The 1153433-nt window shown below is 41.0% G+C and overlaps 4 protein-coding genes, 6 long non-coding RNA genes and 1 pseudogene across 25 annotated transcripts; 6 read left to right on the plus strand and 5 right to left on the minus strand.

Annotated features, from left to right (window-relative positions):
- Positions 1-1131: 1131 nt before the first annotated feature.
- LOC144303315 (uncharacterized) lies at positions 1132-51966 on the minus strand. 2 transcript variants are annotated; one of them, XR_013370386.1, is made up of 3 exons: positions 51721-51966; positions 31359-31398; positions 1132-1686 (listed from the first exon to the last, which is right to left on the minus strand). It is a non-coding gene; the product is annotated as an uncharacterized LOC144303315 (long non-coding RNA). The 2 variants fall into 2 exon arrangements; XR_013370385.1 differs by lacking the exon at positions 31359-31398.
- A 10006-nt stretch (positions 51967-61972) lies between these two features.
- On the minus strand, positions 61973-107584 carry ANXA2 (annexin A2). The gene is made up of 13 exons (XM_077881316.1): positions 107490-107584; positions 95646-95704; positions 92562-92661; positions 79196-79290; positions 75543-75656; positions 72005-72095; positions 70769-70848; positions 69305-69364; positions 66802-66895; positions 66082-66177; positions 65568-65626; positions 63692-63814; positions 61973-62338 (listed from the first exon to the last, which is right to left on the minus strand). Exons 2-13 carry the CDS (start codon positions 95691-95693, stop codon positions 62279-62281), a joined length of 1020 nt encoding a protein of 339 aa, XP_077737442.1. The 5' UTR covers positions 95694-95704; positions 107490-107584; the 3' UTR covers positions 61973-62278.
- On the plus strand, positions 106714-111399 carry LOC144303318 (uncharacterized). 2 transcript variants are annotated; one of them, XR_013370390.1, is made up of 3 exons: positions 106714-106925; positions 107875-107953; positions 108424-111399. It is a non-coding gene; the product is annotated as an uncharacterized LOC144303318 (long non-coding RNA). The 2 variants fall into 2 exon arrangements; XR_013370389.1 differs by lacking the exon at positions 106714-106925 and having other exon boundaries at positions 107668-107953.
- A 17368-nt stretch (positions 111400-128767) lies between these two features.
- Positions 128768-195448, minus strand: ICE2 (interactor of little elongation complex ELL subunit 2). 9 transcript variants are annotated; one of them, XM_077881317.1, is made up of 17 exons: positions 195308-195448; positions 194158-194283; positions 192290-192394; positions 185853-186114; positions 184581-184700; positions 172721-172858; positions 172030-172146; positions 171706-171865; positions 170678-170859; positions 164950-164991; positions 162297-163287; positions 161416-161591; positions 156955-157084; positions 139963-140047; positions 138644-138694; positions 135371-135629; positions 128768-130956 (listed from the first exon to the last, which is right to left on the minus strand). In XM_077881317.1, the coding sequence occupies exons 2-17, from the start codon at positions 194196-194198 to the stop codon at positions 130834-130836; spliced, it is 2982 nt and encodes a 993-aa protein (XP_077737443.1). In that variant the 5' UTR covers positions 194199-194283; positions 195308-195448; the 3' UTR covers positions 128768-130833. The 9 variants fall into 9 exon arrangements, with proteins under 9 accessions (XP_077737443.1, XP_077737444.1, XP_077737445.1 ...); XM_077881318.1 differs by lacking the exon at positions 195308-195448 and adding an exon at positions 194395-194677; XM_077881319.1 differs by lacking the exon at positions 164950-164991.
- A 6301-nt stretch (positions 195449-201749) lies between these two features.
- Positions 201750-913251, minus strand: RORA (RAR related orphan receptor A). 2 transcript variants are annotated; one of them, XM_077881327.1, is made up of 12 exons: positions 913152-913251; positions 912485-912725; positions 385329-385358; positions 245431-245516; positions 227143-227284; positions 223569-223964; positions 217987-218108; positions 216496-216628; positions 215715-215822; positions 213895-214005; positions 212854-212966; positions 201750-211204 (listed from the first exon to the last, which is right to left on the minus strand). In XM_077881327.1, the coding sequence occupies exons 2-12, from the start codon at positions 912648-912650 to the stop codon at positions 211040-211042; spliced, it is 1572 nt and encodes a 523-aa protein (XP_077737453.1). In that variant the 5' UTR covers positions 912651-912725; positions 913152-913251; the 3' UTR covers positions 201750-211039. The 2 variants fall into 2 exon arrangements, with proteins under 2 accessions (XP_077737453.1, XP_077737454.1); XM_077881328.1 differs by lacking the exons at positions 385329-385358; positions 912485-912725; positions 913152-913251 and adding an exon at positions 300583-300746.
- LOC144303326 (uncharacterized) lies at positions 328975-344902 on the plus strand. Of its 3 annotated transcripts, none has more exons than XR_013370396.1 (4): positions 328975-329188; positions 331883-331980; positions 341544-341620; positions 343053-344902. It is a non-coding gene; the product is annotated as an uncharacterized LOC144303326 (long non-coding RNA). The 3 variants fall into 3 exon arrangements; XR_013370398.1 differs by having other exon boundaries at positions 343056-344902; XR_013370397.1 differs by lacking the exons at positions 328975-329188; positions 331883-331980 and adding exons at positions 334701-338749; positions 339567-340335.
- Positions 448415-457604, plus strand: LOC144303321 (uncharacterized). Its single transcript, XM_077881326.1, has 6 exons — positions 448415-448588; positions 449445-449599; positions 451977-452000; positions 454286-454363; positions 456934-456986; positions 457287-457604. The coding sequence occupies exons 1-6, from the start codon at positions 448566-448568 to the stop codon at positions 457380-457382; spliced, it is 429 nt and encodes a 142-aa protein (XP_077737452.1). The 5' UTR covers positions 448415-448565; the 3' UTR covers positions 457383-457604.
- On the plus strand, positions 545315-549066 carry LOC144302873 (uncharacterized). 2 transcript variants are annotated; one of them, XR_013369877.1, is made up of 4 exons: positions 545315-545622; positions 546279-546502; positions 547373-547496; positions 547919-549066. It is a non-coding gene; the product is annotated as an uncharacterized LOC144302873 (long non-coding RNA). The 2 variants fall into 2 exon arrangements; XR_013369876.1 differs by having other exon boundaries at positions 545315-546502.
- LOC144303322 (uncharacterized) lies at positions 553922-609006 on the plus strand. 2 transcript variants are annotated; one of them, XR_013370394.1, is made up of 3 exons: positions 553922-554168; positions 565149-565291; positions 606435-609006. It is a non-coding gene; the product is annotated as an uncharacterized LOC144303322 (long non-coding RNA). The 2 variants fall into 2 exon arrangements; XR_013370393.1 differs by lacking the exon at positions 606435-609006 and adding an exon at positions 567180-567296.
- On the minus strand, positions 902047-910082 carry LOC144303324 (uncharacterized). The gene is made up of 2 exons (XR_013370395.1): positions 904317-910082; positions 902047-904081 (listed from the first exon to the last, which is right to left on the minus strand). It is a non-coding gene; the product is annotated as an uncharacterized LOC144303324 (long non-coding RNA).
- Positions 913252-1020800: 107549 nt separating the features above from the next.
- LOC144302875 (casein kinase II subunit alpha-like) lies at positions 1020801-1021695 on the plus strand (annotated as a pseudogene).
- The last annotated feature ends 131738 nt before the right edge of the window (positions 1021696-1153433 follow it).

Below are 1153433 nucleotides of genomic sequence, written 5' to 3' on the forward strand. Positions count from 1 at the left end.
TTTTTATTATAGCAGCTCAAGTTAAGACATCATCTTGCAGAAATCCAGGGTTTCCCCAAATAAACTCACCAATAGCAAAGAAAACTATTTCTATGGATCCAATAGCAACGTGCAATGTGGATGGAGCCAAAACAGATCTTTGGAAGTTATAATAATGAGCTGTAGGTATAATAAGATAGTATTTAGCTATGGTAAACAGAAGAGTCTTTTAGTTGAAAAAGTTGTAAAAGAAATTGTAGATGTATAGGTTTATCCTGTCAAAAAAGAAAAACTTAAGAGATGTAGTTAACAATAAATCCAATCATCAACTTAATATAACTGCCAGAAAAGATAATGTGACTTAAACCTCATTAATAGCTATTATCCTCTGCAGAACCCACCCCACACCACCCCTTACATGAATATTGCTTTCACTTCTAGAAGCTATGCCTAGAACAAGAAACTATAGCTTGTTCAAGACAAGTGGCAAGAAACTCAAGTCCAGTTATATGAGGAAAGATTCAAGTTAATGGGAATATTTAGCTTAAAATATGGGAAAGGGAGCTGGTGAGGGGCGGGTGTCAGGAAGTGACAACAGTTGTTTTCAATTACGCAAAGGTATTCCATTAGGAGGAATTGGTTTGTGTTATAAACTCCAAGGAGCAGAACAAGAACCAACAGTAAGTAGCAAGAATACATACAGTTATTTTTTACTGTGTTCTTTCTCTGTGCAGATGCTATGCTAAGTACATTATATTCATTACCTCATTTATTTGTCACAACAATCCTGATATTAATGAGTTGTAGTTACTAAGAAACTATTTAAAGTCAACACAAAAAAAGAATATTCTAAAAATGAGAATAACTCAGAGGTGAAATACATTGGATTGGAAGATTTCAAGTATCCTGTCACTGTATATGACCAATCATGTGCTAGAAAACCCTAGATGAGAGGATGTTGTTGAGAGAATTCAAGTATTAGATGGGTAATTGAGTTAGATTCTACTTTGGGTCCCTTCTAGAACTTGGTGGAATAAAAAAGAAGATATAAACAAGTAAAGGCTAAGAAGTGCTCTTGATTGAGTGAAACAAAGGAACATGAACAAATGAGGAAGAAAAATAATAATTTCAGGAAAAACAACATAGCATTAATAAAAATCAAGACATCTTTAATAACAACAAATTCTCATCTCTATAGGGTGATTTCATTCTGGTCCCTTATAATGAATGGCAAAGGTAATAGGGCCAATGAGCCCTCGGGGCATGTGCATTTGTGGAAAAGTTCCAGAATGAGGCGCTGCTTTCTGTGAATTCCCTCAGGTCTTCCCAGATTCTAGAATCCAGCAGAAGAGAAGCCTCCAAACTCCCAGGGTTTCTAAACACTTCAAGCTGCTATTCCTCTCATTGCTGTAATTACTAAAAATATGTGCATGTCAAAATGGCCTTAGTTAATCTGCCAGGAAACAGCTTTGTGTACTCTGAACAGACTTGGGGGAATTCAAAAAACCTATCCACAGCACAGAAAACTTTGGGAAAATGAATAAATCAGAACTCAAAAATAGTAGTGGCAGTATCTTGAATATTTAGGACAAAACATATGATGTCATTAAGCATTAGAAAACCATCTCCAATGCTCATCTTTGTGCTTCTTCTTGCTTTTTGGTGTGCTCTTCAGAACAACTGGATATATCCTCTAAGATGTGTTTCCTACAAGAAAGGGGGAAAGAAGGGAAGGAAAGGAATATGAGAAATGGAGTCAAATATGAAGGGGAAGGAGGAAAGAGAAAGAAGAGGAAAGAAAGCTATATTCACAGATAGGTGCAAAGGGAGTGGGGTTGCACCCCCTTAAAGATAAGGAGCTAATGGAATGATACCTGAATAGGAATGTGGGATCCAGTTGTACATAAAGTGCCTCAAAAGACAAGTGGAAAACATATATCAACCATCACCAAAAACTGCTTCCTGACTCTAGCCTCACAAACAACAGAAAGAGGGAATTAGTATCAAAAGTCAACTACAAAAACCCTCTGAAAGCAAATTTTTTCCAAACTACTACTGTAGCACATCACATATCACCTCTTCACCAGGATATGCACTGTCCTAGCCTGTAGTTTGTCCTAAGAGGGCTGAATTCCTATTTGCTAAGTGGTGTTTCTAAAGTAAACCCTTGCTCTTGAGCAGCAGCAAGAGGTATATGGAAATTCAACATAATCAAGAATCCTTTCAAAACAGTTTTTCTGAGTTCCTTGCATAAAGCAGGTTTTTCCCTCCACTTAAACAACAACAATTTGTTTTACTTTGATAGGTCTTCCTAAATAATGGTTTCATCATTAAACATCTGGCTTCTTCCTAGCAGATTAGGCCTCCAATGAGGAAAGTATGTTTATAATTCTAATTTGAAACACAGCACATTAATATGCTGATTCTCATAATGTTTGTCTTAACCTGTTTGGAGAAATTATGACTACAAATATCTTGTACACAACACCTCTAACTACCAGCTTGTACAAACAACATAAGAGCCGGAGTGCCTCATCCAGACGATTGGAACCACTTCAGAGGCGATCATGATTAGTGTTTTGGCTGGAAGCCATATTTTACACATAAACTCAGCATCTGTCTCAGAGATGCTGTCCCAGGCTAATAGACCCACCTCCACTGTTACTAATAAGCACATTCAAGAGAGCCAGATGGTCTGACGGGCAGAGCTCTGCCTTTTCCTGAGCTAGGCACACTGGAGGGAGGGAGCCCAAGCAAGCTCCAAGTCATATTTCCTCAGGCTCCAGGTTCCTGCAATGCTGTGTGCAAACAGGCACCACTAAAAAAGAATGTTAATGAGGGTGCTATTCATTATTTACAGCTGGCACCTTGCCATCCCCTCCTCCTCTGGGCAATGCCTGCCTGTAGGAACAGGGGAAGCATCTGATGAGAACAGGGCAACCCTGGAGGCATGGAGCCATTGCAAAGCAGTTTCTTTCCTTCTGCTAAGGAACATGCCGGCTCAGCATTTCTGGCCCACAGAACAGCTGAGCTTTTCACTTCCTTCCTAACAAAGCAAACGAGTTCTTCTTTGGCTTCCACGTTTATATACACCAAGGGTGTTTATTTACAGCCTAACCAGAAAAGCAGAATTGCTGCTCTATTCTTATTCACAGCCAATATCCTTTGCCCCATGCCTGGGTTCAAAGAAAGAGGGGAAAAAATGATCAGTCTATATACTGGAGACATTTACAGCTTAAGTTCTAGACTAAACTGGCTAGAAGTTGCACCAAGAGAATGGTTCCTTTCTTTTGGGTGAATGCCTATAATTCTTATGATGTAATACTTAAATATTTCACAAATCTACATCATCTTTCACTGATTTGAAGCAACATAAGAGCATGAGTCATAAATTACACTTATTCTGAATCTCTCCAAAGTGCCAACCTAACATAGTGTCCAGAAGATTATGAAACTCTTAAATATGGTTTTTAACTAAGTAAACTTTCTGATTCAATATAAAATGTATAATGTAGTATTTTGAAGTGAATCAAATTTATCTCAGCACAAATTGCAAAAACTAAAGATTTCTTACTATTGGGGTTGAAACAACGAAGTTCTATGTGTTGAATGTCAAATCATCAGATACCACTCAATCTCATCTAAGAGTTTTTCTCTTTCAATGATATAATCCCAATCGTTAAAAAAAAAAAGCAGAGGATAAAAGGCATGTTGTATGCTCTCTTTCTTGAACATGGAAAACCTTTTCATGCATAATGATATAAAACACGCTGGCTATACATATCGGTCTGGACCCTTTGGTTGCCAAATGACAAATCTCAATTCTAAAAAATTTCATCAAACAGAGGGAGAGATATTTGTTGGCTTTTGAACTCCAACAATGAAAAGGACAGGGATGGAGCTAGACTTAGGGTCAGCCAGGTGCAAAGACTCGGGAGTCTTCCCCATCTCCTCCTCTTCCCACTTTTCTTCCTCTCCCCACACTCCCAACAGTCCTTCTCATCTATCTGCCCACATACCTGCTACAATTTATTTGAACAACCAACTCCATATATTGGGAATATAGCTACAGGCAGCTCAAGCTTATATTCCTATAACCACACAGACAAGACTGAAAAAAAAAAAACCCAAAACAACAAACAAACCACCAAACAAATAACAACAAAAAATAACTGCTCTTCTCCATCATTTCCAGTTAGAAAAGGAAAGGATCCTGATTGACCTAACATGAGCTATGTTCCTATTCCTGGGCCAGCAGTGTGACCAAAGGGAGAATGAACAATAAGTAGCTCAGGCTTGGTCATCTGCTCAAGAAAGAGAACCAGTAGGCACCCACCAGTACTGGCTGAGGTGGAAATAAAGCCATTTCTCAAATATAAGGTGTGATGTTACCAGGAGGTGGGAAAAAGGCCTTGGGCAACTCATCCTCTAAGTTGCTTTAGGTGGGGAAAAAAAGCTATGCAAAAGGATATCAACTCTTATCATTTCAGATATTTGCAGCATCAAATAAGTTGACTTCTACAACCTTGAAAAAGGAAAGACAAGAATATGACTCCTGAAAGGAATTTTAATCTTCCTTCAAACAACTTGTCAGATGTTGAGAAAGTTTCCCATCTCAGCTAAGGACACCTCAATCTCTAATGTTTTCTTTATGGTTGTTTGTTTTTGTCTTAATCAAAAGTATATATATGTGCAAAAAGTGTAAAAAGGCAAATAGTTCTTGGGGCATCTGGTTGGCTCACTCAATTGGGCATCCAACTCTTGGTTTCAACTCAATCATGATCTCATGGGTCATGAGATTGAACCCTGCTTAAGATTCTCTCTTCCTCTCTCCCTCTGCTCCTCTTGCCCCTCTTTCTCTAAAAATAAATAAACAAATAAATAAAAAATAGAACTACCATATGATTCAGTAATTCCACTTCTGGGTCTTTACCCAAGGAAAATGAAAACACTAATTTAAAAAAATTATATGCAGCCCTATGTTTATTGCAGTATTACAATAGTCCTGATATGGAAGCAACCTAACCATCCATTCACAGATGAATGAATAAAGATGTGGTATATATACACAATGGACTATGACTGTCATAAAAATGAAATTTTACCATTTGCAACAACATGGATGGAACTAGAGGGTATCATGCTAAGTGAAATAAGTCAGAGAAAGGTAAATATCATGTGATTTCACTTACATATGGAATAAAAAAACTAACAAAATAACAAAAAAGGATCACACTCATAAATATAGAGAACTAGTGGCTGCCAGGAGGAAGAGTGGTAGGTGAATGGGTGAAATAGGTGAAGGAGATTAAGTGCTATAAACTTCCAGTTATAAGTAAGTCACAGAGATGAAAAGTATAGCAAAGGGAACACAGTCAATAATATTGCAATAACTTTGTGACAGATAGCAACTACACCTATTATGGTGAGCATTTTGTAATGTTTATGACTGTCAAATCACAATGCTGTATAACTAAAACTAATATGTTAATTATACTTCAATTAAAAAAGAAAAGAGGTATTTTGCTTTCTCTCTATACCAACTCATACATACCACATGAGAGCATGCTTTCCAATCCTCTATGCACTCAACATATTTTTATATTTTTGGTCTGATCCTTATTCTATTTTACATTATGATGATTAAGTGAATGCTATTCACTGCTAACCCACGAAGTATACCACTTTTCTTTCTCATACAACTCTTTTCCCTAGAGTTAATACTTAGCTGTTTTTTTTTTTTTTGCTTAGTTTTCTTAGTTTTTTCATGAGCTCCTACTACTTTATCTTCAGACTCTCCCCTAGTTACCTAGTTTTTCTTCCAATACATTCAAACACTATGGATTTTATCTTTTAGAATTCTCTTTCTGAACTTTCTGACTTGCTCCAATCTTCTGGTTGTTCTTTTGGTCTGTTGCATAGATTCATCTAGGAATCTCCCTTCACCATCATCCCCAAAATTATCTTCATCTCTCTCTTAAACTTAATTCTCCTTTTCTTAAAATTTGTATCTTCATCATCATGTGTTTTTTGTTCTGATAGAACACTTCTTATTGACTTACGAGAAAAGTGCAGGAGTGGGAGTAAAATGTTTGAGGCCTTACCTGTCTGAAAAACATTATTTGTTCAACCCTTATATTTTACAGCTATTTTGGCTAAGTACAGAATTCTAGGTTGGAAGCACATGCAAAGTCCCAAGTGATCTGGATCCTTGATTGTTTGTACATAACCTTTCCCCTGTTCTCTGGAGAGCTTTAGGCCCTTCTTTTTGTCCCCAGTGCTCAGAAATATTATCATGATGTACCTTGGTATAGTTCTATTTTCATCCATTTTGGTAGGCACTTATTCTTTTCATTCTGAAACCACATGCCCTTCAAGTCTAGGAATGTTCTTGAATTATTTATCTGATGATTTCCTCATTTTTATTAAGTCAATTCTCAATTTCAGGAATTTAAGATTTATTTATTTGAAAGAGAGACAGAGTTCACGAGTTCACAAGAGCAAGCATGAGCATAAAGGGGCAGAGAGGCAGGAGAGGGAGAAGCAGACTCCCCACTGAGCAGGGAGCCTGACGTGGGCTGATTCCAGGCCCCCAGGATCATGACCTGAGTCAAAGGCAGATGCTTAACCAACTGAGCCACGCAGGCATCCCCAACAATTTCAGGAATTTATATTATTCACAGACTTCCTAGTCTGATCTAATTTACCTAACTCTTAGTCCCCTATTTCACATATCTTTGCCTTCTTATTCTAGTTCCCAGAAGATTCCTAAAACTTATTCTCCAAACCTTGTAATATTGAGCTTGTGGTATTATTTTTTTCCAAGACCTCTCTAGTTTTTATTTCTCTGGTTGTTATTACAGCATTTCGTGTCTTGTGAATAAAAAAAAATTATCTCATCTAATCTTTTTATTCCTCTCCCTGTGTTATCTCTATTTTTTTTCAAAAAAAAAAAAAGTTTTTGGTTTAAGTATCTGTCTTCCATTTTAGAGACAAGTCATCCTCAGATGTCTGACGATCCTTAACTGTCTGCTCCCGGTTAGAGAACTTAAAAAGCTGATGGAAACTGTGAGTATATGGATTGAGTGGTCAATTCTGAGTTTTACCCTTAATGACCTGATGGGTTGTTTTACTAGGAAGCTCCCAATGTGAACATATTTAAATCTCTTCTCTTAGACTAGTCAGATTGAACACTGTGTTCCTAATCTCACGCCTGGAAGTAGAAGACGGATGCCAGCTTTCGTAAAGTCTAGCTGGAAAAGAAAATCAAGGTCTCAAATTCAGGTAATCCACCTCTTTTCAGTGCAATATCCCCACCATCTACATCCATAATGTGTCCCTTAGTTCAGAGAGTAAACTTCAACTTTCTGTTGCATTGGAGAACAACTTGCTGTTCTAAGTTGGAGAGGAAACAAAGGATTTAACCCTGTACTGTCCAATACAGTAGCCACTAGCTACTGAAGTTATGTAAACTTAAAATAGTCTAAATTTAAGTAAAATTTGAAATTCAGTTCCTCAGTAGCACTTGCCACATTTCAAGGACTCAGTAACCGTATGTGGCTAATGGCTATTGTATGGGACAATGGAGATACAAAGTATCTTTACCACGCAGAAAAGTTCTTGAACAATGCCAGTCTAATTGCTTCTTAAAAAGACTTCTGACCAATCCTCATGTTTCACCTCACATCCACTGCCATTCAAAAAATATCTGGTATCCCAGTTCCTGCCCTCAGGCATTTCTGGAAGTTTTGAGGTATAAATCAAAGTTCTGAGGCCCAAATCTGGATGATTTACTGGCTTCTTCTGCCAGAATGGGAACTTAACGAGAAAAGTGACGTTGGTTTTGTTCATTAATTAACCCGAAGAACCTAGAAGAGTGCCTGGCAGATAGTATGTACTCTATAAATGTTTGCAGAATGTTAAATGTTTTCCCCACTGTTAACTTAGGATTGAGATTTCTCAGATCTGCTAAGGAAAAGGAAGGAAAAATAAATTTAGAATGCCGAATTCTTAAGGGAAAAGATCAAGTTTTTCTGGAAAAAAAAATCTGAAAAAAATCTAAAACAAGCTTTACTGTGTTCAATAAACTTCTATCTCCTTTGTTCTGCCTTAGGTGAATTCTGCCAGCTTGCACCCAATCGAGTCACCTATTTGGTGACTCCGATCCAATCAGGAGACACATTTGGTGGCCTGTCACTCCCCAGATTCTCCAGAAATTCAGGATTTTCCCTCAGTGAACAGACTCTAGTACTTCCTGGGGAACTGACAACCTCCACTGAGGTTACTCCTTGGTGAGGATCTAAAGCCCCAGGGAGAGCAGCCAGACCACTTTAGCCAGAAAAGGTGAGGGATTTGCCCTTCAGAGGGATCCTTCCCTCCCTCTCCTTTCTTTCTCTGGGCCTTTCAGTAACCTGATCCTAGTACTTCCCAGACAACTGAAGATCTCTGACCAGGGAAGCTCCTGGAGTGGTCTGAAGGTCTGGGAGTGAACAAGTCAGACTATCCACACCCATGAGGGTAAAGTACCCCTTTCTTCTGCTTTCTCACTTCATCCTCCAAGGTTTGTTCCCAGTGTGTGGTGCAATAGGCAGGAGCAGCTTGTCCAGAGTGAATATGCACATGTTAAACTCAGTTGGGACCCTTTCCTAATGCTGGCTGGCTCTCTGAGCTGCCTTACTTCTTTCAGCTACCTTTCCTATTTCCTTTGTCCCCATAGATCCAGCCACCACCTTGATCTACAGGCAAACATGTTCCTAGGGTTCTGAGTGGAAACCACTGTGTCAGCTAAATGTGCTTTCCTATTCCTATGAATCTGTGAAAGACCTCAAACTTTTCTTCAAACAACAATGATGGTTAGATCTTTGTTTTTCACCCTCTTTCCCCCAATTTATACTGATAATTCCTTCTTACAATGGGCATAGGATTAGGCTGAACTTCAAAACAGCATGCTGTATATGTGGAACTCTGTATCTAGCACACCTGGTCTGCCTTGGTGGGTCTCCCCATTTCAGGGCACAGACTGGCATTCCTTATATGTCTTAGATATGGTCTATGACCCAAATACTGCTATATTTTGTAACAGGTCTATAAAAACAAAACATTACTCTCTGGCCTGTGGTCAGTGCTACCTGGAATCTCCCAGACCACAATCGGACCATTTCATAGTCTCAAACCATTAAGGTTCTGACTGAATTTTCTTTTGTATGCATGAGTTGAGTCTCATTATTAGCCTCAATAATGTAGGAAAACAATTTTCAACAAGACTGGAGTCCACACTTGTCAAGTATGTTGCTGCACATGAGCAGGTAAAGTCTGGAGAAATGGGTTCTCTCTATTGCCCTGGTGACAAGGAAAGAAGGCTCCTGGTTTCATGAAAAGAGCAGCTCCTGTTCCCAGGTGATGCCTGTAGCTCACAGCTGAGGTTAGCAGTGGAATCGAGTGGAGAACTTGGGAGAAACAGGTACAGTCAGAGGCTGGTCACTTGACTTTACTTCCACACCCTGGTACTTGCGTATTGGATTTGCCTTGTGCGCTAGTTCTTTCCATAGCCTGGCCAGCTCCTCCCTCTTCTGCTCTTCCTCCTGGTGCCTGGCCTCCTCCAACTGCTGGACTTTCTGAGCTTCTACCTCAGCCATTCTCTTTTCCAGTTCTTGTCGCTCCTTGGCTCTCTTCTCGGTGGCCAGCTGAAAAGGTTCCTGAACTAGAGAACCAGAAAGGCCCTCAGCAACGGATTTCTTCTCTTTCTTGGGAACAAAGGGCTCCTGGGAGATGACGGTGTTTGGACGAGCCTTGAAGCAAACCGCTTCTTTCTGCTGTTTCAGTTCTTCCTCCAGCTGATGCTTCCATGTCTGTGCCTTCAGAGCACCTCTTCTGTCAGTCTCCAAGCAGAAAGACTCAATCTGAGTTAAGTTCTTCACCTTATTCTGATCCTGGAGACCTGGGATCGAGTCCCGCATCAGACTCCCTGCATGGGGTCTGCTTCTCCCTCTGCCTGTGTCTCTGCCTCTCTCTCTCTCTCTCTCTCTGTGCCTCTTGTGAATAAATAAAATAAAATCTTAAAAAAAAAGGAAGAAAATATAGCCCACATAGTTGGCAGAGCTTATCTTAAAAGTGGGGGGGGGGGGGGGGCAGCCCAGGTGGCTCAGCGGTTTAGCGCCACCTTCAGCCCAGGGTGTGATCCTAGAGACCTGAGATCAGGTCCCACATCAGGCTCCCTGCATGGAACCTGCTTCTCCCTCTGCCTGTGTCTCTGCCTCTCTCTATATATATAGGTCTCTCATGAAAGAATGAATAAATAAAATCTTTAAAAAAAAAAACCCACAAATAAATGGAAAGCAGAAGATGCCTAACTTATAAATTAAACCCAACTTATCAGTATACACCAGATAGAATATGTCAAATCTGGGGTGAATATTTATATTTAACCCCACAATTGGACAAATAAGTCAAAAGGCAATTCTATGCTGGGAACAAAGAAACAATATGTTAAAAACATGAGCAAACAACACATGGCATTTAGGATGGCTGTGATCAGAAAAATTTTCATAAATATTGTTTTTTAGCCCACTGATTTGTTACTGACTAGACAGAGGCTCAGAATTAGACAGCTGGCCCCTAACAGGACTCAATGGCTATGCAGGATCCAATGGCTATACGGCTATGTGGCCATGGCTTCCCTCAGGCTGGATAGGCCACTGTACTCTGGGTTTTGCCCAGATGTACCGACATATTATTAACACCTTTACCAACCCAGCCAATCTTCCAAAGTTAAAACAATGGTAGACACAATCCATGTTTCATTGATGTGACCACCCAGCATTCATCTTTATTCTCTCTTTAGGACTAGAGGATATCGCTTGCCACATGGATGCTCTTAGTAAGTACGTAGTCAAAGCTCTAAATGACACTCAACATAGCAGTTCCCTATTAAATACTGAAGTAACACAAATGTGTAAATCAGTTTTACAAAATAGAAAATAGAATGTTGGGTATACATTCCAGATTACCACAAAAATATTTCTGGGTTTCTAACTGACATGAAACACTCAAGTGCATGCTCTAAAAGGTCCCTCCCTTTTATTTACTGACTGGTTAAACTCCTGGGCAGGAGAATTTTTGTCAACTATCAAAGGACTCTCATTTTGAGGGCTTCTTTTTCTTTGTGTTATTCTAATCATGTTTTGTTTTCTCCTATGCCTCTCTGCCTGGAGCAGAGACACCTTCACTGCCATAACTTCAAGCCAACAGATGATCCTCTCTGTTCAAGGAGACTCCCATATGTTATCAACTCCAGACAGAGCTGTCTCAGCATTCCATACCTCCTATTAAATTCCCAACTGACCAATGTTCAACCATAGGTAGGGACATTTCTACACTCCTCATTCAGCATGAAGATAAGACCTTCCACCAACAGCAACCTTAAAGATTTAAGGGTCAAAATTGTTCAAGGGGAAATGCAGAAGCCAATTTTAGGCAACCTACTAAAAAATGGAAATCAGAGTAAAGTAGAAGGGCCCACAGGGACCTCCCCCTCCCCAATCCCCTGGCTGAATATAAACATGCCTATTAAGTGACCAACCTCAAAATATCCATAAGCCACAGCCGACCAATGTGTTACTTACACCCAGACACAGGTACCAAAAAAGGAACATTCTATGCTCCCATACCTCACCTTCTCACTTTAACTATAACCCCCCATCACTGCCCTCTCTGCTTTGCTCCCCTGTGGTATATTCAATAAACTTCTATCTCCTTTAAAAAATAATTGAAACAAATACCAGAAAAGCCAAAAAGATATTCAGACTATAAAGAAGGAAAAAAATTGAGATAGCATTAACAGTAGTGATATAAATAATCAGCATGTAGTTTAGGAAAATAATTTTTTTATGGTTTTCTTACATTAGGATGCAACAGACATTTATTGTAGAGCATTTAAAGTAGTGGTTCTTTTAAAAAATGACAGACTTCCGGGGATCCCTGGGTGGCACAGCGGTTTGGCGCCTGCCTTTGGCCCAGGGCGCGATCCTGGAGACCCGGGATCGAATCCCACGTCGGGCTCCCGGTGCATGGAGCCTGCTTCTCCCTCTGCCTGTGTCTCTACCTGTGTCTCTGCCTCTCTCTCTCTCTCTCTCTGTGTGACTATCATAAATAAATTTTCAAAAAATGACAGACTTCTTAGAAGCATCAGAAGAAATTCATTACTTAAGGGACCCCATCCATGAAGGTCTATAATAAACATTTGTCATTCATTTTGGCTGCCAGTATCTGAGTCTTCTTACTATGCTTGAGGAACTCCATACCTAGTGAGTCAGAACACACTCCACCACAGAAGAGATAATCACCTTCCCAGATTCCTTTATGCTATGGTACAGAAACAAGTCAAACTTTGCTAATAAGATACATTTGACCTAGACCCAGAATTGGAAGCTTAGTGACCCAAAGAACTAGGGATGGCCCAGGATCCATATGGTCAGAGCATCAGCAGCAGTGTTCTCACTGATTGGCTCTGTAGCCTCACTGGAGGTACAGTTTCTGGCTGCACAGCCAGCTCCAAACCTCTTCTTGGTCCTTATCCAATATCCTTTTAATAGATTCCTTTCTGGGGACTCCTGGGTGGCTCAGTGGGTAAGCGTCTGTCTTCAGCTCAGGGCAAGATCCCAGGATGCCAGGATTGAGTCCCACATTGTGCTCCCCCAGGGAGCCTGCTTCTCCCTCTGCCTTTGTCTCTGCCTCTCTCTGTGTCTCTCATGAACAAATAAATAAAATCTTTTTAAAAAATAGATTCCTTTCTGGTTTAAAAGAAGCAGTTAGTTTCTGAAACTAGCAAAAAAGAATCCAAACTGATAAAGACACCCCATGCTAGAAACCTCTGGCTTATACACAATTATATAACCCAGTATTTTTTTAAAAGTAATTTGTGGAAGGAGGCAAGATGTCCTTCAACAGATGAATGGATAAAGGAAATGTGGTGTATATATATATATACACAATGGAATAGTACTCAGCTATCAGAAAGGATGAATACCTATCATTCACATCGATGTGGATGGAACTGGCGGGTACTAATATGAGTGAAATTGGATTATCATATGGTTTCACTCAAATGTGGAATATAAGAAATAGTGAAAGGGACCATAAGGGAAGGAGGGGAAACTGGAGATAGGGAAAAATTAGACAGGAAGACAAACCATTAGAGACTCTTGACTTTGGGACACAAATGGAGTATTGCTGAAGGGGAGGTAGGTGAGAGGATGGGCTAACTGAGTGATGGGCATTAAGGGGGGGAGGGGCACATGATGTGATGACCACTGGGTGGTACATTATATGTTGACAAACTGAATTTAAATTTTAAAAAGCAGCAAAAAATAAAATAAAAATATCACTGGTTAAAAAGTACTTTTCTAAAATTTATATAATGATTTTCTGGCAAATTTAGGTGAAAATTTAAGAGACGGTTTTAGTAGAACTTTTCCTCAGAATTAATGGAGGGTTGGTCTAGACTCACAAGCTAGTAATATGCTTTATGCCAGGAAACCCTTGGGAAAGATGTAACCGTATGTTGGGAGTATCCTTGGCCATTTTCCTCACTTAGAAAAAATAAAGAGACATGATTAATTGTCACCAATGTTCCTAAGGCCTGGCAACCACAGAACCTGCAGAATCTTATCCTAACTAATAATTTATCCAAGTTGCAACAAGAGACAAATTCAGGAAAATGAAGTGCTTACCTTTTGCTTTATCTAAAGAAATTATGCATGCTTTCTACTTAATATTTCTCTTGAAAACTAAATTCCAACTTTCAATATCTCAAAACAGACAATTGGGAATGGATGCCATCAATGCCAATTAAATAAAAGGAGGAATAAGTCACTAGAGGTAATCCACATAATCTGTATATAAATAAGTCTTTCTTTGGTCCACTCCTCCTATGACATGGGTTTCAACCGATTAACTTTTAAGGCAAAAGAAACCTTTTCAGCACAGGCTTGGAAAAACAGTGAGTTAGTTATTACCTATTACCCACTGACTAAAAAAAATGATAAAATAAGGCAACTTTTAGGGTGCCTGAGTGGCTCAATAAGCTAAGCATCCAACTCTTGATGTTGGCTCAGGTCATGATCTTAGTCTTGCAATCAAACTTCATGCTTCCAGTCAAACTTCATGCTTCAGTCTTCCAGTCAAACTTCATGCTCAGGGGGAGTCTGCTAAAGATTCTCTCTCTGCCCTCTATCCCCTCCCCACCACACCCTTGCACGTAGTTTCTCTCAAAAAATAAACAAGGGAACTTTTATAGTCAAAATTTTCTTTTGATTGATTACTGTTCTTAAGGTTTCAAATGCTCTATTTTCTGTCTTAGATAAATGAACCAATTTGGAAAAAAGGGGTATCTGCATAGCCTCAAAGATCTCCCAAATATTTTTTTTCTCCAAATATTTATTAATCATTGTGGTGATTAATAAGATTAACATATCCACAAAATCTTTGATACTCCTCACTCCAAGAAGTAGAGTTTTGGGCTGGATTTAGTGACTCACATCTATTGATGAGAATATGGAAAAGGAAAAGTTACAGCTTTATAGTAGAGAAATCTGGCAGACATCACCTTAAATAAATGATCAAGATAGCATCACTAATAGCAAGCCATACTAATAACACCCAACCCTCCCTTGATGTGATAAGGATACTTTCACTTCTGTGTTCTTCCCAAAAGTCCATAATCCTGTCTAATCATGAGAAAATACCAGACAAACACAAATTGAAGGACATTCTACAAGACACCTAACCAATACTCTTCAAAAAGGCCAACATCATGAAAAACAAAGAAAGACTGAGAAACTGTCATAGATTGGAAGCAACAGGACAATTATATACAAATGGTATCCTAGATTGTGTGCTGGATAGGAAAAGGGCATTAGTAGAAAACCTGGTGATATCAGAATAAACTCTGTAATTTAGTTACTGGGATTGCACCAATGTTAATTTTTTAGTTTTAGGAAGTATACCATGGTTACGTAAGATGTTGTTAATATCAACAGAAGCTGAGTGAAGGGTTTACAGGAACTCATTTTTGCAACTTTTTTAAACCTGAAATCATTTTTAAACAACAAGATTTTTTTAAGAATCAATTTTAAGAGAAAGGGGGGGGCAGAGGAGAGGGATAGAGAGAATGTTAAGCAGGTTCAACACCCAGCGCACAACCTGAACAGGCCTCAATCTCATAACCCTGAGATCATGACCCAAGCCAAAATCAAGAGTCAGATCCTTAACTAAGCCCCAAGGTGCCCCAAAAAGAACGAACTTATTTCATAAGGTTTGGATAAGAGAAGGGAATCCCTAAAATACTGCTTTATGGAGAGGTATTTCAAGGAACACAAATTCATGCTTTATCCCAATTTATGACCTGAATGTTAACAGGGCTTAGCTGTGTTTGGTCCCACAGAAAGTCCATCTGTGTCTTTCTCTGTGTAGCATTAAAAAAATGTGTTTTTTCCTTAGATTCATTTATTTATTCATGATAGACATGGGGGGGCGGGCAGAAACACAGGCAGAGAGAGAAACAGGCTCCATGCCGGGAGCCCGACACGGGACTTGATCCCGGGACTCCAGGATCACGCCCCGGGCCAAAGGCAGGTGCTAAACCGCTGAGCCACCCAGGGATCCCCAAAAATATGTGGTTTTTATACCCACTCTAGAAGCCCTGATAATCTCTATCAAAGATCTACATACTCTAAGCTCCAGAGGATGCACTGGAGAAAGACCCACATTCCAAGGCAGGTTAGTCTCCAAGATCCAGCTCCTCAGTAATTTGCGGAAAGATTATTAATTGTAGTTGGGACCCCTTCTGCTCTGAAGTTTCAGCCTGCTATAGTCATAATTTCACCTGTATCTTCCAAGAATCCTTTTAATAGTGATATGAGACATCATAATTACATCACTCCTATCTATATCATTATTAAAATGTATCATTCTATACTACTCTATCAGGTAGGTGCTTTCCTATCAGGAAAGGTTGCTTTCTTTGACTTTATTTCCCAGAACTATTCATACATAAGGGCTATGACATAACACCTACTTTATCATTCTTTTTTCACTCAGTAGGTATGTACCGAGCAACTATGTTTGGCCATTCACAGTACTCGGGAAAACAAAATAAAAAAGATACAATTGCTGATACAACTACTTTCACAAGTGTTTGGAAATACCTGGTAAAGGTGAATCTCCATATATATTCTACCAGATGTCCTGCTTCCAAATATGTATGTATGTATTTGTGTATATATGTCTGAAATACATATATCTCCTAATGCTAGTCTTACATCTGTGCCAGAGGACAGAGGCAAAAACCTTCAGAGAAGCCTTGTGCATAATCACAAAACCTAGAAACAAGTCATCAACAATAGATTCAGTAAATAAAACAGGATGTATTTGTGAAATGAAATTTATACAACCATTAAAAAATGAATAATGACAACGCATCACTGAATAAATCTCATAAACGTAATAGTGAAAGAAGCAAGTCAAAAACGGATAAAAATACAACAATTCCATTTATATAAAATTCAAAAACAGACCCAATTAAATAATATATTGCCTAGGAATACACACACACAATTAGGTAGTATTTTTTTTTCTGATTGAAATTCAATTTCCCAACATATAACACCCAGTGCTCATCCCATCACGTGTCTTCCTCAGTGCCCGTCATCACCCAGTTAGTTATCCCATCCCCCCACCCACCGCCCCTTCTGCAATCCTTTGTTCGTTTCCCAAACTTAGGAGGAAACTTTGTCTCCCTCTCTAATTTTTCCCACTCAGTTCCCCTCCTTTCCCTTATACTCTCTTTCACTATTTCTTATATTACACGTATGAGTGAAACCATATTATTGTCCCTCTCCGAGGAACTTATTTCACTCAGCATAATACCCAGTTCCATTCACATCGAAGCATAGGGTGGGTACTCATCTCTTCTGATGGCTAAGTAACATTCCATTGTGTGTGTGTGTGTGTGTGTATCTATATCTATATATCTATATATATATTCTTTATCCATTCATCTTTTGATGGACACCGAGACTCCTTCCACAGTTGGCTACTGTGGACACTGCTACTATACACACTGGGATGCAGGTGTCCCGGCGTTTCACTGCATCTGTATCTTTGGGGTAAATCCCCAGCAGTGCAATTGCTGGGTCGTAGGGCAGGTCTATTTTTAACTCTTTGAGGAACCTCCACACAGTTTTCCAGAGTGGCTGCACCAGTTCACATTCTCACCAACAGTGCAAGACGGTTCCCCTTTCTCCATATCTACTCCAACATTTGTTGTTTCCTGTCTTGTTAATTTTCCCCATTCTCACTGTTGTGAGGTGGTATCTCATTGTGGTTTTGATTTGTATTTGGCAAGGTATGGCAAGGGATGCAGAGCATTTTCTCATGTGCTTGTTGGCCATGTCTATATGTCTTCTTCTGTAAAATTTCTGTTCATGTTTTTGCCCATTTCATGATTGGATTGTTTGTTTCTTTGCTGTTGAGTTTAATAAATTCTTTATAGATCTTGGATACTAGCCCTTTATCTGATAAGTCATTTTCAAATATCTTCTCCCATTCTGTAGGTTGTCTTTTAGTTTTTTTGACTGTTTCTTTTGCTGTGCAGAAGCTTCTTATCTTGATGAAGTCCCAATAATTCATTTTTGCTTTTGTTTCCCTTGCCTTCATAGATGTATCTTGCAAGAAGTTGTTGTGGCCAAGTTCTAAAAGGGTGTTGCCTGTGTTCTCCTCTAGGATTTTGATGGATTCTTGTCTCACATTTAGAACTTTCAACCATTTTGAGTTTATCTTTGTGTATGGTGTAAGAGAATGGTCTAATTCCATTCTTCAGCAAGTGGCTGTCCAATTTTCCCAGCACCGTTTATTGAAGAGACTGTCGTTCTTCCAGTGGACAGTCTTTCCTGCTTTGTCAAGTATTAGTTGACCATACAGTTGCGGGTCCACTTCTGGATTCTCTATTCTGTTCCATTGATCTATGTGTCTGTTTTTGTGCCAGTACCACACTGTCTTGATGACCACAGCTTTGTACTACAACCTGAAATCTGGCATTGTGATGCCCCCAGCTATGTTTTTACTTTTTTAATATTCCCCTGGCTATTCAGGGTCTTTTCTGATTCCACACAAATCTTAAGATGATTTGTTCCAACTCTGTGAAGAAAGTCCATGGTATTTTGATAGGAATTGCATTAAGTGTGTAAATTGCCCTGGGTAGCATTGACATTTTCACAATATTAATTCTTCCAATCCAAGAGCATGGAATGTTTTCCATTTCTTTACATCTTCCTCAATTTCTTTCAGAAGTGTTTTGTAGTTTTAGGGTATAGATCGTTTACCTCTTTGATTCGGTTTATTCCTAAGTATCTTATGCTTTTGTGTGCAATTGTAAAAGGGATTGATTCCTTAATTTCTCTTTCTTCAGTCTCATTGTTAGTGTATAGAAATGCCATTCATTTCTGGGCATTGATTTTGTATCCTGCCACACTGCCGAATTGCTGTCTGAGTTCTACCAATCTTGGGGTGGAGTCTTTTGGGTTTTCTATGTACAGTATCATGTCATCTGCAAAGAGGAAGAGTTTGACATCTTCTTTGCCAGTTTGAATGCCTTTTATATCTTTTTGTCGTCTGATTGTTGAAGCTAGGACTTCTAGTACTATGTTGAATAGCAGGGGTAAGAGTGGATATCCCTGTCATGTTCCTGATCTTAGGGAAAAGGCTCTCAGTTTTTCACTGTGGGCTTTTCATAAATGGCTTTTCGAGATATTGAGGAATGTTCCTTCTATCCCTACACTTTGAAGAGTTTGATCAGGAATGGATGCTGTATTTTGTCAAATGCTTTCTCTGCATCTACTGAGAGGATCATATGGTTCTTGTTTTTTCTTTTATTGATGTGATCTATCATGTTGATTGTTTTATGAGTATTGAACCAGCCTTGCATCCCGGGGATAAATCCCACTTAGTCACGGTGAATAATCTTCTTAATGTACTGTTGGATCCCATATCTTGTTGAGAATTTTTGCATCTGTGTTCATCAGGGATATTGGTCTATAATTCTTTTTTGTGGGGTCTTTGCCTGGTTTTGGAATCAAGGTGATGCTGGCCTCATAAAATGAGTTTGGAAGTATTTCTTCTCTATCCTTTGAAACAGCTTTAGTAAAATAAGTATTATTTCTTCTTTAAAAGTTTGGTAGAATTCCCCTGGAGAGCCATTTGGCCCTGGACTTTTGTGTCTTGGGAAGTTTTTGATGACCGCTTCAATTTCCTCCCTGGTTATTGGCCTGGTCAGGTTTTCTATTTCTTCTTGTTCCAGTTCTGGTAATTTGTGGGCTTCCAGAAATGCATCAATTTCTTCTAGATTGCCTAATTTGTTGGCAGATAGCTGCTCATGTTTTTTTAAATCGTTTGTATTTTCTTGGTATTGGTTGTGATCTCTCCTCTTTCGTTCATGACTTTATTAAGTGGTTTCTCTTTTCTTTTTAATAAGGTTGGCTGGAAGTTTATCTATCTTATTAATTCTTTCAAAGAACCAGCCCCTTGTTTTGTTGATCTGTTCTACAGTTCTTCTGGTCTCTATTACTTTTGAGTTCTTCTCGAATCTTTATTATCTCTCTTCTGCTTGGAGTAGGTTTTACTTGCTGTTCTTTCTCCAATTCCTTTAGGTGTGAGGTTAACTTGTATATTTGAGTTTTTTTCCAATATTTTGAGTGAGGCTTGTAGTGTGATGTATTTCCCTCTTAGGACCACTTTTGCTGTATCTCAAAGGTTCTGAACAGTTGTATCTTTGTTTTCTTTTTTTTTCCATCATTTATTTTATTTTTATTTTTGGGGGGAAATCAACATTTTATTTTTTTAATAATAAATTTATTTTTTATTGGTGTTCAATTTGCAAACATACAGAATAACACCCAGTGCTCATCCCGCCAAGTGCCCCCATCAGTGCAAGTCACCCATTCACCCCCAACCCCCACCCACCTCCCCTTCCACCACCCCTAGTTCGTTTCCCAGAGTTAGGAGTCTTTTATGTTCTGTCTCCCTTTCTGATATTTCCTACCCATTTCTTCTCCCTTCTCTTCTATTCCCTTTCACTATTATTTATATTCCCCAAATAAATGAGAACATATAATGTTTGTCCTTCTCCGATTGACTTATTTCACTCAGCATAATACACTCCAGTGCCATCCACGTTGAAGCAAATGGTGGGTATTTGTCATTTCTAATGGCTGAGTAATATTCCATTGTATACATAGACCACATCTTCTTTATCCATTCATCTTTCAATGGACACCGAGGCTCCTTCCACAGTTTGGCTATTGTGAACATTGCTGCTATAAACATCGGGGTGCAGGTGTCCCGGTGTTTCATTGCATCTGTATCTTTGGGGTAAATCCCCAACAGTGCAATTGCTGGGTCGTAGGGCAGGTCTATTTTTAACTCTGAGGAACCTCCACACAGTTTTCCAGAGCGGCTGTACCAGTTCACATTCCCACCAACAGTGCAAGACGGTTCCCCTTTCTCCATATCTACTCCAACATTTGTTGTTTCCTGTCTTGTTAATTTTCCCCACTCTCACTGTTGTGAGGTGGTATCTCATTGTGGTTTTGATTTGTATTTCCCTGATGGCAAGTGATGCAGAGCATTTTCTCATGTGCGTGTTGGCCATGTCTATGTCTTCCTCTGTGAGATTTCTGTTCATGTCTTTTGCCCATTTCATGATGGGATTGTTTGTTTCTTTGCTGTTGAGTTTAATAAGTTCTTTATAGATCTTGGATACTAGCCCTTTATCTGATAGGTCATTTACAAATATCTTCTCCCATCCTGTAGGTTGTCTTTTAGTTTTGTTGACTGTATCCTTTGCTGTGCAAAGCTTCTTATCTTGATGAAGTCCCAATAGTTCATTTTTGCTTTTGTTTCTTTTGCCTTCGTGGATGTATCTTGCAAGAAGTTGCTGTGGCCGAGTTCAAAAAGGGTGTTGCCTGTGTTCTTCTCTAGGATTTTGATGGAATCGTCTCACATTTAGATCTTTCATCCATTTTGAGTTTATCTTTGTGTATGGTGAAAGAGAGTGGTCTAGTTTCATTCTTCTGCATGTGGATGTCCAATTTTCCCAGCACCATTTATTGAAGAGACTGTCTTTGTTCCAATGGATAGTCTTTCCTGCTTTATCGAATATTAGTTGACTATAAAGTTCAGGGTCCACTTCTGGGTTCTCTATTCTGTTCCATTGATCTATGTGTCTGTTTTTGTGCCAGTAACACACTGTCTTGATGACCACAGCTTTGCAGTACAACCTGAAATCTGGCATTATGATGCCCCCAGCTATGGTTTTCTTTTTTAAAATTCCCCTGGCTATTCGGGGTCTTTTCTGATTCCACACAAATCTTAAAACAATTTGTTCTAACTCTCTGAAGAAAGTCCATGGTATTTTGATAGGGATTGCATTAAACGTGTAAATTGCCCTGGGTAACATTGACATTTTCACAATGTTAATTCTTCCAATCCATGAGCATGGAATATTTTTCTATCTCTTTGTGTCTTCCTCAATTTCCTTCAGAAGTGTTCTATAGATTTTAGGGTATAGATCCTTTACCTCTTTGGTTAGGTTTATTCCTAGGTATCTTATTCTTTTGGGTGCAATTTGACGGGATGAGCACTGGGTGTTATTCTGTAAGTTGGCAAATTGAACACCAATAAAAAATAAATTTATTATTTAAAAAAAAGAAATTTTAAGGGGGACTCTCAAAATTCCCCTTTAAGAAGAAGTCCAATGGAACAATCCACAAAAACAGGGACTGAATAGATATCATGATAACACTAAACTCATATCTTTCAATAGTAACTCTGAATGTGAACGGGCTTATTGACTCCATCAAAAGGTGCAGGGTGTCAGACCGGATAAAAAAGTAGGACCCATCTATTTGCTGTCTACAAGAGACTCATTTTAGACAGAAGGACACCTACAGCCTGAAAATAAAAGGTTGGAGAACCATTTACCTTTCAAATGGTCCTCAAAAGAAAGCAGGGGTAGCCATCCTTATATCAGATAAAATTTACCCTGAAGACTGTAGTGAGAGATGAAGAGGGACACTATATTATACTTAAAGGATCTATCCAAGAAGAGGACTTAACAATCCTCAATATATATGCCCTGAATGTGGGAGCTGCCAAATATATCAATCAATTAATAAGCAAAGTTAAGACATACTTAGATAATAATACACTTATACTTGGTGACTTCAATCTAGCACTTTCTACACTCGATAGGTCTTCTAAACACAACATCTCCAAAGAAGTGAGAACTTTAAATGATACACTGGACCAGATGGATTTCACAGATATCTACAGAACTTTACATCCAAACTCAACTGAATAGTCAATCCCATTTACAATTGTATCTTCGTTTTCATTAGTTTCCATGAATCTTTTTAATTCTTCTCTAATTTCCTGGTTGACCTTTTCATCTTTTAGCAGGATGCTCTTTAACCTCCATGTATTTGATTTTCTTCCAAATTTATTCTTGCGATTGAGTTCAAGTTTCAAAGCATTATGGTCTGAAAATATGTAGTGGATAATCCCAATCTTTTGGTATCAGTTGAGACCTGATTTGTGACCCAGTATGTGTTCTATTCTGGAGAAAGTTCCATGTGCACTTGAAAATAATGTGTGTTCAACTGCATTCAGATGGAATGTTCTGTATATATCTGTGAAATCTATTTGGTCCAATGTATCATTCAAGGCCCTTGTTCTTTGATGATGTTCTGCTTAGAATGTCTGTCATTTGCTGAAAGTGCCATGTTGAAATCTCCTACTATTAGTGTATTATTATCTACATATTTCTTTATTTTGGTTATTAATTGATTGACATACCTGGTGGCTCCCACATTAGGGACATAAATATTCATGACGGTTAGATGCTCTTGTTGGATAGACCCTTTAAATATTATATAATGTCCCTCTTCATCTCTTACTACAATCTTTGGGATAAACTCTATCTGATATAAAGACTGCTACCCCTGCTTTTTGAGAATAATTTGAATGCTAAATGGTTCTTCACCCCTTCATTTTCAGGCTGGAGGTGTCCTTAGGTCTAAAATGAGTCTCTTGTAGACAGCAAATAGATGGGTCTTGCTTTTTTATCCAGTCCGATACCTTGTGTATTTTGATGGGATCATTTAGCCTATTCACATTCAGAGTAACTATTGAAAAATATGAATTTATAAAAAAAAAGAGAGAGAAAGATATGGATTTAATGTCATCATATTAACTATTCAGTCCCTGCTTTTGTGGATTGTTTCTTTGGACTCCCTCTTTCTTTTACAGGGTCCCCCTTAATATTTCTTGCAGAGCCTGTTTGGTGGTCACATATTCTTTCAGTTTCTGCCTATCCTGAAAGCTCTTTATCCCTCCTTCTATCTGATTGACAGCTCTGCTAAATAAAGTATTCTTGGCTGCATGTTCTTCTCATTTAGTACCCTGAATATATCATGCCAGCCCTTTCTGGCCTGCCAGGTCTCTGTGGAGAGGTCCACTGTTAATCTGGTATTTCTCCAATATAAGTTAAGAATCTCTTGTTCCTCGGTGCTTTAAGAATTTTCTCTTTATCTTTGAAATCTGCAAGTTTCACTATTAAATGTCAAGGTGTTGAATGGTTTTTATTGACTTCTGGGGGGGGACTCCTCTCTATCTCTTGGAGATAAGGAGTCCAAGTTAGTGTCTAATGGCTCACTTGGCATTGAAGTTCTGTGAAAGCAGTCATTTGATGATCATTAGCCTACACTCAAGTGGAGAGAAGGAAAATTCACAGAAAAACCACTGGCTGGTCTATTCCATGATGTACAATGAGAGAAGAGATAGATCTCCTATCAATAAGTTCCTAGATTATCCCTGGTTTTAGGTGTCTGTATCATCTTTGATCATTTAAGTCAACCAGACAATGGGGCAGCAAATCATAGAGGGGATGGCACACATCTCATCAACACCAAAAGAGAAGTGGGCCTCTTGCCAGGAATTAACAGTATGTTTTTTTTTCCATAAAGTTGTAAAGTTATATAGACCAAATTATGGTCCTGATTTCATGTGCCTTTAATAAATGTAAAAATGTAAAGAATTCTCTAGGCACTTGGAATGAGTAAATTCTTCAGTTAAGCTTTGATGGGCAGTATCAACTTAATGCTTGCAATGCAGCTGTTATCTGTTCACTCAACCCCATCCTCCAAAAAACTGCTCTGTGAAAATCTAAAGCATCTTTCCCTATTACAAGGAGTCTGAATGGCTTCCCAGGCCCCTGGGTTCCTTTTTTTTTTTTTTTTTTTTTTTGGTGGGAGAATGGATAGGATAAAGAACGGCTGCACCACTGGCTGCTGCATAGGTACAAGAGGGTCAAAAGAGATGAAGCAAGCAGGTGCTGAAATGGTACCTACAACTCAAAGACATAGAGCCTCCACTCCCCCCACTGTCATCAGAACAATGCAGCTGGAATTAGACCTCCTGTCTATCTTCATTCCAATCCTTGATGTTCACTTTAACATTTTAGCTGTAAAAATAGTTTTGGGTGTAGAAAAACATATCAATATCTTGGTAGATAAACATTTGCATACATTCTAAACACTGGCAACTGATAAAAAGAATTGTGAGGATGAGCAGCTATAGGAAGTACATTGAAGAAAGATTATTTTCCTTGAGCCCCACTCAATTTATCTAAAATACATTCCAAAAGTGGAGTGTAGGAAGACTGAGGAACTTGGAAGGAGGAAGGGAAATTTTAATAATCAAGTTCTTGAGTGCTTTACACTCTGCTTACACATACTCATATTCACACTGTTGGAATACGTGGGCACCTACAAGGTATAATTATTTTTAACATGGCATTCCTCACCTCCAAAAAATCTACTTCAAAGTATGCACTGAAAATTGTGGCAGCATTATCCTCTCCACTATTTTGGTTTGATTGGTTGGTTTTGGTTTGACATCTTCAATATTTTACAGTGAAGATGTACCACAAGGCAACATTCCAACAGTCCCCTCCTAGAGGGTAAGGAAAGTATGAATCACACAACAGAAAATAAACCAAATAAATATGATCCACTCCCTAGGTATGTGTGAGGTTATCCCTCAACACAGTACTGCTATTACCAAAGCATTAAATTATGCATTTTAATCATCACATCAAACCTCAGTTATTGCACTATCCCTGTTTTATAGACCAGGAAATAAGCTCAAAGGTGATTAAATCAAAAACATGGCCAACATCACACAGCAAGTAAGAAGCATGACTTAAACTCAGACAATCAGTCCATGGACATGGCAGCCCTAACCATCAGGTTTCATGTCCTGGGGGGTAGTTTCACACCCTCAGAGAACAGGGAAGTGAGCATCAGGTGCACAGAAGTAAATCAGGAGAGTGGGGGCAGAGGAGAATTACAGTGTACTAAGTAATATTTTTATTTAATCTAAATAATAGGTAGTACTACAGAAGAACACTGAGAGTTAGGAGGATTAACTCAGATGGAGTCTCCCAAGCCAGCAGCAGTAACTTAAAGGGCCAGACTCTCCTGATAATAGGGTGTATCCAGGGAGCCATTTGTTCTCAGAAATAAACAGCACATGGGAACAGACCAGGAATCAACTAGTTTCCTGGCTCAATACTAAACTTTCAGAGCTTAAAAATACCAAACAGTAGAATCAATGAGCTTTCCAAAACTTGGCTTTCTTCAAGGGTAGGTACTGGAATACTCTGCCAGGATTTAGAAGACTGGGTTTAAATTCCTGTTCAACTGTCACTGGTTGTGTGTTTTCATGTCAAACAGCTAAATGTCTCTTAGAGGCAAATGTGCAAAAGAAAAATATTTTTTTTAAAAAAAAAAAGCACCAGACTTCAAAAAACTTGTCAAAATTATTCAGTCACAGCTGAGCCTTTTTTAATAGGGCTCATAATGCCTACCTCACAGAGCTGCTATCAATGGGGTATCAGGTGCAAAGGCACCAGGGTAACTACAAAGGCTACATAAAATGATAGCACATGCTGCCAAAAAAAGGGAGGAGAGAAGTCAAACCAGAAGTTCTTCGTTTTAATTTTAATCCCTTCTAGGTCAATCTTCAGTCAAGATCCTTTGGTGAGGGGGTGCCGGGTGGCTTAGTCAGTCAAGGGTCTGCCTCCAGCTCCAGTCATGGGGGGCTCCCTGCTCAGCAGAGAGTCTGCTTCTCCCTCTGCGTCTCCCTCAGCTCATGCTCTCTCTCAAATACGTAAATAAAATATTTATTTGGGATCCCTGGGTGGCGCAGCGGTTTAGCGCCTGCCTTTGGACCAGGGCGTGATCCTGGAGACCCAGGATCGAATCCCACATCGGGCTCCCGGCATGGAGCCTGCTTCTCCCTCTGCCTATGTCTCTGCCTCTCTCTCTCTCTCTCTGTGTGTGTGTGACTATCATAAATAAATAAAAATTTTTTTAAAAAAATATTTATTTAAAAAAAAAGTCCTTTGGTGCATTCTTTGCTTGCTCCTATGGAGTATCTACTAGGTGACAAGCAGGACCTAGTGGGTTCAATCTGTGTAGCCACACAAGGCCCTGCACTTAGAAAGGATTGATGGGATTCACAATTAAAGGGAATTGGGATTAATGACCTACTGTCACTGTCTTCAAATTCTTAACTTTTGAACAAAGAGCCCTACATTTTCATTTTGCGTGGAGTCCTACAAATTCTATAGCAGTTCTGGTGCGTGGCACTGTGCTTGGCATCCAGGACACAGGAATAAAATAGACCAGCACCCTCAAGAAGTTCCAAGCAAATATATTACTTTAGAAGCAAATCCTCCAAAACAAAACAAAAACACTGAAGAAAAGATATTAACTTGTATATTTTACTCCTAACTCCAACCTTAGATGGATTATTTAGCTAATTAATTAACCTAAAAATTAAAGCACTCAGGACAGGCCCTGGCTTGCGGGCAGGTGAAACACACAGCTACCTCTATAGATTCACCTGGCCATCTCCTTCTAAGGTGAGAAGATACCTTCCTTGAATTGCACATCTACCTAGCCATGCCATTGACAACTGAGCACCTAAAGCAGTGTATCCTTAGCCTAGCAGTATCAGTACCATCTGGGAGCTTGTTAGAGATGCAAATTCTCAAACCCCACTCCATACCTACTGAAACAGAAACTCTGGGTATGGCACTCAGAAATCTGGGTTTTAACAAGTTCTTCAGGTGATTCTGATGTGCAGGCTACAGTTTGGGAACCAGGGGCCTAGATAACCAAATAGAATCACTTTGAAATTTCTTTGATATCTTTTGTTTGTTTTATTTTGTTTTGTTTTGGGGAAACAGGAAAATTTGTAGGGGAATTGGTGGGGTTGGGCCCTTCCAGCATCCAATTCTATACCACAATCAAGAGCAATTCCTGAAGACCCAGTATCTGTGTGTTTCCTGCAAAATTCAATTTAACTCACACACTTTGCTTTTGCCTGTTCATTCAAGACATAATACAGTCTAGAGTCCCTTGTGAACAAACATCCCATTTGCACAGGTCAAGTATCTGATTCATTTAGACTTACCCCAATTGCTTAATGACTGCAACAGAAGCCTCTGTAATATTCTTCACCTCAACAGCTGAGTTAATGCCCTTGGACAAAGGGGGGCTGGTGTTTGGGTGAGCTCCCAAGAGCCTGACAGACCAAAGAGATGCGTGTTGAATGCACACATAAAAAGAAAAGAGATAAGAGGCAGAGACTCTGATCTTTATGACCCTCTGATTATTCTATTAGTTACTTAAGGCATAAATCCATCCACCAACCTAACAAAATACTATTTTACTTCCTTTTACTCCATATTTTATCTTTTATAGCCAATAAAACATAAAAACCTTACAAAGGTTATGTTCTCATCAATTTTTGCAGTAAATGACGATAAATTAAGTGGAGGTTACTGCAGAAGCAACATAAGCATCAGCTTGAAACTTTCTGGAAAGATAATCCTCCCCTCCCACCACTGGCATTCACAGCTGCTAGTCAAAGACTTCATTAAAATTAAAGCCTAATTTTAATGGTATTGCCATTCTATTTCTTTAAATAGTCTGTATCTAGCCTTCTCTCTTGTTTCTTGAAAATCTGCTATGGGAACAGTAAAACAGCAAATAAAAAGGAATATAAAGACATGAAAACTTAAATATCTGTCAGGTATAAGAAAGAAAAGCTACATTCTGCTGAATCACTTCAAGTCCAATGTTCTGCAGTTCTCATTGTGAAAAAGTCTCCCAAACCTCCACAACACTAAATAGTTCCCAGATACACAAACTCAAATTTCTTCTTCATTTATATAAAAGTCATTCAACCAATATTTGTCAAAATATTTGTCAAAAGTTCCATTAGTATTAAGCACACACATCTGGACCACAGTAAGGGCTCAACAAGTATTTGCTATCATTCTTGTTTATTTATATGCCATAACATGCTATTATGTGCTAGGCATATACAATGACAAGCAAAACAGGTGTGGCTTTCCTACTACCATGAAGCTCACACGCTAGTGGCAGAGACAGATATCAATCAGATAATCATGCAAAAATTAAGTTACAAACTGTTACAATTAAGATATAACCCATTTAGGGTACGGTACTAAGAAAAGTCCAGAGTACTTTTATATCATTTTATGATTTTGAAAAGTCCTCCATATATAATTTGGACCAAATCATGACCCCTCCCCAAATGTTTTTCAAGATCCTTCTATATTACTATGCAAATTCCAAATGTAAAGTAGCCAAAAATATCTCTAAGCAAATAATCATATTTCATTACTATACTACTCAATACCAGAAATGTTTCCCCAATTGCACATATAAGAACATATTTTTTTATTCTGTTAACATTTCCAAATACAGAAACTGGAATATCTCAGTAAACAAGTCATATACATTCAACGAATCTTCCATGATTTTTCTCAGGACTTTATTAATTAAAATTAATTCATAATTTAATTATAAGCCAAATTAAAGCTAGGATTTACCTTTAAGTATGCAAACTACCTTCTTGAACTTTGAGTATCTCTAACATGAATTACTTTATTAAATATTTTTTATTCTCCCTTTTTTAAGCTATAAAATAGGTTCTCTGGTGACTGCACTGAAAGCCAAGAGTAAAAAAGAAAATACATGACTACAGAATGTGGAGACCCATTCTCAAACAGAATCTGTTTAATGAGAACTGGGGAAATTCAAAAAGGCCCAGGGATCTCTCCAAGGGCAGTCACACTTAAGTGTGGTAGCAGAGGAAAAAAACCTCATTCCTCCAGCTTCTATATAACAGGAGGGCCTGGGCTCTGGGTTCAGGACACCTTCCCCCCCCCCCCCATGTGGATTCCAACTCTACCTCTTCAAGTCTGAACTCGGGGCAAGGAGCTCAACCTTTTTTCAGTTTCAGTCTCTTGTTCCATAGAATGGGTACCTTCCTCATAAGGAAGCAGAGGATTAGATCAAAGAATGTTTGCAAATGCTTCTTAGCATAATGCTGAAACAGTAAGCACTAGTTAGCAATAGTTCAAACCTCTCAAAACTCCACTGCCTAATGAGATAAGCCCTAAAGTTATAATTAGTATAATACAACAAACAAAGTAGGACCTGAAAACCCAGTTTCTACTGCCTGTGAACTTCCACTTGGGCACAACAGCCATCTCCTAAGATTCCCCATGGGAGCAAAGGGTGGTTACTCCTAGGAAGCACATTTCTTCTGAGCCCTTAGAGGCCTCTACAGCTTGATGTCCTCACACGTTCAGCCCTAGCCCACACCACACAGAACAATTTATTACCGAGTAGAAAATTCCGCTAAACCAACAGTTCAGGCAGAACTTGCCCTCCAAACTATCTCATCAGGCACGTTACCTATATGCAATAGTAATCAATTCCAGTGTGCTATAAACTTTAAGTCACTCATGAAGAAAAAAAATCTTCAGTCATCCACTTATTCATCCATTTAAAACATTTATTAACTGCATGCTGAGTGCCAAGCACCAAGCTCCATGCTAGGCTCCAGATAAAGAGATGCTGATGACTCAGAATCTGTCATCAAAGTGTTCACAGTCTTGGAAGAGAAAGATGTTTAATAGAAATGTTCAATATAATGTAGTCAGTATAGCGAAAAAGTTGCACACAAGATCTTAAAATGCTTTTCCTTCTAGGAATGTAGCTTGGAAAGTGAAATATGCAACACTTTTCAAAGAGACTTTATTTCTTTGAGAGAGAGACAGCCCACATGTGAGAGCAGGGATAAGGACAGAGGGAAAAGGAAAGACTCTCTAGCAGACTCTGCACTGAGTACGGAGTCCAACATTAGGCTCACTCTCACGACCCCGAGATCATGACCCTAGCCAAAACCAAGAATTAATAAATGCCTGACTGAGTCACCCAGGCACCCCAAAATATTCAATATTTAAAGAAAAAAAATGTTCTTCCAAAATAATAATTTAGGAGGCAGGGCAAGATGGCACAAGAGTAGGGTCCCCAAGTCACCTGTCCCCACCAACTTACCTAGATAACTTTCAAATCATCCTGAAAACCTATGAATTCGGTCTGAGATTTGAAAAGAGAATAGCTGAAATGCTACAGTGAGAAGAGTTTGCTTCTATAAAGGTAGGAAGATGGCGGGGGGGGGGGGGGGGGGATAAAAAAGCATCCAAAGGGGAGGGACCCCTGCGAGGAGCTGGGCTAAAGGGGGTGGTGAGTGCCCCCAGGACAGGAAAGCCCAGGCCCAGAGAAGCAGGAGTTTTACCAAACTTCCCAGACTCAGGCAGGATCCCAGGAAGGGCAGGGATCCCCTCAGGCTCCCAGGGGTCACTAACAAAGGAGGTGCCCTGGGGGAGAGCATGCCACACGCCATGGGCCGAGCTCCATAAAGGCCTGGAGTGTGTGCCCGGTGAGACCCTGGGACTAGCTCAGACAGCAGCTCAGGCAGCAGCTCTGCATGGAGGGGGCTGTGCGGCCCTGGGAGCGTGATTTCAGCGGTGCAGGCCCCGGAGCCCAGGACACTGGGGGACACAGCCCAAGATCCACCGCTCCCTCCAGGACAGGCAGAGGCCAGGAGGACACAGGACAGCAAGGATACTCCTGCCACCGGGTGGCCCCGAGCTGTGCAGATCAGTGCCCTGCGCTGCCAGAGCATCCAGACCCCTGCGGACTGAGCTGTAGTAGTTACTGCGGGAGCTGACTCCAGAGATGGACAGCTGGCTGCTGCCACTGTTGTTCCTCTTGGGGTCACCTTGTACCTGGGACTGAGCAGGGGCCTAACAGGATAAACAGCTCCCACTGAGCCATATACCTGGCAGGGGGCTGGGAAGCTCCCCCAGGGGCACACACCTGAAAAGCAGCACAGCAGGCCACTCCCCCAGAAGACCACCTAGAAGGACAGAGGAAAAGCAAGTTATTGACCAAGCAGCACTGGAAAGTTCCAGGGGAAGTCGAAGGATTTACAGTATATAGAATCAGAGGATACTACCCCTTGTTTTTTGTTTGGTTCCACCACACACACACCCTTTTTTTTTTTCCTCTCTTTTTCTCCTTCGATGGACACTGAGGCTCCTTCCACAGTTTGGCTATTGTGGACATTGCTGCTATAAACATTAGGGTGCAGGTGTCCCGGCGTTTCACTGCATCTGTATCTTTGGGATTTGTAAATCCCCAGCAGTGCAATTGCTGGGTCATAGGGCAGATCTATTTTTAACTCTTTGAGGAACCTCCACACAGTTTACAGAGTTGCTGCACCAGTTCACATTCCACCAACAGTGCAAGTGAAGTTCCCCTTTCTCCACATCTTCTCCAACATTTGTTTTTCCTGTCTTATTAATTTTCACCATTCTCACTGGTGTGAAGTGGTATCTCATTGTGGTTTTGATTTGTATTTCCCTGAAAGCCAGTGATGCAGAGCATTTTCTCATGTGCCTGTTGGCCATGTCTGTCTTTCTCTGTGAAATTTCTCTTCATGTCTTTTGCCCATTTCATGATTGGATTGTTTGTTTCTTTGCTGTTGAGTTTAATAGGTTCTTTATAGATCTTGGATACTAGCCCTTTATCTGATAGGTCATTTGCAAATATTTTCTCTCCCATTCTGTACATTGTCTTTTTGTTTTGTTGACTGTTTATTTTGCTGTGCAGAAGCTTCTTATCTTGATGAAGTCCTAATAATTCATTTTTGCTTTTGTTTCTCTTGCCTTCATGGATGTATCTTGCAAGAAGTTGCTGTGGCCAAGTTCAAAAAGGGTGTTGCCTTTGTTCTCCTCTAGGATTTTGATGGATTCTTGTCTCACATTTAGATCTTTCAACCATTTTGAGTTTATCTTTGTGTATGGTGTAAGAGAATGGTCTAATTTCATTCTTCAGCAAGTGGCTGTCCAATTTTCCCAGCACCGTTTATTGAAGAGACTGTCGTTCTTCCAGTGGACAGTCTCTTCTGCTTTGTCAAGTATTAGTTGACCATACAGTTGCGGGTCCACTTCTGGATTCTCTATTCTGTTCCATTGATCTATGTGTCTGTTTTTGTGCCAGTACCACACTGTCTTGATGACAACAGCTTTGCAGTACAACCTGAAATCTGGCATTGTGATGCCCAGCTATGGTTTTCGTTTTCAATATTCCCCTGGCTATTCAGGGTCTTTTCTGATTCCACACAAATCTTAAGATGATTTGTTCCAACTCTGTGAAGAAAGTCCATGGTATTTTGATAGGAATTGCATTAAATGTGTAAATTGCCCTGGGTAGCATTGACATTTTCACAATATTAATTCTTCCAATCCATGAGCATGGAATGTTTTCCATTTATTTACATCTTCCTCAATTTCTTTCAGAAGTGTTTTTTAGTTTTAGGATATAGATCGTTTACCTCTTTGATTAGGTTTATTCCTAAGTATCTTATGGTTTTGTGTGCAATTGTAAATGGGATTGATTCCTTGATTTCTCTTTTTTCAGTCTCACTGTTAGTGTATAGAAATGTCACATATTTCTGGGCTTTGATTTTGTATCCTGCCACCCTGCCGAATTGCTGTATGAGTTCTAGCAATCTTGGGGGGGGGGGCGGGGAGTCTTTCAGGTTTTCTATGTACAGTATCATGTCATCTGCGAAGAGGGGGAGTTGGACTTCTTCTTTCCCAATTTGAATGCCTTTTATTTCGTCATCTGATTGCTGAGGCTAGGACTTCTAGTACTATGCTGAATAGCAGGGGTGAGAGTGGACATCCCTGTCATGTTCCTATTCTTAGGGGAAAGGCTTCCAGTGTTTCTCCATTGAGAATAATATTTGCTGTGGGCTTTTCATAGATGGCTTTTAAGATGCTGAGGAATGTTCCCTCTATCCCTACACTTTGAAGAGTTTTGATCAGGAACGGATGTTGTATTTTGTCAAATGCTTTCTCTGCATCTATTGAGAGGATCATATGGTTCTTGTTTTTTCTCTTGTTGATATGATCTATCATGTTGATTGCTTTATAAGTGTTGAACCAGCCTTGCATCCCAGGGATAAATCCCACTTGGTCATGGTGAATAATCTTCTTAATGTACTGTTGGATCCTAATGGCTAGTATCTTGTTGAGAATTTTTGCATCTGTGTTCATCAGGGATATTAGTCTATAATTCTCCTTTTTTGGTGGGGTCTTTGTCTGGTTTTGGAATTAAGGTGATGCTGGCCTCATAGAACGAGTTTCTATCTTTCTTAAATTTTTTTTTTTATGATAGTCACAGAGAGAGGGAGAGAAAGAGAGACAGGCAGAGGGAGAAGCAGGCTCCATGCACCGGGAGCCCGATGTGGGATTCGATCCCGGGTCTCCAGGATCGCACCCTGGTCCAAAGGCAGGCGCCAAACCGCTGCGCCACCCAGGGATCCCGAGTTTCTATCTTTCCAAACAGCTTTGGTAGATTAGTTTTGTTTCTTTAAACGTTTGATAGAATTCCCTGGGAAGCCATCTGGCCCTGGACTTTTGTGTCTTGGGAGGTTTTTGATGACTGCTTCAATTTCCTCCCTGCTTATTGGCCTGTTCAGGTTTTCTACTTCTTCCTGTTACAGTTTTGGTAGTTTGTGGTTTTCCAGAAATGCATCCATTTCTTCCAGATTGTCTAATTTATTGCTGTATAGCTGCTCATAATAAGTTTTTAAGATCGTTTGTATTTCCTTGGTATTGGTTGTGATCTGTCCTTTCTCATTCATGATTTTATTAATTAGAGTCTTTTCTCTTTTGTTTTTAATAAGGCTGGCTAATGGTTTATCTATCTCATTAATTCTTTCAAAGAACCAACTCCCAGTTTTGTTAATCTGTTCCACAGTTCTTCTGGTCTCTATTTCACTGAGTTCTGCTTGAGTCTTTATTAACTCTCTTCTTCTGCTTGGTGTAGGTTTTATTTGCTGTTTTTTCTCCAGTTCCTTTGGGTGCAAGGTTAGCTTGTATATTTGAGTTCTTTCCAGTTTTTGGATGGATGCTTTTATTGCGATGTATTCCCCTCTCAGGACTGCTGTTGCCGTATCCCAAAGATTCTGAATGGTTGTATCTTCATTCTCATTAGTTTCCATGAATCTTTTTAATTCTTCTCTAATTTCCTGGTTGACCCTTTCATCTTTTAGCAGGATGCTCTTTAACATCCACGTGTTTGAATTTCTTCCAAACTTCTTCTTGTGATTTAGTTCTAGTTTCAAAGCATTATGGTCTGAAAATATGCAGAGGACATTCCCAATCTTTTGGTATCGGTTAAGACCTGATTTCTGACCCAGTGTGTGGTCTATTTTGGCGAAAGTCCCATGTGCACTTGAGAAGAATGTGTATTCAGTTGCATTTGGATGTAAAGTTCTGTAAATATCTGTGAAATCCATCTGGTCCAGTTTATCATTTAAAGGTCTTGTTTCTTGGGATCCCTGGGTGGCGCAGCGGTTTGGCGCCTGCCTTTGGCCCAGGGCAAATCCCATATCGAATATATCGAATCCCATATCAGGCTCCCGGTGCATGGAGCCTGCTTCTCCCTCTGCCTGTGTCTCTGCCTCTCTCTCTCTCTGTGACTATCATAAGTAAATAAATAAAAATTAAAAAAAAAAAAAAAAAGGTCTTGTTTCTTTGGAGATGTTGTGCTTATAACATCTGTCATTTGCAGAAAGCACCATGGAAGTCTCCCAGTATTAGTGTATTATTATCTGAGTATCTCTTTACTTTGGTTATTAATTGATTGATATACTTGGCATCTCCCACATTCGGGGCATAAATATTCATGATTGTTAGGTCCTCTTGTTGGATAGATCCTTTAAGTATGATATAGTGTCCCTCTTCATCTCTTACTACAGTCTTTTGGATAAACTTTAATTTATCTGACATAAGGATGGCTACCCCTGCTTTCTTTTGAGGACCATTTGAATGGTAAATGGTTCTGCAACCTTTCATTTTCAGGCTGGAGGTGTCCTTAGGTCTAAAATGAGTCTCTTGTAGATAGCAAATAGATGGGTCTTGCTTTTTTATCCAGTCTGAAACCCTGCGTCTTTTGATTGGATCATTAAGCCCATTCACGTTCAGAGTTACTATTGAAAGATATGAATTTATGTCATCGTGATACCTATTCAGTCCCTGTTTTTGTGGATTGTTTCCTTGGACTTCCTCTTTCTTTTACAGAGTCCCCCTTAATATTTCTTGCAGATCTGGTTTGGTGGTCACATATTCTTTCAGTTTCTGCCTATCTTGGAAGCTCTTTATCTCTCCTTCTATTCTGAATGAGAGCCTTGCTGGATAAAGTATTCTTGGCTGCATGTTCTTCTCATTTAGAACCCTGAATATATCCTGCCAGCCCTTTCTGGCCTGCCAGGTCTCTGTGGAGAGGTCTGCTGTTAATCTGATATTTCTCCCCATATCATTTAAGGATCTCTTGTCTCTTACTGCTTTAAGGATTTTCTCTTTATCTTTGGAATTTTCAAGTTTCACTATTAAATGTCGAGGTGTTGAGTAGTTTTTATTGATTTTAGGGGGGGATCTCTCTATCTCCTGGATCTGAATGCCTGTTTCCCTTCCCAAGTTAGGGAAGTTCTCAGCTATGATTTGTTCAAATATGCTTTCTGGTCCTCTGTCCCTTTCGGTGCCCTCTGGAACCCCAATTAAACGTAGATTTTTCCTTCTGAGGCAGTCATTTATTTCCCTTAACCTTTCCTCATGATCGTTTGTTTTTCTTTTTCCTCAGCTTCCTTCCTTGCCATCAACCTGTCTTCTATGTCACTCACTCGTTCTTCTACCTAATTAACCTTCGTCATTAGGACCTTCAGTTTGGATTGCATCTCATTTAATTGATTTTTAATTTTGGCCTGATTAGATCTAAATTCTGCAGTCATGATGTCTCTTGAATCCTTTATGCTTTTTTCCAGAGCCACCAGGAGCTTTATAATTGTGCTTCTGAATTGGCTTTCTGACATTGAATTGTAATCCAAATTCTGTAACTCTGTGGCAGAGAGTACTGTTTCTGATTCTTTTTCTTTTTGTGGTGAGTCTTTCCTTCTAGTCATTTTGCTCAGTGCAGAGTGGCTAAAAATGAGTTGTACTTGTTACAAGTGCAAACTCTTCTCTCTGTATGTTCCAGCTGTTCTCTCTTTAAATCTCAGGTCAAATTTGTAGGGTTTTTTTCCAGGATGATTTGAAAGTTATCTAGGCAAGTTGGTGGGGACAGGTGACTTGGGGACCCTACTCCTCCACCATCTTGCCCTGCCCCCGTAACTATTCTCTACTATTAGATATTAGACTGCTTATAATTTAAGTTGTCATAAACATTATGACATTCTTAGTCACACATCTTTTCAAACTAGTCCAATTATTTCTCCAAAATAACGTCCCAGAAAGTGGAATTGTTGGATCAAATGGGTATGCACATTTTTTTAAGGACTTAATTATTTACTTGAGAGAGAGTATGTATGTAAGCAGGAGGGAGGGCCTGAGGGAAAGGGAGAGAAATCCTCAAGCGGACTCCTGGTTGAGTGTGGAGCTTAACTCAGGGCTCAATTCTAGGACCCTGAGATAACGACCTGAGCCAAAATCAAGAGTTGGACACTTAATCAACAGAGCCACCCAGGTATGCACACTTTTAAAAGACTGTGATACCTATTACCAAATTACCCTCCAGAAAAAAGTTGTACCATTTAATACAACCATTTCCCTGCATCTTCACCTTCACTGTATAGGAGTGAATAGCATCACTTTTTTATTCTTTGCGTTTTTAAAATTTAATGTACTCACCTCAGCTAAAAATGTTGCTTACCACAGTCTTTTAGCAGTCATTATGACACTTCCTGAAATTAGGCAGCTCTGAGCTGCCCAATCATTTTCATTGGTGTTTGGGGCATCAGTGCTTCTCAAATTCTGCCATGCAAAGAAATTACCTGAAGATCTTGTTGAAATGCAGATTCTAATTCAGTAGGTCTAAAAGAGACTGAGATGCTGCATTTCCAACAAGTTCCAGGTGATACCAATGCTGATGGTCCATGAACTACACTTTGAGGAACAAGGAGCATAATTCTTTTATCTCGAGGCCCCTCCCAGTCCCAAAAAGACGCCCGTTTCCCCAGAAGCTTCCTTCTCAAAAGTACCTTGCAAGAGTCAAATTATTCTACCACTACTCCTTGCATTGTCTTGAAGAATTCATTAAGCTTCAAAGGGCCTCAGTTTACCCATCTGAGCAATGAAAAGGTTGGAGTAGCTGCCCTTCAAGTTCCTTCCCATCTTCAATATCAAAGGAAGTTCTCCTCTCCCCAAATATAACTAGGTGCATCCTATATTTCTTCTCACTAGAACAATTTTGAGTATCTTTTTCCTTTCATGCCAAAGGACTGCACTTAAAAGTGAGGCCAACCAAAGAGCTGATATTCAAGCAGCTAGTGACATTCACTGCCACACCCCAAGGAAAAAAACATTCCTGAAAAGGCGACTTTCTTCTCCAACTGACATTTCTCCTGGTAGTGCCTGGTCATAACAACATACATGATCTTCTCTTCCCAAAAAGAACAGATTTAACAAGAACCTAAAGCTAATTTGCTGATAAAGAACAAAAACTGGAATAAGGGAAGAGATTGACAGAAACACTAAATTTGCAAATACCTTTCCAAAGAGTCTCCAGAAGTCATCTCTTGAGGAGTTCCATTGCCCTCGAAAATATTTCACTTACAATGGTTACTCCCTTCTGTTGTGTTTTTCCCCCTTGCTTTTCTGCTACATTGAAAGGTGGGAAGAAGCAGATCATGATCCTTGATGCCTAAGCGGACTGGTTATCTAAAATAGCGAAGAATCTATAGACATAGTTTCTTCTTTACCAATAATATGAAAATGCTGTGCTTCTAGTCCTGTAGGAACATCAACTATGCATTATCTACCCTAACAGGAGACAGATTTTAATGCCCTCCAGTTCAATTAAGCTACCGAATAAGACCACAAAAATGGTACTTAATTCAATTCTCTATTTCTGAAAGACTAAGCCAAAATGACTTATTTTTAGTAACAGTGCTCTTCTCCCCACCCCAAACAACCTTTTTCTCCTGCTTCTATTTACTAGCAGGGAATTTAATTTATTTACTAGGTTTTTGGGTTTGTTTTTGTTTTTGTTTTGCTCATTTTAATTTCCTTTGGTTTCCTTTAAGTAACTCTTTAGTTTTTAGTTTTTTTACTCTTATGTGAATTTTTTTTACGTGAACTTTTAAAAAAAAATACCAAACTCCTTTGTTTTCCTTTTACATAAATGATATCCTATCCTATTTTCCATTTCTCTTACAAAGTCAGGAGGCTTTTATTTCTTAAATTAGGCCTGAATTAGGCATGTTGGTCAACTCTAATCAATGACATCAGCCAACTTTCCAGAACATAAAATACAATAAACAAAAATAAATCAGCTAGCATCTTCCACTTTTAATATTTATGCTGCTGGCCATTACCCTGAACCCACTTCCATCCTGCAATCTCTGAGCCCTTGTTTTGAGCTGTTTTAAGTCTCTTGCTCTCCTATTTTGAGGTAGAGCCCTGACCAGAACACATTTCTCTGAAGAGCTGCCACTCTAATACCTCCCCATCACTTTGCAGCTTGTCAGCAGGACCCAAGCAACAAGAAGATCAATAAGAAAACAAATCCCACCTTATTAGGTCCCGTTTGATCTTAGATCCACACCATTCAAGATTTCAACTACATAATGCTGGCTCCGGACAAGAGGAACAGAGTTTTCTTATGAAAATAAATCAGACAAGCACACAGCAGAAAGAAAAAAAATGGATGTGCACCTACTAAAATGTATGAGAGCCTTCAATGTGGTCAGCAAGCTAATAAGCAAAGTACAATGGTTTCTTTTCCTTTCCTCTTTCGTCTTCTGCTTTCTACTCTCCATGCTCCATGCAACAAGACAAGTATCCTTCTTTCACTGAATATTTTTAAGGTACTACTTTTCAATTAGAGATGTCTTTATTTATTTTGTATGCTGACATTTTGTTTTTCACAATGAAATTATAATGTACACTAAAGATGGCAAATGCAAGTCCTAAAAGTCGCCTTGCTACAGCCAAAATAATAGCAAGATGAATATATTGTCAGGAACCTGTATGCAGCATTTCACTGATCCCCCTCCCTCCCCTAAGAGAGCCTCTACCAAGGATTACATTATTATTCAAGCCTCCTGGACTCACTCCAAATGCAGATCGCAACTACAATAGAAAGAGAAACTAACAAAAAGTGATAGGAAATGGACCTCTTACAGAACTTTAAAAAAAAAAATTAACCTTTTCAGACTTTCATTCCATCCTATATACCACCCATAAATAGACTGGCTTTCAGGAAACAAAGACTAATCCTATAGTAATAACACAAAGCTCAATTTCTCATTCCATAAAATCATCAATATTGCTTTAAAAATTGCAAGAAATCTCTTGGATTTAAGCTTTGTAATGCATTTCTGTACACCAATTCAAGAAACCTCATTAATTTAGGCGGCCTTTTGGCAGTACACCTGAAGCACACAAATATTTGGATTTTTTACCTTCAGTGGGAGTTTAAGAAAAAATTAACTTAAATTTTCAGGAAGGATTTATGAATGTGGAAAAATCATTTGACAGTAGCATGGTTTAGTTATCTAATTTGCAAATAAAATAGGCTACACAGAATATAAAAAGTAAAAATTCAAAGAATAGAGAAAGGTTTTATATAAATGATGGGGGATTTTTTTTTTTAAGAAAGAAAAAAATCTTATGACATCCTTAACATTTATTTCTGTAATCTAATGTCAATATTCCAACCAAATGTAAGATGGAAGAGCTTTGATTTGGGAGGGAAAAAAATCCTTTGAACATTGATCAACATGCGATTTTGCGATTATTTTACCTAGACTTCACTCCCTATGCTCTACTCTCCAATCACTGGACTGAGATGCTGTTTCCATTGAGTTGGGTTTACAATTATCCTTAAACAAGTAGAACTTCAAAGGCTGCTCAATAGGTATTTTCTGTTCTTCATTAGAACTCATAAATGTATAACCTACACATAAACAAGTCACTCTACCTAATTAAATCTCTTCATCTCTATTAAAAATTTAGAAGTGCTGCTTAAGTATAAACATGTCATCTGAAAAAAGGGGGGAGGGAGAAGCTTGTAATATCCGTGAATAACCATCTGAATCTCCTTTAGGCAAAGCCATGTTAATAATAGCACACATGCCCATAAATTTTTCTAATTATTTTAATATCAGTAAAGATTGCTTAAATGTAAAGGATATTCATTGTTGGCAATAATGCCCTCAAGTATTATCTGTGTCCACTAGGGAAACATGGTCCGGGTGCTTTAATTTACTTCAAAGACTTTCACATAGCCTTTCTCTTACTTTCTTTCTCTACTATCTATACCCTGGGAGAGGTAACACAGCACTTTCTCTGACAGTTGTATCTAGATGGAGAATGGATTTGTTTGTTTACTTGCTTTTGTTGTTTTTTTTTTTTTCAATCATATATCTAGACTCTAAATTCTTCAGAAGATAATCCATAAAAGATCTAGTTTGGAAATGGAAATGTTTCTCAAGTATTTTGAATTCGTGTTGTTTCATCTGTTGTTTAAAACAGTAAAGTTTTTAAACTCTTTTGCCCCTTTTTTGAAAACTTATGGAAGAATTAGAAAGCATCTCCAGCTAAACAAAGTAGTTTAACTTATGCTCAGGGTTCTCTTCCCAGGCTCCTAAAACTCTAAAAAAAAAAAATTCTTTTCATGAAGTTTGAAACAGTATTTGTAACACTGAGCTTTATGTCACAAGACTTGCCAGCATGTAAATGTTTGAGGAGGCCAATGTAGATTTTTTGAGCTATGAGGTGTTTTGTTAGAGCGCTCTCTTGTGGTAAAATGCCATCAGCATGATTTCTGTTCCACATTTTTGTAAAGGATACATTTAGTAATGCACTTCAGGAGAATTTTGACAAAGATAAAATGCAATGTGGGGTTGAATCTTTCTGGATTTTGGACCATCCTCTTCCCCCAAAAGACTTTAAAGTGCATCCACTCAAGCAAACGGGAATGTATGAGAGTTCTTAAACTATGAGAACTCTTAAAATATACACATACAGTTAATTACAAATGCAGAGCAATGTTCCTTCATGAAATGACACCCATTCCAAATTTCCTTCAGCTGGCTATGGATGAATTCCTTCCCTAAAAGCAACAACACTGTCAGATACTGACAGCATGAGGTTGATATAGTAGCTGCAGGCTAGGTGGATAATGTCACCCATCATTACCGGAGATGTCTTAAAATGCTGTGATGTAAAGTGCATGCATCTGCAAGGTGAATATATCTCCTATGCAGCAGGGTCCAGCAGCCTGAGTACTTGAAGTGAGTGTGACTTTTCTCTGATACCTCATCATATAAGGGCTGTAGGTATTCACAATGAAGAGAATGATATTGAAGGAGTAATTATAGTCAAGTATTTATGTAATTTGTTACTATGTAAAATATGAACAATGACTTCAGGCTGCTTTACCCAGAAGCCTCGCTGAAAGTAAATTTCTTTGTGATGAATCCTGCCCTTAACCAGGAAACCCAGGTTTGAATGAAATGAGGCCCTCTCTTTGACATATCAAATTTCAGGCCTTCAAGAAACCCTGGGAAATATACATTTCAAAGCTGTCATTTCACAGATTAAAAAAAAAAAAAAAACCAACAAAGAGGTGTAGGGATTTGCCCAAGGTCTCATGGTAAAAAAACAGTAAATCTGAATTAGAAAGGGGTGTCTTATAAATAAATAGTATGACTTACTTGGCTCCATCTTCCCAAGGGTTTCCCAGGATCCAATTCCCTATATTGGCCTGAAGTCTACCATCTGACTCAGTGGTCCCTGAATTGCTACTAAAACTTCTGTCCTGTTACTGAGTGGTCTGCCCTGGTTCTCGATAAATGACAACTATACTTTTTAATTTTTTTTTTTTTTTTAATTTATGATAGTCACAGAGAGAGAGAGAGAGAGAGAGAGAGAGGCAGAGACACAGGCAGAGGGAGAAGCAGGCTCCATGCACCGGGAGCCCGACGTGGGATTCGATCCTGGGTCTCCAGGATCGCGCCCTAGGCCAAAGGCAGGCGCCAAACCGCTGCGCCACCCAGGGATCCCACAACTATACTTTTTAAAACAAGACTAGCACCAACTGAAAACCACAACCAAACTCAATATAATGTTGAATACAAAATATCCTCCCTGGAAGTCTTTAAATTCCCATTCCATGTGAGTTCACGTATTAGAAGACTTGTCAGCCAAACTTCTTATACAAAATGTAATTAGAGTTTGTAAAGGAACTACTAACTTACCATTTTTTTTATTATATATACCACTGTCAGTATCCCTCCATGACTGACTTTATGGTATAGGAAGGTATAGGAAATACCTTTTAGTCACTTATGAAAATAAAAGTCCATAGAATGATTCAATAGAGGTAAAAGAACTAAGTGAGGTCTTAAACCAATTGCCCTCAACTGATACATTACATACAGCTGCGTTCCTATAGACTGGTTCTCTACGGTTGATGGACTTCCATCAAGATCCGATGCGATTGTAGTAGTAACAGGGACGACCACAAGATGGCACTCTTTTTCATTTTTAATTCATCGTAAGCAAAAAATAAATGTATGTCTGATTTTCACACAATCTCAAAATAAATGGGATTGTAGAGTATGCAGCTAATTTCATACACTATCATATTTAATGTTGTACCATATATCACAGTTGTGAAAATCTGCTCCCCACTTGCCTGAAGACGAGCCATGTGATGATGGAGAGCTTCTGTCTGGCTCTCCCCAAGCCCTGGAAAAGGGTATTGATAGTGCTCCTAAAGAATGCCAAGCTTTGGGAGAAAGGCTGTGTGTGTGTGTGCGTGCGTGCATGCGCGTGCCACATGCGCGCGCCACATGCACGCACACTCACTCACATGCAGGTGTATGTACATACTGCATAATTCTATATTTTTCCTAAGAAATGTTTGTCTAAAAAGTATGTTAGTTAAATTCTATCCAACTTAGAGTTTTCTATCTTCAAGGATAAAGTAGAGGCTCTCCCATGACTGTCCCTTCCTTTACAAACTCCCCTCCCAAAGGGACTTCAGGGTCTCTGACACACAGACAGTAATTCCTCTCTTGTGCATTGAAATAACAAAGTCTTTGTAGTTATCTTTAGTAGGCAGCAGACAGCATTTGATTTGACAGGAAGATGAGTGAAAAGGAAACAGCATATGGAGAAGACTTCAGTGACTGGGCCAGATTTTTCAAAGCCTGTTTCCACAGCATGCTAGTTCCCCAAACTGGACAGAAATATTTTTCTAATAAAAAATATAAATGTTGGATTTCCAACAAATGGTGCTGAAACAATTCAATGTCCATATACAAAAAAGATGAACCTGGACAGAAACATTACACCTTGCACAAAAATTAACTCAGAATGGATCACAGGCCTAAATGTGAAATGGAAAAATATAAAAACTTCTCGAAGAAAACATAAATGAAAAATTACATGACCTTGTGTCTGATAATGAGTTTTTAAATACAACATCAATAGAACAGCTTATGTATGAAAGACAGTAAGTTGGACTTCATTAAAATTAAAACCTCTGCTCTGTCAAAGACACTGTTAAGAAAATGAAAAGACAAGCTTGGAAGATTAGAAAGAAAATGAGAAGACGGACTGAAAGAAAATATTTGCAAAACACAGCACTGATAAAGACCTTATATCAAAAATATGAAAGAACCCTAAAAGTCAACAATTTTTTTATAAAGGCAGAATAAAAAGCAGGCAAAGGTCTGAACAGACACCTCACCAAAGAAGATATAGATAGATGTCAAATAAGCCTAGAAAATGTGCTCAAAATCATCTGCCATTAGGGAACTGCAAGTGAAAACAAGATACTACTAAACAACTATTACAATGACTACATCCAAAACAAAAAACAAAACAAAACAAAACAAAACAAAAAAAACTGGGGGCAAATGCTGGCAAAGATACGGAGTAACAAAAACACTCACTCAATCCTGATGGGAATACAAAATGGTGCAGCAATTTTGAAAGACAGTTTGGCTGTATCCCACAAAACTGAACATAGTCTCCTCATATAACTCAGCAATTGTACTCCTAGGTATTTATCCAATGAACTAAAACTTATATCCTCACAAAAATCTGCACAGATTGGAAGCAACCAACATGTCCTTTAACAGGTAAATGGATAAACAAACTGTGGTTCATCCAGACAATGGAATACTACCCAGGGATCAAAAGAAACAGTCATTAAGACACAAAAGGACATGGATATATCTTCAGTGTATATTGCTAAATGAAAGAAGCCAGTCTAGAAAAGGTACCTACAATATGATTCCAATTAAATGACATTCTAGAAAAGCAAAACTATAAGCTAGTAAACAGATCAGTGGTTGCCAGGAGTTAGGAGTGTGAACTTGAGTAGATGAAGTGCAGTGAATTCTGGGGGTGTTGAAACTATTCTCTGTATTACTGTATATGAGATGCAAATAAGAAAAAAAATACTTGCAGACAAGTAAAGGAGGACAGAGGATCCCAGAATGGAATATAAAATGTGACAAACAACCCAATTATAGTACAAATGTGTAACCTCATTGAAGGGGGTGAGGGTAAATGATAATGATTGAAGCAATTTTGGAAATAAGTAGAATCTGTTAACACCAAAGTAAAAAGGAATTGCACACAGCACTATACTCCAGTTGATAATGCTGTTTTCCTTGGGGATTTGGGTTAAAAATTCTGATACTGCTAAAACTACATTAGAATTGAACAACTGAGTAAATCGATAAAAAATGGCAGGAACTACATTTCTCACTGTTGGAGTGAGAATTTACAGATAAACGGGGAGGAAGTTAGAATGATCCATGTAGCAATAAATTAAAGTTGGAGACACTAGCATGAACTCACATTTAGTTTAATGTAGATATGGACAATTACACACAGAAAAATGTATAGATGGGTATATATACAAGTTAGTATACACAACATACATTTTCTTGCTCTTTCAGCTGAGAGGGCCCAGAAATATGACATTCCAACAGCAATGAGCCCACGTAACACCCATATCTTGGTTTCTTTTCTTTTTTCTCATATCTCAGTTTCTAATACTAATTCTCTGGTGAAGAGAACTAGGGCTACTCAGAGAAATGGCAGATTCAAGGACTGGGGTAGGAAATATACAAGACAATCCTGGAGTATCTATCTTGCAGTGCCAGAGAGTTAAGAAAGTTCTCTAAAAAAAAGTCTAACTTAATGTATCACAAGGACACAGGAGCCAGCTGAAAGATCTCCCAGTAGTCAAAGCTAAAACAATTTGGGCAATAAAATAAAGTTGTATTGGATTATAACCCAAAGTGTGAAATAAATATTGAGTCCCAACTGATATAAATTAATGACTAAGTAATAATAGGAATAAATAAATAAGGAAAAGAGACAAATTCACTATGACAAATTTTAAATTACTTGTGTATATACTCTATCCTCAAAGAAGTGGCACATAACTCTCAACTCCTTAAGAGAACATGGAACATGGAAATGAGTAACTTTACAGGGAAGAAACCTAACAAACACTACCTTAGCTAGTGATCAACATTAACATCAACAGTGATAAGTCATGTTAACAGGATGACCCTTGATAGATGATGATGAAAATGGCTTGTTACTCTGTAGTCTTCCTCCAAAAATAAATGACTCCAACCTAATCATGAGGAAAACAGCAGACAAATTCCAACTAAGGGACATCCTATAAAATATCTGACAAGTGATCCTCAAAACTGTCAAGGTAACCAAAAACAAAGAAAGTCTGAGGAACTGTCACAGGACTACTAAATATAGTGTGATATTCTGGATGAGAATCTAGAACAGAAAAGGGACATAAGGGGAAAACTGAACAAACCTGAATAAACATAGACTTCAGTTAATAATACTGTATCAGTGTTGGTTTATTCATTATGACAAACATATCATTCTAATATAAGATGTCAATAAAAAGAACCTGGAGGGGTGGAATCCCTGGGTGGCTCTGTGGTTTAGCGCTTGCTTTTCAGCCCCAGGGTGCGATCCTGGAGTCCTGGGATCGAGTTCCACATCAGGCTCCCTGCATGGAGCCTACTTCTCCCTCTGCCTGTGTCTCTGCCTCTGTGTGTGTGCGTGTGTCTCTCATGAATAAATAAATAAATAAAATCTTTAAAAAAAAAAAGAACCTGGGTATAGAGAATACAGGTACTATTGCACAATAATTTTGTAAATCTAAAACTCTTCTAATTTCAAAAGTTTAAGTTTAAAAATGGAGTCAGGCAGCCCCGGTGGCACAACGGTTTAGCGCCACCTGCAGCCCAGGGCGTGATCCTGGAGACCCTGGATCAAGTCCCATGTCAGGCGCTCTGCATGGAGCCTGCTTCTCCCTCTGCCTGTGTCTCTGCCTCTCATTCTCTCTCTGTGTTTCTATGAATAAATAAATAAAATATTTAAAAAAAAAGTTTAAAAAAAATAAAAAATAAAAAAGATTGAGTCTTCTCCCAATTCATACACACACACACACACACACAATTAATGGATAGACTTTTCTTCCATTTTTATTTAAAATTCTGATGCAGAGGCAGTAGAGTGACCTGATTACCAACAAAGGTGTTGGTATAAGAGATTTGTTCTCTGCCTCTCACTAGCTGTAGGACTTTGAGAAAGTTAGTTAAACTCCCTGAACCTCAACTCTTCTCAGTCAAATGGACTCAGGATAACCTACTTCATAGGCATGCCAAAAAAATTAAATGTCATGGGGCACCTAGGTGACTCAGTCAGTTAAGCATCTGCCTTTCACTCAGGTCTTGGTCCCAGGCTCCCTGCTCAGCAGGCAATCTGCTTATCTCCCTCTGCCCCTCCCTCTGCCCGTGCTCTCTGTCTCTGCCTCTCCCAAATAAATAAAATCTTTTTTAAAATTAAATGTCATAATCTATATCAAACAGTGTCTAGCACAGAATAAGTTCAAAAAAGTACTGCTCTTATTAGCTAGTTACCGTGGACTGACTGACAAAGATCCTCGTAGTAAAACAGATTTACATGGAAAAACTCAAAATGTACAAAATCTCTACATCAAGTCCTCTATTGTGTATGAGAGAATGATAAATTCTTAACCTATAAAACACCAACATCAATTCGAGACAAATATTCAAACAGCTATTTACTCCAGGTTCAAACAATATATTCTAACTAACAGAAAGCCTTTCTGGTGAGAGAGATTTGTGGGTTTCTTCTCTAATTTCCTCAGTCTGACTCCTGGACTCAGCCCATAGAAATGGGTTTTTAGTCCCTAACTCTGTGCAGACACCCTGAAAAAGCTGCCCCCTCTCTTCTCTTCATCTTGCCTTGTGCCTTCTTTTGTTCTGCCTTTTCATTTATTCCTTCACTCCCCTTTCTCTCCCCAAAACCTCTCCATGGCTCTCCTTTGATATACATGGAGCAAGTACCCTCTGCTCCATGTTCAAGTCCAGAGAATGGAGGAGAAAATGGAGAGGACTAAAAGGCAATCAAACCCTATATTTGGAAAGGTTAATTCCCACTAGCAAACCTTATAGGTTAGTGAGCTAAGAGGGAAGTCCTCCACAGGCCTCCTTCTACAACCTAGCCTCAGTAAAAGCCAGCCTCCAGGAAAGGAGGTGAGGACAGGTACGAGAAGGACCATCACTTTAGATGTCATTTCCTAGAAATAATTTATGTATACATTTTTGAGGCATGGAACCTGTACACATATGATTATAGAATTTTCAATAAAAAAAACTGCTCCTGGGTTATGTAACACATGTAAGGTGGTTCATTATTCTTTTTTTTTTATTGGAGTTCAATTTGCCAACATATAGCATAACACCCAGTGCTCATCCCATCAAGATGGTTCATTATTCTGTGATATTCCCAGAAGTAATTCACAGGGACTTGGCCACAAGAACAAGCCTGAGAGGTACCTCCTAAAATTAAAATTTGCCATGGTTTAACATGTCCATACAGAATAGAAAACACACTCTGATGGCTTCCTGGCCTTTTCCATGCTTTTGATCTTGCAGGACCAAAACTCCCCAGAATCTAGGCAACTTGATTATTTCCTACAGCTTTTACTACCATTATTTAATTACAGTCATTGTCACATGGTTCCAGAAAATAGGCCCTTAAATCCTCTCCCTACAGGATCTGGCCTAATCTTTGACAAAAGAGGTAAGAATATGCAATAGCAAAAAGACAGTCTCTTCAACATACAGTCCTGGGAAAATTGCAAAAGAATGAAACTGGACCACTTTCTTATACCATACACAAAAATAAATTTAAAATAGATTAAAGACCTGAATGTAAGACCTGAGACCATAAGAATCCTAGAAGAGAGCAGAGGCAGTACTTTCTCTGACATCAGCTTTAGCAATATTTTTCTAAATATGTCTCCTGAGGCAAGGGAAACAAAAGCATAAATACACTACTAGTAGTGTATTTGACAACATCAAAATAAAAAGCTTCTGCACAGCAAAAGAACAATCAACAAAACTAAAAGACAATCTACCAAATGAGAGAAGACATTTGCTAATGACATATCTGATAAAGGGTTGTATATAGATATAAAGAACCGCTACAACTCAACACACACACACAGACGCACACATATATTTCAATCAAAAATGGAAGACATGAACAGACATTTTTCCAAAGACATATAAATGGCTAACAGACACATGAAAAAATGCTCAACATCACTCATCATCAGGGAAACACAAATTCAAACCAAAATGAGGTATCACCTCATACCTATCAGAATAGCTAAAATGAAAAACACAAAAAACAAGTGCTGGCAAGGATGTGGAGAAAGGGGAATCTTCTTGCACTGTTCATGGGAATGCAAACTGGTGCAGCCACTGTGGAAGACAGCATGGAAGTTCCTCAAAAAATTAAAAATGGAATTACCATATGATCCAGTAATTCCACTGCTGGGTGTTTATGCAAAGAATATAAAGTGCTAATTCAAAAAGATAAATGTACCCCTATGATTACCGCAGCATTATTTATAATGGTCAAGATAGGGAAGCAACCTGTCCTTCCTTCCACAGATTAATGGATAAAGATGTAGTATGTATATACCATAAAAAAGAATGCAATCTTGCCATTTGGAACAACAGAGATGGATCTAGAGGATATACTGGTAAGTGAAAAAAGTCACATCCAAAGAAAGATAAATATCATATGATTTCACTCATATGCAGAATTTAAGAAACAAACGAAAAAAGAGACAAATGAAAAAACACTCTTAACTCTAGAGAACAACCTGGTGGTTGCCAGAGGAGAGGTGGATGTGGAATGGGTGACATAGGTGAAGGAGATTAAGAGTATACTTATCTTTCTTTTTTAAGATTTTATTTATTTATTCATAGACACAGAGAGAGAGAGAGAGGCAGAGACACAAGCAGAGGGAGAAGCAGGCTCCGCGCAGGGAGCCCAATGTGGGACTCGATCCCCGGTCTCCAGGATCACACCCCAGGCTGCAGGCGGCGCCAAACCGCTGCGCCACCGGGGCTGCCCAAGAGTACACTTATCTTAATGGGCAATGAGTAATGCATAGGATTGTGGAATAACTGTATTATACATACTAACATATGTAACACTCTATGTTAACTATACTGTAATTAAAATTAAAAAAAAAAAAAAAAAAAAAGAGGGGATCCCTGGGTGGCGCAGCGGTTTGGCGCCTGCCTTTGGCCCAGGGCGCGATCCTGGAGACCCGGGATCGAATCCCACATCGGGCTCCCGGTGCATGGAGCCTGCTTCTCCCTCTGCCTGTGTCTCTGCCTCTCTCTCTCACTGTGTGCCTATCATAAATAAATAAATAAATAAATAAATAAATAAATAAATAAATAAATAAATAAAATTAAAAAAATAAAAAGAAAAAAATAAAAAAGAAAAAAAGAAAAAGGATCTGTTAGGTCATCAAATTAAACATTTTAACGAACACCAGAGATTGGCCAAAACATTATTTCCCAGCCATCATCAGCTCACATATATTCAGCAACTTGATATGGTCCAAAGTTGATGGAAACATAAAGGGGAAAAAGCAGTTGGGGGGAGGGGACTCCCCCCAATGTATTTATCTTACATTTGTCTCACTGCCAAGAAGATGAATGATGCTAGCTATCAAATAAATTCAAGGACACCCCATACTAAGATTCAAACACTGCGCATTTCCCTGATGGGCTTGTACAGTCAAGTCTCCTGATGTGTTAACAGACAGGAAGGCACAGGTAGGAGGCACATCCCAAGCTAACTATAGGACAGGAGGAAAAGCCAAGAGACCCATGGAGGCTAAATTCCCATATGGAAATAGGCCACAGAAGGAGGACAAGCCACACAGGACCCTTGAAACTAGAGTCCACTGCCCTGTGCAAATACCATACAGTGGAAAAGTCTCTCCTGGGTCTCTGAAGAGACAACTCTCTAATAATACCGTACAGTATTCCTTATGTATATATTACCTACCTGATTATATATGAAATAGATTTATTGGATTAAATACTTCCACTAAACCAAGGACTACGCCAGGGACATTACCTGAAATACCTCATTGAATCATCACAACCCTGTGAGGTAAACAGTACTGTTCCCAGGGGAGCAGACTTAATGGGCACTGTGCGGAGACACCCCCGCCCCCTCCCCGGGGAAAGAATTCAGCTTATGTGAACTCCCCGGGCTCCAGGGAAACGACCAGTGCTGGGGACAAGCCAATCATCCTAAGTGCCTCCCGGCCGCCTCAGGGGCTTGCTGCCTCCAGACGCTGCGCAACCACTGGGGCCCCTCACACCTGGATTCTTTGGGTTGGCGGGGGGGGGGGGGGGGGGGGAGGCGTGTACTTAACTCATTCCTGAGGAGGAGCCCTCAAAACCATTATAAAATACACCAGAGGGCAGCCCGGGTGGCCCAGTGGTTAAGCGCCGCCTTCAGCCCAGGGCCTGATCCTGGAGACCCAGGATCGAGTCCCTCGTCAGGCTCTCCGCATGGAGCCTGCTTCTCCCTCTGCCTGTGTCTCTCATGAATAAATAAAACATTTTAAAATAAAATAAAATGAAAATAAAATACACCAGAGGTGTATTAGTGACCCACCTTAACTGGCCCTTCCCGTTAAATGCCTTACTCGGATTCAGTTTGCGGTAACGCTGCACGTTTTGTCAGGCTCCTACCTCATTCACGACTCGGGGCCTGGCTTTCCAGAGCGGCGACGGGCGGCAACTCGCGGTAGGGGGAGGCCCGGCGGGCAGCTGGCGGCCCCTCGGCTCGCCCTCGCAGGCCTCCCGGCCCGCCCCCCGGGGCGATGGGCACCCACGGGCACCCACGGGCACCCAGGCGCCTCCGGCCCTCGACCGCGACCCAGCTGGCCTCGGGAGCCTAGAACGCGCGCCTGTCGCCCGCGGCCAACCTCCCCTCCGCGTGACGGCGGCGGGAGGCCCGGAGCCTGCGCACTACGCGCCGCCCAACGGGATGACGGGAGGACTGCGGCTGCGCGGAGGCTGCGCGGCGGCGGCGGGACGCTGAGCGAGCACCAGCTCCGCATGCGCCCTGCTCAGCTCGCCGTCGCCCGCCGGCTCGTGGGCGCGCTGCCGCGGAGGGGCCTGTGAGACTTGCTCTTCGGCATATAGCGTGAGTGTCGCGTGGGGGTAAAACCCACTTCACGAGAGGACACTCAGCGGCCGGTGTGCAGAACCGGTGCTGGACCTCGGCTGTGTGGCCGGCTGATGAGCAGGGCGGCCCGCTGACAGGCCTGCTGTCGCCTACCTTGAAGCGCCCGTGGTGTATCCAGGCGCGAGTTGCTCGCCCACCTGCGCGTCGCTGCCCTGCTGGACGTCCCACAGCCCATGCCCAAGGCCTGCCTGCACAATCAGTGGACCCCCATAGGAGAAGGCCACGTGGCCGACGTTAGCGCCCACTTGCAGGAAGCCCTGGACTTCACCGGCCGTGTCGGGGAAACGGGAGGCAAGATCCTTGTCACTGTGAGGCCGGGATTCCGCGTCCAACTACCGTCTGCGTGACTCACCTCGTGAAGATCTAGCCCAACTTTGGCTTCGTGGGCCAGCAGCTCCTGCAGTAGGAGTCTGGGGTCCTGCCTCCCCTGCCCACCACACGGGCTCCCTCTGGCCCAGAGGAGGCAGCCAGCTCTACGTGTACAGCCCGATTGCAAACGTTGAGCCCTGACGTGCAGGGTTCCTACTGCACATTCCCTCCCTAAGCGCAGCTGACAGTGCCTACCAACTGGATGGTCTCAGAGAGTGCTGTAGGAGCCCCATGGCCACAGCCTCATCCTGCTAAAATTGAAATGGGGGAAGTAGCCCCATACAACTGTGATTTTATTTTTCAAATTCATGGGCATTTCATATCTGTGCAGTACTGAAGAGCTCACTCTCTCACCCTGTTCCAGTGGGATAGTGATTGGTCACCAGGCTTGCAAAGGACTTCAGACTGACCTCAGAGATAGGTACCTGGGATATAAGGAAGGCCAAGTCGTTAGGAGAGCACAGCCTGTGCTGACTTCCAGACACACACACACACACACACACACACACACAGACACTGTCCTCTTAGGACTGCCCATTCCTCATACCTCAAAGTTCACTTTTTCATTTCAAACGTAAGGCAGTAAAACCTGCAGCAATGTGGGAGACAGTACTTGCTAGACCAGGAGAAAAGGCAGTTTCAAAGCCAGTTCATTTAGAAGGAAGCACAATTTTCACTTTTTTTTTTTTTTTTTTTTAAGCTTTGGCAGTCCTGGTACCTGTCTCTTGCTTCAGGGTGTAAGTTGATCACCATCTAGTCAGCAAAGTAACCCCCAAGGGTTTGTAGGGACATAAGATATACGCTGATTTGAACACTTAGATGTTTTTCAGACTTCCTCTTGGGTCCAACAGAAGCAGTTGTTTCAAGTAACAAGAGGTTGACATTTCTGGGTTTCCTTTTCACTGTGCGTTCTTCCCTGAGTTTGGATTTTGATTATTATTCATACTTTCTCATTACACCTCTCCTCAAAGCAACTCTTGTGTCAGTTGAAAAGAGTTCTTCAGCCTATATGCCAAAAATGACCCCTATAAGGTGGTAGCAGTGGGTGCCAGGAGAAAAAAGGTACCTATTTGTCTGGATGAGTGGCATTGCAAGAGTCACTTCCCTAGCTTGCTTTACCTATATATGCTTGTTTCATCTCTTGTGACACTTGTTTTCTTCCCTTTCTCTGGGGATTGTCTTCAAGCTGTTGACTTCTGGGATTTGCAGATTTTACAATGTGGTACTACTCCTGTTTTGTCTATAGATTAGTTCTCCATGGGAAAAAGCAATAATCTAAAATCCATACTGTGAAGAGAAGCAGTATATTACTGATTGTTGTTGTTTAACAGTAAAAGGGAAAAGTAGCAAAAATAGTAAAAGAAAAAAAAACCTCCCACATCCCCATTCTTTAGAAACACATTCTCTTTTGAAGAAATGATAAATAGCTATAAAGTATGTTAAAGGATTAATTAGAACCACCCCTCCCAATTAATATGTTTGCATAAAGACAAGGTCTTCATGCAAAGACTAGTGCTAAGGGAGGAGTTTCTGGCAGAGCAGCAGGTGGAAGATGAGAGAAGAGAGGAAAAAGTTATTACCTGATCTCTGAACTTGCGGAGCATGTTTTTTGTGCCAAATAAATTCTGTTGCCATCTCTGAATTTATCACTGCTTGGCTGGTTATTTATAGTAAGGCAAAGCAAGCAAGGGACCATGGAAAATGTTCGTAAGTCGAGTCAAATAGTTAACAGTGACAATGGAAACAGACAGTAGCACTCAAATAAAAGGGATATTCCAATTGCTGGGCAGAGCTCATCCTTCAAGAATGGCTGCCCCGGTTATATGGACATTCATTGAAGAAAGGACTGAGCAAAGTAGGACTGGGATCAAAAGGAATGGTTCCATGATATAGGGAGAAGGATCATGGAAGCCAGGGACTTAGGGTAGCTGGGAGATGAGGTCCGTTACCAGGGCAGAAGACAAGTTATAACAATCTCACCTCCTACAGGGCCAGGGTTATTAGATCCAGGCACAGTGTTGGGGAAAGAGCATGAGGCCCAAGAATAGCTTACTCCCTCCTAGAGCAGTACGGAGGCCACCAGATGCCCAGGAGAAGAAGGAGACGTAGCTGGTTAAATATTCCAGGCTCAAGCCAGCATAGGTCTGAAACTAGAGATAAACTAGGCCTGAATATCCATGTGGGGATTTGGAAGCCTTGGCTGAGGGGAGAAACAAGGGTTCTGAGGCTGGGAACAAGACTGACATACTTGATCTTACTCTGTGTTTGTTAATGTTAGAGGCCAGATAGTAACTACATGGAAACCTCATATTAAAAGAACTGGCACTTATCCCATTGATTAGCTGAAAAGTTTTGATTCTACACCTTCCTTTTTTTAAATCTAGACTCTGAAATCACTTTCTGTTGTTTCTTTGTATTTCAGAAACCTGGAATATTATATCCAGAGCACATCCTTCATTTTCCTTCTCTTGTTTTATGACTAATAGGATCCTGTTTTCCTTACTGACTTACAAAATTTAGCTAACTTAGGCTCTTCAAAGCACAAAGTTAGATCTAAATTATAGACCTCTGAGGTATCAAGAATACTACTATGAGTTAGCTAGGATAGATTTTGTAGATCATAAAAGGGCAAGAAGGAAAGAAAGTTGGAAAGGAAGGGAGGGAAGGAGGAAGGGGGGGAGAGAGAGAGAGGAGGAGGAGAAAAAGTCAGAAAGTAAACATAAAAAAGATTCCCTTCCAGCAATTCTCCACGGGACCAGAGCTGTTCTGATAATTGAGGAAAGATGTGGATAAAATCAGGTCAGGATTGGAAAAAAGCTTTTAACATTGGGCAAGGCCTCATTCCCCATTCACCACACGCAGTCACCAAGACACTCTCAGAGATAGCCTATACTATTGTGGGCAGTGTTTGATCCTCCATCAGAGCTTCAGACACTCAGGCACTGTGTGAGGGCCAGACACCATCCCTACCACCTGAATACTCTCTGTCTCAGTCTCTGGAGAGCCAGCTGGCCCAGGGATAGGCTATTTGCTTCTTCCTTTAACCCAGAACTGTTACCCAGAACAATCCAGGCCTACATCTTCTTGAACTAAATTTTGAAAAATCAAAAGCCACATAACACTTTCAGCAAAGAAAACCTGACTTTCACTGTCTAAAGCCTAGCTCTTCCCCTTGAGGAGGAGGAAAAATTGTCTCTCTTTTATTCCTGCCAAGGAAAGAAGAGCTAGTTTTCAAACAGGTCATCCTGCCAAAATGTTAACAATGATTGGTTTCTTTTTTATGCTTTTCTTCATTTTCTAGCTTTCTACAATTATTTTATATTCCTCTTGTACATCATAGAAAAGCACTACCACCACCACCACCACCACTAGTCCTTAAATAAATCCTGCTTTAAGGATTACCTCTCCCAGAAACCTTCCAGATGTTTCATCTTGGACAAGGATTAGCTACTATGGATCCCCAAGCACCTCGCCTGTGCCTTCCTCAATCCCAACCCTTTCATTCTACATGGTCAGTGTTGCCTTGTTCTTCACATCTCCAGTGTTTGGTTCAGTCACCAGCACATGGTAGGTATATCTGTCCACTAAATTAGTAAGTTAACAGATGCGTTGGTGTCTAAAGTCCCTTATTACCTGATCATTTCTAAACTTTAAAAATAAAAAAAATAATTAAAAAATAAACTTTAAAAATCTTTCTAGTCATGGGGCACCTGGGTGGCTCATTTGGTTGAGTGTTGAACTCTTGGTTTCTGCTGAGCTCATAATATTGAGGTGGTGAGATTGAGCCCTGGGTCAGGATCTGTACTAAGTGTGCAGTTGAAATGAGATTCTCTCCTCTCAAAAAAAAAAAAAAAAAAAAAAAAAAAAAAAAAAACGGGATCCCTGGGGGGCTCAGCGGTTTAGTGCCTGCCTTTGGCCCAGGGCGCGATCCTGGAGTCCCAGGATCGAGTCCCACGTCAGGCTCCCGGCATGGAACCTGCTTCTCCCTCCTCCTGTGTCTCTGCCTCTCCCTCTCTCTCTCTCTATGTCTATCATAAATAAACAAATAAATAAATCTTTAAAAAGAAAAAAGAAAAAAAAAGATTCTCTCCTCTTTCTCTCTCTCTCCCTCCCTCCCTCGCTCCCCCTCATTCACTCATGCTTTCTTTCTAAAAAAAAATAAACCTTTAAAAAAATCTTTCTAGTCATATATGAGCTCATATCTACTAGAACTGAGGTGACCCATTAAGACCAAATTGGTTCTTCCAAACTCAAGAATCCATGGTAAAATTTGAAATCTGGCAAATTCACTGACATAAAAACCTTTTAGAAACAATCTAAACTTGGGCAGCCCGGGTGGCTCAGAGGTTTAGCGCTGCCTTCGGCCCAGGGCATGAACCTGGAGACCCGAGATCGAGTCCCATGTCGGGGGACATAAAGTTAAAAATAGACCTGCCCTATGACCCAGCGATTGCACTGCTGGGGATTTACCCCAAAGATACAGATGCAGTGAAACGCAAGGACACCTGCACCCCGATGTTTATAGCAGCAATATCCACAACAGCCAAACTGTGGAAGGAGCCTCGGTGTCCATCAAAAGATGAATGGATAAAGATGTGGTCTATGTATACAATGGAATATCACTCAGCCATTAGAAATGACAAATACCCACCATTTGCTTCGACATGGATGGAACTGGAGGGTATTATGCTGAGTGAAATAAGTCAATCGGAAAAAGACAAACATTATATGGTCTCATTCATTTGGGGAATATAAAAATTAGTGAAAGAAAATAAGGGGAAAGGAGATTTCTCTCCTTTCTCACTGAGTGAAAAATCAGTGAGGGTGACAAAACATGAGAGACATCTAACTCTGGGAAACGAACAAGGGGTAGTAGAAAGGGAGGTGGGTGGGATCCCTGGGTGGCGCAGCGGTTTGGCGCCTGCCTTTGGCCCGGGGCGCGATCCTGGAGACCGGGGATCGAATCCCACGTCAGGCTCCCTGCATGGAGCCTGCTTCTCCCTCTGCCTGTGTCTCTGCCTCTGTGTCTCTCTCTCTGTGTGACTATCATGAATAAATAAATAAAATCTTTAAAAAAAAAAAAAAAAAAGAAAGGGAGGTGGGCAGGGGGTTGGGGTGACTGGGTGATGGGCACTGAGGAGGGCACTTGGTGGGATGAGCACTGGGTGTTATGCTAAACGCTGGCAAATTGAATATAAAAAAAAAATTTTAAAGAAATTTCTCAATTCCTGATCCAAACTCCTTCCTAATTCTTAATTAATGTTTAGAAATGTGCTTGCAAATATAGCCTTTGGCTATAATGGATTATAGCTAGGAGAGTTCCAATTTGTCATCACCTGTTGAAAATAACAGCCACCCTCACAGTCAGGTTCCACTGACATACTATGTCTTTTCTGGTTTATTTCTTCTTAGTGGAAAGCAGATTACTTAACTACAGATCAGCAAGGAGAAAAATCGGGGAGGGCTGGTGATCGTCTTAAATACTTAGCTTATTTCTTCACTGTGATTTTAGGAGTCCAAGAAAGCCCTTTTGTACCCAACCATCATCCATTCCCTAACTGCTCTCATTCCTATAATAGGCAAACCAAGCTTTCATTCCAAGATAAGGTTGACCCTATAAACTCATGTCCAGGAAAGGGACATGGCTTAACAGCCATATCAGATGTAAAACAGTACCCCACAGATCCTAACAGAGGAAGAGGCCCTGCAGAGACCAGGAAGGAAAGTTTAGAGAACTTAAGTCCAGCTTGACCAGTCCCAGTTTTGCCCAGAGCTTGCCAAGCTTTTAGACTGGGCACAAACTATTTAAGGTTGGAATTGTTGGGTGTGGATTCCACCTAATAAAGTGGCTTCTGGCTTACTCTCCCCTTGTGCTTTACTGTGGAGAACAAGACAGAGCAGCCTGATTAGGGACGCATAGCTGGGAACAGCACAAATGCAAAAGAAGACTTGCAAAGGGGGAAAGTGTGCTTTTCTGTTTTAGGAAACCTGCTGACGTAGGGAATGCTTCTGTTTTTCTGCAGAAATGCTGCCTTCAGTGGACAAAATTCAGCCACAATCAAGCTAATTGAATGCACAAATGTAATATTTTTCCAGGGCACCTCCAATTTAATGCTTGATGAAATCGTGTCTTTCGCATATATTTACAAAAGCTTTTCTTCATCCAGAAATGTCTGTTAAAATTGCTTATAGATGCTGAGATAGCAAATCACTCTTCTAATGTAATGAGATAAGTCATCTCTATAAACTTTGCTTGCTCAAATGTACTCGCATAAAAGAAATCAGGCTACAGGCTTTTTTCAATAAATAGAATGAACAACTAGAACTTGATGGCTATAGCATGTTCTGCCTCATTGCTAAGGGATGTTTAAAATTGCTCCCTCTCTCTCGAAGCAGAGTTTTCATTTTGGTAGTTGATGGAAAAAGGAGGTCAAATAAACTGATGTGGATAAGAAGCCAAAGCCGTTTGTCAAAACATGGGGAGAGGCCGGAGATTGGAGTCATTTAAAGACTAAAAATTGATTTAAAAGAGTTCTGTCCTCAAATCATTTTTCTTGCTAAATGTAGCCACTTTGTGAGCCAGGTTTTCCCTGCTTTAGCTATCTTTACTAATAATTTACACTAGAGGAACTTCACATGCTGGGAAGATTCATATGCATAGCCGTTTGTGTATAACCAAGTAAAACAGATCCAAAGATCAAGAGTCTATGGAAAAATCAAGACCGTCAGAGTTTTAGCCAACTGTTTCCAAATAAAATTTGTCTTTACTCTGGGAGCCAACTCTGTGACAAAAGACCTAATAGGCCATCTCACACACACCTAGGGTCACCATATATGTCATCTATGGCCACTCAAGTCGTGCACTGCACAATTAAAAGGGAGATACCATTCACATAGACTCCAATGTGAAGGGTGCCATCTGGAGTCATACAACATGTCAGCCCTGCCCAGTCCCACCACACGGGGCAGTTGGGGAGTAGGGATCATCCTCTTGTTCATAGTCATAGTTCAGTAAGTTTCCATGGCTACACTACATACACTCACTGCCTTTAACTCCTCAAAGAATAAAATCAAAGTTCTTATTATCAGCTGACAAAATGTTAAAGCCTGCCTGGTGCCCTTTTCCTTCTTTTTACAAAGTAAAATTGTTTGGGAGACAACTCAAATCTCCAGATGGTTATTTCAAGAAATGGTTTGGACAGCTTCACTGAGGAGACAGACTGGAATCCAGAAGAATGTGAGACCAAAGTTTAAATGCCTTTCCTGTCAGTTTTGGATAACATGAGACAATTATTGTGCCATACGGAGACAGACAGCGGGCAGCATTCAGAACAGTTCTCTCAGAGCCTTTTCGGTACCAGTCTGGATTTTCCCTTACACCTGCTGGAGGGTCCAACCAGCCAGACCAGTGGCCAGAGTGCCCTAGGCATGGTGGGAGCAGAAACCTCCCCACATTCTGGTTATACAGCCTTGCCTTCTCCTATCACCTTCCCCTTTGCAGCCCGAAACAAACTTTATGATTGGAAGAAATACAGCCCCAAATCTTCCTGATATGAAACATTGCTCCTGAGAGCCTCTGCCCTTCACTATCAGTTTTGAGTTCAATACCATAATTTAGGGTTAAAAATAAAGATCCTGTTTCTTAAAAAAAAAAAAAAAAAAAAAAAAAAAAGTCTTACTTATTTTACTTATTTGACAGCAAAAGAGCACAAGCAGGGGAGCAGCAGGGGGAGAAGAAGCAGACGCCCCGCTGAGTAGGGAGCCCAATGCAGGGACCCCGGGGTTAATGACCTGAGCCAAAGCAGATGCTTAACTAACTGAACCACCCATCTGCCCCATGAAGATCCTGCTTCTTATGCAATTCTTTGAACTCTGCCCCAAGCGCATACTGAAGTCTATTTTGGGATTTGAGCATCAGTTTGAATATGCATAGGAGGATACATTGGAGAAAACACTGTTTTCGCCTAAAATAATTTTTAAACAATAGCTTAGTGGACTTACAAGCACATCTTAGGTCACCAAGAGCCATGCTCCACCCAAGTTTCTACCCAAAGTGTGCCAAAGGTCGAAACAGCAAATCATTCAGCCCACAGATATACTTTGTTTGGTTAACACAGTGTCATTTTAGTTGAATTTGAACGCTTCAAGTAGGACAGGCATTTTTCATTTCATCAGCCCCATACCTGCCTCCACTCCCATTCTGTCCAACTAGCCATTTCACACATTTATATCCATCACCTCCATTCTCCCTGCACACTACTAAGTGTGCCCTACCTCAGCCAGGCTCAGGAATTAGCAGCTGACACAACATCCTCTGACCAGGAGGAAATATGATAGAAGGGTTTGGGGATAGTCACTAACTCCCTCTGCCTCCGGCCCTATCCCCTGCTTTTGGGAAGCACCTATGTCAGTCAGTTGTCCAGTGTCCTGGGCTAGCAGCCTAAGGACAGCATCTTTACATTACAGAGAGATACATTAATACACATCATGTTTATTACAGTCTATCCGTGAAAGGGCAGACCAGAAACCAAGCAGTCCTAGGAACAGCCCCTGACTGGCTAGGAGGTGTGAGAGACATAATTCTTGCTGTATATAGTCTTTGTGCAATTCTTTATGTATGTAGTCTTTGTGCCTCCAGAATCACCTATTCCATTATGGGAACCATAAGAATCTGATGGAGAGCTTCCTCCCTGCTATAAACTTCACCCTAGATTTTTGGACACAGCTCAAATGCTTCCTTCTCCTCTGGTCATTTTTCTCAGTCCTCTCAAAAGCAATCCTTTTTCCACTTTTGTTATATCTTCTTACAAGAGTACTGTAGCCTGACTCACCAACAGGTGTGTCCTTGAGGTTGGGGCAGAATGTTACTTATTTCTCTAACAGCTTATAGATATGTTTGCTATATTTGCTAGATCCCACCATGCCACCTCCCTTCCCAGTTTGAGGCAACCAATGCTGCTTGTTTTTACCTAATTTACTTGTAGAAAGATGAGCAGATGGGAGTTTCCCCCCATAGGTACTATCATCACCTGGGCATGAAGAACTGTGCAAAAGAACTTTCTATTATAATGGAAGTGTTCTGTTCCTGTACTGTCCAATACACTAGCTGCTAGCCACATGTGGATATGGAACATCTGAAATGTAGAGCGTGACTGAGGAACTGAATTTTTAATTTTATTGCATTTACATTAATTTAAATGTAAATAGCCACATCTGGATAGTGGCTACCATCTCGGACAGCTGAGTTCTAGAGCTTTATTCCTCTAGGGGACAGCTTTACCAGCTGAACAATACAGGCTTTACCCATGTTTTATTTTTATTTTTATTTTTTTATGTATGTTTGATTTTTAAACAATTATGCTGAAGGCAAGGTCAATAAAGGACTTGTTTATAATGTAAAAATTCAGTTTATTCATCTGTTTATGACACAGTACACAAGAGGCAAAGTGTTTCACATCATAGATTTCACTTCCAACTCCTTGGAATGTTCATTTCTTTGGCTAAAAGGAGAGACTAGACATGAGAGGCAGGCAATGCTTAGGTAACTAAAATAAGGATGGGGAGGGGGCTATGCTAACACCATCCTCGCAGGGATGGGCATAAGGGGACTGTTAGTCACAAGCTATTTTCTAGAACTGTTAGCTGCAAACAAAGGGGCACCTTTCCTAGACGCTCATGCCGTGGTGGGCTTCAGTCATCCCCACCACACAGGTACAGCAGCGCTTTCTGGTAGTCGCCCTTGGTGTCTTGCTATAAATGGGCAAGGAGAAAAAGAGAAATTCAGTATCAGAAAAAAAGACCCAAACTCTGCAATAATGTAGAAGCAGGCTCAAAGCACACAGAGCCTCCCCTAGTTAACAGTAGCAAAAAAAAGACTCTGAGGTACCTGCCCGGACACAAAGACTCAAGTCATCATCAGCAGACCCTCAGGGAGTCTGGCCTAGAGGACTAGGGGAGACCTTCAAGTAACGTGATCACAGGGCAGAGAGAATGTGAGGTACTGGGGATTAACGGAATGAGGAATCAGACCCACACCACCTGGCCTGCTCTTAATGCTGTGAGGCCCTGCAAGCACCACCACTTTGCTCACTGGCCCTCATGCTTCCAGAGAAGATAAGGTACTTTCCTGCCTCACTGGGATGTTTCCAGGACTGTTCAGGTCACGGAGGAATAAACCAGTGAAGTGAGGAAACGTGCCCTAATAAACCTGGGTACACCAAACGCACCTCAAAATCCATCCTTGGTGACCACTGACACGCCTTTGAAAATTTCAGGGTCTTTTAGAAAGGGGGGCTGCAATGTCTGTCTGAAGTACACAGCCAGGGCCCACTGGGAGCCAGGGCCTCTCTCTCCGGAGCGTAGGCTCCATCTCTCCAAAACAGAGAGACTAAATTTATGGGAGAGATGGAAGTTCTGAGTAACTAAACACTGCCAGGCCTATAGCAGGATTTTCAAAAAATGGAAACAGTTGACTCTTTAACAAAACAGGGGTGAGGGGTGCCAATCCGATCCCTATTTCACCCCAACATATATCTGCATATTAACTTCTGACTCCCCCAAAACTTAACTATTAATAGCCTACTGTTGACTGGAAGCCACACCCATAACATAAAGAGTCGATTAATATTTTTTGTCGTATGTATTATATACTGTATTCTTACAATAAAGCCGGATAAAAGAATTATTATTAAGAAAATCATAAGGAAAGTACATGTATAGCACTACACTGTATTTATTGAAAAAAATCAATAAATCAATCAGTGCAGTTCAAACCTGTGTTGTTCAAGGGTCAACTGCATAATAAAATTTAATTGATCTCAGGCTCTTCAGGATAAATCTTACAGGATCATTGTCATGAACACCAATTATCACTGTGAATAGCAGATGTGGAAAATATAAAATATTTGCCTGTCTCTTTTTAGATTCTAGGACAAATCATAAATGGCACTTTCAAAATAAACCCTTGTTATCTGATGACCAGCATCTCTTTCCCAGTGAATTAGAAAACCACCACTTTGGACACCGTTCTGACAGGCCACCAGCCTGGGGATCCAGGGCCTTCTGTATGGCCAGGCAGGGCTGACAGGTCACCATAGGGCTTACCTGGATGTAGTAGTACAGGGACTTGCCATACTTTCTCTTGAATTCAGACCTAATTTTCAACATGTCCACTTCACTGCGAGAGACCATGATTCTAATCAGGACTTTATCACGAGTCCCCTTGCCCTGAAAGTCAAGTTGATGTTCCAAGTTACAATTCACTGACAATCTGGTAAGTTTTCTTTTCTTTTTTTTTTTTAAGATTTTATTCATTTATTCATGATAGACACAGAGAGCGAGAGAGGCAGAAACACAGTCAGAGGGAGAAGCAGGCTCCATGCCAGTAGCCCGACACAGGACTCGATCCCGGGCCTCAAGGACTGCACCCTGGGCCAAAGGCAGGCGCCAAACGGCTGAGCCACCCAGGGATCCCCAATATGGTAAGTTTTCTTACATGTGAAACTCATCTGGGTTCTTGATGCTGCCCTCCACGAAACTACTAAGGTAACAATGAAACTACCCCTTTAAGAAAAATGATTATATTAGGGCCTGAGTGGCTCAGTTGGTTGGGCAGTTGACTCTTGATTTCGACTGAGGTCATGATCTCAGGGTTGTGAGATCTCAGGATCTCTGCTCCTCCTATGCTCCCTCTCTTTCTTAAAAAATAAGAAATTAAAAAAAAAAATAAGAAATTAAAAATAAATTTAATAAAAAAAAGAAAAACGAGCATCCTGGAATTCCAAACATGTCAGGATAAAATCAGCACAAAGCCCCACTTTGTGCACTCAGTAAACTTGTACAAGCACTAACTACTGCATGGTTCAGTTTAAAAAGTGCATGAGTTTACATATGTAACAAAAAAGTTCCTGCTCTTGGGACTTAAAGAACACATGCCACCACATTTTCATTGTGGTTCTGTGGAATTTTGAATTCAGAGTTTACTAAGTTTACTTTCAGAGTCTCAGACCAGAGGCACTGAGGAACAGGTCATATCTAACACAGAACCTGAGGGAGATGGAAGAGGTAGTGTGGACAGGGATGACCCAGGATACCACAAAGCACAAGGAACAGTTGAGGCATAGAAAATGGGATGAAAAAAGAAAAAGAAAAAGAAAATGGGATGAGATGGTGGGAAGAGACAGTCCATCCAAGAGATAGTCGCAGTGCTGCCTTTGGAGTCAGACACACCCAAGTTCCAATCTGGCTATGTAACATCAGGCTAGTTGAAGTTTTCTGAGCTCTAGTCTCCTGATCTATAAAGAAAAAAACATGGGGCACCTGGGTGGCTCAGAGGTTATGCATCTGCCTTTGGTTCAGATCATGATCTCAGGGTCCTAGGGTTGAGGCCCTGGGTACACCAAACCCATCCCATATATTGGGCTCCTGCAGGGAGCCTGCTTCTCCCTCTGCCTATGTCTCTGCCTCTCTTTGTGGGAAATAATAAATAAATAAATAAATAAATAAATAAATAAATAAATAAATAAAATGAATGAATGAATGAATGAATGAATGAATGAATGAATAAGCCAGCCAGCCAGCCACATGGGCTTTTTGGTAATGATTTCAGATGAAGTAAGTAGCACAATGTCTGTTGCACAGTGGTTGTTTGGTAATCTCTCCCTTCCTTGTCTGTCTTTATTTTGGGGTCATGAAAGGCAATCCCTGAGAAATCTAAGCAGGAATAAGACACGATTACCATCTGGTACTTTATGTTCCACCTGCTCACAAACCCACCTTCAACTAGTTGGGAGAGAGAGAGAGAGAAGAGTGACTTGTGGTCTTCTCATCTGTCAAATACAACTACAGCTGACTGGTGCACTCCTGTCCCTATACAGCAGGGGCCCTTCCACCATCTACTGGTCAAGGAGATTTAGTTTGAATCACGAGAGAAGAAAAGCCTAGGGTGGAAACATGGACCTCTCAGCTGGACAGCCCTTACCTTCATGGAGTCGTACAGTCGGTCAGCAAAATACAGGGGCTTGTTCTGAATGCACTGGACTGTGGAGAGAAGAAAAGGGGTCAGCTGTTCCTCTCCTCACCAGTGAGGGTGAGGCCCTGGCCTCAGAGCACAAACAAGATAACCTAATGTAAGAGGAATGGGCTGTAAAGTGGGAAAAACTAAGGGAAAACTGGGGATCCTCTGAACTCAGCTCCACTGTCATTTTAAATCAAGGGACCCTGAGAGCTGCAGACACCCAAGGTGATATGTTAGCTTCCCCAGCAGAGCCCATTTACTTGTCATCTTATTCTTCCTGGGCAATTCCTCACATCTTAAATTTATACTGTGAAGATTATAAAATCACCCAAATCATGTAAAGGAGCCACACCTCCCCAACACACTTGAATTAATAGGATGGCCACTTATTATTTCTGCTCTGGCACAGTTTACTGAAAGTTGATGTCCTGGGTTGGTAAGGGTTGGGGGGAACATGGGGGAGGCCATGTTTGCTCACCCAGGTTCAGGAAAGCATTTTCCAGGTCTCCTTTGACCTCCTTCTTGATGCTCTCCAGCATGTCATAAGGGCTGTAGCTCTTGTACCTTTCAAATACTGAGGAAAAGCAAAAAAGCAATTACTATAACAGAGCTGCTAATCAAAGCAGTAATCACTCATATGGTTATGCACCATGATAAAAATAAACAAATGAAAATGATCATAGCACCTTAGACAGTTACAGATTGCCATGGTGGACCAGAGCTGACACTGCACTGGTTGACTTGGGACAGCTGTACCAGGTACCTGTCCTGAATGGCACTGCCTAGGTCACATATTTTGACCATCTTTAACTCTGAGTGGAACCTATTCTACTTGGAAGCAATGATATAGCATCCAGAAATGTCCATTACTTCAACGAATATGGCAAGATAAAATGATCCTGGACAAGAAGGAGCAACAAGCTAAAGCATCAAATGTGGAAAATATTTAGGAAAAAGAAGGATCCAAATGGAAGAAGAGAAGGGCAATGGATTTGGTGATGGAAAATGGATGCAATTATGAGGTACAAAGTAGAGAGTGAACTATGTTCTGGTTCACTCCATGGTATGACTCCATGAAGAGGTCCATGTTTGCATCCTAGGTTTTTTTTTTCCTCTCATGGCCTCAACACAGATAACCAGTAAGCCTGGCTGAGACGACCATCTCTAGGCTCTAAGACCTCCTCAGTACAACACCCACCTTTCTGGAGGTGACACACACTCCTCTCGGTCATGATGCTGATCCACTTGGGCACATCAGTTCCTTTCCTCTTCACTCCAGCATCATAGAGATCCTACAAGCACAACCAACCAAGGAAGTTGACTACACAATCCAAGATAAGGTCATAAACAATGTTATGCAAAAACCCACAACTCATACGCTGAAAATGCCAAATGAGAAAGGATGATTGCGCTGAAGACACGAGCAAAAATGTTGTATTTAGGGCAGCCCGGTGGCTCAGCGGTTTAGTGCCGCCTTCAGCCCAGGGCCTGATCCTGGAGACGTGGGATCAAGTCCCATGTCAGGCTCCCTGCATGGTGCCTGCTTCTTCCTCTGCCTACGCCTCTGCCTCCCTCTCTCTCTCTCTGTGTGTGTGTGTGTGTGTGTGTGTGTCTCTCGTAAACAAATAAATAAAATCTTAAAAAAAAATGTTGTAGGGATCCCAGGGTGGCGCAGCGGTTTGGCGCCTGCCTTTGGCCCAGGGCGCCATCCTGGAGACCCGGGATCGAATCCTACATCGGGCTCCCGGTGCATGGAGGCTGCTTCTCCCTCTGCCTATGTCTCTGCCTCTCTCTCTGTGTGTGTGTGTGTGACTATCATAAATAATAAATAAAAAAATTTAAAAAATGTTGTATTTAAGTCAAAAGTCTTAATCAAGAGCACTCTTCCTTAGGCACAAACACAGCATGAGACTAGATTGTGAGGTGTGTGCTGTACACAACTACTTGCTTAAATCTCAAAGAAAGAACCAAGAACTTCTATTCCTATAGAGAAGGACAAGCAAATGTTCATTAGCATATCCAGCCCTCCTTCCTTTGCTACTTTTGATAGCAAATAAGCTAATGGTTGCCTGCTGAAGACAGCTACAAATCAGGTACCCCCACCCAAGTTTCATAGAGCCTCAGGAAGTCTCATTTTCAGTTTCTGGAAATTTTAGGGGCTAAAAGTAATGCTAAAAATGGCAGGGAGGGACAGAGAAAGACTTACACAGGGATAAGATACTCATTCAGTGACCACTCACTATCTAGGAGCTGTAAAACCTACCTTCTATTACTTTATTTAAAACCCTTCTCTAGGGACGTCTGGGTGGCTCAGCTGTTGAACCTCTGCCTTTGGCTCAGGTTATGATCCTGGGATCCTGGGATCGAGCCCTGCATTGGGCTCCGTGCAGGGAGCCTGCTTCTCCCTCTGCCTATGTCTCTGCCTCTCTCTCTGTGCCTCTTCTGAATAAATAAATAAAATCTTTACAAAATAAAATAAAAGGCTTCTCTACCTCCTGCTAAAAGAGCTGTGTGAAACATATTGAATTTTACTTGATTTTATTTTGTAAAGATTTTATTTATTTATTGAGAGACAGAGAGTGAAAAAGTGGGGAGGAGCAGAAGAAGGAGAGGGAAAGATAATCTCAAGCAGATTCCATACCGAGTACAGAGCCCAACGTAGGGCATGATCTCATGACCTGAGCTGAAACCAAGAGTTGGATATTTAACCAACTGAGTCACACCAGTATCCTGAAACATACTGAATTTTAAAACTAAAATGAATTTAAATTAATTTTGTTCTACAGCTCTTATAAAATGCTTTGAGATAGCTGTTGACTGTCTGGGAAAGGTATGCAGTTCATAGTGATCTGAATCAGCTTAATAAACAGTTCTTAGTGATTATGGGACTAGAACCAGCACAAGTACTATTGCAATACACCTTCCTATCCCTGGCTGTGCCTCTACCGTCTCCTTCCACTCTGCCATATTGTTTATTGGTATTTATTTACGGCAAATACACACCAGTGCACACAGCCTTATCATATCCTGCAGAATCTGGTACTTCCATACAAGCAAAGCCTAAATAAGCATATGTGAGTCAGGTATTGATCTTATAATTAACACAAGTATCAAGAGGGAATATCTCATAAAAACAACTGTTCCCAGAAAGTGAAAATGAAGCTCACAAATTCTTTGACATTCCTCCCTTCCAAAAGTGCACCTATTTCCCTTTGAACTGACTATAGGTTACACACAGTGATTCACTTCTAATAAAGAGTATATTAGAAGTGACACTGAGATTCCTGAGATAAGGTGATAATAAGCAATTGGGTCCTCCTTGCTTTCTCTCTTAGGTCACTCACTCGGGAAAACCAGCTGCCATGTTATGAGGACGCTCAAGCAAGCCCTTAGAAAGGCCCATGTGGAGAAATACCAGGACTCCTGGTCATGTGGAAAGGTGATCATGAAAGTAGATCCTCCTGATGTGGTCAGGCTCTCAGATGATGCAGCCCTGGTCAATACTTTGGCCCCAGCCTCATGAGAGGTCCTCAGCTAGAACCACCCGGCTAGGCCACTCCCCACAGAAACTGAGAAATATAAGTGTTGTTTTAAGTTACTAATTTTGGAGGTAAATTGTCAGGAAGTATCAATAACTACTATACAGAGTATCTAGAGATTTGCTAGAAAACAGAAACTCAAGCAAGAAGCTTGGCACTTACCCGGGCATCTTGGTCAATCAGTTCATAATCGATGACAGACCCATCCTCTGCTCTTCTACCCTACAGAAGAAAACAAAATTCAGAATATTAAATAGGTTTCTTTGTGTGGTTTAAAGTTAAAAATTTTGTTTTCTCTCTAACTCACGTAAAGAATTATTTAATTTACAGAACACCCACACACTTACAATTCTTCACTTTGAAATCTAGACAAGATCAAGAATTGGCAAAATACTTGAGGCAGTGAAGTTGGGTTTGTGTGTGTGTGCCTCACCATCATCACCCACCTCCCGGGATAAGCATTTTCTAGAATTATCTCTACCTCAAAAAAAAAAAAAAAAAAAAAAAGCTAATGATACTTAGTTCCTTCCCTCAGAGAGCTTACAATCCAGATGGAAAAATAAGCATGGAACAGAAGGTAAAACAACATAGTGATCCATGGCTTAAGACATAAAATGTAAGAGAAGGGAGAGATCTGTTAGTACAGTCAGCACTGTCTGTGGACAACGGTGTAAGGCTGAGGTGAACGCTGAGGCATGAATGAATGAGGCTAGTAATGGGGAGAAGAAAGCCATTCTCCATGGGACCAACAGCACAGGGAGGGGCGGAGCATGCCACAGGTCAGTGAGGGGCTGTGCAGCTAGAGGGGAAAGTAAGCAGGAGGGAATCCTCAAAGGAAGATGAAGTTAGGGAGGGGCAGCGCCTAGGGGACTTTTTTAAAGGCAGTTAGCGTTTGGATCTGATGGAGCAGAAATGAGCTTTGATCAAGGGAATGGAATAGTGAAGTGGACTTCAGAAAGATGGGTGGTTGGTGGCACACAGGGCGAGGAGTTGGCAGGGAGGGCTGTGTGAAGGTGTTACAGTAATGGAGATGTGGGTGGGCAGGAGGCAGCATACAATCAATTATTTGTCATTAAGGTTCCTGGAGAAAATAATTTCTCCTCCTTCCCCTGCCACATAGGCCTTAAATGGCACACTGGTCAGGACTCAGACTCAGAAGGAAAAGCCTTTCATCCACATTTATGTGTTAATGTTAGCAAACAAAGACTCCCTTTCCAGGTAAAGGACTACTTGGGCAAATCCTCTCATAAGAAGTGAGAGCAGAGAGAATGAAAGAAAAACAAGAGGGTCACTTCCCATCGGGTCCTATGTGCCATAGATAGAGACAAAGTGACCTTCGCCAAGTCACGCAGTGAGGGCTGGCACATAATCCAGGCCAGGACTTGAGAGCTCCCTATTCCTCCTCTGGCCCCAAAGTCCACTTGTCCATGCGGTTTCCCAGGATAAGAAATCCTATTATACAAAAATGACAACTCTGCAGTGACAGTGCAAACCCACTGTCAGAAATGCAGCTGGAATTTCTGATGCAGGCACAGAGGATTGAGTTCATTCGCTCCCAGGTATAAAATGAGGTATGTGACTTGCCTTGGGAGGAAACAAGGACAGAGAAATAAACCAGAAACCAACCTTTGCAAGGGCAACCATCAGCTTGCGGAAGTCACCAGATGTGTCAGAAATGATGTCCTTCTCCAGATCGGTCTTGTACACTTTGAAAACAACACATCTGGTTTTAGGCTTCCTGCCTGTGCAGCCAGCCACCCACCCACCCCAACTGCCCTCACCCCACCAGGCATCTGAAAAGCAAAAACAGCTGTGGCAGCATGGATGTATCCACCCAAATGAGGGCAGATGGTCCATGATTTATTTTATGATTTTTAACCTCATAAAACCAGAGTCAGATGTTATTATCAGTGACAGGAGATAGACGGGGCTGGATCAAATCAGGCATCCTCAAGCTCACCTTTGATCAGTGACCTCTTTTGTAGCTAAAATATTGTTTCACAAACTTCTTGACTATGAATGCTCACTCTGAACATGAAAAAATGTGAAAAGCTACACACACACACACACACACACACACACACACCCCAACTGTGCTTTGCTATCCACTGAAAGAGGAAATGTACAATGGCAAAAACTTGTAAGAATTAAAGAATACTTTTGAATGAATCTATATTTTATTATTCAAAATAGCTTCTACGTTGAAACTTAGTAACACATACACATATAAGCTATATCATTTATTCTACCCACAGCCTCCCGTAGTGCTTGGTGCACGCAGATCCACACATCTCTTGCAATAATCCACAATCCAGAATCGTGAACTTCTTTTTTTTTTAAAGATTTATTTATTTATGATAGACACACACACAGAGAGAGAGAGGTGCAGAGACACAGGAGGAGGGAGAAGCAGGCACCATGCCGGGAGCCCAACATGGGACTCGATCCCGGGACTCCAGGATCACGCCTAGGCCAAAGGCAGGCGCTAAACCGCTGAGCCACCCTGGGATCCCCGAATTGTGACCTTCTTAAACAGAGACTGGAAAACACCCAATCCATGAAATCCATGTACAATGCTTCCTACTTCTCCCATCAGACTCTCTTTTTTTTTTTAATTGGTTTTCTCTCCTTTCCCTCCTGCGTATCCTTTTATAGAAGTTCTAGTATAATATAATTAGCAAAACACAAGCCACAAAAGAAGGTGAAGAAGAGGGACCCAGACCATGGCAAACCCCTGGACAGTCCAGAAGGCATTCTGCATATGTAATCCAGGCATCCTATTCCCAATGCTAGCCCAGGCAGCCATGATGGGGTCACAGAAATTGGGCTAAGAAGCTGCATCAAAGAACTAGGGCTACTCACTTTCCTTGTAGACTCTGTTAATTTCCTGAAGTTCTTGGTTGGTCCTTGAGCAGATGATCTCAATGAGGGAGTCCTCATCAGTCCCCAGCCCCTGTGAACCAGGCAAGACAACATCAGCAGGGAAAGTCCTCTTGGCCCTTAACCTACTTCTCTGTCTCAATCAGGTAAATTGCAAACATGGATCGGTCAGTTAGCACACTCCTTTCTATAATCCTATGGAGGGGATCTGTACCGTATTGTCAGCACAATGTAATGCTATTTTCTATTTCTTTAAAAAATGCTTCCAAAAAAAAAAGTTTTACCAGATTAAAAGATGGTATAAGTGACATGTCTGAGCTCAACTATATTGTTGCCTTTTGGTGATGAGTTTATAAAATGAGTAACTTTTTCTTCTTCCTATTTTTCTTTATTTTTCAAATTATTTTGATCGATGGGAAATTTTTCTTTATTAAACAATCTGCTCAGTAATTTAACATAAAGGAATATAGAGAGTTTGTTGTCATTTGCAGCCAGCATTACTGGAATGGAATAAGTCTTTTACCAGGGAAAGGTACAGATAAGATAAAATTTTTAGCTTCACCTCTTTGAAATGTAAAATTGGGTTAATGTTAAAAATTTCATTCTTGTACTTCCATTTTTGCTTGATTACTATGCACTCTTCAGGCACTTTCGGGAAGCAAAAGGAAGTAATGAAGTGCCAAATAAACCTAGACACCAACACTTTATTAAGGAATAAGAATTTGATGGGTGATGTATTCAAATTTAATATATACACTTTTGAACGTGCCAGATAGCTTGAAAGGACTCAATGAAACATGTATTTCAAAGCTGGCTTCATGATCAAAGTCAAGATTTAATAATCAGGATTCTCTAATACTTGTCTTTCCGAATATGGAAATACCACTTTGAACTAAGTAGAATTACAACTGTTTAAAATGTAAATCAATTATAAGGTGTTAATACAATAAGAAACTTACTTATCCACGCGAAAAATGTGTCAGCTATTAATTAAACTTATTAGAGTTTATACACCCCTGAAAAGTGTAATATAATCTAAACCTCAGGTTAACGGTTAATTTTGAATTTTATTCTTAATCTATGAGCCAATGCTTCTTCTTCCAGAGTTTTTAATCATGATATGTAGAGGTTCTAGCAAAGCCAAACTTTCTTCCCATCTGAGTGAAAGATCTACATGACATTCTTTTTTTTTTAATATATTTTTTAAAGATTTTATTTATTTAGTCATGAGAAACAGAGAGGAGAGAGAGACAGAGACACAGGCAGAGGGAGAAGCAGGCTCCATGCAGGAAGCCCGACATGGGACTTGATCCCGGGTCTCCAGGATCACGCCCTGGGCTGAAGGCGGCGCTAAACCGCTGAGCCACCCGGGCTGCCCTACATGACATTCTGTACACATGTTATAGAATGACTACTGAGTGTCTTCAAATATTTTAGGGGGCAGGTTTTCAATCTCAAGATGATAGAAATATAATCTAAAAATAACTCATGCATTGGAAGAAATGTTATATACTGACACTGTTAAAATTAAAAACACGGGGCAGCCAGGGTGGCTCAGTGGTTTAGTGCCACCTTCAGCCAAGGGCGTGATCCTGGAGACCCGGGATCGAGTCCCATGTCGGGCTTCCTGCATGGAGCCTGCTTCTTCTCCCTCTGCCTGCTTCTCCCTCTGCCTATGTCTCTGCCTCTCTCTCTCTCTCTCTCTCTCTCTCTTTCTTTCTCTCTCTGTGGGTCGCATGAATAAATAAAATCTTTAAAAAAATTAAAAATACATATGGCAATATAAGTTTTTTTCCATTGCTGATATACCAGTGTTAACCATCTGAGGATTGTAACAGTATTTTTATTTCTGTATTCAGAGGTGACCTTGGCAATTTCCAAAACTTGGCCCAAGCTTCCCACAGATTGTCCACAATTCCTACCACAAGGGCAACTTCTACCGTAACATATGGCTAATATTGCCACTGGTATTGCCAGAAGTCAAAACAGATTTTTTTTTTAAAGCGTAGTTCAGTTAATGTCACTTCGAGCTTTATGGATTTCAGAAGGGTACTCAACTGTGATAGCTAATGGAAGAGCTGGCACAAGGTCAAAGATTCAGTAGTCAAAGCACCTTTCATTAGGCCCATCTACATAGATTACAATGGTGACTGACAGCTCCAGCAGGCCCATTTCAAATCATTAATACCTAGTAATAGATACTAGTAAAATTGAACACATCACAACTAAATAGATTTTTGACGAAAGTAAGATAAACTGATCTGAAGTGATGATGGTCAGAGAAACCTAGGACAGGCTGACTCATCCATGGCTCAAAAAAACCCAAAGTTTGGTTTTCAGGAGTGTTCTTTTATCAAGCAGGATCATTAAATGTTGCTGACATTTCATCATTCGTAATTTTAACTTCTCCGCAATATAGCCTACTTAAGAAACTCAGAGCCAGTCTGCTCATATAAACTGAGCACAGGTTGGGTTAGGCTGGAGAACTGAAGGAAGAAAGAGATTCCCCAAACAAATCTTGTGGCAGCCCTGAGCTATCAAGTCCTGGGTGATGGAAATGCCTGGTGTGTGAAGCTGCCTCACTCTTGAGGTACTCTCTGGGGGAAAGAGATGACACGAACTGTGACATCAGCTCTGGTGACAGGCTTACAGCTTGGTCTCTTCATAATTCAGAAACAGGAGCATCACAGAAAATTCACTCGGACTTCAAATGAAAAATGAAAACCATAGCTTTCCTCCCTATCCTGGAGGCTTTACTCAGTTTTATCAGAAGAGGGCAGTGTGAGATTATTCAAAGTGTTACAAGCATACACTATAAAAGGGGTTATATGTTTTGCTGTAAAATGCATTTATGTTATGCATCTATTGCATTTATATAACACTTGAAGTTTTAAGCCCACACAAAATTCAAGGAGTTTCTAACCTGGAATTTCTATTATCTAATGTAACCTAAAATTCTAAATAACTTTGCAAAAACAAACAAAAGAGGTAATTTGTGCTGTAATACTTTGAACAAAACACAGGTACCACTTACAATCTGAAGCCACCCTTTGCATGTACTGTGATGTTCTGATTTTGCCCAAATTTGAATTAAATAATGGGACTGATGGGAGAGGGTCAGAAGAAACACCCAAGAGAACATGGGCAGAATTTGCAAGCTTCACTTGACAAAAGCTCTGAGTTTTACTTTTGCCTTAATATCACAACAAATCTTTTTTTAAGGAGGAAGTGTAATCAAGGAAGTAGTTTTTCCAAATGGTATTCCAATTGCCCAGGTGCCAAGCAGTAGCAGCTGGATAACTGACTTCCCAGCATCATGAAATTTCTTTACAGTCTTAAAAAGAGTAATTGAAATATTTTTGGTACAAATCCTAAGACTTATAGCTTCAGTTCATTTTTTAAAAAATGGTTCCAAATGAGAATTCAACAAAACTGAAAATCACCTAATTATACTCAAAAAGCTGTAATTCACAAATATTAATGGCAGATTTGACAGAGATTGCATCTCACATATGTTTACCTTCATGGAGGCTTTCAGTTCAGAAGCGTCATACTGAGCAGGTGTTTTCAATAGGCCCAAAATCACGGTCTCCAGGTGGCCGGACAAGGCTGACTTCAATGCTGATGCAAGTTCCTTAAGAAAAACAGGCAAGAACATGGAAAATGGGGTTGGGCACCAATATTCCCTTTAAAACTGGCGAAGACCAAAGCAAGCGGGATATGTTTGTAAAGTGGGTTGTGACTCCTCGACCACTTTGGAATCTCAGAACAAACTGTCCCTCAACTGCATTCCTTTCCACAGACTCCAATGTCAGAAACTAAAAGATCAGACTTTGCTCTGACAAAAACCTGTAACATCCATGCTGACTGAGCCACCTTCTCGCAGTCCTTAAAAAGAAGCCAGGGCAGTATGCAATGCCTCAGAAAGCTAGGCATGTGGGGGCACTTAATAACACACTTGGCAAGTGATAACCACTCATGGAAGATAGGGCACCTTCCAAGGTCAAGGCCTTTGCTAAGAAGAAGGTGGTGCAAGTAGGGACAGTAAAAGCTGTTTGTGCTGCTGAGCCAGAGGTGGGTCCTAAAAGTCTCCGGAGGAACCAGAAGCCCCACCATGGGTGATAGTTGGATGATGGAATTTTCCTATTCCAAACGCTTCATCTAAGACTGAGACAACATCTATCTGTCCACACCAAATCTGGGCAGAGTTGACAGAGGCAAAGGAGGACTGAAGTCCCCATTCACTCCCTTGGCTTCCCTGCTCTGTATTATTTTTAAAGGTTTCCACTGTCACAATGTAGATTTTTAAGTTAGAGATCGGAGTCAGCACCCATGTATGCAAATACCCAATTCAATGGTGTTGTTTAGAGCCACTTATACTGGCGACTAAACTTCCTACATATCAGGAGCACTGAGTGATGCCTGACCTCTCCCACTGCAATTATTTTCCTTTCTTTTCACTTTTTCCTTCCTATTCTCTCCCTTCTTTCTTTCTCCCCTGCTTGTCAGCAGTGCCCCATGGCATCTATAATAGCTAGCCCCGAGAAGTATTTGCAGGTGCCAGGTGGTGATGTATGGTCTGCTTCAGGAAGAATCTTCTCAAATCCTTCATAGGTGGTGAGATCTGAGATGGAATTTGGAAATCACCTGGCCCACCCCTTCCACCACCTACTCTCATCTGATTCCCGGTGCCCTAGTAACACACAGCACTTAGAAAGGGACTTGAAAAGCAACACCTTCCAATTATAGTACCAATTTTCCAATCTGGAAATTTGAGGTTAGGTAATTTCAAACTTAGCCTACCCTTGACACCCTTCTACCCATTCTCTGTTCAAACCTCAAATAGCATTTGAGTACCTACTGACATCTTCCACTTCTATTATAAACTCCTGTCGGTGTTCAACTTTCTGCTTCTCATAAGGTCTAGCACAGGGCTTTGCATTATTACCATTCCTTTTTTGGAGAAATCTGGCATCTGCTTGAAGGTGAACAAAACAGGGGATCAATCCTCTTCCCCAGCTCCTCTCCACTTCTATTAGTTCTGCCCATGCTGTTTAAAGGCTCGTGACATAGGCAGCCTCAGTCCATACCCCAACATACTCTAAAATACAGGGCTTTCTCCTTGATTATGCAAACAACTCATTCAAAACACTAAGGTTTTGCTTGCAAAATCTCCTTCGGAAATTTATCTCAAAAAATGTATCTTTTTTTTTTTAAGATATTATTTATTTATTCATGAGAGACAGAGAGAGAGAGAGGCAGAGACATAGGCAAAGGGAGAAGCAGGCTCCATGCAGGGAGCCTGACATGGGACTTGATCCCAGGTCTCCAGAATCAGGCCCTGGGCAAAAGGTGGCACTAAACCTCTGAGTCACCTGGGCTGCCCTGTATCTTTCTATACAGGATGACAATCTCCCTTAGCCCAAGACTGAACGACATCCAGATCAGTAGGACAGGGGTGCCTGAGTGGCTTAGTTGGTTAGGCGTCTGACTCTTGATTTCAGCTCAGGTCACAATCTCAGGATTGTGAAATTGAGCCCCATGTCAGGCTCTGCACTGGGCATAGAGCTTACTTGAGATTCTCTCTCCCTCTCCCTCTGCCCCTTCCTCCACTCTCCCCTCTCCTTAAAACAAAACAAAACAAAACCAGTAGGACAGTAAGCTGTTCCCAGTTCACACAAAACCTGTGTGGTCAATGAACTCTATACGATTCTGGTAATATCTTCCATCCCGACAGGTTATGTGAGGGCTTTGTTCCCCAATTATCGAATTTGAAATCAAGATCCAGGCTTCTATATTTCTGTGTACACTTATGTGTGCACACTCAAGTGTGTTCCAACACCCCCCTTTCTAAGTGACAAATGAAGGAGCAACTATATGCACACTCCCCAAAGAGATGAGCCTTCTGCTCCAACTGGAACTCAGCCCTACCAGGTCCCAGCTCCTTTTAGAAAACTGGAGAAATAAAATACTCCCCTCTCTGCCTCACTACAAAAGATTATAGAAGTCTAGTTGGAAAAAGAATGTTAATGCACATAAGATGATAGGAGCCAGATTCTATGTCCTTTCCAACTGTTTGAGTAGGTGGGGGTGGGAGCTATGGCAGGGCTTGACCTGCAACTTTCAGAACCCTGGTGGTCATGTCAACTCCAAGAAAAGAAATGTCTTTTCCAGAATCCTTCCAGCTCACCTCCACTGTGGCTATGAGTGAAAGCCGTTAAGTCAAACAGAAACTGCAGGAAGCCACGCTTACTGCACTGTCCAAGAATAAATCAAAAGCTTTTAATAGCAAGAAGTTAAAAATAAAGCATCCCGTCCTTAAAAATAAAATTTCCTAACACTGCAACAAAATAAAGGATGAACAAATGCTTGGTTGCTCCTTAACCACTAGTGCACAAGGGAAAAAGCACACAAAGACTCTTTAAATAGTGGGAACATGGCATGTTGAAGATAGTAGACCAAATGAACTACTAACTAAGCCCATTTGCAGCAAAGCTCTTAAGAATTCAAGTGTATTTTCTTTTTAAGAGTAAGAAGAGCCTATAAGGATCAATACTAACTAAAGGCTAGTGTCCTAAGATTAAATTAGAAACATCTTATCGAGGGCAGCCCGGGTGGCTCAGCGGTTTAGCGCCGCCTTCAGCCCACGGCGTGATCCTAGAGACCCCGGGATGGAGTCCCACGTCAGGCTCCCTGCATGCAACCTGCTTCTCCCTCTGCCTGTGTCTCTGCCTCTCTCTCTCTCTCGTGAATAAATAAATAAAATATTAAAAAAAGAAAAAAGGAAACATCGAGAGCTAGCAGAAGTCATAAAGATGAAATGAGTTGCTACAGGTAGAGAACTACATGCCTGGCACAAAGCAAGCATTTCTAGAAATGATAGCTGTTATTGTTCATGTTCCCTGGTCCCTTCTAACCCTGTTCCCAGCAGTATTCCCTCTACACCCCCTGGTTGGAGGAGGGCATAGTCTTTAGGGATAAGCTCCAAGCACCCCAGGGACACCTGGGGCCATGAGTGTGTAAGTGATGACTCTTTATAAGAGGAAAACCTCGGATACCCAAGAGTTTCTGAGGCTCTTGCCGGGACAAGTCAGAATCCATAAAAAGAAAAAGCAATGGCTGAGGAAATGAAATTCAACAAGGAATGCCCTCTGCCCCTGAAGTTGCTTGTACCTTTTTAGTCCTTCTCTGGTAGGCAAAGGCAATGTCCTGTCTCTGTTCATTGCTGCGGTTGGTCAAAATGTTGACAATGGTGACCTCATCCACACCTATGGAAATACAAGCAGTAAACAGTTATCACCTATGCGCTCTAGTTCTTCAGGCTAATGCTGAAGGTTTTAAACAGTTTTTCAAAATGAAATGTATATACTGCTTTCCAAACTGAAATGCCAGGACATCAGGGGTTGCTCTTGTCAGTACCCTCCACCAAATGTGTTTACCCAATTTTTATCCTGACAGCCGCAAACTGCAAGCCTAAATGGACCTTTTGAGTATCTGCATTGAAAAAAACTATTTTATTCATAAATTGGTTTCTGGAAATCAACCGTAGGAGGGGTGTTTGTGGGGCTTTGGCAGTCAGACGGAACAACAAAGATTTAGGAGGATTTTAAATGAAGGTCCCCAAATTGCCATTTAACTGGGGATTTAATAGACAGTAACTGTGAACTGAATTAATAGAGACAATTATTTATATTTATTGCAGGATTACGGCTATATAAGCAGCTAGGTATAATTTCTATAAATATAGAAACTGTCATGACAAATGAGTCAGATTTAATATGGCAGTTGTATTTTTAATAGCATAATTGATTAATACAATCATACTTATTGAAGACTAAATTGTTTTTTAAGGAAACTAAATGTTCCACTGCTTTTAATCTTCAATAGGCAATTTTAATAATCAATTTTATAACTTTATTAAAAAGAGTAAGTGTTTTAATCTAAATTAAATCTAAATTGGGAGTTCTGAAGTGCCTCCAAAATATTTTAGTACCTATTTTAATTGGAACATGTGTATTTACCAAGATAAGCAATGCCTTCTTGTATCTGAAAGTTTCCAATTTTATATCAGAAATATTCCTAAAATACCATTTAACTTAAGAAAGCCTGATTTTAAGAATTCAGAAAGTAAAGGGTCTCAACTCCTGACCGATTATGAACTTTGTTTAATAAAGGGAAGAGTCTTTGCCATACTGGATAGTTAATTCTTGGGTGAGAGAGACAGTAGCTAAGCCCACAAGGTCACATGCAAATGGCCAACAGCCTGGCCTAAAGGAAACCAGAGGAGACTCAGAGCAGCAGAAATGTCAGAATTGTAGTAATGCTTTGAGGCAGAGGCAATGAGCAACGTGACAGAGAAGGAACCCTCAGCTCTCAAGCATGTTAGATCAAAATGCATAAAGTTAGATTTTCTGGGTATAAAAATAAGTAACATTTATTTATGTGTTTATATACTCATTTCAGAGGGAGTTCATACCAGTACGTAAATCAGGTAAGTGCAGCATCTATAACTTTAGCTCCAACTTTTAGAGTACCAATGTCAACAAAGATATGTAATTGTTATATACATGAGATTCAGTTGCAAAGATGATTTCAGCATTATATAGTCTCAAAAAATAAAGGGAAAAAAGCCCCTATGTCCAATAAGAGGCTAATTAAATAAATGTTCTTCTATCCGTATAATAGGATACTACAGTCATTTAAAATGATGGCATAGTGGTGCCTGGGTGGCTCAGTTGGTTTAACATCTGCCTTTGGCTCAGGTCGTGAACCCAGGGTCCTGCGATGGAACCCTGCATCGAGCTCCCTGCTCAGCAGGGAATCTGCTGCTTCCTCTCCCTCTGCCTCTCCCCCTACTTGTGCTCACATACACATGCTCTTTCTCTCTCTCAAATAAATAAATTAAATTAAATTAAATGATGGCATAAAATATTGACATGGAAAAATGCTCATGATATACTGTTAAGTAAAAAATAACAACAAAAAGCAGGTGGCAAAGCAGTAGATGCAGTATAACCCAATTATTGTAAAATACATGTGTGTGTACAAGAAGAATATCTAGAAGCCTTTATACCAAAATTTTAATTGTGATCATGTGAGTGGTAGGATTATGGACACTGTAAAGTTTTCTTTCTTCTGGTTATATTTACTTCCAAAGTTCACCATAACGGCATAAAAAGGGTTCTTTACATACACTGTGACACACAGTCATTGATCTAGAATCAACTAGTGACTTCAACTTGAGAGAATCTTGACATGGTTCTAAATACTTTAATTAGAATAAACATAATATGCATCATAATAATTACAAACTATATCTATATAATTCTCTTTGGTTTCTGAAAATCCTAACACAGACTACCTTCTTAGTCTTCACAACTACACAGTTAAGGATAGGTATTCCTCTTCCTAGTTCATAGACAGAGAAGCTGAAGCTCAGAGAGATCACAACTGTTACATGTATAAACATCTGGCCTGTTTGGGTCTCAGTTTCTACATCTGCACAAGTAAAGCACTTGAATAATGACTTCTAGTTCTGCTTCTACAAAACACTAACAGATCCAACCCTGCAAGGCTACCCACACACATTATGTTCTCTCTCTCTCTCTTTAGATATTCTATGGCTCTAACTTCATGTTAGGACAGCCATTGCTTAAAAATGTGTTTTTGCTTTACACTTAACTTTCTTCCTCAAGGGGCACTTTGGTGGCTCAGTCTGTTAAGCCTCTGCCTTCTGCTCAGGTCATGATGCTGGGGGTCTTGGGAGAGAGGCCCCCATCGAGTCTCCCATTCCCCCCATAAGACTCCTTGCTCTGCAAGGAGCCTGCTTCTCCTTCTCGCTCTGCACCTCCCTCTGTTCATGCTCGGCTCTTGCCCTCTCTCAAATAAATAAAATCTTAAAAAAGAAAAACAAACTTTCCTCCTCAAATCTGATAATGCTAGAAAACAACAAAATAAATCATATCCTCAAACCTCAATTCTAGTATTTCCTGAATGCTATTTTGGGGCTGCTGACTGACCTGAACACATAACAAATAACACCGACCCACAAAAATTATTCTCCTTTGGAAACAAATGCAAAATTTATGTTTGTGTCAAAAGGTGGTCCTAAGCCCACCTGAATTAAAATTACATGAAGCATGTATTAAGCACACAGTCCCTTGGACCATACCTGAGATCTACTGATTAAAGGCTCCTTAGAACTCTGGAGCAAGGAAGCAGCATTTCAACCAGCTCCCTGGTCATATTTTAATTGAGAATCACCAAGAGAGATGGATAAGCATGAGGAATGGAAGGATCTTTAGAAATCTGCTTATGTAGAAGATGTTTAAGTCACTTCTACCAAGTGATTCTGTGAGGTGGAGGGTCAACTACAATTTCAGGAAAAGAAGTGCTTACCTTTGTCCAAATAAACCAGGTAAGAAAAAACACCTGAAGAGTTCACTGCACAAACTGCAGTGTAGTCCACACTTTTAGTCAATGAAACAGCCTTTTGCCTTTCTGTTCACAGCAGCTAAGCGTCCAGTCAACAGAGTCAGAATTCAATCCAATTATTGGAAATCCCCATAAAGAGCCTGAGTGGTTAACCTGAATCTCATGTAGGTGGCAGCAACTATGATAGTCTGAAGGAATCTAAATGTATTTTACCTAAATTATTTACCAAGCAAACAGCCTGCTGAGATGCAGCATCCAACATGCTGGGACCCCTTACAAGTGAACAATCTGATCCATTACACAAATGCTAATGCCAGCAACTACAAAGAAATGGAAGCTATTTCTGCAAGTGGAAGCCCCCTCCCCCTTCGAAGAACATCACCTACATAAGCTATTTCTCCCATACCATTGTCTGCAAGTTTTAAATTGAACTGGAAAGAGGAAAAAAAAAATCATGGAGCCCCGGATCAATTGCCTAGTCAAAGCCACTTAAGGCATGTCCTGTGTCGTAACACCAGAATACACATTTCTGCCAGTGGGATTTAACCACCTTATCTTCAGAACACTGCTGCTTCCTCTCAACCTGCTATCATAATTGGTGAGGCAGTTTATTCCTGTGGAAAATAGTTCAGCACAGGTTGAAGCTGCAAGGGTCATCTGGTTACTCACCATTTCTGCCCAGGATGAGGCTAGAAGGATGAGGACTGATCACTCAGCCATCTATGTCAGCACAATCATCGTCAACAATGCACAGCAAGTGCCAGGACACTAGGAAAGCTTTAAGTTTAACGAATTTAACATAGGTGCAGATGCCCGGGAGATGAGGCTGTGCCCTCCTGGATTTACACTCTCAGATCTCTTATGTTCCAGTGTATAAGTAAGTGTTTGCTGGGCAGAAGGGGCCCAGGGGCTAAAAGAAACTATGCGGGCAGGGCAACAGCATAAAGGAAAAAAAAACCAACAAAGCTGAATAATGTTTCTTTTCCCATTCCATTCCTTTTGTGCTTCATGTGGAAGGTCAAAGTAATCTAAGCAAAGGCTCACAATGGGAAACAGTAATCAGGGTAGGGGAGCCTACAGAATGTGGGTGAGAACACAGTAAAATCTGTGTTCCAGGCAGATTTTTAAAAATTTCTTTTCAAAACTGATAGTTCAAATTTTCAACACTGGTAAGGAACTAAGACACAAATTTATTTGGTTCCTAATGGGAAACAACACAGTAAATTTCATAAGCATTCATTCCTTTCATGAAAATGGCCAACGAATCTTAGCAGCTAACTACAAAAAACGTCTCCAACACCCTTTAGTCGGGGCATCCGAAAGGTCAGTCACTGCTCTAAATGCCAGTCAACACGAAGCACTCAGCACGGTGCTTATGTAGAAGACTTTTAAGTCACATCTACCAATCGCTTCTGTGAGGGTGGACTGCAATTCTAGGGACAGAAATGCTTACCTTCGTCCAAATAACCCAGATAAGAAGTAACGCCTGAAGAGTTCACTGCACAAACTGTAACACCTGTGCCAAGTGATACCACAGGAAAGCGCCATTGACAGCAGGACTCAAGCAGAATACTCTGGGGTCTTGGGTCTCTTAAACCATCCACCATATTTTTGAAACATAACAAACACTTGCAGTCTAAAATAACGGCCAACTCCAAAATCATAAAATCAGCCTCCTGAGTTTCCTCCTCCTCTCTGCGGGTGGAAACCCCAAATCAGCTTCACATCTGGCATTCCATGGAAAATGTGTCTTTTATTGTCCATGGCAAGGAACCAAGAGGCCATTCTGAACAGGATGCTGACTCACATCTGCCAAGACACACTGGCTGCACAAAGAAAATGGATTTCATTTTGTTTGATGAGAGCTCAGGAGGCCCTCAGGGTGTGGCTGACTGGTCAGAAAAAAAAGATTCCTTATCTAGAAGATAAAAACCATGCCTCAGCTTACATTACGGGGGATATAGGTATCAAACTTCAGAATAAATCATCTCTGCAAAGGGAAGGTCAGCAGCAGGCCACAGAGAGAGGCAATCCATGCTTGTGGCCATATTTTATCATAGTAGCATCAGCCACTCACTGAATACCTACTATGTGCCAGGCACTTACGAAGTGCTTCACACAACTTTGCCATATAATTGTCACCACATCTGTAAGAGGTAGGGGCTCCTGTCATTCTCATTTTACCACGAGGAAACAAATGCTCCTGGAAGGCAGGGACATGCCCCAGGTCACACAAGCAAATCACTTGCAGAGCTGGGATTCAAACCAAGATTAAAGACCCAGGCTCACTGCATTGGGCTATCTTGCTTCCTGTTATAGAAAAGTAACCAAAAATTAAAAATAAGGCCAAGAGAAAGACAGCATGTCCTCCCAGTGTGGCTAACAAGGCCATCCAAGACTGCCTCTCCAGGGTATGCTCTCACTCAACTTGCTACTTACTACCGTCAGGCACAAGCTCTGTGAGGTAACATGTTAACTTGGAGATTATAGTCCAAAGGTTATGGCTTCAGGGCCCTGTAGGACATTAATGGCCTTGTATCCAGCCCAGCAATCTTATCCCAACACTGTTCCCTCAGTGCCTATTAACACCCAGTTTTTCAAATGTCCCTTTGAACTAATCTTATCTCCTCTGAGTTAAATAAATGTTTGACACGTGTTCATCCCCCATCTATATGAGTCATGTTGGTACCGTTTTGAAATTATACTTTGAAACTTCTTCATACCACACTCCTCTAGTTCCTAAAAATGATTTGGGACACAGCAATGTGTCTATATATCTATAGGACTGGATTTACTATTTACTACATACAAACATACACACTTTTAATAATCTGTAGATAATTATTTGCCAACCACTAACAGTGCATGGTCACTGAACGTAAGAGCTATCCCAACTGAGGTTTTTTCCAACAGAAAGACCTAGAAACACTCCACGAGGGATAACATGGAGAGGGGAGCCCCTCCCAACAAGACTAAAATGCCAACATGCCATCTGTCTACTAGAAGTGACTTCAGGGACAGAGAAGCATACACATGTACACACACACACACACACACACACACATACACACACAGTTGTCCAAAGTATCCTTCCCACCATCAGCCACAGTGCTGCCTGGCCTGGAATTCCTGCTCTCCTAGTCACTCCTTGGTATCACTCAGCAGTCATGAGCACTCTGTGTCCAAAGGGTCCTACCAGGAGTTGGATAATCACATGGGGGACATATGAAAAGGGGAGGCATCTAGATCAGTGTCAGCAATAGATGCTTCAGAAACCATGTAGGGCTCAGAACTGTACTATCTAAGCAACTGAGTTAGCTCCCTGTGCCTTGCCTTCTCATTCTGTAAAATAGATCATGAGAACATTTACTGGGATGCAGAAAGGATGGATTGAGTTAATGACTTGGAGCAAGTCTGCTACCTTCTCCACACTCAGCTTCTCCAGTGTAAGCCTGGGTCTTATTTGCATTTGGTTTGGGGTCAATGAAAATAAGGCTATGGGCGCTTTTGCCATTAGCAGACATTAGATTACTAGTCCAGTTTCATGATAACCTGTGGCAGCTGCCTGAAATGAGACAGAAAACAAGCACTGCCTGGGGTCACAGGGGGCTGGGGCGCTCGGCACCTCCCCCAAGACTGGCACTGTGGAGGTGTGGTACTGACTCATGCAAAGTGTGGTTTACCTAAGTGCCTAAGAAGGTTTGGCCCAAAAATCAAATTTCTTCTTTTTCCATTCTGCTCTGATTTCACCTCTGCTGAGTCCCTTAGAAAGGATTTAAGTGCCATCTATTTGTTAATCCCCTTGTATACTTCAATAATCTAGAACCCTGCCTGCCTCCCATGCATAATTGTAGTTCCAAAATGCTCCACAGGACCAGCAGGAAAACACAAAGTAGGCCAGCATCCAAAATTCAAACCAAATCCAATTGTAAATGAAGGATGATATGCAAAATGCAAGTGCCATCTTGTGCCCTGCCACTCTATTAGCCTCATGGGACAGAAAATTTTAAAATCTGAACAGATGCAAGAGAAATCAGCATCCTGATCCTTAACTCAATTGATAGCAAGGAAGTTAATATTTACTGTCTTACCATTGCTGACACCAGAAAAGAAACTGGTTACTATGCCCAGTGTCCCTTCGTGGCACTGATACTCAGATTTCCTCAGGAGGAAAGAGGTTAACAGTTTTTACAAAAAAAATAAATAAATAAAAAAGAAGAAGAAGGCTGAGAGGCAGGCAATAAAAGCTAAGGCCTATCGTTAGAAAGGCACCAGGGACTCCATCACCCATGTTTTATAGACTTCCTGGCTCAGGTCTGGCATCCATACACCCATGTAGACAAAGATGGTTTTGAAGAAAATCAGAAAATCTGTGCTCAGAGTAAAGGTGGCCATTGACTCAGCACTGGTCCCCCTTTGTTTCCAGCAGTGCTGTAAGATGAGAACTCAAGTCCAAAGTAAACTTGATCACAAAGGGAAAGGCCTCAGTGAAGAGAAGGCTCCCCTTCCTCCTGTTCCCATAAGGGAGGGTGGGAAGGCTGGGCTGCATGAGCTACAAATACCTCTCTTGCAAGCATGCAGTCCTTCAGACCTAAGGGTTCTTGTAGGTTTGGGCCTGCCCCTCCCCCGCCCCCAAGTCCCCTTTTAGAATAGAAGCCACCTTTCAGAGCCAATCTGCCTCCTGGCATCTCCAAGAAAATACATTCCTAATTGCTGTCTCAGCTGAATGAATACTCCTCCAGGTGTGCAGGTGAAACCAAAAATACACGTCCTGGCCTGCTTTTCACTGGCATGGGATGTTCGTATTTTTGGCCATGCTGGAAAACATTGGTTCCATTTTAAAAGTATAAGAAAAAAAAAATAAGTGCAAAAACTTGCTGCAGTTACACATCTCTCTACTTGTGCTTATGAGAGGGGGGAAAATATCACCCGCTTTTGCATCCCTTCCGGAGAACACAAATACTGCTAAAATCAAAACTGGCAATAATAATAGGGCAACTCATTTCCCTCCCCTTTGAGAGAGAGAGATAGATAGACCAAAGCTGTACCCGTCTATTGGCACTTACACTAACTCTGGGGTTGTGCTGCTTCTAATTACAATCTATTTTATGTAGTCTGGATTCATCCTTTTCTAATTTAGCTGACTTTCCTTTCTAGTTATTTGGACCCATATGGTAAACCATTCACAGCTGTGTTGTACACTCCACAGTATATATTTAACCCAAGGCCAATCTAGACCAAGAGACTCCTACAGATTTAAGTCTTAGAAACCTCTTGTTAATTAAGCAATATTACTACTTTTGCATGGCTTTATTCAGTTTCTAACTAGACATAAATTAAGGTTAGTAATTGCATAGTCTACCTCAAACCAGAGTATACACAAAACAACCATGCATTTGGTTTAGGTAATATACTCAAGAAATACTGAGATCTCTTCAAACTAAAAACAAAGCAGACTTATGAGCATGAGCTAAATTCATTTTGTGAAAACAGATCAAAGCTCACTAAGGGACTATTATCCTTTCTGGCTACTGTCCAAGATTCTGAAAGTGTCCTCTGATGCCTCATCTCACCAGCCATGTGTCCCTCTTCAGTGCACTCACCTGTGTGTGGTCTAGGATCTGTGTACATTTGACTACTATTTAAATATAGGTTAAACTATTTACCTTTTCACACAGTCTCAGGGGCCATTGTAAATAAGATTAAATAAGTTTAATGAAGTAAAACCCTTGCCCTCAAGGAACTCACATTCTGGTGGGAGAAACAAAATCCATACATAAATAATTACAACACAATATGACAAGAGCTGTAAATTCCTTACGTGAAGTATCATACTTCATGTAAGTATTAGACCAAGGAATAATTGGTTCTGCCTCTTTCTCAGAGAAAGCATGGAGAAGAGGCTGTGTATGGGCTCACTCCGGGAGACAAGTAGGAACTGTTTGGGTGTTAGTCAGAACTCCCACCACATGGGGGCTGTACACTCCTGTCACAGTAAAGGCTCCGAAGATCCTGGAGATGAAGCTAGAGAGAGAATCTGCCCTGGAGGAGGCAGGGAGACCCACAAAGAGAACAGAAGCCATGACCACCCAGGTGAGAAAGGATATGGCTGAAGGGAAGGAGGGATATTAACTGTTCCCGGTCCTCCTCACCAGTCCAGACAGTACGAGCCCATTGGTCTCACCCAGTTCTGCCCCTCATTCGAATCCCTCCCTACACCAGGCCTGCTCTAGTTTACCATCCTCTGTTTCACAGCAGCTGAAGGACCCTCCGCCACAGGTGATTGCTCCCTGCTCTCCTTCCTGAGGGGACTCAGACCAAAGGGGAAGTCCGTGGTCAGTCAGAGCAGGTAATTAATGCTCAGAGAGCTCTGTACTTGGCACGCGCTCGCATGTGCACTTGGGCTGCCCTCTAGGAAGGGGAGGCCCAGAGCCATCTTTTCATGGTCCTTCGGCCTTCGCTTATATTGGCATTTGAGGTTTACCATTTGTTTTCTTTGAGGTCAAGGAGACAGCAGTTACAGAGCATTGTGTTCTGCAGGTAAAGGGCTTGAGGAGGGAGGAGGTTAAGGTGTGGCACAAGCTTCTTAGTTACACTGAAGGTAGAAGGTGTTTTAAACGGGAAGCTAAAAAATCAATTAGCTCATTTTAGAAGGTGGTACCAGTTATCTACAAATATCAAGAGGAAGAAGAAAGGGACAGAGGGATATTACTTTCCCAACTACTGACTTCATTTTTGTTTATAATTAAATTTATTGTCTTCCATGTGTGAAATTGATACATGTCATCATAGAAAATTTGGAAAACAAAAAATATGCTGAAAGCACAAGAAAAGAAAAGAATCAATTCCACAACTGACAACTTTTAAGGTAAATGCATGTTAAGACGAGCATTTTCCAATTGTGATGGTTGCACAACTCGGTGAATACACTAAAAGACTGAATCGCACATTTTATATAGGTGAGTTGTATGTACGTGAACTCTACCTCACTAAAAATTGTTCATAGGGCAGCCCCAGTGGCGCAGTGGTTTAGCGCCGCCTGCAGCCCAGGGCGTGATCCTGGAGACCCTGGACCTAGTCCCACATCAGGCTCTCTGTATGATGCCTGCTTCTCCCTCTGCCTGTGTCTCTGACTCTCTCTCTGTCTCTATGAATAAGTAAATAAAATCTTTAAAAAAAAAATTGTTCATAAATTTTATTTTTCACATTTTACACTCTATAGATACTCTATGTAACCCAGAAGCTACCATAACTTATTAAGTAATTCCCTAACTGGAAGATAACTTGGGTTTTTTGCTACCATAATCAATGCTGATACTTGGGTTTTTCGCTACCATAATCAATGATGATATTAATATCTTTGGTACACTGACCTCTATGTGAATATCATTTTCTTTCTTCTCCACAGTTTCCTAGAAGGATGCAAGGTTCCCAAACATACTGACAATCCAGACATGATTTCACAGGACTAACAGAATTAACAAGAAAAGTCAGTTACTCTTGAAAATTACTAGGCACCAAAAATAAATAAGTGGTCCTAAGTGGAAGGCACTAGGCATTAGAGGTGTGAAGAGAAGACTGGAGACCGAAAGCTGGGACACAAATATGACATGTATCTGACATCAATAGAATCGCAACTACAAAACGTTTTTCATGTCTGAAAATAACTTATGACAAAGGAAAAAAGTCTGATCCTCAAGAGGTGGGTGGCACAACACTGGGGTGTTTAAGAACACAGGCTCAGAGCTGGACAAGTTGTTCAAGCCCCAATTTGAACCAAGGCCAAGAGTCCTGGAGCATGTTAATCCTATACTGTGTCACCTGTAAACGGGAGAGGATACAATATAACATTGGGATGGATTTGAATTTCACCTAAGAAGAACATTCCTAAAGTGCTTGGTGCCATGCCTTCCCATAACAAGCACTCAATAAATAAATAGTGGCAACCAGGATAAGGGTGATGTCAGCTGCTTTTGACCAAAGTGGAATGAATGCATGAATCCAAACCTTAACCCTCCAGACGTTTCTATTTAGAAACTACAGTATTTTCCTACTAACTCAGAAAGGGCCTGAAGGTATTTTTATTACCATGGGAGTTTCAGCTGTTAGCAGAGTTCATTTGCGCAATCTTTACATTCCAGCGCGCGCTGAGAAGCTTTCTCATGCAAGGATAAAAGCAGCCTTTGTCTCAAGCTTGTGAAAGCCACCATCTTTGTCATATGAGTTAACTGTTGGGTGAGTTAAGGGTGTTTCTACAGTGGTGTGTTGGGAAACCCCAGGAATGGAGGCACACCCAAATAGTGAGACAGGGTGAGTTTTAGGAAAGTGGATCATGTGTGTGCATAGGCAAGCACGCATGTGTTAAGATAACAGGTTTCAGGCACTGTCTATATGGCAGGCACCACTTCATACTTCACAACTGTGTAAAGTGGAACCTTGATTAGCCCTACTTTGTATGTGGAAACTGAAGCTTAGGGAAGTTAAGCATTTTTCCAGAGTCAGATAGCTAGTAAATTAGTAGCAGAGCCAAGAGGTGAAGAGCCATGTTTACACAATCTCGCATCCACTACACTCCAGCTCCACCGAAAAAGAATGATGTGTGGTAAGAGAAGCCCTCCAAGTTCTAGTTTCCTTTTCTGATTAGTGACTTCCTGACTTCCCAGCCTGGCCTTTAACAAGTATGGTCATTTGAAAAGCATCAAAAAAAGAAGACTTTTTAAAGGTCTGGTTTGGATGCTTCTTTATTCTCCCTCCAATTGTCCAGGCAGTCCTTCTGGGAGGTACCCAGTGTCCCCAGGGAACTTGAGGCTGCTTTAGGCAGATGATGCAAATCCTTGTGTCCTGTCAGAGCCAAAGGACGTAAAGGATCTTTCTCCTTTCCATCATATCTCTGGAAACAAAAGTCACCAGTTTCTCTAAGGGTTTTAGATAAGATGGTGTTATAATTTATCCCACAAAACGAAACAATTCTGAGAGTGAAAAGGGGGCACAATCAATAAATAATGAAGACATAAATAAATAAGCCAGCACATATGATCACCCTCATTTTAGGTTCCTAGGCCATCCTGGTTGAGGTTCCCAGTCTGTCAGTGACTGTTAATGTGAATTGTACAAGTGTGTCGGTAAGTTAAAACACTATACTCCAAAGAGAAAACTGTCCATGGCTTTTCAGCAAGGGTATGAGACAGCAGCTGCTCTGGTTTGCTGGGTCATGTCTGCATCTCAGTCTAGCCTCACCGTGAAAGGAAGTGCTTTGTCCAAAAGGGGAAAGAGTGTGGTCAATCACAAGCATCACCACAATAATCACAATGTCCCAGGGATTTGGAGGATGGGACAAGCCCAAAGACAAATGCTTCATTAACATAAGACAAAGAGTCTGAACATTTACTTTTATAGACACAGAAAACAGCATGACGATGACCTGAACAAGTTCTTGCTCAACCTCACCCTATTAAATGCTTTATCCACTTGATTTCTAAGGGAAGCTCTTATACCTTCTGGCCCTCTCTTACTCATCCTGGAACTCGAGGAAATACACTCATCCTGATAGCTTTTCTAATTCAAGCTACAGGCCTAAGGAGTGGCCTAACTAGTAGGGTTAAACAAAAAAAAAGTCTGAATGTTCTGTTCATTAGATCTAAAAGCAAAGCAATGAAATTTTTCCCACATATGTAATGAAATTCAGGGGCATTCAGGACCAGAAAGGCCAGTTTGGGATCACCATGACTAACCTCTTCCTTGAACAGGAGGCACTGCGGTCTCAAAGTGAAGAGCTGAGCTCCTAACACACATCTGGGGGATCAGCCCTCTGCTCTCAGCTGACGCCTATTTCTCTGTTACTAGGCTACTTGGTTAAAATACTTTCTCATGTTTTAAGTCTTCCCTCCAAAGAGAGGAAGGAAGAGGAGGGGAGAAAGGAAAGGATGAAGGGAGAGTGGGAAAAAAGGATGGAGTGAGGTGGGGAAGGTTTAGAATCACTCCATGAAAGCTCAAGGACAATTTCAAATGGCCAGTACACAAAGATTAGAGGGAAAATAAAGAGACAACTAACTAAAAATGCCTCAGTCATTATCAGTGTGACACGAGAAGGACAAAGGTCACCTACCTTTGGTCTTGATGGCCGTTTCAATGTTCAGAGCATCACGCTCAGCATCAAAATTAGTGTATGCTTTGACCGACCCGTATGCACTCGGGGGTGTGGAATGCTGAGGTTAAAAGACAAACATACTCAAATCATACACATTTAAAACTCTCCTATTGAAATACCCCTAAAATACATTTTTCTCCTATTGTTTCTTTAAACAATTCAAATCATTCGTAGACTAGGCGTAACTAGGTAAGTAATAACATGCCACCACAAAGAGAGAATAGGAAACTTCACTGTTTCTAATGAGAATTCATCTTCAAAAGCTCAGCTAGTTTAGAATAGGCTGTCTGTACTTTCACTTACCCTACTTCTAGTGTAAGCTCAAAAGCAGACAACCCAAGGCTGGGCACTTGCAACCACCATTTATCTGGGATGGCTCTGAAAAAACCTTAAATTGGGCCAGCAACAATTTGCTACAAGCTGAAAATATGTGGAAATGCCTGAATGACAAGTGTGTTTAGCCAAGTTTTTGCTACAGGCATCTGAATTTCCACTGGACCCTTATCGCTGAGCTCACAATTCTTTAAAATGCAAATGTAAAAAAAATGCAAATGTAAAGTGCTGGACTGCTTGTTTCAGACTATCAGATAAGTGAGAGGGAAGCCACCACACCAAGGTGGTCAGGCTTCCTGGCCCACATCCTCTTTGTGTTCACGAAGTTCCTACTCCTCTCTCTCTCCTCTGTTCCTGTCCCTCTGCTGTTATGCTTTTAACCCTATGCCTACCACTCTTCCTATTTCTTCTTTTTTAAAAATTACCTTTTAAACCATACTCTCTTCCTTTTCTAATGCTTTTCAAAGCCCAGTGACCCTGTCTGATCTGATGGACCCACTTCCATCCCACCCCACCACCCCAGACTAAGGTAAGGACAGTCATGTGTCTACATCCCAAGTTCTTCTTTCCCAAGTGTTAACTTCTCTCCTTCCTTTAGAGCTCTTGCAGCTTTCCTCCTCCCTGCTACCCAGTCCCACAGCAAAGGCAGGCCAAAGATGGACAACATGGTTTAGGTTGTCAGTGGAACTATCCACCTTCAACACCAAGACTCCTCCATCCCCACAACCTCCCCCAAGTACATAATGCCCATTGTAATGTGATGACTTTGCCTCAGTTCAGTTTCTGGGAAGACTCATAGCCTGAGGTGCCCTGACTTACCTCTCCACCCACGGGCAACACATTATGAGGCATCCCAGCATTCATTTCATTTGGTTTTATGAGCAGGTTATACAGGTAAGTAACTAAGGTGACATCCTCTCAAATGTTTCCCGGGATAAACCAGAAATCTAAGTTCAGGACTACACAAAGAATTTCAAAATGTACTTGTGACCATCTTGGCCTTGGCCAAATAATGAATCCAGTTAATATTTATAACTCTGAAACTGGATTATTAAAGTATTTTCTAATTTTACTGAACTTTCCAGTAAGATTAAATCAATGGAAATGGAACATACATTCAGGAAAAGGTATGGACAAAGGGCTATTCTGAAATACTATATGTTTTATGGTGCCTACAAAATGTGGATGGAAATCTAAGAAAAACATTTCCCTATTTATTAACAGTACCAGCAATTATTTGCAAAGGCAGGCAATCTGGCCATTGGGCCATATCACATATGGCTTCATTTCCTAGGTGCTATGTCATCTTATTCCAAAAACAGCAAGTACTGAAAGTTTTGCATATTTTTTTTAATTTCTAGAAACAACAATAAATAGTTAATTGAACCTATTAGCTGTAAAATCCACTTGTCTGAAAATCAAATTACTGAGGAAAAGTGACTTTTTTCTTCCTCTAAAATATGGGGGAATATATGAAATTTTCTATTGCAGTCCTATTTCTCCACACAGAGAAATAAATCATACTAAAGTAACTTCAAAGACTACACAAAAAGTCCTTTTCTGAAATCTGATACTAAAAACAATCTAACAATCAGATTCATTACAAAAAAAATCATTTAGCTCTTGGACTTGTTGGACAACAGTGCGTACAAGTTCCTCAAAGAAATAAGAAAAATATATAGGCTCTCTACTCCATACAATCTGTATTTGCATAGACATCATCTATCTGAACATTTGATGGCAAGCACCAGAGATAATACAGAGGGTTCTGTACTACCCAATACAAACTGCTGTCAACAGATGTTTGAGTGTTTCAATGTATTTTGATTTCAGTGAGAGCATATTTCGAGGTATTGGCATGATATACCTACAAACCAGTATTACTTGTAAAAGCCATTTCTGCCAAGATGATCTGAAAGATGTATGGTATTATTAGATATTTACACCTATTCATATCATAAATTCTACTTGATTCTAAAAGTACTTGCAATTATGTATAATTTCACATATAATTTAAAAAAATTTTTAACTGTAAAAAAAAGCAGATGCATCAGAATTTCCAGGTCCACATATTTCCTGTGAAAGACAATTAGATATAATTCTGAGCTCCCTAATAGCCAAAGCAATAAAAGGAAACATGATAAATTAGAATACTTTCTTATTTAGCTAAAAAGAAAACAAAACACAACCAAAAACCAAACACACACAAAAAAATCCTAGTTCTCTAGTTCTTCTGAAGAAAAGATTTCCCAGGTGCTAAATTAAAAACAACAAAGGTCTAAGTCCTAATCTAGAATAACTTCCTGATCACTGTAAGAAGCCCAAAACATAAGGATCATTTTTGACATGGCTGTAGCTTATGCCAATCATCACTAAAATGCCAGGGCATGACATTAAAACTCATGTATCATCATGACACTTACTACCACTGACACGCTAAGTATATAGCAGGATAAAACTCCAGTGTCACTAATGCCTGTCCAATTTTAATGTGATGCCAGAAAAGCTTCTAGAGCCATCACATATCTGTCAAATTGAACTACTAGCAACAGCAAAAATAATGGGGAAGAAAAGGGGAATGCAGGGGGGGAATGATTGTCTAAATGTTGTCCTCGTTGTCCTTAGATGTACAAGGAAAGAGAGTAGCACAGTTATCCAGAGAGATGTCTAATTTGCAAAAATTACACAAAGTGAAAATGATATACTTACATCACCCTCCAAGCTGAGCTTGCAGAGAATTTCGTGAACAGTAGACATTTTGAAGGAAGCTGGGGAAAAAAGTACAACAAATAGTATTGATGAAGAGGCTTCCTTTCCCCCGAAGCGCAGTGATTCATTATACTAATCTCTATTTCTTGGACCATTGCATCTGAGGATATTAGAGTAATTTTTGCAAATAGATGCAATTCCTATCTTATGATTGGGCAAATTAAAGCTGGGAAATGGTTTGTCTTAGTTTCGGATGGACTACAGAAGTAGCCATCCTGCTCTGTGTAAACAGAACCTGGGGAGACTGATTTGTGAATACAAAAACAAAATGCTCCTCAAGGCTCATGCAACTTGTTCTAACAGGATAAAACTAAGTCTTCCACTTCTCATAAAAAGTGATAAGCTTGTCCAACCAGCACCTACTTCTGTATTTCTCACTAGCGATTAACCTTATTGAAAAGGACCCTGAAATCAATAGCCTTTGCAGGTTGGCCCATTCCTAAATAGAACCTTTATTACTACCTGTGATTATTTTCTTAGTTTACCAATGCTTAGAAGATATTGACAGTTTATGAAAAAGACCATGGAGATATTTTCTGACATTAACTCATTCCAGACTCTTCTTTTTAAGATTCAATAGGGCTAAAATGAAGTCATCTTCCAGTTAATACACTTAATCAGTCAGTGACACTATAGCCTGATGAATTGGCTTTCCAGCTTTGCAATCACACAGTTCTCGGAATTGATCTACCAACCTCTGCCAATGAAGAGTGCCCAAGTAGCAGGAAATCTATCTCAACTGAGACAAGATAGGTCATTCAGCATTATCACTCCCAAAATAAGAAAATAGAGCGGAACTGTATCCTGAAACAGTGGGATTGACGTCTGAATTACAGCATCTCCTGCTGTGGTCTCTTCTTGCTTAATATTTTTTCATCAAGGTAATTATGCCCATGCAAATTCAGCTTTCCATTCTCTTCCAACAGTTTGCATGGTCTAAATATTTTCATAAAACTGGCTTGGAGGGAATATTTGATGCAGACACTTGCTAACTTACAGGAACGCTTTTGACTAAGTAGATTCCAGGCTCCGTGTTGGATGGAGGTGGGGAAATGTAAGAAAAGAAGATTCGCCTTTATCTGTGCTTATGGATATATTTCTGCAAGATTTTCACCCTGAGCTAGCTCCTAGACCACCCCTCTCTCTTCTTAATGATCACAGAAGATTTTTAAGCACAGCAAAAAGAAAACCAAACCTATTCCAATTGCCCCCTTTCCTACAGCTCTCAGACATCCCCACCTCGACTATGTCTCACCACTGGGATATAATCCTGATTGTAAAAGGTCTTGGTCTGTAAATAAACTGTGGTATACCTGAACAATGGAATATTCTTCAAAATGAAAAGAAATGAGCTATCAAGCCATGAACAGACATGGAGGAATTTTTTTTTTTTTTTGAGAGTGGCCAGATGTAATCTTTATTAGACAAAGATTTCAAAGTAGTCATTATTATAAAGATGGTTAGAGAACTAAAGTAAATGATTAAACAAGTAGAGGAAGGTCTGCTGATGATGTTGACTATGGAAAATTTTATGGCATAAAATATGAAACATATGAAATACATAAATTCTTAGCAATTGGTAAACTCTTGCAGCTGACCAAAGAAGAAATAAAAAATCTGAATATATCTATAACAAAATAAGAGATTTGAATTAATAATAAAAAACCTTCCATGAAGAAAAAGCCCAGTTCCAGGGGCATCTGGGTGCCTCAGTATGTTAAGCATCTGCCTTTGGCTCCAGTCACGATCTCAGGTTCTTTTTCTTTTCTTTTTTCTTATTTTTATTTTTATTTTATTTTTTATATTGTAATTTTATTTGTTTATTTATTTTAATAATAAATTTATTTTTTATTGGTGTTCAATTTGCCAACATACAGAATAACACCCAGTGCTCATCCTGACAAGTGCCCGTCACCCATTCACCCCCACCCCCCGCCCTCCTCCCCCTCCACCACCCCTAGTTCGTTTCCCAGAGTTAGGAGTCTTCATGTTCTGTCTCCCTTTCTGGATATTTCCTACCCATATCTTCTCCCTTCCCTTCTATTCCCTTTCACTATTATTTATATTCCCCAAAAGAATGAGACCATATAATGTTTGTCCTTCTCCGATTGACTTATTTCACTCAGCATAATACCCTCCAGTTCCATCCACATTGAAGCAAATGGTGGGTATTTGTCATGACATGGAGGAATCTTAAAAGCATATTATTAAGTGAAAGAAGCTAATCTGAGGGGCTATATACTCCATACATAGTATGGTTCCAACTACATGACATTCTGGAAAAGGCAAGACCGTGGAGACAGTAAAAAGATCAGTGGTTGCCAGGAATTAGAGGGAAAGAAAGGAGTCAATCAGTGGAGAACAAAGGATTTTTAGGGCCATGAAACTACTAGGCATGATACTATAATGGTGGACACATGCCATTATACGTTTATCAAAGTTCATTGAATGTACTGCACCAAGAGTGAACCCTAATGTGAACTATGTGCTTGGAGTGATAGTGATGTGTCAATGCAGGTTCATCGGTGGTAGCAAATATACCACTCCAGTATGGGAGGTCATACGTCTCTCCAATAACAGTAGCTACCTGCCACACATGGCTATCAAGCACTTGGAAAATGTCCTGTCCAGACTGAGATATGCTGTAAGTGTAAACTATACAATGGATTCTGAAGACTTAGCATGAGAAAAAGAATATAAAATCTGTTTTTTATACTGATCATATGTTGTATTTATGATATGTTGGGTATGTTGGGTTAAACAAAATACACAATTTAAATTTAATTTCACTTGTTTCCTTTTTTTTTTTTTTTTTTTTTTTATTTATGCTGGTCACACAGAGAGAGAGAGAGAGGCAGAGACATAGGCAGAAGGAGAAGCAGGCTCCATGCACCGGGAGCCCGACGTGGGATTCGATCCCGGGTCTCCAGGATCGCACCCTGGGCCAAAGGCAGGCGCCAAACCTCTGCGCCACCCAGGGATCCCCCCCTTTTTTTTTTAATATAGCTATTAGAAGTTTACAATTCCATATGAAGCTCACATTCTAGTTCTGTTGGGCAGTGCTAGTCTAGACTATCCCATGACCACGGTCCAATCCTAGTCTGGTCCAAAAAAAACATTTGCAGTGGCAAGGTCATGTGAAAATTAAGTTTGAGATTTCTTGTCAGGACAAATAAGCTTGAGTCTTCCTTGATAGAGTGAGAAATCTCCTACTTCTACTTGAGCCAAGGAACATTCCAAAGGGTCTTGTCAGTATCCATCAGCCTAAGAATCACCAAAGTGGAGATGAATTCCCTAGGACACTAACCACCCCATCCTGACCTTGACCATCACCCCTGAGCCTCCGTCAGAACTGCAGTAGGTCTGCAGTGAGGGGTAAACTACTGTCGTCTGTCTTACAGAATTCTAGTCCCCACTGTAAACAGCTAAGAAATAAAAATGCCAAAATAAAAGCAAAACCCCAAGGAGAGGATCAGTAAGTTTCTGCTCCCAAAGTGTGGATTAGGTGCCTCCCATTGGTTCTGATGTGTAGGGAATCTCCTACACATCAGAGTGCACAGTAAGCTTCCATTGCATAGTTCCTTCAAGCTCCCTTTCCAGCCCTGAGCATTGGCTTTGCAGGCAGCTGCCTAAGTTTGTCCCACATGGCACCCTCGTTACTGTACATGTCAAAGACAATCTGATACACACTCTCCATTCCTGCTGATTCTTCTCCCACAGCCACAACACACTGAGGAGAGGAAAAAATAGGGCTTTTTAAAGGCCCCACAAATCTTCCTTTCTGTTTCATCGTGAACTGTTGGGCCGTTCTTTCATCAACTCAATCCTACACACTACTATCAAGTAAATTCCTGTATTTCATCTCGTTGAAATAGTTCGAAACCTATCCCTCAATGGCATTCTCTTATTCCGGCTCAGGCCAGCCCTCAAAGATTGGCACAGACACCCAGCCTCAGTGCCCTCCATCTACTCCTCCAATAAAAGTGGACTTGAGCCCAACAGTTACTTGCTTCTCCCCAAACACTGCTCCTTTCATCCACAGTGCCCTGACTCCTGCTTCCTCCCCTTTCCACCCCCTGCCTTTACCTCTTCTTTTAGTTCTGGTGACCATGTCCATTCCTGAGGTCACCACTACTCTGGCATCTGCTAACAGGGTGGCAGGTCTGCCAACCCACGTGCTCTCTCCCACCTTCTACTGCAAAAGCACTTTCTGATGCCACCAGACTTCTTTTGCTGAGCACAATGTACGGAGTTCCTGCATGTACCAAGTATTCAAACGGCAAATGCCTAAGTACAATACAAAGCACAGGGAGTATATTTTATTTCATTTCCCTCACAGAGTCCTGGTCCCCCACAAACTTCACAGGGCCTTTGCACACTCCAGGTGCTAGGTAAACTTAGTTTACAAGTTGGTATTCGGCATTATTAACATTTATATTTGTATTACTTAGAATCATCCTGCAGAAAAAGCAAGAAAGTCACAATAGCCACAAAATGGTCTCCATGAAGCTTGCTATCATATCAGTGTAAGTCCTTTTGTATCCGATAAATACTTCCTATTTCATGCAAGCTTAATGGCAAATACATTTTCATCTTATAGATAAAAAATGGCCCTTTGTTTCTTCACTACATCTGATCCCCTGGCAATGCAGTCATTTTGTGGAGGACTGATTAGTCTCTAGAAGAAACAGTCCGCTTTGCCACTCATAATGTTTGGTAAAACATTAGCTTAACAGTCCGTTTGATTAATGAGAACATGTCAGTGCAGTGCTACCCTTGAAAGCAGAAAAAGAATGTCTTCGTAGTGCTGTTAGGTTGCAAATACTGGTACCCTTCAAATAATCAATCGACAAATCGCTAACAGGCACACACTCTTGGCTTGCACTGCATTGAGGGCTGTGATGACGCACACAAGACTCTACCCCCACAGGGCTTTCCAGTCCTCTTTCCTTCTTGCCCCAGTGAGATACCCGCGGCGTTAGCCCAGACCACTCAGCTAATGAGAATCGAGGCAAGGCCAGAATCTGGGTCTTCTGACTCTTGAGCCTTCACCCTTGCAACTTTACCACAATGGTTCTCCATTCCGAAAGATTAAGATTCAAGACAGAAAGATAAAAGTAATACGAGGGAGATCAGCTAAGAGATTAATGGTGAGGTACTGGCAGGTTTGAGAAGGGAACTCACCCTGGAAGTCTCCAGCCAGACAAACATGGGAGAAAGGCTGAGAAGGAACAGAGAAAGAATGTCTGTCCCTGGGTGGTGGGAGAACCAGATGGACAAGTAAAGGAAGCCGTGTCTAACTCAGTGCCCTGTGGGAGGCCTAAAATATTAGTTTCTGACCGGTGCAAATTTAAGCTTGGCTGTGGAAATATGAGAGAGCCAGAAAGCCAAAGTGATTTGTTCCCCAACGCTCATTGTTAACTGTTCACCACACTGGCTCCGGAGGCTGAATTTTCTTACCAAAAGCAGTAGCTCTGCCTCAGTTTACCTACTACTCTGAGAATAAAAGTCTATGAGCCTGAGACAATTCCACCCCCCATTGACTCATCACAGTGTAAAATCCTTTTTTTAAAAGATTATTTATTTATTTATTTATTTATTTATTTATTTATTTATTTATTTAAGAGAGAGAGCAAGAGAGCGAGAGAACGCAGAGCAAGAGAGAGAGAACACAAGTGGAGGACGGTGGGCAGAGGGAGAAGTAGGCTCTGCACTGAGCAGGGAGCCCCACGTGGGGCTTGATCCCAGGACTCCGAGGTCATGACCTGAGCCGAAGACAGACGCTTAACTGGCTGAGCCAGCCAGGTGTCCCCCACAGTGTAAAACTCTTAAGTGTGTTACAAGCAGAACAGCAGCTCCTTTCCTGGCAGACAACATGAAAATGGCAGTCTGCATCACTCTTTCCAGCACTTCGGCCTCACCCAGATCTCCAACTGGTTTCAACTTGTAAAAAAGATGCAGTGTTGGGGGGGGGGGGGGGCAGGTGGCCAGCAGATTCAACCTGTTGATGAGTAGTAGTATCTGCACATACCAGTACCTTCCATTCCCAGGGAAGGGCTGACTGACTAAACAAGATTATTAAAATGGTTCTTTATCAGGCAAAGTTTTTTCTTTAAGAAAATAGAGAGGTACAGAGAGACTTAGTGAAAGAGCCACACCCACTTCGAACTGGTTGAAATAAGTCACCACTGGAGTGAGAACAGACTCACACTCATGCCTTACAGCAACCCCCCCCACCCCCACCCCGGGCCCACCACCCAGCCATGAAGGGAACAGTTTCTCCTCTGGCCTTGAAAATATTAATGAATAAAGACTCTTAACTGCCTGACTGGAAAAGCCCATGGAGGGCAAAGCTAGACATTAATGAAATCTGTGCAGCTGTTGAAAAACAATCATTTACATTTAACATAAGAACTGTTTTAAAGATATTTAAGGATTTGTCCTTTTTTAAAAAACTGTATATATTTTTTGTTTTATTGTTTCACTTCAAACACAGGTTAATAAAAACAGTACACGTGAAACAGATTTAACTTCTCCCCGAAAAAGGAAAGTAAAACAAAATTTGCAAAAAGGGTTGAAACAAAGCAAATCCAAAAGTTAACACTTTGCCAACAGCAAGAACAAGTTCTACTGAAATGAATTGAGAACCAGCTCCAGAAAACCCAAATATTAATTCGCACAAACAAACAAATACATGTTGCTACAGGGCTGGTCTGCACAGCCAAATCTGCAATCTGAATATACTCCACCAGTTTTGTGGACACACCCACTTTAGTTTTGTGGACACACCTACTTTAGTTTAAAAGTGGTGTTGATGTGTTACCACAAAACACAGCCCTAGCAACCATGATGAATCAATCAGGAACTGGATGATACAAATGAGGATTTTTAAAAGGAAAATGTGTGGGGGTGGCAGTGGGGAGGGTTGGGTTTCCCCACCAAAACCTTCCCTGTGCAGAGTTCCAGGCCTACAGGGTCAAACTGGAATTTTAAACCAAAAGAGGGGAAAAAAATATGGGAGTGGAATTCATATCCCTCACCCCTCAAAGCATTTTTATTGAACAGAACATTCCTGAAAACACAGACTTTTGTCCTTGGTTTTATGGTCTTGATCAATGCCTGAGTCACAGGGCCAAGTAATCCTGCAGAAATCCTGGACTTGTGCCCAGTGGCCTTGATCAAACTGAGCAGGACGGACACAACAGCACTTGCTCTGGCTCGTCCCTTCTGCAGCCTGATCTGAATCAGTATGTGTTCATTTGCTACCTACAGACCTACGTGGCAGCCTCTTGTTCTCCGAGGTACTCGGTTCCCTGTCATGGGTTTGGAGTGGGTGGAAAGAGACTGGCAGGAAGAATGAAGTCAGTTGGCATGGAACGCTTTCAGGGTTGGGAAATCCAGGCCTTCACATCTACAGCTCAATGTCAATGTTTTATGGCCCACATACTATGTTTCTTTTTTCTTTTTTTTTTTAAGATTTTATTTATTAAAAAAATTTTTTTATTTATTTATTCATAAAAGAGAAAGAGGCAGAGACACAGGCAGAGGGAGAAGCAGGCTCCCTGATGTGGGACTCGATCCCAGGACCCCAGCATCATGACCTGAGACAAAGGCAGATGCTCAACCACTGAGCCACCCAGGTGCCCCTCACATACAGTATTTCTAAGAGGAACCTGGTACCTACAGAAAAAGCCTAAACTCAGCATTCAAGATCTCCCACACTTTGGAATTTACCTACCTTTCCACAAGTATCTCCTCCACAGCCCCCTACATAAGTGCATATGCACACCTGGCATTGCAGGAATGCTGGACTGGTGGTAATTCCTCTCTAAATACACTCAGCATACTTCTACTACTTCTAGGCCCAAATTCTTCCGAGTTCCCCCCTCTGGAAACACTCAATCTTGATCAACTGACATCCTCGGTAGACTTCAGGATACAAAAAATAATGTACTTTTTTCTCCTGCACCTCTTCCTGCTCTATGGTCCTGTCTCTGTGTGTCTGTGAAATGTCAAAAATGAGTATATTAAAGTGGCCTTCCATGTTATCTGCCCACAGGTTTCTGTCACAATCACTTCTGTTTCCTTATAGGTCTGAGTGCAGTAGGCGCCCATTCGCATTTATGGATGGTTTACACACCCTGGGTCTTTCCATTTCATTATGTCTTCTTTTTCAATGCACTCTTGCCCATCATTCTTTCTCTCCCTCAGACTGAACATCCTATTTCCATACATTCTGAGCTGGATGCTTAAGCTGCCAGCAGCTTCCTTACAAATCTTCACAGATCACTTCAGCGGCAGCCTCTTTCTTCTCTTGATATATTCCCACCCCAGTACCCTACTTCTACTGCCAGGACCGCTTGGGTCCTAGCTCTACCCACTGGACAACGTGGAAATGCGACCTACATCTCCTAGGGCACAGAATGCAAGGAAGGAACAGAAAGGAGGAAGAACTTACAAGTGGCCTTGGGACTCCCATTTCCTCTGAGCTATGAGTGTGTTCCCTGGGTGTGGTAGGGAGACAAAGAGCAAGGACTCCAGGTCACAGCCACTCCTCTGATTCAGAACTTTCCACACAGAACCTAGGATTAGAACTCAGACTACTTGGATATACTGACTTCTCCCTGACATGACTGAGCACAGATGTCTTTAAGCTTCAGGGTGTACCCTAGAAGGGAGATTCAGAGGTAATCTCAGTGGAACCACCCAAAACAAGCCGGAGCATCTCCTGACCCCTACTGCTGACCTGCCTCCCAACAAAGTAGACGGAGACTGCCTCTGGCAACAGAAGGAAGAGCATACCAGTAAAGGAGTGGAAAGAATTTTTTAAAAGAATCAGAATTTCCTGATGTAGCCTCCAACTAGAATGGGGTGAGGCACTAGGGAAAATGAGGGAGGTAGATTCCCATGTGCAAAAAAAAAAAAAAAAATTAGAGAGAGAGAGAGAGAAAGAGAAGCATTCCATTTCTATTTAATTCTTATGATCAAATCCGGAAGGCAGGTTAAGTAACAATAATTTAAAAAAATACTACCACAAGGCAGGCTAAATATGACACTCAGGTTTGTGGAACAGCTAGACTAAGGGGGGGAAATGAGCCCCTGCTAAGTTTGGAAACTAAATATTAATTTGGGAAAATGTAAAGTTCAGAATCCAATTACTGTCTACACAATTCACTTACTTTGTCTATTATTTTCTCTCCCCACCAGACTTGAAAGTCTCAAGAGCAGGGTTTTTTTGTTCTGGTTTGTTTGTTTTTTCAGTCTCTTTTGTTCACTCTTGCATACCCAGTACCTTTATCTGTGAGTAGAACATGAAAAGATGCTTAATAAGTATCATGGAATGAATGGATGTTCAAAGCAGCCCAGTAGAGACTGGGACACAGCCACTCTTCATTAACAAAAAAATGCCTCAGCCGGCCCACAGCCCTGCACAAGGCTCATGGGTGTGTTAGTGCAAGATTCTAGGCCCAATGGTGCAGGAAGAGCCTACAGCCCTCAAGATCAATACCAATTATAGAAGGATACCTACCTTGCCAGGAAAACTACTTAAATCAGAAATTAGTCAGGAAACTAATGGCCATGCCAGCCAGCCTAATGTCAGTCAATACGGTACTTTAATAGCTCAAAGACACAAGATGTTAAAAACTGAGACGCAATCCAAGAATAAGCACCTAATCAAAGCCCGTGAGTAAGCAGTATTTCCTGGGCATTTGCCACAGGCAGGCCATTTGGCACTGCAGGAAATTACAAAATCCATGAGGTCTCCAAATCATAAACCCTCAACTAAAAAGAAAAGCACATTGATGGTCACATCCTCGCACTACAGATGTTGGTTGATGGATACTTTCGGAGAAACCCTTGAAGCTTTTGGGTAACAGAGGGACTCAGAAGAAGGGAGGGAAGTGCTAAACGGGACTGTCTTAACGCCACTGGCCAGAGGACTCCTCTCCCAAGTTTGCTTCTCTGAAGCTGGCCTCATCGGAGATCTTCCTTCACAATGCCTGAATGTCATAATTATGTGGCTCCTTAATTCCGAGGCCTCTAATTTCATACAGCACAGATCTGTTTAGGTTAACAAGGTTTTCTTGGGTTTTTAAATAACACAACTCTTTTGTGTTGCTGAGGACCACCAACCTTCTTAACTTAATGAATATTGATTCTATTTGCTGGTCTCTAGCTGAGTGTAAGTGCACCAAAGTGAAAAGGAGGAAGGATGGCCGCAGAACTGGATAAGCCTAATGGCTTTCCTAATAGGTCAGAGAAGAGGGATGCTAAGGTCACAGGAGGAAGGTGGAAAAACAAGGGGGGCGGGGGCAAAGATACAAGTTTCCAATTAATTAATCTGGCCAACCTTAAAACTAGGAAAGTTCCAGAATAATATTTCAGTGATGTATTCTTCCTACCCACATATCCTCCTCCTTTATCCTCCCGCCTTTCCTCCCTACCTTTACCCCCCAACCCCCAAATTAAGCATGTATTATCAAGGCAATACTTAGATACAGAGCCTTTTGAGTGGAGGGTCCTGGGCTAACCTGGGAACCTAACCACCTTTGTAACATTATTGCTTCGGTGAGAAAGTACGTCCTGCATTCCAAACCACCAAGCTCCAGACAGGGCAGCCCGCAGTTTTGGACAGAAGCCATCAGTAAAGTAGGTCTGAGCTGGGGCGGGGGACTCCCAGACTCTAGGATCTCAAAGCTCTAGGGTAAAGGCCCCAGTGGGCGCCCAGGGGGCCGCCGCTCTCTGACACATTCAGAATCCCCATAGTTTTGCAAAGGTAAATCAACACAAAAGCGACAACGTGCGTGGGCATGTGCATGGCACCTCGTGCGTCCAGTGTGCTTTACAGATTTATTCTTGAATGAACATGGTTTCTGAGATCTTCCATAATACCTGTGTAGGTGGAGGCAAGCTCAGGTACCCCTGAGCCACTGTCACAGGGGAGACGGACCTCCTCCTACCTTCTCAACAGCCAGGTAGTTGGTTGATGGGGCCCAAGGGCTGAGCCGCGCTGCGCGGAGCAGCCCGGGGGCCACGCCCTGCCCTGACCCGGGTCCCGGACTCGCTGCGGCACCATCGGGGACTCACAGTCACTGACATCCCCTCCCTCCTCCCTCCCCTCCCCGCACCTGGGGGACACTTCCTTCCTGACGCGAAACATGGTCTACGAGTGGGAAACTCTCCAGATTACAAGGAAATCAGAAGTCGCTCTCCGACAAGGTAACCTAGACGGAGGAGCACGAGCGGAGGGTTTCTCGGCTTTGCTGTGTCCCTGGGGAGCGGCCTTGCCCCCGCACACCCCCCTCATCCACGCCCCACTGCTTCCCTCCAGCCGGTCGGTTGGAATTCCACAAACCCCCGGGGCTTGGGTTCGAGGTGAATGTTTTTGTTTTCTGTTTTGTTTTGTTTTTTGTTTTTCAAATAAAGTGACCTCAGGCTGATGGAGGTCACTTTCTAGAAGGCTGTTGAGCTCCTGGTAAGCGTGGAGGGAGCTGCCGGGCAGCCACACCCTGCGCCCTGCGGCGCCCCAGCGCCCGGGCCCCCCGCTCCCCCCCGCTCCCCTCCGCTGCGCCCCGCTCCCCGGGAGCACTCCGGGGGATGCCCGACCCCCGACCCGGGGCGCCGCTGCTCCCCTGCGCACCTGGCCACGGCGCCGCTCCCCGCGGAGCCCCGCGGCCCCTCCGTGCCCCGCGGCCCCAGGCCCCTGCGCCCCGGCCCGCTGCGCCCCGGCCCGCTGCTCCCCGCCCCGCGGCCAGGCCGGAGGGCGGGGCGCTCCCCGCTTACCTGGGCCGGGCGCCGAGAGCCGCGAGCGTCCCCGGGTGCAGAGCGGCGCCGGCTGCCCTGGGTGGGGCTCTTATAGCCGCCACAGCCTCCCGCAGCGCGCGAGGCCCGCCCCGCCCCGCCCCCCGCCCCCCGCCGGCTCCCACCCGAGCCCGGTGACTCACCCCGCCCGGCCCGGGGCGGCCTCGCCCTGGAGGCCCCGCGCCCAGCCCCCCGCGCCCTCCCGCGCCCGCCCGAGGCGTCCCGGGCCGCGGCCGGCCCCTCCCCCCGCCCTTCCTCCAGCGCGCTCCTGGCGCCACGTCGAGTTCTCAGCCCTGACTGGGGCGAGGGGACGAGCAAGGCCTCAGGGACGCGGGGCTGCGATAAGTCGCTTTTCTTTTGTTTTGAGGCGTCAATGCAGTGGAAGAAGGAATTGTTCCAAGACACGTAAATCGAGACTCCCCGGTGCCGTCTGCAAACGTAGCAGCGTAAGCCCGGACCTGCAGGCCCCGGGCGGGGAGGGGGGCGGGGGGCGGGGGGAGGGGCGGGGGGCGGCCCCCGGGGCCTGCCCTGCAAAGCCTGGCTCGCCGGGGCCTCGCCGCGCACAGCCAGGCCCGGGGCCGGAGTTGGGACGAGAGGAACCGGAGCCAGGCCCAGGCCCAGGCCCCTACCCCCACCCCCGCCCCGGGGTTGGGAGCCCGTTTTCCCCAGCGCGGTCCTCTCCCTTTCTGGCCACGCCTCCGGGCCTGGGCTCCCCCGCGGGCCGGCCGGGGTGCGGCTGGGTGGGGCCGGCGGCTCCGAGCCGCGAGTCCAACGAAGAAGTTTCCTCTTCTCCCCTAACTGCCATCTCTCTCTCTCTCCCTCTCTCTCTCCCTCTCTCTCTCTCTCTCTCCCTCTCTCCCTCTCTCTCTCTCTCTCTCTCCCTCTCTCTCCCTCTCTCTCTCTCTCCCTCTCGCAGCTCCCTCCGCTGTTCTGCACCTTTCAGGCGCTTCACCGAGCTCTTCTCCTACTCCTGATGCTTCTGTCTTTCACTCTTTCCACCGATCTTACGGTCTGTTTTCTAGCTGAGAACCGTTTCACTCCAGAGAACCATAAAATTAAAGCTGAGTCAAAGGACATTGGTTGCCACGCTCAGGATCACCAAACCAGCTGGCCACAAAGGGAGTCCCTGGACACTCATCCCTGAGCTGTTACCAAGCTCATTCACTGGTATGGACACGTGATAGGCCCTATCAAGGGCACATAGAAAATAAACCCGCTCTTATGATACAATTTCTGATTTACATTAAAAAAAGAAAAGATTTTAAGTAATCTCTACACCCCACCTGGGCTGGAACACACCACCCCAAAATCAAGCAGTACTGGTTCCACCAACTGAGCCAGCCAGGAAATCCCTGTTTTAAAATTTATAGCTCCTCAGTTTAGGGTGAAAGCCTTACAGGCAGAAATCGTGTTTATATGCCTACTCCTCTGAACATTCTGGAACAGAAGGAGAACACAGGCAGACTATAATGGCGGACAGGAGCCAGCCTTCCTTCTATTCCTTTCAGGGCAGGGTGCACAGCCTCTTATTGCTATTTGGGTGTGGTGGGCCCTCGACAGAAGGTTAAGATTTAATTCAAATCATACGGAATGCATAAAAGTCACCAAGTCTCCAAAAGACTGTTTTTTTTTTTTAATTTATCTTGAGACTCCAGCAAACTTAAACATACGGATCTGTGCAATAGCCAGTTTGCTTCAAGCTCCAGAAATTTACACCGATGTTATAAAAATGAAGTTATTAGAAGTCATGGTTTGCTATCTGAGGAATGTGGAGCCAATTCTGGCAGTATAAAGGAACTTTTTAATCTCTTGGTGCAAAGATTCTCTTTTTTCCTTTCTCTCCCCCCCCCCCCCCCATAGCTGGGGAGAATGTTTACTACAATGGATGTGAGATTACTACTACTACTGTTGTGCACACTGTCCTCTGAAGCCTCTATTTTATTCACACTTTGCCATATCTGAACACTGCTAATAGTAACTAGCTAGCAATGATAAGCCATCACAAAAATTATAGAATAGAATCATTCAGAGTAATAGAATGTTAGAGCAGAGAGAGGTTTTAAGACTAACTCGTCTAATCCTTAATTTTTATAGATGAAGCTAGAACCCAAATAAAGTTCTCTGCCCAGTCCAGAGATTAAATAATGCACTCAAGTTACTTAATGTAACAAGTTCCCATTAAAACTTAGTGGTTAAAACATACATAACCATTTATTTGCTCATGATTTTGCAATCTGGACAGGATTCAGTTGGGACAGCTTGACTGTTCCACATGATGTTGGGTGGGGCAGCTCAAATGGGGTTGGAGGATCAGAAGTGGTTTAACCCATTTGTGTAGTGTCTTAGCTGGGTTGCTAGAATGTCTGAGAGCAGGCTAGGTCTCCTGTCCCACTGGTCTCTCATCCTCCAGCTCTTCATCACTACACCAGGGTAGTAATGGTGTGGCTTTTCAAGAAGCAAAGCCTGAAGCTACCAGAGCTCGTAGCTTGTAGGTTACACAAAAACAGTGACAGGCTAGATTGAATTTATGGGTTATAGTGTGCTGACCCTTGCTTCAATCTATTGTCTGATCAGTTTTGGGCTTTGCCCTCTGGCCTCTTCACTACACTGTCTGAAAGGTCTTTCCTTTTCCTTAAGAATGGCCCATATTTGTAGCTGAGTAGCTTTCTCAACCTGCTTCCTGCCAGTAGAAACTCAAAGGTCCAGAAACTCCACTTTGTTGTGTTTCTGTGTCCAAGAAAGCTGGCAATTCTTTCATTAATACAATTATCTTTTTTTTAATAATAAATTTATTTTTTATTGGTGTTCAATTTGCCAACATACAGAATAACACCCAGTGCTCATCCCGACAAGTGCCCCCCTCAGTGCCCGTCACCCATTCACCCCCACCCCCCGCCCTCCTCCCCTTCCACCACCCCTAGTTCGTTTCCCAGAGTTAGGAGTCTTCGTGTTCTGTCTCCCTTTCTGATATTTCCTACCCATTTCTTCTCCCTTCCCTTCTATTCCCTTTCACTATTATTTATATTCCCCAAATGAATGAGAACATATAATGTTTGTCCTTCTCCGATTGACTTACTTCACTCAGCATAATACCCTCCAGTTCCATCCACGTTGAAGCAAATGGTGGGTATTTGTCGTTTCTAGACCACATCTTTATCCATTCATCTTTCGATGGACACCGAGGTTCCTTCCACAGTTTGGCTATTGTGGACATTGCTGCTATAAACATCAGGGTGCAGGTGCAGGTGTCCCAGCATCTGTATCTTTGGGGTAAATCCCCAACAGTGCAATTGCTGGGTCATAGGGCAGGTCTATTTTTAACTCTTTGAGGAACCTCCACACAGTTTTCCAGAGTGGCTGCACCAGTTCACATTCCCACCAACAGTGTAAGAGGGTTTCCCTTTCTCCACATCCTCTCCAACATTTGTGGTTTCCTGCCTTGTTAATTTTCCCCATTCTCACTGGTGTGAGGTGGTATCTCATTTGTATTTCCCTGATGGCAAATTGGGACTTCATCAAGATAAGAAGCTTTTGCACAGCAAAGGATACAGTCAACAAAACTCAAAGACAACCTACAGAATGGGAGAAGATATTTGCAAATGACGTATCAGATAAAGGGCTAGTTTCCAAGATCTATAAAGAACTTCTTAAACTCAACACCAAAGAAACAAACAATCCAATCATGAAATGGGCAAAAGACATGAACAGAAATCTCACAGAAGAAGACATAGACATGGCCAACACGCACATGAGAAAATGCTCTGCATTACTTGCCAACGATTATCTTTTTTAAAAATACAATTATCTTTAAAACTGTGGATTTTCTATAAATCTTATTGAGGTTCATTCTGTGCTCCAATAATTTATAACCAATACAATTTTCTCAAAAACATCACGGGTTTTCTGTAAATCTTAATGATGTTTAACTCCATGCTCCAAAATTCACAGGTATTATTCTTTCTAAAAACAGACTTCTCTACTTTGTGCTTATCAGGCTAGAACAATGCACCTAAGATTCCGCGCGAAGACCTGAGATGGGTTCAGAGTACCACACTAAATCTCTCTGGAATCTTTTTTTTTTTTTTTTTTTAAGATTTATTTATTTGAGAGAGAGAGAGAGAGAGAGCTCACAAGTGTGGGGGAGGGGCAGAGGAAGAGGGAAAGAAAATCTCTAGCAGACCCTGTGCTGAGCCTGGAGACCAACAACACTGGGCTGGACCTCACAACCCATGAGATCACTTACCCCGCCAAAATCAAGAGTCAGATGCTTAACCTACTAAGCCATCCAGGCGCCCCTCTCTTGAATCTTAAAAATAAAAAAAGGTTTTATAGTCACACATAAATTGATCTTTATTCTGAGGCCATTTCTTACTTTGTAAATCTTACTGCCTAACAATTCTGCTCAAAAACCAAACAGCTTTCTTTAGTGCATTTTTCTCCTCTTATACTTTATCATAAGCAGTTAAATAAAGATCATTGGCATTTTCAGGATTCTGCCTAGAAATCTCCTTGGCTAGATTCAGAGTTCACTGGGCATATTTTCTGTCATTCATGTTACCACAGGCAACGGTAATGTCAAACATTTTGCCAATACATAACCTAGGTTGCCGCTTCTCCAACCTCCTACAGCAATTTCCTCCACCCTTTCAACAAAACTAAAAGACAACCTACAGAATGGGAGAAGAGAGTGGATAACCAGAGAGTGGATACTGCCTACAGTTGAGTCAATGTCACATATTTTAGGGTTTTCATTAGAGCAACAATCCACATCTGGGTACTAATTTGTTTCAGTTACTATTATTAGGAAATAAACTACCTCCAAATCTTAGAGGCTTAAAACAACAACTACCAAGTTGTTCATGATTCTACAAAGGGGAGAGTTCACTGGGTCAGCTCATCGCTGGTCTATTTAGCATTGGCTAGGGATACCCAAATAGAGTCTGGAAGAGCCAAAAGTTCCTCTCTGTAGCAAGGTGGTTGATAGTTTTCAGGAATGAAAATGGAAGCTGCCAGGTCCAGAACTGGAACATTATTAGTTTTCTGTATTCTACTGGTCAAAGCAAGTCATTTAACCTAGATTCAAGAGAACGGGAAATAGATTCCACTTGTTCATAAAGGAAGTGACATATATTGACATGAGTGGAAGGAATTGTTGGCAACCACTTGTACAGACAATCTACTGCCACACAATCCTTAAACTAGTAAGAGACACATCTGAGGCTGGAATATATTTTTCTGCCTCAAATCACTGCTTTTTTCATCACACCATATTTTTCACATACCATCTTTGGTTTGGTGAGATACAGGATGGCCCCAACTCCTCTACATTATATGGTTTACACTCTTTCTAGCCATAAAGCTGTTATATCTTTGAGCCTTGATATGTCTTGTATTTGAAGATTTGGCCAAAAAAAAAACAAAAAAACAAAACAAAAAAAAAAAAGATTTGGCCAGAAGAGGACAAAAGACTATAAAATCCAACATCCAAATAATAGGACCTCTAGAAAGAAAAAAACAGGCAAAACTAGGGGAATAAAATCATCAAGAAATAACTGAAGACAATTTTCTAGAACTGACGGCCGTGAGTTTTTAGATTGAAAAATCCACAATAGATAGAACCGACAAACCAACCCAAGGCACATAACCATGAAATTTAAAAACACTGGATGCAAACAGGGAGTTCCTAAAAGATTCCAGAGATTTTAAAAGGTCATACATGAAGGGTAAGAAATAAGAATGGCATTATACTCAACACTCAGATCTTAGTTTCTAAATACCATTCTCCAGTAAATGAAACAGTTCTCCTAGGAGAAAAGATTGGTTCCAGAAATGGAGGGAGAGGAAATACATGGTGAGCTCTGTGCTAAACAACTTATCAAAAGACACAAAGCCAATTTGAAGGGGCCTCTCCTGGTTAAATTTTGGGATAATCTGAGCATCACATTGAATAATGATAGGAATTGATTATATTACACTGAATTATCTAAACTGCTAGTTTAAAAAATACACAAAAGATGGGATAAGGAGAGCTCTTATTTACAGAGGAATGCCAACTTATAAATGTATCAAGAAAGAAATATAAAGTCATTATTTTGCAAGTTGAATTCCATCCCCATCCAAACTATAAATCAAGGATGTGTATGAATAAACATTTTTCAAAAATGTAGTGTATCCCTACACACTCTGTGAGTTTCCTAAGGCTGCCATAACAAATTACCATAATCCTCATGACTTAATACAAGAAAAATGTATTCTCTTATAATTCTAGAGGCCAGAAGTATGAAATCAAAGCATCAGCAAGGCCATACTCCCTCCAGAAGCTCTTAGAGAAAAGCCCTTTCTTGTCCCTTCCAGTTTCTAGTAACTATCAATGTTCCTTGTGGCCGCATCACTCCAGTCTTTCCCAATCTTCACATGGCCTTCTTCTCTGTTTCTATGCCTTCTTTTCTTCCATCTCTTATAAGGACACTTATCATTGGATTTTGGACCAACCTGGTTCCAAATTGAGGATGCTTTCATTTTGAGATCTGCAACTTAATTACATCTGCAAAGACTCTTTTTTCAAGATGAGGAAATAATCAGAGATTCTGAGGCTTAGGACATGGACACATAATTTGAGGATCACCACTCATCCCATTACACATCCCACACCCTTTTTAAGGAGGCTCTTGAATGATAGGCTCCACCAAAACTAGAGAATAAAGCAAAAATAGGAAGCACTGGATCTAGAAAACTGAGGATTTGATACACAATAAGTAAACAGAATTCTCAGAAAGATGGGGGAGAGAGAACAGAAAACAGCTGTGCAGCAGGTACAGAGAGCACCTGGTCTAGGTTGGAGAGGAGAGCTGATGGCTCTAGCAAGAATGCCTCAAAGGAGTTAGAGGAAGCAAGTAATTCATGTGTTTGAAGACATTGAGAAAAAATGAACAGCTTTACTGAATGGTTTGGGAATGAATTAGTGAGAGCGTCAAGAAAAAAAACTATCAAATGAAAAGCTCTGGGAAAACAAAAAACAATTGTATTTTATTGAATGTTTTCCTCACCTCAAAACTCATATATTTATACCTAATCTTCCATGTGAAGGTATTTGGAGGTGGGGTATTTGAGAAATGATTAGGAAGTGAAAGCAGAGCCCTCTCATAGGATCAGTGTCCTTATAAAATAGGCTGCACAGGGCTCCCTCACCCTTCCTCCATGTGAAAAGTTACAGTGAAAAGACAGCTATGTATGAACTAGGAAGTGGGTTCTCAGTCAGACCTTGATCCTGGACTTTCTAGTCTCCAGAACTGTGAGAAGAAAAAAAATTCTGTTGTTTAAGGGGATCCCTGGGTGGCTCAGCGGTTTAGCGCCTGCCTTTGACCCAGGACATGATCCTGGGATCAAGTGTCACATCAGGGTCCCTGCATGAAGCCTGCTTCTCCCTCTGCCTGTGTCTCTGCCTCTGTGTGTGTGTGTGTGTGTGTGTGTCTCATGAATAGATAAATAAATAAAATCTTTTTAAAAAAAATTAAAAATAAATAAATTTCTGTTGTTTTATAAGCCATGCAATCTATGGTAGTCTGTTGTAGCAGCCTGAACTAAAACGTATTATATTCTCTATAAATAATCACAATAATATTTCCGATCCCATATGCTCTGTTAGAACCTTGCTACTTCTCCATCAAGAGGAAGAGTGTATCCCCACATCCCATGACTCCTTGTGAAATATTTGGCCAATATACTACTGTGGGAATCACTCTGTGTGACTTCTGAGGCTACATCATGAATGCATTTCTACCTTTTTTAGGTAGAATCAAGCCTTGGAGTCAAGCCATCATGCCATGAGGAAGCCCAAGAAGTAACCTATAGAGTTTCATGTGAAGATGAACAGCTGACAGTACCAACTTGCCAGCTATGCAAGCTCTCTTGAGAGTGGACCATCCAGTCTCCAGTTGAGCCATCTCAGCTGAAGCTGCGTGGCACAGAGACAAGCCATCCCCAAAATGCAAGAAAATGAGGGACTTTGACTAGAAAACCTTCAAGTTCTCTTTTAGGTCTAAAAATCCTTAATAAGCAAATGTAGATTTAATTAACCAATTAATTAACATTAATTGTGTATAAACACATGGATATTACTAGACATATACAGGTTTTATCTACGCATTAAAACAGGTTTAGTAGGGGAAACTGATGGCTCAGTTGGTTAAGTGCCTGCCTTCTGCTCAGGTCGTGATCCCAGGGTCCTGAGATCGAGCTCCAGGTTGGGCTCAGTAGGGAGTCTGCTTCTTTCTCCTCCTCTCTCTCTCACTCTTTCTCAAATAAATAAATTCTTAAAAAAATAAAACAGGCATAAAAGATTTTCTAAATGGAAGTACTTTGACAAAATGTTATCTCTCTACAAGTAGATAAGTAGATTATTTTTTTAAAAGATTTTATTTATTTATTCATGAGAGACAGAGAGAGAGAGAGAGAGAGAGAGAGAGGCACAGACAGAGCAGAGGGAGAAGCAGGCTCCATGCAGGGAGCCTGACATGAGATTTGATTCTGGGTCTCCAGGATCACACCCTGGGCTGAAGGCGGCACTAAACCACTGAGCCACTCGGGCTCCCCCTCAGTAGATCATTTTTATCAAATATGATTGACCTTCTTCTTTCTCTACTTTCTATTTTTGTCCAAATTGGGAATACTACTCCTTGTGTAACTGCATATATCCATATAATGTTGTTGCTTTAGTTCATACTCTTTGGATCATGGGATCCCAGCATGCTTTTAGTCCCTAGTAATCTAGGGACTAAAATGTATAGCTATGATTGAGAAATATCTCTGTATTTATTTTTTTAAATAGATTTTATTTATTCATGAGAGACAGAGAGAGAGAGAGAGAGAGAGGCAGAGACACAGGCAGGGGGAGAAGCAGGCTCCATGCAGGGAGCCCAATGTGGGACTCGATCTCAGGACTCCAAGGACTCCAGGATCACGGCCTGGGCCAAAGGCAGGCGCTAAACTGCTGAGCCACCCAGGCGTCCCAAGAAATATCACTTTAAAGTAAAATGTCTATACTACCCAAAGCAATCTACACATTTTTTTAAGCAATCTACACATTTAATTCAATCCATATCAAAATACCACCAGCATTTTTCAGAGCTAGAACAAAAAATGCTAAAATTTGTATGGAACCACAAAGACCCCAAATAGCCAAAGCAATTCTGAAAAAGAAAAACGAAACTGGAAGCCTCATGATTCTGGATTTTAAGGTATATTACAAAGCTGTAGGCATCAAGATAGTATGGTACATGCACACAAAACAGACACATGAATCAATGGAACAGAATAGAGAACCCAGGAATGGACCCACAACTATATGGTCAACTCATCTTCAACAAAGCAGGAAAGAATATCCAATGGAAAAAAGATAGTCTCTTCAACAAATGGTATTGTGAAAATTAGCCACATGAAGAAGAATGAAACTTGATCCCTTTCTTATATAATACACAAAAATAAATTCAAAATGGATGAAACACCTAAATGTGAGACAAGAAACCATCAAAATCCTAGAGGAGAACACAGGCAGCAACCTCTTTGACCTCAGCCATAGCAATTTCTTATTAAACATGTCAATGGAGACAAGGGAAACAAAGGCAAAAATGAACTTGGGACTTCATCAAGTTAAAAAGCTTCTGTGCAGAAAAGGAAATAGTCAACAAAACTAAAAGGCAGCCTACAGAATGGGAGAAGATATTTGCAAATGATATATATGATAAAGGGTTAATATCCAAAATCCACAAAGATTTTACCAATATCAACACCGAAAAACCAAATAGTCCAGGTAAGAAATGGGCAGAAGACATGAATATACACTTTTCCAAAGAAAACATCCAGATAGCTAACAGACACAGGAAAAGATGCTCAACGTCACTCATGATCAGGGAAACACAAATCAAAACCACAATGAGCTATCCCCTCACACCTGTCAGCATGGTTAAAATTAACAACACAAGAAACAACAGGTGTTGGCAAGAATAGAGAGAAAGGGGGAACCCTCTTGCACTGTTGGTGGGAATATAAATTGGTGCAGCCACCCTGGAGAACAGTTTGAAGGTTTCTCAAAAAGTTAAAATAGAACTACCCTGTGATCTAGCAATTGCACTACTAGGTATTAACCCAAAGGATACAAAAATACAAATTCAAAGGGGTATATGCACCCTGTTGTTTTTAGCAACATTATCAACAATAGCCAAAACTATGGAAAGAGCCCAAACGTCCACTGACTGAATGGATAAAGAAGATGTAGTAGGGTGCCTGGGTGGCTCAGTCAATTAAGTGTCTGCCTTTGGCTCAGGTCATAATCCCAGCATCCTGGGATTAAGCCCTGCTGAACAGGGAGCTTACTTCTTCCTCTCCCTCTCCCTGCTGTTCTCACTGCTTATGTTCTTTCTCTGTCAAATAAATAAATAAAATCTTTTAAAAAAGAAAATGTGATATATATATGATACATTATATATATATACATATATACATATATATATAATGGAATAGTTGGTCATCTAAAAGAATGAAATCTTGCCATTTGCAACAACGAGAATGGAGCTAGAGTGTATTATGCTAAGTGAAATAAGTAAGTCAGAGAAAGACAAATGCCATATGGTCTCACTCATATGTGGAATTTAAGAAAGAAAACAAATGAACATATGGGTAAGGGGAAAGTAAAAAAGGAGAGAGGGAAAGAAGCCATAAGTGGCTCTTAATGTCAGAGAACAAACTTAGAGTTGATGAAGGATAGTGGGTGGAGGATGGGCTAGATGGGCGAATGGGTATTAAAAGGGCACTTCTCGAGATGAGCATTGTGTGTTGTATGTAAGTGATGGACCATTGAATTCTACTCCAGAAACCAATATTGCACTATATGTTAACTAACAAAATTTAAATAACAATAAAATGAGGAAAAAATAAATGAGTCTGTGTAGAATATTATCAACATAAAAATAATAGAAAACTGTTGATTTTTCAAATGCTGCAAAGGAATTTATGTTTCTGATAAGTGAACCTGTGATATACTCAGGTAACTAGGTAAGAGGATTTACACTGGGGACACATGTATGCAGATGCTGTCACTATTGATAGGGTACAAATATTCTCCATTCTGTAAGAGGACATTAGCAAAGAGCAAGCAGTATGGGGCCAGTTTTGTACCCCAAGAGGCAGCAGTGGTGCAGGATGCTATGGGAGGACATCAGAAGTGGGGGAGATCTAAGCTAGATACCAAGGGAAGGGCAAAGGACACCAGAACTCCAAAGGACAAGAGCAGACTCTGGACAGGAGATGAAGCCAAGGTGTGGCAGCTGGAACCACACAGAAGCAAGCAGAAGAGAATCAAGGAGTGTGGTAGACAGGCTGCAGGTGGAGCTGAAGTGGCATCTGCCTACCTCTGTGGTCCAAGGACATGTGGTACCTGAACGTCAGGCTTGGCTGACATGAAGAGCAGGCACTTCTGTGCCTAAATCATCTGTGCCATTTCTTCAAACAACACAAGAGAGGAGGAGGAAGAGAGGAAGACAATAGAAGACAGCACTGTGAGGGAGGACACTGGGTGATCATGACACAGAAAGAAAAGGATCCAGAGGCCTCTACTCCTGACCTGGGCATATCTGTAATCTCTTACCAACTCCATCCCAGTTTCTGCATCTCGGAACTGCACGTGTTAGCCCAGATCATCTGTAAGTTCTTTGCTAGCTCTTAAATTTGTAACGTCTTGCTAAAACAGAGTTTTTTTTCAGACTCCATTGAAACCATCTTTGGGACATTCATAATCCAACTATATTACTCGGGCAGTACAATCCTAGTTCAACTCCTTCATCTTTGGCATCTGGTGTTCCTGGGGACCTTGAAAAGAATTCCTGATTGCGTCCTAATAGGGTAGAGTTCAGGATGCTGTTAGAAGCAAAAGACAAACAGATGGGTCAGCTGCACTAATCAGCTCTAGTTGCTATTTTTCCTTTTCTCTTTTTAAATGAGAGGTTAGTCTTCCCCAAATCCCAAGGCTCCACTCCCTAATTTGGAGATGAACCAGATGACTTCACTGGTCTTTCCCTTCTCTGGTTTCTATGATTCACCAGCTATAGCAACTAGGGTGGGGTAAAGAAAACAATTCTAATATTCAGGTTATGTTGTAGCTCAAAAGGAAGGAATCTGAGAAAAACTGTTAAGATTATAAGAGAATGAAAAAAATATGCCTCACTCCTAACTCAGAAATTGTTCCCAGGAGGTGTCTCTACATCCAGTGTCCTTGTCTTTCCTCTTTAAATATCAATTACATGAACATTTTTGTTCATCAAATGTTTTACACATCTTTTTCTATGAAATTGGTAAAATTGCCTAATGTAGTACAGATAAATGCCTAGTTGGTTTTTATCACCTATGTCTCTGAAAAAGCTGGCAGTATAATTATAAAAATCAAGGAACTCTCAAGACAAATACACTCAATTTAACAAACACTGAATATTCACCATATGCCAGGTACCCGGGTAGGACTGTATAGCAGATGCCTAAAAGGCAAAAACATGGAAACACTGACCTCAAGGTCTAAGAGAGTTAAATAAGTAATTATAATTCCACAATGTATCAGAAATCAAAGTGCAAGAGAGCCCAGTAAAAGAATGACTAATTCTGTCAAGGGCAGTTAACCACCAGAGAAAGGAAGTAAGAAATTCTGCTTGGCTAATGCATTCAGTTACTCATAGTTATTTGAAGTCATTGTGGGGAGGAAATGTAACATATACCAATGTATCCTGTATCTGTGGACAGTGTCAATGTAGAGGCGTGACTGTGTCTGTGTTTTTTTAAACGATTCTGGTATAAAAACAGGTAAAGAGGGCAGCCCCGGTGGTTCAGCGGTTTAGCGCCGCCTTCAGCCCACGGCCTGATCCTGGAGACCCGGGATCAAGTCCCATGTTGGCTCCCTGCATGGAGCCTGCTTCTCCCTCTGCCTGTGTCTCTGCCTTTCTATCTGTGTGTCTCTCATGAATAAATAAATTAAAAAAAAAAAACAGGTAAAGAGGAATAGTCACTGGAGAAGAAAAAAAAAATATATATATATATATTTATTTGGTTAATCCCACTCGTGTGAAATTTTGAAAATATTTTTGGAACTCCTCTACTTATTTCCCTCAGAGCGTAAGGTAAATCTTGGTCAACTGAGAGGAGTTCTAAACAACAGCTAAGGGTCATTCTGAGCCAAGGCTCACGACTAAGTGGGCAGAGGATAGTAGGAATTTCAGCCGAGGTTTAAATACATGAAGCCATGATTAGGCCCTCATTTGATTATATTGTTTGATGGAATCAGCAATATTGATTTTCTGGTTTTAAGGAAGTCTGATCATTCTGATATGATGTCTAAAGTGGATATCTATCAGTTAAATAAAGTTTTCAGAGCTCCTGAGATACTAAATATTCACAATCATGTAATACAATTTAAAAGGTACTTTTTTGGCAAAAATATCCAAAAATACAGTGGACTGAAATATAATCTTCAATAATGACAAACTTATGGATGAGATACTTATATATCAAAAACTTTCAAAAACTAATACTCCATGTGCAAGAAAACAGGAAAATAAGTTGGTTACAGTTTCCAATGAATGACGTCAGCATCATGTAAGTCTCTATCAAAATGGATTCAGTTAACACCATCAGTCCCTCTTCTTCCAGAGCCAGTGGCATTGTTGAGTATTCTGGATAGGTGGGGCAAACTTAGACATGTCCCCGGATAGCTGAAGAGGAAAAAAGAAAAGGCACAGAGTGAGTGGATGCAGTCTCTCTAGAGACCCTTGACAGCCACTCCTCAGAAAGGTTGACCACTCTCCTAGAGGGGGCGTTATTCTTCTTTCATAAACAGAAATCCATTCTCCGGATCATTACCTTTTTTTTTTTTTTTTTTTAAGATTTTATTTTTTCACTCATGAGAGACAGAGAGAGAGGCAGGCTCCCTGTGGGGAGCCCAATGCAGGGCTTGATCCCGGCACTCGAGGATTATGACTTGAGCTCAAGGTAGATGCTCAACCACTGAGCCACCCAGGCATCCCTAACATTACTTCTGTTACTTCTGTTAGTCTTTTAATAAATTAGTCTGCTAGTAAGTTATGTACATAATAAAATTACCTGCCCTGTCTTGTGGGAAAAAAAAAATACACGAAGCCATCATGCCCTTTTCAGATGTCAAATTGAGAGGGAAGGAGGGGCAGGCGGTATGGCCTGAGACCCACATGGGCTGGCAATGCTGGTCTAAATATTTTGTTTTAACTGGGTAAGCCAGTTTTATCATTCAAGGCTGTAGTATTCAAACTTTTAAACATTAACGTAATCATCACACAAACATTAAAACATTCTGGGGAGGAGCTCTTGGCATAAATTAGTCTGACCCTTCAAGTTTCTGAAGGGAGGGCAACTTAGGTTTCAGTTTGAGTTTCTGGGCTCAGCTACTTGGCTCATTTTATTTTTCCTTCTTATACCCCAGAGTCCAAGTTTTAAAAGGTTAGGAAAGAGACCAACTAGGTAAAAGTGACATTTAAAGAGTTAACCATCCTTTTTTAAGTAACTTGCTTGGGAGGATACCAACCTTTTTTTTCCAGATTTAGAGTGTACTTCCAAATGATATAATTAGAGTTTAATTCCCCAAAGAGTAATTTTTGCAAAGGCACCCTTACTCCATTTAACTTTGAGCTGTGGGGGAAGGAGAGGCACATGACCCAGCTTCTTTGAGGGTCTGCAATACTTATCACTCCATTTCTGACTTGTCCAACTCCAGCAGATTTAAGATCAATACCTTCTATCTCATGGGCTTGACCACATTCTCACAAATGTGGCAGGCATTATTTGGTACTGCAAAAACAGAGGTGACAGATGGCCAAGTAAGATGGATCACTAGAACCTTTGGCTTATTTATTTTTAAAGATTTTATTTATTTATTCATAAGAGAGAGAGGCAGAGACATAGGCAGAGGGAGAAGCAGGCCCCGGGGGTGGGGGGTGGTGGGGGAGTCTGATGCGGGACTTGATCCCAGGACCCCAGCATCACGGCCTGAGCCAGAGGCAGATACTCAACCACTGAGCCGCCCAGGTGCCCTAAACCTCTGATTTAGATTGAAAAATAGCCTCTCCTGATTCCTTCCCTAGTTTCCATTCTACACCTTCCCCCAATCTATCCTACATATTATATTTTGCCATAGTTTCCATTATGCAAGTTTAACTGTGTTGCCCTCTACTGCCACTCCCCATTAAGAAGCTTCTCCTCATTCCCCACCTCAAGACAATGCCACAGTCTCTAAGTTAATCACAGCTTTTTAGTGACAAGTTCTCTCCAGACACTGTCTTTAGATCGTTTGTGTACCTTACAGGCAACCTGGTCATGTCTTACTTAGCCACACCAACGACCTGCCCTTCCAACATGTTATGCATATTCGCACCACTGAACATTGACTATACTTTGTCCCTAAGCTTGAAATTTCCCTTCCAGTCCGGCAAATTCCTTCCGAGTTTTATTTTATTTTTTAAAGATTTTATTTATTCATGATAGAGGCAGAGACACAGGCAGAGGGAGGAGCAGGCTCCATGCAGGGAGTCTGATGTGAGACTTGATCCTGGGTCTCCAGGATCACGCCCTGGGCGGAAGGCAGGTGCTAAACCGCTGAGCCACCGGGGCTGCCCCCCTTCCAAGTTTTAGCTCAGATGACATTGCTCACTGATTTGATCTGACAATAATACTTCACACTTACACAGTGACTTACAGTTTAAAAAACTTTTATATCCATTATTTACTGGAAGGCCACTAGAGCCTGTGGACTGTGCTGGCAAGGTATAAATATCCGAATTTCACAGATGAAAAGACCAAAGTTCAAAGAGGGGAGAGATACGGACTTAGCAAGGGGAGGAGTTGACACTCTAACTCCGTGTTCCCCTTCCCAGTCCCCATGCTTCTTCCAACAAACTCCAACTCGGGGCTGCCTACTTCTGAGACTCAACTTCTCATACTTCTCTTCAAGCTGTAGCTGACATTCTTAACATGCTAAAGACTTCCCCAACTGCTGGATGTGAATTAACTGGAGCACAGGCTCCTGGGAAGCAGAAGGCTTGCTGACAGCAAACTCAGCACTCCCTTATATGCAAAATGACATTTTGGCCTTAGGCACTTAGTAAGTTACACAGCCCTTGCTCCTTAAGAGTAAAAGTTTTCAGGCACTAGAGTGTAGCATTAAAAAAAGCCAAACTGAATTAAGGACTGACCCACCACTTTATTAGCCTCCCAACATGCACACATACCCGGAGACCTTCAAGCCTCATTCACTGTGATTTCGGTTTCCCTCACCCTCTTCCTGAATTCAAAAGAACTCATTGTGCAAATCTGTGAGGTCGCATTTTGGAATTGGACAGACTACTTCCAGCTGCCTGTTGTGGCACTTGGGAAACTATAATCTGCATCACTTTTCGTGGGACAGAGGGCAGACATTATACTTACAAAATGTATCCCATTATTTATTTTTCACATTAGTGAAACTGCTGTTTTTGTATTGTTAGGACCCATGACTAAATACAAACTGCGTAAAATACATTCTATGTCTTAGTCATCTAGAAATGTCAGCTTTATTTTTGTTTTGTTGTTTTTTGTGTTTTTATTTTTATTTTTTTTTTGTGTGTGTTTTTTGTTTTTGTTTTTTGAAGTGTGAGCTTTAAACAGACTGCAATCACTTGTTCCTTTATTCTGGACTCATTCCTCACTTTGAGTTGAAAACTTCAGGAGCAAATTTAAAGAATATCCCATAGAGAATAATGAAGTCAGTAAGACTATCTCTGGGCACAGTATCCTCTTTATTTGGAGTCTCTCTAACAGGTTAAACCAAAAAAACCTTACAGTTTATTTCCGGAGCCTAAGTTGGGCAGAGGTTTGTTGAAAGATCAACTTGAAAAACTGTGGATGACTTACGTTTACTTGGCATCAGAGAACATTCCCTGCAGATGATGAGGCCTCAAAAGTTGTGTAAAACAGTTTTTTTCCTTTTCTTTCTCTCTCCTCTCCTTTCCCTCTCCCCCCTTCCCCTCTCCTCTTCTGTCCGTTCCTCCCTCCCTTCCTCCTCCCTCTTTCTTTTTGCCTACGGCAGGAAGAAGAACAGGTTTGTCCAGACAACTTTTGGCTGCAGGTAGAATGTTTCAAGAGGTTTTGAAATATGATATCTTTCAAATTGTTTAATCTGAATTTGTATGTCCTTTGTTCTAAAATGAAGTAGAGTAACACTGGGTGAGTCAGACAGTAGTAATATGCCACCTAAGTCACATGCTCTTCTTGCTGCATAGCAAGAAACACACATTGATTTGTCTCATTACTGGTGATACTAATTTTAACCACTTAGTTAAGATAGTTTCTGCCAGATTTCTTCTGGATTAAGTAAACAAATAAGTACGTTATACCTAATAATAACTATCTATCTATCTAGGGAGATTCTTTAAGATGATGTGAATATCCTATTTGCCATCAAATTTTCACCCATCATATTTAGCATCCTTTGAGGATTCTTAGATAGCTATAATAACTGCAAGTTGATTCTTCTAATTCCATCACTCCCTCTGGATTTATTCGTTGGCAATCTACTGTAGAACAGAGTATTTCCTTCTTCCCCATTCATTTATCCACTTATGCCAGCATGCGCTTGTGGATTACTATTTTACTTAAAGCATTATAATATGTTACTATCATTATTTCATGTTCAAATTTCCCAGACCTAAGAACTCCTTTAAGCTAGTTCCTATGTTCTTTTAACGTACATCCATCACTCTTTGACACTTTCTTACTTTCTGGCGCAAGACGATGTTCCAGGTTCATCTTGTATTTTCTAAGCCCCAGACTTGGAACATTTTCTCCAGGGAACACTGATTTCTTTTAGTGAAGAATGAAATTTAGAAGCCAGGATCTGAGTGCTAGGTGTGTTCCTTGTTATGAGAGCGCTACTGCTTCTAGACCCTATCAACAGAATTAGGAATTATGTATGTATACGTACACATACACACGGTTGTATGCTTCTCCCTCCCCACTTATATATAGTACAACAAATTCACTCTGATACTTCCAATTCCTATCCAATACCACAGGGTTTATTCTTGCTTTCCTCTTTCCCATTATTCTCAATTTATCTATTTGCTCAGTTAATATGGTATATAACCAAACTCTCAGTCCCTTGGTACGACTAAAAGGAGGTTGAGGAAAGAAAAGGCCAGTGTGGGGACACTTGGGTGGCTCAGTCGTTGAGCATCTGCCTGTGGTTTAGAGCGTGATCTTTGGTCCTGAGATCGAGTCCCAGATCGGGCTCCCTACAGGGAGCCTGTTTCTCCCTCTGCCTGTGTCTCTGCCTCTGTGTGTGTCTTCATGAATAATAAAACTTTTAAAAACAAAGAAAGAAAAAAAAGGACAGTGTGGTCCCAGACATGACAGCTCCAATTTCCTGGTTTATCAGCCCAAAGGTAGAACCCACTTTCTCTCATTTTGTTAACAGATTCCATAGGACATCACCTGAATTGTACTGCTGACATTTGGTTGCAAATACAACTAGTTGTCTTTTTATGCCATCTATATTCTGCCTCTGATATTTTCATTTAAGTCAGTGGCAGCACTCAGGCTAAAAATTTCAGTTGTCTTTGGAACCTCTACTTCATAACTCCACACACAGAAGCTACTTCATGTGCCATGACCTTTAGTTCATCTTTGTATTCTCGACACCTAGGTCTGTTAACTACTTGTGACTCTATGTTACATGAGGTAAACATTCACTTGGGGGACAGGATCAAATCTGATAGCTGCTAACTAACTGGCTTTCCAATCTACACCTTTTCCATCCCTCTGCTATTTGTAGTTACCACCTCCTGTTCCTCTCTCTAAATAATCATTTATATTGTAAGTTTCCTAAAAATTGATGTCACTTTGCTAGAAAAGCCTTCAATGTCTCCTCACTGCTTTCAGAATAAAATCAATCTGGGAATAATAATCAATACTTTCCACTATCAAGTTTCTTTTTTTTTTTTTTTTAAAAGATTTTATTTTATTTAATCATGAGAGATACAGAGCAGGAGAGAGAGAGGCAGAGACACAGGCAGAGGGAGAAGCAGGCTCCATGCCGGGAGCCCGACGTGGGACTCGATCCCAGATCTCCAGGATCACGCCCTGGGCTGCAGGCGGCGCTAAACCGCTGCGCCACCCAGGCTGCCCCTCCACTATCAAGTTTCAACTTACCTCTTCAACTTCATCTCTCATTTATTTTCTTTTACCCCCATGCTTGCAACATGGGCATATTTGTTATTTTTGAAAATCAGCAATTTTCATAGGATTTTTCCCTCATGCTGTAATTAATGCTCTGCCTTTTCGCTCATATTATTTTACTTGTCTTTCAAACCAAGCTTAAAGGTCATTTTTACCATGTGTTTCTTTTTTCCAAGCACCCCCTTTTCTTGCTCCTATGCACTATTGTGCCCCTTAAATTCTGCTCTGTATTATATATACCTGTATTATGTATACATAGTGTGTATGTATATATAATACCTAATTGTACATATTTCTCCAACTAGATCACAGAATACCCTTAAGACAGAAACCAGTCTTATTTATCTTTAAATCCCAAGAAATTGACATATTATACCCAGTAAATGCTCAGAAAACATTAATTCATTTCCAAGTTTTGCAGATCAATTGGCAATGAAGTATTTCATTGTTTCTACCTCACCTTCTCCTTAGTCCTTAATTTTTATGAATGTGATTTCCATACTAGCCACTTTAATGAAACTTTTGATAGGGGATAGATAATAAATCCAAGCAGATATAGCTTTATGAGAAAAAACATGCAGGTAGGGCCTAGGATGGCTAATCTATGTGTTGGTAGAGCCTGGGTGGAGCAGATGTTGCATTAACATAGTTCTTGGAAGAGAGGTGGAACCCACGGAATCAGTGAGCATTGCCTTGCTATACCGTGACTCTTAAGATTGCCATGCACATACTCTCCTGTGTTGTTCATTTTTGGGCAAGCCAAACCTAGGACAGGGACTATAGAAAAGATTTCCCCCTTATCCCTTCCAAGAAATACATATTCTTAAGAAAAAGGAAGGAGGAATTCAACCCACTAACCAACGAAATACATCTTCTTTATTCCTACATCTCAATGAGAAACTCAATAAATCTTGGTACCAAATACTCTTACGGTTTGATTAAAAGGTACCACATACCTATAACACATAATGAACATCTTAATATGCATGTCAGAAACTTACTTAGCATGTTCATAATGCCACACTAAAGTGTTTTCTCCCCTCTTTACCCTAAACCCATGCCTCCTTGTAATAGGTCTAAAATGTTTATTGTGTCCAAAGCCAGAACCCAAGTAGTAATGCAAAGGAACATGTTAATTCTTTTGCAGTAACAAAGGAAGATCCAAATAGTAAAACTGTAAGTTTTGCTGATCAATTGGCAGAAGAATTAGTTTCTACCTTATTTCTACTTAGTCCTAAATGTGTATAAACCTGATTTCCATACTGGCCACTTAATGTTCATGGCATTTGTAGTAGTTAAAAAAATGTTAAAATTCTTTTCATATTCCTCCTTTCAAGAGGTAGAGCTTGAGTGTACACTTACTGACTTGTATCTAATGAGAAAAATATGGGAGAAGTAACAGCATTTGACTTTCAAGACAAAAAAGACATTGTGGTTTCTTTCCTCTTTGCTTTTTCTCCTGGATAGCTCACTTTGGGGTAAGCCAGCTGCTGTCGTCATGAGGACTCAAGCAGACCCATGAAGAGGTATAAGCAGTGAGGATAAGGCTTCCTGGCAGCAGCCAATGAAAGACTGGCTCCACCTTTTTGGAAGTAGATTCTCTAGCCCCAGGCAAACCTTGAGATGAATGCAGCCCCAGCCAAAGTCACTACTGTTTCCCACATTGCACAGGACAACATTCAAATGTAATAGTATGGCATGTCTGTCCCTGTCCTATCACTTTTTCTCTCAAATCCCAAGTTCAGAGCCTACAATCTGGCCATCTTTCACCTATGCATTTGCTTCTTTCTATGTAGAAGATCTTTCATTCTTTAAAACTCTTACTTTGAAAAGACTCACCTCAAGCTTCATCTCAGACAACTTTCCCTAATTATCAGGTTCAGGTTATATGACTTTCTTGTATTACTTTGCCAGAGCACTTACCCATAGATTAGTATCGTGTCCTCCACTAGAATGTAAGCTCCTGGAAAAAATAAAATCTATCCTTGATAACCAGATATTCATTTATTCATACATCCAACTTATATTTACTAAGCAACTACAAGACAGCAGTACCAAGTTAGGTGTTTGTTACATAATTGTGAACAAAACAAATATGTTCCTGACCTTGCATAGTTTATAGTCTATTCAAGAAGAAAGATAGTAAGTCAGATAAACTACTGCAATATAGGCAAAAAAGAATATTATGAGAGTAACAACCGGGACCTACTTTAGATTGTGTGGCATCCAAAGCAAACATTTACTGGACTAATTTTTCCCAAGAGGTATGTATAAATTGTATCTTCACCATAGGTATAAGTGGACCAGGTTCATCACATCCTTGCCAACACTGACTCGCTTTGTTGCCACAAATCTTCAATTAGTAAAAACTGTAGTATGTGCAAAGTGCAACAAAGTGCAATAAAATGAGGTATGCCTACTAAAAATTAAGGAAAAAAACACAAACATAATCAACTACATGTTATAAAAGAGGCTTGGTTAAGTACAAGTGAAAAACTAACACTAGATTTATATATATTATCAGGGTTATTCAAATGTATGGCTAAGATAATTTCAAAATAGTTACTTGCAAGGCCACACATTTTATTAAGTAAAAAGTAATGTTAAAAGTCAAAAGTCAAATCTTTCTGGTATTCAGGAGTCTGAAGAAATCCCTCTGTAGCTTTTTTAAAAGAGCAAATTCCAAGGGGATTCCCTGCCTCTCCCTTGGTTCACTGCCAAATGAGTCACAACTAAAATATTTCTGGGATATGAGAATATGAGACAAAGTTCAAAAAGAAAAAATCGTGTCCATTTAAAAAAAACTCATGGTTTTAAAAAGGGAGTAGCAGGAGGAAATTATATGTTAAAATATATTAAAAAATCTTAATATTTACTAATTAATGTAAAATATTTTATAACAGACTATAAAAATCAAAAATAAAACTTGGTAGTTGAAGATAAAAATATTCAACTGTTACTTATAATAATAGTTGAGAAGATTTCTCAGACCAGTTTCTTATATTAATATAAAACACATAAAAAAATTCCAAAAACAAAGTAGATATATTACTTTGGATTACAAAACTTGTATTTTACAAATGATGCACATATTTCTGAAACTTTAATGCACATTAATGGACAAAGATACAAAAATTGAATAAGTCCATTCCTTCTTAAGTCCAAACTGGCTATAGTAACACCAGGTGCTCACGAGCTTTGTCAAATTCATCTTTGTGGTCCTAGGACATTTAATCAGTATAGATGAGAAAAAATAGCTTACGTTTTACCATACATTAACCTTGTCAGTTGTAATAATGAAATTTTTCTGGGAAACACAATCATCTCTGCTTTCAGCAGCATATTTCAACACTAGGCTGAAACTTGTGCCGAGAGAGGGATCCATCGCCAAACCTATAACACACATGGAAGGTTGGTTTTTTTCTCAACTGATAATTGACCAACAAGAAATCATTAACTTGTGACTTTTCAGAGACATGGACTTGTTTATTTTTAATTTTAATATTTGGCTTGTGCAACGGAATTTCATCAAGTATTTAAAGATGTTAACTTTATTAACTTGCAACAATCATCATTTTGAAATAGTATATAAAACTGTCACAATGGGTCAGAAGCAAGGTTTATATTGGCTCAGAATTCTGACAGTGGCAAGATTCAACTTTCTGAGCCAATGTGATAATTCATATTATTAACATAACACACAATGATAAATATTGCTCTTGAAAAAAGTAGATTATTTTCCTATTTACAGTTTTTGGAAAAGGTCTACTATAAAAATACTTCTCTTCTCTGTTTCCCTGCCATGATAATGTTAAAACATATCTAGATTCTCCTCAAACATCAAGTGTTAAGGGTGTAACATTCCATTTTAGCTGAAACACTCCTTCACGTAGCCAATATATTTTTTTCAAGGCACTCCAAGAACTCTCAAGGACACTAAAAGAAAAATGTTCATCTTATCCACTGATCTTCTAGGCATATTTCCCCCTCAAACTTTTCCAAATTGAACATTGTTACAACTAGTTTTTCTTCATTTTCCATGGTAGAGTCCTTAAGTTATTTTTCTTTTATTTGGAGCTTCTCCTTCATTTTCAACTTGCTGAGGAGGCAGACTGTTGGTTTCCATAGAAACTGGATTCCTGCGGCTGCGTGTAGGCATTCTTGTTCCACCAACCTAAGAGATGAAGTAAAGAATAGTTTTAACATGTTTACAAAGTATTTATATACAGTCAACTCTGTATTATTTATACATGTACTAATTACTTTGCAAATGGTCCTTTATACGTTTTTAATCTCCAGCCCCCTGGATGCTTCTAAACAAGCTTTAATCTGACACAGTTTAAGGTGCTAAACTTTCAAACAGCAATCAGAGAAGGAATAGGTCAGAGGAGAATGGAGAGAAGTGAAGGGGAAAACCATTCTCTGTGTTAAATCTGGAAGAGGCTGAAATGTTAAATTAGAAAATGGTGGAGCAACAGGACTTTTTTGAGCAATGTGTTTGCAATAACGACGTAGGTCAGGAAAAAGGAAGGAATGAATAATACAAAGGGAGAGGAAGAAAATACAAGAAAAAGGTCTGAGGTGGTAAAGAGGGAGAAAAAAATACAAAATGGAGAAAGGGACAATGAGTAAGAAAAACAGTAGTCTATATAGAAAAAGGGGGAAAAATAAATGTGAAAAACAGGGAGGCAAAAGAGAAAAGAACCCCAGTAAAAAGGAAAAGATGAAGGACTAAAAGAGAAGATTCCTGCAAGAAAGAAAAAGAAGTGGGAAGAAACACCTGGGAGGAGACTCCAGAGGAAAAAAAAAGGGAAGAAAGAGAATGAGAGGAATAGTTTGTTGGGGGTGCTGCTGGTTCTACCTTAATATCGACTCCTCCTCAGCACACAAGGAGCTGCCCATTCTCACCTTCTAGCCCACCATACAGACTACAGATATGAGAAGGCGTATTCTTAGGACACAATCCCTTGCTAACTGTAGTCCTGCTGAAGGTGAGATCTGGAAATCCTGTCATCTACGTGGCCACTGAGAGAGCACAGTTTTTAAAAGGGGCGATGGAGAAAGTCAGCCCTTGGAGAAAAGGGCCAAAGCTGGAAACCTAAAATCATTTGCCCAGAGCCTGTCCATCTCTGCCTCTATTTTCCCTGGCCATCTTGCACCCTTTGTTTCTTCACATCTTATTCAGTGAATTACAGATCTGATGGTGACGGGTGATATGGTTACTGCAGCACAGTCATATTCCTTTTTTTTTTTTTTTTTTAATTTTTATTTATTTATGATAGTCACACAGAGAGAGAGAGAGAGAGGCAGAGACACAGGCAGAGGGAGAAGCAGGCTCCATGCTCCGGGAGCCCGACGTGGGATTCGATCCCGGGTCTCCAGGATCACACCCTGGGCCAAAGGCAGGCGCCAAACCGCTGCGCCACCCAGGGATCCCCTCATATTCCTAATATATCTGATATATTAGCATTACTCCAAGGGGTTACTGGCTCACTAAGAATGAATCAGACTCCAGCTTCCCTAACCTAATATGTTATCTCTTCACGGGCATTTTTTGGTTTATTGTCAGATAACCAGAAAGGAAAAGCTCCATTTGGGATTGGAGTCTGCTAGTGTATTTGTCTGAATCCTATGAACTTTTCTAACACACTGATTAGAATAGAGCTCTGATTTTTAGATTATCTACACTACTGCCCACTCAGCTAGTATTTACTGTAAGACTATACTGACCACCCTGACTGCATCTACACATTGTGGAGCAAAGTATTTTGAAACTTCCATTGTAAGATTGTGTGTGTGTGTTGTGTGTGTGTGTGTGTGTGTGTGTGTGTGTAAAATGAATGTTTATTACAGAAGTTGTAGAAGGAGAAAAGGGATGGTCACAGAGCCTTTGCAAAAGGACTGGAAGTAGAAGTCGTCAGGAGTAGCATAGGAAGCAAATGGGATTCTCCTATTAATCTCTTCTCCATGAAGTAGGAGGCAGACACAAACTCTACTGGGGGGTATCTCTCAGGGTTAGTACCTAAGGCACTACACAAACATGAGAAGTGAGTTCAAGTGGACAGGAACTAAAGGACTGTATCAAAGACAGAAATATTTGGTATCAGGGAGCCTGGGTGGCTCAGTAGGTCAAGCATTTGCCTTCGGCTCAGGCCATGATCCTGGAGTCCCAGGATGGAGCCTGTGTTGGGCTCCCTACTCAGTTGAGAGACTGCTTCTCTCTCTCCCTCTGCTTCCCATGTGCCCCACTCATGCCCTCTCTCGTTCACCCTCTCAAATAAATAAAATCTTTAAAAAAAAAAAGAAAAAAATTTGTTATGTAAGTTTTTACACCATGAAATGTGTATATGATTTTTATTTCATATAGGGTCTTACTTCCTCAGGTTTCCTGAAGCTTTAGTCTTTTCCCATTGCTGCTAAAGCTAAAAACCCTAACTGCACTTACCTTGACTGGTTTATTTTTTTTTTTTAATTTATTTTTATTTATTTATGATAGTCATACAGAGAGAGAGAGAGAGGCAGAGACATAGGCAGAGGGAGAAGCAGGCTCCATGCACCGGGAGCCCGACATGGGATTCGATCCCGGGTCTCCAGGATCGCGCCCTGGGCCAAAAGCAGGCGCCAAACCGCTGCGCCACCCAGGGATCCTACCTTGACTGGTTTAGAAAGTCCCATTCCCATGGCCTGGCTAGGAGAAAGTAAGGGAGGAAGGCTGAATAATGCTCAACAACATAGGGCTAGACTGTAGGGAGATGTGTAGGAAATCACCAAAAATTTTCAAGGGATTGAAAACATACCAAACCAAGCATTAATTATCTACCTACCTATTGTACCTAACAGCTGGATCTTAGATCATTTCACTAAGGATTTGTCCCTGGCACTGAATACATGAAGTACCTTAAAAAATATAAATCAGCAACTGCTTTGTGGTATACATATAACTGAATTGTTTAATTTTGGATTGATGTGCCCAAATCTTGAACATATGGTATTGTATCATACGCCAAAGTATTACGCCAAAAAGGAGTAAGTCATCCCCATATATAATTATATGTCACAGGTGATAGACTATAACCATAATTTCTAAATTAAAAGGAGACCATTATACTTGAAAAAATATAAATCTTTCAAGAAAAGTTTTCAATTATTATATTTAAGTTAGTGAAGAAAATTTTACCTTAATAAGTTATAAAAATCATTACTCAAATGAAATTTAAACTGAAAATAGCCAACCAGAACTGTAGATAAGATGGTTTAAAATATCAACAACTTCATCCATTCTTTCATTTGTCGCAGCTAATTAACCATATTTATACATATCCATGGCCGAAGTTAGCTAAGAATGTACAAGGAGTTCTCCTTCCTAAAAAGATCCTCCCAAACAGTAATATTAGGGTAAAACACTGAAAAACATAAACCTCATTCACTGTAAATTATTTAAAAGTCCTCAGTTTTGGGGGATCCCTGGGTGGTGCAGTGGTTTAGCGCCTGCCTTTGGCTCAGGGCGCGATCCTGGAGACCCGGGATCTAATCCCACGTCGGGCTCCCGGTGCATGGAGCCTGCTTCTCCCTCTGCCCCTCTCCCTCTCTCTCTCTCTCTCTCTCTCTGTGTGACTATAGTAAATAAACAAAAATTAAAAAAAATAAAATAAATAAAATAAAAGTCCTCAGTTTTTGCATTCCAGCTATTTCTAAAAGGCCTTGAAAACATTTACAGATTAATATAACATAGAAACAAAAGAGAACAGAAGATATCCACAGGATACACAATTGATAGATGTTCTGAGAACACATATTGAGAAGATTATAGAAGTCAAACAATAATTTTGACTCCAAGGTTTTTGGCAGCATGGAAGGAAAATACACTTGGTTTTTATTTCCTGAACATTCAGATTCATTTTTATAGAACAAAACTTTTCCTACAGCTAAACCCAGATTGGAATATTTTACATGATATAAAGAATGAGTGACATGGTGAAGAGTATCTCTAGCCATGGCTTTATAAAAGTCTCAGAAAAATCATTCAACTGGTATTTCTGGGAAGGATTCTATAAACAGAGTAAAGTTAATTATAACTCAATAAGTACTGAGTTACACGATACTTAGCAAATAATTTAGTCCTTAACAGTTTATTGTACATTTAATAAGATATTACATTCACTAATTACTAACACTTTTTAATTTTTCTATATCCTACTTATCAATTTTTAATTGTATCATAATTTTATTGTAAGTATTCTTCTGCAAATTGCCTCAAATATTTAATAAAGTGAATCAGCATATATAAATAAGAATCACAAAAAAATATAACTTTGTTTTTCACAAGAACACAGGGAGTTAGCTTATTCCCACTGGGTAAGCCATAGAATTTTCTTTAGTTGACTTACAAACATTACAGAAACAGAAACTTCCACTGACAATGACTGGATTCAGTAAAGCATACAACTTTATCTACCCTTCTTATGGATACAGTTTCTAGATGATCTTGTGATTAATGTGGACATGAAATTGAAATATTGTATTGTCAATGAAATACATGAATAAATAACCTCATGGAACATTTAACTGCAAAAAAAAAAAAATCATACCTTTTGCTGTGGTGTGGGACCTAGTGATTTAGGTGGAAAAGTACAAGGTATTCTTCCGTGATGGATATGATATGGTAGTAACAGACTGGGATCTAAAGGAACCCAGGGAACTGACAGACTGGAAGGCACACCGGGAAGGCCGCAATGTGTTTTGTGCAAATTGTAGGCTGTCCTAGTAACTTTTCCATCAGAGGTCTTGTAGATCAGGAGAGAAGAATCTTCTGCTGCATGAGACAACAAGTAGGAACCCTCCTGCAAGCTAAATCATACAAGGAAATTCAACTCACTGGTTCATGGTGTCAATTTCAACAGCATTTTCTTAATCATGATTTAAGAATTGACAACAATTATGGGAATGGAATACTGCCTCTAAAAATATTTTATGACCAAGTAAGATTTAAGAAATCTTATTTTTAGTAATATTTTCATGATTTTTAGGAAACTAATTTTAATTGTTACTCCAAAGTTCAGGATACGTAGTTTCTTTTTTCAAAATATTCAATAATTTAATGTGAAACAGTCTGCCTAATTCTCTAATCCACGCACAACATATACTGCAGAGTATTTCATGAGTGTACATACACAATATTCCTATACAGAGACCATTTAAAAAATATTTTATTTATTTATTCATGAGATACTGAGAGAGAGAGAGGCAGAGACACAGGCAGAGGGAGAAGCAGGCTCCATGCAGGGAGCCTGATGTGGGACTCGATCCTGGGACTCCAGGACCACGCCTTGTGGGCTGAAGGCAGGTGTTTAACCGCTGAGCCACCCAGGTGTCCCGACTGAGACCATTTTAATTCATTCAACAAACACAGCTCTTGCTTTGTACCCAGTAACACAAAGCTTAAGAGATATAAAAATAAAGTAGAAGTAAAAAAAGAACTTAGTTTAAAAATAAAGTGGAAGTAAAAAAGGAATAATCATAATACAGTATGAGGTGCTGAGAATAGCAACAATAGCAGCTGATAGGTACTAAATTTTTTTTTCTGAATGTTTATCATGAGCTAAATAACTACTGTTATACTGTTTATATCCATTTTATTATTAAATCCTCCACAACAAATCTTCAAGGCATAATATTAATAATTCACTCAATATCACAGAAAAATAGAAATTAAAAATACTAAGCAATCTGCCCAAATTCTGATATAAACCCAAGTAGTTCAATCCATAGGCCATACCCTTAATCATGATCCTCTACTGTTAAAATAATCACTTCTGTCAAATATATCAAATCTACATTTTCCTTTTCTCCTTAGAAAGCTTAAGGAATTCAGTGTATCAACATAAAGAGCTTTCTTAGGATTTTACATTCCTATTTTACATAGCTCAAAGGTGCTAAAGAGAACATCAGTTCTTTCCCATATCATTTAAAATAAGAATTAATCATACTTTAGTTTATATGCATCTGCCTACAAACCTGATAAGTTATGTTTCCATTAATTTTTTTAAGCAGAAAAGTAATGGCTTTTCTGCTTAAAAAGGAAGTTCAGAAGTATTCTTACCCCCTGGAGAATTTTTCTTCAGAAACAATCACTTTCTTATTTTTATATAAGGCAATGAATAATAACTGATTTGGTAGTATGAATAAATAACATTTCAAAGATTGAGGTTTTATTGATCAAAATCATATATCTTAACTACCTTCACTAAAAATGAAGAAAGTTTTGGTTTACAGAGAATTCATGGAGAATGAGAAACTTCAGGGAAGAGTATTTTAGAAATGCTACACGGTGTAATGTGTATGGATGGATACTGATTACGGTAGGCAGAATAATGACCTTCCAAAGATGCCTACATCTTAAACCCTAGAAGCTATAAATATGTTAAATTACATGGCAAAGAGGGAATAAGATGGAATTGGAATTCCTAACCTGTTGATTTTAAAATGCTTAAGATTTTCCTGAATTATCTTAGTGGGTCCACTGTAATCAAGAGTCCTTCAATGTAGACTAGCGAAGCAGGAGGGACTCATAGGGGAGATTACAACCATGAAAGGAGTCAGAACAATGTGATGTGAGGACTCAACCTGTCTTTGAAACTCTGAAAAAGGAAAGGGCCACAAACCAAGGAATGCAGATGGCCTCTAGAATTCACAAAAGTAAAGAAAAGAGACCATCACCCAGAGCCTACAGAAAAATTCAGTCCTGCTGACACATGGATTTTGACCCAGAAGACCTGGTACACTTACAGAATTGAAAGATAATAAATTTGTGTTGTTTTAAAACACCAATTTTGTGGTAATCTGCCTTAGTTACAGTAGAAAACAAATATACAAACTAAGATATTGATAAGATCTCAAAGAGCATTTGACAAATTTCATGTATAAGTATTGTGCTTCATATGAAGAACACAATAGACAAAATTTCTGCCACAGAACTGAAAAATATCTAGGGCATCACTGAACTCAACACCATCATTTTATAAATCAGGAAACTAATAAGCATAATAAGTAGAGATTGAGAACTTTGAGATTTTTCACTTTTATTTCAGATTCTTGAATTGTTTTTCAGTTTATCTTTTGGTAAGGGCATAACAGAAGGAGAACAAAAGTTCACATAATAAAACAGTCTGATAAATAACCAGGTGGAAAATTCATATTCGGAGATTTCTCACAGGCTTAATGATTTTTTGAACACTAGTTCTATGTTGCTTCCTTATCCTGAAAATGTAAACAACATAGCTATGTAGGCTCCATAATATCCATATCCTAAGCTCCAGAACTTTTGTATATTACCTTTAATGGCTTCCCAAATGTGATTAAGGTGCAATGAGACAAAGGAAGCGGAAATTTAAGTGATGTGTTTAGAAGATGGAGAAAGAGGCCACAGTCAAGGAATACAGGCAGCCACTAAAAGGTGAAAGTCAAGACAAGGAAATGATTGCTCCCTTAGGGCCTCCAAAAAGAATCAGCCCTGCTGATACAAATTTAGTCCAGTAAAAGTGATTTTGGGTTTCTGACCCCCAAAACTATAAAATAAGTTTGTGCTGTTTTAAGCCAGTAAATTTGTGGTAATGTGTTACAGTAGCAAATGGGAACCAATACAACAGAGTCTTACAGAGAAATGTTTAACTGCAAGCAAGTCAGATACTATCATATTCTATTTTTAATTTTTATTTTCACAATTGCAACCTTGACAAAATAGAATAAATTTTGCATTTCTGGGTTACATTCTATGATCCCTAATAGCATATATTCAAACTTTCTCTGAATTTTCACCCAAGAAAATCACACATATCAATGCAAAATGTCCAAAAACTACTTACCTACTCAATTTCTTTAGAATGTGCTGGAGGATGTTAAATAAACTTGAAATCCTATTAAACAGAAGAAATTAATGTAAAATTAAAAAACAAAAAAGTATTCTTAACAATTACTGCTCCTCAGAAAGAGAACTACCTTCACTAACAAAGAAAAAAATAGAAAACATAGAATAACATTATTTGATTAAATTATAATCTTTAATTTTTGCCATTTTCTGATTTCTCTTCAAAATCATAAAGTAGTTGGCCTGTGTGAATCAGAGCAGTTGCGAAGAGCTCACTATTTTATATTCAGAACTAATCTGCAAAAGAGTTTGCCTTTTAGAGATGGTGGTGAATTAGCTTCCAAAGAAACTGAGAAGTCTTTTAAATGTGTGATGCCAGAGAAGCCACCGAGTGGCAGCAGGATAGGTATTTCTTTAGTATCTATTCTAGACTTAAATTTATTTCCCCTAGTATTTATTTAAAAATGGGTTTCATTGGGAATGGTGGGGCGGGCAGTGAGTAATGTATGGAAAAGCCTTCTTATTAGTGTAAAGAAAAAGTTATTCCTCAAAGGAGGCAGTCCTTATAATAGAAGTGGACATTTTTAAGAATAAGCAGAGAATTCAAGATTGAATCTGAGACCCTTCAAAAAAATGTGTCAAGCTCCAAAGGAGAAACTCTGCGACCAGTCTAAGTCAGGACAATTTCCCATCCTAATGGTCAATCAAACATTAACTTCCAAGGCTGTCACTCTAGTTCACCTGTGTGCTCTGGAATAAGTCACTCTAAGTTCCAGTTTCCCCACAGACAAAATGGGGATAATACTACCACCAGTCCTTCCTAGAAAGCTGTGAGATATAAATTAGATTATGTTCCTAAGTTATTTTCCTTTGCATTTACATATTTGGAGTCCTGAGCACAATAAACTCATTTATATGATGTACAGTAATATGTGGCACAGGGGAAACTTTAAGAAGTTAGGATGTCTAAATAAATGTATATAACCTTTAGAGCTAAGAGTCTATGACTCTCCTGTTCTTTTCCATCTTTGAAAGTGGTGCTCCCATGCACCTCTCAGATGGTGGGCTATTACTCTTTTTCTAGCCTTCTTTGTCTGAAGTAGAAAGGCTGGTGCCACTGGCATTTGATTTAATTTGAAAAGGGATATGATTAATATAGATGGATCACAAACTGGGCCAGGGGAAGCCTAAATGCAGAAAAAGATTAAAAGTCTTGAAAATAAATGATTTAAACTTACCCAATATTTAGAAATAAACAAAAATTAGTCATTATATTAATAAGTTTTAAAAATCCCACCACAAAGTAAACTTTCTTACTTGAGTGCTGAAAGTTTTTCTTTTAATTCTTCTGAGGTAATTTCTTCTAACAGAAAAAGTTTTGAAGTAAATGCATCGATGTGCCCTAAAATAAAATATCAAACTTCAAAAAGAACAGTTGCAGTATTTAAAAAGCAAAAGTTATCCAGGGTCCTTAGAGAAGTTTTTACAAAATTGTAACAACTGTAAAGGAACTTTACATTCTAAAAAGAGGAGAATTACACATTTTATTAAGTTTATTAAATAAAGTGTTTATTTTTCTAAAAGATTTTATTTATTTGAGAAAGAGAGAGAATGAGGGAAGGGGCAGAGGGAGAGGGGGAGAGAATTTCAAGCAGACTCTGTGCCCAGCAGAGCCTGATGTGGGGCTGAATCTCAGAACTCTGAGATCATGACCTGAGCTGAAATCAAGAGTTAGCCACTTAACCAACTGAGCCATCCAGGCGCCTCCACACTTGGTTCTTTTTTTTTTTTTTTTTAAGATTTTATTTATTTATTCATGACAGACATAGAGAGAAAGAGGCAGAGACACAGGCAGAGGGAGAAGCAGACTCCATGCCGGGAGCCCAACGTGGGACTCGATCCCAGGACTCCAGGATCGCGCCCTGGGCCAAAGGCAGGTGCTAAACCGCTGAGCCACCCAGGGATCCCCAACACACTTGGTTCTTAAGATAAAGATTAGATTATAAAAATCCAGTTTAATTATTTACAATAGCCAAGACAAGGCAACAACTTAAGTGTCCATCAACGGATGAATGGATAAAGAAGATATGAGAGACACACACACACACACAAATATTATTCAGTCAAGAGAAAGAAGGAAATTATGCTATTAATAACAACAGATAGACTTAAGGGCATTATGCTAAGTGAAATAAGACAGAGAAAGAAAATACCACATGATATCAATTATATATGGACTCTAAAAATAAAAGTCAAACTCACAGAAACAGAGGAGAAAAGTGGTTCCCAGAGGCTGAGGGAGGAAGGAATAGGGAGAGGTGGTAAAAGGGTACAAACTTTCAGCCACATAGGGTCTGAGAATCTAAAAAGTATAATATGGTGACTATAGATGATAACACTATATTGCACAATTGAAATTTGCTAAAAGAGTAGAACTTAAATGTTCTCAAAAAAGAAAAATCAAAACTATAAATATGTGGGGATAGAGGTATTAATTAACTGGATGAGAGGAATCACTTTACAATGTGTATATATAGCAAACATCATGATGTAGACTTTAAATATTTTACAATTTAATTTGTCAATTATACCACAATAAAGCTCAAAAACAAATCTGGCTTTTAATTAGAGCACACCATAATATTCTACATGGTTACAAAAAGAAGTCTGCTTAAAGTCTACTTTCTTACAAACATAATTCCAGAATTCCAAGAAACAAAGTAGCAAAAGAGGACACTTCAATTTTAAAAAGTAATGTGTATGTTCTACAACAAAATAAGTTAAGATAGTACACTTAGGCCTTGAAATCTATCAAGGAAGAATGATATGAAAGACAGCACTGAGTTAAATGTCATATAATCAAGTCAATACAAAAATCATGCTATTGTACTAGAGTTAAAAATATCAATTAGTATGAAAAGAATGTAAAACTCATCATGCTGAAAATAATAGCATTTTTTGTTTTTATTTTGAACTTGTAATATTTAGTTATCAAAACACATTACTGGGGAAGCTGATGTTAATCACTGGGACCAAAAAAAAGCACTTATCTCATTTTCATATAAAGCCTCCTTTCGATTACTTTGTATTTATAGAAAGAATTGGGAACATTTTCACCAGATGTTTTTCCTTAAAACAATGAATCTATTTTTGCAATGCCTACTTGTTATTTCCTATGCCAAGTTTCAGTTTCACCTCAACATTTCTAATACTCACTATACAGTGACATTTCTAGTAAGACACATTTTAATGCTTTAATAACTGTAGAAAGAGAATATTAAATACAATAAAACATATTTAGACATTTACTAAATATGCCTTTGAGCAGATTAACAAGTCTTAGCTTTTTAAAGAAATTTCAAATAAAAAAATATGTATTATAGTATGTCAAACATGGTCAGCCAAAAATAACTATATAGAGAACACCATACTAAGTGCTATGACGCCTACTTCCTCAAGGAGTTAACAATTCTCTCAATATTGGAGTATTTTCACCTGTGGGCCTTAAATGACTCATACATGTGGTGGTTGAAATATTTATCTCCCTGGCTCTTGGGGCAGCTAAGCAAGGCTTGGGATGGAAAGTTTCCTGGCCACTGCCCTTCAGCCAGGAGCTCTTTTGTATATCACAGTGAGCTATCCAAGTATTTTTTTTGTGTGTGTATCAAGGTTGGGAAACACTCTTTACAGAGTACAAATAAAACCTTTATATAATACAATTAAAGACTATATATATATGTCCAATCATACATATATACATACATATACATATACATACATACAGTCCTTGCTTTGTATGTAGTATGGGATGATAAAAATAATCATACAAGCTGAAACCATGCAGGCAATTTTAATGAACAATGGGAAAAGTTACAATTGTTCCAAAACTTAAAAAAATTTGTCAAAGGGTGCCTGAGTGGCTTAGTTAAGCATCTGATTCTTGATTTCAGCTCAGGTCATGATCTCACGGTCATGAGATCAAGCCCTCATCACACTCTATATTCAGTGGAGAGTCTGCTTCTTTCTCCCTCTCCTTCTGCCCCTTCCCCTACTTATGCAGGTGCATGCACACTCTCTCCTTCTCTCTCACATAAATAAATAAATCTTTAAAAACTTTTTTTTGTTGTTGGGGCACCTAGGCGCAGTCAGTTAAGCCTCCAGCTTGGTTTCGGCTCAGGTCCTGATCTAAGGGTTGTAAGATGGAGCCCTCTATTGGGCTCTGCACTCAGGGTGGAGTCTGCTTAACACTTTCTATCCTCTGCTGCTCCTCCCCTTATTCTCTCTAAAATAAATAAATAAATCTTCAAAAAAAATTTTAGATTCATGATCCAAATATGAATTTCTGATCAATTATAAAGGTATAGGGAAATAAAAAAAAGCAAAACTAATATTTATTTAGTACACTGTAATTTAATACATTAAAAACACTGAAAATTATTTATAAAAAACTCAAGAGCAGTTTGAACACTGCTTGTCACTTCTTCTGGAACAATGTATGATAGGAAGCAAAAAATCTTTCCTATGCCGTGGATAGTCATACTCCTTTCTGAGTTAGGATCAGATGCCAACATTGTATCCTTGTGCTTCACATGTCAAGAAATATCTCCCAGAGTTCCTTTCATGTAAAATCTTATGCTGGTATCACTCTTTATGTCACAACCACTGTCCTCATTTATGTCCATAAGTTTGCCTTCACTAAATTCCTGTGGTGGCATATCTAGAGTCTCTTGAACATCAGTGGGGTCAACATTCCCACTGTCCGCTGTTTCCTAACTCCATTTATGTTCAATTTGAATTTTGCTTCCAGTAGTATCACTTTTTCCTTGCTGTGCTTTAATTATTGTTGGCTAATTCTTTGATTATCCACTTTTATAAAATTACATGAGTTTATCACTGGGGCATAAGGAGGGAACACAAATACACAGACTGTTTTCTGTGTATGAACTCAGTAAGAGGTGCAAAGTGACCACTGACAGAGTTTGGAAAATGTGACATGACTGGTCACTGGTCATGATGTGCATCTGTTATTTTTTAGTGACATGTAGACTGAAAAGTCAGCAGTGAAGTCTGTACTTTATGAAATTTGTTATAGTTAATAGACTGTAGTAACTGAAATTGGTGTATCTCAGAACTGTGCAAAAGCAAGGCCCAGCTTATGTCAACTATGTAGAATTGATATAATTAAAGGATTAGAAGGTTCTCTTACTGTGAAAGATTACTTCGGGAATTTTCTTTAAGGAGTATCTCAATGTTTTTATGGGACATGAAGAAAAAAAATGCCACAATCAAGGGGAAGAGAACATGTTCACAGTAAAGCAAAGCAACATTAAAAAAAAAAAGTACATATATTCTACATGAAAAAGAGACTATGAGCTACAATAATTAGCTGTCCTCAAACTAGCAGCATCAGCAGTACCTGAGAACATGCTAGAAAGGCTAAGTCTTGGGTCTCGATCCAGACCAATGAATCAGACACTACAGGGTCAGGGCCTACTTTAACAAGCCCTACAAGTGATTCTGATGAACCACCAAATTTGAGAATTACTGAACCATGTCCTACAAACCAATGTGCTGCTCTTCAGTTAAAGTAATTGAGATCTTACATCACTTTGTCAGGTAAGACATGATTGAATCACTCAATCATGCAGATAAACTCTACTCTCACTGTTTACTCCAAAGGATCTAATGTACTACCCCTAAATATGATTTTTTGAGGAGAAATTAACCAAATTTCCTTGAAATCTTGAGCTCATAGGGCTGAATGGGGAAAAAATGACAAATGCTTAAGTTAAATGGAGGTGTGGCTAGCAATGGTTGGGAGGAAAACTCAGGCCACAGTTGAGGAAGGATTATGGTGTATGAGTGCATGGGAAAGAAAATATAAGCACTTGGGAAATTTCTGGTCAAGACTTTAAGAATTTAGTTTCTAAACAGCAAAGTCATTTGTTTTAATTTACACTGAGTAGTACTGTCACACAGAATGCTTCATTTTTGTTACAGCTGATACCTCCTCACCCCTCCCTCAATTCTTCCCTAGCCTTTTCAGTTTTATGGCAAAGTTAATAACACTTAAAAAATGTGATTCAATTCTGGTCCTGCCAACTGATAAACTCTGTATCTATGTGTAAGTCATTTAATTATTCTGAACTTTTCTTTTTTGCATATAGCTGTGGTCTACACACATTAAAAACTGTTCATCAGTAGCACTTAGACCAAAATTCTTTTGAAAAATGAAAATAATATACAAAGTATAGTTGGCTAGGCTTTCTTGTTTGAGAAATCTTAGTTTAAAACTGTGTGATAGGACACCTGGGTGATTCAGAGGTTGAGCGTCTGCCTTGGGCTCAGGTCGTGATCCCAGGGTCCTGGGATCCAGTCCCGCATTGGGCTCCCTGCAGGGAGCCTGCTTCTTCCTATGCCTATGCCTCTCTCTTTCATGAATAAATAAATAAAATCTTAAAAAAAGAATAAAACTGTGTGATACAACTAGGATGGATTTAAAGTCCAATTCATTTTTCTATAGGTTTTAATGGCTCCCATAGCTAAAAAAGATACAATGATACAAAGATCCACATAAAACAAATGCCTTATTGCTGGGCTTACTAGAGTGACACCGATTGTTTTTAACATCATACACCAATAACACAAAGCTTTTTCTCTAATTTCTATTAGTAAAAAGTCCATCTTCCCTGATGTTAACCAGTTTTTCTTATAAATGTTAAGATAGGGGCTACATTCCTATTCTTAGGGTTCTCTGGAGGATTTTAAAAGGGTTTTTCCCCCCTTAATCTGATTCCAAGTTTTTGAAGTATACAGATGTACAAGGTTTTTGTTTATAATAAGTGACATCTTTTATTTTTGGCAACAAAATCATACTTAATATAACCAAGGATGCTGTATGGCATAGCTCTGGGGGTGGCCATTCATATGGAACTGTCTCCCTAGGGGTGTGCTATATGAAGATGGTGAAGATTTTTTCAGTATTTTATGTGACAGGATTGTATGACAATATAAAGAGACAGTACCACTTACCAATCCACATACTTAATACGAATAATGTTTAATTGTTATTTGGAGAAAAAAAATAAGTTAGTTATAACATTCTCTTCCTATATCCCAGTGGCTTCTTATGCACAGCTAAAGACAGTAAAAAGAATAAAGTAATTGAATTCAGTGGTTTGTCTTCTACCACTTCCACTCTCCTTGACTTTTACTGTTCCTTTAACCAATTATCAAAGGCAACTTCACTCATTCTAAACATAATTGAGTATCTCCATGTGTCAGATACTGTTCTAGGAGCTTGAGATACTAACAGTAAACAAGAAACATACAGACAGGCAATAGATATCATAAGCAATTAATGTATATAATTTGTTAGTGGCAACCAGGAAAGGTATTGGATATACATTTGTGTGGGTGAAGGGTAAAGAAATCAACAAATAGAAGAAGAAAGAGACCCAGAGATGTCAACCTGGCCCCTGGGGTTGCTTTTCTCTGGAAAAAGCAACAAAAGGCTAAGAAATGGACCAGGGCTTTCAACAGTCTCTAAGGATCAGAGGAACAAAAACTGGATTTCAGGATCTATCAACGAACTGAACATCTAAGATCTGAGTTGGGACCTTGTGTAAAAAGCAGTCCCCTGGGTTTGGTGAATCTCTAAAAGATCATAGGATTCAACATACAGTTGTACTCATGGTTAAGACTTATAGCAAAAGGATATAAAAGAAGGAGAAGGAGGAGGAAGAGGAGAAGAAGAGGAGGAAAAGGAAGAGAAGGAGGAAGAGGAGGAAGAGGAGAAAGAGGAGGAGGAGGAGGAGAGGAAGAAGAAAGAAGAAGAAGCAAAAGGAAAAGGTGTGCGGAGTGAAATCCAGAGGAAACCAGGTGAAATCTCTGAGTCTCTTTTGAGTTTCTGTCTGGGATGATGAAAAAGTTCTGGAAGTGGATAGTGGTGACAGCTGCACAACTCTGTGAATCTACTTAATATCACTGAATTGTACTAAAAATCTTTGCTGAACTGTACACTAAAATGGCTGAAATGGTGAATTCAATGTTATTCTAAAATATGTATAGTTTATCACAATGAAAAAAAAAAAAGTCCCTTCCCACTGAAGTCACATAGGGTGCACTTAATTCTTCCAGAAACAGCTTTTTTTGAAAGTTCATTAGCAATTCAGCACTCAAAGTTTTTAGTTGGGGGGCTCATCATGTAGGTGCCCTCTGCCTAGCACATACCAAAATTAGACTCTCAAAGGAAAGCAGATGTTCAGAATAAGCTGAATAAACACACATTGTTTGTACAGTACAGGTACTATGAGCCATCCTTATCAGCTAAAGAAAGTCTTATTATCAGTACAGGAACAGTTTACTAGGCATGTTCCTAGATACCAGCTAAGGGTCAGCCTTGCAAACAGGTCTTTTCAATGATTGGCAGTGTCAGTCCGGTTACATATGCACAGATCCTGAATAGCAATACCCTAGCAATAAGTGGGAAACAGACTGGTCTTTCTAGGGTCCAAAGTCAAGCTTCAAATTATCTAAATTCCTGCAATGGAATTAAGATGAATCAAAAGTAATCCTGTTTAGGGAAAGATAACATTTTAACTTTCTCATTATCTCCACAATTTTTCATATATAAGACCTGGCCTTTGATAAAGAAGAACCTGGCATACGATGAAACATGTAATAACAATTAAAAAAAAATGAAACATGTTATGAGATGAATTGTGTGCTTTGCAAAGGACCCACAGTACCTCAGAACATGACCTCCCTTGGAAATATGATCATAGCAGATATAACAAAGATTAACATGAAGTCATACTGCAGCAGGGTGGACCCTTAATCCATTATGACTGGTGTCCTAAGAAGAGGAGAGAGACACACAAGAAAAAGATGCCATATGATGAGGGAACCAGAGAAGAGGGTGATGCATCTACAAGCCAAAGATGCCAAAAATTACTGGCAGATACCAGAAGATAGAAAAGGCAATGAAGGATTCTCTCCTACAGGTTTCAGAGGGAACATGGCCCAATAACACCCTGGTTTTGTATTTTTTGGCTCTAGAACTACGAAACAAGAAATTTCTGTTTTAAGCCATTTAGTTTGTGGTACTTTGTTACACCAGCCCTAAGAAAGAAATAAACAAAAGATAACAGAAAAGACACATAGGAAATCTAGATAACAGAAGTACTGAACACAGACTTTAAAAGAGTTTTGCCTAATAGGCTTAAGGAAAGATAGAGAATCTCTGTAGAAAATTATAATCTATAAAAAAGAACCAAAAGGAAAATCTAGAACTGAAGAATACAGTAATTGAAATTAAGGACTCAAGTCATGGGTTAAATAGTGTTAGAGACAGGTGAAGAGGGAATTAATGAATTAGAAAAAATATCAAAAATGATGCATGAAGAGCCAAAAGGAAAGGTAAATAAGGAAAAGAATGCAAAGGACATTAGGGTTATAGTCAGATGTAACATAATGTGAATAAAATCCCAGAGGAGAAAGAGAGAAGAATGGGGAAGAAGTGGTGTTTAGTGACATAATGACTGAGAATTCTCCAAAATTGCTAAAAGCTATCAAGTCACATATTCAAGGAACAATATAAACCCCAAAAGGAATATTTACAAGGAAAACCTAAGTATATTATAGGAAAATTGTTGAAAAGCAGGAAGAAAGAAAAATTTAAATCTACTGGGGGTGGGGGTGGGGGGGAGGATGGACAGCTAGAAATGAAAGCCAGAAAATGAAATATCTATCCTTCCAGAATAAAGGTGAAATAATAAAAAAAACACCTTTTGGATAAATAAAAAGGAGTCTTTGTCACTAAGATATCTATAATAAAGATAATACTAAAAGATATGAATTATTTCTCTTCAGGTACAGAAAAATGATACTAGATAGAATCTTAGAGATATAAGAAAAGCATTAAAAGGGTAAATATAAAAAAAAATAAAAGGGTAAATATATAATAAATGTAAACAAATATCAAATGTACACAAATAATGTACAGAAAAATAAAACACTATTTAATGAGGATAAGTCAGGGATATATGTTATAATTATTAGAGTAGCACTGTCCAACTGAACTTTTTTTGTGATGATGGAAATAACTGCACTGTTCAATATGGTAACCAGGTATAGCTTTCTAGTATCTGGAATATGGTCAGTATGACTGAGAAACTGAATTTTAAGTTTTATTTAATTTTAATAAATTTAAAATAGTCACCTATGGCTAGGAGCTACTACGTTAGGACACCTCTAGAGTAACCCTTAAAAGAGTAGTAAAAGAATACATTAATTACATTAATATAGAACTATGCTGATAAAAAGGGGAAAAATGGAATAAAAAATATGCAATTCACATTATCGCACTAGGACAAAAAAAAGCCCTTAAAACTATGAGTTAAATAGAAAACATATTAAAATGGGTATATATAAACTCAAATTTATTAGTGATGTGTAGTAATTTTCTACAGGTACTATAGATATTAAAAGATCGTAAGAGGATATTATAAAGACTTTTACACCAATAATTTTGAAAATTTAAAGAAACTGAACAAATTTCTTAAAAACATACACAAGTTACAAAACTGATGCAAGAAATTAAACATGTGAATGGCTCTAAAATTAATTTAAAAACAGAATTGATAATTAGAAGCTTCTCAAAAAGGAAAACTTTAGGCCCATTGCTTCCTAGGTAACTTGTACCAAACATTTACTTGTAGGAGAAATAATACCAATTTTATAGAAATTCTACCAGATAAGAGAAGAAGAAGGAATACATACCAACTCATTTTACAGTATAAACATAATCTTAATACGAATACCTCGGCAAGATGTTATAGGCCAATCTCACTCATAAACACAGATGGCAGAATTAATATTAAAAGACTCCTAACTCTGGGAAACGAACTAGGGGTGGTGGAAGGGGAGGAGGGTGGGGGGCGGGGGTGAATAGGTGACGGGTACTGAGGGGAGCACTTGATGGGATGAGCACTGGGTGTTATTCTGTATGTTGGCAAATTGAACATCAATAAAAAATAAAATTATTAAAAAAAAAGAAATCACCAAAAATACTAAACACTGCAAAGTAAAAAGATTCTATAGGTACTTACTTCATACTTCTTTGCTACTATACACTGAGCTCAATGAAGTCTTTGAGCTCAAGTATTATGGGTAAATAAATATATACAGCATTTTTAAAAAATTTTAAAAAAATTAATATTAAACTAAATCTACCAATATATAAAAAGAGTAATATATTATGATTAAGCTGGGTTTATTGCAGGAACACAAGGTTGGATTAATATTTTTAAATGAATCAACAAGAGTCATCACATTAGAATAAAAGTCATACCATCATATCAATAAAAGCAAAGAAAATATCTGATTTTTTTTTTTTTTAACCAATTCATGATTAAAATTCTTAAACTACGGGGATCCCTGGGTGGCTCAGCGGTTTGGCGCCTGCCTTTGGCCCAGGGCGCGATCCTGGAGTCCGGGATCGAGTCCCGCGTTGGGCTCCCGGCATGGAGCCTGCTTCTCTTCCTTCTCCTGTGTCTCTGCCTCTCTCTCTCTCTATATATATATCTATCATGAATAAATAAATAAATAAATCTTTAAAAAAAATTCTTAAACTAGGTACAGAAAGGAACTTTTTAAAAAAAAGATTTATTTATTCATTTATTTATTTATGATAGACAGAGAGAGCCTGCTTCTCCCTCTGCATCTCTTATGAATAAATAAATAAAATCTTTAAAAAACAACAAAACATTCCCTTTTAAGATGAGAAATAAGGAAAAAGCCCCTGTATTTACCTTGTATTCAAGTGTGAGGCAATGAAGGCAAGAAAAATAAAAAGTATAAAGATTGGAAAGAAGAAATAAAATGGCCATTATTTGCAGAAGACACGGCTGATTAATTAAAAACCTGAATTATTAAAATGAGTTTAGCAAAGTTGCAAAGTAGAAGATCAATATAGAAAATGAATATGTGGGCAGCCTGGGTGGCTCAGTGGTTTAGCACCTGCCTTCGGCCCAGGGCATGATCCTGGAGACCCAGGATCGAGTCCCACGTCGGGCTCCCTGCATGGAGCCTGCTTCTCCGCCTCTCTCTGTGTGTCTCTCATGAATAAATAATTAAAAATATTAAAAAAAGAAAATGAATATGTAAATAAATTTTATATTTTAGTAATAAACCACAAGAAAATAAAATGTCAGAAATATCATTTATAATAACTTAAAAATATCAAATAGCAAAACACACTTAACAAAAGATATACAAGATCTCTACATAGAAAATCCTAAAATACTAATAGAAATTAAAGATATAAATAAAGGATTTTATAAAGTCCACAAATTGGAAGATATGTTATTGTGAAGCTATCGATTTACTCTACATTGAGTCAATGTACTTGCTAACAAAAATCCCAATTTTGTTGTTGTTGATAGAAACTGACAAGCTGATTCCAAAATTTGTAAATACAAATAGTCAAGAATAGCCAAGAATCCGGAAGAAAAATAAGTTGACAAGATTCACTTTACAGAGTAGAACATTTTATAAAGTAATTTACAATGTTAACTGTCCAGCTAGAGTACCTAGAAAAATTAAGTAATTACTCTAGTTAGAGTAATTAAAACAGGTACTGCCTGAAGGATACATAGTCTAGAATTAGATTCACAGATATGATTTATAATACAAGTAGCATTGAAGAGTAGCAGAGAAAGGGTGGTCTTTTCAATAAATAGTGTTAAAAATGGAAAATAAAATCTTGATATTCCATGTAAAGTTAAATACTACATAAACCGTGTATCAAAGTTAAGGGGTAGAGGGGTACCAGATGTAGAGGGGTACCCAGATGTCTTAGTCAGTTAAGTGTCTGTCCTGGGATCAAGCCCCATGTCAGGCTCCCTGCTGAGCAGGGAGACTGCATTTCCCTCTCCCTCTGCCCCTCCCCCCTGCTCGTGTGTGTGTGTGTGTGTGTGTGTGTGTGTGTGTGTGTTCTCTCAAATAATACTTTTTTAAAAAATAGAAGTTAAATGGATAAATTATAGTATATTCTTACAAAGGAATATCAAAACAATAGAAGCAAACAACTGCTACACAAAGCATGGATAAATTTCAAAAACTATGTTAATTGAAAGGAAGCATAAACAAAAGATTACTATTTTATGATTCCATTTGTATCAAGTGGCAAAACAAAACTATCAGAATAATGATTGCCATTGGAAAAGAGGAAAAAGGCAATGACTGGCAAGGTCACTTGTGGGTCTTCTGGGGCACTGGTAAATTTTCAGCTTCTTGATCTGGATAGTAGTTACAGAGGTGTTAGCTTTGTTAACTAACAAATAATTCCCTGAGCTGTACATTTATATTCTTTTCATTTCTAAAAATGTACTTAAAGTTAAAAATTGAAAGGGTGAGTGACTGGCACAGTCAGATGGGCATCTGACTCTTGGTTTCGGCTCAGGTTGTGATCTCAGGGTGGTGAGATCTAGCCATGTTGGGCTCAGTGCAGAATCTGCTTAAGACTCTCTCTCTCCTTCTCCCTCTACTCTTCTCTAACCCCTCCCATTCTCTCTCTTTAAAATAAATATACCTTTTAAAAAAAAAGTTAAAAATGGAAGAGAAAAACATATCAAATCAATGGTGTACTTTACAACTATTCTATTATCTTAGAACAGAAAGAGTACCATGCAGACACTTAAAAATTATGTATAAATATAGAAAAGAAAAAATATATAGAAAAGTTATTGCTCCTTTTGTTTTAGTCCACTTTTAATTTTTAGCTAAGAAAAAATTCTTTCTTGGGGTGCCTGGAGTGGCTCAGCTGGTTAAGCATCAGCCTTCAATTTAGATCCTGATCTCAGGGTCCTGGGATGGAGTCCCATGTTGGTTGGGCTCTGTGCTCAGCAGGGAGTCTGCTTCTCTCTCTCTTTCTCTCTCTCTCTGCTCCTCCCCCCACTCATGCTCTTTCTCTCTTTTTCAAATAGATTTAAAAAAAAAAAGAAATACTTCCTTAACTCTCATATCATAAAGATGATCTTCCATATTTTCACCTAATTCTAGGTTAGAAGTTTTTCCTCAGTACAAAAGTATACAAAATATTACTTCATTGTCTTGTATCTATTTTCATCAAGAAGAAATCTACTTTTGGGGCAATATAGTAGGTTATAATTATAATAAAAAATCTGTATATACAATCCTTGTAGTAGGATAAAAGAATACTATTATATTCATCATGTATAGGTGAAAAAGTTCAGGCCTGGGGGTTAAATGATTCTAACCAAGGTAAAAGAATTAGAAAATATATAGTAATCATACATATACCTTCTGATTCCCACATTCAGCATGATTTCCACTACTCCATTATAATGGAAAAAAGCACAAGCTGTGGAGTCAGAAAACATATGGATACAAATTCTGGATTTCCCACAAATTGTGTAATCTTGAGCAATAAACTTAGAGAACCTTAGTTTTTTTCTCCATATAACAAAGATAAACATCACCTATTTTACAGAATAGTGAGGATTAGCAAAAACGGGTATATAAGTAGTTGACCCACATTGCATACTTCATAACTGAGTTAGAAATATTGTTCTAGGGGTGCCTTAGTGCTTTAGTTGGTTAAATGTATGACTCTAAATTTTGGCTCAGGTCCTGATCTCAGGGTTGTGAGCGAGCCCTATGTCTGGCTCTACACTGGGCATGGAATCTGCTTAAGATTCTCTCTCCTTCTTTCCCTCTTGTCCCTCCCCTTGCTTGTGAGCTCTCTCCCTACAAAAGAAAAGAAAAATATTGTTCTATTATTTTTATACACACCTACATATATACATACATACACAGATATATTTAATAGTTCCTAAGGATAATTTTGGAGCACTTCAAGTGCATCATATAGCTTGGTTTGTGAGTGGCAGATACATAATGAACCAAAAGGAGAAAAGAAAAACCAACCCAACAATATTCTGTAAGTTGTACATTGGGAGGTTGGAAGGAGAGGAAATTGGGAAGAGGAGTGTAGTATAGAGAGGAAAACTGACATATTACAGAGAGGATCAAAGAATATTTGAAAAGAAACACATTACCTCTTTTAAAGGTACATACCGTAACTCCTATCTAGGAACTCATAATTTTGAATTTAGTTTGTTATTTGGAGGTCAAAGGGCAATAATAAATACTTCTGAAATGAGCTATCCTAAGTATTTTATACATATCTTCTTTAACTCTTGTCTATCTGTAGATTGGCACTCTTCTTAAAACCAAAACATTATGTTAAAAATATAATTATAAGAGGCTAAGTAATGAGTCATGCAAACTACTTTATAGTCACATCTGATGTATAACATATTTTAATTATATTCAGTTATTCCAGACACTACAATGACAAAATGACTGTTGCCTTCTGTATTTATTTTCTGTATTTTTCCACAAAGTAACTATAAGAAAAACTTAACTAAGGAGCCCTTTCTCCTATACTCCCTTCTTGTTGCAACATTTTTCTGAAATTAAAATAGTAACAGAGCAACATTAAAAAACAAAAACAAAAAATGAACACCTCTAACCCACAGATACTTTCAATTATTTATTTTTTTAGATTTTAAAAAAAATTTTAAGTAATTTCTACACTCAATGTGGGGCTCAAACTCACAACTCTGAAATCAAAAGTTTGCATGCTTTACTGACTGAGCCAGCCAGGTACCCCCCTATCTAGAACCTTTTAAAACAGCATTTCAAAACATATTCACCCCCACATAAAAAACCAAACCCATTCCCAAACCCAAAGAAAACACAACCATATAACATAAATTTCTCATCAAACTATAAAAGAAGCCAAATATACCATCCTTTATAAAAAAAAAAAAAAAAGATTTATTTGGCAGAGAGAGAGAGCACAAGATAGAGTACAAGCAGGGAGAAAAGGAGAGGGAGAAGCAGGCTCCCTGAGCCTGATGCCCATGCAGGGCTCAATCCCAGGACTCTGGGATCATGACCTGAGCTAATGGCAGATGCTTAACTGACTGAGCCACCCAGGCGCTCCACCACACTATTCTATTACATTAAAGTGAATGGCTTCTTCACTCAGTATAATACCCTCCAGTTCCATCCATGTCGAAGCAAATGATGGGTATTTGTCCTTTCTAATGGCTAAGTGAAGCAAGTCAATCAGAGAAGGACAATCATCATATGGTTTCACTCATACACGGAATATAAGAAATAGTGAAAGGGATTATAAGGGAAAGGAGGAGAATTGAGTGGGAAAAACTAGAGACCTTCTCTAGACAAAACATGAGAGACTCCTAACTCTGGGAAATAAAGATGGGGATGCTGAAGGGGAGGTGGGCGGGGGGATTGGGGCAACTGGGTGACAGGCACTGAGGAGGACACTTGATGGGATAAGCACTGGGTGTTATACTATTTGTTGGCAAATCTAACTTCAATTAAAAAAAAAAAGAACATATTAAAAATAAATAAATAGGGGATCCCTGGGTGGCACAGTAGTTTAGTGCCTGCCTTTGGCCCAGGGCGCGATCCTGGAGACCCGGGATCGAATCCCACGTCGGGCTCCCGGTGCATGGACCTGCTTCTCCCTCTGCCTATGTCTCTGCCTCTCTCTCTCTCTCTCTCTCTCTGGGACTATCATAAATAAATAAAAGTTAAAAATAAATAAATAAATAAATAAATAAATAAATAAAATGAATGGCTTCCAAGTGGGTAGGATTTACTAAGGATAAAGAGCACATAGAGCAATAATTATTTAGGACTTCAAAGAATACTTTAGATGGGGTAAGCTATATAGATGATGGCAGTTTTATCTGTTAAAGTATACCTTATGTTTAAAAAAAATATTTTATATTGTTTTAGTCATGTGTCTCTATTCTCTTTCAGTACCTTTAAAAAGGATTTAAGTGATGTTTTTGTTTCATCCTTTCCCAAAATGGATGTGGTTAGCCATTGCTTTTGAGTACCTTACATGAAGACTGTTGGTATGTTTCAAGGCATGAGGTCTTTTGGAGGAACACTGTGATTGTGGTTAGTGGCTGAAAACTACAACAAAAAACTTCCAGCATTCAGTATGAAGCAGGAGAAGGGGGCTAGTGCACCACGAAGTAGTACTTTTGAGTTATGGAGAGAGAGCAAATCAATTATCTTATTAATACTCTTATACAATAAAGGGAAAATACTGGTTAACCAAAATATGGAAAATATTTTCAAGTAAGTAACTCTTTTTGATTAAGAAAAATATGCTCTTAACAGGTGTTTCATATCAGGAATCATGCTAAGTGCTATGAAAATATGAAGTTTCATTAGACACTGACCTTAAACTACTTACTGTCTCATGGGAAGATAGGGTAAGTGTAAAAAAGAACAATACAATAGAAAGTAACACATTATAAGAGTGGTGAAAAGAAAAAAAGAAACAAAAACTCCCCAGGGTTGCCTAGGTGGCTCAGTTGGTTAGGCATTCAACTCTTGATTTTGGCTGAGGTCACAATCTCAGGTTCCTAGAATTGAGCCTCAGGATGCCTTGGGCTCAGGGTGGAAGTCTGCTTCTCTCTCTCTCTCCCTTTGCCCCTCCTCTGCTCATGCATATGCACTAGTGTGTGCTCTCTCTAAAATAAATCTTAAAAAAAAAAAAAAAAAGAAAAAAAAAAAGACCTTGCATTGAAAGAAGGAAATGACTTCATGGAAGGGCAGCTTGAGATAGTTAGGTTGAACTGAAACATACAGGATGAATTAAAAAGTATGGGGATAGAGCATTCCATTGGGAGGGAGCAATATCAGTAACAACTGGCAAGTAATCCTTCATATGAAGTATGTTAACTGTGCGTGAATCCAAATAACACAAATCAAATTCCCGACCAACCCCCCAAAACAGCAAACTAGAAACAAAGTTAAAAAAATTTGAAAAATTTTAAATGTCATTAGAATTTTAAGAAAATTTCAAAACATGTTCACATCAAAAAAAAAAAAAAAAAAACATGTTCACATCAATAGTTTAAAAGAAGCTTGTTAGAAAACACTTCTATAGTTTTAGCTTATTACACTGTAAAATAAAATATTTCAAAAATAAAACAATTATGTTGACATTCAAACACAACTAAACATTGAATAAGAGGGAAATGGAACATCTGATCTTACTAGTCTCACCCCACTATTTAACTCTGCAGTAGGAATGGTGTTGTAATAGAAAGGAATGTTAACACAATAAGAGAGCTGCAGAAAGTACAGAATGGAAGTCTTTATAATTGATTAAAAGTATATATTTACAATGGCATTAAAAAGGAGAACAAAGCTTGGTGTATAACTTACCAACATAAAATGAGCAGTTGGAATGCAATAAACTTTCAGTCCACAGGCGGCAAAGTTCACTTTCAGTTAGAGCTTCAACACCATAACAAGCTTGATATTCCACTTTTGGTAGTACATAAACTGGAAATTGCTGAAATGCAGGGTTATACTTTTTCAAAGCTCCATTAATTTATGCTTAATAGCAAATACATTTGCCTATATAGTTTTGCCACTTTCAAAATGCTTTCAGGTAATCTTATTTCATCCTTTCAAATACAGCAGAATTCAGACAGAAAGATGAAAAGAACCCTTGTTAGATGTGGGCAACACACAGAGGTGGATAGATAAATAAGAGATCCTGAACCAACAGCTCTCCCTCACCTCCACCCAAGATCCCTGTACCTCCCTATCTACACATTTTATCAGGGAATGTAACTGACAGTAGCAACCTTGGAACAGAGCCTATGATACATAGTTGCCCAAAGGTTCAAATCTGGATATCAGAAAGACTGTTATACTAGTAATTCTCAGAGGATAAAAAAGGTAAGAATTTTTGGCCCCTTTAATGCATGAGACAAATGATCTCAGGGTCAAATACTCTGGGCAGCTTGTTTCCATTCTAAGAATGAAGTGTATAAGCATTAAAACCTACATTAACACCTGTGAGTGTCTTTATCTTGATTAATACAAAAGCTTGTTTCAAACACTAAGTACCTGGTAAATTATCCACTTAGAGTTTAATGGTCAGGACACTAAATAGATTAAGTAAAGTAACTGTGGCCATTACTAGTATAAAGTAGAATATGCAAGGAAATACATGCTTGTGAAATAATGTCATGTTATGTTCACTGTGCTCATGTTAGTTCATTTCTGTCAAAGAATATTCTACTCTTAATAGTCTCTTCATTTCCAGCTGCAGAAGGAGAAATACAAGATTTAACAAATATATTCCAAGTGATATAACCAGTTAGTACTTTTGAAATTATACTAAACTGCCACTATTCATATACTTGAAAATATTTCACAAATGTTTCAGAATTCCTGATTTTCACAAAGTGGCAAATTTAGTGGGCTTGGAACAATGATGGTGGTTAAGAATAATTCAAATCCAGTAAAATTTTTGTTAACAGTAGGGTTGGTTCAAATGATTACCTGTGAATGTTGTAAAACCTTATAGTAGTGTTTCTTTTATTTCAATGTGTATATGAATAACCTGGTGAATAACTTTGTTAAAATGTAGAGTCTGACGTGAAGAACAATGTTTTGCTTTCTTAAAAATTGAAGTATAATTAACACACAGTTTAATATTAGTTTTGAGTGTACATTATAATAATTTGACAATTCTTTTTTTTAAAGATTTTATTTATTGAGACACACACAGAAAGAGAGAGAGAGAGAGAGAGAGAGAGAGAGAGAGGCAGAGACATAGGCAGAGGGAGAAGAAGGCTCCACGCTGGGAGTCGGGTGTGGGACTCGATCCCGGGTCTCCAGGATCATGACCCTGGCTGCAGGCGGCGCTAAACCGCTGCGCCACTGGGGCTGCCTTAATTTAACAATTCTATATAGTAGGTTTTGTGTATTTGATAAGTAAGCTGTTGTTCCAGGGGCCAAACCTCAAGTATAAGGACTCTATGGTGTTGTCTCAATTAAAAAAATTAAATTGTGATTAAGATAATTTTACTGGTAAAGCTTTTTATTATATAATAATTCTTCAGCAATTGGTAATCTGCATTTAACTACCATAAGCTAGAGATAAAGAAATGGAGGTCAAGAGGGTTAAGAAATTTGCTCAGAGACAGAGCCAGTTTATAGCAGAGTTGAATAACTGATATAGAAGATATACCCTTTTTGGATCATGAGTTGATTTTTCCATGATAATACTGCCTTATATCTATAAAACTAAGTCCTGAATCTGGTTTTAATTTCTGTATGTATTCTACTGCCACCTCCAGGAAGCCAAGGGAAAGAAAAGTCTGAATATTTCATGGTAGTATTCTAAAATTAGAGTGAAATTTTAATTCCAATCAAAGTTTCAAACTATAAAAATTAAATTTACTATTCCTTTCTTCTTTGAATAGTAACTCTTATTCTCCCCAGCTGAAAGCTTTTCTTGGTTCTGTCTTCCAATTTTTCACATAGACCTTTTAAACTTTTCCATACATTCCTAAATAGATATTTCATAGCTAGTATCAGAGGTTGAAGAGACTTCTAAGTGTTTTAAAGCTTTATCTAAACAAGTCGGTTTTTAAGTAATGAGAATGCTTTCTTACCTAGAGTTTAAATAGTGCTACTTCAAAACTTCTCAAACTAGTGCTTAAATTATCCTAAAGTTCCCTTCCTTAATAACATCCTCCTCTTTCTTCACCCCTCAATTCTTCTCATTTACTTAATACCTGTTTATTGTGTTTCTAGGATATAAAACATTTGGGAGAAACAGGTAAATAGGACCTGATTCCAAGGGAAATTCATTCTACAAGGGATTTAAATCATGTGTACTAAATGATTACATGTAATAAAAAGGTACAGTATGATAAACATTCACTGAAAAATTTAAAATTTTACTCTGGGTTTGACATCATCAAAAACATAAGGCCTCTATTTAGATATTCTCTGGGGTTCAACTGGTTTGATATATCTTGATGAAGAGTGAATTCACATCTATAAGGTTTTGTCCCAACACTTACAAGTTGCCTTTAGTCAACAGAATGACAATGTCCTTAACAGGCTGTCTGTTTCAAGAATTAACTCAGTATCCAATATATCCCTAAGCTGTTCTTTTTTTTTTTTTTTTTTTTTTCCCTAAGCTGTTCTTAAGAAATACTGGCCCATCAATAGTTCCTAACTGCTGTGAGCTGGCACATCAATACAAAGTGGTATGGGTTCAAAGGGTAAAAAGTAAAAGAAATCAGGTTAGCTTCCAAATAAATAAAAGAGATATCAAATAAAAATTAAAGAAATAAAACACTGAAAATATAATACATAGCACTGATACTACATATATTCAAGATGTTCATGCTATAGCCATTAAACTGATCATAATATAAATAAGATAGGAAAATCAGTAAATAAAGTAAAATCTCTTAATTCAGAAAATATTAGCATGTATTTAGGAGCAGACTAATACAAAATCTTTAGTATTTTGTCATTCCTTGACTTTCTCTTATAAAAAAAATACTACCTCATACATTTAATTCAAAACTATTTGGTTTTTAAAATTTAAAGTCTGAACCACTGATAAAAACCAAATTATGAGAATTAAGAATTTAAAAATGTATTCACAATCTCCCTTCTATTTGACAAAGGTAACAGTATCATCAAGCAAAAGATCCTCCAAGTCTATTGGATTCTAGGGGACAAAGATCCTAGATCCTGATGGTTTAGCTTTAGAGTTTTTTCGTGACAGATCCTGCTATTAGCAGTTTAGAAAGGTTGGACCATCTGCTCTCCCTCCTTTCTTTCCTTTATTTTCCAAATTATTCCTTAATGTGACAAAGCAGTAATCAGTGACTTGATCCACAAGGGTCAAGGTTAGAACATCACTATTTTTGATCACTTGACTCCTAGCCCCAAACATAATGACTTCTAAAGTGGTCACTGAGGATACTTATCAGTGGTAGGTTAGAGAGCAGAAGATAGAGACAGCAAAATTAAAACAAGTAACTTTTTAAATAAAAAACATAAATATACACACACACAATGACAAATACACACAACAGAAAAAATTCTCTTAAGTAAAAATGAAAGACATCATTATAATCAGCTATAATATAGAGGGTCTTCTTTATTTACCAAATTCAGTGGTGCCACACACACAAAAAATCAAACTAATCTCAATGTGAACTTCAAACATCAAGTATGGAAAACCGTTTAAAGAACCAATTATTCAAACTGTAGCAAGAACTTTTTAACTGAAAAAAAAAAAAAAAAAAAAAAAAAAACCTTTTTTACATCAATCCCCCCCCCTCCCCCCAAGACCAACAGGGGAAAAAGAATACGCCTGGTCTTCTAACAATTCTGCAAAGACTTCAAAGATATCTGTAAATCCCCCTTTCAAAATGTGGGACTTCTAAAATGAGTAAAGAAGATCCCCAAAGTAAGAGAAAAAAGGGCTAAAATATCACAAGGAATTCCAAATTAACAGAAAGCAGGAATATATGTACCTGTCTAGGTCAAATCTGTGATGGTGCAATTTTTCATTAAGTTTATAAATTCTATGTTAGAATGTTACTGGCATTCAAGAATTTTATATTTAACACTTTCCACTTTCCCTTATTAAAAGTGTTTTCAGTATTTTACTAAAACAACAACAACAACAACAAAAAACCCACCCACACACACAAAACCAACAAAACACCCCAGCTCATTCTGGAATAATTCCAATAGTGATCAACAGTTTAAAATTAAACTTCATAACAATGGCATGTGAAACATTTGATTATCCACTTATATTACCACATCCTAACTCCCCAAGTAACAACTTACTCTTCTGATTTTCTTCCGTTTTTTAGAACGTGGTCTGGTCTCTATCCTCTGGACACTGCATCGCACAAGTAACAACAGGTCTTGCAGGCTAAATAACTTGTAAACAAAATTTCCTTCCTGGGGAGCTACATATTCTGATGTATCTTCAACATAGTCCTGAAGTTCATATGGCAATCCTTTAAAAATAATTATATTTCTCATTTTTATTTTAAAATACATTAGCTCTTTACACATAATTCAAGATAAAACAATTCAATTATCTATTTTTGAGTTTTTATTAACTATTTTTAACTTTCCATTTCCTCAGTTGAACACTTAAACTATTACCATTTCTGTTTACTTTTACTGGAAATGTAGTCAAGAGCTTAGGTCAAAGCTTTAACTACCACTTTCATTAACCCTAGCCAAGTTTAAATTAGTGAGACAACATATGAAGAAGAAAACAAATTTTTAAAAAGTGATGTTTTGTCTAAACCAGGCAGAGCTGAGCTACAGCATTATATTATCTCAGAAAGTGAAAGGTATAAAACTATAGTCCAACATCATGAATTAGTAAATGTTGGACTCATAAATGTTTATGGTTATTTTTGATCATCTCCCCTTCATCAGTTCAGTGAGCAACATTACCTGCAGTTACAGTAGCCACTGTACATGTTGGATAAACACAAGTTTAAAAATTACAAAAATCCATACAACTTTGTGTACATATTTGAAGAGAAGATTTTGGAAGCTGACACACTAGATTGAAAAATGAAGTATCAATGACCATGTAATATTATAAGGCAGGTCTAACAAAGAAAGTGAGGGACTGAGGGAGAAAAAACTAAGGATAAAGAAGAGGCAAACAGTTAATATAAAGGTCTTTATAAATATTTACTTACGTCCTTTTGGCTTCTGAAATGCAGAAGGCCATACAGATTTTGGCCAACTAGAAGCATCTGAAAGAGCAGATTGCTCAGAAGCAGGAGGTTGTTTAGAATTTTCCAAATTCATTAAGGGCACTTCAGGTATTTTTCTGGAAATTGGTTTCAGGAGTTCATCCTGCATTTTTAAAATTTCTCCAACTGGATCAAATTTTTTATATACTCGTTTAATAGGTTTTTTTAAAACACATGACTCTTCAAGACTACAAGTAGCATTAGTCTGGTTTCCTACAGAGGCCTGTGCTGAGGAAGAATTGGGGCTAGCTGGTTTAGAACTTAAATTAGAATTCTTATCAGTTGTCTTTCCATTACTATTATTTTGACATTCTGTATCAATGATTAAACAGTCTTCATCTGTATCACTATTGCAAAGAATTACATCTTCACTTCTTACTGGTTCTGAGGTAATAGTCTTTTCCTTTGAATTGTCTGTGTTCTCTAGAACATTCAGTTTTTCAGGGGCATATACCTTATCAGTAGTCAAATCATTTTTATGACAAGTTTCAATTTCTGTAGAACTTTCTAACTGTAAAGAATCAGACATTTTCAAGTTATTATCCTGCACCAAAAAGTTGTCAGAATTTGATGGCTTTTCACCACATGGTACAAATCCCTGATCATCTTTATTTCTGCACTCTTCAGGGCCACCGTCCATACCAGTCACCAGCTGTTTCTCCTTTTGCAACTGTTCCATCAGAATCTGAGATAAACTTCTAGAATGAGCAGAGATGTCTGGTGCAGTTGGTACCACAGATGTGGTTGCTGTGCTGGGAGCTGTGGGAGTATCTGTCGTGTTGGGTACTGTGGAAATACTTGCTGGACTTGGTGACTTTGATGGTTTGGTGGTGTTTACTCCAAAAGTTTCAAGTTCTGTGACATCACCATCAAAATCCAGGTCCAAATTTTCAAGGGACTCAATCTTTCGGCACTCATTAACTTCATAAGACATCTTAAGAAAATATATTGGTAAACTATTAGCAGGTATTCCAGGACACCCCTCACCTATCTCTTAATGAATGTCACTACCCTTTCACATAGATAGTTCATGCTCTTTGAAAGCAGAAAAAAATGTCTAATGGCTTTGAAAGTTTCTTGCTTAAGATAAACTACTAGCAACTAATTTATTCAATCTTATCTTCCCACTGAATTTTTTTTTTTTTAGAATTCAAGAGTTTAATGGATCACTGATTTTTTTTTCAAAATTTTAAAAATTTAAATTCAATTAATTAACAGAGTATATTATTGGTTTCAGAGGTAGAGCTCAGTGATTCATCAGTTGTATAAACACCCAGTGTTTATTACATCACATGCCCTCCTTAATGCCTGTCATCTGGTAGTGCCAGCCCCACACCCCCTCCCCTCCAGCCTTCCCATTGAAATGTTGATGAAACACAGACAAATTTGCCAAATTGTAACAGCACAGGAAATAGGGAATACTTGTGAACCTCCATATCCCACAAGGAATTTCCACAAAGAAATCTCCATCAAAAACCAGAACCATAAAGAACAAATGTGGGCCAAATAGGAAGGCAGTATATTTTCACTGATACCGACTCCATAATCTCTTGTAGAGACACCTGTACTTAGTTGACCAGGAGGAAGGCCTCTTTGCCACTGTGAGGAAGCTGCTTTCTAATGCAGCTGGGGAAGGGTCACCAGCCTCTGATGTATCCCTGACATCAATAGTGATTTTTGACACCTACTCAGAGAAAACAACTCCTAGTAATATGGACTGGAAATGATTTTATTGTATTCTGGGACATGAAGCCATTGAGGTTGTAGTTTTCCATGTAGTGTTTTAGTAATGGAAGAACTATAGACAGTTTTAATTTATTCAAGAATAAATTGTCCTCTTCCCAAGCAGCAATAGATCTCTCCTCAATCTAGCAAAGGACTTTCGATAAATACCATAAAAGTCTGGTTACATCTGCTATAGACATCCACTAGCCATACAATTTAGGATTTGAGGGAGGAATATTCTACCAGCAATCACATAGAGAGAAAGTAAGTTATTCAACCTCTCTGAACCTCAATTTCTTCATCTTTAAATAATGACAATAGAGTCATCTTCTTGGATTTGTTCTAAAGATTAAATGAGAACTTGTATATAGAAAGTTTCTTAGCATACTCTCTGGCACATAGTAAGAAATTTCTCAATAAACAGTATCTCTTATAAAATAGATCACCGGATTTAGTAAAAATAAGAGTAAACCATATGCTGTTTACATGAGGCATTCTTATACAGAAAGGTTAAAAACAAAACAATGGGACTAACATCAAGAAATGGAGAGATGAGAGAGCAATATTAAGTGTTAGACAAAGCAGAATTCAATATAGAAAACATCTGATACAAAAAGGGATCCTATACTGAAAAAAGATGAAATCCATGATTAAAGAATGAATTGTGACATGCCAAATAACTTCAAAATATTTAGTCAAAATATGTAGTCAAAATTGAAAAACAAAAGGAAAATTTGACAGAAACACAATTGTACTTGGTCAACAATATACTACCTCTGAGTAAAAACAGGGATATAGAAGCACTATACTATTAAACGAAACCAATATATACGAATGACTGAAAACATATATACAGACTGCAAAGATATACCTTTTCCCTCCCAAGAATCCAAGGGGCATTTCCAAAGATGGACTATAAATTAACATATAAAGAAAACATCAATATAGTACAAAGCAAAATCTGCTAAGATCTTATTCCCTATTTAGAAGGAAATAAAATTAGAAATCATTAAGAAAAAAATGTAAACAAACAACCATAATCCCAAACATTTGGACATTAAAATATACTCCAAATTGTTGGATAAAAGAAGAAATTAAAGTAACTGCAGAATAGTTAAAAAGCAACAAAAAAAAATATTAGACATTAAAAATCAGAACTATCATTCACAGCCTTTTCAAGAAATAAGAAAATACTAACATAATCATAATAATAAAATGAAGAAATTTAATAATTATAAAACCAAAAATTAATTGAAAAACAATGGTCTAATTTCTAACATAACTTAGATAAAATTTTAAATATCATTTATCTGTAAATATTTCAGTATGCAGGGGTAAAAGGATTCTTCTCTACATGTCATTAACTATATCAATAAAAATTAATAATTCCTTAATGTCATAAAATATGTAATAAGTGTTAAAATTTCTCAGTCTGATAAATGTTTTTTTACAATTGTTTATTGGAATCAGGTTCCAATCAAGATCCCCACACTGTATTTGGCTGACATCTCTTTCAATTTTCTTTAATTTCTCAAATGTTTCTCCTCCAAATTCTGGCAACTCCCACATACCAGATATTTGCAGGAAAAAAACAAGTTGTCTTGCAAAAATTTCCAATTCTGGATTTTAACTTCCGCATCCCTCTGATGTCATTTAACACATTCTTTTATTCCCTAAGTTTCCTATTAAAACAATGTAGTAGCTTGATTAGATTCAGGTAGTTTGTTGTTGTTTTTTAACCTGACTATGGTGGTACTGTGTACTTCCTACTTCAACCAGGAGGATAACAATTTTCTGGTTGTCTTTCTTCTTGTGATATTATAATTACTCTGTTGGTTCATTGAGTGTTCTCAAGTTAATCTATCCATTATGAAATTCCTCATTGATCTAATTATTTTAGTAGCCAGAACTGAAGATTACTGCTTAGGTTTACTATTTCATTAGGAGCTGCAAAATGGTGACAGTCATATTCTATCACAACCCTGTAATATAGTTTGCACTGGACAGGCAAGATAATTGTCTGGTATTTTTTCTTTTTATTGGTTTTTAGAATGACTTTATGTCCTAGCATCCTCCAAAAGTGACCAGTACTTTTTTTTTTTTTGAAGTATCATTATGGGTTCAGGGGTTTTAACATACTTCATATGTTTTAATCCATTGTGGTCATTCTTTGTCATGTCAAACTGACACATCTCTGGTCAACAGGAAATCCTTCAACTGGCTCTGGCATCTTTTTGATACTATTCCAGGGCTTTTACTTAACTTCTTGATTGGCATTTATATCTCTTCTATCTCCGAAATTCTTCGTTCCTCATATACACATAATTACTTGTTTTATCATACTATCTAATGTGCTCAAAATACAAAAGTAGTATTATTAATGACAATATAGTTGCTAAATGCAGTTTAAGTTTTTTTTGGCAGTTCTTTTTGTACTTAGGATATACATCTTTAGGGATGTATAGTCAAATTAGTTTCTAATCATTTAAAAAAATTCACTGAGTGGTTAAACCACTAGCTTAATATACAGTCGATTGATTTGTTTCCTTTCAGCTTAGGTTGGCTTTTATACCATTTCAAAAAAATTTTTTATAGACGTGGAAAAAATTTTTATGACTTAAAAGTCAAAACTGTAAAATAAAGTAAATCTAGTTGACATCCCTGCTTTCTTGACTTTGTTTTATCCTTCCCCCACATTAAATTAACAATTTTATGTTAATTTAATTAACAATTTTTAATTAATTTTAGGTTTATTTTTATTATGTAGGGTTTTTATTCTTTTTAATATAAGCATAGATAAGCAAATAAGTATATAGATTTGTACTTCACCTTTCACAAATAAAAAGTAGCATATTACGCAAGATATTTTCTTCCTTACCTTTTTCATTTAACAGTAGATCTTAGGTATCACTCTACAACGACCTATGGCTTCCTCATTCCTTTTAATAGCTGCATTCTATGGTACTAAGGATGTACAGTTTATTTAATCAATGCCCTATTAAGGGACATGTGGTTTGTTTCCAGTCTTTGGCTACTATAAATAGTGCTGCAATGAATACCCTGCACATACGTTTTGCTCTTTTCCTAGTATACTTTTTTATTTTGTTTTTTGTTTGTTTTTTTATAAGATTTTAAGTAATCTCTACACCCAAAGCGGGGTTCAAATTTACAATCCTACAATCAAGAGTCACATGCTCTACTGTTAGAGCCAGTCAGGCGCCCCTCCCTAGTGTACCTCTGAGCTATATTTCTAGAATTGAGATTTCTAGGGCAAAGGATGAACCCATTTCATGTTTTGTGGGTACATCTTTCTTCATTTGACTATGGAAATGTTACAGCAATTATCTTTTTTCCTCTAATATTTTTGCATGAGCTTCTATCAACATTACCCTTCAATTTCTCATCTTTAAATTAGATGGGTTCTGCTCCTATGGGAAGACAATCCCGTGTAAGGGTATGGCATGATAGCTTTCTGAACTTCATGGCTCTAAGCTTATGCTCCACTGTTACCAAAAAGTATGTAATTACGTATGTATGTATGTAGGTGTGTTTGTATGCATATAAGTTTGTCTGAGTGCATAAAATCTTAAGTACATTCTGAAATCTGCTTTCTCTATTCTCCTCTTCCTCAGTTATACGAAAACTTCTCTTTTCTTTACCTTTAATGTTCTTGTTTTGCTCAATATGAATTCTACTACTAGTCTGAGTGAAGGCTTTGTTTTGGAAGGGACTTTGGTTAGTTTCTAGAGTTTTAAAGGCCCAGGTTATCTTAGAACTCTCTTAATTTCCTGAGTGCCCCTGGACTCATCTACAAATTATAGCCTATCCACATTATTTTCACTTGTTTTTCTTCATTCCTTCTTGTATCTGTGTACCATGCTCCTTCTGTCTGGAATTATTTTCCTTGTGCCTAAAGAACAACCAACAGAGGCAGTTTTCTGGTAGTAAACCCAGTTTTTATCTAAAAATATATTTAATTTTTTTTTTAAGAATATTTTCACTGGTTAGAGAATTTTAGTGTAGGGGTTATTTTAGTACAGTATATTGTTCCAGTGTCTTCTGGCTTCCATTGCTATTGTTGACAAATTCCTTGCCAGTCTAACTCTCATTCTTACCGTCCTATAATGGTAATGTACATTTTGTTTTTCTGGTGGCTTTTTTCTTTTTTAAGATTTATTTATTTATTTGAGAGACAGAGGGAGAGAGAGCATGTAGGGAGTGGGGGAGAGAGAGTCTCAAGCTGATTCCATGCTGAGCGAGGAGCCAGATGCTGGGCTTAATCTTATGACTAAGATCACTATCTGAGCTGAAATTATGAGTTGGATACTTAACTGACTGTGCCACCTAGGTGCCGGTTTCTGGTGGCTTTTAAGAGTTTGTTTTTTGTTTCCACCTATTGGTCTGATTATCTCTTTTACACTATCCTTCTGGATAACATGTTAGATATTATCACTATATCCTCTATATCTCTTACCCTGTTCTTTTTGTTGTCTGTATTTCATTATGGATAGTCTCATCTTCAGACTCATCTTCCAGTTTATCAATTCTCTTTTCAGCTTTATCTAAGGTGCTATTAACCCCATTTAAAAATCCTTAACTTATTATATTTTTCAGTTAAAAATTTTTTCTTTAGTTCTTTTTCAAATCTACTATCGCTTTTAAAATTTCTAGTTCCTCATTGAAATTTTCAGTATGGCTTTAATTTCCTTGAATGCTGTATAATCAAACAGAGATGGTTAATAGTTTCTGATAGATAATTGCAGGATCTATTTTCGTGAGTCTATTTCTTTGGTCATTGTTTCTGATGGTTCTTGCTCACAGTATCTAGTTTCCTCGTGGGTTTGGTTATCCTTATGCTTTCTAGATGTTTTATTTAAAAAGTTAATTGTAGAAATATTTAAGACTCAAAATGACATTATATTCCTCTAAGAATTACTTTTATTCACTCTTACTGGGTGTCTAGAGACACTAGCAAGCCAAAAGCATCTCAATCCAAGTTCAAGTCCTGAAAACTCACACTACAAATTCTGAGAAAGTGGACTTATCTCTAGTTCACCCTTACTCCTGGGGTGCAGCCCTCTAGGGTTTAAGCACTTAGTAGAATAAACTCTGACTTTTGTCCCTCTAGTCCTGTGATGCTGCCAAAAAACATAGTTCATTTTTTGCTGCCCCTTCAGAAATGGCAAATATCATTCAGGGCAAACATGACTCTGAGTTAAAGACTTACCTTTCTGGATTCTGGTCTCCTCTAGAATCTCAGCCCTGTAATTTCCTATCTTGTTAGCTCTTTGATGACTCTAAGAAAGAAATTTTTATATTTTGTCCCACTTTTTAGTTGTAAGCAAGTAATGGTAAAGATCCAAATTACTTGGTTTGCCATTACAGAAAGAAATTACTCTGTCACTTTTTATCCCTTTCAACCTACTTCATGTTTCTTCATAGAGCTTGTTATTTCCTGACATTCACCTCATACCAAGTATAAGATAGATTTAAAAATGTAAAAAAAGAAAACTTAAGAAACAATTGAAAGTACTTTATGACATTATACCATATATATATTAAAGGCAAATGGTAGAGAAAAACATAAACGAATATGAAAGACAAAAGGCCAATATTCTTAAAATAGTATGAGCTCTTCGGTATAAATAAAATAAAAAAAATGTGTTTCTATTTTATTTTCTAATTTTGTTTGCTCCTTCACTTTATTCAAGTCTCTGTTCGTATCTCCTGTTGGAAAAGCCTTCTTGATCATCAATCTAAAACAATCCAATTCCCACCAATTTACCAATAACCTACTCTATTTTTCTGCATAGCACCTGCTTGTTTGCTATGGTTTAATTATCTGCATCCTCTATCACTAATGTAAGCTGTGAGAGAAAAAAGAGACTTTATTCACTGCTGTATCCTCAATGCGAAGGATTTGTAAAACGAACAGATAAAGTTTTGTCCAAAACAGAATGTCTTAACTTTAAGAATCATGGAAAAATATTTTTTAAATACACAAAATAATAGAAATAGTATTTATGGAATGCCAAGCATTGTTCTAAATGCTTTACTTGTATTAACTCATTTAATCCCAAATAATCCTGAATTAGGTACTGTCTTAAAACCCATTTTACAGATGAGCAAACCAGAGACAGAAATTACAAAGCTTACCTAAGGTCATGCAGCTACTGAGTATACTGAAAAGAATTAACAATCTGGCCAAATACTTTTCTGCACCAAACTCATCTATTCCTTTTCATACTTAAAAACTCTTGAATATGAATGAGGCCAATTAAATAAAACCACTATCATGATTACCACCACCACTAAGTTTTTTCATATATACTAAAGACTTTACTCAGCATTTTACATATAATAACTAACTTATCCTTGTGAAGTAGGTATTATCATTTTTCTTTTACAAAAGGAGAAAACTGAGGCTGAAGGAAGTTAATTTAGTTGCTTAAAGTCTAGCTTGACTGGGGGTTCAATTTTAACTTTAAATCTAAAGTCTTTATTTTTAACTACTAGATTTAAAGCCTTGCAATAAAACTTTATGCTTCAAAAAGATAAAGTGCATTCCCTTAAAAAAAAAAAAAGCAAGCATTACATACATCCATTTCAGACATATAATCTTCCGGTTTGTCCATAAATACTGCAGAGACTGGAACAGATGTGTTTTTGGACATCATGAATTTTAATGGAACTTCATGGAAGATTTGATTTCTCTCTCTCATTGTCATTTTCTTTTGGGGAAGTGGTGAATTAATATAAATTACTTTAACCGGTTTTGAACCTTAAAACAGAAAAATAAAGAGAGTGATTAGTTTCCAGAAGTTATATTTTAAAACAAACAGGATATAGGACAGAAAGAAAGATTACCAAACAAAGAAATACAGCACAGGAAAGCGCAGCACATGTCTCATGTATTTTCCACCCTTGAACTTGTGATCTTTAATGTGCGTTACAGATAAAAGGGGAGAGATTTTGGCAAGAAAAACATGTTCTCTAAGAAATTTTTAAAAGAGAGCTTCTGCTTTTTATTTCTTATACTTTTATTGTCATTATTACTCAGTTCTTATAGGACTTTCAAAAAGTGATGAAATTTTACCACAGAGAATAGATTACATATAACTCTATAGTTTTGTTTCATTAGACACAGTTCTAGATTTACTAAAATCATTACATATAATATTATTCTAGAAGATATTAACTTCTCAGTCCAAAGAAAACCTATCCAGTGCTTACAAGTATAGACCTATTTTAATTCTGAGTTCCAATACCAGACAAGTCTTGGAAACTCACCCATTTGAGACTAATAAGGTATTGCATTCCTTTCATTTCAATGAAAGACGGAGAATTTTTTTCATGTATTTTTGGCTACCCTATAACATAACTATTTCTCTCTCACCCCCCAACATGAGTACAGGTTCCATAGATCTAATAACTCATGCATGAGTATCAATTCTATAGTAGCACTATACATTTAAAGTTCTACAAAATGTAAATGTAAAATTCACATCCACCTTAAATCAAAACTTAAGATTTTATTTGACAAATGACCACCTATGTTTAGACAGCTGAAATAGAACTGTTCCAACTCCTCTTTTGAGAGCATTACTTTATATGGCAAATCACAAACCTGCAACAGGTATTACTTGAATACACACAGGAATTTCCCACTGTTCCTTGTAGTTTGGTCCATGATTATTTAATAATGTAAATAATGATTGACTAGTTAGAGCTATCTGAGGGTGATATCTTGAAACAAGCTTCTCTGCATTTGGATCTTTACTAATATCCTGAAAAACAACATATAACTTGTTACTTCATTATATTTATTGGAAATTTCTTTGATGAAATGCCAAAAAGAAGGGAGAAATTCAAGAAGGGGACCTTGTAACAGTAAGATTATATGTACTTTATGAGGTAGGAGATTACTTGGGAAAAGCACTTTCCTACTTACATAATGCATAGCTGCAGCTGTTTTTTCTGGTGTCTCAGTGGTGGCTATGTCATCTTTTGAGAGCTGTAACTTCACAGGCATTGAGGGAAATACTGTTTTCACATATTTTACACTGCCCTAAGTAAGAAAAAAGGGAATGTCTTATTGCAAGTATCATATGTATTTTTTCCCCCTAAGAAAAGTATCTTTTCATCATATGAAACTCTTAACTTAAAATTCTCCACTCTACTTTAGTCTTCTTAAAGCCAAGACTTCTATGATTTTGCTACACGACCTACATGTTTTTTTCAAAAACATCCAAAACAAGGGTGCCATGGAATTTTCCTTATCACTTTACATTCTAACCTCTCATTTTATGAGGTACAAATATAACAGAAACTTTAAAATATCCTCTCTATACATACTTATTTTCCATGATTGTGAGTAAAATCATTTAAAAGAAAAAAGGTCCCCTGCTTGTATTCTGAAACATTAAGAAAGATGAGAATGAAGAAAAGAAAATCAAGAAACAAAGTTGATAGTGACATTAAAAAAAAAAATCAAGTATTGATATCCACAAAATAAAAGATACATTTGCATATTTTAGAAGTTGTATCTCATTGTTCAAAACTTAAAACATAAATATCATCTATGTGAAATATAGGTGATGTTTTAGACAAAAGAAAGTTATATCTTCGTTGGTAAACCTTACCAATGCAAGAAGAGTTTTTTCTAACTTTAATCCCATCTCTATTCTGAAGGGGAAGAATCCCATTAAGCTAGTGACTTCATGGAGAGTATAGAACTCTGGATACTTTTTCACTTGTTCAGTGCAAGCTCTTAAAATTTGCTGGGAAATAAAAATTAAGAGAAATTCATTTTTATCACACTTCTCTAAATACAACAAAAATAATTTAGTTACATATGACTACATAATTATTCATTGAAAGTATTAGCCTCATTCATTAATCAAACTTCTAATAATCCACGCATAATGTATATTCCTTATGTGAGTTACTCTCTCATTTTCATAATTCTTTTTAACCTAATTTCTTAAAAGATTGATATGTAAGAATACTAAAATTAGCAATTGTATTAAAATTTAAAATTAAATAGAAAAGATGCATCATATTTTCTGTGCTATTTAAGAAACTGTCAAGGAAATAAAGCCACATGAAAATTTCAACACACTTTCCTGCAACAAAAGCAGTTACATGACTAATTAGAAATAAGTAAGTTTAATACATTAAAAAGATTCCCAAGCACAATGGATTAACAAAGTAGTTGTATTACAAATCATTCTAATCTATAATCTAAAAAAAAATATCAATTTTAAAACTAATTAAATGATGGAGTATTTAGTATTTTCTTCTCTCTAAACTTTTCAAAAATACTATAACTCATCAGGAAATATAATCAAGAAGGAAATAAAATTCACAGCTTTACTCAAGTAGGATATATGACACTTGTGATAACATGTAAATAACTAAAAAATGCACAGTGGTTTTGGGTGGAGTCAGGTTATAAAAAACACATGTACTTCATCTTCTAAGAAATGCATTTTTTCCTCTTCTGTCAATGAATCTAATACGAACCTTTTAGAATATACTTTATATCACAAACGTAATTAGCAATAAGCATATCTTTGTAATCGTTATATCCTGTTTCCTTCAGAAATTTATAAAATTTGTCATTACAAATTAATAATTTTACTCCAGTCTCTTTTCATCTAATTTCATATCTCCTTCTCCCTTTCCTTAATCCTCACTTCCTGCTAACTTTTACATTTTTCCCCCTCCATCCATGCTTTTCACTGCTGACACTGGTATTTTATTCAGGATATTTCTTGCAACTGAGGCAGATAGGCGTTAACATGGGAAGGTTTTGTTTGTTTTTAAAAATCCTAGTCAATTGCAAAGTCAGATCTGCATCGTATCTTTGCTCCTCATTTACACTAGTTAACTTCCACCTCTAACATTCCCATCCTGTGGCAGTCATTAAAAGAATTTGAACATATGTGCAAAAGAAAGCAATATATAAGAACTATATGATACAGAGACTATTCTAGTTAGATATTTGCTCACACATCTTGGTAACAACTGTCGGATATTACAGTGCTTGTAACGGAGTTTCATTTAATTTAGTAATTAGGGAAAGAGAAAGTCACAGGAAAATCTAACACAGGTTTACTCCTATATTCAGGTACGTCACTATATATTATTAAAGGTATTTCACAACTGGTAGGTATTAAGCAACTAAAGGATCATTATTTGATATACTTAAGGGTTTCTAACTAACAATTTGTCTTTATTTTTTAAATTTAAATTTAAATTTTTAAAAGATTTTATTTATTCATTCATGACAGATACACTGAAAGGGAGAGAGAGAGGCAGAGACACAGGCAGAGGGAGAAGCAGGATCCACGCAGTGAGCCCGACGCGGGACTCGATCCCAGGTCTCCAGGATCTGGCCCTGGGGTGAAGGCGGCGCTAAACCACTGAGCCACGCAGGCCGCCCACAATTTGTCTTTGAAAAAGAGCTACAAAGATTAAGAGATTTAGGTTGTTTCCCATCACCCAACCACCAAATGTTATTTAACATTCAAGATATCCTGAGAACTACACCACAAGCACATGCATGTGCATAATATTGATCTATCATAACAAAGAAAGGTGAAAATGACTCTGCTCCCTAAATTTTATTTTGGGCTAGAAAGGAAAAATATGGTATCATAGATGTGCAAAATTTAAAAATAATGGACCCTACTTCTGGCAGTATGGTAGAGTAGGTATGCTTTGAAGAGAGAGCACTTTTATCCAAATCCCACTAGATACTGGACAAATTACAGCTAACAATTTCATGCATTCTTGGACTTGGTAAAAAACAAAAAGAATCTCAACGACCTTAAGTAAATAAGCAAACCCTGGACCCCTAGAGTGGGAAGAAACAGGAGCAGTGAGCAGTAAGAAAACCTATGAAAGATGAGATGTCTTGAGGGCAAATGCTTTCACCAGTGGGAAGATCAGGTGAAGAGCTGAACATGAGACTCTAACATTAAAGCCTGACAAAACAGAGATTTGAACTGATATTTGTAAATGCATGTTCACAGCAGCATTATTCATAATTGCCAAAAGGCAGAAGTAACTAAAGTGTCCATCAATGGATGAATGGATAAGCAAAATGCCCAGATACATACAATGGAATATGTATTCAGCCTTAAAAAGGAAGGAAATTTAGAAACATGCTAGAACATGGGTGAATCTTGAAGACATTACACTAAGTAAAGTAAGTCACAAAAAAGACAAATACCATAAATTCCACTTATATGTGGTTACCTAGATAAGATCAAATTCAGACAGAAAGAATGAAGGTTGCTACAAACTGAGAAGGGTGGGAACTGAGAGTTATTGTATAATACACGTGATAAAATAAATATGTATTTGGTCTTTGTTTTTGGTTCCTGACACAGGGCACTAAAACTTTAGGAATTTCCTGAGTGACAAGAATGAATGTCTTTTGTATGCTACTGAGATGAATCATGGCTCCTATACAACTTCAGGATGGGGGATGGTTGCCAGTAAATCCAGGGGATGATCAGAGGGCTGGAGATTGACCTAATCTCCAAGAGCCAATAATTTAATCAATTATGCCTAGGAAACAAAGCTTCCATAAAAACCTCTAAACTATGGGGTTCAGAGAGCTCCAAAACTTAATGAACAAACGGGTACTAGGAAGGTGATATGCCTGGAGAGGGCATAGAAGTTCTCTGTCCCTTCCCACATTTCTTGCCATATGCATCTCTCTTTCATTTGGCTGTTCCTGAGTTGTATCTTTTAAGCAAGCAAAGTGTTTCCAGAGTTCTGAAGCAAATTACTCAACCAGAGGAAGAGGTCAGGGGAACCCTAGGCCTACTGTCCAGAGAGTTGGAGAACTTGTATTGGTGGACAATGGTGAAAATAGCTGCCTTTCAGAGAGTTGGAGGACTGGTTGGTGTGGGGAAAAAACAAGCACGTATTTGGTATGAGAAGTGTTGTTAGCAGAAACAGATCAGAAATGGGTAGAGTCCGTATTGCAAGGTGAAAAGAATTCAGGAGACTGGCTTTATAACAATCTGAATGTATTTAATATTACTGAACTCCACACTAAAGATAATGAAGATAGTAAATTTTAGGTTTATGTGTATTTTACTACAAATAAAAATTTTAAAACGGGAAGAAATTGACACATTCTACAACATGGTTGAATCTTGAAGAACACATTATGCTAAATGAAATAAAAATCACAAAGGGATAAATATTCCACTATGTGAGGTACCTAGAAAAGTCAAATTCATAGAGCTAGAAAGTAGAATGGTGGTTGCCAGGGATTGGGGAGAAGAGGGAATGATGAGTCATTTAACTGGTATAGAGTTTCGGTTTGGGAAGATACAGAAGTTCTAGAGGTGGATAGGATTATACTCACAACAGTATAAAAGTATTTTATGCTAGTCAATTGTCCTTAAAAATGGTTAAAATAGTAGCTTTTATGTTATGTATATTTTACCATGTAAATAGGGAAAGAGAGAGAGAGGAAAAGGGGGAGGGCAGGGGGAGAGAAATGGAAGACTGACTGAGGTCTAACCTAGGGAATACAGGAATCCTAGAAAGACAGAGTTGAGAAAATTAAGGAGAAGCAGTAACTGAAAATCGCTGAGAATTTTCCAGAACTGATAAAGGACAGGAATATACAGATACAAGAAACATAATAAACCAAGGATGACACTCCTGTGTCTGGGTTTGGAGGAAATACCCAGTGACCAAGAAGGAGGGAAATCCAGCGGTGTGTGGTGCCAGCAGATGGCCTCATAGCACCCACCACCCCACTCCCACTTGAGAGCTGGAGAATTGCTTTGTCAATGTAAAAAGTAATAAAGACCAGGAGGGATTTGTTTAAAAAAAAAAAAAAAAAAAGGATGATTTAAACATACACATAGTAATGCAACTGTGAAACACCAAAAATAAGGAGCAGAGAGAAAGGGTAGACTCTCTAAAAGGCAGGAGAAACAGATAACACACTTTTCAAAAACAGTAACTGGAGCAAAAAAAAAGTAAAATTATATCTTCAGAGTGAAAAACAAAACAGTCAACTTAAGAGTTATGTAAGGAGTAAAACTATCATATAAGAAAGAGAACAAAATAAAAATATTTTCCGATAAAAAAACCAAAAGATTGTTCATCACCAAGAGACCATCATCAAAGAAACACCTAGAACACAAAGCATTTCAGGAACAATGAAGAGGATCTCAGAATGTATACTTGAGAAGAAGAAATGGAAAGCCAAAAATAGTCAAAATTTGTAGGTAAAATAAACATTGTTCATATAAAATAATTAATGTAGGTTTTAAAAAGAGACAGCAGTAAATGTCAGGAGGGATATGATGAAAGTCAAAATGATCTATGGTCTCTGTAAATATATAGACTAACAGAATAGAAGCAGGAAATTGACCCACACATCAATGATGACAAGGCAATTCAATGAGGGGGAAAAATCACTGTAAAATTCAAAGGTAGGGCAGCCCCCGTGGCTCAGCGGTTTAGTGGCTCAGTGGTTTAGTGGCTCAGCGGTTTAGTGCTGCCTTCAGACCAGGGCGTGATCCTGGAGATCAGGGATAGAGTTCCATATCAGGCTCCCTGCATGGAACCTGCTTCTCCCTCTTGCTATGTCTCTGCCTCTCTCTCTCTCTCTCTCTCTCTCTCTGTCTCTCATGAATAAATAAAATCTTAAAAAAATTTTTTTCAAGGGTAACCATTAAGAGAACTGAAAAACAAAGAATAAATTTCAAATCAATAAGGAGAGGAAAAGGAGGAGAAAAAAAGTCAATCCCCTCAAAAGAAGTAAAATTAGAAAGAACTTTATAAAAAGACAAAGAAATCATAAACAAGCCCATTTACATCAATTATCATAATGAATGTAAATAACTAACCTTTCTAGCTAAAAGACAAGAAATATCAGATTTTATTTAAAAAGAAAAGGAAAAAAGCAATCTAGTTAAATACAATTTTAAAAGATATTTGTAAAATACAAGCCTACAGATTCAAAGAAATCCTATTGAAATTCCACCTAGCTCTCTTGTAGAAACTGACAAGAGGATATCAAAATTTCCATTTCCATGTAAAGGACTAAAAAGAGCCAAAACAATTTTTAAAAAGAACAAAGTTGCAGGACTTCCCTCACATGGTTTTGAAACTTACAAGACCAGGTGGTAGTGGAATAGAGAGAGATTTATAGAACAATGAAATAAACCAGAGTCAGGAAATCAACCCATACACATATCAATGGTGACAAGGCAATTCAGTGAGGGAACAAACAGCTTTCTCAAACCACAGTGCTAGGCAGAGTTTCTCAACTTTAGCACTTTTCACATTGTGGACCAGATAGTTCTTGGCGAGGGGGGTGGGGCACAGGCATCCTATACACTGAAGGATATTTAGCAACATCCTTGGTTCTACCCACTAGATGCCAGAAGTATGCCTTCCTCAGTTTTGACAATGAAAAATGTCTCCAGACATTACTGAATGTTCTCTGGGGAGGCAAAATCGCTCTCAGGTGAGAATCATTATTCTAGAACTAGCTATCCATATGAAAGAAGAATGAATTTTGATCCAAACCTCACATCTTGCACCATAAAAACTTGAAATGGACATTCACATTATTGTTAAACCATAAAACACCTCAATCAGGGTTTCTCAACACAGGATTACTGACATTTTGGGCTGGATAATTCTTTGTTGTGGGAGATGTCATGTGCATTATAGGATGCTTAGTAGCATTCCTGGCCTCTAGCCAATAGGTACCAGTAGCTTTCTGCCACTTGAGACAACCAAAAAGGTCTCCAGACATTTTAAAATCTATGGGGCAGGGACCCCTGGGTGGCGCAGCGGTTTAGTGCCTGCCTTTGGCCCAGGGCACGATCCTGGAGACCCGGGATCGAGTCCCACATCGGGCTCCCGGTGCATGGAGCCTGCTTCTCCCTCTGCCTGTGTCTCTGCCTCTCTCTCTCTCTCTCTCTCTCTGTGACTATGATAAATAAATAAAAATTAAAAAAAATTTAAAAAAAAATCTATGGGGCAGGGGTAAAGAAGTAAAAGTGATCCCAGATGAGAAACAGTTGGGGTCAGCAAAAATTTCTATGCTACAACACATGAAAGCACCAACCATAAAACATTTTGAAAAATGAGCATTAAAATTAAAATTCTGTTAGGAAACACTCTTAAAAACATGTCATAAACTAGGAGAAAACTACATATATAATAGACTTGTATTCAGAACATATAAAGAACTTTCAAGATTCAATAAAAATAAAAACCAATAAAATCAGTAAGAGATTTTAAAACGTCACTGCTCATTAGGGAAATGCAAACTAGAACCATAATGAGACACCACTACACACCTATGAGGTTGTTAAAATGTAAAAAGATTACCAATAGTTGGGAATGCAAACTGGTACAGCCACTCTGGAAAACAGTATAGAGGTTCCTCAAAAAGTTAAAATAGAACTACCCTAGGCCCCAGCAACTGCACTACCAAATATTTACCCAAAAGATACAAAAATACATATTCAAAAAGGTACATGCAACTTGATGTTTACAGCAGCATCATCAACAATAAGCAAACTGTGGAAAGAGCCCAAGGGTCTATTGACAGATGAATGGATAAAGATGTGGTCTGTGTGTATATGTGTGTGTACATATATATATGTATAGGAATATATATATATATGGAATACTACTTAGTCATCAGAATGAGATTGTGCCATTTGCAATGATGTGGATGGAGCTAGAGTGTACTATGCTAAGCGAAATAAGTCAGAGAAAAACAAATATCATATGATTTCACTTTTATGTGGAATTTAAGAAACAAAAACAGGTGAGCCTATAGGAAAGGGAAAAGAAAAAGGATGGGAAACAAACCACAAGAAACTCTTAATGATAGAGAACAAACTGAGGGTTGATGGAGGGATGTAGGTAGGGGATGAGTTAAATGAGTGATGAGTATTAAGAAGGGAACTTGTTATGATGAGCACTGGATGTTATATGTAAGTGATGAATTCCTAAAGTCTACTCCTGAAACCAGTATCACACTATTAGTTAACTAACTAGAATTCAAATAAAATTTTGAAAAAGAAAGAAAAAAAAGAATTACATGGGTTTGACCAAGGTCATCAATGGGGAAAAAGATGAAACTGGAGGTCAAAACTTTACTTTTTACTTTTCAAAAAAAAATTACCAATACTAAGTGCTAGCAAAAGCACAGAGCAACTGGAACTCTTATATATTGCTGATGAGTGTAAAATGGTACATCCATTATGAAAACGTCTGGCAGTTTCTAATAACATTGCCATATGATCTGGAAATTCTAACTCTGGTTCTTTACCCAAGAAGAATAAAAACACATGTTCCAAAAAAAAAAAAAAAAAAAAAAAAAACACCTTGTGTAAGAATGCTCATAGTAGCTTTATTCATAATTGCCCCAAACTGAAAATAACACAAATGCCCATCAAGCGCTGAACTGATAAACCGATTTGGTATAATTGTACAATAAAACAAAAAGGAATAAAAAGGAGCACATTATGCATATTTGTGTCATGAATCTCAAAAAAATGCTGAATCAAAGAAGCCAGACACAAGAATACACTGTGTATGACTCAGTTTTGAAACTTTAGAAAAGGAAAATCTAATCCATGGAGACAGAAAAGCATACTGGTGGTTTCCTAGACCATGGATAGAAAGAGACATAGAGATCTTTCTAGTGTGACCAAAATATACTATGTCATGACTGTGGTCATGGTTACACAGGTATATGCACTTGTGAAAACTCAGTGACATGCACTTAAAATGGATCCTTATTAAATATGGCTTAAACAGGAAGAGCTTATTTAGTGTGTAATAACTGTATGCTCTAACAACATAAAGAACCACCTTTTTTTAAAAAAGGGAGAATAGGGAGAACATCTAAAAATTTTTTTCAAATACTTTTCAGTATTTTTTTTTTTTTTAAGATTTTACTTATTCATAAGAGACAGAGAGAGAAAGAGGCAAAGACACAGGTAGAGGGAGAAGCAGGCTCCATGCAGGGAGCCCAATGTGGGACTTGATCCCAGAACTCTGGGATCACACTCTGAGTCAAAGGCAGACATTCAACCGCTGAGACACCCAGGCGTCCCAGCTTTCAGTATCCTATTGACTGATTGCCCTGTTATTCTAAGGTTGTTGCATGTGGTATAAAGTGAGACACATGTGATATTTTTTCTCTAAATAAATATTTCCTAGCTTCATCTACTGAAATATTCCCAAAACAATGACCAATCCAGGAACAATGAGCATCCCCAATACCCAGACTGTAGTCTTGAAATACCACTTCCCACTGGAAGAAACAAAGGCTCCGGGAAATGGCTGATTCCAGAGTTGAAACAGGAAATGTACAAAACAAGCCTCAAAGACTACCACAAAGACTCAAAAAGACTCAAAAGCCTTATGAAGAGCTGTCATCGGCTAAAGCTGGTATTATCTGAGCTTCAAAAAGGGTAATTACAGTGGACTAAAACCCATAATATTTTTAAAAAAGAAAACACTGATCAATATTGGAATAAATTTTTTTTTCAAAACTGGCATATAAAGGGAAAGAATCTAGCATTTTTTTCTACTACATGAATTAGGAAACCACATAGATGAGTGAAAAAATATCTTAATAAAATTTTTCCAATAAATACAAATAAATGATGCAACTAGAACCCTACAATTTTGTAAGCCCAAGTGAATGAATACACCTAGGCATCGAACGTGAACACCTGCAACTACCACAAAAAAGAAACAATCAGACGTTATGTGCCACCTGATAAAGAAAACAACATCTATGTGTTAAATCCATTTGGCGAAGACTAATTCTGATCAAGCTTCCAGATCCCATCAATAATTTGTAAAAAACATAGAGAAATGAGGAACATGTTGAATATCACCATTTGAATAAGCAATCATCAAAATCTAGACTGTGGGAAACTTTACAAGTCAAATGACCCAAGTTCTTGAAAAGATAAAGTTTAAGGGAAAGAAAGGAATTGAGGAATTATAGTTTATTCATATAATAATGCACAGAAATGAGAATGAATGAACTATAACTACACACATACATGCATATGAATCTTACAAACATGAGTGAAGGAATAATTCTGTTCACATAAAACTCAAAAACAGGCAAAAGTGAGCTCAGAGAACTACCAAAATAAAGGAAATGGAAATTACCAACACCAAACTGTGACAGTGATTAGTTCTTCAAGGAGAGAGAATGTTCTATTAGGAGGGATACACAGGGAGCTTCTAGGATAGTGGTAATGTTTTATTTCTTGACTTGGAAGAGAGTTACGGGCAGCCCTGGTGGCTCAGCGGTTTAGTGCTGTCTTTAGCCCAGGGACTGATCCTGGAAACCTGGGATCGAGTCCCACGTCGGGCTTGCTGCGTGGAGCCTGCTTCTCCCTCTGCCTGTGTCTCTGCCTCTCTCTCTCTCTCTCTCTCTCTCTCTCTCTCAGGAATAAATAAATAAAATATATATTTTTTAAATGTTAAAAAAAAAAAGGAGGAGAGTTACATGGGTATTCACTATATAATTATTTGTTAAGCCATATATATATTTGTTTTACATACTTTTCCATAAACATATTGCATTTCACAATATAAAACTGAAATTTTAAAACACTAAAAAAATCAGAAAAATATCAGTGAACCTTTAGGGTAGAGATGTAAAATGTAAATTAGACAAAATAGGCTGCCGAGTCAATCTGACTAAAAAACAAGACTTAATGCTGATTGTTGGCTATCAAATTGTGTACTTTGCTAATAAACACTTTAATATTCACTAAATAATTGCAATGAGCACTTGAGAACTTAATTGCATGTCAAGCATTATTCAGTTATTAGGAACAAAGCAGTGCACCTATTTATGTATAGGTGTTGCAAAGGACAATAAAAAAGAGTAAAATAAAACATGGTAAAAGGAACCCTGAAAGTGATGCTATTTGTTTTAGGATAATTAGGGATATCTTGATAGTTCGTATCTGAAGATAGACTTTTAGAAATCAAGGAACTAATCCATGCGTTTATCTGGGGAACAGCTTGCCAGAAAGATGGGGAGAGCCAAGAACCTTAAGGCAGGATCATGCTTGGAGTTTTCAAGTAGCACAAAAAGGTCAGTAGGCTGGAAAAGAACAACTGAGGAAGATATGTAGAAGATGAAAGAGGCTGGGGGCAGGGAGGAGTTGAGGGAGTGAGATCATGTAGGGCATTGTACAATTTTGTAAAGACCCTCTCTTTCTGAGTAAACTGAGAAAACATTTTAAATCAATGATACGAGGGGATGTGATTTATGTTTTATTTATTTTTAAAGATTTTATTTATTTATTCATGAGAGACACAGAGAGAAAGAGGCAGAGATATAGGCAGAGGGAGAAGCAGGCTCCATGCAGAGAGCCCAATGTGGGACTCCATACCAGGAGCCAAAGGCAAGACGCTCAACCGCTGAGCCATCCAGGCATCCCTGGTTTACATTTTAAAACCATCATTCTGGTCCCTTCAAAGCCACTATTAAAATAAGAATAGCTACAATTACTTCTCCACAGGGAAAAATATGACCCTTGGTTTAAGTATCATATGCAGGTTCAGAGAAAATAAAAATGCAATTCTTCCTTTTATTTAGAAGAATCACTCTTCTGGTTCATATTAATAGCAAAATTTTACCTTAAAAAGTATTTAAAAAAATGGTAAAACTAATATCCTGTCTTGCGCCCAATTATAGTGACCAGTTTTGTTTTGTTTTGTCTTAATTGTGGTAAAATACACATACACTTACTACCTTAATTTTTACATGGAGAGTGCAACACTGTTAAGTATCACACTGTTGTATATAATAACTAATTTTAAAAACTAAAAAAAATTCAGACTGGTGTTGGTGTTTGTAGATAAACTAATACAATAATATATATTAGTATTTATTATTTAAGTAGTGTATTCTGAATCTCTCATAGACCCACTGAATGATGGTAGGGCACAAAGTATAGTGATTTACATGCTTTGCTTATACATTTGCATGAATAATCTAAGTACCAGAAAATGAACTCACAGTTTAGAAATTCTTATTTATGGCTAGTTACCATGAAGATAATGAAAACAAATTTATGTGACTAAATACGAAATGACCATTCAGATTTTTAATGACCAAGGTAACTCCTTAAACATTCATTCTCTCACAAGGGAAATCAGTGCATCAGATCAAACCATCCATTTGAGTAAAATCTAATTCAAATTTGGTAGTTGGATCAGTTAAAAAAAAAAAAAGACCCCAAATGTTAATATATTACAGTATATGATTTTGAGGTGCTAGAATTTCCATTATTAAAATACACGATGAATAAATGACCCACACACAATTTGGTTTCTGAATTAATAATACTGATATTTTTATATAATTTTCACAGGATCATCACATGTTTGAAAATGCTGTTATTGCCTACTACTTGGCAGTTTAAATAAATGATTTTTTTTTACCTCTGTGAAGAGACGAGCATCATCAGAAAGCAGATTATAATCCTGTGCACATTTCTTTGCAGAATTCTGCAAAAACTTTAGGAATTCAGTAACTTCTTCATTCACATGTTTTTTCATATCCTGATTTTTAAAAAAGTAGACATATCTTGGAATAAGAAGTATGACTGAAAACAATCACTTCTCAGTCACTGTTCTAATAATTTGTATTTAAAGACTAAAATATCATATCCAAAGCAGAAATCAGAGAAATAGTAAACATTATTATATAATAATGACAAACTCGTCATTAAAAACTCCACAATGTATATAAATCTCAAATCACTATGTGTAACACTTGAAACTAATACAACATTGCATATCAACTACACTTCGATTTAAAAAAAAAAATCCTAAACTCTGTAAAAATAGAAGAGCAAATGACTAATATTATACTACCTATTTAGGAATTAATACACTTTTTCATAAAATGCTCTCAACATAAAAAAGACAAACATTCAAATGGAAAAAATGTGCAAAGAACATGAATAGGCAAGTTACAAAAGAAATAAAAGTGGCTTAAAAACACATGGAAAAGGCTTATTTTCATTAGTAAATTAATGTGAATTAATATAAAACAAGGCATCACCATTTTTTTCCATATCAAAATAGAGGCTAAAAGGTAATATGCAGTGGTAGTGAAGATATTATTTTTTTAAAGAAAACCTTCATGCAATAGTGGTATATACAAATTGGCTTACACTTATTGCAAAACAATTAACTGTGTAAGTGCATATCAAAGGCTTAAAAACATGTATAGTTTTTGATCTGGCAATTATATTTTTAAAAGTTTATCTTAAGGAAACAATTATAGATGTGAACAAAGAGTTTGCAACCAAGATGTTCAACACAGCATTATTTATATAACTGAGTACTTGAAACTACTAATTAATTAAAAAAAACTTAAAATTGGCTCAATGATCAAGGTAAAATTGTTCTGCTAGTACATAAGATGAACTGGAGTGAAATATGCTCAGAACCAGAGAAAAATGCCTGAAGTATAATAGAACCAACAAAAGAATGAAGCACCAATGCTTTGTCAATTAAACTTAAATTTTTCATTTTTGTTAATACATTGCACCTAAAAACATAAAAGCAAAGTTAAAATATTTGAGCACTGGGTGTTATAATATATATTGGCAAACAGAACTCCAATAAAAAAATATACATATAAAAGAAAAAAATTTCTAAAAAAAATAAATACTGTTTACTGAAACTGAAGAATAGAATACATACCAAGTACTGCAAGTAGTCATTTTTATTTATTCCAACAGCTTTGGAATTTGCAGGAATTTTTGCGTATTTAACCAACAAGTCCACATAACTCCTCTGCTCTCTCTGTGAGAAACGAGAGAAACGAGGATAAGGAACTCTTGGTTTTGGAAGAAGAATCATTCCAACTGTGGTTTTAACTTTTTCCTTTGCTTGAGTTGCTGAACTAACTGCCGGCTCATTTTCTACAGAACTTGCTGAGGCATTCAAATTTTCTCCTATACGTCTGGAAAAAAAAATACAATTTACAAATATGTGCTTTTCACATGAAGATTACTATCATGGAACTTCATGATTCTCAATCACCAGGGAGAATATAGCGTGATTAACATAGTAAATTCTAGATTATTATCTAACTCTGCCACCTGCATTTTGATGTTTAGCCATTTGGTGTAAATTAAGTATTCTGCAGGATAGGATCACATTACAAGTTTACCTTCAATTATCTGACAGAGAGGGAGAGGCAAAATCCTTAGACAAGTTATTCAATTTGGAACTTTTCCCCCTTTATTCAACAAGGGAAAACTGTTCTTGCCAATTATAGATGCAGGTATTTCCTGTTCACCTTTTTTATAATGCAAGTTGTTTTCAAAAGCTTAAATTCAGTAAGCTATGTCAGTTAATATGTTGAACAAAAGCCACTAAAAGCAGGATATGCTTAGGTCACAGGTTCACAAACTGAGATTCTAAATTTTCTAGTTTCCTTTAATTATCTCAAAATTTAAAAAGAAAATTCCAACACTGCATGCCATGTTTTACGGAAGCAATAGTGGTTTTAGAAAAGTTGTACAATCCTCTATCACTCATACATGGCTGAGACCATGGAAATGCCTTTATGCTTTGAATGAATGCAAAAGAGGAAATCTGGCATATCATAATGAAATGCACTATAGGGGAAAGTAATAACTAGAGAACCTGTTATCATAGTTGTTTATGAAACGATACCCCCAATTTCTTTAAAAAAAAAAATACCTTTCTGCACCAGTGAGATACATGAATACAAAGTTCTTATGTTGTTCATAATCTGTTGCTATTCCTAGTATTCAGTTATAGTAATCTACATTTTTAAGAAGGGAATTTTAAAGTATACAAATACATAACCAAACACAACTATACTTTCTTAGCCTTCACAATTCTAATTACCACCACAGTAATTGTTCCCTCTCATTTAGTTCCAAATTAAACAACAGTAGCACAAGTAGAAGGTAAACTAACGAGAAGGATGGAGGTGTTCATTCATTCATCTCCCCATTTGTTAATATTTACTAAGTGACTACCTTGTGCCAGCCTTATGCCAGAAACTGGGGAACAATATAGTCTTTATTCTCTAAAACTTTACAATTAAGTGGATCAAACAAATGAATGGGGAAGAAAGTAAGTATGTATATTAATACAGTGTAATGGCAGCCTATGGCAACCTCAGGTTTCCAAACTGAACTTACTGAATAGGTGACCATGAATCCTACGGATAACCTGATCAGGGATTAAGAGGGAGACTGGGGAGGGGCAAGAAATATTCAGAGCTGTGGTTCTCAATCATGACAGCATTAATTTTTTCGGGGAATTTGAGAAAAATATGGCAGCATCTGGGTTGTCACGAAAGAAGGGGATAATTAAAGGCACGTAGAGGTGAGGAATACTAGCTGCTTGGATTGTAATGTATGAAAATATACTGCCCAACTTTCAAAGGTCCCTTTAGGCTTTCTCTTACCATATACAAATATATCTGGTCTCTTATCACTTATCCTAACAATACATTTTATTCTCTTTTAGTTTTACGATTCTTCTATGGCACAGTTTACATTAACCTCTCTTAAATCCAATCTTGTTCATTTTAGCTGGTGCATCCGACTACTTCATTATATCTTCTAGTGTAGCAGTATCCATGCACTTACATATCCAATTATATAAATTATTTCCTTTGATTTCACATTTATATATCTACGACACTCTAAAAATATATTGTCTGTGGCTATTTTTAGCTATGAATTTTAATTCAGGTAGTAAAGGAAGTATCTTATTTTTCATAAATATTTGTTATGAAAAAGCCTGATCAGGCTGAGAATTATCAATTTAGATCAGTGTCTGGACAAAGAGTGAGTCTCACTCAAAACTACTGAAAATTTGTTTTAGATCAGCTTTATAATGCTAGAATAATTATGTTAAAAATGCCAAAATTCTTAGAAAAAAACTTAGGGCCCCAAAATAAGGCAAAATATCCAACCCCACTCTTTTAGAGCTAAACTAAAAATGGAAAACTAATCAAGAGACCTCGTTAGTGAATGGGAAAATAACTTTGGAAATTAAAATAAGGATGTTTAGGTGGCTCTGAAAATAATACAGGTGAAAGAAGACATACTTAGCTACTAAAGTTTCTCCAATAACTGTATAAAAATAAGCATATTTTAGGTTAACAAAATGAATATTAACTGCTGATCTTGAGAGAAATGTATTACAGCAAATTGATTTCTCACTAGAAAATGTCTTGAGAGCTATTCAAACCTAACAGTATTGTGTCCGCAACTCTTAACAATACTGCTTCACAGCTGTCTCTCTGAATATGAGAACATGTCTGTCCTTGTGGCACAAACTGGCAAATTTAATTAAGCTGCTGCAGCAACAAGATGCTGACTCAGATATGCCAGAGTAGGAATGTCAAGAAATTCTAGCAGTTTAAATTGGCTACATTCAGCAAAGAATGAAATGGCAGCACATCAAGATCATTTCCGTGTGCAGTGCTGTCAAAATCTTCATCAGGGTGCAAGCCAAAAGCATCTGACAGGGTTTCTCTATCCACATTTACAGCATTATATTTTATTTTAGTTGATGGTTTGAAGTTTTCCCCCTTCATTTTGTCAACCACCCATTCTCCTTTTTTAAAGTTTCTAAAAAAAAAAAAAAAAAAAAAAAAAGCGTATTTCAAACTTTTAGTTTCCAATGCTTTAAGTCTACTGGTTTGGGTGGCTTCAAGTAGTATTTGGAAATGGTGCTTCTAGCCTCCGTCTAAAGTCTACCTGTACCTCCTGAATTCGACTTATACTTTTCTTTATTAAACATGTTAAAATTTCATAATTTTTATTTGAAGCTATTTTCCCCCTTGTGGGCTTAAAACCCAGTTAGAAGTATATACAACAGAAAGTTAATTTTTTTATTTTATTTTTTTAAAGATTTTTATTTATTTATTCATGAGAGACACAAAGAGAGAGAGGCAGAGGCAGAAGCAGACTCCATGGAGAGAGCCCAATGTGGGACTCGATCCTGACACTCCAGGATCATGCCCTGGGCCAAAGGCAGGGGCTAAACCACTGACCCACCCAGGGATCCCCCACAACTGAAACTTTAATTTAAAAAAAGGTAAATGTTTACCTTCCAGTAGAGGGAGAAGGGTTGAATAAAAACTTCCTATTGTAGAAAGCAGAGTAATCAGAAGTATCAATATTTTCCCAAATATGTTAGAGGACACAAAACCCACAAAATTAGGGTTAATCAAAATTTTTCACTTTTCCTAATTTTTCCATCAAGAAAATATCTGTAAATTAATAGTCTGAAAATCCATTCCTTACTGTAATAAAACTTTATAAAATTTAACATGAGCAAAAAAGAAATACATGAAATCAATGCCTCAAGTCTTTATTTTTTTACACCAAAAGGTAAATTATACTAATAAATTATTTTGTGTTATGCAGAAATCTAAAGAAAAACAAGCATATTCTAAGAAGAAAATACTTTAGAAGTTGTACTCAACTGCCAGCAAGATGCCCTCTCCCTTACATAATTCAGACTATAACCCACATAGGACATGCTGACTAGAACTAAACTTGAAAAGAACCATTAAAATAATTAAGGAGCAGTGGCAGGATGAAGAGTAATACTAAAAATTTTTAGTCCAAAAAGATGAAGGCTGAGATAAAAGTACATAAAATGGTGAGAAGCTTTTAAGATACATGGTCATTTTACCTTTAGAAAAACGTAAAGATATACATCTTTGTCCTCCTTTTCCAGGAGACTAGATTTGGTAGGCATTCTTTAATTCAAATAAACAATGGCAATTCTTTATTTGATAATAAGTTTTAAGAAATCAAAAAAAGAAATTAAGTTATCCTCACGAAATGGTACAGTCGAATAACAAAATTACCTTAAAAAATCCATAGATGCATTTATATGGGATCTACTCAACTTTCTATAGGTGATATAAGCAAAAACATTATAATTATGCTCCCAGGCAAGAATGTTCCTTTTAAAATTGCCTCTTTACTTCGACCTCTGCTTGCTTTTTTTTTTTTTTTCTCTGCTTGCTTTTATATGAACTTATTTATTCATCTGGTGAATCAAAAAAGCACTTCAAAAAATGTTTTTAATGGTAATCTGGCAGTATCTATCAAAATAAAAAACATATACATACCTTCTCTTATAGGAATTTATCATACTTATATCAGCATATGTATAAAAAGGATGCTCAATGTTTATAATAGGAAAGGAATGGAAACAACCGAAATGAATATCAATGGAGTCATTTAATTGATTCCACAGACATCCTTAAAGGTTCAGATTCAAAAGTATGGGTTGAAAGTACAAAATCAGTATTTCTTAAAAGCTCCAAAGAGTATAATGAGCCAGAATGGTAAGCCTGAAAATGAAGATGGCACAAGAGACTGAGAAATGTCACCATAACCAGAAAACTAGGAGAGTAAGAGATCTTCATAGTTGAGAAGTCACTGATGATCTTAAGAGGAGCAGTTTGTTTTTTTGTTTTGTTTTGTTTTTAAAGATTTTATTTATTTATTCATGAGAGGCAGAGAGAGACAGAGAGAGAGAGAGAGAGAGAGAGGCAGAGACAAAGGCAGAGGGAGAAGCAGGCTCCATGCAGGGAGCCTGATGTAGGACTTGATCCCAAGTCTCCAGGATCACACCCTGGGCTGAAGGCAAGTGCTAAACTGCTGAGCCACCCAGGGATCCCAAGAGGAGTTGTTTTAATAGACCAGTGAGGATGGAGACCAGATTGGAGTGGGGTTCAGTGAAAGCAAATGCAGTGGGAAGTGTTTTATCCTGTTTTATTAATCCATTCTCCCAAGTTATCTTTTGAGTAGAGAGTTTAATTCATTTAAAGTAATTACTGACAAGGAAGGACTTATTATTGTCATTTTGTTAAACGTTTTTTATATGTCATAATTTTTTGTCCCTCACTTCCTCCCAGATATATAAGTTTTTAAAGAAATCTAAGTACAAACAATACAAAAGGTAAGAAAGTAACATGGATGGAGTCCAGGGATTGTAACGGGAAAAACTTGAGTACCTTTAAACACTGATTAAGAGAAAATGAAAATATAGGAGTAGGAAGAGATGCTAATTGACAGGATACTGAGGAAGGCAGGAACAGATACGGACCCATTCCATACACAGGCTGGAAATATTCTTCCTCAATTGCAAAATGAGTGGAGAAAGGATGAAAGTAAATATTGGGCTCCTCTAGAGAAGCTCCCCAATTCCTCACTTGGCGTATTTACAGTCCATTCTAGTAAACTCAATTACTTGGTTTGAAGACTCATCCACAACAGAATAGAAACAGCCAATCACAAAAGAAAGAAGAGCTGTTATGGGCAGGCAAACAGTAGGAAGGGACAATTATCACTGAATAGGCATGTTCATACCAGAAAGGAAAAAAATCTCCAGCAATTTGTCAGTATCTATTAAGATATAAAAGGCATATGCCATCTAACCAAACAATTCAATAATCTTATAAACATTACAAGAATTTCATCAATGTATTGTTTATAATTACAAAAAAAGAGGACCACATTTGGCAATATTGGACTAGCTAAATTAATGAAAACTATATATATGAAGTACTATGCAACAGTTAAGATTAAAACACGTAGAGGCATGGAAAGATACATGAAATATTATTTTAAATGAAAAAAAGGAACTGCAAAACAGTTTTATAGTATTTTCTGTTATTTATAATATGATCCCTTTTTTTTCTTTTTAAATTTTTATTTATTTATTTGAGAGAAAGAGAGAGACATATAGCAACAGAAGGTACAAGCAGGGAGGAGAGGGAGAAGCAGGCTCTCTGCTGAGCAAGGAGCCCAATGCAGGGCTGGATCCTAGAACCTTGAAATCTTGACCTGAGCTGAAGGCAGATGGTTAACTGACTGAGCCACTCAGGCACTACCTCCCATTTTTGTCTTTATATTGGTGTGGAGAAAGGTCCAAAAAGATTTATACACACACATGCACATACATCAAAGACTAGTCATCCTTGGGTACTGGGTTCTTCCATTTTCTAATTCTTACATTTTTATAATTTGAATTTTAATAGTGGATACAGATATAAAACTTCAACTGCCAGAAAAATAACAATCAAATGTGAAAATAAATAACCAAATAAATAAATATATTACCTGTTAGATAAAACATATAGTTCTTTTAAACTTGGAGCCATGGAATGGTCTTTATAATTTTCTTGAGAGAAAAATGTCTTAAGGCCATTTTTGGGGGAAACATCCCTGTGAAACAAAGTTATTTATTTACATTTGACAATTCAAAATCTCATGCTAGACTAAGTAGCCGTAATGGTACAATTGTAGTTTACAACTACATGCCCCTTACAGCCCCTTTCCCAGACAATCACCTCTTAATAATTTTAATTTCACATATCAGATGTCTGAGTTTAGATGTTTTACTTGACTGGCTTTTAGCCGAGGCTCTTTCTGAAATTCCCCAGCTCAAATAATCAGCCTTGCTTTTTCCTTTAATATTTGATTAAATGTCAGAGATACTTAAGAGTTAAAGATAGAACAGACTGAAGTACAATTAAGAGTCTGTCAGGATCAGGGCTCACCTCAGGCTCTGTGGCATAACATGAAGATGTTTGGCTGCTGAAAGAAAATGCTTCTCAACTTAGTTTTGTTTCATGCATTATTGCACCAGGCCACAAGACACTACAAAGACTGAATATCCTACCTATTGTCATTAACTTGGCAAATGTGACAAATGGTGTGCCTCTGCTAAAACCACTTCAAAGGTCTTATATGATTTTCCACAACATCATAATTAGAGACTAAGATATTACAGTCACACTTTCCATATAAGAAGGATCCAATAAATGCTGGTTGAAGGAATTAAGAACAGTGAGAACCATAATCTAGAAAGGACAAACATTATTAGGATTCTATGGGAAAAGGTAGTTCCAAGGGCAACAATACTGTGCAAAAACTGTAAACTACATTTGGTTTCACAATGTCAATGGTGTTTAAGAGCATCTGTGCTGTATCTGAACACCTTCTTTATGACAATGAGCATAAATGTATACACCTTCTAAAACTTAAAATAGAACAATCTATTAAATGATAACTTCTGGATGCCCCATTCCCAAAATAGGAAATCTTAGCTTTTGCCCCATACTCATTTCTTACTGTTTTTAAAAGTATTTATAGAAAACATAAATAAACAAAACAAAAACAACTACAATTAAAGTATAAATGGTAAAAATTAGGATGTCTTACTTGCTATGCACCAGTAATAATTTCTTATTACCGTACTGTATCTGTCAAAGCTCATTAAATTATAAGGTTTTTGCTTGTAATACAAAAACTAACTCATGGACTCCAGGACAGTGAGCAACTTGGGAAGCACTGCTTGCAATAAAAAAATACTTATGGAGCTCATACTGATTGAATCTTATGAGTCAGGTACTATTTAAATCACCTCTGTAATCTCTCCTAACTTTAGTATTCTCTTTGGCTAGCAAAGGGTGGATGCTCAGTACATTTGTATTAAATTGACCTAAAGCAGCACGTGTATTAGATTCCTACAAAACCACACTTAACGAGTCATACATTTCTAAAACACAGTCTATGCATTTATAATATCACTCGATATAGATTCTAACATAACAAAATGAAGCTTGTCTATTCTTAAAGAGGGCTTTTCTATTACTTGTACAGAAATGGGCAAGGTTATCGGGCACAAGAAAATTCCAGCTTCTCTTCTTCACTAAGACACCAAAAATAAATAATAAATACATGATGGAGTTATACCTACTAGCCAGCTGGGTGATGGATTATTGTCATTTTAGGAGGGTAACTGCAATCAGCTAGACCTCAAAAGTGTTCAGTATGTGAAGGTAAGACTGGGGTTATGTTCTGAGCCATCAAATTTGTTACCTTTCTATTTCTTCCAAATCTCTCCACGCCGGAAACCCTCCTTTCATAATCCAGCCACCAGTCCCACTTCACTCCTCTTTAGATTACCAACAGATGTGACTCACCAGTTCAGCCTTGGTTCCCCCATGGCCATCATGGAGCTCATATTCCTAGATTTCTGCTTCACTCTAGCTCACAGTTCTGCTGCCTGGCAGTGCGGGCTCCAGAGGGACGCAGGATTTCTCCAGAATCTACACTCAAGTGAGGAAAAACAGAAGGTCAAGATCAAAAGCAGAGGGCTGGCTGGGCCAAGGGGCCAGGTGTGAACCTGGAACACCTGCCCTCCACTGACAGGGACACACCTAAAACAGAGCGCAGCACGCGGAGGGCTATTCCCAAGGTTCTTTGTACCAGAACAGCAATGCTGATGCAGGAGCCCTTCTTCTCCTTCGAACTTAACTCCAGTAAATAACCTAACTCTCAGGACACTCATTGTGGAAAAGGGAGTCCAAACACAATGCTGTTCTCGTTGCTGACAGAACTAGATCACCCAAGGGGACGGGGCTCTAAGTCTTGACCCTGCTCCCCTCCATTCCCTTACTGGCCCAAATAAACCTGGCTTCCGTTTTCCCAGCCATACGCGGTTATGGGGCAGATTCCGCCAGAGACGCCCTGGATATCAAGAATCTTAAAATAAATAAATAAATAAATAAATAAATAAATAAATAAATAAATAAATAAATAAATAAATAAAATAAATAAATAAATAAATAGCCACTTTTGAGGACACTGAGGTCCAGGGGACTTGAATGACATTTCACAGACTCCAACAGAGGCGGTCGCCAGGGCTGCACATCGGACCTGACCCCTCTCCAGGGTTCTGTGCTGCCCGGGTCACCGCGAGCGGACTGATGAAGCGCCACGTGAGACACTAACAGTCCAATTTGCAAGTCGGTCTCTCGGTCCCCGCCGCCCCCCCCCACCCCCCCCGCCCAAGCCACCTCTGTCGCATTAGGACCCTCTGGGGCTGGGTGGGGAGGGAGAGCCGATGAAGACAAAAGGGATGTGGCTGAGGGAAAGGGGGCGGAAGGAGAAATAAGGTTCCAGTAAGGTGAGTAAAGGGGGGAGGGGTACGCGCCAACACCAGGCGCGGAGGGTGCTGGCCCGGCCGCGGGGGCCGCCATGTTCCCTCCTCCCGCCCGTCACGAGCGTGCCCGCCTGCGAGGAAGCGCCCTCCCTTCCGCGTCTGGGCTGCAGAGCAGCCTTTCCGCCCACCTCGTGGTCCGCGGCGGCTCTGGCCTGGGCCGCGGCCCCCGCTCCACACATGCTCCACCCCACTCCTCACTCTGTCGCGCGCGTCCGCGGATGGCCGTATTTAAAGGACGTGGCCGCGCCGCCTCGGCCCTGCGTAATGACGTCACGGGCGACGCCGCGGGCGGGGCCGGTGCTCCCGTCCCTCGGATGCTCCCGGGTGCTCTGCCTGGAAAGCGCGAGGGCCGCCTTGCCGGGACTTGCCCCGCGGAAGGGACTCGAGGCTTGTGTCGTCCTAGAAAGTCCCCGACCTCGAGGGAATAGTGATGGGTCAAAAGAGGGACGCGCGACAAGTACAGTCTAAGACCCCAGCAGAGCTGGTTATGACCTGGGGCAAAATATCTTTAGTTTTCCTAATCTTGTTATCTCATCTGTGAAATGGAGTTATCACCGGCACTTACTTAGGGGTTGTTTTGTTTTGTTTTGTTTTTACTTAGGGTTTTTGAAAGGATTAAATGAGGTAATGGATAAAGCTGAGCTCAGCACGCCACCTGGCACGTACTAGCACCTCCACTCCATCCCCACTCCATTTCCGGATGTCACTTTCTACCTGCAGCGACCCTGGTGGGCCCCGCTAATCTTATTTTCATTCATTAAAGGAAGATTTATTGAGCGCCTACGATGTGTGTTTGGTGCTGGGGACACAGAGGACTAAGACCGGAATACCCGTTTTCCCAAGAGCTTTTGATCACTGGGACTCTCATTCACATTAAATAATGATAAAACAACAAAGTAGGAAGCTACTGGAGAGAGATTGTGCAAATTCAGAGAGGACAGAAATCACTAGTGAGAGGGACGGAAAACAGCTATTGAATCCTTGCATGTCAGTTACTACATTGGGCGTTTGACATGTCAGCTCATTTGAAGAATCTGAAATACGTGGCTGATGGGAAAGGGCATTCTAGAAAGGGATCAGCACAAGGAAGTGCACAAACCTATTGCATGAACAGAGTCCAGTTTGTATGCTAGCAGGAAGGCATGTTCTAAATTTTGACGTCATTTATGATATTGTTTAAAACTATGTTTACACAGAAATTATACTTCTATTAAAAGTCCCCCTTGAATACAGGGACCCTTAGGTAATTTATTTTGCTGAGGATGCAAGGACTATAAAGAGTAGTAGAGGAAGAGTCTGAAAAACACATTGGGACTAAGCCACAGAAGAACATATAAGCTAGACTAAGGATTCTTTGACTTTATTGTGTAAGAAATGAAATGTTGGTCTAGGGACTGGGGGTTGCTTATCAGCAGAGGAATGCTAGAGGAGACAGTGCTTGTGAATACTTGCAGATCAGCTGGAGCAAGGAGTGGCACTGTGCAGGTAGCATTTATTTGGAAAGTGATATTCACAGCCTGTGCTAGGACAGAGACGGATATCAAGGCAGTGTAGAATATTAGGGGGTACTATCTCATAAAGCATGCAGAGAGAATTGGGACTCCTATCTTACTCTTTAGCAGCTGCTTAAAAAAGGGCACAAGAATTGTTCAAGCACATATGCTGCTGGGATTGGCCCATAGTGGTGCGGGGTGGTAACATCACCAGTCATGGCCTGTGTTGAGATTACAGATTATTATCAAAAGCATGCTCTGGTTTGGTGTTTTTGATTTCCGGTGGTTACAAGATAGCACATAGAATCAGAATTTTTAGAGCCGGAAGGAACTTTGGAGATTATCTCATCCAACCTCTTATTTTCCTCATAAAGAAACTGGGGCCTAGGTTGTCAAGTGACTTTTCTAACATTAAATGATCAGTGACAAAGTGGCTACTAAAAATCAGGTCTTAACAACTTTCGCCATTACAATACATTAAATATATGTATTCTTTCTTCTTTATGCTCTACTTGTAAACCAGAAGCACTTTAGTGAAAAGAACATGGGTTTTTGGAGTCTAGCTGATATGGGTTTCATCTCAGTTTTCCTGCTTACTGGCAGTGTAATCCTACAGATGCTGCATCTCCTCTTTGAGCCTTGGTTTCCTTATTTGGGTAATAAAGACAGTAATATCTCACAGGGTTGTTGTAAGGATTAGAAGTAACATATAAAAAGTACATCGCAAAGAGTTCAACATAAAATAACCATTAGTACATACTTTTTCTGCCCTTCCCAAACCACAAAAACCCATAGTGGAGGTAGCATTGTAAACAAATGAATATAATACAAATAAGAAATGGTACATACACACACACACACACCACATATTGATTCTATGGGAACATGATGAGGAAGGAACTTATTCTGACTGAGACAGCTTAGAGACCACTTCAGAGAAGTTTAATTTATATTGCATCTTGAAAGATGAGTAGGAGTTCCCTGGGTAGAAAAGGGGCTATGGGTTTTCAGGTGTGGAGAAAGTGCAGAAATTTGAAACAGCACTGCATGTTCTGGGGAAGGAGAAAAGCTACTGCATTGTTGTGGGCTGGGGTTGGGGGGGTGGGGGTGGGGAATGAAGGCCATTGGACTGGAAAGGGAGAAGGAACCAGAGATGGTCTTCATGTTATATTAGAGAATTTGGACATTGGACTTAATTCTCTGGGTGATGGGGAAACCAGTGTGTATGTGTGTCTCTGTGTCTGTACATCTAAAATAGCTTTATTGAGGTATAATCTATGTGTCATAAAATTCACCCATTTTATTTGTATCATTCACTGATTTTTAGTAAATGTATGGAGTTTTGCAGCCCACAGTCAACCCTGGCAAGTTTTAAAACATGCCATTACTCTGAAAAATCCTTTGTGCTTCTTTGCAATTAATCTTTCTTCCTACCCTCTAGCCCCAGGCAAACACAAATCTGCTTTCCATCTCTATAGATTTGCCTTTTTTTGGATGTTTCATATAAATAAAATCATGCAATATGGATTTTTCTCTTGGAAGAATATTTTTTAAGACAATCCATGTTGCAGTAGGTATTAATAGTTTTGTTGCTGAATTGTAGTGAATTTATTGGTATGCCCCATTTTGTTTGTGCATGCAACAGTTAACAGACATTAGATGGTTACCACCTTTCTGGCTATTATGAGTCATGTTGTTATGAGCGTTTGTATACCAATCACTGTGTGAACTTTGTATTTTCATTTCTTTTGGGCAGATACCAAGGAGTGGAATTGCTGGACTGTACGTAAATTTAACTTTTTAAGAGCCTACCAAGCTGTTTTCCAAAGTGATTGTATCATTTTATTCTGTGGATTTTTATGCAGAGGAAATATTTGGTTTTCCATTCTTGCTAAACTGAAAACCAAACTCAGACATTGAATGAGAAGTCAATATCATTTTAAAAGAATTTGTAACAGTAGACTTTTTTTGAGTTTATAAAATGTTTCATTGGACTAAATTTCAAAAAGAATTTCTTAAAATGGCAACCACTTGGCTAAGTGAAGTTATTGCAGTTGCTTCTAGATGTGTATTTCTTCTTGTGGACCAAGTCAAGACAGAGGCATATGCATGATCATCTATTTTTTTTATTAGTAACAAGTCATTTTCCTATCATTCAGCTAATGAGCTTCTTCTGCTTGATTTGGGATGAACTTAGCCTTGGAGAGTTTATTGTGTGGTAACAACTTCACTCAGGGAATTACTTCATGAACTTAACAATCATCCATAATATTCTTTCAAAATGAGAATTCATAAATAGTTCTCTAGGAAAGAGTTTTTTTTTTTTAATTTTTTTTTTAATTTTTATTTATTTATGATAGTCACAGAGAGAGAGAGAGAGAGAGAGGCAGAGACACAGGCAGAGGAAGAAGCAGGCTCCATGCACCGGGAGCCCGATGTGGGATTCGATCCCGGGTCTCCAGGATCGCGCCCTGGGCCAAAGGCAGGCGCCAAACCGCTGCGCCACCCAGGGATCCCCCTAGGAAAGAGTTTTTGATCTAGGAATTGATTCAGAGCTATTGGGGGAAATACTGTTGCCAGTAGTAATTTGTTCAAACCTGACTTTTCAGCAATAAATGTATTTCAAGGGGGGAGGGAATTATCATTAGTCCTGAAAACCAGCATAATGCTCAGGCCTAGGATATCCTGTTTCAGAGGAGAATGGCTAACATGGTCAAAATTTTCCACTCAGAAGATAATATGTTTTGAAGTATAGTTTGTACTGTTCTATATTAACATGGTCCCTGCACTAAAAACAACAAAACAAACCAGAACTAACTGTTCATCTGAATGCTGGTCTTTTATAGGGAGCCTCTAACTCTCCCATGGAGAGAGGCTGATGACAGAAGAGATAATTTCAAGTAAGATAATTAAGCAGTTATTTATATTTATCTTTAGAATACAGTATGTATTTATTGGCGGGATAAAGAAAGAATGGTAGAAAAGGTGGATGTGCGATTTGCTAGGAGGTTACTATCATAATTTGGGGTGAGGCTAATCTTAAGATTAATTTTTGTTCTCTAAGCACAGAACAATCAAGAAGTTGAAGCAACTTCTCCCCTGCAGAGAGGAAGTGATCCTGGAATTAAATATATTGTTTGAGAAGCCTATCAAGTGGATAAGCAATAAACGGATTGTTGAGACATGACTGTATTTTACTGGAGTCAATAGTCCCCCTCCTGAGGAGAAAAAAAATCCAGAGGCAGAGTCAATCTGTTAAGACTAGTTTATCTCTTTCCAACATCAGAGATAAATGACATTAGAAAATTAAAAAAGGATTTTTCTCCACCTCACAAGTAGTGGTACAGTGAAATTACAGTGTGCCTGTTAATTTTGCAGTAGGCTTCTGCCAATAGGAGAGTCTAGGCTTGCCATAAGAAACATTGAGTACCCAACAATGAGATTCTTCTGGGATCCAGGAGTGTTCTCTTGACAAAAATTCCCTGCTTCCTCCCATGTTCCTGAAATTTCTTAGGCAAGACTGTATTTATTCTTCTTGTTTCTGGTGACTTATAGAATATTAACAATCTCTTTTAGACCATGGCTTTGAATATTACTGGGCCCCATCTCCAGTTTCTTGTTCAAAAGGGGAAAAGAAGGTGCTGAGCTACATCTCAGCCCATCGGCAGTTAACCCCTTAGTAGTAACAGTACCAACCAAGATACACTGTGGTCAGATCTTACTATCATTGTTTTTGCTTTTTCTCCAAGAGTTTATTAATCTGACATTTGTTTTTGTTATTAATCTGACATTTCTTTCTAAATCTCCCATGAGATCATTATATACAGAATGGTAAGAAATCCCTCTTACACTCTCGTTCTGGTATCTCTTTGAAGCTGGGCAAGCTAATCCATGGCGAGGTGAGTGTAAACCATTGTTTTTATCAGAAAGAGTTTAGGCATGGGTTTGGCCAAAGGCCTGGAGGTGACAGATTTCATTACATGAATTCCATTTTTTCCATTAATTCTTAATTTCCTGAGATACTGGAAGGTGGTGAATATAATTATATAGAATTTGACAGTCTACAAATATTTCACATGCATAATCTCATTCTTCCTCTTCTCAGAAGCAGTTGGAAATAAAAGCAGGATTAAGGACTGTCACATGAAAAACTTTGGGGATCAGTTCAAACATTTATTGTACTGAGTGCAAGAGACACTTAGGTATCGTAGTATGTGCGTGTGAAGGAAAATGCCAACTCAGTTGCATTTATTCTGACCTCAGCATATTTTATAATTTGGATGTCCTTGACGTTACTTTCAAAATACTTTTTAAAATCTTTTTATTACTTTCAAAATAATTTATGATGAGATGTTTTGCATAATCAAAATAATGTGATACTTAGCTGATATTAAATTTATTAGTTTACTCCTATATAATCTACTCAAGAGGTGGTTGGGCTGAGGTAGGGCAAAGACATCTCAGAAAGTCAGATTTTTTTAAACATCTTTGGCATCATTTCTGACACTCCATTTTAATGATTTCTAAAGCAAAGATGACAAAGTATGGTGTGCATTCAGGATTTCTCCCCTCCTGCACATCAGGGCAGATACCACTAATCAGTCATGGCATTCTTCTTTGAGACAGCCAGCAGCCTGAGAATCCTCAACTGTATTTCTAGCGGCTATGACCAATCAATAGATATTATCTCACAAGTTAAAACTTCTTTCTTTAGCTTCTCAGATCCAAAGGGTATCTTGAGCCTTCTATATACTTTTCCCTCAGCAAATGGAAATGAATTATTTTTTTAAAAGTACTGTACTACAGACCAGTACTTCCCAAACTTTAGTATGCAAACCAATCACTTGAAGATCTTGTAAAAATTCAGATTCTAATATAGTAGGTCTGGGAAGGTGCCCAGAATTCTGCATTTCTAATAAGGTCAAGGTTGCAGGTGATGTCAGGGCTACTGACCCGTGGACCACACTTTGAGTAGCAAGGTTCTACTAGCCCATTTTTTGGAGACAAAATGTGAGCTAGAAAACTATGTACAAGGAAACTCAAAACCCAAGAAAAAAGAATAAAAACAAGGCAAGTGTTCCATTAGAAGCTGAAGTTTTATTATAGGATAACAGTACATAAAGCACATCTAAAATTGATGTGTTCAATGCACTTTTAATAAAGGTAATGTAATATTAAAGGTACAGTTTCTAAGTACAATATAACAACATTCATATTAGAATGAAAATTGGAGTATTTAAAAGACAACATTAAATCTCTCTTTTTTTTACAGCTTGTATTTACAAAATGAATCAAAATATTTTTTTTTAAATTGAGGACTCAATAAAATAACAAACAGCTGGAAATAAGCAGACTACTGTAAGAGTGAATTGAAAAGAAAACCCAATGTAAGTGAAAAGTTGGATGATCCTCTAATAAAGATCATTAGCAAAGTTTTAGTACAATACTATTTTTAGGATTTCCATAAATGGCTTGCATTTTTAGTGTGGCAGAAAAGGAGTTTTTACATACTGTACACAAAACAGACAGCATATATTTATAGGTACAGTATTACTGTTTCCAAACTTGCATGTATATTTACAGAAGGCTGAGTTTGTTACTCACAGAGTTTTGTGAAATTTGTGTGCTTAATCTTCAAGACCTACACACAATTAGAATCAGCATTTCATGTGGTCGTTTTAAATGTGGCTTTAATACTTGGTTGTAGAAGAAAGTGTTAACCATAAGGCTTGACGTACTTTATAAATTTACCCCCAAAAAAATCCCAAGAAAAAATTTTAATTTGGGCACACTTGTCATTTAACAATTATCAAATGCTGACATGTGCTGGCCATTGTGTAGACACAAAGAGATACAATCTCTACTTTCAGGAAGTTTAGGATACTAAGTGGTGCTTAAAAAACAAAAACAAAAACAAAACAGGTTTCAATCTCTAAGTGAAGCAATAAGGAATGACATGATTTGTATTAAAGAGATTTCTCCCTAAACTGTAGCCAATTCTCTTTAAAAGGTTAACTATTAGCATTCGCTCTCATTAACCACATGATTGCATTTATAATTAAGGTAACAGCAACTCTTCCATAAAAATGGAAAATGTCTAGAATTGTGGGTAAATATGCAGTGCATGGAAGCCAATAACCATGGCTTGAGAATTTATCACCTTCAATTACAAAAAGTGCAGTAAACAGAAACATTTGCTCTATATTTATAAATTGCTCAAAAATCTTTGCTAAAGATCTTACAAATTCAGTAATATTACAGAACAATTCTAATCAATATTTAATAAGGTTAACTACATCCTTAGTTAGATATTTGATATACTTTTGATTTTTAACAATGCCAATAGGTCTTGGGAGAATAGGTGAAAGAGTTTAACTAAGCTCATTGTTAGATGACTTGTAAAATGAAGGTCTTTCACTCACAGTTCATGGAACTGGTTGAGGTCAGATTAAAACAGAACATCCCTTGTCAAATTTGCTCTATGGCCCGTGCTCTGCCATGATACTGGATATCTCCAAGCTTCTCATGGCTCAGGTAGGAGGGGAAACACTTATTCTGCCATCAAGCCACCAAGGATATTTTATATAATGCCTAAATAGGAGCTAAGTACACAACTCAGTCAGGTGCCAATAACATGATTCCTTAGTAAGAAAAAAAAAAGTATTACTCCATTAAACTAGAGTGTTTTTTTAGGATCTTGAAGGCCTGGAAAATTATTTTTTCAGCTCAGGAGATATGGTATAAAGCCAAGTAGCAAACATAAAGTAAATGCTAAGAAGTTTTCATATATCCATATTTATAAACAAATTCACCCTATAGATGTCAAATATCCATACTAAGGAAGTAATTTTATCCTAATTAAATACACTCTAGAATAATTTATATAATGATATTATGTATTTAAAGAGAAAAGCGTGTCCCAAATCCAGCACTCTGATACAGCTGCCAGTTGGGAACAGGTAGATATATATATATATGTATATATATACAAATATATAGTTATACTCAGTGAAATTAACAAGACCCAAAGGTGGTATTGTCTAGGAATAAAAGGGATTTTTTTGTTGTTGTTCACAAAAGTAACTTATCTAGCACCACACATCAGAAAAACACAAAAATAGCACACTCTAGTTCTAAACAGCTATGTCTAAAATAGATTATATAGTAAAACCAGTATTATACAGCATATTGTGGATTTGATAAACAGATAAATATTTGCACTGAGTAGGCTGTTTATAATATAACATTTTCTTATCTATACAGAATGAAAGCCAAAAAGTTAACTGTATAGAGATGTGCAGAACAACATTAAATATTATGACTTAAAAGCAGGGACCAAGGTAAATTTGAAAGAAGAGTAAGAGAGAAAATGTTTACAGGCCATTACAAGTTCTTAAGTTAATAGTAAATAAGGAATCAATTGCTCAAGTTGAAGAAAGCAGTAAACAAGAGATTGCATTTACATGCAGATGTCTAAAATTTGTATTTTTTTAAGTCTATGCACAAAAGTCATTTGTTTTATTGCTTGACATTCAGTTATGGCTAGATTATTTAACCTATTTTTTTTTTTTGTACTTTGGAAACAAGAATATTGTTAAAGGTGCCATAAAAATGGACAACATTGAAAACGGTTTGCAAATAAACCACCTAACACTGCAGTTCTTTATACATATTAAAAGCCTTGTCTGGGGTTTGTCATATGTTAAATATATTTAAACTGGGAAAATATGTTGTAGCTTGAAGCCTCCCATTGGCCCAAACATCCAATACAAAAACACATCTCCACAAAAGGAGCAAGCAGACAGAACAGGTACATTTAAAGAAGCAGCCAGCTAATGTCCTAATGTTTAAAAATTTACCACTGTTTTATATGAGATTTCAAACCACTGTGGATATAAGAAGAGAATTTTGGATTCAGGAAGATGTGTACAGTACATACGAATTTTTTTTGTGTGAAATCATATTCACTATATTGCTCAAGAATTATCTGCATTTACATATGCAATCTGTTCAATAATAACCAAGTTCCGAGAAATAGTTTTCATCCACAATAAAGTCATAATGAGTGAGAAGGGAAACACACAGACACTGGAGAGAATTCAGTTGCTCTTAGAGAACAACAGCATGGAACATGAGGGCGTATGCAGTGTGTCAAAGCTCACAGCAAGCTGTCTTTCATTAGTTCTTAGAAGGAAAAAAGCCAAAGAAAATGTGGCGAACACACTACATGTAAACGGCGAACACGGATTCTGTAGGCATCTATTTAAAATATTCATAGTCGCTTTTTAACACAAGACTCCATGTTATATTGCATTGCTGAAAAAGCATTGTTTTTATTTGGATTGAATATTTTGTCATTGGTTTGTAAATAAGTAAATGACTGAATGAATGTATTTATTGCTCTAAGATCGGAGGGTCTGGTTAAACACAGAGATCCCTCCATCTATGACATCTCCTTAGTATAAAGCCAGGCTTCTGGATTATTTTAAAAATTATTCTGAGAGCCTGACAAAACTGGTCGGTCATACTTAAAGAAACAAGCAACCGCTCCGGAAGTGAAACCGATTGCTTTGGAAAGACATTTTCTTCAGCCTCCTTATGTCTTAAGAATAAACAATAATAGGAAGGCCTCTTGAATTGAATCTGGTGGAACCACTTTCCTAATACTAGTGTTTAGGGATAGAATGAAAACTCATATCGTAGACTGTTGGCAATAGGTCAAGACTTACTATTGCAATTACATTTCTGTTAATCTGATCCACAGTATAAAGTTGTTTCTATAGGGTTCTGTTGTATCATATCTTTATAAGTAAGACATGGCAATCACGTTATAGTATGTGAAAATGTTAATAACCTGTGTCTGTGTATGTATGTACATGTTGTATGTATATGTATATGTGTATGTATGTATATGTATGGTGTATATATGTATAGGTGTGTGTATGTATATATATATATGTTGAGAGAGAAGGAGAGAGGGGTTTCTGCCATTTTCCATAGTCTTCATTATCAAAAAACAAGAAGGTCAAAGTTTCTTTTTCATTTAAACGACATGGAAAGTTTCCCCAAATTATACTCCGCTATGGTTGTAAGAAATTATGGAAAGCTCCTTCTGAATGTGTATTCCAGGTAAGGAAGAATCAAAGCCAACAATATACTGAGGTTCACTGACATTATGAAAATACATGGAAACATGAAAATGAAACTATATTGCAAAAATGTCAAATATAACCCTAAAAGCTGATTCATGGTGCTGTTATATAGGTGGGTTTTGTCTGTCTTTAAACATTAGCTCTTGTATTAATTCAACAGATGAAAACTATAAAAGTAGAAGTAAAAGAGCTGTGAAACATAAAGGGATTTGGGGGTTTGCTTTTAGAGGAGAACACAATGAAAATAACAGTTATTTGTTGGCATTTGAAAAAAATGTGTTGAAATTTTCACCTCTTTCACTGCACTGATAGGCAGAGCTCTCATCTCATTATAGTCTTAGACAATTTTTTGCATACTATGTAGAATTTGAAAGTTTCTAATATATAATGCTATGAATTTATCATGAATATTTTAATTATCAGAGGAAGTCAATGGAGTATGTAGGATTGCACATGAAGTGATGCTCTCTGTCAGTACACTGCCTATTAATTTACCTTGTGAACATACTGGCATAACTTTATACTGCTTTGGAAGCTATTCAACACTTTTAACCACACAAGACTGAAGAACACATATATTTTGAACTCAACAAAATGAGACAATAGTGAAGAGTTTACACACACACACAGAGTTCTACACAGTTCACTTGTGCCTTGAGGGATAGTATTATTATCACTATTATTAATAATAAAAAACACAATTTGTCCCAGTAATACTGGCCACCCTGTTTGAAGAGTTTTAGAAGATCCCTGAGCACATTGTTTCTGACTCTTAACCCCGACTCCAAAGTGATAGGGCTTCTATTGTTGATATCAAGATGGATTGTCATTCACAGTAAGTCAATCATAAGGTGCTTATTTACCCTTTTTTTTTTTTCACCAATCAGCACAAAGAACTGTCAGAAAATAACTTTTTATTATTATTATTATCTTAAAATAATAGCACTGGAAGGACACATGATTTAAACAATCAATGTTTGAAAACAGTGGCTTTAGGATTATTATCTGGCTGCCCCTCAACAATAACAAGTGATTCAATCGACATTCCTTAGCCAAAAACAAAAGGCAAAAAAACCAAAAACAAAAACAAAAACCAAAAAACCAAAACTGTACAAATATGTATTTTTTCCCTGAGGGATCAAGGTACACCCGCAAGTGCTCTATGTACATATTGCACTAGAGAGGAATGAAGAACATGTGCAAAAAAGCAACAATGAGAGAAGCTTACATCCTACTTAAACCTTTTCATTAAAGATTCTACTACGTTGTTTTGCATTTTGGAATGTCGGAACACAAACAGCTATTCCTTAGTCTAAAACTAAAAACACATATTTCTACTATGGCACATTCAATGAAATAAAAAGTTTTCCAAAGACAGATAGACAAATTCCATCAAGAAAATAATACAAAGTTTGTTTGTTTGTATTTTTTTTTTTAGAAAATTACATTACTTTCTTTCTTTGTTTCACATTACAAAATCTTTTTTTTTCTTTACACAAATCACATTTTATTGCAGGAATATTTCAAGTGCCATCAAATATTTATAGAAGGGTTAAAAAAATAGAAGTCTCTCTAAAGTGGTCCAGACAAGGCTTTGTATAGAATAAATCTTTTTTTTTTCCCATCTTCTAGTTTTGATTTAAGTATTTTGAATACATTTTCTTTTCCATTGACACTTAGTAGCCTAGAAGCGGTCTGACACACGCACATCATACACACAAAAACCACACACACACACACACACACATACACACACACTCCCTCCTCACCTGGCCCTCAGCCCACCCCCATACGCTCACAGAGATCTGGGTATCCACACTATAAAGAACAACCAAACTTAGAAGCAGTGTCTTAAGTTATATTTTCCTTAAGTTAGGAAGGGTGAATTAGGATGCTGAAGACTTTTCAAAAAATCCATAGCTTTAACGCAAATTAGGATGCTGAACACTTAAAAAAAATCCATAGCTTTAACACAATTTGCAAACTGTCCAAAAAAGCACTTTCATCTGCACTTTTGTTTTCATTGTGAACAAGGCCAGGTTCTTCAGAATATAATACAACCATCTGACACCATTGTAACCAAAGGTATTTGGGCTTTGTACAAAAGCCTTATGTACCCTATGTGAAAAAAACTGTATAAAAGGCATTATAGCAGCCGGGATAACAATGATGTGATTCCAATCTTTGAAAGACTATTGGATATTTAAGTATAGGAAACTTTAATTATAAGAAATCTTAAGCATAATTGTTCTGTATCACCAAGTAGTTTGTGTCATTACACAAGAATTACTATAATAACAGAATAAAAATGCAAAGTTTTTCACATCCTTTTCTATACTTCATTTTTTAAACTGAATTTATTGTTTAACTTCAGATCCCAACTTTGATCCAAATAATAGTTGTTCCCTCTGTGCACCGAGCACACCTGTCCTGCTCTGTTCCTACACTGTTGATGTATTTTGCTCTTAAAGTCCTCACCTTGCTTTTCTTTCAGAAAGACCTGATAGCAGCATCATGTCAATGTATATTGGTTTATTCTAAAAGCAATGTCACCATGGTGTGACTACTACTGGGATTAAGCATCTTTTTTTTTTTTTTTTTTTCATTTGGTACATGCAAAATCCTTTCTGGGAAAAGGAATTTCTTTTAAGCTCAACATTATGCTCTCTCTCACCCTTAGAGAAGTTCAATTAGTTCTTAATCGTTTCGCAAATGGACACTGGAATTAGGTTTAGTTGCTCTTTAATGCGCTAGCACCTGAGGCTGGTCATATTCAGAAAGCTTTGGTTAAAAAGAAGTTAATATACTTTAATAAAACCATCCCCAAATTTAGTGAATCAGAATGACAAAAAACAAAAATCAGACCAAAATAAAAACACACCACCACCCTCCCACCAGGAGAAACAACAGGGAAAAAAAATGGACAAATAAATAACTAAGCTTGGTACTCTTTTCAGAGTATAAATACTATTGATCATTAAAGGAACTATGCTTATTTAAATTAAAAATTTGATTTAACCCTTCCTGCCCAAATATAAATACTATATGCTGATAGTTAACCTCTCTATATAAACACTCACATAAAGTTTAATATACTTGTAAGAAATTTAAGTAAATATTACTCTCGTCTTCTATTTATGGTTAAACCCTTTTACAATGTTTTTGAAAAAAAAATTAAGATGTTATTTAGGCTTCATACACACTTATGTGTGAATAATTCCTTCCTCTTTTCCAAGTCCCTCAGGAAACAAATCAGAAAATCAGTGGAGTTAAAGCCAGAATAGAGGGCTCTGGGAAGCCCGTGCTGTGATCCACATGACATTAGGAGCCACAGTTCCTAGGGAAGATTCAAGAGGACCCTGGTGGTAGAGACACTTTCTTTGCTATAAAGGGCTGCCTGGAAACTCCCACCTTTGCGCTATGGGAAGATGTTCCCTTTCCTGTATAAACATGGTCTTTCAGACCCAAAGTCTGAGTCCCACCCCAACTGATGAAAATCATCTTCGAAATGCCTACATTTCCAAAGGGCACTTATTTTTAAAACATGCACACTTGTGTATCAGATTGTTCATTTTCCCTTCTAATAATTCCATTGGGAATTATTAAAATAAAAAAGCCCCCCAAACATGAAATAAAACAAAAACATTCAATATTTCTCACCTGAACACAAAAGCCAAACAATCTTCTAAATATTTAATAAAATAAATTATAGTCCACAGTTTTCTAGTGAAGATAAATACAAGAGTAAATGTTTGCGGCTAGCATCAACTTCACTTTAAATGCTTAAAATATTTAATATTTAAATAAGAGAAACCAGTTCAGTGTTGCATATCTCCCCTTGTCCTTCTATCTACTGTCTGTGAAATATGGAGAGCAATATTCTAGAAATATAGCATCTAGAAGCAGCTCGTCTAGAACTAGTTCACTCTGAGATACACTCTTAGAATTCCTAGATTATACCAAGAACATAACCATTCACAATTAAATGCTTCATGTCCTCACATGGGGAGTGTGTGTTTGCTCCAGATATGATCTTTGGGTCCTTCTTATAATAAAAGCTGAATTCCCAATGAATATTTGGGTTACTGATTTGTTCTCCAAGCATAAGAATTACAAGTTGAGACGGAGTCCATATAACTACTGAATTTGTGAAATGAGCCTCCCCTCCTTCCTCCCCTTGCCTCCTTGAGGTGACATTTAAAAAACTTAGAAAAAAAAAATGTGCATGATGGTATGAGTCCATAGCACCAATCGATCATTCCACTTTGTATGAAGCATAAACACATCTATCCTTAAACTTACCCAAAGCAAAGTATAATTTAGGGAGAGTTCCGTTTCTAATTCCGAATAAAGTGTAGAAGAAAAAAAAAAAGAATCCGTATCGTGATTTCTAGATATGACCAGCCAGTCTTTTAAGAGTAATTTGTAAACAGCAGCATAAATACCTCCCGACGTACTTTCCAAGCCTTCTCAGTTAAACTTGTGTTTCTGGTGCACATGCGACGCGACAGTGAACACGCTAGCATTTAATTTAAAGAAAAAGGTGCAAAATGAAAGTGCCTTATCAATTCAACAGGAAAAGCTACACCAGTAACTACATTTTATATTAATTAAAACAATATATAAACAATATCTCTTTTAGCTATATATAGTCTTCATGCCCATTTACCCTGTAATATATTATAATGCTATTGTTGCTAGTGCTATGGACCCTTTTCATGCCATCCTGCTGACTGGCAATGATCGGTGAGAAAAAATAAAAACTTCCTTCATGAGACAAAGAGCAAGTTGTGCAAAGTCACGCCGCCACCTCCATTATGCACACCAGTCACCGATTATTGCTGGACTCTCTGTGGTTATGACCGCTTGGTGACTCTGCGGAAAGTCTGTGGGCAGTGAGCTACGAGAAAAGGAAATGCTCCGACTTTAGTACCCTCCTCCAGTTGTAAACAGAGGTCAATGATCAAGAAGTAGAGACAGAAAAAGGGTCCATTTCTGTAGGCATAATGGAAATCATATGCATGAGAAAAACAAGTTCAACTTTTATTTGTTTTCATTGTTTCCCCTCCTTTGCCTGACCCCGATCACCAAAAGATGTGCAGTGTGTTGGCGCTCCAGGTCTGTGCAGGGCCATATAAAGTGTCTCGGTTAATTTTGTTGTGGTGGTTTTTCATGTTTGTACTTCAGACATTCTAGAAGTGCTTAGGTGACACATTTACCCATCAATTTGCATTGCTGGCTCAAATTCTGAAGTGAACAACTCCTTGTATAATGGAGGAAAATGAAGTCGCACAATGTCTGGGTATATTGCTTTAAATGCCATTAGCTTTTCTGTATGTCGTCCACATAAGGCTCTTAATGTAGACACCTTGCATATTAACTGTAAGTGGAAGAAAAGACACGTTGTGAGGAGAGAACAGACACAAGCATCAAAATTCAGGGAATCTGGAAGATGTTTAGCCCGTTGTTTACAAAGGCGAAACACTGGAAGCAACTTACATGTTCTTCCAATAGGAAGATTGGTTAAAAACAAGTGTTAGGCATATCATAGAATACCAGGTATAGATTAAATACAATTTTTTGGGACAATTTTGAAGACAAATAATAGAATGACCTGAGAGGATGTTCATGAGCAGAAGTGGCAAAGTTGAGATAAGAAGCCAAGCCTCTCACCTCCTTCTCTTATTCCAACATGCTCTCTGCTCTCCCATCCCCACCCCTGCTCTCTACAGCTCTGGAGAAAAAAGACATCTGGTGCCAGAGAAGAAGACATGGAGGCAGTCATGGGCAGGCGAGGTCACTGCAACTAGAGATGATGGCATCCCCTACGTATTTTTTGCAGAACCAGTACTAGCCAACTCCAATGAAAACAAGTTTCTTTTGGAAAGACCTTTGCCTGTACAAAGCAATTTTGGGTCTGAGTATAAGGCTCAGAAGAAAGAATCATCAGAAGACCTGGGTGGAAGTCTCTGCATTGACCATTTCCCAGTTGAAGACAATACAACAGCTTGAAACGATGCTTTTTATACTCCAAAAGTACTGTGCAAATGATATATTATCTCTACCAGAATAATCCTAAGAAACATATTTGATAGATCTTGTCCATGGGTTAGGTGCTCTCTATAATGAAAGAACCTCATTGTATCCTTGCATTGGGGCAAAAAGATGGAGAAGAAGGTAAGGGTCTGGAGAGTTCTTCTATTTTCCATTCCTGCCTCAATCTCTCATTGAATGGGTACAAAATAAAAACAAAACAGGAATTAACCCCCAACTTCCCCTCTCTGACTTAACCCTAGCTATCAGGATAAAAGAAAAGAAAGCAGGAAGAAAAACCCAAACCTCTCAAATCCATCTTAATAAGATGTGAACAATAAAATACATGAAATAGTCTAAAAAAATAATAGGGCTTATTTTTCAAAGACCAAATACATATTTCCATCACTAGCACTGAGGGATATTAGCATACTTTAAATTGACATCCTAATTATATTTTTATTGCAAAAGGTAATAATTAGCAAAAATGAGGCCTTATGCTTTGAATACAGGGTAGTAATGGGAAATTGATGAAGAAAATACAAAAGTCACTTTCTGTTGATTACTAATGAATGTAATGGAAATAGAACTAATATTAGAAGATGTGATTATCCTGCTTGTTTAGTCCTTTAAAACTTCTTCCTTCTAAATTCAAAGATTCCTCTCTAATTTATATCAACGCAGAACATTAACTCTGCTCTATATACAACTTAGGAGGACTTCCAGAATGTGTCAATGCTTAAAAAAAAAAAAAAAAAAATTCCATCATTGCCCTGTTATTGCAAGACACTTCACAACAAATGATAGTAAGTAGAACATAACCTGAATTTTGGCTCAACCAAATTTTTTGAAATGGGTATTTCTTTCTCTTTCAGTAGCCTAATTGCTTATGGATACGTTCAGGGGCTGGTAAGATGACTTATAATGGTGGCTGACAGCAAGATCTGTGGTGAGGGATAGATTAGGCTATGCCAGCTGGACACCTTTCCCTCTTACCTTTGTAAGTATTCCATCTTCTCGGTGATTCTTCTGCAGGACGTGTTGAAGAGCTAGCTGAATTTTCTGTTGCAGTTTTTCAATTTTTACCTTTTCCTGCAGCCACGAGCGATCTACACACGAAGAATGATTATTTCTTAGTACTCCTCCTACGTGGTTTCAGGACACCCCAGTTCCTTAGGAATCTTATACACAGATTATTATACCACAACTCAGAGTTAGAGAACAATAGGCCAGTTTTAATCCTTGTTCAAAATCTGCTCCTAAAGCAGTGGAACACTGATCTACAACAGTACAGTGATAAAGCTTTACATTTTTACTGATGCTTAAGGGAAGGGAAGAGTCTTCCCCTTCCAAAAGTATAGCTATTTAAACCTAAGGCATATACAAGGGCAAATGAAACCACCTTGGACATTCAAATCTTTCTAATAATTACATTTCTGGGTAAAATACTCAGAGCAATCCTGCTAGCCTTTCTGGCAAATATGAAAATTGCTTTTAATCCAAGGCAACTAAAATTGTCAAGAGAATTCCAAATGACTTAAGTGTTGTTAATTTAGTCTTTATGTGTAAAAGTTCCAAACAGAAGACAGTAAATTTGCAAAACAGATTATCCCAAGAGGCAGTACTAGTTGAAAACATAGATTAAATTCAGATAAACTTGTGGATGACATCCAAATGAATCTTAAGAAAAAGTAGGATATCTTAAAAACCATGTTATCTTGGGAGATTTGTGTTAAGAAGGGTAACCCTACTCTACCAGAGCATTTCTCATGATATCAGGAGGTTAATTATGGACTGGGTTTTACTCAGTTCTCATTTATTAAGATTTTATCAGAATGGCATGAGGTCTTCTTAAACATGTACATGTATGTGTGTGTGTGGGGGAAGGTTGCTATTTGATAAAACTTAGATTTAATAAGGTGGCAACCTCTCTTGGTAACACCTGAAAAGTCTACAGTCATTAAAAGTTATGTATCTTGTAAGAATTCTTTACCTGGACAATTTTTAAACCATTTCATTGTTATTTGATAATCTTACCTGCCGACATTAGTACAAATGCGGAAAATAATGCAATTTCATCTTCAGTCAGGTGCATAGAACATAAACTCTTTCCAAATTCAAACACAAAGCTAATAAAGTCTTCACAACCTGCCAAAGTTAAAGACAGTTTGGGATTTTGGTTATTACCCTAGGAGAAAAATATGGAATAAGGCGAGGAGGGATCTAATAATTTAAGAACCAAGGGGATAGGGATCCCTGGGTGGCGCAGCGGTTTAGCCACTGCCTTTGGCCCAGGGCGCGATCCTGGAGTCCCAGGATCGAGTCCCGCGTCGGGCTCCTGGCATGGAGCCTGCTTCTCCCTCTGCCTGTGTCTTTGCCTCTCTCTCTCTCTCTCTCTCTCTCTCTGTCTATCATGAATAAATGGATAAATAAATCTTAGAAACAAAACAAAACAAGGGGATAGTAACATTTCTACAACTTAACAGTTTGAAATCTTAAGAAAAGAAGAATCCGTTTAGCTATCATCACCTTCACTATAATCCTGACCATTTAAAATAACGAGAGTGGACTTTTGTGGCAAGGTTAGTATATTATCAGGTACCACTCTAAGAGGTTTTCTTTGGGTAACTTATTTCTTCACAACAGCTCTATGAGGGAGGTATTATTATTGCCCCCGTTTTAGATGTGAGGAAACAGAAAAATTATGTACTTAAGGTTATACAGGTAGGAAGTAACAGCCTGAAATTCAAAACCAGGCTGCCTGAATTCAGAACCCACAATCTTAACCAACAGAATTAAAAGAATTAAACGGCTACAATCCAACTGAGATGTTACATTCACTGATTTTTTTGTTTTCTACTCTATTTGATCTAAACCACTCTTAAAAATGATAACAAATGACACATTCTGTTGGTAAAATCATTATAGCTTTTACAAAACTGAAAACACTTTTCTGAACGTGAAAGTCTCATAACATAATCCATAATCCATCCTCAAAAGATTGGTTAAGTTTGGGGGTGCCTGGGTGGCTCAGTCGGTTAAGTGTCTGCCTTCAGCTCAGGTCAGGATCTTAGGATCCTGGGATCCAGCCCCAAGTTGGGGCTCCCTGCTCAGTGGGGAGTCTGCTTCTCCCTCTCCTTCTGTTCCTCCCTCTTGCTTATGCTCACTTTATTTGTCTCAAATAAATAAATAAAATCTTTTTTAAAAAATGGTTAAGTTTGGTATCCACTCTTTCAGATTTGCATATTATGTATTTGTATTTAAACTAATGGGCTTTCCTAAAGTATATGGCCTTTGGTCATTTAACTGTTTTTAAAATCACCTGACAACTTTATCTTGGATACTGTTTTGTTCTTCTTGATTATATTCCACTTTATTTAAATTCCAGAAATCCAAAATAATTTTTATAGTATATGTCACTTTCACTTAGCTATGCTTTATTTCTCTGATATCCACATTTCATTCTTACTAATGGTTGTTATTGAGAAGTACAGAAGGGCAGACATTTAGCTCTTTGCTTGATTTTATGTATCAAATCACATCTTCTAGTTTATCTGAATAACTTATCCTAGGAAAATCTGGTACTTAAAACCTGGAAGGGAACTGGAAGGTTAGACCATATAAATTTCTTCGATCACCAACTAGATCCAACGAAAACGCTAAACTTTTAAATGTAATCTAGACAAAGAGCGTTTGAGCTGTGTGAATTTCCTGCAGTGACTATAAAGTAACAGAAGTATAAAATCCTTTAATTTTTGTTTCCAAATAACAGCTTCCCTTCTGTTCAGTGAGCTCTTTGGCGGGGCTCCCACATTTTCCTACAGCCCTGATGTAAAAGAGCACCCAGATTTCCTTACCCAAGGATTTGAAGACGTCGGGGCTAGCATATTTCCCATCAAAGTACACGGTGTTGTTCTGAGAGTCGAAGGCACGGCACATTCTGATAAACACCACCTCTAGAGAACCTAAGTGAAGGCAGAAATGGTGTGGATTATCTTCTCGTGGTGAATATTAATCTATTGTGAAGGCACTAATGTAGAGACCCCTTTCTGATTCAGCACAGCGGGGCTGTATGCAGTGGAGCCAGGGGCTTTCTGTCACACCAGCTCTCTATTTAAAGGGACCCAGTTCACCAGTGTAATTAAAGATTCATGCTGAAGCTAATGGAGGCTGTAGTCCTGAAGAGAGATGGAGTTACAAATTACTTCTCTGGCAATCTTCTGTCTTGCAAACAGAATCTATCTAAGTTGCCAGGAAAACGTATGGATTCACATTTATTAAAACAAACCAAAACACCAGGGGTGTCCCTTTGAGTTCCACAAATAACATTCCTAACAACTCGCTGTTCCCTCCCGAGAGTCTGGTGCAGTAGAAACAAACACAGGTGACGGTAAGATGGGAGAATGTGAGTGCCCTTCAAATTAATCGTTTCACTTAGAGGAGAAGCAAAATGGAGGGAATGTTTCCCCACAGATAGCTCAAAAACCTTTAAAAGGACTCTGTTTCTGCTAAAAGAAACCCAAGCTATTATCACTGGAGAAAAACTGTTCCCGACACCTTCCTTACCAAGCATTTCTTTAATAAGCGGGTGAAAGCAGGTTAGGAAGAGATCTCAAAATTCACTTGCAAAGCACATACCTGCTTTGAGAAGCACAATTTGATCATTTTGACACAGTTCCATAAATCCATCAATGCGTTTGGCAAACTCCACCACATACTGTATAGCTTCCGTAATTTTGATGGCACACAATTGCCACATCACCTCCCGCTGCTGTAAGAGGAGTGAAGCACATTAGCAGTCACGGTTACCCATGCCCCAGACACAGTTTAACTGTTCCTATTTTATAAAAAAATCCTTTTTTGGAAATGGATTAAAAAAAGCTAGAGGATTAAAAATGAACACTCGGGTGATAATGATTGCTTCCAAGTCCCTTCCTGTCTCCTCCAATTTTTCTTTTTACCATTTTGGTGGCAAAGGGACAGGGAAAAGATATTATGAGCAGGTGAAAACATGAGTCAGGAAAGCAACACATGCCACTCTCTACCCTTGGGCCTCGGAGAGTAGCAAAGTAGGAACTTCTTTTGAGCAATCATTTTACCTTGGGGGAATTTAACACTACTTTACTGGAGGAAGGGAAGAAAAGGGGAGTCAATCATTTATCGTGCACCTGCTTTGAGCTAGATGCTTTATGACATCATTGTCTTGTTTCATCTCCCCATTTTCCATAAATGGACATAAATTCTCATAGAGGTTTCACAGCTAGGAGGTGTTGGAGCTGGGATTCAAATCCCAGCATCTCTGACTCTCAATCCTATTTCGCATGCCTTGCGATTTCTTACTGCTTTCTGCTTTCCCTTTGCAACACTGGCTGGCTGCTGGTGTTACCTGCTTTCTCAAAGGTAAATAATGTGATGTTTTGCTATTCTCTAACCTATTCTGTTTAATTGCTTCTACATACCCACTTCCTAATTTAGTTTTAGGGTAACCTAGATCTGTTACATTGCTCACTTGTTCCCTCAATCTTAGTTTGACTGTTTTCACCGATATGAGGGGGTGAAGGAAACACTGAATTAGGAGGTAGGAGTCCTGGTCTAGTCCCGATATTTTCACTCATTCTGCCAAGGGATATGAATTTCCTCATATGTAAAATGAAAGGGAGGATTAGCCTGGATAATCTCTGTCGTCCTTCCTAGGCCTACATCTCAATAATTATTGGGGAAAACCACAGCATTTCCCTTTACTAAAGCAGAATGGGTAACTGAAGCTTCCCCTTTTCCGGCTTTGCCCTCCCATTCTGGTGGGAAATCTTCCACTGTGATATCAGGACAAATCTCAATTCATTCAGGCTTTTGGACACTGCTTCATCCAGCCCCCACTGACAAATGATAGGAGATATGTGTATAGTCAGGTATAATACAATTTGTTATTGCTAGAATTTCACACACTTGCACCTCAGTAAGACAACAAAGCCCCAAGTATATGATCATCTCTAGAAGAAAGATTTTAAAGAGAAATCGGATATCTGATGAAAGACATTCATTCTCTAATCTGTATTCTTAGTCAGATCTCCTGCATAAACACCCTTCCCACTATTGCCTCAATCCTGGGTAAAATTCTTCAGCGTGTACCTTGTTTTGGTAGCTCTCTATCTCCTCCTGCAGAAAGGTCTGCCACGTTATCTGCTGGAGCTCTTCTCTCAAGTATTGGCAAGTTTCCAGATGTGATTTAGATATATTCTGTGCAAGGTGTTCTAAAGAGAAAACAGGAGATCACAAACATGAAAAGCCAAGCTCTTCTCCAGATGATCAGGGTTTTCTCTGCCTAATATTTGGTTTAAAAAGTAACAAGTACAAAGCAACACACTGAGCCAGTTTTATTTATCTTTAGATTTTTAAATAAGCAATTTGGAACTATTCTGTATTTTGGAACATGAAGATGAAGAACAGGCAAAGCCAATACTTAGCAATAAATCTTGGTGACCTCAGAGACCCTCCTGACCTTGACTTTACACCAATATCTGGGAATGAACAATTATAAGCCTGGGTAGGTGTGGGAAATGACCGACACAGCTTCTTCTTGGCATTTTTATGAAGACACACCTGCTGTGTACGTTGACCTGGAGAGGATTACTCTCCCAAGATTAGGCAATGGTATGCTTTTGTGAAAATGGTTACTTATTTCTTTTATTTTTCCAGCAAATAGCACAAAAAGCATTACTGAGAGCCTATTATGTCACTAAATATAGGGTGGTGGTTAAGAGGTGGACTCTGGCACCAGACTGCCTGTGTTTGAAACTCAGCTCTTATGCCTACTAGCTGTATGATCTCGGGTAAGTTAATCAACCTCTCTGTGCTTTGGTTTCTACATTTGCTAAGTGAGGAAAACAGTACCTACTTCACAGGGCTTGTGAGAATTAAGTGAGTTCAACACTCAGAGCAGGGAGGATTACATAGTATGCACTACATAAACATTTGTTCTTTTTAAAATTTTTTATAAACATTTGTTCTTCTTGTACTGGAGAGTAAGTAGTTTGAGGATATTAAAAGAAACAGATGCCAAAGAAGTTTCTCTAGGAACTCATAATCTGGTGAACATGTATGGACATGCCGACAAAGGACAACTCAAGATCTTAGACAATAAAGCATCAGGTTGGATTATATCAGAAGAGAAAAAAAGAGAGAAAAAGAAACAGAGAGGAAAGAGAGGTCTTCTCATGGAAGGGAGAGATGAAAAGAGTTAGAGGATGCTTCTTGGCAGGAGAGGACCACCTGGAGTGGACCCTGAAGGCAGGGGAGGCCTTGGCAGGCAGAGGCCAGCAGTGTGAAGAGGTGAGCTGGTTCCACATTCAAGGGATGATAGATGAAGGAGAAAATGATGGCCTTTACAGAGGATAGGCAGATGCAATAAAGTGATAGTATCAAAACAGAAACGTGAGTAGGTTAAGGTCCACATTCTGGAGAATTTCAAATATTAGGATTAAGGGTTTGGACCCGCTTAACAAAAGGAGTCAGTGGAATTCTCAAGGGGAAGCTGACACGTTGAGGGAGTGTCATGATTGGTGTCATGACCGGTGAACTGGAGCAGAGACTGGAGCCCAAGGCAGCAGTGAAAGGCTGCTGCTGGCCACACCTGAGGGACTACGAGCCTGAAGTAGGTTGGTCATAAACGTTACGGAAGGGAAGGGCAATGGAAGCATTTAAAGGGACTGACAAGATTCTATGAATATGAAACCATGTCCAAAAGTGATCTCTTGCCAGGGTCTTGGTTATATAACAGGAAAGCCATTTAAAAGGAAGGTGCTGAATGAAAACTTGGCAACATGAATAAGAGGGTCTGTGGAAATGTGTTAGTGCTCTTAGCAAACAGCATCAGACTTGTTTGTGTAAAAATAGAGTGAGTTCACCACCAAAATGAAGCTTGAAACTAGAATCTCCCTAGAGACACTGGAATACAATAAATCTTAACAGCTCTATTTGGCAACACAGACATGAACACAACATAAATAAATACCATGAAAATAAAACATAAACAGAAGAAAAAAATTCAAGGGGAGAAAGAAACAGTGAGCCACCAAAAGAGGGAGAAGCCAGTAAGTTATGTGACTTAGGATCATTGATGCTTGTGAAGAGAAGAGGGGAGTAAAGACAAAAACAACGAGGAGTTAGAAACAAAAAAATAAATGTGCAAACAGTGAGCCAAATCTCTCAGATATGAGAAAAAAATGAAGATGAAGTGCTTGCCAGGGAAGCTGGGGATCCTATGAGGTGATGAATGGGAAGAGGCTCATAGTATTCCCTTCCAGATCATGCTTCTTTTCCAATTAATAGGTCAGCATCTTGCTTCACTTCATCCTAAAAATTGTTTCCACCCATCCCTACCTATCCAGGCCCAGCATTCCGAAGCCGGACAAGGAATGGCGTAATGTACACATTGAACCAGTAGAGGGCAGTGGCTGCATTCTCACCAACTGCATTTGATTACGATTCACAGTTGATTTGGCAAGTTTAAGATTTCAGACACTTTACTATTTTTAAATCTCCATTTCAGCAAAGGACAATATGGTCAGACTGAGTAAAAGTTAAGTTAGTGTGGTCTCTCAGAGAAACACTCTGGAATAGTGAAATACTGTGGAACTAGGAGTTAGGAGACCTGGTTTCTGGTCTGGGCTCAGCAGATAACTCACTTTGTGACGGGCAAGTCAGTTCACCTTCTCACCCTCAGCTGTGTTTCTTCAACACAGCTAAGGTCTAAGAACTTCATATGGAAAATGCTGACTTCTGAGTTAGCCATAGATTTTCATTTAGACATCATCTGGTCCAACTTTTCCTCAGTTTATAGATAATAACACCATTAATAATGATGATAATGGTGAATAGCATTTACTATGTGCTAGCTCCATCTAACTTATCTATACACATATATTCTGAATATATATATTTTTTAATCTTCATAACAATCATAGGAGGAAGGTGCCGGTATTATCTCCCTTTTACAGATGATGAAACCAAGTGAGGTTAAGTGACTTTTCCAAGGTATCATAGCTGGCAAGTGATTCAAATACACACAGTTTGGTGCCAGTCTGTGCTCTTAATCTTTATATTCTATGAGTAGGGAAACTGCAGCTAGCAGACTTATACTGGGTTGTACAACCTATAGCAAAACTAGTAACACAAAACATATAAGCTGACTTCTTGACTAGTGCTTTGTCTCTTTTGCTTTAGTCATCAATTATAGTGACATGTGCAGTTTGCCTTTTTTTTTTTTTTTTTTTTAGTGAAACAAGGTTGTTTATCTGGAATGTATAATTCAGGTACTAATTGTATATCAAGGACAAAATATCCTAGCCAGGAATGCAGATATATTTCCACTAAAAATAATGGATTGTACATACCATTATTGAAAGATACAGCTGAGGTTAGGATATGTCACTTTCCAATTCATTTTTGAACTATATAATTGGTTTCATTTGTCTAAAATCTGACTACAATGAAGTCAAGGTTGTTAGTTGAAAAGGTAGTAAGACTGGAATCACTATATTGTACATCTGAATCTAATAAAACACTGTATGTTAACTATACTGGAATTAAAGAAAAAAAGATAGCAGGACTTAAGGTCCCAAAGGAAATATCAAGGAACCCCAGATAGTTTTGAAGAAAGAAAACCGAAGTCTTTGTCCACTTCTATGTTACTCAATTCTTCCAACTATTTTGTACATGTAAATGGGAAAGGAGATCAGAACCCAATTATATTCTTTTCCAGCAAATTCTTAATTTAGTTTTTGGTTTGGGACTAATCCTAGTGATGAATTAATTTTACTTATCCTGGAAAAAAAATGCCAGAATGCATGTGAAAAGCCCCTAATTTAAGAGAGCATGGAACACATACGAGTGCACGGGGCTCCCAGGCTGCAGTGGAAGGTGACAGCTGTGGAAGAGGACACTGATGAGGGGACACAGGGGTCACTTGCTTTGTCATTTCTGGTGCCCCTCAGGTATTAGTGTGTGTTTAGCCAAAGTGTCATATTTAAGGGCGATGCTTTGGCGAAATCCTATGGATTTATTTTAGGGCTGACTGTTTGACAAGCAAACAGGACAGATTGACTAGTATTTATGATAAGGTAGAAGCAAACTGAAAGTGAGCCAGGTCATTTTTCATGATATCATGTCAGCTTTCAATCAAATCCTTATTCATTTCTGAAAATTTTACTTTCATTACAGTTCTGCTTAAGTCTCAGCCAACCAAGATTTCACGACAAAAAACGGAAGGTTTTTGTTCTAGTTCAAGAAAAAAATATCAAACCTACCTCTGCTCAGCTTGGCTTCTAGTTCAGAGGTTCCTCTGTTAATCAAAAGAGCTGCAATACACCTTTAATGCTGTTCAGTGGTTAAAGACCTAGCTTAAAATGTCCCTGCTCTTGAGGATTTAAATTTAGACCCATAAAGAGGTGCTTGTGTAAAAACCGTAAAGAACATTCAATTTGTTCTATTTGGAGAAAGATTTTACTGGAAATATAAATTTCACTTAAAAATGTTTTATGGGGTACAGAGGTGGAGAAACCATCTAAAGAACACAACCGTTATTTCTGTGAACTAAGGATGTCTGTGCTCAAGTCAGAACCTGCTGGTTCTTTTCCATCTGAAGTCTTCATTCTCTCCTCGTGTTAAGTTAGTCACCTCCACAGCAACTAATTGAAATATCCCAAAGGACTTTGTGTGAGGAATCACAGGGAGGAGCACATCAGATTCTAAAACCACAAAGTTTCTTATCAAAGTTTCTCTAAGAATAGCGTTGCACCTGAAAATCGATGAAATACTATAACAGGGGTTGTTAACACAACTTCCTCGAAATGGCAAGTCCTCCGGTGTCTGTGTTATCAACATTTCTAGGTCACATCTCCCAAAAAGCAACAATGTCACACGGGAATGAGGAGATGACAAATTTGCTTGTTGGTCTATTTGTTTTTACATGGTGAGTTTTCTATGAAATATATCAGTTTTATCACCAATATCCATCACCAAACCATTTTGGCAAATGAAGTCAATTTCCCTTTAACATTCATAGAATACATCAGGGTTGCAAAACCTCGATGCCTACAGGAGCTGGGGAGTGATATCAAATAGGAAAACATATAAAGGTGTTAGGGCCGAACTGGTACCAATTAGTTGTGGCCAATCACAAATGCTGGTTCAGCAAAACTAGATCATTTTCTCCCCTCTCACAAGAAGCTGAAAATCTGAACTCTGAGGCAGGATTGTCTAGGCTTAAAATTTTAGCAACCAATTTGAAACTTTTTAAAAAGTCTGCGCTGGTCAAAAAAATGCATATGGACGAGGACAGTGTGTGGGCTGCCAGTTTTACAACTTTAGATGTAAAGCAACATCTGGAATATAACGAAAGGAAATAATGAACGAAGCCAATGGGGCCATTCCCTGAGTTTACAGTTTCTGTGGAATTTAAAGACGGCTTCAAGTTCACTCTGCCCATCTGTGCTATTAACAGGTCAATGTATATTTTGGATATGTGATGGGAAGCAGTGGACAACCACAAGCCAGGGGGCAGGGTGGAACTTTGAAGTGGCCCAAATAGTCAAGGTGAACTGTTCTTCTAGCACCATTTTAATAACATAACTCATTAGAAGGTAGTCAAACATATTCCATTTACTTGAAAGGGCACGAGTAAAGCATTGCAATGGACACAAGGAGGCCTTTACCTAATTCTGCCATGGACACAGTTGGGGAAGTCTCTCCGTTGGTGAAAGAACAGTAGGGAAAGAAGCCTGATGCTGGTGTGTAGTCACATATTGGTTCTGGTTTGATTCCATTGATATCAAGACCTGACTGGTCTGGGGAAGGCTGTATGTCCAGGTAGAAGCTGCTGACGGCAGAGTCCGCCTTGCTGCCCTCGGGGGTGTGCCCGTCGATGTAGTTGCTGAGGTCCTCGTGAAGCTCGGTGAGCCCGTTGGCCGAGATGTTGTAGGTGGGAGTCAGCGGCTCGGCCTCTCCCGGCTGCTGTTGGTGATCTCGCTGCTGCTGCTGCATCCGGTGCTTTTGTACTTCTGCGTACAAGCTGTCTCTTTGCTTTTTTGACATTCGGCCAAATTTTACAGCTGGAAGAGAAAAGCCAGACCATACCATATACAATATGCTTTTCTTTATTATTCTCTCCAGCATGCTTTAGGGGCTCCTTTTAAGTCTCAGATAATCTCAATCAAAAACTACATCACTGCAAAATAAGGACGTGGTCCAGAGGTGAAAATGGTCCCACACCCCACACAGGCTTGCTCCACAGCCCAGAGGAGCTAAGTTTCAGAAACAGACCGAGGACTGGAGGAAGGGCAATGACCACTTATGTTTTCCTGCTGTCACATAACCCTAAGCTCAGTGGGAACCACTGATGTATGACTTAATGGGCTTGTTCATTCTCTGCCCATGCCACTTGCCTAGACCACCTCTTTCTCTTCCCAGGGTTCAGACCGACGTGCAGGGATGCAGACTCACAGGGGTACATCGAGGCACAAGCAGCCAAACCTCACCTTTCATTCATTTCACTCATTCATTCGTTTCTTCCCAGTCAAGCAGCCGAATCTGGGGCTTTGCCGAGACCTCAACTGCTAAGACTGGATGAGGCCCCTTTGCAATTTCCTCAATTATATCTGAGTCTACCTGACCTCAGAAGCTCCCTCCCTTCCTCTGAGTCACAGTCATCCCCGTGGAACCCTTGGGCCCACCTTTAAGTGACTTTCTGCTTTACCCTCAAGTAAAAAGAGTTATCAGAATTTTTGGAAGGGCAAACATTGTGTAAGATCCCTGTTGGGCAAATTTGTGTTTGCAGTGTTTCTCCTTGTGATGTATCCCCATATTTAGAGTAGAACAGGGAGTGTACTAACTTTCCAGTTCACTCAGAATCCCAAATGATCTTTCCTAAAACACCAGATAATTGACAAAAGAAACCTTTTGATTTCCTGGTCTCAACTCTCCCACTAGCCCATTTTTCTCAACCCAATTCTGTGTAAGCAGATGAAGCCTCTACTGGAGGGACTAAATTCTCCTAATTGATTATGGTTACATTTATAGCTGACTAGGTAGATGAATTCATCCATTTGACCATCATTATAATTCTATGAATCTAGGGGCAGGAGGCAAGATAGATGGAAGTGAAGTTGGGAACCAGGACCAACCAACCACCTGGGTCAGCTGATAGATTTGTTTCCTGCCAAGGATGACGTGCTGTCCCTTTACACAGAGGGAACAAATGGCTGGGAGTCTGGTCAATTTCCAGTTTCCATGGCTGGAAACAAACCTGGGGCTGGTTAGGCAGCAATTAGGCTGCTCTGATCTCTGGGTTCCAGGCCTGTCATTGTACGAGCCCCAGTATTCGCATCAAGCCCATAACATATGTGTGGCCACTTCTGTGCAAAATCTCCAAGAGGCATACTGAAGGGATACTTTTTTTTTTTTTTATTAAGAATACTCCAGAATACCCAGAGGGATTAATAACCATAAGTGAAACTCATTTTGCTGTGACTCTGAATTGTGTTTTAACTTTTGCCTTAACATTAACAAGAGTAATTATACTATCCTGTAAGTGAAATGAAAGGATCAGTTGTTGAGAAAATGCACATGCAATTTGTGATCCTGGCTTACAAGTTTACAAGAGATATACCTGGCTTTGTGAGTGTAGTGCCACAGAAAGATGAAATCTGCAGAGCTGCATATCACCGGAATTTCTGAGTATTTAAGTTCCGTGACTTGCATCTTCCCAATGCCCCAAACTTTATTTTTGTTCATACCTATTTTAAGTGGCCATCCTGTGCACCACTACTGACGTACATCACAACTCGTGCCTGGGCTGGTCTGCAGGCCCCAAGAACATCTGATTATGGGGAAGACAGGCTTTTGGAATGCCTGCCCAGCCTTCTGAAATATTTCCACAGGCTGAAATTCCATTGGAAGAGATATTTCTTTCAAGGGGATCTCTTAGGAGAGCCAGCCAGCCTGTATATTCGTAAAAGTCCCTAAAATGTACCCGCTATACTTTCTGCCCAGTTTCCTTGTATAAGAATAACTGTCTTGAAATCTGGTGTTGATTATTCAGTGCACTTAAGATAGTTTTCCAGGAAGATCTTGAAATGTTTTGCAAATGAATGATAGATGGCCTCTATTTCTTAAAATAGCTTCTTTTAAGGAAAAGAACATTTGTCATTGAGCCATGCTTTGCACTATTTTCACACATTCTGTAGGTACAAATACATGACTTGTCCTTTTGTTTTGAGACATATTTGGATTTGCTGTTTGATTTCTTATTTGGTCCACTGCTTGTGGAGTAGTGTGTTGTATAGTTTTTATGTATTAAATATTTACATTGTAGATTTTCCAGCTTTGTTTTATTGTTGATCTTTCGTTTTGTACCATTGTGGTTGGAAAATATACATGCTGTGATTTCGGTCTTCTTAAATTTATAATATTTGTTATGTCTCTTTTTTATGTGACTTAGCCAGGGGATTGTTCCTTATGTACTTAAAGAAAACGTGTATTCTATTTTTCTTGGATGGAATATCTTACATATATCCTATAGAAGCATGTATTCTGAAATATGCCCTAAGTAAAAAATGTTCTTGTTGGAAAAAGAAATAACTTTAACTGAGGATACTCTTTTAAAATAAAGCATACCAGGGGGGAGGGAGTCTGGAGGCCGGGTGAAATAGCTGATGAGGGATTAAGGAGTATATGGAAATGTTAAATCATCATATTGTACACCTGAAATTAATATTACACTGTATGTTAACTACACTGGAATTAAAATTTAAAAAACTTAATTTAAAAATTTAAACCCCCCCAAATATAGGACTTTGAGTGATTCAAAATATTCAGTTAACATAAAAGCTAATTCATTCCAACTGCCAATAAGCTTTACTAATTACTGTAAAGCACTAACAATTAGCCTTAACAATTAGCTCTGGCTTGTATTTCTTACTGGGGAAAATGCCTGTAAGAGGTATATTTATTAAGGCCCTCAGATGACATGTACCATCAATCAACTTATTAACCTGTAATGTCTTGAATGTCAAAAATCCAAAGGTGTTCTGACCACACAGATGCTCCTTCTCCATGCCACCCTCACCCCCAGCTGACTCCAATGCCTTATGGAGGAGGAAGTAGCTGTTGTGGAATCTGCAAAGCCTCCAGAGGAGGTAGGGTGGGGTGGGGAGGGGCAGATCTGGGTCCAAGTCTCAAAAGGCTCCTTCCCAAGCCCACGCTACTGTACAACTCAAACTGAGTGCTCACCATCTCGAGACATCCCTACGGCAAGGCATTTCTGTAATCGACAGTGTTGGCAGCGGTTTCTACTGGTTCGATCAATCAAACAGTTCTTCTGACGAGGACAGGAGTAGGTGGCATTGCTTTGCTGACTTCTCCTGAAAAAGCCCTGTGATTCAGTTATAAAATATAAAACAGGTTAGTGTCAGTTTGAGCCATATGATACTAAAGGCAGTATACTAAGCACTGAGCTGCATAAATGTTTAATGGAGAATTAAAGTTATAGCAGATCATCCAGGAGACCGTTAATGACATTAAAGTCACTACTTTTTCTTGGGTAAAATTGGTCTCTAGAGCCTAATCCTCTGTCCCTTACACATGCAAAACTTTCTTGAACTCCAACAGATGGCTGCCTATGTGAAAGGCACAGCATCAGGCCCTGTTCTTGACTTCTGATGACCAAAAACCATCTGCTTGATGGATTGGTACAAATGCACTTATCTTTAACCTTTATCTCCAAAATATTTTTAGTGGAATAAACATAAAACTCTTCTCTGGGATGTCCAGAGATAAGGACAATGCTGCCTTAGTGTAACTCATGGTGGCTGTAATCCTGCTACCTTGGGTTATCTCTTCTAGTGCGTTTAACTCCACCACATTCCAGGCATCTTGCATTCCCTAAGACAGAATCTCCTGCTCCAAGAACTTAAATGACACTTGGATGGATTATCTTGGCATATAAATCAGAATGGAAATACTCCTCAACCCTTGAGACTTTGGAAATACCATGTGTTCAGAGTCATGGCCTTTATTTAACAAATCCAATCTGATGCTCATCGATTCTACTTACTTGCTTTTTTTTTTTTTTAAGATTTATTATTTGAGAGAGAGAATGAGAGAGAGAGTCAGAGCGAGTGAGAGAGAGAGAGAGAGAGAGAGAGAGAGAGAGAATGCGCGCATGGGTGGAAGGGGCAGAGGGAAAGGGAGAGATAATCTTAAGCAGACTCCTTGATGAGTGCGGAGACCTAGTAGGGCTTGATCTCAGGACCCATGAGATCATGACCTGAGCTGAAACCAGGAGTCTGATGCTTAACTGGCTGCCACCCAGGTGGAGCCCGCCCCTCCACTTACTTGTTAAGCACTATTTTGTAAATAAGAAGGTTTGCAAAGATGCCTAAGGAGCTACTGTCCTCAAGGATTTCATTTATTCATTCACTTATTCGTTCCTTCATTCTTGCTAACTTCTTGAGCTGGATCCTTAATACATCATTAATTTTCAGTGTTCTTTTCCTAAAGCTACACATTTTCCTTTTGGTTATCTTTTAGAAGTAACCCACAAATTTTGCTATGTAGTACTTTAGCATTACCATTCATTTAATATGTTCTAATTTTCAATACATTTCTTCCTTAATATGTTATTTAGAAGCTCATTTATTAATTTCTAAGCATATGGGGGGCTGGTTGTCTTTTTTATTAATGACTCCTCTCTTAGTGGTTTTGCAAACTAGGGAGGTATTGAAGAAAAGGAAGGTAACCAGAGTCCTTTCCATGACACAGAGCCATGATGGGCACAAAAGAGCATTATTATCTTCAAATCCTTAATGATAAAGAGACATGATCCCAATAAAGGGGACACTAGTGGAGAAGGGAGAGGTAATATCCTGAAGAATTGAAAGAATGGAAGGCACACTTGACAAAGGTACTTTTTCACACACAAATTTTTTTTTTTTTTAAGATTTTATTTATTTGTTTGAGAGAGAGCAAGAGCACATGCATGTGAGAGCAGGGGCAGGGGCAGAAGGAGAAGCAGACTCCCTGTTGAGTAGGGGATCCGATTCAGGGCTCCACCCAGGACCCTGGGATCATGACCTGAGCCAAAGGCAGCACTTAACCAACTGAGTCACCCAGGCGCCCCTTCACCAAAAGATTTTCCTGGAGATCAACGTGGCAGTTGTATCAAAATCCTTAAAAATATGTCTGTTTACTGAATCAGATATTGTTAATTATCCTTTAGGGAATATATTTTAAAAGAATATTAAGAATGGTATAAAGACTTGTCTACAAGGATGTTCATCTTAAGCACTGTCTGTAATATAAAGACAATTTAGAAAGATGCTAAATGTCCTACATTAGTGAATTACAAGAGTCATATTGGGTCTATACATTCGGAAACCAGTAAAAATGGTATTTCAGAAATGTAATTATTGACATAAAAACGTGATAAAAATAAACACATTCCTGTTTATCTGTGCTTTCTGATTTTTCTACAATATGTTGGTGAAAAGGTATGTGAACTACTTGGGAGGAGCAATGTAGTACATCTGCTTTCTTTTGTGTTGGGTCAGTGACTGTGGATTAAGTCAATGGCTATGATGGATATAACCTCAGTACCCATATCTTTGTTTTGAAAACCAACCTAGAACAGGAGGGGCAAGGCACTGACCTATCACCTACTTTTGGCTGTCTGCCAAACTACTCACTAGCCTAAACATAAGTAGGGCTGGGGACCTGGGGTCTCAGACCGGCTGTCTGATGTGCTTTGAATCTCCTTTATATCAAGTCTGGCCTCTTCTGTGAAGCAATCTCACTTTTCTCAAAATACCTAAAGCTGTGGGCTTTTTTGTTTGTTTTGTGTTTTTTCCCTCTGTGAAAAGGAAGTGAGAAGAAATAAAGCTTTCCTTGGAGTTTAATGGAGAGAATTCAAGAAAATATAGATGGTAACAGAGGCAGATAATCCTTAGAAAGAGATACTAAGAGGTCACCTGTCAATTTGTCTGAGATACATCTTCTCTGTCAAAGCTGAAAGGTTATCTATTTCTTTCTTGAGGCTCTACCACCATTGAGACCCTCTGTGTTTGCTATTCCTACAGGTGCCTATGGTCAGGAATTATTTGCTTCGCCTTTAGTTAAGGCTGAATTTTGCTTGCTTCACAATGAACCTGCTCCATTTTGTTCTATGATCAGCAAATATGGAGAACGTCTAAATGATCTCTTTTTATTTGAAGGGAAGCGGTACTTGTAGACTGCCATGCTATCTCCCAATACCTTACCTGTAGACCAAATCACAGCATCTATCACCTTTCCTTTCAGGTTCTTTCACCCCATAAAGTATTTCTTCTCAGAATCCTCTCTGGTTTTTCCACTTTGAAATCCAGAACTAGATACAGCTCTTGAGTAATGGTTGGGTCATTAACAAAAGGCATGCTACTTTTTAGTTCTTACTTATTAAACTCCAATTAACATCAACCATCACTAGTAAGTTCCAGAATGCTGGCAAAGAAGCCATATAAAACCATCAGTTTGTTCTGCTACCAGGGAATGCTGAGAAGGCATGATGATGATGATGATGATGATGATGATAATGACATATATTTTTATTCCATATTTTTGATGCTTTGATGTCTTGGGGCTTTGTGACCTAGGAGATATTACATTTCCCAGGGCTAGCTAATTCCTAGAGATCACAGATAACGTGCCTGGGAGCACACTTTTCACAGGCAAACCAACCAATCCAGAGCCTGTATACCCAACCACCTCCTCTGTAAGGTTCTCATACTCTGGGCCACTACTGTCCTGCCCATTTTATCCCAGGACCAGGTAAGAGACAACTAGGGCATCCCTTAGACTCCAGAGCTGGCTAGAACTAGCCAATCTTAAACCTGCTTACCCTTCTTGTCCATACCTTCCTACAGGAAATCACAACAAAAGCTGTTGTCCATATTTTCCCCTTGTTCCTTCTACGTCCTCCTGACCTGGGTGTTTCCCACTGTGGCTCCTCCTGCACACCATGCTGTACCCCCTGTTTCTAGGGACCCATGAGTATAAAATATTCTTCCTTCATGACATTTTTGTGTCTATATCTTACCTACCTGATTAAAACAAATCTCAGTTATCATTAAAACAGTGCTTATTATGTGCTAGGTACCCTGTGCTTTATGTGGATGACATCACTTAATTTTGACAAGGGCAGTATGAGGAAGGCACTATCATTTCCTTGGTTTTAGGTACAACGACTTTCTCAGAGCCCCACCTCTGGCATGAGGTAAAGGCAGGATATGAATTCCTGTGGCTTAATTCCAGGACCCACACTTTTATCCTTTTTATTTTTCTGCTGCCCTTGCGTGTCAAAAGGATTCCCACTTGGTTGTTCTCATAGAGGGCAACCATTAAATTAGGCAAAGAAACAGGAATGAATAAAGTAGCAAGACTGATCTACTCTGAAATTGCTGTTTTCCTTCAGGTGAGCCCTTTTAACAGGCTAAAGGCCACTGCCCAGGCATTTTACAGTTTCCTCTTCTACAGCCACCTCCTAATGTGGGGGAGCGTCACATGAGAAAACCAGTCTCGTGATGTCACAATTTTCCCTCATCTCTGACCAGAGGATTATGTCTCTTTTTATTTACCTTACTTATTTCTAAATTATTTTGGCTCATTTGGAAAGCAAATAAAACAATAACAACAACAAACTTACTTCAAGGACACTGAGTCATTAAAGACCTCTATCATTAAAGATGTCTAATTATGCCATAAATTGCAAGGCTTCATGGGAAGCATTCCACATATGCTTTGAGCACTGAGGCTGGAACTAATGTCTAGGTTCCAAGCTAACAACTTGGAAAAGAACTATACTTCTTTAGATGTCTCAGCTTTGAAGGGTTTGGGGGAAAGTGGGTGAGCAAATAGACACACCTTGCTCTTCACAAAGCCATTTATTCTACACTGAGTCAGTTGAGCAAATGCCTCCTTAAAGTTCTGGGAGTGGCAGGGAGCCAGAGAAGAGATCTTGCTTTTGGGCTGAGGCAACAGAATCATGCCCAAAAGAGAGCTATCACATACCATATTGGATGGGTCATGTAGGGTTATAAGGTGAGAGCTACGAAGGGAGGAAGAGAGTAAGCCTGTGTGACTCAGATAAACCCTGAACTTGGCATTTCAGACATAATGAGGACTTGGTCTTTTCTTTTCTTTTCTCTTCTTTTCTTTTCTTCTTTTTCTTTCCTTTTCTTTCTTTTTCTTTTCTTTCTTTTTCTTTTCTTTCTTTCTCTTTCTTTCTTCTTTCTCTTTCTTTCTTTCTTTCTTTCTTTCTTTCTTTCTTTCTTTCTTTCTTTCTTTCTCTTTCTTTCTTTATCTCTCTCTCCCCCCTCCTCCTTCCTTCCTTCCTTTTGTTCTTTTCATTTCAGCATTCTTGGGGATTTCTCAGGGGCTTAAGGATTTGGGAAGTTAAACTGAAAAATATTTAAAGCTTATGAACACGTAAGAGGGAGGAGGATTAGAGAAGCAAGAAGGATGAGGAAGAAAGGTAGAAGATATGGTAGGTATCTTCCCACCTAAAGGTAGAAACATGCTCATAAATAGAAGCAGGATCTTTACTGACTGGGGAGCAATCCTGGAAAGGGTCTCAGTGAGAGATGAGTGAGCTCAGGCACAAGTGCTAGGGGGTGGGGTGATTGAGGCCATACAGAGAGCCGGGACTGCACAGGCCAGTCCATGGAGTTTTGGGGTGGAACTGAAGAGGTATGTATAAAGAAGAGAGAAACTACTGATAAGTTCACAATTTTGGAGTTTTATTGCCAAAAGATGAGCTAATGAATTATTTCTTCGGCTTTCGTAAAAGTTCACTTTTTATGGATGTCAAAATACATGCAGATGTGCCACTGTGAGCCTGGTGGGCTCCAGCAGAGGGCCGCCATGATGAATTTCCTGGTGGCAGAACTTGGTGTGACCGTGGCACACTACCACCACCTAGTGGCAGCATACCAACATGCAGTTACTGCAAAGAGTTCATCAGAATAATACAAACAGGCCCTTAGAACTGGAAGAAGTTGAGAGATTATCAGGTTCAGTGATTCTCCAACAGATGGTGTATCAGCATCACCCATGAAACTTTTAAAAAACAAAATACACTTGAAATCTATTGAACCAGAGCTTTTGGGGATATAGTCCTGAACAATATGAAGGTGCCATTTTTAAACAAAGATTTTATTTATTTATTCATAAATAGAGGCAGAGACATAGGCAGAGGGAGAAGCAGGCTCCCAGTGGGGAGCCCGATGTGGGACTCCATCCCAGGACCCTGGGATCACGCCCTGAACCGCAGGCAGATGCTCAACCACTGAACCATCCAGGCATTCCATGAAGATGCCATTTTTGCAGACAAAAAGAAAAAAAAAAGATATCAACTTATATGATAAATATTTTAACAAAGCTTTCTGAAGACTCCACTGCCTTCCCCTTGTGGGAATCACAGTTCTACTCTAGCATTCTTATTTTGTAGATAATAAAAATGAAACTCAGGATTGCTTAGTGACTTGTCTAAGGTTGTCCCACACCTGTTAAGTATTAGTGCTGACACTCAGAGTCCAGTGTCCTAATTTTAAGTACAGCACTCTCTCACTTAAGTATCTCTCCTTAAGTGTTGGGCTAAGAAAAGTGACATCACACAATCCCGACTTGCTCATACACACCATCTGTATTGATTTCCACAGACTCAAAGAGAACTCCCCAATGTTCCTCCCTTATTTTACCTTGTCTTTCATTTCAAAGTGCCTTTTGTTGAGTTTTATTTCCAGTTTCTGCCCTCTGTGCTCTGGAAAATTCTGATGCCTAACTTTTGGCTTAATGCTGAAATTGTTCCTCAATCCTAGTAGTTTGGAATTCCCTAGGACTGGGACTGAGGCCACAGTGTATGGGAAAATTTCAGGAGTTTTGTGAACCAATTGTTAAACATAACCATTATTAAAAATTAACTTATTATTTTTTTATTTTGCTATTATCCATGTTCCTGAGGATATTTACTGGATGGTGGAGATACTACATAATGGTGTGCTATGTCTTCCCTGCTCTGCATTCAGTAAGATGTCATTTTGGGAGGCCTGAAACTGACCATGTGCTGAGAGTATTTATACCACGGAAACTGGCAAAAGCTCTACATTAGGGCTTGATTTATTGTGCTGCTTGTTGTCCAGATTTAAAAGGTGATAAAGGAAACAATAATGTGGGTTAAAGGTAAAAGTATATAATGTCTAAAGCCATCACACTGTGAACAGCACAACAAATTCAAATATTCTTCCAGTATTTATTTATGGATTGATTTTTAATTTATTTATGTATTTATTTTTTATTTTTAAATTTTAACTCCAGCATAGTTAATGTTAAAAACAAGCTCCATTATTATTTTTTTCAAATTCTTTATTTTATTTAAATTTAATTTGCCAGCATACAATATAACACCCAGGGCTAATCTTGTCATGTGCCCTCCTTAGTGCCGGTCACCTATTATAGCATCCCCCCACCCACTTTCCCTTCTACAACCCTTTGTTTTCCAGAGTTGGGAGTCTCTCTTCTTCCAGTATGTATGTATGTATTTATTTATTTAAAAGATTTTATTTATTTATTCATGAGAATACACAGAGAGGAGAGAGAGAGAGACAGAGACCCGACGTGGGGCTCGATCCCGGGTCTCCAGGATCACACCCTGGGCCGAAGGCAGGGCTAAACCGCTGAGCCACCCGGGCTGCCCTTCTTCCAGTATTTAAAAGCTATTATCCGATTCAGGAAAGAGGTTGCTCATGTCATCACTGATGCATGAGTGAAATTCCAAAACACGTCTTCCTTATTTCACTTTCCTCTTATTCATTAATGTAAATGAAAATATCAACATTCATGTTGGCACTACAGTCTCTCATCAACGGCAACCACAGATATGGATGCAGGAGTTCAGCAAAAATTACTGAGAACATTTATCGATATGAAGTTTATATATATATCGATATGAAGTTCAGAGTGCACGATATCATAGATTTTAATTGTGTGGCATACATCAGTGAAATATACATTGAAGTTATGTCCATACAATTAGACACTGTTTTCCAAAGTCAATTGTTAAAAACTGACTAGCACGTGACTGGACAGAGCACAGCCCTTCCCCAGCTTCCCATCGTCTGAATGAACCCTCCCTACTCCAGGCGGACCTCTACCCAAAGCTGTGGCTTGGCTTTCTATAGCCCTGTCATCCTTATGTCTGTACACACATTCTTCAGTCACTTGGACAGAATGGTTTTGTCTTCATTCTAGAATAGGACATATTCCAGCCCACTGCCCCATTCCTGGCCTCATCTCCTCCAGTGTTTGCTTGCTCAGTCAAGGGACCACCTTCATCCAAGTTACTCAAGGCAGAACGACAGGCTTCATTTCATCCCTGCCTCCTCCCCTCCCACACCCATGCAGTTACCACATTAGGCTGTTCTTGCCATCTTCCTATTTCTCAAATCCTTCCACTGTTCTCCATCTTTACTGCAATTTTCTCATGTTTATGTACCTACCACTGCCCAAACCGGTTATTTTTTAAAAGATTTTACTTATTTGTTCATGACACACACACACACACACACACACACACAGAGAGAGAGAGAGAGAGAGAGAGAGGCAGAGACACAGGCAGAGGGAGAAGCAGGCTCCCCAAGGGGAGCCTAATACAGGACTCGATCCCAGCACCGCAGGACCACAGCTTCAGCTGAAGGCAGACACCCAACCATTGAGCACCCAAGTGTCCCAGCCCAAATTGGTTATTATATAGCCTCCCAATTGGTTTTCCTGCTTACATTCAAACTCTCTCCAATTCCTTTTCAAATAGTTACCAGAGACCTTTTCTCAAACATCAACCTGATGGGGTCACTTCCCTGCTTCTAAGTCCTCAATGGATCCCTGCTGATGACCAAGCCATGACCACCTGTCCAGACAACTCTCTCCGACATTCTTCTCAAAGTCATACTCTGGCCAAGCCTGAATTCCTGGTTCACAGTTTCTTCAGGGGCAACTCCCGCAGCTGCCTCCACTTCTAGAAGCTCTCCCCTTCTCTTCAGGATTCATGGAGATAATCACCTTCTCTGACTTTGCTCCTCCCAAGGCTAGTTGAGGGGCTCCCTCCATGTGCACTCTTATAACCAGGTCTCCCCTCACTGATTGCTTTGTTTCTTTGTTCCCAGGAGCTAATCCAGTACTTAGAGAAGTCAACAAATACTTGCTGAATGAACGACCAGAGGGAAAAATGATGGTGCTGATTAAAAACTGTGGTGACAATCATATGCTGCACACCTGCTCAATACCAGGCACCATGTAGGACACTTGGTAAACATTATTGATCTGTAATTCACATCAACCTTGCAAAGCAGTTATTTCTATATGATTTACAATGAGAAGATTCAAGTGCAGAGAGGTTAAGTCATGTGTTTGAAGTCACACAGCAGGTAAGGGTAAGAGCCAGGATTTGAATTGCTGAACACTGAGTGCATCTTATTCCAAATGCTACAGACTTCTTAATATAGTACCAAAAAAAGCATCAAGACAAACATGTAGGGCAGATCAAACAAAACAAAACAAGACAAACAACAAAACCAAACAAGCCCCAAACACCCATTTTTCAGTTCTGTAGTCCAAGTTCCATATAATGGTTCAGACACAGGAGAGGGAGGTGACATTTCATAGGATATTGAATACCATGTTTATATATGGGTAGGAAAACATTTTCATTTGCTGGATCTACTTAATAAAAAGCTCTGAAATATACATGGCATTTCCTACTGGAGTTATTAATAGTTTTGCCCAAAATTGTGGGTTGGCTGGATGAAGTACTATGGGTGTGGCTGGGAAGGTGTTCAGAGGGTCTTGCTCTGAGGGGGGCTCCCCTCCAGTTTGGGGCTCCTTCTCAGTAAGGCATAGGCTGAAATGCTGATCTGATGTTTGGTCTTTTGACAATTTTCACTTAATGAATTGATTCCTACAGTTCATTAACATACCCACTTCCACTTCTGTATACACATATGTCTTAATTAGCTGTTCATTGGCTGTTTAATTACAAGAAAACAGCTGACAGCTGCCTTGCTGAATTCTAATGGCAGACGCTTTGGAACGGCTACACATTTGCTTTTGACAACCAAGATTTATTCATAACTCTATGATTTATTATGAATGTTCCTATGCTTGCCTGAATTATTGTATTTTCCAATACAACTAAAAAATTGGAATTTGGGGGGACTGTTGAAGTAGATATATGTCTCCCTCTCACAGCAGAGAATCCCTTCTGTAAAAGATGAACTGTTACAATTTTATTTCTCTGGGGAATTTTCTGTTGAGAATATTCAGAAGTATGATGGGGGAAAGGAAGAAGTATCTTTGGATAAACACGGGCAGAGTGAAGTATTTAAAGTTAAGAAAGAAAATAACTGTCGATTTAATTTTACTGAGGGGTAAGGAGAGGACATGAATAGACTAAAATCAGAGACAGAAAGAGGTAGAGGAAATGATAGAATTAAAATGTGTATGTGTGTGTGGGGGGCAGGAATAATAGTCCTCTAGGAAGCAAATGAAGAAGGGAATTTGTTCTTTAGGAAAGAATAGGCAACCTCCTTTGCAAAAGTTTGCTGGTACAGCTCTACACCCCTACATCTGGCAGCAATAAATCATGGAATCATAGATCTCCTGAACTACTTTCCCCTTCAATAATGACTGGCCTCCCTGTAGAATTGTATGTGCAAATGATCTCTGATTAAAGCTGACCTCATGTGTCATATTTGGTAAGTGTAGATGTCTGCTTTGCCGTACTGTGATCTGCTACACTCAGACTCAATCCAAATGAACACATTCAACAGCAGTGATCGCCAGGCGAGCATGAGGAACCCTGCCCTGAGCCAGACACTATATATTGACGACAAGGCCATAAGCCATAAGCCCAGCATTGTCTATGAACTGAGGAAGGACAGCAGTTACTGAGACATAATTAAGACCAAAACAAAAAAACAAAATATACAGAAAAAGAAAAAAACACAAATCATCTTGATGCACATTGGGGTTTCACACATCCTACTACATATACATTTCATCACAGGATTGGAGGAGTGAGCTAAATGAAATTTTTTTCTTATCACCTGGTATATAACAGAACTGAAACTCTGATGCTACAGGATGCAGTAACAGCCAAGTCTAATTTTCATTTTAAATGGTTAGCTCTAATACTGGGGCCAAGTGTTATAAGACATTAAAATAAAAAGGTTGGAAAAAAATAAAATAAAAATGTTGGACATGAATATATCAATGCTGAAAAGTGGACAAAATTGGTCCAAAGCTAGTTACATTTCATGACTGAAATAAAAATATTAGAATTCTCTAAAAAACAACTTGAGCCTAAATGAAATATTTATAGACATTTCTTTTTAGCCTAATACATATAGAGCTCCAGAAATTGCTTTAACTCTTTTAAGAAAAAAGGGTGGAAAAACAAATTTTGCATTTTGGATATCTTTTTTTTTTTTTTTAAGATTTTATTTATTTATTCATGAGAGACACAGAGAGAGAGGCAGAGACACAGGCAGAGGGAGAAGCAGGCTCCCTGCAGGGAGCCCGATGTGGGACTTGATCCGGGTCTCCAGGATCATGCCCTGGGCTGAAGGTGGCGCTAAACCGCCGAGCCACCCGGGCTGCCCAACATTCTGGATTATCTTTGAGAAGGGTTTTCATTGTTAATCTCAGCATATTGTTTTTTTTTGTTTTTTATTCATAGTATATTATTAGTTTCAGGGGTAGAATTTAAAGATTCAGCATTTGCCTATAACAGTGCTCATTGCATCAAGTGCCCTCCTTAATGCCCATCACCCATTTAGCCCATCCCCCCACCCACCTCCCCTCTAGCAACCCTCAATTTGTTCCCTAGAGTTAAGAGTCTTGTATAATGTTAACACAAAGAAACTACTCCAAATTCTCCCTTCACTGGGTGGAAAAGGAAACTTTGCATAAGACATCATCTTAAATGTATTAATTGATGAATAATTATTTGACAAACAAATGCTACTCTGTTCTTACCCAATCAAGAGCAAAAGGTCTTAGTCAGAAATCAATCCTATCAATCTTAATACTTGATTGTACATTATCATTTAAAAAGTTATAATTGAAATTGTAGATCCCAAAAGTGTAAAGGATACAGATAATAAAGTGTTTTTATTGTGAGATAAATTTTTCATCATCATCCTTTGAGCAGCCACTGTATCTAAGGGTGAAGTTAGGAATGGAACTAGAACGGTAAATAAGACCATTTCTCAAAGGATATCTCAATCGATGTCATTTTTCTACAAACACTTCAGTATTTATACTCACTTTGAAGACTGAACCTCAAGCCTAACATCCACAGCCTCTTGTTTATTTCTGGCCTTCGCTCTGCTTCCCCATTCTATGGCCTGGCCCCTCCTCCTAGGCAGGCCTGCCTCAGCTTACCCCTCACCTCCTCCTACCGCTCACCCAGGGCTGGAACTAAATTCTGTTCCAAGAGCTCAGAAACATCTTTAATGACAGACCTAAGCCCCTGCAGACCTAGACTTTATGTTTTTATGAAATACGATATTCAAGGCATGACCAGAACTGATATACTTACTGTTCCCTCATTATTTAAAAAAAAACCAAGTAGGTGTGCCTGGATGGCATAGTTGGTCAAGCCTCTGACTCTTGGCTCAGGTTGTGGGATCAAAACCCCTCCCCATTCTCCAGGGCTCTGTGTTCAGCATGGAGTCTGCTTAAGACTCTTTCCTTCTCCCTCTGCCCCTCCCCGCATGCTCACATGTGCACCTGCAGGCGGGCGCACGTTCTCTCTCACAAATAAATAAATAAATCTTTAAAAAGAGAGAGAGAGAACAAGTAAAGTACCTTCATAATAAAAACCTTGGTAAAATAGAGCCTTTAAAAATTTGGGAATGGCATAACCTTCCTTATTTTCCACTATCCACAGAAAATGACCCTTTGCTCCAGTCAGACTGGGTTATATGTGGTCCCCAAAAGACAACCGAGACTTCTCCTTCTCTAGGTTCCTGCTGCCTCGTGGGTATATGCTGCTTGTGTCATATCACAGATTATAGCCTTACTCTGGGATTTAGTTCTTTTTAAATGTATATTTTAAATAAACTTCATTGAGGCATAAATTAAATACAAAAACACACCATTGTGGGCAGCCCGGGTGGCTCAGTGGTTTAGTGCTGCCTTCAGCCCAGGGCGTGATCCTGGAGACCCGGGATCGAGTCTCACGTCAGGCTCCCTGCATGGAGCCTGTTTCTCCCTCTGCCTGTGTCTCTGCCCCCCCCCCCCCCCCGTGTCTCTCATAAATAAATAAATAAAATCTTAAAACAACAACAACAACAAAAACAAAAAACCCTTACACCATTGTGAAGAGTCCACCTTGATGAATTTTGACAATGTCTAACCTGTGGAACTACCACCACGATTAAGATAGGACATTGCCACAAGCCACAAAAGTGTCCTTCCTTCAGCCGTCATTCCTTACTTGGGTTCCAGGTTACCACATTTGCTTCCTGCCATTATAGATTTAAAGTTTTTATTTCTTCTAGAATGACATATAAATGCAGTTATATAGTAATTATTCTTTTGTTTCTGGCTTCTTTCATTTACCATAATGTTTTGTGCACATATAGTACATTCTCTCTTATTGCTAGGCAGGCATTCCAACTTATGGATCTTATTCATTCATCCACCCCACACTTTTAACCATTTTTCAGGTGATGGGCATCTGGGTTGTTTCCAGCTTGTGGCCATTATGAATAAAAGTGCTACAAATACTCATATAAAAATCTTTACATGACAAGTCCTTTTGTTTCGTTTGGGTAAATACCTAGGATAGGTCATTAGGTCATATTTAGGTTGATGCTTATATTGCCACCTTTTTTCAGAAGGGCCGTACCACGTCACAGTGCCCCCTCCCCGCCAATGATGTATAAGATTGGAAAATTCCCCAGTTTCTCTGCATCTTCATCATGTTTGTTACTGGAAGTGTTCTTCTTGTTTTGTTCTATTTTAATTTTAGCCTTTCAGATGAGTATGTCATGGTATATTTTTTAAAAGATTTTCTTTATTTATGAGAGACACTGAGAGAGAGAGGCAGAGACACAGGCAGAGGGAGGAGCAGGCTCCCTGCGGGGAACCCCATGCAGGACTCCATCCCAGGACCTGAGGATCACGACCTGAGCTGAAGGCAGGCACTCAACCACTGAGCCACCCAGGTGCCTTGTCATGGTATTTCGCTATGATTTTATTTACATTTCCCTAATGATTAAAGATACTGCGAATATATCCATGTGTTTCCTGGTTCCTTGTCCAGCTTTTATGAAGAGATTGTTCAAGTTATTGTTCATTTTAATTTTTATCTTGGTCTTTTTATTTTAAAATGTATTTGCTTTTTTTTTTTCTTTTATTTCTTCCAGGATATGGCTTGCCTCTTCATTTTACTAATGATATCTTTGGAAGGGTACACATTTTAAATTTTGATTAAGTCCAGTTTGTTATTTTTTATTTTTTAAAAGATTTTATTTATTTATTCATGAGAGACAGAGAGAGGCAGAGACATAGGGAGAGGGAGAAGTAGGCTTCCTGTGGGGAGCCGGATGTAGGACTCTGGGATCACACCCTGAGCCAAAGGTGGACACTCAACTGTTGAGCCACCCAGGTGTCCTGTAGTTTGTTATTTTTTAAAATAAGGTAAGAACTTCGGTGTGTGGTCTGAGAAATATTGGTATGTCTATTGTTACACAAATATATGATTTCTTCCAGAAATATTATAGAGTTATGTTTTACGCATAGGATACTCTTTAAACTAATATTTCTTTCAGTGAGAGGTATAAATGTGAAGTTAATTTTTTTTCATATGAATGCCTAGTTGTTCCAGCAATATTATTTGAAATGACCATCTTTTCTTCATTGAATTCAGTTGGCATCTTCGTCAAAATTCAATTGACCTTATATGCATGGATCTCTTTTTGAACCCGCCCAACCCTCCCTTTCAAAATTTTTTCCAGTTTATTAAATCTAGGATTTGGTTCTTGCATTGCTCTTTTGCAGACCTCATCTCTACAACTAGACCATAAGCCACTTGAGGTCAGGATCAGGTCTTCTTTGTCTTTGGATCTCTTAGTACTTATATAGTGCCTGTCCCCAAAGGGGTGCTCATATTTTTGTTTTTAGTAGCAGAGTCTACATAACAAATAGCAAATGATCACAAAAAATCAAGACTGGACCCATACATGTTCTGGAAATGATATCTGACTAAAGCATCATGACTCAGGCATACGGAATTTGGCTAGGAATGATTGTAACAACAGCCAACACTTACTGAGTGATTGTTAAATGCCTGGCACTTTTCTCAGGGCGTTACCTAAATGCATGTGATAACCCCAGGAAGTAACTACAATTTCTATCCTCATTTTACAGATGGTGAAACAGAGGTACAGAGAGGTTGGGCAGGTGGTTGAGCTGGTAAAGCAGAAATAGGATTCAAATCCAGGCAGTCTGGTTCCAAAGTCAGAGCACAAGCATGCTGCAGTACTGTCTCTCTACAGGTAGCAAAGGAGACTTGGTGAAGGTGGGCTGGGAATATCCAGGAACTAGAGAAAAGAGCTACCAAACTTGCATCATTTTTGCTATTTATGTGCAATGCTTACCTGAACAAATATGTGGTAAAATAATCATTTCAGCAATGAAATACGTCCTTTTGTTTCTTATGGTTTCAGGTGGCTGACTTTAAAATGCAATTTAAAATACCTTCACAAAATGATTAGCTCAGAAGATGACTGAGTCACTTTCTTTCCATCAGATATCTATTTATATATGTAATTGGAAATTTTCCGTATGTCTAGTGATCCTATCATAGAGATAAATTATTTATAATTTATGATGCTATAACCACCCTCACCTGGTTAAAGCATGATAAATCATTAACATCAACGGCAAAAACAGAAATCTCTTGACTTCACCACAGCCAGAAGTGAAACTATTAATTATAGCAGAGGGAAACTGTAATTGCAGAGCAAATACTATATGCATCAAATATAAACACATACCATTGTATAGGTCCCAGGCTGGGCCTAGGCCCAATATGTTAATAAAATTAAGTTTTAATTGTTTGTTTTGTGATTTCCATTGAGTAAAGTCAATAGGACAGAAGAACAGAACCACAGATAGCCAAAATACACTTTGGCATCGAGGCTATACAAGATCTGGGAGGGAATCTAGAAAAATGACAACGATAAAATAATAGCTGTCCTTTATTTTCTTATCGCTTTAATTTTCATCATAAATAAACAGTGGGGGTAAAAGAAAACACACATTGTTTCTGCCTATGTAAACCCAGTGGTTCTAGACAATTCAGATTTTATTGAATAGCATGTTGTTCATGAATCTTCTGAACTGTTGTGTATTTCACGGGAAATAGCCCTCACCTCCACCCTGGTCCTGCCTCAGATGCTGTTCTGAGGTGCTCACTTTAGTTGGCACGTAAAACCACACATGGTATTACTAAAAGACTCAGAGAGAGTGGCCAGTTTCTCAGGCAGAATGAAAGCACACGTGGTGAATGCCCAGGACACTGTCCACTTAAGAAAATAACTAGGTGAGGGGTGACTATGTGGCTCAGTCAGTTAAGCATCTGCCTTCAGCTCAGGTCATGATCCCAGGGTCCAAGGATCGAGTCCCGAGTTGGGTTCCCTGCTCAGCACTGAGTCTGCTTCTCCTTCTGCCCCTGATCTCTGCTCATGCTTTCTCTCTCTCTCTCAAATAAATAAGATCTTTTAAAAAAGGAAGAAAATAAGTAGGTGATATACATGTACAGAGTCAAGTTTGCTTGGAACTTCTGGTAGGAGGGCACTGCTGCCTGTATATCCTTCACCAAGAAAGGCTGTGTCATCTTGAACTGGGACGAGAACGTTTGAACACAGAGCCGGTGAGGGTCAAGTGTGACAGGTGCCCAGCCACTTCAGCTGAATTAACTCTGAAAGTCAATGGGATGACAGGTGTCACAGGCAGATCACGCTCCCTTAAATCCTGGGATGGCATTAGCCAGGCAGTTGATTTCATTTTGTTTACTTTTATTTACTTAATTGATTAATTTTGAGGGAGGGCAATCTGAGGGAAGTAAGAGGACATAATTTTTTTTCTTGGTAATCTAGAACCTGAGGACTCGAGGGTTGTTCTAAAGATGAAGAATTCAAAATCCCCTTTGAGCAGAAAGCCCCTATTCCTAAAAGGCAGGTGATTACAAAGAAAAAATTGTGTTTGGCGGTATGCAGAAAGCTCAAGCGTCACCAAGATGGGATCAATATGAAGCATCTGTACATGTACAAAGCAGCACATGTTACAATGATTAACAGTCAAACAAAGACTTAAGGAAATTACAAGGCAAATTTCCCTGAAGTCTCTCAGTAGTTATTTGTGTCTGAAGGTGATTTTGTATTTTATGTCATTATATTTTCTAATTTCACTGAAGGAAAGCTAACCACATTCGTGGATTTTATTTTTTTGCCTTGGCCTCAAAAATGCCTCAGGGCTGATTCAGGCCTGGTTCAGTGGCAATCAACGGTCTCAGAGGCTGTCTGCATGTTTAAATAGCTTCTCGCCTGTTTATTTTGCACTGTTTTATCCTGTAAGCTGTCTCAAGGCCCTTCCAATATAAGCAGGAGGATTTAAATCTTAATAAATTGAAATCTGAATAACAGAGGCAATCTGGGTTTGGAGGCCTAGAATGATTAGGATAAACATCTCTATTCCCATTCCCACGTTATCCATGTGCATGTACGTACTGCCCTCGATCAGGATCAGTAATAATCAAAATAGTAACAACAGCCAGAGGAATGATGATATTTAGATTTAAATAGGACTTTACAGTTTATAAGCACTTTTACTTACAGGTTTTAATTCTATCCTGAGAATAGTTCTAAGGGGTAGGAAGAAAAGGTGTCACACCACTTTACAGATCAAGACACTGAGTCACTAAAAGATTAAGACAAGCCTACAACAAGAGGGACACGTGGTGGCACTGGAACCAGAACCCAGTTCTTTCCAACGGCTTTGCCAGAATTTAGCCAGATGTATCAACATACGTGTGCCAACAATAAGGACTTTCAATCACATCCCGATTAAACTATTGGAAATACCTTCTTACAAAGCTTCGAACAGGGACACCACAGAAATCCAGAGTCACTTCTCTTTTAAAAAAGATAACCAAAGGGATTTTTCATCAGTTCAATCAATTCTAGGATTGGAAGTGACAACTCAGGAATGCTCAAATACTTTTCTCTAGCCTCCTGTTATTTGGATGGAAGACATGAAAATACATATGACTTTCTTAATTGAAATTTAACACCAAAATGTTTATTCTGTTCTATCATTTGTCATCACTCAAAATGCTGAGAAGTTGACTCTTTAGACATAGAAGTAACATCACAAAGATACATTCTAACATTAACAGAAACAACAACAACAATTAAAAAGGCTTACCTTGCAGCCTTCACATGTAATGACACCATAATGGATTCCTGATGATTTGTCTCCACAGATCTTGCAAGGAATAATTTCAATTTGAGCTGCAACAGAAGCACGCAACCAGTTAATTACATTTTCTTTTAAACACCTTATAAAAGCGTTCCCTGATCAGCATTTGTATAGTGAAAACTAATAACCTGCTAAACATTATACTGCATTAACTATTCATTGCTGAACTGTGAGGGTCCCCCTAGAGCCCTGGACTAAATTATGGCTGCTCGTTATATAATAGCTTTCGGGTTATTAAAATGGGTCATTTGAGAAGGTGTTTAAGAACCCACAAGAAGACTGGAATCAGCATTTCAAAGCCTTCAAGAACTGGAGAGCTCGCAGTTTAGGCCTCAGAGCAAAGCAGATACTAAAATGTTTCCTCCGATCTCATTTTCCATCATTATTTTTAAAAGGTCATAAATCTGTCTTGGCTGAGCATTGTAGCTCCACTGGTAGGGAAAAAAAATATACTCCAGAAAGTCAAGACTACTTAGGAAAATGATTCAATTCAAAATATTAATAAGTTACATATGATGGCAAGTTAAGAATGCCTTAATCTTCTTTTTTAATTAATGTAGTTTCCATGTGTTAAAAAATTAGTCCATTTGTGTACGATCAAAACCTTTCAACCATAAAGTTAATATCCTATCTGAATTTAATAATGGTGAATTCTAATGAATAGTATATGTAGCTTCTGAGTTCTTGATGTTGGAAACTGATTGCCTCGTACACCATGCATATGCTTCTATTCCACTGATTTCCGTGAAGATGCCTCATATAGAAGACCACCCAATGACTAATAAATATTATACCCATGTTCTCAAATATGACAAAGCACATTTCTCAGCAAACACAATATATCTTGAGTATGGTTGGTTGGAAAGAACATAATTAAGGATTAAAAAAATAACCTAAGGAGTAATTCGGCGAAACAGAGTTCTTGGCCCACTTATTAAATAGAATTTATATATGAAATAAAGACCAATACTGAGCTGTATATACAGGATAGCAATGTTCACCAGTTTATACGGAATGTTCCATTATGCTAAGTTTTATTTTCCATGGTTTTCACAATGGATATCATGTCAGATTGCTAAATCACACACACAAACACAATTGTAAGAGCATAAATATACTTCATTTTCATATGGCCCCTCCCTAGGCCACATGCTTTATACAAAGCAATGACTTATTCAAGGAATATGTTGCACAATATAAGTAAGACACACATACACACAGCCTACTCTTTCTTCCAGCGTAATCCCGTATCCTGGAATAATTTCCACCACGACTTACTTTGGATTTGATGTGACACTTGCATTCAATACTCAGAAATAGCATATAATAAATTACTGGATTTGACCCCATTATAAACCATGTGTACCTGCTAACTTCCTTTCAAGAGGACTAGTACAAGTACTGTAGTGACTTTTACGGAGTGCAAGCTATTCTAGAGGAAGAGTCCTTTACACGTCAATCACTTTTTCTTTTAAGATTTATTTATTTATTTTAGAGAGTGGCGGGGGGAGAGGGAGAGAGAGTGTGTGTGTATGTGTGTGTGTGAGTAAGTGCAGTGGGGAAGGGGAGAGAAAGAAAGAGACTTAAGCAGACTACCCTGAGCGCCAAGCCTGATGCGGGGCTCGACCTCATGACCCTGGGAACATGACCTGAGTGGAAACCAAGAGTCGGATGCTTAACCAACTATGCCACCCAGGCACCCCTCATGTCAATCACTTTTAGTGTTGACATACTGAGCTTCATTGTCCAGAGTTAGAGACTGTTCAAAATCTTACATCCAATATATTTTCTGTAACGGATAAATTTTCCAATGCCTCGGTAATGGTGTCTTTGTATACTGTCTATTCTGAGTTATGCAGCTTAATGTGTTATAAGGTCACATTTAACAAAGACGATAATTTCTAAGTCTGCCTCACCTTTGTGGCTTGATTCGTTCAAGGAAATTCTTTATGAAATCCAAACTCTAATCACGCTTCGTATTTATGGCCCCTCCAATATTTTTAATATAGTCAAGGCCAAGTTTTGTGTCACATGTTGTCTGCTGCTTGAGAGAGAGTTACAGGCAACATTTTTGAGACACAAAACCCAAGTGGTGGTACAGACATTCTGAAAGGTGATATCAACTGAGAGTGATGGCCTGTATTTTCCCACAGGAATTAACTAGTCTGTAATGAGAACCAGCCTCTCCCACCCCAACCCCTAAGGAATAGAATAATTAGGCAACACAAAGTACCTGGGCCATCTATTAAACAAAATTTATATGTGAAATAAAAAGACCGACACTGAGCAGCTTCTGCTTATGTCTTACCTCAAGCCGTAACCACAGAAATCAGACACAGACAAACTTCACTAAATCCTTGTAGTTCAACTCGGCATCAAAACGACCTGAGGTAATTAAAGCAACCTCAGTGCTGAACCTGGGACTTTCAAGAGTTACCTTCCTTCCAGCTTAACAATGGAGAGATCAAGTACATCTGTTTAGTTTTTTATACGGTATAAAGGCCCTAGGCAGACCATATCGGGAACAAAATAAAACTATCCAGATCAAATGGAGAGTAATGTATTGCTGTTCATTCTGCCTGGGTTCAGAGTGGATTATGCATGAGAAGTGAAATGATGATATTTAAGGCAGGACCAAAATGTTTGCCAATGGCTCCTTGTAATCCTGCAAGTGATATGGAGGTCTGGCATGGAGGAGTCTCATCATGATAGGGGTGGCCCTGGGATCCTGGCCTGGCATTTTGACCCTTGGAATGACTCATGGCCTGGCTGCAGGGGCAGGGGGTGGGGGTGGAGGGGAAGGCAGGAGAGTCACTGTAGCACAGACCTAGAGTTTAGTGCCAGCTACCACATAGGACTGCTGGCCTGAGTCAGGCTCCCAAACTCAGCCTTGCGTCAGCTTCCAGGGGCTTCAGATCTGGAGGGCACTCAAGCTGAGACATATTTCACACGATTTATGGAGGCCAAGTTGCTTAGTATGAATGGACTCACTGTAGATTGATCTGTATTTTCAAACAGGGGCCATTTGCCTAGATCTTTGACCCTCACTGTGTTTGTGCTTAGTTCCAGTGGACAGTGTTGGCTAAAGACTGGCAATTAGAAAAGCTTCACCAGGAATCTCATGGTACGGTGATAGGAGGGTTCTCCAAAGCAAAGTTCAAGTATTCTGATTGGTCAGATCAAACTATTCTACTAGCCTACCCCCTGGGTTAGGTCTCTTATCTCCAAAGACAATTTCAGTTGCAAGTGCTCTTTAGGAAATGATTAAAACCCACCTGCTCCGAAAAGCAAACTCTCTGAATGTGATCTGATCACATGTGTTGATATTTCCAGAAAGCAAACATTTGCAGACTGGACCAGGGCACTTACTCAACCTTCCATTTAATCCAACAATGCATTAAAGCCACTTCCCTCCACCTTTTAGTCAATTTACAGAATTCAAATGTATCAATGAGGAAAAAAAGGCCTTGCAATATTTTTTTTTCAAAAGGAAAGCAGTTTAGTTCCTTAAATTTGAGTTTTCAGACCAAGAAGAGAGAAGAGGACAAAAATCCCTTTGCCCTTTGCTTTCTACCCCTCGGGCTTTTTCATTTTCTAACAGGCAGTGTTGTGTCTTTTCAAAATAATCTTCTTTTAACACAAATTATGAGTCTTGGCCCATATATATACTGCACACATTAACTCAGCCAGAATTTCAAAGGATGAGTTCTGTCAGACATCACTACTGTCACAAGTATATTGATTAAATTAGTCCACATACATATTCATCGCAGCAAAGAGGTTTATTGTGTAGCAGAATATCTGAAGCAAGACGCACACATATAATCATGAATTGGCTTAACAATGCACAATCTTGCTATGAAAAATTCTAATTTGCCCACATTTTCAGCTCTATTGCCTAAATAATTTGCTCTCTCATGCACCCTAAGTAATTCAAGCAGGCTCTCCACACCTGCAGAGGCAAATTTCTGCAGTTTCAAGGAGCCGACAACAAGTGGCAGCGGGGAGTCAGGAAATCCTGGAATGCAAGTGTGCTAATTAGCCAAGTGGTCCTTGGGCTGGGCTGTCATTTAGCATTGTACTTCTATAAAAGGTTGGCTTTTTACTTCTAATTATAAAAGGGACAAGAACATGGACAATGGCATTCTTAACACCTCATTTATTCCTTAGGACTTTTGGGGAGATATCTTGGTCCAGAGAAAAATACCCATTCTCCCAGAGAATTAAAAAATACAATTGTACAAGACTTGTACCCATTTTATGCATGAAAGGTGATATCATGATAATCTAATGGATTTATCATAACCAATAATATGCAACACGTATTTGGGTCTATAATGTGTTAGGCATTATATCCATTCCTCTGACACCCAATGAGGTACGTGGTACCATCATTATCATCATCTGCATTTTTCAGAAGATGAAATGGAAGCTCAGAGAGGCTATACAACTTGCCCAAAGTCAGAGAGCTAGGATGAGGTAAGGCTGGGATTTGGACACATTGTCTTTTTGTTTAGCTCAATAGCTCTTTTTCCCTTTTCTCACCTTACTTCACACAGCCGAGCTAAATTGCTCCGATAACAACATCAAGAACACCAGGAACAGACTGCTATTGGTATGCCACCATTAACCAAGGATGCACAGGACACAACACAAATAATTTGTTTAAACTTGCAGAACTACAGAACTGATGTCAAGATATCTTTCTGGGAGTTACCTTATTAGTACTTTATAACTGCAAGCAATCATCGACCTTCTAGACCATTCTTCTCCATTTTATAAAATTCCAAGTACAGTTTCTGATCTTAGGATGACTGACACCAACATGTAACAATTCTTAAGGCTTGGGCAAGTTACTTAACCTCTCTGAGGCTCCATTTCATATTTGAAGATTCAGTGATACGTGTATAAATGTAGCACATAAATGATTGTTTTATATATGTATTCTCTGTATATATATATATATGCACATCACAAAGTTCTTAGAAATATTTGGCACTCAATAAATAGTAGTTATTATTATTGTTATTGTTGATAAGAAATCCTGCCTTATAGCGGAATGAAATTCTTTTCTCCAGACTTTAAGCTCTTTCCAAAGTGGGGATAGAGAAAAGCTGCTTATCCTCCAAATAATATGACAGGCAGTTCATACCAGCTACCACTGCAATCCTTTACAACATTGGCACTTAACTGCTACACCCCAGCAGTATGTTGCGATCAGCTGTGGTATGTGTCCCAAGGAATTTGTTACTAATAATAGTAAAAAAAAATAAAATTTTTATTGGTTCGTATAAAAAATAAACTAATAGGGACCTACGGTTACCCCAATAATATCTTTCATCCTAGCTCACTTGCATAACCATATACTTTCTTGAATTGGACCAAACAGGGCAGGGTTACTGTTAGCTTGCCAGGAAATGGCCAAACCTTGGGTACACCCATGAGGGTATGTGACACAGATGAATGTTATGCAATTTTGTGTGTCTTGCAAAAACTGTCGAGAACTACTGCTTAAAACAAACAAACAAACAAAAAAAACCCAAAACCCTGAAACAACTATCTTTTACACCAATCTGTTGACAGTCTTTCTTCTGGAGGGCTGAGAATATGGAAGACTTTTCACTTGCTATGTTACATATTCCTCCAATGTTTGAGTTTTTTTACAACCAGCATGTATTACTTTTGCAAGCAGAAAAACCAATAAAGATTAAAAAGAAAAACCCTAAGGCATTTGATTTTATTTTCAGCAAAATGGCTTGAGACTTTTATGGATTAGTCACTTTATTTTATCCCCAGTTTAAAACTGCTGGGGTATTAAAGCCTTCTCCAGCTGCCTGGACGGTCGCCGAGCCTGCATGTCAAGGCCGGCTAGGGGAGAGTGGCGCAGGCTTCACCTGCTTACCTGGAGGGGCTTTCAAAGCTCCTGGCTTCTGGATTTCTCTGCCCCCTCGGGGTCTGGCCACCTCCTAGTTTCAAGGGCACTGTGCCCTGTCACTGGGGCTCCAGCTGAGGGGACAGAAGCAGGGGCTGAAATTCATCTGGCTGTTGAGTGGGCTGCAGAGTGGCTCTAACAGCCCAGGGTAAGGGAGCCTTGCTTCAATTTGCCCAGATAAGCACTTCTTTTACAAACCATCTGCAGGGGTGGTGCCTTCTTTGTAATGTGCAAAGGTACTGTGTGTACAAGCGTTGAACAATTCAGGGGGCAACATACTTTTCCTCCACTCTCAGGGCTGCTGCTGGAGGTCACAGGCCACCATAGGTTTTGCAGAGAGCTCTCGTTACATCTCCACGGTAGGAGGGGCATAGACCGTGGGCTTTGAACAGTCTGGCACATACAGCTGTCCCAGACGCATGGCTCGGTGTACAGCACAGGTAAGTTCCACGGCCCAGGCATGTTCAATGACCCTCCCAGGCGGGGAGGGTGGAGTTCCAGCTGCATACTATCCAAATTAACAATCAACTTGTTCCACCATTTTGTCTGCTGAGTATACACTAAACATAACACTAGTATGTTTCTCTGATAGACTCTTTCCTTCTACTGATTCTGGATTCTTTCTTAACAGTACATAATCCTCAGTAATCCTCGCTGAACATCACCAAAGCAAGTAGCCACCTAATTAGAAAAGCCCTACCCCTTTGATACAACAGCCCGGTGGTCATTTCTGGCAACAAAGAATGTCTGGTATTTGCAGAGTTCTGTAAGAGTCTTTAAAGTGCTTGTTCTCGTTAGCTTGTTTTGATTTTGGTGCTCACAACAACTCTGAAGTGAGCCATTGGGTATTATCAACCCCATTCTACAGATGCAGACAGTGAATCTCAGGAGAGTGAAATGGCTTCTCTATGTCTGGATTTCCCAGAGTTTCAATTGTAGAGGCAGCCACAAATAAGACAGACTTGGTGTCTCTTTCCTATTCAGGATTATTTGATGCCTTTAGATTTATGCTATCATCGATCTGAGGCTCCCAAGGGGAAATGACACAAGAGAGAAAGAGCTGCAGGCTGATTTAGCTAAGAAGTGGAGTCAGCGATCCTTCCAAGTCTCCCTCTGACCCTCAACTCGCTGGGTGGCCTAAAGCAAGTCACTTACACCTCCACTTCCTCCGTCTATAAAATGGGAATAATTCTTACCTCCCAGGCAGGTGGTGGTAAATGAATGCTCGCAAAGCTCTTTGAAGATGAAAAGACTTATATAAATGCGAAGCTTTAGGAAGCTTGGCATATCATTCTTGGCAAGGACCAGGACGCTGTGCCCTCACTACCCACAACAGGCTCCTCCACAAAGAGAATAAAGAAAATACACAGAACTGTAATTTTCATCTGCTAGCTAGACTTACTTAGTTGTTTTTTTTTTTTAATTGTTGGTTCCCAAAATGCCTTCCTGAGGGACTAATAGGTCCAGATGTTACTATCTTAGACTCAACTGAAGAAAAAGAGAACACATGGATGGAGAAGTCACCTCTCTGTAGCAGCTGTCAACAGCAAAGTCATGGAAACTAAACTTTTCACCAGGGCTTGGGCAGTCTTGCAGAGGCATCATGGAAACTGCATGATTCCCACATGCTAAATCATAAACATACATCTCACACTGTGACACTCTGAGTTTTGGTATTAAGGTGATGTCTGACTCAAAGGAACTTGTCAAATCACAGCCATTAAAAGAAAAAAAAGTCCTGCCCCTTATTCTGATCCCTACAAAAAACTCCTGTATCTTACCTACCATTTAAAGCTATGTCTTTAACTTGATTGTGGTTTCTGCTGAAAATTTAACAGCTTTTTAAAAACTGATTTTTTAATAAAAAGTATTGCATATACCTGTCAAAATACATACACATAAACACACCTCAAACAGTTTAAGAGAGTAAGCATTTGCAAACTAAATCTAAAATAAGACAAAAGTGGAATTTTGGAACTTTGGCTATTTCCTTCAGACTTTATGCATGTATAACTTAGGTAAAGAAGAGTTAAAACACTGGGCCAGAATCCCCTATATGAATTCAGAGAGAGCTTAGCTGTGTACCTAGGAAATCTCTGAAGAATAAGGAAGACAGGCATATCTTCTCATGTGGCTTTCTGTGAATATACAGGTAGTTCTGACAATGGGAACTGAATTTTAATCCTTTGTAATATGTTTCTATCCTTACTAGATTAAGCTTTCCAGAGAAACTGACTCACATTCCCTGATGCATACATATCTTTGCTAAAAGCCCAATCCAAAAGAGCACTTCTGTCCCTAGACCGGGAAGTTCTATCAAATCAGAAAGGAAACAGATTTTTCATAGAAAGGAATAGTGGATGGCTTTGATTTTTAGAGCCAGTTCTACCTAGAACCCTCTACTACACAGTAATGTACAAAACACCTAAATCAAGGTAATTGACTTTTTACCTCTTTTTGGTTAACTACCTGATAGCCAACTTAACCTTGAATAAAATACTTGAATGGCAAGAGAAGTAGCTTCCTAATCCTTCACTTTATTCATCCAGCAGGCAAACACTGAATAAATTCTCATGCAATAAAGGATGATACCATTAATATTATCAATACAGACACCCTTCTCTGTTTTGTCTTCCCTAATCTAACTTCTCTATTGCCTTTGTAAATAGCGAGACATATTTCTTGTTGAGAATGTGTGGGGTTATATGCAATCAGGGAGCAAGACAAAGGCAAATGCCATTTGGCCAATTAATCTCAATTGGGGTAAGGTTCCTCTAAGATTCTAGAATTAACTACATTTTTTTTTCAATACTTAATTCTTTAAGATTTTCTAGGGCCTTGAGATCAGAAATAGCTAATAAAAATTCTTCTCTTGAATCTCAGTGTAGGTTAACTGTCATTTCGCATCAGCAGGAAAAAGGATCTAAGTGGTTAGACTATGATCAAGGCAAACCTCTAACAACTTATTTTCCAACAATAGATGTATGTCCCCTACATTCTCCTGGATAATACTAGGCCAAAAAATGTCAACTGACGCACAGAACTGCATCTAATCTTTTCTAGCGATCAACCTCACTCTAGATACCAATTCCTTTTTTCCCCTAAACAAGAACAACTGCACCCCACTTAGGTTAAATCTTCCTCCGCTTGCACTTGAGAGCAATGGGGTCAGCTCTTTGCTTTCATCATTCAAAGTCTGTTGTTCACAACAGAAAAAAACATCTTTAAAACCAAACCAAATCTGAAGATCTTATCTAGTTTCTGCTTAACCAAAAACATTAGAATTAGTGCATTTTATGAAATAATCTTATTTAACACAACTATCCCCCAATTCTCACACCTAACACTCCACTTGGCAGTTCTCTTAACTTCATACCTGCTTATGCATACTACAGGCTATCCTCATTGTACAATCTTGGTATTTCAATTTAGAAGTTTTTATTTTTCTTAATAGGTACATATAATGTTACAAAAATAAACAGACCGGGTGATTGAATCTCAAGTCCATGGATAGAACAATCTATTGACATAGAAATGGATCTTATAACGAACAGGACATTTGTTTAAATCTATTTGTTCTATGGCTTCATGTGAATCTCCTCCATTGTATGCTTAGTGTATGGCATCACAGTTTACTGAATAAATCAATCAAAACATTCTATTTGCCTCAGAACACTCCTTAAAGAGCTAAAATCTCCTGCCTAAGAAGTCAGCCACTGATTGCTAGTTCCAACTGTACAATTGCTATGACCCCCCCTCCCCCACCACCCAAGGGTGCTATCACAAAAATCAGTTGGATGAAGATGTGTAGAAGTGGGTCAAAATAACAAGAATCCAGGTTACATCATCAAAGTTCACCAGGCCAAGGAATCCACTGCCTTCTTTCCATTAGCTTGGATTGTTGTTTTGTTTTGTTTTGTTTTTTGATCAGTTACAATTCATTGAATAGTAGATTATGTCATTTAAGAAATATTCTCTAACCAAATCAAGTCTGGATTCATGGCAGAAGATTGAAAATAACTTTTAACTTTAAGCCTTGGAAATACATTTACATCCCTCCATAGTAAGCCATAGAGGACTAAAATGACAATACATCCATAGTCATGAGAACATAGGTCAGTGACACCAGAACTTTCTTGGTCCAAAGATCTAGGGTGACTATGGTCAAAAGGATTACTCCACAGCCCAGATCACCCCCTTCACCTCTGTGCTATTTCCCACTTTACAAAATCTCCGTAGAATTAATAGGGAGAATGGAGCTTTGGACAATAAGCCAGGGAAAGGTCTGGTTTTTATTAAAAGTCATAAGCAAATTATTCAGACTTGCCAGAAGCAGAAGTATAGATATTGTCATATTAATCATATTAAGATTGTAAGATCTTGAAGGATTAGTGATCAACTCCTACAAGAAAGATTCTGCTGGGTTCTCTACCTCTAATTTCCAGGATATAGCCAATGACATCTAAATAGCCGATATGTCAAGTTCTAAGCCTTCAAATACATCACAGATATTTCTGAATGGCAGTTCAATAGTATTTTTAAAAATTATCTTTTATGATGCTTTTCTTAGATACCCAGTTCAGCCAGGCATAGGAATGACCAGACAAGTGACCTGAGGACTTTTTTTTTCTCTCTCTCTAAATGTATGCTCTTTAAACTTGCTTTTTAAAGAAACATTTCCATTCTTAATTACATAAAATCAACTGGAGAACAGTTAACAATATCTGCTGATAGCTGAAGCACACTTTTTTCCATGTCTGTTCCCATGGGGAGAAAGCAGGAGCTGGTAGCTATTGCTTTGTAGCAAAGGGAGATACAGTAAAAGGCAGCAGAGCCCTGGGGATATTTCGTAGTTGTGAGGCAGGAGGAGAAGGAATGTTCTGACCAAGTTAAGAGATTGTCAGAATGATTTTAAGAAGGTTTGAACATCAGACTAAGCATCAATTTACAGACTATAATACCTAATAAATGTCATTTTTCCTAACAAAAGGAAAAGTGTATCATGGGTGTTTATTTTGAAGCTGCCTATTTGTATGTGAGCCATGTACTAGAGATGAGGTAAGAAAGCCATGAGACGCTATCATGTGGCGCTATCATAGGAAGATTCACGGCACTGTCCTTATTCCACTTTCAGTTTCTGCTCCTATAGTCCAAGGAGCTGCTTCTGCCTGCAGACAAATGTTTCAGATGATATTCTATGACTGTCTTGCACAGACTCCTATCAGCTACCCAGCATTTGGCCACGTGCGCTTTTGCCACTTAAGATAGCTTGAGTGAGTGAGGGTGACATTATCATGGGAATAAGTGAATTCTTCTCATTTGCAGTAAAAATGCACCATTCACACACTGTGGTACTTCAGTGTGGCAAGGTTTTGAAATCCACTTCACAAGTGATGGCAGCACATTTCACATCAGATGGAAACACACTCTGATTGCTAACAGCTGCTGCAGGCATATCTTACTGTCACAGCCTGGGCTCAGAATAGCAGGTCCTTTTTAATGCCCATGACTGCTACCATCTTAAATCATCACACACACACCATATGCCACATGCTCACACACAGGTCCATCCAGCTGCAAGTCCTACCATTCCTTGCTGGGAACCTTCATGGTTAGCCACCAGGGATGCAAAGGGGTACACAGAACCCACTAGCACACTTCATCTTGTTACATTAGCTTCAGGGTATACAAATTAAGGATGAAAGTGAAAACTGTTTTAAAAGGAGAAGAAAGTAAAGAGTTGAGTATAACCTTTAAGGTAAACTCCTCCTCTTCATCACCATGCATGTTTTAAGGACAGTAGTATCTGGCAAGGGCTGTAACTGGAGTTGAGGGAGCTAGCAGAAGAATGAAGAATAGGTCATTATACTCCTTTTAAATAAAGACATGGTAAACTTCAGCAGCTTTCTGTGTTTTCTTTTTTTAAGATTTACTTATTTAGTTTAGAGGGGAGGGGCAGAAAGGGGGGGGGGGAGACAGAGAGACAGAGAGAGAGACAGAGAGACAGAGAAGAGAGAGATAGAGAATCTCCAGCAGACCCCCTGCTGAGCACAGAGCCCAACACAGGGGCTCAGCCCCATGACCTTGAGATCATGACCCAAGCAGAAACCAAGAGTCGGATGCTTAACTGACTGAGACACCCAGGCACCCCTAGCAGCTTTATTCTTAATGCAGAGGCCTAAGATGAGAAGTAACACTAAATAGATATAAAGCAGATTTGAAAGAGACCAGTGCATATTATGCCAGCGACCCACTTTCTAGGTAAAGCCCATGGCAAGCCTGGCATCTTGGAGAGGTGGTAAGCAGGGGAAGTGGGAGAGGTTTCTAAGAGCTGTGTGGTGAGACAGCAAAAAGACTGAGCTACAGGGTTAGGAAGCTTCTAAAACTACATGTCAGTGAGTGCAATCTACCAAACCCCCGAGAACCTCTGCGAGCATCTTTCTCCAGGGCTCAGCTTCTCTTGTCTGTGCTTAGGTACACTGTTGCACCAGACAGTCTCCCCGATTCAGTCCTGCTAGAATGATACTGTGATTTGATGGTTAAGGGCGAGTTGACCTGTCATTTCTCCAACGGGGGGGACGTCTTTTTAATGGCAAAACTCGGCAGGTGTCATCTAGTCAGGGAAAAAGTAGTAATAGAAAGTGGAAGAGAAGCCTGCCTGGCAACCAAGTTGTCTATTTCATCTCATTTTGGTTTAGGAAAGGGAACATAATGAAATGTTCTCGTCAAAGTCCAGAATTAAAGTCCTGCCAGAGCTCCTACCAAAGCTTGAACACTTTATTTCTACCCACCCGCCCCCTCCTTTTTTTGCCTTATTTAAAAACAAATGTTTACTACTCTCAATCAAAGAGCATTCCTTGCAATACCATGCCATTATAGAAGAGACAAAACAACACAATGCTAACGTGGTATTGATGGAAAGTAAAGTATTATTTTCCCTTCATGGTAAACAATTTCCATAGAAAGCCCTGGAACAGAGGGAGGTTGTTTATATCCCCCCCGCAACACCAGTAATTGTGTGCTTTTGCTTTAAATCCATAGCACCAAAGCCCTTGGCTAGGAGCATCAGTAATGCAAATATATTTCCCACTGTCATTTCTTTTTTTTTTTTTTTTTTTTAAGGATTTTATTTATTTATTCATGAGAGACACAGAGAGAGAGGCAGAGACACAGGCAGAGGGAGAAGCAGGCTCCATGCAGGGAGCCCGACGAGGAACTTGATCCCGGGTCTCCAGGACCACACCCCAGGCTGCAGGCAGCACTAAACCACTGTGCCACCAGGGCTGCCCATCAGTTATTTTTCAAAACAAAACCTCCAACAGCAAAGCATTTTAGAACCTCAAGCAATGTGGTTCCCAGCAACAAGTGTCTAAAGGCATCAGAAGGCATTGGCAAGGGCCAAGTCCAAGGTCATGTCAAGGACCATTAAGACACACAGAAGTAAACTTCTGAGGCAGGTACTGGTGGCAGCACAAAAGTGTTTTCATCTCATCATACAGGAGCCTTCCCTGTGAGATGTTGAGGAACCCATGCCCAGAGGGGTGGCTGAGTCTGCCCAGGTGCTCCAGGAAAATCAACCTAACTACTCACCTTGACCTCGCTTTATTTTGAATTCACTGTTATTCAAAGAAACCCAATGCAGTCACTGAAAGCAAATTCAAGAAACAGGGTGCACAAAAAAGAGAATTAAGGCTTAGAAAGAAATCATGTAAATAAGTGTGCAGGCTTCCAAACTGAAAATTCTGAATGGGACAAGATTTTTTTCAGACGCATAACCTTAGTATGTTGTTTAAAAAGCCAGCCATGCCTCAAACACACTTGCCAATAATCAGAAAGACGGCTAACACCTCTGAGGAATTATTCATTCAAAACATCCTTTAAAACATAATCATAAGTTTGACCGGTCCTTACCCATCCCCACCCTCTAAAATAAACAAATATTTCTATTGAAACCAGTTTCCTGTTCTTGGAATCAGCTTCTTGAGTTGTCAGTTAGCCAAGATGAGCTGATTACCACAAAATTTATCATTGTCAATAGCAAGGCAGGTAACTCTACCAGACAAGTATCAATCCATTTTAAAATGTTTCCTGAGAGTGAATTACTCCCATCTATGACAGGGCAATCCTTTCCCCAATTCTGGTCTGAGGAACTAAATGGTGTTCACAGGGGACACATTTCATTGCCCAGTTAGACAGTACAGTTCATTTAGAGTGCATCTATTATTTGTCTTTCTTGACTTGGACATTAGCAATTAATTTCAAAGAATGTTTTCTTTGGGCATCATTTTACAAATATTCCTTGAGAACCTATATGAAAGTTCAAGGCACTTTGTAAAACATAATGTCCTCAGTAAGGCAGGGGGTTCTCAGGAACAGTGATAAAAATGATTTCAAACGGTCTCTGATTTTTACATGTGTCATTCCAGGAGCTTTCCTCAATGTTTTTTTTTTTTTTTTTCTCAATGGGGTTTTAAGGAAAAGAAACTAGAGAAAAATCAAAACTTGAAAGCAGCAATCTGGCTACCTGGGTCTAATCTCCATCAGGGAGTCAGGAGGCTGGGGAGCCCTCAGTTCCATGGGATCCCAATCTCTCACTCTCCTCCTAACCTGAGAGATAGCCCCCGTGGCATCTCCACCCCTGCCGATTTTGCCAGGATCCACATTTTATTCAGCGACAACTTAAAAAATGGAGAATAAGAAAGGAGAACATGGAATGCCCCAGGGGCTAACAAACAAATTTCCTAAACCAATGGTGCATGTTAACACTCTAGGAACTTAAATTCATATTAACTGTTACTTGAATTAATAGTTGGTCTGTCTAGTGAGAGAGAGAAATCGCTTAAACTGGAGGAAATTGATCGCAAAGACTTCAGCAATGGGTAAAAGTGGCCAGCAGGCCAAGGGGTCTGCTGAGGTCATGAATGGCAGATCCAGGAATGGCTTCCCCAGGAACGCTGCCACTTGCTTCCCTCCATGTGGCTGTTTATCCTGCCAACTGCAGCAGTCAAAACAATCCCTAGGAGAAAGGCACAGGGATAAGGAAATAGGTAGCAGCATTCATTCTTCAGCAGCATCTCATGATCCTTCAAAAGTAAAACCTAGAGAAGACCCATTTTTATAGCTGCAAAAACACAAAACCACACAATGGGATAAAACACAGCTAGTTCTCCAAAGCACTTCTCACCAGGAAAGCCTCAGTACCCCCACTAAGGCTTCCATCGAATTCCCAGGCGTGCCCCAGTCCTGAACCCCCCAAGGCTGAGTCAGTGAGGCCTGCCCAGCCCAGAAAGAGCCACCCCTGTGCTGCCAGCAGCCAAAGCACTGAGCTGCCCTACAACCAGACTGGGTGGCATCTTAGTGATTTCTGAACTGGGGACTGAAGTCAGAATTCTCCGGTGATCACTATCAGGTTATGACAATGAAAGTCACCATTCTAAGAGTTTCCCTTCTTTCTCCCTCCTTCCAGCTTCCCACACTCACTGCTTGCTCTATGGTTTTGTTAGTAGTAATTCGACAGAGCCGCAACCAAGCACTCTCAGGAGGCAGGTGGCATCTGGATAGGGGACACCCATTGTGTACGCCAGTGATGGCCTCTGAATGTCCTCTGTTTTCTTTGTGGCTATCATCCACCCGGAAGGAGAGAATTAATGGCAGTATTTTCTTCCTACAAAATTACTGGCACCAGCCTCTTTCACCCCAAATGAGGACTGGTCTTCAAAGTAGCGATGCTGTCGTTGTCACAAACTTCTTTGAATGGCTTCTTAGGCAACCACGCTCAGGGCCAGCATGCCGATAAAGACAAGTTGGTGACTCTGTAGTCATCTTTGTTGAATGTTCTTAAAGAAAAACAGCTTGCCCTGGTTTCTTCTCTTACCTTACTCAGCATATTAACCATTGGTTATCTTCAAAATCAAAGTCACTTTTCCAGAAGAACAATGGCCACAGTGGAGATCACTAAAACATTGCTAAAGGAGTAGAAAGCCATTCCAGAAGAGAGATTACATAGTAGTTTTTGGCAGTGACAGCATTTTTGGCACAGATGTTTAGCCTCCCCAGTGCTTTGAAGGGGCAACGTCCACATGGGAGCATACCTTCTAGTACATTTGTTAAAATAAAATCAGCCTCATTACCTAATAACGTAAATGACTTCAGGAGGAAACTCTGAGTCTCCTATTTTATTTCTCCTCACAATACTGTTCAATTAGAGTGGACTTTGTGGAAATTCTGATTTCATTACCCATCACCGCTGCATTAAAATATGCTCTCTGATGTCATGCTCCGAATAAACTAAGTTGTTTGCTACAACTACCTACACACAAATTAGAAAATTATACGACAAGGAGTTTAATACAGCCTGTAGCTGGGACACAGGTTATTACTGAAAGTAGTTGTTCGCATGGTTTCTGGTTTCGCAGTAAAAGAAGACGACTTGAAAGGACTCCGTGGTTTTGATGCTCTTCTGAAATGAAAACATTTAGTGAGTGTGTAGCATTGGGTTGTCATTAATGTCAGCCATGCGAAAACACTGTCTCCAGGAACACTCCAGTCATTCCCCCTGCCGAGACCATGACTTTCCACCCTCTGGCATTTTGGACATTGTGCTGGTACTTCTCCAAGAGTATCTCTGGGCAAGCCATTCTAGGTAATCAAACACATAGAACACTCTTTAACGAATAGGTGGTCTCCATTTGCTAGAGATGGTCAAGAATTTCCACGGGAGACCATGTTCCTTTCCGAGAAACACAAAGCTAATGACAGCTAACAATGACATCCTTGGACCTTGTAAAGCAAGAAGTATGAATACTACATTTAAAGGTATATAGTGTCGGTTCAAAATAATGCAGTGGATAAAAATACAAAAATATCAGGGTAGCTTTACATCGCTCCTATTGAACTTCTTGGTATGCAGCTAAACAAAGTCTTATCGATGAAAGTAGAAAAATCTCTGGCATTCTTGATGTGTTTGGTGATAGGTAGCACCTTTTATGTACGGTGTCTGCTGCCTGACTATATTGTAAACAAGCAGCAAAACACTACACTTACTCCCAAAGTTATAAAGAATGAGGAATGGAACCTGTTGTGTTGGGTGAAATTAATAGTACAACATTAAAAAAGACTTGCTATCCACTTTCTTGCTCAATGCAATCAAGTTTGGCACAAGAGAGAAGAAAATAAAACTATTTTCTTAGGTAGGGAGTAAGCATTAGGAAGTGGTATTCACTATCATATCGCCTGGGTGTTTTGTGGTTGCTCTTATTTTCCTCTCCTCATTCATTGCCCATGAATTAATTTAAGAAACGAGCAAGGCATAAGGGAATAGGCTAAATATATAACAGTATTTGCTATATTCCTTGGTTTCAAACACTCTAAGAGAAAGGGACCAAACTTGGGAAAAGAAAATATTTTGCAATCTCTCAGGATGTCACATGGTTGTTGTTGTTGTTGTGTTGTGCTTGCTTGCTGTGCTTGCTGTTGTGCTTGTTGTTACATGCCTTTTTAATATCACTTTTTTATTGCAAATTTACCCAAGGTAAATTCTCACAAAGAGATTGCCTAGGTGTTGGGGGGTGGGGTGGGGCATCTGGTGATACTCTCATGATAATAATCTCTTTATTTCAATCATCTTCCGTGCTTTTTAATTATAAATTCAAACTATAATGTCTCTCTCCATCTTCTCACCTCCTTTCTAATTTACAAAACAAACAAAAATGTATTTTTAACTTGTATTGTGAAATAGCCACAACCTGGCCTCCAGGGGTTCATAAATCCTGCTGTATATAAAATGTCTGATTTTCTTCCAGCCATCAAGTAAATCACAAGGACAACGTAGCTTATTTTATAAAATAAGATATAAGTGACATTTGACAATTACATGGCCAAAGATTATAATTGTTTATATCTGAGCTGCTTTTGACCTAGTAAAATGTATAGAAGAATGTCTGAGACTTAAAGTCTGGATGGAAGTATTAATGTTTTAAACTGTTCATATTCTACGCTTGGGTGGTTCAGTGGTTGAGAGTCTGCCTTCGGCTCAGGTAGTAATCCTGGGGTCCTGAGATCAAGACTGCTTCTCCCTCTGCCTATGTGTCTGCCTCTCTCTCTGTGTCTCTCATGAATACACAAATAAAATCTTTAAAAAAAAAAAAAGAAAAAGAAATGACAATGGGAAATATATTTGCATTACATAGACCAAATTCTTTGTATTCTATGTATCTATGGTTTCCCCCTTTAGTGTTTACTAAAAGACATTAAAGTTTTGTTTTTTTTGGCTACAGAATCATATCGGGAAAATATCAATAGAAGTGTTATCAGTTATCAATCTTCCTCATTTGGACATTAAAGGGATTAAAGTTATTGTCAGCACACAATAAGCTTTCACTGGAAAATAATTAATCCTTTTTGATGTTGTTTGTTTTCCTCAAGGACAGTCAGAAAAAGATGTAAATGGATGTACAGATTATCATGTAAATGTTGACTCTCAAAGGAGATGAGGATGGAATCTAAATAAGGCTACCTTAATTCTGAAATAATAAAAGTTCAAACAATTAATGGTTGAAAATACACCTCAAAATGACACCAAATACCAGCTTACAAAAATAAGTTTTCAATTGTGTGGAATCACTACCACATTGATAGAAAACAAAAGAAGCATTTTGCAGAACCATGCTGCTCTGCTACTTTAGTTTGTACAGAAGATTCACTGTGTGGACCACTTGCTCCTCATCACACCATACAAACACCTTTAGAAGAAGACGAGCGAGGGCCACCTGGGTGGCTCAGGTCACGATCCCAGAATTCAGCCCTGCATTGGGTTCCCCGGTCAGTGGAGGGGGTCTGCTTATCTCTCTCCCTGTCTCTCCCTCCCCCTCATTCTCTCTCTCAAATAAATAAATAAATAAAATATTAAAAAAATAAAGACAAGCTAGTAATGAAGTAAGTATTATTTCTTCATCTTTCAGATTTCTACAAGGAGATTTCATAGGATTCCCTAAGTGAAATCAATTAAGTAAAAGCTATGGCTAGACAGGGAATATACAACACAATGCATCCATGTAGAATATATCATGCACATTTATTTTCAGCATTTAGAAATTACTAGTGAGAGTGATTCAGCACCCTTGCCCGTTGTCTTCTTGATAATCTAATGTAAATGTATACTGCATAATAGCTTTACCATTCTGACCTCAATATGGAGTAAAATGACAAATAACAAGGAAATAGAAGCTAGTCACTTACACAAATAGGTGATTTTGATGCTTTGGCTCATTCTGGGCCCTGCTCAGTTCCCACACATAGGTCAGGGGATGTGGCTGACTTCATTAAAACCTGCTATTTCTAAGGTTTAAGATATGAAACATAGTTTGGGCATATGAAGAGTCATCTCTGTTCTCATCTCATTAATAATCACAGTAAAAGTCCTTTCCCCACAAGAACTGTCCTCAGGAAGGGAAGTTAAAAGGCCTTGAATAATTTCTCCTACTGTCCTGCAGTGAGAACTTGCTGGCCTCCTTTCTTGTCAGAAGACCCTCCCTGGCTTAGACAATCAAGGTAGAGGTGCTCCCTCTCAGGAATCATAGTTTCTGTTTTGTTTAGTTTGCTCTAAAGAGCTCAACTAAACCGAATTACAGAATTTCAGGCCTGTAAAGACCTCTGAGATGACCCAATCGGACCCAATACTTTTCAGCCAAGGCAACCGAAGCTCAGAGAGGCGAAGTGACTGTCCCCAGATTACCAAGCTGGGGTGAGACCCAGGAGAAACCACCACCCACATCTGCTCACTCTCTTGCCATCTTTCAACTGGTTTATCCCACCTCCCCATATCACAGATGAAAAAAAACAGAATTAGGATTAACACAGATCATTCAATGTGGGAGGAGTTTATCAGGATGGCTAGTTGAGGCCTGGGCAGCCCCAGAGGGCTTGACCTTGAGGACACGAAATAGAGGACTATTCATGGGTCACAGGGAGGTGGGGTTGTGGTGGTGGTGGTAGGGAGAGACAGCAAGCTTTGGCACCGGAGGTAGAATGCTGGGCAGCTGGGGGTGGAGAGAGGTATCAGGAGAGAAAACTCTAACAGATTGGGAAAATGGCTGGGGGTGCCAAAGAGGAAGATTACATTGAAATAAAGTTGTGTCCACTTGAATTTTCCCCCCAACCCCAATCCTAGTCACAAGCAGGCTATAGATGTATCTAGAAGTACGGAAGCTAAACTTGACTTTAAAGTCCCCCTTAATGTCTGTCCTAGGGACCACAGGAAATAAACCAAAGGCATCCCTACCCTCTCCCCACAAGTCATCCGCTACTGTAATACCTGGATTCATTCTTCCTAGCAATTATCATGCCCTAGAATGGTTCCTATTTATTGGCTGTCTCCACATATTTAGAAAGGACAGTATAAGGAGCAGGAACTTGTCTTCCTCATCCTGTATTCCAAGTGTCTAGCTCAGTGTCTGACACAGGGCAGGTGCTCCAAAGGAACGATTAAATTAGGGAACCCCATCACCTGCTTTTGGCATGTAATCTCTATTACTCTAGAGAGGAACAAGAAGGTTGCTAAAGATATATGAGACAGCCCTAGGCATTTCCTTCCAGCATGGAAACTATGGCAAGAACGAAAGTAAGTTAAAGGATACCCCATTTATCAAAAGATGAAACAAAAAAATCAATTGGGCAAGCATCCTTTTCTGAACTATATTTACTAGAACCTATAACTCAAAGATGCCAAAGGAGTTCACAGGATTAAAAAAAGAAGAAAAGTTCAGGGGCTGGAGGTGAGGGAGAAGGGGAACTATCATAGAGAGAAAAGTAGTAACTGCTCTTCTGACATCAAGGGCTGGTCCACAGTGGTCAGCACCTGGACACCCCATGTGTACTGTTCGGTGTCAAAGAGCAGCTTTAGAGATAAATTCGAGCTCAACTGCTAAGTCAGCTACTTACTAGCTCAGTAATCATGGGGAAGTTATTTACCCTTTCCAATCCTCAATTCCTTGTCTCTGTACCAGAGATGGCAGTAACTATTTCACAGGGTTGTTAAGGGGCTCAGATGTGAGAATACATCTAAGCGATTAGCTCAGTGCCTGGCCCCCAGGGGTAGCCACTATACTATTATTATATGAGTTATCGGTATTTTTATCTAGTCTCAGATAATACTCAATAATCAAAGTTAATCTCCATCTGCTTTTCTGAACCAAGAATTACTGCTTTATCCTGGGATTACTATAAGGTCAAGGTGGCAAGTGGGTTTCAGCTCATTTCCTAAGTCAGAAGGATTTCTCATGAATGCTTTGGATGCTGGCTGAGGTGCATTGTGCTGTGATTGATTGTGACGTCTGCCAAGGGTGTGGGGCCAGGCTTGCTGGTTCTAATATTAGAATTGGTAAGCCTCTTCCAGTGTCACAGAGACTAATAGCTATGTTAATATTATGCAGTAAAGCACAAAGAAATGGAAAGAATGGGCAAAGAGTCAAGTGCTCTGGGTTCTAATTCTAAGCTCTGCAACCAACTGGCTAAGTGATTTTGAGTCACTTCTTCATAGGGTCACTTCCTATTCAAATCCCATGATTTGCCAATACTGATTTTTTAAAATGTAAGTAAAAGTGAAAGGGGCAGGGCCTGGCCTACAGGAAGTCCTTAATGGTTACTTGTTGAGATCATTTGAAAGAAAAATAAAAGTCCAAGGCTATCAAACAGAAATGTAACAGTTAAATATTTTCTGGCCTCATTCAAAAACTTTGACTCTTCCTCCCAGTGAAGAATATATTTCAAAGGAAAAAAATTACAATATTTTTGGCACTAAAAAAAAAAAAATCAGCTAATGCTTAGGGATGCTCCAAGAAAGACAAGGCTGTTGAGAATATGGCAGCTCTTTAATAACCAAGGCACCATTTAAAAATAGCTGGAATTAATTACAGAGCTAATGACCCATTGAAAGGCTTATTTAAATACCAAAGCCAGCACTGAACAATCATGGAAAATATGGCTTAAAAGGGTTTTAGAGAACAGAAACCAGGAACAGCAGTTGAAACAAAAAACACATTATCCTAGAACACTAGCTACTTTTGGTGAGAAACATTCAGGATGTGAAAATCTCAGGGGAGTTCTCACACTGGGTAAGAGAAGCCACTAGGATCAAAGAAAGACAAGAAGATGACACATTCAGTCACCTGCTTGGAAAAGAAGGGCCTCTATTTAGCATTCACCCCTCTCGGGAAGCCCTGTCACAAATAGCCCCAACCCCTCTAGGCTTTCTCCCACCCCCCCTGGTTTTCTGATATACCTACCCATTTTTAACATGCTGTAGGATAAAATGAAAATTTCCTGAGAGAGGAAAAACATATATTTTAATAAGTCTCTGTGGCTATTTTAGAGCTGCATTATCTCCATGAGTTTCCTGTGTCTCGGTCCTCTGTGCCTCCCATCCACACCATCATAAGCCAAAGAGGAGGTGATAATGTTCTTCGGCATGCCCTACTTGCCAGGCAAAAGTGATACCACTGCAGTTCTTAGCTTCTCTCTGTACCAAAATGGCCTTTCTGGACGTCAGTATCCTGGGAGCACACTGGGTGGCCAGAGCTGGAATAGTTTCATTACTTCATTCATGCCCATTTATTAAATGCATCACTCTTAACCTTATTTACTACAGCCCAGACGTGCCTTGTAGTTGCCTTGCTAAGTTAAACGTGTAATGGAATCAAAAGGTTCCAAAGCCCTTGAGAGCTCTGTGTGGGGATGTGGGGGTGGAAGTGAGGCACTCTTGACGTATATTGGTTTCAAGGAGCAAATATAAATTTTAGTATAAATTGCTGCTCACAATAACGCTTTTAAACCAGCAATTATTTATACTGTACTACTCGAGGAACCCTATAATTATTCTGAAAGCGCTTGCCAACGTCTACCCTGTTTCATAATTGCCAACACAGCCTTGTTCAAAAGAATTAGTGGCTATGTTAAAATGCTGTTTGGTATTAGGTTACTGTTTGAAAGAAGAAGTGAGTGCACGATGTCTCGATATTTAAGCAGAACGGGGCCAAGGAAAGGAAAGGAAAAGGAAATTGTCTTGATTCACAGGTGGGAAGAGAAAGAAGGTGGTGGTTAGGAGGGCACTGATGTTGTTTGAAGTTCTTCTTTTTTTTAACTTCTTTTCTAAGAAATACTGTCATCTGTGGAGCAAAATGACTTTAAGGAAACTTTTTTAAAAAAAAGTTTCATGTGGTAGTTTTTGAAAGAAGAATGATAACCTACTTCTCTCTCTTCTTCACTCCCACCTGCCCAGAAAATATTTTTCCACTTCCGGCCTTGACTCCCAATATTCATAAGTGAATCTGGGTAGTGATTCTAGAACCGCAGCTTACACATCTTGAAACACCCATCTGTGTAGGTCACTTGACTTTGTTGACCTATTTTCTGCGTTTTCCTTCTGTTGCACAAATTTCTCCTGCTTGAAAGAGTGGTCTTCTATTTGCCAATGAAGCACAGACAGCAGAGGCATTTCAAGTTACCTGAAATTGAAAGCTTTTGGAGTAACCGGCATTTCAGGTGAGTTTCATGTGAAAAAAACTGGGATCCATCCTAGATGTCCCTCTCATTTTTATTTTATACTCTCCTTCCTCTAGACCCATTCAATTGCAGAGCAAGGGCTTCATGTTCTCTATTCGCTCCCAAATGAAATTTACCCTCAAAGCTGAAAATGCTGTGAATTATTTTATAAATTGGAACAGGGAGGAGGAAAATCTGACCAGAGCAGTAACTTCGTCTTGTTAGTTACTTAGTTAGTTAGTTAGTTAGTTTATTTATTTATTTATTTATTTATTTATTTATTTATTTATTTATTTATTTAAATGAGAGAGAGAGAGAGAGCAAGAGGGAGAGAGAATCTGAAGCAGACTCCACGCTGTGTGTGGAGCTCGATCCCACGTGGGGCTCGATCCAATGACTGGGAGATCATGACTTGAGCCGAAACCAAGAGTTGGATGCTCAACCCACGAAGCCACCCAAGCGCTCCAACAACTTCTGCATTTAAACCATTTATTTTTACTTCCTCCAAAGCCCCTTCTCTTTTATGAACCCATCACATAAAAGTAGAGACCTAAAGCACTTATTTGAAAATAAGTTTTGTATTACCTCTATAAATATCTTAGGGAAATATGTTTCCTGCTCTGAGAGTCTAGGTTATTTTCTTAGTTCTATTTACTCCGCAGGTAAAGATGTTGCCATTGATGGCTTCCTGCAGTTCTGAGAAGGTGCTTTGGGCGAATGTGCCTAAAGCCAAAATCAGCATCTGGAGTCCATTGGCCATAACGGAAGTCCTCTATGCCTGGAAGTTCATCGCCTCCCCTCTCTTCATCATTTCAGGTTCCACTGGAGACCTCATCTTTGCTTCAAACCTCACTTCCCCCTTAAAGCCTTCTAAAACGAAGAAACCTCACACATTGTAATAGATGTTTCTTTTTACCATTCATGTGTCCAGTTTGAACTTCCTTATCTTCCTTTTGTGAATATGTTGCCTTGCCATTATCCCTCCAGGAACATTTGTCTGTCCACCCCAACTCAGAGATAAATGACTAGGAACAGATTTATTGGAGTATATATTGCTGCATTGTCCTCAAATGTTGGAACATCCCCAAATGTTTAGCCAGCAATAAGGACCCAGTAAACACTCTTTAAATAGCCAACTCTGACTAGTTTAATCTGTCACTGAATATGTCTTTTACTCCTATTGTTCTAAAGAAATTTTTCCTCCTCCTATTTGCTGGCAGGAAGAATTTTCTGCTACCTGCATTTTCTTTCTGCTTAGTACTCTGATTCTGTGAAGGCTGAGCTTCAAGTTGCCATGGAGGAATCTGCATTATCCCTCTATAGTCATACCTAAAATTAGCCCACTTTTTTACGATCTAAAATGCACACAGTTATTACAGTTACCTGGAAACTAGAGTGGGGCTTTCTGGCCTAGGAGAGGATGTGCAAGATGACACAGAGGGTTTAGCCCTCATTGGGAAGGGGCAAAAATCACAGAGGTCGTGGCTACATGACAGAAAGGGCCAGTGTAGTGAACAGTGTGTTTTGGCTAAATTACTTTGTACTATTATGTAATGAGATACAAGCTCAGCCTTGCTGGAGTTTAAATAACCAGAGTCAACTGTTACAAACTCTGGGATGGGAGGATAAACACAGGAAATTCTGTCCTTGGTCCTCCAGTTAGTCAAGCTCGCCATTCATCAAGAGCACATTCCTTTAGGCTACCAGAGAAACATCTTGCAAACTGGAAACAAACAATTCATTTTCTAGATGATTCTCTCAAAGCACTCAATGAAGTAAATTCTCCTGACTCCGAAAACTTCATGAATATTATGTATTTTAGAGAATCACCAAAGCACACAGCAGTGACTCCCAGCTGATGAGAGCCCTCATAAATAATCTGGGATAGCTGAATTTTCAAATAGCTGGAATTTTATCCAAGAAAGCACAACAAAACAAAGAGGGTAGTTATCCTAAATCCTTTTAATGGAGTATTTCTAAAAGCATGACGTATTTCTCTTCTTTTTAGGGTAACTTTGAACACAATTTGCTTTTTCTTGATGAAGTGTCATTGTTAAGCTTGTTTTTAAACATATTAGTAATTTACCAGAAAAATACAAAATTATTCCATATACTATAATGATTTTAAGGCCTTCTAAGATTTATAGGACATTTTGCCCCAAAACTAAACACCCCAGTCTGTTATACTTCTTACAGTTATTTTCTCCTTCTTCAGTTATTTTCTCCTTTACCAGTTATTGTCTCTCCATCTGTAGTCATATACTAGATCTTATGAGGTCCTCCTTCTAGTTGTAATTAATATTCCAGCTTGGAATTTGTTATGTACTTGGAATGTAACCAGAGAGCCAAACTTGTCAGAGGACCTGTGTAAAAACCAATTATAAGTAGGATGTATTGGGTCCAAAGGGATTTCCTCTGAGTCAAGTGCATGAGCTATAGTGCTTGAACTTTGGGACTCTGTTTTGGCAGCCCACAGGCCTATTTGCTTACTTCCTAAATTCTCACGTGGTTCCTGATAGAAGAAGTTGCAAGAGGACAGATCCATCATAAGTGAAATACTGCTGTAGCAGAAGGCAAATAAAGGTAACTGAAAGAACACATTCTTTAACTTACCCTGACAAAATGTGGTGCACACAATACAGCAATCACCTCTCCATTATTTCCATTACAGTTTGATAATTACTGAAAGCACATTTAGTCTGAGAAAGTTTCTTGTTCTCTTCCCAATGACTTCAAGTAGTTATGTTTTAACAAACAGCAAATCGGGGGACACCTGGGTGGCCAGTGTTTGAGCGGCTGCCTTCAGCTCAGGCCTTGATCTCAGGTCCCGGGATCGAGTCCCGCACTGGGCTCCCTGTGAGGAGCCTGCTCCTCCCTCTTGTCTGTGTCTCTCTACCTCTCTCTCTGTGTCACTCATGAATAAATAAATAAAATCTTAAAAAAAAAAAAAAAAAGAAATGGCAAATTGAGTGACTGGGTGACGGGCACTAATGAAGGTACTTGATGGGATGAGCACTGGGTGTTTTACTATATGTTGGCAAATTGAATTTAAATAAAAATTTTTAAAAAAAGAAACGGCAAATTAACTTAATGTTACTTTATCAAGACAGATTTTATGCTCCTCCCTAAATAATTTTTTTTATCTCCCCAAATAATCTAAGCCAAATATCTATACTTTATAAATTCTGGCTGGTGTTTTTCCTTTTATGACAGATAGTCCAAAGTTACTATGGTTGTTTTTTCTTAAGGAACCAATTTAAGTTATAACAAGAAGTTTGTGAATGATTTGAATTTGTGGTTTTATTTCATTTTTGGATCACGTCAACCAATCATGTGTAATCCATATCTGGCAAAGCAAAAAGTTTATCAGAGTGACTTCTGCTTGTGTTCCCTATGAGACTGTATTAAATTTAGATTTCTCTAGAGATTCTGACTCACTTCTTAAGGAGATTCAGTTGAAAATGATCGTACAGCCACAAAATGCAGTCTGGCTATACATTAAAATCATGTCACTTTAAAAAACACCAAGTGACAGCACTGCTTTTGTAAAAATTTTTTCTTTTTGTTTTCTTTATTTTTGTTTTCAAGAGTGTTTTCTGAAATGGTCAAATTCATGTGACATAATCAGGGTCAGCTTGCCCCGTCACACCCTTAATATTTCATTAACACAGGAACTGAGCTGCCATTCCATTTTTGTTATGTTTATGCTTAATATGTGTATTCAAGGGCTTATCCTCCCTCTAATGTGGCTGCTTGGGCAATGTGTCCATCTGCCCTTAGCAGCAGCTGCTAATATTTAACTATAATTTTAGGCTACATTTTTTCCCCTATTAAAAGTTACACGGGCTTATTGAACAGAATTTAGAAAATACAGAAAAGTATAAAGAAAATAATGTATTCATAGTCTTCATTCTTAGAGATAGGCAAGGCTTTAACAACGTACCCACTTGTCTATACACATCTTTACAAACATGAGCACACACACACACACACATATCGGTGATGATGTTCTATAACATAAGTATTTCTATACCTGGGAACTTTTAATTTGTATTTTTTAAGTATAGAAAATGCATATTAATTACAAACAATTCAATAAATGTCAGCTTGTGTTGTTAAGATTGCAGACTTTATCCTAATCTGGTGCTCTTCACATCTGGCTCACCAACTAAGACCTTCTTTTGGAGCTGTTCTTTTTGCTTTTGTTTTTTGTGTTTCTTGTAGTGATGATAATTTGTAAAGAATCATCCACACTCTCATTCAATTACTTTTACCTTCACTTCTGGGAGAGCTAGCTAGGGTCAGGGGTAATAAGCAAGGACTACAGAATACTGCTTTCCTTGTGTTGAAGCCTCCCGTGCTAGAATATATCTGACCCTTTGGGTCTCTTTGTGACAATCCTCTCACCCAAAATGATGCGGCTGGTAAAATCAAATCATTTTTGACTTGTTGAACTTTTGACAAATCTGTTGTTCCAATATATTTGGGATGGGGGGAATCAGAGAGAATTCTAGTTTAAACTATTTTCTCAGTATAAACTAATGATTAATTCTAAGAAAATCCTAGGAGAGCAGAAAACAGATATTTAAATAACTCAAGACCCTAATAATACCCTAGTTCAAACCCTGTCACCACTGCAATAATACTATCATTATACTTTTTCTTCCCCCCACTCTTTGGGGCTTTTAAATTCAATGTCACAACCAACAGTTTACAAACTCCTATGGGCAAGCATAATTGCCCTGTGAGCTCGGTGAATATTATCTATTGTGTTCAACCAGCATCTCAGCAAAAAGACAGTGTTCCTGAAACCTCAGTCTCTGCATTCGCCCATCAGAGCTCTGAGGAAGAACACTGCCTTCTTTTCATGTGGGTTGATTTCAAGGGACAATCAAGGATTAACAGAAGACAACACAAGCAGATTTAGATAAAATTGGTGCATTTCTAATTTACCATAAAGGTAAATTCCACACATAGGACACTGACTTTCCTTTCCTTCCTTCCTTTTTTTTTTTTTTTTTAGTCTAAATTTTAAAGGAGCTGTTTCTTGTAAGCAGAAGCTCAAGTACTGCTGCTACTCAAATAGGATTGGTTTCAGGCATAGTAGAGGCCACAAGAATAATTCTGCAAAGGCAACTCACAGTGTGCATGTTATATGTAATCTATTTTACGTATTCATTAGTAGAACCATTTGGAACACCTCACTGCTGAATAATGAGATAAATAGCATTTGTTCAATATTTTCCCATTTATATCACATTTATATTCGGCCTTCAGCCTAAACCTCTGTTATTCAACAACCTACTCTATCTCATTCATATGGATTTTCTCTAAATGGATCTGTTTCATGTTAAAATTAGTGATAAAGGTAGTTTTTTAATGGGATAGGCAGTAGGCCATAGCAACTTCTGAAAGCATAATCTAATGGGGATAACTTAATTATTAGCTATATCACCTACATAGAACCAGGATTATAATAAAACTCAATTTGGCTCAAACATATATATATGTTTTTTTTTTTTTTTTAAGTTAGCTAATTATGAGGTGACCTGAATTGAGAAAGTCAACACATTCCCTTGAATAACCACTCAAACACTTAAGGAAAATGAATTGTCCTTGAACTCAGGCCAGGTATTTGATGGATTAATAAATATCACTTGCCTCCTGGCTTGAAAACTGAAGTTAATTCTGATACAAGTTTCTTGTCCACCTACCCCTTGATGTTGGTAAATTGTTAAATAAGCATTTGGGTAATAGGATGCAAAGTTAATAACAGAGGTCTATAATTAACACACACTCATATATGTACTCTAAAAATAGGGTACTGAGGAAAGTCTTCTTATTAGGCAATGTGATCAAGAATTAATTGGTTAATGTCTATATAGTCCAACTATATATAAGTAAAATGTATGATTATTATAATTATGGAGAGCACAGTTCAAAATCCACTTCAAGTTCAAAGAAATACTGATTTATACATCTAAGTATAGACGCAAATACTTAACTGTTTAAAGATACTTATTTTAATGCTATTCCAAATACTTAATAAGTATTACTCATCTCTCAAGTTTTACTTTTTCCCTCTTTTTTAAAAAAAATTTTTGTTTATTTATTCATGAGAGACACAGAGGGAGGCAGAGACACAGGCAGAGGGAGAAGCAGGCTCCATGCAGGAGCCCGATGTGGGACTAGATCCCAGAACTCTGGGATCACGTTCTGAGTCGAAGGCAGATGCTCAACCGCTGAGCCACCCAGGTGTCCCACTTTTTCCCTCTTAATAAGAGTGTGATGATAGAAAAAAAATGTAATTCCATTATTGCCATTAATAACACTATTTTAATGTTATTTTAATTTGGGGAGACAATTTGATTGTAGGGAGGGAAGAGAGAAAATTTGGTGAGAGGAACTGCCATGTTAATGACAGTGCATGCTGGTGGATGATTAAGGAGAATGTAATTTAAATGTACTAAAAGCTAAATTTACATGGATGAGAGAATAATAAATAAAGTGGGTTCCTAGCCTCCAAATCTTACATATTACTTGAGGTGGGGAGATGATTAGATGAATGTGTGGTGGTAAGTTGTAAGGATAACATAATTAGAAAACCAGACTTTTTGAGGGAGTTCAGGAAGATCATTTGTTATGTGATCTGAGCCATGAAGAATGACTAACATTTCAATAGGCAGTGGAAGTTGGGATGGGAAGGAAAGAAAGCCAAGCAGAAGTCCCAGTATGAGCACGCATGGTTTGTTCAAAGAAAGCCACACCGTGTCTCAAAGGAAAGGGTAGACAAGAGACAATAGATGGAAAGTAGGTAGCTAGGTTGGTGAGTCCTAATCTTAAAGGGTCTTGAATACTCTGCTAAGGAGTTTAGACTTATTTTCCAAATCACTTAAACATTTTTGAAACAGGGGAACCCATTTAAACCCATTTATTACACCAAAGATTTTGTTTTATCTGCCCAATATTCACCCACACAAAGCTTCAGTTTTAAAATTTGTTTCTAACAATTAATAACCAGGAACTTTTACATTAAAGTTCAGACTTCCAGATTCTCTTGAAAAATCAAAAGACCTGGCAATGGTGGATCAGCTACTCTAAATGGTGACAGCTGATTAGAGCCAAAGGAGGTGGCTCCTTCCAAATGGCAGACATGCTGTCCAGAGGTCCAGGTGCCCCTTCTACTTGCCACACTCATATCACCTGCTTCACAACATTAAGCATTAAGGTGTGTGCCTTCTCTTCTAAAGAGATGTCTTCTTTCAACAGTCTTTCTACCATTGCAAGCAGCATAAATTAACTTAATGAGTTAATTTATAATGATTACCTCTGGCTTTCTTTCTTTCTTTTTCTTTTTTTCTTTTTTTTTTTTTTGCTAACGCATTACTCCCCCACCTTTATTCATCTCTCTCAAGTCAATGAGTTTTCCTTTATTTAAAGGTGAAAGTAAGCGCTTTTAAATATAATGTTTTTAGGTTGAAAATGCAGGAGTTATGTGTGAGGGGCCCATGAAGAACATGAGGGAAAGAACATATTTTATGACAGGATTCCTCAGCTTCAGCACTACTGATATTTTGGTCTAGATAATTCATTATTTTGGACAGTTGTCCTGGATACTATATAGAATGTTTAGCAGTATCCCTTACCTCTACCCACCAGATACTAGTTGCACTCTATCTCCAATAGTGATAATCAAAAATGTCTCCAAATATTGACAAATGTCTCCGATTAAGAACCATGGCTATACAGGAAGGAAGGTGTCCAGGAATATAAGCTCTGGGTAGAGAACAGTGCTTTGCTGAAAAATGGACAGGATAACGCTTTATACTTCCTGCTGTTACTTCTACACTGGGCAACTTTCTATTATGACAAAACAAGGGCTGATCCAAACAAGTAGAGATGAAATAGTTGGTCAGTTTCAGCTAATGATGTCAAATAGTCCCCAAAGGCCTTTCTATCTGTGAGAACCTTTAAGTGTACCCAGGAGGCAGCACAGCAGTGAAGCCTCCTCATTTTAATGCTCTCTCTTACTGATATAGTTACAGAAGATGGAAACTTGTATGATTTACTCTCAAGACCCAAACTTGCCCATTTGTACGCTCTGGCCAAGTGTGGTACCAGAATGCCTTTGGAGACAGGAGAAGCCATTTCTCTCCAACCAGGCAGTGGTAAGGTCTGGTCTAGGTGTCATTGGGAGAGCAGGACTTGCTGCTACGAGCACCTGCTGGATGGAGGCAGGCCAGGCTAAGATCTCAGAACACCTCAGACAATGTTCCCAGGCTTCCCCGTCCACCAGCAACACAGCCCCTGAGCTCACATATCTGAAAGTTCCTTTCATGTTTCCTGTCATGAAATTTATCCTGAATCTAAGCATTATTATTGTTAGGTTAGCAAGCCATCATTATGATTTTATATGTTTTCTTAGTAAGAAAAGGCGAGCTTCTTTTGTGGGGGATGAGTGGGCCGTTGTTGAATGACAAAGCCAAGTAGTAGGTAAGAGTTGGCTGGAAGGTTCTGATATTTTTCTTTTTTTTTAAAAAAAAGATTTTATTTATTTATTCATGAGAGACAGAGAGAGAGAGAGAGAGAGAGAGAGAGAGAAAGAGAGGCAGAGACACAGGCAGAGGCAGAGGGAGACACATGGCAGGCTCCATGCAGGGAGCCCAACGCAGGACTTGATCCCAGGACTCCAGGATCACACCCTGGGCCGAAGACAGACGCTCAACCCCTGAGCCACCCAGGCATCCCCAGGCATCTGACATTTTTCATATGGATTTCAGGTTGGATTGGTTTTGAGCTAAGAAAAAGTAAATATAAATATGATGGCATTTCCTGGAGTGTAAAATAGGCTGGTGATATGACTTACAAAATCTTATTTTTGTGGTTAGTGCCTTTTCACACTTCTTTTTTTCTGGCACATAGTATCTAATCATTTTTCTGCGGTGAGACTATTGTATATAGAAAACTGGTTGAATTAAAGTAATCAACAAAACTGGCTTGTTCATTTTCCATCCCTCCTCAAAAGAAGCCAAAGACTCCATTTTTACAAAATTCAAGTCTTCTGAATGCTGCTTAGCAAGTATGTAGTAGATGCTCAATGCGGTTTAGCTAATGACAACAGCAATTCTGGTCATCAGGATAATTTGGGGGAGAGGTGGTGGTTAAAAGTGAAAACAGGACAACAGCAAAGATAAAATGACAATCAGTTGCCTCATTCACTAAATAATGAGTAAATGAAATAGCAGTGACAACCCCACCCCCACCCTGCTCCAAAACAGAGACTGTGTTTATAGTAAGGACAGCTCAAAAGGATGAGCCGGCTTGAACAGGGGGAGCATGAACAATACAGGGGTAAAAGAGGGACAAGGACAAGGAGGGTTTGAGTAAGTTGAACCTACTGGTGACAAAGAACGGACAAAGAGCAGGGCTGGGCAGCTGAAGCATCTTTTATTCACAAATCAATGGAAGCTATTCAAGCCAATATGGTTTGATTTAGCAGATATTAAGCGCAAATACAGAGATGCAAATACGTCAGTGAAAGGAGAGCAAGACAGACAGGAGAAACCCACACGGGCTAAAAAAAGGAGCCGAGAACAGAGACTGACATTTAAAGACCAGATGGAAAGGATAGGAAAAACCAGAGAAGAGTAAGAGGATGTGCTCATGACATCCTCAGACTGAGGAGTGAAGGGGACAGACCCCAGGATCCCTCCGCTTATTCGTCTCAGAGAAAAGACAGGAGAATTGATCATGGGCCACACAAATACATGCACAGGCATTTAGCAAATATTTATTGAATAACTAAATACACATGAAAAGTTCCTTCCTTCCTAGGTTTGGTAATAACGTAAAATGTTACAGGACACCAGATTAAGTTTTTGCGCTTTGGAGAAGCTCAAAATCATCAACAGCTTTAATGATGATTTTATTTCTTTTATTTTTTATTTTTTAAAGATTTTATTTATTTATTCATGAGAGACACACATACACACACATACACAGAGAGAGACAGAGAGAGAGAGAGAGAGAGAGAGAGAGAGAGAGAGAGAGGCAGAGACACAGGCAGAGGGAGAAGCAGGCTCCATGCAGGGAGCCCGATGTGGGACTCGATCCCGGGACTCTAGGATCACACCCTGGGCTGAAGGCGCTAAACCGCTGAGCCACCTGGGCTGCCCTAATGATGATTTTAAAACAGCGATCCATTTAGAGAAATTTCTTTGAACCTCCTCTGGTACCCCTGACGCTGGTTGTGTCACAGATTCAATTAGGGGGTCAGACTATAGTAGAGAGAGCACTGGACTGAGAGTCAAGAGACCAGGATCTCAAAATTGGCTTTGCTTTGAAGTGTGTGATGCTAGGCCAGCCACTTAACCTTTCTGAGTTTCTCATTTCCTCTGGAGTACCAGGAGTAGCCAGGACTAGATAATTCTCAGGACCCTCTTAGGATCCCACGCATGCAACGAAGGCCATTATCATGTTAATCACGGATTGTGCTCTGTGTCTCTATCCTGCCTTGGATGCCTAGAGTTGAATGGTAGATAAAAGTTCTTTCTCCCCCCGCCCCCCTCCTTATTTTGCCTGCTAGTGGCTTGTCAACAGTACTTTATATAATCAATTCTAGAAATGTTTACCCATCTGTATTATCTGAGGCTTGTTATTTACTGTTCCTGCTATTTTTTTTCTTGGGGTGGGCAGGGGGGTGGCGGGGAATTTCGATGTGTCTCTCACAGGGAGACCACAGCAAACAACAAGGATAGATTTTCACAATACTCAGCAAGAAGGGACACCGTTCTGCTGGCTTCTCTGACACAGTTTGAATTCCTTGTGATGGTATATTTGAAGTGGTTTCCTGTGTTTTTCTGTGCTTTTAAAGCCGACATTAAAGCCTGGGTGCATATGGTCCTTTGTGCTGTCACTCTTGGCTGGAATTAATTTTTCACCCTTTTCTATGAAAATACAAATAATTATGCAATCGAACCTTTTGATAAAAATGTATGGCCTTGTCACTAAAGAGTGGGACAGGCCTCACGCATCACTTACAGCCCTTTTTGATATAATGATATCACATGTAAGCGCTTTGTGGCACTCAGATGAAGCATGAACAGTGAAACAATTGTGGCAGAGGAGTAGGAGACTCTGATTTTAGCTCTTAACCTGTCACAAGTTTCTCCTGGGCATGGCATTTAATCTCCCAACTCCCTAATTTGTGAGGTAAACATACTGAAGTAGATGGCCTCTGAAGTCGCTTAAAGGTCTGACATTCAATAAAATGCCCACTAGCTAAGGGGCTGATGTTTTTAGCTACATCACCTTCCACAATCAAAATTCTGCTCTCCGCTAGTAAGTTATCAAAATTCACTCATCAGAACACAGTGCCAAGACATAAACTGACCTCACCACTATTTTGTTACTTCATTAAAAAGTAATCATCCATGCAGAAGTGTGGGGTGTAAGGGTGATTTATATATATATATTTTTTTTGGGGGGGTGATTTATATATTAAAAAAAAAAACAATATCCTGACGTAAACATAAGGAGACATTCTGCAAAGACCATCAATCCTAGCACTCTGAGATGGGGGGGCGGGCGGAGAGAGGCCTGATCTCTAAGTTCCATGTATGAGACTCCACAGATCTGCAGAAAAGACACTGGGTAGGCATGCTTGGGTGTCTCAATTGGTTAAGTGTCCGACTCTTGATTTTGGCTCAGGTCATAATCTCAGGGTTATGAGATGGAGCCCCATGTCAGCCTTCACCCTGGGTGTGGAGCCCACTTAAGATTCTCTTTCTCTGCCCTTCCACCCATATTAAAAAAAAAAAAAAGAAAAAAATAAGATATGGGGTATAACCCCCTAACTGATTTGAATTTCAGGCCCTTCAAACAACATAGCAAACTGAGCAGCTTTAAATGTAGAAAGCCGCTCAATAAATGCGTCTAAAGTGGATTCATGTGTTGGAGAAGATGTCCCATATTTCACACCGCCAATATAGGGCAAAGAGAGAGAATGACTTAGAAATCTGTATGTCAAGGGGAAGAAACCCATGAGAAACCAATCAAAGAACGATGCCTCATATTTGCATAGTCTTGTACAACTTTCCCAAACACTTGAATACTTTGGGCATATCCAACCACAAGAAATGCAGGGAGCCTTAATGCTTGGGTTAATGAGCCCTCAGCTATTACAGATTAGCTAGACTATCCTGCTTTTATCATTGGTAGCCAGGCAAAAAGAGTGGCACTGAAGTCATACTCCATCCCATGCTCTAAAAAAAAAAAAAAAAAATCGATAAATAATACCAATAATAAGATGACATTATGAAGCACTTACTGATGGGCCAAACCCCTTAAATGTATCATCTCATTTAATCCTCAAAAGAATCCACTGAGGGCGATGCCATCGTCATCCTGGTTGGCAGATGAGAGGTGAGTCAGTTACGCAATCGGGCTACGGTGGGGAAGTTAAATCACCTCCACTCTGGATCAATCTGCCAAGTGCCAGTGTTTACCTCGAATACATGAAGGAGAAACAACCCGAGAGGCAGCTGGCAACGATATTTACTTCATCACGGTGTGGGCATAAGTCCTGACTAATGTATTAAATTACTGAGCATATCTTTAAATAAACGGGTGCTACAGCAACTCAAATGCAAACAACAATCTTCAATGTAATAATTACACTAGCTGTGACACGAGCCTTGCCGAGAGTGTATTTTTATTTTAACAAGCTTGAGTAAGTGCACGAGTGTGGGCTGAGCTTTTTGCTCGGCAGTCAACACTTGAAAGCTGGCTGCAAGCTTTAATTTAAGCATTCGCTTGTAGCACCAACAGGGCTACGGGGTTTCTAGTATCAAAGACACATTCCTCCATCCTTTCATGGCCCTACTTCTGCGAGCAGCATGATTGAACTGAGGCACCACAGAAACTTGTTTTCCCTCCTCCTGACAGCGCAAGCCAAAACACCACTGCCCCATTCATCTGAGCGACATCATAATGAAGTCCCTGAATCAATTTATAACAAGCAAAGTGCAGACATTCATTGAAGGAGTCTTGGGGCGGATGCCTTTCATATACCTCTCAGGAGCACACGAGAGGCGACGTGTCCACATAGAAACCCAAATCATGTCTTAGGAGGGTCTTTGGCTACATCTAAAAAGCTTCCCCTTCCCCTTCCCCGAAATGATTAAGGGGGAAAAGAAGATACTGAGAACATGTAATTGCTCCTCTAATGATTCCATGTGCCTTAAAATGTTTGGCAACCCTCCTTCAGTGGCTTTCCACCTGCCTCTGTATAAAGAACCACCACCCCCTTGAAATGACAGTCAGAGCCTTTGTGGTCTGAAGTGCACTGGTCTGGTCTTCTGTGGTCCCTACAGGCCATACTCAATTCTCTGTCATCCCCCAACTCACCCTACTCCCCCAGTCCAGCCTTTGAGAATTTTTGCAACCTCTACTCTTTGTTGGGAATACCTTCCTTCACTTCAAAGCTCAGCCAGGCCTTTCCCTCCTCTACCTCCTCCTCCTCCAGAGGGCTGTTCCTGCTTCAGGTGTGATGAGGGCATCTCCCCTTGCTCTAATCAGGCACTTTCACTGTGCTATGAAATGGCCGTGAGCTCCTTGCAGCCGGGACTATCTCTTTTCATCTGTCTGGTCTAGCACTTGGTAGAGTGCCTGGCACATAACAGATGCTCAATAAATATGTTTCTCTGTTGTCTACCCTCACTCCACCAAAGTGTTGTGAAAGGGCCCCAAACCCCAATTTGTATGATGACCTAATCTCAGAGTCTGGAACAAGGTATTTCTGTGAGAGTCCTGTGGTGCTGTGATCTTGGGTCAGAAGAGCAAGGAGCTTAGAAACACAGCCTTGAGAGCCAAACAGGCTTGGCCTCCCTAAGTGCTACTAACTCTGTGATCCTGGGTAGGTGTTCTGTCTCTGAGTCTCAGCTCTGTAAAAATGGGGATGAAAGGCTCACATGAATACTCAACGTGGTAATAGTGCATTTCACAGTGCTTGATACAGAGGCAGCCTACATGGTAGGGTTAGGGTATGTATTACTCTTTATGGTGGGAAGGCTTGGATAATGCAGCATTAGAAGCCTCCCATGTTATATGATGAGAAATATCACCCAAGTGCCCCTTTTATTAACCTCCATCTGATCAGATCACATAACTCCCATCTTTGGGCACCAGCGAAGACCCTTATTAAAGTGCCAACGTGTACCAGCTGAGCTGAGATTGGGTGAAGTCATTGCCCTTACTGCAGACTTCTGTACATGATACGTACCACTCCCCACAGGAGCATAATGATAATATCATTATTTAACCACAACACTTATTCAGGGTCTACTGTGTCCCAAAGTACCTGTTATGACCGAGAGATTGTATTAAGTACCTTTTATATGTTACTTCCTACTTTCTAAAATCCCTATGAAGTAAATTTTGATTGATTTCAATCAAACAATTTGATTATTGTTTTACAATTGATGACCCTGAGGTTTAGACAGGTATGTGACTTCCCCAAGATCCTTCAGCTAGTATGGAGCATTTCCGGGACTTTAACCTTATATTTGGGGAAAATTCCAAAGCTATACATGTTCTTTCACCTATGCCAAATGCCCCACATTCCTTCCTATTCATTTCTGTCATGTCGCCTGGAAGAGCCAGGAGAGAAGGGGACACAGGGCCAAAATGGTGAGTTAGGAGAGAGGGAAATGGGGGGCAGACTTGGAGAGAGAGGTGCCCTACTCTGTCTTTATGTGGAAGGAGGGCGACTCTGCCCTAGGTTGCTAAGCCAGGAGAGCACTAAAAAGGGGCATGCTGGACTGTGAAAACAGTCTGTTTGTCTGAGGCCATCCTTACCGAGGGCCAGAACCTTTAGCACAAAGAATGCACAGGCAGCATTAAGTCTTAGATGAACTTCATATTCCTATAATATCACAGGGCCTTTTGATTCACTTTCCCCCTTTACCTTCCTTACAGGTCATTCTAGAGCCAATGCTGGAAGGAAGGAGGGAGAGAGGGAGAGAGGGAGAGAGGAGCGGGGAGGAGGGGGAAGAGGGAGGGAGGGAAGGGAAAACATAAAGGTTGCTATCAGGCCTCTGTGATACACAGTTACGACTTCTATACATACCTGACATATATAAATGCCTTTAGTTTCCCTTCCATAAAGTCATAGATTCAATTTTATGTTTGTGAATTGGCGGTACAAAGGAATTGAGAATAAACAAAACGTGTGTTAAACAACAGTGAAAAATTCCAAAGCCTTGAGTCTAGAGAATATTTTCGGTACTGTGAGTGTATTATTTATATTCCAAATGTTCTAGAATGCCCTAGCCTTTTAGTAAGCTTTTGAAAGTGTAGCATACCTCCAGAAACAGGCATCACAAATGGAAGCCTGATGAGTTTTCACAGAACAAGCATCCTCAGATCAAGAAAAAAAAAATGCCTTTTGGCTTTTAAATTGTTCCCCATGCCTGGGTCAAAACCACTGAATAATGCCAAACTCAATGTGTAAAATTTATTATTTTAAGTTCAGTTAGCAGGAAAATGCCTGAAATTTAATAAAATGCACTACCTTCAAAAGAGCCATTTTACTTCAAAGAGGATAATTATCTTGGGCATTGGGAGGAAGTTTTGTTTTCTTTTTCACTGTGAGTGGGCATGTGGCTCTTTCTCTCACCCATTTTGCAAAGGTTAGAGCTTCAACAGCCTAAGGAGAGAGGATGCAGTCTTCATTTCCTTCCTCTCCACTCCTGTCCTTCCCCCACATTGCCATCTCGAGCTGTTCTGAAACTAGGCCATCTCACTCCCCTTAGCCCTCCTCATTCTGGGCAGATCCAAGAGGAAATGAGGTGCTTTTTCTCATAGCCAGGCTAGTAGTGGGCCACTGCACAACCTCCATTTACAGAGTGTGTTTCAGCTTCTACCTTTAATTGGCTACTAAAACCAAGCCAGGAGAGAGATATCCCCATATCCTGACACTCATCTGGCTCTAGGGGCACCAACTCCTCTCTGAGTTACAGGAGTCAGGATCAAGACCCTGGAAAAAACAGAATGTGCCAAAAACACATTTGCTCTCATTCAACTGACAGCCTGTTGATAGAAAACCAAATGGAACCAAGACCTACGTGCCCTTTATTTGATAATAACAAAGAGGCTGATGGGCCAGCTACAGAGGACAATGTAAATGCCTATATGCTAGATGCCAACGAAGTGATTATAAAATTAACAAGTATTTCAGCATGGCTTTCCAACTGCCCATTATTTTTCACAGGAAATTTCAGGGAAGGTTGGACTTTCATACATTTAATTAGTGTAATGGAACCGATTCTGCCCAAGCACATCTGAAGTTAGTCGAGGGCTCAGCCTTCCTGCCATGGTCTCAGTGCCAACAGATACCTGGGCAGAACTTTTTCCTCCTAGAGAAGGGAGGGCAATGGAAGGCAGGTGATGGTATCCTTCATTTGTGTGGTGGCAGGACCTGGGATGGTTTTCTTTCCATCACTATACACAATAAAATTCCCCAAAGGGCCCACAGTAGTGGAAAAGTCTCACATCAACCAGGATTTGGAACAGCTCTGGAAGTCACACTAATGGTACAAAATATTTTTTCCTCGGTAGAAGTCCAAACTGAAAAGACAAATAGCAGTTATTTACTATAGTTTTTGCTAATGTAGTTTGCAGATGATTAAAGATAAATTGTAAAGCCTCTGTAAACCACAATTTTATGCCAAATCTCTATTGTATGAGAAAAGAAAACAACAAAAACTCTGAAAATGTAACATCAGCAATGATTTTAGTCTTCCATGGCCATTAAAGGGAAAGACATTATAAAGAAAATAGAGATTAGGAAATTTGTTTTTGAATTCATGTTTGAAAGGGTTTGTTTAATACAGAATTCACAGCTTATCTGTTAAATTTGCCTAAATTTAAAGCCCTTTCTATTGTTACCTTGTGCTTTGTCACGAAATCTTCCATCTCCTAGGCTAAACTGTATGGCAGTGATTCTCAAATTTTTTTTTTTTTTTTAAGAGACAGAGTGTGCACATGTGAGAGGGATGAGGGAGGCAAAGGCAGAGGGAGAGAGAATCTTAAGCAGGCTTCATCTCACAACGCTGAGATCATGATCTGAACCTAAATCAAGAGTTGGACGCTTAACCAACTGAGCCAGCTCCCCCTCCCCCTTTTCTTTGGTTCTTAAACTTTCTGGTGTCTAGTGTCTGGATCCCTTTATATATTTAAAGGTCCCAAAGAGCTTTTGTTTATATGGGTTACACATCAATAATGACTGTATAAGAAATTAAAATGGAGAAAATTTAAAAATATTTACTTATAATTTAAAAATAATAGTAATAAGCTCATTACAGGCTAATTAACACAAAGTATTTTTATGAAAAATATTATTTTCCCAAAAATGGTTACTCAGAAAAAATGCCTTTTTAAAAAAATTTACATTTTTGCCCATGTCTTTAATCTCTAGCTTAATGGAAGACAGGTGGATTCTCATATTTGCTTCTGCATTCTATCTGTTGTGTATTTCTGGTTGAAGTACGTGTAGAAAATCTTCTTTGCACAGACATGTAGCTGGAAAAAGGAGGGGTATTTTATAGCCTTCTCAGATAATTCTGGAGAGCCTTCTTTGATACTATACCAAAACTCCCCAAGCGGTGGTTTCTTAAAGGTTGGTTGGAATATGAAACTTCACACCCTATCATTATCTCTTGTACTCTGTTAAATTCAAATAGATTGGTATACCTCGTATGTTGACTGAATCTTCTAACCATGTGTTGGTCACTTGGAAACTATTAGTTCACTGAGTTATGCAGCTCTTCCAGATGTCGACATATTTCATTACTCAATGAGATTATATCAGGCAATCACATTTATTAATATCACCACCTACATCATCAAAAGAGTTATTAAATATTGAGAAGCAATCAAACGCATGGTGTTGGATACAAGTATTGCAAAATTCTATTTGCCTAAAAGCTTGAATGTATTGGCAATAAACACTGCCAACTATTTTTCTTGAAATGACGGGCTCACTTGGTTCATTTTTTGAGAAAATATATGACCTACACCTAAGTTTGAATAGCTAGAGTCAGTGGTTCTGGTAAGTAAAATGGCATTCCATCCAAAAGCAGTTAGTTCAGCTATTAACTCAAACATCGGCACAGTTCTTATCCCTGGAGACAAACATCTTCCTTCAGCATGTAGCAGAAGCGCTTTATGTGTACTTCCCATTTTGTCATAAGGAATATTAAAAAGACTTGTACTCAAGGGTCGAAATTTAATACACTTAATAATTTTTACTGCTTCATCAAGCACATTCTCCAATGAACCTGGCAATGTTTTGTTAACAGCAAGTCTAGAGTAGTAACAAATATGATTACTTGTACATGTTGGTGGCCCTGCCTTGATTCCTACAAATGTGCCCGTTTTACCCACCAAGGCTTTGGTGCTATTAATGACAAATGGTCAGTAAAGTGAAAAGGGCAAATAATATCTCAGTGTTATTATACAAATAGTTTTTATCTCTAGGAATCCCTCAAAGGGCCTTGGGGCCCCCAGGGGTGCCTGGTTCCCATGCTGAGGACCACTGCCACAGAGGATACGAACAGTATAAATCCACTCTCTAATCTGCTCAGTGCTTATGTCCTTGTGGGCTTCACATAAAGAAGATTTAAAAGGTTTATTTCTGTCTCCACCCTCCTGCCCTCCCTGCTTAAAAAAAAAATTCCATTGTGGCAATTCAACATAAATCGTGTGTATAGAACAAAGAAATTGCAGTACTCTTGATTTCATCAGCATTTTCCTCCCTAACAAAGAAAGCTGCTCCAACAAGCTACTGGGAAAACGATCATGAGTTGCAGGAAATACGACCTGCTCGGTCCCCCCTCTATCCTATGTAACACCCAACCCTCCCAAACCTTTTACTTCAGGGGTATTTCAGATGAGCTCTTGGTAGTGTCCTTAGAAATAATTGGGTGTCCTAATTCAGCCACATGCAAATTAACGCTCCCCTAAAGAGGCCTTATTAGAATTTCCAACCCTTGATGTCTACATAATCCCCTATAGTTCTTTAACTTTTTGCTTTCTAACTTCTGTTTACCGATGCACTACTTTTGTCAGCTCTGTATAGCATCAATTAGTAACACAGTTGTGTTTATTAGGTCTCCCCAGAGCCTTGAGAGAGCTGCTTTGTATTTATTAATGACTACACAGAGCACTACTATTTTTCAATAGCATTTAAAAATGAGTAAATTACTGAAGATGAACTATAAAAGAACTTCAAATTTCAAAGGCAAGCAAAAAAAAAAAGGCACATTATTTTAAATCACCCATAATACTTGCATGGTTAGTTTTATTTTCAATTTAATATTAAATGTGTGTGGTGGTGGGGTGGGGAGTCACATCTAGACTCTTCTTCTTGTTCTACTTCTGGCATTTTGGATTTTGTAGTAGAAGCCATTTGATTTATAAAACTGAGGTACAGATCTGGTGATTAATTAAGAGCCGGTTTAACAGGTCCAAATTTCATTATCACACACACCTGTTAAGTAATGCACACCTGATTCAGCAAAAATCCACCCACAAGGTTAATTTAAAAAAAAAAAAAAAGTAAAAAGCAAACAAGAGAGGGTAACTCCACAAACTTAGGTCTGTTTTATGTTCTCAAGCATAATTCAAAACAACCGCCTGGAAATGTATCCAATTTGTACTCTCTTATTTTGTGAATAATTGCCTGTATTCTATTAGGTGAAGTCAGAGCTGCCCACACCGCTACAGAATTCGTTGCTTAAGGAAATCAGAGAGACCAATTTCTTGGGCAATGAGTCTTTCCTAACCAAACTTAAACTGATGGGGAGCAATTATGACATTCGTTTGCCCTGCCTTTTTTATATATATATATTCCCGGTCATTTATGAAATGAAGACGCTGATCTGCAAAAAATCACTTTGCATTCATGAAAGGAGCTACGGGAGCTCCCCCTGAGCATCTGGCTATGAGGCAGAAACATACCTCAGTGCACTTCCTTTGTCTTGCACTCCCCTCTTTGATGTGCAAGTCACTGGTGGAGTAAGCTGTGATCGCTTTGATGTTGAACTTCTAGACTTTATTGTTACTAGCATGCCTACAAGGAGAGCTGTCAGTCATTTCTTACATCTGAACAACCATGTTTCTTTACAGCACCCCTTTTACAAGCATCAATCCTTAAATACATGTTTTCCCATTCCTGCTGATTACCACACTATCTTTGTGGGGGGGGGGGGAGGGCTGTGCTCAAATATAACTACAGCACCCACAATTTCTGTAAACACCCCGAGGCATCATCAGATGGCTGGTAACCAACCTCCTTCAACAAGAGAAGCCTGAGCACAAAACATATTTCTAGCAAATGAAAACATTCTGAAAACGCTCAAGCCATCTTAACAAGTCAAAATGAGTAGTTTAGCCAATATTTCCCCTAAGCGGCCATTGAAATCACAGAGAAACTTCCAAGCCACTTTAAAAGGGATTCTGAATGCGACAGCAGCAGGAGGCTCAGAAAGTCGGCCAAAACTTCGAGACATCTTAACTCATCCTAAACAACTTTGTGTCTCTGCAATGGTGGAAACAAAACACTTCTGTTCCGCATGATTTTGCTTGTGATAGAAATACTGCTTTTGAAATAGATTTCTCCCAAACCAATTATTTTATTAAACAGTATCGTTTTCAGAAGCTGCTTGCTTCTGATTAGGGATGCAATGTAAGTTAGAAGATGATTTTTCGTAATTTAATGTCTGAGGCAAACATATGGCTTTGTATACGATGTGTGTACAATTTCTTAGATATATACACACAAAATAGGCAGTATGCTCATCTTTAAAATGCTCTATTGAAAAAGACACGGTTCTAATTTCATTTACCAGCTCCCATCAGATTTACTTCTCAAGCTCCTTTATCACTTCTGGAACTGCTGAATATTATCAAAACCTACTGGGACATTCCACACAAAAAGGAAATAAAGTTAAGGTGCTTACATCACGCCAGCCTGGTTTATAATGAACTGCTACCTTTCTGAATAAACGTTTCAATGAAACCCAAGTTCTTAGAGATACTGGATCTCTAATGAGGAAGTACAATGAGTTTGTTTTTCATGATAGAGCAGAGTTCTGTTATTTTCCCTTTGTACGCTGGCAATATAGGAGATACACTGTTTCTGATGGCTAATAAACTGCAAACATTACATTAGGAAAGACTCAATTTTGTTGGGTTTCTGGCCTGGAATATTTGGTAAGGAATAAAATTACTGTGGTATGCAATAGTCAAGACTCTTCCAGGGTTTCCATTTTTACGCAACCTCCCTGCCCCTAACCTCCTTGGTTTTAACTCAACCATCAAAAATGGAAAAGGCTCTTGGAGAGAATTTGATAAATAAGGTATTTTTGTAATTTACCGGAACTAAATCTGGGCATATTTATTTTTAATATTAATGGAAGCTAGTTCTTAAATTTATTTAAAGAGTTGGCTAAAAGTAATCATCTTTTTCTACCTTAAATTGTCACTTCTGAAATGAACTGACTAGCTGATTGAGGCATCTATAGCAATTAAGGGTTGAGACGGGGGATAAGGAAACTAGAAGGCGTTCATCTGTTTCCTCCAAGTCTTGAACAAGAAACCAGACCATCTTTCAGTTTTAACAGAAAGATTTCATCAAATGGGAGATATGGAAAAGACCTCAATGGCTATCAAGTCTAATCCAACAAATGGGGGAAGCAAGCAACTGAGGTAATCTGACAGTTATTTGAGTACTAGATCTGGGAGGAGAACCTACATCTGCCCCCCTCCACACGAAGCAGGGTGGTTTCCACCATCCAATGTTGGTTCCTTGCACTGGGGGCAAGTGACTCATGTGTAAAGTAAGGGGGTTGGACTTCAGAGGTTTCTAAATCAGAATCATGGGCAGCTTAAAAAATTAACAATACTTGAGCCCCACCTCAAAGCAATAAAATCAGAGCCTCTAAGAGTGCAGCCTGGGCTTGAGTATCTTTAAAAAACTCTCTAGACAGCCTACTGTGCAGACAAGGTTGAGAATTAAGGGACCAGAAGACCCCTAAGCTCCCTTGAGTCATTCACCATTCATAGGAAAAAATTCTTGGATTGTGTTCCCAGACATTCATCCATGAGGCCATACACATTTCTAAGCCATCACACTGTTTGCCTGTTAGCGTACCTGTTGTCACTGTCTGTTCTTATCTAGTTCATTTATGTGTTTACTTAGGTTTTATCTCTACCTCTTCCCACCAGGATGTATACTTGCAAAGGCCGGAGACAAAGCCCACTGTGTTCACTGTGGCTCCTAGAGTCCACAGCATCATACCTGCCACAAGAGTGAGATTTCACACTACCATTTTCCAAAGAAAGAGGAGTATCTGCAGTTGTGGTGAGGAAGGGGGTAGGCTTCCCTCTGCATCAACCAGAGCAGTTCTGCTTTTATTTGTTTCACCAGACTAGAAATCTAAGCTGTCTGAAGGCAGTGTTGTATCTGCCTCATTCATATTTAGCTACCTCCAGTGCCTGGAAGTGGGGAGAACTGCCAGGTGGCCAGGTACACAGGATCTGAGAAACACTTGTAAATAGGAAGCACTGATGAGGCTGCAAGAGTGCTAAAAACTTTATTGCTGGAAAAAGCAACATAGAAAACACATTACTGTTTCCACTGGAGTTGGCCTTGACCCCTGTCACACAATCCCCAGTCTACCCCTACTGAATGGTCAAGATGGTGGCAAGACCCAGCCCCGGGGTTCACTAAATGCCAGAAGGCCAGAGCTCCCCAGGAAGATTTATGCACAAAAGGCATACAGTGTTTGGAAAGTATCATTGGCACCTCCCATACCAGTCTCAGGGTGTTTTGCCTGTTTGGGCCACTTGGGGTAGCAGATTTGGAGTATGCTCACTTTGTCCCACATGCTGGTATAGAAGGGCCAAGATAATCAGAAGAGTATCTCCAGTGTGTTAACAACATCCAAAGAATGGCAGAAATGGCTCATGTTGGGCATCTCTTGCATCCTGGAAGGAGATTTGGTGGACTAAAGGAAAGCTTGTGCTTATCCTAATACCATTTACCTTTCTGAGCTTTACTCTCTGCACTGCATAAGACCAGAGCAATGCTTCCCAAACTTGCCAGATTCTCGATCTTTTACAAGAAAAGTCTTTACAAGTTAAGTTCTTTGGTCTCACCCCAGACAATCGGAAGCAGTATCCACACAGGTGGTGATGGAACATGGGAGTTTATTTTTTAAATGTTTCCCAGTTGACTGTGAAAATCAATAATATTCAGGAACCACTGAAGGGCTAGAGGACCCGGTGTCCATCCCAGCTCTGGAAGGTGAGGACAAGGCTTCACAAAGCGAAAGGACCATTTGAATCGAAAACACCTGAGACACTTTTAAACACATGCCTTCCTGGGCCAGGAGAATTAAACTGACAGAGTCAGGCTCTCTCTGGCTGGGACCTAAGAATCTGCCTTTTGGACAGACTCTCTGGGGTAGGAGTTGTACTCTAAGGTTTCAGAACTACTACTTTAGGCAGGATTTTAGAACTAACCTATGGCTTATTTGGAGGGAAATCCTGTCCACATATAAGTATAATGATTGGCTTTATCTAGTTACAGTAACATTTCATCGTGTGTGTCGCAAATTCTCCTTTATTTTAAATGGCATGTGGTTCACAGAAGCTGCAAACCTGTAAGAGCAACTGTCTTAAAGCAGCCTTCTCTAGCTAAGTGTGGCTGCCAATCTCTCAGTGGATTTTTGAGACGCTGATTCACGGCTTAAGAGACACAACTGGGAGGAAGGTGTCTCAGCTTTTTAAAAGCATGCAGGTGGCACCTGTATAATCTAACACACAGTAGGCAATTAATAAGTATTTGCTGAAACAAATTATTTATGCCCCATGTTCTGCACAAGATTTGCCATGAAATAAACAAATAAAGAATGGGGGGGGGAACCCCAACAACTGAAAAATGAAAATAACATTCTATGAAAAAGAGTATTTGTCATGTGGTGAAAGAATCACACTTCTGGGTGGTGTAGTTTAAAAAACGGTTTGCTTCAATAACTGATCTGAAACTTAACCACAAGTCTTCACTTCTGAACCACTATCTTATTTCTATGATAGAAAAGTTTAAACAGCAGGTTTTCCTTGCTTTCTCCCCCTCTCCTTGTTTTTCACGTAAAGATGCAATTTCACCTTTCCAGTAGGAACAAGTGAACACTGTCATCCTTTAAAATCTTGGTGATTACCTATCATTATTATTATCCTGGTTACTCCAGCCCAGCTCTGAAGCCTTGACTTCTTGAGCAATGAAAAAAATCATATAAACCTGTATTCTCATTCTTCTGCAAGGCATCATTTCCTTAAATGACATTTAAGGATCAATAGCTATTTTTCTGATTCCAGTACAGAAATCAGATTGTTTTATGATTGTTTCACACTTGATACACCACCAAAATTTGAGCCTACAATTCATTTGTATTACCTATTTATCCTAAAAATTACAGAAACATATTCTTATTTCTATTTTTGTGCAGTGTTTTAAGTGTAAACTCTATACAGTGTTCTAAAAACCTATGTAACATATTCTCTACATTTTGGGCCAAACTGCCTACACTTAGATGAATCAAATGATCTGACCATAAGTCTTCTTAAATGAAGTGCTTAATAGTTTGCATCTATGTTTAAAATTATTTTATTGCCAAAAAAAAAAAAAAGCTAAAATAGTTTCTTTCTAAATGTTTATCTTTTTTTTGGAAAAAAAAATAGCTCTAGATTTAAAAAGGGAAAATGCTGACCAAAGTGACAATCTCTTTTTAAATTTTATTTGAGGGCTGGGGGAAAGAATTACGATTGAAACTAAAAGAAAAAATTACAATGATCACCATAGAAGTCACAATAATTGTCTACTCCACAAACCAAGTCTCATTTATATTTTAAAATTTAATATGCAGCCAAACAGAATTTTATGATTCAGCTTCAAAACTTCCCTTACTATCTTCCAAGCAAACTTTTGAGACTCATTATCTCCACCACAGTTACACTGCTAAGAGCCATTTAAAGCAATGCATTACACTTTGGAATCTGATGAAGAATGCCCCACAGCAAGTGAGAAAATAATTTCAACCTTTGACCCGCTCCACTAGCCTGATGGGAAATTCACTGGCACCATTAAGGGTTTTAGCTTTCCCCAAATAATAAGGAACCACTAGAGGGCAGCCTTATCTCAGATCTGAGAGTACACTGGAGGAAAACACCTCATAAATGCTTCTTATGTTCCATTAATTATTTTTGGAATATCTCTGATTTTCCTAGATATGTAACAGCCAACGTCAGTTCACCTAAAAGCATTTCTAAATAGGCCAAAAGTCCACTTTCACAAATGACAATGATATCACACAGACGGGTCAAGCGATGGCCGAAAGACACAGCCTAGCCTCTGTATCTGTAAACATTGAAAACAAAATTGGAAAATCTTTACTCTTTACCTCGTGGCAGGTTAAGTGCTGAGTCAATCATATCATACCCTAGTACTTGGGTTCCACTCTTGGCCACAAAATTTCCAGAGGTTCTAGACAAACGTAGTAAGTATGCCTGAGGAAGAGCTGACCAAGATTGCAGGAAGGCTGGCCAGGAACCAGTGCAGTCAGTAGAGAGGGACAGCAAAGATTAAGGTTAGAGCTGTATGTGTTTCATACTGGTAGTCTTCAAACAGCTGCAATCTTTCACTTGAAAGATGGATTAAATATGTTCTACACAGCCCCAAAAGAAAGGATAAGAATCAAGGGATTAAAAATATAAAGAAGAGATTTATGCTTGATATATGAATTCTCTAATTCAAGACGGAATAAGCTACAATAGTGAGTTTCCCATCATAAGAGGTGTTCAAGTATATAACCAGACAGCCATTTGGCAGGAATGCCGTGGAGACCCAAATGCCAATAAGACTTTTGAGTGCTATCTCAAGGGTCTGAGATCTATCCAAGTGACTTTTAAGGTTTCTTCTCTCCCCAAGACTCTGTGAAATAATGTTGATTTGCTTTCAGGCAAACACATCTCAAGCCAGTCCCCAGAAAAGTAAACACCCATCAAGAAATGAGCTTTTGCAGATCTATCTACTTGGAAACTTTCACTCTCGTGTGATTTTCTAAAAGACAACAGATTTCTCAAGAGTACATTCACCATCATGCCCCTTAGGTGTCATGGAAACAACCAGATCAGCACTCAAAAGCCCAAGGATTCATCAGCTTTCTACATAAAGGCATATTAAAATTAGAAGATGCAATTGTGAATGCTCCCTTTGCCTAAAGATAAGTGGAACACATACAGATAAATCACCAGCTCAATTCTATCATAATGGAGATAGGTTATACAGGTTAGCTGCACTTCATAGTAATCTGTGTTCTTTAGGAAAGTAATGCTTACATTTCACCCTCTTTTAACAAGCAGACTTAATGAAAATCATGGATGAAGAAAGCTAATGATGAGCAAATAAGAATAACCCCATTTGTACCAAATTGATTTTATTAAATAGTAATTTAAAGATATTAGGCTCAGCAAAGCATTACATAATTGAATCTATTTTTTTCTCTTATAAATGCCAGAGTTATAATTTTCAGTAACTAGAGACAAAGTTATATCCGGGACATTTTCACAGCTTCCTCCAGGGGAGGCAGCATGAAAATAGTAGAAATTAGGGCTCTAGTCCTTGCTTCACTATTTATCAGCTGGAAGAGCTTGGCTACACAGCACATACCCACTATGAGCTTCACTTTTGTCCAACAAAAACCCATGAGAGTACCAGTGACTCTCCACAGAGGATCAAATGAGATAAGAATGTTTGTAAAACATAAAGCACAAAACAAATATAGATTAACTCATCCATCTATGTATTTACGAAATGCCTAGTAAACTTCAGAGGCAATAAAATAAAAATCAAAAAATGAAATCACTGGCAAACCTAGGAAATAAGATGGACATGGCTTTTCATACTCACGGGAACAAAGGTTTTAAAATTATCACATTACCTCCTTATAGTATGATGAGGGCTAACAAACATCACTTTAAAAAGAAAACCCAGGAATAAAAGTTTTCAACTGCTTTCTTGCATTTTTGTCCATGGGCTAATATGATGCTATTATTGGCCTATTTAGATCTCTTATCTCTAGACATACTACTCTGACAATTTACGGAAAAAGCAAGCATACTAACAAATACAAAAAACTCTGACTATGAATCTCTAAGTCCATGACTCAGAGGCTGGGGTGGAAGGGAGGTATCCTCAGCGGAGGATCTAGAAGGGGAGAGAGGAAACTTCTCCGTTCCCCATAACATGGTCTTTGAGATAACGTCAAATGTCAATTCATACTTGTTTTGTTGTCATTGGTGGATCTTTCCAAATTATCTTTTTTTCTTTTTCTTAAAGCAGAGAAACACACACATGGTGTAGCTGCTGATTCTGAGAGTCTAATTATGGTTTTAATACTTACTAAATATGAAATATGTAGATTAAAGCAGCCTTGATTTCTTACTAATAAGCACTATGAATATTTAGAACGCATCAGAGAACACTTCCATGACGAAGTATTTAGATTTGTTCCATGTAATGTGTTTTATTGATGACTAAAATAATTTAAGGGAATTTTAAGAAAACTGAACTCCAACTCTACCTCTGCAGATCGATCTATCCCTCCCTCTAGTAACTTTTCCTCCTTGTAAATGGTCATTTGTAAATATTATTTTCTTAGAGGCCCCTGAGCAAATTACAAAGTGGCTGGGTGCTATTGCAGGTACTTTGCAATTATCTACTTGCTGATCTCATCCATTTCATTGTGATTCATTTGGCTGGAAGGGAAAGGTGAGAGAAAAAGGAGTGTAGTGAGAACTATTAACATATATTTACTAATTTATCTACTAGTTATAAAATAACCCCTAAGATATAAATCATATTCATTCTATCTATCCATCCATCCGTCAGTCTGTCCATCCGTCCATCTATCAAACTACTTCCATTTAGAAACTGTATTATTTTATAACTGGGCAGCATCAAAGAAACTATATGGTACTCAATGCAAATTGAGGGCAAAGTGGTCTATTCGAGTAGGGTGCTGCTTTGCATTTCACGTGATGTGATTCAAATTTATAAATTTAAGGAGCTACTCAAGAAAATGGTGCTTTAAAAATATTCTCTACTTCACAGAGGGTCTGAGCTCCCCCTCTCCTCCCATGGACAGATGGATTCAGAGATCCTCTTTGTCTTTAAAAGAACTGACCCCTCCTTGCCCGATGAACTCTGTCTGGTGGCACAGCCCTTTGGGTTTTCTCCTTTCAAGATCCAGCCATCACCCTTCTCCCAATCCTATCTACCAAAGGTCACAAAAATGGGACAAATATCCCTGCTCACGGACACCATGGACGGGGTGCTTGAAATAAGACCAGGGATAAAATTCACATTTCACTGGGTAAAAAAGAAAGGCCAAATTTTTCAAAAGTATAAAATCAAATTTATGCGAGTTGGAAATACTACCAATCACCAACACATAAAGTATTTTTCAAAGCAGGAAGGTGAGGTTTTGCATCTGCACATGAATTGTGCTGGGGGAAAGAATCTATTATGGGACAGAAATTCTCTGTAAGCCTCTCTTCACTCTAACTCCATTTACATGAGCATAGGCTGAGCACTCATGAAAAAAGGGGCATATAATCTACGGGAACTGATGAAGCCCTTGCATTTCCTTTCAGCGCTCGGCTGCCGCCTGACATTTGGGCAATGCACTTTTATGATGAGCAGAACAAGTGCTCCCCTGATCATAAATGTTATCGCTTGGCTCTCTCTGTTTGCCCAAGAAGCAATCCAAATGGTATCGGAATTTTGTTGTTAATTAAACAAAAACAAAACTGAAGGATGAGACTAGAGTTGCTTAAATGAAGATTTATTACTTCTAAGCATGAAACCACTTTAAGCCTAAACTTATTTGACAACTAACGCAGAGGAAGGATTTTCTTCTTTGGTGAGTTCAAAAGGCCTGATTTAATGATGTTTAAAAAACATAAGTAATCAGCCAACAAAGAGAATGTTTCTCTTTTATGGTCGCTTGTTCCCTCCTCCCCCATCCACATGCATACGTGTACGAAAAAGCTATATTATAAAGAGTATTTCTGTTTTGCATGAAAAATCTAATTATACAAACTCTCTTACATATGGAACCAATTTAACTATTAAAAATAAGAGGCAGTAGGGAAGTATTTAATATGATTCTGGGCCAGTTTTTTTCCCCTTAAATCTGATATGGAAACATTTACAGCATTCCTCATTTTCCCACAAACTATTTTTCTTCAGTTTAAATTTGCACCAAAGCGAGATAATCCCATTAAAACACAGGATGTTATGATATTGGAAATGAAATATTCTAATTGTCCAGATGCATTCTCTTTCTCTCTCTCTCTCTCATGCTTATAGAAAAGCTGCATTGCCAGTACTTCTGAGCTACTTTTCTCAAAGCACATTACTATGAATCTATTATCTAATGGCAGCCAGAGGTCACTCCAAGACAAATGTGTGGGCTACAGCTTTTGGGGGATGTTGGTGTTTGTGTGATTCTCATGACTCTATTAGTAAGGGATAGTACCTAACTTTGTGCTAGAGCTACAAAAGCAAAATCCTACGTACTGGGAAGCATCAACATTAGATTAAAGCATTAAAATATATTTTCCTTATTGTTTGGTGGTTACTGTTTATTGGGGGAAACAGTTTTAGATTTTCACCTTTCCCCCCAATCAACACAAATCATATTACGTAAAATGGGTAAAAGAGTGGCATTGACATCTTCCAAGTAGCAAAACCTATTTTATAACTTAAAGGGGGGTAAAAAGGTAAAAAAAGCCTTTGACTACAAAGGCTATTTGAGTCGTTTTACTCTTGCAGGATTAATAAAACGCAGGAAATAGCATAAAAGTTTTTTGAGCATAGATTTCTTTTACCAAAAAAAAAAAAAAAAAAGTCTGTAGGAAAAACAACATTTTTTTTCCTTACAGAAGGATGTTAAGTGCTTTAAGAACGTGCATCACAAGGAGGTTTTCCCCTCCATCAGTCGCTTATTCTAAAAATGATTGAATCCCGTTTTCCGAAAGCCAGGAGGGGAAGACAGAAAACGTTTGCCCGTGGGTACGTCGTAGAGAAAGATTCGGTCTCAAGCAGCTCATCCGAGCGTCCAGCACGTTTCGGCCTGTTAATGATTGATACAAGAGATGCCACCCAAGCTCTCGTGGGGAAAGGCAAAGCTCGGTGAACCGAAAGTAAACGCAGCTCGCACCCCGCAGTGGGGTCCCTCATCGCGGGCTGCAGCCAAGCCTCGGGCTCCCCAGCGGCCCTCGGAGCCCCCGGCGCCCGCGCGGACCGGCAGCGCCGCAGGTCGCTCTGGGGCTGCAAACCCGCTGCGCACGAGGGGCGCCCGGCGCGCCGCAGGCTCCGGGGGCTCGAAGCCCGCTCCGGCTCCCGCTCCGGCTCCGGCTCCCGCGGCCGCTCGCGCCCACCACCTCCGGGGGGCACCTGCGGGCGCGCGGGCCAGACGAGCTTCTCCGGGGCTGCCCGCGGGAGTCCGAGGAGCGTGGCCCGCCAGCTCCGGGCCGCACCGGCGACTTCCTGCACACCTCCCAACTTTGGCTCGCCCACGACAAACTTCCCTGACTTGCCTCGGCCTCTCTCCGCTCCCCTGGGAAGACCTCGAGTCGGCCCCCCGCCCGCCCTCCCCAGCAGCCCGAGGCGGGCGGAGGGCCGGGCGGGGGGACCCCGCGGCGCGACCCACCCGCGCGCGTGGGCCCTCGCCGCCGCCGCACTCCCACCGCCGCCGCGGCTCCTGCGGGCAGGAGGCCTCCCCGCGTCCCTCCGCGGCCCCAAGTATCCCGGCGGGGGGGCGGGGCGGGGCGGGGGGCGCTGCGGCTGCGGCTGCGGGCGGCGGCCCCGGGAGTCCCGGCGCGCTCCGAGAGCCCGAGAGCCCGAGAGCCCCAGAGCCCGGGCCCGGGCGCTTTCAGAAGTAGCCGCGGCGGGACGCGGAGCCGGACGGGGCCGGGCGCTCGGGGCCTGCGGCCGCCGCCGGGGGGCGGGGGGAGGGGGGCAGGGCGCACGGCCCGGGGCGCTGACCGGCCCCCGGGGATGACCTCGCGTCGGCGCGCGCGCACCGCCCGGCCCGGCCCGGCCGCTGCGCCTCCCCGCGTAGGCCGGAGCTGTCCGGGGCGCGCCCCCCGGCCTCCCCCAGCTCCCCGGCCGCCCCCGCCTCCCGGGAGCGCCGCGACTCCCTGCAAACTTTGCTCCGAGAGCCCCGCGGGGTGCCGGGCGGACCCGGGCGGCTGACAGCAGCCGGAGGGGGCGGGCGAGGGGTCCAGCCCGCGCGCCCTCGCCCCCTCCAGGAGGCAGGCGGGGCCCGCGGCCCGGCTCAGGTGGCGCCGCCGCCGAGGCCCCGGAGGCCCTGGCGGGGCTCCCGCGCCCAGCCCCGGGCGGTACGTGCGCTCGGGCAGGCGCGCCCACCCCTCCCCCTGCGCGCCCTCCTCCCGCCCCCGAGCAGCCAGCCCACCCGGCCCCGGCGGGGCTCCCGGCTCACCTTTCATCGCTGCGATCACAAAATACATCATTTAAGCCGCGGTGCGGAGAGCGCAGGGAGAGCCGACGGTCCGACCCCGGAGCCCCCTCTGCCGCCGCCGCGCCGCCGCCGCCCGAGCCACAGCAGCAGCTGCCGCAGCTGCCCGCCCGCCGAGAGCCATCCCGAGCCATAAGAGGCTCCATGTGACCGGCTGACATCACGGCCGCCGCTCTGTTTACACCGCGCCCCTCCGCTTCCTCCCCGGGCGGGAGGCGGGAGGCGGGAGGCGGGAGGCGGGAGGCGGGAGGCGGGAGGCGGGAGGCGGGCGCGCCCCGGCGCCGCGCCCCGCCCCGCCCCCGCGGGCAGGTGAGCAGCGGCGGCGGCCGGGCGGGCGGGCGCGCCCCAGCCCTGCGCTGCCCTGCCGCGCCCCCCGCCCGCGCCCAGGCCCGCAGCCTTCTCCTCGCCCCGCGGGGCACCTGTGGGCGCCGGGGTGCTCTACGCGCGCAGGGCCCCTGAGCGCACGCCGCGGGGCAGGGGCGCGCCAGCCCACCCCGCTCTCCCGCTGTCCCGCTCTCCCGCTTCCTTCCCCGAGCTGCCGGGGCGTCGAATACTCCAGCTCGTCGGTGGAAAAGAGGGGCCTGGCCCGGGGGTGGGGTGGGGGGACCGCGGTCACCCTCCTTTCCCAGAGCGCCCCGGCGCCCAGTTGGGGAGGTAGGGTCCCCTGCGGGGCCGTGGAGGTCGCCGTCGCCCGGACCTTCCCGGGGGGCGCGGTGTCCCCTAAGTCTATCCCCGGGGGACTCGGCCTGGGCAGGGGGACTCCGCGCACACGGATGCTGGTCCTCTCCATCACACCGGCTTCCCCTCTCCCCTTCCTTCCCGCAGGAACACTGTCACCTGGAAGGAGAGCAGAAAACTAACGCTCCGTGAATCACCTCAACGACAATCCAATCGCCAGCTGATTTGAGCCACCAAATTCCCAGGCTCTTCCGCATCCATCACTCTCTCCAGAGAACCCATCTACAGGTGGGAAAGATTCTGGTTTTCACACTCAAGAACGTCGTGGCACCTTGGGCAGGAAAACATAAATACCTCTCAAAGGCAGACTTTGTGAATTTTAAGATTGAAACTTAATTCCCTCTGGACTTCGAAGCTAAATCCCTTTTTTCCCTGGCCTATGGGAACTTAAATGTTGACAGTATTATCAGACGAATCTCTTCAGGACGAATTTCAGATGCTTCATACCCAGAGTTTGCATTATTTAAGATTTTTGCCAGGATGTCCACAACATTGACTATAATGGCACAAAAATCTCAAAAGCCCAGTTTGCATACCTGCTACTGTTCCTTCACACAGCTTCAGTTCCGCTTTCTTTTCTGATGGTCTGTATTTCCATTTACAACTTAAAATATTAGTTGTTAGCTGATGCCTTCATGCTGATTAAATAAGGAGAGTCTTAGCATTTTTTCCCCCATATAACTGAGTTGTCCTGGCCCCTGAGTTGGGCTATGATTTAAAAACGCAGGCAGACAATCAGCTCTGTAGAAAATTAGGATTCATATACTCCCCCACCTTCCCCAGCCGCCTTTTCAAGGCAAAATTTACACAGTCCTGACTTAGAAGGTAAAAAAAATTCATCCTAATTTAAATCAATCCCTAGCTTAATAAGAGTTTGATTTCAGCTAAAGCCATCCTAACAGAGTTTTTCCTTTAGATTTTTTTCAAATAAAACCACAAAAACAAGAAATTATGAAAGTGGGAAGCCAAGACCTACCCATGTTAATTCAGCTGTCCAGCCATAGCAAAATGGACAAGAGTTTCAAATGAATCAACCATACCCACTGTGATGTTTACAATTATGAAATTAAATCACACCACCTTCCCATGATGCAACTGTATCTCCCAATGAGGCAACGCCCCTCAGTTACATTGACACCATCCTTCATGTTTGATTCTTGATTTCCCTTGTCCTAAGCACTTCATGACAAGGAAGAGCAAAGCCAAGCTATCCAGTAGGTAGGTCCGAGGTCCAACTTTATTTCCTTTGTACCACTGAGGGATGGAAAGATGTCAGGGACTGCATGTTAATAGGTTATGTTCTTCATACTCATTGCAAATGAATCCAGATAACACAATCCTTGAAAAATCACAATGTTACTTTAAAACAGTATCCCGTTTGAGAAAACAATGCTTTGAAAATGACCAAATCCATTAGCTCTAGCCTGCCTGTCAGACATCTGACTCCAAGGTAAATAGTCTTACATTACTAGTAATCGGTATTTATTTCCAGACCATTTCAAATGAAATCGGTAATCGGGAATGACATGTAACGTGACATGTGTGCTCCTGCAATTACAAGTAGTAGAATCAGTCATCCTATAGATAATGTCCCCAATAGAAATGTAATCTCATAATACTTATTTGAAATATTTACACATTTATTCAACAAAGACATTTCCAGGATAATGTAATACTGACCTTAGCCCTTGGAAATGTATTTCATTCTGGTTCTACAAATAATGAGCGACCGAATTTCAGATATTAAGTCTTAACCTTCCTGTGTGGCTAGATGCTATTTGTAATACATGCCTCTATTAAATGTCTTCAGCTTTTAACCCAGGGTATAATATTGTTCTTTATATTAACACAAAGCTCTTATGAAACTTTGAAAGTAAAAATGAGGGGCTGCTTTAAAAAAAAAAAAACAAACCAAACCAAACAACCTTGAAATACAAACTTTCTATGGAATTATAAATCCTGCACCAAATAAACCAGTCAGGAATGAAAGGATCCATATCCCCCATCCAATACTACCAAATTTGAGCCATAAATGATGCACATCTCAGTGCAAACCTTTACCAACTATATATTTACATGTAGGAATAATTATTAACATGTAGGAAATGTTTATGGAGTACCTACTATAGGGGAAAACAGTGTTAAGCAATATATTCTTTCCATTAATTTTTTTTTTACCAAGTGTTCTGAAAAGAAAATAGAAAAAGAATATTGCTCACATAAGGATAATTAAACAGGATGGGAATTCTTTACCATGGGTAGAACTATGTTATACATTACTTTTTGATTCAAATGTTTCTGTTGGCTAATCTCTGAAAAGGAAGGCACCCTGCACACTTATAAACACATGGAATTGAATTCAGTGTTCTTTAGAGAAGGTAACAGCCCCACATGGGGTCCCTATATACTGGGTTTCACATTTGATCTGTCACTTAGCAAGAAAGTGGAGAGACACTTCTGATGCCAGGTTGTTCCCAAATGTCTATGAGGAAAGCTTGCTGTATTTCTACAGGATATCTAGACTGGCATGTAATCAGAAAATTGGTGCCAATCTTCCCACTTTCAGAGATTAAGGAAATGATACTTTATGAGGGTATATTCGGTTTTCCACCAAATGGGGTGGAAATGGTGGAAATATACCACCAAATGGGGTGTACCACCCTGAATCACACTACAGTGCTGCTATTGGGGAGAATGGCAAACCAATGGATTAACAGATTTATCCTGAGTGGGCAAGGAGCTCCTAGCACAAAGATGATTTTGAAGTTTGCTGCTGCTGCACATGAGAGAGCATTTTGGCTCTGTGTCTCACCCAGGCCCTGATTTTCCCTCTCTAGTGTGGCAGCTTGCTAATTCAATTAATTTCTTTCTAGCTGAACAAGAAAGGGATCAGTGAAAGGTTAATGTGGTCCTAGGCAGCTTGATTCAACTGAATTCTTAGCCACCACTGCACTGTGATCTGTAGGACTTGGGCCATTCTGACTGACATAGAGCCAGAGAAGCAGGTCTCCTATAGACCAGATAGAGTCAGACCCAGAGAGTTCTAACTAAGATTGCTTGGAAAGCCACAGAGAAGGCACAAACTTACCTATAATACTTCACAGACTTGCTTAGTTTTTCTGGAAAGAGCCAGTGCCTCATAAAGGAGCATTTATAAAATGGAATAATATTGGTGAGATCTGGAAACCAGGGGTGACAGAGAGGCCCCCCTTATTTATGAGTGGAAGGGGGAGAGGATGAACAGATTAATATAGCTTGCTTGCCACTCATAATTTTATTTTATTTTAAATTTTATTTATTTATTCATTCATGAGAGACACAGAGAGAGAGGCAGAGACACAGGCAGAGAGAAAAGCAGAGTCCATGCAGGGAGCCCGGTGTGGGATTCGATCCTGGGACTCCAGGATCATGCCCTGGGCCAAAGGCAGGCGCTAAACTGCTGAGCCACCCAGGTGTCCCACTACTCATGATTTTAAAACAAATATAGATGTAGATGTAAATGTACATGTGTATACATATACATAGCCCATGAAATATGGTGAAATACACTGTTCTTTGGTGGCAAGAGACATCTTCAATTTTATACACTCATTCATACACACACACACACACACACACACACACACATACAGACACATTTCACATTATCAAGCACATTCACTGAATGCGTATTGTATTCCTGGTATTGTCCTAGAGAATCAAACGAGAACAACCTCACTAATCAGTTGACTTTGGCTCTGAAAACTATAGAGAAGTCAGCTCCCTGAGTCATCTGAGCAACCCTAAAGGAAGGCAGTGTCTGGTTGTCCATTGAAAAGATGTTTACACAGCACTCTGCCCCTCACAGTTGACAGACGGCTCCAAATCATTAGTGTGACTATTAGTGTAATGGGATGTTGGAGGCGAAAGATTTGGCTGGATTGAGACAATCGTGAAGGGATTCTGAGATTTCTGGAACCACATATTTCTCATATATCTATTGGGAAATTCAAGAACTGGAAGATGTTTTGTAACGATCACAATGAGGGGAAGGGTGAAGTTCACAGGCATACAGATGTGAGCAACCTCCACACAATAGGTAGGTAGCAGGTGCCTCACTACACACACACACACACACACACACCTGCCAAGGCAGCAAGGAAGGAGATGCACAACAGAGGCCAGAAGGACCTCCGCCCCTTGTGTTCCCGTGGGGTATGCTCACCCCACTTCCCGCAGATGGCACAGAACAGGCCATTCGGGAAATAATATTTTAGTCAAAGGAACATGAATGATAGAAGCAAACTCAGAACCTGGAGCTTGGGTTCACACTTAATTTGCCACCTTGGGCAAGTCATTCCACCTTCGGGTCTCTCATCTGTGAAGTGAAAGAATGGGAACAGAGCTTGAAGGACTCCTGCAACTCACATACTCCACAACTACTTGCAGGATCTCGTCTTATCCACTTCTTAGGAACAGCATCCCTTTCTCTCTGCTGCACTACATCGACTTACCTCTCCAAGGGGCCTTCACTGTGTCATCAAACTCTGGTATGGCCGAATGAGCTCTCACATCAGACAAAACTAGGTCCCGAACCAACCTTTATCCCACTCACTAGCTGAGTTATTTGAATAAACCTATGTTTCCTCTTATGTGAAATAAGGCAAATATAACCTTGAAGGGCTACTGGGAGGATCAAACACTTTAAAGAAAGGATAGAGTGACAACATCTTTGGAGGGCTTATGAGTGGAAATACCATCACTGTCCCCACCAGCCCCTACATTGTGGTACACACTGAGCCTGTGGTTGGCATAAATTTTTGACCTTAATAAAGACGTGCTGAAGTGACTATTAGAATGTACTTTTGCTAAGCTTTTTACACTTTTGAATCCATGTGTCTCTGTGTGTATTTGTATGTATTAAACCAGCATTTATTAAGTACCTAAGTATTGGGAATACAAAGATAAATACAAATTAAATTACCCCTTGGTCTAAGGGGCCTCATGGTCTCACCTTCTTATGTCTCATCTCCTGTAAAAGCAGAAGCTCCCATCCAATGAAGCATGTAAACATCTGTGTGTTATAATTTAAAGAATGTGTGCCAGGACATTGAGAGGGAAGGAAAAAGATTAAGATGTCAGACCTTCCCTCAAGGAGCTTGTCCTCTAGCAGGCAAATGAATGCCATACCTACGATGTAAAGCAGAATAAGTGTTCCAGAAATAAGGTGCTATGCAAGCCAAGAGTACGAGGGGCAACTTTGTACAGGGTTCATCTTAAATTTGATGAGAAGAAGGACTTCATGGAGGAGCTACCATTTGATCTAAACATTGAAAGACAAATAGAATCTAGTGGATAGGAAAAAGAATAAAGAACATCATAACAGGAGGGCAGAACATGGATGAAAGTACAGAGAAAGAAAATGCATTTCTTACTTTACAAAACTAGTAGTGAAGATTCCTAGCAACAGAAAGTACATAAAGACAAGGAGTAGAGAAAGCTCAAAATGTAGGTTGTTACTATTTCTTCTGCTTTTCCTCAAAGTGCCTAGCTCAGACCTTTGCAAAATATATACACTCAAAGAATGAGTTTTGAAAACATAATTGAGGGCAGAAGAAGAGAATTGTGCTTTAGAAAATAAATCTCTTTGCTGCTCACCCATTTCATAGTCTCATTGTAAGGATTAATAGTTGGTTTGATAGTCATAAAGTTAAATTACACTTAATAAAACACGTAGAGCAAAAGAGTTCCACATCACAGCACACAGAGGAAGAATAAAACTGGAAATGGGTATTACTTCATCAGAGTGAAAGCTAAGCAGGGCATTTCAGGATGAACAAGATAAATTGAATGTTATTTGATTTTGTATCTCACCCATTTAAGTTCTGAAAATTATCTGCGACAGTTCTAATATAGATGCTTTGTATACAGGCCATATTTTATTTTTTAAGAAGTATCTTAAAAATATATTTTCAAATAATGGAGAGAAGATAAGCAGTTACAGATGGTTCCCTCTATTTTTGTCATGCATGATCAAGGGCTGCAGAGTACGTGGGCTTCATTGGGAAATCCGAGTCTCGCAGCTAGGAGCGTTCCAGGAGCAAATGCTGGCATTATTTTGCTTTCGCAGAGAAAATATGTTGCTGTTCAGTCAAGCAGAGTAATCAATTATTCTGCATTATGAAATACTCATTTTATAACTATTGACATTTCAGACAGTTGTGCCACATGTCAATAGTGGTTCTGATGCTCACATTTAAGCTCCAGCTTATAGGATGGGATTCATTTGGCTGACAGCGTTTGATCAGAAAAGTCTCTGCTCTCAGGAGTACACCTATTATTTATGTCCAGTCCTGCACTGGGGAAGTATGCTTTGAACACTGAAACAAGAAGAGATTTGGGTTTGTTCTTCTGTTTTAATAAAAAATGTGAAAATTCTTCTATGTTCGATTCACATTTAAAAAAACCTCAGTGCTCTTCTCTTCCATTTTGTAAGATGGAGGTAGATTAAATTAGGCATTCAAATCAGAAGACTCTAAAATCGACATTAGATTTTGAGTATCCAGTTAAGCCTTATGTCCCCAAAGATGACTTTCCAAAATCAAAAGGGCTTTCTGATAATTATACAACTTGCTTCTTTTACCTCTCTTATTGGGTTAATGATTCCTTGGGACTTACTCTGTCACAGGCACTTATTTGATGCTCTTTTTAACACTTAATTCACCCCAAACTCCCTTTTTACAGATGAGGAAACTGGAGCATAGAGAAATTAAGTAACTTGCCAGGAACAAAAGGCTAATAAACTAAGTAACTTGCCAGGAACAAAAAGCAACCTTAAGAACAACCTTTGTAAGCCGATTCTAGGGTATGCACTCTGAACCATTATGTTATGACTCTCAAAATTTTTTAAAAAATTTTCCTTGAATTGAGCATTACTCAGTATTTTGAAAGCAGCAAGCTGACTTCTTCAGGAATCAAAAATTACCACTCTAGTAAATTTTAGGCATGTGTGCAAGAAATTCTTTAATCCCTAGCTTCTATAATTGAGCAGGGTTAGCATGTGTCATTATGAATTATTGCACAATTTAGTAAATTATTTAATTACTTACTAATGAAGAAGCATACTATACACAGTGGTAATTATCTTGTTTGAAAACAATGTTGCCATTTGTATATTTAAGAAACACTTGCTACACATTAACTCTTAAGGGGAATTCTTTCTTGTTTTGGATTAATTAAACAACTCCAAATATTGGTAATGGAATGTTCAATAGGGCTGCAAGGAAACTAAAAAGTACAAGAGCCAACACTGCACTTTTAAGAGACTTCAAACAAAAGAAAAGATCTGTTAAAAACAAAAAAAAGAGGTAATTTTGTATTTCACCTTATTTTACTTAAAAAGCATAAGATAGAGATATTTGCTGGTTTCACTTTTCTAAATCATATCATTGCTACTCTTCATGGTTTTTGCAACACATATTGTATAGCATTTCTTTCACCTATTTAATCACCTAACAAATGGCCTTGATAGTATAATAATCTTAAGCACACTTAATTTTCAATAAATTTGAATACATTTTTGTCCACATTTATTGACTATAGTCATGCATGACCCTTTTATTTATAGAAAGACATAGTACATATACGGTCTTCAGATATTTTGAGAACACATCTTAAATCTAGATAAAAGTAATTTTTAAAATGTCATAATACAAGAAAGAGTGACTTGTTTAAGTGATGGTACACATTATTTATTTATTTTTTTAATGGTACACATTATTGAGAAGCTACTGATATATATTATTCGATTTGTTGTAAAGTCTTAAGTACAATAATAGCTTCAGAAACCCCAACTTGCTCATTCTTCCAAAGGCTAGGTACATATTGTATGGTGAAGGTGACTTTTATAAGCTAGAATGTAATGGTGACTTGATTTACATCTTTGATCCTTGAAATACAATGGAGGGAATGTGGCAAAGCCATTATAAACAAGGAAGAGTGAAATAGAGAAATACCAGAATTGGAAGACACTCAAAGAGGTCAGGGGGTAGGTCTTCCTACTGCCAAGGATGTGAGCAGATAAGCCATTTATGTCTCACAGTTGCCTGCCATTAAATAATCACATATAAGCAAGACAAGTGATATTATCATGTTTTTTCTATTGTCTTATTTTCTTCTCTATTATTCTAAGGTCAAAATGCCATCTAACTGAGTAATTCAAATCATACAAAAGCTTTGCCATAGTATGAATACTACATATATTAGAACTATAGCCTAGATTGCAGGTTTCACTGTCAAACACTCAGTAAGAAACTGTTTCCTGTAACCAGTAAGAACTAGGTTAAATTTAAGCACTAAAAAACAAGAGAAAAGAAAAAAATATTAAAGATTTTATTTATTTATTCATGAGAGAGAGAGAGAGAGAGAGAGGCAGAGACACAGGCAGAGAGAGAAGCAGGCTCTTTGCAAGGAGCCCGATGCAGGACTTGATCCCGGATCCCGGGATCACGCCCTGGGCCAAAGGCAGACGCTCAACCGCTGAGCCACCCAGGCATCCCAGAAAATATTTTTTTATATGTTCATAGCATCCACTGCTCAATTCATAGTGTAACATGAATTACACGGTGTTTATTTTATAAAACAGTGTTTTATCAACTAGAACTATAGCAAAACACATGGAGTACTCTGTTTTAATGGCATTTTCTTTCTTTTTTCCTCTTCATTGAAATACAATTAACATACAGTGGTATGTTAGTTTCAGGTGTACAACATAATGATTTAAGAATTCTATATAGTACTCAGGGCTCACCATGGTAAGTGTAGTCACCATCTGCCACCAAACAAAGTTTTTACCATCTTATTGACTACATTCCTTATGCTGTACAAAATAGTATTTTCTGATATTATTGCGGCAAACTAGAAGAATTGTATTTTGATCCAAGATTCAAATCTCAGCTTTTACATCTCTTTTTAAAGTATGATTTACACAGCGTAATACACGTTCTTTTTAGCATACAGTTCTTCGAGGTTTGACAAAGGTATTAATTAAATTACCACCAACTCCATCAATATATAGAAAAGCTCCATCTCCTTTCTTCCAGGTTCCCCTGTGCTCCCCTGTAGCCAACGTATTCCCCTTCCCCAAACCCTGGCAACCACATAACTGTTTTGTATCCCTATAGTTTTGCCTCTAAATAATATCACTTAAATGGAATAATATATTATATAGCTTTTTACCTCTGGTTTCTTCTACTTGGCATGGTGCATTTCAGATACATCCCATGTTGTTGAACATATCAATAATTTGTTATTTCTATTATTCAGTAATATTTCATCCCAATTTATTCATTTCTTAACTGAAGGATAGTTAGGCTGTTTTCACTTTTTAGCATTCACAAAGTTGCTAACATTCATGTACAGATTTTTGTGTAAACATAAGTTTTTATTCCACCTGGATAAGTATCTAGGAATAGAACTGCTAGTGTGTATGGAATATAGAAGTTCAATGATAAGAAACGCCAAATGGTTTTCCAGAGTAGCTGTGCCATTTTGCATTCCTATTAGCAATGTCTGAGTTCTAGTTGTCCCGAACCCACACCAGCACTTGGTGTTGACAGATATTTATCTACATGTTGTCGGTTCTTGTTATTTGACATAGTTAGGTTTTATAAAGTCACTAGGACCACTGAAGCAGCCAATATTGAACCATTTGCCCCTAGGGGAAATATAGGGTTAGACTCCTGTGAGTCTGTGCTCATAACCTTTTTATCATCTCATCAATATATAACCTTGTTTTCTGTGTATTTGTTTAAAGATACGTTATATGAGATATACTGTTCATTTACGAACATTGAACTCACAGCCAGCATCACTGAATGACACTTATTTCACATGTATTTTCTTTGTAAGGCACATCACAGCCTTCCTGTACTTGAGAACACTAGCCAGCACTTCAGCAGTATGCTTGAGGGCCATTTTACATAGCAAGATCACTAACAAAAAGCACAAAAAATAGGAAAACGTAGCACTAAGTAAACTGTGAGAAGGACACTTATTTACAGTATGAGAGCTGAAACAAGAAGACAGAGCAGCGCCTCATCAGACCTTAGCTGGGGATGTGTCTCAGGACACTCCACCCTGTGAACAAGTCTGAAAATGGCAGCCAGTATTGATTTGGGGATTATAAACAAATTTTAGTAAGTGAGCAAATTTGCAAATACAGAATCTGCCAATAATGAGAATCAACTCTATGTATGTATGTATCTATTCATCATTTTTTGCCATCCTACAATATCAGTTTAAATGTCACTGCCTTCAGGAAGTCCTGGACAAACTGCCAGCCTCCATCAGATGAGCTTTGGGTTCCCACTGGCATTCTGTTCTTCCCTTTCTGTAAACCTGATTCTTTATACCATTTTTCTCCCTGGTAATCATTTGCTTTCTTTTACATCTTCTTTACTACAGACTCTAAGAGGCAGGGAATTCATTATCTTCTCACCTTTGTATCTCTAGTAACACTAAGGTTTAGCACAGTGCCTGGCATATATTAGAAGATGGATAAAGATTTGTTGAATAAATAAATACTTCTTTTGAAACCAGTATGTGTGGTGGAAAGAGAACTGGAATTGGAGTTGGAAAATCTTATTTCTTATCCTGGTTCTAATACCTGGTGGCTATGTGACTGGTAACAAGTTACTTAGAGTTCTTGAGCCTCGGTTTCCTTTCTGTAAATTTAGAAAAACAATACCTATTGGTTACCCCAAAGATATAGATGCAATGAAACGCCGGGACACCTGCACCCCGATGTTTATAGCAGCAATGTCCACAATAGCCAAACTGTGGAAGGAGCCTCGGAGTCCATCGAAAGATGAATGGATAAAGAAGATGTGGTCTATGTATACAATGGAATATTCCTCAGCCATTAGAAATGACAAATACCCACCATTTGCTTCGAGGTGGATGGACCTGGAGGGTATGATGCTGAGTGAAATAAGTGAATCGGAGAAGGACAAACATTATATGGTCTCATTCATTTGGGGAATATAAAAAATAGTGAAAGGGAATAAAGGGGAAAGAAGAAAAAATGAGTGGGAAATATCAGAAAAAATGAGTGGGAAATATCAGAACATGAAAGACTCCTAACTCTGGGAAACGAACTAGGGGTGGTGGAGGGGGAGGTGGGAGCGGGGTGGGGGTGACTGGGTGACGGGCACTGAGGTGGGCACTTGACGGAATGAGCACTGGGTGTTGTTCTATATGTTGGCAAATTGAACACCAATAAAAAATAAATTTATAAAGAAAAAACAATACCTATTGGGGCACCTTGGGTGGCTCAGTCGGTGAAGCATCTGACTTCAACTCAGGTCATCGTTTCAGGGTCCTGGAACTGAGCCTGGCGTTTGGCTCCCTGTTCAGTGGTGAGTCTGCTTCTCCCTCTCCCTCTGCCCCTCCACCTGCTTGTGTTCTCTCTCTCTCTCTCTCTCAAATAAATAAATAAAATCTTAAAAAAAAATCTATCTACCTTTCAAGATTTTTAAAGACCTTAAAGTTGGACAGGAAACATTAAAACCATTAGTATCTGGCACATTGGCAATGTCCGATAGTCACTGGATTGGAATGGTTTATGAGACAAACTAGGTGTTGATGAGCAACACAAAATATACCGATGAACAGTGTGAACAGTGAGTTTATTCAGCCATCTGGATAGTACCAACTCTTCATGGATTTAGTCGTATGTACTTAGGAAACCCAAATAGTTTGGAGAATTATTCACTTTAGAAGCAGATGTTTTCTCACTCTATCAATCTAACTCCACTCTTCAGGATCAAAGGTTATGTACAGCACATATTCTATGAAATGTCTTCACAAGAACTGATGATTTATCTGTTCCACTTCAAAACTATTTTCTGGATATTTGAAAGTGATTTTTCAATAACAAAATTAGAGTTTGTGTTCTCTGAAAACAAGATTTTCTCTTTCAAATATTCCTGATAAAACAAAAAATTAAATGCAATTAATAAATGCATGATGATTCCACCTGAAATATTTTCTTAAAAAGATCTATTATGTCCCTTAAGGTTTTCAGGGAATAAAAATCAATAATGTCTTTTTTTAATATTTTATTTTTAGATAATCTTTACACCCAACGTGGGGTTCAACCTCACAACCCCAAGATCTAGAGTCATGTGCTAAGCCAGCCAGGCACCCCTCAAATCAATAATTTCTATAAAATTATCACAATCCTCCTGCGTGCAACTAAGGGTAATGATACAATACAAATGGTAAAATGCAGTGGAAAATAAGCTGTATAAATAATGCAGTGGTTACATCACCGAAAATGTATACATATGATTGCCTTACAAAATTATGATGATCAGATATGATTAAGTGACACTATATAAGATTATTGGTCTTCAGTACATGCAAAACATGGTGATTCACTGACAAAGGAAGCTAATGGTAGGGAGGGAGAGATGTCACATCTGTGCATTTGATTACACAGCAGAACAGGTAGGTAAAATCAAGAATCATTATTTTATGTGAAACCTTCTTGTTTCCTAACTCACGTTTATATTAATTTTTCTTGAGACAACATTTTTTAAACACATGGATTCTTATAGGGAACCTAACAACACGTCTAAATTAAACCTAGGGTTTAAAACACCATTTGCCGACAGGCATCCTGCAAGTGTTTTCCACAGAGGCACATCACTTCCGATTATTTCCAGGCTATTTTAAATGATCTTGGACAGGGCTACTGAATGACTTGTCAGGGAACAGGAAAACATTATGACACCACTTCTCCAGATTTCTTCCCACAACATGAAATATTTGGGATCGTTCTAATGGAATCAAAGCTAGTTCAAGAACAAGTTAAGCTTCACTTTAAAGCTTTCAGTTTTAGCTGGGGGAATGCTTCTAACATATGGCAGCTGGGCTCTGACTCATAGCAACCTTCAAATTCTGGCCAAAATGTCTGTTTCCTGAGATTGTGTCTGATAAGCCTGTGCATTCCTGGTGGGGCTCAGCAGGCATTCAATAAATGCTATTGTTGGAATGAATGAATGAATTAAAGGGATTCTAATTATGAGTTACAAATTCCTCCATCAACAAAATAATCCCATAGGAAAGCTGCGATGTACTTGGAATTCATATCTATGAAGAATTCAATTTTCGGCTCCTTTACAATTTTTTTTTTATCATCTATGCTCAACTTGGTCTTTCTTGGTTTTTTTTTTAAACCAAAGTGTGAAAAGCACATAAGCATTTTCTAGAACATGAGAGACAAGTATAGTTCTTAGAAAGTTTCATTTGTATGTAGCTTGTGCATGATAATTATTTTTAAATCTCAGTTAATCATCAGATATTTTCTGGGAACAGACTGTGGGTGAGGCACCATGTGAGATATTTGAAAAAGGAAGTTAAAAAATCTTACCCTTGCTTACACACCAAAAAATAATCGTTAGGATTAGTAGAAGGTATGCAGGTTCCAGTATATCCACAAGGCAAATGGTTATCTAAGTAATACTAAATTAGAACTATTGAAGAAGTATAAATAATTGCTATACCACTTTTCATAATTAGAGACCTCTCATTCAAAAGCATTATGACATGGAACATGGAAGAAAACAGAAAGAAAGATCTGCAAAGATACCACTAAAATTTTAAAAACTAAAAGTTCGTATCTGTTCTTAAAAAGTCTCTCGGGTGTTCATTCAGAGACTATTTACTCTTACGTAAGACTCAATTTTGCAAACCTTTATATCTGATTTTCCAGTATATAAAATATATTTTAAAAAGCACAGCAGAAAGGAGTTCAGAGTTTTGCTCATAGGTGCAAGAAGAAACAATAAATACTAAAAGAAGAGATAAAGAATGATAAAAAGTATGGCAGCACGGGGCCATTTTAGCATAGGGGCAAACAACCTGCCACACCTGCAGAGAGACTCTGAGGACATCCTGTATTACAGCATACTATACACACCATAATAATTAATGTTTATAATGATTTTGAAACATTAAGAATGGATTAACCCTGAAATAAGTAGACAGGGACTTACATAATATATTTCAAAAGGCCTCCCTCACCCCCAAATACAGTGAAGTAGCTTAGGCACTTATAGAGACATACTGCAGAAAATTAATTTATATGGGATATCTTATTTTCTAATAATGTCTGTGAGTGCAGTATTGCTATGTATAATTCAAATAATAACTCTAATTACTTAAAACCTTACAATTAGGGTCTTAGTTATTTCAGTAAGCAATACTCTGAGGACCTGTGGAAAAATAAAGAGGTTTTCATAGTAGGAATAACTGTTTTATACAGTGGAATTTCATTCAATTCTAATATTAGCCAAATACCAATAAAATAAAAACTGTTCAAATACCCTCTCCTTTTAAAGCTACGATGTTTTTGTAAATGTTTACTTGAATTTTGAGTGTTCGGGGCTGAGGTTTAAATATGTATCATTATATTAAGATACTTGCTATTTATATAGAAGCCATCACTATTTATACAATAATGTTTAACCTGCTGGAATTCTGGAGAAGCAAAGGTTAGCAGTTAAAGTAAGTTCAATATGGAAAAAAAAAGAAAGAAAAACCTGAGCACAACTTAGCATTGTTGCATTCAGTGCAGGTGAAGTGGTAGGTTTTTCAAAGTACGCTTTATACATGCACACACATGATACCAACACCTTTTTCATGGCTGCAACAATTCTTTTTCAAAACTGCTAGCCTGTTTCCAGGGCAGCTGCAAAACATCCGTGAACACTAGTTAATTTATTGGAGTCATGGAAACTGCTGCCTCTACACCTACCAGGCTAGATCCACATTGTGCAGACTCTACGATGCAGGAACCGAAGGTCCTGAGATGAATTCTCTTCGCTCCAGGCTAGACGGAGCAAGGGGAAGCCACCGCTGTGACTGTTCTGGGCCATACCTGCGGATTATCATCACTTTCACTCCACATATTGTCCCAACTCCAGAGTAACGCTTTTTGTATTAAAATTACCATGATTTTGCTATTACATTTATCATCATCATTAGCAGTAGAATGTGGCTGTTAATGAAAACGGAGTTTAAAGGCTACCATTTGACACTTGACAAATGTCCAGGAAGAAGAATAAGCAGGCAGGGCTCGTTAACCCCACTCACAAGTGGGGTAAATAAAGCTTGGAGAGATTTCTCAGCTCAGCTTGGGTCATGCTGCTAACTGTAGAGCTGGGACTTCAACCAGGGTTTCTGATTCCCTAATCTAGTGTGTGATAAACGTTAGCACATGCTCAATATTGAAAACTGATTTCCAGTTAAGAATTTATATACTGAGGGACTCAGATTAGCAAGTTTAAGGAAAGTTTTCCATAAAAGGATATTTGAAAGTGAAACAGGAAGCTTATACTTTTTCAGAAGATTTTTGTGACTAATTCTATCTTTTTTTTCCTGCTCATACATTTTTATATTATCTGTTCATTCCTACCACAGAGTTCTTCAATAGTATGCCACCAATAAATCACCAGTTAATTGTTTATTAATGAGACAGTCTACAGAAAACAAACTCCTAGGATGCAGAGCATAAACCAAAATGGGTCATAGGACAGTTGTCTCAAAATCTCTAGTCCTTTAGTGTGATAGTAATACACAGAGTGCTTGTAAGAGCCTGGTACCCGTCATGACACCATCCTCAGAAGTAAGGAATATATTTTGAACAGCTCTCTCTCTTTTTTAAGGTTGTCTTTTTCATTAACTTATTTATTTTTCATTTAACTTATTTAAACTTTCCTTGTACCTTCCAATATGTTATCCATTCAAAAGGGTGGAGGGTGGGTGGGAATGGCAGTCCACGCAGGCAGTATCACATGTATTTTCCAATAGCATAAGGTAGTGATTCCTACGATTAATTCTAACACTGACTGTCTTCCACGTTTAAGGAATGATCATTTGGCATCTTTACCCCACAGAACTTTGCTCTTACTACCCTTTGCTTGGTATGAAATACTGAACGAGCTTAAAAAGGAATCATAATAGGTTATATTACCTTTAAAAATTATATTATTTGGTACTAGGGCTTTTGAAATAAAACATGAAATATTTAATTGGGCAAAATAGCATGCAATATTTCCGGCAAGGAATTTAGATAGAACAAAAATGCGGTAGCCATGGGAGTAAACAACTTACATAAAGTCTCAGGTAGAGACACGGAAAGACCCAGGATAAAGTCCTCAAGGTCTCGCTTCTATTCAGTGTTCTGACTTTTCGGCCACACTCGAGGAGATGACAATAGGTATCTATCTGTGGCAAGTCCCTGACATGGAAATGAGGTGGCCTAACTTTCATCATCTGCAATGATCAGAAACGAAGCCGTTTATATAGATATAAATACCTGCCATAACAGACACCACCGCATCTCAACTAAAAACGGGAAGACGCAGACGAGGTTGATGAAAACGAAATCGTGATACACTAATCCTTATCCCATCACCAAAGTGTTGCCCAAAGAGGGGCCTCCACGGCTTCAGGATAAAAGGCACAAATCATGGACTACCCACTGGGGCTGCCAGGCCAGAGAAGTGAGGGAACGGCCCTTTCTTCAGAGGGCTGAATGGCTGGACTCTCTCGAATGAATAGATAACACCATCGAAGAACAGACAGTCGACATGAAAGTGGAAGCCAACGAAAACAGAAGAACGGAGGAAAACCATCAAAGGAGTGAAAAATAACAAAAGTCCGGGGACTGATTTGATCAGCACCCACATGCTAAACCTGCAGCACGGGAGAGCTGTTTGAAGCCGCTAAAGGGATTTAACACAATCTGGAATGAACAGAATTTGCCATCAAATAGAATAGAAGGGCCACCAAGAGACCTTAAGGAAGGACAACCTAATGGAATGTGAACCCTGCAAAGAGAGCTCACTTGGCAACGTCCTTTTGAACATCTCAATCATTCTAAAGTGCTGTTTAAAACACACGCGCACGCACACACACACGCATACACACACACATGGTCTGGAGTCTGTGGGGAATTTTGATGGGAGCTGCTCATCAAAACTCTTAAATAATGCAAGGCAATGGCAATCCATCCGATCTTCCACTCTGAGGACCCGAAGCAAAGAACAGACGCAGGTTTTATCAAAGCAGCTTCTAATCTTTCTAGCACATCTGCAATGTCCATCTCACCAGGGGCGACCTTCCGAGTGAACTTTGGGAGAGATGTGCTCTTTGGTTTTGTCTGGGTTGCAGTTTAATTCAGCAGGAAGCGGGCCGTGGCTGGGAACCACAGCACAAAGAAAACCGCGGTAAGGAGGTAAAAAATGCGGGACTGATCGACAATAAGTGAGATGAAATAAACGACTGGTAGTTTTTTTTTATGAGACCAGCAGAATAAAAAAACATATGATGGGTTATCACTTTTAAGGCTTATTTCCCATTGCTGCTACTAAGTAGGTAATGATAGAAACAGCACAATTGAGCCATAGCACCCAGATCAGAGAGAAAGACTGAGTGAAGGAGAAAATTAAAGGATCAGAGAGGCTCCTTAAGAACCTATCCAATCCAGGGCAATCACCTGAATAAAACTTTCAATTTCACCCAAGTATGATGCCGGTAAATTGCATTGTGGAGATAAAATATACAGTCTTTTAAAAATTATTGTTTTCATACAGGTGATTGTCCATAACATGTCTGCATTTAGAGTGTTTGGGTTCATGTAAGGTATAAAATCATCAGATGACCAAAAGTTGGTGCCTGTATTTGTAGTAAAGCTAAGAAGTCATATCATGTAAAGTTTATGTGCCAGTGGTCTTTCCTGTGCTAACCTAATTTAGGACAAAGCAGAGGGAGGAGGTATTCCTTAGTTCCTATACAGCAATGGGAGTTTGCATAGGAAGGAAAAGAGAATTTCTCTTCCCACTTGATTATCTTCCCTCTGTTGGGCTGGATATTATTATTACATAGGCAGTGGGGAACAGAAAATTCTTCACTCTTGAATACATTCAATCTCTCAGATCTCAAAAGATCTCCACGAGTCTCCAGAATGGAAGTGGCTGGAATCTTGTTCTTGATTTCCTTCTGTCTCTCACCCTTGGTGTTCATTCCGTACCCTACCAGGCGTCCAGCACAGAGTCAGTGTGAGAACAGGACATGGAGGGGGGAGGGTGAGGAGAGGGATTTAGTCCGCCTTGGCTTTAACCCTTCTCAAAGTCTTCAGGGTCTGTACATGCCTGGATTCCTATCAATGTGAAAATAAGTAGGTTTGTTTCATTATCCTATCCCCACATTTTACTTTCTTTGTCCTGGTAGAAAACAAAATCACCATCCACGTCCATCTCAAACAATCTTAAGTTTGGCAAAAATTGAGAAGGATGGAGTCCTCTTTGCATGAAGGGTCTGGAGGACTCTGAGCACCTAGTAGGTGCTCAATAAATACCGGCCAATCGGGCAGGGCTCGTTTCCTCTGACAGCTGGCCAGAGGCGCAAACTGCTTTGGGAAGCCTGATGAAGAGACCCGCCTTTCTGGCAGAGCCATCTCACTCTTTCATCACTGCACTCAAAGATATTACTGATGTTGGTCCTCTGGTTTTGCTGCTTTTTTCCTCTGACTGGACTAACTGAGTCTACTCTGCTCACTAGCTGCCACTTCAGAATCCTGTCACGCAGCGGAAGGCCAAAGGACATTTTCCCCTAAGTCCTTTTAACTTCCTGGCATTCCGTGTTTCAACCCCACATTAAAGGTGCTAATGTTTCATCCTAGTCCTACCAGCCAATGGGTGGCCTCAAGTCAGACTAGGCAGGGCTTCTATCGGCTCTTTCCCTGTTGGGCACGGGGAGAAGGAACCCAGAAAAATGTTTCCTCAAGCTCATTTTGCAATTTCCCTTTGGATACTATCACTAAAGTTATGAGATCATTTATTAAGAAACAGACACATTCTAAACTAACATACAACAGATGTCAACCCAGGGCCACTGTTGGCCAGCAACACCTATTTCTTGCAAGTTCTCAAAAATATTTTTTTTTTCTTTTTGCTGGCCTTCCCCCCACCCCCTGCTCTCACCCCACGCCCAATCATCTTATAATCCATTCAAGCTGGTATATGGATTCTGTCTCTCTTCCAAGACGAGACCTGACAACTTGAAAAACAAAAATGAACCTCCCCTAATTTTGGCAGGTTTCTCCAAGCCTCAACTAACCCCAGGCAGAGACTGGTGGACGTGCGCCCAGTGGGAGCCTTAGGTTAGAGCCATAATTTTTACCTGCTTTAGCGAACACTCTCCTGATATGTTCTTGAATTCTCATCCTTGGTATATTGCAGGCCCAGGCATTAGCAAACCCAGCAGACTGGTATTCTCTGCAGTTTGGCAGAGCAAGTCATCTGTCCTGAGAAGCTGAGATGTGAGATGCTTCTGCTCCCACAAGGATCTCTCTCTGTCTCTCTGATTTACCCTGTTCCCGATGGTAAAGTATTTTCTGCAAACATGAAATTAGTTATATTTTAAGGGCTTTGGAATGACTAATTTCGACTAAGTTAAACAGGGCAATGTAGTGACTCCCAAGTGACTCGATCTGTGATTCTTGGGAAGAGTTTAATGGACATTTTATTTTCGTTCAGGGTGACCTCACCAATCTTTGTGCAAAATGCCCTTTCTTTGTTGTTTCTTTTATTTTTTTTCCCTTAAAACAAAGTAACCACAATTTTCTAGACATTTCCTAGGGAAGAAAACTCTAATTGCATTTTACTTATCTTTAAGGCCACCGTTCAGGAATTAAAAAAAAAAAAAAAAGAAAAAACAACCAAAATAAACCCTTCTATTTTAAAATTAAAAGTGTAGGTGAAGGTGATTATATCTTTCCAAAGTCAGTAAAACAAATGTGTTGCATAAGTCATTTCAATTCAATTAAGAGAAACAGGTCAGATGCTAAAATATTAGTAAAATCAATTATGAGTAATAGGTCTCCTGTTAACATGTATCACTACAACCGTCTCTCTCATAATTTTTGAATAAATTTACATTTGTTTCATATTCTCTGTGTGCCTGTAATGTACATGTGTGTCCCTGACCAGAGAACCTTCTCCATTCCCTTTTCTTTATTACATTTGCTCTGGTATGCCTTGGACTAGCCCTAATTTAGAGAAGGTTTCTCCAAGAGGAGAGAAAGTCAGCTGGTAAGTTGGAAGGAGCTAGGGAGCCAGGCGGATCTAACTTTGAACCTTGTTTGGTCACTTGTCAGCTGGGCAAGGAGCTTCATCCCTCTGAGCCTTGGTTTCCTTATCTGCACATGAGGGTCACGGTACTTTCCCCATGGGGTTGTTGTGTGATTTAAGTACAACAACCCCTGCAGCAGTCCCGCCAGAGTGCCAGGCACATGGTGTTCAATCATCGTCTCCTTCTGGTCTCCTTTCCAAGTCCACAAGTTATTAATATCTAAGAGAGCAAATAATCATAACATTTCAAATTTGATATCTAGGTCTTGTGTTAGGATTAGGGTCACCAAAGTCCCCTGAAAAAGGAGCATCACCCTTGATCTTTACTGTTAATTAAAGGGGGGACCCTCAGATTCTCATGTAGATAACTCATGAGAAGGCAGATCTAGGGGACAATAAATTTGCTGCTGGGCCTTCAGTAAGCCTGTCCTTCAGACCGAACAGGTGACATCTGATGTGGGGAAAAAAAGAATACCACACTGAGTCCATACTATAATTACAAGAACATAGAGGTGACATGCATATGATAAGAGATGAGAACGGAACACTGGAACATCTTTTTGGTAGATTAGTGAGAAAAATGGGCATATGGTTCTCCTCTTCTGTAATATCCTTTCTCATTCTTTTTTTTTTTTTTCCTTTCTCATTCTTAAGATGAGGTTAGACATGTAGGTGGAAAACAGAATCTTATGGGGGTTCATCCATTTAGTTGACAGGCTATCTAGTCAAGAGGTAAATATCTAAGGAATGGAACTCAAAAACGATTTGACTTTAATGGAATACTTCTCTCCCAACCGCACAGAAGGAACACAAATGTTGATCACGTTGAGGAAGAGGAAGGAAGGACCATTTTGGAGGATGGCCATCAGCTGAGGGGAGCAGACTTGGAGGGAGCCAGCTCCATACAGGAGCTTGAAGAGGTAGAGATGGGAGAAAAAATAGAAATGCAAAAGTTGCAGGGGCGAGGCAAGTAATGTAGGGTGGGTGGGCAGTAAGGGGTTGATTCTTTTGCTCTGTGTGTGCATTGGTATGTGTTGGTATGTGTTTATTTTTGAAGTCAAGAGGCATCCATAAGGTGCACCAATGAGCTCAAAATTTCTTAAGAAAGTCCCAAGAAAGTATTCGAGAGTTTAGAGGATAGCTCACTGACACTCTAACTTATAAAGATGTCGCCTCTGCCTTCGGTTCTGTGAGCCTTGAGGGGAAGGGGGCAGCAGGGCCGAGTAGGAAGAGCAGGGACCCTGGGGTGTGACAGCATGAAGTTCAAGCCCACCTCTGTGGCTCACCAGCTATGCAGGTTGAGCAGGTTGCTGAAAATCTAAAACTTGGTTTCTTCAATTAACACTCACGGTTACACCTCCTAGTCATGGTATCATGAGGTTTAAATGAGATTATACACACATACACACATAACTACATGCATATAAAATGACTGCAACGTAGTAAGCTCTCAAATAATATATCTCTTCTTGCTCAAGGAGCAGAAGAGATAAGAACTCCCATCTCAACACAATAAGAAAATTAACAAAGTCCAGGATGTGGCTCCATCTAGATTTATGTGCCCAGGGAGGGATCAGAACATCCTTCTCCGGGAGCCATGGGTTTAACAGCTGCCGGTGAAAACAGACAGCACTACCCTACAGGCCCCCACTCTGCTTCCCAGAATGTGGTGGTGGATTAGCTGCCATTACCCGCAGTCAGAAATCCTCATGCTCTCTCATGTTTCTTCATCTCAGGGCTGGAGCACTTGGCTGAGCTGATGGCTTGATACCTGTATTTTGAATCCTATAATACCCCATGCTTGGGGTCAGGGGATACAGATAAAGGGGCACAGGGCAGCTTCTGTTCTCTACTGAGCCCTTGGAGAGACTGTTTCTAAGTCCCGAAGATGTGCCTGTCTCATCTGGGAAGCTGGTAACAGAAAAGAATAACACCCCAGCCAGTATCTCTCTAACCAGCAACACGTATATCATGAAAAAGGGTGGGAAGATTCACCCCCAAAGTCTCATGAGATGGGGCTCCAAGCACTTACCAGGCGCAGGCAGGTAACTCTGTACCTGGGGCTCCAGCAGCCGGGAGGAGAAGGCTAATCATGGGACTTGAGTTTACCCAGCAAAACCCATGACAGACAATGCCTGGTAGGCAGAGGAACAATGTGAGACCCTGGTAGCCAGGGTTTGGGGAAACTGCCCTCCTCTAATACAGCTAGTTCATAAGGAAACTGTTTGTGTTTTCTGTTTGCCAGAAAAACCTTTGTGCATTGCTGGAACCTGTTTGTCCTGAACTCCTAACAATAAACACATGGCAACCAGTTCTCCAGATGACAAGTCCTTTTGTTAATGAGCAAGGAATGACTGACGAGGCCTGGCTGCTATGAGAACCCTTAGCTGCCTGGAGTCCCGTGGACCAAGGTTGAAGGGGGCTGCTTTGGAAAGAAGTCTTGTTTCCTCACTCCATGCTGCTCCTTCACATCCGGCAACCCATGAGCATTGTTATGGATAGATCTCATTTGGGTGAGCTGCATTCATTTATTTTTTAATTTTAATTTTTTAAAAGATATTTTATTTAAATTCAATTTGCCAACATACAGTATAGCATCCAGTGCTCATCTTATCATGTGCCCTCCTTAATGTCCGTCACCCAGTTACCCCATCCTCCCACCTACCTTCCCTTCTGCAACCCTTTGTTTCTGTCCCTTGAGTTAGGAGTCTCTTATGGTTTGTCTTCCTCTCTAATTTTCCCCCACTTGGTTTCCCTCTTTCACTATTTCTTATATTCCACATTCATTTCATCCAAAAAGTGCCAATGCTATGCGGGAAAGCAAATGCATCTCCAGAAGACTCCTGATTCTCAATATAAAGAGTTTTAGAAACACACAACTTGGTAGGTACAAATCCACTCACATACATATGACACTTTACATCCTGTTTAATGTATGTATGCATACATACAGACACACACATGTATTTGTGGTTTGGGTATTCACAAGGGCAAGGTAAACTTGAGAACATGTGAACCGATAGTGTTAAAAAATTAAAAGTAGAAGTGTTGATCAAACCCCATAAGGGTGTGTGTTTCTCCAGGCTGGTATGATGACGTGTCTCCGGCGTGTATGAGACTAGTGCCAGCACATGCACCCGCTCTCTCTCCTCTCACCTCGTTGTCTATTAAAATCTGTCTCCCACACTTGCTGGGCACCCTCCCAGTTGCACGAGGACTGTCACTGGTTGGCAAGGATTGAGAAATTTTGACTTCTGTTTGTTGTTTTGCTGGTATCTGTTGTTAACTAAAAGTTAGACTATCCCTTGTAGTCCTTAGAAAGGTTCAGAAAGAAATCAAGAGTTTGGAAGAGCACCAAAGGCGTGTTTAGGGGAAGTCTCAAGGAATTCCAGTGGTCACAGAGTTTAAGAGATTCTAATCTTGGAACCAAAACAGACCCCAAATATGTCAGAACCTCGTTCCAGGAAAAGAGTTTGGAGAAGGAAGCTTCTCAGGTAAAAATAAACTGATTTTCCTTGAATAATCTCGCACTTTGCACAAATAAGAATGACCACACCTCCGTTCCATGGTTGGGGCAAATCCAGGTTTGGCACGATTAGCTCAAAGGTTTGCTGAGTCAGTGACAAGGCTGTAGGAAAGCCCCTTGCTCCCAGCCCAGTGTCACACATAACTCTGAAGCAGATCTCCAAGAAAATAACTTGAAGAAGATTGGATGGAAAAGGTCTCCCCGTGTGAGATGGGCTTCATATAAAAAGACGCTGCATTTTGAGGAAGACTTCCACAGTATCAAAGTGTTTCAAAACAACATCAAAAACAACCCCCCCCGGCAGCCCCATGATTTTTCCTTTCTATCTGAGAGGAAGTTATCAAAGGCAAGGTTGATAGATATTCTCTGCTGGTGAACCCAATGGGTTCAGTCTTTTTCGGGCTCAGTGTTATGGTCTCAGAGCCCACCACAGTGCTTGGCACACCACAGTTGGCCTTTTTATTTTTCAGATTACTTGAATAAATAAAGAAGTCATGCAGGGTGGAGGACCTAGTTGGTCCTCTGTCAGCGCTTGTCCACTAATTGAAACAAAAAGGTGATACCCGTGCCAGTGAAATTTGGGGCCTCTATTTTTACCTCAAAAATACAGGAGCAAAAGGTGAACTCTGTACTGAGTCTTGAAAGGCAGCAAGATTTGAGATAACGACTCAGCAAGAGGCAGAAAAGTGAGTGAGAATCTGGCTCAGTGGACACCCTGTCCACAGGCTCCCTCAGAGGGATTATAGGCAGAGCTGTCACGGGCCAATTTCAATGCCTGTGAGTTTCATAATGCAGCGGATGATGAGCCATATTAATCACGAAGAAAGAATAAAGCAAAAACATATATACAGATAGAAAAGCCTCTAACAGTGAGCTTCGTTAAGTCCAGTCTTTATTAGGTCTGCAAAACTGGGGATGGGGCAGATTTGCCCCAGAGAGGGCAGAAAGCCTGGCTGCCTCTGGTCCTTGACAACAGGTGCTAAGCCTGAGCTGGAGCAGGGTTGTTTCAGGCATAGGGTCCTACTGTGTTAGAGACTGGGGTGGCCCTGTGCGCATGGAGGTGGGGGGAAGCGAGGAAGCTGAGACTGAGATGCTTAAAAAGGGTGTTGTGCTCTCGAGAGTGATAATGGGAAGTCAAACTCTGGACTCTGGTTCTCAAAACTATTAAGTCACAGAGAAGTGACTGGAGCTTATAGCTGAGGGCAATTTTGAATGGATTTTGAATGAATAATCATTCAATGACACGACCCTTATAGACCACAGATAAGCTGTTCAACAGTCTTCTATTACTACGTATTTTTCTTTTCTTGGCCATTAACACTTAGCTTGGCTGGTTTTCTCCTCTTGTGTTCCCGAGGTGTTGGCAGAACTAACTAGGGACTCTAAGAATCTGATGGCAGCACCATGATCAGAAACAGTAATGGAACAATGCTTGAGTAGCAGGACTTAATCCTCTCTCAACTTTGACCAAGTGTGGAGTACACACTGACACAGAGCCCTTACACACACACACACACACACACACACACACATCTTGAAACCTATTCTTTTGTGTGCATTCCAGGTACCTGGCATACAGCAGTGCCCAATAAATATGTCAAATGTTGAATGACTGGATTAAAATATTAAGAAGCAGGATACCTACTCCATGCTACATTTGCTCCTATCAAACCTCAACTCACCATAAAATTATGTGGACACAACTTTTTTCCATGTATTTATTCTCCCTAATGGAACTTTGTGAGAATCAGGATGCATAGATAGTATGTTCTTTCTTTATACTTTGGTGACAAAGGTAAAAATAATTTATTTTCTCATTTCAAGATAGCAGAAAGTCATCTTTCCTGTGAGGTGTTGTTTTTTTTTTTAAGTAAACTCTGTGTCCAATATGAGGTTTGAAGTCATGACCCCAAGATCAAGAGTCACATGCTCTACCACAAGTCAGGCAGGGTACCTATCTTCTGAGTCTTATCTTTTAAAGGCAGTCTCTTCCTCAACCTCCCCTTCCCCCAATTACTCTTCAAATGTTGCTTCCCCAAACAGACAATTTCTTTGGCATTTTTCTTGTGTTACCATTTCCCAAATCTTGCTAATCTTCTGGATTTGAAGCTCATGCAATTTTTTTTCATGTGATTTTTTTAAATATACATTTGTCCCAACACCTCCTGCTGACACATGCCCAAAGGTGCTCAGCTTAAAAAGGGAGTGGTCTTCAAAAACATAAACTAGGTGTTCCCTGATCAAATGAAAACTTGACAGGTATTCTCACAGGGAATACTGGAACCTTTCTCTCACCAGCTGTACAAAGGTTAAAACTTGTTCTTGGCAAACGAGTTTACACTGAGGTATCCTACATGGACTGTCCCTTCCTGTGGTTCACTAAATTCTAATTGCAATTATGTTGGACATAAGCTGCTTACTGTAATGTTTTATAATGAAAAGTGCACTCTCCAGAATTCAATACCCAGTAATGGCTTCTTTGATTTAAAGCATGATTATGGTAATAAAACCACTACACAAATGGACACATCTTCTTCAGTAACTCATCTTTCTTTGGAGACAAAGGCAAGTTCTGATTCCTCCGACTGTTGAGGATCAAGTTTAGTTTTAGACACTGTCAGCAGCTATTCCAGTTTGATTTGATCCTCTGTGTTATAAAATATCTTGGGGCTACAAATATGGCCACCCATCTTCACAGATGATGTATTATGATGATTCCTTTTGGGTACATTCATCATCAGTGGGGTTGTGGGATGTTTGGTTTTGCTTTGTTTGCTTAAATATGTGAATTTTATTGCAGAAGAATATTATAACCCATAAGGGAACCCTGAAACTTACTCATAACCCTTGAACCTTAAACACACTGCTTTCCTTCTTCATCACTCTCACAGCCTCGACATCTGTAGCATGCAAGCTGTCTGGCCCCCATGCTTCTTTGTATCATTACTTCAACATAATGAATCATGACGGATTGTAGCACAAGCACCAGCCATTCTGACCACTTCACTGGGGCTCAGGAACTGGCAGGACAAACCCAACTGCCCAAGATTTTAGGGCTCTATGATTTCTAAGGTGTAGAACCACAGACATTGCTTGAGGCGCTTTCTGAAGAAGATGCATAGCTTCGCCTGCATTTCTGGGCCTAGGCACAGGAAGCCATTGTCCACATGAGGCTGATCCTGATCCTCTCTGTTTCATTTATCCAAAGCGGCTTCTATTTCACAGAGTTCCATCCACCTTCTTGGAGGCCTTCCCCAACCATTCCTGCCCAGTAACTCTACTCTGCCTTCCTTTCAACTCCAGGAGCTCCCACGGTCAGCATCTCTCAGCATCTCCCTCTGTTGCAAGACTGTCCCTGTTTCATCCCCCTGACCACACTCCACTATTCCTGGAGTGAGGATCCGCCTTAGCCTTCCCTGGAGCCCCCAGGGTATGGGATGCACTGCAAATATTAGCGCATATTTACACAATGATCCAAGTAACATTGCTGATGGACAAAACCGTCCATTGGAAAATTAAGTAAGTGAAAATAATGTAGAAAATGGGGTGAATGGGTGATGGGCACTGAGGGGGGCACTTGACGGGAGGAGCACTGGGTGTTATCCTCTATGTTGGCAAATTGAACACCAATAAAAAATAAATTTATTATTAAAAAAAAAGAAAATGTGGAGTGTGATGGCATTCGTTCACACGAGGGCAGGGACCCAGTCTCCCCCGTGTACGTTACTTAACCTCTTGGTGCGTGTGTCTCGTTTCCTCGGCCAAAAAGTCAAAATAATAACAGTACCTGCTTCAGAGGCTGCCACGAGGATTTAACGAGTTCCTATTTGCAAAGCGCTCAGCACAGTCAGTGCCAGGCCTTGCAGCAGCGAATGCCACATAGGCACTTGTTAAGCGAAAATAAAAGTGAAATAACATCACGGTGCCAAACTCTACCGTAGCGCAGTCCCACCATAAGGCAGGACTCAACCACCCTCTTTGTTTGGTGACACTCGAACCAGCTGGGCCCGGCAGGGAGCGGCCGCCCAGGACCCACGGGGCTGCTTGGTGACAGCGCTTTCCAGGAGGCGAAGCCCTTGGGGACGCAGCAAGCGAGCGCGGTGCTCCAGTTCCAGGGCCCTGCAAGGTACCAGGTTCCTGCACCGGCTCAGCTCGGCTCGGCTGGCGCGCTCCCAGGGCTGGGACGCGTGGCTTTTCGGGTTAGCGGGAGGAGGAGGAGGAGCAGTTGCAGGGCACCCAAAGGCGTGGCTGCTGGGGGGTGGGGGTGGGGGGACAGCGCCGAGCCCCGCCCCCGGCCGGGCCCCGCAGCCCGGAGTCAGCGCGGAAAGTTACTGCGTGCTAACGTGGCAGGAACGATGGGGAGCCCGGGGCTGCCAAGTGCTGAAATCCTGGGCTGCGTTTCTTATGCTCACAGGCACGGCTCTTCTGAGAATCTAGTCTCTACACGTCTCCTGCACATAACTGTCTTCTTTCAGCAGTTACTATATTTTGGGGCAGAGGGAGGAGAAAAAAAAAAAAAAGTTCGAGGGAGTGGCAGCAAGGCATGAGCCAAGATCCCACGTCTGATTTTTTTTTTTTTTTTTTTTCCTCTTGCCTGCCCTAAGACACACGTCTCTTCCCACCTCCCTGTATTGTGTGCCTGCCCGGGAACTTGCATCTGACCCGTGTTAACGCTTTCAACAAAACCACGCAACTCTTGATCAAGTGCAACGCTCACCGGAGGCTTGCACGTGTCTGTTGGCTCATTCGTTTTTTGGCAAACGTTTCCTAAGCACCAGTGATGTGTCAGTTACCCCGGGTGGGCCCTAGGAGCGCCCGAAGTCCAGTGTGGAGGCAAGGCAGTCAATTGTTGCTATGCCCCATGAAGGGTGATCACTGGGGCCTGCAACAGAGGGCTGCCCGGCAGAGAAAGGATTTCTGCCAAGTGGGAGAGCAGCCCGCGCAGGCTTGCAGGGGAGTCTTGTTAGCGCAGGGCTTTGAAGAACGACTCCAGTGAGAAGGTCACCAGGTGAACGAGTGGCCTAATTAGGCTCTGATGTACATTTATCATCTTTGTCCCACACCTGCTTTTTCAAGGGAGGCTTTAAAAATACAGAAACAGCTTGTGGGGTGGGGAATAGTGTTGTATCAACATTCCATTCCCTGATTATGATCACTGTACTGTGGTCCTGGAGGAGAAGACCATATTCTTAGGAAATCTACCCTGAAAAGAGGTAAAGAAAAACGTTTTCTTTCTCTCTTACACATACATAGACATAGATGTACACATGTATGTCTATGTACACGCACACACACATATATATACACATGAGAACGACAAAGGGCCTATGGGACTTAACTTGTACTATGCTTGCAAATTTCTGTTGAAATTATACCAATATACATGAACAAACTTTAAAGGAACAAAAATCGCTAAGTTAGTTTTAAAATTATCAAAATGACAATGCCTCTTCTTTTACCATTATTTTGAAAAGGATCAGCAATAATCAGAACATAATTTGGCCAGATGGATACAGCTACTCAAGGCCCTGGGAATCTGAGGGGTCAAGTGTCTTCTATGGTTCTCATTTCCCCACTTTTTTTTTTTTTTCCCTGAAATCTTGAGATTTGTAGGTTAACAGGGTCAAGACAGTAGTGAAGCCCATAACAGGGGCAGTCTGTACAGGCCCTGAGAGGAGCTAAAAGATACTGCTTGGCTCTCTGCAGGAAGGACTCTTTCCCAGCCCTCCAAGAACCCAGAAGAAGTGATGCCACTAGGATTGGGCAGTCAGCTTAGCAAGGATTTGGGATCTATCAGACGATTTTGTCATATTTGCTTTAGATGCATTTTAAAAAGCAGAAAGCAAAATTTAATAATATTAGTAGCAGCTGACATGTACCAGGTATGTACTATATTCTTGGATAACTCCTTGATTCCTCATAACATTTCTATGAGGTGTAAACTATTAATATTCTCATTTTACAGATGGAGAATCTAAGGCCCGGCTAGTCAATGGTAGAATTGGATATAAGTGCAAGTTGCCTGGCCCCACTACCTGGGCTCTTGCTCAAAATATTATACTTCTGTAGGGTCTGGTTACTACTGTGTGTGCATATGGATTATGAATTTCAAAGGACATGCAACAGGGAGAAAACGAGTATGTTTAGTTGGGGTGGGGAGACTGCAGTGCTGTTTACTTGTGTTTTGATCCTCAGTGTCATTTCTGGAATAAACAATTTAAAAATTTAAAAATATCCACTCTATTGATTGGTAATTCCTGACCCAGCTGATGAAGTTTTTGACATGTGTGCCTAACACAGAATCTTTGCCACTAAGTAAATTACAGCCTCCCTGTCTCTCGGTTTCTGTATCTGAAATATAAGATAATGTTTGCTAACATTTCCCCACTAGATACTTGCCCTATGGTTGACAGTCTGTGTATGGTGTATGTAGGATATGGAGGGTGTAAAGACTAGGGGATGGGAAAGGATTGGAGGAGTAGGATGGGTGAGGGTGAAAACCTCTTTATAAAAAAGGGCAATTACTCACTGGTGGAATCAGACATTATCCATGTGGCTGGGCTGGGCTGGGCTTTCTGCTCATAGGGTTCTGTCCAACATGGGAAGGAAATATCAGATCTGAATTAGGCACCCCTCTCCCCTTGTCTTTTTGCTTTTTCCCCTCCTCCTTCTCTCCCTTTCTTCTTTTTTCTTATGGGCCAGAGGAAGTGGCATTTTGTCATATTTATACATTTTCTTGGATAGAGAAGACTGGCAGAGACTCAGACCAGAGAGCACATAAATGGCTTGAAGGCCTGAACATGCCTCTTTTTGCGTCTAGGCACTCAAGCCCCGACATCGTTGAATCCTTTGGCCACATTTCTATTTGCTGCTTATACATAGAAGATTGATTATTCACTGGAAATGCATCCACAAAAGGTAAAAAGAATTGGAATAACCAAAGAGACATGCTACTCTAGCTAGAAACTACATTGGTTGGTTTGTATTCTCTCCCCGGTCACCTTTCAGACAATCTGGATAGAAAGCAGAGATTTCATTTCTGTGCATCATCCCTCTAGGTTCAAAGATGCTTTTGAGAAAGCCAAGGGAATGATGATTTAATGCTGTCAAGTGCTTTGAGATCTCAGACAAAGAAGCTCTGTAAATACCGAGAATTACTGGGCATTATCGGCCCCGGTATTTGTCTCCCCAGTATTATAAGGGCTTTGGAAAAATTAATGAAGAAATAGGTCCTGGCATAGTGGCAGCAGCAATTGCTTCTGGAAAGATTAAGAGACCCTCTACATTGGGGAATGTAAAACTCAGTGAAAACTTTCTTTCTTTCTTTTTTTTTTTTTTTGCAAATGAAAATCACCAAAGATGAAAACCCACTGCAGTACGAGAAAGAAAGAATGAAAGCCTTTAAAAATCAATCTCCACTGGGGAGAGGGCAAGCCATTGTGTGGGTGCACAAACCCTCACAGGGGATGAGGCGAGAGAGACATTTAGAGGGAAAGACGGGGCGTCAGAAAAAAAGCTATGCAAAAGGTTTTCACTCGTATGTTTATATTTGCTACAAAAATATAAAATCTTTTTTTTTTTAATAAAAAAGCTATGCATTCTGTGTGGGTGTAATCACATACATTACTGGTGGACACGTAAACTGGTAAATTCTCTGTGGAAGCCCACTTTGTAATATGCAATGACATGGCGAATATACTTTCCTTTAGTCCCAACAGTTCCACATCTAGGAATTTATCCTGCCCATCTATCTGCATATGTGCAAACTGGTACATGTTTGAGGATATTCATTGTAGCACTGTTTGTATTAGTGAAGTCTGAGAACAACTCAGAATTGACTAGTAGGGGATTAAATAACTGCTGCTGTATCCATAAATTGGAGTATCATGCTGTTGTTAAAAAGATTAAGGCAACTCTGCATGCTCTGATATGGATTTAGCTCTAAAGAGCCACTGGGAATCGAAAAAAATCAACGTGTAGAACAGTGTGTGTGTATCTAAACGTGCATGTATGTGTAGATGCCACGATGTATGTTTGGATTCATCATGCTCCTATATCCACAGAATGTATTATTTCTGGAAGGCAGCATTAGAAAGCAGTTACTGGCTAGAGGACAGGGCTTACCTCTACTTATATCCCGTTTTAAAAAGATTTGTTTATTTATTTTAAAAAGAGAGAGAGGAGTTTGTGTGTGTAAGAAGGAGGGGGTGCAGAGGAAGGGGGGGGGGAGATAATCCCTAGCAGGCTCCCCACTGAGCATGAAGCCTGGACACAGGGCTCAATCCTATGACCCTGAGATCACGAGCTGAGCCAAAATCAAGAGTCAGATTCTCAACCGGCTGAGCCACCCAGGCACCCCTACTTTTATATCCTTTTGAATACTGCATCATGTACCCATGGTGACCTATTCAAAAATAAATAAATAATACTCATGTGTGTGAAACCCTCGATTAAGTGATAAAGTAAAAATATGAACTCTGTACCATTTTCTGGGGGTGGAGCTGGATGAGGTATGTCTTCAGAGCGCTCCTATATTCCTCTCAACATCAGCTTCCCAGCCTCTGACTTCTCCAGTTGCCTACAGCTCAATCCAGGGTGAGTCAGCTTGGTGCCTGGGGCCTAACTCTCCCCACACCAGGAAATCCCTGATCTGCAGCAGATCTATCAGACAGAGGTCACAGGATGCAGGGACCTTCCCTGTACGAGTGACAGAGAAAATGATCCCTAAGGATTAGGGCCCCCACTGGGCTATGCCAAACATTCGCTACAATTCTGACCAGTGATAATTTTGGAATTGTTTTGTGACTAGTTTCATTGTCGTTGTCGTTGTTGTTGTTGGTTGCAAGGTACAAAAACCCACTAAGCTAAGGGATGCTTCTTGTAAGGATACTTGTGGAGTCATAAGAATAGCATAGTTCTCATGGGAATCCCATAAGAATAAAACAACTTCAAAATAACAATTATGGAGCACTTAGGTGCCAGCGCTATGCTAAGTGCTTTGTGGCAGCAAGGGACCTCTCTCTCTTAGGGATGCTGCTTTTCTCTGTATTTTTGCTTCGCTGTTCTGACAGCAGTTGGCTTATTCACTATTGGACTCACTCGCTGATTTTGCTCCCTTACAACATAGCTTCCACAGGGTCCTTTGAGGTGCTCTTCTACCTCAAGGTCCCCTCTGCTTTTCATCTGCCTCCTAACTGCTTCCTCCACTTCAGAACTGTTCAAATTCCCATGAGAGAAAATTTGAGAGATCCTTCTTCCACTGCAGGACGGCCACTTCCTAACCGTGGGCCACCTCCCCAGATCGGGTTGCCATGTGTTTTCATTTATCTGTGGTGAGAGCCACTGGGTCTCTTGGGGTTAGTCTTGTTCTTCGCTCAACGATTTTCTTTTTGAAGAACTGACCTTGAGCCAACCAGTGGGATGCTGGGGATACAGCACCAACAGAGCAATGCCCTTGCTCTCAATGGACTTGCCTTCCACCTCCTTTACCTGCAGTTATGGGTGTGGCAGACAGTCTGGCCTGTCCAGTTTGGAGACAATGGCCCATGATTGACCACTGAGCTCTTGCCTCAGTCCCCAAGTCACCACCTCCTGTGGTGCTCTGCATTCATGTCCTTTCCTGGTTATCCAGCCACCTCCGGAAACTGGGGGTGTGCCTTGCCCAATGTACTATGGAGTCCACGGTGACCAAACAGATGGCCTCAACAGCTGGGTGGAGAGTGATGGGAAGGAGACCTGGTGGGCACTACTCAGAGGCCCTGTGGGTCAGCTGCTGTCAGCAGTTGAGTTCCAGCCACAAACAATGAGATTGCTAGCAATTGTGCCATAATTTGTCAGCAAATACTCAAGCTTATCTCCTCTTTTCTTTTTCTTCCTTCCCTTTTGTCAAAACTAAACTGCTTGAAAGGATTGCATGCCTTGTCAAAGGTGTCAAGGGCCTGAATCAGTCTTTTCTAGACTTGTCTTCTACATTCTTTAAATTCCTAGTGATCCTTCAAAACCTAGTGCCAGGTGCCTCTCTCCTCAGTGAATCCTTCTCTAAATGCTCTGAGGCCTTAAAAAAAGAAAAAAAAAAAAGCTCTGAAGTGATCATGCCCTCATTTGAGCTACTTTTGTACTTGGTATGCAATTTTGTTGCTGCCTTTACCATGCTGTACTGCATATATTTACTTAGATGTGTTTTCTTTACCAGAGTGTAAACTCACAGAGGGTAGGGACCATGTCTTGATAGCTTATTTATTTACTTTTAATTTTTAAAAAGGATTTATTTATTTATTTTAGAGGGAGACAGCATGAGCAGGAGGGGCAGAAGGCAAGGGAGAGAGAGTCTCAAGCAGACTCCACACTGAGTGTGGTGTCTGACATGGGACTCAATCCCACCACCCTGAGATCATGACCTGAGCCGCAACCAAAAGCCGGATGCTTAACCAACTGTGCCATCCAGGCGCCTCTCGTTTATTTTTAATCTAAACAAACTATTTTAGAATAATTTCAGATTTATTGAAAAGTTGCAAAAAAAAAAAAAAATAGAGTTCTCACAGTTTCCCCTATTGTTAACATCCTGTTTTACTGTTGTATGTATTTTACAACTAAGAAATCGACACTGGTATGTTATTCCTGACTAAATTTCATAGTTCATTCAGACCTTGCTTGTTTTTCCTTAATGTCTTTTTCCTGTTCCCAGGATGCTATTCAGGTGCCACATTATATTTAGTAGTCATATCTCCTTAGCCTCCTCTGGTCGGTGACGGTTTCTTGAACTTTACCTGTTTTTGATGACTTTGACAGTTTTGAGGCATACTGATCAGATACATTGTAGAATATTCCTTGGTTTGGGTTTATCTGATGTTTCCTCTCATGGCTAGACTGGGGGTTGTTTATTTTTAAACACCACCTCTGAGCTAAATACCTAACACGTACCACCTAGCATAGACCAGGCATTTGATTCATGGTTATTGAATTGACTTGAATTCAAGTGTTGCTTTGGCACCTCCTGTATAAATAGAACCCTGACTGATGCTCTGGGAGAGATGAAGTGTGGAACTCAAATCCTGTAAAGATCTTCCACATAGCTGAATGATACAAGACAGCATGCAACCGAGTATTAAGTAAGGGGAACCGAGACAATGACCTAGGACAGCTCAGGAGACAGACTAATGAGTGTGAGTGGGTGCAGTCAGCCAGGTCTATGTGAAAGAAGGGACTAGAAAAGTGGGGAGGATTTAGAAAGGCTTTTTTTTTTTTTTTTTCCAGCTTTCAAGCACACCAAACTCTCTCTTGCCTTAGGGCCTGCTCATAGGCTGAGCCCAAACTCTGGGAGGCACATCCAACCCCTCTTTTCCCCTTGGCTGGCGTCTTCTCATTGTTTACGTATAGGGCTAAATGTGCATTCTACAGGGGACATTATGCAAAATAGGCTCCCCTTGCCACTCTTTCCAGAGACTGCATCTGTTTTCTTCACAGCTTTTCTCAATGTTTATAATGGTTGATTGTTTATTTCTTTATCATCAGTCTCCCTCCCTGGAGTCTAAGCATCTTGAAGGTAAGTATTGGATCTTTATTTACTCTGACAGGAGACATTACCCAGCAGCACATGGCGGTACTCAAATTACTTTGCTGAGTGAATAAAGGGGTTGGATGAGCCTGACAAGACATGGGACAGTGACAAGAAGACATATGAGCAATCGCTTGTAAGAGGCACTGGAATGGAGCAAGAGTGAACTGGGTAGGCAGGTGGGATGTTGCCAGGTCATAAGACTGATCACAGTGGTGTCAGGTGATCCCAAGTGGGGTGGCACAATTTGGGCAAAGGCCAGCAATGTTCTAGGTGTGGGCTGCACAGAGGTAGAGGCTGCCCAGTGATTTTCCACCTTGGGAAGGGCAACAAGGGCTTACAGGACAAAGAATGAGGGATAAGGAATAACTAGGGCCCAGCGGAGGGCAGGGGCCAGAGGCATGTCTGCATAAATTGAGAACGTGTCCCACAAATGACACCAACACAAGAGCTCCTGAGAAGTTGGGGAGGTACCTCGTTTAAATTCTCTGGTGTTGGCACAAACCCAAGGAAAAAAAAAAGGCACTCTGGATAAAATGGAAGATGAAAGCTTGTGATTTTGCGATAGCATTTCGTACCAGGAAAGGACAGCCATCTTTGAAAGCATGGGGAAATCTGGAACAATGCAGTAATGTGCTTCTGGGCTCAGAGTGGAGAGGACCCCAGAGAGACCTTTATTTTCCACCATCTTTCCTACATGGTCACAAAAGACAGAATCAACGTATATACCGCCTACCTTGAAACGTATGTGTTTTCCCCTCCAAATTCAATTTTAAAACACGGACCAAAAGAGCTGCGTTTCATACAGATTCTGACTGGAACAAGCCCAGTGGGAAAAGGGCTGGAAAACATATGGCAAAGAAACTCTGAGAATCCAGAATGTGATTTAGAAACAAAAAACATGGGACATGTCGTCTTTGTGTACCCATATAAATAATTATGATGGTTGAACTCTGCTTATTTTTCATCCAACCAAAGTAACCGCTTGGAAAAGAACAATAACAGTGACCTGTGCATATGGGAGTCCAGAGGGACAGTCTGTGACAGAGCTCATTGGGTCCCCAGGAGGACCAAGAACATGGTCCAAGTGATTTTCCTCTGTCAAGGCCAGGGTAGGCAGAGGAAGGTTTAAAGAATGATTGCTCTTCTACATTGGAAGGTCAGATCATGAGATCAGGGAGCAAGTTTGTTATTTTAAAAATCTAGCCTTCAAACCTCCAGAAGGTAAGTGGATGAGCTCTGTTCACTAACTTGGAACTCCAAAATTCCTTCTCTCCTCTGTACCTCCTTAGATCAGAACTGTAAGGAACCATATTAGCCTATGTATTAGCCTATGTAATCCCTTTATTTGAGAAGGAAAAAACCTGATGTCCAGAGGTCCCTCATCGAGACAGAGCCTGAAGTAGGATGAGACCTTCTCACCCAGCTTCCCTTTACAACCCTGAGCAGCCCATCTGAGAGCTGACCACACAATCGGCTCCAATTCTACATTTTTATATTCATTTTCCATTTATTTGGACATATGAACACTGTTCACCATATTTTTCCCCCTCATATTACTTTTGCAACAACCTTGAGGGGGCCAAGGAAAAAACAAAACAAAAGACCAAGCACAATCACACTCATTGTAATGAAATGCACACCAGGTATCTGACCTAGACTCCCACTTCCCTGCCAATCTCCAGCTCATATAAATTCATTTCCCTAACAGAAAATAGGTGTCAACTTTGCAGTCAGAAAGTAATTTCCCTGCAAATATTATCAGAGAGGTTACTAGTGCTACTTGACAGTTTTATTATTACTTTTGTTTCAAGCTAAGGTGAGGAAATCTACATTTGCCAGGTAGCATGATGAAAAAATAACGTAGACTTTTAAACTTTGTGTTAGGCAGAGGGAAAAGTGAGAAACAAAGAACAAATGTGCTGGTTGCACACGCTGAATATGTCTAAGAATGTGTCACAGGATCCTGGCTTTCCTCCTTACTTCCACCCACATCCTTTCTGATCCCGAAACATCAGAGTGGGTTGGAGGAAACCATTCTCTGCAGCACCTGAGCAGCCAGCTCAGAGGTGGGCAGCTGAGTGACTCGGCGGGGACTGACTTGTAAACACTGCTTATCAGCTCATTCATAAGGTAAGCCGAATGGGAGCCAGGTAACTCATTTTACTCTTCTCTAGATTTAATTGGCAGTGGTTGTGCTTTTATAAGAACACTATCATCTAAACATTTCACATTTAGATAAGAAAACCAGACAACATAAAGACAACCAAAAGAGTATTTCAGTAATAGCCACTTAACGTGTGTTTCATGAATAGCTGTGTATATTATAGGGGCTACTTTAATTCATGTTTTATTGCCTATATATTTTCTAGAGGATCAGGTAGTCTTGGATGTAGGATTGCCAGATAAAATACATTTAAATTAAATTTAAATTAAAAATAAATAATGATTCTTTAGTATAAGTGTGCTGGAAATATTGCATGGGACATACTTTTATTTATATATATATATATATATATTTTTTAAAGATTTTATTTATTTATTCATGAAAGACACAGAGAGAGAGAGGCAGAGAGAGAAGCAGGCTCCAGGCAGGAAGCCTGATGTGGGACTTGATCCCAGGTCTCCAGGATCACGCCCTGGGCTGAAGGCAGACGCTTAACCACTGAACCACCCAGGCGTCCCAGGACATGCTTTTATTCTCATCAATCTACATGGAGTCCATTAACTAGCCAGTTTATTATCCAGATTTTTCTTCCCCCTGCCTCCTTCTTTTCTGATCTTTCAGCAACTTAATTTTAGGAACCCTTAATAGAGGGTGGACAGAGAAATACAATTCAACCACGTTGGGTGTCCTACTTATTAGCTGGGACACACATTTTAACTAGGGGAGGAATTTGATATCCTGGGTTAAAAATGGTGATTCTCTGCATTTTCCCTATTACCATAGAGACAGAACTAGCCACAGACTGATGTTTTCAAGTTTGGACTTTACAGAACAGTAAAATGTAAAAAGAAAAGAAAAAGAAATTCTGACATTGTGGAAGATCAATATACTGTTGCCAAGTTTAAATCTGATCGAATAAAAATGTTAAAGATACCACAATTGCCGTCTTCAATTATCATTAATTCATAAAAGAAAGTGACATTTGAATATCCCCAAGAAGGAAGGACACTCTCTTAGAACGAAGAGCAATACTTCTTAAACAAAGTCGGCAGCCTTCCAACGTACAGTCCTCAGTTTTGTGAAAAACTCCTCCACGACGTTGCGCTGGCCCTGGAATCTGAGAACACCCAGCCCAGGATATGTCACGGTAGGCCCTGTAAGATGACAGGACCAATGTCATCCATCATCCAAGTTGATGCTGCTAGGAGAGAACCACAGAGCACTTTCATGTAAAGGAAAGAGAAGATGAGCACAGCCAGTTTGAATTTTGATGACTTTAAGTTACTCTCTAATTTAAGTATTTTATATCTGAGAAGCATTTTATGTGTATGGAAGCATTATGTGACTTTTCTCAAACTTTGAAGCATTTCCTCCACTTACAAGACATAGAAAACCTTTCCCCAAATTTTCCTAAACTTCCTTGGGCGCACAGCTTGATCTCTGTACTCTTCCTCTCCATCTCTGTAAAATGAACACTTCAGGAATTGGATAATACGACATTGAACTTAAACAATCTCTTCGTCAGAGAGTCCAGAGGTCTTTGAAACTCCAGGTAATTAAGCCTCCTGGCTCTCATGAATGGGTAGAATGTGTGACCCCAGCAGAGAAGAGCTGGATATTTGCCAAAAGGCAGGTGTAGTTGATAGCAGTGCTGGGAGACCAAGTCCCCAAGTTCAGACTTTCTATCATCCTTCCCATTTTACACAAGGGATAACTCTGGGGTAAAAGCAGAGAATTGCCTGAAATTGCTGAGTCATGAACAGAAATCACAATTAAAATCAATTGCCCGACCCAAGTCTTGTATATAGTTTCTTCTATCCTTCTCTTGCCCGAGAAACATATAAAGACTTTTTACCAGGGGACCTTTAAATAGGATTGAAATCCAGTTTCATGTGCCAAAGAGAGATTCAAAGCATTATTTACCAATGATCTCCAAATATTCTTTCCTTCACTCCAAGGCTGTCAAGTGGGAACTCAGTATCCTTTTCTTTGAAAAGGGGCTCTTTGAAGCAAAGAGGTAGTCATCAAACACACACACACACACACACACACACACACACACACACTTTTAAAAATATGTTAGTATGTACTTAAACAACTATATAGACTACCCTAACTTTTAAAATATTTTGACATAATTCTGTCTTTTTCCAGTCATAGGCTTATTTGATGTCTTTTGATTCAGTTATGTACCCAATCTTTTTCACTTTTTCAGTTTAATATTATTATATACATATTTCTCATACTGTTATAACTATTCATAACTTTATTTTAAAGGACATAACATATGAATCATATGAAAGTATACTTTTACTGCCAATTTTTAACAAGTGATCATCTCTGCATTAGGGCAGTGGGGGGCAGTTTTCTAACATTATATTTTTTGGTAATGACAGCATTTTTGAATGTAATTGTTTATTACTTTTCTAATAAGTAAAAACACATACACTCTCATTGAATAATCACTTTAAACTGAATTTTTAGGAGGCCACTTAACATCTCCCAACTGTACCTCCCCATTGTCTGACCCCAACCTGCCTGAGAGATTCAGGACAAATGACTTAGGGATCCCAGACATTTGCATTCCTGAAAGAAGCAGTGCTACTACTTTTTTTTTTTTTTTTTACCTTCTTAAATCCCACCTCTTCTGTTATTATGAAGCTGAAGTATTTTCCCCTCAGTCCTATTTAATATGGGCTTGTTTTCACTCTTCTCCTTGTGTTGTTTGCCTTACTAATTCTGACATGATTATTTTTTCAGACTCATCTGACGAGAAGAGAGAGATTTTGGCTTTGATTCTAGAGCGATGTTTCACAGAAAGTCAACTCTTGTTCCAGGTACTTGATAAATATCTCACTAATTTCTTGCTGTCTATAAGCCATTAACATTTTGGTTAGCAAAGACTGGAGCCCTTACTTCCTACACAAGTCAGCTAATGAAAACTCATGAAGTAAGACCTGGCCCTCTGCTTCTAATCTTTAATGGTTTCTGTCACTGGGGCTAAGCTCTTACCACCATGACTCTGCACATGGGGTACTGCCTCAGGGAAAGTGGAAGAATGCAAATGACTGTGGCCCTCAAATTGCAATTTAAAGATAGCTGTTAGGTTATACTCTTCCCATAAGCTTCTCTTCCTAACCATCAAGTTTGAGAATAGTGCGCTATTTTTACTTATTTTCAGTGGAAAGAATATTAAACCTTAGGGTGATGGTGGCATATTGCTGAATTATGTGTTTTAGTCTGACTAGAATACATTATACTTTTTTTATTGGAGGAGGGAAGAAAAGAGGCCTTCAAATCCCTCCCCCTAAAAAAGCCAAAAAAGCTAGATTTTCCTGGTTTCTGGGTTCTAGGTGTAAAGAAAAAGATAACCACAATTAATAACATGATAATCCTTAAAAAGGTATTTCTTGATAGATTTCAATTACATTTGCACCTACTGACTTAAAATATGCCTTCGGCAATCAGAACGCAACTATGACACTTAAAGGGGAAAGAGTATTTGGAAAGGCTTTCCAGACACACAAAAGACAGCAATGCTTTCATCGAAGGATGCTATGTGGCATCACGGAACTGAATCAGAGACTCAGCCCTCCATTTCCTCAGCAACAGAAATGTGCTTAAGATTGTTAGAGTAAATGAGTTAGGCAAAGTACTCTTTGCATTTTGCTTTTAATTTCAACAGAACAAAATAAAACCTTGGACTTGGCTGGAGATGCATTCTGAGCCTTTTCATCTTCCATCCTCTGTCCTAGTCAACCCCAGGCAAGAATGATTGCCTTTTTTCATTCCTTTATTTTCAGATCTGGCTCACTCAGAGGTTGTGGCGGTAGTAGAGATGAGGTTTGTCACTCTAAGAGATACCATTTTATTATTATTTTTATTTATTTATGATAGTAACAGAGAGAGAGAGAGAGAGAGAGAGAGGGGCAGAAACACAGGCAGAGGGAGAAGCAGGCTCCATGCACCAGGAGCCCGACGTGGGATTCGATCCTGGGTCTCCAGGATCACGCCCTGGGCCAAAGGCAGGCGCCAAACCGCTGTGCCACCCAGGGATCCCGAGATACCATTTTAAAACACCAAAATATATTTTTTAGGTTAAACATTCCCTCTATTTCTGAAATGAACTATTTTAGGAAGTGTGTTCTTTGCATATCCAGGCACCGTCTACAAGAAGAGGTTTGGAGAGGCTCGGCCAGGTTCTTATGGAGAACATTCCTTCTCATCATATAGGAAACCCATGTTATCCTCCTTTTGGGTCTATCTTAGCAGGTTTGGAAGATGAGATGAAAGCAACCCTATCTCACCACTTTTAGAAAGGAAATGAGGTACGGTGCTCATATTCCCTGGCTTTTACTTGGATCAAGTGTGGGAGAAGGGAAGAAAGAAGTGGAAACTAAACCTGGAGAAAGAAGAAGAGAGGAAAACAGCTATCCACTCCCTCCCTGAAAACACCTGGCAATCTGCCTCTTTGAGTAAGCTGACTCACAGTGGACAGTAGTTCCTCCATGGGCTTCGAAGTATCCAATGATACCTACTATCAAGTGGAATGCAGTTTAAGATTGCTGGAGAAGAAGGATGCCTACCATTGTTGTTGTTGGTGTTTTGTTGTTGTTTTTGTTTTTTTACTATAGTAGTTTATAGAGGAGGAAGATTTTTCCTCTACCTGTCTTGGGTTCATTGCTGGGGTCCTGCAAATTAGTTTGACAAAGGACAGATAAAGGGGAGAAAAGCAAGCAAGTTTGTTGATTCATGCAGTCCACACACATGGAATACTTAGTGAGGAGTAATTCAAAGAAGTGGTTAGAACTTGGGCTTCTAGGGCATCTTAGCCATGAAAGATAAATTTGAAGAGAAGTGACAAGACACAGGAAAAGGGTTTTAGACTTCCAAGGGTGGCAAACTGTAGGAAGATAAATATATGGGAGAAGCCAGTGGAAGATAAGGATTGTTTTAGTAAGGTTTGTTACATAGATTCCCCTGGTGCAGACTCTGGGCTGTTAAGAGTCTAGGATTGTTTCTGGTGGTTAAGAATCCTCCTGCCCTTTCTGATAGAGAGGGGGAGGTCAGAGAGTTTGTCCTGTATCTTTTTCTCCCCAGTTGTCTTCAGCTCAAAATAAGCTTTATGCCAGATTGGCATGTTCTAGGGTTTAGAACCTCTTCAAAGATTAACTTTTCTTCTTTTCATAATATTCTAAAATAATACATATACATGGTAGAAAAATTGGCATTTTGAAAGAAGTTAAAAGAAGCCTGCAAAACATCACTCAACCTTACCTTGTTAGTCAAATGCAACCACAGTTCAGAATGGTTCCAGTATTCTTTCCTAGAATTTCTTTATCTTCATGTAACTGAGATCATTCTGTACACAGAATTTCACATACTATGCTTTCCTTCAATCAGTCAAAAATATTTTCTAGTGTCATTATTAATTCTTTAACTATTATTTTAATGGCAGCAAAATTTTTCATCATATGATGATACTATAACTTGTTAATAATTTTTCTAATATTGGATATTTAGGATGTACTTAAATTAATGTTTTATGTGACTGCTAAATCTTAGCATTTCAAATTATTTCTTTAGGATAGTCTAACAGAAGGAGAAACACCAGATCAAAGAGTATAATAATAATAATAAAAAAGAGTATAATCATTTTTAAGTCTTTTTTTTTAAAGATTTTACTTATTTATTCTGAGAGACACACAGAGAGAGAAGCAGACACATAGGCAGAGGGAGAAGCAGGCTCCCTGTGGGGAGCCTGATGTGGGACTCGATCCCAGAACCCTGGGATCACAACCTGAGCCAAAGGCAGATGTTCAACCACTGAACCACCCAAGTGCCCCCATTTTTCAGATCTTTAATACATATTACCAGGAAGGTTGCATTAATTTATATTAGCACAATATATCAGTGTCTTCCTGAAGCTCTCACTGCATTGATTAAAGTTATTTTAAAAATCTTTCCTATTTTTTTAGGTTCTTATTATTTAACTTTGTATTCACTGGTGAGGCTGAAAATTGTTTACTGTATAATTAGCTATTTGTATTTTCTTTTCTATGAATTGTCTGTTCATGACCTTTGTCTATTTTCTCATTGATTTATAGTAACACTTTATAAATTAGGTCATTAGGGATCCCTGTGTGGCGCAGCGGTTTAGCGCCTGCCTTTGGCCCAGGGCGCGATCCTGGAGACCCAGGATCAAATCCCACGTCAGGCTCCTGGTGTATGGAGCCTGCTTCTCCCTCTGCCTGTGTCTCTGCCTCTCTCTCTCTCTCACTGTTTGCCTATCATAAATAAAAAAAAAAAAAAAAAAAAAAAAAAAAAAAATTATAAATTAGGTCATTAACTTGGTCGTTTCTTACCAATTTGCTTCTTGTCTTCTGATTTTGTTATGATTATTTTTGACATATGGATATTTTATATTTCTCTACATTTCAGCTTACTGACCTTTTACTCAATCATCTCTTCCACTGCTTTAAAGTATTGAAAATCTTCACCCCCCTACACTAGATCAATATGCAGAAACATATTCGTTCAATTATTTAACTTTTCAAAAATAATATTTCTTTAATCTATCTAGAATTTGTTATATGGTATGAGAAAAAATGATTCTTTCCCTGGTAAGCTAACAATGATCATGGTATCACTTCCTGACTACTTTTCCCCATAGTTTTTATATGTATTCCATATATACATGTTTCAGGTTATTCTTACATATGCAAGATTATATTTAGGGGTTTTCTACTGATTTCTTTGCTTATTCTTTTACCAGCAGATTCATCGCCCCTAATTATTTTTTAGATGTTCTTTTTTAGCTCTTATACTGAATTCCTTCAACTTAAAAGCTGGCCAAGATGATATACAGAGAAAATTGTTTAAAGAGAATGCCTGCCTTTAAAGTTTCAGGTCTTAGGTGAAAAAGATAGTGTTAGTTCTTCAGATGTCTATGAAGATGGGGCTCATGCTATGACACAGAAAATCAGGAAGGACTTTCTCATTTTCTTGATAGTCATGGGAACAGGAATATAAAAAAGAAGGATTATACATCTTTTTGTTCATCTCAAGCAGAGAAAACTTTCAGGGAGGAGATTAAGACATTTAGTGCTGGAAGATTATTTCTGTTTGGGCTTCTAAGGCACCAGGAAAGGTACCAACTCATAAATCTGTAGAAAATTGCCGGAAATGGTCACAAAATGATAAACGAGAGAAAGTCTGAATTACAACCATCCTATTAGGTTCAACAAGGGATGTGCCGAATAACTTTGTTTTGTTTTTAAGGCTTGTTAACAGTGAAATCTTAGGGTATGGGGTTTTTGGGTGTCTTTTTTCCTTCCTTTAAAAAAATTGTTTTCATTTTTCTCCCAAATTGCATATGTTTTTCCCCTCTTAATAATGATTTGTTAATTAACTTCTGGAATACAGTGTTGGAAGCTTTAGTACCAAGAAATGCAATGGTACAAAAAGTAGATTTTCTATTTCTTAATCTCTTTTCCTTAATAGACACAGCAACATTAAAACTCATCTCATTAGAAGAGATTTTGTGAAAACGAGACAGGACATTTCTAAACCAAGTGCTTTTCCTCCGAATAAGATTTAACCCAAAATGAAGTTGGGGACTGGAAGAAGGTATGAAAAAATTATTTGTTATAATTTCTATTTCTAAAGCAAATAAAAAATTCTTTTATGGTAGGTTTCTCCCCCCTCCGACAACCGAGGATTGACACATCTTGCACGTTAAAAAGTAGAGGACTATAAGTAAGTACTCACCGGATACAATTTTTTCCCCTTCTAAATTCCCTTTTTGCAATACAATTGGTGCTATTTTACTGTCTTGAAAATTCCCATTTTTATTTAATGGTCTCTACTTTCCTATTTTCTTAGCTCTTCTTAATTGATTTGCCTTTCATTAGTAGATCATTCTCTCTGGCTGACCAACAGTGAGGAGGGTCAGAGTCATGGACTATATACTAAATCTGGTTTAGTCTGGCTCCAGAAAAGCTAAACTGTGTCTCATCCTCGAATTACTTTTAGTATAAGCGATAATCAGCCTCCATGGCAATGATTTCATCATATGAAGCGCTTGAGAATACCTGCTGCAATTTTTTCACCTCCCCACCCAAGCAAGTTTATCTTTGCTCTGAAACCATCAGCAGCACTTTGCATTTCTTTTCCATGCCACATTGAAAAGAAATAAAAATCAAGTGCTATCCATATCATTTAAATGCATAAACAATTACATCATAGTCCATTTCCCCCTTAAACCTTTCATGCTTGTTTTCCTGTCTTAGAATAACACTTAAAAGTCATCAAAGTGCCTACAGTACCAGCAGCCCTTCATGTCGGGGTTGGGGGGAGCACTGGGGACATCACATCTTTGCTCTACGATGGATGTCCACATAATTTCTTGGAACAAGGCTTCCAGCGGATAACCCTGTGAGTTGGAGGAAACTTCCTTTCGCTCAGATACTGTCAGGACCAATGTGCCTTTCAGGAGATTGTCTGTGAGATTCTGAACATTGAAACTGTAAAAAAAATTGAGCTGGACAGATCCTTGCCACCACTTTTTCTGCTAAATATAGATAAGTTGTCATCGGGTTGCACAAGCAATTTCCAGCTACAGCTCCTCAGGAAGGGAGGCAGGCACTGGGGCTCATGTCTCTGGCAGTTAAACTGCATAAAGAGGAGTGGACCCTGACTCAGAGATTATGAGGCGTAAAGGAAGGGGGCAGAAAGGAAATTGGAGAAAGGTATCTTAGCTCTGGTTAAAAATAATGGTTTACTGGGGGATCTGCAGCAAGGGATGGTATAGGTTCTCATTAAGCATCAATAACTTTGAAGAAAAGGTACGTAGTAGGAGCTCTACCTGAGTCTGCACTCAGGGCTCCCCTTCCACTATCACTTCGGGAAAACAACAGTGGGAAGAGACTGTGAGATACACAGAGTCCTGAGTTTGGATCCCACCTTAAGCTGACCCTGTGTTTGATCTGGAGTTACTTCAGTGCTCTGAGCCTCAGCGTCCTTATGCATAAGATGTAGGTAAAATAATATCTCTCTTGCAGGATTACTAGGATGAATATTAGGACTGAAGTACATGGCACTATTAATACTCAGTACTCATCCCTTTCTTGGTATTCTTCTCCCTCTTCCCTTTCAGGCAAGTTATTTAAGCTTCCCTGAACTCCAGTTGTTTCTCTCTTAGCAAGTCCTATGGGTCGTACCTCTAAAATATAACCAGAACTTAGCCAGTTCTATTTCCGCTGCTACCAGGCCAATACAAGCCATTGTCATCTCTTGCCAGGCCACTGTAATAGCTTCCTGACTGGTTTCTCTCCCTCTGGTTGTTTGTGTGTGTGTGTGTTTTAATTTAAAGATTTTTATTTATCATTTTTATTTTATTATTTATTTTAAAAAATATTTTATTTATTTATGAGAGAGACAGAGAGAGAGAGGCAGAGACGCAGGCAGAGGGAGAAGCAGGCTCCATGCAGGGAGCCCGATACAGGACTCGATCCTGGGACCCCAGGATCACGCCCTGGGCTGAAGGCAGGTGCCAAACCACTGAGCCACCCAGGGATCCCTTTTTATTTTATTTTTATTTTATTTTATTTTATTTTTTAAATTTATTTTATTTATTTATGATAGGCACACAGTGAGAGAGAGAGGCAGAGACATAGGCAGAGGGAGAAGCAGGCTCCATGCACCAGGAGCCCGATGTGGGATTCGATCCTGGGTCTCCAGGATCGCACCCTGGGCCAAAGGCAGGCGCCAAACCACTGCGCCACCCAGGGATCCCCTATTTTATTTTTAAAAAGATTTTTATTTATTTATTTATTTTTTTAGAGACAGAGAGCAGGTAAGGAGAGGGGCAGCAGGAGAGAGAAAACCTCAAGCCGATTCCACACTCTGTGTGGCGCTGAGCCAGAGGCAGGGCTTGATCTCTTGACCCTGAGATCAGGACCTGAGCTGAAATCAAGAGTTGGATGCTTAAACCACTGAGCTACCCAGATGCCACTCCCTCTTTTTATTTTATTAAAAAAAAATTTTTTTTTTAAATTTATTTTGAGAGAGAGAGAGCACGAGCAAGGGAGGTAGAGAGAGAGAGGGAAAATCTCAAGCAGACTCCCTGGGGACAGTGGAGTCTGCCGCAGGGCTTCCTGTCAGGACTGTGAGATCGTGACCTGAGCTGAAATCAAGAGCTGGCCAAGTAACCGACTGCACCACCTAGGTGCCCCTCTCCCTCTGTTTCTAAACATTGTACAATCTGTCTCTGCCCAGCAGGTAGAGAGAACCTAAAAAAAACAAAAAAGTAAGTTAAATCTTGCCACTCTCCTATCTAAAACCCTCCAAGTGCCTTCTCACTGCACTTAGAATAAAATCCAAGCTTCTCACCACCGACTTTGATGCTCATGCGATCTAGCCCCTGCTTATCTTTTTCTTCTTTGACTCCATCTGCTATCATTTTCTTCTTCTATTAATATTTTCCAACCGTACTGGCCTAATTTCACTTCCCAGAACACATCAAGTTTATTTCTACCTTGGGGACTTTGCTTTTGCTGTTTCCATAGCTTGGAAGAAATTTATTCCAGATTCTGCAGTGGTTGAAACCTTTCCAACTGCTTGGTTAAATGGTCCCTCCTAAAATTTATCTTCCCTGACCTGGTGTCTATTGTAGCCTATTTTATTTTCTTCATAGCACTTATCCATACCTAAAATTATTTCAAATTTTGCTTTACTATTTTCCACATGGGAATGTAAACTCCATGAAGGTGGAGGACTATGTATTTTTACCCCCAAATAAGCCTAGAACAATGTATGGTGCAGCGTAGGTACTCAGAAATCACTTGGTGAATGAATTCTAAATGAATATGTAAAATAAGGTAATAATATTTTCCTGAAGGTTTGTGACTGAATTTGAAAATCTTTCTATGTTTCTAAGATTCTATGATTCCTTGAACAGAAATTCTGAATACTAGAATAATTTTAAAGAAATGCAGTTAGAAAATTTTCAAATACTTAACATAGAAAAAAATATATTAGGTTTACCAGATTGAGGCACTCTAGGTATCTAGGTATCTGCTTTTTTTAAACAACAACAACAACAACAACAACAACATTTTATGTACTTATTTGAGAATGAGAAAGAATGAGACAGGGGAGTGGCACAGGAGGAGGGAGAAGCAGGCTCCCCACTGAGCAGGAAGCCTGATGCAGGACTCCATCCCAGGACCCTGGGATCATGATCTGAGCCAAAGGCAGGCGCTGAACCAAATGAGCTACCCAGACACCCCTGGGTATCTTCTTTAATGAAAAAAAAATAAGAAGGACTTATAATTTGCATGTAGAGTATTTGTATGTAAAGGGATCCTTTTAAACTATTTAAAAAGTGTGTTCCTTTAAGCAGCATTTAGATTTTTCTGAACAATCCTATTTACAGTTGGCTTAGCGCATCCTTTCTTCACAGATCTTGAAAGGGAATGTGATCCCACAGCATAACACATCTGCTAAAAGAAATGGCTCCAGTAAGCTCAGGCTGTGTGACTTGCATTTCTTCAGCTCAGGGAGGTAGTCATTCAATTGTGCTCTGTGCAGAGCAGGCCCCTTCCGGGTCTATGCTGTAAGAGGGGCAGTGTGCAAACCGGATCACATCCTAGGGAAGGAACTGGAAACCGTGTTCCGGCGAAGAAAGTGGAAAGGCCCAAATAAAAGAAGAGAGGGGATTGTAAAGGCTGATAGTCAAATATTCAAAAGTTCCTCATAAAAAGGCGGATTCTGGGCAGCACGGGTCATGGGGCAAATCTAGAACCCATGAATAGAAGCTACGGGGAAGCAGATTTTGACTCAGTACATGAGACTTTCTAACAGTCTGGCCTTCTATGTAAAGCAAAAGCCTGCCTGGAAATATACCGAGCAGGTGCCATCACTGGAGGATTAAATTTGGGGCAGGCAGAGGAGCAAGGATTCCTTACTGTAGGTGGGCAGCATGTACGCTTCTAGCAAGCTCTCACGGAATTCTCTTCACACATTCTAGCCTGGCTAGCAGGGCCTAATACTATGTGATTTGCATCACATAGCGTTCTTTCTAATAAGTAACATATGGGATATGATGAGTGCTGTTTAAATAATGACTCAGGCCCAGAACGCTTGGAACTTCAGAAGTTAACCTAGAGTCTCATAGATCCACGATTTTATATTCTGACCTGGCAGCAAATTACTAGCTATTTCTGCCCAAGAGACTTCTTATCTGGAAGGCTGAAGCAGGCTACTACTTACTCTTCTTGTCTTCTTGATAAACGACAGGTTGTATTCCAAAAATAACTCTGGGTTTAGGGATAGACAATAAGACTGGAGAGTTTGGGGTTGAATGAGCTCACCTTTCACTTTGTAGCCCAAGAACTCTGTTATTTTTACCTATCCCTTCTGGCAGGGGTGGCTGGTAACTCCAGGCAGAGGCTGACCCTCCTCAGCAACACCCCCAGTCTGACCTCTCTTTTTTTTCCCCCTTCTTTCCTTCCTTTGCCTTTCTTTAGAATCCCTATGAGCCTTTGCATGCTTAGCATGAAAATGAGCCCATTTTATTTTTGGAACCCACAGAGGCAGCCCTGAGGGGAGTTATTGTGTTGCTTTTAGCAGCTAAACAAAAAGGTGTGAAATCATTTGCTGGCTGTTCTGAGAATGGGAACAAATAAATAAATAAACTGAGAAGGAAGGTTCAGGACAGTGTGGCAACTTGGACAGAACCTCATGACGGGCTTCTCTGAGACTTATTAGTAACCAAAGTGGCTGCAGGAATGTCTGTGCATTTCTCTCACCTTCCCAGAAAGTTACTAGAATAGCAGGGAAGCCACTGGGATTTTTTTTTTATGGACATATTGTGAAATCCTACTTCCGTGTTGCTTTGAAAAGTACACAAGCCTGGGACTAGTTTGAAAAAATTCCGTAAAGCCCTTTGTAACATTCCCTGTGCGGGGAGGATGAGGGAAGAAGAGGAGACAATTCACTAAGCTTTTCTAAGAACTGGGGACACCCACAGAATGCTTCTTTGGACACCCATTTAACTCACTACAGGACTTTAACAATTTAATCACCTAACAGTGGTAAGAGACAAAGACCTCCAACAACAAAGACTTCTCGTGAATCTTGAGGTTTTGGCCTAATGCTGATAACAGTGGTTGGGAGCTACCTCCTGTTTGGGGGTGCTGGGGACCCCAGGTACTTGTCTTCTTGGAAGAACATCATATTTTGAAATATCTCTTCATTAGCAGGTGCAACTTCATTTTCCATGGGCATCTTTGATACAGGTTTCTCTTTTTTCTTATGTATTTACTTATTTTTGTCATCTTTTTTAACCTACAAAATACACAGAGCACATAAAAATGCAGAGACTTGGTCAATGCACATCACTATTTCAAAGATTTTGCCATCACTGTTTGGGCTCTTTTTAAAAGAAACGAAATGTTATGGTTGTGCCTGGTCTCAGCTTCTTTCCACCGGTTTCTCAACAGGCAAACTCTGATCTGTAGCTTATGTGTCTTTCCATCCTTGGCCTTTATGCAGGCCATATAGCAGCTTGGCTTAACAAATGTGGCCTTTGGAGTATTTAGGCAACCCGGCTTTTGTGACTGGTGGGCATCACTGTGCCATGGGGAGTCACTGGGCCTGGCTTATTCAGGTGCTTAAGCCTCTTTATTTCTAGCATTCAGAGCAGAATGATGGTATGGTCAAACACCAAGATGAGACAGAGCTTTTTAAAGCACTATTTTTTTAAAACACTATTTAATTGATTAATTCATAAAACAGATAATACTGACTGCCAACTTATTGCCAAGGACTAGCCAACCCCTAGCCAACCCCTAGTCCTGCCTCAGGCTCCACGCTCACTGGGTAGTCTCTTGGGGATTCTCTTTCTCCCCCACACCTGTCCCTCCCCCTGCTAATAAATAAATAAATAAATAAATAAATAAATAAATAAATAAACCTTAAAATAAGAGAGAGAGAAAGATGCATGGATCTCCAAGGATCCATGTAAAGTTTGTTTCTATGAGAGAAACCCATTGTTTCTTTCCCAGTCCTCTTCCCCTCAATGCAATAAAATGTTCAGTGAAAGAGATTTTTAGGGACACCTGGGTGGCTCAGCGGTTGAACATCTGCCTTTGGCGTGATCCTGGAGTCCCGGGATTGAGTCCTGCATCGGGCTCCCTGCATGGAGCCTGCTTCTCCCTCTGCCTATGTCTCTACCTCTCTCTCATGAATAAATAAATAAAATCTTAAAAAAAGAGATTTTGAAAAATCAAGTAAGAGATGCGTTTCACATACATGTGTATGTGTGCACATATACGTATATACATATATACGTATATGTGCATATATGTGTATACATACGTAGAAACATGTACCTACTGTATAAAAGACATCAGATGAACTGAAATGAATCAGTAGAGTACAGATTTTCAGAGCCAGGGGTGACTGGACACACAGCCTGGGTGTCTTCCCCTTATACTCTCAAACCCTGGAGCTCTCAAAAATCCAGGCAAGGTCCTAGCCTTTCCATATGATGTGGGGAAAGTGCATTGAAAGGCATCTCAAAGGACAGAGGGAGCTAATCTGACATCAGAGCTGAGAGCTGAGTTTATGTGTTTTGGTTTTACACTACAGGTTATACAGCACATGATTTGCATGCGGGGGTGTATTCTGAAGCCATAGTTTATCACACCTCCACCAAAGTTGCCCCGATGCTCTTTTCCCTTATTTCCAACTAGCAAACTCCTACTCCTTTCTTTAGATTCTATTTAAATGTCACTTTATCTGGGGAGTCTTCTCTGACCACCAGGGAGGATCATTTTTTTCTCCTGGACCTCAATCTCTCTCCAGATAATATCTCTATTATATCACGTATCTCATGGTCTTACATGGCACTGAACCGGAATACAACCAAGTAGACCTCTTGGTATCACTTTTGAATCCCCACTGATCTGCAAGATATATGGATGGCTCCTTTGCTGAATAAATCCTGAGTATGTGAGTAATAGAGGGAAACTTAGAAGTGGACATATAGTTTCAGAAAGAGCAGAACTCCAAGCCCCCCAATGGTGGCACCAGTCTCCCCCAACAGCTTTGCTATTGGTGACCATTTGTTTTGCCCCTTTTACCTATTTTGAATAAGAACCCAGTGCTCCCCAGAAGTAAAAGCAGTGTAATAGTCATTTGTTTGTTTATTTCTTCCCCACGCCAAGACCCAGAGTGACAAGTCTGGATTGCACATGGGGCGTGGGCATCAGAAACTGGGAGTCTCACCCTGCCCGGCCTGTCTGGCTCGTATGCTTGGGCAAGTCACATAGCTCCTGTGGGACTCTGTTTCCTCACCCAGTGGTAATGACTGGCTTCACAGGGTGGCTGCAAAGCTTAATTAAGGATTGAGAAGGAGGCAGAAAATACAAAGTGCTTCATACACGCAAAGAATTTTCTTCTCATATTTATTTTTGGGCTCAGGAACCTGTGGTAGGAAGTATTTATGACCTAGAAGAAGAGCCCAACAAAAAAAATGTAACTACTCTTCTCATTCTAAAATGGTTCCCTTGGTACCAATGGGCACATGGACCATACATTTATTTATTTTATTCTAGTATATTCTGTGGCAAGTTTCTGTGTACAGCTTGCTACCTTAACTACAAGGACTTTCTCCCTGATTCCTTTATGCTCAGATGGGTTGTGATGCTGCCAGCTTTTACCCCAGTCTCTATACTCTCAAACCTGTGCAATGAGGTTCACAGATGGGACGCAAAAGTTTGTGAGCAAACTCACAGGGGAGGGTTCCCTGAGTACAAACACAGGGACTTCAAAGCCCTGCACAAGTGACCTCCCAACTTGGCTGGGCTCCGTGATGCCCACCCCTGTCCTCAGCACCTGGAGACCCGGCAGGTTCAGGGTTTCCTTCACCACCAGAGCTTCAGCTTTGTTGTGATCCGATGGCTGAACAGTTGAGCAAAAGGACAACTGATCCTGAGGCGAGAGTGAGAAGGTGAGAGAGAGAGAGAGAGAGAGAGAGAAAAGCAAATCCAACAAGTGGTTTGATACTGCCTTAAAAAGCCTTATTATTACTATTACCTTTTAGAGGCTGTCCCTACACTAGGGATGTTCCAAGATCAAAACTGTTGAGACAGAGAAAACAAATGCATGTGCTGTGTTCGTTGCTGAGTGAGGAATACAGGCCACAAGGTGCCCATTATTGACACAGCACCTCCTCTGTACCCTCATCCTGCCCCAGCTGTCTTCAGAATCCCTGGCATCACACCCCAGAGGCAGTCAGTCAGTCCAGCCACGTGGATCAGATGAGGAGGAGGAAGTGTGAGGCAGTTATTGCAGGTTGCCTGGCCAGGTGTGGCGATGGCTGTGGAAAGGTGTGGGGCCACCAGGGCTTATATAAGGAGGAGAGAGAACATGGGCCAAAGGGGAAGATGTAATGTTGACTTTGATTGGCTAACTTAGCATGAGGCCCACTGAGGTGGGGCGGGAGGACCGACTTTGAAAGCATGACAAGGTCTCACTTGTATGCAGTACAAAGGTGCCTTCCAGATAGAGCACTGAAAAATGTGGGGATGAATGGAAAATGTGAAAAACCACATGCTACTTTAAACATTTACAAACATTAAAGAAGGCTGCTATTAGTAGAATATGATATCTATCCTAATTACATCAAAGTTAGATGCGCTGTTAAAACCATTACTCAACTTCATTTAAAAATCACTTGAAGAAAATGCAAAAATAATTTTTGCAACTTTAACCTTAGGTGCCCGCAGGTCACTTTCGCAGGAAAATGTGGCTATTGGAAACGTTGGACAGATTTTTTTTTTAAACCAAAGCATTATAACTTGTCTCCCACATGCCTAGAGTAAAATTTTCTATAGAAGCACTATTGTAGAAAAATGCCACATGCTAAGGATTGAATGCAGAGACCAGCTAATCACAACACATGAAAGCAAATGTAGGGACGCCTGGGTGGCTCAGTGGTTGAGCATCTGCCTTCAGCTCAGGGTGTGATCCTGGAGTCCCAGGATTGGATTGAGTCCCATATTAGACCCCCCACGGGGAAGTCCCTCTGGCTATGTCTGTCTCTCTGATGAATAAAAAAATAAATAAATAAATAAATAAATAAATAAATAAATAAATAGAAAGCACATGTAGTGTGTTTTGAGTGGTGCAAATACATTGGAATCTATCATGAATTATGGACTTAACAATCCTTTCAAAAATAGCCTTTTGGAAAGAGAACCTCTTACTAATGAAACCTCTCAGTTTCATTAGGGGTTAATTTTATATATGTTAATGATGGAAACAAACGACAATATGGAAATATCCCTTTAATTCTAAGCACTCCCTTTTTTTGGGGGGGGGCAGGGGAGCTTTCAGTGATTGCATATGTATCTTATATTTAACACATGGGAGATGAAAAGCAGTGTCAAGTAATTCTAGCACATAACCTGGTACTCAACCACCCAGCTGTTAAAGGAGTCCAAATGAATCGTTAGCTACAAAAGAGAAGTTTCTCAATCCACATCCCACTCTGAGGTCAACTCTCATCACAGGTGCACTTGGCTATGAGGCACTTGTAATATCAGAAGCAGAGAGGGCTGCCAAGTTCAAGTTGCCATGACTCTGAACATAGTTTAACATTCCACTCCAAGCCAGAGCCCGTAACTCCAGCGGCTGTTCTGATGAGGTCCCTTCTTGGTACCACTCTGGCTCACACCCACTGGCTACAGTGATGCAGCAGGTGAAGGACTTAAGTGTCACTAAGTTGGTTTCCAATTGCTTCCAGGAAAAAAAAAAATCCATGGCATATACGATTCTTGCACCCGACACCTGGCAAATTTCCCCTGTATTCAGAGGCCACAAAGACAGGATTTGACCATTGCTGTCACAGCCTTAAGCGCTGCCTCCCACACTTTGAGGGGGCCTCAAGACCCAGACACCTGGGGACATTATCATGTTGGAGACTAGGTATAGGAAAACACTCTACGCCTATCTGAAAACTTTGCCAAGCATCTCAGTCCTGACATGCCATTTCTTAGCTCTTCCAACTTCAGAACATTCTGTCTTAGGCACTGTCAGTCAACTCCACATCATATGCTGGTTTTATGGTGTTGATACACATGTACCAGAAAGGAGTCCAAAAGGAAGGACTCACCACCAACTGCTGTCTCCTGTAAATGCCTCTCCCCTGCTTTGCCCCTCGGCATTTTCTCCATGTGTTGTTCTTGGGCTGTCTGATTTGGCCTGAGCTGAAGTTCCACGAATATTCAAATAATAGGGCACCTGGGTGGAGGCTCAGTGGTTGAGCATCTGCCTTTGGCTCAGGTGGTGATTCCGGGGATCCTGAGATCAAGTCCTACGTCAGGCTCCCCAGCAGGAAGCCTGCTTCCCCCTCCAGCCTATGTCTCTCTCTGCCTCTCTCATGAATAACTTTTTAAAAATTGCAATAATAAACAACAGTGCTAATTACCAATAGCTCCTCAAAAAGGCAATAAATGAGCAAACTCACCTTTGCTTGGCCTTTGCTTGTTTCTTTGGCGATTGAAAGGTCAGAATGCTAGTGTCCTTTTTTGTGGCATCACGTATGTTGACCTTTCATCCCCTCGCGGGGTTCAATCTCTTCAAATGGGGAAAAAAAAATCAATCTAGACACTTTCCGCCACACACTTTTGGGTTGTGTCTTCCAAGTGACACACTTTGGGAGGTAAGCACAAGTCATGGTAACTGGCCACATCCTTTATCTGTGGAGTCCTAAGAGTTAGCAGAACTTGATCTTTGTGATGAAATGGCCTTTAGAAGTGGGTATGGCCAAGTTCAGAACGAGAGCATCATTACTGAGCAAGAGCGCTTTCCTTTTAAACAGAGAAACCAACAGCCGCGCACTACAAGGCTTGAAAAAAAGTGGAGCTACCGCAAAACAAACAAATATTCAGCTCAGTTTCAGGAAGTTTGGAGAGGATCAAACGAGCCTTTCTCGATTGAAGTTGTTGGGGAACATTTATGCTTACTTCAGCCTTAGTTCCTATTTATGCTGCCGGCTTTTATACATCGACCTCAGGAGGGCATTCCAACTTCAGGTTACTCACAAAGTGTCTTCAGAAAAGGAAGCCTGGAAATCCCACCCCCAGCATAGGGGAGGGGAAGCTCTCAACTCTGAGCTTGTTTCCAGACCACAGCTCTGGCCTTGAGGCGAGGAGATCTCAAAAATCGGAGAGGAATTCCACAGAGAGGGGGTGAGAAAGATTTCTCATGGTGTGAGCATGCCTGTGAGGAGAATGCCTTCTCTTGTGAGCGAAACCAGGAGACGAGAGAGTCTATTTGTGGAGCCCCAGCGAAGGTTTCCACTCAGAAGGAGCTCAATTTTCTGCCAGCCCCTGGGGAGGAGGATTTGGGACACTGTTGAATGCTCAAGCCAGTTGTCTTCCAGAACAAAGGAGGAACTACGCCAGCTCTTTGCAAACGATAGTCTTGTTTTATAAACCTATTTCTTTTCGGGTCTTAGTGTCAGTCACTTATCACAATGTTTTGGTTGGTGTTTTTAAGCCCCATTTGGTAGATGAGAAAATTGAGGCCCAGAGCTTAAGTCCCAAGGGACACAACAAATATAGGACACGGAAAAGCTGGGATCTGGGATGCCTGGGTGGTTAAGCACCTGCCTTTGGCTCAGGATCCAGCCCTGAGTCTGGCTTCCTGCCCAGCAGGGAGCCTGCTTCTCCCTCTCCCTGTGCTGCTCCCCCTGCTTGTGCTCTCTCTCCCTCTCTCTGTCAAATAAATAAATAAATAAAATCTTCAAAAAAGAAAAAAAAGAAAAGCTGAGATTCAAACCTCGGGTCTTTGAGCCCCTTAATATCTGAGTTCCAACATGCCACATCGGCTCCTAACATCATCCTTCCTAATAACCCATATTATTATTTGGTGAGAAGGGAGAGAGATTTTTGGAGAATACTAAAGAATTTCGGTGAGAGAGTGGGCCCACGGTAGAGGGAAATGTCATCACTTTGGTTGTTGTTACCCTGCCCTCATCCTTTCCTGAGACTATACAGAGGTTTCCTCTTAAAACCTGCATGTTGGAACTTGCTGGTCAAATTTAAGACCAGCAAGGTCACATCCTGCATATGGTGCAAGCTCACGTCAGAGAAGCCAAAGAGGAGGAAGCTGCTGGTTCTAGGAGTGTCAAGTCTGAAAGATGCTCACGCCTAAACACATAAACGCCGCATGACGCCTGCACCTGGAGAGAGTCTCAGGAAGGTCATCCGCACTTCAGCGAGAACAAGTCTTCCTATTTAGCTATTTCCTACTACGCACACGCCTAGCTACACAGGTATCTACTTGGCTTCCTCTGGGGCTTAGGAAAAGCCTCCTAACCTGTGTGGAACAGCCTCCCTTTTTTCATCATGATAGGACAGATTCTGACTGTACAAAACGTGCAACTATTCTATGGCACAACACTGATGTGCGTCCTCCCTACCTCACCCTCCTTCCCCCATAACATCGATAGCCTCAGGCACACGAGAACGCTTCCACTCCAGGAGGCTTCTGGGAGCAGCAGCTTTCTGAACACTCCTCCCACCCTAATCTTTTTTAAAGTTGGTACAACATGTCCATGAAGTCGACTCTCCCTTCCAGAGTTTTGAACAGCCATTTTAGTCACCTAAATCTGAGAGAGATAAATTTATAATCCACTTTAGGTTTATGTGGGGAACCATAAATATCAGGCTTGAGCCCTGAGGGCTAGAATTTCATGGGCCATTAAGCATGTCACCAGGTGGAAAGCTGTCAATAGCTGGATGTGAGTTATACTCAGATAACCACAGTGGGCCTGGCTTAAGAAAGTGTAACCCTGATCAGAGAGGGGTGTCTTTCTGCCCGCCTCCATCTCTCCGCTCACCAATTTTCCCCTCCCTCCTCTGCACTCGTTTCTTGTTAGGTCTTTAGACTTGTCCCCGTGCTAGAAAGCAGGCCGCCTTTCTCTTGCCTAGACTGAAAGGCGAGGTGACATACAGAAAGAACAGGAGATTTGCAGGGAGGCAGACCTGGATTGAAAATGTCTGTTTTTCCATTTGTAGCTATGAAATGATGCACAAGTTACTTAACCCACCTTAGCTTCAGTTTTTCCAATTGTAAAATTATTAAAGATCGTTAATAGCATAAAAAAGGTATAAGTAGGGTCACTAGGAAGAGATTATAGGGAGATGGTCAATGGGGAGAGATTATAGGGAGCTAGAATTCCTGCTTAGTAGACAGGAGAACTTTCTAAAAACCAGTTGGGCTGCAGTGAAAAGAAATGAAGAAGAAGAAGTTAATACCCCCCGTTTCAGGTTTTGTGCCTAAGCTGGACGCTGGGTAGAGGGTCCTGGGAATACAAGGGAATCTAGCCTGGCTACTTCTTGAAATTTCCCTGCTAATCTTGCAATTCGATGATTCTATGATTTGCATATGTGTCCTTCCAGAAAAGCCATGATAAATCTTCTCAAAATCCCCAACAGAGAATAAAAGTAAAGTGACATTATTTTTTCTCAAATTCATTTTCCTTCTAGAATACTAATCCTTCCCATGTTTTTTCTCTCCATTCAATTAGTTGGTACCGAATCTCATTTCCACTGAGCGCACAGAACACCTTTAACCATTGTGAAACACTTAACATTTAACACAAACCACATGGCCATAAGTTTTCATTACTTCCCACTACACAAATAGTTCCATTTTTAGAAAAATCAAAATTCTCTCTGCTGCCTCTTGCTCTCCTTCTCTCCATTGTTTCTGTTTGACCAGCTCGGCAGTACTCTCCCATCCTGCCCTCTTGCTGTCTGAGCCCGTGGCACCTGCCAATAAAAGTGATGACAGACTTTAATGTTCACGCAGGTTTCCAACAACAGAGTTCACTTCATAATCACCAGAGTTCAGCTGGTAAGCCTGATCTGAGTGACATTGGATTTTTTACCTGAGATGTTACACTGTGGGCTTTCATTTCTACAGGTTATGAACCACTTTGAAAGTGAATTTTTTAGCTTGCTAGGGGCAATGACCTATGAGCCTGCAGACAAATCCCAACTGATTGGGCAAAGCCCAAACCCTTGTTAGAGTGCTTGAGTTTGCTTGGAAAATTGGCTGCCACGTATGAGTCATAGACACAGGGTCGACCTTTGGAAGACTGTGTGTGTGTGTGTGTGTGTGTGTGTGTGTGTGTGTGTGTGTATTTGAACATGCCTGGCACATGAAGCAAATCATAAGCGTACCCTGCAAACAGTAACTTCTGTTTGGCCTAGGTGAACATAAGGGCAGCCTTACATCAGAGGAGGGCCCCAGAAGATGAAGGCCATCATGCATAGGAAGGGACGGGAGTGCCAAGGCCGGGACTGCCATCCTCACCCTGCTTACAAAATGACTGTCGTCGCTGCCTGTCCATTGATCAGTCACATTCTGGGGAAGCAGAGGCTTGCACCCACAGATCTTACTTATTCAACTAGGTACTGTTATCCCCATTTTACAGAGGAAGCTCAGAAAGGTTAAGTAGCCTGCTCACAGTCACATTACTGTGACAGAATGTGACCCCATGATGATGCTCTTCGGCCTCTGGATTTTTCATTACACCCTAATTCTTTTGGTGCAGGGTCTGACTATATCTGCCTATCAGACCATGTTTTATCTACCTGGTCTTATTTCCCCCCCCCTTTTTTTTTTGCCTCTGATAGTATATTTCTTGCTATTTGTAGCCAGATCCTCCCTTTCCAAATTGGCTCTCTTTTTTGCCTAATAATGTAATTTATGTTTCAAATACCCTAGGGCAATACTTTTCATGTTCAACTTTTTTTTTAAGATTCTATTTATTTATTCATGAGAGACACAGAGAAAGAGAGGCAGAGACCCAGGCAGAGGGAGAGGCAGGCTCCCTGCGGGGAGCCTGATGCAGGACTCCATCCCAGGACCCCAGGATCTTGACCTGAGCCAAAGGCAGATGCTCAACCACTGAGCCACCCAGGTGCCCCGTGTTCAAATTTTCAAAACTACAAAGAACTTGAGGGACAGTTAAAATCCTAATGAGAGCATGAGTTCTACCAGGAGAACCCTGAGGTTGGCAGCCAACACTTAAGATGAAGAAGTGGCTTCCCGTCTTCTCCTATGAAAGCTGCCTTTCATAGTTGGGATTTAGAATGCCTATCATTTTAATCAAAGTAGCTACTGAATGCAGACTTGTTGATCAAGGTTTCTCACAGGCTAAAGACAGAGAAGTCTTATTTCTTCCCTTTGCAAATAAAGATTCCAATCATTTCACACCGAAATTTGGATAATACAACACTTTAGATTTACATGTCTGATGGTATAGTTAATGTTCTGTTTCGAAGGTAGCATTTTGTAAGAGGAAGATTTATTTTTACCCTTGACACAATTTGAATTTAACAAACACATTTTCTCCATATTTATTTCCACTGAAACTTTATGGCTAGAATCAAGCATCAAAAACAAAGAAGCAGGCAGGCAAACGAGTGAACAAAAAAACCTACCCCAGTTTTTCTTGCCCATGTAGCTAGAACCTATGCTCTCTGAGGTGACAAAGGCTGTGTGCTTTGTTACAGTAGGCTGAAAAATGGCTCCTCCTCCCCCTAAGATGGCCACATCCTAATCCCCGGAACCTGTCATTATGTTATTTTAGATGGCAAGAGGGACTCTGCAGATGTGATTAAGTTAAGGACCTTGAGATGGACAGATTATTCTGGATTATCCTGGTGGGTCCAATGTAATCACAAGGGTCCTTAGAAGAGAGAGGCAGGAGGGTCAGAGACACAGAGGCAAAGTGATTATGGAAGCAAAGGGACAGAGAGAGAGAGGCTGGAAGATGCTACGTTGCTGGCTTTGGGGATGGAGAGAAGCACCACGAGGAAACACATACAGGTGGATCTACAGCTAGGAGTTAGGAAGTAGTAGAGCCTCTCAAAGGAACTAGCCCTACCAACATCCAGATTCTAGCCCAGTAAAACTGATTTGGGGCTTTTGAACTCCAGAACTTCAAGAGAATAAATTTGTGTTGTTTAGAGCCTCATGTTTGTGATAATTTATTATAGAGGCACTAGGAAATTAAAGAACTTGCTTCCTATTTATTGCAGCTTTCATGACCAGCGTAGTGCTTGGCATATAATATGGACCCATAAATTAATATTTACTGAATGGACTGAAAATATAAAGGAAGGATATCATGAAAATATAATGTACCCAATTGATGGCAACATTTGTGGGTTTAAAAAAACTCCTGATTTCCAAGGATGAGAAAAACTTTTTTTTCTTTTTAAGGCTCAGCTGAGTGTACGATTGCCCAGTTATCCCTGACTTGGCCCCAGAATTTAGGCAGCTTTGTATTAGCTCTTCAGGGCTAGCGAGCTCTTCCCCGGCAGCAGGTGGAAGAGACCAGAGGGCATGATAAAAAGCATTTAGAGGCCAATTCCTTTATGAATACCTATTTAGTGCTTTCAGGGACTCAAATACTAGGGAGGTGGGAAGGAAGAAGAGGTGGTGTCCATACCATGCAACACAAGCAAATACCAGCACATTGAAGAATGCCTGGAATATAGCAGGCACTCAATAAGTAAATGGTAGAATGACTGACATTCAGAGCCGGTGTGGAAATGTGACCACCCCCCACACCCCCTTCCCCAAGCCTTCCACAGTGGAAGTCAGTCTCCCATCACCTCTGCATTCTGTGCTTCCCTGGATGTTAATTTCAATCAGATTTTACTCAAATAAACTAAACAGGCACAAAGGAGAGAACCCTCCAACCTCAGACACAGACGCATCCACCACACATATTTTGGCTACAGAGACTGCAGACCATGACAATATGCCTCACCTTTCCTGGGACTCCCTCACTTGTTCAGTCCTTATGGGTCTTTTAATTTAAAGAAAAAAGAAATTAAGCTGTTCTGGCTGATTGAAGAATAGTTTCCCCAAGGAACATATTAACACTTAATGGTTATATTAGTGATTTACAGTAACTTCTCATTCAGGATTCTTTTCGACTCATCGTAGAGGTAAAATCAATACCTTCTCCAAAGTGGAGAAATTTAGGTGATTCATCTCTGAGATTCAGGAACAAAGAAAAATTAATGATAAAGACCGAAAATAACTCCAGTTCTCCCCATTCAGGGTCTAATTGACTCTGAATCATAATTTCAGAAGGCAGAGACCTTGGGGATCACCTAGTCCTGTTTCCTCACTTTGCAGATGAGGTCCGGCTAGCTGGTAGACAGCAGACCCAGGTTCTGAGTCCCAGATTCAGTGTGCATCCCCAACTGCCTTGCTGCATTAGACGATGGTATAGAGAGTCGGGAGGCACACAAAACTAAACAGACACCAATCTTGCTGGCAAGGTGTTAACAATCTAGCAGAGATAGTCCATAAAAAATTATGACACAAAGTCAACAGTGATAAGTTGAACATCAGAATTATAGATGAAAAAGGAATCTTTAAATCACTGACCCTTGAGATTTCTTTTTTTCATTTTTTTTATAATGGTAATCAAACTTGTTTAATAGTGAAATTATTCCTGTCTTTCAAGATTCCTTGAAACTAAGTATTTGCACTATAATTTATTTAAAGGATTTCACAACATATCCTATTTGAGTATCTGATTTGAAAACAAATAAACAACCAAGTCAGACCACACAATGCACATTGAATGAGATCTTCTGGGCAGGTATCTTCCCGTCTGCCCAGGCAAGCCAAACCAAATGAGGCACTGGGTCGAAAAGGAAGGAAGAGTAAAGGATAAATCCATTGACCACCACCCCAGGAGGCCAAGAGACTCTCTCGCCCAACCTCCATTAGTCGTGACTGGCTCTAAAATAAAAATAACATACTCAAGCTGTGATAGAGGAAAGGTCTTGGTTTGGAACCCAACTACAAAGTATTAGCAAAGAGAGATTATTACCCACTAGAGACTCTCTTTTTGGTATAATTAGAAGAATAAAAAGACCACTGAATAGTGGGATTTGTGAGAAATATGGGTCATGTGTCGGCAGCGCTACTTGCTTGCAAAATTGGCTATGTGGGTTGGCACATAGCACCGTGAATATTAGAAACCACAAATCTCCAGAGTTTCCCCAACAAAGTAAAAGGCCTTGTCTAGAGATTGACAGCTTGGAGGTCAGTTCATGTAAGAAGTCTCTGTGTGAGCTCCAAAGCTACCTATGCATTTCCTACTTTTCTTTCTCTTCCTCCTCCACCCCTGCCTCTGCCTTTACCCTCCCATTTTCCCCTTCTTCTCCTCTTATTTTGGATACATGTACCTTAGTGGGTCTAACTGTGGCTTATGATGCTTCCATCAACCTGCCGGAGAAAACCAGCCCTCTCCATGTCAATGACCAATTAGGAAACCAGGAGCATCTCTGGACAATGGAACAAAGCATATTTCCATGAACAAAACCCAGGGAAGCAGATTCTTTTGCCCCTGGAAGACTAGAAGGAGTTATTCCCCTGTTAGAATATACTGCAGTTGAAGGTCCAAAAAAGGAAAAAAAAAAACAAAAAAACAAAAAACCTCTCTGTATTGACAACAAAGCCAATTCTTGAGAAGAATGGGGACCTCTTCAAAACTTCCTCTTGGGAGCCTGAAATGGAAATCAAGTATTTCCCTGTTTCTATCTGTTTAATTGTAGACTCTTCTATAGGAGTTCTAAATAAATTAAGTAAATGTCTTCTTGAAAAAAAAGTAAAAGATGAAATGAGTTTTCAAATCCTTAGGATTAAGTACACCTTGGACACAGACAAATAGCCAGGTGCTCACACCACACTTCCATTAACCTCTGCCTGGAATGCTCTCTCAGCTAACTATTCCTTCACCTTCCTTCATGCTCTGAAATATTATTTGGCTAGATCTTCAATATGATTTTCAGGACTCTCCTGTGGGGGGCAGATCCTATACCATCTCTCTCCTTAGCTTAGCACTTGTATCCAAAGCCCTTAGATTGTGCGCTTGTGTACTTTTCCATTTCTGTGTTCCTGTCTCCTCCAAGAAAATGGGGTGGTGGTGGTGGTGGTGGTAGAGAGTCAAAATTTTCTTTCTTTTTAAAATTTTATTTCATTATTTTTTTCTTTTTAGAGAGAGACTGAGCATGCAAGTGCGAGGTGGGGAGAGGTACAGAAGGAGAAAGAGAGAGAGAGAATCTTGAGTAGGTTCCATGCCCAGTGAGGAGCGGGATTTGGGGCTCAATCTCACAACCTGGAGATCATGACCTGAACTGAAATCAAAAGTCAGATGCTTAACTGTCTGAGCCACCCAGGTGCCCCCATATTTTCTTTCTATATCCCCAGTGCCTTCTATGTATTAGGAGTTTGTAAAGGTCAGGATGATTCTTAAATAATACATGAAATCTGTATTTCCTGGGCTTCCAATAGACAAGAGAATCCAGAGTTCTAAGTAATGGATAGGAGAAAGGACCAAACCCCGTGGCTGGTCTCCTCACAGACCATATCAACAAGGCAAAGTCCTCCTGTCTCTATTTCTGTTTCCCCACCTATTTGTACTTATGTTTTTAAGAATCAAAGGGTTTCTCTTTGCAAAAGTCTTGAAAAGACTAGGTAACAATTATTTTATAAATGCCAATCGGGGGACACCTGGGTGACTCAGTGGTTGAGCATCTGCCTTTGGCTCAGGGTGTGATCCTGGGGTCTGGGATCGAGTCCCACAGTGGGCTCCCTGCGAAGAGCCTGCTTCTCCCTCTGCCTGTGTCTCTGCCTCTCAGTCTCTGTGTCTCTCATGAATAAATAAATAAAATCTTTTAAAAAAATGCCAATCAGATCCTCAACTTGATCCCAATGAGCTATTATTAAGTACAATGCAAAGGAGACAAAATTTAGCAGAGAAATCTGAACTTAAAAGATTTGGCCACAAATGTAAGCCAGAATTCATTTTTCCATTCGAAGAAAAACATCCCTACTTCCATTGTGATGCTTGGAATTTAAGCTTCAATTATAAAAGGTCTTTGGAAAGGCATTATTGAAACGGCTGACGGTCCTTGTAGAATCACTTGGCCAAGTGTGTCCTCCTGTCAGCCTAGACTGTCATCTGAGTATATTGACCCTCCCTGACTGAAAGTCTATGAAAGCCAGAGGAGGAGGAACACGCTGTAAACCTGCTGCAGAGCATTAACAAGAACACAATTAAAAACCATCACTTCTGGGACTTATCACACAACTTGGAAATGGCGTTCAATAAAGGAAAAGATAATTTGGGGCCACACTCGTGGAATGAACATCTCGCACGCAGTCACTGGTCTGGATTTAGAAAACTGCTTTGATCCCCAGAGAGTAGCTTGTTAATGAGTATTTTAAAGGACAAGATCGAGGTGGTATGATAGAGTCGAAGGGTTCCAGTCTTGCTTCTACTTCTGTAAAAGGCAAGTGGAACTGCCTCTGAATAAGATGCTTTCTACCTCCCTGAGAAAACGTCCCCATCTCGAATATGGGAGGTGGAGACCACCAGCTTAACTCTCTGCTCCACTCTCAAATTTGGGTCTTCGTGACCAGAACATTGGAAAGAACTTAAATACGAGAGCCGTGAACACTCAGACCTTATCCAATCTGAAGCAAAGGTGAGGAAACTTGATTCTAAAAAGTCATTTTTATTAAAATATATGCTAATGACTAACACATAATTTTTATAGAGATGCAGGGATTTATGTAGTTGAAGAGTTCATGATCAACTTTCTGAACTTGATATGCTCATTGGTGTCACCAATTACCCATGGTGGTCAAACCTCCTAAGTAAATATAAACATATTAGAAATCACAGACAAGAAGATGAGAAAGGGTTAATCTATTAACATTTTTTTCAGGTTTACACAAAACTTGAATAGTATAATACAGCTCCATGTATTCCCTCCTGGTAAAACAAATGTTTTGCCACTCTTGTTTCACCTATACTCAGCTCCACCTCAATATATTTTTTCTTTATTTCTTTTTTTTTTTTTTTTCTGGAGCATTTTAAAGTAAATCTCAGATATCAGTTAGCCATTTCATGCCTAACTACTTCAGTCTTCATCTCTGATAGAGATTTTTAAAAAACAACAACCATGCCATTACTACACCTGACAACATTAAAGAAATAATACCTTAAATAGCATCTAGAATACCAGTCCATACCCACATTCCATCAATCACCCCCCCAAAAAAAGGTCCCCCCCCAACTTTTGGCTTGCATCTGCATCTAAGTAAGGGCAGAGTTGAAACTGATTTCACTCAATTTAAAATCCTTTGTCTTTTAAATATTTATTTAGATTCCACCATTAGTTAGACACAATGTATCTGGAACACAGATAATGTGAAGCCCAGCTTCAAAGTTACTAAATATTTCATTATTTGAAATGTCTGATTCTATGAATCAGATTCAAATGTAGTTAAAGTCTCTAAACTGGAGATATATCAACTAATTCTCATAATTTTCTCAAATGCATGAACTATTTAGGCAACTTTACTTGCCTGTCTTAAACATGTTTTGTCAAACTTTTTAAGATTCTCAAAAAGAATACGTCTAGAAAGCACAGCAGTCCTCATTTTGCTCATATAAAAGCTGAGTTTCCTGGACTGGGGAGCAGCCCAGCACCAGATGTAGCATTTTCAGCTGCAGTTTTACCTAAATTCAAAAAAGAGACATCTGACTGAATACAGCGACAGTGAGGCCAGCTTTGTAAATAGGGCTAAGAGCCCCAAGCTGTCATAGACTGGCTGTTGGGAAGGAGGAAAGTGAACAGTTTCTACATTCAGCCTTCATGTAGCCTCTCTGGTAACACACAGGCATTGCTGTGACTCATAACTAGAAATACTGTTTTATAACACCGATCTGTGTTTTGTAACACACGCGGAAACAAAAAAAAAAAAAAAAAAAGAAGAAGAAGAAGAAGAATATTTAGAAACCAAAACCAATCCCTGCATCTGGGCATTGATATCAAGATCTCAGGATGTCAGAGTGGCTATTTAATCCAGATAAAGTAGGCAAGGCCTTATCCTTTTCTTTGGCAAGAAAGTGGAGGCTTCCTGCCTGCTGCACATGCCCATAGGAGGAGCAATGATGAATTTAATTTTCTTAAAACAGAAGCATTTTCAGACTTGTGTTTTCCTGGACAGCTGCCTGGTGGCTGTAATACATAATAAGGGCGTGTAATTGACAGTAATGTGAATCACTCACTGAAATTCTGGCAAAAAAAAAAAAAAATATATATATATATATATATGTGTGTGTGTGTGTGTACTCCATATATATGTATATGTACACACACACGCACATATATATACATATATATGTATATATATATGGAGTTTTTTTCAGGAAAAAATTAAGAAGCACATTCATCCTGTCCATTGAAAACAGCAATTATATTACATTTCAGCTCGTTAGCTACCTTTATATTAAAAAATCACTGTAATTTACACTATCAGGATCTCTTGTAAGGAAGTGGAGTGATTACACAATGCATGTAATCGGATGGGTTGGGTCAGACATCTGTGAAATGGCAAATTTAGTTGGGTTACTTGGTAGAGCATACGGGGGATTCCTCTCCTAAGAGTAAGTTACAGGAGACGGACCTCCCAATAATTTTGCTACTTGAAAAGCTGCTGACAGGACCTTGTGATTATTATGATAATACTCAGGCCAGACTGATCAGGCCGCCACTGACGTCCACGTGCACCATCAGAATCCCCTTCACAGAGTTCAGACACAGGGATCTCCAAAAGAATGGCTGGGGATGTTCCCAGGTAGGAACTGTTGGAACCATGGAAGCTTTCAGATCAGGTAAAGAGTTTCTTCATCTATTGATTCTCTTTGAATAAGGGAAAGAAATAATCTGAATTAACTTCACTATCAACCTGAAAGGGCCCCTCTTTTCCAAGGCAGAGGTGCAGAAACCAAACCCAGCAAAGCAATACAGACTGAATTCCATTTAGATAAACACTGACTCCATCTGAACTCCACAGGTTCAGATATTTGTCTGAACCTTGGGGATCTGTGAAACTGGAAAGCCCTTGTTCAAATATGCAAGGTGCCTCGAGCTTCTGACTCTGGAAGGAATAGGGGGTATTCTGAACTGTGACAATTACATGAAGAAAAACCTGGGGCTTTATTTATTTATTTTTTATTTATTTTTTTTTAACCTGGGGCTTTAGAATGTTGGACTGGTGTTGGGAGATGTATTCTGAACCAAGGAGGAAAGTGTGGAAGCAGTTCTTTCTCTCCAGATAAAATACTACATGAAAACAGTTTGGGTTGATTTTTCTATATTAAGAACTCCCATTCTTAGAAGTGAAATTGAAGTAAAATTTCACTAAATCAGAGTTTATGTCAAATTTTTTGAGGAATCAAACTAAAATTCATTCTGTACCTTTTCCCTAATTACCCCTGAGAAGCTTTTTCTTATAAGACAACAGTTAGGGGATGGGATTATTGGCTCATGATGGCTCTCATCTTTGACAGCCAGTAATCTCCAGCTTAATCCTGAATTCATTTGCAAATAGTTGCTAACAGGCAAAAAGAGGGTAGAGCTCCATAAACCACTAAAAAGAGACATCATATACACAAATAGTTCCTGGAAAATATTTCAGATACTATATCTCAAATGTAAGACAGGTGGAGACTGTCAAAATCTGAAAAGTAACATGTAATATGTTTAACTGGCTCTTTGCAGGCATTCTCTTTGTTACTCTATGAATACATTTTACATGAGTTTGAAATGTGTTATTTATTTTTATAATTGAGAAAAATGTGTTAACGCTCTGGAATGTCCATGTGTGGAAAAATAAAACATTACATGGAATTGCACAAACATATGATTTATAATGCACATATCCAGGACCAGAAATTCTAACGAAGAACCTTATTCAACAGAAAAAAAAACACATTTTTTTTCTTTAGCATTTGCAATTCTGGTATACTATAATGCTGAGGCCAAGCATATATTTTATTAGTTTACACCCTAGCTAAGCAATAAAATGTGTGTCATTTCAAATACAGAAAACATGTTTTTCACAAAAGTTACATTTAATGTCTATTTTGCCCCCCTCCCCCACTTTAGTGACTCTGTGGTGTGCCACCCAGATTCCTCCCTCCAGAATCGAGGCTCTTTAATAAGATCGAGCCTCTTTAATCGAGGCTCTTTAATCCTTGGGACCTGGAGTGTTGACTGCCAATGGCTCACACCTGAGACTTGCCTTTGGCTAAGGGGAGCTTGCCTTGCCCAATATCATGCCCCTCCCTGTGGAGAGCTGGCATTCAGTGGCTGGTTGGTGCAGGGTAAAATATCCAGTCTCAACTGGATATTTGCCTCGACTTAAGACATCTCTCAAGGGTTACTGCTTCTCATCTCCCTGTGGCATCTGCTGACCTCAGGCTGCAAATGCATGACAATTCAGTTTCTCCTGCCCAATCCCCTTCCTTCACCCCTTACAGGTGTGTTCCTAAGAGCACACTCCAATCAACTTTCTATATGCAAATCTCAGAGTCTGTTCTCTGGGGAACCCAATCAACGCATTTATTTAAAGGTAGGGGTGACAAGTTGAGAATGATGATGAATTTTAGATGACAATATGGTAGAACTTTATTTGGTGTGAGGTAGACCCAGCCTGGCCTTTATGCCAAGAGGGTTGGTTCCAAGCTTTCTAAGTCTGGCATTACAAGGTGAGCCCATTTAATGGTGATCACACAACGTGAGGAACTTTATGATGAAGTTTTACTATTGTATTACTATAGATGAATCATGGACAGTGTGTAGATCCTTTGACCATATGCAGAATGTTAGAAATTGCCTCTTCTGTGTTTCAGGGGCGAATTAACTCAACACTCTAGGATTTTTCCTTATAAGTAAAACTCTGGGATGGAATGAAGAATTCACTGACCATTAAAGAGTAGCTTAAGCACTAGGAGAATCTCTGAGAATGGGACCCACATTGGTCATTTTGTTCATTAGAAATCTAACTACCAAGTGAAACATACCAGTAGTATCTCAGGTAAAGCAATTTAGGGCAATCAACATGTATTCTTCTCAATGATACTGTCCCCCAGTGACTCCCATAATGAAAATGAGAACATTTTTCCATCTCTCAAATCACCCCAATTATAGGCAGGATTAGGTAACTTCCACAAATCAGGCCACAGAAAGTTCTTTGATTTAGAGATATCAGAACTCTTTTGTTGAGTATGTGTGGCGGGGGAAGGAGTGAGGGGCCATGGATTTATGTGTGATGGGTTGACAGTTTTCCCTTTTCCAACCTGGAAAGGCACAGACTGAGTGTCTTCTAGGACAGTTTCGACTTTGATTGCACTTTGCTGTGCGAAACTGCAGCACAAAATGAAGACAGCTCCTCTCACTTCGTTATTAAAGACTCCCATCTGAGAAAGGAGAGGGATGAAAGAGGCTACAAGAGATGGTGTTTCATCAGGAATCAAAGATCTTCCTTCCTCCTGTTCTCCTTTAGCTCAGTGATAGAAGCCTCACGAGAGAATGAGTGTGAAGCTGAGAAAGCCAGACTTTACATTTCCTATGAAGAGATGGACTTTCCATTAGAGGCAAGAAAACATTTCCTCTCCTATTATAATAATTCCAAAGTGCTTTTTGACCTTGGAAGGAAAAAAAAAGTCAGTGTTAAGATAGAATTGGTTAGGTCATCGCCTAAGGAGGCATAAAGGGCCACCAGGAAATAAATTAAAATTAAAATAAAAATAGATTCTTTTATTGGGTCACATCTCATCCTCTCATTTATAAGCAAGGTTTCCACTCAAGGAATTGATACTGCAGGGGATAATTTGGCTCCTCTTGTTTTGACTCAAGAAAAAGTTACAAACAAGAAAAGGGAGGAAACTGCTCATAAAGCTTAAAAGGCAGAGGATTCCAAGGAAAAGCAGACAGAAATCATGGTTGTGTGCAGCTACTTCTGAAGTGGGCCAGAGTTTTGAAATCATTGGTCCCGGCTAAGTTAAGGAAACACACTTATATTCCAGACCAGACAACCATAGCATAGCAATGTCACGCGCTCTGACTTTGAACAAATAAATGTCATTTATTTCCAAAATTTACCTTACGACTCAGGAAGTAATCTAGGATTATCAAAACATCTACTTTCCAAACTGTTTAACATATTCGGATCACTTTGCCCATTACAGACTAGACAAATATAGGATATTTTCCTTGATAGAATATACTCTCTACTTGAGGAGAGATTGGCCAATTCTTTCCTCTAGTAGGTGGTTTTCTCCTTTGCCTTTATTTTTTTTTTTAAGATTTATTTATTTATTTTAGAGAGAGAGAAAGAGAGCACAAGTGTGTGGGGGGAAGGGGCAGAGGGAGAAGGGAGAATCTCAAGCCAAATCCCTACTGAGCGCAGAGCCAGATGCAGGGTTGGATCCCAGGACACATGAGATCATGACCTGAGCTGAAATCACAAGTTGGATGCTTAATGCTTTACTGACTGAGCCACCCAGGTGCCCTCTCCTTTGCCTTTAAATAGATGCCAACGGTAACTGAAAATGTCTCTTTCTTTTTCTCTGTGTAGATTTGATTATCTAGTTTATAAAATCTTGTATTGATAATGCAAACAAATGCTATTTAAGAAGTCACTTAGCAAAAGAACACGTTCTTCATCTTAGAATAAAAGTAAGTATTCTTAAGCCTTCTGGATGAGGTTCTGTCTTAAATCTGCAAAAAGAAACTTTAAAGCCATCAGTCCTAAAACTGAGACTCCAGGTACATAGGGGAAGCTGCCAGACATTAAGAAGCCCTTTGAATTGTAGTATTGGTTTGCAGAATAATATAGAACAAATCTCACAAGACAATTTCAAATATTAAATATCTGTTCTTCCTTTTAGCTGTTAACAATGAAACTATTATTGCTTTTCCCTAGACTCAAATTTGCAAGAAGGATGCAAGGTCATAAAATTGTGTGTGTACACACACACAACACTCTTATTTAAAATCTACAGATATTAATTGAACACATAGTAGATACCAATCATTTTGCTAAGCCTAAGGGATAGAAAGATAATTAAAGCATATCTAGGGCAGAGCTACATAAACAACAACTATTCCACAATATACTTTCTGTACTGTCACCTTAACAATGTACTGTGGGGGCCGAGGAGCTGTGGTAATAGTTTAACAAGGGGAAGGTAGCTGGAGAAGGCTTTGGTGGCAGATGCTATTTGTGTTGGCCTTTGGTGGAGCAGTAAGAATTCTACAGGTACAGGAGTTGATGAAGGACATTTCAGGACAAACAAAATATAGCAGAAGCAAAGGCACTGAGGTATGCCAATGTACAATCTTGTAGAAACTGGTCATTGAGGATGGCAGAAATTGCCAGCATAGAAATCAAGGAATGAGCAGTAGAAAGATCAAGATTGTGGTCGTGTGCAGCTACTTCTGAAGTGGGCCAGAGTTTTGAAATCATTGCTCGCTGCTAAGTTAAGGAAACACACTTATATTCCAGACCAGACATACATAGCTTAGCAATGTCACGTGCTCTGACTTTGAACAAATAAAGGTCATTTATTTCCAAAATTTACCTTACAACTCAGGAAGTAATCTAGGATTATCAAAACATCTACTTTCCAAACTGTTGGAAAGGCCCTTGAGTGCCACATTAAGAAGTATAGACTCTTTGGGTATTGGAAAGGACTGGAAGGTTATCAAGGAGGGAGAATAAGAAGATCCTGTTGGCAGTGGGATTTCAGGATTTCAGGATTTCTTTTCTTTTTCTTTTCTCTGAGAAAAGAAAGAGCAGGAATTGCTGAATATAAAGGTAGTGTTTTCTAATATACCTGGTCTTAGAGAATAGAGTTTAGCCAAGGCATGTTCTTAGCACAACTTTGCACGCAATAATTCTTAGCACAACTAGATCACGCTGGTGTCTCCACTAAAAAATTCACAGTGGTCCCTTGCACACTGCGAAGCAAAAGCAGTGCCAAACTGCATCTTGAATACTCTGCTCTGTAGATTTACTGTCTGTAGAGCTTTAAAGTTAGAAAAATATTTCAAGCCCAATCTGTCACTAACAACTTTATACGTTTTGCTCTTTCCTAAATCATCTGGCTATTGGGACGCCAAGTCTGAAGGAGATGTTTCCAATGGTAAGCCCTATTGACATCTGCTTTCTCATTCTCTATATTAAATACACTAGCATATTGATGCCTCTTTAAGCCCAAAGCCAAGCTGATGATGTGGACAATTAAAAAAAAAACAAAAAACCCTGATTTTTCTCCTACTTGCCCACATTTATTAGAAGTCTGAATTTACACAGTGCCTGGATAGCAAAGAAAGCAATACTATTTTTTTAATTATTATTATTATTTGATTCCTCTTCAGGACAGTCCCTCACGGCAGGAAACTGGTTAGTTTGCAGATAGGAGAAATCTAGGACCAAAGAGAGAAAATAATTGGAAATCACTGTTTTGATGGAGTCAGGGGCAGAGTTAGCAATAGCATTCCCCAGCCGCCACTCTTCTGGGGAAGCCCGACAGCCTTGTTCTCACTGCAGACTTAAATGTCCTCCTTCCATGTAGATCAATTCGATTCCTGAGCCCGAATGACAAGCTAAACTACCAATAATGCCTTGCACAGAGTTTTAAGCGACATAATCAACCGGAGAGGGACTTGTGTCAGTTACTTTGTCTCCTTAAAAATCAAGAGTAACAGTGGTTAAGAGAGAAGTTTTTAACAAGGAGGAAAACCCTAGACAGTTGTCTCTGAGATTCTTCACCACGGCTTCAAGGACAACCAGGAAAAGAGCTGCTATTTGAGGCAACTTCATTATAAAATCATTTTTAATAAGCAATCTTAACAAAGAGAGGGAATACTCTTGTGGAGAAACCCTCCAGGGACCCAGAGGCTGCCCAGTTAAGTTATTAGGAAGTTTCACACAAGGGACCAAACAGCTATTTCATTGGCCTCGGGGGACAGAGTTTAGTTTTCACCCGTCCTCCAGAGGCACTGGTGTTATCTTGTCTACTAACAGCACAGGCTGGTAACAATCAATTATCCCGACGCCCCGACTTGGTGAGGGAAAGTGAATTTTCAGTTTTGTCGACACAAAAAAAGACACCATGTAAGAGAGACAGATAAGTTAGCGCGATATAGTTCATGATATACCGAAGACTTTTGTGAACATGCAGCCGATGAAAATGCCTCATCTGGATCTTAGTGTTCTTCACCTGCAACGAGAGAGACCCGTCCTTGGAAAATCAAGAAATAGCAACAAAGACAAAAGGAAGTCGAATTATCCCCCTTACTGTCCAGCTGTGTGGGCGAAATGGTTCTTGGCGCTGGTGAAAAAAATAATAGTCCGCACAGTTTACTTTGCCGACCGAAGAGGTGAGCATGATTCGGAATTTGGGGCTCAAATTTTTGCAAAGCTCCGTGTGGCCGAGTTAAAAAGGGATGGAAAGACGGAGGCTCCGGGGGTATTACGGGAGCTTCCAGCCAATTCGCAGCAGGAATGAAAGACAGCAAGGAGAACCATGAGCCACGCAATTCAAAGTGCACATGTTATCTTTCAAGCTCATTTCATTCTTCTGATTTCGACGAGGCGGCAAGAACTGGTCTTACAATTAGACCTTAAAACTGGGAGGATGGAGAAAAGGTAAAACACTCTTTTTCTTTAATAATCAGAACAGCCTTCTCTCTCTCTCTCTCTTTTTTTTTTTTTTTTGGACTAGATCTTTCCTGCTCCACAAGCACTTTGGCTACACAGTTGATCAGAGGAAAGGCCAGAGAAGAACCCCTATTTAAGGATAAGAATCCTGTCTGATTTTGGAGAAGGGACTGAAGTATGGAACACCTGCTTTATGTAACACTCCCTAAATGGCCGTGGCAATAAAAGCATTATTTAAAGATCAGTGTATTTTTCACACACATTCTGCGGCTCCCCATTGGTTCTCAGATAAAGCCCAAATCTTATCTCTTCTTCTTGTCCTTCCTTTTCCTTGTTAATACGCTATTCTAGTCAGACAGGTCTACACAATCATCCCTCAAACACGCTTTGATCCACCTAATTAATCCTTGCTACCCTTCCAGGCTAAGCTCAGCTCACCACTAGCATCCCCAACTCATACAGATAATCCAACTTGCATCAAACCTGCGTTTTCCAGCGATTCCCTCATTACTGAAATTTCCTCAAGGGGTTCTTCGGCCCTTTCTCCTCAGGTGTGGACTTAGCTATTGGAGTGAGGGTAATGAGTTACACTTTCTAGCCTACACCGTGCCTAACACAGTGCCAGACACAGAGTAGGGGTTAGAAATACGAAGTGAGGGATCCCTGGGTGGCTCGGCGGTTTAGCACCTGCCTTCGGCCCAGGGCCTGATCCTGGAGTCCCAGGATCGAATCCCACATGAGGCTCCCTGCATGGAGCCTGCTTCTCCCTCTGCCTGTGTCTCTGCCCCTCTCTCTCTGTGTCTCTCATGAATAAATAAATAAAATCTTAAAAAAAAAAAAAAAAAGAAAAAGAAATACCAAGTGAAGATCTGACTACCTGCCCCATGCTCTTCCTCCAGGGAGTGGCTGTGGTCTGCCTTCCAGCTTTTCCTTCCTTAGGTCTCAGCATTACAGGGATCTGGATTCCCTACCACACAATCCCCACCCCTCTCTCCCACAAACATAATATTTAAAATAAAAGATTTATGGACTAAGTCTCTTTCACTGAGTCTAAAGCCTAATCCTGAACATCCTAGCATTTTCTATTCTTCAATATGCCTTCTAATCATTATGCTGGGTTGTTAACCACTTAAAACATTAGGAGAGATAGTGAATGCCTAAGAGGTCAACCAAGTAAAACAAGGGAAAAAGCTATTGCTTTTGCATAAGAAAAATGTTTACTCAGACGCAGTGGTGAAGTGGGTGGGGAACATTCCACTGTGGGGGATCTTGGGCAGTCAGGAAAGAGAGTAATCAAATAGCTTGGAAATGAAAACCTCAGTTACTCTAATATGCAGAGATGGACATCAATTGTAATCGAAGGGGACCATGTGACTACAAATACACTAACTTCCTGGCAGTGTAGCTGACAGAGGTACTATATAAAAAAAAGTGTGACATTTATAAAGAAAGTTAACGTAAAACAATAACTTTTCTCATATTTCAAACACAATGGTGTCTATGTTTTTCCTAGTTTTTATGCCTTTGGACACAGATCCCAGTAAAGACAGAAGCTGATATAACTGTAAATCCATGTCTAAATTCAGGTATGCATAAGCATACGCAAAGCCTAGATGTTTAATTCTCTTATGTATGCTTTTGCTACATAATTCAACTCCCTAGGCATTCTTTTTGCTTTCATGGTTTTGTTTGTTTTTGGTTAGGGTTCAGAGAAACCACAGTATCCTGAATCATACTACCTCTTAGTGGCAATGAAAGTTATACACAAATTATCAAGTTGGTCTGACAAAAGAATAAGGCACAAATTTATTACAAATGTCATTAAGGTCCATTAAAGACTTTGTTGCAGTAGAAAACAGATGCATGCTATAAGTAATATATATTACCACTAGTGTGGGGTACATGACTATCTTAGAAGCAAAAGTAACCATTTGGGGGACACCTGGGTATCTCAGTGGTTGAGCCTCTGCCTTAAGCTTAGGATGTGATCCTGGGATCCCAGGATCCCAGAGTCCTGGGATCAAGTCCTGCATCAGGATCCCCACAGGGAGCCTGCTTCTCCCTCTGCCTCTCTCTCTATGTCTCTCATGAATAAATAAATAAAGTCTTTAAATAATTTTAAAAACCAACCATTTTGAACTATTTATTATGGAATCCGTTGAGTTGTATGAACAACGATATTAAATGGATGCCAGTTCTTTGGTAAATTCACTTAGATTGTTAAAAATAGAAGCAACGCTCATTTTACTTTATTTATTTATTTATTTATTTATTTATTTATTTATTTATTTATTTATTTATTTTGCAACACTCATTTTAAAGTCAGAAGGCTGCACGGTTTTCTGTAGATGACTCTGTTTAAATGAATTTTTTCCTCTGGTAGGAATAACATCCCCCTTTTTTATAATCACTTTGCTCATCAAGCTTAGAAGCCTTTATTGGTAAAACAGTCATAACTTTAAAGAATCTGAATCAGTTGTAGGAATGAATGTTACACTTCACTTTTTTCCTATAGTTTACAGCGGAAGGACCACTGAAGGAATGGCATTTGTTACTGTGGCAGCATTTAGGCTCTGTGGAGTGGCTTCCGATCCTGGCTGCATCACCTTTTAGATACTTGTAGACTGCTGGGCCTCAGTTTTTACCTGGAGAGTGGGGAGCAGCAAGACCTACCTCACAAGATTGTGGTAAAGATTAGATGAATCAACACTTACAAAGTGCTTAGAAAAGCATTTAGCACTTTGTAAATGCTCCATGACATTGCCTCATGTTGATATTGGAGATAATGGTGTGGCACTTCTGTGCGTGCCAGGAGTCAATCTACTCTGAGTCCTGGCTCTGCCCATCACCAGCTGGATGAGTTTGTTGCTTTTTTTTTTTTTTTTTTTTTACTTCTTTAAGTTGCTGATCTCTCAGATAAATTTTCTCATCCAAAATGGGGACGAAAGTAGCACAAAGCTCATGGAGCTGATGAAATGATTAAATGAGATAATGCAGGTAAAGCACTACACAGAGCACCTGGACTATTAGAATTAATCACTCAGGGGTGACAGTTCCTATGCTGCTGCTACCTCATCTACTGGTACTTCTACTCCTATCCTAGATTATTGTCATTACTGAATCAAAAGTGATGCAAAACTTGTGATAGACACCCAGCCTTCTTTAGAGATTGACCCAATCACATGTAAGAGTTTTACTAAATATATAATCTATCAAGTACACGCCAGCACCTGATAGGCTAGGCACTTGTGTTTTCTCCCTACTTGTGATCATGGATTTTAAAGAGCCCTTACCATCTCAATACACCCTTTTGACCCTGTGTTATGAAATGGGAACCCAAATGCTTTTCCAAATTCAATTCATGGATCTGATGTCTACTCACAGAGCAAAATTGAATCACCTGGATGTTCCAATGGAAATGCCTAGCTACATATTCTAGGTGTTTTTGTTTTGTTTTGTTTTTAATGGAATGAACTATGGGTTTACAGGCTATGCAAATCTTCTACCTTGGAAGAACTGAGTGGCAGGGCCAAGTGCAGTCCATTTATATCTTAATATGATGAGACAGAAATCCTGTTAAGCTCAGGCAGGGTTTGGCTGTAGTCAGACAGGCTGAGTCTAAACAAGGCAAACATTTTCAGGCAGTACAAGGGATTTTTATTCCTTGGACTGGTTGATCTTAAAGGCCCTAAATTCTCTGGGTGAGAATGGGCGATATGCAGCAGGGAGAGCTTTCCCTTTCCCTTCATCCTGCTGTGTGCTTGAATCACAGTACCAGAATTCTGGATTGTTTAATTTTTTTATCCTCTCCCACACTTCCAGCTTAGTCTGCTTTCCAGTTGTGAGCTGAATCTTCTAGAAATGGTACAGTAGGCATTTGTGTTTTCAGTGACTATATAACCCCACTCACCTCACCCCCACCTTCAACCTTATTGGTAAGGTCCTTGAGGACAAAGAACCTGTCAGCACACAGTAGGTCCTCAGGAAATAGTTGTCCATTGGCTAGCCCTCTAAGAGGCCAGCATTTATTTTTGGTTATGTACCATCAGCGGCAAGCTTTATGTCTGGGATGGCCAGGAGCCTTGGGAAGCCTCAGGAAGAAATGAATCCTCTGGCTACTTTGTGAGCATTGGGTTATCCCCTTTTCTGTTTCTCAATGGGTAGATGCAATCTGGATGAAAGCCTACTAAGAGAAGTTCAGTGTGGCTTCTTCTCAGGCCTCTTCTAATGATACATCCTGCCAGCAGCAATTGAAATTATAGTTGCCGTGAGTCATACCGTGAGTCACATGGGTTGTCACGGCAACCTATTAACTATATAACCAAAGCACCTTCCATTAGCTTTGCCAAGAATGGTTCCTGAGTTTTCCTGGACTGTTTTAAATAATGTGGGTGAGCCCCAAGTTTGGTGTTGTATTAAGAGCCCACAATCAAAAGGAATGGCCTCAAGGACAAGAAAAGAAAACGAGAAAATAGGGTTATTTTAGTTCTTGGACCTCCTGAGTAAATGGCTACAATCGTGACAAATTGTTGGGTTGGTTTTGTGATATCAACAAATGCCTAAGGAGAGGAGGTTGAGGCCTCAAAACTAATTTTCTCTAAGTCAAATTCAAAGCCAAGTCTCTAGGGGTGAAAAGTGAATACATTAACCTCTTCCACTTTAAATGACTGCAATAAACACTTTTTCTTTTTACAGATACAAAGGATTATTTCTCAAGGAAATATTCTGATTTGTACAAAAATATTTTCACTATTGAGAACTAAAACCACTTGATAAATAACATAGTGCTTTAATTTTATAGGTTCGGTATTAGCCTACTGCAACCAAACATTTGAAAATGTACTAAATTGCCTTTAATAGCCATTCATGTGAAAATTAAAATATTGCAGAAGACTCAGAAGCATATTTTACTTTGTTATTTATTGGGGGAAACAGACATTAAGTTGGATTAAATTGATACATTTTCCTGGCTGCTTACTGAGTCACTTGCAATTTTCACTCCTAAGTGCCTATTCCTCAGTGTGTAAGAAAGAAAGCAGAACAGACTTACCCAGGAAAAATAAAGAATAGGAACATGGATGAATGAGAAGGAAGTGACAATGATCTGTTGCCTCTGGAAACTATCCAGGAGCCTACCTGGCATCTTCTGGGTCTTTGTTGGGGTGGGTGGCTGATATATTCCCTAAGGTTATGACTCCATGATGCAAAACTTCCGAGTAGCTGGAAATAGCTAAGATGATCTGTTGCATTCTTTGCTTTTTCACCTCCAAATCTGTCATATTCTAACATTTTAGTGCATGCAGAACTATCCAAGTAGAATTAGATTAAAAAGCCGGGGGTGGGGTGGGGGTGGGGGACAAGTGACCAGTTGTCCTTGGCAAATAATAAAAACCAAAACAGCAGCTGATACCACGAAAAAGATACTTATCCAACAGGGTACCATTTCAGCAGGAAAGAGACCAGAACAAACTTGTGAAATCCCAAGTAAAAGCAATCTTTGAAGTGTCCAACCAAATACAGGTGCTATATAATCATCACAAAGATTAAATTGAAATTCTACACCACGGTGTGAAATTGATCTGATATGTCCCTATCCTACAAGTAAAAACTTCCTTTTCTGTTCACATGCCAAAACCAACAGCAACATTTCCTATCAACAATTGAAGAATATCACAAATGAAAGCATTCTTTGACCAATTTGGTCATGATGACTTTGTACAAGGAGCCTCAAAGCTCTGCCTTCCCCCACCAGCCAAGTAAAGTTAATGACAAACACCACCAGTGCCTTTTCTCGGGAACACAGGAGAATCTGAGTTCTCCAAAGACCATGCTTATGAATTCCTCGGAAGCTAATAATCAGATCTCCTTTCCTGGGAATTTCTGGCTCCGCTCACCCAAAGCATCTTTATTTTTGTTTTATTTTATTTTTTACAGAAGCAATACCTATGCTCTCCAGATAACAAGGTGGCCTAAAATATTATCAGGTGTCACATCTATTCAGGTTCATTTTGTAGTTCTTGCACCTCTGACTGGTGTACCTGTGAGCTGACACTCCGGTCTGATAATATATTCTGCAACTGTACATGTTAATTTGTAAGTTGAACCATGTCTCGGTGAGGGCAGTTAGGAAACCCAGATTGAAATTGCTAATGTGGGGTGACTTCAGCTGTCGATGATTATGTAGTCAAGCCTTGACCAAGGTTTCCAGAACTCTGGCTAAAAATGCAAGTCTTGAGACAGTACAAAAATGAATTCACGCACTTCACTTGATAGTGAAACTTTCTGAAGAACAGATGTCAAGATGCTTTAAGAGGAGCTGGAATTTAACATCTTAAGAAAACTTCTAGGTAAGTTAGGACAGTTCCGTTTTCAAGAAAAATCCGACAGATGCTAAAGAAGAAGTCATTTGGGTGACTGTTATTGGAGAAAGAACTGATTGATTTTCTTCCTCCTCACAAGTGCAGGCCCTGTAGAGATGCTAAGATCAGAAGTATGATGGGTTGTCTGCTGAGTTGGGTGACAAAAACAATCTCCACATGTAAGTGGTATAGAAGACTTTCACTAACATGTAACTTGGACAATTCAATTTCTCCTGGGCATGTGGAAAGTTTTGTGCCAACTCTCTGTTGCTATTCTTCCCAACTTGTCATTGGTCTGTGTTATCATGGGCCCTCTATCCTAAATCATGAAAGTAAACATCAACCAAAAAACCAAGGTGATTTCTGATCTCCTTTTGTCAATTTAATATGTGAATTACCTAAAGCGAGCTTTATTTTAAGTCTGTCTACCCTGACTTTATGCTTAACGTCTAAGAATTTTCCTGCTGATTTCCATAGTTAGAGAGGCAATCAAAAATCTACCCACTCTGGCTGTGTCTTGATTTTGGTTTAAAGCTGGTATATCTGATGGAGTTAGTTAAGCCTTTGCTGCAAGGCCAACCTGGTTATATCGCCTCTTACTGGAACACCAGCTTTTCTTCGCTAGCTACCACTCTCATGCGGCCATCCAAATCCTTCTATGAATTTAAATCTCACCACAAGTTATTGTTTCTGCAATAGACCAGTGAAATTATTCTCGGGGATGACAATTCCTTGAAGGTCCTCATGGATGGATGGTCTATATATTTGCTGACATCTATGGTCCCTGTCTTATTAGTTGAGGGGCACTCTTTGTATCCAATGGAGTTGAGCTAGTGGTTTTATCCACTCATCCAAGAGCCAAGTCATAATGCAAATACTCAGTGGCTTTCTGTGTGTTGCCAGGTGGCCAGGAGTCCGTACCCCCAAACCGCCATAAACAGTAGGCACAATCATCCGCTCCTGTTCGGGAGAGGCCCAGGACTGAGCTAGCAGAAAGACTGAATTACTTACCACCTCTAGAGTGGGTCCCTCCAGGCCAGGGACGAGCTCATGGGCAAGGCTGTGCAAGGAAGCGCTCTGTACCATGCCTGCCCTGCGGATATACAGAGGACTTCAGTCTCCTGCACTGTCAATCTCTCAGTCATCATGAGCTCAATTATGCACCGACAACAGCAAGAACAACAACAACGACGACGACAAAACAACCCCCAAAAAGCTAAGGGCCACAGACTACCGTGAAGGAGGGACAGCCAACGGGAACTGTGCATCCGGAGATGGAGGTGCTGTCCTGATCATGTATCCATTACGGGCCTGACCTGTCATCTTTCCTCACACAAGGAGAGCCAGGTGGAGAGACTGCAGGACGGGGTTCTAAAAGTCAGGCAACCATCGAATTTGGTGGGTTTGGGTTTTTTTTTTTTGTTCTTTGGGATTTTTTTGTTTTTTTGTTTTTTGTTTTTTGTTTTTTGTTTTTTTTTGCTTTTTTTGTTTGCTACAAATACAGATAGACAGACAGACAAGCCCGAGAGCAGATTTCAAGAATCAACTGAGGCACAAGATAAACTACTTTGATGTTACACAGATTTTTCCCCCAAATGTTTCACATGAAACCAAAACTTTTAAAAGCATAATTAGGAAAAATTTGGGGATACATTGTTGTCAGCCCTAAATTGTGCCATAAATATCTCCACTGCTTACGTTAGAAGGATGCCCAAACACTTCTGGTGGGTAGCACATATCTGTGGTGTAAAATAGCGAATTCTAATGACACTATTAATTCAAAGTCTAAATATGCTGGTCAAGTACAGTGAAGGTTGACTGCCTGCATCAATGACGGATTAGTTTCATCCCGAGGTTCAAAGCACAGTCAAACATTATTGCTCGGATTGCAAAATCACAACACTTTACGTTGACGTGAGTTTGTAAACTTATGGTGTAGTTCGAATGAAGGCAACTGATGAAAGCAGTTGAACCTGAGAAGTGGGAATGAATACAGAGTGTAAATCCAGCGCACATTTCCACATCAAACTACCGATGCCATTTACCGGGGCCCTCGTGGGCCACACTCATGGTCGAGCGACAGCACCTATATTCCCAATCAGTATCTCTGCTCCACAGACACAAGTACAAAACGGCCTAAATCGTGAACTAGTGGTGAGGAAAAGGAGACCAAAGTTTAAAAGAAATCAAGGTGATGTTTCCTAGAAACATACCAGCTCTTCTAAGAAGGATCCAGAATAGGGGTGATCAGTAAGTAATTAATTGATCCTCCTGACTAGATTTTATGATTTTTTCTAAAGACTAATGACTTGAATCACTAGAATTCATCAGACTATGTCTAGACTCTCTTTAACACACACTCAGTACAAACAGGTGGAGATGTACCACTTCCGACCACTACAGGTAGAGAAGTATGACCTCTGTTGACCATGGATCACAGCTGAAACATTAGTTTATACTTGAAGGGTCACAGCAGCCAGACATATGCGAATTCCAACTCTTCAGAAAACTTTGGATAAAAAAAAAATGCATTACTTACATGTATGTGTCTTCTTCGTTACTGAGATACCTAGAAGAGAAGAAAGAAGGACAGAGGTAAGAAAACATCCTGGGTGTACTTCTTGGAATGCCCCTCATTCACAGCACACTCAGGAATGCATTTGTTCAGACGGCGATGCCAAGGCCAGGTTAGTCTTCATCGTACCCGGTGGCGTCCCTGGACCTACCCCAGAACAACAGAACCGTGAATGACAGGGACAAGCACGGCCTACTGGTTTAAGAGGTTCTGTGGTAAAAAAGCAGCAGCATGGACAATAATTAGCCAGGGTGAGGGAAGACTCTCAGTTTTCCTTTTAAATAGGGGAGATGTTCACGTTTATAGGCAGAGTGGGGAAGATTTAAGGCACAAGAGAGTGATGCCAACCTACTCAGACAAGAGCGAGCGGAGCAACGGAGCAATTCATTTGCTATGGCCACTGATTCTGTGTTCACTTTTTAATGAAAACGACTCTGCTTGCTCACATGAAGCATAACTTTCTATGGTGACAGAAAACACCGCCACAAATGTACCTATCTGTCCACACTCATTACAGCCAGAAGGTGTATAGCTGCTACTTGCCGCGAACAGTACCAGGAGGAACACAAACTGTACAAAAACAGGAGGGATTCATGAGTCAGCACCCTTGCTGCTGCTTCCAGGATGATTTACGGAGAGCAGGTGACAGATGAACGGGACTAAGCAAGATTCGGCACACAGGGCCACATGAAGATAACACGAACGCATGCTTCAGGGCCAACAGTGCGATCTCGGTTTCGGAAGGACTCCTTTTTGGACTCTTTATGCTCTGTTCTCCTTGGGGGAGAGTCTTGAGACTCAGTAGGCTCAAAGTAACACAAGTCTCGAAAACATTTAGCCTGTGACTAAGAACTGTGGTAAACCTTGACATTTTTCTCTTTCAAGTTATTAAGAGAGCTATTTAACCCTCCTCTGGAAAGTCAAAGTTGTTGAAAAATTTGGCGCCCACATCAGACCCATTACTTAGCTATGGAACAAATCATACAGGGAAGAAATCCATGATGAAAATCCATGGTAGACATTAAAAAAAAAAAAAAAAGTTAGTTCCAAAGTTGTGTGCCAAGACCAAAATCACACGCTTGCTCCCCCCACAACTTTCCAAAGGGCTTATTTAGGGAAGCTGAAATTACATAGGCCCAACTCAAATTCTCCTTTTTTCCCCTTTTTATTGAGGAAAACTAAACTATTGTTTTTCATCATGTTTGAGTTGGCTTCTCCAAGCGAAGTTAGAACCTTCTGCAAAGAGCCTTGAAAGCTCTCTCACATGGGAACTACAAAACTGGCCTAGAATTTTTTGAAATAAGCTTTATCTTAGGAAGGGAACGTCCCCCCAAAAGCAACTGTGAGTAAAGTTTAATATCTGAATACAATTTGCAACTCCAGCTCATGACAACAGCACCAATAAATTGATACATTAGTGCTCTTTCAGCATTATGAGGGCTATATGTGTACTTTCCTTAGGAAATAATGCTTTCTGTAAAATCACTTTGAAGAGAAAGTGCTTATGCTGTCACTCCTGATTATTCAGAACCTCCACACAATTGGATTTAACACAGCCCAAAACAGACCTATCTATATTCGCTGAGTGTGGAACTATTTTCTCCTGACATCCAAAGCCCTGATGAAAATACTACTGCTTTGACTTTTCTACTTAAATTTATTATACAGCGTGATGCGGTGTTCTCATCAAATATTTTCATGATGATTACATTGATAATAGATTCTGAAAATCTTTCCAGGTAAGCCACCTGATCTTTGAGATCACAGTAGCACAGAGCTAAAACCACCCACATCCGTCTCCAGGAGTAAGCATGGCCCCAGCATCAGCACCAACTCAGTCTCTCAATCTTGTTTAGCTGCCACTTAGTGATCAATAGAAAGAACTGGAGGATATACCCACATAAAAGTTGCCAATCGCAGAGAAAAATGTAGGATGCCAGTTAAACTGGAATTCCGGATATTACTCTGTTGTGTATCCAAAATTCAAATTTAACTGAGCATCCAGTATTTTATCTGGCAACCCTAACCCATACAAATAAAATGTAAATCATATCTATCATATACGATGAAGAATATAACAATAAATTAATAGCACGTTTTTATGTAGAAAGGTTTAAAAAACACACCCCTTTCCTCAAAACAGTATTTTTATAAAAAGAGCATTACTTTTAATTATTGAGATGGGACTATGCATAATATTTAATTATTGTTTTTACTTAACTGCCATTATGAAGACAAAATTCTATTATCCAAAAGAAGCAAACAAATGAAAACAATATGAACACACAAAAGACAAATTTAACGGAATGATCAGGAAGTTTATTTGGAACTCCCTTCCTTCTCCTATCCTGAAAAATAAGACTTGTGATGAAAATAAGACTCCTTTCTCTATAGAAGCCCTAGTACTTCATAGTAACTGACTCCATAGAAGTGTTAAAGAAAGCAAAAAACAAAAAGCAAAACAAAACAACAAAAGCAGGGGCACCTGGATGGCTCAGTTGGCTAAGTGTCTGACTCATGATTTCAGCTCAGGTCATCAACTCAGGGTCATGAGATCGAGCCCCACGTTGGGCTCCATGTTGGGCGTGGAGCCTGCTTAGGATTCTCTCACTCCCTCTCCCTCTGTCCCTTCCTACCCAGCTCCCTGATCTCTCTCTCTCTCTCTCTCTCTCTCTCTAAAAAAGAAAAAGAAAGAAAGCAAAACCATCTTTATTTCACAGATGGGTCAATACAACAAAGAGGCTCAGGGAAGTTTAATTAACACAATGAAAGCTTTCTGTGGAAAGTTAATATCCTTCTGGAAGTGCATCCACAGTGCATATTTAAAAACCCTGGTATAGGTGCACCTGGGCGGCTAGTGGTTGAGTGTCTGCCTTTGGCTCAGGTTGTGATTCCAGGGTCCTGGGATTGAGTCCTGCATCAGGCTCCTGCAGGGAATCTGCTTCTCCCTCTGCCCATGTCTCTGCCTCTCTCTGTGTGTCTCTCATGAATAAATAAATAAAAATTACTCCCCCCCCCCAAAAAAAAACCCCTGGTATAGATAGTACCTCTCAAAAGAGTAAATGTTCAAAAAAGATTTAGTTCCAGGACCATATCACTCAGCAGTCAGCTCTGCAAATAATTTAAACCTATGGGGCCCTGTCCCCAGTCTTATCCCAACCAGAGAGCCCCACCAGGGATTGGGTGAATGAGCAGCCATTTCTTCACCCTTCTTTGGGGGTGGAGTGGGTCTTCTCTTTTCTGTTTCTGAGAGAGGTTGCAAGCTTCCTGTTTTTCTCGCCAGGATGCTTCCTTAATGAGACCACAGCAGTAATACATTGCCCATTTTCATCCCTAAGCAGATCCAAACCTAATGTTACCAGCAGTGCCAGGAGAAGCAGCTCTGCATAATGAATTGTTGGAAAACTGGTTTTTCTAAAGATAGATTATCATGAGTGTATAGTAGGGGCAAATAGCTCTAATTCTACCCAGAAGTAGAAAAGAAGAATCTTTTTTAAAAGTAGCTCAAGATAGCTGGATTTGGAGCCAGGCTGACCTGGGTTTGCATAAGTGGCACATTCACTTCCTATCTCTTGGCTGAGAGACCTTGGGCAAGTGACTTACCTTCTCTGGGCCTGAATTTACAATTGTATATAATCATAATAATACTCAAAAACCTATTGTGAAAAGTAAGATGAAATAAGGATGTGTAAAGAGCTTTCTAAACCAGGAAGTGAAAAAAAAATAAAAAAAATAAACTGGGAAGTGTGATATAGATGTCAAAACGGTGGACAACACGCGTTAGTATTATTTTCGTGAAGTTGAATTAGAATGTTCTACTGAAAGCCATGTCATAGCTACTCCTGATGTCTCTGGGTATCACATTTGCCTGGGGCCCAGGACTCTAGTTATCAGACCAAGTGCTCTGACTTGAAAATTCCTAGTTGCTGGAGGAGAGCAGGAGACAGAACCAAGTTCCTAAAAGTAAGTCTGTCCTGTTCAAGACCCTGAACTCAACTGGCATCTTCACTCTCTGAAATCCAGGGAAGATACTTGCTCATTGGCAAGTGTGCTAAGTGGGCTGCTGTTTAGCACGGGCAAAGGACTTTGATCACTACCACCAAAGGGTGTCAAACTGAGTCCAGCTGTTGTGAAGGTTTTGATTCCCTTCCAAGTAACTGGGAAGAACATCAAGATCCTTCTACTGAGATTCGCAAACAGGCCACCAAGCAGAATACTGCTCTCTGCAGAGACAGCAATGGCAGGAGCCGTGGGAGAGCGATGGGGTGGTGCCCAAGCCCTCAGTAGCCTGAGCCAACGGTGAACTCCCCGGTCGACTCGGGCAAGTCACTTAACTTCTCTGGGCCTTAGTTTTCTCATCTGTAGAATGAGATAGTTGAACTGCATGGTTTCTTAATTTCCCTTCTAGCTCCTTGATCAATGGTTCCTTGCCCTGCTTTCTAGCTATCAGACCAAACCTCTTCTTTCTAAGCAACAGGCTTCCAGATCTATTTCTCACTGTACAAAATCTAATGTAGCTCACAATCAAAGGTAACCCCCTGAAACTTTTTTCTTTTTGCCTTTAAAAACCAAAGAAGAAAGAAGGCAGTACCCACAAAAGGTTATATAAGTAAAAGCTACACTTCTTTTGGGTGATATTTTAAAATTATCTGGGCTAGAGAAAAATGGTACCTTTTGATAAAGTTGCAAGACTCCTTGTATTTCACCCAGATCATATATATATATATATATATATATATATATATATAGAGAGAGAGAGAGAGAGAGAGAGAGAGAGAGAGAGAATGGGAGCATGAAAGAAAAGAAAAGAGAAACATTTCCAAGTGACACTTTAAGAGTAATTTCTAATTTAACAATGTAACATCAGTTTTAAATTGTCAATTAATACACTTAAAATTAAGAGAAAAAATCTCCACAAATACTCTACTCAAAGTAGGACTTCTTTTTTTTTTTTTTAAATTTATTTATGATAGTCACAGAGAGAGAGAGAGAGAGAGGCAGAGACACAGGCAGAGCGAGAAGCAGGCTCCATGCACTGGGAGCCCGACGTGGGATTCGATCCCGGGTCTCCAGGATCGAGCCCTGGGCCAAAGGCAGGTGCCAAACCGCTGCGCCACCCAGGGATCCCAAAGTAGGACTTCTAATACAGCAAGAGTGCCTGACTCTATTTAGCCAACCATGCTTCAAAGTAAAACAAAGGAAATGTCATGAAAATACCACAAATTTATCACTGTCACAGTTATCAGTAGTTTCAGAGTTATAGCTATCACAGAGCAGAGCACTTTAGGAATGTAATCTGATACTTCCAATCAGTGCCAAATCTTGGACCAATTAACTTCCTTGATGGACTTCTTATTGTCTCTTGGTTTCCAGGCAATTGTCTGGGTACCAAGTTTATTTTAACCTTTTTTTTTTTTTTGCTAAGAAATGGCATCTTTCCTCTACGTCAGACATGCCAATTACTAAACTAGCATTTTCACAGGCCCTGCATTCTAGACAAATCCCTAACTACAGAGGTGTCCCTTTGCCACTTTGCCATTATACAGCCTGTGTGCCTTCTCTTATTCTCTTTCATAATGAGATAACAGTTGAGATCCAGGTATTTTCCACATGAGTAAGCTCTAGCGTTAGAATAAAGAAAAGAAAAACAAACATAACAAAGAATATCTAAAATAAGATGCAGTGAAGCTTTCTTTTTTCTTCCTTTTGTTTTTAAATATGTCGCTGTTTCTTTGGGCACCTGGGTGGCTCAGTCAGTTAAGTGTCTGCCTTGGGTTCAGGTCATGATCTCAGGGTCCTGGGATTGAGCCCTGCATCATTGGGCTCCTGCTCAGTGTGGAGTATGCATCTTCCTCTCCCTCTGCCCCTCCCCACTGCTCATGCTGTCTATCTTTCTCAAATAAATAAAGTCTTTTAAAAATAAATATGTCAATGTTTCCATATTTCAGTGACTTTTTATGGCTGGGAGGAAGAGATGTGCTAAATGATAATAACAAAATATTTAATTGGCTACCTCTTGCATCTACACTACACCCATTAACCCATTAACTCTCAGTTTAATTTCTAGAAAAGGTGAACGAATTAAATAAAATGCCGGTTATTCAAGCCATGAGGTCTTGGGTGGATGGCCTAAGCGCTAAGTCTCCATTTTTCTTACCCATAAAATGGGGGCAAAATTCTCAGGGTTGGGTTTAAAATAAGGTTTCAGTAAAAGAATTCACCTGGGGCATGTAGCAGAGTACCTCTTTTCTACTCAAGACATTTCTCCTTGCAGACACTTTGCATGGGACAAGAGATATCCCTTGGGTAGACGCAGGCATACCCACCAGGGCAATGAGGTCATTAAAAAGACGTATAATCTGGCAAATGAGTGTTTGAGCACTCAGGCAGAACTTTCAAAATAAAATCTGGAACATGTAACCTCCTTCCTGCCATATTATCAACAAGCATAGTGCAAAGGTTGCAGTTTGCTGGGGCTCTTTGCTCCCTCCCGTACTTCTTTTTGACTTCCTCATTGGAGAGAGCTTGTGGTTAAAACAGCAATTTATATGCAGTGAATGAACGCTAGCTAAGAAACAAAGCCCAGCATTTAGGCGTTTTGTTTTTGTTTTTGAATGGCTAACAATTGTTTCATAAAGAAAAAAAAAAAAATCACTCTGTGCTGGCCCTATGCCTTCCCTCCCCCAATCCTGAGCTGTCCTATGCGCTTGCTCCATTCCATAAGCAGTCAAGGAGAGAATCTATGCAGGAGGCAGAGCAGGAGCACAGCCCAACTGTGGCCTCACCAAACAGAGTGATGTTACAAAACAATGTCCTTGTCTAGGACAAAAGAGCTATTAATGATAATCAGTACATATTACTGAAAGTGCTCCACGTAATCTCTGGACTTTGTTTCAAAAATTCTTAATGGACACTAATGCTTAGAGTTCACTCAAAAGAGAAATAAATTATGTGCCAGGGTTGCAGGGACCAAGGACAACACTCGGAAGGCATCAAAGCATTAGCAATGTTACGACAATCAAACATTTTGTAATTGCTTAAAAAGCCTTTAAAAATCATTTAGAAATACTAATTATAAAGATAAATAATACTTTAATGTGAGTTTTCTTTTGTGTTGATTTGAGCCTACGTTGAGCTTCAGTAATAATATTTCAGCTCTTTTACTAATCAAGGTGCTTTGGGCAACATAAAAAAATTTCCGTTTTAATGTAAAAAACAGAATGGACATTGATAAGAGGACTTTCCCCCCTGTTTTTTTGAATTAAAAAAATTGTGTGTTTTTGGCTGCCTAGGTCATAATTCTAGGTCATATCTCTAGGTCACGTTTCCTGACATTTGTGTCCAGAAATATCTTCTAATTTTGAGCAGGAAGGCCAGAGCTATACCTTCCCTCTAGCCTAGCCTTTATCTTTGACAAAACAGTTCCCAGAACAAAACCTCATTCACGGTCCCTCAGCAAAGGCAACATAAAGACACCATCAGTCTATCCTAGAAAGAAATTTTGAGATGAAACTTATTTGGGAAACCTCCGTCCCTTACAGATCACTATCTATGCATTATGAAAAGTCCATACCTGAGGAGAGTAATTTCTCCTATTATGGCTTGCTGGTGCCAAATCCATGATTAGCATTAAGGACAGTAAGAATAATGAGAATCCTTGTTCTTTCAAATTGATTTCCTTTTATCGAGTCTCTATATTGAAAATGAAGCTACCCATTAAATATTATTCGGTTGACTTAAATTTGCTTTTGGAGCTCTGAGCAGAGATGTGAACTGACAACCATCAAACACTTCCAGCTTGTCCTCCTGGAATTATGTAGTTTTCTAAGTGAATAATTCAATTCAGGTAAAAGTCAACAGCTCTTACCATGCTTTTCCAGGAAATGCTTTATGTACCTCTGAAATATGTTGAAATTGTTTATCTTTGACACTAATATGGACAGGTACTGACTTGAATTGCCTGGATGCTGTCAAACACATGACTGTAGTTGCAATCCCCAAACTCAAAGCTACCAGAACTGGTTGGATGAGGATGACCTGAAGATTACAGAGTTGTGGCCCCAGAGCAAGTCAAGCACTTCTATACACTTTTCACATATTTACCCTTATATAGACATCGTAAATCATACTTCATGGAGCATGGATCCTAGTCCACATATCAAGGTAAGGCAAGTGATTACTGAAGAAATCTCACCTAGTCTGCAGCCACCCCAAAACCAAATTCTGCTCCTGGTGGCACAGGCATGGATAGACCAAGGGCATACTGGTTGTGGCAAAACAGGAGATAATTCCATAGGTTCACTCATGTCTTGAATCATGGGGCACCTATGTGGCTCAGTTGGTTAAACATCTGACACTCGGTTTCAGTTTATGTTGTGATCTCAGGATCATGAGACTGAGTCCCAAGGCATCATGTTGGGCTCCCCATTCAGCAGGGAGTCTGCCCCTCCCCCAGCATGCATTCTCTCTCTCTCTCCAAAATAAATAAATAAATAAATAAATAAATAAATAAATAAATAAATAAATCTTAAAAAAAAAAGCCACAGGATCCAATGGGATATCAAATATTGATATTTATTTTTAGTGGAGAGGGGTCTTCAATTACTGCTGACCACATAGGATACTATTTAAAGGTCTGTAAAGGACTTCCAAAAGTGCCAACATTAATCATCTTGAAAGAAAAAGATAACTCCAATTAAATATGTATTTTGTAGACTCTCCTCTGATGACAGAATTTTAAGCAGTTTGTCTGGATTGGCTGCTTCTGGGTGATAATTCCAGAAAGAAAGTAGCCACCAAGGTATTTCCTTTGCATTCACAGAATTTATTGAATATGATAATTACTAGATAAGATGAATAAACTGTTTTCCCACATGAGATTTAGAGTCAGGAAGCTTCAATTCCAGTCTTAGCTCAGTCACTTGCCAGCTATGAGAATTTGGCCAAGATACTTAATCTCTCTGATTCTTAGTTTCCTCATCTCTTCAATAAGGGGGAAAATGTTTTCTTCTTCCACCTGGTAATGTGACAACTAGAAATATAGGCTTTAAGGAGTAATTATGGATGTACAAGAGTTTTGATGGCAGCATTGCTGCCAACAGCAAAAGGTTAGGGAGGAACCACCCAAATGTCAATAGTACAGAGAATGAGTTAAATAAACCATGGTATATGTAATGAAATACTCTGCCATCAGTACACTAATGAAAGCTTGATTGCATAGAAAGACATTCTAGCTGTCTTCAGAGAAACAAAAATCCCAAACCCCCAAAGTACAGCATGACTTCATTTCTGCGAAAAGAAGAAAAAAATAAAACTATATAGAAAAAAGAGTAAAAAATATGCACCAAATAAATGAGTGTTTATCTCTGAGTGGAGGAATTATGGATGGTTTTTCATTTCTTTTTTTGTCTCCACTTTCTAAATTTTCTGTAATAAAAAGCTGTGTGAATAAAATTTTAAGACTAAGAAAGAAAAGTTAAAAAATACCTCCCAGGGTTACTGTGAGGATGAAATGAAACAATGAATGGAAATGTTGATTTAATTTTGTTTTTTCTTTATTATCCCAAACGTCATCTCTCTGTGACCATTAGGAGACCTGGTTTCCTATGGCAACTACCAATTGCATTATGGTTTCCAGGGAACCCTGAGTCTGAAGTATAAGTGTGACAGCATGGCTGGCATCTTTCAGGAGGGCCCCATGGTGATGGACAGTCTGACAGGACTTGACAAAATAGTAATCAAACCACGAATCCATGTGCTGAAAAAGGTCTGAAAAATAAGCCTTGTCTAGTTCGGTGTGTTTTACATAATGTTCCAGAATGCAGTAAGAAACCTGGACTCTGATGTTAGGTGACTCTTGACTCCTAGGAAAACACCGATCCTTTAGTTACCAAATAGAAATTCAGTTTATGTCGATGACTACAGGGATTCTGTACTCTGTGTCTGTGGAGACCTCTGCAGAGTAGGTGCAGCCTCAGAGACTGATCACAAATCCCTCAAGGCAAGAGTGACACCCTTGGTCAGTACCCCCTGAGAAGTCTCTAGGACTTAATGCCACGGAATGTAAAAGCAGGATTTTGGAGACAGGAAGACCCCGGCTGTAAGCCTGACTTCATTGTCATCACTAAGTGACCATCACTGGAGTCATTTCTCTTTAGGAAAGTAACTTAGCCTGAGTTTCAATTTCTATAGGAGAGAGGTAAGAATACTTTCTTCTCGGGGATCCCTGGTGGCTCAGCAGTTTAGTGCCTGCCTTACACCCAGGGTGTGATCCTGGGGTCCCGGGATCGAGTCCCGCATCGGGCTTCAGGCATGGAGCCTGCCCCTCTCTCTCTCTATATATATATATCATAAATAAATAAAAATAAATAAATATTAAAAAAAGAATACTTTCTTCTTGGGGTTGCTGTGATCATCAAGTGGTATAGACTGTAAGGTCAAAAGTTGCAGATGGTCATTGAATTCCATTAATTGAGCAATATATCTCACAGCAATGACTGGAATGCTTCTCTATAAAAGAGAAAGGAAAAGGCCCTTATGTCCTTGGGTTGGGCTATTGAAGTGGCACACTGAACTTCAGAACAAAATATGCCTTGTTTTGACATTGATGTACCTTGTCATAATTTGATTTCAACTAATACAACTCCCCTCTTCTAGGTTTTTTTCTCTTTTTTTCTTTCTTTTCTTTCTCTTTCTTTCTTTCTTTCTTTATTTCTTTCTTCTTTCTTTCTTTCTTTTTTTTGTATTAAGAGGGTTGTTAATGACTTGGATTACATCCCTCAAAAAGATATGTTCAAGTCCTAACTCCTGGTACTTGTGAATATGCCTTATTTGGAAAGTTGGTCTTTATGGATGCAATCAAGGTGAGGTCATACTGGATTAGGGTGGGCCTTAAATCCAGTGACTGCTGTCTTTATAAGAGAAGGGACAGGAAGATTTGGATGCAGAGACACAGAAGATACAAAGAGAAGGTCATGTGACGATGGAGGCAGAAATTGGAGTCACGCGGCAATAAGCCAAGGAAGGCCAGCCAGCAACTACCAGAAGTTAGGAAAGAGGCTTCTAGAAATCCTTCTCTAGAGCCTTCAGAGGGAGCATGGCCCTGTTGACACCGTGGTTTTGGACTTTTCAGCATCCAGAACTGTGAGAGAATACATTTCCGTTGTTTTAAGCCACTCATTGGTGGCAGTTTGTTACAGCAGCCCTAGGAAATTGATTACAAAGCTCCAGGAAATTTTATGAGCTTATGGAATCTTGACAATACCCTGGGATCTTTCAAAAATATGGTGTGGCAGTTTTCTTGTTTCCCCTCCAAATCCATTCTCCCATTTTTCCATGGCAGGCATCTTTTTGGTGGGCACAAAGCAGTCCAGTTAGACACTGCATTTCCCAGGGTCCCTTGGGGCTGGGTATAGCCATAATATTAGGTTCTCATCAAGAAATGTGACTAGAAGGGGTATGTGGAAATTCCATGTCACTTAAGAGGAATGCTTGCCTGGAATATCCTGTGTCTCTCTTCTCACAGATGAGAAGGCCATGTCCCAGCTCAAACAGTGAGGACTGGGCCTTTGGAGACAGGACCCTAGATCTTGTAAGGCTGCCTGCTTCAAACACCACAGGAGAAAGAAGCAAACTTCTACCTCATATAAGCTACTGTGTTCTTGGGTCTCTGTTATTACCCTAACAAATACATAGGGTTAAGAAACAACTCTAGTTTGTAGCTTTGAATCACGAAATGTTAGATCTAGAGACAAAAAATTGTATCTCTCCCTGGAAAAGGACAGAAAACTGGGCCTAATAGGGACTAGGTGACTGAGTCCCAGGCAGCCAGCCAGAGGCACAGCAGAGAACAGCACTCAGCTCTATTGGCTCTGAGGCCTGGTATGTTCAAGTCTCCCTGTTATCCTACAGGACATCTCAGCTGGACCCAAGGTTTCACCAGCATCATTTACAAGTGTTATTCAGGCCAGAGTGACTTTTTGAACTGTTAATCAGTTAGCATCAGTCTCCTGCTCAAGTTCCTTCCATGGCTCAGGAGGTCTTCCACAAGCCTCCCTGGTTCTCCAGCTTACGGCCTCTTCTCTGCCTCGTCTCTCTTGCTTTCCTCCATGGACTTCTTGAATTTTCTGTAAAGCCCTAAGCTAGCTGTGGCCAGGCGTCCTTCCTGTTTGGAATGCCCTTTGCCTAGTTCAATTTTTCTGTACATCTCCCCAGGCCTTCCTCACAGCCACTCAGATCTCTAAGGTGGAACGCTCCTCACCAGCTCCTCTAAAATTGTGTTCCCGTCACATTCTCTACTTTGCTTTACTCTTCATAAGTGTCTACACCCTCCCCCCCCCCCAACTGATATTCTATTAAATAGCTATTGTATGCCTTTCTAACAATGCCAACTCTTAAAGGCAGGGATTTCACGTTCCTGGATTCTCACTGTATTTTTGAATGCTGAAAACGGTGCCTGGCACATAGTAGGAGCTCAAAAACAATCTGTCAAATGCATAAATAAAAATGGTTCCCAAAGTCACACGGCTAGTTTACTAATTGTGACTGCAAAACCTAGTGCTCTGGGAATGTATAGACAACACAGGAGAACAGAAATGATGAGGCAGGGGCTAAATGAGATGGTCTGGGCGTTCAGAAGGACAAGTTTGCGTGGGTGAAGAGAAATTGGAAAGCTATATACAAAGAGAGAGGGGGAGGGAATGCATAGTAACCCCAGAGCCCAAAGCAGAGGTCAGGCAATCAATAGAAAAGTTAAAATGGTGCTCTTAAACACTTCTGATAAAATCAATTTGGTCATTACCACAGCTGAACACAGGGCATGTAGGCCTCATCTGTTAGAAAGATCTTTATGATCTTGTTAACGGATCCCCGACACAGAAGCTGCAAAGGTTATAACCCAACTTGTAAAGCTAATCTCATATTGGCTCCGGGATAATAAAGAACCGACAAAAAAATTCCCACTTAACCATATGTTAGAGCAAGAAGAAGAGCTTGCGTGACTTCTCCTATGGCAATTCAGAATAGTTTAACTTTCCCATTTCTGAGACTGAGAAAGCAGTTTTAGAAATGATTTTAGTACTGAGGGTTCTTAGATATAAGAGCTTAGAGGTTAACTTGGGTTTAGCCATCTCCTTCAATTCCAAGTGATTTAAAAATAAAAGTCAGGATTTTTATTTATTTATTTTTTTTCAGATAGCTCTGTTCTTTATTTGTATACCGCAGACGAAATCCTTGGATGATGATGATTATTGAATATATGATTTGGGGTCATTCTTCTTCAGTAGGGAAATGCAGCATTATTTCCTGGACCACCTGGTCCAGATCATGTCGGTGGGAGTTAGAGTAGAGGGGGAAAAATCAGTTTAAGCTACATAGCAGGTCCAGAAGACAAAACAAAATAATCATCACAAAACGTTTCTGAGTGGCCTTGAAAAGAACAGGGGGAGAATGTGAGTTTATCAGGCATTTAGCAGCAGACTGAAATCTGAACCATGTAGGGATGAAATGATACAATGTCTGAGATCTGCTTTAAAAAAGCTTCAGCAAAGCAACAAGGGATGGATGAAGCATGTGGGACACAATCTTGATAAGTGTTTGAGCTGGGTGTTTGGTAGACAAGAGCTCACTGCACTGTTGCATCTCTTTGTGTGTATGTCTGAAATTTTCATAATAAAAGGCCCTTACCCGCTGGAAAACTTTAAAAAGAGGCCCAGTGTCGCTTACAGAAAGCGGTGTGAGAGGTTCTGCTGAGCCTGTGAATAGGCGCCAGTCATAGCTTCTCAACTGCTGAAGGAAGTGTTACTCCCTAGAGCAGGTTTGAATGCTTTGGAGAGCAGATACCTTCAGAATAGGTACTTGTTTAGTATTTATTTTATTTTATTTTATTTTATTTTATTTTATTTTATTTTATTTTATTTTATTTTATTTTATTATTTTATTTTATATTTTGTTATGTTATGTTATTTTAATTTTTATTTTATTTATAAAAAGAAACATTTAATGCCTTTTATTCCTCCTCCCTAAATTCTTGCTTTCAATGGGGTCTTAATCTCACCAATGGTGGTTTGTCAACTATGATACATTTTAGGAACATAACCTCACTGGTTGATGAGAAAGTACTGGAATTTGTCATGGCCACGTGAACGGAATATGCAGTGGAAAATAAATCAGAAGACCTGGCTGTGAATCCCCTCTTCCCCTCCCCTGGCTCTCTGCCATCTTTTTTTTTTTTTTTTTTTTTTTAAGATTTTATTTATTTATTCATGAAAGGCACAGAGAGAGAGGCAGAGACACAGGCAGAGGGAGAAGCAGGCTCCATGCAGGGAGCTCGACGTGAGACTCGATCCTGGGACTCCGGGATCACGCCCTGGGTCAAAGGCAGACGCTCAACTGCTGAGCCACCCAGGCATCCCTCTGCCATCTTTTTACTATACATGGATGAGTCTACCCTCTTGAACAATCTTCTGCATGGTTCCCTTTGTTCTCAGCAGCCCATGTTTTGTTGGTTGGATGAAAGTCCCATCAGTGACGTATAATAGCATCCACGCTTAAAAGCGGGCCACTTCTACTATATAGAAACTTAACTGAATCAAAAGTTCCTTGGTTAATGATTCCAAACAAGACCCAAGAAATCCTGGCTACTTTCTTGTGTGGTTATGTGAAGGCAGATGGTTGTTTTAAACTTATAATTGAGTCCCTTTGCAGGTACTTTTCAATTCATCATTCAGACTAACAATCTGATTCTCATTCAAATAAGATGTACCATTTCCCCATGACGTTGTTTGTTTTTTTTGTTTTTGTTTTTGTTTTGTTTTGTTTTAGTTTGACATTTTCAAAGTCCCTTGAAGATCATCCAAGGTCAACTTGCAGTGTGCCATTGTAGCAACATATTCATGGTCTGGTAGTTGTATTTTCAACCCACCTACGTATTTTCAACACATCTTCTGATTTACTCACTCTGTGAAGTAAGGAGTGAAGATACTGCTGAACCATTTCTCAGGGAGGAAACTGAGTGTCAGAAGGGTGGAGGGGTATGCTCAAGGTCAAGAGGCTCCTGTGTGACAGAGCTGGGGCCAAAGTTCAGTCATGGGACATTTTCAGTGGTCATTGTAGTTATTTCTTACTTTGGCAGATCCTTTAAGTGCTCCTCCTGTGCCCACACCAAGAGCCAAAGGCATCTAGCAAAAAGCATCAGAGACAAACATCTGTATCCCTGGGTCAAAGAGTTCCCTTAGTCTCCCCTCCCTTCCACCAGCAATAACTTTTTTTTTACTAACAGGCTCTTTGAGCTCTACATTCTGGTTGTCCTTTCTCATTTTGTGCAGTTTGCAGTTGGTAAACCAGTGTGTTTAGGTGGTGTACAGCTGTGCCAGTGCCCCTCTGTTCTGCCTCCTGTATTTGCAAACAAGAGACCAGGAGAGCCTTGGCCAAGCCTCTTACTCCTCGCTGCTACCGTCGGAGACTGGACTTCCTATGACAGTATATCATCCAAACACATGTGGATCAACTCTGTCACACCAGCTATGGCTTCTACCCTCTTGCTTTCCCTCACACAACATTAAAAACAGCACTCTCAATGCCTTTATGAATTCAGAAATCAACCACGTCCAGTGGAGGTAGCTTTAGTTACCTCTCATTTCAAAGCTGTCACTTAATTTAGTCCCAGAGTCGAAAGACAGCTTGAAACTATTTGGACAGCTCACTAATGAACAATGTATGAATAATCTTTCAGCTCAAAGTAGAATTTGTTCAAATAGGAAAACACAGACGTGCCATCTCTCCTGCCCCTGGTTGGCTGTATGCTTGTTTGTTCTGTCCTTACCCCGTGTTGTCAAGCACTGTGCTAGGTTTGCGGATGGCCAAAAGATAGCAGTAGTCCCTGTACTCATGGTGAGTAGGAGTATCTGTCAAAGCCTCAACCCCTGATCTAAATTCCACCTGGCCATCCATTCTGCATGAGCCCCATCCACGTTCCTAGCAGTCATCTCTATTCCTTCATGAAGCTCAAACAGTGTTCATCGCATCCAAAAGTTTCAAGAGCAAAAAGGGTTTTGGGAGGCACTGAAAAAAAAATGCAGGCTTATGTTAATTCAGCCTAACTCTTGGCACATTCTCTTTCCATCCTTGGTCACTTGAGGCCCTGCTGACTTTTTTCAGGTGCCTATGTCCACAAAGAAATGCATGTGACAGGGACCTCTTCCTCTCTTCCTGCTTATATATTTTCCCCTACAGACATCTTTTCCCCCCTCCTTTAGATATCTTGAGATTATTTTTTGCATTTTGAAAGATCCTTATGCATGATTTAAATATTCCAGGTAATTCCTACACCTACTATATGATGAAGATAACAGATTCTGTTACTTTGTCTCTGCACAAATGAAACCTGTGCCTCAGTTTCCAAGGTAACAGAACAAATAAAACAAGCCATCTCCCTGCTGCCAATATGGTAAAGGTCGGACAGCTTTGAGCTCAGACATCAGGAACCTTTCAGCCAACTCAACATCCTCCTGATTTTTAATATTTTCCCTCCAATTCACATTTGGTGTCACTTACTGAAGAATGCTTTAAATATCGCTACAAAAGATACACAGCTGAAACAAGTAAACTTTCAGGATTTTAGCTGCAGCAAATGAAGGCAGAAGTGACTACTCATAGTGGATGTGAGTGACTGCTTCAGGAACATCCACATCAGGGTGGATCAGCCTCAAACAGCAAGTCTGGGACCAGGTACTGCTTCCACGACCACCATCCCTCAGATCAACCAATGAGCTGCAGAGAATTCTGACATCACTTCTTCTTATTATTATATATTATACTGAGCCTTCCTGTAAGTCATCACTTTATAGACTTTTAGCCATGACAGTAAAATACTGCCACAAGTGGTGCTGTCAACTTTTCTAGAAGGGCTACCTTTCCCTCACGGTGACATTCAAAGTACAGAGTCTCCTTCATCTAGAGGAGCTGTCCTATCAGCCTGCTAATGGGAACAATTCATTTAACCTGCACTCGAAGTACAGCCAAGGAGCGGAGTAATATGTACAGGATCCAGGGGGAATCAGTTCTCCCAGCCGGCCCCTCCCGCCATTTGATTCATTGACGAGAGCTCCACTTTCTTTCCACTCAGGCTGACTTACAGGAAAAAAAAAAAAAAGGAAAAAAAAAAGGACATTGCAGGAAAATTAAGTGAACTATTAGCCAAATCCCCTCAAGCTGCTGGCATGGATTATATAACAACTCCTTCATTCCAGAAGCCACGGAACAGGAGGCCTGCACGTCTTTGATTTTGTACCTTTTGAACGCCCCTTCTGTCCCCCCCCTTCCCCTTCCCTACGCCCAGCCCACTGCCCAGCCACATGTGTCTCTGACAGTCCATGTAGCAGGTATTCCTCATCTGTTTTAATTATGTGGGGTGCTTCTGTTTACACCGCAGTGTACCCTGGCTTCATAAAATTCTCACTTTACGCGACCCTTGCTGGCTGCCTTGGACCCACTCACCACATAACATCTGCAGAGCCAAAATTCTAGGAACAGCACCTGAAATAATTAATGTATTAAACCGTTGTTCCAAAATGACTAAACGTATTATTTCTGCTGTGGAAGAAAATGCTGAGGTGAAGCAAGAGCAAAGGTAAAAGACCTGATTTTCCTAAAATGGATATAGCCTTGGAGGCATTTATATTCTCCAAGGACACAGTCTCAATGCTTCTGATCATTTTTCAAATCAACCTAATGAGCGTGAGATGGTCCTCTCATTAAACTGATAGAATAGATAAATAGTGCCTGCATTTAGGGGGGACAATTGAAAGAACCCATTTCCTGAGATTCTAAAGGATTTTTAACCAGAGCAAAACTGAGGGCCTGACTTTTGAAGGAGGCTTTCTGTCTTGCCATCACTCTTCACTGGCTGGCACGATAAATGCTGAGAGGTTTTTCAGCTCTCTTGAACTAAAAACAACTCCAATTGGTATGGATGGTTTTTCGTAGGATTCTGAGTAATTTCCGCATTATAAATTTTAGCTCTACTCACGACTTTCTTAAAAGATAACTAAATGCCAGGCTAGTGGAAACAATAAACACTTAAAGAGCTACCTAAACCCCAACATACTGCTTTTTTCCAAAAACCACAAGCCCAAGTGAGATGCTATATGCCCCACATAGCTGCCCAAATGAGGCCTTCCCTCACCCTAATCTTTCAAGTACAGCTCCAGACCCAAATCTTATCTTTCTTTCTTTTTTAATGATTTTATTTTTATGTATTCATGAGAGACACACACAGAGAGAGAGGCAGAGGCAAAAGCAGAGGGAGAAACAGGCTCCCTGAGGGAAGCCTGATGCGGACTCGATCCCAGGACCGTGGGATCACACCCTGAGCCAAAGGCAGACGCTTAACCACTGAGCCACCCAGGTACCCCCAAATCTTACCTTTCTAAAGATCTTTTACAAAGTGGATGTTAAAAGCAAACAACGTATTTAACCAGATGTTTTTATTGCCTCAACCTACAGAGCTGTCTACATTTGCTATTTCCTTCCAGAAAAGTGGGTTGACTTATATCTACTTTCCGTCCCCAAACATGGGAAGCTTCAGAGCCACACACCGGAGTATTTCTCCCTGCTTGGGATAAAATAAGGCCTGCTCTTGTGTTAGTGAAATCAGGCCTGTTAGTAGAATCTGTGGTCTAGTGTGACCCTGAAGAGACATAAATTTCTCATTTTTAGATTTTCCTCAAATTCCGTAAGTTATTTTTTGTTATTGCAAAATCCAGTGCTTTATAATAAATTTATAGGGTGCCTAGGGGGATATCCATTCATATTATATGGTATCTCATTCATGGTTCCTCCGGGATAGAAATGGGGAGTTATGCTGCTCAGTCAGCCAGCGACTCTCACTTGTGAAGTTCCTGTGTGAGAGGACAAACGAGGCTCCTGTGGGATTCCACACACACGCAGAATATAAAAGCCTACAAAGTGAAAATGATGCCACTCCACTCCTGAAGTAGGATCACCTAGGTAAGCTGGAAAAATACTTCGGTGTTTGTAGCCATGAAGTGATTATATATTTTATTGTAGAAACTGGTGTAAGTACCGATTTCGAGTGATTTTTACATATTAGATGCTGAAGTGAAGGTGTCTGCCCTTCCTCTTTCTTTCTAGAAGCGCCTGTAGTCACAGTCATGTGTCAAGGAGGGGAAATGATGGGGGAGCAGTTGCCCACCCAGTGTGCGGGCAATGATTTAAAAACAATAAAAAGCCTGATAAAACCTGGTTTGCTTCTGATTATTACCATGGGCTGACAACCTGAAGCAATGTCAGTGATAAAATATTCCTTCCCCCAGGAACAGTCACTCCCACCGCCAAGCCCCTGTTTGATAGACCATTGTGAAAGTATTCCAGTTTGTTTGTCTCTTTCTTCCTTCCTTCTATCCTTCCTTCCTTCCAGGAGTGGGGGTGGGCAGAGGGAGAAGGAGAGAGAGAATCTTAAGCAGGCTCTATCCCCAGTGCAGAGCTGATGCCAGGCTTGATCTAATAACCCTGAGATCATGACCTGGCTAAATCAAGAGTCTGATGCTTACCTGGCTGAGACAACCAGGCACCCTCTATCAATATCTTTAAGAAAGATATATCACCATTAAAAAAAAATGAAAGTAATATATATTTACTGTAGAACATTGGGATGAATTTTATGAGAGTTAAAATTTCCATGAACTCTACCACATACTAGTAATTGTAGCCTTTTAATCATTTTTTTTGGTTATTAAAAATAATTCTACCATAAATATCCTTGCTACATATATCTCTGTTGACATTTGTGTTTTTTAAAGTACATTCTTGAAAGTTTAACTTTTAAAAAGAATTTAATATATATCATTAACAGTGACCTATAGAAAGTGTTTATCAATTTATAATTCCTGAACTAGTGTATATCCTCACCAACATGAACATTATCCTGAAAAATAAATCTTGATACTTAGTTCACTCAAAGGTTTCTTCTTTGAATTTACATGTCTGTTTACTTATAAGATTGTTTTACCTAAGTTTGCTCATTTTTCTATTTCCTTTTTTGTTAATTGCCTGTTCATATCTCTGCTCATTTTTGTATGTGGTATTAGCCTTTTACTTACCAATTTGTCATAATTCTGTAAAGTTAATCATAGGTTGCTGTTTTCTTTCTAAATTTTATGTAGGTTTTGTCCACAAGGGCAAATTAAAAAATATTTTGTTTTATTTAAAGGAATGGGATCTAATCTAGTAGTCTTTCATTTATAGTTTCTGCCTTTGCTTGTATGTCTATAAAGACTTTGTTCCAAAAACATATTCACTTACATTTTTGAAAAGTATTTTTATGAGGGCACAGGACCCTATAGACATTTTTCCAAAGAAGACATACAGATGGCCAACAGACACATGAAAAGATACACAACATCACTAATCACTAGGGAAATGCAAATCAAAACCACAATGAGATATCATCTTATACCTGTCAGAATGGCTACAATCAAGACAAGAAATAACAAGTGTTGGTGAGGATGTGGAGAAAAAGGAACCTTGCTCACTGTTGGTGGGAATGCAAATTGGTATAGTCACTGTGGAAAAAAGTATGGAGGTTCCTCAAAAAATTAAAAATAAAAATACCATGTCATCCAATAATTCTATTACTGGGTATTTACCCAAAGGAACAAAAACAATTATTTAAGAAGATATAACCCCTAGATTTATTGCAGCATTATTTATAATAGCCAAGATATAGAAGGTAACCAGAGTGTCCACAAATGGATAAAGATATGGTACACACACAGAGGGATATTAGGCAGCCATAAAAGAGATGAGATCTTGTCATTTATGACAATATAGATGAACCTATAGGATATTATGCTAAGTGAAATAAGTTAGACTGAGAAAGACAAATACCATAGGATTTTATTTATTGGTGGAATTTAAAAAACAAAACAAATAAACAAAAAGGAGAATCAGACCTATATATACAAAAAAAAATGATAATTGTCAGAGGGAAGGGGGCTGGAGGGATGGGAAAAATGGGTGAAGGGGAGTGGGAGATACAGGCTTCCAGTTATGGAATAAAGAAGTTATGAGAATAAAAGGTACAACATAGGGAATATAGTCAATGATATTGTAATTGTGTTGCCTGGTGACAGACGGTTACACTTGTGGTGAGCATAGCATAATGTACAGAGTGGTTGAATCACCTGAAAGTAATGCAATACTATGTGTCAACTGTACACAAATTAAAAAAAAATTAAAAATATTTTAATTATTTTATTCTTTTTATTTAATTTAAAAATACAAATGAACTGATCTAGATATATTTTTATCTTTCTTTAGCTTAGTTAATAGTACATTATTCCACTCTCCTTCTTGTGGTTTGAGTCCAAATAATATACAAACTGCCTCATGTCTTTGTTCTTCTCCCAAGTAAGGCATGTCCCTGTGTCAGTCATGTAAGAATAAAAATCAGGAATATCAAAAGGTCTGAGCCAAATTCTAGTCCCCAAATTTTATGTATAGAATTTGAGTTGACTTGCTCTTTCTTTAGAAAATGAGGGCAACATTAAGATATGGAGCATCTGTTTCTTAAATTTGTTTTTACCGAAACCTGAGCATGTTTCCTGATTTCTATGTAAAATGGGGATTATGCAGTGAAGCATAATGCTTAGCACTTTCTATAGGTATCACTGGCATCACTGAAATTTCACTTTTATCTTTAGTATATTTAGTATTTACAATGAAAATTACTGGTGACATTTTAATACTTACCAATAGTTTTCCAAATAAGGCTGATTCTACAAATAAAGCTCTGTGTGCTTATTGACCAAAGTCTGTTTAGATCAGAATTATGTTCCAGAAGCTAAGAGGGCTCCATTCACAGATTTCACACAAAGTACACAGATAGGACATGATATGACGCTCCTGGTGCAATTCCACTAGCTGATTTGCTTTTTGTCCAGGAGGAAAGCTGGGAGGTCATAGAGACAGGAAGGACCTTGCAGACAGCACTGGCCTGCCCAGATATGGGAACTGTGCTCATTAGGAGAAACAGGGGTTTGGGGCAGGGGAAGGTGGATGGGCAGGGGAGGTACAGATTTTATGAAAAAACTAGAGCATGGGAAGAATAATGTGCCTACTGGCCATCATGTGGGATCTGAATAACAAGTTAACACTCTATTCAAGAGCATCTAAAATATAACAACCCTTCCTCTTTACTTCCTTTTGCCATGGCACTTGCCAGCAAAGATATAATGGCAGAACACGATTTCCAGCAGCAATGGGTTCCTTAAGGGAAGGTAAAACCCACTGTTAAGAGAAGAAGAGAGGGGTTGGGATGCCTGGGTGGCTCAGCGGTTAAGCATCTGCCTTTGGCTCAGGGCGTGATCCTGGGGTCCCGGGATCGAGTTCCACATCGGGCTCCCCACAGGGAGTCTGCTTCTCCCTCTGCCTGTGTCTTTGCCTCTCTCTGTGTGTCTCTCATGAATAAATAAATAAAATCTTTAAAAAAAAGAGAGAGAAGAAGAGAAGGTGGTTGACCTTGGTTCTGTCTGGCCACAGCCCCAATCCTGGAGTTCTTGAGCTTTGCAGAAACTGGAGGAAGCCGGATCAATGCAATGATGCTTAAGGGAAACCTTTCATTCTACTCACAGAGAACAGGAAGCCAAGGGATACTTTCAAGTCACTCCCAAAGTGGGAACTGAGTATGAACTCGTCATCTTCTGCTTAGCATGGGGAAAAGAACAGCCCAGTAGACAAAGCAAGAAAAAAAAAGTCAGGAATCTTTTCAATTCATTCATATTTCATTTGCCAGAAGTGTTTTTCCAATATAGCGCTGTATTTGAGGCATCAAGGAAGTTACTTAATGAAGAGAGGCACCTGGTTTCTCAGCCTTACAGCTCCCCACAGATCCCATGTTCTTAAAGACCTCTGAGCGTTTTGGTCTTTTTTCTCTACCAGGAATGCTATTCTTTTTCTCTTTCCTGGGCTAATGCCCACTAAACTTTCCAGACTCAGTGCTGTCTTCACTTCATCATCACATCCAGGCGAAGCTGGTGGTCTCTCCCCAGTGTACCCTCCATCCAGCCTGAGTTTGGTCACAGCTCAAGGGAAGTAGCGAAGGGAATGGGTGGGGATATATTTCCTTCACCTGTGGCTGAGCCCAGGTGCAGATCTGCATTCACCTCCAGGAAGAGGCATCCTTTCTAAACCCCCACCCGTGCCCCCAGAGCGGCCTTCTGCTCTCTGTACTTACCATTTTCATAGCTATTGCGCCACATTATTTTTGTCTGCCTATCTGTCTATACTCATGCCCCATGCACATTCTATTGCCACCAACCTCCCTCACACAGATACTCTTTCCAATTATGCATAAGGACAGTATCTTTTATTTCTGAATCCTAAGCTCCTGTCATTATGCCTAGCACATTGTAGCTCCCTAGAAAATATCTTTTGAATACTTAATGAATCAAAGGTGAATGCCTTCTGTCAACTATACCTCGATAAAAACATAGTAAAAGGAAAAAATGAGTGAATGCCTTCAAGAAGCATGTAGCTCTAAGTGAGTGCCTTATCTTCCTGTAAGCATCGTATCACATAAAATAATGACTCATATGTTAAGTTTCTGAAAAGGGGCTGAGACAGGATCCACCACAGATCAGAGGGGTCTGAAGACGTTAGTGGAACTTCCACAGAGGAGGTGAGCAGATACTATTGACTTGCAGGGTCTCACAGAGAAACTTCTAATAGGAGATTTAATTTCTGTACATTTGGTAAAGTGGCAAAAATTTCAGAACTCACCAATGTACTGCTTCTCCTCTGCCCTTCCAAGTGTGAGAATTCATTCACTCACTCAGCAATGTTTATCTGTTACTTACTGCATGCAAAACTCTGGCAGTGCTCAGACCCTCCACTGTCGTCCATGACCCTGACTCAGCGGGCTCTGGTTTTTCCTAACCTTGTCCTTATGTACTGACTTCCATATAACAGCAAGATGGTACCCTCCTCCGTCTATATCACTAATGTGCTTACCACTGACCTCCAAAATCTGGTGAATCGGCTGAGGGCTGAGAAGTTAGCAGGGACCACTTCTTCATTTTTGGACTTTTCATGGGCCCCAGAATAACGTAAGCCAACACCAATCTTTCACCAAGTTCACACTTCCATAATTTCCTCTGAGTCCCTTCTGAGGAACACTCACTCTACCAACTGACATGAAGGACACCCCCTGAAAGACTCTTTCCAAGCTGGCAGAGGATCAGGATGAGGGCTGTGTGAGGGAGATAGTCTAGGATCATAGCTGAGAGCACACGCAGATGACTGAGTCTGAGGCTGGGATCAGCACTTAGCCACTGTGGAACACCAGGCAAGCCACCTCCCCCTCAAAGCTTCAGTTTTCTCATCTGTTAAACTGGCATAACGAAGTCAATGATTTTAAGTTTGCAAACCACTCAGCATTGAACATGCAGGACAAATGTCAGGGAGTTACCTGTGTTATGCTATTTGCATAATCTTAAGAAATGATATCACTTATAAGATAGTATGAATATTACATAGCTGGGAAGATTTTTTATAAGGATTAACTCAAACAATGCATGTCCAAATGGCTGCCATACAGTAGGTCATAAAAAAATGTCAGTTCATGCAGATTATTAGAATGAGATTTCAAACGAAATTCTTAACTCAGTTTGTTTGGGAGGAAGCCCTCACCTATACTGTGGCAACCTTGTTTGGAATGGGCCTTTTCTCTCTTACCATTTTCATTCAAAATATCTGTGGCAGTGCTGCGGAATATTCCAATTCGTCCTCTTGACCTCTATCCATAAACAGCCTTTCTCACAATGAGATGTTCTGAGTTTAGGAGCCTTGCTATTTTCAACAAAGAATTAATTGCAAAGTAATTAAGTTTAGAGCAGGGGAATAGATGAACCCTGTCTATCATAAAGGAACAGTGTGGATGGTGACATAATGAAGCAAAGAGACGATGCTTTAGATTAACACACACACACACACACACACACACACACACACAATCTCTTTTCCAAAGCACACAAAGAAACCTCCCATCACTTATATTGACAAGATAAATCTAAGCTGCTTAAAGAAGCACTTAATTTTGTTCTCATTAAGTCGCAGGGTTAAGGGCTTTACCCTCAATGTCCATGGAAGCAATGTTAGGTTTTCACCTTGGAAAGTTCTCTGAGGCCCTAAGTCCATTGACAAATATAGCACTAGGATGTGTTACAGAAACATGCATCTGAAAGCCAGTTGCATTGCTGGCCACATTCCCATTTGGTTCCATTCTCTTTGATGAACATAAAATGCACAGAGAACACCAAGGAGGCACAAGTATTCACCTCTCTGTCTTGAAGCATGCAAATTCACAGAGGCTACAGAGGGGGGCAGATAAGGACAGTCACCAGCAGGTCTTACCACGAGAACTAGGAGGCTTAATCTGCTTAAGGGCAATTAGGTTGATGCCATCCTAACATTTTTTTCCAGTTGCTTCAGGGATGGAGAAGATGCCAGCTCACATCACATATCCTCTCTGTCCAGTATGAATGGAGAAGGTGCTGGAGGAGTGCTAAGGGGTCACTTAATTTCATCCTTGCACAGCCCTGTGTTTTGATTAAAGCAGTATATTTCCAAATATCACAAATGTGAGCCTGGAAACACGGCATTGGGATGTCAGAAAAATTTGAGCACAAGAAAGAAGGAAAAGAAAAGAAAGAGAGAGAAAGAAAGAAAGAAAAAAATAAAGAAAGAAGAGAAAGGAAAAGAACAGGACAGAAAACAGGAAAGAAAGGAAAAACGGAAGAAGGTCTACAAGGAAATATATCAAAATTTTAACTGTGATTGCATCTAGCACTTCTCCTCCTTTCTGCCTTTGTATCTTTTCCAATTTTTTTTATAATGACTATTGTTTCACTTTTATGGAGGGGACGTTACAATAGACTTGGTTTTGCTAATTTATTAAAAGCTCTTGGAAAAAAACAAAAACAAAAACCACAGGTCAATTCTAATGAAATAGACTTTAAAAGGCCTCATTTCCCTCAAGGAATTGTACCTCTAACTTCAGGCGACACAGCTGTGACAAAGATGTGGGACTCCAAACTTGAATGGACAAACTACAAAACCAAGAGGGTTTTTTTTTTTTTCCTTTTTCTTTTTAAGTGCTTACATGTTGGCTCCTTTCTAGGGCTTTTTCCTGGTTTCAGGCTGGAGCCCAGTCGTGGGAGGGGCCACTATCAGCGTGTGGTTACGAGGAAAGCAGGGTGTTGCCATCGTGCTTTCATCACACCCATCCTAGAAGCAAACACAGCCCACGAACCCTGTTGTCATACCGACTGGGTGGCTCCCCGGAGTCGCTGGAGGCCACTCTCAGCGGGTGGGGCGGGGGAGCCTGAGACAGGAAGGGTGACAAAACAACCACCAAGGGCCCTCTCCAGCCCAGGGTGCTGTCCTCTCCCTCCTCTCCCTGCCCCTACTGTCCACACAGGCTGACACGTGGTTTTGTTTAAATCCCTCAGAGAGGCACAACCCTTCCCACAACATAAAATAAATCACCTGGAAAAGGTAAGAGCTTGACAAAGATGAGCAAAGGAGACAGGGAGGAAGCAGCGGTCACCTGGGATGCATAATCTAGGTCAGCTGAGCGCTAATCCGCAGAGCCCTGGGCCACAGACACAGACACAGGGCCTGGGGCCCATGGATTCGGTTCCTGCCATGGTTACCTGTTGGTCCTTCTTCTCCCTCACGGGCTTCCAGCCTTCCAGGTAGAACACCCCTGCCTCCTGGTTCTTGGGGTGAATGAGCTTGCCCGCCACACCGCACTGCTCTCCCCGCTGACCTACATTACATTTTCCTGTGAATGAGTTTAATGGATGAAAATCTGATTCCTGTGAGCTCCCACATGTGACAGCTGGGGGCTGGCACCGCTCTTCGTGTGCCTGTAGGGGCCCTGCAGACGTCTGCCCTGTCTTCGCCTCTAAAACTCACTCTAAACTCACTTCAAAGGGCTCACGGTTTTAAGTTTTGCTTTGTGTTTTGTTTGGCTTGCCTCCAGCAAGATGATCACTCTCAACATGGTATTTTGGGGCCAGCAAAAAAAAAAAAAAAAAAAAAAAAAAGAAAAGAAAACAAAAGAAAAAGAAAAAGAAAAAGAAAAAGAAAAAGAAAAATAGAAGGTGAGCAGTTCTCTACCAACCCAGTGAAACAACTGAGGCAGTTTGTGGCTTACTGTAGTTAAGGTATCCCAACACAGGGCACACCGCCGAACTGGTGTGCCTTTTCAACTTTTATTTCAACTTCAACTTTTATTTGAAGACTGGGCTTCTATGAAATGCCGAATGAGGAATTTTGACACAATCTGGAAACAGGGGCAACTATACGATAAACACTGGTTTGAGTTTTCCCTGAAATTTCTGTTGGGCCGGAGTTCAGATTTAAAATTTTCCACCCATAACTTACATTATCCATTCGTAAAATATCACCACAAGTATGTGTGCAATGATGACTCTGTGATTCCTGAACAGCTACTTAACTACATTGTGATTTAATCAGAGGATTCAACAACTGTAGGCTCATAAGGCCATAAAATGATCAAACTTAAGAGATACGGAGCCATCTTTATTATGTAATAATTATTGAGGAGATGGGGCCATTTTATAAAATCAGAAGGAAGGGGATAGTACTGTCCATTTTCTTTAGTGACAAAGTCCTTAAAAAACAATGTCTCAAGTTATGGTTAGAAATCCACCCTGTTCTCTTTCATCAACCAATCTGCACCCCACCCCTCCGCCTTTTAGAGTGTGTATTCAGTTCTATAGACTGTAAGTTGTAAGAATTAGGAAACTGAGAGATAATTTCTCTAAAGGGAAGCATAATCTATTTGCTTAATGATCCTACAAGGAGCTAATAAGTATCATCCCTCTTAGAAATAATAATACTTTGCTTTTATGTAGAATCTTTCTCTAAGGAGTGCAAAGTGTATTATAGATGCTATCTAATTAATCCTCATAGGGTCCCCAGGTGGAAGGGAAGTGGCAGGTATTATGAAGGTTCATTGCCACCATCAACACGTCTCAGGTGAGGAAATGGTAGTAAAAGGGTGCACGCCTTATAATTTAGGCCAGGCCTGCATGACCTCAAAGCACCCAAGCAACTCATTGAACAGAAGAATCAATCAAGTTTGATACCGGTTGACAAACGAATAATAGGACAAGATCATTTGCTTGCTTTGCCAGTGCCCCCCAGGTGTGCTCATGGGGCATGAGCTTTAGTGCAAGTGCCAATGAAAGAACCTGTATTTCCTGTTAGCCTGGTGGTCTCTTCAGAGGGCAAACTTCAATAATACTGATGGTGTGGATTACTCGAATTTGCCATTTGCTACTTGACACAGTACCCTTAAAATAGCCCGTCAGCCAAGCAGCCGTGATTGTGTTTCTCATGCCACCGTCCTTTGCAAAGTAGGTTTGTGGATGGTATTTCGGGGTCTGGCAGTGTGGTAAGAAGGGGTCAGAGGGCTTGAATGATCTTTTTGGTGGTCTCTATCTATTACATTGATAGGAGAATGCCACAAGTCTACACCTCTCGTATCAGGAGAGGTGTGAGCCTGGGAGTCTGGAGGGAGGGAAGGGTTTGCCCTGCTGCCTCAGGTCCTGCTCCATTTCATTTTTAAGCATTCCCTGGGCAGACATCAGCTTCCCATTGTTGCATACCCTCTCTCAAGACAGAAGCCTATACCAGAGTCTTGATCAATAACTGATGGACTGGAGAGGGTGCTTCTGCCTTAAAATAACAGCCGAAGTAGCACTTCCGAAGCTTCAAGCTCTTTTCATGCCAGGATCTCTGGGGAATTAGGGCTCAGCTCAAATCACTTCCCAAAAAGGAAAAACCCCCCAAGAGAAAATTCAGTCAAATTAATAAACTGATGTGCCTCTGATGTGAACTACATTTCTTGACACGTTGTGATAATAAATAGTTTCTGATTCTTCTTTACCTAGCTCAGGAGAAGGTGTTACTTTTTTTTTATTTTAATTTTTTAAAAAGACACTAATAATGTCATTTGTTTAGCAAATGGAGGTATACGGTGTGTTCTGAGGGAAGATACAACTTTGCTCAACCTTGAAACGTAATATGTCATAGTGGCCCTCACTTGGTCACTGGAGGCTGTGGCTCTTGGTCTGCTACTGGGAAGGTGGGCATCTACTGAAGTTCCTCTGAATGGCAGGCGAGTTGGCTGCTGGCTGTTGCAAAAGGGAGACCTCTCCCCCAATCCCTCAACTAACTGTCTGATTCTGGGGGCCCCTCATACGAACAGGAGTAATTCCCTTGAAGCATCATGATCCTCACTTTCTTGAAGTGATTCGAGAGTCACTTAGTCCCTAAGACTTCCTCCTTTCCTTACTCCCACATAAATCCTCCTGGAAGTTTCTTCTTGGGTCCTTCCTTGACCACCACTTTTCTCTCATTAAATTCCCATAGGGCCCCAGCTGGTAGCTGGTGTGTTCAAAGCCTACAATTCCACTCCGTCCGCCCAAGCTGAGTCTTTCCCCTTGTTCGTGCTAGGAGCTCACACTACTTTCCCCCAGACTTGGTCTTCGTCCCCATCACCTCCACAGCCCTTTGGATGCACATGAAACTAGTTGCATTCCTATGTGATTTCATGTTTTCCAACCATTTGCATCCATTTTCTATGGATGTTTGGTCAGCCTGCTTCTTCTGAACTGAGAAACCTCAGTTTCTGAGGTTTCTGAAACTGAGAAACCCTCAACTCCTCAGACTGAGGCTTAAACTTGAGGCTTCTTGAGGGTAGGGAGATTGTCCTTTGAACTTCCCCACAGCACTCTGGCCACAGAAGATCTGTTTGTATTGTGCATGTGTGTGGCCCAACCAGGACTTTCCTAGTCACCTGCCTTCTCTCCAAAACCAAAATATCACTAACTTCCCATCCAAGTGGCATTCAACTGGGGCTTACAAGTTGAGCTTCTTTGTCATTTTATGCCTGTGTGTGTCCCAAGGTGGGTGGGAGAAATACTTAGAAATAGCTTCTATTATGTAAAGGGCCATGAAGGAATTTTCCATACTATCTGCACAAAAATTCTTTCATTTAGCTCCCCAGACGCTCCATAGTAATTCCAACATCCTCCACTCCCTCCCAGGGCATATTCTCCTTTCAATTCTCCACACTTTCACCCTCCCTGTTCCCAGGGCATAGCAGCAATACTGTGGCTCAGTCTGTTTGGTATCAGAGTTAGAATTATTTATATCTTAGAGCTTAGGCTTGTTTATGCAGCAGAACTCTGAGAGGAAGTGAATCAAGAAATCTATCCCCTAGCAGGGCATCCAGGGGTCAGGCTGAAAACAAGAACTGATATAAGGTAAAACCCTATGCTGTATAGTAGGCCTCACTACAGACCTCAAACAACACACGGCATGCGAGGAAAGGCCTTGATGTAGGGCCAGTGCAGTTAGCAAACGGTATGTGAGCAGGGAGGCATGATCCTCTCAGGGCCATTTCTGAAGGTCCATGGGAATGGGGAGAATCAGAGGCCTTCAAGAAACCACTGAGCTTTCAGCTACTCCCTTGAGGTCTCTCCACCCCAAAACTCGCTTCAGGAAGATCAGTGGTGGGATTTTATGAGATAACATACCTTAATATTTCCTCCCCTAGCTTGATGAACTTCATGTAAACTCCTCTTTAACTAATTATATGTAAGCTTCTTAAGTAGCAATAATTAATAGCTACGACCATTCACTGACTTTCTACTGTGCGTGAAGTATTTTACACACAGATCTCATTTAATTCTCCAACACTGAGAAATTGTTTCACCGATAAAGAAGTTCAAAGAGGCAAGTAACCTCCTGAAGGACAGAGAGGCAAGGTAACGTCCTGAAATTCCACAGCTATTAAGTAACAGACTGGGGATTCAAATTCAGGACCATTGATTCCAAAACCTATCAGTCTTCTCTGGACCACCGTGTCTTTGCATGCTGCAGATGAGGCTGTGACCATTTCCAGCAGATAGTGAGGGTTATGGTATGGAGGAAAGAAGTAACTTAGATATCAAGTGTTTGTTTGATCAGAGTTTTTACTTTGACTTTCCTGTCTCAGGAATACTTTGGCATTGGAAGCTTAGTAGGGTGGAGACTGGATTCTGATCCAGGCTCTGTCATTTTGGACAAAGCCCTATCTTGTCTTGCACTTGAACTTGGGGAGATAGATTCCTCCTGAGGATTAGCCAAAGACAAACAGAACAGATAGGCCTTCCATGGCAAGTGTTCAAATAGATCATAGATAAAATCCATCTAGGATGTGTATAAGAGGTGTTTAATAAAGGCAAGAACTATGAGATGAAGAGTTGGCAGTTAATGGCTGGTTGGCCTTCACTTAGACTTTCACTTATGTTCTCATTGCTGAAGCCCAATTTCCTCCTGAGCAGTGGGAAGACCATAGTGGCCCTTCTGGATGACTCCATGGTGCCCCTGGCAAGCAAGGCTCTTCTCATTGCACTGGTCTCGGGTCAGAAAAGAGGGAAGCCAAGCTGTGAAATTGAGGAAGACACAAAGAGATGGAAAAATATTCCATGCTCATGGATTGGAAGAATTAATATAGTGAAAATGTCAATGTTACTCAGGGCAATTTACACGTTTAATGCAATCCCTATCAAAATACCATGGACTTTCTTCAGAGAGTTGGAACAAATTATTTTAAAGAGAATGACTTTTTTTTTTAATTTTTATTTATTTATGATAGTCACACACAGAGAGAGAGAGAGAGGCAGAGACACAGGCAGAGGGAGAAGCAGGCTCCATGCACCGGGAGCCCGATGTGGGATTCGATCCCGGGTCTCCAGGATCGCGCCCTGGGCCAAAGGCAGGTGCCAAACCGCTGCGCCACCCAGGGATCCCTAAATTATTTTAAGATTTGTGTGGAATCAGAAAAGACCCCGAATAGCTAGGGGAATTTTAAAAAAGAAAAACCATAGCTGGGGGCATCACAATGCCTGATTTCAGGTTGTACTACAAAGCTGTGGTCATCAAGACAGTGTGGTACTGGCACAAAAACAGACCCATAGATCAATGGAACAGAATAGAGAATCCAGAAGTGGAACCTCAACTTTATGGTCAACTAATATTCGACAAAGGAGGAAAGACTATCCACTGGAAAAGAGACAGTCTCTTCAATTAATGGTGCTGGGAAAATTGGACATCCACATGCAGAAGAATGAAACTAGACCACTCTCTTGCCCCATACACAAAGATAAACTCAAAATGGATGAAAGATCTAAATATGAGACAAGAGTCCATCAAAATCCTAGAGGAGAACACAGGCAACACCCTTTTTGAACTCGACCACAGTAACTTCTTGCAAGATTCATCTATGAAGGCAAGAGAAACAAAAGCAAAAATGAACTATTGGGACTTCATCAAGATAAGAAGTTTTTGCAAAGCAAAAGATACCATCAACAAAACTAAAAGACAACCTACAGAATGGGAGAAGATATTTGCAAATGATGTATGAGATAAAGGGCTAGTTTCCAAGATCTATAAAGAACTTATTAAACTCAACACCAAAGAAACAAACAATCCAATCATGAAATGGGCAAAAGACATGAAGAGAAATCTCACAGAGGAAGACATAGATAGACATGGCCAACAAGCACATGAGGAAATTCTCCTCATCACTTGCCATCAGGGAAATACAAATCAAAACCACAATGAGATACCACCTCACACCAGTGAGAATGGGGAAAATTAACAAAGCAGGAAACCACAAATGTTGGAGAGGATGTGGAGAAAGGGGAACCCTCTTGCACTGTTGGTGGGAATGTGAACTGGTGCAGCCACTCTGGAAAACTGTGTGGAGGTTCCTCAAAGAGTTAAAAATAGACCTGCCCTATGACCCAGCAATTGCACTGCTGGGGATTTACCCCAAAGATATAGATGCAATGAAATGCTGGGACACCTGCACCCCGATGTTTCTAGCAGCAATGTCCACAATAGCCAAACTGTGGAAGGAGCCTCGGTGACCATCGAAAGATGAGTGGATAAAGAAGATGTGGTTTATGTATACCAAGGAATATTACTCAGCCATTAGAAACGACAAATACCCACCATTTGCTTCGATGTGGATGGACCTGGAGGGTATTATGCTGAGTGAAGTAAGTCAATCGGAGAAGGACAAACATTATATGGTCTCATTCATTTGGGGAATATAAAAAATAGTGAAAGGGAATAAAGGGGAAAGGAGAAAAAATAAGTGGGAAATATCAGAAAGGGAGACAGAACATGAAAGACTCCTAACTCTGGGAAACGAACTCGGGGTGGTGGATGGGGAGGTGGGCGGGGGGTGGGGGTGACTGGGTGACAGGCACTGAGGTGGGCACTTGACGGGATGAGCACTGGGTGTTATTCTATATGTTGGCAAATTGAACACCAATAAAAAATAAATTTATTAAAAAAAATAAATAAATGAAAAAAAAAAAAAAGAATCCAAGCAAACACTTGACCCTCTATGCTACAGAGCACCTGTACAGGCAGGACCTACAGCCCTTTCAGCAGAACGGGGCTTCCAGGATGATTCCCTCAACTCCATCACTTGCAGGTGGGAGACTGAGGCAATACAAAAGCAAACTCCTTGCTGAGCCGGTCACACTACTAAAAAGTGGTATGCTAAAAAAAAAAAAAAAAAAAAAAAAAGGTGGTATGCTGAGCCCAGAATTCTGGAGCTCCTTTTACCCTACAGTGTCAAGATTTTTCCAGCCTTACTCTTCCTCAGCAGCCGCATTTAGGCCAATTTATCCCAGAGTAGGTTTTGCCTCCATAAGGCCTCATAAGGATGGGTCACTCCTGCCCTTCCCAGGTGCAGCTCCTCAAACAGCCTCTGGGCCTTCCAGGCTATGTTCATGTTTTACTTTACCACCGACATACATTTCTCACCCCTGGCACATCAGTGGGCCTGGCACTACCCATATCTCTTTCTTCACTGCCAGCCTCTTTTTGCCCAAATAGCTGCCAGCACAGAGCAAGTAATCAATAGATGTTTATTAAATAAATGACTGCATAATAAATAAATGGCAAAAGTTGCCTACTATACTCAAGAAGATGGACAGCTTGAGGCAGTGGTTAATTAGAATTCACGTGCTTACAGAAGGGGTGACAGAAGGGGACTTTTCTTCCCCATTATTGTGCCCTGCCTTCCATGAACACACACATCATGAACCAGAAGGGCTTATTTTTAGGGTGCTGTTCTACGGTAGAAGAAGCTAGATTGAAGGTGGCCTATCTTGTAAGAAGCATCCCTAATGATAGATTTGTTCTGCACCCATTCACTGCTTGTTCTTTCCCAGTGTTTTCAGACTCTACTGTCTCCTTTGGTCCTTATACCCTCTAGTTCAAGGGCTGTGGGGACATGATACGTTAGGGCAGATGATTTAACCTCAGATTGGTCCTCTAGGTTTTTTGAAAGCTTCTAGCAACACATCTTCATATTCATGACTTACTAGGAAAATCCAAAATTTAAAACACCTTTATTGAAACAAATTATATGATAATAAAATGCCAAATTCCTTAGCCTTCCCACGCTCCATCTCAAGATGCTATAAATTATAATAGCAATGGTTTAAATTTTCTTTTTTCCTGCTACAGTACAATAAAACTATTTTGTGATATGTAATCTAATAATACATAGAACTTTTTTTTAGAAATGAAATCTGAAATATCAATGACAGTATATATTTCTTCTATGAATATTAGAAGTGAGGTTTCTTATCTTAGAAAGAGCGGCTGATATTTTCAAATAGAACTCATACCCTAAATACAATGTGCTGAAAATATCATTGTGTTGATTTAGAGATGAAGATTTATCTCAGAGGTGACATATGGGTGGTTCCCTACATGTTCTATTTGGATTACACATGGTTGTCTAGCACTTTAAAATATATTGAATTATATTCTAATATTTAAATATCCAGATATTTAATCTTTAAGAGATATATATGTATATCCATATATCCATACATTTAATATACATAAATAAATATATATATATATTTCTTGAAAAAAAGAAAATATGGTGACCCAAAGCCTTTATTCTAGTATTATACAATTATGATGGATCTCAATGTATGGTTGCCTTTAGCACAAGTTCTCTAGTTGACACAATCCATACAATTTCCTACTGCTAGTGGAAGTGAGGTCATGGGTCAGTTACCATTTATGATTAGGTTTGCACCATGGTTTAGATTCATTTTGGTTTGTCTTTTCAAACAAAGACAAATACTTTAAGCTGGCTTAAGGTATCCACCTAACCTCAATGCTCATTTGTATTTAGGATCCCCGTCTGTTGCAGGGCATTTTGTGCTGGATGGGGCCAATTTAAGCTTTGGCAATTCCAGAAGCTTGAAGGCTAGCCTCAATTCCACAGTGCTTCTGTGATGCCCCTTCTGACTACTGGCACCCAGCCTCTTTCCCTGATTTGGGATATCCCACTACTAGAGTTAACAACATACTATTTAGGATTAGAATTTGCATTGTCTTCCATTTGCTTCACTGAGGGCAGACTGTTCTCCTCTGAGGGAGGAAAGTCTTGAAGATGGAAATCCTATCTCTCAGACTAGAAAGCCTGAAATCTCTCTGCTCATGGCTACGGGACTTACACCCTCTTCACTCAGGCTGGATACTTTGAACATGGATTAAGCCTCAAAACAAAACAAAACAAAACAAAATAAAAAACACAATTTAGGTTACGTTAATCAGCAAGGCAAACAGATTCTCATTTCTTTTACTTTTTTCAGACTGTGGCCAGGGCTTCTACTGGCAATAAAAGATCACACTAAATTGTGCTAAATTATGTAGGAAGATTATAGTCATTAATACAATCATCTTCCATAAGAAAACAAATGTGCTAATGCCAGGAATCCATGCCAGAGTTAGCCTAGGAAGTGTACCTCTTATTTGGGTGTCCAAGCCTCCCTGGGTGCATGCAAGCCATTACTCAGACCACAAACAAGGCTGAAGAAAGAGGTAATCTGGTTTGAGGAAATGGCTCCCTGCTTCTTCCTACCCCTCTTCACCCACTAAGAAAACCAGTGGCGCCTTCTATCAGTTTGGCATAAGGACAAAGGGAATGCTTAATTCTGCCTTAGAATTCTTGGTTCCTACCGTCAGCATTCCTAGTTCTCAGACAACACTGCACAGATATTTGTAGGGTTTTGTGAAACTGAAAATGAACAGCAGCAATGAGGAGAAAATTTCAAATCAAAAGAATGTTTTAAAATATACCCCATGAACATTCCACTTTCTCTGCCTTTCCCTGCCCAACCAATTAATTAATTAATTAATTAATTTGAATTAAGCCCTCAAGAATATTCCCATAGGAGGGGAGTGATGAATGTTCCCATGTGGTCTATGTTCAAATTCCCATCCCCTAACTAGCTGTGTCGCCTGCGGTAAATAACCTAACATCTCTGTGCCACAACTTCCACATCAGTAAAGTGAGGTTAATATCAGTCCCTAATTCTACTACCTGCCACATAGGAAGGGCTCAACATATGTCAGCTACAATTATCATTTTAGTTTTCTAAGGAAGTTACCCATTTTCTTTTTTTTTTCTTTTTTTTTAAAGATTTTAATTATTTGAGAGAGAGAGAGAGAGCAAGCAAGTGAGTGCACAAGCTTGGGAAGGGGCAGAGGGAGAAGCAGACTCCCAGCTGAGTAGGGAGCCTGACTCAGGGCTCGATCCCAGGACTCCAAGAACATGACCTGAGCTGAAGGCAGACGCTTAACTGACTGAGCCACCCAGGTGTCCTGGAAAGCACCCAATTTCTAAGACACGTACCTTACAACAGGATTTACAAAGTGGAATATAGCTGCCGGCTGGCAAACCACTGACTCCAACCATCTCAAGCTAAGATTTCATATTGCAATGAAGTAAAGCTCTGCAACCATCTCAAATGGGTGAGGTGCTTTTGCTTGGCAAAACTGGGCCCTGCAGAAACCCAAGAGCAACTTTTAAAGTTTTTTTTTTTTTTTTTTTAAATCAGCACCTTTTAAATGTTCTTTCTTCTTGAAAGAAGGATTTTCTTCCCAGATAGAAAATTTGTGTTTATGGAAAGCCTGGGATGTTAAAATGGGCTTCTGCTGTCCCAGTGTGATGATGTGCTGATGTGAGTGGTGACCAGATAGAAAAGGAGAACATCTAATGAGCCCAGCACTGCCCTCAAAATATGGGCTTATTATCTGGTAGACTAAATAGTGGAATCCTTAATTCGAAAGCCAGAAGTGTCCACCTGTGACCCTCATTTTGTAAAAGTGCCATCCAACCCTCAAGAGTTGAGGAGATAAAATCAAACTCTCTTAACCAGTTAGGGGCAAGGGTGGGATAAGAACTCTTGTGACTTCCTGTCAGGCTTTCTCCAGTATCTGGCTGGCTTGTGCTATTGAGGCCTTGCAAGACTTTCCAGTTCTAGCTCTTTCTTGTGAGAGAGGGCAGCTTTAACAAGTAAATCAAACACTCCATTCCTTCTCTAGCAGGCTCCGTGATACAGGCTCTTGGCCACACCTCCCAGTAGATATGGTGCCTCCATTTCCATAGGAAGCCCTCCAAGGAGCAGGAATCCAATGCACAAGGACACAGTGAAAAGGGAAGGAGCAAATAAGGGGCAAAATAGAATCTCAGTTGTGGGGGAATTTTGAAAACACTGAGACCCTCCTGTCAAACTGATGAGGCAATCAGCTATAAAATATCTTCCTCTTTTGCTAACTTTCTTGTAAAGCTTCCTGGCAACTGGTAGGTGATAAATTCTCAAGCTGTTTTTCCAAAGATCTTTACATGGTATCTCCTGGCTGACTGAAAGAGCTTCCTTGGGGCTTGTCTAAGGAGACCAGAAGAAGCCTGGGTGAACAAAGCTGTGAAAACCACAACTTTATTCATTCCTTAAGGTTTGCATTTGCATAAATTGAGCGAATTTTTCTGCATGTTGAAAAATAACAAAACCAAAATAATATTTTTAGAAAGAGAATATAATGAAAACACAATTGAGTTTCCATTAAACTTCCAAACAGTGCTCAACAATGGTTTCTAATAAATTCACAGGCTAGCTTTTTTTCTGTGTGTGTGTGTGTGTGTGTGTGTGTGTGTACACATTCTTGGTTTAGTAGTCAAGAAGCAGTCTAAAATGGCGGAGGAGAGAAAGATCCAATTTTCCTGGTTGAAACCCAATCTTGAGATTCACATTGGAAGAAATTCTGTTATCTTTTTTTTAAGGAAAAAAATTATGATTCTTCCTTTTAGCCTAATGCAGGAGAATTGCCTATACCCAGAAATGATCTTGCTCTACACTAGAACTACTCAGTCAGCATCTTTAATTATCATTTCCCACAAGCCTCTAGGCCAGTGCTTCTCAAAGTTTAATGTGCATACGAATCGCCTGGAGATCTCGTTAAAAATGCTGATTCTGATTCAGTAGGTCTTATAAGATTCTATAATTCTTATGAGTTCCCAGGTGATACCAACACTCCCAGTCCACAGACTAAACTTTGAGTAGCAAAATTCTAGATCAAGTCCTCTTAAAGTTGTTCTCACCAGGTCAAGAAATGGGCTGTAGACGGTTATAGTATAAGCAGGCTTCTAGGAGTTACTATGTTCCTTGTGGATCTTCCCTCATTTAGATACCTCCCTCGAGTCCCTCTTCCTTCCTTCCTTTCTGAATATACTTGGCGGTTGCTTACCTAAAGGAGGCAGTCTATTGTACTGGCAGAAGAAGAAGAGCATGCGATCTCATGTTTCCATTTCAGCAACACCACTTGGTAGGTAGGCAATTCTCATCTCTGAGCCACATCTGTAATAGGAGGCTAACACATACCCTGTATGCTTGTTACTGTGGATAAACGAGAGAAGGTACAGAACCCAGTGCAGTGTCTTGCATACTGGAGAAGTTCAGCAAGTATCAGGGCCTTTTCCTCTTTTCTTTAAAGTATTATGCCCAGAATCAGGGCATCATGGATGGCCTGATGAGCACAGACTTAAACGGGGTGGGGTCTATCATACCTAAAAGCATGTTAATACATGGGCGGATTTAGTCCGCCCATTATGTTGGAAGCTAGAAGGCAAGATGGGTGGGAGTACAGGTATAATCTTCCACTCTTGGCAGCAACTTATAAAACTCCTGTCTTGCTTTGTTATCTTCTGTCATCACTCCTAAATTGGCATCTTTTGGCCTCATCAATTACTTAGGTAACATATAAAAATATGAAGCTGCCATTACGTGCCAGACACTGAATCAGATACCCAGATGAAGCCTCCAAATATAACCAGCCTACAGATTTGTTGGATTTTATGCAGAAAAACTGTGAGTAATTGATCAGAATGTTGCATTTCCATTCTAGTATTTGGTGTTCTATAGATGGGGCCTTCATATCAATGAAGATATGTCAACAAGGCGAAGTTGTCATAATGAAAATAGTTTGACATGCACACAAAAATAAATGGTGGTCAGAGTTATCAGTAGGCAGAGATTTATCCTTCTGCGCATCCATCAGTCACTGATGGGAGAATCTTTCCAGAATGTTCAAGTTTCTCACTTCATCGCTGATGCTACATTCAAGTGAAGCCACCTTACCTGACCGCCTCCTAACAATTTTTCTCCTATTGTAGAATGCAAGGTGAATGTGACAGCAGGGAAGCAAAGACATTCACCTAGAAGAAGGTGATCTCACTTTCATAAACAGGTCCGTAAATGAAAAAAAGAGATTTACAAACTGAATAGGAAAAAAACACTGTAGAAGAAGGGTTTCTGGCTAGGTATGAATGAACATCTTTGGTTTAATCACATTCAAATAATGCTTATTTGCGAAGTTTGACTTTCCTGTCAAAATTGTCATAATGTTGCAAATAGACTTTAAATAGATAACTAGAGTCAGAGAGGAATACTGAGAACTCAATACACAAAGCTGGGGTAGCAGGACATTCATTTAAACATCCACGTCTTGACCTCCTTCTAGTCCAAAGTACAGAACTTGGCAGAAAGCAGGCGAGGAAGTCATTAATATGTGGAAAGGGGCTCTCTCAAAGGCACACCAACATTGAGTGCTTTTCACTGATGAAAATCAAGAGGAATTGTACAAATATTTACTGCAAGAATATAATCAGTTCTATCACAAAGCTGAGGTATTCCCACAATTGACACCAGGCACTATATCATTACCAAGGTACACTTTCTGTTTAGGACGGGCTCCAGATCCATTCTGAAAGTGAAGTGCAGAGATCAGAGTTCAAGGACTGACCTTTCTTAAGCTAAAAGCAAAACAAACAAAAAACAAACAAAGAAAAAAAAAAACAGAGTAAGTGTGTGTGTGTGTCTGTAATTTCCAGATGATAGTGAACCCAGTGAAAGCTGCTAAAAGACCTCATGCAATCTCTTCAGTTACAACTTAATGCTTTTCTTTGTCTGGATCTTTATTTGGTCAAACCAACTATAATTTGAAAATGGACTCAATATTATACAATATTAAGGAATTCTTCATTTTCTTTCATTTTGATAATGGGATTATGCTTATATAAAATATTTCTAAAATGTGTAGCTTGAAACATTTAATGGTGAAATGATGTGATGTCAGGTCTTCATTAAAATATTCCAGCAAAATGGATGAAAGTGTACTCAAAGTGTATGAGTGTGTGGGAAGGAGAGAATAGGAAAAACAACTATGGTAAAATGTTGATGGTTGTTGAAGCTGAATGACAGGTCCACTGGAGGATTGTGGGTGGTTGTGTGTGTGTGTGTGTGTTTTTCCTAACTCTTCAGTATGTTTGGAAATTTTACAGTAAAAGTTTAAAAAAAAGATCCAGCCCCAAAATAAAGAGGGTTACTTTAAAAAGCACTAAAAATGGTTTATACAACAATACTGACTTTTTGTGGTGAAATTCAGGGAATACGTGCAAAAACCCAAGAGCAATAATTAATGGCCAATCCTATGTGCATTCCATTAAGCCCAAGCAGCTGTCATAAACATCTTAATTTAAAGAGTTGGGGTTTGGGGAATCATGGCACTGCAAAAAAGCGACATCCTGCTGCTGTTCCACAGAACTGGTACATATCAGACCCTTAAATTTTTAAACACAGCTTTCATGTTTTTGAGAGCTGAAAAACCTTTGAAAAGTCAGCTTGTTAGGAAATTCACCTTGCAGACTCCTGCTTCAAGGATTGGTTGAGGTGCTGGGTTGAGACAAAACTGATTTGGGGGCTGGAGTGGGTGTTCACAGGTAAAATAAATGTCTTGTATGTTTAAGAAGGAGTAGCAAGAAGGCTCAGAATGTAGAGGCATGGCTACACTACCATAGTACCTTATAGTAATGCAAGATATAACACCTCTGTGAGAGAGGCATTTAGAGTCTATAAAGCCTCCCCCTACCCTTTGTTGTTCCTCTCCCAGGGACTGTCAAAAGAAAAAAAAAAAGGAGAGAGCCAGCATCTTAAAGGTGGAAGAAGTGCTAATCTGCAAGTAGGAGTCTTAATTAGTCCCCCTATTGCTACATGCTAATGCAAACCTTAGGGGATGACTCTGCCATGGGTGCCTCCTCTGGGACATGGGCACAGTATTTCAACTCATGAACATCTCTTGGGTCCCTTCTGGAACACCTGAGTGCGTGTGCTGTGATTTGTAGGAGAGCTGGTCCAATGTCCGCCCCCACCCCAACCACCCAGATTCCTCCTCCCCTAGAACTAGATGGCAAACAGGAGTCCTATGTGGGGTGCAAAGTTGAATGTGAGCAGAAAAGTGCAGGAGACAATGAACACAATCTAAGTCAACAATTTAAAAATCCAGACTCTCCAGTTAACAGTATCAGAATGGACCCAATCACCTTTTATCAGTAGTAAATTTAACAGTCCCCCTCTGTGGTTGCCTCCACTCACGACACATTTACCCTCTACCCTCTTCCCTCAGGAACCACATTTTTGCCTAAATAAATGAGTGGCTTGGGATTCTATATATTGACGACTCCCCCATGAACTTAAAGACACCTGTGCACAGGCTGAGCTTGGCAAGAAACGAAGCTTGCACAGAGCGAGGTCTCCTATTAATTTCTTGAATCAATCCTGGCAATATTATTATCCAGTCCAGGAAAGAACACCTCTTTACTCATAGCATCAGATTTGAATTTTTTTAAAACAACACTCTCCATTGCCCGTAAGAATGACTAATAACCGTCGGCTGTAATTTCCCAGAGTTTGTGGGTATGACTTCTACAGTGTTCCTTGCGTTTGATTTTGCCATATATCGTCTGGGGGCTTGTGAGGGCTTTCAAACACAACGTAACCAAAACCCCCGGCCAGCTCTTGGTTTAGCCGGCAGAACTTTGTGGTACTCTTGAACTTACTACCTCCACCCCCACACCTGAGAGTCTCCCTGAAGGCTGCTTTCCCTGCATCACACATCATCAATCAAATGAGAGAAACACAGAAACCTCAGTTCTCAACTGAGGTTCTCAATACAACCACCTTTCCTGGGGTAGCGCTGTCTTCAACTTGAAGGTCACAGAATGAGTCAGGGGTAGAGGAGAGCAAAAGAGGCCATGGGTTCTTTGACTCTGTGTCTCAGAGACATCAGCTTTATCCAGAAGAATCACCTCATTAAAAGCAGGACTAATTGTCAGCGAGGGGACAGACGAAATTAAAAAAAATGTTGAATGATCAAAATACTGTTTTGTTATCGTATATACAGTCTCAAGAGCTACACAAATAAATTTGGCTGCTGTAGGTTTTGATTCACAAACAGATAAGAGGAAATTGAAACCACAATAGCCAAGTACCTCTCTGAGGAGACCGAGGCTGGGCTTCCATTGCAATAGTATTCTTATTTGTGTATTCTTCTGTACATTTTTAAGTATATATTTATTTACTCATACAAACCAGATTTGTTGAGTACCAGTGTGTGCAGTTCATGATAAGTGCTATGGGGAAGGCAGATATGGGTATTCTTGAAGAGCTTGGTAATAGCTATTTCTTAAGTGCTGGCAAACAAGTTGCTCTTCTAGTAGGAAAAAACAATTGCTGGAAACCTTATTTTCACTGTCTCTGTATACAAGGGCATTTCAAAAGACCAGATACATGAAATATGGCGAACAGGGGATCAGTCTTCTGCATTAAATGACAAAACCCTTTGCAGTTTGAGCAAAGATCATTTCTGCAGTGGGACATCTCCAACAAGATGCACCAGATCCCTCTAGAGCCTCAGTCTTTGGGGGCCATTCCTCATAGGCTGGTGATTTTCCTGAGGGATTCTTCATAGAAGATTACAAATGGCTCTTCAGAAAGACACCATTGCTTAAACAAACAACACCTGTATTCATTCGCTTAGCAAATCGTTTTGTTATGGATTTGCCCAGCCAAAGTCTAAATGGTCACCACTGATGACATTATACCATGTCTTTTCTATGGAGACCCTACCAAAGAAATAAAATTAGCTCACATTATCACTATTTACTGTTGACCGTTTTCTTTGCTTGACTCCATTCTCTTCCTTTTCAGTTTTCCAAATAAATTTTTTTTTCTTAAGTTCAGAATTCCAAGGAAAGCTCTATGTGTCAACGTAATGTATATCATTAACATAAGTGCAGGAAATTATCTACATACCATTAAAGAACTGAGCTCATGTTGCCGTTAGCAAACTGAAGAGGAAACAAAATCACAAAGGTAACCTAGCAAACCGAGGTGCAGTTCAAATAGTTGCCCCCTCCCATTAGCCACAACCCACTAACCACACTATTTCTTACAATGTTTATCTTTTACATATGTGCAAATAAACAGAGTGTTTCTGTCCTGCCTTATTCATGTATAGGACTTACCTGAAGCTTTTTGGACTTCTTTTAAAAGCTCTGATTAACCCCAAGGGGACCCTGGTACCCACACGCAATAGGCTGGTAACACCAGCAGAAAGCATCCTTTTGGAAGAATGAGAGTTCTTGGCTCACTCCTGCTGCTCTTGTCACCTATCTGACCTCCAGGACTTTAGGCTCTGCCCACCTAGGGTCTTACCTCCACTCTCTTCTTCCTGTTTCAGCTGACTTCCTTGGACTGATTTCCTCTTGACTTGGGACTGTCCTGTCTGCCTAATCCTTGAGAGAGGCTGGACTCTGGTCCTTCCCGGGCAGTCCTGTCCTGCAGTCACCCAGGAAGAATGCAAGAAAGGAGGACCACATTCTTGGTGGACGCAGACCTTCTGGTTCTGATGAACGTTTCCAACATCAGACACGAGGCACCTTTTTCCCATTCCTCATTCCTCATCCCTCATTGTGTCTGACAAGCAATGAGAATACCTCCCAGGGAAGTGGTCAGGGTACCGTGAGACGGGAGCCACAGGAATCCTGCATGTGAACATGTCGCCACGGACCACAGAGTTTAACATCCCGCCAGATCTTTGCAAAGATGGGATAAGATTAGTGTGCAAGAAGCCCTGAGTTCCCTGAATTATCTGTCCTTAGGTCACCAAGGTCTTGAAGGGTGTGGATATAATGGAACTTCACTTTTTTCAAGAACCATATTATGGCAAAACACAGACGTTTTCTTAGGTTACAGAACTCCTTACTCAAGGAAGAAAACCAAGGAAGATGATGCCGAGACTAGATTTTATCAAAAGCCTAATAGTCATGCATAGATTAATAGGTGACATTTGACTTGAGTAAAAGCAGCTATCCTTGGTTTAGATGAACACAGAGGTTGAAAGGTTTCCAGAAAAAAGAGAAAAATAAAGACCTTATTTTTACCTCAAACCTGAATTTGACCAACGTGACCCTATCAAACCATTTACACCCATGGACGGCCATTTTCTTTGAATGGTTTTGGAAAGACACCCTCTTCAGGTCAGGAGAAGAAAAAAAGCAAAGAAGGTAAGTGGGACTAGGTGAGCACTTTCTTGGTGAAATTATTTGAGAAATGATTTGAATGAAAAAAATAAATGACAGACTCAAAACACATAATTCTTTCTAGAGGTTTTCACAGCTAAAACAAGTAGGATATGAACTCCTAGGGTCAGAGTTAAAATTCTAGACAGGACTGTATCTGATTCCATCCATCCACGCACTCATGCACCCATGCATCCATTTGTCCAACAAATCAAGAAGTATTTATTGAGTGCTTATTATGTGCAAAGTTCTGTTTTGGGGGTTTGGGGGTTACAAGAAAGACCAAGGCAAGCCCTTAGTGCTCAAGGAGGGCGAGAGAAAGTACCAGAGTATGTGCACACAAGCAGGGCTCTCCTCAGCCACACCAGAGACAAGATGGATCTTTCCATGCAGCACAACTAACTCTGGAGGCTTAACTTTGTCTTAGAATATGTACTTAGGTAAAGGTGTTAATTTTCTCTTTTTAAATTTTTTTTTTAAATTTGAGTACAGCTGATAAAAGGTGTTAATTCTCTCCCTCTCTTTTGTTAGATGCTCAACCGACTGAGGCACCCAGTTGCCCCATGACGTATTAATTCTCTTAAGGCTTAGCAGATGTACAAAACTGACAACATGCAATTTGTATATTTACTTTACCCCTGGCTTCATTTTATTATCTCTACCTGAGTTTTCTTTCCACCATGACTTATTCACTGAATTTTTACCTTGTATACTGTATCAGGATACACCACCTCATATCTTCTTGGGAAATAAAGAGGTCTAAATCCTCTTCCCCAAATAAATAAATACAATTACCCTACTACATCCCATAACAATAACAAAGATAATCATTTTCATTATTACACGTGACTTTCACTGAGAACTCCTATGTGGTGTCAGGAACCGTACTAAGCACTTTACAATCATTTTCTTAGGTCTGCACAATAACTTTTTGTGACTATTTGGATTATTAACCCGATTTCATAGAAGAGGGAAACAAAGCTCAGAGAGTAATGTAACTGCTAGTAAGCAGTACAGCCAGAACTTGAACCCACACAGTCTGCTTGTAGAAGAATTCCTTGTGGTTTATCCACATACTTGAGCTCTCTAGGCCTCTTGATGGGATAGAAGCCGTTTGCTTACTGGTCTGACTCACCAGGTTTCCTCTGCTGTTTGACTTCAGGACCTTATATTGTATCTCACCTAGTCTTGGGGGTCTTTCTGAATTTTGGCCCTGTCTTCTCTGTGTTGCCTGACCCCATGGATGGGTTAGTAGAAGCTCCCTCATCTGAGCCCCTGTATCTCTGGAGGGTGAGCTTCTTCAGAACAGTGGCTATGTCTTCCTCAATTTCAAGCTGTCAGCGCTGGTAGCATACATGAGCCACAGTAGATATCTACTAAAAGTTGGTGTGGCTTGACTGAACAAATGAGGGCTCCCCCTTTTTCATGACCATGAACGCTCTTCCAGAGATGCATGTCCAGATCCTGGTCCCTTCATGATGGTCCTGCAGCTTCACCCACTTGTATTTGGAGAATTCTACATGGCTGGGTGATGCTTCTAAAATTAAATAACTATCGATCTGTGAGTTGTAAAGCACAGGCATCAGGTTTTATCAAACAGAGAGAATATACTTTGCAAGAAAAAAGGTCTTCTGGATTAGTGATTTATAAAATGGACTCGGTTTCAATTTAAGTATATTCAAAAGTGCCACACTTGAAATTGGAATGGACACTTTTAATTATCTTATGAATTCAAGCATTTCAATGCTATCTTTTCCCCCCAATTTGCCTTCGAGTGATGCCACCAGCACCAGAGCCTTCTCTCTCTTTTCTACTTTGACATGGTCTTTTCTCTCTTCCTCTATGCTTTTATTACCTGGGCTACTTATTTGACAATTCATTATGTTTAGCTTAGAGATATATATTATTATATCCAATTATTATTTGGCTCTTGCATTTTTAAAAAAGATTTATTTATTTATTTGAGAGAGAGAGAGGGAGACAGTGTGTGAACTGGGGGAGGAGGAGAAGGACAAGCAGACTCTGTGCTGAGTGTGGAGCCCAATGTGGGGCTCAATTCCATGACCCTGAGGAGACCATGACCTGAGCCAAAACCAAGAGCTGGTCATGGAACTGACTGAACCACTCAGGTGCCCCTAGGTCTTGCATTGTTCATTCAAGGTCCCCATGTTCTTTTTTTTTTTTAATTTTAATTTATTTATTCATGAGAGACATAGAGAGAGAGAGAGAGATAGAGAGGCAGAGACACAGGCAGAGGGAGAAGCAGGCTCCATGCAGGGAGCCCAACGTGGGACTCGATCCCGGGACTCCAGGATCACACCCTGGGCCAAAGACAGGCACCAAACCACTGAGCCACCCAGGGATCCCCAAGGTCCCTATGTTCAAGAGGCCATTGTGACTTGTGCCTCTTGGAATCCTTCCTAGAATCTAGACACTAAAGTTATTGGTTCCATGTACTTCAGGAAAGGACATGAATACCATAAAAGGTTATATCCCTCAAATAAAGTGAATATAAATGTCCTCCACTACTGGGCCATTCAGATGTGAAGTGAGACAGGTTCTACAGAGCAGTCTTCAGGCAGAAGTTCTGGTCAAATGTGAATAACAAGGAATGTGGGGAGGATGGTGGTAGTGGGTCAGGTAAATGGTGGAAGGGATTGGGGGGTGAATTCACTTCTTAAATAGACTCACAGGCCAGGTAGTGGGCTAAATTTTTCACACACTTGAATCCATCTAATTATCACAACAAATCTTAGATGTTAATAGAATGTCCCCACCTCTTCTGCCCATGATTAAAATGAAGCTCAGAGAATTTAAGTGACTAAGCCAAGGTCACACAGCTACTTAGGTGGTAAAGCTGGAGTGGAACTGGTTTATCTAACTTCAAAATTACACTCTTTTCTTTATACTATTTCCCAGCATCACTTTCATGCATGCATTGGCTAGAACCTACTTTTAGGCTCAGAATGAAGGAAATAAAGGTTAATAGGATGCCTAGCTGGCAAGTGTAATAAATGAATGGGTACAGAACGGACAGGGAAGGGAGGCTGAAATGTCCAGTTCCTGATTATAGTCCAAATGGAAAAACCAAGATGGCAAATGATTCTAAGCAGGTCATTAACAGACCATTTTGAGCACCTACTGTGTGAAGGACAATCTACCAGGGTGCAAAGACAGTAAAGTGGGGAGGAAAAGAGTTGGGACAAAATCTTAGCATCCAGCCAGTGACTTACACCAAAGCCAGCTGAGCCAGGAGGGTTCCTCTGGCCTTGCATTCCTGCTTGAACGCCAGCAGCCTATGGATCGGGTCTTCAGCAACCCAGCAATGGCACAACCCAGCAATGGCAGTCTCCAGCCCCGTGGGGCCTGCGGTATAGAGGCTACTCCGCCCTCACCCCCTGTGCAGAGGGGGCTGCAGATGCTCCCCGTTGTCTTGCGGGGGGGTGGCTGTGCGGGGAGATGGAACCAGACTGCAGGCAAGCAGGGGGTTAATAGCTCATAAAATAAAACCCTCTAACACAAAAATGTTATTTTAATTGTATTACATTGAGGAGCCCTGAGGGTCGTGGGGTAGATAATCAAAAAAGGACAAGGAGGAAATTAAAAAAGGGAAGAAGGCAATCAAAAAGGCCATTTAGGAGAGCCCCTTAATCCTCCATAGAAAGAACACTAATTATACTCCAGAATCTCCTTATAATTAACCCTGATATAAAGTGTTTTTTTTTTGAGCGGTAATAACTTTCACATTCACAATCGTTTTGATCGCAAACTCCTGTGAACGGCTCACAAACAGGAGCCCGCCCCGGTTGGCCAGTTCTCCTCCCCAGCGAGCCACCAGGGATGACACCGGCCGGTCACAGCCAGAAGAAGACAAATATTCCTGCCCCCAGCTCACTCCACGGCTCCGCTCAACTCAGCCCATTGCCTTTTTATTTTTTATTAGTTTTTATTTTTATTTTTTTAGATTTTATTTATTTATTCATGAGACCCAGAGAGAGAGGCAGAGACATAGGCAGAGGGAGAAGCAGACTCCCAACTGGGAGCAAGAAGCAGGACTGGATCCCAGGATCCAGTCCTTTGGGATCACCACCTGACTCAAAGGCAGACACTCACTCACTGAGCCACCCAGACGCCCCTCCTTTTTTTTTATTTTTTAAAAATTTTGTTGGCAGGAATAGCCTGGAATCTAACCATCCTTGTGCCTCCTTTCACTTCTCTGTAATTGCTTCCCTATGCTGGTTTTTAGTTTTTACTGCGCCTCGGACTCTCCATTGGTTGCAAAGCCACTAGATTCCCAGCATACCTTCCTTCCCTCACAGGCCCCTGCTTAGATTTACCTGTGCTCCTTGACCACTGGGCACACATTGCTCTAATCGTTCTCAACGTTTCCAGACAAAAGCCAGGATTCAGACAGACTGCCCAATCTCGTCCAAAACAAGAGCCTCACATTCCTCACCCTGACAGCTGATCCCTTACGAACCAAAGCTTCTAATTGTCCACTGGAGAAGTTCAGGAGCAAAACAGAGCAGGAAAAGAATGCAGACAGTTGTATGCTTCAGGTGTCTGGGCATCGCTGGGAAGAGAGATGCAAAGGAAAGGCACCTGGGACCAGCCCTATGAAGGGAGAAGCGCCTAGAATATAGGCTGTTTGGAACTTTTTTTAATGGCATTAAATGAAAAGAATCTGTCCCTGTCCTCACATGAACTGGCCATTGCTCTCATCCCACCCAGTAAGAGAAGGAGCAGGATCTCAGATCCCATGAGATCCCCGGGGAGATAGTTTCAATGGAGCACCTGCCTGCCAAGTGAAACCTTAGGAGAGGTTCACAGGGCTTCTGACATTCACAGGCCTCAGGAAGATATTCGTCCCTCTTTGAATGTACTCCTGGGCCTGGCTTCATCTCCTTTCTACAAAGACACAGCAAATGCATTTGAAAGGTTTGCTGGTTCACAATGGGCTGCATCCCCACTTTAACTGGAGATGGGAGATGGGGAAACCAAGGTCTGTGAGACACGGAGCCCAGTGTTTTTCCTCTGCCTCAAGAGAAGGCCACGCCAAAGGAATTTTTCCTTTTTTTTTTTTTTTTTTGCCTTGCAGGCTACTGGAACTCAGACCTTACTTCTACTTCCCATCTGGATGATTATTCTTTATGTAGAATTTACCAAGATAAGAAAATGCTTCCTCTTTTGTTTTTTTTTTTTTTTTTAAATCAGAACCCAACACTGTGTGTTAACTATACTGGAATCAAAATTAAAAACTTAATAACAAAATAAATCAGAAACCATAACCGAGAGAAAAAAACCATGACTGAGAGAAATCATTCAACTCTATTGATTAATGGTCTCCAGTATGCTCACCCCCTTGGTCCTAGGCAAAATGTAATAGATTATATTGTCCCTACTTGTGTAGGGACTAGGCTGTACCTATTCAATGTTATATTTAGTTGAACAGCAAAATGTAGTTCATCAACACAGACAAACCTAGGATGTTGGCACATTTGAACTTTAAAATATCAGTACTATCATTCTTTTCATCTCAAAGCACCTTTAAAGACACACAATTCATTTATAAAATTGAACAAAGAGATTAAAAATGAAGAATAGACTATGAGTCTCCCACTTTTAAACTTTACAGGTACAATGCATTTATAAGTATAATACACTAAAGAGAATTAAAAAGATCCGTGTTAACATCCCCGATCCATGCATTAATGCAAGAACATGTTGAGTGCTATTCATTTCTCCATAGCTAAAGATGAAGCAGACACAGATCCCACCCTCAAAAAGGTTAAAGTATAAAACGTGCCATAAGAGAGGTACAGATTAGAAAAAAAAACTTTATAAAATTATAAAGTTGCTATATGAATGTTAAGTTATTATTCATTTCATCTGGCAGGGGTCTCCCCTTAATTTAACCCATTTGAACACAAAGTGACAATTTAGTATCTCCATAGGTGGGTATTTACAACTCCCTTTGATGGGTCCTTTATTCTAGGTTATATTAATATTAGTAGATAGGAACTGGAAGCCAATGAGAAGAGGTGAGGCTGATGCTAATCCTTATCTTCCATGTTTTGGTGTCTTTCCTTTGGGATGCAGGTCCCTACATTGGGTTCTCATCCAGATCCCTTTACCCCACCCCATATTCTGGATGCCTCCACCTCTATTCTGCTTTATCAAAACTTCATTGCCAAAGAGTCCCAGTGTTGCCATTTAAGAGGGCAACACATTAACTGGAAAGGCTCAGTCTCTTGGCTACTTTCCTAATGCCAAACTCCAATGATATATATTTTAACAAGGTCTTCTGGGGATGAGTCCTGAGCCAAAAGAAATGCCATATTAGCCAGGTTAAAGAGAATAGAGTCAGGATTCTGGAATTCCATTCCCAGATTAGTCACTTGCTCTTGTAACCTTGGACAAACCCATTTACTTATCTGAGATTTCCATTTTCATTATTGTTAAAATTCGACGACAGACATTCTTAAGGTTGTATAGAATATGTAATACAAAACTCTCATGAATTATATATGTTTTAATCCAGTGGTGGATGGAAATTTTAGCCAGGTACAGGGAATCTTTTTGACAAGAACCTTGTCTATAGCACCTTGGTTTGGCCTACTGTCCCAACAAATGGCATAGAATTCATCCCAACTGGATCGTAACAGTTTAATGCACTCCCTTGTTCACTTGTTCTCTGACTGCTTTAAATCTAAAATGTAAAATCTAATCCAACTTGCACTTTATACAGTCAAGGGGTAGGGCCAATAATGCAGTATTTTCTAACATCTGACCTCTGCTTTAAGGCTAGTTGCTGACAGTAGACTTGGCTTCAACATTAAAAAAAATTGCTAGATACCTTCTTGTCCAGTTCCATCTCTGGAAGTGGCAACACTAATAAGCATTGAATTGAAGTGGCCCTTGTGATCTGTCACTCTTTACATTTTTCTCTTGTCATACTAACATCAACAAAGCCTTAAACAAGAATAAACAGCTAACGTCTGGGAAGCAATTTTTAAAAAGTAGACCTTGGGATCATATTTAAATAGTTAGCAGTTGCGCCTGAGGCTCCTAGCAGCTTATCTTCCTTTACGTGACCACAAGGGAGGGCCTAAAGTGAAGGTGCTGGAAGGTCTTCCTCACTATAGGGGAAGGTCTTCCTCACTTCATGTGTGCATGGGACCCTTGGAGATGATTGTTAGCAGCTGGAAACTCTGAGGTTATCAAGGACAGTAGGAAATGCCATTCTTCTCACTCTGAATAATTGTATGTGGTTAAGTGGCCTTAAACTTTTATGGCCTGATGGCTTTTGCTGTTGTCTCCAAATAATTTAAACCTTTCCTTCTTTAAATGATAGAAGTAATATACGCTGGCTATAAAAAGCTAAAAAATGCATTTGAATGTGGAATAAAAATCAAAAGATCCCATTCACTCCCCATCCCCAGCCCCCACATTCCTTAATCCCTCTCCTTTCTTCTGAGGTACAACTTTTTAATATAGCTTCTTCTAGGCTACTTTATATGCCTTAAATATAGGCTTAAAATATGTGTGTTTGTGTGTGTGTGTGTGTTGACTTACATTTTTCTTTGTACATTATTCTATGATTATTTTACTTTACTTAATACACCATGAATTGGTTTCCAAGTCACTGTATCTATGTTTGCATCTTTCTTTCTAACTGTTGAGTAGTATTATATGGAATAAATAAAAAGGTATATTACAGTCTGAATTTTTATGTCTCAACAGTTAGCTACTTTTATGTGGAAAACGGATGCTTCTTTTGATAGATAAAGCAGAGGAAGAAGAGTATTTACATTGTCTGTCGGACACTCAACCCACTGAACCACCCAGGTACCCCTTTATTGCTTTTTGGTAATAGTCTGGCATAGACTGAGGCTAACCCAGTAAGCAGTGAAAAAGCCCATCATTTTACCTCAAGAAATTTGAGATCTCTGATGGGTCATTTGGGGTGAACAACACGCAGCAGTGGTGAATATGGTAATTTGAGTGATGTCAAGAAAAGGGCCATGTCTCAAACCTCCAGACAGTATACCTGAGTTTCACCATTAGAAATTCATTCCTTTGGTCTAAGTATGGCCAGCTCTGATCATTCCCTATATATATTTTATTCCCTATAAACATATATAAGGAATGATCCTAAAACATATATATGTTTTAGGAATAAACAACCACTGAGTTTGCTGGGTACTTTCCTTCCCAGAAAGCACAATTCAATCAGAAAATGTTCAGTGTTCCTGGTGGCAAATGATTCTAACACTGAGGAGGGGCAGGCATAAGACAAGAGAGATATGCTAGGAGAAGAAAACAGTAGAAAAAAAAATTAAGAGTTCCAAATTTGCTGAAATGTCATTCACCTGTCTAGAGGTGGCTCTAACTTTTAAGAGAAAAGTTAACTATCAAGCAAATAAAAATAGGATTTTATAAAGGTGGTGTCTTTATTTTGTTAAGCAGAAGAGAGGGGGCAAGTACAGCAGGCACGCTAACACCCCCACTCCTGCTTCTGGCAGACATCACTTATCTATTGTGGTCTTCTTTCCTGCTGAACCAGGACTGGGCCTCAGATTTCTTCGGTACTCAGCACTCCAGGCAGCCACTACCAATTGACTGTGGTTGGCACCCAAAATGAAACCAGTTTGGCAAACCAGTCTGTTGAGGGAAGCATCATCTCCATTGTGACCAACCACAATGTTTGAATTTCACAGGCAGACATGAATTGTATAAGCTTAAATTTGCTGGTGGGATTCTTCTTCAGCCAACTGTCTGTGGAAGATATGTCATAGAGAAAACAGGAGGTCTCTCTTAGCTAAGAAATTAGGATCCTTCCATACCAGACTGTAGGTTCCATGTGGGTTAGGGCTTTTTTTCCCCATAAAAAGCCCAAGAGAACTTGCAACTTAGAGCATGTGCCAAGTTGAACGACTGTCTAAACTGTACAACGGAATGGGATGCATCTCTAGCAGACATTCAGTATATAGAGATCTTGAGAATTAAAAAAAGGCAAAGTTTGCCTTAAAGCATCTTGTTTGGATAGTGTAGTCTCTGCATATGTACCCATATTAGATATCTTTAAAAGAACTTTTTACATAAAAATATGAAATATAGTCACCATCAAGGAAAACAGGAATGAATCTAATAGGAAGAGGATGTGATTGTCAAATTGGTGGGTTATATAAAATGGAAAGTTAAGTAAGGGCAAGCCAGCACCGTCCAGATTCCTGCAAGGTGGCAAAGTCAGGCTGTTTGCATAGAAGTAAGGCCAAAGATTTTTCTCCCTGCGGTGAACCTTCAGGAAGCAACTGGCTTCCTGCGCCCGGGGCACACTGAAGATTCTACTACCACATTTCAGGAAGCTTTCCTGAAGAAGCTGTCCCAATCAAAAAAAGTAAGCAAATAAAATAAGCCTTTACTTCATTTAGCCAGCTTTGTTCCACTGCATCAGGAAGAGATCAAGCAAGCCCATCCAGCTTATCTGAGATGCAATAATCATCTACCTTCTCTCTCACTCACTTACACACCAACCCACCCACCCATTTCACACACATGAAAATGTACACACACTTATTCACTCACATATGCTCACACACACACATACACACCTACCCTCACATCAGACGCACATATTAACGTACACATACACTCAACGCACCTACTCACGCTGTCCTGTTATCAACCCCCTGTGAAGCAGACTCAGTATTTCCCCCTCCCCATCAGACCATTTCCTTCTAGACAAAAACAACTCCCTCTGGATAGAAATCGTCTTGTCAAGGGACACTCTCATAAACACCAAGCCCCGGGGACTGTGTGGAATATAAACGCACACCTGCTCTGCTGCTGGCCCCTTTATCACCGAGATGGTATTAGCTTGTTCCTCTGGAGGAATTCTGGCTCAGAACTTTTATAAGTAGGAGACTCAATTATGCTTCTTATGAGTTCCCTAAATTTGGAAATGGAGCTAAATAAGGAAATACATTAGTCAATGTCCTTCTCAACCTCCTCCCCTCTTCATTTCTCAATCTTTTTTTTTTTTTTTCCCTTTCTGCTGCTTTCTTGGGGTGATTTCTTTGAATTAGTAACACAACCAACTGTAGCAACCACAATGTGCCATACTGGGATGAAAAGGAGGACAAGGGAAAAACAAATGTCACACTTAGATAATCTGAGTGTGACCAGTACATGGCTGAGGCCCTGTGAGCCAGTAAGTCCTTGTATGGGCCACACAGAGTCACTTCAGTGCTGAATTCTACTGAAGAGTAAACCGTGTTACTATGAGAAAAGAATACATTTCACATAGGGGATCTTTATACTTCAACTGAAAGTATTAATGGTGTCAGTATTCGGGGATCACAGAGTTCTGGGGAAGGAAAAGACCATGGCTGGAAAGTTAAATCACATTATCTTGCATAAAAAGTCATGGCAGAGATACATAGTTCCCTTACGGAGCTTTCTGGAAGACAAATTTTGGAGTCTGCTTGAACTTCTAAATACATGAAAAGAATGTATGGCAATCAAGTCTGGCCAAGGAAGCAGAAAGAAAGGAAGGTCACTGGGGCAAACAGGGCAATGCCCTTCTAGGGGTTTTTCAGGCCAAAGGATCCAATCAGTTGTTCTCAGTGGCAGGAAAGTTGAGTTGCAGAATTTATGTGTATCTGACTATCTACACACAGGTGAGGTGTTGGAATAGGGAGCAGGAAAGGGAGAAGGGGAAAGAAGATGGGAGGGAGTAGGAGGGAGAGAGAATTAAGAGGAGAGAAAAGCAGAGGGGATGAGAGGGGCAAGAGGAGTGAGATGAATACAGGAAACGTGACTCTGCACATCCTCCAATCAGCCCCAGTTCTTGAGCCTGTGAACATCTTTTTGTGCTGGAGATGATTTTTAGGATTTAATTATAGTATTCATTCCCCATGGCCAGTGTTCTCCAAGTGTGGTCCTTGTGCCAGCAGCATCAGCATCACCTAGAAATCCTTTAGAAATGCAAACTTGGGACCACTCCAGTCCGAGGAAATAAGAAATTCTGGGGGTGGGCCCAGCAATTTGTATTTTTAAAGTTCTTTTAGGGATTCTGATGCCTGCTAAAGTTTGAGAACCACTGCCCCAAACATGGGGCAACCACTGTTTCTAGAACTCCACTAAAGAAACAGCTGAAGAAACCTCACATTTAAATAAACAAAGGAACATTCTGGTTTTACACATCAGTTATGGGAGCTTGTGGTATTTGAATCCGTCCTCATCTTTCTGAACATTGCAGAGACAAGTCTTTGAGTCTGTGCGATTGAAAGCTGGTTTCTACAAACAGGAGAGAGTCAGAGGTAATGGCCCCCTATTAGGCTTCTTGGGACACCTGACTTCTCCATGTTCTGGGTGGGTCCTTCTCGATTTTTAAACACTGACAGAAAAGTAGGTTTCCAGGTTTGGAAAGAGACCCACACCTTGGTACCATGCTTCAGAAAGGTCCAGTGCACTCTTCTAAAAGGCCATCCAGTTCTGTATATAATGTCATGGTAATCATGTAGCCACTTGGCGATGAGAGATGGGGCTAGAAATTTCTGTAATACTTTTGGCAATGGCTAACAAAATCATTTTCCTGCAATCCAAAACATCAATCTGGTGTTTGTTTCTATACTGTTTTTATTGTTTCATTTTCTCTGTTGTGTGCACTCAGACTTGACTTGTAGACAACTGTGGGCAGCACAGTTGGGTATAAAAGAGAGTTATTTAATGGTGTTATTTAAGGTGTGCACCTTAACCATGCAGTTTACAAAAGCAAATCCCTGTGAGGTATAAAGCATCAGAGAGCAAAACAACAGTCGCTGACATCTCTTTGGAGGAGAGAAAGAAGCTGAGTCACTGAGCCTGCAATTCAAGAGAAGGCAAATATATCACAGAACAAAGGATAAACCTCCACCCTGGGTCACAGGACATCTGCTTCAGAGATGTTCACCAACACAGAAAGATTTGTTGCTTATGATAAAAGACATCTGTGACAAGACATACTGAACAAAGCATCATCTGACCCCTAACTAAACATAGCTTGCTTTATAAAAGGTTGTTTTTTATATAATATTGCCAAACACTATTTCTGTAGCTCTTTTAAGAAGAGAGAGACCAGTTAGTGATATTGAATCTGTGGCAGACATCATTCTAATCTGTGTCTGGGAAAGCATATCACACCTATACCCTACCTGCCTAATTTGCTATTTAGGGATAGAAATGAACGCTACTTAATTAAACAAAACAAAACAGTTATACTAATGAGGGCCTACCATCTTCAGAACTATGCTAAGCATCCTAAGGAAAAAGAGAAAAAGAAAAAGACAGGTACCACTTTGGCCTCCAGAAGAGACAGGTAAACAGAAGTTCAGCATCGAAATATTTGTGTTTAGAGAAGTCCATGTGAATGGGAACGTGGCAGGAAAAACCTCTGTGGAAAAGATGAGCTTTGCTTAGTGGCTAAAATTTCACAAGGATGTTTGGCAGGAAATATAAGCAAAGCAGAACAACAAAGTCAAGGCTCAGTGCTTTTAAGATAAAATGCAATTCCTCACTTCTGTTTGGGATGAAATACTGGGAAGCAGCAAAGTCACCAGTGGGAAGGGTGATTCACCATCAGAGAAAGATGTATTGACTGGACAGGCCAAGCCCGATTTAATCCCCCATTCCCAATTCTAAACACATAGTAGATTAGGTGTATCCATGCCCTTCACAACAGGGTATTATCTATTGCATTTCAGCTGTCACCTCTCCTAATTATCTTCTTTGCATGTCACCTCTAAGAAGTCATTGAGGGCACAAGCAGATGCTTTCAGAAGCAGGGGCTGAGTCTGGAGCAGGCCTTGAGCAGGCTGTGGCGAGGGCAGGCGAGCATGAATAGGGACGTTGGCAGGCTGCCGGCTAAATGTAGCCACGTTCAATCTTCTGCTTTTCCCTGGTCCCAAAGTATGCTGGAACGGTACTTTCTGGTTGGTAGCAATCTCAGCTGGTACAGGTTCTTTGGGCAGATGACAGGTAGCAACATGGCAGGAGGTGAGAGTCATTATGGACGTCTCAAAAACCATACCTTTTTGTCTCTCTCTTCCAACAGCACCGATAGCCTGGGACCTTTGGCATGTAGGAATATTAGGAAAAGGACTCCTGCACCCAGAGGAGGACCTTTGCATATGCCAGTTTAATAGTTTTGGCTTCAGTGTCTCAGTTCATGAACTCTGATATGGTATCATCTGATTTGAACAAACTCTTTTTTTCCCTCCTGGAAGATAACTATATTGGAGGTACAATGATTTCTGGAGCATTTCTGACACTTATAAGTTTGCTTTTGTGGCATTGTCTTACCATATAGAATGATCTGTGTGCCTGCCTCGCTGTCTCCACTAGAACATTCACTCCCATGGATGAATCCCCTTGGCACTCTTTCCTCTTGCCCAGCTCAGATATTTGCACAAAGACAGCATTCAATAAATATACCTTGGCTAAAGGAACAAAGCAGAGAGAAGCCAGGTTGTTCCCATACTTCTACTTCTCAGAAGACTAAGGTCTTGCTAAGCCTTTCCTAACTATTCCTTCCCCACCCTCTGCACCTTTTCTTGGACTCCCCCCCAACCTTGTGCAGCTTTTCCTAAGTGCCCCAGCACCCAAGTATGCTTTCATGGCTCTAGCCCTGCAGTTCCTTTTCCCTGGGCCATCCTGCTACCACCAGTGAGTATCTATCTACACATCACTGGAGGTAGCTAGAGAGGGTAGCGGGATCAACCGTATGTTGATCATGTTATTCCTGTTGCACAGGTTTGTAGCCAAACTGCATAAACCCTTCTGGAAAATCGATAGTGTCTACTTCTACCTATTTCCAGAGAAGAAGAATCTATAACTTTGGGCTGCCCTTTCCTATGTTAAAAATTCATTAGGTCCCCTGGTAACTGTAGGATGGTGTCCTTTTCCACCTATTAGTGATAAAGACCAATTGAAGGCTAGTGCCCAGACCAGTGGTTCTCAAAGTGTGGCCCCTGTACCATCAGCATCAGTATCACCTGGGAACTAGGTAGAAATGCAAATTCGTGGGCTCCATACCAGACGTACTGAATCAGAAATTGTGGGAGTGGGAGCCCAGCAATCTGCCCTCAGGTGACTATGATGCTTACTGCAATTTGAGAACCACTGGGCTATAGATGGAGGGATGTGAGGGTCATGGGTACACATCACTTGTCAATGTAGAAATCACCTATTTGTTTGACATAAGTTTCCTCTGTTTATTGCTGCTTGTCAGGAAAAGGGACTTGCTTTCATTCCATAGTCTCTGTGAACTGTCAACCAGAGAGGACAAGAAACAATCTTCACAGGCCATTGGGCTCCTGGAAACTCAGACTATTTGACTTCGAAGAACTACATACCAGATCCTAATTAATGAATGTGTCAAGAGCTGCTCCCCTTTATGAGGATTTTAGCAGAGACATCGGTGACAGCCGTCCACTCTCATGGATTTTAACTGAGTAATTAATAGGATAACAGTTACAAGTGCAAGTTAAGTGCATATTATTTCTACTGGATTGGGTCATAAATAAGTAATAGAGCTTTTGAAAGTGAATGGGAAGAGACGGTGGAAAAGAAAGACCTATTGGGAGCTGGATGAGGGAGGCCAGACTTAATTTGAAGCTCTACCTTCTCATTTTAGTGAAGCGAGCGGTTCCACAGGGGACGCGCAGAGACGGTGGTGGATTCTGTTCCACTTTGTGCTTCAGCTACATCAGCAGGCAGATCACCTACCAAATGGAGACATTCGTGAGCCTCTCCTCCCACAGAAATCAGATGTGAAAACAACTCAATCTGGTGGAGGTAAAGAGGCAGGTTGAGGAGCAAAGCTTGAGGAATATTTTGTATCATAGTTACACAAGGTATTGAGTGGTTTATCTTTTGGTGGGAGGTGGGGGGTGGTATCTGGGATTCTCTAGCAATGGAGAGGCCTGTTACAGGTCCTGAATCAACTTCAGGCCTCAGGGCTGGAGCTTTACCTTTGTGGGTCCTGAGCACTTTTGCCTTCACAGACCCCCTTCCTTCATTAAAAAAAAAAAAAAATGAAAACTTTTATTTTATGGCTGCATTGGTATAAAGACAAATATAATGTAGGCTGGATTTTATTTTTAAAGATTTTATTTATTTATTCTTGAGAGACAGAGAGAGAGAGAGAGAGAGAGAGAGGCAGAGACACAGGCAGAGAGAGAAGCAGGCTCCATGCAGGGAGCCCGACGTGGGACTCGATCCTGGGACTCCAGGATCATGCCCTGGACCGAAGGCAGGTGCTAAACCGCTGAGCCACCCGGGCTTTCCCAGGCTGGATTTTTAATTATATATTCACTATTCTTATCATCATGTCTCCTTCGGATTTTAAAAGGAATTAAAATGGAAACATTTTGGTGGGTCCCTAAAAGTACCGCGAGCCTGTAGCAGCTTCCTAGGGCTGCTGTAACAGAGTACCATACACTGAGTGGCTTAAAAAACAGAAATGTACTGTCTCAGATCTGGAGGCCAGAAGTCTGAGATCAAGGTGTTGGCAGGGCCTGCCCTTGATTTCTCCCCCAGCTTTTGCTAGTTCTTTGGCTTGTGGGGGCAGAACTCCAGCCTTCACTTGGAGTTCTCCTCGTGTGCATGTCTGTCTCCAGATTCCCCCCACCCCCTTTTTTTTAAAAGGACACCAGTCCTGTTGCATTAGGGGCCCACCCACACCAGAATGACCTCATCTTAACTAATTAACCCGGGATGACCCTATTTCCAAATAAAGTCACAGCCGAGGTACTGGGGATTTAGGATTTCAGCATATGAATTTTGAGGGGACACAAAGCAACCCATAAGAGGAGCCTAGGCCCTGTGTCTAATGGAGAGATCATCCCTGCAAAGCCTTCTCTGGGATTCTTAAAGTGAGCTGCAAGATTACAGTCTCCAAAGTATCAGGAAGGAGAGAAGCACCAACGGTGGGGGGAGAAGGACGTGTTTTCTGTTTTACCGTGTTTTGAAAGGAAATACTTCAAGATTCAAAAACTCGTCAAGGAAAAGTTTCTATGGATCGACTCAACCTGGACAAAAGTGAACTTTTTTAATGCCCCACTTCCAAGCGCAGGGTGAACCTTCACCCTGTGTCAGCTCCAGGAGTAAGCAGCCGGCCTCCATAACAGGAGCAAAGCTTCCTCCACTGGGAGGTTGCCATCCTGTACGTTTGCTGCTCCTTTCTTGGAGCTGAGCCCTCTTAGGAATTGAGGAAGGATATAATTTCGTTTTTCTTTTAAATCTGATTTTCACTGAGGCAATATACTTCTCATGATCTTTCCCTCCATTATTAGTCTTATCGCTTCCCCTGCAAGAAACATTCAACTTGCTCCTAAGTCTTTTCTTTAAAAAATGTTTTCTAATTAAAAAAAAAAGATTGTATTTATTTATTTGAGAGAGAGAGAGAGTGAGCGAGAGAGCACAGGCAGGGGAGAGGGGCTGAGGGGGAGAGAGAGAGAGAGAGAAGCGGGCTCCCCACTGAGCAAGGAGCCCTATGTGATGTGGGGCTCAGGGCTCAATCCCAGGGCCCTGGGATCATGACCTGAGTCGAAGGCAGATGCTTAACCGACTGAGCCACCCAGGCGCCCCTAATTTGCCCCTAGGTCTTGGTTGATGACCCAGAACAGAGGGGGACAAGAGGTTTGCACTGAGGAGAGGCTTGCTCTGAAGAGACAGATTTGCCCACTGCTCCCAGACACCAATGTTTTCCCCTCTTCTTTATTGGAAAAGAGAGATAAAGAGTGAGGGAGACTGGAAAGGATACCTGAGATTATCACTCCTTTGTTTTGCTTCAATTTTTATTGCTCATTGCAACAAAGGATCCCAAATTCTTTACCAATGGTTCAATGGTTTGATTCCCATAGGAATTCTATAAACCCAGACAAAGTGTGGCTATCCTCCTCGAACCTTCTGCCCTGGCCCCCGACAGACATTCAGAAGAAAAATCACCTCCCACAAAAACAGCCAAATAAAGCAGCACAGCCCAAGGGGGCCCATAAAGTAAGAACTGAAACAGTACATGAACTTTGCCTGTCCATTTAAATTGCAAAAGCTCCAGCTCATTCCCAGACACACAATTGGGTCTGGCAATACCATTCACAGCCCTGGATGTGAACAGGAGCCTAAGACATCGTTAAAGGCACCAATGACAATGCCAGTTAGGCTGTGTTGAAAGCTGAACTGTCCCGGTGAAATAGTTCTCTTCCAGAGGTCCGGGATAAATAACAGTAATGGCTTTCAGGGTGTGTGTGCCAAAAACGAAACACTTGATGTTTGCGTGGACGAGCAGCTGAAACCACCCCAAGAAGGCTTTTTTTTTTCTGCACACGTTATAATAAAAATAATAATAGTGGTTATTCTGAACTGTAAGTCTCTTAGATCCTAGTGAAAGAAAGAAAGAAAGAAAGAAGAAAGAAAGAAAGAAAGAAGAAAGAAAGAAAGAAAGAAAGAAAGAAAGAAAGAAAGAAAGGAAAGAAAGAAAGAAAGAAAGAAAGAAAGAAATGATTTTGCTACATACATACCCAACATTTGAGCAAACCCTGGGTGAAAAAGAAAGTGTGGTACTCTTTGAGGCTAGACACTCAGATCATCTATATTTCCTGCCTGGTGTTCAGCAACTGCAACTGTAGCAGAAATGGTGTGGTTGAGAATGAATGGACATTCTAGGCTCTGGGTCAGTGTACGATAAGTGGCTAGAGGTATCCCAAAGTCCTCTCCAAATACCTCGGCTGACTAACCATATATAACACCAACCATCAGCAAATCACGTGGGACAGGAAGAGAAGGGTCAGGGAGCGAATTCAATTCCCAGCCAGTACCTTCATGCAACACTGTACAGATCTTGGAGGACAGTGTCCTGACGAACAGTGGTTTCGGCCTAATATGACCTTGAGCTTTTCTTTACCTTGGAGGAACTGCATCCACTCCCACGCTTCACATCTCCCTCCCCCAAAGGAGTCAAGACTGTTTACTCTCTGTCCACATGACCTCTGATAAGATGGCTTCTAGCAGGCCACAGACTTCAGGCTTGCTTTCCGGAGGCTACAATAACCAGGATCAGAGCACAGTAAGATGGGAAAATGCCTCCTTGGGGTGAGAGCTCCCAGAGAAATGGAACAGGGCAGAGGGTAGAGTCGGAGCAGCTATAAAAATGCTCATCGACACTACTCAGAGGGCAGCGTTCCAGGGCCGAGACTGCTGCTGCTTCTTCCCTGTCTGGGCCTGGAAATATGGAAGCTTACACCTAGGGCATTGAGCAAATGCCCATAATTCCCTACAGCAGGTGCGGGCACCTCTACTCAGTGCAGATACTGGGGTGGGGGAGAGGCACAGCCACTATGATCTAAGGGACTCCAGGCACCTGGCTATGAGGACCTAGCCCTCTCCCTTGAATCTCATCGTTAGAGCCTCGGGGCCCTTCTCACTCTCTTCACCTCTTCCTTATTCACGTGGGAGGCCTCGGCAATCTCACTTTCCTTGTTTTTTTTCTCCACTTCCTCCATGGCCACAGCTGACCCCCATCCCCCACATGCCTCAGACCAACCACACAAATCTCCTTGGGAACCAATAAGCCATCCCTTGCCAAGCTTCCTCAGAATGCTGCCTTCCAGCTCCTTCCTTCCCAGCTGAACAAAAGTTTCTCTCACAGCATTTATGTAACTTCTGAAATCTGACCTCCTCCAGGAAGCCATTCTAGATTGATTAGAGAGAAATGCAAACGATTCTCATGGCCCCAGCTGAATCTCTCTGTAGATACAGATAGCTATCCATGTAGATGTGTCTACTGTGAAGCAGAAGATGAGGATGATGAAGTTCAATCCCATTGTCATTTTGCCACAGACAATGGGGAGTCTAACAAAGGAGGGAAGCATTAGTTTGGGGAGAAGAATCATCGAGGTTGACAAAAGTGTAAACAAGGCATGATGAGTGAGCCTGCCAATCTTTCTGCCCACCATAAGAAAGCATGAATCTGATTCTAAGCCCAAATTCAGTGTGAGGCTCTGCTAGTCACATCTGACGCACTGCTTGCCTTGGTTTCAAGGTTGGAGGCCACGCTTGCTAGGTCACATACACGTCACATGCATTTGTAACCGGAAAGATGAAAGACTCCCAGCTTCCCCCTCTCTCCCACCCTCCAGAGAGAAGAGAGCTTCAGTCCAGTTTGATCATGGGTCTTGTCGTTCCGATCAGAGTAATGGATTCAGGCTGAAGGAGAAGAATAAAAAGAACCAAGACCGACTGGTTTACACTGGAGAAACCAGACTCAAAGAAGAGGAAAGAACAGATTTGGAAGGTAAGGGGTAGGTGTGAAAAAGTTAAGAATCAGAAGGCACTAGGTTTGAGGAAAAGGGTGAGGGAGTGAGGGAACTTTTGTACATGTGCAGAGCGGGGAGTGATAAAGCAGCTGTCATATTGTGATGAGTGGGGTTTTGGGGAGATACATGGATAAAGAGATATGTCAGAAAATCTGCTGTAAGTTGTATCTGGAACCCTTCCTTTAGCATTTTCTGAGAAACTATAATGAAGATACAAATTGCTTTTAAATTTTTTTTGGAAGTCACCGTGTGCTTCTCTGGAAGTGACACTGGGCCGACACTGGGAACACAAGGCAGCTCCATTTAATGGGGGAGATATACACATATATATATCCCCCTCTGCTGTTTGCTTTGCATCTGCAGTGTCTGGAGGGCAGGGTCCCATTGCCATGTAGCTGAACGGAGCATATCCCAGGTGGCATCTTGTCGTAGTTGTAAAAGCTCTGAGTCTGAGTTCCGGTTCACCCTCTTACTAGCTGTGTGGCCCGGGACACATCACTCAACCTCCCTGAGCTCAGTGTCCTCACAAGTACACGGGGAGCAATGATGGTGGCATCTGTGTGCACCTTGGGCTCCCATGAGGGTCAACTGAGTCCAGTGTATACGAGCTTGCTCCGTGAACCACGAAGACCTACTCAGATCGTCACTCGGTATGGTCTCTTGGACAGCAAGACATTCAGGAAGTTTACCGTAACTGATGATAACCACGGGGCTGCGAGGCCCCAGAACTGCTTCTGCCCAGGGCTATCGGCGAGTCCTCTCTGCCCCTTCCTGGTATCTCCTCCGTGTGGGGAGCCAGGAAGGAATAAGTGGAGTCCTAGGAAACCTACTGGGAACTACACAACTTCCCTACCTCATTTCACCCAGGGCCTCTGCCACTGATTAAATGGAAATGCTGGAGGGTGTGATGGGCCCGGGCCAGGGTTCTGTTGAATCCAGCCGATGCCTGGCCACCGCACCCTGTACCGAGGGTGACTTCACCGGCTGGCTCCCCTCTCAATGGATGGCTCTCTCTGAAAGGCCATTTTGTGACTCGTCCTGGGAGCACTTCATTCATGCTGGCTGAAGTTCTTTCCCTGTTCGCTGCAAGTTAACCCTGCCCGGCCCAAGGCATCCCACAAGAATCCCAGTGAACCGGTGGCAAGCGGAGGCCTCGCGCGTTCCCAGTCTGTCTCCTGGGGAGTTGTTGCCGCTTTCCAGGATTCCAGGATTCGCACAGAAGCCCATCTGACCGCGGCGGCCGTGGCCCGGCTGCAGCGCCCGCTCGCCCTCCGTGGAGGCCTCTCCCCGCGTGGGCCCCGCGCCTGCACCAGGTGCACCAGGTGCACCAGGAGCTGCACCTCCCCACGGAAGGGAAGCCGGGCACGCGGCGACCTGCTGCCTCACAAGCGGATCCTGCCTCTCCGTTTCCAGGAGCCGAGACCAGAAGGCCGGCCCGTTCTCCCCCTGGTTTGAGGGGAGAACCCTCGCACCCGGTTTTCCTGCGTGGCCGCCCACGGGCGAGAGCAACAGGGAGCTGGCCTGCCTTCCCTGGCCTCGCCCCGAGCCCCGCCGGCACAAATCAAGGCCCACGGTGGCGCGAAGGCCTTGAATGAAGACACAGGCAGCTCATTCCACCCTCCTGGCCGCCTCGACGCATCTGTCTTGTCGGCCCATGTCTAAACCTCTTGAGCGATTCCAGCTGCCGCGCCGGGGCCTGCGGACACGGCGACATTTGGTTCCTGTTAGAACACAACAGATCAGTGTGTTCACCTGCTTCATTTTTTCCCTCCTGCACAAGGAGGGGGACAAAGGCAGCCAAAACCTGATGCTGCTGATTTGGAGATTTCCCATTTTGTCTCAGTGACTTCATGCCTTGGCCTGGCCTCTGCTGGATCTTCCAAAACCACTTTATTTCCTGTGTATTTCCAGCGCTTGGCCAAAAAGAATGTACAGTATGAAAAAAATGTCTGCTACCCTCAATTGCAGAGACCCTCTGGAAAAAAATATCTGGAGGGCTTTTAAATAAAAGAAATAATTACAACCTGCTGAGTGCCTTACAGAATCTATGAAACTCGACCTTTTCCAAAATATCATAGTATTTCCTGTGGCTTCTGTAGGCTAAGCCTTCATGGATTTATAAATATGTGTCCAACACAGTCTCTGGGCTCCATTTTTTAATCCAAATGTCAGATTTGAAAAGCACAAATACATCCTCTTGGAAGACAACATCCCAAAAGGTGTTAAGCTAAAACCCAGCTGGAAAAATGTAGGCTGCCAGCTGTCAGGGGTGGTGGGCCATGTGCATTTATTTTATTTTATTTTATTTTTAATGAATGGAGGTTTGATTTTTTCCAGCTTGCTGCCCGGTTGTAGCTTTTCGGATGCCGAACATGCCAGGTATGCCTTGCAGATGTGTGCAGCCAAAGCTTATGACTATATGGTGGGTGGAGAGTGGTTTATGAGCCTTGAGATTCATAAATTCTAGTCTTTAGAACTCTCTGGATAAACATGGTTAAAGCTTGGAAAGGGAGAGAGCGAAAACATTCTGACCTTAAACTACCTGTGATCAATGATCCAGACTCCCGCTAGCCTTTCCCAAGAGAAAACTGAAACCTTTTGAAAAAGAAACTCAAGGAGACAGAAGCCTCTACTGACTTTCCAGAAGAGGTAAAGATTCCAGGCCTGGGCTCAATGTGCGGGATTATTTCTTGCTAAGTCTATGTGTGGACAGACGAGATGAAGTGGAGGGCAGTACAATTAACTGGACGCTTAAACCTGCACTGACCATCTCAGATGTGTGATCTTTAAAAATATTTTTCCCTTGGTGGCTTTGAAAAAAATACTCAGCATTCTTATTTTAACTTTACGTGGCAGGTTGCCCACTTTAGTCAAACCTGTGGAATTAGGGACTTCCTTCCCAGTAAGGAAGAGATGAATTCCATATCAAATGATGCTGAATAAAATAGTGAACACACCCTCGCCAATCGACTCTGGTTAGTGTCAGCCTCAGGCTGAACTGTGAACTGGTGACCATTTATTTTCGCAGCCCGTGGCCTCCCTGCTTGCACTCCTTGTACCCTAACGGTAAGGACCCTTCAGTAAAACTTGGCAGCATCCCAGGCTGGGACTAGCCCCTTGCTCAAATTAAAACCTATCCAGGAGTTCTCTTCTTCTCTAAGATACCAACAAAGAAATTTCTGTTGAGGTGAGAACAGCTAGGTATGGCCCCTAAGGGAGATTCCAAAGAAAGTCAGAATCCTTGGAACCAAAGCAAGCTGGTGAGAGATATTTTTAATTGAGAGATGGTCATGTTCAACCCTTCTCATCCATCAGTTTCAGGGAGGAGTAGAACATTCCCTGAGAGACAGAGAAGCATAAGGTTGAACTGGCTTTTACTCTGTGGTGTAGAGTTCTGGTACCTGGAAGTAGAGCAAACATAAAGGCACAGGCTTAAAATAATTGACATTTCTTTATTTAATCTTGGCCTGTTAGAGAAATACAGGAGCATTTTACACGGAGAGAAAAAAATGCGGACATGCCCCCAGTCACCTTCCAGAGACACTTATAAAACATCCTATAGCTCAGGTTTGCCTCCACCCTCTCAGGACCTTAGAACAGGTGAGGCTTTTCCAAATGGACCATGAGAAGGAGCGCTGTGCATGAGCAGAGGCATTCTTCAGACACACAGTGTGTGATGGCTGCAGGACACAAGCAAGGCACAGGGTAGAAAGTAAACAGACCACGGGAAGTTCCTGGATGAGTTGTCTCAGGCTCCCAGGTAAGCCACAAATCAAGTGTTGGTAAGTATGTAGAACCTTTCTTGTTTCCTTGCCTTTACTTTAGAGATCTAATTCTTAGTAAAGCCACTCAGGAAGAAAAAAAGAATACTTCTTTGTTTCTAGGACTTGGCTCTTTGTTTTATAATTAATATGGATTCCCACCCAATGCATAAATGTTTAAAGCATCATTTATATTGCATCACCCACTTGTTAAAGTTTAAAATGCCGCAAATAGCCAAGAGTCTGTGCTTTAGTTACAAGCAAACTTGCTCACCCCGTGGTTTTAATCTCTGGCAAACAGTGGCATAAACTGACCTCTAGGTCAATTTTGTATTTGCTGCACATTCTTTGCCATTATAAAATAAGATACAAAGATCCGGTTTTGAATCAAAGCCCAGCTTAAAATATTTTAAGTATATACATACACATGCTGGTCTGAAATGTGTGTGGGTGTGTGCATGTGCACATGTGCACATCTATATGATATCCTGTATACAGAAATGGGTGGAAAACGTGGTCCTAACCCCAGATTGGCAGAGTTAGGGAAACAAACATCTAAGGAAATATAAACCAGCAACTTCAGACATAGGGATTATTTTATTAACAAGGGAATGGGTACAAATACTGAACAAGCCATCCACTTGTGAAAAGTCAAAATCAAACAGAGTAAGAGATTCTTTCTCATATTCTCAGAGGTGTTAAGGGTTCATGTCACCTTTGCTTATGCGTCAACTCAGGGGTGGATTGTACATACAGAGGCTCGAAATCAAGGCAGCCTCACGGCAGCCAACCTGTTCTGAGCTTTGTTCCTATACCTGGGCTCCTGACCTGTCCCTTTTGACCAAGCCTCTCCTTGTTCGGTAACCGAGTCCCTGTCATGTTCTATCCTGGTTCTCTTTCTAGGCCTCCCAGGATCCCAGCCTGCCCTTTCGTTTCCTCATAATCTTCTTGAATCCGAATCTTACCATCATAATTTTGAAGGTATGAGGTCTTCTGACTGTTAGAGGGTTATAGTGTAGGAAGCTTGCCAGTGATCATGGGAAGCTGGAGTATGTTTCAGTGACAGCTCTCCATTATGGGGTAAGATCAGTCTGCACTAATAGAATAGTGAATTCTGGAATATTTTAAAGAGAAGAGGCCTCAGTGTTTTTTAGTACACAAAGAAAGTTTGGGCAACTGCTAAGGAGACTTTGCTGGGTTACTTCAATTAAGGCATACGTGATTGCAAAAAAAAAATATATATATATATATGTATGTATAAATAAAACAAAATTTAATTTAATTTATATATATTTATATATACATATATATGCCAATATTATGTGCAATAGCTATTCTTAAACTTTAGTAAACTCATGAATCACCCAGAAATCTTGCTAAAATACACATTCCTAGGTTCCATCCCCAGGGATCCTGATTCAGAAGTTTTGGGGTATAGCTCAGGAATCTTGCAATCTCTCTCCCCATAATTCTCTTTGAGGGAATGTTGAAAATGTTGCTATAGGCATTCATTGAACCACACCAATGTATGAATTTTAAGTTTTATTTTCATACGGAGCATCATTGTTAGAAAAATACTTGCTGCCTTAAAAAAGTTTAGTATAACCCCTACCATCTCATTTACGCCATTAATTCTTCTGGTAAATTATTTCTATAAAACATAGATGTAAAAGTTAATGTAGCCTGATCCAGACTGAATTACTGCAAATTGCTCTAAGAATGGATGAAATGCAAATTAATGGGATTTCTGTAAATGCTTGTTTTTTTCCTAATATTCTATGGTAGTCAGTTATGATATATAGTCAAATATTTAACTGTTTTAGTTATTTTAGCATGTTAACTTAAAGGCTATTTTCACAGTAGCTAAGAGAAGGAGAAGAGTTGACAATCACTTTAGTAACCTTTGCCTTAGTGGACCAAGTTCAGCAGAAGAAAGTGGATATGAGCTAGAACTGACCAGATGAGTGCTTCAGGATACCCATGAGCACATTCAGATGGCATCTCTTTTACCAGGGATATGACAACAACAAAATCTGCTTCATGATTTCGGGCATCTAAACATCCAAATCTAAACAACGACAATAATGATAATAGCTAATATCAGTCAAGGCCTTTCTAGGTGCCAAGTACTTTGTGTGCCTTATTTCAGACTGTCTTCACAACATTCCTATAGCTGGATCCTATATCGACCAGTTTACAGATGAAGAAATTCAGATTCAATTGCTCAAAGTCCCACAGCTAGAAAGTGACACAGCTAGAGTCTGACTCTGAAGCCCAAGAGACTGCAGCTGAGTCTGTCTGTACCTGAGAAAGAATCCAGTCTCTTCCTGCTGGTCTCCTCCACCAGTGGTACCTTCACTGGAGGCACAAACCAGCTGGCTAAAGTGTGCAGCTTGAAGAGCTGATGGAGAACGAAGTGGTGCACAGAAAATAACTGTCCAGATCATTTTCTTTAGGAAAAAGGACAAAATCCCTTTAAACTTTTACTTCTGATACAGTTTTGCAAACACAGTTCGGCCCGGTTGCCACAGAGCCCAACTCTGTTAGCATTCCTTCCAGGTACAACAGCTGCTTTGGGCAGCCTGTTCATTAGACTCCCCCACGGAGAAAAACTTTAGCGGAGTGGGGGTGGGAAGAATCAAAATGAGATTAGAGAAAAAATAGTGAAAGGTGACTATGGAGAGCGATCTATTCCTTTCTGTGATCGGTGTGCAGAGAATAGTCTTAGAGGTGAATTTTTATGTTTTGCTTAAAAAATTATTTCCATCCAAGGAAGGCAAGGAAAAGCAGCACTCCATATCCTATAGATGTTTCAGAAACTGGGGATTGGCTGGCACTCCAGGTGACATGAGCCATACCCCTGCCATCCATGTCCACAGACAAAACCAACAAGGCCCATGGACAAAAGTCTCCTAAGAGGTAATGGGCAGGAAAGGATGCAAGCCTCCTAATCCCCAGGCTGGGTGCCTCTTGTTACACCATGAAAAAGGGATTACTTGGTTCTGACGTGGGGACTTGGTTGGCGGAAGGTATTTCAAAGCAGACGGTGATCAGAGCAGAGAAGAAAGGCAGGAGGTGACCAAATACGGAACATGGCAGAGGCTCTTGGAGACCAGGGGAGCCTGAGGAGGCCTCCCACCGAAGCTCCAAGGAGAGAGTCTCCTAAGATCCTTCAGTCGAGTGTCCTCTCTGTCCCCATGGTGGGTGTCCCTCCTTACCACCTGTCCATGTTTTAAATCGTTCTGCCTCCTTCAGCCCTGCGTAATGTCTTGATTACTTATGGCAAATAATACCAGGGGCGATTGGCAGTTGCGCAGAGACGAGTGGTGGGAATAAGAGGTGGAGAGAGTTGGAAATGGATCATCATTATGATTATTATTTTTGTTTAATTAGGTTTTGCTATTATGACAATAAATAACAATAATGAGAATGATAATAATGCTGAGAAGCTAACATTTAGTAAGCCAGGCACTATGCCAAACATTTAAAATATGCAATCTTATTTAACTCTCTGTTCTTCTGATCAGTATGATCATGATCCTACTTCACAGATGAGGACACCAGGTATGAAGATGTCAGCATCATGACCAATGTCACTGGGCGGGTAAGTGGTAGTACAGGCACCCAAACCCTAAAGCCCGGCTACAGATTCTGACCCTAGAGCCCGTATTCTTGACCACCACGTGCTGGGCTTTCATAGGGATTCCCACCTGAATCCTCGTGGCAACAGGCTCAAGTGGGCTCTGCTGTCCCCTCTTACAGATAAGGGAACTGACACGCAGAAAAGATAACCTGCCCGGGATGAAGAGCAGGGTTGGGCTCCAAGCCACTCATCCCCTGCCTCATAGACCACTCTGCGCAACTCATTCTCAGGGAAGGGTGGGATTCTATTTCTCACATCCAGGACTCTCTGACCAGGAAGGAGAGCACAAGAAGTTGGGAGGAAGAAAAGAGAACCAGACAGAATGTGGGAGAAGACAGGGGAGCTGAAACCATCTAGCACATGTCCTGTGATCCCTCAGCTGGGGGAGGAGACCTCAACAAGGATTTGCAGAGAGCCACCCGAGTTAGGCTGAGGTTTCTCTGACTTGCTAGAAAAACATGGGGAGAGAGAAGGCAAAGGGGCAGTTTGGGGGAGAACAGGGAAGAGAGGGAGGCAGACATAAGGAAAGAACATCAGGCCAGGAGAGAAGCCTCTTAGAAGAGCATCACATCTCCAAAATTCCAGGCATCCACCAAAACCTGCTGACGCTCAGACACCTCCGACTCCCTGCCTTCCTTCCCCGATGGCACCACTGGAGGCTCCGAATTCATACCCCCTTTTACTTCTGGATGATGCACACGGACAAATACAGTATGTAAAACGCAGGGACGTGTGAAAGGGGAGTGTGGCGGGGGTTGTTTTCCATATCCCAATAATAGCGTCTCAATTTGGTACCTAAATAAACAATCTATTTTAGTGGCTCCCCTTTGATACCGCGAATGTTCCCTTCTGTTATTTCTGGCAGTTCCCAATCCTGTGATGTGATTAGAGAGGATGATTACACTTACATAACGGCATCAAATTAATTTGCCGCCGAGAACAACAGCGGCAGAAAATCATTGGAGTCCTCAAATCACTCCCCTCCCCCACCCGCCTCGAGTTTATTTAAGTGACATCAAGGGATTAGAGCGAAGTCGGTCAGTGGAGCACTGCTGGAAAACAACCAAAACATCGACTCTGACCTTGTAAACCAAAGAGGGAACAGAGCAAATAATGAAAAGTGCTGGTCCCAGGCCTGGTGCAAGGGCCCTGGGATGAATCAGCCTCCCAAACACCCATTTCCGTCTGCTGGAGAAAGAAACAAACTGTACCTTTCAGTGAAGAGTATTTTCTTGAGCTAGTCCAGCCAACAGAGGACTGTCAAAACCCAAGACATTTGAGATTCTGCTCATGGTTTTTTTTTTTTTTTTTCTCTCTTTTCTTTTCCTTTTGGCCCCTTTTCAAGAAAAACAATTTAGAAGTTGACTTGGATTTTTTACTCTCTGAGCCTTGATTCGGGAAAAAAAAAAAAAAAAAAAAACAAAAAACCCACACTAAGAGGAGGGGAAGCAGAAGCAATGCTATTGGTACAAATAGCATTGCTTCTGCTTTTCTAGAAGAGAGGACAATAAAAGCTCAGAAAACCGTAGCCTGTGAGCTCGCCAAAGGCCAGAGATTTACAACAGAGGGCAGCACGTGGATGGCTTGGGGAAGGGGCTCACGACAAGAATCCTGCCTGCAGTGTTCAGCTCTGACACTAAACCTTAGACAGACATCTAAACTCTCCGAGTCTTGGTTTTCTTACCCAGGGAGGCAGATGTTACCTTCTTTCATCTCTATTACAGAGTTGGTGTTCACCCATCCATTCGACAAATATTTATTGAACACCAGTTCCATCTCAGGGACTTTGCTGGCCACTGGGCATACCAGCCAGCTGACGGGGGCTCAGCCCAGGAGCTCCCCGTCCTAATGCAGCGTGAGAACGGAGCCAGCCACCGTGCACGAAGGGCCTATGTGGACAGGCGCTAGGCTTCATCCATTATTACATTCAAGTCTCACAACCGCCCTACCAGGGAAGTAGCGCTATCCCTATTTTACAAATGAGGAAATTGAGCCTACATGCTTTAAAGATCTGTATGCCAAACCCCATTAGCAAGTGACAAGATTGCAATTCAAACCCAGGGTGTTTTTTTTTTTTTTTTTTTCTGGATTGAAAGCCACACCAAGTCCCTTTATCTTTTTTTGGAACCCGATAAACTCTAAAACATTCTGCAAATACAAGGAATTATTTTAAGTGTGTTTGCACAAGCTGTTCATATACCAGACAGACATCAAAAATGCACAAATTTCTGTTGCCTCATTCCAGCAATTATAGCACTTGATTCTTTTTAAAGCAAATTCATTCCCATTATCTCATTTGATCCTTGTAACAGTGTTGCGACACAAATGGAGAAGGTGTTATTATTATGCCCATTGTACAGATGCAGATGCCAAGGTGAAGCAATTTGCCAGAACCGGACGTGGACCTGGACCACGGGCACCCCTCTGCCAGCCTCCAGACTCAGTGCGTCTGTGCAAGTGCAGGTTGATGTTTCCAGTTTGGGCTTCAATAGCTTTCTGGATGCTGCCTACCTGTGTCAGACTTTCGGGTTTCACTGACATCACTTGTTAGGTAGAAATCCACATTAGAGATACAGCAGGGGCTATTTTTACACCTGTCCACTTTGAGAATCAGTTGCTGCCATTCTACCTTATAAGAAGCTGTAGCATTTCCCCATCATCTTTTATTAACATCATCATCATTCCCTAGCATGGAGATTTCATGGTGTATTCTCTCATTTAGCTGTTTTGTAAGATTGCTCTTAACGTCAATCTATGGGGTTCCCAAAGCTGGTACTACCAATTAGACCGTTTTAACCCTCTGTGTCTTAGAAAGAAAAAAAAAGATTTTATTTATCTATTTGTTTGACAGAGAGAGCAAGAGTGAGCGGGGGTGGGTGGGTGGAGGAGGGAGAGGGGGTAAGAGTAGTGACAGAAAGACAAGCAGACTCCCCGCCGAGCATGGAGCCCAACACAGGCTCAATCTCACGACCCTGAGATCATGACCTGAGCCAAAATCAAGAGGTGGATGCTTAACTGACTGAGCCACCCAGGCACCCCAACCCTCTGTGTCCTGTATGTAGGTGATAAAACATGACAATGAAGAGAGTCTTGCTAATTCCAGCCTTAGCATGCAATCCATCATATCACTTCACCCTGCTTGTTCACACCTCTTTTCTCCTAACTAACTTATAAAATGGTTGTCAGAAAAAAAAAATATCGTACAGTTTTATCCTCATGACTCAGTTCATTGCTAGTCCTGCCTGAAATGCTCAGCCCCAACTTCGACTATCCTCTTCCATTCTCCAAGGCCCACTCAAGTTCCACGTCCTTGAGGATGCATTTCCACAACACCCTTGCCAACACCAGCATCCCTCTCTGAATCTCCCAAGCCCATGGACTCTCAGAGGTTTACTGGGCAGGAACGTTCGAAAAGATCCAGGCCTAATCACTTCTAACATAGACTAGGACACCAGAGTCCAGAGAAGCCAGATACCTTTTTGGTTGATGCTGAAGCCGGACCAAGTATCCCACTCTCCTGATTTCTGAGGTCGGCACTGCCAACTCTCTGTGAGATGCCGCCCCCCACCCCCCCACCGAGTCTTCTTCTCTAATGCCTGTGGATAGCAGAGCGTGTACATGATCTAGAATGGATATTTATCTCCTTATTCCCATAGACTGACTTGGTGAGTGGCTTCTGAAGGCCAGGGTTGAGTCTTTTTCATCTCTGAATAGTATAGTATCTTTCACAAGCCCAAACACATAGTAATTGTTTTAGAAATAGTCTGGGGAATCAATGATGGTCCTTTATGGACACCACGTCCCCTGTGGAAGTTGGTCTTTTCATCTCTAATGGTGTTTGCTAACCCGTCCCCTGTTCCTTCCCTGTCTTGTTCCTCCCTTCTCTTCAATCCATCTCCTCCTCCACTCCATGCTACATCCCCACAGAGGACTTGGCCTTCTGCTTCACCATGCATTCATTCATCTGTTCATTCACTTGTTCAGCAAATATCTGCGCCAGGCACCGTCTTGGGTTTGGAGATGCCGCAGTAAGCAAAATTATTTTTTGCCTCGACTTCTGCCCTCATGGTGTTTATTATCCCTCAATGTCTTTATCTTCCTCTCCTGAGTAACGATTCTCAACTTGAAGGAAATCAGAATGGCACACATTTCAATGTACCAATATTCAGTGTTCAATTCATGAATAAAGATCATGATTACTTAAATATGTTTTCCATTTAAGAGAGAAGAGTTTGGGACTAGGCACCGGTGTTCATCACTCGGGCATTCTCCAATACTGGGTGGTGAGTTGAATATCACCAACTGCAGTGGCCACCTCACTGTCATATAATTTTCATGTTCATTTTTTGTTAGTTGCTTACTTGATTAAGCTGTCTAATTTTTACCCCTAATGGGCCTTTGGGTAAAGGCAATAGCAGAATTCTGCAGTAAAATGCTGAAAAGTTTATGAAGACTGTACACATGATAGTAATTCTGCAAGTCGCTCTTTACTAGGTTTCAGAACTCCATATAATAGATTGACCTCTCCTATAACCCACTGAGATCTCACCATCATTTCAAAAACCAATGTTAATAACAGAAAAGTTGATGTTGCCAATATCCAATTTGGTTTTTAATTATCTGTATAGAAACGTTTATAAATAATGGCCAGAAATCTACTTTTTAAAAATTTCACTGTGTAGAAATAAAAGACACAAAGGATAAAAATAAATCTGATTTTTTTAACCCAGAACATAAGATTTCCTAACATTACTTATGAAAGCAGATTTGTTCTGTTTTTGTCTGTATTTGATGCTGTGATACACATCACAGTTAAATTTCAAGCCTCAGCTTAATAATATTTATTTGGTTTTCAAACTAAGCACACTATTCGATGTCATTATAATGTATGTTTTATAAATTGTCATTTCTTACATAATTAAAGTAAATTAAGCCATGTGCATCACTTGTTAGATGGAACTCATTCAGAATTTATTATTATAATCCATGAATATTAGTAAATATTGTATTCAATTAATTTTGTAATAAAATCTTTAATATACACTGATCTAAAATGATACATATATTTTAAAACATTAAATCACTTCATTTTGCTTTGCATGCGAGATGATCAGATGATGAAAAATTTTTCCAAATAATATATATTACTAAGAAATGAGTTTACAAGTTTAAAAATGGTTGGAAAGTGCTGTTCTAAACTGTTTATCTGTCCCTGCTCTTGCCATCTATGCTCCTTCTCCAAGAGGAATGTCCTTCTCAACACCACCTGTCATCCTTTCTCTCTCCAGTACAGTCTTTCTCCTTCTCCTCAATGTGCAAACATTATCAAGTCTATCCGTTCTAAACTATAAGCATCAGGAAACCTCCTCAGCCCTGTCTTCTCCTCACAGTGCCACCTTACACAGATGAACTTAAGGGAAGCCTATTTTTCTGCCATCTCCTCTGCCTCAGGACCTTTGCACTAGCTGTTTCTTCTGCCAGGAATGCTCTTCACCTAGTTTGTTTTTCTGCATAGCTGGCTGAGTCCTGCCATTTAGGTCTCAACGTCTACAAGAGCTGACCAGTCTGGCTCCAGTGCCCATCCAACCCCTGTCCACCACGTGACCCTCTTCCAATTCTGAGTATTTATCATCATCTGATATTTTTGGAACAATTCCAAAAGAGAGAGCATTGCCTCCTTCCTGGATATGACTCCTGTGTGTGAAATGGTGCCTAGCACCTAGAAAGTGCCCAATATTTATTTGTTGAATAAATGAACTGATGAATACATGATGATCTGTTTCAGCCTCCTTTGCTGGTTTCTTTTTTCTGTGCTTACTCCTTAATTGTTTGCTGAGTGTAAGGGTCTGCCTTTCAACCTCTTCCTTTCTCCGTTCTCACATTTTCCCTGGGTTATCACAGCTGCCCTCAGAATCTGAGCACTCATCTAGATATATGGAGATGGCAAATGCAGAGCATGGTACTGCCCAGGACAGACATTACTAGAGGAGTTCAGCTCTCTTCTCAAAACAGTCTAGTCCTGGTATGTGTGGTGCTCCAGGCAGGCTCTGCCAATTGAAAGGCCTTAGCACTCCAGACGAAAGCTCTTTCTCTGACCTCCATGTCAACATCTCCCCAAATCTATTTTTGGAACACTGGAGTTTTCAGACCCTCTCTTGGAACTGCCTCCTAGATACTTCCATTTGTTCATGTCTCTCATCTAGCCTGAGGCACGGTGAATGCACTCAATAAATGCTTTGTGTAATGATAAGCACATATTCAGTGACACTGTCCACTCAGATAGTCTCTAACTAGCTTGCCAGGTACACAAGTGAGACTCACTATTTGCACTTCTCTTCTTTCAGCATTGCCGTGACCATTTGCCAGGTCTGGAGTACAGTACCCATTTGTAACAAGTTACACATTTTGGCCAACGGTTCCACAATTTTACCCTTGAGTTCCTTCAAAACTCTTGGGTGGATGCCATGAGTTCCAGTGATTTATTTACACCTAGAGTGTCATTCTAGGACATCCTGTCCATTCACCACAACTTGTTCTAATGCTTTAGACTTTTCTGTTTTCAGATACAAGTAGGGAGTGAATAGTTTTCTTTTTGTTTCTTTAGGAACAGCTAACCCAAAGAATCTGCTGTGACTCTCTCAGCCTTAAAGTAGTGATGACCAAGTGGGTCCCCATGACCCAAACGACTCCCTCATTTTCTCCCTCATTTTCTGACACTCATGCAAGAATGTTTTCTGAGTGGCACAGAAGTTTTCTGCAGAACCATGCTCAAGTCATCTTCTGCAGCCTCTATGCCAACTAACTCTATAAAATTCAGGCTGATAACTCATATGGATTAAGAGCTTTCACATCCACCAACTCATTTAATCTTCATTAAAACGCTGAAAGATGGATAAGAGAGGCTAGACAGATTATCATGTTATAGACAAAGAAACCGAGGTTCAGAGAGGCCAAGAGATTTAAATGTCACATAGCAAGTTAGCAGCTGAGCTGAGGCTGCAACCATCCTTTGCATTTACAGTCCAGTGCTTTTTCCTCCCTCCTACACCTAGATTCACTTGAACCATATCAACCTATCCTAATCCAATCAAATGTTCAAAGAACGGTCATTAGGACAACTGGAAAGAACTAACTGACGCCAAAATGGTTGATTCAGTGGCCACATGTAGCTATGACTTCATATAACAAAAATGTGCTCTGCCAAGAAATATTCCCCAAGGAATGCTTGAGAGAATATACTGAGAGTCCTGATCCACAGAGGCCTGCCCAGATTGTGTGAGAGTGACTATCCCATCACACGTAAATACGTTCATAGAATCGTGCATTTCGAGGCTTAAAAGTCCTTGTTGCTGGTTTGTATCTAGAGATTAACTGAATTCTCAATATAGGACCCTCACCTGGAATCCAGGCTGAGGAGAGCACTGGGGCCATCTCCAGCAATGAATACATCACCAAACAGAAGGGAGGGGGAGCAGCTTTGAGTCAGTAGCAACCATAATTCCCAAAAGGGAATCATGGGGAAGCTGAGTAGCTGGAAGGATTAAATATTGGCGTTTTGTTTTTGGATCACATTTTGCATGCAACCGCAGCTTCAGACCTGAAAGAGCGGCCGTCTTGGGTTTGTCCATACGCGTGGAGGAACCCGCCTCTGGTGTAACCTGACATCATCCTTGCTCTCTGATTAACCACTTCTGGGGAGGTCTCAAAGAAGGGAGTGCCAAACGGTGCCCCGCGGAGCCCCGGGGGCTGCTGCTTTCATTCTTCCTTCCGCCTACTTTTACCCCAGATATGACCTTGCCAGTGAAGCTGGGCTGGTTGAACAGAAAGGAGTATTTCACGATCTTTGCTACAAGAATTAGGGAAAGGTGCCACTTGATGTTTTATCTACCCCATCCCCATGCCCCCACCCCCATTCAAGGAGATATCAAATCATTTGTTATTTTTACTTCAATTTCTTTGATACAAAGGTCAGCCTGACAGTATTTTGCTAAGTCACTTGCTAAGTCACTCAATAACTCAGTATTTAAAAATCTGTAATGTATAACCTGGGACTGTTTAATAGTTTTACATTTCAAGCACAGAAAATTTGTGAGTTTTTAAAAATATTGTTTCAATATTGCTTCATTAGAAGTTCTCCCTTGGCTTGCTTGCTTTTTCTTTTTCTTTCCCTCTTTCTTTCTTTCTCTCTTTCTTTTCTTTCTTTCTTTTCTTTTCTCTTTTTTCTTTCTTTTCTTTTTTCTTTCCTTTCCTTTCCTTTCCTTTCCTTTCCTTTCCTTTCCTTTCCTTCCTTTCCTTTCCTTTCCTTTCCTTTCCTTTCCTTTCCTTTCCTTTCCTTTCCTTTTCTTTTCTTTTTTCTTTTCTTTTTTTCCCTCTCTCTCTCTCAAATTTTCTAGTTCCCAGGCTTCCTTTGGAAGAATAAAACACTCTTCTAACAAATGTCAATTCAATAATGGTGCTAAAATAAAACAGAAAATTTGTTGGCATGGGGAAAGTGTGTAGGGGGTGGCTACATGCGGGTTGAAGATTCTCTGTGCATCCAGTTGATTTGTCTCCTACATTAAGAATACTTGCTAACGAAAGCAGCATTGGTGTGGGACTGCAAAAGGATTCCCTACGTCTGTTAATTGACTTGGAATAATTCATTAGCTGACACTTTCAGCTGTGAATTTAGCTGGTAAATCCCAGGTCACCCCAACATTATGTGTAAAAAGGGTAGAGCAGTTTTTGTGCGAGATCTTCACGAGGACGGATTAAAGCCCTCTCTCTCTCTCACAGTTACCCTAACTTGAGGGAGCTTGTGAATAAAGCACTCTTTGGAGCCTTTCAGTAACAGGCACTAGATGAATATTTATAGAATATTCCATCTGTAAACAGCATTAAAATATAAACAGAGCTCACCAAGAAATAGGAAGGCCATTTTCACCTAATACATAGCAGTGCTGTGACACGCTGGGGTGCCATTCCTGGAATGGCTAAAGATCATCACAGAAGGAAAAATCATTTGCTTAACAAACGAGGGGGCAGCACGTTGAGTGGTCGGGAGGAGCTTTGGTATTCTCGTTAACGGAGTCTTCTGAGTAATTCAATGATATATGCATATCTGCACGCATAGGCACACACACACACACACACACAGCCACCTGATATTTGTAATCATTGAAACTGGTCATATGAAATTGCTGCTTTTGTAGACTGAAAGCTAGAAGTCAAAGAATTTTCACATAGTTCAACCTAATTAATGCTACTCTGAGTTTCTGGCTGTTTGCTCTTTGGGCAGAGGGATGGGGCGGGAATATGGAATTCTGTTTACATGTGGGGTCCAGCTAGCCAGCTGAGCAGGAAAGAAAGGAGAGGAGCTGAATGGAAACCCAAATAGAGACCAATTTCTGCAGATTCCCTGGGCAGCACCTCCTGCCTCTTCCGAGGCAGCGGGATGGAGGATATAGAGGTGGCGATGAGCCATACACCAAAGAAACTTCCCACTCACCAGTTGTGGCTATGTGCACTTGATTGCAAACCTCTGGTACCTGTCATAGGTGTGTTACCAATTTTCAAAGGGATTAGAATACAATAAAATAACTCAACAAGAAAACCACCCAGAATGCAATGAATCATTCTTTGATGATTCAAAAGGCACTTTGGGATGCTGTAGTGCCCTCAGGTCAGCATAACAAACATCAATTATTTTATGGTAAATCTGTGGAAGAGCCAGTTCACTAGAAGTACTAGTTAAGAAAGTGCTGGGCAGCCCTCTCTTATAATATTTTTTTTTTTAAATACTGTTCTGTCTCAGGTCTTCTCTGCTTTCAAGCTCTTGCCCAGATACAACCAAAACCCAAAAACCAAAAAAAAAAAAAAAAAACCCAAACCAAAAAAAAAACCCCCCCAAAAACAAAAAACAAACAAAAAAACCCACGAAAAAACAAAAAACAAGGCTCATTTATCAGTTTGGAGAAAGACCTATTCTACAACATGCCTGAGTAGGTAAAACTGAAAACCCCTCATTTTCCCATGAACCATTTTTAGGGGGAACTTCTATCCTCCCTTAACCACTAACAGATGCTTCTAAGTAAATTCAAATCACAAGATAAGAAGCTGGTTTGACAAAGTCAACAAAATTATTATTATTTTTTTAAGAAATCAGAGTCAGGTGGCACACTTGTGCTTTGTTTAGTTTCAAATGCTCCCAAAAACCAGGAGGAGGTGGCTCCAGTGTACTCAAGCCAACCACAAGTGGAGCTTCTCCCTCCCTGCAAACCACAGTGGTTGGTAATGAAGAAAAAACATCTAGTCCTTGGAAACCAAGTTCTTGGGCACCTTTGAAAACAAATTAATCCAAAACATCTGCAAGAATTTTATCTTTAAAAAACTCAGGTGTCTAAAACTTGAGGGGAAAAATACACAAATGAGGCTTTGCCAAACAAGTTTTTGAAAAACAGGTTTCTAGCAGCAACACAACGCCAAAAATAAAACGCAATTGGCTTTATGAATCTTTATTTTCCGTGATGATTCCTCCTTCTGGCCTTCCACAGAGAATGCAATTCCTAGGTGAGGCTCTTCAGATTTTCCAAAGAGCTAACCTAAATGTAAAGATTCCAGGCCAAATACTGTCTCCCGGAGGTTCTCTCTTCCGGATTTATTTAAAAATTCCGGTTCTTCTTGACTTAAATTTGAATGGTGGTAAACCCAGAGCAGTCAGGCATCAAGGTTATTGTATCAGGCTTGAATAACTGAAAACATGTGTGTTGTCTTTCTATCAGATGACAAGCTTCAGTCTTACCCAATCTGTATGGAAGGATCGCCAAGGAGCAGAGAAAGGAGGTCACGTTCCTGCACTTGTGGTCGACTCTGTGTCTTGAAGGAAACATGTGAAACACACACTCACACAGAATGCAGAAGCATCTTGGTTGCGTGCACACACACTTACTACTGTTACTATGAATAGGTAAGCCTACACACGATCTTGGCAAATATCATTTTGCTCAAAGGGAGTGTGGCTTTGCAGCTACAAAATTCTGTAACATCTACAGGTTCAGTACCGTCTTAACTGCTGCCCTAAAATTATGTCCCTGAGAGGGAGACTCCTGGTATTTTGTAAACTGCTGCTGCTTCTCCTCTTTCTCTGTCAGACATGGTCTAATAGGTTTGGAAAATGACATTCAAGATGCTGCTTTGCCAATTAGAACTTCTGCTACCTGGTTCTTGAAGGACATCAGCCTGCCTAATTGTGTTCTCAGACATTTTATTAAGTTGTTTTGAGTGCTGAAAGTCTCTTAACCTTCATAGAGACCCATATTCATAAAAAATAAATGTTTTAGGGGAAAAAACAACCAGAGGAAAGGGGCATTTAATTCCAAATGGAAGTTCTATTCATTTCCAAGATGCACAGAATTTTACCAATTTACTAAAGCAAAGGCAGGCTGCACATGTTGAAAACTGAGTTAGACCACTTGGATGGATATTTTCCCCAAATGTTCTCGACAACGTGGTAAATGCTGTTCTGGGCAGCTCTGGGGGAAAGACAGCATCGTCTTGCCAGGGGCAGGACTCTCAAACCATTTTCGATAGCGATTACTGAACAGATGTGACTTCGATGCTTCCACTGCCCTCAGCTAACTGGTCCTTGGGCAAATTTAGATCCAGGATTCCCAACCTAGGAAATTAATCCACTCCCTCCGTATCAAACTCCTTCTCCTGAACTTTGTGGAAAGTTTCCTTTTCAAAGTTTAGGAGGTTACACAGTATGTTAGACTCTTGACAAGTTCCAAGGCAGAGAGACGAGATAGGCGGCTGCCAACCCTCCAAGAGGGCCCAGATTGTTCACCAGCCCTGACTGTCACCAAACATCTGGGGCCCCATGTGGGACACGCTTAGCATGATCACAACCTGGCCTCGGGAAGCATGTGTGAGGCAAATGTGCCAGACGAGAGCTCCCCACTCTCCTGCTCCATTTCAAAGATGCTTCCCGTAAACCACACTGACATGCCCATTCAGGAGGACCACAAGCTCCCACTGGACCTGGCCCTCCGATTCTAGATCAGCCACGTGTGTCCCCCACCTCTGGAGGCCTTCTCTTCTGCTGCCTGTCTTCTCGCTACAGTGCCAATCACCGCCGTCCCCCTGCCACCCCCTCCCCAAAGGCTCTCTGAGGCTGCTCCCTCTGTGATTGGCATCTCATTAATGAGGAAGGGCTGGTGTCTCTCTCATTACAGTTACAGTGAGTGAGAGAACCTCAGAACTAATTTACTTGCTCTCACTAGGGAAGACACTTTCCTCCATCAAGAAGTTCACTTTCCTGCTGCCTGTGGCAATAAAAGAACCCGTTTTGTTTTAACATTAATAAGGTGAGAGAATAGAGAATTTCCAAAAGAAATTAAGAAAGGCAAGAGGGTAGGTGTTGGCCTGTGGAAGTTTCCCCAAAGCAGGCCTGATACCGGAGTTCAGCGAGGGACCTTCGGTTTGGCAACATACGGACGACAACTCCAAAAAGCCTGGCAGGCAAATGAGAAAGCAGCCACACAGGGAGCCTCGGGTGCGAAGCAGGAGACGTGGGTTCTAGTCCTGGGTCCTCGGTCCCCGAGTGACCTTGGGCCAGTCTTAGATTTTCTCTGGTCCTCAGTTTTATTATCAGGAAAATAAGGGGAGTGAATAAAATGGTCTCTGAGGGTTCTCCAACTCTACAATTTTAATATTCTATAAATGGGACTCTGAACTATTTAAAACTTTTTTTTTTCCTGTTTGGAGTGAGTTTTTATCTCTGGCAACAAATTAGAAATTCCTCCAGAATTAAAGAGCATGGAATGGAAATCATTTGGCTTCTCCAGCTGAAAAGGTCAACTAGATTCAGAAATGTACTCCAAGCCTGCACCGTCTGCGTGGAAACCTAATTAGAGATCATACTTCATTGGCTAAAAGGGATCAAACTTATCCAAGCTTTCATCTGGATATGTATTTTTAAAAAATTACTCTGAGTTACTAATTCATTTATCTTTCTACTTACAGGAAATTCCTTCCACTCATTGATAAAGCTCTGCTTTGACACTCCTGCTCACATAAAATACCTTCCTTTCCATCCACGTTACTTTATGATCGTGCCCCTTTATCACATTGTGCTTAAAATGCCTTGTCATTTAAGGAGCCATAAAAAGGACATCTTAAAAAATGTGTTCATTATGTAGCTGGAGATGGCGTCTGCGCCTGGAACCAGAAGCTCGCCCTCCCGGGGGCCTGCCTCAACCATAGCAGGACAGCCTAGAGGTTGTTACCACAAAAGCTAGTGTCTGGTATTGCCCTGATTCTATTTGAGTGGGAACATTGGTGCCAAATTTCAAGGGAAGTGACCATGCAACGGGGATCAGATATGTCTACGTGTTGGGGGAGGGGTGGCTTTACATCGGGAAGATCCTAGAACCCACAACACATTTCTCATTCTTCTCTCTGTCTTGCTGACACAGGCTACTTACAAAACGGGAGAACTCTGGCTCAAGTCAACAGTTTGGTTTCTTACCCTTCATATCTATGGGCTGATCTAGGACTCCTTGCTCCCAGGACCCACCACCAAACCAAATAAAAATAAGCTCTGTGTGTGCCCACCGAGTTTGGCCTGGGAGTGCTTGAGTCAACTCAGAGTCACGGTCTTCCTGTCACTCTCAGGACAGTCTCACCATGTCTACCTGCTTCTCAGTATTGCCTGAGGTACTGACAACCTCTGACTTAAAGCTTTTGAATGAAATTAGAACTAATCCTCTGTGGTTTGGTTAGGTCTTGTGTAAGACTCCACACCCCACAATCAAGGCCTTGCAATGTGGTGTCAGAAGAGATAGCCAAGCTACCACACCTCCATCACGATGCAGACGAGGATAATGTTTTTTGCCTCGTATATGGTAGCTTTGAAAACCTGAGTCACAGAACCTCCCTTATGCAAATCCTTACGTTCTCCTTCTTATAGCCAGGGCACTGGCACCTCCTTTCAAAAACGAGCAGAGAGATGGATGAAGAGGAATCTGTGTCCCTGAGAATGAAATTTAAGGTCATCTAACTTCCACCCTGAATTTCACCAGGCCAGTGTGGCTCAGCTTCAGTTTTACCTGCACCGTGGTGGTGTGAACCCTCTAATGTTGGTATTTTACTCACTTAGCTAGTAAGGAAAATAAGGACAAAAGAGAATCAAAGGGAAGAAGGCTAGAGACAGGGGACCAATTTTCAGGTCATCCTTTCCTTCTTAAAAGAAGGAATTTGCCTGCAGTGTCTGTAATTTAGAAGGTTTTAATGAATGGCTTCTAAATTATTTATTACTCATAGAAAGCCATAAACATCCCTCCCTAAACCATTATGAAATTATCTGGGCAGGAGTCAGATGGTTCAAACATTTGGCACTTTCTACTAGACTGTTGTTGAAAATAGTCCTGATCTGTGAATAAAACTTCTTTCCTTCCTCGTTACATGGGATTGCGTGTGAGCACGCGAGTCTGTATTTGATTATTGACTTGAGATTGTCAAAGGCATCTTAGCTTTGTAACTTGCTCTTTTGCAGACTTCCGACTTCGTAAACGGTTCCAAAATTAGGGAAAAAAATAAAATAAAATAGAAATTTTTAAAAAGGCATCAGCAGAATATACAAACTGGATATTCAAGCAGAAGTGTTTGAAATGCCTCAGCCTCATTTCAAAGAGCTTCCCGCTGTCAAGCCCAAACACCCAGACAGGTAGACCTGCTGGGAGGTATGTAGGCGATGCCTGCTGCCTGATTTTCAGATGGCGAGCAGGCATTTGAAAGCATCAAAGTCTCCTGTATAGATGTGTGTACATGAATCCTAGCCTCTGTGATCTCTGCACTTGCCTATTGTAACTTGATGTTTAATAGACTGCCAAACTTTGCCCTTCACAGACTGCACATTTTTTTTTTTTTCCCCAAGGATCTGCTCCTCCCCCAGGAGCTTCTTGCTGGGGCTGAGTTTTAAAAGTTTTCATTCCTGGGCTTGTGCTATGGCGCTGGGTCACTCTTTGAATCCTGCATTTTTGAACACCTCACTTGTTGGCTGGCTTTGCCTCGCTCCTGGTGCCGATGTCTCTATGTGGCTAAAGTCAGTGCCCTCCAACCACGCAGCATCCGCCATGAGCCAGCCCTGATTCGAATCATTAGCAACCACAGCCCTTGCCCCATAAGAACCTGTAATGTGGTGGGAGAGAGAAGATAGAGATCAAAGGCCCGAAGCTGGCAGCCCACAGGTGGTGTATGGCCCAGAGACATGTGCTGTTTTGCCTTACTGTGTCTTAAATTTGGATTTGTAGCCAACACAGAAATGTTGGGAACTTTTGCTTAGAAATCTGGATTTCCAGCTTCTCCTAGAAAACTAGAAGATGTGATCGTGAAGGGAGGGCTTCCTTTATGGGTCTGTTTCAGATGGGACATATGTTCTTTCTCAATAGAGGTTGAGTGACAGACTCCAGTAAACACTTTAGAGTTGGCTCTCTTGACATCTTTGTGTTACCTGTTGGGCCACTGGCCTTTTGGGTTTATGACCCATGATAAGGACACATACAAAGGCAAATGATGATAACTGGAACATTTAGGGGATACTGGCAGGTACTTGAGCTATGTCATCTCATTTGATCATTCCAACACATCTACAAGGATTCTATTTTTTTTAATTTTTAATTTATTTATGATAGGCACACAGTGAGAGAGAGAGAGGCAGAGACACAGGCAGAGGGAGAAGCAGGCTCCATGCACCGACGTGGGATTCGATCGCGGGTCTCCAGGATCGCGCCCTGGGCCAAAGGCTGGCGCTAAACCACTGCGCCACCCAGGGATTCCTACAAGGATTCTAATACCCATTTTACAAATTGAGGCTCTCTGCTTCTAAGTACCTTGTGCTAAGGCTTGGGTGTCAGAACTAGAGCTACTGGCTTTGAAGCATCCCTCTTTCCAATTACAATGCGACAAGGTCCCTGGGGAGGGTGCACTACATGCTACTGGACCCCACACTCTTTTGCTCTCATTTAGCTCTGCTCTAGTCTAGCCACACCAGATATTCTAGATTTATCACTTCGTGCCTTTGCATATTCTCTCCCCTCTACCTTGAATGCTCTTTCCTTTAGTACCTGGCAACTCGTTTGTATCCTATAAGACCCAGCTTAACTGCCAGCTCCCTCATGAAGATCTGCATGAACACCCGTCAGTTATTCTGACCTTAGAGCCCCTGTCACCTCCATTATTACTCAAGTGTCCTGTGGTAGAAGGTCCACATACATGTCTCCTCTCATGCGACTGTTGGTTCCGTAAGGTCACGGCCACATCTCATTCATTGATGTATCTCCCATGCCCAACACAGGTGTCTGACATGCAATAAAAATTCAACAAAGGGTGGTCAATGGGGCGGAGGAATCTGGGCCATGCACCTCTCAAGGTCTCCTCCAGGAAGTGAAATTACATGAGAAGGGCCAATTCCATTCATGTTTTTTTCTGTTTCCTCAGAGCCATTACCAGACCCTCACATATGTTCCACACTCTTCACTTAACAAGCCTTTGCCACTCACTACTTTGAATACCCAGATAAGTTCATCAAGTGGCTTCAAATTTGAAACACATCAGAAACTTGCTAGACACTGCAGGGGTGAGGGAGAACTGGCATATGGGCACTGCAGGATCATGACATGGCTGTGAAACCAATTGGGAAATGACCAATCCCAAAGAAAGTGTGTGAAAATACCTGAAAGGATGGCAGATTTGCCCAGGTGTGAGCCGAGGGCTGAGTGAATGTCTTTTTCTCACACAGGGTACTGGAAACTGAATATAAGACTGATTTCCCTCCAAATCATTGGCTAGGCCTCAAATGAACTCCCCTTTTTTTATTCTCTACCCTCATACTATTTTTGAAAGCACAAAATAATTGCGACTACAGCTAACCACTAAAGGCCTCATTAAAATAAAAAAAATTAATATAGAACAGCATACATGTGGAATAAACCAAACCAGAGGCCAAAGCTTAAACTCTATCCCACACCAGTATCATAAATAAGTGATAAAATTAAGGACAGGTGTACTGACAAAGGTAGAAGACTGGCCAGATAAGATGAATTTTTATCCTTTCTAATGAACTCATCACATGTAGGCAATGAGAAAGCACTGACCAGGAAGGAGGGAGGAGTTGACTTTGGCAATGAATCACTAAAGGTGAGAAATGTGTCTTCTCCTGAAATGATTATTTCAAGAGAGAATAGGGAGTAGAGCTTGTTGTATATTTAGGGGAGTTTTAATTGGCATGTTTTGGTTTCTCATCCCAAACAAACCTTCACTGACTGTGCACTGCATGTGCAGTTATTTCTAAAATGTGAATGGCGAATGAGCTTGCAAAGCTTCGGGCATCATCATCATCATAATCAGGCATCTGGTACCCGATTCAAGATCGGCGGATGGTAGAGATCACACTTTTTGAATTATCTTTCCTAGTGTGACAAGAGAGCAAAGGAAGGCCGCCCCTTTCCATGTACACAGACTCTTAACTGTTAGCACCACGAAGTAAAGTACAAAGGGAAATTAACTTCCATGATCAATATTTATTATGAAAAATACTTTTTCACTGAGTTAGAACGGAAGTGAACGTACCAACTGCAATTGAAGATAACTGTCTTGATAAGCCTTTTGCAAGTACAATGTGAAGCAGAAGACCTGTTAACTATTTTTGTTTCTATTCAGCAGGGTCAGGTGCTCTGATGGGGTCAGGGGTGAGAGATCTGGGCTAGTAATATCTTGACCGAGATGCAAAAAGAAAAGTAAAAAAATCTGTTTGGTTGAACAGTGCGACCTGACATCTGAATCTCTAAACCAAGATAATCACAGAGTGGCTCTGCAAATTTGGTTAGGGTTCAGGGGATGGTCTCAGACTTAATAAAATAAACACCCTCTGAATATTCTAGTTACTAGGTAAGAAAAGTGGATTCCTCCTTTCTGGTCTTGTTGGGAGTCCATTTAAAATCACCTCAAAAAAAATCACCTAAAAAACCCAATAGGAGCAGTTTACACAAAACTCAACCAGTTTGGCCTCTGTTTCTTGACCTTCTCTGACCAGGCCAGCCCTATCTTCTCTAATGATTAGTCAGTCACCCGGTTGTCCTCCACAAATTTCTTTCAACCCTGTTTCCCACCCCTTGTGTTTTTCTTGCTTTTTTCATTTTTCCTGTGTATGCTGACTCCCTAGTTCCCCCTCTACTAAATTATGCTCTATTATTTCCACAGCCTGAAGAACTCACAGCTGAAGCATTATTTCTAACCTTATTTTGTATTCCTAGCATGTGCTATAACCTGTTTTGAGTTTTATTTGCAGCCAAGATGCTGACACAGCTCCAATTTTGTTTTCATATTTTGATTGGGTAGGAGTGTTCATTACTGTGGGTACCAGGGTAGGGAAGAAAAGTCATTTTAAAAGGCACAATTTACACCTTCGTTAAAAGGCCTTTGTTTCTGAATGCTGCCCGTTTAAATTCTAGAAACGACAAATGTTCAAAAACTATATTACTTATTTTCTTGGAGAAAAAAGATTTTAATGAAAATTGTAGTGGCCCAATATGATTTTCCTATTATGCTTTTTATGTCATGCTTATTATGTTTGATCTCCCTTTGTGTTTTTTAACTGTCCTGCACATACAGGCAGGTGTAGAAAGCCCAGGAGTCAGGGGTTTGTAAGAAATGATGTTTCCAAAGCCCAATTCAGCTATACACTAATCAGCCTTCCTAGGGACAACTGTTTCACTGGTGACATTGTTGAATTCATAGCTCCTGTTAAGCTCATGTCTTATGACCAGGTAATTCATGCATTTCCAGCTACAGGGAACCCCTGACATGGGGCGCGAGATTTTCACTGAGCTTTCTCATAAAGAAAAGCATATGATGAATTAAGTTTTACAGTTCTTAATATTTGATCCTTAGGCTTCTTTTTGGAAGAGATTTATCTTCATGGGACTCTTCTACTCCATAACCTTCATGAGTTCTATGGATAAAATATAGGATAACTAGTTACATTTGAATTTCAGAAAAACAGTGAATACCTTTTTGGTATAAGTATGTCCCATGCAATATTTGGGACATCCACCTGTCAAAAATTATTTTGCTAACTGAAATTCAAATCTAACTAGGCGTCCTTTTGTTGTCATTGGTTTTGTTTTTCTGTGGGTTTTTGCTAAGCCTGGCAACCCTATCTGCACCGTATAAAGGGACCAGCCTTACCTCTCAAGCCAGGACTTCTGGGTTCCCCCAAATACTGACTCTGACCCTTTTCTTTCCGCCTTCTTTCCTAGGATATCTGGGGGTATCCTCTCCTCCCCACTTCAATCCTGTGTGCCATCTAGCAGCCTCTGAGTTTGGGTTATTTTCCCAACTAGAATGCCTTCTTTACTTCTCTCTCCCTGAATTACTCAAACACGCCTCCTCAGGGAACCCTTCCCCAAATACCCAAAGTCATCTTGCTCTCCATTTAGATCAGAGAGCTCTTCCTGTCTGATGCCTTTCATACCGTCTCGAAGCTTGGGTTATCACCTCATCTGTATATTGTATTTTTTTTCCCCAAGGAGGCACAAGCCCTTGTGTGGAGGTGGCTTTGCCTTACACCACTTTGCGTACTTCCCAGATGCCTGTGCTGGCCTGTCACATAGTTGCTGCTCCAAGATACCTACTCATTTAAAAGACAGCTATGGAAGGTTGAGCTTCCTTCCTCTGTAGCTTCAACTTGCTCTTACTATTTCTCGCACTGAGAGAAGGCTTAGGCCCGCGTGAACCTGTTGGCATGTGGGGGTTCCTACATACATGCACTTGATCATATATAAGATTCCAGGTTTCACGGCCAGATCCATTTCTCATGGACACGTGAGTAAATAATTCAAAACCTTTGTCTCATCTGGGAGAAGGGCCTGGTACCCACCTACTTCCCAGGGTAATGAGGATCCATCTGAACTTGGAAAAACAGAAGTAGCACAGTGGCTGGTGTGCATGTAGATACGAGGATAAAAATGTGGAATAAAGGTCTCTAAAGTATCCCACTGAAACTGGATGCTTGGGTTCCTCATGAGGGTTTCAGAGCTAATGCCAGCATCAAATCTTCAAACCATGGTTGACAAGGTGGGACTTAAGAATGACACAACCAGAGACAAAACCAGCTGGAGAGCAGGAAGTCATGGTTCCCGGGAGTCAACACTTACAAACTATATCCCATCATTGTTGGGACATCAGAAATACACAGAAAAGGGAATTCCAGGGAGAAAAATGCAGCAACGATATTGGCTTTAACTTTCTTTGAAAACTTTAAAATTCTTTTCATTTTTATATTTTGCCTTTGCTTATATTCATATTGGTTCCCACACCTTGCAAGAATGTCATTGATAATCTCATGAACCAGGGCTTTCACAACAGCCTGGTGGGGCAGTAAGTGTCCCGGACGTCGTCAGGAACCTGCTTTGCCTTTTTGCTCATTTACCTGTGAGCCTTAACAGCAGGGCGAGCCACACATGGTAACCGTGCTAGCCAAGACTGCCCAGCACCCTTGCAAAGCTTCATTTAGCCGCTGGATGTGCAGGCCATCTGCACACTGTGGTTCCTCCTCCTCACACCCACATTCCAGGCTCAATTAGTGGAATCCCAGTCTTATATCCACACGGCAGCAGCACATTAAAATGTCTCCGATTAAGCCCTGGATTAGCATGTGCCCTGACTTTATCTTAATTGCCGATTAAGATTAATCCCTCTAGGGAGTTCTCCAGGGCTGCTTTATTACCATGGGGTGAATCATTACATATTTTGGGTTGCAAGTTCCATTTAGCTTCCTTTGACTAAAATGGTAGACCCAGGCTCTCCTGGCCTCTAAGGAAGAGGCTCTTTATTGCTCTCTGAAAACCTCTCTTGACAGCTCATTTGCACCTGAAGGCTCCAGGGTCAGGGATGAAACCTTGATCCATCTTGACAAGTCTATGAAAGCTGCAGCACGTGGAGCCACAGGCTTTTGGGCTTTCAGGTGGACTCTTTGTTTTAAATATCTATGGTACACTCTGACCTGACGGGTAATATTCTTGATACACTCAGTGTTGGCTTTATGCTTCATAATGACTGATGTAAAATTTTCTTCTCTCTCTCCCTCTCTCTCTTTCTAGATGGATATACATAATTTGTTTTCTGAACTGTTTGAGGATGAGGTATATACAGCATGATCATTTGGCCCTAGATACTTCCATATGTGTTTCCTAAGAATAGGGATATTCTCTTACATAACCACAACTGAGTTACCAACTTCATATATTTACAGTGCTACGATAATTGTATCTACCAATACTGGTTTTACTCTGAAATCTACATCACTAAATAACACCCTGGGTACCTGGTTACAAAAGAGGGGTGGGAATCAGGAGGACAAAATAACCTTTTCAGGAAGGAATAAGAGAACTCTCCATTTTGGAGACAGAGAAATGAGACCCAGAAAAATCAAACTAAGTATACGTTGGCAGCAACAGCAAGACAAACTCCAGAACTCACGTAGCCAGCTTGCCTATCCTGCTAGGGGTTCTCAACAGTGTCCTTTGGAACCCCAAGGTCACAGAAGGCAGAGGGTGGGGGGGTGGGATCATCATGGCTGCAGTCTTCTCCTATCCATTGGCTCTGTATTTTGAAGAAAAATATTCCATTGAATATTTTTGATTGAAAGAAAAATCGTTTCCAAACTGGTCTTGAGGAGCAAATGTAGTTAAATAAAAGGACAACAAAGCCAATTTCTGGTCACTGAATTCATAAGCACATGAAGACTCAAGGAAGGCCACGTCAGTCTTGACCCAAACATTGAGAGCTATCTGCCTAAGCAGACCTGACACTACCCTGACCCAGCTACAGGGTCTTCCTCAAGGTTCCCCCCCGCCCCGAGGCCCATGTTTAGTATTCATGTAATATATAATAAAGACTTATAGTAAAGAGCTATTCATTGAGATACATCTTTTCTCTCAGATTTAAGACTCAAATTTCTTATGAAATCTTGGGTGGCTCTGTGGGCAGGCTTAAATCAGGATCATTCAGCAGCAATGTGAAGACAATGAAGATCTCATAGCTGAAAGGCCCTTTGAAGACTCTATGTGGCTTGGGCCTGACTCAGATTCAAAGATCTAACTGACCCCCATAGTTGTGGATTCTGGGGATTCTTTTTTTTTTTTTTTTTAAGATTATTTATTTATTCATGAGAGACACACAGAGAGAGGTAGAAACATAGGCAGAGGGAGATGTGGGGAGCCTGATGTGGGACTTGATCCCAGGACCTCGTATCACGACCTGAGCGAAAGGCAGATGCTCAACCACTGAGCCACCCCAGGCATCCTGGATTCTGGAGACTCATAATGGGGCAGTTCCCTGCTCTCTGCCCCAGAGAACCTAATCCTGTTCATGCTCTGGAAGGATGAGCTTTTACCAGAGGCTCTGGATCAGATGAGTCAGTGTAGTGTTTATCAATGTCAATGTCAATATCAAGGCCAGTCTTCATACTTATCTTCAAATATGCTGCCACGTTTCATGATGTCTTCAGTTGAGACTCTGCCGTAATCCAGGAACTATCACTGGAAACTGCCTCCTCTTCAGAGGCTCTTATCAGAGATCATGGAAAGATCATGGAGGCCCCAGTCTCCTTAGATCCTCTACCAGACTTGCCTTTCCACATGCCTTTCACATATGGCAATTGCTACTACTGCATCCACTAGGAGAGTTTACCCCGAGAAAAGAGAAAAAGCCCCTCTCTTGTTTCCTTATCCCACGAACTGCCCTGAGTAGCCACCAGTCTTAGTAGCCCTTGAGAGACTCAACAGATGTGCCCACATCTAGGCCACGTAAGTGTCTTAGTCTTTGTCTTTCCTCACACTGAAGTCCTGAAATACACATTTGTCGCTAGTCTTTCTGAATGCGCAGAATTCATTTGCAGCCTCTTTCTAAATGTTCTAGCCTGCCCCCTCCCACGGTCATCTTATTTTCCTGAAGCAGAACATAAGAATTGAGGACGAAAGCTTTCTCTTTGCTGAACCCACATTATTACCATGTTCCTCAGATTCTATTACAAAACAACCTTTGGCTTTAACTGGAAACTTGAAAATTTAGGGTAATTGTAGTATCAATTCATGATTACTCAACACATTTCCTCAACTTCCTTTGTGACTGATATTTTGAGTGTATTACTGTAACATTGTCTGAATAAAGCATGTTGTCTTGAAACAAGCTATCAGTAGGGTCTCAGACACCCCACACCTATAGGGTTTCTCACCTGTGAATCACATGGCTACTAGAAGATCTTTACCCTCTTCTTTCTTCTTTCAACACTTCTCCCTTAAGCTCCCTACACTCGTATTGGACTTCCTGGATTTGCCTTCAGCCTCAGTAGTAACACAACTCTAAACAAATGGGATTTCCATGTTATTCTGGTCCAAGCTGCAAATGACTAGATTCCCTACCGAGCCCCGATGGCAGTATTACTAGGCTTTAACTTGATGGGACTGACTTCGTTAATAGAATTCTCTCTTTAGTCGTTTGACTATGTTAATGTTGCTAGAAGGAAAAAAACTGACTTTCCTATATGTAAGCTGTTTTCAAATTTGCGTGGGGGGTTCTCCTGAACAGATCTGCAGTTTCCTTCCTATGGAGACACTACAATTACACGTTCAGTTTTCTCCTTATAAAAACTAATATCTCGCTAGGCACTCTGCCAGGAGTACTTAGATTTTGTTCTGATAAAAACTCTTCTTGGATATATCTACTCTAAGACCTCGTTTCCTTCTTTTCCTCTTTGCTTTGTCCTACCTTACCATCTCTACTTAAGGTATACACACACACACACACACACACACACACACACACTTCATTTATACCTACCTTGGAACAGATCTGAGCCAACATGTTCCCTGGGGGGAAAAGATGGTCTCTTTTCCTATTAATGAACAGTATGTTGTTGCAGATTCATGGAGGGCTTAATTTAATAAACATGGAAAGATGAATATGCTTTTGGGACATCAAACCTCTTTAGGTTTAAAATTACTGACATAGAAGAATTATCTTGTACAGCACCCCCTTGCTATCACGGCTGGGCCATTATGGAAGACAATGTGGCAGGGGTAAAGTCCCCTACATTGGGCTTCGACTCCAACCCTCTGACTCCATCTTCTTCATCCCTAAGTGCCCCCACGGTTGTGTCAGATCTGCACAGGTCAGCACGCCTCTGTGAACTAGTTCAACCTCAAATTCTGTAGCTTAGGCCTTATCGGTAATTTTACGGGAACCTGAAACTTTTTGAAGGGGAAGGTATTTTGCTAGCTCAGTTAGAATTGAGTTTAGACAGCACCCAGGATATTATGATCATCAACCGGTTTGAGGTGAAGGGATTCATGGCCAGCTTGCAGGAGCGAGCCTCTACCATTTGCCATGGATACACTTCAGAGTGCATCTTTACACTTCTCAAACTTGGGGTGGGAGGGAAGACCACGGTGAGAAAATAAGAATCGGATTCTACTGGTAGATTGGCAGTTGACTTTACATATGATTTAATAGGGACCAGCCTCCAAACATCGCCCTTATTGGCCATGCCACAAGCCTGACTCTCTTAAGACAAGGAAGTTGTCCATTCTCTTGTCCTGAACCCATGGCAGACAGTGCTAATCAATCATAGAATTCTTTCCCATCAATTCTAAACACAATCCCAAATCTTTTTTACTATGGTACTTCAAGCGGACACTACCAATTAACTGGAGTCAATGTGAAAGCTGAATTCTATCTTTTCCAGGGTTCAGGCACTGAGCAAGCCTAGACTATGAGGCTTTGAATCCCAGCCCCACCACTTAAAAGCAATGTGACTCTGGGGAAGTTACTCTGTGCCTCAGTTTCATTAACGGTAAAATGAGGATAAGTACAGTATCGTATGGCTGTTGTGTTAAATGAGTTAGTATTATCAAATGATGAGAACGGTACCTGGCCTGCATCACAAGAGACATATGAGTTTGCTATTGTTATTACAGTTCAAATGCAAATGTCACCCAGGAGGGATGTGGTGCAGCATATTAGCCACTTCCCTTCATTTAGCATTAGTCTACCAGATGGCTAGGCAATTGCCTAGAAAAGTTTTCAGGTAAAGGAAAAAAGAACAGGGCAACGTTATGCAGGTCTTTGGAGATGCCAGAAGCTGCTTGGTGGGGAGCAAAGGGCTGGGAACCAGGGGCACGGCCTAAAAGAAAGAAAGAAGGGAGCCACCAAAGACTTCACAAATGGACTTTACTGAAATACATGTGCCTTTTCTTCTGCTTTTCAATTATGCAAGCTGAACTGAGACAGCAGAGCACAGATCCCCAGCCAAAAGGGGTACGATCGAGTCGTGGATATAGAAAGCAGAGATCAGGTGTGAAGTCCCTTAGTTTGGGATCCAGATCTGATTAAGGGAGGGGAGTTATTGTAAAGAGCCTGAATCTTTATCTGCACCAACCTGGGTCTAGACACTTTATCAATAACAGTGCAATTACTATCTCTGGATGCAGTCTTATCCCAACCACCCTATTAAAACCTGTGATCTGCCTCACCTACCTGTTATACTTTTTCCTTTTTAGCATTTATCACTTTCTAACACACTATGTAATTTACTTATTTCTTGTATTTATTGCTAATTGTCCTCTCCCTGCAGGAAAATAAACACCTCAACATCATGGATATTTGTTTATGTTTGCTAATGTGTTCTTAGTACTCAGAACCATGCCTGGTTAAAAGTAGGTGCTGCTGAATAGATATTTACCAAATGAAAGAATTAATGTTAGTTATTAAAAGCAGTTCTTGGGGCGCCTGGGTGGCTTAGTTGGTTGAGCATCCGATTTTTGGTTTCCTCTCAGGTCATGATCTCAGGGTAGTGAGACTGAGCCCTGTGTTGGGCTCCGTGCTCAGCAGGGGATTCTGCTTGAGATTCTCTCTTCTTTCTCTTCTTCTGCCCCTCCCCATCATACTCTCTCTCTAAAATAAATGTAAAAACCTTTAAAAAAAAGCAGTTCTCCTATGCTACAAACTGGGGACCCTTTGAGACTGTAGTGAAAATGAAACAAAAGTATAAGCATCTACATAGTTCACTCCTCTCTAACAAAGTGTCCTCCCATTAGTTAAGTGAATAACTGAAAAAAACAGAAAAACAAACCTGAAACATTAACTTAAAAGCAAACCCATGTCTGTTTCCTCCTGAGCTAATAAATACAGGTACTCCTTCTCTTCATAAGGAGAAGCCTCATGGTATCGTGGAAAATTCACTGGCCCTAAGTATATACAAGGAGACCCTGGTTAAAGACTTTTGCTTACTCAGCTGTGTGATGCTGGACAAATCACCCTTCCCCTCTGGGGCTCAGCTTCTCCATCCAAGTTAAGCTTGATTAGATTCAAATATTTAATGAGTGCCCACTGCATCACTTCTAGCCCTAAGATGGCATAACCCTATCTAGTCCCACTCGATATTAAGATGCTATATTTGATCATTCACGGGAAAGAAATTAAAGTTGCATCCTCTCCCCTCGTCGCTGTGGGCTGCAGCTCCCAAGTGGATTACACCTTCATTTAGACATCCTTACTCAGCAGAGCAGGCATTTACTCTGAAAGGTGAGGTGCTGAGAGTCTCTGGGGCAGCAGAGTCCGGGGGCTCACCTCTAATAGGCACTTTGGAGAAGTGAGAATCAAACTTCGCCACCTAACCAGCACAGCAAATGAGTAAAACACTGATAGTCAAGGCGCGTATTGAACTGCTGAGCAAGGGGTGTGCAAATGCTATTTCAAATGGCTTAAAAAGCATCATAACAATGTGAGTGGGTTACAGCTGCTGCACAAAAGCACATCTGGAGGATCTCTTTGCTCTCTTGCATCCTTGAATATCGAATCCAGGAAAATAAATTGACTTACTGTTTAATCCAATAGTCAATACGAGCTTCTGTTGTATAGACTCAATTGACTTAAAACTCAAGCCACAGCCTCTGGCAAGAAAAATCTAATGGAACCACGTAGGCCTGGTATTGATACATATCACAGGTTGTTGTTTCTTCGGTAAGAAACAATTATCCCAGACTACATTTGGTGGGAATGGTCAGTGCTCAGGAATCAATGTGGTTAATAATTTTTGATCTGGCTTATTGAGGAGCTGGGCACAGGCTTGCTATCTTTACGGTTTACAAAGTTTCTCTAATAGGATTAGGTTATCACTATTTTGTTTTTCCTACACACAAGGACTCATCTTTCTCTCCCTGTTCAAACAGAAGGGTTAAAGACCCTGACTCCCAAGAGCCAGTCCCTATTAACATGCTCCCTGCCATGCATTCCTTTGGCATTGAATCTTGCCTCATAACACAGCCCAGTTACTGGGTTGCAGGCAAGTGTGTGTATATGGAGGTTTGCTGCTGAGTGACAACAGGATAAATTAAGACAGCTACAAACTAAATTAGGTTGAGTATGCTTCAATACCTTACGTCCAATCCCTTCTGCCCATAGACTCTCTGTTTGGCTTCTTTAGGGACTTAAGGAAGGTGGAGGGGCCAGCCAAAAACTAAATTTTCTGAGAACTGATGGTTCCCTTTATAAAGAACAAAGGCCTCCCCACCTTACCCCTCTCAGTTCGAAGAACTGCTTCCTGCTTCTTCGCCTGGAAGATGGCTACCCTTCTTTCCTTTTTGTTTTCAGGATCCTTCTAGAGCACCAGAGAGAACACACTGTGTACTGGTTAAAGGGTAGCTATTTCCAGGGAATTGGCATTAATCTTATTGCATTTTATCTCCCCTCTGGGGGGTGCCACAAACTGTGAAGTTTCCTTTGAATTTCAGGTTTAGACACACCCCAGAACTCAAAGTAAAAATGATACAGGCTTAATAACAACTTCTAGGGAATCCTTTTCAAGTTCAAAGCAGATTGTAAACGTTAATTAATCAATTCCCCCTCTCAACACTGTGTGAGGTATGAACTAGCCCCATTTTATAGATGAGAAAATTTAGGTGGGAGCATGAATGACTAGTGTTCAAGCCCAGATGGACTTCAGCCGGTGAAAGAAATGAACCATCTGGATTCCCATGTACAGTAAGGACTCATGTGACTCTTGTCCTTCACAAAAACTGATGAAAACCCTGTTCCATGATCACGGACCTGAGCCCAGCTTAGACGTCTCTCTGCAGTGGTCAGAGCAGTATCTCTCAACTCGGTACACCTTCCCCCTATTTCCATGCTCATTTTGGGGATTGCCTTCCTCCAGCACAACTGAAAGGAGCTCAGATCAAAGGCTCACCTGCAGGTCATTTAAATGCCCGAGCCTGTCTGACACCTTCTAATAAGACTCCGTGAACCACAGGCCTGAGTTTTACTAGGCTGGCTCTGCCATGGAAGTTGTCTTCAATCCAGACTGCTCACTACACCTTGCACCTGCAGCCATGGGAGATGTAAGTGGTAGGACTATGTAAGGAGAATGCTGGTTGGCCTAAGTAGACAGATGATAAAGAGAAAGATGAACAGGGCAACACACCTGTAACCTTTCATTATATAAACCCGTTGGCTAATCTTTTACAAAGACCAAACTGGTGGTTGTTTGGTAGGAAACCGTAAAAGTTTTTTCTCAAAACAGTTCTAGCAATGGAGTTTCTGACAACCGCGAACTGGTTCTACATTTTCTCCACAACCTGCCTTGAACTGATGAACACTGATATTCTTCCTATTGCTGTGGCCTGGTCAAGTGAGACCCAGACCCAAGGGAGGTAGGGTGGGGGGCTTATCTGTGTGGTTAAATGCACTAAGGAAGTTTGCCTCTGTTGAGAGGGTGGGGACACTCAGATTTCAGCTTTCCCTTATCGAGAAAACATGTGGATACACGTTTTCCAAAGTACTTGGGGGTTTTCAGCAAATTTTTATACATCTAAGGGCTTTTAGAAGTAACAACAATTAAAAAAATAAATTAATTAAAAAAAAGAAGTAACAACAATAGTCATACTTCATAGGATACACGTTAAATGTGTTAGGTGAGGAGATGGTAGGAGGAGTTCCAGCTGAGCCATAATGAATATGAATTTAAAGAAAAATTGAGATTTCTTTATTTCCATGCTGGGTGTGGAAAAGTTTAGTCTAGTGGATCTCAATTCTGGATGCTTACCAGAACCATTCGGGGAACTTTTGAAAATTCTCATGTCTATGTCAGTCCTAAGATTGCCTCCCCAGGAGTAGGGTGAGACAGGAGTATTTAAAAAAAAAAAAAAAAAAGCTCCATTTGTAATTCTGTTGTGTAGATAGGTCTAGGACCCACTGGGCTGGTCTCAAGAGCACAGTGTAGACTGTGAACACCGACATGTGAGTTACATTACCTGCCAGGGAACATACAAGAGAGATATTTCTTTAAAAAGAATAGGACACGGGCTCCTCAAGTAATTGCTTCCAACCAGCATCACTGTTCAATTAGTAATTTATTTTTACTTGATATTTCACATGAGCAACTATTTTATTTTTAAGTAATCTCTATGCCCACAACGTGGGGCTCGAACTCACAGTCCCAAGGTCAATAGTCACAGAGAAACTATTTTAAAACAAGAAATCCTTTATTCTTATTTTTATTTAAATGGGCTCAAAAGAAACAATTCATTTGATAGAAGAGCAGGACTGGGGATCACGGCACTGACCCCAAAATAACTTAAAACGAAAAAAGTATTCTAAAAAAAAAAAACGAAATGAAACAAACCCCATCCTGCTGCATCCATGATCCCTGGGTCTGAGTCTCCTCACACAGCTTGTATCCACACAGCCATGCATGCACCCAACCCACTTAGGATCCACTGTGTCGGGAACTGTGCTTAATTTGAGCAGATACAGTCCTTGCATTCTAGGGTCATCCAGTCTAGCAAGGGATAGGTTAAAATAAAAAAAGTGCTATGATTAAAAGTGATCTTTACTTGTCTCTTTCCACAGGTCATGCAATATTTCAAGAGCTTTCTGATCTATACCTCCTTTCATCCTTGCAACAGCTTTATCAGATGGATTGTGTTATGATACCCATTTTACAGATGGGGAATCTGAGATTTAGATGGCTAAACTAACTTCTCAGAGGTCTCAAAACCTCTAAGAATTGGGCCTTTCTGATTCAGCATGCCAAATTTACATACCTGTGTTATTCTGCTTCTTAAGGACACCAGAGGTATGTGGGGGCTCCAGCCCATAGGGTGCTCAGTTTGGCTGGCTGTGCTGGGGTGGAATAGGTAGGGAAGTTGAGTGCAGCCCTTCCTCTTGATAGGTCAACACTCTACCAAATGAGAGTAGACTTGGCATCACAGGTGCTGCAGCTCTCAAAATAGGTGTTAAGGAATCTCCCCCTCCCTTGAACTTGCACACCCAAGCAGCCCGAAGAGCTGTATGGGCAGTGGTGCCTTTTGAGGCCACTCTCTTGACGGGGAAAAAACTTAACCAGCCCAGATTCCTCATGCTGGGTTTTTTTTTTTTTTTAATAATTTTTATTTATTTATGATAGTCACAGAGAGAGAGAGAGAGAGAGAGAGAGAGAGAGGCAGAGACACAGGCAGAGGGAGAAGCAGGCTCCATGCACCGGGAGCCCGACGTGGGATTCGATCCCGGGTCTCCAGGATCGCGCCCTGGGCCAAAGGCAGGCGCCAAACCACTGCGCCATCCAGGGATCCCATGCTGGGGTTTAATGTGGTACCTGAGAGCCATTTATTTCAGGTCCCCAGGACGGGACTCCACTTAACCTGCTTACCAACTTTTGGGCAGCACGAAGTGGCCCAGCCAGACCACGGAGTCAGGGACAGCTGAGCTGTAACCTGAAGTCATCTATTTATCCTCTAACTGTACTCCTCCCTGGCAAGTGCAGGGAGGAGAATGTAAGCCTTGCCACAGTTCAGTGAACTGAGCTCCCGTACCTTGGCTGTGGCGTCAAGTCACAGTTATATAACCACTGGGCTGAGTGCCTCCCTGGGGGGGGAGATAGGGGTGGGGGTGGGGGGTTGGTGAGCAGGAAAGACACTATTAGCATAATGTTAAGAAAACAGACTTTGAAATCTTCCAGAGAATTGAGAGTTTGGCACCGTGTGTTTCCCATTTAGTTCCACAATCTTCAAATCCCACGCATTCGAGCCTGGTCAGCTGTGGGTGGGGAGGCCAGTAGAGGGAACAGGGCTCAGACTCTTTCAGGAAGTGAGTTTATTTAGCTTTAAAATATGCCTGTTGTACAAGAGTTTTCAGTAGACCCAACTTGATGATGAGGAGCAGGTGAGGGTTAATGCCCATTACAGTGAAGGAAGTGTACTTCGTCATAGGTTTGGCCACTATTCGTTTGCTTCTAAAGTCTTACTGTGGACTGATGGCCTTCCAGAAGCTCCTTGAGACCTTTCAATGAGGACAACAGGGTAAATGAATGAGTGCTCCCTTTGGCTGTTTACTTTGGGAGGCGGGGGAGGTCTGTTTCTTCTGCCGTAAGAGTTATAGCCATCCACTTTCTCAACTGTGAAGGTGGTCATGTGATATGCAGGCACTTCACAACACAGAAGTCAACTCAAGGTTTATTCATCTAGACTCATCCACAGCTGTCACCTGCCCCTCCAGTTATGAGCCCATCCAGACTCCCTGCCCCACAGGTGTCCTTGAAACATCTTTAATGAATAATGCTAAATACGTAAACATGTGGGAAATATTCATCCTGCTAGTAATAAAAAATGCAAATTAAAGTAACTTTGAAAAGGTAGCATTTTAGTCGTACTAAATAATACCCCAATGCTGGTCAGGCTGCAGTAAGACTGATAGACTCAAATGCTGTGGGCACTAAGTTAAATCAGCATAATTCCTCTCGAAAGAAATAAGGCAATGTGTAACGAGAATCATAAAGATGTGCTTACTCTGACCCAGTAATCCTTCTCCTGGGAATTTATACCAAGAAATAATCTGACAAAAGCAAAAAGCCACACAACTATAGCACTGTCGCTAATGATCAAATCTAATCACGCACATACCACAAAATTTCAGAAGGAGCCTAGAGTTCTATAATTGGGGATGGCTTAACAAGCGAACGTAGAATGACAATGGAGTATTATGCAACTATTAAACTCCAGAAGACATGAGGGGGACATTTAAGATCTAATATCACTTGGATGATAGGATTTACTTCAATGTTTTTCTTGATCTGTTTTAATATATAAAAGAAATTAAGAGTATTATAGAGAATGTACCAGGAGGCTCATCGGACAGTTATTTTCCTGCTCAGATCATCTGTGCAAAGGGGCTTTTATTAAGGATTTCCCAAACAAAAATAGTGAAATACAGAGGGTCACCAAAATATGCTGGGAGAGGGCTTAAAATGTTGCATCCTGATTGTGGTCTGAGCCAGGTCTTTGGCCTTTGACTCTTACCTTTGAGAGAACCTCTTAATTTTTCCAAATGGGATGGCTTGGAAAGGTGCTAAAATGGGGCCCTGTCCTTCCACACCAGCCATATTAGTTCACTTCCACTCAGGCACTAGAAGCGCCTCCAGAGGGAGCCTGAGAAAACTCTCAGTGCCGGGACTTCAGAACCTTCCATATCAACAATCTGTCTCCTACCCAGCCTGAAATTAAGGAATCTTGGGTCCATGTGACTGATCATCCTTCAAGGACTAGCAAAGAAGTAAATCTTTAGTCATGATAATCAACCAGTTGCACAACTGGTTTAACTCCATGATTTCCAGTGAAACGAAGGGTGGCCATTCTTTGCTACCCAACAGTCACTTCCCCAGGCCTGTTAGTAAACAGTGAGGGCAGGTCTGTGTTTTGATATTCTCTGAGTTCAGCTGGGTAAAATAAGGATAACATAATGGGTTTTCATGAAGTTAAATATTTTCACAGTAAAAAATTATTCCTTACTCTAAGGTAATGTCCTTTTTAGTTTTTTTGATGTTGAAACTCCATCCTTTTGGGAAAAGATGGTGAAACTAGATGGGGGTTTTATTTTGTTACTGGTTGTTGGTTTTTTTTTTGTTTGTTTGGTTTTTTTTTGGCAATAAAATGTAGGAACAGTATATTGGCTTCCAAAATGTTGGTGAAATTAAACTACTTTACTATACATATTAGCCTTAGAGTCCTATTCAACAGAAAGAGGGTAATTCTGCACATTCTCAGTGGGCCACACCAAACAGCTTGACAGAAAGTTCTGGTCCCATTGACTCTTCAAATGTGCTGTGCGATTATTATAAAGCTTTACTTCCCTCACTGTATGTGTCTGCCTGCCCTACTGAGTTGTGAACGTCTTTGCCCAGAAAGCACTGCCTTATTCGTCCTCGTGTTTTTGGTGACTAACACAGCATCGAGCGTGCTGTTGCTACACTCTAGTCTGTAGCTGGACAAAGTGGAGTAAAATCTGAAGGCCAGAATTGAGAAGAAAGCTCTCGATGTGGGTTCAGAAGACCGGATTAAAATCCTGGCTCCGCCAGGTAGTAGCTGTGGGACTTGAGCAGCTACTTGCCTGCTCCAGTGCTAAGAGCACAGCAATACTTCTCACACCCTCCCTGGCACCCTCGCTGTGTCATTGTGTACGGGGCCTGTGAAAGGGCCTGCGTGTGTGTTAATTTCACCTCATTCTCTCCATCTTACTCCCCGACTGGGTGCTTCTCCTATTTACATGCTGCCCCCACCTCAGCCCCGGCCAGAGGGGATCACAGAGCAAAAGGCCAGGTCCTCCCACCCAGGGAGGAGGAGGGCCAGAGGCAGCTGTCAGCGTGCTTCAGTGGAAGTCAAAAAATCAAATACAAGCAGCATCCGTTTACATTTACTCATGATTATTGTGTTTGACGAGATAACCTGTACCCGCTTGTACATTCATTACCGAGCTTCTGAAATGATTTTTCTTTGTCTGCTTGAGCACAGGAATTTTTAATGAACAGTTTCAATGTCTGGTTTCATGCACTTGAAACATAAACATCAGCGAGCATCTTTCTAACAGGCTTGATCCATACCCTCAAATGGTTTACCAGAGACTCCAGCAGGGGGACCCGTGTGGGCTTGAAACCCGTGTGCTTTTCTTCTGTGGTCACTGATGCAAACAAAGACGGGCAACTTTCAGCCTCCCCTTTCCAGTGATAAATATTTTAGATAAATGAAGAGGTAAATGGAGAAGGGACTTGAATTTTAACTGTTAGCAAGTGAGGCATGAAGGGGTAAAGAGAGATTTGTAACTGCCGAGATGATCCCGGGTATTCTTTTAAGCAAATTAACTTGCAAATTATGTCACATGTGGCACAAAGAAACATCAGATGTTCCGTCTGTTACCGTGCAGAAAGCTTACATAGACCCCTCGTCTACTTTCCAGCTGCATCTCATGCTGCGTTTCCCATGTTTCTGGGCTTCGTCCTTATGGCTTCACCCGGTTCCTCAAACACGTATTTCTCCATCTCTCCACAGGGCCTTTGCATGTGACATTCCCTTTGCCTGGTTCAGTCCTATTTATGTTTCTGACTATTCCTTCCTTGGAGGAACTTTGGTCTGTTTCATGTGAGACAAATCCCCTACTATGTATTCTCAGAGGACATAGCCTTCATCACACTTGTTCACTTCTGTTATTTTACATTTATCTGGTGACAATTTGATGAACTCCATCTCCCCCACAAGACTATTTGTCCTCAGAACAGGCACTGCGTCTGTGTTTGCTTCCCATCTTATCCCCAGCACCTTGCATGGCAGGTGCTCAGTAACTATTTAAGCACTACCTGAGTGGAGTGAATGAATCCTTGTCAATTAACCTCGCCAAAATCTCTTGTTAATGATCTGCCTTTGCAAGGCATCCTGTGGACCAAGGTAAAAGGCATGGCCTCTAAGGCTTTCATCAGCTGGAGATATCATTTTCACACTAAAGGACATCACTGAGGTGGAGAGCTGGGCTGTTCATAGCTTCGGTGAATCCAAGTGACTTCCAGATGGCACATCCTGTCTTGGACAAATCACTAAACCTTTCTGTCCCTGCATTGCCCCGTTTCTCAAATGTGATACCATCAGTGTGCCTTTTGCTAAATGGTCAGAAGATAAAACCAGATAACATAAAGGAAAATGCCTTAAAAAGGTAAATATTGGTATTACTTTTTACCAACAAGGAACCACCTCCCTGGCCACCTCTATAAAAGGTCTTGGGCCTTCCTAGAAAAACATGATGGAGGCAATCCTTTTAGGTGAGATGGAACTTATACAGCAGGAGTGGGTTGGGCCAATTTAGAGGCACGGTCCAGTGGCAGGCAGACAGAGAAGGGAGCTATTCAAGGGTGGCGGGGTGGGGGAAGAGGATCCTCCTGCCATCAGGGGCACCCAGAGGATGGCCACCCTGAAACAGGAATATTGAACAGCTTTCTGATGGCAGAGGACGAGGGGGAAGGGGTAAAGGGGCAGATTCATCTGCAAAACTATCTGCCCTGAGTTTGGTTGTTTCTCTAATAGTTCTGGGGCCCTGTCTCACCTGGGTTTGGCAAACAAACAGGATGTCTCCTCCCTACCCAATGCTCACCTGACTGGATCCAGCCCTCACTTAGGGGCAGCTCCCTCTTGGAAGTCTCAGCATGTGACAATTATTTAGCAACCTTATGAGCAGAGGTGTGGACAGTCCTGCATAATCAGAGTGAGAACCATGGCCTTTCTCAGGATAGGGTGACTTGGGAACCATTGGGTGGGGTGTGAGCAGAACCTCACCAGTATATTCTGATGATACTCAAGCCTTCTAGTCTACCTCTCTCAAAACTCAATGGCAGTCTCTGTGTACCACTTTGCAAATGAGTGGAGAGCAAGTCTCTAGTAAGTCATGCAATGCTCTAAAGGTAGAGGCAGGTTCATCAAAGGAGACCTAGCAGGGTAACTGGGGAGTAGTGCTGGGTAACCACATGGAGCTATCAAAACAGCAGGCCATGCTGCTGCTCAAGCAGCTGCTACAAAGTTTGGGAGCTGAGAGATGGATGGAGCAGGCATGGGATTAAACACTGCACAGGTCCCTTTCTTACCATCTGCAAAGGTTATACCTTCATCAGATGATAACAGGAGTCATGAAGGATCCAGTAAACATGGCATTTCCTCATAGCCCTTCCCCTTCAGCTGTGGTCAACAGAAAAGGTGGATGGATACATCCTGTTGTCTTTTCTGGGTGTCCTTTTGTGAGGTATGGAGTGGGAGAGCCTGTTAGTGGCAAAGAATTTGTTCATTTAACTGAAATACTGCTTAACCCAGGGATACCTATAATTGTTTGTTTAGTTTTTACTAATTCTGCAGTCCCATATGAAGCACTTACAAAAACCAGAGCCTGTGCTAAGCACTGAGGATATAAAGCTGAGTGAGACACCATGACTGCTCTCAAGGAGCTATATCCTAAGAGGTTAGAACAGCATATAAACCAAAATTAGGGCTGCCCTTTGGCAAGCCTGTCACTATAATACACAAGGTGCTATGGGAACAGAGGAAGGAGAAACTCTGCTGGGGTGCCTAGGAGACCTTTCTGAAACAAGGTATTGATGAAAGAATAGGAATCCACCAGGCATCAGAAAGACCATCCATCCATCCATCCATCCATCCAACCATCCATCCATCCATCCATCCAACCATCCATCCACGTTTAGTTGTGCTGGGCACCCTATCAGGTGCTGGGGAAACTGTGGCAAAACAGCTCGGTCCCTATTCTCACGGAGTTCACAGTTTGGTGAGGGTGGTAGGCACACAAACAGTTGATCATTAATTTGGGAAGTACTGTGAAAGAAAAGTATGAGGTGTCTCCAGAGTCTGTCTGGGGGCCTGCTCTTATCAGGGAGGCAGGAGAAGCTCTGGCCAAGATGTGACATTTGAGCTGAGATGGGAAAGACCCTCAGCAGCGTATGAGGTCAAGGGGCTAGAGTGAGGGCAGGAAGAGACCTCAGACAGAGGGAGCTTCACGTGCATTCATTCATTCCACTGACATTTATGAAGCACCTGTGTGCTCAACACTGTGGTCAGCATGATGAGAAAGACATCTGTGACCCCAAGAAGTGTGCAGTTCAGTGTAGGAGGCAGATCATGGCTGGGCAGGGGGAATGCTTTAAGCTCATGACGTCTTAGTCAGAGACTAAGACTGGGGTTCCTAGCTCCCCGGGTTGACTGTTGTGTGGAGTGCTGCTCGGCCTGTCATCTTGCTCTTCCTTGCTTAAGAACGAAACTACTTTCTCTACCAATGGCAGTGATGTTGCACTGAGAAGAAGCCGCCTCAGCAAATGCTGATACGTGTATTTTGCAGTGAGCTGGAAGTGGCCGGCCTGGCTTGGCTTGTGCATCCCTCCCCTCCTCCCCAGGCAGGATCCACTCAGTCATCAGCAACATGGGGCTGACTGCTCAGTGAGAGCACCCTCCCTGCCTTATTGCTCTAAGCCTGCCTCAGCCCAGGCACCCTGGCCACACCCGCGGCCCTTCAGAACCTTCTGTCTGGGGGTTGGGGCCCCCTTCTAGGAGAAAGCCCCCATCTTGCTTAATAACATTTTCCCTCTGCCTGTCTAATTAACTCCGTCACTGTATCTGCAGTCAGATAAAATGCTCATTTCACACCACATTAATTTTTATCAGTTGAACATTAAGCAACACAAAGCTATCTATGCTTGGTTTAATTTACATACTGACAGACCTACAAAGCATTACCCACAGTGGCTGGGAAGCAAATAAGCAGAACTGGCATCAAACAAGGCTCTTCAAAATGAAATATTGATTTGCAAGGCTGACAGTAAAGAAGGGTTGGAGGGATGTGGGAGATGTGAAGAGTAAAAGAGTTATTTTTCCTTGAAGAACAATTACTAATGTAGTCAACTAATAGGTCTCCTAAAGGTCAAGTAGAGGGGCCAGCTGGGCTCCAGGATGTGAGGATTGGGTGTACTTCGGGAAACGCCACCTCATGGTCTATATAGTTTACTGGAAATGGAATCTCTTCATCATTTTGCTATTGGAGGTCCCCCTCACCCAAAGTAAATGCCTTCAAATAACAAAGTGTTTTAATATCTCACCCCCTCTCCCCCATGATATATCTCAGCTCTGTAACTCTGCTCAAGCTATTTCTTTGGAAGAGTCTTCCTTCCCCTACTACATGGCCAACATCAGGCACCATCTCCTCCAGGAAGTCTTCCCTGATCACCTTCCTTCTCACAGGTATGTTCTCAAAATACCCAGAAGAGGGTCCATGTTGCACCTACCATATTGCATTTTAGTAATCCATGTTGTGTGTCTCCTTCTCTCACCACTTACTTATAAACTCTTTATAGGGGCAAATATACATTTGGGATGGTGGTTGAAGCTTATCCAAGTTGGGGTAGTTTCTTTAAGAAAAATAAATTAAAACTGTAACTTTTACAAATTACAAAACATATAGCCATGAGAACACATTGCAAGGATCCCTCCCAGGACCTTGGCAGAAAACTGTGCAAGTGAGGAGTTTGGAGGTTTAAGCTTTATTAGCTTTGAGGTATGTGCTTCTGGCCCCTCAGACATAGTTCCTTGTAGGTAACCCAGACTTTCATAAATGTGGGTAACATAAACTGAGAAACTATAGGACAAGGAGTTTCTTCTGAGTATACAGTCTGACAGGCTCAGCCAAAGAAAGGATAATGGTAGTCTCCTTGAGTATCACAGCAGCCCAGATGCAGAGCTGATTAGGGCTGGAGATAGAAGTAATTTCTAAGAATCATGTTTTTCCATCTGAGAACCTGTGACCAAAAAATAAAATAAATGAAAAATAGAAAGAAAGAAAGAAAGAAAAAGAAAAGAAAAAGGAAGAAAGAAGAAAAGAAAAGAAAAAAGAAAGAAGGAAGGAAAGAAAGAAAGAAAGAAAGAAAGAAAGAAAGAAAGAAAGAAAGAAATGCCCTCAAGTAAGAAGACACATGGCTCCTACGTGTCAGTCTTTAGAATTTAGATTGCTCTTAGCATTCCTCATTTCACCCAGATCAGTGAGCACTGAAATCTCTTGGATCACTTGCCACATGGCGCATTCCCAGGCACAAACACCAGAGTGTTTGATTTTAATTTCTTATAATTGGAGTGGTGCCTGAGAACCTGCATTTTAAATATGTGTGCCCACCATGATCTTTCCTTCTAGCCTTTTTATTTTTTAAAAAAAGACTTATGTATTTGTTTGAGAGAGAAAGAGAGAGTGAGCAGAAGGGGGAGAGGGAGAGAGATTCTCAAGCAGACTGCTCAGCATGGAGCCCAATGTGGGGCTCAATCTCAGGACTCTGAGATTACAACCTGAGCTAAAACTAAGAGTTGGCGCTCAATCAACTGCACCACCCAGGCGCCCCTCCCTCCAGCTTTATTGAGTTGTAATTGACATACAACATTGTGGAAGTTTAAGGGGTACAAAATGGTGATTTGATACGCATACATATCATAAAGGCTTAGCACAATAAGGTTAGTTAATACATCCCTCACCTCACATAATTACCATTTTGTTGTTGCTGTTATGGTGAGAATGTTAAAGCTCTATTCTCATAGCAACTTTCAAGTATACACACAGGGTTATTAACTATAGTTGCCATAGTTATATAAAACACTCTTGTGCTTTGCCATAGATCCCCAGAACCACTTGTGATCTTGCTGCAGTTTTTCTAAGACCACACTTTGAGAAACCTTGACTAAATGCAAACGTTGATGTCAAAGGGAGGGATTGGGTGGGAGCTGATTGGGAGGGCTAGTAGAGAATGAGATTTCCCTCAAGAAGCTGGAAGACAACTTAAACTGGAAGTAGTATCATGGCCTGATGAGGATCCAGGACTGACAGAGTTGTAGAAAGCATGTATCTAGAACCTGAGGAGTGGAGAAGTTGTAGATTTTCCTGGAAATATCTCTGCAGACCTCAGCTTGAGAACAATTCTTACCTTCCTGTGAATGTCAACCTGCAGATATTTTGCACTAAGTCTCCATGAAGAAGGGAGCAAAACACCCTCCCCAACCACAAGGGCCAACACAGGTTGAGTTTTCAGTTCCTGGATAGGTAACACATAACACTCTGACATGGTTGTATATGTCTTCCCCAAAAAGAAATTTCTGGACTGGCTTTGATTTCACAATCACACATGCCAGGGCTTGCAGGTATCACTTGGCTCTAGGATTGCTACAGGTATTTTGCTCCCAACACTAGCATGGCTCAGTCTTCTTGGAGATCTTGGTGATCCATGGAGGCCCCAGATCCTTCTTTTGGACCAAAAACTTCAAAAAGCCAAGATCGTCATTTGTTTGTTTGTTTGTTTGTTTAGTAGGAAGAAAATGCAATAGCTTTGGCACTGGAAAAATCTGGCTCATTTAGAATCAAATGCGAATAATACCAACTGTGGAATTGACTGTGGGCCAAAGTCATAGGCTCTAGGTTCCATGGCTAGTTCAGCTAGTACAAAGCTGGATGAATTTTGGCAAGTCACTTAACCCCCTCTGAGTCTATTTCCTTATCTGTAATACTAGTTTTACATCCCTGAGCTGTGATATGGAACCAACAGGTTTTGAAAAACCTAAATGTAAATATATAGAGTATTAGCTTTTGGTAATGGTCCACTAATCCTCCTGCAGATAACAGTGAAAATGTCTACACAAAATCAGTTTTAAAAAATGATTTGAAAACAATGGAGTATAACCAGAAGCAGACAGAAAACTGGAATATAGTCTTTACCTCTAAAGATAGGGCCTCCATTTGATGAAATTTGTGGATTTATGAAATTTTGCCCAAGACTACTCTCCAGTCAGTTTTTGGCTCTGGATATCTTAAGCTGTCAGAGAATAAAGTCAGGGTTGGAAGAGGAATAAGCAAGTTGGAGGAGAAAGTCTAGAAGAGTGGGAACAGAAGGGGGAATGAGTCACAAATCAGTATATAAAATCTGCCCATTATTTTTGACTGGCTGCTAACTATACACACATGAAGAAGATCTCTGGGGGCCAGATGCAAAGCTCTAGCCGACAGATGACACAACAGAAGAGACTTTAGCTGCTGCTGACCACCCTGAAGATGGAGCTAGAGTTTGAGTCCAGCCACTTTAACTGGCTATTAAAATAACTTATCTTCAGAGGAACATAACAGAATCTAGAGTATCAGCAACAGTTATTAATATTATCTATCATCCAACCAAAAGTTACTAGATATGTGAAGTAAAACTTAATCCATACTCAGGAAAAGAAAAGCAGTCAATAGAAATTAATTCCAAGAATACTCAGAAGATGATTTAGCAGATAAGAACTTTAAAGAAGGTACTATTATTTCATTAGAGGAACTGAAAGAACAATCCATAATAAGTGAACACATATGGAATCTCAGTGGGAAACAGAAACTATAAAAATGAACCAGTTGGAAATCCTAGAGTTAAAAAGAAAAAATGACTACAATGAAAAAAAATATACTGTATGAGCTTAACAGTAGCTTAGAGATGACAGAAGAGAGTCTGTGGACTTGAAGATGGATCAATAGAAAGTATCCAATCTTAAAAACAGAGAAAAAAGATGAAGAAAAGTGAACAGAGCCTCTGAGACCTGAGCACTGTAGACCATCAGTCTAACATACATGAAACTGAAGTCTCAGAACTACAAGGGAGAGAGGATGAGCACAAAATACATCTGGAGGAATGACTGAGAAACTTCCTAAATGTGGTGAAAGACATTAATTTACAGATCCAAGAAGCTTGGCACAACTCAGGCAGGATAAATACAAATGAAATCATACCTAGGCTGACCATATTCAATTTTCTAAAAGGATAAAGAGAAAAATCCTGAAAGTGGCCAGAAAAAAAACCATACTCTTTACAGAAGAAGCAACAATGTGAAAGACAGCTAACGGCCTTCAAAAACAAGCAAAAGCCAGAGGATGATGAAGTGGAGAAGAAATGGGTAGGAAATATCAGAAAGGGAGACAGAACATGAAGACTCCTAACTCTGGGAAACGAACTAGGGGTAGTGGAAGGGGAGGAGGGCGGGGGTGGGGGTGAATGGGTGACAGGCACTGTGGGGGGCACTTCATGGGATGACCACTGGGTGTTATTCTGTATGGTGGCAAATTGAACACCAATAAAAAATAAATCTATTATCAATAAAAAAAAAAAGCACAGAAAGGAAAACATTGTCAATCCAGAAGCCTACAGTTAGAGATAAAGGCAAAATAAAGTCATTTTCAGATAAACTAAAACTGAGAGATTCATTACCTGGAGACCTCCACTAAAAGCAATGATGAAAGAAATTCCTCAGTTTGAAGGGAAACACCACCAAATGGCAAGTCAGATGTATAAAAAGGATGGGAATCACTAAAATTTTTTTTTTGAGGAAACAGTTTTTATTTATTTATTTATTTATTTATTTATTTATTTATTTATTTATTTATTTATTTTAGGATTTTATTTATTTATTCATGAGAGACACACAGAGAGAGGCAGAGACACAGGCAGAGGGAGAAGCAGGCTCCCTGCAGGGAGCGTGATGTGGGACTCGATCCTGGCACTGCGAGATCACACCCTGAGCCGAAGGCAGATGCTCAACCGCTGAGCTACCCAGGCATCCCAAAATTCTTTCTTTCTTTTTTTTTTTTTTAAGATTTTATGAGTAACCAGTTATTAATTTTTCCAGGAGGTAGCAAATATATCCCGCATGGACTAAATGACATATGACCTCTAAATAGAACCCATAAATACTATAAATTCTGTTTCTTTTGGCTTCCTCCCTAAAACCCCAACCCCCCTGCCAAAAAAACAAAAACAAAACTTTGTTTTTATTATCTAGGTGTGTGAACTTAGGCACCAAGTTAGCTTATCTGTGCATTTGATTCTCTATTTCTAAAGTGAGCAGAAGGAATCTTCTCAAAAGTTCCTTTTGGCCCGAAGATACTTTAGCTCTATGACTAAATTGGAGCTGTATATTAGTAATATTCTCCCTTTAATTTTTATGATTATTATTTATAGTCCCATTATTATGGTGAAGGCAACTGAGTCTTATTAACAAACAAACTCAGAAAATGCATCTAAGAACAAATGAGCCTCAGAAGCGTTTGAGACATACCAAATCCTTTCATGCCTCATAATTCAAAAAGTAACCCCAAACATACTCCCATTGCTAAAGTGGTAACATGAGGCAAGTCACGGTTGCATACGCTTTGTGAACTGTAAAGCCCTAAGCAGATCAAGGTAAGGTGGTTTTATTATCCCAACTGTCAGATTTCCTTTCACATTTGCAATCTCTTGATGCTGGATGCCGTTTCTTAGTCATCCTGAACACTGAGGAACTACATTAAACCACATCAGAATGTGCTTAGCCAAGCGCGAAAGTTCACTGCACAAGTCCTGCCTGTGTGAGAAGCAGAGAGTAGGGAAGCCAGGAGGCCCCAAGGACTGGGAACAGTTAATTAAATATTCAGTGTGTCCATGTTTCACTGGGGGGGAGAATCTGTGGTAATTCAAAGAGCTTTCTGGTGATCTGCCACAGAGATGGACTGAAGCCAGGCTAGACTCTAAAGCTAGGCTACCATGTTCCAGGAGGTGGCCCCTAGGGTGGCCTTCCTCAGTTATGCTCTGTGACATTTGAGCTGGGGAGCCTTTCCATCCTGCCTCAATACTTCTGAGACTCTGCTGCATGAAGCAAGGCTTGGGAGGTTCTTGACTGACTCAGTGTATTCTAGAACAGCTCCTTGAGGACATGGGTCCCAGCAGCCTCTCTCAGGTGGCAGGGGAAGGTGGGATTATTCGATCCCACTGGCAGTAGCCTTATGATGCTGCCGAGCGTGGTGTGTTCCATTGTTTCTTTGCTCCCCAGAAAACAGCCACAGTGAATAACATGGTGTTTGAAAACAGGTCTACTTAAAATGTCATGTTAATATAATTATTTACAAATACTGCCATAAATGAAATAAAGGTCTGACTAAAACAGAACATTTCAAAGCCTAACACCATTACTTTAACGAACAGAGCAGAGAAATGCTGAATAATTTTTTGCTTCTTTCACACCATTCTTGAGAAACCTTTTTTTTTTTTTTTTTTTTTTTGCTTCCTAGTCACAAGTCCCAGGTTAAATTTCTTTTTAAATATTTGCTCCTACTTCCCAACTTGTAGCACACAATGTGGAATACGCATCATTTATGTGTGTATGTGTTTTAAAGATTTTATTTATTTATTCATGAGAGAGAGAGAGAGAGAGAGGCAGAGACACAGGCAGAGGGAGAAGCAGGCTCCATGCAGAGAGCCCGACGCGGGACTCGATCCCAGGTCCCCAGGATCAAGCCCCAGGCCGAAGGCAGGGGCTCAACCACTGAGCCGCCCGGGCGCCCCCTCATTTGTGTTTTTGAATGACTCTTAGATTTGAACCCTGCCACCTCAAGACCATCGCACCTGCTTTTATGCTGCCCTTTGGGGAAAAACAGTAACAAAGCCTCAGGGATAAATTCTAGGTACATAATCAGTGAGCCAAAGCCTCCTTTCTAATATCCAACTATGCAATGACATCAGAGGCAATTGAGTCACTGATATCTATGAGAGCTATCTGTGAGCATCTGACAGAAAAATTCAATATTTTTTCAAAATGACAACCAGAACCTTCTAAGCCATTGGCTACTGGATGTCGAATAAAAGAACTTCGGACAGTGCAGAGTTGTCATTTAATTACAGCCCAAATACAAAGCACCTGGCTTCCCTCCCCGCTTTCTGTTTAGATGGGCGCTTTGGCCCATCTGCCATATCCTTGAGTTCATCGCTCAAGAGAAGCTTACATGTGGAGTCTGCTTTTCCACCTCAAGTCCTTCAACCAAGCAAATGTGGGAAATGGGAGGTAGAAATGAAGGACTGTTCTCAGAGGGGTTTGTCTAAAGCCTTAGCTTTTAAAACGTGACACTCTCTTCACTGCTTGCCAACCACATAAAAGCCTCAAGAAGACCCTGCCATAAGCATCAGAATTTGATAGCCTATCACCATTTTGGCCTACATATCTTGGGCTGTTGGCAGGTATCCAAAATCCCTACCCACTGGGTATCTTCCAGCTCAGGAATCAGAGCATGCTTACCTCTAAGGAGCCAACCTGGATTCTGTAGCTGATGGTGGGGACAAGTATAGAGAGAATTCAAAATGGTGCCCCAAGCCCACTGCTCAGCGTGAGCTATTCACCATCTGCAGGCTGGCAGCAACTTGCCACTTTATTCCTGTGCTCACCACAAAGCAACAGCAGTGGCAACAATAATACCTTAGCCCTTAGATAGGTTGCTTGAGACATAAAATTTGCTTCCACATTCTTCTTCTTATGATCTACCCCAGAAAATGTGGCCAAACCCAAGGACAGTATTTTTTGAGTTATAAAGTTGACAACTGTTTAGACTTGAAGCTCCCTGAGAGAAGGCTCAACCCTTTGACTTTATTGATGCAGGGCACAGTATGACACCACAGTGGTGCATGAACATCTATTCACATGGTCCACATGTGAGGGAATGTTCTGGAGCAGTCACTGAGCTGTAAAGATCACAACTTCAACCAGCTTCCTCCCTACCTTCCCACTGCAGTGAGCCAGCAGAAATAACTGGTTTGTCATCCTCAGACTAGCAGAAGAGACCTTCCTAATGACCCCCCACCTGACCACATATGCTAATTCGTTTCACTCAGACCCCCATCCTTCCCTCTCCTCCAGCCTACTTGATGTGAAGATGCCCCGTAGGCTGTTTGGCACTATACCACCACGGAACATTATTTGGAACAATATATTATAGTGGAAAGAGCTCTGGGCAAATGCCTCAATGGCTCCATGCCTTGCTTTCTTCAGCTTTAAAATGGGGGCAGTACTACCTGATGTCTGGCCTACATCGTAGGACTATTGTGAGTCTCAAAATGTTTAGAGCTTATGTAAATATCATCATCATCATCATCATCATCATCATCATCATCATCATCATCACAATATTTTCCTAACCTCTGCATCCTCAAAACAGGAAGTGTGAAATGAAGTTGTGGTTCATGACAGAGTGGAAACAAGCCTGGAGTAGCAGTAAGCCAGGGTCTGGCGGTGGCTCTGCTACTCCATCACTCTGTGTGCTCCTGTCTGTGACTCTGCACCAGGGAGAGGCTGGGAGTTTAGCTGTGGTGGGACCCACAAGCCACCTACGCTGGAAGAGACTCCAAGAGATGCACAAGCTCAGGAAGCTAGGTGAGTCCTGGATAGTTTCTGAGGTGCCCTGCAATCCTGGAGGTGACCTTTTGGGTGTTCCTAAACACAGGAACCCATTTCTAAATCTAGAGGTGGGGCAGGGGGAAGGCTGAGCTAAGCTCTAGCGGTGATTTGGCCTGTATGAGCTTTCTGCCCCTGGAAATGACATAAATGGTTTTCAGAAGCAAATCCCTCCAAAAGAAAGCCAGACATACCATTTCATACCCACTAAGATGGCAATTAAATAGGAAAAAGGAAAACAGCAAGTACTTGGCAAAGATGTGGAGAAATTGGAACTGTCATACATTGCTGGTGGGAAAGTAAAACAGTGAAGCCACTTTGGAAACATTTTGGTAGTTCCATAGTATTTTTAAACATAGAATTAGCATATAACCCAGCAATTTCACTCCTAGCGATATGCCCCAAAGAAGTGAAAACAGGTGTTCAATAAAAACCTGTATATAAACCTTCATAGACCCCCTATTCACAATCAGCAAAAGGCTAACACAACCTCAAGTGTCTCTCAACTCCCAAATGAATATACATAATCTAGTATATCCACGCAACAGAGTATCATTCAGCCACAAAAAAGGAATGAAGGCCTGACACAGGCTACATCGTGGATTGACCCTGGAAGCATGATGCTAAGTGAAAGGAGCTAGAACCAGAAGGCCATATTAACAGATGATTCCATTTACATAAATACTCAAAATAGATAAATATATAGTCACTGAAAGCAGGTTAGTGGTTGCTGGGGGCTGGGAACAGGGAATGACTGTTTCCTGGGAAGGAGTTTCTTTTGGGGCTGATGAATATGTTCTGAAACTAGATAGTGGTGATGGTTACACAACTTTGTAAAGGTGCTGAATACCACTAAATCATACGGTTTCTAACAGCTAAAGTGGTGAATCTTATATGTTTGATACCACAAGAATTAAAAAAAAAAAAAAACAGAAAAGAAAAGTAAAAGAAAGAGAAAGCCAGACAAAGGTGGGGATGAGGTGAAAGGAAGGGAACACTCTGGAGCTCCAGTAGAGGGAAGACCTTCCAAAACTATCTGTGCTGCACTGTGCCTGCCCTTCCAAGGGCCTGGGTTGTTGGCTTAATTGAGAAATTATTCCTAATAAGTCCCAAGGAGCTACAGGTCTTTTCCTTATAAACGGGAAACGATCATATCTCATGGCAGCTCATTACGCATTCTTTTGGTACCATGAGTTGTTTTAAAACCGTGAAATTAGTTCTGGCAGAGTTTACAGAAAAACACCCATGAGATGAGACTGAATGAGTTATGTAAGGCTCCTCACACTCTGCATATGTTAACTCCTTACTAGCACTGCTAAGGACGCCGGAGTCATTTATAAAGTAACAGCACGCTCTGGTTTTTCATCAAGACCAACACGTGGTTGACGGGAAGAAGCAGTTCTCTGGACGTGCATCTAGACAGGCCCATCAAGTCAGGTTCTCCCTCTCTGCATGAGGTCTTGGAGGCCCCCAGACAGGCGAGGGGTCTTGCCCATGCAAATTGGCTTTACTAAAATTTCCAGGAGCTAGGGTGACACTTTGACATGCTGTACTGAAGTCTTTAAAATTAGCCAGATCTCTAAACATTTATAAGATCATTGCTGCTCTATAGCTGTGCCACAGGACCAGCCCAATAAGGAAGATGACTAGTTTGATCAGCTGAGCTGGAGGGGCACCGGGGTGGCTCAGTGTTGAGTGTCTGCCTTCAGCTCAGGTCATGATCCCAGGGTCCTGGGATCAAGTCCCACATCAGGCTCGCCAAGGGGAGCCTGCTTCTCCCTCTGCCTATGTCTCTGCCTCTCTCTGTGTCTCCCATGAATAAATAAATCAAATCTTAAAAAAAAAACTGAGCTTGAATTCTAGCATTAAGGAGACACATACTACAAAAGTTTTCACCTGGCAATAGTCATTAAGCCAATTATTATATCTGGGGAAAAGAAATCCACTTTATTTAATGCATGAACCTAAACAAGTTGCTAAGCTTATGAGCTCTCTCTTCCTTCTCTTCTTCCCATAGACACACACACACACACACACACACACACACACACATTTCACCTGCAGCGTACCTAAAAAAATAAATCAAAATATATATGGAATATTTTACCAATAAAATGTAATACATCATAATTTCATTTATTTAGAAAATAGCAAAGAATTAAAAAAACAAATCAGATGACACCTGCTCCAGGCAAGTGTCAAAGATTAAGCACTCAAACCTGGAGAAGCTGTTAGGACTCTACTTAGAATCCTTGGCCTCTTTCTAAAAAGAAACAACAAGCTGAGTTATCTGGTCCCTAAACGGAAACGCTGGCTCTTTAGAAGGGGTAGACGGAAGGCAAGGCACCCTGACTGCCACTACATGTGATTACTGACCTCCCAAGTAGGAAGATCTAAAAGAAGTGAAAGCAAAGGGAAGTAATACACAATCAAATAGCCCGAAGCCACGTGAAGTATCAGCAAACCATACCCATCCTAAGAGGCAGCACAATAGGGTGTGGGGAGCACAGATTTAGGAATCAGACCCATGTTTCAAGGCCAGAACTTGCAACTTAATTGCTGTGCAGTCTTGGGTAAATTACTTCCCACCTCTGACCCTAGTTTCCTCCTATAAAACAATGATACATCCTCACTTTAGAGTGGGAATAGGCTTATCAAACTTATAGGGTTATTGTGAAAATGAGATAATTACGTAATGAGCTAACAAAGGCACTTAGTTATTGCTCAATAAAAAACTTTTTTTTTTTTTTTTTAAGACCTGAGGACATCAGGGTGTCATGGTGTGGTCTGGTTATTCATGTTTGTGATGAGTCATCCAGAGAGGGCTAACATGTAGTCTGCATGTTCTCAGGGAAAAGGCAGGGACCTTCCCTCCAATAAGTTCTTCATCTGCCTTCCTCCCCCAGGACCCCTGAAACCTCAGGCCTCCACCCCTTTCCCATCTCTGAGGCCCTGCTCAGACTCTCTCCTTCTCTCTATAAAACCTACTTTTAGCTAACTATTCTTCTTCTTTTTAAAAGATTTTTATTTATTTATTCATGAGAGACACAGAGAGAGAGAGAGAGAGAGAGAAAGAGAGGCAGAGGCACAGACAGAGGGAGAAGCAGGCCCCTCGCAGGGAGCCTGATTGTGGGACTTGATCCCAGGACTCTGGGATCACACTCTGAGCCGAAGGCAGACACTCAACCACGGAGCCACCCAGGTGTCCATAGCTAACTATTCTTCTATAAGTTCTCTGGATAAACTGTTTTATCCTAAGGTGCCAATGCTTGAAAATAGCAAACCAAATTTTGGAGGCTATCAGTTCGCAAGAGGGACTGCCATCAATGAACGGAATGCTTTGGGGCGCCTGGGTGGCTCAGTTGGTTAAGTATCTGACTTGGTTTTGGCTCAGGTCATGATCTCAGGGTCATGGACCTGAGCCCCATGTCCTCCTGCTCCGCCCTCACTGTGGACTCTGCTTGAGATCCTCGCCCCCTTTCTCCCTCTGTCCCTCCCCCCTCAAATGAATAAATAACTCTTAAAAAAAAAAAAGGAAAGGAATACTTCTCTAATAGTGACATTTTCAGCAAAGGAGTGTCCTCTTAATCACACCTTGCAAGCAGATCCTTCTGCATGGCCAGCCTGAAATTGCACTGTCAGGAGCCCGGGGCAGGAACAGGGCCTGCGCGCGGGCTGCTGAAGATACCTGGTGTTCCTTGTCAGAGTCGGAGGTTGACAGGTATCCATTCAGAGCATCATCACCGCCACCCCCCACCCCCCATCTGAGTGATTCACAGGTTATTTTTTTATATTCTGCATTGGTGCAAAAATATTGGGGAGGGGAGTGCTGAGTCATGAAGGAAAACAAGGTCTTAGGCCAATGAGATCCCACCGTCAAAATACCAAGTTTATCATTATGCTTTCCTGTGAAAACATGGAGAAGTAGCCTCATTTCTTTTTCCTTCTCTCATTTTCCTCTGCAATCTGATGTTCTTTTAAACACCTGTGTGCTGGAGCCTGCCACAGCAGAGAGGGAGATAAGGTGGGGAGGGGCACAGAAGAGATGGCTGAGGCATTTTATAGCTCTTATCAAGATGTGTGTATTGGAATGTCCCAGGCTCTTCTTTCTCTGTCTTTCTCTCTTTCTCTCTAGCTCTCTGTCCCTGTCTCTCTGGGCCCCTATCTCTGGCTTTCTCTTTAAACCAATAACAGAAATAATGCTAGGATTTCACCTGCCCCACGATGGGGGTCCTGATTCCTCACGGAGGGCAGGCACCACGAGTCTACCTCCAATGCCTCCCCTGGCATCTGTGCCAATGCTGTGTCTCCTCTCCACCTCGCCTTCAGAGACATTTTGATGGGTCTCCTGAGACTGTCTGTCATGGGAACATTTACAACATAGAAGCCGGTAAACACTACAAATCAGAGCCTTAAAAAAATTTTTTTTCTAGAGAGCCAGTTGTTAAACCTTTATCAGCTCATCACTGATAACAGGCATTCCATAAATATTTACTAAATAAACAAAGGAAGAATGATGAGCTGTCGCATTCAATTTAGCCACTTCCAACACCTCTCTGGCTCTACTCATCACAAACCCTCTGTAAATTCTTCTCAACAACAAGATGACAAGCCTTAGGATTTACTTATGAAGCAGAGAAAGAGATGCCAGGAAGACTAATTTAAAACAAAATTTCTCTTTGGTAACAGCGTCTCTGACTCAGCTCTGGTGGAAAGTATCAACCTTATAAACCCACAAGGAAGAGGTGAAGATTTCACATCGTTTCTCATTTCTTTTGATGTTCAGAAGAGAACAGTATTGAACACTGGGACGGGGCTGTGAGAGGGAGCATGCCAGGCTCGGTGCAGCAGTCACGTAGGGCAGCCTCCTCTTCGCTCTTTGCGACCTCAAGATGGGGAGTGACTTTCTCTGGGTGCAGGTTTCCTTGTTATTGACTAGTAAGTAACACTTCCTCTGCCTAACCTACTGGGTGACCTCTGCAGCCTACCACCCTCCCCCCCTCCCCCGTGCCCTGCAGCATCCCACACTCTCCCCAAGCTGAGCTCCTATTCATTCTCTAAAACCCAGTTCCTATGCTTCTGTTCTCTCTGCTGCTTTTACAAAGCCAGTCCAGTCCGCCTCCTTGAGAAGAACAGGGCCTGTTTGTTGGCATAAGGGTCCCTCGGCACATCTCTCCTGTCTCAAGTCCAGCCACGGATGATGCTGCGTGTAGCTGCTTACAGATGCGGTGGCCCCAACCTCTGTCACTCTGTGACCTCTGCAAGGGCAGGGGCCACACTCAGGGTGCATTGCCAGTACTCTCCGTGGTGACCAGTAGTTGATGACTGCATGTTTATTAAAGTGAACTGCTGAAAACTGGACGTGAAGGAGCTTTTAAACTGTGATCACAATACCTACAATGTAAAGAGTTATCATCAAGAGCCGACCACAAAAAAGGGAGCACGCTACTGCCAACCCTTAGGAATAGCCTTGGCCTGCACAGACCCTATAAAAGCACTTAATCGCATAGCTGCTAGACAAAATTCGTGAACACCTGGAGGCCTTGGGTGGAAAGGATCAGTTAGGAACTACAGAAAGCATTCTTCTAATTGTGGCCTCCTCTCACTCCTCCTTCTCTCACTGTGTTCCAACTGCTTTATTCCAGGATTCTGAACCCTCCCTGCCCACAGGGCTCAGAGGTAAGAATATTATATAAGGAATGAATGTTGCCTTCATTTGTTTTAATAAAAGAAACAGCCCATTTAAAGGAACACAGACTTTAGTGGCTCAGATATTTCAGAATGTGAATATGACCCAGAGGCTCAGGAATACAGAACGGCTGTCTTGAGAATGACCGTTTTTTTCCTATTTAAAACATTCTGGAAAATTGCTCCGTGTCCCCGTGCCAAAATGAAAAAATGAAAAACATAAGGGCTATTTGGAATGTCTCTTCATTTTACAGATGACTTTAATGCATAATGTTATAAAGACATGAAGCTCTCTGGCCTCAAATGCCCCTGACGCAGCCGCCCAAGAGCCCAGGAGAGGCAGCTCGCCACAGTGTGGAATTTGTGAGCAGACCCTTGCAAAGAAAACTCATCATTTCAGATGACTTTCATAGTCGTTCATGGGCTTTTTAGTGTTTCCTAATAAAATAGAAGCATGCGGGTGTGGGGTAATAGAACTGTCTTACAGCATAAGAGGATGATGATGGTGGTGGTGGTGTATCTCAGTGTAAGAAGCTGCTTTCATATAGATTTTCTCCCATTTTATTTAACACAGAAACCACATCAGCTCGGTAGGGAATAAATCACTGATATTAGAGATGTGGAAAATGAAGGCTGAGAGAGGTATCACGGTCTACGTTGCTGGGGGATGAATGGTCTTGCAACAAAACACAGAGCTCTTCCAGGATGCCTGGCAGGAGTGTGATGGGCTGGGAATCCCCTAAGAAGGGGCACCGCCATTAAGTCCTTAAGTGGAGACAATCTGGACGAGCACGTGTGCTGCAGTCAGAGACCTCACAGCGCTCCGAAGGTTAGGCCCCTTGATCATGCGTCAACTATGATCCCTCTGACCATGGTTTCCTCATCTGAAAATGTCAATAACAACCTTCCAACTCAAAGACTGTTTTTAGGGTCAAATGGTGGTGGTGGGGGGCAGAGATCAGTTCATGGTAGGGATCAAATGGTAGTTGTGAGGACCGATCATCGTTGCTAGCTTTACAGAGGGCTCTTGGGCCCATGAAGGGGCTAATTTAACTTGTTCTTTGTGACTCTGCTCGGTGGGAATTCTTCTAAATATTTCATAAGGTCCATCTCTCTTTTCTTCCGTGAGGGTTTTAGCAGGTGAGGGACAGCTCAAGTATCTGGCTTCCGTGTTCAGAAGGAAAAACCATGCCTGTCAAGGCATTGTATGCGTGTGTGTGTTGATGAACCCAGCTGATTTCTTCCACTCTACTTTTGAAATGATATTCACCTGTTGTTGACAAACCATCTTTGTTTTTTTCAAATATTTCTGAGTCTACAGAGATAAAAATCTTTGCCCAGATTCAATAAGGCAGGAAATCAATTAAAGTTTCCATTTTCTGCTCAGCCTCAAAAGACAAGAGGATGAAGGGAAGGCCTACATAAAGAAAATGTGTACAGATTCCTGCAGGTTTAATTCTGGGCAATATGTTCTGGGGGGATAAAAAAGAACAAACAGCCTTACATGTCCGATGTGAAACAATCGTTTCCTGTTTTTTTGAAAAAAATTTACAAAGTTATTCCACTCTGTTTTGATTAATATGGACAACTCTGACAGAGGAAAGACACCTCAATTTTTTAAAGACAGCCCTAAACCCAACAGCTGGGTTTTTAAATGGCTACATTTAAATATTTTTCTCTGTTCTTTCCAAACCTGGGCCATAAATCACCCTTATGAACACAATGGCCTGTGCCTATAGCAATTTATCATTTGGATAATGTCACCTGTTCAGGTGTGCGTTAATTTACGCCTCAAATTAGAATTCTGGTTGGCTGAAGTCTTCCCTCCCAACTGCATATGCCGAGCGGCAGCCCCTTAGGACCTCTGCGCACAGCCCAGGGCTGGGAAGAACCAACGAGATTCTTCGTTCTCGGAGTAGAGGAAAGGTGGAAAGAAAGGTGAGGCCTAAAAAGAACTCTCTAGTTCAATCTCTTCATGTTCATTGTCTACAGAAGGAACCTATTATGAAATGTTCAACAATTCAAGCCTAGAGAGGAAGAACATGCAGGCAACATGGGTGTCAGTGTTTCTTACTCTAAGACAAGAACTTGAAAAGGAGTGGGAGAGATACGAAACCCCCAAAGGAGAATCTCAGAGCGCAAAGGATGCCAGAGTGGCTGTTGGGAGTAGGGGTCCTAATTTCCCTGTCAACTGTGCATCCCCTTCGTAAAGTCAGATCATCTTTCTGGGCCTCAGTTTCCTTAGCAGTAAAATAAAAGATCTGAGAGATCTTCTTCCTTCTTCCACATTCCATGACTCTCATTCAAGAGGAGGGAGATAATTGTCAATTATTACCTATAACCCCTATGATGTAACTACTTTCTCCAGCACCTCCAAGAGACGGGAGTAGGGAGCGATGAGTAGAAGTTTCTGACCCATAACGTGGAGAATTGGTCTTTGTGCATTTGGGTGGGAAAACCTGCATTCGAGCCTCTCCTTTTCTGTCTCTACTCTGTTTTTTCTATGTTCTCTCTCTCTCTCTCTGCTTCACTGTTTCCTTTTCCATATATCTCAGGAATAGACAAAATACTATCGAGAACCAGCATTCGTATTAACAAACACTCAGGAAGGGCTTGCTCTGTGTTAGGTATTATATCATAATTTTTTGACTACAACTATTTCACTTCATACTCCAAAGAACCTAGGGAAGCCCACATTAATCCTGTTTGACAGAGAAGAAAACTGAGGCAGAGAGCTACGCTGCACAAGGGAATGTCAGAATCAGAACCTGAACCCAGGGCCATCTGACTGCCAAATGGGTGCTATTTCCACAGTGCAGAAGCAAGCAAGTCCATGAATCACAGTCCCTTAAAATGTGATTTAGTAAGTCTGATTGCTTAAGTTCCACTGGTGATTAAGATCACCTGTAGCTAAGGGGGATTACAAATATTTTTGAATTTCCACAAATGAGAGAGGTGTGACTATGAAATTACATATGTCCGCGATTAAACAACTGATTGCAGGAGCCACACAAAAACTAGTCTCCTTGCCTTTTGGCCAGGGTTTATATATTTGAATTGCAGATTCAGAGATCCTGGCTCAGTTTACTCCTCTTTATAAGCCTGTGATCACAGCTCTTAAATTAAAAGTCTCTCCCTTTCAACAGAAGAAACCTAAAATCCAAATTTGTTCATTGTTCTTTTTTAATAGCCTCTTTATATGTGCAGTTTCAAAAATGATTTCCTCATCACCCAAGTAAATCGAAGGAAAATGACTTCCCAGCCACAGTTTTTAAATGCACCAGTTTTGTTCGGGGTGTGAAAATTATGAGAATCCCATGGATCCAGTCCTGAGCACATCCAGGGTGATGAATCACTGCTTCCACCAGCCACTTGCCCAGTATGCAGCCCAAGTTGTCCCAAGGTCCTCTCTGCTCCCCCCCTCCCCCCATATGCAGCCGTCCCCTCTCACCATGACCATGACGCCACTCTCCTCTGACAGGCATGGGAATACCTGCCAGGGGTGACTTCACCGTACCAATCACTCTGACAACAGCCCAAATAAAACGGTGTCATTTAAACCACAAACAACAATCCAAGGAGGCTGGGGAACTCAGCGTCACAGAAAAGGAAAGAGAGGCAGAGAGCGAGCGAGGGAGAGAGGCAGAGTGCAAGGGAGTGCTGTTGCTACAAACAATTAAAACGCAGTCACCCATGTATGGGCTTAGGAAATTCGGGGAGACGGCGGCGCAACTAGAGGGAGGAGTAAGGAGTCTGAAAGAACTGGGTTTGAGCCCAGTACTTCCGCTTACTGGGCATGCAACCTTGGAAAAGTTACTTGCCCTCTCTTATTTGTAGGATGGAATAGCAACAGCGCCCAACTCATAGGGCTGTTGTTCTAAGATTCTGCATATTTACGTAAAACACATAGCACATAACACTCAATTTGTGTTAGCTGATTTATATTATTGTATTATTAATATGGGATTATATGGTAGGTCTGCCTTCCCTGTGCATTAATGAACATTCTAGAACCCACAGCGCCCCTCTCACTCTGGCAAACTGTTTGCCACACTGTTAAGCAGGATGTGAAGGAGGCCTGGATTCCAGTCCTGGTTTTGCCTCTTACCAGGGACTTGAGGCAATCACCTAAGTTGGTATCAGTTTCCAATTCTGCCAAATTAGAATGCCATTGTCTCTTACATGGAATCGTTTCTTCTACTCATTGTCCAACTCCGAAATGTCACACACGAGAGGCAGAAGTTTATATTTTTGGTCCTGTCCTTTGGACACAGAGTCCTCTTCTCTCCAAGGCTGCCCTTCCCTCAGGAATGCCGAGGGTGGACTGGGCAGGAATCAGTGCCTGGGAATTGTTTGTAAAGCCTCCCTCTGGAGTGCTCCAGCCAATTCCACAGCATCTCTAATAAGCACTTTAGGCAGTGACGTGCTGCTTTGAAATTTTTCCTTTCAGTAGGAAAGTCAGAACTGTCAGAAGGAGTCTAATTCTTCTGCTTTTGGTTTCCTGGTAAGAACCCAAGAGGGAAAAATTGCAAGGGGGTTAGGAAACAAAATCAACAACTACAGGGACAGAGGAAAGTCCATGGTCCAGTGGATGGCCGATCTGTGTCCCTGACCAAAAAACATCCAATGTGGCACACGCTCTGAATACAAGCCGGCCCCTGCGTGAAGGGGTCTATACATCCACCCACACGTAGACAGCAGCAGCGTCGGACAAATTTGGGGCCAGACCACAAGAGAATAGGTCAAATATCCCTTGCCATGCCTTCTGAAATACCATTATTTGAATACTACCCAAAAGCTCTCATCGGCATTACTAACGGGAACTTTTAGATTGTTTTCACTGCCGTCTCTCCCAGGGAGTTGCAATGCTAATGAAAATAATAGCACCTTCTGGTATCTGTAAAGGCTTTACGGTTTCATAAAATAGTTTCATCTCTATACTCTTCTTTGATCCCCACAACAATGCTACTGCGTAGGCAACAAGGGCATTATGATGCCCATTTCACAGATGGAAAAACAACCAACCTGTTCAGTGAGGTTAAGGAGCAGCAGGTCAGGAGGAGAGCTAGGCCTGGAGTCACGGCTGACTTCCTCCACTACCATCACGTGTCCCTTCCGCTATGAGGAGCACATTCGCAGATGGGAAAAGGAGGAAAGTGTAGTCTTGAGGGTGTCAAGGAAAGAATACTGGGCCAGGTGGGAAAGGCCCTGGTTTCCAGTTCTGATTGTGCTGTAACTGAGTGGAGGTCCTTGCCTTCTTTGTAGGGAAGTTCTTATCTACAAAACAATGTCCTTCAGCTCCAAAGTAACTAATTTTATACCTCCTTGGAATGGCCACACTGACATCAGATTTGGATTGGTCAGTTTGATGGTCATTGGTCATAGCCGCCTGAAATGCATCAGTTGGTGGAAATAGGCACAGCTAACTCCAATTCTTTAAATAAATTCATATCTAAAAAGTATACCTGAATCTTATTTAGAGACACAATTCTAGAAAGTTTTGTAGAAAAACCGACAGTCCCCTCCATTTCCCATGCCCAACCACTTTCAACTCCTTTAGCTGATTTCTTTCGATATTTACGTCCGTATCTCTAAATAACATGTTTATGTAACTACTTCTTGACTTCTTAGTTCTAGGCTTTATCTATTGACCTTCCACTACGGAAGATGAGGTTTTTGATTTCTTTCAAGATCTCCCACCCTCACCACACATGCACATTTCCTGTCCCCCATCCTGCCAATGAAGTTCTCTCACAATTTGGTTGGATCGATACTCTGTGCTTCTGTTTTAATGACAACAAAAAAGCAATTCACTGCTAGATCACGTTGTAGCCAATAAGTATGCTTCCTTTTTTGTACAATATTAGGTTTCTCGTGGAGTTAATAATGAACTGTTTTTGCTTGCTTAACTTCCTATCTCTCCTGATCCCTTATTCAACCTCAAACTCTCCCCTAGTTAAGTTTCAATATACTGAAACACATCAATTATTCTGCTAATTTCACCTTCTTGAAGCAATTTCTTCAGGAGCCTTCTGACCAGCTCCAGTGTGGACTTGTTCTTCTCTGGGATGTTGCACAGCTGTGATCCTGTGATTTCTCTTTCTCATGATCCTGGGGATTCTTTTCACTCTATTTTGTTGGCTTCCTTGTTGTTAGAGCTTGTGTCTTTCTTGGTTTATGTCCTCATTTGATGGAGCTTCCCTCGGTAGTCTCTTGAGAAAGGATGTGTGTGAGGTAATATTTTGGAGACTCACATATCTGCAAATGTTTTTATTCTAACCTCATGTGTAATTGTTGGTTTGGTTTAGATACAGAATTCTACACTGCCAGTCATTTTCTCTCAGACTTATGAAAACCTTGCTCCATCACCTTCTAGTTTCTATTGTTGCTGCTCCAAAGCTTAATAGCCACCCCATTCATGGTCTTTAATGTGAAACCTGTTGTTTCTCTTTGGACATCAAGGATCTTCTTGTCTTTGGTGTTGTGCAATTTCATAATGATCCTGCCTTAGTATGGATCTAATCTCATTCACTATACTAGGCATTTGATAGAGTCAATGGGAGACTCATGTCTTTCACTTGCCAAGTTTCCTGAATCATCTCTTGAATTATTTTATCCTTTCCACCCTCTGCAGTCTCTTTTCTCTTATTTTTCATTTATACGCTTAGAGTTTTATTTGTTAAAGCTCATTTTTGTTTTTGTGGGTTCTTTTTTTTTTTTTTAAGAGCATCCTATCCTTTCATGGAGGTCACATCTCCATTTATCTTTCTGTGTTTGTTAAAAACAGGGGTGTTTCCCTCTCTGCCATTTTTTTTTCTCCCTTCACAGTTTCTGTTTCCTCTAACTTGCTACTAAAAAAAAAAATCTCTTTCTTTCATATTAGATGCTTTCCTCAGATGCCTGAGAATTCTTGGTTTAAGAATGGGGCCTGGGGGGCAGCCTGGGTGGCTCAGCGGTTTAGCACCGCCTTCAGCCCAGGGTGTGCTCCTGGAGATCTGGGATTGAGTGCCGCATTGGGCTCCCTACATGGAGCCTGCTTCTCCCTCTGCCTGTGCCTCTGCCTCTCTCATGATTAAATAAATAAAATCTTAAAAAAAAAAAAAAAGAATGGGGCATGGGAAGTCTGAGTAAGATTTTTGAGTGCATGAGAGGAGTTCATTCACTATTAGAATAACTGATTAGGCAATTTCCTTGGGGAATTCCAACATGAGTTTTTTAGTATTTTATTCATCTCAGACTGATCAAATATTGCAGTGAAGATTCCAACTCCTGCTAAGAGGTATACATCTGGCTGCCATTGTGTGGGAGCCAAGTTGGAGGAAGAAAGCAGGGAGTCTTCAATTAAATATATGAATGCATATCCTTAACCCCACCATTTGCACATAGTGTACCAAGCAGAGGGACCATCGGTTTACAGTATCCAAAGAATAATTCCAGTCAGATAAGATGTAGAACAGTTTCCCAGAGGGAACTTGGGAATAAATTGCTACTTAAATAGATTTTATTCACTATTATTGTTAGCCCACCTTGTACCTCACTTTCAGAGGTAACTGGTACCATTAATTCTTTAGTGGAGGGTGGAGGGGCAGAGAGAGAGAGAGAGAGAGAATGTCAAGCAGGCTTTGTGCTGAGTGTGGAGCCGGTTGTGGTCATGGGGTTCATCCCATGACCCTGAGATCATGACCCAAGCAGAAACCAATAGTCATTCACTTAACCAACTGCACCATCCAGATGCCCCATGGTGCCACTAATTCTTGATGGGTTGGTTCTGTGATGTTCTGGGTTTTCTCCTATACTGGCTTGGAATTCAGATTTCGTATCTGGTAAGTCAGTCACTTTTCTTGCAATGACTTCCTAGTTTCCAAATATTATTGATGTAATCTCATATGTAGTCTCTGGGTTGTCCCTTAAAAACACTCTTTACGAGTCATATTGGTAGATTTTGAGGGGAAAACAGAATTAACTATGTGTGTTTAATCTGCTATCTCTAATCATTTTGTCTAAACTCCTTCATTCCATCTCCAACATAGTAAGATAGTCAAATATACTTCGGACTGACAATATAATAACATTGTCTGAAAAGAAATCTTAATCCTCTGGAAAACTGACAGTTAATTTATGTCACTTATTAGTGCCTACATCTCAATTCTCATTTCTGCCTACTTACATATCTGTAGGCCTGGTTCTGCCCAATGCATTTGCAATCTGAGCCTTTTAAATATCTATTTGAGCATCAATCCATGGCGAGCAATGTGCAAAGCCAGCCAAGGACCAAACTATGTCAATTTCATTTACTGCCTCTTGGGCAGCGAACTATTTTCCACCTCAGGTTATTTATGAAAGTTGAATCATTTGCATATTCATTATTTTAATGCTGAAATGGCTATTCCCCACTTGTCTAAAAACCCCTAAACCCCAAAGTTGAATCCAGTGATAGCATTCTTTAATCTTGATGAATTGTGCACACTGGAGAAGCACAGTGTGTTGACAAGCATGACCTCTAGCGTCACACTGCCTACATCTGAATCCTTGCTTCCCTCTGTTTGACCCTGAGAAAACTGATGAACCTCTGTGCTTTGGTTTCCCCAGCTATAAAATGGAGGCAACAATAGTACCTACCCTATAAATTTATGGTGAAAATGAAATAATATATGGATAAAGCACTTCTTCCAGTGAATGACACACAAAAAGAGCTCAGTAGATGTTAGCTAGTGCTATTCATTATTATCTCATATTTTGAATGACTTAGGAATAAAGTTAATAGATATGTAGTAAATGTAAGTGTGGCTTGATAATGAGACACTTCCTCACCCCTCAAGTGATATAAGAAAAATAAGAGCGTCACCTGACAGTTAAACTGTAAATTCAGCACCAAGTGGATCTGAGTAAAAATATACAAAGTCAGGGAGAAGGAGATCTCACCAGAGAGCCCTAGTGTGGTGTGACTGATGGAATGTGCACACTGGATGGATGAACATCATCCAGGGGCATGGTCTGCTATTACATTAAAAAAAGGATACTGCTAAGAGTCTGAACTATGTTGATAATACCAAGGCAATCCCACTGGACTGACCAGAAAAGATTGGGCTCTGTTGTAACAAGAGAAATCCCTACATACCAGTAGATTAACATAAAAAGATTTCTTGATTTCCCCTAAGTCTGATGTGGATCCATAGTCCTTCTCCATCTTGTTTTCCTGCCACCCAGAACACATCATCTCCAAAGTCCCCACAGAAGGGAAAGGGAAATGGAAAAGGCACATCAGTTTTCAAATTCCTTGCCCTAGATTTGTACCACCTTTATATTTCATTTGCCAGAATTCAGTATCATGGTCCCAACCTAACTGCAAGGAGATGGGGAAATGTCAAATCCTGTGTGCTTAAGAAGAACAAAGTGGAGAGTATGAAACATAATGTGGGCCATCCCCTTTGTGGACATCTACCTGGACAGCCAGCTGCTTTCTTCTGAAAACACTTTCTCTTCACTGAGCACCCCCAGTTGTGCATGGTAGGCTGCCAGTCTTTCTTTCCTTAAGCCCCATGGAACCCAGAGGTGGCCAAGACTTAAAACCTGTGTTCTGAGCTCTCCTACTCTTCAAAGCAGTGAGAATTTAGGCAGATAATGTGGCAGGAGCTCCACCTCTAGTGGTGAGTGGACTCTGGAATCTGTTGACTGAAACTTGGTCTTAAAAATGAGCCCCACTCAACTGTATCCTTTGCCTGTCTTCCCAACAGTTCTGTCTTATAGCTGAAGTTAGAGATTCTAATTGGTGACAGCAGAGAGGATAGAAAGAAAAGAAATTACTCTAGAATATTATATCTCCTTTAAAAAGATTTATTTATTTTAGAGAGAGAGAGAGAGAGAGAAAGAGAGAACACAAGTGGGAGGGGCAGAGGGAGAGGGAGAGAGACTCTCAAGCAGACTCCGAGCTGAGCGGGGAGCCCAACGCAAGGCTCGATCTCACGACCCTGAGATCATAACCTGAGCTGAAATCAAGAGTTGATGCTTAACACACTGTACCACCCAGGTGCCTTGAGAATCTTGTATCTTTATTATAATTATTTATTAGATTTGACTTAACAATGATAATATTTTCTATAATATATTATAGTTTACCAAGTAGTTTTATCTTGGTTGCCTTATTTTATCACTGAAATAATCTGGGAAGTAGCAGAGTTATCATAATTTTACATACGAGAAAATTGAGGCTCAGGAAATGGAAGCATCAGATTTGAGATCACTCTGAGATGGCGCTTCAAGTGACCCTACAGGCTGGGTCTTTCAAGTTGTGTCTAACTTTGATTTTTCCTTTGTAGGTCTTAGTTAGATGTTAGATACTGTTCAGTTTTGTGTAGCGGAGGGGAATACAAGGTCCCTAAACTTAAGTAATTTATAATCTATCAGATAAGGAGGCCTTTTATATACATTTATTTTATAGAACAATCTATAAGAATTCTATAAGATTCTATAAGAATCTATATAGAGAGACTATATAATTAGGGACTAATTTAGATCTTCCCATCCAAGGGAAAAAGTTTACACAACGAAGACACAAGTTGTTAAATGGCCCCCAAATCTCAGACAGCAACCTGTCTTCATGTCCTTGCTTGAGATGTTTCTTTGGCACAGAAGACTTTCTCTTTGTTTTGACCCAACAATCTCATATTTCTACTGCTGGCTGACATGCCACTCCCTCCCCCAAAGTCTTCTCCAAACTCCCCAGGTAGAATTAGTCAGTCTGCCTTCTCCAAGATGCCCCGCATGTGTCTTCTCCATCCTGGAGCACAGATCATGTATTTGTGAAGGTTGTTGATTTGGGGGTGAGGGGTGGTAAGTGCATGGCATCTTCCCCGCCCCCCCCCCCCTGCCAAATAAATCATTGATTTCCTGAGGGTAGGAATCAAGGCTTTTCTGCTTTCCATCTCCAGGGTCCCGTGTGGTTCCTGATATGAAAGGTCCAGGGGGTGAAGATATACATGATCTGGAAGAGAGGACATGGCTTGCTGAGGTGCCCAAAATCATCCCATAGTTGTCTTTCCCAAACTCAGATCCTGGAAATTTGGAGGCAGGAGCACAGAGCTGAAGGAAGTGGGTGGGAAGAGAAGCAAGCAGCTGCACTAGCAGATGCTGAAGAATTCCTGTGGTGCATACTCCTGCTGCCAGCACAGGAAGCCCCCGACAACTATGACCTCCATTCTTACACCCCCTTCCCATGCAATGTGGCTTTGTTTGCCATATCTGACTGATGCTCTGGTCCTTCCCCCAAGGGCTGCCTTGGGCATGGCAGTGAATCATCTTCGCTGTACGCATCTGGGCCCATGAGAGGGCAGAGGAGCAGAGGGCACCATTGCCAGGACAGGTTCTCAGTGCTTCTTCTTTTCTCCCCAAAGGCCTGTCCCAACCTTTGAGGTGAATTCTTTGCTTAGGCACTGGGAAAATCTGAATCTACATTCAGAAGCGGATGCATGAAGCAAAAGGGGTTGATAAAACGTAAAAATCCCCAGTTTCTCTTCCCACGGTTTGACCTTAAGGAAGTCAACTAACCCAACAGCGTTTCAGTTTACTTCTCTATAAATGAGTCTAATGATACTTCGTCTAACTCAGGGAGGAGTGGTGAGGCTTAATTAACCAATGCTCATTTCTCTCAGCACTTTGGATGTCCTCCATGGGCACAAAATTATGTTATTACTTGGAATAATAATAATAGTTTCCCCTAATAATTCTGTGTTATTATTACATTTAAGGAACTGTATTAGAGGCCTTCTGGATCTAGTTTAATACCTATAAATGTCTCTCCCTGGCAAAACAAGGGAGCATTGCCCAGTGATTATGGTTTGTCTTACATTTCAAAACCAGTCGGTTTAAATCCTCAGCAGAGTCCTTAAAACAGCGCCTGGCCAAGGGGAGCTCTTTTGATCTCAATTCACTGGACCACTGAAAGCACTTTGCTTCAGCAAGGCGGCTTGTTTTCAAAGCTGAGGACTTGGCAATTCTAAGGGCCCAAACTACCACTGTGCGAAGATAGGCACAGGGCCAAGATGAGGCTCCCTCCCCATGCCACAGCCAGAGCAGGGTACCTATATCACCAGCCTGATCGCCATTGCCCCCTGTTATTTCCACTGGTTTCCTCTAGTTCTTGACATCCGAACTCCTGCCCAAGACACCCCTTTCACCCCTCCCACCTCATCTTTACAAGCTCTCCCTTACACACCATGTTCCTCCCTCCTGATCTTTTATTTCTTTACACACACCAGGTTCTCCCTCTCTCGGGCCTCTCTGCATGCTGTTCATGGCCTTTGCATATACTTTTCCTTCTTGTCTTTGCCTTCAGTTCCCAGGTAGATGCCCCCTCCTTCCCAAGCCCTGCTTAGGTGTCGCAATGTCCTTTGTTGCTTGGGCCAAAGCACCTGGCAGAGAGAATCGTACTTGCCTCTTGTCTTCCAGGTTTGCCCATGACAGGTCATGGGAGCATGAAGTGTGCCGATCCTGTGCACTGAGCCCGGGCCCAGTGGGAGCTTAATCAGTATCTGTTGCATGCATGAAAGCATACAGTTCCTCACCCTTTTTTTCTTATATCCCATTCTCTCATAGTCTATGCTCTACCCTAACAATCATTTCCCATCCTTCCCGATACCCATCACAGGCAAGTAGAAAGGATTAAGAAAGGAGAGAAGGAGAGAAAGGAGTAGATTCCTGAAAGGAGAGAAATAGCACAGGTGGGTTTAAATCCTCAACAGAGTCTTTAAAAACAGTGCCTGGAACAAGGCAAAATGAGAAAGAAAGAGGAATATTTGGGAACCTGAAATAAAAGTCAGGAACAGGTACAAGGATTTTAATACGTTTAGATTAAAATCATCCTTAAGTTTTCTTTTCCAGGAATTGTCCATCTAAGAGAAGAAGGCAGGAGGAAATGTTGGAATTCTTTATATATATATCATCTCCCTTACTGCCACACCCACCCTATGAGATGGTAGTGAGGGCCCCATTGGATGGAGGGAGGGAAGCTCAGAGAGGTAGAGTGCCTTGCTCAAGGTCACACAGCTAATAAACTACAAAGTCTAACTAGCCATGCAACTATGCCTGAATCCCACCTGACCCATTTGGAAAAGCAAGATGTCCACTCCACTAATGGGATGTTTTTCCTTGGGTCTCTGGAGTCCTCAAGCATCCTTTCTCTGCGAGATGCAGAAGAGAAAGGCGGTAACTAGTAACTAAGAAGAAAAAGGAACTCAGCACCCAGTTGGGTGTTAACTGATATATTTTGAAGAGTGGTGTCTTACTTTTACAGGAAAAAAAAGAAAGATTTCCTATTTTCTTTCATCAGAAGGGACTGGAAATTGATTTTCCTTGGCTCTCAGTTTATCTTTCCTGGTACGACCATACATGTTTCCAAGTCCTTCTGTGTATATAAGCCCAGCACAAATGTTAACTCCTCATCCCAGCAGTATTTCCCTGCACAGTTTGGGCCTGGCAGACAGAACCGCGCTTATGGACTTTTGCAAAACCAGCGTGATGAGGCCCAACAGATACACAGAAGAACAAGTTCCACACCATCGTGGGCCTCTCTAAAAGACTCTGTAACACCCACTAATAGATTCCAGCAGTCCAGATGCGTGCTGACATCTAAATAACTTGGTCTCACTCTCTGGTTTTCTACATCTAAATTTCCCCTCCCTTTGGGGAAAGAGATTAAAAACAAGAGTCCCGCGCAGAGCAAGCAACTGGCTTGTCTTTGATTTATGCTATTACTGGAACTGCGGTCCTGGAAAGCAATTCTATCACCACCATAATGAGGGCGAAGATTCAGTTAACTAATAAATCCTTCAGGAGTGTGCTCTGATGCTGTTGAACTTTTCATTAAACAATGATGTACAAGAAGGGAAGAAAGATTTTTAAACAGCATGATACAGACACACATCCACCATGGAATTAGTCAAGGCCCAGAAATACCACTGGGAAGAGAACCAAGTTTATAATCAATAATAACACATTTCTCCTGAAAATACTGGGTAACTTAGCCTTTCTTCATTCCTGGGCCTTTCTTTGTAGAGGGGAGGGAGAGAACCAAAACCTATCTGTGATTCAATCAGAAAATGCAAATGAGGTCAAGTTTCTTACAGGCTTGTGAGATTTCCCTAGAGAAATTTCCACAGGGTCTAGGCTGCTGCCTGCGCCCTTCAGAGGCTGGGGCCTGTCTATGGAGTGAAAGGAAGGCACTGCTAGCTCCCTCCTTCTTCCCTCGGACCTTTGGTACTGAAATTCCAACAAGGAACTTCCCAGAGCTTTGAGAATGTCATCCAGGAACTGAGGTCAAACCCAGACACACACATGAAAAGGTTGCCTTTTTGTGGGTGGAGCTCAGGGCCTCTCTCAGAGTGAGGACCCTGCACCCCAAATGAGGCAGCAGGGAAGCTCCAAGGAGAAAGGACCTTAGAGGTGCCTGGTCTGCTGTGGGACAGGTGACTCCACCCCTGTGAATGCCTCAGGGTAACCTGGAAGGAAGTCTGTCACACAACCCTCTCCTCCCTGACAACCTAAACTAAAAGTGTGTGTGTGTGTGTGTGTGTGTGCACATCTGTATGCATTTCACAGTCGGGTCCTCCCCTGAGCCACAGTGGTCTGAAGCCAGCCTGCCACCTTGTGATTGGGAAACTAGTAGTTTGGGACAAGCTGACAAGTGATGCTGCCAAGTGAAGACGCTCGTCGCTGCCTCCCAGCAACCTGAGGGTGGCTCAGGGAATTTATAGGGTTTCTCCTTGCTTAGTACAGGTCCTAGCATGTGTTTTGAAAGTAGGCTTTTTTTTTTTTTCTTCCCAGAGATGGGTAAACACTGCTGATCAAAGCTATATGGCAGTTCCCTTAAGTTTTAAAAGAATAGACAACATCAGCAGCTCGCTTTCAAGGGGTTGAGAAAAGGAGAGAAGAGACAGAGGCCTTGCTCTTGGCTTGCTGGAGGTCTATGGAAAGCGTACCCTTGATCAAACATTGCACATGTGGCAAAGGACTGGTGAGAACCAGGCCTGTACTGTGTCAAGGGGGGTTTAAGACTTGAGGTCAAAAAGGTACATTCTCTTTCCTGTAAAACTTCTAAAAATTATTTGTAAGCTCCATGGTATCCTTTTGGCCTGTAGCTTTCACACTGAGAATGAAGACAGAAAGTGGGGTAGTGGGGGGCAGGTGCCTGGGTCTTACAGGAAACGTGTAGGAAAACGACACAGGCTTCCCCTAAGTTGTGAAAACTGCAAATCGGGAGGTCCCAATGTATATGTCAGTCGGCCTGGCCTCCATGTTTCATCACTGAGCTCCCTTCTACCACGGGTCTCTCAAGGTACAGTCAGTCCTAGACCGCAGATGTGAGAACTACCAGGGAAACTTATTAAAATGCAGATTACCAGGTTGTGCCCTGATAGGTGCCACGTATGATAGGGAATCCCTACACCCCACCCCAGGCCACCCTTCCTCTGCTACTCGACAACCCCAGACTCTTGGAAAGGAGCCTCACCTAGAACTGCAGCTACCCCACTGCCAGAGTATACCTCACCTCTGCTGGGTAACTACTGGGCCCCCCTGCTGGGCCAAGGGCCTTGGCCAAGACTGGTTCTTCACATCAGCCCTAAAGGAAAACCCAGATGCAGGGCCAGTTGGGTGTTAAAGGGATTTATCTTCCACTGAAGACACCTTCAGTGCTTGCAGGCTCTCTGATCATTGCTTGTGGTGTGTGCTCCACTTCTAGCCAACTCCCTCTCACTGTGGCCCCTTTCTGTCTCCCTGCTCCAAGCTGCCTACCCATCCCTTTCGGGCTGCCTCTTGCCTTGCTCCTCTGATCAGCGTGGTGCTCTCTGTCTCTTTAGCTATTTGGATCAGAGGCGCCGGGACTCTGTGTTTCATGCTGGATCCACTCCATGAGCTGCCCATGTCCTAGTGCTGGTGGTTCTCAAAGCCTCTGGTCCTCTAGAAAGTGGGGCTCATGTTAAAAGGCCCCCCGTTCCCAAAATAATCACTCTCTCCTCTGCATTTCCCCAAAGGTTTCAGACACACTTCTCCTAGGGTTCACATCATATTCTAATTATTTGTATCCATCTTGCCTCCCTGCCTAGGCTATACACTCTATGACACCAAGGACTGTGTCTTACTCATCCTTGTACCTCTAGCAACTAGTATGGGGCCTCATGATACTGGTAACAAAACATTGTTAACATTATTGAGTGCTTACTATTTGGCAGGCAGCATGCTAGGTGCTTTCAGGCAATATGCCATTTTACTCTTGGAACAACCCCACACGATTGACACTATTATTAATCTCATTTAAGTAAATGAGATTTGTGAGGCCAGAGAGTTTAGGTAACTTCACAAAAGTCATATAGCTAATACATGGTCAGTTTAGGATTGGAATCCAACCAATCTGACTCCCAAGTCCCCAATTAAGAACTCATTCAAAGTTTGCTGAATAAACAAAGGTAATATGAACAAACGAACAATTGGAAATATTCACAGAAGCAGTGCATTTTGGAGTTAAAATGGACCTAGAGACCAATTTAGTCCAAACCCTGGTTTTATTGGTGGAGAAACTGAGGGTCACAGCAGTGAAACAAAGTGAGTTACAACAGTGTGGTGGTTAGGGACCCCCACTATGGAAGAGATGGCTGGGTCAGAATACAGCTCTGTCACCCACTATGTCTGTGAGTCTGCGCCAGTCACTTAGCCTCTTTGTTCTTCAGCTTCCTCAATCTATAAAATGGGGATGATAACAGAATTTATCTCGTTGTTTTGTTGTAAGGATGCAATGAGATAATGCACATCTCTCAGAACAGTGCCTCACACACATACACACACACACACACACACACACACTTTGAATGTTAGCTATTGTCATTGTTAGTAGAATCACAGCACCTGGGGATGACAGTGGTCTTAGAAGCAATGAGTCCAATTCTTATTTTATCAGGGAAGAAATTGTTCAGTTTCATATTTACTTCCACAACTAGAATTTGACCATTTAAAAGAAGTATGGTGATCTCTTAGTTCCATGCCCTCAGTTTGTAGGGCATTTAGGCTACTGTAGGAAGCTGTAGGCCAAGGAGTTGGATGACTTGCCAAAATCTCTACCTCATCAGAGTTCACTGGGAGTAAACCTGGGTCCCCTGATTCTAGCTACACCACCGTTGGCCTGCTAGCCAGCCCAGTCCCCACCACTCTCCTTCTCTGGGCTTCTCAGCTCAGGAACAGAGAGTCCAACTGGCTATGACTTGGGTTTATTAGAAACACTCCATGCTGGAGCTCAAATTCACAGCAAGCAAGCCCATCAAGATCCAGTTCTTTCATATGACAGGTGGGTAGAATTACAGCATCACATTGCAACTGGGGATTTGTGAGATCCGCACTGGAAAGAGGCAGAGTTCCTCGCCACTAGGCTGACTGGTGGGTACGTGAGTCAGCATTTGTGTTGCAAACTACTCTGGGATATATACACTAGCCAGTGCTCAGCAAACAACACCCACCCTTTCTGGTGCCATCTAGCATCAGTGTTCTTTATCTTCCATTTGCATTAGGTACCTTTGAAAATGCTGATGCCCAGGCACCAGCCCAATCCAACCATAACAGAATCTCTTGGGACAGGGCCAGGCATTAGTATTTTTTAAGGCTTCCAAACGATTCAAATATATACTGAGCTAACCCACAAGGCACGTGAAATGTCCTCCACCCATTATAACCTAGGGCAATGGTTCTCAGAGTGTGCTCCCCAAACCATCAGCATCACCTGGGAACTTGTTAGAAATCCAAATTCTGCATTAGGTACCCTCCCCTCTATCATTTTTTTTCTCATAGCACTCCATTGTTACTTTTCAATAACACTCAGCAAGATGTGAAGTTATACATTTATGCATATACTGTCCTTTGCTTACCATCCCCTCTCCTACCTCACAGGGTAGGCTTCATGAATAGAAGTTCCCATTGGGTCTGTTGTGTTATACAAAGCACTTGATACACTCAATAAACATAGGTCGAATGAATGAATGGATGAATGACTGTTAGGTATGTATTGCACTTCTCATTTTTCAGAATTTACTGCTAGAAATTTATAGCAGTAAAGTGTGTCTGAAACCTTTCTTTTAGAGACAGAACACAAACGTAATACATACTTTACCTCCCCTAGAAATAAAGTTTAACTCAATGTAACAGGTAAGTAGGAATTTCAGGAAAAGGAAAAGACAATAAACAAACATTACTGACAAGAAAACAAAATCTATGTAATGACTTTGGCAAAAAGCATAGCTTTGCCTAAAACACTGCTGCTTCTTTAGGTCAGATCCCTAAATATTTATTAAATGTAGCTAGGAGTGGCTAGTATATTAATAAACACTTTGTGAGAAATAATGAAGCTTAAGACATGGTTCATGGCCTTTAAGTTATGAAGACAGAGCTTACCGATGTGGAATTATGAGAAGGATAACATCAAGTCAGTAAGTAGGAAGTGTTATTTCCAATATGCAGGTCTGTTGACTGCTTATATTCATGTGTGCTGGTCAGATCAGCTGTCCTAATTTAGGTTCAAGGGAAATCCAAGGAAGAGATCCAGAGGGAGAACACATGATGTGTTGGCGTAATCAGGAGGGCCTTTATGGAAGACGAAAAGGTCTGGGACTTAGAAACATTCTGGACTCAACTAGGCTTTTGGAAGCTAATAGAGTCAACATTTCTCCCTAGGTTTGTGTGGAAAACAGGCCTAATCTGTGAAGTCAAGACAAACTTTGTTCTTGGATGTGATTTGGGAGTTCACATGAAGAGAAGCAATGTGAGCTTTAAATATAGTTTTGCTGACAGAGGCCCACTAGCTCTTTTCATAGACATCTTCCCTTGTAAACGGAATCCTAAAGTGCCAGCAACGGGTGTTAACATTTAATGGTAAAAATCCATGTTTCAAAACATAGTGTGCTAGTGACCATACACTATAATGATTAAACCAGACTGGCTGGGTTCAAATCTCAGCTTCTTCCATTTAATAGTTGTGTGACCTTGGATAAATTAAATAGCCTCCTCTTGCCTCAGTGTCTCCATCTGTAAAATGGGGCTAATAATAATTCTTTGCTAGTAGGATTGTTGTTATGAGGATAAAGTGAGGTAATTTATGTAAAGTTTCAGAGCGGTGCCTGACACATAAGAAATGCTACAAAAGAGCAAGCAATCATTATTTAGAAACCAAACCCAATCTCAAACCCGTGCAATCTGTTGTTAAGATCTATTTGTTTACCCAAAAGACCACCCAAAATAAACTGCAACTCTGTTGAGGGACAGAACAGCAGCTGGCAAAGGACAAAATAATCCGACACTTACGAAAAAGATCACTGAGGTGACTTCAGTGGTGGAATATAAAACATCATAAATAAAGAGAGTCCAAGCAGGTTAAAGTTGGATCGTGTATCCAAGAATTTCCAGAGTTGTCAAGTGCTGATACATCAAGATTAACTCAGGTGATTAGAGCATTGTTACAAAGAAGAAGGGGTTGCAGAGTTAATCTTACTTGGAATCAGCTGACTTCCCTCCTGTGCCATGGTAGTGGGGATATTTGGCAGCCTTCCAAATTTCTGTGCCACTGTTATCAAGTATAACTGGAAGAAAGCATAGTGGGGATACTTGCTACAGTCCATCACTATTTCTAGCACACAGTTAGGTACTTCTGTGTCTTCACCATACATACACACAGAAGGCATTAATGCAATTATTGTATAGAAAAGTCAGGTTTGATACAGTGGTAAAAAAGTAGCTATTCTGTAGAAGTCACTGTGACATTAATAACTATGTTCACTATTCATTAGAGACCAGAATTTGAACTATGGCAAAGCTATCTCAGAGTCTCATTCAGGAGGTTTGTTTGAATCACTGAAGTTCCACAGGGGGTTTGATTCAAGGTGGCCTCATTTATAAGTCTCAAGGCTAAGTACTGAAGGCATTATGGTGAAATCCTAGCATAATACACAGTCAGCTCTGAGTAGGCCCACTTCCCCATCTTACATCTCCATTGTGCCCTGATAGGTGAAGTGGTGTGCTGCCGCTTTCCCTCTAGCACAAAGCATGGCAGGGAGGAAGGGCAGCACACTGCACAACAGGAGCTTGACTTTTCCAGAATTTCCTCATCTGTAAAAATACGGGTGTTAGATTAGCTAATTCCTAAGACCTTTCCACTCATAAAATTTGAATCTAAGATGGTTTTTGATATACATAATTTAGATATAACTTACACAATTCTTGAGAACAAACAGCTTCCACATAAGATAACATGAGGAGCCTCCTGCCCAAAATATCTCCTCTTCTCCCTATCACAGTTCCTGACATTTTACCATTATAAATATACTCTTTTGGATGTCAAAGGCTTTTAAATTCTCAAGAGTCTTCTATGAAAAGGCAGGTAACTCTGAAAGCAACACGAACCTTTACTAGTTCTCACCTTATAGGCAGGGTCAGTTGGTCAGACTGCTTCCCAAACACGACAAAGAGAAAGTCCCCATGGCAATGAAACATTGGGCAGGATGGAGCAAATCCCACTCTACCTGAGAGTGGGGATTATGTCTCATTCATAGACTTAGGGCTATGTTTCTATACAGATATTGGCATACGCTTGGTATTTTCAAATGTGTTTGTTTTTGATTTTTAAATTTTTAAATTTCATTTTTAGAAAGATTTATTTGAAAGAGAGAGGAATAGAGAGAGCATGTGTGAGAGAATGCACAGAGGGAAGGGCAGAGGGAGAGAGAGAGAATCTCAAGCAGACTCCCTCTTGAGTGCGGAGCCCCACTCAGGGCTCCATCTCACAGTCCTGAGACCATGACCTGATCCGAAATCAAGTGCCAGATACTTAACTGACCAAGCTACCCAGATCTCCTTGTTTTTGCTTTTCTAGAAGGAAGGAAGGAAGGGAGGAAGGAAGGAAGGAAGGAAGGAAGGACGGACAGATTAGTGAATGCCCAAACAAACAAAAAGAAACACTCTCGAGAGCACCTCCTGCATCTAACCTGGTCAGTATGTACCCAAGGACACCTTTTCAACTTGGGTCTCAGGTGCTAAAAACAGCCCCCGCTCTCCAGGGGCAATTTCCAGCCTCGCTGCTGACTTCCCTCAGCTCTGAGAGGGCGCCGGGCTGTCACTGAGGACTATTCAGGGATTCAGGCAGACCAGCTGCTGCTATGCTGAGCCCTGCACCAGTTCTAGGCGCTACACTTTTTTTAAGCACTTGATTTAAATGAAGAAAGAAATTGGCTTATATTTTTAGCAGCTCCTGCTACTAAAACTCATTTGACAAAAGTGCCAAAGGGACAGTTAAGTCTGAGTATGATTTTTTTTTTCCCATGGAGGAGGAGGAGGGTATAATTTATCTGAAAATGACTGGTACTTTCCTGGCCTGGGGACATTATTCTACCTGCTTTTTTTTTTTTTTTTTTTTTTTTAAAGATATAACTCTTTTTTTTTCCTTCCCATCAGATTTCAAACTTAAGATATTTATTGTCTTTCGCTTTAGTTCCCAAGCCCTCACGCAACCACAGTAAGGAAAAGGTGTGCACTCTCAGTTCAGTGACTCCACAACCGTCAATTACATTTCAGAACTAGACGCATCTCATTGGGTAGACGGACACCCCCCCTTCCCCTGCCTACAATGCAGGTAACATGTCAAGCACCTTGAAGGGGTATAACAATAAGCCTAATTGGAAAACGATATCAAGGCTGTGTTTATGTATATTGGGTACGAGACCCAAAGTCTGCGATTTCAGGGTGCCCCCAATCCCCTCATCCCAAACGTTTCTATTACGGACTTGCCTTAAGATCTATGTGAGCTCCTTTCCACCAGAGCTATGGAAAGAAATACTGGAACGAAAACCATCTTTTCTTTTTTTCTTTTTTGAGAGTTAAGGCATTGGTCTATCAGAATCCTCTGCCAAAATACATATTACTTATGAGTGTGACATTTTTAACCAAATAATACTTTGACATAAATGACTTTGAAAGATGAGTGAGCTTGTACAAATGGAGCCTCGAGAGCATGGCAGATTTGAGGGGTTTAGGGCTGGTAAGAAAATGGCTGGCATATATAAAATCCAAAACGAACTCATTTGTTCATTTGCTATTTGGAAGCTTTCCCCCCAGAAATGCAAATTATAAAGGGTGGTTATGTTCCCAGAGGACAGTCTAAAAAAGTATGTTTTAACCATAATGTACTTCAAGTGTAATCCTAAGGATATCCCCAAACCACCCTTCATGGCAAGGTTTCCAGAGGAACGCATGTTCAGGAACCAGCTAGGAGGCCAATATCCTTCTTCCTGGTGCAGGGCTATGGGGATGTGGATCTGCTTCCTGGGAGAGAATGGGGTCTTTGAAGGAATGGGATGTAGGAAGGAGCTGTCTGTGTGGGTCCCTGAGAACAAGCCAGTTTCATCCATGGTGTCTTCTCCCCAGGACCTGAGGGGCAGTTGCTCCTTATTATTGCTGCCTCCAGGCAGGATTCAGGACCATTATAACAGCTGGAAAAGTATATTCTAGCTATTGTCTTACAGGCAGTTAGATACAGCCCCTTCATGTTCATGATCTAAACCTCTGCTAGTGGATGTATGTGTTAGGTGCTCAGTGAGAACCAGATGAAGTAAGGAAGATTCCAGTATGTTTCAGAGACAACCCAGTACTAACTATATGAGGCATTTCGTGGTGAAGGATTGCTAGGGTGAAGGCCAGGCAATGCTGGGAGTATCGGGGGAAGGAGGGCAGGCTGAAGAGGCTTCCTGAAGAAGGTATGAAGGAGGAGGAAGCAAAGCTGGAGAGGCAGTGGCAAGTGCGAGGAGCAGGGAGTGATGCTCCTGAAAGATTCACTTCCCCCACCCTCTCCTTGCCTTGGACCTGAGCCTGGAACAGGAAGGGGAAGAGAGGCAGGCAGGTGAGGAACGTGGTCCTGCCAATCTAGTGATCAGTTCCAGGTAAAGGAAGGCTGGGGATAGGGCCCAGAGGGCATCAAGAGATTCCCGGATGGAAGTCTGAGAGGAGGACAAAGGAAGGGAAGGCCAAGGAGATACTTACTCTTCTGTGTCTGTCAAGTCTGGGTTCAGTCGCCCCAGTGGTCTATTCAGTTCTGGGCACCTCCAGGCAGCTACTGACTGGAGCTCACTGACCATGGGGCAGCCACAGCCTCTGCACACCCTGCCCCGCGTGGGGAATGGATGCACCCCATTCCTCTCCGCCCCAGCTCCAACCTTGGCACAGACCCCCGGGGATGTAGGAACCTCGAAGAAAAAGCTCCAGGGAATCACTGGGGAGAAACCACCCAGGGTATTTCTTAAGAAGAAAGTAATAAAAGCCAAGTCTTGGCTAATGGCTTCTCCAAGGACTACCACTTTGCATTTTCCTTCCCTCTCTTCTTCCAGATTCCCATTGATTTTGAGTCTCTCTCATGTTCAGACGTCTCGCCACCAGTAGTTCTGCTAGTCTCTCTCAAACCTGTATAAAGGTGCAGAATTCATTTGCATTCATTATGGTCTCAGGGCAGCTCATTTACTTTCATCTTGCAATATCCAAAGAGTTACTCATTTACTTAGATCACTTAAGGATTTCCAGGAGTCCTGCAAAAAAGACCTTAAAGTCCTCCTCCCCACAGGACTTTCAGGAGAATTGCAAGCCCCACTAGGGGGAGGTGGTGTGTCCCAGAGAGTGAGAGAGAGACTGTCAGAGCATTTAGTAAGAAGCTACTAGGGAGGAGATGTCTTTTCTCAGGCCCAACCTGGTTCTCACCTCACCTTGCTCACCTGGATTATTGCCAATCTGGAGACAGGATATGCCCCGGGGAGTTTTACAGCAGGAAGTGTTAGTCTCCTTTGGCGTTTATTTTTACCTTAGGGCTACTGGAATTCAGTGGGTTGCTGTTCCCTGGAGTGCTGACCTGTTCAACTCTCTCACTGGAGTGGAAGACCTCTGTCCTCAGTTCCTGCATCAGTGATGGGGGTTGAGGTGGGGGTGGACACTGGGGAGACAGAGGGCCTTCTCTATATCCCACAGGGTACAATTCTGCTCCCAAATAGTGGTCTGTTCATGCCTCTAGCTTCAGTTTTTTGTCCCATAGGAAGCCTGCATTAACTAGGGAGAAATTGTGCACAGCTGGAGGCCTCCAACTCTGACTCCTTCCAGAGTCATCCATTCCCTAATCGGTACAATCTCGCCAGGACAACACATGGAAAGAGCTTGTCAGTTCTTCCATTTGCCTTTGTCATTTTATGAAGCAATCAACTGAAAGGGTAGCGCCCAGATACTTGAGATCCCCAGAAGGAGATGGGAGAAATCTCTCACAGGGCGCCAGAAAACTCTGGCAGGAAAGGTCAGTACTGGTGACCAGCTCTTGCTTCTGTTCACCCACTGACTGATCCATCTTTCAATTCATTCAGTAAACACATACTTTATTCCCACAATTAACATATTGCCTCATTAAGGTCTCCTGACTGTGGTGCAGGGTTAAGGTGGGGACCCAGATCTTAGCCAGTGTCGCACTGTGTCCTGGGCAAATGCATCAACAAAGGAGCAAACACCCTAATCTGAAGCGATCCCGCTGAGCACATACATGACTGTGTCAGAGCTCTTTCAAGGGTGATGAGTTAGGGCACTTTCCATGGCATTTTGCAGAAAACTGCCTATTTCATCAACATTACCACATATTCAGAAGAGGGCATTTTTGTCTATATTCTCCTAAAAATAAATAACTTTCTGTAAATATAAATGCAGTAGGTATTTGCGTTAAAACAGAAGGAATAGTTGTTTGTTTAAAAAATGCAGAAAAGTTCCATGGTTTTAAGGACAACACCAAATTGTCCATAATCTCGCCAACACAGTTAATGTTCTGGAGAATTTCCTTCTAGTCTCTCTCTCTCTCTCTCTCTCTTTTTTTTTTTAAGATTTATTTATTCATGAGAGATACACAGAGAGAGAGAGAGAGGCAGAGACACAGACAGAGGGAGAAGTAGGCTCCTTGCAGGGAGCCTGATGTGGGACTTGATCCCTGGACCCGGGATCATGCCCTGAGCCAAAGGCACTCAACCACTGAGCCACCTAGGTGCCCCTTCCTTCTAGTCTTTTTTCTATATATATATACATTCACGAAGTCAGAAACATGCTGTCTATGCAGTATGAGATCTTCGTTCTTCTACTGAACATTATATCATGAGCATTTTACCATGCCATTAAATATTCTTTGAAAATGTTACACTTAATGGCTGCATAATATTACATTATAGCTCTTCAATTCTTAACTAATGCAGATTTATTGTCCTTAATAACTCCCTGAATCACTGCACAATCAAAATTGTTCCCAGGCTTCTGAAACCATCACAGTGGCTGATGCTGACTGAAAACCTTTACAAAAATGACAAATAAATACTTCCAGGCAAGTAAAGCTGTTGCAAGTATGCCTGGATCTCATTTTAGCTTTTCCCTCCTCAAAGTTACTAATTCATACAAGCATGTTAATGCCTTTGGAATGTTTATTCTCTTCAAGTTGGAAGCTCCAGGGTACACAAGAAAAGAGGCATTAGAGTGTGATGAGAAACACATGGCAAAAGTCTAGTTGATTCACGAAACACTTGAGATTTACTTGGGCATGAGGGACCACACCTCAATTTAGGAACAGAGATCTATTAATTCCCTACAGTAAAGTTATTTTGCTAAAAAAAAAAATAATAATGATCTTAGGCCATCAAGAAGAGAAACAATAATTCAAAGTCGACACATGGTCGCACGCCTGTAACATCAGTGTGGAGATGGGGAATACCCATGAGGCTAGGATGATAGAGGAGGTGATGAAGGGTCTTTACCAGACTGGGAAATGTTAACTTAGTTGTGTCCTGGGCTCTCTTCTATTGGACAACTGGTTTCCAAACATTGCCATATCTTCTCTCACTCCTTGGGTCCCTTCTTACCCCAATTCAGTCTTCCTTTCCTTGAAGCTGGAGCATTTGATAAGGTGAATTTAAAACTCTACTTAGGAGCGGTCTGTATGGGATACTCACTCTAGCACAGCCAGAACGAGGCAGGATGGCACATCTGGCAGTGCAGAATTAATTACACTCACCACTCTGCCCACACCTATATATACTGGTTCCCCACCCCCACTCCACCATGACACATCAGCTTGATGGTTGATATTACACAGCAGACCTTTTTTTGAAAGCCACTCTAGGGTGCTAATTAGCAACTTAAATGGATAATCTTTGCCAGAAGACAGGGTTGAGGCGAGTTCCTAACTTCTACAGCTGGGTCTTAAAGCCCACAGTTACGTGTCTCTGATAATATTTAAATATCTAAATGTTAGATATCTAAACTCTAAACCTATGCATGTGTCCTCCCCTCAATTAGGTATTTTGGGATACAGTAGTGAAAGACCTCACCTCTCCAGAAGAATCTTTCTCAAGTCCTTTTTCATTGTGCCATTTCATGACTCCTAAACTCAAAACCATTCTGATGACCTCCTAGAATGCACCTGAATTTCCATGTCTGGACACATCGCTGGGTCGCACTCAATTGTGAGGATGTCACAAGAAGCATTTGTGACTAATACTTTTTAAATAAGCTGGTAGGGTCCGAGGTCATTCATATAAAACTCTCAGATATGCATCCCAGGTTGGGAAAAGAGTGAATTTGCAGCTTATAGAGTAGCTTGTGCACAGAGCACACAGTCTGACTTTTTGGGTCAGTATTTGCAGAGCTACAATTACTGTCACAGCACCAGCAGTCACACAAATGCTTGTTAACTTTTGTGAACATTATTTTACCAACAAAAATATTTCTGTCTTATGGCAGAGATAGCTAGTTATGGCCCAATTGCTATTACTCCTTCTTCCACAGGAAGGCTTGAGCGGGGCACATGGCCACCCAGAATAAAGATTATTTTTCCTAGCTTCTCTTGCAGCCAGGTGTGACCATGTGACTAAGTTCTAGCAAATGGGATGTAACTACAAGTGAAGCATACAACTTTCAGGTGGGGCCCTAGAAGAACTGGCATGACAATACCCCCCACCCCCCTTTTTGTTTGCCAGGGACTTTCCTTATCTTAGCATTGAGAGTCTCATGTCCTGGAAAACCCCCTACTTCTGGGTAAAAATGGGATGTTTGGTCACTATCTCTTCAGCCTATTTCCTGGAATATGGACAAGATGGTGAGCCCTCTTGGGCATGCAGGGGAAGGGAAAGCCCAGGAATTGCAGAAGAAGCCTGAGTTCATGCCAGCTTCCTGTAGCCGAGCTGCCATATAGGCTCAGACTTTTACATGAAAGATAAATCAGCTTCTGTTTTGTTAAAGGCCTCTTCTTTCTCTCTAGCTAACTGGCCCATCAAGCCCCATCTCTTTTACTCCATTATTTTTTGTCTACCATGATTTTGTCCATTTCTGGAATCTCGCAACAACTGTATTTACCATGCATTTGATATTTAATCACAGACTTCTTTACATAGTCATCTATCTTACTACATGTTTAAGTCTCATCCCCTGGGAGAATTCTAAGATCCAGGGAGGCAGGGTGGTTGACAGAACATGGCTTGGGGTTTAGCAGATTTGGGTTTGAGTCTGAATTTCAGCATTTGCGGCTCCCATGATCCTGAGTAACAGTTTCATCATTTATAAGGTGGCAGTGATTATAATCCCTCCTCTGCCTACTGCCCTGTCCTGTTGTAAGATTAGATATTATGGGGCTACTTCATCAACCCTGAAGCACCATAACCATGTTAATTGTTCTTGAGGATCGTTCCCCTCTCTAATATTCACTGGTTATCTCTAGCAGGCTTACCACCGTGCCAGGGACACAGTGAATGACAGCTCCATGAACCTTTGTAGAATAAATAAAGGAAAGAAAGAAGAGGATAAAAACAGTTCCTTAAACTTTATGAAATTGCAAAGAAGGTGGCTCTGCCTGGATATCTACTCCTCCAGGCATAAAGAAGGTACAAAATACTGGGCAGATTACAAAATGAGGCCTCAGATATAAGTTTTCATTCATGAGTGGCTTTTCAGAGCCACATTACCAATTAATTCTTGGCAATAAAATCTAAGTCAGCAATGCTGGAAATAGGAGGTTAGTTTCGAACTGGGCATCACCCATCTCAGCCTCCATACCGCGTGTTCCGTATCTCAACAAGAACACGAGGGAAAATTAAAAAGGCTCTGGATACATTTTATGTCAGGAAAGAAATGGCTTCTACTCAGCAAGCTGCTAAGAGAGTTGCTATTTTCAGGTGCTCTCTAGCTTAGCAGATTACCAAGGTGATGACATTAAGTTTAAGACTACCTATTAATGGAAGGATAAATGTGAGTAATTCAGGGAGGCCACTTAAGCAAACACCAATTGAAGGATAAAAATCACCATGAAGCCCATGGGGGAAGAACAGAGATGCAGCCTTACCCAAGAGCTCAGACAATGGACCTGATCCTACCACGCATGTAGAGCTACTGTGCATTTGTTGAGAGAACGTCATTTTGTTCACAGCAAAGAGTGGCACAGCATCCCAGACGGCGCCTACTCCACCATGCTATCAGTCAGCCCCTGGTGGCAAGGTCCCCTTCGTGTTCCCCTTTTCCCCTTGCACCTCATGAAGGTGTATTTTCCCTCAGGACCCGTTGCAGGATAATTTCCCCCAAAAGAACTATGTTTGTATTCAGAAGAGGAGCCAACCAACTCATCACCACTGGGCTACAAAGAACTGATAATTATTTTTCCTAGAAAGATGTAGAATTTCAAAGGGGTGGAAGGCCTTAAACTCAGGAAGTGGGCTTGTCATTGTAGACCTCAAGTGCATCTCTCCATGGCCAGGGTTGTAAGGCAAATGGTTTGGGAGGCAGAGAGGACCCTACTATCTTTAGAAAAACATTTGGCTGCTGTCTTGCTGCCTTTCCACAAAAGCAGGACCAGAACACTGCACACAAATTTTTCTGATCAAATCAAGGGCCCCTAAAGGAGATCAGGCTTGGCTTAAAAGCTCTTGGGCTATAAGTTAATAAGAATTTTAATAAAAATGGAAAGTATAGCCCTGGGCCGTGGTACAATATCTCTCCGGGTTGCTGGTGTTCTATCAGTCAATCATATAATCTTTCTGACATTCGTAAAGTGGAGAGGGTAAGCAAAAACTGTGCAGGCCAAAGAAGGTTTCAAAAATGTACTCTTTAGAAAGACTCCCTTGGGGACCTGAGACATACCGGAAAGTGAAGTCTTTCCCACAAGATAAGATGCCAATAAAACCACCTGTGCCCAACACATGTCCCATAACAAAACAATTTCCATACACAATTGTCATGATAACCTATCGATGACTGTGATTACCATCCCCCTGTCCCCCAAAGATGAAGAGCCTGAGAATGAGAGAGGTGGTGATGGGGGGACCTGATCCCAGGTCTTCTGACTCTTACCTCCTTCCACAGATTCCTCAGTAGTTTACTTAAACTCGAACTGTCTGTTTAATCTCTATGATGCTTTGGTTCAGTTTACTATCCTCAGATACAACCTAGAAGATGGCTGGTCTGCATCATTTGATTCACCTCCAAAGGTAGGAAAAAATTCACTTATCCTTTTTTTACCTCCAAAAATTGGCATTGAAATGCAACTTGCTTTTTTTAAAAAAGCAAACAGCTTCCCTGCTACTTATCTATTTTTGTCTAAAGGATTGTCAAGTTCTGTGGTACTCAAGGCACAGTCCAATACCCACGGTGTTGTTTAATCACTTATTTATTCCATTACACCAACCTCTTTAAAATGTCCATCAATAGGTACATTTCTCATGGTTGAATGTTGGTCATAACTGTTGATAGGCAAGATTGGTTTAAAAAAATTTTTTTTAAATAAATGGCATTCAGCTGAAGATACAGTTGACATGGTGTGATGCTTATTTAGCCAGATCATGCTCATATCAATGCCAACCCATGGGAAAGGCACACTCGTGTAGAGCACTACCAGGTGGCTTGAAACACCACTTAAAAATTTGTGCGGGCCCATTTTGCTTTATGTGCAGACTGAGAGAGGAGACAAAACACAGAAACTTTAGTCTTGCTCTTGGTTTTTCACACACTGACACAATGACAAGACTTGAAAGCTTACACTGGCTGTCCTTGAACCTCCCTGACCATTGTTTTGTCATCTTTGCCACAGGCCCCCCAGGTCCACCTGCCCCTGATGATAGTTCCACAGGTTTCATTCAACAGCAAGCTGGTAGGCCCAAGCTCCACACTCCCCCTGGGCAATCAGGAACCTCCCCACCCCTCAGTGTCAATCTCTAAACCAGAGCTCTCCTCCCAGTTTTAGACTCGCTCTCCTTTGGCTCCCTGAATATTTCCACCCCCGTGTCCAGTAGGCACTTTAGATGTAGCATTTTCAGAATAAAATTCATGGCCTTCTTGCCTAATGTACTGACTCCTGGGTTCTCCATTTATCTGGAAACACTCCATCCAACCCCAGCAGGAAAGCTGAGGCTCCTTCTGTCTCCCATCCTATCATAGCTCACGTTCATCAATCACTAAGTCCTCAAGGGTTTATTTCCTATAGACTCTCCAGTGACTCCCCTCCTCTGCCCTCTCAGCCCCACTCACCTCAGCCAGGCCCTCCATGTGGTCCACTTAGTCAACACCTCAAAACCCTGCATGTACCACAGTCAATGATGCTTCTAAAAGGTAAATCTGACCAGGATCTTCCCTACTGAAGAAATCCTTCTATGGCTCCCTGTGCTCATGATCAAGTACAAAGTCCTTACCTTGACTTTTCAGACCCTCTATAACCTTATCTTTGCCTCTTTCCCAGGCTCCCTCAATGGGCAATTAAGGGACATGGCAGGTTTGGAGCAGATCCTGGGCCAGAGCCCAGCAATCTTATTTTTCCAGCTTGAATTAGTATCACAAAAACTATATATTCCTTGTTCTTTTTCTAACATGTATGTCCTATTTATTGGTCAATGCATGGAAATAGGAAAATGAAGTAACCAGGGGGAAAAGAAATGAACCTGTCTGATGGAGGTGATTCCAGATGTGGGATGAAGCTTGGCTAACACACTCCTCTCCAGGTGGGGCTATATTAGTTACACAACAGCAAGGATGCACATATATCAATCAATGGGCACTACACTCTGCCAGCCCCATCCCTCCTTGTACACGTCAACACAGGCTTGGTAGCCACACGTCAACATAGGCTTGGTAGCAGGTACTACAAGTTTAACATGGGAAAAACAAAGCAGAAAACAGTGACCTCATTTCTTGGCTTCCGTGGGGAGCCTGTCTGGAGTGTGGAGGTGCACCCACCCTACGTCGTATCTCATGCTGGCCTGTACCCTTGCCCATGGTTTCCAGTTGACCACAGAGTTAGGAACAGAACACCATTTACTCCTCTAAAGAGCTAACTAGGGGTATAGCCCTCATTGTAATGCTTTAAAATCACAGAGGGTCCTATCAAACAAGCCAGCATCTGATGGTTTCCTCTCATGATGCCGAAAACTGAGATATCTGGAAACCTTTGGAAGCAACCAGCTGCTCACTTTGTATTCAGGCATTTGGCATTGTGAAGGTACATCCTGAAGGACAAGGATGCCTCATCTTTCTGACCTTGTTTCCTAGCACAGGGGTTGGCAGAAGAAATGTCTATGAATGCTCCAGAACGGACCTTATGATCAAAAATCCTAGGCCATATAATGTGAAGTGGAACACAGCTGACCCTCCAAATTTTTCAAGATTTGGCTTCCTGGCTCTTCTCTGAATAGAGATTTTCTTCTCTACTCAAAGATCTGAGTAGATCTTCATAGGCTATGGGATGATCTGGGTTTGCTACCCTGCTATCTCCTCTGATGCAATCTATCTCCCTAGCACACTGTTCCTCTGGGACCACAACCCTCTGTTTGAGTAATCTACCAACAACCCTAGAACACAAAGGGGCTATTTTCATTTCCTGTCAACTCACCCTGGGTCCCTACCTATTAATTTAAGACTGGCCTGGCCTGTAGAGTCCTAGACCTTCATCTTGCCCTTAACACTTGAACACAGGCTGGTCAAGACAGGGTCTGGGTGTGAGATTTTACCCTGGCTATAACTGCATAGCATCAAGCATCTGGAACATCACGAGAAAAAAGAGAAAGCTATTCAGCTGTTTCTAAACACCCAGATGTCTGTCTTGGGAAAGAGGGAACATCCTGACACCTGCCCCACCACCAGGGTGTGCTGTCCAAGCAGAAAGGTGGCAGGTCCCAGGGCCTGGCTGACCAGTTGCCCTGTGTTGGCCATGGAGACCTTATCTGTGCAGGATGAAATTTGGCCTGAAGACTACAGACCTAAAGCCTGTCCTTCTGGAGTTTTTCTTTAGAAGAGAAGCATGGGGGCCAAGTAGAGGGGGGAACAGCAGTCTGTTCATAAATAACCCCACTCACACCAGATACAACAGCCTCATATTTGAAGGTGTCAAAAGTGTGGCCAGGTCAAGATTTCCCTCTCTGCTTTCAGTTCCCAGAGAACACGTTTTAACCAAAACCACATTAAAAAGCTCAGTGTCTTCTGGTTCTAATTCAGTTTCCCCAGACAATTTTTCTTCCTTTTTTCTTGCAAGAGAGCATTTGGTTCCCCACCTGACCATCCTTGAAAACATTCATCCAGCACATATTTATTAAGTGCTTATGTTGTTGGGCATTGTCAGCATAGTATACCTACCTTTAATGAACACAATGACAGTAAGACTAAGCAATAATTATATTAATGATAATGATAATAATAATTGCTAATATGTATTGACCCTTTATGTGCCTCAATGAAAAATCTACTTGTATTTTTAATTTAATTTATCAAGCCACCCTAAAAATTAATACAATTACTATCTCATCAGGAGCTCATAGAAATCTTATGACCCAAAGCCACATAGTTGATAGATACCAGAGCCCAAATTTGAATCTAATCTGCCTGACTTTGGTGATTGCACATTTACCCACCATTATATCCTCAAACATCTACACAGCACGTGTGGCAGAGAGGACTCTTTGTCTGTACAGTGATTTCACAATGCCAGGGAGCACCATTCATGGTATTCCATGAAATTGGTACCTGTTGGGAGCTCAGCTCCATAGGAGACAAGGAAAAGGATGCCCTCCTGGTGCTATGAAACGAAGTGACTCTGTCCTGGGCTCTTAGAAGTACTAGAAGTACAGGAGGAAAAAAATCCCATACAGGGATGACTACATATATCTTTATATCGCTGGCAGTGGTTTATATGGAGGCTGGCATCCAAGAGGTACTCTGACATTTTTGCTGCTTGACTGATTAAATGAAAACATTTTATAAAGTAAATAAAGAAGGAAGATTCCTAGACTGGAAGAAGGTGAACTAAGAGTCTGTTGTGGTTAGCAGGCTGGCACAGGTTCGGGCGGAAGAGTCCTCCCTGCGGGGGGCCATCCAAGGGATGTGAGCTGTGACAGTGGGAAGGGGGCTGAGCATGTAGAGCCTGCCCTGAGATGGCTCCCTGTAGGTAGAGGAAGGCCCAGGCTGCAGCAGCAATTAGAACTGTTTCCAAGGTAAACCCTACTCACTGGGGATTGCTGTTGCCAACTGTTGCCATAATATGGGGGGCTTAGTTTCTTTTGGCAGTCCCACTGTGGGGCAGTCCATTTAAGCCTAAGAGAGTGTACTTATTGGGGGAAGGAAAAGGTGCCTGTCTCTGCAATTCATTGGCTCCAAGTGTCTTGCTCTCTCATCTAGAAGTCCTCAACATCCATCTCAGGGGGCTCTGTAGCAGCCCTGGGGGCACTGAGGGCCTGGCACAGAGTTGGGTAAAAACAGAATCTCCCAGGTCCTTAGGCTGGTTTTGGTCCAGGGCCATTTGGCTGCAAAGCCAGGCTCTTTTGCACTTAACCAAGAAGTCCCTGAACACCTCAGAGCCATGACACCTTGAATCCTGTTGTAGCTTTAAGCTGCAGTGGGGTTTGACCTTGGGCAAGTTCGTTCAGCCTCAGGGTTCCCATTAGGAAGAAGATCATGACAGCTAGATGTTTGCTAAGCTGTTTTCTTCTCCCTAAAGGGACCCTGCGCGTGTCCACTCATTGCCAGCCTGGCAGAGGAGAGCATGAAAGGAGCTCTGGGTTAACCAGCACACTTCTCACCCAGCCCCTCTCTCTCCACTCCCAAGAATGGGTGGGTATAGACTCTGGTCTGTGACAAAGAGAAGATGCGTTCACTATCTCCCGAAGCCTGCATCCGTGGCCTGCAGCCTGCCTGCTTGACAAAGCATCCTGCCTTTTCGCTCTGTGGTAACTGCCCTGACCAGCTGGAGCCCAGTCGATGGTTTTTTGAAAGCTGTTACCCCAAAAAAAGCAATGTTGACTTAGGTGTAGAGATAACTATCTCTGTGCTGTCACACCACACAGGGAGGGAGGTGGCGATAATACCACCTTCTTCCTCGATAACAATACCTTACGGAAGCCAGAGAGAAATTTGGGCATTGAGAACAAGAATGTTCCCTGCACTTACCGAGTGTTGAGTGACTCTCCGTTAGCATTTTCAGCAGAGACCTGCAGGAAACAACTTTTTTCTTGTTTGCTCCCTGTGCCACCCAGCAGCTGACTCCATCTGCAGCCAGAATGCTGGCCCAGAGATGCCACATTCTGTGGCAGTTGTGAACGCTCTCAGGGGCCTCAGGCATCGCAAGATGCCCTCATAGACCTCTCGGTTCTGAAACCCTGAGGAATCTAGGGCTGAGTGACTCTGTGCTACAGGGGAAAAAGAAAGAGGAAGCAAAGCCACAAGCTGGATGGTTCTGTGGCAGCCGCTGCCACCGCCATCTACCAGCAGGTCACCTGGCAGTGCCTAGGCGATGGGTTCTCTCTCCTTTCCCCTTGGTCTCTCTTGCTCTCTTTCGCCCCCTCACTCCCTCCCTCTTTCTCATCCTTTCCTGGGACTTGTACTGCTTCTGGAGAAGGAGGCACCTGCCCTTGCTTCTTCCATTACAAAGAAAAGGAAGATTAAAAATACCATTGAGAAATACCCCACTGTTATTCTGGAAGTTAGAAAAGAGGTCAAAGAACCTGGTTTTTCTGTCCCTTTGGGAGGGAGTCTTCCCTCAGAAAGGGGGTGGATTGGAAATAACAGAATCTGAGTTCTAAGGCGGAGAGTCCATGCAGTGGGACCGATGCCCCCACCGCCATCCCCGTTTTGTCAGTCATTTTTCTTCCTCATTCTTCACTCTGCTACTCTATTTTCTCTCTCCTCCTTCCTTCGGTCGTTATTGTTTCAGTTCATTTTTCCTGATACCACACCCTCTGCCAGGTACAAAACCATCTGGAACCCTCTGTGGGCAGAGCGGGATACAAATGTGCAAACTCATCAATGTGCCAAAAAAGCAACAGTTTCGGGGCCCCGGAAAAAGATGACCGCAGACCCCCAAGACAGAGGCCAGCACACCCCACTTTGGGCCAATGCCGGCTTTGGTGTATCCTCCTTCATTTTGTCCACTGCCTCCCAGCCCAGCATCCATTCCATGCTCCTCAGCCATCTTCCTGATTCTGTTTTTCCACCCCATTCTCTCCGCTACCTCTCTGGGCCCTCATCCATTTCGCCTGGACACCACTGGAGCCTGCACACCAACATTCTTTCTTCCTTCCGATGCACCCCAAATTGACGACAGGTGGACATTTCCCCAAACATCTATTTCTTTAATCCTATTCCCAGCTGGAGTACTGTCAACGGCTGCCTGCTGGCTGCAGGACAAAGTCCAAATTCCTTGCGTTGGCAGAAAGGATCCTTGACGTTCTGGCCCTAACTGACTTTTCTAGACATTAATAATACTAGATTCTTTTTAAAGCTGTCATTTATGGGGTACCTACTACACATCAGGCAGAGTGCTAAACACTTGATCTGAGTTGGTTCCTCTGAGAGCCATGCAAAGTCCTATTCTTGTCCTGAGCCAAAGGCAGACGCTCAGCTGCTGAGCCACCCAGGCGTCCCTGAGCCGTGGGTTCTTTAACTGCATGCTGCAGCCACCTCCCTGTCACTCCGCCTGCTGCTACTGCTTTGCTCCGGGAGCCCCGTTCCCAGGTGTATGCTCCAAACCTCTGCACCCAAGGACTACTCAGGCAGGAAGGTGGGTTCGGATTCCCTCTGTCTCTGTTTCACTGCTAGCAGATGGAAGAAGCAGCATCCTCACTGGGCCTCTGGGTGATTTTTCTTTCCCCTTGTCCAAGGCCTGAAACTCCCAGAGGCCCCTTATTAAGATGAAACACTTCCTGGTCAGACTCTTCCATCATAGAACACTCCTGAGTTCTTAAAAATTAAAGAGATAAGGCACAATCAGACAAGGCAGGAAGCCATGGAGTCCAGCTCTTCATTTTACAGACGAGTCTGTTGGAAGTTAGACAGAAAGCATGTGTGCAAGGTCACTCAGCCTGGGAGGGGCAGAGTTCGTGCAAGACCACGAGTTCTAAGTCTCCCAGGCACAGAGCACTTCCTCCCGCCTGGCAACACTGTACTGCCACCACCCAAACTGACAACTGTTCCTACTGTCCCTGAGGGGGTCATGGTAAGCGTCCATTGGCTTCCCAAGAGCCACATGAGATATAAAAGCAATTCTTCCCATGTGTCTTTCAAGGTGTCAGCAGGAGTCAAGGACACTTCAAAGAGTCATGCTCTGGCCGTGGCAAGCCAGGTACCAGGAAGGTTAAATCACCTGTGAAAGGAAAGCCACAGGCTGAGTCAGACCCAGGGAGAGACTCACAGGAATGGCCCCGTCTGCGGGGAAGGCCAAGGTCTTCATTTTGGTAAGGTCCTGGAAGGGCTCCTCCTGATTTTCCTGGGGTCTCCGGTGCACTCATTGGGTTTTAAATCTTAAGGCTAATGATCTCATGACACTAAGTGCTAAAAACGCTTAACGCTAAAGATCCCAGGATGCTATCCCAAGTGCTAAGCATCCCAGGACAATGCACAGTCCTGCTCTCACCGGGTCAGCCCACCTTTCTATAGCCTCACCCTTAGATATCTGCTCTACTCAAGCCATTCTAAACATAGCCTATGTGTCCACATCTTCATTCTTTCTTTTGCTATTCCCTCTGCTGGGAATATTTTTCCCTCTTTAACTAGAAAACTTGTACTTGACTTTAAATATGGATTTTAAATGCCTGCTTGTTTTCACAGCCTCCCCTGGCCCTTTCCTCCCTGACCCCTTTACCAGTTTTCCCGCAGAACTACACTTATGGCACTTCTTGGCCCTTCCTGTGTTGAATCCTAGCTATTTGGGATCATGTTTTCTCTATGGCTACACTGAAAATCTCTCCAGGACAGTGGCTCAATCATATTCACCTTTGTACCCAAAGTAGCTAGCTCGAGTCCTGGCACACAGAGGGGAAAAACAGAAGTACCAGCTTAAATCAAATAGAAATAGGTCTGCTTAAGGAAAACTTTGTTCCAAATTCCCAAGTGGACAGCCATCAAAGGTGTTCCTTTCTAAGAGGAGATCCAAGGCCTCGTTATAGATGGATGGTGAAGTGTCACTTTACAAGCTGCTGCTGTGAACAGACCTCCATGAATACCTGAATGCACACGAGTGTGCACAGACACACACACACACAGAAGCTGAAAGGAGCTGGATGCTCTCTGGTGAGGTGCAGCAAGGAAGATAAGATCACCCCGCTGCAGAGGAAGGTAAGCCACGTGACCGTGCGGGTAACCCCAGGCATACATGATACACTCAGCAAGGCCCAGCTGGAATCTAACCACATCATCTTTTCATGAAGCAGACATGAAAAGGTACGACTGAAATAATTACAAAAAGGGTGGTTTAATGCCTTCTTGCCTTGATGGTATCAAAGTTACGGACTCAGGGGCTACTTGGGGAAACAATTCTCTGAGATAAGGAGATAAACTATCTGCTCAAGAGAATGTGCAGGAAGCCAACGTAACTGGGCAACACATAACGAAACAGTTTGTGGCTAATGAGCCATCTAAACCAAAGTGTCCCTGGGCGGCATCAGTTGTGTAAGTGAAGGAAACCGAACCCACCCTTGTCTCAAAGTGAAGCCTTTGTGGGTGCCAATCTGTGTGTGTGTATGTGTGTGCGTGCGTGTGTGTCCTCACTAAACATGACGGCTAAAGTGAAATTCACAGCTCCTCCACCTGTGGCTGAGCTTGTGTGAAATGAAAAGGTTGAAAAGGTGACACTTGTTTTTGTGTAGCAGCCCTGGAGTCCCTTTCTGGTGACCCTACCTGCTGTGGGCCTGTCCTGCTGAATGGCCCGGTATTGCCTCCATGCAAACTGAGACAGCAGCACTGGTTGATGAGTATATCCCAGAGAGACAGAGAGAGAGAGAGAGAGAGAGAGAGAGAGAATTCCAGCATCATGGTGTTCTGGGGCAAGGGGGTCTGAATTCTCCAAACCACAGATAATGGGGTAAGGGGTGGCTGTCTCCATCTGAGGCTCTGCTTATATCTGGTCCATGTTTTACCACAACATGGTTTCTTCAATTAGTTTTCCCTTTGTAAGTCCCCCAAGTAATCTTCCCATGATTCTTTCAGGTCCCAGGACTACAGAATGTGATGACTGTGGTGGCCTACAGGGCATTTAGATTCCAAACATGACAGACTCAAAGGCTTGGTATTGAATCTCAGTTCTGCATTAGTCAGTGCTCTTTGGCTTGGGGTAAGTTCCTTAAGCTAAGTCTCAGTATTCTCATCTATAAGTTGGGAAAAGCAGAACCCATCCCCTAGTTAATTTACGAAAACTACAGAGCACAATTATGAGCACAAAGTTAGACCTTACTCTGTGGAGCTATTACTATTATTGCCACCATCATAATCCATTCAAACCCTCTTGATTTCTAGGAGAAGATCCAAGGTCCAAAGAGGTAAGGTGGCTTGTCCCAAGGAAATGGGTCTTGAGTGATCTAGTAGCCATTGCCCCTGCAAGGTGATGACTAGTCTGAAGATAGTAGCACTCAAAAGGGGCTGAGTTAATCGTAGAAGTCAGACCTACTGATTCTCAGGCCAGAACCTGACCCTGGGTACCACATTGGTGCCTCGGACTCTTATTTATTATCTCACAGCTATCTTTTCTTCCACTAGGTCTTAAGTCCCTGGAAACTAGGCACCTCGTGCTGCTTAAGTCCCTCTGGATTGTAGTACTTTATAGGTATTACATAAATATTCGTTGATCAACTGATTGTGAAGATCACCGCCAATTTTCGAGGCAACAGGCTCCTGTCATGGTGGCTTCTCCCCCACACCATCATGTCCTTAGGATTTTGGAAAACTCATCCAAGAAGGGCTTGTGCTAATGTGATATCACAGGGAAACATCCCACCTCTTTTTGGAATGCAGATATAGATTGCTCCAGATTGCATGCACACTAATTAGAGCCACTGGTAATTTGACTGCTGCACTGAAGTCCCAAAGTACTCACTGAAGGCACCTTTGTCCTTGCACATGAGAGCTTTTGTCCCTATGTGTCAAAATGGCCAAACTGTCTTTTGATGGTGCTGCTGGTACCCAGAGCCTGGATGTCAGGGTCGAGGTACCTGCCCACTGAATCCACCATCAGAAGGGAACTCAGTGCCATCCTTTTTCCTGAAAGCAGTGTTGTACAGATCACTGGCTCTAAGTAGGATATTCTAATAAATGTTGCTGTTATTTTTACTGTCTTGTGCAGTGTTGAATAAGCTTCTCATAAGCTGGCCTTTATGTAACCACCATGACCTACATTTTTAATTCAGATCTTTATTTTCTGTTTCATAAACCCTTTTAATTTAATATCACTGTAAAAAATCTAAATGGATATACATAGTGTTCTTTTTGTACTAAGCTTTTTGGGCTAGACTTTTATGGTTAATATCAGGGACTGGGTGGTCACTGTGAGAGCACAAGAGAGCATGGGAGTGCCTGGTATAGCTTGCCCTAGCAACTGATACCCTCTCATTGCTTCATTGAATTTTTTTTGTTCTTGACCTCTGCCCTTGTTTTCAGTAATATTGGTATAATGAGTTGAATAAATGGCTCTGTCTATAAAGAAATGGGAAAAGTCTGGTTTTGGCTAAAATGCCCTCAGGGGATTAAAGTAATGAAGGGTAGACAAAGAGGCACACCTAAGGACCAATCAAATGGATAGAGATTTCTGTTCCTTGGAGGTTCCAGCCAGGGAAGAGTCCACTCAGAATGGACCTAGCCCCACCGGCCCTACCAGGGGACACAATCCTTTCTAGTATCTATTCTTTTCTTCACTTCCTGTGGCCTACTCAGAGCCTCTGAAGTTGGGAATGGCTAATGGCAGTGACATGTGCCCCATATTCTCTGTGACACCCCACTGTTGATTGCTTTTTCAAACACTCCCTGAGTAGACTTTGCACTGGACTCTGAGGACCATGTCCAGATGTGTAGTGTCCAAAATGGTGGCCACAGACCACAGGCGGCTATAGAGCATTTGAAATGTGGCTAGTAACAACTGAGATGTGCTTTAAGCATAAAACACACATCAGATGTTGAAGACATGCTACTTAAAAAAAATAAGGTAAAATATCTCATTATTATGTTATTTATATTGATTACATGTTGAAACGATAATATTTCGGATATATGAGGCTAATTAAATGTCTTATTAACTTTCCCTGTTTCTTTTTACTTTTTAAAATGTAGCTACCAGAACATTTAAAATGACAAATGTGGATTGCATTATATTTCTACTGGCCAGCATTGCTTTAGACAATTGCCAGAGAAGTCGTTTCCATTGAAATATGGATCAACCCAGTGAACAACACAACTCCTGAGTCCTCTGACAGTTCTCTATCACACTCAGAATGAAATTCATGCTCCCATTCTTGCCCCCATGATGCTGAGGTACCTGGGGCCTGCCTACCTCTCTGGCCTCCTTCTGGTTGCTCACTCCAGTGAGCTGGAACCTTCTTCAGAAACTCCAGGCTCAGGTCAGACTCATGATCTTTGCAGGCTGTTGTTCTCTCTCTCTGGAATACTTTTCCCTCATATGTTTTTGTTATTTGGGTGTCATCTCAAATGTAACCTCCTCAATGAGGCTTCCCTCAGCAGGCACAATGATGTCCCCTAATAATGTCTACAGCCTATCCCTGGAATCTGTTAGATTATCCACCTTAAAAAAAAAAAAAAGATTATCCACCTTACATAGCAAAGGGAACTTTATAGATATGATTAAGTTAAGGATTTTAAGACGGGCAGATTATCCCAGATTATCCAGGCAGGTGAGTGGTCTTTATAAGGAAAAGAAGGGAGCAAAAAAGACAAAGTCAGAGATGTGACAACACAAGCAGAAGGCAAAGAAAGGTAGAGTCAAGAGCCAAGGAGTGCACACAGACTCCAGAAGCTGCAATAGGGAAGAAATGAGCCTCCAGAAGGAACACAGTTCTGCCAACTCATTTTAGACTTTTGATCTCTAAAACTGTTAAGATAAAAAATTTGTATTGTTTTAAGCCAAAAACTTGTGATAATTTCTTACAGCAGCAATAGGAAACTAATACATGTCCCAATCTGAGACTACATACCACCCAATTCCCAGTTTCTCTATTCCATCCTTCTAGGTTATTTATTTTTTTAAAGATTTATTTATTTATTTGGGGATGGGGCAGAGGGAGTGGGAGAAACTTGGGCAGACCACCCCCACCCCGACCCCCGCCTGCTGCTTATGGAACCTGATATGGGCCTCCAGCCCACGACCCTGAGATCATGACCTGAGCCAAAATCAAGAGTGGGATGCTTAATTGACTGAGCCACCCAGGTACCCCTAGGTTATCCTTTTATTGCTACCAGACAGCATCTAATTTATTTATTAATTTGTCTGCTTGTTTATTTTCAATCTCTCTTCACTAAAATGTGAGCTCCCTATGGGGCAGAGACCTCCTATCGCACTTACCACTAAAGATTCTGCCTTTTGAACTCGAGTCTGGCACACAGCAAATGCTCCTTGGTATGAATGAATGGTTTACAAGAACAAATGGCAATTGGCTATTTAAAAGATCTACATTCAACCAATTGGATAGAAAAAAGTACACCCAAGGAATGAAATAAACAACACTGATAGATACTAGACAGTGCTTACTACCTGGGACTCATAAGGTACCATCATGGTGCTGCAGAGCTACAAAGGATTTGATGACCTGGTGCGCCTGGGTGGCTCAGTGGTTGAGCGTCTGCCTTTGGCTCAGGTTGTGATCCCAGGGTCCAGGGATTGAGTCTTGCATCAGGCTCCCTGTAGGGAGCCTATTTCTCCCTCTGCCTGTGTCTCTACCTTTCTCTCATGAATAAATAAAATCTTAAAGAAAAAAAAAAAGAATTTGATGACCCTACAGTCTCTGTAGAGAGGCATGCATGGACACATGACAAAACAATGGTGTGTGGGGTATTAAATAGCTGAGGTCAAATGGGTGGTAGGGCATTGGATATGAGCAGTGATGTGCTGGGTACACTAGCTCTCAAAACAACAACCACAATAGCCTGATTTGGAGTGCTTGCCAATCTTGTGTACATACTCCTACAGTGACTGCCTTCCAGCTACCATTGCAACGTCTCTGAGTATGGCACTCCTAAGAGTCAAGTGGGATCTTCAGATTTCAACTGAACCTAGAAGAGTCAGTGGGATGGGGACAGACTCAGAAGAGGGCAGGAGGCATGGTACACACAAAGGCAGGAACATTTTTAGGGCAGGTGAAGTGGGGTACCAATAGCCTCTGTGGCTCCAGTGGGTTTCCTGTCATTGAGACAAATAGAAATAAGAGGCTCACTAGAAGTCACCATGCAGAGGGCTGCCTAGAGAGACGTGGGAACAGAAAATCTTATTGTTGGGAGGACCTCGATGACCTTTCCAGCCCAGCACTGATTTTAATGAGCATGGCATAGAGCTAAGCACTTAAGTTAGCAACACCCAGGGCGGAACAGGGAACAGTCTGTGTTTCCTGAGCTGGTTTAGAGGATATTTTGCCCTGAACCCAGGCTGATGACCTCATTCATTCTGCCCCTCACAGGTGGATTAATTGATATAACATGCAGCCACCCCCCCCCCCCCAGTCCTATCATAAAGACGAGCTGTCAAATGAACTTGGGACAACCCACTCAAGGTTCTCAAAGTAACCCTCCCTGAAATTCCCATCTTTATGCAGGTGTCATTTCCTCTCATTTATAAGCCTGGACAATTTGATTCTGAGGATCCTAGGGTGGTGTTTAAAATGTTGGTGTGTGGGGTCAGATGGTATTGGGATCTGAATCCTGACCCCACCACTTCCCAGGTGAATGTCTCTGGGGAGGTGACCTGATTGCTCTAGACTCTAGGTTCCTCATATCTAAAATGTTATGACAACATTTTCCGTAGAGGTTTTTGTGAGGATTACATAATATATAAGAGACACTTTGGTGTCACACCTAGGCCGTAGTTACATATCTGATCAGCGGGCCAAGTGACAGGGCTAACAGTGAAAAGCATGTTTTCCCCTTCTCAAGATCTTGTCAGAACCTAGTTTTTCTTTTTTAAAGATTTTATTTATTTATTCATGAGAGACACACAGAGGTAGAGACATAGGCAGAGGGAGAAGCAGGCTCCCTTCAGAGAGCTCAATGAGGGACTTGATCCTGGACCCTGGGGTTATGACCTGAGCCAAAAGCAGATGCTCAACCACTGAGCCACCCAGGGGCCCCAGAACCTAATTTCCAAAGCTAATTTCCTAACAAGCCCCTTCCTGTCACCTACGTCACCTGTCCGCTGTCTTCGCTCCCAGCAGGAAGCCCTCTCCTCACACACCCTCTGGATACCTGGTCCAGCAGCTCTCCCAGACCCCTCCATGCCTTCCCTGTTGATGACTTGAAGAGCATGCACCTGTTCGGGTGCAGGGTGAGATGTCTTCCTTGCTTTGGGTGTATATCAATGAAGGACAAGGATCAGGCCATTACGTGAATGCCAGGACAACAGTGAAGACAAGGCTGCTTCCTGAAAAGCACTAGAAAGCTTTATTTTGCCTGAATGGCCATTATTTTCATTCTCCCCACACACACACACAAAGCACCGGAGCACATTTCATTCAGTCTGTTGCTGAGCGAGTGGGTGTGAAGTTGCAGTACAAACAAAAGAGGTAACATATTGCTGTTGTCAGGTCTCCTAAGTGCTCTGCACAGTGGACCAAGCTTCCCCACTAGTCCACTGCTGGACTCCTCGGAACAACAATGCCCACATACATATAAATACAAAAACCCTCCTACCTAATCCTTGATGTGGTTACGCAACGATTTACGAGCAGGAGCCAGATTTCAAAAACTGATAGAGTATAAAAGCACAGTGTTCTTCGAAGAAGTTGGTGACTTGTCACACCCTTCGACAATTTTAGGTGCCAATCCTACCACCAGGGAAGTGCCATCCCCCTTATACACCACCCCTTCCCCCCCAGGAAGAAGGCATGACGTTCTGTACCTGACACACCAGGGCCCCTTCACATGTGTGTGTGAAAGGCCTCAGCGGCCTGAGCCTGGAGCAGCCATGTGCCTGGACGGTGGGGGAAAGTTCGAGATACCAACGATTGGGGTGGTCTGGGTCCCAGGCTATCCAAAGCACACAGCTCAAAGTAAGAGAAAACCACTGTCTCCTACTCTGAATTTTCTGAACATAAAAAGCAATTTCAAATAGGGGGAGGAAATAAATCTTGGCATTCTGTAAGTTTTCCCTTATTAAGGACATTCAGTGGCTTTGGTTTATGGCTCTCTGTGTGTGTGTGTATTTTTTTCCCCCTCACTACTGTTTTCCTCTCTCCTTCCTTTTTGGTCAGAATGTCACGGTGCCAACCAGATCTAAGTTCTCTAATAATGTCTGCAGCCTATCCCTGGAATCTGTTAGATTATCCAAGTCTTGTTCTGGATCACTGGATGGTTCTGAAGGAGGAGGAATTGTTTCTTGATAATGTGTCAACTCTTGAGGGCCAAGACCCTGCCATATTTCCCGTGGGCTCTGGTGAGGTACTGAGTGAACCAATGAAGGAGCAACATTATTGTGACATGTTTTCCCACCTCACAATCCCCATCAGGCTTTGTCAGAGGGACCCCTGCCCTGGCTATACACTAGTGCTTAAGCCTCAGTCAGAGGGGCTGGGAGCTTGTCCCTGTATAATTCAGCAGAAGAGTTTAAGAACACCATCATGGGCGTTCTTAAGAAACACCAACCATGTGCATGGTGCTGCGGAGAGCACGCTACACAAGCAATGCGATCTGTGTTTGGGGGCTGTCCCCCAGCTGTCCCCCACCGGTGTCCGTGGCTGGCATCCTGCCTTGGCACAGGAGAGCTGCACAGCAGCATGGCTCCCCCACTTACTAGTCTCAGGTGACGCTTAGCAAGTTTATAACGTGCATGGTGTAAATAAGTTCCAGTCTCTCGGGTGTAAAACAAGGAGGGCAATGCCTCCCTCCCAGGTGTGTTGTGAGGATTAAATGAAACTCTGTGAAAAGCACCACAGGCCCCAACACAGAGGGGGTGCTCAGGAGGTTCTGGTGGCCAGCTTCTGCTTGGTAAGGAGGCACTCAAAAATCTATCTGAGGGAATGAAATGAGCATGTGGAAAGTAATCTGGGGACATTAGAGAGTTCTCAAATGATAGGGAGCTAAAGAGAATAAATGACAAGATCGCTGGCGTGGGCTGGAGCTGCCCACAGTGCAGGGGGTTAACCGAAGGTGCCGGATGAACCTGTGGCAAACAGTTTCATGGAGGAAACCAATCTGTGAGGGAACTTAAAGAAATGGCTTCAGTGGTGGTGGTTCCCCTTGAAGAGTAAGAGTTCTCCATACAAATAAATAAATAACTATACAAAATGCCGTTTGGGAAAAAAAAAAAAAAAAAAAAAAGCTGAGTGCCAGATTCCTCTCATGAGATCATGGGGGTAAAATGAATATGAGGCAGAGCATGGGCTGGGCCAGGTGGTACGAAGGCCCTGTTCTGCTAACAGCATCACCGCCTTGAAAGGTCACCCGTAATATCCTTTGTGTCTATAACTGTGGCAATTAGTAACGGCCCCCAGCCTAGCCGTGAGAGTGCTCCTTTATGACAAGAGCCAGCCAGACACAATCTTTCGATTCAGAGTTCAGGGCGTCTGTATGGGGGAACCAGGCAGATTCACATGGTCCATGCTTCCAATTAAAAATACAGACAGGGAAAAGCAGAATGTCACAGAAAAGAAAAGTGCTGCCACCCACTCTTGGCCTAAAGGTCACTGTGCCTCAGCCTTGGCCATTATCTCCAGCCGCAAAGGTCAGGGGGGCTGTCTGCATTTCTGGGGAGTATGTAGGCTTTCACGAAGCCTCAAAATGACTATTGCTCTGACACCAAAATTAGTGATAAGCTCTCAGGAGAAGATGCTAATAGAGAAATGGAGTGACTGTAACCTTTTCCACCATATCTCTTGTCGGCTCCATGAAGCAGAGTCACAAGACATAAAACGAGAAGTTTCCACATTCTACAAAAGACTACAAGACTGCTGACTTAATTGGGTGCGTAACAAATGGCTATACCATTGCCAACAAGAAGACATCAAAGAAGAAGAAAGTAGTGATTAAAACATCTCATGACATCAGCTTGGTATGGAAGCGAGCTCACAGTGTATGTGGCCAGGTCTTAATATGACAGTACAGGGCGTTAGCCACGTGGTTCTATGAATTGTCCAATCACTGTGGCTTACCATGAGCAACAACACCACTGTTTGATTTGCAGAATTTCAGGAAATTTAAACATGGAACGAACTGGACTTGGAGTCAGACAGACCCGCATTCAAATCTCAACGATTGTCCATATAGATACATTTTTTAAATAGGCTCCACACCTAGCATGGAGCCCAGTGTGGGACTTGAACTCACAGCCCTGAGAACAAGACCTGAGCTGAGACCAATGGCTGGACACTTAACCAACTGAGCCGCCCAGGTGCCCCCAATGGTTGTCCACATTGGATGTACAGTTTATATCATCTTTTATCATTGCTGTATTGTGAGTCCATAGTTTTGGCATCTGAAAAGTTGGAATGATAGGAGTATCTACAGCTTCTGGTAGAAGCTTAATTAAAGACCAAATGGGAGAAAAAATAGAGAAGTCCATTTTAAATGATCATGTACAATATAAGTACAAATAATAATAGTTATTAGTTAGCGATAACATCAAATCTGAGGTTATCCGTATATACTCTGAGGTAATGCTGCTTTTCTGTATTAGACCCTCCTGGGAGAGAAGACTTTCTGCTGTTGATGATTAAATGGAATCTGGGAAATGCTACGCACAGCTATTTAGGTGGGATAATCCGAAAACACAACAAGAGAAATAAACCCAGGCACATAGCACATGCATGAGCATATGGCTGAATGTGGCCTTTGATGCGTGGCTATCAGAAACAAAATTAGTAACTTGTGGTACTTCAGCTAAGCTTCCTAGCAACAGAGATATATAAATAACAACACTTATGATGATTATCCTAAAAACACTGTAACATTAGGATGTGATATTACTCCCTCCAAGTGTGCTCTAGCTAAAGGCATTGGACATGTTTCAATTCATCAGTGATATCAGTACTAGAGAATCTGATGTTTAAACCTGCCGAATACAGAGGATGAGCAGGAATGAGTTTGATAGTTCAAAATACGTGTCTCATTTCTTACCAGAAGGAAACTGATTTTGGTATCAGCAGGACTCTAAAACACAGAGAATCACCCAACGTAGCAATAAGGATTTTCTTTCTAAGGCTCTGTACCTGACCCTGGCGAAAAGGTCTGGAAAAGATGCTTGTAGTAGTTTCAAGCATAGTTTAGTCCTCCAAAAGTAGCTGACTCAGGCTCAGGGTCTGGGGCAGAGCTTAAGATCATGTTCCTCTGTGCGGCTGACCACACTGACGATGCTCCTGGCACTGTCTGCTTTATTGGCCTGCATATAACTCATTGGTAGACACAAGCTATTTGGTAAGATGTGGGAGAGATCTGTTCTTTAAAGTTTCCTGGAGCTCTGGGTATCAAAGGAATGAAGTGCCTCTTGGCCTTTCATGTTGCAAACTAGAGAGAAAGACACAGCCTAGCAGGGCAGCTAAAACTTAGGATCAACTTTTATAATATAGAAACCACATGACAGATTGTATAGGCGCCTGCATAAATTCTGACTCATCCCCTAGGGGCTTCTACTCTCTATAGCTACAAGGAGCCATATTGAGGAGCCTGAGCAATTCTTGTCACGGGCAAGATTTCTCACTTGAGATGTGAGAAGACTACAAGACTGCTGACTAGGATTGCCTGTCTCCCCTCTCTCCTTTGTCAAAGGAATCCATGCATGGGTGTAAGATCATTGTGCTTTCTAGAAAAAAAAAAAAAAGATCATTATGCTTTCACCAGATTTTGCAAGGGGTTTGTGCCACTCTTCACCAAACTTCCCCCCGCAAACTTCACCTTAAAAGTTAAGCACAGAATTCCACTTGGTGGAACTGGTCAGATTTAGTGTTAGGATCATAAAGGAGGACAAGAGCAGAAACAGAAGCACAGCTATGTTTGAGCATCCTCTCTCACGCTTCTCCCATTGGGCAGATTTGACTCTATCTTAGAGGGCAAATATGTGGTGTCTTAGATTTTATAGTTTTTTTCTTTTGCAATGTTTGCTTATAAAAAAAAAGCTTGTGTTAAATTTGAACTAAAAATACAGATTTCTGGGCTTATTCTGTATATGATGAATCAGGAATCCTGATGATGGTCCTGGAAACCTAAACTTTTAGCAATATCAAGTGATCCTCAAACCCACTGAAGTTAAAGATGGCTGTGCTGATCCCTCCCCACCAATCATGGCCCTTAATAGGTCAGCAGATCCTCGATCAACCCAGGAAACAGATCTAGTGGAGAAGAAAATATGGGTCCTAATGAGAAAAGCTTGGGTGAAACTCCCTTCCTGGCATACTTGAGGCCACTAGTAAGTAGCATTATAGGTTCTGTCTCTCAAGGAGGAAGTCCTCCAAATGCTTCCCACCACTCCACGTCTTATTTCCCTGCCAGTTTTCTCCCTAGCAAGAACACCCACCAGTATTCACCTTGGGTAGGTCTCCCTTTGACCAACAAGTCATCTGTTAAGATTTAGGCTCTGATAGTAGATCTCCTGAATGGAATCTCTTGGGGGTGAGGTCCATCTGTGATTTGTAGAATTACTGACTTTAAATCTGTTGTAGAACTGGAAGTATCCTCAGATAGTATCAAAATATTAGCTGGACAAGCCAGATTTTAGAAGTCACTGGTGCAAATGAAATGATACTTTTACAAGTTGAAAAACAAAACAAAACAAACAACACACACACACACACACTATTACATTATGTACGGATCAAAGGGAAAGAAAAGAATATTCTGGAAAGTGTGAAGACAGACTAGTTCTGGAAATGGCATGTTTATTTCAAATAGGGCAACGGAGAGAGTGGCGGCCAGAGAACATTGGAGAATGAGCAGAGTTTCAGGTGCCATTTCAGAGGTGGAGGACAGAAACTGGCCCCTCAGAAGAGTGTATGAGAAGGAAAGAGAGGGAGAAAGGATGCTGTTTGGGATCAAGATGAGCTTGGGAAAAGGCGCAGAGGAGATAAAAGGCAACTGGGTAAACTTTGAGTAAATCTGTCAGAAGAGAAAGGAGGAGGCCTCACGGCAGAGTATCAGAAAGACAAAGGAAACTCTTGCTCCAATTCCGCACGCAGAACACTGCAAGGGTGAACACGTAGAAAATGGTTTCATTCATCCGTCCATTCTTCATTCAATAAACATTTAGGGGGAGAGCATCCAGGGATGAATGACATATGGCTGGTGCCCTCAGCCAGGAGAATAATGAGAGACATTTTCATTATGGTGGGGCAAGGCTATGATGGATGGAAGTTCAGGGACATGTGGGCAAAGCATGAGTGCAGACGAAACAGGTCAGGGAAAGCTTTCTAGATAACGTGGCGCCTCATGAGGCTTGAAGGGAAACAGTGAGCAGAGATTTCAATCACAGGGGAAGAGGCCCAGGAAGTGGAGGTATCAGGGAGAAGCCTGAGACTGACATCCCCTCTTGCTCATGCACACGACATGGAAGTAAATGTGTCGCATGGGAGAGTCTTCGCGTTCTTCGCCTTGAACACCCCACTGGAATACAGCCAGTAGTGTACCTTGAGCTTTCCGGGTGTTTGCAGTTGAAGGTATGCCTGCTTCGCTCCAGTGCAAACGGAAGAACTAAAGCTGGCACCGAGACGGAACACGGGAGCGTGCCGCCAACCTGAAGGCCTGCCTGGCTGCAACCGGCGCTCTGCAAAACGGCACACAGGTGCTATCGTCTCGCTATCAACTTCAGCAGCAAAACGAACTGAAGTGTGTTGACAGCTGCAGTAAAACACACTCAGAGTTAAACATAATTAAGCAAAATGATTAGCACTGAATGGAAGCTGGCAGTGAAGAACTCCGGTCTCTCAGGCGAAATGACAGGATCACCGCATCGTACAGCTGGGAAGAGGTCTCAGGGACCACACAGTCCCCAATTTCACAGATGAGAAAATAAAGCCCAGAGAGGGTGGGCGAAGGCGGAATCAAGGAAGCTTCCCCCCACCCCCCCCACCCCATCAAGGGAAGAGCGAGGACTCTGAGGTCAGGCATCTGGGAGTCTGCATCCAAGGGTGGAATTCACCGACTTCGGGAAAGTTCTTTAGCCTCCCTCAGCCTCAGTTTCCTGTTTGGAACACGGATTGCTGTGAGAACTGACTGCCTGGACCAGGGCCCATGTATTCATGGTGAATACTTCACGTTCCTGCATTGAGTCAGAATGCTAGATTCGCATCCTTGGTCCACCACTTATGAGCTGTGGCTCCCTGGGCCTCGGTTTCCCCATCTGTCAAATGGGAATAAGAATGCTAGTAAATGCCCTCTTACTTGCCAGGAGAGCTGTGTAAATTTCTAAGCAAGTGGTTCCTATTGTTTTACTATGACGGCAAGACATGTTCTGGGCCTCCCTACCGGTGAGCAGCAGGGTCAAGAGGGAACATACACAGTGAAAGAGAAAGACCAGCTGAGGTTTGGGAGTTTTTTGCTTTTTTTTGTTGTTGTTGTTTTTTCCCCTGGGCCACTGTTGGATTGCAATGCTTGGACTTTGCCAGCCAGGATCAGAAAGTTTTCACAGGCCAGCTTGGAGCTCAAGAGGGAGAACAGGTCTGTAGCACTGGAATGCAAACCAGTCTCATTTCTGGGTGCAATCCCAAGGGATGGTGGGGATGGAGGGAAGCAGGGGGACAACTGGAAGGAGAGGAAAAATCCTGGGAGAAATGCTGCAGCCTGCCTGAGTTTCACTCTGAGTTTTCAGATTCATTAAAAAGAAAGAAAAAAAAAATGCCCCCCTCCCCCTCCCCCAATAGCAAAAAGCATAATCCCAGTTTGGTCAATCCACGAGAAATAACAACAAGGCTGCTGATGGTGCCGAGAACGGGCACGCCCGACTTTTTCGCAGCTTCGGCTGGCTTACAATCCCCGCAGCTTGGTGCTTCTCCCGATCCCACATCTCCAACGCTCTAATTACATTGTGCAGCAGAAAGGCGGCCTGTGCCCTTGGATGCGAGCAATTGCTTACTTGCCACAGGAATGTTCTGTGCTTTCATATGCTTCTCCCCCCCTCCCCCCGCCCTCCTCCCCCCTTCCAGGGCTTGGGAATGAACAGGGCAATTTTGAGGTGTCTGCTCTTGCAGAAAGATCACAAACTTATATGTGGTCTCCCTTCTTACCCAGGCCCTTGCTTCTGCCTTAAATACTCTTCCCTGGCTTCCTGCCTGCTCACTTCCTGCTCACCTCCAAGGCCCAGGGCAGGGCTCCCACTGGGCTCTCCTCACCTCAGTCTCTGCCCTGAGCCCTTGGGGAATGGGTACTGTTTACCTGTCGGTCTCCCCATCACAAAGCAGTTCCCTAAGGGCATCGGCCTTGTCTTCCTCATAGATTCACCTCTGTATTCCTTTGGTCCAATGCTTTGCACATGGGGCATTTGCTCAGAACATCGATGGTTTAGGAAGCAGCAGCATGACACCACTTGGAGCCTGTGAGAAGTGCAGAGTCTCAGACTCCACCCAGCCCTCTTGCATCTCAATTTTCAATTTAACAAGATGCCCAGGTACTTTGTGGCCACATTCAAGTTTAAGACACTAGACAAGGTGGGGTGTGGAACACTTAATCAGAGTTTGTGAAGAATCCAGTTAGTCCTGCTACAGTCCTCTCTCCTCCAAGAGGGCACAGAGTTAAGGGAACACTAACTCTTCAACCCTCCTCTCTCCTTAGCCCTGCAGGAGATCCTATACGTGAACTCTGCAGAGCTCGGGGGCCTGTTTCCATGTATCTACCACCTACACCTACTACTTTCAAAGAAACCACAACCTGGACCTAGAACAGAACCGGACGTGCCAAAATGCCTGAGGACATTTCACCGAAATGTGGCTGGCCTGATGGGAAGCTGGCATGACCAGAAATATCAGGAGTCTTCCTATTGAGGTTTTGAGCTTTGTGTTGCAAATTCAATGGTCCAGATTGAGATCGGATGAGTCAAGTTCAGATAACCATCCAAACCTTTTAGATGGAGACTGAAACCAAATCTGTGTTCTCAAACCATTCTAAATGTGTTGATCGCTGGTTCTGGTTTGCCGTATAACACAATCCAAGAGCATAGACTCATTTCTCTAATAGCAGATGCATAATTTGCTCAGCAGTGGAAAATCTAAGTGTAGCATCAAAGGTCAAAAGTTGCAAGAAACTTGACACCTTTGAGACTGTGCCAAACCTCAAGCTTCCAATAACAAAGGCTCTCAGTCAAGCCTTCAGAGGAAAATAGAGGCCATTTGACCCAATGTTCAGCATAGACAGGTATGAGCTATGCTGTCCCTTAAAAATGGCTGAACTCTTTGCTAGAGCCTTAAGGACAACCACTATCTAAGTAGTGCCTTCTGTCCCTGGAAGGCTACAGCAACCTGTAGCCATGGCCAGTAAGGTATGGAGGTATTACTGAAATCTCAGAAGTGAAACCAAAGTCCTCAGCCTTATCTCCTAAATTCCCTAAATTGTGACACACTAAATAAGTACGTTACCTGAGTACAAAATTCTAAACTGTTTGCTGCATAGCAAAACTATTGACTCAATGTATAATTTATTGGGCACTGACTGTGTGCTAGGGGAAGTACTGAGTATCTAGAATTCAATGTAGAACTCCCCTTTTCTTACCTCCCACTGCCTTTCTCTTTTCAAGTATTTAGTGACCATCCACTGGGTACTAAAAACTGTGCTGGGCCTGGAATGGGAGACTTTTCTGTACTTGAGCCCCTAATGTCCCAGCTGGGAGCGACAGATGTATCAACCAATTATGGGGCGGGAAAAGTCTTTCAATAATGATGTGTACATGGCCCTTAGGGAGGGACATCCTTCACAATCATGTTCCAGCTTGAGCCCCTGCGAAAGACTTTTGGGCTGTTCCTGAGGATGTCAACAATAAAACTAGATCCCAAAGACTCCCCTGACAATGCTATATCCTTTTTGGAATAAAAAATGCATGAGGGAATCACATGCATATCGCAGTTGATAAAGAGGTCAACCATCCATAGCAGAGGTGGCTTAATGTCAATCACATGTCTCAGAAAAATGTGCTAACCTCTTAATTTTTATAAATCGACTCCCACTAGAGGAATGGGTCTGTCTGTAGACTCAACCACTTATACTAGTTAAGCCACCTTTCTGTTTAAAACCACCTTCATCAATGTTTGCTCACTGGGCTCTCAGAGTCACCCTGGGGGTAGTTGGTGGCTTGTCACAATGTGACATGACCAGTATGTGCAGCATTGAGATGAGGACTCTTTTTACACTGCATTCATGGTTCAGCTACTTCTTATTTATTAAGCGTTAGAAATATTTCTTTTTAAATTCCAAGAAATGAAGGGTCTCCCTAAACTGCCTCTCTCTTTATGTAACTTGACACAAAGTATTCTGGTGTGTTAGACTCCCTTCCATTTCAGTGGCCCTGCAGAAGGCCACACCACTCAGATATCAGGAGACGAAAGGATCCAAAGGAATTCTAGGTCACTGGGCTCTCCTCAATAGGTATACTAAGCTGCCCTTGAAATAGGTCCTTAGTTTTAGGACAGAAAGAAATTAATTCATGGAGTTGGTCAACTTTAAGTTCAAATTATTTTCACTCCAGATTTTGTCATAGCTCCAGTTGATGAATATGCCAACCTCCACTAACATCGAAGGCGATCAGCTCAGGGGGACAGGAACTGAGGGACTTTAGGAATGTCTCCTATATACAAATCTTTAACTCCCTTTAGAATTTATTCTAAGCCTGTGGACTCTTCATTATTCAAAAGCAGACCTTGATTTTTACCCCTCCTCCGAAGGTTACCTCCTGTGGGTCTTGGCATCCCTCTTTTCTGCAAAGGTCAGGAAAAGAAGGAAGAGAGAAAAGTAAAGAAAACTCAAAACTTTCTATCTGTTAAGATTCTTAGCTGGGATGTATAGATGGGGGGAAAAAAAGTGGGCAAGAGAAAGTAAAATTAATATATGGGGAAGAAAGCCAATTATCCAATAGGGAGAAAGCCTTGCTTACAGTACCTGGCACGTCTTAGACCCATAGCCCTATGGATCAAGATACTGATGGAGGGCACTGCAGAAAAAGGTGGACAGTGATAGGGAAGACACACACACTTGGAGTTGGCAAACTGCGTCCTCTCCCACCAAAGAATACATTCGCAGTAGTGGAAGGGAAGAAATGGGGAGCGGGGCCTGTGCTATGGGCTAGGAAAAGAAACAGAAAGAGGCACTTGTATGAGTTTTCATGTTATTTCAGTGAAGCCATAATAGGACAGTTTCTCTTCCCAAAGCTTGCCCGGAACAGCTATTTAAAGGGGGGAGCAGGAACTGTACAAGCTTCTACGAGATTCTGAGGTCGGAGCCTTAATTAGAGTCACGATTGTATTGTACGTCTATTTGTGTAACTGTTCAATTAGGAGTGTAATAGCTGGGACAGAGATCTTAATGAGCTTTTAGCGTCGTGATGCTTTAAGACTGCCTTTTTTTGGGTTATTGTTATTATTAAGCTTTCATATGGGCTTTTTCCTCTCTGAAGTCCAATTATATAGCTTTCCCTTCAGACAGGTTGAAATATAAGGCTGAATCTTTGTATGTCGAATGCCGGGCATTAAAGATGGCCTGTTTTTCCCTCATTATCTTCACGATCAGTATGTAAACAGTTGCTTGGATCTACCTTGTGGTCAATACAACCTCTGGGAATGTCGAAATTGGAGGGCAAATCTTTCACAATGGGGGAAACTAAGATTCAGAAAGATGTAGTGACCTATCTGAAATGGCAGGAATGGTTAGTGATAGAGCTGGGGCTGGTACCTGGGTGTCCTGAGGCTCCAGGAGTAAAACAGCCGGAACACTGGTACATGTCAGAGTTAGACTAACATTACAACATCTACAAGCAACCCAATTGGATCATTCATTAAAAAAAGAAATCCCTTCCCCAAGACTTTGTTCTGTTGGTCTTAACTCCCTAGGTACTTTACTTAACTTTCCCCTGCCTTTCACTACTTTGACTTGGGTACAGTTAAAGATGATATTACATGCTCTGTTACATAAAAGCGATAGCACTCAAATGCACCCTGGTTTAAGCAAACCTGGTTTGTGAAACCTGTATTCATGAAACCTCATAAATGCAAACGGTGTTTATTTTGTTGCTTGAGAAAAAGATTCTCTGCCTCAGTTTCCTCATATGTAAAATGGGCACAATAATGGCACCTGTGGGGAGACTCAAGAAAATAACAGAGTTACGCTGTTTAGCATACTATTTGGCAGACAATCTCAATCAGTGCTAGTGGCTTTTGTTCTCATTCTTTCTCATTGTCACAAAAGGATGGCCAGAAGACTCTGTAGCTAACCAGTCGGAATCATTTCTGTCTTCGTAGGAGGAATTGGAGAGGACTGGGTGGCATGCTGGGGTGGTGTGTGTGCTAATATTTTGAGATGATTAAAAAGAAAGAGAAAATTAATGCCAGAGCTTGTGAAAATGGCTGAACAAAACAATTATTCTATTATAAATTAATAATGCGATTCATTTATGATGTGTTATTGAGCGCTTGAAAAATGAACTGCCCTCAAATATTCTCTTCAAAATCCATTTACTGCCCAAGATAAATTTAAGAGTAGTGTCACATTTTGAAAAATGTTATTTTATTGGCCATAATTTTTCATGATTCCAATGGGGACCTGGTGACAGCCCAACACAGCAAACGTCCTTCATGTTGCCATCCTTTCTTTTTCTTTAAAGCTGAATTGTCCTGGGACCACTTGAAATGTGATTTATTTGTTGCTGGGCCAGTAGAAGGTTCCATGTAGGTGAAAATGGATGTTGGGCTAGTTGAAGAGAAATGGAAATGAGACTCTGCAGGCTGACTTATTTAGCGGAAAGAGGTAAGTAACTTAGGAACATTATATAACTCTACATTCTGACTACATGGAGTTCTGGATGATTCACATCCCTTGGAGATACATGTGGACTTACATACAATCTACCAGAAAGGAGGAAGGCAGGAGCACAATCAAGAGAATGAGCCTGTTTGAGCATGTCAGTGCCAGGCCTTGTGCTATATGGTTTATATGCATTGACTCACATCATAATGACAATAGTCCAGTGAAGCTTAGGTTCCATGAGATTAGAAAGCATGTTCAAAGTCACAAAGCACCAAGTATCACCAGTACTGGGTTTGTGCCAAGTTTGGGCTAAACCGAAGGGACTGAGGCATTGCAAGCGTCGCAGAGACTTTGCTTTATCTCGCCTCCTCCTTTGGGGAATAGTGTTGGGCATCGATTTTTTACGATGAAGTTGATGTCGTGAGGAGAAAGTAAGAGTCTAGAGAAACTCGAGATAAAAATGAATGAAGATATGCTTAAGCCCTGGTTCTCCCAGTGCCCGATCCAAGGTTCTTTCTAGGATGCTCCAGTTCTCAGGGATGAGGTAGGAGGATGCCAGACAGCTCTGATGGACCACACAGTGGGCTGCCTATTGGAGCTGGGTTCCAGCTCGGCCAGTCTGTGAATCTGACTATCTGCAACCTGGCCCTTCACTTCATCCCATCTCCATTTCCTCATCTATCAAATGAGGAAGTTGGACTAGAAGATCTCCAAGGTCCGTTTCAGCTTGAACATTCCATTATTCTATTATCTTTGTGCTCTGATAAGTAGACGCATGTAGCCCTGGGCTTATTAATATTAACTGGGACAAACAAGTGAAATTACTTTATGAAAATCGAGCCGTGGTCGCTGCTTGGAGCCAAATCTGTCTTATGAGACTCACTGTAAGCATTGGTAATGGGATTGCTGATGGCTCCTTGGCCAGAGCCCATGAATGCCCTGCAGTTTCACTTTCTAGTCGGTGCCAAGGGTGAGTGTCCTCCGCAGACACATGAAATTGAGGCACAACACAGCATAAGTGAAAGGAATAAATCAGATCAGTCACGTTTAGCCTGACTCATCTTTCATCCATCTCCTTCAGATGCTTGTTCAATGCAGCTCGGCTCAAAGGTCATTCCTTCCTAGAAATGGCCCCTAGAAACTCAGCCCACGGTGATGAGTTAGTTCTCTGAAAACTTTCTGTTCTCCACATTCATAGTCTGGGACTCAGGCATGTCTATACATTTCAATATCTGAGATCTGTAATGAAGATCCTTTGTGCCAGGATCAATGTTTTATGCTTTGGGGAGGATAAAGATGGAAGGCCATAGGCTACCTATTTGACCTATATTGCCCTGTTCGCCAAGTTTATTTTAATGTTCTGCTCCAAGAATAACTGCGCTAAGTATTTTTATGCATCTCCTGTAGAAATTTTGCTAAGGCTACAGCTAAGTTGACTGCTCAATGCGCCCAGTATGGAGTCCTCTGAGAGAGATTTCTTTTCATCATTGAATTTCAGGAAAATAGCTACCCCATTTTGACCATCATTTTGTTAATAAGACTTGTGAATTGACAGTGTCTCCCCTTTCATTCTGGCTTCAGGGAAGCCCAGGTCAAATATAAACAAATTGATCTTATTCCATTTGATGTGTGTAGTGTATTTTTCATGTAGTCATGGTAGCCCTCTGTTTTACTTATGCTTTCTCTGATCACGGTTCTCTAGTCCTATTTATATTCTGCCATTGTATATCAGACGTTTCCTTTTAATTTGCCCCAAATATTTCTTAAAATGAGGTAAAATACGGGTATAGGCATAAATAAAACCCATTATTTCTTTGAATGTGAAGTGCTTAGCATCGTGCCTGAAATTCGGCAGGTTCTCAATAAATGCCTACTGCTTGCTTTATAGGGAAACACGTTTCACCTTAAAAAGAAGCAGTTTCTGAGAGTCAGAGCTGCTTCAAGAACAGCTATGTGGTTCCTGTCACTAGGGGTTCTGTGAATAAACTGAATAAGCACTTTGGCCAACTCAACCTCAGTGTCTTTAACTATAAAATAAGAATAATAATATCTCCCTTTGAGGTGGTTTTGAATAGTATATGAGCTGGTGCATGTCAAGGACTGAAGCTCTTAACACACACAGTGAGCATTTGAAAAAAAAAAAAAAAAGTAGCCATTCTTATTGAAGAGGATTCATGCATTGAAAGCTATCTTGTTAGTTTAAGATTAACTTCCAAACCTGACTGTCCTGTCGGGTTAGTGAGCTCTAAGTCATCAGAGGCCTCAGAGACTCCCAGCCAGCAACCAATCCTGCTTGAGTGGCTATTGTGAGGGGGATTTAAATAGCTGATGAGGGGCTGGATGAGGTCACCTTTAGGCTTCCTTTCAATCCCACAGTGAATGATACTTGGGTTTCAAATCCATTTAGTCAGAGGTGGCCTAAGAGTATTGGGGAAAAGGAAGATTGTAATGTCATTTTATTAGAAGGTCTCCCTTCTTTCATGTGTACATTTCATTTGGGACCTTATCAATCGGTTATTAAAGCATTTTCCAGGGAAAAACACCCGGGGAGGGGAGACTTGAGAAAATGTCAGAGAGTGCTTCATGCCCTGCTATCTATCTGCAAGTAAAGAGTTGCTACCTCCATGGCTTGCCAAAAACAGGTTGGGATTATTTCCACTAAGGCATAGACAGCAAGCACACTTCAAACAATGAAGCTGTCTAGAACGCATGCCAAATGTGATGGACATTCAAGTTTCATTACTGTCAACCTCACAACGAATCACTTTATTATGCACCCCCATTATTTTACAGTCTTTTGATGGTGGTGTCCTTCAGAAAATGTGCCACATCCAAGGGAAAAAAAAAAAAATCCACATCAGCTCTCTACATTTTGGGTGGAATGATCCTAAAGTCACAGGTCCCCAATGCAATCATGGTAACCATCTTCCACTGACCTTTGTCTAAGAGTTGACAGGCACCTGAATGGGACAGACTTAAGAGGTGGGAAATTCTCCAGAGATATAGAGGCCATAGATTGATTTTATGATTTTAAAGATGGGGTTTTCTTTTTCATGAAAATCCCAGATGGGGCATATTTTGTAATAGAGGTCGGGGCAGTAGCTGTCACCCCAGGTGGTCCACAATGCAGATGGTCAAGGGGCACCAGCGTCTACACAGAGATGAAATAGCGGTCTCTGTAGTGAAGAACAGGTTTCAATTTAATACTCCTGGGTCATTCAATACTTTGGTTGGACACAGGACTGGCAATCTCTTGTTGGTGGGGCCTCTTGGACTGTGAGTGGGCAGGACTGGTGGCAAGCAGAGGCAAACAGTGTCCAGTACATGGCCAGTCACATAATAAGTGCTGTAAATATTTAAGAATTTCAAGTTGCCTCAGTTGGTCTCAGGTTAGGGCTTTCCAAAGCTCTTATGTGGGACATTCTCCAGCCTTTTGGGGGACAGGGAGAGAACCATTAGAGGACAATCAGGCAACTTATTGCTCTCTTTCCTCCCTGGAAAATCATAAAATGGGCAATAATTTGAATAAGTGATGCTAGTCCCAAGGAGAATGCTGGCCCATGACACCTGCGTTATCATCCTCTGGTCCCCTCCGGCTTTTTTTGTGCTGCCTTTCCTCCTTGCATACTCCCCACACTACATCTCAGAGAGAGGAAGCCACTTGGCTAGGATACAGTGTGCAACTCTGAATTTGTAGCAGTGTCAAGAAGAAGGGACTGTGAGGCTGTCTATCTTCTTCAGTTGCCTGCTTGTCTTTCCTTACTTGGGGTGAAAAGCTTATCATGGTTGATTAGGCCAAAGAAAAGATCTATATGAAATGGTCTCTGTAACAGTGCCATAAGCATTCAATTGGACATCTGGCCAGGACTTCTTATTATTTGTAATTTCACTGATAAGGTGATGAGCAAGGCTAGGGGTAGGCTGAGTAACCAGGTGCTATTTACTGAGATATTTATTGAATTACTGTTATGGGCCAAGCAGCATGCTAAGCACTCTCAGGATATATAAAGGTGAATTAAATGTAAATCCTGTGCTCAAATTAATTGTCCTAAATGAGGAGAGACTAGATACTTACTTAGATAATGAGAGGGCGAGAAGTACACCTAAGAGCCATAGGCAGAGATTTGGCGGGATTTTAGCAGGAGCACCGATGTCTTTTTCATACAGGTAGCTCCCAGAATGCATGAAAAGGCCAGTTCTATGCTCGCCCTTGATGGATAAAAACAACCTGGACCTGAGAAGGTAGTAATACATGACAAATGGCAGCAATAACAGGGCAGAGAGGTTGTTAGCCAGCAAACGTCTGTGTTGCTGACTCAGGCTAAGGAAGCACTTTGCTATCCCATGGTGCAGTCGGCTTATGACTCTGTGTGTGTTTGTGTGTGTGTGTGTGTGTGTGTGTGCGTGTGTGTGTGTATGTGTGATGCTCACTCTTGCACAGAAACCTGCGTGATATCAGAAAAGCCTAAGACCTGGCCAATGGACCCAAGTTTTCCACCAGTGAACATTCTGGTTCTTGATGGTTACAGACAGTTTAGGCTAGCTCAACCCTTACCATCACTTGTCACAGATGAGTTATTGTAGAGTTGATTAACTATCCTATGACATTAGAACACGCCTGCCTCTGGTTCTTGTGGGAGGCAAGTCCTAACATTTTATTCTTTTCCAAGATAATCAATGCCATCTTCTGCAAGGAAATATTTTTTTAGACAACGTTTTAGTTCTTTTGTTTACTCCACCAGTCCTGTCATGAAGACACACCAGAGCTGACTGGTCTGCCAGAAAATTCAATCTGGGAAGGTTCAGCCAGATTCTCTTTCCTCCAAAGTGAGAACTTTTGTTTTGTTTTGTTTTCAAAGTGAGAACTTTTGGAAACAGCACATCAGAACAACAAGCATGGGGAACGGTGATTATAATGGACTTCTGAGCACGACTGCTCAGGTCTAGGAAGAGAGATGGGCTGGAGATCCAGGCAACAGAAGTTTTATACATTTTCCCAAATTACACTCCTGTGGCAGGTCAAAGTTGTTTTTCCCCCCTCAAACCACACCAAAGCACATATTTGGAGGCCAAACTCTTCAAGGGCACTTAAGTATTTGGTAACTTTCCTGTTAAATTTGGAGTTCAGCTTATAAGCTCAAGGTGGCTGAGTGAAGTAAGTCAGTCGGAGAAGGACAAACATTATATGTTCTCCTTCATGTGGGGAATATAAATAATAGTGAAAGGGAATATAAGGGAAGGGAGAAGAAATGTGTGGGAAATATCAGAAAGGGAGACAGAACGTAAAGACTGCTAACTCTGGGAAACGAACTAGGGGTGGTAGAAGGGGAGGAGGGCGGGGGGTGGGAGTGATTGGGTGACGGGCACTGGGGGTTATTCTGTATGTTGGTAAATTGAACACCAATAAAAAACAAATTAAAAAAAAGAATCTGGAAAAAATAAATAAATAAATTTTTAAGAAGTAAAAAAAAAAAAAAAGCCCAAGGTGTACTATATAATGACCTTCACTGAACCACTGCCCTAGCAAACAAAGCATTGCTTTTAGGACCAGAGGACTCTATCTATATGAGGTTTGAAGTATTTTATGAGCACCATTTGTTTCAAGAGGTCATGGCCAGCCAGATTACCCATCATGCCACTCATCAAATAAATATCGCCACGTCAGATTTTGACTCATCCAATTCTTTTCTACCTTGTTAAAACCATTCAGCCTTGGAGAGTTGATGAGGGGAACATTATATCTATATCCTACAGGCTGGCTGGTTTTTCCACTAAAAAAGAAAAGCCTTCCCCTTTTACATAAATGGCTCTCTCCTTTCCAGTCTTACCAGGTTCAAAGCCTCTTATGTAGTCAGTTTCTATAAACCACAATCATGTGTAATTAACAACTTTAAGGATGCAATGCAGAAAAATAGGCGTGTAAATGCAATGTGATATCCTGGATTGGATCCTGGAATGGAAAAGGGACATTAATGTAAAAACTGATGAAATCCAAATCAAGTCTGAACTTTACTTAATAGTAATGTGCCAATGTTAATTTCTGAAGTTTGGCAAATGAATCACAGTTATGTAAGAGATTAATGTTAGGGGAAACTGGGTGAAGTGCATATGGGAACTCTGTATCATCTTTGCAACTCTCTGTAAATCTAAACTTATTCCAAAGTAAACAGTTTATTAAAAAAAACTTTATGGATGAACTTATGCTTTGGAGAGTAACCCACTGGCAGTGCTCCAAGGAAATCTCACTACTAGGAGTGTGACAAACACAACACTAGTATAGGAGGAGCTCAGTGTCTGAGCCCCAGCATAGAATCACCTCAATATCTAGTAACTGAAGATGTGGTTTATTCACAGACAGAGGAACTCTTGCTGCCCCAAATGCTAGCATCACTGCTTGTTGAATTGTCATTCCAATTAGTTTCCTCCTGCTGCGGACCATCTGATCATTGTTCTGTGGCTCCCCTGCACCTAGACTATCAAATTCAACTCCTTAGTGTGGCACACAGGTCCTTAACCTTTGCTCATCTCCTACATTCTTCTCCTACATTCTTCTATCTGCTGTTTCACAAGCACACATATTGTTCAATGCTATATGTCTTTCACCTGCTCTTGTCCTCTCTGAATACCTTTTTATATCTTTCTCACCAGGGTAATGCCTACTCTTCTATTTTTCCCAATCCTTTATTTATGGCCTCACATCTTTCTCCATTTTTCCTCCTTCTTGGTTTTCAGGTTTCATGTGTCAAGTTCTTAAAGATTCTTCTCTAATCTTTCCCCTCTCCCCACCTTAGCTGGTTCCTCTTCCCCATCCATGACCAAAATGTTTATCTCATGATCAAATTGTTCATCCCATATACTGTCACCCTAACATCCTTTGCATCAGATGGTGGTCTTTTATGGGTAAAGGCTGTGTGTGTGTGTCTGTGTGTGTGTGTGTTTTCCAACATCCTAATCATTTAACCAAGTATTCAGTACAAAGTGGGTTATGGGCAGAAATAAATGAATTAATGAATAAATGGTCATGCCACGCAGCTATTCCAGAAGTATGCATGTACTTTTAGGGCCAGGAGAACTTTGTATTTTTTTAATATTTTATTTAAATTCAATTTGCCAACATACAGCATAACACCCAGTGCTCATCCCATCAAGTGCCCTCCTTAGTGCCCATCACCTAGTCACCTCATCCCCTTACTCTCCTCCCCTTCTGCAATCCTTTGTTTGTTTCCCAGAGTTAGGAGTCTCTCATGGTTTGTCTTCCTTCTAATTTTTCCCCACTCAGTTTCCCTCCTTTCCCTTATAGTCTCTTTCAGTATTTCTTATATTCCACATATGAGTAAAATCATTTGATAATTGTTTTTCGGAGAACTTAGTATTAAATATAAATGTTATTTCTACCAGATTAATTCTCAAATACACTCAAATGACTAGCAGTGAGCTCACACATTTCAGTAGTACTAACAATATGCAAACAGCATTTTGCAGAATGACATAATGAGAATGACAACATTTTATGACTAAGTACCAGATAATGAAAGAAAATTAATTAATGCACTGCTAAGATAAATGACTATAAGAACTCTGGAAAAAAAAAAAAACCACCATAGCTATTATGTTTCCAAGTTGGTTCTGGAATATAAAGTAGCTTCTACTGAGCAACTCTCACATCCAATTATCTGTATTAGCTCTATTAAATTGGGATACAACTAGAGAAACTCAGATGCTGTTTTAAACATCCCCAAATAATACATTCTGGAGCAAAAGGCAAATTTTGTAGGTAGCTGCCAGGTGTAAAATACTAGGGAATTGATCTTTGCATAATAATCCATGAAAGAAGGGGCAAAGACAGAATGCAAAGCAGTCTCTCTATCTTTCTAGGCATATTTGTCTATTAGCTTTATAGGGACTCCACCTAAAACAAATAAGCTAGTTTTCAATGTCAATATTAATTTTACCAAGTGAAGGCATCAGGTCCTAAAGGAGGATGGGTGGAGAAAAACCTAAACCAATTATTTATTTTATAGTTAGTATCCCACCCCACCTTTGGTAAATGCTCAAGAAAATTGATAAAAATCTCATTTTGTGAGTTGACTGCTCAAAAAATTTTGTATTTGAACATCATATTTTATGGGTTTTGTGTGTGTGTGTGGGGGGGTGATAGCTTATTCTAAAATTCTGATTATTTACAGACTGCAGCTGTGTCTACCATGGCATAGTTGATGAAGTTACAAACCTCTTTTTATCTTTTTTTCCCCCAAAACTATGTATCAAGCACCTACTATGTACTAAACATTGTTCTAGATGCTGGAAACACAGTAGTAAACAGAATAAACTTCCCAGCACTACAGTCTTCTAGTCTCGCTTAGATGTTGGCAAATTTCTTTCACAAAGAGTCAGGAAAGTAAGTAGTTTTGGCTTTGCACCTAGACTGTCTTTTGCAGTACTCAACTTTGCCATTGTAGTAAAAATACAGTCATAGACAATATGTAAAGAAGTGAATGTGGCTCTATTCAATAAAACTTTATTGATATAAATAGGCAGGGGCCTGATTTGGCTTCATAGGCGACTGTTTGCCAACTTCTGTTCCAGTCCATGAAATTCTTTATAAATCACTGGTATGAAACAGTAGCAGTACTGAATATATGGAATGGCTTATAGAATTACAGAAATTTAGTATTGGAAAAGGACATTTTAACACTACTTTCCCTTCATGCGGCAGCATCAAGGTTGACAACGTGGCCTTTAGGGTCAGCCTGCCAGGGTTCAAGTCATGGTCTTTTCCACTTACCAAAGGTGATTTGGGGCAAGCTACTTAATCTCTCTGTGCTTAATTTTTGTCATTGATAAGAGGAAAGTAATAATAATATCTACATCTCAGAAGACTCTTAAGATAACCCAGATAAATATTTATCAGGGCATACGAATTACAGGAAACCCACAACAAATTCTAGTTTTCATGACAACAATTATAGTAATAACAGTAACAAAACAGGAGGCTCAGAGAGGAGATATGACTTGTATGTGAGTACCAGAGTCCTGGGTTCCAGTACCGGGAACCCAGGTACTGTCTCCTAAGTCTAGATCCTGTCTAAACCACGGGATCCAGGATTAATAAAAACTAGATATGTCTACAACTGGTAGCAAGACTTAGTTTAATTCTCCAAGAAATATTAGGGCTGCCTTCTGATGTATGGAGAGGGACTTGGGGAAAATAGATTTATCCCAAACCTTTGGATAGAACTGTTGTCCCATCAATATGTTCAATAGTAAGGCTACTAGTGGACATTACCCTTAAGAAAAATATTCTCATCCAGAGAATAAATTCTTTAGTAAAGGCCTAAGGTGGATGAAAGAACCCAATTCCTCCATGCACAAATGAAGCCAGGACTTCAGTAGATTCACTGTAAACCAGAATGCCTGGGTGAGGTTAAACATTTTGGCTTCTTCTACCTGGCAGTATGCTCCAGGAGACCACCCAATGAGCCCTTTGAAATATTATTTTTCATGGTAATTATTTTCAACCTTTTGCTTGTTTCACTTAAGGATCAGGTTCTCTAAAAACTCTTTTGAAGACCAAGTTGTTCAGTATATTTAATGAAAGTTATCCTCAGGAAAAGAGAAAAGCCAGACCTGTGAGAGCCAAGAGTTTTATATCGTCATACACCACACTCTTCTGAAGGCCTACATATTTCTATTATTTCAAGCAAATCAATCCACAACAGCATAACGGTTCTCTCAGGGAACTTTAGGCTAATTAATTGTGAGTGTGACAGCAAGAGGACAGAAAACTAGTTTCTTGAGATTGGTCCTCCCCACAGAAGTGTTTTTCCTGAGGTTGGTGTTTTCTGGGATCTACCATTTGTGGGTTCTGACAGGAAGTGGGAGGGCGAAAAGACCACCACACAGTTAGAGTGAGTAGAATTATCCTTCTGACAAATTGTTTAGCTTACCAGAGACAACTGGGTCACGCTGACCTTGATTTCGATTTTAAGGTCTTTCTTCCCAAGCCAAAGACAACGGTTTCTTTAGAAGTCATATACATCACCTCAGTGGTGCCCACATGCACCATCCCCTCACCCACTTTTAAAACTTTTGTTATCAGATCAAGGCAACATGAGAGAGTCACATGACTTCAGTCAACCTGTAACACAATGTACTATTGAGATGTCTGTTGATGTTCTTTCCTGAAATCATTTGGAAGATTTGCATATTACCACTTCCAGGAAGTTTTCAAAGAGCAACTCCATCTAGCACTCTTGATTCAAATATTAATTTAATATACATGTATGGGTCATCTTCTATGTCACAAAATTATTAGGTATGTGATGTCATGAAAATACAGTTCTTTCCTCAAGGGTAAGTGAGATAGACACCCAGTTACAATTCAATATGCTAAGAGTTATTACAGAGGTATATACAATTTAGGATTATGGCGAAGACCTTTTAGAAGAAATGCCATTGAATCCAAGGGTGAGAAGTAGTTCTCCAAGACAACTACATGGAGAAGAATGAGCATGTACAAGCACAAATATAAATGCTAAAACTCCTTGAGACCTAACACAGTCTTATTAAAAACCCAACGCTGTCTCCTTCACCTGCTTCAGTGTGGTACTTATTTATCCTTACACATCCCAGTCTCCCTACCATTGTGCCTGATATTTTTTAAGGATACTATTAAATAATGTTGAATGAATGAATGATGTTATTGCACCTGTTTTTGGCAAGCATTTCTCCCTAAGAGATAGCACGTTCTCTGGGACTAGGGACTGGGACTCTTTTATATGATTCTAAGATATCTTAGGATCTAGTTGATTTAGTTGGTAATTTAAAAAACAATCAAGTTTTAGGCAAGGATTACAAGCCAACTCAATGGACAAAGAAGAATTTTGAAATGGTTCTGTGACAACTGTGAGTCTACATGGAAAAGAATTAAGCTGGACCCTCACCTTGCACTGCATACAAAAATTAACCCAAAATGAATCACAGACCTAATTGTGAAAGTTAAAACTTATAAAAGCCTTAGAAGAAAACATAAATCTTTGTGACTTTGGATAAGACATTGGTTTCTTAGACACCAAAAGCAAAAGTGACAAACAAAAATATAGATAAATTGAAATTCTACAAAATTAAAAATATTTTTGCTTTAAGGAGCATAACTGAGAAAGGAAAAGACAACCCACAGAAGGGGAGAAATTTTGACAAGTCAAATATCAGATAAGGGATTTGTATCCAGCATATATAAAGAACTCTTATAACTCCATAATATGAAGACAACTCAATTTAAAAATGGGTAAAGGATTTAAATAGACATGCCTCCAAAGAAGATATATAAAAGGCCAATAAGCACATAAAGATACTCGATATCATTAGTGATGATGCAAATCAAAACCATAATAAATTACCATGTCATATCCACTAGGATTGACTAAAATAAAAATGAGAGATAATAACAAGTGCCAGAGAGAATATGAAGAAGTTGAAACCCTTATACACTGCTGGCAAGATTGTAACATGGTACGGCCACTTCAGAAAATAATCTGGCAGTTTCTGAAAATGTTAAACATAAAGTTACTGTATAATGCAGCAATTCCATTTGTAGGTATCTACCCAAGAGAACAGAAAAAACATGTCCATGCAAATGTTTGTACGTGAATATCCATAGTAACATTATTTATAATAGTAAAAAACTGAAACAATCCAAATGTCCATCAACAGATGATTAGCTAAACAAAAGATGGCATATCTATATAATAGAATATTATTGGGCAATAAAAAAGGAATGAAGTAGTCATATGTAAAACAAAATGAATGAACCTCAAAAACAGGGTAAGTGAAAGAATTCAGTTACAAAGGAGCACATATTGTATGGTTCCATTTATGTGAAATATCCAGAAAAGGCAAGTCCATAGACTCAGAAAGTAGATTAGACATTGCCTAGGAGCTTAAGGCAGGGAAGTGAGGGGAGTTACTGCTACTGGATACAGGGTTTCAGTTTGGAATGATAGGAATACTCTGAAATTAGATGGTGGTGATAACTGCACACCCTGGGTGCATACCATTTAATTGTGAACTTTAAAAGAATGAATTTTATGATATCTGAATTATATATCAATAAAGCTGCTATTTAAAAATAATCATGGGGGATCCCTGGGTGGCTCAGCGGTTTAGCTCCTGCCTTTGGCCCAGGGCGTGATCCTGGAGTCCCAGGATCGAGTCCTGCGTCGGGCTCCTGGCATGGAGCCTGCTTCTCCCTCCTCCTGTGTCTCTGCCTCTCTGCCTCTCTGCCCCACCCCCCGTGTGTGTGTGTCTATCATAAATAAATAAATAAATAATTCTTTAAAAAAATTATCATGGTAGATGTTGTCTCCTCATAGTTACTATCACTGTTACCATCACAGTGGTGAATGCTACAAAGCAGTTACTCATGCCAGCTGAAGACTTTACAAAATAACTGCTGGTTGGATTTTTCTTTTGAAACTTTAGCCCATGAGGACTTTGTTTTAGGGCAGCCTTTGTCTTCTATCTCTTTGGCGTTGGTCCAGAGTAGAATTCGGTAAACAATTTTTGACTACTACCAAAAAGCTGCTGTCTTTTCTTCAAGAAATAACCAAGTATTTTTAACAAAAACACAAAAATTCACCCTAAAACTCATGAATCCATTCCAAGGCCTAAAATTTAATGAACAATTTGAGATCACACTCACTCATGCTCACTACTTGAGAAGCACAACTAACCAACATGACTAAACAACTAAAATCCAGAAGTCAAGGCAAGAAAAGGGAGATTTCACTTTGATGCTACAGAATTACATCTGAATGTACCCATGATTTCTTCTCTTTGCAGATAATGGTAAAATTGCCTAAATCATACACCAGCAGTGCTCTAATGAGACCTGATTTGGGTTCATTTCTATTCAAGGCAAACTAAATGTGTAAAATGCCCTACTTCTAATGGTTCACTGTAGTACACAAACCTTAAAAATGGATTCCATTGAATTAAGTTTGGGCTGCTGAAGAACCAAGTGTGGAGCCTAAATTAAGTTAATAAGATTTTCCAATGTTAAGGAGGATGGAGTGACTTTCTCCTCACTGGCACTCACCCTCTTGAGATGCAACCAGAGCTGCAGATTTGGCATTGCTTTGTTGGTGGCTGGTATAACTCAGAAGGAAGGAAAACTGGAGCTGAGAAACTAAAATGTATCGAAATAGCCTTGCTCCCTTGTGGGTCCACCTACTTGTCCTACAGTGGCCAAGTCTGGGTCATTCTCTGTGGCCAGTCCTGGTCCCTGAATGGCTTTGCTTAGAAGAAAGCTCTATTCCTCTACAAGTACTTTGTTTAGCTCTATGGCTCAATCCCAACTTCCTATCATTGCTCAGACCTCTCTCTGAAAACCTGCCCCCCACCCCCAGAAACAGCAGCTATCAGAAGCAACATTACTATGGTGACCTACCATGCTTATTTTTCCAGATGAAGTAACTTGTATCCAGAGGTAAGGTCCCAAGTAACTATAGCAGATTAGGTAAAAGAAAATTCTCATTATGCAGGCCTTTCCCTACATATTCAGAACTGGGACCTTGTCCTAACATATTTAGTCTTTGTTTTCTTAATTTGAGCTCCTTGGATTCCAGAACTCCAGACCTCCACTGTGTATCTATCTGCTCTTTCAAGCCCAACTCTGCCACTCACCTGTTAGCTTGAGCAGGTTTTAGAACAGGACTCAAAGACCTCCAATGATCCTCTAGCTCTTGGAGTCATGCTTTTTGAGATCCAGGTGCCCTTGGCCCTCTTGGCTATCTAGTCAGTCCCTCTACAACCCATGTTCCTGTGTGCCAAAGCTGGACTGTTCCCATGTGTTAGAAGCACATGCTTCATCTCCACTAACTAGCAGCAGATGCTTTGGAGTATACCATGATCAAGAACAAAGTTCACAGGGCCCACAGCACTGACTCTGAATCCTGGCTTTGCTAGTTGTCAGCCAGGTAGTCTCGGGCAAGTTATTTGTTTTCTTTTTAGCTTTTCTGAGCCTTGGTTTGTTTATTGGTAACATAAGAATAAGTAAAGGACTTACTTCACAGGACCACCAGGTAAGAGTATGTGAGATGATGTCTGTAAAAAGCCCTTAGAATGGAGCCTTATGACAGCGAATGTTCCGAAATATCAGCCGTTGGTGTTATTTGGAGAAGCAAAAGCAAACAACTCTCAAAAGTCAATAAGATAATACATCAAACAACTAATTAGCTACAGCCTGATCATCTTTAAAAAAGCACTATTTATATAGCATTTTCCCAAAAAGGGCATTTAGAGTCTCTGATCAATTATTTAGATCACGGAAATGAGTGGCGAGGACTCACTTTAAGACAACGTGAAGCGATGTCAGTGGACACCAGACATAAGAAGAGATCAGTAAAATCTCTCTCTGACAGGCTGATAGAATTGGGGTTTAAGGTCAGGCCCTGGAAATGCCTCACAGACTAAGGGGAAATGCTTTGGAATGTTATTTGGCAGAAACAAATAATTTCCTTTTTCACCACTTGTGGAATAAGACGCAGACATAAACCTTCCACCTCTCTGTGCCATTTTAGAATTCTATTTCCTTTAAAAACAAATATACATCATCATGATTGTGGTATTGTCATGTGGGCCGCTATAAGAAGGAGATTTATGAAATCTGTGACTGCATTTCCTCTCAGCGTGCTTGAGGAAAGAACCTACACTGTCACCCATGGGTCCCCTAAGAGGGCCTGCACACAGAATTTCTTTTAGATAAAAGTGTAAGAAGCAGATTTGCCTCCCTCTGAGATCAAAATGCTTTCTTCTGACCAATTACATCTCATTTTACTCTTCAGTTTCCAGGAATATTTAAGGCTCAATTACTAGCAACCCTGCAGGTCCATGGGCCTATATATTTCTCTTCTCCCACCCAACCCTCTCCCTGGAACTGGTTAGACATTCTTCTCTTCTTTTTTTCTTTTTTTTTTTTTTGACATTCTTCTCTTCATTCTAACTTTTCCTTGGTCCTAATTCAAACGACAATCTCTATGAGGCTAGAGATGTTGCCTTTTTTATAGATTAAAACCTACTGAATTTCAACAACTTCATTTGATTCAACCTATTTTTACCATTTTTATTTTTTTTTATTTTATTTTATTTTATTTTATTTTTTTATGATAGAGATTGAGAGAGAGAGAGAGAGGCAGAGACACAAGCAGAGGGAGAAGCAGGCTCCATGCTCCGGGAGCCCGACGTGGGATTCAATCCCGGGTCTCCAGGATCGCGCCCTGGGCCAAAGGCAGGCGCCAAACCGCTGCGCCACCCAGGGATCCCATCCATTTTTAAAAAGATTCCATTTATTTATTTACAAGAGACACAGGCAGAGACCGAAGCAGGCTCCCCATGGGGAGCCTGATATGACTTGATCCCAGGACCCTGGGATTACGTACGCCCTGAGCCAAAGACAGACGCTCAACCACTGAGACACCTAGGTGTCCCCTATCTTTACCATTTTTTAGTTTATAACTATGTTGTAGGCCATCTCAAAACCTCTGTAAAAGGCGATAAGGTATAAATAAAATAAAATATAAAATAAAATAATAAAATATGGTCTGATGTCTACAGGCATTAAAATGATGAAACAAAAGATTAAATTTCATATATTCCTGCTTTGACAAAACCAGAAATACAAAAAACTTTGCCAATGCGGTTAACCTCCCCCCCCCCCCCCTAATTACAGGATTCCTTTCCTTAGATGAAAACTGAGGCAGGTAAAAATATACAAATTTTGCTGTTCACCTGCTCATTGAACACTTCAGCCACCATTGTCCATCTCCATTTTTAAAATTTATTTATTTTAAATTTAAATTCAATCTGCTAACATATAGCATAACATCCAGTGTTCATCTCATCATGTGCCCTCCTTAATGTCCAGCACCCAGTTACTCCATCCCTCCAACCACCTCCCCTTCTGCAACCCTTTGTTTCCCAGGGTTAGGAGTCTCTCAAGATTTGTCTTCCTCTCTAATTGTTCCCCACTCAGTTTCCCCCCTTCTCTTATGGTCTCTTTTAACCCTCCACTTCCTAAGGGCTTCACAAAGTATCTTTTGAAAAGCAATGACCTAAAGGAACAAACATTAAATAGGAGAGAGGTGGAAACAATGACCAGCACTCCCCTTTCCTACAGTGAGTCTTACTGACTCTTCATCACGACCTTCGACCTTTGGACCCTTGCTCTATCTTTATTACTGTCAGCCTGGCTTCTGCTTTTATGGCTGCACTTGCTTGTCAAATTTCCCCTGAGCTCCCCTGGCCTCCTGCACAGCACCCCTCCTGAGCACACCCATCGCAACTGTCACTGCTGGAGAGAGGTCTTACCAGGACTGGAGCCCAGGCAGACACACGCTGAGGAGCCCCACCACTGGCCCATCAAAGCTCCAGGAGGGTGCTCTCGACATATCCCACTCTCTTGAAGTCCCTTATCTCACCCATTGGAAGAAACAACCAATTTTAACATTCAATCGTTTTCAACACCATTGCTAAAAAACCTAAGACCCTGCTTACACTACCGGCTGGCCATTGGAGCTCAGGCTCAAAGCACATCGCAAAACACAAAATGGCCACTTTGCCATCATCACATTTTTAAATAACCCCCTAGGCTTCCTTTCACCACCAAAATAAAAAAAAAAAAAAAAAAAAGGGGGAGTGAGTGAAAGAGAAAGGGTTAGAAAACAGGGTCGCTCTTAGGCTGAACAATGGTGACATGAAAAAGTGTCCTTGAGGCAGAGGAACCATTGGAGAAGGAAATAACCCCTCAAACCAGGGGGGCCATTCGCCAAAGGGAGGTAACATTTGAAGCTCTTTGCAAAATGTTTCCCTGCTTCTGCCTTCCCTTGTTCACCACAGGACTGATGAAAAGGAAAGATGATAAATATGTTTATATAAAAAAGAACCCATTCAATAATTCATCACCTTGCTGGCATACAATATAACTATTACAAAAGAAATTTGTTTTCCTACCCACTGACCATGAATGGGCACCTGAGACGTAAATATGGCTCAGAGCATTGTCCTCATGTGTACGGGTTCCAGAACTGTCCCCAGCATGCTATCCAGGCCAGTACCCAGGTGGTGCTTCCTCTTCAATTAGCCCTGCTGTTCTTATAGCTACCACCTCTTCTGCCTCCTCACACAAAGCATGCTGGCTATCACCCAAAGTTTTGCTTTGCAGTAGCCATTACAATTCACTAGATGCGGAATTATAGTTTTTTGTTTTGTTTTTTTGTTTTGTTGTTTTGTTTTGTTTTTTTGCTGAAAACAGTGCTTTTCAACGCGGGTGATTTTGCCCCCAGGGTACGTTTGGCAATGTCTAGTGACATATTTGATTGATACATCCGGGGGTGATAGTGGCTACTGGCATCCAATAGGCAAAGTCCAGGGATGCTGCTAAGTTACCCTACGATGCATACATTAACCCACCAACAAAGAATTGTCCAGCCCCAAAGGTTTGAGGCGCTGGTTGAGAAACCCTGGCCTCAAAGGAACACAGTAATACGAATCTGTTAGGCCAAACCTCATTTCGCAGACAAAGATACTAAAGCCTAGGGGGAGGGAAAGTCAGAATTGGAGAATTTGGCCAAGCATGGCACCCAGGTTAGCTGGTCCTATAGGTCTTCCCCAAGGCACGTATAAAAGGAATTGCTCTGAAAATGGCACCTAACCTCAGAAAAAAAGGATACACACCTAAATGTAATCTGCGATAATCTGTGAAGAGTGGATTGCACTGATTTTTCTCCTTTGTTCTGATATGTCCAGCCTGGATTTATTTGGTTTGTTATTTTTGTTTTGCTTTCACAATGAACATTTATTGCTTTTATAAGAGGAAAACAACACACTGCTTCACTTTGAAAGACTGTGTGAAATATAGTGAAATTTAGCTTGACTAGTTAATATCTCCTGCTGGCAAGAGTATGGCAAGACCAGCATTATGAGGTGGTAGGGTGAAACTGGGTAAATGGCACAAATGGGGACGCTTCTAGAAAACAAATTGATAACATATATTCAGAGTCTTAAAAGCTTTCACTCAGAATTTCATAGATTTACATACCATAATGTGAAGTGAAGCTCTATTTATAATAACAAAGCCTTGAAAATAATCAAAATATCTAACAATGATTAGTGTAACAAATTCTAGCTTGGTTTAATAAATTATATAAAAAGACAGTGCTAATCGAACCCCACATATATGCAAATGATGGAATGCTATGCAGCTGCTAAAAATCATCTTTTTTATTATTTTAGTGTTGGTTTCCCCATTAAACTAAAGTCTATGAGTCTAAGGATCTTGTCTTTTTGATTCCTTCTGCATTTATGTGTTCCTGGTAGGTCCATAAGAATTATTGTTGAATGAATGAAATGAATGAATGAATATGATTACCAATGAATGACATCATAATCAGTATCTTTTTATTTTTTTCTATTTTTTGAAGATTCTCCAATGAGTTTGTGTTACTTTTATAACCAGAAAATAATATGTAGATTATTCTGCTGTTGCAAAAAAATAAAAGAACATAGTAGAACCTAAGTAAAGGAGGAAAAAGATGCCGGAGGCAAGGGCATACGAAAGGGCATTTGGTTCTTGGGAAGCCCATTCCATGACGCAATTGAGGGATGCAATGATACAGCTGCCATGGATTCAAAATATGGGGATTATGATAACCCACCGGCCTGGCCGCAGTGCTTTGTTATAACTGGTTTACTCTTTCAGCATTCTTCCCTCACTTGAGCTTTTCTCCCACTGGTAACACCAAGAGCTAAAACAAGAGAGAAGCCACAAATCAACAGACTCATGTGGTCAGAGGCTCCAGTGGCCACAAGATCAGAGGCATTGTGGCAGTGGAGGCTGGGGGTGCTTTTCAACTGGATGTGCGTCTGCAGCTGACAAATGGAATAAAAGAGCTATGCTGTGGTGCTCAAAATAGAACAGAAAAAAGTATCCCAAAGAGAGAGAGAGAGAAGAAGAAGAAAATGACACAGACATGAGAGGCTAGCTTTTGGAACAACCTAAAAAGACCAGTGTTAACCCAGACCCATGAATATAATTCTCACAGCCTTTGTAGAACTTTTTTTTTTTCCCCTTTTCACAAATGCCTCGTTGGGACTGCAACCCTGAAAAATGTCATCTGCCCTTTTCCTAGAATGGTTAGATCCTTATGTCACCTAAGTAGGAAAAAAAAATGTGTGATGATTTTATATATTTGACTACTTGTGGTCATCCTGGTAGGGTGAACGAAGAAAATAAACAAATCTAAATATAAACCCAAATATGTGTATGGAGAGAGAGAGAGAGTAGAAGAGTCAGAGAAGAAAAGAAGAGAGGAATATAGAAAGAGAGGGAGTGTGTGCAGAGCTTACTGGAAGGAGTGGACCCCAGCAATCAGTCTTCGGGTAGAATGAGCAGTTGCTGGAATAGTCTGGAGTTAGTACTGACTCTGTTAAGGACCATTTGCCCAAACCCATTCTCTCTTGCCTTCTTTATCTCCCCAGAACTTTGAGAAGCAACACGTTCCTTTAACAAGAGAAAAATCCTTCCATTCTCTAATTAGAAATACAGCTCACAATGAAAATGCCCCCCTCCCCAAAGGGCATGTGAGTCTTAGCTATCTCATCGTTCTTGAACATAGGTTTTAGGGACTTAGGGGAGGTTGAGACAAAGGTGGGAGCCACTGAAGGTTAATAGGCCACCAAAATGAATGTGGCTTTCTTCATAGCTCGGTGCTAAAAAGCAGTCTTTGCACTTGATTGCATGCAAAGAGCCTATATGGCTGTGGTAGAAGAAAGATGGCTGTAAGTTCCCTGGCAGTCCCTCCAGTAAAAAATGAGGTTGATTTCTTCTCTTCTTGAATCTTGGTTGGCCTGTGAAGCTTTCATCAATACAGTACAGCAGAAATGAAGCAGTATGTGGTTGGAGCTCATCCTTTAAGAAGACTGGTGGCTTCCACCATCTTCTCTTGGAGCCCTGAACTGACTCTAGCTACTGTGTGGTCGGGTCAGGTAGAGATGACTCAAGAACACATTAAGGCAGTACGGGGTAGGGGAGCTGAGCCCCCGACTTCCAGCTGTCCCTGCCAAGCTACCAGACACACAAGTAAAGTCATTTTAGCCCCTTGAGACTAGCCTGGCTACAGCTGAATACCAACAAATGACTGCAGTTGATATCACGTGATATAGCAGAATTGCCAGGTTAGCTTTCCCTGGATTCCTAACCCATAACTAATGTGAGATAGAATAAAATAGCTTTATCTCTAAGCTCCAAAGTTTTGGGGTAGCATGTTATACAGTAATAATCTGGTCTAGACAAGAGGGTTATGACTGTCCATTTTCAACATTAGCTTTGCCTCAGAAATCTGCCTGCCTGCCTGTCTACCTGAAAAAAGAGATAAAATAGAGTTGGTGCTCTTACTGGAAAGCAGTGCAATGCAATGCAAGTAGAAACTGTCCTGGCTCAAACTGCAGCATCGTCACTTGGCTAGTAGATGACTCAGGCAATTTTTATGCTCTTTGAGTCTCAACTTCCTCATCTGTAAAACAGGGATAACACCACCTACTTGACAGGGTTGTTATGATTGTCACATGAGAAAGTAGATGTGAAGCATGGAGCACAGTGCCTGGTTTACTGGCGGAGGCTCCCACGGTCCGTGATCCCCACACCATCTCACCCAGCCTCGCCTCCTACTTCCAAAACTCAGCTAGTTTCTCTGTCACCTCATTTCCTGGACACTCTGATTTTTCCAGGCGACCAATGGCCTCACTCTTTGTCCTGTTTAGATCTCAACCCTCCTCACTGTTAGAACTTCACCAAATGGAGGGCATCTTTAAAAGAATCCCATCTGGTATGCAGAAGGTCCTTAAAGGGAAAGGCAGACAAGACCTTGTTACATTTGGAGACAGCATTTCCCCAACCAAATCAGACAGCACGATTTGACAGGAGGTGGACCATCTAAACATCCATAATATAGACATTAAAAAAACCCCAAAAGATGGAGAGGGGCCCTGAGAATGGAGATAAGAGAAAATAACTAGAAGGTTCTAATGGGATCTAGTTGCATGACAAGACACAGATGAGTGAGGCTGGGACTCCTCTGTATCAATTACTCCGTCTCATCCCACAGCCTCATGAGGATTGAGGCATAAGTAGGTCTCAAAGGCTTTTCACTGCAACGTTTTTGCCTACAACCAAGTGAAGGAATATCCCACATGAAAGGCCCAAATTCCATGCCTGGGTGGTTCCTGTGGAACCTTTCCTTACACTTGCTTATGTTAAACTCCTTATAGAGTCAGCCTGCCAAGGGCCACCCAGTTATAACGATGGATTTCAATGCCTCCTGCAAAATATTTCAACCCATTTGCTTAGTCAATATAGACCACTTTGATCTCCACCTGAGGTGGGTCTACAGTAATGAAAATAACAAATTTCCTTGCATAAACAATTGTAAGGGCGATAAAAGGCTTAAAACTCTTCAAGAACAACTTAAGCCATTACTAAAATTAGTACGCCATCATCTAGGTTTTGCAATGAATGTGTTTTATGGCTATGACTTCTTCCTAGACAACTGGGTCCCTTCTGGAATGGTCTGGCACACTTGCTAAGTGTTTGTGGCACAGACTTGGAAGACAGCTAAAAACTCTAAAACCCCTACCATTTGTGAAGACCAGATGAGACTTGTGGTCACCACACTTAAACCTAACAGCCTCCTAGAATGGCATCATCTGTGACTATCTCTCTTCCGCCCCTGGAGCACAAAATTGCATTCCTCAATAGTTTGTATTGCTTCTGGAAGTGATTTGCTCTTCATCAGGTTGTTGCAAATAAAAATCAAGACAGGTCAGAAGAAAGCGGTCTTCTTTGTCAGCAAGATACTTTCCTGTGCCAGAGCTGAGAGAGAAAAAATGAGAGAGCAAGGGAGCACGAGAGTGAGCTGGAATTAGTAAAAAGGTTTCAGGTGCCTCTATGATCTTTTCACAGAGATGTTAAGCATATCAGATTTGCAACCCTTCGTGGCCTGAAGGGATCTAGTTATTTGGTCAGTTGTGAAGACATTCTCTTGTTCCTACTCTGACTATCATGCTGTCACTAGGGTGCATGCCTGGTTCATGATAAAAGGCAGCCAAACTGGGGTTTTATAGGAATTTCAGAAGTCTCAGCATTATTGAAGACCCTTGCCAGGATTAAACCCAAGCTCGGCAAACCAAAGTGTTCTACATATTATAGACAAGAGCAGAGGAGCAGAAAGAGAAGGAAAAGGCAAAGAAGCAGGAGTATCAAATAGGTAGAAAAAAGTATCTTTATAGGCATGTTTGATGTGACTTCAGGGGCATCTATTTCTTTCTTTGGGGTTGCACACTCGTGGTTATTTGGTATTTGGGTGGGCAGAGGGTACAGAAGGAGCTTTTAAAAATAGCCCACTCTCTTCGGCGCAAGACAGTGGTAGCTTGAAAGGCTGGTCGTTCCGAAGTACTAAGGCAGGCTTCAAGCTGTCCCCACACAAGTGCCACACCACTGCCTCGCCTGTGCCTGGCTGTGGTGATGAGCAGGAGGTGAAGCTCAGGCTTCAGCAGTGACATTCTGTTTCACCTAAGAACAGCCAGACTCCTCAGAGCTTCCTCCACACAGTCTAATACTTCATGGAGTCTAATCACAAGCATCGAAAAAGGCGGCTAGTGAGAACTCAACATGAAGAGATCCTAAAAATTAGCTCTACTCCGCCAAGAAAGGTTATCCCTAGAGGTGGTCCAGGATGGCTTCTCTCCATTCCCGTCTTGCTCTGAGACCCTCACCTCATCAACCAGGCTCCCCTGGCCTCATAGACACCCAGCCACACATTGGTTTCGCTGGCTTGATTCACAACACTTCCTCTGAGCAAGTGTTCTCTGGTTATGCTGTTTTCTTGTTTTACCTGTCCTCTTGCTCTGTTAACTCTAGGTGCCTTTCTGGCTCACCTCAAGATTTTCTTTCCCTTTAAGATGTCAGGCAGGTGTTTGTCGATTCGAGAGAGCAGCAGAGAGCAAAGCTGTGTGACAGGAGCCTGTCACTTGGCCAGTCCTTCCTGAGATGGCAACAAGGGCCTGGGGCAGAGATACCAGACTGGATCCTCACATCCCTTCTGTGCAGAGGAACAGCAGGGTGGCAGCAGAGAATGAAACTTCATCACAGAAAGACAAGTGTGTTGTCAATGTACAGACAGTCACTGGAACCCAGAAGACGGTCACATGGAAGATGTGCTTAGGAATAAGAGGACCACCTCCGAGGCACCTTTCCTGACCCTTGTTATACCCCCAGCCCTGTACTTGGAGTGAAGTCTGCCTCCCATGGTCCCGTGAGCATCCTATGCTTGCCCACCGTCATCCTGGAAGGAGCTGGCTATTTCCCACTTCACTCTGGACTCCTCGATGGCAGGAACTAGGTGCCCCAGCCCTGTGCATCTAGCACCTTGCACAGTTCTGGGTAGAGAGGGATGTCACTAAATGTTTGCTGAACGACTGACTGTTTAGTCCAGCCTCCTTTGGCAGAGGTAGGAAAGGGTGCTAAGAGAGAAAGCGAGTGAGAAATCAATCTTTCTGCAATACCCACAGACCGGCAAGCACCTTAGCATTTGACATTTGTTAGTTCATTTTCCTCCCAGCGCCCCAGTGAATAGGCCTCCCTGCCTAACAAGGCAGACTGGCTAGTGAGTGCTGAGGCACATCCGTATTTGGCAGAGAACAAAATGCACGGTTCTACACAGTCAAAGGCAAGAGAGTTGGGGAGAGTGACTGTGGCATAGACGAGGGTCTGAAGCCTCATGGTGAGCTGAAATGGGAGCAGCGCTGTGCAGGGAGGGTGCTTGAGAGGTCCCATGTCCCACTGGGATTTAGATCTGGCCTCCCTTGCAGGCAAAGATACAGAATCTCCAAAGTTATAATGTCAAAGGGCAGAGGAGCCAAACCAAGAAAACACATTTTATAATCTCTTGCTCTTTCTCAGAGTGGAATAGTGCTCCTCTTTCTCAGAGCAAGAGATTATAAAATAGCATCAAGTAATTTCCTAATTTTGGAAAAAAAGAAAAATGTATTATACATAGCTACATATACTCTGGAAGTTTCACTACTCGCCGAAGGGATTAGGATTCTCAGGCTCTATCTTTCCACAATAACTCAGATGTCACCGTCTTCTTTTCCAATGATCTTCACCATCCACATAAGCATCCCTGCATTATTCCAGTCCTCGTTTAAAGTTACCTGATGTTAGAACTGAAGGCACTTTCATGAGCATCTCTTCTAACCCCCTGACATTTGTGCAAAATGGGAGCGCAATGAGTTTTCTCAAAGCTAATTGTGGCAATGGGCCGAGAAAACTGCGGGTTTCTAAAATGTCTCATTAATACCACCTTTTAACTATTGACCATCCCAACTCAGAAGAATGCAGGGTACACATTTTAGGAAATAACATGCCCGCTATTAAGAAATACGCTGCCTGTCCACACCAGAGGTCCCAGCAGCACAATTGTGAGCACATGAGCCAAGGAGGGTGATGCTTCGGAGAACGTGGGTTCCTGTGGCCAGGGTATCAGCCTCAGGGACCCTTTGTGGGGCCTGCAGAGAGCAGCTGAGATAAGGTGTGGCCAAGAGCTGTTCTGTTTGTGCCATTTTAGTGGAGCTGGGATGTTATGCAAGGAAATCTTTGGTATTGTAATAATCCTGGATTATAAATAATTTAGCATATTTCTTTGTAAACTGCAGTCCAGAATCCTTGCAAATAAGAAAAGGATTAACTTTTTCAGAAGTACTTGCTCTTGAGACTTTAAGTTCAAGGCAGAACAATGCTTGCCGTGGTAATTCCATCTATTTTAAGATCACAAAACCATACCAAGTTGAAACCAGAGCAGAAGATATTAATGCAGTGCTCTCTCTGAAGTGCCCAATAGTGGGACGAGAAAGCTTTCAAAGGGAATTAAGTAGACAGAGAAAGCTCCCTGTTCATGTCCAAATCACAAGGAGGCGGCTGAATAGGATTCACAGTTCTCCGTGGGAAGGACCCACACCACAGCTAATGTTCAAAACAGGGGGGAGATGTCTTGGGAAGATCAAGGACCGAGAATTCTGCTGTCAGAATCAGCTGCCTGCCCATTAGAGCCTCAAAAGACCCTCTTCCATGTGTGAGCTGATATGATCCTGCAAATGAGCCCATTTTTCCTTTTCTAACTGGCCCAAACTCTATCTGAAGGAAGGTGTCATTATGTAATATTTCGCAAGTGCCCTTGATGTAAGCTTCAGATCTGGTGTGTGTGTGCGCCTGTGTATGTGTGTGCGTGTGTGCAGTGGGAGAGGGTAAGGGGTCAGCGAAGAATAAGATACACACAGAAAGTAGAGAAATTGGATGGGGAGCTGCTCAGAATGTGGAAGAAGAGACGAGCATCCAGGATGGGTCTCTGGTCAAGGGTCAGCACTTGGCCAGGTCACATGGACAGAGGTCATGAGAGGAACAGTATTAGCTGCAGAGAGAGTCAGAGCCAGGGACAACTGCAAGGTCAAATGAGCAACAAAAGACAGAAGCAGAGAGGTACAGACTCAGAAACCACCAGCCAGCACGAGGGGACAAGGCGGGGGCATGAAGGACAAGAGACAGGTCAAGCGAAACCACACCTCCAAAGCCTGGTCTCCAAGACCCTCCTTGATCTGGTCTCGGCCGGTCTTCCCAGCCTCATCTCCTGCTGTCCCACATTTGACACCTTACATGCCATCAAAATAAAAATGCAGCAGACTCTGTGTTGTTCTCCATTCTTGCCTTTGTTCCTTCTGTTCTCTGTACTCAGGCAACCCTTTCTCCCATCCCCTGATCTCTCATTTTCCAAGATTTAACTTTGGAGTCACCTCCTCCTAGAAGCCTTCCTTGCTCCCCAGACTTCGAGGCTGGGTTCAGTACCACTCCTACATGCCCTGATGACACCGTGCCAATTTCCATGCTTCCATCTAAGAAAGATTGGCAGAGAATTTTTACACAAATGGTCAACTCTGAACTCTGAAGGCGTCATGGCTGCTTGAAGGCACTGTGTGGAGAAGGATTCTGAGACCTCATCTGGAATTTCTAGGAAAGGATGTAGGCGTCAGTGAAGGGCCCTCTTCAGTGCATGGACCATGGTTTGCCATCTCTGCTTTTGACCAAAGTCCTCCTTAGTAGGGTGAGGAACCCGAGGCTGAAAGGCAGGAAATGTCTGCCCAGCATCACAAGGCTAGCTGACAGCAAAATCAGAATAGAAAACCAGGTCTTGAGATTCCTAACCCAGTGCTCCTTTTATTTTATTTTTTTAAAATGGTATATCATTGTGGTTTTTGTTTTAAGATTTTATTTATTTATTCACAAGACACAAACAGAGAGAGAAGCAGAGACACAGGCAGAGGGAGAAGCAGGCTCCCTGCTGGGAGCCCAAAGCAAGACTCGATCCCAGGACCCCAGGATCACGACCTGAGCCAAAGGCAGATGCTCAACCACTGGGCCACCCAGGTGTCCCCCAATTGCTCCTTTTAAATGATACGATTCCCAAAGATGCCAAACCTGGAATATTGACACTCATAACAGATACTTAGCTTTTTCAAAGCGGAGAGTAATTATATAGGGATGGAGCCAGTGAAGGGAAACAGAGTTCGGTGATTGTGCTTGGACGCCACCCACCTGAACGCCTGTGTCTTAAAAGGTTTCCTCCTCCCTAATCCTCCCCAAGTCACTACCTTTCTGCTCTTCTCCAGTTGGCGCTGCTGGCACTGCCAGTGCCTATGACCCAAGATAAAAATGAAGACTTCTGAGCTGACTCTCTGCATATCACAGATAGGCTCCTCCATGTCAGGGAAGAAGCAGAAAGGAAGCCAAAGCTACCTTTCCTGACTTTGTGGTTCACTCCTCACGGAATTAGAAACTTTCCTGAGAAGGAAATATACTTAAAAAAAAAAAAAAAAAAAGGAAATATACTCAGAATCCTTTTATGAGATGAACTCATTCCCTGTCATAGGGTAAAGGGAATCTTCTAGTGGGTTCCAGTTTCAGGAGGTTACAAGGTATAAAGAGGAGGAGGAAAGTTGGCATGCTCTCGGCCCGCAAGAAGTTGTTATGTGACCACTGTACTCATATTTACCTGGAACATCTTAGAGGAGTCTACAAGGTGCTTTCCTGAGACATTCAGTGGTGACGTGAGATGCGTGCTTGCTGACCCTCTCTCCCACCATCCCAGGCTTCTGGGAGAGTTTGGGCCCAGATGAATTCTCCAAGCATGGCCCAAGCTAGCAGAGGGTCATCTAACCTTTAAACTCCAGTTGGGTGAAATGGGCTGAAGAGAATCGTCTGGATGTCTGCCTTTATGCACTTCAACAGCAAAGGGCCTGCCTGGCCAGGTTACCCAAGGACACAGCTCGAACCAAAGATGGGAGAGAATTCCCAGAACTGGAGGCAAATGCGAGAAGATGATAGGACATTCCCTCAACCCCCTCTCCCAGAATGCTCAACAGCAATTAGCAACCATGTCCTTTGTCTCACCTCTGCTGTGTTTTTAGCAGCTTGGTTTCTTCAGAGGACAGGGCAAGTGGGAATGGGATTAGGGCTGGGAGTCCTGATTTTCTGAGGAAAGAAAGTATTATTACACGTTTTCATTTCAAGACCCGCCGAAGGATTTCTGGGTAACGAAACCCCTGCCCTGCCTGACACAGACTCTGTCATCTTCCAGGGCCCGCCTCACCCCTCCATAAGAAATGAAAGAAGCCAATTAGCAGGTGAACTCTGAGCAGCTGAAAAGACAAGAGTCCCCTGTATGTGTTTTTTATTGTTTCAAGCTCTATAAGGGAGAGGTTCTTAAGGGACGAGGGGACGTGGAGGAAGAAGTGGGTGACAGAGCCTCTGAGAGATCAATAAATTCGGCTGTTTCTGTACACAAGGGGGAGGATGGTGCAGGGAGTCAGATGGGAGAAGGAATCCCAGAATCATAAATTTTAAAGCTGAAAGGACCCTTAGAGGTCACCTGGTATAACCTCCTCTATATTATAAATGAAGAAACCAAATGTCAGAAACACTAATGCCCAAGGTCACGCTACTTGTGAGGAGAGAACCAGGACCCGAATCCTGCCTTCCCAGGTCCCCAGTCCAGGTCCTCTCCTCCAGTCCACAAAGACCGGGCTGCCGTCACCCCATCAAGCAGCAACGTGAACACTTAAGTGCCTACAGGGTGACCCCATGCCCGCCCCCAAGAGGCCTCCCAGAATGCTCCTCTCCTCAAAACCAATGTCATGGCTTTTCTCTTTCTCTAAAAACCATCTCCGTTGGCCAAATGGGCACAAGAGACAGTTCTTCCAGTGAAGACTTCTCATGGCTTGACTTTGCAAAGCTGGCAAAGCTGCTTCGGCGATCATTTTTTTTTTTAACCTTGGCAGCTCCCTGACAAGAGGATTAAAGCAGGCGGCTTTCAAAAAAGTCTCAAGAATGATTTAAAACTCAATATGTTAATGCTTGCCTAGAGTTTTGTACACTTTCGTGAAAACTCATAAATCCCTCCTGCCACACCCTAGCAGCCATCCTGTCACTGGCATGGCTTAATGACATTAAGAAAAAAAAAGAGTGAAACCAGTCATAAATTAGGACCAGAAACCTCACTGTGCCGAGGAAGCTTTCAAAGTCACAGACCAAAATTGAGCATTCATGGAGTCACGAATCTGGGGGTTTCTGAGGGGCTAGGCAGCAGTTCTATGGGAGGATAGTTCCTTTGCAGTCCTTCCTGCAAGCAAGACAGGCAAGGGACGAGAATATAGTAGCTTTTCAACCCTTAGCTTGCCTCAGAATCACCCAGGTTGCTGTGCCCCGTGAATCTGCATTTCTAAGGAGTTCTCAGGCGGTACCCATGCCACTGGTCTGGCTGGGGCCTATACTCTGAGAACCTGTGGGCTGGAAGGACCCACTGAGGCCTCTGCTGGAGCGAGATTTTTTTTTTTTTAAAGATTTTATTTATTTATTAGGGACACACAGAGAGAGAGGCAGAGGGAGAAGCAGGCTCCATGCAGGGAGCCTGACGTGGGACTCGATCCCAGGTCTCCAGGATCACATCCCAGGCTGAAGGAGGCGCTAAACCGCTGAGCCATCCAGGCTGCCTTTTTTTTTTTTTTTTTGGTGTGGTTTAATGACACTTTGGGAGAGGGCATGTGAGGTGGAATTGAAAAATCCCTTCGTAGCAGCAGGCAGGGTGGGAGATCGAAGCGCCAGATGTGAGGGCCCCGTTGTCATGGCACCAGCATCGAGCGGTCCCTTGAACGGGGAGGCGAGCAGTGTGCCCCAGCTCCTTTAGTCACCTAGAAGGATAACGCCTATGTGAGCAAAAGCAAACACCGGGAGGCTTAAAAACCCGGGGTCCCCATGCTCGTTCCTCAAGCAGGAGAAAATGTCTTTATGCAGAGAAAGTGCAGTGTAAATAAGAAGTAGGGCTCGATTTCCACAAGCTTGAGTCAAAGAATCTGCTGAGAAGGCCACATGACACACGAAATGAAATCCAGGTCCTTGATACCCGGAGGCAAGAAAGAGAATGGAAGATCCAAGAAAATCCAAACGTTCCTGACTTTCTACAGTAAACAGTCCTGCTCGGATTCTCTTGCTATTTTGGATCCTACATGAAGTTCATTAACTGGCATACATTAAATGGGCAAAAATAAAAAAATTAAAGAAGAAGGTGCTGGAGGACAAATCAGTAATTGCTCCTTTAGAGCACACCAAAGTTACTGAGAAAATCTCCTATAAAGGCTCTGTCAAAACAAGTCACTTAAGGATTAGTGAGAGCTAAATCCTCCGTCAGAGAGATTTTCCTCAACAGTCATAAATGGGTTTTAGTATCGGAAAATCTTAGAAAATATACTTGCCCTGCCCCCACCCTCCTCCCGGAACAGCTCTTTCAATAGCTTGGCATCTCGTGGAAGCACAGTGTTTCCTTAGGCTGAGGCTTCTTCTTTAAAAAATAAAATAAAATAAACTCTGTCATTCACAGCAAAGTCAGTGGCTGGAAATAAATCATTACAAGCACCTTGTGCGTGGTCCAGAGGCTTGCCCATACAGCACACGTGTTCAAGTACTGCCCCCTCCTCCCTCAGCAATTTTCCTGAGAACAATTAATATATGGCTCTTGTAAGCTAGTACTCCCACCTCAGCTTTCCAGCTCTTTCCACTTGGTCTCTTTCCTTAAGATTCAGCAGCTCGATTCATTCATTCGGTGAGGATAAGAGCTTAAACTTCTTCCTTAAACATGTGTAGGTGGTTACTTTTTTTAATTAGGAAAAGGTAAACATTGATCATATCGAACTTTTTAACTGGCAACCTTCTCAGAGTACACATTTTTTTGGTTTTAGATTTTATTTATTTATGAGAGAGAGAGAGAAAGAGAGAGAGAGAGGCAGAGGGAGGAGCAGGCTCCACACAGGGAGCCTGATGTGGGACTTGATCCCGGGACCCCAGGATCATGCCCTGAGCCAAAGGCAGACGCTCAACCACTGAGCCACCCAGGAGTCCCAAGAGTACACATTTAATTCTGTCAGTAAAGGGTCATCTTTTTTACTCTCTTAAAACCATCAATCAGGACTTGTGTTATAGTTCTGAGCAGTCTCTGGAATTCCTTATCACCAGATTAGGGAGGTCTGTCTCTGTTCATTAGGCTTGCATGTAGAAAAGACTCACTCACACTATAAGCACTTAGAGACACTGGCATTTATTCCCACGAGAGGGTGACCCAGCAAGGCCATTTTCATATCTGCCTCCCATTTTCATATCTGCCCAAACGTTTGTTCTCATATCAGATCTCAAAGCTAACGCACCCTGGACATCACCAATGCCAATCAATGGAAAGCTAACATACTTGCTAAATGCTCCATGTGTGAATAAGGATTGATTTTACCCCCTTGGAAACACACTGCATTTCTAAATTTCCCATTTCCACCAATAGACCATCAAAAAAAAAAAATCCATTGCCAGACAAAAATACTTCTCCTGATACGCATACAGCGCCTTAGCTACAGACCTGGTTTTAGGCTATTTATTCCTTTTCACAGTGTGATATATGAGGAAGTGACCGAAAATTCCAACCCCCAAATATTCCTCTTCCCAATCTACCTTATGCCTAAAATTCCACCACTAAAAAATCCTTATGATATTTTAAGTCCAGGAGTACCCTTTGCACATTAAATTATTACAAGAGGAAAGCCATTTAGTCTACTTAATCAGCAAGACTCTAGAGAATTTAGCAAGTCTTATTTTGGTCGCATCGCTGAGAGAATTTAGCCCTGAGGTTATACAGACCCAAGTTGGAATCCAAGAGCCATACTTTCCTAGGACTGTGAACTTGGGCAAGTCATGTCACCTCTAAGACGTTCGACTGTGTCATTTACAAAAGAGGAATAAGAGTATCTACCCATGAGGAGTGGACAGAGAAACAGGAAGAGCACACTGTGTGAGGTTTGCCATCTGGACAGAGCTCAGTAACATGAATTCCCCTTCTCGCAGGCTGGCTGGTCACGAAGAATGAGGTCAGGATATAGTATCTTCCTCAGGTTGAGAAGAGATGAAGAAACAGGGGACCTCATGGGAAAGGCAATTTTGGGAAGGGGTTGCTGCGTGCACGTGTGTGTGTGTTGTTTGGTGGCAGCAGTGGGAACGAGGACAACCCCAGTCACTTAGGGGTGAGGACTGCAGAGGTGAGCTATAGTCATAAAAAGGAGAGAGAGGCCCAGAGGAGGCCCATAAGGATAGCCATTTGCTTCCTCTATCCATCAGCCGATAAGGCTGATCAGGCAGCTCTACTCACTGTCCTACAAGCCCTCCCCCCGCCCCCCGCTCACCCCCAGTTCTGCCCTAACTTGACTACGTATCAGGGCTTTGCACTCATTATCTCAAAAATGACATCTCCAGATCTCTGCCTGTGGGATTAATGAGTAATCAGGATGTCTACAATAGTCTCCACCTCGGTAGAGATTACATTAATCAGTGTGCCTCAAATCTTGTTCCTATAGTGGAGGGGGTGTGAATGCTAGATGAATAGGCAGAGGAGAGCATGAGCTAATGATCTTTGCAACATGTCTGGGAGCCTATTTTCATGGGGTGAGGATAAGTTTCCCTCGGTGTGATTAACTGCCACACTGTGTTTTCGTGTTCCACGTCCACTGGCTAGATCTGCGGTGGCTAAAGAGATTATTTTGAGCCCCCAAATGAGCCCCTTGTTTTCCAAGTGAGCTGTGGATTTTATTTCTGTGGAAGTTCTTACGAAACTGCCCTTTCACTGAAAAAAAAGCAAGTTAAATGAAAGAGACGAACCTGGACATTTTACGACGCCTGCCCATAGATCAGATAATGCTTACACACGTAATGCTTACCAGATCCCCTAAGACTTGACAGCTGTAGTCCTGCATCTTAATTCATTTCACTTCAGTCTTCTTATGCTACCTCTTAGACACAGAGTCATGCAACGGGGAGAGCAAAACTGTGCCCACAATAAAGAAAGGAAGACTCTGTAAAAAGAATAGGCAAGACCGCCGCCTTTTCTCTGAGTCAGAGAAAAGATTTCCTGCTTCCTAACACTGCTGCCTCCTTCTATCCTCGTCCCAGAGGAGCCAATGTTGGGATGGATCCTAAGTAATTGTCAAGAAACTGTAAGTTTAGAAAAGGAAGTGGTAATTCTTGAGCGTCTACTAGATGCTAGGCATTTGACCTGCAATGACGCATCTAACATTAGTCATAATAGCACAATGAAATAGAATTATTTTTTCTATATGTCAAAGAAGGAGAGGCTCAGGCTGGTCAAGCTGCAGATCAGTAAGTGACAGAACTAATATTCGAACCCAGTTCTGGTAACTCTAGAGCATGTATGGGGCAGAGCCGGGATGATCTTGAGGCTTTGGAGGCCTACTGTTTACTACAGGGATGGGTTTCGTTCTAGGCTCAAGGAAGAGAAATAATCAGAACTGATAAATCTCTGTATAGGTCCTCTAGGGTTAAAATGGAGGCAGGAGGGCAAATGGGGGAGAACTCTTCAAAAAATGGGGCAATGCTTTTTGGGAAACATCGCATGGGGTTGGATGGCGAAGTGCTCCGAGGAACAGCTATTCCAAATTTCTGTGAAGAAGTTCTGTGTAGTACACAGTTTTCAGGGATCTGATAGGAGGGCATGGGGGGATGCGGTGGGGAACAAGTTATGATCTAGGGCTTACTGATGGATGAGAGCATGGTAGATATTTCCTGGAACTTGCAGAAAACATCTAGCGAGGAGTTCCATGGGCAGCAACTGACCTTCATGCCATGTGTAAGCCAGCGGTGGGGTCAGGAGCCGTCCACATCCTACTTAGGGGAGGAAACAAGCAGCAGCGTTTCATCCCCATGCCACCAGGGGTTGTCAGCTTTGCCTCTGAAACTATGGCTGAGCCTTGGGCAGCCAAAATGCAAACATGTTTTACACACGCCATTTCCCAACCTCATCTTCTTCTATCCTGCTTTAGGATCTCCCAGACAAAACCTCAGAGAAGTAAGTAAACAGGCATACATCATTTCCAAAAGTCCTCAACACAGAGCACAGACCACCTGGACAGATCAAAAGCAGATTATCATGTGATACACTAAAGTCTATGTCCCAATATGGACATGGTACCTTCACAGCTCTTAACTGATCGAATGCACAAATATGGATTGGAAATGACATGATTACTAATTTTCTGAGGGGAAAGGGGGAAATCCAGTATAATGACTGGGTAAAATGTTAGTAATGAAAGGTAAGTAACCCAGACAGGGAGTTTCCTGAGGCAAGCAGAACCCAGCAGTTTTCAGCCACACTTCTTTCATGGTGTTCTCTTAAGGTTAGGTTGATAGATATCTGACATGCTTGACCATCTACTGAAACCACCTCTTGCCATTTCACCAGGTAGGGACGTCAGCAAAAAGCCTTTTCAGCGCAAGTAGCAGCCCACTTTCCAAAACAACTCTCCACCCTTTAAACTAAACAAACGACTAAGTAAACCCAGATTAAATACAGCTTTATCAGGATGGAGTTTGAGTAATCTCTGAATCAACAAAATCTGGGGAATGTGTGTACAGAATATCCATTATACAAATGTCAGACCACAAAGTCAAACTCTTTTTTGAGATGCTATTGAGGACTCCTTAATCCAGCCAATACAGCACAGTGAGGGAAGCCCAGAGTCATGCTAGCTTCCACCCAACAGCCTGTCTCTCCTTATGCAAAGATCAGGAAAGCAGATTTTCTGCAGAATTATTTTAGTTGTTTCCTGGAAAGAGCCAGATAGCCTGTCCCCCTTAGTCTAAATGGAAAATTCCTTCTCTGAGCTGCTTTAATTGCTATGGGTTAAGCTTGCACATCACACAACGTGACAATCACAGTACAACTGGCATCATTTGGTGCTTTTTAACTTTTGTCGGGTATAAGTTACAAAGACCAAGATTAAAAGGGTCATTTATTGTCTGCCAAATGGAAGGCTACAAAGTGAAATGGTTCAGTCACATAATTAGGGGGAAAGAAAAGAAAATTAAAATATTCACTCACATACAGAATTAAGTATGCTCACAAACTGATCAACACAGGAAAATATAAACATAGTAAGTAGCCCAAGAGCCCTCAGTTACTTGGATTGTCACGGGAGTCCTAAAATGGCATCTTCCTGATTTATACTGAAACACATGGACTGCTATTTCGATATTGCTGTTACAACAGTCCCAGATGCTGACTGATAGCACAAGGCTGAATATGCTTCGGAACCAAACAGAGCTGGGTCAGATACTAGCCTGTTCGCTTACTACCGATGTGTGGTTTGGGGCAAATGTCTTATTTCTGAAACCGTCTTATATTCTATAAAATGAGAACCATATGACCTTCCTCGTAGGTTTTTACACAGGTATAATAAGATTACACGTAAAGTATCGGGCCCTGGCACATGCTACATCCTTCATATTATTACTGCCCTCCCCCAACTTTGGGCGGGGAGATCTCACATGTATGTCTCTATAGTTTTGAAATTATGCCTATATGTAATAAGCACACAAGAAATACTTCTTGGCATTTATTCGATAGCAAACATTGATTATGTATCTTCTCTACTGTCTAACCCAAAAGTTCCCAAACATTCTTGTTTCATGATTAATGTATCAGTATTTTTTTTATTTAGCATTCTTAGGCCAAAAGAAATTGTCTTACGGTTCTGTTTATTAATTAATTAGGCCCAAATAACCTAACATGTTTTACCAATTTAGTCTTTTTTAAAAAAGACTTCCATGTATAAAGAAAAATAAAAATAAGATTTTCACTTCATTGTTCGGTAATCACAATTTCTGACTTCACAACTTCTGAAACCTTGGCATTAGATGGGAAAGCCCCGCCCTCATTTCCTGTTCCACATTGTACCACGTGGCAGTGCTTTATATCATACCAACTGCCAAAAACCTAGCTTTGCAAAGGTGTGACATCACTGAAAAGAATGTCGTGCATTCCAGTAATGAAACTGTGAATTGACTTGAGCTAGTAGTTCACACGATGTCTGACACATGTCAAGAACTGATACACTTTACCCAACTATTTAAAAGATTTCCTGGCACTCTTTTGGGTTCCCTGCAATGCCTAGGGTGCCTTGGCTCACTGTCTGGGAACCAGAAGGCTATCAACCCCATATCAAATCAGATTCTTCTTCTCTCCAACTGTATCAGAGTATTAGGAATGGGACAACATCATAGACACATCTGAAGAATAACAAGGCTTGCTCTAACGAAGTTCTAGCTGTATTTCTATTTCGCTTTTTAGCCTTTAATATGTCACTTATTAAAAGATGTCCTCGTAATGTCACATGGCCACCAGATAAATTCTGCAGTGACGCTTCTGGGAATTCGAACAGATAAACATCTACTTATCTCAATATCAAATGTTTACTTACCTCAAAAACCAGAGAGTAGTGCAAAGTTTACCAGGTGATCTTTCTCATTCATAGGAATTTGTGGGCTGTGGATCAGCTTCCTATGGGTTCATTTGAGATGAAAGAAGGGCCTTCCTTTCCCTTTACATGTGAGAAGAGCTCATCACCTAAGAACTCTGCTTGTATATTTGCTGTTTGGCATCTAGAACCCAGGTCCGGGGAGGCACCAGGACTCGCCACTGCTTCTGTTTAGACTCTATTCTATCTTGTTTTATAGGTATATGTGCAGAGCTAAAAGATGATATAAACCTTGCTCAGGGCGGCAGTGAGGAGAGGTAGGATAAGGCAGAGGGTATATGCGGCACACACTTCACAAGGGCTCCCTGAGAGGAAAAAACCCTGCTTTGCAGCGTTGGCTGGTTTCTAGGTTACAAACCCCCCACCATAGAGGAGTAAGGTCACCAGAGTTCAGAGTCGGGATGAGACGCATGCCATCAGCTCTGGGTTTCTTCTCTTCTAGAGCTGCCTGCAGAATGCTCTGAATTGAGGGACATATTCTTTGCTAAAAGGAAGATATGGAAATGTTCGAGTTTGTGTTCTCCTAATTGAGGATTTCTCTCAGACGCAATAAATAAAGCTGAAAGGAAAAAAAAAAAAGGGTGCTTTGGAGAGAAAACAGGCTAATATGAAGCATTTTATGCAGGGGATGAATTCAGGCACCCTCCTGGGCATGAGGAGGCTATCCTGACCTTGCTGGCTAAGCCCGCCTGCTTGGGGGAATCAAGTCAACAGGTATTCATCAGGCTCCAATCAGGGGCCCAATATTTGTCTGAGCGGTTTTGGAAGGTGCCAGGAGAAGACCGTGGAGACTCTGCACTGAGGGAGAGGATGCTCTTTACACATGAAGCAAGCAAACCCAGCTCCGGCCTCTACTCACTGCAAATTTTGAGTACGTCAAGTGACACTGTCTTCCCCAGGGCACACTTGGCACAGACCAGCAGGGTCCACTCTGTCCACTGCTGGACATATTTATGGGCCCTATTTGCTTGTTTGGCAAGAAGCTTCATATAAACATCTTCTGGAATCATTCTGCCCGGGGCGGGGGAGTCAGCAGCCTCAGAGTCCCATACACAGACTTTGTATCAGGCCTCCTCAGTTTCGCTAGGCCTCAGCCATGTCATCTGGCAATGACTCAAAGCTCTGCTTCATTTTTGAAGTTCAAGTGGCAAAACTATTATACCAACTCTTCCCCCCCCCCCCACATGCTGTGCAATTCGAGGCGGTAATTCAGAGACTCACCATTGAGAAGGTACCACGCTCTCCCAACGCATGTTCACAGATGAGTGCACACAGAAATAAATACATAGAAACACAATAGTTATTACAGGGGTGACTGCCTTCCCAGGGACCCTGGATTTAGAATTATGCAAAACAGGAGGCTGGTCTAAGAGTTCACTTAACAGTGACTTAAATGAGGCAGCAATGAGTAGATTGTCTTCTAAGGTGTTAAGATTTCCATGGTAAACCCCTGTTATAAAATGCTTTGCTGTCCCATCGATGTGATAATCCCGCTGGGGTACCTTTTGCATTCTTATATAGTGATATATAAAGTATCTTGTTTGCTTTGAAAACTTAAAGGTCAGTACTAACAATCCTTGGGCTGCTATCATTTCCCTATTATTTCTATCGAGTGCCTGCTAATTCTGGACCGTAAGCTCAGTGTTGGTGACGGCATGTGTTTTGCACTTGAGGGGGTCTGCACACTAGTTACAAGGCATCCGTGTTCTTTGTCATGTCTCAGATACCATATAACTGTAGAAATATATTTGAGACGAGCTAATCATTATGCCATCTGCACATTCACCCTCCCCAAGATTTATGCTCATGTGATTAAAGGCCTCCTCTTTAACTAGGTTCATGTTTATGATTTGGAGGTCCTTACTGGGGCAGAGTGGAGCTTCAGACACATGGTGGGTGGAGTCAGAGTAATCTTTTCCCTAAATATTTATTTGCACAGGGGTGCTGAGGAGCTGCCTCAGGCTGAAAAACAAGGATCACCACGGGAGAATCTGGCAGTGCCAGTGAGATGCAGCCACAGACTGAGAGTCAGAAGGGAAGATGTTCAGATGTGTTGGCTGTTCTCCTTCACTATGCTGGCTGGAGGTTGAACCCATCCAGCCGTAAGCTGTCAGGGCTCATATATACCTCGGGGAGATGGGGCTGTACACAACAACCAAAAAAAACTCCCTCATCCTATTCTAGAATACATTCGGGTTCAAACTGCTTTACTCAGATGAAACATTCCCAAATGAGCCCAGAGACAGAAAACATTTCTCCTCAGTTCCTCATAGGGTACTCTTCTGTCCTGATAATGAAGGATTTGAGAGTGTTAGTGGTGAGAGCCAGCAATCAACCATGTGAAGAGACAGAGTCCATAAAGGACAAACATTATATGGTCTCATTCATTTGGGGAATATAAAAATTAGTGAAAGGGAATAAAGGAAAAAGAGAGAAAATGAGTGAAAAAATCAACGAGAGTGACAAGACATGAGAGACACCTAACTCTAGGAAACAAACAAGGGGTAGGGAGGTTGGGGGGGAGTTGGGGTCTGGAAAGGGAGGCGGGCAGGAGGTTGGGGTGACTGGGTGACGGGCACTGAGGGGGGCACTTGGTGGGATGAGCACTGGGTGTTATGCTATATGTTGGCAAATTGAACTCCAATAAAATTTTTTTTTTTTTTTAAATAATAAGGGTGGTGTGGCTTGGCTCCAACACTGATGGCACTAGTAGAACTCCTAAAAGTAAGCAGAATCCAGTGATCAGTAAAAGCTCAGACTAACACCTAAACACACATAAAATGCCACGTTGGGATGTCAAAGGGACGTTGAGTTTGGAATGAGCTTTGTAAGGAGCTCTATTACTGCATTAACAGGTAAGGGCTTGAGGTTCTGGTCTTATAATATTAATGAGACTTATTCAGCCCCACAGGCTGGAAAGGTTTAGAAATATTTTGGTTACATAAGCTTACATCAACCCCTCCTCTTCTTTTAACTGACAAGCAGCCTTAGCTGTGTCATCATCTCTGATCTTGGACCACTTCTCTGAGCCACTGTGCAACCAAGTTCTCTGAAAGGCGAGAAGAAAAGTAAATTCATTGATCTCCTCCAGCTTGGCCTGAGATTCCCTACTTTACATTGTTAAGTGAGTGCAAAGCACGATGATAAAAAGTAAAATTCTTAAGACACATCAAAGACAGCTCATTAGATCAACTTTTTTTTTTCTGTGTATCTGTTGTTTTTTTAAAAAACAGGGACCACTGTGCTTTCTTTCAAGTGACAAGAGTTATGACAGCTGCTCTATAAGGTATTCAATGGTTAATTAAGACACCAGTGTCATTGCTGAGCTCTTTTGTGTTTCGTAGAAAGCAGTTGCTAAACAGATGAAAGTAGGTCTGAGGCAAGGGGTAGCATAACTATTATTTCAATTAATAAATAGCTCTAAAAGTGAAGGAAGTGATAAAGGCCTCGAGAGCGTCTGTATCTGCCCTGGTTCTGTCAGGAAAATTAAACCGAGCACTTGTGATTGCCACTGCTTCTGTTTAAGGGATCCAAGCAAGTTGGGTCACCTGTGCTGAGCAGGTTAGAGCCTGCCTGGTTCTCGGGGCACCCCCTAGTGACACACGTGTATACCCCGGCACAGCCACCTCACTGCAGCAGAAAGAAACTGTGCCCAACTCACCTCTTTTTCTTCCACTCGCATCCTCTCTCCTCCATGCTCCCCCTCCCCCCTGCCTTCCACCAAAGAAGCCCTAAAATGTATTTTCAGACAAATATCAGGGAAGCATTTATAAATATTTCAGAGGCGTTTCATAAATAAATAAGCAAATCTACAAAAAGACTTCCCTTTTTTTAATGAGATCTTGGCTGTGGTATATGCCTTTTATTCGAGCATCATTAAAACCAGTTGGGGAGATTTTTATACTGGACTCTCTTTCGGGGGGTTTCAGGATCTATGAGAAAGCCTGCTATGCATCTCCAAACCGTGCCGCCTCAGCCCTGACAGATTAGGCAGCTCCAGCACGAGGGAATAGTTTTTACTCTTTTTAAAGTAAATACTAATCAATAGCAACTGTACCAACAAAAACCTTCTTGCCGCCTAATTGCACCACAGCTACTCATAGACCCCAACAGAATTTTCCCCTGGATGTAACAAAATTAACTACCAGGGGCTGAGCTAGTGAGTTATCACCAGCTCTCTATTCAAATGTAATTAACACAACCCCCCCAACTGCCACTCGTACCATTAAAGCACCACGTGTATGTATAATCTCCAAACAAGGTCTGAAGGTCATGCCCACATCAATCTTTTCAACACACTCATCAGCACAGGAAATCAAGCTGGCGGGGAGGTGGTCCCAGCAATTATGGGAAATCTCTCCCTCTCTGAAATCTTGTTTGTAGTGCCTCTGCTGCAGCTTAATGCCCTCTGTGGTCTCTTTGGCCATGTCAGAAAGAGCCAGACTGTATCAGAGGCAAACAAGTGATTTAAGCTGATTTAGCAAGCAAATCAAGTACCCAGCACCGAGCCGATCCAGCTGCTAGAAATGTAGGAATCTTAACAACAGCTTGGGATGGATACTATGGCCCCTTTAGTTAATAATAGCTGATACTTTTATCACACTTTAGGATTTTTTTTTTTTTTTTTTAGGAAGTTTACCTGTATTTTTCTAACTCATTGTTGGTAATTACAGTAAGAGCAGTGGCCATTTATTGAGCACTTGGGCTAAGAGGTTTATATAGATATTTTATCATTTAATCCTTGGAACGACTTTATGAGTTAGGAATTCTTATGCCTATTTTAAAATTAAGGAAACTGAGGCTCAGAGAGAGTAAGTGATCCAAGTGCTCCAAGCACTAAATGAAGGAGCATCAGGACTTGAATCCGACTGCCTGACTCTACAGCTCACTCTGGACCACTTGATCACTTTGCGAGGGAGGTATGGTCATCATCACCAGTACTGTGAGCGGCATCTGCGTTATATACATGTGGTAAACAAGGCACAGAGAGAGAAAGCAATTTGCTTGGGGCTGCCCAGCAGGGAAGAGTCAGGCAAAAAGATCTAAGAGGCAGTCACAGGAGTGGTTAGTGGCATCTCTGACTCCCTAAATGTACATTACGTCACAGTAACCTTCTGTCGTTTTCAAGGGTCACTGGAAAGAACAATAGAAGAGTCCAGAGACATCATCTGTGAACCTGTATAAGACACCTGCTCAGTGACATTCAGCCAGTGACGTGCCCTCTCTGGGTTCAAGGACCGCAACTAGGTAACAATGAGTTAGATAAAACATCTCTTAAGTCCCTTCCAGATCTAACACTTTAAGCTGATTGTGAATTCTTGCAGCTACAAGAGACCATAGGTGGAAACCTAACATAGCATTATTTTCTCAAAACTTGACTTGCAATGTCCCTGTTAGGACCCCGATAACCGTGTTGTTACAGAGCCATCACTTTACAAAAGCAGTGATGGGCACGTGGATGCCCACATTTAGCTTTCGTTCAGGAATCCTCAGCCACCGCAGGAGCCCACAGGTAAAGATAGCCTGAGCTACACTCCATCTAGTTCCCGCGTGCGACTTGCCAACGTGGCCCAGTTTGTGAGGAGGTCGGTGCAAAGTCGGTGAGGTCTGGAGCTCCAGTGAGAACTCAGGTACTGTAATTCTTCGGCAGTGGACTCTGCCATCAGATTTTTCCTTGCAGGTGCACAATCAACACCGAGGGTCCTCCTATGATGGCAGTTTCTTGACTTCTTCATTCGAAGACGCCAAGTTCTGGCCTCTGAGCCTGTGCAGGGGATCTGATTGCTCAGAACTCCCACCTCCACCCAGAAACACATGCTCAGGTGGTTTCTGTCCTGCCCGTAGCTTACTCCGGGCCGGGGGTGCCTTCCATAGTGTAGTTTATAGCTGATCCATCTGGGTGAGGCTCCTGTGCCAGGCCCTTTGTTAGCCGAGCTCCGAGGGGACACTGGTGCCCGAGCTCACCATGTTGTGTTTGTATGTCGGGGGCAGGGGGGGCCTTTAGTGGCCAGAGATCCTTGGCATCAATCTATTTCCATTTAAATACGTTTTCCCTTGATTCAGAATGAACCCGGAGAAGCAAAAATACTAATCGAATCGGAATGCAAATATCCAAGGCTCCTTTCTCTCAGAAATGCCCTATTTTCCCCCCTCCATGGTACTAATGTTTTAGAAATAGAAGGCACCTCTGGAGGGACAGGATAATACAAAAATTTAAAATCTGTAGAAAATGAGTACAGGGGTAGGCGGCACTATTAGTGCTACTAAAAATAAGCTTTGGGAAGCTACAATAAATGGAAAAACCAGAAGAGCCATTCCTTTTTTAAACTGTATTGAAAATCCTGTATGTCCGGGAGCCATTTCCTCCAGAGATTCTAACAATAATACTTTGGATTCAATATTCATTCCTATAGCAGTCTCTCTCTCCCATTTTGTCTCCCCGCCCGACCCTCTCCTCACCAGGGTCCCAGTAATGCAGGCTGAGTATTGAGCTTATTACACATACAAGACAGCGTGGCTTTGCCAACTGAATATTGTGCCAGATGCCATAGCACTGGGGCGATTATGCCCTGCTTGCTGCTTGGTATCCTGAAGATGGGAGTTATTTTCCTTTATTTTCATTTTCTTTTTTTACCAAGAATTCTAAGGTTACCGTAGACAAGCCACCCAGCGCTGGAGAGAAAGGATGTCCCCTCAGACTCAAGGAGTCTGTCATCAGTAGAGCCTGGCGAGCTGCACAGTGTGGGGTGCCCTCACTGGATGAACCTCCCTGACATCGCTACCTCAGGGCGGCTGGGAGGGTGGACGGGTCTGCTCACACCACTCATCTCAGGGCAAGTTGAAACGTGTCCCAGGAAGCCATGTGAGTCATCGACAGCTCTACTGGATTAGAACAATGATTGCAAATATTCAGACTGCAAGGACACGGGCTCCCAATATCCTACCTGCTTTGGGTTCTTTTCCAGATGCCGTGCCGGACACATCTGCCAGCCTCAGTCAGGCACAGACGCCCAGCTGAGCTATTCTGAGCCATCGGGGGAATTTCTGCGATTTGAACAGAGAAACAAGAAGAGTGCCTTGCCAAGGCCCAGGTGGTGCTGATGCTTCAGAGTCTGGCTCCTTAGCACCGAGGTGGGCCAATAGGAAACGTCAAAGTTAGCAGTCAATCCAGCATCAAAGTTTAATCTTCCCTTTCCATCTCTCAGATGGAGCCTTCCTGCAATATTTAATCCCCGTATGTGCCAATAAATGGAGAAAGATGTCCGGTGAGAAAACCTATAGAAACTGAGTCACAGAATATCCATAAATTCCAGCACGTGTCAGAGTTGGGGACGGAGCCCCAGCCTGGGCAGCTGGCTTCTAATTCTGGGTTCTTAACACCACACTTGTCTTGTTTCTTGTTTGATTCACAGAGTCTCTGGGAAGAGAGCGGCCTCCGGTGGGACAGGAGCGAAAGGCCAAGATTTAGAACACCTCCCTCCTTTTTACAAGGCCATCTGGAATGTATTATTATCCCCCCCCCCTTTTTTTTCCTTCAGTCTGGGCATTTCTGCCTCTTAAAAGCACCTAACCCTTCACCATGGAGGTGATGCAGAAATCTGCCAATAAAGTAAGCCTGAAAGCCCTTTGCTTCCTGCAGAAAAATCTATACGTGCCCTTCAGCCTTATAATTGAGTTGCAAAGGGGAAAAATAAAATTGTTTCCTAGCTGTGTGGAGCCATTCCACCCAACATGCCAATAAAAAGCAAGTGGTGTTTTTGTCCATGGGATGTCCGGGTTCAGAGTCAGATCTATGAAGCCAAACAAGGCCTAGGTTATTACCAACAAACGATTACACTCTGGGTTGTATCGAACAGAGAGATATTTGAACTCTTGAGACTAATTGGAAGGGTTCCGAAATGTCAGCGTCGACGTTCCCTGTCTAGATTCCATGAACCACAGTGGAAACTAACCCTGAATTTGAAAATGTTGCCTTCCACAAAGACCCATGTTTCTATCAGAAGATGCAAATATTAATCCAGGGCAGGCAAGTCACTTAGATCTCAGTGCCTTTCTACGCCAGAGAGTAGACGGATAATAACCATCTGCATTATCTTTCTTCTGAAATTTGTTGGGAAGTTCAAGTGAATACTACTACTCTCTTTTGTAGAGCACTTTAGCTTATAAAAACCCCTTCCTTTAGTCCATCTGAATTACTTCCTGCAATATCTGTAACCAGGTGAACAGCACCTACCTCCAACCAACCCTGTGCAGTTGGTGGGTAACAGTCCCATTTTAGAGATGAAAGAATGGAGGCTCAGAGGGCTGCTTAGGTGGCTCATCCAAATTCATGCAGCTGGACAGCAACAGAGAAGGGACAAGCCTAGACCAGCTAGTTCCACATCCTCTTCTCTCTCCATGGAAACACAATGCTTTCTTCTTGGTGTATGCAAGAGGTTTTTTCAAAGTTGAAAAGAGCGACCCTATAATAACTAACTAAATTTATCCCCAACCTGCCAGTCATGTCAATATTAGGAGTCCATGCTCTTCTCCATGGACATAAATTGTCTCTGTAAGTCTCCAGCTGTCTTTATGACCACAGCAGGCTCTGGAAGCACCTGGCTGTGTCTGATTCACTGATGAATAGGTGGAATGGCTGGGCCAGGCTCCCAACATACCCTCTGTTCCCAAGGCCATTTACATGGCCAGGTTCTGAGAACATCAGACCAACGCAATCTTTCATCATACTTGGTGAGTTGATTTTATCTGTAGACAAAACAGATGGCTCCCTTCCTGTTGTGATTTCCAGGTTCTTAGGGGAAAGCATCTCTTCCTTCAGTTCTCTTCTATCCCCTCCTTTAAGGTTTTAAATCCCCTGAGCGGGATTTAAAAATAATCATTCTACAATGAGAGACAAGTTGAAAGTGCAAATATATTAAAGAATCAATTCAGGGCAATGGATTCATTCATTAGTGAATAAGTAAAATAGGAAGCAATTCTTCTGGGGACCAGGAGGGGCTGAGACAGAAGAGGAGGGTATAGGACATTGATGTTGGGAAGGTCACAGAGGTTGGAAAGGGAGTGAACAAGCATACTGGGATCCCTGAAGACAGTCCACTGGCTGTACTATTTTGCTTAAGGCAATGCCTGTTAAATGTTCTAGGCTCTAGAGAAATGCTCTGAGAATCCTTTAGTGGGTTGGATTAAAAAAATTTTTTTAAAGTAGCTTTATTAAGATTTACATACCATGAAATCCACACATTTTAAGTATACAATTTAGTAATTTTTAGTAAATTCTCAGCACAGTATAACCATCATCACAATTTAGTTTTAGAAGTTACACTTGAAGAAATAATACTTTGAAAAGGTAATACTGTTTGCCCATCACAGCATGTCGCAGGATTTCTTCTTATCAACATTTGCCTCAATTAGGCTCCACAACAATAAGGCATAAGGGCAACCATGCTTTGGAAGATCTGCCTTTTCTTGGTTTCTAAGTAGTTGCAAGCTGGGATATGGCGGTGAGCTGAGAGCCCAGCCACCCAGTATTTTGACTAAAGGAGGGACTCCTGGCGTTGATGGGAAGGTCCACCGTCACTTCTATAGCCTCCATGACCACTACTTAGAAAGTTACAGAGAGCTCCTAGCCACACCTCCAATTTCCAGAACCAGGAGAACAAAAGTGTGATCAGCTCTTCCACCCCAGACTCCTACACCCATCTCTCCTTGGAAAGCGTGGAGGAAATTGGCTAACAACTTGGCATTCCATTTGGGTTACCAAGCCCCCTTACAGTTTGTGCATTTCTCAGAAACTGTCAGCATGATGCCCCTTCCACCCCCACTGACTGCCACCTGATAGGCTATTCTGTCCTTTATCTCTGGGCACCAAATGACTTACCTCATTCTAGGTCTTTCTGTTTCACTGTGAGTCAAGTGGAAGACAGAAAGGCAGCCCTATTTTAAAGCAAATGCTAGAACAAAGACTCTGCTGTGCTTTGATGGCATGTGTTAGTAGCACACATGGGTAAAGAATGGGTATGAGCAAATATTTGGTTGGGCATAGAATCTACTTAAACACTCTGGATTTACTGTTTAGGGTCAGAGTAACAATTATGGAGTTAGAGTCTATTAGGGAGAACCTGAACAATGATGTATATGTCCTTCTACATGCTGTTCTCACTTTTGAGAATCCTCTTTCCTTGTCTGTCCCTCCATATCAGAGTTCTTCAAACCCAAACACCTGACTGCTCCTTTTTCCCGTGTCACTCTTTCCTGTGGAACCTAGTCTACTGGGCCAGGTCTCTCTGTTCCATGTCTATCTCCCTCTCATGCTGTACATCTTGTAGGAAGGGGACCATGTCTTATTTTTGTTTGTGACCCTGATGTCTAAAACCACATCTGGCAGAGAGACGATGCCCAAGAGATGATATGTACTCAATCGACTAGGAAAGGACCATAAAAATAAGAGAGGGACTCACTCGCAGAACAAACATCTCCTTCTGCAGGCAGCTGTGCTCATTTGCCAGACTTTACATGGCCAGGGAGTGATTTGTGATAATTTGTTGAATTAAATTGTTTTGGACTTAAGAAGCATCAAATGTAAACTGCAATGAGGGATCGTGGGAGAAGGGGCTAGAGGCTTTGGGGGGGAAGGGGCTTTCCCAAGTATCTACCCATTGAGAAGGCGGTGGTGGGGGTGGGGGCGGAGGATTGCAGCTCCCAAGAGAAGAAATCTGTAACTCCACAGCCATGCTTTGTGAGGATAAGCAATCACTCGTCCTCACAAACATCTACCATCAGAGCTGGATCTACAACAAGAAATGCAAATGCGTGCTTTCAACTTGTGGTTTATGGAAATGCCTTTCACAATGTTAATTTTGCCTATCCTGTCCACTCTTGTATCCCCAGTGTGTACCACAGTACTCAGAGCACAGTTAAGCACTCAGTAAATACTTGTGATGTGAATGATTATTTCCGAGTCTGGCTGGCTTCTTTCTTTTTCCAGAAAATATGTATTTTGCCCCATGCTCTAAAAACACAAATTTCCTGAATTTTCCACTGGACATCTCAACTTGTCCAGGAAGCAATCTGTGAACATGATTTGCGAATGGAAAATAAGGGAAATCCATGGGAACCCAAGCCTGGGAATTCCACTGCTCCAAAAATAAATGCAGTGAAGACTCAACATATGAGATGTCCTCAAGTGATTATCCACCTTCTGAGTGACCCCCGGAAAGTCAGAGGGCTCTGGGGTCAGATGGGCCATCCAGGGAGAAGTAGGAATGATAAGAAGGAAGGGAACTAAGGTTTCTTTGGAATCTGCTCTGAGCCAGATATCAGGCCAACTATACCCACGTCCCATTTCAGTTCTGACCAGGGAACCTACTAGATGGCTATGACAATCAGAACTTTACAATGGAGGAGGGGAGGGTCATAGCCAAGGTTGTCCAGCTAGAAAGTGGCCCTACCAGAACCTGAACACAGATCCATCTAACTCTGAAGACAAAGCTCTCTCCAGGCTACCATGTATCTGGCCCCTAATATTCCTCTGGATTTGGAGTCCCACAGGGCAGAGATAAAGAAGTCTTCTTCCATTTCTATAGCCTTCTCTCCTTGGTACGGTCCTGAAGAAGGACTAATCCATGTTTCTTAAGCTGCATTCCAGATCACAGGCACTGACACTTCTTTACCAGTAACTAGTGTGACCACAGCCCAGATATCACCTGAAGGAAGGCACACACCTACCATCTGTCGGCCCTGGAGGAAGTGCCCGGGCAGCACTGATTTCACTGGTGGAGCATGGGCTTCTCTGCAGACTCTTGCAACCCACCCTAAGCAGCAACAATCCTAGCGGCTTAGAGAAGGCCTCCTGGAGCTATCAGTAGGAACATTTATTATTTTTTTTAAGATTTATTTACTCATGAGAGACACACAGAGAGAGACAGAGACGTAGGCAGAGGGAGAAGCAGGCTCTTTGCAGGAGCCTGATGCGGGACTCGATCCTGGATCCTGGAATCACGGCCTGAGCCGAAGGCTGCCACCCAACCGCTGAGCCACCCAGGCGTCCCTCAGTAGGAGCATTTAAAGTCTCCTCCCTATGACTACCTTAGCTGCTCAGCCCAGATGAGACACAGCCTCCCTGATCTGTGTCTCAGTCTTCCTTTGTTCAACATTCAAGAATGGTTTTGAGTGGGAGGTATAGTCTAGTGTAAAGGTTGCAAGAAGTCAGTGTAAGGAAGTCCTGGTTACAGCCCCTCCTTAATCACCAGGTGGAAGATGGTATGGGTTTGAGCAAATCACTTTTCTTACCTGACCCTTAGTTCCTCATTCATAAATTGAAAAGACTTGACGGATGTTTTCTAAGCACCTCAGCACTTTTCTACGATGATGTAAATACCCTGTTTTCTGCACTGCCCAATGCAAGAGTGACTAGCCATATCTACCTACTAACTACTTGAAATGTGGTTAGTGTGAATGAGAAACTGCATTTTTAATCTGATATGATTTTAGTTAATGAGATTTACATTTAAATACCAACACTTGGCTCCTGGCTCCTGTATTAGTGAAGGCAGGAAGCTTCAGCCCAAGAAGCTGAGAAGTAAGCAGTGTACGGTAGGAGTAAGAGGTCAGGTTCTCATGGATGTAGGCTCAAATCCTATTCTGGCACTCACTAGCTATGAGGCCAAACCCAAGACATTTACCCTCCTCAAGCCTGTTTCCTCTTCTATAAACTGAGAATGAACATAATAATGGTTTCCACAAACGCTCCGGGGTAAGTGAAGGCGATAAGGCTCTTGGTGTATTGTCTGTTACATGATGAGGGCTCCCTACATGAAGAGGTTATGGAATCTGATTAATCCATTATTTCCTTCACCAACACTTTACATGTAAAACTGAGCAAAAGGAGAGAGAGGTTTAAAATCCACTGGGCAGGGCCCTGGGGATTGGGGTGGCAGGGGAGGGAGGGGTGAGGGAAGGAAAGGCAGTTTTGCCTACTTTACATTTTTCCCAGGGCTGTCCCTGCAAGGTTCTCTGATTGGGTCAAATTACACAAGATCTAGCTAGATATTCAGATTCCCTCAGATGCGTCTGTATGGTGCAATCCTCCTGGCCTTGTAAAGGAACAGATCTGACTGGCTGGGGATGCGACAGGAGGCATCATTACTGAGATTCATAGATGAAGAGAAACAAAGGAAGGGTCCTTGACATTCTAAGACAAATGCGCAGACAGCCTGCCACATCAGGATGGCCCTATCTCCTGGTCAGCTGGTATCTTCTGGTTAGAAGTATTAAACAGAGAACTAGCCTAAAAGAGAAAGCAGTTGATGAGAAAGTCAGTTCCCCAGCTCTTTTTGTCCTCAAAGATGTCACCTCTGAATAATTCTCCTCAGTTCCATTTTAATAAATGGCTTCTTACCTCTCCAATCACCCCCCACCCCAAAAACATCATTTGAATCACCTGGAGGATTAAAAAAACCCATCCCAATGCCCAGCCCATACCACATACAATTAAATCAGAAATAGTGAGGGTGGTACCCACATGTCAGCTGTTTTTTAAAGCCTCCTGGATGATTGGAAGGCATTCAAAGGTTTGAGAACCACCGAGTGTCTAGAGGGAACAATCCGGGGAGCAGCTCAGGAGTTAAGCACATGGGGAGTTCTGAGCTGGACCACTCAGCTCATCTTTCGCTTAGCACACACTGCTTCTCGCCACTAGAAAATTTCTCAACCAACATCCTCTTTAATAAAGTCTAATTTGGGCCATTTCCACATTGTTAGTGTTGACAGGGAAATTCCCCACTGAACTGGAGATGGGCAGGCGGGTGGTGCTCTCAATCAAGCCTCCAAGAAGTTAATATTAAGGAGGCTTCCGGAGGAGCTGAAAGGCCGAAGAGTGGCTTCAACAACTTCTGCATACTGCCACCTGGTGGGGGCTGGTCCCAACTTTGTCTCTGCTCCTCATCCTTGGGCTCCTGCCCCCTCCCCCAAATAGGTGCAATTTAGGAAAATGTTATGCATTTTCAATCCAATTTACTGGTACCTTCCACGTTGATCAGACTTCCTTCTCCTTTTTCCTCCCATCTGGTTAATATAATTATTGCTTTCACGTGGTGAATCCATTTTATGTAATAGCTTTGTTTGTTACTATGGTTACACGTTTAACAGTCCTCTGAAATATAAATCTATCATCCCCAAGAGTAGCTTTCTATTTGTCAAGATGCAGCCCCGACGTGCATCAAAAAAGCCGGCTGAGTAGCGGCATTAGTTTTCTGTCCCAAGGAAAGTGGCCTTTCTCGGTCTAATTGTATTTGAAAGTCCTCGGAGCCTAGTGTGGAGGCTCCTCGGAAACTGCTCAGTGCTGCCCACCTTTCTCCCTTCTGGCGTTTTCCTGCCTGAGCGAGGCACCCAGGAGGAGAGCTACCTGGGAGAAAGTCAGAAAAGTTGGCTGTGGGGCAGCTCCGGTTGCCAGGTCAGGGCCCTCCTGTTGCACAACTGGAGCTGTTAGTAGACTGTTGACTCTCGGCTGATTCTTTCCCAGCTCAAGGCAGGGGCTGAGAACATAATCTCTCGGGAGTTAAATTTCTTTGGGTGTAATCCTTTCCTCTCACGCATCTGAAGCATCACCCCTTATTTCCTGATGGAAATGGAATTATAATCTCCCTTTAGAAAACAGCAGAGGTTCAGAGCTGAGTTCAATCGGCCACCCTCAACTGACAAAGCGTGACAGTGTCTCTGCTCTGACAGTGTTTCACAACCAACTGAACCAGACCCAGCCGTCCGAGTACAGGGGGTGACGGCCTGTGAAGCCGGGCTTTCCTCCCGTCCTTGGTCAACGATAGCAGCTGACCCCAGAGAGGGCTAGGATGAGCCGCCCCTTGCCTACGCACAAGCCATCTAATCCTCCTGACAACCCTAGGAAGGAAGTACTCATCATCATCGTCGCTGGCATCACTCTCATTTTACAGAGGAAATTGAGACTCAGAGGGATTAGGCGCTGTCTCTTGGTCGGTGACACAATCAGCCAATAGCTAAGCTGGGATTCATCACCTTTGGTCTTCAAGTTCTGTTCTCATTCTAGGGGGTCCTCCCCTCACTTTCCAGATTCAAACGGCAGGTACCAGGAGAAGAGACAGAACAGGTGCTATCAGTGCCTTCACTCAGGCCTTGATAAAACCAAGCTGAATAAACTCCAACCTTCTTCCTCCCTCTTCAGGAGAAAGTTATTGGTTGGGTAGCCCATCAGTAAATTTCCAGTGACTACTAATTAACTAGCCATGTCATTCAAATTTATTATCACGGAGCAGGAATGTACTTATTTACACCACTCGCATGGCAGGGTAATTTGCAGTTATATAATTTCATGGTAATTATGATTGGAATTGCCAGGTAGAAACTAGGCACGTTGGAGGTGCGTGTTTACCAACAACTGGCTACCTTGGAATTATCCATTAATGACACGATTAGCTGTGGCCGTGCAAGGCAGGCGGATAGGTAAGGGACTTTATCTTTTCATCTCCAATTAATAGAAAAAAAACCAGGAGCCTTGGAGACACCAGGAACATCTTTTAAAAAAAATTTCTTCTTCTGGCAGGACAGGATGCAGTTGTGCAGGTTTGTCCTGTTTCTGGGCATGTCTGGGGTGCCCTGGTGACAGGGAGGGGGCGGAAAGAGATGTGTGCGCTTTGGCAAAGGGTGCAAGCACTCAATTCTAGCAGGCTCATCTCCATAGTTGCTGGCCCAGGGCAAAGGGAGGAATTACCAACTCGTTGCATATCAGGCGAGGACCCTCTGAGAACCCATGCTTTGGGGCTAAGGGGCACAGAAGTCAGGAGGCTGTTTGCTCAGCTACAGTGTGGGCACCAGGAGAATGGAAGTCACAGAAAGTCACCCCAGAGGAGAGGGGATGGCAGATTCCATACATAGGAGCAGAGGTGCTCTGAAGAGGCACTGGCTCGTGTAACACATATGGGGCATGAAACCTGGTGCCCAGGCTGTTTCTAGGCAACGGTGTCCTCCTAGTCCCTTCTTCTGCATCCCCCCAAGCTGTTTTCTCAGGTTGTTCTTGCTGCTTATTTTCACTGGTATCAGCAGATATGCAGAGAAGAACCCCAGGTGATACGATGGGTTCTCAGCCCTCCAGGGGCTTCATGCTTGCTTGGCACACACAGAATAAGAGCATTGTTGGCTCTTAGATCTGCAAGGGGCTCCTCATTTAACAGAGGACAAACCCAGGGACCAGGAAGGGTGAACATGTGGTCCAAAGTCACACAGCCAACACCTGTCAGATGCAGGACTGGAAGGCACATCCATCGCCTCCAAGTGATTTTCCATAATGCAACTCCATCCTGAGGGAGAGGTCACCCAGGCTCTCAAATCGAGAGGAGGCTGAGATAAACAACAACCACAGGCGGGGTGTCTCTCCATCCAACAGTAAAGGTACTCTGGGACTGTTTGTTTCTTTGCCTTTTTAAATAATCTTATATGAAGACTCTTGCAACAAATTGCTTTTCGTGGTCAAGAGCAAGCAGACATTTGGTGGTCCTGACCTGAACTGCCTCCTACTGGAAGATAAGGAGAATTCCACCCTCCACAGTGATTCCCCTGTCCTCCCCAGCTGCTGGGAGGCTGCAGCCTCATTCTGTGCTCCTTTGCTCAGATTTCCTCAGGCAAGCGTTTTCATTAAAGTCTTCTTTCCCTCTCATTTGCTCGAAACCTGCTTTTTTGCATTAGGTGGATTATTTTGCTCTTTCTGTACCTATGTTTTTATTATAAAATCTCTTGGATGGAGGTAGGACTACCAACCAATCAATACACAATCAATCAATATACAAAAACAAATAGTAATCTTAAACCTTAGGGTTCAACCATGGAAGAAATAAAATCTTACAGAATTTACAGACAAGTTGGGAAGGATGCCACAGCCTTCTGTGCACACTCATACTGCAAGGGGGAAGAGGCTCGGTTTTTGTGAAAAAGAAGAGCAGACACACGAGGCCAGTTCCTTTATTGGCACCACCGCAGCCTCAGAAGCACTACTGCGCCCCACCAACCACTACATTCAGAAGAGTTGGAAGCAGAATAAAAAGGTTTCTGGAGGGGCAGCGCCTGGGTGGCTCAGTTGGTTGGCTTCTGACTCTTGATTTCAGCTCAGGTCATGATCCCAGAGTTGTAGGATTGGGCTCTGCACTCAGTGGGGAGTCTGCTTGAGATTTTCTCTCTCCCTCTCACCCATCCCCACTTCTAAAATAAATAAATACACCTTTTTTTTTTTTTAAGGCTTCTGGAGACCTTGGAGTGGTGCAATTTGGGGAGAGAACTATGATAATAACTTGGAGCACATCTGATAAATGGCACAGAAAGGCAACTGACATTTCCTGGAGGGGTACAGTGTGTCTAGTGCTGTATGTGGTGCCTCCCTCTCTGTGTCTCTATCTTATTTTGTCATCTACCTCTCTCACCTTTCTGAGTAACCCTTTTCTAATTTTTCTCCAAAACTGATTTCATCATCCTTATGCTTACAGATAAGGAAGCAGAGGTTCAAAATTAAGTCCTATCTTCAAGGTCAAATAATAAGTAGACTTAGAATTTGAACCCATTCCCATTCGTGTCTGAAGCCCACACTTTTTTCTGCCATATTACCTTTGCATTGTTGGACAATCCCTGTCATCTGAAGCTGTCATGAGTAGGCCACCCACTTTAGGTTCCTCTTGAGCCTAAGGCCACCAGGCTTCACCAGCACCCAAACTGGACTCTCAGGGAGAACAGGTTGGGGGCTACAGGTATGAAGGATGAGAATGACCACCTAACCAAGGGTGGAGAAACCCATTTCCTTGGGTTCCCAGTTAATCATGGACTATTCCCATAGCTACTCTTTGTCTCTCAAAAGGAGATTGTTACAGGACCACTGTTATAATATTGACAAACCTTCAAATATGCCAAAGGATAAGATGGATTTTATTAAAATTCACACTTTATGAAATGTTTTCCTTTACTGATGTTATGTAATATGATTTCTGTTGTCTTGGAATGATATGCTATGATGTTAAATCACAGATGCAGGACACTTCAGAGCAGTGTTTTCCTTGCACTAAACTTATTTCAAGAAAGATTGCATAAAGCAATGAAGCCTGGGTTTGGACTTGGGATACATCAACATTGAACCAGAATATTCTAGGCTCAAACCCCAGTCTTGGTTTTACCTCACAACCTTCCAGGGTCCTATGTTACTTCCTAGTCTAGTGGAATTCACGTAGTTGATTTCTTAATCTGTTAGAGAGAAATGGGTGACAGAACAGGAAAAAAAAACCACACAATAAAAGTGGAGCTTTGGGTTCACACATGCCCATCCTGTGCCCCGTCATTCCACTCCATTCCATTCCAACAGAAATCCGTACTTCTGTCTACCCAACAACGTGTGTCAGAATGTTCACGAATCCACTACCCATAATAACCCCAAAGTGGAACTACTCCCAATTCCATCAATGACAGGATAGATTCATTGTGGCATATCCCTATCATGAAACGTATAGCAATGAAAACATGGAAGAATTTTACACACATAATGTTAGGGGGAAAAACCCATACTTAAAAGAATATGATTCAATTTATTTATTTTTTTAATTCAGTTTATACAAAGTTCAAAATATATGCAAAACTCATCTAGGGTGCTAGAAGGTAAGATAGTAGTTACCTCTGAGAAGGGACTGTGACAAGGAAGGGCATGAGGTGGCTTCAGGGATGCTGGTACTATTCCATTTTTGATGTGGGTCTAGGTTATTTGAAATGGTCACATAAAAATTCACTGGGTTGTACAAATGTGATTTGTGCACATTTCTGTATATGTTATACTTCAATCAAAAGTTAAAAAGATCAGGGTTCAATTCCCAGCTCTCACTGTGTGACTTGGAATCCACTTCAGCTTTATGCCAGAGCTTCTGCATCTGAGAAACCAACCCACCACATAAGTAGGATACTGTTAGAACATAATAAGACCCCACATATAAAACATCCAGCCCTGAACCTGGCACATGGTAGTTGCTTGATATACAGTCATTCATTATTTAAATGTTTTTAATATGGAAATTACTGAATATACACAAAACTGAAGAGAAGCATATAACACATCCCCATGGACCTATGACCCAGCTTCAATAATTATCAATCTATGGGCAATCTTATTTTATCCAAACCTGCCTCCTCAACCGTTAAAAAATAAGAGTATATTTTAAAGATAGATACATATATATCAGTTTGTATCTCTAAGACATAAGTTTTAAAACCATAATCACAATACATTATCATTAAATACTACTGCTATTAATCAGGTTTCCCTGATTACTCCCCAAAATGTCTTCTTATACCTAGTTTGCTCAAATTAAGATCCAGACAAGGTACACGGATGGATACGTCTTCATTCTTAATTGTGTTCAGTGTCTTAGCAGACTACAAGGGCAATGGGTGGAGAGGCTGTCTGTGACATTTGCTACCAGTCACAGAATCCTTTGGGAAGAAGGGAAAGGGGTGCCATGAGGAAGCCTCCTGGAAACACCCAGAGTTTCTGTCTATAGCACAGTTCTGAATCCTTTAGAACCACGATGGCTGCTATCATGGTCAAAACTGGATCTAACGTGATAAAGGAAAGACCCGTCGATGCAGACTATGGACACAGGTGGGAGAGCAGCTAGCATGGTCACATAACAAAGGAAACCCTGTGGTGGGCATTCCCTGGAAGACACAAGGTGTGTTATCCAGCTTCAACAGTTTGGATGAAACGAGAGTTATGAGCTCCTGAAATGAACACACTGCCCAGATTATGGGGAAAACTGTCCGCTGTATCTTTCCTCTTTGCTCTTTCATCTTCATTTGTGTTAACTTCTCTCACCATCTCAGAGCCCAGATGCCTTCCTCTGGGGTCTGAGTAGAGGCAGCATCACACTCCCAAGCAGGGTTCTACCCTGTGCTGATTCTATAAAAACAGATGGCCTTCCAGATTGCATGAGTCGTGTTTCTTCCTTTCAGGAAGGCACCTGACTGCACTTTATTTAATTAATTTATTTTTAAAGATTTATTTATTAGTCTGAGGTAGGTGGGAGAGGGCGAGAGAAACCTAAGCAGACTCTGTGCTGAGCATGGAGTGGGATGCAGGGCTCGATCTCTTGATGCTGATATCATGACCTGAGCCAAAAGCAAGAGTCAGACGTGCCAGGTGGACGGTGCCACCCAGGTGCCCCTTATTCATTTTATTAAGTAACCAGCTAATGTCTTCCTCCCAATCAGATTATGAGCACTGAGAGGAAAGGGCCCTCATTTTATTCTGTAGATCCCCTTCCCGGCTCAGCACCCAGTACACAGTAGGTCCCCAAATAAAAGTGTATGGGATATATCAGTGAATGAAGGAGAAGAGAGCTTGTGGGAAAAGCCCTGGATTAGGTGCTGGAGGCCTGCATTCTGGTCTTGTCTCTGACCCTTGGGGGGTGACCTGAGTCAAGCCACTAACTTCCATGGGTTTCCAGCAATTTCTAGGATCTCTTCCAACTCTTTTGAGAGTCCCCAATTCTAGAATGTATTTACTTTACTTACCATGTTGCTGTGTTGATCCATCTATTAATTTATATCTAAACACTAAGCACTGGAGAAAGCACTGATGCCTTTCGAACACTCCAGAGCAACAAAACTTTGCTTAGCTGGTTGCCCTATACCTTCTGTGCCTACTGTGTTCCCACCACAAATCACAGCAGCAGCAACCGCACCCAGAATGGCTAGAAGGAACCCTCCCATCTAACTCACCCAACAGCATGCCATGTGCTAGACACGGTTCTACTAAGTTGTCTTGGAAGCTGGAGTGAGCAGGGACTAATAAGGCTTGTCTTGCCTCTCAGTCCATGTCTGATTCTGCTCTTAATAGAGCAGATGATTGGCCATTACTTTGTGAGGGCACAGGGTGCTGTGTTTCAGGTTGCAGGCACAAATAGAGGTGAAGACAGCCAGAGTCGGCCCACCAGGTGACACTCACCTTGGTATTTTTTCTCCTTTCTCTCACCCTATACCTGCTGTGCACTATCCGACTCCAGAAGAAAACTCTGGCTCTTAGCTTGTTGACAACTTTTTTTTTTTTAAGTTTTTAAATTTACTCATTGAGAGAGAGCGAGCGAGTGGGGGGAAAGACAGAGAGAGAATCTTAAGCAGACTCCATGCTGAGCACAGAGGCCATCGTGGAGCTCGATCTCACAACCCTGATATTATGACCTGAGCCAAACCGAGAGTTGGCTGCTTAAATGATTAAGCCACCCAGGTGCCCTTGTTGACAACTCATCTTCTGAGAGTGTTAGATGATGACTTCTCTGAGGCTTAAGGTGTGATCAACATGGGTGCCAGGAGAATGGAACAGAGGCATTAAGCTCCATTTACTCCATCCTTTTTTACTCACTGAAAATGAAGCACACAACTGAAATGAATAGTCTCTTAACTTTTAAAAGCTATCTTATTGTGCCACTACCACTAATACATGCTCATGGCATAAGAATATAAAAATATAGATGGGAATAAAGAAGAAAACTAAAGTTACCGCATACTGTAGATTTTTTCCACACATTTATAAGTGAGTATATTTCTTACGTGTCTATAATCACACTTCTACCCAAATTATGTTTTAATTCTAATATGGTGGCATCTTTCATTTACTGAAAGCTTCTAAGATACAAAGGAATGAATGTTTTATGGTAAGGACAAATTGTTAAGGCAGAGGGTCTTTCCTAGCCCACCTTCCAGTCTCCAGGCAGAGAGGCCTCTTTGCCTGCTGACCCACTCTGCTGGCCATTCGTGTGGCTGCTCAGTGGACAAGCCCAGAGCCAACAAAACAGGTCTGGGAGAAGAAGGGAAATGGAAGCAAGAAAATCTGGTTACAAACCCAACTCCATCTCTTGCTAGCTCTCGGACAGATCACTGGATCTGTTTTCAGATTGCTAACTGATGAGTATGGCACAGATGCACAATAAATTAAGGAAACACTCATACACAGGGTGGTGTATGGAAGTACCCAGCATTAACATGGTGAAAATATTTTGTAAGGTCTATTGATCTTAGAGATCTGAGGACTGATTTTTGATAAGATGTGTTACCTTTTTCGAGGAGTTGATGGTCATTTAACAATTGAGAAAGCTCTTCCGCATCACATCTTGGCAGCTGGATCCTAGCTGCAACCATAGTTGTAGGATGTTCCCACAACAGCAGTTCTGGCCAGTTGTCAACTCCTCTCCACTGGAACATTTCCCCGCTCAGAGTTTGTCACCTTCAGACCATCTATCCTCTCTACGTAGAACTGACTTCCAAAGGAGCACTTTAAATGCTCCCACATTCAAAACTAAAGGAGATGGCTGGACCAGCAAGGCCAGCAGAGAGATGTCGGGTGACACACATTGTCAGGGGTCACAAAGCACTGTTCCATTTGCCACAGACCCCCTGGGTCCCACAGGACTAACAACGCTGTGTCTGTATGTTCTTGTCATGTATGGAGACAAAATGGTTGAGGAATCATCAGATGGTACCAGGGGATGAGCAAAACTGCTGAAGCCATATCTGGCCAGCATGGCCTGACCTGCATGAGGCAGCAGGATGAGGTATGTTGTCCTGGAACCACTCTTGAACACCAAAGACAGATGGCCACCATATTGGAGACCAGAAGACAGTGCAGTAGGGCCTGGAGAAGGTAATATTTCAGACAGGTTCACACCAATTGTCACAAAAGCTCTTCTGCATTTGCATTTCATGCAGCTTGTGCATCTAGTGACACACTGCTATTCTGAAGCCATACATCCTAGATCTAGGGTTAGCCATCCTGGAGAAGAGTATGGAAGGGACTCTATTTGACCTGGCATTAGCTGGCACCCTGACTCTCTATAGCTTTCCATGAGCCCTCGGCAAAGTCTCACATCCCCACTGGGTCTATGGACTCAGCATTGCTTGGTGAAGAGAGTTGCAGGAGATTTCACAGTTTCCCTCACCTCAATCCTGCCCCAACTCCAATCCCTGGTACTCTGGCTTTTCAATGAAAGAAAACATTAAATTACATTTTAGGTATGATGGTAAATCTTTCCAGAGGGCATGTTGGGTAATATGTAGCAAAACTTAAAAATGTACATAAACTTTGCCCTTGTAGCTTCATTTGAGGGGATTAAGTTGACAAATGCACAAATATATACATACAACGGTATTTCTTAGTCTTGTTTATAAAAGAAAAATTGGAAACAACCTACATGTCCATTAATACTGACATATCAGTTGAATACATTATGATTTACTGATGAATGAAATACTGTGTATCATAAAAATGGTGATGCAGAAATATATCACAAAAGATATCCACAAGATCTTATTGCCTGAATTAAACAGTTTATGTGATGTAGCCCATGCATGTCAATATATCCAGATTATTTACTGCACACAGAGAAGATGACTGGAAGGATCCTTATAATCATATTAACTTATTACCTGGATCTTGAGATTTCAGGTAAATTTTATTTATTTACTTTTTAAAATTTACTTATTTATTTGAAAGAGAGAGACAGGGATGGTGAGAAAAAGCAGGAGTGAAAAGGAGAGGGAGAAGCAGGCTCTCTGCAACCAGGGAGCCTGACACAGGGCTCAATCCCAGGAGATTGGGATCATGACCTGAGCTGAAGACAGACGTTTAACCAACTGAGCCACCCAGGTGCCCCCAGGTAAATTTTATTCTCTATTTTTTTTTTTAAAGAAAAGAAGAGTTTGGACTCTTCACAATGAGCATGTTCTTTTTTTCAATACCAGAAAAAGAATTATTGGGATGCCCGACTGCCAGCTGTCGGGCATCTGTCATTCACCTACCATGGCCCGTCCATATCCTTAGCAGGGTGTAGCTGATGGCATGCTAGCCATCATTAAATAAAACATCTCTCAATTTTAAACACTGACCCGATATCTTCCTCCCTCTCCCCCGCTTCTAACTACAGATAAGAAACCCAATCCTTCTAGAATGTCAGAGTCAGATTAGAGAACACCCAGTCACATGTCCTCACTTCGCAGAGCAGGCCACACATACTGGAGAAAATAAATAATTTACGGTAGATATTGCCAGAGCCTGGATGAGAATCAAGGCCTTCCAGCTCCCAGTCCTGTGTTCTCTCCATCTTCTTCACAGCCATACCCTTGCATTGGGCCCATTTATTTTCTCTTGCTTGGACTATTGCAATAGTAATCTAGCAGGTTTTTCCTCCCCCAATCTCCTACACAAGAAACCTTGCTCCACCCTGGCACCAGAAGGTCTCCCTAAAACATTGCCTACTCTACCTTTCCTCTGAATAAATCTCATCAAATCTTTCTCATGGCCTTCAGGACAAAGCCCAGTCCCCTCAACATTTCACATTAGCTTCTTCAAGATCTCGTCTTGCTCCAGCTCCATCTTGAACACTCTGCCTCCCATCTTCTAAATTAATGCTCTACTCCAATCAGACTAAACTATTTGTAATTTCTAAAACGGCTGATGCACATTTGTGTTTTTTACACATGCTCTTTGTTCTATGTAATAATCTTCTACAACTGGTTTGCCCAGGAAACTCCTGGCTTTCCTTCAAAACCCAACTTAACTATCCTGGAAGTCTTCCCTAAGCCCCCAGCACAGTTTTGCTTCCTCTCATATTCTCCCATACATAGATTCCAAGGGAATGACTCTATGATTCCAGAGGGCATTTTGCTTCCCACCAGAGGGTAACTTACTGGAATTCTTGAGTTTTGTGTCACCTTGTGAACACAGATCTTGACATAAAGATGAAGAGTATGTGCTCAGTAAAATTTGGTGGAATGAGAAAAAATGACTAAATGCATGAATGGATAGATACATGAGTGAAACCATGCTGCCATTCCTTTCATCCAGAAGTTCTTTCCAAAGGATGAAACCTTCTAGAAAGCAACAGCAACAGGGAAAACACCTGGCATTTTAAGAGAGAGCCTTTTCAACTTAGTCACGGACCACAGTGGCACCCTGGAGAAATAGCCGTTCACACACAATAGCTAGAAATACTGCATGTTCCTGTCAAATAAAGGAGAGTTTATTATAAGGGGCTATCTTCTGAGTATGTAATTTAAGGATTAAATCCCTTCTTAAGTACTAACCAACTCTTGAAAACAAGACCATACATACCCAATATGCCTACAGCACCTGCTCTGGGAACCTGATACATGGCAGGATCTCTGGAAATACTACTTGCCAAATGAATAAGCTAATCATTAATAACCAGACATGAAGGTGGGCAATACAATGGGCAAAGAGAAAACTGTTCTTTGTTTTCTTAAGCTGTTTAGAATCAAAAAAGACTCTGAGACCATCCAGTCTGGTATGTGCACTTCACAAGGGAAGAATTTGAAGCTCAAAGAGATCAAGTGCCCCCCACCCCAATGTCTCACAGCAAGTTCCTGAATGACCCAGGGCCATGTCTGGGTCCTCTGGTGGTCTCCACTGTGCAGTACTGACTTTCTGGGCAAGTCTAAAGCATCAGTGGTGATCATACATGGAGCTCTAGACACAGGTTTCTCTAGAAGGGACCAGACAGGCAGTGGGTGAGGTGTATAGCTCATCATCCTGACAGAGAAGTTCATCTATGCTTCCCAAGATTTGTTTTTCTTTTCTTTTTTCTTTTCTTTTCTTTTCTTTCTTTCTTTTCTTTTCTTTTTCTTTCTTTTCTTTTCTTTCTTTTCTTCTTTTCTTTTCTCCTTCCTTCCTTCCTTCCTTCCTTCCTTCCTTCCTTCCTTCCTTCCTTCCTTCCTTCCTTCCTTCCTTCCTTCCTTCCTTCTTGAAACACATCTTGAAATCTTTGGTGAAGAGGGTCTCAAGCCAAGGAGCAGACACATTTGTGTGCCCCCTCCCCCTCTGCTCTCCTTTGTTCTTCTCTTTGAGCTGGGTCCACTGGAGAAGCATTGTAAGGTGCCCCTGCTGCGTCTACAAGGCCCCTTTTCGGTTCAATTAATGAGCCATAAATAACCCAATGAAGGTGTCAACATAGAGGGTAATTTATCATACCTTGTCAGGAGGGCGAGCCTTGTGAGGCAAACGCTCATTCACCGTCTGGTGCAACATGTTAAGATTTATTCCTGGCCAGGTCCCTCCTCTTCCAAGTCCCCCTCCCCCAAACCAAAATTTATCTTCCACAGGAATCCTCACAGGTGTGCTGCTTTGACAAATAAGCTATGAAGTCTGGTATTCATCACTGGCTGGTCTTTGTTGGGATGAAGGCAGCAGGAAATAAATTTATTTTAGAGGAAGGTGCTTGTGATTCAAACATGCTCAAGGGGAGCAGCGAGGTTATTTCCATCCTCCTGTTTCTGCAAGAGGAGAAAGGGAGATAATGCTAGGACAGCCTCTTTCTTCATTATTTACTGCTCGGTGGAAGCACAGCCAGGACTTTACTGAGACTGTGCCCTTAGCTGCAATCTGGGAGCTCCAGTCTCACACTCTTGGAAATGGTGGGTTGGGAAATCTTACACTGGAATGGAAAGTGCTATAAGACATCTCAGATCCTCAGAATTGCTGTACCAAGAGGTTTTCCACTTTTGTTATTCAACTTCTGGCTTCCCTTGGAGTGCTGAGACTGAAATGTGAGTTTGCCTACTAGCCATCTGGGGATATATGATAAAAGATTCCCAGTTTTCCCAACCTCTTCCTTCCCAGAAATCCTGATTCAGGAGATCTAGAGAGGAACCTGGGAATGTGCATTTTGATAAACTCATTTCTCTACCTGCCATCAAGTAATTCAGATGGATAGGGTTCATGGTGTATACTTTGGATCAAGACATGCTGCTTGGGAGAAATGCTGCACCCCCATGTACTGTCCATGTAAACATTCTACAATAATGGAAATGCTCTGTGCTGACCAATACCATAGCTAATTATCACTTGTGGCTACTGAGCACTTGAAATGTGACTGGTGTGAGAGAGGAACTGAATTTCTTAATTTCATTTAATTGAACTGTAAGTGTCATCACATGTAGCCAGTGGCTGCCATATTGGGCAACACAACTTCAAGAAATCACTGAATATTTGAATTCTGGACAGCGTTTACAGCCTAAAAAGTTCAATCTGTGCACGAGACCTGATATACCAGTCTCCTCCCGCTCCCCATTATTTTGCAGTGAATAAATACTGTAAACCCCTGCAGGTGTGCCCCATTTAGTCATGTTGGAACAGGAAGAGGGAGAAGCATATTCTCTCACCTCTGTTCCCAAGGTCTACACAAATGAAGAGAGAGTCAATTCCTTAAGTACCTTCTATGTGGGGCTGTGAGGGGTCTCTGAGATCAAGATATGGCCTGGTCCTTCAGGATGAGGCCCCTTCCTTTCCAAGACTAGGAGAGAAAATAAATACGTAAGTGACCCAACATCAGAGGGCACAGTGTGATAAGTGCTCTAAGAAAGCCCCAGGACTGTAACAGAAAACACCTAAAGAAGCCAGGGGCCAGGACTCTCTCCTCCCCTAGCTAATGCTGTGAACACTCCGGACCTGAGATGTTCCTTCCCTACTTTGTAGTCAGCTTTGTAGTTAATTACCTCCAATTCACTGAGAGAATAAGACTTCTAAATTCCTTCCTTAAGTGCCCAACGTAGACTCCCCACTATCTCTGCCACGTGAAGATGGGACCCACCTCTCTGGTCACGCTTAGCAGGTGCGACCATCATACCCCTGCTCTCCTGCTATCCTAGAGACTGAGATCCGTGAGGACAGGGATTCATTCGTCTCTGAGACCCAAGGCTTAGCCCAGTGGCAGACACTGGTAAGGCACTACAGTAAGAACTAAAATCAAATGGCCTCACATTTGCCTCCGTGAGGGCCTTTAGATTTTCCTTAAGGCTGCAAGCAGATGGCCAAGTGGCCCCCGAGAAGCAGAAAGTATTCTGTTCTTTGGTGATAAAAGGACACTGGTGCTCTCCCTCGACAGTATTGTGAGAGGGACCCATTGATTTTAAAGGGTAGGGGGGAAAAGCCATATGTAAGGGTGACTGATCAAGATCTGAGGTGAAATTCCCCATCTGTGAGGAAATCCAGCTTGAGAATGTGAAAGGTGTGCCTGACCACGGCAGCAGAAATGTTCACGTGGGCCAGAGAGGCCCTGGAGGTGTGAGGCCTTGGGAAGCGGGCTGCCCCCAGACCCGAGGCAAAGAGACCCCTCTCTAGAAAGGAAGGGGCAGCCCATCAGCCTTCACTGGACACCCCTTAGACATCCTGTCCCTATCCAATCTCTTTTCCTAACTCACTCCCCTGGCTTCCTGGGGAAGCAGAACCCCAGTTCAGAGCTGTAGGTACAGCTAGAGAGGAGACATCTGGCTACAGCTTCCAGAGGGATAGCTCTGCCAATCTCCCAGACTCCTGGAGCTTTTTAAGTCTCCGACATTCAATTCTCCTTTCTTTTCATCAAGTGGCCTCCAGGAAACAGTCATTGGTAATCAGAAGTTGTGTGGCTGATGCCAAGATTTAATGCTCCAGAAGTATCTTGCACAGGACCAAATACACACACACACACACACACACACACACACACACACACACACAGGGAGGGAGGGAGAGAGAGAGGGAGAGAGAGAGAGAAATCTACAAGAGAATTCCTTACAAGTCACAGGGCACTGTGAGTTCCTCATAACCAAATATGTAAGGGCAGGAAAAGAAGGGACGTGGTCTGGCAAAAATCTCAACCTTCTTTCCAAGCTTTTCTGCCTTATAATGATAAGAGCGTAGACCTCAAACAGTGGGCTGAGATCTCCAGCTAAATATTCATTAGAACACATGAGCTCAATATTAGGGAGCCATTTAACCACTGTATTAGCATGGCACTCCCTCTTCCTATATGCTAGAAATTCATGCTTACATGCTGGAAGTTAGGGACTGGAATTTACCAATGGGACCTGTTCTAACCCTGAATTCTAAAAGTGATCTCTAGAAGAATATTGAATCAAGAGATACTTTCATAAAAACAAAGATCCAGTGGCCCTGGGTAGAGCGGCAACTTCTATTTGGAAGAATACAGCAATACCAATATCTTTGAATCACTCTTTAAAACAAACTATAGTATCCCTCTGAGTGGGGAGATTTCACGGTAATTGAAATTTCTTAGATTACTAACTGTGGAGAGACCTGAGAAGGCAAAGCTGCTTGAGTGGCAGTAAATAAAGGTATAAGAAATGGAGGTGCCGTACACAAACATGAACTAAATTCCATTTCCACCAGAACCCTCAGGCAACTAGCATGCAAAATTCTTGCAAAATTTAGAACATTCTGGACCTTCCTAAAGAGAAACCATTAGGAACCAACAATTCTTTCAGAAATCACAACTGTGCATGAGTAGTTATTCATTCATAGCCGGGGAAACGGAGACCTCCTTGAGATCAAATAACTAACAGGGAGTAAAAAGAAGTTTCATCTGTTTATCTGTTACCACCAAGTGCCAAGTTTCTCTATGCAGAGCAAGGAAATAATTTCCATGCAACAGTTTGAGATGCGCAACTTGCGTTTGCCTGAAGCCATGGCACAGTGAATGTGCGGCTCCCTTTAGATCTTGCATGCTACCAGCCATTTGGCAGGGTGGGTAGCTGGTTGGGAAGCCTCCCAGGAAACCACAGCTCCTGCAAATGACTCAGTAGGTGGTTCCGACTCCTCTGAGTCAGAACCAAGCCCGTGACTCAGCCCCTTGCCAAGGCTCCGTGGCATTGTTGAGATGCTCTGGGCTTGGCTGGCATGAGATCTTGAGGACCTCTGGTGTTCAACTATAAAGGGAAGAATGTTTTCCCTGACAGGTGACCAAAAAGGATGGACCAGAAAAGCAGCTGACATCACTCAGAGGCTCTTCTTTCTTCCTCCCAATCCCTGGAGAGTTTTGATGGCTTTCTACATAGGTAACCTTTAATTTAAAAGCTCACTTCTCCTTCTTCCAGGAGCATCCAGTTGGCCTCCCACAGCCATGAACTTGTGAACGCAGAATACTCAGGTCCAATCTAGATTCAGCTGCTTCCTATAACTAGATCAGTGAGAAAGTCACCTCAAATCCCATCCCAATTTCACTCTCAGCCCTATTGCCTTCTAGCACCATGATGCTCACAACAATCTCCTAACCTAAATCCTCCACAGGCTCCCTCACCATACAGTCAGGTCCACATCCTAGCCTGGGGTTTGGTATTCAAAGTCCCATCTTCCTCTAGTACACTACTTGCAGCATATGTCCTGGGCAAATTGGAGCCCTTGCTCCTCCCTTGTGTATGTGTGTTTCCCACACCCCATGCTCTCGCAGTTCCCTTTACTTGAGATCCCTGCTCTCTATCTCTTGAAATTGTGCCCAGATCAAATGCTACCTCCTGTCACATGCAGCTTCCCCAGCTCACTCTAAGGGATGGATAAAGAAGATGTGGTCTATGTATACAATGGAATATTACTCAGCCATTAGAAATGACAAATACCCACTGTTTGCTTTGATGTGGATGGAACTGGAGGGTATGATGCTGAGTGAAATAAGTCAATTGGAAAAGGACAAACATTATATGGTCTCATTCATTTGGGGAATATAAATAATAGTGAAAGGGAATAAAGGGGAAAGGAGAAAAAAATGAGTGGGAAATATCAGAAAGGGAGACAGAACATGAGAGACTCCTAACTCTGGGAAACGAACAAGGGTGGTAGAAAGGGAGGTGGGTGGGGGGTGGGGGTGACTGGGTGACGGGCACTGAGGGAGGCACTTGATGGGATGAGCACTGGGTGTTATTCTATAGGTTGGCAAATTGAACATCGATAAAAAATAAATAAATAAAAAGATTTCCCTGATTTTTAATATCACACACCATTCATACCTTCCTATTGACAAATCACATTATTCTGAATTGCTGGCACTTGTGTGGAGAACTTCTATCTCCTCCTGGATGGCATACTCCCTAAGACAGTGTGGGGGTGAGGAGGGAGGATGTCTTATTCTTGGTTTATTTCCCATCATGCCAGGATGTGTGAACTTGTACTAATGAAAAAAAGATGAATGAATTCTTACGATCACAATGGATGTTCTAGAATTATCTACAGCTGTGGTATTTCATCCCACAGGTGGCTGCATGTCAGTAATAAAAACTCGCCCAGCCGCAAGCTTCTCATACAGGAGCAGTCAGAAACATTCGGTGTGGTCCTTTCTGTTGGCCATGCAATGTCTTTGGGTGTGTGCGCATGGACTCCCAGGGACCGGATGCAGCATGTGCTTCGCAAGGGCCTAGAGCACCTGGGCTCCCCCAATTCTCAATGTGATGAGAGGCACACTGGAGTCTTGCAGCTGACAGTCTTTCTGGTAACAGAACACCTACTTAGCATAGCACCACTTCAGCTCTGCGCCATATGTATCTACAGGGGTGGGTCACAGTGCTTGCTTGGCAGTGAGCCAGGCAGAGAGTTGAGATTTGGGGTTTGCTGTGCTCAACAGGTGGCCTTGATTTGTGTTAACAAGGCTCCTGCTTCTGTATGACCAGCTAACAAGGAGACTGCCACCTGGCATGCCTTGTGCGTGGAGACCCTCCCCAAAGCTTGTGCGCCTGCCCCGTGCTGACTCTGTGGTGTCTTAATGTGTGGCGGGGGGAGTTTCTAAATAGGGCTCTCCTTCCCACTTTCCCTCCAGAGACTAGATCAATGTTCTTAAACTTCAGCAAGGACAGAATTACCTGGGGAGCTTGTTAAAGCAACAGATTGCTGGACCAAAACTCGGGAGTCTGATTCAGTAGCTCTGGGACAGGGCCCTAGAATCCGCATTTCTAACAAGGTCCTCGGTGATGTTACCAGTTTAGGTACCACACTTTGAGAAGCATTGGTCTAGGTGATCCCAAGAAAGGTAAATGAAAGCCAGAAGAGGCTGGACTAGAGACATGTGCCTCTCTCCCTGCCTCTAGGCTCTGCTCCATTAAGATCTGCCCTCTATTTTGCCACCAAAACCACCTCTTAGAAGGACACATCTGTCTATACCATTGGCTTCACTGCCTCTTCCTTGCCTATAAAATAACACTCAAACCTCCACAGCCAAGCTCATATTGACTAATCCTCAACTGTGTGCCAGGTACTGTTTTAAACCCTTTACACATATTAACTCATTTAATCCACATAATTCTATGCAGTAGGTACTATTATTATCCCTATTTCAGAAATAATGAATCCCACAGTGAGCCCTCAGGAAATATTTTCTGAATGAATGGCTAAAGGGATGCTCATAAGCATTTACACCATGTACTACAGAAGGCTGTTTCCATGCCAAGGGAAGCCATCAAAAAGTGAAGAATTGGCTTGCCAACCAGTTATTTGTTCCTGTACTACACCAAATAACCCGTTTGCCTGCAATTGGCTGGATATTCTGGCTTTGTGTAGACATCTCCTAGCTGGGAGGAAAGCCAGAGTTAATCCTTCACAAAGGGTTGTTTAATAATAACCAGAAACTGGAGACGAGCAGAAAGGAACACGATGATCCCACACAACCCGAGGAAAATGGACTGCTCAAGCTCATGGTCTCCCGCTGCCAACAAGGGCCCCTGGAGCAGCCTGAGGTTTCTTAATTTTTATTATAAAAATAGAACTTGAATATGTCTCTCCTGATTATCACCACCAATGCACCGGCAAAAACATCTCGAATGCATATTACTCTAATGCAACACTAATGCTTACATTGGAACCGAAAACCAGGTCATCTTTGAAAGTCTATAAATGGACAGCCCTCTCTGTCTATTACTTATTTATGTTTCCTGCCTTTTGCTTAACCAGCCTTGAGGCCCAAACAGAGAAAACACACCATACATAAAGCTACCAGTACAGATAAATAAAACATCAGACTCAAACTGGTAGCTTCATCCTTCACTGCTTTGGAGAGAGTGGACTTCACCAGCCAGATTTTGCACAAGTGATCAGCAAAATGCGACCCTTTGAGACTGGGGGCAAGCAGTGTAGTCTTCCCAGAAGATCCTCAGCTTTGCCCTTTTTGGAAATACTCTTGTTTGCTGTGAAAGAAAGACAGTGATGGCAAAGGGAGTTTGAACCCAATTCTCTTTGAGTTGGGTAAACCTATCTGGGTGCATTCGTCACAGCTCAAGTTTCTGGGTCACCTCAAAGGGTTTCCCCACATGGCCTGCCCTGTAGTTCACTAGCCTGAGGGTTCACCACGGTAAAACTAGCCATGTGGAAGTCTACATATGAGCAAGTCATCATCAGAACAACCATGCAAAGTTCCAGCAGAAAGAAAGCAACGCCAGATTCAAGCCTAGCCGATGTCCCCATGTATCAATGGCCCTGCAGGAAGCCCTTTGGGGAAAGGACAGACCCATCTCTGGGAGCAACATCACTTGCCTGGCTCCTTACAGTTTTTCCTTTGGCTGCTCACAACAGCCCTCTCTTAGCTGGAACACATGAAGTTACTCTCATCCAGTTCTTGGCTTAGCCTGGTGCTAGGCAACCCATGGAGTGGCTCTGTTGGAGGGATCTGGTGTTATTAGCAGCACAGGGGTATGTTTCCAGAAACAGCCTGGATGGAGAAGCAGAGGGCATTCCTTATGCACCTGTCAAGCCTTCAGCCTCTGTAGCTACAGAAGTGAGAACGTCTGCCTCAGCGTTCTCCCGTCACCATCACTACCATCTAGCACCTCGAATGCAGATCGCAGCAGTTCTGTTACCGCTGAGAGCAACCGTGTGGAGTGACCAATATGGATGGTTCTGCCTTAGCAACAGGCACTGCCCTTGACCACGCAGTACTCAAAAAACAAGTCCTTGTTCTCAACATGCCCTTTTTCTTTTTTCACATGCCGAGAATCGAATATCTCTTAGCGAGCTGGAACAATGGGTAGTTGATAATGATGAAATGTATAAGACAGGCGCCTCGATGGGGCAGGGAAAGATGGTAGGAATCTCCAGATGCCAAGGGCTCTGTCTCTGGAATCACTCAAGTTAAAACCACTTCAATAAAGATTAAAAGGCAGTGTTGAGGTAAGTATAAGGACTAGACAGGAGTAACATTAGATCTTATACTTTGTAACGGGAGGGGTGTAGGTCTTATGTTATAATAATTAACAATTGCAAGCATTTACTTATCATGTGCCAGACAGTGTATGGAGTGCTTTTATGTTAGATTACAGATAAGGAAGCTGAGGCACCAGCTGTCAAATGGCCTAGCTTAAATTAAAGCCCTGAACTGCCCCCTTCTGCTGCATAGCCTTGCATTGAGCTCAGAGGAACACCATGCCCAGCACAGGCACTCTCTGACTGCTTCCAGATAGTCAGCACTGAGCCTGAACATGGTAGTTGCTCAAGAGTATTTCCTCTCTGAGTGATTATTATTGTTCATTTCATAAGGGCTTTATCTTGGTGAGCAAGGACTCACCCTCATCCAGCTCGAAAGCCAAGTTCTTCCAAGCTTGGGGAAATTCTGCTTCATTAAACCAAAGAGTTACCAGGCAACACAGGAAAAGCTTATCACAGATTTCCTGAAACTGGGTGTGACCATTTGGTTCCAAGCCTTGATAATCCTGCCTCTACACACTGGGGACAGAAAATGTATGATTGGTCCTTACGGCCTATTTTCACCGGTGATTTCTTTAATTCCCCACATTCCAACGTGGGTCTTCATAACACAGTTAAACCCAGTACCTCCACAGGCAGCAAAATGAAGCCAAGGGAGCGCCAAACGAGAGAGTTCTGAACTCCAACTTGAATCCGAGTTCAAGTCTCAGTTCAACCAATGTTACTATTTGCATGACCTTGAGCAAATCACTGAACCACTATGACCATCTGTGATCTTATCTGTAAAGTGGGGATGGTATCTGTAATAGTGTGACATTAACCCACAAACCTCAGAGGTTCATAATTAGAACCAATCAAGATACTCTATGTGAAAACATATATGAGTAAAAATAACAATTACAGTGATGATAACAAACATCTCTTAATTGCCTCTTAGGTGCCCCAGAATCCCATTAAGTGGATATGAATTATTTTTCTCTCTAGTGAGGAAGAAAGTGAGGCTGAGACTTGGCACAAGGAGAATTTGAACCCAGGTTTTTCTAACTCATGCATTTTCAGCAGAGTTGATATCACCCCCAAGGGGGTGAAAACTGATTCTTGGGAGCCAAAAAAAATCTCTTTCTATATAAAAAGTGCAGATGTACACATAGCACATAAGTAAATACATGATACATCTGTGATACTAAAATTTCATGGGGATGACAACTAGAAAAAATAATACCTCAAAAGTCTCCTTAGAAGGTAGCAATGATGAGAAATTTGAGAAATACTGGTCTAACTTCACTCTATCATTCCTATTTCCCATAATTAATAAAGGTTATTATTCATACCATGCCACCAGGCTCCTACAGGGAAAGGCTGCATGCCATGTTCAAACACAGTCTCCAAGAAGGTGGTGGCCACTTTAGCTGCCATTGTGGATAGTCTAGCTTAGAGGTCATGTGCAAAGAATTAAAATACCTACACACTTATATTACACGGGATATATCTTCTACCAACCAAAATGAGAGTTAAATGCACCATGGATGCAACCCACCCTTTGCCCTCGACGATACATATTTAGATCAATTTACGCAAACAAGATGAGAGAAAAACTCATTTACACATTTTTAAGTACAATATTGGGAAAAAATAAAAATAATAATGGAGGGTATTTAGAACATTATTAGAACTCGGCCTAAAACTTCCAATGGGGAGATGTGGATGGCTCCTTCTCCCTTGGCTCCTGGAAAAACTGGAGACTTATGTATCAATCCCAGCCCCTATCTGTGGATTAAAAGGAAAGGAACTGGCCCATCCCACACTTCTTACACGAAGAGTATGCTTTCAGAAACATGTAGAAGTCTAGTCGCCTGGGAATGTCTTGGCCAATCTGATTCGCTCAGGCCGCTGCCCCTAGGTCCACTTCAACTTGCTAGGCCTGGCTTCCCTCTTGTCGCTCTGTCAGACCTGCTGGTGGGCATTCCAGATCCTGACACCCAGTCTGACCTCCCACCTTGCCCCTGGCACCCTCTCAGGGATGGCTGGGCATCCCACCCATGGATCCACTCAGTTCAACCATTTGATGGTATGCAAGTTAGCCTACGATCCCAATGGACCAACCGGACATTCTATTAACAGGGTGACCCCAGCTCTCTCAAGCCTGAGAGGCCCCACGATCCAGGGCCGGCGTCGCCCAAATGCCCCAGTGGGTGGGGGAGCTGGGGGCGAGGGACTTTGCAGTCATCAGAGATCTCCGTTTGTACAAATTGCCTTTGAGGCGGCCCTTGGCCGGGAGCACGGCAGGGGCGCACGTGCTCGCTTGTACACCGGGGCCGGGCTGGTCCCCAGGTAGCTGCAATCATCAATCCGGCTGCCACGGCGGCCCTAAGTGTTCATTTACCACTATGCGACCTGGAGCAATAATATATTGCGCCTTTCGCCAGCGGGAGCCGGGCCAGCTGCAGCACGGGGCGGCGTGTCGGCCATCCGTCACCACTCTCCTTCACCACCTTTTGTTCCCCGCTCATTACGGTGAATTATAACAGGGGACAGCACATTTTTCAGGAGAGTCTCTCCTGCTAGGTCTAAGCGCTAACTCACCCCGGGTTGTTCCAAGTCAGCTGCACTGGCGTGGGGCAGTGTCCACCACCGGGCTTCCCTCTCCGGCCTCCCCGAGCACCGAGCATGGGTGGGCAACAGACTGTGTGCGCTCCTCCGCACGGCAGGATAAAAAGCCACTCCACTCTATTTACTATAAATATTGGATACTGCATTTTGTTGCTCTCTGCCGTGTCCCTGCAGGCCTGTCATTGATGGTAAATTACATTCTCGCACACTAAAGAGGCCATCATGTCAGCTTCCGGCCCTGGGTTGCTGCTTGCAGATGAGGGGATCACTTCCAGAGTCACAGATGGGAGGATGAGGACACCTCCACCCTGTCAGCACTTTTGGAAAAGGCTTCACCGCACTGGTGATGACAATCTAAGACCAAAAACATTAGAGACCGGGTCAAGATATTGAGTGGCTCGGATAAATCAAGGAGATGCCGATTAGCTGAGATGATTCCCGATGGCCCCCAACTGGAAATCACCCAATGGCCATCAGTTGGTGAACGGATGAACACATTGTGTGGCCTATATCCTGTACACCGTGGAAAAGGACTCCATACGACTCTGGCAAGAAGAAGTATTAATACACACAACGACATGGATGAGTCTCTAAAACATTAAGAGAAAAAAAGCTGAACACAAAAGACCATGGATTACATGATTTCATTTGTATGAAATTCTAGAAAAAAAAAAGCAAAACTCTAGTGATGGAAAGCAGGTCTGTGGTCGCCAGAGGCCAGCGGGAGAGAATTGAGAGCAAATGGGCCCGAGGGAGCTTTTTAGGATGAGAAAACTGTTCTATATATTGATCGGTGGTGGTTATAGGATTGTACACAATTACCAAAATTCATCAAACTGTACACTTAAAGCCGTTGAATTTTATTGTACATAAACACTATCTGAATAAATAATTAAAAAACAAAAAATCAGAAGGGCACAGATTGTTGACTGAGGGGAACTGCCCTGACTTTTCTTCCTCTGTGACAGCTCTATAAGACAGAAAGGATAGGACATAGGAAAACGAGCTATACTCACCATGTAAAAAGGAACAAGCCAACCGTGTGACCCTGATCTTGCAGAGACCAAATGCTTCCTAATCTCTGCAGTCTGGTGATCAACTATATGCACCACCACTGTGATAGAAAAGACCTGCCAGTTTCAGCGCAACTTCTGGTTAATTCCAGTGAGGTAGGTCTAAAAGGCCCTAAAATGTCGGAGTATAGAACTCACCAGGGGTGGGATCTCGGGGAAGTGGCTTCACCTCCCTGGACTTCAAGAATTTTTGTCCTTAAAAGTGAATGGAGTTGGACTGCTAAAGCTTTTAAGTGGTACAATTGTGCTATACTTTGATCTCTGCAAATTCTTTAATGAGTTAGCACCTTATGATTCCATTTAGCTCTTGGGATCCTCCACGCCACCCCCCAAGCTACACGTAACTGGTTTGAATATCAGTTTTATAAAATGGGATAAGGGGCTCAAAGACACTTGGAGGGAAGATTACCAGGTACCTGTAGTCAACAGTGGACCCTCATGATATGACACTTCCCAGGCTGATGTTCCTACCTGGACACAGTAGCCAGTTTCTATTATGTTCTCATCCACAGGTACTCTTGGAAGATCTCCAGTGATTTCTCTGCTTTATTTTAGTTCCTTGGTGAGTACTTACTTTGGAGCCCAAGAAAATGTTCAGATCTTAAGATGAGGATTTTTTATCTCACTTTTTAAAGTGCAATTATAAGTCATTCAGCACATTAACATTTGTAGTCCCAAGATGCCCCTCTCATCACTGATTTACCTTTTTCTCTTCTAAGATCCCAGAAGTAAGGAAGGGCTTTAAATGCTTGTCTTGAAAAAAAAAATTAAAGATGGGAGACCCCAATACTGGGGACTAGCATTGCAGTTATTACCAAAGCAGAGTTTCTACAAAGTTAATCATTGATTTTTGCATCATTCACCAGTCCAGTGAGCAGGCTATGTCCTATGTATAAAATCTGCTAAGGCTTTCAAGCAAACCCTCCTTTCCTAAATGGCTGAATGAAAACTTAATCTGGGGGGGGGGGGGGTGACTGGGTGACGGGCACTGAGGGGGGCACCTGACGGGATGAGCACTGGGTGTTATTCTGTATGTTGGCAAATTGAACACCAATAAAAAAAAATAAATTTATTATTTTTTAAAAAAGAAAACTTAATCTATAATATCTTGGGAAGACCCTTCTTAATTTGCCAGTAGCACTGATTTTGTTTGATGAATCTGGCTGCAAACTAAAAATACCAGGAAAAGCCAGAGCTAATAGTAAAAACAACTCTTTATGGAGCCCCTCGTAATAGCCAGGCACTCGGCGCAAGGTAGGTTTTTTTTCACACCTTACAAGTGGATGTGGAAACGGTGTCGTAGTGAGTTCATGTCACAAGCCCAAGACCACCCAGCTTCTGAACAGCAGAGCTGTTCAGACCAAATCCAAAATCAACGCTCTTTCTTCTACTGCTTATTTTCAAATTTGAGAACCAGGCTTCTGTTTACATTTCTATTCACAAGGCTCATTATGTATGTTAAGTAAGATGTTCTGCAATTATTTGCCCATAAATAAAAAGGTATGTGTTTAGGTTTTCTCATGTCTTGTACTTTGCTTCACATTAGTGATGTGGCCTCAGGCATACATTCATGTGAGCAGTGACCTGCAATCAGTTCCTAAGATTATCTGTTAAAAGAATTTTCCTGTTACCGATGATGCTTAGTGCTGAACTGTTAAGAATACCGTGTACACCTTATGTGCACGTACACACAAGCATGTTCTCTCTTTAGGCCGGGTCTCCTTACCCTCCTTCAAAACACTGTCTTTCATCTTTACATTTATGTGCAAAAGTGATAACAGACATACACTGGGGGGCAGGCAGAAGGAGGACAAAGGAAACTGAGCATAACGAGAGAAGAAAAGACACAAAAACTCACAACTCCAAGACCAGCCCCCGCTGCTCTTACACATTATGTTGTAAAGAAGGCTAATAATACCATCAAGCCTACAGAGCCTTGTTAGGGTTTAAGTAGCAGCTCACTGAAGGTCAAATTGATTAGACTTTCTTGTAGCATAGATGAATAACAACTTTCTGTTCTTAGCACACACTTGAGACTGCTCCACCCAAATCGAGACAGGGTACGTGTATCCCTGTTTGCTGGCCTCATGCCCAAATCCAAGGCACAGAGCTATGCACAGCAGCATCTTCTGATTTTGAGACTTGCTAGAGGTTAAGAAATAAGGTGACTTCGCTACAGTATTGCAGGAGAACACCCCGGACTGGCAGGTTCTGTAGGATACTTTGAAAGTGGACTGACTGCCAGGGCTGGAATTTAGTTTTTCACATTTCTTATGTTTTTCACATTTTAAATTAGCTTAAGAGCGTCATTTCTGATCTATTCCATCTTGTTCTGGCTCTTGTAGTTAATTTTCCGAGGAGTTCTTGTTCTCTGTTCTAATCAAGGTCATACTTAAAAGGGGATGTTATTTCTTGATCAGGGTTCTGACATGATTCTGATTTCAGTGTGAAGGTTCAGCCAGTGTTTTAGAAAACAAGGCTAAAGAGGGGAAGACTGGAGAGAGCCTCTGCCCGGCCGCAGTCCCTATTCTCCATGTATGACATCTTTAACCAAGGCCAGCTATCTCGGGGATCCAGCAAGTGCCTCTGTAACATGAGGATAAATATATCACTGATGCTCGCTAAACAAACCATAAAACAGAGGCGTTTGCCACGGTCGGTTGGCCGACCATCAGGGTGAAAGGAAAACCACACACACGTGCACACACACACATTCACACAAGGTCATCTAGCTGTCAGGGAAATCCTATAAACCAAAGAACTGCAACACAGACTGGACATAAGAAGCACCTGGGGAGCTTTAAAACTTCCTGAAGCCCAGCCCATCCTGCTCCCATTCCCCAGGAGTCTGATTTAACTGGTCTGAAATGGGGCTTGGGCATCAGTATTCTTTAAAAGCCCCCCGCCCCGAGATTCTCATGTGCAACTAGAATGAGGCCCCCTGCTCTAGATGCAGCCAGCCTCAGTGACTGCCACATGAGGGACTCAGCACAACCTGCTTTAATGGACACAGCTGTAGGTGGCAAAAATCCCAGCGCTGTGCATGGCAAACAGCACGACCTAGGTTTCTTGAATCCCGTTATTTCCAGAGGGCAGGAAACCCTTTCCAATGGGTCTCTCTGCAGAAGGCTAGAAATATGTCAGCCATAGGAGTAACACTTAAAACCACACGCCAGACCTCACAGCCGAGGATGCTCCATGCCCAGGGTGGGTAGAACACCCCCCCACCCCCCACAGCAACAGTGACCTGGGTTTAGCAAAAGGCAGATACGTCAGACCTTCCAGAGGGTCCACAGCTCAGAGATCTAACAGATGCTCGAGATGAGCACGATGTACAGGATGGGACACCAACAAAAGCCAACAGCCCACTCTGGTTTTAGAATGAAAAATGCCAACAGCAGGTCAGCTTTTGGGCAGAGGGGAGAAAGATTACTGCTGAATAAATGCAGCAAATCTAGCAATTTGGGCTGGGGTGGAGAGATAATAAAAAAAAAATATAGCATTTCTCTCCCCTAAACTCTCTCTTGAAAAGTCCAAGCCCATCACCATATAAAACTATATGTCATGGGGTGGCGGGTGGGGTGGGGAGGAATAGGAATTCTCATCTCTCTTTTTCAAGGGAAGTAAGTATTCCATGATTCCATGGTTCCTGTTGGAGGGAGCTGGCACCGCAGGATTGACATCTCTGGGGACAGAGAAGAACGTTGGCTTCCTGCATGCAGGCAAGTAGTGCCAACTGGCCAGCACATGGGGCTGGCTCGCCTCCAGGAGACAGTGGCTTGCCTGAGCTCCTGTCAGGGGAAACGTTGTTATATCGTGGCTTCTGCAGATGAGAAGGTAAGGGAAAGAATGAGGCTCTCCAGGTGACGACTGCCAAAAACAGAGCTACTTAGAAGAAATAAGGCTCCTCACTGTTCAGGGAGAAAAGGGGCTCTTTCTTCAAATTCCTTCCCTTTAATCCATATCCCTCCCCCACTCCCTGGCCACATACACAAAAAGATGTTCCATCAAGATGTGTTAGCAGATATAAAGGGATACAGTCAAAACTGTATTTGGGAGAAAGGAAAATGAGTGGTTCAGGTAAGGGGCAAATGAAGACAATTCACACTGGTACATGTGCTCATCCATGACAGTGCATGTGGTGAGCCCTGAAATCGGGAGGTCACCTCTGTATGTGGGGAAGCCAAGGCCACCTAAAGTCACCCCACTGGCCAAAAGAGCTAGACACAAACCTGCTTGTCAACCCAGTTTCCAATCCGTGAGATGGACTGGGTTTGCTTCCTGCCCCTTTCCACCCAGGAAATGGTGGTCGGGGGTTCTCCGCACCGTTGGACATGAAGGATCAGGGGTGTAACAGGGTCTCCCACTCTGAGTTCAAGTAGGGCTCACCCCAGATTCAGGCAGGTGTAGAGGGGAAGTGACACTTAGTGAGGGTTATATGCAGGAGGAGTCAAGGAGGCTCCAGGAAGGAGATGTATTTTCCAAAGAGAGAGTGAATCAAAATGCACCTTTGGAGAATGGGCCAGAATCAGAAGGAGGGGTGATTCTGAGTGGAGCAGCACATTCTTTGCCCCAGCTGTCCTGTGCCTCATGGGAGAACAGCCACAGTTGCATGGTTGAGCACAACCGGAATAAAAAAAAAGAGCAATTTCCCCCAAACCAAGAGCGGCACCTAGTGAAAACAAGGGTATCCTGTCTGCTTTGCTGCCGGCAGCCTTAGTGGGAGCTGGTACCGAAGCAAGGGGACTGGCAGGAAGTGCAGTGGTGATGGCGCTTTGAATGCCAGGGCACAGAGTCTCAGGGCCTCTGGGGCAGCCATCTGTGGGCATCGTGAGTCAGCAGGCAGCAGCAGCAATACCCCCACCCCCACCCCGCCCCCCCATGGGCATCTCTGGTAGTGGATATTAGGTCCACGCTGCTGTTTTCAGCATCAGCAGCTTCAGAAGATGTCACCATGGGAGCCACAGGGAACTGTGAAGGCAGGCAAAATGCCCAGGTCACCTGAAATATGCCCTGAGAATTCAAAGATTTGAGGGAAGGGGAGGGATTCCAGTTCCGTCCAGAATGGATGGGAACAAAACTATCTGGCTACCCTATTTTTTACTCCCAGGCAAATATGACCCAAGAAATACAAGTCACTGGTGTTAAAGAAGAAAAATAAAACTGAATGAAAGCATGTCTCTCCTTCTGCTTGTGATGCAAATGCAAGGCATCATCCATTTAAAAGAAACAAAATTCATTTTTTTCTTTCCACTCCAAAATGCCAACATTTACAAATGAGTTATAGGAGTCACTTCTGGAAGGCAAAATACTCTCCATGGTTCATTTCCTCAGTCGCTAAACTAATAGTCACTAAAAATAGATGAAGTTCCCAGCTAGCGCTAGCCTCTGTCAGGGATAAGTAACAAAACAATTTATGCCGGACATTTTAGCACAAGCAACCTCATTTAATCCTTATGACCCCACTGTGACAAGCTCTATTTATTCCTACTTTAAAGATGGGAAAATCGAGGCTTAGAGCAGTTAAGTGGCTTGGCCAAGATCATCCAAATATCAAGGGACAGAACCAGGTCACACACTTGGATCCAATTCTAGCTCCAGATTCTTTTCATCCCCTACAACCATTCCCCCATGTGGAGTACAAAGGCATGGTCCTACTTACTCCCTGCTTTCAAGAAACCATGCTTTTAACTCCTTGTTGGATATATCATTTGCAAATACTTTCTTTCACTCAGTGGTTGCCTTTTCATTTTGTTGATGGTTTCCTTTATTGTGGAAAAGCTTTTTAGTTTGATGTAGTCCCAGTAGTTTATTTTTGCTTTTGTTTCCCTTGCCTGAGGAGACAGATTCAGAAAAATATTGCTAAGGCTGATGTCTAAGACATTACTCCCCAGGTTTTTTGTTGTGGTTTTTTTTTTTTTTTTTTAAAGAATGTTTATGGTCTTAGGTCTTACATTTCGGTCTTTAATTCATTTTGAGTGTATTTTTGTGTATGCTGTAAGAAAGTGGCTCAGTTTCATTCTTTTGCACATAGCTGTCTGGTTTTCCCAAGGCCATTTATTGAAAAGACTATCTTTTCGCCATTGTAATATTCTGTCTCCTTTGTTGTAGATTAATTGACTATATAAGAGTGGGTTTATTTCTATGGTCTCTACCCTGTTCCATTGATCTATGTGTCTATTTTTGTGCTACTGCCATACCATACTGGGGTTAATATCCAAAATATATAAAGAACTCATACAACTCAAATAACAAAATAAATAATCCAATTAAAAATGGGCAGAGAACCTGAATAGACATTTTTTTCCAAAGAAGACATACAGATGCCCAAGAAACACATGCAAAGATGCTCAACATTTTAAGCATAGGGAAATGCAAATTAAAACCACAATGAGATAACATATCAGTCAGAAAGGCTATTAAAAATATAAGAAATAACAAGTGTTAGTGAGGATGTGTAGAAAAGGAAACCTTTGTGCACTGTTGGTGGGAATGCAAGTTGGTATAGCTAGTATGGACAACAGAATGGAGATTCCCCCCAAAATTAAAAATAGAAATACCATATAATCCAGATATTCCACTACTGGGTAGTTATCTGAAGAAAGCAAAAACACTACTTTGAAAAGATGTATGCACTCCTATGTTTATTGCAGCATTATTTGCAATAGCCAAATTATGGAAGCAAGCTAAGTGTCCATTGGAAGATGAAAGGATAAAGAAGATATGCAACGTGCATACATACACACACACAGAGGAATATTACTTAGTCACAAAAAGAAAAGATATCCTGCTATTCAGGATAACATGGCTGGACCTACGGGGTATTATGCTAAGTGAAGTAAGTCAGACCGAGAAAGATAAATACCATATGATTTCACTTATATACAGAATCTAAAAACAAAACAAATGAACAAACAAAACCAGAGAGAGATTCAAATACAGAGAGTAAACTGCTAGTGGCTAAGAGGGAGGTGGTTGGGGGATAGGTGAAGGGCATTAAGAGTATAGACTTCCAATAATAAAATAAAAAGTCATGGGGATGTAAAGCATAGCCCTGGAAATATAATCAGTAATACTGTAACAACTCTGTGTAGTGACAGATGCTAACTATGTTCACTATAGTGACGTTTCACAATGTATATAATTGTCAAATCGCAATGTTGTACACCGGAAACTAATGTAATATTGTTCAACTCTACTTCAATAAAAAAAGAAGTCATGAGACTCAAACTCAATATAAACAATTAGAAACTAGAACTTGGTTGTATTTTCCCCTAGTTCCAACAGATGGGTGCTGAAGGGAATGATACCATAATTCAGGCAGGAAGAAATCAATAAAGCCTGTAGTTGTCAGAGAGTTGTTCTAGAGAAGGTGAGATATGAGAAGTTTAATAGGCAAGTAGCGAACAGGCAAGGTTGAGTTGAAGTGTATTCTGAGCAGTGAATGAGAAGAAACATGAACAGTCTTTCTAAGCAGAAGAGGCACGATGGAATACAGGATGATGGTGCTGTCCAGTCATTTATTTTCTTACAAACATCTCCAAAGCACCTAGCATGTGCCAATCACTTTGTACACAGACGTAGGTCATGGTCTCTCGTTGAGATGCTCCTAGCCTACTGTGGTGAGGCAGCTGAACCCCACATGATTCCCAGGCCAGCCAAATTGTCTCGTACCATCTACGATGAAAACGCTGCAAGTTGCCAGTCCAAGTCTTGCTTGGCTTCTCCAATTAGGCTGTTGATCAGGACTGCCTCACAGAGATAAAACCTCTCAATATAGAGCTAAAGGGGAAAGAGCTCAGCATGTAAAAATAAACTGCCCAAATAGTGTTCCCTCACCACTCCATTTGGCATCCAGTATTACTACACACAAGAGAAAGCCACGCCACTCTGGACTTGATCACAGAGCAGCTGTGAAGTGTGGGGACACAAAGCAGCAACACAGAGACCCCTCCACTTCTGTTCTAATTGCTGCAGCCTCATCTGAACTCTGGAGCTGGACACTCCACTGTAGGATATAAGGAACAGGTTGAGGGGGTGCTTTATATTTTATTTTTTATTTTTTTTAGAGATGTATTTATTTGATTGATTGACTGATTGATTGAGAGAGTGAGCAAGCACAAGCAGGAGGGGCAGAGAGAGAGGAAGAGAGAATCTCAAGCAGACTCCACAATGAGCGCAGAGCCTAATGTAGGCCTCAATCTCACAACCTTGAGATCATGATCTGAGCTGAAAGCAAGAGTCCAATGCTCAAATGACTGCACCATCCAGGTGCCCTGAAGGGGTGCTTTTTAACCTTCTTCTTGTCGCCTAGTGCCATGCCGTAGTTGCCACAGATCCTGCGTTGGGATATGAGAAACAGTACTGACATGCTCCTACAAATCATCAGCATTAAATTTCCCACTCAGCAGCTCCTTATATCTTTTTGTGAACTTAGTTTATAAGTAAAACAGACTGATAAAGCTTCCATTTCATACCAGTTATTATGTGCCACAAAAACTGGTTTTGCAAAAGGCATGAGAAGAATCTTTCAAGACTATGGGAACTCTCAGGATAGATTCCAGCTCTATAAGAGAGTAGAAGATAAATATCTTGACTCAGAGTATCTGAACATACTCAAAGGGGAGACTTTCTATTTACACCTAAGGGTTGGACTCTACTCCTCCTCATTCATGAATCATGAAAGCTTCTACTCTGTTGAAATATGTTTTGTGAGAAGGGTCCTGATTTGGTCCCTGCTGGATCTGCTATCCATACTTACTGACTTATATAGATTTAATAGAAGTGAACAAGCAGACTGCTGTCAAAAAATTCAAAGGGAGATCCTATTTGACCTCCAGGTTTCAGGAGAAATGTCACTTCTTCTGGAACTTCTTCTATGACACCCCCAGCAGAACTAATTATTTTATCTTGGGATCCTCAAGTTACTTTATGAGTCTTATTCAGCTCTTATCATATTCTGAGGGGAATGGTGAGCTCCTCAAGGGCAAGGACCAGTTTCGTTTCTCCCTGCAACCATTTAGTAACTGGTCGATTTTAGTTCAGTTGGTAATTATTGAAAAAACTGGACATTTCTCTTCAATTTTTTCTCGCATTAACTTGCCATGTTTATGTGGGTTTTACATTCTTTAAAGACAATCTTTATATGTATGTATTATTTCAGAGTGCTGGGATTTCAGATTAGGAACTGTCAACATTATTGAACAGTGTGTAAAGCATATGTTGGTTATAGGGTAGATGCTCAATGTTCTCTGTTGAACTGTTGAACTCTTATCATATATAACTTTAACCAGACATTGACTTTATGTCTTTAAAATCCCTACTGAAATATTTTTTAAAAGGTGCTAATTATTTTCGTGAATTCAACATAAAACAAGAACCCACATTTTACAGTGAGAAAGATTTCATAAACCATTCTTAAAAAGTTTCAGATGCCGTATTTTCCTAGTAAAGCAATGGAGGCTCAGCCAGCGTATCTGTCTCACTCAAGGCCACGAGGCCAGGATGGATCTGAAGGAGGAATCAGATCCAACCAAGAATACTGACTTTCAATCCTGACAGTTCCAATGCCTCTCTAGTTCTTCCTTGAGGCACTGTTCCTAATTTATCCATTTTGTTTATTCCACTGAGAACAGAACAGTTTACATACATATACTCTCCAAAGGGGCCAGATGATGTTTGAAATTACAAGAAGGGTAGGCAAGCTTTTAAATAGGATGGTGCATTATTGAAAACAAAATTATAAAGCACATTTAATCACTGGCACAATTTTAAACAAGGTTGCTTTACCTGGTTTTGTTTTCTTTCTTGTTAGATATTTTCACCAGCAGGTTTCTAACAAAAAGAAGCAGGGAAAGTAGATTCTCTTGCTGGAAATTTGATAGCATTATGTTCAGTGATGAATAGAAGTATTTCTCTTATTTTGACCATGCCTTGCCCACAGTATGAACTCGATAAACACTTGTTCAATCAAATTATTATTACAATAGCTTGTTGCCTTTTATTTTTCACTAAGCAATAACTTTCATTTGTATAATGCTTTACAGCTTACAAAGCACATTCTTCATGTATTACCATTTTATTCTCACAGCAATTCCAAAAGGTAGATATTAATTTCTTCATTTTACAAAGGAGGAATCAGAGGCCCCGGTAAGTTGGATAATCTTTCCAAGGTCAAAATTATCCCCAAAGTGTTGGCCTTTTAGGAAAACAATGACAATTTAGAAGAAAACTGAGGCCTTTCGGGGGAAGATGTATGCAGAGGGTTAAGAGTCAGGGCTCTGACCTCAAACTGTCTGGCTTCCAATCTTGCCTCCACTATGGACCAGTTCTGTGACCATGCAGATGTTATGTAAGCATTCTGTATTTTTGTCTCCTCCTGTGAGAATTGATAGTAATACCAGTAGGTACCTTGGGGTGTGTTAGTTAGGATGGCTTGTGTCAAGTGCTTGGCATCTACTGGGTACCCATCTTAAGGACTCAATAAATAGTAACTGCTGTTATTATGATTACACCTTCTATCCTGGGAAAAGTATCTTAGCAGGTCTCATCATTTTTTTCAACCATCAAACACATATCCCACCTATTAGAAATTGTATAGGAAGCTCTGGGTTAGGAGCATGAGTCTGTGGCTCAAGCACTGGAAGTCATGGGCATAAGTCCTGGTTCTTTTATCAGATATGAAGTCATGAGCAAGTTGTCTAATCTTGCTGATGGCCAATTCCTTCATCTATGAAATGGGACAATAACCCTAGTCATATGAGCCCTATAGTGTTGCTGTGCAGATTAAATCAAGTGAGATCTGAAGAGAAAGTATCATGAAGTCTATAAGGTATGATGCGATGCGAATGACTTCATTTACCATTCATTCATTCATTCATTCATTCATTCACAGACTGTTAGCATCCTTGCCAAGTGCCTGGTACTGTACTAAACAGCAGTGATTAAAAAATGAGGTAGGATAGCAGGGGAGACAGACATGTAAGGTGATAAATGACTGACTATATACTATGACTGGATTCAAGTAAGGTATTATTACAACGTGCCTATTACTGAAATAGATACCATGGGGGCTAGAGGAGCACTTAAAAATGTGAACACAGCCTACAATCCTGTTGGAGAGAAGACTAACATCCTCTCAACACCCACATTTGGGAACTTTGCCAGGGAAGGCAGGTAAGGACTGCACTGTGCCTGTCATCTTTCTTCCAGCATGGAAGAATGTAAATCTAGAAGCCTTTTTAGCTATGGTTCCATGAGTTCCATGACACTATTTAACACCTTGGCTCTTTTTCCCAGCAATACAATGGTGAGGCCACTGTCTGGGATGTGTTGTAGTTATTATTATTATTATTATTTTTAGATATAGTTATTTGAGAGAGAGAGAGAGAGAGAGAGAAAGCAAGAGAGAGCACAAACATGAGAGAGCATGAGCAGGGGCAGAAGGAGAGGGAGAAGCAGACTCTCCACTGAGCAAGGAGCCTGATAACACAGGGCTCAATTCCAGGACCCTGAGATCATGACCTGAGCCGAAACCAAGAGTTGGACACTTAACTGACTGAGCCACCCTGATGCCCCTCTAGTTCTTATAAACAGACACTTACTGAATACCTACTTTGTTCCAGTTATTTTGGCAAAGAAAGACAGAAAGGACATTTTGTTGAGGCCCTGCCGGGGGCTGCAGTTCAGTGGACCAGACAGACTCACATACTCATTATTCCAGAATAAGGTGCTCATGACTGAGATCTAGGCAGGCAAAGGGCTCAACATTAAAATGGAGAAAGGGAGACCAGGGAAGGCTTCCTGGAAGAGGTGACACTTTATCTTAGTTGCAGATGGTAAGAGTTCATTCGATGGGGAAAAAGAGGAGATTGACAGAAAAAGGAGAAGCGTCAACAGAAAGTAGAGACTACTCTGAAAGAGTTAACCATTTATTCTAGTAAAAGGATTTATTTTCTTCTCAAATATAAATACTTGGTCTCAAAATATAATCACATTATGTCACCTACCTTTCATGGTCTGTCTTAAAAGGAGCTTTAGAAACATAACTAATATTCAAAATTATCTGTGCAGTATGTTTGACTTCAGAGTCTTCTTTTATTTTCCTCAACCAGAATACCTTAAGAAGGGAATAATTAGTGATCTGCTTTGATTCAATGTCTCCTTTGAAAGAGTGCATCTACTTTATTTCTCCAATTGGATAAATAAATCATTCAGAAACCTGACTGCAAGAGCATGCAAATCTGAAAATCTGAGCTAGATTTCTGATGGTCAAAGGTTCGTATCTCATTACAGAAGATGTTTGATATAAATATTAATTTTCTTAAAGTGGTGATGGCAGTGATTTAATACAAAGGATGTTCTTACTGGATTAAACATCACACTCATATTACCTGAGCCTTTGCATGTTTGGCAAATCAAATTCTGTTTCATCCTAGTAAGAAGAGTCATTCTGGATTTAGCAGCCTAGCATGGTCTACAGACTCTTTACCAAAACTTTGGATTATTTAAAATATTACTATGGTCTAATTGTCTTAGCTAGAGGTATAGAAAGAGGAAAGTGGGATGTTATAATATCATACATAATATAAATTTTGCCCCAGTAAAGGACAATAAAGTGCCTAGTATATGCAAACATGAGCTAGATACTCATTTAATTATACCTCATTGTACTCAACCTTCCCAAGCTCCCCCAAGGAAACCAAAGCACAAAGGGATTAAAATGTCTTATTCAAGGTCAGGTAAGTAGGACTTAGGAATGGTTGTCATGAGAAATGAGATAAAACATATGTAAAAAAAAAATGGTAACTTATAGCTAAGCAATAATGATGGCCATTGCCTTAATTAGGAAAAATCAAACTCTGCTAATGTCTACAAAATGTATCACTTGGAAAATGTACTGTGTATGAAGAGCCCTCCTGATTGTTGGTTACAATACAACACCATCCTAGCTGTCTGCTCAGCAGATTTGCACAGCAACTTGTCTCAGGCACATTCTTGGGTGGCTGGCAACACGAGGGAAGCAAGGACCCTTAGCATTCTGAGCCACAGGGGCCCGATTCTCTGCCAACAAACCAGAATATCAAAACCCTTCAGATACTGCTGAAGTTTGCAAATGGGCACACCCATTAAAACTGTGCCTGCTAATAGATCGGTATGGACACATTCCCAGGTTAATTATGAAAGGATTTTGGAAACTACAAAAACCAGGATTACCAGCCTCCATCGCAGAGCCAATCCTATTGGGCACTTTTGTGAAAAAGGAATAGAAATTAAGTGTTCCTTTTCTTTCTGTCTATTGGACAGAGGATTGTATCATATATTCTATGACTTCCTGCTCTGTATGACAGAGGGACGAAGAGAAATATAGATCCAAAGAAGTTAAGGTGAGGTGTTTTTGTTTTTGTTTTTGTTTTTTAAAAAGATTTCACCTATTCATTCATGAGAGACACACAGAGAGAGGCAGAGCCGGACTTGATCGCAGGACCTCGGGATCACAATTTGAGCCAAAGGCAGATGCTCAACCACTCAGCCACTCAGGTGCCCAAGGGAAGTATTTTTTAAAAACTGTTTTCCTGAAACATTCGGATAACTGCAGGTAAAGTGGGCAGTTTGGTCTGCCTACTTTGAGTTCTGCAACTGTCAAGGAGAGGCTCAGGAGACCTGGGCTTGGGTCCTACTTCAACCATGAACTTGATAGTGACTTTGCTCCAATAACCTCATCTGTAAACTTAGGTATTAGACAAAATCTCAATGTCCTGAAGCTCCAGAGAACACAAATGCTGAGGGAGATCGCCAGAAGCCATAACAAAAAGGGTTCTTCACTTTGGGCCAGTTTGTTTTTAAAAATTAAAAACAAACAAACACAACAGCAACAACAACAACAAAGCACCACAAAATTGGGCTCATGCTTACATCCCTTTCTTGAAAGCCACAATGCTAATGGAAGCATATTACGGATTCTGAAATTCCTGTGGCAAACAGATCTATTATTGTTGCTCGAATCATCATTTCCGAATTTAGTGGACTGTGATATGCAACACCTTTGAACAGCTTGAGAAATGGAGAACGTACTTTTGGAAATACTAAGTGATCCTGAAGCTGCCTTCTACCTCCATGATCCCCCGAGGAGGGTTTCATTTTGCCATATATGTTAATGATAGAGGCACACCTGTGAACATCTTTCTCAATTCCTCTCCCATCCAGCACTTAAGACCTCATCATCACCCACTGGCTTAGAAATGGGCGTTGTGTGGCTTGCCATATGACAGGCTGCCCTCTCTACTTTCCCGCAGCCAATGAGGATCATAACAATTTTCCTAAGTCCCCAAAGTAAAGGGAAATAAGACTTTCTGTGGAATGAGGAAGAAATTTTCTGAAACTAGGATCTGAGATTCTAGACACTTCTTCCCAGTTTACGGAGCCACCTGGCTCCATATTTCTCTCACTGCTCCAAAGACTAGATTAGTTGGGCGATTCCTCCCCACTCCAAAATTACATGACTCCATAGAGACAAGTTAAAGAAAATTTTATTTTTAATTTTTTTTACTTTATCATAAAATCATCAGCTTATGGCTGATGCATTTAACAAACATGTTGCTCTTATGAAATCCCTCTGACTAAAATAGCTGCCAGAAGCAAATACACACATTGTTTCCCCTGTTTTCCTAAAGCCTATCAGCCACAACATTGACTGATCCTCTTAGGAAGTAGGTGCTGGAGTTGTCATGGCACTTTATGTACCAATTTAGGTCACACATTTGCCCATCTGATTAAAAATAAAACACCCACTCCAAAAGTTGTCTAACTGATGCTTTGGCCCATTCGGATGGCTGATTAGATGTCTGCCCCCCTGATCTAATAAAAGGGGTAGAGACTGCAGATTCAAATGGCCAGGAAAGATGAATCACTGACCCACTAGATTCCCCTCAAAATCATTTTCACCATGTTAAAGTGCATATCCGGCCAATTTTGCTCTTTGCTCTCCCATGAGCTTTGCAACACCACCACCATCACCCCAGTTTAGGTCTTATTTCAGAGAATCCTCAGGGCACCCCGGTGAGACAGACACTATTATTATCCTTTTACAAGTAGAGAAACTGAGGAACAAAGAGATTAAGGAACCTGCTCAAGATCACACAGCTAGGGAGAAGCCGAGATGGGATTTAAGACCAAGCCTTCTCTCTTCAGTCTTTACTCTTAACTGCTAGGTTATAGAAGCTTCATTCACCTTGTCATCAAGGTCAAGTGCAAATGTCACCTCCTTCAGAAAGCACTTTCTCAGCGTTCTTAGCCCTATACCCCTGTCCCCTTTCCCCCCCTTTGTTACTCTTTCTTACCTTCTCTGCCTCAAGTTGTGTCATGTTGATTTTGGTGTCCCTGGCTTTTTTTTTTTTTTTTAATTAAGTTTTTATTTTAATTCCAGTCAGTTAACATACAGTGTTGTATTAGTTTTTTTTTTTTTTTAAGTTTTTAAATTTTAATTCCAGTTTGTGTATGGCTTCTTAATCCAACTGTGAGCCTCCTGAAGTCAGGGATCAAATATTACTTCTACCTCTGCTACAATGCCTGACAGAGTATGAAGTGCACAGCACATTGTGCTCAACAGAACCCTGTTCACAGGTGAGTTCTCTGATGGCCTTGTGAAGGCACTGGACCATTCTCAACCTTCCCAGTCCTACCGCCTGGTCCTGGAAGCCAAGATCCACAAGGAAAAAAAAAAAATCTAAGCTACCAAGAAGAAAATGTTTATCACCCAATGATCTATGAGACCAATTGTACGAAGCAACCACACTTGGGGTGACATGAAGTGTCAGATCTGCTACGTCAGATCTGGCCTAGGATATATACGGGCAGAGGTCCCTTCCTTTGGAGAGATGTCTCTGGCTAGGAATGGGCCAAAGAAAGGAGGAGGGAGGAAGGGGAAGAAGCCATTATGGCTTTAATGGTTTAATCCACGGATGTATGTTGTCAGCCTGGCCTGTCTCCAGGAGCACTGAGAACCGCCAGCTCCAGCCAACTGCGAGCACATGCTAAGCCGACGGGCAGCGTAACAAGACATAGATTGTAAAACTGAAGGAAAGTGCAAAGCCCTCATCGGGTTTGTGTTCCCTGGGGTCCCAACCTAAACACAGTACCTGATACAGGCACCACGTGGGCAGATTTACACATCCAAACACGGAAGGTCTGCACATAAATATGTGGAAAGGTGCTGAGGTTTGGATTTTGCTTGGCATGGAGCACCCGCTGCAGATGGGTGGATTCTCTCGGGACATGGAAGGAGACCCAATCCTCACCAAGTGCAGCTTTCTTCCGCGTGTGGCCACAGGCTGGGGGGTGTGAGGGGCCTGCTTTGAATTCTGAGTGCCTGTGCTTTTCTGGAAGTTTTTCAGTTGGGCTTTCTTCTTTAATGCCTTCAATTATCACAGTTCAAATGATTATATTCCCAGCACCTCCGCCCAATAGCCACAGAAGTTTGGCATTTCCTGTACCGACGAGAAAATGACCTGGCAGCAGACTGAGCATAAGCCTGGCTCTGTAGCTTTTTTTTCTGATGCAGCCTTTAATTTATTTTTTCGTCCCCTCTCTCTCTTTCTAACTGCTAGGGAAACAAGAGATTAGTGCAGATGGATGGAAATATTTTTTCTGTCTCAGCATTTGTTGTCGGACCCAAATACTAGGAAGGTTTTCATATGATGTCTCCAGCAGCATGGAAATTCCCAAACCTACCTTAAGCTATAATCACCTGGCACCTTGCCCCCAGAGGGAAGGTGCAAATCAAAGCTGGCCTTTTCTGAGTATTGCCCCTGGACACGGCACTGGGAGCTCTATTTGAGGCTATATGGTTTCTCTCTCTCCCACTTTATCTTAGCTGTTTTTGATCTATCCTCAACACACGAGTACACTGTCTCGGACACCATGACATGAATGTTGGCAACCTTAATACGTCCACCTACTCAAACGTGGGTTTTCACTGACATTCACAGCTCCCATGAGCCATTATTGAAACACTCACTAGAAAGGGTGATTTGGGTCTGAAAGAGCCTATAGTCACCCTGGGGAAATATAAGACTTGCTCAGAAGACCTGGGAACAAGAGGCCAAGAAACAGAAGAATGTAGGTGTGCCAAGCATTAGGAAATTAGATGGTTGCAGGAGATGGTGAAGACAATATGGAGATGATGCCATTCACAGGCACGAAGCATAGGTACGGTTTCAAAAGGTGGGGAGAGTATGAGTTCCTGGTATGAGTGAATGTATCTCACACCTGCCATGCCTCCCACTGCCAAGGACACCTATAAACAGCGACCGTACCATGTGTCAGACAATAAGATGCCTACCTGTACCATCTCTACTTCTGAGGAGGCAATAATGAGCTCTATTCACACTTATTAGAAATGGAAGCTTTCAGAGGGTGAATGACTTGCCCCCATGTTGAACAGCCAACAGGGGAGATTGGCTCTTATTCTGAAGTCTATGCTGTTCAGCCCTATGGCATGGCAGTCAGAGACTAGAGTGTGCTTGTCCTTTGCAAGTGCTGATGGTGCAGGAGGGCCTCTGTTCATCAGGACTGCAGGCAGGGGTCATGGGTCACAAGGCACCGTCCACTATGCAAAGATCTCTCACAGGAATAGCAGGGATGAGGAATGGAGAAGGGAGGCAGTGGGAGCAAATGGTTGAAAACTGCCAAGCTTGGAAGAGACCTAAAGAGGTTGACGTTAATTTCCCTTAGACTTAGAGCAACGAACCACTTCTGGGAGGTGCTGGAAAGGAAGTTGGCCTCCTCTGGTTTGTGGCCCTCTTGGCAAAGAGGTTGTACTTATGTGTGAGGTTTCCCTTCCATTCCTCTGCTCCCTGCTCAGCTCACTTTGCCTCTGGTACCTCCCTCAGCTTCGTCTGAAGCCCTTTCTGAGCATCGTAATGAAAGACTTCTACCGAACGCTACAGAACTCAGCAGGAATGGCCCAGTTAGCTCCGCAAGCACATCCTGGGAGGCTTGGTGGGCAGTTGTGGATTTCAGCCCTGGTTAGTATGAAGCAGCTCAGATACTTATGCATTCCAACTGCAGGGACAGGGATCCCTTGATGGGGCTCTCCTGCTAGGATATTCAAGGGGAGGTTCACCAGTGGGTGGTTTAAAGTCAAAGATTTATATCGAGCTATTCCTTACTCTTAACTTAAGGGAAGAGGAAGACAGGAAAAGCAAGGTAGATTCAGTACCTACTATTTGCCAGAAATGCCCTTCCGTCATTTCGTATCTCCACTCCTGTAAACTTCTTAGAGTCTCGTGAAATAGGAATTATCCCATTTAACGTAGCCCGTGAAGTCTTAGTAACTTGTCTACAGTCACACAGCTAGTAAGTGGTACAGTCTGGTTTCAAACAGAAGTCCATCTGACTCCCACCCCCGTAGGGCTTTCATGCTCTGCTGAAGCCTTTCTGGAGCCATATGGATTATTTTTGGTAACTAAAACCTTAATATGCCTATCTGGGTAAGATGAGGTGTGGCCTCTAGCCAAGGAGGATACCCTTGGGCTAGCCGGCGTAGGAAGCCTAACTGGAACTCACCCTGGGATTCAGGTTTGGCTGGTGGAGGGTGGGGTGAGGAGGCTTTCTGATTGCAGGAGGCTCTGTGGAGCTTCCACGGAAAGCCCCCAACCCAAGGGATTGGGCGTAGATAGCCGGAGTATTAAGGATGAGGGTCAGGGTCAGAGGGGAGAGAATTTTTACTTTTACTATGTTTTTACTCAGTCCCATACACTGTGACCTCATACCTATGTCCTGAAAGGAGAATAAGGGAGCTAGTACAGACTTCTGGGGCCCATGAAGTGTAAGGAAGGCAGCTGCCTCCTGGCAAGTGGAAGCACGTGCACCCAGCAGGAGCTGGCGTGCAGTGAGTGTCCTGCTGGTGGAGAATACAGTGGCCTGAGCAGTCTGCCAGACAAACTCCCAAAGGACCAGGGGAAACTGGGGTAGAGCACTGGTCTCTGTCTCCAGGCACTGCAGTCCTAGCTGCAAGGGCCACCCCAGATGTTGGTGGCCTACAAGTGGCAGCCGGGAGGACCGGCTTCAGAAGCACACCAGAGTCACATTCTGGGTGAAGCAGTTTCAAGGGGGCCGGGGGGTAGAGAGAGATCCTATTTGAGATTCTTGGAATCCATAAGTTACATAAATTACACTGAACTATGCCACATTATGCCACATAGGGGTGTTGCTCAGACCAAAAAGAATGTTTCTTTTCTTCCTTTTCTCCCTGTAGCCAGCATTTACTAAGTGCCAGCTATAAAGTAAGCATAGAATAGGTTCTGAGAATACTGAGAGAACTACAGGAGGGTCCCTGTCAGTGAGTGTCTTCCACCCAAGGAGAGACTGACAGGTGATGAGCCAATGTGACACAGGAGTAAGTGGTGACAGGCCCCTTTGCTCCTACCAGCATGCATCCCTTTCAGAGGCTGGAGTAACTCCTCCTACCTTTGGGCAGGTCTTTCTGGGGACCAGTGGGACAGAGGTTCAAAACACAGAAGGAATAGGAGCTGTGGCATTATGTGGCGAGGGACAATGGACTTCCACCTAGTGCTAAGGTCATCAGCCCCTTCCACAACATTTTAGAGCCTTCCATGAAGACAGCTTTCTGGGCTGGCAGGACCAATGCAGGGACCTCAGCTACCATGGCCATTTCTATGCCTTCTGAGCACCAGGACTGTACCACATCATACATAAGTGTTTTTAATGTTTGACTTCAAGTCTCTGAGCTCAAGCCCCAATCTTCCTCCACAGCTTAACCATCAACACACTATCACTGAGCATACCAGTAATAGGACAACACTGAAAAGCATCACCCTCTTCTCAATTCTATTGCTTCTCTTGCCTAGTATGTGTCCTGATGTCCTCAGGACCATTGGTGGTTGGACACAATCGAAATGCAGAATTAGGGATGGTTTCTGACCCTTGGGCCTCAGCTCTAAATCCCAGTACCAAGGAAATATCCAAGTCTCTAACTACAAAGGACAAAGAGGGTCTTACAATGGAAGAACTCAACATATCTGGACAGAAGAAGGAACCAGCCCAACCTGAAGCCATTTTGCTTTGCTGAAAAACAAAATAAATCAATAAACATGACATCTAGGGGAATGTGTTCTCTGAAGAGGGCGGAAGCCTCTTTCACACTGATGAAGCTATTTGCAAAGAGACCTGCTGGTTTTCTTCTTATAAGGACACTAGTCATGTTGGATTAGGGCCTATTCTAACCACCTCATTTTAAACTTCATTATCTCTTTACAGAGCCTATCTCCGGATAAGGTGTCACTTGGAAGTACTGAGGATGATGGATTTTTGAGGGTACACAATTCATTCTATAACAATATTCGGTGGAGATGGCTTTCTGGAAGATGAGTCTTATTCCCAGCTACTCTGCAAGTTCTACCTATCCCATTCACTTCTATGTTCACCAAACTTAATGGTGAACACAAAATTTAAGTTCCATGAAAGAAGATAATATGTCTGTCTTATTAACCACTATTTACTCCTAGAATAACATCTGGCACATGGTAGGAATGTATTGAATACTAGATGAATAAATAAATGAGCAGAAAGTTACACACTGGGATTATATCCATCTGACCTTCCAGAGACCTGCCATGCCTTTAGAGAACAATCTGATCATGGTTTTTACTTCAAGAGGGGATGCTTCTATATTTTTGGTAAACCTGATATGTTCTAAATATGTTGCATCAGTCATGGAAGTAAACACCCGCTAGCAATCCATCAGTCAAAAATACTCTTTGAGTGTGATTAAACAGAATTCTGATTATACAGTTCAGCTAAGGAAGACCAGCACCAATTTTCATGGGTCAGAGCCAATGTGAGCACTTGGGACTGAGATTTGTCCTCTCTCAAGTGCAGTGATGTTTCTGCAAGGCCATGCATCTCATGGCTTACCTTTAGAATGTTCTACTCATTCTTCTGTCATCTCAGCAGAACTGTCTTGGAAATATCCTAAAGCAATGCAGTTCACAAAATGATCTTCCTTGGGTTCGATCTAGGCCACCTCCATGTCTTCTACAGGGCATGGATATGGATTCAAATCAGTGGCAGGACCTGAAGTAAAGACTCTCTCAACCCCACGGTTGCTTAAGATCCTTGCTACTTGAGTAACTCTCTCTGGAGTAGAATTTTTCAAAGAGTGTGACAAATAATTATTGATACACAAATGCATATGTATTTATGCATGGAGATGTAGCTGTATTTACATGTGTTTATAAATGTATGTTTCAAAGTAGTGTGTGTCCTTTTCAGTATTCACTTCGTCAACCGCACCCCCAAATGCTACCAATCAAGATAGCCAAGTGGATCAGGAGTCAGCATCAACAAATGTGATGCCACCAAACAGAGCTAGGAGAGGCAGCAGCAGTTCCAGCAAAGAAACGCCCAAGTCCCTGGTTGTGTCGGTCTCTGTGACATGCTGCTCTCTCCATCCAAGATGACTGATGGGTCTGTAATTTGTTGTTGCTGTTGTTTTGGCATACGTTTGTGGAAACAAACTCGTTCACAGTTCCCCTGCTGAAAGCTCAACCATCTGAGTGCTATAGGAAACAGGCTTTGGCATTTTAGCTGCTCACAGACTGGGTCATCCATAAAAGTTTAATTTTCTAAAAATATTCAGCGAGGTGCTTTCCCTGAATGAAATGGTTTCTGGCTCATCAACGTATTTATGTGAGTAAATAGAAGGAGGATCGGTAAGTCAGGAATCTAATCAGCTATCATCCAGTCCATCTGGTTTAATTAGAGAGCCCAGCAGTTCGCAGGCACCTTTTAGTAAAAGGTTTCAGAACCAACTCCCCTAAGGGTGGGGGTACTTCTGAATGTGGTTTCGAATGTTTGTCATCTTCTCTGCTTCCATAGAGCCCCTTATCCTATTCCCATCACAGAACGACTTGAGACGCATCACTGCGTGCCTCTAAAGGGCATGCAAATGGAAGTAAATGTGGCATAGGGGACACCACTGAATGTCCCTCCATTCATCTGATAAGCATTAATTAGACAGGTATGCATCCGTGCCCACTCTGTGCTGGGTACCGGCTGAACAACACTTGGACCAGCTCTGGTGGGGGTGACCCAATGTGTAAGTAGGTCATTTCAAAACCCTGAGACTACACTAAGATAGGGAGGTAGCTGCAGAGATGGGTCTGAAGGGGGTCTGAATGGACTCTGGAAGGATAACTGAGAGCAAAGGTGGAGAGAAACATGAGGAAATTTCTAGATGAATGGTTCTGAAGCGTGAACCAAAACCGGTTGGAAGGCTTGTTAAAATACAGATTGCTGGGCCCTATCCTCAGATTTTCTGATTCAAGAGTTCTGGAGTAGGGCCAGAGAACCTGTCCTTCTAACAAGTATCCCACTGATTCTAACTCCACCGGTTTGGGGATCATATTTTGAGAATCTCAGCCCAGGCTCACAGTGGAATCACCTGGGAATTTCCACAGCTACTTGGTCTCCTCCTTGAAGATTCTGTTTTAATTGGTTTGATGCACAAACTGGACACGACATATTTTGTGTGTATTTTAAGAATTTCAAACTTACAGAAAAGTTACAGTATAAATAACATTTTTTTTTTAAGACCGAACCATTTGGAAGTCATTTGATTAGGTGTCCCATCACTCCCTTTGCAGAGGGGGCTTTCTCCCAAACAAGAAGCTTCTTCCACATAATTACCATGCAACCATTAAAATCAGGAAATCAATATTGATACCTTATGATCGTTCAAGTTTTGCCGAATGTTAGATCGTGTTTTTTTTTTTTTTTAATAGTAAGAGGCTCTAGTTCAAACTTACAAATCACTTTTAGTTGTCATGTGTCTTTAGCTGCCTTGATTCTGGAAAGCTTTCTTAGCTTACCCCTAGCTTTCAAGACTTTGACACTTTTGAAGAGGATAAGCCAGTAACTCTGTGGAGATGTTGCTCAGTTTTGGTTCATCTGATTTCATTATGATGAGATTCAGGTTATGCATCTGTGATAGGGCTGCCACAGCAGTGCCCGGTGCCTTCTTATTGTCACCTGTGAAATGGCACATGGTTTCTATTTGTCCCAATACTGATGATGTCTGCTTTGGTCACTCGATTAAGGTGGTGACTGGCAGGCTTCTCCACTGTAAATTCACTCATTTTTCCTTTTGGATTTTAAAAGTCCTGTTTGGTGAGGTGCTTGATATTCAGATAAATACCCCATTTATCTCAGACTTTTGATCTATTCACACTAGGTAATTTATATAGGTATGAAGTCAACCTATCTTATTTTGTTCATTGAACCCCTAGCGTATAATCTGTCACTCTCATGATGTGTTTGAGGCTCGTGGGAGCCCTTCAGCATGGCTCGGACTCCTGGTTTCTCTAAAGTCTGCTAGGTGGCTCTAACGGCCAGTTGAGTTTGAGGACCCCTTCTGTAAGGCAGAGCAAAGCATCATATTCAGTGAGTCACTGAGCAGAAGGCTCAGGGAACTGCATGGTTTTCAGTATGGGTGGTGGGCAGAGTATAGATGAGGTGGCACAAGATTCCATTTTTAGGGTTCCTCCAAGTCCAGACTACCTCCTCATTCTCATCTCCAACAATACTAGACTGAAACTCCACATGTCATGGAAATGATGCCTTGAGGTGGAAAAGAAGAGGTTTCTCGGTAAGGGGGTTCAGATTCCTGTTGCAACATTTCCTAGCTGTGCATACTTGGGCCCGTTACATGTTATGAACTGAATGTTTGTGTCTCCCTACCCCAAAACTTGTACACTGGGGCTTTAACCCCTAGCATGGCTGTGTTTACACAGGGAGCTTCTAGAGAAGTAAAATGAAATGTAGTCCCAGGGGGATGGAGGCCCTGATCCTGAGGATGCTGTCCTGTTGAGAAGAGACACCAGATCTCTCCATCCTCCAAGAGCATGCACAAAGAAGAAGTCATGGGAGCACAAAGCAAGATGGTCACCATCTACCAGGCAAAAGAAGAGGCCTCAGGATAAAACCCATCCTGCTGGCACCTTGATCTCTTGGACTTCTCAGCCTCTAGAACTGTGAGAAATAAGTATGTGGTAAGTGATCCAGTCTGTGGCACCTTTTATGGTGGCCCTCACAAACTAAGGCATTGTTTATCTGTTTCCCACCTGGGAAACGGCTCCTGGAGATCTGCAGAAGGTCAAAGGAGAAGAAAACAAAGTACTGAGAGCATGGAACTACCGGCCCTCAGTAAATGCTTGCTAAGTGTCAGGCATCTCTCTTCCTCACGAACACAGCCTGTGCGCTCCCATTGCCCTGCCTTTGTCATAAGCAGTCCAGTTTTCACAGGTAGGATCTGGCGGTCCCTACTGTGTGCCAGGCGCTGTCCTAGGCCCTGGGAGTAGACAGTGTGACACAGCCTTAGGATTAGATCCAACAGCCCTCCACGCTCCCCCCTTAGCTTTATGACATTCGTCTGGTAACAATGGCTTCTCCCAGCGCACCAGTGATTGGCTGGGGTCCTCCAAACAAACTGGGGTATTCTTTAATTTCCCCTTGATGGTCAGAGATTTTTTTTTGCCCTCCATGTTGGTTTGAGGTACTAGATAATGCTTTTAAGTGAAGGCGACTTGAGAGCAATTAGGCAAGAAGTGGAAAGGCCTTGCTCTGCTCCAGTGAAATTCAGTCAGGAGGACAGAATAATTCCTGAGCCACCTGCAATCACCAGAGAGCAAGGGTCCAACTGACTCATGTTGGAAGAAACAGGATTATGACTTTACACCTCTTCTGAGGGTAGAAACAAGCCATTTCTTTCTTTGGGCGGGGGGAAGGGGTGGAGAATGAAGTTAGGATGAAGGAGTCAAAATAAGTTTGGTAAGACATAATTTGAAGAGCCAAAATTTCACCCAAAGTTCATACTTCAGCATTGAAAGGAATACCAGGCATGAGAGGAAGCTCACTGGGGCTTGGGTATTTTCACAGAGGACCCCTCCTCTGACCTCCCTTCACCTCCATTCGTATCTCCCTTACTGCTATTCCGGATCTCCTTTTGGATTTCGAGTTTTTGAGTAAGTCCCCTACTAGACAGTGAGCTCGTTAAGAGAGGGATCCTTGCTGGAAGCCCCAGGACCTGGCACGGAGCGGGGATCCCTCCCGGGTCCGCGTGCCCCTAACTGCAGTGGGAGGCTGGACACATCAGACGTCCAGCATTCAGTCTGGGATTCAGACACACTGTGCTTTTTGCTTTCTGCTGGAAATCCCCACTTTGTACGCTTTTTCTTAATATCTTTATGATTCTTTCCTCATTCCATTGCAGCCCTTAAATTTTTTCTCTCCTCTTTTATCATTCTTGACCTCAGAACTAGCCTTTCTATTTATAGCCACCGAGCTCCCTCTTCTTCCTTCCTTAAAGCATTTCTGCAAACCTCTTAAAGCTCTTCTACAAATATGAATGGTGGATTAAAGACTCCAAGGAGGTGTCCACCTAGGAGTCATGTTCGCCTTCCCTGAAGCCAGTGAGAACATTAAGGAGACACCAATATATTCCTTCAGTTCACAGACAGGCCTTGCTGCCCCTGGACCAGCAAGAGGGCACATGGCTCCTGACACTGCCCCTCCCGTCACCGGGCAGCCTGGGCCGGGGCAGTGGTTTTCAAACCGGGTCCCTTGGAACTCAAAGCTTCCTTGGTAGTCCCCTTTAGGCCAAGGAGGAGAAGAGTGGAAGAGGGTCACGTCTCAGTTTATGCTTCAAACACAGAAGCTCTACTTTTATCTGCCTTCCAAGTTGGGCTACTCTAAGAAATTCCAGCAGAAATCAAAAGGTTCCATGGCTAAAACATTTAGTGAGCCCCTGAAATGGTGGGGAAACCGAGAGCCAGTCGGAATGGCTGAATGGTCACAAATCTTTTCTTTAAGGGCATATTGGATTTGCATTTTGGAAAGGGCCAAAGACCACTTGGAGCCCAGACCGGTGAAAAGCTATTTGAGCACATGGAATGCCACGGGAAGATAAAACAAAGACAATAACAGAGTCAAATGCAGACTAGAGACATGAGATAAAAGTACTGTACGTGTGTGTAGTGCGTGAAGGAGAAACGAGGAGCCCTCACCTCACATGCGTGACGTTGCTGGAAGCAGCACATAAACCGAACTTATAAGGCGATGGTGTTGAAGTCTGGAGCTCACTCGTGTGCATAAATTCTCCTGTGGGTTGGAGTCTAGCTGTGTGTGTGTGTGTATGTGTGTGTGTGTGCATGCGTGTGTATGTGTATGTGTGTGTTCGGTCTCGCTGCTTTAAAACCAAAGTCCAGCATTCCTCTAGGTAGTCTTCAGAGGAAACACAGTGCTTCACAGTGTTGAGTCTGGATTTAAACACTGCTCCAATGCTTACTGGGTGTGGGACTCCAGGGAAATCATTTAACCTCTCTAAACTCAGTTTCCTCATCATGAGAAGAATATTATTATTTACCTTGTAGTGTTTTGGGGGGAGATTTACATGCAGTAAGCCATGTTAATCCCCTCGGCACAGAGCCGGGCACTGAATGAATCCTCCTCGTAGTTGCTGCTATTGTTGTTCTGGTATTATTTTCTGATCTGAGGATGCCCCGACACAGCTGACCAGCACGCACTCCATTACCCCTGTCTCTCTTCAGATAATAGATGAGGACTTGTTTTAATTGATGAAGAAGCATCAAAAACAGGCAGCTTTGCTAAATCATCCCATGACTCACGGGAAATCTGGGATTAGGATGAAAAGGGAGGTACTCTGGGCAGCTGGGCATGGGAGGACACAAATTAAAGCCCTCTATGTCTCAGTGGGTGGGGACATCAAAGAAGAGGTCGAGAGAGTCATGCAAAGGAATATGGAAGATTCCAGAAGATTCTGGATTCATAGGTTCACTGAACGGCAAAACAAGATCTATGAGAACCCCAGTCTACAGGTGGTGCAGGCCAGAGAGGTTACGTTACTTGTCTAAGGTGACCCAGCTCATTGGTAGAAGAGCAAGATTAAAGCTTCTGTCTCCCGTTTTTCAGGGTCCACTGACTTTTCCCTACCACCTGTCCAATTTCCCTTAGAGCAGGCTCTGTCTGAACTTCCAGGGCCTATGAGGTACGAACAGGGTGGCTGGGCAGCCTTAGCCCGCTGCTCTGAAAATGCTCTGATTTTTCAAGTCTGCAGCCTCAAAGCGTAGCCTGCAGTTCTCCTGTCTCACCTTCTACTAAAAATGTTCACTCTGAAACTTGTAACAGCAGTGACCTCTGACAGACTGGCACGTCCCAGCTGTTAACATTATTCTGCTTACAACAGAAGTTGCCCTCAAGACCCTTGTAGCCAGGCCCAGGGAGGAGGTGATGCTGCCAGGGTTGGGCCTCGCGAAGAACAAAGAGAAAAGTCACCTTGGCTCTGAGGGCCTGGGAACCGCCAGCAGCTCAATCCGGCTTCCTGCAACCTCTCCCTTCTGTAACTCCGCATTGGAGATGTGAGACTCTTCTGCATGGGATCCCTATCGACAATTAGCTGATAGGGGTCATCTTACATGGGGACTTATTTTTAGCATTCCGTACGAGTGTTGCAAGACATTGCATCTCAAACTTCTTTTAAAATGGATTTCATTTAGCTATCCCTGATAGCTGCTCCTTGAGTCCTAGGGGAAAGTTACCCAGATGAAGACCCTTTGGAAGGAAGTCTGCACGACGTGGGAGGACCGGTGCCCCAGCTTCTACCCTGGCCCCCATGGAGCTGGCCCCTGTAAGGAAGCACGGATTCGCCATTAGTCACCTCCTGAATCCTATAATGAGCTTGGGTTATTTCACCTCCTTCCAGGCTATTAAGGGAGGTGTGGTAGGAAGTACAGAGACTGTCCCTGTACCTGAACCCCCAAGCATCTCTCTTTGCCAGCCTGGCCAGCTCATTATAATCAGGGTGCTGTACCTCTCAAGTTCCTGGTCTATAAATTGGGAAAAATCTCTGCCTCACATACCTCTTCCCTTTATAGTCACCAGGTGATTCTGGCCTAGAGCTCTATGCCCTACTAAGGAAAATCTATTACCCTCTTGGGTAGCAAGGACGTTATTCACTCCGTGCTTTACTTTGGTGACTCTCAAGTTATCAGTCCCCATAAGAGTCAAAATACAGAGAAAGATATTCTGGGGCTCAGCCCTCTGAAAGCCTTCATTTGTGCCACATGTACTGAGTCTCTCTTCTCTGTTCAGGTGATGGGTAGAGAGAAATCCCAAACAAGGCCCCCGTGGAGCCTATAGATTAGGGGCAGCACTATGTAACTTAAATGCCAGGGCAAGGTCTTACCATAGGACAATCTCCACTCCTAGTCTGGGGGTCAGGGGGTCAAGGCATCTGACAGTTTCTTGGAGGAGGAGAAGCTTGGAGCTAGTTTGAGATTCGCCAGGACTCAGCTAGTGAAAAGTGGGTGGCTATCCTAGGCATTAAGAGGATGGGAAAGGCTTGCACGTCTGGCTGGACTTGGTAAACAAGGAGCCTGGAGACAGAAGGCCAGAAAGGTGGGCCAGAGCCAGGCTGCAGAGAGCCTGAGGGGGAATGAGGGCAGGTGGGAGGACTCCCGGGCTTAGTCAGAAGAGGGGTGTGAGGAGGTCACTCTGGGGGGAAAGCAGAGGGAAGAAGGGGACAAGGCAGACAGTGCAGATGCCCTGGGGAGGCCCCTTGGAAGCTACTGCAGTGATCTGGGCAGGGTAAAGCAAATTCCAATCTATCATGCCACAGAGTGCAAAGACAGGCAGAGTTCACCAGTGAGGTCTGAAGACAGAAATCGGGCAAACCAAACACTGGATTCCTGTTCCTAAGTCGCCACAGCCTGCCAAGTGCCGTCCCAGGCTTTGTAAGTCCTGCCACCAGCAGGACATCTTCCTGGATTTTTGTCAAACAGGTTCTTACAGACCTTCTGGAGGGAGTCCTTTGCCGGTTTGCCAAACTCCAAAGACAATAAGAAAAGCTGACCCCCACAGCTCATTATGAAAGGCTTTGAGATACACATGTGGGATCGTACCCCAGGCACGGGGTTTGCTTTTGTGTGGAATCTGGGCTGCCTCTGCTGAACCCCCCACCCCATCTGGGAGCTCGCTCATGCTCGTCCACGCACATATCTGAGGACTCCGAGGGTTACAAGAGTGAATGGGTATAAAAGAACTGATCCGGTGCAAAATGAGGCACAGAAAATGGTGACATCCGTAGCACGCCTCCCTGATTCTCATGTGTCTGGAATGTGTCCCCTGTTACTTTTCGGCGGCCAACACCACAGATAAACACACTCGTGTACCCACATCGGATTCAACCTCAGTGAGGAGGATCGGCCATCTGGGAGGTTTTCTGGGGCCGGGGGCCTTGGATCCCACAAAACCCACCCCACTTCTTCTCCCCACCTAAAGCAGGGCCCAGGCCTGAGGGATGACATATGTTAGAAGGGCTCAGGTAACCACTCCTTCTTTAAGATACTTTCTGAACATGAAGCAATTAATCCACAAGCTAGCCCAGGGAGGCAGACAGCAGGTCACCATTTCCCTAGTGAGACTGCTGAGTTGTAGCTGGGGGTCAGTGGGCTGGGCCAGGGCAGGGCAGGTGCTGGCAGGTTGGGCAGCAGAACACTCAGCACGCAGCACCCCCGCGCTCCCTCCATACACACCCCCCACCTCCCAGCCAGCAGATGGCACAGCAACACCCCTGCAGGAAGAATGCCTTGGAGCCTCTGAATTCTCACCCAGCACTTCCACAAACCTCTTTCAAGAGCCCTACCCCCACCCCACCCCTCCAAATTCCCATCCCCAGAAAAATGGAAGCTGAATAGATAGGAAACAATTCCTACCCCAGAAGAGGTGGTGTTTGATAGAAAAACCCGAACCATTTCTGAGCTTCAGCTTTCTCCTTTGAAACAACGAGGAATCAAATTAAATATCCCCAAATGTCTTCAGGCCAATGCAGATCAGAACAGAGCTTAAAGATGGATTCTTTGATACCTGCCCATTCTGCTTGTGTCTGAATGGCCCAGGACTGCCAACATCCACAGCCAGAGTTCAAACTTGCCATTTGACCTGACCTCATGGCTGTTCTCACTCACATACACCTGCTGATAATGTTAGCACAGCAGCCCCGGCAGATCTGAAGTCTTTATTTAGATGCAAAACAGGAGAGGAGGTGATAATCTCAGGAAGAGACCCCAAACAGGCATCTATCTACAAGGCAGATCCCCACCCTTCCCCACCTCCACTGAAATCCTGGCCCCAGTGAGCTGGGATGGCAGCGGCGCCCACTGGAGCCAGTCCTTTTTGCTTCGGAGGGAAGACGCCTCACAGCTAACCACCACCACCTGCAGCACAGCTATTATTTGGAAGCAGTTCTCACACCCACCCCAAGTATTTTCTGTTGAGTATCCAGCCATGAGTCTGTGCTTGGAATTTAATGTCACCTCTGCTTAGGTGGCCATATGTCCTGGCTGGCCCAAGACAGTCTGGTTTATGCTGGTTGTGCCAGCATCCCATATGGTTAGTGCCATGTTCAAAAATGTCCTATTTGGACAATAAATAATCTGGTTACTGAGGCTCCACCAAGTTACTTTCAAAATTTGTTAGAGGGAAGAAAAAATCCCTACAAAACCATAAATAAATTGTAAAATTACTTTTCCAGTATCATGAAGACTAAAGATTTTTGCCCATCGCCATTATTATATATTTAGTTGGAGGTATGGGTTGAGAGGGGACAATAGGAAATGCAACTTGCTGTTTTAAGATTATACAAGCAAGAACAATATCCTGTAGCCTTTTTATAAAACAGATGTCAGTTGTCAGCTTAACAATAAAATTTTGTGTTAAAAGTAAGTTAATGTTCATTCACGCTCATTTAAAACTATTTTTCCGGGATGCCTGGGTGGCTCAGTGGTTGAGCGCCTGCCTTTGGCCTTCAGGGCGCGATCCCAGGATCCAGGATCAAGTCCTGCATCGGGCTCACTGCATGGAGCCTGCTTCTCCCTCTGCCTGTGTCTCTGCCTCTCTTTCTCTCTGTGTCTCTCATGAGTAAATAAATAAATCTTTAAAAAATATTTTTCCATGATAAAAATTCATATTTTAAAAAGCACCATTCGGCAGTTTTGTGAAATCATCGAGACTCATTCCAGAACATTTCCATGACCCCAACAAGAAGCCCCATATCTGTTAGCAGATTGTCCCAATCTGTGGTAACCACTTATTTACTTTCTGGACATTTCATATAAGTGGAATCCTAGGTTATGTGACATCTCATGTACAGTTTCTTTCTTTGAGCATAATGTTTTGAAGTAGCATGTAGAAGCACCTCATTCCTTTTCCTAGGAAATACTAGCTGGGTAGTATTTCATTGTATGGCTATTTCACCGTTTGTTTATCCATCATTAGTTGATGGACATTGGGTTTGTTTCTATTTCTTTGCTATTATGAATGATACTGCTGTGAATATTCACATTCAAGTTTTCGTGTGAACACATTTTCAATTCTCTTACATACATACCTAGGAGTGGAACTACTGGGTCAAATGGGAACTCTGTGTTTAACCAGGGTATGGCCAAACCCTTCCACAGAGGTTAGGCCACTTCCCATTCTCCCAGCAATGTGTAAGGGTTCCAATTACTCCATATCCTCTTAACAGTTGTTATTTTCCATTTGTTGCCGACAGCAGCAGAGCATTAACCTAGTAAGTGTGAAGTGGTTTTCTTCCCTAGTGGATATTGAGCATCTTTTCACAGTGCTCATTTGTATATCTTCTTTGGAGGAATGTCTCTTTGTATCCTTTGCCCATTTGATTTGATTTGGTTGTCTTTTATTGTTGAGCAGTAGGAGTTCTTATATATTTTGGATACCAGGTCCTAAGGAGATACATAATTTGCAAAAAAATTCTCTTAAACTTTGGGTCGTTTTTCATCAAGTGTTACCAATTTTTACCTTCTGTTGCTTGTCCGTTTGGTGTCATATTTAAGAAACCATTGCCTGATCCTAAGTCATAAGATTTATGCCTATCCTCCTTTCTAAGAGTTTTATAGTTTTATTTATTACATCTAAGTGCTGATCCATTTTCAACTAATTTTTTTTATATGTAGCATAAGGTAAAGGTCCAACTCCATTCCCTTGCATGTGGCTGTCCAGTTACCCCTGAAACACTTGTTCAGACTCTCGTCTCTTCACCAAATTCTCTTTGGCACCTTGCTGCAAATCAATTGACCACGCGTGTAAAATTTATTTCTGGACCCTCAACTCTATTTCATTGGTTTATATGCCAGGATCACCCTGTTTTGATTACCGCAGATTTGTACAGGCTTTTTTTTAAAAAAAGATTTTATGCTGGGGTGCCTGGGTGGCTCAGTAGTTGAGTGTGTGCCTTTGGCTCAGGTCATGATCCTGGGATTGAGTTCTGCATCAGGCTCCCCACAGGGAGCCTGCTTCTCCCTCTGCCTATGTCTCTGCCTCTCTCTCTGTGTCTCTCATTATTTTAGAGAGAGAGAAACAGAGCATGAATGAATGAAGGGAGGGGCAGAGGGAGACGGAGAGAGAATCTTAAGCAGACTCCTTACTGAGCATGGATCCCCACTCGGGTCTTGATCTTACAACCCTGAGATCATGATCTGAGCTGAAACCAAGATCAGGATGCTTAACCAACTGAGTGAGCCAGATGCCCATATAACAAGTTTTAAAATTGGAAGTCTTGGTCTTCCAACTTTGTTCTTTTTTTCCCCAAGAATGTTCTGGTTATGTCCCTTACAGTTCCATGTGAATTTTAGGATCAATGTGTCCATTTCTGTGAAAAAAAAATTAGTTGGAATTTGATAGGGATTGCACTGAATCTATAGATTTAGGGAGTATTGCTATCTTAATAATATTCTATCTTCTGATCCATGAATATAGGATATCTTATTTCAAAACTATTTTTTATAATTCCCAGGATACAGGACATATATTATCTTGTTTAAATTTATTCTAAGTATTATCCCTTGATGCTATTTTAAGTGGAATAGTTTCATATTTCTCTAGTTTATGTTTGCAAAGTGACACTTGCAAAAATGAGGCACCGCGCATAATATTGAATGCTACTCAAAGTACAGTCCCCTGGCTAGAGATGATATGCAAACTTGTTAGTGGTTTGAGACAAGTATAGAAATTGAGAGTACTATTTAGAAACTTAAAGCACTTTGAAAATGGGGTGCATCCTCTCCAAAATGAAGTCTTGTATGTAAAATTTCATAATGAATGTGGTTTTGTATTTTGTATGTCTTTTTGTATTATTTCATTTTTTTCCAATTCATTTTTGTTTTCTTTTTTAAACAAAAGCATCTGTCTGCAATAAACTAGAAGGCGGAGGAACTAGCCCTTCACTACAGATAGCTTGAGAAGTGCTAGTTTAGACAACCTATGATATTTGGTTTGGGAAATGACAGGTCGGGGAGACATTTATGTAAATTCAGATTTAGAGGAACAGAGGGATCACGATGGGCTACAGTGGTTTGAGCAGGATTTATGGAACAGGAGTTACATTGTTATAGATTATAGGTGAGAAATGGGAGGAAACCCCCAGAATCAGGTTTCCTGAGGTTTGGAAATAAAATGTATGTAAATTTTCCTACGGCTTTATATCTCTCTTGTCTAATATAGGCATCTCTTTCTTTTATGATGGGCAAAATCAGAAAATGGATTAAAATCTTTTAATTTCCTCTTGACTCTGAAGTCCTTAAAGAAAGGATTTAGAATTTAAATAGCGTGATTGGTAGACTCTTCCAGTGAAGGAGAAAACGTAAATTAAGTGTCTTCTCATTTTCAAAATTAGAAAAGCTTGCCTAAGAGAAAGAAGAACTAAATTAAAATGTTTGGCACTCAGAGAAATCAGAATATTTGATCAAATTGAGAAAAACTAAATCCTTCTTGAACTTTAGTACCTGTATTTTCAAAAGCCATAATTCTGTTTAGAAATGGGTAAAGATATTATTCTCATATGTGAAAAATTAATCTTACTGCTGAGACTAAGCAAGGAGCTTACCTTGCTATGTTTTACTCAAATCAAGGGGCTCTTCAAAATCAAGAATTTACTTAAAGCTTTAAATTAAAACATGGGCTCACTAGGTCTTTAAGACACAGGCTCACTACAGGCAATCCACAGCTCTTAGGGGCCCAGTGAAGACTTCTGTTCAAGCTCGCTCTGCCCAGCAACACACAAACTTGGAGTCTTTGAAAGGCTCTCAAAGTGCTTGGATCATCAAGCAGATCACACGCCATGGTCATCGTTACTGATGTATATTGGCCTCAAACTGCAGGACAACATTCTCAAAGCCGGGTACAGGCAGGTCTGCTGGAGCCAGAAGGGTTACATAAGCACAGTTCGATTTCAAGTTTCCCTTGAAACATCTGTTCTCAGCATAGGGGGACACAGAAGTGCCTCAAATCATTCAGACTCTCATTGAGCACAATCCTCAGACTGCCTGATTAAAGCACTTAGAATTCGGCTACTTCTAATGTTCAGAAATGCCCAATGTTCCTTTAGTGGATGCTAACGTAGCCTCTCCATGGAAAGACTGTAATCACACGAAAAGGGACAGGATGATGCTGGCAACATGCTGTGGTCAGCTGGGGAAAATGCTCAGAACAGATTTAAAGACTGAAGACTTGGGTTGTGAGGGCTCATTATTTCCTCCCATTCCACTAGGACTGTGTTTCCTTATGTTGGCCAATGTAACTCTCCTCTTCTTTGCCTCTGTCCCAGCTGCTCCTCCTTGCCTGGAGGATGGTCCATCCAATTATGGTTACTCAAGACAGACTCACGATCTATCCAAGTCTGATCATTCTTCAAGGTCCAACTCAAATTCTACTCCTTCTACAAAGGCTTCCTTCCCAAACAGTACTGAGTGGTAAGAAAACCACGGGCTTTGAGGGTGACCAGACCTAAGGTGGGAAAAGTACCTACCCTGAGCCACAGATTCTATACTGTAAAATCCTGGGTCATTGTGAGGATCGAGGATAAAAAAAAAACTGGTGAGTATTAAAACCTTTGTTACTCCAATCCTCTTTTTTGGCCGGAGCCCTTCTCTCATGAAAATCAAAAACATAAGAATCAGACCTACCTCCTTTAGCACTTGCGTGACTTGTGCAACAATTCAGGACTTCTGGCCTGTCGCCCTAAGAATCCTTGAGGGCAGTGAAGGTCTCCCACATTCTGAAGCAGAGATTCAGTTATGTCGAGTGGCTGCTTATGGAACACTTGCTTTCTGAGAGGTACCAGGCTGCTTTCACTTAATTCTCAAACTGTCCCTGAGGAGATTTTTACCTCCTGCTTACGGATCAGTTAACTGAGGTCCAGAGTCATTGGTGACTTCCGGAGGCCATACAGTTAGTAACTGGCACTCCTGGCCTTGAACTCACATCCTCTTCAAGTGCACCAAGTGCTCTCCAAACAATACAATGTAGTAGGTGCCCAAGGGCAAACACTGGTTGACTGATTACCTGGACTCTACTCAGACCACCTGGGATCGCAGCCTTCTCTCCATGGCATCTTTACCTGCGGTCTTCTGTGCTGTTGAGGTGCGCCCACCCACTCTGGCTCCGCTTCCATACCTGCCATTACACTGAGCATCAGCACAATGCGGTACAGCTCTAAGGACCCATGCAGTCAGCAAACCATCCTTCCGGGGACAACTGAGTGCTAAGAGTCAGAACCTGGTGGCAAGCAGAACTCCCAAGCCTGTTTGGGGAGGTTGAAAGGGGGCCTTGGAGAGAAACAATACGAGGGGCCAATGACAGATTACCTATTTCTAGAATCAAGTAGAAATATTAATTCCCCTGGGAGTGGGAAATCAGGAGCAAATACACTGGCCATCAGTCACAGCATGCTAATATCAGGGGAGGCACATTTGATGCTTCTGGAAATGAACTGATAACCTCATAGGTCAGAAGGCAATTACTTTCACTCAGCTCAGGAAACACCTATTTTTCAACCAGTGAATGTACTGTTTGGGGACTTTTGTTGTTCTGCCTCTGTTGGAAAGAATATATAAAAGTCATAGCCAAAGGCAGAACACTTGCCTCACTGACAAACAGCCTACCGACCATGGCAAATCCTCTGTTGCTAAACTATTAGAATTACGACTCGCTGCTTCTTTGGCAAATGCCTGCCCTAGATGAAGTGCTCCAGACACTGCAGCTGTCTCTGCTCCCTCCCATCCCTCTCGGATGGTTAAGGCCCCCTGAAACACTCTAAGCAAGGTACACAACGTGGTTTAACAGACATTAACACCTTAAGGGCTGTCCTAGATTGATGTATTCCAGATGCACAGAAATTGGGATCTGCACCCCTCCCGCGACACTTCCACTCACTTCTCTATTCAAAAATGCTATTATCTCACTCTTTTAACATTCAAGAGATGAAGGAATCATCTGGAAAGAGAGGAGCGATAAAGGCAGAATAAAGAAATGAAAGGGTATTGTTTGAATGCCTACTATGTGCACGTCATCCAAATTCAATGCTAAAAACCTTCATGGTGAGGTATTCTTATTGTACTATTTTTTATCAAGGTACAACCCCCATACTGTACAATTAAGCATTTTAAAATATACAGCTCAGTGGCATTTACCAGATTCACAATGTTGGGCAACCACTCTCTCTCTAGTCTCAAAACATTTTCATCATCCCCGAAAAATATCCCTTCTCTGTGAAGAAATCATGCCCATTGTCCTACCTCCTTGTCACAGATCTGCTTTCTTTGACTAGGGGTTGGCCTGTTCTAGATTCATACGAAAGAAATCATGTAATATATGAACTTCTGGGTATGGCTTCTTCCTTCATTTGACATAAATCCAAGTGGCAGCAAGCATGAGGACTTCATTCTTTTATGGTTGAATAATATTCCATTGTACATACATGCCACAATTTGTTTATCCATTTATAAGTCAATGGATTGGTATCTGGCTATTATGAATGATGCTGCTACAAACATTCATGCGTAGGTTTTTTGTGTAGAAATGTTTTTGTTTCTCTTGGGTATACACACAGGAGTAGAACTGCTGCTTTAAGCCTGCTGTAAGATGGGGAAACTAAGCCTAAGAGGGAAGGCACCCTGCACCCTTCCCAGGGTCATTCAGCTCATTAATGGCAGAGCCAGGATTGGGATCTAAGTATACCCGGTTCTAGCCCAGCCACTAAACCTAGAGTTACTTGGGCTAAAAATTCACCGAATAATTATTTGGTAAAGTGTTACTGCTTTTAAGCTCAACTCAAACACCCGGAGGTCATATGATTAATAACACTAATTTGAACTCATGGAACCAGAAGTTTCATTTGGCTCATGCTGAGATCTGAGCTTTTTGTTTCCCAGACAAATCAATAGCAACAGACTTTATCTTGTTGGATCAAATATAACTTTTATTTTAAAAAGCTCCAATTATGCCCTAATGCAGAGTTTATGTACTCAGAGGGCTTAATGAAATAATAAATGAAATTTTAATTTGACAATTAATAGTATAAAAGTGTTAGGATACTTTGGAGTTAGTACAGCTTGTGTGTGATTTTCTCTTTCTTTTATTAGCCGCTATTTTAAGATATACTTGTCTCACACTATGATTGGGCAGTAATTCAGTTATTAAAAGGTAGAAAGTGAGTGAATTTCTACTCCTGTGCTTTTTTGTAGTTAATTGTGAAAATAAAAAGTAAAATATTATGGTGAGTCGATGCACTGTTAAGAAGTGGTTCAAATTCCTCATTGCTCCTGTATAAGAAAGGGCTGACTAAAACAGCCAACACATTTATCCTGAAAAAAAATCATCAAGAGTGTAAACTGGCAAAACAGTGAATTCTGGAAGATTTTGGGTTCTCTGAATAGGTAACAAATACTTTTGAATATGTATACGAAGTAATTTCCTTACAAACCTGCATGAGAACGTACACCCACCCATACTTTGAATATCCACCAACAACATGAGGTTTCCCACGCTCCCCCAAAAGCAAAAACACATGGACCATTATTCTAACATGCCTTTACTCTCAACACCTGAGGGTAGTAAACACTAGATGTTATAACGGAGTTAAAACAAATGGAATCTCAAAATACGATGCCAGTAGAAATTAAATTACAAGCCTAAGATCTACTTAGCTAAAGTGAGTTTCAGATGACTATGTAAAATTTCTCTGTGTCACCAAAGTTCAGGTGATCCTTGTCTATGTTATGTCTACTGAATAAGGAAATCTTTTCAAGTGAGTGAAAAACAACCTTATTTATTTTCATTTATTCAGTAACTACTAGATGTTCACTGTAAAAATATACATTTTGTAAATGAATGGAAATCCTAGTGCCTGCTAAGAAGACATTAGTTAAACCCAGGAGATAATAACCACCTCATTCTTCCCAAAAGAAAGTGGGAAGAGAGTAGAACTTCCTGTACAAGTTGACTTCTAGCCAAAGACCAAAGAACAAAACTAATAACACCAATAAAGTAGAAACTGTTGGCTGGCTGGCTGGCTGGCTGGATGGATGCAAGAAAGACCACAGACAGAATAGAGAAGTAGATAGAATTTATTTCAAAACTATGGATTGGGTGAGGGGTGTTTCAATGTGGGCTTTCCATGAGATTGTAGGCATGCATTAGGATAAGAAAGGACATTTCTGGTCATTTCAGGCATGTAAAAATTAAACTGACAAGCAATGCATATCAAAAGTCCAGAAGTTTTAAGAGTTTTTGCATCCCAGTAATACTATAACAGAGTTTTTCCTAATGAAAATGACTCAAAAGATGAAAAAAGTTAATAGTAAAATTTTTAAAAATATAAATCCCACTGTCATTTAAAACAGTAAAACATTAGAAAGAACTTAACAATAAAAATAACTGAAATTATTACTAAATATTAAACATCTGATATAAACATTAATAAATTATAATCTAAAAAACTGGAAGAAAATTGTGATAAGTAAATAAAATCAAGTCTTTGGACTCAAGGAGAAGCAGATATGAGGCCATGTTCAGTGAAAAAAAGGAGCATAAAAAATATTTAAGTATTCTAATTTTGCTTTTAAATATTATTTTCTTAGTAAACCCAAGAGTTCATACCAGGAAGGAAAATGGATTCCTGCTGGGAGAAATGGAGCCTAGGAGGCCCACGGAATGACAGAAAGGAGAGTGAAGACAAAAAAAAAACTTGAATGAGACAGAGATCCTTCCGACTGGGATTTAGCCACACTCATTTCTGGCTAAGAGCTGAGTTGAGCTGAAGTTAACCTAAGCCTCCACAGGGAAGCTAACTGCAATCCTCAGACCTTTTGCTGTGGAGAGAGCTTCAGTCCCCGGGAAGAAGCCACCACAGTCCCTAAGGTTTGGAATCTTCACAATTTAAGAGGCATCCCCAAGGCAAGGCAAGAGAGGAGATATAGTAGGGGGTGGGCTGGGAATGATCTAAACTCACAGCCTGATTCTAAATGCCTAAAAGGAGAAGCCCTGCTAAAAGATTTTTATCTGAAACCACTAATTCCAGAACAAATTGGTCAACCATCTGCAAACTGGTGCTGTGGAAAAATCTTTTTGGCTGAGAAACTGCTGTTGCATCCTCTAAGCTCGTGGGCTCACATAGACCAAACTCTGCAGATAATATAAACAGGGGAAACAACAGAATTTTCCTGACACGATGAAGCCATTCTGATCAGCCATCCTTGTACAAGGTCCTCTTACACAGCTACCCCACTGCTGACCCCTCTTCCTTCTTAAAAATCTGTCTCAGTCAGCTCTGGGGCGAATTAGCCATAACAGCAAATATGGATTCCCATCATCTCCAGGTATGACACAATACATGCGCATGGAAAAGACTCTCTTTGACCACAGCAGATTTTAAATTCACTGCAACATTTCTGGCCCCTATCATGTTGGAAGAGCTATGTTGCATGTGTTCATAATTTATCTGCATGTTCTCACACAATTCAGCAATTAAGCAAACTATATCTTTTCCCATAAGAAAACGAAGGTAGGTGGCACTCGCAAAGCTGCTAAGGTGGACCCAACCTGCTTATTTGAAAACATACATTTTACAGGAGTTTTAGACCTATAAAAGAATTGCAAAGATAGTAAGGAGTTCCTATATACCCTTTAGCCAGCTTGACCTATTATTAGCATCACATATAACCACAGTAGTTATTAAAACTAAGGAATTAATGTTAGTACATTACCATTAACTAAGCTTCAGACTTGATTCCAATTTTGCCAGTTTTTCCACAAATATGGCTTTTTCTTTCCAAGGTCTCATCAAGGATCTCACATTGCTTTCAATTATTCGTGTATCCTAATTTTTTTTTTTTTCAATCAGGGACAGTTTCTCAGTCTCTCCTTATTTTGCATGACCTTGACACTTGAAGAGTCTCTCAATTTGGGTTTGTCTGATGTTCCCTAATGATCAGACTGAGGTTATAAATTTTGAAAAAAAAAATGTAGCTCAGAGGTGAAGTGCCCTTCTTACCACATCTTATCAGGGGGCACATAATATTAACACGGCTGATCACTGGTGATGTTAACCTTGATCCCTTGTGTAAGGTGGTGTCTGCCAACTTTCTACACAACCTAATTTTACTGTCACGCAGAGTTGCCAGGTCCAGCAAATAAAAACACAGGACATGAAATGAGACATACCAATAATAAAAAATTACTTTTTTATTTAAATGGGACATGTCTGTTTCATCTGGCAGCTCTACTTTCAGAAGTAAATCTTCCAAAAAAAGAAAGCCATAAACATTTATTGAGCCCCTATCTTGTCCATGGGACTCTCCTCACCCCATTTTCCACAAGCATCCCTTGCCCCAACACCTACAGTATAGACAGGAATGCCATTTAATGCTTAAACCAGTAATCCTCAAACTCTAGTATCCACTGGAATCCTTGGAGGGCTGGGTTCTACAATGAGAGTTTCTGACATAGGTAAAAGATCCATCCAACCTCTGCATTATAAATCTGCCATTCCAACTCAGGTCAAGTGGGTCCTGATGGACACAACACACTTTCAACATATGTATGACTCAAATATAAGAACAGGAACACAGAATAGTCAGGACCAGATCTGTCTCCCCCTGTAAGAGTCCCTGTAAGTAGGACTCTTCTGTTCTCCAGGGAGAGTGAAAGACTAGGTTTAGATCTAGAAGGGGAGCTACTGTGGAATGGTTTTGCTCCCCTGTTGCAACCATAGGGATTGAGACGGTATAAGTTTATCTCACCAGCACCTACCCATACGTTGTCATATCTTGTCCCACAATTAGAGTCTATGACACCATAGGATTGGTCAAACAACCACTCACACAGGTTGTGGAGATGTAGAGGGATGATGTGTGTCTGGATATCAGAATGTAGTGTTTCACAGAAAAAAATACGGTAGGTACTAAGCAAGTCAAAACTCAATCTGTGCTGCTAGAAAAGTCTACAGACTACTCTGGGCTGGCTTGGGTGCCTAACTAATACTCTTTTTTTTTTTTAAAAAGATTTATTTATTTATTTTGAGAGATGGAGAGAGAGTGAGAGTGAGCTTGGAGGGGTAGGGGGAGGAGCCTGATGTGGGCAGATCTCACAACCCTGAGACCATGACCTGAGTCGAAATCAAGAGTCGGAAGCTCAGCTGACGGAACCACCCAGATGCCCCTGGGTATTAATTAATACTTAAATATTGTCCCAGTGTCCTGACAAGAAAAAGCTTTCTTGGACTAAAACCAAAAACTTTCAGTTGCTGTGGCAGAAATTGGTCCATCAATGGGAGGTGTCCCACCCACTATCTCCTCTAGTTACTGAACTAGTATAAAATGGAAGGCATGAGATTCCGGTCAAGCTCTCCGGCAACACTTACCTATCCTTGGCATACAATCAAGTATTTAGTTCCCTACAATACTCTTAGTTAAGCTCAGCTCTTGGATAACGATAACTTTTCTTAGTTGAAAAATCACACTGCAGGTCTTTGAAAATGGCTGATCTATGCAGACCTCTAGCATGTACCATATGCCAAATGTCCTACCAGGCACTTCATATCCAGGATCTCATTAATCTACACATTATTGTGAGGAAGGTATTAATGATCCTCTTTCACAGACTAGCTAAATAACTTATAAAACAAGTTATAAACCTGAAATCTAGCTTCAGTATTTTAGGCAAGCCATTAAATCAATAACCCATTTAATTTTCATTCAACCTAGTTCAAGTGTTTTCCAGGGGACCTAACTTTAATCTTTTAAACCACTATGAAGAGCCTTTGGTATTCTTAACCAGGAACCAATGAACAGCACTACCCGTAGGCTGGTTACAATGACAACTTTGAGGCTGGATCTCCATTTAGCGACAATAGCAAAACTGATAAAAACACTTTGGCCTGTAATATTCCTCTAGATATAAAATTTTCAAAAGGAAATGAAATACAATATCTAAAAGTCCCCAAATCTATAAAACTGGGGACAACACTTGAGTGTTACCCTCATCTGTTTTGAGCCTACCAGAATCACCTGGTAACACTTTGGGTTAATGAGGTAGTCAATATGAGAAGGAAAAAAATCCAATATTTTGGGCAAGTTTGGACTGGACAAACAGTTTGATCTCTAAAGCCACATGAGAGAAAGAGACATCACTAAGAGTGGTTATCTAGCCTGCTTGAACGGAACATCAATCATGACAGGGAAGAACTAAGGTCTCTCGTAATTTCTTCTTTATATTCTGATGACTTCAGTGACTGCAACACTTCAGTCTATGTGAGGGCATCTTTGCTCGCCACTCCTTAATCTTAATCTTAATCTTCACATCCAGATCACAGTTTCCACATTCCACCATTCCTAGGCTATAATCATACAGGTTTCCCAGGCAGAAGGATGGGATTCCATACTGTCAAACACTCCTGAAAGCACAAACCCCTGAAACACAGGGAGAGCCAGAGACACACACACGAAGACCCCATTCTCCCAGGGCTCTCAGAAGGGTGGTCAGAGGGAGCTCAGCAGGTGAGGCTGTGATTAGAATGAAGACATCTCAACACACGTCTTATTCTGGGTCCTTCCATGCCCCGGTCCATTGTCACCACAGGCCTGAATGAACTCACGGGCATCCTTGAGGAAGCCAACTTTATCACCCTTTTGAAGACCCTTCGTTTTAACAAGTGTGGTTATTCCATCGGGGCACTGGGGTGTCAGGGGCCAGAGCTTTAAAAAGGGAAAGAAAGAGAGGAAAATCAGGAAGTGGGGTAACAAAGGCTTAATTATAAGGGAGGAGTATCTCTCTATAGACAGGTCACTGGAAGGATGCCAAGGGCTCTCGCCACATAAAGGAAAAGATGGTTATAAAAAGATTTTTTAAAAAAAGAAAGAAGAAGAAGAAAGAGGCATGGCAGTGGAGACTGCGAGGGGGAGGGGCAGAGAATAGGGAAATGAATAAGAATAATGACTTAAAAGCCTTTTTTTTTCTGGTTCTCTGCTTCCCTTTCTGCAGATGCGCAGCTGAGCCAGTGCAGCTGGCTCCCTGACAAATGTGGAAAAATCAGCCAATTTGAGCTGGTTGTTAGCAGTCCCGGCACAGAGGCGCAGATAAATGAGGGGCTGCCTCAGGTGTGGTGGCAAATCTTCCGGAGCTGTTGCTCAGTCTCACCAGTGGTGGCCTTCTGGCCCTGAGGATCTCACCAGCGCCCCCTTCTACCTCCTGGCTCTGTGCTCCTGGAAAGGTGACCTTGGAAGAGGGTTCTCCCTCTATCTGTTCCTCCTCCTTCCCCCAACATCTTCCCGACTGACAATCTCTCCTTCTTCCTTCCATGTCGTGGGGTTTCCTCCTGCCCACTCACTGAAAAGCCTGTAGCACATGACTCTTGTCCCCAAGTATCCGAGCACACATCTGATGGCTCACCTCAACCCCTAGAAAATGCCTCCTGGGGATTCCTGTGCAGATCCCTGTGGACACCTTGGTAGAATAGCCTGGTGCTCCCCACATGGCAGGGAAGGCTTCTCTGTAAGTGTTCACCAACACTGACTACTATGGCACACAGCTTTATTTGTTCATGGCTATGTTTACACACAGAGCAGGTACATGGATGAAAGAGTGCACATCTGGCCACTCAGTTTCAGAAAAGTAAGACTTTGACCCAAGGTCAAGGTAAGGAGAGTGTTCCTGTAAGTAGAAGTACAAGTTCCCTTTCTGTGAACTTACCCACTTTTCCTCTGATTCTCATTCACAGACTAGCTGGTAATTAAAGAAAAACGACAAAAATGAGAAATGAAGGTACTAAAAGAAGTGCTTCAAGGGGGTTTCTAGAGGAATGGAAGTGTTCTGTATCTTGTTTCAAGTGCTGGTTACATGAGCGTGTACAACTGCCAAAACTCATTGAGCCGAACACGCTAAGATCTGTGGGTTTTGTTGTGTGATAACTCTCTCTGAATAAAAACTTAAAGTTCAAGTGCTTATGTTCCAGTAACACTCATAGTATCTATCACAGCATCCACACCAGCTGACTACTGGGAAAACGCAAAGGAAATAAAACATACACTGTGACACTTCATTAGCTATCCAGTACATATGGAGTAATTTCAAAAGATCTCAAAGTAATCCCTACATGATCCATAATTACATTTTAGGAGCCTATAATAATCCAGAGTAGCTCAAAAAGATTTTTCTGAAGGGAGAGAGGATACTGGTTTGCGTTACCTACAGGTTGATCAGGTAAATCTGCAAGTAAAATACGTTGGGTGCTTGAATCATCCAGCCTCAAACATTTCGATGTGGGGAGTTCTGACTGGGAAATTGGAAGGGAGGGCAACAAAATTGGTTTGTTTATACTGCTTCGCAGATGAACTGAGAACATGTGATCAATTCAGGAAGAGAATGACAGATCTTCAGAAGTGAAAAGGCATGGGATCACATGGTCTAACCCCCTCATGAAACCAATATAAATACTGAGGCTCGGAGAGGAAAAGCAATTTTCCAAAGAACACACAGCCATTTTCTGCCAAACACAAGTTTTCTGGCTCTCGAGTCTGTTTCTCCTTCCAGTTTTCCTTATTCTCATAGTAAATGCCATCCCCTATTAGTATTTTAAAGCAAGTATGAAATTTTATCTATCATCGACTTCCTATGATGTAATATTGTTACTAAATAATACTGTAAAGCATCTTCAGAAATATGTCCCCAGCTCCCCCCACAGAATGGTTCCTCCTCAAAGGATCTAGAAAAATTAGATAGTCTAATGTTATACTCCATTACTCATGTTTAACTTTGTATAAAGTACTTGTGTATATCTTCCCTACAATAGTTACAGCTTTTAAAAACATTTACTGACACTTAGTGATATCCCATCCCTAGAATAAAAGATTCTCAAAGGCATTTTATCACTGCAAACTCACATTTTCTCCTGCTTGGACCTTAATGTTTCTTTTAACTTTGCTGCCGTGATTGGGCAAGTCATCCTTCTCTCTGGAGCTGTAAGAATTGGCAGTGATAAGGTAAAAGAGCCATAATCCCATGGAAACCAATTATTATGTTTAATAGAGAAAACAAAACACTCTTGTTCATGTCTTCAACACATTGTTCATGAAGAGAGTGAGCCACATGAACAGAAGCTAATAGGATGTGCCTGTGCCCCCACCAGCCACACTGAACATGGTGACTTACTGCCCATGAGCAGAACTGAACCCATTCAAGAGACTTGAAACTGGTGTGGCCCTGGCATGGCCTTCAAAGCCTTAGAGGAAAGTTCAGAATTCCATGTGGGTTTGCTTTGCTCTATCAGTTCCTCTTAGCCAACACTACCTTCACTGTGGGTATTGCTGACAGTGGATTTTGAAGGCTGATCACTGTAATATTCTCAATAGATCCCAAACATCTCTCTGAGTCTGGCCGGGCCCCAGCCGTTCATCCATGTGCAAACCCTCTTGTGGGTCTCAACACCTTGGACACCTCCCTCCCCAGGAGACAGATGTGATCATGTTCATCTGACAGAGTCAAAACCAGACAAGGAGCTATGAAAGGAGGCTCAGAGAAAAAACGGCCACTGTAGCAGAACTATTACCCCTCCAGTCAACAGGGAGGTGAACTTCTAGGAAAAGTTGAGGGCCATGAATCCAGGGTGGTGCTTGGGGCCTAGAACCTGATGGGGCCTAGAACCTGATGACCAACCATCCTGGATTCTGCTATAGCCATAGCACCCCAAAGCTAGAAGGGAGCTGAAAAAGCATGAAGTGTGGTGCTTTTCAAGTGAATTATTACTATTATTATTTTAGGTATAGTTCCTTTTGAAATTAAATCTACAAGGACTGTTGGTATAGAAAACAATGAAAATTGAGGAACAGGTTGGATAGTTAAAATTCCTTACTGTTTGATGGAAAGGTTCAGCTCATTGCTTATGCAGCCTTCAAACACTGCTTTGGGAGGCTTCCCAGAGCACAAGTGCACAGGGAGGTTCTCAAAAGAATGACAGGGAGATTCTTACCACTGGGGCCATTCCCCCACAGATAGCCTAGACCCTCAAAGGATTTCTCTCCTGCACAGAGCTGAAGTCTATAACGTGGTAGCTCATACTCATGGATGTTAACTACCCTTAGAGGCCCAATAAAATAACATATCCCCATTTCACATGGAGAGCCTTTCACATAATCAGAGGCAACAGGTATGTTGTATTTTTGACAAGCCCTTCATTAGATAGCTGTGTACACGTCCCCTCTCTGTCACCCAGGTGTTCAAGCTTAAACCACCTCTGGGCCCTACTGCAAGTCTTACTAAGGTTTCCTGTACATGTGGACTCTGGGGGCTTAGCCTTCAAAAGGACCCAGAGTGTCTTTGACTTTGCATGTGGACAAGATGGGAAAGAAGGGATTTGCTGCCAGATTCTTGTTTTTCTGCTGGCTTTAACCCTTTCCGAATAGAGGGCCATAAAAACTGGCTTATTTAGTGCATCCAATTTTAGGGGCAAGTTCTAAGCAGACTTTATATGTTAAAAGAAAAATGAAAACAGCTGAATTGCAGACAAAAAATTAATCTGCTCCTCACTCCCCACTCAAAGGCATCCATACAGAACTACTTCGAGCCTGCAAGGAAGACTTCCTGTACAGTAATGCTCAGTGTTTGGAGCAGATCAACAGCTGGAAAGGCAAACTGTTCTTTAGTGTGAACATTTCACAGTTCAAATCACTTAACAGATGTAAAATTATAGGATATACTTAGCATTTAGGGTTTTTTTTTTATTATTAGCTAAAAAAGATCTCTTTGGAAAATACATTTGATGTTTAGTACTTCTTGATGATGATGGCAAGAAATTTTAAAATGTTCATTATACTCAATCTTACTTTAATCAGCTTAATGCAAAACTGAGATTCACCTAAGAGTCACTGGACATTTTAGGATGCTAAATAAAGACAGTTTAAGGTTGGGGAATAGATTGTCCTACTGGGCAGCAACCAATGTAAAAGATGAGAGGCATCAGGAAAGAAATGACATTAGATGCAAAGTGACCCTTTCATAACTAGAAATAATAATTATGCTGGTCAGAGAACTCTGAAGTCAAGGGATGCCCATGGCCATAGGTTTAGAGGCAAGGAGGATCCTGCTTAGAGAGAATGTTTGGGAGCACAGGGAGAAGAGATGGCTGGCCACTGCCGTCCAGGGAGGGGTGAAAACAGGTAAGGATGCTGCTAACCAGGTAGGAAACAGACCTAGTGAGGCAAGATCAGTGGGAAGAGTGGACTTCAGAAGAAATAGGGCATCTTTTGAAAAGAGGATTTAGGGAAATTAGGTGACAGTGAGAAAAATTCTGGTGGGCATCATGGGAGGGAGGCTGGCCCAGAGGGAAGGGATCAGCCAGGGAAGTAGGAGCCTGGGTGGACCTGTTTATTGCTAATAAGTGAGGTGGCCCTGGGCAAGCATTTTAACTGCTACAGGCCTCAGTTTCCACATCTGTTACAGAAGGATGCAGCAAATAGCTTCTAAGATTCTGCCCAGCTCAAGAGGATCTTTTCATGAAAAAGAAACTTTACTGTTTTTAAAAGATTTTATTTACTCATAAGAGACAGAGAGAGAGAGAGAGAGAGAGAGAGAGGCAGAAACATAGGCAGAGGGAAAAGCAGGCTCTCAATGGGGAGCCTAATGCGGGACTTGATCCCAGGACCCTGGGATCACGACCTGAGCCAAAGGCAGACACAACCACTGAGCCACCCAGGTGCCTCAAAAAATAAACTTTAAAAAAAAAAAAAAAGCAAACAACAAACAACCTCTGTCTCAAATGAGAAGGTTGATAAATTATCAAGGAGGTTGCTGAGGATACTCCATTTCCTTAATAAAAGACAAACCCCTGACCGAATGGTTTCTGGAGGTCCTCGCAACATTCTGGTTCAAGCCTGCTCTTTTACTGAGTTGCTGGTTCCTCACTATATCAGTCACACCTGGGACACAGATGATACTTACTGATCCATGGTTTTTTTGGAGGAAATGATGCTTTTGAAAAATGAATTACAAATCTTTGTGGGATAGAAAGAACATGCTATAGAAAAGTCATTAATAACTTAGAGCTCAGCTTCCCGCCTGGGAACATTGACTGTGTAACAGTTGCTGGGTGGCTCAGGTATGGGCCCCAAGAAGCAAGAGAAAGCATCTGAAGCTGAAGTCTGAGAGACCAAAGAAGGAAACTACCATGTTTCATTGTTCTGGGCTAGGTTGCTTGTAATGGATTTAATTCTCATGTGCCACAGGAAGATGGGCATTTATTATCTCCTCGTCGTAAGTTCAGAGAGGTCAAGAAGCCTACTCTGGGTCATGTGGGACAGTGAGGAGACACCTTTTCGTCCAATGTCTACTGAGTGCTTGCTCTGTTCTAGACATTGTGGAATACAATGGGAGAAGCCCATATGGCACCTGCCTTGATGGAGTTTACTTACTATGGGAGGGAGAGGTGAGCAGCTATAAACACATAAGGTAACAGAGAGGAAATAAATGGGGATATACAATGTGACAAAAATAAAATCAAGAAATACGACAGAGAGTGACTGAGGGCCTACTTCCATGTGGTGAAGGGAAAAGAGAGCTCTCTGAGATGACATTTAAACCAAGAACAGAAGAACGTAAAGGACCCAACCATGTGGAGATATGGGCAAGAGTCAGATTGAGGAAGCAAGAGGAAAGGGTGCCGGTTATGCTGTGGAGACAGCAGACGTCAGAGAGAAAGGAGCCAGAAGAGGCAACTGATGGACAGAAGGGGCAGCTGGGAAGATGGCTGTTCGCTAATAAGCTTCTCTCTCTGCTGCCTGTTGAGGTGGGCTGGCTGGTCTCAACCTTGTGTCTTAACAGAAGCAATGGGAGGGAAACAGAAGCCATGTTCATGTTGCATGAGCACCATGTCTCCGAAGGTGCTGCTGCAGGAAGGCTGGGCATCATACCACCTTACCACCCCACAAAGGTTTAGTAAGTTCCTTTATGCTTCCTGCATGAACCTGAAGTCCCAGCTCCCACCTCCCAGGGCAAGTTGAGCGAGTGTGTTGGAGTTGCAGCATCTGAGCCAACGAGCCACCTCTCAGTGGCACAGAAGTAAGGTAGGAAGGGAAAAAAAACAACATCCCACTGCGATCTCTGTCGTATTTCTTCCACATGGCAAGTTTCATTTTGTTTAATTTAACAATAAACTCATTATATTAACTCAATTCAATAGAAGCAGCAGGGGGATTTCTCCTAATTTAATCTTGGGCTTTGAGGAGCCGTGCTCAGTGCTAAAACAATGCCAGGCAGAGAGATTAAAGGGCTTGTATCATATTGAAAAAATACCTTGGTGTTTCTGAACATAGCCTACCTGTAATTTAGGAACTAGTCAGCCCACTTCTGACTTTATCCAAAGCATCATCTAGTCAGGGAGCTAATCTCCGCAAGCAAATCATTCTCATGAATGATGCTGCTTTAGGGTTTAAACTCTGAGAAGTGATCCTTTCATCCTTGGAGCTGATGCTCCAATTTGAAAAGGAGTTATTGGATGCACCCAGCCAGGGAATATAAATACCTCGTGCTTACCAATGTCACAAAACTGGTTTTCTGTAAATCACTTGAAAATACAAGGACATAACTATCTAACATCTATCACTCTGTTCATCCATTATAAGCTATCTAGTATGTAGCCTAAAAGAAATGGGTTGTTTTTGATTATTAGACATTATAAGAAAGAATGTCTATGTTTTTAAAAAATCTTGAGGGATGGAAGAGACTATCTGATCTGCTGATCTAGTGATTTGAAATCTGGAGATTCCAAATTCACACACACACACAATGGCTGGAGACTGGAACAATGTTTTTTGTTCCCAGCTGGCAAGCAGAATTAACAAACTCATTAATTAGGATCCCGTTTATGCTCGTATTGAATATATATGAATGCAGCCCACTCGAGGGTTCCAGCTGGGAGATGCAAACTTTTGAAACTCAAAGACAAACTAGATTGCATCTTTGGTGCCTCCCCCTGCTTGGCGTGGTCACACCGACGTTGTGAGTTGGGGGGGCAGTATCTGCAAGGCCTGTGTACATCTATTTCATCAGGCAAGTCTGAAAGTTTATCTCCTGTCCTTTTGACAAAAAGGCCAAACAAGGTCAAGCCTGGGAGGTGGCGGTGGTGGTGGTGGGGGAAACAGAACCAGCTTTTAGGAAGAAATTATGCTTATCCCAGACCACCTTTTGAAGAAGATCCTTTCCCATCTGTCTCTCTCACACACAGACTCTCCCCCAGTGTTTCTCTTTCGATGAGAAATCTCTTCTCAGGGTCACAAAACAATTTTTTAAGGGGGGATAATACACCTTCCAAATCCCAATGGGTTAGAACAAAAGCAACAGGGAGCTCTGTCACAGCCTTCAGATCCCAGAGCGAAGGGAGCTCAGACAAGAGAGGGTTTCAACTCCTTGCAAAGTGAGAAACATCCTTCTCACCCTGTCAATTTGCAAACAAGGTGTTCTGGGTTTAGGACATTTTCTTCTATTATTTAAATTCCTTGTTATACATTTGCTTTCTTTATTGACAGTACGTCTTGTCATGGAAAAGTATAATTTGCCAGAGAGAGGCAGGGAGAAAGGGAGTGAAAGAGAGACAGACAGAGAGAGACAGAGACAGAGAGAAATACTAGAATATAAATGACACAGCAAGAGGACACATCCTATTATAGGATTCTTTATGCTTAAAATGGAGTCTCATTTTTCCCATCTAAAAATAAGCCTGTGACCTTTTGCATTCTCCAGACCATGTGTATTTCTGCAACATCCCGGGTCCCAAGGCACCACTGGGCAGAGTGAAGAGCTGAGGGCTGTCTGGTCCAGGTCCCCGGAGCTAAGAAGTACACCTGTCAGAGAAGCAGCAGCCAGATTGAAAGAGGAAGAATCCACAGAGACCTGGGAGGGCACTCTGAGCCCCCACTTCTTCTGTCAGTTATTGATTAAGCCTCTTAGGCATACACACCTGTCCCAGGAAAGTTGAACTTTAATTTTATGCCTCCTCCAGAAAAGAGGTGGATACAGGCTGGGAGGAAATAACACTAAGCATCCTAAGAACAAACACCTGCACACATTCTCACTGTTAGATTGTTTCTTGAGCAACCCCCCACCCCGCCCATCCAAATAACAGAGAACGTCAAACCTCACTTATAATCAAAGAAATGCAAACTAAAACATGTACACTTTTTAAAACTTATCCAATTAGCAAAGATGAAAAAGGAAGGTAATACCTATGTTGGCGAGGGTTTATGCAAACAGGCACTCTCACATCTATGTAGAAATGGAATATAAATGAATAGAGTTTTCTGAAGTTAAATTAGGCAACGTGCTGGAAATGTCTTAAATCTGTGTATTCCAATGCACCACTTACACTCTTAGCAGTTTATTGCATGAGTCCCGTGCAGCAAGATGTTTGAGGCAACACTGTTTAGAACAGCAAATTGTTGGGAATAATGTGGGAGCCCAACAATAAGATAATTAGTTAAGTCAATTGTGTTATATTCATACAATGTGTGTGATTAAAAGTCATGCTTACAGCAATACATAACTAATGAGATGGATAAATGTTCAGGAAATGTTTACAAAAAAAAAAAAAGTCTAGGATCTATCATCCGTCCATCCACCCATCCATCTGGCTTACTGTGTGCAAAGCATTTAGCTAAGCATACTTCTATTATCTCATGCAACACAATTTCCCCCCTGAAGTATATATTATTGCCTTTCCACAGATAAAGAGCCTGGTAAATGCCCAAGTGTAAATTTAAACCCAGGTGTGTGTGTGTGGGGGGGGGGGGAGGGCTAAAGCACACACACTTTCTGTCTCTGCTGTGAAAATGTATGCTTGTGTACATGTGTCCTTCCCCATGAATATATACACTCTAAGAAGTTCATAGTTATCTGCATGGTAGGCTCAGAGAGGATTTTTGCTTACTGCTTCATGCTTTTCTGTATATTTTGTGATTTCTACAATGAGCATGTATTTCTTTTGCAACTAAGAAAAAAATTAAATTAGCTCTTCTTTTGAGATGGTACTCTAAGCACCTGACTCTTTGGGACTCAGGTAGATTCAAGAGGAGGCAGAAAGTAGCTAACAAACTCTTTTTCCCAGAAGGACCCTGGAGCTAGGCATGACCACTTACGGACCACATGCCCTGGGAAAGGTAATTCAAACTCTCCAGCGCAAGTGAAAAATAAATGGGTTAAGGTATACAACCTCCTCCCCCAATAATACCTGTTCAATAACTGCTGTTTTCCCTTTCTCCTGCCAGTTTTCTGGAACACACTAATTCCAGGAGTAGCCTTTCTCCAGGTTCTGCCTAACACATGGTTTTCACTGTCTTAGGGAAGGCCATTGATTCAAATCAAAGGGAAATATTTTCTGCCTGAAGAATGCCTTATGGGTGCTCTTTACATGTGTGTCCTGTCCCTCCCCTCCCAAGTGATAGTGGCTTCTGAATTATAGTTCTTGTGTGTGGGGGTGGTGGTGGTGGTGGTGTTAAAGATTATCTCTTTCTCTACTAGAGTGGTCTTCAAACTAGGGAATGTATATACCCAAAGAATCACAAAAATCCTTCAAAGAAATACATAGACACAGGTAACTTCAAGGGAATAAACTTGCAAATTTCCATTTGCCTAAGGTTCTTTCCTAAGCTTGTCTGAGAACGCATCTGTGTTCAAGGGTGCCTTCTGGTTTACTCCTCTGCCTCCTACAATCATGCTTCTCTCCTACTTCACAGCAGAAAAGATATTTTACTCCTTGCAGAGTCTCTGTGTCCCACTGCCTGGAGCTATGAACAGCACTGGCATGGCCCAGAAAGGGCCAACTTGATATGTGGGTGAAAAGTCAGCCTCCTGTAATCAAGGTGGGTAGGTCTTTGGGTCCTTTGTAAAGAGTCAGAAGTAGTGTATTTTGACCTCTTTTGAGATTCAGATAGGTGGAGTGAGGTGGTAAGGATGATGATGATTGCAGTTCACCACCTCTCCTCTACCCCTAGACTATTAGGACAGACCCCTGTAGAACAAAGAGGGTCAGTAAGAACTGGAGAAGATTGTGCAGCCTTATCACACCCAGGCTTGTGGCTTCTCAATTTTCCTCCTTCTTTCCCTCTCCCACCCCTCCCCTCCACAAATAATTACTGTGCAATTACCCCCCAAATATATATTTTTAAAAACCCTGTCCCTGTAGAGGTACATTTTAGTTAAAATTCTATGTTAAAATTCAAATTCAGAAGTGATACGGTTGTCACAGGGATGCATATTAACAATGAAAATACGTTCATTGGAAAATGAAGTCAGACTTTTTTTCTGACAACAAAGTAAATCTGACTTGGCTGGTTGATTAAACGATGAGCACGATTAGGGTATATTACCTATGCACTGAACGAGCTAAATCTGCAGGTCCAAGGTTTGATGAATATGCATCTCAAGGATGTGATAAAAACATTTTTACCATTATTGCATAAAAAAATGTTGTTTGGCAGGCAAAGGTATATTGAAATTTCCAATATTCCTAATTACCAACACTTTCTAAATAGATCAGGTCAAGGAGCATGTCACCAAGTGAAAGAATACATATAATTTTTAGTCATTTGAAATCTTGACAAAGCAAATGTGATATACTGTTTAGCATACATTAAGAAAGGAGATGACTTTAATGAATGGTTACAAATGCTTTTGGAGTCTGTAACCAATTGTTTGCTTTTCACAAAATCAAAGGAGGATCTAAATTGATTTACCAAGAGCTCACTAAATATTGCTGCGGGTGGTTGTTTGTTTTGGCTTATAATTCAGAAGTTTAGAGACAGAAATGGTACTGCTCTAACAGGACTCCATCTGTTCCCATCACATAATATGGAGGGAATTTATATTTATATGTATGATATTCACCATCTATATAACAGAAACTAAAACTAGAGATGGAATTGACATTGAACCCTTAGCAATAAATAATATTCATCCATGGACTGAACTAACTGAAAGTAAAGCCCCATTCATCTCATTAAGAAGTACATTTCCAATAAATTTTTGCTTGTTACATTTAATAATTATTAATTAAAATGTTTCAGTTATGTTGTTTTGATCAACTCCGTACTAAAAAATCACTGCAATGATAAATCAATCTAGAAGACTTTTTATTAGGGTTTTATGATCATTGGATTTAAAATTTAAATTTATTTTTACACATATTTTTATTGCAAAGGATTATGACAGCAAAATCAATAAAAAGACTTTTAAGCATTAAATTATATAACATTAGTATAAAATTACACAGGGGAAATATAATAAAAATACAGTTCAAAGAAAAAAAGATATATAATTTTTGAGTGTTAAAGAACAGCTTGTTCATGTATTTAAAAAAAAGAATGATGGTGGATATTCACTCAAAATAGCATTCAGATTTCACTGCATGCATTTTCAAAAGTGATCAAACAGTTTTATTTTAAAATGTCAATATAATTTGCCAGCAATTTATATCCTTTGCAACTACTTAAACTTACGATGAAAAATTTTAAATGTCAAATTTTAGGAAAGCATGTGCAAAGGGCTACAACAAATTTCAAACTTCTTTTTTTGGGGGGAGGGGGCCGCCGCTGGTAAATGACCAAAAACTGAAATTTACTGTCTACTACATCTCAAGGCTACATTTTTTCACTTCTGAGATCCGAGAAAATGATATTCATGTTAATGGGTTTAAGGAGACTAAAGAAAATATTTGATTTAGTCCTCTCAAGAGATCTGGCCATGCTCTACCTGCAGCCATAGGCCATGTGTTGGGTGGTTCTCTCACCAAGCAGGTGCTCAGAGCACATCAACAGGCATGAGCATGGACCAGCTCTGAGTACAAGGGTGATGTCTAACACTGGGAGTGGTTCCCTGATGGCTCGAATACATCTGACTCCCAGAAAGAAAAGGAAAACTAAATCTCCCACTGTGACTTACAGCTACAATCAAGTAATTTATGTTTATCATTTGCAAGAATGGAAGAAATCCTATGAAAAAATTAGCACACAGATGGAATTTTCTTTTGTCCATGCTATTTATCACCTTTGAATGCTTTATCGATTGCATTAGGCAAAAAATTCACAACTTGTGTACACTCTGGTATTTAGAAAGGTGCATGCATACAGCCACACCCAAACAATGAAAAAGACTTGAAATAAATGACACAGAAGAATTAGGGGGGACACACCTACTATCGTTCCTCCTCTCTGTCAACTCTGACCAGGGGCAACATTAGGAATGGGAAGTTACCCACTCAACACAATTAGAAAGACTAGGGTGTAGAAGGAACTAGGTCCTATGACTCTCCATCTCAACTTTTTCACCACGAGGGCCTCAGTTTCCTTCTCTTTAAAGTGGAGTTCAAAATAGACACCTTGCCTACCACTTCACAAAACTTCTGTCAGTAGCAAATTAGAGTATGAATCCAAAGTTCATTAGACACCATTACTGATTCATCACTTTGAGTCCAAAAAGCTTTTCTATGCCAACACTATTGGAAGAAGAACCTTGGCTTGGTGTTCTCCATCCTAGTCCCTGTCCTGATGTCACCTCTCTTTTCCTATAAAGCAGCCCAGTTAGGTAGAAGGATGGGTGTAGAGAATCACTGATATCATGCACACAGAGTAAAAGATTTATTATAGGGAGAATTCATCTTGCAATGAAAAGTCAGGGCTCGCAGCCCTGGTTTCATGATAATAAAACAAACAGCCAGGACTCTGGTCACAGTTCTATTCTTTAAGAACCACAGTTTGGTAGAGGCAATTACACCAAGATAAAAGATGTCTCTACCTGGATTCATCCTTGTGACACAGGAAAGAAAAACTGGCAAATTAACTTTCGCCTACAAGGTCAAGACTAATCACTGATTTTAAGTCGGATAGACTGTCTCAATAAAGCTGTCAATGACAATGAGAAAAGGAACCATCTGATTTGTCCTCACTCTGGTTAGATCTCACAAATCTTGAACAGCAATCCAGGAAGCCAAGATCACTTAGCAATCCCTTACGCTGATTTCTATACATAATCCCAAAGCTCTCTCTTGCGGTAAAACAGTACAAGCCCTGAAATTATTAACCTGGACAATTGACACATAAAAGAGTCCTAACTCATTAATTTGGTAACTGATGTTCACTGCTTTGGACATGCACTTCAACACTGTCTAGTGTTTATCTGTAGGAAATAAAGACCAAAATAGGGTACATAACTGTGCAGATCTGGCTGGCTGCAGCTTGGGGGAAAAAAATCGGGTTTTAAAAATCTCCGAACATGAAAATGAAAAACACAACTAATAAACAGTTGTGTCGCCTTTTAGTCTTTGCCCCCAACTGTACTGCTTCATTTTTAACATATGTTTAACTGCTATTTTTTTTTATTAAACTCATATTTAGGCAGAGAGGAACAAACTTACCACATATGCTTTGGGTTATATACTAACTATTCCCTGTCAGATGGTGAGTTAAAAAGAAAAGACATTGGGAGAGAAGAATTAAATTTAAATCTAGCTTATGAAAATCCCTGGCTTTGGGGAGAAAACAACCTATCCTTGAGAAAATTGGGGATACTTTTCTATGTAGAATTGTTCAAGGCGAACTGGAATCTAACACTGTCACAAACAGGTTCTGTTTCAAGTAGACTCATCTTGAGCTCCTCCCAAGGTCCCTGAAATACCAATATCACCTCTTAAGATATCCATCTATTAGACGGTACACATTCTAGATCCTATTCCTGCCTTTGTCTTGTAAGGTTCTGGTCAAAGTTTGTGACCTGGTGATAAGACTCTATGGCAAAGGGGTGCTGTGTAATGCACAGTAGACAATAACTGTTCCATGACTTTTCAGAACTTGGAAATGAAGACTGTTGGTTGGGAACACCCAAATGAATTTATTTCCTGAGATGATTCTTTCCCATTATCTTACCATCATGAGCTTGGTCCCTTTGTTCTGTTTTGCTGTAATTACAAGACACGTAGATTCCAAACACTCTCTTAAGCCAAGTGACTTCATTCACATCATGTCACTTAAACATCCCTTAGAGCTTACATGGTTATTCCACATGATATAAAATAGGAATGTGATGAAGGTCAAGTGACAAGTCAAAGGTCAGCAGGCAAGGGGCAGAGCTGGGAACTGAACTCAAATCTGCTGATTCCATGATTCCAAATCCAGTGTTCCCTCCTGCTTCTTCATTCCATTATGCACACATCTGGTTTACCTTTCCTTCCCATCTCCACTTTGTATTTCTTTCCTTCCTTTCCTACAATTTGTATCTCTCACATTCTCTTCCTCTATTTCTTCCTCTATAATAAGCATCTAGGATCTCATTACTAAATCTGTTTCTCTATTGTATAGGTATTAAAGTTCCTGAAACCTAAGAGAAGAATAGATATTTGGTAAATTCTGAAAATAATATCTTAAAATTAATGACATCAAGATCTAAAAAATGATAAAAGGTTTTGCATTGTTTATTTTTAAATCCATAAATCTCATCTATTTTAAGTATGTTAGAAGATTGGTTTGAAAAAAAATGTATTCTAAAGAGGAAATAAGTGTTATTCTGTTTTCTCAACGGAGATATTGGAAAAAACTCTTACTGAGAGTGTATCCGCAAAAGTTTTCCTACACACATATCCATACACAAAAATGTTAAAAAAATATCATGCTCCTTGATACTTACAAGTAGACTGAATTACTCCATCCATTGCTCCGTACCTGGCATCTACTAAGGTCACTTGAGCTATTCTGATTTATAAGGGTTTACCCCTGAGTGGGGTAGAGATTAGCCAAGCTTGCTACAAGTGCCCACTTAAGGATTCTTTCAGCAAACAAGAGGAAACATTCTTCAGCCATAGTTCAGGCCATCCAGCCTGGCCAGGAATGATGCATTGACTTCCAGAGAATGTGCCCTCTGTTTTCTCCGTAGCTTACCTCAATTTACATCTCTATCAAAGAAACAGAAACAGCTAGAGGATCACCTGGCCCAGCCAACTGCAGCAATATTTTCCCCATTTGCTCATACAAAACACCCACACTAGCATAGAAATCTCTGCTTACAATCTTATTCCCTACCCCAAACCCTATAAATGCTAACTTATTTTCATGCCATATTCCTTCACAATCCCACTGTTTACTAGCTAAAAACCAGCATCAATATGATAACCAGATAAATTAATCCATTAGCCATCTAATCTAATTTCTCTCCCAGGTACAGGAATGTTGTAATCCACTGGAAATTCACATGTCTTAGGAAGATCCTTAAGTAATTGCTTTAATAATGGAAATTTGAGGCATGATGGGAAATGTTTTTTGATGAGATACCCCTTCTCAAGTGCTTGGCAAGTAACATTTCATCACATCAGGTAGGCACTTGGCTTCCTGATTAGTTGGCTCCAAATTTCAATAACCATCACAGGCAAATGGTACCTTGGGCTGATGACCTTCTCTGAAATCTTTCTGGGGACACGTATTCTATTGAGTGCATTAAGCACCAAACTCTGAACCAGGGAACCTGGATTCTAGCTCCAGAGCTATTGGTTATTCACGGAGTTGCATCAGACAAGTTACTTTACTTCTCTGAGCCTCAATTTCCTTGCCTATACTACAGGAACAATAATGTGTAGTCAATTACTATAGCCCAACAGCCAAATCCGGCCTGCCACTTCTTATGGCAAATAAAGTTTTACTGGATCACGGCCACACCCACTTACATAGGAACCATCTGGGCTGCTTTTCTGTGGGGTGACAGGAGAGTTGAGTGGTTGCGACTGAGACCACACGGTCTGCAAAGCCAAACATATTTAACCCTCTGACCCTTTATAGAAAAAGTCTGCCAACTCCGGCTCTCGAAGACTGTTGTGAGAGACCAATAAAATGACTGATCTGGAAGTGCTTTGTAAACTGCAATATTTATGTAAAATGCAAATAAATCTTTATTACTGCCTTTTCGATGTTTATAGGCAATTAGCATGCCACTTACCCCACAGCTGCATTCTTCCCAGCTAAGCAATCCCTAACACCTTGAGTCTTTTCCTACAAGGCCAGTTTTAAATTTCTTTCCCCGCCTTTGTTGCTGGGTGGGGTATTTTTGGACTTGCTCCAGTTTCTCCTGTTCATTTTTCTTTTAAATTTTTAATTAATGTATAGTATACTGGAAAGGTTATTATCTGGCTCTCTAGTGAAATCCAAGTTAATACAGCCAAGAACTGGGTTGGCTTTTTAAATAACAGCTCTGTAATGAAGTGTTCTTGGTCAAGTAGAAAAAACACAGTCCAAAACCAGATAGAGCATTTACTAACTGTGAATACGTGGGCAAATTATTTAACCTCCCTCAACCTCAGCTTCCACATGTATAAAACGAGAGAACAAATTATGTGGAGCTTAGAGAGCTTGTGGAGGGAGATTACAACAGTCTATCTGTGAAGAAGTTGACTTATGCAGAACAGCCAGCACACAGTAGGTCCTAGAACAAGGCTATGAAGGCCCTCCACGCATTGCTGACCAAGACATTTTTCTGCCACAATGGGCTCAGACAATTTTAAATTTGTGAGTCCATTTATTGGACCTAAGTATCCTACCTTACATTTGTCCCTATTGAACTTCAACTTGCTTTTGATTTATTGAGGTCACTTTGACTTCTATTCTTGTCTTCTGAGGAGTTGGAATTTATGCCTTTCTGAATTTGTATTCTGTGGACCTCATTTCTAAAGGATGAAAGACCAAGAGAAAACACAGGTTAACTAGGGTTATAAGGCTAACTGTCTATGGCAAAATTAAGTGTAGATTTGGAGCAATTATTCAAAACACAATACAACAAACTGTTTTGGCTGCAACTATCTAAGCCTTAAGAAGCAAAGTATGTTTTCCTCTCAATTTTTCACTGCACACTGCTAACACAGACCAGACCTAACGGGTAGAAAGACAAATGGGTGGTCAAAATTAACAGCATGGTTGGAGAAAAACGAATGGCAAACATATGACTTTTCTCCCCAGAAGGTTCTCACTGATTTCTAAATGCTGCTTCCTTAAACAAGGTTTGTTTTAAGATTGTTTTAATCTGAGACATTTTATCTACTAAGACCTTAATTTTTCTGCTCCATTTTCTGCATTTTCCTCCAGCATCTTTGATTCTTAGCATTTACAGCAAGCACCAGATCTCCCTGCTAGCCTGAAGCTTGTTAAACTACCACAAAATAAGATATAAGCACTTCATTAATTACCATCATCAAGAGAATTAGTGTGCCTTTCGATAAATATTAAAGTCGCAAATTCTACCTCTAAAGAATGTACTAGCTATGCACAGGTACTAGATGCCTCCTTGCCTCAGACAGATCTCAATCACAGGAGACAAGGAAAGCCCTGGTGGCAGATTCTATTTTAATCCAAGGATTTGGGGAGGGGACTTTTCTGCCAACTAAGGATTAGGGCTCCCTCCCCCCACCCCCTTAGACTCTTACACTTTGAAAACCAGCTAAAATGCATGTAAAAATGTGAAATGCCTAAATCAGCATTGTGGGAATCATTTCAAATATACTGACAAAGCTGCTTTTACAAATAGAGGTATTAATTCAAAAATTTTAAAGTAAAGAGAATTTAATTACATTAAAATTACACCAAAAAATTCCTCAACAAATTTCTAATTTTCTAACAACCACCACCACAATTATACTCAAGTTAATACTTATTGGATAGTTACTACGTGTAAGACAATGTACTGAGGACTGCACCTGTTCATCTGTTGCACCCACAAGTTTCGGAGGTCGGGACCATTATTCTTTCCGCTTTACTCACCAGAAAACTGGAGCCTTTTCAAAGAGGATGACAAATTGCCTTAGATCACAAATCTCAGTTGTTAAAAAAACAGCGACATGTATGGGAAAATTCATTGAACAATTTTGGGAACATAATTCAAATGATACAAAAGAATTATATCCTTGTAAAAGAGCCACTAAAGTCTTAGGTGCATTACATGAAGTAGAGAGTCCAGGATAAGGGAGGCGATGGCTTTGCCTCACTCCTCAGACCTGAGCATCCACCTGGGGCTGTGTGTTCAGTAAATGGAGCAAAATTTATGTGGGATATGGATAAACCAGGGGCAAAATGGCTGACATGGGGAAGGGGGGACTTGAGTCAGGACATGTGAGGAAATAACTGAAGGAACAAGTAGCAGCCTCCTGGAAAAGAAGAGTACCAGGTTTTGTGAGAGCTCACAAAAAGCCTAGCAAATAAGAGAACAGCCCTGGGTTCAAGTCTCACCTTTTTCTCTTAATGGCACAAAGTAGAGTAAGTTATTTGACTTCCCTGGTCTCAGTCTTCTCATCTCTCAGCACTAATAAGGCACTTTAACCTTCTAGGGTTCTTGAGGGAATCAGCTGAGATAATGTAAGTACGGCACTTACCCTAGTACGAGGCACTCGAGAAGCTCTTAGCAAAAGCTAGCAACTACTATTATTGTCGCTATCCTTGTTGTCCTTAAAATAGAACAGTGATTCCAAAATGACAGTACGAACTCATCTCCCAGGATAAATAAGTGCTGTGCCAACAAAGGTTTCCATGGTCCCAAAAGTTTGGGAAATACCAACTGAGAGAAAATTAAGCAAGATTTTTACTTTCGACATTGTGATCCTCCAAGAAGAGATAAAAGTATGTAACAATTCCCAGATGGGTTTGGTTAGAACCATTTTTAAAGAATATTCCCTGGAAAGAGTGTGTTTTTTTAGAAAACAAGCTTCAGATTCCATGACTATAGAGGAGCCCACACATCCCAAGCTATGCCTGTCATCATCTGATGTTCAAAAACCACACCCCAGAGAGTCAGCCCAGAGTTTCCTCCTTAAGCGGGAAAGAACAGTTTGGTGTGACAAACTTGGGAGTTGAATGAATGGCTGGGCAGGTCAGAACACAGCACACGTGTCTGGTGGACACAGGACACAAGGCAAGCAGCTTTCGTCATTCTGAAAAAAAAAAAAATAGTGGGGCAGTCCCCTGGCAAAAGCTCACTTTTACAGTAAATTGGCCCAGATAAACCTGAGATTCATTAAATGAGAGACCTAGAAATAAGGTTGCCCCATATAGACTTATCCAAATACACATGAATGAATAAAGAAATGAATGAATACTTTTATTTCAAGGTTATCCCCTCTCTTTTAAAACATATCACAAAAATCGTGGCATTATTACTACTGATCGACATTGTTAATAAATTATAAAAGCATCAGAGTGTCAATTGAGCCTTTCTTTCCCGGCACAAGTATATCACATACATCAGACCCTCTTTGATTCCTATGTCCTTATTTGCTGGCTTACTTAGCCTCCAGGGCTCCACTGGAATGTGTTAGACACACACAAGTTCCAAATGAGAGAAATGCAATAGAATCCAGGACAGGCTTTGTGTAGCCATGGATTTTCACATGCTTATTCAAAATATTTGCTGTCAACGGTACTTGGTTAAAGTGATTGTTACATACAGCATGGCTAACTTTTTTATGTAAATGAAATGCAAATGTATGCAACGTTATCTTTAATGCAGATGTAGCAGAAAGTATTAAGATATGCTGAGAGCCTAATTAGGTCCTACATCAAAAACTATATATAAACTTGACTCCAATGTCTCAAGAACACAAATTGAGTCTAGAAATCCCAGTTTGCAAGCTTAAAAAAAAAGATGTACATATATATTTTAAATCACAGTTCTTTTTCTTCTCTCGTCTCTAAGACTGTGCACTTAAAAGGCTGATCTTGGACAGATATTTTAGCTTGGGAGAGGGGGTGTGGAGTGGGTGGGAAATAAACAAGTTTCTTTCTAGCAAAAACCAGGAAGCAAGAAAAGAAAATCAACCACAACCCTCGAAAAAAAGGCAAAACAAAGCTGTCTTGTGCTTTCCGTCTTCGTATTAAAAATGATGACTTGCCAGAAAAGCATATTTTTGCATTTATTTCCATTCCCAACCTTCCCAGAGACAAGCACATGTGCATTCCTTCCTAATTGCTGTTACAGTTAAACCTTATGGATTCCAGTTTCACTAATTCTCCATGTTGATCATTTCGACGGGGGTAGGGGAGAAGTCGACTTTTATCCGATGGGTGAAAGGGTTGACAAAGCAAGTGAGTACCGTAACAAGTCCTGAAGCAGGCATACTCAGCCTAAATAGGCTCTTCTCAAGCACTTAGGAGCATTGTTGATATAGAAAGCAGGTCAGGCTGTTCAACTGCCTTTTCTATTTATTACAATGGATTCCCCCAAAGAACTCTCCTATGGAATACTCTATTGGTCTGTTTCATGATATTTCACTATGCCTAGCACAAAAGTCCTAAAACTGCATATCGTTCTATGTGCCTATAGTCCAGTCTCTTTAATTCCGAGGGGCCTCGCCTTCTGAGTCCTCCGCAAAGCGCAGTGGGCTTCAGGTCACAAGTTCCTGGGGCCTCTCCCGTCTGGTGCTAGCTGCAACTTGCTCCTTGTACTCCGACAGCTCAGAGGCCACAAGCCTCAGGGCATTTCTTCCTTCTTTTTTTTTTATTTTTATTTATTTATTTTTTTTTAGAATCTTTTTTTTTTTTTTTATTGGTGTTCAATTTACTAACATACAGAATAACACCCAGTGCCCGTCACCCATTCACTCCCACCCCCCGCCCTCCTCCCCTTCTACCACCCCTAGTTCGTTTCCCAGAGTTAGCAGTCTTTATGTTCTGTCTCCCTTTCTGATATTTCCCACACATTTCTTCTCCCTTCCCTTATTTTCCCTTTCACTATTATTTATATTCCCCAAATGAATGAGAACATATAATGTTTGTCCTTCTCCGACTGACTTACTTCACTCAGCATAATACCCTCCAGTTCCATCCACGTTGAAGCAAATGGTGGGTATTTGTCATTTCTAATAGCTGAGTAATATTCCATTGTATACATAAACCACATCTTCTTTATCCATTCATCTTTCGTTGGACACCGAGGCTCCTTCCACAGTTTGCGGAGGGGGCTGCGCGGTTCCAGGAGCATTTCTTCCTTCTTTCTCGCCCCATTAACATTCCAGGACTGCTTTAGGAAATCAAAAGAGGGAGAAAAGGATGCCAAAACAATCTGGACAAGTATCTAAAGTACTTTGTAAGTGCAAGATGTCACAGGTCTCCAAATGATGAGAAGATATGTGTAAGGTGGAGTAAATGAGTATTCTATAGCACTTGTATACACTTGTGTGTGTGCGTGTATATCTATCTATATCTCTATATCTCTATATCTCTACATCTATCTATCTATCTATCTATCTATCTATCTATCATCTATCTCTGCATGCATGTCTATACCGGTGCATACCACATATACGTATAGGGACCCAGGGACAAGTACAGATGTATACATGAATACATAGTGACCTCAAAGATACATTTGTAACACATATGAGCCTGTGCATATAGGATGTACTCATATGTATGTACTCATCATACACATATAAGCTCGCGAAAACATACTTACGTACATATATGTCAAAAAAAGGAAAACATACTTACGTACATATATGTCTGTATGTGCCAATACACACATTAACGTGGACGTATCTGAGCCACTTAGCCTGTGCCCTTTGCAACAGAGGCTACCCGAGATGACCCACGACTAAATCTAGACCTATGTGTCAGGCTGAAGAGCTTAAAGCAAGCACAGCCTATCCAGCTCTGTTCCCCCCTGAGTTTTCTTCCATCTTATCTAATACACCCTCTGAAAGGAAAGATCTTTTTTAGTTCTGCTAAGATCCCCAAATGCTCTTAACATCTCCAAAGCTCTCTAATACAAAAGGACCCAGTTGCTGCGAGGCACAAGAATTGCACTGGCTTCACAGCTCCACAGAACATGCCCAGCGGAATACATTACACACCGCTCCACACAGCTCCTCTGAAATTGATATTGCCGGCATCACTCGCCCCAAATTTCTAACATTGTCATGATAACCCCATTTGTTCTCAGGCTGTGCTTCCCACATTTTAAAGTAACAAGAATATTCCCCATGTCTGTCCTTCATCATGCCCTTTCTTTAGAGAGAGGAAACAGTGTCCCCTGGGCTCCTCCTCCACCTTGTGCAGTAATTCCCTGCACTGTTTGTCAATCAGGTATCGAGTATGTAGTAAACACCACTGGCCACTAACTAGCTAGTCCTCAGACCTGAAGAGGGAAGACTCACACCTCAGACAATCACAAGCCAACGGGAGACTCAGTGTTTAGCGTTCAAGGCGGTGGTTCAGATGGGAACCACTACTGATGCTCAGAAACCATAGTGGTCGTTCGGGGCAGGAGTGGTTAGGGAGGAAACGGCCCCCCGCCCCCACCTTTTTGAGCATTGCTCTCAAGAGGGAAAATCATTCTGCAGCTTTAAGTCTCCTGGAATACTCCCCTTAACTTCATACACCCAACGTTGCCTCTTTTCCACTCCACTAATGTCGACTAACCTTCTTGATGAGGTTCCTGATCCTGGCCTCACTGCCCTCTCCGATGGTCTGTCCATCGCCCTGAGCCTATAGCCCACCTTGTACCCCCACAGAAAGCACGCTCCTGGCTCCTTCTCCACATCTCAAACATCCCCTTCTGGTTCCTGTTCTGGCTGTGAGTGTACTCCCATGGGGCACCCCTGACCCGCTCTCTTCTCCCTGTGTCCCTCACTACCCCTCCCAATGGCACTACCATCAAGGGATCTTCCACCTTCTCGTGGGAGCACCAGTTTCACATCCTCAAGTGTCTGCTGGACATCACTAAGGCATGTCCCCTCATAAAATGTCAGTAAACCAGGTCCAAATGCTGCATCTTCCTTCCAGATCCACTGTCAGGGGGCTACCACTGCCAGAGTTCTACAAGTGTGAAATGCCTTGTGTGCGTCTGTTTCCTCCACTTTTGGCTCCTACATTAAGTCAGCTTCCAAGAATCACCTCCACACAGCTCCTCACATCTGTTACTTATATGCCACCCTCTCTCTCACCATTCACCTTCAGACCTTCCCACGTGAAGCCCAAAATAAGAGAGCTCTTCATTTCAGAAGGGAGCATCCTACAAGGGAAGGCACACACTGCACAAAGATGAGCCAGGAATCTAATTCACAATAGCTGCCTCTTCACAGATTAACTCTGGACACTGACTTAATCCTGTTCAGGCTCAACCTTCCCATCTCTACAATATGAATGAGGCTCCTTTCCTATGGCTTATTGAAAATAAAGATGCCTGGCTGCTGTTACGACCACCTAGATTTCCCTCCCCCAATGCAGATGTCCCCTACACCTTCACCCTCCAAGATTCTGAATTAGAATATTGACAAAAGGCCCCTCAGATCTGTATTTTGAAAAGTTTCTCAGGGGATCTTCGTGCACAATTAGATTTTGGAGACTCTGTTCTAATCCATCATAGACCTTGAAGACAGAATTATCTTCCTAAAGCATAACTCAAGTCATAGTATTCCCAAGCTAAGAAATCTTCAAGGGCTTGCTATCATTTTCTGAGGACACTCCCCCCCCGCTTCTACCCCCAGCTACCTTCTCTACTTTCCAAATGCCAACTGATCCTCGTGCCAAATTAGGTTCTCATTCCCTATCAGTTATGATGAATTTAGTACAAGTACCAGAAACCCAATTGACAGTGGCTTAAACAAATAAGCATTTATCTTCATACAACACAAAGTCTGGAGGCAGCAGACTTCATACTGTGCGTTAGAGGTCATACAAGGTCAAGACTCCAGGCTACAGCCAGGAATTCTTTTGGTCTTCCCGTCAAGGAGAGATGACAGAGGCACCTTGAGGCATCCAGTCCACCCAACATTCCAACGCAGGAAGTAGGAGGGGCCTGTACGCAGAGCTTCTCCACAAGGGCCCCTCTCTCTTGACTCATTGGCTGCAACTGGGTCACACGGCTGCAAGAGAGGCTGGCAAAGTGGTTTTTATTGTTTGGACTCTACTGGAGAGGCAGAAGGCAGTTTTGTGAATGGCTGTGAGAGTTCCCTAAATGCACTCTAGATGTCACTGCCTAAACTTGGAACATCCTTCCTTCTACCTAAATAATGACAGTATGCATTTAGCAAGCACTTGCTCTAGGCCAGGCAGTGTTCAAATGCTTTATGGTTATTAGCTTTCACTCTTCACAATAACCCTGAGGTAAGAGCATAACTCTACCCATCTCCCAGGTGAGGACATGGAGGTCAAACGGAATTGAAAACAGGCAGCCTGCCTCTAGATCTATTCTCTTAGGCACAACACAACAGAACACCGCCTTGCAAGAAATAGCTAAAGTACAGCCTTCTCCATAAAGAGTGCCTTGTATGCAGTCGCCTGACCCTTCTCCTTCCTTAAACACCATGGATGTACTTCTGTGGCCAGAGCAATGATGCTATCCAAAGCAGGGCACATCTGAGAGTGAACGGAAGCACGTTTAATAATTACACCAAGAAAACATGATATCCTCAGGCAAAGGAGAAAGTGGGAACATCCTCCCTGTGGATGTTTAACCTCCAGCAGAGTGCTCACAGACACATCACATTGCAACTAAATTGTACAAGGCAGTCGTGTGGGCAGATACCAGAGGTGAATGGTGTGTGCGGGTCCCCTGGTATGCTTCACGTGGTACCCTGCTCAGAGTGAGTGTTCTTGGTCCATGAACTATGTGCTGTGCTGAGGAAGTGCGGTAGAAGGGGAGTAGTGCTTGCTTAGGCAATGGACCACAGAGTGGCATTTACAAGGAGTGGGTGAAGTCCAAGCCCTGCAGTCGGAGTGCGTGTATTCAAATACCAGGTCAGTTGCTTGCAGGATCTATGATTTGGGACAACGTACCAATGTTTGCTGCCCTGGTTTCCTTATCTGTAAAATCATGATGGCAAAGGCACTCACTCTATAACGTGGTCAGAAGCACTGTGTGACCTAGTACATGTAAAACGCCTGACACAGAAGCATTCAAAATCTTAGGAACCATTAATTAAAAGATGTTAATTTGTGTGAACAAACGTGTATGAGTAGAAACGTGCATGGCAATTGTGTTCCAGGATAAGATGTCGCAGGAAGAGAAGTCTGGATCAGATGTGTGGCCACTGAGCTTGGCCTGAAGGGCAACAGCATTTTCCCCATACTTTTAAGAACAGAGATCAGATTTCAGAGTGCCATCTTTGTTTTCGTGCCAGCATTGTCAATGGTGCCCACACAGACACACTGTGTTAATGTGACATCTGCTACAGACTCAGCAAGGCATAAACACAATACACTTAATGCATTCCATTTCAAGAGGCCTTCAAAATGAACTGAACAAAAGCCACAATAAAACTGATAGGGCTCAGCACGAAGAATTGGGAGATAGGGTCACATTCAGAGTCCTGCCTGGTTAAGTAAGACACCTCCCTGTAATTTTGTGTTTTCTTATTTTAAAGCTGGGTAAAACTACAACCCCTCAAATGCATCACAGCAAGGACCATTCAGATTTCAGTGACACGATTAATTGAAGATTAACTGGTTAATTTCATTCTAAGCCTTGTTTGTGGTTTAGCTGTCTAGATAAGGGCAGTAGAAGATGGGGTCTTGAACAGGAGCCTGAGTTTGCAAATTATCTTCGGCTCCTCAGGGAAGACATATAGGGAGGCAGCAGTCCTTCTGGTGGTAACCAATTTTTTTTTTTAAGATTTTATTTATTTATTCATGAGAGACACAGAGAGAGGCAGAGACACAGGCAGAGGGAGAAGCAGGCTCCATGCAGGGAGCCTGACACGGGACTCAATCCCGGGACTCCAGGATCACGTCCTGGGCCAGAGGCAGGCGCTAAACCACTGAGCCACCCAGGGATCCCCGGTAACCAATATTTAATAAATGACAGAACTAGATGCTCCATGTTTATAGGGCTATGAAGAGTCAGGACCACAGGATCAGCTCTGAACTTTAGAGATGGCAGATTTGCTACCGGTATCCCTACATTGTTCCACTGAAGAGCTCTGGCAATTTTTGTCTAAGTAAATTCCCTTGAGTGGGAAGACACTAAAACAAATGAACAATCTACGGAAGATACAACTTTACTGGTCACAGTCACAAACTTGACTCTTTCCCATTCACGATTTTACATGGGATGGGAAATCTCATTCCACGTGTAGTCTTCATCAATAGTTAACTCCCTGTGGCTAGAGAAAAAAGATGAAAGTACACACTGATATATAACCATGGTACTCTCCTACCTATTTGGATCAAGCCCAGTTGCATTGCCCCGGGGGACCTTTAAACTGGTCTCTAAAGAGTCTATGAGAGGTAAAGGGAGATGAGAAATGATTTTTTAAAAAAAGTAACCTACATTGAGAGTTGATTACATGCAAGGCACCATACAAGGCTCATGACACATTTCTGTGTATTTAATATGCATAACCCCAAAAGCATCTGGGTGGCTCAGTGGCTTAAGCATTCCATTCTTGATTTTGGCTCAGGTCATGATCTCGGGGTTTTGAGATTGATCCCTGGGTCTGGCTCTGCACTGGGTATGGAGACTATTTAAGATTCTCCCTCCCCCTGCCCCTCCCACACCTTACCCCAGCTCTTGCGTATGTGCTTGGATCTTTTTTAGGAAGAAAAATGCGTAACCCCCTGAGAGGGAGGTGGCAATCCCACAAGCTGGGTTTCTACACAAAACTTAGGCTGAGGATACCAGCAGAGCAAGAGCAGATTTGGGGGGTAATTTGAAAGTCAAAAAAAAAAAAATCAAATTGCATTTCTCTTGGGAGGGGAAAGTAACAATGTGTTGGATCTCCTTATACTCACTTTCTGGTTTAACTACGTTTTTGCATAACATGGATGAATTACATATTTGTGCATCACAATTTTTTGGTTGTTGAAGATGTCCAAATTTTCAGTCCAGGCCCAGATCACACATGGAATGAGTTGAGTAGCCAGGACTCACACCTGAGTCTGTGCCACTCCTAAGCCCCACCATGTATAGAATCCTTATCAGTCCTGAGATGCTCTGGAATGTTCTGACCACTCTCTCGGCAGAACACTACACACTGGGACAAGACAATTTCTCCTCAGACCTCTCAAATCATAAGACGGGTGTCTCTGTCCATATGTAAGACTGAATATCACAGAGCCCTGTGAAAATTCTCTCCTGAGAGACCTTGCAGCTCCCAGAGAGCCACTCATCCCCTTGGAAGGCTTCTGGGCCAAATTCCCAGGCCCCCACTGTTCTTCCATGACACAATGACATGATTCAGAAATATCATCTCTGAGATGGTGGGACAAATCTTATTTTTGAGAGCTGTGATCCTTAAGTTATGCTCTTAGGACTTTTCCCAACTTCTAGAAATGAAAATGCAGCTCAGACCATCTTTGTGACCAAGGCCGGGAGATACTTTAAGAGAGACAGCAGGACACCCTGGAGCTATTGGGTAGAAGACATAAATTTATAAAAGGTCTCTGGGCTTCATATTTTGATTCAGAAGATCCACCAGAGATGGTTCTGAGTTTAAAAGTGAAAAAATATGGTCCAGCATAAATCAAGCTGATTAAGATAAGGAATTAGTTCAGAAATATTAATCGAATAGACGAAGAAAAAGTTTGGGGAAGAAAATTCTCCCTGCATCCTTTCACCAAATGAGCACTGGCAACACTGGCTGGGGTTGCCTTTGTGCACATAATTTGCCATGCCTACATTCTTTCAGACCCCACCGTAATGTTCCTAGCTGTGTATTTGAATTAACCAGACCCAGAGGATAAAACTTTCAAATTAAACACATTCCTAAAGGATTTCAGGCTCATTGTGTATGCACCAAGGAAACATAACATCCTAAAAATAATACATACACAGAGAGAAGCACATTTTCCACGAACATTAAAGTGGAATATGAATTATGACCCAGCTCATGGGAATAGACATCTGATTACATGCAAAATGGAGCTTTTGTAAATAACATCAGTCTTTGTGAGCTACCACAATTATTATCAACCATTTAATTTTACTCCTTAGCAACTCATCCATCATTGTTAAAACTGTCCACTTTTGTTTTTCCCCTTCTGATTCATGAGGCTCCAAATTTTATAAAGTTCACCGTTAAAGCTATGTAGATTACTAACCCAGTAGCGAAGGAGTTCACGAGATTATTAGATTCACCAAAGCATATGCTGCATTGTATATCTGCTATTTCGGGATGTATTCTGTTGGCGAATTGCTAGAAGCAGCAGAATTACAATGGTAGCCATTCTGTTTGCTTTTTATTCAAAGGAAACATGAAAATGTGTTTAAATATCGGGTATTTGGGCATTTAAGAACAAAGTGACTCCAGAAAAAAAATCAAGTGTACTTCGTCTCCTGATCTGCCCTGCCCCCAATATTTAACACTACTGTGTGAAATACCATCCACGAGTCCAGTTGGTCTCTGTCATATTTAATATGCTTGCCTCATAAATGGTGAAATAAACCACTTGCTGGCCTCCCAAGTTCTATTTCGCAAGAAAGCAATTAGAAATGTGTTATCAATAGAATTAAACTTTTCAAGTCGGCCTCCAAATTTGTCCTCAGCCTATTTCTGTTTTAAACGCTTAAAAACCAGACACAGAAGTACCTGTGGCTGAGGACCTTTTGCTCCTGCATGAGTTGTTAGGTGGGACACGTGAACAATGCTGTCCTTTAGCACCTAATGGGAGACTTGGCCTCATTAAACACGCTGCATTTTCTCTCCCTTGTAATTACACTGCAGTAAGGGGGGATGATTTTCACAGGCTCCCAGAGGCCTTTGAGTCTTAACTGTATCAGAAGTAAGCTTAGAAAGCCTCCTAGCTGGCAAAAAATGTTGTCAAATTTCCCCATGCTGCTTCAAAGCCATCCGTTGTCGTAGTAAGTGAGCTGTATTTGGTTGAATTGTAAAAGCCTGTTTGTTCGTCTCTCTTCTATTGGAACTTGAGCCCAATGTGGGCAAAGGACCGTTAGTATCATTCATTTCTGTGCCTGAATAGTACTTGTTGAATGGACATTCACTCGATGAAGAAGAGAAGACTATCTCAGGTGAGAAGGGAAGTTTCTTCTCCCAACAACCGGGTTAACTGTTTAGTACCTAATTTCTTCCATATCTGGGCCTAAAAAAAAGTGTTAGCTGGGGTGAGCCTGCTCAAGACTTCATACCGAAGCCATTCATTTGCATATCATAGAAGAGGAAGAAAGGAAAAGGAGAGGAGGACTCTTCTTTTATTTTATTTTATTTTTTTTAGGACTCTTCTTTTAAAGCACATATTTTGTGCCAGGCATTGGCTTGGAGATTTGTCATTTAAAAACCCTCACTAACCACTGAGACTGATATAATTATCTCCACTTATAAAATTTAAAAACTGGGGTCCAGAGACAGTAAGTAATGCCCTCAACTAGTGAACAGTAGAGGTAGGTGTGGAATCCAGATCTATCCAACTCCAGAGGATAGATTTCTAACAGATTTTTTTTTTAATTGAGACACAATCATCAGTAGCTTGTGATTTTCTGGTTTAATTCTCTACTTTAAATCTTCCAGGTAAAAAGAGACCCCACATTTGCTAAAATGAACAGGCAATATCTAAAACTTTAGGAGTTAACCTAAGATTTAGAAATAGAAAAACTATGGGATAAAGGCCAAGTTACTTTTTCCTCTCAAATCCTCAGTTTACTCATCTGTAAAATAGTGACAGTAATGCCTAGAGCATGAGGTGACTGGCAGGATTAAATGAACCTCCACATCTAAAATTCATAGCACCATGCCTAACCCAAGGTAAGTGATTCAGGAAGAGAACCTAGTCATTCCAGCTAACCACTCATTGAAGCAAAAAATGTTTAGCATGAACTATTTCCTGTACTTTATGGACAAAAAGGAAACTCACCAAAAAGTTTTTCCCCAGATGCTTACAGAAGCTTGTCCCTGGAATCCCGTTATTCTTCACAGCTGACAGTCACCCAGACCTTTCCAGCTCTGCTACTGACTTGCAACACATTCACTTCCCCAAGCTTCTGTTTTTGCCTCTTACAGTCACTCTGTATTTTTGCAACTTAACTCAAATAAATATATACAATAAATGCTGAATTCTATTAAGAAATACAATTGAGTAAAGGCGTGCTGGAAGCAAGAGGAAGAAATGAATGGTTTATGGAGGTCCCCTCTGATCTAAGGCATAATAGAAGTTATGCCAAGGAAATTCATACAAATGGTTCAAATATCCAGAGTGCCAGAAACAATCGTTTCAATGAACAGAATTAGGATTTATTCATTTAACAAATATCTAATCAGTTCCTACTGTGTGCATGTCCCCATGTTAGCTGTTGGCATACCATGTAAGTCAAAACAGATATGGTCCTCACCTTCTCTATTTTACAGTAATAGTGGAAATGACCAGCATTTATTTAGACCAAGAAATATGCAGACACAAATTGGAGCTCTGAGAAATGCTACCAGAGAGAGAAAGACAGACAGAACAACAAAACTGCATCTAGCAGGATCTACACTGGCTATCCTGATAAGGAAAATTCTCTGAGGACAGAATACTTGATTCAAGATTTGAAAGTTGGCCCAAATGAACATCAATTTATGAGTGAATAAATATGATATATTCACAGAGTGAAATATTATTTGGTCATAAGAAAAAATGAAGTACTGATTCATGCTACAGCACGTGTGAACTTTATGCCAAATGAAACATTATGCTGAATGAAAGAAGTCAGTCAAAAAATGCTACATATTGTCTACTTCATTTATTAAAATGTCCAGAACAGAAAAATCTATACAGAAAGTAGACTGTGGCTGCCTAGGGCTGTGCAGGTAGGGGTGGGTGGGATGAAAAGTAACTGCTAATAGGTGTGAATGAGGAGTGGTGGCTAATGAGTAGGGGATTTCTTTTTGCAATTGTGAAAATTACTCTGAAATTAGATAGCGGTGATGGTTGCAGAGCTCTAAATATATCAAAAAGCACAGAAATGCACACTTTAAGTGGTATATGAATCACGTCTCAATAGCTATTTAAAAATACTAGGAGGCGGGAAGATGATGAACTGAGGGGAGCAGGAGTTCTGTGGTTGGAGGAAGCACAGTACACATGGTTGGAAAGACAGAAAGATGGCCAGTATGGCCCAAAATGGGAAGGTCTGGCATGAGATCAGGCTGAAAAGGGAGTCAGTGCCCAGTCCATACAGGACCCCAAGTGGTCACGTTAATATTTTGTTTGTCCAAAGCATACAGGAATACCACTGGAGGGTTTTAAGTAGCAAGGGGGAAATGACAACCAAATGTCTAGTTTGAAAAGATCACCGTAGCTGAAATAACAGAATATACCGGAGGAGATGAGAGAGTATATTACGGACCAGTTAAGGGGCTGGGAGAGTCCAAGGCAAGGATCAGGGTAGCACTGAGGGACAGAGATGGACAGATTAGGATGTGTAAGATGTTATATCAACAGAACAAGGTGACTGATCAGTATTCAATATCTAAGAGCAGAAGCAAGGGAGACCATTGGTTGTGTGATCCTAGAACTCCCTGGAGAGACCTGAACTTGAGATATGAATTTGCAAATCACCTAAAGATAAATAAGTGGAACCCTGGGTGTGCGTGAACTTGGCTCAGCAAGGGGGCAAGCAGAAGGCAACTGGACTGTGAGGAATTCCCACACCAAATAGTCTAATACCGCATAAATGGAACCTAATCCTAAAACCCATACTGAGAGTCATTCTATGAAATAACTGGCCTATAATCTTCAACTATGTTAAGGGAAGACTGAGAAATTGCTCCATATGAAAGAAAACCAAAGGCACATGACAACTAAACATAATATGTAATTCTAAACAGAAATATTTGCTATAAAAGGGCATTATATATATATGCATATATGGGAATATAAATATATATTTACATTCATTAAAATTTATTTATAAAAGTATTTACTTTAAAAAATTAAATATATATGTATATATGTATGCATATACACACACATACAGATACGCATATAAAGATTGGGGAAACTAGTAAAACAGGGTCAAAAACTGACAAGGAAAAAAAACTGACAAGTGTCATATATCAGTGATATATAAGTGTCATATATCAGTGACTATCTCCTGATTTTTGATGGTTATATCATGGATATGCAAGGAAAGTATCCTTGTATGCAGGGATTATATACTAAGTATTCCAGGGTGATAGGTAGGGCAAGAGGTTGGAAACTTACTCTCAAATGGTTCAGAAGAAAATTAGGTTCTTTGTATTAGTCTTGATACTTTTTCAATGGGCATGACTCATTTGGGGGAATAAGACATAAAAGAGGGGAATAATCAATGATGCAGTGGTGCAGAAAGATGTTTGAGGAAAGACAAAATGGTTGTATTATATGGGACAATGAGTTATTCAGAGAGGTAGAATCAGACTGTCAGGAAAGTTTGGAGCTCATATCAAGATAATGATTATGGACAAAAAGCCATCCATGCCTTTGAATCCCATTCAAGGACTTAAAAATGTAGCATTTAAAAATGATTCCTTGGGATCCCTGGGTGGCGCAGCAGTTTGGAGCCTGCCTTTGGCCCAGGGCGCGATCCTGGAGACCCGGGATCGAATCCCACGTCAGGCTCCCGGTGCATGGAGCCTGCTTCTCCCTCTGCCTATGTCTCTGCCTCTCTCTCTCTCTCTCTCTCTCTCTCTGTGACTATCATTAATAAAAAAAAATCTTTAAAAAAAAAATTTATAAAAAAAAAATAAATAAAAAATAAAAATGATTCCTTGACTTATATTCCTTGGCTTGATATATATGTATGTATATGTATATATGTATGTATATATATATATATATATACACACACACACACACACATCCCAGTAAACACGTTGTGTCTAAAACTATATTTTATGTCATTTCTTCAATTTCCTTTCAGAAAAACAGTTTTGAAAGATATTAGAAAAATGTATCTAAAACTCAAAACAGTTAAATTTTGTGTGTGTATACATATGTATACACACAATGTATATTTCATTTTAACAAAATACCACCTAAGGTTGTTTAAATTATCATCCTAACACTTACTTCAAGATCAACAGTTAATTTGCTTTAGTAACTGTTTACTATATAGTTTCTGCACAAAACTGAATTTATTTATAAAGTAGCCTCCCAACAATATTTAGGCAAAGAATGGGTAAAAGATACAACCGAATAAAAATATTAAATCCAAAGTTATTGGCCAGCTGAAACTCCATAAAAATTCTCTCTGAATACCAACTCAGTGAAATGAGATACTTACAAAACTCTATATTCTTTCTTTTCCAGATCTTGCTAGTCTCCATCTTATATGACACGTATTCATCTAGGATGAATAAGACATAATGACTCCAGTTTATTTGAATTATTTCTTTTCTAGTATATACCAAATGGAAATACTCTTTTGATTTGGTTTTAGCTCAGGTGCATTTTAAACTGACATATAACTTGGCTTAGCAAGCAACCAACTTCTAGGACTACTGTCAGTAAGGATTAGGAATATAATTTGGTTGCATGTGTGTGTTCTAAATGTGCCTATAGGAGGCAGTTAATGATCTTCTTGGCAATTTAGAGGGGGGAAAGGAAAATGTCAGAACTCTACTGAGCTTTAGGGGTGTTCAGGATGCACTGTCAAAGACAAAACAAAAATACGTAGTATGATTCTATTTTCATACCAAAAAACCGCCTGAGAGACCCCCTATAACTATAGATCCAGGCAAATACACATTTGTATTAGCAAGGAGAAAAGGAGTGAAAGGATAACAGTCTGTTACTGCTTGTTCCGTCATGATGCGGGGGCAAGGGCACAAGGGCAAAAACCACAAAAATGGTTAGAGAAATTTTTGATGCAAAATATTAAATGTAGATGTTTCTGTATAACAGATAAAGATGTTCTTAATTTTGTTCTCAGTATTACTGACTTCCCTTCTGAAGAATTGGAGGATATTTGTTCCTCTGACTGGTCCTGCCAAGAATGGTCACTTTATCACTGATCTCCTGAAAGGGTCTGCCTTTCCAATAGTATCTTGTGTTGCAGGAGAAGTATACTGCGAAAGGGATACATTTTACACAAAACATGTACATCAAACTCAGCGCGCATGCTCTTAAAGAACTCTTCAGTTAATAGGCTGGTTAGCAAAATTACATACAGAGCACTTGAAACTATGCAGAATAACAAAGAAAATCCTTCCAAGTGGCTCACCTCACATTTAACCAATTATGGTTACCACTTTGATGGATCATAAACTAAGCTATAAAATGTGGCCCAAACATAATCTAAAGCAAAGAGTTTTGAACAAAAGAACAAAGATCCCCACCACCTTCTCCACCACAAATGAAAGAGAATCCTGCACATAGTGCCTTTCTGGCCCTAAGAATGAGTCAGTGTGAGGTTTTTGCTGAACTCTCAACCTTGAAAGTTAATGAGAACAGAAATAATAAAAAAAAATTGGTTTCCAAGAACACGACAAGTCCCTAAAGTGTAAAAACCAAGAATTTTATCTGTATTTGGTCAACAGAGTAGACCAAAGCATGCTCCATCTTTTCGGATGACAACCATAAGGATATGCATCACGCAGTAATATACTCAGGCTGGACCACGTATGGATGTTGGAAACACTTTGCGTTCACACTTAAAGTCATTGTGAAAAAAACTAAGAGGCAAGAGCTTACTTTGACACATACTTAGGAGTTTTCTAACAGCCTAGATAACTGAAGATTCCTACCACAGCTCCACCAAAAATTATCTTCAGGCAGATCATAAGCTAGAGAACACTGTTTTCAGTTGTAGACTTGAGAGCAATTCAAAGAGCTCTTTCTACATAGGAACATGACAGCAGCTTGAGACGGTATTTAAATATGGTAGATTATTTATGTGTATATAAACACTGCATGCTTATGTTTATATTATGACGATAGCTATCTTTTATTGACTGCCTACTATGTGTCAGGCACTCTGCCAAGCGCTTTCTACACTTCATGGTATTTATTTCTCAAACAACTCTGTAAGGTAGGCATTATCTTTCCTGTTTTACAGCTGGAAACAGATTCAGATCTGCAATTTGCTTCAAATCATGGAGCTGTTCAAACGGAGGGCTATCAGATTCTAAAAGTCCACTCTCTCTTTGGCTACACCTCAAAGAATCTGTGTGTTTATCACTAAGCTGGGAATGAGTTTAGGCTCCAGTCTATGGGTACGATATAAGACAGAAGAGACAATGTGAGTCTTCAGGGCAGCAGGAGCTGCCTTAGGCAAGCAGCAGAGAGGAGTGCTGAGCCTTCCTTCAATTCAAATGTTCTTTCTGTTCTGAAATTGTTCAGAGAGAACTAATTCTTTCTCATGATCCGTCTAGTTAGGTCCTAGCTGGCTTATAACAGAATGTCAAGCCCAAGGAGACAGTTCTCATGCAAGTAAAACTCAGCTCCACATTTGTAGCTTTCTGCTCCAAAATCAAGTCATTCTGTATCAATCACACCCTTCACATTTCCATGACCCCCTAACACTTCCTTTCTCCAAATCCATCACCACCCAAGTGAGAAACAGGGTGATTTCTTCCTTCATCTCCAAACTGACCTAGTTAAGTAGCTCCATATAAATAAGACACTCAAGCCCCTAGGCTTGGTTAATGTCATACCAGGTCCTCTCCCACTGTTATTTACAGCTGTGCTGTCCAGTTGGGTCACCACCAACCCATGTAGTTATTGAGCGGGTAAAATGTGGCTATCCAAGTTGAAGTGTGCTGCAAATGTAAAATATACACCTAGTATGAAAAAAAAAGAATGTGAAATATCTTATTAACAATTACTTTATATTGGTAACATCTGAAAATTAATGTATTTTTAACCTAACATATCCAAAATGTTTTATCAAAATTAACTTTAACAGTTTCTTTTTACTTTTTAAAATATAGCTATTAGGACATTTAAAATTACACGGACACCTGGGTGGCTCAGTAGTTGACCTCTGCCTTTCGGTTCAAGGCATGATCCCAGGGATTGAGTCCCGCCATCAAGGCTCCCTGTGGGGAGCCTGCTTCTCCCTTCGATAATGTCTCTGCCTCTCTCTGTGTGTCTCTCTTGAATAAATAAAATCATTTTAAAAAAATAAGATTTAAAATTACATATGCCACTTGCATTACAGTTCTTTTGGACAATGCCAGTCTGGAATGAAGTCTCACCAATGCTGTTTAAAGACTGCTGGAGTTCTGAATCATATACAGATTTTTGTTTTAGTTTAATCCTAGAAGGAAGAACTGTAGTAAAATTGCAGCCGTATTAAATCTATGGTGGATAGAGACTAAGAGAACAATCAGCATAGGTGGGTTTGGAGAAAAGAAGGAAAGAAAAAGAAGTCAAAGGAGAACCATGTACTTTTTTTAAAAAAATGAAATTGCTGATTCTGTGTGGTGCCCTAAAGTCATTTTCAAAAGAAGATCAATAGCAAGTTAGAATGAAGTTCCTTCCTAATTCACAAAGTTGAGCCAAGTACAGTAATATGCAGAGGCTATTCCTGGACCTTAGCTGAAAGATACTGCCTTTCCACTTGTTTAGCTAATCACTTTCGAATGATAATTATAGCTCATTGTTGTTTCCTCTTAAAAACCATTGACATCCATCCAAAAAATTATAGCTTACAGTTAGAGAATATTTATGTGATATTTATAGCCTGTGAAGAAAACCCTGTGGAACTGCCAGGAGGGAGGATTATTTATCAATTTCTCTTTCTTCAAGTTTGAATTTTCTTGAGATTCATATCCAAAGGACATTCTGTAATACTATGTAGCACTAATGTGTGAATATAATTTGGCATATTGGTCAAGTTCAAAGAAAACCTCTTTTTCCTTTGTACAATGGCAGGGGAAAATCTGGTTGATCCCACTGAAAACATAGTAGACCAAAAAAGTCCACTCAAGGAAGGAGCGTTACATACTTGAAAATTTTTTTGAAGTTAGCCAAGAAAAACAAAGTAAAATCAAGGAGGAAAAGCTGGAGTTTCAATTTCTGGAGATTGTACTTCCTGGTGATATAAAAACAAAAGTTAAATTCAGAGAGACTCGACTCTGAAGTTAGCATCGCATAAAAAAACAATAGAAAATATTTAGCTGTGTGCATATGTTTGTACACAAACAGAAATAGATATAAACAGACCTTAATTAGCGTTGTAGACTTTAATTATCTTTGTACAGTAATTGGGAATGGTTTTGTTCTGATTTATTCCATAACGTTTACTGTGTTCTGCTAACAACTAATTTTTCCCCCTTACAGCCCGGAATAGAAGGCTTTTACCGCGGACTTCGTTACATCTGCTTCTCATTTAATGACCATTGTTCTGGTCTGTCAGAGCAAGCAGCTACACAACTTCCCGATTCTGCAAGATTAAGCAAATATTTTGACAATGCCTGGATTTTTTTTCTTCCTTTTTTTTTTTTTTTTTTAAACAGGATAAAAATAAAAAGAATCTTTTACTTACCCACACAATGTTAGTAGAGTTCTTATTCGAAAGAGTATAAAGAACCAAGCGGCTGTTAAAGGTACTTCACGTGGCAAAATACATCAAGCAATTTTCTGTTCCATTTCACGTAAGAGTCCTAAGAATCCTGCCTGAACCACACAGCTGGGGTCACAAGAACCGTTCTGGGACTGCAGGGAGGTCACTGGACCCCTGGGGCAAAGCCACCTGGAGGCTTTTCAACTGTGATTGGTTTCTAGAACAAAACAGAGGTCTCCTGCTCACCTTGAAAGGCCACAGTAGGTAAAATGAATGACAGGTATCTGAATCACTAATAAATCCATGTAAGAAAAGGCATTTTTTCTTTATATAACAAACATTTTTTTACGCTACATAACAAATTGTAATACCACTGTCAGCATGAAGATGAGGATTGTGACTCTTCCTGTGGACGGTGGCTACATACAAGAACAGAAGCCCTTCTAAGAGACTGGGGAGAGAGAGGCAAAGTTGGGGAAAGGGGACATGGAGAAAATCCATTAACCTTCATAAGCATTCATTGGTTCCATAAATATTCTAATTGTGGAAGGCAGAAAATAAACCAACAAAAACATGAAAAAGAAATACATGCTCTAATTATACAAGGTGATGGATGTCCACTCAATTTACTGTGGGAATCATTTTGCAATATACACATTATCAAATCATCACATTGTATACCGTCAACTTCTACCACGCTATACATCAATTATAGCTCAATCAATCCAGGGTGTGGGGGTGTGGGGAACGAAAGAAATTCTAAGAGGTAATGGCAGCCCTGGTATATGGAGATGGTGTGGTTGTCACTAGGGTGAGGAAGAGAGGTAAGAACTAGTAGACTTTCAACAGTCTCTGCCCCCACTCCCTCTACCCCTCAGGAGTTCAGGAAACAAGTGAGAGGAAGATAAGGAGCAAGAGTCAGCAAGGTAAGAGCAAGGACAGATTTAACCCCAGAGGCATAAACCTCTTAAAACTTTCAGGTGGGGAGCCTCTTCCTGAGGGCTGCACCTGGCAAATTCCTGCAAGAACGAGCAGGGATCAGTGCAGGCAGATTCTGCTAGAAAGACAGGGAGGAAGATATGATAAAGATGGGCCATGGGAGAGCATCGGCAAAGACAAAGCAAGAAGAAACAATCCACCAGACGAAGTAGAGATTTACCTTGCTGACATGAGGTTGCTTCAAATCTCCACTGGTTTGCATTTCTACAGAGAGGAAAATACAGAACAGGATGTATACTTCAGGAAGCACAAGGATAAGGCCATCAAGTTCATGGATAAGCCACCAACGAAGTGCCTGTAGTCAGGAGGATCCTATGGAGGGTGCCCCTCAAACAGTCTCTTTGCGGCTCACACCCTTGGTTGCGCCCTTATTTGGAGCAAGTCTGTATTTTGCAATGAACATCTTTGATGACTTCTCTGGACTGTTCCACTAAACACTCATTCTCTTTCAAAATAAAGGCCCAATAATTTCCTTTAAAAATGTTTTCACGTTCCCACTGCCACTTATTTATAAAGTTAGGCAATACAAAGAAACAAAAGCCCTAAAGCCTTGACTTTCATTTGGAAGTCTCAAGGAGTGGGTCTACCTTAGAGCAGAGATTCACAGAGTTGTGATATTGAGATCCCTTACCCCTCTCACAAAACAGGAAAATTAACCAACATCAAAGAGCCTGAAGTGCAGAACAGAATAAGTCATCTTGGTGCAGATCCACCAGTCTCGTCATAAGAATCTGAGTTAGTAGGTATGGGGATATCTGTATTTTTAATAAACACGCAAGGTGGCTTTGATTGTGATTTTTAACAGAATTTCTCTATGTGATCCTGCATCCTTCCATGCAGGTGGTTAAGAAACAAATTCTGACACACATTTTGCCAAGATGCAACATGATAAATGGTTTAGGAGTAGGGTTTGGAGCTAGAGAATAGGCTCTACCACTTCCTGTGTGATCTTAGAGAAATTCCTTACCCACTCTGTGCTGTTCCCTTATCTTCAAAATGGGATAACGGTAGCAATGCAAAAGAATTGAAAAATACATAAAGTACTTAGCATAGTACCAGGCACATGGTAATAAGTGCCCCCAAAATGTTAGTTGCTACTAATGGTGGATTCATCCAGAAGTGCTTCCAACTTAATGAGCCAAATTTGGGAAGAAAAGGGTCAGCTGCAGCAGAGTCCAACTGAACCAATGAAAGAATGCAGCTCAGCATAAAACTGAATCACCATCACCTCAGCAGGGTCAGGTGACTGCTGCTCTAGAAACTATACAGACTTCCTCTATAATATGAACCTCCCGTAGCACAATATTCCCTAACAACCCTCACGGGCACACACATAGCTATGGGGCAGGAAACAAAGCAACTGAACCACAAGGTACATGCTCCACTGCCTCACTTTGTGGGAATCCCATTAAACACCAGTCTCAGAAGAGATGACCTCACAATGCAAACCCAGTTAATTCAATTCAACAAGCATTTATTGAACCTCTGTGATGTCTCAGGAACTCCACTCGATGCTGAGGAGGATAGTGAGAGAAAAAAGAAAGTGAGCCTGTCCTCAAGGAGGTCATAATCTAGAGGGCAAGAGAGATGCAAGCAATTTTAAGGCAAGGTCATCTGAGATGAAGGCTATAACAGGAGATAGTACAGGAGATGGAGAATGCCCCTGGAACACAGAGGAAGGAGTAATTAACTCTGATGGGGGCAGTCAGGAAAAGCTTCCCTGAAGAGCAGACATAGCACGCCATTGAAGGAGATCAATAAGCAAGCCTACGAAATTGTTTAATGACTTCTTCATTCATGGAAACAACCCAGAAAAAGCCTGAGGGACCATCCTTGTCTCTGTATTAACATGTGTGTGCTTCAGACTTGATTAAATGTTTGTTGTTACTGTAATCTATCACATTTTTTAAACCAAGTATGAACATTTATCTACTGTTCTGATCTTCTTCAAAGCAGAAAAAAAAAATCCTAGAATACTTTTCTTCTGTAAATGCAAAGCCTCCAAGTTCCCAATAAAATAAGAATGGCAAATTAGTGAAGGTGTGATGGACTAGTCGGCCGAAGCAGAACCCCGAGAAGGCCTACATTTTATGTTGCAGTTAGACAAAACATGAGCTTTTCCTCCCCTATGTAGGGCTGCCTCTTTCCACTACAATCACTAATAATTTCTTCAGACCGGCACAGGAAACAGGTATTGATCACAATAAGCCACTGCATCCACAAACACCTGCTACAGCGGGTGATGGTCTCCATGGAAACCCTCCAATAGAACCAATCTGAATTCAATTTCAGAAGTAATGAGAGCAGATAATTTTACACTCAATCAATCACTGTCAGCCGCTGTTATCAGCCAATCAGTCATTATGTCATCAGTCACACTTTCGACAAACTTCTTCTGTGGCATGGGCAGACGAGAATGTTTTGACATCCAGAAGCAACACCATCAAATTGGCTCGTCTTTCCTGGCAAGAAGCCAGAGAGACACAGCAATGCATTGTGTTTGCAAAGGCAATAAACAGAGAGGCCAACCAAAATACACCCTAGTTGTGGAAGAATCGAGGGAGCAATTTCAATAATTGGTATGATACTTGAGACACGTACAGATCTTCTGTGTCTTCTGATGGGTTATGCCCCAATAGTGCATAAGTTGACAATATCTTAAGTCAAAAATGCACTGAATACACCTAACCTACTGAACATGAGAGCTTTGGATAGCCTGCCTTAAATATGTTCAGAATGCTCACATTAGACTATAGTTGGGCAAAATTGTCTAATACAAAGCCTGTTTCATAAAACAGCATTGACTATCTCATGTAACTTACTGAATTGTGTACTGAAAGTGAAAAGCCGAATGATTGTAGGGGTACAGAACAGTTTTTTTTTTTTAAGATTTATTCATTCATTCATTCATTCATTCATTCATGATAGAGAGAGAGAGAGAGAGAGAAAGGCAGAGATACAGGCAGAGGGAGAAGCAGGCTCCACGCCGGGAGCCCAATGTGGGACTCGATCCCGGGACTCCAGGATCGTGCCCTGGGTCAAAGGCAGGTGCCAAACCACTGAGCCACCCAGGGATCCCCAGTACAGAGCAGTTTTAAGTGTATCACTTGTTGACTCTCGTGATCACATGGCTGCCCAGAAGCTGAGGCTCACTTGCTACCATTCAGCATCATGAGAGAGCATTCTATGGCCTACTGCTGGTCTGGAAAAAGATTTAAAATTCAGAATTTCAAGCCTGGTTTCTACTGAGTGCATTGCTTTCGCACCATCCCAAAGTCAAAAAATCAAATCCAACCATCCTAAGTCAAGTACCGTCTGTAATTTAATCCTCTCATTTAAACATGAAAAAAGAGAACTGGAGATGTTAGAGTATGTGCCCAAAGCCACACAGCTAATTGGTGGAAAACCCAAGACTAAAGTATGAGCTTCCTCCAAGCCCACTGCTCTTCCAGAATGTCATGCTGCCATTACTAAAGGCCTTCTTTTTTGAAGCAAGAAAACTATTTGAAGGTTAGGTTCCAGTTCTAAGCAGAGTGCCCAGAGCCTGTGGGAGACTCACAGGATACTTGTGGGGCTTGTGTTTCGGAGCCAATGCAAACTTCTGTCTGTTTGGGGTAGTTTGTCTTTGGCCAAATGCAACTTCCGGTTTCTGAGGGGGAACAAAGGACTTTGAAATACTACAGGGCTACCAAATAATTGTTACAAAAATGATATTTTGATCAATTTAGGGCAAGTCCTCAAGAACACGTGGATTGTATTTCCCTAAAAATGCATGGGAGGGGGAGATAAAATCTGAGGGGGAATATCTGCTTCTGGCAAATATATTTGGGTTCCTGTTAACCTCAAACATTAGAAAAGTCATTTTGGACTTCTAAAGAAACAGAAAGGCATTTAGTTCAACGATCCATTATAAATATAGGTTCAGTTCTGGAAATTCCAAATATTCCAAGATTCCTCTGTATTTCCTCAAATGCTGCTTTATTAGTTTTTTTTTTCTTTTGTACTGCTTTACTGCTTTGCCCATTTCTCAGTTTTCTGAGTTTGATGCTTACATTCTTTCTTAGTAAAGTGGATTAACCTGATGGGTCTCAAAGCTCTATGTGCACGAAAACCTACCCAAAGCTGTTAAAACAAATGCAGATCCCCAGACCTTTCCTCTAAAAATCTTCACTGAGCAGATGCCTCTTTAGCAAGGTGCCCAGGTATTTCTGAGGCACTCTGTCTGCCAACCACCTTAGAAAACTTTGGTGACTAACGATATTTGGTAAAGGATTTGCGTCATTTTTTGATCATCGTTTTTCAGTCACATTTTTCCAAGCCACTTTCAACTTCATGACTTCTATCACCTGTATCACAAGAACACAGTTTTAATGGCTATGGTCACAAGCTTTTATACGTATATACCATTTCTTATTAGCTATAAGTAGGTTTTATCTTAAACAGGTGGAAGGCATGTGGGACACTCTAATATACCCATCTACATTTGTCTAGGGCAAATGAGGTGGAAAAGCAAAGGGGATATAGGTTCAGCCCTCAGACGAGAACAGTAATTGCAGCAAGAACTATTTGAAAGCTTTAATGTGAAATGGCTGCTTCACTTCTCTGGTCTAGTCAGCTTGCATGACCTCAGCCCAAGCTACCCACTTTATCTTCCTGCAAAACACTGATGAAAGGCTTTTGCTTGTTTATTTCTAGACTAGTAATACTGGTGTCTTTTACTTATGTGTTTTAGGACATTTGATGGGCCTTGGAATGCGTTTGAATGATAAAAAGCATATTGTAGAAACACTATGTAGATCTTCTGCTCTGAAGACAAGCTTTTTGTTTCTTGTTTTTCCACTGCTGTATCCCCTGAACATGGCACACTGGCTGGCATGTATTAAGTACTCAATAAATGTTCACTAAAAATATAAATGGAAGGATGGCTGAATGACAGACAGAAACTCACCTATCTGAATAATGTCTGAATAAATCAAGCTGGTTTGGAAGATCCATAGTTTATAGAATTAACCACTGACTACCTATTTTTTCAAAGATTGTCCTTATTGATAAAACTCTGGGCAGCCCGGGTGGCTCAGTGGTTTAGCACCGCCTTCAGCCCAAGGCCTGATCCTGGAGACCTGGGATCAAGTCCCTTGTCGGACTCCCTGCATGGAGTCTGCTTCTCCCCCTGCCTGTGTCTCTGCCACCCGCCCTCCCACCCCGTGTCTCTCATGAATAAATAAGTAAAATCTTAAAAAAAAAAAAAAACCTCTTGATTAGGTACTCTTTAGCCCACAGAAACCAAAACCAAATATAGTATATGAATATGCCTTCCTTTGTAATACCAGCTCCCATACAGATTTTTCTTTGCAGTCTTCAGCTCATTTCAATTTGCTATCACTTCAACAGAAATATTATTAGAAATCAAAATAACTCATAGACCTTGGGGGAGTGATGGGAGAAGGAATATTAAAAGAAAAACAAGCCACACCACACCAGAGTATGTAGTGCAGGGTATTCTAGAAGCCTATAAAAACACAGACATCTTTCAACTACTCTCTTTGCTATCATCACTACAGTTATCCCAGGCTCACAGCCTCCGTGCATCACTCAGACGAAAGAGGCAAGCCGGGGGAAATTTACTTATCTCACTGGTGGGCTTCACAGCCTCATGCTAGGGACATCACAGAAGACAACTTCAAATTTCCTATATAATAAACAAACAAGAGGAGAGATGAGCTCTATGAGCTATCAGAGACCTTTCCATCTTATTAAGGAAAAGGGGGGGGGAGGGAGGATAAATTAACATCTGTTGAAAATCCATTGACTACCTGGTGCTGCACAAAATTATTCACGTGCATGACCCCATTAGACATTTCTTGCATTTCCAGGAGGTACAAAGCAGTATGTTCAGTTTATAGGGAATCGGGGCTCAGAGAGCTCCATCCCCCATGGCCAAGCAGCTGAAAAACAGTAAAGCTAGGACTAAAGTAATAATAAATATTTACAGAGGGCTTACTCAATGTCAGTCATTGTTTCATGTGCATTAACTATTAACTTCACTTACTACTCATTTCACCCTATACGGTAGGTACTTCTGTGTCCTTCTTAGAGGTCATAGAACAAACACACAGAGGTTAAGTAACTTGCCCAAGGAGTCATAGCTGGTAAGTGGCAGAGCTAGAGCTGGAACCCAGAGGGTCAGGTTTGGACTCTACTCTCCTAACTACCATATCCAACCTTTCTCTCTAATAGGGTCTGGGTTGACCCTTTTCCAAAGCCCAACTTCCTTCTAGGATACAACTCTGATATTTCTAGAGAAAACAAAAAAAGGCATATCTGAACAATAGTCTGTTAGACTCTTCCAGCACTATAAATCACGTGTTTTTATTATATATACAGACATACTTTGTGGTTATAATTAAGGCAACCATATACTTTACTGTCCAAACCAATACCCATCCAAGAATGAAAGTGGATGCTACTAATAATTACTCAGGGGGCACGTGGGTGGCTCAGTCAGTTAAGCCTCTGCCTCTTGGTTTTGGCTCAGGTGATCATCTCAGGGTTGAGAGATCGAGCCCCATGCCAGGCTCCACTCTGGGTGTGGAGCCTGCTTAAGATTCTTTATCTCTCTCTCCCTTTGCCCCTCCCTTCTTTTCCTTTCTAAAACAAAACAAAAACAAAAGAGAAAAAAAGTACTCAAGGACTGCAATTATAATCTGGAACTGACCCAGGTGTAAGGGTGCCTGGCTAGCCTGCTCATGAAGATGTGTTCATACACACACGATTAGAGATAGTCACGTTCCGACACCTTCTGATAAGATTAGCTGGACTACAGCTGGAAATTAAATGCCTTCTGACTGCAAGCCTCTCCCTCCTCCCACTCTAAGAGCAGCTAGCCCTTTTTTAACCTAACGCATTTCTTTTAACTTGTTTTCTCACAAAAGACTGTGCGTAATTGGTCAGCCACGAGAGATTAATTTGTACTTAGCTGGCTGAGCAGACACAGTGATATCTCAATAGCAGATGGTGGCAGTGTGGGGACCAGCGGCTTCTCCGTGTAAGTGTTCCTACCTGTGCTTCACTCCATCCCTCTCAAGCCCGCTCCTTTAGGAACTGCTGGCCAAGCCCTTTACTCACCTCATTTGGCCTACCTAGAGGGATTCTGACTTATTGTTTTAAATTTCCTCATGAGCCACTTTTTCTTGTGGAAATAGAAATATTAGCAAAGACACCCGGACTCTCCCATTTTGAAACAATGCAGGGAAGAATCAGGGTATCAAAGTGCATGGCTTGCAAAGGTGGCAGAGGAGTGAGCAAGAACAAGGGTACCTAGATCCTTCTCCTTGTTAACAGGAAAGGTTTGTAGTCAGATGTGGAGACTAGGCCTAGGGGGGCAGGGATCATCTATACCTTACACAGTCCACTGACTTACCCAGTCCTTTATGTAGATTATCTCAACTAATGCTGTGTGGCAGGTGCAATTATCATTCCCATTTTAGCGACAGAGAAACTGAGACCTAGGTGAAAAATTCTGCACAACATCCAATCTAGGCAGCCTGACCCCAGAGTGAACACTCAACCACAGGGTCCGACCATTCAAATGCACAAATTGACCCCAGATAACAGAATATCAGAGTCAAATGGAACTTGAGAGATCCAGCCTCCTACCACTTCACCTCAAAGATGAGGACCCCAGCTTTGTCCTTTTTCCTCTTCAGAAAATATTTACCTTTCAAGAACTTTGTAAAAATGAAATGAGAGAAGGTCAAAAAGCTACATGAACTAAGAAGTGCTATACAAATGTTAACCACTATCACTGCACGAGCCCTTAAAACCCTACTTCAGAGTTATTTTCCTCTAATAGAGCCATTTAATCCTTGGACATCAGGCCCAGGGCCTAGACGAACCCCAAGCTCCATGGAAACGCACAGCATTCTGGGCAATGCCTGTCACACATTATCTTTCAGGCAGCCACATTTGCCACGTCCCAATTTACTCCAGGATAAAGTGCCTCCGAAACACTATGAAGACACAGAGCACAGGGCATGAGGAATACAGCAGAGGGCAGGAGTCAAGAGAGCCAAAGGAGTTTATTTTTTAAATGTCTCCCAAACCCTCCAACCTGGCCCCTTTCATCTGATCAGCTGGTAGGACAGGTGGAGGTAGTGACTCATAAGCACCACGCACCCTGCTCTCAGCTCCCGGTTTTGAGAGCAGGCTAGAGTGACAAGAGAATCTGCAGTAACGCAAAGGCAGAATTTGGTTCCTAGAGCAAAGCTGTGCTCAAAGGGTTTGACGTCAAAAACAAACCTGGTGCGAGCCGCTGCCGAAGTGGAGCTGGCTCCTCTTGCACCCTCCTCCCTAGCTCACGAGTGGGGATGAAGGAGATTCCATTGCAATGAAGCAGGAGGACGACATTTGGGATGGAAAGGAAATCTGACCCACCAGAAAGCAGTTAGCTTCCTCTGGTAGAAAGAAACCACTTGACTGGAGAGATTTTGATTTCATTTTTTCCCCAAAAGACTGAGGCGGGGGGGGGGGGGGGGTGAGGGAAGCGAGCTAGTCCAAGATCGACGTCCTTGATGCCACTTCTCACAAGAGAAGACCATGTGGCTCTGCTATGGAAGACCCAGGCCCCGTGGCGGCACCTTCTGCTCTTCTCAGAGTCACTTTGCTGAGCCACCCAGAGATGAGAGCATCATGTGGACCTGCGCTATCTAAAACAGTAGCCATCAGCCACATGTGGCCTTTGAGCCCTCAGAATGTGGCTAGTCCAAACTGAAATGGGCTTTAAGTGCAAAATACACACCTGGTATTGAAAGCAATGCGTATACTTCCATAATTTTCATATTTAGTACATGTTGAAGTGACATTTCGCACATGTTGGGTTAAATAATACTTCTTCAAAATTAATTTCACCTCTTTTTACTGTTCTGAGTGGCCATGAAAAAATTAAAAGTTGTAGATGAGGTTATCGTATCTGGCTCACACCTGACTTCCACGGGGCGGCTCTAGTCTAGATTCTTCCCTGCTACAATGTGCTCCACAGACCAGCACTGTTGGCATCGACAGGGAGCTTGTTAAAAAGGAAGACTCTCAGGTCCCACCTCTGACCTACTGAATCAGAAATCTGCATTTGAACAAGATCCCCAGGTAACCTGCACTGCACATTCAAGTTTGAGAGGCAGAGCCCTAGGGCCTGGAATGTTACTTGGCCCTCTACAGGAGTTTGAGAAATGCTTGTAGAATGGATAAAGGAGTTCGCTCCAGGAAGCTTCCGCACACAGGACACTTGGAGAAAGGGGAAGGCCCTTCCGTGGCTTTTTCTTTAGTTCATTAATACGGATGTGCTCATTAGATTAATCACCTTTCACTTTAGCATGACCCCGGAATCAGGCCCAATGTGGTCCTCGCGAAAGCGCAGTCCAAAAATCCTAGGATCTGGTCAGAAATATAGAACATTGGATCCTTTCCAGACATACTGATTTGGAATCTGGATTATAAATAGACCCCCAGGGTGAGACATAAGCATGTTCATGAGTGAAAGGCTGGAGCAAAAGGAACAGGGACTCTCAAGAAGTTAAGAGCAGCAATGTGGACAGATTGGGCAAGTGAGGACTTTGAGGAGTCCAAGCTGGAGCGAATATTTTCTGCTGGGCTCTCAAGGTACCCAGACCATCTAGCAACAAACACGGGGGGAGGAGGAGTCCCTAGGGTTGAGGGAACAAAGGGACCACATTGGGCACCACAGCAAACCATTTGGCAAACAAAGATTGGACAAAGGACTATTGTCTCAACCCTCCATTTTCTGTCTTTCTAGACCTAAAATCCTTGACACAAATGGAATGTCTGATGGCATTAGCTATAAAACAAATTCATAAAGCTCATTTTCTTCCTTTTAATGAGAAGCAAATGCTCAGGGGAAAGGATGTCATGGCATGCAGAGAACAACAGGCACAAACCACTGTCTCTGTCTCCTGGCACTCTCCCCCAGACGTGCACAACCCCACCCAGCCAACCTCACACCCGATAAACAGAGGGCTAGAGGGTCGGTGGTAGAGGAGAGAAGAGACCACAGAGTCTGGGAATTCAAGGAACAGGGAAAGGATGAAGAAGAATTGAGGAGAACAAGTCAGGCCCTGGAAATTCCATCGGAAGCTGGGTGTGCAGGAGGGGAGGACAGATGGAGGGAGGAGAATGTGAAGGTGTGTCTTAAATAAAACTCCCTTTTATTAGCATGAGAAAGAAGAGGGGTCTTCTGCGGCCAGAGGGCTGTACAAAATAGTAATGACCCTTATGCAAGCTCATCGTTCCTCCATTCCATTTTGGCAAAACATTACCAGCTCTTTCTTTATTTTGACAGTTGTCCTAGGGGACACAATCCCTCAGGAGAGGCAGTGGGATAAAGTCAGTAGGTTTCAATTAGTGATAAGCCTCTTATGAAGGGGAAGGTGGACTTGGGCACACAGAATGGGTGTCACAGCCACCCTGCTTGTCGCCATACTCGGGGCAGCTTAGAGTTCCACCTGAACGAGCCAGCGGTAAGCCAGAGAGATCATCACAGACATATTCAGATCCAACCAGGGGTGGGAGGTGGTTTCTCCCCAGACCCTCACAGCAAGCAGCAAGACTCCTTTGCCAGCTATTGCTCAATATTTTAAGAAAATCAACAAACTCCAGCTGGACTGGGTGGGGTGTTATGTAGTAGGACCAGTACAGGAGAAACAGAGCCAGAACAGCTCTCAGCATAAACTCCAAAAGGTCTTCAACAGAGAGGAAAGGAATAGTCTCATCTGGTAAGAGCTCTTCCAAGTTTTTCTGACTTTGAGGCTGATCTGATTAAAACAAAAGAAAACAAAACAAACAAAAAAAACCACACACACACACAACAGCCATAAAACAAAACAAAACAAAAAAACCCCAAAGCCAAAAAAACCCCCCAAAAATCCCTAAAGACCCTCTTTGGTACTCAGAGCCAGCTTCCTGCCAGAAGGCACATCTTGTGAAGGTGGAAGTGTATTTTCAAGCTCAAGGCCTTTCTTTGAGAGCATCTTTTGCTCAAAATGGTCGTCTCAGTTTCAGTGAATCTGCTGGGACAGCCTGACGTGCTCATTTTAGACCACTCTGCCCAGAACACACACAGTCCTTAATTAACTTCTTACTTTGAATGGGGCAGCTAGCCATACTGTAGCCAACTGTGGTGTGAACCTACAAAGATTTTCTCTTTATTCTAGAAGGGGTGGGGGTTCTTTAGCCTGCTGAGAAGTGGCACCACATGACCTTGTCCGGGCAGCACAGAGGGTCTTTGATGTCATGAGTCAGTGCATTCTATCTGTCCTCATGCCCAGGATCTGAATCACCTCTCTTGCCATCAGCTGATATATGGCCTGGGTCCCCCCGCAGAATCCTCCTCTGCACAGGACTAGGAAATAAGGGAGGTTTTATCAGGGGACCAACCCGTGTCCCCTGGCTTTTGAAGGACTGCAAACGGAAGACCACTTTTCTTATGCCATTACCCACATTTTTCCTAAAGAGGAAAACAACAGGCTTTAGGTTTTCACAAGTAGGAAGGAAGAAAATGCATTAAGACCACAGAAGTGCCTCTAGAGGGCCTGGTAATAGCAGCCTCCAACGCATCTCTGCCTTCTCAAAAGGGCAATTGGAACTTCTGCTTGGAGTGTCTCTCGCCTTGTTCTTGAGAAATAAATCAGAATGAGTGTGTTGAGAGTGGTCAAGAAAAAAATTCAATGAAAAATCAGAGGCCTCTTTTTGGCTGCATTGTTCCTTGCACAAAAATAAAAATAAAAACTGCCCAGTTGACGTTTTTCCTTTTTTTCTATGTCTGACAGTATACAGAACACCTCACTTCTTTGCTGCCCCGTAACCGTTCATATCCTGAATCGACTTGGGAAGAAAAGCAGAGGAAACATGGGTCCCTCTAGTCACAACTTTTTTTTGCCTTGGTTTCCCCAGTTACAAAAAGAGGATAGTCACTGACTCGGCAAGCCTTTCTTGCAGACCTATTTTCCAGGACAGACCATCCAAACCAAGATACTTGCTCCCACAGTGATAAAATGAGTAACTTTAAAACTCCCCAGAAGGCAGACGTGATTCATGTGTTTATGTAACCAGGGCTTTAGATAGGGCTTTGGAAAAGAGCACAGGCCTACAAGGGACTACTGGCCTCTTAATAAAGGGTGTGTCCCGTGGGCTCTAAGCTGCTCAGAGATTCATCTGACAGACATGCACTTTAAATCAGCATCTTTCGTGGCTTCTTCTCTTTATATTAAAGCCAAATGACGACCGCAACACCTGAAATGAGAGGATGCCAGCATCGCTGGTTAAATTATATACAGGTCTACTCTACAACTTCTCATCCATAAGCCTTTGGTAATTTGTTCCTAAGCTAACTGCTTGCACTTACCTGAGTGCCCACTTTCCCCCAGGAAATGATAGCTGAGCACCGCATCCTGCATTCCTCTTTCCCATGAGCCTCCAGAGAGGCTAGCAGCTCACCGAGACCAGGAAGTGAGAAGACCCAGACCTGTCCTTGCTACAGGCTCTCTGTCCTCTGTGAAAATATACCCATGACCCTTCCCCTGGGGGGTGGGTTCGCCTGGCCCCACACCCCAAATCTGCTGGTGACGGGCCTCACCCACAGAGCATCATGGCCCAGCAGCTGGCCTGTTTCTCATTATTCTGCTTGATGGAGAGGGTCCTCTGGCTTGTGTAGTTGCAGACGTTTCTGAAGCTCAGGACACAAGGAGACTTTGACGTCAATCCCAGGAAGGCCCGTAGGGTCCCCTCAAACAATTCCTGTGTGTGGGGGAAGCCTAAGGGGAGCTGAAATGGGGGCTGCTGGTGGAGGGTGGGGTTTGGGCTTCCTGCTTACAGTCTTTCCACTTCAGACTTGGCTCTTGGAGCACACACCATACCCCAGAGCTTATTGGGAGGCAAGACCCACTTCTGGCCCCAAATGCAGCCAGAGGCCATCCCGCCGAATACACAGGATCACTTCAACTTCCCCTCGTGCCTTTGGGTGGTGAGGGAAACTCCATCCACAGCCCTTACCCTGAAGAACACACCCATGGAGGTAGTCACTCCAGATCGTGCCCCTGCCGGGTGCCCCTATGGGTCTGCAAACTCCCTTGTCCCAACACCACGTTGGCTGAACTTGACTGGGCCTGAAAAGCACTGGCGGCTCAGTGTTTTCGGAAACTGTAGAGAGTTGTCTCGCCATAATTCTCTTGTTGTCGTCAAAAGCAATTACATGTTTCAGATGATGAAAAGCACTGTCATGAAAAGCTGGCACAGCCGCCAAGGAGACAGATGTATTAAACCACACGGCTTCTAAGAACTCCCACTTATGCTGGAGCTCAACACAGAGATGAGCACTGCGATACACCCTTCTCCAACATCCTCCCACGTGGATTCAGCACACACGGCTCAGTTCCGATGAGGGGCTCAACTCCTTCAGTGGACACACACGGAACTGCACGAGAATGGGTCAGCACACCAGCCTGCATCCTCAAACCAAAATAAAGCTTGCTTAAATGCAAACAGCCTACCATTAAAAAAAAAATACAGGTTTGAGGGGTGCCTGGGTGGCTCAGTTGGTTAAGCATCTGCCTGCGGCTCAGGTCATGATCTAAGGGTCCTGGGATCGAGTCCTGTGTCGGGCTCCTTGCTCAGGGGGGAGTCTGCTTCTCCCTCTTTCTCTGCAGCTTCACCTGCTCGTGTTCTCTCTCTCTCTCACACACACTCTCTCTCTCACTCTCACACACTCTCTCTCTCTCTAATGAATAAAATCTTTTTAAGAGTACAGGTTTGACGGTTGTGAGTGGAAATTTAAAAATCCAGCATTTCTAACTGGTAAAGTAAAGAATACTGGTAGGAAAATGATCATTGATATGCTATGAAAAGCACACCCCAGGAGCAGGAAAACTGTAGTAAAGAGTGCTTAATTGCAGGACTGCTCAGAGCTTTTAATATGCCAAGGAGTAAGTACTGTGAAATTAAAAGGCTCAAATTATGTTTTTTCATGTATTTTTCCTACAAACCTTCCTGATTCCTTCAAAATCAAGGATGTGGCCCTATCACATTTTCTATCTATCCTGAAAGGGTTGTGTTCCTCCTTGCTTCCCACCTCTCCTAAACCCAGCTCAGAGGCAGGCCTCTGTGTGATGAGTCCAACCCAAGTAACCTTCCCACCACCTATAGGTCTTGCTGCTCACTGGGTGGTTGCTCCATCAATGAACATGAGTGTCACAGCTTTGAGAACAGGACATTCTGCACTATATCTGGGAGCAGGGTGTGCTGTGGCATCCTGCCACCTATGGGGAAATGCAGAGGTTAAGTGATATCCCTACGGAGGGGTCATTATTAACACGGTGGTTACCTGCCAACACATACCTGTTTTCCTCCATGTTTATCACTTCCTAAATGTGTGCTTTATTTTGACAAGTAGTTAACCTGAGACTTCCTTCCCTCACCAATAAATCGGGATAATAATCGTACCTACTTCACTGTGCCTAGAAGAAATTCATCATGTAAAGCAATTGGGATGGGGTCTGGCACATAGTAAGTGCTCAGCAAAAGGTAGGTTTTACGGTTATCACAGCAGACTGCATCACAGCCAAGACTAAACCCTAACTCCGTTGGCTCTAAATTCCATGTTTCTCCCTCCCATACTCCCGCATGCTTTCCACTCTGCAGGGGCTTGTGTGCTCTTTTTCATGAATATGCATCTCATACTAGCTTGTGAGCTCCCTGAAGACAGACAGCATATATAAATGTCACAGTGTCTTCCTATGTTATTGCCAAAATGCTTTATGGTCAATGAGAAAGGTATTTACTATCGTTATTACAAAAATTCTATTATTCATGGTAAGTGTCTCAATATGGACTTAAGAAATTTTTTAGAAATATTGATGTTAGGGATAAAGGTTCCCCAAACTGTATTCTAGAGGGCAGGAGTTGGCAAGTTTTTCCGGTAAAGGGCCAGAGAGTAAGTATTTTAGGCTTTATGAGCCATGCAGTATCTGTCTCATTACTCAGCTCTGCTGCTGTGTGAAAGCAGCCATTGACGATCAACGAAGAAATGGACAAGGCTGGTTCTGTTCCAGTAAAACTTAACAGGCAGGGGCCAGATCTGACTCTAGCTATAGCGATGATAGAAAGTGTGGTTCAGGGAAATGAGTTGTGGGACACATCAAATGAGTTTGTTATTCTGATTAGAGTCTTTCATTGTCACAGTACTCATTATCAAATATATACACACATATACATATTTATGTATTCTCTTTTCTCAAAACCTTCCTGATTCCTCCCAAGTTGAGGAGTTTTGTGTGTGTGTGTGTGTGTGTGTGTGTGTGTGTGTGTGTATTTGGGGGGCGGAGGTAGGGGCTGGCACGGGTGGGGCATATTGATTCATGAACTTGAAAGCCTGAGCTCTGCTCAGCAGCTCTGTCTCAGCCGCAGCCTGGGCAAGATGAATTGTGCTGCGCAGGTATTTGTGGTGACAGATCCTCCACACATGCCTTCTTTTTTCTCCTGGAGTCAATCCAATGATCCACTGCTAATGGAATCTTCAACTTGATCAGAATGAATTGTATCGGTGCCTCTGGATAGGAATCCTATCAGGTATATCATCAAAGCATCCCATAGCAGTTACAAGCTTGGCTCCACAAGAATAATACACCAGGGCAGCTATGCCACCTAGTGATGCTTGCATGTACTGTCCTCATCCTGAAGAGAGCAGGCGAGGCTTCGGGAGGCCTGGCATTTGCTTTTCCTGGCCAACACTTCCACGTTCAAAGAGAGTCTGAAGTCTCTGTCTTGGCTTTGAGACATTCCTTGTAGCTGCAGTAGCCAGTCCCCAAGAGGCTCAGAGTATATGAGTGACGTTGTGCTTAAAGGGAGCAGCCCAAACCAGGAGCACTAATTACGAAAGAATATCAGCAGGCACCCACTCACCCGTCCCACCTTTCAGCAGTGATGGAAGAAATGTCTTCTCCCACAGCCTTATGTGGATGCAATAACCTGTTTCCTTTATGGTACATCCTGGAAGTCTTATGCATGCAGCATCTGCTGCTTTCTCAACTAAACAGAAATGCTATCATCTGCAGTCAGAAACAGAAAAGACACAAGATGGGTGGTGAGGATCTGTTCCTCATCCCACAGTGGCAAGAGTTAGAGGTGCTAAACAGTAGTGCCATGTGGGTGTAGTTTATGCACACAGAGACCATCCGTGTTTTCATTAAATGGGACCATTCCTCCACCAAGCACAGTGGTGGAGGGGACGGTCTTTTAAGCCTCACCACGGCATTGGAGAAAACACGAGGGTCAAATTACACTATTTTTCCCCCCTCTTCTTTCAGATTCCTTGCAAGAGGCCCACTGAAGAGCTAGGATTCTAGAAGTCGGGACGGCAAAGCCACATGCGTGATGCTTTTCATCCTTCAAAATACAGCTAACGATAGTGGTGCCACTAACAGTGCTTTCCAGAAGTGGTTCTAGTACGATCCAAGGCTATTATAATAAACTATGGCTGTGTGTTTTCTGTAAGGAAGGAAAACATCAGTCCAGGAGAGAAATGGAGGGTAAGTGACATTTATCAGATTGTAGTTTCTGAAAATGGATTTGCTTCACTAGATCAAAGACAGCCCATTTCTACACATCATCGCCAATTCTGTAGGAACCATTCCAGATATTCTGAGTGTATGTTTTAAGACCGGGTTGGTTCCCTGATTATTTCTCTTCTAGGTCACAGTATATTTCCATGCGCTCCTTTCTTTATACAGTTCGTAAGGAAGACCAAAGCACAAGAGATACATACAAAGAGCCCACAGGGAAAACAGAGGCTCAGATGAAACTTCAGGCAGCATGCCACAGATAGCTGCTTACGTTGCGTCCTGCACAAGTGTCCAGTCTGCATCCTACTTACCTAGCTGTGTATCTGTTACAGGATTACAAAAGGGACATCTTTTCCTAAGTCACTATATGTGCGTTTGGGGGATAAATGGCGATGTGTCATAAATACAGTGTCCTAAAGAAAAATAAATCTCAAATTCTTGCTCATCACTTCATATGATTAAAGACGTAACCAACTACATCGCTTCTGCTCTTGTCCCTGTAATGACCAATGTCCGTGCTGTAAGAGGGAGACGGATGTGATTGGACCTACTCCATCACTTGGTCCCACATCACTTGGTTTTCACCCAAAGCCAATAATCTTGACTCCTCATATTTTAAAATGCTCATCGTGATGTACTATTACTGTTTGCATACAGCTGTCAGCTGTGAAAACAGTTTTTTTTTTAAAAAAAAAACAAAAAAACAAAAATCTGGCTTTTGCCCCTCTTCCCCCGAGACTCAATGGTGGTCGACTGACTCACACTGACAAAAAAGAACAAAAGGCTCCCTTGGCTCCCTCTCCATCCAGACGTAATTAGGCCTTGCACAGGTGACCTACTGGCAACAGAGAGAGCTCAAGGACAGGGTTCACTGCTAGGGACACAGCTCCACGGCAGCCACCACGCAGGCTCTGGGCAGTAACAAATGGACAGACGCCAGGGTGACCCTTACTCCCCTGTCACTGCTGGTCCTGAAGCTGGTGTCCAGGGAGGCACTGAGACGGGGCAGGCCGACTTGGGTAACAAAGCTTGGGCAGCAGAGTCTTTGAGAACGCCTCTCAAAAACAAAATTCTTGCTTCTCCCTTTTTTAGGGGTTCCAGGGAGACAACACAGCTGATGGTTATTTTTGTAGCCAGAAAACAAGCAAGTAAGAGTTGGGCGTGTATTCAGACAAACGCTTCTCCTGGAAGGCACTTGTCGGAATCTATACAATAGCGAGGCAGGCTTGGACTTCATTTGTTCCTTTAACACTCCTGGAGCATCATGCACCTATTGCATCCTCAGGGGAGGGTTTCCTTCAGAAAATTCAACACTTAAGGAAAAGGGGGAGGGGAGACAGCTGACTTTTATTTTCTTTGTTTCCTGCCAAGTTTTTTTTTTTTTTCTTTAAAAGGAACACTTTCAAAGTAAAATGAACCTTATTACGTTTTAACACAAAGCTGCTGGGTGGTAGATGGGACCTGGAAATCGCTAGTCTGTTTTTAAGCAAACACATGTGAGTTGCGCACGAAGGGCAAAAAATAAAGCGAAAGGCATGGTGATGGGCAGATGGAAAGGTTTAAAGATGGACTCAGCCAGCATCATCACACGTGGCTGTCTGTTTACATGTATGCAGTTTCTCCTGAAGACAACAGGAACTGTCACAAGAAGCAATACGGCAGGAAGCAGAAATAACCATCGGCTGTGGTGTCTCCCATGGCCACTCAAGACACTTGAACTTTCATTTTCCAGCCAAGTGTTCTCCCGTATATACAGAAGAGTACCTCATCATTTCTCCCCACAGCCATCCTCTATTTCTAAAATGTCTCCATCCATCAGTATCTGGAGTCTCCCCTTTGAGATGGAAATCAGGGTAATGTGGACAGTGAGGTGGGGGGCACACAGCATCAGGACTCCAGCTGCATTTCTTCTCATCCCACCAAGGCACAACACGTGGCCCTCTGATTTCTGCTCCAAGTAAGATTCAGCAGCCCAACAAAGTCCCTTCAGTGAGTATTTGCCTATCTCCTGTTATTAACTGTATTATTTCAATACTGCATTTTTGAGGAGTTTGAGGCATATGAACAGGAGGGGTAAATGACACCATCAAATCACACACGGTTTATGAAAAAAGGCCAAATTCGCCGTGCTGTGCCACTGAAGTCATGGCTGGCTCTCCCTTTAACTATGTCACATATCAAATCCTCATCTGAGCTCTGGCACAGGGTGACAAACACTGCCCCCTTGCCCAGGCTAGGCCTCCTCTTCTCTTTCTTGGTTTCTCTTATTTGATTTGAAGTCTGAATTCATTCTTTCTACATTGGAGTTTAATACTGTAGGTTTCACTATGTTGTAGGGGTTGGTTGTCCCTCAGATTTCTCCTCCCCCTTCATTACAGATGTTCCTAACGTTAGCATGGCTTCCCTGAGCGAGCGGGGCCACGTTGGGGATTAATATTTATTTTGTGGCTAATGTTTACAGAGTACCTTAAATTGTTTGGCAGAAAATCACTTCAGTTCCCAAAGAAAACATCTGTGCCTACTTACCTCTCATGCCACCTCCCTGGTAAAGCCCGTGCAGGTGTTTGGGACGTTCAGGTCATCTGCTGGGCCATTCTTAGGTTCACTGTGCAAAATAACTTGGGAGAGAAAAAGGCTGCTTCAAATAAATACTCCAGCTGGTGTCTGAAAGCAATATTGAACGAAAGTGCAGAGGCAGAGAAGGCTGATCATCCTGAACTTTTATCACTGATCAAAAATTTCCTTTTATATATTTTTAGAACCATCTCAATGAAAGTCTACAATAGCATCGGCAATGTCTGTAGGCAACAAACAGAATCACAAGGGTCTGAAAGATGTTTTCAGGAAAAGTAGCTTTAAATAATTAACATCGTGGCACTCTCCTCCCTTTATCCAGTAGAGTAAAATGTCTCCTGACAGGTAACACTCCTTTATTTGAGGCCATAACTCCAAGTTGTTCAACATAACTGTACTGTTATGGAAAAGCACACTTTAATACTTGTCTTAGAAAACCATGCTATTTACAAGCAATCAACAACTCTTAAATATTCAATTTTCTGTGTTCGATGAGAACGCGTAAGAAGAGCCATATCCTTCTTCCATTATTTTTTAAAGCAAAGGAAAAGGGAAATATTGAACGAAAACAAGGAAAAACAAAACTAAAAAAATAAGAAACAACATCAATGGCAGACACCAGTTTGAGGCTGTGTACTATTGCTTTGCTGGCTCCCAAACCAGGTAGGAGTAGATTTGCTGAGTTAGCCCTCCCCTCAATCCTAGGGTAGGTATTAACATCCTGACATCAATAGAAGAAACTAGGGTTCACAGAGGTTGAGCATCTTGCCCAAGGACAAAAGCTCTGAAGTGGAAAACCTGGAACTCCTACCTGGGTCTCTCTGAATCCCAAGTTCCTTCCACTGCTCATGAGGCTTCTCAAATATAAGAAATTAAAATGGGGAGAAATTAAAGCTTAACCTGTCCAAGGCGACAATATCCAGGACTCTTCAGAGACATCAAATTAACCATATTTTGAGTAAATATGTGTTTTCCTGCCATTGGATCAACTATGATGTGATTCAAACTGGCTTTTATGAAAGCCAAAGATACCAGATGGACTGTCTTTCAATCTGGTGTTTTTGTCATCTAAACACGGTCCTAGAAATCAAAACAAATAGAAACATAAAAAACATTTTAAAAAAAATATGGGCCTTCTCTGCCCTAGAATAAAGGCAAAGAACGAAAAAACAATTACTAAAGTCAGTCCTAGAGTAGACTGGGCCTGTTTTACCATTAAAAGAGGCAGACACCCATTCAGTTTCCGATTGCAAAAAAGTCACCAATCACTACTTCTGCTGACTCGAGATAAAAATACTCCGAACGTGGTTGTCCAAAGGGCTTCTGACAGCATCCGGCCTGTTCAACCTTTGCATCTGCCTTCCTTCATGCCCCCTGACGTTTTTTTGGTGTGCCATGAAAAGGCAAGGCCTTTAATGATCTACACTTGACAAGACTTGAAATTAACCTTTTAGTGAATAATTCACATTCAATGTGAAACAACAGAAGCAGTGGCGATGTGACATTTTTGGTAGGTGAGCACATCAAAGGCGTCTGCCTCCACCGATCTTCCTGAGCACCCAAGGGGATCTCAGGCTGCCACGTCTCCTTAGACTCGACAGGCAGAGGAAGACAGAGTAAGGAAGCACAAGCAAGGTACTCTACACTGGATACTCTCCATAAAATGAAGGTATTTTAACCCACTTCTAATTCAGCTTTATGCACTTCATTAGGCCTGCCTTTCTAATATTCAAGTATAAAAGAAAAACCCAAGAATATTATTTGACTGCCAAGCCCCCAACAGCAGAAATTCATAAACATGTGACTTCTAGCCCCTGCACACACCTCCATCTTGATCTTTCCACCAGCATTTCTCAGAATGATCATGTTTAGTGTTTTCAGCTGGGGGCGGATGGGGAGGGTAACTGCCTTCAGCATTTCTTTAGATGACATGAAGCATTTTTAAATTGGAAACACATGATATTTGGAGTCTACTCACAACACTGGCATATAATAATGAAAGTAACAACAATTATGCTCATCTTTAAGGCACCCCACATATAGTGTACAATGGCCACCTCGGAGGCACAGACATCTGTAGAAACCTCAGTTTCTTTGCCCCTTCTACTTTTCTTACAACAGGGAATTCTGGGGATGAGAAAGCACAAAACAAACATCTGTCTTTGTCCAAGGCCTCCTATTGGACCCATCACTAACTTGAGTCACCCACTGTTCTAACAGGTACTTGGAACTCAAGTGTTCCCCCAATTTCTCTCTTCATTCAGGGATCCATTTTTATGAAAAAACATACCCACTATGACTAGGGAAGCTCAACGATGGCTGGTTAGTTCTAAACAAAGTTTAAGAAGAGATTCAATAACAGATTAAGGGGACTAGGGGTTATATGGGCCATCCTTGCAGGAATATGGTTTGCTACTGACTGGATAAAGTGCTATTCTTTTATGGCTAGAGGAGTCAGGGGGGCTTCAAGGATGATGGATTTCACCTAGACCTTGATAGGGCATCTGGATGGCCTGGAAGGAAGCAGAATAAGAACAAAGCAGACAGGAACATTCAAGGCATGGCATGAGTCCATGAGAAAAAAGTGCTGGTTGGAACGTCATGCTTACAGTGGAGAGAGATACAGGTCAGAAAGAAGAGTGCAGCCAGACTGGAAATCAGGCTGGGGATGGGAGTTCATCCCCAAAGGCATGGGAAGCATCTAGTGATTCTAAGCACCCCTTCAGCAATTGCTGAAATGAGTGACTATACATGAGATGCCAGCTGGGGAGGAAGGAAATGTTTTTAAGAAACACTAACTGTGCTACAGGGGTCCAGGATGGACCAGGAAGAGTCAGTTCAAAGAAACCAACTTCGGAAGCAAGGAAGACAGTACATAGGTAAGTGGTCAGAAAGCCAGGGGTGTAAACAGTGGCAGAAACAGGTGAGAGAGTAACATGAGGAACATCAGGAAGGTTTCAGACTCACTGAAGAGCACAGAGCGAGCTGGGGACCAGAGGAAGAAATAAATGATAAACTAGATTTTACACTGGGGTGACCAGCAGAATGATGCCAGTAGTGACACAAGGAATCCTGAGGCACTTTGTCTCTACTTCCAGGACTCAGCACTTCATACTTTAACCAGATAATATACACTGTATTATGATTAGTCAGGGTGGTCCACTGTAGTGTCAACTAGGCAAAGACAAAAACTGCATCTAATGGGCCTTTGTTCTAAGCTCCTGAAGCACAATGTCTAGCACAAAAGAAATGCTCAATAAGTAACCTGTTGGTACAGGGCACACTCCAGTTTGGAGGAAGATGAGACAGTCGTTTGGAAAAGTAAGTGAATTCATAGTGATTAAAGCATTCCCATAGAGGTGATTCACGTTGAAATTTGAGAAACAGAGGTCTTCTTTCTTTCTTGAGGGCAAAGTGTGCATGCAAGGGGAGGTACAGAGGGAGAGAGAATCTCAAGCAGGCTCCACACTGAGCAGGGAGACTGATTTGGGGTTCAATTTCACAATCCTGAGACCATGATCTGAGCCAAAATCAAAAGTCAGACACCTACAACTAAGCCACCCAGGTGCCCCTCATCATTGATTTTTTTTTAAAGATTTATTTATTTATTCATGAGAGACACAGAGAGAGTGAGAGAAGCGCAGGGACATAGGCAGAGGGAGAAGCAGGCTCTTCACAGGAGCCCGATGTGGGTCGATCCCAGAACCCAGGATCATGGCTTGAGCCAAAGGCGCTGCTTTTGGTCATATCATTGACCTCAGCACAACCGCTGAGCCACCCAGGCGTCCCAATCTTTGATTTCTTAATTACTATGTCCACCCCCCCACCGCCACCCCAGTAATACATAGTTATTCCTGCATCTTCCTTCCTAATGTCTGTTAGTTACATCCTTGCTTTTCTGATGGGCAGATGAAGGTTATGGCTATGAGGACATAACAGTGTCCTAAAGAAAGAGCAGAGGAAAAACAAAGCCAGTAACTGAATCTCAGGGGATGTCTACATCTTGGCAGCAAGGGGGGAGGGAAGAATTCCCAGTTGCTTTCACTGAGTCAGAACCACCACAATCCCTGCCCACTAAACAACACCTAACATGCAGGGCATCTGAACTGTTGGCAAACGAGTCCAGTTAGATGTTCACTGCATACCTTACAGTGATGTTTACCAACAGTAAGTCATATCTAATTGTCACGGTGAAGGATAGTTCATCTTAAGTTCCCTATCAAAAAGCTTTCTCAATGCACCTATTTATTACAAGACATTGTATGAGCAATTACTTTCTCTTCTGGAAGAACAGAGGTTTGTGGAAATCTTCCATTACTCCATTCAAAATCTGCTTTGAGATACGTTATTGTAATTTACCTCAACAGAATCTTTCCTCCCATGGGGAAATTAGAGCTCAGAATTTCCTGCTATTTAAGGGCTGCTCAGTTTTCTTTACCTCTCCTGTCCCTAAATAGGAATTAAGCAAAAAGCTGGGACAAGCAAATGGTATTGAGGAGAAAAATCAGTAGGTTCTAAGATCCAGTTTTGGCAACCAACACGTCTAATTACGGAAAAATAAAGGGGGGGGGTGTTTACTTTCAATAATGATGTAATTCACAAAATATAAAAGATGGAATCAAAACACCACAGTTCCGTATTTGAAAAAAACCAATATATGTCATTCTGATTAGTGCCATCTGATTATTAGTTCTAGAGGCAGAGGGATGACCATATTATCTGACTAATACTCATCTTCTACTGCAGGATGTGTTTCCAGAGAGGTACTCAGTTAATGCTTGTTAAGGGAATGGATTGGAAACTACCTTCTTGCAGTTTTCACCTTTTCTTAGGCTCCCCCCAGCAACACCTGGCATCCCATGATATAAAAGTGAGCACCTGACAACCATGCTCCCTGGTCCTCTGGTGTCCAGACTTCCGTTTCACGCACCCTCTTGGCTCACCTTCCCCTCCACATTCTGCTCAGCTAGAGCTGATGCATTGTAGCAGTCTGCTTCTCCCTGGCCTGGTCCCAGGTGGTTGCCATGACAACACACCCTAAGAGCAGGCACTTGACAAGGGCCTTCCCTGGACATGCCAGGGCAGGAGGGAGTGTGGCAGACTCTGAGAGGCCCATAGTAGGGAAAGAAGTGAGGAGATTCCAACCAGAGTTGACAACCCCTTTCTTGGCCATAGACCACCACTGGCTGCTCAAACTGGGGACTCTATCACCAGAATTTTAGGCTTTCCCCACCCAAAGAGCCCATGACCAAAGTAGTTTGGAAGTCAGTAGTCACCTCTTCAGCACCTCTTAAAATTTTTTATTTTTTAAGACTTTATTCATTTGAGAGAAAAAGAGAGTAAGTACCCAAACTGGGAGAAGAATAGAGGGAGATAGAGAATCTGAAGCAGACTCCCCATTGATTGTCTAGCACAACTTGGGGCTCGATTCCACGACCCTGAGATCACCACCTGAGCCAAAACCAAGAGTTAGACACCCAACTGACTGAGCCACACAGGCGCCCCCTCTAGCACTTTTTAAAACAAGTAAAAGGCTAGAATTCAACATCAAAGATAATTTAAAATACCCTGCCTGAATCTAAAAGTGGATATCCCCCAAGTCTTTAAGAAGGAGGAGCTATCTTTCCTCCCCCTGGAGTTTGGCCTTAAAGGGCAGGGAAGGAAGTGCTATTAGGGTAATGCTGGTATAGATGGCAGGCTCACAGGTGTCCTGTGCAGATGTGAGGCATGGATGGTGTTAGCGGGGTGCTGCTGGCACAAGGTGGACAAGCTTCTGGCCTCATCCCTCATTCTACAGCGTAATTCCCAGATTTTAAGTTTTCTTATGTACCAGCCCTGAAGCCCTTTGTGATTTATTCATCCCTGGATATAGTGAAAATAATTCAGCTTTACATAGCCTTTCTCTAATTGCAAGTATTAAAAGGAAATTTAAGCCACTGCTTTAGTTGCTGGGCAGAGGAGGCCTGCAAAAAGATAGGCTATTATGAATCACTGTATCAGGCTCTTGCATAGAGTAAGTGCATCAGAGGGGACACTCCTCCTCTTCACAAGGTCTTCCCTGCTCTGAATATGTGACTGTGGACAAGGCCAATGGCACATCTTTAGCAGGGACAAAGGCATGTGCCCACACTCAGGGCTTTGACTGTTCTGTGTAGAACTGAGGAGGCAGCACTGGGCCATGCTTCCCACTCCTTGTCTCTTTCTTAGCCTTGTACTTAAGATACAGCTCGGGTTCTTCTCAGAGCCCCCTGCTTTCAGCTACCTTCCCCTTAACTGCAAAGCTGCACTGCTAGTTGATTTGCATTTCATTTGCAACTTCCCAGGTAGAGCAAGCAGCCCCTTTGGCCCCACTTAGAGTATGCCCCTTCCCCATTTAGGTGATGAACTTCAGGAGTGCCACATAGTGGCTCCTGGCCAGTCATGCTGATGATCCCAGTCCCCACACCCCAAACAAGTGATGCAGATGCTAATGAGAAGCAGCAGCAAGGGATTTATCTCTGCTTCCTTGGCTGGAAAGGGGCATTCCTTTGGACTGGTGTTTCTCTGGAGAGGCTTCTGGGAACCCTGAAAACCACACCTGGCCAAATAAAAATTGATAACCAAGTCCAGTATGGAAGCTGCCCGAGGTCAGGAGAGCAGTTGGGGGCTGAGGATGGAATCCCCCATCCAGCTAGGATGGAATCAGGGTAGAGCAGAGGAGGGTGCTCAAGTGGAATGTTGAAAATCAGGAGCAGTGAGCCCAGCAGAGCAGAGCTGGGAGGGTGTTTCGAGCAGAGGGAACAGCTTGGATAAAGGCTCGGCATGTTTGTAACTACTGCTTCTCAGATGAGCAGCCTCAAGGAGTCCCTGGGCAGGATTTGCATTTCATGTGTATAATAATTTATGCATTCAGTGTCCACATGGCATTCCTATCTGGAGTGATGACAGTGATTACACTCTTTCCCAAATGCATGGGGACAGACAGGAGCTCTGTGTCTGCAGGGAAATACGGTTTCCATCTCTGAGTGAGGGTATTTACACGCTGACTTTCGAGGTTTAAGGAGATGCTCCCCACAAAAAAAAAAAAAAAAAAACCCCTAGGAGGAAATATGTGGTAGAGTAAGACATTCCACTTCATGTCAGCTCTTTTTCCATACTTAGTTTTTTTAAGTTACTAGAATCATCTGAAAAAGAATTTACAGAGCTTGAGTAGATTATGTGAGACTGAGACCCAGAGCACAAGAGGATAGTAATGTAAGGTGTGAAGAGTGAGGAATCAAATCAGATGTGTTGAACAGTGTGCTTGCTGACCTGCAGGACGCACCAGCTGGCCTCGAGAAATCCATAAATCAAGGCACACCACCAAATGGCACCACCACCAATGTAGCTTCCCTTTAGAGACTAACTAATATTCAATGTCTTTGTGGAGTTGCTGTTGTTCCTAACTGAAAAAATCTGGCTCCGCAGAAAACACAGATCCTCTTCATCTTAGGTCCTTTTACCAAAAAAAAAAAAGCTTATAAAAAACATGGCGGGGCGGGGGGGGGGGGGGGGGAGGGGGGCGGGGCAAGAGGAGGCATAGAGGGAGAACACACTGGAGTATTTATACTCTATTCATAAAACTTAATGAAGCAACAAGTTATTTAATCTAGAACCTAGTGTCAAGTAAATGCTTAATATCTTTTATCATCTAAATGTAAAATGTAAAGAGGAATTCAGATAAGGTTACCTGAACTTGTATCTGTACAGAAGGAATTTTTGTGGTTTATCAACATGATCAACAGTGTAATAAGATATAAAATAATATCCTGGAGTCAGGCTGGCCTGGCTGGTATCTTTGGTCTTCTACTTGCCAGTTGTATCTCCTTGGAAGGGTTCTTGGAAATTTCTCAAGCCCGAGTCTCCTTATCTTTAAAATAGGGATAGTTACTTCCGTAGGTCTGCTTAGAGGATCAGATGGCTAACGTATATAAAGTGTTGAACGCACTGCCTCCCTCATGGTATGTGCTCAGTAAATATTAACTACTGTGGTTATAGAATAGTAAGAACACTAATTGGCAGCTTTTCACCTTAAAAATCCCAGGTCATTTCAGATCAGGATTCCTGTGAAAACTGAAAAATGAACCAGTGTTACAAAATAAAGGGAGAGCAGGTTTGGCCTAGCTCTCTTGTAAATGGAAAAACATGGCCCAGTTCTGGACCTGGACCTGAACTCCATTTCTCTGATGCCTTGGGCCCATCTCTTTACCTTGCTGCACCTCCCTCTTGCTTCCATACAAAGTGTTAGTACTTGTAGTGCTGGTGATGTCTCAAATCTCTTTCAGCCAGCATTCTGGAGTCGACCTCGAGGGCAACTGTGATGGCAAAGGTCAACACAGCACATTTTATGAACGGAATCAGAAGACAAAGTGATAGGGGCCTATTGGCAGCATTACGTAATGAGCCTTCTGCCTGGAGGGAGGGAGTGCCTGTGTGCAGTTATGCAATCGCATTCTGAAGGGACAGGTGCGGACTCACATCACATCCTTGAGAACAACTTTGATACCCCTGAGCCACTGTTTCTACCTAAGAAGGCTGTCTAGGTAATTTCAGTCTGTACTTTCTTAGCACCAACTATTTGAACAACTCCTTTTATTTTTGCAATACAGAGGGCACATTTGCATGGCCCAATCTTATTGGCTTTATATTAGTGAGCTACGTGCCATCATATTTGGGCTATAACCCAGTATTCACACATAACCTAAAATCCCAGTGCAAATTTTAGGGTTCACAAACTTGAGACTATGTGAGAGTGTGCGTAGGGAGCTTGTTAAAAATGCAGACACTTCTCTCTTCATAATGACTCTGCAAGTCTAAGGTGGCATCCAAGGGAGTGTCGTTTTAACAACCTCCCCAGATTCCTCTGATGTCAGTGGTGCACAGTGGGAAAAAAACATTCTTCAGGATTCATCATGGATAGTGGTGGAGAGACCATGCAGATGGCTGAGTGACCACCCTTACCTGCACTAAGGCTTCCCCTAGTCATCAGGCAGCAAGAAAAACCATTGCACAATCTGCTCATCTCCTTTCCTGGCACTGAAGTACAATTCTAGAATTTAAGATGCAATCTGACGTAGGAGCAATTAGCACTCCACAAGTTCTCCACCTCATCCCATGGCCCCTCATCCTTAAACTGCTTCACTGCTTGCCCTGAGCTAGTTACTCACTCACTCTTCCCTATCTGCCCCCGTAGATACTAAAAAAGAATCACTCGGTGTTCGGGAGTACATCAAGCCTGGAGAATCAGAGTCCAAAGCAATTTTGTTAAAGTTGTATTTAAGGCTCCAGGATGTTTCACAAACTATCAGTAGTGCTATCATTCAAAGCTCCATTCAGATGTCACTGCCCTTGAAGATAACTCCTCCCCCCATACTGTTTTTCATCTCCCTTCTAGGGGCTAACAAAATATCCCTAGGAAAACCTGAAACAAAGGTAGCAGGTACCCTAATGAACAACTGCTTTAGACTGGGAGCTCCTTGCCGGTAGGCACCATATAAACTTTACATCTTCAGCTCCCCTCTGCCTAGCCAGGTTTCGCTTTTAATGATCTGGGTTTCACTGCAATTTCCCCAAGAGAGTCTGCCCTGACCCAAGTCAATGCTCCTCACTATTGCTTAGGGCATCACCCTCCTCTCCTCTGCAACACTCAATGCAGCTGCCATTTGCCAGTGTTTTAGTGACTGGTTGATCAAGGTCTTGGTCCTCTACAAGTTCCATGAGGGCAACAAAGGGGACTGACATAAAGAAAATACTCAAAAACCATCCTCTGAATGAATGAAAGGATTTAGAGGTCGATAAGGTTGCCCTTGTGGAAGCTAGTAAGAGCTAGATATCTGGACAGTGCCAACTCTGACAGGCTTTTTGGATCTTAGAGGCTTCCTGCTCTTCCATTCAAGAAATCTAACATATACCTCATGCTGGTACAAGTTTGACTGTAAAGTTGGGTGACAAAGGATCTCAGAGCACAAGAATGGTATGCCTGCATAATCCATTTCCTTCATGCAAGATTCTGCTCAGAGTTTAGTCTGATTATATTTCATATTCTCCAATGGCTTCTCTGTTCTACCCAGGAAGCAAAGAATTTTTCTACCATGGCTGGTATTCCCTTCAAGATTGGTTGCAACTTGGTTGAAGTATCCTAGTAGAAAGCAGTTGATTGAATCAATGCTCCACTTCTGGAGTAGGATTTGGGCCTTTCTCTTGTGCTTACTTGTCTGAGAAATTTACTAAGTCTAATATATATATATTTTTTTATTGTAAGCACTCATTTTGCAGGACTTCACTGGCTCTCATCTACATTCCAAGCCATCTATCAGTTTTTAAAAGAGGTTAATGATTCCAAAGTGGTAGACAGGCACTATGGAAACAGAAAGAGACAGGAGTTATTTAGCCTTAATAACATTTCAGGACAAAAACTTGAGAATGTTAAGTATTTACTACAAAATTAGGGTTTCACCAGAAGAAACGGTTTGGGGTTTTGTTTTGGAGCAAATGATAAAGATCTAAACAGCCTAGGACCTACAGGATAGTGAGAAAAGGTGGCATACTTCTCAAGAATATAGAAAACCCTTTCTGTTTTATGTTGTTGTTTTGTTTAGATCCAAGTAGGTAAAAGTATGGTTTCTCAAGACAAGACAAGAAGTCCAAACTTCCTTCTCCTAGATCTACATGCCATGGAAAAAAAAAGGGGGGGAGCTAATAAGACCAGGAAAAAATGGTGGCTAGGATAGACCTTTACTCCACTGAGGCACGGTCATTTCTGGCATTCACATTAAGGTACAGTTGTAGAAGGGAATGAGTCCACACTCTATTTCAGTATCAAAAGGCCAAAGATTTAGCCACCATACTTCCAGCTCTCCCTAGTTAACCATTATTGACATGTGTACATTAATCTCAAACTTGTAAACTCTAATTTTTAACCTGTACAATAGCATTTAGATAGACTTCTAACCAACTTTATTTAACCAAATAATAAATTTAATTTTTATTAAAAATAAAACACCAATGATGTGATTGATGACCCATGGGGGTGATGGCAGCCTCAATGAATTTCAAGAATTATGGCAAGCATTCCACATATACATCTTATTTGATAATCGTAAAACTATTTAAGATTGTGACTTCTTCCTTTTTCAGATAAGAAAAATCAATCAGAATGATTAGAAATGCCTATGGTCAGGCAAATGAATGGTAGAACAAGGATTTGAACACTGGTGTTCTTAATCCAATACACTCTGGTTTTACCCTCAGAGTATGTACTGCTGCCATGTTTGGTGAGCCTGGGTTCACACTCTAATCTTAGAAATCTCCCCATTCGTTCGCCACTTCTTAAATAAAGTATATTTATTTGCCTCAAGTCCCTTAGTTACTTTAATTATCCCTCTTAGAACTTCCCTTGGTTTGCTCAGCGTTCTTAAGGCGTACTGGTCCAGCTATAAATTACATTATGCACAGCCACAGACATGCTTTTGATTCTAGAGACCTCCATGATGACATTCAGCACTTGTTCTGTCTTTTTGGCCATAACCAGCTTTTGGTCAGTCTTCCAAGAATTGTCTGGAATGACTTAGAAACCCATTTCCTGGGTTAGCACCTAAAATTCTGGCAGCTTATCCCCAAGTGCAATTTCTTTTATTTTTTTCATATGCTTTGTTGATACAGATGTTCTTCTGCCTCTTTTCAGCACACTTGGGCCATAATAGTTTAGTATTTCTCTGCTAAAAAGATCTGGAAGTTTCACTACACATACAATTAGGTAAGAGTTAACCTGGATCATTCCTCAGCAATGCCTAAGTGCCTGTACTGTTTATGGCTCTCCATCCAGAGAAAGGACATCATCTATCTATCTATTGTTTCCTGTCTGTAAGATAGTCTCCACCCCTGAGAGTGTTTCCTCTGATACCATATTCATTAACAACTGTAGCGAGAGGAAACATGTGAAAAAATTCACTATGTCAATTGCTTTTATTTGCCAAATTCTCATGATAATTGCTCAATTGTTCCACATTCTTTGACATCTTAGGCTTGCCTCTGACTTCAGAATGTATCATTGTGCTGTGCATCTAAATCTACACAAGCAAGGCAGAGTAGGTGGCTGCATAATTGTACTGTGAATATGAGCCAACCACTTAGTCAATACAGACCATTTTGGGCACAACGGGATTACTTTGCTTGTTATCAAGAGTCTCAGCTACTGGGAATGATCACATTGACCGATGTATCTATCTGGGTGTCCTATCCTTTGGTTTTAGCTCATTTAGCTCTAGATCTGCAACCCATCCTCCAACAAAATAGCTAATTTTTATTGCACACAGAAGCAGTTAAGCCATTCGTCTCTGGGTTAAGATGTAGAAACAAGTAATCTTGAAAAAACAAAGAGAAATTAGTTCAGTAATGAAAAACCACTGAAAGCCATTTGCAAACCATTCCCCTGACAGTATATAAACACTTAATATACCGTACATAAGTCAGGGTTGGTCTTTTTTTTTTATTCCTTCCTTCTAATCATATGTCTTTCTAGCAGCAATACTGACACCTGAATCTCTTTTTCACTGTTTCAGAAGGACATACAGTAACAAATACAGCTACACATTGAATGAAGTTAATGACTTGTATTGTTTATCCAATGGAATGCCTCTGGTAATTAAAAAAATAAAAAGGTTAATCAAGCAGTTGTGAAACCACAGATTCAGGGAATCCAAGCACTTGTGTAAAACCTAAATTTGTTGCTGTGTACCCTTCAACAAACAGCCACGGTGATCACCACATTAAAAAAAAAAAAAAAAAAAAAAAAAAAGGAACTTACATGGTAAAACTATGATTTCCTTAAGAACTATACAAGCCAAGAAAAAAGTTTTGCAAAATCAAACTGGGTGGTGAATATAATAAACGGGGAGCCAGGATATCCCGAAGGAGAGAAAAGCAAGACGGAATTTCAGAAAGGATAACAAATTAGTTTAGCAAAGTCACAATGAGAGAGGGCAGACAAAATAAAGGCAAAGGATGTAGCGTCCAGGGAAAGAGGAAGGGGCGAGTGGAAACAGCTGGAATTGTTCAGCTGTGTCAACATTCGGCTGTTTCACAGATTGACTAGCAAAGTGTCATCTGAAACCAATTACATTCCCAAAACCCCATGGACCCAGTTCATAACATTGATTAATCCACATTGTGAAAAAGTCCCCAAGCAAAACTAGAACAGCTGTCAGCCCTTGGAGCTCAAAATATAGCAATTCCTTAAGAAAAATATAAATAAATAAATAAATAAATAAATAAATAAATAAATAAATAAGAAAGTTCTTCCTCTTGAAATTTTAAGGATTTTTTTTTTTTTTCCAGAGCTGTGCCCACTGAAATAGAAGATAAATTCACAACTGCTCCTCCCCTCTGGTTTGGGGACTGACTGTAATTAGAAAAGCAGTGGTCATATTAAGATAAATCCAGAGTCCATTCCTCAAATCAGAGCACAATTGCCTCAAAGTCTGTAATACCCTGTGTCTTTCTGCTCCTTTCTGGGAATAACATTATGCATTTCTATTTTTTTTCCCCATCTCATTATTTTAAATATATTCACCTACCTCCTTTGGGCCAATCAAAATACAGGTAATATATTTTCTAACAAAGATATCTTTTTAATACCCTTTGTCACATTTCCCAGGGGGAGATGTATGCACAAAGTTCTTTTTTTTTTTTTTTTTTTTTAATGATAGTCACAGAGAGAGAGAGAGAGAGAGAGGCAGAGACACAGACAGAGGGAGAAGCAGGCTCCATGCACCGGGAACCTGACGTGGGATTCGATCCCAGGTCTCCAGGATCGCGCCCTGGGCCAAAGGCAGGCGCTAAACCACTGCGCCACCCAGGGATCCCCACAAAGTTCTTTATTTGCTAATATGTGACTTGTGTTGAGTCAAACATACAGATGGCCACCATATCCCATCAATGTGCCTTCTAGTTGGACAGGAGCCTGCAGAGGTGTGTGTGAAGCCTTGGCCTTGCCTCTGAAGCTACTGGAGCTAGACATTCAGCTACTAGGTGCTTCACAGAAAACCCCACCATATAAATTGTCATGAAAGGCTCCTTGAGAAGCCTTGTTTCTGTAGATTCTGGCCTGAAATCGCCACCGTGAGGCAGCAGAAATTGTAGAAGTCTCTGATCCTTTGTATGGACTTTGCCCACAGAAATAAAATATGTGCTTATTCCTTTGTTCATTCAGTCAGCAAACATTCATTGAACATCTACTCCATATCAAACACTGGGTCTCAGCATGTCAATTCTGTGTATGAATAAACCGAAGCTCTGAAAGCTTTAGTGACCTGCCTAGGGCCAAACAACTAGTACATCCTACAGTTTGGACTCAAACCCAGGGCCACATGATAACTAATTCTGTGCTCTTTTGGAAGAAAATGACATTATGTTTGACATAGATTTCTATAAGCTAGCCGGGGAGTCCAAAAGCATGCAAAATATAGCTCCTACGGGGAAATACATTCCGAGTTACAAAAAAAACTAGGTACAAATTGGACTTTAAGAACATAAGCGGTTTATATATTCAGATTACACTCTACTTTTGCTCCTTCCTCTCTAAATACCCCATTAGTAATCTAATGGTCTCCTCTGTTGAAATGCCACTCTGTAACTGCAAGTGTTATGAAACTGGAGTAGGTCTTTGATATATTGATCCTTTTCCTCCAAATACTTAATGCTTATGTCTTCTACCACTAATCAGTATCACCAGGACCAGTAGTTTCTAATTCAAACCACTCAGAGAGATACAAACCTTGATTCTGTTGATACATCCTTGGACTTGGGGGAAAAAAAAAGCCTACAACCCACAATTCACCGTGTCAGACAAAGGAATCCAAGCTTACTCTTTGGATTTCAGAATTGGAAGGTCAACATTAATAGAATACTGATACTAAATACTGTTCTCAAAACAGTAGGAATATTTTCAGAGATTTGTAGTAGGCAACATTTACACTGAGTTTTGAAGAATCTTGGAGGTGTCTCCATTTACCAAGATTAGGGTGGGAGCAGGAGATACAGAGACAAAGCAATAAGAAACAATTAGTCTCTAGACAGATTCCCCAAGTCTTTCTTTTTACTATTTTTTGTTACACGAGAGGATATTTATAATTATAGTTTTTTAAATGCTCATGATGTCACAGAGAAAGAGCACCAATTGCTCCCAAAAGAACTCTAACTACAGTACATGTTTGTAAGAGCAAATTACTGTTTATAAATGGACATGATTGTAAATGAGGGGAAGAAGTTACAAATGATAGGTTACTGAAAGAAAGCCAAAACACTTTCAATTTTTTCTTTCTTGAAAAGATAGTATTACCTGCATCCTGCCCCCTTCTCTCAGTCCCCACTGTGTACATTGGCATAAACCTACAAGAAATACAGTACTTTCTATTTTTATGTCATGATCGAATAATACCCAGAGTGAAAAAAGCAAAAATCACTCACATTTCCATATTTCAAAATACTCTAAGAATCAGAGTAGAAAGATTATAACTAAGTGCTGAATGGAGAGATTATCTGTCCCAAGAACTATATACATCTATGACCTTCAAATAAATCTATCTTAAAAGGTCTACCATTTAACAAAAAAACTCAACCTTAAAGTATATAAATGATGTTTTGTGTAAGGTGGGGTCTGTTCTCTGCACATTTTTATTTGAAAAAGTCACTGTGGGGCGCCTGGGTGGCTCAGTCAGCTGATGTCCCACTCTTGATTTCTGCCCAGGTCATTATCTTGGGGTTGTAAGATTGAGCCCCGAGTCTGGCTCCAATCAGCGCAGAGTCAGCTTGTCCCTCTCCCCCTCTGCTCCTCCCTCTCCCTCTTTCTAAAATAAAATCTTTAGGAAGTCATGGAAGCTATATTTTATCTTTTTATAAACAATTTCTACCTTATAAAGCCTAGCTCCCCCGCCCCCTGGAAATAGCATTTTTGTGAACTAATGATCAAGATAGACATCTCAGGCTATCATATGACCCTAATGAGGACTGAGGGATCACAATGACGGTAATTTCCTCAGGTTTTTTTTTTTTTTAAGATTTAATTTATTTATTCATGAGAGACACACACAGAGAGAGAGAGGCACAGACACAGGCAAAGGGAGAAGCAGGCTCCGTGCAGAAAGCCTGACGTGGGACTTTATCCCTGGTCTCCAGGATCAGGCCCTGTGCTGAAGGTGGCGCTAAACCACTGAGCCACCTGGGCTGCCCCTTTCTCAGTTCTAATACTGTTTTTGAGGATTAAATGAATTTTTACTACATGGAAAGCATTCAGAACAGGACACAGATCATAGAAGTGTTGGGACAGTGGTAAGTGTTCAAAGTCAGTGTTTTCATTTCAGAGTTCAAGGAAGAGGGAGTTCCAGGAATTTCGGTCTGGACAGACCCAAGGTGGTTTATAGCAAATAAGGAAAAGACTTTTATAAAGGTATGGCTTCCTATCCACTCCTTACTATCACCATATGCATCTTTTCTCAACTCACTGCAAAAAAGAAGTAGACCTAGAGTAGAGAGTCCATACCTGCTCTGAACTACAACTGGCAAAGGCTTGGAAATGCTCTTTTCTCTCTTGTGTCTGTGCTATAAATGGCTCCTCTGAGCAGCTTGGTGAGATTCATATGCTAAAGGGCTTTTGTTTGATTGTGAGGCAAGGTAGAGGGCAGTGAGCAGGTGTACTATTTGTCACAACAAGCTGCCTTACTGCTCCTGTTTTATTTAAAACCAAGACACTCAACGACCCTGTGAGATTATTAACAGCTCACATCTCAAAAGCATGGACTCTCTCAGGGTTGGAATGGTTATTAAAGGTTGTCCGGGCCGACTTCCTCTCAGCACTATCACTCATTGCTCAGTGGTTCCAATTTCTCAGATGGCATGAACTGCCTAGCAATAGCACCACTGCTTATATTGCAGGGCTGTGACTTGCTTCAGCCCAAAGGATTTTTGATGATGTTGGCCTAGGGGATAAAGAGAAATGGACTTGTGGAGAGAATCAGGAAAAAAAAAAAAATCCCAAAGCTGAAGTTCTCATCTCATCAGGTACAGACTTACAGTAAATATTAAATAGAAGCTGTCCTGTATCACCTCCTCAAGCTACCTCCTACATCAATATAATTATGCTTCACCCATCTTTAGATTAGGGACAGACATTCCATGGTAGACCTACTTTAAAAGAAGAGGGGTTTGCTAGAGTTCCTCAATTTCCCAACCGTGTTTTCCCACCACAAATGACAATTGTTGCTAAGTTCATTGCTAAATTTCAATGGTATACAACGCACTCATTTTCCAAAATATCAAGCAGTCCATTTCAATGAACACAAGATACTGTTTCTTGGTTTCCTACACCAAAACTTTGCCTTTCTACTCAGAATTGAACTTAACTATAAAATGTAGGATGCCATGAAGTCTTCAAAGGCTTCCTACTCTAGAACAATGGTAATTACAGAACAGAGCCTAGGGACATTTTAGGAATGGTGTGCTTGCTATTTATCATGAGGAGCATCAGGACCTTCACAGCCATGCCAGTACACTTGATGCCACTTCTCTTTGGGAGCTCTTGAAAGAATAAGCCTGTGCCTTTAAATGCAGCCTTAACTGCAAGGCTTGATGTATTCATGCTACCTTTTATCTGCAACCCTAGAAAAACAAGACCAAAGAATGACACTAGTGATGTTCATTATGGAAACCACTTGAGGAATAAAAATATACAGAAGCCATAAAGGAGTTATATAATTCAAGGTCATACGTTAAACACTTACTGTATATTGGACCTTAACCTAAAGTAGCCAAAGGTCTACTGAGTGATACAGACTCAGAAACAGACTTGGCAATGATTCTGTTATTCCAAAATAGAGAATATTGCTTCTAAACTGAACTGTAGGCAACACATCTGCAAATAGGCACAGAGGGATTCTTAGCCAGAAACTCTGTCTTCCGGCCTGAAATTGATCCTGATACTGAAATGCTTGTAAGGAAACAGACAATGTCTACCAGTTCCCTAAAACTTATCAAAATCACCTTCTTTCCCCCAAACTGTCTTCCTTCCCAATGGACTGGGTAAAAGTTTTCATTATTTTACTGGACTATTCCAGGGGAAAACGTCATGAGAGTGGCAGACATCTGGTAGACTCAAGTGTTTAAGCTCCACCTCCCTTGTCTCAGGTGTGCTTAAAGTCTTGGTTCCCAAACTGTGGGCTGTGGCAACCTCTTAGAAAGCCACAGGTATTTTTAAACTTCCAGGATCACACAGTGACCTCTGTTAGGGAGCACAGACTACAAATAATTGAATTTTTGGAACTATTAATAAATGTTAGGTATTTTTCTTGGCCTAGATGGTGAAAAATTTACTGATGCACAAAGGTACTATGAGCTGAGCAAGTTTGGGAACCTTAGAAATTGTGGGGGGGAGAGCTTTCTCTATTAGATCTTAATGTCCTCAGCAGGCCTAAGTCTACTCCTCAAGGCCACCTTTAAGGGAGCTGCTTAGATTTCATCTTTGTGTAACATGTCACTTTGAATTTAGAAAAAAGCAATGGTCCTGCCAAATTGCAGTTAGAGAAAGTCTTAGAATGTCCTTCAACCATGTATGTGACCAGCATATAGCAGGTGCTCAATAAGCAAGCATTAGTGGTGTGAGGTGGGATGGGAGAGTAATGGTTGTCATTATGAACTCCACCCAGACTTAGTTGTTGACTTAAACTATGCACTATGTCTGAACTTATTCTTTTCTCACTTTCACCCTAAAAGCCAATTGTTGCAAGGAGCCATGGAGCTGAGCAAGGTTGAATTTGTCAGTCTAAGTTATAATAAGCAAATAAGTGTGACCAAATAATACCGTATCCATGGAACTCAGGGCTGTCAGGTGTGTTCACATATTACATGCATAGATTACCATGTAGAAGGCACCCTTTCAAGTTGTCTAGAAGCAATATCTACACAACCTGATGCTGCTGCCCTGCTCAGAATACCTATAATTCTGTCAATAGATGGAACAGAGTGATGAGGGTCTCCAGTCAAAGGTTATGTTTATTAATGCGTGAGTGTTAGCACTGGAGAAATTGTAAAAATGGAATATGCAATGAGAGAACAGAGAGTTTAACCACCATGGGAAAGGGCTCTCAGGATCTCGCTCAAGTATGCTGGGGTGGAGGAAGCTCCAGCCCTGGCAGGTGGCAGAGCACTAGAGTTTTTTTTTAAAAAAGGGTGGTTGTGGGGACCAGGCACATACATAGCCTTGGGTGGCTACAGTTTGCAGGCTGGGGAGGAAGAGGAGGAACAGGGTAGCATGAAAACACACAATCAGGTCCCACATAGTAGTGGTGGGATTAGGGTTTCCGATGTGCTGCAAGGTTAGGCCAAAATGTGTCCTATCTCCACATCCTAGAATTAGCAAATCTACACATTCAACAGACCTAGGCCTACAACATAAGTCACAAATACCAGCCACTGTTTGAAGCATTCATTCATAGACCCCCTCCCATCTTGTATTGATGGGAGTCTTTTCCTATGACTTACATCTCCTCTTGACCTCCAATCTTTCCACTCTATCTTCCTTTCTGCCCACTCCATTGAATTCCCTCAGCAGCAAGAGTCCAATCAAGCTGAGCTAGCTTTCTACCTACTCCTGCCACCAATCCCCATCACTGCCCACTAAGCAGCGAAGGGCCAAACCTGCTAACGACGGTCCTCAGGGCCCACTGGGTGTCATGGCACAGGGGAACTGGAGAAAAGAATGACTAAATACAGTATCTCACACGTATGAATTGCTAACATTTTCAGAGTGATTGCTTAGCTAATGAGGAAGAAGAGAACTTCTGTTTTCTCCCAGTGTTTGTACTTTAAGGAAGAATTCCTACTCTAGAAAGTAGAGTTTGAGCATGCTCATGTTTGAGGGGAGTCTTGTAGGGATTAGTTCAGACCTGCATCTCTACCTTCCACTCCTTGCTAGCTCCTCCCACAGGAGGGAGCATGCTCAATACACTGTAGCCCAACTATCTCTGGTTCATGATCACAGCTGACAGAATTACTTTCCTCTCATGCAGGCTTCTAGATTCCCAACCCTCTCTTGTTCTGGCATTTGTAGATGGCAGGCTCAATTCAGGTTCCTGTGATCATCACACTCTGACCTTGGTCATGCTTGGGGACCCAGCTGCTCATGCCTGGTCTGAGCAGGTAACTGGACATAGAGTCTGGCCACAGGTGGAGATGGAAGGTCTCGTTTAGGTTGACATGCTTGGCCTTATGTTTTATCATCCCTTGTCAGAGAAGCAATCTAGTGCATGTGCACTTGTACACACACAAATATAAATGCATCAGATTAATAGAGTAACTATACTATGTCCCAATTGAGCTATTCTTGTTGGTAGGGCACCTTCATCCAGAAATCTGAGTGGAGAAGCGAGTTTGGGCAAAATCCTATCTTGACCCCTATCTCCACTGAGCAGAACGTCCTATGAAATAGATAGGGCAAATATAATTAACTCTGTTTTTGAGATGGGGAAACTCAGGTCCATCTAAGTTTAGCGAGGTTAATGGATTTTCCCAGAGTCCCAAAGCTACTGCAACAGACCTGTGCCTTGACCCAAGTCTTCCATATCTAAACTTTTCTTCATACCATAGCTGCTTAGATTTTGATCAAGAGTCAGTGCCCTTCTATCTTAACAGAAGCAGGGAGACATGCTCTTCAAGGCAAGAATGGCTCTATCACATCATGAGATTGTGTGAACTCCTTGGCTCCTTGAAGGCAGGAAATTGCCATATTGTTACCCTGTGGAGGCAGCTGGGAGGTTGTGTTAAAGCCTATCCTCACCTCAAAGCAGCTCAGTCCCCACTTCTGTAGTCTTGCTAGGACCCAAGGTCTCCTCTTCATTTAACAGTCTTCATAGGTGCCAGAGGACCAGAAGTGGTTTATTAGACCAGTGTTTCTCAAACATGAACACATGTCAGAATGTGCCAGAAGGCTTATGCAAGCACCAGTTGCTGGGTGTGACCTCTAGAGTTTCTGAGAGGAGGGCCAAGAGACATACATTTCAAACACATTACCAAGTGATAATAATGCTACTAGCTGAGTGGTACCTGTTCTTCAAAAACCACTGACATGTGATGACTTGTCTTTTCCCAGGGCCTGGCATACTATTCCACACATAGCAGATATTTGTTAAGAAACATCAAGGAGGGGATCCATTGATCACCCTAACAAAAATATCTATATTTAGCTCTGTGTTAGACACGGTATATGGTATGATAGAAAATAGATAAAGATCTCTGCCCTCTATGAACACACAAGCTAAAGACAGACACAATTCACATAGATAAGCACAGAAAGTTAAGACAACCATATTCTGATTATAATAAATCCCCCCGGGATAAAACAAAAGGCTTACAAGAGAGACTGCAAGGTTACTTGGGGGGTCTCTGAAGTTGGCACTTTTTAAGTTTCCAATGACACCATGATCCTGCTGTGGATTACTGTGAAGCTGGTACAACTGTATTTCATCAGAATCCTAAGTCAGGCTGGGCTGCTCCAACTGTATGACATATGAGTTCTTGACCCACCCTTGAGTATCTGACAGCAAGAGAGGCTGCAGAAGGCAGTTACAGAGATGGGTTTCAGCGTGGGGGACTCATGCTATCAAAGATCTGTGAACTGTTCAGTTGTGCAGAGGACTCATCAGAGTAATGATCATTTTTCTCTCTACCCCCTCCCTTGCTTGTTCGAAGAAAAGAGCCCTTAATTGCTTCTTGAACTACACACAAGTGGGCCATTGACTGTGACTGTAATTCAGCATGGAGAAGCAAGGAAAACTCTAAAACAGATTTTTGTTGAGGCAATGTCTTCAACGGAGAAAACACTGCGGTGGGATCAGCAGGCACAGGGCACTGCTAAGTAGAATGAGATCGTCTTGAAGAACAGCTTGGGGCATTGTCAGCATTTAAAGTAATCTTTAATTGTAGATGATACCAGGTGTGATCAAGGGGGATCTATTTTTTTTTAAGTGGGGAGGAGGTGAGAGGGAGTAACAAATGGAGAGTAAGAACTCATCTCAGAAGGATAGCCCTCTATGGATGACATAGCTGATTCACATTCCTCATGAAGAGGATCGCGTTTGAAGACACTGAAGAATTCTATATTTGGTCAACTGCTACCTATCATCTTTCTACATCCACATCCCAGGTAAATGATTATCTCTTGGAAGGCTGAATCATTTCCTTCAGTGTAGGCTGCCTGTACCTAGGAAGGGTTACAGTCTGTGGGAGGCAGAAACTGCCCATACTGCTCGATGCCCCAGCTATTCTGTGCTAAGTCATGGCCACCTCTATCCTGGGCAGCACTGGCATAAGAAAGGGATACCTGCCCTGGGAAGTGTACTGCCAGCTACGTGTTTTCTGTCAACACTTCTCTCTGCATTTATCTAAGAAAGATGCAGGTCTTCCAAAGAGATCTCCTTTTCACAAATGTGCTTTCTTAATTCTGTGCTATTATTTCAGGCCCCTGAAATAAAAATAAACGCCCAGCACTTCTCTGAAGCCTCCAATCCCACTCCATATGGAGGAATCTCTTCTTTAACCCCCATTTGTGGTAGTGCCCTAGGTGGATAATTCTTCCATTTCTATAACCTCCCATGCAGATCTGGCCTCTTCTCTTAGTGCCCTACAGCCTCTGAATGGGGGGGGAGGGGTGGTAGAGCAAAGCTCCCACTTCTGTTCCCCTCCCAGAGTGGCTTTCACACCCTCAGTAACACTGAACTGCAAGCTTATTTGCAGAGCAAGCCTCAGTGAAGAGAGCAAGCCCTTTTCTAGGGGGAGCCTGATACCCACTTCCTAGTAAAGCAACACTGGATAATAGGTAGCTGATGATAATTAGCATCTGTTGAGTATTTATTATGCACCAAGTCCATATTAAGGGCTTTCAACAGCTCCTCTCATTCAATCCCAACAATAACCCTGCTAGGTAGATACTATCATGTTCCACATTTTACAGAGGACAAAAAAAATGATGCACAGAGAAAAAGTTGCAGAAGTCAAAGCGATAGTATTAAAGCCATTTGAGCACCCATCTTTCTGAGTTCAGTGCCCAAGTTCTTCTGCTCTATTTATGGTCTGAAGCCATGCCACAATCAGGCCATATCCTACACAGGGATAACCTGAAGGAAGGCAAGGGTTTGCACTTACTTCACAGAATTAGGGGCTTAAATCTGTACTACGGGTTGAGTAATGAACTGATTGTTCTTTATGTACTACTTCAAAACCTTATAATAACTCTAAAAGGCAAGCTATTTTGTCCTCACTTAACAAGAAAACCTAGTATTCAGGAAACTAACTCACCTCCACTTCCATAGGTAGGTACAGGAGATTGAATTAAAAAGCCCACATGCTTCCCACTCTGCCTTACTGGCACCATTTGTCCATATCCCCTTATTAATCAATTGTTATTATCTTCCTTCTAACCAGTAAAAAAAAAATACTAACTTTAATCCATACTATTCTAAAACCAAATCCTTGAAGATTTTATATAGTCTGAGCATAAGAAATGATGGCCCCAGTTCATGGAGACATTATCTTCAAGTTATTTAAAAAGTGCTCACTTAAAAAAAAAAAAGCAATAAAATTGAAACATGTTAATATATCATTTAAAGAGATCTAAATGACCGATTTCATTAGCAGATCTTTGATGCAGTTCTACATTGCTCATCCAGTTTATAAAACTTTCTCCATGCCTTAAGCCTGACTGTATTTCTCTGCTAGCAGGATATGCTCTCTTCCTCTTGAGCAGTAATAATCCCACATGCATAACCAAGGAGCATGTGAGGATTTCAAGGGTCCCTTAATAATAGCTAAATCTCTCATACGTCCATGAGTTCATCTTCTGCTAAGTCACCTACCCAGTTTCAAAGAATTGTGTAAGAAGTACCTAAGTCCAAATGTTGGTGGGCACTGAATTCCTTCTAAACTCTTACAACAAGGATGGAAAGGGAGTACGTGGTCAAGTGGTGCTTGAGTTAGCAAGTGTTTGCTGAGACAGTACAATATACCTGCTCGGTCACAGGCACCATAGTGCTACCTGAACCACCTTGCTCATCTTCAAAGAGCTGGCAGGTTGCTGAGGCAGGGAGATACCCAGAGAAGACAAAACTGATTATCAGGTTCCATAAACTGCACTCTCTGGCCTGCACACCCCTGGGTGGCAGTGGTGAAGTGCTCATGTTTTCAATTAGGCCTGGTTTAAAACCTGGCTCTATTGCTTCATTTACTGTGCAACTATGAGCACGCTATTTAACCTCCTGAGGACTCGGGTTTTGTATTTTTAAATGGAGGCAGTAATACTTCTTACAGGCAAGGAGTAAACAAATCCTGTCTATCATGAGGCAAGCACGTGACCAGCGCCAAATAAGAATGAGTAGAGTCACAGACAGCAGGCTGCTGTGCAAGAGGGGGCTAGCTTGCTCTGTCACATGACAGGCAGCTCAGGAAGCCATCAGCTCTTCACAATTTCCCCCCTTACCTCCCAGGTCTTTGCACTCCTTCACTTGGCTGCAACTTCCACTTCTCTACCTCTGAACTCTGTGCAAACTTTACCTGGTGCACCTCTATCACCTTTACCTAACCTAATTCTCCATTCCCATTTCTTCCGTACCCCAATCCCCCCCCCAAGAAAAAGACTGAGGACTCAACCCACATGCTCCCAAAACACCTAAGGTTACCTCTAGCTCAGACCTGCCACTCCATTTCAAAGTCCTTTAAAAAAAAAAATCTATACTTCCTACCAGAGTGTAAGAAAGAGGAAGGCAGGACCATGTGCCAGTGCTCTCCCTATAGCTTCTAGTACAATAATGGATAGTAGCAGGTGTTCAGTACCTATTTGTTTAGAAGAGGAATGAATGAACACAAATAGATACCATGTCTAAACCTGCACAAATCTGCCCTTAATAAAAAGTACATGGCTCAAATGGGGCATCAAATTCTGCTGTCCCATCTTGCTCCTGGTGTCATTAAATCTCTGGATAAGGAGTAGAGATATTTATGGTGTCACTCTGAGGCCTTTCTACCATGACATCAACTGCTTGTCCTGCACACAGTGGGTAGAGTATGTCGTGAGGCTTGGCTGACTCTCTCTTAATAAGAACACGGTTGCTAGATAAGGGTGTCAATGTGGATGTGATTCAGATGTTTATTCCAACGACTGGCATAAATAAATGTGGGAAGAATTCAGGTCAGTCCAACCATTAGTAACAATATCTTCGCGCTCTCCTGAGAGCTGTTTCAGATTTTGGCTTCATCCCACCCCTACATAAAAAGAGTGGGATGGGACTGCAGCTTCTAGAATTACAACCATTTTGTCAACTTGTCATTTGACTCACTGTCTGGCTGGTGCCTCTCCCTCTGGGTCTGGAGACATTTTGCACAGGAAGAAAGCAATAAAGTGAACAGTCACACGGCCGACAAATTCTCCAATCTTCAAAGTACCTTGTTCTGTCCCACAGTACATACATATTTCTGGTAAGCACCATGGAGAGCCTCACATCTGTTACCTCCTGCACTGCTGGGAATCAAAGCATCTACCCCCATGAGACAGTTTCTAAAGGCCCAAGGGCACTGGGCCATCTTAGCCTCACTCCCTTGGCGAGCTTCCCTGACTACATGAAAATACCTGAAAAGGCTAACTTTGTCTGTTCCTTATTGCCTTAAAAATAAGAGTACTCTTAACCTTTAGGGATTTATATTTGGAAGAGGGAAATGAACTAGATAAAGCTTATAAAAAAGCAAGAGAGTGACTCATTTATAAAATTATTTACAAGCTCGGGACCAAAAAATATATATATTTGCAGACACTGAATATAAACCAGTCTTATTAATCATTTCTCACCATATATATCTTTCCCTGGTTATATTTTACTTTCCAAAGAAAACTGAGCAGGGGGTGGAGGGAGGCGGGAGTCCATAGCAGGTGCTAAAAACTTACTCTATTAGTAGAGTAACCAGGATTTATCATACATAATTAGTTAGAATTAGCACTGGATATAATCTAGGATAACTAGAATTCTAGAAAATTGGGAGATAGGGGCACCTGGGTGTCTCAGCGGTTGAGCACCTGCCTTTGGTTCAGGGTGGGATCCCGGGGTCCAGGGATCAAATCCAAAATTGGCCTCCCTGCATGGAGCCTGCTTTTCTCCCTCTGCCTGTGCCTCTGCCTCTTTCTCTCATGAATAGATAAAATCTTTAAAAGAAAACGAAAATTGGGAGACAGAAGAACCATATTTGGGTTTCAGCTTTACCACTTACTACATTTCCCAAAACACGGATAACACACAGACACTTCACAGGTTAGCTGTGAGGATAATAGGTCAAAGAATTTTGTCAAGTGCTGTACTTCTCCCTAGTAATTGAGGTCTTTCTAGCTCCTCATCAAGGCTGAAGGGCAAATGCCAATGGGGTTGCTCTTGCAGGGCAAGAGTGACAAGATCTCTGTCTAATGTTAAATCCCATTTATAAGTCAATTTCCATCAATTATTTCTTTGGTTTCTTCTGGCGAGGACCTTCGAGGATCCTAAGAGAGGGCAGAGTATGAATCCTGTACTTGAACAGTGTAATAGGGAGTCAAACAATTAGAAGGTGTTGTCATCAGCAGATGCTGACAGAGCATCTCACCCTAATCCAATCTCATTAATGGAGAAAAGGGAGGCGGAGAAAGGCTGAAGGAATTCTTTAAGATGACACAGAGAATCCCAGAACCAGGTTGTTGTTGTTGTTGTTTTTAAGAATTTATTCATGAGAGACACAGAGGGAGGCTCCCATGAAGGGACCCAGATGTGGGACTCGATCCTGGGACTCCAGGATAATGTCCTGGGCCAAAGGCAGGTGCTCAACCACTGAGCCACCCAGGTGCCCTTCAGAACCAGGTTTAGATGGAAGGTATCCTGACTCCTACGGTGCTCCAAATCTTCAGTGCTCCATGTGCCACAAAACCCTTCCTTTTCAGCTTTCCACATGGAGTCAGCGTCTGAGACCACAAAAGCATTCCTGTCACAGAGGTGGGGAATTGCTGTGAAAGCAGCGTCTGGCAGTTGAGGGTGATGCCTGACTCTTCACTGCAGGGTCCTTCCTCTGTACCTCCCACAACAGGAAGATGCGACGGGTGCCCCTTTCCCAAGGCCCAACACGTCCCCCCCTCCCCAACTCTGAGAACATCTGAACGGGTCACATTAGCCTCACTAATCATGACCGTGTCAGTAAGACCCCACACAGAATCCTGAGCAAGAAGATCAAGATTATGTGACGTCTAGTGCCAGTAGGTATCAAAGAAAAGAGGAGAGGTGTTCCTTTAGCTTCTTTGGCCTTGAAGCAGTAATTCCCCAAGACAAAGCCATGCACGGTCTCGGACATTGCAACACTAACTTGCTGAGGACATTCTGGAATGGGGTCATTAATCTCTTAGCCCCTTCACATCTGAGGCTGAAAATCTCTCCGTGTCCAAAAACCACAACATTATTTCCACAAAATCCTTTGGTGCAGGGAAAGCTCAATCTAAAACAAACCCAAATAATCCCAGAATACATGGCTGCTGACACATCTGTTGCAGCGTTTGTTCATCTGGAAAGGGATCCTGTAGTGCTCTCACACTAACAGAGAATTTGGAAAGAGAGAGGAAGCCCCCTTGGCCCGCAACTCCCCTCACCCTCTCACTTCTCCCCAGGAAATAAAATGCAGTCTCATTATGCACAAATAGAAGATGGGAGTACCCAGATCTCTCTCAGTGGTCGAGTCCAAAAGCATAAAGATGACTGGAGAAAGAATACAAAAATAAGGAATAACTTAAGAATCATTCCTATTTGGCTCAGAGTGATACTGAGAGCACCCACACATGGAAAGCTTGGGGTGGGGCTGTTTCCTTCCTGGTTTAATCCATGTTGATGGCCCAGGACTTGGTTGGGCAAAAGAGGTAAGAGACCTCTATCTTGCAGATAATTACCCTGCAGGCAACCTGAAGAAACCCACCCAAGGGTTGAAGGGAGCTCTCATCTTAAGTGGGCCCCATGAGGTCCAGGTCATGCCCCTCACTGGAATTTTCTGTCAAGCCTCTCAGTGAGCAGGAACAAATTATTTCCCCTTGCTACTTTAGATTGCTCTGGTCTATTTAGCTCTTTCAAGGTTGATTGGAAAAGCACAGGATTCTTCTAGATTCCATTAACCATGCTTGGGAAATCCCATCAGGCTGGACATTCGCCTTACAAGGAGAGAAAAGACGTTCTAGGTACTAGTCATATAGACCCAGTCAGAAAGTGCGAGCAGATTCTACTGCCTCTCTGGGAAAAGCCAAACACTAACTTGCTGAGGTCTCCCGGTCAAGCCCAGGGATAATCCCAAGAGATAAATGGTGTATTTGACCTTTTTCAGAGGTATCTAGATAGTGGGAAATAGGCAATACTTCCCCTTGGGACTTGCTGTATCTTTTTAGAAGAGTGTGTGTGTGTGTGTGTGTGTGTGTGTGTGTGTGTGTGTGTCTCATTTTCTACATTTCAAGGATTCTATTGCCAGTTTGAGTTCTCTTGGCAGAACCTTCAAGTGTTCTCAGGAACAGATGCCCGGAGGAGAGGGATGCTAGTTCTGAAACAGAGCAATGCACAGAGCTGGGGAAGCAGCTGCTCTGCTCTAGTCACTGTGTATACAACTTCACCAAAAGTGTTTGGGAAACAGATCATTCTGGAGCCTATACCACCTATTCAAAATTCAGGCCCTTTCAGTTCTGCCCATACTTGTTTTCCTATGCTGTTTGTTTTCTGCCATGAGTTTTAGCAATATGTTTACGGTGTGTGTGTGTGTGTGTGTGTTTGTGCGGGTGTGTGCGTGTGTATTTCTCTCCAGCCTGGCTGAATTATCCCCAAGTGACTCTTAATCCTCAACCGTAATTCCCAGTGATTGCACGGACATGATGATAACGGGGGAGCCTGTTCTCCGCCCGCCCCTCCTCACTCCCTCCTCCCCTGTTGCTAAGCTCAGCCAAAGATGCTCTAGGGAGCTGTTTATTGAAAAGAGGAAGTTCAACAGCAGGGTCACCAGGCTTTTCAATGGAGACAGGCTGCCCAGGGTAGGAGGAGAACTGGCAGTCACAGGCTCTTCCATTTTTCCTCCAACCAGGCCTCCCCACCACAGCATGAATGGCAGAGTGCACAGACACTGGTCCCACGGGACTCTGGGCTGGGAGTCAGACCACCGGGTCCCTACCCCCAAGAGGCTGGTTGATGTTGGACAAGTCACTTGCCCTCAGTTTTCACAACCATAAAAAAGTATTAGAGCTAACCGGCTGGTAAATCAAGCAGTGCTTCTCGAACTTTACTAGGCAGGAGAATCAACTTGAGGCAAGGTTAAAACAGACTCCTAGGCCCCCGTACAAAGATTCTGCATTTAGTAGGATGGCCATAGGGCCCAAGAAATCGCATCCCTAAAAAGCTGATGCTGCATATGTGAGGGCTACACGTGGAAAACCACTAGCAGAAGGTATCTTCCACTCCAAACATCCCTCTGCTGCAGCCCCACACTGGTCACATGACAAGTCAACTGCCTGGCCCTGACCATATGAAGAATTCCATAAAGGGCTACACAAATCACAGGCCTCTCCCACAATCACGGAGTGTTTCTCTTGCCCCCAACTTCTGCTCACCCATTTGCAAAGACAGGCAGCAAAGATCTGGTGGGGGAGGGCCAGTGGCTTAACTCTCAGATGTCAGCAGTTGCTACACCTGTGAGGATGTCTTTAAAACCATTCCAAATTACGAAGTGGAAATGCTGCTTTGAAGTAACAAATAAGGAGTAAGAATTATTGACATAGACTCCACTTGCCTAGGTTGTGACCCTGGGTCACAGTTTTGCCAACTCCCGAAGCGACCTGGAATAGTGCCACGCACATTTGATGGTCTCATGCACTGTTTGGAGAGGCATAAAACAATAACCTCAAACCAAGAGAAACACAAGTATTATAAGGTACACTCTCAGATATTTCCCTTGCTCCTAGCTCTATAAACCTTTCTCAACTGTGAAACCAGAAACCTTTCTGCCATTCAGAAATCTGACCATCACCTCTGAGATATTTGCAAGCTCCTGCCTACGTCTATTCAGGGAGTTCCGTGGCTCGGTGTGAAATGGAGAAAGCACTTCGTCAGTGATGCTGGGATTATGTCTCAGAAGGAATTCTGCGTCTAAGCTCTTGCTTTCTGACACCTAAATGTTTCTTCCCATCTGAAATTCTACTTATTTGAATCCTACCGGTTCATGCAAAACCGTTTTAAAAGGGAATTTAGAGAAAAGAACTCAGAGCATTGCCACCAAACCAGTGTTTCTTAGCCCTTCTCGTCTGAAGACATTTGCTATAGTGAGTCATTGTTACTAGAAATGCATTATATGCATTAGATGAACTAAAATCAAATAAGTATTAAGAATCATTGTGCTAGCATGGAGAATAAATTTTTGATTTCAAGTTTTATATTTAAACTTAAAATCTAATTTGGCCACGTTAGACATTGCCAAATGGAGGGAGCCAGATAAAAGGTCCATTTGCCAAAGGTCTAAAATGTTTTTTTTCCTAACCCAATAGCTTCTAGAAAAAAATACCGTTTGAAGCAGAGGTTAGAAGACTATAGCTCATGCCTATTTTTAATCAGTAAACGTTGCTGGACCAAAGCTACCCTCATTTGTTTACGTATTGTCTATGCTCACCTTACAATGGCAGAGATGGTAGTTATTACAGAGAACACAGGATTCTCAAAGCCTAAAATATTTACTATCTAGGTCTCAACAGAAAAATTCTGCCAAACCCTGCTTTAAATAATAAAGAGGAAAAAATGACAATGATTGAAACCTTAAGATTTGTTGTGTAATGTATATTCTCCAACCAATTACCTTGTAAATTATAAACCTGTTGCATCCAAAACCCTATCAGCATCCATCCTTTTTGTCCTGGCTCTCAGTAGTATCTTCAAATGTAAGGTAATAATGCTTTAAAATTTACTGAGCTGTTTAACAAACTTTTGAGAGCCTATTTGATCCAGGATGCTAAAAAATCAATTTAAATACTGAAAATTCGTACACACCCCATATTCACCAAAAAATAAAAGCAGAGCCACACTAATCACGAATTTCTGCATGTGATTTGAGTCAAATAAAAACAACATATGAGAAAGGGGGCAAATTGGGTTTTTAGAAGCCATAAGTCTGCACTTGGCAGATAAAATGCCATCTCAGATAATCACATCTGATTGTCACTAATGTTAATATATGTCGATAACAGTCGAGCACTGCACACCAGAGGTTAGCTTTACTGCTCACATGCAGATGTTTGCAATACTGAATCTTTGCCATAACCCTGTGGGAATGGCGTTTTTTATGTGTTCTTCAGTGAATTTATGGCTAGGGAGCCATAAATGTTATAGTTCTTCAAACCTTTTGCTTGTGGAGATTTTCACACTGCTTGGAAAGTAGAAAGACACAGATGTCTGCTGTTAGGCCGCCATTTCTAGACCTGCTCAAGTATACACGCTATGCCACTTCCTCAAGTTCAGGTTATCTGTATTATCAATGCCACATAGGTTTGAAACCTCCCACTATTGACTTGGTTCACTTCAGATATACAGAGAGTTAGCAAGGCCTACATGTTCCAAGTTCCGGGCTAGGATCTGAGACAAGGCCCTTGACCTGCAGGCACTCACATGTTGGCCAGGGTGACAGGCCCTACACACAACAGGACATGCTAAGTGCTGGAACAGAGCTATGCAGAGTGCCATAGTAGAACAGTAGGGGTAAAGAGGGCAGCTCATAGAAGCTCGCTTGCAGGAGGTCATGCATGAGCCAAGAATTGAAAGATCAGTACAAGGAATCTAAGCAAAGCAAGCTGTATGGGTTTGTGTATGTGCCTCTGTGTAAGCACATGTGTTGTTCATGAGAGAAAAGCATGAACAAAGCCACAGTTGCAAGAGCCAAGATGATTTGTTCTGGAATGTTCACAAAGCTTTCCACAGGTCAAGCCTCATGTGGTGGGGGTTGAGGGACACAACTGTGGAGTGTGAAAAGAGTATGGGCTTGGGCAGTGGCTGGAGTTTGGTTCAGGTTGTAATGTATCACTGACTAGCAGTGTGACCTTGGGTACCTTCTAGAATTTCCCCTTCCAAGTACTCATTAGTAATACATACCTCAGTGGTTGATATGAGGATCAAGGGAGATAATGGCTAGGTGCTGGGAGCAAGGGGGCTAGTAAACTAATGAACAACAAAACCACCAGAGGAAGCACACCCATGCTCAAGAACAGGAAAAGATTTTTTTTCTTTTCTTTTTTTTTTTTCTTATTCTATCCGTGGCCTCTTCCCTCAGCACTGAATAATGATGGGAAGAGTCATTCAAGAGAGGAACTCAAAGGTGCAGCAACACTGCTCACATCTCCCATTTTCCTGTGTCACCGTCATGCAGGTGAAAGAAATGCTGTCAGGGAGACGATGAATCACCAATACAACTGACGCTGTTCAAAATGGCAGCCCCATGAGCACCCCGCAATGTCAGCTCAACACAAGCTCTGTTCGCGTCATGTGTCCCCCAGACCATCCGAGGTGTCAAACAGACTTCCCCTTGAAGTAACACAAAATCCACTTCTGACTCGCCAGGAGCTACATGACAGATGCAAAGGTTCTTTCAAGAGAAATGAATCAGCACCTCAAGTCTAACAAAAGGAATTAATTTAGAATATCCTGTGAACAGGGGCTTTTTTGGTTCCTCCTTGGGAGGATAAAAAGCCCCTGACAATGAGGAGTAAATGCTTGTGCTCTGGGAAAAAGTCATGTATTAGTGACTATTCTTCACTAGGGTCTTCTTTAATTCTGTGTGAGAGGGAATTCCACGGAAAAATACAGGCCTTGCTAACTAATCATCCCGTTTCATGCCATTATGGCTTTGTTCATGCTTTTTCTTGCATGAGCAACACACACACACACACACACACACACACACACACACACCCCACAGGGGGGAGAAAGGAATCCTCACATATGCGTATTTGAGGCCTATCTCTCTCATAAAGATGGTAACATGGTGAAAGGGATGCAGGGCATCCTTGTAGAGTTCTTACAAATAAACAGTCTTTAGGCAGAAGCCCCTGGGCCTCAGGAAGGGAGTCCCAGGACAGCCGCAAATGGGTAAGATCCCCCCAAGTAAGAAATTCTCTGGAAAAACTTCAGAGCTACCCTTTTTCATGGCAGAAAGTAGACCCATCCATCAGCAACAAAACCACTACTGCAGGCTCTGGGTTCCTGACATTGGGATTGGTTTGCTGGGTTCCTCTGCAGCCCGCAATGGGCTCCAAGTATGCCGCTCAGGGAGCAAATTGCCTTGTCACACTGCTGGTCAACACAGCTTTCTCAAATTTAACAGAACAACAACAACATCCATGCCTATGACCATTCTGAGGGCAGATACAAATAAACAAAGAAGCCTCAGAAAGGTAACCCCAACTATATGGTCTGGGGATTAGAATTCACTTCAGCTCTAGCCCCTACTTCTTTCAAACTATCAAATGGAGCAAGCCAGGGTTTTCTCCCAAGAGACCTTTCCCCCTAAAGAAACTGTCCCCATGGTTGACCTTAAGTAGGCGAGAGAAGGATGAAGGAGTTTTGTTCTAGAATGAGGTACAGTGGAACAAGCTCCAGACATGAGCCTGGGTTCTGGGAACCAACCCTCTCACCAACTGCTGAATGATGCTGGTGGAATCACTTTTAGGGCCTCCCGTTTTTTTTCAGTCTGATCCCTGGGGGGTTTGGGCAACTAGGCAATCCTAAAGCTTCCTTTCAGCTCAATATTTGTTCTATGATACTAAGTGAACATAACCCGTATCAAGTTATCCCTGTGTAGATGTGAATGAGGCAGTTGCCAACAGATCGTTTGAAGGCTCTGATAAAATACCCAAGCCTCCGTTGGGGATCCCTGAAAATCTTGCCAACTAGTGACTCTTGGATGAAGGATTGAAAGCTGCTGAAGCATAGTCATTGTGTAATCTTGGAATATGTGACCATTAACTCATTACCAGCCATTGCATCATTTACATAAATTAAACTACCAGTAAGTCAGCCAAAGGTTAGATAATTTTTGTTAGGGCCAGAACAGATCTTAAATCTCTAGCCCAAGAAGATGACAACAGCCACAATCCATATGTACTGAAATGACTATGGAGCCCTAGACGAGATGGAACAGGAGTCAAGCTATTCACTGAGAATCCAAAATCTCTCCCTGTGAAGCAGGAATCCGTCCTGCTCATTGTCATCAACTACTATCATTCATCTTTGTCTGATATCTTTTGTCACCCCATGGTGCGTGTCCCCCCCACCCCCAAATTCACTGCCTCAACACAGTCATCTGTGAGTTTCAGAATAGCCACAAACAGCATCTGCAAACCTCACAGTATCCTTTGGTCCCTCCTATTACCTAAAACAGTCCACTGTTCCATTTACTCAGGCTTTTCTGCAGCAGATTTACAAGGTAACAAACATCTGCTTCAGAAACAGATGTTTATGCCAGAATTCTCTTCTGCTCATTAATGCTTTTCCGGTTAACATCTAACTATCTCACTCATTAGTTCTTAATAATACTTTTTGTATCCCAGCCATGCCAAATACGCACTCTTTAGAGCTTCTGTATTATTGTTGCTTCTGTTGCTGTTGAATTACGCTGCTGAATAAAGGAAAAGTAAAAATAAGCCTCTCTAAGGCGGCTGCTGTGTGTCAGAGCTCTATCTTTGTGAACCGAACAAGCTGAAATCAATTAAAAGTGTGCGTTTAGAGAATGCATCTCAGCTGTCTAATTGCACCACCTCTGCTTCGAGGCCAAAGTTTGACTCCCTGCCAAATTGCCATCAAAATGGGCGTCCGTTAGCACCGCTACAACTGCCGCTGCCTGAGCCCGATTCAAGGGCTTGCTGAATGAAGGAGGCCCAAGGCCGCTGGGCTCCTTGCACAAAGACTCCCTCTGCCCAGGGGCAGGCCTGCATATGGTACTCCAACAAAGGACACCACAAAGCCCCCTGGGAGGGTACCCGGACTGAGACACTTACCCCCAGCCAGCTTCTTCAGTCTGACAGCCTTAAAACTAACTATCGGAAGCATTCCTAAGATGTTCTCTGCTGATCTACCAGCAACTTCACATGAAGAAACCACCACCAGGAAAAGTCGACACGCCCTTGCTGAGTGTCTAGTGGTACCCTGGACTGCTGAGGGCCACCAGACCCATCTGTCATTAGAAATGCAGGCACTGTTTCTATGGATCCATATTCAATAGAAAGAAAAAAAGGACTCGAGGAAAATTCAGTTTTTCATCATTTGTAATAAAATGGCACATATTAAAATGGTCTTCGAAACTCATTTTTAAAAGACTTCTAAACATTTAATGGTGGTCCCAAGACTGGCTTTTATGGTTCAAGAAGCCAACAGCATTGTCCAACAATAGAAATGACCAAGAGAGAAAATAAGGCTAAATTTGGTCTATATTGTAAGGGAAAAGCCAACCCTCCAGGGAACTTGGGCCAATACAGTGTAGTGTTCAGGATCAGGAGAAAGAATGCTTAGTAAGTCATCGACAACAGTTTCCATGGTTATGATACACAGTCACCTATACAGTTTAGCTCGGTGTGGCCAGTCCTACAGGGAAGAAGGGATCAAATGTCTTGGTGATGAGCAAACATGAAACTCACTTAAAGTTTGAGAGACTGTCCCAAAAAGAAAGTGAAATCAAATTGAAACTTAAATCAAGTAAACTTTTAGTCTCCAGACCCTTGGCAGCCAACATCTCTTGGTCCCAAAGAACTCCAGGGCAGCTTAATAATATGCTCTGTTCTTTTTACAGGAGGCTTTTCCCTTTCTTCTGAAGCGGCTGCTTTTCAGCAAAATTACTTGGCAAACACTTGCTTTATCAAGTAGAAATCAGTTATGCTACTCTGGAAACTAAACCCACAAAGAATATGCCCCATAACACTACACAATAATGAAACACAGAAATACTGCATTGTTGCTGCCAAAAGAAATGAAAAAATATGAATGAAAAGGATCTCTGGGTGTGTCTTCCATGAGATTCCACTTAAGTAACATTCCCCATTTACTTAAATCTCTACAGTCAGATGAGCTTATATATTGCAAAATGAAATCAAAGCACATTTTAGGTGGCAAGTAAAACGTCACGAATCGTCCTGGGTGGTGCTGGCACCGAGCAAAGAATGGTGAGTACTAACCACAGTCAAAACCTCCTTTCCTTCCAGTCAACAGATACCATCTGAGGTTTGGAATCAATGTGCTAAGGGAATTCAAACTAGAGATTTGGGGGCTTCTGCACAGCTCCTCTCTCCAGATAAACTCCAGACGAAACTAAGTGACTGTGTAGGTGAATGAAGTAGGTGCAGATCTACTGGAACATTTACCCCCAACCCCCTTGCTGTTTAAGCACTCTCCACCTTCAGATCCACCCCTCTCTGCCTCCTCCTTCGCTTGCTGTGAACACTGCTGCCTAATTCTCTTAGACGCCTTTCTGAGGATATACTACTCTTGCTTTTTTCTTTGACTCTCTGGTTCTTCTTAAATTCCAATTAGACAGAAAAGCTTCCTTTCCTATGACTAGGTTCCTTTCAGTATGAATACAAAGGGTGCCACTGGAGCCCAGTCTGGACTGAGCGCTTCCTCAAACATGGCTTCAGGTACTGCACTAGGTGTCCATCACATATGGGTCTGCCAAGGGCATCAGTCAAACAAATGATGTAGGCACGAAGCCACATGACAGATTATCTGGACATTATCCCCTAAGCCTGGAGATGCAGGCAAACAACACAATTCTCTCTCTCCACCAATGGCCAAGCTGTTGATTTTTTTGTTGTTCTTATGATCAGAGGTTATCTTGGACAGTGGGGACATAGAGAACCATGTGGGAGAGTGATCCACACATAACAAACTCCATGATATGGTGGTGATGACCGGTGGGTCGACAGTAAGGCAGAGTGCTCATTTGGACTTGGGGCTTTTCTGGAGGAAAGCACATTTCCTATCAACCTCCGGGAGGTAGTGGCTATAGCAAAGCTGTTCTCGTCATGACCAATAACCTGACAGCCATCTCTGGAGCTAACAGACTCAGAAGGCAAGGAAGGAGCAAGGCATTATCCTTCTCTTTTCCACAAGGTTTACAAGCAGTCTGTGTACGGTTATCCTTCACTCACAGTCGACAGAAATGCAGAGCTCCATGAAATGGGGTTTGAGCAGAGAGGCACTAAATGAAAGTGAAACCATGTCTATCACACTCACAGGCCGACAGAGGACAGAGATTGTTTCAGGAGGAGAACAACACACTTCCCTGGTTCCACTGCCAAGTCCTATGACGCACATAGTGGCCTGAGATCCTTACCACAGTTCACCATGGCCCGGGGCCATGCCTCTCACCTGTGGGGCTTGGGCACAGCAGAAAGCCTCATGCTGATGAACTTGGCAGGTCACCGTATGATATTCATTAAAAAGACCTAGCCTTTTCTCCTAAGGTTAAAGAATCAAGAGACATCCATTCCTAGGGTGATTACTGTTTTAAGTCAGTGAACAAAAATACTGAGATTTCTACAGATTCCAAGGAGATCTCAGGATACTGAGAATTCTTGCCCCCCCAAAACACCTACAGATTTATGAGTCAGAGATTCACCCTTCAGTTATAGGAAGGGAGATCTAGACCACTAAATTGACCTCAGAGTGGTATTTTCCTTTGACCCACTCTAATCAAATATGCCCACAAGATATAAACAAGCAGAATCATATAGCAGATATTCCAGCTGCCAGCACCTAGTCTAAGAGTCACCAGGACAGGGTCCAGCTTTTTCTCTGCTTCATCCTCAGATGATGTCCATCCACTGGAGATAGGACAAATCAAGAATGCAGCTCACATTTGCAGAGAAGGAGCCTCCCCCGCAGTCACACCAGCTCTCTGAAACAAGATGTGCCCAGGCCCGTAAAACATACCAAGCACAGTTTAGGTTTATGGGTCTGTGAGGAAGACAGAGGTGAATCAGACAAGAGACCAGGCTCTGGGAGCTCACACTCCCGTGAGAAAGAGAAGACTGCTATATAAACAGCTAGTTTAAAAGAAATAAATGTCATAAGAGGAGGAATAAATCGTTTCCAACACAAATAGAAAAGATTCAGGAAGAGAAAGGAAATATTCTTTGAACAACGAGGAGGTATCTGGATCTAGACCAGATGCTGGGGATACAATGACGAGTAGGATGCTGCTGATGCCCTGTGGGGGCACAGTCCACCAATAGACAACTAGCTACCATAATCCTGATGTAGAGGAATGGAGAAATGGGTAAAGAATCTGCCAGACAAGAAAAAGGTGCTCCTTTGCCTAAGTGAAGAATTCACAAGAGGTACTATTTGAGCTGGTTATTGAATAATGAGCTCATATTTCTCCAAGCAGAGAAGTGGATTCCAGGGAGAAGGCACTACGTGCCCCTCGGCACTCTTATTTTTTTTCCTCCATGAACCTTGATTCTTGAGGGCCTAGCACAATGCCTGAACACTACAGGCATTGAATAAAGGTTACTGAAGGAAACAGAGAATTCAGAGCATGGACAGACGGCCCTTTTGGCATGAAGCTCTGATCAGGGGAGTCAATGGTCAGCTCCTCATTGCCAGATGATTTTTTTCCAGGAGTCTGGAGAAGGGAACTGAACTGGCTTACCCAAGGATCTGTCAGAGTGCCCAGTAGGAGAATGCTGTACGGATCTAAAGAGCAGGGAAGACCTGGGTATGCAGAGATCATCCTAAGAGGCAGTTTCCAAGCAATAGCTATTATTAGACACTTATAATAGGAATTTGTTTACCATGAAAACACTTTTCATAAATTGGTTTTTTTTTTAAAAGAGAACACCTTTTAAAGCCTTATTTTCTGAAAAGAGCTTTTAATGACATATATTAATAATTTTAAAGGAAGCCATAAACAAAACTGCTCATAAAAAGGCTTTGCACACAACTAAACAACACAATGGCTACCCATCTATGGAATCTTGGCAACTTTGTAAATATCAACTCAGTCCAGGCCCCTGTGACAAATGCTTTTCCAATTTCATGAAGAATGAGATAAGACTGGGTCAAGGCTGTGCAAGGATACGAAACCCCAGAGTACATGATCTAGAAGTTTTAAACTTTTTTTTTTTTTTTAGGCAGCAGAGCACTTTTCTTAAATCGTACGCAAAATCCTGCAAGCAAATCAGTTAACAAATAAGGGTGCTTGCTTGAATGAAGTTTTAGGGGCTCGGGGACCCAGGGTCTATTATTTTCTGTCTCTTCCTCATTCCTGAAGGCAGCCCAGAGAGGCCCTGAACCCCCAGTAGTTTCTGGGACACAAAGTATTACCCAAAAGTCAGGGGAACTTCCAACTTTCGTACCAAAAGATCTATTCCTCAGAATGAGGAGTTATACCCCAAAGGCATCTAGATTGTCCCTGCTGCCTATTTTATAATAACCAGAAGGTCTGGAATTATGAATCACGAGCTGCAAAGAAAAACTCCAAAAATGCAATGCCAAGTGAGAGAAGGTAACATAGCAAAAGATCGGCTCTTCTTGACGAGTCCCAGAGCTGAGATTTTACAGCTGAGAAAGCAAGACCAGTGGGCAGCATCTCGCCCAGGCCCACACTCAAGTTGGGGGGTCGGGGGGAGTCTGAAGCAGCAGAGCCAGGTCCCAAGGCTCCCCAGGCTTCTACAGGGCTCTGGGGAGTGGCTGTGTATACCAGTGTCCCTAATGGATGCAGCCTTCTGGGGAAAAATCAGAATTGGGCACATTCCGTATTTAGCACTCCGGTATAAGTGCACAAAGCAATGCAGTGTGGGGTAAATCCAAGGACATTTTGTTCTTTAGCAGAGACTGACAAGCTCATTTAGTAGCAACAATTCACAGTCCACAAGAAAATGCTGAATCTCACTTACAGGCATAGAGAAATTCAGGCAAAGACAGCCAAATAGCACCAGAAGCTATTTTAGACATGCATATTTTAAAACCATAAATCTTTATTTTTCTTAACAAAATTATCTGTTGCAACAAAGGCCTGGTGCGAGGTTCTAATCCCCATTTCAGAGATGGAGAAACTGACATATGCAAGCTCACAGGGACAAGGGGAGAGCGGACTCTTTCTTACACACAGCAGCCTGTGAGCTCACACAAAGAGCTTTCACACTCAGCAAAACGCAGCCTCCAGTGCCTGGGGAAGGCGGTTCAGAGTCATTAGCAATCGGTCCTGTCCCATCCCAAAAGGACATCTGGATAAATATGCACTGGGGAGACATGACTAGCAGGCTTACCTGAGGAATTTAATCCAAGGTTGCTTTAAATTCACAGTACTTATGCCCTGGTCTGCGGTTTCCTTGCTGATGGAGGAGCAATTCTATAAGCACTTCACAGGAGAATTTACCTTACATGTCTTTCTCTCAAACCCTTTCCAGGAAATAAAAATTAAACCCACTAACTGTATAAACCACCCCATCTAAACAGTCTTCTCCCGTTCTTTCTGATTTTCTTTTCCTGATCCCTTTTTAAATGGATTTCACACTCTAAAGGTTGCCAGGCTGACATCCTTGGGGACCAATCCTATCCATTTATGTGCAGAATCCACAAAAGATGCTCGGCCCTTCTGCACAGTCTCCACACAGAGGTAGAGGAAGGCGGGAGTGGGGAGAGAGCAAGAAAGATGTTAGCCCAGCTGCAAGGTCACCAGAACCCAGGGGATGTCCTGCTGGAAAGCACAGTATATTGCACACAACTCTACTTTCCAAATGGCTTATTAGCAGGGCTTCTTTGAAATACCAAGGAACTCTTTCTCAAAACAGCTCATTATGCCATGGATTTGAATATGCAGCATCTCTCGCATACTTGCATTAAATGCAGCAGAGTGAGAAAGCCACTCAGGAAAGTGACTTCCAACTCTTTCCTATGCAGAGGTTTCTTTCAATCCCTTCATATAGCACAAAGGCCTTTGTGATTTGGTCCTGGCCCAACACTGGACCCATCTTCTCCTCTTTCCCCCTCTCAACATCCTATGTACTGGCTGCTCCATCCTACAAACTGGCTGGTGCTTTCCTCTGTCCTGGGAGGCCCTTCTCTTGACCACTAGCCCAGTCTTCAAGCCCAGCCACTCTTTGACCAAGCCTTTTCTGACTTACCAGCCCATCTCAGATTCTCACTTGGTAACCATGATACCTCACACATCTCTCAAGTCTAGCTTCCACTACTGTGAATAGTTAGGTATGTAGAGTCAGCTGTCCCCACCAGACTATGAGCTCCTTGACAGCACAGGCAGTATCTAGTTTTGCGTCATCTAGAAAACCATGGAAGCTAAGTACCAAACAGTAGGTAGTCAGAAACGTTAAAAATGGAGAAGGCGCTCATATTTGGACTAAGCTAAACGTGCCATTTGGGTGGTGTAATGATGTACACAGATCACTGTAATAGCAAGAAACTGGAAACAATCTCAACAGATCTCAAAAAGGGAAATGTAGATGAAATACCACATTAGGGAAGACTATGCAATCATTAATAAAAGGCAGCAGATCTATAGATACAGACATGGACAAAGGGAAATGGATCAGGTGAGAAATTCTTGAAGAATAAACAAGGAATAATTAGCAATAATTACCTCTAAGGGAAGGTGCTACTGGGAGGATGAGAGGCTTTTACTTTTTTTTTTACTTTAACTATTTTCTTACTTGTTTCAATTTTTGTAATCATGCTTTATGTAGAATTTTTAAAATGAGCAAAACGCCCTCCTTTGAAGTGGAATTTAATTCTAAAAGTGTACAGGTTGACAATCCCCTCAATCCAATCCATCTAAGTAAATGAAACAATCTATAGTGGACCCATTAAGTTCCTTGGAAAGTGAAAACAAATAAAAGAACAAAACCACTTTGCCAGTGCTGATGACACGTTTCCCATCGTGCTCTCAGATCAGCCTCTCTCCCATGCAATGCTTTGGAAAACCATTCCCTGCTAGCCTCACATCCGGATTTGAGTTATCTCAACTCAATAAATATTTATTGGGCATCTCCCATGTAGAAGGCTCCTGTGCGTGGCAATAGATGCAAGAGAAAACGTGAGTAACATAAGGCCCCAGCATCCCAAGGCTGCTCCTCTACCAGAGGGGGCCAACACTAAGAATGTAAAGCAAGGAGGAATGTAAGAAGCAACACAAAGTCAAAGGCATACAGGAGGGAGAATGTTACAGAAAAGCCTGGTGGATCGTCTGGTCTGGGGCAGGGTCCAGAAAGATGGGCAAAACTCGGAAGTGGGGACAGACAGGAAACAAACGAGAGAGGCTCCTGCCTTGTGCTGTACGCTGCTCAGGCACACTGGAGTTGCATCTCAATACCATTGCAAAGGACTTTCTGCATGCTAAGTAAATAAAAGCAAATGCCACAAACCGGGAATAAAATCCAAACCCTTGAGGTGCCTGAGTGGCCCAGTCGGTTGGGCATCTGAGCCTCGATTTTGGCTCAGTCATGATCTCAGGGACGTGGGATTGAGCCCCCACACTGGGCTCCGTGCTGAGCGTGATGTCTGATTGTCCCCTCTCCCTCTGCTCCTCCCCCTGCTTGTTTTCTCTTTCTCTGTCAAATAAATAAATAAAATCTAAAAAAAAAAAAAAAAAATCCAAACACTTTTGGCTAAATCGTAAGGCCCACTTGTTCCCTCTTTCTCGGACCTCAGAGCTGACCACCCACTCCCCTCCACTAAGGCCACCCAGCCCTCCCAGCTTCTCCAAGACTTCCCACACACTGTCTTCCCCTCTGATCTGACAGTGAACTCCTTCAGCAGAGCCTCTGTCTCTTCCTTTACACTTTATCCTCAGTGCCCAGCACACAGGCAGTCAATAAATCAGAGTTCCATAAATACCTTTGGAATAAATAGAGAAAATAAAGTTCCAAAGTAGAAAAGAGCCAACAAAAGTAGAAGCTCTCCTTGTATAACTCACTTGGATTTTTTTTTTTTTCATTTTAAATAAATCTATCTGGGCTATTAATCATTTCACTTGCCCTAAACCACAAGGGCTTTAATAAGTATTAAGCATAATACACCATTACCTTTCATTTGTCTGGTTCTGTTGTGGCCCTGGAATCCACACAAAAAGCCTCCACATTTTTTAAAGATTTTATTCATTTATCTGAGAGAGACAGTGCGTGAGCAAGCATGAGTGGGGTTAGGGGCAGAGGGAGAGGAAGCAGCAGCAGCAGACACCCGCCTGAGGGGAGAGCCCGATCCCAGAATCCTGAGATTACTACCTGAGCTGAAGGCAGATGCTTAACTGACTGAGCCACCCAAGCACCCCAAAGCCACCACATTTAGTTCTTACTTCACAGTTGAGAAAAATGATCCACAAAAAGCAAACAACCTTCTAGGTAGTTACAAAGTCAGTAAATAACAAAAATTAACACTCAAACGCAAGTCCTTTGGTGTAAATCCTATTTGCTTTCACTTAGCCCCATGGACACGCTGGACTTGGAAGACAATTGGTACTCCTGTGCTTCCAATCACCAACGATCTAAAAAAAACATCAGTGAAATGTATCAAAGAAGGAATATGGCATGACTTGAGGAAAACCTCCCTCCTACAAACAGGAAATACTAAGCAAGTTTTCTCAATTACTCCTCATTTGCTTTGCTTTTAAGTGAACATAACTCCACTTGATTACTGTTATTGGAATGTCTAAACTTTTTAAAATACTAAGTACCACTTAGGAGCAATTGTTATTTTAATTGTGAATTAAGATCATAAGTCTTTTGTTTAAAATGCAATCGTGTATTCTTCTGAACACTTCCGAAGGTGCAGGGCTATAATTCCCTTGCAGGCAACCTATGCTTTGGTGAAATTTTTCATTTGCAAATTAGGTTAGTTTATGGCAGAAAATGAAAAGTCATCATCAGACCAAGAAATGGGGCCATTCTTTACCTAGAAGGAACAATTAGCTGAAACAACTGCGGGGAGAATTTATCTTTCATATATTGTGGATTTTAAAAAGGTCTGAAAGGATCTCTCCAAAACTCTCAAGAACACACCTAACTGTGATTTACTCAAGGGACTACTCATCTCTGCCTGTTTACTCAAATGGAAGTGGGAGCTACAAACATTCCTTGAATGAGATCATGCCCCACAACAGGAAATGCCATGATGTAGTTCTAGTTCATAACATGCCAGCTCTGGATTTGGGCATATTCATTTTACATACATGTATCCATACAGATCTTCCTCAACTTATGATGGCTTATATCCCCACAAACTCACAGTAAGCTGAAAGTATCTCAAGTCAAAAACGCATTTAAGGCACGTAACCTACTGAACATGATAGCTTAGCCTAGCCTGTCCCAAAGGTGCTTACAGTTGGGGTAAATTATCTAACACAACGCTTGTTCTACAACAAACTGTTGAGTATCTCGTGTAATTTATTAAAGACTGTACTGAAAACGAACAACAGAACTCAAAATTGAGTTTCTACTGAATGTGTATCACTTTCACACCACGGTAGGGGAAAATGCTAAGTTGAACCATCAGAAGTTGGGGACTGTCTGCACATAGGCCCCTGTAAGTGTGAGTTACAGTTTTCTCCAAAAGGACAGTCTATCATGTCCTCCACTAAATCCCCAGCAGGGAGGGGACAGCTTTCTTGGAACATTACCTCGCTAGTTTAATTTTCTAGATAAATTAGAAAAGATACAAGGAGAACAGGAGGGCAGGCTCGTACTTAACAGGAATTCTTAATAGTTATTGGACATTGGGCTGTTAATCAGACATATGTTGCCTGTTATTTATATGATGTTATTGAAAACCAGAACACACTCCTGGAAAAAAAAAATTTTTCCTACAAGGAAAAAAAAAATTTTTCATCAAGATTGTGTACCATGTTCGGCTCTGACCATTCTTATTTCCATCAAGTCTGATTCATTCCCTTTTTAGTGGCAACTCCTTTAGGAAACAGTCTTTTAAAACCTGTATTTTGAGAAATGAAGTTAATGGGCCAGAACTGGTTTATCATGAAATACTCATCAAGTCAGGAAATAAAGTTCAAAGCCTTCTACCCTTAGGTGAAGGGAACTTGTTTGGAGGACACTCTCAGGTTAACTATCTCAAGGTCATTTTTCTAGAGTTAGTGAACAGAATTCTAGAAATAGTAAACTTGGATTCAGTACTATTATCTCTTGCCATACATGACTTAAAAAGAAGAATCACATTGCATTTACTAACTCCAATAAAGTCATCAATCATGTTAAGTTACAGGCAAAATTCAAAAGAGCCAGAAGCCACGCTCTTTCTTCTCCCCATCATATGTTATGAGTGGTTAGTTTTTAAATGTCTCCCAATTTGTAACAGCATTTTGAAAAGCTCAAAGAACCAAGGTTCGGGCAGCCCGGGTGGCTCAGCGGTCTTCGGCCCAGGGTGTGATCCTGGAGACCCAGGATTGAGTCCCACGTCGGGCTCCCTGCGTAGAACCTGCTTCTTCCTCTGCCTCTCTCTGTCTCTCTCTGTCTCTCTCTCTGTCTCTCATGAATAAATAAATAAAATCTTAAAATAAAAAAAAAGAACTGAGGTTCCATGTGAAGGAAGCAGAATGGCTTGTCCTTCTCTACTCCAGGGCTATCTATATCCAGAGAGTGGGGCACCATTCACTTGGAGGGAGAGTCTCCACCTCTCCAGAGGGTGAGAGGTCAAGGACACATTCCTGCTCTCCCAGGCTCTGGTTTTCAATATTCCTTATCAGCCACCATGTAATCTGTCACCAGTACATGCCTTCATGTTACAACTAACTATATCACAGCTTATCTTACACTCCTTACAGTTTAGGCTAATGTCTTTCTGAAGAGATGTGGCAATGGTTGATCACTTTTCTGGTACAAGTCAGTACCAGCTTTAATTCCAGAAAATTATACTTAATAACCCACCTGGAATATCAGGACAAAGACTGTGAACCCAAGCCTCATCTATAAGTCTCCTAGCATCCCTAGAAGTCTCTACAGTGTGGGATACCAGCTTATTGTAAGACTGTTACTTCCACCAGTCTCCTTGAAGACAGGAAAAATGCCTTATCCTGGGCTTGCACCTTACTCACCACACATCAAATGCTGGCAGTATGAAAAAATTAAGTAGAAAAAAAAAAGAAAAAATTAAGTAGATAATGAATAAAAGTTTCAATTTGTCTACATGGAAGCACAAACAGGAACACAGTAACATGCTGTAATGTATCCCTTCAATCATTCTTTTATTCAATCAGTATTTAAAGTGCACTAGATACATCGAGATGACAAAAACCTGTAGGCCCCTGCTCTCAGGATGTTTATGCTTAATGGAAAAGACAGACACTGAGTAACTATGCAAATGAAAAGTCAATTGCAAAATGCAACAGAGAGAATGGAAGGGTAAGTAAGGGAAATGAGAGACTGAGACAACTGAGGAAAGAATCCTATTTATTCTGAGACTGGAGAGATGAGTAGGAAATAGCCAGGGGAAGAGAGGAGGGAGAAAGTAGAAAGAACGAGACGACCATTTTCTTGGCAGTGGGAACAACATGTGCAAAGACCCAAGGGTGGGAAAGAGCTTGACACATTCAAGAAATGGATAGATCAATGTGGCTAAAATTTAGCGATAAAAAGGTAACGCAGGACTAACTGGAAATGTCCTCTTTCCCTTTTCCTTAGTGTCCAGTACGTATTCTTTCTTTAAACTAACAAAATAAAACCCACACGGCTTTTGCAGACCTGTTAATGGGTTTAAATTTTATCTTCAGATTAAAAGCAAGCCTTCCAAGCAGGAGAGTGATAGAACCAGATCAGCATTTCCAAAAGAACATTCTCCCTGCTGTTCATCTCAGTGGAAGAAAAGGTAGGGAGTAAGAGCAACAGCAAGAGGCTGGCCAGAGGGTCACGGAAGTCCTTGGGGTGTGGGCCAGACTGGAGATGATGGACAGGCTCACTAGGTATGTTGGAGGTAACCCTCAAGGTCTTGGGCGACAGATTTGAAATGGCAGTGAGACAGAAGGGCAATGTGTGTCTGTGGGTTTACGCATTCTCACAGCTAACCTAGCCCACCAGGGCAAGTGGTAGCAGGCCCAACTCTCAAACCATCTCCCAGACACACATCTGGGAGAGGAGCTTCAGCTGAGAAGGCTCCATAACAAACAACAAGCCCCAGATCATCCTCTTGGATCTCAGTCCTGGCACAATCTGCCCATACACATGTCTCCCAGGCTTCATCACAAGGTTCTAGACTCTGGTCCAGGTCCCGACCTCATTGAAGAATGGCTGCTTGAAAGAACCACTCATCCTTGTCAACAGTTGTGAAGGAGGGTGCCCAACTCCATGCCTGGGGTTTCCACAGGAGAAGCCCCCTCCTCAACCCGACCAAACCTGACATGCTCAGTGTTGCCCTGACAGACTATGAAATGTCACACAGGCAGTGAAATCGCATCTCTCTTCTTCCTTCAGCGGCCTGTAAACATCCTTCCTTTAAAATAACAAAATAAAAGTTCTGCTTCCCACTGTGAGCTCTGGCCCCGGCTGCCCCAACTGTCAGGGCCATAGCTGAGGACCTCTGGCCTCCCAGGCTTTTCGTTTCTGCTCTGTATTCCCTCTGCTCCATCCCCCTGACATCCAAAGCTCTTCTTAAAACATCCTTTCATATCCAATTTCCCTTTTATACGGCCCCTACTGTCAAAAGCACAGTTTTGTTTTCTCGCCAGAGGACCAGTCTAAATTCTTTGGCTGTGCACCACCTCTGCTTGGTTCTGCTCCTACTTCCCCACACCCAAGTCCTCCAAACTGCTCTTTCCCCAGGGCCACCTCCTACTGTGTAAGATGCATCCACTTTTCCTTCTGTTAATGCCAAACAGTTTCTCTCTCTCTCTCTCTCTCTCTCTCTCTCTCTGTCTCTCTCTCTCTCCTTGCTGGACCACTCGCTCCCCTCCATGGCAGGGTTCTACACAAGGAGATACTTCCGGTGAACAGACCGGATGCTTTCCTAGGAGGAACCACCAGTCACTTTTCGAAGCTTCAGGGTAAGACCCCATTCCTCTATTTCCGATCTAGTCTGTTCTCTGAAGTCCTCCCCCTGATTTTAGGTGGTTAACTTGTGACAGCACACTCTGGAGCAGGAGTAAGCAGCATGCTGGCTAACCACAGGCAGGCACAGAAGGATGTGAGCTGCCCTCCCCTTGGGGACAGGGCTGGGTAATCTGGCAGTATGGGACCAGCAGTGAGCATCACAGCAGGGGGGCAGAACCATGATTGCATGGGTAATCAGCAGCCTGACAACTCAGAGTTAACTGCATGCCAACTTGGCGCTATCCAGGCCCTGTTCTGTCCCATCCCCTCCCTCAATCCCTGTACACTGAAGGCTGAGACTCCAAGGACTTGTACTCGTAGGACACAAACCATAGGTGGAGGGCTCTGTCCAAGCCCTCAAAGGGAGGATGGTACACCCAGAAGCACAGTCCTCTCCATTTCCAGCTGACCACCTCTACAACACAGACGCCAGGACTGCAAGAAGGACCACCGAGGCGGCTGTCAGCACCTATACCTCCCTCAGTGTCTGGCCCTGTCCACCCTATGGAGACTGCCTGCCACTGTTCAAATACCCAAAGGCAGTGGGTACAGATGGCTCAGGGATCCATTCTAATTCCCATGGCATTCACACTGGCCTGGCAACTCGTCCCCCAGAACAGATCCCAGAGCCAGCCAAGAACTCCACAAAGGCAACACCAAGATCATTTGCATGCAAGGGAGAGGCTACCCCCAGCCCCGTCCATTTACACAGGCAGAATGTGCCCTGGGCTTTGAACCTAAAAGGCTCTCTACAAGCACCACAACTTTTATGGAACCCCAGGAGAACAACAACAAACTCAGGCAGTGACAGCAAAAGGGAGGGGCTTCCTCCCCTCCTCTGATGTTCGTGCTGTGCCAGTTACCCAATAATTTGCCAGGTTGTTTCATTTCCTTGGAACTCTGAACACTCCAAGTTCATAAAAGTTAATTCTGTGCTGGAAGAAATATGAATCTCTGATAAACCAGGTTGCATTTGGGAAGGTGGGAAAAGCCACACCTGTTCGGATCTCCCCCTTCCACATAACTCACCTGTCATCATCATGCACTTCCTTGTTGCAAAACCAGCACTCCTCTCACGGTTGGCTATGCACAAAATATCCTTCTGTTCTCCTAGTCACATCAAAGCACCTTCACGCTATGCAGACAGGTCATCGAGGGAATGAAGAAAATTAACAAACCCACGTAGGTTATTTCTATTAAAATTAGCCCCTCAGCCTGTAGGCTCTGTCAGTTTCCATAGAACACAAACTCTGACAAGTCTGCAGAAAACTCTTCACCTTTCCAGGTGTGTCAACAGCTTGCAAACACAACAGGAGGAGGGCGCCTCTGAGTTTTACCTGTTCTTTGGAAATAGATGAAGTATCAGCATTACGGTTGCTAGCCACTTTCACATTTATCTTCGTTTCCCTGCATATCACCCACTGCCACCTAAGGAGCATGCTGCCACCTTACTGAATAAATACTGGCATCTTTCAATTACCTATAAGATCCTGAACACATTTAGCTCTGTCTGCTTCTCCATCCATATCCTCCCCCCACTCTCTCTCCCTCATTCTACTCTGCCCCACCAAAGGATGTCTCCTCAATTCTTCAAACTCTCAAGTTCCATCTGCCACAGGGCCTTTGCATATACTATTCCTCTGCACGGAACCCTCTTTCTCACTTAGTTAACCCTTTCTGATCCCTTTGGGTCTCAACTCAAGTGTCACCTGAAGACCTCCCATTTACTCTCTCATAACTCTTACACATTTTGAGGCATGTTCCACAGTTGGTAATTATATATAGCATTTATAGGGTTATTTAAGGTCTAATCTTCTCCCCCCAGAGTAAAAGTTTCATGAGAGCAGAAACAATGTATAATTTGCTTCAACACAGAACATGGCACATAATATGTGTTCAGTAAGTGGTTATTTTATCATGTCATTCCTCTAGTAAAAAATTTTCCAGTGGTTTCCAGGACATTTCATGAAGTCTTAAGCTTTTCAGAATCCTCTGTCATCCTGCAAATTTTTAATAATTCAAGATTATTTATTATTCACTCCCCTCCACCCCAAGTATTCTTCTCTCCTGCCAAGGTCACAGCCTCGATCAGATCGCTGCACCTCATCTGAAACGATCTCTTCTCTCCCCTCCACCTCTTCACACCTAATCACCCATGAAAGTGTAGTTACACAGGAAGCAGCATAATCCAGTGGGAAGCATATAACTCTGAACTAGAGTCCTTGATTCAAATTCAACCTTCACTGTTTACTGTTTGCATAACCATGGCCAAGCCACGTCAGAGCTCTGAGCTTCTCTCTTTCAAAATGGAAAAGCACTATCTCCAAGGCCATTGTGGAAATTCAATAAAATGGTATGTTCAAGCACTGAACATGTCTCCCAGCATGTGGTAGAGACTAGGTAATAATTAGCTCCCTATACACTATGAAGAGAACACTTCCATTCTTCAAGTTAGACCACTGTAAACTAAAGTACACATCCCTACTGTAGAAATAGCTTGGGTCAAGTTCAAACGCAGAATTAGTTGCCAGGAAACTCAAGGGTTATTTCCATTAAGTGGCATGGAGACCCTAATAACAAATATAGAAGTTTACTCCCACTAGGACTAAGTAGATCCCGGTGGGGGGGGGGGGTGGGTACTCTCACAACCTATGATCCCTTCCTCCCCATCCATCCAAATCCAGGTCTACCCATCAAGGCCTTGGTCAAATCACACCTCCCCTATGAAGCCTTCTTTAACCATTCTAGACCCATTTCACTTTCCTCCATCTACCCCTTTATATGTGCTGTGAAAGCGAGCACTCCATCTACCCCTTTAAAAGAATTTTCTATACTGGATTCGATTTTACAACTCAATATTGGCAAGGCCTGTGTTGTCCACCGGCCATCTTTTACAGCATGGCTCTCATTGCACTTTTTCTCAGCATCTCTTTCCTCCATCTGGTTATTAACTCTAGGAGGCCGTGGCCGTTCCATCTTCTGCAGATTTACAACAAATATATTTTTATTTGAATTACAGTATGTCTTTCTGAAAGCAAATGAAAGCGGAGAGGGAGTGAGAATGTCAGGCAACCTCTCTGGAAAACTAGCTATATGCTGGGTCCTTTCCTCAGACTCATTTAAGACTTAATAATCCTAGGAGAGAGTACTGAGTCTTCCCAGAACCGTTCTTTCACTCCTACACACATCTTTCTGAGCATGGTCACTGAACAGCCAGCACCTGCCCACCTTGGCCCTGGCAACATTCATTTCTCGGGTGGGCGTGTACTTAATGGTTTCCAGAATCACAGAAGTAATTATTTGCTGTATCCAATGAGCTGGAATCACCTCTGCTCTGCTTGTTCCTAATATACCCATCAACCACGTCTAAATACATCGGAGACCAGGGATGGAGAACACAGCTATTTTTGCATGACTGCCTATGTGAATGAATTCACAGAGGCCTCACAACGCAAGACCATCTAAAAATGTAGAGGTTTAAAAATGAGTGGCAGTTTTGTCCAAATGGACTGAAATACAGTACTTTTTTTTTTTTTTTTTAAGGAAGTCCACTCTTCTCCAATTCCCCCAAAGTTCTTTGTTCTTTTGCTCGAGCAAAGTAAATTATTCCTCACCTTGGCAAGTTGATAGGAACGTGAAAAAATTATATTAAATCAGACATCCTTGAGATTAAAATAGATCCGAACAGGGGTTCTCTTTGTTTAAAATAATTCTTCAAAGAGAAAGCAAAAGAGCTTAAGGGAAGAAAAAGTTGTCAAACACCCTCAAGCACTTTGGAAGCACCTAAGATCTACAAACTATTGATATGTTAATTAGCTTTACTTTTATCTAGGATAGGTGTTTTTGAGTCCTGGTCACATGACTAAGACTGGTTTCTTTTTTTTCTTTTTGGCCTCTTGAATCAAATTTCATTCTTGAAAGACATTGGAAATGCTTCTTTTTCTCCATTTCAGAGTGGCTTCTCCCTTTACTGTAATTTGGTGAGGCTTCATTCCAGTTGGCTAATATTGTAAAGCTGATCACCCAAACCCAGGGAGAGCATACAGTCCATTAAGTTCATCCACCCTCAGCCTTCTGTCCGGTTCAGGAACTGAGCACCTCAGTGACTGATTAGCCGCCAGAGTGAGTCCTATGTAGAATTTAAAATGCCTAGAAGATGGAAGGTGCTTTTTCAGCAACAACCCTCCTCAGTAATCTATTTCGATAGTGCTAAGCCCTCACTGCTGAAAAGTCTTCCTTGCACCCAACATAAATCCCATGGGACAATTTAACTCTGATTCTATTCAAGGAAAGATGCCCTTTCCAAGTTCTTGAAACTTCTCTGCACTGGTCTTGAACCAATCAGGAAAGGTCATACAAAATGGGAAATTTAAATCATCAAGAAAAATCCAATGCAAACTTCAAAGTGCCTAAGGTGTGAAGTGAGTCAATGCCATTTTGCTGCATCAGTTCACATTTTCTTGTCTCTTAAAATGCTAGTGCTGTGTGCTGTGTTCTTAGTAACAGAATTTCTACTGTCTTCCAGAACAGAGGTTGGCTAACTATGACCTATGGGCTGAATGCCTGCTTTTATAAATAACGCTGCACTGGAACACAGCTATGCCTATTCCTTGACATATCATCTGTGGCTGCGTTCTTCCTGCAGGGGCAGCAGAGCTGAGTAGCTGTAACAAAGACCACATTGCCCATAAATCCTGTAATGTTCACTATCCAGCCATTTACATATATTCTTTGTTACTAACAAAGGTAACACCTTTGTTACCATCAAAACAGTACAGCCACAATGCACAGTATCAAAAACACTAGTCTAATACCCCAAAAGAACACTTTGCTTATCTCAAAAACTGAGGCCAACGGCTATATGATTAAGTCAACAGTGATCATCAGCAGATCTCCATAATCACCTTGTCCTACGATCCAGTTTGCCATCGGCATCTACAAATCCTGTTCTTATCATCTCATTCGACGTGCCTCATCAGATTAGGAATGTGCCCAATACTGCCCATAAAAAGCACTAAACAGCAGCACCATATAATAGAATTAACCAATACCACAGCCCTGTGCTAAGCATGTTACACACATTATCATGTAACCAGGATGTAAGCTCTGCAAGGACTGGGTTTTGTTTGTTCATTCACTGCTGCATCCTCTATGCTCAGAACAGTGAGGAGCATTTTAGAGTTACCCAATAAATATTTGAGGAATGAAGGCAAGGCAGTCCTCATAAAAATGCCACAGGGTTCGTCCCGTATTAGGCCAAGTAGCAAAGGAGAGATTTGAAACCAGGTGGCCTCAATCTCTTAATACCTCACCACTCCTGTTAATACGTGGTTCAATCAGCAAGCCCTCCTCCAGCCCATCTCCTTTACAAATTATATAAAAGACCCTTTGGCAAAGGGGTAACTAAATCTAACCTGATTAAATAGTAAGCACTTATGGGGGGTGATTTACTTAGTACTGTATTAGAAATCACAAATCTCAAAAAAGAAACAGAAGACGCATTTTGCCTGTGGCACATGCGGAATGGTGCAGGTGTTAAAAGCATGCGCACCGAAAGACTTCCCAATGTTCACATCCTGACTCAATCACTTATTGGCTATGTGAAGTTTGGCATTTAACCTTCTGGTTGCCTCAGTTTCTCTGTCTGTAAATGGAGATGACCATAGTATCTAGCAGAGAGGGCAGCTGCAGTTATGGTACTTGTCACATGGTGAGTACTTTTTATATATACACATACACACAGTGACATATTTATTCAATTCTATGATTGGAAAAAATAAGAAATGGTCTTATGAGTGAGAAACACAATATCTTATTTTATAACCCAATGTGTTGCCAGGGCTGATGGTTAGAGAAAAGAATCATCTAAGTCCTAGAATACTGTTCCCCCAATACATTTCTTGGTTAATTTCTACCCATCTTTCATGCCTTTTCATGTCTGAACTTAAATGCTACTTCCCTGATCAATCCCTTCTCCCACTGGGTCAGGATCCACTGTACAAACACCATACGTCCTATACTCTGCATTTCCTATCTATGGATAGCATCACTCCTGGAATCACTTATGCAACAGAATGTCAACTACCTGTGTGTAGCTGTTTGCTTCTCTGCCTTATACATAGGAGACCTCCATACATGTGTGTGGACTGAATGATCACACAGCGTTGGCCCTGAGTAAAGGAGAGATTTCTATGGCCTTGAAAAGTCTGAGTCTAAGACCAGAGGTAGTGCAGGAATAAAATGAAGAAAGCTGAATGGTTTGCAGGTCTTTATATATATATTTTTTAAGGTAAGAAACAACAATGAGATGTTATATCTAGAGAAGAATGTATACAGCTTATCCTCAAATCTCAAAACCTCCTTTAAGTGGTTATGGAGGAGGTCAAGTTGGGTTTGTCTCTGTTCAGACAGAAGCAGAGATTACTGGAAAGCATCCTGCTAGCTTGTTCACTGGTTCCTTTTAATGTCTCTGAGAACTACCAGAGTGTATTTCTCAAGAAGGAAGAAAACGTTGGTAGGGAGATTTGCTTTTCATCTTTTCAATGTTGATTTGGTGATTGAAGGCAGTACTATAAAATAAACTTTTACCTGGTATTTCATATATGGTTCTTGAGTCATAACTTCTCTTGTCAAGTTCATATACATAGAAGTATATATACTCTCCTCCTTCTGCTCTCTAATTAGCAATTATTAAATTCAGAAATTCTGATTCTCACTGAAGCACAAGTATGCGTTCTCTATGGAGTCGCATCTGTCTTAACTTCTCAGGATATGATCAAGGATGCCCATATTCTGGGGAAGGCATAAACCTTATCTTGATTTAGCTATTGGAGATGGAAAATTTTAAAAACTAAGGAAAAAGAATGAGTCTTAATATGCAATGCAAATGAGTAAATTTTATAAAAGCCAAAGATAAAAAATTATAATCCCTTTGGCATGCCATTCATTAAGAAAATTCTTCCTAGGGATTATGAGTTTTAAATATGCTCTCCACATTCAATCATGTATTCATTCACTCAATTCAACTAATATTTGTTGTGCATCCATTTATTCATTCATTCAGCTCAACTAATTTATCAAGAACCCTCTCTGTGTAAGTCTCCTGCCAGGTATATAAGATTGAGGTCACTGGCATCAACATGTACCCGAGTAACTGTGCCAACCGGGGTGACATAACCCTGTGCTTTTCAGAGCACCAAGATGATCCTCAACTGGTCATTACTGGTGTGGAACAAGAGAAGTTCAGGAACTAAGAGTAAGCCTTTAAAACCTCTCAGGTATACTTGACATTATTATTTTAGGTCTCAACTTCAATTTAAAAAAAAAAATGAGGGCTTGTATTTTTAAGTTGCTTTTTTCTTTTTCATTGTATCTTATGAAAGTATTCATCCACAGTGGACTCAACACAAAGGGAGTCTGAGGAGCCTCACCAGAAGCAAGAAAAAAGCAGCATAAAGCCCAGGAGAGCTAGTGAGCCAGGTAGCAAGTGCATTTCAAGCAGAAAAGGGAAGTAGGGAATAGTCCAAAAAGGTTTCCTGGAGGGAGTGGCATTTGCACAAAAACTGGTAAGAGAGCAGAATCTGGAGGCAAGGACAGGAGAAAGGGCCTTTGGAGGCCAAGGGAAACGAGGAGGCCAGAAAGAAAGGGTCGGATAGGCTATAGCATTGTTTCAGTGCCTGTAAAGCAAAGGGGCAGGCGAGTAACAATGTGACTAACATCTGATACTTACTGTAAGCCTGGCTCTGTGCTGAGAAGATGGTGGAAATTATTGGTTTCTTCCAACTATCTGCAGGGACATGGATTTGTGAACACAGTTCCCAGACAGATGTGGCTCTCAAATCAGAGGTGAGGGTGCACCCAGGGAAGGCAGGAGACAAATGTCATTCACAGAAAGAGCGGCACTGACTGTCTCCTCCAGGATGAGGGTGTGGGACTGAGGCGGGCTTATAAATAATCTATTTAAATCAAAGACCGAAAGGGGTCCTGGAGGTTTAGAATGGTGATGTGAGCCAAAGGAAGAATGAGCAGGTGAGCAACAAGCATGAGCTTCTTAGGTCTGAAAAGGCCCCCTTTGCTGCACTTCCCTTTTGAGTGAACTAGGGAGAGCCCCACTGAGCTGGGTACATCTGGTTCCTGCCACCTGGACTTGGTAAGATTTTATAATTAAATATAGAACTTAATCTCATCTTAGGAGATGTGTGTTCTGCTCTTACCAGTTGCTACAGAAATTCTGCATTTGCTTTTAAGTGTAATGTGATTTATACAGATGATTCGAACTCAGGCCTGGCTGCCTCTGGGGAGGCAGGAAGTAAAGCTGGCATGGTGGGTGGAGGCCAACAGACACCTCGAGGCCCAGCTCTGGGCTTGGGATGTGGGCTTGGAGCCGAAAGACAGTAGTGGGCTAATACAGATGGATGGGGCATAAAAATCCTATGGGAGGCTCTTTACCTTCCCAGAGAACATTCTTTGGCTTAACAGGAAGATAGTACAGCAAATGAGAAAGTTATTCAAGTGGACCTAGGTCACTGATCCTCTTGAGGGGAAAAAAAAAAAAAAAAAAAGGGAGGGGGGTGCTGAAATAACCAAGTCAGCTCTTTCTAAACCAGGTGCCTACAGGATCTCCAGTTAAACCCAAGTCCACATGATACAGGCAGGGTCTTAAAATGTCTAGCTAGAGAGCTCCTGAAACTTTAAAAAATTTATGCATTGTATATTTTATAATATATAATTTGTAATATTAAAAATATATACACACACAAGCACACATAAATACATACAATTCCAGCTGGAGGTGGACTATCCTTAAGATCCTGCACATGAGGAGGCATATTTGGTCTTGTCTATTTACTAGTTGGTGAGGCACTTCGACAACTTTTAAGATGTCAAGCACCGTAAAATCAAAGTCCCCGTTTTCCTGGTAAATTGGCTAACATTGCCAAAGCAAAACTGGAGACAGAGTTCACCATGGCAGCCACGAAGAGCTGTTCTTTGAGGGCCAAAAAAAAAAAAAAAAAAAAAAATCAAGATTTTCAATGTTTTTCCATTCAAAATAGGGGAACATTACTCACTAGGGCCTGAAAACTGTTTCCTGCCCCATGAAGCTGAATTCCTACGCCAGCAATAAAGTCTCAACAGAAGCTCTTAAAACAGAAATGTCACTCCAAAAAGTTCTTATTTCAGCCAACACAGCTTTGGGTTTAAACTTAACTGTGAGACTCAAAATTTGGCTCACCACAGAGACGACTGGAGAGACTTAAAACACACAAACAAACAAACAACCAGCAACCCTGGAGACTGATGTCATTGCTCTATCCCATGTAGCTACTTCCCTCTCCCCGAAACCCAAAGGAACTCTGGAGAAAGTAACAAAGGGCTTAAATTTCAGCTTTAACAACACGGGTGGCACATGCTTCAGAGCTTTAATACTTAGGTGAGTTTCAGCTTTAAAAAAATTTATAAAAATAAAGGTTAGACCACTTGTTTCTTCAGCATCCATTCCATGAAAGGGAGGAAATTAATATGATTTTTAGCAGAAAAAAAAAATCCACTGTTAGGAGTACAGTAAGAAATTTGAGAAGAACTAGGCCTATTTACCGAAGTGTCTGTTGCTGTGGACTAAATGAAATTGGGCATTAACATTTACCTCTGCTGCCTAGCAGAACTTACCTGTGTTTCCACCAGCAAAAAATCCTATAGACAAATGCTACACCTGCAAAATGATTTCACAAGCTTCGGGTCAGATGAAGCTAGTTACATAACTGGCTTTTCGGTGAGGACAGCTATCCCTACACCTTGCCCTTGTCATGAAAATCCGCCAAAGCTTCCTCACCCCTTCTGATAGAGAGTCTTGGCCAATATTTGTCCACACACATGGCCATAGACAAGCCCCAGGGTCTTTGTGCACTGGCTCTTTGCCTGGAGGGTGTGAGAACTCCTTTGTAACAAAAAAATATGTCAACTCCCACATTACTCAACTTACAATTTGAGCCCATTAATAAAAAATTATTTAGCAGTGTTTTAAAACAAATATTTGTTTCTAAGTCCCAAAGTCATCTAAATTTATTTGCAAAAGAGCAGTGTAGAAGATATTACGTGTAAAACGGCCAGGCGATATTTGATGGTGGGAGGTATGTGGATTCCCACACCCCAACAGAAGAGTCAGAGGTCCGTGGGGATCCAGCACCCACAGGTTTGGAATCTTGGGTCTGGCCCAATGAAGACACTGCTCTCTTTCATATCTCCAGAAAGCACGAAGGAGCTGGCTTTCAAGTCTTTCAATTTTGTCCCTTTTACTGGGAGGTGCTCCACTATGAAGGCTTTGTAACGGATATTCAACGAAATGCAAATACAAGCCACACTCAAGGGCACCATTTAAAATGAAAACCCACACAAGATCTCTCAGCAAACCACTGGTTTTAAAGTTTTAAAGGGAGCTTGGCTGACTTGAGAGACAGGACACTTGATCCTGGACATGCTGCTCCACACGGCCCCCCACCACAGTCCTGCTGGTTCTGACCATGGAATTTCCAAAACAGACTCTCTCCAACAAAGCCAAGAGTACATTTTTGTGGCTTCAGAGTGAAGTGAGGTTTCTCTTTATTAGAGAGAGATGGCATTGCTAAATGGACTCCTTTTCCCCTCGTAGAATGCCAGTCTCAGTCAGCCTCCCCATAGAAATGCATCAGGAAGGGAAGTGCCTCTGTTAAGGTACCACTTGGTTTGGGACACTTAAGTTGACCCCCAAGAGCGTTAGGAAAGAAGAAACCATTTCAGGGCCCCAACTTTCCTGAAGCCAGGAAGACCTGGACAACTGTGGTACAAAATTGAACAATCTAGTCATTGTTCTACAAGGAGCACCCAAGGGCCAGAAATCTAGGATGTAGCCAATGAACAGGTGGGCTTCCTTGATGGTAGGCATCATAAGCTCAATTCTAAGGGAAGCCGAGGGAAGTTCTCAGTAGCAGAGGGAAGTTACTTGGGTAGGGTGGGAAATAGCAAGCCACATGTGTGGGATACAAGGTACCTTGGTGGGCTCAAAGACCCAACGCTAGAGAAATAGCCTTTTATAGTGCAGGCAATGTAGAGGCGACTCACAAGAATCCACTGTGGGTCCTTCAATACTTTCTCAAAAAGCCATCATGATGGAGGATGAGCCATTTTAGCAATGATGGGAAAGGGGAACTGAGAAGGCAAGATGCCTACATATAAACTGGTGGTAATCTTTCAAGTGTGATGCAGATATGGCATTAGAAAGGAGATGTAAATTAATGGAAGCAGCTGAGGGATGGTCTCCTACTGGCGAACTGGTCTACTGGTCAACTGGGGGGGGGGGGTACAATTTCAGAATTTTAGGTATAGACCAAACAGGACACAGGTTGATCATGTGCACCACTGGCCTGAAATTGGACCTATTGGTACCCTAAAATTAGAGTAGAGGGGCAGGTGGAGGACCCTCACTTTCCTTCTCCTAATGACCTCACAGCCCAATCAGCTATCCCCAGACATCTCATCTCATATCAAGCAGTTACTCCTTGAAGGTGAACTGATAGAACAAGGTAGTAAAATAGTCCAATCACCCAGATAATTACCAGTATCACTGAAACATGAGATTTTCAAATTGGAGAGGATGTAAAGCTCAAACAATGTGCTCATTTTATGGAGGCCGAGGCAGAAGCTGAGCAAGCGGCTATGGTTTCCCCAGTCCCTGAGAGCTGGATCCAGTGATGCTCGGTGAGCTCTGTTCCTGGCTTTTCTGCTGAAACACTGGATAAAGCTAAGAGAATTTATTTTTTTTCCTGAGCCCCAGATTCTGCATTGTAAATAGAAAAGATATAACTAAATGGCTTCTAGGTCCCTGCTAGCACTAACTTCTTGTGTGATCAATGCTTCTAAAATTGCGATGTGTCCAGGTGGGGAAGTTCATTTACCCCCTATCTGGTTTACGCTCACTTAAGGGAGTGATTTCTTTCCTCTGAGGCTCTCATCTTGCCCATTATTCAGAGTGAGCTGCCTCCTGGTGTGCTGTCAAAATACATCAGCTTCAAAGACAAACACACACCTTTCAATCCAAGGCCAAGATAGTTTACTGTATAATTTATGATAATGTTAAGTCTGTTTCTCATAAATGTTAATGGTGCCACTTTTTTTTCATAGATGGGTAATTCTCAGAAAAGCAGCTGGATGTTAAAAGTTACATTTTCTTTTTAACAACATAACTGCCTCAGTCAACAAATCCGATTAAAACAAAATAAAACTCCACTGGGTTGCAGGCACAAAGATTCTGTTAATGGCAGTAAGTAAATCGAAAAATAAAACCATTCAGTGATTCTATCCTCATAACTGTTTATCTACCATGATTTGGTTAAGTTCATATTCACAGACTTTCCTTCTCTTTAACATGTAGGTATTAATAGAGGAAAAAATTTTTGTTTGCTTTAATTCACCTCCTTTCTTTTCCTAGGAGTTGCTGAATTTGTTGTACATTAATATTAGTACAATATGCCTAACTACCTCCCAAGGTAAATGCCTTCCTGATGAAAAGACTTTGCTACCAGTTACCCAGGTTTTCCTCATTCATAGAATTAACAAAATTTACTTTGAAATAGAAATGCTATCATTTCATCTCTTATACCCTATAGAATTGTTTTGACTGTCAAACATGTTTGAAATATTTTGCCTCCGATACCGGGAACCTGGGTTTTGAAACTGCCTGAATCTTTCAAAGTCATTCCCTGACAAAAGAAATTGAGTCAGTAATTTCAGTTCATCTACTGTACTGGTGGCTTCCAAAATGCTTATTTTCTATTTTGAAGCATCCTATAACCCCTCAAAATAAGAATATACGTATTCTTAGTTGCTGATATTATACCATCACAGAGATTAACATAAAAAATTAAGATTTCAAAAGTTTACAACAGAAGATCATAAAAGAATTAGGTTCAATGTCCTCAAATTGAGTGGCCTCAGGACACAGTAGTCTAGTCCCTCTTCCACTCCATTACCTGGTAATCTTACTGATTCTTTTATTCATTGTTTAATTCCATAAAGGACATAGTGAATTTGACAATACTGTGCTGAGCACTGGTTACTGACCGGTGGTAGAAGACAGTTTCTGCTCTCACAGAGCCCACAGATCAGGGGAGAAAGATCCACAGTGGTAGATAATCCAACAACAGGAGTGTGCTGACAAAGAGCACTAGCAATAAAAACGGGTGAGGGAGATGGGGGGGCAAGGTCAGGGTTTCAAGCTTTCTTAAAGAAGGTGATGCCTCTCCAGAGTCTTAGCACCTGTCTTGGTTTCACAGGCCAGTTATGGGGCTCTCCTAAGGTCGAGTTTGGAAAAGGACTTCATGAATGAAAGCACCAGGAGATGGCCTGGAGTGATTTTCCACAGTGAGAAGGAAGCTGCAGCACAAAGCGAGTTCTTCTGCATCTCTGGTTATGGAGAAAAACATCCAAACATGATTTGGAGGAGGGTTTTTAAGAACCCAGTTTCAGGGTTAAGTGGGTGGCTCAGTGGTTGAGCGTCTGCCTTGGGCTCATGTCATGATCCCAGGGTTCTGGGATCGAGTCCTACATCAGGCTCCCCACAGGGAGCCCACTTTCTCCCTCTGCCTGTGTCTCTGCCTCTCTCTGTCTCTTGTGAATAAATAAAATCTTAAAAAAAAAAGTTTCAGCTTATTTTCTCAAGCTTATTTGTATTTACAGAGGTCTTAAAATGAAAGGAGTGTAGATCTCCATTTCACAGATGAGGAAGATTTAGACATAGGGCCCAGACAGAGAAGACTCTCCTGTGCGGGGGTGGGGAAACCTCAGCTAGAGATCCCAGAGAAGCTCACCCAGTGTCCCGATGGTGGGAGAGTATTTTCTTTCCATTACACTCTCCTCCTGCCATAAACAGAAGCTTTGATTTTCTCTTGGTGATTTTTTTTTCCTTCATAAAAACAAGTCAGTAAGGAAACAAAATCAACATTTAAAACTTTCAAAATATTTTCAAAACATTTTTTTTTCTCCACTTCTTTCCAACGCAGACAGAGCAGGTATTAAGGCTCAATTCATCTCTCACGTGAACTGAGGGTGGTACTGACAAAGCTTGTCATGAGTGATTCTAAGGACTTTAAGCACAAGAGAAAAATAAAGAGAAAAATTTAAAAAAGGAGTCCTATGGGGCTTGGCATCCTTGGAAGACACTGTAAAGAAGCAATGTCGGCACAAACTGCCTATTGAGGTCTGGGAAGATCCCATCCACAGACGAGGAAGGATAACCACAAGGGAGAACAGATAGGAGATAGGGTACAGGGACAGTCACGGGCCTGCTTGGAGAAAGGACAACTTCCCAGATATGTCCTTAAAGATAATGTGCAATCAGCTTGCCCCGCGACTGCTCCACAGGTTGGCCACAACGGCCACAAGCAAAAAAAAAAAAAAAAAAAAAAAAAAAATCAGACTTAAGCACACCCATTTCCTGTATTCCTCTCATAATTCATTCTTATGAATGAAGCAAATGGCAATAGGTGGTAGACATGCTCCAGAAAGGATTCATTTATTCTATGCATGCTCAATGTGCTCACCCTGGGAATATGAGAAGCCAGAGAAATGTGGTCTTCGTACTGGAGAAGTTCCTAGCACCAAGATGGACACCTAACCCACTCCCTCTGCAGTGCCAAGGCAACAAGAGGTAAGTACACATGCTGGGGGCATGCCACTGGGCAGGGACAAGAGATTTAGGAACAAGAGCTGATGGTAGGAGAGAACACGGCACAGGGCTATGTAAACACCCTGTGCATTTGAAGGAAGGAGGAAAAGCCAGTGTCAGATCCTGGGTGGGTGCCCACCTGATAGGGCTGTGGTTATCAGCCCTGGCTACCCATTTGAAACACCTGGAGAAAACACACCCACACACCCAGATGCCAAATATCCTACATGTTGACAGGGGTGGGGATTATAGGAATATATTCCTACGTAAAAAATTAAACCATACACCAAAGTTATGTGTACTTAACTGTCTTAAATTACACCTCAAAAAAGTTAAAATATTAGTCCTCAGGCCCCACTCCAGACCAACTAAGTCAATCTAATAAGGAAGACTAAAGACCATTGTCCTATGCAGAGTATTAAAAAATAAAAAAAATTAAAAAAAAATTCCACTTAAAAGCCAAAGTTTTTTTTTTTTTTAAACAAGAATCAAAGCTTTATATTCCAGTATATGCCAGGGAAAATTTAATAAAAATAAGTTTACAGGGGTCCTATTATTGACCTTTGTTGGAACAAGCATTATCTCTAATCCTTTAGCACCACCTGGTAAAATAAACTAGGTCCTAGGAGGCCCATTTTACAGACATGGAAACAGAGGCAGAGAGGTTATTCTCTAGCCCAAGGTTATTCTACACAGCTAGTAATAAGCCAAACACTGCAAGGCTGTGGGTAGTGCAGGGATGCATGTTTCTCCTGAGTAACCCACGCATCCTTTCAGAAGGGAATTACTAAATACCACCCAATGACTCTGAGAGCCCACTACCTCTCTTGCTCAATCTCTAACAATTTCTCAAAGTCGGAGCTTTTTGCTACCAGAATGATTTCTGCAAACCAGCAAGCCTGAAGTCAGCAACGATTATGCTGCCCCCTTAAAGCCCTGTGCCACTTGCATCTCTTGGTCTTTGTGGTATTTAGTAATTCATTTCAGCTTCAGTCTATACCAGAATCTCAGATCTGTATGTCAAGGGCAAGAAGAAATGCCCTCCCAACACTCTGAGCATCACTAGGGCTGCCTGCCATTCCCAACTTCCTAAGAGCCATATTCTTCATGAGCAGATAACAACAGAAAAAAATCTGCACAGAAGCAAAAAAGGACTATTCAGAACACACACCCATAGAGTGACGGCATTAAGGAAATCCTCAAAGCCCTTAGCAATGTAGCTGCCAAAAGAAAAAAATGACTCCTTATAAAAAAAAAAAAAAAGGGCCCAAGCAGAAGTTATAATAAGGCTCCATATACGTACTGCATGCGATGAAAATTACTGCAGCATTAAAAGTGGTGAGAGCATAATGTCACCTAGTGTGTATGAAATCCCGGACAATATAAGATGGGTTGCTTAAGCATAAAGGCTAATACTGCCTAGAAACACCAGGGAAATAAGAACTGCACGTAATAAGAAAAATATTCACTTGGAGTTTCTTGATCACCTTTCTCGGTGCTTGCAAGGGAGTAAACAGGGTTTCCGGATGGCACCTCAGCAGTTCTTGGCACTCACACCGCTTCCTTTCTCAAACCAAGCTCTGCTGTTGAGCCGAGAAGTTCTGGTGGTCTGTTCCCCATTATTCCTTCCCTCCCTATTCTAAGATCTCACAATGGGTAACAGAGTGGGGAAGAGGGGTTGGGAGCTAAGAGAAGCACTTGCAAAGAGGTGCTTTTGGCCAAGTGCATCCTAAGGAAAGGAGGTATGTGCCAACATGGGAATTACAGAACTGGGATATATTTAAAGGTGTCCGCTCCAGACTGATCTGAAAAAGGAAGAAACCAAGCTTAGGGCACCAAAGGGATTTGCCTGAGGTTACAGAGCTGGTCTGGCAGAACTGGGACTAATAAAGCCCTAAACTTATATTTAATATATGGTTTCAGAATTCTTCAAGCCCTTTCCCAGATAGGATCTCATGAACATCCCCCTTTTTTTCCCCTAATTGAAAAACTGAGGTGAAGGAAATCTGAGTTTTGCCTGAGCTTATACAACTAGTAAGGGCTGTTTCTTCAAGCCAGGTGTGTGGCACCTCTGATACCCAGAGGGCTGCCTGTGAGGGGTAAGGCTGCAGGCAGATGTCCATCCCCATACCAGGCTTCGTTAGTCCTGATTCACCCCAAGTGAGCCGAGCCACTGTCCTCTGCTCACATCCCAGTTAAGGGAGACTGCATGACTGGGTAAAATCTATTCGGGCAGCTGCAGGCACATGCTGTACTGAGAAAACGGAGACAAAGGCTACGGGTGTTTGGGCGCCGGCAAGAAGCTGTATTACAAAGGTACATCACTTTCATATTCATTTGCACATTTTTCCTCATAAGAAAATTAGGCTTTAATGTAACCTCAATTTCAACCTTGTTGCTTTATCGCCTAAAGCCCATTAGAGAGCTATTTCCCAGGGCCAGGAACTTATGATTGGAGGTCAGGAGGCTGGGGTTTTAATCGACTCATGATGAGGCTTCTTTCCTGGGGCTCCACTCCTCTGTCTCGGCCCTGCCCTATTCTCACGGGGGATGGTGCTCCCTACACGGATAGTGAGGATTTTTCTTAATACACCAGAGGCTGACTTAACTGTTGGGATGTGTGTGCGCGCGTGTGTACACAGAGCTTCGGGTAGAGACAAAGCTTTCACTGACTCACAGCCCAGTTATGTCAAAACAAAGCAGCTAATGCATCATCCCAAATAATACAAGAGCAGGTGTCCTCTTGTCTGTCTCTTCCTCCTCTTCCTTCCCCTGGGCTAAATCAGGGTGTCTAATACAATGTGGGGGGCATATGCAGAGCCTTTAAGGAGTTTCCTGTAGACCCAGACAATGAATCTCCCCAAAACTCCCTCCTCAGAACTATTTACAGATTGGGAATGTTCAACCCACCCTGATTCTTTTTTTCCCTGTATATGTGTGTGTGTGGTGTGTGTGTGTATTTTTTTTTATTGGAGTTCAATTTGCCAATGTATAGTATAACATCCAGTGCTCATCCCGTCCAGTGCCCCCCTCCCAATCACCCTGATTCTTTTTTTTAAGATTTTATTATTTATTTATGAAAGACACAGAGAGGGGGGGAGGGGAGGGCAGAGACACATGCAGAGGGAGAAGCAAGCTCCACGCAGGGAGCCCAACATGGGACTCGATCTCAGGTCTCCAGGATCACGCCCTGGGCCAAAGGCAATGCTAAACCTCTGAGCCACCCAGGCTGCCCGAGTTACCGTGATTCTTAAACTTAGATCCATACTGAAAGCACCCTGGTAGTCAAAAAAAAAAAAAAAAACAAAAACAAAATGGGTTGAACTCCCCTAGTCCTACCAGAGTCTAATGGGGTTGGTCTGGGGTGCAGTTTAGGGGTTGGGTGTTTTTTTGTTTTGTTTTGTTTTGTTTTGAGAGAGAGAGAGAGAGAAAGAGAGAAAATATGCATGTGCAAGAGCAAGCACAGGCAGGAGGAAGCGAAGCGAGGCTGGGGGGTGGGGGGTTGGGGGGACAGAGGGAGGTGGAAAAAGAACCCTCAAGCAGACTCCCCGCTAAGCGTGGAGCCCCATGCAGTGCTCCATGTCATAACCTTGAGATCATGACCTGAGTCAAAATCCAGAGTCAGACACTTAAACTACTGAGCCACCCAGGGGCCCCTAGGCTTTGGGATGCTAAGTGCCCCTTCCTCTCCTTCCTGGAGGTTGTAATACACAGGAGGTTTGAGAAGCACAGCTCCAGCTTAGACCTAAGGGAGATCTCCCGGCTTGCCGCGGACCTCACATGTCTTCCCTCCATCCACATCCACCCCTACCACGGAAGAGGGAAGCCTGTCCCCCCCCCCCTCCCAACCTTTTCAGGCACTGAAAGGCTCCAAGTAGGATGCTGAGGAGCAACCCGGAAGAACGTACTCATGACTGCTTCAAAGTCCTCCAAGTCTCTCATTGTACTAACTAAAATGCTTATCAGGCTTCAGACTCCCCTGAGTACAGGCAAAAACTGTAGGAGGCCTCTGGAGGCTCCTCACCTCCAGGAGCCCAGCAGCAGGCGGCCTCTGCTGACTCCCTTCAAAGCACAGCTCCCTCACTGCTCCCCAAGGCCAGCCTCCCGCCTCCTGGCCCATGATGCAGCCTGGCATGACTGCCCCCCTCCCCAACACCATTAAGGTATCGGCTTCTTTTCCTTTAAGCCATTCTCTTATCTGGGCTCAGGGATAATGCAATCACTAGGAAAATGCTGTTTCTATATTCTAGCGGGTGCAGCTTATAATAATTCATGCTGGTAGGTTTTGTTTCCCATGTATTCGGGTCCCGACTGCAGTCTACCTCCAGGCAGGAACAAAAAGGATACAGCTGGAGGCAGCCAGAGGCTCGATGCCCATCCAGCACCCTCTGTCCCATTAAGAGCAGAGCGTGGACCGGCCTCACAGGTCTGGCTTCTCACAAGGCAGCTCAGAAGGAGCAACAGCACAAGGCCGAACCTGAACATGGCTTTTTGGTTGGACCATCTCAAGAATAACCCTTCAGCTTCTGACACAGGTTGAAAGCAATGCCTCGTCTGTATTGGACCAGTTTTTAACCTTTTGTTTTTCCTCAGCATCATTTCCCCCTAATGCTTCTAACTTTTCAAATCTAGCCTGACTGCAGGAAAACCTCGATCCTAACCCAGGACCTGCTGCTAATGAGCCTCATAACTGAGTAACCCTGAATTTCTCAAGTCTTCCTATGCAGTAAGGAGATCACACTTCATTAGAGGATTGCTCATCTTCATTCTGACCTCATGTGACTCTAAGACTGTCATCCCTTTTTATTCCTTTCTAATCTTTAGGTCTTTCCAGCATCTAATCCATAGCAAGCATTAGCATTATTATCTTTCCATCCCTGCCCATCCTTGAAAAATGGTATCTGCTTGGGTTGGTGGGAGAGAAAGGATCAAAATATTTCAAAATTAAAAAAAAAATCATTATCAACGCTTCCTACTATTGCAACACTGGTGGCACGAAAATAAATTAGCTATAAAATATAACACTGCCTTTTTCCACACTAAATGTCCTATTTTACATCTGTTAACAATAGTATTCATATCAAAAGCCAATTATCCCATTATTGCAAAAAAGCACACCTTTTGAGGACAAAAAGGGATGAGGAATACTATAAAATGTGACATTTGACACCATATGTATATTTATGTAAACTAATGGAGTTTGGTGTATTCTTGATATTGCAGGAAGACAGGCTTTATCAAATTACACAATAGGGGACCTCTGCTATTGTTTACTTGCAGAGCAGTTGTTTTATTGGTACTATCAGATCACAAAATATGTACACTCTACTATTCTGAATGGTGTTCAAACAACAGGGCACAGAAGGTATACTAGTTTCGTTTGAATTCATGCTTATTTTAATGATATCGAATCATTCTGTTGGTTAGGATATCAGGAATGTGAGACAGTATTATTTGATCCCAAATATTCTAAAAATTAGGTTAGATCAAAGTATCTTTAGTATACTATTTCAGTGATCTTTCTGTGAACGCATTTTTTTTTTTTAATTGGCAAAGCTTCTAATTTCCTTTGTTTGGCAAATGTGTTTGTTACAATTTTGCTTGTTTTCGCTCTTTCCCCATTTCTCTTCCCAACTGAATCAAAACTGCCTACAAGGTTGAACTTAAAATTTCTATTTTCCACTGAAACCGTGCTATCAAATGCTCTTGATTTGAATAAAAGCAGTGCCATTAGTAAATTTTAAAAAAGTCAAGTAGCTAGAAGGTAGTGAAAAACTGTCATGTTTACTGTGAGCACTATTAGAGCCACAGGAACTGTGGTAGAGGAGCCAGAAAAGCTAAATTTCACGTTGAGAAGCCATACTACACTATCAGTTGACCCAAGTATTAATATTACGATCCTTCTGAAGTTTCAAATTACCTTAAATTATAGTTTTGCAGCTAAATAATGAGAGCTGGGAGGATTTCTGGTCACTTTCCTTCAGAGAGTTTCTCTTCTGAGGCCCTAAAAATTATCCTTGGCTATCATTAGCCACTCCTCTGGTCAACAATCAGACCCTGATTCTCCATATCCACTGAATCAACAAAGGCTCTCAGGGGAATTTTTTCATGATTAACACATGGGGACAGTGAAGAATATTAAATGAGAAATTATCCAGTTGTAATTAACAAGTTACTACTTGTTAAGAAAAGTCACCTTCTATTCTAGATGCCAGATCCTCTTCACATGCCTTATCTGATTTACTCAACACCCCCCTGGCCAGCACACACACCTGGTAAAGACTGTATTCCCATCTTACAGATGAGCAAGTGGAAACTTCAGGAGGCCAAGTAACTCGTGCAGGGACTTAAGACAAGGAAAGGGCAGAGTCACTACCGGAACCGCACAGCCATGCTCCCAACACCATGCCACACTGCTGCTGGGCTGAACCACAAAGCAAGATAAAACACCCAAGAATAAAGGCGCTTAGGTTGTTAAGTCAATAAACGAAGGCAAACAACACTGCGTGCATTTTATTCTTCCGATATATTTTTGGCGGAGAATAAATTGCCCTGGGAGAGGTATTGTGTAATTTCATTTGGAGCACTGTCCTTCTGTAGCAGCAAACTGAAACACACACGCGAAAATCAGATTGCAATTAAAATCCAATTATAAATATATTACGATATTAGACACCTACCCAGGAAAGATCCAGCAGGGGACCTTCTCTGAAAGGCAGTGTGTCACAGTCTTCAAACTGCTGCCATGTGTACTTCTGACTGTGCCCTCTGACCTTGAGTGTGTGTTGAACAATGCCTAGCAGCCTTTCTCTGAGAAGAAAAGGACTTGGTTTATTTCTCATGATGGAGTAACTTTAATAACAACATTATTACCAATTTATTTCCGAGGATGACAAGTGAGGAATATTAAGTCTTTCCCCATGCAGATTATTAAACAAATTAAACACAGCACTTAAATTGGTGGGATTCAAGAGATGGAATTTGTGTGAGGTCAGGGAACAGGGTCACTACAAATGGTCCACGTGTGACCTTCACACCCTTTAAGTCCTTTGTTTAAACAACTTGTTATTTCACTGACTTGAAATATTTAGCAAATATTTATCCAAAGGAATGGGTAGTCATTTCCCCACTACCCAAGATTTTCTTATCTCATGATTCACAAACCTAATTAATGGCAATGTCAAATATGCTGAATATCTGATGATCCAGGAATTTCCTCCCAGTTGCTTTCTACAAGATTCACACTGCTGGCGTTTGAGCTGATTTTCTTTAATTTGACAGAACATTTCAGCTACAGAACTCAGGCTTCCAGTATTTTTCAACAGTTGGCTTTAAGTTCATTTGTCATCGTTAACATGGGCCATTCAGACAGGTCACCCAGCACAACTCCACTCATCCCTCCAGCTCTCCATAAGACAGGACTAGGGCTGGTTCTCCATATTTTTAATTTATGAAAATGTCTAAGGGCCACACATCAGACCCCCCCCCACCGGTTTCTTTTTAAGTGGTCTGGCAGAGACTACAAGTCTACACTGTATGCACCAGCTATCGGACAGGTGCTAATTAATCTACCTAATTATGCAATCGGTGGAAAAGGCTTACCCATAGGATTCTAAATCTGGAAGAAAAAAGGGAAGGGGAACAGAGGGAAAATGTTTTTGGTTTCACACTGAAACAATTTCAGGAGTCAGCTTACTTGTCATTTCTGCTTAAGTTGGATTGATTCCTCTATTTCCCCTATATCCCAATTGCTATGGGTTCCGCTCCCCCCCCCCCCACACACCCACCTCCAGCGGTATACTTAAAAAGCACTAAGAAAAAAAAAACGATAAACTGACCTGAGAATGACTGACCTACCTTTATTTTCTCAATTGAAAAAAAAGAAAAAAAAATAAACCCAAATACTACCTAAACTTAAGATTCATCACATGAAATGTGCAAGACCCCAAATGATGCTATAATTCCAGCAGGTTCCTGTTTGTAGTTAACCACTCACAGGGCTCATCACTGGAATTCCCTGGGCACCTGTACAAATGAATATAATTACAGATACCATGAGCACAGACCTATGAAGCTGTTGATTATGTTAGATAACTGAGGGATACAGGGAGAGAGAAATCCTGGGGTGTGCAATCGATTTTGTCACATATACTCCCTTGGCCTTTCCAGCTTTATGGAAGGGTTGAAATGTTCTTTCTCTCCTTCTCAACTGCCAGGAACACATATGAATGTTGTGATATCTGTCAGGGAAGGAGTGAGGGAAACTACTTCTGAATTTCCTCCTAGGGTCGTAAAAGATCACAAGGGACCTATTCTCTCAGGGCACTATCCAACATCGAGCGCGTATCCAGAGAGAAAGGAAATCAAGTGATAAGCAGAGTCCAATTGGCATGAGCACACCATGGCCCCAGGAATGAGACCAACCCAGGTAGTCCTACCCGATAACTTACATGCCACCAAAGATGAAACACTGGCCTGGACTATGTCTCTGCCTAAGTCCCATTCCCTTTGTGAATGCCCCCAACCCTTTAGAATAATTTAGTATCACGAATTAAAATAGCTGAAAATAATTTTTTTAAAAAATGAATAATTTAAGAATTCACATGTCTCGTTAACAGTAAATGACTTTCCAGCTGGGCAGAAAATCAAAATCTGTATTTGGCAGTTTTACAAGTCATTATGGAAATATGTCTACTCTTTATTTGATCTCCTATTTCTAGATAATCTTCACTTCTAGAGATTTTCCTTCACTGTCCATTACAGAAGGTATTTGAAGAGGCTAAGAAATATCAGGTACCATTTGTGATTTGAGGGCAAAAAATAAATAAAATACCTGATGACTTAAAAGGTCAATGTTTTCTTGAAAAGATAGGTTAAATGGAAATAGCCACATACTGTGTAATTCCATTTATGTGAAATGTCCAAAGTACATAGAAAATAGTGCAACTGGTGGTTGCCAGGGGCTTAGGTAGTGGAGGGGAAGGGGTTTATGGGGAGTGACAGCCACTGGGCACAAGGTTTCTATCTGGGTAGGTGAAAAAGTTCTGCAACTAGACTGTAGTGTCTCACACAACACTTTGGGTGTACCTAATGCCACCAAATTACAGGTATGTAAATGGATAAATAGGTAAAATTTCATGGTAATAAATTTAAAAATTGAGGTCTTAGGTGGTAAAATTTGAAATGTGGGTTTAACGAATGTCAAATGAATTGAAGGATCAGACACTGCGGGCACTTTGCTTACCTGTCTTCATGAAGGATTCCAGAAGGAAAGGTCTCCATCTACCTGCTTCCCTGCTCTAATATTTTTTTTTTATTTATTTATGACAGTCACAGAGGGAGAGAGAGAGAGGCAGAGACACAGGCAGAGGGAGAAGCAGGCTCCATGCACCGGGAGCCCGACGTGGGATTCGATCCCGGGTCTCCAGGATCGCGCCCAGGCAGGCGCCAAACCGCTGCGCTACCCAGGGATCCCTGCTTCCCTGCTCTAAACTCCTCATCCTGAGGTCTGCCTGCATCCAAAAGAAGCAGGACTGAGAGAAGAGTAATGAGGAGACAGATTATTTCCCCTCCCCTCTTGGACAAACTGTCCAAGTGATAAGCAGAGTCCAACTAAGCAGATGATCAACCCACAGTCAGCTAACAAAGTTTCAGAAGTATTGTCTCTTAAGAGTATCTGCAAACAATAGGAAATTAAAGATGACGGCTTATCAACTCCAAAATGCTCTGGACATCAGTTACATCCTGATCCTCCTCTCCCTCATCAAGAAGGAAGGAGAACAACACGAAGGGAGCAAGAGAAGCAGAAAGATGATGGAGATGAGAAGAGAGGACATCATCTGTAGAAATCTTCTCTTTGAACGCTGAGTGACTAATATTTTTTCACTGATGTGAAGAGATCTAATGATATTGGTTATAACAACATTGTACTGGGCTTTCCATCCATAAAAAGGAAGTAGCTCGATTTGTTTTGGAAGGGATGACCTATAGACACATCTGATTACTGGTAATGGTCGTTGCTCTTAACACATGATCTTAGAGCTGGAAGGGGCTTCGAAACCCTCTGTGATCCTCTCATCTCACAGGTGGATAAAGAGCCCAGGGAGATAAAGTAAGGCCCCTGAAAATCTGAAAAGACATTAAATTATGGTGGGCTTTGAAGATTTCGTTTCTGTAAAAATGCAAGAATCAAGTGAAAGCTTTGTCCTTAGCAGCATAAGCGGTTTTGGCAACAGGGTGGTGGCTAGACACTTAGAATTTATAGTTACCAGACTTGGGTTCAGATTGCTTTTGCCGTTTAATAGAGGAAAGTACTAGGAGTAATCATTTCTTCTCTTTTGGCCGTTATTTCCTCATCTATAAAACAGAGATAAGTCTATTCACCTGTAATGTCACTGAGAGGATTAAATGAAGACACTACAGGTGAAACGTTTAGCACAGAACTTGGACCTAAGTACTCAGTACGTGATAGTTGTCAAGCCATTCAAACTATTGAAATCCAATCTAGGCTATAGATTTCTATAGGTTTTCCTTATAAATCTCTTTCAACTACTTTGTGCGTTTCAACCAGTTCATAATGAAATGTCAGGAAATGCTTAAACAAGCAAACAAACAAAAACAAGTCAGGGCTTCAAGAAGAAACAAAGCAGAGAAAGCTGGCCATCTTCACAATATAATTATGGTATCACTGAGGCTCAGTTCATCAGTAGTAGCTGAAACCCACATATCCTGCCCTCAAAAATACACGTTTCCCCAATATGCCATAGATAACAATAACCTGAGTACATGTATTTAGTTCCTAGGATGTGCCCACCATTTGCCCCTTCTGTAGTATCCAATGAGGTAAAAACACACATCACTAAAGAGCTAGTTCACTACTGTGTTTTGAGTGAAGAATTAATGTGCTATGCTCGGTCAGCAAGGTCATACCATTTTTGAACATTAGGTGTTAATATGACAATCACGAACACTCCTGTCCTTGCTTTTACCGGGGCCTATTTCAGTAACTCTCCCAATGAGCCAATCTTGCTCATGTCTCAGCAAAATATTTCTGCTATTTGCATATTTACCCATTAAAAATAAATACATGTCTTGAAAGTTTTTGATTCATCTGTGGAAAAAAAGGAGACTAGACTCTTTGTCCAAGAGACTTGTACAGACTTAAGCAGCACTTTGCAGACAACACAGGGCCAGTATCTTTGGAAGCTGTGAATGTGTTGGGTGCAGTGGGGCTGAGAGCTTACTGAGTAAGGCTGGAGGGAGATTACAGGGCACAGTAGCCACTCACTGGAAAGCTGGAGAAACTAAGATCAAATTACTTCTATTCAAAGTAATATACACTTTGAATAATATACTATATAGTATATATAAGAATATATTAGTAAAATAATATTACTAATAGCAAATGTGCTCTACTATTTAGTGTTGGTATCCAAAGCACTTTTCATGTATTAATTCATAAAATATGAAAGCTAACAGTCTAAAATCTGAACACTGGGGACGCCTAGGTGGCTCAGTGGTTGAGCGTCTGCCTTCGGCTCAGGGCGTGATCCAGGGGTGCTGGGATGGAGTCCTACCACGTTCCCTGCAGGGAGCCTGCTTCTCCCTCTGCCTATGTCTCTGACTTCTCTCTGTGCCTCTCATGAAAATAAAATCCTTAAAAAATAAAATAAAATCTGAACACTGAGTTGGTACAGTGGAAACACGCATCGAGCAGAGGTCCCAGTCCTGGCAAGGGAGTCAAGGAGAAGGAGTGAAAAAAACTGGAGAACTAACTCCTCAGCTCTGCCACCAAAAGTTTCTAGGCCAGTCACTTTTCTTTTGTAAAGTTTCATCATTGGCAAATCAAGAAAATGTCATTAGGAAAATAGCACTCAACTGGCACTGGGTTTGGACACAGAGACCCAGATTCCTCGGGGATCTGGAACATTTGTAGCCTTCTGTCCCTCTGGGCATTCCTCATCACCTCCCTTTCTTTCTCCTTCCTGCCCTCTCTCCCCTTCTTAAGAGAGAAATCAGATTTGCATTCAAGTCCTTAAAAAAAGAAGCAATTTGCCATTAATCTATTCTCAATATAAAATAGAAGTAAAAATACATTGAAATGCATAATTCAGACTGGTTTACAGAAACCATGCCATTCTGGAGAAATAAATTCAATTCATCTTCATTTTCCCAAAGTATAACCACATTACATGCTAGCATATATGTCAACAGAAAAATTATTATTATTATTTTAGATCTTAACCCATGTTTCCATGATCAGTAAACCATGACCTCTATCATGGCAAACAGAGGATTCAGCCAAGTATCTCAGGTTAGATAGTTATCACTGTTTAAAATTCCCCTCCCCCCACAATGAACTATAATCATTCTTGTTCCTATTTTATAGGCATCGGATATCCTAGTTCCGACCTTTTTCCTTCTTTCCAATGTTATCCTTAATAATCTCATGAGACTGCAATAAATAATGTCAAAGATGAATAATGAAAATGTAAATTTCAATGTGCTATAATTATAATTCTAAAAAAATGAAGTGCAATAATTAAGGGCTTGTTCTTTAGCAATTATAAACATAAATAGAATTTCCTTTGGCTTTTGGGTACATTCTGTTGTAACAGTACTGCTGTCAGAAATGCAAACAAGTGAAAGAACACACACCGACTTTACCTACTGTTCTATAAATAAGGTCAAACTGTACTGGTAGCCGGGGAGACACAGCCCAGAAGCTTGGTACCACCATTTGTTTGGTACATTTATATGACTGACCCGTATAAATGTATACTGTTTTCACTGTCGACACTTTTATAAATATAAAGAACTTGCTGAATAAATCCTGTTATATATCTTTCTGTATCAAAACGGAACACTCCACTGTTGTGAAATCTGGCAGTTAATAAAAATAACCTGCTTTTTATTAGATTCCTCCAACTATGGAAACAGAACAGTTTAATAGTAACTAAGCATGCTTATGCTTCCAAAGGTAAACTCTTCACAAGTCAGTCAATACTAGAAGATGTACAGAAGAAACCATAGCTTTGTTTCTCATCTCCAAACAAAAGTTCTATTTTTATTATTTATTTTTAGATTTTATTTATTTATTTATTCGAGAGAGAGAGAGAGAGGGAGAGAGAGAGAGAGAAGGCAGGCAGAAGCAGTCTCCCAGCAAGGAGCCCAATGCAGTACTCGCTCCTGGATCCCAGGATCACGCCCTGAGCCAAAGGCAGACGCTCAACCACTGAGCCACCCAGGAGTCCCAAAAGTTCTCTTTTTAAAGGAAGTACTCGCCAAGTGATTAAAGGATCCATTAACTAAAATCAACCAGAGAATATGTAAAGCTCTGCACAGTAACTATGAACTCTCAGAGTATAAAGAGGTAGCAGTCTGAACATCATCCTGAATCTTTTCACAGTAGATTGCCACACACTTGCATTGCATAATTCTCACAAGACTTAAGGTAATCATTGTAGTAACAGCAAGATAAGTTAAATGTACTCTCTCGGCCGGTTTTTATTACAATCTTATTGTGAAAAACAAACTCAAACAAGAATGACAAAGCAAAAGGACTCTGAGCAGCCAATGTGAAGATCGAGAAACCAAAAAGCTGAAGCATGCTGAGTGATGGGAGGAAGAGAGGGCCAGCAGACAGGGAGGCACTGCCAGCCAGGCAAGGGGTGGACTCAAAGTGAGAGTGGCCAAGGAGAGCCCCGACACAAACAGCTCCTCGGCTCCCAGGGAGGTACTTGGGCCATGACTTCATCTACAGCCACATTCCCTCTGTAAACTTACAGTCTCTGCTCTTCTCCAACCTGAAATAAACCAGGCTTTTGTTAAAATGGACTGGGTGCTCTGGCATCATATTTAAGGTTCCCTTTTAGTTCCAGGAATCTGGGAACATTTGCCTTGATGCCACCCCCGCCCCCTCCATCTTTTCTACACCCACCCTTCTTCCTACTGCATCATTACATTCAATGAAAATAAATCTCTGACTCCAGCAAAATAGACCTCAGTTCCCTCACAGGAAGGCATATTCTCCAAAACACCTTACCAAAATGCAACAGAGAGGAAAAGCTAGGGTGGTTTTTTTGAACCCATTGTCTGGTTTCTTTTGTAATAGGTCTGATTTCTTGCAGGCTCAGGCAGGTTGGTCATGGATTGCTGGAACTCCAGGTGGCTAGGTAAGCAGCAATGGGGCTCTTTCCTTCAGCAACAGAACTCCTACTTGGCACCCACATTTAAATGATTTAACCACCCTTACTTAACCATTGATACTTCATTGAAGTTTTACATCCTGCCCTTAAATACCTTCCAAAGTCTGAGAATTGGCTTGACTGAGTCAGTCTGAAAATGCAGCATGGTCTGTTGGACTGTAAGTATGTTGAACACTATTAATCATCAATACACCCTATGTACAGTTTCTTGATCAGTTTGTCTTAAAAACAAAACAGATTTCCTTTCCCCATAAGAATAGCTAGTCTCTTGTTAGGAAAGAGCATGGATTCTGCAGCCTAGCGCCAGGGTTTTATTCCCAGCATCCTGTGTGAATAACTTCCTGTGCCTCAGTTTCTCCTCTACAAGACCAGAGGATAGTAAGTAGTACCTCAAACACTCTATAAGACCAAAAGAATACATGTAAAGCACTTAGAAGAGTGCCAGAAGAGCGCAGGTGCTCAGTAAATACTGGCTTTTATAATTAACCAATAAGGAATTAAGCAAAAATACCTATTTTAAACCCTTGGGTAGAAATAATACAAAACTATGCCATGGCCCAAGTTTGATTTATAAAAACGTCACTGTACATCTCATTTCGGATTATCACACACAATTTTCAAACTAATTCAGACCTGTTCTGATTGCCCTTGACCCAACAAACAAAACATAAGTGTCTGACAGGTGTGGTCACACCTTGAGACTTTTCAGAGTTCTATGGGCCTTCTGGAAAGCAGGCATTTTTCTTTCATCAGTATCTTACTCCACCAAACCCCATCCTTCACTGATGATTGCCTCAAGAAACATGGCCCCTGCCAATGGAGCGCTGTCCTGCAAGATTTCAGGAAAACTCACTATGCAGGGTTATTTTTTTCCTAGGGTAATAAAGTTGAAAATTTAAACAATTATTTGGTCTATTAGAAAAAGCACATAAAAATAATTCTTCTTTTGGTTTTAACTACCTGGTTCTATCAGGGGGGATGTGTTTTCATTCTTAGGTATCTGTATAATTATTTAATTCCCTCCTTGGCTTTGGAGGCTACACATGAAAGTAAATATTCCATCAGCCATTAGCTTCCTTATAAAGATGGGAACCCTTCATATGAACAGAAATATGGACACCAAAACTGGTAATCAGATGAGAAACTAAATTGGCGAGTAGATACGCATCCGTTTGTGAAATGAGCCTAAAGTCATTTCTTCAAACTTAATACCCAACTTTTAAAGACAAACAAAATTAGTGTCTTCATTTATTTTTAATCTGGAATGAACCACATTGAGAGCACCTTGATCTAAGTCACTACTTCCTTAGTTCAGTCAGAATTTACAACAGTGCCTCCCATTGCTTCAGCCTAAGAACGTCTCATCAATCCCCAAAAAGTACCCAATCCGCCTCGCAGCCCCCAATCCCCCCTCCCCCCCCCCCCCCCCCCCCCGCCCCACAGTAACAAGTTCATTTCCTTCCTTACAATGTTTTGTTTCTGGCAGATGTTAATAGTTAACTGTTTGCTTTAACCAAACTTTGGTGTTATCTGTTTATATCATAACTTTGGAGGGATAAGATATATTCCACTTACAGCAAGTGCAGACACAACCTACCAATAAAGCCTATTTTGTTCTCTAGAGTGTGAGAGTAATATCTAAATGTGAGAGCTTTTCTCACACTTTGATGTTATTCTCACATTTGTAACGTCAATGTATTTCCACATTTCAAAAAATAAATTAAAGCCTACCACCAAATCCTAAAACCATGTAGCTACAAAATACCAGTATATCCCTAGGCCCTAGTGCTTTGCCAAGCACCAGGAACACAGAACAGGGCAATTACAACAACAGGTGGTAAACTAAGAGGCAGGTGAAAGTGATAAACTGGTCCACTGGAAAACCTCAGATGCCAAGACATTGGGAGCCAGACCCAATACATCAACTCCGATTAAATAAGAGAGCCAAGAAGATAAAGCAGTATCGTAATCTTGACCCAATCAGCCACCTCTGAAACATCAGCAAAGCCATCCCATGGTTGTGTGTGTACAGGTTGAGTGAAGAAGTGACCAACTGAAAGCTAGAGCAGGAAAGAGGGGAGTAGCTGTTAGGTCCTCAAAAGTTCAAGGAAAAAGACCACCATATGGTCTGAGTAGTATTTGTTTCGAACTTATGCACCGGTCATCCTTTTTAGAACTTCAATGTAGTGTACCACTTGCAGAATTTATTCTCCCGATTCTTTTTTTATCCCCTCGACTATTTTTGAAGGAGTACTGTGTATTTCCTAGTCAAACAAGCTCAGAGTTTATGGCTCATTATTGTTTCCCTCCCCCAGAATCTGACTCCCTCCAGAAAGATTTGTCCACAACACCATTCTAAGAAATCCTACTCTCCCTGTCATGCTCCAGTATACCATTCCCCAACTCCCCTCCACTTCCTTAGATGGTTATGTGATGCTGATGGGCACTGTTAACCAGCTCTAACACTTGACACTAGACATGACCAATTTTGGTGATTGTAAAGCTCATAGTTGAGTAAATGTATAGCCAGTATCTAATGCTTGAGGTTCAATCACAGTTATGATCAACAATCCAAGCAAAATTATTTAAGTACTTTTCTTAAATGTGGTTGCTAGTTTAAGGGGGGAAAGCATGCAATAGACTACAAGGAGACAAAAGAATGAGGCCCTTGTCATCACAATGCAGATTTGGGGATGCAAAGAGATTTTATTTCTTATAAACAATAAATGAACACACAGTAAAAGGGCAGTTCCCCCAACAAATTATCTGAAAAAGAAATAAAGCATTCTCACTTATAACAGCATCAAAAAAATACTTAGGAATAAATTTAACCAAGAAGGTAAAAGATCTCTACACTGAAAGCTGTGAGATACTAATGAAAGAAATCCAAGATGACACAAATCATTGGTATCCCATGTGTATAGACTGGGGAATATTAAGATGTTCATATTACCCAAGGCCATCAATAGACTCAATGCAATCCTTACCAGGATTCCAATGGCATTTTTCACAGTAGAAAACAATCTCAAAATTTATATGGAACCACGCAAGATGCTAAAAAGCCAAAGCAGTACTGAAAAAGAACAAAGCAAGAGGCATCATTCCTCTGATTTCAGGTTATATTATAAAGTTATATAATCAAAAGGGTATGGTATGGGATACAAACAGACACACTGATCAACGGAACAGAACTGAGAGCTCCGAAATAAACCAATGCACATATGGTCAACTAATATTTGACAAGGGAGCCAAGAATACTCAATGGAGAAAAGACAGTCTCTTCCATAAATGGTGCCAGGGATATTGGATATTCACATGTACAACAATGAAACTAGTCCACGTTATAACACTCACACAAATCAACTTGAAATGGATTATTTAAATATAAGAACTAAAACCATAAGACTCCCAGAAGAAAACATAGGAAAAAAAAAGCTTCTTGACATGGGTCTTAGGAACAAATTTTTTTTTTAAAGATAGGACAGCCAAAGGATAAGCAATTAAATAAATAAATAAATAAATAAATAAATAAATAAATAAATAAATAAATAAATGTAACTACATCGACTAAAAAGCTTTCGGAAAGCATAAATAAAAAGGAACTTACTGAATGGGAGGAAATATTTGGAAACCATATATCTGATACAGAGTAAACATCTAAAATACATCAAAAATTCATGCAAGTCAACAGCAAAACAAAAACAAAACAAAAAATGAGCAGAGGGCAGCCCAGGTGGCTCAGTGGTTTAGCACGGCCTTCAGCCCAGGGTGTGATCCTGGAGACCAGGGATCAAGTCCTACATCGGGCTCCCTGCATGGAGCCTGCTTCTCCCTCTGCCTGTGTCTCTGCCTCTCTCTCTCTCTCTCTCATGAATAAATAAAATATTTTAAAAAAATAAATTTAAAAAAAAAATGAGCACAGAGGGATGCCTGGGTGGCTTAGCGGTTGAGCACTTCTGCCTTTGGCTCAGGGCGTGATCCTGGAGTTCCGGGATTGAGTCCCGTATCAGGCTCCCTGCATGGAGCCTGCTTCTCCCTCTGCCTCTCTCTGTGTCTCTCGTGAATAAATAAAAATCTTTAAAAAAATGAGCAAAGATTCTGAATAGACATTTTTTCTGAAGAATGACATACTGATGATGGCCAACAGGTACCTGGAAACATGATCATCATGAATCAGGAAAAAGAAAATCAAAACCACCTTGAGATATCATATCATACCTGTTAGAGTGTCTATTCTCAAAAAAGAGAGGAGATAATATGTCAGCAAGAATGTAGAGAAAAGAGAACCCTTGTGCACCTTGTTGGTGGGAATGTAAGCTATGCAGCCACCATGGAAAACAGTAAGGAGAGGTCTCAAAAAATTAAAAATAGAACTAGCATTTTATCCAGCAATTCTACGTCTGGGAATACATCAGGAAGAAACAAAAACACTATGTTAAAGAGGTATCTGCACTCCTATATTCATAGCAGCATTATTTACAAGAGCCAAGACATAAAAACAACCTAAGTGTACATTGATGGATGACAAGATAAAGAAGTTGTGGGTTTGTGTACACACATATATAATGATTATTCAACTATAAAAAAAAAGGAAATCCTGCCATTTACAACAACATGGATGGACCTTGAAGGCATTATGCTAGGTGAAATCAATCAAATACTTTATGCTCTCACATTACGTGAAATTTAAAAATAAATAAACCTATTTAAAAAAGAGTTCAGATTTGTGGTTACCAGAGGCAGAAGAAAGAGGGAAATAGGATGGTGTTCAGAAGGTACAAATTCCTAGTTACAAGAGAAGTAGATACTGGAGATGTAATGTCCAAAGTGATGACTATAGTTAACATTGCTGTATGGTATATCCAAAAATTGCTAACTTAATCCAGAGGATTCTCATCACAAGGAAAAAGTTTTCCTTTTTTGTATCTATAGGAGATGATACGTGTTAACTGAACTTACTGCATCAGACCTTTCACAACATATGTGAATCATTACATGTATACCTTAAACAATGCTGTATGTCAATTATAGCTCAATAAAACAGAAAAAAAATAAATCACTCATGGCATGGAATAGAGCATTTCTCTAAATTAATGACTTCCAATTAACACAATTCAGAGACAACTAGGAATGATGAACCTACCCAAGACTGACGCTGAGGATGGTGATCACAATAATGGCAATTTTAACCCAATGTCCCTATAAAGTACTTGAAACTTTGTTCAGTGCTTTCACATACAGGTTATCAACCCCTCCTCAAGTTGTGCTATTAAAATAAATGTGATATTTATGAATTTTAAGTCCAAAGATAAGATGGCCTCTGCTTTGCATATGATAGTTCTTAAGATATGCCATGTTGGCATCTACCCATTCCAAGAAGGCATACTCCAACATCCAATGACTGGAGACCAAAGCTACCAAGAGTCAATGAAGGAGGAGCAGTTCTCTCTCTAGATCCAAATAAACAAGACCAACATTTCTTAATACAAATAAAACGTAAGATTCTAGCAAAATCTAGATTTACTCTAAAACTTCCGAATACTACAGACTCCCAACAGGTTTCATTTCTCTGCAGGCTCTTCTTCATTCATTTTTAAAAAAAAGATTTTATTTATTTATTCATGAGAGACAGAGAGAGAGAGGCAGAGACACAGGCAGAGGGAGAAGCAGGTTCCATGCAGGGAGCCCGACGTGGGGCTCGATCCTGGGTCTCCAGGATCACACGCTGGGCTGAAGGCAGCACTAAACCACTGAACCACCCGGGCTGCCCATCATCATTCATGTAATGTGCAGCATATACAACACAAAATATCAACTACAGCAGTTACTGGTCTGTCAAAGATGTTCTCTCTCAATAGATAAAGAAAGTCCGTACTTGGACTTTGAAGGTCAATTGTCTTTTGTGTTTTTGAATTTTAAACTTTCTTAAATAGATCTTAAGCTCTTTCCTGTTACATTAATTCATCACACACACTTGTCCTCATTTGTAACACATCCCCTTCCTAGGCACCATATGCCCGAAGCTAGATAGAGTTCATAGTTAAAGTGGCATAAGCATGCAGCCGTGAATCACTGTGCTTCAGTTAGCGGGCTGGGTCTTCCCAAATACAGACATTCTCCAAATTCACAAAATGCACCTCCTCTCTCAGCATTCAGAACAGTGCTAAACTACATTTAGCATTTTACCATATAAAATGTGTGCATAGATGAGTGCCACTCTTGCTGATTAAATTAATGCAGTAATGGACAGCTATAAAATTACACATTTCGTGCATTAAATTTAATGATGAAATAATTGGTAATAACAAGTTACAATTCTAACAAATATCACACAATCAGTAAATTCACTCAACAATAATGAATAACTTTAAACATTCCATTTCCTGGGCAACAATCTTGAAAGAGGAGCATATAAACTGAAAAGTTATTGTCCATCCAGACAACATAATTACCCTGGAAAGAGAAATACAAGGGGCCGTTAACCTGAAGCATATGGTTGTAATACACTTTTACATGCTTTATTTATATTGAGTTGTTCAAGAGATTTTAATACAGTATCGCCTCTATTTTGACATCCTGTTTTCCTATCATTCATTTTTATGGTAAAAAAAAAAAAAAAAATGCTAACTCCCAAGCTTGGAATAGGACCAGAACAAAGGTGGTAATTCTTGGTAATCCAAGAAAGTGAGAAACATATGTATTCAGTTCTTAAGCTCCATTTGAGTTTTTAAAATTAAACAACATGATTTATTTTTACTCATTTTTTTCTTCTCTAATTATCTATGTGCATGAGACACTTTTTAAAAAAGAAGTACTTAAAAAAAGTGACTCACGTAGACGTGGGATGGAGCTAGATGGTTCTGTGTATGCTGAGTGATGTATGAATAAAAATATTCAGAGAGCAGACTTTACACAATATGAAAACTTACTGCTTCAGGTTGGCTGTCATTACTCCCCTGGGGCAAAGAAGACCACTCTGAAAATGCTCCAATTGCAACAGTTGCTTGTTTTAAGCACAGATCTTTGGAAACCCTTCTGCAAAATGTGTGAGCCTTTCTACAGCAAGAAATCCCAGTCCCTTCATGACTCAAGATCAAACTACTACCATCAGCAAAAAGCTCATGAGCCACAGAAAGAGAAACTCCTACAAGAAGCAGGGGAGGGTCTGGTTTTGCATTGTCTAGACTGTTCTGTGGAATACCCGTGTCCCTCAGATGTTAAGAGGTACTGAGGGGGTGGGGAAGTCATTCTAAGCAGAAAAAGTTTTTGCAGACAAGTTAAAAACTTTGTTCTAATGACAAATTTCTTGGCCTTTAATATGCCAATGTTCACAGGAAAGCAACCAAGGGCAGACACAGCAGGTAGTGTTTTGCCAAACTCAACTGACCAGGGCAAGATTTTCTACAGAACAACTATAACACCCTCACCAATCACCGATGTTCCACAGAGATCAGTTTGGAAACACTTGTCTAACTTAACAGATAAGAAGTAGTATAGATTAGGGACGCCTGGGTGGCTCAGAGGTTGGGCGTCTGCCTTCAGCTCAGGGCATGATCCTCTAGTCCCAGGATCGAGTCCCACGTCGGGCTCCTTGCAGGGAGCCCTGTGTCTCCCTGTGTCACAGCCCTCCTGCCTGTGTCTCTGCCTCTCTCTCTCTCATGAATAAATAAAATCTTTAAAATAAATAAAAAAGTAGTATAGATTAGAACATTTTGCCTACAAAGACCCAAATTCCTGTTTACTTTCTTAAACAGAAACATGCCAACATACGAACAATCTATTCAATACAAGTCAGGCCGGGACAAAGGTATGAGGAGGATCTGAACAGGTCAACTTGTGGATAGATTCACAGAAAGCTTTCTGATTTTCAGGGGGAAGTGTGATCAATCAACCCAGGGGCCACCTAACGTCATAGCTCGACAGTAACCCCGTGGCTTTTAAGGGACTGCATTCTTGTTAGCAGAAGTAGAGCACTTTGCAGAGGAGTCTGCAAGGAGATTTCAGGTGAATCCCTTTGTTCCTCAATCTCTGATGAAATCCAGAAATCCGACCACAGGACAGCACTCACCTTCTGTCCTACCCTCAGTGGCTGGTGCCAGGGGCCAGATGGGACAGAGTGAGCCTAAGATCTGATGGGGAAAAAATAATCTAAAAATAAATCACAAAAAAATACAAACATGTTTTCTCAGAAGCTTTTCATTTTGTTTTCCCATCATTTTAGCTTCTTTTCCTACATTTTCTTTAAAAATATAGTTAGATAAATTGGACCAAATGGAACGGTTACCTGAATGGAAGTTTCTCAGATCAGAAAAGTTCTGCTAGATGCTAGAGGACACCATTTAGCACTTCCCAGATTTCATTTGCACATTTTCAGTTGTATTGCTATAAATGAAACCACTGCTATGCATATACATTCACAGTACACTGAATGTACAATGTTGAACTTATTTTTTGAGAAAAAATTTCTCCCTGACATGTCAATTGTCTCATTTTGCCCATGTCTGTTCACTTCCAAAAATGCAAAGACGGCGGGGGGGGGCGGGTAGTCAATTCTGACTTCACTTGCTTTAGGTTTTGGGAAAAGGCCACAGTGCCTAAAATTTTCAGCAATACCATGATTCCTTTAAGGCCTGTGTGTATAGGTGCTTTTCTTTTTTTTTTTTAATTTTTTTTATTTATTATTTATGATAGTCACACAGAGAGAGAGAGAGAGGCAGAGACACAGGCAGAGGGAGAAGCAGGCCCCATGCACCGGGAGCCTGACGTGGGATTCGATCCCGGGTCTCCAGGATCGTGCTCTGGGCCAAAGGCAGGCGCCAAACCGCTGCGCCACCAAGGGGTCCCTATAGGTGCTTTTCAAGTAAATTAAGAATTCTGTTACCTGGTAGGTAACTTAACTGACCAGCACAAATAGGTGCGTGTGCCTGATAACTCCCTGTCAAAATTCTACTCCTCTTAAAGATCCTGCTTAAGTGTCATCTCTAACACATATTCTCCTTTATGCTCTAATGGTTCTCTGCTAGAACTCCCAGACAATGCCCTGAAAGTGTTAAGTTAAATAAAGAGGCCATTAGACTGACATCGCTTTAATGCAGTGGTCAGTCTACTAAACAAACCAACATCTAAGTGTGTAAATGCCTCAAGGTTAAGAAATGAAAATGCTAGGGGTGCCTGGGTGGCTCAGTTGGTGAAGTGTCTGACTCTTGGTTTTGGCTCAGGTCATGACCCCAGGATCATGAGACAGAGCTCTATACCAGGCTCTACCCCTCAGCAGGAAGTCTGCTGGAGTCTGTCTCCCCTTGCCCCCCCCCAACTCATGTACACTCTCTCAAATATATATATATTTTTTAAGCTACCAATAATAAGAACAACCAATCACCAATAGCCCATTAGGCTTTAAGTGACAGCCAACTGGAGTTTTCTTTCTCTATTTCCACACTTTCTCTATAGGTCTTCATCCTAGTTTCCATCAACCAGGAGCTCCTACTCACTTCCAGTTTAGCACTGCCAGACGCAAAACAATTTTTGCCCAAACTCTTTCAATGCTAGAAAGCAATGGAACCAGGAAAGAGAAGTTCCAATGGCTGACAGCAGTGGTGAGAACCCACTGGGGAGGGGGCTGGTGAGGCAGGGAACCCCCATGGGCAATCTCCTAAGGAATAGCCAGCAGGAGCACAGGAAATCCAGAGCAGAAGCACAGGGGTTCACCTCAGGGCAGTTTTCCCAGGGGTCGGTCCTTTTTCTAGGGCTTAGCACTGGTGCTCTAGGGGGAGGGGGAAAGGAAGAAGAAACTACTGTATATTCATATGTGGAGGATAATTTTAGTCTTGTGTTTTTGACGTGTGAGCTGCCAGCACAAAATACACCAAACACCTTCCTAACTCCCTCAAACCAAATAAATAAATGAGAAGAGAGGCTGCTGAAAACCTTGACAAGCAGCTTGTCAAGAAAAGCTGTTTTTCACACAAGAAACCTCCTTTCAGAACCCTAAATCCTACGAACTTCCTTCTATTTGCAGTCCTCTTATCTGTTAGTATCACAACGGGAAAGTGGAAATTGGACCCAAAAAAACCCTATTTTTAAAGCCAAAAAACTGATCAGGTACTTCCATCCATACTTCACAAGGCTATATTCATATTTTAGAGATTTATATATATTTAGAAAGGAGAGGCATATTGACTTCCAGGGTCGAAGCAGTATTCACAGATTGGTCTTATGCACAATGTTCTTCAGTCTAGGTCATTAGAAGTAAATTTTTAAGACAAGTTGGAAATGAATGTAGAATTTAGAAGAATTTAATCACAATAATTTGTGACTGGGATGGCTTTAAACCATACATATTACATAATCTTCCACCCTTTTAAAAAGTCTAACAAAATTGCTCAGGACTAGCAGAGAGAGACCCAGAAAGAGAAGGGGGAAAAAAAAAAGGCAGAAGAATGATCCAATTTAATCTCACTGTCCAGCATGGGAAAGAGGGAAAGAGAAACTAGGAAAATTAAAAAAAAAAAAAAAAAATAAGGCCTTAAATTTTAGAAATCTACTAGAGGTGAGGTGCCTGGGTGGCTCAGTCAGTTAAGTGTCCAACTCTTATTTTCAGCTCAGGTCATGATTTTAGGGTTGTGGAATCCACAGCATTGGGCTCTGTGCTCAGAACAGAGATGACCTGAGATTCTCTCTGCTTGCCCCCCTCTGCCCCTCCCCCTGCCCACATAGGCACACACTACTGCTCTCACTCTCAAATACATAAATCTTTAAAAAAAAAATTACCGAAGGAGAAACCAGAAAAAGACTTTACAAAAGCAGACAACGCCTTTAAAGATTAAGACTGCTAAGGCTGAATCAGGCAGTATCAGGGCTTCGTGTCTTTAGTATAAAAATCAACCCTACCCATAACAGCCAAAGCTAGAAGTGTGGCTCCATCAGACACACACACAGACTGTGCAGGCCTGCCTAGTAGGTCACCACCCACTCCTTTGCTTTAAGGGTGGTCAAATCACCCTGAAAAATACAAATGGATCACCTTCTGGAGGCAGAGAAACAACCATCATCACCTATTTCCACTTGAGCTCGGATCAACCTAACACTTTCTTAGCAAGGAGCTGCCACACAAAGGGTGGGCCTTTGAGGGAAGGAGAAATAAGAAAAAAGTGCCTGTTGGCACTTACTCACAGCCAGTAAGTGCCAACAGGTGGATCCTGCCTGGGCTCTGTGGGGAAGGTGCAGGGACAGGAAGCTAAGACCAAGGAACATAAGATTCAAAGAGGGAAGCACAAGGAACTAGGACAGCATTTACCCTTCTCATGTTGTGCTACAGGATAACTGTGTGAATACATCCAGATTCATCATCTCAGACTACATCCAATATAGACCAATTTATAAAGGATTTTTGTTTTTGTTCTTACCCTAAATATCTCCAAGATTTTTCTGTGGATTCCCAGTGTTCTAGCTGAAGTCTACAGCTCCCCACCTTCTCATAGCACCTGCAGGCACAATTCTCAGTTCCTCGGGAATATATCTATTATTCTCTCCATCTTTCTTTTTCAGCTCCAAGAGGGCAGGCCCAACCCTGAAAATTATTGTTAATTCAAATATTTTCCTCCAAAAACATTTAGGGCAACACCAAGAAAGACACCGACAATAAGCTGTTTTATACTGATTCACATTGAAATGCTTATATATGTATTCAGGAAATAAAACTTCCAAGTTATTTTTTTGAAACAGCTTTAACACTGATTTCAAACCTGACAAAAATAACTCAAGAAAGAAAATTCAGATCCATCTAGCTTATAAACAATGATGTAAAAATATTAACTCAAACGTTAACAAATAATCCGGCAGCACATTAAGAGCATTAAGATACAACAACAAACCAGGACTAATTTCAGGGATACCATGATCATTTGAAAACAGAAATTCTACTTCTATGACTCATAACATTAATAAGCTAAATAAGAAAGACATTATGATCTTCATATATGCTAAAAAAGCAACTGATAAAGTCTACTATGATTTAATGTGTTAAAATAGAAATCTATGAATACTGCTAACTATGGCAAATATACTGATATAGCTGGATCTTAGCTCAAAAGCCAGAATCAGGCTTCATGGTACCACATAAGCAGCACTGTCATCAGGACAAGAGTGGGTGCTACCAACACTACAATTTTACACCTTCCGATTAGCACCAGCCAATGCAATTAGGAGAAAGTCTTTGTTATGGACTGAGTATTTGTGCCCCGCCACCCCCAAAATTCATATATTGAAGCCCTAACCCTCCCAGTGTGGCTGTGTTTGAAGAAAGTAATTAAAATTAAAAGAGGTCTCAAGGGTGAGGCCCTGCCCTTACAAGATTAGTCCCCACAGAAGGATAAGGAAGAGTTCCTACTTTCCCTTGTCTCCCCCACCTCAGCTAGGACTCCCAGCCTCCAAAACTGAGAAATAAATTTCTGTTATGAAGCCCTCCCCCGGTCTATCGTATTTTGTTATGGCAGCCCAAGGAGTCATACAGTCACAAATTAAAAAATTGGGGAAAGGCAAAATTATTATTTTTTGCAGAGGATACCTGTATTACCTAGGAAACCAGAAAGAATCAACTATTAAATGAATGAAAACACTAAGAAATTTGAAGTAGAGGGTCACAAAACTCCTCTGCAATAGCTTTTCTTATACAAACCAAAGCCAACTAAGTATAGGGAAGGTACAATTCACAAGAGCAGAAGGACATACATTTTTCAAGAAAAATTTTAAAGCATATAGAATTAAAAAACCTTAAGATCCTACAGTGAGCCATAAAAAGTGACAAATTAATGGAATGATGCACTTTGTTCACAGATCAGACAAACTAAATAGGTTATCCCCTGCCACAATACTTTGTAAATTTAGTGTGATCCCAATAAAAATGCCAACTAGAGTATTTTTGAAACTGGGGAAGTTAATTCTAAAACGTGCATGAAAAAAAAAATTAAAATGTGCCTGGGAAATTAACCTTTGGGAATGGTCAAGAAATATGGGGTTATTAAACATATATATAGAACATATGTTATATATGATATAAAATCATATTCTAAAGCTAAGGTAATTAAAACTATGAAAAGAATAGTGAGAAAAATGGGGTAGTTTATTTCAGAAATAGACATAATACACACAGAAATTTATTATATAATAAAAGTTGGCATTTCAGATGTGGGAGGATGATGGATTGTCCAATAAATATGTTGGTACAATTGGCCAGTTAGGGGGGGAAATAATGCGGGTTCTATTCTCATGTCCTACATCAAAATAAATCCCAGATGGCTCAAAAATTTGAATGTAAAAAATAAAGTTGTTAGAACAAAAAAAAAAAAAAAAAAAAGAAAAAGGAAACAAAAAATCTTCCCAAAAGGAAGGCCCTACAAGGCAAGGGACAAAAACCAAATGCCATAAATTAAAATATAAAATACAAGGAAGGAGAGCTGATAAATTCGCTTTCACCTTTGAAACATTTGAAAGGCAAAAAGTACCAAAGACAAAGTGAAAAACAAATGAGAAAGGGGAAAAATATTTGCAGTTCCTAAGTGAGACAAAAGGTGAATTTCTCTCAAACAGAGGCCTTCAAGTCATTTAGGAAAGGACCAAGAAACCCTGGTGTCAAAATGAGCGAGGTTGGTTTTACACATGAGGCTCTCCAGGAAACAGAATTAGAGATGCAGGAGAGGGGGCAGGAGTTTCTGAGGGTCAAGCCCCATGGGGAGAGAAAGAGCCAAGGCTGCACAAAATTGGGACACAGCAATGAAATCATAACAAAGAGTTCAGGAATTGGGGCAGAGACAGGCATTGACACACTGGTAGCAAGGAGATGAGCCCTTAGAGTCCCAAATGGCCTAATAGTTGCACAAGGATATTCTCTGGAAAGGAGCAAGACTTGAGGGCAGTAGGTTCTCTTCAGCTGAAGATCCCAAAAGGGGCTCTGGTCATGGAGCTCCTTCTGCTAGAGCCTATGCAGCAGCATAGGGAATGGGAACTTCTTTCTTTCTTTTTTTAAGATTTTATTTATTCATGAGACACAGAGAGAGAAAGAGAGAGAGAGAGAGGCAGAGACAGGCAGAGGGAGAAGCAGGCTCCATGCAGGGAGCCCAATGTGGGACTCGATCCCAGAACTCCAGGATCATGCCCTGAGCCAAAGGCGGTGCTAAACCATTGAGCCACCCAGGCTTCCCAAGGGAACTTCTTGAAGGGAATCTGGGTAGCACAGCTCAGAGGCCTCAGTGGTTAGTAAGACCAGATTCAGAGAAAAAGAAAAGCAAATGGCTAATGAACACACACAAAAGATGTTCAACTCCTTTTGCAATTTACAAAACCCAAATTAAAAACAACAGTAAGAACCATTTGTCCTGTTAGATAAAAATGATTGCCAACGCAGCATTGTTAATATTGATAGTCCTACATTGTTGAGGAATTCCAATCCTCAAGACCTCTTTGGAAGACAATTTGCTTATATTTCTAAATTGAAAGTGCCTATACCCTTTGGCCCAGCATCGTTACATCCTGAATCTATAGGAATAATTCTTATGCATACCCAAAATAGTCACAAAGCCTATTACCACCAGTTATTTCTTTGGAGTCAATCTGGAAGTGAATGGATAGGTCACATGTTTCATTGTCATTCATTCATCCTTTTAAAAAATGTGATGGGGGGATCCCTGGGTGGCGCAGCGGTTTGGCGCCTGCCTTTGGCCCAGGGCGGGATCCTGGAGACCCGGGATCGAATCCCACGTCGGGCTCCCGGTGCATGGAGCCTGCTTCTCCCTCTGCCTGTGTCTCTGCCTCTCTCTCTCTCTCTCTCTGTGACTATCATAAAATAAATAAATAAAAATTTAAAAAAAAATAAATTTTAAAAACTGTGATGATTTTTTTTTTACCATGTATATGTATTACTTTTTAATAGTGGCCGAAAAGAAAACCTGAAGTCAAAATATCTCCCCATAACGTTAAGTTTATAGCCTATGCCTTAAGTTATTTTCTGTATTGAGAAGAACCTTCTTGTTTGCATTCTACTATAGCTAGACTATCTTCTGGATTCTCTTATAGTATCATAAACATACTCCTACATGCATAAATCTGTATCAAGTCTCTAGATGTATGTCTTCTGCAGAGAAGACTACACCAATTTAACTTAAATCCTAGCAGTTATTAACATTTTTGGAAAGGAAACTGAACTACTGAATTACTGTTGTATGAATTATATTGAGGGCTCATAGAGACCCTGATATAGATTCTAATTTAATTCCAAAATCCTAGGAGTTATGTCTTATTCCAGATTACCAATATGCCAACAGAGTACACAAAGGTTAAATGACCAGTAATATGTAATACTACTTAAAAGTAGCCATGGCCAGTCCATTATCTGTGTTTACCTCTTTCTAAAAGATCCTTCTGCCTCCCATTATATTTCTTTTGGCTTCCAAAGTATTTTGTCAGCAACGCCTGGTAACCTAAATGGCTGGTGTAATTAAGTCTAAACCTAGGATTTCCTTTTATTATTTTTTTAAGATTTTATTTTTAAGTAATCTCTATACCCAAAATGGGGCTCAAATTCACAACCCCAAAATCAAGAGTAGCAAGCTCCACTGACCAAGCCAGCCACGTGCCCTGATTTCCATTTTAAAGTCGATACAGTAATAGTAACAGGCAAATGTCTCTCCCTAGCTCAGAAAGCTAAAGTCTCACATACTCGATACTCTAGCCTTCATCTACCTACCATCTCCTTTTGAGGAGGCTTTAATCTGATCCTAAACCTTTCCCAAAGAATTCAAAGCAGGTGAGATCTCTGCTCCAGTCTTCCTCTTTGGATTTCCATCAGGAGTCTTAGAAGAAATCTGTTCAGCTAAGAGCAGAGGTAGGAGTTCAGTACTTTTGTTTTAGCCATTTAAACTCAAGATCAAAAAAATGGAAGCCTGTGTATGTTTGGGTGACTACTTGACTCTGTCAGGGGGAGAGACAGACAAAAAAAAAAAAAAAAGAAAGAAAGAAAGAAAGAAAGAAAGAAAGAAAGAAAGAAAGAAAGAAAGAAAGAAAGAAAGAAAGAAAGAAAGAAAAAAAAAAAAAAAAAAAGAAAACCATACAATAAATACAATAAAAAGATAAAGTGAAGGATGATGCTTCTCTTAAATGTTGAGATAATTTATTTGTCTAATGAGTTAGGGGGTAGGGGGTACTTTGAGCGTGTTCCCAATTATCTGGGGCAACTGCTTCCCTAATGAAAAATGCCAATGCTACCAAACATTTGACTCGAGAAAACAGGAATTTTTTTTTAAGATTTTAATTATAAGTCTTCAGAATGAACAATGGTTTGTCTTACAAAAATATATTGAGAATTCTGAACCTAGATAGTTTTGCTATCCAGAGGAACGATGCTATTGCTTCTGCTTCACTGTTTTTATCATTTCACCCAGACCCTTCAATGGGGACTGCTCTATTTCTCACTCTCGACCATCTGTTGTCATCTACACCAAGGATCTACATAAATCCCTACTAGTTGTTGTACCTCAGGAATACCCCCTCTCAAAAAAAACAAAAAAACATAATTGTTGAGGCTTTAAAACTTGGAGAAAGGGGAATGCATCTAAATATCCTTCCCTTCTCACTGCCACCGCCCCCCCCAAATGCGGGCACAGGCACACAGCAACTTTCATCTATAATTTAGAAAATGGATGCAGTTCAGCAACAGTTAAAGACTAATTTCTTATGCTTTTTGTGCATTTACATAATTGATTCGCTAGATAATGCACTCTGCTTCCTTATTTAATAAACATGTTAATGATTTCAGACAATTACTCAAAACTGCCTACAAGTGTCTGCCTAAGAAAAGCAACAAAAAATAATTAAAATGAAAATACACACCAAAAGGCACATCCTTCATATCACATTACACAAGATATTAAGTCAATATGTCACCCTGTCACCAGTCACTTGCTACCTGCTGTTATACATTTATTCAAATTCTAATGTATTAGCTGAGGCTGATACATTGGTTAGACACCCAAGCGGGCCAACACACAGAGCGAGAGAATAAACCTGGTGCTTTGTCAGGGTAGAGGCAGTAAAATAGCAGCAGCAGAAGAGGGGGGAGACAATAAAACACGAGCTGGAAACAGAAGGTTGAAGCAGACATTTTCACAAGAAAACCCTCTTCAGGCTATTCATGGTGGGGGGCAGTCACAGGGGAACTAAATGGATTCCATTTCCTCTACCACCCCTGAGCACTCGAGAGAGCCAACCAGGCCAAACATCACAATAGGTCCAATCTTGGCAGATGCCTCATGCATTCTGGCCATTTTCAGGCTGTCTTATTTTATTCCCCAGAACTTTCAGATGAGTCAACCACAAAGCCATGGCCTGAAGCAGACATTTTCACCACCTGAGGGAAATGGGGGGGAGGGGCACTTAAGGAGCCCACGAGCTGGGCAGCTAGGACTCTGGCCCTCCATGGTATTTGACCAGACCACCTGAGCTTGCCTCTTCCAGGTCCTCCTGGACACCAAGTCGCTCAGGTACAGCAAGTCGTAGCCACCCTCCCTAGCGTTCCAGGAAGACAGAGGAAGGTTACACCTGACAGGAACAAAAGGACACTGGACACAGAGCATGGAAGTTTCTAGCCCTGGCTAGAAGCTGGAAGATTCTGGATCAGGAAATCCTGGCTCTAGCCTCCCAGAAAACAGAACAGTTGGATATCAAGAAAAAAGATGAAATTATTTGAAAAAAGGGGCCTTCTATTAGTAACTTCTTATTCTATTAGAAAGGAAGGTACTGAGAGTAAAGAGACAGGGAGGCTTTCTTAACCAGGTGACCCTCCTTTCCCATTCCTAAGCCCAAGTGAGGGAGGCACCCACAATTTCAGTTCTCACATAGGAGTTCCCAGCAAGTGTGTGTCTCCACTTTTTTTTCTTTTTCTTTTTTTTAATAACCTGCCTGCTTCATTTTAAGCTCATCCTGCTTCCAGCCTGGGAATCATGTGGAGGATATGGTGAGAACAAGGACAGGGCAGAAACAAGGGCAGTTCATTCACCATCACCCTAAGAAATATGCAGTTTATCAGGAAGGTTAAGGAAAGCTGCCGAGGGATTTCAAACAAAGAGAGACAGGGTCTGATCTGCTTCCTGGAGCCATCACTCTGGCAACAAGGTGATATGAATGGGATGGAGATGCACAGGAGGTCACATCAATCTGGATGAGAAGGGCCAAAGGTGTGGACCAAGGCTGTAGCAGTGGGGATGGAGTGAAGTGACCTGCGAGGGGAGGACCAAGGTTTGGAGTGATCAGGCCATGACAGCATGGGAGAAGAGGACGCTGGTCTCTAACGGTTGGAGGTAAACAGAAGAGTAGAGGGTGTGGGGGGGGAGGAGACCTGAGGGGAGTCACAAGCTCTGCTTTGCACGTGTTGGGTTTCACGTGCCTAACGTACATCCAAACACAAGTGTTTGGAAGCCAGTGCTGGGCTTCTGGCTCCTAGTTTGACTTTCCCAGATACTATATAGTCCACTCAACTACAAAGGCAAACAAGAGTGATCTGTTACCTAGTTATCAAATCACTCTGCTCACTATCAGGAGGCTGGTCACTAGCCTCTGTAAACACCTCTCCTCTCCCAAAAATGTAAAAGCCTCTTAAAACCACCTCTCCTCTCCCAAAAATGAAAAGAGAACAAGAGAAACAGGATGGGGAGGCACGGCCTAAAAATCTTATATTCTTGCAATTTCATGGCTGATTCATTCAGGTCAGAAAGTGGAATAGATAATACCCTGAACCCAATGTTCAGTATCATTAAAAGGTTCTTATAACTCTACTCAGTAGTTAACTTAAAATCAGATTATGATGGCATCACATAGTCTGAGTAGTCCAAGGGGGAAAGAGGCCTGGATGATCTTTTGGAAGGGCTTGTTAGATGGAGACTTTCCCCTTGCTAGCTCTGCTGGGATTTACATTAGGTAACTTGCTCTGTTCCCCTTGATGCTTCCAACACATGAACAGAAGCTCCATCTGGGGTTTCCAAATGCCGAGGTGTGGTTTGTTAAGCACGTGTAACTCCAGTGTTTGGGACTTCATCTAGTCAGCTGACTCTGTTCCTGTGCTATCACCTACAGAAAAGACAGCCCTATTTTCACCAGCCCCAATTTCTCACCAGCTTCCGTGAGAAATTCAACCATCCTCACCCTCTCTTGATCATTCATATTATAGACGATCTGTGGAGCCAGAGGGAAGAGTCCCCATGAGACCACCTCCCCCCCCCATCTGTGCTCAGCTTAATTATCTATGGTCCTCCTTGTCCCACTTCATCTACACAGAGATCTTATCTTCAGTTTGAACCCTGGGTCCTCCAAAGGGTTCATCCTCTCATCTAGAGAGCTCATCAGAGCTCAAGTTCATTGAAAGAATGCTACCACTACCTCTAGATAAGAAGTTATTCCAGCTGCTAGGAAGATACTATTTGCTCTAAAATAATGTTTTTGTGTTTATTAATTTCTCCTACTTTCCTCCAGAGAGGATTTGAAGAAACTTACAGCAAAGGGCAGATATGCCATAAAAAAAAAAAAAAGTCAGTTCTGAAGAAAAGAGGAAGCCAATATACTGAACCCATATTGATCAATACAACTGTAGAGACTCCACATGAGCATTAGCCAGGAGCTTTTGGGTAGCTGCAACTGAAAGGAAAGAACTAGAAGGGAAAAATAATCTATTTCTTAGGGCAGAAATGATGCAACATATCAATATCCCAGAGAAGATTTCACAACAGCTTTAAAAGGACATGGACTCCAAAAGCCAAATCATTAAGAACTCCCATTTCTTCTGTGACATTCACATGACTTCATCCTGTTTTATATACTACTGTCTTAATTATTTGAGGAAAGAACAGACATTTGACTAAGAGTCAAGAGTTCCTGATGGGATGCCTAGCTCTGCCATGACTCACCAGGGATCCTTACGACAAACAGCCTCACCTTTCCAGTATAAAACAAGAGGCAAGAACAACATAAAAACTTTCTAGTTCCAATTGGACATGGTTTGTTATCATTTGTTTTTAGAGAGTTTAGGAATATCACACATGGTGAAACCCCTTTATATGTGGAGAAACAGGACTAAATTCTCCTCTTCAATTAACCCCGCTTTTACGTTTTTAGAGGTATCATATGACTTAAGAGTGTACTTCTGGGTCACAATAAGGCATGTGTGACTAGGGGCATTCTATCACATTTATTAGAAGTAAAACACTTTAGAGAATCACTTGTTAAGCATCCACTGGCCTCATTTGGTTGATTCTGTTTAGGCTTCTAAAGCTCTGTATCAATTGCCATTCTTTAAAATGGAATGCACAATTTAAAAATAATTATTCTAGAGCCATCATTTGATTGCATATATGCATACAAACAGATCATCTTATAAATTTGGTCCATATTTAACGACCTTTCCCAGCCCTCCCTAGGCTAACACTATTATGTATAACAACCTTAATTTAAACCCCACAGTCAAAAGAAAACATCCCTAATGAAACACAATTTCAAATTAGAGTTAAATCTGTCTCCTAGACCAAAATATACAAAAAGGCTCTTGCTTATATTTTTAAACTTCATGTGACTTATTTAAAGATTCAAGGTTTTCACTGAAATGAGGCATAGATGACTAAACTTTCATTTAGGCTAAATAGTAACTCAGGAAGAATCTTACTGGTGCGCTGGGATTAGTGTCAGTACCCTTATCAAAATACATGGAAACAAGATTGATTAGGAGAACCATACCTTTGTTTTGTTCTGTTTAAGGCGAGTGACCTGGGGGAGGGGAGGTGCTTGCAGGAAATCTGCCATTTCTCCACTTAAAGAGGGGTCCAAAATCATTATGTTGCTTCAGTTGCCATTCAATGTTTTTTAAATTAAATGACACAGAATACCCATCTGCAGAAGTTTTAAGTTCTTAGAAGGCAAAGACTCAACCTTATGGAGCAATAGTATACAGGCAGTGGAACTTCCCAGATTATCTGGCCCAGGATGGCAATTAAATTGCACACACACCATAACCTTCAACCCATTGTCCAATAACAGACATCAACAGCCAATCACAGATAGCAGTGATCTACTCTATGCCTTCAATGTGGCTTCATTTCTTCTCAACAGAGCACTTCAGGCAGTTAATATCAATAGCACACTAGGTGAATGCTTTCTGCATTCTGTGATGTTCTCCAAGTCTAATGTTGAGGTGAAGACACAAAACTCCTAGTTCGTTAAATGCAGAGTAGTTAAGCAAGGAGCCAGGATTATACCCCACATGCTATACTTCTTTACACAGTGCTCTTCCACTAGACACTAAGTGCAGCATTGTACACTTAATATGCAATCTCTAAGTGGAACAAGTGAATAAATCAACATGTCCCTTGTGTTCTTTAGTGCCTTCCACTTTTCTTTCAGAAGACATGTATGGACCAATAATCCTAATTGTTATTAAGTCATATATTTGGGTACCAAATGAAGCTCAGTAGACAAACAATAAGTACTAAAACCTACTCCTGGATTCAAAAATACTGAAAATCCCACTTTAACACATCTCATGATTGACCAATCCCAATATCCCACAAGTTAAACCCCACAGGATCTACATTGCACACCAGTCCGGACATTGCTACTATAGGCACCTGAAGCTGAATGTTCCCCTTCCAGGAACTGTCATTTTCAGTGTTAAATGGAGAGGTTCAAAGATCTGATCCCTACCACCTTTTTTGATGATACAATTCATCAAACATTTAAACATTTAAATGCACCACCAGCATTTAATAGCCTACTGTAAGCAGAGCGCTGATAGGTACAAGGCAAAGATCATTAAACAAAACAGGGACACTCCCCTCCATTTCTTGTGTCCACTATTAGCACAAGCTTTGTCCTGCCACTTGCCGCACTCATCGTAAACAAGGCCTGGTTTGCTTTGGAGTTGGCAAAAAGAACTGTTCATCTTTTTCCATCAAGCTGTCAGTCAGAGTAGCTTGGGAAAAATCCCAGTACTATTTCAAACACTCTCTGCAACTCAATAGTTTCTCTCCTTTCTGTGCAAACTAAAAACAAACAACTGCACCTCCTCGCCCCTCGCCACAATTTCCGGGTAGCAAATGATACACCAGGAAAGACAGCTGAGGAAAAGTAAATGCGGTCAACACATTTTATATTTTTTAACTTTTAAAATTAGAGACACAGAGAGAGACGCAGAGACAGCACATGCACAAGCCACAGGAGAGGGAGAGGGAGAAGCAGTCTCACCTTGAACAGGGAGCCCAGTGTGGGGCTCCATCCCAGGACCCTGGGATCATGATTAACTGAGGCATGTAGGAGCCCCTATAAACACATTTTAAACTGACATCTGTTCTGATGTTGACACCTAAAACTCACATTCGCTTAAAAATTCCCTATTTCTTGAACTGGAGAAATAACTGAGCTCCTACCAACTCTCACTGATAAGAAGGGACCAGAAGAAAGTCACAATAGGCAAGTTCTGAAGGTGACAACGTTGCCAACCCACTGCAAAGTAAAGAATCATCATGGATGTGAAGGCTTACTTTCTTCTTAACCACACTTGGTGAGCACAAGTCCAATAGCTTCCTAAAACTTTGAAAAAATTGTGTTTCACTCAAGTATTTACTGAAACCTATTATGTGCTAAGTACTATTCAAGGTGCTAGGGCATTCAGCAGTGAACAAAACAGACTAACATCTCTGCCCTTACAGAGTTTACATTTACATAAAAGACCAGGAGAGCAGCTTTTTGGGACATCTGTCTATGCATCTGTCCATCCATATACTCAGGGATATTTGTTAGGTAACTACTTCATACCAGGCTCTATGTGAAGGTGGAAGGAAACCCCCTCTCCCCCCCACAAAAAAACCCCCAAAACCCCCCACAAGATCCTAACATGCACACACTTACAGATAAACAAGCAATTCACTACAGAATAATGGGCTGCTTTAACAGAACTATGGGCAAAGGAGTGATCAATGTTCCTTGTATTTTAGAAAACAAGTCCCTGCTGAACTGGCTTTTGAAGGATGAATAGAATATACTATGGAAGTAGTAGACTACAGAAAAAAGGCTTCCTGACAGAGAACCACATCAGAAAAAGAGTTCCTGAGCACAGAGAGGGTTGGAAGACCCACTGGGGCATAGGTGGAAATCTGGAGGAAAGAATTCTGGAGGACAGCCTGAAGTTTCAAAGGGCTGGGTCTCAATGCTATGTTCAGGTGGTTTGCTCACTAATCTGGGCGAATGGCATGATGAACCCATCTCTAGTTAATATTCAAATAAGCTTATGCTCTTACTTCTTAAATGGAATGGAGTGATTTGTCCCTCAATATTTGATTCTCCTTCAATCCCCAGATGAATGAGAGAAATTCTGCTCAATTTTACCAGAAAGGGAAATGTGGGTGTGACTGGCCCAGGCTGGATAGGGCCCAACAGACTCAGAGCCACAGTATTTCCTTCCTTTCAACCACTTCACCCAGTGAGCAGCTGCTAACTCACTAGCTGTGCCAGAGAGACTCCATGGATCTGACGGCTGTTAATAGGCTTTATTACCTTGTTGAGTACCTCAAACTCCAGTTACTAATTACAGGGCACCGATGTGAATGTTTGGCTATATAATTTTTGTTAATTGATTTTCATGAGGGGATTTGGGCATGTCATACTCTAAATTTTCTTCTGGCTCTAAACTCCATGACTCTGCTCTATAGCTACACGCATCAGTAATGACCTTGGGTATTCTGAATTGCAGTTTTCTTCATGCATGGGCTCCCTCTTCAATTGCTCAGAACCCTCAGGAGTAACATGGTATACAAGGACACACAATGACATGGAGGCCTAGGCTGGAGTGGGACTCAGCCTTTATCACTCAGGTTGGCTAACATTTAGTGGTCTCTTCATAGTAGAGGAGATTTTGTAGGACCAAGCCACTTCCAGCCACTTGGACATCTTGCCCATAGTGGGCTCACTCATATAATCTATTGACAGAAAGCAGGTAGTTCTGCTCGATAGGCAGATTTCAAATGCTTACATCCTACAATTGCTAAATAAGACTCTCAATTTCTCCCTCCTTTCCCAATACTAAGGCCTTAGCCTGCCCCCTCTCTCACTCAATTTACCCTTCCACCTCCCCAAAGCCCATAACTAATTTTGAAGATATTGCTCCCTGCAAACATTTGGCTTTATTCTTTGTGGAGTCTTTGAAGGATACTCTTCCTCTTAGTATATTCTGTTTATAGAATGGGAAGGGGTACAAAAGGAAAAGGAAATACAGGTAGGACCCACAAATAAGCTGTTTTAATAGTTATATACCAGACATCCCTATCCCTAAGACCATCTGCAACCAGACAGGTTGCTCCTCTGTCAGACCCATAAGCCTTGTCATGCCCTAGTTTTCCAGGTGAAAAAAATCCCATTAACAAGAAACTGCAAACCACAGTACTCCATTACTAACCAAACCTCTGTGCAAAAGGTCTATGGACAGTATCTGGAATGGAAAGAAGTGGTTCTCAGTGACTCTAGAAGACTAGTCATTCCAGGCATGTCATGAGTCATACATGGCTAGAAATAGTATGCCTTCTAAAGTTTTCAAATAATTAAAGATTCCAAAATAAATTAGAGGGATTGAAGGTCATTACCTAATAAAGCTCTTCTCAGTCCTATATTCTGTTAGGTTTCCTCCAATGGGAAAGAAAATTGTGGTTAGAGCTAGGTCACCCACTGTATCTAGGCCTCCATGAGCATGTGTATGCAACATGGAAAGGTCATTAGTTATGTTCTTATGTCTGCCATGTATTACAGCAGAAAATACATGTTGAGACCTTTGGCTGGCTGGAGTGATCTGAGAAATGTGAAAAATGATGGTCCTGCTTTACGTATTATGAAGGGGGTATCCACCCTAGGCACGGAGATCTTTGGGCAAATCAATGATGCAGACACTATCACTTCCCTAGTTCAAAATGTTGGAAGAAATATTTTAGGCATGCATATAAGCCTCTAACACACCCAAATTCAAATGAAGGTACCAAGTGTTTCCACATTGAGAGGCAGAGAGAGAGAGAGAGAAGGTAAAGATCAAAGCCACAATAGTTTTTCTTTAAATGGATCCTGGCAATTTAGGGGGTTGTAGTCTCAGGTCTGGGAAGATCTTTGGAGGCAGTCCTTGGGCTACAAGGTGACTGAAATCATTCCAATGGGTAAGATGAAACAAAATACACTTGTGTAGGATTCCTGACAATTCGTCTCCTCTTCAGCTGTGAAGGGAAAAATTCCTAGTTTCCTCCAATAACATTAATTGCCCAACCACAGCAGAAACTTGACAAAGGTTGATGATGTGTTTAGATACAGCAAATGTAGTGAATCACTGGGCACAGCTTCAAGGATTCAAACACCTCACAAAAGCAGCTGTTTCTTCTTCTCATACTCAAGGCGAAGGGAGACCCTAGCATTTCCATCAAGGCAAAGTACAAATGGGCAAGCGTGCCTTCTGGGCTTCGTTTTTCTGGAAACTGAGGTTAATTATACAGAGAAAGACGCTATTGATGCCTTAGAACCCAACAGGCAGGGTGTTAATCCAGTTGCAACTATTCACCCTCCTTACCTATGACTTTTTTGGAACAAATTCCCTTAAACATTTGATTTAAAAAAATCTCATAAGCTACTCAAAAGCCAAAGGGCTGTTCCTACTCTTTATTGGGTGAGAAGCCAGTTTCCTGGGGTTTTGTTTTGTTTTTGTTTTTTGTTAAGAGTATGAAGCAAAGGAAACAGGATAAAACAAGGTTAGGGGGGTAAGGAGTCAGAAGAGAGGTATTAACATTTAAATATCTGTTCCTGTTACCATTTTTAAGATAATTCTGGAGTTTTGTTATTCTTGAGAATGACCCAATACTATATGGGGAAGAGGAGTCGGCTGGAGAAAATAGGTTCCTTGAGTGTTTCTTTTATGCAAAAGAAATCAAGGGGAAGTTTGCCTTCTTCCCCCCTACTCATCACAGGCCAGCACCCCCTACAGTACATGAGTCATAAAATAGCTCATGGAAGAGGCAGCTCCATGAAGTCTCCTCAGCTATTCTCTATTATCTTCCCCAGAGACGGGAGAGGTGGCGCCAGAGAACAGCCCAGCAGGAATCGGTGGGCGTGAAAGGCAAACAGGAAGCCTGAGCCCCCAGGAGGTAGAGGCGGGTCTGGGAAGGAGGAAAATCTGGGTAACGATGGCATTCTAAGAGGCTATCGTTTATATTAGGGCCAGGAAATATGGCTGAGGCTTGGAACTGTGAAGACCCTCAGGGATCAACTTCTCCAGATTTGTCCACTTTACATAGGATGCTAAGGAGGAGATGAAAAGAGATTAAATAAGCTTGTTCAATATCACATTTCGAGGATTTTGCACTGGCCCTTATCAAGGCTTGGCTTTTTAAGAGGAGGATTTTTCCAGAACGTAAAATACCACCAGTGCATATTGAGCCCAACACCATCCATCTTTTGTAATAAACAATAAGAAGGACATTCATAGTGAGGAATCCAGGGACTGTCAGAGCTTCAAGTCCCCTCTAAATCACCCGACCAATAGTATGATCAATACATTTTCAAGGTAAAATTGATCCTTTTTCTCAGGCTTCAGAAAAACAAAAAACAAACAAACAAAAAACCCATAGAACACACATAGTAAATCTTAAACAGAATACTTAAGTTAGGGCCTGGTACATGGTAGGTGCTCATTACGTTGGTGTGATAAATGACCAAAACCAAATGCTTTGGTCAGAAGGCAATACATTATATCATCTGAAACATCAGGTTTTAACCACCTCTGGGGGGCGGGGGGTAAGCACCCCTTTGGCATCAGAGGATCCAGGCAATGCCGTGAATATAGAAAGAGACGAGTTCAGAGAAGTTCCATGATGGGCACAGTTAAAGAATTGTGTGATGCTGGGGAATTGACACCACTCTGTTTTACCTATCAATAAGAAAAGTATTTTTAATGTTATATGTGGCAACTAAGCAATTGGTGATTATGAAAACAAATTGTAAAATGAATACCAGACAGAACTAGGTATCCTTGCTACACAAATACCATTTGGTTCTCCTGGCACTTTGTACCAGCTTCATTTTACCACTTACCCCATCATTCTCAAATAGCCAGGACAGAAGGGATCCCCGTCTCCAGACCACATGCTATGCACTATGGGCATTAGGCATTCCCACACGAAATAAGAGGTCTTTGTGACTGATTTTACATAGATCTGTGCCACTGGTGTATACAGCGAGTAGCCTTAGCCTAATGACTGCCACATGCTAGGCCATGCTTAAACGGCTGTTGAGTAAGTGGACCTAGAAAGGCATGCGTGGAAGAATAGATGAAAATGAAAGCAGCACTGGGCCAGTCACCCCATGCCTCACACCCACATCAGTAAAATTCCATGATCCGTGGAGCTGCAGAGAACAACAATGTCAGGCCTCGGAGGCATGTGTATGTTCCTTGCCTGGAGCCAAATCCCATCCCCTGGAGAGCAGGAGAGCCACAGTTCAATTCGTGGGAGGCCATGCCAAAGCCCTAACCCAGCTGCACATTGACTTGTAGGAAAACTCACCCAGTCCCCTTCCAAAAAAGAGTTTGCCATGACTACTCTCCCTAATGGGGTGTTGATCACATGTCAGACTTGGATGCCAAGTCCTTGTCCACGGGAGTGTGGGATGAGCAATCCCATCCTGACAGATGTGATCTCCAGAGTGCTTCAAGTGACAGTGTGGACTTTTCCACTCCTCTAGACAGCAGGAAAATACGTGCTGAGATGACTTGGCTTAAAGGAAGGTCTGACAGTCTCTTCCCTGGCAGGGTCATCTCTACTGGAGATGAGCCAGGATGTTTTTGCCAGTCCTGGGTCCTCCACTTTCTAGAACTGGTGGGGGATGGACAAGCTGCAGACCGGGACATTAGGTCTGCATTCCTTCTTGAGGGTAGCCAATACTTCTCACAGGCACATTTTTCTGACCTACTTGATGGCTAGGTCCCTCATTACTTCCTGGGCAACAATCTTTGCCTTTATTAAATCAACACTTTTTGGACCTTTGCTATGTACCAACCACTCTTCTAGGGCTGTACACATATCCACTTACTTACTCCTCATCCAGGCCTTTGAGGTAGGTACTACTGGTTCTCCCAGTGTGCAGACGCAATAACTGAGGCCCAAAGAGGCTAAGGAACAGCTCATGGTCTGGATGGTGGTGGGAACTGCCGTGTCAGCTGAAGCAATGTTTGATTCAAGTCTGGAGAATAAAATAGCTCCATTTCTGTTTAGGGGTGAGTCATTCTGAAACTCTCTATGGCATTTAGAGGATGGTGGCAGGGCTGGACAGGGGAGGACCACAGGAATAAAGTACATTGTTAATATTGTATTTGCATTATTATCAGCATCTTTAGCAGGGGACAGAGGATACAAAGGCAAGCAGGGGACCCAAACATAGTAGGGGTTCTTGGCCGATTCAGCCTAAGTCATTCCAGAAGTAGACCTTGGTATGCTGCGAGCATAGAGGAACAGATAGATATACGAATGGGCAGAGAGATCTATAGATAGAAATAGATATATTTACACAGAGGCCCTGTTTGATCTATTAAGAACCTCCTACCTTTCGTTAATTGGAAAATAACCAGCTCTTACAGGTCCTCCTACGCAGAATGAGAGGGGGGTAACTCAGCTCACATTAAGAGTTCCAGTTATTAGCCTTTTCGAAGAAAAGGCCACACCTTTTGTGACACATCTCCTCAAAGGTGGCTTTGCCTTTCTTCTATTTATCCAGCCACTCTTGCTGAACATTAAAACATTAAGCCATCATCTAACTGAGGTGATCAAATTTAACCCTGAAAATCTACTTGCTACTTTCTGATCCCTTTATCACCTAGAGCCATCCCTTTCTTCCATCAGAAGCCCTTGTCAAAAGCTGATAGCTATTGCATGCTAATTTCCCCACAAATACCTGATCTGAATTCTAAGTAATTAGCAAATCGGGGAACCTGCGAGATGCTGATCTCTTTTTATAACCACAGGAAAAAAAAAAAAAAAAGAGCTTTTTCACAGAGGATATTTTAGTTCAAGAACACTTCCAATCAGGAAACCTAACGTCGTGTTCCAAAATACCACGCTGTATTGCATCCATACATTTAGGCAACATATTGACAAAGGATAATAATGCACCTTCACATCAATCATACTGCATTTTGAATGTGTCATGACAATAAGGTGTATACATTATGGATGTTTTACCTATTTGGACAGCAGGCCATAAGCAGGGACCAGCTATTACCAAATTCATTTTGTGAGGCTGTTTTCTATTGTCAATGAAAAGTGCAGGAATACATACTATGTTCACAGAATTTTTCATTTTCATTTCAGGCTCTGAGGATGGGTACACCCAAATGATAAAAGACACAATTCCTACATAATTCTAGGGGAAGGGGAGAGATCAAACAATGATGTAATGGACTCAAAATTATTTGTTCTATCCCTTCTCTTCAGCTTAATTATGAAATGCGAACACTAAATACGGACCTACATCAGAAGGTTGTTGGGAAGATCTTTTTTTTTTTAAAAAAAAGTGAAAGTGCTCTCTCAACTTAAAGCATATGCTCTACTCTTACTGACAGGGCTCACTTATCCAAGAAGAGACAAGACCTAGTTCAAACAAACAAAAAACAACAGCCAAGTAACAAACCTGCCTCCAATTACCAATGCGAGGAAAAACTGTTTCCTGTTTATAGACATTAGCTTGTTAGGTCTTTAGCCTAAGGTAACATATGTAAAGTAACTAGGAGGTGAGAAAGATAACTTTTTTATAATTTACAAGTTCATGTTACATTACATATTTTCACAGCATTGTTGTTTTAATACTGAACCAGATTTCACACTATAGTATCTTTTTGAGCTTTAATATTCAGTAAATAAGCTTGTTCTTAGTACTTCAAACAAATGTAAAAAAAAAAAAAGAAAACAAAAATCCCTGCAAAAAAGCCCCGGCATTCTACAAATGCTGAGAAAGGCACACTGGAGAGGATGCACAGGCCTCGTGCTTGGTCCACTGCTGGTACTCAGTGACGGCTTGATGAATAAATGGATGAGTGCATGCACTGCAGAGGTGATAAGAAACAGTGGCAAGTGGAGAATTTCAGAACTGCATGCTATTTTAGAGCTATCATAATTGATCATAGCAAAGACAATTCTGAGTGAGAAGTCTTAGGGGGTTATGAAGAGAATGGTCGTCATAAATGAAGACATAAAAGTCAGTTAGTACAAAGAAAATTATTTTTTCATTGAGGCCCAACCAGAGCAATGAGTTGTTCAATGAGTGAATATTTCCACTGGAAATCTGGAAAGGACGTTTCTGGGAAATATACCAAGCTAACAAGGCACTTTGTACTGGGGAAAGCACAGATCTGCTTTGAACCGAGTTCCTACAAAAAGCCATTGCATTCCAAAGAAACAACAAGGTATACATTTTGCTATATTGGGGGGCTACAAACATGGGGGTCAACTTCTTACTCGGAAGTCCAATCTGTAAAACTGGGAAAAGAGGAGTTGTTCTGGCTGAAGCAAGAGAGTAGATGCTAAGGACTAAGGGGACTGTGGATTTCCTAGGAACCCCCACCCTCCCAGGCCCTTAGTGGTTCCAGGGAATAAGAAATCTGCAAGAGCAACAGTTATCTTTCTGAATTTCTCTTACTGATTTATAGTGATAAGGTGCAGAGAGGCAGGCAGCAACTACCTCAAACCAGCATTTAATTGTATTTAGGCAGCATGGTATAACAGAAGAAGAAATTGGATTTCTGAATTTCACAGATCTGGGTTCAGAAGTTGGGCCTGCCAATTTCCAGCTAGATTACCCTGGGCAAGTACAAAAACCTCTCTGAGCTCAGCTTGCCTTTTGTGAAGTAAGGATAAGTAACATTTATCTCGCAGATTGGTTTTGAGACCTTAATGAGATAATGTATGTGAATTCACATAGCATGTGCTCCATAAATATCAGTTTCCATCCTTTCCTGTCTTCTCTTCACATTTCATTGTTTTAACGGTTTTTGGTCTCTACTATTGGGTTTGGTCACACAAAAGTACAAAAATAGAATCTCCAAAGGAAGTCCGTAAGTATTACTTGAATCTTTAAACATTAAACATCTTAGATTGTGGCTAGAATAGAAAAACTGAATACGCAAATTAGATGGGATTCTTTTCTCACAACCACATATGAACTTCAAATCTGTTAGTCCAAAGACAAATTCGGTTCTCCAACCTACTAAGGCCACTTGAAAACAAGAAACAACTCCTGAGGTCCGAATAAGACCACAGTGATAAACTGTGGCAACACTAAGATTATAGTACCACCAGTATGGATTGTATACACAGCCAGTGAAAAATCATTCTTTTGAACTATTTTTAACTATATGGGAAATGCTTAAGCTAGAATATGTAATGCAAAGGGCAGAATATAAATACACAAACACAGAAATGCATATATTTATATATACAAATATTAGAAGTGCTCATTGCTAGGATATTTTGTTATATTCCAAGATGAGAATATGATTTGTCTATAAGCAGAAAGAAATTAAGGATGGCTTTTTAAAAAGATTTTATTTATTTATTGTAAGAGTGCTAGCATGAGCTGGCGGGCGGGGGGTGGGGGGAGGACAGAGGGAAAGAGACAATCTCAAGCAGACGCCACTATGAGTGTGGAGCCCGACACAGGGCTCGATCTCATGACCCTGAGATCATGACCTGAGCTGAAGTCAAGAGTCCAACGCTTAACCAACTGAGCCACCCAAGCACCTCTCAAAATTTTTTAAATGAACAGAATTCAAGGGTTGGCTCACCTAGGCCAGGTACCGTTTTTATGGCTTAAGAAACAGAGGTCCAAGATGAAAGTTAAGTGTTTTATCTATGGTCCCACCATTAGTGAAAGAGCAGAAACCATAAACACATTATGGTTTCAGACACATAATCCACCATTATGTCTCCAGACACATAATCCAGTCCTTCTTCAGCTGCATACAGACTACTCTGGCCAGCTCCATAGCTGGGCTTTCTGTTGCTAGTTTCCAGCTATTGAAATCTACCTTCCAATTCTTCAACCTAACACCAGAAACAAGGCCACTATTACTGAGGAACATGACAGGACACAGAATGGTCTTATGCTTCATTCAATAGGGTCTGAACAGACCTTCCAATCTATGTGTCACTCAATACACCCAGTGGAATACTCCTAGAGTGCACAGACTCAACAGATGATGGTCAGCCAATGAACGAATGACTGCAGGTAGCTCGAGAAACACATTCAACGTAGTTCCACTTCGTGATTTCTTCTAGTTCAATGGTTTCATCAAAATTCTACTTAATGTTTTCCAATTATCTGTTTCTCCATTTATTTGTATGCTCATATATATCCATTGCTTCAATATCAGTATACCAAAGCATGGAAGGCTACCTAGGAATTCAACAGTCCAGGGTCCTGGGTCCTCAAAGAGAAACCACGGGGATTAGTGTTCCAGGACACACCAGTTAGTCAGGCTGTCAGAGGCTGAAGACCAGTGCCATGACAGGACAGGGCACTTAAGACTCTATTCGGAGGCAAGTCAGCATTCCAAAAGCCAGGAAGAGCAGGACATGCAGAAGGCTGTACAATCTGACGATATACAAAGAAAGAAAATGGCACCAGCAACCAACACATAGACACAAGCCTAACGTTTAAGTGAAAGCAACTCGTCCTTTGCACTTCCTGCTAGAGGAGGGAGACTAAGGGAAGAGACAGGAGGAAATAGGGACCAAATGTGTGGCAAGCAGGATACACAGGTGAGACATGAAAGCAATGGCAGCTGGCAAGGAAGTAGAGCAATCACAGCTACTCGTTTGATCTGAAGCAAAGATGACTTCTACAGAGTTTCTCACAGGAAATCGGTTGTCCTCATCTCGTCTCAAAACCTCACACAGCTGGCCTACCACCGTATCTAACATTAATGGACAACCTTTGATATGCAAAGGACTGCCCTGAGCTCCTTACAGATCGGCTCTTTCCAAAAAGGCGCTGCTATCTCATGATTTATATCGAGAAATTTCTCTCCATTTATATGGAGAGAAAAATGACTTGCCCAAGGTGACACAGACTAACTTGATCCAAATGAGTAGGATTAGAGGCTGGGCTCAATTAACTGCTATATTATCTAAGTACATAGATACCAAAGTAACTCCCCCCCCCCCCCAAAAAAAAATTCTTACGATGGGAGATCTCATCTCTCAAGAAAGTACAGATGTCCCTGTTACTGCAACAGCCGATGTGCTTGCCATGGCTCAGTGACCTTTCTCAGATCAGAAACATGTGGAAAGTACATTCTTAATTATCATTAATATATTAACATGTGCTTTTTCCTGACAGAGTAGAAGGTTTCCTCAGCATCTTAAAGATATTCCCCACATTTGTTGTCTTTCTGTAGTCTCCAAACCCAGAAATTGCCAGAGTTGCTGGCAGGCCGCTGATTTTCATATGGAGTAAATCCTCTCTACTTTAGGACTAATTAGGCAGTAAGGGGGTGGAAGATCAGCAGATTACAAGAAAAAAAAAAAAAGTTTGCTTTTTCCTGAACCATCAGGTGTCACTCTTTTTATCAAGAATACAAACCCAGATAACACAGCCTTGCCTTGCAGAGGTCCTGCTTTAATGAAAAGGCAAGAAGGATTTGTAATTAGCACATCACTTTGCACACGCTTAAATACCTGCTAGCACTTTGCTCCCGTGCACCTGCTTTGGGGGGGGGGGCGCTTTCCTCTTGAGCAGAGCTAGTGACACTTGGCTCTACCTCTCACACAGTTATCACCAATTCTGCATCAGTAAAGCCTCAATTCACACATTTTTCCCCCCTTACCAGATCTGCAGATTATACAGAGGTTTCCTGTTAAGGGCTAAAGATCTGGAAGCTGAAAGACTGATTCCTGAAAAATGAGCAGAGGTATGGAGGGGTAACAGAAAAATTCCATTGTTGCAGGCAATTATGAAGTGCTTTCCAAAGAAGCACCACAAAGTCCTGAGTGCTCAATATAAAGACTACTGTGCTACTTCCTGTACAGCAGCGAAGCTTTTCCAAGACAGACTCGGAGCCCTGCCCCATGTCACCCTGCACTCTGTACGGCCTCCCCCTCCCACAGTGCCTTCACATCCACCCCCAAGCTCCCACAGAGATAGGCTTCCCATTTCTCTTTCTCTTCCCAGGCCCTCCTCACAAACCCCAAAGAGTAACGGTATTTAATTGTGAACACAGCATTTGTGTGTGGTAGAAAGCACAGTTTCATTTCTTTTCACCTTCCTGCTGCTTCTGCGGGGGCAGGGGTGAGCGGGGGTGGAAGAGAGCAGCATCCCCATGTCAACACCACCCCAGGCACCCAGGGATAGCAGTCAGTTTTCCACCAGCTTCGGGTGGGGGGGGCTTTCAATCACAAACTGATTATGGATGTAACTCCAATGGTCATCCTTTAGGGTTATTTCTTGCGGGAGTTATAGCCTCATCTTCTCAAACAGTTCAAAACCAGCTGTGTGTATCTAGGTCTACTCTTATTCTCAGAGCACTTCTGTGATTTTATAGCTGCTACCGCTCAGAGTCTAGATCTCCGTCTCATTCATTCTTTTGATTTGATGTTTTTATCCTAAACCAAGGCGAATGGCTGGTGTTTCCAAATTCTCTTTTCTAAAACAACCCTGACCCCAGGGAAATACCATTCCCAACTCCAATATTCAAAACAGATCAAAGGCAGGCTGCCTGATTAGAGCAGAGCTGGGATTGGAATCCCACTACCAGCCTCGACCTTGGAGAACCCTAGGGTTCTATGGATCACTAGCCACAGACGTACAGAACCCTGAGAGTGCAAGCACAGGATCAAAACTTGGAGAAGTTGTTATCCACAGTTACTGTCTGCCAAAAGCTAACACAGTCATAAAGGATGTTTTCTCTCACATCTCCATGACCAGATTGATTCCCCCACACCCTCCTTACCAACAGTTATCTGAGCTAAGGTATGTTCACCTCTTCTAAGCCCTCCTTAGAATTACAGAGAATAAAAATGTCTTATTTGCCAGAAGATGTCTCGAATTGGCTGCAGGGATCACCTTAGCCAACCCCCCCCAACACACACACACACACACACACACACACACAGAATCGGCTCCATCTCCAACTCTTCTTCCATTCAAAATCCAGTCTTTGTTATAATGACATCTAATCAGGCTGTGGAATCAGCTGAAATGTGGGCTTCTGTAAAAATCACTGCTCATTCCGTACTCAGCAGTTAAGTCTCTTAAATGCCAACCTGGTAGGAATTAAGAAAATTTTCTTCTTCATTACAAGTCTCAAAGCTATGAGTGCTCTCAATCTCCAGCTGAAACCAGGTATTTGTGTATTCCAGAGGCTATAAATGTTCTTTCTCTGTCTACTGGATTTCCACAATTTTGAGGTACTCAAAGAAGCAGTGTCCACATCATTTGAGAGGTCTAGTTTAACACAAAGATATTCACTTCCTTTTCCAGATATTTATAAACCTTTAGAGGTCTTTGGAGGCGTAGATTACTCAGCTATCTTTTTTAGCTTGGGAAGTTGAAAGTCTACAACCAAGACTCCCAGTCAACTAGCCCTACAATTTGGCTGTGAGAGCACTAGGTGGCGATAGTGTGCCACAACCCAGAATGAATCCAGCTGGGCTCAGTAGTTTCCAGTATCCAAACAAAAACCACCTCTTAAAGCCCTCAGGAATCCCCTACCACATTTGTTCATTGATTCATTCATTCATTCTAGATTTTATTTATTTATACATGAGACACACACGCACAGAGGTAGAGACCTAGGCAGAGGAAGAAGTGGGCTCCCTGCGGGGAGCATGATGCAGGCAGGACTTGATCCCAGGACCCTGGGATCGTGCCCTGAGCCGAAGGCAGATGCTCAACCACTGAGGCATCCAGGCGCCCAATCCCCTACCACATTTGAAGTGTTACTTCTCTGAGTACAGCATTTCAAAAATCCACCTCTGCATTAGGTTCCTCCATCTGTAGAATTCAGCATCAAGTCTTAAGCCTGGCACTCTGGATACTCCAAAGTGACGCCGCCCACACCACACTCAGCCCCCACTACTTTCCTACAGAGTCTTCCTATCACAGCCATGCCTGAGTCCAGGCTGCTGTGCATACACACAGACTCAAGAACGTTCCTAACATTTCGTGCTTCTATGCATTTGCTCTTGCTCTTCTCAAGTGTTCACAAGTGCCCTGACAGCCACCCCATCCTTTCAGGCACCAAGAAAGTACTCCAAAATCTTGGCTTAGACAAAACTCCTCCAAACGGATGGTAAAGCCCAGCGTTCTGTTAGGATTTGTGAATACATTAAGTGTTGTTCTCTGTAGAAAATTTGTAAACTATAGATTAGCCAAAAGAATTTTAACAAAATGCCTGCAGCTTCAAGACTCAGAGATAGCCACTTGATGGTATTAGGGTATATTATCTATTTATCTTGGCATTTTAAGGTAAGCGTGTGTGTGTTAAGAACTGGGTCACCTAACCTGCTTTATCCACTTAGCTATATCTTTTGAACATCTTTCCATGTCATTAAAAACACATGAGGCATGTTAGGATTCCTTCTCCCCAGGAGGCAATGCAGAGTGGTGGAAAGTACGCTGGGCTTGAAACCAACACACGGAGTTTCAGTGCTGGTTTTGACATGTACTTGTGGTGTTTGGGCAAGTTATTTAACCTCTCTGAGCCGCCTCCTACATGACAACGCAATGTTTACCTCAGTCTCTGGCTGCCTATAGGAGAGAATTTATGTGACTATGTCTAGCAGGGAACCAGCCTCAGAGTGACCCTCAATTATTCATTTTTTTCCTCTTCACCTTAATGTGATTTTTTTTTAAAGATTCTTTTTATTCATGAGACATACAGAGAGAGAGAGGCAGAGACCTAGGCAGGGGGAGAAGCAGGCTCCTCGAGGAGAGCCTGATGCAGGACTCCATCCCAGGACCCCGGGATCATGACCTGGGCTGAAGGCAGATGCTCAACCACCGAGCCACCTAGGCATCCCTTAGTGTGATTTCGTTATACTTCCAACTTCCACTATTCTTTATGCCTCCCTGGGACTCTATCTTCCTGGTTCTTACTATAGAAGAAATTTGAACATGCTGTACCCTCCTACCACGGCATAAGACAATTCTTGAGGGTGGGCCTGGTTAGATTCCTCCACTGGCTCCTGTAACCCCTAGCACAAAGCTCATACCCTGTAGGTGTTCCCTGCACTGGGTCTTGTTTTACCTTAAATACCACCATTCTAGGCTCTTCCCTCTTACATTTCCAAGCATACCTTCAAAGAAAGACTGGGATTCTTTGGGGCCTGGCCTTGACTTAATATTAAAACAGTCTGGTGCTTGGCTCCTGACAGTGCCTCCATGCTGGGCATCATCCTCCCCCCACCAGCCCAGCAGCTTCTCTCCTGGCAGCCAGTCCTGCTGCCTCTTCTCAAGACTCCTAGTCTCTCTGATCCCAGAGGACAGGCCTGCAAAGTGAGAGGAAGAACAGCATCTCCTCTCTGCCAGGCTCTTGCACCAGGAAACTTTGGTAGGGAGCTAAACCACTCTAAGGCTTTCTTCAGCCTTGTAAGGATTTCTTGACCTCAGTGTTTCTTATTGTTTTTTCCACCCCCTTTTCATGAAAACACACTTTCTTTTTGGCTCTTTTTCAATCAGCTGATGGATCTGTATTGGATACTAAAACCACTTCCTGTTTTCCCCTCAACACCACCCCTAGAAACTGCCTTTCTTACAAACTGCCTTTGAGAAAAGTAAACAAAGGAGCCTGGGTGGTTCAGTTGGCTAAGCGTCCCACTCTTGATTTCAGCTCAGGTCATGATCTCAGGGTCGTGAGATCGAGCCCCGTGTTGGGCTCTGTGCTGGGCGTGGAGCCAGCTTAAGATTCTCTCTCTCTCCCTCGCCCTCTTTAAAAAAAAAAAAAAAAAAAAAAAAAAAAAACCGCAAACAGCTCACATTAAGGATACAGTACCCTTGGGAAGAAAAATTCACCTGATTTCACCACAACATTCAGTCTGATGTGAACCTTTCTGCCGACTCTGCTAGGACAGTAAAACAGAAAAGTCCGGAAGGCAGTGTACTAAGCCAGACACTACTCCTGGAAAGGTGCTGAGTATCATCATAATTCCAAGCTGGGCTGTGGAGCCAGACTTGGGCATGGTTCCCTGTGGTGCCTCTTCCTAGCTGAGTGAGTGACCTTAGGGGAGTGACTCCGGTCTTTCCAAACACCAGTTCCCCCACCTGTCAAATGGGGATAGTCTAAGACTTTCTATATCACTTTTCAATGCCAGTGAAACAAATCACCACAAACTCAGTGGCTTAAATCAGCATAGATGTATTACTTACAGTTCTGGAGATCAGAAGCCCTCAAATCAAGGTGTTGGCCGGCCGTGTTCCTTCCAGAGGCTCTGGAGAAAATGCATCTTCTTCCCTTCCCAGCTTTCTGAGGCCACCTGCAATCCGTGCCTCATGGCCCTTCCTTCTATCCTCAAAGTCAGTAGGGCAGCAGCTTCAAGTTTCTTACTCAGCCACCTCTTCCCCCAACCTGCCCTCTGCTTCCCCCAGGAGAACTCTCCACTACCTCTGAGAGGCCTCCTCCTTATAAGGTCCATGTTACACTGGGCCCACCCAGATCATCTAGGATAATCTCCCATCTTGACTTTAGTTTACCCCATCTGGAAGTAACATATTTACAGGTTCCAGGGATTAGGGTGGGGACATAGTGAGAAGGGCATAATTTTGCCTACCACCCTCTCTCACTGTTATGAAAGTATAAGAAGAGCACAGGTATAGTCCTCAGAACACTGCCTGGCACACTGAAAGAGCTCAAGATATATCGGACATGATTACAGCAGTATAGTAGCACTGGCAATGATAAGAGGAGTGGATGGTAATGCTTACTGAGGTAAAGTGAGGTCATGTGGTTCACATTTTAATAGGAGCAAAAGAAAGTATTACTGGGGCTAAAACCCAGAGACATCCTTCACAGTTTTATACCCTCAATATTTTTTAAAACACTGGGACAGCTCCTAGGCACTACTTTTCATTCCTCATAGTAAGACTTAGGTTACACAGTTCATTTGGCTCATACAGCTAGTGACAAGCAAGGGCAAGATTTGATCCTACTTCTGTCCAACTCAAGAGCCAATGCTCCTTCCAAGCACCAGGACACAGCAACATACCAGTTCCTCTGCACCCAGGCCATCAGAACTGTACCAACGCTGCCCCGCTGTCAGCAGCACACCCTCCCAGGACAGGAAGCAGGATCGTGACTCTCTTTATCCACCATAGCTCCACACCCATCGGTAGGCATGCAGGACGTAGGCCATGATGCCCTTGTTATTTTGCAAGGAACCAGAGAGCCCAGTCGAGATTAGTAAGTGCCTCTCAACTCTGAGCAAGAATCAGAATCACCTGCAAGGCCAAAGAACTCATCCTAGGCCCCAGACTTCAGGAGGTCTTAATTTGCATTTCGAGGAAGCACCCAGGAGTTCCTGCTGCTGCTTGTCTGGGCCCACACTTTGAGAACCATTATTCTACAGCAATACATAGGCAAATTCATGAGAACACAACACATTGCTCAGATGTGTGGTATCAGTGTTCAGTGGTCCCCACCCACGCTTCCCACTTTCTGATTTCCACAGAGCTGCTTGGGTCATTTGACTAACACTGCCCAGTAGAGCAGAAGGTAGAGGAGACCTCTTCACGAAAGCTACAACACCTGGCTCACTTTCCCCCACTGCTCCTCCTGGTGACCTCCAACAGAAGCCTTGGCTTTATCATGTCTTCAGAAGAGAGGCCTGGATCACCTGTCCTCCCAGTCTCTGCACCTGAGCCAAACAATGAGAAACAACACAAGACACCAAACATCACCTTTGGAAGTGAGGCAGCCGGGAAGAAGAACAAATCTTTAAAAGAGTAGTTCCTCAGGCCTCCAGTCCTCAAGACCTCACCCATAGCCCCAAGTCATGAATTTTACCAGGGTTCAAGGAATTCAGGTGCGCAACTGTGCTTCCGTGGTATTCTTTAGACATGACCCCATAGGCTGAAGGGCATGCCTATTAGCATATTTTAGAACAGCTGTTGATGAGGATTTTTAAGTTTTGCTCAGGGGACTAGTTGTAATGAGCAGCATTTTATGAGAACAATACATATTGTAGACATCTGAATATATTTCCATGAGAAAATAAGGATGAAGGAAACAAAAAGTATAGTGTTCTTACACGGGAGATGAATATTTAATACACCAGGGCTTATCTTTAAGAGAAAAAAAAATACCCTTTGGAATTTTACATGCTTCCTACAATTGCAATCCGTAGACAAAGTGACAAACACTACAGCAACCGGTATAAATACCATGTATTTCATTATTCCCTTATTACAGTGCCACAAAGACCAGCTGCCACATGAAGCATCATGAAAACATAAATTACTGGTTATAAATAGTGTATATAAAGCATGAGGCCATCCAAAACCAGTCAGTTTAGCATAGGCTGCCTAGCACAAGTCTGAGGAATGGATGGGCCCGGTGGGGGAAGCTGGGCAGGATATGTGGATCGCAGGAGAGCAGCCAACAGAAGCCGTAAGAGGGGCTCTGGAACAGTTAAAGGGGGATAAAGTGGAGTTCTCAGGGGCCCAGAGGAACAATTCTACTTTCAGTTGACCCTTGCCACCCCAAGAGGGACTGATTCACAGATTGCTTATCACCACTATTTTTAACTTCCTGGCAGTCTAACACAGTGCAATGGGAAAATCGCCCAAAGTAAATACACAGTCTCATTTGATTCTTCTCCTGGCAAGTAATTTTCTATTATTTTCCATTAGAACCATTTCCAGGATAAATCACACTCCAGAGGCAGAGCTTAAGCGTGAGAGTCCTCCAAGGAGCATCTATTCTAGACTAGGGGAAGCTAAGGAAAGGCATGTCTGCTCTCTGCTCTAGATGCATGTCCAAAAGAAGCCCTTTGAGAAGCTTTCCAAGATTTCACTTGCAAGCCTCCTTTAGTGTTATTACTATTCCTCTGAGTCTTGCTCCCAAGCAAAATTAAACATAGTGATATATGATTATTTTTCCACGAAACAGCTTAATGAGAATGACATGTCTTGAGCATTTTATTCATGTCAGGCACTGTACATGTATCTCCCCTGGAATCCTCAACACAATCATGTGAGTTGGGTACTAGTATTATCCTCATTTACATATGGGAAACAGGATCACACAGGTGAAGTCACTTGAGATTTTACAGTTGGAAGGGCATGACATAAATCTAAAAATTCAGATTTGCCTCCCAAATCCATGCTTTTAACTAGTGCACGTGCTACCTTACCTTATCCATGTTACCACACTGTGTTAATACAGTTTCACACCAAAAAAAGGACTAGTTCAGCCAGTTATGAACTTAGGAAGAATAGATCAACGCATAACTTGCACTGAGGTTTTTTTTTTTTTTAAGATTTTATTTATTTATTCATGAGACAGAGAGAGAGAGAGAGGCAGAGGGAGAAGCAGGTTCCATGCAGGGAGCCCAACATGGGACTCGATGCCCGGACTCCAGGATCACGCCCTGGGCCGAAAGCAGGCGCTAAACCTCTGAGCCTCCCAGGGATCCCCCTGCACTGAGTTTTAAGAAACACCCAAGATAGCTTGAAGAGATCCATTAAAGTCTTCATGGACCCCAAACTATTCCAGACCTCATATTAGGAACCACTGACCTAGAACCACCTGGATAGCATTTGCAATGTGAACCTTCTAGGTCTGCACAAAAATAGTTAGTTAAAAATATTGTCAGATGCCCTGGGATACAAAGTCAGATACAATCAAAACTCTAAATGACATTCAAGGCTCTTCTTAAACTGGCCCTCCGGAGCTTTTCAAATCCATCCTCCAGAACTGCATTATTCTCATTGAATCTGAGTCAATAGGTGGGAGGCCAGGGAATCCAAACCGTTAGCAAGCTCCCCTAGAGATCTTCATCGGCAGGTAAGACTGAAAATGATTTCCATACTAATCATGGCTCTTCAGACCTGGTAACTCTAATCATCTAGGGCAACTCACCGCTTACTAAGCACACGACCTACTCTCTCAGCCCTTGTGCTATTTGCTCCTGACTATTCCCAGCCTGCAATGCAGATCTCACCCTTTCCCCCAGGCTCAACTCAAAGGCCTCCTCTGGGAAGCCGTGCCAGCTGTCTACTGTTAGGATTTGTCATGTCTCGGACGCCCCCACAGCCCCCTGCTTACATTCTTCCTTCTCTTGTGGTGAGCTGAGCTGTCCCCTTGTCTGACCCAGTAGACAGTAAGTTCTTTAAGAAGAGGACAAGTTGGGCAGCCTCGGTGGCTCAGCAGTTTAGCACCTGCCTTCGGCCCAGGGCGTGATCCTGGAGACCTGGGATCAAGTTCCACGTCAGGCTCCCTGCATGGAGCCTGGTTCTCCCTCTGCCTGTGTCTCTGCCTCTCTCTCTCTCTTTCTCTGTGTGTCTCTCATGACTAAATAAATAAAATCTTTAAAAAAAAAAAAAAAGAAGAAGAGGACAAGTTCACACTGATCTTCTTTGCTCCCCTTGCTCTTAATACAGGCACTGGCCATAGAAGGTTCTTAATAAGGATTAGCAGGTCTCATTTGCCAGAAGAGACCAGGAGTAGCTACTGTACTGGAAACAGACTTCTCCCCCTCACTGGCTGGAAGGAGGTGGGGGGAGGGAAAGGAAAGAGATGCTCATATAAGAACAAAACAAAGAAAAACAAATGATGGTTCATTTTTCCCTTAAATGAGCCAGAGTTAAGAATCCACAAATAATTCTTAGGAACCAGTATTTTACTGATGATCAAAACTTTCTGTAATAAACTCTGACATAAAGTGTTAATATTTGCATCTATCATCATTATCAACCAACTTCAACCACACCAGAAATGGAGCAACTGTTTTCTGTACTCGACTGTACTTTCCCAGGTAAGCCTCAGCCACCCTACTCCACATTTTCTAGTTGCATCAATTCCCCAGGAGAACAGAATTTTACTGATGAATGGCTAATGTTCATTGAGCACCTACTATGTTCCAGACACTGAAGCCTCTATTTTTACACATAATATCTAATTCTCCCAATAGCCCCCTGAGGTATGATTATCACCATTTTGTAGATGAGAAAACTGAGCCTAGAGAGGTTAAATAACTTGTCTACAGTGACACAGCAATGCCAGAATTTGAATTCAAATGGCCCTGACTGCAAAGCCCATGTTCTTAACTACTCTGTTAATTTTTTAATAAGATCTGTACTGTTTTGCTCACGGGGCAAAAGCTGGAGCCTGCCTTAAGGGGGCACTTCTAACTGGAGGCACCAGCAGAGCCGTCCCCTCAGTCCTGAGAATGCTGGGCTCATGGGAACCGGATGCCTAGGCCTCAGTGAGCACAGGTGCCTGGCTGCTTCGCCAGCACAGCATCTCATGGGGTTTCACAAAACAGAAGGGCCAGGGAGACTCGGGACACCCCTGGTCTCACTCTCTCATTTTTAAGATGAGGAAACCAAAACCCACAGGAATTAAGTGTCATCCAGGTCCTACAGCCCATGGGCCATGATGTGGAGGCTTAAACCCACATTACTTGCTGAGTCAGGCTTGTCTTTTTTCCTCAACTTGTTTTTTTGTTTTTTAAGATTTTATTTATTTGAGAGAAAGAACACAAGCAGGGGAAGGAGCAGAAGGAGAGGGAGAAGCAGGCTCCCTGCTGAGCAGAAAGCCAGAGATGTGGGGCTCCATCCCAGGGTCCTGGGATCATGACCTGAGCCAAAGGCAGATGCTTACCTGTTTAACCAACTGAGCCATCCAGGCACCCCTCCTTAACTTGTTTTTCAATCACAAAAGAAAACAGAATCACTGTAGCAGTAAAACAAAGGCTTACATAAAGAAAAAACTGTCCTCTTGTCTCACTCTGACCCTAGGCCCTGCCTTCCAGAGACCGCCAATGTTAATGTCTGGGTTTGTACAAGTCGTATGTCATCACAGTATTTCCTAATATCTCTGTTTCTCTCTCTCTCTGTCTCTGTCTCTCTCTCTCTCTGTCTCACACACACACACACACACACACTCTCTCTCTCTCTCTTTAACAAAAATGGAATAAACACACACACTTATCCATTTCTGAAACTTTTGGCACTTAACATATGCTGAATACATTCCCAGGTCAGTGAGGCCCAAGGCCCCACAGTCTAGAGGCTGCACAATTATACTCACACGTTCCCTTATTGGTGGATGGTCTGACTGCCAGGCTCGCCTTCTGCTCAGCCCCCTAATCCTGTTTAAGTAATGAGCTCTGCCAATACTAGGGTGGTGGGGGAACTCTTACTCATTTAGTTTCACTTGGATCAAAATGAAAACCCAGTCTAAATGGAGTGACTAGGGAAATAATTGGTTTTCAGAGAGTTGGTTCCATTCCCTAGCACATCAGAAGGCTAACACTTCAAGTAAACCAGTCTATGAAAATGAAATATTTTTACCTGCTCGGTGCCATGAACTTGGGCAAGCTGATGTTTCTTCATCTGTACAATGGAAAAATGACAGTACTTACTACTTACCTCATGGACTTGTGCAATTCATAATTAAATGAGCTAATATACAGTGGCTAACATGATGTCTGGCACACAACAGCATTCAGTAGCAATGGCTACTATTATTACTGCTATTTCTGAAATGATGGCTGGCATCCACAAATGGTCAAAAGAGAACACAGGTTTTGATAGGACAGCAAATGCTTTATAGGTCTTGACCTGTTAACGTGTTACCAGCATCTGGAATATTCATCACCCTGTATCTATGGAATGCCTGTTGCCTCAGGTGAGGGGGCAGAGGGTTGGTTGGTAGGCCTTAGATGGATCTTGGCAGTTGAAAATTTAAAAGACACTTTAGAGATAATCCCTACATGACCATTCAGTGTTTATAACCCACCTTCTGTGAAATGATGGAAGGAGCTTTGATGTTTATGTCTAGAACATTTCAGCAGCCACCAATACTGCTCCTTCCAGCAGAGGAAGAGGATTTGCTGCTCTAAGACAGCACAAGAGGGCTTCGAGGAAAAAGTACTTAGAAAAGCAGGTAAGTGGAGACACGTGTTTCCAGAAATATGTCTTTAAAAATGCTGATAGGCTTGGGTTTTTCACCCTACATCTTTGAATATGTTTGTCATTTTTGTGGTCAGCACACTCCAGACTTTGTTTTGAAAGGGGAACTGTATAAATCACTGTATCATTACTACAGATAGTTGAGCCAAAGACTAATTTGTGGTTGCACACATGTTCACAACCATGTGAAAAATACTGCTGTCAGCACCAGGGCCCGCTTTCCATCACATCATTGCTTTTGCATTTTAATGGGCATTTGATTATTGCAAATCTGACGGGGAAAAGCGTGAAGAAATTTAAAAAGAAAAAACAAGGAAGGAATAAGAAAGTGAGAGAAAGAAGGAAGACGGGAGGGGAAAGAGTAAGGGTGGAAAAAAAAATCTTCCCCTCATTTTCTTATTTATAGCCTTAAGGAGGACTTCCAAGAGCTCCACTGGAAAGTGTGTTTAGAATACTCTGATTCTCTGCTAATGGTATTTTTAAAAAAAGAGGAAAAGAAAAGGAAAAAAAAGAGCAACAGACCTAATGTGTGTTTTTCAAAATCCTTTGATTCTAAATCCATTCAACTATAAATCTGGGTTATTACTTCAAAAGCTAGATACATCCTGACTTTCCTAAAGTGACGTAGAATATTCAGTCCCAAGCCAAGAAAAACCCCAAACTAACCAACAGAAGTAAAGGAAAATTGAATACAGAGGCTTTCGACTTGAATTATTCAGTCCAAGGAAATTAAGTCTTTCATCTTTTCTCCCTAGTTAACTTTTAAAACATTTTAAATACCTTGCCCTAAATATTTCAAAATATAATCCAAGAGTGATCAAATTCCACTTTATGAGCTAGAGAGTACAGATAAATATATCAATTTTATCTAGAATACTCATACCCATTTCTCTCATGGATATTGGTTAAATAATGACAGTACAGTGTCTACTGAAATGCTTGTAAAGTACCACTGGAAAGAGCTTTTTGATCATTTGATTAGTTTAACTCTAGAATTTATAATCATTACCCTAAAATACTTCTTAAAGATAACAGGCACTCTCTATGAAGAAACTACAAACAGTGACAACACTTTACCAACACACAGACACACATACACACACACAAACAGGAAAAAACAGTTTATGAGTTGGTAAAAATAGAAAACAAGCCTTCATATAGCTGACAAAGAACTACCAAGAGATAATCTGTTAAACAGAAACATCACACCAACACAGTCCTTGAATGTCTAACTGTATAGAATACATACAACTTTTGAAATATCTTTAGATGGGACAAAAATACATTGGTATCTCCCATCATTTAGTGTTTTTCCATGACCCTCCCTCATCCACATACTTTTTCCTTTGGCAGAAGAAAACCTACACACAGGCAGTCTCTCTTCTTATGTGGACTCAAACCTAAAGAAACATAGCCACGTGAAACATCTGTGTACTGATCTTCTGGAGTGCAACGTTGACGGGAGGTCAGCAGTCTGCAGTTCTGCATCCTTGGGCTCCTTTCAAGCCATCCCTGGTGTTTTAGCATCTCCACTCTATGGTGGGGGGAGGGCACAGCAGTTCCCGGAAGTATGGCCTCTGGACCCCTGGCAGCCCTCAAGACTCTCGCAAGGAAATCCAGGAGGTCAAAACTATTTTCATAATAATACTTATCACAAGAAGCAGAGTTTTCCAGAGGCTTCATGATGTGTGGTATGGCAACAGACCCAATGCAGAAGCAGAGCTGAGGATCCAGCTGTCTTCTATTAAGCCAGACATAAAAGAGATTATATGCAAAAAAGAAAAAAAGAAAAGAAAAGAAAAAAAGAATGCTGCTCTTTTGTTTTCATCTTGGAAAACAGTTATTGTTTTCATTACAATATGTTATTTGTGTAAGAATGTGAGGGATTTATTATTATTTTTAAAATAAATATATTTTAAGTTTTTTTCTCCATTTTCAGTTCTAATATGGCAAATATCAATAAATATAATTTACACAAACAAAAGCTCTTGAAGGGCCTCAATAATTTTTAAGAACTGAAACCAGGAAGTTTGACAAGTGATTTAGCACAATGCCTGACATACAGTAAATGTTCAACGCATGTGGGTGAATTGTCTGATTAACGGGATTTAATGATGATTTTTAAATGTGCAAGAGATGTCAGAGTTCAATAAATGGATATAGCCAGTAAAGACCCTTGGATGACTTTCTTCAGGTCCTCTGCACTTGCTTACAGCATGATTTTAAGAACACTGGTGATATTATCTTTATCATACAAAATCCACCTTGGATAATACATCCTCCAGAAAGCTTCGAGTTCTTTCCCAGAGAAGGTTCCCTCTGTCTTACCTCTGTATTTTGTGCCTATGGCTGTGGCAGCATGTAGCACGTGGCTATTGAAATTCTTTATTTGCACTGTCTTCCTTGGTAGAATGTGAGCACCTTGAGGATGGAAGTTCCATGCACTGTCTCCCTTTCTGTTCCAGTACCCACTGCAGTGCCAAAATATGGGAGCCACTTCAAAAACCCACTCGAACTCCAGCCAGTCATCTAACAGGCACATAGGAGAATTACCAGAATTAAATAAAATGCCAAAGAATAATAAGCAAGTGGTGAAATTTCATTTGTTTCCAGCCTGGCTAGCAACCCAGCACCTGTCTCTTAGTGATGGTGAATTAGTCTTGCCCTGTTTGAGAATGAAGAGCAGCCCATTTAAAGAGAGCCCTCTCAAAAAAAAACAGAACCAAAAAATCTGTAGGAACATTTAGCTCTTTTCGTCCTTCTGAAATGATACAAATTGCAAATGATATAGGCAAGTACTATTGAATAATAAATTAAACCAAGGTAAAAACTCACAAGGCCAAAAGTAACACTAAAGTGAAAAGCAGTAAATTATAAGAAAAGGACTGAAAAAGGGAAATGCTAACAATCTCATAATACTTAGACGACATCAAAGAAGGTTGGAAAGTCATGCTCTAAAATCAATCAGACTTTGTTGCCATCTTTCAAGTGACATGCCCATCAGCAAAGAACATACATTTTCATTAGCAGAGCAAAGAAAGAATTTGTATGCCTTGGGTTAGCTTTGGCAAAGAAATAGGTAAAGTAAGTCGTTTCCATATTTAGCTTTAAGAATATGGCCATATGATAGGGATGAACATGTTGCCCAGAATCTACTATGTAAGAGGTATCTACACACCTCCAAAGGAAGAGAACATCACAAGTAGTAATGAAGTGAAAATTTGAGATTGGGTAGCTACAGGCAATCTAATCTTCCGAAAAGCTACAGAAAGCAAAGGTCTTGAAGCATAAAGGGCTTGTCTATTCTTACAACCATCCAATATAATTGGATGTGTATCCTTTTGTTAGACTTTGAAAATAGCAATTTATTTCTCATTCATTAGTCTGATTTCAAACCACCCTTATCAGATGTCTCAATTATCAGAGACTCCAAGGTCATATAACACCCAGATGCTCTCCATATCTGTTTTCTTGATTCTATTATAACTCCGTTTTCCTCATTAGAGCTAGAGTCTTAGCCCAGGGGGAAATCCCACCATGAGACCGCAGAATGTTAGAGCTGACAGTGACCCCAGGAACTGTCTAATATAACCCCCTCACCTTTAGGAAAACCGAGGCCCAGAGAACTGAAGTTCCTTGCCCGGGGTCACACAGCCAAGGACTGTTCGAAGCAGACAGGGCCTCAGTCTCCCTTCCTCCAGTTCAGTGCTGTTTCCACGATACCAAAGCAAAGAAATATAGATGCTCATTTGGAAAAGTGCATTTGGACAAATTGCTAGCCCTGAGCACCATTTCCTCCCTACATAAATAAAAGCAATGCTTTCCACCTGCCACCGTCACCCCGGGAACATCCATGGTGTGCATGTTTATTCCCTCCAGCCGACCGTGGGAAGATGAAAGAGCATCGCCATGAAGCAGCAGTGCTGACTCTGGAAGGAGAGGAGGTTGGAGGGAGCCAAGGCACAGACTTGAAAGTGGCCCCTGCTGAAGTCTAAGGAGAAACAGGATCCTTGCCTCACCTCCAAGTGTTTCCCCAAAGTATCAGTTGTTTACAAAGGAAAAGAACAGTGACTCTATAGTGGAAAGGCTGGCAGACACCACCTTTCCTAGGGGATCAAGGTTCACATCCTCGGAAACGGGACAAATCAACATCCCATCCCCCTGACATAATATGCTACAGAGGGCACTTCACCTCTTGGTCTTCCTCCAAGTCCTGGCCTCCATTTAGCCATGAGAAAACACCAGCTAACCCACGCTGAGGGACAGTCCGTGAAGCACCTGACTAGTGCTCTTCCCAAGGTCAAGATCACGAAAACAAAGAAAAATCAAGGAACTATCACAGGTTGGAGGAGACCAGGAGATAAGGCCACCAAATGTAATGTGGGATCCTAGACCGGATTTTGGAACAGAAAAAGGATACTGATGGGAAGACAGATAAAATCTGAATGAGTTCTACAGTCTGGGTGGTAACATTGTGCCAGCGTTGATTTCTTGGTTTTGATAACTGCCCCATGGGGATACTGTGTGGAAGATTAACTTGGGTGAGCTGGTTGAGGAGTGAGCAGGAGCTCTTTGTACTGTCTTTGCCATGGTTCTCCAAGTCTACAATTATTTCAAAATTTAAAAAAAATTTAAGTGGCTCATGGTGGGCAGGAGTCATATAGCTGAAGACTTTCTAGTCCCTCTTCAGCTCCTTGTTAAAATCACTTTTCCCTCTTCCTTTCAAAAGCACATGACACAAGCTCTTTTGTTTCTCACTTATTCTGATTATTTGTGCGTCTTTTAAAAATGACAGTTTGAAGGGCAGAGACCAGAAAGAATCTTCATCACTGCTAAGAGGACCTCATCCTATGTTATTCACAAAATAAGTCCTCACTTAAAAAGTAGGCAATACCAAGACACGGAAACAATCTAAGTGTCCACTGATGGACAAATGGATAAATAAGTTGTTGTACATATACACTGGAATATTACTCAGCCATAAAAAGAAGGAAATCCTGCCATTTGCACCAATATGGATAGACCTTGAGGGCATTATGCTGACAGAAAAAGATAAATACTGTATGATCTCATTTAGAAGTGGAATCTAAAAATAAATAAAACATACTCACAGAAAAAGAGATCAGATTTGTGGTTATCAGGGGAAGGGTTGGAGGAAGATGGTCGAAAGGTACAAATTTCTAGTTATAAGATAAATTAGTACTACTAGGGATGTAAAGTACAGCACAGTGACTGCAGTAAACACTGCCATTTGGTCTATCTGAAAGTTGTTAAGAGAGTTCTCATTACAAGGAAATGGGCTTTTTTTCTTTTTTTCCATCTATATGAATGGATGGATGTTAACTAAACTTATTGTGTTAGTCATTGCACAATAAATATAAGTCATTAGGCTGCACACCTTACACTTACACAGGGCTATAAATCAATTACATCTCAATTAGACTGGGGGTGGGGGGAATCAGCTACATGAATAAGAGATACTCAATAACCCCATGCTCTCTTTTCATACCTCTCCTTGCATGCATGTCGGACCCACGGCTATCTGGGGTACCTGGGTGGCTCAGCGGCTGAGCATTTGCCTTTGGTTCAGGTCGTGATCTCAGGGTCCTGGGATCAAGTCCCGCATCAAGCTCCCTGCAGGGAGCCTGCTTCTCCCTCTGCCTATGTCTCTGCCTCTCTCTGTGTGTCTCTCATGAAGAAATAACTAAAGTCTTTTTTAAAAATAAAAATAAATAAATAAACCTGCCTATCCTTGGAATTCATGGAGAAGGGAAGGGTTCCGGTGCTCCCACACCGCTCTCCCTGACACAACGACTCTCCTCCTCTGGGGTAGAACAGACACAGAGCATCTCCTACTAAAGCCCCATCCCCACCTCCACAGAACTCACAAACACATCTCTGAACAGGTGATGTTAGAATGCACCTGCTTCCCACGGATATGTTATATGTATTCTGTTGCATCTCATGATTTTGCCTCAAATTGCCCATTCTGTAAGTGAAAACATACCAGCTGTATTCAAAGTCACTTTTCTGTGTCTTCACAGCATCTAACACAGCATGCTGCCCTCACCCACTAAACACTTAAGGAGCGCGTGCTGTTCAGTATTCCCTGTGCTCTCTGACTAGACCAAGTGTTCAGTCATCCTTCCAAACTTCATAAATTATATCACCTCCTCCAGGAAGCCTACCCTGGACACCCCTCAGCCTCTTCCTTTGACAAACCTCCTCCTCAGGCTTAATCACTTCCTGCTCTGTTGTACCCATGTCCCTGGTACATAATTCTGCTTCAGTACTTGTAACACTCTATTTTAATTATCTATTTACAAATCCATCTCCCGATCCAACCATGTAACAGGAGCTCCCTGAGAGCAGTAACTTTGCTTTATGTATCCTTAGCCCCAAGGACAGTACTTGGCACGTAGTCAGTGATACAATGGATGTTTGCTAAATCAAAGAATGAGTGTTGTTCTCACTCTCTGGCTCCTACTGCTCAGGAACTTACTGAGGTGGCAGCCACAGGGAACATGCAAGCATTACCTGCAACAAGCAAGCACAGGTTGCAAAAACATTCCACACGTCTTTTGGTCCCTGCAGTGAGCTCGCAGGCTCCAAGGAACCATGAAGTCATCATCACTACCAACACTTCACTGACACTCTGCAGCAAACGGAATGGTAGTGAGCCTCCTGACCTGCTGATCTGATCTTTATTTCCCTGTGAGCATTAACACTTCATAGGAAAGGAGTTGGGGCAACCAGACTGGAAGGGTCTCTCATGAAACCAGGGCAGCTGTGGTATAAAGAAGTGAAATCTGCCCAGAATGTTCTCATCAGAAACTCTATATCAGCCAAGTCTGTGCTCAGAGTGGTTCTCCTCTATTCCCCTGTTGGCATGTGTTATGATAGCTCCTATGTTTTGGCTGCTGCACTACTATCTCTCTGGTCCCCAAACTAGAAACCTTACAGTTGTTCTTGCTTCTCCCTCTCTCAGTCCATACACCCAAGTGAAAATGGCATGCTGAGCAACTGAAATAACCAAAACTAATGCTCCTGTCCAGACTGCAGCAGGACCCAAAACCCAGCCTTTGCCATCTCCTGCCTAGGCTGGGACAAAGGTCTTGATGGCTGTCCTAGCTCTGGGCCATCCAGATCTGCAACTCCGCTCCTCATCGCAGCTCTGATGGCCCCACCAAAGAGGGTGGTCTGCAGTCACTCCCTCCCTCTGATCTCTTACCACACAAGCACCTGGACATGTCCATTCTCTTTCTCCACCCAGTAAACTCCTACACATCCTTCATCTCCCAGCTTTAAAGTGCGCAGGTTAACCTTCCCCAGAGGAAAGACAAACATACTACATTGCTTAGTACTCAATACTAAAGTTCTCCCTAGGGCTGGTACCTACTAGAAGGGGGAGAACTGTCCACCTGTGACCCCTCTGCAGAGCATAATCTGTTTGTTGGACTCTTACCATCTAAGTTTTCATGTGTGTTTGTGTTGCGTCTTTGTACTACAAGCTCCACCCTCCCTCCTCTCTCCTAGCACAGCTCCCTGCATACTTGGGTCATTTAAAAAAATGTCTTGATGAATGGCTGAAGAGAAAATTCGCCCTATTCCAGAAGATGAAAGCACCCAGATTCTACCCATGGTTCTTCGTCCCTGGTGTGCATCAGAATCTGTTGGGAAGATTGTTAAAAACGCAGATGCCCTACCTCTGCCCCTGCTGATTTGGACTCAGAGGACTGGAGAGAGTTCTAGAAATCTGTATTTTCCACTAACTTTCCCCACTCTTGTCCGTTAACTGTGCTGCTCCCAAACACGAGACCTGCTCCCACACACTGAGGGCTTGAGACACTCTGGTCCTGGGTGTGCCCTTCCCTGCCCTCTCCTCCTGGGGTCAGAGGTCAGAGGTAAAATCAGAAGTGATCGCTAAGCAAGAGAAAGTTCAAGGTCCTCCAAGCAGGCTTCCCATGTCGGAGGCAGCTGAGAGGTGATTGTATCTAGAGAGCACACAAACTACTTATCTGCTCTCTCCGAAATGCCAGTGAGTTTGAAAGGCACTTTGTCCAATTAGAAGTGTGGAGAAATATTCATCCTGTCCATGACAGAGATGAAGTGCTTCTTTCAAAAGCAGCAGTGGCAGCCTGCCAGGTTTAAGAAGTCCAACTATTCCACACCGAGCCAGCAGTTATTAATTAGTTTTATTAGTGGCAGGTCTTTAATGCAAAATGACAGAGGGAGAGAGCGAATATCCCCGTCACTACTAAAATACAAATTGTCCGGATTTAGGTTGTGTTGTTCCCCAACATGTACAGGCGGCCCGCCAGGCCCAAGTGGGGAATGGAGGCTGCAGCCAAATGCCTTTCTGCAGAGTTCCGGACTATTTAATGGCATGACAAAGAGACTAGGATTCTTACCTCAGGTAGCTCTCTAGGGGAAAATCCACCAATTTTAATTATCAGGGAGGGGAGGATGGGAAGAGCAGAGGGAAGAACCAAGAACAGGAGGGGAAGAGACGGTGGGGATAGGGAGGGGGCCAGGCATCGCCCACACAGATCAACAGGCCTCTGCCAGTAATGGGCACTTCTAGAGAGCAGCGCAGGGCTACTTTGCTGAGAATTAGTCTTACACTGTCAACCTGTTTTTTTATGACCATTAATCACATTTGTATTTATAAGCGCTAAGACAGGATAATCAAATCTCATGCTTCAAAGCATATGTTTGTCACCACAGGCATAAAAAGGAAGGGGGAAAAAAAGTTTACAAGCCTGCGCTGTTGGCAAGAGCCGCTGTTTATCTGGTTGCTTCCCCAGAAGCACCCTGGGGGGCTCCGGAGAACATTCTGTGAGGAAGAAGACAGAACTGCCCAATGTCTCACTTTGTCAATGTTTCTGCTTCTTTTCACGCTGGTCCTAAGGAAAGAATTCAAAGGAAATTCCCCAACATCCTCTCTCACAACGCTCAACTAACTCAGCCCTACTCCTTGCCTTAAGGCCTAGCAGACCTTCCTCCTTTGCCCCTCGGGAAGATCCTGACAGGCTCTGGGCGAAGCCTGACTTCCTACACCTTTCAGTAGCTTTCAGCACATTCCCTGTGGTGCCCCCCAACTCCACTATAACCCAACCCCAAGCTGTTTTGCTTTGAAGAGGGTTTCCCATTCCACGTACCATAGTGGCATTCTTCTAGACCAGACCAGAGATGGGGGAATGCTTTCTGCCAAGGGCCAGAGAGTAAATATTTTAGGCTTCATAGGCCCTAAAGTCCCTGCAGCAACTATTTAACTCGGCCCTTGTAGTTGGAAAGCAGCCATGGGCAATATGTAAACAAATGGGTGTGACTGTTTTAAGAGAACTTTCTCTCTCCAGAAACCATCAGGCAGTAGGTAGGCAGGTTTGACCACTGGGTTGTAGTCAGCTGACTCTTATTCTAATGTAGCTTTGCCCAATCCAAGATCCCAAGTACTAATGAGTTCTGTAAAACTGCATGAAATATTTCAAAAATTCTGACAGAAAAGGTGCATTTGCTTTTACTACACTAGCACAGGTTAACCCAAATCTCTCAGCAGGAATCGTATCAGCTACTTGTTTTGACAGGAACTACCTCATATTGTCTGAGTAACAAAAATTGGGAAATAATCGTTAACAAATACAGCTGGATGATCAAAATCTTTGAAAACACGAGGTCCATGATGGGGAGATGGCAAGTAATAAAAATGACCTTCCTATTTGTGAGCTAACAGTGCATCTCAAAAGCATCCCGTGTTTCTATAGAAGACTCCCTCAAGTAGCTCAAAATACTTTTTAATGAAGTAGGACATCATCTCCCAACACATGAGTAACATAAGTCAGTGTGAAAAAGCCTTACCATTATTATCACTATTAAGAACTAATATTTGAAGTACTCACTGGGAAGGGAAATATCTTACAAACTCCTCAGAACTAAAGGCACTACGAACCCAGTCTCAGATTTTCCAGAACAAGATTTAAAAAAAAAAAAAAAAAATGCACAGCCCTGGGAAAAGAAAACAAAAGCAAGGACACTTTGGTTCTCTGGGTCACTTGCTGGGTGACAGGTGGCAATCCACAGGCTCTAAAAACTCTATCTTCTTCATCTTTGTCTTTATAGTGTTAACACAGTAGTACTTAAATGTTTCTTGACTAAATGAATTTTTACATCCATGCCTGATGTTATAAAAGATTAAAAATGAATATAAGATGATCTTTGCTTTCCTAGGGTTAATGGCCTAATAATGGGGAACATAAAAGGACGAAGACATAAATAATACACAGCATTTATATGCAGCCACTCTATTGGCAGGTTCCCACTCAGCATCCATGGCCTCTCAAGGATCCTCGCCAGTTTGCTTATCTGGTGTCCCAGCTCCTAACAGATCCGTAGTACATGGTTTTAAAGGCTGCTGGAGGGGCGCCTGGGTGGCTCGGTCAGTCAAGTGTCTGTCTTCTGCTTAGGTCATGATCTCAGGGTCCTGGGATGGAGCCCCATAGAGGGGAGCCCTGTGTCAGGCTCTCTGCTCAGCAGGAAGTTCCCCCTCTTCCCCTCCCCCTGCTCATGCGCACTCTCTCTTTCTCTCTCTTTCTTAGTTCACTCACTCAAATAAATAAATAAAATCTTTTTAAAAAATAAAAATAAAGTCTGGGTGGCTCAGTCAGTTAAGCAGCAGACTTGTGGTTTCAGCTCAGGTCATGATCTCATGCATCATGAGATTGAGCCCCACCAGCTCTCTGCTCAGCAGGGAGTCTGCTTGAGATTCTCTCCCTCTGCCCCTTTCCCCACTCACACGCATACTCTCTCTCTCTCTTAATTCTCTTAAGTAAATAAAGAAAAAAAAAAAGGTTGGAAAAAAGGACGGTGGAAGATAGAGCCATATGGGGCCAGCACAATGTCAATGACCCAGTAAGAAGAGCTACTGCCTTAAAGGGGCCCCAGACACTAAAGATAGAATTGATATCTATAATTACTCTAGCATTGTTTGTACTAAAAAAAAAAAAAAAAAAAAAACACTATAAACCATGTACATATTCATCAATAGGAATGAATAAATTAATGTATGTCCATACCATGGGAAATTTTGCAATTCTTACTAAAACGAATAAATTAGATTTATATCTATTGACTTGAAGTCTATGATACATTTTACTTAAGATTTTATTTATTTCTTTGAGAGAGAGCATAAGCAGGGGAGGGGCAGAGAGAGAGGGAGAAGCAGACTCCCCACTGAGCAGGGAGCCCAAGTGGGGCTCCATCCCAGAACCCCAGGATCATGACCAGAGCCAAAGTCAGATAATTACCCGACTGATCCACCCAAGCACCCTCGATGATACATTTTAAAGTTTATCTGTTCCTCACCCCAAAAGCCTGTTAAGGCAAATTCTCACACATCAATAAAAATTATTTTCTGCATCACTTAGTACTTGGGTCCAGAAAAAAGAAATTAGTGTGTCCTGCTTTTAGAACATTGGTATACTCAGACCTAAAATTAGGAGACACAGACAAAAAAACTAGCTGTAATTCCTTACTTTACAAAGAGTGCTTTCCCATCCACAGAAAGGACACCAATGGATTCCCTGAAATGGAATGTTTTACAGAGGATGTGGGAAGCATGATATCTCCTCATGGAAACTAAACGGACACAAACTTTACAGAGACATTGTTTGCACACAGTGAAGCTCACCTTTAAATATCAGAAGATGCTTTCACTACAAAATAAAACCATGAAAGATAGGTTAAATAAACAATTCAAGTTAGAACCTGTACATCACCCGATGGGTATATTGCAGAATGCTTGCATATATATGTATGTGTGTACATAATTTTATATATAGTTTATACAAAGTATAAATACTTTTCTTCTTTTGTTTTGCTTTTCTAAGATTTTATTTATTTATTCATGAAGAGAAACAGAAAGAGGCAGAGACACAGGCAGAGGGAGAAGCAGCCTCCCCGCAGGGAGCCCTATGTGGGACTTGATCCCGGATCCTGGGATCACGCCCTGAGCCGAAGGCAGACGCTGAACCACTGAGCCAGCCAGGTGCCCCAATTATAAATACTTTCATTTGTACATAGGAATCTTTTTTTCCCTCACTGGCTCCCTTAAAAAAACAACAACACCTGATAGCTTATAACAGTGTGGTTTTGAGATTCTTAGCCTTTCAGCTGATAAATTAATGGTCTATAAACAAAGACTAAATGCATCGGGGAAATATCCTGTATGTCCGGGTTTTCATTTGGGAAGCAGTGTTGCGTAGTAGAAAGAACATAATCTTTAGAGTCGCAGAGACCTTTGTGGAAAAGCTGGCTCTACTGCTGTGGCTCTGGGCAAAGCTCTGAACCTCTGTTTCTTCATCTAAAAATAGGCACAGCAGCACTTGCTTTGCACAATCACCATGCAGGATGCAAACCCTATACGAGAAGCCTCTGGTACAACCCTGGGCACAGAGCACGCACGCGGTAATTGCCACCTACATTATGATTTCACAAATTGAAATTTCTTAAAGGAAAGCACATCGGTTCTGCATCTTTCTCACCGTAGCAAAAACATAGAAATCAGTTCTGATCAAGGGCACACCTCGTAGTTGAACGTGAAAAGTGAAAGGGGAAGATGATGCCACGAGGCCGCCCCTTCCTCTTTCATTTAGATGTGTCCGAGGAGGACTAAAAGGCGGGTTACTGTATTTCTGAGGCTGTGTCCAAACCATTTTAGTAGAAACCTACGCTTTGCAGATGAACACACTGTCAGCCTTTAAAATATTCATCTTCCCCTTCTATCCTCCCTTCCAGTGGTACTGACAGGGTGACTGCTTATCTGGGCTTTCTCTAAACAATAAAAACAATAAAGTGCCACTCAGGCAGACATTACACACGCAGTAACCCAAGGATGCACCCTGCTAACTCAAGTACAACCAGGTCCATCAAGGCAGCTTCGGCAAGACCCAAGGTGCCAATGGGGCTAGGGGGTGGGGGAGAGATGGTGGTCTATGAATTCTACTTCCCCACATTCTGCAATCCTGCATCTGCTCTGAAAACCTAGTGGCAACAGGAATATTTAAAAATCAGGTCTGCACAGCACTATAAGGTCTGAATGCCAAACACTATTGCCATTCAAGCTTCGCTTCTCTCAGAAAAGGCTGCCTAGAATGAAGATTTCAGCTGCGGCCCAGGCCCAATCTAAACCTTGCTTAATGGTGTACAAGGCACTACCTTTGATGGCCAAGGGATGCACGGGGATCTTGGGGGGTTCGCTTGCCACAGAGCGGTGTCGTGTGCAAACGGAGGTCATGTCAGCACACGTTGTCCTTAACTAACACATTGCTGTTTGAGTGCTAACCTGCAGTTTTAGCAATTGTGATTTATTGAGGAGGGTGGTGTGAATAATGTGGAGGACTTGACCACTGGCCTTTAATTCCTCTCATTTAGACAGGCTGCTCTTCACCATAAAACAGTCATTCTGTAAATTAGTGTGTTTTATTTTAAAAGTGACATGCTGTACTGGCTTGTGCTGTAAGGGGAACGACTCTGGACAGCTGGCTTCCCAACCCATTACGAGGGATCCAGCCTGCTCCACCCAAGATAGAGGAGAAAATCTAAATGGGTAGCACAAAAATGAAAAAAAAAATCTACCATCCTTTCCTGAGGCCCTCGTATCCCATTTACCACCAAAGGCAAACCTGCTACAGAGTAAGGGGAAACATGCCCAGTTCCCGTGGCCTCGTCTGCGGCTCAATGCTGGGCCCAACCTCATCTACCTGGAAGCACCCCAAATACAGGTGTCTGCCATGATGTAAAGTGGCTCTTCACCTGCCTGAGACCCAAAGACAGTCAGGCAATGAGTGAGTCTAGTGCTTAGCACTCAGTGATTTAGGGAATGAATCAATGATTGATGCCTGCAGTTGCCAGTTCGCATCCAAACCCACCATGTTCCCACCCAGAGTGTGTGATCTGGTGAGCAGAGACCAGTCCACCTCTCAGCTCTGCGACTCTGCCTATCAGAGGGCTCCAGCAAGCCCCTTAAAACCTCAGAGTACGTATTTTCATGTCTGTAAAAGAGCTAACACCCGCCTCCCAGGGCTGCTGTGAGATCAAGCAGACAAGGTATCTATGGCAGTGACTGGCAAACAGAACAGGTTTCCCAAATATCAGTTACTTGTTATTACTATCATCTTATAACCTCTTAGCACTGAAACCTTCAACAACTCTCTATTGCCAAGAGAATAACGACCAGACTCAAGCCCTGCTATCAGAACCCACCCCAGCCCATATTCCCTCCCGTCTTCCTGCCTCCCAGGATGAACCATCCATTCCAAACATACACTTTTTACTCACCCTTGAACACATTATGCCAATTCCCACCCCTTAAGCTTGTATTTATATCATTCTGAAATACCTCTGTTTTCATCTCAGCTTGGCCTATCTAAATTCTATTCACTTGAAAACCAATAATATATTTTTATACTCTACTATGTGCTCCACAAGGACTGGCACAAGCCCCAAGCTGGCCACTGGGTATCATATGCCCCCTCCTTCACATGGTTAACAGTGCAGGGTGGTGTGGGGGTCACAGGATTCATCTAGGGCCCAGGGGAGGGGCCCCTGGATCTCTTGCTGGGGAGGAGCTGCCTGAGAAGAAAGGCCAACTCAGAAACTCTCTGGCTCTCTTGCTCTTCCCCTGAAGCTTTCTAGTTATGTAAGCCCATTAATTCCCATTTTTTTTGCTGGTTGAGTTTGTTTTTCTCATTTGAACACCAAATAATTATAACCAATACCAATATTAATGGCAATTCCATTTGAGTATGAATTACATTATGTTAATTGCTTTATAGATATAGATAGATATAGATATCTATAGATATAACATTTTTATAGATATAACATTTTTCAATTCTTCACTTCTACGGTTGTTAGTCTATTGAGACCCAGATAGGTTCAAGAATTTTCCCAGGGTCACACAACTAGTGACAATGTCAAGTGTCAAGACCCCCAGCTTAATACTTCATTTCCACTCTAAGCCACCCAGAGACATTAACCTTAGTGGATGGTTTTGGGGGCCATGTAGGAAGAAGACTTGCTGGTCTTACAATGGCCCCATATTCAAGAACGGATGTAATGCTTTCCTATAGCACAGAGAAGTGCACTTCTACGAAATGTACCTCTCGCTGCCCTTCACGCACCCTTGCAGCAAGACCAAGACTCATAATGAATGGCCAGTGGGAAGCACGCTGAAGTCCAATGTGAATCAATGAAAGCACTAATGAAATTGCTTCAAGTTCTAGAGCAGAAGGTAAACTGAATGCCTTCCAGAGATGTGTGACTCTATGCTCTTCCAAGGTCCCAGAGAAGAAAGAAAACACACAGGGCAGGGCAGTGAGGGGGGAGGTTAGGCACAAGCCAACACATATTCTTTCTATTGACATAAATGTGCAATAATTTTTCACTTCAACCATGTTGTTGGAGAAGGCGGTATTCCACATAAGTGATTTCACAGATAACAAGAACTGTTTATTTTTTTCACTGTAAGTAATTTTGAATGAAACACTGGACATTTCAGTGTGTTGTCAAAAGGGTTTCCTGAACATTAGCTCATCATAACCTAAGGCAAGAGGGTTATTAGGAAATACGGAGTATTTTTTAAAAGGCAGAGCCATGCTGCTTGGATTTGTATCCCCAGTCATACAATTTTCCAACTGTTGTGACTTGGGCAAGTTAACCTCTTTAAGCTACATTTTCTACGTCTGTGTACAGGGACAATTGAGCAAGACAGTTCTCATGGAAGTGCTGTGAGAATTAAATAAGATAATGATATAAAATGCTTAGCACTGTGTGGGCCAAAAAATATTAGTGCTCTTTTTGTTGTTATATATAATAATACTGTTAGTGTTGCTATTTTCAGGTCATCAATTATTGTTTTGTAAGACAGTGACTTCTTTGGGATCTACAGTGGTATGCAGAGGTTTACTCTATCCCTAACCGGCCCCAGGCTGTTTCACCATTTTTTCCTGCTTTCTGTAGCTCCTTTGACTCTACGTTTTCCCCGGCTGTGAGACATTACTGCTGTCAGCCTGGACGTTATTTACATTCTGCTTCCAAATTATAATATAGCCAAGCTCGTGAGAATTATGCATTAAACAAGACTCATACCATTGAGCTTTGCAGTAACTCTCTCCACCACCAGAGGTCTAACGCTCATTCATGGGTTCACTGCTGTGTGGGGCTGCCCAGAAGCCTGCTGGTCTCTCCAGAGCTCCATGTTTTAATAAACCAAACCACATGACATAACTCGATGATTTCCTTAACCTGGTACTCCAAGCTCTCTACAGTGGGGTTCAGATCTATATTTAGAACCTCGTATTCCACCATTTACCATACACAAACCATCAGTCTCAAACAAAAACGTATTCTTATTGTTACCTAAATGGGCCGTCATCCTCTTTATCTCTGTGCCTTTCCATAATTTGCCCCCGCTGATAAGCAACTGACACCTCCTGCACACATGCACTTGCACATGCACACAAACATGCACACACTCTCCAGCAGTCTTTGTATCTACCTAAATTCCTTCCATCTTTCGAAGACTGCTCAAAGTCCTCCTTTGTACAAAGCACTTCTGCATTTCAACCTTACTAGTAATCCAGCTCTTCTTCTGAACTCATTGAATTTTACATCTGTACCAATAACTAGCCAATGAGTTCCAGACTGATTGTGACATATTTCGCATTATCACTTTGTATCTTTCTTTGCCTCTCCATTTACACTGTGGTCTCCTGAAGCTACTTATATGTTTCTGTCCCATAGGAGTGTACAAGATGGATAAAAGGGAGCCCTGACCATTTACTGAGCATCTGATATGTGTTAAGCACATAGCTGTTCACTTTATAATCTCCATCAATAGTCCTATTAGTTGGTTACTTCTCCTCCATTTGTAGAAATTGAGCCTTAAGGATATAAGATTATCGGGCCAAGGCCTAATTGCAGATAAACCAAAAGCCAGAATTCAAAACCAAATCAGACCACAAAGGTCATGGATTTTTACCCCATTAAAGCCTATCTATTTAACATCACACATACTACCTCTTCAATAGGTATTAAAGTGTTGCTTGAATAGTTAAGGGGCAGCTTGCACTGATCATCTGCAATATTAGACCATCAACCAACCAGCTGGATGTGTCACCAATCCTCAGATCCCCTGATTCTCTGTGTGACACCTTATGCAGCTCAGCAGTCCACCCAACAAGGTAGGGCTACTTAAAGACAGAAAAGCCTTTTCCCAGCTAAGGCAGCTCTGAATCCACTAGGCCTGGCCAGTCAGCCCACTGCAGCTCGCAAGGATCTGAAGATCTTCCCAGATGAACACTGGGGAGGCAACAATCACAGAAGTTACATGAGCTGCACGCAAGACGACTACCAGCGAGAGTGTGCAGGCTCACCCGCACATTTTCCCTGCTAACAGCTTCACAATTCCAGTAGCACTACGATTCAGCTAGCCATAATATTATGAAATACATCGAAAACAACTGGATTTCATTTCAAACGGCATAAATTAACAAATTGCACATGTGCACGCAGCATCTGCTAACCCAATAATTAAGATATTTAAAAAGTCACCTAATGGCACCAAAGTCAGGATAATGGGATAATTGTTACAGTGTTTAAAAAAAAAATTAAAGACACACAATCCAGTCACCCATGTAGCGTACCAAACGGAAGGTTGCCTTTTCATGGTCTCTTTGAGCACGGTGTTTGGATTAGCACAAAGTGAAAAGCAGCAACTGCCGTTATGTAACTCAACCCTGCATATACAGTTGTCAGTCTGGGTAAATTTAACTCTGCAGGTTTAAGGCAGAGCTGGCTTGCCAGAGCAGAACTTAGGAAACAACGAAAATTTAAAGACACATCGCCCCACGGACCACAGGAAGAAAGTGGTCTGGGAGCTTGTTTCAGACAGAGAGGTGGAGGAGGCCACCTCGGCTTGCCTGTGCAGCGGGCCAGGGCATCAGCCCCCTGTAAGAGCTGGTTTGAAAACAATGGGTACTGACAAGAGCATGGTTGTTCAATTACAGAGCTGTCTGCATTTTCCCTCTCCCTACATGGCAATAAAGGCACTTCGGGGGCCTAATGTGGCTCTGAAGGGAAGGCGCTGAAGCCTAGAATCAGAGGGAAGCTTTAGTAACAGGCCACTTTATGGTGAGGACGGAGCGGATGCCAGCGTTCTTGAGGCGAGGGCTCTAACGTGCCCTGGCGTGGTACAGCCTGCAGGGAGCAGGGCTGTGTCCTGGGTTCTAGGCCTGCCCCTGCACGGCAGACCCCAAGGCTCAGGACCCCTCATCTCCCTGTGCCTTAGATGTGCCTGGTGCAAAATAAGGGACAAGGGTTAACTCTCCGAGAGGCCCTTCCAAATCCATCATTTCTCCTTCTGCATTTATCGGCGGATCTTTATTCATTACAGACAAGGAATAATTCTGCAAGGAACCTCTCATTCTAAACTGGGCTATGTCAGGTGAGGCTAAGAGAAGGACATTCACTGGGAACTGTCAAGATGTCAAAAAACATAAATCCACTGGACCATGTTTCCAATCCTTTTCACTCCCCAGCAGAACTCATTATGAAGCAGGTTTGTCCTGGACCCCATCCAAACAAAACTTGGTGAAGTCAGACTCGACAAGGAGGTTCCCATTCATAAGATGTGCTCACCATGCACAGCTCAAAACCTTATGGTAAGGGGTACATCCCGGGAAGAGCCCACCACCACATGTGCAGGCAAGACACCCCCAGTGAGCTCAAGGGAGGCTTGAGAGTTGCTTCGGCTTGTTTGCTATTTGTCTTGTGTGGTGTGAGGGACATATTTTACAAGGATGCAAGTAGATTGGAAGGAGGAATTAAAAAAAAAAAAACCTACCCCATCAAGAAGATTTTCCACGATTTTCCACTCTGTTTTGAACTCAACAGGACTAGACTGTACAAGGCAAAAAAGTCACTCAGCTTAGGCACATAATTAAAGGTGCCCCAAAATTCAGTAATCAAGATAAATCATATTTTAATACAATATTTCAAAAGTTAAGGTTAATGCAAAAAAAGCATTATAAGTAAAATATCAAAATTTTAAAGAGAAAGAGCTGCAGTTTAGGAATGACCAGACAGCTTGGTGCTTTCAAAAGAGTAGGTCTGTTTTGTGTGAAGTAAACCATCAGAATATCTTCTGATCCCACTTTAAATTTAGATCTAGGAAAATAACCAGGATAAGTTCATGTGGAAGACTTATTCATGTTCTCATCCTGGTCACATTCACATCTGCACTTGTTAAACATCTCAGTCGTGGATATTCAGGAGAGTGCACTACCGCTGTGGAATCCCACAGTGGGACAGGCCAATGGGAGTATGTCTGGTTTCCATCTTCAAAGACCAATCTGGGCAGAGTTTCTGAGGGATACCCTCAGAAAAGTTCGTGTCCTAGAAGGAAATATTGTCTGAAAAAAGATTTTTTAAATTCTAGAATGGTAATTCTTTAAAATAATTACAATGTGAGTAGTGATAAAGCCTTGGCCTACATCATATTTTCCTCTAAAAAGATGATTCTAGGTACTACCATATGTCTATTTTCTGGAGGGACAATGCCACCCCTTGCTCAAAAACCTTACGTGGCTCCTGACTGCCTACAGACTTGAATTCAAATTCCAAAGCCCAGCAACGAGGAGCCTTGCTCTCTGCACTAAGCCAGGTCTGCTTTATTCCCTCTTCCTCCACTCACATGCTTTATTTCCTCTTCCTCCACTCACATGCCAGCAGGCCTTCCCCCACACCCCACCCCCAGTTGGGCTTTCCAGATCTCCTGCCTTTGCTGAAGCTGCTCCTCCTGCTAAGAGAAGGAAGGCTCTTCTCCCATATGTCCCAACTCATCTCTCCTCTTCCAAATCTTTCTTATTCTTCCAGTCTCCATTCTAAAACTGCCTTCTCCACAAAGCCTCGGAGCTCTGTTGGGTACTAAATTATAGGACAAATTAATGTTAAGAAATGGCTCCAAGTGGCTTTAACATTTCAGTTTAACCCCAAATTAATCAAAACAGTGAATTTACCAAAAGATATCCCCATGTCAAACACTGATTACTCCTTGACTGTCCTCAGGAGCAGCGACATTGAAAGAAGGGAAAAAAAGGAAACATGGGCACAATTAAAGCTCCTTTTGCTCACAGACTCTTCCTGGGACAAAGTAGGCATTCCATAAAAGAATAAATAAACACATCCAACTTCCAATAAAGACCAAGCATGAAAAGTAGGTCCATCCAATAGCCCCAGATATAGATCCAAGATGAATATTCTCTGGATCCTGAAGAACTCACACGTGGAAACACACGCCACTCCTTGGCCCATGCAGGGAGGAAAGAAATACTTCATTTCTACTCCAGAACCTTAACTGGAGCCCCCAGCTCTCCCAGGCCTGTGCGGCCTGCCCAGGGTGATTTGCTCCTGCCGCTAAGGGCCTGGTGCTCAAGGCAGAGCACTCTGATTTTCCCAGAGCAGAGCAATTCAAAACCATCTTAGTCACACAGATACAAGGTGAAAGTATATTCCAAGCAAACTACTGGACTGAGGTCGAGTTTATCAAACCAATTACACCGAGATGTTCTGGGAAGGGGGGGAAATGTAATCACATATGACAGGGATTATCAAAACTGCTTACACAGTAAATCAGGAAACTGATAACAGGCTGACAACGGCATATACCTGACTGAGAAATTTCAGGCTCAGATTCCCCAGGCTTGTAAAACAGAAATAACAACCCAGAACAAGCCACGCAGCACCGCCAGGCACCTGGGCGCCTCTGGGGCCAAGGATGGAGGGTGAGGAAAGCCTGGCACAGGGGAGAGTGAAGGAGCCTCTCTGAAAAGCCTGCCTCGCGGACCTTGTTTTGCAAGAAGCCATTTCTCATTACATCATTCAAAAACATCTTAATGGGTCCTGACCTCGGACACCACAGAAATATAGCACTAAGGCAGGAGAATCTTCTGGGAGCAGAAAGAGACAGACCGGAGTCAAAGTTGCACGTTGCGGTGAGGACTGGAGATGATCAGAACTCCACCCCAGGAGAAGAGTCAGGGAAGAGGTGCCCTGCACAGTTTCTGGTGTAAAGTGACTTTCTGAGGAGTGGCCCAGAAAGCAATGTAGGGCTTCCTGAGCTCTCAGGCCAGCTCTGTTTTGCTGGCCATCCAGGGTAGGTAGGCAGGGCATGTGGAGTGGGGTCATTCTGTACCCCAAATAAAAGAGTAATAAATTAACTTTTTGGAACGTAGAGCCACTGCAGGATCCGTGGGGCCCAGAGCAAAAAGCAAACTGCTGGAGATACCTCATGAATCACTGACAGACAGGACACCAAAATAGAGGCCCTAAATAAAGCAACTGACCTGGAAAAGGAAATAAATACCTGCATTTTAAAGGCGGGGCCTCATAGTCCTCTGAGCATCACTGGGTTTTGTTTCTCCGTTCACAGTGTGGTGCCTCGAAACACCCTCACAAGTTCTTGGCTGACTCAGGGCCCAGGCTTAAACTTTATCAACGCCAGCGACAGTAGTGATTTGCATCATGTACAATGCTGTCCTTTTGGCAGTTGTTGCACTTAATTGAGTGAAAAAAGCTGTCAGTCTAAAGCCCCAATCCCAGGGTAAATTCACTCTGAACTAACCATCTGCCAGGGCTTCTCCCGGGGTAGTCAACACTTATCATCCAGAGGACTGGATTCACTTCCTCATAATTAGATCATTCCTGAATTAAATTGACGGTCCCAGGGAAAAAAAAAAAATGCAAAGTGTGTTTTGAGCCCAGAAAGCAGAAGCCAACTTGTTTTAACAAATGCAAGAGACTACATATATTTTCACAGTGATAGAGTGGCTCAGTAAATGATTTTTCTAAATTAGGCTTCACAACAATTATTATCTTCCATGCCACTCTCAAAATTTACATTTGGGTTTTTGTTCTGAAAGTTGAGGCATTTCGCAGAAACACCTCACACAAACCTAAGGGATGGGTAGCTACCGTTTTCAGACCCATGTACCCACTCAAGGTCAGACTGGGTTGACCAATCTTATTAAATGTTGTGAATGTCTAAGTCCCTGTGAATTTGTTGGCACATCCACAAACCTGCTGCTTATTCAAAATAAAGGGAAAGAATCACAGGCAGTTTCTGTATCCCACGGTAGTCATGGTGGTTGGAAAGACTGGGCGTAGGGAGGCAAGTGAAACCATCTACAGAGAGAGAAATCTGGAACCGGGCCCCCAAAGCAACACAGTCATGCTGCAAACAACAAAAGAGGTAAAGAAATGAAATAGAGGCAGGTGGAATTCTGAAGGAGTCTCTGTAAACACGATTTCAGTCAATAACTGGGTGATATTCCTCCAGTCAGATTTGGTCCCATGGGTACTTAACTGTGCAAGATTTCCCAAACACTGCACATTAACTTGAAATTTTCCAAGAAATATTTCTGGATTAACTAAAGTGTTCAGTAATTCTATTGTTCTTCAGAAATTTGCACACCACTTGGTTATCACTGGATTTCTGATGAGACAGAGACAGAAAGTAGCGAACCACTGTCTCAGAGGGCCTCCTCCAGCCACGGGCCAGGGAAGATTAATGGAACTCAGAATAGAATGAGACCAACTCATTTTTGCCTGAATGGCCAGATTAGACATTTCAATGCCCACTTTTGTAGGGATGTGATGTGAGAGGTAGGATAAAGGAAGAGAGACAGAAACAGAGAAAGAACCACTAGGTCCTCACAACATCACGGCCGAAATGGAACCTCAGAGGTTTACCATATGTGATATTTCTCAAACTTGCCTCATTTCAATAGCTACCTGTTCGTAAACACACTGGGTTTTAGGTTCTTTCTTGTAGAGTCTTAAATTTAGTAGGTTGAGGCTGTGCCGCAGTAATCTATTCTTTTGCACAAACTCACGAAGGCCAAAGCTGAGGATAAAACACAGAGGCCTGAAGCAAAGCAAAAACGTGAGAGTCAGAAAAGTGATGGCTTCATGATGCAAAAATGACCTGGGGGCAGAGGGGAACACACCCTAACTGTCCATACCCAGGGGAGGGGCGTGGTGGGGCTGGGGTGCTAATACCCCTCACAGGGAACAGAGATGTGAGATGCATTTTTGCTAGGCCAGAAGCTAGAATCAAGATCCCTACTGAAACGGAGATCCACCAAAGGCTGCCCCCTTCGTGAAAGCAACACCAAAAAAAAACTCAATTCTTTACCCAAGGAAACAAACAACAAAGAAACTTATCATCTACCTAGAATTCCAGATGAGGACAAAAGAAAAAAGTCTCCCCTAGGAAGTTGAAATCCTGAACCTATGCAACGTTCAAATGTATCCAGGTTCTGAATTTACACCATCCTTGTGCTGCAGGATGAAGACACTTCCAAATTCAAGCTGCACAGGACTCCCTGGGGAAAAACGATCCTGATGAAGACTAATTTGCAGTCAAAAATTAGAGTCACATAAGGAAAAGACCGATATAACAGGGCACAAATAACAAAAATCAGCACCACACGATCTTGATACACAGTACAATATTATGGAAGGCTCTATAAAATAAGCAACTCTAAAATTATTAAAGAGATTAAAATAAAGAAGCAATAAGGATACATAATAGAGTATCAGAACACTATGGAAAAAAATAGGCAAATTTGGGGAAAAAGTCCTATAAAGGACACATATTAGTCATTTAAAATTAAGGGTGTGACACAAAAGAATGCATTTAGTATGTTTTCATTCATATGAAATCCAATAAGAGGCAAAACTAGTCCATGATAACAGAAGTCAGAAAAGCATTTAGCTCTGGTAGGGTACCACCTGGGAGGGACTGTTCGGGGGAGCAGGCGATGTCCTCTATCTTCACTCGGGTGATGGTTTCACAAGTGTGTTCACATGAAAAGCCATCATTACTGCACTGCATGTATACTAAACCACTATTTTTAAAATTCAATGGGAAGTTTATGTAGCAAATTAGATGGAGAGGATTCGTGAGTGAACTTGAAGAAGAAAAAACAAAGAAATCGTCCAGAATGTTGAACAGACAGAAACAGAATAGCTATGACACAGAAGAGAAATAGAAAATAAAATAAGAACACTCATATATCCATAAGGAGTTTCAAAAAGAGAGATTAAAAGACAACATCAGAGAATTTTCTAGAACGAAAGGGAAGCATGAGTTATCAGAATGAATAAGCACACCAAATCCTGAGCAGAATGCATACATAAATCCACACCTAAACATATCATAATGACCCTGCAGAACACCAGAGGAAGAAAATCTTAAAAGCAACCAGGAAGACAAATTACCTATAAAGGAGCAGTGATGTGCTGACAGCAAACTTATCATCTGCACACTCAGTGCCTCCTATTGGTCAAAGGCCACTGCAAAGCTGTTGAAAATGTGGAGAATGGGTTTTGTTTGAAATGACTGCATACAGAATGTTATTTTTTTTTCCACTAAGGCCTTCTCTGTTAAATGCACCGTCTTTCAATCCTCAACAGGTCTTTCCTGAGCACCCACTGTGTGCCAGCCTGGTGAAGGAAATTTCCTGCTCTTTAAAAGCCTCAAACGCTGAATCCCGGTAAACTGTAAGTGCTGTGTAAGGGGGAAATATAGAAGCTCCAGGAGGCAGAGGAAAACTGTCTACCCCAGAGGAGAGAGGTCAGGGAAAGCTTCCAGGAGGAAGAAAATCCAAGCGGAGATCTGTCAGATGAACAGGATTAGCAAGTTGAGACTGTAAACTCCCTGGGACAGCAGGGGCTTGTCTGTGCACAACTGTATCCCTAAGATTCAGAACAGTAGCTGACACCCAGGAGGTGCTTGATCAATGCTGAATGAGTGAATGAATGAATGAATGAATGGAGTGGCTAGAATATAGGTGTAAGAGAACACACGTGGAGGTGGAGGGGAAGCACAGGGTGTTTGAGCAGCGCAGTTCATATGGCTAGAGGACAGCGTATGCAGGTAAGCCAGGAGAGGACAGGTGAAAGATAAGGCTGGAAAGCTCGACAAGGGCCAATTTAGGCTACATTAAAGGGGCTGCTTTTCTTTCTAAGTGCACTAAGAATTCAATGAAGGGTTTAAGCAAGGAAGAGATATATTAGATTTGCATTTGCAAAAATCACTTGGGTCCTAGTGTCAATGTCAGAGACGTTAGCACTGTTCTATAAAGAGAAAGAATACTTCCTCACCAGTAATACGATGAGCAGCTTTCAGATTTCTACTCAAAAGAGCTGGAGAGAGAGGTAGGGAGGAAGGAGGTGGGGGGAGAGAGAGAAAGGAGGAACAGAGGGAGGGAAGGAGAGAGACTGCGTGAGCAGGTCTAAGAAATAAACATAAAATCCTGGCTATCCAAATCCTGCAGTGGGTGTGTTTTCCAATCAGCCCCGAGGCTTATGGCAGAGATAAAATAGGAAAGGAATATGTCCCCAGCTCCAGCTGAACATTCTGTTCAGGCTTTTCAATCTGAAAACTTCAATGTGCTGGTCGGCACCGTGGCTGTTTCGTGTTGTTTGCCCTACACTGGGCCAAGCCTTGCCCCAAAATATCTACATGTCACATGTGGGCCTAGGCAAGGCTTACTAACTTTTATGAAGTTAGAGTTTCCCCACTTCTTGCAGAAAAAAGTCAATGAACCAGAGAAGTGTCCATGGTAATAATTATGACTCTTCCCGTGAGGACGGTCTCCTAAAAGGGGCAGCAAGCCCATAAGAGTCTGGCTGAATAAAACCATGCCCCAGCCAATGCCAAGTTCAGCAACTTCTCAGCTGGCAGCTCCTATTAGGGCTACAAAACACCAGGGGAGCTGGGGAAGCTCTGAAGATGTGTCGACCTTGTGTTCACGGTTCTGCCATATGGCAAAATCCACATCTTTAATACTCATCCACGGCACACACATCTGCCAAGCTGCAAGCACAGGTTGCTTTCAACAATCGGTTAAAGTTACTTGTCAGAGTTGCACGCAGGAGTTCCTCCAGCAAGATCGGGGTTTCACTTTGTCTAGTCAGCCGGAAGTCAGCTAAGACAGTAAGGAAGACTGTGAAATCTCAAGGAGTTCTCTGGCATGACCATCTCAGGACTGGGAAGGGCAACAGGATACCTAAGGAAGAAAGGAAAGCTTGCAACCGGAAGGATAAAGAAGCTGCTACAGGGGGCAAAAGAAAGTTAAAATACACACACACACACACACACACACACACACACACACACAACAAAACAAACAGGCAATCTCCAGGGGCAGCCGTAGTCAGCTGACTTGGCTGAACACTGCACAACTCCACGGAGCAGCCTTTGCCTAGTACAATCACCCGCCTCCGCAAATGGAGAAGAGCACAAACAGAGATAGGAAGGGACCCCAGGGCACGGGGGCTGTTAGGTAGACACATTTATCTTGGTTAGGAGGAGGGGATGGGAGAGGAGGCTGTGGTGATCGGCTGGTACAGCATTCTAGACTCTGACTAACTGACTATTTGGGGCCTCAGTCTTATCATCTGCAACACGGGGTCATAACTCTTAACCTCCTAGGGATGCAAGAGAATTTTAAGGATGAGGTCAGTGTGTCTAGTGCCTGGAACAGCGTGAGTATTCAAGAAGTAGAAGCTTCTAACTACTGTGAACTCCTCTCAAATTACATCCCACTTTCCAGGAGAACTGTTCTTGCAAAGGCATGGAAGATACACATGCTATTTTTATTATTTTGTTAACTTCAGCCCCTAGCACAGTGCCTGGCAAGCACAGGAACGGAATATGTGGTTGTGTAAGGAAGGGACGGGGGAGCAAGGGAGGCAAAGTGGGAAAGAGTCAGGGGCTCTGTCTTTCATTTCTGTCTTCGGCACCTAGCAACCGTGCTAGGCACTTATTGGGAATACCAACAGATTCACAAATACTGCTCGCTGTACAGAAAGTATTTATTCGTCATCTGCTTATTCACAAAACTATGGTTGAGGGCTTGTTGCATGCAAACCACTGTGCTGAGTTTCCTGTAAACACAAAACTTACTCCACTGCATCCCATTCTCAAGGATTTCACAAGTTAGATGAAGACTCATATGTAAACATCCTAGTAATGATCAACATGATCACACACAGTTCCAAGTAAGGAAGGCTGGCCTTCCCTGCCTGCCCCATCACACCACCAAAGAAAGAAACAGGATGCTTTTTCCAAACTGGTTTCTTCTTGACTGAGAAAAGGAAAATCTTCCCTCTTTAAAGCTATGGGAGAGAAGGATGAGAATGTGGTCACATCTGGATGCAGCTTGCTCATTTTCTGGAAGGCCTGCAGGCAGAGCCCTGGGCAGCCCTCTTTGCCTACAGCTACCATATCTGAAGCTCTGAACAAAGGAGAGTCTGGGGTCTACTACAGAATGTCCTAGTTTATCTTTCTGTACAACAGCCTACAATATGGATTCAACCAAGCAAAGCTTTCCCAGGACCCAAGAGGCGGGGTGTGATGCTCTAAACATAACTTCCATCACCGGGAATAGTAAACAGTCTAACATCTAAATTCCAAAAGATATTACTGATGCCATTTATAATTTTCATGCTAAATAAAATGAGTCAACTTGCTGGCTTTCATAGGTCCACCCCTATTATGCAGTTGGAAGAATCTGTGTGTGTGTGTGTGTGTACATGCGTATGTGTAGACACATATGTACATACGCACACGCACACACACATTTCTTGTGATTCAAACCTTTCCGAAATGTAGAATAGAGCACAGTTACAAAACACGTTTACCACACGTAGATGAGGAAGGCAAAAAGAATAGCCTTTCTCCTTCACTCTGCATAACACACTAGTCAAGGACAAATTCCAGGAAATTGAATGGACCTGGGAGCAGATGAAGATGGAAGCATATTGCAGGTTCACCACATTTCCAGAGTAAAATCTAAACTGGAGAACCATTTGAGGAGCATCCAGAACACTTAAGTTGCTACCCTCCATTAGCTGAGAGCTTACCAAATGGAAATGCACAGCCCATCTTCACTCTCCACACAAAAAAGAACAGCAAATGGTGAAATTACTAGAGTTGTGTAGCCTATGGCATCTCTTTTAAGAAGTCAACAGCCTGAACACTTAGATTAGTCCTTTCCTCCTGCTACCTACCTTTTCTTCACAATAATATTTAGTAGTCTTTTTGATACACAGCTGAAAAGCAAAGCACAGACTTCTCTGCAAGTATTTCCCTCTCCAGATTTGTTGCCACCCATAAGGATTCTGATGACTTCCAGAGGAAAACGCTGAAAGTAACACTACTAAAGTCAGGCTAAGAGCCAGTGTCCTTAACTCTTGCTTCCAAGTAGTTCATCACCCAATGCGTAAAACAAATGTAAAACAACAAGCCTGCCATCATTGGGAAAGCTCTTGAGTTGAGTTCCCTAATGGGGCAGCCTCACATTTATGGTAGTTATATATCACAGAACAGGCTGTATGGCGAGTGCTTTCACATTTACTGATAGTTACTCCATACTGCTTAACCACACGTTCACTGACCCAGAAGCTAAGTCCACTGACTTGGGAGGTTTCAAATGGTTTAAAACACAAGACTCCAGCCTCCTCGACAAAGAAAGGCATGAGATAAAGAATTAGCATTTCTCTAAAAAAAGACCCGTTTTTTTCCCCATATGGAGTAGGCTACCATGAGAAGTACCCCGCAGGGAAAAAAATAAGAGTGAAAGAAAAAGGAGCCCATCAGCTGATGATCGGATAAACAAAATAAGGTATATCCATACAATAAAAGGTACTCAGCAATAAAAAAAGGACGGAGGAACCAAACCTGCCCCAACTTTGATGAACCTCAAAGACATGATTCTAAGCGAAAGAACACAGACACAGAAGACCATATATTATACGATTTATTTAAATAAATGTCCAGAAAAGGCAAGTCTGCAGAGACAGGGAGTAGATGAATGGCTATCTTAGACTAGCAGTTGGAAGGGGCAGTAACAGCAAACGGGCATGAGAGCTTCTTTTGGGATGACAGAAATGCGTTATGACTAGATTGTGATGTTGGTTGTACAACTCCATAAATTTACTAAAATCACTGAATTGTACAATTAAGAAGGGTGAATTTTATGAGATGTTAATTATGCCTCATCTTTTAAAAATGGTAGAAACAATAAGGAAAGTGTATTCCTTGCTAGCTCCTTTAGAAAGTTCGGTCTTTGTCATAAGGTCACAGAATGACAGAGACGGTAGGACCTTGTAGCTCAGTGTGTCCCTGAACTACACCTGGAGTTCACCTGAAAAAGGTGAGGCAAGGTGTGGGGGGTGAGCCACAGCCAGTTCCTCAAAGCCGCTTACATAATTAATAGTGGAACTAGGATCAGAACCTAGGCCTCTTAATTACTTGTCCAGTGCACTCTCTGGTTTGAGATCTTTATTATTGTGCTCTATGCAAACTCCCAGGGTATTAACCACACAGATAATAAAATGTATTCATGAACAGGTGTCCTTGAGTCAAAGATTGATATGTCTGGGAGTATATACCATACTGGATAATCCATGATTTAGTTATTCTTTGCCTGCATTTAATGTTTATATATTTCATTTTCTTGTTGTCCTAGTATTTGTCTTTTACCTGAACTCTATGCCTGTGTATATCTTTAAATCAAGGATTCTTTTCTTACCCAAAAGATTCATAGATGAGTTTTTCAGAAGCTGAATCAACTCTGAAAGTCTTACTGCTTCAGTACAACCAACAGCAAACATTCTAATTCAGACCTAGCCACAGGGGCTTGTCTTTCTAATAGAAATGTAAAATAGATCTTTATTTGCCACAAAATTAAAATGTGATCCAATTATGCAGAATCTGAAGGAACTTGTTGAATTAAAAAAAAAATCACACACTAATTTAAAACAATGATACCATAGCCTTAATTACCTTGGGTTTTTACTACTGTAGCTTTCAAACAGTACTGGAATATGAGGAGACACAGCCATGCCTAAGATAAAACATACATAGAAAAATAGGATTCTACTTAAACAAACAAATGAACAAGTTAAGGATTTTAAACAACTTTTTAGAGATAAGTTGACCACCCTGAAAAAATTTTAGTAGGCTTTAAGCATCAACTGATTTTATGGATTGTATGTATGGTGTTCCCTGCAAATTCATACATTGAAGCCCTTAGCCCCAACGTGATGCCATTTGGAAGGTAATTAAATTTAAATGAGATCAGGAGGTTGGGGTCCCCTCGATGAGATTAGTGCCCTCAGAAGAGGAAGAGACGCCAAAATTTCTTCTTTCTGCCATGTGAGGATATAATAAAAAGCCGGCTACCAGCAAGCTAGGAAGAGGTCCCCTCACCAAGCATCAAATCTGCCAGCACATGAATCTAGAAATTTCCAATCTCCAGAACCATGCGAAAATAAAGTTCTGTCGCTTCATCTACCCAGCCTATGGTATTTTGTTATTGCAGCTGGAGGGAAGACAATCAAATACTTACGTTACAGTTATGCAGACTTCTGTACTATTCATTACAGCGATCAAGGTTAAGTGGTTATACAACATCCCTTTCTCAGGAACTGGATCAGGGGTTAGTTATTCGTGTGCATTAAAGTATGTGAGAAAATATTTAGCCTTCCTAAATCTGCATTTTGCAAGGGCTATTCTTGCAGTGACTTACTTATACATTTATAGCCTATCTCCCAATGCTTTTGCCTTGGCATAAAGTGAAAATTAAAATAGAACTGCATATTTAGCTCAACTTCCCTGTCACAGAACCAGCCCTCAACTTTCTAAAATGTATGACTTTAGCCTTAAAATGATGCCTAGCTCTGAACCGCTTCACTTTTTAGTTGTCTGTATATACAGGGGCCAGTCCAACGGACGCTCCCAGGAGGCTGGGGGTTCCCCAAGAGGCAAAAGTCTCTTCCTCTGGAAGCACAGGGGAAAACATGCAGTTAACGAGGAGGGCCAGAGCTTCACTGACCAATGTGTGTGGAAGCTCAAAATTTAAATATACCGATGACCTCACACTCAAGAGGCTCCAAAATGCCTCTAGGGATCAAACTTGTCCAGCCAGTCTTTCTTTCTCGAACAAAGACCAACACTCTTCTCCAGTCCACCTGAATGACCCAGGTGATATCTAAAGTGGGTAGAAAAATTTCACAACTGAAGGCAATACATGTGCAGTGAGGCCTGTCTGAGCTCTCAGCCAGAGGATCTTTGGTTTGGTTAAGAAACAAATATTCTGTTTCAAATTGCAGAGGTTAATTAAGCCCGTGACTGTTAGAAGAGAATAAAATCACTTCATATGCACAACTTCTAAATTATCAAATCCCACACAGACCTCAATTTTCTCAAATAACTCAGTTTACCTCATCTGTGGAAGAAAAAGGCAGAACCGGCAATCACAGAACTATCTGAGGTAGGCTAAATAAAGCTACGGATACCTTTCCCTTTGGAAAAAGAAAAACAAACAAAAAAACAAACGTTCATTGAATCAACGTTAATCCTCAATGTTTTGCAGGCAGACATGGGGCCCCTGAAAACATTAGCCTCACCAAGGGCCAGAACTCTCTTCTTGCATCTCTGTGCAGAAAAGCCCTGACCCTCCACTTTCACTCTTGGGATGGAGGCCAGAGCAAGAGAAGTCAAGCTGGAGAACTCCCCACGGTGGTTCTCAGGTAACCGGCTGGTTAGATTTCATCTTGTGGGGTTAGCTTTGCCTCGTTAGCAAAAGGAGGCACTTGGCCTGGGCTTCGAACGATTTCTGTTTAGGTTTCTTCAGGGCTCAGTACTAAACAGCCCAAATAAAGGCTCTGCTGTCCTGAAGGGCACCTTTCAAGAGAAACAAAAATAGGACGCTCGTTTAACAAAAGGGGACTGTTTGGCCACCAACGTCCTGAACAGGGTCTGACCGTAGAACTGGAAGGGCTTTCTGAAAAGTTAAAAAGACGGATAAGAAGAAGAAGAAAAAAAAAAAAAAAAAAAAACAGCAGCAAGAAAAGAATCATCACAAAATCACCCACTCCAAACCCTCCTTCTCCCTTAGAAGTGCCAACGGATAAAATATAAACCTCTTTGAAGAAAACTCCAGCCGGAGCTCAGCTTTCAGATTTTAGAAGGCGCTGGCATCCCAAGGCCTCCCCACTGTCAGATCAAACACGCACAAAATGGCTCCCTGATATTTGCCCAGTTTCCCCCATACCATAAAAAACAGGCTTTCATTTTAATCTACTTACCACACTGTGGGTGAAGGCCTCTAATTTCACAGCACAGAGATAACACAAATAATTCATATGACATATTAGTGGAATATCTACAGGCAAAGCATTTAGTCAGAGCTCATGGAAGACAATGTGGAGCCCAGCGACCGCCTCAGAAGGCAAAGGAATGACCCTTCCAACAGGCAGAGCAACCCCCCCCCCCAGTCACATTCAGGGGAGTCAAAGGTAAGTTCAGCCTATTAGCACCCGAGTTGTTTTAAGTCAACAGGTCTCCCTAATTACCCAGCACTTCTCTAGTCCCTCCACAGCCGGAGACATCATCGACTCCTTCCCTTTCCAGGACCTCCAGGGGCTTGTGCCCTGTGTGCAAGCCCCCCGGGAAACACCAAGCGCCATACACACAGGGTGGCTGTCCCACTGTCACCATAATCGACACCATCGTCTGCCCGGCCAACAAACACTTGTGCCTTTCTGGGTCTCGCTCAACAACAAGGGGAAAAAAAAAATCTCCCATTTAGTTTTCCGTGGCCAGACCCATCCTTTGAGGATCACACACCCTTTCTCAAGACCCTCTTTCAACTTTCTCTCCCACGAAGCCTTTCTCCCAGGGTAATGTGGAGACCTCTCCACAGCTACTATTCATTCCATTTCTCCCAACCTTGAGGTTCTGCCAAGTGTGAGGCAGATTCCCTTTAGAGACAGGATAAATCAATGCTGAGCTGTGTAGAAAGTTAAAAAAAAAAAAAAAAAGGCAGGGGAGGGGAGGTGGGCAACAACTCTACAATCATCAATTAGACATGATGGGAAGGAGACCACCATCAAGGCAGATAAAACTCAAATGCAACCTGCAGCAGCAGGGTGCATTAGAACCTCACTCTGACTTTAGAGATGTTCTTGGTGGGTTGTTGTTGTTGTTTTAAATGCCTTTAGTAAATGTAAAATTTCCAAGTCCAAAGCCAATTTTTTGAGATACTCTTCTCTGTCGCAGCATCGATTAATTCATCTCTTTTCCTTTCTCAGCTACACCCACTTGGACCTTAGGCTTAACTTCTTTTTTTTTTTTTTTAAGATTTTATTTATTCATTTATGAGAGAGAGAGAGAGAGAAAGAGAGAGAGAGAGGCAGAGACACAGACAGAGGGAGAAGCAGGCTCCATGCAGGGAGCCTGACGCAGGACTCGATCCCGCTGAAGGCAGGTGCTAAACCACTGAGCCACCCAGGGATCCCCATAACTTCTCTTGATGTAAACATGTACACATGTCCTGGTATAAAAATTTCACCTTCCAATCCCCTGTTAAAAACACTGTTCCATAACGCCTCCAGCCCAGCTGTCCCCCCTGAGCTTCAGGCCCTTGTTCAAATACTGTTTCTCCTGATTCCCCGGCTAACATGCTCACTGCCGGCCCCAGATTTCCAACTGCCCCTGACACATTTCCCCAGGACCTTGAACTAAGTTCAGGGACCCAGATCTCCTCCCCTTTTACATCCCACTCCAGTCTGTCCCGGCCAATAATTGCACCCACCTCAGGTAGGGACTCCTGCCATTACCTCCCTTGTGAGTCTTCCATTTCACCTCTTGGGAAATGCTACCTCAGAGGCCACCCCTTCCTCAACCCCAGTCCTGGCCTGCAGTCCCTCTTTTCAAAGTTGTCACAGAGCTCTCCTAACTCGGCCCCTTACCTACACTGTCAATTTTCCACCCCAACCTTCAAACACACTTATGCTTAAGGACCTTATTGAAAAGAAATCAGGTATTTTTTACTTGCTCAAAATTTTGCAGAGGAAAAGTGTCCAAAGGGCTCACCTGGCCCCTGCCTGCTTTGTCCAGCTTCACCTCCTGGGCCTTGCCAACAGACTTCATGCCTCAGCCAAGCTACACCTCATTCACCCTACCTGAATGTGCTGTGAACTCCCATCTCGTGTATCCTGGCCCACAACACCCTCTCTCTCACTTTTTGTCTTCTAGGTAAGTCTTTCCTCATTTTCCCCAAAACTAGGCAAGGCTATCTTCCTCAGTGAGCCTTCCCTGCCTCCTCACAAGGAGTGTTCTCCTTCTTCTGTGCGCTATGTATTTTGTAAGCATCTCTGTTACAGCACTCTCCACATTTTCTGAAATTACCGCATCTCTCCTGCCTATCAATTCCCTAACTCAGTTTGTTCCTCCACTGATCAGCACATGACCTGGCACACAGCAAGTGCTCAATAAATACTTGATGAATGAATGAAAGGAGGCAATGTATTGCTTCACCTTTAAACATCTGAAGCTTTCAAAGAATATTAGATTTTCTTACCTTATCCCAGTCTTTCCTCAGCTGGCTCGTCTTCCACATATTGATTCTAAACTGCATGGTCACTAGCATCCTGAGGGCACTCGCTGAATGCCCAAGTGACAGAGAAATGGGACAAAAGACTCAAGACAATCTACGACAACGCCCCTCCAGGAACTGAAGACCAGTGGAAAGATAAATACACCGAAGCGGCAAAATATGAATTCAGTAAGAACTGTACCTAATGAGTGATCAAACCAGAGTGTGTTTGCTACTAAAAAATAATAGAAAAAACTAATTAATAAAGGCATGTTGTCAAACACCATGGTAATTTTCACTGTAACATATTTTAAGGCACAATATGATACTGATTTTTTTCATTGAGGTTTGCAATAAAATTTCTCCACTAAATATATTATTTTTTTTCACTAAATATATTCTTAATCCACATGGCAGGCATTGACACTGTATGCTCTCTCTTCAAATGTTCACTCGAAGTTTAAAGACAACAGCAAGGGCACAGTTGTTTATGACACAGATTTACTTTCAACATTTTAGTCATCATAGGAAGCATTATATATATGAAAGTTAAATATATTCTAAACTTAATATAATCTCACCTCTTTGGATGAGGTCCTTCCGAGGTTCTAGATTACCAGGTGGTAGTACTAATTGACAATGCTACAAAAGCAAAACTTTGGAGCAGGGGGAGGGGAGACATGGAGACTACAATAAAATCCCTTCCAGATGGCCACTGCATAAAAATATGGGAACGAAGTCTTGGAGGCAGCAATTCAGCCTGAGATGCCCCAGGTTAAGTCTTCAGAAGTTCCCTGGAAATACCACTCTAATAGTTAGAAACTCACACATAATGCCAAACAACCCCACCCCATATCAGCGCTTCCAGGAGTGAAGGGATAAAGTCACTGGTAACATGGCAAAGTGTAAGAGTCATGGACTTTCTAATTTACATGTTCCACTGGGAGCACCCACACTGAATGCTGCCTTCTTAGATCCTGTCTCTGCTCTAGGGTTAGCTAATGACTTGAGGAATAAAAAATATGCCTCTATCTTTGTGCTGTGGAAGAAGTTCTTTGGCCAGAATCCTTCCCTGGGAGACAAGTGACAAAATAAAATGACCCTAATTCCTGGATTTTATTTTATTTTTTTTTAAATTTTTATTTATTTATGATAGCCACACAGAGAGAGAGAGAGAGAGGCAGAGACACAGGCAGAGGGAGAAGCAGGCTCCATGTACTGGGAGCCCGACGTGGGATTCGATCCCGGGTCTCCAGGATCGCGCCCTGGGTCAAAGGCAGGCGCCAAACCGCTGCGCCACCCAGGGATCCCAATTCCTGGATTTTAATGGTTCTTCCCCCAACCTGAGATATATCAATTAACAGAGGTTCTTGGGCATGGTAATAACGACCAAGATTTTGAAACAAATGCACAAACCCTTGTTTTCAAACCCTGTCCTTGATACCATATTGACTTGGCCTACCATAACTGACATCTCTCCCCATGCAGGCTAGTCAACTTGCTAAAAGACAAATGAAGGCAAACATTTTTATGCCACAGTCATCATGTATTTTCTTTTTTTTTTTTTAAGATTTTATTTACCCATGATAGACAGGCAGAGAGAGAGAGAGAGAGAGGCAGAGACACAGGCAGAGGGAGAAGCAGGCTCCATGCCAGGAGCCCGACGCGGGACTCGATCCCGGGACCCCAGGATCACACCCGGGGCCAAAGACAGGCGCTGAACTGCCGAGCCGCCCAGGGATCCCCTATCATGTATTTTCTTGATTTGCTTGACTGGCACAATATATGTGTGTGCCTGTGCATATATGTATATGGACATGTGTGTATGTGTATGTATATACATAGATATACATTCACATTTAAATATATAAAGATGTCGGGACGCCTGGGTGGTTGAGTGTCTGCCCTTGGCTCAGGGTGTGATCCTGGGATCCCAAGATCATGTCCCACATTGGGCTCCCTGCATGGAGCCTGCTCCTCCCTCTACCTGTGTCTCTGCCTCTTTCTCTCTCTCATGAATAAATAAAATCTTTAAAAATATATATATAAAGATGAACTTCTTCACTGAACAATGGCTTATTTTCACTAACTGTTCAATATTATAGGATAGGGGCTTCTCAGCTAGAGTCTGTTTCTTAAAAACCAGCTACTCTATGCCTATAAATGTGTGTATTACCCACACAATCACAATACAAATTAGACAAAATAGATGCGTAATTAATGGTGTAATTCACTTTACAATGGCACTATTACTAAAGCATTACTCTATTTTCATGACTACTGGATATTAGAACTGGCTTCCAACATCTCTGAGTAAAGAAATAAAACAACCTAATCAGAGTGTCAATTAATTCTGTAAAAGTCATATAAGATACTGAAACTAAAATATTTTCACAGCATCCCAGAAAGACAGGTTTCCACTCTTGCTTCATTTCCTCTTCCTTGCTAATGCTTCTACCTACTATACTTTGACCCAGCCTCGTCCAATTATAAGCCAAAATCAATACAAGACCCTCTGCAAACTTAATTGATTCTCTAAGAAAGGATATTATAATCCATCAGCACACTCTCACCTTATGCTAACATTATTTTCCTGGGTTTACCCAGTACCACTGTGGTACCCATAACTACTCTTTCTCACACTGCTCTCTCTCATCAGCTCAACTACTGTAACAGCAGAGCAATTTCAAGCAGGTTGTGAGTCTCTGAGAGTATTGCTTGCAAAGTGCATGTAAATTATTAGATTACATTACAAGTGAAAGACTCAGCAGTGGGTCACCGTAGTGGAGCATTAATGTAGAACAAGTTGAATGGAACCCTCGCAGACAAGCTTCTCCAATGTGATTTTTGGCAGGGAGGAGAAAGTGAGTAAAGGGGAAGGGAGGGCAAGGAATGATGATGGGTTGCTGAAAAATGAGGCGGGAGAGAGAGCTCTGGAGCACAGTGGGAAGGAGGGCACTCCCACAGCCTCAATAGCTGGAGGGGGTAGCCAGCAGGGCAAAAGGAAGAATAAAAGTGGGGGGAGGAAACAGGCAGAAATGGGCCCTGTTCAGGTTCAGTGGAAGGTGTGAGGTGGAAGCTCAGGAAGCCCAAATGAGTGATGAGGTTGAGCTTAAGTGATTTGTCTTCACAAAGATTCAGCCCATGGTGGCTGAGCTGAGTGACTAGGGCAGATCCAGTCAGGAAAGGGAACTAGCAGTAAAAGGTAAGGCTTCCGATGCCTTCAGATAGCCTTGCTTGTTTCATAGAGCAACCAGTCCGAACCAGGGAGGAATGATCTAAGGAAAGGGAGTCACAGACCTGAGGAGGAGACAGGCAACAGAAGCTCCTGTATCTGTATGTGCTCCATCATCACCACCATCACTGGAGCTACAGTCTAGGTCTAATGGGCACCCTGCGAGGTGCCATGCGTGCCTAATCACAGGTCACCCTCAACCATCTTGGGAAGCCAGCATCATACACATCTCTAGTTTTCAGGTGATGAAAGAAACAAAATGAGTGACGAATGCACTTACCTAAGTCAGACAGCCAGCACCCAGCACACCTGGGCCTCTGGCCCAGGTCTGCCTGACTCCCGGCTGGCTCGTAACACGCATACATGCTGTTTCCCAACATGTTTGGCCTTCATCTGAGTTGCTCAAGACTGGAGCGGGCCTGAACCTGCCATGGAGGGGACGACTGGTAGATCTGAGAGAGACAGAAATGGGACAAAGAAGGGCAGCTGGGTCCATACCCAAGGCCTAGCTGGAAGTCTGAGTGAGTAGAAGCTGTGCTTGCAGAGTTGGGAAGTAGAGCGCTGAATCTACTGAAAAAGTGACCGGCTTGGCAGGGCAATGTGAAAGAGATGCTCTGCACAGTTAATGAGCACTGACTTTTCGCAAAGCACTGCGCAGGAGTAACAGGATAAACCACGGTGCCAGTCCTCTTGGGGAGACTAGACACCTAGCCGGGAAATAACACTGTAAGACAGTATAAAGCAACCCGGCAAAGGAAGAGGCTACGTGCTTACTGCATGAGCCAGGCCCACCTGACAACTGAAGAAGACAGGGATCACGAGAACTGCAGGAGGGAGAGGGTGAGTCTTATCTCGTAGCCTTATCTAAAGCCACTGCAGGCTTTCAAGAAGCAAAGAGAGATTGGGACAGAAGATGGGAGCACTGGGTTGGAAAGAAGAAGAGGGGAAGGGTGAAAGCATGTATGGGGAAGAGGGCTAAGGATGACCACATCCAAGAGGCACTTAGAAGAGAACCTTCAGACCAGGGGCTTCGTTGAGAGATGCCACCCCTAGAATGCAAGATCCAGGAAGGCAGGGATCGGCCCTCAATCTCGTTTGCTGTGTTCACACACAAAGCGCTCAGCAAACCTCTGTCCAGAACGCCATCCTTGGGCTTTTACACAGTGACATCAAATCCAAACAATGGGGATCCCAGAATCTACATTCTGAGCCAGTCTTGGCAGATGCATGTCTAAAGGTAACGGGGTATTAATGAGCATGTGCTAAAAGTGGTATAAAGATACCGTATGATTACAAATAATAAGTATTTACATTATTTTCCATCCCCCACCTCCTCCCTGAAATCATAATGAGTAACACCTGGAGTCCAACATCAGTTACTGTGGAAACACTCCATTCCCCCCTCTACCTCCCCTTCCCACCCTTCTCTCCCTCCCTCCTACCGCCAGGCCATGGCTCACAAAAAGGCTGCTTCTACCTTATGTCCACAACGGGGTTTTTAAAACTGTGAGAGACAGCCCATAAATAGATCATGAAACCAATTTGGTGGCTCATGATTTATATCTTGTCTTTAAATAATAGAGCAAAAATAACAGTGCATCACAGGTAAAGGATAAATATTTTACATGAAAAGTTTATTGCATGCACTTGTGGTATGTATGCGCATGCATGTGTGTGTGCGCACATGTGTGTGTACTGGGTCACAATGTAGTATGTTTTTCTCATTGTAGATCACAGTGTAAACACCTCAAAGATATCGTCCTAAAGGGCAATAAATTCCAATATTGGACGCTTCTTTTCACATGCAAGCTGAATAAACCTTGTTTTCCTGATGATCCTGGCTGAATACCTGTCAGAGGTACTGCTCTTGGGGCCAGTAAACTTGGCCCATCCTGAAATACTGAGCAATTCTGCGTGACATACGAAGCGCAGAATTAGTTCCTTCAACGCACCCCCAGTTTCACAACATACAAACGATCTTTTTTTTAAAAAAAAATAAGATTTATTTTTTTCTAGTTACAAAAGTAATACATGTATAATGCAGGAAAGTCAAAAATACAGAAGGGCACACACAAAAAAAAGAAACTCACACTAAAAATAACCATTTTATCATTTCATTATTAAGGTGTACGTGGGTCCATATTAATACACACACTATAGTTTTTTACAAAAATGATGTCATTCTGGGCACACTGCTATGAAGGTTATTACCTTTCACTAATAGATGACAAACATTTTCCCCTATCAAGAGATACTTTTCTACTGGAATAGGATTTTTACTAGCTATTATAGTATTCCACGGGTGCACTTCCTCTTGAGCATCTCTTATAAAAGACACAGCCTTTCCTCTGCCTTGACGAAAAAGGGCAGTTGCTGAGAGCCAGCCTCTCCATTCCACCCTCTGGCTGCATCCAGCTCTAGCGAGCATAACCACTCAGGCTGGCACCGATGACAAGACGGTCCCTTCCAGAGCCTCTATTTTACTTTCTACGCAATCAGCAGTGCATAAGATACAGGCACTATTTTCACTATGCTTCAGAATGCTTTTACTGACATGGCCATGACTGGTGTTCATGGGCTAATTTTCATATAATATTCAAAATGCCCAGTGGGATATGAAAACATAACAATTACTGATAATGCTCCATTACTGACGCACAACCAACGTCACATGCATTGAGTTTCAGAGATGTCAGCTACCTCATGCTGGATTAACTTGTGTATGCATCATAATATCCTCAGGGGGGTTACCTGGCAGGACGGGGAGAGGGGGTTCAGGAAATTGATTCTGTACCTGCTGGAATTTCCGAGTATCTCGGCACAGCACACAAAGGCAAGGAACACTGGAACGCTTCTACAAAGTAGATGACCCATACTCTTGTCACAGTCTTGCCACTTACTAGGAATGGGAACTCAGACACATTATTAGATCTCTGTGAGTGTCAGTTTAAAGGAGAAGGGCCAGGCTATATGATTTAGAAGGCCGCTTCTGCGTCTAACAGGCCTTGGGCTAATAAAACAGCACCGGCACCAGCATGGTGAGTGAGCACCACACACCTAGCACACACCTAGCACACACCCTCAAGCTCGAGGTGAGAAAAATGAGCTTTAGGACTTGCTAGAGCTTCTCAGTGTAGCGTCAGTTCTCCAACTGATTCTCTGTAAGGCCTCAAGAAATTTTAGGGCTCACTAATCTTCAACCTTTGTCCTTCACGCTGTCAAATTTTACATCTTCTGGGTTCACAGCCCGGTCTATAGAAACCGTCCGGGTTCCCACTTTCCACATCAACATGCTCATCAGAAGTGGACCACGAGTGCCAGAAATGGCTACACGCAACTCGCAATTTCATACCTGTCACCATCAGTCAACTAATATGATCACTAAAAGAAGAATCATTTTTGATTATCAAAGTATTTCATTTGCGTTTGCTTTCCAATGCTTCATTACCTGGACAATTGAGAGTTATGGGCAGTTCATCCTCCCAGATGCCCTGTCCTTCCAGACGTAATATCCCCATCATACAAATGTTCCTGGGAGTACACGCTGTATCATTACCATGGCCTTCTTACCATCCCCTGGCTTTATGACTGTACAGTGAAAATGAAAAGCAATGCAGTTTATTGAAGAGTTTTTAGACTTGCTAAATATACCCTTGTTTCTTCTGTGATTGGTATGTTGAAAATCCATTAACTGCTATACAGTGAGTCTTCCCCAGGACTGGCATCGATCATATGGGATGAGAAAAGCCTCTCTGCTTCTGGAAGAGCAGAATCACATCTGGTTGTCTTTTCTCCGTCTTTGTCCATTTCTTCAGGTTTCTTTAAAACTAATTGGAAGAGTCAATAAACATGCCCGCCAATTCCCTTAACACGCTAGGAAGCAGATCAGCATGCCCTTCAGACCTGTTCTTGTTCTGTTTTTCCAAGTATTCCCTTACCTGCCTTTGTCAATTGGCATTCTCGACAAGTTCGTCATAACTTCTCAAAGTGTCAACTTTTCCTCTTTTCATTGCCCTTGTTAAAGATAATTTAAAATTAGAAAGTCACATTCCGAGCCATTTCAGAGTCAATGCTAATTTCATTTTCCTTTGCACAGAAGTCTCCTTCCCTCTAGAGATTCCCTTCCTCGTTCACAGCCCCCACTCCCCAGCCCCAAACAGGCATTCTTCATCCCTGTATGCACTGCTCCGATCCCCTACTGTACCCTTCTTATCTCTCCCCCCAAAATACTTCACCCAGTGACACACACTTTAGCTTGTGGTTCTCCTTCCTTCACTCCACTTCTGAGAGAAATGTCTGTGTCTGGAGATTGTAAAGTCACCTTCAGGAAAGAGGCATACAGTTGGCTGTCAATTAATTGGGATAAGACAGAAAAAATTACATCGTGTGTAGCTTTGCTTCTCAGTACATGCATTTATGCTTTGGGGATCAAGAGGATTTCTCCCACACAACCTAAAATTCATATTTATGCCTTTTGTTTGGCTATAACTAATTCTCTGTCTAGCAGCACAGTAGTTAATGGTTGGGATTATTTAAAACAGTGATTACCATAGCTCGTTATAAATTCAAGTGTTGATTCCTCATTTTTTTCCCCCTATTCTGCTTCACCTCTACCACTTGCAATCTGCCTATTTATCCTTGGTAGCATCCTTTGCTCATAAAATAAGTCCAATAATTTTATCTTCTATAATTTTTAGCCCCCCATCTAGTTTGACATATAGACTTTAAGCCAGTTTATTTTCCCCCATTAAGCACAGACCCAAACGTCACCATTCCTGTCACGTATACAATTCCATCAAGTTTCAGAGTGTCATTTATACACAATTTTATTTCTTCTTACTTCTTTCACACACGCCTACCACTTACGTACAGCAACTTCACTACATTCATATTTCATAAACTTCATCAGCATTCAGCCAAATCCTCCCCCGAAGTAAGCTAGGTATTTTTAACAGTGCGCTGCCTCTTTCACAGGCTTGAGGATCCTGTACTAAGTGGCACCCTTCCTTGCACCCCAGAAGAGTTTCATCTATTACGGTCTGTTCATGGATGGAGGAACTTCCTGATTATTTAAAAAAAAAAACAACAACTTTAAGATAGTTCATAATCAAAACTCAAATGCCCAATAATGTTGCTAGAGATGACTCGAGGCTGGGAGACTATAAATCCTCTATGCCATAAGGGTTCCTACTCAGTTCCAGCCTCCGATTGAGCTTTGGGGCAAACAGTGCTGGTACAGAAACTTCCTGGCACAGCCTGCAGTCCTCTGGCACCTTTCAGGGCATGGGAGACCTGTACTCTCGACTGGTGGTGGACACTGCAGAGGGCCCTGCAGCTGGCCACCAGGGCCTCACTTCTGTGGACGAGACAATCACCAGGAAACCACAGGGCCACGCCACTGTCAATGTGCCATAGCACGGAAGGTGCTAGGACAGTCTGTAATAATGACCTGTCAATGGAGGTCATAAACGTCTGTTAGGAAAAAACAACAAGAGACCGTTCTTCTATCAACACATGGGAATTGGTACCTGTGACTCCTTTGTCACATTGGCATTTAAAGGGGGAGCAAAAAGCGAGCCACAAGATGTGGCACATTTATTCCTCATCACGCCCCGTTCCCCTCTCCTATGGACTTCTCTAGATAATCTCCTTGATTCCTTACTCCAAAAACAAAATAATCATAATAATAATAACTGGGCTGTCACAAAAGAACACCACGACTCCTAAGATGAATTTGCAATGCTGTGACATCAAAGATGCCAGAAGATAACCACAGACTATCATTAAGTCAAGTGGGAGGGCCCTGAGAAAGTCAGCCTCTGATGGTGCCCTCCTGGGCATGCTTCCCACACTGGCCCAGGGAACAAAGGCCCAAACTTGAAAGGAGAATTTCCTTTGGGGGAATTTAAACGTTCTTTATTGATATTCTTGAAAGTCTTCCCTCAAACCCTAGAATGTGTTAGTTTTTAGGATTTGTGATACCCTCTCAACATATCTAAGGAAGAGGCAAAATTAGCCGATATTTCTATTTGCCATTATTACAAGTAGGGGGAGAAGTTACATAATGCTACGGTAATACCTTACATAACTTCTTTGTAAATAAAACAGCCTTCCTAAACATCTGAGAGTGATTTTACATCCACCATAACTGCAGGGAAAAAATTAAGGTTCTCGATTCAGGTTGAAATTTTCCTAGAAAGTACAAACCTCAAGTAACTAGTCAACTAATTAAAGTGAATGTCTGCCTTGCTCCTTGCAAGTCAGAGGCCAAGGAAGGCAACTAACAAAACATACTGACATCGAGGATTTAACAGAAAAAGAAAACAATTTCCAAGCTGGGATCAGGGCAGATTTAGTCCAATCTCTGGCACTGTCTCCATTCACAGTTCTATAATGTACAATCAGAATTCATCCTCAGAACAGTGACCCTGTGGCACTGTAAGATCCTCAAACCTCAAAGAAAGATTCAATTACATTCCCAATGTTCTTTCTAGGGTAGGAAAGGGGACTAGCACATTAATAAAAAAAAAAATTCAAAACGAGAAAGACAGAAAAGATTTCTGGTTAATCTACTGTTAGCCAGAAAAACTAATTCATTAGTAATGCCTTGATACCCTTATAGAAAAATCATGATTTACTGTATATTAATCAACACTTGAACACTGATTATCTGGAGTTTTTTTTTCAAAGCATTAATTCAAAATGATTCACTTTTATTTCTCTTAACATACGGTTTAGTAAGGTGGGTGAAAAATGGAACAGCTCGTTTTCAAACCAACACTTCCGATTATGAATCTCACACACACACACACACACACAATCGGCACCTCCCCTAAAAAAAACAAGACATTTTTTTTAATGATAGAAAAGAGAACCATATAGAGAAAAAGAGAGAGAGAGAGACTGTTCCTAATATTCTCAACAGGATGACAGTCTTCATATTCAGAAAGATATTCTACATTCTAGGTTAGTATTCACTCTGGTACCTGAAGGCCTTTCAAAGCAGACTCTTGTTGCTCTAGAAGAATCTATCACTAATCTGGGATAACTGGTCAGGAATCTCCTCAAGGGAGTAGATGACGTCTACCTCAAAGTACCTGAACAATGGCTCACGGAAGACAAAGAGGGGAAGCAGCAGCACGTTAAGTCATATGAAGAGAGCTGGATTTTCTACCAAATTTAGTCTTCTGCACACATGGAGGTCACATTACAATCTGTCCCCAGACACCTGAAATGTCATTATGTATTTTGCTTCCATAAACACATAAGGACACAGGTAACCTAAGAAGCACAATTCATCAAGTAGACTAAGAAGATGAGGGCAGAGAGGAAGAGTGCTCTCAGAAAAAGTGGCATCTAGGGATCCCTGGGTGGCTTAGCGGTTTAGTGCCGCCTTCAGCCCAGGACGCAATCCTGGAGTCCCAGGTTTGAGTCCCACATTAAGCTCCCCACATGGAGCCTGCTTCTCCCCCTGCCTGTGTCTCTGCCTCTGTGTGTGTGTGTGTGTGTGTGTGTGTGTGTGTGTGTGTGTGTGTGTCTCATGAATAAATAAATAAAATCTGAGAAAGAAAGAGAGAGAGAGAGAGAAAGAGAAAGAGAGAAAGAAAGAAAGAAAGAAAGAAAGAAAGAAAGAAAGAAAGAAAGAAGAAAGAAAGAAAGAAAGAAAGAAAGAAAAAAAGGCATCTGCCGTAAGAGACCACACAAACAGAATTTCCAGTGACATCCAACTCAGTCTGCCCTTCCAACAACACACCACAACTTTCTGGAATCAGAAATGGGAAAATGTAGAGAAAAATGTGCATCTTAAGTCAGAAGTGACAAGAGTATAGCCCAAGGAGAAGCACCCACGGGCTTGTCTCACTTGCGTTCCAAAGGTTAGCTCTGGACAGGGGTCAGATGGCTTCCAAAAACAATTCGGCTGTCACCAAAAATCCCCAGAACGTTTCACCTGGAGGCACAACTACAACAAATAATGTCCTCACACCTCCCTACATCCCACTTAGGAGCCTGGCGTGGAACTAGCAGCGTGTGCTACACCCCTTACCAACACCACCACCTCTGCTGCCTTGAAAACACATGCTGAAGGGTCTCATGGTGAGGGCTTCCATGAAGACTCCATATTTCCAGTTTTGGAAATGGAGACATTCTCTAAAGCCAAGGCTCCTCATGACGCTAGTAGGTTCTGGAAAATTCCAGCAGGTGACTAACATATAAGGAGTCTGCTGTACATGTTTTTAGCTACTCAGGATTTGACTTCTGGATTAAGAACACAATTCTTCTTAAGAAATAAGGGGGAAGCAACAGAAGAGGTTATCATAACTATCACCAAATGCATTTCCTAAAATTATTCCATTACATTTTTTTGAGGGTATAATTACAAATGTTTTTATGAGCAATTTACCGGAAAATTAAAGTCCCTTAGTTTAAAAAATAATCATTCCGTTCCTCTGGCAAAGGATTTTATCCCAGCCAGTAGCTCTTTTCAAACTATGGGGCATCACTTGTTCACTGTGGAGAGCCAGGTCTATGTTAGAAAAGTTGATCTGAGAATCAATCTCTAGAAAAGGCTACAAATTGCCAGGCAAGAAGGGTACCTACCAGAAAGCGAATCAGCCAAGACTGGAAGAGGGGGCGTGGAGGCAAAGCACTATGGTTATGTGACTCTAGAAGTCCTCACAGGGCAACAAAAAACTACAGGCCTTGTTAACTGATTTTAAGTCAATCTAACTGAGCTTCCAGGGGGTTCAATCTCAACCCAACCGAGCTTTTCAGTGTTAATCCCATCTTCTGGTTTCGATTTTTCCCTGAGGTCGGCCTGCCCTAAAAGCCTTCAACCTACAACCCTGGTGTTCCAAGCCAACTGCGTGCCACGCAGCCCTGTGAGGATAACTTTAGGGAAGTAAAATATGTAAGCTTCTGGCATGCATATAATAACGAGATTCTGGAAAAGGGTTTTTAACAACAGTTATGTCACAATGCTTATGGCTCCCTGAAGTCCCTGTAAGCCTTGTTAAATTAAAGATTGGCTGTGGTTTTTTCTCCGTTTCATTCTTACTTCCCGTGTTGCCTCCTGCCTTTCTTGCCTTTCACTGTGCTGTAAAGTTGGTACTGAATGACACCAGCCATCATTAATACCACCTAGAAAACGGGACAGTTTCGTGACCACCGCTAACCATTCCCTGCTAGTCTTAAGGACAGGGGGAAGGAAGGCGTGTCTTTCAGATCACAAAGTCTCGCAACTGATTTTTGGCAACGCAGGCACTAAGGGTACGCGGCCCATTCACACGGGGATTCCCAGGAGTCTGGCATTCAATAACAGCTTCGAGTCTACCCAGGTAATGTCTCATGAGGTCACCTCAATGTCATGAGAATCCAGACCACAATTTCTGCGGACTGCAAACACCGGCTGGCTGGAAGCTGCTAACCCCTCTACCTCTCTGGAAAGCACCTCCCAAATCCAAAAGCTTCCCACTTCACCCAATGCCAAGAACTCCATTCAATCCTCCTTGAGGTTGAAAATGCTAATTATAAGGTGATGATGTTTGCTTTTCCTTTTGAGTTGTGTGCCTTTATGTTTTAAGTATTAAAAAGGCGTAATCACCTAGTGTGTAGGTTAATTTCTTTCCGATATTGTAATTTATGCGACATTAATACTGGATGCCAGCTCCAATTTTCTTGCTGCTTACACTCTGGGAGCCGACTTTCTGCCAACACCATTACATCATCTGAAAACCCAAACATTTCCCATTTTCAAATCACTCTCATCTACCAGGCATACTTACACATTCTCTCTTCTTCTCCCTAGGTCACACACACACACACACACACACACACACACAGATTGGTATCCCTGAGGAGCAGACACTACATCTGAGGTTAAAGTCTGCAAATGCACATAATTTCTGGAAGCTATTACTACTGCTGTGTTAGCTAAAGGATGCCTCCATCTCTGACCTTCCTTTTTCCATTCAGACTGTTACATAACCTACTGCCTGCGTGCAGGATGTGAGTTGAGTGTTTGGGCCTTACCTCTTCTCCCTCCCCCTAGTAAATCTCTGGAGAGATGGGGCACGGGTTGGTTCAAAGAAGAGTGAGTGGAGGGTGACTCTGTAGGGGGCAAGGGGACAAAGGTCAACAGGTCAGCTGGGCAAGATGCATTCCACCTCTACTTTGTCCCTCTCCCCTTTTTGCTAAGCCTAGGGGGCTAGTGGTACTGAATGCCCCAGCGTTATATAATTTGCAAGAACAGCAAGTTACGGATTTGTTAGTCGGTTCTGCAGCCTGCCACCCTGATCTCCTGCAAGAACACCTCCTGGCAAGAATGACACCTGAAGATGCTAATAACACACAGGAAGGGGGAGGTTAAGAGAGAGGGGGGTGACAGCACAAACTAGAAATTAATGTGGCTTCCTATATACTATGTTACCCCCCTCCTTTAAAAAAAAAAAACTCAGAAAACACATGAAGGGGATTTTCTCCAGTGTTTCTGATTAACCCTGTTACATAACCCGCTCGCATTCCAAATCCACCGTCTCAGGGTCTAAATATACTCTTTGCAGCCAAAAGCTCTCCACACACAAACTCACCGAGCTGGCGGCAGGACCCGGCCCCCAGCCTTGATCCCCATCCTCCCTTCCCGGCCCTTACTGCACCCCCTCCCGCTGAAACCGCGCTTCGGCGTGTTCACCCCTCGGAAATCGCCTTTAATTAAATGTTTTTCGTGTGTGTCATCCTGATGGCTTTTACTGTACTCGAATTCCGTGAATGGGAAAGCGCCCGGACAGGGGGTGTGGCTAAAGGGGGGGGGGGGGGGAAATACTGTAAAACAGCCAGCACATGATCAGCCATATTCCTACCTCCAGCGGTAACACCGAGAGGAAGGGAGCGGCTCCCGGGCCCCCACTCGCCGCTCCCCGGCCCCCCCCAATCGCCGCCAGGAGCCGAGAGGCAGGAGGAGGGGGCGCGCGGGGCCGGTGATCCTCCATCCCCGGATCCCCGGCCCTGGGCTGCTGGCGCGAGCCCGCTTCCTCCGGAGTGACAGGCGTGATTTATACATTATTTACAACAGTAATTAAAGCCGTAGCTTCCTCCTGTTCTTTGCAAACTTCCAGGCGCAATCAAATAAATAATCCCCCCACCACCACCTCCAAGAAAGAAAAAAAAAAAAAAAAAACCCTACATCAGGTTCTGACACCTTTAAAGAGAGTGAGCTTCCCCCCCCACCCCCCAGTAACTCGACTTTAGGAAAAAGCAAGGAGGGGGCAATGGAGCCTCCCCCCTCCACCCCACCCCTAACCCGGCTCATACTCTCCAAAATGAAGTGTAAAGATCGCTGGGAGGCGAGGCTGGGCGAGGGGGGGGGGATGGCGAGGGGGGGCGCATCTCTCGCACTATCTATCCAACCAGCATCCAACTCTCCGCTGACCATTCCCAGGTTCTTGCAGAAACGCTGGAACCTCGGAGAGGGAAGGATTCCCGGGGCAGAAATAAGTTTGGGTGCATTTCGAGCTTTCCGTTTCTGCTTGTTTGCTTTTGCAGACGCTCACTCGGGAGGCGCGTGGAGCGCCCCACGGCACCGCCGCCCTCCGCGCGCTGGCGCGCACACGCCCCCCGCCGGCCCGGGCGCGGGGCTGCGCACCCCCGGGGGCTGCAAACTTGCGCATCTGCCCTCGCCGCGCCCGCCGGACAACTCGGGCGAGCGCCTCGCGCGCCCGCACCCCGCTTTCTCCAGCCCTTCCTCCAAACCCCAAACCCACCCGCCGCGTTCCGGAGACGGTGCCCTCGTCGCCCCCAGATCCAGGAGCGCCCCCTCTCCACCCTCGGGACTCCCCGGGTCGCTCACTCCTCCCGCACCCCCTCAGCTCCGCGGCGGGCGGCGGGCGGGGGGGCGGGGGGTGCCGAAAACACGCCCGGTCTGGGGCAGCCGGGGCCGAAACTGTCAAGAGGAGAAGAGGTAAAGCGGGAGGAGGGTGGCCACGAACGGATTTTTTTTTTTTTTTTTTTTTTTTTTGCCTCCTTCCTTCTTAAAAGGACACTGCCGCTTTAAAAGTTTCTTTCCCGGGCCCCCGCTCCCCGGTTCTCCGTATTTTGGGGGAGCGTATTTCATTCGGGCTACGCGGCTTTCCTCCTCTCTTTGCAGAAAAATCCAAGCCAGGGGGTGAGCCCGCCGGCTGTCAACCCTCCTGGCGGCCGCCCCCGCCCCCCTCTCCTCCCGCAGACCCGAGGACGGGCTGCAAAAGTTTGCAACATTTTTGGGGGGCGGAGGGGGGAGGGGAGGGGGGCTCTCCGGGCTCGGGGCGCAGCCGCAGGCTCGCGCGCGGCCCGGCCCCCGCGCTCCGGGCGCCCGCTCCCGGCCGGCCCCCGCTCCGCTCCCGGGCGCCCGCCGCCCCCTCCCCAGCCCCTCTCGCAGCCTCCTACCTCTGCTGGTGCTGGAATAGCTCTGTCTGCGCACCGCGGCGGGCGGCTCGCTCTTGCGGGCGGATTCCTGGTTCAGCGGGGTCTCCCTGGCGCCGGCGGCCGCGTCCGCGCCGCTGCTGCCCGGCTCGCTGGCGGCGGGGTCGGGGGCTGCCGGAGCTGACTCCATGTTTTTTCCCAATGTAGAGATCGCTGGAGATGGCGAGCTCCGAGACTCCCTCTATCTTCTGTTTTCAGAGCAACTCTATGGTACCAAAAAAAAAAAAAAAAAAAAAAAAGAGGGGGGAGAAAGAGACCGGGGAGAGCAGGAGGGAGAGAGCAGGCGGCGGCGGCGGGCGGGAGCGCGAGGGAGCGCGCGGAGTGTGTCCGGGCGGGCGGCCGTGTGCGCCCGCGAGGGGCTGGGAGGCGGGTCTGGCCACAGGCAGCGCTAGCGAGAGCTTCCCAGCCGGCCCCCACACCCACACCCACACCCACGCCCACGCCCACGCCCCCACCCTCCGGACCCCAGGCCGGGAGCCGCAGACTGGCTGCCAGTGGGGGCAGGGCGGGGGAGGGGGCCGCAGGGGAGAGGCTCTGCTGCCCCGATCCTCCCCCGGCCCCGGCCCCGGCCCCGGCCCCGACCCGGCCCCGGGACCGAAATGGAGATCAGCGAGGTGATCTGCGTGCCTACTTCTGAGACTCTCTCTCGGGAACAGAACTCGTGCCCCTCTGCACGCAGCCGGCCTGGGAACAGCCACATGGGATTATCCACGTTGGGGGAAATCGCAGGGAGCTCCCTGCCGGCCCGCCCAGGACTGAGGATGAGACTAAAAAGGAATTCGACCTGGGCCGGTACACGAAGGAAGGAGGAGGATGGAGTGGGGTGGAGGTGGAGGTGGAGGTGGACGTGGGGGTGGAGGTGGAGGTGGAGGTGGAGGTGGAGGTGGTGGAGGGAGGGGGGACGTGGCACTTCTTACTTCGGGGATTGGGACGGCCAGTGGGTTTCCAGACGTGGTTTGAGAGACATCTGTGTCTAAAACCCATTTGGGGACTAGAATCGCCATGGACGGGCAATTTCTGGTGTGGTTGAAAGAGGTGGCTCTCAGCTTTCTTCGCTGTTTCCTCGGAGAAGGATCCAGAAACCACTTGGCAGGGCAGTTTCCACCGAAGAAAACTTTGGCCTGTTGGGTTGGTGACTATCTAAGCGGGTTGAAATATGCCACTCGGCAGCTAGTTCCTGTGCGGCTGCTAATTGTCAATTCCCACCGGTAATTTTGCTATTAAATGTACAGTCTCGTGCGTAAAAGATACGCTGCAGAGGCATTAATAATGCCTCGACGATAAAATCCAGATAATTAACAGCTCCTAATAAGTGACATCGTTGTAGACGTCATTCTACACCTCCCTTCCATGGAAAGACAACCATCCCATAGTAGGCGTTTAATGAAATCCAGGGACAGTAGAGAGTTGCATCCCTATTACCTTGACCCCAAACTCCAGTATGAAGGGACAATAAATTGGGTGAGTGGAAAACATTCAGGGGGTAGTAGCCTGCCGCCTCTGCCTCGGTACTCAACTCCCCAGTTCTTTTTGCCTGCCCAGACACCGATGAAATCAGTACATTTGTAGCACACACTCCCACCTTCCTTTCAGAAAGCTCACAAATTTTGACGATAAAAAATATTATTACATACCAGAAGGTGGCATAAATATGTGTATTTAGGGGGTTGGGATGGGAAAAAGAAGTAAGGAACGTTTTGCTTTCTCTACCTTCCTAGTTTGGAAAAAATGCTTTTTGAAAACAAGGGTGGGGGAGAACCTAGTTAGATAATTGCTTAAGTGGAACCTCCATATGCCAAACTTCACACATGGTTTGTGTTAATGTTACTGATCTTGGTCTGATTTCAAATACACAATGCTATTTGCCATGGCCTGTGTGTTAATCAGCAAAACCTGTGGTCCACTCTTCGGAGTGATGTAAATGAGATGTGAACGGTTCTGATACCTTAATCCAGTCTCTGCAAGGATCCCTGGCTTTAGCCTGTCTGTTGGCGCCTACAGACAATGCCACGATTGTCTCCTCCATCCCAAATCAGATGTGTGGGTTTCCCCATACATCAAAGCACAGATTTCCAGAACAGCCTTCACACCATTTACAATTGGTTAGCCTGTTAATAATGTTCTTGATGCAATTGACCTAGCTTGTCACTCTTGACTTTCCTAAGTAAACAAATATATCAAAGTGCATAGTTTAATAAATAAGCGAGTGCCTCTGGGGAAGTGAGTATCTCAAAATATATCCACTGCTCCATATTTATTCTAAAACATTTTACAGCAATTTTTCGTATTAATTTCACCAACAGTTCTATTTGGGATACAAGTGCCTCAAAAAAATACCCCTGGCTCCTTTTCAGGTACCAGTAGTAACGCATTAACATTTTTCTGCTTAGGTCTAGTCCCCTGAGCCTTCCTTCAATTGGTTCCTTTGCTGTTCTCCTTTGACTGAGCTGGTATTTGTTCACCCTGGGAAGACCTTCCTGAAAATGGCCCTAGTGACCTTAGTCAATTAAGATAGAATCCATATTCCCTTCAGCGGTAAATTCCAGCTCCAAAAAGCCATTCCTCCTAACTCTCTAAAACAATGACTGCTTCTGCAATTTAAAACAATTGGGACCGAAAGTGCTTTCCCCAAGGGAAAAATAAAAGTGAGTTAGATACATTCCTTGACTGTCAATCACTGTTACTAAAGTGTAAATTACCCGGATTCGGGAAGCATTTGAAACCTGGAAAGCACAGTGATTAGGCTTATATATTTTCCTTCCCTCACGCCCCTTGCCTGCTTACTAATTAAGGCTTTCCAATTTTTCAAATATTTGGAAAGATGGAAGCCTTCTTTAGATCTGGTTGACAAAAGGGCAACAGTGTTTGCTTAAAAATGGTTATTTTACTTTTGCACTACTGAGTTCCCTGTCAGAGGATGGCTTGGAAAATCTCTGCTATGTAGAAGAGACAAGCCTAAATCCACTTTTTGCAGACTGTTCTCTCCCTTCCCAAATTCGCCAGGACTCTCCCTACCGTCTTGCCAGTCCCAGGCTCCCCTGTTGATGGTAACACTAGTTGGTGTTCTCTTAGTCCAAGGTAATTACTGGGAACCTCAGAGTGAGCTTTGGCTCTCTCTCACCACTGGCCCTAGCTCTCCACATCTTCACCTACTTGCCAAGGGCTTTAAGTTCTACTCTGTGACCTGTGCCCCTCCCTTCTCCAGCCACCACTCCAATTCCAGACAGCATGGCTCACCTACACCATGAAAGTAACCTTCCAAATAACTGGCCTTCAGTCTTACAACCGTTCTAATCCATCCCAGATAACACTGCCAAGTTAATTACCCTGAACTACAGCTCTCATTTCCCACCATGTCACTCCCCTGCTTACAAGACTTTAATGGCTCCCCATTGCCTATCCAATTAACTACTAACTAGTCAACACGGTATTCAAGGCTCTACCTCACTTATCTCTGCACTCCTGCACCAGGGATGGCAAATCGATCTCATCTCATGAAGGAACTCCTGAGGTTGGTTGGAAAGGTGTGGGCTGTGATTAATTAATGCTGTCTTCCATGGGTGGAGGATTGGGAGTGTGACACTCATGCAGAGTTTGCCAAACTGCCTTACATCCTTACATAATCCCTGCAATCCATGTGTAATCCTCAGACCATGCCACGTGCTGCTTCCTACGCTTCCTCCTGCTTGTCGTGCAGGAGACAGGGACAGTCGCCTCTGCCTCGTCTCCCAAAATGCTCTTCTTGCCTTCTCTGTTTACTGAAACCCTACCTTTCTTTCAAGGTCCATTCTAAAAGGCAACTCTTCTGTAGAACCTTCTCTGATTTACCCCAAGCCAAATATTTGAACTTAGTACTGTTGACCCTTGAACAACTCAAAGGTTAGGGGCACTGACCCACCGTGCAGTCGAAAATCCACGTATAACTTTTGACTCCCCAAAAACTTTACTGATAGCCCACTGTTGACTGGAAGCCTTACTGATAACGTAAGCAGTCAATTAACACTTAATTTGTATATGTTTCATATGCTGTGTTCTTAGAATAAAGCATGCTAGAGAAAATGTTATTAAGAAAATCATAAGGAAGAGAAAATATAGAGTACTGTACTACATTTATCAAAAAAAAAAATCCACAGATAAGTGGACCTGTGTTGTTGAAACCTGTGTTGTTCAAGGGTCAGCTGTACTTGGTACCCCTCTTAAGGCCCTTGGCATACTTTGTCTACTTTGTGCTGTCCTTGGTTGAACATTTGCCTTACTCTTCCTGGTAAAAGATACATTTCTTGAAAATAGGGATTCTTCCCTTGCACATAGTAGGCACTCACTAGAGTTAGTGGATTTGGAGAATGGAACTGATAAACTAATCATAATGTGGCATGTCCACACAGTGTTCCATTACACAACAAGAATAAAAACCTAAGCATTTCAACTTTCAATCACTTGAAATAAGCCTTTCCTTCCTGGATAAAAGATTAGTTGACATGTATGGGCTGTTAAAATTTATGTATGCAAAAAAGTTGACAGTTATTTTCTTTGCATTTCGTGGAGAGGGAAAGCAGGAAAATTATGGAAATGTATAGTAGAATATCCTTGGGAGAGGGGAGCTATCTACAACATGCCTAAGAACAAAGAGGACAGAAAATTAAAACCGAGTGCCCAGACAACAAGTTTCTTTTACAAAAACATCAAGAAGCTGAAGCTGAACTCTATGCTGGTAATAGAAGAAACTCAAATGAAAACGCAGCACTGCTTTGGGTATGGGAGGGGCTCCAACCTGCTGCAAGGTTTATAGGTTCGGCATCAGGCCAGCCCCAGCCAGGAAAGTCCTGGCCAGGAAGAGCCTGCTGTTGAGATCAGAGCAGGAACCATGTAAACCCAAGGTCCTCTTGGGTGGGAAGAGGAGAGCCAGGTTTGTTGGATGCCAGGAAATAAGGAGGAAGATTCACTTTGGATGATCCATTGCGACTCTCTTCCCATTTTGTGAAGGAGGAAACTAAAATGCAGAGAACTGCCTTGCTCAAGACCACCCAGTGAATCAGGGGCCTGTCCCGGTAGCCTCAGAGCAGGGATTCCAGACCCAGCTCTGCCGCATAAGAGCAGGGGGTCGACAATAAGTCACTAATCAATTCTAGGTCTGTTTCCTCATCTATAGATGAGGGCTGTTAGGAGGGTAGATGAGATGATTCCTCTAGAATGCTTGCCACCCAGAATTTTGCTATTATTCTTAATCATCTTGTAGGGTTTAATAAAAAACTGTATAAAACTGCCCTGTCCAGTACAGTAACCACTAGCTACAGGTGGCTATTGAGTACTTGGACTATGGCTAATCCAAACTGAAATATATGACATACATTAAAACGCACATTAGACTTCAAAGACAGTACACAACAAACATGTAGTGTCTTATTAATAATCTTATACTGATTGCATGTTGAAATGACAATAGTTCGTATCTGCTGAGTTAAATAAAATATACTATGAAAGTTAATTTCATCTCATTTAACTTTAAGAAAATCTGACAACTGAAAATATAAATTTAGTATGTGCTTTACTTAATACATCTATTGCATAGTGTTAACACAGAACATATATGGCACATAGTTGGTATTATGACGATTTAATTAGAGTAATTGCTAGGATTCATCCAGGGTACCACTGGGTCATGAGTTAAATAACATCTATATCATCATTTTATAAAATCTTAATTGTGCTCCTATTATTTGCAGGGTATTGAGCTGCATTCTAGGGAAAATAGAGACAAAAACTATCATGCCTCACGGAGAAGGTAAGAAGTACACATCAAAAACCAAGTGGCATTCAGTGATAAGGCTTCAACTGCCGTAGAGACCAGTATCTAAGTTGCTAAAAGTCTTTCTCAGGGAAGGGAAGGCAAGGGGCCCTGCCCTGGGCAGCTGCTGGTCCCTTTGTTAGCTTCTGAGCTAACAGACTGAGTCTGTGGACTCCAATAAGAGGAAGGCATTTGACAACATGCAAATGTCTATGGAACAGGTCTCCTGCAGCCCAGTGTTTTCATCCTGAAACATGTAAGATTCACCTGGGTGAAGAGAAGTGATGTGCTGGGCTCCATGTCCTTCACGGAACCCTCATGATCCTACTGATACTGAGCTCACAAATATTTTTGGCTGGCTTTGACGAACGTAAGGGTAAAGAAGGCTAGATTGTAAGCTTGTTTGAAAGCAGCAACTCTGTGGCACTTGTTCATCTATGCAAGCCCTGTGTCCAGCACATGATAAATGCAATTTTTGTCAATTAAATGGATGAGATATCGCTCAGAAAAAAAAAAAGGAAACTGAATACATCAACAAAGAAAGGAGTACAATTTATTGTTAGATTCTAGATACTTTCTCTTGTCTCATGGTTATTTTATAGATTAGATTCCTCCACATTGCCGTGAAACAACTTACTTCACTTCCTTAAAGTTAAGTAGAATGGACATGATGACCTTTTCATTTTCAACTACTTACTTCACAGGAGAGTTAGTGAAGATCAGATCACATAGACTAAAGTGACATGGAAATTCTTAGGAGAGTCTCCCTGAGAATCATATTTGTGTTGTCCAATATGATTTCCACTAGCCACATGTGACTACTGAACACTTGAGATATGGCTAATGTGATTACAAAACTGTGTTTTTCCCTTTTAAGTAGACTTTATCTTTTTAGAGCAGCTTCAGCAAAATTGAGCAGGAGGTACAGGGATTTCCCATATATCTCTTGCCCCCCCTACATGTTCACTACTTCCCCTGCCATGACATCCCCCACCAGAGTGGTACATTTGTTACAACTGATGAACTTACATTGACACACACAAAGTCCGTAGTTTACATTAAGGTTCACTCTTGGTGTTGTACATTCTTTGGGTTTTGATAACGTATAAATGACATGTAGTCATCTTTATATTACCAAACAGAGGAGTTTCACTGCCCTAAAAATACTCTGTGCTTCTCCTACTCATCTCTCCCCGTCCTTAACCTCTAGCGACCACTGATCTTTTCACTGGCTCCATAGTTTTGCCTTTTCCAGAACAACACACAGAATGTAGCCCTTTCAGGTGGCCTTCTTTCACTTAGTAATTAATATGCATGTAAATTTCCTCCAAGTAGTTTCATAACTTAATAGCTCATTTATTTTTAGCATAAAATAATATTCCATTGTCTGGATATACCACAGTTTATCTATTCATCAGCTGAAGGACATCTTGGTTGTTTTCAAGTTTTGGCAGTTATTAATAAAACTGCTATAAATAACCATGTGCAGGTTTTTGCATGCACATTAGTTTCCAATTCCTTCACATAAATACCAAGGAGCCTAATTGCTGGGTAACATAGTAAGAGTATGTTGAGTTTTGTAAGAAACTACCAAACTCCCTCCAAAGAGGCTGTGCCATTTTGCATTCCCACCAGCAGTGAATGAGGATTCCCATTACTCTACTTCCTTGCCAGCATTTGGTTATGTTGGTGTTTTGAATTTTGCCCATTCCAATAGATGTATAGTAGTATCTCAATATTGTTTTAACATGCATTTCCCTAATGGCATCTGATGTGGAACACCTTTTCATATGCTTATTTGCTATCTGTATATCTTCTTTGGTGAGGTGTCTGTTCAGGTCTTTTGCCCATTTTTAAATTGGGTCGTTTGTTTTCTGATTGTTGATTTTGAAGTATTATTTTTATATTTTGGATAACAGTTCTTTATCTGATACGTCTTTTGTAAATATTTTCTTCCAATCTGTGGCTTGTCTTCTCATTCTCTTGATACTATCTTTTGCGAAGCAGAAATGTTCAATTTTAATCAAATCCAGCTTGTCAATTATTTCTTTCATGGATCATGCCTATGATGTATCTAAAAAGACATTGCCATGCTGAAAGTCATCTAGATTTTCTCTTGTTATACTTTAGGAGTTTGATAGTTTTATGTTACATATTTAGGCATATGATCCACTTTGAGTTAATTTTTGTGAAAGGTTGTAAGGTCTGTGTAAAAACCAACTGTTCCAGCACCATTTATTGAAAAGACTATGTTTTCTCCATTGTATTGCCTTTGCTCCTTTGTTAAGGATCAGTTGAAATTTATGTGGGTCTATTTCTGGGTTCTCTGTTCTGTTCCATTGATCTATTTGTCTGCTCTTTTGCCAATACCACACTGTCCTGATTACTATAACTTGGGACTGGATTTTTAATTTTATTTAACATTAATTAACTGAAATAGCCATGTGTAGCTAATGGTTATCATGTTGATGGTGTAGGCTTTTCATTTCAAATTTTAATCTTTTGAACTTCCAAGAGACCCTCACATGATATTCACACACAGATCTGATTTGATTCTACAAATATTTATTTTCCTGCTAGGAAAAATGCTGTAAGAGATTCTAAGATGAATCAGATAGATTGTACATCCTCTGTAAGGAGCTGAGACAAATCCATCAGTACCTATACTTTATTTTATTTAAGATTTTACTTATTTATTCATGATAGACATAGAGGCAGAGACACAGGCAGAGGGAAAAGCAGGCTCCATGCAGGGAGCCCGATGTGGGACTCTATCCCGGGACTCCAGGATCGTGCCCTGGGCCGAAGGCAGGCGCTGAACCACTGAGCAACCCAGGGATCCCCAGTACCTATACTTTAGATATTAAATGTTGAATGCCTTAGGACAGGTTCAGATAAAGTTCTAGAACTTCAGAGAAAAGAGCCAGTGTTGGAGAAATCAAGGAAAGCTTCACACAAAAAAAGGTATTTCATGAGTTGTTTTTCCTGCAGTTAGGAATAAAGATACACATTTGGGAAGTGGTTATGAGAGTAGGTGAGCTTTTGGCAAAGAGAGATAAGGTCCCTGACTCCATTTATATTGTCCAGGTAGACCTATTCTTAATGTTGTGTGCAGACATTTTTCCACTAAGGAAGAACATAAAAATCTTCCCAATGCAAGGCAATGTCCAATATGGAAGACATCTCACACATACATACTTTTCATTGTAGTCAGTGATCCTGACCCAGATTATAAGCAAAGCATCACTGGGAACTTGTTAGAACTACAAATCTCTGGTCTCACATGCAGTCAGAATCTTCGGGGGTGCAGTCCAGCAATTTGTGTTATAACAAGCCTTCCTTGTGATTCTGATACACTCTCAACTTGAGGACCACTGTCCTAAATTCAAGCCCAACTAATTTATGAATGCACAGAGATGAACAACTATGAATCTTAAAGGAGGACTCTTCTTATGGGAGAAGAGACCCAGACCCCTGTGTGCCTAACCTGGCCTATGACTCCAGCACAACCCAACCCAGTGGTTGGGTTCCCAGCCCCAACTAAGGAACCTTACCATACCTAAGTCTATGCCTGTCTCACTATTTGGGTGGTAGTTACATGGAGTGTTTTTCTGTTCTTCCATAAAAACTTGGATAGAGCTTAAATTTAAAAATTAAACATAAGAAAAAAGAAAAAGCAAAATAAAAAAAAATGCTGTCAAACTAGCCTGGGGCACTGATGATTCAGAATGCCAGTTCTGCCCTGGTGAAGATAGATATTTAGATGGAAGGCCTGTGTGAAATTGAGTAAGAAATCAGCAGGAAATATTTTATGCTTAACAGATCAGAAGGGTGACAAAGACAGTAGCGCTGTTCCAAAAAGCTACATCATAGTAGATATTATGGGTCAAACTTTACCTTTAGAAATAGTTCTGAGTTGTCCCTCTCTCTCATGCCAGAAGAAACACAGGTGGCCCCCAAATGTAGTTGGCCTCACTAAACATTTTTTCTATTTTACATATCTCGTTACCTACTATACAAAAATGCTGCCTAACAGACCATCCCAAAAATCAGTGGTGTACACAACAAACATTTATCTCCAATTTTTATGTCTGTAAGCAAGTGAGGATTCAGCTGGTCTTGGCTCCAGGTGGCTGAATGCCCTATTCTTCTTGAGACAGGAGTTGACTGAGGCCTACTCTGCTCACAGCCAAAGGCAGATAGGTGCACAAGGGAGCAAGCCCATCAACCAAGAACATGTCAAGCCTTTGCACATATCACATGTGCTAACATCCCATTGGCCAAAACAAGTCATGTGACCAAATCCAAAGTCAAGGTGTGGGGAAGCACCCTTGCCCACTAAGTGAGTAGCTCAAGGATGTGAATGTGTAGCTCTAACACAAGAGGGTGAACAATTGACACCATTAATACAGTCATCAGGGGTGGTTTATCTGTAGACCAAAGGTTCTTAAGCTTGGCTGCGCATTGTCATCTCCCAGACAGATGCCGGAGTCCCACCCCTAGAGATTCTGGTTTAATTGGTTTGGGGTACAGCCCAGGCTGGGAGCAGTAAAAGCTCTCCAGGTGATTCTAATGAGCTTCCAAGTCTTAGAACTACTGATGTTAAACCAAATGCCATTGATTAAGCATGCACAAAATTTTGACCACTGTTTTGGGGAGGTCCTTTTCCTATTCATTTTGGGAACTCCCTATCTTTTAAGACCTTTTATAGTTAAAGCCCATTACTGTGTCAGATGCAATTTCTGTTCCCTCCAGCGAGCAGCCTCAGGTCAAATTCATAAAAAGGTATCATCAGAGATTTTTGTAGTGTTGAAAGCTAATGAATTGCTGGTGATTCTGTTTGTTACTTATCTATCATTAAAGTAAAAACACTGGCATATGTGCTAATTGCAAAATGTCTGCATTTCTGGAGAACCTGTGTATTAGGGGTAGAGAATTCTGCTGTTATTAGAAGTTAAGATCTACTGTCTCAAGGCATAGGACACTTGCAAAGATAATGTACATATTTATTTTGCATTTCATTTATTTTCATATTTTCTGTATATATGTACATCAAGAAAGAGTTCCTGGTTTTTGTGTGTGTGTGTGTGCCTTCTGGCCCCCTTTCTGATTTTTTTTTTCTGTAAGAAAGATAATATTTCAAGGACCTACCTATGTTTTAGAAAATCCTTCATTTCTTTTAGAGATCTTCTAGATCTAGAGCTTAAGTAAAACATCCTCTCCTGATTTTCCAATAAGTTGTCTGGCTCAGAAAGAGCTCATCTGTTGGGGGAAAGGACAAAGATAAATCATCAGTTTGCATACTATTTCCCCCCTCAAAATGTTCTGTAAATACATAGAAGTTATAAAGGACCTTATAACGGTTCTTACAAAGATCCGTTCTAGGGGATTTCTTTTCTGTCATACACTTTGGGAAAAGGATACCTGAGGCTATTTAAAATCAGCAGCCAAAAAATTAATAAAATAAAATAAAAATAAAATAAAATAAAATAAAATAAAATAAAATCAGCAGCCCTCGTTTTTTGTACACCATGTTTCTTCCCAGCATAGAGTTTTCCACTTAAGTGTCTCAGATTTTTTTTAAGATTGATTGATTGATGATTGATTTGAGAGAAAGAGAGAGAGAGAGCATGCACATGAACATTTTGGGGGAGACGGCAGAGGGAGAGGCAGTGAGAATCTTAAGCAGACTCCATTCTGAATGCAGAGCCCAAAGCAGGGTTCAATCACACCACCCTGAGCTCTGAGATCATGACCTGAGCTGAAATCCAGAGTCAATCACTCAACTGCGCAACTAACAGTGTCACCCAAGCACTCCATCTCAGCATACTTTTAATCTTAAAACTCTCATTTCATTTATTCCATCAATAAAATTAGTGATGTTCATTTTTGAAACTTTCTAAATCTCTTTTAATACTGTGAAAATAAAGCTATTGCATTGTAGACCCCTTTCTGATTTCTTTTTCTGTAAAAAAGATAATATTTCAAGGACCTACCTATGTTTTAGAAAATCCTTCATTTCTTTTAGAGATCTTCTAGATCTAGTGCTTAAGTAAAACATCCTCTCATGACTTTCCAGTAAGTTGTCTGGCTTAGAGAGAGCTCATCTGTTGGGGAAAGGACAAAGATAAATCATCAGTTTGCATATTATTTCCCCCCTCGAATGCTGGTTGTCAGGATGCTTGAGATTTTGAATAACCAATCAGATTATTAATTTTGGGGTGAAATTATATAATGCTGCGCACGCAGATTTTAGGGGCAGCATTGTGTAGAAGAACAAAAATGTCAGTGTGGAAGAAGGAAAAAAGATACATTCGCCCTTGCAGATGAGTCACTGGGAACATATTGGATACATTTATCAGAGTAGGAAGCATCATTGAGTCAATAACATTTCGTTTTGACACTTACTTCACATCCAAACGTTAGATCTACAAATATTTTCTTCCCAGGGACATGTTGTCATAATAAAGAAAATAAAGCCTTGGGTCCACACAGCTGTTACTCTTAACATTTATTCCATGATAATATGACCAAAAAGGATGCATCATCATGCAGCAACCACCGTTTCATTGCAAGGGCAGAAGGCAGGAGTCTTAGGACAGCTGCCAAAAAAGCTGTGTGACTTTGGAGAGGTTGCTTATCCTCTCTGGGTTTTGTTTTCTCATCTGATAACCAAATCATTTTCAAGGTCCCTCTGCAATTCAATTTAAGTGCCTAAAGAATACTTGGCACAATGGGGCACCTGAGTGGCTCAGTAGGTTGAGTGTTCGACTCTTGATCTTGGCTCAGGTCTTGATCTCAGGGTCTTGGGTTTGAGCCCCTCATTGGGTTCCATGCTGGGTGTGGAGCCTACTAGAAGAAAGAAAAAAGAAAGAAAAGAAAGAAAAAGAAAAGAAAAGAAAAAAGAAAGAAAGAAAGAGAAAGAAAGAAAGAAAGAAAAAAGAACGAACAAAAGAAAGAAAAAAAGAAAGAAAGAAGAAAGAAAGAAAGAAGAAAGAAAGAAAGAAAGAAAGAAAGAAAGAAAGAAAGAAAGAAGAAAGAGAAAGAAAAAGAAAACTTGTCACTACAAAGGACATGGTGTTGGAGGGAGCTTGTGTTACAAGAGCTGGATAAAAAGCAGATGTCCAACATGGATGATGTATAGTAGCCTTCTGTTGCTGAAGTTCATTAAACAGAGAAATAACACTGTGGACTCAGAGAACCGGAAGGGCCTTAGCCATCATGAGGCAACTAGAGAGGTCAGTGAAGACTCGGCCAAAGTCACTCAGAGAGTTGGCAGCGGAATGAAAGAAGGACCCGGGACTCCCAACTCCCCATTTAGTGCCCTTCCTCTGCCCCAGGCTGTTTCACTGGACCAAGTTTAGCAGCCCGGAACTTTACTGGCAGCTCTCCTCATTTGGCCGACAGAAAGGTCACTTTAAAGCACTATTTGTTTTAGTGTGACCAAAAGGATCTTTGGGGACAAACCTAGTCTTTAAGATGGGAGACAATACTATCCCAATGAATGCGGCCCCAAGTGTGGTCAATATTTTATATTCATTGTCAGCCACACCTTAACCACATGATTCTGCACAGTCAGCAATCAGCCTCAGCCCAAACCGAAGGATCAGGCTGGACTCCACTTAATTGGGACTTGGCTCATTTGGGTAAATAGTGTCACTATTCAATTTGGGGAGTGTCCCAGAGGAGATACAGTTAAGACTTGGAACTTTTACATGCTTACTGGGTTGTGGGTTTTGGGAAAAAGTCAACATGTCTTGGTCTTGAACTATACAAGGAGTATTACTTTATCACAGTGCTAGGAACTGGGTGATGGCATCTCTAAACGTAGCCCAAATTAGTAAGGGGTTTGACCAAAGCTCTATATTAACATCCAGCAAATACAAGCTCTCAACTGAGGTCTAATTCCAGGGTCCATATTCTTTCTATGACACATTTTCTCTCTATTGCAGACAGTAATAAAGTGGAAAACAAAAATGAAACTTAAATTTCTGGCTAGAGAGAAGAGAAAAGGGGGGAAAAGGGGACAGGCTAGTAGAAATACATAAGAATTGGGAAATTTGAGTCCAAATTCCAGGTCTTTCTTTTTGGTCATCATCCCATTCTCCTCATTAGCACATATTAGATATTATATAATCAACAGCTACCGAGCACATACACTTCAAGTACTTTAAACATACTTCCTGAATGGTACACGTATTTCCTGTGACAATGCAATGAGCGGCTACTGCTAGCATTCTCATGTTCTGGTTGAGGAAACTAAAGCATGGAGAGAGAATATGTAACATGGCCAAGATCATGCAACTTATGATGATGGCAGAGCTGATAAGGGACAACACTCTCCACTTCCAAACCTGTCCATCACCTGCCAGTGCACCTGCTAGAACTGTTCAGAGTCTTTAGATAGTCACTTTCCTCTCTCTGGACATCAGCTTCTGCATCAATCAAACAAGGAAGCTAGACCAGATGATTCATAGGGTCCTTCCCAAATCTAAAATCTGCTGATTCAGTGCGAGAAAGGAAGACTGAAGAAAATGTATAAGTGGAAAGAAACTAGAGTAAGAAGGGAAAGGAGAGGAAGAGGAGTTTCTCAGTTTCCTTATTTCTAAAATAATAGTCTCAGTAACCACAAAGTCCCTTACTAGTCTTACAGAAAGAGATTCTGTGGAAAGTGTAGGCCTCTCTCCTCTCCTGTATGGCTTCCCTTGAACTCTGACATTTTACAGTCTGATTTAAGGCATGTAAGACTACCGTGAAACTTTTATAGAGCGGGAGTACATTTAATGTATATAGGCCATCATCCCTCAGTATTCATGCAATTATGTGGTCGTTCCATCCATTAACAAACATTTAAAAATTTGTATTTATTTCTATTTTTATTGTAAAAGTAATATTAGTTACCACTTAATATGGGCTAGGCATGTTGCTAGGTACTGGGGATAAAGACGTGATAGCCTAGAGTTTTCTTTCAAGAAAATAGCAGATAGAGTAGGTGGTGGAATGGGTGTGGGATGTTATGAGGTATTTAGTTTGCCCCATCCATCAGATCCATCATCAGTCAACGAGTTACACTGTGAAAGGAACAGGAGTTCAGAACCTCAGAACATGAGTTCACATGGCTAGCTCTATTATCTTTTGTCATGTGGCTATGTTTCATTTCAAGGAACTGAAAACCCAACTCAAAGTGGCTTAAACAAAAAGGAGAATTTGTTATAGAACAGGAGGTCCTATGATAGGATGGTACTGGGGTTGCCTGATACCACGTTTCAATGATCTCAGCAGGGGCCTTCTGAACTCCCTACTCCACATTCTCTGAATGTCGGCCTGGGCCTGTGCTTCCTTCCTCATGGTGACAAGGTGGCCGCTGCTGCTCTTGATATCATGTCCAGCAAGAGAAGGCCATCTTGTCTGTGTGCTCTCTCTTTCTCTATTTTTTTTAAGAGAGAAAATTCCTAGAAATACCTCAACAGATCTTCTTCATGCCTGTTGGTCAGACTGAGTCACAAGTCCACTCCTAAACCAACCACTTTTTTTTTTATTGGTGTTCAATTTACTAACATACAGAATAACACCCAGTGCCCGTCACCCATTCACTCCCACCCCCCGCCCTCCTCCCCTTCTACCACCCCTAGTTCGTTTCCCAGAGTTAGCAGTCTTTACGTTCTGTCTCCCTTTCTGATATTTCCCACACATTTCTTCTACCTTCCCTTATTTTCCCTTTCACTATTATTTATATTCCCCAAATGAATGAGAACATATAATGTTTGTCCTTCTCCGACTGACTTACTTCACTCAGCATAATACCCTCCAGTTCCATCCACGTTGAAGCAAATGGTGGGTATTTGTCATTTCTAATAGCTGAGTAATATTCCAACCACTTAAGAAGGGATTGGGATAACCAGAATTGGTTTACACTAAGTGAGACCTATTTTAAATTATTGGATGGTCACTTTCCCTGAGGAGGTGAATACCCAAGCACAAGAGCAGTCCTGTTGGTGAATAAGCCATTTATGCTACAAAGTCTTCCATTCCTTCCTACGAATCTTTCCATTTCCAATGAAGGAAATAACTGTTCCTTCTTCCCAGGGCTACTGTAAGAAATAAAATCATATAGCAATATTTTGTACACTTTAGGTCTCCTGCAGAGGTAAGATGCTAGTATTCCTCTACTGTAAAGCAGAGGCTCTCAAACGGAGTGAGGGTCAGAGTTCCCTGGAGGGCTTGTTAACACAGACTGGTAGGCTCCAGAGTTTCTGATGCAGGAAGTCTGGGTGGAGTGTGAGAATTCGTCTAACGAGTTCCCAGGTGATGCTGCTGATGGTGATCAGGAACCACATTTTGAGAATCACTGCTCTAGACTATGAATGTCTTAAGGATAAGAACCAGGTCTTACTTATATTTCTAGCACTTTAGTGCCTGGAATATACAGTAGATGGTAAAGAATACTAGCTAATATTTACTGTGTGCTCACTACTTTATTAAACGTGTTACATATATTCATTTAATTCTTACTGTAACACTATGAGGGAGGGACTTTTATTACCTCTATTATACAGATGGATAAAGTGAGGCATAGAGGCAGAAGGCCAACAAATAGTGGAGCTAGATTTGAACTCAGAGCCATCTAAGCCAAGAACTGGTGTGATTAACAAAACCTTGATCCTGAATATAAGTGGTTGCTAATTGTTTTTTGAGTGAATGGATGAATACATTTAATACCCTAAAAGAAGGAAAAATAAATTATATGTTGATGAGGCAAGCGAGACAAGGGAGGACTAAAGCATGGAAAGGTGGTCCAGGAAAAGCCCTTGACACTTGACATCCTGGGCAACACAGCAGGCCCCCAGGGGTGGGCGGGCAGTGGGGGAGGGAGGTGGGTGTCCCCAAGGAAGCTGGCTCTAACCAAGGGGAAATGGCATGTGCTCAGGAGCTAAGTTCCCCTCCCTCACTAATTTACCGTGCCTTCTCTTCCACTGACACAGCAGCCCAGCTGAGAGCATGATGGGAACAGAGGAGCAACTAGGGGCCTCACTCTCTCCATTTTCCACCCTTGGCTGTCCATGCATTGCAGGGAGAATTCTGAGAGTGCATCCCTGGATGCGAAGGAAGTCCTTTTACAGATGTGCGCTCACTCCCTAAGTCACCAGGGTACCATTTGGTAAATTGCTGCTGCGAAGCAGTGAATGGTACCCTGGTGGCCTCACAGACTGATTGTATCCCTAAAAGTGTTTAATTTATCTCTGGGGGGAATTTACACCCTGGGAAAATCTGGTTAAGTGTATAAATGAATCTTCTAACCAGCCAAGATTGAAGATATAAAATCATAAAGCCAGAAGGCACTCCCTGGGAGCAACAGGTTCACTCCCACCCTCTTGGCACACTCTCACTGCACAGTCTCAGGCAAGTGTGACAGCTCTGCTGATTTCAAAAGAACATCAGGAAGGAGATTCTGGAATGCCATCCCACTCTTTGACCTTCAGAATATTTTTGAGCATCTAATTAAGTCCCTTCAGTGCTCATTGGGGCTCATTTCAACCTTCTCTGTCTCCAGTGGGGATGGAGGACAATCAGTAGCACCGTCCCAATCAGAACTTTCTTAAGTGTGATGATAGTTATTAAGCTTCTAGTGGGTTTAGAGCTTTTGAGGTTAAGCCTCAGTTTAATGACTCTCCTCATTCTGCGGGGTAAAAGAAAAGAAAAATGCCAAGAATCAGTCCACCGGAGACTGTCAGGAGCATCTCAGGCAGGATAGACTGTTATACTGTGCTAACAATCAACCACCCAGTCTTAGTAGCTTAGAATAACTAACCTTTGCGTCCTACTTACTTTGCTGCTCATTGCAGGTCAGAAGCGGGGGCTCTGTCTTCACAGCCATATTTATATTTCAAACCCTGTTTGTCACTGGACCAGTGAGAAATCATGCTTACAGCTTCTACCTGGAGGTACCATTTTGCCACTGTGCCCACACTGCATGGGCCAAAGCAAGTCATGGTCTTAACCTGACTCAAGGGGGCAGAGAAAGGAAATCCTAACACGTTCCCAGACGGGAACATGGTAAATCAGCACTAATGATGACCATATCATAAAGAACATTCCTGGGTGTGAACTTCTTTGAAAGATGTTTTTCATTTCACATTACACATTTGGAAGTCTCCGGAAAAAAAGTTCAGTCCAATTGTGAGTCCTGTGTATGCCGCACGGAGATGAATCTACAGTTGTCAAGTTGATAATATGTGTATTTTTTTGGAACTGTGTCCATTCCAAAAAATTAATATTCCCATCTCACGTGGCAGTAACCCATGCAAAGACCAACAGAGGGGAAGGGAGATTTAAATCAGATGAATGGGTACTTGTTATGTGTCATCCTGTACTACCTGCTGAGAGTATGAAATGAGTCTGAAACTCTCTGGTATTGAAGAATTTGGAGTCTAAGAAGGACACCGTCAAATTAAAAAAGAAAGGCATTGGAATGCATTATGCCATAACGGTTAGGTGTGGGGCCTTCAGCAGCCAAAAAACTGAATTTGCACCCCGGGTTCTATTTACTCAAGGTCCCTCTCCACAGACTGTCCCTAATCATAGCAGCTTCCCTGGGAAGGCTTGTGGGCACTGAAGTAGGTAATCCATGTAAAACATTTATAGCACATAGTAAATGCAATACTCAAAATAAACATTTTATTGGAATAAGGAAGCAGAATGTTGCAGGAACCCAGAGGGGGCCTCGGTCCAGGGCAGTAGAGATCATTTCCTGAGAAAGTGGCAACTGCACTGCGTTTGAAAGGTGAATAGCAGTTCATTAAAGAAGCAAGAAGGTTAAAGACCCTCTTAGCAGTAAAGCTAATACCTATAGTCTGGGACCTAAATCATAACCAGGGCAGAGCTGGGTTCAAACCTCCGCTTTGCCCTTTGTTTGCTGTGTGGCCTTGGGGGAGTAGCTTTACCTTGCCAGGCCCCAGTTTTCTGACACCTTCTTCATTGGGTTGTGCCGGGTACTGCATTCCAAGCCAGGACTCGATAAATTGTAAATGAAATAAAGGAAGGCTTAGAGCACGTGCAAGGAATAGGGGTGTGAGATGCCAGGGCTTTTGTCTGTACTGCATTTTTACCGATGCCTCAGTTTTATAATGGGAAGAATGAGATGCTTGCTGTCATTACTCCATGAACAGCAAGTGGAAGCGAAAAGCAGTTTCACTGGCCAGGGTTGAGGACGAGGGCAAGAATAGAGCTATGTGTTTGTTTTTAGTGATACGTGGTAAGCTCTTTGGTAGCAAAGGAAGGTAATTGACTTACAGTTCCCACTAAACTTAAGAGGATTCACTTTGTGCCAGACGAAAATTAAATAATTAGCAAGGAATGTTCAGTTCCAACATTCTCAGCCAACTGCCTATTTCTCCATAAAGATGGGCCCCCAGGGGATGGAGAAGGATGTAACTGCAATTAAATAGGAGCATAAACCTTGCAGAGAGCTGTCACCTCAGGGGCAGAGCTTGGCTGGGACCTATTCTAGATAAGTCACCATCCCCCACTCACGGTGTGGTCCAGGGGAACATGCATCAAAATGATGAGGAGCGCTCTCAGATTTGTGTATTCTTAACAAATGAAAGTCAAGTAAAAGAGGTCTGTCAAAAGAGTTGTCTATGAAAGATGATAGCTATGGAAAACATAATTGAGAAGGTATGATGTGTTCGTTGTTTAAGGTTTCCAGCTCACAGGTCCAAAGTCAAAAGATGAGATGTGGAATGAATAAGTATCAATGTGCCTGAAATTCTCAGAATTACCACCATCTCACCTAGAAATGGAAATACATGCCTCCTACAAATACGTATTGAAAATGTACCACATTCTAGGTCCAGTGTCAAGTCCTGTGAATATAATGCTGAATAAAACATAAGCCCTCCCTGTGCCTCTGTATCAATCAAGCTCAGTTACATGTAAGTCCACAACTGGAATGCCAGCCCAACACAATCAAGGACATCTGTCTCGTTGCTCTAGCCTCTCTAACATAATGCTATATAGTCCACAATGGCTGTGTTAGCTCTGGCTACGTGTTCCACAGCTGAGCCACACACAAAAAAAGTAAGGAAAGAAAGATCATGCCTTCCTCCTCTGAGGATGTTTCACAAGAACTAGATACTTCCCAGCTTCAAGGAAGCTCATAATTATATAGTCTTTATTCTGGTTGATCCTGTACCCAACTAAGAAGTGAAGGTTGTGCTTCTAAGGAGGAAAGCAAAAAATGATATTGAGGTACAATTAACAGCTTTTGCCACAGGATTAAGGAGCTGGCTTGCTTTTTCCATTGCCTTATTTATAACCAAATCACTGAAGTAGCACCGTTCTTTTCCAAGAGGAAGGAAAAGCCCTGGGCACAAGTGTGTGACGGAAAAAGTTGTCTCAATTTTCTTCCTGTCTTTCAGATTACTAACAGCTGAAAGTCTTGTATGAAAACCAGAATGGGAAAACATAAACATATCAGAGAACTTTCCAGGATGTCCCTCCAGGAGATAATTGTCAAGCTCTTGAGGAAAAATAAACTCAGATGCTTACTTCATGCAGTATATAAAAAGGACTTCCATAAAGATAAAAAATTCGAACATAAAATCAGGAAGTATTCTATAATTAATTTAAGATGTCACATACTTAATCTAGTGGGGAGGGCCATAAAGAGAACACACACACACACACACAAACACATACAACAGCACAAAGATGGCATATTAGAAAACATATTTTTAAAATATATGTAATAAAAATATAATCATATCCCCCCTTCTTTTTAATCATACCCTTAATGAAAAAAAAAAAAAAAGAAAGAAAGATGACCACTCCAAATTAAAAAATGACAAAGGCTGGGATGCCTGGGTGGCTCAGTGGTTGAGCGTCTGCCTTTGACTCAGGGAGTGATCTCGGGGTCCAGGATGGAGTCCCATATTGGGCTCCTGTGGAGAGCCTGTTTCTCCCTCTACTGTGTCTCTGCCTTTTTCTCTCTCTGTCTCTCCTGAATAAATAAAATCTTTAAAAAATAAAAATTAAAAAAAATTAAAAATAACAAAGACAATTTGCAGAGCAATTATATTTAATTTACATGAGTTCAAACATAATTCAGACAAAAACAAATAAACAAATGTAAAGTGAGAGAAAAATGACAATGAAAACAGTTGGGGTGATTTTGTCCACCAGCCCACTCCGTGAGCCTGAACCCGAGACTGCGCTTAAGACACTTGGACCTATCTCTCTGTACTTCGTGGACAATGTAAGGGATTTGCCAGAGTCAGGGTCCTATCTGATTTTCTGCTCTAAGTGCTATCTTTAAAATCTAAACATCATATGCAATGCAACTTCTCTTTATTCAGAACTGATGAGGAGCTTGGGAGACAGACTTTCTCACACACAGCTGGTGGGAAATATAAGTTGATAAAAGCTTTCTTGATGGTAATTTGGCAATGCATGAAGTTCGACAGCCCAGGAGGTGTTTGAGAACTGTAGCTTGTTCAACAAGCAAGGGGACAGATTGTTGGCAAAGTTGGGTAACAAATTAGTGAAGCATTTCAAGAAGATAGGCTTGTTAGTTGGCTATATTTAAACATTTTGGTTATGTATCTCAACAAAGAGGATTATAAACCAGAATTTCCCCTAATTGGTCTTGGGTATACTGGCAGTCTCTGATAATCTATCAAATATTCTCCTAGTCTTTTCATGGTTTCAGAGGAAAACATTCAAAACAATCCTGTTTACACATGTTTGAAATAGGAGCTGAGTTATCATTTTTGAGAAATCTGGTTGTAATCTTGATAATCTTTATATTCTTAAATGCTGGTTGTTCAGTACTAGAATTAGTTATTCCGTCTTGGCTAATCTCAGATAACCAGTGTAGTTAATGTCAGCTAAAATGTTTATGTCTCTTATATGTTATTTTTGTTTGAGAAATTTGCATTTATTGTTGTCTCTCTATTGTTAGATTATATTCTCAATAAATTGAAAGGGTCACTAAATCAGAAGTCACTGACTGAAGTATATGAGTGGTGATAAAATGATGTAATTCAAAATAATGTCTAAAAGATCAAGAGTGAGCAGCTCCAGTGCAAACACAAACTGTGAGTCTCTGTGTGCTAGGACACATGTAGGTACAAGTGCGATGATTTTTCACAGTCAAAAAAGAAAAAAGGTGATAGAAGGAATTGTGATAAATCTGAAAATTAAATTTTATTGAGCCAACCAGTCATTCACTCTCAATTCTAAGTGTTTTTCTGATAAGAAACTGTCAAATAGTGGTATGAAACCACCACATTAAAAAAAAAAAATCTCTTTCAATACAGTGACTTCTCTAGTCAATACATTTAGATTCTCCATAATAAACACAAAATGATGTTTTCTGGCACAAAATTGATAACACTGTTGCTAAGGGCCAGGAAGAGGCAAAAACCATAGAAACTCCTTCAAGTCACATTCCTTACACGTAAAAAAAAAATGTCACTCCCAAAAACCTTATAAAATGATCCCCAATATAAAAAATATCATACTTAGAAGGAAGAACAGCTCTTGGTAAAATTCCTTTACCAAATGATATGGATGGACATAGCCTAACAACTATAGCATACAAGGTGAAAAAGCAGTCATTCCCACAGTCAGGCTTACGATTGGAAAAAACTGACAATATGTAGTGCACAGATCAGGGCTTGCCAATGTTATGGTATATGTAGGAGGGACAAGTGCTTGATGAGCTTTTGTTTGTTGATCACTAAAAAATGCACATAGGAATTTAGATCATAGCATTTTTGGACTATGATAAATATGGAAAAGGTGCAGTATGATAAATACTGATGGAGGACCACACATGGAAATAACCAAAAAAGGCACTCCTATATACACACAATGACATTTTATCTGAACACCAATCCAGAGACCAATTTATTTTAAAAAGGCAATTAGGAACAAACACTATTCCTTTTGACCTTGATTAAATCCTGAAGGAAATATTGACTTCTGTGAATATAAGCAAATCAGAGCCATCAATGCTCATTCTGCCTATTTTAGTCTTCCAATTTGCTATGTTAAGACATGGCAGTAGGTAAAAGAATGCTCTTCTATACTGATGTATGCTTGATGTTAAAGGAAAAGGCATGCACCCATGTTTTTAAAAGCAAAGGGTATAACTTACACTATCCAAAGCACTCTTGAAAAAGAAGAGTAGGGATCCCTGGGTGGCACAGCGGTTTGGCACCTGCCTTTGGCCCAGGGCGCGATCCTGGAGAGCCAGGATCTAATCCCATGTCGGGCTCCCGGTGCATGGAGCCTGCTTCTCCCTCTCTGTGTGACTATCATACATAAATAAAAATTAAAAAAAAAAAAAGAAAAAGAAGAGTAAAGTGAGAGGGCTTACTCTGACTTCAAAGCTTACAATAAAGCTACAATAATCAAGACAGAGTGGTGCTGTAGTAAGGAACAAATAGATCAGTGGGGCAGACTAGAAAGCCCAGAAATAGATTCACTCTTATGCCATCAACTGATGTTTTAAAAAACATTTTTGTATTGAGGTAACATTTACGTAATATAAAATTCATTGTTTTAAAGGGTACAATTTAACACGTATGATTTTTTTGGGGGGGGTAATATTTTCAATGTTATGCAACTATCTCCATTACCTAATTCCAGAACATTTCCATCATTCCAAAACAAAATTTAACCTGTTAGCAGTCACTACTCATTCCCTTCTCCTTCACCCCCTAGTAACCACTAATCTAGGCTCTATCTCCAAGGATTTGCCTATTCTGTATATTTCATATAAATGGAATCATATAATACGTGGACTTTAGTGCCTGGCTTCTTTCAATTAGTGTAATGTCCTCCAAGCTGATTCATGTTTTAGCATATATTAGTGCTTCTCCATTCCTTTTTTATGGCTGATAATATTCCACTTTATGGACGTACCACACTTGTTTAATCTGTTCATCTAGTGATGGACATTTGGGTTGTTTCCATCATGTGGTTATTATGAATAATGGTGCTATAAACATTTGTTGTTATATGAACATATGTTTTCAATTTTCTTGTGTTATATACCTAAGGAGAAAATTCCTGGATCATATGGGAACTCTAAGTTTAACATTTTGAGGACCTGCCAAACTGTTTTCCATTTTCCGTTTCCAGCTGTACCATTTTACATTTCCAGTAGCAAGGTATAAGAGCTCCAATTTCTCCAAATCCTTGCTAATACTTCTCATTTTCCATTGAAAAATTATTATGATTACAGCCATCCTAGTGGGCTTAAAGAGGCATGTCATTATAGGTTTGATATTCATTTCCCTAATGGCTAATGACATTGAGCATATTTTCATGTGACTGTTGGCTATTCCTGTGAAGAAATGTCTATTCAAGTTCTTTGATCATTTTTAATTAGGTTATTTGTCTTTTTATTGTTGAGTTATAAGGATTCTTTAAATGTTCTAGATATTAAACCCTTATCAGATACATGAGTTACAAATACTTCTGTTTTGTAGGCATCTTTAATTTTTGGGATAGTGTCTTTTGATGCACAAAGTTTTAAATTTTGATGGAGTCTAATTTCTATTTTTAGTTTGGTTGTCTATACTGTTAGTGTCACCTAAGAAACTATTGCCTAATCCAAGGTCATGAAGATTTTCATCTATGTTTCCTTTTAAGAATTGTATTATTTTAGCTCTTCAGGTCTTCTGATTTTTTGAGATAATTTTTGATTATGGTGTGAGGTTGAGGTCCAAAGTCATCTTTGCATGCCGATGTCCAATTGTCTTAACACCATTAGTTAAAAAGGCTACTTTTTTTTTTTTTTAAAAAAAAGGCTACTTGAATGATCTTGACACTCTTGTCAAATATCAACTGGCCATAGATATCTGGGTTTTGTTTTTGACTCTCGCTTTTATCTGTTGATCTATCTATCTATCCTTCTGCCAATAATGCACTGTCTTGTTTACTGTAGCTTTCAAGGAAATTTTGAAACCAGATAATGTGAATCCTCTAATGAGTCCTCTAATCTTTTTCAGGATTATTTTGGTCATTTGGGATTCCTTGCATTTCTATATGAATTTTAAAATCAGCCTATCCATTCGTGCAAAAAAAATGTAGTTGGAATTTTGATAAGAGATTGCATTGAATTTTCAGATCAGTTTGGGGGAATATTGCCATGTTAACAATATTAAGCCTTCCAATTCATGAATATAGGTTATAATTCCATTTATTTTGGTCTTCTACAACTTCTTTGAGCAATGTTTTGTAGTTCTCAGTGTACAAGTTATGTATCTCCTTGGTTCAACTTATTCCTAAGTATTATATTATTTTTGATGGCATTGTAAATGGAATTGTTTTCTTGATTTCATTTTTTTTATTGTTTATGGCAAGCATATAGAAAAACAACTGATATTTTATATGGATCTTGTAGCCTGCAACTTTGCTGAACTTATTCATTAGTGCTAGTATATTTTTTAGTGGATTCTTTGGGCTTTTCTATATATAAGATCTTGCCATCTACAATTAAAAATCATTTTACTTCTTCCTTTCTAATATGGATGCCTTTTACTGCCTTTTCTTACTTAATTGCTTGGGCTAGAACTTCCAGTATAATTTCAGATAGAAATATCAAGAGCTGACATCCTTGTATTATTTTTATTAGGGGGAAATGTTAAGTCTTTCAGCATTAAGTATGATGTTAGCTGTGGATTTTTCTTTGTAAGCTTTTGTCAGATTGAGGAAGTTCCCTTCTATTCCCAGTTTGTTCAGTGTTTTGTCATGAAAGGGCATTGCATTTTCTCAAGTGCTTTTTCCCGCATCTGATGAGATGATCTTTTTTTTCTTTATTCTTTTTATATGATGAATTATACTGATTGATTTTTGTATGTTGAATCAACCATACATTCCTAGGATAAATCCTGCATGCTCATGGTGTATAATCCTTTTAATATGCTGCTGGATTGGGCAGCCTGGGTGGCTCAGCAATTTAGCGCCTACCTTCTGCCCAGGGCCTGATCCTGGAGACCAGGGATCAAGTCCCGCGTCGGGCTCCCTGCAGGGAGCCTGCTTCTCCCTCTGCCTGTGTCTCTGCCAACCCCCCCTGTCTGTCTCTGTCTCTCATGAATAAATAAATAAATAAAATTTTAAAAATATGCTGCTGGATTCAGTTTCCTAATATTTTTGTTGAAGATTTTCCATTTACATTCACAAAGGATAATGGTCTTTAGTTTTCTGTTAATATGATGTGTTTGTCTGGGTTTGATGTTAGGATAGTACTGGCCTCACAGAACAAATTGGGAAGTATTCCTTCCTCTTCTGTTTTTTTAGTAGAGTTTGAGAAGAATCGGTGTTCGTTCCTCTGTAAATGTTTGGTTGAAATTGAATTCACCAGTGAAAGCATCTGGTCACAGACTTTTCTTTGTTGGAAATTTTTTTGTTACTAAGCCAATCTCTGTACTTATTGGTCTAATCAAGTTTCTTCCCCTTCCTCTTTTTTAAAGTTAGCTTTGGTAGTCTGTATGTCTCTAGGAACTTGTCCATTTCATCTAGGTTATCTAGTATGTTGGCATACTGTTGTTCATAATGATTTTTTTGAAGCCTTTTTATTTCTGTAAGTTCAGCAGTAGGATCCCTCTTTTGGTTCTAATTTTAGTACTGTCTTTCCGTCTAATAAAGTGTAGCTAAGGGTTTGCCAATCTTGTTGATATTTTCGAAGAGCCAGCTTTTGGCTTTGTTGATTTTCTGAAAATTTTTTTTCTGTTTTCTATTTTGTTTATCTCAAATCTTGACTATTCATTCCTTTTTCTTGCTCTGGGTTTAGTTTGCTCTTCTTTTCCTACTTCCTAAAATGGAAAGCAGATTATTGACTTGAGTTCTTATTTTAATATAGGCCTTTATAGCTATAAATTTCCCTCTGAGTACTGTTTTTACTACATCTCATAAGTTTTGGTATGCTGTGTTTTTGTTTTATTTTTTATTTTTTTTAAATTTTTTATTTATGATAGTCACACAGAGAGAGAGAGAGAGGCAGAGACACAGGCAGAGGGAGAAGCAGGCTCCATGCACCGGGAGCCTGATGTGGGATTCGATCCCGGGTCTCCAGGATCGCGCCCTGGGCCAAAGGCAGGCGCCAAACCGCTGCGCCACCCAGGGATCCCTGTGTTTTTGTTTTAAATTGTATCAAAGTATATTCTAATTTTTCTCATAGTTTCTTTCACTGATCCACTGGTTGTTTAGAATTGTGTTTGATTTCCACATATTTGTAAACTCTCCAAATTTCCTTTTTAAATTGACTTATGATTTAATTACACTGTTATTAGAGACTTTACTTTGTATGATTTTCACATTTTAACATTTACTGAGACTAGTAGTGGTTTAACATATGGTCTATCCTGGAAAATGTTCCACATGCAGTAGAGAAAAATGTATATTGCTATTGTTGTATGGAATGCTCTATAGAGGTTACAATGATTTTTTACAAAGGTACCAAAGCAACTCAATAAAGAAAACAAAGTCTTTTCAACAAATGATGGTAGAAAAATTAGATATTCATATAGAAAAGATGAATTTCTATCCCTCCCTTACACAATACCTGAAAATTAATTCAAGGTAGATCATAAGCTTCGTGTAAAAGCTAAAACTTTAAAAGTTATAGTAGAAAATATAAAACGGTATTTTTTTTAAAGATTTTATTTATTTATTCATGAGAAACACAGAGAGAGAGAGAGAGGCAGAGGCACCTGTAGAGGGAGAAGCAGGCTCGGTGCAGGAAGCCCGATGCGGGACTCGATCCGGGGACTCTGGGGTCACGCTCTGGCCTGAAGCCAGGCGCCAAACCACTGAGCCACCCAGGGATCCCCTAAAACGGTATTTTTGTTACTTGGGGATTGACAAAATTCTCTTAGGAAAGTCACAGAACGTAATAACCATAAAAGAAAAGAAAAGGATATATTAGATTTGATTGCAATAAAAATAATTCTGTTCCACAATAGACACTATAAAGAAAATAAACAGATAAGACATAAACTAGGATAAAATATTCACAAATATATCTGTCAGAAAATCGGTAGTCAGTAAATAGAACTTCCACAACCTCATAAAAGAAGGACAATCCACTCAGTATAAAATGAGTAAAATATTTGAGCAAATATTCTACATAGGAAGATACATATTAAATGTTTAATAAGCACATGAAAATGTGCTCACCATCATCAGGTAAATGCAAATTAAAGTCATAATGAAATACCACTGCACACCAACTAACATGGCTAAAACTAAAGGGACTGACAACACAAAATATTGGCAAGGCTATGGAGCAACAGAAACCCTCATGTATTGTTGATGGACTGTAAAGGGCTTTTATCATTTGGGAAAATAGTCTGGCAGTTTCTTATAAAAGTAAATATACATTGACCTTACGTCCCAGAAATTCTATTCCTGGGTATTTACCCAAGAAAAGCAAAAATACACACCCACAAAAAGACTTATACAAAATTTTTCATAGTAGCTTTGTTCATAATACTTGGAAACTGGAAACAGCACAGGTGTTCATCAACAGAAGAATAACTAATTAAACTGTGGTATACTTGTATAATGTAATAGAGCACAGCAATATGAAGAAATGGACTACTGATATACCCAATGGTTGGGATGAATATTTAAAACATTCTGCTGAGTGAAAAAGTTCTTACAAAAAAATCATAGTATATACTCTATGATTCCACTTATATGAAGTTCTAGAACAGGCAAAGTTCACATATAGTGAAAAAAAAGTCACAATGAGGGACGCCTGGGTGGCTTAATGGTTTAGTGCCTTTCTCCCTGGGCATGATCCTGGAGTTCCAGGATTGGGTCCCACGTCGGGCTCCCTGCATGGAGCCTGCTTCTCCCTCTGCCTGTGTCTCTGCCTCTCTCTCTCTCTCATGAATAAATAAATAAGTAATATCTTTAAAAAATCAGAATGTGATTATCTCTGGAAGATAGGGATGGAATTGTCAGAAAGAGATATGAAGGAATTTCTTAGGATGATGGTTCTTTCCTAAATAGCAATAGGAGTTTGAGTAACATAAATGTTTAAAGTTGTCAAAGCTCATAGAGCAGTACACTTAAGATTTTTGCATTTGGTATATATGATGCATTTTATTTTTACAAGGGACTGTAAAATATTTTGAACTCTAATTAATGATAAGCATGTTGTAATTTACCTTGAAATGTATCAAAAATGAGATGAATTACTGGATGGATAGAAGTATGGGTAGATGGGAAGATAGATGATAAAGCAGATACAGTAAAATGTTTAACTATAGAATCTAGGTAATATATGAGCACTCACAGTACAATCTGCAACTTCTCTGTATGAAAATTTTCATGATAAAATATTAAAAATATGTAATAAAATAAATAAAATAATTGTTTTCATAATGCTTATAAAGACTGTTTCTGGAAGAAGCTGAGTGGCTCGGTTGGTTAAGTGTCTGGCTCTCGCTTTCAGTTCAGGTCATGATCTCAGGGTCTTAGCAGTGAGCTCCGCAATGCGTTCTGCACTTAGCAGGAATCTGTTGGAGATTCTCTCTTTCCTTCTGCCTCTGCTCTTCCCCCCACTCCACTCACTCTCACTCTCTCTCTCTTTCAAAAATAAATCCATCTTAAAAAAAGAGACCCATTTCTATGATTTCAGGTGTTTAATAATGTGGCATTTCTTAGCACTAATTTAAGTTTTTTAAATAAGAGAAACATTATTTCAGGGTTTTTAAAAATGCTTTTTAATGTCAAGGATAAAAGTTAGGATGATATGTTACAAAAACCAGAGGGTGGTGCAAATAACAGGATCACCAAGAATTTGACATTTCCCATCATTTGATTTTCTACAAATCAAATGAATTTCTCATTCATCAGAGAATGAGAACCATAAGGATGTGCAGAAATACTCTCCAAAATCAAATGCAGTAAGAGCAAAATTGGCAATCCATTTGCTGCTATGTCTCAAGTTGAAATATTCAACCTTCTAGCTTTTGAATAGGATATACTCATTGATTTAGCATCCGACTGAATGATAAAAGTAGTCTTCAGTGGGAAATCTCTTCATAATTTCCATGTCCATATTCAATCCAGAACCATTTGTCAGAGCCACCAAAAACTTGCTGCCATTCCTGACAACCTGTGACTGTACATTTGGAGTTTCTAATATAGTGAATAGAAAGCAAAGAGAGAAATCGACTGGTTACAGAACATGGCTTATGGCTCAAGTTATCTAGTTATCTGTCAGATATTAATTAGCGGTCTTAGCCCAGGTTCCCTAGGAAAAAGAGCCCAAGGCAAAAGATTATCTGCTAACATTTTATTGGGAAGTACAATTCCAAGGAATTAACAATGAGGGAAAAGGGGAATTAATTAAGAGAAGGCAAGAGATCCAATACAAAGGAATATATAACTGAGATGACTGAATTCCAGAACACTGTTCTTAGAGAGGTATCATTGAGGCCATATGAAACTTTGTTGTTTCAGAACAACGCTGGGTGGAAGGAGGTCAAGAGGAATGGAGTGGGGAGAGATGTTGACAAATTTAGCTTCTGGTTCCCTTTGTCTCTCCAAAAAGTCCACCTGAAAGATGGAAACTTTGCCTTAGCCAAAGTCTTCATGGCTTCACTCAGGCCAGTATATGGATATGCAGTCCTCTCTTTCTCAGTTGATACCATACATAGGGCATCCTTAATTGTGGACTTGGCGGCAGAAGCTAGGCTTTAAAATCTTGGGAGCAGAATATGGTGTGGATAGAGCAGCTTTGGCCAGGAGGGAAGGCAAGTGGCCACTGTAAGTGGGAATGGATAGATCTGGGAAAGTTTGTGGTGAGCCTGATACAGATAAGTTGTTGATATATTGTAAATACACAGTTGACATAAAGTGGACAGACATAAAAATATCATTACTGTTTTAATTGTAAATGTTATTATTTTATTATAAAATTTATGGTAAATCTTTTAAAAATTAACTTAACATTGGTTTTTTCTTAAACGTTTTTATTTAAATTCCAGTTAGTTAACATATAGTGTAATATTAGTTTCAGGGGTACAATATAGTGATTTAACACTTCCATACAACAGCCAGTGCTCATCCCCACATTGATTGTCTTTATATATGAAAAATAGCCTTTAAGTGGTACTTGATGGCCAAAAATTGGAGAAATTAAGCCAAATGCTGAAGTTCTTGATGTTTCATGAGGAAAAATTTCTACATCATATAGTTCGTTGTATTGGGAGTATCACAAGGCACTCCCTCCCTGCCCCCGCATTATTTAGCCATGTAAGCTTTATAATTGTTTCAAGAGAAGCAACACTAATCATAGTAATCAAGGTATTAGAATAAAGCAAGTAAATTTGTCATAAAATAAATACTTCACAATATAATATAAAACCTCATGTTCCTTAGTTTCCCACCAATGTGTCCATCATATTTTTATTTGTCCTCAGTACAGTTTAGTTATCTTTATCCGATAAGTGAAGTTTTCCTTTAATTCTACAAAATCTCAGTTAACATCATTCAGCACCGCCTTTCTGTGATTCTGTCCTTTATTTCTTGAACTGCTCATGTATATTACAGCCTGCTTTTTTGTTATCTGTGACTCCTAAGTTTTCTTTCATTTATTTTTCTTTTCTTTATCTTTCCTCTCCGCAGTCTGGACTAATTTCTCAGTATTCTCTTTCCAGTCATTAATTCTCTTTTCAGTGAGTGTGGTGTTTATTCTACCTTGTGTGTTCTTCCTTTCCGTGGCTGTATTTTTCATTTCCAGGATTTCTAGTTGGGTCTTTTACAGTCCTCTGTGACTTATTTACTGTATTTATGATTGTTGTGCTTCCTTAATCTTTTCATAGACCTTACACATATTTATTTGGAAATTGCTTTCAGAATCCTTTATTGCATCCATCTCCTTGAAGTTAAATCATTTCTGGTTGATGAGGCACCCTTCATACCTCAACGTTCCACATTATCTTTGACATTCTCCAAGCAAGTTTGTTTTGTGTGGCAGTTTTGTTACGTTTCTCTCTGCACTCAACCTACTCTACTGGAAGTTTTTTTTGGTTGCCCTCATAGGTGTCCCCAACATAGAGTTCCTAGTTCAGAAACAGATCTCATAGTTGGAACCCCTTAATTCCATGGGACTATATCCTTAATTACGTAGCCATTTAGCAGATGCAGGTAGGAGTTTAAACCCCTTTCAATCTCAGTTCACTGGGAAAGCCTTATCCTAGAATCTTTTTCATAAAGTGAGTCCAAATATGATCTATCACCATGAATGGTGTGTTTGATTCCTTTCTCCTGCAACAGATCCTAGGCTCCCTTTGTCTGCTTCTATTCCGGAAGTCCAATAGGACTACGGTTTCAGCTCCCATTTGCCTTTGGATATTTCTGATCTACAGAAATGTTGGTCTAATTTTTAAGTGGTAGGTCTTTTAAAATTATTTCAATGGAAATATATTATCAACCACTGTTATGCATTTGGAATAAGAATGTGCAAGCATATATAGATTTCTCTGATAACAACACATCTCAATATATTGGGTGAAGTTCAAAACTTTGATATAAAGTGGCATCATCCTGATCTGGAACATGTTAGATTATTAGAAAGGCAATTTAAGTATTATATAATAAATATCTTAAATGCTGCAATAGTTTTTGAATAAGAAAGAAACTTTCAGGATGAAATCCAGGGGAGATAATTAGGAATGTGTAAAAATTTTGTCTCCTATGATATTCATTGCAGAATTATTTAAAAACAAATAGAAAAGAAACAACCTGAGTGATCAACAATGGAAGACTGTAGGACTAATCCATGCACATACGATTTTTACATAGTTTTTTTTAATTTTTATTTATTTATGATAGTCACACAGAGAGAGAGAGAGAGAGAGAGAGAGAGAGGCAGAGACACAGGCAGAGGGAGAAGCAGGCTCCATGCACCGGGAGCCTGACGTGGGATTCGATCCCGGGTCTCCAGGATGGCGCCCTGGGCCAAAGGCAGGTGCTAAACTGCTGCGCCACCCAGGGATCCCAATATAGTTTTTATAACAGTCTACCAACTGCCTTTAGTATGGTCCCATGTGCACATTTGTGTATTTACTGGATGGAGAGACAGCAAAATATTGACAATAATAACCACGGGATGGTGGAAATATGAGTGATTTAAAAATTTTCCTTTTATAACATGCCTTTGTGCTATTTGTTTTGTTGTGTTTTTAATTAACTCTAAAATTTCTCAAATTGGACATTTTATCATCTGAGTTTCCATTTTTTAATCTGTAAAATGGGAATAATAATGGTAATTTCTTCATAGTATTATTATGAGAACTAAATGAGATATTTTTGTGAGAGAGAGAGAAAGAGAGTATGAGGGTGTGAGTGGGGGGCCAGGACAGAGGGCAAAGGAGAGAGAGAATCTCAAGCAGGCTGCACACCCAGCATGGAGCCTGACACAGGGCTCAATCTCAGGACTCTGAGATCATAACCTTAGCTGAAATCAAGAGTCAGATGCTTAACTGAGTGAACTACCCAGGGACCTTTAAATGAGATAATTTATAGCTATCAATTCTACATTTCTTTTGTGTCTTAGAAAAGTGATTTTGTTTCTTTAAAGTTCTGTTTTCTTATATGTAAAATAGGAATGATACTAATTACCTCATAGGAATGTCAAAGGGATGGGATTCTATAAAGTGGTTAATATAGCTTCTGCCTCTAGTAGGTACCTAATGCATGTTAGCCAATACTATTGCTGTTGCTACTGCTATTTGCCATTGTTTTGCTATTGGTTTTAGTCCCTTCAATGTTTTCCTTTTAGCAGAACAGCCTTACTAGTTCTGAGCCTCATTTTTCTTGAGGCTTTGCTTGGGAGTTGGAGTGTTTACTGATATTAATAACTTATGGTGCCTCTTCTCCTGATAATATATTTATAACAGATATATTTAATATCATTAATATAAAAAATTAAGAACATTAACCTTTAATACCATTAATTATTGGTGAGGCAGCATGGGGGAAATTTGGAGCCTATAAGAATTGAAGAAACTCCATCAGATTGTTTGCTCTTCCTCTGAATTGCTAGAGTAACACTGTGATTTTGTAACTTGCACAAATGTATTCAAGTATAAGAATCCAGTAAGTCCTTATAAAGCTACTAAATTAGAAATTAATGTATTTAGCTGAATAACAAAAGCAAACAACAAGAATGGAGTATGATACTCCATTATATCATAAACAAATTTATGTTAAATCATGCCAGCAACTTCTATCTAAAGGAAAATAGGGTTGGCTAGTAGGTGTTTCATATCATTGGGAATTAATATTTAAGAAAATATCCATGATATAACTATGAACCCAGTATATACAGAATTATCTCTTTAAGAACCTCTCTGAAAAAAAAAAAAAAAAAAAAGAACCTCTCTGAGCTTCATTGTTGGGTGAATTAAAAATGTGTTACACTTTCAAGAGTGTCCTAATGAGTAGGTAGGACTTGGAGGTTTGCAGAACAATGTTAAATACCTGATTATAAATCTTCTTTTCCTTCTTCAGCCTCAAACAGAAAATCAACAATGAGAAGAAACAAAAATACACAAAAACGCATCTTCTGCATTAGTAGGAAAAAGAGAACTCTACAAATTTCAAATGAATTGTGATTAGAAAAACAAAGAAATTCCAACAGGGATTTTGGTGCCCATCCACTGCTTCAAGTCTGTAGATGCAGAGTGGGGGAGGAGAGACTTAAAAGACATGGTCATAAAAGCAGAGGGAGTGAATGATTTCTGGGAAGGTCTGACAAAATCATTTGCAGAAAAAGAGAGCATAACAACATGAACACAGGTCAGGAATTGGTTGTTCACAGCCCTGGCTACAGGGAAGGGACTTAAGAAAGCGGAGGACCAGAAGTATCAGATTTGGAGAAATGGTGCTTCTGGGGGAGAATCAGATAAACAGAGAAAAGATGGTATCCCTTGGTGATAGCGCAGTGAAGAGAAAGAAGGAAGAGAGGAAAGTTAAGGATTCTGATGAAATAAAAGAGAAACAAAACACACAACTCCTGTCCTTCTTCTGACCAACAACAAAATCATCATTAAATCAACCTACTTCAAAGAAGACAAAACTAACAGGAAGAATTTTTCTCAAAGTAGGAACTCTGTCAGTGATATTCATATGACCAACCAAAAATCATACCACATCTACACAGATTTACTGCAAAAAGTCAGATGATGTGAATAAAACTGCTGTTGATGAAACTTCTTTCTCTCAATGAGCCATGAAGCCGAATAAAACTTCAACACGTCATTCTAAATGGAATTAAATAACATCACACAAGATTCAGAGATATGAAAAAAAATAGCCCAACTTGAATCCAAAATACAAAAACTAGGAACACAAATGGACAGAAAGAGGAAGAATGAAATATGAATTATAGCAATGCAGGAAAGAAATAGGAGAAAAAAAGCAAAAACTAATCAGAAATAAGAACTTAATAAAGGGCAATGAAATAATCAGGTAAAGAACAATGAGAATGAAAATAAGATTAAGAAGTGAAATAGTACAGAGAGGAAGTGGTTGAAATAGAATTCAGGCAAAGGAGGTTGAATGTAAGCATAACTAGTGTCCCTGAAGAAGAAACTTGAAACAACAGATCAGATGTAATATTTAATACTAAAACCCAAGAAAACTTCCATAAGTAAAAGAAAACCTGAATCAGGGTTCATTGAGTACCTTGGAGAATGATTTACAAGTCTGAGAAAGACCTCAGTAAAACTATTAGGTTGTAAAGATAAAAACAATTCTTTAAGGCCTTCAGGCAAAAAGATAAAATAAATTACAAAGGCAAGAGTAACAGGATGCTATCATATTTCGTAAAACTATGAGCCCGGGCAACAGTAAATCAACATTTTCTCTAAGCGTGAGGAAGAAAGTTCAAACCAAGGCTATTGTATCCAGCTATGCTGTCCTTCTAATATCAAGGCCATATGAGAATAGTTTTCAATGTGCCAGTGCTCAGAATACTGGACACATATTTTGTTCCTGTGTATTCAGAACAGAGATTCAAACTATAGCCTATGGGCCAAATTCAGCCCACCACCCATTTTTAAAAATAAAGTTGTACTGGGGCACAGCCATACCCATTTATCTATATATCATCCATGGCTGCTTTTGTGATGCAATGGCATAGTTTAGTAGTTATGACAGAGACTATAGGGCTTACAAAGCCTAAAATATTTATTCTCTGTCCGTAACATATAGAAAATTTCTACTAACATCTGATTTTAAAGATGCATATCATCCAACCCAAATGATAAATAGAAAACGTTGCAGAGGAACAGATGGTGAATGTTTCACATAGATAGCTGTAGATCTAAGACTGGAAGGAGAATGGCATCGTAGGTTGAAGAATACGATGCAAACATTGTATCTCCCTCTCCCTCTTCTGTTGCCCACTTCCCCCACTTACCCTCACACACTCTCTTTCAAATAAATACTCTTTAAAAATATAGTAATATATTGTCCTTCTGAAATACTAGAATAAAATTTTTGAAAAAAACAAAGAGGATACTTCAATAAGAGAAACTTAGTAACTACAACAAAATACACCCAATAATTACAAATAAGATCATATCATAGCACTGAGACCAAAAGCTACATTCATAAAAATAAATATGAATAGACTTTTCTTGCTAATTAATAGAAAAAGGTTTACAAATTTTCACATGAAGTAAAATCCAAGTCTACGGTGTTTTAAAGGAGGTACACATAGCACCTGGTTCTTAATAATAAATTCTAAATTCATAGTAGTTAGTGTGGATTGTAGTTACTATTATTCTCCAACCTCTTATATCAACTCCAAATCCAAAAAGCTCTGAAAAGTTTTTCTGTAACTCATCTGGTAGCAATAACTGGCCTGATCTGAACTCATTTGATAGCAAAACCTGACTACACTGATGAGAGGCTATTTATAGTTTTTATTTCTCCTACTTAGAGCAAATATTCATACATCTCACTATTGAAATATCAAGGGGATTGGTTACGGGGTGTTGCTTTCAGACACTGAAACATGATACATGGTGCACTCACCATATGACCTTTCTAAAATCTAAGTGATTCTGAATTCCAGAAAGTAATGATTGCAAGGTTCTCTATGATGGATTGTGGAATACCTCTTCTACTACTACGTTACTACCAGTTCTACTAAGTAATCCCCAAAATAGAGCCAGCCAAAGAAAGGGAGAATAATATATTACAACGCTTTTAATTGCAAAGATTTGAAACAACTAAAACTTGCAGTAGGAAAAGGATTGAATAAAATAGAATCTACCAGTTGATAAAATTTCTGTAGTCACTTGTGATTGTGTAACAACACGGAAAAATTACTTACACCTAATGTTAAGCAGAAAAAAGAATATAAAAATTCTAACTAGGTGAGAATTTAAAATGTACTGTTATTTTCAGTAATGCAAATGATACGGAGTAAGGTAGCATAACAAAAAATAAAAATAAGTAACTTGTAAATATGGTATGACTTTAGGTAATTATTGTCCTAATTCAAACAGGAAAATCTACATGTTATAAAAGTGTTTAGGAATGACCCAGGATGATAGTGAACTCAAGGTTGCCTAAAAATCAAATAGAGCAATGCCACACTTAAGAATTTAGCAGTATGAGAACCGTGTACTTTTTACTGAGATTTACAATCCAGAATAAAAGAGCCAATTCTCTGTAAAAATCAGAAAAGAAGCAATTAATCTGTCAGAACCTCTCAGTCTTCCTGGTCAGTCCAAACCTTGCCCCATCAGACTCTTGGACTTATATAATCACTGTCATCACTGTTAGGCACCAGTCCCTAACATTTGCTGGGACTGGGGCAAAAATATAACTAGAAGCCCATATACAACAAGCTTAAATACAGATATTCCTCAACTTAGATGGAGTTACCTCCTGATAAACACATTTTAAGTTGAAATATTTTAAGTCAAAATGCATTTAGTACATCTAACTTACTGGACATCATAGTTTTAGCCTCACCTGCGTGAAACAGAACACTTAGTTTAGCCTACAGTTGGGCAAAATCCTCCAACACAAGCCTTTGATAAGAAAGTGTTGAATGTCTCGTCATTTACTGAATACTGTACTGAAATTAAAAACAGAGTAGTTGTCTGAGGACAGAATGGTTTTAAGTGTAAGGGTTGTTGATCCTTGTGAGAGCATGGCTGCTGGAAAACTGTGGCCACCCCACCCAACATCACCAAGAGGATCCTGCATATTTTACCAGCTCAGGAAAGGATCCAAATTCAAAATCTGAAGTATGGTTTTTGCTGAATATGTCTCACTTTCGCACTATAGTCAAGTCAAAAAATTATAACTTGAACCATGGCTAAAGCTGGGGACTATCTGTATTTAAAGAAATCAGTTGTGGGGTGCCTGGGCGGTTCAGTTGGTTAAATGTCTGCTTTTGGCTCAGGTCATGATCCCAGGGTCCTGGGATCCAGCCCCATGTCAGCCTCCCTGCTCATTGAGGAGCCTGCTTCTCCCACTACCCCTGCTTGTTCTCTCTCTCTCTCGAATAAATAAAACTTTCAAAAAAAAAAAAATGAAAGGGATCAATTTGTTTAACAAACAGTTAAATCAAGTATATTTTGACAAATAATGACATCACTTAAAAATATATGAAAATGTATGGTTTCATATGTCTAAAAATAAGAAAATTACTGAAGACAACTAATTTAATTATTGTACATGTTTGTGTGATCTGTTGATGGGCTTTCAGGGCTCAGAAGAGTAATAAAATATTGACACACACATTCCATAAATTATTATGCATCAATTTCATAAAATTTATTTTTCTGGCCTTCATACAAAATCATTTAATCATGTGTTACCATAGAGATTCTGATTTAAATTGTGTCCTATGCCACTAATAATGTTAAGGATTACAAAAATAAAACAAAATTACATTCAAGCATACAAAATGAAATTGATGCAAAAGCTGGCAATACTGGCATCCAAACAAATTTTTCCCTAAAGTGGACCTTCAGGGTGACACAGCCCCTGGACTGTGGACATCGTGACATGCATAGACTGGGTAATGTGCTGACGCCTGCGCCTCTCAGGCTGGCTGAGGCTCTCCAGAGCCCAGGGATGTGGGCTGTAGACTTCCCTACTTAGTTTACATCAGCTGTCTTTGAAAGTGTTTCTCACCAGCCCAAGAAAAGCAGGAAATCAGTTTAGCAGAGGGAAATAAACAGATGGACAGAGTCATTTATTTTGAGGGGAACTCTGTGCTATTTGAATTAAAGTAATGAGCACTTTAAGATGCAGTGAAGCTGTTTTTACATTTCATTTGAGTAATTCAAGATGTAAACAGAGCCCCATGGCAGATGAGCAGTACTAAACTTCTTCAGCTTCTGAATATTCTAATAAAGGATCGTGGAAGGGAATATCTTCCCTCTTTGGAAATTATTAATAACAGCAATAATGATGCAGATGCTATCAACAATACCATCTTCTTTTTGAGCATTATTATGCACAGGCCCCATGTAAGTCACTTTTACATACATTATCTTTAATCCTCACCGTAACTTTGCAAGTCCCTACTTACAGATGATGAAACTGAGTCCCAGAAGTTAAGATTTATTACAGTAACAGAGCTTGTAAGTGATGCAGCTGAACCCATTTCCCTGTGATTCTAAAACTCTTACTTTGGGGCATCTGAGCTGCTCAGTCCGTTAGGTGTCTGACTCTTGATTTCAGCTCTGGTCATGATCTCAGGTCGTGGGATTGAGCTCCCATTAGGCTCCTCGGTCAGTGGGGTGTCTATTTCAGATTCCCTCTCCCTTTGCCCCTCCCCCTGCTCAAGTGTTCTCTCTAAATAAGTAAGTAAATAAGTAAAATCTTTTTTTAAAAAAATGAAACTCCCATTCTTTCTGTCACACTCTGAACTGAGAAAGTTCTGCTATCACTCATTTTTCCACTTTAGCATGTTTGCTTTGTTTTTATTTAATTTAACTGCTTTTTACTCATGCTTTGTAGCTAAAGTAACAAGCAAAGCAGTAGCCTGTATTCTGGCTCAGGCTCTAACACTACTAGTTTGGGATAATCATCGTGTTGCCTTATGCTTCTGGACTTGGCTTTCCCATATTTAAAAGGGGACTAATGCTATTTTACCCACCCAGGGTATAGTGAATAGAAAAACATTTTTTTGTAGACCTGATGCTGGGGCAAAAGTATACCAATTATGTGACAAGCTATTCACATGGTTCCAATTATAGCATAACACAGTATAGAATAGACTAGTATAGTATAAAATATAATAAGGAAATCTCTGTAGTGTTCTCTGCTTGCTGACATGAAACTGCTGGGGAGTAAGATATTTTAAAATACACTTTTAAAAAGCAGATTGCAGATTTATGTATCAAATAACAATAATTGGCATTCAATCAATCTATAAAATTTACTGGGTACTTGGCTCTGCTTCAGATTTTATAGTAAGAAAAGGATCATAAGCGGAGGTGAGGCGTGAGACAGTCTTATGTTTTCTGGAAACCAATTCTAAAGATCTCTGGGCCTTTGGTAACTGTGCCCTCAGGCTTCTGTCACAGCATCTTAGGTGCCAGCTACTGTCCCTACTCCACAGGTCTAAGAATTCAGTCCTTCGAACTCCAACTGGTGCAGGAAGCAAGCTGGGAGTATTGTGTAGGATGTGACTTCATGAGGGCTGGGATGCTGACTGCCTTATTCACCTGTGTGTCCCTGGTACCCAGGATAGTATTTGGGGCAAAGTAGGCACTCAGTAAATGATTACCACATGAACTTAACACATAATGATGATAATAATGATAATAATAGTAATAAAATGTTCTAAAGTCATCAAAATAGGTTATAGAAATGTATTTATTGACATGGGGATACATTTGCTATTATTAACTGAAAAATGATTAAAATAGCAAACAAAACACTATCTTGGGGTTTTATGACTAATATAGGAGAAATATATTTAAGTACAGAGAAGCATAGATACACACAAATATCCAAAGAAAAATACTTAGGAAGATAGATAAAATATTGACAGTACTGGTCTCTGAGTGGTAAGAATTTGATGTCTTTAAATTTTATTTTACTATCCTTATCTTCTTAATTTAGATAATAACCATGCGTGTCTTCCAATAAAAGTTTATGCTGGTAGATGAAAAAAGAAACACTCTTCTTATTTTCTCTATCAATGTCACACGTTTCAACAGCCCCACGTGGCTGGCAATGGGGGACACTACATCTTTATGGATTGGTAACCCTGAAATTAAGTAATGAGGAGAAAGAGGGAGACTTTGTTCAGTAGGAAGCAGACAGCACTCAGGCTCTGAGCCTGTTGTTTGGGTTTTCACATCTGTATGGGATTAAGTGCAGAGCATGCTAAGTCTTCGGTTCTTCCCAGGGTAGGACTAGTATATAATCACTGGGTCTTGAGACTCAAATTAGTTTGGTTCTCCACTTACCACTGGCTTCAGGAGAGAAGCCAGGTAGCAGACTGGTGATGCACAGGACAGGTTAGGTTTCAGGCTAACTGATTATGTGGACTTGGGCTTGCTTTTCACAACTCCGAGCCTGAGTTTTCATTGATATAATGAGGGGATGTGATCACTGAGTTTTTTCTTGGAATAAATGTTTTTGAGATTCTCTTTCAACTGTGATGTCCCCTTGGGGATCTGACTTCTTAAAGCAAAAAAACTAGAACTGATTGTTTTAGAAGATGACTGTTTTCACCCAAAGTCACTGCCTCTCTGGGATCAGAAAGCATTCCTGCCTTAAGGACAGGCAACCAGTACTTCCACCCTGGGTTCAGCCAGGGTCTGAAGTTCTCACATGAACATTCTTGACTTGAGAGACACTCAACATAAATTGTTATGAGGGAAAAACAAGATACAAAGCAAATGTTAACAGAGATTCACTTTAGGAAATGGGCTGATAGAGATGTCCAGAGCAAGGGGATGTTAGAAATTCATTCCCTGGGACATAAAGCGCTCTACTCTGTCATAGTAGCTTGCATGGTCTGCTCATGTAGACATCAGGGGTGATGGGTAAAATGGGTACAGTACAATTTTACAGAAGACTTTTTGTGAGTAGTGAAGAAGTGAACATATATAAAGCACAGGGCAGCCCGGGTGGCTCAGGGGTTTAGCGCCTGCCTTCAGCCCAGGGCCTGATCCTGGAGACCCGGGATCGAGTCCCGCATTGGGTTCCCTGCGTGGAGCCTGCTTCTCCCTCTGCCTGTGTCTCTGACTCTCTCTCTCTGTGTCTCTGTGTGCCTCTCATGAATAAATAAATAAAATATTTTAAAAAAACATATATAAAGCACATAGCACAGGAACTGATAACCAGAGGGTATTTCCTATTCTCAGTAAACGGTGGTTATGACCATGGTAGCTTGTAAATGCGATCTACATTATTTTTTCTTCCCTCTTACCATCCTGAACATTTTATTCCTGCCTCCTGAGTCACTGCTCAGACTTCCAACCTTCACCTTATTATTTCCCTACATGTAATGCCTTTCTCTTCTGCACACAGGGCTGGTGTTAACGTGGAGGCCAGTGAGATCCAAATGGTTAACCTGGAGCAGAAAGTATATAGTGTCAATATTTAGAGTGGCACTATTTGACTGGCGGTGGTTTTTCCCTCCTCAGAGTAATTACTCTGTGTTTGGATTCCCAGTTTTCATAAAAGAAACTTGGCTTGCTAGCTATTATATATACCAAATGAACCTAAGCTTGTGTAAATGTTGAATAATGAATTAAAATGAAATTGCTGCTTGTGACGGGCTTTCCGTGGCTTCATGTGGTTTTGGAGGCAAATGGTCACTGTGTCAACTTATGTGAAGAAGGCCAGAATTGCCACAGAGCACCCATCATCACAGCCCCATTTGGTGGGGGGACAGAGACAGCCCTAGAGATAAGCAGAGACTATTCGTTTCCAAGCTTTCCCTTCCTGCAGACATGGGCTGTCCAAATTGTGGCCCTGGGATAGGAGAAGCTGTCACAAGGACAAGGTCCTCAGAGGTACTCTCAGATCTGGGAGGCATAGCTGCTGAATGCTGACAGCACAGATTGGAAATGGTTACATCTCTTCGGACACACTCAAGGGTTTTTCGTATTTAGCGAAGAAGCTTTCAGAAGCACATGTGGAACGGGTCTGGGAAAGCCACGTTAGCCAATATCCATCAGAAGGTGCTCAAAGGTCCCTCATCCTTCAATTTGGTTCAATTTGATAAGGCCGGGCCGATCTCCACTGCAGATCACTAAGGGGGCAAAAAATAAATGTCATACAATAATTATACAAGTGAGTGTGATTTTATCCACCCAGCAAGTAAAGAGGGAGGAAGGGAATGATGAGCAGAGGGGCCTTCAGGAGAAAGGTGAAGTGGAGAGGTGGGGACAATTTATTTAGGGTGTGGTAGAGTGTGTACTTAGTCTAGTTGGAATTAAGAGAAAGCTTGGTTCTAATATGTAGACAGATATTCCTTGATTGAATTAATCAAGATTGTTTTTTTTTTTGGGGGGGGGGACAGAGATCTTTGTTAAAAAGAGGATTGATGTATTTCTTTTTGAACCATGGCCCTGCGCTGACCCCAAATCCTCAGAGCCCTCTAACCTCTGCCAAAACCATTTTCTACCATCAACCAAAGCAGTTTAATCAGGAACTGAGTTCATTCAGCTCACATAAATTTGGCAAGTATTTATTGTGCATCTTTCATCTTGCCAGAAACTGGGGAGAAACAGGTGAAGATCTATGTATGCTTAAGGGGCTTGCAGGAAGACGAATGTACAGAAACACTGGGCTTATCTTTGTGCACTAACTGAAAACTTAGAAGTACCCCCAAGTTACCATGGTGGCATGGACAAGGGACTGTAAAGCAATCCCTGCTCTGGGATTTCTGTTTAAAAGAAGTGGAGGAGTAACAATCCAATTGCAAGCGCTGGAGTGGGGTGGGAGAGGTAGGTGGTACGTAGGGTTGCCAGATTTAGCAAATAAAACTAAAGGATATCAAGATAAATTTGAATTTCAGATAAACAGCAAATATTCTTTTAGCATAAGTATGTTCCATGCAATATACTAAAAGTTTTTGGCTATTTATCTGAAATTCAAATGTACCTGAGGATCTTAGATTTGACTTGGTGACCCTAGTGGTAGAGGACTTGTCTTGAAGTTCTAATTGTTTAGCGTTTTACCCAAGATTGAGATAATGCCAAGTTAGAAACCCTCTTAAAAGGAGGTCTGGAAATTAGTACCTAGGTCCCAGTTATTCAGAGTGTGATTTACAGACCAATAACATGGCATCATGTGGGAGCTTGCTGGAAATTCAGAAGGTAGGGCACTATCCAGACCTACAGAACCAGAATCTGCATTTTAACAAGATTTCCAGTGATTCATATGCACATTAACATCTGAGAAGCCCTGGTCTAGGTGGAAAAGAGAAGAGCAAATAAAAGAAATGGCAAGTGCAAATAAATGCACAGTGACCCAAAATAGAATGGCGGGCTCCTTATGAAAAATCAATCACTCGTTTGATCCTCTCTTACACATAGCATTAACACTACCTCGCACTTTATTTTTTGCATATATTTTTATTTTTCTCCCCATTACAGAAAGTGTGAGGGCCTGCATCACTTTCACTTAGCAGGAATTACATACTGAAGAATGGTTAAAACTTAGGGACATAAAAGTCACAACATACTAACTTACTTTCACTCATGTTTGAAAAGCTGGTATTTATTGTGCAGGGACTCACATCCCTTATGTGCATAAGTATAGCACACATTAGATGGTATTTCTGCATTTTGCAAATGAGGAAACTAATGTCTTAAGAGGTTGAAAGACTCGTAAGTTTCAAAGGTAAGGATTTCAACCCAGGAACGTCTAACTCCCCAAACCTATGCTTTTTGCCCTCTGCCTCCAAGTACGCAGTGATTGTAAACTGAGTGAAATGATTTGTAATTTTTGAAAACTTTTGGAAAATTCAGGTTAAGCACACTTGGCCTTGGATCTCTAGATATTTCAGTTGGCAGGTAGTTTTGTTTTGGTTTGGTGTGGTATTTTCGGAGGGGGAAGCATTAACTTACTAATTGCAATTCCATGCCCTTGTCCTTGTGTGTATATATAAGGATGTGCCTCATTAATGGCCTATCATTTCCCTGTTCTTCACTTGTCTTAATTTCACTCTTCTTTCAAGACCCACCCGAGACTCTCCTTGTTCCCCCTTGAAAGGTTTTCCTACATAATCATAGCTCACAGAGATGCCCCAGCCCCAGTCCCTCCATACAATTCACTGTTCCTTTTGACCTATTGATTCTGTCTGTGGTTCTCAACATTTCTGCAAGAAGTGGACCCTAAAAAAAAAAAAAAAAAAAAAAAAAGAAAAGAAAAGAAAAATAAATATTATGTAATTATGTATAAATCTAATTTGAAAAAACAAATAGAACTCTGGGATGTCCTATGCCCCCACATTCGACACTCCTCCTCTCTCCCAAAGAACCTTTAGAACACACAAGGCACAGAGTTTGGAAGGGAACTGATCTGTCCCACTTCTATCATCATATCAGTTTGTTTTCTTCCCATATGTGTCTATCTTCCCAAGCAAATGAAAGCCCTTTGAAAGTGGAGAATATTATATATTATTATTAAATTATTATTATTCAATCACATCATTCAACCACATCATTCAAACCCCAAAATAGGGCTCATGTACTTCTGGGCACAAGAGAGCAGAATATTTGAAGGTCACCATGAAAAACCTAAATTACAATTCTTTTCTACTTTTCGGTATCTTTCCTTGATTTATAGCATAGTCCTTTCCATTTAAAATGTGTTTGTTCAGTTCCATACTTGCTGATTAACTGACTATGCCATGGACTTAAGTGGATCATTTTAATCTTGTTGGCTGAAGTTTATTTTTTAAATTGAATAAATTGATCATACTCTTTATAATAGCATGTCATCATTGAATGACATCTTTAAAATTTAGAAATAGCAGGAATAAGGGCAACTTACATGCAGACAGTGAAATAGTTGCCATCTAATTTATAGGTTGTGGTACTTCTACAGAAATAAATATGTAGCTAGAGATAACGAATTACATAGATTTAAATTCTGGAGAAGTTTATGTTTGAATATTTTCCCTCCTTAAGCATTTAAAAGTTTCTTCCAATATCTTGATGATACGTAATTAAATCCAGGAAGATGGGTAAGCATTGTAATGAAAACATTGTTGAAAACTCTGATGGACATAGGAATTGGTGTCTTAGTTACAAATATCACATGGAAAATTGAGGCTTCTCTAAAGTTAAGTGGACAACTAGAATTCTTATTCAGCAACTTAGCTATTCATTAATTCACCAAATATTTATTGATCAACTTATGAATGTCAGGTACATTGCTAAACACAGATGATTACGGCACAGTACAATATTTGTATTCCCAAAAAACCTCAATATTCTGTAAACTCATAACTAAAAGGATAATAGGACTTGGAGGTAAAATAATGCTGGATCAGACCACTCAAAACCTAGGCAGTTTTGGAACTGGAGCACTTGCAAGATAGCACGAAGAAAAAAAAACTAGAGAAAGAGTGAGATGTATTCATTTAACTTTCCCGCAAAACGGACCTTGAGATCAGGATTTTGGTGCAAGTCGTTTATGAGGAGGTGATCCCAGGAAGCACAATGAGGGAGCAGAATAGTGAGACAAGGGAGAGAGGAAAGTCACTTCACCTTACTCAGTGGCATCAATGAGCAGAACCACCCTGCGTAACTGGGATTTAACTCCAAGTGAGATTGGGGTTAAATAGCAGGTTGCAGGGCAGCCCTGGTGGCTCAGCGGTTTAGCGCCGCCTTCAGTCCAGGGCCTGATCCTGGAGTCCCGGGGTCAAGTCCCACATCGGGCTCCCTGCATGGAGCCTGCTTCTCCCTCTGCCTGTGTCTCTGCCCTTCTCTCTGTGTGTGTGTGTGTGTGTGTGTGTGTCTCATGAATAAATAAATAAAATCTTAAAAAAAGAATCAGGTTGCAGATTATTCCTGGGCCTCTAATTCCTTGGCACTTCTTGCTTTATACAAACCAAGCAACCTTTTTCTTGGAAGCCAGAGAATACCCTCAGTCAGAAAGAGGTAGGAAGTGACTGACAGGTCCTGAAATCTTCTGCAAGCAACCCCAATAGAAGTGGGTGGGCTGAAAGGATAGGGGCAGGAACCTAAAGGTCTGTGAGTGGGTAAATGGGGATGGTACTGGGCCTTGGGTTCAGTACTGTCTTCCTTCGTGACTTGCTCAAGTGCTGTGTTAGTCTGCATCAGCTGCTTTTTGGTGAAACAAGAGAGTAAAGTGTTAGAGAAAACTGTCTGCAAACCAGTGAGACTTGCACATTATGCAGGCATCGTATCCCTACCTAGGACTTGTGTACAAGTTAATTTGCATCACGGAAGCCACGTGTTGTAGAAGACAGATTGTACTGGGGATACCACCTTTGAATAAAGTACTGAACAGTCCCTGACTGTAAAAAACTTCCAGTCTGGGGGAGACAGTTTACAGTTCAGTGCCGTGAGTGCTAGAGCAGAAGACGCATCCCCCCAAGGTAGTGCCATACCCACTCTTGCGGCATCAGGAAAGGGACACTTAAGCCATGTCCTGAAGGATGAGCAACAGAAAGATGGGAGGGAGAGAGGAATAGAAGCCCAGGGAATTGACATGTATCAATTTCTAGTATCTGTGAAGCCATCCCCGCCCCCCGCTCTGATGCACATCACTGAGGACCCCTGGACTTCAAGGGTTAGGCTTAAGAAATTGGGGAACATTAGGACTCCAGAAATTTAGGTCCCCAGAGAAAAATTTTAAGCCCTGAGGTAGGTGCTCAGACTGATCTTCAAATTGTGCAGAGCTTGCCTGGCTGCTAGTGTTGGATAAATAATAAATACCAGTCCCTTCTGTTCCTGGGATCAGCGTCCTGCCTTGACCTTGCTTATCAGATCAGGTAGGAAACCCAGGTCCTTCTTACCACATGTGGTCATTACATTTCCCATGGCATTTTCACAAGAGGCCCGGGCTGCTTCCCTGGCTGCTGTCCAGGTAGGTAATTATCTTGCCTCCTGTTCTAACTCCCTTGTGGTTTCAGTTGTAGGAGACAGCCTCCTTCACTCCCACATGATTGGCTGCTGGTGCTGAAAGGTTTCATTCTGGAAATCTGTTACCTTCTGCCCTGGAGCTTGGCTAGCATTCAGGGCCGGGAAAGGATGTTTGAGGACAACTTGGCCAGGTCTATACTTACTAAGAGAAGTGGAGAATTGGGACTCATTTCCTGATAAAATGAGCACCAAACGTAATTTTTTACCATCTGACTTCATTGTTTAAAAATATTGGGTTAAAAAATTATATTATTCAGGGAAAAGAAAAAGGCCCCAGTTCAAAATCACTGACATAAAATTCGGACTCTTTAGCCTTACCACAAGAGCACCCTGTTTTGGCGCATTGGGCTAGAGTTATGATGGTCAAATTTTTAGAAGATGACACACCTGTGAACAGGATCTCTACATCAAGATGTACTGGAAAATCTATCTATGTATCATCTATCACCGGGCATCATTGCATCCATGGTTTTTTACCTCCTTCTACGTACATCATTAGTATAGAGCCATCAGCAAGCAGCTCCTGCGGGATGGTGTTCCTGGCAGCTCAGCCAGTCAGTGAATGGTTTCTGAGTACCCACAGCTGCATGGCCATATGATCTGAGATATAGATAGGAAGATCTATAATGATAATACCTTCCCACGGCCTTCTGCACATTTCTGAGCAGTGGTACAACATAATAGGACTAGCCCTGAAAACAGCTAGACCTGGGTTTAAACTCTGGCACTGCCACCTCTGTGACTCTAAGTCACTTCATCTTTCAAATCCAGTTTCTTGATCTATAAAATGGAGATAATAATATTGGTACCTAATTTACAGGTGTAGTCGATTATATAAGCTATTGCAATTAAAGTGTGGTGCATAATGGGCTCAGAAAATGTTTGCAATTATTACTATAATATGATCCAGCAGACAAAGATACAAAAACAGGACTGAACTGCCTGGTCCTGCCTCCTGTCTTCTCCCAGCAGCTCTGAAAAGAGCTTGTACTCTGTAGCCACAAGATGGTGATTAAAGAACATTGACTTTGTGCTCAAACAAACCTGGATTGGAATCCCGCCTTTGTTATTTGGGAGCTCTATGACTTTAGACAAATTAAATAACTTCTCTGAGCCTTGTTTTCCTCAAGGTAAAACAGGATACTTGTAGGATACAAATCAATAACTAGTCATAGTCTCACAGAACCTGCCACATAGAAAGCACCAAATACATGGCAGCCATTACTATTAAGAGATAATACAAAACTTTTGATGATTTTACCATAGGAGTCACTCAAAATATAGCTACTTTTATCTTTATCAGCCTAAAAATATCTGTTACTCAATATTTGCCAAAGACCAAGTAGAAAGAAGTAATGTCTATTCTATGAAAAGTTTCATGAAGAGTGACAGTGGGCCATCCTAGAGTGAAAGTAGATTTTTACTGCCTATATCTTTGGTATTACGGTATTCAGTTGTACTGGGGAAACGGCAGCTGCCACTTCCATGAAACTCACAAATGAGTTTAAGCAAAAGTAGTGTTGAAATTAAAGCCACTAAAAAAAAAAAAAAAAAAGAAAGAAAGAAAGAAAGAAAGAAAGAAAGAAAGAAAGAAAGAAAAAGAAAAAGAAAGAAAGAAAGAAATTAAGGCCACTTTGTCAAATAGCATTCTTGTTTGAGGACTCATAGGAGGAAAAATCCCTCATGCTTCGGTTCCTGAAAAAGCTGGAAACTTTTGCATTACCTATAGCGACTTTATTGAAACATATAACATGTCCAACTGATATTAACCCTGACTTTCTTACTAGTTGCTCTATTTACTTTTTGTTTTCTCTTCCAGATTATTTTATCATGTTTTTGCATTACACATACAAAGGTTGCCTCAAATCCTTTCAGGAACAAGGTTGAAAGTAAATTAATTAATAGCATGAAATGAAATACTCTTGTAACACTGACGTTATGCTCTGGAGTATTTGGAATTTTGTTCAAATTGACTCAATCTATGACCAGAACAAAGTCTAAGTTTGTAATGTCTCCTCTCTATATTGCATACTCTTACCAGAGCATCTTGAGAGCAAGAATCCTGTGTTGCCTATGGAAAGTTACTTAATTGATTAGAATCTGTTTTTTTTTTTCATTAAAAATGAGATCAGTGGTATAACTACAACAATGATAATAATAAACAGTAACAAGTTGTGAATGCCTATCATGTGTTAGACACTCTGCAGAGGAATTTACTTAATTTTTAATTTACTTGCATGTTTAACTTAATTCTTCATAATTGTCCTATAGTTAAACACTTTCCAGATATATTCAACCTCATAATAACTTTACAACGCAGCCACTGATCTATTTTACAGATGAGGAAACTGAGGCTCAGAGAGGTTATATGCCCATGGTTACAACTGCTAAAAAGTAACAGACTGGCTAAAGCCAGAAGAACTTGCACTATGGTACTCAGAACCACATTCATTTGTTTTGTTGCTGATTAATTTCAGCGAAATGACATCATCTGTCAGAATTAATTTCAGCAAAAGGACATTGTCTATGACATGCTGTGAACTTGATTTTGGTTATGAAGTTTTGTTTTATTTAATTTATAACTTTTTATAAGATATAAAATTATAAAAGATTTGTGCCTTACTTTATGACTGGATATTTTAAGTATCATCATAAAAATAATTTAAGTTAACATTAGGGATATGAAAGGATTTTTTTCCACCTGAGGGGTTGATACAGTTTTCAGGTTTGGAAAAATACTGATACAGGCAAGTTTTTATCTTTTATGTGTTTTATCTTAAATCTACAAGATTTATAACCACTGAGAGGAAAAAGAGATCCCATTAAGATGGGCTGGGAAAGGTGGAATTTGGACTAGCTTTGAAAAAGATGCAGAATTCAGAATGTGAGTGACATCTGGCTACAACACTCCCCAACCAGGTGATTCTAGATTGATTTGGCTCACCTGGATGGCTAAAGGGTGTCCTTCATCTCACATTGTTCCAAGTAGAGCCCTTCAAAAGCTGAGAATTTGGTCAAAAAGGGAAAGCCTTCCAAATAGAGGAGCACCTGTCTTTAGTCAGAAAATAGGATTCAGATAAATGGAGGTGTGAGAGAAGCCTCTTTTGCTATAGGAGTCCGGGCACACAGAGGGAATGAGTAGAACATATCGAAACCCCTGTATAAATTAGGCTGTCAGAGCAAGGGCCTGCAGTAGTAGATAATGGGAGAGATGAACCAGAATCAGAACCCAAACCAGAACCAAAACCACGCAATGGATGGCTCTGCAGATGGCTCTGAATGCAGAAAGGAGAATTTAGAGGCTCAACAATGGGGAGGCATTGCATATGTTTGAGTAGGAGATTCATACCAAAAGATGGTGTTCTAACACCAAGGCAGAGGATAACTAGCAAGATTTGCTGGACCTTTTCAGTCCAGAAAATTAAGCTAAGTGAATTAAGCTAAGCCTCACCAGAGGGAGCTTAAACAAATGGAGTAAGGCAAGAGGTGAGTAAACACACTCCTTCACTCTCCAGGCAATGGCAATGCTGCCATCCCCATCCAGGAGTGACTGGTGAACTCAAACTAGCTATGGCTAGAGACTCCGCCATCCTGATGGCTTCCTACATTTGGTCAGATCTATAAATATAATGGAGAGGTCTTAATATTGTCCTCCTGTACTGCTGGCAAACCTTGTACCTATGATATCCCACTGGGACCAAAGCCACACTGAGATTGACAAGTACATTTTTTGACAATGGTGGGCAATAGCTTGTTCAGAAAGACTCTGCCCAGGGTGGCTGATGCAATCAACTTTCTCACTTTGGGTTTCCATCGTAAAGAACTTGTCTGAAGGACTCATGCAGAGAATTCAATTTATATCATCCAAATAGGTGAAACATGGAGTGTACCTAACTAGCTCCTGGGAGGGGGTAGCAGTCACCATGTTTACCTTCACTTTTTTTCCAGTTTCTGGGAGAAAATTAATTAAAATTCATATGTTACAATTAAAAAACATTAACAGCAAACATCAGAGAGAACAAGCAATTAGTTAATGTATTATTTAAGACTTTACTACACTTTAGCTATCAAGGGCAATCATTCTTTCTGAGTAAAATTTTTTCTTTTTCTTTCTTTCTTTTTTTTTTTTTTTGGCTCATTATTAAAAGCTTAAGTGTTTACCAATAACTGAAAGTATGTTTGGATTTGCTTCAATTCTACTCTAGGGAGCAATACTCTGACAGTATTTCCTGACCTAATACCTCAAATTATGGCATAGGGGCTAAAGCTAAATGTATTAACTTTCAAACACAAATAAAAAGACTCTATAAATTTCACTGGATTCTCTGCTGGACATTGATCCATCCGTAATGCCTAAGTATCTATTCTGTTCAGGGCACTATGCTCAAAACAAAGGGTAGCTGAAATATAGTTTCCACCCTCCAGAAGTTTCAACTCTTTTATCCTTTATGGTATTAGCTAGTCATTGATTATGACAGTAACAGTAATAATTACCTGTCTATAGACATTTCTAAAAATAATTAAGGACTTTAATTTATGTAATACTCTTTTATTCTTCCATTTAATATTAAGGGAAATTCTTTGAGGTAGGTGGTAGATGGAAACATTATAATCTACATTATACAATGGCAAAAAGTTTATCTCAGAGAGATTTAAGAATTTAAATCTGTCACAATGTTAGATGTAGAACCAGAACTCAGACATGAACTTCTTGACACATAATAAAGCAGTCTGTCTACCTACTAACTGAATTTCTAGTATATCACACTGCCACCTCCCCCATCTGGTAGTAGAAATGTTCTGTAATGGTAAGGAGATTCAGATCTTAGGATCTTTCAAACTAGAATAGAAAATTTTTTATATTTTACAAGTTTTCTCAATATATAGAGCAAATTGAACTGGGTATAATGAACTAAACTTGGTTGCCACCATTCCACTCCAAAAATAAATTATAAATAGGATTTTTAAAAATTAAAATATGTAACTAAGTATGAAAGCAAGAAATGAAAATGTCAAGATGGCATAAATAAGGAGGACACTCAAAACTAAAGCCACGAGAACTTGACGAAAGGCCATACAACTAAATTAGCAGAACCTGCAAAGTGCCTTCAGACAGGGAATGAAATGTCTGACTTAGGGCAGAGTCTGAGACTCAGGAAGCTGGTACTGGGCAAGTGGATGCTGTTCTGAAAAACTCAGATCAGTAGCCTGAGAAGTGACATGGTGGCACGCAAATCATGTTGGGCTATTAGTGATAACACAATTGCCCAAGAAAGAAACTGGAATCCCATGTAAGGTGCTATGTGCAATATGCCCATGGGGGCCAAATTCATATAACCAGGAGTCATGGGGGCCTACACTTAAAATTATTGGAGGGTATCTCTTTTGAGAATTCAATTTTTTTTAAATTTATTTATGATAGTCACACACAGAGAGAGAGAGAGAGAGAGGCAGAGACACAGGCAGAGGGAGAAGCAGGCTCCATGCACCGGGAGCCGGATGTGGGATTCGATCCCGGGTCCCCAGGATGGCGCCCTGGGCCAAAGGGAGGCGCTAAACCGATGCGCCACCCAGGGATTCCTCTTTTGAGAATTCAAAATTAAAATGTTCCATTACTAAAATTGTAAGGGAATCGCTAAAAGAATATAGAACATATAATTTCCCAAACAGTAGAGGGAAAAATGGGAGAGAAAAAAAAAAAAAAAAAAAAAACCTCTGAAACCTTGACCAATTAAAAAATTCTCAGGAAACAGACAAAAAGAAAGAAAAGGTAAATAAAATACGTAATAATAAATCTGTCCAAATATATGTGTTATAACTATAAATGGTCTAAATACAGTAGTTAAACATAGTGATTGGGACACCTGGCTGGTGGCTCAGTGGTTGAGCGTCTGCCTTTGGTTCAGGTTGTGATCCCAGGGTCCCGGGATAGAGTCTCACACCAGGCTCCTTGCATGGAGCCTGTTTCTCCCTCAGCCTATGTGTCTGCCTCTCTCTGTATCTCTCATGAATAAATAAGATCTTTAAAAAGAAAAACAACATAGTGATTGCCAGATTAGTTAAGAAAATAAAAATTGAGTATATCTAAAAACCTATAAGTACTAAAAAGTTGAAAATCAAAGAATAAAAATAAAAAGTAATACATATTAATAGAAATAAACATATTTAATATATAATTTATATTATTTGATATGATATAATAATATATATAATAACATAATACATATAATACATGCAATAAAAGTTTATTTATAAAGAAAACACTGACCTAATAAAACCTTAATAAAAATTTTATTAAAAACAAAAAGAAGATATGTTAAAACCAAAAAACATTATCAGAGATAAAGATACTATCTACATAATGATAAAAAATGTAATTCGCCAGAAAGATATAGTAATTCTAAATTTGAATACCCAAAAATAAAGAAAAGCAAAAACTGACAGAATTACACAGAAAAACTGAATTATTCATAATCTTTGCTGGAGGTTTTAATATACAACTCACTATAATAACTCCAAAAATTAGAAATTGGTAAGAATATGGAATATTTGAACAATACAATCAACATGCTGGACATCATGGATGGAAATATAATCTTGTGCCCAACAACAGGAGAATACACATTCTTCTCAGGCATTTGTAGATCTTCAGTAAAAACTGACCATGAAGCCTGCTCTGTAAAGCAAGGCCACAAAGTGAGTCCCAGGAAATTCCAAAGAAATGATATCATACAGATCACATTTCTGGACAAAGGGTAAGTAACTTAGAAATCAATAAGGAAAAGAAAACCAAAGAAGCCCAAATATTTGAGAACTTAAAACCCCACTTCCAAATAACTCATAGGTCAAATAATAAATCATAGTGGACATTAAAAATATTCAGAACCAAATACTAATGGAACCGTGATATATACAAACTTGTTGGGTGCAGCTACAATGGTGTATAAAAAACATCATGCCTTAAATGCTTCTATTAAAAAAAATTGAGAACCAATGAGCCAAGGATCCACTCAAAATCTGGAAAATAGAATAAACTAAAATTATGTATAAAGTGACTTCTATTCTTGTCTATGATGAAAAAGATTACATAACACTAACCACACTACCGAGAATAACTATACAAACTGGGTAAAATTTTAAAAAGAACTGTTTGAAGGCATCAGAGATCAACCCAAGTAAACAGGACTTAAGAATCCAAGATCTTAGAGAGTAGGTAAAGTCCACTGAGGGCAACATCACATTTGCCTCCATTTGTTTCCCTGAGGGGTTTTGCCAATTTATGGAACAAGGAAGAGAAGAAAGAAGAAGCAGCATGAGGTCTGCAGTAGTCTCACTGAGCTGGAGAGATAGAAGCTAGAGTTCAGGTAGCCAAGGCCGCTTGACCTGAGAGGCCCAGGTCTCAGAGAATTGGGAGATGCTGAAAAGCGAGCTTCAAATTTAATGTGTACTTCTCCTTAAAGCTTTTTTTCAGCCCCTAAGGTGCATAACCACAGGGCAAGGTGACAACAATATAAGTGGAAAGCAGCTTCTGTGAGGCTGAAGAGCTTGATGAGAGGCTTTGGTTGGAGAGAAAGAGGTTGGAGCTGGGACTGACCAAAGAGGAGAAGCCTTGGTTAACATCCCAGGTCTTCACATGAGACATCTGAAGCAGATGCCCTAGGCATCAGGACTGTGCCTTGGAGCAAAGGCAAGCTGAAAATAGAGACCCCTGTCCCGAAAAAAGCCAGAAACCTGCCTTGACTGCATCAGTGTGATCTGTCTGCACTCTGTGCACGTGCCAGAAAAAATGTACATCCTCTCTGAACACCATCCAGAGCCTTTACAGTTCTCTATTGTTATACACAATGTCCAACATTCAGTAAAAACTAGCATAAAGAGGCAGAAAGAGAATCAAATGACCAAAAGCAAAGTTAGAAATATAAGAAAATAGAAACTGTCTCATGGGTGATCATAATACCATTATACACTCAAGAAAATGGAAGGAAAGATGGAGTGTTTCCTTAGAGGATGCATCAGAGACTCTAAAAAACAATCAAATAGAAAACTTACACATTAAAGTATAATGACAAATATTAAGAATTTAATAGATTAAGAGTGGATTAGACACAGTAGGAGAAAAGATTAGTGAATTGTAAGATGTCGGTAAAAAAAAAAACTCATGTAAGTTCAATATACAAACACAAACTACATTTCTATATATCTATAATACCTATAGAATATAAAGTATGGTTAAAAACACAGTATCTATTAATAAATCTAATAAAAGAGGTACAAGACCTCTACAAACAAATTTATAAAGATTTAAATAATTGTAGATGGCTTCTGTGTTTATGGATTCCACCAGGATATCCCTGTGGATGTCCTGGTGGAATCCATGTGATTAATGTGATTGATTGATTAATTAATTAATTAATTAATGTGATTATGAAGGCTCTGGGATCTTGCTCAAATGCAGATTCTGATTTAGTAAGCCTGGAGTGGGGTTCTAGATTCCGCATTTCTATATATTACTTTTTAAAACGTTTTCAAAAAAATTTAAATAATCTCCACACCTAACATAGGGCTCAAACTCATGACCCCAAGATCAAGAGTCACATACTTTTTGGACTGAGCTAGCGAGGTACTCTTTAGATTCTGGATTTCTAATAAGCTCCCACACGATGCTGGTCCACAAATCACACTTTGAGCATCACAAATTTAGAAGATTCTATATAATAATTTACATTAATTTACAAAATTACATAATATAACTAGTGTAAAGTGCATAATTTACACTGATATTTCAATACAATTCTAATTAAAGTGGACAGTTCTTTGGTGGGACTTGACAAATTGATCCTAAAATTTATAGAGAAAAGTAATGTGCTACAAATAGCTAAGGCAACTTTGAAGAAGAGTAAGTCTAAATGGGGTTTACCCTACTGAAAGTCAAGTCTTTTTATAAAACTTTAATAATCAAAATGGTGTGGACTTAGCACAGGGTGTACAGCTAAAGCAATGGAACAGAATAAAAGACAAGAAGCAGACCTATACATGAATACTAAATTGATATGGAATAGAGGTGAAATTGTAGAGTAATTAGAAAAAAGAAAATTTAATAAAAGTTACAGGTCTAATTAATTATTCGTGTACAAAAATAAAATTGAATCCTATCTTATAGCATACTCAAAATAAATTCCAGGTGGGTTTAAGTGCTAATTTAGGTAGCAAAACTTTAAAATTAAAAAAAAAATAGGAAAATATTGTTAGGACTCAGTGTGAAAGGATTTTTTGTTTTGTTTTGGTAATTAATGGAAGGATTCTTTTAACAAAGCAAATAAGCACAAATGTTAAAAAGATTGAAAGCTTTGATTATATTACAATGAAAACTTCTATAAACCAAGAGTCATCATTTAAAAAAGTGAAAGAGAAGTCAGACTGGGAAAATACATCCTCCTGGGAATTAGCATTCTGCTAATTTTAAAGCACTCCACACATCAAGAAGAAAAGGAATTTGAAAAAGAATAGGGATAAAAGGGAGAAACTCAAATGGCAAAGGGTAAGTGCATGAAAAGATGCTTCATCTTACTGGGGACCACAGAAATAAAACACAAATGGAAATCACAAGAAAATATGATTTTAAATCCATTAGAATGACAACTATCAAAATGCAGATAATTCTAGGAATTGAAGAAAAAGCAGGTGACTTTTGTAACTTGTGGGAGGTAAATTATTTGCAACTTGGAGAGCAGTTTGACAAAACTTATTAATTTAGCAGCACAGATTCCCTATTGTCTAATGATTCCTTTCCTGGAGATTTTCTCTAGAAAAAATTCTTGCACATGTGCACAAGTTGGCAAGCAGAAGAAAGTGGTCAGCAGCATTTTTGGTAGTTACAAAATACTAGGAAAAACTAAATATGTATAAACAGAATCTATAATGAAATTATAATATATTCATACCACTGAATATAATACCAAATTGAAAATAGAGACTTTTGTATTAACATGACTAAATAAAAATTTTAATTAAAAATGACAGTAGCAAAAAAAATACAAATCCCACCAAATTCAGCACAGTGTTTATCTCTGGAGGTGGGAGGCAAGAAGAAATTGCAAATGAAAGAAGATACACAGGGATCCCTGGGTGGCGCAGCGGTTTAGCGCCTGCCTTTGGCCCAGGGCGCGATCCTGGAGACCCGGGATCGAATCCCACGTCAGGCTCCCGGTGCATGGAGCCTGCTTCTCCCTCTGCCTATGTCTCTGCCTCTCTCTCTCTCTGTGTGACTATCATAAATAATTAATTAATTAATTAATTAATTAAAAATTTAAAAAAAAAAAAAAAAAAGAAAGAAGATACACAGAGGCCTCAAAAGTATTTGTAACATTTTATTTTTTAAACTGGTTAATGGTTACAGAGGTATCCACTACACTATTCTTTATACTTTTTTGTATTTCTGAAATATTTTAATATAAAACAATTTTGAAGGGGTCCAGAATTGGTAAATGTAGAAGCACTGTCAGAAGCAAATGCTAACCTGCTGGAAGAGATCACCTCCACAATCCAGGACACCACTGAGAAACTACCATGGAAGACCACTGTTGAAAGTAAGCTAATAGTAAAGAGATATGAAGCACATCAGGAAATCCATTCCCCTAAGAGAGAGTCAGCAGACACAACAAATGAGAGAATTTCCAGTTGAGAAACTAAAGAAAATAGAGCAGTTTCCAAAAAGCTTCAAAATAAGTGGTTTCAAAAACGTTCAAAGACATAAAGGAATCAACTGAACTCATGTCAGAAGAAGACATTGTAAAAACGGAGTAAGCAGACTTGAAAACAGATATATATTCTAGAAATGAAAAATACTGCTGTCACAATTGTAAAATTCAACATAACATGTCAAAGTAAACCAAAGCAAGAATTAATAAATTGGAAGGTGAACTTAAAAATACAACTAGAGATCTCAAAAGATATATAAGAAAGTCAATGAGAGATGTGAAAAATAGAATTAAAAACTCAAATGTGTCTAAAAGAATTCCAGAAGGGAAAAAAAAAAAAAAAAAGAATTCCAGAAGGGGAAAGAATGTGGGAGTAGTAACATGGAAATATGTTGATGAAGAAATTAATTAATTAATTAATTAATTAATTAATTTGAGAGAGAGTCTGAGCATTGTGCACGGGGGAGGAGTAGAGGGAGAGAATCCCAAGCAGACTCCCTGCAGAGCATGGAGCTCAACTTGGGACTCGATTTCACATCCCTGAGACATGACCTGAGTGGAAACGAAGTCAGACGCTCAACCCACCAAGTCACTCAGCTCCCTGATGGGAATCTTCTAATATGATATGAATTCTCAGATTGAAAGGCTACACACCAAATCCCAACTGAAGAAAACATAGAGACAGAGAATGAGAGACTATAGTCTATCTGATCCAAGGAAGAAATTTTAAAAACCACTAGAAGTGATAAGATAGATAACCTGTGAGTAAAAACAATTAGATCGACAATGGAATTCACATCAGTAAGGAAGTATTCTGAAAGAAAATGTAATAATGACTTCATAGTCTGAAGAGTCAAATATAACACCCAATCCAGAATCCTGCGCTAACCCAAATTATCACTCAAGAATGAGGGTGAAATTGGGGCACCTGGGTGGCTCAGTTGGCTAAGTATCAGACTCTTGATCTCAGCTCAGGTCTTGATCTCAGGATCGTGAGTTCAAGCCCCACATTGGGCTCCATGGAGCCTACTTTAAACAAAATGAGGATGAAATCAAAGTATTTTAAGATATTCAAAGAGAGTTTATTATTCATTGAAAGAACTTTCTGATGAGGGAATCTAGAAGGAAGGAATAGAAACCAAGTAGCAGTGATGAGAAAACATTAGTAAGCCACTTCCTACATAAAAACGAGGGTTGAAGTGAAAAAATAATAAATGATGTCAGAGTTAAAATATGCAAAATGAATTATTTTGTTAGTGGGGAGTAGTTCAGACAGGATTAGAAAATTTGATTTTCCTGTGCTGTCTGGGTAAATGAAGATGATTAACTTTAGACTTTGCTGGAAAAACAGAGACTTAAAAACTTTAAGGGCAATCACATAAAGAGTCAAGAGGGAAACTCATAACTTGCAAACTAGAAAATCGCTAAAAGGTAACTGAGAAACTCCTAGTTCAACAGAAGGCAGGAAATTAAGAAAGAAGGAAGGGAGGTGGGGGGGATGGGAAGGAGAGAAGTAGCAGGAACATCAACTGAAAAAGAGTAAAATGAAAATCCAGGTAAATTGATAGGAATTGATCCAAATATGTTAATGGTAACAATATACGATTTGTGATGGTCAGTTTTATTTACCCACTTGACTAGGCTACAGTACCCGGTTACTCAAACAGTAATGGAGATGTTGCTGCGAAGGTATTTTGTCGGTGTGATTAAAGCCCATAATCAGTTGACTTTAAGTAATGGAGATGATCCTAGAGAAATCTGCGAGGGTCTGAGTCAATCAGAGAAAGGTCTTAAAAGCAGAGCTGAGTCTTCCCTTGAAGAGGAGGAAATCAGGCCATGGACAGCAGCTTCAGTCCATGCCTGAGAGGTTCAGACTGACGTTTCTGATGGTTTGCCCTACAGTTTCAGACTTGCCCAGCCAGCACTGGTAAGTATGATCCAATGCCTTGCAACAAATCTCTGTCTCCTACTGGTCTTATTTCTCCAGTTGAATGCTCACTGGTATATACACTACGTAAATGGCTTCAGCTCAATATTCACATCCATAAATCCTCAAACTTGCATTAAGATCAAATAAAACTGCTCTTGATGAGAAACACCTGAAACACCAGGTTGAAAATTAAAGGATAAAGAGAATGCATATAGCAGGCAAGTATGTGCCAGAAGGAAGCAGCGACCGGGAGAAAGAGGGATATTGCTTGATGACAAGAGGACCTCTGATGAGCAGGGACACCAGGACCCACAAGAGGAGTCTACTATGAAGTTGCCTATACTTCCAAGCAAGTCCCAGCCCTTATGAGTTTCTGGTAAATTTGGTGATTCCTTTCTATTTATTAGAAGAGCTCAGATCATTTCCTAAGTGAGAGCTGTGAAGTTTTTACTTTTTTTTTAAAAAAAAGATTTTATTTATTTATTTGAGAGACGGAGAACCTGCACAAGCAGGGGGAGGGGCAGACGGAGAGGGAGAAGCAGACTCTCTGCTGAGTGTGGAACCCAGTGTGGATGGAGTTCAATCCCAAGACCCTGAGATCATGACCTCAGCTGAAGTCAGACATTTAACAAACTGAGCCATCCAGGTGCCTCAAGTTTCACCTCTTAATCTTGAAATAATTACAGATTCACAGCAAGTGGCAAACGCTTCCCTCCAGCGCTCATACTTTTATGTAACGATAGCAGAATAGTAAAACCTGGAAACCGACAAGGCTGCAGTGTGTGTGTATAGTTCTGTCATTTTAGTACATGTATACATTCCTGCACTCACCACTCCAGTCAGATGCAGAACCGTCTCATCACCACAGAGATCTCCCTGCTGCCACCCTTCATAGAGTCACACAACACACGCCCCCTCCCCTCACCATACCTAACCCCTGATGGACACTGGTCTCCTCCCCATCCTAATAATTTTGTCAGTTTGAGAATGCTGTATAAATGGAATCATACAGAATGTTGCCTTTTCAGATCTGGCTCTTTCACTTAGCATGATGGCCTTGAGATCCAACCCAGGTGTTGCATGTATTATCAGTTCATTTGTTTTTATAGCTAAGTATTATTCCATAAACTGGCACATGTTTTTAAGTTTGAAGAAAAGCTAGGAATTTTGTCAAATAAAATATTAGCTATTTTTAAAAAAAAATTTTTTAAGTAGGCCCTACTCCCAGCACAATGCAGGGCCTGAATTCAAAACCCTGGGATCAAGACCCAAGCTGAGATCAAGAGCCAGATGCTTAACCAACTGAGCCACCCAGGTGCCCCTAAAAATATTGACTTTAAAAATATTTTTTAAGAGGTGAAAGCTCTCAAGATTACAGGATTTTTAAGTGTTCACTTAAAATAGTCTGAGGTTGCTAATTTCACCATATTGGGCCTTAAACACCCTCCCAATTTTGGGGAAAAGAGATGATTTATGATCTTGCCAAATCATAAATGGAATGGGAATAATAATCCATTTATTTTGACAGAAATGTTTGGTAAGTGCCAGCTTAACATGTCTCTCTGTGCTGGATGCTGGCAAGCAAAGAAAGAGGGAAAAGATACATCTTATGCTCAGCACAGTGCCTGGCACATAGCAGGCTCTGGAGTGCTACTAACTGAATGAATACATCCTGCTTTAAAAAGGAGTTTGTAATGTGGTAACAGAGACAATAAACACAAATAACTGTTAGAAAATGGTATATATCATAAGAAGGTGGAGGTGAATGCAGTGGGACGGCTCATAGGAGAAAAGTTGTCCTTTGAGTTGAGAGGACAAGAGAAGACTTCAAACAATTGGTGACATCTGTATTTGGCCTTGAAAAATGACAAGAATTTGGGTAGAAATAAATCAGAAAAAAACTGCATTTTGGACACAATAATCCCAATACTTGACAATTATTTCTATCTCCCCGCATTTTGCTAAGCATTTTCCATACTTTAATCATGTCACCCTCACAGTGCCTGTGTTACTATCCCCTGACAACCAAGGGGTATGGAGAAGTCATGTGCCTTGCCCAGCACAACAGCTGTGATGGGCTGAGTGGAGGAAACCAAGCAGTGAAGCTCCAGAACTCTCTTTCTCTTCTGAAGCAAAGCAGAAGCAAGGAGTAGAGAATAGTGAGCTCTGGCTGGAGTCTAGACAGTGTAATTTGGGTTGGGAAGAGAAGAGAAGTCTAGAAAGTTTAGTAAAAGCCAGGTCTTGGAGAGCTTCCAAATCCCATACTAAGTCATTTGGACATATTCTGGAAAGCCTTTGGAGGTTTTGAGCACAGGAATGACTTGCTTAGAACTGTCTTGTGTGTTTGTGTAGTTCTTGGCTTTCTTGAAATCCCAGCAGTGAGAAGGAGCACATCGACGTTAGTTGGGGGAAAATGAGCAAGCTCTATCCAGAGAGGTGGCAAGAAGGCAACCTGTGAGAGAAGGAAGACAGAGAAGCAGCTGGGAGCTGCTGTGAAGATAGACAACTCAGGACCGGGCACCTGGCTGAAATGAATGGGATGCATGGGGAACAGGCATGGGAGCAGCCCAGGTGGCTTTGCGGTCTCTGGCCTGTGTACCAGGGGGATCATGCGGTGGTGCATCCACCCCCTTGCCAGGGAATTGGAGGAGGAGGAACGTCTCAAGAGGAAGACACTTGAGCCTCAAATATTTTCAATGAGGAATTCGAGGGCACTTCCAGGGTTCAAGGGAATATATAGAAGGACCCACGCCCTGGCAAGACTCTAGAGGGGCTGTGTATTAGCAGTGAGAGCAGTTGAGCTTGCCTTGGACGAGATTGTCTTAAATAGCCGGTTTTTGAAGAATTTCTGATCAGTGAAACCATCTCACACTTGGATAGAACCAAGCACTTTGATTATGGAACTCAAACCCCACGGAACTAAGATTTTAGGATATACACACACAAAAAATGATACAGAAATGAGCCTCAAGGCTTAAAGGGATCGCTGTGGGAATTGACACTGCATTGTAGAAAAAAAAAAAAAAAAAAACCGCCTCAACTGTAGTTCTTTCCAAACTTGTCATGATTTCCATTTACAAACAGGAGACTCAACTATTCTTGTTAGTACTTGCTGACCTTCTGAGCCACCTGCTGATGCTTACCTGAGCAGAGGTTTGAAAATTTCAGTGTTGCACATTTAGCTTCCCTATCTAGTATTACTTCGGTAACATCTTTGATCTGGAGGGAAAAATGACTAGAACTGCAGAAACGGTAAGAATAATTTTAAAAAACAACAGTAACACAGCAGTCATTTCTAAAGGTAATAACCTAGTGGGCCTCCTTGAAGCCTTTTAAAGGCTGGATTGTATCTCTAAAGTTTTGGCAGTTCTTGGAATAGGTGCTTGGACTCAACGGATGCTTAGTCTACTTTTATTTTCATGTTTTCAAACTCAACTCCTTTTGGAAACTTTGTGAGTTATTTAGGTATTATATGTAAAACAAAACCAAAAACAAATGACATATCAGTTATCCCCTAAATATTCAGTAATGTTTTACCCCTTTGCCTGAAACATGTTTCTTTAAAAAATATTTTATTTATTTATTTAAAGAGAGCAAGAGCAAGAGAGTGCTCATGCAAGTTGGGGTTGGGGAGAGGGGGAGGAGTAAGGGGAGAGGGACAAGCAGACTCCCCACTCCCCAGCGTGCACAGAGCCCCACATGGGGCTTTACGAGGGGCTTGATCCCAGACCCTGAGAATGTGACCTGAGCTGAAAGAAGAGCCAGTTGCTTAATCAATTGAGCCACCCAGGCAACCCTAGAACATGCTTCTAAGTATACCCTAGAAGAGGGATTCGATTCCAGATCTGCAAACTGGCTTCAAGCAAGCCCTTGAACTTGTGTTCTAAAATCACGAGTGAGGTGCATGCATTTTCCTGGAAGCTGATTTTACTGAGCTATTAATCAGAATATCAAAGCAGTTTCTTAAGACTCAAGAAGCTAATACCTGTCTTCTGGATCATTTTCGGTTCAGGGACAACAGCACCAAGGTGCACTCATCTGTGTCTGATCCTGCGGCATAGTGTGCTGTATTGGAAAAAGTGTCAGGCTGGGATTTAGGAGACGTTTATTCTAGTTCTGGCCATACTCTGAACTTCCATGAACTTCAAACAAGTCACCTACTCTCTGTAGGCCTCAGTTTGCTCACCACTCAAATGGAACAGAATATCTATCCTACTTGGACGGACTCAACCAGCTGTTGTGAGAACAGAATAAGATAGTAAATGTGTTGTGAATAATGCAAAGCATCATAAAGAAGCCAGCTATGACTTGGTGCCCTTGTATCCACTGCTGGTTGCTTTGGTCTCTGCTTCTTTCCTTGCTTAGAAGCCATCGGTTCTCTGAATTCTGCATTCTCTGCTCTTTTCTCTATTTTTTAGATGCTGCTTCCTATAGTAGGTACAGAGAAAAGGATGCTGATTAGGCAAGGAGTTACTTTAAGAACTTGCTTCTAAGAGGGAAATATAAATGCTTTGCTTTTGTAGAGTGCTTTATAATTTTTCAATATATTTTATATTAACTGTTGTACTTTCACCATACCTATTGTAATTTTTTCTGGAAACTGAGGTGCACAGCAGTGAGGAGTCCAGATCACTCCAGTTGTCTAGGGTGGTGCGAGAGCTGGAACCCGGGTCTTCTAACACTGGGATTTGCCACAGTTCTCCTGGTCTCATCTTAGTTAGGAGATACCGAATCAATCATGACAGTATTATTTAGTCATACAGGGAGAAGGTATTCACCAGCAAAGGAATGAAACATCCCTTTTCCTTGTACAGTGATCCAAGAAAATCTTTCTGTCTTCCGTCATGCCTATTTTCAGATGGGGTTTGACCTTGTGCTAAGTCTTTCTCTCACTGCTGACTCTGCTCACTCTCTTTCAGCTTGATTCATTTGGGCCCCAGTGGGCCCTGCTTGGGGAAAGGCCCATCTGGGAGTGTTCAATACATTCCCTTGTCAAGCAGAGGAAAAGAGCTGCACTTGCAAAATAAGGAAACTTCCAAGAGGGCTCTGGCCAGAAGTCAATTTGCAATTTTTGAGAGCAGCACTTGATTTGGACGCTGACAGAACATGCCTGTTGCATATTACTTTGTAAATGCTGCTACATGTCTTTTTACTCTTGCCCAGAGCCATAAGTTCTCCAAATCAGTCTATGGCTCAAATTTTCAACTAGTCATACAACATGTAGATATCTCACATACATTTGTTGGGCACCTACCATGTGTCAAATGCTCTGGGAAATAAAACAAATGAGAGTTAACGGGGCCTGCTTATTTAAAGCCTCTCAGGATGCAGGAGATAGCAATGACATAGTGGCAGATGGGTGCTTCTGGAGAGGGCTGTGCTCTGGAGCCGGGGGCTACAGAGAGGAGAGTCTAAGTTGCCGGGCTTACAGTATTAGCTGACCTGAGAAGACGCTCCACCTCACACCTCATTAGGGACTTGCAAGTTAAAACAACAGTGACATACCACCACACACCTATTAGAATGGCCAAAATCCAGAACACTGACAACACCAAATGCTGGAAAGGATGTGGAGCAACAGGAATTCTCATTCATTGTTTGCTGGGAATGTAAACTGGTATTCCCACATGGGAAGATGGTTCCAAAGTTTCTTACAAAACTAAACATATTCTTACCATACATTCTGGCAATTATGGCCTTGGATATTTACTCAGAGGAGTTGAAATTTTGTTTCCACATGAAAACCTGCACATGGGAGGAGGCTTATACAGCAGCTTTATTTATAAGACTCTGAAGCGACCAAGATGTCCTTCAGTCAGTGAAGAGACAAATTGTGGTACATCCAGACAATGGAATATTATTCAATGCTAAAAAGAAATGAGCTATTGAGCCACAGAAAGACATGAAGGAAACTTAAATGCATATTGCTAAGTGAAAGAAGCCCATCTGAAAAGGCTGCATACTGTGTGATTCCAACAATATGACATCTGGAAAAGGTAAAACTGTGCAGACAGGGAAAAGATCAATGGTTACCAAGGGTTAGTGGGGAGGAAGGAATAAATAGGTAGAGCACAGAGGATTTTAGGGCAGTGAAAAATACTAGTATGTTACCATAATGGGTACATGCATTATACATTTGTTGAAATCTATAGAATGTGTAACACCAAGAGTGAATGAACCCTAACACAAACTATGGACTTGGGGTGGTAAGGAACATTAGTATAGGTTCATCAACTGCAACAAATTTAATGCTCTGGTGGGAGACACTGAAAATCGGGAGGCTATTTCTGTGTGGGTGCAGGTGACATATATTGGAAATCTTTGTAATTCTGCTCTCAATTTTTCTGTGAACCTGGGATAGCTGTACAAAATAAAGTCTATTTAAAAAATATTTTATTTATTTATTATTGTATATAGAGAGATAGAGAGAGAGTATGGGGATGAACAGAGGAAGAAGGACAAGCAGACTCCATGCAGAGCCTGATGTGGGGCTCAATCCCACAACCCTGTGGTTTGAGCTGAAACCAAGAGTCAGACATTTAACCGATTGAGCCACCCAGGTGCCTCCCAAAATAAAGTCTATTAAAAAAAAATTTAGCTTCATGAGAGCAGCGGCCTTGTTCATCTTGTTCACTGACGAATTCTTTGCTCTTAGCCTAGTGTGATGCTCTGTAAATAATTATTGAAAGGACTGAAAGACCTCTGCCTGAATTAAGAAGGTTTACCAGAGAAAGTGAGAATTGAGTAAGCCTGACGACGAGTAGTGTTTCCATTGACAGAGAAGTGTGGCCCAGTATGAATACTGGAGGCAAAAAGAATAATTCAATAAAAGCACAGAAGCCCGGAAACAATGAATCATGTGGGAAATTTCAAATGGGCCCCTGTGGCTGGAGCATAGGCTTTTCAGGAGGAAAGTAGAACAAAAACATTGACTGGTGTCAGATATGAAGTCATTATTGTGACTCCATTTTATAGAGGAGGAACCTGAGGCTCAGAGAAGTTAGGTGATTCATCAAAGGTCACGCATTTATACATAATGTCTATGCCCCTTCTGTGTGCGGGCATTGCACTAAGTACTTTCTGTGCATTTTACTTCTTTTAATCCATGTAGCAAGTTTATGAGATAGCCACTATTGTTTTTCTAATTTTATAGATAGAAATAACAAAGCATAGAGAAGTTAAATAATTTGCTGGGAGCTTCCTGTTCAAGGCGGTAGATTGATCACACCCTATGGACTCCACTTCCTGACTAGAAATGAAAGAAAAAGCTTTAAAAAGAAAAAGAACAAATCATAGCAACATTTTGAAACTAATGACAGACCAGAAGAAATGATGAGAAATACTAGAAAGAAAGCAGTAGAATCTTGACTGAAGAGTAAGTCCTCTGGTAGAGCTCTCTGATGAAGGTCTGGGATGTGGAGTGCTCTATCTCTGGGCATGGTGGTGCCCTAGCTGGGGCCCAGGAATGCCAGCAGGCTGGTTAGTGGGAGCAGCCAGGCTGCTGACTTTCTGTACGTCCCCTCCTCTCTCTTGGCAGGCAGCACCGGCTGAGGGTGGGGAGCCTCTGGGCCGGAGCAGGGCTCGTGGGGAACTGGATCTGAGACACGTGACAGGGCACCCCATGGCAGGCAGAGAACATCACTCCCTGATCAGCTTCACAGGTTCTGTGCCCCGTGCTGCGCTCCCTCCTCCACGCTTCCACTGGAAAACATCCCAGAGGTGAGCCTCAGCTGCACGTCTGACCCTCCCCTTGCTCATGCAGTGTGTGCACCGGATGGAGCCTGTGCTCTAACTGGGGATCTGAGAACAAAGAGGGCCTCAAACAAAGAACTGCCAATTTGTGGATGAAGTCGCTTGCCTTCTGTCACCTCTAATTTGTTGAAAATACCTAATAAGCAGTAAAGGCTTTGGGTTTCCATCTTACGTCTTCAAGGGGACTTCTCTTTCTGCCAGGCCGAAGCACCCTTGAAATCTAACTTAACGTGCACAGCATGTTTGGATCTGCAGTGCAGTGCTGGAGCAAGCCCCGTATGAAAAGCTACACAATTTCTTGTTGGGGTATCGACCCACCTGGCACATAACACACCTTCAGCACCAACTTAGTGACTGTCTCTTGTATATGCAGGGCCTTCCAGGGCTGGGGATGTCTGGAGGAATGACAGGAGCATGGAATTTGAAGAGGACTCAAGGTGACAGAGGTGGACAAATAATTGACCTAATGGAGCAGAAGGATACCCCAAAATAATTAGTTTGAGTCTGATGAGGTCTGGAGCCTGGAGTGAGGTCTTGAGGGAACAAGCTTGGTGGTGGGTGTGGAGAAAAGGCAATTTCAAGAGCACAAGCCAGAGCCTAAAGGCGGGAACAAGCAAGGCGGACTGGTGGACAGAGAAGGTACTTGTGTAAGTTGGGCGGTATCTTCATGAGGGGTAGGAGCAAGACAGAGAGACTGTTCTTGTTGTGAAACTGGATGGGGTGGTGTGTTTGTTTCCTCAGGGTTGCAGTAACAAATTATCATCAGCTGGGCGCTTAAAACACCAGAGCATCCTTCCTGGTCACTCCCCAGCATCCAGTGGCTCCCAGTGATCCTTGGTGTTTCTTGGTTTGTAGCTACCTCACTCTGATCTCGTTCTTGTCATCCCATGGCCTTCCCTGTGTGTCTTCACACAGATTCCCTTCATATAAGGACACGACTGGCCAGCTTTAGGACCTATTCTACCCACTATGACCTCATCTTAACCACTTACATCTGCAAAGACTCTATTTCCAAATAAGGTCACATCCTGAGGTTCCAGGTGGACATGACTTTTTAGGACATTATTTAACTTAATACATCCTATCAATGGTACAATTTACAGAGTGGCTACCAAGACCCTGCTTCCCAACACAGGGACAGATTCTGCTGATACAAAGACAGCTGGCCCCTCAAGGGGATGGAAATCCTTCCTGTGACCACTGAAACTCTCTTGAATAATGTCTAACCAACATCATTTCTCTGAGATCACTCCAAGATGCCCAGCAGGGGATCTTCTTTCTCCCCTTCTAATTTGTTCATATTATGGGCAATGGGAAAGTTGCTATCCTCCCTCAAATAGTTTGCTTCTGCAGACAATGCACCGCTTTCCCGTTTCTATTTTAAAGCTGCGCACGCATCTGTAAGGAGACGGGAGTGTTATGTAATACCTACCATTTTTGTCAAAACCTCATCTCACCCCATTGCCTGATACAGGAGGAAGTTACTGGTGTGAAATTTGCTGTTTTTTTTAAGGTGAAGAGTATATTCAGATGGATTTCATACCTCACATTCATAAGCAAGTCCATTTTTAAAAGACTATAGGTACTGTGCTAATAAAAGATGAAATTCACATCTGTCTCCCATATAGCACGCCAGCAATGTTTGGCCAAATATAGCTGTATACTCTGCTTTTGCCTTCATAGGTATTTTAAAGAGGTGCCCTAGAGGGAAGCATGCAGATTGATCAACAGAAAACATCTTAAAGAGAGGAAGACAACCGAGGATATTTTCCCTTGTAACAGGTTATGATGCTAAAGTGTTAGTACATTTGGAACTTGTCATCTGGACTATTTCAGTTTATAAATGAGAGCTGCAACAGTCACAGGGGATTTTAGGAAGAGAAAAATTATTTCAGGGAAAAGATATTTCTTTGTTAGAATCAAGTCTTTGTGAGGGGTGAGATGGGCCAGCCCAGAATGTCAGGACTGGGAATCCATCATAGCTGCAGGCCTAGGCAAGGCCAGAAGTCAGAGTGTGGGAGCCAGGGCAGGGCTTGGGAACACACATGGAGAGACAGGAGTCTGTGGTTGCTCTGAATATGGGAGCCAGTCTGTGAGAGGAATATCAGAAGGATGCAGAGTGCCATTAGACAAAAGCCCAGAGTGAGCCCATTCTGGTTCAGCGTTATCAACCAACAGAAGTTGACTGGAGAGGCTGATAACAAGGAAGTCTGGCACTGGTTACTGGGATCCAAATCAGGGAAAACTGGAGGTCCAAGGATAAGACATCCAGTCTAAGTTCTACACACATTCCAACCTAGCCTGGGGAAGAGGGTAAGGATGGGTCTTGGTAACTGCTTTGTAAACTATACTATCTATAGAAAAGATTGAGAGATATTTATTATACTGGGTTGAATGGTGTTCCCCCTTCCAAATTCAAGTCTACTAGAACATCAGAATGTAACCTTATTTGGAAATAAGGGTCTTTGCCAATAATTAGCTAAGGTAAGGGCATACTGGATTAGGGTTGGGTCTATATTAAATTGCTAGTGTCCTTATAAAAAGAAGGCAACATGAAGACACAGAGAAGACCACATGATGATAGAGGCAGAGACTGCAGTGATGCAGAGACTGCAATGATGCAGCCACAAACCAAGGATTTCTGGGAGCCCCCAGGAACGAGGAAGAGACCAGGGGGGCCTTCGGGGGGAACAATGCCGCACAGAATCCCTGAACATTCAATGCAGCACCATTTGCTGCCATGCCCCACAAACTCTAGATCTGTGTGTCTAGGCCTGTTTGGTCTGAGTTTCTTGAGCATGAAGTCCAGAGAGCTTGTCATTTTTTGTTACTGAGCTTTGGCATATTGGAAAGAGAATTGGACTTAAATTTAAGAGTACCGCACTGTGTTTATTACTTATTCAAGTATACATCTATCAACCCAGCAAATGTTTATCAAGTACCTAATGTGAATGAGGCTCCAAGCTAGGCTCTGGGGGAAAAATGGTAACAGAGTCTCTGCTGTGAAGGAACCATTGACTGGTGACATGTCCAGTCAATCACATTTTCATGAGATGATATATCAAGGGCAATAATGGAGGATTAGGAAAGCTCTGGGGAGGCCCAGAAGGCCAGCCAAGGCAAGATGCCAGTGGGCAGAGAAAGGTCCTTGGAAGTGATATCCAAACAAATTCTTGAAGGGTAAGGAGGAGCCAGGTGAAGAAGGGAAGAAGGCATTTCAGAGAGAAGAGAGCGTGAGCAAGCTAGTGGAGGTGACATATGTACCATTTGTAGAGACCTGCAAACAGACCACGTGGCTGGAATTAAAACATGTAAATCAGGGAAGAATGAAAATAAAGTAGAGACATATATGGAGAGCAGATGGTAGAGACTGTGGACTCTACCCACTGGTAATGAGAAACCCCTGATGGTTTTGAGCAGAGAGTATGGTAAGGTCAGTTTTGTGATATGTGGATGGGAACAAGGCTAGAGGCAGAGACAAGGAAGAGGAGGCTGCTTGATGGTTGGGGTGAGCCATGGTGCTGTGATGAACTAGGCAGTGGTAGGAGAAGGGGGGGAATGACGAGTTTTAAGAAATACATAGAAGGTCAGCCCAGAATTCCAGCTTTGCCATGTATTATTGACCTTGTCAGCTTGTATAAATTGGTTCATTTTCTGAGCCTTAAGTTCCTCATCCATAGAATGGGAATAAGAACATTCCTGGCCACAGCTTGTCAAGGGATTAAATTTTGTTACTAGTGTGCAAACGTTGCACCTTATCTAATAGCTCCCAGGGTTTAGCCGTTAGTAGGTTTTTCATATTATTTGTGGACTGACCTACCCTGTGTCTCAAGGATGGCATATCTGGAGAAACTGGTAAATGATGAACAGTTTCATACACTGGTTTAGAAATTTAAAAAGTGATTTTTCTAAAAGACCAGGTTTATAAGTATTTCTATGCTCTTTCTAAAATATATAATTATGTTCTCTGCTCACATAATTTTATCCATTAAAAAAACTGAACATATCACTGTCACTTTCATTGCAGGGTACTGGCAGAACTTGCTTTACCTAGCAGATGTGTTCCTGAAAATTTTACTTGTAAATTGATTTTAAAACGAGTCAAATCATACTTTACTCACACTAGGGAGATGAGCCACTTTCAAGAACCCTCTGGTTGTGACTCCTTTGGTAAAATTAATAATTACTCTTAATTTTCTGGAGGGGTTAGATATGAACTATGGATCTGAATTGGGTGGCAGTGGTCTACACTCAAGGTCATTTATACGTATTATCACATAGAGAAAATGCAGAATATTATCTGTTCAAATATGCCAGACAGAGTCTCTCTCTCAGCCTGTTGCTGTGTGGTTGTACTTTTTAACACCCATCCATTGCAATTTAAGACATTCCCCCACAAAACATGTCAAGTCGGCATCTACATTAATCTTCTTCATGCCTGACACAGATCTAGTCTCAACCCTTCCGTTACTGACATGAGATCAATTCACTTTCACAATGTAATCTTCTATGAGACAATACATTATAAACTTTCTATTTAGCATCCAGTCGGCATCTAATTGCATTTTGATTTGTTTCTTGATGTGCGGGTGGAGTGCTGAGAATTGGACACGGAAAGCTGGATGAGTCATATTTGCCTAATTATAACTTGTAATTGTAAAACAGAACAGCACTAATACAATAAGTGATGCAAATCGATACTGCAAATGTTCAAGCAGGAAAGATTTATGGCAACATGGATTTATAATAATAATCGTCATTTAGGAAGCACCTATTATGTTCCAGGAACTGTACTTGTTAGTTTATATGTATATTATTTTTATCTCTCCCCTGACTCTGGCAGATATTATTATTTTTCATTTTGCAGATGTCAAAATGGAGGCCTAGCAGTATTAAGTACCTTGCTCTAAGTTAACCAGCTAGGACCTGGGAGAGCTGAAATATGAACCCTGAATGAGTATCATACTGCAGGTCCTCTTAGTTAGGAGACCTGGTGTCCAAGCCCTGTGCAGGTTACTGACTCACGTTTATACCCAGGTCCCTCATCTATCCCAGAGGGGTTTGTACTCTTTACCTCTGAGACCACTTCTCTTTCCTGATGTTTTCAGTGAAGTTTTAAGAAGGCCTTGGGCTACTTTTAAACAACCTGGCATTCCACCTCACCTCCCCATAGTCAATGAAATCCAACTTGATATCCAAGAATAGCTAAACCTCTACTTCAGTCCCAAGAGCCATTTCATTTACTGAAACACTTACCACACTACCATCCAATTACTATGTAAAACACCTTGGGATACCATTAATACAAAAGGTTATATATTCTAAAACCCAAATGTCATTTTGTATTAGACATTTTCTTAAGGGCTACTTATCTCAGGATGAATTCCAAGAATGAGTGCTTAATAATTATTTTGCATTTAAACAACCTACTTATGAATTCCAGGGATACATTGTGTCACAGTACGACTTCTCAGGATACCACAATTATTAGAAATGCTGGTGGATTAACTGCTCCAGCATTGCAGCCTGACAAAATGACACATCTGTATTAGATCACTGGTAGGTCATCAAGCATAATCCTTCCTCCTTCTACACCCCAACTCTCACCCTGGAAAATAGGCCCATGAGAAAAGTTTCTTAATCCAGTAAGAAATAATGTAAAACTCACAAGAACCTGTATTTGTAGAACCCCAAATATTGGTGCTGATCACAGACATTTTATCATTAAACTACTTCCCTTTTTTTTTCTTTTTAAAGATTTACTTGAGAGAAGGACTTATTTACTTGAAAGAAAGAGAGACTTATTTACTTGGGAGAGAGGCAGAGGAAGAGAATCTCAAGCAGACTCCCCGCCCTGAGCACAGAGCCCAACATGAGGGCTCAATCTCAAAACCCATGAGATTGTGACCTGAGCCAAAACTAAGAGTTGGATGCTTAACTGATAGAGCCTCCAAGGTGCCTTTCATTGGGTGAGTTCCAATGCAAACATTTCCCTCTTCAAAGGTGCTGGAAAGATTTTTAGAAGGCAAGGTTATCTTTATACAGACTCATAAATTCAATATAAAAGCCAACTCAGCTATAAAAATTTGGGGCTTAGACCCATTTAACTTTATGAAGTTTGTCTTTGAAAGAACAGGCCATAATTTGGGAGAAAAGAGGGTTTAGATAAAAGCATGTAGATTTGGGGATCCCTGGATGGCTCAGCGGTTTAGTGCCTGCCTTTGGCCCAGGGCTAAGTCCTGGAGTCTTGGGATCGAGTCCCACATCAGGCTCCCTGCATGGAGCATGCTTCTCTCTCTTTCTGTGTGTGTCTCTCATGAATAAATAAATAAAATCTAAAAAAAAAAAATAACATGTAGATTTGTTCGTGTGTGTGTGTGTGTGTGTGTGTGTGTGTGTGTGTGTACAGGACTGGGGTCAGAAGAAAGGTTCAGTTAACCTCCTATGAACCCAAATAGCCAAGCTCCATGCAGCTTTAATAAGTAACCACTTAGTGATGAACATTTAACAGTCTCATTAAATCATAATTTAAAAGATTGCTTTTTCTGCCCCAAACAAATAAAACTCTGTTAAATTCTAATAAGGATCTTTGAAACAGCTGTTTTGTGCTACAGAATGTGTAATGACCTTATAATTGTATTAGATGTGGCATGGAAATGTTTGTGTTTCTTTTCTAGTCTGAAATGTGCTAAATAACAGAAACCAAAGAAAAGGGATTCATGATGAATTCCAAGGGCTTAAGGGCCAGGTTTCTGAAAAAGGGAGTCCTTAGTCAAATTCCAGTTTGGAGGCTGGGCTGGACTGGACCAAACCAAGGAGGCAAAGTGGTCTCCATACAACCAGAGTCCCTAATTGTCTTTCATGATACCATGCCTTTCACCTCAAACATCTAAACATCTGTCTAGACCCTTGAAAAGTCTGCCCTGTTATCCTAGACTCTTGAGTTGCCAGAGGTTCAAAATTTCCCTCTCCTTCACAATGCTTGAATTTTCTCTAGCATGGGAGTTGTAGGACTGCTGCTTGCTCTCTGGGTCTGCCCTCTAGCCCTCATCCTTAGGCCCAGGAGCTGGCCTCTATAATTCTATACACTGGCTTCCTGGCCTTGTGGTTCTCATTGGGTTTGGCCAATGGGAACCCTGCAGGAAAGAAGGTGAAGTTTGGTAAATGCTCCTCTGGCTTCTTCCCTGTGGAGTTGCCATGGGCTATGCCAGTCTCTTCAACAAAGTCCAGGCTCCTTTCTGGAGGCCTAACCATGAAGCTCTTTGCCTAGAGGTTTTGGTAACTTCTGCCTCCCCTAGTTCCTTCGAACCCTTTTAATAGCCCTGGGATGCTTCTTTTCCATGATGTGCTGATAAACTGGCCCTCCAAAAACCAAAAACACAAAACATGTAACGAAAACAAAAGCCTGATTTGTCATGTTTGCTGGTTTACATTACACAAATACTCCAACACGGCCAATTTTCAGCTCCCAGCGTGGTCGCTCACGGCAGATGGAGCTGGGAGGGGGCACACACAATCGACTGTCACAGGTCACTCTGAGTGCACCACTGCTTTTTCTGCAGGCTACCCACACCTTTGCAAATAGCTTCCAAATACAATTCTGCACTTGATCCATTTTCACTGGGTCATCTGCTTCCTCTCAGGACCTTGGTTGACACAACCCTCTGAAATGGGGGGAGTTGTGTACTTAAACACTTAAAATGAGAGGGGACCATTTCCACAGAAGCAGTTACTCCTGGGCAGATTCCAACAGAGGTTCTTCCACAAGTAACAGGCATTCCTCTTCCTGGTTCTTCCACCTTGCACCCAGTTTGCTTCCAAAGTACAGATACTTGAACTCCTCCCTCCCCCATTAGAAGTCTTTCCTCATAAGTGACCTAGGGTGTTCTGAGGTGGATTCGTGCTGCCCTTGAACCCATGGTGGACAAATCACATCCCGAAGCATAGGCAGCTGCCCAGGGAGTCTCCTCTGTCTGGGTCTGGGATGGCTCCTTTCAGAGCCACCAGTCCAGAGGGCTCCCTTCTGAGCAGCCTTCTCCCCATCCTCTGGCTCCAGCACTTGCTGTAGGGTGGTGGCCCCCATCTTAGATTTCCACTCTGAGCTGTCCTTTTTCTCCCTTCAAAATCAGCTCCCTCTTTTCTGGGTTCCTCCAAATCAAATGAGTGTTTTCAGCCTGTCTGTTCCCACCAGAGAACCCAGTGGTTCATTAGGCAGAGCTTCATGCCCCAGAATGGCTCAGACAATAGAGATTAAAATGAATGAATGAATGAATGAATGAATCAATCAATCAATCAATCAGTCAATAAAAGCAAGCAAGCTTATCAGGGTACCCGAATGGCTCAATTGGTTAAGCATCCCACTCTTGATTTAGGCTCAGGTCATGATCTCAGGGTTGGGAGATAGAGCACTGCATGGAGCTCCAAGCTGGGTGTGGAGCCTGCTTAAGATTCTCTCTCCCCCCTCTCCCTCTGTCCTTCTTTTACCCTGCACCCCCTTTCCTTTTCTCTCTCTTAAAAAAAAAAGAAAAAAGAAAGAAAGCTTGTCTACTTCCCTTGGGGCTAAGGAGGATCCCGCCTATACTACCACCATTACCACAACCACCGCTGCTGCTCAGAACAATCCCCAGCATTATTGAGCACTTACTATGTGTCAGGTGCTAAGCACATTAACTTACCTACAAATCTGGATCAGTCAGTGTCCCTGCCAAAACAGTGGCATAGTCAAAGGGTCTAATTGAAGAGAGTTTAGTAAAAGAGTTATTTACTCTTCTAAATGTGTAGTTTGGATTAAGAGAACCAACAAGGGATAGTGCTGTGCCCACAGGCTACAGATAATGGGAATCCTTAGCGCCCATCATAGCAATGAGAAAGGACAAGGGGCAGTAACGGTGTACTTAGAATCTAGAGCTGAGGGCAGCCCGGGTGGCTCAGCGGTTTAGCGCTGTCTTCAGCCCAGGGCGTGATCCTGGAGACCCAGGATCGAGTCCCATGTCGGGCTCCCTGTGTGGAGCCTGCTTCTCCCTCTGCCTGTGTCTCTGCCTCTCTGTCTGTCTCTCTCTCTCACTCATGAATAAATAAAATATTTAAAAAAAAAAAAAAGAATCTAGAGCTGAGAGCTGTGGCCTCCCCATAGGAGCCATGGCTGTCTGGGTGTCGAGGGCATCCACTGCCCAAATTAAGATCTCAGGGAATGCAGACTGTGTGGAGAGACTAGAAAGTAGTAAGTACCCTGACCCTTCTCTTCCCACCTTCTGTTGGCCAAAGACTAGTGGAAGTCAGAGGGCCTGGGAGCTGGGTGATACAGTCCATACATTTTAACCTTTTGGGTACTGATCAGAGCAAAGAGGGGTGAAAATGGATCTCACATGGTAGATGAACAGCCAGTTCAATCCCAAGAGCTAAGTATTATCACCAGCATCCTCAGTAAATAGCAGCAGCTAGATTTGAACCTAGGGAATTTCGTAGCAGAAATCCTTCCTCCAACACCATGCTATGCTGCTTTCCAAAGGCATTTCACAGTGAAGGTGGAAAGGGGAGAAAATATTCCATTTCCTCTTCCCCCTCCTACTTCCAACTCCCAGAGATGTCACAGCCATGAAAATCAGCACAGGTTAACTCCTCCGAGGCTACACCTAAGAGTTCCATGTCAGGCAGGGATAACTGCTACTGTATGCTGTGATAGAATCAGTGGATCTGTGGACAGTTTCCACACTCATCTTAGGTCTGCTCCACAGGGATACAGAAACCACGCCTGTGCCCTCTTCCACTTGGCAGCTCTTTGGGTGAGGAGTCCTTTTCTATTCACACAGTGGAAGGCAGCAGGAGGAATAATCTTAGAGAAATTTTGGACTCCTATTCCCCAAAGGAAAAGACTCTATATTTAAAATCCTTCCCTGTTGCTGAGAATAAATAAAACTCTTCATCAGGTGGATACTATTTCTCTAAGAAGGCAGCAGAAAGCCAACATATGCATTAACTGTATTGTTTTAACTCATTGCAACACATTCGGAGAATGACAGGTAAGCCCTCGGTTTTTACAAGGAAGGTCACTCAAAAAATTTCCCTGAAGTTTTAAAAAAAATCATCACATAAGCAATCTCTACTGTGTTCTTAACTATCCTTTATAGGATAATAAGGGAATGAATCGTCCTCAGAATTAGGGCAAGAAGTTGGTCTTTCCTGATAATATGGCATATTCCTCCTTTGATAAAAGCTGGTGAGAACTATGAAAGGTATTGTTTTCTTTCTTTTTTTGGTTTTTCTTGCCTTGACTTATGGGAAGCTCCAAGCTAATGCATTCAGGGCTCAGTTGCAGTAACTCACATTAGCCTAGCCTCGTGGTACCGCTCTTACTCCCATTTTAATTGCCCTACAATAAATGTGTACTTTGTTCTTTTTGTAAGTAAGCTAGCAATAATAGTAATTAGTTTTATGTGTAGTAAGTTAAAGTGCTTTTTGATTTTCTTTTTTTTTTTTTTTTTTTTGGTCCTCATAACAACTCTATGAGGCCTGCTGGCTTATTATGATTTGAACATTTTCAGATGACAGGGAGATGAGTAATTCGGCCCATGTCACCCAGCTTGTAAGGAATGGCCATTGCAGATGGCACAGAGAACTGAGCAAAATGGTTTCAAGCTCTGGAGTTTGACTGATTTCTCTCAAATGCATCTGACCTTGGGCAAATCACATAACCATGCTTCAGTGTTCTCACCTTTGAAATGGGGATGATATTCCTATCAAATCCACTGAATTCTTTGAAGGACAAAATGAGATAATCCATACAAGGCGATAGCATAATACCCACTATTTGGTAAGAACCCAACAAGTGTCAATTAACTAGTAGTAGTATTGTTATGAATCATATTTAAATTCATACTTTCTTCATTTTTCTGTGGCCAGCACTCTTTCTACCACCATGCTATTCCTTTCAGAAATTATAAATATATTCTAAACACACTGCATTCAAATATTTCTTTCTCTTGAATATCTATTTTCCTCCCTGGCTTTATATTGACTTGTACTCCGGCAGACTCTTTGGCCATACAATATAATTAGGAAAAGTTCTAGGAGTAGGTTTTGGTCACATACAAATGGTGCAGAAGAATAGCCTGCATCAGCACCCAGGGGAGAGGCTTGCTCATTGTCACTGCCCAGGACAGGTGCCCTCACCTCCCACAGGCACATTCCCAACCTCTATGGCTCAGCACACAGTTCAGTTTTCCTAGGCCATATATATATTTTATGAAAAAAATCGACAGACCCATTTTCCCCAGTTTCCAAGATGGTTTATAGACATGACAAAACAAAAAGTAGACAATCATGCCCAAAGATAGATCCTGCAAAGGTGGCCTCAAGGCACGGTGATGTTGGAGCAAGCTGGTTAAATTTCCTTTTAACATCATTGCCTTGACTTTCAAACTGGCTATAATTATGTCTACACAATCCCCACCCATGGGATCCCTTCAGTTCCTCTGAGGTTTTGGGTTGTATCTCATTTGATAGCCGAGTGACTGAATTTTGTGTCTCTGCAAGTTTTGCTCATTCAGGCACCTCGAACTGTCAAGTGGCATGTCATCTCCTGGCAGTGAGTCACAGAGCCATCAGACCTGAAATGCTATGCATGCTTTCTGAGAGACACTATAGTGGAGATCAATGGTCCTCAAACTTTGGCATGCGTTGGAATCATCTGGAAGGTCTATTAAAGCACAGACGCTGGTCCCCACCCCCACCCCTTCCCTCTCCAGTTTCTGGTTCAGTAGATCTAAGGGTGGATCTGAGACTGCATTTCTAACAAGTTACCAGGTGATGCTAATGCTGCTGGCCGAGAGAACCACACTTTGAGAACCATTAATATGGAAGTAAAGTAAGTTAGCTTTAACATCACTAGGATTTTGGTGCAACTTTGGCTCAGCTTCTTGACAAATTACCAGACTTCTGGGAGGTTCAACTTCCTTACTTCCAAATGATGATAATATCTATTTCACAGAGTCACTGAAAATGGTTAAATGAGACATCCATGTATAGCCCAGGGGGCTGTTTTCCTAATCTTCAAGCTCCTTTGTTTCTGCAAATGGCAGAACTAGCTCATTTTCTAGATGACCTTGACCCCCAATAATAATTCACTTGTGGAAAAGCATCAATAAACAACTACAGTCTAGTAAAGATTTTGTACAGGACACAGAAGAGGAGGATTACATCACCCTATGGCCAACACTGTGAAATCCCTCCTTCAACATTGCTGTTCTCCCAACATCCCTTTGGCTTCTTGGCCATGTCCTTTTATCCTCAACCCAGATATTATGTAGTTCACAAGTGTCACTGGACTCTTGTCTCAATTCTCCCTGCATGTGCATGCCAAAACCTGCCATGATACTTGTAAACCAAGGGCTTCTAAATAGGAGCACCCTGGTCTCTCAAGCTTGCTTTTGGTCTCTTAGCCTGCATCATGAGCTGCTTATTAGAGTGCCTCCCCATCTCAATGAAAAGAATAAAATGTCTTCCCTGTTCCCTTCCAAACTATTATATGACTATTCTCTCAAGGAAGTGATGGTTTATGAAAGAGGCAAAATAAGCAGTGGCACCCAGGTCTCCTCAGACTCAAGCACAGCCTCCCCTATCTTCTAAGGGATCTGAAAGCATCTGCTTCTGACACTTCTTTTGAGATATTTCTCCCTGGATCTGATTGCTTATGGGTGAAGAGTGGCCTTCACCTTTCTTGCTGACACCTCCAACCCTGTCAAACAGTTAGGCGTCAACAGATCACCAGCTGCAGAACTGAGTGGCATTATGGGCTTCCCATGGTACAATTGCAAACTTTCTCCCGGAAAATTGAACCCACCACCAGTCAGGCTTCTCCTACATTCCCTCTCCCACAGAACTAGAGCCCACCCCTGGGTCTCTTACCCCTGTGCCAAGATAATGCTTATGTCTCTCTAGTACCTCATCCTCTATCAAGAAAATGAGATTCTCCTGCCTACCAAGACATCCCCCCACCCCTTAGAATAGCTTGATTTTCTATCCTTTCCCTTTTATCTGATATGGATCTCTGGTTCCACTACACTTGATCTTATCCTCTGAGAGCTCTCATTATCACATTCCCTTTTCTCTCTAAAGTTAGCTCTACTAAAAGCAAGACCTTGGGAGTTCCTGATCCCCACCCCATTGGGAAGTGACGTGTGACCCTCTCCCATCATGTTTGTCATCAACAGCTTGCCTTCTAACTTACTCCACCAAACCTCATTGTTCAAACCACAGTTAAAGTCTCCATGTCATAAATAAATAAATAAATAAATAAATAAATAAATAAATAAATAAATAAAGTCTCCATGTCTTTTCATTTGGTGCTACTGTCTCTTGAATCTCAAAATGAAGGCAAAGGTCTTTTTCCCTCTGAGGGTACATTAACAGCCAAGGTCTGAAGGGTCTGCATGTTTTTGAGTACCCACATGAGCACACAGCCATAGCAATTGAGTTGGTGTTGTTGACTTTGGGGCCATGTAACGCCTAAGGTTGGATCTACTAAGATTTTAATTGATCTCCTCTGTTATACACCCTTGCATCCCACTGCCTCACCCACAGCCCCAGTTAATTATCTTATTCTTCTTATGGTTGGAAGAGCTTAGGATCTAGGTTCAGAAAGCCCTTGAGTTCAAATCTGAGTGCTGCCACTTGGTTTAGAAGGATTGTTTTACTATCCTGCATCCAAGTCCTTGTCAGAAAGGGATAAAATAGGGCTCATTCTAACACCTGCTTCATAAAGAATTGAATGAATTAATGGACATATGAGATCTTGTAAAAATTTGATACTTTCAAAACATGCTTCTCTTATTTTAAGTGCACCCACCTATTCCTTTCATCAAAGGCTTCCTTTCTAGTTGATACAGTTTGGGCATAATGGATAGAGTAGGATACTCTTTTATCAATTTTATTCCAAGTGACTACGCTGCCCTTGCTTCCATGGAGGGAATCACATCCAAGCTGTTGTCACGTTAATCACAGGCCAACTGGGAGTAGGCTATTTACACTTGTGTCACTTCCTCCAAGATTCGATTACTGTAATTGCCTATTGACTATGTGCTCTGCCGGCTTCCACACCAGCTCCAGCAGTTGGGATAGGGAGTGGTGGTGGGCAGCTCATGTCATGGTGAAACGGGAAGCTCCCAACATGTACATACAACTAGCTTCTGAGCCTCTCTGTCCATTAGTCCATTATCCCTATACCCTTGTTTAGACTGCTGATCCTCAAATTGCTCCTTTTACCTTTTCTTTGGTCTATTATGTGTTCCTCCCTTGCCAAGGGTACTGCTCTGGATTTAAACCATGGATTTTGCAGTCAAATCCTGCTCAATACAATTACCAAAATTATTCAGAATTCTGTTTAAAGATATTTATTTTCATTTGGAATTGTCTGATGCCCTAACTGCATTTTTAAAAATTTAAGCTTTCTGCTTATCTCATGCTGCTTAAAATTGATTTTTATGAATCATTTGGCTTCTCTACTGATTTTTCCATTCTCTTTCATTAGTTTTATTGGGGGAGGATGATAGTGATGGTTGATTGCTTGCTTTTTCAGTCAACCAAGCCGTGGGCTGTCTGACTTCACTTACAGATCAGAGGCCAGGTGCAAACTTCCATTTTATTCAATCTATAAATTGGTTTGAAAGAGGATCCATGAGTGAATTTAATTCTTGCTATTTTGGGTTTGAGTGCTCTGTTAGACATTCCTGCTGATACCTTAGCCTAAACTTTACACAAGTTGTCCCATAGCTCAGCTGTCTTCCAGCACTGAATTTAGCTTAAATCACTGCCATCTACCGCGATTGCCCCAGACAAATCTTTTCAGTCATCTTGCTCTCAAATGAAAAGTGCTTCCTCACTGCTCATTTGATGGAGGGTAATGAGGTGCTGTTTCTACAAGATTACTTACCTGATGAGACAGGAGGACTCAATTGAAAAGACCCAGGCAGGACCCCAGATGACTCTGGCTGAACACTTCTGGAGGATTAAGCTAGCATTTTTGTAGAGAGAAGCAAATGCTTTCATTTTCCCTTTTAGTCCCAATAAATAAATGTGGTTCTTTGTCCCATAAAATATTCCTTCAACTTTTACTTTCTCCCTATGCCTAGAGCAGTGGTTCAGCATCCATCAGAATGGACAGTCTTTTTAAAACACAGATTCTTGGGTCCTATCTCCAGGGTTCCTGATTCAATAAGCCTGGGTTAGACATAATGATTTTCAGTTAACAATTTCCCAAGAGATGATGTTGCTGCTGGTCCAGATACACACTTTGAGAACCACTGGGCTGGAGTATATAAAGCCAGCAGGCCATGATGGTATAGAATGCTTTTTTTTTTTTTTTTAAGAGGGATGGAGTAGTAATGGGAGAGGGAGAGAGAGAATCCTAAGTAGGCTCCATGCCCAGCGCGGAGCCCAAAGTGGGGCTCCATCTCACAGGCCTGAGATCATGACCTAAGCCACAATCAAGAGTCAGATGCTTAATTGACTGAGCCCCTAGATGTCCGTAGAATGCCCTTAAACATTTGGCCCTTTCCTCCTGTCCCATCCTTTTAATCCATTGCTATCATATACTGACATTCACTCAGTCTTTCATTCATTTACTCAATTAGCGCATATGTGCCTGATACTAAATCTCTTATAGTTCTTGAAAGCAGCAAAGCACTATCTACTTCCTTGCCTTTGCTATCATTGACTTTTCTGAAATAATGTCCTCCATTCCTGCCTTTCCGGTCTGGCTCACTTCCAGCTCATCCCTGTTCAGTGTCAAGCACCAACTTTCTATTTCTTCCCTCTGGTAGACCTTACTTCTGGAGGGCATATATTGTGCTGCATTTCTCTAACTCTAGAACCTCATATCATATCTGGCCCATGTTTGCTAATCAGTATATATTTGTGAGCTTCATTATTTCATAGCAGGGACATTTTCTTGACTTAATTAATGAGGAGCTTGGGTTTAAACATGAATTCCCTATAATGGATACAAATGATGTTCATTTGGTTGCTTGGAGGCCAGTGCGAGTGAAAATGATAGAAAGGTGTTTAGTCCAACATAGGTCTAGTGGCTTCATTTTATGCCAGGATCCCAATATACATCTATACTCATTATAGAGGAACCACACCAGAGAATAGATACATTTCGCATTGTTGTACATTTGAATGGTATTCTTCTATGTTAAAACATTTTCACATCCTTACCATAGTAAATCCTTAAAAATAATACAGTGACATACTAAGGAGCTGCAATATATATGTATAACTCATTATTTCACAAGAAAGAATGATTCCATGCAGAAAGCCTTTTGCACATGACCAGGATGTGAAATGGCAGTCCAGGACAGGGAGGGAGAGCATGGTAAGAGGTTGGGCACTACCTTGGGTGAAGAAAGAGCCCAGAGGTAGACTTAGGAGGCATGGGTTCTTTGGTCATGATCCCACCATGACTGACCACACAACTGTTAGGCTCAAGTTTTTGTATCTGTCAAATGAGACCCTCAAGTCTCTTCCAGCTTTAAAATTCTGTGAGAAGGTCTTTAGGTGAAAATAACAGATTCATCAACAATTCCCCAATTAACTCTTCAAAGGCAATGTTGCTTTAGAAAGGCATCCTCAAGAACTGTCACAGTTTATTCTCCAGTGGGCATCAAGGCCCCTGCATGCCTTCCAGACACCTTTCTGAAGAAGAAGCTTTGAGAGTAGAGGTTAGTACTTAGGCAGAGTTCTCACTGGGAATGTTTTTATAAGTAGACATTGGTAGAGAAGTCAGATCCATCCCAGACCTTGTCATGCCCACTGCAGGAATAGGACTTGTTTTTTTCCAAAGGCTAAGACCTTTACAGTGATATCCTCTTTGGGGACTCCCACAGATGAACACAAAGCCCAGATTCTCTCTGGATGTTTTTCCTCTAAATCATGGTTTCTGTGAATAGTTCAATGCTTAATGACTGCCAAAAGGAGATCCCTAATCCTGACCCCTTCTGCAAGCTGTTCAGCATTCATATGGCATTCTTCTCCTATTACTGCAAAGCAACATCTCCAAACTGAACCTGTCTCCCTGCCTAAATACACTCTTCCTTTTGGGTTCTCCAACTCTTTCACAGAATCATGTTATCCAGCTTGAAATTAAAGACTCTTGTTTGACTCCTACTTCTTCCTCCCCATATGCCCTAAAAGTTTTGTCTATTTGTTTCTGGAATATTTTACCTGTCCCTTCCCTGCCTTTGTCACATCACTACTGTCTTGGCACTGGGTTCTGTGATTTCTTGCCTGGATTTTGCAGTAGCTTCCTAACTGGCTACAACCCATTTGTCAGAAGCAGATCCTGATATAAGGATTAATGAGCAACTACTGTGTTCCAGAAGTGCTTCTGGGAGAAACTGGTAGGAGCACCAGAAGCAGGATAGGGAAGGAGAAGAAAAGAAGACAAGATGAGCTTTCTCACAAAATCCCAGCTCCAGCCTGATCATACAAGGAACTCAGGAGTATAAATCACACCTCTGAGTTTGTACCAACTGGAGGGGGAGGGTGGGGAGAGCTGGGCTTTCATATCTCCACACTGTCTATCACTGGCTAAGGGCTCCCTAAGGGATGTCAATTCCCTAGCATTCTCAGCACTCTGCTTGTTTTGTCAAAGTGCTTCTTGTTGCCCAAAGGCAGGCAGGCAGGCAGGCAGGCGGGCATGCAGGCGGTTGAATAAAGTCACAGGTGTGAGCTGTTAGAAGCACACACAAGCTGGGAAGAGGGGCACAGAGAAATAGTAAAAGGGATCTGAGGGGACATGGGCACTTGCCAGAGTATTGACAGTGTCCACTACACCGATTTCCACTATACTGCCAGCAAAATACTGCCATATTACTACTCAATCATCACTTTACTTAGCAACCATTAATGACTTCCAAAAGTCTCTAAGCTCTTTAACTACATCAAAGTCTCAGTAATTTAGCACCAACCGCTTACCCATGCTTGCCATTTCTGGCAGACTGATTTAGTATTTTACATACATACATACATATTTTCCAGCTGCTATGCTCCACCCACTTGGTTCCCTCTGCCTAGAATGACCTTTTAACCACATCTGCAAATCCTACTCCTTCAAAGACCAGAAAGACTTTTCTGATTACCTCCCAAGAGATGAGGTCTTTCCTTCTCTGGAGCTTCCCCAGCACTTCATTTGTCCCTCCATACATGTACCATGCCTGGAAGCAGTGGTCTCATGTCTCCTCTGGACTAGCATTCAGCATTTCTCTGCATCCGTCCAGCACCCAACACAGTGTCCCATGCCTGTTGAATGAATGGTTGAATGAATGGTTGAGGTTCCTCCATGTGCCAGAGTCAAACAAAAGTGGGTGAATTGAGAAGTGACCCTCCCTCAACTGAGATATTGAAGTTTTAATTCTTTAGATGAGGGTCTAACCCTTCAGAGACCGTGAATTCCCTGTGCTCCTTTGTTGTGTCCTTCCCGATAATTCTCTGTTGGGGAGGAGATGGTGGAACAATGATGAAGCTGGGGTGAAGGGAAAGCTCAGTTCCCCATGTCCTCAAACAACCTTTCCTTTCAAGGAAATTCTAGAAATAGCTTGAGAAACCACTTAATATGTGTAGCATATCTAGCACTCAAGAGTATTTTGATGAACATAAATGTGAAGTGTTTCTCTATCAGGAATAGCACTGAAATGGTACTAAAAGACCTGGGCCCTAGTACCAGCTCTGCCATTTTGTAGTGTGAGATGCTGAGCAAGTCAGTTAGCCTTTTGGGGCTTGTTTTCCTCGCCAGTTAGTGGCGTGCTTGGATGAGAAAGCTCTAATATTCTGTGATTTCACAAGAACCTTTTAATGTGCCAGCTACTGTGCTGAGTACTGGTTATATGAAGATAAATGTCCTCAGTTCCCTTGACCACAAAACCATGGAGAAACTGGCTATTTAAGACTCCCTAGAAGTCATTAAGCTCCCCTGGAAGGAAACTTATTCTAGTATTGAAATTTCCTCCCTATGTTTTTTGCCCTTTGGTCCTCATCGGCCCATTTATTAGATTTGATGCTCTTTTCTCTTCTGTATGACAAGTCTTTAATCCCAGGAGACCCTTGAGGACTTTGAAATTTTAAATTTGCCCACACAATTTCTCCCATAAAACACACACATAGATGCTAGTAGAGAACAAAAATCTGTTTCAAGTGTAGATTCCAGCTGTCTGCTAGGCTCACTCAGGAGCCATCTGATGGGATCACACACATTAACCCACCAGCACGTGCAATACAAATTAGTGCCAGAGTAAAATGAAAATTCCCTACACCGTGGACCACTGAGCTCTCTCCTGCATAGATGAAACTGACCTGTTAAATCATGAATGCTTCAGGTCTTCTCCCCTACGGACTAGACAAACAATCATAACCCCATTAACCTACCTGATTCCCCAATCTCTCACTCTTCTGATTGATTCTGTTGAGATGCTCTGAGTCATTAATGTGTAGTTTTTGTTCACTTATTAAATACTTACCTGTGCCAGGCACTGCACGAATCCTAGCAGGTAGTAAGACACTGATAAAAGATCTATGGACTGGAGGAGATTCCATCTAGTACGTCTGAGGTGTTCTGACCAGTTCAGAGTTATTTCCATCATCTAGATGCTTCACATGCACATTTAGCTTAAAGCCATGTTTGTGGTTTGCTTCACCCAATATAACAAATTCTTTGACTTGTAACATAGAAAGGCAAAATGTCTTCCCTTTTATTGTTGCCTTGACTGTGTTTCTTTTTTGGGCCAGTCACCAGTGCATTGTATGCCAGTGGATTCCCAAAGAGTAAGCCTGCAATTGCCATACAATTGTGCAGAATTATTGTGTTCTGATTCAAAGGTCTCTTGCCAGGTGCTGGCATTTTAGAGGGGGAAGGAGCACTGTTTAAGAGATTCCCTTGTCAAGGGTTGAGAAAAGCTTGGGCTTTGGATAGGAAATCTCCCCTATGAGAATTTTCTCTCCCCAGCACCCTTTCCTATGAAAGCATAATCTTGGAGCTCAGAAGCTGTGGACCAGTCTGGAAGGAACATGCTCCAATATGAACACGCTCTAGGAATGCAGTCTACCTCACTCAGCTGCAGACCAAGTGCAATGGGCCTATTACATGGAGGTCTTGCTGCTGGTGAATGTCAGAGGGCTCAAGATTTGATTCTCCTGGAAATCTCTAAAGAGAGATGTGAGGCAAGTGTTGAAAAGCCCCACTTAGAGATGGAGAATCATTCTTAGGCTTACCAAGAACCAAACGTCCAGCTCATTTCTTAGAGTACCAGCAAGTCTTTCACTCCTTTGTTGTACCATTTTCTCTCCTTGCATGCATGCATCGAGCTGGTTTTTGTTTTCACTCAAGATGGATAATGAACATGAAATTTCCAATTAAAGGACAATAGGAGGGCGGGGGGAGAAAACTTTGAAGGAAGCTCAGGTTAGTTTTATTCAGATAAAGCATTTTGGGGAGGAAAGTATTCTAGATAATTTCTTTAACCTTTTACCTGGAGATTTGGTGAGGAAATTACAAAACAATATCTATCAATTCTCTAAGAGATTTTGTAATAATGATTCTTTTTTTTTTTTGTAATACTGATTCTAAGCAATAAGTTGGCTATATCTCCAGCTAAATGGAAGACGACAAAGACTTTTGATAGGTTTCACATGAAAAAATGCATTCACAAAGCAGCTGACAACAAATCTCATTGATTAGCATGTCTATTTACTGTACATTCATCTGGCTCAAATCCAACAAGACTACTATCCTGGGGAATAGATACCAGGCCCCATGTTAAGGTGGGAGACACCTCAAGAATGTCCAGAGGCAGTTCAGCTGAGGGAAGGTTCCAGCTGTAGTCATGAGGGGAAGTGTCTGGACTGCTGGGTAAAGGAAAGGGACTAAGGGGAAAACATAACATGGACAGAAACTAGGGTGTCTGTTTGGAAAAGCAATGAACGAGGTCACCGCAGGTGCACAGTTCAGAAGCGATGCTGCAAAGAGTCAGAGGTGCCCATTTTTGGGGTTGCCTTCCCATTTCCTTCCATGCCACATTTACATCATCTGTCTCTTCTCTCACATGGCTCTTACTTCTAAAATGGCCTTCCAGAGATCTCTATGTTGCTGGCCCTTCAAGGGCCAGCTCAAGTTCTCCCTTTTCTGGGAGGCTCCTTTCATGTTTCTCTTGCTCTTCCATCTAGTCACCCTGTTAACTCTTTCGGAACTGGCGGAATGGATGCCATCAATTTCCTAATAGTCTGCATCACTCTGCTTAGGAATTGACCTCAGCATATGCTGCTGACAAAGAAAATGTTTTGTACCCTAATTATCTCATATGAATAGTACTTGTCTCTTTCAATTAAATACCTTTGAGGGAAGCAACAGTGCTGTATAATTTCCTTTATCCCCAAATGTGTAACATAGTGCTAGGTTTTCACAGTAGCCAACATTTATTGAACATTTGTCACATACTTGGCACTATTCTAAGCTCTTTGTGTGTATTAACCCATTTAATCCTCACAACTACCCTGTGAGGTAGCTGCTAGTGTTATCCTTAGTCTACAGAAGAGCAAAGCAAGGCTTAGGGAGACTCAGGGTTTTGCTCAAGACCACACAGCTAGGAGGTACGAGAGGTAGGGTTCAAACGCAGGCTTGTCCACATCCTTGACCACTGACTGTAAGTGGTCCGTGCTAGGTAATCTATAAATGTTTTAACACTTATTAATGGGTCAATTGACTTTGTCTTATACAGAACAAAAAAAAATAACTCTAAAATAAAGAATCTTCCGTACAAAAAAGGAGCTCGCGCTTAATAGGGAATATTACTAATTTCCTCTTACTTGGGTTGGATCTGAAAATTGAAAAGATTCATCCTTCTCGAGCTGCCCTTGGGCTTTTACAAAAACTGCAGGGAGCACAGAGTCTGATCAGGGCTTTCAACTGGGTTCTTCCTCATCTAAAGGTGAAGTGGAAACTGGGAGAATATCCAAATGCTTTACCAAACCAGCTAATGCTACTGGCAGCTCCCTAGAAACCATTTAGGGGCTCACAAAGCCCACAGTACACAGGGAAACCTGGGCTGCTCATTAAAAGAGGAAACAGGAAATAAGCATCAAAGAACGAGCTTTCTGGACGATGTGTTCACGTTACATACATGAATCATCTCTGAATAGGAGGGACAAAGACTGTGCTTTCTTTCCAGGCTTGTTATGTCCATGCTGCATCCAAAGTGGTAATGTGGTGTTTGTTAAGACTGCCCTTTGAAAAGCTCTCCAGGTCTCCCCAGAAATGCAAGCCAGCAGCAGAGCTGAAGAGGAGTATAATGAGCAGTCCCTTGTGGAGCACAAAGATGATTTTCCCCCATCATCTATTTGTATGTTTATAAATGAGTAATGAGGTCAATTTGGGACAGGAAGGTTTTGTGCCACAATTTGGACAGATGTTCAGAGCCTCTGGAAATCACAGCTGCCCAGTCCAAGTGGTGGCTCTTGCCAAAAGTACTAAGTGTTCAAAGGAGAATGTGTCACTAGGGACCACTCAGAGGAGCCCACCAATCATCAGGGAATTGGCTTATATCGATTCTTTCCAACCACATTTACACTTGTAGAACCTGTAGCTTTCACTAAGTGCAAATGCACAAAATTAAAAGGCATTTTTACAACTGACAAATAAATATTTGATTAGCGTAGCTGTCAATCTTTGCTAGTTCATATTCCAAAATATTATATTTGTATTCTCTTAAATCAGAAAAAAAAAAAAAAAAAAGAACTTTGGACTAGTCCCTACCAAGGCATCTGAACTCTATTCTAAATGATGATACACCTTTGCCCTCTTGATCACTGTGACACAGAGTGGGAAGGTTTTTTCTTTTTTTCCCCAAATGTATGTAGCTTACATGGTACTGGACCTGAAATGGCTGGCCGGAAAACTTCTGACCTGCTACATTGATGAGATTTAAGGCAGCTACACAGCATACGTCACAGTATTAGTGTTTCTGTCCAAAGGGTAATACTCATTGTTAGCTGAGATCATATTTCAAGGGTTTTTTTTTCCATTACAAACAATGCTACTGTACATTTTTCTGTATGGCTCTTTGTGCACATTTGTTGTTGTTTCCCTAGGGTTCATACTAAACATAGAAGAGCTGAATTGTAAGGCACATACGTTTTTAACTTTTCTAGGTATTTTCAAATTGCTCTCTACGAAGGCAGTATTCATTTATACCATTATCAGCAGTTCTTGAGAGCCCCATATCTCCACATTTTTATTAACATTTGATGTTGTCAGTCCCTTTAATGTTTGCCAATCTGGTTGGTGTGAAGTGGTCTCTAAACTGTTCTGTTTCATATTTCTCTGATTAGTAGGGCTAACATGATTACATTTGCTTGTTTCTCATTTGAGGTTTGTCTTCTCTGAACTGCTTTTTTTTGTTGTTTTTTGCCATTTTTCACCTTGGGTTGTGCTCCATATTATTTCTAGAGTTCTTTATAGATTCTGGAAATCAATCCTTTGTTAAGTATGTGCATGATGAGTACCATCTCTCAGCCTTAGGATTTGTTTTCTTCATTTTTTTTATTGTGTCTGTAGTTGAACAGAATATTATGATTTTTGTGTAGTCATATTTTGTGTCTTGTTCATAAAATCCTTCTCTACCCTAAGTCATAATGATGTTCTTCTATTTTCTTATAAAAGACCTAAAGTTTTCCTCCATATTTAAGTCTTTTTTTAAGACATATTTTTAATTTTTTTTATTTATTTGAGAAAGAGAGATAGTGTGTGTGCATGATGTGAGCGGGGAGAGGGACTGGGCTGATGGAGAGGGAGAAGCAGACTCCCCACTGAACAGGGAGCCTGAATGTGGCTCTATCCCAGGACCCTGGGAAGCCGAAGGCAGACGTTTAACCTCTAAGCCAGTCAGGTGCCCTGCCCCCATACTTAAGTCTTTAATTCACTTGGAACTTACGTATGTATGGAATGAGATAGGGATCTAATTTTATCTTTTTCCATATAGATAGCCAATTGTCCCCACATCTTATGTTTTAATAGTCCATTTGCTCTCCCCTACTTAGTAATAATAATTATAATAAAAATGTTAGTAATAACATTTTTGTTATATATCAATCATCCATTTTGATAGCTGTTTCTGTTTGTTTTATTGGTTTATTTTCTTATCTTTATGTCTGTAATGCTTGTTTTATTTAGTATACCTTTATAAAAAATCTTAGTATCTGACAGGGCAAGCAGCACTGATAACCTCAATCCTGTTCTTTTTTTCCAAAACTGAATTGGCCACTTTGGGCTTTTTTTCTTGTACACATGAAATTTAGGATCAGCTTGTCAAGTTCTAAGAACTTCCTTGGGATTTTGATTGACACTCTTTGCATTTATAAATTGCATTTATAGATTAATGTGGAGAGCACTGACATATACGTGATACTGACTTTCCCAGTTGATGATCACAGTATATTTTTCTACTAATTCAGACACTTTTTATGTTATTCAATAATGTTTTAAAATCTTCTCCAGAGCAATACGCATTTAATATATAGTACTAATTACCTGAGACATTTATAGTTATTTTGTGAATAAAAGTTTTATTTCCATTTCAGTTTGAAATAGTTTATTCTTGGTATATATAAAAATATATTTTTACTATGGATTTTTTTTATTTTTAAAATATTTTATTTATTTATTCATGAGAGACACACAGAGAGAGAGAGAGAGGCAGAGACAGAGGCAGAGGGAAAAGCAGGCTCCATGCAGGGAGCCCGACGTGGGACTCGATCCCGGGTCTCCAGGGTCAGACCCTGGGCCAAAGGCGGTGCTAAACCGCTGAGCCACCTGGGCTGCCCCACTATTGATTTTTATTTTTTATTTTTTAAAATTTTTTTTATTTATTTATGATAGTGAGAGAGAAAGAGAGAGAGAGAGAGAGAGGCAGAGACATAGGCAGAGGGAGAAGCAGGCTCCCTGCACCGGGAGCCCGACGTGGGACTCGATCACGGGTCTCCAGGATCGTGCCCTGGGCCAAAGGCAGGCGCTAAACCGCTGCGCCATCCAGGTATCCCCACTATTGATTTTTAATAGTAAAATGATACCAGCTCTCATATTGAACTTTCTTATTAATTATGAAAACTTTTGATCAATTTTGGTGGACTTCCTATAAAAACAATCATAATAAATAAGGACATTTCTCTTTCCTGTATAATGCTTACAATTATTTTTCTTAATGCAGTAGCTGGACTTTTAGAAGTGGTGATAATGGGTATTCTTATTATGTTTCTTTCTTTTTTTTAATTTTTTTAAAATTTTTATTTATTTATGATAGTCACACACACACAGAGAGAGGCAGAGACACAGGCAGAGGGAGAAGCAGCCTCCATGCACCGGGAGACCAACGTGGGAATCGATCCAGGGTCTCCCGGATCGGGCCCTGGGCCAAAGGCAGGCGCCAAACCGCTGCGCCACCCAGGGATCCCTCTTATTATGTTTCTTAATTTAGTGGAACTGCATCTAAAATATCTCATTAAATACAAAGTATAACATAGATTTTTAATAGATACCTATCATCAAATGAAGGAAGTTGTCTCCAAAATTTGGTTTTCTAAGGATCTATTTCCTGAATAGATATCAAATTTTATCAAATTATTTTCCTAATCTATTAAGATGATGATGTTTTTCCCTTTAATTAGCTAGTTCAGTGTGTTAAATTGATCAATTTTTAAATGCTTGTTTGATCTTTTAACTTATGGGACTAAATCCATTTGGGTTTGGCATATTTTTTTAGATGCTGCTAAATTAGATGTGTTAATATGTGTTAATATTTTATACAAGATTCCTGCACCTATGTTTGAGATTGGTCTGTAAATTCATTTTCATATAGATCAAGCTTATAATAACCTTAAAAATGAGTTGTAAAATCTTCCCTCATTTTTTCTTTCATAGATTTCTTTGCTTCCAAATTTTTTTTTTGCTTTATATCAAAGTTATAAATGCACATCTTAAAGAGTAAAATAATTTCTTTAAGGTTTGCTACAAAAACCATGACAAAAAACACACAGAACCCAAAAAAAGACTTCCCTCGCCTCTTGCATGTTCCCCTTATCATTTTTCTCTCCCTAGGTCCAAAATCTTTTAGCTATCTTGATATTTAGATCAAGATTTCTGGAAAATACACTTGCATTGCTACCTCTTGATTCTTCAGTTTTAGTAATAAGTATGGATTTCCCACTATGAAAGATGAGGATTTATCTTTCTTTACTTCTTCTGCTCCTACAGACATAGACACTCCTCCTCTCCATCTACTTTCCAATGGAGTCATGTTATAATTTTGGTTAGAAGTGACCTCACCAGTGTTTTATTATGCAAACTGTGTAAGTGCTATTCAATATGGAGACATTTTTCCTTTCCTGCATCATGTTTGTTTTGCCTAAAATAAATGATTGTGTTCTTATTTGTTTTGCTTCTTTGCTTAGTTTCTATGTTTTGTCACTACTTCAGTCACAAACTAAATTCCTTATCAATTGTCTACATCTCTTTTCAGGACACTCAGATGCAGTAGGCATTCTACCAATTTTATCTTCTGAAGAAGTCTCTTGGTAGACTCCTGACCCACTCCCCAGTAGACTGGTGCTCTCCATACCCTGTAGACAGCTTTTATGCTGGGATTTTCCTTCTCCATCATCTTGGAGATTTCCTTTGCTCCTTTGCTCTATTGGAGTTACCATTTCCTATATCTCACATTTTCTACTTCTCGTAGTGAACAAATGTTTTGAGATATTACATCTCACATCTATTCCTTGAATGCTAATTTGGCTTATTATAGAATTCCAGATTTGAAACATTTCCTTAGAATTTTGCTCAATTACCTAATATTTTCCAACGTTAATTCTGAAAGATCTGACGCTATTCTGATTCCTAACCCTTCCTATGTGACCTGTTTTTTCCATCCTAGAAGTTTACACGTTTTTCTCTTTAAGCTGAGTGTGTTCTGGAATTTCAGAATGATGTTCTTTGTATGGGTGTATTTATATCCACTCTTCTGGGCACTTGATAACCTTTTTTTGAACAGACAGCTCAGGTTTTTCATCTCCAGGAAATCTTCTTGAAATCTTCTTTATTTCTTTCCATGCCTTTTTACTATTCCATCTTTCTTAAATTTTTAGATGTTGCACCTCTTGAGCTGGCTATCTAATTTTCTTATTTTTCTCTCCTCTTTGTTTTTGCCTATGTTTCTAGGAATTTTCCTGCATTTATCTTTGAAAATTCTTATCAATTGTTTTATTTTTTTTCTATTCAATGTGAATTTCCAAGAGGTAGTGATGGTGGTGGTTGTTCTTTGAATGATCCTTTAATAGTACACTGTTCTTGTTTTATGGTTGAAGGATATTCTAAAATCTCTTAGGACAGTGATGATGATATTCTAGAAGTTCCTTCTTCCTGTTTAGTCTCTATTTCCTTCAAGTTGCTAATTTCTGTTTATTTGGGTCTTCATCTTCCATTTTAGAGGCTTTCCCTAGACATCTTTCATCTTTGTTGTTATCTTGCTTTTATGTTTACATGTTTCCTCTTGGGTAGTTCAGATCCTTGAGAAATGACTTTTCTAATCTCTGTCTGGATTATACCTGCCTGACTGCCCTCCACTGTTTTAGGAAAAGACTGCAGTATAGGTGAGAGTATTAGAGTTCTTGGCATTGAATATGTCTGCTTTTTTTTTTCTTTTAAAAGATTTATTTATTTATTTTAGTGGGGGAGGGGCAGAGGGAGAAAGAGAGAGAGTCTTAGGCAGACTTACTGAGCACGGAGCATGACGCAGGGCTCGATCTTACAACCTTGAGAACTGGACCTATGCTGAAGTCAACAGTCAGATGCTTAACTGACTTTACTACCCAGGCGTCCCTATGTCTGTTTTCTTAATTGCCCCAGTTTCAGTTTAGTAGTCCTATTCTCAACTGTGCTGACTTCCTCCAAACCAGAGAATGTTTCACCTTTTAAAATCTTTTACTAGGGGTGAGGGAAGGGCAGTTACTGGGCTGTCAGGAGTAAGGAAGGAGATCTGGAGATCATATGCTCCTTAGACTTCCAACCTAATGTCCTTAATTTTAACCTCTCTATCCTCACTTCCTGAGGCTACTGATGGGATTAGTTCCTGAGTCTTTTTGAGATTCTGTGAAATCGGAAAGATTTTTGGCCATTTCCTTTTCAATTTTAGAATGAGTTTTCTCAGATCTGCTGTTTTTTATGCCTTGCTTAAGAGTTTTCCAGCTTCCAGAATTCTATTGCTCTCTGATTATTCACCACTGTATTTGTCTCCAGGTTACTTTTGATATCAATTTCACTTTACTCTAACCATTATTTTCTTAGATAGCTCCATAGACCTTATTTTACTATTTTTTCAGGTATTAATGGGTTTCTTCAAAGTTATTTTCAAATTATTTCGTATGTAATATGATAGATTTTCTTCCAACTTGATTATAAGGCTTTTAAAGTCTTTTCTTTTTTGCTTTGATCATTTTCCCAGAGTATCTAATACATTTCACATATCTAGAACTTGATGCCTGCAGGTAACTACTAAGTTATTTCTAAGTGACACAAGGAATGTATCACCATAAGCTACTCTCAGTATATAAACACAATATTTGTACAGCACTGCATCAGCTTTTTTTCTGATCATTAGTGTGTTATAACCTGCAGGCAACTGGAGATTTATTAAATGATAATAACTATGATGATAAGAGAGAGATAGAGGTGAAGATAGAGAACATTACAGATATCTTGATTCTCTAAAGGGGTGTTTCCCTAAATGTACTCCATGTAACTCCAATGCCATGATATATATGCATATGCACCCATGAACAAAGGATTCTGGTTTGAATTAATGTGGCAAATATTGAGTTGGGCAAATTTAAATATGTTTCTTTAACATAGGACTTCTCAGAGCTTTTAATATACTTTCATGCATGGTACAGGATCTTCTAAACTTATTGTTCATAAAATTCTTTCATTTATAAGGTACCTTTTCTTGACTCTCAGGGCTCATTTTATATGTAATGAACTCTGGAACAGAGACTCAGGTTTATTCAAGATTTTTTTCGCTTGTTTGTATGTTTTTGGTTGTTACTGTCACCTATATTTTAAAAATATACTCAGTTCCCAAGTCAGGACAACTATATGAAATATTAAATATTTCTTAATCAGCAAGAGAAAAAGAAGCAAGGCCCATCCCCTATCTTATACTAACATGCTTTATCTGATTAAGTGCAGGGCTCAGAATAAAATCACAGAGCAGTAAGCAATGACTATGTAGTTCTTACTGCTGGGGGCAGGGGGATGCAGTGGAATGTTTCCAAGGAGGGTCCAGTGGGCCAGCCTGTTATGGGAGGGTCTAGAAGAATGTCAAGTCCAAGAAAAGAGTGTGTGGGAAGGGGCAGACTGGAGTCATAGGCTTCTTCCCCAGGAAGCTCATCTCACCGTTGATAAGACACTTCAGCTAAGAAGCAAGCTTGGACAAAATTAAACAGTTTGGGATGTGACTCTGAGTTAGACAAAAGACTCAGGGTTTTATTATTATTGGGTTCTGGCTCGGAAACCTGGAATGGGTTGACTGGTGTAGAGTAATAGGACTGAATCAGGTAATAATTAAGATAACTTAAAACAAATTTGAAATAGCTCTATTCTCATATGATAGAAGAGAAACTCAGCTCCTGGAAGACCTTTCCAAAGGTATACAAGTGAGCTGTGGAGCTGCTAAGAGAATACCATTCCTGGACATTTATCTCAACACGCTTGCTACTCTAGCACACTACTTTCCATCCATGCTTCTTTGGCATCTATGGAATAATGAAACTCATTTAGATTTACTAAGATCCTCTTCCTAAGAGCCACTATCTATCGCCTATTGGGCTTCCAATGCAAAGGAATACACTCAAGATCTAGAATATTCCATCTGAAATCCCTAGTGATATAAGCATGCTCCCTGGGATTCTGACAAATGACATTCATCAACAGAAAGGCTGCCTATTTGGAAGCCTAATGTCACTTACATATGATAGAGGCCAGTTTCATCTCTAAACACAAAACTAAACACAAGTCTCCCTGTGTTAACTCCTATTCAGTGCAGTGCAGCCAGACCACCAGAAGCCACAACTCATGTGTGGAGATGCTGATGTAATGAGACCTGGTGCCACACACAAATGGACAATTCTGCTTTAATAACTCAAGTAGCTGCACAGACATTAGCTTGAGAAAGTTGATTTCCCCATCCTGAGTGTCCCCCAGCATTTAGTCACCTGGGCCTTGGAATCTTGGGTAACACATAGGCCTCTGTGATGTCAGTCCCTTGCACTCATGAAAATCAACTGAGATCTTCTGATTTTCTCTGGGTATCTCAGTAACCGCCAAACACATCATCCTGGGAGACCATTCTGCTTCATCCTATTGGTGCTTCTAGCCCAGAATGCGTGCTTCTGTCCTTTTAAGTCAAGTCCCAAACTCCATTTCCTCCCATTCTGCCTCTATGCTTCTGGTCAGCACTCTCCACTTTTCAGATCAGCCCAACAAAGAAGATTTGAAAGAAAAATTATTGATCACTTCTGGCAATGCACCTTAAAACATTTCTACTGTTTTCAAGGGAGAGAGAGGAAGCAGCAGGGCCTCTCTGCATGACCAGTTGGGCCTGGCTAATTAAAATGAACCTCCTTCTCCTGATTCCTTATTTTTTTAGGTTCACACCATTTTCATTCCCCCAGCCTTTTTAAACTAAATGTAAAATTAAATGTAAAAACAACATAGCAACCAAAACTCAAAATCATTTTTAGAAAAAGTGCAAAGTGAGCACCCTAGGTTTCCATTTTAAAAATTTTCTGACTCTCTTTATCCATATTATCTCATATTTTATATAAGAATACTCATAATGTAAGAATAATTTTACACTATTTTTATTTAGTATTCTATTTTAGAATCTTTCTTCATAGATTATGAAGATTATAATTTTATTCAAAAATTATAATTTTTTTCTCAGTGTTAATGGCTACTTTATACTCCACACAGTTGATGGCCCAATCACATTGTTTCTAGAGGAGAGTCACCGTATTAAATGGACACTATTTTATTAATTATACTTGTGCTAGATGCTCATAATTGAGGGAGACACTATAGCATCTTGTCCTCATGTTGGATTTTCAAAATGAGAAGATGAAAAGGAAAACAAATTAGGTAAAAGGGCAAACTTCAGAGGCCAGCAATTGCAAATCAAAACCTGGGCACCAAGAATTCTGGGCTGAGTCTACAGAGTCAGAGTCTAGGGCTAACTAGAGGCCAGGAAGTGAGGAATACACAAGACCCAGAGGGTCAAAAAGGGGCCTGGAATGCCCTAGTGATTCAGCGAAGGCAAACTTATACGGTTAGACATCCTTCTGGAGAGGGTGTTTGCTATCTTTCTCTCATTCAGTCGTCTTGCTATGTTTGGGTGCTCCTGAGGTCACCAGGGGGTGGGGTTGTTTAACTGGTGGTTTTTATGACTCCAGTAACTATTTGTTCTGTCCTGCTTAAAGCATGGGTTGGAGAACTGGAATTATTAGGATGTGCCCTGGAATTACAGATTCATGCCCTGCCCATGACATCTCCCAGGGGAAACACCCATGGTCCCTCCTGAAAGAAAAAGACTGGGAGTCATGATCAGAATGGACCGAGGGTGGGCACTTGACCTAAAACCAATTTAATACATGATCTTTAAAAAACAAACTGAGCCAATCAGAGTTATTCTTCAATAGGTCTACCATTTAGAGACTGAGAGACTGTTAATGAGGCCTGAGTATAAAAGATTTTCCACGGAGTGGAGGGACCTGTCAGCCTTTGATGTAGCAAGTGGGATAAAATTATTAAGAAGTCGCAACTAAATGTGATGGAAATAAAAACAGTGGGCATCCTCATGAAAGAGTCATTGAATGGTGAAGAAACGCTATTCCCCAAAATAGCACAGTTCGTGACTTTGCTATTGCCCAGTTCTCCAACTTTTCCTGTGTTAGCATACACCTGTATCTTTCCATTTAATCTCTTATTTTTTCCTCCCAGAGGCACCTGAACAGATCTGTGTTTCTTCCAACTAAAAGATTACTGTTTCAAAGATCCTAACACTGAAGTCTCAATAAAGAAATTCCTCAGAGACCCCATATGAGGTTTCTTTTAAGTCACATCTCCAATGTGTAAAAATTCTGGCAAGAAAAACCAGTGGCGTGCTGCCTACCTTTACAGGCAGACAATTAAACCAATTAAAGAGTGAGGGACGGTATGCCTTTTGCCTTCAAGGTCAGGCCTTGACTCACTAGAACCTTGGCAAAGTCTTGCAGTCTGGAGGGAGTAAGAAATCATCCCTGTGGATGACAGACTTCTAAGCAGATGGCTAGTAAATCAAGGTCCTGATGTGAAATGTTGACACTTTCTAGCCCAGGAAGATGTGGGTGAAATACTACCAAGTTAATCATGTAGAGTAAGCCACTGGTCACTGTCCTTAAGGAAAAAAGATCATTCAATGTGAGATGAGATCCTAATTGCAATGAGCAGGATCATAAAACCATATTAGAACCCCAAGGCCAGTGGCATAGAAGGGAGTTGTAATTAAGGAGACATCATTTATATTTACAAAAATGCTTAAACAAGAAACTCCCTATGTTGGTGAATGGACCTAGATATGCATTAAATAGGAGGGTACCTCACCCCAGGATTGATATTATTAGATTTGTATCATTAAACTCCTAATTACAATGATGGGTATCTCAATGTATTCTCAATAACTACCATATAGAAAAAAAAAAAAAAAAAGAAGCACAGATTTGAAAGAGCTGTGTCCAAACACCAAGTCCATGAATGTCAGCTGTGGGCTATGAGTCAATTAATTCCCCTTTCTTTGTCTAACTCATAATTCCTACTCTACAGGATGGGCTACTGTCTCCCAGTTGGTTTCCCCCTGAGGTAGAATCAGGCAAGGAAGTCCTGGCTCCTTTTTGCTTGTAGAGAAGTTTCAATGGTAGATGCTCACATTTTGGAGAGCCCTGGGCTCTTAGAGACAGAGTGTGTGGTGACTCTGGCATCTGGTCCATAGATATCCACCCTCCAGGCCCTGTGATCTAGAGATGTCCATGACAACCGGTGTCCTTCAGGCAAAGACTACAGCCAGTTGTCATAAGTCATTGCTTAGAAATTGCCAGACTTTGTTGTATTTCTTTGTGGGTCATTTTATCATACATCATTTCCTTCCATCCTCAGAGCAATCTTTTGAGGGGTGTGTGATTACTTACCAAATGAAGAAACTAAGGTTGTGAAAGGTGAGGCAAACTGTCCAAGGTCACACGACACACAAGTAGTGGAGCTGGGATCTGAACCACTCATCAGATTACAGCGTGCATCCTCTTCCCATAATCCCATGGAAATTCTGCCAAGTGAGCTGGCAGCAAGGCACTTCTCCCTCAGCTACTGCAGGCTGCCCGCACCGCTGTCCTCACAGTTTGTCCCAGTTCAGTGCCTCTCAAACATCAAAGCGCATACAAATCACCTGGGGCTATTGTTAAATTGCAGAGGCTTATTCAGGAGGTGGGCAGTGGGGCCTGAGAAACAAGTGCTCAGGTACTGCCGATGCTGCTGGTTTGCTGACCACACTTGAAGTAGCAAAATCCTAGCTGACACCTGGCCCTTCCAAATTACTCACTGGATTATGAATAGGACCTCTTTCCAAAGCTCAGTACCTTCCCTTCTCTCAATAAGTAGTTAGTAGCCAGATCTGCGAAGCAGTCCCAAGTAATTCTTAATGAAATTAAAACCAGACTGACATCTCTAATACTCTCCAGCTGTTATCCAGGATGTGCCATTAGGGTAATTGTGTGGGAGAGCTGAGAGTTGAAGCTAAAACAATAATCTAACCAGGGTCTATTTAAAGCTACAGACAACACTTGGCTGGCGAGGTAAGAATATTTAAGGTGCCATCATGGAGCTGCAGCAGTAGAATCAATAATTGAGTACCTTTTATATTTTAAGTTCTGCATACACCTTATAGGTAATTCTTAAAGAAGTTCAGCAAGAAAGGGATTATAAATACTTCGTTATATACATATTCTACTTTCCAATAAAATAATCTAAAGCAATGTCCAAGAATATCTAACATAGGACACGAAGGCATGGGTTTAAATGCAGGCACAAGAAGAAAAATCTGGGTGCAGACAAAGTCAAGCCAGGAATGTGGTTCTCAATGAGCATCCAAGGACTGCATGCCTGCAGGGGCAAGCCATAGTTAGTTATCAACTTTCCAGAAGCCAAGAAGAAAAGAGGAATCTGATCAGGTGAGCAATTCACAATGATAATGTAATTATAAAATCAATTTTCAAACCTCTCTTCACACCCAGAGCATATGAGGATATCTCCTGTGGCTTTTCCTACAGAAGATATGGTATGCTCTGGTAATGAATGACTTTCTCAACAATTACTCACAATGGACTTAAGGATGGCTTTTCCCAGGTTGTGTTTACAATGGTCCCCAGTGGAGGCTGATGCATCAAAACCAAGCATATTCAGAAATGCAGTCTTTTTGGGACAAATGTGACATAGTCTAGTACCTAGCATCTGGCTACTCCAGTTTTGTTCAGAACCACAGCTTGGAAAACTTGGAGAAATGGAAGTGCTGTATATTTCAATAAATCCCCCTTCTCCATTGTCATCCTTTAGTGTCATTTTCCTAGCTCAGTTATAGAAGATGCTAAGTAATAGTGAGTTAGACATTGTTCAAATGGCAGGGAATAGTGGTTGAGTGTAGACCCAAATAAGTTAACAAAACTGGGCACAGTTGCATAACAAGGACACAACTTGAATAAAATCCACCCCAACCCTGGTATGGGATGAGTAAAATTCAGGGAACATTCTGAGTAGGAACAGGATTCTTTTCCAAAAATGCTCTTCTGAATCCAGATAGATGAATGATTGAGGCCTTAAGTTATACTTCACATAGCAAGGAAGCAGCCAAAGTGTCCATGGATAGATGAGCGGATAAAGAGGATGTGGTATATATACATACAATGAAATATTATCCAGCCATAAAAAGGATAAAATATTTTTACTTGGAAAAATTTTAAGGCCATTGTAACTTGCCTTCACTCGGTTAAAAGAAAATCTCAATAAGACATCTACAGAATACTTATATTAGGGCAGTTATTTCTTCTGAAAAATTGTGAAACATATACCATTTGTCTGCCCATCCATTCATTTATTGGACGAATGCATATTTAAGGACACCTGTCATATACTGGGCATCGTTTTGAGAGAAAAATGAAGTCACTGTCCAAATGGAGGTGGAAGACCAGTATTGGAGACCCAACAATCGCATAACCACCTAATCCCACAAAAAGTCTTCATGCCCAAGATACTAAGATTCTGCAGCTTTTTCTTTTTCTTTTAGAGTGTGGGTGGGGCAGTGGAAGAGAGAGAGAGAATCTTAAGCAGGCTCCACTCCCAGCACTGAGCTGAATGTGGGGCTCGATTTCACCACCCTAAGATCGTGACCTGAGCCGAAACCAAGGGTTGGACACTTAACCTACTGAACCACCCAGGCATCCTTCTCCAGTTATTTTCAAACATTCCATATAAATTTGTGGTTTCCATCATGGGTGCCATATAGGGGATATGATACTGAATGACACACACAAAAATACATAGTTATAAAAGGTGCTAAGTGCCAGGAGGAAGGTAACAGAGTGTATCTATGATAGAGAATAAGAATGGGGATGGTATATAAGGTCAGGGAAGGTGTCTCCAAAAAGGTGGGATTCAAATGAGATCAACAGGATGAGAAGCTCTAAATATGGGTGGATCAGGGGAAGAGCATTCTGAACACGAAATTCTTAAACCCAGAGAAAGCATGCTAGTTAGAACAGGCGATACGCAACTAAAATGGTCACATCTTATGGGTTCGGTATTTACCATGCAGTTATGCCTAGAAATGTCAACCAAAATAATTGATTTCAGAGTAATTGATCCGTAGCTCTTCCTCTTTACAATAATTATTCAGCAAGGCCAGTTGGACACTTCTCGTTTGACATAATAAAACCCTATCATTTATGCTTAAGATGATGCATGACTTTCTCTTTGCTACAGCAGGACACGTGCATTCTGCTTATTCAGAATGGATATCAGATCTCTAAGAAATACATGAAAAACAACAGATATTCTGGCAAATAGTCTCTGAAGCCAAAGCCTTTGAAGTGGAAGCTGCAGAATTTGAAACACCAGTTTTTCCATAGCCTAGACCTTTCCTTCTATAGCACATGGAGTATTAGAGCTGGAAAATACTGGGGGAGGGGTCAGCTTTAAATCAACTCTTATTTAAATGAATTATTTCCCTTGGGGGGTCTTAAAAAGGAAGATGGCGGTAACTCAGATGTTGGCACTTTTAGTCTTGCCCTGGAACATCAGCCTTAAAGAAAGCCCCACAGGTTCTCTTGGCAAGCATGCAACCCTGTTCTACTAATTACTACCCCAGAAAAAATAATTACATTGTGCAAATACCTACTTTTCCTCAAGACCACATCCCCAGGGTGAGAGGTTTCCTGCATAGGGTCCCCCCCCCCACCCATTTTCTCACTGGGTCAGTTCTTGCCCTTTGGCCATCTGCCTTCCACTATTCCCTCAGTATTCCTTTTCTTTTGCAAAACCTTCCACTTCTCACTCCCTCCACCTTATTCATCAGATAAAACCCCAGCTCCTGGTGAGCTCTACTTTCTCCTTCCCCGATCTGATTCCCGATTTCAGTAACTCGGTTGCTGAAAGTGCATAGAAAAGTGCAATGGAGCTCGAAGATTCAATTTAAATACATGATCTCCAGCTTCAAATGGGCAAAACTGCCCAGCAGGCCTTATATTTTTCTCTTGTTGGCTTACTTACCTCTTCCTTGAGAGGGCTATTTTATACCTTCTTTTCTCTCCTGAAGCCTCCTACATTCCTTCCTCTCTACTCTCCGATGATGACTTCTCATTTCATGGATAAAATTGAAAAATCATCTTCCTTTCACCAAACCTGCAATCTTCATTGGAGCCCATTTTCTCTTTCTTTGCTCTGGTTAAAATGGAAAAGGTGCCTTTCAGCCTCCCAAAGTTCAATCTCATCTACACGCAGCCTGGATTTCATCCCCTCAAATACTGTTCTCCCTTTGGTTGTTCCCCCTTTGCACATTATCAGTCTTTCTCTCTCTTGACTGGATCAGCCCCACCAAAAAACAAACATGCTCTATCGTGTTTTATGAAAAGCAAAACAAAAGAAAAAGTCTCTGCTGTCCCATAGTGCTTTTCATGAACAACCTCATTTCTTGAGTCCAGAGCCAAATGCTTCATAAATATAGTTGTCCACACATTGGCCTCACGCTAACTTTCCCCACTTGAACTTGGCTTTTGACCCTATCCCCACACCAATGATTTCCACTGGAAACATGCATGCCAAAGTTTCCAAAGACCTATAGGATGCCAAATCAGATGGACAACCTTCAATCCTCATGTTGTTCAGTTTTTCTGTAGCAGCACCCCTTCCTATGTTCTCTCTCTGACTCACATGATTCTCGTTCTTCCCTTTCTCTGGCCTCTTAGTTACACTGTTCTCAGGACTCAATCTTAGCTGCTCTTCTCTTGTCCTGAACAATCTCATCCAGTCCAGTGGCTTGTGGTTTTTTAAAACTGGTTTTCGTTTTTATCAAAGAAGCCTAAGCACAGAATTTTAAAATCAAAGAATACTGGTAAATGTCTAGTGGCATTATTCTCCCCAAATCAAACATATCAGAAAACCTGACAGTTCCATATCTTTTACTGGAGTCTTTACCTCCTTAATGTCTGCCCTACTGCATCAATTCAACCTGGTTCTCCAGCACCACTGACATCTCATGACTCCCCTTCAGCACTCTCCTGTGCTATGTGAAATCTTTCTTGACTGGATCCCTTTCTCTTTCTTGGTTTACAATCTTACTTTGCTTAAGACCATTCTTCAATAGCTTTTTTTTTCTTTTACTGAAGTGTAGTTGACTACATTCAATACCTTTTTAAGGAAGAGTACACCCATTTGAGTCCTTGCAATTATGAAAATATATTTATTGTATCTTTATTCTTTTGGTTCACAATTTACATAGAATATAATTCTATGTTAAAAATCACATCCAATCAGAATTTTGAACCAGTGGTCCATTTTCTTCTAATTTTCAGTGTTGCTGTTGAAAAGCTGATGTCACCTTGATTATTTTTACTTTGTGTGTCATTTTTCCTTTCTATCTAGAAACTTTAGGATCTTCTATATTTGGGTTCTAAATTTCACAATGGAAAGTACCAGGTCTTCTTTCATTCATTGTGCTGAACACATGATGATCCCTTTTAAGATGAAGAAATGTGGGGATGCCTGGTGGCTCGGTGGTTGAGCTTTCAGCTCAGGGCATGATCCCAGAGTCCTGGGATTGAGTCCCATAGTGGGCTCCCCATGGGGAGCCTGCTTCTCCTTCTGTCCATGTCTCTGTCCCTCTCTCTGTATCTCTCATGAATAAATGAATAAAATCTTTTTAAGAAATGAAGAAATGTGTCTTTTAATTTGTGGGTTTTTTTTATTGAAACAGATTAGTTGGATGGTTGTTTCTTGTATTAATCTTCTGATTATCTTCTCTTTTCTTGTTTATTATCTATCTTTAGTATTGCTTTTATAGGATCAATAAGATTGCCCCTATTTCATCCTCCAACTGTTCTACCGTTTTTAAAAATTTGATTGTCAGATTATAATCTTCAAAAATTCTTCTTGATTTCCTTTTCCTTTTTCATAGCATCCTGTCCTTGTTTTATGGATATCATATCACTTCTTACCATTCTAAGAATATTATCATTTGACTTTGGGGGTATTTTTCCCACCTTCTCCTTCTTTAAAAAAATTATTTTGTTCTTTTCTTTCATTTTGGAGATGTTACTAAGATGTCTGCTTTTTTTGTTTATTTATACTCAAAAGACAGTTCATAAAAGCTGTTTGTAAGCTCTGTGAGCTTGGTAGGGCTTATCAGTTGGTGTATTTTGTTAAAATTGCAACAGCCTGACTTTTTTTTTTCAATTCCTGCTATCTGTCAAGATCTTTTCCATCTCAGAAGCTTTGGACATCAGGATCTATTTAGAATGCACACACACACACTCTCATCTGAAGCCTTCTTAGCCTTTAGATCTTGGCTTATATAGCACTTCTTCATAGAGGCTTTCTCTGACCACCTTACTTATTTATTTATTTATTCATTCATTCATTCATTCATTCATTCATGAGAGACACAGAGAGAGAGAGAGAGAGAGGCAGAGACACAGGCAGAGGGAGAAGTGGGCTCCTCTCAGGGAGCCCGATGTGGGACTCGATCCCAGATCCCAGAACCCAGATCCCAGGATCACACCCTGAGCCGAAGGCAGACACTCAACTACTGAGCCACCAAGGTGTCCCTTTCTCTGACCATCTTAACTAAATAAAATAGCTTTCCAGGCTGCTGAACCCTTCATTTCTTCTGCCACCACTGTATTTTCTGTGTGAGGAGAGAGGATAGCTGCTGCCATTGCTGCTTCCACTACAGTTTAAAGGAAACAGGTCTGAAACAAGGTCTTACCCACAAACACTTTTGAACACAGTGACCACCACATCTCCAAACATCAAGTCCACCTTCATTCGCCAACCTGTTTGACATGTCAGGATCTGTGCCAAGCAGGACCAGCATTAAAATAGATATTAACACACATAGACTCCAAGAGTACTGGGACTATGAGTCACATGTGTTGGAGTAGGGTAATCAGGATAACTAGTAGCTGGTTGGAAAATTCAGCTGGGATAAATACAAGGAAGTATTTGAAGCCATCAACATCACAAATAATGAAAAAGTTGTTAAAATTCGCAAGCCAGTTAAAGGTGAAATAAAGATTTTGGAGAATTTATGAGGCAGTCCCAATATTATCACAATGGCAGATATTGTTAAAGACCCTGTGTCATGAACTCTTGCCTTGGTTTTTGAACATATAAACAACACAGACTTTGAGCAATTGTACCGGATGTTAACAGACTATGATATTCTATTTTACATGTATGAGATTCTGAAGGCCCGGGATTATTATCACAGCATAGGAATTTTGCACAGAGACGTGAAGTCCCATAATGTCATCATGATTGATCATGAGCACAGGAAGCTATGACTAAGAGATTGGGATATGGCTGAGTTTTACCATCATGGCCAAGAATATAATGTCAGAGTTGCTTCACCATACGTCAGAGGTCCTGAGCTACTTGTAGACTATCAGATGTATGATTATAGTTTGGATATGTGGAAATTGGGTTGTATGCTGGCAAGTATGATCTTCTGGAAAGAGCCATTTTTCCACGGACATGACAATTATGATCAATTGGTGTGGATAGCCAAGGTTCAGGAACAGAAGATTTATAGGACTCTATTGACAAATACAACATTGAATTAGATCCACATTTCAACTATATCTTGGGCAGACACTCCCAGAAGCAATGGGAACACTTTGTCCGCAGTGAAAACCTGCACCTTGTCAGCCCTGAAGCCTTGGATTTCATGGATAAGTTGCTGCAATATGATCACCAGTCACGACTCGCTGCAACAGAGGCCATGAAGTACTCCTATTTCTATACTGTTGTGAAGGACTAGTCTCAAATGGGCTCATCTAATATGCGGGGGGGGGGGGGCAGTATGCCTGTCAGTGGCACCAGTGCCAACCCCATCACCCCTTGGACCTCTGGAAGCTTACCAGTGATTGCTGCTGCCAATCCCCTTGGGATGCCTGTTCCAGCTGCTGCTGGTGCTCAGCAGTAATGACCTCTTCTGTCTCCTGATGCCTAAGCAGAGGTGGGGGAGTCTGCACCCTCCTTGATGCAGCTTGTGCCTGTCAGGGATAGTTGAAATACTTGGAAGTACCATGTCGGAATCATTGCTTGTGGATTTATAGTAGTTCAGTCATAAAAAAAAAAAAATTTATAGTGGGCTGATTTTTTTTTTTTAACTCAAACTTTTCACAACTTGGGGATTTCTTGTAAAATTACCTGCAGGTGGAAGGACAGTTATTTCAAGGACATAACTTTCCCTCCTTTCAAATCCAGTTTCTCATCACTAAAAACAAAGATGAACCAAAGAACCAGCCTCAATCCTGGCTGCTGCATTTGGGTAGAGATACCTTCCCATGTGCACCACTGCTCCCCCACCATCACACACTTTGTGGGGTTTATATCTTATGCTCTTCTCCATAGATTACAAAAATGTAGCTTCTTCAAGAAGGTGGAAAGGAAGGAGGAAGGAGGACCCAACCTATAAGAGTAGTGTACTGCTGGTCACTTTTCTCACTTCATGCCAAGTGCTTCAGTGGGGTTGTTCTGGTGAATCTAGTGGAAATATGTCTTAGTTTCATTGAGATGCTGAAAATCTACCCAAAGTGCAGACAGGTCCTAAAAACTTCTGTTCAATATGAATCATGTCTTACTGAACTAACCCTAACCCAACTCACTTTTACTTTTAGTTTCAATTCAGTTTAAAATTAGAGTATCTTCCTTCCCAGGCTCCTTACCTTGGTTCTCTCCCCTTTCATCTCCCCACATGCTCTATTCCTTGGGCTGGTGAGGAAGAGGAGGGAGGGAAAATCTTTTTTGAGTTTTCTTTGACTTGGCCATTTTGAATTCAGTTATTTACTGGGCTTAACTTACTGCTTTTTACAAAAGAAAAACATTGTCTATAAAGGTTTCATGTTAGCAACTCTTTAAGAGCTAATGGAAGATACGGCCATACTGAATTTCATCTCAAGCTTTCTACCTTCTTTTCTTCCTTTCTTCCCCTTCCTTCAGATGCCATCCAGTGAGAAGACCTGCCGTTCAGTCTTGTAAATGTATCTGAGAGGTAGGAGCAGAGCCACTATCTCCAGTGGAACTGAAATGGTAGACCTGTAATTGTGGGAAAACTATAAACTCTCTTGTTACAGCCCTGCCACCCCTTGCTGTGTGCGTATATACATATACAATAGTTTGTCCTTCATATATGAAAGATCCAGTGTTAGAATTCTTTGGTGTAAATAAATGTTTGGTTTTATTTAAAAAAATAAAAAAATAGCTTTCCATTATTCTCTCCCTGTTTCCTTCCTCTATAATATTGACTACAATTTAATTTATACAGTTGGTGGATTTAGGTGTTATGTCAGTAAGTACTTTCCTGTCTGTTTCCTGTTGTCTGACAATAACCTCTGTGTGGGCAAGAACTATTCTATTTTGGTCAATTTTCTCATGTTATGGCTTAGCACTAAAATACAGCATGCTCAATAAGTATTTAATTAATAAATGGATGGATGGGTTAATGAATAGATATTCTAGGTTTTGGCTCAATCTCTGTCATAAGTAGTTCTGTAACCTTAGGCAAGTCACTTAAGCTTCCTAAGCTTTGTTTTATTTAGCTTCTTCACACTTAGAGTAACAGTGCTTATTCTACCTATAGATGAATTTATGATGCTTTTACATCGATGAAATAATTAATGTAAAAGTTCTTAGTAAAAAAGCTTATATAAATATGAGCAATTATAAACACTGAATGTGGCTTACTCTATCTTTTCTTATTTCTTTTCTTTTTTTCATATTGAAACCTCAATTTAACACTTCAGGGATCATACCTTGATAGCACCTTCTATGTGGTGTTGTTATTAAGAGTTCTTTTTAGAACCAAATTAACTAAACTCTTAGACGTGATTCAAATCAGAGATGGTTTATTCAGACTCCTGAGCAAATAATATCATAAGAAGGTTCCAGTTTCTAGTTCCATGAAGGGAATGAGCAATGTCAACTCTTTTTCTATTTTCAAGTACAAGGAAGGAAGAGATAATAGAAATTTCTGTTCAGGCATGAGGATTAAATTACCTCTGTATTTGTACCATAATTGTCCTGTAATACTTGCCAAACTAGCCAAAAATAATGATATCCTATTCTAGTAAGTGTATGGGCAAACTGGAAGGCTTTTTCACTGCTGATAGAAATGTAAATTGATATAATCCTTCTAGAAAGTAATTCAGAAATACATATAGCATGCCTTAAAGGTATTTATATTTTTTGGTATCATAACTGTTCTTCTGAGAAATTATCCTAAGAGAAAAGCCCAAAACTTAGAAAAAGCTATATATCCAAAAATTATTTCAGGTATGAAATGTATAAGCTCTTAGAGATATCATATGTTACCAATAATACATCAAAGTTTAAGTAAATTTATGATATTCAATTAGTAAAATATTATGCAGCCATAAAAGTGAAGATTATAAAAGCTGCAGAGTAACATGGAGAAATATTTATGTTACATATTATAATACCAAATTACATATATGCTTTGTTACTTATTTAAAATGTTTATATTAAAAGAAAGTTTAAATAAACATGATAAAATGCATCCTATTTAAATGGTAAAATAATGGAGGAACTATTTTTTCGTGAGTACCTGGGGATTGGCCATTTAGTCAAATTGCTTGGTATGCCTGAACTTCTGAAAAAGGATCTACAGAAAACTCAAAAGGAGGAAGGGAAAATCACCTTCAATGAGATGTTAAGCTTCCTAAAACTAAGATATTGCTCTGACTTTTCTTACACTTCCAAAAGAGCTTAACTTGGACTGGGCACACAGTAAACACAACTATGATTATCAAATGCACACTATTCATCTTCCTTGGCCCTGGTTCTAATTCTTACATAGTGTAGGACTGAACATCAATGAAGAAATAAACAGGCCTCTTTCTTTTAAGAGTATCTTATGATCCAGGGGAGTGAAGCAGATGTCTCTAGCTCAGGGGTAAACACTTTTTCTACAAAAGGCCAGATAGTAGACCATGAGATCTCTGTTTCCAATAAAGTTTTACACAGAGCAAATGAATGGGTGTGTATTCCAATACAACTTTATTTACAAAAACAGGTGACAGGTTACAGTTTCCTAATTATAGCTAATATATTTTCTCCTTCTGTGCTTTTGGTGCCTCCATTTGTCATTATTGTTCAATTAGTTCCAGGTGTTCCTCACTTTTTTAAATAGCTCCACCTTCCACTCAACGTTAAGCCAATTTAGTGTCATATCATGAACACATCTTCTGGATCCTTGCTTTTCAATGGCTGACTGACCTGCAATATTGGCATCACTGGAAGCTGGATAAAAATGAGAATCTAGGGCCCCGCTCCAGATGCACTGAGTCAGAATCTGCATTTTAACAAGCTTGTGAGGCAATTTATATGCATATTACAGTCTGAGAAGCTCTATTTTAGAGGACAAACCACAGTTGTCTGTGTAAAGCTCTCTATAATAGCAGTGATGCTCTGTGGTTCTTTGAATAAGTTGGAGAGGCAAGTAAGTATTGCCTCTTAATTCCTTATTTGCCTAAGGAATTAAGAGCAAGTAAATATGTTGTCTCCTGTTCTCCCTCCTGGATGACTCCTCAACTTCTCATTGCCTCCATTAAGACAGCAAAAGTCTACTGACAAATGACAATGCCAGGGGCTTTCCTTTTCTTCCCAAATATAGGGCCCATCATTCCATTCTGTCAAAGGCTGACCTCAGCTATAAAATAATACTTTCACATTCTCTTCATGTGGCTCACCAACAAGGTACTCAGTCCCTGAAATAAAGAGGGGGTGGGGATCTTCCTGTCTCTGTTCTATGAGGCTTCTGGAATGGCTCTCTGCCATATGCTTCTCTCCTAGGTTCTTTCTCCCTTGGAACTTTCTCTTGGTTTCTCACACATGGGAGTTCTCCAAATTGGTGCCATTTTCTTGGACAGCCCTTGTCCCCTTTTACATATAGAAATTCCTGATCACAGGCATCCTACAGAATGGGAGAAGATATTTGCAAATGACATATCTGATAAAGGGTTAGTATCCAAAATCTACAAAGAACTTTTCAAACTCAATACCCAAGAAACAAATAACCCAGTTAAAAATGGGTAGAAGACACGAATAGACACTTTTCCAAAAAAGACATTCAGATGGCCAGCAGACACATGAAAAGATGCTCAACATCACTCATCATCAGGGAAATACAAATCATAAAAGCATGATGAGATACCATCTCACACCTGTCAGGATGGCTAAAATTAACAACACAAGAAGCAACAGATGTTGGTGAGAATCCAGAGAAAGGAGAACATTCTTGCGCTATTGGTGGGAATGCAAATTGGTGTAGCTACCCTGGAGAACAGTATGGAGGTCCTCAATATGTTAAAAATAGTACTACCCTACAATCCAGCAATTAATTGTACTACTGGGTATTTACCCAAAAGATACAAAAATACAAATTTAAAGGGATACATGTGTCCCGGTGATTACAGCAGCATTATCAACATAGCCAAACTATAGACGGAGCCCAAATGTCCATAGACTGATGAATGGATAAGGAAGATATATAAATATATATATATATATATATATATATATATATATATATATATATACCCCACACAGCAATCAAAAAGAATAAAATCCTGTCATTTGCAATGACATGGATGGAGCAAGAGTGTATTATGCTAAGTGAAGTCAGTCAGGGAAAGAAATACCATATGATCTCACTCATATGTGGAATTTAAGAAAGAAAACAGATGAACATATGGGAAGGGGGGAAAGAAAAAAAGGATAGGGAGAAACAAGCCATAGAGATTCAATCATAGAGAACAAACTGAGGGTTGATAGAAGGATGTGGGTGGGGGATGGGCTAGATGGGTGATGGGCATTTGTTACGATGATCACTGTGTGTTGTATATAAGTAATGAATCATTGAATTCTACTCCAGAAACCAATATTGTATTGTATGCTAACTACTGAAAACTTAAGTTAAAAAAAAAAAAAAGAAATTGCTGATCACACCCAGGGCTCACTATTTCTTCTTCTTGGGGCTTACATTCTCTTCAGGTTCCCATGCTCTTGGACAATAGATATAAATAATGGCAAAGCACGATTCTTCTTCCTCCAGTTTCTCTTGTTTCTTAGGTAAACTTGTACATCATACCTTCAAACCATTTCTGTGTCCTAGGATGACAAAAGTTTTCACTCATTCAATACATATGTTTTGGATGATTTATATGCCAGGTACTGGATTAAGTTCTGGGAAGAAAGACACATTTGACACGTAATTTTTCCCTAATAACACCTTGTATTTCACTGAAATCATGAGTAAACTAATGCTGGAAATCAGATTATTAAACACTGGAGATGTTTTAGTATGTGACCAAATCAGAGGCTAAATAATTATATTGATCACTGTCTGACTTAAGGTCAGCACTGCTCCTAAATGGAGTGGCAGTGCCTAAAGTAACAGGATTTCGGAGATTCTTTCCCTAAGGCTGCATGAGTTCTCCCATTCTCTGCTTTGGTGTGGTATATGTAATGTAAATGTGCATAATTTGGGCTCATATTAAATCAGATTCTGTTTTCCATTGCCCTAAGAAATAGATTATAGGTCAAAACAGCTTTTATGTGGGAGACAAAGTAGAGGGTGGCATCATAAAACTTGGGTGAATGAATCATGGCTCAAAGGCTAGGAATAACAAAAGATTTCTTAAAGATTTCTAACCAGCAAGGAATTATCCTGGGAGTGTTGAGTGTCAGGTAGGAGATGGACTAGCAAAACTCTAAAGCTGAATTTATGTGAATTTTGACGATGTTTTTCTTGTGATTGATCTTATTCACCAGGACTGATTACATATATATATTTTCCTCTTTGGTTGAGGATCCTTCCACTCAGTATCTCAAAGTAAGTTTCAAATGACCCTTTCAAAATCTTAGTGTAGAATCTAGATGAGAAGCCTCCAAACCAGGAATTAAGAGCTATTGAGTATACCAGCATATCTATCAGTGGAGAGGTTGGCAACAAAATTTATAATTATCAACATACCAAAAATACAAAAATACCTTTCTAAAACATAATGGCAAAAAAATCAAGCCATCAAAATAATGACTGCCAGATCTCACTGTGAAAAACTTCATTTTTTTGTAGTAAAAATGCCGTGAAAACAGCTGTAAAATGTAAATTAAAGCTGGGAATTTTTTTTTTTTTGCAAAATTCATGACAAGATTGCAGATTATATATTAAATAATAAATACAGGGATCTTACAAATCAATAAGAAAAATCCAATACTCTAACCTAACAAAGTTATATTAATTAGGGTAATGCTCGCAGTTGGAACAGCAAAATATCGGTGGCTTATTGCAATAGAAATTCTTCCTTACTCTCATAAAGTCTAACACATGTAAATATTCCTCATTGGTGGAAAGCTTTTCTCCCTGTAAAGACTCAGAGCCCAAGTTTTTTCCACTTGTGGCTCTGTTATTTTCAACACGTGGCTTCCAAGATCGTTGCATTCCAGGGTACCAAACAATGGAAGAGGCAAAATCTAGAGGGTTCATGTATGGGAGTTTTTGTAGGCCTGGCCTGAAAGAACACATGTCATGTTTACTTATATTCTGTTGGTTAAAACTAAGTCATGCTCACATGGGAATAATTAAGTGCAAGGAAACTAAAAATATTATATAGCTGTGTGTCTAGGAAAAAGAGGAAATGGTTGGTGAACACGTATCTAGTCTCTGTCACAGTCAAATGACATGTCTTATAGGAGCCAAATTTCCTTTATATACATCCACACACACATAAACACACAGAACTAGATTAGTCTCAATTTAAGCCATCACCCTAAGACAGCAGAGGTGAAAGCACCATGTAGAATCTGCAAAGAAAGGGTTCACAAAACAATCTTGCAACTCAACCTCTCGTATAAAAAGAATCTTAAGTTACAGATGCAAAGTGGATTTATTGAAAGAGAAGAGAGCTATTGATCTTCTATGAGGCCAATCCTTCTCCTCCCCAATTTTAAGCTTAGGAAAGAGATTTCAATGAGACAACTTGGAGAACTTAATTTATGTCCTCCTGAATGTGTCTGACTCATGCTTGAGAAGCCTAAAAAGAAAAACACTGGAGTAAGGAGCTGACAAAGGAGGGCTGGGGTTACAGCATAGGGAGTAACTTCACTCCCTCCACAAAAAGATTTGTTTCTTGTGGGTGAGGTTTGAGGGCCGTATGCCAGGGAGAACTGGTGAGCAGTTGTCTCAGATGCTGTCCAAACACGAGACTTGCAGTGAAGCAAGCTGGAGATGGCTGTCAGATCTTAGAGGCTCAGAGAAGCATCTTAAGTGACCGGCCAGAAAAATGCATCCACCTGTACCAAGTGAGATACTCCCAACAAAAGGATGGTATGGGGATATCCAAAGAACCCATAGAAATGCTCTATGACTGAAAGAATGAGCTTAAATACTTGCCAAGACCAGATAGAGCTGAGGCCAACTTACCAGCATCAGTCAAATAAGAATTCTGCTGTGTCCCCCTCCCTTTCTCACTCCTAATACTCCAGCTATGTGGGATTAGAAACCAAGTGGGCAGGTCAGAGGAGAAGTAGAAGGTGGAAAGAAGGAAAGATGAAAGAAGAAAAGGCCCCCTAACCACTGCAGGTAGTGGATCAACTAAAAGGCAAAGAATGTGGGAGGGGCTTGGCCTTTAAGTGAAGATTGAAGTTTATATTATTACTCCGGGATGGACATTAATTACTGACCCAAACTGTTCTGTGACCTAGAGTGACTGAAGGACTTCTCTTTATCTAAGGTGACTTGGTTTTTATCTGAGGGGGAGGATGAGTGAGCTTTAATGTGCTCTGTGAGACTGCACACTTTCAATCACACATATAGACAGTTGTGAAAAGATAATGACAACATGTTAGCAAGAAGATTCTCTGGAGGGTTGGATTGTGGCCAAATGAGTTTCCTTTGTATGTTTGTGTATGTGTATGTGTCTGTGTCTTTCAAAGTTCCCAGAGTGCACACTGCATTTACCACACGATCAGGATATATTCTATGGTAAATTGGACATAATTGTGAAATGCTATAGATTGTATATAACTATAAGATATTTTGCCATCTTCTCTTTTGCAAGGTGACTATTTCCTGGGTACTTCACCTCAAAATTGTTGAATGTAAGGGACATTTCTATTTGATTTATGAACATTAAATTTTAATGGCCATATTAGTATCCATCTGTCTCAGAAGTGTCAGTTTATATGAATTGAGTGGTCATTTCACAGTATGTCCATTTCATCTACCTTTTGTCCTCCAAACATCTGCCTATAGTTTCTGTATTTACTCTTTTTCTGAATCCTTATTAAAGTTCTGTAACTTAAAAGAGGAAAGATTTGCACCCATCTCAAACCCTACATCATTCAAGAAGATTTCCATCATATCTGTAAATCTCTTTCCCTTCCTGACTCCCATAGTAAGTGAATCTGGACCACATGACAGAGCAACGAACTACACTTTTTGACTCTTTCTTGGATGTTGGCCTTATTCTCTTAACTAGATGGCAATTTTCTTGAAGCCAAAGAATGTTTGTATTCCTCCAAATGCCATGAGCCCCTAACAACCTATTGCTAAGCACACATTAGGTAGAGAGACAAATTTTTTGCACTGCACAGATTTACGTAAAGAAACATTTCTCCTATATGATAGCCCTTGAGGTCTTGAGCCACTGAAAAAGTTTTTCTTAGCCACAATTAGAAGACTACTCATGCTTTTCTGGTTTGTACTCTTCTGCCTTCTAGTTTCTCTCCTGTCAACAACATTATCTGCTGGCTTGCATTTGGGTGGGTTTACTGATCCTATGCCAAGTGAAGCTTAGAAAAAGAAGGAAGAATGAAAATATCTGCAAATGCTTCAAACAACATATACCTGTTGTTTGATCTGGTTGGAAGTTTGAGAATGATCAGTGGACTTTGCTTATGCTAACTCAATTCCCCAAATAACAAAGTATTTGAGGCATTATCTACTACTACTACTACTTCTACCACTACCACTACTACTATTATGCTTAGCTGCCTTTAATGGGTAGCCTTCCCTTTGTATTTTACTGGTCACTTTATAAACATTATCTCAATGAATTCTGGTAACATTGATAAAATATACTCTTACTCCCATTTGGAGATGAGGAAACACAGGGGTTAAATGACTTATCCATAGTCACTCAGCTGCTACAAACCAGGGACAGGATGTTAGTGCAAGTTTATTGGCCTCTAATCTAAACATTTTCCAATTCAATGATGCTTCTTTAATAGCAATTTCTTTCTTTTTAAAAAGATTTTATTGATTTATTTGAGAGAGAGAGCATGAGTTGTGGGGAGGGAGGCAAAAAGGGAAAGGGAGAAGCAAGACCTTGGGATCATGACCTGAGCCAAAGGCAGATGTTCCACTGACTGAACTGACTGAGGCATGCAGGAGCCCCAAAAAGCAGTTTCTTAAAATGTCTCTTAAGAAGTTTGCAAATGGAAGTTAAATATGGAGTCATTCTGTGACTCACCAATTCCTCTCCTATATACCCAAGAGAAAGCACATATTCACATGAAGACTTACATACAAATGTTAACAGCAGCTGATTTGTTATAGTCAAGATGTGGAAACATTTCAAATGTCAATCATTAGATGAAGAGATAAGTAAAATGTAGTGTATTAATGTAATAGAATACTACTTAGCAGTAAAAAGGTAGGTACTACTAATATGTACAAAAACATGGATGAACCTCAAAAATATGCTAATTAAAAGAAGTCAGGTATAAAAGACTATGTATTCTATGATTGCATTGATAGGGCATTTCAAGAAAAGGCAAAACTGTAGAAATAAAAATCTGATCAGTAACTTATGAGGGATAGGGATGTAAGTGGGGAAAAACTACAAATAGGAAAGGGAATTCTTTTAGGGTGATGGAATTGTTCAATTTACTAAAAATTATCAAACTGTAAGTGACGGGTTCCTGGATGGCTCAGCGGTTTAGCGTGGGCCTTTGGCCCAGGGCGCCGTCCTGGGGTCCCGGGATCGGGTCCGGGTCAGGGTCTCTGCATGGAGCCTGCATCTCCCTCTGCCTGTGTCTCTGCCTCTCTCTCTCTCTCTCTATGTCTGTCATGAATAAATAAAAACAAAATTTTCAAATTGTAAATGACAACATGTTAACATTGTTAACGGAAGAACTATATGGTATTTCCACTTCAATGAAATAGTTAAAAATGAATAAACAGATCATGATACAGGCATTTTCCTCACTCCTGAAAGCTCCTTTGTATTCCTTCCTAGTCAATCCCTATTCATCCTCTGGTTTAGGCAAACACCGATTGATTGGTTTTCCCTATTCTAAAGTTCATATAAATGAAATCATAAAATATTTTCTCTTTTGTTTTGATTTTATCATTCAGCATAATGTTTTGGGGATTTATCTATATTGTTGCATGTATCAGTAGTTCACTCCATATGTCATTGTATGAATATAACACAATTTGTTTATTTATCTGTTGATGGAAATTGACATTGCTTCCAATTTTTGGCTATTATGAATAAAGATACTATGCACAGTCATTTACAAGCCTAAACTTTGTTGATTTTCTCTATTATTTGTTTTATATTTCATTTGTTTTGGGGAATTTTTAGTTTCTTCTATTTATTTTGTTTTAATTATTCTTTTCTTTTCTTGCTTTCTAAGGAGGAAACTTATATTGTTGTTTTTATACCTTTCTCCAGTTCTAATATATCCACTTAAACCCATAATTTTCCTCTCAACATTACTTTAGCAGCATGTCATAAATTTTGATATACTATATTTTCATTATAATTCATTTTGCAATTCTAATTTCTTTTGTGCTATCTTTTTTTGATCCATAAGGCATTTAAATGTTGTTCTATTTGCAAATACTCCAAATTTTAGATATCATGTAATTGTTGACTTTTAATTTAATATTCTTATGGTCAGAAAACATATTATGATTTATATCCTTTGATGTATATTGATACTTATTTTATTGATCAACCTTTGAAAAGGATGTGTACTATACAGTTGTTGGATATGTTATTCTATAATATCAACTAGGTCGATTGGATGATTAATATTGTCAAATCTTCTACAGACTTACTTATAATTTGACTACTTATTCTATTAATTACTGAGAAGGAATGTTGAAACTTCCAACTATGAAAGAGATTTAATCTACTTCTCTGTTTAGTAATAAAATTTTTCCTTATGTATTTTGAAACACAGTTATTAGGGACCAACACATGTAAGATTATTATGTCTTCTTGATGAATTTATCCTTTTATGATTATTATATGTCTCTATCTATAATAATACTTTTATTAATATTTGTCATATATTAATGTAACTGCTAAAGCTTTTTGATGGCTAGTATTTATCCAATTTATTTCTTATAATTTTATTTTTTATTTTCTTTTGCTTGATTTTAATCCGTACAAAAGACATAAATTTGGTCTTGTGTTTTAATATAGTATGACAGTCTTTACCTTTTAGTGAAGTGTTTAGTATATTTACATTTAATGTAATTGCTGATAGGGTTGGGTAAGCCTATCATATCAGTATATATTTTCTATTTGTCTCTTCTGTTACTCTTTTCCTTTGTTAGGTCTTTCCTGCCTACTTTGAGTATACTGAAGGACTCTAAGTATTCCCCTTTATCTTCTTTATTAATTTTTTTAGATATATCTCTTTGTGGTTTTTTTTTAGTTGCTTCTCTAGAGATTCAATATGCATCTTTAATTCATAACAATGTACCTACACTTCTTTCCAAACAATATAAGACTATTAATACAGTATAATTCATGTTACTGTCTTACTATTCTTTATGGTCTCATCATATATTTTACTTTCTTCATATACTATGAATGCCACAAAGCCCTGCTGTTATTTTTGCTTAAATGTTAATGGCCTTTTAAAGATATGAAAATACACGTACAAATATAAATTAAGAAATTTATATTTATTCCCTATGATGGTTTTCATTCCTTCCTGTAGATCTGAGCTTCCATATGGCATAATTTCTCATTTAGCTTGATGAACTTATTTTAGCACTTCTTGTAATGTAGGTATGCTGTAGTTATTTCTCTCATCTTTTGTATACTTAAAAATGTCTTTATTTTGTCTTTATTTTTAAGGTATATATTATCTGTGGGATATGAGATTCTAGTTTGACAGATTTTCCCCCCTTTCAGCACTTTCAAAGATGTCTCCCCATTGTTTTTTGGCCTCTATTATTTCTGATGGGAAGTCAGTCATAATTGTTATAATTGTTCTTGAGGATGTAATGTGTTGTGGTGTGTGTGTGTGTGTGTGTGTGTATTTCCAATTTGGTCATTTTAAAGATTTTCTTTTTAATGTTAGTTTATATCAGTTTGAGTATGATGTGTTTAGGTTTGCTGTAATTCTTTCTCTTGCTTGTGATTTATAAAGCATCAATTTGGGACAATTTAGTTCTTCAGCCATTGTCTCTTCAAATACTTCTCTGTCCTCTATCTCATTCACTTCTAGAATCTTAAATACAGATGTATAGATCATTTGATATTGTTTCTTAGTTCTTATTTGCTTTGTTTCTTTCTCTTTTTTTTTTCATTCTTTTTTTTCTCTCTACATTTCAGTTTGGTTAATTTCTACTGACCTCTCTTCAAGTTTACTGATTACTACCTCTGATTTTCCAGTTGCTATAAACAGGGAATAGAAGGGAAGGGAGAAGAAATGGGTAGGAAATATCAGAAAGGGAGACAGAACATGAAGACTCCTAACTCTGGGAAATGAACTAGGGGTGGTGGAAGGGGAGGAGGGCGGGGGGGTGGGGGTGAATGGGTGACGGGCACTGAGGGGGGCACTTGACGGGATGAGCAGTGGGTGTTATTCTGTATGTTGGGAAATTGAACACCAATAAAAAATAAATTTATTATTAAAAAATTTTTAATAAAATAATCAAATGAAAAAAATTCTTCTTTTCTTGTATCATGTTTATCTTTAGTATTTCCATACTGTTTCTTTCTAAGTTTTCACATTTCTGCAAAGACTTCTCATCTGTTAATATGTATTGTCAATATTTTCCTTTAATATATTTATTGTAGTTATTTTATTGTCCTTGTTGAGAATTCCAACATTTTGACCATCTCTAGCAATGCTTTTTTGACCATCTCCTCTTTTTATACTAGCTCACACTTCGTTGCTTCTTTGCCAGTATCTTTACTATTATTATCATATGCCAGATATTGTATATAAAAACCCTGTAGAGAATTAATTAAACAATATTTACTCTCAGAAAAGAGCATGTCTCTTTTCCATTAAAACTACTAGTTGAGGAAACTTCTTTAATCTCTTAAGTAGTTTATATGGCTCTATAATTTGATACAGCATTAGTTAGATTCAGATTACCACCAGCTTTATTTTGAGAGCAAACCCAGGAGTTTCCTTTCAGCAAGGCCTAGAGTTTCTGGACTATGCTTTATAAAGTTCCAGCTTTCTGATGAGCTCTTTATGCTTTACATCCAACATTCCAGCTTTCTGAATACTTCTAAAGAAGCATTTCTTTGCTTAGCAGCCCACACCTTTGCACCTTTGCTTAGTAGCCCACACCTTTGCACACACCTTTTTAGGTTACTGAAAAATTCTTTTTGTTCTTCAGTTCTACTGGGTTCAGGACTAGGGTGAGTTAAGCAAGGCACCTAGACATAAAACTTCAGAGTTGTACAAGTGCAGGATTGGGTCACTGTGGATAGCTTTAACAATTTGCTTAATTTGTTAAATGAAAACTGGATGTTAAGGCAGCCAACACTAAATGAAGTTGGAATGCCAGAACTTCCTTAGTATGTTGTAGAGGAAAGTGTCTAAAGTCTTGGACTGGAATGCCAGAATGGATTTATCATGTTAAGGTAAGACATGCTCACCCACTCCCCCATCATGTCCCTTGCAGAGTTATAAATACACTCTATTTGTTAAGGCTATGAAAAATACATTTGCCAGGTTAGTGGGCTTCATCCTCCTCTAAGAGATCTGTGGTGGTTGTTCTCTAAAGGTCATTAATAATAGTGAGTACTAAAGGAGACCTAGAATGCATAACTGGAATAAAAATACTAAGAAACTGGGAGAATTTCCATGTTGGCTCATTGACCCATTAAATGAGAGATATGGTAGGAAGCCACTAAAAGCCAAGTAGAAGCCACTAAAACTGTCTCTATCTATCAAAATAGTGAGTCAAAAGCAAAATCATATTTCTAAATGGATTATAGAGATTAGTGACACCATCGAGGACTTGAGGATGATTCCTACCACATTTTCATTCACCAATGCAGAAGATATATATGTCTTAGAATAACTGTGGATTATCATAAACTTAATCAGGTGGATAAGATGAAGTGCCATGTGGACCTCAGGGAATCTCCTTCCTCAGCCACCCCTATTCTTGCCCACTGAACTTACAAAGTAGCCATGGCGACATAGATAGAGGGTAAGCATGAGCTCCTTCACACAGACTATTCATGAAGTCCAAGCTGGCTTTTACACTTACAGAGTGCCTAATCTGCCAACAACCTGCTGAGCTCCTGATATGGCATCATTCCCGAAGGGTATCATCCAACTACCTGGTGGCAGGTTGTTTACACTGGAACACTTCCACCATGGAAGGAACAGAGAGCTTTATTCTCACTGGAATAGACACTTATGCTGAATATAGATTTGTTTCCCATATCTGTAATATTTCTGGCAAACCCACCACCCATTGACTGGTGAATGCCACACTCACTAATATAATAACTTACATAGCCTAGCTTCTGATCAAAGAACACATTCTATAGCAAGTGCAGTATAACAATGGGCCCATGTTCCCCAATTTCCCCTAAAATGGCTGGCCTGATAGAATGGTGGCATGGCTTTTTAAGGCACAGATGCACTGACATATGGGTAACAAGACCTTGTAGGTTTGGGACACTGTATTCCAGGGGACAGTATGTGCTTTAAATCAGCAAATGATATGTAGTGCTGCTTTTCCCATAGATAGGTTTCATGGCATTGTTATCAGGAATGAAAATGCAGAGACTCCTCTCATTAGTTATCCACTAGAAATATTTTTTCATCAATCCCCACAACTGTGGGATATACTCTGCTAGAGGTTACACTTTCCAAAGGAGGAATGCTTCTACCATGGGACACAGCAATAGTTCTCTGAAAATGGAAGCTGATACTTCCACCTGGTCATTTGGGGATCTTCAAGTCACTGAATGAAGAGGCAAAAAAGGGCTTTATTCCTACTAACTAGGGTGACTGAACCTAATTTCTGGAGGGAAATTGGTTTGCTGCCACCTGAGGGAAAGAAGGAATATGTTTGGAATGCAAGAAATCCTCTGGAGCCTTTTAATACTCCCCAGTCCTATGATTAAAACTATAACAACCCAATATAGACAGGACTGATTATGGTCAACATCCCTCAGGAACAGAGGTTTGGGTCACTCCACCAGGCAAGGAACCATGCCAGTCAACACAATTGCTGAATGTAATACAGAATGATTAATGAAGAAAATAGTTATAAATAGCAGCCACAGCCACCTGACTATGTGAAGACTGTAGTAGCTTTGAGTATTTTTTCCTTATTTTGAAATTAAACTATTTGTGTACATAAAAAGCTAAAAGCATAGGCTCTAGCTATCTAGATTTTGAATCCCATCTCTGCCATTTACTGGTTCTGTGAACAGAACTAAGTTTTCAAAAGAAAAAAATTCTCTACATTTGTCTCTGCAAAATGAGAATAATTATGCTATATTTCTCAAAGGAGTTCTGTGGATTTTAAATGGGTTAATGCCTGTAGAGCACTCAGAATAGTGCCTGGCCCAGAGGAAGCATTCAGCGGTAGCTGTCATTATCAGGAGAGGCTGTGGGTGCCACAGAAAACAGACTCTTATAGGTCTGGTTGATTCTCTTTCAGTGGAAACTTCCCCAAGATTATCCCAAGTCTCAGAAGTCTGCATGGAAGGAAGGAGACAAATTTCCAAGCTTAAATTTCTTTATACTTCTTTGTCTTTTTTTTTTTTTTTGAGAGACCTCCCAAGCAAATGCCAACAAGCCCTGCCTTTATACTTAAGTATCCTCTAGCATTTTCGTGAGAATACTCTGAGAATAGCTTATGCTTGAGAAAGGGACTTAGGGGAGGGATAAAAATACTAAAATTTGACCAAGTCTCCAAATGAAAAATACAGCTTTAGGGGAAACCAGAGACATCTTCTTTTTCTTTCACTCTCAAAATGCATTATGATGAATAATGCCCCAGGGCTGGTGTATGCAAACCTCTACTGTGCTTATGGAGAAAGATTATAATTGAATCCCCTATAATGATGAGCCAAAAAAAAAAAAAAAAAAAAAAAAAAGACACAGACAGACAAAGCTCAGACGCTGCAGATCAGCCCAGTCTGGCTTCTAGCCCACAGTACCTACAATTAATCTGCAGAGATTTTTATTTATCTATTTAGTGCTCCCAACAGGCAAGGAAGAGAGAAAGAGAGAGGGAGAGAGAGAGAAAGGGAGAATCTAGTCATAATTCAGCCTTCATGGTTAGGCAGCAAACTCGAAATTGAAAAAGTTATTCAAATGGATAATGAGATGGGGCTGAGTTTCTAATGTCCTCCTCTATGGGAAAATGGCTTAAAATGTGGGAGTTTGCAAATGGCTTACACATTGTTTGTGATGAGATTATTTGAGTCATCTCAGTAATGCTATACAACAGCAATATCATAGGGTGAGTGGTAGACCTCTGCACTTGCATCAAAAAGTAGAATGGAATCTCTACACTTGGTCTCAAGAAGGTCAATGAGAGCCACCAATTAGAACCAGAGCCCCTTTGTGTTAATAAGATCCTCACTGGTGAAAAGGTGGTTGGGAATTGTCCCTAAAGGCTGTGGGCCCTGGATGAAATATGCCAAACACAGTCAAGCAATCAGTATATGTTCCTGAGTGGAGCTGGGTTGTGAGAAGAGTTAGATATACCTGTCAAAAACAGCATGTGGCCAATCCCAGGGGTTGGTGGAGCTGTTGCCACTACCATATCTCTTTTCTTACCTGTCATGAAGGTCAACCCTGAAATACTTTCCCCCATTTTATTGTGTTGGCAATAGACACATGGTGATCACTTGTACTAACATGCCCTACCTGTAATCTCCAACCAAACTCAATGTGACTTTTTTAGTTAAAAAGCACTTTCATATACAATAGCTGAGGGAAATAGGTAATACATTTTTTTAGTTACAAAGTACTTTCATATACAATAGCTGAGGGAAATGGGTAATACATTTTATTACCATTTTATAGATCTGAAATAAATACATTTCAGGGAAGTAAACTAATTTGTCCAGAGTCACATGGTTAGTTAGGTGGTAGAACAGAGGTATGAATCTGAGGGTCAATAATTAACCATCATATTTAAGCTTATATCCCTTCCAAAATTGGAATATTGACACTCAGCTTTTAAAATTTGACACTTTATAACCTAGAGCAGTGCTATATAACTGAACTCTCTGTAATGATGGTAATATTCTATAACCTGTACTGTCCAGTATGGTGGCCACTAGCCACATGTGGCTACTGAGCATTTGCAAAGTGGCTAGTGTGACTGAAGAAATGAATTTTATTTATGTATGTATTTATTTATTTGTTTTATAGAGAGAGTAGGAGAGGAAGAAAGAGAGAGAAAATCTTAAGTAGGCTCTATGCCCAGTGCAGAGCCAAACACAGGGCTCATCTCATGACCCTGAGATCATGACCTGAGCCAAAATCAAGAGTTGGACACTTAACCAACTGAGCCACCCAGGCACCCCTGAGGAACTGAATTTTAAATTGTGTCTAGTTTCAGTGAATTTATAATTAAAAATCACATGAGGCTGTAGCTATCATATCAGGCAAAAGAAATGTACTCATCTATTCAATAGTCAGGAAACCTAGTCCTGCTCTAAGTAAATATAGTGGTTTAGAGCATATTCATCAGGATCAGACAATTTCACACAATATCCAGGTGAATGAGGTATTGATGATAAAGGAGTGTAAACTTTGAAGAAATTCAACAAAATAGCTTTGAAATCTGAGAAAATTGAAGTCTAGGTGTTTCATATATATCAATGTTATTGTATTAATATATAACTGGAAAGAGAAAAAGAATATAAGAAAAAGAAACTGGAAAGGAAAAATAATCGTTTGTTAAATTTTTCCCTGTGGGGCACCTGGGTGGCTCAGTGGTTGAGCATATGCCTTTGGCTCAGGGAATGATCCCAGGGTCCTGGGATCAAGGCCCACATTGGGCTCCTTGCAAGGAGTCTGCTTCCCCCTCTGCCTATGTCTCTGCCTATCTCTCTCTCTCTGTGTCTCTCATAAATAAATAAATAAAATCTTTACATAAATAAATAAATAGATAAATAAATAAATAAATAAATAAATAAATAAATAAATGTTTCCCTGGGTATATCCACCTTTCTGGAGAAATTGTAAAACTTGGCATTTAGAGGTTTTGTCCTATTTGCTGAGAAAGGAAGTGTAGCAGGCAGGGGATCTTCACCAGGAAAGTCGCAGCTGCAGGTATGATGGAAACCATGGGACAGAAACTTCATGTCAATGGCAGGTCTGAGACAAACATAAGGAGGCACTCGGCCCCAGGGTTCAGATTCCAAGTGGAATAGTTAAGAGAAAGGAGCCAAGGACTTGCCTCTTTGGGGCAATTAAAAAGAATATAGGGTAAGAATTCAGGAAATTAATATCTAAGAATTAGAAAGAAAAGTTCCAGATTATATAAAGAACTTGAAAAACTCAACATCTCAAAAACAAACAATCCAATTTAAAAATGAGCAGAAGGGATGCCTGGGTGGCTCAGAGGCTGAGCATCTGCCTTTGGCCCAGGGCATGATCCTGGGGTCCCAGGATCGAGTCCCACTTCGGGCTCCCTGCATGGAGCCTGCTTCTCTCTCTGCCTATGTCTCTGCTGTTCTCTCTCTGTGTCTCTCATGAATAAATAAATAAAATCTTTAAAAAAATAAAAATGAGCAGAAGATGTGAACAGAAATTTCTCCAAATAAGATATACAGATGGCCAACAGACACATGAAAAGATGCTCATCATCACTAACCATCAGGGAAATGCAAATCAAGCTACAATGAGATAACACTACACACCTATCATCATGGCTAAAATCAAACTCACAAGAAACAATAGGGGTTGGAAAGGATGTGCAGAAAATGGTGGGGATGCAAATTTGTGCAGCCACTCTAGAAAACAGTTATACAAGTTAAAAATAGAACTACCCTACAATCCAGTAATCACATTACCGGGATTTACCCAAAGAATACAAAATTTAATTTCTAACTTAAAGGGATACATGCACTCCTATGTTTATAGCAGCATTATTTACAATGGCCAAGATATAGAAGCAGCCCAAAGTGTCCATCAATTGATGAACGCATAAAGAAGAAGTGGTATGTATACACGATGGAACATTACTCAGCCATAAAAGGAATGAAATCCTGCCATTTGCAATGATGTGGATGGAGCTAAAGAATATAATGCTAATGAAATAAGTCAGTCAGAGAATGACATATAATTTCACTCATATGTGGAGATTAAGAAACAAAACAAATGTAAAGTGAAAAAAATGAAAGAGAGAGAGAGAGAGAAAAACCAACTGAGAAACACTTTTTTCTGTAGAGAACAAACTGATGGTTATGACAAAGAAGGGGGGATGGGGGATGGGTGAAATAGATGACGGGGATTAAGGAGTGTACTTGCTGTGATGAGCACTGGGTGATTAAAGGAAAAATTTAAAAAAGAAAAGTTCCAGTTTCTGCCAGATGTTTTATCATCAGGATATAAGGAAACAAGGACCCATGGATGGCCACTGTGCCACAGGAGAATCCTGAGGACAAGGCAGCAGCTGTTGAAGTATAACTAACTCTAGGGGCTGGAAGCAGCAAAATCAAGTGTGGCACACTGAGTAGGATGCTCTTGATTTTGAGTAGAAGAATCCCCAGGTAATGTGTCTTAAACAGTAATGACATTAATTATTTCACATGCTGAGAAGTCCAGAGGTAGGGTGGGTTCAAGGTTGATTACTTTTATTTCACTTAATTCTCATGAAAATTTCACGAGGGAAGTCCAGGGCATATCCATGGAAAAGCTGAGGCTTTTGGGGGGTTAAATCATTTGTCATACAAGCTGATAAGTAGCAGAGCCAGGGTCAAACTCATAAAGCCTTAGGTACAGAAAGTAACTAAATACTATAATTTGGTGAGATTTCACTTTTGTAAAGGATTTTTTCATGTTTTATGACACCATTTGAACTGTATATGGGTATAATTTCCATTTTATGAAGGTCAGAATATTGGAAATGAAGCCTGTAATAGCTCAAAACACAGACATTCCTATCACAGCTACCAGGTATCATTTCATGGGTTTCCTCTCATGACAAAAGAACAATAAACAAACAAACAAAATCAAACAATGAATCCAATGGTGCCTGCTTTGTCCCCTGGCAGCTCTGTGCTCACCTGGTGCCCAGTGGCTGTGCTCTCTGACGCCAGTCTCATTGCTTTACCCACACATTCCCAAAGGCTGCTATTCTGTGAAAATGAAAAGATAGTGAGGGGCATGCCACCAATAGAATGCAATGTTAGGAGGAAGACCCAGCATCTGCAGCTAATGGGGTGGCCATCCCAGGAGAAACTGACTGTCTTTTCCTTCAAAGACAAAAGAGAATTCTGGCCAAATCTAAGGAGGTGGAGTCTCAAATGATCCATCTGACCTTCTGACTCTATTTAAAGTCTCAAACTGGATTTTGCATCAGAAAGTAACCCATAAACCAGCAAAAAATGAACCTGTAAGCCTGCATGAAAAAAGACTTCAAAACATATGCAGTCTGTATATAACCTGGTGAAAAGATATTATTTTGGGTTGTAGAGAACCTCCACAACTGGAAGGTTGAAAACATATTCAGTGGATAGATCTAAGCTTAGCTTAGCCTATGTGAAGAGCTAACATATTTTTCAGAAGATAATTATCCATTTATTATCTTATCTGTTGCCAATGTCACATAACACTGAGAAATTGATCAGCATACAGCCTAAAATGTCTAAGACTTTAGAATGAAAATAACTGCCAAATATGGATTAAATTGATAAAAATAATTCCAAACATGATTAGAGTCACTCTGTTGTATATCCTGCACAGCAGGTGGGAAATCCTTGAGAAGAATTAGGGAAAGGTTTAGGGAAAGCAGATTAATGGAGAAAAGATTAAATGTGTTTCAAAAGCAGTACAAAACATATTTTAAATGACAATCCTTCCATGGGCAATGTTAAAAAGGTACTTGGGCCATGCAAAATTCAGGCACTTGGTTTAAATGTAGATCATGTGGTAATAAATGGAAATGTGTCTTTGTGACACAAACTGTGTACTAGGAAGACACTTGGAAATGACAAATATAAGTGGTGATTGAGATTTTTTCATCTTTACATTCAGTTGTGTAAGTGACATAGAAAAGCATTCTTACTGTAGAAGATTCAAACAGTACTAAAGTCTAAAAAATGAAATGTAAAGATCCCTATGGATGCCATAACATACATACATACGAGGCTAACATAGTATCTCATATGTTAACATACCCCTCGGTGGCTCAGCGGTTTAGCACCTACCTTTGGCCCAGGGCATGATCCTGGAGTCCTGGGATCGAGTCCCACATCGGGCTCCCTGCAGGGAGCCTGCTTCTCCCTCTGCCTGTGTCTCTGTGTCTCTCGTGAATAAATAAATAAAATCTTAAAAAAAAAATAGTATCTCATAGTATGGATATCCTGTAGTTTGTTTAGCTAGTACCTTAATGATGATATTTGACATATTTACAATGCTTTATTGTAACAAAAATTCTAAGAAAGGCTTTTCTATCTATTTTCCAAGAAATATCAGAGAAAGCATCGTTTCTAGTAGACTCGCTTAAAACTTACACAGGACTATCATAGATTAAAAAGTAGCTGATAATGAACCAATACAGATGCCAATTCTGCCTTTATTGACAGAGGACAGGCAGCCCCTGCCATGACCCCTCTTCTTTGCTTACTGGCACTTTTATCGGTGAGACTCAGGAAGGTGGGCCCATCAGATCTTTGCATCTCACCAAATGTGAAGTCAAGGTAATTACTGAACATCTCAAGCTCTCAGTTTTCTTTTGTGAAAGATGAAGATGATAATCCAACCCTATAAAGTCTGTGTGAAGATCAATGTAGCAAAATGGCATATTATGTGAGTGTAGTCAAGTCCTGGGGTTGGGGACGCCTGGGTGGCTCAGTGGGTTGCTTCTTTCTTTGTAGTTTTGCAGTCAGTTTAGCTCACGTTGTGTTGTTTGATCCTCATAGAAAACCTCAGCCATAGAACCTCAAGTTCTTTTCCAGGGTTTACCATTGTAACAAAGCAATTCCCTCTGGGTCTCTTGTGTTTTTGCACATCTTGTGAGCCGGGGCACTTGCAGTCCTTTTTGTGGACTGTCTTATTAAGGATGTTTCTATACTGAGTGTCAACCTCCAGAACAAAGAGCAGATTTGCTTATTGTCCAGTAAAATAAAGAATGTCTCTTCCCAGGGCAAAGGGAAGATTTGTGTCAACCTATTATGAAGGATTTGCATTTCTTAGGCTTTGAGGTCCTCAGCTGGGATAGGAATCAAGGTGTGCTCAGCACCCACCTGGGCCACTCCATGTACCCCCATGACATTTAGAGGCAAGGGAAACTGATGCAAACATGAAACTGCCTATTCCATGAGAGGAAAGTCCTTTGTCTATGACCCAGGAGCCTCATATCTGCTGCCAGCCTCCAAAAAAAGATGCTGTAGTAGACTAACTTGTTAGCTTCTGGTAGGGTAAAATCTTAGACGCTTTAAGGATTTAAGTTTTTGACAGCCACATGGCTGCCATTTGTCCACTAGAAAGAAAAGAGGCCATTATCAAATTTTCATTTCCTCCAACTTTTTATATAATCTAATACCAAGTCTTATCAATGTGCCACATAAATAAAGAACTTTTCAAAATGCTGTTCCATTTTTCCAGAATAATTTCTCTTCTTTTTGTCTAGTTTACTCATACTAGTTCTTTAAACCCTAGCTGAAGATTCAGTTCGTCAGGGAAAGTCAATCTTCCCTGATCCCATAACTATGTAAAATTCTTCTCTTATATGCCCAACATCCTTTCTTTATAGCACCTGCTGCAGTTCCTATTTTACTTTTATTTAAAATCTCATTTATTATTTTGTATTTATTTACATTATTTGAATGTCTGAAATAGTTTCCTCTTATTCTGGACTATAAGCTCTGTGGAGAGAATGACCATGTCTATTTTTCATTCACTACAGTGTACTTATTTCACTGTTCAGTATATGTGGGTCGAATACCAAATGAATAGAAAGGACAAGAAATGTTTTTTAGATAAGAAAATTGAGGCTCAGAGATGATAAATAACTTTTTCACAGTCACACAGTGACCAAGGGCAACACTAGGTCTGACATTCAGGTTTACTAAAAGTATTAGTTTCTTTCTATAAGGTTGTGTCTATGAATCCAAGACAGACTAGAAAGCTCTTCATAAGGGGAACAGTATATAGGAGGAGAATCTGGAGAATGGTTTACTCTAGAAAGGAAGTTAGGTCCATGTAAACACTGAACAAGGAAGTAAAAGGAGAATAGGTAAGAAGGAAGGACCATGGGACCAGATGGTACATCCAAATGGAAGGGAAGGGAAAGGCTTATATGGGAAACGAGTAGCTGATATGTTAGTAGGAGAATTGCATCGAATAAGGATTGAAGAGTGGATGTGGATGAAGTTATGAGATTCAGGATCTGACCTCAAAGACTGGCACTTGTTTTAAGAACACAGACATTTTCTTAGGGAAATGAAACTTAAAATAACAGTATGATAGTTGTTGCTTATTGGGTGCCTGGTGTATATCAAGTATTATGCTAGATGTTTTACATGCATTATTTTGGCTGGTCCTCCAGACAGTCCTCTGAGGAAGATGCTAACATTAGAACACTGGCTTGTCCTTTTTCTTTCTATTTGTTCCCAACATTTTAATTATTATAATGTGTGAAGTTTTACTCATTTCTTGTGTTTCTTCTTACTTTTCTACTCTTTGTCTCCTATCCCTACCATCACTTTCACAGCCAGGTGATCAGGGTCTTACAATAGCCACTGTGGAATTCCAATAGATCTGCCTGCTTATCCCCAACCTCTATTTATTTATTTATTTATTTATTTATTTATTTATTTATTTATTTATTTATTTTAATTTATGATAGTCACACAGAGAGAGAGAGAGAGAGGCAGAGACACAGGCAGAGGGAGAAGCAGGCTCCATGCACCGGGAGCCCGACGTGGGATTCGATCCTGGGTCTCCAGGATCGCGCCCTGGGCCAAAGGCAGGCGCCAAACCCATGCGCCACCCAGGGATTCCCCCTCCCCAACCTCCTTTTATTAAGCTAATTGCCACTAGGGCTTAAATGACTAGTGGATTCTTACTTCTCCCAAAGACCACTATATTGTAAAAGAGTATGATGGGAGAAATATTTAAGGTATTCTTTTAACCCAGGAAATGAATCTCTAATGACAGTTTCAGGCAGAGATATTTTTGAAGGGCAATAGGATTTACTAGACATTTGAAATTACATTCATACCTAGGTCTCCACTAATTCAAGCTATTGAGAGATTGATCCCTTCCTGGTTGTATAGCTTTCTTTTTTTAACTCCCTACTTTTTTGTTAAAATTCTATTAATTTTAACATGTCCATGGCCCATGGACAGATATGAACAATTTCCTTCATATACAGACAGCAATTCTCCCCTCTGTCAACTACACCTCCCTGCACCGATGGGATTCCTGGGAAATAAGAAAGTTGAACTGTCTTCAGGGTGTATTGAGTGAGGGCAACTGTTTTGTTCCCTTTCCTATTGTGGAATGATTGAGAGCAATTGGGAGAAAGATGGTTGGCTGAGACTCACTTTTTGAATGTGTATTGTATACACAGTCCAAGAACCACTAGAGGTCTTCTGACAGTAATGATTAGTTGGTTTATAGTTCATTGAGGGTGCTGTTGGATTTGGCAGGTGACATGGAGAGCTTTATCCCCTGTCATTTTTGACCTCTCAGGTACTCTCTGAAAAGTTTATGGATGTTCTCCAGGACCCCTTTCCTTCTCTAGTGGAAATCATTTCACTTGCACATGTACTAGGGTTCCTGGTTTCTGATCTGTTGCCTCACAAATTATTATTCTGATTATTATTGTTCTTTGTATAAGAATTATTATTATTCCTTTGTATATTCATTATTATTCTTTGTATAAGTCCTTTGTACTGGCACTTTGGTTGAACTGTCTACTTGGCTTTTGATATTGGTTTTAATTGTGGATGTTGTCTCTTGGACTTTGTTTATTTCTATTCTCTATGGACCCAAATATTGGTTCCCTAAACCCTCTGCCTAGAGCAGGCTTCTGGGATTCCAGTGTTCAGGATTCCCACTTATCTGAGAGGAGAATTTTGACAAAATTCAGCTAAACACCTTATTTTGCTCTCACACTACAATAAGAATTGTTTAGCCAAGTGAATCCAAAAAAGGTTACAATGAGAGTGCTGCTTAAGCCATTATCATACTGGGTAATTCTTGCTTAGTTTTTCTTCCTAGAATAAAGGAAAGTTAGAACTCATTTCTCAGGGTTTGGGCTGAGTATGGAGATGTGGTAGGACAGACACCTTGAGCTACAGGCATAAAACTGAGTATCAGATGACAGAGTGTCCAGCTGCAATCAAAATAAAAAGTGAAGAAAAAAATAAAAAATAAATAAAAAATAAAAAGTGAAGTTGTTGGAATGAGCACGATTTAAATCTGCTTACTTGGGCCAAGAGCAAGAATCTAGGTACTAAATAATGGAATCTGAGGATATTTTATCAGATAAAGGGAGGACTAGAGATCAACTCTGAGTTGCTAGAGGGAATCTTCAAACACTTCTTTTTTTGGGTGCCTATAGCCTTAGTCATGGATGCACAAAGAACTGTGTTAAGAAACCAAACTGGTACAAACAGGCATGTGGCTGAGAGATTCATGTGTTATGGTTTTTCAACTATAGATTTTATTAGAAAAGATCTTATTAGGTATCTATTTTGAATGTATCAGTTAGTAATGGCCATGTAACAAACCACCTCAATAGCCAGTAGTTTAAATCAATTTATTTTATATACTTATAAATAATACATTATGATAGCTAATGTTTCTGGGGGTTGAGTAACAGACTGGCTTGTCTGAGTGCCTCTGTTCATCCTGGGTGAACTTACTCATGTGTCTAGGGTTTGGCTGTGGCAGAGGAGTGGTGAGGGCTCTCCTTTAGCCTGGGGCAGCTTAATTAGGGCATTTCCACCCTACATGTCTCTTATTCTCCTCCTGAGAATAGCAACCTAACTCTAACACCTTCTCACAGTGATGGTGGAGAAACAAGAGAAGAGCAGAAACACATAAAGATAAGGCCTCTTGAGGCTTTGATTAGGAACTGGCACACATCACAATCTGCCTCATTTTATTGAGAAAGCATACTGCATGTCCAAACCCAAGTCAAGAGGCAAGGGAGTACATCCTACTCAGGGAGGGAAGAGCAGTATAAAGGCACATAGCAAAGAATGTGAACACAGGAAAGGTTGAAGAATTTGAGGCAATAATGCAATCTATAAAATGTGCTAAGCACTCATCTAAGAGCTTTATGCTTAATGGGTAGGCATTATTATCTTGATTCTATAGACAGTTCAAAATATTTACATCTCTTACTAAGGGTCTGTGTGGTTTCAAATCTGACATCATTCTGTCATGAGATCAGAATTCACCAAAATATCCTCCTGCATTCCTGTTAATCTTTATACAGAGTATACATGCAAACATATGTTATATTTGACAAATACTTTAATAATTCAATAAAGTTAAAAGTGAAAATGAAAAACAATCCTAATTTCATTGCATGTTACTATTTGCTAATAATCTCCACAGATCTCTTCAATATATTCTTTCATTTATTCTTTGCCTTTATAATATTCTAGGTTGACAGTAGCTTTTATGATGATAATTTTTCTTGTCATATATATATATGATATATATACATATATATATATATCATACATCTGGAGTTGGTATTCAATATGTTTTAACATGGAGCTCATTAGTAAGGCAATTCTTTCACTGCATGAAAACATTCCATTACTTAAAACAAAATTTTCCAGCATCCTAGCATTAAGTACAGAAATTAGCTATCAAGATATCCCTTTAAAACATTTCCAGAGGGTTCATTTAAAGTCCTTCTGCCACACCAGGCCTGTGGAATCTGTAATTACTAGAGTGGATTTAGAGAAATGATGGCCTGAATCATCATGCTTAAAGGGATTATTCCTGTAGACAAATAAACTTTCCCTTATGCAAAGTCAAACAAAGTAAGTTCTCATAATTTTGCCCCACTATCACTCTTGTAAAGGGGTCTTACTAGTTCTCAATTACTTAGACATCTTCTGAGAAGTAATGAGACAATTAATCTCAACAGTCACTATTTGACCAAGTCAAGAGACTACGAAGAGTCTCTGCTGATCAGGCCCCTGGCCATCTATGAATTCTTCCCAAGGTGGGACTCAGTACCATCATTAGGTACAGCAAGTCTCATCTCTATTCTCTCTACTAACCTTCTGTTAAAGCCTGAGACCATGGAAAATCCATTATCACTTCTTAACATGAGAGAATTATTTATCCAAAGACAGTCTATGGGTGACTTGTGAAAAAGGCAATACACAGTAGGGGATGGTGAACTGAACTGAGTTGAGAGACCTGTGTTTTGCTCATCATTTTGTGATAGCAGTGAAACCTCAACCTTACTACTTCCCCTTTCTGAATCTTAGCTTTCTCATCTATCAAGTGGAGAATAAAAAGCTAATACTTTAGAACAGGACAGTCCTGAGTTCTAGTTATGCATCAATACAAAGAGCTGGGAGTTCTTGGGCATATTATTTAATCTTACTGAGCCTGTGTTTACTCATATTTTTAGTAGAGAGCTAATAATCTCCACCTTTCCTTCTCCAGAGGACCAAGTGGGTGATCAATAACTTAATTTCCCCTCCATTTTTATTGTTTTGTAACCATAGTATTCCATAATTCCAAAAACTAGACTATTGAATGATTTGAACAATCCTTTTATTCTGTAAGTCATTTCCTCCTAACAAGTCACTAGCAATAATAAAATCAATTTGTTTTATGACTTTCCCCTTTTCATACTCCAGTCTTTCAAATTGACCAAAGACTTATATCCTTTTTGGAGACATTTCCAGAGAAATCATATCGAACCAATGGGAAGATAACCTTAGAAATTTTTTTAATTCTTTGATCCCTCTACAGTTTCTTCATATACTCACATCTCATGAAATTGTACAAGATCACAGTAGGTTTCACAGAGTGTAACTAAAAGCCACACTAAGCAGTCATGCTTTGGTCAGTCATATAGGTCTCATATCAAAAACAAACAGGAAAGATCACACTTGGAAAAGAAAGCCTAATATTTATTTTTCCCTTAATTTTACATTTCTTGAAAGTTTTAGTTGAAAGGATTATTCTTTGAGACCAATTTAAATTTTGAAAACTAAAATATATTTGGATGTAGAAAGGATTTGGTTTGCCTGACTTTTGTCACTTACGCCATTTGGATCTCAGTGGTTTGGGGGGCCGCTGCAGAGAGGCACAAGAGCAACAGAAGATACATCTGTCTGATGGGCAGGTGCACTAGGCAGTCCCCTTCCACATTGTGCAGCTTCCTTTGATTAGCCAGTTCAAAGGAAGGTATTGATAAATGGTCTGCAAATAAAGCACACTAAAGATAGCATGTACTTCGAGATTTTATATAAGTTGTTTCACTTGATTCTTACATCTTACAGAGCAGTAATAATGATAATACTAACATTTATTGAGACCTTTATTGCATGTCAGGAACCATGCTAAGACCTTTACTTTCATTATCTCATTTAGTTCTCCTAAGATGTATGCAATCATTCTCATTTAGAGATGAAGGCCACCTAACTAACAAATTTCTCCAAGGTCACCTAGCTAACCAATTTCTAAAACCAGTGCTGTCTAATGCCAAAAACAGAGGATTTTATTAAAGAAAACACTGAGGGTCAGGGAATCTGTATTACACAGAGAATAAATACTGGAGGTAAGAAATGGGCCTTTTAATGTCAACACCATTGCTCATTTCAATATATCAAAGCTTGGCTTATTTTGCCCTGGCAAGGTACACTGAAATTATCTAGCTGGAAAAAGAGCAATTAATGTGAGGGGTAAGAATGTGGGCAGGTATTACTCAGTCAAAAATACTCAGGTTGATTTCTCAGGGTGATCCTATGCTTGTGTAGTATCACTTAAAAATAAATACACTGTGATTTCTCCCATCCCATGAAAAGAAGTCTTCAAATGGGCACAGAAAAGAAGCATACATAATGTGAATTATATGAAATTACTGATTTCCAATCAATTTTTAGCCTATAAAAGATGGCAGCTTTATGTGGTTCAAATCTAAAAAAGCAAATACTTGAACACCTATAGTAATTCTACTCACTCCTAAAATCCTGCTAAAACAAGGAAAACAGATTGTTTTAAAAATATAAGCCTACAAAGAAAGGCAAACAGGAGAGGCAACAACAATTACAAAATGTTGGAAGCTCAAAAGCAGGCAGGTAAGTGATAACAAATCTAGCAGGTGGGATAAAACTATAAAATGAAGTGAAGAAATCTGAGGATCAACCAAAGTTGCACTGCATAATAGTCTTCAAAAGGCTCAGGAGCTATCAGCAGAAGAACTTCTGGAACTGGGAATGAAGAGGTAGAAAAGTAAAAATCAAAATGATTGGTAAAAGGACTCCTTTGAAGGAGTTCTCCTCCCCCATTCATTCTTGGGTGACTGTCCCTTCCCCATCTCATGAAAAGTTTGGAGCTTTATACTCTAGAGAAGATAAGAAAGGGCTTTTGAACATGGAGTAGATAGGTATAATTGACAGCACTGAATGGTTAATCACATACCCAATGCTAAGAACTTTCAACCAATTTTTGTAGTTCAGCTTCCAGAATGCTGGCAGCCAGATTTCTGCCCTCCAGGCTGGGTATTAGAAGACTACTCCTTGGCGTACATGAAAAGCCCAAGGAAAGAGGCATAAAAATAATCACATACATGGTCAAACAGCTCACCCCCAAAATACTCTCATGGGTCTCAAATTTAATCAACTATCCCATTCTCTTTAAACATGAAGAAATAAGGATTGCCTGATATCTGAGGACTGCCTCTACCATGGGAGATAGAAGCCAAAAGAAAGATGCAGAACATGCAAATAAGAGGTGATGGGGATTCTACAGGTAAAATAGAAAAACAAATATATAATCAGCCATCATTATGCTCAGAAATAAGGAAAGACAGTATATCCATTAAACTAAAGTAGAATGCAGCGAAAAAGGAACAGTTAGAACACACACACACACACACACACACACACACACACACACACCATACTTAAGGAAGTTAAAATATGATAGCAGAAATAAAAATCTCAGTAAAAGTATTTTTAAAAAGATTTCAGATCAGAGACTGAGATAACTTTTTTCAACTCCAAAAAACATAGTAGTTCTAGAGAGAATAGAATAAGTGTAAGAGAGGAAATAATCAATAAGATGATTCAAGCATGTTTCCTACAATTGAAGAACGTTGAGTTTCCAGATTGAAAGGGCCCATTGAGGGTGCAGGGGAAGAAAACACACTATCATCAATATTATGAAATTTCAGAGTGCTTGGCTGAAAGAAAAAATACTACAAGCTGACAATAAGAATGAACAAGTGCACAAAAAGAAGCAGCAGAATAAGTTCAGATTTCTAAACAGCATCATAAAAAACTAGAGAGCAGGGACTCCAACCTAGGAGAAAACCAATGGAAAATTCCAGCATGGCACTGTTCCACTGGTTTAGATAGCACTCAGCTGAGATAGAAGAAGGATGGAGGTATTCCATATGGACATACCAAAGAAAAAGAAATGAAAAAGATAAATTTTTTGATGTAGTTGACTTGTAGAAGACTATATTGAAAAACTTTTGAAAACTGGGAGTAAAGAAAGAAAATTGTAGGGAAAATTAGTATTATATTAAAAGATGACTAATAATATGAAAACACACACACACCAATCCGCTTCAGAAAAAAAAGATAAGGAAGAAAGCAAACAGTACTCCACAGTGTAATGCTGGAAATATTTGCATAGGAATCTGTGATAATGACTGACTATTGATTTAAACAAATATGATGGGGAAGGAGAAGCAGAGAAGAAAGAGCTAAGACCTTATCTACGATAACAGAAAATCAGAAGATAATGTTTAAAACTCATTAATCCAAAGAGAGTAATATATGTGTATAATTTAAAAATGCTTACTGCTTATGCTTAAATGCCAGAAATAAAACTAAAAGAAACAAAATTGTCTCTGAAGAGGAAGACTGGAAAGATTGTGGAATGATGGGGACAGGGAATTATTAAGAAATTGTTTAAGCTTTTAAAGACTTTTTGAATTTTAAAGTATGTGCATGTATTATTTTGAGAAAATAAATATTAATTAAAAAATCCAAGTTCAGTGCAAGATGATACAACACCCTTGAAAACAATTTTTTCCCAGCTTTGACACAGGTCATTTTATTATTACTAACACTCACAAAATGTCCAAAATTTGCAGAGCAGCGCATTAAGTACTGCTTCTAAAGTTGGAAGAAAGCATCATTTAAAATAAATTCATCTTATGAAGTTCAAAGCTTTGACCTTACAAGATAAGTTGAAAAAGAAGGGTCAACACTTCTTTGTGTGTTAACCAGAGCTGTAAACTCAAGAAGCACTTTTGCTACAGAACATCACTCATGAGATAGCAAATTTTGGTAAAATGAATATTAATTGCTAGTAGATAACTTTAAGGGGAAAAAAAGTTATACTCTCCTGAGCTTTAAATCTTCATTACCTCCTGAAGTGATCTTTGTGTCTGTGAGACTTTGTTAACAAATCATTTCACGTCCTGTGGGTGGGTCTTGGAACATTCTCTTTGTGCTTACAAGGAGAACTATAATCTTGGCAAGAAGCTGTGTGTGTACTAGCGTGATTTCTCTTAGCTCTGGGTGGATGTCCCTCCAAGGGCCCTCGCTCTGGGCCAAATGTGGATGGGTGAAGTGTGACATAATTCTTATTTTTGCATCTGATTACTTAATAGAGCTTGCCTTTGTCCTTCAGTTTCAATTCTGACAGGTCACTTTCTGGGGAATCTATCTTTAAGGATAGCTGTTGAGAGATACTCTCTTAGCACACATACCAGACATTTTGCTTGAACTCACCCCCAGCCCCCAGCTTTTACATTCTTCATCATGGGCCCTTTTGGTCTTGGGATTTTTTTTAATCCATTTGCTATAACTCTCCTCATTCTTTTACCCAGGTCTCTCATTCACCTGCAGTGCATCAAATGTCTGTTCATTGTGTGACATTTTGGTTGGGTATGTGTAGGGTTCTACAGCCAATATTTACTCCAATGGAAAGGTCTCCATAGATGCCCTTGGTTCTGTTATCACATTTACAAGTTCAGTTCTGTCTTTTGCTATTCCTGCAAGGTTCCACTCGCAGTTTTTCTTTTTTCTATTATCTATCAAAGGGGCTATGATCAGATGTTTGTTGCTGCCTTTAGGGAGACTCTGCCATCCTTGGTGTCTTCTCTGTGTTCTTGTTGGCTTTCTATTCCTCTCTGGAGTTGTAATATGAGTTTGCTTCATCAAAGACTGCTTCCTACTTTCCACAAATTTACACATTGGTTTCAGGGCTTAGATTCTGCATTCTGTTTGGTGCATTTCTTCATTTCATGTGTCTTCATGTGGGCGGATTGTGGTATATTTACTCTTTAAGACTGTGCTCGAGTTGAGAATCAAAAAAGGAGAACTGAAAGCACTGGAGCTTTAGACTCAAGAGATGCTAAGAGGTAGAAGAAATATTCACAGATCTGGGAGCCCAAGGGGATGTGGAAAAGGTTGGAGAGTGGAGGGACCATGGAAACCAGGTGTTTCCCATCGAGATCCAGACTCTCAGTGGTCACGATGATGGGGCTTACCTCCCCCCTTTCCCTCACAGAGGTCTCCAAGTTAGTGTCCTGAAGGACCCTCCTTTCTTGAAAATTTGCAGTTAGAAAAACTAAAATAAATGAGAAGAATATTTGTTTCTCAGGAATTCTGGTTTCATTGTGACTAGAATACATGCATTTAATAAAGTAAGGCCAAGTCTTTTTTTCTCAAACAGTTTATATATTCAAAAGAAGATTTACATATGTTGCTGATGGCATTTGTTCATGTATTCATTAAACATTTATTAAGTACCTACTGAGATCTGGGTACTATATATTGGCCTATCCTTTTGGATTATAATTCAGCAGTACATATTTAGAGTCATTACTATTTTTACATATTTTGTACCACTAATCTGACTCTTGGGAATTTGTCCTAAGGTAATAACTCAGATGAAAAAAAAGTGGTATGTAAAACATATTTATAGCAGCATTATTTGCAATGGTTAAAAAAACCTGAATGCCCAATGATAGGGGAATTAAGATAATTGTGGCATGTTCATTCCAAGAACACTAGAGACATACTGAAAATGATCAAGACTAAGCACATTATGGGTGTTAACTGGATGTAGTGTGGGGAAAATACATTTTGCAATGTATACAAATAGTGAATCATTACCTCGCACACCTGAAACTAATATAGTATCAATTATACCTCAATAAAGAAAAGACTAGGTATAGAATACAGAAAAGAGTGTATGAAATGTTAGAGACAAAACTGAGGCAAAAACTGTATTCAAGTATAATTGCAACTACATAAACACATATAATGTATGAAAAGCTATATAAATCAATGAAAAATGTGAATAGTTAATGCAGTGGGTGGCCAGATTATATCCTAATTTTTCTTTTTGAATATTGTAAAGTTGTCTTGAGAGTAAGTAAAAATAACTAATGACACAGACTGAAAAATATTTTTAAAATCTACCTTTTGTAGTACATGGAAATGTGCACTGAATGCAGAACTCTTAGGGTCCTTAATATAAATAGTGTGGTCACATATAGAAACATTTTGAGCTAAGATGTCAAGAGAAAATATATTTTCAGAAGGCAGTAGTGATAACAAATAACATTTAATACTCAGGGCCAAGGAGCTCTGGAGTCTTAGCTAGTTCTTTTCTCAACCCAAACCTTACTGGTTTCTATAATTTTTCACTTTCTAGATGCTTTTCTCGATGCTTTCTCCTCTGGTTCTTTCGGAACCTTGAACTCCCTGGGGAATAATCATTTTGGGTCATGGAGAATTCAGACCAAACTGAGGTAAAACTTATTTTATGATTGAGTGTCTGTGTGATGCCAAATGAATCACTTACCATTTCTAAGTTTTGGGAATGGGAAATCCCATTCTCATCTGTACAATGGGAATGATGGTAGCCCCTCTCCCTGAGGGCTATAATGAGCTATGACACAGCATGTGAAGCTTCCAAAACAATGCCTGCTCCTTAGTAGAGGGAACCAATGAATATGAGCTTCCTGTCCCAAGGCTGAAAAGCCAAGTAGGGGTTCCATGAATTTTCAATGTGAGGGGGTTGGTATGAAGTTTTGTTAATAGCTGCCTCTCACTCAGTTGGCACCAAGCATTGCCCATTACAGAGTGTAGCCTCAAGCTGCAGAATGGCTGTGCCTTGACAGCAAGTGTCTGGCAAGACCATTTTAGTGCTTATTTTATCATTATAAAGACAATATGTGCTTACTAAATAAAACCTGGAAAGGAGTAAAAAATGGAAAACAATCCTACTACAGTCTCCCTACTACAAGAAAATGGCTCTTAACGTTTTGGCATATTTCCTTCTAGGCTTTGCCTGTGCATAGATTTTGGCTCGTTTTTGAACAAAATCATAATCATGCTACACATACAATTTTGCATCCTGAATTTTTCATTTAAATATAATGGATAAGCGGTTTTCATGCCATTTCATAGTTTCTGGGGCCATCATTTTTAATGGCTGTATAACATTCCAGTTTGGAAAACTTACAAGCAACACACATGCTCTCCGTTCTTGTGCCGAGGAGCCTCTTGTATAGCCTTTTCATTTCCAGGAGGATTTCTAAATTTTTCAGGTGGCCCCAGATCACATAGACAAAGGCATCTGGGAGCAGAATAATCTTCCAGAAAAGCGTGGAAAAAGTCAAAGTGGGAAAGGGAATAAATAATGAAAGAGAAAGATTAAAAGAAGAGGGAAGGAGAGATAAAGGGAGAGAGGAAGGAAAAAGAAAAGGAAGGGAGAAAGAAGATGAGAAAGGGAAAAGAGAAAGTGAAGAAGAAGAGAAGAGGAAGAGAAGAGGAGGAGGAGAAGGAGGAGGAGGAGGAATTGAGAGGAGGATGAAGAGGCAACACCTGGTGTTTTCAGATTAAACATGTCTACTCTAGATTCTTACATGATAGATGCTTTCTAAGGAAGATAAAAATTTCCTTGGGTTCTGGTCCCATTGGCAGCTTCCAACACACCACCAGCCTCTGACATTTTTATTCTCAATCATTCATATTTAATGTTATGGCCACTGGACCTTTGGACACTTATTAATTCTTAATTCTGAGTCACAAACACATTAATTTCACATCCTTCTTTTTAAAGACTCATCATCAATCCACTAAGCTCATGATGGTCTTTGGTGATTGATTCCCTGGGTTTCAAAGAGCTGGATTTTGTATGGGGTACCCCTTGAGTTCTTCCTAAGGAGGTTTCCTTTTGTTACTCTTTGATTCAATGTCTTTCTCTGGGATCAAATTTCTCTTCTCAGTATTTTTCTCCTGTCACTGTAATTGAAGTTTAAGATTTGTGGTCTACTTGCCAGGTGCTGGTATTTTTACAGTCCTTAACTGGGCTCTAGGTCTTTGTTCTGCCTCCTGTTTTAAGGAAACAATGGTTTGTGGAAGCCCCTAGAGGCCCCTATCCTACTTGTTGACCAGTGCTGCTGAAATGAGGAACCCAAGTCTGGCTCCTCTCCTGCCGCTCACAGCCTGCTCTGGGGATCTTCTGCATATTGTGAGTCTGGGATCTGCCATCATCCGCAGGATGATTGTGAAGATCACAGGCACTGGCAGGACCTCCAGTAAATGCTGGAGTGGTATGTGAACAGCTTGCCTGTGTACCCACACATTCCATTATCCCAGGAAGCCAGATGCTATTGCATGATGCCTTAGCAGGAAGACTTAGTGGGTTTGCAAGGCCCTCTGTTATTAGAGCAAGATTGGGCTCAGCAAGCAGGTGAGATCCCATACCTCATAATGGGAAAGGGTGGGGGCGTGAGTGCTTCCCCACCAGGGAGGAGGCATGGTTGGAGAACCTGAGGTTGAAAGCTGACTCTCCCATTTAGGTGCTCTATGGTTTAAACCAGCACAGTACTTTTTGGACTCCGCACACTCATCTGTAAAGTGGGGATAAGAATCTCCATCCTGCCTACTTCACAGAGTTGTTCTTAGAATCATTAAGGAGTCAATAGAGGTTAAATTCCACGCTAAATAAAACGTCCTTCACAGGTCACAGAAGAGGGAGAGGATACTGTAGTGCTAAGAAGAATATTCCTTTGGAACCAGAACTTGTGCTTCAAATAACAACTCTGTTATTGATGTACAATTTGCCTTTGTTCAGTTCCCTCATTCTGTAAGCGTGTGGACAATGTCTCACCCTTCACAGACTTCTTGTGAAGATCAGTGGACAATGGAAGCAAACCTGGGATATGGTTTAAGTTGGACATTACTAATATTCTTAATCGTCTTATTGTTGTTATAGGCACTATTATCAGAAGCAATGCTGATCCTTAATGCCATGGATGGAATGTTTGTATTGCCCCAAATCTATACATTGAACCCTGGCGCCAATGCGATGGTATTTGGAGAAGGGGCCTTTGGGAGATAATGAAGGTTAGTTAGATAAGATCAGGAGGGTGCTCCCCTACATTGGTTAGTGCGCTTATAAGAAGAGACGTCAGAGAGTTTGCTCTTTCTCTGCGTCCACCATGTGAGGACACAGGGGAAGGCAGCTCTCTGCCAGCCTGGAAAGCAGTCCTCACTGATCATGTTGGTACCCTGATTTCAAACTTCCAGCCTCCAGAACTGTGAGAAATACATTTCTGTTGTCGAAGCCTTTCAGTTTGTGATATCTTGTTGTGGCAGCCCCAGCAGACTAAGACATTTAGTGTTGAGCCAGGCAAGATCCCTTCTTCTGCCCTAGAGTGTGGACCTGCTCATATATTCCCCATAGCTGGTAGTACTTAGCTGGTAGTACATAGCTGGGACAAGGGGAAGAGTGTGAGAAATTTAAGGTGGTAACAAAAACTCAGTCATCAAGATAAATATTCCCATGCAATACTGAAAAAAAAAATATTAAAGTTAATGAAAAAAATCCAGAATGAACAAAATACCAAATTTTTCAGCATAGACAAGATCAGTGGCAGTGCTCTGCTGAGCCACACTGGAGCCTGAGGCAAAAAGAAAAATTAGTATACTGATCCTATTTTTATTAAAAAATTTTGATATTTTGTTCATCATGGATTTTTTTTGCAAAAATTCCATTTTTTAAAATGTTACACTAAAATATGATTTATCTTGATCTCTGAGTTTTCTGAGCCCTCTGAAATTGTGCACCCAAGGCCAGTGATTCACCCTGTCCTTGCCTTGCCATCACCCCACCTTGTATCGTTTCACCAGGCATACTGGCCCATGACTCGGTCTCTATTTCCTCCTTGACAATTCCAATTTACTAACTGCTGTGTTGTTTTTCTAGGCTCTATTCAGTTAATCCATACTGCATGTTAATTGCTGATGAAGGATTTATTCTCCTCTTGGAAATTAGCAACTGAGCAAAAGTGTCCTTAAAATACAATGTCTGAAGCTGAAAGAATGACTCTCTCATTCAAGATTCTTAATCTTTTATTCAACAAATACTTATTAAATGTCCAGTGGTTATATGTCTTGGGCTGGCACTGAGAATATATAGATGAAAAGACACTGCCCCTGTTCTGAAGAGTTTTTGGCCTTGTGAGGAAGCCAGATAATTAGAATACAGCATGGAAAGTGCTCTAAGGGGGCCATGGGTAATGGGAAGGCAGGAAAGGAGCTCTTAGGGCTTGCCTTTGGAATCAGATGAAGAGACTCCTGAACTCTCAAAAAATGTTAACTGTGTTATTCTAAGTCATATATGCTCATTGTAGAAAAATTGGAAGAGAGAAAATTTCAAAAAATTAAGTTAAAATATTTACTCTCACAAAACAGGGATATCTAGTATTGACATTTAGGTTAATTTCTTTCCATTCTTACCCAAATCTATAGTTATATTTATATCTGTAATGGGTATAAAATCTATGCTCACAAATAAGATGCTCTGCTAATACAGAAATTTCAAAACCTACTATAACTGTCTTTACCTTGCTCTGGAGCCTTGATTCCAAGTGATGGTGATAAAAAAAAAAAAAAAAAACTTCGCATTCCCACTTAAGTGACTCTATGACTTAAAATAGTTTCTCGTTTGATAAATGTTCAAAGTTCAAACTCCCTATCTGTACTTTTCCCTCCTTTCAAACAGACTATCCCAATCTCCTTCTTCTATGGCACCAGAATACAGGAGGTAGTGCACCTGCTTTTCTGGATTCTCTACCCTGATTCCCCCATGAAAGGACATGTGACATTGCATGTTGTGCTTCAGGCTCCTGCTCCGTTGTCCACTGAGCTGCACCTGAATCTTTCTGGTCTAAGTGTGCTGATGTCACCATTTCTGGGTGTCAGGAAACTTGCTGTTGCTCAGATGGTTATGTCCCTGCCCCTCATCCTGACCTCTTGGCTCCCAGGTCAGTCCCAATAGTTTATTATTGCTTTTATTTTCCTTGCCTCAGGAGACATATCTAGAAAAGTGTTGCCATGGCCAATGCCAGAGAAATTAATTATTGCCTGTACTCTCTTCTAGGATTTTTATCATTTCAAGTTTCACATTTAGGTCCTCTACTCATTTTGAGTTCATTTTTGTATATAGTGTAAGAAAGTGGTCCAGTTTCCCAACACCATCCTGATTGGATTTTTATATACATCTTTCAGAGGAGAAAAATGGAGGCTCAGAGAACTATGTATGTTGCCCAGCATCACACACTGGCTAGGAGTTGAGCTGTGAATTAGTTACAGACTTAGACATCCAGACCTTAACCTTTGCCTATTTCACTATCTCTGACTGAGGACATTTTCTGGACCCCTTCTCATATCAGATCAAGTCGAACAGCCCGTAGTACCCATTCCCACCTTCTTCTGATATATCTTTCCACACTACAGAGGCTGGAAACTGTAGTACAATATTCAGATCCTTTGCAGCTACGGTTTTGCCTAGTTCTATCAATTGTTCACATTTGTAAAAGATTTAGAAGGAGGAAGTGAGGCAGTTTGGGTGGTTTCTACTGATAAACAACGATAGAGGATATGCAGTCCATCCTAGATTGTTTAGGGGCTTCAAATTTCAGTGGTGGTGGCAGTGGCTTTCTATCCCTGGATCTCAGAGATCTTGGAGTGGTTCTCAGTTCCAGACACAGCCTCCTGATTGGAGCAGAGAAGGTGGCACCCTGGTGGGTCACTTCTGCCATGTTCTGGGAGTCATTGGCAGGGAGGAGTCAGCCTAGAGTCCACTCCTCCCACCCTCTCAACAATAAGTCAATTCCCTCTATTGAATTTTGTTCTGTTGGAAATACATAGGGAATTTCTGCTTGCTGTTCTCAATACTAGCGGGCCTACTCCCTATCCAGCCTCCTAACCTACAGCCAGCAAGGGGAAAGGAAACATGTATTTAACATTGAGGCAATTCCCCCTTCCTACATCTGCCCACTCGACTCCTTTTGGGCACATGTCCCAGGAAGGGCTTTACTCAGAGTCAGTCCCTCAAATGGAAAACCATGAAGGGTATGGGACTGGTAATATATGCTAATGTAAGGGTCAAACAGGAACTCAGAAATGAAGGTGAAAAAGACAGCAAGCAATTCTGTGTGGGACATTCTGTTCAGGCCTTCAAATTAAATGAAACAGTAAGGATTAATGAAAGGTTCAGAGCAGAAATTGTGAAATGGCTCCTGGCAGCAGCCTCAAGATACTCTGCTCTCTGTCATGATGCCATTGTCTGGGATTTATGAATTTTGCTTGTACTGGGCTTATTTATTTCTTTTTTAAGCTACAGAATTCCAAAAGACAAGACAAACCAGGGGTTCAAGGTTCTCTGTAGAAGCTGTAGCAGCCAGAAAGGGAAGGAGTCATAATGGCACATAGAGGTGCTAGGACTTACACGTAACAAATGAGGAATGTTTAATAAAGAACTTCCTGTGATCTGGCTGTGAGCTTCCATCCTCATCGTCTCTTCTGCTATTGCCCTTTGGGAACCTTCCCTGCCACTAAGACCATCTCCTTGCTGTCTGATGGCTAACACCGGTCCACTCTTCCTTCCCTGTCCTTTCCCACCTGGGATATCTTCCTCTCTGCTTTCTCCCAACCCACCTAGGCCACACTTGGCAAGGCTTGGCTCAAAGCCTACTGTCTCCTTTAAGCCACTGGCTTCCTCAGTCTCTACCTGACAGTGGCCGCACCCTCTCTGAACTGGTAACACCTTGGGTTTGTACATCCTTTAAATAATGTCATCCTGCTAAGTCATGAATCTAGACTGAGTAACGTTTATCTACTGCTAAAACACCTGGAAGGGAAATCAGCTCACCTGGAACACATTTTATCTGTCCATAACTCTATAAGGCTTTCACACCTTTACTCATTCTATCAACCCTATAAAGGACCCAACAACTCTTGGAACATAAATAACCTTTCAAAGAATTCCTGGCTTGGTCAAGCTTGAAATGTGACTTGGCTTGGACCCAGCTCTGTTTGATTCTCACACCTTGGTGTTCCTACTATTTATACTGCCTTCCCTGACATTAGGATGCTTCTCACAATTAAATGGCAAGCCTCTTGTGGTCAGGAATCAGGTCCCTTCGTACTGGTGTCCCATCTCTGCTTGGAAATGTCCTGCACATAATAGTTGCTCAATAGGGGCGCCTGGGTAGCTCAACAGTTGAGCCTCTGCCTTTAGCTCGGGGCATGATCCCTGGGTTCCAGGACTGAGTCCTACATCGGGCTTCTCCCTCTGCCTGTGTCTCTGCCTTCTTTCTGTGTCTCCCATAAATAAATAAATAAAATCTTAAAAAAATAGTTGCTCAATAAATATTTGGTCAATTGGGATTATAAATCAATTACCTTATTGTTGCATAATATTTTAACCTCTTTAAAAATGTTTACACTTGCTAATTCATTCCCTGTGACAGGGATGCTAATTAAAAAACTTCCATTACATAACTTAAAAAGAACACCCCAGAAACAGCACTGAGGGCAAGGAAATTGCCCAAAGTCAAATAATAAGAAATCTTACCCTCTGATACCTAATTTACTTCTGTTGAAAGAGTAGGCACAAGCACTTAAAGAGATACTTATGAGACAAATGAGAAAATTTAAGTATTCATTATACATCAGATGGTAGTAAAGAATTATATTATTTTTCTATTTCTGCTATAACAAATTACCACTAATTCAGTGGCTTAAAACAACATGGATTTATTTTTTTACATTTCTAGAACTTGGAAGTCTGAAATGGATTTCAGTTGGCTAAAATCAAGATGTCAGGAAGGACTCTGTTCCTCCTAGAGGCTCTAGGAGAGAATCTGTGTCCTTGATCATTCCAGGTCTAGAGGCGACCTGAATTCCCTGGTTTGCAGTCCCTTCCTCTGTCTTCAAAATTCACTTGGCTCTCCTCATCACACCTCCTACTCTGATCTCCTGCCTACCCTGTTTAAGTACTCTTGTACTGGATGATGCAGGATAATCTCTCCATCTCAAGATCCTTGGCTTAATTACACTTGCAAAGTTCCTTTTACCATATAAGGTAACAGATACACAGGTTCAGGGGTTTGGACGGGGGACCGTTATTCAGCTCACCACAAGTTACTGATAATTTTGGTAAATATGATGATAGTACATTTATTGTTTTTTAAATGTTTTCATTTGTTACAAATGTTTGCCGAAATATCTATGGATGAAATAATACGATGTCTGATATGTGCTTTAACAATTCCAGAAAAAAAAAAAAGAAGAAGAAAAAAGAAAATAATTCCAGAAAAATAAGTAGATACGTGTAGAGGGAAAATACATGAAATATGATTAGCAAAGTGTTTGCTAATTATTTGCTAATTATTGAAGTTGAATATTAGGTATGTGGACGTACATTTTACAGTTTTTTCTACTTTTGTATATATTTGAGATTTTCTAGAATATCTTTTTAAACTGTAGATATCGTTGAAGTTTCCGATGTAACTTTCTCTAATCCCATCTTCCTCTCTTCCTCCCTAGAATGGTAGCTGCCATTCTGAATATTGTGTTTTCCACTCTCTTCCAAAACTTTGTAGTTTTAGTACACATTCATGTCCAAAACAATATATAGAATTGGTTTGCACATTTTTTCCAAATTTATATAAATAGTATCATAATGCATATTTCAACAGAATTTTTGAGATTTATTCATGTTGATACATGGATACTGTAGTTCATTATTTTTTAGGTAATATGAAGTATTCAACAGTACAGCCCTTTCTAAATTTATCTCTTATGTTGATGTATATTAAAGTTGTTTTCAATTTTTAGTTACCACGAACAGGGCTGCAATAGACCTTACAAATATCTCCTTACAAATATGTTCATGTGTGAAATTCCCTCTAGGATACTAACTAGTGGAACTGCTAGTTTATTGGGTGTGTGCATCTTTATCATTACTAGATCTTGCTAAATATTTAATAACTGGGTGGTGCTAATCTATACTGTTCAGCAGTATATGAGATTTCCCATTTATATTCATATCTTCATCCATATTTAGTGGTTTAAGACTTTAAGATTTTTGCCAACAGAATGGATATGAAATAGTATCCCATTGCCTTAATTTGTGAATCCCTGATAACTACAGAAGTTGAGCATCTTTTAATCTTAGTGCCCTTTTGTTATTCTCTTTTGTTAATTCTTCCTTAAACCGTTCAATCTAAAATTTATCTCATCTATTGAGTTTTAATTTTCTTTCTTAAAAATTTCTGCTTTGTCTTTGTGCATTCTAAATATCCCTTTTTTAAAAAGTCTTGGCAGATTATATGATTAATTCTATCCAGAATGAAGTCATATTTTGATAGCTGGCTACTGATCTTGTTGACTCTTAGATTTCTTTGTTGGTTTTTGAACTTAAGTGGGTAGGCTCAGTTTGAATGGGGGTTTCTAGTTCATATATTTCTTCTTCCTCTTTCTCCCTCTGTGCACATTCCTTTTTATCCTATGGCTCATTCTTAGAACACTGTATGCCTCAGTTTAGACTTGTTTTATGACATTTTAGGGCTCCTTTCTCAAGGTGCTATTCGGGTCACTACAGATCAAGTGATGGAGAGACAGAGGTACTTGGGTCGGATCCTGTTTGTGAACAATCTCCATGCCATCCTGCTTTCAAAAACTTGTAGCTTGTTAAAGGCTAAAGAACCCTAGCTGGTGGTCAAAAGCATTTTTTCAGGATCATCATGAGTAGGGCAGCCGTATACCTACCCCAGGCTTCAAGAAGGGAGATTAGCATTGGTCCCCTTCTTGACATGGAGCAATTTAGTCTCAGCCTCACTCTCTGATCGTCACTTGGATTTTCTCTTCTGTTTCTAGTTCACAGAAACACTGAATTCTCTAATCCAGCCGTGACCTTTTAATTTCTTGATTTTCAACTGTATTTGTTAAAGGTATGTATCTGGAGAAGAAAGTATTACTCAGATGTGATTTTCCATTGTCACTGTAATTAGAGATACAGGTTACCTTGTTAGGGAGTTAGCTTTTTATATTCATTTATAACTCACAGTTATTATAAGGGCCAGATGAGACTAAATGTTGCTAATAAGTCTGATGCTAATCCGATATTTCTTTTTTTGTGTGTGTGAGCACAGATGTATGCCTGGCTGTATTCATATTTCCATTTGAAAGTACTTAGGATCTTATAACTAGATTCCTATCTATTCATCCAACCATCCATCTACCCATCAATCTATCCATCCACCTACCTACCTATCATCTTCCTGTGTGTATTATATGTTTATATTTTTTTCTTGAAAGTCTTTACCCTTTTTTTGGATCTTCTTTTTATTCTTAATGTTCTGAAATTGCATAAGGATGAGTCTAGGTGGGGTTCTTTTTTTACTCTTTCTGATTGACACTCAGTGAAGCCTTTCATTCTGAAGACTTGAGTTTTTCTAGTACTGGGAAGATTTTCCTATTATTCTTTTATTATTTCTCTTCCATTTCTCTGTTCTTTCTTTGATAGATGTTGGCCCTTATAGATTGATTTTCTGTATCCCAACCTTTTTCCCCTTCTCTTTTTCTATTTTTGTGGTTTTTGTTCCACATGTAGGGAAATTGGTAAGTGTTTTCTAGTAGCTCTTTAAATGAATTTGTTGGCAAGCATATGTATTTTTCCTTTCCATGAATTCTTTCTTGTTTTTTGACTGCTTCTTCTACATAATGGCCTATTTTTTTGCTTTATAGGTGAAATATATTCTTAAGTCTCTTTGAGGATACTAATAAGAACTTTTTAAAATTTTATTATTATTTTTTTTTCTAATAAGAATTTTTTAAAAGGCTCCTTCTCTTCCTTGGATTCTCTCTGTACCTACCTCCTAGGTGATTTGTTGCGAATGTTGACCTTCTTGCTTTTGGATTGCCTCAGCTGTCTGGTGGCCTTTTTTTTTTTTTTAAGATTTATTTATTTATTCATTCAGAGAGAGCGAGAGAGAGGCAGAGACACAGGCAGGGGGAGAAGCAGGCTCCATGCAGGAAGCCCGATGTGGGACTCGATCCTTGGTACCCAGGATCACACCCCGGGCTGCAGGCGGCGCCAAACCACTGCACCACCGGGGCTGCCCTCTGGTGGCCTTTGGTCATTCTTCCATAAAAAAAAAAAAAAAAAACAAATGAAGGATCATGCTGAGCATCTGACCTGAAACAGCACTAAACACTGACTTATTAGGAACAATGTCCTCTCTGGGCTTCTATCCTCAGGAAGAATTCTGGCCTGCTGCCTCCTATCCCAGAGCCACTTTGGGGGACTCCACACAAAGAGCACTCTTGCCTTCCCTGCAGCCTTTCTGACTTGGATCACCCTTCTCACCGGTTTACCAATTAACACAATTCCATCCCCCTTATAGCCTCCAGAAGTTTATAAAAATCTCTACTATAGATATATCTCCCCAACTTCCCATTCTCAACACTTGAAAAAAAAAATGTGCTTCATTCTATGTTTCCTAATCCCAGTGGATTTAGAAAGTGGGGTAGGTGACAGGTAGTTTAAGAGGTATACTCAATCCACCATCTTGAAGCAGAACATCAGTTGAACATCAATTGATATTTTAGGCAAATCACTGGCAACTAGTGGAGAGGAGTTTGGGAGGCAAAAGCCAGAGGTAAGAGTCCATTTAGGTCCACCTGTTTCAACTGCAAGACGATAGAGCCAGGTCCTAACTGAGGGAGTAAAAAGAGGAGAGGAAGCAAAGTAGAAGAATGGGGGATGTATTTTAATGGTATGTCTGACAGAGGACTCCTTTCATTTCTTCTGAATGTTCCTGGACTTGTGCGAGATCCTAGGATAAGAGGATCTTTGATGCTGATTCTAGGGAAGTGGCATGGCATGTAAACTGGCTTGAGACAAAGGCAGGCCTGACTTTGAACTATATGAGTGATTTTTATAGACTACCTCATAGCCTTAGCATCCTCATCTATAAAGTGGGCCTATTATTACCTACTTCTGCCAGTGAGGCAATAGACTTCCCTTGAACCACCTTAAGAAAAAAGGAATTATTGCAAAATGCAAGCAGATTAACCTGAAAGTAGGAAGCTGTTCAGAATGAAGCCTACAGATCTTTGCACTTTTCTATGGTCCAAATTATTTCTTTTGCATAGCATTTCCATTGCTGTGTGTTGACTGCAGTTCTGTTTTATCAGAGAGGAAGGAGATAGTCTGGTTGGATTATCTCATTATTGTCATCGCATTTGGAGAAAGCTTTTCCTACCAGGTCACTGGTTGCTGACCACTACTGGAGGCCTTTCTTGGGTCAAGTGACTATCTTGCCTCTGTCAAGGACCACTTCTGTGCAAAGAGCAGCACAACCCTGCTTTCCTGGCCAGAGGGGGCTCCATGTGTTAAGATAAAAAGGGTTCCAGGGAGGAAAAGACTAACATGCCAATACTTTATCTATTAGGGTTGATATTATGCTGTTATGATGGTAGCAAATAAAATAAGACATGTAAAACATGTAGGGGGTAATATGTTTAGATGAACCCCACCTCATTACAAAAAATGCCCTCTTGCATTACACAAAACTGTGTTCAGCAATTGTTAGATTCCCCAGCATCCCATATTATGGGGCATTCTAAGAGGGCAAAAATAGCTTAATTGGAAGGGAAAGTCGGCTTTGAAATGCATCTAGGAATAAAGACTGGAGAAATAAAAGAGCCCAGGAATTTGTGGGAATTACTTTGTTTCTTTGGTTTTGTTTCTTTGTAAGAATCTCTATTGCAGATTAATTATGCCCGATATCTGCCTTCCTCTCTTTACATGTCTTAAAATTCCAAGTCAAAATATGATTCATATTTTCAGGACCATGACTGTTCAATATCTATTTCTAAATCTGTCTGGTTAAAAATGTATATGAAAACAGAACTTGTGATCCTGTCATTTAATTAATAAAGGCAGGAGTTTTCAGTTTTCCGCCATATGCATTCTTTTGTTCAGCGGAAACGTAGGTGCTATTTTCTGTGCTCCTTTTTAACTTTTAATAAGCTTCCTTTCTGTAGAGTGTGGGTAATGTTGTGAAAGAGTAGCTAAAACATATTTTCAAAAGAAAAACAATCCTTAACTGAAAAATGATCCAAAGGAAGAGGGGAACAAAGAGAGCTTTCATGACATATTCACGTAAATTTAACCATCCTTATTTGACAGAAAGAGGGGGGAAGAGACACAGGCCTCACTTTTTCTGATTTCTTATTTTGTCACTCAGTTCTTTCCACACTGCCTCATTCACATTTATACTTCCGCAGGAAATTGGTGGTATACGGGAAAGAGAACACAGGCTAGGGAGTCTGAAGTCCTGGACCTGAGTCCCAGCACTATTGTCACCTAGCTGGGGACCCTGGTGAAGGGTGTTTCCCCCTCATCATCTGAGGAATGAAGAGAATGATTAGACTAGGCCAGGGCTTCCCAATGGAGCAGAGGCCTAACACAGCTGATCTGGGATTGGGGTGACATTTGGTAATGTTGCATTACGTAATAAAAATGTTAATCTCTTTTGTAACTTTCTTTCAGTATTTTTTTTTCTTCTTTGCATTATATCATGGAGAAGACCTCAGTTTGGTGCTGATATATCTTTAACACCTCTCTGATTTTTTACCAAATTACCAATTTTCTCTTTTTCTTTCTTTCTTTCTTTCTTTCTTTCTTTCTTTCTTTCTTTCTTTCTTTCTTTCAAAACAAACCCAAAGCTCAGAACCTTTGGCAGGCAGCAATATCTAGCTAGAATTCAAATATCATAGCCCCTCCGCTCCTGCCAATGGTATTTGAATTTGAAGTCACTTTCTAATGATGGCAGGTAATCCTGGTATTCTGGTAATATTAGTAACACAATGCTTTCTTTGAAAATAAATAAAATTTTACATTTTAGAAGTATGTCTAATGAGTATTATTATTTGTACAAGAGGCAAATAGATATAGACAGAATGACTGGAGGTAGGAAACCCTAGTCTGATGCCACCAACAGCTTCTCCAGCACTCAAATCTGGGCATTCTCACTCAGCCCACTGAAGGCTGTTTCCATTGATAATGCAGACACATTTACAGAGAAGAACTAGACATCTCTCATCCATCCTCCTTATATGACAATTCACCTGGCTCTATGGCTCCCAGAATCTTCACTTGATAAACACAGGAACAATTTGTAGTTCACGACACTGGATTGTAAAGAGAAAGTAAGAAAATAGTTCTTGGAGTTTTGGGAAGGTTCTAGACTGCCAGTCAAACCTGACAGATTGAACATTTTTTTTTTTTTTGGCTCTCTCTCAAAACTCAGTTAAAAGATAGTAAAAGAATAAAACTGTTTTAAGCCTACAAGGACAAGAAGAATAGGACAGGAGATAACAATGGACCAGAGATGCTAAAAAGTATTTTGGAAGGTAGAAAAGTTGTGGATGAAGGATAATTGGGACATGAATGCCTGCATAGAGAGGTACTCGTGTAAAGCCAGCTGATTCACACTTTAGTGCTTTGGAAAAGCTCAGGGATCAGAGATGCCAGGTTCCTCTGGAGACAACAGAGGGACTGCAAACAGGATGACTGCTGGAAATTCTGTCTAAAGCAGAGTTTCTCAACCTTGTCCCTACTGATATTTTGGGCAGGAGAATTCTCTGTGTGGGGGGCTATCTGGCATTGCAGATTTAGCAGCATCCCTGGCCGCTATGCCCCAGATGTTAATAGTCCTCCCTTTCCAGTTGTGACAACTAAAAATGTCTCTAGATGTTGCCAAACATCCCTTTAGGGGCACTCTAATGTTTTCTACCCAAAAAGGAAGTAGAGGTTTATTCTATGAATATGGTGAAACAGAAAAGCCCCAGACCTGGGAACAGGAAGCACTGAAAAGGGAGGGGTGAGGCACTGTACTGAAAGCAAGAGGGGAGAGGAGGTCTACATACAGAATCCCAGCTCTCTTTCTCTGCTCAGGATGGTGAAGCTGCCCAAGGAGAGATGGATGGGCAAGCCACTGAGCCTCCAACAGGAGAAAAAGAAAAAAAAAAAGTGTGTACTGACCCTATAGATTTCTCAAGGGTTGGAAGAGGACATGTGCGATGCCAGCTCTGGAAAAGCAGCAAGTGAGAAGAAATTCTTTCTATTCCCTCCTTTAACCTTGGAATGGCCACCTCTGCTGCTCTTGGACAGAAAATTAAAGTAATTTGTTACTGTTTTTCAAGTATTTGAAACAAACTGGCTGTGTTACACATATTTTGTTTTGATTATTTTTCAATGCAGGAGGTCATAGGAAATTATGTGACAGTTTACTAGCTTTATTGATAACTCTTAACTATATAAACATATGGTATGTGGGCTTCCATTTGTACTCTTGCCCTGGGTCTGCTAAGAGTAAATATTACCTTCTGTCAGAAGTCTGGCATCTCCCTTATGTCAGATTATTTAATGATAGGACTCAGAAAACTAAAGGTAGTTATTAACTCTAAGAAAAACAAAAATATGAATGATAAATTAAATGTAATCATAGTAACCTACTATATTAGGCTATAAACAATATATATGTATACACGTACACACATTTTCCACCTATCTATATACATACATTAATATATTTAACTGTATTTATAATGACACAGAGATAAAACATTACTTTTTTTCAAAATTGTGATAACATTTAAAGACAAGGATGTTGTGGGGCAGTTGTGCATACGGCTAGGAATGGTGGCTGTTGTGCATATGGCCAAGAATGGTGGCTCTTTAACCCCCATGGGAAGATGTCAATAGAAAAGTTATTTTTCAAAAAAATTGAAGAGCCAAGATACATAGCATATGTATGTTTTTTAAAAATATAAAATTAAACTCTAGAAATAGACTAAAAGAGATGAAAGTAACTGCCTCTTAAGAACAGAACTTGGTATGATATCAGTGGTTAGAGCACTGATATCATTCAGGATAAATCTTTTATTACTGTTTGCCTTTTTGAACTACATACGTGGTTACATTGATATAGATAATTTTTATTAAATAAAGGCTGTAGAATGTCAGGAAATTTAATAATGGATGAATATATAAAAGATAATATTTATAAAAGAAAAATCATGGCACATTTCTATGCAGAATGAAGAATAGGTAACACATAGTGAGCACATGTTAACAAAATGAAGACAAATGGAAAATCACAGAATGTATTTGTTTTTAATAAAGGAGGGAGGCAGAATGGACATTTGTCTACTGTCTACGAAATGGCAAGCAGAGCATTAGGGGTTTTTTATACATTATCTTGTTTAATTCTCATGACAATTCCAAGAGGTGTATGTTATTAGTCTCACTTTACAGATGAGAGAACTGAGAGGTGTACTAGGGACAGAGAGGCACCACAGTGCATGGGTGTGAACTGAGATGTCAGTGTTGAGAGCAGGCTTCTGATATTCATAGCTGTCACAGCTTGGGCACACACCTCAACTTCCTGTGTTTCTGTGTTCTGTGTGTAACATGGGAATAGAGATGAGATTGAAGGTTTTTATTGGTTTATTATTTTATCTCCTAGGAGCATTATGAAGGGTTTATGAATGAATATGTGTAAGGCATTTATAAAAGTGCCTAACACACCATTAGAAGTATTATTATAAAAGGCATTCAGCCAATCAAGATTAAATGAAATTATTAGGGAGACATTTTTCTGAATTTCCTTATCTTACTTGACATCTCTGAGTATTTGGAACTACTGACCACTTGCCCAAGGTTACATAACTGCTAATTAGTAAAGCTGGACTTTGAACTCAAGTCTGTCTGCCTTCAAAGCCCAGGCTCTAGACTCTCTTCTCTATAATCCTTCACTTCCCATTAGCTAATAGGGCAAGTAGTAGAAAGACTAGCTACAAAGCAGATAATATCAACACTGGAAAACAGAGAGAGGGAAATGAGAGTGTTGACCAGTGAAGGAGTTAAACAATATTATGTTGAGTCACACAGAGAAGGAAATGTGATCCATTAGGATAAAAATAAGATGGCAGCACAGGTAGGTAGGAGAGGGTAAAAGATTACGTTACTCAGACAGAGATAATACCCGAGCAAGCTCGTGTAAGTAGGACATTATGATTGGCAGAGATGAATTTAAGTAGGGATGGTCTCAGGAGAAGCACTTTAGTCAATCTATGACATAGCTTACTTTAACTCTTGAAATGCCAACAGAAAGATCTCAGCTGGCTTCCCAGAGTTTTCCACTTTAGGAAGCATGCACTTTCCCTTGCCCTCATGCCTTCTCCTCTGCTTTCCTACCATCCTCAACTGTAATTGATTTTCTATTTTGGGATTATCTGTTTAACAATCATCTCCTTAACTGTAAGACTGTAAGGTCTGTGAAGGCAGGGATTATGTCCGTTCAATTGTACTTAACAGTGTTTGTTATAGATCAAAGGAAGGCAAGGAGAAAGGACATGCTTCCATATTTAATAAATTATACTTTAGTGCTGTCCTCATAGACAAGGGGACTATGCTAGAAATAATGGGAAAAGACTATTTGAAATAAACTAGCCACTATTTTAGTTTAGGAATCAAAATGTGCAAGCCGGGAGGACCTTAGAGATCACACACCCATCATTTATCACTCATTCATTTAACTAACGTTTATTAAGTGTTTAGGATGTGTGGAGTCAGGTCCTAGTCACCAAAGACACAAAGAAGAATAAGATAAAAAAAAAACCCTCCCACAAAGGAAGGTGCTTCTGGTCTAAAGAGGAGAAAGAGGAGACATATTAATGCACTAGGAGATGATGAGGGATATGGTGCTGGGAGAAAGGAAAAAGAAAAATGAAAAGTGACTACCCATTCTTGTGACTGTTCATTAAACACCTTGTACTTGTTTACTTTGCTCCCAGGGAATAATAACTCTGAAACACACTCAGGAGTGTAGCCCATTATTCCTAATGAATGATGGTAAGGTGGAATGCCCAAAGTCTTTCCTTCCAGTGGGCGAGGTAAGGAAGCAGGGGCTCAGTTATCAGGCAGTCAGCACTGAGGGACTAGTGCAGGCCTCCAAATCTGAACTAGTGCAGTTGCTTTCAAATTGGGGTTTAAAAAGTACACATGCATAGCAATGGAGAATTACCAGCTTTACTTCTGCCTCAAAATGGTCATAAAAACAATCTTTTCAAAGGATACATGCACCCTGATGTTTTTTGCAGCATTATTTACAACAACCAAACTATGGAGAGAGCTTAAATGTCCATTTCCTGATGAACGGATAAAGAAGACGTGGTATAAACACACGATGGAATATTACTCAACCATGAAAAAGAATGAAACTTTGCCATTTCCAACGACATGGATGGAGCTAGAAGTACTATGCTAAGCGAAATAAGTCAGTAAGAGAAAGCCAAATACCATACAATTTCACTCATATGTGGGATGTAAGAAACAAGACAAAGAACATAGGGGAAAAAAAGATGAAAGCCAAGAAACAGACTCTTAACTGTAGAAAATATACTGATGGTTACTGGATGGGAAGTAGTGGGGGTGGTGGTGAAATGCATGATGGGTATTGAGGAGAGCACTTGTGATAAACACCAGGTGTTGCATGAAAGTGATGAATCACTAAATTCTAAACCTGAAACTAATATTACACTGTATGCTAACTAACTGGAATTTAAATAAAAAACTTGAAGGAAAAAATAAACAATCTCCAAATAACTCAACTGCCCCCGCCATCTTTTTGTGTGTGTGTTGTTCTGGAAATAAAAATAATAATAATAACATATTTTTTACACAAATGTAGACAGAAGGTATTTTGGTAACTAGAGCATTTCTGTAAATGGAGTATCTCTTCTTCAGTGCACACAGGAGGACACAGGGAGCTACAGAGTTGAAACAACTTGCTCAAGGCCACAGCAAGTTGGTGGCAGAGCTGGGGTCAGAACATGGCAACTCCCCAACCAGCGTCCCATCTCCCACACAGCAGCATCTAAATCATGATAAGCAAAACCCAAACGAGCCTTTTGAGTTGAGGATGCATCATCCCATGACAGCCGGTTTCCAAGAAAATGCCAATCTTGCTTTTGGATATTGCAGCCAGTTAGGGCATAGGCAGAAAGATGAGGAAAAACAAGTCTTCTCAAATGGAAACCCTGCATAAATAAACCAGCTGATGGAAAAATGACTTCTGAGATAGAAGAGCAGCTGCCCACTGACAGTATTTAAGTGTTTCCTTTGGCAGGTCTGTACTCTGAACATGAAAGAAGAGGCTTTTTTGAAATACTAGACAGACAAAAAAACGTAGTCTTAAAAAGAATTCACCGTTACATGCCAAGCCCTTCATTCATTCTCTTGCTCATTTTCTCTGCCTAAGACCTCTATGAAGCCAAAGCAGTTGTCATTTCCATTTTAGAAAAGAGAAACTGTGGCACAGACAGGTTCAAGAACTTGCCCCAAGTCACTGAGCTGGTCAGAGTAGAGCCAGATAGGATTTGAACTCAAGAAGACTGTTGTTTACCATCTTCTCCATTACCTTCTAATGCATTATTATGTGGAGCACTGTTCCACACGCATGGCTGCCCAGAGGCATGACTGATTTGTGTCAAGCTAGAGAAGAATACAAGATCTCTCACCTAATGACAGGAACTACAAATTCTCTGAAGTACTGAAGAGTTTACAAAGAATTCTCCACATGCATTCTCTTGTTTAATATTTATTCTAACCTAACAAGGATGTGTAATTATTCCTGCGAGGAGCTGAAGCTCAGAGAAGTCAAGTAAGATGCCCAGGTCACCCAGCTCTGACCCAGCTGAGCCAGGACCCAAACTTTAGGTGTCTGGTCACCCCCCTGCCTGAGCTCTTAGCACTGGATATGCTTTCTCAGCCTTTTTCTCCCTCTGACCTCACAGGCAAACTCTGGTGGGAGGGATATTGTCCAAATGCATCACCTCATGCTAAAACTTTGCAGTTTGGTAAGAGTTTAGAAGTATATGACAAACTGAACATACGTGGTAAAAAGTGATGTATCTAGAAAAGCTCAGATAAATGACAACTTATTTCTTCTTATACAGTGTGATAATCATAATAATCTGTCTTAGGAAAATGGTGCTGATTAATTTAAAAATCTGAAAATGTCAACAGAGAATAATTTCATCATATTCAGGATTATTTAAGGTTATCATCAAAATTAATAATACCTTGCTCAAATTTGTACAGTTCTTTATAGTTTATGGAGCACTCTCCTGTTCATTATCTCATATGGCTTTCACAAGAAGATGGGCATGTTCAATTATCATTCTCCCCATTTAACAGAAAAGGACATTAAAATTTAGAGAGGTTAAAGCTTACTCACAGTGGCTCATAAGAGATACAACTGGAGCTGAATCCAAATCACCCGACTCCTAGGTTAAAGCTCTTTCTATAACCCCAGCTGTAGCATCCCCATTGTATGCTCTGAAAATAAAAGTAGACTCTGAAGAAGATTCCAGGTGCAGTATATGCATGCCCATTCTGGCACATCTCATTGCCTGACTCTTCTGAGAAACCAAGTTTATGGAACCTCTGGCAAACATCCCTGAGGGTTAGATGGTGCCCTCCAGGACAGGAATTTCCACCTTCACTGTGGATAGACTGCTGGTATATTTGGTGACAGACATGGGAGCCCGGGGCTTCTGGGGGAGGATCTGCTCTCTGCAAAAACACCCACAGCAGAGAAGCATTTGAGAGGAGGGGAGGTGTCTGAAAATGACTGCAAGAGGTATGACGAGTATGAAAGATAGAGCTTAGGGAGTGACTCATATGCAGATATTAATCAAAAGAATCTTAACACTTGAAAAAAGAACAAAATCACCCAGAACTGGTGCCAGCTCGGTGAACATAACCAAACCTAGCCCAAGTTTGGCACTCAGGACAGTCAGCAAAGAGCATCAAGTGTATTCCTTCTCAGAGTTCTAACTGGTCCTTGCCTCCTGGCCTAGAAAATCCAGTGGGGCAGAAACAACATAACTTTTTGGTCTGGGAACATACTACTGTGTAGTTAATAATATTTTATTCTTCTCTGCTCCTCTGCATAAGGATATCACTGTCCTTCTCAAAAAAGTGCTCTTGTTTTCCTTTAGACCCCGATGAATTATCACCTCCTTAGTTAAGTTTTCGCTGACCTCTCCCTCAAGACAGATTTTAATGCTCCCACCTTTGGGTTTTAACACTGCATTATAATATTTAGGTATCCTGATGTCTCCAGTGAAGCCAAAGTCCAACAAAATACTTGGCCAAAACTAAGCCCTTGCAGATTTCACCTGAATGCATAGATGGAGTAGCACTGAGAAAGAATTAGACTTAATTTGCAGTTAACTAGGACACTCAGTGAATGGAAAGTGGCACTTTCTATTTAAATGAAGTTTTCCCCAAAACTCGATATTTCTTATATCGAGTCATAAATAATCTTAATTTTGCCTGCTCTTCCTCCTGTTTAACCAGAGGAAATCAGTGAATATCAGGAATTTGTCTTTGCTATCTGAAAGCAGAGGGAGGAGTAATTGATTCTAATTAGTTAGAGTATACCGGGTTTCAAAACCAACATTTCCCCTTTTCCAGCACAGCTCTCATGGGAATGACTTGTTTATTAATACCTATGTCCTGTATTAACCTTTGTAAGCTGTGCCAGGGCAGGAACGAGTCTGCTTTGCCGACTGCTGTATTTCTAAGCTCTAGCACAGAGCCTGGCCCAAGGAAGATTTCAGTAGACTTTTGTTGAATTAATACGTAAATGAATTAATCAATTAAAGACTTCTCAGAAAAGGTGGCACAGCTGAGCTTTCCATCATTAATGAATACCAACTGCAGAGCTACCATTTAGAGTGTCTATGTGGATCAGCCATTGTGCTAAATGCCTCAAAACTTATGTAGGGTAAAGATTAGTGCCTATTTTTTACAGACGAGGAAACTGAGATTCAGAGAATAAAGTCACTCACTTACACTCATATAACTAATTTTTGCCAGGACAACCCATCATTTAAACCATGCTCTGGCTGATTCCAAAGCCAGTGCATAGATGAAGGAAAAATCACTTTCTGGCTGAGGAAAGACCGTGGACAATACAGGGATGTGGAAGTGCCTGCTCGGTTCAGAAACCAGTTGGAGAGTACGCTACCCAGGTATGAAGACGCTGGACAGACAGGTTGGGTGGGGCTCACCTCAGAATTTGGAACTGTGGACTGTACTGGATCTACACTAACCCCAGACTTCCCCTTGGAAATGAAATTTCTGAATAAATCCCATGTAACAGCTTATTTGCAAGGTTTTCTGTTAAATGCAGAAGTATAGAGAAAAACATTTCCAATGCTTTCAGGTTCCAGTTAGTTGAGTTGCAATTAATCAAATTCCACTGTGAAAGAAAATGTCCTAGCTGGATGCTTACTTACAATTAGTTTTTTTTTTATTTTGAAATAATTATATATTTTCAGAGCATTTGCAAAAATAGTACAGGGAGCTCCCGTATACACTTCACCCAGTTTTATAATGTTAACATCTTAAATAATTACTGTACGATGATTGAACCTAGGAAATTAACACTGGCAGAGTACTTTTAACTAACTCCAGACTTCATTCAAATTTCACCAGTATTTCCTCTAATAACCTTTCTCTGTTTCAGAATCCAGCCCAGGATCCCACGTTACTTTTAGTTCTCATGCCTTCTTAGCCTCCCTCCATCTGTGACAATTCCTCAGACTATCCTTGTCTTTCACAACTTTGACACTTGTAAAGGGTAGTGGTCAGCTAGTGTGTAGACTGTCTCTCAAATTGGATTTGTTTGATGTTCTATCATGATGAGACTGGGATCATACATTTCTGGCAAAAAATGCTAAAACTTGCCAACTTGGCAAGTGCATCACCATGCATCATAGCTGCATGACATCAAAGCTGACCTCGATCACTTGGGTGAAGATGGTGCCCTGCAGGATTTCACCACTGTAAAATTATTATCATTATCCCTTCTCTAATAAATAAAAATTCTGAGAGAGATACTTTTAGACTATGCAAATATCCTATTCCATCTCAAACTTCTGCCCACTAATTTTAGCATCCACTGGTATATCCTGTCTGAAACAATTATTACTATGGGGTTCTAATGTTGATTTTGTCTTTTGCATATTTCATTTACAATGATTAATTGGAACTCCTTTGTAAGGAGAAATTGTCCCTTCTTTTCCATGTATTTATTTATTCAATTATTCATTTACAGTAGCATAGACTTATGAATATTTATTTCATTTTATGGGCTATCATTCAATATTATCATTATTTTTTATTGTCAAATTGTTCTGACTTTGGCCACTGAGAACTTCTTGACCTTTCAGCACATCCCCATCCTGTGTTTAACACTTACTTTTTGGCACCCCAGATACTCCAGGCTCTTCTTGTGTCTTCCCTGCCCCAACTCTATACTCAACCACTTTTCCAAGGAGTCCAAGTTCTTCCTTTTATTGGGGAATGGTATTTAGAAACCAAGATCTGGGCACCAGGTGTGCTTGTTCCTTCTGGAATGCCATTTCTTCTAGATCCTCTCACTGGACAGAGCCAGGAAATACATATATGTATATGTATTTATATATAGTCATGTATATATACATACATGCACATCTATAATTATATCCATATCTATCATTTTGTATATATATGATAAAACCATGAGTTCATACTGATACCTCTCATTATAATCCAACAACACTATAGGGCTCATGTTACTCTTAACTCTTTTTCTAAATGGATGTTTACTTTGGGGACAATTTTCTAACTCTCCCTATATCAAAATACCACAACATATCATCAGAATTCAGAAATTCCACTATGCCTACCCTCCTGAGAAGAAATATCATCTAGAGCAGACAAGAGTGAAAGTATCCTTTTTAAATTTTCATTGGTCAGTTCTGTGTCCCCCATAACTAACACAGAGAGACACTAGCCACCCCTGTGGCAACTTTAAAGGTGTGCAAAAATAAAATATTGAACAACTATTTGAAACTTGAAAGATATCTTCCTCAGCTTTCTTATATACTAACTTTCTACAGCACCTTGGTTTCAGGGGGAGAGTTTAGAAATCCTTATTTGTTTTCAAAGAAGACCTCTTGCCCGAGGACAGAAAAAAAACCAGGACCTTTGTAGACTCTTAGTTTAATATGGCCTCACTCAGTCTCTGTGGATTGTAAGTGGGCTTTCACAGAAGAACTGAAGTACTTTTCCAAAAGCAGTTATGGCTGTGCTTCTAGAAGAAGCCAGCCTGTTTGGAAATGAAAAGAGGCACAAAGGAGAGGGAATATGAAAGAAAACTAAAGTCTTTCCATATAATGCACTAAAGAAGATACCAATAGAGTAAATGCCTCCCTATGATGCAATTTCAGCAGGAGCATACATTAAATAAGAATCTATTATATACCAGTCTTACTGGGGGTATAGAGAAACAGAATACTACTTTTATTACAAAGTTGAATACATGAATTTCAGGGGGAGTCTATATTTAAAATATGACCAAATGACAGCCTTATTGAAATCAATTTTCACTGAACCCCTAATGTGTATCACCCGCCATGAGATGGCCATTGTGGAATGAGTTTCTGATTAGAGGTCCGGGTTCTTTTCCTACCACAAACATCATGAGAGTAGTTCAACTAAATTATCTTCATGCTTTAGCTCCAAGAGTTTCGGATTCTTCTGATTCAGTGTGGTCCAGGAGAATAAGCAGGCAATTTAGGATGCATTCTCACCCCTGCTAACTGGCATAGCTCAAGCAAACCATGTGAATTTTATTTTGCATTAAACTTTGATAATTTTAAAAGAGAAATAAGAATGCCTGTTCTAAAAATTTGTCAAGAGAATTATACAAGATGAAATAGATATACTTCTAGAAGAAAATAGAAAGCAGGAAGATGTGGAAAATATGCTCTGGTTCTCAAACTAGCTGTGTCGTGGTGGATGAGACATTTAGCCTGCCTGCGTTGCAGTTTAGCTGTCTGTAAAATGAGGAAACTAAATTAGTGTTTCCAAACTTTTCTTTAGCCGAAGAACTCTTTAAAACCCAAATGATGTTTTTATACAGCTCCCTCTAAGAAAAAAAAAATGGATCAAAGGAAGGTGATTCTGATTGCAGAGGGGTTGCTGGCTTTGAAGCCCTTCCAGGCTCACATCCCCTCTCACTGTGCTCATCCACGTGGCTCCCCTGAGCATACTTTAAGAAATCATGGAATAGATGGTGTCTAAGCTCCATCTAGCTCTAAAGAACTACAGCAATCCAACTGTTCATCTAGGTCTTTTCCCTCTGGGGGACAGAGAATGAATCGTCACATCCGGTGCAGAGAGGGTGGGCAGTACACAAGTAAGTGCAAAGTTGTGGTATGCAAGCTGTAGATATCATTAGGGTTGGAGAATGAAAACCTTATTTGGATATAGAGTCATTGCAGATCTCTTAGTCAAGGTGAGGTCCTGTTGGAGTTGGGTGAGCCCCTAATCCAACGTAACTGGTATCCTTATAAGAAGAGGGCCATGTGAAGACAGAGATATACAGGAAGAGCACCAAATGATGAAGAAGGCAGAGATTAGAATTATGTAGGTGCAAGCCAAGGGACACTGAAGATTGATGGCAAGTCACCAAATGCCAAGAAGAGTCAAGGAAAGAGTCAGAGGAAACATGGCCCTACTGGCATCTTTATTTTTGGACATGCAGCCTCCAGAACTGTGAGCCAATACATTTCTGTTGTTTTCAACCCCTCAGCTTTTAGTACTTTGTTATGGCAGTTGTAGGAAATGAATACAGAAGGGCATGGGTTAGAGGGATTCTGACGGGCACTGAGAAAGCTGAAGGAGAGCAGACCTGCCTGGGAATGACATGGTGACAGCCATGCTTCTGAAGGTCAGAGTCTAAGACATGTAAGACAGGAGGAGCCCAGAGTGAAGGACCTTTGATAAAGTGCTGAGAGACTGGGTGACCAGGGAGGCAGCAGAAATGACACAAAAGGAGAAAAGCAGAAAAACCATCAGGGCACTCTAACAGACTGGGTAAGAATGGGGAAGAGGAAGACTAACTCAAAAAGACTCAGTTTCTTGCTGGAATGGTGTCCTAGCTGTGTGACCTTAGGAAAACCATTTAGTCTCTCTGTTTCTCTTGACTTCATCCATCAGTGGGGCCCAAGATGATGAGTTTGGGTGACTAAGAAAAGGAGAGTCCTGTAGATGTATGCTTGATCCAACATTCTTTTTTTTTAAGTTATTTATTTATTTATTCATGAGAGACACAGAGAGGGAGAGACAGGAGAGATACAGGCAGAGGGAGAAGCAGGCTCCACTCAGGGAGCCCGATGCGGGACCCGATCCCAGGACTTCAGGATCACGCCCTGGGCTGAAGCCAGGCGCCAAACCACTGAGCCATCCAGGCCCAGGTGTCCCTTGATCAAACATTCTGATCCAATTTTGACTTTATTCTCTTTACCTTGAAGCTTGGTTGGGTAATATATGATTTAATAATAACAAGAATAATAGGAGTTGAAGACCTAGGAGCTAGACGGATCATTTTCATGTTCTGTTTTTGCTAGCTTTATTTGTTTTCTGATTTGGTAGGGACAGCGCATCCCTTTCATCTTCTGTTGAAAAATGGGCACATGCTATATCCTGTATTCTGCCCAAAGAGATATTCTTCCTTTTTTCCCACTGTACCCTCTTGATAGTCTAATTTTGCAAAACTTTCTCTCAGTCCCTAGCACACTTCCTGCCGTGATCCCAATTACACACTCCTCACTCTGTCTACATTGCCGATGGGAATGCAAAATGGGGCCCTTTTCTGCATTAAACACTGAAAAAAAAAACTGACCTACAAATCCTTTAAAAAAAAAATGCATTCAATATTTCCATGTCTTTAGAGACTTGATAAGGTGGTTTTTTTTTTTTTTTTTTTTTTTTTTTTGTAAGATATTGGAGGTGGAAAAGAGAGGGGCTAGCAGAAGAGAATGAGCTCATGAAAATTCAGAACTCTGGTATAAATTTCCTCATGTAAAAGCACCAACCTTGACACCCCGGTTGGCCTGCTGTCAAACAAGACCAGATATCCAGCCACTTATACATCTTTATATTTTTTAAACAAACCCACATCCTTAAAAGTCCCACAATAAGCGAGACATTTATCAGTGACAACACTCCCTTTTCCAAGCACTTTTATGGAGGCTTAAAAAAAGAAAGCAAACTTTAATGTATGTATCAATGAAAACTGTTTACAAGGCAGAGAATTGCACCCGGCATGAGCTTTCTGACACATTTATCACTTCATTCCAAAGCTGGATGGGAAGGGGCGACCTTCCCCTGACAGCTGATGCCTGGCAAAAAGGATGAAGAAAGTGTCAGAAATTTTATGAATCTTCTGCAGGCAGTTGTAATGGTGAAAATGATCATGATTCTTTTCTCCATCCCCATTCATAAATCTCCGTCAGCACTTGAAGATAACACTGACAATCTATTGTAGTCTTTCAACATAAGGTACCATTGTGGCAGCTTAACTGGGAGCCCAGGAGTGGTACCTGAAATTGGAAGCCTTCCAGGTACAGTATGTACTGATAAGATGCTGAAGAGAGAGAATAATGGGCAAGGAGATGGAAGGGAGTTGTGGTGAGGGGCGGGAAAGGGGAAGGCTGGGGCCCTCGCTGTGTGACAGTGAGCAAATCACTTACCGCTTCTGTGATCTACTTGTCTCTGTCAAATAAAAATAATAATGTTTGCTTTTCCTAATGCACAGGAGAAATGTGAAAAGAAAAAACAAGATAATGGATGTAAAACCACTTTGAAAAGTTGAAAGCAGTATGCTAATACAAGGTATTACTATTCATATTATTGTGCTTTTGTGGTGGGAAAATGTTCAAAAGAGAAGGATCTAACTAATTAGCAGAGAGTGTGTAGCTTAGAAAACATATTATGTGGGCGACCTGAGGTTAGGAAGAGAAGCTCACACTTGTGTTAGCAAAGCTGAAATTTGACATGGGCTCAGGATTCCACATTGCCAAGCTGATAGCATATGCTCAAATAAATATTTATTGACTGAGTGATCTCTTTTAGCACATTGTATAATAGTTACTTGTTTGTGTGAGTGTGTCCCTTACTATGGTAGCTCCTTAAGATAGGAATTACATTTACCTTATCCATTGCTATTTCCCAGTACCAACCACAGCATCTGTCATAAGGCTGGCATTCAATAAACATGTATTGAATAAATGAAAAAATGAATGAATGAAACAATGGCAAATATCTCTATAATTATGGCAAGTCAATTGAACTACTAGTTACTTAAAAACTGAATAATTGGAACCATGTTAGAATGGCTGCAGTCATCAAGACAATAAAGTATGGACAAATGGGTAAGCAAATAGAATAACAGAAGAGAATTTAGAAGCTAGAAAAAATCCTCACATTTAGGCAGTCAAATAATTTTTGATAATTTTTGCTTTGACTAAAGAAACCCAATGAGGAAAGTATTTTCAAATATGGTGCTAGAACCACTGGATAGCCATCCATATGAAAAATGAACCTCAACTCCTCACTCACACTATATACAAAAATTAATTTATGATGGATGATAGATTTAAACATCAGGCTAAAAAACTAGAAAGCTTCTAGAAGTAAACATAGGAGAATATCTTCATGACCCAAGAGGTTGGTAGTGATTTCAGTGAGCAGTCACAGAAAGCCCTGACCGTAAAGGAAAAAATAAAAGATGAACTGAACTCCATCAAAATTTTAAAAAACTGCTTGGGGTGGCTGGATGGCTCAGTCAGTTAAGCACCTGCCTTTGGCTCTGGTCATGAACGAAGGGTCCTAGGATTGAGCCCTATGTCAGGCTCCCTGCTCAGTGGGAAATTTGCTTGTCCTTCTCCCTCTGCCCCTTATGGCCATTCTTTCTAAATAGCTAAAATCATTTAAAAAAATGTTCATTAAGAGACATGCTTATACAAATATTATCTAGTAATCCTCAGGTTAGGAGAAAATATTCCCGACACATTTATCTGATCATTCTTCAGGTACTGTCCTATTTCAGTTCGTCCCTCCACAGACAAGCTTCTTGAAAGAATGTGTACTGTTGTCTCACTCCTCACACAGTCTTGCAGCCCTCACACTGTGGTTCATGACTCCACCCAGATATCATTCCTTCCAGGGTCTCCTTGTTGTGAAATCCATGGAACAACTTTCTGTCCTTATTTCAAGTGTCTTCTCTCTGACCTTTGGGAAAAGTGACCATTCCCTCTTAGTCTTGGTGTCCATATCAACTTTCCCTCCTATATTCCTGGTTTTCTTCCTCTTTTGGGTTATCCTTTACAGGGTCATTTTGGGCTCTTCTTCTTTTTGCCTCTTATATTCAGTGTTCTTTGGGGTTGTATCCTTGGATTCCCCTTTCTTATCTCCTGGTGATATTATTCTAATTCATGATTAAAATTCCACTTATAAGCTGGTAACTCCCAAGTCCATTTTCTGAGTCTATTTCTCTCATGAACTCCAAGCTTGCATATTCAACTAGGTGTCCTCCAATGTTTTCATAGGGGTCTCAAATTCAAGGTGTTCATCACCAAATTTAACACAATCTACTCCCCTTACACAAATTTTCTACTGTCACTATCATCATCATTAAAAGGAAATAGCACTGCCAAGTCATCTGCAAATCCAATCATTCCCAAGTCCTATAGGTTCTTTGTCCTAAGAGTCTCCTCAAGTTAGTCTTGTTCCATCCCTTTCCACCATTACTGCTTTAGTCTAACCTCTTACAATATCTTGTATTATCATGGGAGCTTCCTATCTCTTTTCTTTGCAAAGAATTTGGGCTCGCTTCACTTTCACAATATACACTAGCTGTTGCAAGAGTGGTGTTTCCCAAACATAAATCTCGTATCACTACCCTGCTCAAAATTTTCCTGTGGTTTTCCTATTACCTCCAGGACAAAGTTCAAACTATTTAGCTTGATGCAAAACTTTTATTACTTCCATAGTTCCATTGCACACTCTCAGTTTTGGCTTTTTGACAGTTCTCTGAGAAGACCAACCATCCATCTATTCACTTACTCATTCTTTTATGAAATTACTATTGACTATTCATCATGTCCAAAGACCTACAATGTTTTGCTTTCCTATATCTAATGCATAATACAGCACCTGTATTTAATGTGTTTAGTTCCCTTTTTGCATATGATTAAATTCCAAACATCCCTAGAGACTCAGTTCAAGGTCATTTTCTCCCAGAAGCCTTCTGACCCCCAAATCTCATTTTGCTATTCCTTAAAACCCTCTGCTATGGTACATTGCTTTTGGTTCTCAAATAGCCCTTATCACATAGGATTACAATCTTGCCTATCTTCTTCCTCTGCTCAATTAAAAATTCACTGGAACAGAGTGGGTTTGGTATAGATGTTGCTGAATGACATCAACCTCAATTTGCATCCCTACTCTCCCACTTAGCACAATCATCTCAGGAAAGTTACTTAATCTGAGAAATGCCTCTAAGTCTTGTTGGTTATAATCCTATCTCACAAAATCATATTTAAGTGGATTAAATGATATGATAGAATCAAAATGCTAACCACTGTCCTGGCCTCTGATGGATGGCTTACAAATGTTAGTTAGTTCTAGCAGTTTGACCATCACTCCCAATGGCAGAAGCCTACTCCAGCCTCCAGAAGAGACCATGAAATGTAAGCTATTATATAAAGGCTCTAATCCTATAATTGGTTCCAACCATATGGGAGAAAGGTCTGGAAACATTTGGAAAATCAATGTGACACAGATTAACCACATATAACACATTAGATGAAGTATAAATGGAGAGTCAAATTGGATAGGACAGTGTTTATCATGACTCACTTGAAATGATTCCTATAAGACTCTTCAATGTGAAGTTTGTTATCTTCCAAAAATATTTATTCCTTCACCCAATAAACATCTGCTATGCTTAAAATCCTATGGAAGATGTGATGATTGACACAGAAATATAACATAGGTATTGCTTTGGTAGGAAGAACGCAGGAACATTGGTAAAGAACTTTGTGCAACTCCTGGCTTTGTTATTTACTAGATATGTGACCCTTGGCAAATGTCCTAACCTTTTAAAACTCAATTTTCTTAGTTGTAAAATGCAGATAATCTTAATAAATGCCTTCCTAATTTGAATAAGTGAGATGATATAAGAGGCAATCTCATTATAAACTTTGAAGTGTTACAAAAAAATAATAATTATTATTTATGCCCTGCTCTTAAGAAATTTAAAGTCAGGAAAACAAGCCATACCAGAAAATGTGGAGAATACCGGCCACTGAGTGAGGGATTTGAGAGGAGCTGAAGGGTGCAAATGCCCTTTCTTTAATCGGACTCTGCTCATCTGAGGAAAGGCACTCTTTTTTGTTTCTTGCTTTGTGTTTTCCTTTGGTCTGTCTTTCTTCCTTCTTTTCTGCCTCACTTTTATGTTTTGTTTTGTTTTGTTTTTTTTACAGATTTTATTTATTTATTCATGAGAGACAGAGAGGGGGAGAGAGAAAGAGAGGCAGAGACACAGACAGAGGAGAAGCAGTCTCCATGCAGGAAGCCTGATGTGGGACTCGATCCCGGGACTCCAGGATCACACCCTGGGCCAAAGGCAGGTGCCAAACCAGGTGCCTGAGCCACCCAGGGATCCCCTTCACTTTTACATTTTTGTTTTTGTTCTTGTTATCCTGCTGAGGAAACAAACCAACCTCCAAGCCATGTGGCCATTTTACCCAATCCCACTTTTCCAAACTTTTCAATCACAAATCTTTCTGGCTCTGACTTCTGAAATGAGCTACTACAAGGTATTGGCTTGTATCTGTGGCCAGAAAAGAAAGAGTGAAGGCTTCACAATGATAAAGGTTCTTGTTGCAGAAATCCAAGGCTAAGTGTCTACGATCAGCTTTTTACTCTACTACAGTTTCATCTGTCCAAAAACACTTGGGAAAAGCATGAACCAGAAACTCTCAGTGAACAATCAGACAAAATATGCTCAGTGCAGCTGTCTTTGAGTGTGATGGGGTTGGTGGATATAATAAATAAAATATTTTAAAGACTGGAGTGCTTGATTAATGAAATGAGGCTTCTTTCTTCTATATTTCATTTATAATCTAATTTACAATGTTCCCTTTTTTGCTTAATATTTTATTAAGAGATAATATTTTATAATAAGGGATTTATATAAATTAACATGCACTTATATTAGATTTTCTGCATTCTTTAAGGTAATTTTGCATCCTGGGTCCATACTGTTTTTCTCACAGGAAGAGAGCTCTGATACTACAATGAAAGTAAGTAGGAAAACAGGATTTGGTTTATATTGAATGTTTCATGGGTGCAGCTATTTTACTTTTTATTATTTATTTTATTTAGTTATTTTGTTTTGGTTTTTTGTTTTTGTTTGTTTGTTTTAAGAGAGAGGGAGAAGGTAGGGAAGGACAGAGGCAGAGGGAGAGAAAGAATCTTAAGCAGGCTCCATGTCCAGTGCAGAGCCTGATACAGGGCTTGATCTCACAACCCTGAGATCATGATGTAAGCCAAAATCAAGGATTGGTCACTTAACCAACTGAGCCACCCAGGCATCCCAAGAGTGTAGCTATTTTAGAAATCAATGTTACTGTGCATTTAAACAAGAGAACTATATAAATACATCAGCCTTAAGGTTATGTTTAGGCCTTATTTTTTTTTTATTTTTTTTTTTTAGGCCTTATTTGTATTTACAAATAGGAAAACAAGGGATCCCTGGGTGGCGCAGCGGTTTAGTGCCTGCCTTTGGCCCAGGGCGCGATCCTGGAGACCCGGGATTGAATCTCACATGGGGCTCCTGGGCATGGAGCCTGCTTCTCCCTCTGCCTGTGTCTCTGCCTCTCTCTCTCTCTCTCTCTCTGTGTGTGTGTGACTATCATAAAAAAAAAAAAAAAAAACAAATAGGAAAACAAATGCCTCAATAGCAGAGATGCTATCCTGAATTTATCATCTTTCCTCATTTCCATCTGTGGATGGACTCAGTCCGGAGAGAAGTCGGACTATGGCAAGCTATATGAATATGGGATTTTTTTCTTTTGAAAATCAGGGCTTTGGTCAACATTGGACTTTTCCTCAAGGTATGATCTGTATAGTCCTACAGGTCCCAGCAGGTATCTTGGGTGCTGTCATGAAGAACAAGAAAAACTCCAAATAAACAGAATTCTGGGCTTGCCCAGCTATAGCCAGAGAAACACTGACTCCATTCTCTAGTATTCTATTCTATTCTAGTTTGTTGTTTATCTTAACATATTGAAGTTCTGCAAATCATTTGAAGTCAGAGTTGTGGTGTTGTTAAAACAAAGATACAAACAAACAGACCTAGGTTAATTAAACTTATGATCCATATCAGGGAATTTTTAGTTAAATATCTTGAAAAACCCTACCTGCTTAATAATACCTAGAAAAATAGGATAAAATATAAGTTTTATAAAGACTTTTTATAGGTTTGGCTAAGTTTATAACAAAGTAAGGAAAACTCTAAGGTGTCAAACCCTCAAAGGGAAAAGAAATCAAGAATGACTGAAGCTTAGGCTATTGGCCTTTGTTGGTCCTTGGAACACAGTGGGGTTTAATGGCTGCATATGAGGACAAGAGAGAAGTCCTGGGACTGTGCAAGGTATAGAATTAAATTTAAAACTCCTATACAGAATAAAGAGCTTTAAAAGCAGTCTAATTTTAGGGAAAGGTAGTAAACACTAGCCTACTGGCAAGATGATAAACTTGTTAATCTGGGTGTAAGCTCTTGCGAGGAAAAAATGTCTCTTTTGAGAATTTGTGAACGCAGGTCTGTGCTCACATGGGTTTCAGGTTTATTCCTATACCTTTAGGTGATCTAGGGAGCCTCAAGCCAAAAATATTAATTTACAATGATCATGTAACAAATTCTGGGCAGAAACAAAAGTAAATTCTTCCTATAAAGCACCACTCTCAAAGTGGACTTTGTAGAATTCACATAGCAAAAGTATAAAATTTTGAGAATCAAACCAAAATGAGTAAGAACCACAAACGAAATCACTAACAAACCCAAACTACAAACAAAGATTTACATTCTTATGGACTTTAGGGAAAAACTCTCAGAAAAAAATAATAAACAATTGGTATGTTTAAAACTTGTAAAAGAAATAAAAAGAATTGAAAATATGATCAAGGAACAATGTGTTTTGCAAAAATACACCAGGAAACCTTGAAAAAACAAACACATAGACACCAGGAATAAAAAAGTTCTATAACTCTTAAAATTAAAAACTCAGTGGATGGACCAGAGAGCAGAATAGATAGAGTTAAAGGAAGAATTATTCAACTCGAAAATAGCACTAAAGAAATCACTTACGTACTTTGCTGTATACTGAAACAATTAATGTTTACAGAAAAAGATGAAAATGTGCTGGGATAATTTAAAGAAACATGGAAGATCAAAAGAGAAAAAAAATCTAGGAAACACTTTTTAATAGTTCCAGAAGAAAAGACTAGAAAAAGTAGAAAAAGTAACATTTGAAAAAATAATGAAAAACTTCCAGAAATAATGAAAATCACATAGTCTCATTCAGGAACCATAACAAACCTGAAACACAAAAGAAATGTGTATCTCTAAATAAAGTCATAGGATAGGAAGATAAATAAAAACACCAAAAGTAGTTTTTTAAAAAAGATTACCTTCAAAGAAATAACAATTAGGTCCATATCAGGTTCCTTATTGCAACATGAAAATCAAAATGCAGGAAAATATTACTTTCAAAATTATGAGGAAAAATAACTGCCTCTATTTACCAAGGAGAAATATCTTTTCAAAATGAAGATGAAACAAAACATTTTCAGATAAGCAAACTTGGAGTTTACCAACAACAGATTTATCCTCAAGGAATATTTAAAGCATGTACTTTAAGTAAAAGAAAGATGATCCTGGAAAGGATATATGTATCCAAAAAAAAAAGAAATTGCTTCCAGATCTGAAAGACTATGTGATTCTGTCTGTACTTAATCAAAAGAGACTATTTTGGAGTAAGAAAAAAGCAAGAGCGGGAAAATAAGATTTCTGCTCTTCTAGATTTAACAACAATATTTCACTGTAGGAGGTTTGCCACAAATCTTCTCTATAGAATCCAATCTACCAAAAATGAAGAGAGACTTGGATTTGAAGGTAACTACGCTGCTCAGATGCAATCATCACATTCTAGTAGATGCCCTTGCCTCATAATGACAGAAATATTAATTGTATACATTTCTTAATATTCCCTTACAGATTTCCTCCTGTGTGTATTCATCCTTTCCAATTGGGGTGCACACCAAGGAGGTGTCTTATCTCTGTATGGTTTTTGCTTTGGGGGCTGCCCTCAGAATCAGGAACCATAAATTTGAAAGCAGCCCGCAGTAGTGCTTTAGGCTATAAAGGAGTTGGAGAGCACTGCAGGACACTCACTGAAAGAGCCCACTGTTAACACTTCAATTGCTTTAACTAGCCAATTAGTAGTTAAAAAAAAAAAATAGCTTCTTTAAAAGATGGGGAGAGAATGTTGTAAATATGAACTCATCATTCTAGAAAGTATCAATCCCAGTTTGTACACTCATCATTAGAAATTAGACATGTATGGTCAAGGGTAAAGTTTCCGTGAATTGCCAGAGTGCCCATTTGGCCTATGATGAGTTGCTTCTTATGAGCCCGTTCTTGAGCAAATCCTAAAAATGAAAGGATTTTTTGAAATTAGCTCAGACCCACCAGACTGTGGATTCTGGAAGTAGCTTTATTACAATTGGCTAGATGTCTATCTATGAAAGTAGATGTACATACTTCTATTCTCTTGACAGAGACCTGGTTCTACTGCCTGCATTCACCCCACTCCCATTTTCTACTACCTCTGCCTAAAAAGGAAAATAGGCTGCTAATATGATTGTGTAGCTGCCTGGGGAATTTGCTGGACTGCATTTACTAGGAGCATTGTCACTCAGTGTTATAACCCCAGGCTCACTCCCCGTTTTGCTGTCCTCTCTTTACTCAACTGGTGAAAAAGGAGACTTAGGTTTTGCCTTTTTTTTTCTCACATATTCCCAAATATGATGCTCATTCCTTTAGTTTTTAATAATGAGCCAGGCCAGACACTGCTTAAGATCCAAGATTTGGATTGAAGCTTTAGAGAACGGTGAAAATCCCTTGACTTTGAGCCAAGTCATTTGTTCTTAAGACCTCTACATTGAGAGACCCCTGGGTGGCTCAACGGTTGGGGGGCTGCCTTCGGTTCAGGTCGGGATCCCGGGATCCAGAAACAAGTCCCACATGGGGCTCCTGCATGGAGCCTGCTTCTCCTCCCTCTGCCCATGTCTCTGCCTCTCTCTCTCTGTGTCTCTCATAAATAAATAATTTTTTTTTTTTTTAAAGAGCTCTGCATTGGGCTTCTTAGGCACTCTTGAAAGCTAACAGCAAAGTGGTCCTTTGTTTCCTATATGCTTACTGTTCCCCTGTATTTCTCTCTTGAGAGACAGTATTAATTGCTAACATTGAGTGCTTAATACTTGCTAGGGACAGTGCTGAGTGCTTCATGTGTATTTATTAATGTTACTATTTTAATAATCTTATGTGGTGGTACCAAAACATTCTCCTTTATACAGATGAGGAAAACGAAGACTAGGGTAATACATAGCCTGTTAAAGGTCACAGAGGTAGTTAATAGTAAACCTTGCCTTTGAACTCAAGCAGTCTGCTCATACAGATTATACTATGCTCTTCTATTGGAGTGAATGGGGTGGATGGCAGAACAGGACTCTGCCGTTGTTGGGACCCCGACTCAGAATCCAGTAAATAATGTCACTATTCCACCCCAATACTGTCCAGGGAAGAAGCCAGGCATCCGGCATACCTACTGATATGCTGCCTTTCCCAGAGCCTCACTGTTTGCTCATTCTGCATCATTGACATCTACCTTCGATCTCCTTATCCTTTGATGTCCACCAGCCCCTACACTTTTAAAACAGGCTGACCTGCCCACATCTCACCTAGCAGTCCTTTAATAAAAACATGCTGGGTGAACCGCAACCTCCTTTGGGAAAAATTTTTAGAAGCATTCACTTTGTTCTCATCCCTTCTCTTGCCTCATGCTCTGTTCCTTTGGTTCTTCAGCTTTGGACCACTTTGCTTGGTCTCCCATTTCCAGTTCTAGATTTTTCACAAGCCGTTGGATACGAATGCCCAACTTCAGTTTCTGGCTCATGCTTTGACCCTTTCTATGATTGTGCATACTCATCATTGGTTCACCCCCTACAGTGAAGACTCAGAGCCCTCTATGAATTCTAAGCTCTCAGTTCTCACAATGAAATTTGACTACTTGGCTAGTGTCTTGTCCACACAGAAAAGGCAAAACAAATCTCCAAAGAACTACAGCCTATTTGGCACTCTGCTGAATTCTGGCCAATTGGATCTTGGCACCACCTCTCACACTTCCAGCCTCTAGCTAACACTATCTCTCCCTCCCGTTGATTAATTGCCTGGAACCACAATTCTCCTATCTCTTCTGACTCACAGATTCATCCACTATTTATGCTTCTGTCATTTGTCTCACTCCTATATTGGATCTCCCTTGATTTTGAGACTGGCCCAAATCTAGCTCTTATATGATCTTCTGAGTGCTTTCCTCACAGTCCATCCTATTGTTACATAAGTCCCTCTTGAACTTGGTCTCATCAAAATGTCCTCCCTTGTCCCCCTCATCAATGCTGCTTAGATCCCTGTGAGCCCATCTGAGTTTTACTAAAGCACAATGAGGGACTGTTAGAATCCAAATAGCCATTACTGCATGCTTTATATTTTCAACTTTCAGAGTACTGGCTTCATGGCAGTTTTCCCCTCTTTACACTGCTTAGAATGGTATCATGAAACATTTGACAAAAAGACAAATGAGATTTTTGAGGGGTGTGTTTGTTGGCCAGGACTCTCTTTGCTGGAAGTAGCTAGAAACAACTCAAACAACTGGAAAGTCCAGGAATAGGATTAGTTATAAAGGCTACCAGGAATTCAGACAGTGCTAACCATCCTTCTCTTACTCCCTCCATCTTGTTAGTACTGGGTTTTGGCTTCATTTGTTTTTTCCTGTCCATGGACTTTTCTATTGGCAAGAGGAGTGAAGCAGGGATACTAACAAGGTCAAGTTTCTACCATTCCACCTTAGGAAACCCAGGAGAAAGTGAGGGCTTATCTCAGTCTCTACATGAAATCTGGAAAAAAAAAAAAATCCTGCCTATGTAGGCATAAGATCATTTCTCAGCCAATCACCATGACAAAGGATTCTAGGTATTAAGATCAACCAGGCAAGAATAATATGGTTTTTTCCCTATGACCAAAGGGGTAAATCATGTAATTAGCAGCCCCTTCAGAACCTAACAGGCTGAGGAACCAAACCTAAAGTAACTGCACCTTTAGATTTGTATTCACAATTCCACAAACTTGAATGATGCTTAAATGGTCATATTCTCTTTTTCCTCTTCCAGCCTCCAATTGCTCTGAACCAAAATTTCCAGACATAGCTTTCCCTGTTTTGTTGGTTTAGCTGTTTATTGTTGACTTTAGCTTTGTGGTTCTACTAAGGAGAAACCCAGTCTTTTCTTTCTCTTGAACAGTTACCCTTTAGCCTCTAATAGCTGCTTCTTCTGATGTTAATTTTTGTTTCTCTTGACAGATAACTCTCTAAATGTGACATCTTTCTTATTTTCAATTCCTTTTCCCCTTAGATAGACAAATTCTTAGGAATTTACATGCATACTCTTACAAGGCTATTGGTGAGAGTGAGAATAAAGAGACAGGATACATGTGACCTGAGGCCTGAGGAAATTCTGGGGCTGACGAAAGCATTGTCCCCAGGGTGGGCTCACTTGGTAGGCACCACCATACCTATTTCAAAGGCCTGGTCTGATGGACATTCCAGACAAAGAGACCTTGAGTATAATCACTGCACTGGCCTTGACTTAGCCTGGACCCATCTAGGAAGCCAACAAAATTTATCTTCACTGCCATAGAGGGTGTAGTGCTTAGGTTCTGGAGTCAGATTTGGTCCCACATCACAATCTTTCACACTATAAAGGCATTTTGTGAAATAATTCTGCAGTTCAGGAGATGGGTATACACCCCACCTGTGTCACTTACTTGCCATGAATTCAAACCTCAGTTTCCTTATCTATAACAATGTCAGTCACTCATTTATTCAACAAATACTTATACTGAGTACCTATTATGCACCAGACCCTGTCCTAAGGGCTGACAAATCATCAATGAATCAAAAATCTTTGCCCTCCAAAAACTCACTCCCTAGCAGGGAGAGAGAAGATATATAAAATAATTAACTATATAACATGATAGAAAGTGGTATAAGCACTGCGGACAAAAAGCAAAGATGGCTGATGGGTACAGATTGGGTGAAGGGTTACAATTTTAAATCAAATAGATTAGCCTAGGCATCACTGAGACAACATTTAAGAAAATACTTGAAGGGTTTAAGGGGATAAGCCATGTGGATATAGTCCAGGCATAAACCACGATCTGGACCCTAGTTACCTTTATTCCTATTTATTCCCATGGGCATGTCATTGCTTCTGAGCCCTGTAGCAAACAATGGCTGATAGTATGGATCACATAGCTATGGCATATAGATATGTGTGTGTATGAAATACAAACATTAACTGTATATACATGTGTATATACACACATAAGTACCAATGTGTCTATATACCATATGTTTCATATGTCATATATAAAATCTTTCTCCTCTCTTCATCTCTCCATCTATTCGTCTGCCTACCCACCTTAATATCCATGAGTTCATACTGGTATCTCCAATTCCAATCCAGAAGCACTGGGTACATTCTTGCCTTTCCTTCCTTTTATTGTAACTCCCTTCCCAAACAGTGAGAAACCTGACTTTCTTCATCCTTTACATATTTCCTCATTTGCTGAAGCCTGAAATACACAAAAGGCAGTGAAAAAGGAAATCTACTAATTTGAGTTCAATTATTAGTTTACAGTTTTTTCTTAATCTAAAATTTACATACACTCAAGTGCATAAATCTAAACTCTACAACTTGATGAGATGTGACAAAAGAATACACCTGTTAAACTACATTCCTGTCAAGACATGAAACATTTCCATCACCCAAGAGTCCCCCTGTCCCTTCTCAGTTACCAGAGGCAACCATTTCTCTGCATTTTTTTTTTTCCAGAATAGATTTATTTTGCCTGCATGAATGGAATCATTTGTGTCTCTCTTTTTTTGTCTGGCTTCATTTGCTCAGCATGATATCTGTGAGATTCATACAGTATGTACTCTTTTGTGCAAGGCTTCTTTCATTCAGCATAATGCTTTTGAGAATCATCCATGCTGTTACATCAATCATTAATTTGTTCCATTTTATTGCTAAATAGTATTCCATGATATGAATATACCACATTTTATTGCTCTGTAGTGTTTCACTGTGTAAACATATCACACTTGGTATATCATTATTCGGCCTACGAAAAATGGGGCTGTTTCTAGTTTGGAGCTATAATAAATGAAGATGCTGTAAACATTCTTCCACAAGTCTCTGTGAATATACGCTTTTGGTTCTTAGGTAAGGATTAGGAGAGGAATTGCCAGGTCAAGGTCACATATGTTTACTTTTATAAGAAATTATCAGATTTTTTAAAGTGGCATATCAATTTATATTCTCAACAAGAAGAGTGACAGTCTTTTTAACCTTTGCCATGTTAATGGTCTGAAATGCTTAAGTCATGTGGATTTGCGTTTTCTTAATGACTAATGGTGTTAATCACATTTTCGTGTGCTTTACCATTCCTATATTGTCTTTAGTGTATTGTCTAATCAAGTCTTTTACATATTTGAATTAGTTTGTCTTTTGATTATAGAGTTCTTTTTATCATATATATTTTCACAAGTATTTTCTCAATCTCTGGCTTATTTACTAATTTTCTTAATATTACTTCATGATTATCAAATGTTTTAAATTCTGATGAGGTCTAATTTTTCTTTCTGTTTGTTTTATGGTAAACTTCCTTTCTTACCTTTTCTAAGGAATCTTTGACTAATCCTAAGTAACAAACATATTCCCCCATAATTTATTCTAAGTCTTCATAGTTTTTAGCTTTTCTATTTTGGCTAATAATCTTTCTCAAATGGATCTTTGTGTTTGATATGAGATAATGTTTAGGATTCTCTCTTTTTTTTAATAGACCTATTTGCTAATCTATACTTAAACATCACATTGTCTCGATTACTGTAGCTTTATAAAATGTCTTGAGGTCAGGTCTTCCTTTACTTTGACTAATCTATGTTCTTTTCATTGTCATATAAATTTTAAGATTAGCTTCTTAATTCCTATAAGAAAACCTGGTGGGATTATGCCTGGAATTCTTATATCTATGTAGATCAATACGGAGAGGGGAGAATGGGCATCTTTACAATATTGAGTCTTCTGATTGATAAACATGATATAACTATCTTGCCACTAATTTTGATCTTCAATAATTTCTCTCTGCTGTGTTCTGTAGTCTTCAGGATATTAGTCTTACATAAACAAAAATATTCTTGAATATGTTATTTTTGAAGATATTCTAAATGAATAATGCTAATTTGTTGCTAGTATACAGAAACACAACTGACTTCAAATCTTTTCTCTGTTTATCAATTCATTAATCTCTGCTCTTCATTATTTCCTTCATTCTATTCTATTGGGTTTAATTTGCTTTTATTTTTGTAGCTTATTAAAGTGTAAACTCAGATCACTGATTTTAAACACTTTAAAAATATATAAACATTTAAAGCTCTAGATTACCCTACAATCACTGTTTTAACTGCATCTCACAAATTTTGCATGTTGTATTTTTATGAACATTAACTTCAAAATATTTTCTAACTTTCATTTTTATTTTCTTTTTTGACTCATGCAATATTTAAAACTATATTGTTTAATTTGCAAATATGTGGGGGCTTTTCTCAATATCTTGTTGATTTCTAATTTAATTCCTCTGTGATCACATGACATACTTTGGAAATCTTTTGAAATATTATTTATGTCTTAGCATATTGTCTTTTTTGATGAATGTTGAGTGTACATTTGAAAAAATAATGTATTCTGTAGTTGTTGAATGTAGTTACTACATAAATATCAATGATGTCAATGTGTTTAATTCTGTTGTAAAGATCTTTTATATACTAATAACTGGGTTTTTTCCCTTGTTCTCTCAATTGCTGAGAGAATCTCCAATTATGATTGTGATTGAGTATTAATCTATTTGTCCTTTTACTTTTGTCACTTTTTGCTTCATATGTTTTGAAGCACCAAAGTGTAGATTTGTCACTACAGTATATTAATAATTGTTATGTCATTTTTTTTTGTTATGTCATCTTAATAAGCTAATCATTTTATTATTGAAAAATGTTCCTCTTTATCATTGATAATGCCCCTCATCTTGAAGTTTATTTTGTTGCAAGTTATGTCTTTTTCTTTCTTTTCACCCTCAAATCATATGTATCTTCGTACCTAAAGTGTATCATTTGTAGACATCATACAACTAGGTCCTGCTTTTTAAAAAAAACAATGCAACAATCTTTGCTTCTTAATCGTAGTGTTTTACCAATTTACCTGTAATATAATTATCAATATAGTTAGATTTAGGTCTACCATTTTGTCATGTATTTTTCATTTGTTCTATCTAATTTTGTTTCTTTGTTCTCTTTTCTTGTCTTTGTTTAGATTAATAGAATTGTATTAGTATTCCATTTTAATTCTTCTATTAAAATTTCAACTATACCTTTTTGCATTATTTTTAATAGTTCCTTCAGGAAACATTATATGTATCTTTAATTTAGGAAAGTGTTAGAGTTTATAATGTACTACCTCACATGAAATATATAAATTTTGCAATAGTGTAGTTTCCTTTATCCCCGTCCTTTGCATTATTGCTATATATATAAAACATCTATACTCATTGTGAATTCCATTATATAGTATCATAATTTTTATTTTAAATAGCTGTTTCTTTTAAATTGTCATATATCTCTTAAAAAATAAAAACACCATATATATAGGTATGTAATTACTCCATGTTTATATTTATATATTTACTCTCATGTCTACCATTTATGATGTTCTTCCTTTCTACCTATTATCCATCAGGTGTCATTTCTCTCCATTTAGAAGAATTTCCATTAACATTTCCTATAGTGGCAAAGCTGCTGACAACAAATTCAGTTTTCATTACTCTAAAAATGTATTTCTGTTGTGTTCATTGCAAAGAGTAGCTTTGCTGAATATAAAAATTTGAGTTGATAGCCCTTTTCTTAAAAATATTATCCCATCATCTTCTTTGTCTTATTTTTTATTTAAAATCAGTTTGTCATTTGTAATGTATTGTTTAATTATTCCTGATTTCAATATTTTTCTTTGGCTTTCAGCAGTTTTCCTATAATGTGTTTGGGTATAGTGTTTATCATGAGGTTTACTAAGCTTATTGGATCTGAAAATTTAGTATTTTTCACCAAATTTTGGAAATTTTCTGCCATTGTTTCTTCCAAAAAAAATTTTTTCTGCACTATTTTCTATTTCACTTTGGGAACTCAGTTTGTATGTATAGTAAACTGCTTAAAATATTCTCATAGGTTGATGAGCATAATACTTACATATTTTTCCTCCATTTTTAAAGTTGGTTAATTTCTATTGATCCATCATCAGGTTCACTGGCTCTTTTTCTGCCATCTACAATATGCTTCTAAACTCAAAATTTTTATTTCAATTATTGTATTCTTTTTAATAGTTTTCATTACTTTGCCAGATTTTTCATCATTATTCATTATTCCTTTAATTCCTTACACTGTATACAAAGCATCTTTTAGGTTATTATCTGCTGATTCTAACATCTGAAAAATCTTTGGGTCATTTCTATTGATAGTTTTTTTTCTTGAGTTAGATCTCTTTTCTGTTTCTTTATCTATCTAGTAATTTTTTACTAAATGCTAGACATTATGAAATATGTTGTAGAGACTCTTGAGTCCATTATCTAACCATGAAGAATATTGACAAAACTCAAAACTCTGTCTTTCTTGCAGTGGGAAGCAGCTGAGATTCCCTCTCAGTTCTTTGAACTTTCCATATGCCATTTCTGGATGACTCCTGGGATATCTCCAGAACATACACAATTCAATTATTACTCAATAGTTTAAAGAGTCATATTCATAATTTTGGGGTCTGACCCCTCTGTAGCTCCCTCATCTCTGGTATTTCTCCCCTTCTTTTATTTTCAGGTAACTCTGCCAGCCCATGTGCCTGCCTTCTGACACCTCAATTCCGTAAATCTATGATTTTCTCTAGCTCTGCCTCATGTTATTCAGTGAGTGCCTTCAGGCAAATGGCCACAAGAATGCATACATTGCCATGTATAATTACTATCCTTAAGGGTCAATCTCTCTACAGTTTCTTTCTTCATTTGTTTTCAAGTGTGTTTTAAAATATTTTCCCATATTTTATAGTTGCCATTCATAAGAGGGACAGTACAACCAAATTGTTTTACTATTACTAGAAGATGTAATCCAGGAAATAAATTTTGAAATTGTTAGTCTTGATATATTTATTACATATTTATGTGAAAACATTGAAGAGGGAGTTAGAAACACAAGTGTTACACAAGTGTGGAGCTCAGGGGAGGGATCTGGGCTAGAGTTATGAATTTGGTAGTCCTTAGCATATAGATATTATTTAAAGCTGTAAGGCTGGAAGAAATCATCAAAGGAGTGAGTATAGAAAAAGAAGAAAAGTAATGCAAGTACGGAGACTTGGATCTCTCCAAAGTTTAGGAAACTTGAAGAAGAGTTGACAAAGGAGACTGAGATGGAAAAAGTTGCACTATAAGAAAGGATCAAAAAAAGAAATGATAAATTTTATCAAATTTTGCTGATATGGCAAATAAGATGAAAACTGCAATGGATGATTGGATTTAGCAATATGTAGGTCATTGATAACCACGGCAAGAGCAGTTTTAGTTGAGTGCTGGGGGTAAAGTCCAACTAGAGTGAATCGTAAAAGGATTGCCTATTTCACAGGATTATTGTCAGGATTTAAGTAACAAAATCATGAATTACATTAATACATTAAGAGCTCAGGGACACCTATGTGGCTCAGTGGTTGAGCATCTACCTTCGGCTCAGAGTGTAATCCCAGGGTCCTGGGATCGAGTCCCACATTGGGCTCCCTGCGAGGAGCCTGCTTCTCTCTCTGCTTATGTCTCTGCCTCTCTCTGTCTCCCATGAATAAATAAAATCTTTTTAAAAAATTACATTAAGAGCTCATAAAACTAATAAGGAATAACTAAAGCAGGTACAGTTTTAATTTAAGATGAGGACAGAGTTCTGAAGCTGAGTAGTGCCACTGGTTCCATAACAATGTGAAATTACAATGCCACTGAATTGTACACTTAAAAATAGTTAAAATGGTAAATGTTATATTATGTATATTTTGCCACAATAGAAATAATAAAGAAATGTCAACTCACTATAAAAATGAGCAAAACAAGAACATACAGAAAAATGAATACAAATGGATATTAAATATATGAAAGGAATCCTAGTAAATAAATTAGCTGACTAGAGAAATGCAAATTAAAATGAACAAGTGGCATTTTTCACCTATCAGACTATCCATATTAAAAAAGTTTGATAACATATTGTGCTGGTAAAGACAGGGAGGAATAGTACTTTCATTCACTATTGGTGGAACATAAAGGGTACAGTCTTTTCAGAGAGCAATTCAGTGATATCTATCAAAATTAGAAAGGCATATGCCATTTGTCCTAGAAATTCCATATGTTCATGTATATATATTCATACCTTCATGTATAATTTATATAAAATACATTCATACATGTATTATGCAATGAAATCCTTAAACAGATATTTTTTGCTGCAATACTTTGAGTAGCCATAGACTGACTAAATAAACTGTGGTGTAGTAATTATACAATAGAATCCCTGATTTCTGTGTAGCCCTTGAAAAGGAAGAGACAACATAATCAGCAAGATGCAGAACAATATGGATAGTGTACTGGCATACTGATTATGTAATAAAGGGGGAATATACATGAACATATATGTGTGCATATACATGTAAATATATATGTATATACATTTTTTCATAAATGTAAACACACATAAACATCAGTATATAATCCTAAAATATCTCTGGAAGGATTTAGAAGAAATTATTACAGTATTGCTTCTAGGTAGGAATCAGGAGATTGTGGGTGTGAGGTATGAGGGAGACCTACTATTTACTCTATGTCTTTCTATACTTTCCTAAAAAGTTTTTTTTAGGATGAACCCATAAAATCTGAAAAGCTTTTTATTGAAGTATAATATAGACATGAAAAGTGCATATGTCACAAATGTACAGCATGCTATATTTTCACACTGATATAATCCCATAAATAATATTACCAGTACCTCTGAAATCCTTCTTGCAGTCCATTCCAATTATTACTGCCCAAGACTTTACCCTTACAATTTTTAAAAGGCTTTTTATTTTAGAACAGTTGCAAGGTCACAGAAAACTTAGGAAGGTACAGAGATTTCCCATATGTCCCCTGCCCCCCCTACACATACATAGCCTCCCTCACTATCAATATCTCCTGCTAGAGTGATACATTTGTTATAACTGATGAACCTACACTGACACATCATTATCACTCAAAATCCATGACACATGACAGTTTACACTTGGTGCTGTACATGCTATAGGTTTCGACACATGTATAATGACATGTATCCATCATTTTAGTATTATACTATTTTCACTGCACTAAAAATCCTCTGTGTTCCACCTATTCATCCCTCTCCCCAGTCCTTATACTTTTAGTGTAATTATTTAAACATATTTTTCTGTGAATGCCTAGAGTTAATTATTATCTATATTATTCTCCTCAGTGAACAAAAAGCTTAGCATATGTTTAATTCCCTATGTCTTCATCTCCCATAAGATACTATCTGGGAGTTAAACTCTAGATTATTGTTAGCGTTTTAAAATTTTACTAAGTACAGCTTATTTAGACTTAATAAAGAGTTATGAATTTGGTTTCTTGATTCACTCCTGCTTCTTGTATCTCATATTTTTTTCTTGAGGTTTATAATAACGTTTCCTATTTTTTTCAGCTGCCTATCCAATCTCTCTTCCTCTATTTTAGAAATTTCCTACCTGATGATTTAGACCTTAATCTACGTACCACTAAAGAATTAGAAAGTAACAGATACTTGCTGTCTTGGAAGCAGTGGCCAGGTGTGCCCGTCAGATACCATCACCCCAGGGACAGCAAACATCTGTGTTGACAATGGGAGGCGGCAGCAATGGCAGCCACATCTGGTCTTCAGAGTCAAGAGGAGTGGCTGCTCCAGTGGGAGTGTCCCCTCCATGTGCTTCTAAGATGTTGCCATGTTTATGTGTTCAAAGCTTTTGTCCATAGTCTATTGTACAGCTGTAGAGAATTTCCATTGTGCGGCAATAGAGTAGTTTATTTTTCCATATTGCTGTTTAAGGAACATTTGGGCTGTTTTCAGGTTTTTTGTTCTTTCAATTACAGAAAGAATACTACTCCAGTCTTGAAACACATTTCCTGGTGCACATGTTCTCTGTTGGACACTAAATATCCATACTCTATCCCAGAAAATTAAAACAGAATTTAGAGATGGGATCATAAAATTTGTTGAAATAAGATTATCCATATAAAATAAATATCTGGCATCGTTTTAACCTTTATTATTTGAATCCTAGGTGAATCAACTGAAATCTACTACCAAAATCCTTACTGCCCTTGCAGTAGGAAGGTAATATATATTTTTATATCCATTTTAGCAAAAGTACTACTCACCCCTCTTTGGGAGGATCTGAGGTCTTTTTTTTTTTTCTTTTCCCTTTTCTTTTCCTTTTCCTTCTCCTTCTCCTCGCCGCCCTTCCCTTTTTCCCTCATAAATAATGCCATCTATGCAGATGCCTCCTATAGATCAGGCTTGCATTCCCTGAGAGCATTCTGAAAAAACTCAAGCTTTGGGCTCATTTGCATTTCTAATGGGAGAGGGGCAGGACGTTCCTTCAGCTGAATCCTAGTACAAGTTGGGCTTGGGAAAGTGCTTCAGGCAATAGTATTTTTTTCAATTCTGTAATGGGAAAAACCTAAAATGTACTTAGCCAAACACTCTGAGCCCTGAGGCACTTGAAGCAAAATGTAATCCATATGTTTCTGATTCATTTCACTCACCTCAAAGGCTCTTCAGAGTGAGGTTTCACTGCTAAGAAGTGTTCAAACTGTTCAACTTTTCTTTCTCCACAATAAGGAGGACTTATCTACTGAACCCATTTCCCAAAAGACAGTAACATTCAGGCTCAGCACTCAGAACTCCAATTTCCAGAGTCCTGCATGCTGTTGAATATATGCTGTATCTTTAAAATCTGTCCTTTTCTTTAAAAAGAAGCACCACTGCATCTTAATAAAATATTGGCAAAAAGGATGAATTGTGCTAAGGAATGATTTTGTTTTAAAGACCGAGAGGTTCTTAGAGTTAGAAGGTAGTTGATTCCATATTTTAATTTGGTTCAATTACTTACTCATTTTATATGAGTAAAGTAAAGTTTTACTCATTTTATATGAGTAAACTCATTTTATATGTTGACTCCATTTAATATTTTTTCTCTAATATGCAATGAATTTTCTTTTTCCTTCCTTCCTTCCATTCTCCCTCCGTCTCTCCCTTCTTTCTTCCCTACTTGTCTTTCTTCCTGTGACACGTAATTTGGCAATTACACATCCCAGGCAGAAAATGTTTTGGTCCATTGTTAGAACATGTTATAGATGATTTGATCTGTTTTTTCCCCTCAAATAGAAAATGTAATTTTTGTATGCATAAAGAGTAAAGTATAACAGTGTATAAAGAACAGAACAGATCCTCAAAACATTTTATTTGTCCAGAGAATGAACAGAAGTATCATAGGGATAGTAAGGAAAGCTGAGAATGGGATGTGAGTTTAAGCAGGAATCCGGCACATAGAGGATCCAAACTCTGTGAGATTGCTGACTGCTAATCCCAGGGCAAAAACTGCTGGCTTTCTGGACCATTTTGCATAATCTGCTATTCATGTTATACTTAATAAAACTCTGTACATTTGTCATTTTGTTGAATAAAGAATAGCCGGGAGAGAATGTTGAAATGTCTACTTTTACATCAACATGCACAACTAGTAGGAACATTTTTTATTAAACTGACTAGTCATTTCACACTGTGAGTCAATTTAGTCAAATAATTAGTTAATTCCATCAGCCAGCCTGAGTGTTTTTAAAACCGAATTGGATTTCAACTGAATCCAAGCCTGCCAAGTTAACTGAACTAGTTATAGCTTAAGTAAAATAGTTATTCTAGTGAGTACTATCCTAGAGTTTTTTTGAATTGACAAAATGTGTATTACTGGCCTGGATCTTCCAATTGCTCAGGTCTAACCGTTTTTCATTCTATCTAGAGCCATTATGACATATGGTAAATTAAATGCAATTTCCCACAGTAGCTTATAAAAAAAAAAGGCTAAAAATAACTTTTACTTCACCTGCAAAACTTTGCTACCCACATTTTCCCTTATGAAGAAAAAACTAGTCAATAAAGAATGGACAAAAAAACTGTGGAAAGGAAAAAGTCGAAAAGAAAGTCTGCACATTGTCTTTTAAATCAAGTTCAAATCCTGTCCTAAAGTATTCTGCTTCCAGAGTGGATCATTTACAGAGAGCAGCCTGTAAAGTTTCCTCAGCTTCCATATTCTAACTCGAAAGGGTGTGTGGCCCTTACATAAGGTTTCCATGAAGTGGAACAAATATTGTTTTCTGCATAAACATTCTCTAGTCTTATTTTATATAAAATATGCACACTTAGTTTTGAAACTGGTTGACTATTCCAGATAAATAGGGTTATATAAAATTGTTTTGCAATATTCTTGACAAATTTCTACATTTAGAAAAGTATGTTTGTAGATCGCTAGATGTTAGTTTGACAGAACAGCAAATATAGGGTCTGACTAAATTTAAGACCTCTTTCCATATATAGTCCCAATACCACTCCAGTCTACTCCCTTCCTAATGCATTTGGTTTACAGAAAAATGTTTAGATTCCTCACAGATAAATTCAAGGCCTTGGTATCCCTGTCTGGCTCTAGTTACCACCACAAAACCATTTCACAGTGGATATTCTGTTTTGGGTATAAGCACATCAGCCTTTGTGTTTCTCATCCTGACCCTTTGGTGTGGCTCATGTCCTCCATCTGGCCTTCCCCTCCTCCCCACACTCATATGACTCCTCCCCATTTTTATGATTACTCATGTTCCCCGTCCCTAAGATGCAAGTCTTTTCTTATCTTTTGGGTCCATGAACTCTCCTTTCCCTGAAATGTTTTAGCATTGGTGTTTCTACTACTCATTTGGTGATGACACACTACCCATTATACTTAACATGATCTCATGAATTGTCATCCATCTCCCTCCAGCTAGACTGCAAGTTCACTGGGAGAAGAACCCATGTCATATGTTTTGGATAAATTCGTGGTAAAAAAAAAACTCCAGTATTTATTATCACTATCATCTTTATTAAAAGCATTATTAGCAATTATTACTATACATTTGGATAGTAACATTCTATTGGTGGTAGGATTATTTATAAAAGAGAGTTCTAGTCAATCTAACACTTGCTTTTTTGAAAAAGTTATGACAAAATAATCTCCATTTTATGGAGAAGGAAGCAAAAATTTGAAAGTTTGTCATTTACCCAGCTTCATATAGTAAGTGTGAGAGCCAAGATTTAAAGCCTGACTTTTTTTTTTTTTTTTTTTTTGGCAGGGAGCAGGGAGGTGATAGGGTTGAGCTGCAGAGAAATAAAAATTCATTATGACTCCAAGATAAGTTTGATTAAAAGAAGTTATTTAAAAATTACGAAATGAGGATGTACCTATCTTGCTATTTGAAAACTACTGTCATTCACTAAGTATGTGTTCTCCCTTCCCAAAATGCTTACATACATAATACCATTTTATTTTCATAAAGTCCCTGAAGAATAAATATTATTATGTCCTTTTTATAAATGAGGCTCAGGATTTTAAGTAATCTAAAGTCACAAAACAAAGTGGTAACACAGAGTATCTAACTTTAGATATCCTAATTCCAAAGCACATGCTCTTTCTATTACATTGTGCTGCTTCTTTAGAACCCTGTAGAAAGAGGCAAAGGAGGAAAACTCTTAAACTGTGCATAACATCTACTCACAGACAATATAGGTACTCCTACAATGAAAAGTTGGTACATAATCTATATTAGATTCATGATTGTATTTGTCTTACTGTTACATGTCTTACTCCTTAATTTTAGTTGACTTATATACTACCTATGCTACAAAAGTGATGAGGTGTTTGCTTCCAGCTTTAATGAAGAATAAATTACATTGGTAAGTTAAAATGTGTATTGTAAATCCCAGAGCAACCACTAAAATAAAAAATAGAAAAAGAGGTATAGCTAATCAGCCAATAGAGGACACAAAATAGATTATTAAACTATTCAGTGCAAAAGAAGGTAGAAAAAGTAAAAAGGTACAAAGAACAAATAGGACAAACAGAAATGAAATAGCAAGATAATATATTTATACCTAAACATACTAATAATTTTATTAAATGAATATGCCCTTAACATTCCAAATGAAAGACAGAGATTGACATACTGGATAAATGAGCAATTATGTGTGGTCTAAAGAAATCTACTTTAAATATAAAGATATAGTTTAAAGTTTAAAAAAAAGGAAAAAAGAGGGATCCCTGGGTGGCGCAGCGGTTTGGCGCCTGCCTTTGGCCCAGGGCGCGATCCGGGAGACCCGGGATCCGATCCCACGTCGGGCTCCCGGTGCATGGAGCCTGCTTCTCCCTCTGCCTGTGTCTCTGCCTCTCTCTCTCTCTCTGTGTGACTATCATAAATAAATAAAAATTTTTAAAAAAAGGAAAAAAGATACGAGGTTACTCTTGATGTGTTCTTTATTTTTTTTTTCTAGCTTCATTTCCCATTCTCTGGGCCTGCTGTGGATTTTAGTCATCCAGGTTCATGGGGTAGTACAACACTTAAAATATAATTCAGGCCCTCTTTTTCAACAAAATTAACAAAGACAAGACTTGCTAGCTGTCTGGTGTTGAACCATATAAACAGGTCATGAATCTCCTTCCAGGAAAATAAGGAAATATTTATATAGGTGTTTGTATTTAATTTAAAAAATTGTTTTGAATAATAAAAATGATACATATTCATTGTAGAAAAACTTGGATAGCTTCATAAACACAACAAAGAAATTTAAATTACCCAATATCATGCCATCCATAAAAAAACACATTAGATAGTTTGGATATTTTTCTCTTACCAAAACTGGGCATGCATATTTTATAAAAATAGAATAAAATTTATTTTTTATCTTAAAATGCATTGTGAATTTCTTTTCATGTTAATATATCTTCTATAAAATATATCTAATGACCATTAGACCATATGGGATGCTGTTGTTTATTACAATAATAATCACAGCCAATGTATGTCAAACAGTTACTATGTACCAGGCACTGTGCTAAGAGCTTTGCATTAATGATGAAGGGAATTGGTCAGCCTTCATCACTTTGAAGCTACTTAACAATATCAATTGCCATTACAACATTCTTTTATATTGCCAACAGACCAAGTTTTCATATTTTACAGTAAACTCTAAGTCTTTCTTTGGCATCAGTTTGGCATGATGCTACTCCTCCTCCTACCTCTGAATTGTTGTACCTAGTTTTAAATTTATTTTTATTTATTTTATTTTATTTTTTAAAAGATTTTATGTATGTATCCATGAGAGACACAGAGAGAGAAAGAGAGGCAGAAACGTAGGCAGAGGGAGAAGCAGGCTCCATGCAGAAAGCTCCATGTGGGACTCGATCCTAGGACCCCGGAATCATGCCCTGAGTCAAGGGCAGTTGCTTAACTGCTGAGCTACCCAGGCATCCCCCCCACCCTTTTTAAATATTTTATTTATTTATTCACGAGAGATACACAGAGGCAGAAACACAGGCAGAGGGAGAAGCAGCCTCCCTGTAAGGAGCCCAATTTGGGACTTGATCCCAGGACCCCAAGATCATGATTAAGCCAAAGGCAGAGAGGCTCAACCACTGAGCCATGTAGGCATCCCTTGTTGTACCTTTCTATTCCTATTTCAGGTGCCCATCCAATACAACATTCCAGCTGTTGAATGTATCCATAATAGTATTTCCCTCAATTGCATCAGAAATATAACTGTATGCATTGATCTAAATTTGACAACACTTTCATGAATATTTTAAGCGCTTCTACATTGCATTGAATGTAGTACCTCCTAATCCCATACTTTGTGTGACTAAATTGTGTCTAAGGGTTTTGTTTTGTTTTGTTGCTATTTTGAGCAACATTGTGATGAATATCCTAGTGGATTTATAAATAAATTGCATCACAATCACAGAGTAACTTGACTGATGTCCAGATGTTCTATCTAGCCCTCAAGACCTGAACTATGCACTCAAGATACTCACTTGCTGAATATGAGAATGAGTCTACTTGGTGGTGTGCTGGAGCCAGCTAGGTCAGCTTGGAAAAGCTGATTATGTGCATATCTTTCCAAATCAGTATTTAGTTACAGCACACTGAAATCAGCCATGGGAGTAGTATTTACACCACGGAAATCAGCAAACATTATCAATCAGGAAAATCTTTTCCTTTGCAGGGCCTGAATTAAACATTTACCAGAACATCCCTGGCCGTATTGATGAGTTATTATAGGTATCTGATATGCAGCAACACACAGTGACTCAGTTGGCATAATTCCTAATCAATATAGTGTTGTCTACCAGCCAAGCAGTCTGCAACATAGCAATTCTGAATACATAGTGTGGCCCAAGGTGACACAGTCTGTTAGAGGTAGAGTCTAGATTTTATCCCCAGGTAGTCTCTATCTTCAAGGTCCATGTTCCTCTGCTCTATTTTGTGGCTTCTAAGGAGGGCAGGCTCAGGAGACAGACTGCCTGGCTTTATCACTTGATAAGCTCCATGACCCTGGGCAAGTTACTTATCTTCTCTACTCTTATTTTCCTCATCTGCTAAAAAGGAGTAAGAATAGTATCTATTTCATTGTGATTTGTGAGGATTAAACAAACGAAGTAGTGGATGCAAGGAATTCCAGACAGTGCCTGGCACATAATAAGTGCTCAAAAATATTAATAACTATTAATATACTTTTATTTTTTTTAAGATTTTAGTTATTTATTCATGAGTGACACAGAGAGAGAGGCAGAAACGTAGGCAGAGGGAGAAGTAGGCTCCATGCAGGGAGCCTGACGTGGGACTCGATCCCGGGACGGAGATCACACCCTGAGCCAAAGACAGGTGCTCAACCACTGAGCCACCCAGATGTCCCTATTAATATACTTTTAAAAGCACATAAACCAGTATCCTCTATGTATCTTTTATCTAATAGTGTTCTTTTAAGGTCAAGAATGTTTGGTAGTTTTCTTTAAAAAAAAAAAACAAAACTTAAATTTAATTGAGCATAAAAATGTTGTGGTTTGGGGGTTATTTTAGTAGTGGATACATATTTTGGTATATAAGTTACAGTTGCATTAAAAAGAACTATTTAAAAAAAAAAAGAACTATTTATCACTTCATTTTGTTGGTCAAGTCCCCTTAAAACTAAATGAATTCATAGAAGCTTCAGATATTTGGAGAAGTGATTTTCTTTGAAGAAATTACAGTATCATGACCAGAATACCTTAATTTTGACTAAACATTAGAAATCTAGTAGTTGCTCCCTTGAACAGTTAGATTTTTTAAGAAATCCCTCTTTATGAAGGATCAGGCTTTGGACATAATGTTCTTTTTTTTTTTTTTTTTTAAAAAACAACTTTATTTATATTTTTTAAAGATTGTATTTATTTATTTGAGAGACAGAGAGTGAGCCAGTGTAGTAAGAGGCTGAGGGAGAAGGAGAAGCAGACTCCTTGCTGAGCAGAGAGCCCAACGCAGAGCTCCATCTAGGCACTATAGGATCAGGACTGAGCCACTTAACTGACTAAGCCACCCAGGTGCCCCGGACATACTGATCTTATCATTTGAAGGAACATATCTTGAGAAATAGAAATATTAGCTTTCAGCAGACTTTACTTCTACCACATTTATTTAAATGAGTTTAATATTCTCAATTTCTCTGTCAATTAATGGTGTGGAAGAAATTTTAGGGTCACGATTATCTATAAAACAAAGACAGCAACAAAATGGAATAGAAGAGTGCCTGGAATATAATAAGCCTTCAATACATATTTATTGAATGCATAATGCATCAATTTGAAGTGAACATTGTGGTACAAACATATACACACAGGGATATAACAACCAATAAAAACCCTCTAAATCTAATATAAAATATAAGTTGTAATATAGATCATCACTGCATTTCTTCTAGTTCATGGGGAAAATGTTTTGACTGATCAAATTTATAAACTGCCTAGTTCTATTGTCATAGTTATTGGGCATCCTGGACACTGAGTGTAAGATGAAGGGGGTACTGACATGAGAGGTCTTTTATGAGAAGACAGAATTTCTTTACGGCTATCAATGGTACCTTTCTTTGCAGTGAAACTTGAGGGCAAAGAGCTAGTACTTCTAGCCATGGACATCTACTCAGCTGATGCCCCAGGCTGTAATGAAAAAGTCTGAAAACAAATCCAACACATGAGATTTCTTCATTATTATTATCTTAGGATTTGGATTCCAATGACATTTTCTCTGCTACTTAGATGAAACGTTGATTCAGTTTCCAGTTTTCTGGGAAGCCTTGACAACGGAAGCCAATTTCTCCCAATGCAAATGCAACCTGCCTTTCAGCTCTATCCCAGGTTGAAAATGTCAGGCACCTGAAGGTCCTAGCCAGACTGCTAAAGGCTAAGGCCCGACCAGAAAGTGACTTTTTCTCTTCCAAAATGTCCTCTGAGACTTTTTTAGAGCCCAGCTTTCTACATGGATCAAGCAATAACAAATGAACAGTATGAAGTCAGAAACTGAAGTCCTGCTGGGTATAATAAGCACAGAGTCTGACCTGCCCAGCCTGATAGAGACCTCCAAACACTCATAGACACCCAGGGCTGTCCTGTTCTTCTTACCCTCCTGCTCCCTGCTCACCTTGGGCCAGATGAACTGGTAAAGACATTCCAGAAGCTTTCTCTAGGTGGCTCAGTCAAGCAATAGGGGGAAATACTTTCTATGTCAAAAAACACAGGTTCTCACCCTGCCTCTGCATGATTGATTAAGTGAAGTGCTGTTTGTTTCATCTGTCTGGGCCTCAGTTTCCTTGGTTCTCCAAAAAGATAGTGAACCACATGGTCTCTAAGGCTTTGCACACTTGATATTTTAATGTCAAAGACACTACAACTTCTAGGGTGCTTACTGTGTGCTGGGGATTGTGCTAACTTCTTCATATATGTTATTTCTTGTTATTTGTACAATAGCTCATTCTACTGATATCATTCCTATTTCGTAGATGAGAAAGCGGAGGCTCAGAGAGGTGAGGTAACTTGTCAAGTTCCAGAATATTTGGCAGAGTTGGCATTCAACTCCAGGCCAGCCCATTCCAAATTCCACACCCTCACCCACTGCTCTGCACTGTACCTGATGCACCTTTGATGATTCTACAGCACTTGACAGTATCTTAAGATATAATCAGACTGAAGTCTCAGGAGATCCTCTGGACACTCCTCTAAGTGGCCATTTATAATTTTCTGTCCTCTTGTCCACTGGCATTACAAATCCAGTCCTATATCATGTTTGATGGCAAATGTCCATGCAACACAAAGAAGCCTTATCTGGTCATTTCATTTGTGCAAGCAAGGCTGTATGGAGTCTGGACGTCTGTGACTCATCCGTCAGCTCTGGAATCTCTTTCAAAATTTACTGATCTCCTGACAGGAATGGGCAATGGCTTCACAGGAAATGGAAAGCTCTGAACCTTTGCCAAAATCTCAAACCCAAATGATACCCAAGTGCTTATGTTGAGTTTGGGTAATAACTTTGTTCTTCTGGCTCCTGCAAAGTCAAAGATGTCTCTCCTTCCATTCCTCCAGGCCTAATGAATGACAAATTGAAGTGAGCCAAACATGCATCTTGCAAGGAGGGGCTTCCAGAGACTGATTGCTGATCTAATAGGCTTAGGATTTTCTCTGACATAGTTAAGCTTGAGACAGTCCGTTTAGAGGAAAAGCAGTTAAAGGAAATTTGATAAAAATCTTCCATTACTGCTAAGGCAGAGGTTTTTAGGTGGCTGAGTGGTGAAGTAGGGAGAATGTGTGCTTTGCTTTCTGTGGGACTCAGGCATGAATCCTTAGTCTTCTACTTGGTGACTGTGTGACCTTAGGCAAGTTATTCAGCTTCTCTGGGCTTAGTCTCTCCATCTATAAAGCTGGGATAATTATTATTTGCCATATAGATTTGTTGTGAGTATTCAATGAATTAATTATGTAAGAACTTAAAAATTTTGTCATCCCCAAATGCCACAAAATTATGGAATCTTAGAGTTAAACTAATGATATTGAGCTCAGATACCTGATTTCACAAATTAGAAAGGTGAAGCCCAGGGAATTAAAATCCAAAATCACACAATTAGTTAATGGCTTCTAGTCCATTCTATTCGTGGCCACCTTGACATTTATAATCCTGCCCTTAAAGATACACTTATCTGTCAATCAACACAATTTATGTAGTAACCTTTATGTGCTCAGTACTGTGTTAAGAATTGTAAAGGATTTTTTAAAAAAAAGGGTGTTAGGCATTATCAACAACAGGCATTAAGACCCTACTATGTGCAGGGTTCTGTGCTTTCAGTTTTGGAGATGATAAATGAGACATTAGACATGGTACATGTCATCAACGAAGTTACCATTTAATTGAGGAAACAACATTGATTCACACAGAACCAATAGAATCACACACGGTGGCTCATGCAAATGCAAATGGCATAGTTGAGATGTGAAAAGAGGAGAAAATACATAAGGTCTAGAGGAGTCAGAAGAGGCTTCCTGGAGTACTCAGCCTTGAAGGATTCTCCTGCTGTGAGGAGACTGGCATAGGAGAGAAGTAGCTACAGGCCACTTTCTAGATGGGAGAGTCCCTTCACCTGAAGCCTGATTGCCTTCTCTGAAGATGGAGATAAACTAGCTCCTCAGTTGCAAGTTGTGAAGATTACACAAGATTATGCGCTTAGCCCAGTACCTACCACATGGTGAGCACTTAACTAGATACTCATCCATATGCTCACCTGCATGCTCATAAAATGCTGTCAGGTAGTTACCACTGTTCTCTCCATTTCATCATGAGGAATCTGAGTTAAGTGCAATTACGTATGGGCATGTGATGTGGCTGCATTTTGGCTGTTAGTGCTTGAGTAAAAGTGATATGGGTAACTTCTAGAATAAGCTGGTAAGGAAATCACCATACCTTCTCCCAAAATCTCTTTCCCCATTTGGTGGCTTAATGGAGAATGATCCAAAAACTAAAAGGAGGGTGGAGCCACAGAATGGAAGGAACCTAGATCCTTGAATGACTCCATGGAAGAATGTCCCATCAGAAGCATCCCCCATGGGACTGGAATATGAGTATGAAATAAACTTTCATAGTACAATCACTAAGATCCCTGGATTTATTTGTTATAATGCCTAGCACTATGTAACTAATATCTTTACTAAGGGCTTTATTTTAAAAAGGTTGAATTAGAACACACTACAGAAATAGCATATAAGTTGGGGAGTGGGTAGATAGGAAGTTTAACTTTTCTTAGTTTCTTTTCTTGTCTTGGGGAAAGATACAGGTATTAATTTTAGCTTCTGAGAGATTACACAAATACACTGTAATATCCCAGGTAGTCACAGAAGATAGAAACATAGAACACAAATCCAAAAGAGTAGTAGAGACAAAAAACAAAAACAAAAACAAAAAAACCAAAAGAGTAGTAGAGAAAACTTGAATAAGATTAAAATAACTAATGGAAAAGAAGGTCATAAACAAGAGTCAAACATAAAGTACAAAACATGATGGTAAAAAATACATATATATATATATATATATATACACGCAACTGCATTAAATATAAGTGAATAAATGTTCCAAATAAAAGATAAAAGTGTCAGAATGAGTTTTAAAAAGCTAACAACTTATAATTGCATCTATACCATAAAACTAATGAATGGTTAAAAGTAAAAGGATAGAAAATGATAGACCAAGTAAATTCTAACTGAAAGACAGCTGGTGTAACCATATTAACATCAGACCAAATGAACCTAAAGTCAAGAAAAAAAATGCTGAAGACAGAGGAAATTTTCATAATGATAAAGATTCCATTGACCAGGAAGATACAACAATGTGAAACTTGTATGTGTCTATGTAAAGCAAAAATTGACAGAACTACCAGAAGAAAGGGAAAAATCTACAGTCCTTGTAAAAGTAACTGATGGCAAAAGCAACAACAAAATTATGGGTAAAGACAGAAGAGATTTGAATGATGTGATTGACAGACTTGGTCTAATTGACAAAGAGAGAACACTACACCCAACCACTGCATACCATACATTCCTTAAAGACAGGTAAAATATTAACAGCTTACTCTATTTTGAGCCACAAAGCAATTCCCAGCTGATTTCAAAGTACTGAAATTATGTAGCTATAGTAGAAGCTATAGTAGAAGGAAAGAAATAAGACGAATAGAAATTAATAAAACTGAGAAAAAATGAGAATACTGACAAGACCAAAAGTTAGTTCTTTAAAAAGATGATGATTTTAAAAACTTTAAAACTGGTGAGATTGATCAATATTTACTAAAAGAGAGAGAAGGCACAAATAACCATTATCTGGCATGAAATGGAGAACATAATAATCACTGCAGACATTAAATAAATAATAGTAGATATTATTAATAATTTTTATAAAATAGGCAAATTCCTAGAAAAACTATATTAAAACTGATTTAAGAATAAGCATAAAACCTGACTATTTCAGAGCCATAAATAAAAGTAAAGCAGAAGTAAAAAAATTTCCCAGAAAGAAAATTTTAGGTCTAGTTTCTTTACTGGCAAGTTCTAAAAATATTCAAGGAGAAAATAAATACAAGTTTTATATGATCTCTTCCAAACAACAGAAAAAAAGGTAGTGATCCTTATTTTTTATTGTATAAGACTACCATAACCTTGCTACCCAGCTTGATAAGGACAATTCAAGAAAAGAAAATGGCAAGGAATTTCAGTCATAAACTAAACATAACTGTAAAAGTCCAAAACAAAATTAACCAACCAAATAAAGTAATTTATAAAAACAAGAATGCATCATAACCAAGTAGGATTTATTCTAGAAAAGCAAGACTGATTTACGTCAGGAAAACAAATTAAATTAATGTAATCATCATATTAACAGATTAAAAGGAGAAAATGCTAATCTCAATAGAGGAGGTGATGACATTTGATATAATTCAAAATTCATTCATGATTAAAAACATTATTAGCAAATTAGATGCATTTGTGAGCTAATGATGCAATAATGCAATGTAACACAATGCCGGGTCAGTTCGTGGTTGGCTGATCTACTTCAGTTTTGTCTGGGCTTGGTTTCAAATTTTAGGTTAGGTTCAAGTATGTCCATATTTGGAGATTAGGATAGGCTATTAGGGATGTGTTTTTCTTGTGGTCATAGCAGAAACAACAAAAGAGTGAGTGGAAACATAGGATATCACTTCATGCCTAGGCATGGAACTAGCAGTCATTTCTATCGCCATTCTGTTGGTCACGGTCATTGGCAAGCCCAATTATCAATGGGGGTAGGGAAACAGATGCCATTTTAAGTGGGAAGAACTGCAATGTCACATGACAGAAAGCATGGATGCAGGGAAAAGTGGAAAATTAGGAATAATAATGCAGCTTATCACATTAGAAAAAAAGGGATTTTTTTAACAGATGAAAGATGTGTTCAAAAAATTAACAGAAACCTACAGAACATACCATATTAACTATAACACGAAAACAATTTCCCTTTAAGACTGGAGGACATAAAGATACCTCCATGACCACTTTCATTTGATATCTTCATTGGACACCAGAGATCTTAGCTAACGGAGTTAGAGAAGAAAAAGAAACAACAAGCACAGTTTTTGGTAAAGAAGAAATAAAATTTTTTGTCATTGTTGTAGAACATGTGATTCTATATTTGGAAAATCCCAAAAAAATCCATGGAAAATTTATATGAATTCATAAGAGAGTACAGTAAGTTTGCCAGATTGAAAAAAAAATCAATATTCCAAAAATCATATACTAGCAACAAATAAATTTTTAAAAGATACAATTAATGCCTCAATAACTTAGGAATATACATGATGAAAATATATATCAAGATCCTTCAGAGAAGATTATAAAACTTTATTGAATGACACTGAAGAATTCCTAAATAAAAAATGGTCTCCATATATTGGAACACTTAATACAGCAAATATATTAATCCTCTCCCATTTTGATCAATATATTCAATGCATCCCAATTGAAATCCAGACAGGATTTGGGGTTGAACTTTAAAGTTGATACTATAATGTATATGGTTGGCAACTGTGTTCTAGCTGTACAGAGTATGGGAACTCTGGGAAGTCAGAGGAGTAGGTGATTTTCCTAACTGTTGCTCAGACAGAAAGTGGTGCCTTTGAATAGCTCTATAAATCCATTTGGTTAGAGGGCAGTAGTCTCTTTATGGCTAAGGTGAGAGAAAGGGGCCAGGAGGTTGAGAATAAATTCCCAGAAATTTTTGACAACAAACTGGCCTAAACGTCATGAGTCATCTCAGCAGGAGTCTGAACCAAGATTTAAGAAAGAGGTAATTTATTCAAGTCTCAGGTTATATTCACAGCTAAGATTTATGCAAAAAGGTTGAGATATTTGACTTTTTAAAATGTTTTCTGTAAAATGTACTTGAGTGAACACTGAATAAGGAACAACAGTGTAATGGTAGTCCTATACATCTTATTATTTAAATTTGGCTGTGTTAAGTATGAGTTGTAATTTTGTCAGAAAAAGACATAGTTGCTTCTCCCTCTAAGTCATTGTTTCTCAATCATGGCTCCGTGAAGTATGTACAGAGCTTTATAAAGTCTTGATGCCCAGGCCATACAGTCCAATCAAATCAGAATCTCTGAGAGTCAAACCCTGGTGGTCATCAGCACTTTTTAAAGTTTCCCAGGTGATTCTAACATATAGTCAATGTTGAGATCCTCTACTGAAAGTAAAACCAAGCCTCAGTATCAGTGGATTATTAGAGATGTCAAGGCTTAGTTACAGTCCTTTATAGACCAATTAAACAAGAATCTTCTGGAATGAAGATTCAAATGAGTTTATAGGGATGAGAACCACTGGTTTTAGGCCTTCTATTGATATTGACCACCACACTCAGTATTGCCAATACCTACTGGTGATTTTCTATGATGGTGGGTTCAGTTCTTAAGCATTTGAATAGCTGTTTCAATTGTGAACTGGCTAAGTCCAACTGAGAGATAACTTATTCAACATTTATTGCATATCTATTGAAGAGAAAAGATATAGTACTTGTCTTGAGGTGAGAAAAAAAATCCCAAACAAATATATATTCAGGTTTCTGGTAAATTGTGGGTGGTCCCAGTACCACCAAATTCTATGTAAAGGACTCTAACAGCATGAATAACATTTTTTTTTTTGAGGTACAATGCATGTATAGATCTTTTCTCCAAACCCCCAAATACAGCCCAGTCATATGAACCATATAGCACCTCTCCCATTCTCACAGCTTGGGAAAAGAGGAGAGGATAAGGTGGTGATAATAGAAGGCAACATCACACCAAATATTATAATAGTCCTGCCAGCCCTGTCGTACCTGAGAAGTGTAGTTCACACTCACAAGAGCAGTGTAGCAAGTTACGCTCTTCTGGCACCTTGGCAGGCATGTAACTTCTAAATGACTTAGCAAAATCTGGAGCTTAGAAGCCAGGGCACTCACTTACAGTTGAAAACACTTAGAGGAATCATCTGAGGACCCTGCTGATTTCATGGTTCTGTGTGGGCTCTCCTCATGGGCCCCTTCTCCACATGTCAGTTCACAGGGCAAGTCCAATCCCCAACAACAAACATACATAGGACCCTCAATTAACATTGTGTTCTAAAATACCTCGTTGTGCTCTGGTTTATAAAATTCTTTTCCATATATTATCTCAGGCATGACGGATACAGTCATTTCCTGTTTTGTTTTTTATGTATGAAGATGCAGATATCCAGAAAGAAGAGGAAGTGGCTCAAGGTCGCATCACTGGTAGGGACAGAGCTGGGATTTAAACTCGAGTCTTGGGATCCCTGGGTGGCGCAGCGGTTTGGCGCCTGCCTTTGGCCCAGGGCGCGATCCTGGAGACCCGGGATCGAATCCCACATCGGGCTCCTGGTGCGTGGAGCCTGCTTCTCCCTCTGCCTGTGTCTCTGCCTCTCTCTCTTTCTCTCTGTGTGACTATCATAAATAAATAAAAATTTAAAAAAAAAAATTTTAAAATAAAAAAATAAATAAATAAATAAACTCGAGTCTTTCCCACTAGAACCCATGCTTTCCCCTCTACGGTAATCGGAGTACTTGACATCAGCATGGTGCCTTGCAATGTGCAATAATTTCCAATAATCCTTTTTTTTCCCTTGAACATCAAACACCCCATTTTACTCATACATAGTTTACTGCTTTCTTTCCCTCAAAGGATTTGAGCAGAACATAACCTGTATTAACCTTAGGCCCTAACAAAATAGTTAGGATTGGCCATCACATCTGGCCCCCCAACATAATCCCTTTGAATAAAATGGTTTCAAGGTCAGAACACAGTATTGGGCAGCATATGACCTGGGACTTCATAGGCCAAGGTGAGAATGATAAATAACTGAACATATGAAGAAGGGTTATAGACTCTGATCTGAAAGGAAAGTTGGAACCCTAAATCTCAGGTCTAGATCAGGTTCCCACAGTGGTCTTCATCCTTACTTGGATCGATTTCCTTTTTATAATCATTAAGCATTACAATAGAGTTTTGTCCACTACAATGTGATTTTTACTAGAGACCCAGGAACAATTATATCCTTTCCCAATAATCATTCTTCCCCACTTTCCTCCACTCCCTACCCTGAGAATGTTATTCACACATGATACAAGAACAGAATGAGAATGAAAGTGCCAGGTTACCAGTAGCTGTGCAAGCTCCCACTGTCAAGTGAAAATGCTGATAAAAACCCTAGATATAGGGGAAAAGAACCTTTCATGATAATCTAGATCATCTAACAATACACACAAGGCACTGTGGTTATTCCACTTTGATTTTATTTTTGTGAGTTCCAAGCAGACTCATTGACTAATCCCTATTGTTACTGATAATATACTGGCTCTGAAAGGCACTTTGAAAATGGTAGAAATTGTTATTAAGGTATTAGAATTTAAGTTAAGGTAGTGGGCCTGGAATTCCAACCCTGCTTTGTCTAATATAAAGACCCTCATTTCATTCAGCAGATCAGGCTCTGTCTTCCTTTAAGCTGGAGCTTTTGTTATCCGAGTTCAAACTGACACTGGCCACCAATGATGGAGGCACAGCCCCTGCTGACACTAGGCTGGAAGTCAGCACTCTCAAAAGCCTTCAGCTGTATTGAAGAGTTTAGTCCAGGCCCCCACCTTTCATTGCTCAGGATGTAAGCACTTAAATTCTTTATCTGGATCTCCTGGTTAGGACACCTCACCACCCACCAACCGGCTTCCCATGGCCCTGCTGAGACCTGGCCCTGCCTGAGCATGATGAAGCTGCTTTACCCCCACTCCTGGCCTCAGGGAGAGGACCCTGTTCCCACAATACTCCTTTTCCACAGGGGTGGACACTAGTCTCTCCCTAGCTCCCCACACAACACAAACAGTAGCTCAAGTGAGAATTGAACAAAAGATTAGGAAAACAGATATACTGAACACAGAGCAGTATCACAAACATTGAGACTTCTCATGGGACCTACTGCTTGCTTCCCCAGGCCAGGAGGATAGCTTCCCAGTGCAAAACCACCGTAGGCCTAAGGGCTGAGCCAACCCCTGTGCTAGGCAAAGGGGACATTTTCGATCTTCTTTTATTTCAGCCTGAGTCCTGTCTCTCAAGTTCTCATTTCCCACCTTAGGACTGTCCTTCCAGGAAGTGACATAGAAAAAATTCATGCTCTTTGGGAAAAAACAATAAAAACAACAACAACAACGAAACACATTTATTTCTCCACTCCTAGAGTTTGGCCTTTCTCTCACACCCTGGCCACTTGCTCAGTCTAAGTCTGACACCAGGCATTTCCCAAAGCCTGAGTCTGATGTTAGCACAGTCATCTTTTTATACAAGTATCATCATATTAGCCCCTAAAAGAAGCTGTATCTTAGTGGACAGTGGGCTTTGAGACTCTTTACTGAAGCTTAACTTCCAAATCATGTACTAAATGTTAAAATAGCACTTACTAAATATCTACTGTTCCAGGTTTGGTAGTGATAGGAAGATGATTCTTCAGAGGGAGGAAAAGAGGACCAGAGGAAAGTAGGAAAAAATGAAAAGGAAGGAAGGGAAAGAAGAAGGGAAGGAGGAAAAGAAAGAGAAATGGGAGAAAATGAATGGTAAAAGGGATTAACATTATACGTCAGAGTGTGGGACATGCCCAGGGACAAGGCTGATTGGCAAGGCATTGGTGAAGGAACTGGGTCTCTCTATACAAACCAGTGAGATGGGGAACATAGGTGTGAGACCCTTAAGGACAGAGAGCCCTCGACCCCACATTCCAGTAAGGCTACTCGTTCTTGCTTCTGTCTAAGATTACTTGACAACACCAGCTGTAGTCACCACCCAGGATCACCATCCGGCTGCCTACCCCAAGGTCTCTCCCCAGTCCATCCCTGCACAACTCCAGGCAAGTTGAGGCAAGGCCATCCAGACTGATCCAATTCTCCATGCTCATGAGGGCTTGGTCTCAAGAAATGGGGCAGATGTTAAAAAGCTGGGGGGTGGGGGAGGTAGAACAATACTGTGACAGATCACAGGGTCATAAAGACAGAAAGAAGACATGCATTTTTAAAAAAGCATATTCTTCCAATAATGGGGGGATATCTCTCCTTCGATGTTCAAGTATGTTTCAAGACTTTGGTAGCCTAGTACCAAAGTGATCGGTAGCCTAGTACAAAGTGATCGGTTGCAAAATTGCTTATTATATATTTCTCTCCATGCTTGTGTGTGTCACGTTTGCCTATTTGTCTCTTCTGCTCTATTTTCAGACAAAGGGGGCTTAAGTAAAAACCTTCTGAATATATTCATGAATATTTTAGCATGTACTTTGTGGACACATTTAATATTCTCTCCAGGGCACACAGAGCAAGGAAGTGATAAGAGGAAGCTAGACCACTGTTTGGTGCTGGCTGCCTAACAGTTGACACTCTTAGGGGAAAGGGGTACATTCCCTAACCTGACAGTTAAAGAGCTTCAGCAAAGTCAAAAGATGACACATAGGTATCCTGTTCAAAGGCAGTGGGTGGCAGGGGTTTTAAGGGAATGGGGCGAGGGAAGGAAGAAAGCAACAAGGCATCTACTGTGTCTCTAAAGTGGTATAATAGTCTGCTTGCATTCATTCACTCACTCACTCAATCATTCCAAATAAATAGTGAATAATTGCTATGATCCTGGATTTGTACTAGTTTTAAGGATATAAAGTTGATTAAAACATTGCCACTGCTGCAAGGAGCTCACAGTCAAAAGAGATTCTAACACAGAAACTAGGAACCGTGAAGCAGCATTGCAAATGCAATGGGAGAAGCTTAAGCAGGAATGAGAAGCCAGTAGGCTATCAGTAGATGTGGTTTCAGTAGCGGGTATTCAGGAAAGACTTTGTGAAGGAGGCAGTGCTTGAGTTAAAGCTTCACTTTAGCCAGAGGACCTCCATCATCCAGGAAGCCACATGCACAAAGGATATGATGCAAGAGTGGCTGAGGCAAAGTCCACGGCAGGTGTGGTTGGTTCTGTATGGCTGGAGGGGAGGAGAAGGAACAAGAAAGGTAAAGCTCCATTGCACAGAGGCTGCTCTGCAGTGCTAAGGAATATTACTGATTTAGAGCCATTAAAGGATTTAGAACCTGGCCTGCTTTGCATTTTAAAAAGATCATACTGATAAAGTTTCAAAAGGTATATTAGAAGGGAGAGATGAGATTATTGCAATGGTTCAGGAAACAATGGGAGCCTGCCTGGATGGAGGCAGCAGGTGGGAAGAGGACAAAGGGATGGAGATGGAGGGATTGCACTGAGAAACATTTAGGGGTAAAAGAGATATAGCAAGGGCACCTGGGTGGCACAGTCATTTAAGTGACTGACTCTTGGTTTCAGCCCAGGTTGTGATCTCAGGGTTGTGGGATTGAGCCCCGTGTCAGACCTTGTACTCAGCATTGAGTCTGCTTAAGACTCTCTCCCTTTCCCTCTGCCCTTGCCTACTCTCTCTATTTCTTTCTTTATCTAATAAATAAATAAATCTTGAAAAAAAAAAGATGTAGCATATGTGGGAGACTAGTCCTTTCTCTCAGAAGCACTAGTGGGTAGGGCAGCCTATTTATTGTTTGAGAGCCAGATGACCTAGGTTCAGAATCCTGCCTCTGCCACATACTCTGACTTTGGGCCAGTAACTTAACTTCTTGGGACCTCCATTTCTGCTCCCATAAAAAGAAAGGGGTAATGATACATCAGTTTAATACTAATATTAGTAAAGACTTGTAAAACTTAGAACAGCACTGATAGAAGATAGGTGCTACGTAAGTGTGTGTTCAATAAAATAAAGTCTACCCTAACTTCTGACCTAGAAGAGGGGAGCCAATGGGGATGAGGTGGGGTGGGACTGGTTTCCTGGTTGGGGTGACAGGTGCCCTGGACTACAGTGCAACTCAATTCAAATGTTCCCCAAGGACCGTTGTTGGTCTGAGAACTTTTTGTTACAAGTTTATGACAGGCAGTGGAACAAATTGAGAGTAATTATTTATTAACCTTTATACCAATTTGACTTTACTGCAATATGCAAAGCTGGTAGCACTTTTTAATTTTACAACCAGATGGACTGGAAGTGTACAAGCAAAATGATCATTTTCCAGAGATGGTTTGAGAAACACTGGTTGAGAACAGTGGTCCTCAAAAACCATTTCATGTTAAAATCACCTTGGGGAGCTTTTAGAAACCTCTAGGGCCAGGCTGGCTACATGAAGATCTCTGAGAAAGACACTTCAACCTCCAGTATTTTTAAAGTTCCCTACGTGATTCTAATGTGAAACCACATTTGAGAACTAGTGGTCTAGACCAGGACTTTTCAAACTTTATTGTACGAAAATGAATCACTAGGGATCTTGTTAAAATACAGATTCTAAGTCATTAGGTTGGGGCCGGGGCCTAAAAGTCTGCATTTCTTGCAAGTATCCAGGTAAGGCTGATGCTGTTGGTTCAAGGAACACACTTTGAAGGGGATCCATGTGAAATAAGCTGTGCCTATCCAACCATGCTGTGGCCACTCAAGTAACAGTGTGGAATGTGACATGCAAAATAAACCTGAAAGGTAGATAAGTGTAGGGGAGGAAGCTAAAGTTCAAAGATAGTTGCAAACCAAAAAGTAGTTACCCTCGGACCTGAGTCCAGGCCTCCTAACACAAAAAACCACCAGTGCCCTACCACATCAGACCGTCTTTGTAAATGCTACTATTTCTGGTTTGGGCTATATGCTTTCATCTGCTGTTTCCTCCCTTATGCACCACTGCCTCCCCCATCCCAGTCACCCAATTCCTCAGAAAGTAACTTTTGGAAAATCATATAGTGTCTTTGGCTACACTAAGAAGAAGAGGAAACTTACCCACGTGAAGGCCCAACCCTAAGGGAACCTCTAAGCACACCTCTACCTTCCAATCACATGTTGTCACTCTCTCCTTCTAGGAATAAAGAATAACCAAAGAGGAACAAAATAAGAAAAGGAGGCTCAATTAATTCAAAAGGACAGCATCTTCTAGGCTTGATGTGCTCCCTCTTCAAGGAGTGTTTACTCCCTAAAGGATGTCAATTAAAAAAAAAATTCTCCAACACTGACATCTCAGATGTAGACCAGGCCCCAGAGGGAGGTCTTCTGACATCCCTAATCATCCAACTGGATGTGTTTGTAAGACCTGAGAGCTGTGCCCAGAACAAGGAAGAAGGCTGGGTGTGGCCGTCATAGAAACTTGGCTAAAACAAATCCTTTGGTGTCTTCTGATTCTCCATGCCACCCCAGCCTAGGGGGTTAGTCTGACTGTCCTTTGTCTCCCCTTCAGCAGCGCTTGGTTCTCACATCACGTTAAAGTGAGATGCATGTGTGGCCCTAGCCATCAGACCACACGTCCTCTCAGTGTCAAGGGACACATCTTATTCAGCCTTATGCTTTTAGTTGCTGGACACACAGCAAGGGCTCAATTGTTGAGCAGTTGGACAAATTCCTTTTTTTCACACGTGACAGGAGTTAAAATGAGGATGATACAATTAATTGGAGAAGAAGGTGTGGCACAAAGTTAGGTGAGAGATAAAAGCCTCCAAGGGGACCTCAGGCTCTGGTCACATTATAGGTGGAAACTGTAAGGTGGGGTCTTGGGAACGAGCTGTGAAGAAGGCAGATTGACATAAGCAAGGAAAAATGAAGGGACTCTGAATTCCCCAAGTGTTCTGAATTGGAGTTGTGGGTTTTCAGAGGTTATTCAGCATACAGCTGTGGTGACCCAATGACCACAAAGGAATGATCCCAAAAGATAGGTGGAAGAAGGGGATGAAGCAGTGCCCCCTAACTGCTGCCCCAAATGCGTACACCAGAAAATGTTGGTGGCAAAGCTTCAGAGGTGATAGATCTGGAATGGGAAAGACGTCCTGCAACTTCAACTACTGTGAGCAAGCTGAAGGACATACCTGTGTCTGGGAACTTGGCTGCATGGGGTTGGGGAATTGCCAGCTTCCCAATCTAGCTGTCTTAATGGTGTTATAGAGTGTTTTATGTTAATTAAATGTCTACTGTAGTTCTGTGCCAGGAGGCTTTGCAAAATCTGGTGCATGGGGAAAAGAGGACAGGCGTGCTTACCGCAGGGCCCAGATGTCTACAGACCAAAGTGGGAGAGTCATAAAAACCTTCACCTGAACTTTGAAAGAGATGACTGGAATCAAAGAAATCCTACAAAATGGCAACAATTGTTGCACAGGATTAAGTAAGGTGCCTGGGCCTCCTGCTAAAAAGAGATAGAAATGAGATTAGGCTTCCTTCTCCTCATGGAGCTCCTTTCTAATTACACTTCATCTCCCTGCTTTCAGTAAAAATGGACCTTATTGGTAAATTAAAATAAAGCATATGGTAGGAAAAGAGAAGGCTGGTGTCACATAACAGAAGAAAAAATGTTGGGTGTGTTAATACTAAGGCCACCATTTGGGTTTACTTTCTTTTAGGCCTTGGGGCACCCAAGTCAGAGCCCACTGGCCAGGAGTAGTTCATGTGGGCCCTATGCCAAGTATTTTATAAATGTTGCCTCCACAAAACAATTCCTTGAGTTAGATTCAATTATTAAGAGGAAACTGGAATTAACAAGATGTTGGGATAACCTCTGAAAGTTGTACAGTGAGCAGCAGAGTTGGAAGGTAGGGCAGCTGTGCATGGTGATAGCCCATGAACTTAACCACTACTCTTCCCGCCTCCCAGCCTGGGTGCTTGGCTCTCCTCTGGCTTTCTGCAGCATGGAGGGAGAGGGTGAGTGGAAGAGTTGCGTCCATTGAGCAAGCAAGTGGCAGGGTCTCCCTCTCTCTATCTCTCTCTCTTCCTCATTCTCCTATTCCTCCTGCTTCTCCTCCTCCTCCCCACCTCTTCTGCATCTTCAAGCTCAGTGTCTGCTCAGGGAAAGAAAGAGGGATGTCATCGGAAGCTTCTTCAAGCATCTTTTCAGAGCTCTGCCTTAGCGACCCAAAGTTGTGGCCTTGTCCAAACTGTCAGAGCCATCTGCCTGCAGTCCGTGTGGCAGAAAGACCATCTGTCAGGCTCTGACCCGTGCCTTCCCTCTCACAGACCACTCGGGCCAGCTCCAGGCTTGCTGAGAGCCCCCTGAGGTCCCTGCCTCCACAGTCCCTCTCCCTAAAACTGACAACTCCCATGCAATCAGACTAGAGGGGTGCAGAGGGTGAGCTAAACTGAGAAACCATGTTTTTTTGTTTTTTTTTTTTTAAGATTTTATTTATTTATTCATGAGAGACAGAGAGAGAAATGGAAACATAGACAGAGAGAGAAGCAGACTCCCCACCGGGAACCCGATGTGGGACTTGATCCCAGGATCCTGGGATCACACCCTGAACCAAAGGCAGATGCTCAACTGTTGAGCCCAAGAAACCATGTTCTCTCTGGGAACACACACATACACAGCAAACACTGTTATCTCATTTGGATCACCTTCTTCTAAGAAAATCATTCTTTACTATAAGTTTTGATTTAACACAAATACCCACTAGATGCTGTAGGGAATATATACTGAGAATGAATATCTTCTTAATGACTCCTTATCAAGTTAAATCATATCAAGAAAAAAAAAGTCAGTGTTATAGGATTATCCAAAATTATTGTTCCTGGTTTCTTACCTCTAACCATGTATTTCAATAGTTCTCAATATTAGCTATACAACACAATCATACAGAGTGTTTTAAAGGTAATACAGTGCTTGGGGCCCATCCCAGATCAATTAAATTTGAATCTATGGAATAGGAGCTGAATGCAATGCAATATTTTGAAAAAGTATTCCAGGTGATTCAGACATGCAGTCTGGAGTGGGAACTGCCAAGTAGCCATGGTATAACAGAAAAAGGGACTGCCTGGGAAAGGGGGGAGGTGGAAAGCAGAGGGCAGGGCTATTTACTGTGTATGGTCAGAGAAGGTTTCACTAAATATATGGCCTTTGAGCTGAGATACAGATAAAAAGAAGCAGCAAAACATTCCATTCCATGAAGAGCAAGTGCAGAGGGCCTAGAGTAAGCATACTTCTGAGGAACAACAAGAATGCAGTGCAATCAAGTATAATGACAGAGAGAGGTCTAATGGCAGCAGATGAGGTGCAAAGGGGGGCAGTGGTTGGATCACTAGCACCTTGCAGGCCAAGGGCCTGGGGTTTCCTTTAAATCTCAGGAACATAAGAGTGTTTTAAGTAAGGGGGAAAAATACAACCTAATTTTATTTTCAAAAAGATCATCTTGGCTGTTACATTGCAAATGGGCTTGGGGGTAGTGGCAGAGTGAAAGCAGAGAGATGGGTTGGAGATTGTGGCAACATATCAGGAGGGAGATGAGGGTGAACTTGGACAATCATGTTGCCTTGTGATACCTGGGCTTTGCGGGGGGTGGCATTTGCGAACGTGGTTAAGCATGAGGACAAAACTCCAATATGCTATGGAAAATGGAGGAAAGAAAGCTTGGATTCCCAGTGGTGAGCAGCTGAATCAACACAGACAGATGCTTACCCCTGGACTGCTTATCTGAGAAAAATAAACCCCTATTTGTGAAAGCAACTGCAGTCAGATTTTCTATCACTAGAGACCAACACATTGTCAACTGATGCAACCACTATTTTGTGTCAGGCACTGGTATTAGGAGAATCTAGAAATCTCTGCTTTGTTCTGAGTCTTGATGTGGTCTATAGTTAAGACATTTTCATTCAGGGCACCTGGATGATTCAGTCGGTTAAGCATCTGCCTCTGGCTCAGGTCATGATCCTGAGGTCCTGGTATCCAGCTCCCCATTCCACTCCACAGAGAGCCTGCTTCTCCCTCTCTCTCTTCCTCTACCTATCTCTTCCCTTGCTCGTTCTCTCATTCTCTCTCTCTCTCTCCATCAAATAAATAAAAATATTTAAAAAAAAAAAGAAATTTTCATTCAAAGTTGAACAAAACAGTATTATTTCAGTGCCTTGACTAATGTACGGACTACTAGCTGCTCGTATTTGGTTAGATCCAAGAGTCAAGGGCATCAGGAATTGGATGAAATCTGAATCTCACAAATCTGGCAATCAAGGGCTCACAAAAACAAGCTGGTAGAAGTGGAGTCATGGGAAGAGAATTACGGTTCAAAGAGCTAGTATAGGCCCGGAAAGCATCTGATCCAAGTATAGTGCAGCAGTCTGTTCAAAGAGAAAGCTGGCTTCAGAGCAAGCACTGAAAACCAAGATTGGACAAGAGGCAAGGAGCAGAGGAAAGATTCCAATCACGAGGCAATGTTGCACTTCTCCCGGTCTTTACTACTATTTTCAGTCTTGTGCTTTTGCATTAATTCATTTTACCAGCAATGTGCCGAAGCTCCCAAGCAAACTCTGATCCTGTAAGCATTTTCATCAGTCCCTCACTGGCAGCTTGAGGCTGAGGGGGGCAGGAGAAGGGGAGTCTCTACTCTTTACTGAATAGCAGAATGGGTGCCTGACCCACTAAAGCTAGAACCCTAAACATGTTTTTGTTTTTTGGGGGAGAACATTATTTCATCGGCGATTAAGTGATATTACACCGTATTCCTAGTACATTTGGATTTAGTAAATCATTAGGAATGGGGCTAGGCTAGGATTTCATTCTTTTCCTTTAACACTATTTGAGGACCACTGTGGTTCAAGTTCCAAAAACTGACTTATAAAGGAACATTTTTATAAGGTACCTTTTAGTGTGAGCTGAGGCTTCCTATGCTATCTTGGATATTATAATACATGACATATATATTCAAATACCCACATTTTGGGTCAGGAGATGCTGGTGGCATTTTGATGTTTAATTTTTTTGACATTTCATTTTAACTCTTACACTGACAAAAATATTTTTCAAGTTGAAGGAGACATTCTTTAAGTTTAAACATTCTCATTTTGGCATGACAATATCTTTCTCCCAGAAAAGAATAAACTTTTTAATGTAAAAAAAAAAAGTGGACTCTGTTGAAAACAAACTTTTTAAGAGGTAGGGAACTATGTGCATACAGGAAGAGCCAATTTAAAAAAATTTCAGTTCCTGGTTTTACAGAATAGAGGAAATAAAGTTTATGAGAATGTTTCCAATTGATATAGTAAGGAAAGCCAATGTGGATATTTCACATTATTTTTTGAAAAATGTTAAGACACTTTTGTCCTGAAATTTAAGTCTGACACTTTGGAGTAATATATAATACTGCTGATTTTAATAATCAGATGAGTAATGTCCAACTACAACTTAACTTCTCTTTGTGTATGTGCAAAACATATTGTTTTTATTAAAGGAAATGGATTTTGATAGTTGCAACACAGTGATCAGAGTGTCAGGAAGACAAATCTATGAGTTAATGGAAGTGTTCATAGGGTTTGAAGTTCAAGACTTTTTACTAACGAGAATCATATGCCTGAGGTCAAGGAAGTGTAAAAGTAATAGAAGAATTTATCATATCTGTAATATCACAAACACAAATGGCACATTCACAAAAATTTCTATGTTTGTAGGCCATATGGCAAATCTCAGCAAATTTCAGTGAATTCATATTACAAGTATTTTTTCCACCGAAGTACAATACAATATAAATTAATAACAAAATAAGAGCTGTTTTTTGGGGGGCACCTGGGAGGCTCAGTTGGTTATGTGTCAGACTCAATTTCGGCTCAGCTCATGATCTCAAGGTAGAGAGATTGAGCCCCATGACAGGTTTCCTGCTCAGCTCAGAGTCTGCTTGAGATGTTCTCTCTCCCTCTGCCGTCTGTCCACTCACATGCTATCTCTTTCTCTTTCTCTCTCTAAATAAATAAAATCTTTAAAAAGGAGAGAGCTGTTTCTCTTTAAGAGCCTTCAAAATAACCCGCAGTTTACTAAATTATTCATGGGTGAAGGAGGAAATCATAAAGAAACAATAAAACATATAGAACTGAATGGCAATGAAAATACTCCAAATAAAAACTTTAGTATACTGCTAAGGGAGGTACCAAGAGAAAAAAATCCCTATCCTCAGTGCTTAATTAGAAAAGAAGAAAGATAAAAAATTAATGATCTACATATTCAACTCAAGAAGTTGGAATGAGAACAAATAAAAAGTATTGAAACATAAGGAGGAAAAAGGATAACTGATAAAGAGCAGAAATTAATGACCAGAAAACAAAGCAATGACAGAGACTAACACACTTAAGATAAGTTTTTGCTCATTCATTCAAAGAACATTTATTAACTATTATAGATATTAAGGATTCAGTAGTGATCCAAATGGATAAAAATCTCTGCTCATATAGAAATTATATTCTACTTGGCAGATAGACAATAAACAAAGTGAACAAACAAAATGTAAAGTATGCTAGATGGTGATGTGTATTAAGGAGAAAAAATAAGGAAAGGAAGCTGTATACAGTAATTGCATGGGGGGGATGGGTGTGCCTGAGTGGCTCAGTAGGTGGAGCATCCAACACTTGATTTCAGCTGGGGTCATGATCTTGGGGTCCTGAGATCAAACTCTGCATCAGGCTCCCTGCTCAGCGGGGAGTCTGCTTGAGATTTTGGCTCTCAGTCTCCCTCTACTCCTTCCCATGTTCTCTGTCTCTCTCAAATAAATAAATAAATCTTAAAAAAATATGAAATTGCATGGGACCTGGGAGGTAAAAATCTTAGAGGGGATGGCTCCAGAAAATCTCAAAGAAAATGCCTTCTGTTCTTTTAAAAATGAATGGAACTAGATACCTCTAGAAAATATGATCAAAAACTAATAAAAGGAGAGCAACAGAGCACACTGAAATAATATTAGCACTATAATAGATAAGTATTTATATAGTAATAAAATAGATTATATCTCTATGAATATATACTCATGGTAATAAGCTATAAACAATATTGGGAAAGCACAGAAATTTATCCTTTTATAATTTTAGGAGCTGGAAATCTAACATCAAGATATCAGCAGGGTCACACTCCTGCCAGAGGCTCTAGGAAAGATTCTTTCTTGTCTCTTCCAGCTTCTGGTACATAAGTACATTACGATATATTTTGATTAGAAAATCTTAAGAGAATTCAATGTACAACTTCATGTCAGTAAATCTGAAAACAGTCAAAGTGATATGTTTTTAGAAAAAAAAAAAGTAAGTGCCAAAAAAGACTCAAGAAGAAATAATGAATAGGCCTAAAATCATTAAAGAAGTTGAAATGGTATTTAAAAATTTAACCCCAAATCCCTCTCCTGGGGCAAATTATTTTAGAGATGAAATCTACTAAACTTTTAAGAAATGGATAGTAGCAGGTTGAATGGTAGCCTCCCCCCAAGGTATGCCTACATCAAATCACTGGCACCTGGGAATGTGAAAACAAAGGTCCTTTGTAGGTATAATTAAAGATCCTGAAATGAGGAGATTGTTCTAGATTAGATGGGCCCTAAATCCAATGATGTGTCCTTACAAAAGATACATGAAGGAGGGACACACAGAAGAGGAGGAGGACATGTGACCACAGAAGCAGATTGGAGTAATAGAGCAATAGCCAGCAGAAGCTGGAAGAGACAAGAGTGTTTCCTAGGGTCTCTGGCAGGAGCATGGCCCTGCTGACAACCTAATGTTAGACTTCCAGCTTCTAGAACTATAAGAGGACAAATTTCTGTTGTTTTAACTCACCAAATTTGTAGTACCCAATAATAGGAGCCTCAAGAAACTAATACATAGACAATCCGAATATTATGAAAAACATTCTCAATGATAGAGAAAAAAAGAGGAAGCTTGCAGTTCATTGTATGAACCTGGTAAAACTTTGATACCAAATAAGCTAAATTCAGTTATGACAATAGATACATACATACCAAACAGAATATAAGCATCCTGAATACGACCATGTATGTTTTAAAATAATATAATCTACCTAAGAAGGGATTATTTTTAAAATGCAAGGGTGGTTTAATAGGAGAAAAACTATTAATTTCCATTAACAGCTTAAAGGAAAAAAGATACATAATTGTCTTAATATGTATAAAAATGCATTTTATAAAATTCTAAATACTTAGTGATAAAATTCTTAGAAAAGTAGGAACAAAGGAAAAATACCATCAACTTTAAAAAGTTATCAAAAACGTAGGGCAGGGGCGCTTGGGTAGCTCAGTCAGCTAAGCATCTGCCTTTGGCTCAGGTCATGATCTTAACATCCTAGGATGGAGTCCCATGTTGGGCTCCTTGCTCAGCAGGGAATCTGCTTCTCCCTCTCCTTTTGCCCCTCTATCCCTGCCCCTCTAATTAATTAATTAATTAATTAATTAATTAAATCTTAAAAAAAACAACGTAGGGCAAACATTTTAGTGATGAAATACTTTTAGGTCAAGAATAACACAAGGGTGGGGACAGGGATGGTGACCCATAGCTAATGACTGACTGATCTTTAGAAAAGACAGGCCATGTTGCATCTAGGCAGGACAACTGGAAGGTGCCAGTATCTTCCAGAGATCCTGGTGGCATCAGACTGCGGCTAGGTGTCAGCTCAGGCCATATCTTTGCCTCACTGCTTCCCCTGCCCTCTGCTGATCCTCTCACTCACTTGCAAGTTTCAAGTGAGAGCGATCCTCCTCAATAAATCACTTTGACAAGAAACCACATCTCTGAACCTGCTTCTAGGGAGCCCCAACCCAAAACATTGAACAAATCTCAATGTCAAGTTCCCTGACTAAATTATTGCTAAGAAAAACAAACAACCTCCCCCCACCAAAACCCCAAACCATTCCCTGGCATTGCTGTATTATTATATGGCACAACACAGCTATATCTAGTCATATTGTCACAACAGTATTTTAGGCCAGCTGAAACATGCGGACTGAAATGAGGCTTGCTGATCTACAAAACTTGATGTTATTTTCCAATATTCCCAAATCATTCTGATTCTCTCTGCTTCACCAGTTTCCACAGAGATCGTATGTCACTGAATGTCATGCAAATCTTATCTCTAAGTTTTTAAACGTTATGATTCAAAAACAGTAAACGTTATGATTCAAAACAGTAAATTATATGCTAGCTTTCAACTTCAGGACTTGAAAAGGCCCGAGAGACCACAGCATCCATCTCTCTTGTTTCCAGATGAAGGAGAAGAAAGTGAGAACAGGGAAAGAGCTGGCATAATCCAGAATTTCCTATGTGCTCTCCACTCTAGATCCAGCAAAGAAAGGGAAGTAAAGGTTCTCTGAAGGCATGAGGGCTCATCTTCTCCTTTCCACAGATGGGAGAGAACAGCAATCCTATCCCTGCATACAATAACATAATGGCGGAGCCAGCCTCAGAAGCTATATCCCAATTCCCAGACAGAGCTCCTTCTTTAGAAAGATGACATAGTGTCATAAGAGGTATGCCAAACTGTCAAGCATCTCATTTTGAGCCAAAAGAAACACATACAATGTTTTTAAAGTTGATTGGGACATGAAGCACCTAATATAAGTTCATTATTTTATAAATAAGAAATTACTTAATTGGCGGCACCTGGGTGGCTCAGTGGTTGAGTGTCTGCCTTTGGCTCAGGTCTTAATCCTGGGGTCTTGGGATTGAGTCCCACATCGGGCTCCCTGCAGGGAGCCTGCTTCTCCCTCTGCCTATGTCTCTGCCTCTCTCTGTGTGTCTCTCATGAATAAATAAATAAATAAATAATAAATAATCACTTAATTGGTCATAGCACACAATTACTGGTTGAGATCCAAACAAGAACCTACTTCTCTTAAGTCTTAACTGTGCTTTAATTACATAAGGCTCTTTCTCTATAAAATATTTTTAATATATGCCATTCTAAAAGTCATCCTAATACATACTATTTTGAATCAAGTTACACTATTTTTAAAAATTTTTTAAATTTATATATTCATGAGAGACAGAGAGAGAGAGAGAGAGAGAGAGAGAGGCAGAGACACAACACAGGCAAAGGGAGAAGAAGGCTCCATGCAGGGAGTCTGACGTAGGACTCAATCCTAGGTCTCCAGGATCACACCCTGGGCCGAAAATGGCGCTAAACTGCTGAGCCACCGGGGCTGCCCAAGCTAAACTATTTTTTAAAAGCCTAGAATGGGGCAGCTCCAGTGGCTCAGCGGTTTAGTGCCACCTTCAGCCCAGGGCCTGATCCTGGAGACCTGGAATCGAGTCCCACGTCAGGCTCCCTGCATGGAGCCTGCTTCTCCCTCTGCTTGTGTCTCTGCCTCTCTCTCTCTCTGTGTCTCTCATGAATAAATAAATAAAATCTTTAAAAAAATTTTTAAAAAGCCTAGAATGTGTTTGATTTTTTTCCTTCATTTTGAAAGCAAAATCCCTGGGAAAAAAGTACTTGGCTTGCCCATATGTCCAATCAGGAAACCAGAACACACGTAAAAATGAGCTGCGATTTCCTTATTAACATGCAAACAATGTTCAGAAGGAATATCTCTGGAGTAGAAATTCTACCCATATTCATTTATCACTTTGTGTTTTTAACTTATGTTGGAGATGTGAGATTACCTATACTTTCAAAGGAAAAAAAAGACAAGCCAGTCAAACACATCCACCTGCAGCAATGGAAATCTCAGGGTTACCAGGCAATACTTTGAGGAGGCAGAGAAGTCTTGGGGTTCTCAACAATCCCACAAAGCAAGATGGCCCCACAATGCAACCCAGCACAAGGGAAGACTGAGTTCTGAAAGCCAGCAATCAGTCATGATAAGGATATAGAAAAAAGTGTTCAAATGAGCTTCACTGATAAGTCATGTTTTAAATACAATGACCAAACAAAGTCAAGTATCTCAGTTTTTAAAAGCTGCTTCAGGAGACCTCTGACTTGATCTATGTCTATAAGGCTAAGCCAAACCACTAATGGTGAGCAATAATGTTCTGTCTAGAAGAGTTGACTCTGGTCTATTACAGCCAACGTGGGGGTGGGAGAGCAAAGGAGGGGTGAGGAGTAAATCACAGGATTTAAACACATGATGACAAGGCCAGGTGCCCAGGGATAGACAGATTACTAAGAAATTTATGATACGGTTATTTCAATTCTGAGTCATGGCAGTGATTTATTTTTAAGTTCCAATGCACTTTGGACATTTCATAGTCAAGATACAACCATTTGGAACATTTAACATCCATGAAGAGAATGTAAAACAAGATGTAAATGAAAAAAAATTGAATTTTTCATCATTCTGTTTATTCCTTGTACTGCATATTTAGATTTTAAGATCTCCAAGGATTCTTTAGAAAAAAAAAAAAAAACCACGGCCTTTACTATCAGGCATTCAGTGGGAGAACTGATCTGCTGATCTTGGGTATAGCCAGGTCTGAGGCCAATTCCAAGAATTTTATTACTTAGAGTTTGAGAACTGGAGAAGACCTGAGACCTAAAATCAGACAATTCCTACCTCAGATACAGATCTTTTTGTCTTATCTTCTAGTTTCATTTTCAAAACAGACAAAAAGGATATCTGGGCTACAGAAGTGGAAAATCCCATCTTTTCTGTATTGATTATCAAGACTCATAGGGGAGACTTCAGAGTAAAGTTAATTCCAGTCTCTCCCTCCCACTCTACCTTTAATTTCCTGTCCATCTGACTTTGGAACTACTTCAAATATCTGGCCCTTCTTTTTCTCCCTCAGCACCCAGACCATTTTCCAAATGTCCATCTCTACTCCCACTGTGCTGCATGATGACAAAACAGCCTCCCTGGAAAAAGTCTGATCATGTCATGCCTAAAGATGCCAATAGCATGGGGTTCAAATCTATAATATGACATTAAAATACCCTTCACATGTTAGTCTATGGGTTGTCAAAGTATGGCCCCTGGGCCAAATCTTGCCCACCAACTCTTTTTGTAAGTACAGGTAAGGTTTTATGGGGACACAGCCATGCCCATTCATTTACATATTGTCTACAATTGCATTCACATGACAAGGATAGAGTTGAGTAAGTCTCCCCTAAACTGTAAATGTTTACTATCTTTACAAAAGAAACTGCTGACTCAGATCTAGGCCTCAAGCCAGTTTTTCGGTTTCCTTTTCTAACTGCCCCCAACATTATTTCCCCATATTCTGAAATCAGACTGATTTTCTTTTCTTTTTTAAGATTTTATTTATTTATTCATGAGAGACACAAAGAGAGAGGCAAAGACATAGGCAGAGGGAGAAGCAGGCTTCATGCAGGGAACCTGATGTGGGACTCAATCCCGGGACTCCAGGATCATGTCCCGAGCCAAAGGCAGACACTCAACCACTGAGCCACCCAGGCGTCCCCAGACTGATTTTCTTAACTATATTCTACACATAACATTCATTGTTCTTTAAGATCACTTATTTCTGAGCACTTTGTTTGTGTGGCAAACTTCCTTTCTTTAAGACTCAATCCAAATATTATCATCTCTGTGAAGCCTTCCCTAATTCCCATGGGCAGATTGGCCTCTTCCTCCTCTATTCTGCATTAATACTTTACACATGCTCTGTTTAGCATTTATCACATCATATGCAATGATGTCACTCACCAGAGTCCCTTTTAGCCTGTGAGCTCTTTGAGGTCCTCATTTTTATGTTCCAAGTATCTAGGAGAATGCCCAACTTATCTAAGTATTTATGCCACACTGGCCATGGTGTGTTAAATTACATTTAACTCATTTAATTATCTTAGTAATCTCAGAAAAGTGTGCTTGCAATTTATCCCTACCATAAAAAAATAAAAATAAGGAAAGGAAAGGTGAGTAGTTAGTTTATACTCTGAGAACCATGTATTCTTATCAATGAGATATCAATAAAAGATGTGGATGTTCATAAACCAGAATCTTTTTATTAAATTACTTCTCATTGTCTTTCTAAAGAAAGAACAATTGCCAAACTGAGTTTTAATTAAGACTGTACATTGGCATTACTTTTCTTCTCAATAAAGAATCCACTCTACCAAGTAGGGATTTATTAACTAGAATCTTGAATTTTACTTTTCAAACAACATACAGAAATTCTTTCTCAGTCCTTTTGTAAATCTCTGTATTAACAAACTAATGTATTTAATATTTAACTTTAGCTCAAAAGGACTTGAGTGGGTGCCTACATTTCAGAGTTAGAGTAACTGAAGAGGTGTCAGAAAGGTAGAAGTAAATTTGTGATACTATCTAGCATATTTTTCTCCGATGTTATAATGTTTCTCAATAATTCCCCAAGCTGAAACAAGCACACTTCTGAAAGATCACAGTAATTATTTTTCATTTAATACGCTAAAACAAACACTGGGATAAAATGTTCAACTCATACCACTGAGACTGATTGATTTGTACCTACTATATAGAGAAGCAATTTTGTTTTTATCATTAAAAAAACAGTAGTCCCCAAAGAGAACTTCAAGAAAAAAAAATATTTAAAGAAAACCCTAGTCCTATAGTTTCTTAAAAAGATATGGAGAAAAATAATAGGGCCAAAATATGAGAAGGCTCCAGAGGTCCCTTCTGGAAAAGGCTCTTATGGCTGAACTTTGAACACTCATGATGGTGGCTCCCACTTGGTCCCAAAGACCAATCAATGACACCTCATTGCCTTGTGCAGTATCAAAGCATCTCTCCCATCACTCTTATTGCACTGAATGGGGTAGGGGCTTGATGAGCCAGACATTATTCCACCTGTGTCTTTGGCCCATTCTAGATCATGTTCTTTAACACAGTTCCTACGATGGCAGGAGTTGTATGAGACTATCATGGTTGAAAATCAAGTTCACATCCTAGGGTTGCTGAAAATAAACCGATTTAGAATCAGAAGACCTGATTCTGAGCCAAGTTTTTAAAATCACTTCTGAGCTTTCATATTGTCACCTGAAAAATAATCCACCAATTGCACATTTTTTGTTAGTTAAAGGTGAAAAGTGAATCCATAAGGCTAGAAGAAGTATAGATCAATTTAAAAAAAACCCTAACCTTTAGGTGGGATAGGCTTTTCTAAACGTGCAACAAAGAAAAAAAAGCAAAGAGGAAAAGACAAGTCTTCCTCTGAGGGTTTAGAATAAAAGTTCTTAATTAGAACTGAGTGAGTTGTGTGAAATCATGGCCTGAAAAGTCATTACCTCTTCTTCTTTCTATGTTTGAACTAGGATTCCTCAACATGGAATGGCCTTAAAAGGCCAAATGCATGCAGAGATTTTCCTGTTGTTACAATTACTTCTAAAAATCTCTACTACTTACTGCCCTTCCTCTACATATAGTGCTATGGCTGTCTGATAGAAACACATGTTTTCTTTACTTATTTTTCTTGATGTATGAATGCCAGGCACTCAAAAAAGATGTGTAAGAACTTAAAAATGTTATACAGATCCAGAGACTCTAGAATAGTTAAAATCCATGATTATGAAGTGAATGACCAGACATACTTTCAAGCAAAAGTTCAAAGGCAATGATAAACTGTGAAAAACATCTGCACCTTTTATGGCAAATGCTTAATTTTCTTAATATACAATAAAAAATTCAAAATAGTAAGAAAAAAATATTGACATGTTCGAAGAAACATTGTCAAAGACACAGATAATTCACAAAAGAAGCAATGAAAATAGCTAATAAATATATACAAGTATAACTTTATTACTGGTTAAGAAGGGAAGTCCAAGCAAAAATATTGCCCCTTTACTACAAGGATTCCCGAATTTGCCTGCATATCTCAATCTTTTGTGAAGCCCTTAGAAAACACAAATGTCTAGATTCCATCTCTCAAAGATTCTGCTTTAGGAGATGAGAAGTGAGAGCAAGAACCTGTTTAACAATTTCAAAAAGATAGACTCATAGTGAGATCACTTATTCCCCTTATTTTTCAGGGGTTTCAATGCCCAGCACAATTACGTCTTATAACTTCCCAATTCTTGGTTTCATTTTGATGAAAATGATATATTTTATTTGTTGAGGTATCTCTAGAATTTTCTTTATATGCTTTCATTTATAAATGTTAAGAGTTCTGAATGTACCACAAAATTTCCTTTTTAAAAATCTATAGGCATTTCGCCATTGTTTTCTGGCTTTTCACTTGTTTTGCTTTATTTGAAGGTGGAGTTTGAGGTAAACCTAACTTAAAGGTAACTTGTTTTACTTCCTTGATGTGTGTGAGGTCTTTTTGTTCAAAATTTGGAAACATTGCTAGGATGTTAAGCTAGCTAGCTAGCTAGCTAACTAGATAAGCCAAATGTGTGAATTTCTTTTTATTTGTTTGATTTATGTTCTTTCAATTCATTACTTAGCACAGAAAAATTACCTTCTATCATATCTCGGATTACTATCTCTGTTTCTATTGTTTGGATTTAATCCTCAAAATCACTTATAGTTCTTTTACTGTAAAGTCAGTTTCTGACCTCCTCTTGAACAGCTTCTCAGTCATTGATTTTTATCTTGAACTTTCCATATGTATTTGGGATGGTTTATTTATTTGTATTTGTCTTTACACTGCTGATTCCATTTATTTGTGTAGTACCAGAATGTTGTATAGTCTGCCGTGCTTCGTGTCTTCCCATAAGAATTTTTAAGCTAATCTTGAAATTTGTATTGCTTTGTAGTTATTTCTTGTTTCGACTGCATCCTTTTGGCATATTTATCCCTACCTTAGTCATTTTCTGTTGTGACAGCCTGTTCTTGTTCTGTTTTTAAAGATAATCTCTTCCTCCAAGTCTTCAGAAAATGTCCTTTTATGTCTTACTATCAATTCATAATACATATATTCATATCTGTGTCTATGTCTACACCTATATCTATACCTCCATTTGTCTCCATCTTTCCCTTGTTTTTTTCCTCCCTCTCTCCCTCCCTTCCCTCCATTTTCCATCCCTCCATCTATCCTTTCATCCATCTTTCTTTATTCATCCACACGGAGAAAATGCTCTCTCGGGCTAGTGTCTCATCACCAAAAAAGAGGGTGCCCTTAGCTCTCCCTGCTGCTCACTTGGCAGTTCCTGCTACTCAGTTCAGTCAGATATGCAGTGCCCTTGCTCAGTTTGCCACAGACAGGCTTCTTCTAGTGTAAGGGTATGTTCAGTTGAACCTTGATCTGATATTTGCTTTTTGGACATGACCTAGACAATACTGCAGTTTGAAACATCCAGCATCCATAAATCTCCTTCTGTCATTACTCCTGTGAGATTTTTCCTTAGACAACTAAGTGCTATTACTTCACTTTACTTCATGTTGTAAGCTTTGAGTTACAGTGACTTAATGTATATAGGAAAACAACTCATGGGGGTGGGGAAGAGTAGCGCTCTGGGCTAAGAAGTCAGTGTTGAATAGGGTTGCACCTCCCTTCTTTCAAGGGCAGGGCAGTGAGCCTGGACAGTGGGTATGAGTACAGCCTTCTTGCTAAGTACCCACCTTGCTTTAGTTCACAGGGTGGGATGTGTAGTTTGTGGTATCTGGTCCTACAGTAGGCTTCTCAATCCATTTTCACCAATGACTCAGTTAATGTAAATCTCTGACCATGGCAAGTTTAGTTCATAATTCTTCTACTAGTATCTATCTTTTCACATGTTTTTTGGAGCATTTTAATAGGAAATTGGGGGAAGGTTTATAGGGCACATCCAATTTACCACTATGACGACTCAGAAGTTGAGAGTCATAAGTACATTTTCAAAATCTCACATATATAATATACGTGTATCAGAGTTTAAAGTCTGTAATGAATAAAGACAGAAAATGGGCTAATTGAAGATGGTACAAGGGAATTAAAAACCCTAATTGTACAAAAATGTAGGCACTTTATTTTATTGTAGCCCCCGAAGGTAAGTAAGCACAATGTAATTGAGGACTAAGTTCCGTTAACAGATGGAGAATAGCTATAACAGTTTAAATCAGGTTAAAAATTTGGAAATATACTACAAATTGATTACATAAATATAAGACCCTCAGATGGGTTATGTAAATATAAGATCCTCAGAGTATTTCTAGAACTATAGGACCCAAGTTTGTATTATTTATAAGCTATAATATTTGTGTAATTTGTACACAAATTATTGTAGACTAGAATCATAAGATGGATACACTAGCGCCCCAAAGGAGGTCTGCATCCTGAATATCATCAACAGGGCATTAAAGTTTGACAGGGAAAATCAGGTACCACAATGTGTCCCATTACCCAAAGCATTTCTGGTCACTGGGCCTCACTAAAATGTAAGCACCCTGAAAAAGGTTGGAGAAGGACATGTGAAGTGACTAAAGGAAGAGACAACCAGACCTCCTGCTCACAGGATTGGGGAAGACCTGGTGAAAAGGGACAGTAAGTTCTAATGACACATAGTGATTTCAAGAGGGCCAAAGGATATTCTCATTCATTCATTCATTCATTCCCCCTCTCTCCTTACCCCCCATCCTCTGTCCCACTGTCCCTCCTTCTCTGTCTCTCTCCATACACACACACACACACTGAAGTAGGAATTTTTTTTTGAAGTAGGAATTTTTAAAAACCATGTATTATGCTTCATTAATGGGCTTACTAGGATATAAAGGTAAAGCAAAGTTGTTTGTGGCAGACTCAAACTCCTTAAGGTGACTTGGGGAAGGACACCTTGGGTGCCAGGGATAGTATCTTGAGCTGGCTGGACGGCTAGACCAGTTCTGTTGCAATATTTCTGATGCTTTTGTGACTGCACGGTACATGATAAGTGTTCTGTTCACCTTTTCCTTCTCTTGTGCTTTCAAATATTTATATGAAATTGGCTGTGGAATTCCTACACTTCCTTGTTGTAATGTTCCTGTAAGGTGCTGGTTCTCAGCATTGACTTCAATGAAGGGAGAAATTAGATAAGGAAATACAACAGAAAGTAGGACGCAAATAGAAATAAGGAATGCATCCCTTTTCTGAATTACCTCAAATGAACCTTCAAGGGGTCATGTGGCAAAACTTCAATAGCAGATGATTCTGTCCTAAAATATAAGGACCAATATAGTTACTGAGCAATTTGCAAGACTCTAAATGAGTCCCTAAAGGTATAATGCATTATCAATGTGGCTACTACCTTATAGTGGATCTTTTAAAAAGCATTTCCTTTGGCTTTACCAGAGGAAAATATATAACTGCCATTTACTGAAGGGCAGATACAGATAAAGTAGCATGCAGTTTATATTATTTCATTTAATCCTTAGAGCAATAGCCCTTCAAGCCTGGAAGTATTCCCATTTAACAGATAAATGAAGCTTACTATGGTTAAAAATCGCTGAAAGCCATGCCATTATCAACTGATGGGGGTCAAGATTAAGAATTAGATCCAATTTGACTGGGGATCCCTGGGTGGTTCAGCAGTTTAGCGCCTGCCTTTGGCCCAGGCGTGATCCTGGAGTCCCGGGATCAAGTCCCGCGTCGGGCTCCCTGTGTGGAGCCTGCTTCTCCCTCTGCCTGTGTCTCTGCCTCTCTCTCTGTGTCTCTCATGAATAAATAAATAAAATCTTTAAAAAAAAAGATCCAATTTGACTCTGAAATGCAAGTTCTAAACTTCACCATACTTCTAGCTGAATTACAAAATATTGATGTTAGTCTGCTCAGGCCACAAATGTACCTATGTCTATGAATAGACAGAGGACTGTCCTGTAGCAGAAGAAAACTTTATTCTAAGGGTGAAACCAGTAGGCAAATGACTGAGGGTGCCAATGTCAAGTTCAGAGTTCCAGTCTCTTACATTACCAGAGCATGTGCAATGGGGCAGAGTGTTCCTAAGAGCCTGTCGTGCCACAGGCCTCCTGACAACTTCCAGCAGACCAGCTGTGAATGAATTTCCTACTTCCCCCTGCTTTTCCTCTTCATCTGCTCCATGGATCTGAGCTCATCTGTCTCTTGGGCTCAGCTTTTCTTGTTCTCCCCTCCAGCTATAAATATGGTCCCCTGGCTCATCCTCCTCTTCTTCTTTCTCTTAAAGGAAGCTGCAGTGACCTCCTCTGCTTTTGTTGATGTCTGACCCCAGCCAACTTCTGGATTTGGCTTGTTACTCCTTCACGTGTGCTGACAGATAGAAGGGAGCCCAATCTGTTGTACAAGAAAAGGCTTGTCCCAGGAAGCAGATTACGGTGCAATATGAGGAAGATCTTTCTAGTAGTCAGGACCATCCAAAGACGCAATGATTTCTGCCACTGGAGGGATTCAAATGTAATTGTTTGACAATTTGGTGGTGGAGATAGCATCTATATCTAAGTTTTGATGCAGTAACAAAGACCCCCAAAACCTCAGGGGCTTGCAACAATTCACTTAACTTCACTCAGGTCACACATCCATCATGGTTGCCATGAATCTCTTCTGTATCCTCCTCCCTTGGAGGCCCAGGCTGACAAAGCAGCCCCTACCTGGGACATTGTAGGTCTCATGTCAGAAGAAAAAGAGTCATGGCAAATCCTGAATTATTTCTTAAAATCTTGGCTCAGAAGTGACATTGCTATACATATTTCATTGACCAAAACAAGTGACAAGCTACTCCCACATTACAAAGAGGGGAGAGATATAGTCCTCCACCAGGAAGGGGCATAATAAGTCCTCTGGCCAACCTTCGCATCAATGGGGTGAAGAAGTATGAAAGGCAGCAAACCTCTGGAACAGCGACATAATCTACTACGATGTCGGTGCCATAAAGAGAGGTGATAAAAGTACTGCTTTGGTGATTTAGGCTAGATAACTTGTAAGTTTCCCTCTAACCTTAAAATTCTGTTATTCTAGGATTCACCAGTGTTTCTATGGGAAGCAGTTACTTACAAGATATTGAGGCAGGGAGCTGAGGGCTTGGAAAAGTGGAAATAGTAAAGTTCCTGATCAGGTTGGCAGCAGCTTCTCACTATACAGTTCCATATAGACACTATCTGATCCTATCTTGTATGATGCCACCCAATAGAAAAAATGCTGAGAACCATATTAATTTTAAATTGTCTAGGAGTCACATGATAAAATGTAAAAGAAGCAGGTAATATTCATTTAAATAAGGTATTTTATTTAACCCAATATATTTAAAATATTTTCATTTCAACATGCACTCAATATAAAAATTATTAATGAGATATTTTAAATTCATTGTTTTTTAGTATGAGTCTCAGTAGGAGTCTTCAAGATCTGTGTGTATTTTATACATAGACCACATCTCAATTTGGAGTAGCTACATTCTAAGTTATTAATAACTTAATAGCCACATACAGTTAGTGGCCATAGTATTGCACAGTGCAGATTTAGTGGAAAATGGTGAGGCTCTGGCATCAGATAGACTTGGATTTGGGGTCCCAGGTTCGGGAGGGAGCCTAAGCTGCTGCTATTGAGCAGAGCTAGACAGAGGAAGCGAAAATAAAGAAGGTTCCATGTACACCACTAGAGTGGCATGAGTGTGGTACAGTAGGTAAAAGAGCAGGCTGGCTTCTGACAGGCTGGATTTAAAACCAACTTGATTTGAAACCAGTTATGCCACCTACCAGCTCTGTGGTCTTAGGTACATTTCATAACTTCTCTCAGTCTGTTTTTTTTTTTATCTGTAAAATGATGAAAATTTAACTTCCTTTGAGCCGTCTATGTAAGGATTATTGATAGCATACATATGTGGCCTGGAACATACTAGATAATAAATGGTTAGTAGTAGTCAAAACATTTGTATTATTTCATGAAGGAGGACAAAGGGTAAAGGAGAAACATCACTGCCAGAGGAAGGGAGACGTTAGTGGCGGTCATGGAGTAGGTTAGAGTTTACTGTCAGGGAATAGATACCAATCTTCGGGGGGGGGCGGGGGGAATGTTGGTCAACACTGCTTTCCTTCACTATTCACTCCACAGATCTTTCTAAATCATTGCTTTCCTCTAAAACCTTTCTCCCTCCAACTGAACTTCCGCCAGTTAGCATATTCTCTACTTCAAGTAATTCTAGGTATATAGATAGACTTTGAATTTCACATTCAGAAGGATCTGGAGAAAAAAATCTAGTTCATAGGTGAAAATGAGGTCTTGGGTTCTAGAGAAAATTTGATTCAAGATGCTGTCTACAGTTCTGACTACTACTTCTGGCAGCCTGACTGTTACATATAATGGAGTCTCATCTTGAGAGAGTAAGCCATTTTGTTTCTGGCCTAATTCAGCATGCCGTGCAGGCACAGAAACTAAGGTTCCCCTCCTTAAGAGCGCATTTCCAGCAGCGTCATCAGGGGCCCAGCACTGAGCCCAACAGAACATAAAGAGATAGAGAGCATACCCCAAAACTAATGTACCTTATCACTGTGGTTGGGAGAGAAAGAAGGCTAGGGATTTAAAATATAACTAAGAGCCAGCCCCTCTTCTTTGGCTCTGCCTTAAGAAATTCTTCCCCTAAGTCTTTTCCACAAGCCAGCCAGACCTCAAGTTCTTTACAATATGAGCATCTTGGGAGCAAGCACACATTGACTTCAAAATTGTTATCAGTGCCTTCCCTGGGATCAAAAAACAAGCAATATGGATTACACTCTTGGATGCCAAGTTTGAGGAGGCTCACAATACACTAATTTTCCAGGACAATGAGTGTCTCAGAGTTGATCCCTGATCCTGCAGCAACACAGAGAAAGAGCTATGTTCCTCTGGCCAGCCAAGAAGCCCTGTTTTCTTAGCAACTGGCACCATTAGCCTCAGAAGGGGATAAGCAACCATTGGAATTTCAAATGGCGAATTTCCCAGAAATGCATTCTTCTTTTCTGAGAACAGCACAGATTGGATGGCTTAAACGAGGTACCTGGGGTGATATCCTGGCACCCAAAATACAGTAAAAATATCGCCTGGGTGTTTCATACTAAGAATCATTTATAACTTCAATTCGCTATTTATCCTTAGCATACATCACAAGAAAAAAAACATATTTTCCTCGCAGTAAATCACTAAACATCATCTGCAATTTTCTCAGAATCAAATAAGAATGTACACAATTGAGATGGATCACAAAAATATAGTTTTTCACTCTATTTGATTTTGCTCTCTTACATGAATAAGAAAACAAATGAATCTTTTATGAACTTCATTTTCATCATGAATAATGTCGTATATGACATTTAAACATACTCTTAATTATTTACTACATTTTTTTCTGTTAATTTCTGATCACTTAAAAATGAATTGAGATTTCCTTTGTGGGGGGTGGGAGTGTTTTGCATGAACAAACCTTTCCGCTTTTCTATGCAATCTATTCATTTCAAGGACATTCCCGTATAGGATCCAAATTCTCTATTTCCTTTGCACTGCAGTTTAATGAAACCCCAGCATTTTTCTTGCTCCAAAAATGCCAAATGTAGTTAAGAATGCCTTGATAATATGCTATTGCTAAAAACTATTTATATTCATAGATTCCTGACAGTTTACTGCTTTTTGACATGGTATCTCTCATTGTAGAGCTTTGGCCAATATATATGTACATGTATTACATGTATATTTATATTACATAATTAAACACATACAAATATTTTACTGCATTTTGGTCTCCAATTGCTACCAAACATATCCATACTCTGAGAAATAAAAATATGTAAAGCTCTTATTATCAGGATACAATTCTAGATATGCATCTATAAATCATCTTTAAGTGGTTATGAATATTTTAGAAGCAAGGAATAATGTATAGGAAAGCAGGATGCCCTAAATTTCAACCAATGTCAGCTTCACATTTTACTGGTTCTGTTTGAAAGAACTCATTATCATTAAGTATGAAATTAAAAGATGGGCAGAACTAGTCACTTTGGTGAAGTCGGTGTGCATATACGCGTGGATAGGTTTGTGTCTTGGTGTGTGTCAAAGTAAGGAAAGATACCCATGAGAGTTGAAAACATTTCGAGAAAGGAGATCATCACACCCCACTTGATGAGATAACATGTACTGTCTTTCCCAAGCAAATACACAGGAATCTTTCTCTTCATTAAAATTTGGGCTGAAGAGGGTGAGTATGGCTGCGGTGGCAGCTAGGGAGGTATGCTGGCCTAGTGATGAGGAGGAAGTGGAGAGGGAGGGCAAGCCCGCAGATGCACCATCACAGTCTTGTGGCTAATTGTGTAACTTGTCAGTGGGCGGTGTATTTGTGGAATCTTTCCCTGCTGGCCAGATAATGAGCGGGCGCTCCCTTGGATAAGCATAGCTAAATGCTGTTTGTAGCTCATTTGGGGAGCACAGGACCACTGCAGGCCTGTGTGTGTTTCTCGGCAGCCACACAATGCTTTTTCCCAACCTGTGTTTAAGCTGAGAGAGCGAGGTTCCTTATGAGGATGGCCATAGTTCAGCATCTTTGGCCTCATTTTAAACAGTTAACACACCATAATGCTGTGTTCATTCTAGCAACAGCAAGAATGTGAACAGCCTAAAAAGAGAGAATGAATTAAAATGCTGTTAATTACGCTTGAGGCTATGACATTCCTTCCCAAGTAATTACGAGAGGGAGAAGTGTCCCCAGTGTTTCTGGTTCCTGATGGTTTTATACAGAAACTGGGAGGACGGCATTGTACCCATCTACCAAGTCCCTGGTAGGGCTGGCTTCTAGGCTCCCTGGTAAGGCTGGCTAAGGCCTCTGTCCAGTGTTTGGAAAGCTGTCTACATGTCTTAAGGACCATAACCTCGCTGTCAAGAGGTAGTTGAGCCTAAAGAGTGCCTGTGATCATAAAAATAACCCCATTTTTATTTCCTCTGCTTATTAGGATAGAAACAGGGAAATTGAGAGCATGCAGAGGACTTTTCATTTCACAAAGGCAGTCTCTGAGGCCCAAGGTCACACAGCTGGTTCATGTAAGAATTTTCAGTTGTGCTTCCCATCATACACAAGGTCTTCACTAATCCATTGAGTAAAACAAAAGAAGAACAAGGAAAGTAGATAAGAAGTGGTTAATGCTGAGCCCTGGGAGCTAAAGTGACTGCATTTTTTTCTTTAACAAATCTGTCACCTTGAGAGTCTCCCCTGACCCCTTGCCCCAGTTACCGGAGGGAACGCAATGCCAGGCACAGCTGAAATAGGAAAGGTGACACGTCTGGTGCATTGTCTTTGGCAAATGGATTACAGAGAACACTGATGCTTTTTGATATTGTTTCAGTGGTGCTTGGGGACAGTCTGGAGTTGTGGGGTGGACCTTGGCAGATTACACGTGTATCAGAGTTCAGAGGTTTATTTGTTCTTGCAGAGATTCCAAATACTCTTGAATGCAGCACAGAAAATGAATTAAGAGGGAACGGGGCAGCTACAGGTACTCACAGACGTGAGGAGACTTAATAAAGCCTCTGTAGAGATGAAAGTATCCCAAGGATACTGCTAACTCCATTAGCAGTATCCTTGGGGGAAAACAAAAAACAAAAACCAAAACCAAAACATGCATGCTAGCAGGACACCCTGAAATGACTGTCACTGGAGCAATCCACTCCAAAGACTTTCCACCTAATTGAAATTAATGATGTCTCCAGCAGCCTAGATAGAGTCCCTAGACCTCCATCTACACAAACCCAACAGGCAGGACTCAACTCTTAGTCAGGGAACTTGGTTTCCGACTAACCTCTAGATTTTAGTCTTCGCTTGTCCATGTCAGGGCATCTTTCCCAGGAGGAATCAAATGTACATCTAAGAATGCCTTCATGAGACTAGATAGGGCCAGCTCATTGGAAAACTGGGAAATTCTCAGAACTTCTATTTGGCAAGTCTCAAAGTTTCCAGTCTAGGGACTAGGTTTTCTGAACCAATTTTTTTTGTTTGTTTGTTTGTTCACACTCCTGCAACTGCCAGGTGCAGGAGATAGTCTGGCAGTACTTTTCCTTTTGTAAAGCAACAAATATTTATTTAATCTGAGAAACTTAGAGCTGAAAAGGATCTTAGAGATAAGCCTTCATTTGGGAAGAAATCTTTTTTTTGTTTTGTTTTGTTTTGTTTTCAATGGATCCCTTTCTTTGAGCACATTGAAATCAGCTGGGAAACTTGGAAAATACTAATGCCCGAGGGAGTGTCATGTAATTGGTCCAGGATAAACCTGATTCTGATATACGGCAATGTTTGAGAACCACCGTTCTAGATCCATCCAAACATGTAAATATATATAAACATACACAAAATTTATACCATTTATAGGATATTTTAAAGCAAAACCCATGCAACCATCACCCAGATCAAATTCGAAGATTTTGTTTGGATGATAAAATATTAAATATCTTAGTTGGTTTTATGGAAAGAGATTTAAATACTTGAAGGTAGATCTGATCTGGTGATTTTTACTCATTTCAAACAGTGAGATACAACTCTGATGATGCTTTTTCCCAATTCAACCTAGATGGGGACAATAGCATGAAGTGTATCTCCTCCTGGAGAAACTTGCATTTTTAGGACCATCTGATGAGGACTGGGATTTGTTGACATCAAGGACTTCCTGGACTAGGACACCAGTATCAAGGTGTACATAGTTACTATGGCCTGGCTGGCCTAAGGAATAGAAGCAGAAAGCCCAGCTAGTTTTTCCCAGCCAATCTTGTCCTTCAGACCAGCCAGAGCCTTCAGCATTAAGAAGGCTTCCCCTATTAAACAGTTAATACATTACTTTGAATAAGCACAGAGCCAAATTTCTTTTTTTTTTTTTAATTTTTATTTATTTATGATAGTCACACAGAGATAGAGAGAGAAAGAGAGGCAGAGACATAGACAGAGGGAGAAGCAGGCTCCATGCACCAGGAGCCTGATGTGGGATTCGATCCCGGGTCTCCAGGATCACGCCCTGGGCCAAAGGCAGGCGCTAAACCGCTGCACCACCCAGGGATCCCAGAGCCAAATTTCTATATCATTCCTACTTCTAAACAAAGATGTTGCCCTTTTCCTAGGGCCAGCTCTGAAGACACTAGTAGAGGATGGCCTTGAAGAACTAGTCTAACATTTTATTTGCAAGCCAGAGGAAAATGAGGTGAAGAGCCCACAGTTACTTGGTTTTTTGGAGATGGATGGAGAGGACAGTTACATGAGTGATTAGAAAAGTGATCAAATATGCCTTCTCCCAGCCTCCACCCAGCAACCCCTCCCAAGCCTTAAATATGGTTCTGCTGGTGAAAACTTTCATTATCATGTATTACTTGGGTTAAGTCATTGTAGGTATCTGCCAAAAGACAAATCTGGGAGGCAGCACTTGCTGTGATTCTTAGCATCATGAGGGGTTGTGGGGAGACCCTGTGGTGGTGGGGATGCTTCCAGAGGACATCCTCCCTTCCTGCATTGAGCTGAAGTCACTGGGGAGGTGAAGGTTGTTATTACAAAGGGGGATTTGTTATGCATTTCATGTGCATGGTGTGGGGATATTAAAAAAAAAAACTCAGAACGATTGATTTAAACCAAGAGTGATTAACATTTTGGCACAAATTAGTTGATCAGATGCTAGCAAAAGGCCTAAGGACAAGGACAGAGGAAAGGAGAGATGTGATGAAGGAAGTGGGACAGCAAAATCTGAAGCTTGGGGGAGGTGGTCCCACCCCGAGGGGGTCTGGCCAAGAAGGGAACAGAGGAGGGGAGCTGAGAAAAGACAGGGGTAAAGCTTTTACACAAAAGTGTAAAAGCTCCGAGGACAAATATTGCCTATCTTTCTAGTTTTTTTCTAGTTGTATCCTGATCAAACTCAATATAATCAGAAATTAAAACTGTTTTGTTTGTTCTTTTTGCTACCTTAATAGCAACAGCTAACAGTTACTGAGTGCTTGCCCTGTGCCAGGCACCATTCTAAGCACTTCACACCCTATCTGTTAGGTATGTGTATTATTGTCTCCATTTAAAAAACAGACCAGAGAGGTTAAATAATTTGCCATAGGCCACACAGCTCTAAGTGGCTGAGCTAATATACTGAACCCAGTAAATGAGTTTTACTCTTAAAGACAACATTCTGCCCATTGTTTATAAGGGTGAAGAGCACATGTGGATGTGTATCTCAACAAAGAGAGAAAGCACTTGAATGCTTTTATCCAGGGAGGGCCAACAGGCATTTATTTTTGAGGACTTCACTTAGGCTTAAGAAGATAACCACATTTTGTTTCTTTAAGGGCTAAGACTCCTTTCAGAGAGTGATTTCACATAGGCCATTGAGTAGTAATGAAGAAATTAAGAGGTAGACTTCAGAATTGTGGGTAAGCTTAAAAGTGGTGCCTACAGAAATGGGGGTAGAGAGAATGTTGCTTAGAGGAGGAGGCTGAGGCAAGAGATTTGAAGGATGGTGGTGAGGGGGTGGCTCAGGAGTCCAGAGGTTGGGACCTTGGGCCTTCCTTTTTGACAGGTGTCTCAGGGTCTATGTGGAGATAGTTAAAAGGAACAAAGCCTCTTACAGGGACACATTTTTCTAGCCCAGAATTGACCCTATCACCCAATAATGTCTTGGTATTCCTTGCATCGAATGATACTGGTAATCATGTTTCTCTCTTGAAAAAGTAGGAAGGCTTTGGTCTGAACTGGAAGTAAACAGAATGTGCTTCGGTTACAGCATGGCTTTCCATGTCACATACTTATTTCTTAGAAGGAGCTCCACATTTGCCATCATTTTAAAAGCATAGTAATTTTTTAAAAAAACAAAGAAAAGCCTAAATGCATCTGCTTATGTTGAAAGTTCCCATTTGTTTAATTTGATTTTCCTTTTTAAGGGCTTCCAGAATGGCTGCCTTTTGTCTCTATCTAGTAGTTGGGTTGACCTTCTAATGGAAAGGCCTGAAGCTGCTATGCCCGCTGGGCAACCAGCAGGGTGAAAGCAATATCCCATGGGGGCTGCAGCTAGAAGAGCGGCCCCATGGGCAGGATGCTGCCTGTCCTATTTGCTACTGTAGACCAGGTGCCCACTCTAGTACTTGACACAAAGATCTCTAATGAGGAACAGTTCAGGGAGATGAAGTTACCTTTCCCAGAGAACTCATCAAGTGTATTTGTTGTCTGTTGCTACAGAACAAATTACTACCATGTCATTAAAAATTACCACAAGAGCTCAGAACAACACACATTTATTACCCCATAGATTCTGTGAATCAGAAATACAAGTACAACTCATCTGGGTTCTCTGTTCTAGAGTCTCCCACAAGCTAAAATCAAGGTATCAGCTAGGGCTGCATCTCATCTGAAGGTTCACTTAGGGAAAGACCCTCTTCCAAATTCTCCTACTTGCTTGTTAGCAGGATTTAGTTCTCTGCATACTATTGGTCAGAGGCCACCCTCAGTTCCTTGCAAACAGGCCTCTCCAAAATATGGTCACTTGCTTTATCAAATGTAGAGTCTTCTAGGAAGATGGAAGTCACACTCTTACACAACCTAATCATGAAAGCAACATCCCATCAGCTTCTCCATATTCTTTGGAATAGAAGCAGATCACAAGTCTTACCGGCACTGAAGTGAGGAAGTTTATGCAAGAGATGAACAACAGGAGCACATCATTGAGGGGCTGTCTTAGAGGTGAGCCACGATAATCAAGAGGGTAAAAGTAGAACTACAACCCATTTATCCTAACTTACATAACTACGTAAGCATTGCCTCTCCATTCTTCCTCCTCCTTGGCCACCCATACATATGCACTCTGAACAGTAGTAATTTATTATGCAGTGTAACTTATTATAAGCAGGACAATGTGAAAATACACCATG

Source organism: Canis aureus, chromosome 32 (assembly GCF_053574225.1).
Source record: "Canis aureus isolate CA01 chromosome 32, VMU_Caureus_v.1.0, whole genome shotgun sequence".
Classification (NCBI taxonomy): domain Eukaryota; kingdom Metazoa; phylum Chordata; class Mammalia; order Carnivora; family Canidae; genus Canis; species Canis aureus.

Bases quoted from the DNA above. Each gene is read 5' to 3' on its own strand.
- LOC144303321 (XM_077881326.1), top strand. From the start codon at position 448,566: ATGCCCATAATTCCCTACAGCAG. The intron at 449,600-451,976 runs GTAAGGGGTAGG...GCCCGGTTGTAG, and splicing joins GGAAAGAACAGATTTGGAAG to CTTTTCGGATGCCGAACATG. The intron at 456,987-457,286 runs GTAAGTGGTAGT...TCTCACATCCAG, and splicing joins TGACCAATGTCACTGGGCGG to GACTCTCTGACCAGGAAGGA.
- RORA (XM_077881327.1), bottom strand. From the start codon at position 912,650: ATGGAGTCAGCTCCGGCAGCCCCCGACCCCGCCGCCAGCGAGCCGGGC. The intron at 385,359-912,484 runs GTAGGAGGCTGC...CTTCTCTTCTAG, and splicing joins CTATTCCAGCACCAGCAGAG to GTATCTCAGTAACGAAGAAG. The intron at 216,629-217,986 runs GTACACGCTGAA...CTCCTCTTACAG, and splicing joins TAGAGAGCTACCAAAACAAG to CAGCGGGAGGTGATGTGGCA.
- ICE2 (XM_077881317.1), bottom strand. From the start codon at position 194,198: ATGAGCTCCATGATGGCCATGGGGGAACCAAGGCTGAACTG. The intron at 161,592-162,296 runs GTAAGTAAATAT...TTATTTTTAAAG, and splicing joins ATTTCAGAAGCCAAAAGGAC to GATTGCCATATGAACTTCAG. The intron at 130,957-135,370 runs GTATGATTTTTT...TTCATCTCTTAG, and splicing joins GTCCCACACCACAGCAAAAG to GTTGGTGGAACAAGAATGCC.
- ANXA2 (XM_077881316.1), bottom strand. From the start codon at position 95,693: ATGTCTACTGTTCACGAAATTCTCTGCAAGCTCAGCTTGGAGGGTGAT. The intron at 66,896-69,304 runs GTAAGTGCCAAG...TTGTGCTTGTAG, and splicing joins TGATTGACCAAGATGCCCGG to GATCTCTATGATGCTGGAGT. The intron at 63,815-65,567 runs GTAAGGGCTGTC...CTTGACTTTCAG, and splicing joins GACTGTACGACTCCATGAAG to GGCAAGGGGACTCGTGATAA.